The sequence below is a fragment of the Bos javanicus genome, chromosome 24 (genome assembly GCF_032452875.1).
Source record: "Bos javanicus breed banteng chromosome 24, ARS-OSU_banteng_1.0, whole genome shotgun sequence".
In the NCBI taxonomy this organism is placed as follows: domain Eukaryota; kingdom Metazoa; phylum Chordata; class Mammalia; order Artiodactyla; family Bovidae; genus Bos; species Bos javanicus.
Genome location: NC_083891.1, coordinates 45,859,359 through 46,902,500, shown reverse-complemented (window position 1 = coordinate 46,902,500; position 1,043,142 = coordinate 45,859,359). Strand labels below are relative to the sequence as shown.

At 44.4% G+C, this 1,043,142-nt stretch overlaps 12 protein-coding genes, 4 long non-coding RNA genes, 2 other non-coding genes and 2 pseudogenes across 43 annotated transcripts in view; 12 read left to right on the top strand and 8 right to left on the bottom strand.

The window, feature by feature from the left end:
- Positions 1–36,160, top strand: part of SKOR2 (SKI family transcriptional corepressor 2) — a 41,666-nt gene extending 5,506 nt beyond the window's left edge. Inside the window, exons 4-8 of the mRNA XM_061400108.1 lie at positions 11,269–11,334; positions 11,716–11,814; positions 21,536–21,603; positions 29,602–29,667; positions 35,478–36,160. Coding sequence (XP_061256092.1) covers positions 11,269–11,334; positions 11,716–11,814; positions 21,536–21,603; positions 29,602–29,664 — 296 coding nt within the window. The 3' untranslated portion in view covers positions 29,665–29,667; positions 35,478–36,160. The remainder of the gene's footprint in view (positions 1–11,268; positions 11,335–11,715; positions 11,815–21,535; positions 21,604–29,601; positions 29,668–35,477) is intronic.
- A 27,028-nt stretch (positions 36,161–63,188) lies between these two features.
- LOC133237410 (ferritin light chain-like) lies at positions 63,189–65,361 on the bottom strand (annotated as a pseudogene).
- A 1,903-nt stretch (positions 65,362–67,264) lies between these two features.
- IER3IP1 (immediate early response 3 interacting protein 1) lies at positions 67,265–85,160 on the top strand. Of its 2 annotated transcripts, none has more exons than XM_061400106.1 (3): positions 67,265–67,463; positions 82,073–82,174; positions 85,069–85,160. In XM_061400106.1, exons 1-3 carry the CDS (start codon positions 67,373–67,375, stop codon positions 85,125–85,127), a joined length of 252 nt encoding a protein of 83 aa, XP_061256090.1. In that variant the 5' UTR covers positions 67,265–67,372; the 3' UTR covers positions 85,128–85,160. The 2 variants fall into 2 exon arrangements, with proteins under 2 accessions (XP_061256090.1, XP_061256091.1); XM_061400107.1 differs by lacking the exon at positions 85,069–85,160 and adding an exon at positions 83,438–84,257 and having other exon boundaries at positions 67,272–67,463.
- A 6,273-nt stretch (positions 85,161–91,433) lies between these two features.
- HDHD2 (haloacid dehalogenase like hydrolase domain containing 2) lies at positions 91,434–141,298 on the top strand. Of its 6 annotated transcripts, none has more exons than XM_061400103.1 (7): positions 91,434–91,531; positions 106,585–106,695; positions 111,208–111,416; positions 117,650–117,734; positions 129,837–130,053; positions 133,541–133,604; positions 138,032–141,298. In XM_061400103.1, exons 2-7 carry the CDS (start codon positions 106,595–106,597, stop codon positions 138,133–138,135), a joined length of 780 nt encoding a protein of 259 aa, XP_061256087.1. In that variant the 5' UTR covers positions 91,434–91,531; positions 106,585–106,594; the 3' UTR covers positions 138,136–141,298. The 6 variants fall into 6 exon arrangements, with proteins under 6 accessions (XP_061256087.1, XP_061256083.1, XP_061256084.1 ...); XM_061400099.1 differs by lacking the exon at positions 91,434–91,531 and adding an exon at positions 91,786–91,938; XM_061400100.1 differs by lacking the exon at positions 91,434–91,531 and adding an exon at positions 91,786–92,176.
- Positions 141,299–146,134: 4,836 nt separating this feature from the next.
- Positions 146,135–256,819, bottom strand: KATNAL2 (katanin catalytic subunit A1 like 2). 5 transcript variants are annotated; one of them, XM_061400098.1, is made up of 17 exons: positions 256,653–256,782; positions 207,694–207,761; positions 205,115–205,185; positions 193,984–194,150; positions 192,404–192,446; positions 190,552–190,669; positions 189,373–189,471; positions 187,140–187,238; positions 186,853–186,930; positions 182,613–182,711; positions 179,111–179,174; positions 178,796–178,914; positions 169,052–169,143; positions 166,557–166,667; positions 147,976–148,138; positions 147,049–147,151; positions 146,135–146,539 (listed from the first exon to the last, which is right to left on the bottom strand). In XM_061400098.1, exons 3-17 carry the CDS (start codon positions 205,177–205,179, stop codon positions 146,400–146,402), a joined length of 1,560 nt encoding a protein of 519 aa, XP_061256082.1. In that variant the 5' UTR covers positions 205,180–205,185; positions 207,694–207,761; positions 256,653–256,782; the 3' UTR covers positions 146,135–146,399. The 5 variants fall into 5 exon arrangements, with proteins under 5 accessions (XP_061256082.1, XP_061256079.1, XP_061256078.1 ...); XM_061400095.1 differs by lacking the exon at positions 207,694–207,761 and having other exon boundaries at positions 192,404–192,443; positions 256,653–256,817; XM_061400094.1 differs by lacking the exon at positions 207,694–207,761 and having other exon boundaries at positions 256,653–256,816.
- On the top strand, positions 213,866–213,969 carry LOC133237894 (U6 spliceosomal RNA). Its single transcript, XR_009733403.1, has one exon. It is a non-coding gene; the product is annotated as a U6 spliceosomal RNA (small nuclear RNA).
- Positions 238,330–241,131, top strand: LOC133237715 (elongin-A-like). The gene has a single exon (XM_061400093.1). It carries the CDS (start codon positions 238,846–238,848, stop codon positions 240,784–240,786), a length of 1,941 nt encoding a protein of 646 aa, XP_061256077.1. The 5' UTR covers positions 238,330–238,845; the 3' UTR covers positions 240,787–241,131.
- A 31,696-nt stretch (positions 256,820–288,515) lies between the features above and the next one.
- Positions 288,516–289,041, top strand: LOC133237392 (small ribosomal subunit protein uS12-like). The gene has a single exon (XM_061399432.1). The coding sequence runs from the start codon at positions 288,555–288,557 to the stop codon at positions 288,984–288,986; it is 432 nt and encodes a 143-aa protein (XP_061255416.1). The 5' UTR covers positions 288,516–288,554; the 3' UTR covers positions 288,987–289,041.
- A 6,067-nt stretch (positions 289,042–295,108) lies between these two features.
- Positions 295,109–401,718, top strand: PIAS2 (protein inhibitor of activated STAT 2). 11 transcript variants are annotated; one of them, XM_061400084.1, is made up of 15 exons: positions 295,159–295,311; positions 313,991–314,079; positions 328,665–329,139; positions 335,853–335,937; positions 346,873–346,923; positions 347,047–347,137; positions 353,658–353,792; positions 356,407–356,512; positions 357,883–357,956; positions 364,880–365,040; positions 376,346–376,479; positions 378,753–378,924; positions 387,153–387,292; positions 391,556–391,593; positions 393,595–394,118. In XM_061400084.1, the coding sequence occupies exons 3-15, from the start codon at positions 328,668–328,670 to the stop codon at positions 393,775–393,777; spliced, it is 1,842 nt and encodes a 613-aa protein (XP_061256068.1). In that variant the 5' UTR covers positions 295,159–295,311; positions 313,991–314,079; positions 328,665–328,667; the 3' UTR covers positions 393,778–394,118. The 11 variants fall into 11 exon arrangements, with proteins under 11 accessions (XP_061256074.1, XP_061256072.1, XP_061256070.1 ...); XM_061400090.1 differs by lacking the exons at positions 313,991–314,079; positions 393,595–394,118 and adding an exon at positions 398,008–401,718 and having other exon boundaries at positions 295,109–295,311; XM_061400088.1 differs by lacking the exon at positions 313,991–314,079 and having other exon boundaries at positions 295,109–295,311; positions 393,890–394,118.
- LOC133237714 (small ribosomal subunit protein eS25-like) lies at positions 385,657–386,078 on the bottom strand (annotated as a pseudogene).
- Positions 401,719–418,833: 17,115 nt separating the features above from the next.
- Positions 418,834–903,944, bottom strand: LOC133237710 (uncharacterized). The gene is made up of 2 exons (XR_009733311.1): positions 903,793–903,944; positions 418,834–419,075 (listed from the first exon to the last, which is right to left on the bottom strand). It is a non-coding gene; the product is annotated as an uncharacterized LOC133237710 (long non-coding RNA).
- ST8SIA5 (ST8 alpha-N-acetyl-neuraminide alpha-2,8-sialyltransferase 5) lies at positions 444,777–522,153 on the top strand. 2 transcript variants are annotated; one of them, XM_061400079.1, is made up of 8 exons: positions 444,777–444,917; positions 474,654–474,761; positions 490,321–490,413; positions 500,646–500,732; positions 504,093–504,237; positions 508,154–508,266; positions 508,992–509,084; positions 510,258–522,153. In XM_061400079.1, the coding sequence occupies exons 1-8, from the start codon at positions 444,787–444,789 to the stop codon at positions 510,724–510,726; spliced, it is 1,239 nt and encodes a 412-aa protein (XP_061256063.1). In that variant the 5' UTR covers positions 444,777–444,786; the 3' UTR covers positions 510,727–522,153. The 2 variants fall into 2 exon arrangements, with proteins under 2 accessions (XP_061256063.1, XP_061256064.1); XM_061400080.1 differs by lacking the exon at positions 474,654–474,761.
- Positions 533,544–743,733, top strand: LOXHD1 (lipoxygenase homology PLAT domains 1). Its single transcript, XM_061400078.1, has 41 exons — positions 533,544–533,985; positions 540,637–540,751; positions 547,447–547,527; positions 550,020–550,204; positions 573,805–573,903; positions 580,348–580,496; positions 590,525–590,648; positions 593,652–593,902; positions 602,635–602,770; positions 603,600–603,760; positions 604,777–604,863; positions 605,292–605,427; positions 621,058–621,212; positions 622,999–623,159; positions 628,204–628,280; positions 630,830–631,026; positions 633,608–633,800; positions 650,219–650,379; positions 652,698–653,175; positions 653,636–653,790; positions 656,511–656,644; positions 666,035–666,201; positions 667,147–667,251; positions 670,833–670,961; positions 671,958–672,122; positions 673,309–673,490; positions 678,050–678,166; positions 678,839–679,001; positions 682,493–682,647; positions 685,894–686,103; positions 686,196–686,331; positions 700,346–700,554; positions 701,406–701,591; positions 704,371–704,498; positions 711,135–711,252; positions 712,164–712,338; positions 713,898–714,083; positions 727,683–727,853; positions 734,015–734,147; positions 735,479–735,637; positions 741,747–743,733. The coding sequence occupies exons 1-41, from the start codon at positions 533,856–533,858 to the stop codon at positions 742,225–742,227; spliced, it is 6,840 nt and encodes a 2,279-aa protein (XP_061256062.1). The 5' UTR covers positions 533,544–533,855; the 3' UTR covers positions 742,228–743,733.
- LOC133237708 (uncharacterized) lies at positions 682,555–686,256 on the bottom strand. The gene is made up of 3 exons (XR_009733310.1): positions 686,128–686,256; positions 685,902–686,003; positions 682,555–683,076 (listed from the first exon to the last, which is right to left on the bottom strand). It is a non-coding gene; the product is annotated as an uncharacterized LOC133237708 (long non-coding RNA).
- On the bottom strand, positions 750,113–866,736 carry ARK2C (arkadia (RNF111) C-terminal like ring finger ubiquitin ligase 2C). Its single transcript, XM_061400075.1, has 8 exons — positions 866,555–866,736; positions 775,294–775,609; positions 773,586–773,696; positions 769,012–769,141; positions 767,170–767,274; positions 766,765–766,860; positions 756,774–756,880; positions 750,113–756,293 (listed from the first exon to the last, which is right to left on the bottom strand). The coding sequence occupies exons 1-8, from the start codon at positions 866,613–866,615 to the stop codon at positions 756,176–756,178; spliced, it is 1,044 nt and encodes a 347-aa protein (XP_061256059.1). The 5' UTR covers positions 866,616–866,736; the 3' UTR covers positions 750,113–756,175.
- On the top strand, positions 760,779–761,151 carry LOC133237706 (large ribosomal subunit protein eL39). The gene has a single exon (XM_061400076.1). It carries the CDS (start codon positions 760,805–760,807, stop codon positions 760,958–760,960), a length of 156 nt encoding a protein of 51 aa, XP_061256060.1. The 5' UTR covers positions 760,779–760,804; the 3' UTR covers positions 760,961–761,151.
- LOC133237704 (uncharacterized) lies at positions 800,177–804,672 on the top strand. Its single transcript, XR_009733309.1, has 2 exons — positions 800,177–800,320; positions 804,555–804,672. It is a non-coding gene; the product is annotated as an uncharacterized LOC133237704 (long non-coding RNA).
- A 28,635-nt stretch (positions 903,945–932,579) lies between the features above and the next one.
- ARK2N (arkadia (RNF111) N-terminal like PKA signaling regulator 2N) lies at positions 932,580–1,017,418 on the bottom strand. 5 transcript variants are annotated; one of them, XM_061400072.1, is made up of 6 exons: positions 1,017,333–1,017,418; positions 979,533–980,315; positions 958,890–959,072; positions 946,406–946,532; positions 942,105–942,172; positions 935,924–936,010 (listed from the first exon to the last, which is right to left on the bottom strand). In XM_061400072.1, exons 2-5 carry the CDS (start codon positions 980,245–980,247, stop codon positions 942,145–942,147), a joined length of 1,053 nt encoding a protein of 350 aa, XP_061256056.1. In that variant the 5' UTR covers positions 980,248–980,315; positions 1,017,333–1,017,418; the 3' UTR covers positions 935,924–936,010; positions 942,105–942,144. The 5 variants fall into 5 exon arrangements, with proteins under 5 accessions (XP_061256054.1, XP_061256058.1, XP_061256056.1 ...); XM_061400071.1 differs by having other exon boundaries at positions 935,933–936,010; positions 942,112–942,172; XM_061400070.1 differs by lacking the exon at positions 942,105–942,172 and having other exon boundaries at positions 932,580–936,010.
- Positions 1,017,419–1,018,305: 887 nt separating this feature from the next.
- Positions 1,018,306–1,021,259, top strand: LOC133237703 (uncharacterized). The gene is made up of 3 exons (XR_009733308.1): positions 1,018,306–1,018,377; positions 1,019,269–1,019,375; positions 1,019,871–1,021,259. It is a non-coding gene; the product is annotated as an uncharacterized LOC133237703 (long non-coding RNA).
- Positions 1,019,189–1,019,292, bottom strand: LOC133237896 (U6 spliceosomal RNA). The gene has a single exon (XR_009733405.1). It is a non-coding gene; the product is annotated as a U6 spliceosomal RNA (small nuclear RNA).
- Positions 1,021,260–1,043,142: the final 21,883 nt, after the last annotated feature.

Here is a 1,043,142-nt window from a genome sequence, read left to right as displayed (position 1 = left end):
TCTGATGGGTTTGCACACACACACACACACACACACACACACACAAGGGTTTATAATTCTATTCGATTGATTCTCTAATATCTAGCCATTTCCCAGACATTTCTGGATAGTCAATTGCTTTTCTTTGTTTGATATGTGTAGAAATTAATAGCCACTGGAAACAACACATTCATGAATATAAAAAAACAATTTTGGAAACATTCCTCAACCTCAGATCAAATGATATTTAGCAGCTCTGTATAGCTAAAAATAAATTTAAAAGTAGCCCAATTTCTCCCATGCCTGGAAACCACCGATGGGAGTCTATATGTATCCTAGTGAATACAAATTAATCGAGCTGTTTCAACAGCTGACGTGGATGGAGACCTTTGCTAGGTCGGTGTTGTACAACCAGTGAGAATTCCCATTCCTCTCTAACCAAAATAGACACAGCTCGGAAAGAGTTTAAAAGCAGTGTCACATTCTAGTGGCATTGTCAAGTTAATTTCGGGGGAATTTTTATCCATTTTTATTTTATTTTATATACAACCCTGTCTTTGAGCATCCCCATGATGCTCGAAGTCTAATAAAATAAGAAAACTTGCATATAGCAATGACTTACACTTTCAAAATAATGTATAACCCACTCAGAGACAGGATAGGGATCCCACTTTTCATTTACTTAAGACAAGTTTTAATTTCGTGTGGCTTGTTAAAATTAGTACTTTGTAATGTATATGCTTAATTTTAAGTTTGGAGGTTTTAATTTTGGAGTTGGCTATTGGTGATTTTAAAGTTCAAATTATACTATATATGTATTTAATATAAAATAACACATTTAGGGAATAATTCACATCAGACTTCATTTTGCTAAAGTATGACTCACTAGAAGTCTCTTTGGGTCTAAGCTCTAACTCTGGGTGCAAATTTTAAAGAAAATAAAAATAAAATTTTATAAATGTTCTATAAAAGATCTAAAATGTACATAGTTTTTAAAGAGGTGTCAATAATTTGTACAAAATTGTGGTATAATTTGATGTTTAAATTGTTAAAATAGTTTTCATAGATTTAATGAGAAGATCCAAGTTTCACAATCTGAAACCATCTTTTTGGAACTTTAATTTCTTACCTTGTACTTAATAGCTAGTATTCATAATTCTTATAAAAATTTTAAATCAACATTTCAACAAATGTGTATACCCATTAAAAATCTAAATGTGTTAGAACATATTGATTTCTTTACTGAATTACCTCTTCTTGATTCTATATACGTGAATAGTCTCTGTAGATTTGTTAAAAACTGAATTTCTCTTCTTTGTCTTCCTCCAATTTTCATGACTGGACTGGTTCTATTTGAATATGAGTTCCTCCTGGCCTTGGAAGGGGTTTGGTTCCCCCATACTTAGTAAGTTCAGTAAACCCTAAGACAGGCATTAGAACCAAGGATGATAGCAAGAGTGGATCAAAACCACAGACTAGACTGTTGTTTGACGTTCAGATGGAAATACGAATGCCAAAAGGAAGGAAGTAAAAGTATAGTCAGGATCTGTGTTCACATAAAATTCCTCAGTGCCTGGAACTCAGGGCACACAGTCAATAGTTATGTTGGTAATAACACCTAGTCATACTATTGATCTATCACGAGTCCCTCCCTCACAATAATTAATTTGATACAGATTCCCAGAGAAACTTGTTCCACATCGATTTTCCATATTACAATTTCATTCTCACATTATTCAGGGAAGCATGTAGGTAGTAGGTTATATCGTATTATTATTATCCTATATTGAATGGGAGACAGGTGGGACATGAAAGGGATGAAAATATATTATTGAAATGAACAAATGTTTGGGGGAAGAATATATTTTTTAAAATTTATCCTGGAGTCATGAGAATTTCATCCTCATGGTTCCTTTGCCGAAAGTGTTAGGGAGTTTGGGCTTTTGTAGGACTTGCAGTACTTTTGGCTGTCCGTCCTTGTAGGGCAGATCAACTCATGGTCTTCACAATGGAATGCACATTGGAGAAAATCCCAAAATGGTCACTCAGTTGACCTGTGTGTACATGCTCATTTGCTCAGTCATGTCCAACTCTGCAACCATACGGACTGCAGCTCACCACGCTCCTCTGTCCATAAAATTGTTCAGGCAAGATATACTGGAGTGGGTTGCCATTTCCTCCTCCAAGGGATCTTTCTCTTGCATCTCCTGCACTGGCAGGCGGATTCTTTACCACTGAGCCACTTGGGAGGCCCCAGTTGGCCTGTTTTGGTATTAAGGTACTTACTTAAGATCAAACTCCAAGAATCCATTAATTTAGCAAAGTGTCAAAAATCCAGATGAACCAAAAAAATTATGAAGTCTTGTGATGAATTGCTTTGGAGTGGTAGCAATAGACTGCTTTATCCAGAACGCCTTGCTGGTGAATGGAGTTATTTTTCCCCATGTAACGACTGTTAACTTCCACATGTATATGATAGCATTCACTTGTTTATTTACTCAATTACTCCCCAAATATTTCAGAACACCTGCTGTTCAGTTCAGTCGCTCAGTCATGTCCGACTCTCTGTGACCCCATGGACTGCAGCACGCCAGGCTTCCCTGCCCATCACCAACTCCCAGAGCTTACTCACACTCGGGTGCATTGAGTCAGTGATGCCATCCAACCATCTCATCCTCTGTAATCCCCTTCTCTTCCCAACTTCAATCTTTCCCAGCATCAAAGTCTTTTCAGATGAGTCAGTTCTTCTCATTAGGTGGCCAAAGTATTGGCGTTTCAGCTGTAACATCAGTCCTTCCAATGAATATTCAGGACTGATTTCCTTTAGGATGGACTGGTTGGCTCTCCTTGCAGTCCAAGGGACTCTCGGGAGTCTTCTCCAACACCACAGCTCAAAAGCATCAATTCTTCGTCACTCAGCTTTATAGTCCAACTCTCACATCCATACGTGACTGCTAGAAGTACCATAGCTTTGACTAGACGGACCTTTGTTGGCAAAGTAATGTCTCTGCTTTTTAATAAGCTGTCTGGGTTGGTCATAACTTTTCTTCCAAGGAGCAAGTGTCTTTTAACACCTACTGTATGCTAGCTATTTCTCCAGGCTCTAGAGATTCAGAGGTAGAATCAATACCAGTCCCTGCTCTCAAGTTACTTTCAATAAAAAAGAGGAAATGTATGAGCTGTAAGACAGTATGAATACTGTAGTAATCTAAAACAATGTAACATCCCATAAGATTTATATAGCCATATGTCTCTTTAGCCAGTGTGTAATTCAATCATCATTATTGGATAATATCAGTATTTTATTTCTGTGCATATACAGTATAACATAGAATAATGAAATGTCTTTTTAAACTACCTAACAAGTCAGTATGCAATTTTTTATTTTTACATGAATTTTTCACTCCCATGACATCGTAATTATAGTTCATCAGGAAATTTCTGACCTTTTTCTAAACATAAAGATAAAGACTTGCTTCAATATGTCCCTAATACAGATTCAGTTTAGCAACAATATTTAGTTCTAGTTTGTTTTTTTAGTTCACCATTTTAATTAAGTTTGGCCTTTGTTCCACCTTTCAGCCCTCTTGGTAACTGTTGAGTGCAAGTGAGTGTTAGTTGCTCAATCGTGTCTGACTCTTTGCAACCCCATGGACTGTAGCCCACCAGGCTTCTCTGTCCATGGAATTCTCCAGGCAAGAATACTGGAGTAGGTAGCCATTCTCTTCTCCAGGGGATCTTTCCAACCAAGGGATCAAACCTGGGTCTCCTGCATTGCAGTTGGATTCTTTACCAGCTGAGCCACCACGGAAGCCCCTGGTAACTGTTACTTTTCAGCAATTTCAAAGAAATTACATTTTTTAAAGATTTTTTAAAATCCTTCCTGTTAGTGGTCATTAACCTTACTCATAGCAGATATTATACTTCTTTGTAATTAGAGGGACCAAACAAAGTTTTAAGCAGCCAAAATCACCCAGAATCCAAAACCTTTATCTATAGGGCTCTTTAAAATAAGACCCATGGCTTTAAAGCCAAGTAATATAAGATTAGGGGGATGCCAGTTTGGTCAAAATATTACCTACTCAAAAGTATAAATGACAGCATTTTGCTTGCAATCCCAGAGTCAAGTTTTGCATATCCTTTTTGAATAACTTCAGTGAAGTTAAGTGATTTGAAATTGAATGCAGTGGGGTAAGCCGATGAGGCAGCGGAAAGCTATTGCAGGTCAAGGAAATCACGTGAAGTGGAGTCATCCTCGATTTCAATCCCTTTCATTGTGTAGAAACGCCAGCACCATTGGACTCTCAGCATGGCTGCATCTTGTTATATGTATAGAAGTTTTAAAATCAATTTGATTTTCACTGGTATGATTCTCTAGTGTACTTAATATGCTATGGACAGATTCCTGAGAATAGTAAGAAGCAGTTACACTTCTCATGAATATATAGCGGATGAGGCACTCTGATTTATTATTCCATTCTATTTTAAAACACGCTTATGATTTTTTTTTTTTAATGAAAGAAGAAGAAAATTTCTAAAAAGCATAGATTGGTAGATCTGAGTTTTAATTCTCTTACCTACTAGATGACTTTGGGGAAGCCTTTGACTACTTTGGGTCTCAGTTTATACACCTCTAAATTACTACAATATTTTTATGAACAATGACTTGAGGTATTTAAATATATGTATTTGAAATGAACTAATCCTCATATTTCAGATGTAAATTTCTTTTTACTTATGGAAACATTTTCTTTTTGTGGCTTTTAATAAGATATATGAAACTCAAGGAGACAGAGAAGGACAATTTAAAACTCTTCAGAAAAAAAATTTAAAATAGCATTAATTGACAAGTTCTAGAACTCAAGAGAATTCTAAATGAACTCACAATTCATTAATCAAAAAAATTTGATATGTTGATTCAAGAAGCAATGTGTATGCAACTCACGATAAATTTTGATCACAAACTATAAACCCACCGATATTAATCTTGCTCTTGTTCATTCTTTTTGGTTAATGGAATTAATATTCAGTTAGCTCATTTTGTAGCATACCCTCTCCAGTGGTATTGATTTTCTTTTCTCTTCTGTTCTGTGACCTCACTACAGTGCCAAAAGTCACAGGGGAGGAGTTTAATGTAGACTTTAACACCAAGAAATTAACACAAGTCCACGTCCCACTGATAGAGGAGAAAATTACTTAATCTTGCTTTCTGTGTAATTGATTTTTTAATACCTTAATGCAAAATGTTCTTAAAAACCTCTCTAAACCATACATTGTGCTAAATCTTGATTATTGTTCAAAGTACCAGTTATATAAATTGTAGATTAACTTTGACCCCATCCAAATTGTACCTCTAAGATAGATTGTTAGGGAAACAAAAAATTAACTTCCAGAAGTCTTAACGTCAGATTATAAAACTAAGATTAATTATGAAAATTCAGTGTTTCTTCGCAAGTAAAACATACATAAGAAGAGTCTCTCAATCAACAGATGCCAGGCCTGTGCTGGGGCTGCCGGGAGGCAGAGGGCGGGACCTCAGCCCAGCCCAGAGAGCATGACAGTGCCCTGGGAACTGTGTGCAGACAAGAAGCTTTGCATACACATCTTGCCTTCTCTTCCAGGGTCTGCTCCCCTGCACCAGAACACATGTAGTAGCACATGAGTCCCCATGAATGACAAACACATGTGGATGAAATTTTTTATTCCTCATCCAAATGTTAGAATGCATGTGTATCTCATGTATAGACACAGCCCCAAACCGAAATAGTTTCATTGACTAAATTTACCCTTCAGTGTGCATTTTCTGAAATGTATTTTCTCCAAATGTTTTTCATCAGTTGTCAACAGCCATCCTGGGGGAACAGAGAGGACCTTTCAAAGACAAGCAACTTGCTAACCCCTGGGGCTGCTGGCTGGTGTAATGCCACTGAGTGCTGTTTGCAGGCTCAAAGGAGACTTTAAAAGGGAGACAGCCAAGATAAGGAGTAGGAAAGAGGGGTTGAAAGGAGAAGGAAGGAGGATGTATTTCCATAGGAGGGATTTGCAAACGCCAAGAGTTTTATTCTTCATCCAAATGTCAGGCATTTTACATTGTACCCTATGTACTTAGATGCCCTGTACACATGCAGGATACAAGACTTAAATGATCTTATTTATTGAATTTAAGTTTAGCTTGAGAACATAATATCTTTTTAATCAACTTTTCCTCCCATCTCACAGCCACCAACAAACAGAACAGGTTATCTGACCTACTCATTTGGCTCTTCAAATTAAATGAGCTCTAAAAAAATGTAAGATTATTATTTTTTTTTTTTTTTGCAGTTGGAGACCACAGCAGACATGGATGTGCATTAGCATTTTCATGTCTTGGTTAATATTCAGTGCTATAGTTTTGTTTGTCCCTGGAAGAAATTTTCCAAATGTCAGATAGAAACAGAAATTGAAATAATCACAAACTTCTCCAGTTAACTGAAAATAGAGAATAAAGCTTAGACTGTACAATGGATCAAAATATGCTTTTTTGGTCTGTAGGAATGAGTTAGTGCTTGAAAAACATTATGATAATTGGAGTTTTACAGTAACATTAATTTGTATTTATTTCAGAAACCAGATTGGATTAAATGAATTACAGCCTTTTGTGGAATGTACCTGTACCCTTCCCTAGAGCAGAGGCATTGGGGGTTACCTGTAGGGCAGGATTCCTCTGCCTTCAGAAAGCAGATTTTCTAGCTGTGGAAGACCAAACTAGCGTAGGAAAGAGTCACTGCCATTTGGGGGACTTCTGATATTGGATGGACTAGTGGGGGTGCAGCTTAGGGAAGAGAAACCACCTAAAACAGAGCCAGCAGATGTAGGAAACAAAAGGCTGCCTTGGGGAAAGGGTTTGTGTTTAGTGACAGAGAAATTCAGGTTCATGGAGCTGGATGGGACAGGGTCACTGGAGAACCTGGAGTGGATCGTGCAGTGTAGACCGCGTGCAGGGTCTGTAAGCAGAGGTGTGCCATGGTGTTTAACAGAAAGTCATTACCTTTATGCCTTGAAATGTAGCCCTGGTCAATCTATTGGCTTTTTTAAGGTTTTTTCCCCTCTTTGGATACTCCAGTTCCCCCTTCATCTGCTATTTACTGCTCATGCCTGCTTTGGCATGGCGAATTCTCACATCCATCTCTCTTGTATTTCCAATTTCTGATGGCTGTGTGAGTGAGGGCAGAACCAAGGGTCGGGTGGAAATGTGGGACTGCCTGGTCCCAGAGGACCCTGGAGAGACCAGGGAAGCAGGAACCATGTGGCTCCAGGCTCTCTGGGCTCCGCTGCAGTCAGCAGAAGTGGAGTTTCTCTGCTGTGCGATTGCACTGTCTCTACCCTCCTGGGGCGAACAGGCTTCACAGGCAATGCCACGAATGTGCGTTTGTGTAGACTCATCTAGAGCCGCGGCTCTTCATCGCGTCCATCCACAGGATGGATTTTATGCCTGAATTATCCATCATTCTCCAACTTTAAGCTATTTTCAACCATTTTCTTTATAATTAAGATCTCATGCCCCCCTCCACCCTGGCCTTTGTGTAACTTTTTTAAACTTTTTTAAGGGGGAATATAATGGGACGATAGTAAGCATTTTAGTTTTGGGATGTCTCCAAACCCATTCATTAATTTTGGAAAAGTAAAATGCATTCAACCTGATGGAATAGGTATAAAAATGGAAAGCTCATCGTCAACTAAATCTCATTTATTTAATCTAGTATTAGACTGCTTGCTTTTCTTTTAACCAGATGGAAAACATTAGCAGTAGTAGTGAACAAACATATCCAGGCTCCCAGAGGTCATTTTTAACCACCATTAAGAATCTGGTTTTCACAGATCAGTAATATACAAAAGGCAACGGTCCAGTAAAGGACGCACAAAAGGCAGCTGACGCTTCTGTGCCTCTTATTTACCTGACACTGACCCACTTTTAAAACTCTTTGTAAGTGAGACATTTGAACCTTCTGAACTCAAAATTGGCAGATTTTCCTGAGAAGCTGTAGCAAAATATCTGTTTAAAATAGACACTGATGTAAAATGTTATTAAAACCTCCACAAAATGGATGAAAGTTTATTATAAATGTCACCAGTAGATTTGCCTGTTACTTATTTAGTTTTCATTTACTACCAATTTGTTTAATGCTTCATAGATATGTAAACTTACTGTGAAGTGGAAAAGATATACATTTTTACATATCATATATTAATTTTTGAAATTAATTATCTAGTTGAAATGTAACATAAGGTAAATAGTCCACAAAATACATTAATAGATCAAAAAGAAACTGATAAGCAAATGGATTCTAGAGTTGCTTATTCAGAAACTGTCTCATTTAAAGCATGTGTTGAGTGGTTGGGGAAGTTGTAGAATGATGAGATCTCACTGTGTTCTGTAGATAGGTACAGAAATGTGTGCAGGCTCACTTCATTTCTTGTTCAACCTCAGTATGTAAATGTGAAACATCTATGAGTTTAACTGGTTAGCTCAACCTCAGTATGTAAATGTGAAACATCTATGAGTTTAACTGGTTAGCTGACTCTAAAGTAAACATAGGCAAAGCGGCACATCATATGAATTTATCTTCATTTTTAAACCATTTTTCTTGGTTTATGGGGCTTCCCAGGTGGCACTAGTGGCCAGTACAGGAAATGTAAGAGCCGTGGGTTCAGTCCCACAGTGGGGAAGTTCCCCTGGAGGAGAACATTGCAGCTCACTCCAGTTTTCTTGCCTGGAGATTTCCATGGACAGAGGAGCCTGGTGAGCAACAGTCCATAGGGTTACAAAGAGTCAGACATGACTGAACCAACTTAGCACGCACGCACACATTCTTGATTTATGTCTGTATGATTTGTGGTCAACTTTCATGTTACTCTTCTTTTAGTGTTAGTTGCTCAGTCATGTCCAACTCTTTGTGACCTGGTGGACTGTAGCCCACCAGGCTTCCTCTATCCATGGGATTCTCCAGGCAAGAATACTGGAATGGATTGCCATTTCCTTCTCCAGGGGATCTTCCTGACTCAGGGATCAAACTTGGGTCTCCTGCACTGCAGACAGATTCTTTACCAGTTGAGCCACCAGGGAAGACTTTCTTTTAGATAATAGTGATTTATAGGAATTATGTTGAGATGTGTATGTAAAATGCTTCGCAGATATTTTTCTCATCATTTTACCATATGGAGAAGAAAGCCAAAGTATTAATATTCAAAAGTCTGTAAGAGAGGTAATGTCCAAGATAAGAGTGAGAATGAGTTTGTGCAAATATGATCTAGATGGTACAGAAAATGGCTTCCATTAAGGAATTCAGGTATGCCCTGGATATTATTAACAATGGGGAGCCAGGGGACGTGCCTTCCCGTAACTGTGCACATGCTTGTGAACATTTGTGTATTTGTATTTACATATGCACACATGCTCATCTGCACACACATACTCCTGACAGTCATCAGGTAAGCTATAGCATCGCTGGTTATAATATCATGTTGAAGATTTCTCTGTCTGTCCTTGATACTATAGGCTGCTGCTTTGGGAAGAAATTCTGCTCTTCTCTTTGCAGAAATTTTTACCTTCACAGTGAAGTTCTCCAGTATTCCTGCAGGTGCCCAGGACCACTTCCATTCTATTTCTTGCTGAGCAGGGAAAATTAAAAAACAATGAGAAGAGAACTGAAATGGTCCATCTGGTCTGTGCTATAATTTAGAATTCATGACTGCCCAGGGTCCCTTTCAGTGACAGCTGGAAAGATTTTATTGAGTACCTAGCATGTGACCGGCACTGCGCTAGGCACTGGCCATACAGAAAGACAGAGTACCTGCTTCCAAATAGTACGCTGCCTACTAGGTGCAGAAGGCTGCAAGGAAACAGCACCAAGGACACAGGAGAGCGAACCCAAGGGAGAGACAAGGGGATTCAAGAAACCTCCTCAGAGCATGTTTGCTGGACTGCCACCTCTCTTTAGAGGAAAATGGAAAGCTTAATTAAATTATTTGGATAATTGCCTATAGCAAGTTGAGATTTTTTAAAAATTCTGATAGTTGAATGATTACATTTCTTTGCTTATGTTTTCTGAATTATATAGACTCAATTTATGACTTAGCAATACACTTTCTTGTCTCGCTATCATTCTAGTTAGCCCCTGCAAAATAGTTAAGAACAACAATCTAAGCTCTATCCATAATATAGTTTGTATGGTTGAAGACAAGTAGCTAAGAAATTATCATGGTTAAGAAATTATCATCAGTAAGCATGTGATTGTTAGAAAGTAACATGACTTATTTCACACCTCTCACTTAGGTTGATTTCCTCTTAAACAACCTATCAATTATTAGGAAACCGCTTCCCTGGTGGCTCAGAGGGTAAAGAATCTGCCTGCGATTTGGTTCAGTCCCTAGGTTGGGAAGATCCCCTGGAGAAGGGAAAGGCTACCCACTCCAGTATTCTTGTCTAGAGAATTCCATGGACAGAGGAGCCTGGTGGGCTACACAGTCCATGCAGTTTCAAGGAGTGGGGGCTTCCGAGGTGGCACCAGTGGTAAAGAACCTGCCTGCCAGTGCAGGACATGTAAGAGACACGGGTTTGATCCCTGGGTTGGGAAGATCCCCTGGAGGAAGTCGTGGCAACCCACTCCAGCATTCTTGCCTAGAGAATCCCCATGGACAGAGTAGCCTAGTGGGCTACAGTCCATAGAGTCACAGAGAGTTGGACACGACTGAAGCCACTTAGCACGCGCGCACACACACACACCAGGCTCATATATTCTCTCCCAGGGACAGCTAAAGACACCTCCCACTTCTTATTCATTGCCCATTTTGGTGACCCAAGAAGACTGAAGGCGCTTCTTCTGGTCTTGGGGGCCTTCAAATTAACAGCAAGCTTCTTCACTTCTAGAAACAGAGGAACTCTGATCAGATTTCTACCAGAAATGTCGACTATTCAACCTCCTCTTTTGCTGTTCTAACAGTTAGCATCGTTGTAAAGACTGGGTGGTGATGGGGGACGGGAGAGGGTGACATGGAGAGTCTGCTTTCATGGAGCCACTATTGTGGTGTAGGTGGGCTCTGACCTCATATCTGTCACTCCCCCCACAAACCCCGCCCTGCCGTAGTTTAGGGGAAGGATACACGAGCAAATGAGGACAACATTTGGCTCTGAGGATTTCCACTTTGAAGTTATATTAAATACACTCTTTTGTAGATAGATAGAACGTGAAAGTACAAACTTGCAGAAAATAGTCTACACAAAACTAATATTTTTTCCTCCGTTTTTACAAGGTGAACACACACAGGAGACGAATTCACCTCATTCACTCAAAAAGGATGTAGAAAATATGGGGAAAGGTAAAGAAAAGTTTTAATTCTGTAGAACTTCTCTTAGCTTTATAAAACTAAAGAGATACTAGGAGGATATATTTGCTCTACACCATATTTTAAGCTTGACAAGCAACATATGAATAATATATGGACCATTGGGTGGATATAATTGAGATTAATGCATACATATCAATCAATACATGACACTGTAATATAATACTTTAAAATAATATATTACATTGATTTATATTCATGGATTTCTGCACAAAATCTATCCTATGTCTATGCAACACTTTTTAAACTAGTAAAATATTTTGTCTTATAATAATAAATTGCCATATGTAACAGTTCTCTGGAGAGTTATTTGTAAAGATTAGTAAAAATGACTCTTCTTTTTTTCTTTATTAGAAGAACTTCAGAAGGTTTTATTTGAACAAATAGATTTACGGAGACGACTCGAACAAGAATTCCAAGTGTTAAAAGGAAATACATCTTTCCCAGTATTCAGTAAGAAATCACTTTTATTTCATTGCATTATGATACTTGATAACATTTTTATTAGTCTGTGTAAGTACATGTGATGTCTTTAGTATTTGGAGATTTTATCCTGTTATTTATTTTATCAGCTTACAGATAAAATTTCTTATAAGAACTTTTTTTTAATTAATTGTATTGGTAGGTATGTGTTTGTGCATATATATAGTACACATTTAAAACATGTATGCAAATATACCCTTATATGTATAGGTATATTTAAATAGATATATTAATATTTTTAAAACAAAAGAACTACTCAAGTATTTTTTTCTCTAAGGTAGGAAAAAGAACAGTTAATTCCTTTTCTCAGAGAGTGCTAGAGAGCTGCCTGGTACTTGAAATACGAAGATTTAAAATTTAACAATCCACTATACTTATATTTTATTAATTAAAATTAGTATAATTTTAGTAGTTTGGGATTCTCCATCCATATTTAGCATTAAAATTTCATTCCAGATTTATTGGCAAAAGAAATTATGGCATAAAACCTTGATTCTGCTCCCAGAGTCCTAGAATTTCAGAAAGACCTAAGATGGGTGTCTGGATTTCTAAAATTCTCCAGTCATGTTCTGAATCACTCTTAGATAAGTACTGGGTTGGCCACAAAGTTCATCCATGACCCAGTACATCACAGTAGTGTTTTTCAAACTTTTTGAAGTTTCATTTAGTCATATTCCTTTCTCCAGAGAAAGGAAAGTGGGAAATAAAATAATATGTAAACACATTTTAAATTAAATACATTTAATTTTTTTCTGAGACACTTTGAGCATGTCAGTACCCTTTGTTTATTAAACCAGAAATCAGAAAACTCATGTTGATAATTCCTGGGTAAGAGTCACAGGCAAATATCTGGAAAAAGACTTTTCAGTAATGGTGGCAATTTTAATAGTAGGAACACAAAGGCCTACCAGAGCTCCTCAAATGTGATTGTCAGCACAACTGAAAGACTTGCCCTCTTGGGTAGCAGTTTTGAACAGTACTGGGTTCCTGGTAACATGTCAGACTAAGTTGCACCAGAATGTTTAGCAGGGATAAAAATGAAGAGGGCTCATGGTGGAAGAGAGTACCGGCCACAAGGAACAGCAGAGTTGGCCAAGTTTGGGCTCTGTCAGTATCCACAAGGGAGGTTTGGAGCTCATGATGATATGTATTTCGGATTTGAAGAATGCTTCCTATGGCTTAGAATAAGATCAAAGGGAGGAGAATGACCAATAGCTCTTGATAGTGTATTAGGATCATCATGACATTTGTAGTGCTAAGAAAAAGAGGAACATAGTAAAAATTTCTTTGAGACCTTAAAAAACAGGTGCTTCCAAATAAACCAGGATTCCCTAATTTCTAAAACTGTACCTTAAGATAAACTGTACAGATCCTTGCAGCAGTGAGCAGACACTGAATGATTTGTGTCCCGTCTAAGCTAATGTTTGAGTTTGCGGATCCAGCAGACTGGATCCAGACCCCAGTGAGTCCCTGGAGTGTCTACCTAACTCCCTATGAAGCCAGGATAGCCATAATTTTTACCACTAATAAAAGTTGATCAACTGTTTTAAGGAATTGGGACTTCCTTGGCAGTACAGTGGTTAAGACTCTGTACTTCCACTGCACGGGACATGAGTTCAATCCCTGGTCAGAGAACTAAGATCCTACATGCCATGGCGCAGCCAGGGAAAAACAAAATCATTTTAAGAAATTAAGTAATTTGTACATTTCTTACTAGTTATCATAAACATGCAGATGTTTCTGTTTTTTTAAAAGTTGGGATCCCAGTTTCCATTCAGACCCCTCATTCATCCTTTTGTTGTAAATTAAGATGACTCCTCTATGTTGCCATGTGTATGAAACACTTAGATTAAAAAACAACAGAAAAGTTTTACTCTTTTTTATCTGCAGTGTACTCCACTGACCAAGGAAGTGGTGTGGGTACCCAAGTTTGAATAATGCGTGGTTTAGACCCACCACAAAGAGGCAGTTAATTTCACACCAGTGAAAATAGCAAATGCCCATTATGTGCTTGTTAACTAAACATGAGAGGCCATGAGGCTGGCAGACAGATTTAGCTTCGCTCAGGTGGAAAGGGGAGGACGGAACTACTAAAGCCACACCAGAAGGAAGCAGAGAGGAAACCCAACCGGAGCGTTTTACTAGGAGGTGGATTCAGTCAGGACACTTCAAATCTAATTCCCTTAGAACGCTTAGGGGGACTTAGGCTAAGTTGTCACCTGTAACTTACAATTCCAGGCTCAAAAATCCCCTGAGCTACTTTGTGGCTCTGCCACTTCCTGGTTGAGGACCTTGGAAACTGTAACCTGGGCCAGATAATCCTCGTCTCATACAAAGATGAGGACTACATGAGAGGATCCACGTTAAAGTCGGAGAACATCCCTAGCGCAGGATAAGTGCTTGATAGCATCATCAGTGACAGTGATGGTGATGAGGAAGCAGGAGGAAGAAGAGGAGATTATTCATTAGCATTGAGTTCTTGAAAAGTGTTTCTAGAATACAGAGCATGGTGGTTGGTAGCCGGGTCTCCAGGTTTGGACGCTGACTTCCCGCAGAATAACCTTAGACAGATTTTTACCTGACCGCCTTTTCAGCTGTAGAACCAATCTACTACCCACTTTGTGGCATTGCAGAGAGGATTAAAATGTATAAAGTGTTCAGCATAGTGACTGATCCGTAGTAATGTGAGTCGTTGTTACTATTACCATTTTAAGTATAATACTTATGTTCCTACAGGGGCTTTATTGTAAAGCAGCTGATACTAGAAAGCAGAACTTCTAGAGCTTTATCGGGCGGTAGTTATAGAGGATGGGACAGGCAGCGAAACTGGTTTTGACACAAGACAATTCTATTTAGTTGTCCAGCTGAGCAGATAAGCAAAGAGAAGTCAGGAGGGGATCCTAAGGGAAGGTGGGAGAAATGTAGTCTAGAATCGGGTAGAAATGGGTAGAAATAAGAGTTGGAGGAAATGGATGAAGGGGAGCTTCACCTCTGTCAAGGTCGTTGAGCTGACAGTGGAACAGCTGGTCCCACATCCTGCAGTGACATCCTGTGTGTAATTAGACAGGCCCTGCCCCCAGCATCGGAGACGGCAATGGCACCCCACTCCAGTACTCTTGCCTAGAAAATCCCATGGACGGAGGAGCCTGGAAGGTTGCAGTCCATGGGGTCTCTGAGGGTCAGACACGACTGAGCGACTTCACTTTCACTTTTCACTTTCATGCATTGGAGAAGGAAATGGCAACCCACTCCAGTGTTCTTGCCTGGAGAATCCCAGGGACGGGGAAGCCTGGTGGGCTGCCGTCTATGGGGTCGCACAGAGTGGGACACGACTGAAGTGACTTAGCAGCAGCAGCAGCAGCCCCCAGCATGCCATGGGACTTTCCCACTAAGGACCAATCTGATCACTGTTGCAGCTGCAGATCTGGTAGTCACTTTGTCCTGACACTGTATCTGCCTTCCCTAGTGAATCTCTCCTTCCTCCCTTCTCCTCCAGCACCCGGGACCTTCCTCTATTACAGCATTTGCTGTCGTTTTTCAGTCATTTTACTCTCTTGCCACTAGCCATCAGTGTAACCTCAGAGCCTAACCCTGATCTGGGACCTGCAAAAGGCTGCTGGATGAAGTCACCAGTGGAGAAGGCCCTTACTCTCTCTCTCTCATGTCTCTGCTGCAGGGTGTAACCCTGGGTCCTTACCTCCCTTCCCCACTCCAGCTCTTTCTGCTTGCTGCCACTAGCCCAGCCTTCCTAAAAATCTACCTTTGGTGCCACATATTCCATGCACTATAGTGATTCTCTGTTGCTGATCATATTGCAACTAATCTGACTCCTGACTGGCTTCTAAAACCCTCCGTAATCGCCCCACTCACCCTGCTTATTTCTCCTTCTCCCCCTGTTCAGCTCGTTACCCCACGGACAGCGCTCACCCCTCATTTTCCACCTCTGCACCCCTTGTTTCTCTAGTTCCTCGTCTAGGTGCTCCTCATCATTTGGAACATAGCTCAAGTCCCGCCACCTCGAGGAAGCCTTCTCGCTCTTGCAGTACGCACGCTTTGCTGAAGTCCTAGTTCCACTGGCGTTTTGTGTTAACTCCTCACTGATGCTTTCACCCTCCACCTGACAGTGTTGTAAATATGTTCAGGATAGAGTCTTTGTTGCTGCCCACCCAGCAAATTGTGGGCATAGAGTGTACTCTCAGTCAATGGTTGATGTAGGTTTTGGTGTCATATTCAAAGAGATTAAAGCTCATAATGAAGATGAAATTGGATCACTGATAAAGGAGATTAGTGAGGACTCATGAATTGAGTCCTTGGATTTGCAGATATGACGACAAATTCATGGCACTGAGAGAACCAAGTAGAAAGGCCAGTGGTTTACAACAAGGGAGGCCTAATGACTGAGGCTTTGTGAAAAACTTAACTGGTAGGTGTTAATCATGTCATCGTTTTAGATTTTTTTTATTTAAAAATCTGTTTTCCAAGTTCCTTTTAAGATTACTTCTTAAAAGACCCAACTATATTTCATCTGTCTGAATATGGTCATCCCATCTTTCACCTGTGACTGTTACTAGATTCATTCTATGATCAGTAGAATCATAGAATTCTTCTTTGCTTGCTCTTTGTATAGTGTCCTCTGGAAAAGGAGGGAAGGGAGTTTCTAAAACATGGTATGGATCAAAAGTCTCTATTATCGTTTAAAAGCAGTGACAACAAAATGAATACTGTGTAAATGAAAAAGCCCCCAGAGCTTATTGCTTGATAAGTAGGCTCTACTGGGGGAATTAGATCTACTGTATGAGTCCTCGTCTTATTTCTAGTGCCAGGAATGTAGGCTGGATACTTCTTGTTGCCATTTGAAAGACGCTTTGGCTTTTCAGACTGTCCATGTTTGCGGAACACAGGTGTTGCTGCTGTGTTTGGCTGGCAGACTGCCGGTGCTTTTTCTGCCACCTCTTTTTATGCTGTCATCTTCCAAAATAGTTGGGCTCTAAGTAATTCTCGTTAGAGAGATAAGCTTACTGATTTTTTCATCTCCAGTTAAATTGTGCCTTCACCGCCTTGGAACATAGCAAACTTTTTAGTTTTTTTCTTTTGCCAGTTAGCGATCTTTATATCTCCCAATTTATGCTTGTTGTAGAAAAGTTTGGAGGAGGCAATGGCACCCCACTCCAGTACTCTTGCCTGGAAAATCCCATGGACGGAGGAGCCCGGTGGGCTGCAGTCCATGGGGTCGTTAGGAGTCGGACACGACTGAGCGACTTCACTTTGACTTTTCACTTTCATGCATTGGAGGAGGAAATGGCAACCCACTCCAGTGTTCTTGCCTGGAGAATCCCATGGACAGAGGAGCCTGGTGGGCTGCTGTCTATGGGGTCGCACAGAGTCAGACACAACTGAAGCGACTTAGCAGCAGCAGTAGAAAAGTTTAAGTATGCAGAAATAGAAAGAAAATAAAAATCACCCATAATGTTGTCACCTAGAGAAAACCAATGTCAACATTTTGGAGTTTCAGCCTTTCTAATGCATATTAAATCATTTTTTAAACAAAATAAAATATTACACACACTATTTTTTTAACCTTCCTTTTTCCCACTTAACATGAACTTCTTTTCTTGACCACCCAGCAGTCTATAAATGTGGTCTTATATTGGACATTAAAGTTTATCCAAGTTTTAGACATCATTGTTACTAAATCTTTTCACAAATCCATGATCATTTTCTTAGGATAAACTCCTAAAAGAATTGCTGTGTCAAAAATATGATCTTTTCAAAGCTCTTGATGCAAAATTTTATGTTGCTTTCCCAAAAGGTTGAATTCATATTCCCGTCCTTGAAACACCATGTATCATCTTTTCTTTAGATCTTTGGTAACTTAAATGGAAAAAGTGGTTCCTCATATTATTTCCTTTTCTTTCATTGCTGGGGATATTGAACACTTCGCCTGTATCTGCCATCCCTTTGTATGTGTTGTGAATGCCATAGTCTTTCCTCATATTTCTTTTGATGTGTTCATTTTCTTATGGTTTGTGTGAACTCTTTACATACTAAAGTATTAATTCTGTATCATCTTGCAAATTTTTTTTTGCTTCAATTCATTTTAAAATGTTGACTTTGGTGTTTTGTGTTCACGTTTGTTGTCACATCAAAGCTTTAAATTTTTATCTAATCAAATCTATCAGTCTTTCTGGCTTGCTTTTTGTCTTTGACACCTTTCCTCACTCCACTTCTATAAAAATATTCACCATTTTTCTATCACTTTAATGGCTTTTTTTTTTTCATTTTAATTTAAAGAATTGTATTGTATGCCATCAGAGAGCCATGAGCATGAATTAAGTAAGGGCTAGTTACCATCATTCCACTCTAAATTGCCCTCCTCCAAAATCAGACTCTCCTGGGATTCCAGGGAAGTGGCACAGCCAGCTTCAGGCAGGCTTTGTTCCCACCCCTCTCAGTTCCCACCCTGATCAGAGGCACTGCGGAGCTCGAGAGGGACAGAGGAAGCTGCGAAGGCTCAGAGGGTAGGTCTCGTCTTCACAGATGGATGCCTGCTTGGGATGTACTCTGGCCTCTGGAAAGAACACTGATCTTCTGAAGGTGTCTGGCCCAGGCACGGGGCTAAGGATGCTAGTGGAATGTTGGTTCCGATTGCCTTGTGCCCAGTCTATGGGCTTTGACCCACCTCCAGTGCATCCTAGGTGGCAGGTGGATGCCAGCCCCTCATACTCCTAATTGTTATCAGTGCATGTCAAAATTACCCACTCCTCATCTACCAGCACAGGAAAGAGAACTGGTGTCTGAAGCCCAACCAAGTCGATTTACCTTGTCATCAAATCTTAAAGCAGTAGAGCAGGAAAGGGCCTTACAGAGCACATTACTCCATCCCCTTGTTTGTTCGGATAAGGGTCTGAGCCTCCAGAGTCGGGTAACTGTCATTCAAGGCAGATCCAGACCTTCTGGTGGATATTTCAGTGCTCTTTTCATTCCTCATCCATTAACCAGCCCCTGCCGTGTGTCAAGCACTGTGGTGGGCTTTGGAAATTTTAGAAGTGTCTAAAATATATCTTCCTGCCCTCACTGTCGCACTCAAAGACACATGTATAACAGCTAATCATAGTATGAACTGTGGATGCATTAACAGAGGTATGCGTACAGTACTGGAGGAGTAGAAGAGAAGGGTGACTGATCCTGGAAGGAGAGGGCAGGAGAATCAGAGAACATTCTGGGAGACATAACATTCAAGCTTGAAGAAATTGGAGAGGTTTGCTCTAAGGGCAAGGCCACACATCACACGGTGGCTGGGAGTACAGTGCGTGTGTGAAGACTGGAGCGTGGTTTGGCGGGTGATGGGACGCAGGGAGCTTCCTCCACCCGCTGTGCTGTAGTCAGCTGGGTACTTGCTGTTCCCCACTCAGCCTCCGCGTCTTACTGCAGAGTGCTGATCACATCTCCTCCCCCCTTTCCTTGCGTTCACCCTCCAAGGGAATCGGGGCTCCTCCTTTAACCCTCGCACAGTACTACAGACTTACCTCTATTACAGCGACTTTCCCATCAAGTTCTGAGAAGAGAATAGGAAATGGATCTTTTAAAAAATATATGTTATAAAAGGCAAGACTGTGGAGACAATAAAAAGATCAAGTCTGCTAGAGATGGGGTGGACGGGAGCAGTGAATAAGCAGAGCACGGAGGATTTCAGGGCAGTGAGAATATTCTGCCCAATATGTGACAACAGAGACACGTTGCTATAGACTCGTCCAAATGCACAGACTGTACAAAACACCAAGAGTGAATCCTAAGGTAAACTGTGGACTTCGGGTGATAACGGCATGTCAGTGTAGGTTCGTTCTTGGTGGTCAGTTCTGGTGAGTGATGTTGGTAGTGGGGGCGTATGTATAGGAAATCTCTGTAGCTTCTTCTTAATTTTGTTGAGAACCTAAAACTACTCTATTTTTTTTAAAGTCCCTTAAAATTAAAATAATTAAATTAAAATCTCTTAAAAATTATTAAAAATACGTGCTTGAGGTTGGGGAAGGAATTCAAATATTATAGAAAGATTTGTTGTTCAGTCGCTCAGTCCAGTGTGACTCTTTGCAACCCCGTGGCCTGCAGCATGCTAGGCTTTCCTGTCCTTCACTATCTCCCAGAGTTTGCTCAAACTCATATGCATTGAATCAATGATGCCAACCGTCTCATCCTCTGTCACACACTTCTCTTCCTGCCTTCAGTCTTTGCCAGCATCAGGGTCTTTTCCAGTGAGTCAGCTCTTCAGGTGGCCAAAGTATTGGAGTTTCAGCTTTAGCATCAGTACTTCCAATGAATATTCAGGACTGATTTCCTTTAGGATTGACTGGTTTGATCTCTTGGCTGTCCAAGGGACTCTCAAGCGTCTTCTCCAGTACCATAGTTCAAAAGCATCAATTCTTTGGTGCTGAGCTTCCTTTATGGTCCAACTCTCACGTCCATATACATGACTACTGGAAAAACCATAGCTTTGACTAGATAGACCTTTGTCAGCAAATGTGATATCTCTGCTTTTTAATATGCTCTCTAGGTTTGTCATAGCTTTTCTTTCTTCCAAGGAGCAAGTGTCCTTGATAGAAGTCAAAAAATAAAAAGAACAGTGTTTTTAGTTTCTAAGTATCCAGAATCTCATGAATGGTAAAGGGTTTATCACCTTGAAAGTGGTGGGAAACCATCACGAACTTTTAAGCAGGAGAGTGAAAGGGATTTGAAGAGGAAGGAGGTGGAGGCCATATGGTTGGTTGGGAAATTCTTCAGGCAAGAGGTGTCTGCATTTGGGAGGTAACGATGGCAAAGAGAGGAGAGGATGGAGGTGGAATATACAGGACTCACACCAGCTGGCTGCCGAGATGAAAGGAAGAGAAGAAAAGATGATGACAAAGTTTCTGGTTTCTTCAAGGTCCTGCCCTGGCCATCCACCACAGATTCATATGAGATCAGGTCAATTTCTCAATTAAAGCTGAAAAAGCTGAAGTTAGCCAAGTCCCCATTTTAAAAAGAGCACATGGAAAAGATGAAACAGCAAGATACACATTAAGAAGTCATTCCTTTCTGGAAATACAATAAAAATGATCAATATGTAGAATGGCAAAGATATTTTGCACAATATCTCTTAAAGATCCTTCCTTCCTTCTCTGATTGAGGCATATGTGTGTGCATGGTAAGTTGCTTCAGTCATGTCCAACTCTTTGCAGCTCTATGGACTGTAGCCCAGCAGTCCCACCAGAATCCCATGGACAGAAGAGCCTGGCAGGCTACATGGGGTCGCAAAGAGTTGGACATGACTGAGTGACTAATACACTCTCAGAATTTACTATTTATTCTGATTAAACCACAGTCTTGGAGAAAATATGTCTTCAAATAACCATAGCACAGAGAGCTCACCCAGGTGCTCTCTGATGACCTAGACGGGTGGGCTGGTGGGGAGTAGGGTTTGGAGGGAAGTTCAAGAGGAAAGGGATATATATATTTTTTTATGGCTGATTCACGTTGTTGTACAGCAGAAATCAACACATTGTAAAGCAATTATCCTCCAGTTAAAAAAAATTTTTTTTAAAGGGGGAGTGTTTCTGTGGGACCATCAGTAGTCTACTATACCGTCAATATGCTAAATATACCAAAAGTAGATTTTGCACTTTAATTAATTTCTTTCTCTGTTTCTCGCCCCTTTCAGATAATTTCCAGGATCAAATGAAAAGGGAACTAGCCTACAGAGAAGAAATGGTGCAACAGTTACAAATTGTAAGATGCATTTCTACTTAAAAATGAATTCAAGGTGATGGGTTTGTTTTCAAAACCACCTGATACGTATGAAGCTGTTCCTGTTTTATGCCTTGAAATCCTTTGGTCCACTTACCCCTCTGCTGGTTTAGATGCTAATTGCCAAGAGATTTACTTAGATGCAGGGTAAACAGATGTGTCAGTATGTTTCCTCTAAATGTAACTACCTACCATGTGTTAATGGACAGATGTGTGCATCGTCTCTGAGAGTGAACCAGAGGTACCCGCATTGTCTTCCATGGTGCAAACCTCCGAGCACAGCGCCGGGCTGTGCCAGAGGCCCAGGGAAGGGCCACTGTCTTTGTCTTACCCCTCCTTCCACCACCCAGACCTGAGCGGGGCCCACTGCTGTCAATAGAACTTAGTGTAAACACAATTCATCAGTTAAATTCCCTTGAAGGATGATGAAAAGAAATGAATTATTTCCAAATGAAGGATGTTACTCACTCTATCCTAATCGTGTCTGAACGTGGACATGGACTAAGCTCTATTGACACAGAAACAGGGAAACAGGAGAACATCTACTAATTAGTGGTGTGAGTTTTTTGTTTTTGTTTTTCTTTTTTGAGTTGTTTTTTCTTTTTCTGTTTTCCTCGCCCTTTATCCCCATGCAGACACAGCTGGTATTATTTATTAGTGCTTTGAAAGTCATCTCCCAAGCTTCCTCATTTTCATGAGTACAATGGGGAAATAATTTCTGCTCAGTTTTTGTAAGATATTTTTAATCATTTGGGTAAAGACATGACACTGATTCTTAATGTTATTCACAGCATGGTTGTTATAATTTGGGTTGTTTGGCGTTTCTGAGCTGGTCCCTGCTATCCTTCTGCCATGAAATGTTTGTCTACGCAGACTCGCCTGTCTTGTCTAGAGAGCCAGGCATCTAGCCCTCTGTCAAGATTATTTAAGAAAGATGGTTATTGATGTTTCCTTCCTGCATGGGAGAAAATCATGCTTGCTTTAATGGAGATTGCCGAGAGTCATTTTGAAAGCATCCTTGTATTTCACGACGTTTTCCCCCATTCTGAGGGCTCTATTAAAAGTGCTGCTAACTCTAACCCTCCATCTGAGGTTTTCCTGGATCTCAAGTGCTGGTTAACGACTCTCAGTTCTGAAAACCACCTCAACTTAAGATCCTCTTAAATAGGATCTTTCTTCTTGTTTTGGTTTTGTTCGTGTTAGTTTTATTTGCACCTAAATTCATTGGGGAAGAGAAACATTTTCTTAATCAGTTGGCCACTAATCCCCCACAGGAGTTAAAAAAAGAAAAGTATCTACTGTTCTTAGCTTTTGATACCTAGATAATAAGAGCTGCTTATTACTTGCTGTGAATTTATGTATTGCTTAATTTGCCCAAAGAAAGAATATAAAGATAGAATCAGAGGTATGAGGATATAAAATTTTAAGACTACTTATTTTACATAGGATACGATTTTCAGACTCTTAAAACAAAAATTGCCATACATGCAACCAAAAATGTGTGACTCCTGGGTAGTGATGAACATAGCAAAATGGGCATTAGGAAAGGAAACTAAATAATTATTTTAGTGCTAGTTATTAAGGCCAGTTATATAACTTTAGTGTCTTAATTTTCTTTGACATTTGGTTTCTTTAGTAAAAGAGGACGTGGCATTGCATCCATGTGATAAGCAGACAGTATTAATAAAGAGAAAAATATCTCATGTCTTTTGAGATATTTGGTATGTGGGATGGTACAAACTAGTATTACAAAATATAATTATTATATTGTATTGCAAAATATTCTATCATCATGTAGTCATTTATCTAGATAAGTGTTATTAATTCATATTTCTCTAGATAGTAAATTTTCCTGATTTCAAATTAAATTCTTTGGGAGGAGTTGGAACGTTTCCCCCCGACCCTTGTGCTGCTGCTAAGTCGCTTCAGTCGTGTCCAACTCTGTGCAGCCCCATAGATGGCAGCCCACCAGGCTCCTCTGTCCCTGGGATTCTCCAGGCAAGAACACTGGAGTGGGTTGCCATTTCCTTCTCCAATGCATGAAAGTGAAAAGTGCGAGGGAAGTCGCTTAGTCGTGTCCGACTCTTCGCAACCCCATGGGCTGCAGCCCATCAGGTTCCTCCATCCATGGGATTTTCTAGGCAAGAGTACTGGAGTGGGGTCCCATTGCCTTCTCCCCCGACACTTGTAGGTACCATGTAATTCCTGAAATCCACAAAAGCACATCCACACTGCCAACATGAAAACTGGTGAAATAGGCATGATTTATTCCTACTGTTTCTTCCCCTCCTTTTGTGTCCCCTATCCTGAAATTTCTGGGTCTTCATGTTGCCTTCAACACCAAGCATGGTGTCTAATATCAAATAGCTATCAGTAGACATTGCTGAATTAATCACCATCCATGGATGCCCCTGACTCTGATAATCTTATGTAGCCATCCTCTTAATTCTTTTCCAGATTTTCCTGGCTTGGTCCTGATTTCCCCAAATATTTTTTTGTGCTGGGTAACTACTACCAAAACTACTAAAGGAAGCCTTACTAGTGAATTGTGCATGCGTGCTCAGTTGTGTTCGACTCTGGATGGTAGCCCGCCAGGCTGCTCTGTTCATGGAATTTTCCAGCAGAATACTGGAGCGGGTGGCCATTTCCTGCTCAAAGAGATCTTCCCCACCCAGGGTTCAAACCTGCGTCTCTTGCATCTCCTGCATTGGTAGCGAATTCTTTACCACTGCACCACCTGGGAAGGCCCTCTAGTGAATTACCAGGAGCTTATGTATTTACTGCACTATCTTTGTGACTAACAGATACAAGCTTTAAGGTCCGCAAACTTGAGTTCAAGATTCATCCTATTCTTTCATTCATTCATTCATTGTATCAGTTTCTAAACCAAAGGGACCCATTGAAAGGCCAACCTAGTATCTTAATAGGTACATGATAAGGCACAAGTGCTTAATAAGCATGAAATGCAGATGTAAATCATAAAATGCTACGCCAGTATGAAAAATCAATTTAATGGCGTGCTCTTTCCCAAAGTAGTACCTCTGTTAGTGGGACTATTGGCTAAAGGCACATTTGTGCAAGAGGACTTGTGTTCACACTATACCGTCTGCTTTAGAATTGAGGCAGTGGACTCAAGATTTCTTGAAAGGAAACATCCTGTCCCTTATTCAGCTTGTATTTGCTAGAGTACCTGGAGAAAAATGTCTTTAGAATTATATCTAAATCAAGTTGCTAGGTATCACAATTATTGACTTTCTCAGTATTTTTGGTTTAGTGCTCTAATTCATCACTAAATATGGATACATACTTTGTTCCTTGAGAACAGAACAATTCACCAAAATTTTTAATTCAATATGCTTAAATTATTCTATATTTAAAGTGTATAGAGCATATGTTACAGAATAGTCATTTACCTGCAGAATAGGCTTCTTTTCCTTTAAATGAGATGAAAACCTACTGTATCCTGTAGTCATAGAAAATTCAAATATATTAAAACCATCATATTTTATAACAATTCCCATAGACCCACAATGCATTTATCCTATGCTGTTACACAGTGTTCTTATTCAAGATTATATTGAAAGCATCTTGGGTATCATTGCCATAGAAAGAAAACTTATGAATTTCTTTGGTGCCTACATTTTAGATTCTCTGCTGACTGTAACTTCTATACTGTTGCTTCCTTTTCCAGTTTGTTAAATGCAAAGTTGTGGTGACTATAGATTCAAATGATTGATTCTCTTTGTACATTTATAAATGAATGTGCATTTATTTCAATGTGAGGTTTAAAGCATATGCAGTTTATTTAACATAACTGGGCCACAAGCTAATTTTTTTTTTTTTTTACAAATAGCTTAAAATTAGAGTTTTACAGTTCTTAACACAGTTTATATTATAGTCCTCCACCTCTGCCTTGGGTTTTCAAATGCTTAAAATGTTTTTGTTACCAAACTAGATTTATTCATACAAACAAATATGTTCCTCTCGGTATGAATCAAAAACGTTTTTAGAATTAGCAAGTTCATGAAGATGTTTATTGCATTAAATATAATCAAGAGCAAAAGATTTCTCATTCACAAGTGAATTACGATTCTAGGGGGAAAGTATTCAATTTGTAAACCAAAACCATCATCCTTTAGGATTAAGAAGAAAGTGAAAAAACTATTACAATGTTATATGTAGTTTTTAAAAAAATTTAAAGAAGGAAATGAAGGTATTTTACTAAGTGTATGACATTGTTTTAAAGATTTTTACTAGTGTATGGTTGATTTACAATATTGTGTTAGTTTCGGCTATACGGCAAAGTGAATCAGTTACACATATACATATATCCACTCTTTCTTAGATTCTTTTCCCATATAGGCCATTACAGAGTACTAAGTAGAGCTCCCTGTGCTGTACAATAGGCAAAAAGCATTTTTAGTTATCCTTATTAGGATCCTTATCCTTATTATCCTTATCCTTATTATCCTTATCCATTTTATATATAGTAGTGTGTATATATCAATCCCAATCTCCCAATTTATCCCTCCCCATTTTTAGCCCCTGGTAAGCATAAGTTTCTTTCTACATCTATAAGAGTATGTAACCTTTTGATTAAAGTTTTTCCAAGGATTAGGATATAATATAATTTACAACATGAGCTGAGATTACTATAATGTCTTGATAACTTTTTTTTTCCATTGCTAATTTGGCAACACTTTTTTTAAGCAAGTACATATGTGTAGAGGCTACTACCATTAGGTTTATTCAAGGCATATCATATTTGAAGCCGTAGTTATTGAAGACATTAGTCATAGTTCTTGAAGAACATTGTGAAGCTGCAACAGAAAACACACAATAAATGACTGGACTCAGATTCACATCCTTTGAACTTGCTGGAGCGCTACCAAGGGGCGCATAGATTAAGAAAAAAAAAAATGCTTTTAAAATGTGCTGGTCTTTAGGTGCCCTCTACTGTTTTTCCAGAACGCTGCAGTCACACACAGGCAAGGGGAACCGGTCTTAAAGTTCTTCATTCAAAGCCTCAATTAACATCATGTTAGTCCACTAGATTTAGTACTAATGTTTCGTTCACTGTGGACTTGTAAAAAAGCAGTTTACAACTCTCTGATGGTCTGAGCGCTGTGCTTCCTTGCAGGGAAAGGAGCAGTGACAGGTTTTTACCATTGCTGTAGGAGTGTTCCCTCTTCAGCAAGGACACAGCTCTTAGAGATATACGGTCTTTTCTTGGAGGTGCTCTGGGATTAACTAGGATGGGAACTTGCCCAGATTTGTACTCTCTGAACCTGGAAAGTTTTTTAAAATATGTTTTACATATTTTTAAAAGGTTGATCAAACACTTTATTTTTAGAAAATATCCCTGGGTCCCTAGAGGATTTTGATTTTGTGACTAAATGTGTAACACATCAGAGGAGTTTATCTAAGTCTGAACATCTGTGGAAGCTGCCTTAAGATTCTCCAAGAGATAGGCTTTGACTAAAGTGGGTCCTCTTCCAAGTATTGATCCATTGCCTTGCATTTTGACAATGCAGTCACTTGTTTCTAAGTTATATATCCTTTTTCACATCTTTCTCTTTTTGAGATGTAGATCCACTTTAATGTCTGAGCTCAGGCTAACTCTCTCTTGGCACAAACTAGGAAATTATCCTTTTTGGCAAAATCTCAATACTTTTGATACTCTAGAGCCAACTAGGTAATTTACAAGTTACATAATAACTTTCAGAGGTTTTTGTCCATGCCAATCTTGGTGATTTCCAAGCTGATCAAGATGAAAAGAAAGCTTTTATGAATTCTAATATATGGGGTTTACATGGCGTAGTTATCTTAAATGGAGTCTCTAAGGTCATGAGCTTCCCAAGTTAGGGAAGACAGAACCTGATACACCACCAATCATAAAAGTGCCCATTACTTGATGTATTGTAAGAAAAGGAAGCGCCTAACTATTATTCTAAGATGCCATCAATCATAGTACAGCCAATTTCAGAAATGTTAAAATGTGAGGGGGAAGAGAGTATCTTAGAATCAATGAAATAGGATAGTTTCCATGAGCAACTGGGCCGTGTGCTAATATATTCTTTATTTATCATTCATGATTTAGGACTTGGAATTAATAATTCTCAGCTCACAGTGTGAGATGAACAATTCTTCACACAGATCTAAATTTCAATCTGGAGATTTGAGGATCAAATGTGCTTATTTGGAAATGTCCTTTTTTTCCCTGAGTCCTCTTAAAGAATTTCCTTATCCGCTTCCCATCTTAATGAGATGCTGCATTGCTGTTTCTGAAAAAAAAAGAGAAAGAGAAAGGCATTCTGACTTAGATGTTAAGGCAGTGCCCTTCAGGCAGTTTTGTTTAGGTTAGGGTGAGTAGTGTACTGGCTTTGATGAGATGGCTCATGGTGATATTAACTTATCTCGTGTAGTGCCTGGTACAGAAGATACTTACTAAATCTTTGTGGCATCTAATCTTGATGTTGAGAATGCTTTCTAAATGCAAGAGTGACCCAAATGCATGTTATTAGGTAATTCTCTATACCCCAAGGTTTACATCTTTTCCACTTGTTATCCTAAATAATAGAATTCCATTCAAGGCTCTGTGATAGCATTCATGTAAAGAGAGAGGTGATCCGTGGATTTGGGGCATATTGTTTCATACAACATAGTGGAAAATCAAGGTTCAAGTATGTCTCTGTTTATAGCAGGTATAGCATAACACAGAGTGAAAAGACGAGGTACCTAGAGTAGGTCCCTGTGTAACTGTTCTTGTCACAGTTATCTAGCTGACCTTAGCTCTTGTCCTAAAATGTGAGGTTAGGACGCTGAACGTTTTATGGTCCTGTATGAAGCAACGTCGGTGCTGCTATTCTGCCCTTTATCGGATATGACTCTATCGTATACATCCATGTTGTAGTTGTGTATCTAGACACTGAGACAGTTATTTTCGTTTTCTCTTTCTTTTTCATCAAAAAGACTGTTTGATTTGACAAACTGGTTATTATGGCCAACTGATGCAGTTAATTTAGTCACTAGCATCACTGTAGATTTGTAGCTCCTTCCCGTTAATAAAGGTTCATATTTATGCACCGGTAGCTCAGGAGAACAAAACATAAATATACTGGGAATGTGAGGAATGTCTCAAACAAGACACAAAATATTGCTTAATTGAGTGGGTATAATTTTATTTCCTTCGCTGCTTTTACCTCATATCAGCCATAGTTCATATTACATTCTAGAGGGCTGAGTGTTTCTTTAAATGTAAAATAGACTTATATCACTAGAATTCTGAATTTAATCTTGTAATAATGAAGGTAAGTAACATAACTGGATTTAATGGAGAGGCAAATCTAAATAATATTATACATGTAGTCCAGTTTCAGTTGTTTGAATTTTCTAGCATATCAAGTGAGATGGACTTTCATTCAAAGCCCCGGTATTGAAAAGTATTTTTCAAGTTTCAGGTAGAATTCTCAAGGGTCATATTTCCATTCAGTGCAATTATTTCTGATGCTTCTTAGTAGTTACTGGGAAATTACCCAGAGTAATAGTTTTCATTTAGTTAGTTAATCTTATTTGTGATTTATAATGAGATATTTGATCGCTGTAGTTAAATGAAAAGTTACATTGAACTAGCTTGTAATCACGTTCTTGTTTGTGACCTTGGACGTAAGAAAACCATATTATTAAATGCAAGTTTTTTTTTTAACTTCTTAAGTCAAATGTCACATAGGAACCTCAGAGACTAGCTGTAGCAACAGTCTAGTGTGATCATCTGTTCTGTCCTCAAATGCTTTCTAATGGGCCTTAGGAATGCTGTATCCCAGAAGCGCCACACTGCTGGGGAGGATGGAGACCTTTTCTCCTCAGGGCAGATCCACTGACATTCAAATCGCTAGGCACAATGAAGGGTAAGGGTCTCCATTACACATCTGTCTCCAAGTTTAGCTCACCTGGAGAGTTTTGCTTGTTTTTATCTTACAGATTCCCTATGCAGCGAGCTTGATCAGGAAAGAAAAGCTTGGTGCCCATCTCAGCAAAAGCTAAAAGGTGAGCTCACCAGAGAAAACTCTCTGAGTTGCTTGCTTGTGTTCCTCACTGATGTACTTGATGGTAGCCCCCTGGCACCGGGGGCTGGGTGGTGCTGCATCCTGTGTTTAAGCTGATACACTGCTGAACTTCATTCTGGGCCTGGGACTTCCTTAATAAAAAGCTAAGTGCATCTTACAAATTCTGCAGAAATTTTCTAAAGCTAAGGAAATTCTCAAGTCAGTCTTGCACATGTGATCTTCATTCTGTTTTGAGGTTTTCTGCTCCTTCTGGTTCCTCCTAACACCCCGATTCCCGGTATGCTGAAGGAAATCAGAATGTCTAAAGCCGTGCTTATTATGTTTCTTCTTCTTTGCTCTCTTCTTTGCTCAAATTCTTGCTGAAATCCAGCTTTCAGTGAGTTACTGGCAGATGGTGCTGTGAATAACCGCAGGCGACATAGACCTTCGAGAACTTCTTCTGCACGTTTAGCCATTCATTCTTTTATAAAACAGTCCTTGTTTCTCTACAGATGAAGCCGGATCCAATGTCACATATCTGGCAACAATTTAAAAGACAAAAATTCTGGACACCTAGGGGAAAGAAGACAGTAAAAGTTCAATGACCGTATTCAGTTCAGTTCAGTTCAGTTCAATCGCTCAGTCGTGTCCGACTCTTTGTGACCCCATGAACTGCAGCACGCCAGGCCTCCCTGTCCATCACCAACTCCCGGAGTTTACCCAAACTCATGTCCATTGAGTCGGTGAAGCCATCCAACCATCTCATCCTCTGTCGTCCCCTTCTCCCCATGCCCTCAATCTTTCCCAGCATCAGGGTCTTTTCCAATGAGTCAGATCTTCGCATCAGGTGGCCAAAATATTGGAGTTTCAGCTTCAACATCAGTCCTTGCTATGAACACCCAGGACTAATCTCCTTTAGGATGGACTTGTTGAATCTCCTTGCAGTCCAAGGGACTCTCAAGAGTCTTCTCCAACACCACAGTTCAAAATACTCAGAATATACCTAAACATTTCAAAAACAACTTTTTATGATATAGAAGAAGATATATATAATTATTAGAACTGAAAGAATGCAAAGCTAGGACACTGTTGTTTTTGTAGAAATGCGTTAAAATGACCTAGCAGCTAGAACAGCTAAATCAGTGAAAAACTCAGATGTCAGAAGTGGTGTTTGTGCGTGCTCGTGGCCAACTAGGATTGTGGTCATTTATCAATTTTATTCATTCCCATCTGAATGATTCTACCCACTCCTTCCCTCTGGAACCTATTTTCAATTCAATAGAATTTATTGGCAAAAAAGAAAAATAATTCTATGCAATGCAGGTTCGTGGTTCCTTTTCTTTCCTTCATGTTTCTCTTCTGCCTATCACAAGCTTCCTCTACTATGCACGCATGACAGTTCTACTTCTTGCCATCATCTTTATTAGTGATGTATGCATGCATGCTAAGAGGCTTCAGTCAGGTCCAACTGTTTGTGACCTTGTGGACTGTAGCACACCAGGCTGTTCTGTCCAGGGGATTCTCCAGGCAGAAATACTGGAGTGGGTTGCCATGCCCTCCTCCAGGGGATCTTCCCGACCCAGGGATCGAACCCACGTCTCTTACATCTCCTGCATTGGCAGGTGGGTTCTTTACCACTAGCACTGTCTGGGAAGCCCCTTATTAGTGATAATCTTCAGTATTTGTCTTAAACAATTGTACGTATGTCACATTTCATTAGGAGCTCAAAATTCTTTCCAAGACAATCTCTCATTCATATGCTTTCCCTTAATTTTATGCACAGGGACTCGAGATACGGTGAAGAGAGATATGATGTTTTATGTCTCTGTTGCAAAACCAGGAAGAGATTCTAGGCTTCCTGACTTTAAGTGCAGTATCCCATGGATGGAGGAGCCTGGTAGGCTGCAGTCCATGGGGTCGCTAAAAGTTGGACATGACTGAGCGACTTCACTTTCACTTTTCACTTTCCTGCATTGGAGAAGGAAATGGCAACCCACTCCAGTGTTCTTGCCTGGAGAATCCCAGGGACGGGGGAGCCTGGTGGGCTGCCATCTATGGGGTCGCACAGAGTTGGACACTACTGAAGTGACTTAGCAGCAGCAGCAACTTAGTCCTTATACAGTGACTTCTGTGAGCAGATGTTTAGCAACAGAGTTGCTTGGATAATAAGTCATTCTGTTTTGAGACACTCAGATATTGTCATTCTGTTTCCGTCTCCATGAAGTCATACACTTACACAAATGCACCTGTGAGTTTGGCTTCATTCTGTACATTCAGGTATTTGTCTTAAGTCTGAAGTTGATTTGAGTGCTTTCTTTCTCACTTTTATAGACCAGGTTTGTCCCAGCAGTGTGAAATAAATAATTTTAGGACATTAAGTCTAATAAATCTTAATGCAGGGTATCAAGGTAATCAGAGCAAGAATCATCCAAAGGAATACTGATAAGCCCATATATATAAAAGCTTGAAAATATCAAACTACTTTTCTTTCAAATCAAAGAGTAAATACTGGAATGTGCTTTTAAAGTAACCTTTTCACTGAAGTATAGCACAGTCACCAAAGGCTACAAATCACCGAGTTCTACAAGTCGTGAAGTCAAGAACTCAAAGCTCAGTGAACTCGCTTGGGTTCTAACACCTTGTGCCTCTTTCCAGTCACTCCCCTGACCCCAGAAGACTGGGTTTGCTTGTTTTTGAACTTTAGCAAAGGACATTATAGGGAACATTCTCTTGTATCTGGCTTTTTTCACTCCACCTTTGTGATACATCCATTAGACTGTAGTTTGATTTATACTTAGGGACTTCAATAAACTCTTTTTACCCGTCCACTTCCCCAATTCATCTTCTCCACTTGTCGCACATGAGCTGCTCTCCACCTACAAAATGAAGACCTACCACCCAGAAACCACGCCTTTGATGGTGGCATAGTGTACAGCGAGGTGGGAAAAAAAAAGATTGATTTGTGTTTAGTAAGTAATGCTTCCTCCATGCTGGTTTTGTTTCCATCCTTGCAGACAACAGGGATTTCTCTAAGTAGACCCTGGTGCTTTCAGAAGATTAGTGGTTACTTAAATGCTGAGCTAAATCAGCCAAGCAGAGAATCACAACCATATTGTTAGAGGCAGTATTTGATTCTCAACATGCCAAGCCTGCAAGGAATTACCCCAGGAGAGATGACAAAATAAAAATCATTACACCAAGGGAGAGAGACAAATTCTGTCTTGCTGAGTGACCACAGGTTTCCAAATTAGGGACTGATGCATTAATGTCTTACGCAAGAGTGACCTTAAGGTAGTGTGCTGTGTTCTTGCCACCCAGTGGATTCCAGTGTGACTATTAGGAGGAGGAAGCTTTTCAAAACCACAGGCAGTCCACTTAATAAGCTGAGCAAGTACTGCCACATATCACTGCCCTACAAATCTTGTTTGTCCTGCATTAGGACACCAGAGATTCCATGTCAAATTAAAATAAAAGTCCACCCATACCAAGGGACTAACTATGCAGTTCCATTAGAAGAGCCAAATTGTGTTTTTAACAAGACCAACCTCAAAATTTAGGTGTATACACTGAATAACTCTTAATTTTCCCTTGATAACTCCTTACAGATCCATTATCCATGGATTCATCGAAACCTTTCTTCAACCTAGGCATAGCTCCCTTTGGGGCAATGAATTCTATTTGTTTAGCTGCCAGCTGTGTAAACTGTAGGTTATTTATTTTCAACTACCTCCTAAAACAAGCCCTTGTTGGTTAGACATTGTACTGTTCTGTGCATTCGCTTTATCATGAGCTCACAAGTACAATGAAAGTGATTTGAAAAATATTGCAACATGTTGTGCAAATTATCCTTTCATCTGGAACTGTTTTTAACACCGGAATTATTCCTGATGGTCTTTCTTACCTTCAGTCATTAATGCGCCCCAGTTCCTACACAGATGTTACAGTGTAATGTGTGTGAAATCTACACCACAAATAAAAATGTCACGATGTTAACACCAATTCAATATTACTTTACATTCTTTTTTCCCAAACTCCGTTTAACATTATACAAATGTCATCCCTGTGACTCAGTGAAACACTTGTGTCTTTCACAGAGAACAGGATCATTTTTTACAAGAAAAAAGTGAATCATAGGTATGGCTCATTCATAGTCATACAGAAACTTGCTGAACAAGCTGGAAATAATAATAACTGGCATTAACTGAGCACTAACCATGCCAGATACTTGGTCAAATTCTCTGCCACATTCTCTCTTTTGATCTTTACAACTCTTTATGGTTGATCCTATTACTGTCTCCATTTCATACATGAGATCACAGAGGTTCAGTGAGGTCACTTAGCTAGAAAGTGACAAAGCCAGGATTCAATACAGGTCTGTTTAACACTAAGCCCCTTCTCTGTCTTTCCAGGATCATTGGGCTGGTTTTGAAAGAGTCTGGCTTCTAAATCTGACACTACTACCCTATGTCATCTTAAGGAATTTCATTTACTATCTTTGAGGCTCCTTCTTATCTATGAAATGTGGATGGCCAAACCTGATCAAAACCTCCATCAGTTGTAAATGTTGACTGTCACTCTTGAATGCCAGTCTTCTGCCAAATTCTCTCTTTCCCACAAACGAGCTGTTTTTATTAAAGTCTGTTCAAAACCCTAGATAATACCCAAGGGTATAACCCACCTACTTTTGGCCTTCTTTCTGCATTTTTCTTCATCACTGATTGCCTCTTTACATCCTTCTAGAGAGTTTGAAAATATGATTTTTTTCCCTATGCTAACAACATCTAGCTCTTTAGTAAACTCCTATCATTTTTACTGCACTTCTGGGATAACTGCTATTAAAAAATGGCAAGAAAAAGGCCTTAAAAGGGTTTGGAGAAATTGTAATTGAACACTTTGTGTTTTCCTTTTGTAACAATCAAAAATAAAGGGTTAGGGCTGGGTAGCATGTCTATTTCTCTCCTTTGATGTCAAACAAGAGTCTCCATTGAGAATGAGAGTGTGCTACCATATTTCTGTGTGTGTATGTGTGTGTGTGTGTGTGTGCGCACGTGCGTGCTCAGTAGCTCAGTTGTGACTAAGTGCTTTATGTCAACTATTTTATCTTCACACCAACCTATTGAGAGAAGTACTGCTACTCTCTTCATTCTACAGCTGAGCATACTGAAATGCAGAGATGAGTCGGTTGTGTAGCCTCACTGCTAACAAGCGGCAGGATCTGACCCAGGTTGCCCACACTTCATCCACTCTCCTCTGACTTGTAACCTGAAATCATGACTTAATTCACATCTTACATTATCAGTTATAAATACACAGTTAATAAACCGATCCAGTGGTCCCATTGATGTTGAATGGCAAAACCTCCAGCCACACCTCTAGAGCTGCCCTAACACCCAGAACAAGAAAAACAGATACTACTTGGACCATCCAGCCAAAGCCAGCAGGGCACCAGTGCCTGTAACTCTGTCTGCCCCTTTACCACAGGCTGTCTGTCTTAATGTTTGCTCACAACAAATCGGAGTCTCTGGAACCTAACAAAATGACCTTACTGTGAAGTAAGGGTAGCAAACCGACAGGCTCTGATGTAATAGTTCTAGTTCGGCTCAGTGTCAGCAGAGATGTATAATCTAAGGTAGCAGGCAAACACGTGAGGAAAGGATGATGCTTTCATGGTCACTTGTTTAAACATTTTTATCTAAACTGTACTAAAGATGTCTGCTTTTAAGGATATACTGGATATTACTTTAAATGTTTTAAAATTATCTGATTGTATCATACTGAGGTTGTCATTCTGTGCTTTTTGTCTTATCCCAGGCGCACAGAACCACTTCCTCTTGTGCTCTTGTAAGATACAGCCTGCCCCTGAGCACTTGGGACCCGCACAGAGACTGCAAATGGAAAGGGCTTGGGAATGAGATAGAAAGTCAGGTTCGGGAGAACCCAAGGACAAGTGACCTCAAAGCAGCGTGGACAACCATGTAAATTAGACTGTAGCGGCCATTCACTCGTGGGGGGAGGGGGGAGCCAACCAGAGCAGTCAATGCTTGTCGCATCTTTTGGTGGAACCAAAGTTCGAGTCTGTGATTTTAAAGGCCAACGGAACCCAGAGCGTGGGAGTGCTGTTAGCCAACTGGGGTGGGAAACCCATGGACAGTCCCGGGGGGTCTCAGGGCTGCACAATTGGAGAGAGCAGCTCTACAAGACTGCCTTTTGCATCTGAAGAAGTGATTCTTGGAGAAAAGACAACACGAGACCTGTCCTAGGAGCGGGGATCATGTTTCAGCAGCTAGGATGGTATCGGCCGTACGAACCTGCTTTTCCTAGCAAACTGGACAGACTTGTGTGTGGCCCCTTCCTCTCTGGTACTTTGCCTGCTGTATGAATGAAGATTGTATTCCTCTGGAAATATTTTACAGTCTAATATTGAGTGTAATTAAGAATATAATCATGTTATCAAAAATGGTATTTAACTCTGTTGTAGTTTCTTTAACATTCATGTGGATAAAAAGTCTATAATAAAAAAACTATGAAGTAAAAGTTGTGTTCATGTAATTATAAACATCTGCTTAGGGGCAACACTAATACTTTTTAGAGTTATTTTGGCTTAAAATGTTTGAGTACATTATTTTTGGAAATGGAATTCCTTCAGAAATGGTTATTAAAGTCTAAGTTTGCCTTTGGCCATTGTCAGCAGCTGGAGTCCTCCCCATCATGATGGTATCTTTGTATGGATAAGGAAAGGTTATAAATTTTGACTATGTCTTCTAACAGTATTGGTGAGGGAGTCGGTAGTGTGCCTTTCTCCTTACTGTGATGTTGAATCAAAGTCCGTGAGATAATTTTATGCCAAAAATTCTGCCTCTCAGATGAAAGAGATAGGCCAAAATGGTGACCCCCTGGAGCCAGGATTTCTAAATTCTGAGTTGAATGGAAGTCTAGTGGATGTGAGAGTGGATGCTCTCCTGCCCTGGAATTGCTAAAGACCATCCTAACTGAAGAGGCATCTCACCAATGGCATCCCTTGACAGACTTCAGATGAAGTTTAAAACGCGTTGCCATGATATTTAATACTTATCCCCCACCGTCTTCATTATCATAAACTATCAACACAAGCTTCACAATTAGCGCACCTTTGAGATAAATTTTCTTATCCTTATCTGCTGCATTAAGAAACCAAAGGAGGGAAACTCATTAGTGATTTTCTTCCCAGCCCATGAAGGACGGGAAGCTGGATCAGAGAAGGGATATAAACAAAGTCCTGGGGTCTGAGGACAGGTCCCCAGTGACACTAGCAAAAAACAACATGAAGATGCTGCATCTGACCGCCAAGAGGAGGTTGTTCTTCCAGGAGCCCGGGCGTGGGGCTCGCACAGCCTTTCAGGCATGACACACATTTCTGAAACTGGCACCCATGCTTGGCACGAGGAGAGAAGCTGGTCAGTCAAGCTGATGGAGAATTGTCTCCTACAGAGGCTCTAGATTACACTTAGGGATGGAAGCCTAGCATCCTTAGCTTTGTACTCTAAGCCAATAACACCGGAGGTGACAGAAAATTACCAGGAAAGGCACAGACCTGTCTTCATGACCAGCCACCAGGGGACAGCAGAGGTCATCTGCAGAAACTAAGGGACCAGATAACTTTTCAGAGTAAGAGCAGAAGCTCCAGAGGAGCAATAACTAAAGACTTGCAGATGAATTTAAAGTCTTTTTCTTAAGCAGCCGTGTAAACAAGGCGGGCCACAGTATATAGGGTCTCAAAGAGTCGGATACAACTGAAGTGACTTAGCACGCATGCAAGCAAGACTGAAATGTCATTTTTTTCTTTCCAGTTGCAGCTTTATTTGTCTCAGAGTTATTAGTGCTAAAATACCAGCAAATGATCTTGCAGCAAAAGAAAAATTAGAACCAGATAACTTAAAATATGTCTGAGAGCCTAGACAAGTTATTCATGGCATAGCCCTGAATTGAGTTAATGGTCAAGCTCAGAGTGGGAGACCATTGACCTCTGCTGCTAGAATGCTGAAACTACATTAGTGCCTTGTGGATCTCCAGCTAAATTCCAGGTTCCATGGAAGCCCAGCTCTGCCGCTTTCCTTGAGTGCTGGAGACTCCTGTTCCTTTTTCTCGTGGCCTCAGAGTCCCCCCATCTTTCAAGGTTTTTTGTTTTCTTTTTAATCAGACTGAGTCTTTTCCTCACAAACACTGGTGCTTATCAGTCCTCCATGCAACTCTGAAGTTACGCACGAAAATCTTCAGAAGGAAATCCAGCATATAATATGGAAACATCAATAACCCATTTATTTTCTCGTTGAGCAGAGTAAATGCCTCCTCTCTGTTCTAGCGCCGTATCCTAGCAATGCTTGATGCTTCTAAGTTGGAACAAAAAGAATTTGTCCCTAAAACTTGATGTGATTGTGTTATCTGAGCTGCCTTGTGGAAACAGACAGAACATCCATCTAGAATACCACATGGAGCTAAAAATAAAGCTACCCTCCAGAAGGACAAATAAAATCCTTGGCTCCATGAAATGACAGCCAAAAGACACTGTATTCTTTATTTCAACTATTTTATCATTCCAAGGTTAGCCCACATATTAGCAAATGTAGAATATGAGCATTGCAAATGAAAGTTCTGTTTTAATTCCAAATGAAATTATAAGATCAGAAAAGGCAATAGCAAATCAAAGCAGAAGTCCCAGCCCATTCTATTGGGATAGACCTGACAGTTCAGACTGATGCTTTTGATCCTCAGAATGCCTGAGAATTGCTCATCTATTTGCCACAGGCAAGGAGAATGGGACATCATATCCCAATTTCCTTAAATTGTGCAAGAAGTATAGCCTCAGCTCTTTGGAAAATAGACAAGAATTCTCTCCTAGCTACAGGGGATATAAATGAGAAGAGAGGAACACTTTCATTTATGGGTAAGAGTTTAAAGCAGCCTTGGTCAGCAGTGAGGAAGGTCAGAGAAGAGGAAAACCATAGCCATTCTAAGGACAGGTAACCATGTCATTCATTGGGGTAAAAGTGAAAGTGTTAGTTGCTCAGTCATGTCCAACTTTTTGCGATCCCATGGATTGCAGCCTGCCAGCCTCCTCTGTTCATGGAATTCCCCAGACAAGAATACTGGAGTAGGTAGCCATGCTCTTCTCCAGGGGATCTTCCCCACCCAGGAATCAAACCTGGGTCTCCCGCACTGCAGGTACTTCCAGCCAATTTCAGGCCGGATGAAGAGAGCTCCTTTGTCTCGCTCTACAAGTTGAGTGCACAAAGCTCAAGTGTGACCATCTTACAAGATTCCCCGTACACAACTATGTCACAGTTTGCAATTATATACTCTTTCTGGGGAGGTACACACCGTAAACTATATAAGGGCAGGGAAGGTTTGTTTCAGCTCGCTACCATCTCCCTAGTGCTGAGAATAGTCTATGGCGTGCAGTAGCTATACCAAACATTCTTTGCTGAACAAGTTGAGTGAATCTCATTTGTTTTCTTTGGGCCACTCATAAGAGCCGCTCATTTCACTGTTACTACTTTAAACTCAAAGAATTTTGACATTTCATTTGGTTTCAGATGCCTCTATGTGGCAAATTGCTGGTTGCTCTCCAACAGACTACTCTCAGACAGCAATACACCTTGATAAAATACTGCCTTTCCCAGCTTACATGCTGTCAGATGTGGCCAAGATGGTGGAGGTAGAAATATGTGGAACTTTCAAGAGGGTCCCCTCAAAAGAGTTTGATTAGTTAGGCAGTGTCTCTCTTTCCTGATGTATGTAATGTGGAGGAAGCCTCGGAAGTCTTCTTGGACCATGAAAGTGATTTTTGAGACAGAAGGTATATGCTAGTGTGGCACAGAAGGATAATAGAAGCCTGGGTCCCTGACAGCTACTGAGCCCCCATTCCAACTCTGGAGTGTCCACTTCCAAGCTTCTTTTGTATTGGAGAGAAATGAGGTTTTATCTTGTTTAACCACTGCTATTTTAGATGTTCTGTTAACTCTAACTGATTACAAAACCCTTTTCTCTATTTGGGAGCTCTGATCAGCCAATAGTAACACAACTTCCTGTTTGTGTGACAACTTTCCAATATGTATTTATTCTGGTTACATCATTTTACCTTCTCATTAGCCCATTGATTTAGCTAAAGGAAGTCACAGGGTTTTGAAGTCTATTTAGTTGCTGAGTAAAGTCTCAAATCCAGTTCTTATGACCATGGACAGCTTTTCCTACTCAATCTCTTGGCTCCATCATCACAGCTGAGCAGGATTACAACCTGTCTGGTATCCCTGACTGCAATATAGACTGGTAAAGATGAGGGGGCCCTGATGCTGGGAAAGACTGAAGACAAAAGGAGAAGGGGCAGCAGAGGGTGAGATGGTTGGATAGCATCACTGACTCAATGGACATGAATATGAGCAAACTCAAATTGATAGTGAAGGACAGAGGAGCCTGGTGTGTTGCAGTCCATGGGATCAAGAGTCAGACATGACTTAGCGACTGAACAATAACAAAGATGGGGGCAGGGGCTGGACCTGAACTTGATCTGCTCCCCACAGTAGCACAGAAACTGGGTTGGGAAGGTACATTGTTGGAAAGGCAAGTAAAGCCATGACCAGATACCTAGCCAGGACCCCACAAGGGAATAGAGCTCCATAGCACAGGCGTCTCTGAAGCAGGAGGCTGTTGATCATCATTACCCATGATAACAGGCCCCTGCTGCTGACCTGGCCTTCATGGGCAGATTTCAGCCTCAGGGAAAAACACCACTGAGAACAAATAGTGTGGTGAGGAGCAAGCTCACTCCTTGAGGCTGGGATGGGCCAGGCGGAGAGAGATTTGGCTCAGGAACCCATATGGACACTGGTTCTCCTATTCAGAGGGCAGCAAGGTAAGCTTGGGATCAGATGGTAGCCCTGAGACTCCAGACTTGGGCCACCACACAAGACTAGAAGAGAGCTAAAGCTTTGCAAGTGCTTCTTGACTCCAGGCTCTGAAGCAGTATTATGGCTTTGGGAGGGGGAATAGAAAGAGGGCTGGTTTAGAGCTGAGAAGGGATGGGAAGAACAATAAGAGCTGAAAATATTTTCTGCAAATTTCCAGACCAGGCCCAGTATACATGTAATTTAGAGGTAATAAAATCAAGTTACCTAAAGTAAATAATCATTCTGAAAATTCACAACTCGGTCCTAAATTAAGAACTTCCCTGAAAGCGTTGGTAATGTCTGGAGTTTTCAAATAATAAAATTCATTCTTCTCATCCAACTTTTATATCATCTCACTATTAAGGACAGTGGCTTCCTGCATGATTGTTAATGATGGCTTTCTTTATTATATTTTAGACCATTTAGCAAAGTTTATTGATTTATACTTCCTTGTAATTAGTTGTAGTGATTAAAATAGCTTTTATGGCCCTCTAGAGATTGACTTTATAAAGAATCAACATTTCCCCCAAATCATGTGCTTTAAAAACATGGTTAAATACTCTTTGAATTCAATACTAAACCATCATTGGTGAAACTGTGATTTTATATGTAGTTGCTTTCTCATCCCTCTACTTATATGGCACTATCACCCAATTACTTGGCAGCCAGTAATAATAAAAGCAGCCAACTTTCAAGGAGTGATGACAGTAAGCAGAACATTGTACTAAGTGTCTTAAAGCATTATTTCATTTAATCCTCTCAATAACCCTCTGAGGCAGAGACTACAGTTCTTAACTATTTAATTGAAACTGGAAGGAGTTAAGTCACTCAGCTGGTAAGTGGAAAATTAGAAATTTGAACCTTTCACCATTGTGACATTAACCTCTGCTTTTAACCACTAAACTCCGCTGCTTGCTACTGAGTGAGCCAAGCAAGACGCCCTGTGCATGGGTGAATTGGGAGCCCCCTGACTGACATAATCTGAAGGGTGCTGGAGACCGCTTGTAAACAAAAATATCTCCCCTCACCAACTTCACTTGAAGCTGAAATCCCACCAGTTAGCATGATTTTTTTGACTTAGGTATTATATGTTTCTAGAAAGATAAACTCTCTAAGACACTGCTACTTGAAGTATAGTCTGTCACAGAGCTAGAACAATAAAAATGAAAATACAGAAATAAATCCTAGTGACCTTGGGTTAGGCAATGGTTCCTTAATTATAATACTTAAAGCAGAAGAGACAAAAGAAAAATAGGTAAATTGGACTTCATGAAAATTACAAACTTTGATGCTATAGATGATACCATCAAAAAAGCTAAAAGAGCTTAGAGAAAATGTCTGCAAATCTTGTACCTGACAAGGGATTATCCAGAATATGTAAAGAACTCTTGGGAACTCCCTGGTGGTCCAATGGTTAGGCGCTTTCATTGCTGAGGCCCAGGTTCAATCCCTGGTCAGGGAAATGAGGCCCCACAAGCCTCACGGAGCAGGAAAAAAAAAAAAACCAACTCTTACAACTAGATAATAAAAAGATAAATAACCCAAATAAGAAATGAGAAAAAGATTGGAATAGACATTTCTCCAGAAAAGATATACAGACACCCACCAAACACACGAAGAGACACACAGCATCATGAGTCACCAGGGACAGGCAAGTCAAACCCGCAGTGAACTCACTTCAACTCATTTCACCTCAAAATTCATCTCACATACAGCCACTGTGAAAACAGTTGGGCAGTTCCTCAAAAAATTAAACATATAATTACCATATCACTCAGCAGTTCCACTTCTAGGTGTAAACCCAAAGGTATTGAAAACAACGAAATATTTGTATACAAGTGTGGTAAATAGCAGCACTATTTACAATAGTCAAACTGTAGAAACAACCCAAATGCCCACCAACATGTGCATGGATAAACAAAATGGGGTGTGTACATACAATGAAATATTATTCAGCTGTAAGAAGAAATGAAATACTGACACGTGCTACAACATGGATGAGCCTTGAAAACATGCAAAATGAAAGAGGCCAGGCATTAAAGGTCACAGAAAGCAGGATTCCATTTATATGAAATACCTGAAATAGGCAAACCATAGCAGCAAAAAATGGATTGGTAGTTTCCAGGGCCATGGGGAAGGGAGAATTGGTAGAGACTGCTTAATAGATGCAGGGTTTTCTTTTGAGTAATGAAAGTGGGAACCAAATAGAAAGTATTTGTTCACAAAATTGTGAGTGTACTAAATATCACCAAAACATCACTTTAAAACAGTCAATTTCATATTAAGTGAATTTCACTTCATATTAAAAAAACTTAAGAATAACTATATCAAAAGATATGCAAAGCCTTTACACTGAAAACCTCAAAACATTGCTGAGAAAAATTTTTTTAACTTTAAATGCTTTGAAAATATACTATGTATGTGGTTTGGAAGATTCATTATTATTAAAATGTCAATTTTATCCCCCAAAGTGTTTATAAACTCAATATGATTTCAATCAAATTCCCAGAAGGATTTTTGGGAGAAACTGGCAAGATGACTGTATAAATAAATACAAATGCAAAAGACCTAGGATGCCTAAGCAATTTTGAAAAAGAAAATCAAGATTTCAGGAATTTATATTATCTAATTTCAAAACTTACTATACTATAGCAGTCATAACAATGTATGGCAGAACTGGCAAAAACACCAGTGTAACTGAATAGAGATCACAAAAACAGGCCAACCTTTCATGGTCTTTGGATTTTTGACAAAGGTGTCAACACAACAGGGAAAAAAGTCTTTTCAACAAAATAGTGCTAGAACAATTATGTATCTGGAAATTTAAAAAAAAGTGAACTTTGACCTCTACTTTATACCATACACAAAATGTAATACGAGACAGGTGAATGACCTGAAATCATAAGCATTTCAGAGCAAAACAGGAGTATATCTTTATTAATAGGAGCCAGGCAAATATTTCTTAGACATAGGAAGCAGTAACCACCAAAAGACCAAATAACCACAACAACAACAAATAAAAAAACAACCCTGATAAATTGCACTTCATCAAAATTTAAAACTTCTGCCCATCATAACACCAATAAGAAGATGAACATGCAAGTCACAGAGAAAATATTTGAAAACATATATCTAAAAAATAACTTAGATTTAGGATATATAAATAATTCCTTCCACTTAATAAAAATAAAAAGCAACCAAATTCAGTTAAGCAAAGGAACTGAACAGACATTTCACAAAAGAAATATACTAATCATGAATAAACATATGAAGAAGTGATCAACACCATTAACCATCAAGATATGCAAATTAAAATGACAAGATACCACTACACATTTAGCAGAATGACTAAAATTTTTAAAGACTGACAACATCAAACGTTAACAAAGTTGTGGAGCAGCTAGAACACTCATATATTGTTGATGTGAATATGAAATGATGTAAACTCTTTAGGAAAACGTCTGGCAGTTTTTCTTTTATTTGTTCATTTACTTGTTTATCTTTGCCTGTGCTGGGTCTTCGTTGCTGGGCTTTTTCTAGTTGCAGTGAGGGGGCTATTCTTTGTTACCGTGTGAAGGTTTCTCATCGCGGGGACTTCTTTTGTTTCAGAGCACAGGCTCCAGGCTGACAGGCTTCGGTAGCTGCTGTGCTGGGGCTTAGTCGCCCTACAGTGTGTAGGATCTTCAGGACCAGGGATCAAACCCACATGTCTCTCATTGGCCAGTGGATTCTTAACTGCTGATCACCAGGGAAGCTTTCTGGCAGTTTCTTATAAAACTACCCTATGACACAGCACTTCCACTCATTCATCCAAAAGAAATGAAAATATACATACACAAAGACTGGTACAAGAGTGTTCATAGCAACTTTATTCATAATAACCAAGAACTGAAAACAGCCCAAGTATCCATCAACAGAAAAATGAATTTTAAAATTGTGGTATATTTGTATGATGAAATATTAGAGTTATAAATAAGTGAATCAATGGTATATGCAATAACATGGGTAAATCTCAAAAGCATTTTTCTGAGTGAAAGAAGTCCTACATAATAGTATGCTGCTGCTGCTGCTGCTAAGTCACTTCAGTCTTGTCCGACTCTGTGCGACCCCACAGACAGCAGCCCACCAGGCCCCGCCGTCCCTGGGATTCTCCAGGCAAGAACACTGGAGTGGGTTATATGCTATAATTATTTGACAGTTTAGAATGGTTTCAACCAATCCATACAGTGTGAAAATCACAACAGTGATCATCTCTGGGAGAGTGAAGGTAAGGATTAATTGGGAAAAGATAAGACAGAACTTCTGGGATGATGGCAATGATCCATATCTTATTGGGTTACATTTATTTGTAGTCATCAAGATGTTTATTTTTAGCTGTATGCCCAGGTCAGTGGTTCCCAATGTTCACCATACATTGGAATCACCTGGGAAGTTTTCACCACCAGAGACTAACTTGATTAGCCTGGAGTGCAGCCGGGGTATCAGAATTGCTATAAGCTCCCTAGGTGTTTCCGGAGAAGGCACTGGCACCCTACTCCAGTACTCTTGCCTGCAAAATCCCATGGACGGAGGAGCCTGGTGGGCTGCAGTCCATGGGGTCGCTGAGGGTTGGACACGGCTGAGCACACACACAGGGACATAAAACGCGGTAGAGGTGCTGTGGTGGACACACAGGATATCTTGAGACCATAAGGCACATCTGACCTAGACTATCTGAGACTGAGAAGGCACTTCTAATGTCTCACTTGCATCCTTATTGGTACACTTTGGCAGGAGATGACACTGAACTGAGCCTTAAAAAATAAGAAGTTGGGCAAATGAAGAGTGACTGCAAGGGACTGGAATGCAAGGATGGAGGAAGAATGTTCTAGGCAGAGGAAGTAACACCCTACTATGGCAGCCCTAGAGAGTATCAGCTAACCACTGATAGAATAAATCACTCTAAAACTTAGTGGCTTAAAACAATGGTTTGTCGTGTTTTGTGAGTCTGTAGGCTGATTGACCAGTTCAGCTACTGCTCTCCCCTGGGCTCACTCCTGTGGCTGCAGACAGGTACAACAGGTAAGGATGGGCTGAGACAGCTGAGCTGTCAGGGCCTTTCATTCCATGCATGGTCTCTCATCCTGGGCTTTTTCATTCTACTGCAGTCCTAAGGCAAGTGTTCCAAGAAGGAAAAGGCAGAAGTCATAAGGCCTATTGTGACCTAGGTTCCAGAACTTGCACTTATCACTTCCACGTTCTACTGATCAAAGTTAAGTCCAAAGGCCAGCTCAGATTCAGAGTAGAAAGAGGAGCAGCAAAGAAGTTGTGACCAAAGTCAACTGATGGCACGTGCCACACTATTGGCATCGCCTCTGAAATCTGGTTCTCATCATTCAAATGTCCTACTTTGTAACCTCAACTACCTTCTTTCTTTCTATATTTGTATCAGCTTCTTCAAGGCTTCTAGTCCCTGACTTCCCAACTTCTCAGCCTCTTCCTAACCCTTTCTTCTCTCTCAGCCCAAGTGGTTCATCTCCTGAGCTCTCCTCTCACCTGCCCCCAACATTTCTACTCAGAGAGTGGAGGGGTTGGGCAAGGCAGAAATCATGCAATCAAGAAGAAATCACACAATCCAGAGGCATGGCAGATTTGACCTGCCTACTCTTAGAATCTCAGCTCTCAGCTCCACTTCTCAATGTTTTCACTTGTATCTGGCCAGTTCCTCTCCCATCGCCCTCTAAAGCTAGTCCAGCTCTCCACTGATTTATAAGCTGTTGATGCAAACCCTCTTCCTCTCAGCAGACGGTGATCATACTCCAGTAAGCAGACATAAGTTATCAGATATGACCTCTCTCAACTTCCTGTTCTTACCTACAGAAGTATCTACCTCATCCTTTCCCTTCAGTCTCAGAGGATGATGTTTCCCTTCATCCAATTCAAATCTCAACTTCTCAGACTTCCCTGGTGGTCCAGTGGTTAAGAATCCACCTGCCAATGCAGGGGACACTGGTTCAAGCCCTGGTCCAGGAAGATTCCACCTGCCGTGTCCCACAACTACTGAGCCTGCATGCCTAGAGCCCATGCTCTGCAACAGAAGAAGCCACCACAATGAGAAGCCCACACACCCCCAGGAAGAGTAGCTTCCATTTGCCACAACTAGAGAAAGACCATGTGTAGCAACGAAGACCCAGAGCAGCCATAAATAAATCAGATCTCAACTTCTGCCTGTGCCCATGACCTTGGACTTGCATTTGGCTTCACAGAATCCAGATTGAAGGCACACAGAGTGAGTGGCTCATAGCAAGGGACAGAAGCCAAAATACTTACAGAGAGAAAAACAATAAGGAGAAGTCATGGAGCAGTAAGAGTAATTAATAAGCATCAGCCAAAAGGAAGCAGAGACTTTGAGTAATCAGAAGCAATAAGGCAAAGAAAAAACAGAGTTGAGAGAAGGTGGCTGTGAGAGGCAGGAGCAGCAGAGGCAGCAAAAACCAAAGTCAATTCTTTTTTTTTTTTTTAATAATTTTATTTATTTATCTCTGGCTGTGCTGGGTCTTCGTTGCCAGGTGGGCTTTTCTCTAGTTGCGGTGATTGGGGGCTACTCTCTAGTTGCAGTACAGAGGCTTCTCATTGTAGTGACTTCTCTTATTGAGGAGCACGGGCTCTAGTGTGCAGGGGTTCAGTAGTTGTGACTCCCTGGCTCTAGAGCACAGGCTTAATAGTTGTGGCACATGGGCTTAGTTGCTCCGAAGCATGTGAGATCTTCCTGGATCAGGGATTGAACCTGTGTCTCCTGCATTGGCAAACAGATTCTCTACCACTGAGCCACCACGGAAGCTCCTAAAGTCAACCTTATAGTAATTAAATGAGGCGGCAAGTAGACAGGTGTGGCTCTGACAGCTTAATAGCCTATGTAAGCAAAGCAAACCTAAGCCAGAGTCAATGCACCTGGGTCCAAGAGAGTGAAACTTAAGAACAGCCAATCACAAATGGCCAACTAGGCTTCCTCCAAATAAGGCTTAAACTATAGCCAATCAAATAATTGCTTTGTTCTGCTTCAGCATCTTCTCTGTAAAAAAAACTTGGGCCTTGTCTGGAGTGCTCCTAACCAGCTAGCTTTGACACTGCTGCTGATGTTGCTGCTAAGTCACTTCAGTCGTGTCCAACTCTGTGCAACCCCATGGACTGTAGCCCATCAGCCTCCTCTGTCCACAGGATTGTCTAGGCAAGAATACTGGAGTGGGTTGCCATTTCTTTCTCCGAGCTTTGACACTGCCCTATTCAAATCAATGTCTGATCAAATAAACTCTTGAAACAACAAATTTTAATGTGCCTCAGTTTACCTTTTAACAACATAACAGCCTGTCATGAAAAGAGGGAACTACAGACCCACTCTCGGGCTTGAAAGTCAGTATCTAGATCACTTTCCAAGTTCCATCCATGTCTGTGTGAACTCAGGTGTGTGGCACTCCTGGGTCCTTGTGAGGCCTGGATGCACAGTCAAGAGTCCTGTTTTCAGAAACATATTGGGTTGGCCAAAAAGTTTGTTTGAGTTTTCCATAACAGTGTATGAAAAACCTGAACAAACTTTTTGGCCAACCCAATAGATATTTTCAGAAAAAGTCCAATTGCATGAAGTTAGTTGACTAGACCTCTGCAAGTAAAACCTACAAACAAGTGCTTAACCCAGTACCTGTGTTGCTTCTTCATAGTCCTCATTTTATCTACATTTATGTCTAAAGATGTAAGAGGAAAGACATGTTCTGTGTTCCCCACTCAAGGAAAGTGTGTTAGGAGAAAACCATGTGGTTTTCCTATTACTTAGAAAAAGGAAAAATATTCCATTTGGTGTAACAGGTTCAAATTGTTTCTAACGTCTGCAGGCATCCTTCTTGATATACTTTGGTTTCCCTTCCCCCAACCCTATCTTTCCTGACTATATGAGGTTGATTTAACAAAGGTTAATAAGGTAATGTTTGGAAAAAGAGCTCTTTTCTTTAATAAGCTATGTAAATAACCACAGACATAGGAAAAATCCCTTGGGAGATATTAATTAGTTCTCAGAACTCCTAAGAGGTTTCCTTCCTTTAACATTAAGTAACAAAGAAGGAAAAATTTTGGCCACAACAGACGGGTGTTCCATCTTCTGCAACAGAAATTTTTATTCTTAATTCTCAAAAGCCTAGGCTAATGGATCCTTGTAGCTACTCCAGAACCAAAATGATTTGATATCATAGTCTCAGATATCTGAAGACTTAAAAACTAATCATTTTGAGGTGCCACAAACATGCTGTATAAGAAGGCAAATTAAATAGATGAATGTTGCAAGTCTTCTGACTGCTCCTCTGACTAGTCATTTCCCCAACTCTCTCCCTCTCCTTGGGCCTTTCTATTCCCTGAGACACAGCAACATTGAAATGAAGCCAATTAATAAGCCTATAATGGCCTCTAAAGTAAAAGGAAGCGTTGCACATCTCTCATTTTAAAATCAAAAGCCAGCGATGAAGTTTATTGAGGAAGGCATGCGAAAGTGGAGACAGGCTGGAAGTTAGGCTTCTTGTGCCAGGCAGTTAGCCACACTGTAAATACAAAGGAAAAGTTCTGGAAGGAAATTCAAATTGCCACTCCAGTGAACACATGAATTATAAGAAACCAAAACAGACTTATTGCTGATATGGAGAAAGTTTTAGCGGTCTGAATAGAGGATCAAGCCAGCCACAACATTCCCTTAAGCCAAAACCTGACCTACAGCAAGTTCCTAACTCTCTTCAGTTCTATGAAGCCTGAAAGAGGAGAAGCTTCAGAAGAAAAGTTTGAAGATAGCAAAGGTTGGTTTGAAGTTTAAGGAAAGAAATTATAACATCAAAGTGCAATGTGAAACAGCAAGTGCTGATGTAGAAGCTGAAGCAAATTATCTAAAAGATCTACCTATGATAACTAATGCAAAAGGCTACACTGAACAACAGATATTCAGTGTAAATGAAACAGTCTTCTATTGGAATAAGATGCCATCTAGGACTTTCAAAGTTAGAGAGGTCAATCCCTGGCTTCAGAGCTTCAAAGGACAGGCTGAATCTCTGGTAAGGGGCTATTGAAGCTGGTGACTTGAAGTTGAAGTCAAGGCATGTGTGCGTACTAAGTAGCTTCAGTCTTGTCTAGCTCTTTGCAATCCTGTGGACTGTTGCCCACCAGGTTCCTCTGTCCATGGGATTCTCCAGGCAAGAATACTGAAGTGGACTGTCACGCCCTCCTCCAGTGGATCTTCCTGACCCAGGGATTGAAACCACGTCTCTTAAATCTCCTGCATTGGCAGGCAGGTTCTTTACTACTAGAGCCACCTGGGAAGCCCTGTTGAAAGTGAAAGTGAAGTCGCTCAGTTGTGTCCAACTCTTTGCAACCCTGTGGACTGTAGCCCACCAGGCTCCTCGGTCCGTGGGATTCTCCAGGCAAGAATACTGGAGTGGGTTGCCATTTCCTTCTCCAGGGGATCTTCCTGACCTACGGATTGAACCCAGGTCTCCCGCATTGCAGGCAGATGCTTTAACCTCTGAGCCACCTGGGAAGCCCTGTTGAAGCCAATGCTTATTTAGTGTTCTGAAAATCCTAGGGCTCTTAAGAATTATGTTAAATCTACTCTACCTGTGCTCTATAAATGGAACAATAAAGCCTGGATGACAGCATATAGCTTCACAACATGGTTTACTGACTATTTGAACGGTATCACTATTGAGACCTACTGCTCAGAAAAAAAAATTCAAAATATTACTGGTCATTGTCAATGACCTGATCATCCAAGAGCTCTGATGGAGATGTACAAGATTAACGTTGTTTTCATGCCTGCTAATACAACATCCATTTTGGAGCCTACAGATCAAGAAGTCATTTCCACTTTCAAATCTTATTATTATATTTCATAAGACTATAGGTGCATCAGTCATGGTTCCTCCAATGGATCTGGGCGAAGTAAATTGAAAATCTCTGGAAAGGACTCATCATTCTAAATGTCATTAAGAACATTTGTATTTTCAGGAAAGAAGTCAAAATACCAACATTCACAGGAATTTAGAATAAATTGACTCCAACCTTTATGAATGACTTTGAGGGGTTCAAGATTTTAATGGAGGAAGTAACTGCAGGTGTGGTAGAAATAGCAAGAGAACTAGAGTTAGAAGTAGAGCCTGAAGACATCACTGAATGGCTGGCATCTCATGATAAGGCTTTCACGGATGAAAAGCTGCTTCTATGGATGAGGAAAGAAAGTGGTTCCTTGAGATGAAAACTACTTCTGATGAAGATGCTGTATAAGATTGTTGAAATGACAAGAAAGGATTTAGAATGTGACATAAGCCTGGTTGATAAACCAGCAGTAGGATCTGGAGGATTGACTCCAATTTTGAAAAAAGTTATACTATGGGTAAAATGCATACTACAGAGAAATCATTCAGGAAAGGAAGAGAATCAGTATGGCAATCTTCATTGCTGTCTTATTTTGAGAAATTGCTGTAGCCTTCCCAACCTTCAGCAGCCACCACCCTGAACAGTCAGGAGTCATCAACACTAATGCAAAACCTTCTACCAGAAAAAAGATTCTGTTTTGCTGAAGACTCAAATGATGGTTGGCATTTTTAAGCAATAGAGCATTTTTTAATTAAGGCATATTCCACGGACAGAGAAGCCTGGCAGTGTATAGTCCATAATGTCACAAAAGAGTTTGACAGGACTTAGTGACTAAACAAAAATAAATACACATTTTTTAGACATAATCCTATTACATACTTAATAGACCACAGTATGGTATAAGCATAACTTTTATATGCACTAGGAAACCAAAAAATTTTGTGTTTATTGCCATGATCTGGAATCAAACCCACAATATCTCTGAGGTATGACTGTCATTTGGACTCAACCTACATTTGCCATCTTGTAGCTGGACTCTTTTCCTACACTGGTCCCCAATTTCAACCTTCTTGCCTTTGCTGACACCATTTCTCCACTTGAAAAACCCTTCTTCCTTCCTTTCTTCTTGCCTAAACTCTGTCTAATCCATAAGATTCAGCTGCTAAAGCCCACCCCAGCTCGGGTTCTAAATCTTCAGATTTTCTCCTTCCTCTAAAAGCTTGAAGGGTAGTTAGTTTTCTGCACCAGTCACTTGGCCTTTCTTATGTACTGCTTTGGGTTTCTTATTACTCTCTCTATCTTATGTGTGCCCAATGAGACTATAAACTCCTGCCCTAAAGGGGTAGGAACAAATTGTCCTGGTCCTACAATGCATTCCTCTTGGCTGGATAAACACAGCTGCTCCATAAGTGTTTCCTAAAAGAATTGGATGTCTTAAATTATCTAATCTTGTATACAGGTTTGTAGAGAACTATCAAAACTTGTGGAAGACTCAGCATACAGAAAAGTGGCCAACCTAGATATCTTCTCTCTGAGCCATACTCCATTCTTTATTACCACTTCTTTCTCCCTCCCCACTTTTTCTTTTCACAGTCTCTATCTGTCCTTTGCTTATATTATACAGACAAATGCTTCTTGACTTGCAAACTTCCATCTGTTATGTAGTTTCGTCCAGATCTAAAGTAGGTTTACTCCACCAATGCCAACAAATGACTTTGAAGGTAGTTTGTTCAGGGCCGTGGACTTAAGAACAAATGAACCTACCACAGTTCTTGAGGGCTTCTCTGGTGGCTCAGTGGGTAAGAATCTGCCTTCAATGCCTGAGACACAGGAGTTGCAGTTTCGATCCCTAGGTCAGGAAGCTCCCCAGGAGGATGGAATGGCAACCCACTCCAGTATTCTTGCCTGGAGAATCCCATAGACAGAGGAACCTGGTGGGCTACAGTCCACAGGGTTGCAAAGAGTCAGACACAACTCAAGCGACTGAGCACGCACCACAGTTCTTGAACTCTGCCTTTTCCTCAAGCCTCTGCCTGCCTTCTCCTTCCTGTCACTGCCAACTCCTTTTTAATTCATTGTAGATTTATTTGCTCCTGGGAACTCAGCTACTGTCCCTACAGATGGCCACATTCAACTTGACATTATGAATTTGTTGGTCTGCATTTTATTTTGCTGGGTCCTGATTGTATTTCTGGTGTGCTGCAGTCCATGGGGTCACAAAGAGTTGGACACAACTGAGCGACTCAACTGACTGACTGACTGACTATATTTCTCATTGAAACAAAAGGGTGCCTTTTCTTTCTTTCTTTCCTTCTTTCTTCCTTTTTCTCCCTCCTCCTCTTCCTCCTCTTCCTCCTCTTCTTCCTTTTCCTCCTCTTCTCTTCACTATATTTTTAGTTAGGCTAGATTAAGAAATGCTGCACTAACAAATAAAACTGAAATCTCACTCAATTGGTGGGTTAATACTATAAAACTTCATTTCTTGATCATATCACAGTCCACAGTGGGTCAAGAGAAAGTTGCTGTAACTCTAACAACCCTGAGATCTTCGGAGCTCTCCACTGGTTTCATTCCATCCATCCAGTGACCAAAGGGGACTAAATATTAAACAGAAAATCCACTATTTATTAACTGCCTTGACCTGAAAATGAAATTCAGTTCCATTGGCTAGAACTCAATTACACAGTCTTACCTAACCGTAGGGAACATTGAGACATGTAGACATGTTGTATACCTGTATTCAGTTGCTAATTTGTGTCCGACTCTTTGCAACCTCATGGACTGCAGCCCACCAGGCTCAGACTCTGTCCATGGGATTCCCTAGTCAAGAATACTGGAGTGTGTTGCCATCAGTTCAGTCCCTCAGTCGTGTCCGACTCTTTGCGACCCCATGAATCCCACCACGCCAGGCCTCCCTGTCCATCACCAACTCCCGGAGTTCACCCAGACTCACATCCATCGAGTCAGTGATGCCATCCAGCCATCTCATCCTCTGTCGTCCCCTTCTCCTCCTGCCCCCAATCCCTCCCAGCATCAGAGTCTTTTCCAAGGAGTCAACTCTTCTCATGAGGTGGCCAAAGGACTGGAGTTTCAGCTTTAGCATCATTCCTTCCAAAGAAATCCCAGGGCTGATCTCCTTTAGAATGGACTGGTTGGATCTTCTTGCAGTCCAAGGGACTCTCAAGAGTCTTCTCCAACACCACAGTTCAAAAACATCAATTCTTCGGTGCTCAGCCTTCTTCACAGTCCAAGTCTCACATCCATACACGACCACTGGAAAAACCATAGCCTTGACTAGACGGACCTTTGCTGGCAAAGTAATGTCTCTGCTTTTCAATGTGCTATCTAGGTTTGTCATAACTTTTCTTCCAAGGAGTAAGCGTCTTTTAATTTCATGACTGCAGTCACCATCTGCAGTGATTTTGGAGCCCCAAAAATAAAGTCTGACACTGTTTCCCCATCTATTTCCCATGAAGTGATGGGACCAGATGCCATGATCTTCGTTTTCTGAATGTTGAGCTTCAAGCCAACTTTTTCACTCTCCACTTTCACTTTCATCAAGAGGCTTTTTAGTTCCTCTTCACTTTCTACTCTAAGGGCGGTGTCATCTGCATATCTGAAGTTATTGATATTTCTCCCGGCAGTCTTGATTCCAGCTTGTGCTTCTTCCAGCCCAGCGTTTCTCATGATGTACTCTGCATTGAAGTTAAATAAACAGGGTGACAATATACAGCCTTGACGTACTCCTTTTCCTATTTGGAACCAGTCTGTTGTTCCATGCCCAGTTCTAACTGTTGCTTCCTGACCGGCATATAGTTTTCTCAAGAGGCAGGTCAGGTGGTCTGATATTCCCATTTCTTCCAGAATTTTTCACAGTTTATTGTGATCCACACAGTCAAAGGCTTTGGCATAGTCAATAAAGCAGATATAAATGTTTTTCTGGAACTCTCTTGCTTTTTCGATGATCCAGCGGATGCTGGCAATTTGATCTCTGGTTCTTCTGCCTTTTCTAAAACCAGCTTGAACATCTGGAAGTTCATGGTTCACATATTGTTGAAGCATCGCTTGAAGAATTTTGAGCATTACTTTACTAGCATGTGAGATGAGTACAATTGTGTGGTAGTTTGAGCATTCTTTGGCATTGTCTTTCTTTGAGACTGGAATGAAAACTGACCTTTTCCAGTCCTGTGGTCACTGCTGAGTTTTCCAAATTTGCTGGCATATTGAGTGCAGCACTTTCACAGCATCATCTTTCAGGATTTGAAATAGCTCAACTGGAATAGGAAGGATCAAACTGGGTGTTGCTGAACGCTGATGATCTATACCATACCAATCAACTCTATTTTCCAGTTGATTCTCATTTTATCTATTGTATGGAATTTATCTTTAGAATGTATCAATGCTTTTTAGGACTAGGGCATACTGGAGAAGAAAATGGCAACAACCCACTCCAGTATTCTTACCTGGAAAACTCCATGCACAGAAGAGCCTGGCGGGCTACAGTACGTGGAGTTGCAGAGTTGGACTTGACTGAGAGCACCTGCACGCACACACATACACGTGTGTCTCTCATCTTAGGTTTTTTTCTGTTGACTGCTTGGTTTAATTTGGTCAATTCTTATAGCCTTTTGCTTTTCACCAATCTATTGCCAGAGTACATCCTCAAATAACTTTTTCCAAGAGAATTCTAGAAACTTGTCTATATATCAGTTTCTTAAGGAAAAGGTTTCAAAAGGTCATGTTCATCATTGTGTGTCTATTGCCTAAAATAATGCCAAAATAGATACTCAATAAATTGTTGTCAAATGACTAGGCAAAAGCTTTGAGTTTTTTGTACATTTAAAAGTTTCTTGTTTAAATATTTTTGTTTAGAAAATGTTAGTTTTGCCTTTGCGTTTAAAATCTTTATTTTTCCCTCATCATTAATAGATAATTTGATTGTCTATAGAATATTAGGCTCTAAATTATGTTCTTTCAATACCTTGAAAGAAGCACATGATTGTCTTCTACATTTACTGCTAATCAGTTTCTTGTTTATTTATAGATAACATTCTCCCTCTCTTGAATGTTTTAGAACCTTCTTTTAATAGGATTTAAATTTTATGATTTAATAAGCTTTGAAATTTCATGATGGTTGGTCCAGGTTTGTCTTAAGCATTCAAACTACGAAGTATCCCATAAGTCTTCTCCCTTTGAACACTCATGTACTTTTCATCTTTGAAAATTTTAATTTTTCTTATTACTTCCTGTTGGGGGCCAGAGTGAGGTACTCCGCCCATGGCAAAGGTCATGAGGAAGGAGGCTCGACATACGCAAAGGCGGGATCGAGCCTCAGGAGTCCCCCTGGAAATCCTCGAGCGTCTACCCCCATAACCAGAGCCTGCCTACTTTACTACTTTGTGCTCTTTTCTACATCTCTGACTTTACAGGGGGCTGTCCCCCACCACCTCTTTCGGAGAAGGAGTTAACCTAGAGCTCCAGTCAATAAAACTCTTGGGTGTGACAAGAGTGTTTTAACCTACAAACTCCTCTGAAGGTTCTCTAGCCTGCCTGACAGGCTCCTCCGGCCACATGTGATTGCTCACAGCCTCCCAACTGTGAGAGGCACGAGATGCTTTAAACCCTCTAAAAACAGGTTCTTTAGAGAAGTTAGAAAACTATAAGTATAGTGGGCTAATTAGAAATTGTGTTGGTGAAGGGTTTTTCATTTGTTGAGCCAACGTTTGTTGCTAAGTCTCCATATCCCCTGCCCTTACACACATTAATGAATATATAGAATTAACCTTTGATATTAATCACGTTAGACCTTAGGCTAAGTAAATTCTTTCCTTAACTAAAACCCACTACACCCTCACCCTGTAGGAATGTAACTTTACTTGGGTGGCGTCTGTTTTGAGAATAATCAGCCCTGGAGAAATAAGTGTCCTGATTGACTGACCGCTGTCACAAGGAGAGGGTAAATTGTCAGCAGGCCCCCCCTGGCCAGAAGATGATGTAACACCCCTAAGACCTCTGTATACATTTGTATGAAGCACCTGACTTTAATAAAAGTCAGGACTGCTGTCCCCACGTGACTTTTGTATAACATCTTAGTGTATAAAAACAGACTCTGGAAAATAAAGAATTGGGATCAGATTCTCGAAATACTGGTCTCCCCATGTCGCTCTCTCTCTCACTCTGGTTGAGTCTCCATCTGGAGCGCGGAACCCACCATTCTTACTAATTATGCCTGGGCTTCTAAGATCCGACCGGGGAGGCCTCAGTGTCTCCTCTCCTTCGGGAGAACGGAAGGACGCCTGCGGCCTACGTAAGTGGTGCAAACTTCTTGTCTTGAAGTTTTATTGGTCTCCCGCGTAAACCAAGCTACTCAGCCTCTTTTCTCCACTGAATTTTCCTACTGAGCTATCCTTATTCTATTACTCTTTATATCTTTAATTAATATCTAATTGAAGCTATTGTATCCTGATCCTCGCCTATGCCGTCTCTCCTTCGAATACCCTGGATCAGCCGGGGCTGGTCCCCGGCAACTTCCTGTCCTGCATTTCTGTCCTTATGAAACTCACTTTTCCTGTGTTTTCTTTCTTTCTCTCATATTTTCTGTCTCTATGTTTTTTTCTATATTCTTGAATGTTCTTCCAACTTTATCTTCCCCTTTTGGAGAACTATTATGTTTTAACATTAAGAATTCTTTCTTTTTCTTTGATAGTTCCTCTTGTATAAAAATTTCTGTGTACGAGGAGGGGGAGGCAGGGAACTCTCTTTAAATGCATTTTAAATCACTTTCATTATCACTAAGTGGCCTTTATCCCCCTGAATTAGCTCTCTTTTCTCCTTCTTTTCTCCTGAAGTCAGTTTTCATCTTTATCTTTCCTCTCCATGTTGCTGATTTTCATCATGTGTCCTGCTTGCTTGTTTATATTTAATAATAATGAACTTGAATGACTATTTGTATAATGATGTGGGGAGAAATATCTAACTGAAAGCTCTATGTATGTTGAAACTTATGTAATCAGCAGCTTAGACCCAGCTAGTAGGAAATAAGTTGTCAAGCTAACAGCCTCCCCAATTTCAAAACAAGAATGGCCCTGTCTTAGTGCAGCAGTGTGCACATTAGAAGACTTGGCTCTCCTCAGACAGTTTAATTTCCTAAGAGGAAAGTACTTTCAGTCTTGCCCAGGGGCAAATGCAGACTGTTCACTATATTGTCCACGTAGTTTGGGAGTCAGGGCTGGGAAAGTTAACTATTTCATAAATATATCATCAGTCAACTCACATGTTTTCAGCTCCAATTTTCCTTCTGGATCTCTGGTATACCTCTGAATCAGGAGCTCTCATGAAATTCTTCAAGACAATGACTTCTACATCCATGCAACCCTTTCATGGTTAATTCTTGGCTACAGCTTCATCTACTGAATGTCATTCATTGATATGCTTTCTTCTATTGTTTCATCTTCCAGAGATTGTTTGAATTTCTTATGTTCTTCTACAGCTTTAGTGTTAAAAATGTATCTCACCCTTTCATTCCTTTATAATTTAATGGCGTTTAGGAAATAGGCAGAAGAAATACGTGTACATGATATGCCATCTTGAGCTAGTATTTAAGCACATATATTTAAAAGCTCCCAGGTGATTCTATGATCTGCTAAGTTTGGAAAACATTGTTCAAATCTATCTTTTATTCTCACTTTCTTTATTTTAGGCAGTAAGCATTTAATGCTTTCTAATTCCATGCATTCTATGGCTCATTTTTATTACTAGTTGATAATTTTCATCAGAGCAAGATGTCTGATGAGTATTTATGATTAGCCTAACTGCATCTTACCCAACCCCTTGTACAATGTAAAGCACCTTTTAGAAATTCAACAAATCCTCCTTGAGAAAAAGAATGAACAAATGAATAAGTAAGGGAAGGAAAGATATGCATTTGAGTAACTAGTTTCTCTAGTGTTTTTATTCTGCTGTTATTTACTTCAAGTTTTTTAACTGTACATAGCAATTCAGGATTAATTTCCTTTAAAAATAGATACAGTGACTTGTCTTCATTTTTTAAAGAAACTTTCTATTTCCAAGAGCCCTATTTCCAGAAATCCTTCATAATGTACAAGCTTTCACCTTGCAAATGGTTTAATTTGAGTCTCATACCAGGAATAGCTTGTTTGAATCCATAAACATGAATGAGGCTCATCTTGTGGGATTTTCCTATTTTAGTCCAATGCTTACCTCAAATAGAATCCATTTGGGTGAATTCTGCTGCCATAAACCCATTTAAATTCAAGGTAGCCATTATAAATAGCAGGATTAAAAGCAAACATACCTCAATCATCATTGATTCATATCTCAGACATAAACAATAAAATAGATATGTCTATTAAAATATATTAGGATAAAAATGTTACAAACCAATAATCCACTTTTATTCTTTATGGTGACTCTAAATATTTAATAAATAACATATCTAACCCTTATCTTAATGAGCTCTTTTTTAATGAATGCAGAAATAGATATGCTGAAATTTAAAAATAGGCATAGAAAAAGGGTAGCTAACACATTTATTGAATTTTTCTAAGATCTGACTCATGAAATTTTCTTCATCACACACCTAATATTTTTTATTGAGTTAATAAAAGGTTTTAGTCAGTTTAAATGTTAACTATTTTCTTCAATCAGTAAGTGTTTTTATTTTTTACTGGTGATTCAGGTACTGTTCATAGCATTTAAGTCATCCAGGACAATCAGCAAAATCCAGAATGTGGAAAGTTTCACAGGACAGATGACCCCATTTTCTCAACAGAGAAATTGCTTTTCTTGATTGGTTTTAGAAGAAGTACTTGGGCAACTCTGGGAAGAATAAACTGTAGAGAAGCAAAGGTAAAAACACAGATACCAGTTAAGAGCTATGGCACTACTCCATCCAAGAAATGATGGTGAGTTGGATCAGAGTTTTGGTGGTAGAGAAGGTCTAAGTAGTCAGATTTGAATATACTGTATGTTGACGTTCAAGTCAAAAGAATGTGCCAATGGACTGCTACAGAGTATGAGAGAAAAAGCTAGAAGAATGGAGTTGCCATTAACTGAAATGTGGTGCAAGATAAATAGGTTTCAGAGGGAAATCAGAAGTTCACTTTGGGGTAAGTTTGAGATATGTATAAGACATCTAAGTGGTAGTCAGCTGGAAATAATGACTGAGAATTCATGGGTGAGTTCTTCGTAGGAGATACAAATTTGAGAATCTGCCGAGTATATAAATGTTTTCAAGCTATTAGAATAAGTTAGATCACCAAGGGAGTAGATAGAGATCTCTTCCTTCAAAAATACTGTGGAATGAACAACCCCAGCATTTAGTAACTTAAAAATGATAATCATTTATTCTCATGGATCTCTAGTTGGATGAGGATTTGCTGATCTAGGCTGGCCTTGACTAGAATGATTCGGTTCTGCTCCAAGTGGCTCTTCTCGCAGAACTAGTGGACTAACTCAGGAATTATTTTTTCATGGCAGTGTCAGAAGCGCAAGAAGGAAAGGAGAAATATATAAGGCCTTGTGAGGTCTAGGGGCAGAGCTGGATCAGCATTACCTCCATCTCATTCTATTGGCCAAAGCAAGACACAGCTGAACTCAAAGTCAAGGACCAGCAGAATGGGAAGGCAAAGGCACTGATGCACGGAAGGGTAAAAATTCGAGTTCATGAATGCAGTCTCTCACGAGTCCAAGGACTGGGTCCATCCTGGGTCATTTTAACTTTAAAAGATAAGTTAAGATATCTTGTTACTCTAAAAGATAAGTTTGAATTCTGCATCTATGCTGTTTCCCGCATCTAATTAGGGGCTAAACATATTACCCTAGACATAATCTTAACCATTGCTGTCTCTTGCCTAAAGAATCTTTATTGAAGGCAACCATTCTTTGACTCTTGTCAAAGGAATAAAAATATTAACTCCCTATTACCAGTTACAAGGAAAGTCTGTAGAAAGATGATCCAAGATGCCAAAGCTTGCCATCTAACAGTCTGAAGAGAAAAAAAGCAAAGCAAAACTTGAAGAAACAAATGATAAGGAGACATCCGTGTCTAAGCCTGGAAAAATAGTTTCATCCTCAACAGTATTATCCAATAAGGTATCTAACGTGAATGCATGAAAACGTCATATAGACATAAACCGAGCACCAAACAGGAAGCTCTAATTTTATTTTATTTTTTTTGAAGCTCTAATTTTAGATAAGCAATAACCAGACATTATTTTTCCAGCTGCTTATAGAATACTTTATGCATTTTACCCAGTTTTTTATTTGGAGATAGATTTTTCTTTTACTGAGACAACTTTAATTTTTGGCTACAAAATCTTTATTGTTTCCATTTGGTCCAAGGCTTGGGCACGGGCTCCAGGTTGGTTAAAATATAAGAAAGCCTTCTTAAATGAACAATGCAAAGAAACAGAGGAGAATGATAGAATGGAAAACACTAAAGATCTTTTCAAGAAAATTGGAGATATCATATCATGAGAGCATTTCATGCAAAGATGGGTACAATAAAAAACAGAAATAGTAAGGACCTAACAGAAGCAGAAGAGATTAAGAAGAGGTGCCAAGAATACACAGAAAAACTACACAAAAAATGGTCTTCATGACCCAGATAACCATGATGGTGTGGTCACTCACCTAGAGCCAAACATCCTGGAGTGTGAAGCCAAGTGGGACTTAGGAAGTATTACTGGAAACAAAGGTAGTGGAGATGATGGAATTTCATAACTCCAGCTGAGCTATTTCAAATCCTAAAATACGATACTGTTAAAGTGCTGCATTCAGTATTTCAGCAAATTTGGAAAACTTAGCAGTGGCCATAGGACTGGAAAAGGTCAGTTTTCATTCCAATCCCAAAGAAGGGCAATGCCAAAGAATGTTCAAGCTACCACATAATTTTGCTCATTTCACATGCTAGCAAGGTAATCTTCAAAATCTTTCAGCTAGGCTTCAATAGTATGTGAACCAAGAACTTCCAGATGTACAAATTGAGTTTAGAAAAGGCAGAGGAACCAGAGATCAAATTGCCAACATCCGTTGGATCATAGAAAAAGCAAGGCAATTCCAGAAAAGCATCTACTTCTGCTTCATTGACTATGTCAAAGCCTTTGACTATGTGGATCACAACAAACTGTGGAAAATTCTTAAAGAGATGGGAATACCAGAGCACCTTACTGTCTCCTGAGAAAACTGTATGCAGGTCAAGAAGCACCAGTTTAAAAAAAAAAAAAGAAGAAGAAGAAGAAGCAACAGTTAGAACTGGACATGGAACAACAGATGAGTTCAAAATTGGGAAAGGAGTATGTCAAGGCTGCATATTGTCACTCTGCTTATTTAACTTCTTTGAAGAGTGTGCGTGCTCGGATGCTTCAGTCTTGTCTGACTCTTTGCAACCCTACGGACTGTAGCCTGCCAAGCTCCTCTGTCACAAGATTCTCCAAGCAAAACTACTGGAGTGGATTTCCATGCCCTCCTCCAGAAGATCTTCCTGATGCTGGAATTGAACCCATGTCCCCTGCATCTACTGCATTGCAGGCAGATTATTTACTCACTGAGTCACCTGGGAAGCCCTCTATGCAGAGTTGCTGCTGCTGCTAAGTCGCCTCAGTCGTGTCCGACTCTGTGCGACCCCATAGACGGCAGCCCACCAGGCCTCCCCGTCCCTGGGATTCTCCAGGCAAGAACACTGGAGTGGGTTGCCATTTCCTTCTCCAATGCATGAAAGTGAAAAGTGAAAGTGAAGTCGCTCAGTTGTGTCTGACTCTAGCGACCCCATGGACTGCAGCCTCCCAGACTCCTCCGTCCATGGGATTTTCTAGGCAAAAGTACTGCAGTGGGGTGCCATTGAGTACATCATGCAAAATGCTGGGCTGGATGAGTCACAAGCTGGAATCAAGACTGCCAGAAGAAATATCAACCTCAGATATGCAGATGATACCACTCTTAATAGCAGAAAGTGAAGAGAAACCAAACAGCCTCTTGATAAGGGTTAAAGAGGAGTGAAAAAGCTGGCTTGAAACTCAATATTAAAAAAACTAAGATCATGGCATCTGGTCCCATTACTTCATGGCAAATAGAAGTGGAAAAAGTAGAAACAGTGACAGATTTTATTTTCTTGGACTCCAAAATCACTGCAGACAGTGATTGCAGCCATGAAATTAGAAAACGCTTGCTCCTTGGAAGAAAAGCTATGACAAACCTAGACAGCATACAAAAACACAGAGACATCACTTTGCCAACAAAAGTCAATATAGTCAAAGCTACGGTTTTTCCAGTAGTCATTTACAAATGTGAGAGTTGGACCATAAAGAAGGCTGAATGTCAAAGAATTAATGCTTTCAAATTGTGGTGCTGGGGAAGACTCTTGAGAGTCCCTTGGACAACAAGGAGACCAAACTAGTCAATCCTAAAGGGAATCAGTCCTGAATATTCATTGGAAGGACTGATGCTGAACTTGAAGCTCCAATACTTTAGCCACCTGATGCAAAGAGCTGACTTACTGGAAAAAGTAAGTTGGGGAAGATTTGAGGGCATGAGAAGAAGGGGGTGACAGAGGATGAGATGGCTGGATGGCATCACCAACTCAATGGACATGAACTTGAGCAAACTCCAGGAGAGAATGAAGGACAGGGAAGCCTGGCAGGCTGCATTTCATGGAGTCGCAAAGAGTTAGACATGATTTAGCAATTGAACAACAACAACAAAAGGCACAGAGAAGGGGTGAAGCCCTGACATTAGGGGGGTTCCTCAAAGGCCGCTGGGCTCCAGAGGCTCCTAGTCATGCTTGAGGGTGAGCTTTTTGAAGAGATATTCGCCCAACCCAGCCTGGGGACCAGCCATCCTGCAGAGATTGGTCAGGTGTTCTCCCATCTTCTGGGAAGTGTCTCTCCAGGAAGTCACAGAGGTAGGGGTCTGTGAGGGCAGAACCCAGGCCATGCAGATCCAGAAGGGCTGGGTCAGGTTCTTCTCCTTGAGAAGGGTGGCTTCCATAGCATCCCGGGTTTTCCTGACTCATCTTGAGACGGCTTCTGCATGTCCTGGAAAAGGGTGCAGCTGCAATGTTGATTTTGCATTTTCAAGAGATGCTGGACCCTCTCTTGCTTCTTCTCCTCAGCCAGTTCACAGAAGTGGCCCATGTCCTCCAGAGCCACATCACTGTGGTCAGTATAGAAGCCCAGCGAGAGGTAGGTGTAGGAGGCCAGCAGACATGTGTTGACCAGGCAGATGACGGTGGCCTCCACCTCGGTGGAATAATTCTGACGATTCTGGGAGCTTATGGTTGATCACTAATGAGAAGCTACGCTCGAAAAATGATGTTCACTGGTCTTGGTGATCGGGGAGAGTTGAGTGGCTGATTCTGAGGGTTGTGACTAAAAAAAGGTTGGAGGGTGGTGGGAGGCTGGTGTAAGGGTGAGGGGGTGGGGGTTCCTGGGTCTATTCCATCCAAACATTATTAAAGCAAGAGATGCATCTACGGGACCGCTGAGGGCAGTGCCGAGACAACTATTTTATAAACACATTTTAAAAATCCAAGAATTTGAATGTTTTTGGAAGTAAGGAGATCAGAGGAACAATTCTTTTTAAGGATATAATCTGCTGTTATCAGCTTAGTCTACCAGCCTGGATATTTGAAAAGTGATGAATCAGATAACCTGGTACAAATACTGTACACTGTATTTTAAGCTGCTTTTGCTAGATCTAGAGATTTTGGGGACTGAAGGAGCCCTAGAGATCATAATCGCCTAATTTTATAGGTGATATAACAGAGGCCCAGAGAGGTTAACCTGATTCTTTTGACAATAAAAGAATTAGATCATGTGAGTTGTAACCCAGTGGTGGAGACAGAGGGGGGTGACTGTGAGATGCTTTTCTCTCACCTCCACTTCATCCATCCCTAACTTCCAGTCATCTCTCTTTCCCTTCTCTTCAGTAACCAATAATCTAGTAAAAAAACAAAACAAAAAACAAAACTGTGAGTCACCACTTAACCAAAGCTTCCAGACAAGGCCCGCATGTTCCCCTCCTGCTACCCAGCCCAGGATAGAAAACTTGGAGTGGTCACTCTCCCCTTACAAAAACCACCTTCTGTCTCTATCATTAGTGTCTACAGCTTTGTGGACCTTGAAAAACTGGAGGATTTGTTGGCATCCTGTTGTTTCTTTTATTCCCTTTACTTTATCTTCCTGTGTTTGTCCCTACCTGATTTGCACTTAAGGCCGATTTTGGAGATAGTGCTTATGTGTATCTGTGAGAAACGATGTATCTCTTCTTCCCTGTAGGCACTAACTGGTTGGCCCATTTAAGCTTAATTTCTTCTTGGGAGTTTGACTAATTATTCGTGGTTTTGGCTAGAATCTCTTCCAGCAGCTGCAACACACAGGCTTCCAAAATCCTTTCTGGGCCTAATGTGCTGCTTTTCCCTTTTTAAAGGGGAAACCGAGAAGTTCAGGAAATGATTACTTTGCATGTGTGCGCTGTGTGCTGAGTCACTTCCGTTGTGTCCGACTCTGGCAGTCAGTGTGAATGCTTATTAGGCCAGCTGTGTCTATTAGCTAAAATGATCAAAATTAGAATTCTTCCTTCATACAGAGACCAGGAGATAGACGGCCTATCGTTCCTAGTGATTGCATTTTATTTTATTTTTCATTTAATTTTATTTTTTAAAGGTCATTTTCTTATTTTTTTTACCTTTATTTAGGTAGTTAGTTTTGGCTGCACTGGGTCCTCATTGCTGTGCACAGGCTCTCTTTAGTTGCAGTGAGCAGGGGCTACTCATTGCTTCGGTGTGCCGCCTTCTCACTGGGATGGCTTCGCTTGCTGCGGATCGAGGATTCTAGGCACAGGAGCTCAGTAGTTGTGAAGTACAGACTTAGCTGTTGCATGGCCCGTGGAATCTTCCCTGACCAGGGATTGACTGGTGTGCCCTACACTGGCAGGTGGATTCTTAACCACTGGACTACTTGGGAAATCCTGGTGATTACATTTTAAAGGAATGGCTTTTAGGTCCTTGAGTAAGACACCCTTCAACAGTAGGAGATACATATATATCTCAAAGGGGCAGAGGAAGGACTCACAATCATAAATCCACTTTCATAAGCACTCTAAGAAGGTGTGGTCAGGTGCCTATTTTCAGGTGTGGGCTAGAACAAACAGCAAATTTTGGGGGGAGCCTTGAACTTTCTCAGGCAGGCACTTTAAGGGGGGGCTAGGGACTTCCGTTGTGGCCACGCTTATCAATGCAGGAGACGCAGGTTTGATCCCTGATTTGGGAAGATCCCCTGAAGAAGGAAATGGCAACCACTCTAGTATTCTTGCCTGGGAAATCCCATGGACAGAGGAGCCTGGTAGGCTACAGTCCATGGGGTCACAAAAGAGTTGGACACAACTTAGCAACTAAACAATAATAAGGGTTAATTCTTATGGATTGAGCTGTTAGAAACTAAGTCTTTTAATATGTGGCTAGGGGATTGGATGAAATCATTTGTGTTGAGAATCTGTAGTTTTTACAGGCCAAGGTTGAGTTTGATCAAGGAGAGAATGTTTCTCATCCAGTAATTTTAAGACCTGTTGTAAGGTCAGACCCCCCCAAGATGGCTGTTCTCTTTCTCTCTGTAACCACCTGCTCCACCAGGACCTGCTTCACCTACACCCTACACTCAGGACTGACCCACCCACACACTTGCCCCAATCCCAGCCAGTGATTGTTCTTGTTGAAGGAGCAGTGAAGGGCATGCCCCTCTGCTGGTTTCCCTGGTAATCCTGGTAACCAATCAGCCAAGGTGACAGCCAATTACTCTGTAATTGGTAATCCCCCCATCCCTACCCGCCAACCCCACCATTCCCCAGGAATGAAGATTGCTGCCATATCTTGCCCACCTTGGGGTGTCACTCCAGGGCCTTGCTTTTGACAGTAAGTATTCCTGTTCCTGCCCCCTCATCCATTACATCATTATTTCTGTTTCTGGCGCCTGGGTTTTCCTTTGGTCTTGAACTCGGGCAAGCACAGTCCTTGGAGGCCTGTGGGGTGCAACTCAACCCATATTATTTCAGTTAAATTCTTATAAAAACTTTTATTTGCCTTTTTCATCTGTAAAATAGGAATTACCTATTAACATCTCACAGAGAAGGCAATGGCACCCCACTCCAGTACCCTTGCCTGGAAAATCCCATGAACAGAGAGGCCTGGTGGGCTGCAGTCCATGGGGTCGCTAGGAGTAGGACACGACTGAGCGACTTCACTTTATTTTTTCACTTTCATGCATTGGAGAAAGAAATGGTAACCCACTCCAGTGTTCTTGCCTGCAGAATCCCAGGGACGGTGGAGCCTGATGGGCTGCCGTCTATGGGGTTGCACAGAGTCGGACACGACTGAAGCGACTTAGCAGCAGCTTTAACATCTCATACAACCCTTGGGAGCATCTAGTACAGCGCTGTCCAATGGAAGTATTGGACAAGCCTCCATGTCATTATCAATAACCTCATTGCCACATTTTTAAAAATAGAAATAAACAATAAAAATTAATGTTTGCATTTTATTTACCTAATATAATCAAAACATTTCAACATGTAATCAATACTTTTAAATTATCGGGAGATTTTACGTTCTGTTTTCGTTCTGTGTATTTTACATTTACAACATTTCCGTTAGGGCCAGACACTATTCAAATGTTCAGTAGTCACTTTCAAGCTGCCGCATTGGACAGCGCGGGTCTACACAGCTCAGCAGACACGCCCTGCAGAGGTGAGCGTAGGGCGGGTCTTAGCCAGACGGGGCGGAGCCTCTCAGGGCGCGTTTTGGGCCTCGCTAGCTGCCGTAGGAAGCGCCGGACGTGGCGGCGCCACGTCCCCTGCCGCCGAGGGAGAGGAGTCAGTTGGGCCTTGGGGTGGGTGGCCATGGCTTTTACGTTGTACTCGCTGCTGCAGGCGGCCCTTCTCTGCGTCAATGCCATCGCCGTGCTTCACGAGGAGCGTTTCCTCAAGAACAGTGAGTGGGGCCGGTGGGCCGCACTGAGGGGGCGGCGGCGGAGCTCGGGGATCGCGGACCCGAGTAGGGCCGCGTGAGGGGACCACCTGGGCAGGGACGGACGGACGGGCGGCCAAGGGCTCGCCTCTTTGGGGCCCTTCCTTGGGTGGGGAAGCCGAGCCACTCTCGTCTCACAGGAGAGTGAAGATTGTTCCACAGACGCCCGCTGGGTGCCAGCCCTGGGGGGTCGGGAAGCGGAGATGAGTAGAGCCGGGGACGCCCTTGCCTGCGACTAGTTTAGGCTAGGAATTTAGTACACGTTTCCATGGCTGCTTTTAATTGTCAAAAATCTGAGGTGTGGGTTTTCAGTGAAAGAGGGAGGGGCGTGGCTCATTTTGGAGCGTGGGTAGTTTGAAGAAGGAACTGATGGAGAGTCATAGGGGTTCCTGGGCTTTGGAGATAAGAGGAAAGGAAGCCTGTTGGGATTATCACAACATCCAGCCACGCGCATTCCAAGAAAAGTTTATTCAGCACAGTTTATCGGGTGCCTGTGATGCACCAGCCTAGAATCTGAGCGTACAGGGAAGACAAATTATGCCTACCGGGATCTCGCAATCCAGCGAGCTCCATGCCACTTGGGCAGGCTGCTTTTTTTCTGTCTAAGGCACAATTACGGCAGGATACTGCATGATGGTACATCATTTGTCACAGCGTGCGGAACGTGTCAGTGTAGATCACTGAAACTCAAACCCATGAGCAAGGTTGATTCGTTTCATTTATTCCTTCAGGAGAGATTTATTGAGCACAAATATGTGCCGGGCCCATGTAATAGGAGCTGAGGTTACAACAGTTATCCTACCCTTCTAATGGAAGTTACTCTAAGTAAAAACTGAAGAAGTGCCAATAACAAGTATGCAGAATGTTACAAAAGAGATGTGTTGGGACATACTAACTTGTGAGTCTTTGAAATCTTAGAGGAAGTATGTCTAACCGGAAACGTGTAATGTATCAGTAAACATTAGGTGAAGGGTCAGGAAGTGAGGGGTAAAAAGCTGGTGTGAAAATTGGAAAGGTTCTAAGCAGGGCAGTGATGCGACCAGATTTGTGTTATTTGCAAGATCTTTCTGGTTACTTTATGGAGAACAGTTCAGAAGTGTAGAAGAGTGGATGTGGAAAGCACCATTTCAAATAGGGCAAGTAGATATTGTGAGTATAATACAAGTTGAATGGATATAATAACAATAATGATACCTAATGCTGAACACTAACCGTGTGCTAGAATCTGTATCCAGTGCTTTACACATACTAACTTGTGTAACCCTTACAAGAACCCTGTGAGACAGGTACTGTTCTCATCCCTGCTTTACACTAAGTTGGAGGAAATGAAGAAATGGTAGCTGGAAGGGGATACGGGGATATGTTTTGTGGTGGTTTCGTTTTTAGGTGTCAGCAGCAACAGTGAGGGAGAAGGCAATGGCACCCCACTCCAGTACTCTCGCCTGGAAAATCCCATGGATGGAGGAGCCTGGTGGGCTGCAGTCCATGGGGTCACTGAGAGTAGGACACGACTGAGCAACTTCACTTTCACTTTTCACTTTCACGCATTGGAGAAGGAAATGGCAGCCCACTCCAGTGTTCTTGCCTGGGGAATCCCAGGGACAGGGGAGCCTGGTGGGCTGCCGTCTATGGGGTCACACAGAGTTGGACACGACTGAAGCAACTTAGCAGCAGCAGCAACAGTGAGAACTAGTCAGGTTCTTTTGTAAGTCAGTGCCATGAAAAACGTGGGGAGAAAGTGAACACTGAAGCAAATATACAAATATAAAAAAGAAGAGATTAAGAAGGTATTCATATGCAGCATGTGGACCTTGGTTGACTTCTACTTCACACATCGACTGTAAAAAACATTTTGAAGATTCTAGTATGGACTAGATACTAGATGATATTAAGGAATCACTGGACATCTTGTTAGTGTGATAAAGATGCATACTGAAATATTCAGGAGTGAAATATTATAGTACCAGCAATTTATTTTTAAAGAAATCAAGCAGAGAAAAAAATGAAGCACATAAGGAAAAAAAAAAAAAAGTCAATAATTTAAAAAATTAGTTATTTATTTAATTTGGGCTATGCTAGGTCTTGGTTGCTGCGAGGGCTTTCTCTAGTTGGGGTGTGTAGGCTTCTCAGTGTGGTGGGTTCTGTTGTTGCAAAGCACGGGCTCTAGAGGTGTGGGCTTCAGTAGTTATGGCTCCCAGGCTCAAGAGCACAGGCGCAATAGTTGCGGCAACTGGGCTTAGTTGCTCCATGGCACATGGGTGCTTTCCAGATCAGGGATTGAACCTGTGTCTCCTGCATTGGCAGACAGATTCTTAACCACTGAGCCATGAGAGAAGTCCCCCAAGTCAACAATTATTACACATTGTAAATCAACTATACTCCAATATAAAATAAAATGTTTAAAAAATCAGCAGTTATTAAATCTGAGTGATAAATATGTTTTAAAACTTTCATAATTAAAGGTTAGAAAAAAGAATGGCTAACAGGAAAGAAATAGTAATGAGAGAAAAATAAAAGATACAGGAGAGAAATGAGGTGATTGATAGCTGAAGGATTCTGAGAAGGTGGGTGGAGATGGGACCTAAGGTACACATGGAGGAGATGGCATAAATGGGAGGTGGGATACTTTCTTTATTGAAAAAGGAGGAAAAGTTAGCTGGAGAAGCAGGAGGTTCCTAGAGTTGGTGGCAGAAAGTTTTTCTCCATTCCTTACAACAAATAGGCCAATCACTGTGAGCAACGTGGAAAGATGTAGCAGCGAGCATGACCCAGTGTCTTTGTTCTCAGAGCAGTAGAACAGATAAATAATTATACAGATAGTTGAGTCTAGGATAAATGCTTTGAAGGAAGAGAACTAGGTAAGAACCATGGGAATGTAACCTCCTGGTTGGATTAAGACAGTGTTGGTTCCTAAGGAAACAGCATTTAAAGCTAAGTCCTAGAATAGGAATAGGAAGTAGTGTATTTTTGGTTACCTTTCAGACTTCTAAGTGGAGAGAGATGTCATGTAGGCATTTGTGTATACAGGTCTGGCGCCCAGAAGGGAGGTTTGGGCAGGATTTACACATGGGGATTTTTAGTGTTGGCTGGTAATTTCAAACTGTTGAATGAAGGCTCTTTCTCAGAGAGGTTCAAGGATTGAGTCCTGAAATTATTTATTCATGTCAGGGTTCTTGGTTGCAAGCAGCAGAAGCTGATTCTGGCTAATTAAGGAGAAGGAAATTTAATAAAAGTTTTTTGGAGAATAGAACAATGGAGCAGAGTGGAGAATCCAAATATAGACACATATTTATATGGACACTTAATTTAATAAAGGTAACAGCAGAGTGTGATAGGAAGGTCCTTCGATAAATGATTCTGGGTTAACTGGATATTCAAAAAGAAGTAAATGAATCTTGACCCTCTGCTTCATGCTAAACACAAAAGTCAATTGCAAGAATGTTGTAGATCTAAGTGGGAAAGGTAAAAATAAAGCTGGAAGAAAACATTTTTTTTTCTGAAAGGGCCATATTAAAAATACATAGCAAGCTTTTGCAGGCCAGGAAACAGATGAAGCTATTAAGTGGGAATTAGCCATTTATAAATGTTAATACATCATTCTTTTTTCCCCCAGCTTTGAGATTTAATTGACATATAACATTGTGTAAGTGTAAGACATATTTGTGATGATTTGGTACACATATATATTGCAGAATGCTTACCACAGTAAGGTTGGTTAACATATCCTTCACCTTACATAATTATCATTTTATTGTAGATATTGTTTCAGTGAGAACATTTAAGATTTACTTTCAGAGCAGCTTTCAAGTAAACAATGCAGTGTTGTTAACTGTGGTCACCATGCTGTACAGTAGATCCCCAAAATTTGCTCATCTAATAACTGAGAGTACCTTTTGACCAATATCTCCTGATTTCCTCCACCACTCAGCTCCTGGCAACCGCCATACTACTGTCTCTTTCTATGAGTTCAATGGTTTTAGATCCCACATATAGATGAGATAGTACGGTAGTAGTCTTCCTCTTGAGTTATTTCAGTTAGCATAGTGTCCTCAGGCTCCATCTTTGTTGTCACATATGTCAAGTTTTCCTTATTTGTGGCTGAATAATATTTCATTGTATAGGTACATTGCTGCGGCTGCTGCTGCTGCTAAGTCGCTTCAGTCGTGTCCAGCTCTGTGCGACCCCATAGATGGCAGCCCACCGGGCTCCCCTGTCCCTGGGATTCTCCAGGCAAGAACACTGGAGTGGGTTACCATTTCCTTCTCCAGTGCGTGAAAGTGAAAAGTGAAAGTGAAGTCGCTCAGTCGTGTCCGACCCTCAGTGACCCCATGGACTGCAGCCTCCCAGGCTCCTCCATCCATGGGATTTTCCAGGCAAGAGTACTGGAGTGAGTGCCATTGCGTTCTCCGATACGTACATTACATTTTCTTTATTCATTCATTCGTCAGTGAACACTTAGATTGTTTTCTTGTCTCGGCAATTGTGAATAGTGCTGGAATGAACATAGGAATGCAAATATCTCTTCAAGATAATGATTTCATCTCTTTTGGATAAATACCCAGAAATGGGGTTACTAAATGTATTTCTTTTTGAAATTTTTTGAGGAACCGTCATCCTACTTTCCATAGCAGCTGTACAAATTTACATTCCTGTGGACAGTGCACAAAGGTTCCCTTTTTCCACATCCTTGCCAGCATTTATTGTCTCTTGTTTTTTTTGGTAATAGCTGTTCTAACAAGTGTGAGGTGATATTTCATTGTGGCTCTGACTTGCATTTCTCTGATGAATAGTGATGTTGAATACATTTTCATGTACTTTTTGGCCGTTTTTATGTCTTTGGACTCTTCAGTTCCTCTGCCCACTTTTAAACAGATTATTTGGAAATACAATTATTAATGGAGAGCACTTCCAAAATGTTGATGTGAGAACCTTCACTGGACCCTCTTTTCAATGAAACCACTATAACTAGTGACTATTATTTAAAAAACAAACATTCAGAGTCACCGGAAATTGTCATAAGAATATACAACAAACAGAGAAACTTTTTTTTTCTGCCAAGAAAATCTATTAAAGCTCAGTAAGAGCAGTGAGACTCTCTTGTGTTTGAGCCACATCCAGTTCTCCCCCCTCCCCTACTGGGGAAAAAACAAAGGAAATAATAAAGATTACAGTGAAAATTAATAAAATCCAGAGCAGAAAAACAATAAAGAGAATTAACAAAACAAAAAGCTAGTTCTCTCAGAAGATCAACAAAATTGGCAAACAGTAAAAAAGAAGACTCAGATTCCTAAAGTCAGTGATCAAAGGAGACATCACTACCTTAGAGAATGAAAAGGATGTTAAGGGAATGGTGTGAACAACTGTATCCCAACAAATTAGATGATTTAGATGAAATGGACAAATTTCTAGAAAGACCACAAACTACTGAACCGACTGATTAGACCTATAACATGTAAAGAGATTAAGTTAGTAGTTTTAAAACTTTGAACAAAGGAAAACCCAGGCTTCATTGCTGGATTCTACCAAACATTTAAAGAAAACTTAATACCAAAATAGAGAGGAGAGAGGACATCCCAACTCATGCCTTGAGGCCAGTATTAACCTGGTATGAAAACCAGACACAGCACAAGAAAAGAAACCCCAGACCAGTATCTCTGATGAATATAAACACAAAAATTCTCTGCAGAACACTGGCAAACTAAACCAGGTGGGATTTACCGCAAGAGTGCAGGGTTGATTTAACCTTTTAAAATGAGTTTAATTCATCATATTAGTAAAATAAAAATCACATGATTATAATAGATGCAGAAAAAAATTTGACAAAACCCCATACCCTTTCATGATAAAACATTCAAGAAACTAGGAATAGGAAAGAACTTTCTCAATCTGATAAATAACATCTATGAAAACCCCCCCAGTGAGGGTTGTGTGAGCCTAAATAATAGAGAAATTCCTAAAGGAGGTAGATTTTAAACAGTAAGTCAGGAGACTCCCCTGGTGGTCCAGTGGCTAAGATGCCATGCTCCCAATGCAGGGGGCCTGGGTTCAGTCCCTGGTCTAAAGATCCCATGTGCCGCAATCAAGACCCAATGTGGCTAAATAAGTAAATATTAAAAAACAAAAACAAAAAACCAATAAGTCAGATTTGCATCAATGTACAGAGAAATGAGGGCTTCTCTGGTGGCTTAGTGGTAAAAAATTTGCCTGTAGTACAGGAGACACAGATTCAATCCCTGGATCAGAAAATCCCTCTGGAGAAGGAACTGGCAACCCATTCCAGTATTCTTGCCTGGGAAATCCCATGGACAGAGAAGTCAGTGAGGCTACAATGCATGGGGTCTCAAGAGTCAGACATGGCTCAGCAACTAAGCCACCACCACAGAGAAATGAACAAGGTATTCCATAGGCCTTACATATGATAGACATAGATGAGCATGCAGTTTATAAAACATTGAAGAAACTCTATAGATACATGTTTCTATTTAAATATATATTACTGAAAAGCATTTAATTTCGTCAAAGGTTAAGTGGAAATAATTGTGTTGAATTGGGAATTATATTGAACCAAGAGAGATTAGTCTGAGTATACTAGATCATTCACTTCAGCAGTGTTCTTTTTGATCAAGGTAATTTTTTCAAACTTATATTAGTAGAGTTCTTTGTGTGGTTTATTAGGTACTTTTACATTTATGATAGCCCTGCAAACTTGGTGACACAAAATAAAGCACATTCATTTTCTTTCATAGAAATGGAAACTGATCTCAAAGAAGCTGAGGTTTGCCAATGTTGTCAAAACTGCATTAATACTTTTTCTTCAAAATGTATCTAGCTGAGGATTGTTGACTGAACCTGGATGGATTACCCTTTTGTGTGTGACTTTTTGAAGTCTGGGCAGGGGAAGAACATTATGTGGTGTTTACAATTAGTAACTTTTTCTATTTAAGTTCATTCCTGAGATTGGCAGCAACAGCTGCTGGCTGGTCTTATCATTTGTTTTCTGCTGGGCCCTCCAGCTATGGACAAGAAAGCTGCAGAGTTCAGTCTTTATCCTTAAAAAAAAAAAAAAAGCAAAGCTCTTTAAAACTTTGGCCAGGTTCCTTAGAAAAACAACTGACACTCTTTAGTAGCAGTTGGAGAGAAAACTATTTGTTACAGTAAAAGGTAATCCTTGGCAGATGATCTTTCACTGGTCAATTTTGTATTTGTCTGTGGAATATCGAGAGGAATGTTTTCCTCACTCTCCCCAAAATTCTGTTTTCTTTTTCATTCTAGTGGCATAAGAATAGAGAAGCTAACATTAGCCGATAATTTACTATTTTTTAAAAATTACTTAAGTGCTGATGCTTAAATCATGGTATTATCTATATTGTAGAGTTTTATCCTGTTTTGTTGAGGAGCAAGCAGTTGGAAGATATATTTTTTTTCTGGGATCACTCCTCATTATGTGCACGATCCACAAAGTACTTAAAGAAGTTCTTTTTTACCATCTAAGAGACTGTGGCCCTGAATGGAAAGGAGTGATAGTTTTAGCAAGGATAAATTTCCTAAAAGCAGGTAAAGGAAATGAAACCAGCAACTGTCTAAAGGCAGTTATAGAGCAATTCAGAGTGACTTGTGGTTGAAGCCCCTCTCTGGAACCTGTCCTTGCCCGCAGGATGTTCATGCTCTGAATTCCATAGGGGTTTCTCCAATAGAGGAGTAGCTTTACAGGTTTTCTTTTTAAATGTCATTTTTATTTTTATCAAAGCAATGTATGTGTGTGGTTTTAAGGTCAAAAAAGCCCTTCAACCTATAAAGAAAAATAGAAGCCTCCTGCTCCATCTCTCCTCAACCTCCTCTATTCTTCTAAAGCAATTATTTTTAACTCTTTCAAGTTTTAAATCATTGACCTACTATTGTGAAAGGTTTTAGCACAGTTGTACCATCAGTGGCACACTCATTCTTGTATAAGCACAAATACACACACACTTCCCTTCTCCGCCTCTCACATCTCCAGCCAATTATTGGTAATATCAGTATTCCATATTTAATATGACTATGCATATTACAGCTGAACAGTTAAAAAAAAATCATAATTTTATTCTTCTAGTTGATTTGTGGTTCAGGTGTAGAATTCTAGATTGGAACCACTTTTTCTAGAGTTTTGAGGACATTATTCCATTTAATTTTCTCATTTCCTTTATTGATGTTAAGTCTAATGCCATTGTGATTCCTGACTCTTTGTAGGTAGAGACCCTTTAGGGTATTCTCTTTATCTTTGCATGCACAGTCACTTCAGTCATGTCTGATTCTTTGCAACCCTATGTTCTGTAGCCCACCAGGCTCCTCTGTCCATGGGATTCTCCAGGCAAGAATACTGGAGTGGGTTGCTGTGCCCTCCTCCAGGGGATCTTCCCAACCCAGGAGGTGAACCCCCATCTCTTACATGTCCTGCATTGGCAGGAGGGTTCTTTACCACTAGCACTACCTGGGAAGCCCTTTTATCTTTAGAAGACTGAAATTTTACAATAATGTGGCAGTCTATGGGTCTCCTTTTCATTGGGCCGTACCCTGATTGGGCCCATTTGGCCTAAAGGCTCATATCCCTCAGTTTTGGGATATCATCTCTTAATATGTGTTTGATAATTCTTTTAAAAACTTTTATTGGAGTATAGTTGATTTACAGCATTTGTGGTAGTTTCAGGTGTACAGCAAAGTGAATCCGTTATATCCTTTTTTTTTTTTTTAAGATTCTTTTCCCATTAGGCCATTATAGAGTGTTGAGTAGAGTTTCCTGTGCTATACAGCAGGTTCTTATTATCTTTTTTTTATATATATAGTAGTGTATATATATTAATCCTCATATTTCCCAGATTATCGCTCCCCCATCCCTTGGTAATGGTAATTACCATTGGTAATTACCCAATGGTAATTGGTAAATTACCAATGGTAATTACCATTGGTAAAATCCCAATGGTAATCCCTTGTTTTTTACATCCATGACTGTACTTTTGTAAATAAGTTCATTTGTTCAGTTCAGTTCAGTCGCTCAGTCGTGTCCGACTCTTTGCGACCCCATGAATTGCAGCATGCCAGGCCTCCCTGTCCATCACCAACTCCCGGAGTTCACTCAGACTCACGTCCATCGAGTCAGTGATGCCATCCAGCCATCTCATCCTCTGACGTCCCCTTCTCCTCCTGCCCCCAATCCCTCCCAGCATCAGAGTCTTTTCCAAGGAGTCAACTCTTTGCATGAGGTGGCCAAAGTACTGGAGTTTCAGCTTTAGCATCATTCCTTCCAAAGAAATCCCAGGGCTGATCTCCTTCAGAATGGACTGGTTGGATCTCCTTGCAGTCCAAGGGACTCTCAAGAGTCTTTTCCAACGCCACAGTTCAAAAGCATCAATTCTTCAGCGCTCAGCCTTCTTCACAGTCCAACTCTCACATCTATACATGACCACTGGAAAAACCATAGCCTTGACTAGACGGACCTTTGCTGGCAAAGTAATGTCTCTGCTTTTGAATATGCTATCTAGGTTGGTCATAACTTTCCTTCCAAGGAGTAAGCGTCTTTTAATTTAATGGCTGCAGTCACCATCTGCAGTGATTTTGTACCCCCTCTTTTTTTTTTGACTCCACATATAAATGATATCATAATGATATGTCTTTCTGACTTCACTCAGTATGACAAACAGTCTCTAGGTCCGTCCTTGTTGCTGCAAATGGCATTATTTTGTTCTTATGGCTGAATAGTATTCCATTGTATATATGCACTGCGTCATCTTTGTTCATTCCTCTGTTGATGGACATTTATGTTGCTTCCGTGTCCTGGCTGTTGAACATTGGGGTGCATGTATCTTTTTGAATAATGTTTTTCTCTGGGTATATGCCTAGGAGTGGGATTGCTGGATCATATGGTAGTTCTATTTTTAGTTTTAAGGAACCTCCACACTGTTCTCCATAGTGGTGTAGTGACTGTATCAGTTTACATTCCCACCAACAGTGTAAGAGGCTTCCCTTTTCTTCACACCCTCTCCAGCATTTATTGTTGTAGATTTTTTGATGATAGCCTTTCTGACCGGTGTCAGTTAATACCTCGTTGTAGTTTTGACTTCATTTTCTCTGATAATTAGTGATGTTGAACATCTTTCCGTGTGCTTTTTGGCCACCTCATTAGGTAATTTTTTCCTGTTTTTTCCTTGCTCTTTCTGAAACTCCAGTTATTTTGACATATTGATATTCCTTTTTTAATGTTTTTCTTGTCTTGTAGGTGTCTTCAACTTGGTGTGTCAGCCTCTTGAACTTTTTATGCTGATAGAGAACAGTGCTCCTTTTTTACGTTCCCTTTTTCAGGGCATCTCGTTCTCTGAGTTTTGTAGCTACAATTGTTTTTCTCTAAGGATGTTCGTTTTTTTTAAAAAATGAACTTCTTGCATTCTCTCTTCCTCAGAGCCTTCTTTTCTGGCTTGACTCTATCCTACCACGTTCAGAATTGTTCCCTCTTGACTGTCAGTTCATTCTAAAGAGTAAACCCTGAGAGGCTCTTTGGAAGCTCTGTGTATATGGTTGGGAGTTACTCACCAGTGGGCGTCTGAGTTAAATTCGCCGTTTCATTAAATCCCCCTGTATGTCACTAACTGAAGTCACTAATTGACCAACTTCCTGAGTAATTGTGCAACTTCCTGTCTGCAGAATGTAAGTATTCTTATGTTCCAGACTTATGTGATACACAAGCAGGGAAAGCGAGCAGGAATCTGACACTTAGGTTTGTAGACCTTAATTAATTAATTCAGTCCACCTTCCCGAGACCCCAGGTCTGGAGGTTCCCTGCTTCAGTCTCCACTGAGAGTAAACCCGTCTCCTGAGGGGGTAAGAGAGAGAGAAACTCTTCCCATCAGTTCAGTCTAAGGAAAGGGAGGTGGGGATGAGCGGCGCTAACTTCTCCTGTGGGGACTTTCAGTTAGTCCTCCTGTGTTTCCAAAACCGCATCACCCTCACTGGCTTTTTGAAGTTTCTCTCAAGTTTTCAGGATTCTCAGCAAGATTCGCCTCAGTTTTTTATTGTGTGCTCCCTGGAGGTTTAGATTTCAGTTTTCTCTGCTAAGTCAGTTATTGTTCCGTTTATCTTTTTCTGTTGTTGTTCGGATTAACTTCTCTTGCCTGAGGACTTCTTTCTTATTACTCTTGTAAGCTCAGTGGTAAGAGAATCCACCTGCCAGTGCAGGAGGCACAGGAGATGTGGGTTGGATTCCTGGGTCGGGAAAGTCCCCTGGAAATGGCAACCCACTCCAGCATTCTTGTCTAGAAAATTCCATGGACAGAAAAGCTACAGTCCATGGGGTCGCAAAGAGTTGGACATATTATTATTAGTAGATTTCAGGAGAAGTCTTAACTTAAAAGTGTGTGTCCACTGATGGGGTTCAGGACATGCTACCCCCAAGTAAGTCACTGTGGAGTGTTGAACATCTTAAGCTGAAGGAGTTTAGAGAAAACACCAGAAGCAGAGCGATCACCCCACCCTCCCCCCTCACTGCCCCTTCTTTCCTGAAAGCAGGAAATAAGTTTCTCATGTGAAAGGTATCCTCCCCATACCAGAAGGAAGGGAGACATTCTTAGCACCAGAGACAGGGAACTGAGGGCCAGACAGACTGTATTACTTTATGACATTATCCATAGCCCAAATGCCTTTTCTTGTTAATTCTTCACAGATTTATTCCCTTGTCTAAAAGGTAGAAGTTTCCTGTTCTGCTCACTTTTTCAGGTCTTTATTTTCTCCTGAAGACTCCCAGGTACACGTAAAACCTTAATAAACTTTGTATGCTTTTCTCCTGTTAATGTCTTTGTCAGTTTAATTTTCAGACATAACCAAGGACCCTAAGAGGGTCAAGGAGACATTCTTCCTTACAGTAACCATTATGTTTAACTGAAACCAGGCTGCTTTCTTACTGTGCAGAGTTGTTAAGTAGGTTTATATGAGTAAGACTAAACTGGTTTGGAAAATAATACAACTGGTGGTGGTAGCCATTTTGTGTTTTATGTCTTTTCAAGACATTATTATGAAATAATTTTCACCACATTGTAAGTAGTTAAAGGCTGGTACTACACCTTTGAACTTAGATGACAGAGAATTGCCGTATAGTGGAGAATTCTGATTTGAGCTACCTAGAAAAGAGAAAGAAAAATACCTAGAAAATATGTGGGACAAAGAAATTATAGTAGAACTTGTTATATAGTAAAAGTAAATGTTGGAGAAACAGCATAAATATATTTTCTTGCCAGAGATCCAGAAGTAAGAAGTAAGCAAAATGCAGGTTTGAGATTGTTTTTAACTTGGAGAAATCTATGCATTTAATATTGGAGGATTTCTTCCTCCCTCCCTCAAAGCTACAATGAATGAATGGTTTGTGTTATGCTTTGTGTGTCTTAAAAATAAAGAAACATGGTTCTTTGAAAGTTTTATCTACGATCCTAGGGTTTACCATACCTTTGTTTATCCAAAGTTAACTCGGTTTGCTATAAATTCAGTTTAATTCCACAAATGTATATTAAGTACTTGCTCTGGGGTTGGGGAGAAGGGAAAGGTAAAGAAAGACTAAATTTAGTTCCAGGAATTTATAATATGACTTACAATCAGTAGTTACTGTTTGGGTAAAACAAGGTTTATTATGACATAGAGGGGAATTAGGAAAGGCCTTGACTTTAAAGTCAGACAGACCTGGATTACTTTCCCAACAAAGGTCCATCTAGTCAAGGCTATGGTTTTTCCAGTGGTCATGTATGGATGTGAGAGTTGGACTATAAAGAAGGCTGAGTGCTGAAGAATTGATGCTTTTGAACTGTGGTGTTGGAGAAGACTTGAGAGTCCCTTGGACTGCAAGGAGATCCAACCAGTCCATCCTAAAGGAGATCAGTCCTGAATATTCATTGGAAGGACTGATGCTGAAGCTGAAATTCCAACACTTTGGACACCTGATGCAAAGAACTGACTCATTTGAAAAGACCCTGATGCTGGGAAAGATTGAAGGAGGGAGGAGAAGGGGACGACAGAGGATGAGATGGTTGGATGGCATCACCAGCTTGATGGACATGGGTTTGGGTGAACTCCGGGAGTTGGTGATGGACAGGGAGGCCTGGCGTGCTGCGGTTCATGGGGTCACAAAGAGTCAGACATGACTGAGTGACTGAACTGAACTGAGACCTGGATTCAGAAGCTGCCTTTAACATGTATAGCAGTTAATCGGAATTGAGTGTGAACAGCAATACTTGGAGGGTTGTGGTATGATACAGGGCTAGCATTTTAATTTAAGGAGCTTCTGACTTCACTCAGTAGATGATGGAAATCATCACACATTGTGAGCTAGAAAGATCTAGCCCTTTAAGGGAGAAAGAGGTTGAGGTGAAATTGCAGAGGCATCTATTGAGAGTCTGGCCAAAGATGGTAGAGGCTGTGATATTAACCATTGTGATGGAGGTTGAGCTCTGGGAGCTTGAAACGAGTAACACCTCCGTGGACTAGGAAGGCTATGAACACAGGTGAGCTAGGTCTTGAAGGGTGAGTGGGAGTCAAAACATACCTATTCTGTTGTGAACTTGAATTTTATATTAGTTTTACACCGTAGCATATGTCAGTATTGATGTAACCAAAAAAGCAACCATTATTTAACCTTTATTTCAACCAAGTAAAAGTTGATTAAGCAATATGAAATCTTGTTAGCTGATACTTGGTTCTTTCATATATAAAATAAAAACTTTTTCTCCATCTTCAGGTTAAATGGTTAGTGTGTCAGGAATTAATTAAGCCCTGTAGTCATAGGAGATTAAAAAAATACCTAGTCATAAGAGATATGAAAAGTGGACCTGAAATAAGGACAAGAGAAGGACATTGCAGAAATGAGGATGTGTGAGCCTCTAGAAGAATGTGTAAGGCAATAAAAAAAAAAGATGAACAAATAAAGGTAAAGAAGTAATGATTTATATTATCAGGAAAATGACAGAAGAAGGTAAAAGACCCATTTACTAAAAATAAGTGGGATTAGATAGTAGGCTAAATTCCTCACCTCAAAATTGAGAAATGAAGAGGAATGGTCAAGTTAAAAAGATATACCTCTGTTGCCATGCTATGAAGACCTATCCAAGCTGTGAACAGGTTTGTATTAATATTTCCCCAGGTGAACACATAGTGAAACTTAGATGCAACACCTTTATACTAATAATTACATTGGTTTTTATGAATTCTGAGTTGAACTAATTTATTATTCAACTTGACAATATGCTTTGGTTTTCAGTTCCGACCTGAAAAATGTTTTGTTTAAAAAAGGAGAAAGATAACAGTTAGGTTGTCACAACAGTCATCTTTACTGAATTCAGTGCCATGGAATAATTTACTAGGCTGTAGTTTATTTTATAAAATTAAAAGGGAAATTAAATGTGCTGCTTATCAAAAGTAAAAAATACACGCTAAAATTTTTAAATCATATGACTATATTTTATGTCTTTAACAGAGACTCAAAGTTACGTTTTAGAAGGTGACTAATGAGGGAGCAAGGCAAGTGCTTAATAAATTTTAACACAGCTTATCATCTTTATGTTATGCAGTTGGCTGGGGAACAGACCAGGGAATTGGAGGATTCGGAGAAGAGCCAGGAATTAAATCTCAGCTAATGAACCTTATTCGATCTGTAAGAACCGTGATGAGAGGTAAGAAGCAAAACTAGTAGAACACTCTTTCATTTTAATTTTGTGGTTTAAGTAGCAAAACTTCCGAGTGTGAATGTCATTTTTGGTGGAGATTTTCTCCCCAGGACTTGGAAGCAACGAACCTGAAAGAAGGATACTTGGACAGTCTCTTGCAAGGACTGACAAGTTTATTTCTGCAGTCAAGCCTTTTTATAGAAGTATTAACAAAGAGCTTAGAATATACAGTCAGCAGAGTGGGTATGGGGTTAACACCTAATCAGTAAAAATATTTCAAGGACAGCGTGCTCTAAGTGACCCATGAGCTTATCCCATAACCCGTTTTCTCAAGCAACATCCTTAATATTTATTATTAAATCTTGGTGCCAGGCATAACCAAAGGCAGGAGATGTTTTTCTGCCCGGGTACATCAAGCTGGGGTATTTCTGGCCCTTCACCATTTTCCCAAGGACTTCCTCCAACCGGCTATTTTGTACTGGGCTTCCCAACAATTTTTGTAGTGGAAACTTTTTTCTGTTTGACTTGGCTTTAGTGCTTAAAAAGTTACTAGTTTTTTTCCTCTCTTGCCTTCTCTATTTAAGCCAACTGATGCAGATGGAATGCTCAATGATGTGATGTTTCTTTGCTACCTGTATGTCACCACTTGGGATTGAAAGACATTAGTGTTCTTGCCTTTTAGAAATTCTTTTTGCTTCTAAGTAGAAAAGTTATCTAGAGTCCTGTAAGACTTTCAAGAGAAAAATACAGGCCCCATGTCTGTTATTTTATTAGAAAATATTTTAGAACAACTCGGGAGTTCAAAACCTTTTATTTGAAACTATTAAAATTAGAGTCTCTTACTACCTCTACCTCTGTCTGTCTATTAGCTGCTTTCATCACAGCTTTGGGTAGAATGATAAATAAGTTCATTCTTCATTTAGTGATGAAGCTACAGAATCTTCTTTGCACTGTTTTTCTAATGTCAGATATCGCTGGCAACCATGTGGGTCTACTTCTGCCTGGGTCCAGTTTGCTTGTGTTCCCAGAGCTGCTTCAGCACTATCCCCAGATTACTTTGTATTGATCTAGTTGTGACAGTTGTGACCCTTACCCAGTCACACAAGCCCTCTTTCAAATAAGGTTTGGATTTTATGATCCAATGCATGTTTGAATGTTGCTATGTGATAAGGATTTGCAATGTGATTCTGATGACATACTGTATTTCTACCTTCCTGACTTAGTTCTTTTCTGATTTGTTTAATAATTAAATTTGTTTTTTCTTTGCAGTGCCATTGATAATAGTAAACTCAATTGCAATTGTATTACTTTTACTGTTTGGGTGAAGATCAGTGGGGGAAACGGAGACTCCGAAGAAGAGCTGCCAGCAGAAGTTATTACTTCAGTCTTTATTGAAGTATACATATCTTAGCTGGCTCTCCTTGGACTTGACAAAAATGTAAACCTGACAATAAAACCAGAGTCCCTATTTATCTGATTTTTAAAAAATGTTGTACTTACAGTTTTATTGTAAAAAGATCGTATCATCAGAGGCCATAACTGTCGAGGATTGGAATACATTGGATTGCTGACTGCTGATAAAAGTTCATGCTATGGAAAAGATTGTTAAAAGGGTGCAGGACTGTCACTTCTGTGTTTTTAGAGATTTCTCTCTTTGACTTCTCAGGGATGAATTTTTTTTCAAAGTTCTTGTAACTTAGTTATGATGTGAGAACAATTATCCTCCTAGATAAAATTTAAAGGATTTTTAAAATATTAAATGTTAGATAATTTGGATTGTTTTATTTTGAACTCGTTGGTTAAGTATTCTGTCTGTATACTGTCTCAGCTATGAAAAATTCAAATCTATAGTAACTATTGAGGACCAATACTCTGATTTTGGGGAGAGTTCTAATTTTCTTAGGTTGGATAGTCACATGTTGATTGTGTTTTTAAGTTTCATTTTAAGTTTTATTCATGCATTTGTTATTTTATTAATTGGCCTGAATGATGAGACCAGATCAGTATCTACATATTTCCAAAGGTTAAAGAAAAATCTGTATAGAAAAGTCTATGCCCTTTTTAACAATGATGACTTATTTTTTAAAATCAGCATAAATAGTAGCCTGCAAGAGCAATCCTAAACAATCACCATTAAACCACACTATGTAAGAAGACTTTATTGTTAAACATTTACCTCCCTAAATTATCAGGTTTCTTGGAGTAGCACATTAAGGGGTGTGATTGGTGATTCTTCATTCTGTCAGACACTAGAGCATTCATGGTGGATAAATTGTCTTTTGTTTTGTTTTTAAGTCTTAGACCATCCCATATTTGTTTATCCCATAATACCATTTTATGCAGAAAGATTAAGATAATGTAAATGGTTTTTCTGGAAATTAGTTAATAATGCTTTAAAAGGGGTGGAACGGCATCTGTGTTTAAAAGAGAACATTTGTAAATAAAATTCAATTTCCAAGTCAAACACTTGTTTTTGTACCTTAGTATATACCTGTCAGTGTTAATCTTATTTTGTGTATAATACTTACTCTATATGTTCTTTGCTCTAAAATCATTGAACACAGATTTAATGAGTTTCTTTTTTCTTCAATGAATTAACAGCATTGCTGACATATATCAGGACAACTCATGAACAACTCTGATTCTATGACTTAAGGGCAGGTATTAGATGCCTGTTGGCCATGCCTGAGCTGGAGATGGAAGATCTCTGAGCAGGGGGGTCTTACAGCTGAACCAAAGAAGTTTATGAGGGATCCTTAGTTGATTTGTTGGCTAATGGGAGTAACTAACATATTTTGCCCTTAAAGGCAATTTAAGAATCTGACACATGAATTTGAATTTAAGCTTTTGAACAGGTTCAAAAGAAGCAGTTAACTGAGGGCACTCCTGCTTCTCCACAGGCAATAGAATTTTAAAGAGAAAGAAGAGCTACCTAAAGAAACTAAAGGCCTATATATAGAAAACTATAAAACACTGGTGAAAGAAATCAAAGAGGACACTAATAGATGGAGAAATATACCATGTTCATGGATTGGAAGAATCAATATAGTGAAAATGAGTATACTACCCAAAGCAATTTATAGATTCAGTGCAATCCCTATCAAGCTACCAATGGTATTCTTCACAGAGCTAGAACAAATAATTTCACAATTTGTATGGAAATACAAAAAATCTCGAATAGCCAAAGCAATCTTGAGAAAGAAGAATGGAACTGGAGGAATCAACCTGCCTGACTTCAAGCTCTACTACAAAGCCACAGTCATCCAGACAGTATGGTACTGGCACAAAGACAGAAATATAGATCAATGGAACAAAATAGAAAGCCCAGAGATAAATCCACGCACCTATGGACACCTTACCTTTGACAAAGGAGGCAAGAATAACAATGGATTAAAGACAATCTCTTTAACAAGTGGTGCTGGGAAAACTGGTCAACCACGTGTAAAAGAATGAAACTAGAACACTTTCTAATACCATACACAAAAATAAACTCAAAATGGATTAAAGATCTAAACGTAAGACCAGAAACTATAAAATTTCTAGAGGAGAACATAGGCAAAACACTCTCCGACATACATCACAGCAGGATCCTCTATGACCCACCTCCCAGAATATTGGAAATAAAAGCAAAAATGAACAAATGGGACCTAATTAAACTTAAAAGCTTCTGTACAACAAAGGAAACTACAAGCAAGGTGAAAAGACAGCCTTCAGAATGGGAGAAAATAATAGCAAATGAAGTAACTGACAAACAACTAATCTCAAAAATATACAAGCAACTCCTACAGCTCAATTCCAGAAAAATGACCCAATCAAAAAATGGGCCAAAGAACTAAATAGACATTTCTCCAAAGAAGACATACAGATGGCTAACAAACACATGAAAAGATGCTCAACATCACTCATTATCAGAGAAATGCAAATCAAAACCACTATGAGGTACCATTTCACGCCAGTCAGAATGGCTGTGATCCAAAAATCTACAAGCAATAAATGCTGGAGAGGGTGTGGAGAAAAGGGAACCCTCTTACACTATTGGTGGGAATGCAAACTAGTACAGCCACTATGGAGAAAAGTGTGGAGATTCCTTAAAAAACTGGAAATAGAACTGCCTTGCTGCTAAGTCGCTTCAGTCGTGTCCGACTCTGTGCGACCCCAGAAACGGCAGCCCACCAGGCTCCCCCATCCCTGAGATTCTCCAGGCAAGAACACTGGAGTGGGTTGCCATTCCCTTCGCCAATGCATGAAAGTGAAAAGTGAAAGTGAAGTCGCTCAGTCGTGTCTGACACCTAGCGACCCCATGGACTGCAGCCTACCAGGCTCCTCCGTCCATGAGATTTGCCAGGCAAGAGTACTGGAGTGGGTTGCCATTGCCTTCTCCCCAGCAATCCCATTGCTGGGCATACACACTGAGGAAACCAGACTTGAAAGAGACATGTGTACCCCAATGTTCATTGCAGCACTGTTTATAATAGCCAGGACATGGAAGCAACCTAGATGTCCATCAGCAGATGAATGGATAAGAAAGCTGTGGTACATATACACAATGGAGTATTACTCAGCCATTAAAAAGAATACATTTGAATCAGTTCTAATGAGGTGGATGAAACTGGAGCCTATTATACAGAGTGAAGTTAGCCAGAAAGAAAAACACCAATACGGTATATTAATGCATATATATGGAATTTAGAAAGATGGTAACAATAACGCTGTATACAAGACAGCAAAAGAGACACTGATGTATAGAACAGTCTTGTGGACTCTGTGGGAGAGGGAGAGGGTGGGAAGATTTGGGAGAATGGCATTGAAACATGAATAATATCATATATGAAACGAGTCACCAGTCCAGGTTCAATGAAAGATACTGGATGCTTGGGACTGGTGCACTGGGACGACTCAGAGGGATGGTACAGGGAGGGAAGAGGGAGGAGGGTTCAGAATGGGGAACACGTGTATACCTGTGGCGGATTCATATTGATACATGGCAAAACCAATACAATACTGTAAAGTTAAAAAATAAAAAAGTAAAACTTTAAAAGCAAAAAATAAATAGAAGAGACCTTGGCCTAATAGCATTTTAGTGAAGATGTTACAACACACTTTTATACTCATTTAATGTTGAGATACTGTCCAAGTTCACCTTTCAATGGAGAGCAGTCACAGCAGGGCAGGATTAGAGTATTCTGTAGTGAAGTGGTTCTGTGCAACATGGGCATCAAAGTATTTCCTCTCTAGGAGCTTCCCTGGTGGTCCAGTGCTTAAGAATCTGCCTTCCAATGCAAGGGACACAGGTTTGATCCCAGGTATGGTTGGATCCTACGTGCCACGGAGTAACTAAGTCTATGTGCCACAGGGACTAAGCCTGTGCTGTAGACTCCGCATGCTGAAATTACTGAAGCCTGCTGGCCTAGAACCTGTTCTCTGCAACAAGAGAAGCTACTGCAAAAAGAAACCAGCACACCACAACTAGGGAGTCATTCCCACTGTGCACCTAGAGAAAGCCTGCTCACAGCAACAAAGACCACCGCCGCCAAATAATAAGTCTTAAAAAGATGGAAAGAAAAAAGTTTTCTCCCTAAAGTCCTCTTACACAGTTCTAGCTCTGCTGTGCCTGAAAAGAGGTCTGTAAACTTTCACAGGCTAACCCTGGTTTCCCCAGGGAAGTTGCAATTCAGTAACGATAGAGTCTTGTTTTAGTAGACAGTAACTTAAGCGCCTGCCTGCCTACCAACATCTTCCCACTTAACCATTCTTAGGGTTAACAATCTGTGATTATTTTGGACTCCAAATACCTGTAGTGTCAATGGTCTTGTGTATTCTGACCCTGTGTCTATATGCCTATGACCTGGGATGAAGGATCTTTACTGTAGTCTGTACATACTCAAATTCATAGCCTATTCCTTAAGCAAATGGTTTTCAAACTTTGATTGTTAACAGCAGAACTGGATTTCCAAAAGAATAATTTAGAAGTGTAATCCTCTAGTATCTTAAACAGATGGCAGACTTCCCTGGTGGTCCAGTAGTTAAGAATCTGCCTTGCAATGTAGGGGACACAGGTTTGATCCTCAGCCGGGGAACTAAGATCCCACAGGCTTCAGGGCACCTAAGCCCATGTGCCACAATGAAGAGCCCACAGGCTGTTACGAACACCCAGCACAGCCAGAAATAGATGGGAGCAGGTCCATTTCTGTATATCAGTTGAAGCAGGAATGAGACCCATAGGCCCACTGTTCAGCGTCTACTCTTAACAAGCTTCCTAAGGTTCTTCCACCAAACCCTAAACTTTCAAAAATATGAAGTATTGAAAAAAAACAAACCCTGCTTTTTGTAGAGTAGGCATGGTGATTTGTGCCCTGTAGATGTTTGTAATCACTTGTGTGTATATATGTATGTACTCATGAAGTGACCTGAGACAAGGCAGTATATTTGAGTAAAATAGGAGGCAGGATATTGCTAGTATGCCAGCTAGAACTATTTATCATATGGCTTAAATAAACTTCCTAAGACCTCAGTTGTTTTGGTTGCTTCATCTGTAAAATTGGTCAATAATTGTTTCAGACCAGATGTCTGTTACAGATTTTATAAATATATATATATATATAGAGAGAGAGAGAGAGAGCGAGCGAGAGTCATCTTTACCAGGTCACTAACCTTTGATCCTAGATAAAAAAGATGTTCTGAAATGTTTTTTGTGTGTGAAATAAGTTACTTTCTTACTGACTTGTAACCAAAGTCATTACCAATAATAAAATTTTAATACCAAGCATAATGGAAATCTTTTTTGCTAAAATTTTCCTTGGCCTCTGATTGGTCATTAGATGTCAGATATTGTGAAAACATTTTGTGCAAGGACCTGGGACACATACTGGACAATGTCCACAGACACTCATGATCAAGGTAAGTTAGATACTCATGATGAATTTAAGTTTAGGAATTCTACTCCTTTTGTTCTAGTTCTGGTACGGTCTTATTTCCATCTCCACTCCTCTGGGGTTTTGTCCCATTTTTTTCTTTTGAGGTCCCATCCCATTTTTACTGGTCTTGCCCTTTGGCAGGCAAGGTCATTTGAATCTTTTGTGAAGAGGAAGCCATTAGTCATGGTCTATTATTCCACATCTCAGTGAAAGACACCATACCACCCATTTGCCCAAACCCAGGAACCTAGTACTCTTGCCTGGAGAATCCCATGGACCGAGGAGCCTGGTGGGCTGCAGTCCATGGGGTGGCGAAGAGTCGGACACGACTGAGCAACTTCCCTTTCACTTTTCACTTTCATGCATTGGAGAAGGAAATGGCAACCCACTCCAATGTTCTTGCCTGGAGAATCCCAGGGATGGGGGAGCCTGGTGGGCTGCCGTTTCTGGGGTCGCACAGAGTCGGACACGACTGAAGTGACTTAGCAGCAGCAGCAGCAGCAGGAACCTAGTAATTATCTTGATGCCTTCCTCTCCCTTACCCTTAATCTAATCTTCCACCAATTTCTGACTCTTACCTCCTAAAGATCTTGAATTGGTTTGCTTTGTTTCCACACAGTTTAAGCATCTCTCTTGTAGCCCTGCAATAGATTCTTATCCAGTCTCACATACATTTCGTCACCTCTCCCATCTGTTCCATATTGCAGCCAGAGTTAAGTGTTTTGAAAAATACATGCCTTAATATTACCTACTTAAAATCCTTTGGTGGTGTTTTAATTTGATCAAACACACACAGTTCCTAGTTCTGAAGGGGAAACTAGGAATAGTTTACATTTCCTTCTACTGGCCCTCCAGCAGAAAACTTTGACTTAACAAATATAAGATGAAAGCAACCTGCAGTCCCAGTGAGGAAGAAAAGCAAAGGGTCCCTAGTCCAAGGATCAGAAAGGGTTATGGCTTACAACACAGCTGACTGCAGCAGTGGACAGAGGGGATGTGGGTGTTCTAGCAGTAAATGAGTCCCCAGTCAAGTGTAGAGCAGCAGTTTTGTCAAGGGGTTTCATATGTGTAAATTGATGTCAGACTGCTCTTAAAAGGCTTTTCATTTAGTCGTTTTCATATAGAATGCCTAGGATGCCCATCTCTGCACTCAAGGGGTTTAGTTAGATCAAAGGGAGATGAGTGGAGACTCCCAATGTGTATGGAAAGGAAGCAGTGAGTGAAGTGGTTCTACATATCCCAAGATATTGCTCCCCTAGGGATAACAGGCAAGACCTGTCCCATCTGTTCCTTAGAGAGGCAGGGCAGGAAACTTGCCAGCATAAAGTTTTGGAGTAAGTTTATGCTGGAAAAGAGGGACACTTCTGTCAGTGATAGTGGTTAATAAAAGACAGCAATGAGTGCCAGATGCTATTCAAGTAGTAAAGCAGGAAACTGCTTCAGAGACTGGGTGTTTCAAGGGCAGTATCAAGGAGATGACTTCCGAGATAAGTCCTTCAGAATGGGTGAGAAGTGTAAGGGGAAAAAAGCTAACTCCATGTTGGATCTGTTCCTTTAATCTTTAACCTTTGTGCTCTGTTGTCTGTGCTTAGTCATGTTGACTCTGAACCTTTGTAAAGGATTGTTGCCCACAGCCTGAAATATATAGCCCATTTTCAAAGCTTCCGCCTCCCAGGCTTGCCATTTCAAGGTATATAGAGATAAAAAGTTGCATAACAGAGAATAACATTTGTCTCAAGTTGGAGGTTTACAGGAACATGACGACCTGATGTGAGAGTTGGACTGTGAAGAAAGCTGAGCGCCGAAGAATTGATGCTTTTGAACTGTGGTGTTGGAGAAGACTCTTGAGAGTCCCTTGGACTGCAAGGAGATCCAACCAGTCCATCCTAAAGGAAATCAGTCCTGGGCGTTCATTGGAAGGACTGATGCTAAAGATGAAAACTTCAGTACTTTGGCCACCTCATGCGAAGATCTGACTCAATGGAAAAGACCCTGATGCTGGGAGGGATTGGGGGCAGGAGGAGAAGGAGACGACAGAGGATGAGATGGCTGGATGGCATCACCAACTCGATGGACATGGGTTTGGGTAGATTCTGGGAGTTGGTGATGGACAGGGAGGCTGGCGTGCTGCGGTTCATGGGGTCGCAAAGAGTCGGACACGACTGAGCGGCTGAACTGAACTGAACTGATGACCTGACTGAAACAACAAAGGATTATCGCATCCCCTTTTGGGGTCTCCCGAGGCACCAATAAGTTCACAACAGCCCACCCCCTCTCTCCTTTCAGAGTAAAATGGTAAAACAGTTCTTTGGGACCCCAGTTAGCCACCTTCTCAGTTTGCTGGCATTCCAAGTAAAGTCACGAGCCCTTCCCCCAACAGCTCTTTTTGGCCTGTTGTGAAGGCTGTCTCACTGACGTGGCAGAGTAAGCGACCATGGCGCAAAGAAAGGTAATAACTTGGTTTGACAACACTGCTGTGGAACGAGAAATTGCCTACTGGACAAAAGCGTAAGTTTTTGTTTTTCCAGCTTTATTCAAGCCCAGCAGGGCCCCCACTTAAAGGGATTAGGTCTCGATAACCACTTATTCTGTTACAAGGTAACGAGGTAGCACTAGACCGGTTAGCTCGCACAGGAGCTAAACGGTTACCTGCGAAAGTAACCCAGGGCGGACGGGGCGGAGACGTTTGCGGAGAGGCGGGACTTCCGGCGCAGCCCAGGTCCTGTTTCCGGCGTCGTCAGGCCACTTCCCGGCGCTCTGGGCTCCCCCGGCAAGGACGCTGTGGAGGGACGCGGCCGTGCTGGTTTCTCCGCTAGCCGGGCCTTCGCCTTTGCTGAGAACGGCTCTGCGAGCCCGGTGAGGAGCCGCTGTGGAACGGGCAAGTGCCCGCCCGTCTGGGGGCTTCCTTTCTTTGTGAGGAAGCTGAGGACATAAGCGGTGGCATCTCTAGGCCCCCACCCTCCTGGCTTCTACACCAACCCGCGCGCTCGCTGGGTGAGGCTCGCCCAGCCTTCTCGGCGGGGACGGCCTTCGGCGCGGCACTGCCGCGCGTGCGCCGAGCGGGCCAGCAGCGCTTCCGCCCTGCTAGCGCTGGGTGAGCGGCGGCTCTGGGGTGTTGGTCGTTCCTTGGAACTTACCCCTGAACTGTATTTCGAAGCCCGCGTCCCTTCCCGTCTGTCTGGCGTTTGCCAGGCGCTGAACCTCGCTCTGGCGGACGGTGCGTGACCTGTCCTCCTCAGGAGAAGGAGGAGGGGATCGTGGTTAAGTTAAGGCAGAAAGAGCCCTGTTCATGGACTCGTTCCAGTTATAAGAGCTAGAAATAGGAAGATGATTCCAAGCAAAGAGGACATAAAGTTGTTGGTATATTCTAGATGAGAGGTGATGATTTCAAAAGCCAAGATAATTTGGATAACAATGAAAGGAAGTGAGTGGATTTAAGACTGTACAGGAGGTAGCAATGATATGATTTGGCCCTTGACTGATTGGGAAGAAGGCCAGGGACAGTCTGGTGGTTACATCTACGTTGATGGTGCTGCCATTCACGCATAAGGGTCGCAGGATGAAGAGTAGCTTCTGGAGGATAACAAGGACTTGGATTGAGAAGCCCCAGGGATATTCAGGGTGAGATATTCTCTGAAGTATCTTCAAGAGTTCTTTTGGGGATGAGAGAGAATTTTTTTCTTTTCATTGAATATGTACCAGTATCAATTGATTATGATTCTTGTAAAGTATCTCTCACATAACTTGTTCAAGCCATGAGAGATGGTGGGACATGGACTTTATATGAAGAAACAAGGACCACCTTTGAAGCCTTTGCAGTTTTCTGGAGTGATACTAATATCTTGCAGTTTATCAAGTATTTACCTGTAGTTCGGATTTGTTGTTCAGTCGCTAAGTCGTGTAGAACTCTGACCCCATGGACTGTATAGCATGCCAGGCTCCTCTGTCCTCCCAGTGTTTTCTCAAATTCATGTCCATTGAGTTGGTGATGCTATCTAACCATCTCATCCTCTGCCACCCGCTTCTCCTTTTGTCTTCAATCTTTCCCAGCCTAAGGGTCTTTTCCAGTGATTCAGCTCTTTGCTCCAGGTGGCCAAAGTATTGGAGCTTCAGCGATAGTCCTTCCAATGAATATTCAGGGTTGATTTACTATAGCCTTACCTTTAGTGACGCAGTGTATTTTAAAGAATCCTTTAACTGTCACACGTCTAAATAGAGTCACTTGGAACAATCTAGTCTTTTGCCTAACAAGCTGCTTCCCCTCTCAGGCAGGTTTATAGTTGGTGCTATTATTGATGTAATGCTCCGTTTCAAGGTCACAATAAAGATCAGAAATAGAATAACATAAGAGTTGGACAGGACTGAACAACGGAACTAAACTGATGAGGACTGTTAGAAAGGATTTTGCAGTGGAATCTTGATTAACCAGAGCTCATAATATCTTTTATTGCCTCTGCACTCTTCCCCCTTAACCACCCCTCCCCTTGCAGATTCATTATGAAAGACAGATAGAACCAGAGGTTTATTTTAAAATCAAAATACTTGATGAGGGCTGTTACACTGATGTACATTAATTGGGAAAATTTAGTTTTTTATGATTATGAAATGTATGAGAAATGACTAAAACATAGCAAGACTAGTTTTTGTTGTGAAATATGTCATCTACACAAGAGTACGCAGAACATGTCAGTTTTAAATAATTAAAAACACTGTGTACTCACTGTCTAGGTCAAGAAGACCTTGGAGGCACCCTTGTGCTCCTCCTGGTGTGCTCTCCTGCCCAGCCCCTGCAGGAATCACTGCCTGTCAGCCACCCTTGCCTTAATCATTCCCTCCTCCTTGTGGTTTTGTCACCTGTGTATGCTGTAATACGGCATGTATTCTTTTGTGACTTGCTCCTTACCCAGGATGATGTAATTGTAGTCATTCATTTCCACCTCCTTTTGCATTCTGTGTTTGAATACACCACAATTTATTTGTCCATTCTGCTGTTGATAGACATTTGTATTGTTTCCAGTACCTGGTTATTACACACAGTGCTGCTTTGGACATTTTTGTTTGTATCTAAAGGTAGAGTATGAAAAAATCTCTAGGATTTAATATGTGGGAGTGGAACTGCTGGGTCATAGAGTATGGTGATGCCAAATTGGTTCCTAAATGAGTGTTTAGGAACCAATTCTCTCACTTAGCAGTATAAGGGAGTTGCTTTGGAAAACCTTTGATGTTTTCTGACTTAAATTTTGCCTATTTTTTTTGTTGTTGCAGTAATCTCATTCTGCTTTAAATTTGCATATCCTTGGTTACCAATGAGTTTTTTTGAAAATCTTCATGTGTTTATGTGCTCTTTTGTAAAGGATACGTTGATGATTATTCAGTTCAGTTCAGTTCATTTGCTCAGTCGTGGCAGACTCTTTGTGGCCCCATGGACTGCAGCACGCCAGGTTTCCCTGTCCATCACCAACTCCCGGAGTTTACTCAAACTCATGTCCATTAAGTCAGTGATACCATCCAATCATCTCATCCTCTGTCATCCCCTTCTCCTCCTGCCTTCAATCTTTCCCATCATCAGGGTCTTTTCAAATGAGTCAGTTCTTTGCATGAGGTGGCCAAAGTATTGAAGTTTCAGCTTCAGCGTCAGTCCTTCCAATGAATATTCAGGACTGATTTCTGTTAGGATGGACTGGTTGGATCTCCTTGCAGTCGAAGGGACTCTCAAAAGTCTTCTCCAACACCACAGTTCAAAAGCATCAGTTCTTTGGTGCTCAGCTTTCTTTATAGTCCAACTCTCACATCCATGCATGACTACTGGAAAAACCAAAGCTTTGACTAGATGGACCTTTGTTGGCAAAGTTATGTCTCTGCTTTTTAGTATACTGTCTAGGTTGGTCATAACTTTGCATCCAAGGAGCAAGCGTCTTTTAATTTCATGGCTGCAGTCACCATCTGCAGTGATCTTGGAGCCGAAGAAAATAAAGTCTTCCACTGTTTCCCCATCTGTTTGCCACAAAGTGATGGGACCAGATGCCATGATCTTCGTTTTCTGAATGTTGAGTTTTAAGCCAACTTTTTCACTCTTTCACTTTTATCAAGAAGCTCTTTAGTTCTTTGCTTTCTGCCACAAGGGTGGTGTCATCTGCATATCTGAGGTTATTGATATTTCTCCCGGCAATCTTGATTCCAGCTTGTGCTTCTTCCAGCCCAGCGTTTCTCATGATGTACTCTGCATAGAAGTTAAATAAACAGGGTGACAATATACAGCCTTGACGTACTTCTTTCCCAATTTGGAACCAGTCTGTTCCATGTCCAGTTCTAACTGTTGCTTCCTGACCTGCATACACATTTCTCAGGAGGCAGATCGGGTGGTCTGGTATTCCCATCTCTTAAAGAGTTTTCCAGAGTTTCTTGTGGTCCACACAGTCAAAGGCTTTGGTGTAGTCAATAAAGAAGAAATAGATGTTTTTCTGGAACTCTTGCTTTTTTGATGATCCAACGGATGTTGTCAGTTTGATCTGTGGTTCCTCTGCCTTTTCTAAATCCAGCTTGAACATCTGGAAGTTCACGGTTCATGTACTGTTGAAGCCTGGCTTGGAGAATTTTGAGCATTACTTTGCTAGCATGTGAGATGAGTGCAATTGTGCGGTAGTTTGAGCATTCTTTGACATTGTCTTTCTTTGGGATTGGAATGAAAACTGACCTTTTCCAGTCCTGTGGCCACTGTTGAGTTTTCCAAATTTGCTGGCATATTGAGTGCAGCACTTTCACAGCATCATCTTTTAGGATTTAAAATAGCTCTGGAATTCCATCACCTCCACTAGCTTTGTTCGTAGTGATGCTTCCTAAGGCCCACTTGACTTCACATTCCAGGATGTCTGGCTCTAGGCTGGTGATCACACCATTGTGCTTATCTGGGTCATGAAGAACTTTTTTGTACAGTTCTGTGTATTCTTGCCACCTCTTCTTAATATCTTCTGCTTCTGTTAGGTCCATACCATTTCTGTCCTTTATTGTGCTCATCTTTCCGTGAAATGTTCCCTTGGTATCTCTGATTTTCTTGAAGAGATCTCTAGACTGCCATTCTATTGTTTTCCTCTATTTCTTTGTATTGATCGCTGAGAAAGGCTTTCTTATCTCTCCTTGCTATTCTTTGGAACTCTGCATTCAAATGGGTATATCTTTCCTTTTCTCCTTTGCCTTTCGCTTCTCTTCTATTCATAGCTATTTGTAAGGCCTCATCAGACAACCATTTTGCCTTTTTGCATTTCTTTTTCTTGGGGATGGTCTTGATCCTTGCCTCCTGCCATGAACCTCCGTCCATAGTTATTCAGGCACTCTGCCTATCAGATCTAATCCCTTGAATCTATTTGTCACTTCCATTGTATAACTCGTTTCAGATTTGCTGTTTTGTAAAGGGTATATTGAGATCTTATGCCATTTTTCTATTAAGTGTTTATCTTTTTCTTAATATTTATAGCTTATATTTCCTGGACTCTGATCCTTTCTGACATGTGTTGCAAATCTATTTTTCACTCTATATATTTCTATTCTCTTTCTTTTTTCACAGTACTGTTGAAATATCTGTCTTTTCCTTTATTCCTTTATGCTTTTTATATCTTAAAGCCATTCCTACCCTCAGATCATGAAGACACTCTCCTATCTAAAAGTTTTACAGTTTCCCCTTAAACATGTGGTTGTTTAATCTTTAAACACAGAAAAATGTGTCTGTAGTATGATGCATGCATGCCCAGTTGCTAAGTTGTGTCGTACTCTTTGTGATCTCATGGACTGTAGCCCTTCAGTCTTCTCTGTCAATGGGATTTTCCAGGCAAGAATACCGAATTGGGTTGCCATTTCCTTCTTCACGGGATCTTCCCAACCCAGTGCTCAAACCCGAGTCTCTAGCCACATCTCCTGCATTGGCAGGTGTATTCTTTACTACTGAGCCACTTGGGAGGCACATGTAGTATGATATGGAAGTCTAATTTCATTTTTTTCTGCTATAGATAGTCATTTTTCTTTCTTCACTGATCTGAAACACTATCTCTGTCATATATCAAGATTCCACACTGGTTGGGGTTAGGACTCAAAAAGGGTCTTTTTTTTGGTTCTCTATTCCATTGATCAGTTTTTCTCTTCATTTGTTAATACCACAACATCTTAATTAGTTACAAGACCTAATGAATTGTCTGGATGTTAGGAAAAGCAAGGCTCCCACCTTCTTTCTCTTCAATCTGGGCTGAAGTATCTTGGCTATTTGTACTGGTGTGTGTTTTAGAATCAGCTTATCGAGTTCCACAGAACCCTTTGTGGGATTTTGATTGGAATTGCTTTAAATCTCCTGGTCATTAAAAAGGGGAGCTTACATAATATCGGGTCCTTTAAAAGATCTGTCTATATATTTAAGTCTTCTTTGTGTCTTTCATTGAGGTTTTATAGTTTTGCCATGGAAGTGACTCTTGTTAGACTTTCTGGTAACTGTATTTTCTGACATACTGTAAGTGATACCTTTTTTTAAATTAGTTTTCTAATTGTGACATAGTGATTTTCCAATATTAGTTGCTAGACTTTTTTACTTTGTTTTAGACTCCTGAATTTTTGTATATACAATCAACTCATCATGAATAACGTTAGTTTTGTTTCTTCTTTCCAATCCTTATACCTTTTTCTTGTACTGCATTAGCTGAGGTATCATTCGCAATGTTAAATAGAAGTGGTGGTAGTAACATTCTTGTGTCTTTCCCTGTCGCATTGTTTTCAGTTTATTACTGATATCTGATTTTATAGTATGAAGTATAAGTTATAAACTTACAAATATATTACTGATAAGTCTAATGTTGGCTATCTATACTGCTACTGCTAAGTCACTTCACTCGTGTCTGACTCTGTGTAACCCCATAGACGGCAGCCCACCAGGCTCTGCAGTCCCTGGGATTCTCCAGGCAAGAACACTGGAGTGGGTTGCCATATCCTTCTCCAGTGCTTTTGTAAATACTCTTTTATCATCTTAAAGAAGTTCCATGGCTCAATATAGTAGGGATTTTGGTTCTCTCAATACTGCTCTATAGATCCAGTGCAGTTCTAGTCAGAATCCCAATGGGGAGATTTGGTGTTTGTTTTAATGGAAAATGACAGGCATCAATGTGGATCAATTTCAGAAATACAATGTTGAGCAAAATGTGAAAGCCACAAAATTATGATCTCACTTTTATAGAGTTAAAAGACATTAAATTAAAGCTGTGTGACAAGTAAAAATATTAAGAAAAGCAAGAAAATGATTATCACAAAATTCATTATGTTAATTGCTTCTGGGAGGTAGGAAGGGAATGTAACTAAAGGGGCTCATATAGGAGGTGCGGCAGTATTAGCGGTGTTCTTTCTAATCTTAAACTAGGGGCTGGCTAAACATACAAGTTTCATTTTTATATTACGATTATTATTAGATATGAAAACATCTTTCTTGTGCCTTCAGCCCATTTTTAAAAGAGATCTTTTTAAAATTTGTTTTCCTCCAGAAGTTGAAAATTTGTAAAAAATGGTACAATGAAAGCCATATACCTTTCACCACAATTTACTAATTGTTAATATTTTGGTCTATTTGTTTTATGTCTCTCTCATGCATTGCACTTATTTGTCATGTCTCTCCACATATCTTTAATTTGAAACAGTTCCCCAGCCTCTTCTTTGTCTTTTATGATATTGATTTTTTTTTTTTTTGAAAAGTTCAAGCCAGTTTTATAGAATTTGGAATTGCCATGATTGATTTGTGTTACACATTTTTGGCAGAAATTCTGCAAAGGCAGGACTACTACAAAAGTCTTCCCAGGAAGCATGTAATGTCAGTTTTCCCCATTATTAAGGGTGTTAATTTAATCATTTGGTTAAGGGATTATTTGGCCATTTTTCCCACTGTAAAAGTATCTGGAAAGTATCTCATTCGTAGTTAATGGAGAACCTTAATTTGTGGGTGATTATTTGAGCCTGGGTGATTAAACATCCTTGAACAGTGTGGGTTTGAACTGCGTGGGTCCATATAATTGGATATTTTTCAGTAGTAGATGTTATGGTGCTAGACAGTTGTTGGTTGGTTGAATCCAAGGATGTGGAGGAACCCTGGATGTGGAGGGTGAATTGTAAGTTATGCGTAAATTAGCCCCTGCATTGTTCAAGGGTTAACTACTATTCCCTAACAACTTTTCACCCAGTGGCTGTATTATTGTTCCTCATTTCTGTTACCTTTTTCTTTTTGGTGCTCACATTGCCCCAGGTTTGGTCAGTTGAATCCCCTGCTTCCCCTGTCCTTTTTGTCCCCTGTGATCTGTTAAAACATTATCTTCCAGACTTACCCATATTTCGGCCGCCCCAGCCCTGCTTTGTTTAGTGCACATTAGCTGTGGTCATAACTGTGGGAGTCTTGTTGCTTCTTGTTCCTTTTAGTGGAGAGTGCTAAGAAATACATAAATGTTTTTAAATCACGAATTCATAATGACACCTCTAATTCGAAACCACACAACAGGGTTCTTCCTGTCCTCCCATTCCATATTTATAGCTCTTTTCTTCCATTTGAGAACCCTGATTTTTTTCTAAACATCAACAGTATGTGCTGATTTACTCAGTCCTACAACACACATGGAATTATTTTGGAACTCATACCACTACCATTACCAACAACAAGCCTGCTGAATTCAGTTCAAGATTTTCTTGCAGTTCTGTTGTCCTTGGAGTATATCCTATGGTAGGGCTAGAGTCAGCACTCTACAGAAGTTGTCTGTAGTTTGTTTGAATTCCATTTTAGGGCCGGCTTAATTTACATTTGAATACATTAACTATTAACATGATTCAAAGTCAAAACTAAGCTTGAGCAAGTTAGTAACTTCTCAGAGTCTCAATTTCTTCCTCTGGGATTGCTGAGAACTTTCAGTGACGTAGTAAAGACTACAGAGTGTTTAGCAGAGTGCAGATCACCTATGCTGCTGCTGCTGCTAAGTCGCTTCAGTCGTGTCCCACTCTGTGCGACCCCATAGACGGCAGCCCACCAGGCCCCGCCGTCCCTGGGATTCTCCAGGCAAGAACACTGGAGTGGGTTGCCATTTCCTCCTCCAATGCATGAAAGTGAAAAGTGAAAGTGAAGTCGCTCAGTCGTGTCCAACTCCCAGCGACCCCATGGACTGCAGCCTACCAGGCTCCCCCGTCCATGGGATTTTCCAGGCAAGAGTACTGGAGTGGGGTGCCATGCCTTCTCCCATATCTATGCAGATCACCTATAGCATTGGGTAAATGGGAGCTGTTCTTTCTTTCTCTTTGAATTATTCCCAGTCACTTCTCGCTTCTTACCTTTCCTGGTCTGAGACCCCAGGCCATGCATGGGGTGGGGTAGGGGGGCAGGTAGAGGGAAGTACCTGTTAGACAGATGAGTGGGAAAGAACAGGACACATAGATTATGTTCCTACTCTATGCTCGTCACTGCCAGGCATTTTCCTTAACTCAGTGAACCCTCTCAGCCCTGCAGGGTCTTCACAAGTGTGTTTCCCCTTATATAGATGAGGAAGTAGAGGCTTGGGATGATGAATACTCTTGCCCAAGGGTAGGCAGCTACTCCCAAACCGTGGACCTACCTCACCGTTACCGCTGGTGCTGCTTTCCCTGCCTTCTGCATCTCCCTCACTTGGGACCCAGGTTCCAGCTCCCTGAGGAAAGCCCTGATCAGGTTTGGGAAGGAACAGGGAGGGCCTGGAGCCGTCCTGGCTGACGGGTCCCTGGGCCCAGCCTGCACACTGTCTCTGCGCCTTCCTGCCTCTGCGTCCGTCTTGGGTCCGGACATGCTGACAGCTGACCAAGTGGGAAATGCACTTTTCTCCAGTTTGCCCAGTGGCAGTCCTCAGTGCTCCTTGATCAGCGGCTGCCACTGGCCAGCAATGGACTGCAGTTCTGGGCTCACTCGGGGTTTCTTTTTTATGTTTATTCCTGTGTGCAGAGATGGCTGACATGGAGTAGGAGGGGTCTGGGAAATAAGAGGAGCTAAGGAGCTAATACCTAGAAGCTGGAGGGAATTGAGGAGTCATCTTTGCCATCCCTCCGCCTGCTGACAGCACTCCCCCTACGGGGGACCAACGCTTACAGGGTAATGCTGGACAGCCTGGCGTACTCCTGGCAGCTTGGGAGACAGACCCAGCAGGGGTTAGCAGGCTAAAGAAGATGAAATTGGGGTAGAGGGCTGTGCGCGTGTTACACTGATACCTTCATCCCACATTGCCCGGCTGGAGGCAGTAAAGACTGAGGCTTCCTCTTGCCTCCCTGCCCCACATATTGAGGAGAAACTCAGGACCAGAGAAGGCACGTGGCCAAAGTCACACAGTCAATTTGAGGCAGACCCAGGACCAACACCCAGGCCTGGTGACCCAAGCTCTCACAGTGCATCTCGGAGGGAGCCAGCTAGGAGAGAGAGGTCTGCCCCCATCCACCTGTGTCCCAGGGATGCAGTCAACCACGTGAGAGCTCTTCCTTCACTACCTGTATCATCCCTGGGTTCTTTCCCTCTTTCCCATCTGCTTCTCACTTTAAAGAAAATGGCTCTTCCAGCTCTGCTGTCTCTTCAGGGCCAGACACAGTAAGTGTTCAGTACACATGAGCCGTTTGAAGACACAAGGAATGGGGCAGCTTGGCAACATCCCGGGAGGGTGAAATGAGCACACACCCTCAGACCCAGCAAGACCTCAGAAATGTCCACGACGTGGCCACCAGGAGACATGCACAAGGATGTTCACAGAGGCACCCTTCACTATAATACGTGCAGAGCTGCCTCAACCTTCATGGTCAGGAGAAGAGAAAGATAAATTGTGCTTTCACACAATAGAATAATACCATACAGCAGTGAAAATGACCTATATCTACCTGTGTTAACATGGCGACATCTCACAAGCAATGTGGAATGGTAAAGCAAGTCATGAAGTGTACATAGAAGAACAGTAATACTAAGCTGTCAGCACTTCAAAATAAGGAAAGTAATAACCTTGGGGCAGGAAAGATGTGGACTCAGATTAGAGGGGTACACAGAGGGCTCCACTCTGCCGATGATGTTCTGTTTCTGAACTTGAATGATGGATAAAAGGGATTGTATTATTCTTGATACCTTTTGTATGTCTGAAATATTTTATTATAAAAACAAAAGGAAAAAAAGTTTAAAAAACTAAAAATGCAGGCAGTCCTATCCTTTTGTGTTTAGATTCCATACAATTCCTACCACTCCCTTATTATCTTTGAACCGTTATCTTTATACTTAAACTTTGTATTCCCGTTATATTTCACTGTCTATATGATATAACTCATAATAAACATACTTTAAAGGAGATATATGCAAAAGGGAAATTGGACATTATAGCATAAGGAAAATATTTCCTGACTAAAATTACTGTATTACTTGAAATATCCTCCTCAGTTCAGTTCAGTTCAGTTGCTCAGTCGTGTCCAACTCTTTGCGACCCCATGAATCGCAGCACGCCAGGCCTCCCTGTCCATCACCAACTCCTGGAGTTCACTCAGACTCACGTCCATTGAGTCAGTGATGGCATCCAGCAATGTCATCGTCTGTCTTCCCCTTCTCCTGTCCCCAATCCCTCCCAGCATCAGAGTCTTTTCCAAGGAGTCAACTCTTCACATGAGGTGGCCAAAGTACTGGAGTTTCAGCTTTAGCATCATTCCTTCCAAAGAAATCCCAGGGCTGATCTCCTTCAGAGTGGACTGGTTGGATCTCCTTGCAGTCCAAGGGACTCTCAAGAATCTTCTCCAACACCACAGTTCAAAAGCATCAATTCTTCGGCGCTCAGCCTTCTTCACAGTCCAACTGTCACATCCATACATGACCACAGGAAAAATCATAGCCTTGACTAGACGGACCTTTGTTGGCAAAGTAATGTCTCTCCTTTTGAATATGCTATCTAGGTTGGCCATAACTTTCCTTCCAAGGAGTAAGTGTCTTTTAATTTCATGGCTGCAGTCACCATCTGCAGTGATTTTGGAGCCCAGAAAAATAAAGTCTGACACTGTTTTCCACTGTTTCCCCATCTATTTTCCATGAAGTGATGGGACCAGGTGCTGTGATCTTTGTTTTCTGAATGTTGAGCTTTAAGCCAACTTTTTCACTCTCCTCTTTCACTTTCATCAAATTTTTTAATTCCTCTTCACTTCCTGCCATAAGGGTGGTGTCATCTGCATATCTGAGGTTATTGATATTTCTCCTGGCAATCTTGATTCCAGCTTGTGCTTCTTCAGTCCAGCGTTTCTCATGATGTACTCTGCATAGAAGTTAAATAAGCAGGGTGACAATGTACAGCCTTGACGTACTCCTTTCCCTATTTGGAACCAGTCTGTTGTTCCATGTCCAGTTCTAACTGTTGCTTCCTGACCTACGTACAGATTTCTCAAGAGGCAGGTCAGGTGGTCTGGTATTCCCATCTCTTTCAGAATTTTCCACAGTTTATTGTGATCCATACAGTCAAAGGCTTTGGCATAGTCAATAAAGCAGAAATAGATGTTTTTCTGGAACTCTCTTGCTTTTTCCATGATCCAGTGGATTTTGGTAATTTGATCTGTGGTTCCTCTGCGTTTTCTAAAACCAGCTTGAACATCAGGAAGTTCACGGTTCACGTATTGCTGAAGCCTGGCTTGGAGAATTTTGAGCATTACTTTATTAGCATGTGAGATGAGTGCAGTTGTGCGGTAGTTTGAGCATTCTTTGGCATTGCCTTTCTTTGGGATTGGAATGAAAACTGACCTTTTCCAGTCCTGTGGCCACTGTTGAGTTTTCCAAATTTGCTGGCATATTGAGTGCAGCACTTTCACAGCAGCATCTTTCAGGATTTGAAATAGCTCAACTGGAATTCCATCACTTCCATTAGCTTTGTTCGTAGTGATGCTTTCTAAGGCCCACTTGACCTCACATTCCAGGATGTCTGGCTCTAGGACAGTGATTACATCATCCTGAGTATCTGGGTCGTGAAGATCTTTTTTTGTACAGTTCTGTGTATTCTTGCCACCTCTTAATATCTTCTGCTTCTGTTAGGTCCATAACATTTCTGTTCTTTATTGAGCCTATCTTTGCAGAAAATGTTTCCTTGGTATCTCTAATTTTTTTGAAGAGATCTCTATGCTTTCCCATTCTCTTGTTTTCCTCTATTTCTTTGCATTGATCGCTGAGGAAGGCTTTCTTATCTCTTCTTGCTATTCTTTGGAACTCTGCATTCAGATGCTTATATCTTCCCTTTTCTCTTGCTTTTTGCTTCTCTTGTTTTCACAGCTATTTGTAAGGCCTCCCCAGACAGCCATTTTGCCTTTTTGCATTTCTTTTCCATGAGGATGGTCTTGATCCCTGTCTCCTGTACAAGTTCATCAGGCACTCTATCTATCAGATCTAGGCCCTTAAATCTATTTCTCACTTCCACTGTATAATCATAAGGGAGTTGATTTAGGTCATACCTGAATGGTCTAGTGGTTTTCCCTACTTTCTTCAATTTAAGTCTGAATTTGGTAATAAGGAGTTCATGATCTGAGCCACAGTCAGCTCCCGGTCTTGTTTTTATTGACTGTGTAGAGCTTTTCCATCTTTGGCTGCAAAGAACATAATCAATCTGATTTCGGTGTTGACCATCTGGTGATATCCATGTGTAGAGTCTTCTCTTGTGTTGTTGGAAGAGGGTGTTTGCTATAACCAGTGCATTTTCTTGGCAAAACTCTTATTAGTCTTTGCCCTGCTTCATTCTGTATTCCAAGGCCAAATTTGCCTGTTACTCCAGGTGTTTCTTGACTTCCTACTTTTGCATTCCAGTCCCCTATAATGAAAAGGACATCTTTTGGGGGTGTTAGTTCTAAAAGGTCTTGTAGGTCTTCATAGAACCATTCAACTTCAGCTTTAGCATTACTGGTTGGGGCATAGTCTTGGATTACTGTGATATTGAATGGTTTTCCTTGGAAATGAACAGAGATCATTCTGTCGTCTTTGAGATTGCATCCAAGTACTGCATTATGGACTCTTTTGTTGACCATGATGGCTACTCCATTTCTTCTGAGGGATTCCTGTCCGCAGTAGTAGATATAATGGTCATCTGAGTTAAATTCACCCATTCCAGTCCATTTGAGTTCGCTGATTCCTAGAATGTCGACATTCACTCTTGCCATCTCTTGTTTGACCACTTCCAATTTGCCTTGATTCATGGACCTGACATTCCACGTTCCTATGCAATATTGCTCTTTACAGCATTGGACCTTGCTTCTATCACCAGTCACATCCACAGCTGGGTATTGTTTTTGCTTTGGCTCCATCCCTTCATTCTTTCTGGAGTTATTTCTCCACTGATCTCCAGTAGCATATTGGGCACCTACTGACCTGGGGAGTTTCTCTTTCAGTATCCTATCATTTTGCCTTTTCATACTGTTCATGGGGTTCTCAAGGCAAGAATACTGAAGTGGTTTGCCATTCCCTTCTCCAGTGGACCACATTCTATCAGATCTCTCCACCATGACCCGCCTGTCTTGGTTTGCCCCATGGGCATGGCTTAGTTTCATTGAGTTAGACAAGGCTGTGGTCCTAGTGTGATTAGATTGACTACCTGTGAGTATGGCCTCAGTGTGTCTACCCTCTGATGTCCTCTTGCAACACCTACCAGCTTACTTGGGTTTCTCTTACCTTGGGCGTGGGGTATCTCTTCACAGCTGCTCCAGCAAAGCGCAGCCACTGCTCCTTACCTTGGATGAGGGGTATCTCCTCACCGCCGCCCTTCCTGACCTTCAATGTGGGATAGATCCTCTAGGCCCTCCTGCGCCCACGCAGCCACCGCTCCTTGGACGTGGGGTTGGTCCTCCCAGCTGCCTCCCCTGGCCTCGGGCGTGGGGGTGTGGGGGCGTGGGGTTGGTCCTCCTGGCCACTGCCCCTGACCTCAGACGTGCGGTAACTCCTCTTGGCTGCCACCCTTCGGGCATGGGGTCCTCCCGGCTTTTGCTCCTGACCTCGGACGTGGTGTAGCTCCTCTCGGCTGTGCTTAGTGCGCTGGTCGCAGCCTCTTCACTGATCTACAAATACTAGTAGCTCTTTGGCCGTATATGCCACTTCAGGATATAAGGGTGAAGACTGGCGATTAGAACATTTTCATGGTACATAGCCAGAGCGGAAAAAGATTTTGCAAGTGATTTAGGGCTTCCTTCCATCCACCCATTCTTCAGAGTACATTTTCTCACACATAAAAATAGATGAATGAACTGGTCTATGAAGAATTATTTCAAAAAATCTGAAGTAAATGTAACCCCTCTTTTAACATTTCCCCTAAGACTTAAAAAAAGACAAATTTATGGGTGAAATTTGGATTTTTTATTTTTAAAAAACATTTCTTTGCTACAAGAGAAGCAACTTAACATTAAGCAGTATCTTTCTAGATACGAGTGATATTTTGAAGTCTTACCAGGTTTTAATTGTCCATTGTTTCCTAAACTGTATTTTTAATTTCATTTGCTCTCTCCTAGGGAATGAAGGATGGCAACACGCCGTGCATTAAAAGCTGTTTTGGTCGATCTCAGTGGCACACTTCACATTGAAGATGCAGCTGTGCCAGGCGCACAGGAAGCTCTTAAAAGGCAAGCTATCCTCCACGTTCAGCTGACAAATATGTTTGTAAGTGCCATTTTGCCAAGGCAGATCATTAGCTGAATGGATGGCCTTAAGATGGCATTTCACCGATTTACCGCAGATACAGAAACTGCCTTGGGCTTAGCTGGAAAATGTATGCATTGTTGTGTCTTCCACACATTGTTCTCCAAGCCTTTTGTTAGGTTTGGCCTTTTGGTCTGTGTTTTTGCTCTTCATGTGTGTCTTTTTTCTAAGTAATGTAAATTTGGGAATGAAAGCTCGAGATTCGAAAATGTGGAATAAGTAGCACTGGAAAAATTGCAGATGAATCCTGGAATCACAAAATGAAACACACACATACACAAAGGCCTAGTTCTGCCCACTCCTCTTTCAGTTAAGACCTAGTGCTGAGTGTGCAGCTACTCAAATAAAATTTAATTAAGGGACTTGAAATTTTAGAATTATCTCCATTAACTAAATTTAATGCTTTTGAAGGTTGAAGATTGTCTTATATTTCTGATGCATCGATTACCTAAAGTCTAGATTTAAAAAATGCATATTATAGAAAAGCTTGTTAAAGTGAATGTGAATATTTGTTTCTGAGTATCCTGGAAAAAATACTCCTCAGGACAGTAGAACTGGGACTTCCTCGGTGGCTCAGTGATAAAGAATCCACCTGCTGGCACAGGAGACACAGGAGATGCGGGTTTGATCCCTGAGTCGATCCCCTGCAGAAGGAAATGGCAACGCACTCCAGTATTCTTGCCTGGAACCTTCCGTGGACCGAGGAGCCTGGTGGGCTGCAGTCCGTGGGGTCGGACAGAGCTGGACACGACTGAGCACGCATGCATGACACAACTAGTAATGTTATTTAGCATCTTACCTTAAAATAATTTGAAGGAGGTTTTAAAGTCAGCAATACTTAGCATGTAGTGCTTTATCATTTTACACCTTACAGCATTCTTGGTCTGCTCTTATTCAGGGAATCTCATGACTAGTACCAGTGCCAGATGTTGTGGCAAGAGAGCAACACTGACTTGGTATTCTCTCCATGTGGGGCTTCAGCAAGTGTGAAAAGATGTTAGATGTGGTAGGCATCAGTTGGAAGCTATTGATGTAGCTGGGAGTCATGGTGTTCTTTTACAGGCGGACAGCAACATGTTGTTTAAGGCCCAAATTAAATGAGTTGGAGAGTGGGACTTTCTCTTGACTCCTTGCCGTGGTCTTTCTCAGGATTTCTAGGGAAAAGGATACCTGTTTATCAGTTTGCTGTCCTGTTGGACAAGTGCTTGTACAGCTTCACAAATGAGCTTTCTGCTCTGGATGGATAGAAAAATCTAATTTCTGGTAAATAATGAATGACGTCTCTAAGTACATCTGTAACCTGTGAGCCTGCCATTTGGGAGGGGCCAGAGCCTACAAATTGTCCTCTCACTGGCACAGGTGGGTCTCCACCCCAGAGAGATCATATACTGTCACTGCCAGTTTTGGTTTCTATGGAAACAAATAGCTTTAGGGAAGTTAAGCGACCAGCAAAAAGAAAGGTTTTTTTTTCAATTGTTGTTAGAAATAATATGATCATTTCAGTACTTACACTTATTCATTTTTCAGATGATAGTTATATTAAAGTATTCAATTTCTTTTGAGAGATTTTAAGCACCTAAAACAAATTTAGTGTGTTTTTAGGCAAAGCTACCACACAGGTATTATAGAGATAATCATGATTATAATGAAATATTTAATCATATAAAGGTATTGAATGCTCTTTGAGTAAAAGCTTAAAAATCTCTTTTGTTATATTTTCTAGCTTATTTTAAATTATGGACAGTGCTTTTATGCCTTGTATCTGTTCGGGGCAGGCATAAAATATAAGGTGTACATGGCATGTGTGAGTGCTCAGTCATGTCCAGCTCTTTGCATCCTCATAGACTGTAGCCCGCCAGGCTCCTCTGTCCATGGAATTTCCCAGGCAAGAATACAAGACTGGCTTGCCATTTCCTACTCCAGGGGATCTTCCCAACCCAAGGATGGGACCCACGTCTCTTGCATCTTAAAGGCAAGAGACATTGGCAGATGGGTTCTTTACCACTGTGCCACCTGGGAAGCCCAACAGGGTATTAATATAAAATTTTTAATTGTAGGTAAATTAAAATTAGTTTTAGATTAAAACACTGTTGTTGTTCATTCGGTAAGTCGTCTCTGACTCTTTGCAAATCCCATGGACTGCAGCATACCTGTCCTTTACTATCTCCCGGAGTGTGCTCAAATTCATGTCCATTGAGTCTGTGATGCCATTCAACCATCTTATCCTCTGTTGCCCGCTTCTCCCCCTGCCCTCAGTCTTTCTCAGCATCAGGGTCTTTTCTGGTGAGTCAGCTCTTCACATCAGGTGGCCAAAGTATTGGAACTTCAGCTTTAGTATTAGTCCTTCAATGAATATTCAGGATTGATTTCTTATAGGATTGACTGGTTTGATCTCCTTGCTATCCAAGGGACTTTCAGGAGTCTTCTCCAGCACCAAAATTCTAAAACATCAACTCTTTGACATTCAGCTTTCTTTAGGGTCCAACTCTCACATCCATACATGACTACTGGAAAATATCATAGCTTTCACTATATGGACCTTTGTCGGCAAAGCGATGTCTCTGCTTTTTAGTATGCTGTCTAGGTTTGTCATTGCTTTTCTCCCAAGAAGCAAGCATCTTTTAATTTCATGGCTACAGTCACCATCTGCAGTGATTTTGGAGCCCAAGAAAAGAAAATCTGCCACTGTTTCCGCTTTTCCCCCATCTATTTGCCATGAAGTGATGGGACCAGATTCCATGATCTTATTTTTTCAAATATTGAGTTTCAAGCTATCTTTTTGACTTTTCCTCTTTCACCCTCATCAAGCAGCATTTTAGTTCCTCTTCACTTTCTGCCATTAGAGTAGTATCATCTGCATATGTGAGATTGTTGATATTTCTCCTGGCACTCTTGAGTCCAGCTTGTGATTTATCCAGCCCAGCATTTCGCATGATGTACAAATTAAATAAGCAGGGTGACAATATATAGCCTTGTCATACTCCTTTCCCAATTTTGAACCAGTCCGTTGTTCCATGTCTGGTTCTAAATGTTGCTTCTTTTTTAAAAAAACTGGTGCTTCCTGACCTGCATACAGATTTCTCAAGAAGCAGGTCACGTGGTCTGGTATTCCCATCTCTTTAAGAATGTTCCACAGTTTGTTGTGATCCACATATTCAAAGGCTTTAGTGTAGTTAGTGAAGCAGAGGTAGATGTTTTTGCTTTCTCTGTGATCCAGCAAATGTTGGCAATTTGACCCCTGGTTCCTCTGCTTTTTCTGAATACAGTTTATACATCTGTATAAAGTTCTCAGTTCACGTACTGTTGAAGCCTAGCTTGAAGGATTTTGAGCATTACCTTGCTAGCATGTGAAATGAGCACAATTGTGTGGTAGTTGAACATTCTTTGGCCATTGCCCTTCTTTGGGATTGGAATGAAAACTGACCTTTTCCAGTCCTGTGGCCACTGCTGAGTTTTCCAAATTTGCTGAAATACTGAAAGCAGCACTTTAACAGTATCATATTTTAGGATTTGAAATAGCTCAGCTGGAATTCCATCACCTCCACTAGCTTTGTTTGTAGTATTGCTTCCTGAGGCCCACTTGACTTCACACTCCAGGATGTCTGGCTCGAGGTGAGGGACCACATCATTGTGTAGGACCAGGAAAATATTGTGTTTTTTTTTTTTTTATTAAATCTGGACTATTATGAATTCTTTCTCTGATACCTGATTGCCAGTTTAGGTTCCAAGAAGTAGAGTATGAAATCAAAAGCAGATTATGAAATTTTGTATGAAATTTTACATACAAAATCCCATATGTACATAGTTAAAGGAGAAAGCACATTCTAGTATATCTATAAAAATGACATGTTTCTTTCTCCAAGTAGTTTCTCTTTGTAAACTTAGTAGCACATTAGGGCTTAGCCAGTGTCTAATTGGCTCAGAAGAAAGAACTCTTGAGGTGTCCTCTGTCTCTTAGCATAGGGGGTCAGACCCTGTCCAGAATGCAGGCCAGAGTATTTGTCTCAGCCCTATAGCTGCCCAGCTGTGTACAGCTGAGCCCAGTCATTAATCCTGTAGGCCTGAGTTTTCTCTCCTTCAGAAGGTTACACTAGGTAGATAATCTCAAGATAACTTTCACCTCATTCTGTGAGTACAGTGGTTACTCAGCTTTGGGTCTTTGTTTTCACTTCTTTGCTTAAAACCTGGTAGTGAAATTCAGTTAAAAGTATAGAAGGCCCTTAAAAAGGTAGCCTTTATAGCCTTTGTAGATAAAGCGGCCCACAGGGTATGGATAAGCTGTAAGCAGTTTTGTATAGGTTATAAAACCTATTGGCCATAAAAACACTCAGTGACTTACCTTTCATTTTTTGACCTTTGGCAAGTGCTACCAAATTAGGTTTTATGGTGCTAGAATGTAAAAGCTGCCTGTTGACACCTGAATTATGCTTTTCCAGGTTACGTGCTACTTCTGTAATGGTTAGGTTTGTGACCAATACGACCAAAGAGAGCAAGCAAGACCTCTTGGAAAGATTGAAAAAACTGGAGTTTGATATTTCTGAAGATGAAATATTCACGTCTCTGACTGCAGCCAGAAACTTGGTAGAGCAGAAGCAAGTCCGACCCATGCTGCTGGTTGATGATCGGGCTCTACCTGATTTTAAAGGTAGGAGGCATTTGGAAAGATTTAAAAATTAGTTCTTGATATCTGCTTATAAGTCACTCTTAAAACTGGATGTTTGGAAGCATTTATTCAGATTTCCTCTTACTGAAATAGTCAACAGATATGGTGTTTCTCAAACCCTTTTTGACTGCCATCCACAGTAAGTGAAACCCATTGCATAGAAATTCAGGACATATGTATGTGTACTTGTACATGTTAAATAATACTTACTCTTACTGTGTGACATGTACTCTGTTTTCTATTTGGTTTGAAAAGTGAAAGTGTTAGTCACTCAGGACTCTTTGCAACCACATGGACTAGCCTGCCAGCCTCCTTTGTCCATGAAATTCTCCAGACAAGAATACTGGAATTGGTATCCACTCCCTTCTCTAGGGGATCTTCGCAACCCAGGGATCGAACCCAGGTCTCTTGCATTTCAGGCAAATTCTTTACCATCTGAGCCACCAGGGAAGCCCATTTTCTGTTTGGTTTACTTGTGTAATTTTCATGCTGCTAAGAGCCATCCAGATTAGTTTCACAATCTACTGACGGATCATGGCCCACAGTTTGAAAAAGCACAAGTCAAGATTTCTCTGAGCATTGCTGTCCACATTCCTGGAGCCACTGTATTAATTTGACTAGATAAATAACATGTTTAAAGATAGATGTCATTCTGTATAGTGTGAAGCTTTTGCAATGACCATGAAATATTTTCAATCAAGGAAAAATAAAACTTTTCTCTTGGAAAAAGCCTAAAAACTCTGGAAAAATATCCTAGTGTTATGAAGCTTTGCCACATTGCTTCTTTTTATAAATAGAGTGAAGTACACAATATTGACAAAATAAGTATAAATTATAAATTCATAATTATAAAGCCATGTTATAGCTTTGTAAATAATAATCTGGAAACCTATGCATGGATAAATGCAGAACCTCAAAACGTATACTATCAGGAAATATAACTGTGTTATCAGTCAGAATTATTATTTGCAAGAAACGGGAATCAGCTTTGGCTGAATTAAATGAAAATAAATTTATTAAAAGATCTGATGGAATATAAAATGGCACAACTCCTGTGGAGAGGAAGTTGGCAGTAGCTCTCAAAATTGCATGTGAAGCAGTACGGCCTTTTGTAGGACTGCATCTGCAAGATGTGGTGGCAAATATGTGTAAGGGCTTATGAATAAGGTTGTTCATTATGACCTTATTTGGACCTCATTATGACCTTACAAGACTGGGAACAACCCACATGTTCACTGGAAGAGACTGATTAAAACTAGGATATGTCCACAAAACGGGAGGAACGCTTTGTGGCTGAAAGGCAAGTGATGACGAATTCTATCTCAGTAAGGTATAGAAAACCTTACACATTTTCTGTGTAAGAAAATGAGAGGGAAATGGCTATGGCTATAAAAGTATTTGTCTTATATTTGTGAAAGGAAGCTGAAGGAAGATAAGTGAAAAACTAGTAAAAATGGTTAAAGGGGGAGGGCAGGAGGAGGAGATGTGATCTCTTTAAATAAAAGTATGTTATTATCTAGTTTTGATATTGGAACCAGGTGAATATTTTACATATTTAAAAGACAAAAAGTTAAAAACAAGCCAATCCCTAAAAACCAAAAACAGATCAAAACAAATGAACTGTATATAAAGTTGATGACATAACCACTCAAAGAATTACTTTACATGACTTTAAAATACAGTATTCTGATAGTTCATTCATAGGGCATAAATTGAAGGATAAAAGAACTGCAAAGAAACCTAAAACTGCGTTAGTAGTCTTAGTGTTTATTAGTAGTGTTGATGTTATTTTATAATTATAGATGCATTACAGGATAAAGTGGTAGTTATGCTAGTATTATTAGTACTCCAGACTTTAAGTGAAAAAAAATACAAATATAAAAATCAAATAAGGTGTGTGTTAATTTTGAATTAAAAATATTATGATCAACTCCCTTGTTCTTTTTAAAAATACGTACTATCTAGATCTAAAAAGGCGTAGAAGCAATGAAACCCTGTGGTCAAACTGTAGTGCTACTCTGATTTCCTACTTTAGTTCTGAAGAAATGAGAGATTCTGGATCCGCGGGGATTGTATGAGGCTGGGATAACTTAATTTTTAGCAAGGAAATTATTGAAAACTAATAAAGTCATGGCTAAAGGACACTGAAGCCAATTTGAAGGGATAATTTGAGAATCAAAAAGAATAATGATTGTAATAGATTGCAACACATCTTATATACAAAATGATTAAAATGATACTCAACCCCACAAAACTCATTGGTCACTATTGGAGGTTGTTAGGGCAGTAACTCCGGAGAACGCAATGGCACCCCACTCCAGTACTCCTGCCTGGAAAATCCCATGGACGGAGGAGCCTGGTAGGCTGCAGTCCATAGGATCGCTGAGGGTCGGACACGACTGAGCGACTTCACTTTCACTTTTCACTTTCATGTACTGAAGAAGGAAATGGCAACTCACTCCAGTGTTCTTGCCTGGAGAATCCCAGGGACGGGGAGCCTGGTCGGCTGCCGTCTATGGGGTCACACAGAGTTGGACACGACTGAAGTGACTTAGCAGCAGCAGCAGCAGGGCAGTAACTCATTCTGAAAATTGGCAAATGAAACAAGGATTTATCCTGCCTTTCCTATTTTAACTGTATTTTAGAGTAACTAAACATTTGATGAGAGTAAGTTCTTTATAGAAGAGTTCTAGCTAGTAAATGCAGAAAGAGTGGCAGAATTAGAAAATCACATTTGCCAAACCCCAGTGAAATAGGCAACAGTGTCAACAGATTTTAAACACAGTAGGTGAAGAATTGATGAGGTTCAGAATGGAGGGATCATGCTGACACCACTTGAACCAGCTGATCAGTCTTAGCATCACTAGATGAACAGCCAGATCCCTTGTGCTTCGTGATGTGATATAATAGAGCATCGCCTATGAGATAACCTTGCTTAGTAATTGAATGTGAACTTACAAAATCTCTAGATCCAGTTACTGGTTTGTATGAAATAATAAGAGTAAAGGAACAAATTAAATGATAATCATAAGCAACCAGTCGAATCCAGAAAGTAGGACTTTTTCCAAGATCTAGGTGCTTTAGTAGATAAGACTGACAGAAGACTGTTGCTGTAGAATGAGAAGTAAAGGATAATAATGAAATAGTATATGTGGACCTTTTTGGGTGTCAATTACATATCAGATATAAAAAGACGTTTTTGAGACATTTGGAGAGATTCAAATGTGGACTAGGTATTGAGTGATTAATAAGAATTATAACTGGGCTTCCCTAGTGGCTCAGTGGTAAAGACTCTGCCCGCCAATTCAGGATACACAGGTTCAATCCCTGATCCAGGTAGATCCACATGCCATGGAGCAACTAAGCCCATGGGCCACAGCTGTTGAGCCTGTGCTCTCGATCCCGGGATAGCAACTAGTGAAGCCCATGCGCCCCAGAGCCCGTGCTTCTCAAGAGAAGCCACCTCAATAAGAACATAGCACAACTGGAGAGAAGCCCTGCTCTCTACAACTACAGAAGGGCCTACACACAGCAATGAAGACCCAGTGCAGCCAAAAATAAATGAATAAAAATACTGTCGTTAACTTTGATGGTATAATATTAAAGTGTTTTTTTTTTTTTAAGGTCTTTATCAGTTAAAGATATATACTGAAATATGAAGGGGTGAGATGATGGATATCTGGGGTTTACTTTTCAAAGACTTTAGAAAATGGAGAGAATCATAGATATAATTGGCAAAATGTTCAGTTCAGTTCAGTCGCTCAGTTGTGTCCAACTCTTTGCAACCCCATGAATCATAGCACGCCAGGCCTCCCTGTCCATCACCATCTCCTGGAGTTCACTCAAACTCACATCCATCGAGTCGGTGATGCCATCCAGCCATCTCATCCTCTGTCGTCCCCTTCTCCTCCTGCCCACAACCCCTCCCAGCATCAGAGTCTTTTCCAATGAGTCAGCTCTTCGCGTGAGGTAGCCAAAGTACTGTTGCAAGAGGGCATCAGAGAGCTGCTGCTGCTGCTAAGTCTCTTCAGTTGTGTCCAACTCTGTGCAACCCCACAGATGGCAGTCCACCAGGCTCCCCTGTCCCTGGGATTCTCCAGGCAAGAACACTGGAGTGGGTTGCCATTTCCTTCTCCAGTGCATGAAAGTGAAAAGTGAAAGTGAAGTCGCTCAGTCGTGTCTGACTCTTTGCGACCCCATGGACTGCAGCCCACCAGGCTCCTCCATCCCTGGGATTTTCCAGGCAAGAGTACTGGAGTGGGGTGCCATTGCCTTCTCCACATCAGAGGGCAGACACACTGAAACCATAATCACAGAAAACTAGTCAATCTAATCACACTAGGACCACAGCCTTGTCTAACTCAGTGAAACTAAGCCATGCCCTGTGGGGCCACCCAAGACGGGCGGGTCATGGTGGAGAGGTCTGACAGAATGTGGTCCACTGGAGAAGGGAATGGCAAACCACTTCAGTATTCTTGCCTTGAGAACCCCATGAACAGTATGAAAAGGCAAAATGTTGGTGACTGCTAAAGCTGGGTGATAGATACATCAGGACTCATTATGAGCTAGTCTTTCCATTTTTTAACATCATTTATGTGTCTGCAACAACAAAAAAGACTGTTTGGGTGGCCTGTAGAACTAACCACCCAGTGGGGGCTGGGGTAGGCCTCCGGGGTTGTGCCCCAGGAGCAGTATGCAGCCCTTCGAGTGCAGAGCTGATTGGGTGTCCCCAGTGTGCCTCTGCACACTGCCCTCTGCAGCTGGCTTGTTGACCCCAGCGGCACTGGAGACTGGAAGTTCCAGTTTGCCCTCCTGCCTCAGAATTTCCAGTGGCATTCTCCCAGTTGCTTTACGTTCCTAGCTTCCATTGAAGAGCCTGGGGTGGGCGCTTTTGATTGGCAGAACCTCCGTCTCAAGCCAGTACCCATAGCTGCAGAGAGGCTGGAAATACAAGTAGGCAGTGTTTTCAAGAGAGGGTGAGATCTGCTCTTCACCAAGCCTTATGAGCTAGTGGATTCCCCGGCTATGAAAATGATATTCAGAAACTGGGCTGCCAAAAATAATGACACATACACTCTGTAATTAGTATATTTATATTTCTGGGCCAGCTGAAGTACTGCAAAACAGTCTTATCCAGACCTTTTACTTTATTTGAAGAATGATTCTGGTTGTGCAGCAGTGAGCTAGAGTTAGCACATCTAAGCAGAATCCCTGGTCTGGAAGAAATCTTTGTTATTTAGTGTAAGACTGAACTTGCAACATGGAAATACCCAGAGTCGATGGGTTTTTGAAGGGAATGGAAATATCTTGGCTAATATTGAATATCTTAGCTAGTGGTAGATGGAGAAAATAAAAAGTATACAAAAACTTCAGCTTTTCACTATAGCCATTGATTTTATTTTCACCCTTCAACAAGCTGTAACCAATTACTCAGTACTCGTGGCTGCCGGTTAGGAGGGAATTGAAAATCTTGACTATCTGCTCTTTCTACTACTTCTCCTCACATTTTGGTAGAATTGATAATGAGAATGCTTAAAGGCAGGCAATAAGAGAGGCAAATAGGAATCGGCATATGAATAATGCACAGACCCTTCAATCAGAGTTTTAATAACTGTGATGGTGAATACCCTCGTTTGGTTCTTGTATCTAAGGTCTTGTCATCAGGTACCAAGGCCTTAAAAGATGTTTTCATTATAGAATGATATTCGTGGAACTAAATGTGGATTAGGTGTCGTGTAGAAAGCTGTAGGATCTACAGTGCATTCTGTGTTTATCACGACTGTGTGTGCCTCAGCTATGTGGCTCAGAAAGTCTAATTTTCTTTGCCTCTTAGCTTTCCAGTCCCTCATCAGTTGCTATTGATCTGATAGCTCATAGAGAACTGTGGCTGTTCTTGATGATTTTAATGAGTAAAGCTTTTTGAAGTTACAAATTGTTACTTGTTTGAGAACATCAGGTTACAAGTTTTAGTTCAGATCTTCTAGTTACTCAATAGCTGTAAGACTGCAAAAGTAATATACAAAACTACTAGGAGATCTTTTTTTTTCTTTTAAGTATAGCTCATACTTCCAAAGTATACTGGGCAGGATAATCTCTTAAACTTCAGATTATTGCTACAACAAAAATTCGGACTTGGTTGCCTAAAACTGCTTTATTATAAACTGTGACATTACTGTTAATTGCATTTTTCAGTAATTTTTTCTTCACATTTTCAGGAATACAGACAAGCGATCCTAATGCTGTGGTCATAGGACTGGCACCAGAACATTTTCATTATCAAATTCTGAATCAAGCCTTCCGGTGAGTCTTTAGCTATTTATTTTTCATGTGATCATATACTCACTTCTTCTCTTCTTTTTCTTTTCTTTAAATAATTTTATTCATGTATTTATTTATTTTTGGCTGTGCTGGGTCTTCATTGCTATGTGAGCTTTCTCTAGTTGTGGTGAGCAGGGGCTACCCTCTGGTTCTGGTGAGAGGGCTTCTCATTGAGGTGCTTCTCTCGTGGAGCACAGGCTCTGTGGCATGTGGACTTCAGTAGCTGGGGCTCCTGGGCTCTGGTGCACGGGCTTAGTTGCTCTGAGGCATGTGGGATCTTCCCCGTCACAGATCGAACCTGTGTCTCCTGCATTGGAAGACAAATTCTTTACAACTGAGCCACCAGGGAAGACCCCCTTCTTCTCAAGTCTTTGTCATGTAAGGTTATACATGTTTTACTTTCGGCCACCTAGATTGTACATGAGAACAAATATCTTAAAGATCACTTCAAGATCAATGTTAAATAATATTTATTACTTAGTTTTTTTTTTAATTATCAATATGTTAAACGCAGTGATCACTGCGGTTTTTCTGGTTTATAGGATCAATATTCTGGGGCAGAAATTCACAGTCAAATTGCAGCTCTTAAGCTCAGAGTTTTATCTCTTATTGTCACTCCTGTGACTCTTCACTAACTGTGATCTCTGAAGGAAAATAATATCCAGGCTGACTCACCCATAATAGTAAATGTGATTCTCCCTCCAGTGAGAATCCAGGCTACCAAAAAAAGTTGTCAGGTTTGACCATACTTTCAAAGAAAGTATTTGATGAGTGATAATGGTTGGATGATCTGGGATTTGGGGCAGTAGGGAAGAAGAAAATTAGGTTCTGGTAGTGTCAACACGACTTGATGGACAGTTGGGTCAGGGGTGAAGTAGAACAGTGAGTCAGGGAGGACATCGAGATGTCTAAGTGTGTGTAATGGAGAATGTGCTCTGTGTGGGCTCAGGAGGTGATGCGTTTAGGGTGAGGTCCTTTGAACTGTGGGCCTCTAAGTGGAGGTGTTCCAGTGGCTGTTGGTAGAAATTGGAGAACCAGGTAAAATGTTATAAATCTTCTCTTGCGTGTGTGTGTTTTACCTGTAGGACCTTCTCACTGCTGTTTCCAAAAGGCAAGCTGCATACTGGTTCTACTTCCTAAAATAAATTGAATCAAAATTTATTTGCAAATCTGCTCTAGAGTGAGACTGATTTAATTTTTCCCCTTGGATTTTTCATTTTTATAAACTTTTCATTTTTTATCTTGCCTTTTACTTGTTGGATATTAAGCAGTGTGATTTGCCTTTAAATTTATGACAAGTTAAGTAGTCCTACACATTGCATAGATGTACTTTAACTTAAAAAAGATTTCTTTAACAGCTTAGTAAATTTTTGGAATTTAACATCATTTTCTTACCAGTGCAAAGGTGTTCAGGAATCACTCTAACTTATACTTGATGTAGAATTCACTTCTTGATGTAAATATATGTCCTAGAATCAGAATGTTAAAACTTGTTACAAGGTTCACACATCTGGGCACATTATTTGATCTTGAAGATGGCTGTCCTCATGTACAGTCTGTGTGGCCGGAAATAACACTACTGAATGCACTTTTGTCTGTGACTCTCAGTGTCTGTGATAGTCAAGCCTTCATTTAAATAAAAACAAATTCACTTTTATAATTGCTCAGACATTATTTCCCAGAGATCCACTACTATGCCAGATAACTTGAGTATTAAAATTTCTTTCCTTCACCTACTTCAGTTTTCTATTCTAGCTTCTTTGGGGATAGAGGTACAAGGGGATTATCTCACCTGCTCCTTAAGTAAGGTTTGTAACTATACCAAAAGCAGTTTTCATTTGAAATGGAGAATCTGCTATTATTTCTTCCTTCCGAGTTTACCCCCTACTACATTTTATTCAGTTCTTGAACCACAGAATTCAAGGAGAAGGTATTGATTGATTTTAGCTGGTAATTTGGGAAGGACATATTTAATAGGAAGTTGGGAGGTCTCTGTCTTAGATAAATACTAGACTCAGGGTAATAAAAATGTATGTTGACATAATACTGACTTTGTAATTGCTCGGATGCTGTCTTAATTAGTACACTTCCCTAACCATATTGATTTTTTTAAACACTACATTTTAAAGCATTATAGTGCACTTATAAGTCAACTCTAATTTCACAAATGCACTTAACAGCTGGTTGGAAAGTTAACAGAAGGATTTTAGGTCTTGCCCTTCTTTGCATATTGATGTCTCCACAGAGACTGTGCCTTCCAACCAATGACTACAGCTGTTTGGATTGTGAGTGGCAAATATAGACATCTCAGATGAACCACCAATTAGTTAAATTACTATTCAGGTTTATAATGAGAATATACATTGGATTTTAAATCCTGTTGCATTGAATACTAGCTTTAGAGGCATATTACCCATAGGCAAATACATCAGCCTTCCATGTTACACAAATATGTCTAAAATGTCTGAATAAAATTGAGAGCACTGAATTTTAAAGGATTGATTTTAGGGAAGGATAGGAACCACCAGTAGGGAATAGAGGTGATTTGGGTTTGGAGTCTATGAGACATTCAAATCCTAAAAGCCACTGATGTCTTTTTTCCTTTTGCCTAGTACTAAAAGGTATACAGCCATGAAATTAAAAGACGCTTACTCCTTGGAAGGAAAGTTATAACCAACCTAGATAGCATATTAAAAAGCAGAGATATTACTTTGCCAACAAAGGTCCGTCTAGTCAAGGCTATGGTTTTTCCTGTGGTCATGTATGGATGTGAGAGTTGGACTGTGAAGAAAACTGAGCACCAAAGAATTGATGCTTTTGAATGTGGCATTGGAAAAGACTCTTGAGAGTCCCTTGGACTGCAAGGATATCCAACCAGTCCATTCTAAAGGAGACCAGTCCTGGGTGTTCATTGGAAGGACTAATGCTGAGGCTGAAACTCCAATACTTTGGCCACCTCATGCAAAGAGTTGACTCATTGGAAAATACCCTGATGCTGGGAGGGATTGGGGGCAGGAGGAGAAGGGGACGACAGAGGATAAGATGGCTGGATGGCATTATTGACTAGATGGACGTGAATCTGGGTGAACTCCAAGAGTTGGTGATGGACAGGGAGGCCTGGAGTGCTGCGATTCATGGGGTCGCAAAGAGTCAGACATGACTGAGTGACTGAACTGAACTGAAAAGGTATAAAGTATAATATAATAAATACCCATATGTCTATCAACCAATTTAAGAAATATAAGTTATCAACATGTTTGCTATCCCGTATGTATCCCTCCTCAATTTTGTTAGCCAAAGCCCAAAAGTAATCCGGATTGTGAATTTTGTGTTTATTATTGCATTTCTTTATACTTGTAACACATACATAAGTATTTCTGGACAATATATAATATTATCTTGCATGTTTTATACTTTATATATTCATCAGTTTGCTTTCTTCTCTAGAAACAATGTATGATTCATCAATATGAATACCTGTAGGTCTAGTTCATTCATTTTCTCAGTTGTCTTATACCACCTTGTAGGAAGGTCTTTTTTTATCTTCTGATGTATTAGGGGAAAAAAGCTTGAGCATTTTAGTAATGGACCAATTTTAATTAAATTTGATGTTATCTATTAGGAGAAATGCTACCTGGGTAAGCAGATCACTTAATCTAAACGAACTTAGCATTAACAAGCCCAAAAATAAGTAATACATCATTGTGGAAATTTTGAAATGCTCAAAAAAGAAATGTGAATAAACAGAATTACTCATGATTCTCCACCTAAGACATCGACAATTAATATTTTAACATACGACTAGTTTGATCGACAATTAATATTTTAACATACGACTAGTTTGTTTCCAGGAACATATATATAGCCAAAACTGAGAATGTATATATGCTGTGTGGTTACTTGCCTTTTAAGTTTTTCTATATGCTTAAATATTCTTCTAAAACATACTTGATTCCCAGAGCATTTTCCACTTTAAAAAGTGTCGTGCATTTCTGATTGTTGGTTATTTCCAGGTTTTATGAGTTAAATTTTAAAAAAAACTTCTGAACATGTTTGTTAAGCAATGGTTATGTTTCCATAACATGTTTTCTCAGAAGTATAGTTGTGAGATCCCAGGAATTTGGGGAAAAAACTACATGGAATTGCTTAACCTAAGAAAAGTTCACAGAAAAAAATATTTTCTAAATTAAGAGCAGCTGTTCTGCGGCTTCTCTAGGAGCTTATTAAAATGTTGTTACAACTAAAGTGACATCATAGCTTTCATATTTAAATGCAGAGATGAAGGCTGCTTAAAAAAAAAAGTTTTATGTTTTGAACACTGTGTTAATGACTTCTTTCCTATAATTGTTACAAGGTATGAGAATCCTTCTGAAGTCTTAGAGGTATGCAGAAACCAGTTTCTCCTGTGTTTTGGGAAGAAATTCTTATCCCCATAAATGGTTTCTGTTGAATGTTGGATTGCTTTCCTTTCCCCTTCTCATTAAGAAAAATAAAAAGTTTTATATTTAATATATTCAGTTCCTTAGAAAGGGAAGAGGAGAAGGGGAGGGGAAAAAACTCAACAGAAATCAGTTTCTGCTGCCTTTGTACAACAACTCCTGAATCTTTTCTGAGAGCCCTGGCATAAGGAATTCTAGAATAGTGTGGCAGCAGGGCTTAAATTAGAAATATTTCTTTGGGCTTTTTCCATTTTGAAAGAGCTGACTGCTATGCAGTCTTTTTAATTAAAGTCCAGACTATAAAAATAAAACACTCCGGAGATAAGAAATTGTTGAAGACTTAAGAACTTGAGTTATTTAAAGCGTTCCATTAGTACATGCAGAAGAACAACTTTATATGCCAATTTGAAGATCACGGAATACCGAATTGAGTTTAATGTCAGTTACTACTCATTTTTTAATTAACTGGGAGATTCTTTTATGATCAAGGCAACTCTTGCCACTCGTAAGCGAAAGGTTTAGGTGAGTAAACTACATAAATACAGTATTACTGATCTTTTAAAATTTGATGTATAATCTATACAGTAAATTATACAGATTGTCAGTGTACAACTCAGTAAAAATTGACACATAGATACAGCAGCATAACCCCCACTCTGATGAAGATACAAAACATTTCCAGCACCCTAAAAGGTTCTCTATGCTAGTCAGTACCACACCGTCCTCAGGGAAACCGTTACTCTGACTTCTGTCAATATTGCAAGTTTTCAATCTTCATATGATTGAAATCATACAGTTGTAGCATTTTTTATTTTGGTCTGCTTTTCAGATTTATCCAGGCTGTTGCATGTAGCAGTACTGTGTTTTTGTTTTGTTTGTTCTTTATTTTTCTTGTGGTATTGTAGTCTGTTGTATGGCAATTCCACAATTTATTCGATCAATAACGGACATTTGGATTTTTCCATTTTTGGCTCTTAAGAAAGCTTCTATGAACGTTCGTCTACATGTTTTTTGGGGACATACCCATTTATTTCTTTGGGGTCTTTATCTGGGAAAGTACTGGATAATAGATAAGTGCCTGCTTAGCTTTAGTCAATATTGCTAAGTAATTTTACACAGTGATTTTATGGAGTCATACGTTCCCACTAGCTATGAACCAGAGTTCCACCAGTCTCTCCTTAGTCTGTGTCACTATGGCTATTCTTTCTGGTGTGTATAGTGGTATCTTACTGGGTTTTAATTTGTATTTCCCTAGTGAGTAATGTTGCTGAAGCCTTTTCACATACTTACTGGCCATTGGGTAACTTGTTTTGTGATCTCCCCATTCAAATGTTTTCTCCTTTCTGAAGCTTATAGTTTTCTTAGAGGTTTGTTGGAGTCCTGTGTGTGTTGTGTATACAAGTCTTTGGTTGGATATATGTCCTACAGATATCTTATTTCTGTCGGTGGTTTGCATTCTCTTAATAGTATGAGAACAGGACATTTTTAATTTTGATGGAGTCTAATTTGTCGGTATTTTCTTCTGTTGTGCTTAACCCACCTCAGGGTCATGAAGATACTCTCCATATGTTTTCTTCTGCAAGCTTTATTCTACCGTTAGCAGTTAGGTCTAGGGCTTGTTTTGAATGGATTTTTATGAATTGTGTGAAGTAAATTTCACTTTTTTCTTTACAGATATCCTGTTGTTTCTGTAACATTTACTGCGTCAGATCCATTCTTTCAAGAGCCTCACAGAATTGCAGTGACATTTTAGTGCTTTGACATAAATCAAGTGACTATGTAAGTGTGGCTCTGTTTCACATTTGTGCAGTTCCACACTGTCTTGGATACTACAGCTTTATAATAAATCTTAATGTTTGGTAGTATACATTCTTTAACTCAGTCCTTTTTAAGATTCTACATCCTTTCCATGTGAATTTTGGAATCAACTTGTCTGTTTCTACCAAAAAGGCTCACTAGGAGTTTGATTGGTCCTTCATTATTAAATCTACAGATTTGGGTAGAACTTACTGAATAATAGTGTGCTGCCAGTGTATGAAAATGGAATATATCTCCATTTATTTAGATTTTATTTTTACATTTTTCAGCAGTATGGGTTTTTTTTTTTTTTCTAGAGTACATTTTCTAGAGTATGGGTTAATTATTTTGTTAAGTTAATCTTTCTATTTCCTGTTTGATGTGATTGTAAGTAGTATTTTGTTAATTTTGTTTTTAATTGTTCATTGCTAATATGGAGAAATATGATTGAGATTTTGTATGTTAACCTTGTGTTTATTCATTGACCTTCTTACATTCACTTGCTAATTCTAATAATTTATTTGTAGAATCTTTTGAATTGAATTTTCTACATAGATAATTGTGTCAACCACAAATAATGACAATTTTACTTCTCCCCTACCAGTCTTTGTATTTTCATTTGTTTTTCTTTATTATACTCTCTGGGACCCCAACTACAATACCAAACAGAAGTGGTGATAGTGGGTAGCCTACTATAAGTGAGAAAATTGCTGTGTTAATATGACACTGGAGATATTCTGGGGGTTTCAATTAAGTGTTGATGGGATTCTCTCTTGATATATTTAATGATTTGCTGTTGTTTTGATTTGAACTTTTAGTAGTTTGTGTTGTCAGATTGATTGGTGTTCGTTTTAATTGTATTGAATGTCAAGGTTTTTTGTTGTTGTTCTGGTTTTTTTGAGAGGTGTGTGCGGGGTCTTTGATGCTGCATGCTGGCTTCTCTGGTTGTGGCAAGTGGGGGTGCTTTCAGGCTGTGGTGTGCAGGCTTCTCATTGCCGTGGTTTCTCTCGTTGCAGAGCATGGGCTCCAGGGAACGGGCTCTGTAGTTGTCAGGCACAGGCTTAGCTGCCTCACCGCAGGCGGAGTCTTCCCAGACCAGGGATCAAACCCATGTCCCCTGCGTTGGCAGGCAGACTTGTAACCACTGGACTACCAGGGAAGTCCATGAAGGTGAAGATTTGGGCATCATCTAGTTGTTGTTCTCAACTCTGGACATTTTTGCTCCCAGGGGGACATTTGCCATTGTTTGGAGACATTGTTGGTTGTCACAACTGGGGGAAAAGAGTACATCTAGTGGGTAGCGGCCATAGATGCTGCCACACATCCAACAGGGATAAGACAGCCTCCTCTCACAATAAAGCATTTTTCAGTAAAAAATGTCAGTGTTGAGGTTGCAAGACCTAATCTGATTCAGTTCCTTCATTTGATAAGAAACTGAGACCCACAAATGTGAAGTGATTTGCTGTTACCTATTTTAAGTAGCACAGACACTACCCTTCCCATATTTATGAATAAAAATCATTATCATTACTGTCAAATATTATGAAAAAGTTTGCATATATCATCTTTATTCCCCAAAAAGGTAGGCATTATTCTACATGTTATAGATCAGGATCAGGATACTGAGGCATATAGTGCTTCATCCATTAATGAATTTATTCAGTAAGTGTCTAGTGAAAGGTCCCAGAGTTTGGGCTTTTTTTAATATAATTTTATTTATTTATTTAATTTTTTGGCTGTGCTAGGTCTTCTTTGCTTTGCGTGGGCGCTTTTCTAGTTGGGGCCAGTGGGAGCTACTTTCCAGCTGTGCGGGCTTTTCATCATGGTGGCTTCTCTTGTTGTAGTGCACAGGCTCAAGAGCGCGTGGGCTTCAGTAGCTGTGGTGTGTGCGCTCGGTAGTTGCGGTTGCTGGACTCCAGAGCCCAGACTCAGTAGTTGTGTCCTTTGGGCTTAGTTGCTTTGTGACATGTGGGATCCTCCCAGCCCAGGGATCGAACTCACATCTCCTGCATTGGCAGGTGGATTCCTTACCACTGAGCCCCCAAGGAAGTACCCCATGGCTTGTTTTTTATTTCGCTTTGGATTTTTTTTTTTTTTTGAAGTAAGAAATACAGTGATGAGCAAGACTGATGGGCATAGTGGAGACTATATGGTAGCGAGGAAGACAAACCACACACAGCTGAGTAAGAATTATAAACTATGGAAAGTTGATCGGATCAGATCAGATCAGATCAGATCAGATCAGTCACTCAGTCGTGTCCGACTCTTTGCGACCCCATGAATCGCAGCACACCAGGCCTCCCTGTCCATCACCAACTCCCAGAGTTCACTGAGACTCATGTCCATCGAGTCGGTGATGCCATCCAGCCATCTCATCCTCTGTCGTCCCCTTCTCCTCCTGCCCCCAATCCCTCCCAGCATCAGAGTCTTTTCCAATGAGTCAACTCTTCGCATGAGGTGGCCAAAGTACTGGAGTTTCAGCTTTAGCATCATTCCTTCCAAAGAAATCCCAGGGCTGATCTCCTTCAGAATGGACTGGTTGGATCTCCTTGCAGTCCAAGGGACTCTTGGAAAATTGATAGAAAGGAAAAAAGATGAGATGGAGCTGAACTGTGAGGAGGAAGTCCACTTTGTAGGGAGATTGGCGGTGGTGGCTTCTGTGTGCTGACTTCAAGCTGAGATCTGACAGGTGAGCAGAAGAAAGCTGTGTGCAAAGTATGGGGCAGTGCTTCAGGAGGAGGGAACACTGTGTGTAGGGCTGAAGCAGGAAGGAGTCTGACCTTCTTGGTGTGTAGTCAGCAATAGGGAAGGTGTCTTGAGATGGAGATGTAAACGGTGGCCAGATGAGGCCAGGCCTCACCGGCTGCAGAGAGGACTTTGGCTTTTATACCCTTTGCAGTAAGAGGTTATTGAAAGGTTTTTAAGCTGAGCAAGGACATACATGATCTCGCCTGTACTTTTAAAACTCCTGCTATTGCCTGTATGATGGGTTGGTATAATAGGGCAACAGCAGAAAGCAGGAAGACGAGTTGACTATTGCAGAGGTTCAGCAGAGGAAGTAAGACTGGAGACGTTTGTATTTTTCTTTTGGACTTGGAAGTTATTGGATGTGCTTATAAAGGGATATGGAAGGGTGAGGGAAAGTAAGAAATCAGGGATGACTGCTAGGTTTCTGGCTTGAGCAATGGGGTGAATTTGCTAAGTTGAGAAAGACTGGGGGAGAGTCGTTTGGGGAGTGGGAAGGAAAGGACTCAGTAGTTTGATGTTGGGCAAATGGGAAGCTTCTGGCAGTTGCTTAAGCTGCCATGTAATTTCATTTCCACATGTTCCATTTTCAGCAGAAATGGTAAAAAGTTGATCTTGTGTTTTTGTTTTTTTTTTTTTCCTAGAAAAGTGGTTTTCTGGAGTTCTGGGTTCCTGCTCTCCTTGGTCTCAGCTGGCATTGCCGGATGATCTTGTAAAACGGAATGTGCTGGACTTGGTGTTCTTTACCATCCCTTTCAATAATGTGCTCCCTGGCTAGGTCTTTTTTATAGTTTTTTCCCCTTTGCCTACATGGAATTTATAGCCAAGGATTTCTGCTTGAGGCCTTCTTGATGCCTTTTTTTCTTGTTTCTTGTACCTCGATGGACTTATAGTCAAATAGAGATAGAAATCTTCAGATTTCTTGCTGATACATTACTTCTGATAACAAAGAAATCAATTGCCCCGCCTAGGAAATGTACCGGAGAAGGCAATGGCACCCCACTCCAGTACTCTTGCCTGGAAAATCCCATGGACGGAGGAGCCTGGTAGGCTGCAGTCCATGGAGTCGCTAAGAGTCGGACACGACTGAGCGACTTCACTTTCACTTCTCACTCTCATGCATTGGAGAAGGCAATGGCAACCCACTCCAGTGTTCTTGCCTGGAGAATCCCAGGGACGGGGAGCCTGTTGGGCTGCCGTCTATGGGGTCGCACAGAGTCAGACACAACTGAAGTGACTTAGCAGCAGCAGCAGCAGCAGGAAATGTACAAACACCTCTAAGTTGTATGGTGTCTATTTTCTCATATTTTTGGAAGTGTTAATTATTAAAAAAAAAACTTTTAATCTGTGTCCTAGAAAATAATTTACCTTTCAGTCTGTCCTGAACATGCCTTGGCTCTAAATCTTCTGCTATACAGAGAACAATGACAGAAGCAGGAGCCACTTCGCTGAGAGATGCCTATTCTCCAGGCCCATGTGGAACCAGTTCCCATTTAGAGAAATGCAGAGGAACCCACAGTTTCAGCCCTTCCAGGGAAGGCACTAAAGCACTGCCTGGGAATTAAGTACACACATCAATCAAGCTGATAAGTCTTATACCCAGTTAATATATAATAAAATATTAACAAAGCTAAATCAAATGAGTTTTTAGTTTAGCTGTGTAAGTGAAAAGCAATTTTGAGGTCTGTTGCATAAAGAATTCCAGTTCCGTGGTAGAGTAGCAAATAAATGGGATTGGGGGCAGGATGACAAGAGGGGAGATAGATAAATCACTCATTATTCTCTCCTTTCGATCAGCTGTGGTTCTTTAGGGCCAGCATAGTGGCCTTATCAGGTTTCCTAACTGTTGGATTTTAAGATCTGCTTAAGAAATAAATTTGTATTAATATTAGAGAATAAATTTGAAGGATCCATTCTGTGCTGTGAGCAGTTCGTAGTAACTAACAATAAGGCCCTGTAATAGGCCAGTATTGGTTTTTACTTAATAAAATATTTAATCATAAATGTCTGAATCCTGCATCTCCCACAGGAAGGCATTTCCATGCCCACTGACAAGAATCATTTAGCAGTTTCATAGTTGAGCGCTTAATTACTCATAATTGTGAAGGGTAAGATGTGATGAATTCTGCCTCAATGGACATACTAAATATTTTAACTAAGTAGATGACTTAAAGTAAATTAAGCTAGTGAGATCATTTATTCCATTGGTTAAAAGCAGCTTGAGAAGACTATCATGTTCCGTATATGATGAGATGATAATAGCTGTGTGACTCTTTGCTGTGTGCCTATATGTAGGCTGCAGTGTTGAGATGGATGGCAGATTATTTTTGGATGGGGTTGATGGGGTTTGAGGGATTTCTTTTATTATGTTATGCCTGAGTCACTAATGAGGATCCTTACCTATATGCAGTTTGGTTCTCTAACAAGAAAACTCTTCGTGCCCTTTCCGTTGGTCCTACATCAGGAAAAAGGAAGGGGCTTGACATTTCCCCTTAAGCCTTACTGCTTTGTCCTTCAGTGAAAACAGCCTGATTTTCAAAGTAACAGCAGAAGCAGTCAAAGGGTAAATGAAGAGGGGATGATACAAGCAGAAAATATTTGTAAAATGCTCTATGAAATTTCTGAATTAGAATCTCACATTTTGGAGTAGAGAAAAGAGGCAGCCAGGTGTTTTAGGAGTTGGCTAAACGTGTCACTGCACAGCAGTTGAGCCACTGTAAAAGGCTCAGGAGCCTCCTACTTACCATTAGGGAGGTTGAAACAACTTGTCTCATTAAGTTAAGCTTCTTCCCTCGAGTGCCTTATTTAGCTTTACTTCTCTTAATTCTCTTTCCCTGATGATTTGGGTAAAGCGTCTGAAACCACTAAAGGTAAAAGGTTGAAGCAATCCCAAATTTAATAATCCATCACCTTTCTTCAGTGTATCTGAGTGCAATTCCCAGCAGTTCCTAGCAAATTCATTAGAAGACAGCAAGTCATTAAAAGTTAATACGAAACTATTTGTCTCTGTGAGTGAATAAAACTACTTTGTAAGTCTGACAGTCTTTTCCACTCATAAAAAAGCATTGCTTTTAGCCAATTTCCATTGTCTCTGACTCTCTAGGTTACTCCTGGATGGAGCGCCTCTGATAGCAATCCACAAAGCTAGGTATTACAAGAGGAAGGATGGCTTAGCCCTGGGGCCTGGACCATTTGTGACTGCTTTAGAGTATGCCACCGATACCAAAGCCACGGTCGTGGGGAAACCAGAGAAAACGTTCTTTTTGGAGGCATTGCGGGGCACTGGCTGTGAACCTGAGGAGACCGTTATGATTGGAGATGTAAGTAGAAGAGCCCAGGAAACGCCCTGGGCTCACCTGTCCTGCTGGGAGGAGCCAGCTTCAAAGCAGTGCTTTGAAACACGAGCGGACCCGTTATTGGTGATTGTCAGGTGGTAATAAGAGGCCACCCATAAAGCAGGCTTTCCAGTAGTTGTTCACTGGTATTCTAAAGAACTGAACTGTTGATTATTTCTGACAGTCTTCACAGTGTGATGAGATATATACAATTCAAAAGACCATCAGATACAAGACAATTAAATGCTTTATATGTCCTTTTGAAAATAACTTAGATTTGTTTTTTACTATTCCTTAATGCAGAGACCACCTGTACCTAAAGAATTCTCTCACTATTGATTTTTTTTTTTTGGCTAGTACATACTTTATGGAAAAACTTCCCAATTTGCCAGAGATAGCTAAAGATATCGATTGCCTCAGGCCTTTGAGTGGCAGGGCTGGCTCTGGTGACCAGATGCCCTAGCCAGTGACCTTTGGCTGTGAGCACGTTGTCAGTCTACCCTGGTAAGAAAGGCAATACCAAAGAATGTTCAAACTGCTGCACAACTGCACTCATCTCACACACTAGCAAAGTAATGCTCAAAATTCTCCAAGCCAGGCTTCAGCAGTACGTGAACCGTGAATGTCCAGATGTTCAAGCTGGATTTAGAAAAGGCAGAGGACCCAGAGATCAAATTGCCAACATCCATTGGATCATCCAAAAAGCAAGAGAGTTCCAGAAAAACATCTACTTCTGCTTTATTGACTACACCAAAGGCTTTGACTGTGTGAATCACAACAAACTGTGGAAAATTCTGAAAGAGATGGGAATACCAGAGCACCTGACCTGTGTCCTGAGAAATCTGTACGCAGGTCAAGAAGCAACAGTTAGAACCGGACATGGAACAACACACTGGTCCCAAATGGGAAAAGGAGTACATCAAGGCTGTATATTGTCACCCTGCTTATTTAACTTCCATGCAGAATACATCATGCAAAATGCCAGGCTGGATGAAGCAGAAGCTAGAATCAAGATTGCTGCGAGAAATATCAATAACCTCAGATATGCAGATGACACCACCCTTGTGGCAGAAAGTGAAGAACTAAAGAGCCTCTTGATGAAAGTAAAAAAGGAGAGAAAAAGTTGGTTTAAAGCTCAACATTCAGAAAACTAAGATCATGGCATCCGGTCCCATCACTTTGTGGCAAATAGATGGGGAAACAGTGGAAACAGTGTCAGACTTTATTTTCTTGTGCTCCAAAATCACTGCAGATGGTGACTGCAGCCATGAAATTAAAAGACGCTTGCTCCTTGGAAGAAAAGCTATGACAAACTTAGACAGCATATTAAAAAGCAGAGACATTACTTTGCCAACAAAGATCCATCTAGTCAAAGCTATGATTTTTCCAGGAGTCACGTATGGATGTCAAAGTTGGACTATAAAGAAAGCTGAACACCGAACAATTGATGCTTTTGAACTGTGGTGTCGGAGAAGCCTCTTGAGAGTCCTTTGGACTGCAAGGAGATCCAACCAGTCCATCCTAAAGGAGATCAGTCCCGAATATTCATTGGAAGGACTGATGCTGAAGCTCCAATACTCTGGCCACCTGATGCAAAGAACTGATTCATTTGAAAAGACCCTGATGCTGGGAAAGATTGAAGGCGGGAGGAGAAGGGGACGACAGAGGATGCGATGGTTGGATGACATCACCAACTCGATGGACATGCGTTTGAGTAAGCTCTGGGAGTTGGTGATGGACAGGGAAGCCTGGCGTGCTGCAATCCGTAGGGTCACAAAGAGTCGGAGACGACTGAGCGACTGAACTTACTGGGAAAACATTATTTTCTGTCTGTGCTGTGAGGGGAAAAGTACTGGAAAGCACACTATCTTGTGGTCAGTAGTAGGTGGCAAGGATTATATTTCAATTTTAAATAATAATGCCTTAGGCTGGAAGGGACCATCAGGATTGTCTGGTCTGAACCTCCTCACTTTATCAGCTGAGAAACCTTAGCCCAGAGAGGTAGTCCCAGAGCTGATGAGTGGCATGGCTGGAAGTAGAACTCGAGGCCGGACTCCCTCCAGAAGAAACTGTAGATCCCCTGCTGTCTTGAACTGTGCGAGTGCTCATGGATCGCAATCTTCCTGACTGCCGTCTCCTACTTCTAGGTTCCTGAACCAAACCCAGTAGGCTGTCACTGGACTCAGGACTGCTTTGAAAAACTGTCTTTTCAGTAACAACTTTTCCCTCTGGCAGGCCTTTAGCTGACTTTTCTAGGCAAATGTGTGTTCAAGAAAGTGGTCACCCTAGCCTGGAGATTCCAGAATTCTTTGTCCCTGGAGACACTGCTATTGGGACAGCATGGAAGGTGGGAAGGGCACGTGATAGCAGAGTTCAGCTGCCTGGAGGGGTGTTGTCTGAGAGAGGGTGGCTTTTCCCTCTCTTTCCATGTCTACTTTTCCCCTCTCCTTCAGCCTTTCCCTCTCCCCCATCTTGCCTGCTTCAACAAGGCAGGTTTAGATGCAACAGAAAAGGTTTTAAGTTCGACCTTGAGTGAAGATTTTGAGAGAAATTCTGAGACTCATTTCCAAGGGTGGTTGTTAAATTACATGAATGATTTTAACGGAAAAGTTTTTCTTTGGGCATGATCTGAATAAATTCTTATAGACATGAGATGGCAGGATTGATTTTATTGATGTTTCTTCCATTTCTTGGATTTTTATTGCCTTGCATTTATCACAGTTAGCTGAGTATATTCACCCCTATCTTGAGTAAAAATTGAAAAACAAGAGCTTCCCTTTTAAACTGGTCTGTTATTCCTAAGTGTGAAGACAGTCTCAAAATCTGTTTAAGTATACGGTCTGACTTGATTCCTCCTGTTACTGACAGTTGGATGAAAAGTAAGGATAATGTGTTACGTAGGCAGCATGAGAGCTGTCTTCTGAACCTAGTTCACTCACTGCCGTGCAGTTGGATCATTTGCCTTAGGAGCTGCCAAATGATAAAATACCTTTTTTCCATGATCTATTTTAAAAGGAGATAGATGGGACCTTCCCTGGTGGTCCAGTGGTTGAGACTCTGTGCTCCCAATGCAAGAGACCGAGATTTGATCCCTTGTCGGTGAACTAAATCCCACATGCTGCAACTAAGACCTGATGCAAATGAATAAATAAAAATAAAAAATATTTTAAAAAAAGAAATAGATGTACATGTGCAAAACATGCAGCGCTGTAACTGCACTTTCTATGTTTGGTTACTGGGGTTGCTACTCTTGTTTTTAACCTCTACCTCCGTGATGCTTCCCTTTCCAGTTAGTATGCTCCCTTAGACTATCACACCTGGGTTTATCCTTTTTTATACCTCCCTCACTCTCGTTTTAAGAAAAAGCATGGGATTGCAGTTGGCCATTCCAGCCTAATAAATCACTGGTAGGTTGGTTTGTTGGCGAGTTCACTGAAGACACTGGACTAAACGCTTCGTCACACTTTTCTAGGACTGCAGAGATGATGTTGGTGGGGCTCAGAATGCCGGCATGCGGGGCATCTTAGTCAAGACAGGTACGTATCTTCTGTACAAGCTTTCTCTGAAACAGAATGGTAAAATACACCATTCTTAAAGAACAGTCTTTGATAAAATGGCAAAGCCCACTGGGTACTTTAATTCTCTTTCCACCACAAAGCAAAAATAAAGTGGGCTTAGGATTGCAGGGAAGAGAAACGACGTGAGAGGGCCCGTACTGTGCAAAGCTAGGAAGTTCAGATCAGAGTTCAGAGGTGTTTTCACACTTCCTCAGAGATAGTCATACACAAGACAGTTAGCATTTATATCATTTTCTGGATATACAAACCACTGGCTGACCAAAAAACCATTGATCGTGGGGCTCTGTAAAAATATCCTTTCCTTTTGAACCAGGTATAAAATGATGACTTTGACCTCTTTGGGGACTGACTAGCTAAGTGATACTTTGTGTTAATGTTGTTTTAAAAACACACATAAAAAAACTTTTTTCTTACCTTTCCTGTACTGTTTTAGTAACAATTTCCTATACCAAAATTAAGTAAACTGGGTGTGGTCCCTCAAATAAATTTAAGGAAAGAGAAAGAACTTAATGGGGAAGCCACAGCTAATACGGTATCATGAGGACAGCAGACCAGTTAGGTGTCTTGGGTCTCAGTCTCAGCTCTACACTGACTCTGAGATTCTGTCAGAGCCCTTCACCTCTTTGGACTGTTTATAGATGATGGGGCTGGACTGGTCCCTTTTAGCTCTGTGCCATTTTCCAGTGTGGAGTGTGATGAATAAAGTCCTCTCAAGGTAAGGAGAGACAAGGCATGAGAGCTGTGTGTGGGCATGTGCTGTTGCGCTGAGAACTTGATCAGCCTTTCCAGGTAAAATGAAAAGGTCTCCCCCACACCTGCCGCCAGAGGATACCTGCTGAGCTTGGAACTAATAGCACATGTTTGAGGATGACAGCCAGGGTCCGGTCCAAGAATTGGCATCAGACTCTTATCAGTTAAATAGCAGATAAGGGGTTCTGTGGGCTTCCCTGGTGGCCCAGCAGTTAAGAATCTGCCTGCCTATGCAGGAGATGCTGAAATCCCTGGAGAAGGAAATGGCAACCCACTCTAGTATTCTTGCCTAGAAAATCCCATGGACAGAGGAGCCTGGCGGGGTATAGTCCGTGGGCAGAGTCAGACACGATGTAGTGACTGAACAGTAACAGCAGAAGGCTCTGTAAATGGCTCTGTGAGTTCATATGCCTGGCTTTGTACAGGTTGTCCAGAAAAGGGAGAATTTAAACAGTCATAGAAGACCTGCCACCAGGAAATTTTTAGAAAAATGTATATTTACTCATGACTATGGTGTTTGTTCAAGAAAATGTGGTTGCATGAAAGCTATTTTGAATTTAAAAACAGAAACAAGAAAACAGGAGATGCTGCTATAATTGAATAAGAAGTACTTGTCAGGCCCTGGCTTCCCAGGTGGCACTAGTGGTAAAGAATCTGCTTGCTAATGCAGGAGACGCAAGAGACTCGGGTTTGATCCTTGGTTCAGGAAGATCCCTGGATTAGGAAGTGGCAACCCACTCCAGTATTCTTGCCTGGAGAATCCCATGGACAGAGGAGCCTGGTGGGCTACAGTCCATGCGGTCGCAAAGAGTCAGACCCAACTGTGCAACTGAACACGCATGGTGTGGACCAAGAGGGACAGCCTGCTCGTGCAGGAGGTCCCGGGGGAGCCTTGCACATGGTGACTCGTCGCCTTAGAACTAACAGTGTTTTTGCACATTTCTCATTCAAAATGATCACCATTTTCCCTGGAACATCACTCTGCTTTGATGGACGCGAAAAAGAGGACAACGGGACCTATCAGGGAGTCAAGAAAAATAGGCACACTCATCATCTTGCCTTGTGTCTGAATTTTCAGATTCCTGACATTCACCATTTTATGATCCGATCATTGAGGAAATCCACAGATAACTATTTCTAGCGTTCCCATAAACATTTCCTTTCTTAGCTCACGTAATTAAGGATTTACACCAAGTATGAAAACTGCTCCTGTGCCAGTGTCTTGTGGGCCCAGCTCCCCCTAGCGGGTCTCCATGGTTCTGCCTTCTTTTCTGACTGGCCATTGGCTGTGGTCAGCCCATCACACAGGCAGCCAGTCAATCTTAGAGAAGCCAGCAGCTCTACACAGTCACATCTAAAATGTCTAACTTAGTTATGTAGCTAAGTTCAGCTCATGAAAACAGACCCATTTGTACTGTTCATCTTTGGTCAGAAAAAAAAAATCCCAAGACCACTGTTCTGAAAGTGTACAGAGCTGCCGATTCCACTGATGGTTTTGAACTGAATGCAGTGGACAGGTGCTTGGTTTCTCAGTGTTGAAAATCACCATGGAAATTTTAACTTACGCAGTGATTGTCTTGAGCAATTTGTTTCTCAGTAACACATGTTAAACGCTCAATATACATTTGTAAAGACTTTTGACTAGCCCCCCTGATGCTGCTGCTGCTGCTAAGTCACTTCATGTCTATACTTCTATGCAACCCCATAGAGGGCAGCCCACCAGGCTCCGCCGTCCCTGGGATTCTCCAGGCAAGAACGCTGGAGTGGGTTGCCATTTCCTTCTCCAATGCATGAAAGAGAAAAGTGAAAGTGAAGTCGCTCAGTCGTGTCCGAATCTTAGCGACCCCATGGACTGCAGCCCACCAGGCTCCTCTGTCCATGGGATTTTCCAGGCAAGAGTACTGGAGTGGGGTGCCATTGCCTTCTCCGTGACTAGCCCTGACCAGAATCTAATTCTGTTTAGCATGTAAAACAATGACCTAGGAAAGATGGGATCACCCTCTGTCCAATGTTGTCAACATGGCTTCCTGCATTCTGCCTCCATTTACATTTGTTCATCCAGGAGAGTATAGACTGCCGTGCTGCGTCAGGCCTGAGTGGCGGTGGCCTGCTCCCTTCACTCCGCCAGCGTTGTTGAGCGCCTGCCACGTGCCACACACAGTGCAGGGTGCTAGAACTTGCACGCATACGCAAGCCACTGTGTTAGTTTGTAGAAACCCCAGGGCCAGACTAAGCAGAAGCATGCTGCAAGCCCTTCTCTCCATGGCTAAGAACCCTGACTTTCACACATCGGTCCTTAAACAACTAGATCCAAGAAGTGGGTGGTATAGTAAAAAGTAGTCATTAACTTACCTGTGAGACCAAGCAGAAACCTTGCAAAGGTTTATACTCAATGGGATTTAAGCTTAAGAAGAAATAAGCAATAGAGTTTGCTGTGTGGACCGTACCGTGGACAGGTGCCTTGAGGATGCTGAGGAGTTACCTTTGTGCATTTGATGCTGGCTCCTTTCCTGAAGGAATTCACAAGTCAGCAAGACAGGACAGGAGCAATGTCACCACCACAGCACCAGGTTGTGGGCTGGGGATTTTCAGGCTTCATGTTTGCTGGACAAAACCTTGTAGGTAGTTGTAGAAAACAAAAGGGATTGTATTGTAGAAAATGGTGAGCCTATTGTTTGGAAACCCAGATTTAGGCAGAGAATACAGGAAATTGCACAAGAATAAAGAGAGCTCACAGAAAGGGGGATGAGAGAGCTTGCAGAAAGGGCACGTGCAGAGGCTGCACTGAGGCTACAGGGCAGTCGGCCTCATCCCCAAGGCCTTGACTGAAGCAGTGTTCCTCCCCGCTTCCCTCTGTCCCTTCTTTCCTTCCTTCTTTCTTTCATTTAACCAGTGCTACAGAATGCCCACCATGTGAGGAGTGCTGAGCTGGGTGACTGAGGGCCTGGTAGGCAACAACAGACATTTGGGGTTCTTTCTGAAGAGCACTGGGACACATTAAGGGTGTCTAAATGGGGGTCATGCATGGCCTGATGACCATTTGTCAGATCAGCTCTGTGTCCCCGTGTGACCAGTTCCTCTGCTGTGCTGGGCTGTTCATCTGTGGGTCTTGAACTCCTCAGTGCCCTGCTGGGCAGCCTGGCCGGCCAGCCTGCACGTGAGCACCGTGACCATCCGTCTCTCCCTGCCCCCGGCGCTCATTTGCCTGCTCACAGGGTTCCTGTTGGGCAGCAGCTCATGCAGTTTCCAGTCACCCGTGAGCTGACAAGGCCTCTATCCTGTGCGGTCTGGGCTCTCATGTAAAAGCACTGGTTTAATCCCCGTCCGTATCTTTAGGGCTCGTGGGGGAGGAAATTTCACCAGGTGAGGAGATTTGAGGGCACCCTTAACTGCCAGGTGACCCAGTGCCTGGGATCTGGCATCCGTTGCTGAGAGACCAGAGGGCCTGGGAAATGCTGAACACATCTGGCTTTGGGTTGCCTCGTGGCATCCTGAAGCCTGGATGAAAGGTGCTTTGGGGGTTGTGGAGCCCCCGGTTCTCTCGGCACTGTCAGGGTGGCCTGTGTGCTCACAGGCTGCGATTACTCTGGCGTCCTGACAGTAGCCTTTGTTCACAGGCTTTACTTTCATTTCAGGGAAATATCGAGCAGCAGACGAAGACAAAATTAACCCAGCTCCTTACTTAACCTGTGAGAGCTTCCCGCATGCCGTGGACCACATTCTGCAGCATCTGCTGTGAACCGTTACGTGAATCTGAAGGAACTTGAAACGCAGCTTTTCATCCACTGGAATGAATCCCTCAACACACTCAGTGCCGGCCTAGACAGACGCGGACCACTCAGCCCTGCTCACCGTTCAACCCTCTTTTATTGTGCAGTAATTAGAAAGAAAGGTATTGAATTGCAGCCAGCCACTCAGCCGGGCTAATAATCCCTTTTATTTTGTAAAAGAAGATGAGATCCAAAAAAAGGGAAAACTGAGATTGCGTGTTCCTTTTAAAATATTCATCAGGTTAGCGGGGCTGGAGGGGAGTCTGCTGCAGGGAGCCTCGTTCTCTGTCCTCTCAATGGTAAATTGGTGGGCTTCAGGCTGACTAAAGTTGAATGGTATCTTTTTAAGTTATAAAGTACTGTACTGCAGGCTGCATTAGGCTGTAGTTTTAATGCTGAGTTCAGCTGTGAAATCTGTCAGAAGTGCCGAGTGGAGTACAGAACAGAAGCAACAAAATAAATTGTCCTTTAGCCCAAGTGATGGAGTGGATTTGCTTTCACGGATGTTGAAAACTAGATTAGCTACTGTATTACTCCCAGCCTGGATGACTTCTTTTTCTCTTCATTAACCAGAGATAACTAATTTAAATTTAGAACCTGATTTTAATTTAAAATAATATTTCCATTAATAACCTATTCATTGCAGATACCTATTATACTGTGTAACAGTTGTTTTGGAAATTTTATGTAAAATTAAAACTATCAGTATTTCACAGATGTTTTAATTAGACATTGTTATTAACAGGAACAGTGCAGAAACTAAAATCAAGCCTTTAATGTCTTACAGACCATGCATTTTTGAGGTTAGTGTCCACCCGGGTCCCATTAACTGTACATTTGCAAGATTTCATTATTTTTGCCTCTGACACTGTGGGAAAAATCCTTCAGAAACTACTGGGACAGATTCAGGCTTTTATGTACTTGGTTACCGCGGCTGTAAAATGAAATCTCGCCTTGTAGCGTGGATGCTTCTTGTCATGTTAAACCCACCACAATGAAGGGGACTGAGGAGGTGATGATTGTCCTGTGCATTTGCATACGCGGAGGATCCTGGGCCTCGGCAGCTGTTTTACTGGGCTCTTGGGCCTTGGGTTATCAGCACGTAATTGCCCATCATCTTGGTGCTCCCCGCACTGAAGCACACAGCGGTGTGGGTGAGCTTCGGGTTTTGATGCTTGTTTAGAGAGCAGCTTGGTCTTAGGTGGGAGGGGGCAGAGCTAAATGGCCACTCCCCTCCTCCTGGCCGTTGGCCGCTCGCTGTTCTTACTGTGCAGATGCTGGACTTAGTCCTCGCATGTGGCAGAGTGCCGAAGACAGCAGTGCTGGGACACCACCCGGACGGGAAGGAGGGGCAGTGGCAGGGGCGCAGAGCCTGGCCAGCACTGCCAGCTCGCCCCTCCAGGACCCTAGCCCCTCCCCTAGCCCCTCCTGCCTCTGCTCCCTTCTCCATAGAGATAACCACGGTGCCCACCACGCAGGCGTGTTGTGAGAGTTAAATGTGCAGCCCACGTGTTAAGGACTTTGAGTGGAATCAGGCAGATGCTAAGTCTCCCACGTCTGCGATGACGACATGCAGATACAGGAGTGTCCACATTTAACCATCTGGGAAAGTTTGGTAGAATTCATCTCTATAGCCAGTTCAGTGGGGAAGGTCTTCCTGAGAATTTAAAAAAAGAGACATTCTACGATATTTGAACTCCTTCAGACCAGAGCTGCAAAGAGGGGAAGCCCCGCGTGCAAGCAGAGAGGCTGCTGGTATGTTCACCTGTGGCCTGTTCCCCAGCACCTGGGGCAGCGATTCCTTGGCCCAGGCGTTCTCAAGTGTTTGCTCGCTGCTGTGTGTGAAGTGCCTGCTAGGAAGCAAGCGTATAAGAGAAGGATCTGGCCCGGAGGGGCCCAGGAGGATGCCCAAGGCAGTGTGAAGATCCTGTGTCCCTGTCCTGTGATGTCCTGCCCGCAGAATGGAGGAAGTGTCCCCACCTCTGTGCTGCACTTGTTAGATTACACTTGGACCTTCACGCGTCTCCTCTCCCCACCAGACAAGACTGTGTCTGCTACAGCACAGAACAGGTACTCAGGCAGTCACCGGACCAATCAAACTTAGCTGTAAATATCAGAAGAATTTAATGCTAGAACGTTTAGCTGTGGGTAGGGAGGAGAAAATAAATTTCATTTTAGACTTGCTGTCCATAGAAGAGGCCCATTAGACATTTAAGTAATGGCTCTGATGCTCTGGGGACAGGTTAGAGCTAAAGCCACGCAGTAGACATGACTGACAGGTGCGTGGCAGGAGAGGGTAAGGCACCGTGTGCACCCAGCCCTGCCAGGAGAAGTGGCTGTTCCACTTTCCTCCACTCTCACGTGGCCCTAGAAGCCATTAAAACCTTAGTTTACCGTTTTATTTAACAAATGTTAAATAGGGCTTTCTAACCGACCTGTCCACAGTGTTGAAATTACTGGAAACATTCCCAGCTCAGCAGGTTGGTCTGCGTTGGGCCTCATGGAGGAGATTTAATAACCGAAGTATGTAAAGGACTTTATTTTCCAGCCATTACATTTCAAGGACTGTCCTGTGGTACTGACCCCCAAGGAAAGTGTTTGTATCAGCTTTACTGTAATCCTGTCCTGGCCCCAGAAAGGGACCAAGTGACATCTTAGGGCTGGAAAGGGCATTAGAGAACATCCACTGTCAGAAGGTGGTCATTGCGTGTCTGCTGTGAGCCAGGTGTGTGCTCGGTGTAATGGGCGAAGGGCAAGTCCTGGGGGAGATACAGTTGTGCCCACTTCACACTCACCATCCAGAATCAGCGAGTTCTGCAGTGACTCTGCCTACCCACCATTCCACCCCTCTCAGGGCAGATAGTGATGCCCCGAAAGAAGGGGGCTTGCCCACCTCCTTCAGCAACGGCTCCATCAAACACCTATGGCTGTGGATGTCACAGACTCCCCTGGAGTGACAGGTGTCATCACCTAACCCTAATTCCACATTGAAAAATTACAGGAGTGAATTGTACAGGAAAGTCAAAATACACCTGTGTTGATGATGTTCAGTTGATTTTGGATCACTGGTGGTTCATGTAGGATGAAACTCAAGTCCTTGGGTACTTATAATAAAGAATTTTTAAAACTGCACTAATGTGTTTCATTAAAACACTTGCCTCGGTGGCAGAGTCCCTTGTCCTGTTAGCAGTTATCTGCATGGAGCAAGTTTGTATCACAGAGTTTTCTTTGACATAAATCACAAAATTTTGCCCAAAATAAATGCACAAGGCCTTTGCTAACTTTGTGTTACACCAACCACCTACTACTCAAAGAATGCTGCTCTCCTTGAGAGGCGAGGTGCCTGAGCACCAGAAATCGTTTATCGTAATTCAAACGGCATCTATTAAAATGAAACAGATTTCAGTATCTTTTTCCAGTATTTAATGTCATACACATCTCAGTGCCTGCTTGTTTCAATGGCTGCTGTGCCTGAGGAAATCAAAGTTATTTCTTAAATGCCCACCGGGAGTAAAGCATCAAGGAAGACCAAGCAGACTGTAGCTCCAACTCCTAGATACAAATCCTCTAGATGGGAAATAAAGCATGTAAACAGCGCACCTAGAAGTCCCAGGGGCTCTGGCAAGTTCAAGGTGGTCGTGTAAGTCCTCCCAGAGAAGAGCTGATGTGCAGTGAGCGAAAGGCTTGGGAACAGTAATCACAACGTCCAGCCTCTGAAGCACATAGAGTGCTCAGACAGTCTGTGGTCTGTCATTTCATCCATTCAATAGCAGTGGCAGAAAGTACCACAACCATGGTGCTAACATTCAGGTAGGGTAAACAGACAATCAGCCGTACACACAACTGTGTCATGCAGTGGAGCTACTGACAAGAACTGATGGAGAACAGAGCCAGGAAGCATGAGGCTGCTGTTCCTTTAGATAACTAGTTCCTTTAGATAACTAGGGAAGGCACCCGATGGCCAGAATGAGTGCCGTGGGTGAAGGGCGAAGAACCTGAACTGCCAGCGTCTGAATTACCAGGAGGTGGCAAATGCAAATCCATGACTGGTTTTCCTGGGAAGGTCAGAGGGTCTGCATTTCCGTGTTCAGTTGGAGCCAGGTCGATGCTGTGTCCTTCGGACAGTTCTGGCCTCTGCAGTTCACCACAGTCCCCACCTCTCCTTACTTTACCCATGTGTTACTATGCTCAAAGTTCTATAGGCATTTCAGTTATGACCTCTGCTTTAAAAGAAAATGCCCCAGGTGGAATTAAGTTAAATTTCCCATCGACTAACAGGCCAGTCTCCTATAGCCCTATAAACTTAGACATACTTTGCTGTTGCTGCTAAGTTGCTTCAGTCGTGTCCGACTCTGTGCGACCCCATAGACGGTAGCCCAGCAGGCTCCCCCGTCCCTGGGATTCTCCAGGCAAGAACACTAGAATGGGTTGCCATTTCCTTCTCCAATGCATGAAAGTGAAAAAATAAAGTGCAGTTGCTCAGTCGTGTCCAACTCCTAGCGACCCCACGGACTGCAGCTCACCAGGCCCCTCCGTCCATGGGATTTTCCAGGCAAGAGTACTGGAGTGGGGTGCCATTGTCTTCTAGACATACTTTAGTCTACTTTTAAAAAAATAACCAGAGACTCTAAACAGCAGATTAATCGTGTATTAGTTGATATCTCTCAAAGCCCCACTCAAGAGAGGAATAAAGTTGGAATAAACCCACAAAAATGGTAGAGGAGACATCGGTAGATGACAGAGTTCAGTTATCTAGGATCTGTGAAGAGGTTGGAGCATTTGTGCTAAAATCAGCACAAAGCAAAAAACCAGAATTCATCCTGTAAGACAACCTCAAAGACTCAAGGCTTGGAGACACTGAGCAGAGAGGTATGAGGTGTGGGGCAAGTTTGAGAAGCAAGGAATTGGTTCAAAGCTGGGATAGTGGCTGGAAGCCCAGAAACCCTCCCCACCCTAAGTAGCCAGATGAGCACCCTCAGCGAGGCAGGAGAGGAGGTTTACTCTGGGAGAGTGGACCTGTGAACATAAAGGCCTTGGAGACTATGGGGTCGGGGGTGGGCTAGCGTGAGATGCAGGGCTGAAAACGGGATTAGGTAAATCTCTGCTTAGGCTGCACTGGTCTTCTGGTCCCCTTCCCCTTACCTCCCGGACCAGAGTGCATGGGAATGGGCTTAAAGTTGTTTACCTGATGTGTTTGGCCATTTAGAAGAGAACGCTGATGAAAGTGAAAGTTGCTCATTTGTGTCTGACTCTTTGTGAGCCCATGGACTATACAGTTCATGGAATTCTCCAGGCCAGAATACTGGAGTGGGTAGCCTTTCCCTTCTCTAGGGGATCTTCCCAAACCAGGGATCGAACCCAGGTCTCCCTCTTTGCGGGTAGATTCTTCACCAGCTGAGCCACAAAGAAAGCCCAAGAACGCTGGAGTAGGTAGCCTATCCCTTCTCCAGCAGACCTTCCCAACCCAGGAATCGAACCGGGGTCTCCTGTGTTGCAGGCTGATTCTTTACCAACTGAGCTATCAGGGAAGCCCTCAACACTGATAGGCATCTGACAAATCTCAGAATGTTGCCAAGAAAATTAAGCAAATGAAAAAAAGGAGACAGTTATTAATTCCAAGACAGACAAAACCCATCAAGAAAGGAAATATAACCTGATCCAATTCTTGCCTCTGCAGTGAACAATGTACAATGAACAATGTCATAAAAAATATGATTATTGAGTTAACCTAAAACTGTAATAAAACTATTTGAGGATGATAGGGAAAGACTTATGTGTGTGGTATGGATGGGGCAGAGGAATGAAAAAGCTACATTTCATTTCATCCAAAGCAGGAAGTCATTAGATAATGTATAAAAGTGATGACTGCTACTGCTAAGTCGCTTCAGTCGTGTCCGACTCTGTGCAACCCCACAGACGGCAGCCCACCAGGCTCCCCTGTCCCTGGGATTCTCCAGGCAAGAACACTGGAGTGGATTGCCATTTCCTTTTCCAATGCATGAAAGTGAAAAGTGAAATTGAAGTCGCTCAGTCATGTCCAACTCCTAGCAACTCCAGGGACTGCAGCCTACCAGGCTCCTCCATCCATGGGATTTTCCAGGCAAGAGTACTGGAGTGGGGTGCCATTGCCTTCTCCATAAAAGTGATGAAGAAGCCACTAAAATAAAGGCATGATCTAAGAACAGTCATGCATGGTCATTTGTAGACAAATTTTCCAAGGAATGGGGAAAGGAGAATGTGATTGAATGTAGGTAGAAGTGCTCCAAAGATGAATTTGGAGATACTCAAAAGGAATGGAGGAAGGAAATGTAGGTGGGCTTTGGAAATGGAAGATTACATGGATTTGTGGGAAGGATGGCCAAACCACACTTACCTGAACAGAGTCAGAAACTCTCGGGCAGTAAGCTGAGGGGTCCAGCCCTGTTGTCACAAAACATGCTGTCCACAGGAGCCCTCCTCCACTCCTTTGCCGGTTCACTCTTAAGTACACGTCTAGGACATGTTAAGTACACATGTAGTACATGTCAAGTACCCTGTATCTTAAATACACCTTAAGTACATATACAGTGCACCTGCTTTTCAGGTGGAGGTTCCACCCACTTGAGATTTTATGAAATCAGAAAGGATGGCAAAAGCCACAAGCGAATGCCCTAACAGCTGTAAGAAATGTCAGCTGACAGCCGGGCAAAGAAAACAACCCAGAAGCACAGAAGGCAGCTCTTGGAAATTGAGCAGTACAGCAGTGAGGCTGTTGAACTTGGAGACCTCTGTATCCCAGCTGTCAGCAGTGCCGCTCAGGGCCTACCTAGTGACCATGAAGAAGTTTCAGCTGCGCTTCTGCTAAGATGAAATGTCTTCTTGGTTCTTTTAAAGTCGTTTTATAAGCGTATATTTTCAATTTGATTACATTTTCCATGAAATGATGTCTTAAGAGGCATTTGAGAATATTCTATTCAAAATGATCAATACCCCAACGTGTTTTTTTTTTTTTTTTAAGGGTGAGATCCTTTGGACTATTTAGCCAAAATGTCCTTTTTTTCCTGGAAGTGTTTTCTGAATGAGTCTGACTTGTAGGGGTGAAGAAAAGAAGGCAAGGGAGACGACAGAAGGTGGCCACCATGGGAAAATTCCAGGTGGGGGTAGGGACAGCATTACTTAGTGAAAGCCTTCAAAATGTACCAGGATCTGCAAGCTGATATCTCAGATTGTGGGTTTCTAAATGAGATGTTTCCAGCTGTTTCCAACCCCATAAGAAGATTAAGGAGGAGCCTAAGAGCAGGGAGGACTGTTCCAGAAGCTCAGATATCCCACCCTAAGCTTTGGATCCAACAAGGAGCCGTGGCAATGGAAAGAGAAGGGCTGAACACACAGGGTGTGAGATGTGAAGACGTTAACAGGGGCCAGAACTCAAAACGCTGCAACTGGTGGGTGGGGAAAGTGGTTGCTTATCCCCACTGCTATCAGCTCGTCTCCAGAGATGGCCTTCCCTGGTCGCTCAGGTGGTAAAAATCTGCCTGCAATGCGGGGGACCTGGGTTTGATCCCTGGGTTGGGAAGATCCCCTGGAGAAGGGAACGGCAACTCACTCCAGTATTCAGGCCTGGAGAATTCCATGGACTGACTACATGGGGTTGCAAAGAGTGACTTTCACTCTGAGATGGGCCAGTGACATTCCTGAGTGGGGCTAGTCTATTAGGAGTTGGCTCTGCTGATAGAATGGCTGGAGTCAGAATCAGGGAGAGCTGATGAGATTCAGAATATTGTCAGAAGAAGGAAGCAAACTCTGCTCCCTTCCATGCTCTCACCTTTATCCACCCTTGAACTGTCCGCTGGTCAGATGGTCTGTCAAGCTCCACTTCTGATTGGCTCCCCAACTCAGAACCACCCTGTGCATCCCAACACAACTTTCCTAACCACACATTCTTCAAAAGAAAAATGCCAGTTCACAGAGGAGGAACACTACAAGAAATTACTCATTGAAATTTTATGGGGTCTCACTGTGAGAAAAGTCTCCACTGCATGACACATACCTGTAATTAGAATCTTCAGTATTTTGCTGACATTGACCATGAAAATATCTACTTCCAAAGTAGTACAGTTGTCCAAATTAATCCAATCTTCAAGGTAAATTTTCTGTTTTCTATTCCAATTTTCTGTTCTTCCTGTAAACTTACACTAATCAATGAGGAGGCCTCTGTGGTTTTCTTTGAGGCCAAGTCAGGGTAAATGTGACCTCACACTGACTCGAACTCACTTTGCCAGGCTGCGTATCTCTGAGTCAGACTTTTTGCTGAAGGCTTGGTATGGGCGAGCACATCCAAAAAGTCGGCAGTGGTCACTGTATCCAGCTGGATCCCAGGTAAATTGCTGCTCCCTAGATGGAAACACAAGAATAAGGGCTCAACAATCGACCTAATGGTGATCAATGCTCTTGAAACGCTAATAGACCTTCTTTCAAGACAATGCATAATGCAGCATTCTTAATGGTTAATGCAGCAACAGGCAAGGCTAAAGAAGGTTGGGGGAAAACATCTTTAATGTGCAATTCAGCCCCTGAAGCCCATACACAAAATCTGACTTAAATGTATCGTTAAAAAGTATTATTTAATATTTATATGTGCCGCAAATAGATCCAGCCCCACATAGTGTACCAGAGAAATAAAAGCCCGAGCCCTAAGGAGTTTATCACCTGGGGGCAAAGTTGATCCAAAACAGAACAGAAGAGGAGAAAGGAGTTGGGTGCAGAAGGAAGATTTCCACCAAAGAACGAGTGGCAGCGTAGGGAGCCACGAGGAACAGAGGCGAGGCGCCACCTGCTGGCGAAAGCTAAATTTTTAAACAATTTTCTCTCCCAGAGCCCCTTGGCTGTCATCCTCACCGTACCTGACTGGTGATTTTCAAGGGCGTTGAAGATCTTCCTCACAGGCCGCATAGCTGCTTCCCTGCAGACTAGCTTAATGTCCGAGCCAGAGTAGCCTTCGGTCTCCTGAAACACCCGCAGACGGAGCCATTAGGCAGCAGGCAGAACGCGGCGGTGGTTACATCCTCACAGGCAGGACCAGGTGTCAGAGCCCCTGTTTGGATTCCGTGTCTGTCACCCATGGACACTATATAAAAGGTTCCCGGATAAACAGTGTCTGGGGGGAGGGAGGCTGGATAACCTAAGGAGCTGGGCAACGAACGGCTTCCTAATACCATCCAAGCAAAGGTGGGGAGATGCTGGTGAAGGACTGGCCCGCCCAAGTCAGCCTAATGGGGCCTTTGTGCCCAGATCCCAGGATGATCAAATTCGGTGGACACTTTTATTCTTGTAAATAAGATTATAACCTGTCTCTAAGGAACCTCAGAGAACACCACATTCAAGAGTCCTTTCAAGCAATGACACCCGTGGCTGTGGGATAACAGACAGGTGACCTAAAGCTTTACTGTTTGTGAAAGATGTGCATTTAATCATCACAGTAACCCTCTGTGGCCTGTTACCCATTTTACAGATGAAGAAGCTGGGGCTCAGAGAGGACGTGATGTCCCCGAGGGCACACAGCTAATATAAGCGACAGGGCCAGGATCTGACCAGAGGCCCTGAGTCTAAGCAGAGGCCCTGAGTCTAAGCCCTATGCTATTTCCACTTCATCGCATCTCTTTCTGCTGGAATGCTTGCAAGGGACAAAGAGCTCACTCCTTCATGGAGGAGAGGCCTGTCGGGTTGTTGGGGGTAGCCTGGATCTTTTCTAGGTGACTCCAGCCTCCGAACAGCTCACGAGATGACCCTGCTGAGAAGAGGGTCTCGGGGCGGCCTCCCCAGCGGCTCACCCGGCTCAGCAGGCTGTACTCCAGGTCCGCGCGCAGCTCCAGGGCGCTGCTCCTGCTCACGGCGGGCAGCCAGTGGTGGATCATGGCCTCCCGGGCCTCCTGGCTCGGCAGGTCCACCAGAATCCTCTTCTCCAGGCGGCGCAACATGGCACAGTCCAGCTCCCTGAATCACGGCCGAAACAGAGGAACTGGTTTGAGGCGGTCAACGGGCTTCATGAGCCACAACTGTGTCTGAAGAACAAATTAGACAATCCTGCATCTTCCCTGTGATGCTACATCTGTGCTTGAGGGGAGAGCACCACCACTTCGTGTTGTTTGGGAGAAAGAAATAGTTAAAAAAGAAGAAAAAAGAGAGAGAGAAAGGGAGGGAGAGAGGAAAGGAGGAAGGAGGGAGAATAAAAGAAAGAGAAAAGGAGAAAGAAAAAAAAATCTCCCAAAGAACTCATGTGAATTTTTAAGTGACTTAATTTGAGGGGAAATAAATCCAGCTAACAACAACCAAACGTGAGCATTCCCAATGCAGTTGTAACATCAGTTTTCCAATCTGATCCTGCCAGTGAGTACATTATTCCTGATAATAACGTGGGCACTCTGGGAAGGACACTAATTCTTCCGGAACTCACATACATTCTGAAGCAAATGACAATCTCACTCCATTGTGAGTGAAGGTGAATGCTCCTTCCTGGGTGCCCAGTGCAAATGTGGCCCTTTGAAACACTGACCCTTGCTCCTCTGAAAACGCTATCAGGCCAGGTTTGTGCAATTTTGCATCTGTGGGCCATTTCCTTACATTTCTTAATATATTGGTAAAAATTTCAAGCAAGTAGAAAAATAGACTAAAACAACAAATATCCACATACCTACCATCTTGACTTAACAGTTAACATTTTGCCGTATCTGCTTCATATCTATGTATCTATTCTTATTAGACTATTTCAATGTAAATTCCATCATGAAATTCCACCCTCAAATGCTTCAGTGTGTATTTCCCCCTAAAAGGACTTTTTATATAACTACAATATCATTATGACACTAACAGAATCATTACATAACATGTCCAATGGTTATTCCATATTAAAATCTCTCCAATCATCCTCCAAATATCTTTTACAGTTTTTTTCAACCAAAATTCAATCAAAGATTATGTACCACGTATGATTCTATCTCTTAGTTCTCTTGTAATCTAAAGCAGTCTCCTTGCTTTGGCTTCTTTTTGAAAAGATAGGGCTAGTTGTACAATGCCCTACATTCTGGATTCACCTGTTTTCCTCGTGGTATCAGGTAACTGGTTCCTCTGTCCCCCGTCCTCCAAGATGGAAGTGAGATCTCAAAACTTAATCAGACTCAGGATAAACAGTTCTGTCAAGTATATTTCATAGATGATACATTTTCGTATTAATTACATTGGAATCCACATGTTGGTGTATCTCACTTTAATGATGTGATGTTTAGTTACTGAGATTATCTGCTGACCACGGCTCTCTGCATTGGATAAGATCCCTTGCAAGGAGTAAGTGTTCTGTGTAGACTACTTTGGCACCGTGTGAAGACCCCTTTCCCCAGGCCATTTCAACTAGTGATTTTAGCATCTGTTGATTATCTTTGAATAAATTGTTTCATGAGAGCGACGCAAAATGGCGATTTAAAAAATTTTCCATTCCAAATGTATTATTTGGAATTATTATGTAAAGTGGAACTTTCCCTCAATGACTGCGGCTCTGGTTACCTTGAGTACTTATTAAAAACATATCATTCTGAGTGTAAGTTTGTGAACTCTTTGTATGTTAAAATTTCAATCTTCTAGATGGGAAGGAAATCTCTGTTTGATTTTCCAGTGTTAAGAAATTAGGAAATGCCTGTGTGTTGGTTTGGCTGAGCCACTAATAAAGACTAACATGGTCACCAAATTTTCTGTCCTAAAGATACCAAGACTTTGCAAAGCATCTTCCCATTTTTCTTACTCTCATTCTGAATCTATGTCATGACATTTCCTTTTAAGTTGAAAAGGAAATATATCTGAATCTAAATTGGAAGGACCAGATTTCTTAAGAGATTATGTTTTTTGTTTACCTATTACTCCTCCGAGCTAAGAATCCAGTCCAGGGCGCTTTCCTGGCAATAACAATTACCTATCTTTTTCGCATTTGCTTTATCAGCTTCACCCTGTGGAAACTCATCTCATCAGAGACTCAGCCACTTGCACAACTGCGCCCCCTCCCTCTCACGGCCAACGTTTATATTCCAGACACAGGGTCAAAGGAACTTTGCAGGCCTCTGAGGGAGAGAGTGAAAGTTGCTCAGATGTGTCTGACTCTTTGCAACCCCATGGTCTATACAATCCATAGAATTCTCCAGAATACTGGAGTGGGTAGCCTTTCCCTTCTCCAGGGGATTTTCCCAACCCAGGGATCAAACCCAGGTCTCCCGCATTGTAGGTGGATTCTTTACCAGAGAAGCCCTCTAGGAGATTATTTTTTACATTTGAAATAATAATAAAAACTAATGCTTAAATAGCACTCACCAAGTGGCAGGTACTGTTTCAAGCACTTTTCAGATATTAATTTAATTTTCAGATCCACCCTATGAAGTAGGCACGACCATCTCCATGAAAGATGAGGAAACAGGTGCAGAGAAGAGTAGCTGCCTGAAGCCAAAGCGAGTGAATGAAAGGCCTGGACTTGAACCCAAACAGTGAGGCTCCACGGCCTGTGCCTCAGTCACTGGCCTGACACCAGCGCAGGAGCGGCAGAGAGACCCCAAGTCGCGTTAAGGTGAGCTCTCAGAACCCTGGGAACCAAGAGAGGACCATAAACGTTCCAGAGAGGAAAAATGGGTTGCATCCAATGGATGGAGAATAAGATTTCTCATCAGCAAAGTGAGATAATTAAAAAAAAAAAATAGGGTGGGCCTTCAAAATTCCGTTTTTTTTTTTTTTTTATTTTAATTTTTATATTTTATTTTTTAACTTTACAATATTGTATTGGTTTTGTAATATATCAACATGAATCTGCCACAGGTATACACGTGTTCCCCATCCTGAACCCTCCTCCCTCCTCCCTCCCCATACCATCCCTCTGGGTTGTCCCAGTGCACCAGCCCCAAGCATCCAATATCGTGCATTGAACCTGGACTGGAGGGAAATAATTTCCAATGTAGTATCTTGATCAAACCAACATGCAGAGCCTAAAAAAATATCACCTCCCACGTACCCTTTATTGGGAAAGTACTGGAGGACCAAAGGAGGAGCCGAACCAAAGGGCCACACGGGCTCCGAGAAACAGAAGGTCTGACAGAGAGAGGGATGACATGGGGGCCCGGGGTGCAGAGGACAGCCACTCAGTTTGGAGCTGGTAAGAAGGTTCTGGAAAGTATGCCTCCAAGAAGACGAAATGGAGTGAACACCTGGTAAGTCTGAGTGAATCCAGAGTTGTTTTGGACAGTTAGCAGAGAGCTGGGCCTGGACTGGCGGCAGGAGGAGGGTGGGTGAGGGGCGACGAAAGGAGGGCGTCAGGGAGATCTTCTAACAGAGAAGAGAAGCCATTAGACTCTCGTTCAGGAATTCAGTCCAGCAACGTTCCCCTCCTGGCAAGTGTATTGTCAACTGCTGAGTCTCCAGTACACAGAAATGAATGTGATAAACTCCCTGCTGCTGCTGAGTCACTTCAGTCGTGTCCAACTCTGTGTGACCCCATAGATGGCAGCCCACCAGGTTCCCCCGTCCCTGGGATTCTCCAGGCAAGAACACTGGAGTGGGTTGCCATTGCCTTCTCCAATGCATGAAAGAGAAAAGTGAAAGTGAAGTTGCTCAGTCGTGCCCGACTTAGCGACCCCATGGACTGCAGCCTACCAGGTTCCTCCGTCCATGGGATTCTCCAGGCAAGAGTACTGGAGTGGGGTGCCATTGCTCCCTTGTGGCTCAGCTGGTAAAGAATCCTCCTGCAATGCGGGAGACCTGGGTTTGATCCCTGGGTTGGGAAGATCCCCTGGAGAAGGGAAAAGCTACCCACTCCATATTCTGGCCTGGAGAATTCCAGTCCATGGGGTTGCAAACAGCTGGACACAACTGAGCGACTTTCACTTTCACTTTCTATGTAAATAATAGGCTATAATAACAGGGAGGCCTGGGCCTTGGACTGAAGGAATGTTGGGCCCTGTAAACTTCAAAGATAAAACAAGACCTGAGCCCCTGAAAACCAAGAAGGAAGAGAGAATAAGCTGGAGAAACGACAGCACTGGGGTGGTGGGCAGTCGCCATATTTCCCCCAAGGCCTCCCCTTGGACCAGCTGTCCCTCCGGAAAGTGCAGGGGCTGCGGAAGGACGGCTGTTTGGTGGGGGCACCTCTGGTCTCTCCATCCCAGCGGGAGGGACTCCTTAGTGAGAGGAAGACCAGATCCCCGAAAGCCCCAGGAAAATGGAGGCAGCAGAGGGAGGTGGGAAAAACTATCCCTCACGACAGATGGTCTCATTGATCAGCTAATGCCCTAAAGCAAGAGATCTACCTCAAAACTGCTTGTGGGCACAGAATAAGTGCAAGTCGCTGACAGCCGGGCCTGATGAATGCACTTTTAATGACATCAATAATAATATAATCATACAAGGGAGGAAACAAAGGACAAATGGAATGTACCCAGAAATCATTCTTTCTGCCAATATATTCATGTGAAAAAATTTAACCTGCGGCAACCAGAAAACACTCCCTTTAGCTGCTACACTTTGATTTTTTTAAACCTGAATTATTCTGTTTTCACATCTCCTTTATCTTGGTCATTTCATAGTTCCATCACCTCGAAGGTCAAAAGCAACCAGCGAGACTGTGACTCAGTGAAGGCTCACAGACCTCACAGCCTGACCACTGGACCGGTGCCCACTGCGAGAGACAAGGTGGCAATGCCCACTGGCCACCTAGACAGTTTACATGGGCCAGGACCTCGCACCTGAGCACCTGGGCTCCTGTGCCAATCTGTCAGGGCCCTTCCTCAGCCCTTGGTCTGTGTCTCCCGTTAAACTGTGTTGTTCCTGGGAAAATGATCATCCCAAAGTTAACAGAACTTGGAAATTAAACACAATTCCAGCTTGCTCATTCCATCATGAAAACGTTAACTTCAAGCCATCTCAGGTGGCAAGAGGAAAGCAACCTTCAGATTGTTAGGCGGAGTCTTTGCAGAATGTCCGTAACCAACGTGAAGTAAGAGATCGTGACAATCCTTGAAGAGCAGATTCCAGAACTGTCGTGGGCTTTGGCAGATGACCACCACCGAGCAAAGCTTCAAAGGCTACTTCATCCACTGCACTGAGCTCTGCAGGAGCTGACTCCTCCTACCTACATTTCCCAGTTGGACCAAAGTCCTTTGTCTGCTTTTGTCTGAATTTACCTTTTGCCGTTCTAGGGGAGAGTCTATTCAGGCCATTTTCTTTACTGGGAACTTTCACTTTTGTCTACCGAGAGCCAGGTACATTTTATAGGCCCAGTTCAAGTGCCCGCTACCCCATTTTCTTTTAAGTATCTTTCATCAGAAATGGCCTCTTCCTTACATACTTTTATCCTGTGTATTGTCTGTACCAGCCACATGGCTGGCTATAGCCTTACTTCCTAGTTATTTGTGTTTATGTTTTATCCACTGTTCCATCAGATAGCCAGCCTCTGGACCATGTATCTTGGGTTCCTCCTTCCATCACACAGAATACTCACAATAGGTACTCAATAGATACTGCTTGCGGTAAGTAAAGAAGCTTTCAGTTCAAGGTTACTGGCTTCAAGTAAAATGATCGGCTTCCTTAGAGCCCAGTCTTTATTTATGAAGGTAAATCTGCTTTGTTGAAAACTAGCACTTTATAATCATCATTAGCTAGAATTAACAGAGAAAACCAACACAGGAATACATTTTGTTTTCATCTTTAGTAAAAAAAATAATGGAAATGATGATTGTAGGGAATGATTCATTCAACTCACTTGGCTGGGCAATGCTTTTGAAGATAAGGTGAAAGACGGAATCTCCATATAGGGTCTCTCATCTCCAGAGACTGTACTTCTCATTCTGAGGATAAGCTTACAAGCATTAGACAAGGGGATCCAGGAGGAGAGCCGTCAGTTCGATCCATGTCCTACTGATGTTGGGGTTAAGAGCATCACTCATTTATAATAAAGGATCGCAACTACTTCAAATTACTACAATACCGACAAAGGAAATATATTCCCCTTACTCTTGCCAGAAAATATATGATCAATAATTGAGAAAAGAAATGGGAAGCTTCTTTTTCCAACAAGACGATGAGCTAGACATTCAAACATCTCTTGATATAAAGTCCCTTAAAAAGCTTGCTAGGACATATTTTTTTGGAATACACAACAAAAGAGTCCACAAGGAAGTGACACCAAAATTCTCAAGCCCTAAAAATGAAGAGGAAGCTAAAACTCAAGGCTGGGCAAGTGAGACTGAAGCTGTGGTTGATTCAGGAGTGTTTGCCTCTTAGTTACCAAAAAAGTTTGGATTTTAAAGTCCACATGTGGGATAGCATAGAAGGCCTTGGGCCCATTCTAGATGGTAGGTGGAAACAAAGTCCATCACATTAAACAAACACACAAACAAAAACTAGATGGCACATCCTTTATCACAGGTGGGTCAGAAAAATCCCCTCACTGGAAGTGGAAGGAACGAAGGGAATTTGTCTGTCTTGTGCTTTGTGGGGAGGGGGAATCTTTACTGCAAATCTCCACTACTCACCCCCATACGCATGGCTGAAGAAACCCTATGCTGAGAAGTCAGCTTACAGTGGCCCACAGCCTGACCTAGTCAGACATAAATTTTCTGTGGAGGCATGCGTACAAGATCCCCCTCACTAAATGGAAGCTCACCATTCAAAATTATGAAACATGCGGAACCACCATGAAGGAGAGTCTGCAGAAGAAACTGAGAACTGAACTGGACTCCACTGACACAGACTATAACATAACCGCATTTCAGATGGATAGAGAGATAAAAGAGGGAATCAAAAATATGAGTGGGAGACTGCTTCCGGTCAAGATAGAGAAGACCGCCCCTCTCTAGTCCACGCTCTGCAACCAAAACCCCTGCAGCATCGAAACCTAGGAAGACACTGGGAAGAGGTGAGGGGGCTGAGGGCCAGGTGAACGACAGGGCAGTGTTCCAGGGGTGCCCTTGCCTCCCACAGACCTCCCACATGGGGCGCCGGAGAAACCTGCGGGCAAACGGCTGACAGGCACAGACAAAAGCCCCAAGAAAATCCCTCAAACAAAGGACTGGCAAAGGGAGGTCCATCAGGACACAAAGCTGTTTTGATAATACCTCCACTGCTTCAGACAAACACCAAAGGGAAAACTGTCCCCCACCTCGAGTGTCCGTGCTGGGAGCCATGGTGGAACAAGCTTGGTCCGATGGGTTGGTGCCGTATTAAAACCCTCAAGAAGAAGAAAAGTGTAAGATAAATTGCTGGTGGGTAGCTGCTATATAGCACAGGGAGCTCAGCTCGGTGCTCTATGACGACCTAAAGGGGTGGGATGGGGGTGGGAGGGAGGCCCAAGAGGGAAAGGATGTATGCATACTTATCGCTGATTCACACTATTATACAACAGAGGCTAACACAACATCATAAAGCAATTATTCTCCAATTAAAAAATTCAAAAATTAACTTAGAAAACAAATTACAGCTCACTCACACAGTGGGATTCTATACTGAAATAGAATTTTCAGAGTTGTCCACAATATATTAAGTGAAAGAAGAAAAAAAAAGCCATAAAACAAAATAATATGTAACGTGTCTGTGGTGTCTGTATGTACAATTATAGGGGACTGTTCACTTTCAACCAATACCAAAGCATATAAAATATGATTTTTATGATGAATATGTACTCTTTTTGTAAACAGCTAAAATTATAAAAATGACTTCCCTCTCAGGGAAAAAAATTACCACAGAAGGATATACCGGCAACAAATGATAACAAATAACCAAAACACTTCCACCATTAGGATGTATACAAAGATGATAATACTTAAATCACAGTGCTGAAATTATGAGTGATTTTATCCTAGCTCTCAAATTTTCTGTAAAATGGTTACGTTAATTTTATATTTTAAAAAGTATGGTCTTAGAATTATAGTTCCCATGTCAACCTGCACCCTAAGAAGCAAAAGCAAATGCCATAGGAGGCCAGGCTGAAATCAATTTACGTCTGAGGAAACCAAACACCCTGGTCAAGACCAAGGGTGCTCGCAGTAACCTCCTGCCGGGTCAGTCCTGGGTCTGCCCGGCTGCACCCACCAAATCCTGCTCCTCGCGCTTCCTTCCTGGTTGTGTCAGAATCACCCAACAGCCACATGTGGAGAATCAAAAACTCGACAGGATTGCATGGGTTAGTGAAACTTTGTATGGAGAGAAGCAACTTCAAGCAAAACAATCTGATCACTAGTAGACATGGACATACTATTGTTAAAAAACAAAATTCAAATGAGTAAATTTAAAGATCCGACTCTTCTTGTTCAGTGACTCAGGGATCCATGAGCATCTCACCTAGCAAGTAGAAAGGAACGCTGAAAAGCTGTACAAAATGGAAGACTTTCATAAGCAGGAGGAGATACAACAGGAAAGCGAAGAGCAGAGAGTGGGCTGTTTTAGGGAAGGTCACCTTCCTTTGGGGAACAGCAGAGTCTACCTGGTAGATTAACTCACCAGTACTGACCAGGTAATTCCAGACTGACTGGTTAAGATTACATTCCTGGAAGAGGTTGAAATTACAATTAGGTTATGTATGAATAAACTGTGGAAAATTCTTCAAGAGATGGGAATACCAGACCACCCTACCTGCCTCCTGAGAAATCTGTATGCAGGTTAAGAAGCAACAGGTAGAACTGGACATGGAACAATGGACTGTTTCCAAATTGGGAAAGGAGTACGTCTAGACTGTATATTGTCACCCTGCTTATTTAACTTCTATGCAGAGTACATCGTGAGAAATGCTGGGCTGGATGAAGCACAAGCTGGAATCAAGATTGCTGGGAGAAATATTAATAACCTCAGATATGCAGAAGACACCACCCTTATGGCAGAAAGTGAAGATGAACTAAAGATCCTCTTGGTGAAAGTGAAAGAAGAGAGTGAAAAGGTTGGCTTAAAACTCAACATTCAGAAAATGAAGATCATGGCATGCGGTCCCATCACTTCATGGCAAACAAATGGGGAAACAATGGAAACAGTGACAGACTTGATTCTCTTGGGCTCCAAAATCACTGCAGATGGTGACTGCAGCCATGAAATTCAAAGACACTTGCTCCTTAGAAGAAAAGCTATGACCAACCTAGACACCATATTAAAAAGCAGAGATATTACTTTGCCAACAAAGGTCCATCTAGTCAAAGCTACGGTTTTTTCCAGTAGTCATGTATGGATGTGAGAGTTGGACCATAAAGAAGGCTGAGCGCCAAAGAATTGATGCTTTTGAACTGTGGTGTTGGAGAAGACTCTTGAGAGTCCCTTGGACTGCAAGGAGATCAAACCAGTCAATCCTAAGGGAAATCAACCCTGAATACTCATTGGAAGGACTGATGCTGAAGCTAAAGCTCCAATAGAGTATTGGCCACCTGATGCGAAGAACTGACATTGGAAAAGACCCTGATGCTGGGAAAGATTGAAGGCAGGAAGAGAAGGGGATGACAGAGGAAGAGATGGTTGGATGGCATCACTGACTCGATGGACATGAGTTTGAGCAAACTCCGGGAGTTGGTGATGGACAGGGAAGCCTGGCATACTGCAATCCATGGGGTCACAAATCAGATACGACTCAGCAACTGAACTGAACTGACTGAGTCTTGGTTTAATGACATGGGCTTAGAATGAGTGACTTCATTTTGGGCCTGTTGTCACTTTTTTAAAAACAAAAGATTTTAAATGCCTACAAGTAGGATTGAATGCCATCGCAATGAAAGATGCAATTATCAGATCAGCATGAGTTAATGCAAACCACTATTTGCAAAAAGTTTTCAAATAGAACATTGATCTTATAAGATGCTCTTTAAGGTAAAGGATTCTGGGATCAAATAAATATGGAATGCACTGCTTTCTCATAGCTTTTCTTAGAGTCAGAACACACAAAAGCATCTTGAAGGCACTTAAAAGTCCTGCCATGGGGAAATCAGTTGAACTGTGTTTAACTCAGTATCTCTGAGTTAAATTAGATCCCATGAAATCCCATTTTGGGGGATCTGACCCTGTGGGAAACCATTCTTGGAGAAATGCTGGTCTAGAGGGTGATGACAGTCAAGACATGAGGCTGAAAGGTAGGACCTCAGAGAGCATAGTTTCTTCCTGGAACCCAGCAGATGCATGGAGTTATTGGGGGAAAGCCCAGGGTTATGTCTGCTGACCTCTTTGATCACATGTGTACACTTCTGTAGAGATCTCACGCCAGACAGGAGAGAGCCAACATGGGAAGAAGTCAGTTTACATTGGTACATTTTCGCACATTCCCAGTGTACAAACCCTTCCAAACCTTTCAGATCTTATGCTTTCTTCTACATTTTAGGACTTTTAAAAATCTAGAATTTGGTCATACCACGTGGATGATTTTTAAGAGGGATAGTGAAATGTCTAGCCCTTTTGCAAATATTGGGTTGGCCAAAAAGTTCACTAGGGTTTAACAAAGAAAAAATGAGTTCCAACATGCTTCACACAAACATGTACCTTCTTTGTACCAACTACCATCAAGTTAAATAGACATCTAAAGATCGCATTTACTTTAATAGCCCTCTTCAGTATTTTGTTTCCCTCTGGACTCCCAGGCCTGAGTTTTTGAATACTCAATAGTCGAAGCGGGTCAAATTAGCCCTAATTGTGTTTGTTAAACACTTCTTCCATGGCTATTACTTTAAGTGATAATATTAAAGATGCAACATTTGTTATTCCTCTCATTGCTAATTTACCCATCAAATAACACAGATGAACTGTTATTTCTTGCTTCTTTCTTTTCCTCTCTGTGATGCTATAGCTCAAGGAAGGGGCTCCTTGGAGGAGAAGCACTGAATAAACAAAGATGCTGCACGTCATCTCCCTGTGAGAAGGGAGAAAATGATGGCCCTTTGAGACAGAACGGATTTGTCTAAGGAAAGTGATAAGTTAACAAGCAGTAGACGATGGCCTCGCACTCTGGAAGATGTTGTGGATAAGAAACACCACTAACCAACCAGAAAGGATTTCTTTGGGGATTTTACAACTGGGTTTTTACATACTTTGGTGTGATTCAGTTACTTCCCCAAGAAGGGCAGACTGCTTTTATCAGATAAGTTTATTCCCTCATCTAAAGCCAAAATAAAGGTATGTCCCAATATTCTTGATAAAAATTTTTGTTGCTGTTCAGTCACTAAGTCATGTCCAACTCTTGGCGATCTGGTGGACTGCAGCACGCCAGGCTTCCCTGTTCTTCACTGTCTCCTGGAGTTTGCTCAGATTCATATCCTTAAGTCGGTAATGCTATCTAACCATTTTGTCCTCTGCTGCCCCCTTCTCCTTTTGCCTTCAATCTTTCCAAGCTTTTCAGGGTCTTTTACACTGAGTCAGCTCTTTGCATCAGGTGCCAAAGTACTGGAGCTTCAGCTTCAGCATCAGTCCTTCCAATGAGTATTCAAGGTTGATTTCCTTTAGGATAGACTGGTTTGATTTCCTTGTAGTCCAAGGGACTCTCAAGAGTCTTCTTCAACACTACAGTTCGGAAGCATCAATTCTTTGGCACTCAGCCATCTTTATGGTCCAATTCTCACATTCATATGTGACTACTGGAAAAAACATAACTTTGACTAGGTGGACCTTCATTGGCAAAGTGATGTCTCTGCTTTTTAATACACTGTCTAGCTTTGTCATAGCTTTCCTTCTAAGGAGCAAGCGTCTTTTAATTTCGTGGTGACAGTCACCATCCACAGTGATTGTGGAGCCCAAGAAAAGAAAATCTGTCACTGTTTCCACTTTTTCCCCATTTATTTTCCATGAAGTGATGGGATTGGATGCCATGATTTTAGTTTTTCAAATGCTGAGTTTCAAGCCAGCTTCTTCACTCTTCTCTTTCACCTTCATCAAGAGTCTGTTTAGTTCCTCTTCACTTTCTGCCATTAGAGTGGTATCATCTGCATATATGAAGTTATTGATATTTCTCCCAGCAATCTTGATTCTAGTTTGTGCTTCATCCAGCCCAGAATTTCACATGATGTACTCTGCATATAAGTTAAATAAGCGGGGTGACGATATACAGCCTTGACTGTATATCCCAGTTTTGAACCAGTTTGCTGTTCCATATCCTGTTCTAACTGTTGTCTCTTGACCCACACACAGGTTTCTCAGGAGACAGGTAAGGTGGTTTGATAAAAATCCTATTTCCTAATTTAAGAACTTGGGCAATATGTAACAAAGGACTTTTTAAAAATCTATACCCTTTGATACAGCAATCCTACTGCAAGAAATTTCTCCTCAAGAAATAACTAGATTTTGGTCAAAGATTTTTATTCAAGGAAGTTCATTTCAGTGTTATTTATAATAGAGAAAGTTGGGAGCATCATTTATGTTCAACAGGAAAGGAATGATTAACTAAATTATAGTATATTCACATGTGGGAATTTTGGGCAGTCATTACAAAATCCAATTTCCAAGGATTATTTAATGACATTGGAAATGTTCTTACTATAATGTTAAGTAATGAAAGCAGGACACTGGTGGGAATACAAAATGCACAACTTCTATGGAGGGAAGTTTGGCAATCTCGATTATAATTTCATGCACATTAACCCTCTGACCTGGCAATTTTACTTCCAGGAGCCTTCCGCAAAGATACACTGAAAAACACACCAAGTGATATATATGCGTACCATTCCTCACTGCAACGTTATTTATAATAGCAAAGAGTAGGAATAGCCAAGTGCCCATCAGTAAGTGAGTGGGATAAACTATCATATGAACAAGATGGAACACGTGCAGCTACAATGGGAAGGAGAACTTTCTGGACTTATTTGGAAGGATCTCCAACATTTTGTTATGGAAAAAATCAAAATACAGGACAATTTCTATAATATGCCACCTTTCATGTAAGTAAATCAAGTTCAGTTATTTTACGGTTTTCTTAAAAAAAACACAAAAACTCAAGAGTTTATTTGTGGAGGATGTGACAGTTTGTCTCTATGCAATTAATGTCTGTCATTCCTCCCATTAACCCAGTGAGTCTCAACTAGAGATGATTTTGCTCCCCGGAAACACCTGACAAAGTCTGTGGACATACTTTGCTTGTCACAACTGGGGGTGACGCCACTAGCCTCTGGTGGGGAGAGACCAAGGACACTGCTCCGCATGGCAAAGTGCACAGGAGGCCCCACAGCAGGGTTATCTGGCCCCAAATGTCAGGGCGCTCTTCATCTTAGTTATGTCAGGTCCGTATCATTTTCTTTATAAAAATACTACTTTTATGATAGTACTGGTAATACTACTGAAAATTCTGTTATAGACACAAATATAAAATATATCTACATATTCAGTTCAGTTCAGTTCAGTTCAGTCACTCAGTCGTATCCGACTCTTTGTGACCCCATGAATCGCAGCACGCCAGGCCTCCCTGTCCATCACCAACTCCCGGAGTTCACTCAGACTCACGTCCATTGAGTCAGTGATGCCATCCAGCCATCTCATCCTCTGTCATCCCCTTCTCCTCCTGCCCACAACCCCTCCCAGCATCAGAGTCTTTTCCAGTGAGTCAACTCTTCGCATGAGGTGGCCAAAGTACTGGAGTTTCAGCTTTAGCATCATTCCTTCCAAAGAAATCCCAGGGCTGATCTCCTTCAGAATGGACTGGTTGGATCTCCTTGCAGTCCAAGGGACTCTCAAGAGTCTTCTCCAACGCCACAGTTCAAAAGCATCAATTCTTCAGCGCTCAGCCTTCTTCACAGTCCAACTCTCACATCCATACATGACCACTGGAAAAACCATAGCCTTGACTAGACGGATCTTTGTTGGCAAAGTATGTCTCTGCTTTTCAATATTAGGATAAAGTGAATAGTAATTATACCAGTGTTAAGAACTAAAATTTTCACAAAGAAAAGACACAAATATAAAATCAACTAATTTAACTAAAAACCTTGTAATCTTAAATTTGAATGGAAAATACTAGTACGAACTCATTATTTGCCCCCTTTCGACACTAGGTATCTATTTCTTAGCTCTACTCAATCAAAAGGCTACGAATCAATGATAATCCAGTAGCAAGGAACACCCATAACTGTGGGACTATGATCTTTAAACAGTACTTTTCAGTGAAGGGAACCAGGGCTCTGTGAATCAATGGTTGATTCCAAGTCTGTAGCAGAATATTAAAATTAAGCCTGGGTCATCTTGTGAAAATGACAAAGAAACTTGGCTTTGCCACACCTAACAGCAAGGAAGACTAAGAAACAGAATTCAGAAATTGGGGTTCTATTATTACATTAGAAGGATGAAGTAAATATTGGGAGGCAGTTCTCAGTCTCTACCACAGAGGTATGGGACTGACAAATTACCCTTGGATTTGCACTGCCCAATATAGTAGCTACCAACCACATGTGGCTATTGGGCACTTGAAATGTGGCTAGTCCAAACTGGAACAGGCCATAAGTGTAAAGTATACACTGGATTTCAAAGATTTCATATGAAAAAAATGTAAAATATCACAATAATTTTATACTGATTATATATGGAAATAATATTTTAGATATACTGGGTTAAATAAAACATGTTAACAAAATTGTACTTTATATGTTTCTTTTGCTATTTTTTAATATGGCTACTAGACTTTTTTTAAGTCTGTATTTCTAATAGACAGAACTAGTGCCAAAAAAATGGTCACAGTGTCTTCTGAAAGACTTGGGGCTTAGGAAATAGGATAGCCATGGGAAGTTTAGCAAGGGCATGAAGAGATAGAGAGGAACAAAAAAATTCAGAGATGGAAGGAGGGAGGGAAGACAGACTAGTGGCCAAAGAATGGAGAAAATATCTACAAATCATATATCTGATACATGACAAAACCAATCTTATAACTCAATAACTTAAAAATGGACAAAGGATTTGAAAAGACATCTCACCAAAGACGATATGCTATCATCAGTCACCATGAAAAGCAAAGCAAAGAGAGGAGACGGCACTTCTCATCCTAGGATGACTACAATCAAAATGACAATAACAAGTGTTGATGAGGATGTGGTGAAACTGGAAGCTTAGTGCATGGCTAGTAGGAGTGTACTCTTGCCTGGGTAGGAGGCAGCCTGGTGCACTGAAGTCCATGGGGTCGTTAGGAGCTGGACATGACTGAGCGACTTCACTTTCACTTTTCACTTTCATGTATTGGAGAAGGAAATGGCAACCCACTCCAGTGTTCTTGCCTGGAGAATCCCAGGGGTGGGGGAGCCTGGTGGGCTGCTATCTATGGGGTCGCACAGAGTTGGACACGACTGACGCAACTTAGCAGCAGCAGTAGGAGTATAAAATGGTGCAGCCACTTTTGAAAACAGATTGGACATTCTTCAAGTAAATATGCATGTGTGTACTTAGTCACTCAGTCGTGTCAGCCTCTTTGCAACCCCATGGCCTGTAGCCCACCAGGCTCCTCTGTTCATGGGATTCTCCAGACAAGAATACTGGAGTGGGTTGCCATGCCCTCCTCCAGGGGATCTTCTCAACCCAGGGATCGAACCTAGGTCTCTCTCACATTGCATGAGGATTCTTTACCAGGTAAGCTACCCGGGAAGCCCAATCAAACACAGAGTTACCATAATAATTCCACTCATATTAACAGGTAAAAAAGTAGGCAAATCTATAGAAACAGAAAATAGGTAGGTGGTTGCTTAGTGCTGGGAGTGGGAGATGGGGATGATTGCTAATGGGTATAGGGTTTCTTTTGGGGTTATACACATTAAATGGGTAAAGTGTATGGTATGTGAGTTATATATCAATAAAACTTTAAAAAAAACAAATGATGTTATACCAAACAAGGCATGAGATCGGAGAGAGAGAGAAAGAGACAGGGAGACAGGACTCATCAGTTACCTGGAGGTTGCCAGGGCACAACACATGACTCTAAATGTTAAAGAGAAAGAATTCTGCTTTTTTAGGGTGAACTACATTTCAGGGTTATCAAATAACCCTATTGGATGGGGGAAAGTTCTATCGTAGAGAATAATTCCAGCTATCAATCAGAAGGCATGACAGAATCACACTTCTAGTGAAATAAGCGATTCAGGCAAAGATATCAACGGATGCTTCAACCACTGATGGGAACTACACAGCGGAGGAACCTGGCTGACACACCTCAGCCCACGGGTCAACCTTGGTATAACCAAAGGTGGGACGACAGGGTGTTATATACGGCTGCATACGATGCAATGCCATATACTCAGCATCACCTACGAAGTATGTCCACCCTAGAATTCCACTGGTCCTGAATCAAATCTAATCAATCCAACCTTTAGTCTAGAGTAATTTTAAGGGTAAGGAAAACTAGCTAAACAGTACCATGAGGATACAATGAGCCACATCCAGAAAGTTTAGGCTCTGTAGGACAACCTCTCTAGCAATCAAGTCAATAGCAAGTGGGGAAGGGGTGGGGGAAGAAAGAGTGTGTTCTAGATTAAAAGATACATAAGAGAACAGCCAATTACAAAATGCAAATTTTGTTTGGTTACCAGTTCAGTAAACCAACTGTACAAAGATATTTTTGGAATAGTACGGGAAATCTGAATATAAACTGGGTATTAGATGATATTGAGCAATTATTGTTAATTTTGTTGGGGTTGATAATGACATTGTGATAATGTAAGAAAATGTCTTTATTTTTTAAGATGTAAGCTGAAGTATACATATGTGAGCAATAACATGAGAATCTGGGATATAGTTTAAGATATTGCAGCAAAACAAGAGAGAAGGTAGAAATAGATTAAAATCAATTGGGCCAGATGCTAGTTTCTGAAACTGGAAAATGTTGAGTTCTTTGTACTCTCATCTTTAGTGTTTGTCAAGAATTTTTCATCATAAAAAGTTTTTTAAACCCAGCAACGTTCAAGAGTGGGTAGGACAGTTCCCAGGTATGCGGTAGGGTTGCAATCTGTGATGTCAAGGAATTCAAGCTTAAAAACATACGCATTTGCCATTTGACATGATGGACCTTCACTTTTTTCATGATGAGAGGTAATTCTTTCAGAAAAGCCCTTCTGAGCTTCTTTATTTGTGATTGCTTGCCAGCTTTTTATTTTTCCTCTCTGAACCATTTTATTTGAGTTTACCAAAGACTGGTCGCCCAAGGGAAACCGTGGAAGCACCATAACCTCCCAGTGAAGCCCTAGGTTTCGCTGGGAGTGAAGGCTCTCCACGCCTCCCTGGCAGGCACAGCCCTTTCCACAGCCATGCACGAAGCTGTCCAGTTTTCACCCACCCTCCTCAGCCAGCTCTCACAGGCCCCCCGGGACATAAGAAAAGAGATGATGATCAACCCTGTTTCAAACAGGTGAAGGAATGGAGATTCTCTCTCTAAAGGATTCTCCATGCCTATATGATAGCTCTCTGATTTCAACTTCAACATTGTGTATAAAAACCTTTCTCCTCACAATGTAAAATGCTGATCACCTTAGCACATCAGAAAAGTCATAAATTTGAGAAGTGGCGAAGTTGGGTTGAAATTATAAATATAGTTAAAATAACAGACTCCACACGAACACCCTTCTCTCTCTCCAGTGACTTCTTCTTCAGGAGGCTAGATGATCAGCGTGTACAAACAAAAGCATTGCATCTTTGAATACAGAAACAGAAATGGATGAGGTATGGGAAGGGAGAGGGTGTGGCTAGTTCAAGCTCTGTTGCAAATCGACTGTTGACTTTGGGTGGATTGACCTCCCTTGACCTTGGCCTCCTCTGCAAATAGCAAGAGCAGCCTTTCCTTATTGTCTCCTGTCTCACCTGTAGCTCAAAACAATGTGAACATATTCTTGAGAACTATAAAGGGATTATAATTATTTTTTTAAATATTCTCTCCAAGTCGAAATTATTTTTCTCTAGTCAACATCTCTTATTTCCCAATTCTACTTCTAGAATTGTTCTTATATCACTCTGGGATAGTTTGAATAACAGACTCTCTGAGTAGATTATAGTTTCAATTAGAAATTATTTAGCTTCATATTTACTGCACAATATTAAAGATTTTCCTCATAACTCAAAAAAAGTTTAAATTTAACACAGTTAAAATCCAAACATATTATTTCTGGAATATTCTTGAGTCCTGGAGACTTTAGTATTTTATGGTTCTCTGCCAAAGCCCTGCTTAAACACAGTAAATAATTTGGCTCAGAATGTCCATTTTAAATAGTCAGTGGTAGCCCTGACCTATGTTCCTTCAGTTCAGGCAAATTCTTTCACAATCCAAGTAGCAAGGATTGAGGACTTGGTCCAGGAGAGCCTTCAGCTTAACCTTCCAGGGCTGGAACCAAACAAGGAGACTTTGCCTGAAGCGATCAATATGATATCCACACCGGCTCAGTGGCTCCTGAAAATGCATTCAGAATGTGCTCTCTGGATCTCTTACCACGGCAGGTTGGAGGCTGCTAAGACAAACACGAGATCCTCGGAACGAGCCAGCCCGTCCATCTGCACCAGAAGCTCCGTCTTCATCCTCAGGCTGCCTTCATGCTCTCCCCTAGAGAAAGACAAGGAGGTGAGGCGCTCCCAGGAGGCAGAGTCTTTGCTTCCGCTCACAGTAAGGACGCGGAGACTGCAGACTGAGTTCCCCTCGGACAATAACCCCTGCCCTGCCACGTCCTCAGGAGCTGCTCACCCCAAGGCTGGGGGAAATGAGCAGTTGGAACTCTTTTCAAACAGTACCAGAAAGGAAGTAAATGAATATAATGAAGATACCGAAAAGAAAACCAAAGGTTGGCAATGAACCGGAAAGTAACAGAGGGAGACCATGGAACTAGTAGATTTAAAAAAGGCAGCCCGGCTGTACCGACCTGCAGTATCATCTACCCTTTAAAAAAAAAAAAAAAGCTTCATTGAGAATAATCATTTTCATTTATACAACAGGCATGAGAGTATATTACACACATTATTGTTTAGTGTAATCTATGGATATAAACTGTCCAAGAAGAGAGATGAGCTACAACACAATCTGTTTCCTTCTCTTCTAATAAGAGACGAGAGAACAACAGGGAAACTAGGCTTTCCGTGCACAGCATGGAAAACGGGTTAGAGGCTGTTTTCTGTGCAAATTCACCCTCCAGTGTCCCCACCACCCCCACTGCCTGAGGCCATCCTCAGGACACCAGAGGACCTGCACAATCGAAATGGCTCTAAGCCTGGCCGACTCCAGCAAGTTCTCATGTAGATCAAGTTAAAGGACAATAAAAGGCCTTTCTAGCACAACACAACCCTCAGGGTCTCATCTCATCTCTGCACGTACATGCTGGCAGTCCAAATTAGGCTTCTTGGGTTTTTTTAGGAACTGTGCCCCTTTCTACCTCAGAGAAAAGCCAGTCTCACGGTAGAGTTATATATTTATCTAGTATTAACACATAATTTGGAGAAGGCAATGGCACCCCACTCCAGTACTCTTGCCTGGAAAATCCCATGGATGGAGGTGCCTGGTAGGCGGCAGTCCATGGGGTTGCACAGAGTCAGACACAACTGCGCGACTTCACGTTCACTTTTCGCTTTCATGCATTGGAGAAGGAAACGGCAACCCACTCCAGTGTTCTTGCCTGGAGAACCCCAAGGACAGGGAAGCCTGGTGGGCTGCTGTCTATGGGGTTTCACAGAGTCGGACACGACTGAAGTGACTTAGCAGCAACACACAATTACTACTCTTTTAACATAATATGACCCCCAAAGTCTTCAGAGCACCTGCCCTTGTTCCCTGATCCTTTGAAGCCTCCAGTTTTAGTATTTAACTTCCAGAGGAGGAAACTGACATGCTCAATATAGAGGAAGAGTTTCCAAATCAGCTCAGTCACAGCTATGGGGAACCCTGGGGACGGAGGCAGACAGACTGCATATAAGGGTGAGAGTCACTGCGGAAGGCAGGCTGCGTGCGTGGGGCCGTGCAGACGAGTGCCATTAGGGCACTCCAGTGGGGTCCTCGCTAGGCCCCGCCGCAGCTGCCTCTCCCGTCGGGCCCCTTTGGAGGGACAGAGCACCCAGTCCAGGGCTGACTAGCACCCTGTAAGCCATAGAAATAGTCGCAGCCTGAGCATCCTGGGTACATCTTGATGGCTGTTTCTCTCTACTGGGGAAATGGTTCTTCATAAGTAAAATTTCATAAATTAAATTCTAGTTATACTTCCAACAAGATAATTATTTGCTTTTTATTACTATCAATTTTGTCTTGATGACAGACCATTGGAGGCTATCAATAAATGCAGCTGTGTTGAGATTTCCCTGAGACCTGTTTTTTCAAGCCAGGGATACCAAGATTAGTAAAATGTTTCAAAAGAAAATAACTCTTAAAACACCACTCACACACACACACAGAGGGAGAGCCTCATTACAGTCTGAGATGTGGGCTTTCTGGCTGGGGACCCTAGTGGACACTTAATCTTTAGAGATAACGTGTGTGACATGTTCACAATCGGTCAGGCTGAGCCGCAGTCTGGTGTCACAGAGAAGCGGTGACTTCCCCAGCCTCACACACCTTATCAAGGGCCTCCTCTCCAGACTCGGCCCTGGGCAGCCCCGCTCCCCACAGGCAGCCCCTCTGGCTCCAGCGGAGGCTCTTACAGGCAGCTATTTTGAGCTAGCAGAACGGTTATGGCGGCCTGGGATCAGGGGCTAGATGATCTTTGGGCCTGAAAACCACTCTGTGGGGAAGGGGGGAAGGGAGGAGGACATTTCCTCCGGTTATAAAAACTACTTAAATCAGCTATTCAGTTAACAGGATCTAATTTAAAGACCTTTCCGTGTGTCTGCAGAAAATTTGTGGGCTTATTAATAGGCTCATTCTGCTGGTAAATGTCGATGGGCTTCCGACCATCAAACACACTTACAGGAGGGGAAAAGTGAGGACCAAAAAAAACCCCGGTCTGTTACCCAGGAGCCGTGCCTCTCTGGCTCATCACTGACTCCAGCTCGTCCAGAAAGATGGTGGAGGGGGCGTGATAGCGGGCAAGTTCAAATAACACCTGGGTGGGAGAAAACCAACATGTTCAAATCCATATACTTAAAGTTCTCAGATGGCCCCAGAGATTAAAAGATTAGGATGGCTGTAATATTAAGCATCTATGCTGCACTTTAGCTCACAACAACCTTATAATCATTAGTTATTTCTCCCTAGCACTACCCCATGGGGTTGGATGGTCCAATTATTTGCATCTATCAGCTGATAAAATGAGAGTCAGAGAGAGTAAGTGGTGAGCTCAAGGTTACTAATTATAAGTGGGAGAGCTTAAGGTAAAACTCAGTTCCTGAACTTCCAGTCAGTCAGTTAACCCTTGAGACCCCCTGCCAATGACGTGTTCTATATGGACACAAAGCCGTAGAAGATATAAAATCATGTAACAATTTTTTTTGCTTAACATTTAGGGACAATAAGAAGGTTATTCTCGGAAGAAAGAACTGCAGAAAAAAAATAGAGTTCCAGTTGTGAGTAACAGGGCTGAAGAATTCTGCCCTTTTCTGCTCCCCAAATTACTCCCCAGGACCCCCCACACTGCTCTTTGGTAGGCTCAGGTACTTCGAGGCAATTCCCGATTGAATAAAATGTTCCACTCCAGAGTAAAATATTATAGACTGAACAGGAACGGTAAAACAACCAGCAAAAGAACAGACGTACAAAAACAAACTCAAGAGCTCTAGAGGGAGATGTGGTGGTGAGGAAAGGAGTATAAGAAACTATACCTTTTTTCAAAAAACCCTGAAACTGATCGCTTGAGCACCATATACAGTTTTTCCCTGGTTGATCAGAGAAAGCATTAGAGATTTAGAAAAGAATAGATGTTCTTAAATAGGCATAGGGGATTTATTCTCCATGTCAATTAGTACTAGCAAACCATCACAGAGTAAAGAAGAGGGGAAGGGCTCAGAAGAGGCCAGACTGTGGTTTTCGTAGTAGTAGCCAGTCGTCTTTTCAGGCCTCGCTGTCACTGAATGGGCACAGCCTCACCTTCACCACTGCTGTGTGTGTGGTCCCTGCCTGTTTATGTGTGTGCGTGCTAAGTCGCTTCAGTTGTGTCCAACTCTTTGCAACGCTATGGACCATAGCCTGCCAGGCTCCTCTGTCCATGGGATTCTCCAGGCAAGAATACTGGAGTGGGTCGCCATTCCCTTCTCCAGGGGATCTTCCCAACCCAGGGATTGAACCCACGTCTCTTATGTCTCCTTCACGGACAGATGGGTTCTTTACCGCTAGCGCCCCTTCCATGCTCATATGCACTAGTGTTTTCCTTTCACAGAATCCTATTTTATGTGGCCAGGACAACTGGCTCAGCCCAAGGAGCTTCCAAGAACAGTGTCAATGCTGGGACACTCATCACAAATGCTCTTTAGACAGACAAGAGAGACCACCTCATTAGAGGCAGGTAATCTCTCTTCCTGTCACAAATAGAAAAGTTCAAATAGACCTGATACTAAGGATAATTACAGCAGTAGCAACCTACCCAATAAAAAATGGACTCTTTTGGAACCATACACATTTTAAGGACTCCCCAAATTGCAGAGAGGCCATCAGGTTCAATAAGACCAAACATCCCATTGGAAGGAGAACCACATTTGAAGCCCACGTCTCCACGTGGACCACTACTCTCCCATGGCCAGAGAACATGAGGAATCCTGGGTAAGCACTCGGGAAGCATTAGTCTAAAATTTTTCATAAGTACTTGGAGGAAGTTAAATCATGCAATGGGGTGGGGCATGGCGGTGAAACATTGAAAGATGTAAGCACCAACAGGTGTGTGCATTTGCTAACGAGACCACTCAACTACTCAATAGCATCAACTCCTCAGAGGCCTAAACATTAGGAGGGAAGGGAGCAACAAAAGGGTTCCCTATAAATAACTCCTTAATTGGAGTAGAAAGAGAAGCAAATGGTAGGAAAGCATCTCTGCTTTAGGTGAAGGTCTTGAGGGGCTTTCTTTATCTGAAAGCTTCACAATGAGAATCTTGAGAGCATGACCAAGATTTGCCAGGTGTGGCTCTTACCAGGAGCTCAGAAAATAGAGGAATTTCAGAAAGCACAGACGATAGGTTCCTTCCAGGTTGTCTGATTGTGTGCACACCTAGTTGTTGGGTCATGTCCGACTCTTCGTGACCCTATGGACCATAGCCCGCCAGGCTCCTCTGTCCAAGGAATTTTCCAGGCAAGAATACTGGGATGTGTAGCCCTTTCCTTCTCCAGGATCTTCTCCACCCAGGGATCGAACCAGGGTCTCTTGCATCTCCTGCACTACAAGCTGACTCTGTTTTCCTTTTGAATTATTTTTAATATCCAAAATAAAAATGTATTTCACAGAAAGAAATATGAATATCTTCTAAACCTATAAAAAGATGTTCAAATTCATTCAGAATGCAAGAAATGCAAATCTGAGCACTGAAATATTACTTTCACTATCAGACTGGCAAAGACTTTTACATCTGGGTGCTACGTGGTGCTGGCTGTGGAAACCAACACACACGCACTGACGAGAGTGTAAGGGATGCAGCCCTGTCGGCAGGGAATTTGTCAATCAGTGGTTTTCCTTCCTTCTGATCCAGTGACTCTACTTCAAAAAAACTGTCCTACACTACACCACGTGCAGACAGGAGCAGAGAGAGCTTTCTTCATAATAGCAAGAGACTGGGAGCAACGTAAATGTCCACTGAGAAAAGGCTGGTTAAACACATTTTGCTTTCAACCATGCAATGAAATGTCATGCAGACATATAAAAACCATGTTAGGTCTGTCTATAAAACTGTAGAGCAATATCCAAGTTACACTGTTAAGTGAGAAGAAAAATCACAAGGTACAGAAGAGCATATGTACTATGTTCCTACTTGTATTTTAAAAGGAAGGGAAAATAGAGATATGGTTGTTGAGGTTAATGTAAATATAAATAAATGCTCTGGAAAGCTGTACCAGCAACTGTTATGGTTTCCTCTGGAAAGATAGCTCAGGCGTCTTTTTACTATCAATATTGTTTTAAAGACAACTTTTAAAATGTTTGGTAAAGGAAAGGGGAGAAATTGAGGGTGGAATTCTTTCCTCATTCTCAGAAGTCTTCCTGAAGCAGAGGAAAATTGGAGTTAAATAAAACGCTCCCAGAGAATGGAGCATTCTAGTTAAATGACTTTTCTGGCTGTTCAACACTGAACAAGAAAATCCATATTCATAAACACCTGAATTTTTTCTTCTGCTTAGGTGAGTCCTGTCCAAGGAATCTGATGGAATCTTTTCTCTGAACACCTTACAGTGTTTTTTGCTCACTGATTTGAAGCTGATTCTGAGGGCACCTTGTAAGTTTTGCTGTTCCTCAGCCCATAGAAATGTAATGTTAAAAAGAAGTCTTCAGGCTGATAACAATTCTAGTTAGTTGGATTTAAGCTAATTGAAATCTAGCTAACTAGAATCAAACAAAACCCATAAATTTAGGAGCATTAAATTTAAATCCCATCTGGCACTGAGTTAGACTCCAGATGAAGAACAATGAAACAGAAGATGTCAACATAGATTTCCAAAAATTACAATCTGATACGGGTGATAAACTTTTGAAGTAACTTGAGGACAATCAAAAAGTAATAAATAGGTTATTTTAGGTATTTTAAGTAAATCAATCTTTTAAAAATATTTTATGATCACTTTCAAATAAGCCATAATATTTTGAAGATGAGCCTCTCTATGGAAATGTAACTTAAGTGTATATTTTAAAGGAATCTTTTTTCAGAAAATATATTTACATTCACTTTGTATTGATTACTTATCAGTCACCCAACAGAGTGCAATAGTTTAACAGGATTTCTGAGCAGGACCCACCTTACATTGAGGCGTAAATCAAAACAAGTATTTTCTTAAGGTGACTGGAAGGTATAATAAACTTTTATAATATAAAATATACCATATACTATGGTAAATGGGATTGATTCCTTAATTTCTTTCTGATTTGTCATTGTTAGTATACAGGAATGCAAGTGATTTCTGTATACTGATTCTGTATCCTGCAACTTTACTAAATTCACTGATTAGTTCTAGTAATTTTCTGATAGTATTTTTAGGGTTTTTATATACAGTATCATGTAATCAGCAAATAGTGAGAGTTTTACTTCTTCCTTTAGACTCTGGATTTCTTTTCTTTCTTTCTCTTCTCTGATAGCTGTAACTGGGCTTCCAAAGCTATGTTGAATAATAGTGGTGAGAATGGACATCCTGACCTCAGAGGGAACGTCTTCAGTTACTCACCACTGAGAATGTTTGCTCTGCGTTTGTGGTATATGGCCTTTATTATGTTAAGGTAGGTTCCTTCTAAGCCTATTTTTTGAAGAGTTTTTACCATAAATGGGTGCTGAATTTTGTCAAAAGCTTTTTATGCATCTATTGAGATTATCATGGGGTTTTTATTTTTTAATTTGTTAATACAGTGTATCACATTAATTGATTTGTGTATATTGAAGTATCCTTCCATCCCTGGGATAAACCCAACTTGATCATGGTATATGATCTTTTTAATGGGTTGTTAAATTCTGCATGCTAGAATTTTGTTGAAGATTTTTGCATCTGTATTCATCATTGATATTGGCCTATAACTTTCTTTTTTCATGATATCTTTGTCTGGTTTTGGTATCAGGGTAATTGTGGCCTTGTAGAATGAGTTTGTGAGTGTCCCTTCCTCTGCAATTTTTGGGAAGACTTTCAGTAGGGCAGGGATTAGCTCTTCTCTAAATGTTTGATAGAATTCCCCTGTGAAGCCATCTGGTCCTAAGTTTTTGTTTTTTGGGAGATTTTGATCACGGTTTTGACTTCAGACTTTGTAATCAGCTTGTTCAGACTTTCTATTTCTTTCTGTTTCAGTCTTGGGAGCTTGAACTTTCCTAAGAATCTGTCCATTTCCTCTAAATTGTCCATTTTATTAGCATATAGTTGTTCATAATAGTCTCTTACAATCCTTTGCATTTCTATATTGTCTGTTGTAACCTCTCCTTTTTTGTTGATTTTTCTCCACCTTTTTCTTGATGAGTCTGGCTAATGGTTTGTCAATGCTGTTTATCTTCTCAAAGAACCAGTTTTTAGTTTTATTAATCTTTACTATTGTTTTTTCTCTTTTTTTTTTCATTTATTTCTGCTCTGATCTTTATGATTTCTTTCCTTCTTCTGACTTTGGGACTTTTTGGTTCTTCTTTTTCCAGCTGCTTTAGATGTAGAGTTAGATTATCCATTTAATGTTTTTCTTGTTTTTTTGAGGTAGGGTTGTACTGCTATAAACTTCCCTTTTAGAACTGCTCTTTCTGCATCCCATAGGTTTTGGGTCATCATGTTTTTGTTGTCATAAAAGAGGAATATACAACGGGAAAAAAATAGCCTCTTTAATAAGCTGTGCTGGAAGAACTGGATAACTATGTGCAAAAGAATTAAATTACAATACTTCCTAACACCATCAGTTCAGTTCAGTCACTCAGTTGTGTCTGACTCTTTGCAACCCCATGAACCTCAGCATGCCAGGCCTCCCTGTCCATCACCAACTCCCAGAGTTTACCCAAACTCATGTCCATTGACTCGGTGAGGCCATCCAACCATCTTATTTTCTGCCAACCCCTTCTCCTCCTGCCCCCAATCCCTCCCAGCATCAGAGTCTTTTCCAATGAGTCAGCTCTTCACATCAGGTGGCCAAAGTATTGGAGTTTCAGCTTCAACATCAGTCCTTCCAATGAACATCTAGGACTGATCTCCTTTAGGATGGACTGGTTGGATCTCCTTTGCAGTCCAAGGGACTCTCAAGAGTTCTCCAACACCACAGTCCAAAAGCATCAATTCTTTGGCGCTCAGCTTTCTTTAGAGTCCAACTCACACATCCATACATGACCACTGGAAAAACCATAGCCTTGACTATTTTGTTGACAAAGTAATGTCTCTGCTTTTTAATATGCTGTCTAGATTGGTTATAACTTTCCTTCCAAGGAGTAAGCGTCTTTTAATTTCATGGCTGCAATCACCATCTGCAGTGATTTTGGAGCCCAAAAAAATAAAGTCAACCACTGTTGCCATTGTTTCCCCATCTACTTCCCATGAAGTGATGGGACCAGATGCCATGATCTTAATTTTCTGAATGTTGAGCTTTAAGCCAACTTTTTCACTCTCCTCTTTCACTTTCATCAAGAGGCTCTTTAGTTCTTCTTCACTTTGTGTCCTAAGGGTGGTGTCATCTGCATATCTGAAGTTATTGATATTTCTCCTGGCAATCTTGATTCCAGCTTGTGCTTCTTCCAACCCAGAGTTTCTCATGATGTACTCTGCATGTAAGTTAAATAAACAGGGTGACAATATACAGCCTTGACGTACTCCTTTTCCTATTTGGAACCAGTCTATTGTTCCATGTCCAATTCTAACTGTTGCTTCCTGACCTGCATACAGGTTTCTCAAGAGGCAGGTCAGGTGGTCTGGTATTCCCATCTCTTTCAGAATTTTCCACAGTTTATTGTGATCCACACAGTCAAAGGCTTTGGCATAGTCAATAAAGCAGAAATAGATATTTTTCTGGAACTCTCCTGCTTTTTTGATGATCCAGCAGATGTTGGCAACTTGATCTCTGGTTCCTCTGCCCTTTCTAAAACCAGCTTGAACATCTGGAAGTTCACAGTTCATGTACTGTTGAAGCATAGCTTGAAGAATTTTGAGCATTACTTTACTAGCATATGAGATGAGTGCAATTGTGTGGTAGTTTGAGCTTGCTTTGGCATTACCTTTCTTTGGGATCGGAATGAAAACTGACCTTTTCCAGTCCTGTGGCCACTGCTGAGTTCTCCAAATTTGCTGACATATTGAATGCAACACTTTCACAGCACCATCTTTTAGGATCTGAAATAGCTCAAGTGGAATTCCATCACCTCCACTAGCTTTGTTCCGTAGTGATGCTTCCTAAGGCCCACTTGACTTCACATTCCAGGATGTCTGGCTCTAGGTGAGTGATTGCACCATTGTGATTATCTGTGTTGTGAAGATCTTTTTTGTACAGTTCTTCTGTGTATTCTTGCCACTTCTTCTTAATATCTTCTGTTTCTGTTAGGTCCATACCATATCTGTCTTTTATTGAGCCCATCTTTGCATGAAATGTTCCCTTGGTATCTCTAATTTTCTTGAAGAGATCTCTAGTCTTTCCCATTGTATTGTTTTCCTCTATTTCTTTGCATTGATCACTGAGAACGGCTTTCTTATCTCTCCTTGCTATTCTTTGGAACTCTGCATTCAAATGGGTATATCTTTCCTTTTCTCCTTTGCTTGTCATTTCTTTTCTTTTCACAGCTATTTGTCAGGCCTCCTCAGACAGCCATTTTGCTTTTTTGCATTTCTTTATCTTGGGGATGGTCTTGATCCCTGTCTCCTGTACAATGTCACGAACCTCCATCCATAGTTCATCAGCCACTTTGTCTATCAGATCTAGTCCCTAACACCATACACAAAGATAAACTTGAAATATATTAAAGACCAAAATGTAAGACCAAAAACTATAAAACTCATAGACGAAAACATAAGCAGAACACTGTATAACATAAATAATAGCAAGATCATTTATGACCCACCTCCTAGAATGGAAATAAAAACAAAAATAAATAAATAAATGGGACATAATTAAACTTGAAAGCATTTACACAGCAAAAGAAACTATAAACAAGGTGAAAAGACAACCCTCAGAATGGGAGAAAATAATAGCAAATTAAACAAGTGACAGATAATTAATTTCCAAAATATATAAGCAACTCATAAACTCAATACCAGAAAAACAAACAACCCAATCAAAAAGTGGGCAAAAGACCTAAACAGATATTTCTCCAAAGAAGACATACAGGTGGTAATAAACATATAAAAAGATGCTCAACATCACTCATTATTAGAGAAATGCAAATCAGAACTACAATGAGATATCACTTCACCCCAGACAGAATGGCCAGAATCAAAAAATCCGCAAACAAGTGCTGGAGAGGGTGTGGAGAAAAGGGAACCCTCCTACACTGCTGGTGAGAATGTAAATTGATACAGCCACTATGGAAGACAGTATGGAGATTCCTTTAAAAACTAGGAATAAAGACACCATGTGACCCAGCAATACCACTTCTAGGCATTACCTTGAGGAAATCAAAACTGAAAAAGACACATATACCCCAATGTTAATTGCAGCACTACTTACAATAGCCAAGACTTAGAAGCAACCTAGATGTCCATTGACGGATGAATGGATAAAGAAGCTGTGGTACATACATACAATGGAATATTACTCAGCCGTAAAAAGGAACACATGTCAGTCAGTTCTAATGAGGTGGATGAACCTAAAGCCTATTATACAGTGAAGTAGGTCAGAAAGAGGAAAAAAAAATCCTATATTAACACATATATATGTCATCTAGAAGGATGGTACTGATGAATCTGTTCATAGAACAGCAATGCAGATGCAGACATAGAGAAAAGACTCATGGACAAGGGTGGGGAAGAAGAGGGAGAGGGCGAGACAAATGGGGGAGAAGGTGAGACAAATGGGGGAGAGTAGGATGGATGCATATACACTAACATATGTAAATAGACAGCCAATGTGAATTTGCTGTATGACTCAGGGAACTCAAATTGGGGCTCTGTAATAACCTAGAGGGGTGGGAATGGGCGGGAGGTGGGATGGAGATTCAAGAGGGAGGAGACATATGTACACCTATGGCTTCCCTGATAGCTCAGTTGGTAAAGAATTTGCCTGCAATGCAGGAGACCCCAGTTTGATTCCTGGGTTGTAAGATCCACTGGAGAAGGGATAGGCTACCCACGCTAGTATTCTTGGGCTTCCCTTGTGGCTCAGCTGTAAAGAATCTGCCTGCAATGCGGGAGAGCTGGGTATGATTCCTGGGTTGGGAAGATCCCCTGGGGAAGGGAAAGGCTACCCAGTCCAGTATTCTGGCTGGAGAATTCCATGGACAGAGGAGCCTGGTGGGCTACAGTCCATGTGGTCGCAGAGAGTTGGACACGACTGAGCAACTTTCATTTTCATGGTTAATTCATGTGGATGTATGACAGAAATCAAACCAATATTATAAGCCAATCATCAATCAATTAAAAATAAATAAATATTTTTAAAAACATATACCATATACTCTTAGAAATGATATAAAGATAAAAACAATCTCCTAAGGGAATAAAAAAAAAAAAATCCCTACAGCCTATGGCACTGTGGAGGAAAGCTGGTTGGAGCATCTGAAAGAGTAAGTTTTAAGTTTCTTGATTCTTCCTTAGAGTATCTAGTATAAGGACAAGCATACCACGGTAGCCTCTCAGTAAATCTTAACTGAATATACTGAACATGCTTAATAATAAATGTTTCTTGAATAAAAGAAAAATAGGCCACTACAGAGACAATTTTTTTCATGGTTCTATTTGTATGTCACGTGAATCAAAAAGGGGCTGTTGGCCAAATTCCCAAAAGAAGGGAGATCATGTTTGCTGATAGGGGCACCGCTAGCAGCTTCATAGTAGTCAGTCCACCTCCCGGGCTTTTGGTCATTAAGGTCCAGGATATATTTGAACACTTAAATCGCTTAAGAACAAATAAGACCACTGTCATCATTTTGTACCACTGTCTTCTGCCAGAATTCTAAAGAAACAAAATCAAGAAACCCTACCCGAACAAGCTTTTCTGAGTCCCCTCTCCATTTGCTGACAATGGTAGATGCAGAAATATTAAAGAAGGTGGTTTTGCATTCCGTAGCCACAGCTTTGGCCAGTAAAGTCTTTCCTGTACCTGGAGACACATGTGGGTAAAACATGAGCGACCCTCGAACTCCATCCCTCTGCTGACAGACACAAGACAGTCACACAAGCAGCACAGGAGGGGGTACACAGCGCACGCTGCCCCAGTCCTGAAGGGAAGACAGATGGGCCACTCATCCTCTGCACACTCGCTTCACACCAAGATCACAGAAGAAAGATTCCTTTACCTGGAGGTCCATAGAGTAGCAGTCCTTTCCAGGGGGAAAGAATTCCTGTAAACAGCTGTGGGTACTGTGGGAGCAAGGAACAATAATGAGGTTTGGTACCTGCAGGGCAGCCTGCACACCCACAGCTCAGGCAAGCTAGGGGAGCTAGGGTGAAACACACGCAACTCTGGGCCAGCCCCTCCTTTTTTAAGACTGGCTCTCTCCCTCTCTGTATACACACACACACGAGTATCTAGTTTATCTCGATTTGACTTTCACTCTTGATAGGATACACAGCCGAAATGTTTTGCTTTTTAAAAGAGCAGTTATTTTAAGGAGAAGAAAGGCATGTATAGGTACTATCCCCTCCATTGCTGTAGTCACTGCTCACATGCAAGTAACGGTTTCCCCCCGAGTTCGAGCAGTCTTTTGAATGTTGTGAAGCAGGTGCGCTCTATAAGACGCCAACTTTTTAAAACCAATATAGAAAGGTGTATGTGAGTAAAGTTCAACGTTATGGTGAAGCCTGATTTGGAAGCTGAGAACGTGCAATGCACAAGACATAATGAGACACCGACTCCAAACAGGACACGCATGGACTTCAGTGAATCTCTCCTGTTAGTTCAAATTCAAACCATCTGGAGTTGGTAAAGGACAAGAGAGAAGGAAAAGAAACAGTAAAATCATAACTAGCTATTAGCTTCTTGCTGACACTAATTCAAAATCTTGACATTGTATGGAACTTCAAATACCATGGCGACAACACATCCAGAGAGTCTCAATGAATGCTCTAGCCTTTTGCACAAGAAGACTTGAACAATGGAGCTACTCAGAGGAAGCAGGGAATACCTTTCTACTTCCTCTGACCACCACTGTAGTTCCTCCCCCATGTGTCTGAACACAGGAAGGAAGAAAGGAAAGACAGTCCAAATGGACTGATTTTGTCTCATTTGAATAGAAGCATACAAAAATCAGGGGCTGCAAGGTCTCAGGGGTAAGAATAAATAGGTTATTCAAGAAAGCAAATTCGTAATCCTGACTGCAGGAGATCACCAAAACTGGCCACTAATTATTTGCAGCTGCTACATCAAGTTCAGTTCAGTTCAGTTCAGTCGCTCAGTCGTGTCCGACTCTTTGCGACCCCATGAATTGCAGCACACCAGGCCTCCCTGTCCATCAAGAGGCAGAGGATATTTCTCCACCACTTGAATCTGGACTTGGCCTCATGAATTTGGCCAGTGGGGCATTAGCAGGTAGAAGAAGAGACTTGAAAATATAAGGTATATGAAAAGAGACATGGGAAAGGCTCAGCAATTGGGCCCTTTCTTGCTTCCGTCTGGGAACTCGATGACACCACGTGAACAAGACTGGGCTCTCCTGCTGGAGGATGAGAGGCAGAGAGAGGTCTCAGGTGCCCTGGTGACCCCAGCTTTGCCAGGCTCTCCATCTTCTCCAGACAGACTGGCTGATACCCCAAACATGTGAGTGAGCCCAACCAAGGTCACGCGGAAAAGCGTAAGCTGGCCCTGCCGAGCCCAGCCCCAAATGCCCACCCACAGAACTGCTGCAAACAAGGAAATGATTGTGGCTCTAAGGCACTAACTGTTGGGGTGGTCTGTTACACAGCAAAAGCCATGTGGCACACTGACCTCATCGCCACTGCTGTAAACCTAACATGTAGTCTTGCTTTCTGTATTTCTTCCTGTTTAGTATCAAACCAGTCAATCCTAAAGGAAATCAACCCTGAATATCCATTAGAAGGACTGATGCAGAAGCTGAAACTTCAATATTTTGGCTACGTGATGCGAAGCACCAACTCATCGGAAAAGACCCTGATGCTGGGAAAGATTGAGGGCAGGAGGAGAATGAGGAGGCAGAAGATGGGATGGCTGGATGGCATCATCGACTCAATGGACATGAGTCTGAGCAAACTCCAGGAGATGGTGAAGGACAGGGAAGCCTGGCGTGCTACAGTCCATGGGGTCGCAAAGTCAGACATGACTTAGTGACCGAACAACAACAACAACACTGACCTCACCGCCACTGGTGTAAACCAAACGTGGAGTCTCGTTTTTCTGTTTTTCTTCCTGTTTAGTGAGTCACTCTGCACAAAGGTTTGTCAGCAGTAAGCAATGAGCACAACTCAATGGCTCTACCAGCTGGTTCCCTGGAAGGGGCTGTCTAGTCTTTACAACCAGCTGAAAGCAAAGCCCCCAATGATGGGAGTACTGGGGGCGAGGCGGGGGGAAATCCACGCAAACGCAGTCAGATGCTCTCTCCTATGGCAGGTATTTTTACTATAATAAGTATATTTAGGGAGATAGTCTGATAGTAACTGACTAATCATATAGACTACGGAGTCTTAGATCTTAAATTACCTCTTAGAGGAGACACCTGCCTTCAACCAATATGTAACATGATTTCAAATGGCCTAGAATGGACAGAGCCTTGGTGCTTCCGTGTTGACAAAATATTGTGACATAGGCAAAAAGTGAATGTATGACCAGTAGACACATGAAAAGATGCTCAACATCACTAATTATTAGAGACATGCAAATCAAAAGTATAATGAGGCATCACCTTACACCAGGCAGAACGGCCATCATCAAAAAATCTACAAACAATAAATGCTGGAGAAGATGTGGAGAAAAGGGAACCCTCCACGGTTGGTGGGAATGTAAAATGAGAACGGATATAGCCATTATGGAGAACAGTATGGGGATTCCTTAAAACACCAGGAATAAATCTACCATATGACCCAGCAACCCCACCACTGGGTATGTACGATGCAAAAACCATAATCAAAAAAGACACATGTACTCCAGTGTTCACAGCAGCACTACTGACAATAGCCAGGACATGGAAGCAGCCCAGATGTCCATCGACAGATGAATGGGTAAAGAAGATGTGGTGTATACCTACAAGGGAATATTACTTAGTCGTAAAGAAGAATGAATCTGAGTCAGTTCTAGTGAGGTAGATGAACTTAGAGCTTGTTATACAGAGTGAAGTAAGTCAGAAAGAGAAACACAAAATATAGGATATTAATGCACGTATATGGAATCTAAAAAATGGTGCTGAAGAATCTGTTTGCAGGGAAGGAATGGAGATGAGGACGTAGAGAATGGACTTGTCGACACAGTGGTGGAGGGAGAGTGGAACAAATGGAGAAACAAGCATCAACGTACGCACGCAGCTGTATCAGCTGCAAGAAGGACAGCTGGTGAGAAGTGCCGTTTAGCACAGGGAGCCGTCTGGTGCTCTGTGATGACCTGGAGGGATGGCATGGGGGGAAGAAGGGGAAACTCGGGAGGGAGGGGATGTATGTATAATTATGGCTGATTCACACTGTTGTACTGCAGAAATCAATATAATATTGTAAAAAAAATTCTAATATATTTAAATTAAAAAAAAACAGAGTCAATTTGTGAACAGAAAATCACCCTTTCTCTTCCTGATAGGTGAGCTTGCCCCATGGATAATGGACAGAAGTTGGGCCTCCCAAGTGGCCTCCCATCCTTACCCGTATAGGATACACAACAGCTTCTTTGACTAACTGCTTGGCTGCATCGAGTCCAATAATGTCATTCCACTTTATGTTTGGATTATGGAGATAAATGTCCTGCAATGCACATTTGATCATTCTGTTAAAACTATAATGTTCTCCTTCACAGCTGTAATAAACACAGGGGCAGCAGAATACTTGACTTGCGATAGGACATAAAGTGCTTACGATAAAAAAAACTTTTCGTATTAGGTATATATGTATATACATATTGTAATTTGAAGTTAGTTCACCAAAGGGATGCCATGAAAATATTTAGTGATTTTCTCTGAAGAAGATATTCATAATATAATACTGTACTTTTAGGGTTAAAAAAAAAATCTCCTAGGGACTTCTCTGGTGGTCTAGTGGTTAAGATTCTGGGCTCCCAAAGCAGGGGGAGCCCTGCTCAATCCCTGGTCAGGGAACTAGAACCCACATACCACAACGAAGACCTGGTGTAGCCAAATTAAACATATAGGTATGTATGTATATGTGTGTGCGCTGTGTTGCTTTATTTGTATCTGACTCTTTGCGGCCCTGTGGATTGTAGCCCACCAGGCTCCTCTGTCCGTGGGATTTCCCAGGCAAGAATACTGGAGTGGGCTGCCATTTACTTGTATATATATGCTATATGTATATATATGTATGTATATATATATATATATATATGTATACATTTTAAGAAGGCTTTGTATACATACATATACATACATGGGCTTCCCAAGTGGCTCTAGTGGTAAGGTTCCTGCCTGCCACCGAAGGAGACATAAGAGATGCAGGTTCAATCCCTGGGTCGGGAAGATCCCCTGGAGGAGGGCATGGCAACCCACTCCAGTATTCTTGCCTGGAGAATCTCATGGGCAGAGGAGTCTGACAGAATATAGTCCACAGGGTCACGAAGAGTTGACTTAGCGTGCATGCACATATACATGTATATGTATACAAAATATGTATATATACAAATATTAGCTAAATATACAAAATATATATGTATGTGTGTGTGTATATATATATATATATATATGAAAGGGAAAGTGTTAGTCAGTTGTGTCCAACTCTTTGCAACCCCATGGACTGTAGCCCGCCAGGCTCCTCTGTCCATGGAATTCTCTAGGCAAGAACACTGGAGTGGGTTGCCATTTCCTTCTCCAACTACATATACACACACAAAATAAAGGGCTTCCCAGGTGGCTCAGCGAAGAATCTAACTGCCAGTGCAGGAGATGTGTGTTCAATCCCTGAGTTCGATCCCTGAGGTCAGGAAGATCCCCTGGAGAAAGAAACAGCAACCCACTCCGGTATTCTTGCCTGGAAAATCCCATGGACAGAAGAGCCTGGCAGGCTACCGTCCATGGAGTTGCAAAAGAGTAGAACATGACTTAGCGACTAAACAACAACAATAATACAACATAAAATTTACCAAAAAGAAAAAATCTCCGAACAGTGTGGACTATACCCGTCTTCAGTCAATACCAAACCATGCTGATTTACGACTGTAATCAAAGAAGCTACAGAACATGCCTACAAATTACATTAGCTTTTAATCCGAAACATAGTTCCTAGGTGGTGCCTGGACTCTCTCCTGCTCCTTGATCTCAACAACACTTTCTAATTTGCTACATAAAAGAGATAATGCTCCTCTGAAACCAATTTCTCTTTTTCCCTAGTGATTGCTCCCTACTTCCATCAGGAGCAATTGCTTCTGCAAAATCCAAGGAAGCCAACAACCAAGTGGAAATACAGTTTTCCCCTCACAGAGTAGAGCCCCATGCAACCACGGAGGATTATCAATTAAGGTAGCTTTTACTGATAACTAATTTGCAGTCTCCAAACTTCAATTTCACGAGATGCTCGGAACAGTCACTCAGGGGCTTTTCTCAGTGGAACTGTATTGGGCAAACTTGTCTAGAGTGTTATAGCAAAAAGAAAAAAAAAACAAAAAACAAAAAAACCCACCTCCCTTCCACAGTCATTCTGAGTGACTACAGAACAATCTGGAAACTAATTTTATATTTATTTTATTTTTAAAAAAGTGATATATGCACATGATTCAAAAACATAAAACCAGGACTTCCTTGGTGGTCTAGTGGTTAAGAATCACCCTCTCAATGCAGGGGACGTGGGCTTGATCCCTGGTCTGGGACTGAGATTCCACGTGCCAAGAGACCACTAACCCCAAGTGCCAACTAAGCCCAAGTGTTACAACTACTGAGCCCTCACACTGCAACAAAAGATCCCCCATGATGCAATGAAGATCCTGTGTGCTGCAACTGAGACCTGGTGCAACCGAATAAATAAATCTATATAATACGTAAAAACATATTTTTTAAATGCTGGTGAGATGCTATGCCCCCACTCAGTCCCCCATCCTCCCAGGTCCCTCCACAAGGGGTGACAGCGTTTCTTAGAGAAACTCTTTACGCAGGTGATTTTGATACTGCGTGATATGTAGGATCCATTCCTGGGTGAGATGACAAAGATCTCAGTCTTCCCAAATCTCGGGAGAACCACCCCGTCTTGAAAGAACCAGCCACTCAGTATTATTACCACACTTTCTTAGGAAAAGCTTTGCACACAATGGGCATTCACTGGAGTTCAAGGCATCCATCAGTCACAGCAGTATCTCTTGTCATCATCAAGCACTGACACTGAATTCCACATGGTAGTGTTTATAATTTCCCAGTAGGCAGCTCCTCCTAATCTCAGTCAAAAGTTATCAGAACTCAATAGAACTGCCTCAGTGGGAGATGAGCTCCCCGTCCCTGTCGGCTTTCAAGCAGAGTCCATATGACTGCCTCTCACAGTTCTGTAGAAAGGATTCCAGGTGGAATCATTCCAGGCCACTTCTACTCCACAACTATATCACCACTAGTCACGGTATCCATTTGCAAAGACAGTAACAAGACTTGATTTGGGGGTATAACAATGTTTTTCTCTGCTCTCTTATGCATCCTAATTACCATAGCCTGGCTTGACCCCTCATCCTCTCACTGACAATAACTCCTGAGCTGGTCTTCCTATCTCCATTTCTCTGATGGCCTTCCACACTGTCATTAGAACAAGCTGTCTAAAAGCACATTTGATTATCCCGTTCTCCTGATGGACGCCTTTCAGAGATTCTCCATCTGATATAGACTGAGCCCAGCCTCAGGTACTGTTCACAGCGCCCTAACACGCAGGAACCCCAGCCTCGCTCTCCAGTCCCTTCTCCCGCAGTTTCTAATGGTGTTTCAGTTGGATCCCCGGAAACACTGCACAGGCGCTACAACTCACTTGTCTGTACCTCTGCCCAGAACGCCTCCCCTCCGCCCTCTTCTACCCTTTCTCATGGGCTATTTCCTGCGTCTCTTCTTCCCTAAGAAGATACAGATCCTTTCCAGCTACCGTTCACCTTTGTGCTTCCAGCCGCCAGCACGTGCCTGACACATCAGAGGCATGCAGGGGACACCCGCTAGGCTAAATGGAGACCTGGGGACCTTAACGACCTCGGAGCAGCTGTGCAAATTTTGCATCATTTTAAACATCCAGAAAGGAGCCTGCCTAGGTTTCAGTCTTTCATTAAATATGAGATCACTGGAGATTAGAAAAATCTCCTGTAACTCAGGAATCTATTCTGTTACCAAGGAACTTGCCCCAAGCCACAGAGTGAAAAGAGGAGGATCTAGAAATCAAATCCAGGTCAATCTATTCCCGAGCTTGTGTGTCATCAACCACTAGATTTCACTGCCTTTAGGTCCTGGGGGACCAAGCTTGAAAAAAAAATCAGTCGTGTAGATGGTAAGATCTTTCCTACTAATCTGTTTCTTCATGAAAATTTCCAGTTATGAAACCAGACTCCCGACATCTCTATTTCTAGGCTTAGACTGTTTAAACAAAACACAGACGTCCTCTCTCCTTCTCTAAGAGGCTTTCTTTCCTTAAATCTTGGCTTAGCTCTAAAACCTTTCACCTGTCCCTTCCTTTCTAAGTCCTTTTCTCTTTGGGTTTTCTTGGCCTCTATAGTGAGATGGTGGGCTTTTTGTATTGTAATTTTATGATTCTATAATTTATTCATCATGCATTATTGTGCCTCTAAACAATATGAGTGCCTTCGCAAGTGGGGGCACTTTATAAATAAATGATCATATTTATTGTTATTAATAAAAGCAGCAGCCCACAATGCTCCTGGAGCCCCAGTCTGCCTCCGTAAATTTGTGAATTGAATATCAGATCTTACCCGGCTCACCACGGCTGCCAATTCTCGCATCTCACTGTTCATGCCAATAAATGCGCTCAGAGGTTTCAAGAGTCGTTCCTAATGATGAGGGTAGAAAGCCTCACGTTACAATATGGCTTCACCACTTAGGAAGGAAAACAGGGCACAGAGCTCCATGACACAAACGGTGGCAGGTCACTGTGACCTTTAACTGGATCTCAAGGCTCCTCTGGACTCAAAACTGTGCTCCAGAATCTCATCTGGATTTGGGCAGTTTGCAAGATGGATGTCCCGTCCTAGCCACTTACTGAGGGGTCTGGGTTACAGTCGAAGCTGTTCAAGCCAAGTTCACTGGTTGCTCCTTTGATGGCATCTGTGAGCAGCCCTCGGAAGTCAATGATTGGGCCCTGAAAGGGAGTAATAGTTATTGCAGCGGCCATTAAAACAGGAGGGGAGACTGTCCTTAATAGCTCGGCTTCATTAAATCAAGACACATTTATGTACCATGGTCTGCAGTGCAAACTTAAAGTAAAGCTTTAAGAGGAAGCTATGCTAATAATGAACAAGATGATTTCCTCAGGTTGGGGCACTCCAGGAAAAAAAGAAAAAACACATTATAAATAAATTTTCCACAATGAAGTTGGCTTGAATAAAATTCCCGAGCATTTTTCAGCTCCTGATGCACCACCAGTTTTCTACGTGTCCAATTCCCCTGTATCATCTTTCTTTTAAAATACTCCACACATGGGAAGAATCATTGGCACAAGAATACTGATAGTTCCTATCTGCTGACTATACTGTACCTTCATCACTCAGGAGAGTGCCGGGCACAAATCAGGTGTGTGAGGTACCTGCTGTGGATTACTGCCAATTCTTATAACACTTCTGCTAGTCGGGAGTGGCATCCTCGCTTCACAGATGTGGAGGTAAGCCTAGAGAAGTGAAATGCTCTACCCAGGGTCCCACAGCTAACAAGGAACTTAAGACCAGGATTCAAACCCAGATGTCTATCTCCCATACCCAGCCGCCTTCTGATGCCACTGTCCCTCTATAGAAAGAAGGAAAAAGCAAGGATACATGTCAAAATCAAATGACAGTAACAGTAGCCAACACTCACCGAGTGTTTACCGTGTGCTCTCTGTTCCTTATGACATTGGAGGTGCACACTCTGATTATTTCCATTTCACAGATGAGAGAAATGAGGCTTGGAGAGATCTAAAAACTGGCCCAAGAATCAGTCAGGAAGGTGAGACGTGGGATTTGAACCTAGGCAGGCTGACTTCAAAGCTGGTGCCTTGAGAACAATACACCTAGTAAGTCTGCAAAGGGACTTGGGTATCGTGAGCTTTGGAGGCTCTGAGATCGGGCACCTCTGAGATGACAATGAAGCGCCAGTTTTTGGAGATGGGCCCCTGACTATAACCCCTTCTTAAGCTCATGAAACATTAGGCAGAAACTGTCCAAAGCTTAACCTGAGGGCATTTCTGCTGCAAACAGAATTTATAGCCAGATTCTTTCAAAGGTTAAGTGCTGGATTAAACAGCCCCTTCCTTGACCTGATTAGAAATACCCGTTCATATCAACGTGAGATGTTCCTAAGAGCAACTAATGCTGCAACACTGCTGGGCACAAAGGTGACTGGAAAACGTGATAAGGTAGGAACGGTGAGCAGGGAAGTGCTTCTTTGTGGGCGGCACTGATCGGAATGTGTCACCTCCAGCATTCACCCATATAATTGAGGCCCTAAAAGGAGCCAATTCCCCTTGATTTCCAGGGAGATGCTCCCCATTTCCCTCCAGACACACACATCCAGAGTTTAGTTTGCCTGAGAAGCACTGGCTAGAGGTGAGTCAGCAGTCCCATAGGATCGAAGAAAGAAAGGTAACTCTGAATGGAACTCAGTCCTCAAAGTTACAGTCAAGAGAAACACACTGGTGTCGATGCTGCTTTTTATGTCCAAGTGACACATTTTTACCTGCCTGTAGCCTACAGCTACCCAAACTGGGTCTTTTCTGTTTGAAAGACTCTTACACACAAATCAGGACATGAAGTTCATTAGGAAAGCAGTAGAAATGGCTATCGAGGACAAGATCAACCTTATATCAACTGAGGTTCACATGAAATTATATTCAAATCTGGAGCCATATCTCCAAGGAGAAAGGGACACTGCTAGTCAACTCCCACTGACAGGGCAGAAAGGAATGAATGTGAGGCCACAACTCCTTAAATAATGCAGACAGTTGATCACTGTAATCACAGGATTTTTAAGCTGAAAGGAACCAAGCCATCTCTTCCAAACCCCACAATTTATAAATGGGAAACTGAGCCCTTTGGAGATGGAGCCACTAATTCAAATCTACCCATCCAGAAGGGAGACCTGGTCCAGGACCTCAGGATTTCATCCCAGTTCACCCCATAGCCAACCTTTGATCATCACATACCACCTTATCTGTTTGAGAAATGTTAACACTCAAAATTTTTCATTTTCAAAAAGAAAAGGGAAATTCCCCATTCAGTGTTTGCTTCATGAGTCCCGCTTACTTTTTGTGGACGGACATTTTCTTCTCCACTGCCTTTGTTGATTCCAGATATACTTAAGCCGAAGTCAGCATTCTCCTTGTGAGTGTGATTGACAACGTCCTGGAGAAAGAGGAAGAGAAGTGAGAACTCAGCGACAGAAAGCAATTTTGAGATGCTGGCTGCAGCTGCCTGTCCTGTCGTCCCAAATCCTTCTGCAAATGGGGACCTCTATGTGTGATTCCACCACTTTTGTGCAGACCCAACAAGACGAATAAACTCTGCTTGTGCTGGGTGGGAGGAGCTGTCCCAGGAAGCCACAGGCTCTGAGACCCACAAACAGTGGAAGAAATGGCTGGGCCTCCACCCACCTCCATTCACAGGCCTGTCTTTTCTCCTGGGACCAGAGGTGTTTGTGGCCAGGGGTGGCTGAGTTTGGAAACACAGCAGTCAACAGGCAGCCAGCCTCCTGTGGGATTCATCCGGCCCCCTCCCGCTTTACCTTGCTTCCACCTGAGCCAGTCTACAGTGGCCAGGACCACACAACCCCCTTGAAGATGAGAGATTCCCTCTGACCCTTACTGAGTGGTGAGATAATGACTTTCTATCCCCCTGGACAGCTCTGACATGCATTCTTCCCTTTCCTCTTCACCATTTCCATTGGTTCTCTTTCCTTCAAACCTGGTTGGTATGTTTTGTCCTGTACCGAAGCTTCTCAGCATGGGTTTCACTCGCCTGCTGGGCTCTCTCTCTCCTCTTGCTTGCCCATCTCTCCCCACAGAAAGCCAAGTGTGGAGGTGTGGGTTAGCGACCCACCATGTGTGCCTTGGAGAAACCCAACAGGAGACTTGAAGCCCAGCCACACCAAGACCACCCCAACCTACACTTAGGACCCCAGGGATACACTGTGGGATGGGAAGAGCTGGCACCTCCAACTTCCTCAAGAGGAAGACTGAGCCTTGTGGGAACCAGGCCCTCCTGCTCTGACTGGGCCTAGGATTCACCCCTCAAGGCCTGTCGCCCAGCACTCAGACCAGCCGAAAGTTTGTGGGGAAGAAGGAGCCCTCCTTCCAAGTGCTGGAAGAAATTCTGTAACTGAACAAAATCAAACTGTCCTCGATGAACAAGTAAACGTGACTATTTCCTTGGGGCTGTTTCTCAGCCACCTGTAATGGTACCGGAGCCAAGCAAAGCCATCCCAACCTGTTTGGGCTGCTCCACGTGGAGGGGCCTGGCGTCCCCGGGCTTTCCCACCGTGGTTTTGGACCGCGGCCTCTGCTGGTGGATCTTGGGAAGATTCTGACAACTGTCGGTCATCACCCTAGGGCAGGGAACAAAGACCTTGGAGGAAATCCTGTTAACTGAATCTGAGATCGCAAACACCTCACACAGTGCATTTAAGGAGAGTTCTGGAAAGATCTGCAGGCACAAATCCATCTGGACTGTCCTCCCACCCAGTCCGGCCCAGCCCTGCCCATCTTCAGTCTACCTCCCAGGTCTAAGGCGGGGCTAGAGGGTCCACCGCCTCCTCTCATGACACAACCTCTCATTTCAATAACTGTTTAGAGTATAGATTATATACAAATGCCATGCATCATTTTTCTAGCTATCTTTCTTACAGCCAACAATTTTCCACCCAACGTCAATGGTTGCCATGTATAAACAGCTACCCAGAGAGGAGCTGAAGAAACCCCCTGCTGCCCCATGCCACCCTGCTCCAGGGCTAAAGGAGCAAGGCGCTCCCAGACAGTCGCTCCCAGAGCGTCCCGCCAGATACGAAGTGCTGAGGAGGTCCCAGGGATGAACCTGCGGCTGAAAAGCAATCAGGTTTCCATACGCATTCCGAAGCTGCCTCTTAAAATGCACCTCACTGTTTCTGCTCACAAGTAGTTATCATTTATTACCGGAGTCTGACTAGCTTTATGGAAACTATAAAGGAAAGAAGAACACTTTGGTGAAAACAAAGAGACTGTTCGGAAAAAACTGCATGAGAGCAAAGGTAGCCTCAGGCTGAGGGACCCCGTGACCGTCATGGTGAAGTAGGCTCGGGCTCCATAGCTCTTCTTTAAATGACGCCAAAGGTCTTCACTTATAAAAGATGAGGCGGCTAAGTCCCTTCCTTCTCAGGCTGCAGACAAGGGACTTGGAGTCACAGAGCAGGGAGTCCATGGGACTCCCAGAAGCTCTCGAGGGCCCAGTGAGTTACCTACGATCACAATCTAAGTTTTCTTCTTTTAATTGTGTCCTAAGATTTTTTTTTTAAACTTTGCTCACGGCCTGAGTGATTGTGTGGTCTCCACTAGAAGCCCACTGCCACTTTCCCCTGAGGTCTGGGCTTTCCTGTAATAGCAAAGAGCACAGGCCTTGATGCCCCACAGCTGTGCGGTCCTGGGCACTTTGTGAACAGGCTCTGCTGACAGGCGTGTGGCCCGGAGTGGGAGGAGGGGAACGCGGGGGACACTGAGGCAAGTGTCAACCCAGAAGAGTCAGGAGACAGAGGGGCTCCAGTCAGATACCACGACTCCCAGATGAGACTGGGATTTGAGAAGCTGGAGAAAGAAATACAAGGTGAGTGTGAGAAAAGGAGAGGAATGGAAAGACCTGACTCCCTCCAGACTGTCAGGACGTGATCTAGGGTACACAGAGAAATGACCTTTACGATTCAAAAAGGAAAAATATTTCTGGGGAGGTGCTTACTATGTTCTGGGAACTCACTATGTGTCAGACTCTTGCTCCAAGCTTGTAAGTGGCAGAGCCAGGAACTGAACCTGGATCTTTTGGTCTCTGAGGTCCATACTTTTCATACCACCTAGTCTAGAAAGACAAAGCATCGGTGGATGCAATTCTTGGTGGTAAAAGCAGAGAGCCGACAGTGGTCCACGCCCTGGCTGTCTGTAACATAAGGGGAGCCCATGGCTGGCCCCCCAGGGTCACAGGACCATGGTCTGATATTGCTGCTTGGCAGATATGGAGCCGTACCGGAGAATCTTCTGGAAACGGATCCCACAAACTCTTAAGGGTTGAGTTGGTCAAGATGAATTACCATTTACTTTACCTTCTGGTTTTCCCTCCACTTCTTTGAGGTAAACTGTTTTCTGCTGTGGCAAAACAAATATCAAGAGGAGAAGGAAATATAAATTTTTAAGAGAAAGTGATTTTTCAGGTATGTTTGTCCTTTTACATTGTTCTTAAAATTAGTGCTACATGCAGAAACTGTAAGCTATTCTCATCTAGAGAGGAATGGAATTACCAGCAAAGAGAAAGAAGCCCAAGCTTCCCAAGCATTTCCACACAAATACCTCAAAGGCCTCAGAAGATATTAAACGTATTGGGAGACCACAGACTCGGTGGCAGCTCCAGTGTGGGCTGCTTTATAGTTACCATTTCATTAAGTTTTCATGAACTTGACACGATTTTGCTGTGGTCCCTGGGACATGGCTCAGATGGTAAAGAATCTGCCTGCAGTGCAGGAGACCTGGGTTCGATCCTCGGGTCAGGAAGACCCCTGAAGGAGGGAATGGCCACCCACTCCAGTATTCTTGCCTGGAGAATTCCATGGACAGAGGAACCTAATGGGCTATAGTCCATGGGGTCGTAAAGAACTGGACACAACTGAGCAACTAACACTTTTGCTTTCACTTTCTGGGACACCAGAATGGAACACTTCAGTCAAACCCTGCCCGTTTACCTTAAACTAAAGACACCGTGCCCAATATCCCAGGAGAGTGTGGTTCCAAGCTAGAACTAGCATTAAAATCAAGTCATGTCAGTAACAGTCCTGTGGCCCAGTGATTAGGAGTCTCTGCTTTTTTCTGTCAAAACCCAGATCCATCAACCAGCCACGGATGTAGAGCTATGAACACTGAACTGGAAGAGAGTGCAGATGAAACCTCTCTTGCTCTCTCGGACCCCTTCCAGCTCTGTGATTCAGCCCTGGCTATTTTTAATTGACGTTCCTTTTGGTTTCCTGGTCCCTACATGAAATGTTAAAGTCTGTGGCTTAACAAGTGCCTTGTAAACAGGACAATGATCTCCCTTGGTTTATAATTACTTCCCCCACTTACAGACTTCTAAGTCAATGTCACTACAAAACACAGGGCCCTAACTTTAGATCTTCCCTCCAGCCAGCCTCCTTGACTGCTAACCTATACTGGGTCTTTGCATTATATTGATCATTATCTGGATTGATGGCTTTCAGAAGCATTTCATTATCTATACATGAGCTATTAGCCTCACCAATACTCATTTTCATGTTATTTTCAAGATAGATAATAGGTCTTCCCAACAAGAAAAAAGTCTTCTGTCATTTACTGTCTTCCAACAGCTCTTTCCATCTCTAAAGAAATGAAAGTAATGTTGATCTTCTAAAAAGTACCTGCGACACGCTGGGGTTTTGTTTTCATTGCCCTAAACCATACAGTCCTCAAGCAAATGCCGACATGACAAAAAGGGACATCAGTGTCCAGACGACCATGTTTAAATCATCTGCACTGGATCTAAAAGAGGCTACAGAATCCTTCTGGTCTATTCTTTCAGTGTAGGGTGGAGGACATCCTCTATCTGGGAATAAAATGAGGAAGACACACAGAACTTAAAGATGAGACAGCACCTTACTTCTAGAAAATAGCCACGTACCTGTGTCTGATGCCTTTTTGACAATTTTGGGGTATTTCTGAAACTTTACAAAATAATAGCTCTCATATTCCATCAAAATAGTTTCAAGATCAACGTTGTCACACACTTGAAAGCGTCGTAACCCCATTTTAGTTTCTTGCTCCAAAGCATTGGCTGCATCAATATATCTGGCCATTTCACAAAAGAAAGAAAAAAATTAACTCTAGGTAAAGAGAATAAAGGCAAAGTCCAAAGAAACTCAATACAAATAGTAAGCGTATATTAAAGAGTACATTAAACAAAAACTAGAACATACAAGGTTTGCCTGTATAGTAAAGAGCTCCACCACATAGGTTAAGTATATCCAAACACTGTCTTTCAAAACATTTTGGGGACTTCCGCAGTGGTCCAGCAGCTAAGACTCTGCACTCCCAATGCAGGGAGCGTGGGTTCGATCCCTGCTCGGGGAACTAGGTCCAACACGCTGCAACTAAGAGTGCACATGCCACAGCGAAAGACCCCACATGCCTCAACGCAGATGGAAGACTCCAGGGGCCACAACTAAGACAGAGCACGGCCAAGTAAACACGTAAATAAAAATTAAAAAGACATTTTGGAAGAACTTCAGTTCAGTTCCGTCGCTCAGTCGTGTCCGACTCTTTGCAACCCCATGAATTGCAGCACGCCAGGCCTCCCTGTCTATCACCAACTCCCAGAGTTGACTGAGACTCACGTCCATCGAGTCAGTAATGCCATCCAGCCGTCTCATCCTCTGTCGTCCCCTTCTCCTCCTGCCCCCAATCCCTCCCAGCATCAGAGTCTTTTCCAGTGAGTCAACTCTTCGCATGAGGTGGCCAAAGTACTGAAGTTTCAGCTTTAGCATCATTCCTTCCAGTGAACACCCAGGATGATCTCCTTCAGAATGGACTGGTTGGATTTCCTTGCAGTCCAGGGGACTCTCAAGAGTCTTCTCCAACACCACAGTTCAAAAGCATCAATTCTTCAGTGCTCAGCTTTCTTCATAGTCCAACTCTCACACCCATACATGACCACTGGAAAAACCATAGCCTTGACTAGACGGACCTTTGCTGGCAAAGTAATATCTCTGCTTTTCAATATGTTATCTAGGTTGGTCATAACTTTCCTTCCAAGGAGCAAGCGTCTTTTAATTTCATGGCTGCAATCACCATCTGCAGTGATTTTGGAGCCCAGAAAAATAAAGTCTGACACTGCTTCCACTGTTTCCCCATCTATTTCCCATGAAGTGATGGGACCAGATGCCATGATCTTAGTTTTCTGAATGTTAAGCTTTAAGCCAACTTTTTCACTCTGACAAAATGTGGTCCACTGGAGAAGGGAATAGCAAACCACTTCAGTATTCTTGTCTTGAGAACCCCATGAACAGTATGAAAAGGCAAAATGACAGGATACTGATAGAGGAACTCCCCAGGTCGGTAGGTGCCCAATATGCTACTGGAAGTACTTAAAAGTCAAATAAGTAAATCAACTAAGAAAATATCTTGTAATTTACTTTTATTCATGTTTAGCCAAAGATGGTTATTTGCCCAACTTGCTTACTTCTTTATTTACTAGTATTCATTTCAGGTAACATTTGACAAGTGATAAAACCCCAGTTTAACCACGATAGGCAAGGCTTGCCATCACTGAAGTAGCTGAAAAGAATATGTCACGTGCTCTGAAGGGGATTCCAAAAATCTGTTGATCGACATCACTAAGGAAATTTAGTATAAGAAAGTGTCATCTACTTGGATGTATTGTTTCTGATAATTTCTTCATTGGTCACAGATTATACCACCAGCTTCCTCTGTATGCATGTAGTGTCAGCACCAGGGGTCCCTCGCTCACTTTAACCTGGTCAGTCAGAGGCTGTCTGACTTAAGTGGTCTTAGCAATAAAAGCAAGCTCCTTGTCTCACAATCCTCTGAAAGTGGAAAAACTCTGGTTTTAATCTGAGTCCTCAACCTCTTTGAAAACCAAAAACTCTCTCCTGAAAAACATGCAAATACGTACAAATTAGCATTTAATTTCAGGAACTCATCCAAAGACCTCAGATTGAGGACTCCAGTTAGAGTTCTTTCTCTTTGATTTCAACCCTGGGAACATATAGAGGAGAAAACTTTCCTTTTTTTTATCATGCTTCTTTCTGTGTTCCAGATTCAGATCAGTTAGAGGACTAAACTTTCTTAAAAGAGGTTGCCATGACTATTTCAAGTACCTTGCTTAATTTAAAGAATTTGCAAACGTGAATTGATTAGGTCATTCAGCTTCTATACATCTTAATGGCTCATCAGGCTTCTATCCTATGTCTTAATCCCCATTTTACATAGGAAAAAACTAAATCCATTTTTATTAATAATTTTTTGTTTAGTATGATGTAATACATGCTCATTTAAGAAAAAATTAGAAAATATAGATAAATCAAAAGAAAACTGCACTACTCAGAGACAATGTTAATGTTTTCTCTCTTTCCAAACATTTTTAAAATGACTTAAATACACATATACTTACATACATATACTTGTTTAAAAAGAAAAAAAAAAGATGGGAACATACATTAGAGACTGCCTGAATATAAAGACTGCTTTCCTGACATCACATTCTGAACACTTTCCAGGATCAGAGAGTTTGGGCTTAAAAATGATAACAATAGATGATGGCAGGCCCCATATTTCCTAAACTAATTGATCAGGAAAACAGGATTTTTTTTTTTTTTTTTGCCATTCCATGGGGAATGTGGAATCATACTTCCCCTACCAGGGATTGAACTCGTACCCCCTGCACGGGGAGCACAAGGTCTTAACCACTGGACCATCAGGGAAGTGCACAGAGCTATGTCTATGTGCTCCTATTCCATTGTTTGGGCTTGAACGGGGTCTGAATTTAACAGAGTTGGTAGGAGGAGCTACTGGAAATTCTTAACCAACAAAGTGACAGGACTTTAAAAAGAGGTGTGAGCAGTAAGGAGAAAGCCACAGTAGAAGAGATGCCGGAGAGGCTGGTAACAGGCACTGGGGCCAGAGGAGGTGCACGTGCGGAGCTAGAGGAACGGCAGCCATGACCCCTCACGTCGGCTCTCACTAACTCTCCCCCATGCATTTGATCTCTGCTCTTTGTTCACCTAGTGGTTCACTTATGCCCTGCCCCTGCTTGCTCTGTGCCCCTGTCTAAAACGTCCTTGTCCATCACAACTGTCTATCCACATTTTATACACCTTTCAAGACCAGCTCACATGGCCTTCCCTACAACGCTTTCTCTATTTATTTTAATACACAAAAATCAATCCTCTCAGCTTTTCATTTAAGGCAAGTCTACTTTCGTGACACTAATATGTCCTTAAACATTTTTCAACTTGATAATTCATTCATCTCTCCCTTTCCCAGCAGGTCTCTGGAAATGATCAACTTTAGCATAACTTCTATCAATTACAGATGCAAGAGGCCATCTCGTGGCAGAAAGGGGAAATGCATGCTTTGTAAACAGACGATTCTTGAGGCAGTAATAGCACCTGCAGGAGAAAGGATAGCTATGTGACTTTTGTCTTTTTGTTTTTACAGTTCTCCTGATACAGTTTCTAGAATACAAAAAAAAAAAAAAAAAGCAGTAATTACCTGTGTGAATTGCTGTGTCTTTCTTTCCAATTATTTCACCCATCTACCTGCTAGTAAGTTCCTTAATGGCTGCTCAAATAACACTTATCAAGCATCTATTAATACAAAGCTCATGATGTTGGGGCCTTATAAGGTGAGTTCAGGTCTATAAGGGTCAGTGAATCTGTGAAGGCAGCATTTCTCAGGGTGTTCCATGAAAAACTAGTCCCTAAAGATGGCCTGAGGAAAAATCAATTCCTTGGCCAAATTGGTTTGCAAAGCCCAAAATACTGTGACTTTAGCACAGATATATTCCCATTGTATGTAAATTAGAAGATCTGAGAAGTCAGGAAATAAAGGAGCCTGTTTAACCTAGATTAAGCCAAAGCCTTTGACTGTGTGGATCACAATAAACTGTGGAAAATTCTGAAAGAGATGGCAATACCAGACCACCTGACCTGCCTCTTGAGAAACCTGTATGCAGGTCAGGAAGCAACAGTTGGAACTGGACATGGAACAACAGACTGGTTCCAAATAGGAAAAGGAGTATGTCAACACTGTATATTGTCACCCTGTTTATTTAACTTCTATGCAGAGTACATCATGAGAAATGCTGGGCTGGAAGAAGCACAAGCTGGAATCAAGATTGCCAGCAGAAATATCAATAACCTCAGATATGAAGATGACACCACCCTTATGGCAGAAAGTGAAGAAGAACTAAAGATCCTCTTGATGAAAGAGGAGAGTGAAAAAGTTGGCTTAAAGCTCAACATTCAGAAAACTAAGATCATGGCATGCGGTCCCATCACTTCATGACAAACAGACAGTGAAACAATGGAAATAGTAGCTGACTTTATTTTTCTGGGCTCTAAAATCACTGGACTGATTTCTCCCTGGACTGACCACATTAGATCTTCAATGACAAAATGTGGCCTTTCTTATAATACCTTACATCAAAATTTTGGAAATGGCCTTTTTTCTCATGGTAAACATGATGAACATGGTAAACATCACTGCAGATGGTAACTGCAGCCATGAAATTAAAAGACACTTACTCCTTGGAAGGAAAGTTATGACCAACCTAAACAGTATATTAAAAAGCAGAGACATTACTTTGTCAACAAAGGTCCGTCTAGTCAAGGCTATGGCTTTTCCAGTGGTCATGTATGTATGTGAGAGTTGGACTATAAAGAAAGCTGAGCGCCAAAGAATTGATGCTTTTGAACTGTGGTGTTGGAAAAGACTCTTGAGAGTCCCTTGGATTGCAAATTGCAAGGAGATCCAACCAGTCCATCCTAAAGGAGATCAATCCTGGGTGTTCATTGCTAGGTCTGATGTTGAAGCGGAAACTCCAATACTTTGGCCACCTCATGCGAAGAGCTGACTCATTGGAAAAGACCCTGATGCTGGGAAAGATTGAGGGCAGGAGGAGAAGTGGACAACAGAGGATAAGATGGTTGGATGGCATCACCGACTCAATGGATATGGGTTTGGGTGGATTCTGGGAGTTGGTGATGGACAGGGAGGCTGCGGTTCATGGGATCACAAAGAGTTGGACATGACTGAGCGACTGAACTGAACTGAACTGAACCCAATGTTTGCCAAGCTTACTTGACCATAAAGCTCATTTGAAGTCATATCAATTAACATTCTGCAGAATGACTGTTATAGAGTTCCAGGTGCTTAGAAAACACTGTCTCAAGGTAATTCAGCTCAGAGTTTTTTGAATGGAGCTGAGATTTTTATCAAAAGATAATGAAAAGTGGGCCAAACCCACATTTTTAACTGCTTTAAGTTCTTTGCTGAACCAGGTTGTGTATTAGAAGGATAAAATCCATCTCGTACCTCCTCCACAGTAAAAGTAAGCAAGCACTCATATATGCTCACGTGGTATCAGGCACTACTCTAAGCAAGTCGTATGTTGAATCCTCATAATAAAACATGTGCCTGACACTCATTATCTTCCATTACTCCATTTTACAAGCAAGGGAACTGAGGGACAAAGAAAGTAAGTAGATTGCCCAAGGTCACTGGTTAGCAAAGAGTAGAGTGGGCATTTGAACCAAGGCAGATTGGCTCCTCCATCAAGGCAGAACCTCTTGATGAAGGTAAAAGAGGAGAGTGAAAAAGCTGGCTTAAAAGTCAACATTCAAAAAACCAAGATGATGTCATCTGCTCCCATGACTTCATGGCAAATAAATGGGGGAAAAGTGGAAACAGTGGCATATTTTATTTTCTTGGGCTCCAAAATCACTGCGGACAGTGACTAAAGCCATGAAATTAAAAAAAGCTTGCTCCTGGAAGAAAAGCTATGACAAACCTAGACAGAGTATTAAAAAGCAGACATCGATGAAGCAACTGACAAACAACTAATCTCAAAAATATACAAGCAACTCCTACAGCTCAACTCCAGAAAAACAAATGACCCAATCAAAAAATGGGCCAAAGAACTAAACAGACATTTCTCCAAAGAAGACATACAGGGCTAACAAACACATGAAAAGATGCTCAACATCACTCATTATCAGAGAAATGCAAATCAAAACCACTATGAGGTACCATTTCACACCAGTCAGAATGGCTGCGATCCAAAAGTCTACAAATAATAAATGTTGGAGAGGGTGTGGAGAAAAGGGAACCCTCTTACACTGTTGGTGGGAATGCAAACTAGTACAGCCACTATGGAGAACAGTGTGGAGATTCCTTAAAAAACTGGAAATAGAACTGCCTTATGATCCAGCAATCCCACTGCTGGGCATACACACTGAGGAAACCAGAATTGAAAGAGACACGTGTACCCCAATGTTCATTGCAGCACTGTTTATAATAGCCAGGACATGGAAACAACCTAGATGTCCATCAGCAGATGAATGGGTAAGACAGCTGTGGTACATATACACAATGGAGTATTACTCAGCCATTAAAAAGAATACATTTGAATCAGTTCTAATGAGGTGGATGAAACTGGAGCCTATTATACAGAGTGAAGTAAGCCAGAAGGAAAAACACCAATATAGTATACTAACACATATATATGGAATTTAGAAAGATGGTAACAATAACCCGGTGTACGAGACAGCAAAAGAGACACTGATGTATAGATCAGTCTTTTGGACTCTGTGGGAGAGGGAGAGGGTGGGAAGATTTGGGAGAATGGCATTGAAACATGTAAAATATCATGTAAGAAACGAGTTGTCTGTCCAGGTTCGATGCACGATACTGGATGCTTGGGGCTAGTGCACTGGGACGACCCAGAGGGATGGTATGGGGAGGGTGGAGGGGGGAGGGTTCAGGATGGGGAACACATGTATACCTGTGGCGGATTCATTTTGATATTTGGCAAAACTAATACAATTATGTAAAGTTTAAAAATAAAATAAAATTTAAAAAAGCAGACATCGCTTTGCCGACAAAGGTCCTATAGTCAGAGCCATGGTTTTTTCAGTCGTGATGTGAGAGTTGGATAATAAAGAAGGCTGAGCACTGAAGAACTGATGCTTTCAAATTGTGGTGCTCGAGAAGGTTCTTGAGAGTCTGTTGGACACAAGTTGATCAAACCAGTCAATCCAGTCATTCCTAAAGGAAATAAACCCTGAATATTCATTGGAAGGATTGATGCTGAAGCTGAAGCTCCAATATTCTGTCCACCTGATGCGAACAGCTGACTCACTGGAAAAGACCCTGATGCTGGGAAAGATTGAGGGTATCAGGAGAAGGGAGTGACAGAGGATGAGATGGTTGGATAGAATCACTGACTCAGTGGACATGAATTTGAGCAAACTCCAGAGATAGTGAAGGACAGGGAAGTCTGGTGTGCTGCAGCCCATAGGTGACAAAGAGTCGGACATGACTTAGCGACTGAACAACAACAATACTGGCTCCTGAGTCTGTGTTGCTATCTTGCAAGCCCTTCCTACCACACCAACCTGCCAGCCCTGGTTTTAGAGCAGACACTTGGCACTATGCTGCCCTTGGAAGCGCTTTCCATCAATGAACGGTGAAAAGTGCAGAGCAACCCACTGCCCACATGCAGACTGCCTGGTTCGTCAATTGCTCTTCTTCCCTGGACTGACATTAGATCTTCAATGACATGAAGATCTAATGTTAAACATGACGCAGTTCATCATGTTTCAGTTCAGTTCAGTTGCTCAGTCGTGTCCGACCCTTTGCGACCCCATGAACTGCAGCATGCCAGGCCTCCCTGTCCATCACCAACTCCTGGGGTTTACCCAAACTCATGTCCGTCACCTAGTTGGTGATGCCATCCAACCATCTCTTCCTCTGTCATCCCTTTCTCCTCCTGCCTTCAATCTTTCCCAGCACCAGGGTCTTTTCAAATGAGTCAGCTCTTCCCATCAGGTGGCCAAAGTACTGGAGTTTCAGCTTCAACATCAGTCCTTCCAATGAACACCCAGAACTGATCTCTAGGATGGACTGATCTCCTTGCAGTCCAAGGGACTCTCAAGAGTCTTCTCCAACACCACAGTTCAAAAGCATCAATTCTTCGGTGCTCAGCTTTCTTCACAGTCCAACTCTCACATCCATACATGACCACAGGAAAAACCATAGCCTTGACTAGATGGACCTTTGTTGGCAAAGTAATGTCTATGCTTTTTAATATGGTGTCTAGGTTGGTCATAACTTTCCTTCCAAGGAGTAAGCGTCTTTTAATTTCATGGCTGCAGTTACCATCTGCAGTGATGTTTACCATGTTCATCATGTTTACCATGAGAAAAAAGGCCATTTCCAAAATTTTGATGTAAGGTATTATAAGAAAGGCCACATTTTGTCACTGAAGATCTAATGTGGTCAGTCCAGGGAGAAATCATATTACTCAGTAACAAAGTTTGTTCAAAAGTGCTGTTAAAATAAAAAAAAATTGCTGGGACTTCCCTGGTGGCACAGTGGGATAAGAATCTGCCTGCCAATGCAGGGGACTCAGGTTTGAACCCTGCTTCCGGAAGATTCTACGTGCCATGGAGCAACAAAGCCTGTGCGCGACAAATACTGGGCCCGTGTACTGCAACGACTGAAGCCTCCTCTGCAACAAGAGAAGCCACTTTCGTGAAAAGCCCACGGATCGTAACAAAGAGGAGCCCCTGCTTGCCACAACTAGAGAAAGCCCTCCCAAAGCAACAAAGACCCAATGCAGCCAAAAATGAATAAGTAAACAAAAAGAATTTTTAAATGCTGTTGTCGACTTAGTGAACAAACTTATGGCTGCTAGCGGGTAGGGGGAGAGGGATAATTTGGGAGTTTGGGATGAACATGTACACACTGCTATATTTAAAATGGATAACCAACAAGGAACTACTGTATGGCACATGGAACTCTGCTCAGTGTTATGTGGTGCCCTGGAGGGGAGAGGAGTTTGGGGAGACTGGAGATATGTATAACATAGGGCTGAGTCCCCTTCGATGCTCACCTAAAACTATCACAACTTTGTTAATCGGCTATACTCCAATATAAGATAAAAATTTTTTCAAAAATGCTGTGTTATAATCCATCACCAAAAAGGATGCCTTTGAAATTTTGGCCAAAAAAAAAAAAAAACCTCCACGATAAAAATTCAAATCTTTCAATAACAAAAGAATGCTTCACTACAGTTGCAGAGATTTCATTTTCTGACTTTTAAAAGCCATCTTTTTTTTTTTTTAACTCAAAAAATATGCCACACATACATTTTGATTTTCCTGAGGTAATCCTCAAACAAAAACAAGTCTTCCACACCAGAGCAGAGGAATCAGATCCTCAAAGACTTTGGGGGTGAGACAGGCCTGCAAAGTGCCCCCACTTAGAGCCAGGAGACTTCCAGCAAGTTGCTAGATGCCCCTAAGCCTCAATTTCTTCAAATGTAAAAGGGGGACCCTAATACTACTTCCCTTAGAGCTTAAAAGAAAAAGTCCTCAAGGTCTCTAGAATGGTCATTCCCCTTGGGAGGGCGCTAGATTTATTTAAAACAGCTGCTGCTGGCACAGATCAGAGAAACAAGCATCAGCTCTCACTTCCGTCCCAGCCACCTCCTACCCTCCAGCTTGCCTTCCTACCTCAACACGAGGGTTACTAGACTCTCAGCTACAGTGGATCTCCTATTTCACGGACAGCTACAACATTTATCGGAGGAAGAGATGCTCATTCAGTCTTTTGGGAGAATACCAGCAGCCGGCTGGTTCTTTGTGCTCTAAGGAAAGGTTTCTCCATCAGGGTGTGATTGACATTTGGGGTTGTCCTGTACACCTGAAGGGCGTTCAGCAGCATCCCGGCCTCTTCCCACTAGATACCGGTACACCACTCAGAAGGACTCCAGACGTTGTCAAATATCTTTTCAGTGGTTCTCTGGGTTGAGAACCACTGCTTTAACTCAAAAGTTTTTAGCCCTATTAATCCTGAAACCTGAATATTTTCTTCCAGGCTGAAAATTTTAAAAGGAAAGGAAACTCTAAACAGTAGTCTTCAGGAACTTCCCTGGTGGACCAGTGGTTAAGACTCTGAGTTTCCAATGCAGGGGGCAAGGGTTTGATCCCTTGTTGGGGAACTAAGATCCCACATGCCGTGCAGTGCAACAGCCAAAATAAAATAAAAAATAAATTAAAAAGAGGAGCCTTCAGATACTTTGTAGTCTCTCTTCCTCTCCCGGACCCAGCATACCAGCAGTCTTCATCGTAAGTGCTCACACATTTTTTTTCTAGTCGCACAGGCATGTGACCCCATGAACTGTAGCCCGCCAGGCTCCTCTGTCCATGGAATTCTCCAGGCAGGAGTACTGGAGTGGGTTGCCATTTCCTTCTCCAATGCTCGCACATTTTTAAATGAGGTAGGTGGCCAAACTCAAATGCTTCCCAATTTCCTCAGGAAAGAGAGTTGAGTACAAGTCATCCAGGTAAATGCAAAACCTTTATTTTGAGGAAGGAAAACTGAGGAGTAAGAAAGCTGTCTTTGTGTGCCAGCAATGGGACTTCAGAAATCTCATTAAAAGGCCTACACCATCTTCAAACCTGATTGGGAAAGGGCAAGTATCCCATGAACTGGGTAGCTTTGTTAATACAATTTTTTTTAACGCACAATGTGAAAAATATCTAGACAAATGAGAGAATAAAAATAGGTGTCTGGGTTGCTGGAGGTGGGGTAGGGGCATTGATAGGTAGGGCACAAGAGATTTTTAGAGCAGAGAAGCTGTTCTGCATGATACTACAAGGGTGGATATGTGACATCATGCCTTTGTCAAAACTCGTAGAACTATACGACACAAAGTGAACTCTGATGTAAACTACAGACTTCAATAATAATATATCAGTATCAACTCACCAAGTGCAATAAACGTACCCATCGATGTAAGCTGTAACAGGGTCACTAGGCAGGGGGGGGAACTGCTGATATATGGGAGTTCTCACCCATATACCAGAAATCTCTGCTCAGTTTTTCAGTAAATCGAAAACTGCTCTAAAAAATACAGTTATTAATTGCTTTTAAAAGTGTGTATCTGGAAAGGCAGAGGTCAGAGAAAGAGAGGAATCATCTCTGTAAATATCTGTAGTGCAACATACCCTTCTTGTGTTAAGTAATGCAAAATCAAAATCAGAAGATTTTTTCGTCGTGCTTCTGTCCTCATCTCGCACTGTGAACAAAAAAGAAAATGCAGATGGGATAACAATGAAATACAACACTCCTTCTATAGCAGTAAACTCTTGAAGGTAATTGTAACCTGTCAAAAGCAAGAAGCATAACTTAAAGGCTGCAAGACAGGTTGGGGTCTCTAAGGATATATAAAGTTGTTTTTCCATTGTTATTTTCTTCTCAGAGCTGCCTCCTCAATTGTAAACTGAAGGTACAATGATCTCAATTGGGATTGCACTTGACTAGTTCACTTCTTACTGCCAAACTAATTGGCATTTTATTGCTTATCACTGCAAAGGAACAAATACACACACATTTATTTGAACCAGGTGAAGGAAAGTGATGTTAAAAGATAAACTCTTTTGCAACCCTATGGACTGTAGTTGGCCAGGCTCCTCCATCCATGAGATTTCCCAGGCAAAAATACTGGAGTGGGTTGCTACTTCCTTCTCCAGGGGATATTTGAGACTCAGGGGTCAAACCTGCATCTCCTGCATTGGCAGGCAGATTCTTTACCACTGAGCCACCAGGGAAACCCTTAAATTCACCCAGAATCCCACCCAGACCCTTCACAAACATGCAGATGATGTTTGGTAGAAACCAACACACTACTGTAAATCAATTATCCTTCAATTAAAAATAAATTTTTAAAATATTGTGGAGATAAGTTCCAACAAACCACTCAGGAGAACCCCACCCAGGCATTTAGAATATCCTCTTGAGTAGCAGGGACCATAAAGGGGACATTCCCAAATAACAATGTCCTTATTTAAACTGAATGAAGCTGTACTTTAATTCATAGTATTAATGTGCATTATCCGTATTAATTACATTATCTGGTATCTCACATTCTCTTAAAATGTATTCATAAAATATTTACCTTCACTAATACTTCCCTTATTTGAAAATGCTTACCTTTATCTAAAGAGAACACAGGTAAGAACTGGATAAAAGCAAGAAAGGCCCGAGTGGCCCAAATTATATCATAAAATATAGGCACAAACACGATGATGACACATAGAAACTTTTGAGGCATTCATCCAAACTTTCTAAAAATTAATGTAATAAAATTGAAATATCCATTGTTGTTGTTCAGTCACCCAATCATGTCTGACTCTTTGTGACCCCGTGGACTGCAGCATGCCAGGCCTCTCCATCTCCCAGAGTTTGCCCAAGTTCATGTTCATTGCATCAGTGATGCCGTCCAGCCATCTCATCCACTGACACTCTCTTCTCCTTCTGCCCTCAATCTTTCTAGCATCAGGTACGTTCCCAATGAGTCGTTTGTTCACATCAGATCACCAAAATACTGGAGCTTCAGCTTCAGTATCAGTCCTCCCAGTGAATATTTAGGGTTGATCTCCGTTAAGATTGACTGGTTTGATCCCCTTGCTGTCCAAGGGACTTTCAGGAGTCTTCTCCAGCACCACAGTTTGAAGGCATCAATTCTTTGGCATTCTGCCTTCTTTATGGTCCAGTTCTTACAACCATACGTGACCACTGGGAAGACCATGGCCTTGACTATCTGGATCTTTGCTGGTAGAGTAATGTCTCTGCTTTTCAACACACTATCTAGGTTTGTCATGGCTTTCTTGCCAAGAAGCAATCGTCCTGATTTCATGGCTACAGTCATCATCCCCAGTGATTTTGGAACCCAAGAAGAGGAAATGTCTCACTACTTCCACCTTTTCCCCTTCTACCTGCCATGCAGTAATGTGGCCAGATGCCATGACCTTAGTTTTTTTTAATATTTAGTCTTAAGCCAACTCTTTTGAAAAAGGAACAGAAAATAAGAACAAGCTCTTGGAAGTTAAAAATATTATTGTCTAAATAAATTCTCTAGAATGGTTTAAAGACAAGGCCAAGAAAACTGTTCAGAAAATAGAAAAAAAAAAAGAGAGAGAGAGAGACCCAAAAATGGGACACTATAGGGGAAAAAATCTTAAAAAATCAATCCAGGTTATACCCCATTAATAGAGGTTCTTAAAAATAAACTGGAGAAAGCACAGGGGGGTAATTTACAATGAAATAATAAAAGACATTTTATTTTAGAATGGAAGCATGAGAATGTCTGGTTTGACAACGGCAAGCCCAGCGAATGGAAAAAGGCAGGTATGAACGAAATTGTGTAATTTCAGAACACCAGAGTTAAAAAGATTCTAAAAGTTTCCTGAGAAGAAAAGATCCTTTACCTTCAAAGGACCAGGAATAAGAAAGTTATGCCCTTTCAAATTATCACAGTTTTAAATAGAACAAAGACACTTTCAGCCATGCAAATTCTCAACCACATCTCCATGTACCTTTGCTTTTCTGGTGGTCTAGTGGTTAAGAATCCGCCTGCCAATGCAGGGGACACAGGTTCGACTCCTGGTCTGAGAGGATCCCAAATGCTGAGGATCTAAGCCTTTGCACCACAACTATTGAGCCTATGCTCTAGAGCCCATGACCTGCAACTACGGAAACCTGTGGTCTGCACAGGGCAGGCCACTGCAGCAAGAAGCCTACACACCTCAACACAGAGGAGCCCCGACGTTCTGCAACTGAAGAAAGCCCACAGGCAGCAGTGAAGACCCAGTCCTGCCAAAAATGAACAAATAAGTAAACCTTTAAAAAAATAGTTTAAAATGGTTAAATTTATGTAATGCGTATTATGTCACAATGAAAAAGAAACTTAAAAAGGGATAAAATATAGTACTATTTGATTTTTAAATACCCGTATGCATGTTTTAAAAGATTTTTTTTCCCTATATGTGTCCCATTTTTTGGTCTCTTTTTTTCTATTTTCTGGGCAACTTCCTTGGCCTTGTCTTTAAATAATTCTACATAATTTATTCAGACAAAAATACTTTTAACTTCCAAGAGCTTGTTCTTATGCTCTGATCGTTTCTTTTTCAAAACATATTGTTCTTGTTTTTTGAATACACTGTTCTCTTAAGATTCAGTTAAGTTCAATATTTTGAACATAATGTTTATGCAGGCAAGTAAAACACTATTTTATAAAGATATCCACCCAAAATGATTCACATAAAGTTTTGTTGCTTAAGGTGATAAGTTTTTATTCAGATTGCCAGAAAATACAGAAAACGAAGCAACTTGTATTTCTAAGACCTTGTGAAGGAATCATAGTAAACCTTCATTCCAATCCCAAAGAAAGGCAATGCCAAAGAATGTTCAAACTACCGCACAATCACATTCATCTTACATGCTAGTAAAGTAATGCTCAAAATTCTCCAAGCCAGGCTTTAGCAATATGTGAACCGTGAACTCCCTGATGTTCAAGCTGGTTTTAGAAAAGGCAGAGGAACCAGAGATCAAATTGCCAACATCCGTTGGATCATGGAAAAAGCAAGAGAGTTCCAGAAAAACATCTATTTCTGCTTTATTGACTATGCCAAAGCCTTTGACTGTGTGGATCACAATAAACTGTGGAAAATTCTGAAAGAGATGGGAATACCAGACCACCTGACCAGCCTCTTGAGAAACCTATATGCAGGTCAGGAAGCAACAGTTAGAACTGGACATGGAACAACAGACTGGTTCCAAATAGGAAAAGGAGTACATCAAGGCTGTATATTGTCACCCTGCTTATTTAACTTCAATGCAGAGTACATCATGAGAAATGCTGGGCTGGAAGAAGCACAAGCTGGAATCAAGATTGCCAGCAGAAATATCAATAACCTCAGATATGCAGATGACACCACCCTTATGGCAGAAAGTGAAGAGGAACTCAAAAGCCTCTTGATGAAAGTGAAAGAGGAGAGTGAAAAAGTTGGCTTAAAGCTCAACGTTCAGAAAACTAAGATCATGGCATCTGGTCCCATCAGTTCATGGGAAATAAATGGGGAAACAGTGGAAACAGTGGCAGACTTTATTTTTTGGGGTTCCAAAATCACTGCAGATGCTGACTGCAGCCATGAAATTAAAAGACGCTTACTCCTTGGAAGGAAAGTGATGACCAACCTAGATAGCATATTGAAAAGCAGAGACATTACTTTGCCAACAAAGGTCCATCTAGTCAAGGCTATGGTTTTTCCTGTGGTCATGTATGGATGTGAGAGTTGGACTGTGAAGAAAGCTGAGTGCCGAAGAATTGATGCTTTAGAACTGTGGTGTTGGAGAAGACTCTTGAGAGTCCCTTGGACTGCAAGGAGATCCAACCAGTCCATTCTAAAGGAGATCAGTCCTGGGTGTTCTTTGGAAGGAATGATGTAAAAGCTGAAACTCCAGTACTTTGGCCACCTCATGCGAAGAGTTGACTCATTGGAAAAGATTCTGATGCTGGGAGGGATTGGGGGCAGGAGGAGAAGGGGACGACAGAGGATGAGATGGCTGAATGGCATCACTGACTCGATGGACGTGTGCTTGAGTGAACTCTGGGAGTTGTTGATGGACAGGGAGGCCTGGCGTGCTGCAATTCATGCGGTCACAAAGAGTCGGACGCAACTGAGTGACTGAACTGAACTGAACTGAACTACCTTTTCAACCAAAATTTGTTTTCTGCCATTCAGAGATAATTATTGCTTTTTAAAAAAATTAATTTGCATTTTATCACCCAGTTTATACACATTTTGTTGCTATTTATTTAAACTTTTTCTTTGAATTCAGGATAAAATAAATAAAGCAAAAGTCCCCAGAAGTCTAAGAGAAAAGGAGATTAAAGGAAAATTATAATCCTTGAAGTAATAAAATATTTAACACAAAAAGTAGTGACTTAAACTGGGGAAAATATTTACAAATGACACATCGGATAAAGAACTATATAAAAAATATACAAAGAGCTCCTAAAACTCAACAATAAGAAAACAAAAAATACAATTGAAAATGGGCAAAAGAAATGAACAAATACCTCACAAAAGAAGATATATGGATAGTCTAAACAAATATATGTAAAGATGCTCAACAACATACGTCATCAAGGGGTAGCACATTAAAACAAGATAGCACTGCACACCTATCAGAATGGTGAAAATCCAAAACACTACCAGCACCACATACTGATGAAGATGCGAAGCCATGGGAACTCTCACTCACTGATGGTGGGAAGGCAGAATGGTACGGCCGCTTCGGAAGACAGTTTGTTGGTTTCTTACAAAACTAAACATACTCTTACCATATGATCCAGCTGTCATGCTCCTTGGTATTTACTCCAAAGAGTTAAAAACACATCTACGCACAAACTTTCACTCTGAAGCTGCCCATGCAGCTTTATTCATAATTGCCAGAAACAATCAAAATACCCTATTTCAGTACGTGAATCAATAAAGTGCACCACATCTACACAACAGAATATCAGACAGTATTTTTAAAAAATATATTAAGGCATGAAGGAAACATGCATATTACTAAGTGAAAGAAGCCGATCTGAAAAGGTAACAATGGAAGAAACTTTCAAATACTGAGTTATGGAGAAGTCATTCTGCCTAACACGTGATCTGGCTTAGTCTACAATAGCCAGTCTGCAGCCTATCAAATATAAAGTGTACATCTGCTTTAACCATTAAAGAAAAGAATGCTTTTAAAAACCAAAATGGAGTAACTGTAGTTCAAGCATCCAACATGGAGCCTGGTGGCCACTGTGAATGTGGTTTCAGACAGGTTCTACATTACTAAGCACTTGAATTTCTGAACAGTATCAGACTCAACACCACCACTAGCTATCCTCAAACCGCTAGCAGCTGCAACCATGTGGACCCCAACCAATCCTTACTCCACAAGCACACTTACTTCTTGCCAGCTCCAGTTATAATTCTTGATAAACAGCTCATATAACTAGTTGTAACCTTCCAGTTTTTGCCTTTAAAAGCCTGCCCCATTTTGATCCTGCAGAACATAATTCAAATGCTTCTTGAATCTGTGTCTCCCAAGCTATAGTCCTTGGTTTGGCTCAAATAAAACTTCTCTACTTTTATTATGGGATGGGCCAGGTGGCTCACACAGTAAAGAATCTGCCTACAATGCAGACCCAGATTCGATCCCTGAGTTAGGAGGATCCCCTGGAGAAGGAAATGGCAATCCACTCCAGCATTCTTGCCTGGAAAAACCCATGGACAGAGGAGCCTGGAGGGCTACAGTCCATGGGGTCGCAAAGAGTCGGACATGACTGAGCAACTGACACTTTCACTTCATTCCTATTTTAGGTTGTTTATTGATTATTTATATCAACAGTTTCATACTGTGTGATTTCACCCATGTGACATTCTAGAAAAAAAAAGCAAAACTATGAAGACAATAAGATCAGTGGTGGGGAGAGAGAGGGAGACAGAACACAGAGGCTTTCAGAGGGGTGAACTATTCTACATGACACTATCAAGGTAGCCACATTGTCAAAATCGATAGGGTGTGCACAAAGTGACTTTTAATGCAATGCAAACTATGTACTCTGAGTAATAAAGACGTGTCAATGTAGATTCATCTGATGCAAGATATTGATGATGCTGGAGTTGTGGACATGTGAGGTGGGAGATATATGGGAATTCTCTGAACTTTCCACTCAATTTTGCTGTGAACCTAAAACTGCTCTTTAAAAAAAATTCTTTTTTTTTCAATATGAATTGATTTTTAAACAAAAATATCAGATCTAATACTGGGTTGGCCAAAAAGTTCATTCTTTTTTTTCCCTGTAAAATGGATCTAAATAGCACTCGGTTGTCTTTAACTTCATTGGAAACAATTTTCAGACTGTATTTTAACAGCAGTCATATCAGTGTGCAACTTTTTAAAAAAGCATCAAAATTGGTGAATTTTTGTGTAGCCATTTTAATATTGAAGATGGAAGTAAAAAGCAACATTTTTGGCATTTTATGCTTTATTATTTTGAGAAAGGTAAATACTCAACTGAAACACACAAAAAAAGATTTTTTAAGTGTTTGGAGAAGGTGAAAAAACATGTCAAAAGTGCTTTGTGGAGTTTTTTGCTAGACGATGCTCCACAGTCAAGTAGACCAGTTGAAGTTGATAGAGATCAAATCAAGACATTAACTGGGAACTATCAATGTTATATCACACAGGAGACAGCTGATATACTCAAAATATCCAAATCAAGCATTGGAAATGATTTGCACCAGCTTGGTTACGTTAATCACTTTGATGATTGGGTTCCACATAAGTCAAGTGGAAAAAAAACCTTCTTGACCATATTTCTGCATGTGATTCTCTACTTAAATGTAATGAAAACTGTCCATTTTAAAAAACAGATTGTGACGGGCAATGAAAAGTGGATACTGTACAATAATGTAGAATGGAAGAGATCGTGGGGCAAGTGAAATGAACCACCCTCTACCATACCAAAGGCCAGTCTTCAACCAAAGAAGGTGCTATTGTGTATACGGTGGGGTCGGAAGGGAGTCCTTTATTAAGAGCTCCTTGCCAAAAACCTAACAATTAATTCCAACAAGTACTGCTCCCAATTAGACCAACTGAAAGCAGCACTCAACAAAAAGTGTCCGGCATCAGTCAACAGAAAACACATAATCTTCCATCAAGATAACAAAAGAGCACATATTTCTCTCATGACCAGGCAAAAACTATTAAGAGCTTGGCTGGGAAGTTCTGATTCATCCAATGTATTCACCAGACATTGTACCTTTGGATTTCCATTTATTTTGGTCTTTACAAAATTCGCTTAATGGAAAAAAATTCAATTCCCTAGAACTGTAATAAGCGCCCAGAAGAGTTCTTTGCTCAAAAAGAGAAAAAGTTTTGGGAATATGGAATTATGAAGTTGTCTGGAAAATGGCAGAAGGTAGTGGAAGAAAACGGTGAGTACATTGTTCAGTAAAGTTTCTGGTGAAAATGAAAAATACGTCTTTTATTTTTATTTTACAATTGAAGGAAATTTTTGGCCAACTCAATATATTTAAACGGAGTCACTCTTCAAAGTAGTCACCTTAATAGGTCATGCTTTTATTCTATTGCTCAAAACATTTCTGAAACTCTTCTTTTAAAATCACCTTCAATGTAGATTCATCCCTGTTACCTCAGGTGGTAAAGCATCTGCCTGCAATGCAGGAGACCTGAGTTTGATCCCTGGGTCGTCGGGAAGATCCCCTGGAGAAGGCAATGGCAACCCACTCCAGTACTCTTGCCTGGAAAATCCCATGGACGGTGGAGCCTGGTGGGCTACAGTCCATGGGGTCACAAGGAGTCAGACACGACTGAGCGACTTCACTTCACTTCATCCTCTCCTAGCCCACATTTACAAAAATAATACGCGGCCCTGTAGAAAACTGGACCAATGCATAAATGCACAAGAAAAAAAAATTAAGATATTTTGGTTACATTTTTTCCATCTTCTTACAAAATAGGCTTCTCATGTGTTTTGATAAGCTGTGTTTTTTTTTTCCATAAAAATACTTTGTAAATATTTTCCCCAGCTATTAAAAGTTTTAATGACTGCACAGAAAGCATCATAACTTAATCACCCCTCAGCTGTTGGAGAGTCCTCTTGTTTGAAGTTGGGCCTCACCAAATTTAAGAACACACTTTATTAGCAGCTTTGACTGTTTCTAAAATCCAAATTTGCCCTCAGGGACAGATCTGATAACATTAAGAGAGTTTTAAAAGCAGATGACAGGCCATCCTTAAAAAATGACCCTGGGTACATCTCCCCCTCTGTCCTTAAAGAAATCTGTAGCATCAGGGGGAGTTAAAAAACTGGAAAGGCAAGATAAAAATCAAGAAGGGTGCTCGCTTCGGCAGCACATATACTAAAATTGAAACGATACAGAGATTAGCATGGCCCCTGCGCAAGGATGACACGCAAATTCGTGAAGCGTTCCATATTTTTATCATATATGAAACGAGTCGCCAGTCCAGGTTCGATGCACGATACTGGATGCTTGGGGCTGGTGCACTGGGACGACCCAGAGGGATCGTATGGGGAGGGAGGAGGGAGGAGGGTTCAGGATGGGGAACACATGTATACCTGTGGCGGATTCATTTTGATATATGGCAAAACCAATACAATATTGTAAAGTTTAAAAATAAAATAAAATTCAAAATTAAAAAAAAAAGAATCAAGAAGGGAATTACAGTAATCTTTGCTACGTTTTTATCTGTTATTATGAAATATGTAATTCATATAGAAGAGTATAAAACATCCATTCCTTTTTAATAATAATAACAACAGGCTACACCCTGGTTAGAGCCCAGAGCACGTTCTGTGTCTAAGAAACCCCCTCACTGTTCCTTTCAGACGTTTCCCCTCCTCCCACCAGAGGTAACTTCCATCCCAATTTTTATGCTCAGCATTGCCTTTCTCTTTATGGTTTTACCAACTACGTGAAAGTGAACGTCGCTCAGTCGTGTCCAACTCTTTGCAACTCCATGGACTATACAGTCCATGGAATTCTCCAGGCCAGAATACTGGAGTGGGTAGCCTTTCCCTTCTCCAGGGGATCTTCCTGACTCAGGAATCGAACCAGGGTCTCCTGCATTGCAGGAGGATTCTTTACCAACTGAGCTATCAGGGAAGCCTACCATACATCCTTAAAAATACACTGTAGATAGTTTTCACATTTTTTAATAGCCATAAATATTTACTCACGATCACATTTTAAAGAACTGGAGAGTCTATTACTAAGAGAATGAATAAACATTGTGTGATACGTTCTTCTTTTAACTTTTGTGTGTGTGTTAGTCCCTCAGTCATGTCCGACTCTTTGCGACCCCACAAACTAACCCGCCAGGCTTCTCTGTCCATGGAATTCTCCAGGCAAGAACACTGGAGTGGATTGCCATTCCCTTCTCCAGAGGATCTTCGCAACTCAGGGATTGAACCCTGGTCTCCTGCATCACAGGCAAATTCTTTACTGTTTGAGCTACAGGGAAGTCCTTTAAATTATGTATACAGCCTCCCTGTTGGGGAATCAAACTCCCATCTCCCACATGACAGGTGCAGATACTCACCACTATACTAACGAGGAAGGGCTTTTTTATTGGAAGAGAATTGCTTTTATTGGAGGATAATTAACTTTTTTATTGGAGGATAATTGCTTTACAATGTTGTGGTGGTTGCTGCCGTACATCAATATGAATTAGTCATAATTTTATACATATCCCCTCTCTAAAGCCTCTCTCTCTCCCCATTCCACCCCTCGAGGTCGTCACAGAGCAACAGGCCAGGCTCTCTGTGTTATAGAGCAGTTTCCTCTTAGTTGTCTATCTCACACATGATGATGAACAGATGTCAGTGTTACTTTCTCGATTTCTCCTAGCCCCTCCATCCCCAGCTGGGTCCACAAGTCCATTCTCTAGTCTGTGTCTCCATTTCTTCCCTGTAGATGGGTTCATCAGTACTATTCTTCTAGAGTATATCGTTTAGATACCATGTACATATACATATTGTATATATATGCCTGGAGAATTCCATGGACAGAGAAGCCTGGCAGGTTAGTTTGTGGGGTTGCAAAGAGTCGGACACGACAGAGGGACTAACACACACAAAAAAGTTAAATTAAAAAAAGAATGTATCATATAATGTTTATTTATTCTCTTAGTAATAGACTCTTCAGTTCGTTAAAATGTGATCATGAGTAAATATTTTTGGCTTCCCTGTGGCTCAGTCGGTAAAGAGTCTGCCTGCAATGCAGGAGACCTGGGTTCTATCCCTGGGTTGGGAAGATCCCCTGGAGAAGGGAATGGCAACCCACTCCGGTATTCTTGCCCGGAGAATTCCATGGACAGAGGAGCCTGGTGGGCTACAGTCCATGGGATCACAAAGAGTCGGACATGACTGAGTAGCTAACTTAATCAATATATCTGATATTTGTTTTTCTCTTAACTCTGTATAACAGACTCTAGGTTTAGGTTCTCACATTTTTTAACATTATGTGAATGGAATTTATGTTTATTTCTTGTGATTACTTTTATTTCACAGTATGTAATTTCTCCCCTCCCCCCAAAAAGTTCATATCAAAGTAAGAGCTTAGGTATAATGCAGCTATTTCATAATATCTTCATTCAATTATCTGCTCCCACTGCTTTCTAGTCTGTGGGCATAATTTCAGTGTCTTAGAGGGTTGCTATCTTAATGCGTCTCAAGGAAACTCTTCTGTTTCCCAGAAAATAGAAGTATCCTGTAGTGCTAAGCTTTTCTAATTTACCAAAATTAGTCTTGGTTATCCAAGGCTCTTTTTTGGTAAATTGATTTGCCTCACCTATAGTGCCATCTAGTGTATGAGGAGGGGAAGCACCTCATGAATTTTGCTCTTTAGTGGCTAAATCCTATTTGACTCTCAGAGAGCCCAGACTGGAGTACACCAGGCTTCCTTGTCCTTCACTATCTCCCGCTGTTCGCTCAGACTTAAGTCCATTAAGTCGGTGATGCCATCCAACCATTTCATCCTCTGTCCCCTCCTTCTCTTCTTGCCCTTGATCTTTCCCAGCATTGGGGTCCTTTATGAAATTTGGGTAGTTTCGAAGGACTGTTTACATAATAAAGATGATCAGCATAAAATTCAGTTCAAATCAAGCTTGCAAAATAAAAACTAAAACTGCATATTAAACAAGCAAGATTGATGGAATATGTTTCTAAATGTCCACATTCTCAAACTCACACTTGAGGGTTTGACTCAAAACCTAGGTCTCTGGCTCCCAGGCCAATGACCTTTCCTCCATCAGTTGCCCCCCTGCATTAACCCCTACTCATCAATGTCCATTCCCACCCCTGCACATTCACGAGACCAAAGAGAAATCGCTATTTTGTCAAAAATGGTGTGCCAAATTTGCCAAAATCAAACAACTATGGTTACCAGTAATTCTTGGCTGACCTCACATTAGTAACAAATGGTGTCCCTTACAGGTCCTCAAACTGAATCTCACAATTTTAGTGACCATTTCAGAGCAACTTCTGGCCAGGCCTCAGTTAATTAGTCACTCTGCTGCACCAAGAGAAGTGTATCTCATAGGGAATTATGCCTTTAACTCCAGAAAAGTCACAGTCCTGCTGTACCTGAAGCTCATCTGTTTCATTTGTAAGCAAAGGTTTTTGAGAACAAAAGGATCTGAATTAAAGAGCCATGAAAGCCACAAACATCCCCAGAGGGACTGCACTGGACACGGACTGTGACCATTTCTACCTGGGCAGTGTTTTGCGAAACTGTGGGTGTTCTGCCAGCATCAGGGTCAGTGTTTGGTGGGTACTCAACAGCTATTCGGAGAAGGCAATGGCACCCCACTCCAGTACTCTTGCCTGGAAAATCCCATGGATGGAGGAGCCTGGTAGGCTGCAGTCCATGGGGTCCCGAAGAGTCAGATATGACTGAGCAACTTCACTTTCACTTTTCACTTTCACGCATTGGAGAAGGAAATGGCAACCCACTCCACTGTTCTTGCCTGGAGAATCCCAGGGACGGGGGAGCCTAGTGGGCTGCCGTCTATGGGGTCACACAGAGTCGGACACGACTGAAGCGACTTAGCAGCAGCAGCAGCTATTAGTTACTTTGTTCATAGAGTTCAGAGTCCCTCCATGCTACACTCTGGGAGTACGAGCTCCTTCCTAAACACGCGCTCGTGTTCTCTTATGACTAAGATGCTGAGAAAAGACAGTCGGGGTGTTTTGCCTGTGCTCCTCAGTATGACACTCACTGCTCTGGCTTTGGCTGGTAGCCCTGAATTTCCTAAAGGTGCTCACCTGGGTAGAGCCCATGTTTATTTACAGATTTATACCACAATCACTATAATAATCTTAAAATATCTTCATTACTCCCCGAAGAAACTCTGCACCCCTTAGCTGTCACCCTCTGTCCTTAAAAGCCATAGAACTGTACATTTAAAATGGGTGAGTTGCATGGTATGTGAATTATATCTCAACAAAGCTGTCTTAAAATACATAAAAACAGGGAGAGGTAGGGAGAAAAAGGCTAAAATGAATGTAAATAATCTGAATAATTTTTTTAGTAATTAATATAAAATAAATGATATGGCTGGAAATACAAATGATTTCATGTAATATTCTGAAGTTATTCAAAATGGAAATAGGGGGCTGCTTATCACCCACACGATTATGAGGGTCTCCTTACTGCCCTGATGGCAGAGTCGGGCCATATCTTAGAATGTGGCAACGATGCTCCTTTACTTGTTCTGATGAATTGGCTGTAACAAACTTGCTGAGTCAACGTGACTACAAGATAGAGTCCCCAGAAAGAAAAGAACACACAAAATCATCTAAGCAGATATTCCCTTCATATGTTTTCTTTTTGGTTGTATCAAAAAGCTTGCCGTGCACAGAAAATTGAAGAAACCACCTTAAGTATTATTAGTATTTCTTCAGTGCATCTGGACAAAAATATTAGCTTCTTTCAAAAAGAATCTCAAAAAATTTTAATGCCGAAATTTTTAAGATTTTACCCAGCTAATATTCAGAGCAGGCAAGGTATGAAAGAATATGTACTCAGATACAATTGGTAGGAATATAAACTAGTACAACATTTTTACAGAGCAAAATGAAACACATGCCCACCAACTCACAATTCAACACCTCACCATTCATGCAAGATTACACTATATTATAGGAATGGTTCACATGTGCAAAATAATTAATGTTCAAGGATAGTTAATAAAGCATTATGCACATTCTCCTCTGAAATTAGAAATATCTAAAACGCTAGTGGTAAAGAATCCACCTGCCAATGCAGGAGATACAAAAGATTTAGGTTCGATCCCTGGGTCAGGAAGAGCCCCTGGAGTAGGAAATGACAACCTGCTGCAGTATTCTTGCCTAGAAAATTCCACGGGCAGAGGAGCCTGGCAAGTTACAGTCCATGGGGTCACATAGAGTAGGACACGATGGAGCACACACACACACACACAGAAAATGTCCATTAGAGGTTACATAAATCATGATACAGGCTTACCAAGGATCACCACAATACAAAGACAAAGTAGATCTGATTTTGAAGACAGCTTTTTCTCCCCACCCACGTACTGTCTGTCCACTCCCGAGTAGAAAGAAAGTTTGAATTAAAGGTAGTGTTTGGACTTCCCTGGTGGTACAGTGGTTAAGAATCTGCCTGCCAACGCAGGGCACACAGGTTTGATCCCTGGTCCAGGAAGATCCCACATACTGTGGGACACCACAACTACTGAAGCCCGTGCCCTAGAGCCTGTGCTGTGCAACAAGAGAAACTGAAATGAGAAGCCCTCTCACCGCAATGAAGAGTAGTCCCCACTCGCCTCAACTGGAGAAAGGCTTCATGCAGCAACGAGGACTCAACGCAGCCAAAAATAAATAAATAACTTTTTAAAACATAAAGGTAATGTTTAAATCGGACAAAGAAAAACTTCAATTAATACAAAAAGTTTAAAAAGAAACATTTAGCTTTCCACCCAATCACTATTACTAATTTCTCATATAATTGTTCTGAATATATCAATATATATATCAATACATCAATGAGTCCATTTTTGCAAATACTCTTTTAAATTTGCAAAAATGGAATCATTTTGTGTATACTGTTTGGCCTTTTTCCCCCATTCAATAATATGTCTTGAACACCTCTGTATATAAGCAAATGCAGATGTACCTAATTCTAAGACATATGCAGTGAAAGTGAAAGTAAAGTCACTCAGTTGTGTCTGACTTTTTGCGACCTCATGGACTGTAGCCTATTTTCCAGGCAAGAGTACTGGAGTGGGTTGTCATTTCCTTCTTCAGGGTCTCTTCTTGACCCAGGGATCAAACCGGGGTCTCCCGCATTGCAGGCAGATGCTTTACCGTCTGAGCTACCAGGGAAGCCCAAGACATATCTAATTTTTTTTCCCTTTCTTTTTCTATGAGTGAAAGAGTGTGGATGTGTATTTCTGTGCTTTGGTGAAAAACTTAGATACTTCTGGGTAAAGGAATGGGATGCTGCTGCTAAGTCACTTCAGTAGTGTTCGACTCTGTGTGACCCCATAGATGGTAGCCCACCAGGCTCCCCCATCTCTGGGATTCTCCAGGCAAGAACACTAGAGTGGCTTGCCATTTCCTTCTCCAATGCATGAAAGTGAAAAGTGAAAGGGAAGTCGCTCAGTCGTGTCTGACTCTTCGCAACCCCATGGACTGCAGCCTACCAGGTTCCCCCGTCCATGGGATTTTCCAGGCAAAAGTACTGGAGTGGGGTGCCATCGCCTTCTGCAAGGAATGGGATGAGGGTACAGCAACTCAATTTTTTTCTTTTTATCCGGAGGTTTCTGAATTGTTTAATACTTTGGCAAGTACAAAGCAAGGAAACCCAATAGGCTGGATTCTACTGTTCACAGATCAAAAAATTTCTATGCTAAGAAATTCCATCATCACCTTGGCAGATGAGCCACTCTGATATCAGGGTCCCTCCCCTCTTCTGCATCAGTAGGTACAGGAGTGGGAAATGTCCTGACACTGATGCTGGCCTTGGGTGTTCCATTCACTAGGAGGGAAAGATCCAGACAAAGGCACCCACAGGCGTCTCCTCCTCCACACTACACTTCCTAGTCCCTGGTCCCCTGACCTTGCATGCCTATACACTGAATATACAGATGCCTTTCATGTACATATACACTAAGGCAGAGAAATCTAGGGATCCAATTATCCACACACATATGGAGAGCCTTGGGTTTCACAGCTGCCCTCACCAAATGAGCTGAAGGATTTGTTAGAATAATTTCCCTCAAATTCCTTTTAGAATCCCTGCAGAGTCAATCAGTGAATCACTGACTTAGTGAAATCCTGGTATACCAAGATGAATAGGAAGGCAAAGCTCTAACTCTTGGAATGGAGGGACTTCCGGATCCTGAGCTGATCTGAGCAATGTTGACCATATTCTTGAAAGACTATAAACGACCTGTCTGAGGTGGCTCCGCAAAGTTTTACTACATTCCTGGAAAACGGTAGCTGTCTCAACTCCAGTCAAGAGTACTTCTAGGGTTTTAGGCTGGAATCACAAAGTCTGGCAAGTAGACTTGCTCTCTACAGCAGATAATGGGGACTTAAGGACATGCTGTGGCTCAGTAACTTAGAATTCTTTGATCATGGGTTGCTTCAAAAATGGCTTTCTTTCTATGCAGATTGTGAAACAGCTTATACTTGAGGTGCCCAGGCCTTAAAATAAAATCACTACTTTTTTTTTGAGATAAGTTTGATGGAAATTCAGAATTTGTTAAGAGCAGAAAAGAGAGCTAAGAAAACTCTATGCAAATACCTAGTATTAACTATTTAAGATATGTAATTACTTGAAACACAGAATGTCATCTTATAAATTTGTTAAATAAAAGTATAAAGTCTGTCAGATCTGTAACATCTTCTACTCACGTCATTCAAATGAACATAGAAAACTGTCTTCTGGATTAAAAGACTAAGCATAGGGCCACCATCAATGGTCAATTTAAACTGTAAAAGGTAATGTGCCCCTGAAATGGACACAATTAGATGCTCAATTAATTTCTGTCTACCAAAGAAAGGAAGCCCAAAACTGAGCCTCTAACCGAGGCGTCTCATTTGTCTCTGCTTCAATAATCTGCCTGTTTTCTACTTCCTTCATTTCCTTTGTGGGCTATTGTGCGACAAAAGTGCCTCCATTATCAGATTCAAAATTGAATCCTATGATACTGTAGCCTGAGGAAAAGGAAGCATTGAATATCATTCCTAGCTTTAGACCCAGAAGATATTTAGGAAATGTTACTGTATATACACTAGAAGCAGCATTAGTGCTTTTAATTTCTTTTTTACGGGTGCAATGGAGATTAATTTGCATGAGCTCGTTTCAATTTCTGTAATAAGATCCAAATTTTGCATTAAGCTTTCCATCTCAAAAACAAACAGTTAAAAAGGACACATTTCTTCTTTCAAATGTTTTTATTATAGTTCTCTTTTACAGTCTTTGCATCTAAAATTCACTTAAAAGCTTGAATATATATACCCATAAGTTCTAATTTGTTTTTTGTTTGTTTCCTGATTACCTCCTGTTTCTACCAGGAAACTTCCCAACTTTCAAATGCTGCTCAACTTGATGAAGCACTAGAACTACCAAAAGTGGTGTCTACAGATCCAAGAAAGGCATTTATTATACTTAATAAAAAATCAGAACCGGTCAATTATGCTCAGGAACAGTGTTCCATGAAGGGAAGCATGTAGAGTCAATCCTGAGTATGAATTGGTTATAAAATTGGGGATTTCAGGGAAGTATAAAGCCTATTGAAATACAGAGGACTTTCTGTGCCATGCCATTGTCATAAACACAGAAGCAGATTATGGAATCACGAGGTTTATGTTCTTTTCAAAAGCTCATGCTCAGACAGAGTACTTTCTAGTTGCAACATAGCTGCGTGATGGAAAGATCAGACTGCCATCCTGGTAAGGCGACATCACAGTGTGACCAGGCATAAAACAGCAGGTGAAACCTCGAGGAAACAATCAGACAACTATAGAAAGGGAGATGTTCTGCAGGATAATTGACACGGCTTCTTGAACAAGTCAGTGTCATTAAAAATAAAGAATGGCCAAAATGGTGGAGTAGGAAGACCCCGCACCCACCTCCTCCCATAAGCACACCAAAATTACAACTGCTTACAGAGCAGCTATTGATAAGACCAGAAGAAGAGAAGGAAATGTTTTCTATAACTAAAGATAGAAAAGAAAGAACCACAATGAGACAGGGTGGAGGAGTGGAGATGCTATATGGTCAAGACCCATATCCATGGGTGGGCAGCCCGCAAATGGGGGGATAATTACAACTGCTGTGGTTTTCCACAAGGAGTAAGGGGTTCAAGCTCCACATCATGATCTTTAGCCTGGGAGTCCTGCACCAAGAAGATGAGCCCTTAGAATGTTTGGTTTGAAGGCCAATGGGGCTTACTTTCAAGAGAGCCAGAAGACTGTGGAAAATAGAGACCTCACCTCTATTTTTTTCTTCTTTGTGCACACAAAATCCCATATGTGCTGGGATCCAGGGCAGAAGCAATAATTTGAAAGAAGCCTGGGTCAGACCTCCCTGGTGATCTCTGAGAGCCTCCTGGAGAGGCAGGAAGATACGGGAGTTCCCCTTGTGGACATGGACGCTGGTAGCAGCCATTATTGGAAGCTCATTCTATCACAAGGACACTGTTGCTGACTAGTGCCATTGCAGAGTCCTCCCTGCAGCTTGTTAGCACTGAGACTGGCCTCACCCACAAGCCTGTAAGCACGGGTACAGGGACACCACAGGCCAAGTAGCTAGACAGGTTGCCCCAGGACCTGTCCCCAGAACCCTCACACCAGTGAACCTGCGCTAGCCCCAGGACTCCAAGGGCCTCAGTCCCACCCATGGCAGGCTAGCACTAGCCCTGGGAAACCCCTGTCCCTGGGCCCACTCACCAGCAAGCCAATACCTGTTTTCGGACACCCTGGACTCCACAGATAGCTGTGTCAGGAACAGGCCCCACACCAGCAGGCCATCTAGTGGATTCGAGACACCTAGCCCTGCAACCACCCATCCTAGGACCTGGCTCCACCCATCAATGGACTAGCACTAGCCCCAGAACCACTCAAGGCTTTGTATCCAGCTGCTTTGGGACCCAGCCTCATCCACCAGTGGCTAGCAGCTTCAGCACAGGCAACAAAACAATATGGTTTATAGCTATTTATATTGCTATACATATAGGGTTGCCATTTCCTTCTCCAGGGCATCTTCCTGACCCAGGGTTCAAACCTGGGTCTCCTGCATTCTAGGCAGACTCTCTACCATTTGAGCCACCAGGGAAGCTCTATATATAAAGCACCCAGGCCTACCAGACAACCCACAGTAGTCAGCCTGTCACAACATAATGACCCACACGGCCCACACAGGGGATAATCCTAAAGCATATAGCTCTTGCAACCAGAGGGAAGTGCACTTCTGGGAAACACAGGACATCTACAAAAGTCCACTTCTCCAAGGTCAGGAAATATAGCCAACCTACCAAATACACAGAAATAAAAACAGGAAATTCGGCAAAATGAAGTGACACAGGAATATGTTCCAAATGAAGGAACATGATAAAACACCAGATGAAATGAGTGAGGTGGAGATAATCAACCCAATAAAGACCTCAACATTATAATTGTAAAGCTGCTCAAAGAACTCAGGAGAAGATTAGGTAAGCAGAGTAAGAAGTTGAAAGTTATTAATAAAGGGTTAGAAAACATAAAGAAGAACCAAAGAAAGATAAAAACTACAATAAGTGAAATTTTAAAATATACTAGAAGTAATCAATAGTAGATTAAATGATACAGAGGAATGAATCTGTGAGCTGGAAAACAGAGTAGTAGAAATCACCCAAGTTGAACAGAAAAAAAAGAAAAAAAATTTAATGAAGAGAGTTTAAGAGAACTCTTAAACATTAAGGTACTAACATTTGCATTATAGGGTCTCAGAAATAGGAGAGAGAGAGTGTGGCAGAAATAACAGTGTGAAGTGTGAAGTAATAACAGTGTGAAGAAATAACAGCAGAAAACTTTCCTGTGTAAAGAAATGGACATCAGGTCCAGGAATCACAGAGATTCCCAAACAGGATCAACCCAAAGAGGACCACACCAACACAAACTGTAATAAAAGTAGCAAAAACTAAAGATAAAAAGAGAGATTAAAAATAGCAAGAGAAAAACAAAAAGTTAAGTACAAGGAAACTCCCATAAGGTTATCAACTGACTTTTCAGCAAAAATATTGCAGGCCAGAAGGGAGTGGCACAATATATTTACAGAGATGAAAGGGGAAAACCTACAACCAAGAATACTCTCTCATGGAGAAGGAAATGGCAACCTACTCCAATATTCTTGCTTGGAGAATCCCATGGACAGAGGAGCCTGGCAGGCTATAGTCCATGGGGTTGCAAGAGTTGGACATGACTTAGCGACTAAACCACCACGAAAGTAAGAGAACTCCTAAATAAAGAGAAGTTTTCCATAGAAGCTTTACTTATTCACTAGTAACTTAATATAAAGTAGCTCCGTAAATGTTAATGAATTACACAGTATGCAGATTCTTAACTGATAACTGAGGTTACCTCTTCTGAGTATATAATTATAAATTGTTAATACGACATGTGTGTATTTTTCCATTTGGGAAAGTGAAAACTTTATTTCAGTGTTTTTGCCTCAAGCAGTCTTGGTTAGCTTGTTCAGGTGTTTTGTACAGCCATCATCAAGAGTGGTTAACATGGGGATTCTGAACATATTTTTGCTGGGGAGGTGAAAATGATGGAGTATGATGAACAGGTGTATTCCCTACCCATTGCCCATATGCTTCCTTCCTGAATCTGTAATCCTAGACTTACTGGCTATAACTGTTATTTTTGGTGTTAATTTTAAGACTGATAGCCTAAGGAATTAGTGAAGCTCCTGAATGCACCAAAGTTTCAAAACTGTGTTTCTTAAGACTTGCTCTGTGGAGCATTTATTTCTAAGAGATGCTCAAGGGTATGAAAGGTTCCATGAGCAAGTTGGGAACTTTGCAAACCTGCCTATTGGCATATTAAAGGCTCTAAGAATCCCTTCTATTTGAGTTTGAATATATCCTTGTCTAAAGATGGAACCTGTTTTTTTAATTAAATACTTACTGACGTCAAAAAAAAAAAAAAAAAGAATACTCTCTCAGGCAATGTGTTCACTCAAATTTGATAGAATGATCAAAAAGGTTATAGACAAGCAAAAGATAAAGGAGCTCAGCCCTCCCAAAACAGCTTTACAAGAAATATTAAAGAGACTACTTTAAGTGAAAAAGAAAAGACTGCTACTAGAACTAGGAAAACTATGAAAGGAAAAACCTCATTGGTAAAGGCATATAGACAATAAAGGCAGTGAACCAACCATGTGTAAAACTAGTAGGAAGGTTAAAAGACAAGGGTTGAGTTTTCCTGGGGGTCTAGTGGTTAAGAATCTGCCTGCCCATGAAGGGGAAATAGGTTTAACCCCTGGTTCAGGAAGATTCCACATGCTGTGAGGGGCAACTAAGCCCGTGCACCACAACTCCTGAGTCCATGCACCGCAAGTACAGAAGCCTGTGTGCCCTAGAGCCGATGATCCACAAGAGAAGCCACCACACAAGAAGCCCGTGCACGACGACAAGCAGCCCCCACTTGCTGCAACTAGAGAAAGCCCGTATGCAGCAACAAAGACCCAACACAGCCAAAAGTTAATAAACACACAAATCTTAACAAAAAGACAGGTGTGGTAAACTCATCTTTATCCATATTACGTAGTGAAGGGATAAAAATGCTGTCAATCAATGCATGAGACAGGGCACTCAGGGTCAGTGCACTGTGATGACACTGAGGGATGGGATGGGGGGGGTTGCAGGAGGGGAGTTCAGGATGGGGGACACATGTAAACCCATGGCTGATTCATGTGAATGTATGGCAAAAACCACCACAATATTGTAAAGTAATTAATTAAAATAAATTAATTAATTTACAAAAAATAAAAAACAAACCAAAAAAATGTCAAAAGCAATAAACATTGGAAACTAAAAATGCAGGATTGTTAAAATGCATTTGAACTTAAAAGACCAGCATCTTAAAATACGTATTTCTATATATATAAACTTCATGATGACCATAAACCAAAATCTATAATAAATACACACACATGCAAAAAGAGAAAGGAATTCAAATATAACACTAAAGATGGTCATCAAATCACAAGGGAAGAGAGCAAAAGAAGAACAAAAGAAAAAATACAATAACAATCACAAAAAAATTTACAAAATTTCAATAAGTGTATATATAATTACTCCAAATGTAATTGGACTAATGAACTAAATGTTGTAATCAAAATACACAGAGTGGCTGAATGCACATAAAAACAAGACCCATATACACACTGCCCGCAAGAAACTCACTTTAGATCTAAAGACACACATGGACTGAAAGTGAAGGGATTGAAAAGAGTATTCCACGCAGACTAAAATGAAATAAAAAAAGCCAGGGTAGCAATACTTATATCAGATGAAAGACTTTAAAACAAAGACTGTAACAAAGAAGGAACATTACCTAATGATCAAGGGATCAATCCAAGAAGACAATTATAAATATATATGCCCCCCAGATAAGAGCACATAAATACATAAAGCAAACATTAACAGATAGAAATGGAAAAACTGACAGCATTACAATGATAGTAAGGGACTTTTTAACAACCCTCACTTACATCAATGGCAGATCATCCAGAGAGAAAATTAATAAGGAAACACTGACCTTAAAAGACACATTAGGCCAAATGGATCACATTCATTTATACGAAACATTCCATCCAAAAGCAGTAGAATACACATTCTCTTCAGGTGCACATGGAACGTTATCGAGGATAGATCACATGCTAGGTCACAAAACAAGTCTCAGTAAATTTAAGAAAACTGAAATCATATCAAGCATCCTTTCCAATCACAATACTATGAGACTAGAAATCAAATACAAGAAAAAACATGCAAAACACAAACATGTAGAGGCTAAATAATGTTACTAAACAACCAAGAAGTTGTTGAAAAAAATCAAAGGCAAAATTTTAAAAACATGGAGAAAATGAAAACAAAAACGCACGACTGAAAATCTATGAGATAAAGAAAAAGTAATTCTAACAGGGAAGTTTATAGCAATACAAGCTTACTTCAGGAGACAAGAAAACTCTCAAACAACCTAACCTCACACCTAAAGTAACTAGAGAAAGAAAAAAACCACAAAGTTAGTAAAAGGAATGAAATTATAAAGATCAGGGCAGAAATCAATGAAATAAAGACTAAAATATGAAACAGAAAAGATCAATGAATCTAAGAGCTGGTTATTTGAAAAGATAAACAAAACTGATAAACCTTTAGCCAGACTCAAAAAAAAAAAAAAAATAGGGCCCAAATCAATTTAAGTCAGAAATGAAATAGGAGAATTTATAACCAATGCCACTGAAATACATAGGATCATAAGAGATTACTACAATTATATGCCAATAAAATAGACAACCTAGAAGAAATGGATAAATTCACAAAAATGTACAATCTCTCAAGACTGAATGAGGAAGAAATAGAAAATATGAACAGAACAATTGCCAGTAATGAAATCAAATCAGTAACAAATAAAAACAAAAAACTTTCCAACAAACAAAAGTCCATGACTAGATGGCTATACAGGTGAATTACACCAAACATTTAGAAGATAGGTAAACTGATACTTCACCAACTATTTCAAAAACCTGCAAAGGGACAAACACTTCCAAACATATTTTTCCAAACATATTTTTCAAACATGAGGCCAGGATTACCCTGATGCCAAATCAGACAAAGACATTACACAAAAAATTACAGGCCAGTATCACTGATGGGCATAGATGTAAAAATCCTCAACAAAATATTAGCAAACTGAATTCAATAGTACATTAAAAGGATCATACACAATAATCAATTGGGATTTATCTCCAGGGAAGCAAGGATGGTTCAATATCTGCAACTCAATCAATGTGATATGCCATATTAAAAAATTGAAGACTAAAAGCCATATAATTATCTCAACAGATGCAGAAAAAGTTTTTGACAAAATTCAACATCCATTTATGATAACAACAAAAAAAACCTCTCAACAAAGTAGGCACAAAAGGAACATAATAAAGGCATCAGATCAGATCAGTCGCTCAGTCATGTCCAACTCTTCTCGACCCCATGAATCGCAGCACGCCAGGCTTCCCTGTCCATCACCAACTCCCGGAGTTCACTCAGACTCACGTCCATTGAGTCAGTGATGCCATCCAGCCACCTCATCCTCTGTCGTCCCCTTCTCCTCCTGCCCCCAATCCCTCCCAGCATCAGAGTCTTTTCCAACGAGTCAACTCTTCACATGAGGTGGCCAAAGTACTGGAGTTTCAGCTTTAGCATCATTCCTTCCAAAGAAATCCCAGGGCTGATCTTCAGAATGGACTGGTTGGATCTCCTTGCAGTCCAAGGGACTCTCAAGAGTCTTCTCCAACACCACAGTTCAAAAGCATCAATTCTTCAGCACTCAGCCTTCTTCACAGTCCAACCCTCACATCCATACATGACCACAGGAAAAACCATAGCCTTGACCAGACGAACCTTTGTTGGCAAAGTAATGTCTCTGCTTTTTAATATGCTATCTAGGTTGGTCATAACTTTCCTTCCAAGGAGTAAGTGTCTTTTAATTTCATGGCTGCAGTTACCATCTGCAGTGATTTAATAAAGGCCATATATGACAAGCCTACAACTTACATCATACTCAATGGTGAAAAGCTACAAGCATTTCATCAGAGATCAGGAACAATACAACGATGCCCACCCTCACCACTTCTATTCAACATAGCACTGGAAATTCTAGGCACTACTATCAGAGAAAAAAGAATAAAAGGAATCCAACTGGAAAGAAAAAAGTAAAACTATCACTGTTTGCAGATGACACAATACTATACATAAAAATTCTAAGGATGCCACCAAAATCTACTAGAACTCATCAGTTAATTTGGTAAAGTTGCAGGATACAAAATTAATATATACAAATCTGTTGCATTTCTGTATACTAACAATGAATTATCAGAAAGAGAAATTAAGAAAAAATTCCATATATCATCACATTAAAAATTAAAAATACTGAGGAACAAATCTAACTAAGGAGATAAAAAGTCTGTACTTGGAAAACTATGACACCGATTAAAGAAATTGAAGACAACACAAACAGATAGAACAATACACCATGTTCATAGATGGGAAGGAGGAAAATTATTAAAATGACCATTCAAATGAAAATGACCAAAGCAATCTACAAATTCAATGTAATCCCTGTTGAGATACCAATGGCATTTTTCACAAAACTAGAATAAAAAATTCTAAAATCTAAAAAAAAAAAAAATTCTAAGATCTGTATGAAACCACAAAACAAGCAGTCAAAACACTCTTGAGAAAGAACAAAGCTGAAGGTATCATACTCCCAGATTTCAAACTATACTACAAAGCTACAGTCATCAAAATAGTATAGTACTGGCACAAAAACAGACACAGATCAATGGAACAGAATAGAGAACCCAGAGATGAAGCCACACTTATATATGGTAGTTAATCTACAACCAGGGAGGCTAGAATATACAATGTAGAAAAGACAGCCTCTTTAATAAATGGTGTTGGGAAAACTGTATGTGAAGTGAGGTCGCTCAGTCGTGTCTGACTCTTTGCAACTCCATGGACTGTAGCCTACCAGGCTCCTCCGTCCACAGGATTTTCCTGGCAAGAATGCTGGAGTGGGTTGCCATTTCCTTCTCCATGGGATCTTCCCAACCCAGGGATCGAACCCGGGTCTCCTGCATTGTAGGCAGACGCTTTACTGTCTGAACCACCAAGGAAAACTGTACAGCACATGCAAAAGTATCAAACTGGAATACTCTCACACCATGATCAAAAATAAATTAAAAATGGGTTAAAGACTTAAATGTAAGACCTGAATCTATAAAACTTCTAGAAGAAAACATAAGCAATATGCTCTTTAACATTTGTCTTTGTAATATTTTTTGAATATGCTTCTCAGCTAAGGGAAACAAAAGCAAAAATCAACAAACAGGATTATATCAAAGTAAAAGACTTGCACAGTAAAGGAAATCAACAAAATGAAAAGGCCACATACTAAATGGGAGACTATATATTTGCAAACAGTATATCCAACAAAGGATTAATATCCAAAATATACAAAGAACTCTCAGAACTCAACATGAAAAAACCAGATTAAAAAAGAGAAAAAAATAAAAAAGAGGGAGAGAATCTGAATAGATGTTTTTCAAGAGACATACAGATGGCCAAGAAGCAGATAGAAAGATATTCAACATCACTAATCATTAGGGTTGCTGCTAAGTCGCTTCAGTCGTGTCCAACTCTGTGCGACCCCATAGACGGCAGCCCACCAGGCTCCCCCATCCCTGGGATTCTCCAGGCAAGAACACTGGAGTGAGTTGTCATTTCCTTCTCCAATGCATGAAGGTGAAAAGTGAAAAGTGAAAGTGAAGTCGCTCAGTCATGTCCGACTCTTCACTACCCCATAGACTGCAGCCTACCAGGCTCCTCTGTCCATGGGATTTTCCAGGCAAGAGTACTGGAGTGGGGTGCCATTGCCTTCTCCGAATCATTAGGGTAATGCAAGTCAAAACCATAATGAGATATCACCTCATACCTATCACAATGTGTGTTATGTTGTGTGTTTAGTCACTCAGTTGTGTTAGACTCTCTGTGACCCTTTGGACTACAGCTTATCAGGCTCCTCTGTCCATGGGATTTTTCAGGCAAGGCCTGTCACAATGGCTATTACCAAAAAAAGTAACAAATATCAAGTGTTGCTGAGGATGTGCAGAAAAGAGAATCCTCTAACACCATTGATAGGAATATAAATTGGTATAGACACTATGAAAAACAGTATGGAGATTCCTCAAAAATTAACAATAGAACTACCATCAGTTCAGTTCAGTCACTCAGTCATGTCCGACTCTTTGCGACCCAATGAATCGCAGCACACCAGGCCTCCCTGTCCATCACCGATTCCCGGAGTTCACTCAAACTCATGTCCATTGAGTCGGTGATGTCATCCAGCCATCTCATCCTCTGTCGTCCCCTTCTCCTCCTGCCCCCAATCCCTCCCAGCATCAAGAGTCTTTTCCAATGAGTCAACTCTTCGCATGAGGTGGCCAAAGTACTGGAGTTTCAGCTTTAGCATCATTCCTTCCAAAGAAATCCCAGGGCTGATCTCCTTCAGAATGGACTGGTTGGATCTCCTTGCAGTCCAAGGGACTCTCAAGAGTCTTCTCCAACATCGCAGTTCAAAAGCATCAATTCTTCGGTGCTCAACTTTCTTCACAGTTCAACTCTCACATCCATGCATGGCCACTGGAAAAACCATAGCCTTGACTAGACAGACCTTTGTTGGCAAAGTAATGTCTCTGCTTTTCAATATGCTATCTAGGTTGGTCTACGGTATGATCCAGTAATTCTACTCCTGGGTATTTATCCAGAGAATATGAAAACACTAATTAGAAAAGATCTATGCACCTCTATGTTCACTGAAGTATTATTTACAATAGTCAAGATATGGAAGCAACCTAATTGCCCAACAATAAATGAATGGATAAAGAAGATGTGGCATATATATACAACTGAATATTACACAGCCATAGAAAGAATAAAATATTGCCATTTACAATGACATGGATGGACCTAGAAGGTATTATGCTAAGGGAAATAAATCCAACTGAGAAGGATAAATGCCATATGGTTTCATATATGTGTGGAATCTAAAAAACAAAACAAATTAACAAAACAGAAACAGAATGAAAAATACAGAGACCAAACAGGTGATTTACCAGAAGGGAGTTAGAGGTAGGAAAGAAACAGGTGAGGGAGATTAAGGGGTACAAACTTCTGGTTGCAAAATAAATGTACAATATGGAGAAAATAGTCAATAACTATATAATATCCTTATATGATGACAAATCAAAACTAACTTATTGTGTTGATCATTTTGAAATTATATAAATCAAATGTATACCAAATCACTATGTAATAAAACAGGAACTAACATAGTGTGGTAAGTGAATTATACTTCAAAAACAAACAAACTCATAAAAAAAAGACAGATCAGATTTGGGGCTACCAGAGGCGGTAGGTGGAAGGAAGAGGAATTAGATGAAGGTGGTCAAAAAGTACAAACTCCCAGTTATAAGGTAAATAAGTACTAGGAATATAATGTACAACATGATAAATATAATCAATACTGCTGTATCTTATAAATGAATATAGTTAAGAAAGCAAATTCCAAGAGTTCTTATTACAAGGAAAAATTTTTTTCTATTTCTTTAATTTTGTATCTACACAGGATACTAGATGTTCACTAAACTTAAAATAATCATTTCACAACGTATTAAGTTAGATCATTAGGTTATATACCTTAAATTTATATAGTACTATATGTCAATTATATCTCAATAAAACTAGAAGATTAAATAAATGAAATAGAAATAGAGAAAGTAGGGACAAGGGGAGATGTGAAAATTCAGAGATATTTAGGGGATACAATGAGGTACAATGAATGACCCTGTTTTAGACCTAGATTACAGAACTAGTTGGTTAAAGAGTAACATGTATTGTACAATTTCGTTTTGATAGAATATATGTTTTTGTGCATGTATGTGTATACACACATATGCCAAAGGATCTGGAAAGATATATGGATATATACCAAGGTTCATCATTGTGTAATACACTAGTATATGTGGGTTGTGGGAATACTTTGGTTTTACTTATTTATTCTGTTTGTTACCTATTATTTCTTTAAGTTTGACTTATTATGTAAGTAACCATTAGAACTGCCAATTTATACTACTGAGAACCTTGAAAACAAACGAAACTGTCAGGAATTCTTAGATTAACAAATTCTAAAGTATGAAAAGGCAAAATGATAGGATATTGAAAGAGGAACACTCCAGGTCAGTAGGTGCCCAATATGCTACTGGAGATCAGTGGAGAAATAACTCCAGAAAGAACGATGGGATGGAGCCAAAGCAAAAACAATACCCAGCTGTGGATGTGACTGGTGATAGAAGCAAGGTCCGATGCTGTAAAGAGCAATATTGCATAGGAACCTGGAATGTCAGGTCCATGAATCAAGGCAAATTGGAAGTGGTCGAACAAGAGATGGCAAGAGTGAATGTCAACATTCTAGGAATCAGCAAACTCAAATGGACTAGAATGGGTGAATTTAGCTCAGATGATCATTATATCTACTACTACAGGCAGGAATCCCTCAGAAGAAATGGAGTAGCCATCATGGTCAACAAAAGAGTCTGAAATGCAGTACTTGGATGCAATCTCAAAAACGACAGAATGATCTCTGTTCGTTTCCAAGGCAAACCATTCAATATCACAGTAATCCAAGTCTATGCCCCAACCAGTAACGCTGAAGAAGCTGAAGTTGAACGGTTCTATGAAGACCTACAAGACCTTCTAGAACTAACACCCAAAAAAGATGTCCTTTTCATTATAGGGGACTGGAATGCAAAAGTAGGAAGTCAAGAAACACCTGGAGTAACAGGCAAATTTGGCCTTGGAATATGGAATGAAGCAGGGCAAAGACTAATAGCGTTTTGCCAAGAAAATGCACTGGTCATAGCAAACACCCTCTTCCAACAACACAAGAGAAGACTCTACACATGGACATCATCAGATGGTCAACACCGAAATCAGGTTGATTATACTCTTTGCAGCCAAAGATGGAGAAGCTCTATACAGTCAACAAAAACAAGACCAGGATCTGACTGTGGCTCAGATCATGAACTCCTTATTACCAAATTTAGACTTAAGTTGAAGAAAGTAGGGAAAACCACTAGACCATTCAGGTATGACCTAAATCAAATCACTTATGATTATACACTGGAAGTGAGAAATAGATTAAAGGGCCTAGATCTGATAGATAGAGCACCTGATGAACTATGGACTGAGGTTCATGACATTGTACAGGAGACAGGGATCAAGACCATCCCCATGGAAAAGAAATGCAAAAAAGCAAAATGGCTGCCTGGGGAGGCCTTACAAATAGCTGTGACAAGAAGAGAAGTGAAAAGCAAAGGAGAAAAGGAAAGATATAAGCATCTGAATGTAGAGTTCCAAAGAATAGCAAGAAGAGATAAGAAAGCCTTCCTCAGGGATAATGCAAAGAAATAGAGGAAAACAACAGAATGGGAAAGACTAGCGATCTCTTCAAGAAAATTAGAGATACCAAGGGAACATGTCATGCAAAGATGGGCTCAATATGTGCAGAAATGGTAGGGACTTGACAGATGCAGAAGATATTAAGAAGAGGTGGGAAGAATACACAGAAGAACTATACAAAAAAGATCTTCATGATCCAGATAATCACGATGGTGTGATCACTGACCTAGAGCCAGACATCCTGGAATGTGAACTCAAGTGGGCCTTAGAAAGCATCACTACGAACAAAGCTAGTGGAGGTGATGGAATTCCAGTTGAGCTCTTTCAAATCCTGAAAGATGATGCCGTGAAAGTGCTGCACTCAATATGCCAGCACATTTGGAAAACTCAGCAGTGGCCACAGGACTGGAAAAGGTCAGTTTTCATTCCAGTCCCAAAGAAAGGCAATGCCAAAGAATGCTCAAACTACCGCACAATTGCACTCATCTCACATGCTAGTAAAGTAATGCTCAAAATTCTCCAAGCCAGGCTTCAGCAATATGTGAACCGTGAACTTCGTGATGTTCAAGCTGGTTTTAGAAAAGGCAGAGGAACCAGAGATCAAATTGCCAACATCCGTTGGATCATGGAAAAAGCAAGAGAGTTCCAGAAAAACATCTATTTCTGCTTTATTGACTATGCCAAAGCCTTTGACTGTGTGGCTCACAATAAACTGTGGAACATTCTGAAAGAGATGGGAATACCAGACCACCTGACCAGCCTCTTGAGAAACCTATATGCAGGTCAGGAAGCAACAGTTAGAACTGGACATGGAACAACAGACTGGTTCCAAATAGGAAAAGGAGTTCGTCAAGGCTGTATATTGTCACCCTGCTTATTTAACTTCAATGCAGAGTACATCATGAGAAATGCTGGACTGGAAGAAACACAAGCTGGAATCAAGACTGCCAGGAGAAATATCAATAACCTCAGATATGCAGATGACACCACCCTTATGGCAGAAAGTGAAGAGGAACTCAAAAGCCTCTTGATGAAAGTGAAAGTGGAGAGTGAAAAAGTTGTCTTAAAGCTCCACATTTAGAAAACGAAGATCATGGCATTCAGTCCCATCACTTCATGAGAAACAGATGAGGAAACAGTGGAAACAGTGGCAGACTTTATTTTTTTGGGTTCCGAAATCACTGCAGATGGTGACTGCAGCCATGAAATTAAAAGACGCTTACTCCTTGGAAGGAAAGTGATGACCAACCTAGATAGCATATTCAAAAGCAGAGACATTACTTTGCCAACAAAGGTTCATCTAGTCAAGGCTATGGTTTTTCCTGTGGTCATGTATGGATGTGAGAGTTGGACTGTGAAGAAAGTTGAGCACCAAAGAATTGATGCTTTTGAACTGTGGTGTTGGAGAAGACTCTTGAGAGTCCCTTGGACTGCAAGGAGATCCAACCAGTCCATTCTGAAGGAGATCAGCCCTGGCATTTCTTTGGAAGGAATGATGCTAAAGCTGAAACTCCAGTACTTTGGCCACCTCATGCGAAGAGTTGACTCGTTGGAAAAGACTCTGATGCTGGGAGGGATTGGGGGCAGGAGGAGAAGGGGATGACAGAGGATGAGATGGCTGGATGGCATCACTGACTCGATGGATGTGAGTTGAGTGAACTCCGGGAGTTGGTGATGGACAGGGAGGCCTGGTGTGCTGCGATTCATTGGGTCACAAAGAGTTGGACATGACTGAGTGACTGAAATGAACTGAGGTAGGCCTGGCGTGGGGCAGTCCATGGGGTCGCAAAGAGTTGGGCACAACTGAATGACTGAACTGAACTGAAGACCTGGGAAATCTTTAAAACTTAGAATGATGGGAGAAATATAGATTACTCATTGTTATCTATAACAATGAAGGAAAAAATTTAAAGCTGAACCATAGTGCACAATGAATTTTTATAGAATTGTTCAAAAGATTAAAAAAAATTTAATGTAAAAAACAAAGACAGCAATCACTGGTCTTTTCTGATTTGGGCAAGAGGTCAGGCCAGGTGCATTCTTAAGAGTTCTTGTTGTTCAGTCACTAACATGTCCCACTTTTTGCGACCCCATAGGCTGCAGCATGCAAAGAGAAAGTTACTATAAGGAGGAAATTAGGCACAGAATCTTGGTCCTTTTCTGACCCTAGTATCCCAACCACGTGGGCTCATCGAAGACACAAAAATCTTTCTGTTGTCAATGACAGGATCCTGCTTTCAGATCCAAAGTCTGGTTGGCGAGAAGGTCACTTCTCTGCTTACAAAGGGAAGAAGATAACATCAGTGACTTGGAATTTCTTTAAGTCCAAGAGCGATGAGGAGACCAAAGGTAATCAGATAGTCTTGGGCTATCTAAGAGAGGAACCAAGCTCTTCGAAGAGCCTGGCATCTACACCAAAGTTGTTGTTGTTCAGTTGCTAAGTCATGTCCCACTCTTTGTCACCCCATAGGCTGCAGCATGCCAGGCTTCCCTGTCCTTCACTATCTCCAGGAGTTGGCTCAGATTCATGTCCCCTAGTCAATGACACTATCCAATCATCTTACCCTCTGCTGCCCTCTTCTCCTTTTGCCTTCAATCTTTCCCAGCATCAGGGTCTTTTCCAATGAGTGGGTTCTTATTAGAGTTCTAGCCAGAATCTAATAATCTAATAAAATATGATCTAATCAAATAAGATGTAATCAATGATGACATTTTAAGTTGTCTATTTAGTTGTTCCTTTTAGTAGTAATAATAGTAACAATAAATCTCGGCCTTCCAAGATAAGAGTTTGTTCCCTAGAGCACACTTGGGTCTAAGGCACCACCATGAACTGATCCAACTCAGGCCCTACTGCTGACGTTTGGTGATCAGAGCAAACAGCATTCATTCCTCTCAGAATTATTGATACCTTTGTTAGATATTGCTTGAGGGCAAATCAGACACTGCTGCTGCTAAGTCGCTTCAGTTGTGTCCAACTCTGTGCAACCCCAGAGACGGCAGCCCACCAGGCTCCCCCATCCCTGGGATTCTCCAGGCAAGAACACTGGAGTGGGTTGCCATTTCCTTCTCCAATGCATGAAAGTGAAAAGTGAAAGTGAAGTCACTCAGTCGTCTCCGACTCTTAGTGACCCCATGGACTGCAGCCTACCAGGCTCCTCCGTCCATGGGATTTTCCAGGCAAGAGTACTGGAGTGGGTTGCCATTTCCTTCTCCAAAATCAGACACAGGGACTATTATTATAGTTATCTGTCATGGGGTTAATCTGCCGAATTTTAGGCAAATCCCTTTCTCTCGGTAGGACTCAGGTCCTCGACGTATTCAGAGCTGTGACTCTGGACCTCAACTACTTGCCGTCAAAGTGCGGCTGCACCTCTTCCTGTTTCGTGATCACAGGCAAGTTTTTTATTCTCTCTAAGCCTCACCCATAAAATGGAGATAATATAACTCTTCTTTGGTTCTTACAGGCTGGAATTACTCGATGGCAGGCGTCCAGCGCTAGGTTGGTTGTCGCTATTGCTACTCTGGGGACGGGAGCTGGGCGAGGTGGCCCAGGGGTTCCTGGCAGGTGGTGATGTAATGTGGGCACCGCTCGCAGCCCCCGCAGGAAGGGGGCGCTGGGGTTTCCTCACGTCCCAGACGCAGCGCAGGTAGCGATTCCCGCGGGCACGCTGCGTCCTGAGCGCGGGAGGCGGGGTCGCGCGCCGTGTGCACCAGGAGGAGCTCGAGGTAGAGCCGGGCGGCGGCGGCGGCGGCCGGGCACCAGGTTGCTGAGGAGCCCCGGGGCCTAGCCGCCCCCATCCTCACACCAAGGAGGTCGTGAAGAGACGAGAAGTGCCCTCGGTCTCGCCCGGCCCCGTGGCGGTTCTAGCGGAGAGCCGGGTCTGCCCGACGGCAGTGGCGGGCGCAAACTCCATCGCGTCGGAAGCTTGGCCGGGACCTAGAGGCGCAGTGGAGGAGGCTGGCTTCGGGGGACTGAAACCCTGAGAGGAACCTGCCCAGGGACGCTCCTCAGGAGGAGGAGGCGATGGAGGGAGACGGCCGCGCACACCTCACAGTCCGCAGCGGTCGCTCGCATGATCGCGAGCACAGACGGCAGCAACGCAGACACACCTCAGAGCCCACGAGGCTCTATTATGAGTCCCGCGGCCGGGAGAGGGACGAGGACAGAAGGCAGTGTCGCCGAGATTCCCCAGCATATTCCTCAGAGCGGGCATATTGTGGTTACAGCCGGTCTCCCCCACCGTCTACACGTCCTCGTCTGATGTCCAGGGACCGTCACAGACGCCCCTCGGAGACCTACGTTGTACAGCGGGGACCTGGAGAAGGACCCTATTATGCTCCCCGGGCCAGACTGAGGTTCAGTCAAGACCACCGCCTTTGTGCCCCCCACGGGAGGGAGGCTGGGAGTCTAAGCTGGGGGCACCAGGCTCCCCACAAGGACAAACACCCTTTGAGTACCAAAGAATACGAGAAGTCTTCTACTTTGACCAGCCAAAAATCAGTCCTGGCCTCCTCCCGAGAGGAAAGCCCACCGTTTGTCCACAGGGACAAAGCAAAGGAGAATCCGCCTTCTACTGGTGTCAAAGAGGAGGAAAGAAGGCGCCGCAGGATCCAGTTTTCACCTTCCTTCGGGCACCCTTCAGACTTTAAAAAGCAAAAGCAGGAAGACTTAGAGAAAACCAAACCGGACAAAAACAAGCAAAGTCTCAACCGCTTGGACATAGCAGAGGGGACAAGAGGCCTGTTACCCAGGGTGAAAGAGAAGGCTACCAATAACCGAAAGATTCAAGAAAGGAAAGTAAGACCTCCCCATTTGGATGGAAAGCCAGATGGCTCCCTCCCTGAAGTTGTGACAGATATGGATAATGAATCCAAGCCGCCCACCATGCCTTTTCATTCATTCCTCAACCAGGACCAGCCTAGGGAGAACACGAAAAAGATTATGAAAACTTCAGCCACTGCTCTTGAAGAGAAAGGACCTAAAAAAAATGACTCAAGTCAAAACTTGGACTTGGTTCAGGAACTGCCTGAGGTGAATGAAAACAGATCAGAGAAGCTGCAACCATCTGGAAACATCTGGGCCAAGCTGGAAAAGGTCCCCACTGATGCACCAGTGTGGCCAGATCTTCCATTACCCAGGATCTCCGCCAAGTACCATCCACTTCCTGCCTCTAGATTGATGTCCTCCTTCCGACCAAAGCAAAAAGCACTGTCTTCACCCCAGAAAGAGGAAGAAGTTGGATTTACTGGATGCAGAATGAATTCTAAGATGCAAGTGTTTTCTGGCTCTAAGTGTGCTTATCTTGCCAAAATGATGACCCTGCGCCAACAGTGCATCTGGGTACTTAAAAACAACATCAATTCAATCTTTAAAGTGGGAGGAGTCCCATATTCAGTTCTTGAACCCATCTTGAAGAGCTGTGCACCTGATCAGCTGTATCGCATAGAGAAATACAATCATACACTAGTTCAAGAAACAGATCAACTATGGAAAATTCACTGTCACCAAAATTTTAGGAAAGAAAGGCCACAAGAGCATGAGTCATGGCGAGAGATGTACATGCGGCTTCAGGATGCCCAAGAGCAGCGGCTTCGAGCACTGACAGTGAATATCCAGTCTGCACACGCCAATAAACCCAAAGGCCGACAAGCAAAAATGATCCTACTCAACTCTCTGGCCCGGCCACCTTCTGACGTCCAAAGGAGGCAGCAGTTTGAAACACGAGAAGCAGCTGTCCCTGAAAAAGTCAAGATCAAGCCAGCCCTGTACCCTAGAGAAACCAGCCATACTCCCTCCAGCAGCAACAGCCTTAACCTTACCCATGAGAAGCTGGCCCACACATGCTCAAGCACTACCAGTACCCACTTGCCACAGGTGGTAAGCGGCAGGAAACCTGTGAAGAAAATTGCTCCTATGATGGCCAAGACAATTAAAGATTTCAAGAACAGATTCTCCCGACGATAAATTGAGGCCTTGCCTTGGAGGTGGAATTCAGGGGGAGAAATACAAGGGCAGTGGGGGTTATGGAATGGGACTTTCTAAGGAGACCAGCAACTTCTGCTTTGTAGAAACTTTTGGACTCGGACTCCTATAGTTTTCAAGTGTTGTTTCTGTAAGACTGCACACCAAGCCCCTGCCTCCCTGCCTAGAAAACACTTCAGAATTCTGAAGATGAGAAGCCTCATTCTCACTGACAATTTTAAGATACATTATACCTTTGTTCTTAACTAACCTTTGTAAACATTAAGACACAGTCTTAATTAACAAATGTTATCTTCAGGTTGTATTTATATAAATAAAAATACGCAAACATGGGATTTTTTTTTTTAATCTCAGAGTAGATGAGGCCTTTTTGAACACAAACCCAGAAGCCATTAATTAAAAAGGCTGATAGGTTTGACCACATAAAAAATTCTAAATATATAAAAAAGGTCAAGAAACAATAACTGGGAAAGATATTTACAACTCAGTTAACATTCAAAAGACCAGTTTCCTTTATATATAATAAGTGCCCACAAAGCAAAGAAAAAACATCAATAATTTACTATAAAAATGGACAAGCATAGGAAAAGATGGTTCACACAAAAAGAAACACAAACGACTCTATATGACGAGATGCTCAATCTTACAAAAATGCAAATTCGAAACATAATACAAATTTCCACATATCAGTTGAGTAAAATTCAAAAAATTAATAGCCTGCTATGTTGGAGCAGATGATCATACATTACTAGTAAGATGATAAATTGATACAACTTCTACTGAAGTTAAAAGGCAAATTTATATACATCCTTTGGCACTACGGTATCACTTTTAAGATGAGAAACTGAATATATAAATGGATAATGGCCAGACCCACATAAGCTCAGGAAGCCAAACCACAACCTCTGTAAGCAACCATCTCAGAAAACCAAATCCCAGACCCTATAGCAATCTGTCCAAGAAACTAAATCACAACCTCCATAGCAACTGGCCCAGAATGGTCGAGATTTGCTCAACAACTGCCAGCCTCCCTATTTTTGCTCTTAGCCTCCAAGTCAGGACCAACCAAGAAAGCCAAATATGACCTCCAAATCAATCACATAAGATGCCCCACTGCCAGGTAGCCCAACTCCAGATTTCCCAGGTCAACAGCCTCCAATCAGAAAATGTTAAAATCTTCCCACTTTTTTTCACTATAAAGCTTTCCCACTCCCCTGCCTGCCAAATGCAAGTGATGACATTTGACTTTCTTACTACAGCAAGCACTCAGTAAATAGCCTGTTTCCTCAATATGGGTGGTTTTTACTTATTTCCACAGAATTGCATTCTTCAGATGCACACATGTCAAATATACACATATACAAACTGATATAGCAATTTCACTGATAGGATTTTATTCCACAGACACAACTCTGTGTGTGTGTGTATTTAATACAAAGACATGACCGTGGCATGTGAATCCACTTTTCTCTAGAACATCTGCCTGCCTCTAAAAGGCTAAGAAGCTGAGTAGTATATTTGACAACCTCAAAGTGCTAAGGTGCAAAAGTTCTAAACCAAGACCCATGAAGATAGGGGACCCTGGCAAAATCAATGAATATTCAGTCCTTATTCCATTCTAGGAATGATGACAAAAGATAAGGTAAGATGCCCATGTTCTGTATGGCCCAGAAAAATCTCAGTCCCTAAATTTGGATTGAGTCCCTAAATGTCAGTCCCTAAAATTCTCCAGGCCAGAATACTAGAGCAGGTAGCTGTTCCCTTCTCCAGGGAATCTTCACAATCCAGGGATTGAACCCAGGTCTCCCACATGGTAGGCAGATTCTATACCAGCTGAGCCACTGGGGAAGCCCAAGAATACTGGAGTGGGTAGCCTATCCCTTCTCCAGCGGATCAGGAATAAAATGGGAGTCTCCTACATTGCAGGTGGATTCTTTAGTAGCTGAGCTACTAGGGAAACCCCAGAAAAATCTCAGTCCCTAAATTTGGATTGAGACATTCCTGAATTGCTAGCTCCTCCCACCAGGCACAAGACAGAAACAAGCCTAAATTACCTTTACAGGAAGATATCATCATCCTTCATCACAAATTATTTCTAAAAACAAATCAACTACACTACCATGCAGTCTAAGAGAAGAACAGCATAAATGAAAAATATTAGGAATAACAGAAAATTGAAACAGATCCACATGGAACTCAAGATATTAGAAGTATCAGACACAGACTTGAGGAAAACTATTTCAATCAATATAATTTACAATAGTCTATAAAAATCAAGTAGGAACAAATTTAACAAAAGATGTTGCAGATTTCTTTTGTGGGATGAATGGTATCCCCTTCTCCCCAAATTCATATACTGAAGCCCTAACCGTGAATAATTCAGAATGTGACTGTATTTAAAGACAGAGCCTTTAGGAGATTAATAAATTAAAATGAGGCCATTAGGGTGGGCCCTAATCCAATCTGACTGGTGTCCTTGGAAGAAGAGGAAATTTGGACATGTGAAGTGATGCCAGAGATGGTTCTCTAATATAGGAAATACCATGTTGAAGACACAGCAAAAAGGTGGCCACTTGCAAGCCAAGGAGAAAGGCCTCAGGATAAATCAAACCTGCCAACACCTTTTTCTTGGACATCTAGCCTCCAGAACTGTGAGAAAATAAATTTTTGCTGTTTAAGACACCCAGTCTGTGATATTTTGTTATGGCAGCCCTAGCAAAATAATGCAACCTCTATGCTGAAAATGACAAAATAGGGCTAAAAGATATTTAAAAAGTTATAACGTTTAAGAATTGAGAAAATGAATTTTTAAAGATGTTCTCCTTAAACTGATGTATAGATTGAATGCAATCTTATCAAAAGCTCAGTGAACTTGTTTATATAAATTGAAAATCTGATTCTGACATTTATGTGGAAATTTAGAACCAAGATGGCATTGAAAAATAGCTATGTCAGAGAATTTATACTACCAGTTTTTAAGGCTTAGTATTAAGCCACAATAATTAAGATAGTTTGATACTGACCTGGAGATAGATAAATCTATCAATCAAAAGGAACAGAGAGTTCAAAAATAAACCCACAAATATATGGTCATGTGATTTTTTACGAAGTTGCCACAGTAATTCAAAAATTTTTTAAAAGATGCTGGAGCAATTGGATAACCAAATAGGAAAAAAAAATAAACTTAACCCCTATGTCACATCAAACACACAAATTAACTGAAGATAATAATTCTATATGTTTAGGTACCTAAACATATAACATTTTGGGAGAAGGGGATACCATTCATCCCACAAAATAACATAACATCAGATAAAGCAAAAATTGACAAAATCAAAAGGAGAAATAGGCAAAAAATACAATTACAGTGAGAGATACTTATATGCCTTCGAACAAAAAGAAAAAATCTATAACATATAAAAGATTTGAACAACACAATTAAGAAATTTAACCATACGTTGAGCCATAAAACAATTCTCAACAAATGTCAGAGGACTGAAATCCTGTAGAATGTTGCTAGTAAATACAGCACAATTAAACTAGAAAACAATGTCCAAAAGGTATCAGCAGACCTCCCATATGTAAATAATACACTTCTAAATACTTATGAGTCAGGGAAAAATCATAATAGATATAAGGAAATATTTGGAACTGAATGAAAAAAGCAAAAGTCGTTCAGTTGAGTCCAACTCTTTGCGCCCCCATGGACTATACAGTCCATGGAATTCTCCAGGCCAGAATACTGGAGTGGGTAGCCTTTCTCTCCTCCAGGGTATCTTCCCAACACAGGGATGGAACCCAGGTCTCCTGCATTGCAGGTGGATTCTTTTCCAGCTGAGCCACAAGGGAATAAAAAAGAAAAATTAAAATGCTACATATTAAAACATATGGAAGCAGGCAAAGCGGTGATTAAAGGAAAATTTAAATCTTTAAATGCATCTGTTAAAAGAAAAAAGATAAATATTAAAAATTAAGCAAATATATTAATAAATTATAAAAAATAATAAAGCCAAGGAAAGTATAGAAAATAACCATTTTTTACACTTTTTTTATTCTTTTGAATTTTTTATTTTGTACTAGGGTATACCTGATTAACAATGTTATGATAGTTTCAGGTAAATAGCGAAGGGACTCAGTCATACATATACATGTATCCACTTCCCACCTCAATCCCCCTCCCATCCAGATTGCCACATAACACTGACTGGACTTCCATGTGCTATACGGTAGGTTGTTGGTTATCTGTTTTAAATACAGCAGTGTGTACATGTCCATCCCAAACTCCCTAACTATCCCTCCCATCCCCAGCAACCTAAGTTTGTTTTCTAAACCTGTGAATGTCTTTCTGTTTTGTAAGTTCATTTGTATCATTTCTTTTTAGATTTCACATATAAGGGATGTCATATGATATTTCTCCTTCTCTGTGTGACTTGACTTCCCTGGTGGCTCAGACAGTTAAGCGTCTGTCTACAATGTGGGAGACCCGGCTTCGATCCCTGGGTCGGGAAGATCCCCTGGGGAAGGAAATGGCAATCCACTCCAGTACTGTTGCCTGGAAAATCCCGTGGACAGAGGAGCCTGGTAGGCTACAGTCCATGGGGTCACAAAGAGTCGGACACGACTGAGCGACTTCACTTCACTTCTTCTCTGTCTGACTTACTTAATTCAGTATGACACTCTTTAGGTCCATCCATGTTACTGCAAATGGCATTATTTCATCCTTTTTAATGGCTGAGTAATAGTCCATTGTATATATGTAACACATCTTCTTTATCCATTCCTCTGTCAATGGACATTTAGACTGCTTACCTATCTTGGTTATTATAAACAGTGCTACAATGAACACTGGGGTGTATGTATCCTTTCAGATTATGTTTTTCTCTGGATAGATATATGCCCAGGAGTGGGATTGTAGGGTCATATGGTAGCTCTGTTTTTAGTTTTTTAAGAACCTCCATAGGAGAAGGCAATGGCACCCCACTCCAGTACTCTTGCCTGGAAAATCCCATGGATGGAGGAGCCTGGAGGCTGCAGTCCATGGGGTCGCTAAGAGTCGGACACGACTGATCGACTTCACTTTCACCTTTCACTTTCATGCGCTGGAGAAGGAAATGGCAACCCACTCCAGTGTTCTTGCCTGGAGAATCCCAGGGACGGGGGAGCCTGGTAGGCTGCCATCTCTGGGGTCGCACAGAGTCGGACACAACTGAAGCGACTTAGCAGCAGCAGCATACTGTTCTTCATAGTGACTGTACCAATTTATATTCCCACCAACAGACTAGAAGGGTTCCCTTCTCTCCGTACCTTCTCCAGCGTTTGTTGTTTGTAGATCTTTTGATGCTAGCCTTCTGGCTGGTATGAGGTGATAGCTCATTGTTGTTTTGATTTGCAAAGAAATAATAATTTTAAGACCGCAAAAGTAGAGAAACAGAAATCAAACAGACCATAGACAGGATCAACAAAACTTGGTTCTTTGAAAAGACTGACAAAATTGATAAACCTTTGGTAAGACTAATGAAGAAAAATAAGAGAAGGCACAAAAAAACCAATGTAAGAATAAAAAGGGAAGATGGTTACAGATTCCATATATATTTAATTTTTTAAGAAAGGATATTATGAAAAAAAAAAAGAAAGGATATTATGAACAATTATGCCAATAAATTTGAAAATTTAGATGAGATAAATAAATTCTAAAAAAACATAACATACCAAATCAACAGCAAAAAGAAATTTTAAAGTACCAACAGTTTTGATGAAAATAACCTGAATTTGTTAAAAACCACGCAATAAACAAACAAAAAACAAAGCAAAACACTTTCTACGGGAAATCCATTCTCAGATTTCTTTCAAGGCAAATTCTACCATTCAATGAAAAACACAATGGCAATCTTCATAATTTTTACTACTGAATGAAGAAGAGGGAATATTTCTTAATTTTTATGAGGACAACATATCTTTCATACTAAAACCTGACAAAGACACTCAAAAGAGGAAAACAATAGGCCAGTCTCACTCATTAATATAGATGGAAAAAGTCTAAGCAAAATATTAGCAAACTGAATCACCATTATGTAACATCAAACTTCAGCATATCCCAGGAATGAGATAAGACTGTTTAATATTAGAGAATCAAACAACATAGTTAATGCACCACATTATAAAATAAAGGGAAATATTATAATCACTTTAACAAATGTAGAAAAGTATTTGGTAAAAATCAACACACTTCTTTGATTTAAAAAAAGAACTCTAAGCACACTATTTTATATTGCTAAAATAAGATCAACATACAAAATCAATTGCATTTCTACATATTAGTAATAAATATAAAATTAAATTTTAAAAACCAAGAAACCATTTACAATGATATGAAAACCGTTTAGAGTGGTATCAAGAACTACAAGTATTTCTAACAAAAATGGGCAAGTTTTCTATGCAGAAAACTCTAAACTGCTACTGAAAAAAATTAAGGAAGCCAGAATAAAAAGAGAAACCATACTCTTCAATTGGAGAATTCTTTGTAATTCTCATTATTTTTAAATCATCAATTCTTCTCAAATTTATTCTTCCAACTCAATGCCATCTCAATCAAAATTTAGCAACCTTTGTGGAATTTGACAAGTTGATTCTAAAATATGTAAACACATGTCAATAATAGTGTGACCATTTGACAAAAAAGAACAAGTGAGAAGTCTTTGCTCTAGAGGATATCAAGAATGGATTGGCGTTTAGTCACTAAACAAGTGTCTGACTCTTTTGCGGCCCCACGGACTGTAGGCTGCCAGGCTCCTCTGGCGATTTCCTAGGCAAGAACATTGGAGTGGGTTGCCATCTCCTTCTCCAGGGGATTTTTCCAACCCAGGGATCAATCCTGCGTTTCCTGCATTGGCAGGAGGATTCTTTACCACTGAGCCACCTGGGGAAGCCCATAAAGAATGGATATAACTTAAAAAATGAAAAAAATAAAAATAAAAGAATGGATACAACTATATTTCTAAGACAGTGTGGCACTGGCATAGGAAATAGACAAAAAGACCAATGGAACAGACTTGAGGACCCAGAAACAATTTTGCCTATTTTCTTATATCTTGTTTTTCTCCTTTTTATAATCATGTTTTCCATAAATGTTTAAACATATTTATAACAACTGTTTTTAAAGACCCCCCCATCCGCCAATTCTGTCTTTTGTTGTATTGCTGAGTCTTCTGTTGACGGATTTTTGTCGTTTTGGCACATTTTCCTGTTTTTTATGACCGCTAGCAGTTTTTTCCTTGGATGCCAGTCCTCCAAATCTCTAGATTATATTACCTTCTTTTAAGTATGTTGAGGGTTTGGGAGAAGCAGATCGTTCAGTTATTTGCAGGTAATTCTGATCCTATTAAGCTTTGTTAGAAAAGAGGTTATGTAAAGTCATGTTTATTCTAAGACTAGTTTTGTGCCAAGTCTCTTCAGTTGTGTCTGACTCTGCGACCCCATGGACTGTAGCCCACCAGGCTCCTCTGTCTATGGGAATCTCCAGGCAAGAATACTGAAGTGGGTTGCCATGCCCTCCTCCAGGGGAATCTTCCCTCACGCACTGCCTTCCTAGAATCTCCAGTAAATGCTCTGCTGTTCCACAAGAGGTCTCCACTCAGGTTGGTTGGACTTCAAACATCGCAGTGTTACACGAGCACGGGTAGCTGTTCCTCTTACAGTTCCCTGATAATTGGCTTTACCCCAGCTTCAAACATTTCCACTCTGTGTATGCACAGCTTAGTATTCAGCCCAAAACTCAGAAGCATGGAGCAATTTGTTTGCCAAGCTGCCTCCTCTCTGGTCCTCTTCCATCCCCATTCTAACCACCGAAGTCTTCCCAAATTCAGCTCCCTGTCTCATCTCTGCAAAACTGCTGGTACTATTTGCTGTATCACATTTGAAAGCAGGAAGCTGTATAAATTTTTTTAAATGTACACAAGACTGATCTGAATGGAGAGATATATACTTTTTATACTTAAAAATAAAATCTATTAAAATTAATATAGTTGTTTTTTTTTTACAAAAGAAAGAAAGGATGTTAACACAAAACACCAAATGTACAAATTCACATCTGTATATTCTCAGTTATGTGGTTAAAAGTAGGGGAATAAAGAAAAAAAAAAACACATCTCCAAAAGTATCAATGTGACATTAGCAAAATGTTCCAGGTTGTCTGATCAGTCTCCCTTTCTTGGTCCAGGTACAGAAAAAATGTGGTTCAACATCAGCCACAGCATTTTTAAAGATCCCCACAAGGCTACACCGGTGGTCAGCAGTGAAGTAGTTAATCTTCCTTAAGTAAGGAAGAGCAGAGCAGAGCACTTAAAACATGAGTTACTTAAAATTCAGCTTAGCTTATGGTGATTTAGAGCTCATTTAATTAGTATTTAGAACTGCATATTGTTTATAGCTATTGGTATTTCAATAGACGCTTAAATGTTTGAACATTTAAAGTTTAATAAGCCTTAGTTCTCTGAAGAAAAACATTGATGTAATTAAATTTTCAATTACCCTAGTTTTTTTGTTTTTTTTTTTTAGGGGACCATGTGATTAATAAAAGCTAAGGCATTTAACAACACTCATTTAAAAACCTAATCTGCCACCTCATTAATTAGTTAACACTTATAGTAGGTATTTTTTTAATATAAAAGTTTCACACAAGCAAAGTCACAACTTTTGAAAAGTACCTGTAATGACGAGTGAGAATAAATAAAAGTAATTTTGTATCAGATTATTTTGCACATGAATGTGTGGCTCAATTATGGCTTTCTAAAAACTGTTCTTCTGCATTGATACCAATTACTGTTTGTTTGGTTTAAATTCTGTGGTCAAATTAAAAACAATGAAGCAATTGCTCCTCAGAGTTCCTTTCCCTCAGGATCTTACCTTCAAGTGGGGAAAAAAAAAAAACAGTGGCAGAGGTTTACAAATTGGACACAGCTTTATTTTAATTAAACACTAAATTTAAAATGGAATAGGAGAAAATTCTCCACTCACAGATCTTTGCTACCCACAGATCATTACGGTACCACACAGGAGGTCATGATGCACACCCAGAACTACTGGATCACAACCTGAATGTTCAAAACATCCCAGGTGTTCAGTGTGCACACTAAAGACTCAGAAGCCCTTCTGAAACATTATCAGTTTACCAGTCAGAAAAGAAACTTACCAGAGTTCTTGCCCTCAAGGAGCTTATAGTCTACTGGGGTCAGGGGAAGGGAAAGGACGGGAAAGGAAAAGGTCATGACAAGGAAAAATCCAATTATAATTTACTGGGATAAAGGTGGCATGGTGATGTCTACTCTTTGCATCAAGGAGGGGCACTTTGTCAACTTTGGAAAAGGCTGACCAAAAGGGGCAAGTTTAGATCCTAAAGAACAAAACTGTAAGGGACAGAGAAAGATAAGAGCATTAAAGAGGCCAAGAAGGAAAACAGAACTCTAGGAGACTGTAGTATCATGAAAACCAAGAGGCGTTTCCTAAGGCTAATCGGCAGTTTCAACGCCCAAAACATCACGGGTATCTCAAAACACCATGTTTTTACACATAGTAGTCACTAAGTAAGTGTTCATTGTAGGAGCTGATGAATAAATGTATATTTACACCTCAGTGTTAAGTAAAAACCAGTATACGAATTGAAAAGTATCTAACTCCCATTCTTAAGCTCAGCCACCAACCCCTATCATATGCAAATAAATAACCGTATTTAAAAGTAAATTTTAACATACAAACAAGTATGACAAATGCCTGATTTGAAACCCACAATAACAAAACAAACCTATCATTTAGATACGAATCATATATTAGTTGATTTTTTTTAAATTCACCTCTTGCAAAAGCAACTAGTGCGAGTCTTTGTACCCAGTAGACAATACATATCTGTAAAACAAAAACTGTTCTAGAGATTGTTTCTCTCTGCTGTCTCCCCAAATCACATTAAAATGATGGTAAAGGAATTTTTTTAAAAAAGGAAAGAGTAAGTACAAATTTTGCTCTGAACAGTGAAGCGAAACCCCCCACCCCCAAACAACTGCCTTTCCCTGTTTAACTCCAACAGGGATAGGAAGCATGCTTGTTTTGCCCTCATTCCCTGTAGGAAAGCGAAGAGCATTTCTTGGAGAAACTGAAAACCTCAGAGCAAATATCTACAGAAACTGGCTTCTGTGGATGTCCCAATAAAAAAGCTCCTGCCTACCTGATCATCCAACAGAAAAACCCATCCCTATTTGAGGAGCCTCTTCTAAAGCTCACAGATTCTAATTCGCTTTTAGGTGTCTTACCTCAGGCAAGGTTCACTAGATTTCTGAGGAAAACCTACATGAAAGACAGAGCACCAGGGAAAAAAAGCAAAGAAAAACTAGAGAGGAAATGTTAGGGGAAGCACACTGAAACCGCCCACCCTGGCCAGACACCATGGTAACCATTTGCATGAGTTGTTTTATGACAGGAGATCCTGATAAGGAATAAGGAACTAATAAGCCACCACCAACCGGAAGAATTCAGGAAAGGTCTAAAGGAGACACCTCGTGTCCGTCCGCTTCCCAGAATCCCTCTCGCTAGCATCCATCTTGGCTGAACCATGCGTGCGCCACCAGGAAAGACTCTGAATTAGAATGATTGGCCAAAGACCACCCGGAAACTAATCCCATCACCATAAAACTGTGAGACTGCAAGCCACGCAGCAGAGCACTTCTCCTGGGTTCCCTTACCCTACTGCTCTCCCCCCGGGTGCCCTTTCCCAATAAAATCTCTTGCTTTGTCAGCACACGTGTCTCCTCGGACAATTCATTTCCTAGTGTTAGACAAGAGCCCAGTTTTGGGCCCTGGAAGGGGTCCGTCTTCCTGCAACAGAAACAGACACAATACTAGGAGCAAAAGACAAAAAGGGAAGGGGGTGGGGCAGGGAGGGAGAGGAAACCTTCACAGTTAAAAGGAGTCATGAAAACGGAACACTGAGACAATAAGAAAGTATCTGGAAATAAAAATACGAAAGCAGAAATTTAAAACTCAACCAAATCAGATAAAAAGTTGACGAGGTCTCTTGATAAGAAAAAACAAGAGTAAGCATTGTAAAATAAAACAGAAACCAGCATGTTACAGATTCCATATGGAAGTCAAACATTCAATGAATAGGACTTCCAGGAAAGGAAAACAGGAAAACGAAAGGAAGGGAGGGAGGGAAGAAGGACAAGAGAGAAAGAAAGGAAGAGCAAGAGGGAAAAAGAGAGAGAGAGAGAGAAATTATCTAAAGAAAGAAATAATACAAGAATATTTTCCAGAATTGAGGGCATGAATTCCCTGATCTAAATGGCCCATAACTTCATACCAGCACTGGGAATGAAAAAGAATTCTCAACAAGTGATATCTTCATGAAAATTCAGAAACTAGAGATGGTAAGGAGAAGATTCTAAAAGGATTCAGGGAATGAATAACATCACGCTTGTTGCTACCCCACTGGAAGCTAAAAAATAATGGAGAAATGCCTCCTCAAATGACATGAAATCAATTCCAACCTAGAGTATCAGTCTCAGCCACACCATCAACAAGGTGAGAGAAGGACAGAGTTGCACGCATAGTGTGCATGCATGCCAAGTCGCTTCAGTCATCTCCTGCACTGGCAGGCAGGTTCTTCACCTGGAAAGCCACTTCATACACTGCTGCTTTGTCTGGATGTATGTGCATACGTACTTCAAAAACTTTGCCTCCCGTGTGCCCTTTCTCTGGCAGCCACTGGTTGGTGTATTTTGCTAAAACAGGGATATAAGGCAAGAAGGAGGAAAAAGGAACTTCCCTGGTGGCCCAGCGGTTGAGAATCTGCCTGCCAATGCAGAGGACATGGGTCTCATCTCTGGTCGGGGGACGATCCCACACGCCTCAGGGCAACAACGCCATTGGGCCGCACCTAGTGACCAGGGAGCAGCAACTACTGAAGCCCTAGTGCCCCGAGCCTGAGCTCTACATCAAGAGGAGCCATCACAATGAGGAGACTGCATATTGCAGCTAGAGAGTAGCCCCCGTTCTCTGCAACTTAGAGAAAACCCACACAGCAACCAAGACCCAGCACAACCAAAAATGAATAAATAAATTGTTTAAGTCACTCTTCTAAACAAAAGGAAAGAAGGAAAAGAAAAAAACCTGAAAATTTTCTTGGTGAGCTTCACCACATGGAGAGGAGGTTTACAGTTTCTTCAGAAAATTTAGGAAGAAAGTAGTATCAAATATACAGAAAAGTAAACCTAAGAATAAGGCAGAGTTTAGTCAGACTTTATTTTTCTGGGCTCCAAAATCACTGCAGATGGTGACTGCAGCCATGAAATTAAAACACGCTTACTCCTTGGAAGGAAAGTGATGACCAACCTAGATAGCATATTCAAAAGCAGAGACATTACTTTGCCAACAAAGGTCCGTCTAGTCAAGGCTATGGCTTTTCCTGTGGTCATGTATGGATGTGAGAGTTGGGCTGTGAAGAAGGCTGAGTGCTGAAGAATTGATGATTTTGAACTGTGGTGTTGGAAGACTCTTGAGAGTCCCTTGGACTGCAAGGAGATCCAACCAGTCCATTCTGAAGGGGATCAGCCCTGGGATTTCTTTGGAAGGAATGATGCTAAAGCTGAAACTCCAGACTTTGGCCGCCTCATGCGAAGAGTTGACTCGTTGGAAAAGACTCTGATGCTGGGAGGGATTGGGGACAGGAAGAGAAGGGGACGACAGAGGATGAGATGGCTGGATGGCATCACTGATTCGATGGACGTGAGTCTGGGTGAACTCCGGGAGCTGGTGATGGACAGGGAAGCCTGGCGTGCTGGGATTCATGGGGTTGCAAAGAGTCGGACACGACTGAGAGACTGAACTGAAGCTACGACTGAGTCCTATCCCACAGTTAAATAAAAAATAAAATACAACCACAGTTTACCATATGGCTCAGCTGTGAATAATGGTTTCATGGTCGGATTAATATACACAATTATACTGAATTTGTATTTAATCAAAAATTGTGATAAAACGATCTTGGGAGAATGGAGGAAGGGAAGTATGGGCCAGAGAGAAAGAGAGAGGATGGGGAAGGAAAGAGGTAGGATAAAAAAAAGCCAAATGCTCGCTTTCCATCAAAGTAAGTAGAATTTGCATCTGACAATGGAAAATCAAAATTCAGAAATTTTAACTTGTTATTTTGAAGAAGGGCAAAAGTAGTTGCTTCTGGGGAGCAATACTTGAGGGTGTGAAAGGGAGCAGGAAACTTTCTTAAGTTCTGTAGAACTATTAAATCTTTTAAAACTGAGTGCTGACATTACATTATTTAAAACAAAAATGCAATTGAAATATATATATATGAGAACATATATATTTAAATTTGAAACAATAAAAATCACCCAAATAAAGAGGAAGTATTCTTGAAATCCAATACAGTAGATAACATAGATGATCAAGTTCCTATGGACATACATCAGATTCACTGATTATCTTCCCCACCTCAATCTATCCCCTCCACAGGCCCCTAATTAGTAAAATTCCTTGCATTTAGACCCCAGGAGTTTAAGACATCAATAAGCATACCTAAATATGGCTCTCCCTAGTGCCATCTTGCAATGGCAACCCACTCCAGTACTCTTGCCTGGAAAATCCCATGGACGGAGGAGCCTAGTAGGCTGCAGTCCATGGGGTCGCTAAGAGTCGGACATGACTGAGCGACTTCACTTTCACTTTTCACTTTAATGCACTGGAGAAGGAAATGGCAACCCACTCCAGTGTTCTTGCCTGGAGAATCCCAGGACAGCGGAGCCTCGTGGGTTGCCGTCTATGGAGCCACACAGAGTCGGACACGACTGAAGCGACTTAGCAGCAGCAGCAGCAGTGCCATCTTGGGAACAGAACAAAAAAACAAGATTGGGCCTCTGTCTTCAAGTCACGTGAATTCTGTCTGAGAGGCAATATCACATGCAGGAAACAGGTAATACCATAAATTAATCACAATTAAATAATAACCTACATGGCACAAACTATATAGAGTTCAGAAACATGTCAGATTTGAGAGAATGTTCCTAGAGCAGTGGGAGGCAAAGAGGAAGTTGGGCCACAACATTACCATGCTCTGTAGATCATGTCAAGGTGGTACTTTTATCCTGAGTATAATGGAAAGCCATTAAAAGGATCCTAGCCAAGGAGTGACACAATTTTAAGATCACTCTGATCGTTGGAGGAAAAATTGACTGAAAGGAGGTAAAACCAACAGGGGGAATGGTTAAGAGGCTATTGAAATGGTTCAAGTGATAGATTATGGTGGCTTGTACCCAGATAAAGGCTGTAGAAATATTTATTATTAAAGACTCATTATATAAATAGAACCTGTAAGATTTGCTGATGCCTTCCTTAAGCAGGAATTAGCAGGAAGAAGGAGCTAAGGATGACTCTCAGAATTCTGATTTGAGCCACTGGGTGGATGGTGGTTTCACATTCCCAGATAGAGGAAGACTGGAAAAGCTACAAGTTTTAGAGGGGAAGGTTAAGAGTTAGCAGTTGAACAAGTTAACATTCAGATACTTGATTCTCCACTGGATTTGTCAAGTAGTCAATTGATTTATCATCCTTTCTGTGTTCCATATTCTAGGATATCACATGGCTCAGCAAAGAAGTCCAGTCTAAAGTCAGTTTAAGGGAGCTGCTGGCATACAGATGGCACTGGAAGTCATGAAGATGTATGAGACTATCTAGGGCAGTGGTTTTCCAACCTGGAGTCTGAATTTAAGATGCACGTTTCAATATCCTCATCCCAGAGAGCTCCTGATTCTGTAATTCTCAGGGAGGTGCAGAAATCTGCTTTATTAAGAGCCATCCCCAAATGTTTTGATGCCGGTGGTTCAGGCTCAGGTTGGAAGGGCTTAAGCACAACCCAGAGGCGACAAAGTGGCAATAGCTAGTGTAGCCAATCCTTTCCATGAGTTGGAAAGAAACTGCAGAAGTTGGAGAGACACTGCTAGGTAGAGGGAGTGTAAGGCCAAAGGGTTACCTTTCATTGTGTATTATTAGCTTCTTTTTAAAGGTGGGAAACAGTAGAGTGGTGGTTCATAATCTTGGCTACACATTGCAATCGAGATTGAGATCACAACTGAGGTTTTAAAAACTATCAATGAACAGGATACACCAAAACCAGTAAATCAGAATCTCTGCAGGTGGAGCTTAAATATCAGTAGTTTTCAACTAAAAAAAAAAAAAAAAAAAATGTTTGTAATCATTTTCCCCTTGAAGTATTGTTATATCCTCGATGCCTGGCATATAATACAGCTTCAATTTACGGTTTTTGTTGTGGAAAATATTGTTGAGCCAGTTAGCTAAGGACACAGATAATAGGTAACACTATGTATTGTAAAATTCATGTAATCTTTGTGTGAAAGGATTATAGTCCAATTACCTTACTTTCTACTGCGGGAACGGAAGCCTGAAAGAGGAATTAAATTCCTAAAGTCTCAACCTTGGTAGTAGTGAATCAGGACCAGAACCCCGTATTCCAACTCCCAAGTCAGTGTTATCCTGCGTTTCAACAATTTCATTTTGACCATACTCTAAATCCGCTCACTCATCAAGACTCAGCCTGCCTGATAATAATGCCTTCCCCTCAACACCTCATCTCCTCAGTCACAAACTCTGCCGTCTCTTTCATCAAACAGTAGTCGAGCCCAAATTCGACTTTCTTTCCGCAACCCCGCTTCAACCCTAGTCCCCAGACTTTGCGCTTGCGCCACAAGAGCAGCGGACTCTGTCGCCATAGCAACTGGACACAGGAATCGGCCCGCAGCAAGAGGAGAGGAGTTTCTGATAGTATATGCTTTCCTTACCGCTTCCCGAGCCTGATGGGTGAACCTGAGGGTCTGGTAAGATAGCTCCATCAGGACGCTGCGTTAGGAACCGAGAGTAGGAAGAAAAGGAGCCAGTTATTAGGCCGACCAGTACAGCCACCAAGGCAGGTCAGGGAAATCTGACGCTTAACCAGCCCGCCCCCTTCAGGATTGGCCAGAGTTTAGACATGCCGGCCAATCACTGGACAAAGATGGATTCTTTCCGCATGCCAATCAACGTTAAAATATTCCTGTTAATCCGGAGCTTTTGCACCACACTGGCCAATCGAGAGACACAAAGGGGATGATTGGCAGTTCAGTTCATTTCAGATGCTCGGTAGTGTCCGACTCTTTGCGACCCGGTGGACTGAAGCTCGCCAGGCTTCCCCGTCTTCACCAACTCCCGGAATTTATTCAAACTCATATCCGTTGAGTCGGTGATGCCATCCAGCCATCTCATCCTCTCTCGTCCCCTTCTTCTGCCTTCAATCTCTGCCAGCTTCAGGGTCTTTTCAAATGAGTCGTTTCTTCTCATCTGGTGGCCAAAGTATTGGAGCTTCAGCTTCAGCATCAGTCCTTGTAATGAATATTCAGGACTGATTTCCTTTAAGATGGACTGGTTGGATCTCCTTGCAGTCCAAGGGACTCTCAAGAGTCTTCTCCAACACCACAGTTCAAAAGCATCAATTCTTTGGCGCTCAGCTTTCTTTATGGTCCAACTCACACATCCATACATGACTACTGGAAAAATAGCTTTGACTAGACGGACCTTTGTTGGTAAAATGATGTCTCTGCTTTTTAATATGGTGTCTAGGTTGGTCATAGATTTTCTCCCAAGGAGCAAGTGTCTTTTAATTTCATGGCTGCAATGATTTTGGAGTGATCCGCAGTGATTTTGGAGCCCCAAAAAATAAAGTCTGGCACTGTTTCCACTGTTTCTCCATATATTTGCCATGAACTGATGGGACCAGATGCCATAATCTTAGTTTTTGGAATGTTGAGTTTTAAGCCAACTTAAAGCTTCTGTTTCATCCAGCCAGGCATTTCACATGATGTACTCTACATATAAGTTAAATAAGCACGGTAACAATATACAGCCTTGACGTCCTCCTTTCCTGATTTGGAACCAGTGTGTTGTTCCATGTCCAGTTCTAACTGTTACTTCTTGACCTACATACAGATTTCTCAGGAGGCAGGTCAAGTGGTCTGGTATGCCCACCTCTTTAAGAATTTTCCAGTTTCTTATGCTCCACAAAGTCAAAGGCTTTGGCGTGGTCAATAAAGCAGAGGTAGATGTTTTTCTGGAACTCTCTTGCTTTTTCCCATACAGGTATGACCTAAATCAAATCCCTTATGATTATACAGTGGAAGTGACAAATAGATTTAAGGGCCTAGATCTGATAGATAGAGTGCCTGATGAACTATGGAATGAGGTTCGTGACATTGTACAGGAGACAGGAATCAAGACCATCCCCATGGAAAAGAAATGCGAATGGAATGATGCTAAAGCTGAAACTCCAGACTTTGGCCACCTCATGCGAAGAGTTGACTCATTGGAAAAGACTCTGATGCTGGGAGGGATTGGAGGTAGGAGGAGAAGGGGACGACAGAGGATGAGATGGCTTGATGGACGTGAGTCTGGGTGAACTCCGGGAGTTGGTGGACAGGGAAGCCTGGCGTGCTGCGATTCATGGGGTCGCAAAGAGTCAGACATGACTGAGCGACTGAACTGAACGGATGTTGGGAATTTGATCTCTGGTTCCTCTGCCTTTTCCAGCTTGAACATCAGGAAGTTCACGGTTCACATACCTGAAGCCTGGCTTGGAGAATTTTGAGCATTACTTTGCTAGCATGTGAGACGAGTGCAATTAGTGTGCAGTTGTTTGAGCATTCTTTGGCATTGCTTTTCTTTGGGATTGGAATGAAAACTGACCTGTTTCAGTCCTGTGGCCACTGCTGAGTTTTCCAAATGTGCTGGCATATTGAGTGCAGCACTTTCACAGCATCATCTTCCAGGATTTGAAAGAGCTCAAGTGGAATTCCATCACCTCCACTAGCTTTGTTTGTAGTGATGCTTCCTAAGGCCCACTTGACTTTGCATTCCAGGATGTCTGGCCTTAGGTGAGTGATCAAACCATTGAGAGAATGAATTCCTAGGCAGGTTGAAAAGAAGTCAGGGAGTCTCTGAGGAGACAGGAATCTGGGGTTCTCGAGGAGGATATAGGGGTCTGGAATTCTCAAGGAGGAGGAAAGGACAAACTTTTTTTTTTTCCTACATTCCTTAGTCTTAGTCACATAAAACGTTTTTTTCTTTAAGCCCTGATGATTACAGGAACTGATGATTACACAACAAACAACTTAACTTAAACTCTGTACTAAGGATTACACAACACAATATATCCTGCTTGAGGACAGTTTCTCCTACCTGAAAACCTTCTGACTAATCCTGATATCTTAGAATGTAAATTATGGAAGTTGGTCTAATAAGATCTTTCTATTCTTAAGTTCTGATCCTGTTATCCTAAAATGTAAATTGTGGGAGTGGATCTGGTAAAATTTTCACAAACTTGAGATTCTTTTGATTTATTGTAATAACTAATTTAAAAATATATAATTCTCTTGCTGAAGATTAGTGTAGGGCACTCTCCACCCCCTTCTGATGTCAGAAGTTTTCTCTGTCCCTTTTCACTGTAATAAAAATTCTGCCACACAGGAGCCCTGAGTGGTCAAGCCAGTCTCTGGTCCCAAAACTAAATCTTCTTCGGAGATCACGAATCCGAGACATTTCACTGTAAACTATCACCATCGTAGTTATCTGGGTCATGAAGATCTTTTTTGTATAGTTCTTGTGTATATTCTTGCCACCTCTTCTTAATATCTTCTGTTTCTGTTAGGTCCATACCATTTCTGTCCTTTATTGTGCTCATCTTTGCATGAAATGTTCCCTTGGTATCTCTAATTTTCTTGAAGAGATCTCTAGTCTTTCTCATTCTATTGTTTTCCTCTATTTCTTTGCATTGATCGCTGAGGAAGGCTTTCTTATCTCTCTTTGCTATTCTTTGGAACTCCACATTCAAATGGGTATATGGTTCCTTTTCTCCTTTGCCTTTCATTTCTCTCCTTTTCTCAACTATTTGTAAGGCCTCATCAAACAAGCATTTTGCCTTTTTGCATTTCTTTTTCTTGGGGATAGTCTTGGTCACTGCCTCCTGTACAATGTCACAAACCTCCATCCATAGTTCTTCAGGCACCCTGTCTATCAGATCTAGTCCCTTGAATCTATTTCTCGCTTCTACTGTATAATTGTAAGGGATTTGATTTAGGTCACATCTGAATGGTGTAGTGGTTTTCCCTATTTTCTTCAATTTCAGTCTGAATTTGGCAATAAGGAGTTCATGATCTGAGCCACAGTCAGCTCCTGGTCTTGTTTTTGCTGACTGTATAGAATTTCTCCATCTTTGGCTGCAAAGAATATAATCAATGTGATTTTGATATTGACCATCTGATGATGTCCATGTGAATGGTCGTCTCGTGTGTTGTTGGAAGAGGATGTTTGATATGACCAGTGCGTTCTCTTGGCAAAACTCTTATTAGCCTTTGAGCTACTTCATTCTGTACTCAAGGCCAAATTTTTCTGTTACTCCAGGTATCTTTTGACTTCCTACTTTTGCATCCCAGTCCCCTATAATGAAGACGACATCTTTTTTGAGTGTTAGTTCTAGAAGGTCTTGTAGGTCTTCATAGAACCATTCAACTTCAGCTTCTTCAGCATTACTGGTCGGGGCTTAGACTTGGATTACTGTGATATTGAATGGTTTTCCTTGGAAACGAACAGAGATCATTCTGTCATTTTTGAGACTTCATCTAAGTACTGCATTTTGGACTCTTTTGTTTATTATGATGGCTACTCCATTTCTTCTAAGGGATTCTTGTCCACAGTAGTAGATATAATGGTCATCTGAGTTAAATTCACCCATTCCAGTCCATTTTAGTTCACTGATTCCTAAAATGTCTGTTACACGAGTGTATGTTCCTCGGTTCTTTGTCTCGTCACAACAAAGATTTGGAGCAACAGACATTAAAGCCCTCGCACGTCACAGCTCTCGGGTCTTGGACAAACCGTGCTACAGCTCTTAGGCAAATCAGTGTTACAGCTCTATTTTATTTAGAAGATAGCAGGAGAGAGAGAGAGAGTGAGAGACATAGAGAAAGAAAAGAGCGCACGCACGCGGGAGAGAGTCCGTGAGAAAGCGCTTTGGCTCCTCCTTTTATATGTTTTTTCCTCCACCTGGGCCTACCCTATGCAAATTGGGCTTAGCCAGGAGTGCCCGGAGCCGGCATATTGCATACTGAGTGCATATTGCATATTGAGTGCAGCACTTTCCACAGCATCATCTTTCAGGATCTGGAATAGCTCAACTGGAATTCTATCACTGCCGGGAGCCAGCGTGAGGAGCTCCACCCATGACAAAGGTCATGAGGAAGGAGGCTCGGCATACGCAAAGGCGGGATCGAGCCTCAGGAGTCCCCCTGGAAATTCTCGAACATCTACCCCCAAAACCAGAGTTGCCTACTTTCTGCTTTGTGCTTTCACCTATACCTCTGACTTTACAGGGGGCTGTCCCCCACTACCTCTCTCTGAAAAAGAGTTAGCTTACAGCTCCAGTTAATAATTCCTGAGTGTGACACTGTTTCAACCTCCAAACTCCTTTGGAAATCCTCTAGCCTGCCTGAATAGGTTTTTCCGGCCACATGTGATTGTTCAGAGCCTCCCAACTGTGAGAGGCATGAGATGTTCTAAACTGTCTAAATATAGATTCCTTTGAGCAGTTAAAAGATTGATTAGAAATTGTATTGGTGAAGGGATTTTCACTTGTTGGGCCAATGTTTGCTGCTAAGTCTCCATATCCCTTACCTGCTGTGTCCCTGGCAGTGTATTGATTAATATAATTGGTGTAAATAGTGGCTTTAATGTTTGTAACCTGGGACCCTTGAGTTAATTCTTTTTCTTGTTATAGCCCACCACACCTTTGCTCTGTAGGAATGCAACTTTATCTAATGCTTTTGGAGGGTGGCACTTGACTTATCACCTTTAGAGAAAAATAAGTTTTCTGAAGAAAGGGTCTTAAAAGGTTAACAGGCCTCCGGGCCAGAAGATGATGCAAATCACCTAAGCTTTTGCATATGATAAGTTTGCAGGAAGAAATCCTGGCTTGCTGCATGACTTTACCCCTTCCCCCATTATCCTCTATGCATAACTTAAGGTATAAAAACTACTTTGGAAAATAAAGTGCGGTCCTTGTTCACTGAAACTTGGTCTCCCCATGTCGCTCTCTCTCTCAAATTCTGGCTGAGTCTCCATCTGGAGCGCAGAACCCGCCATGCTTGCTAATTATGCCTGGGCTTCTAAGATCCGACCGGGGAGGCCTCAGTGTCTCCTCTCCTTCGGGAGAACGGAAGGATGCCTGCGGCCTACGTAAGTGGTGCAAACTTCTTGTCTTGAAGTTTTATTGGTCTCCCGCGTAAACCAAGCTACTCAGCCTCTTTTCTCCACTGAATTTCCTCACTGAGCTATCCTCATCCTATTACTCATTATATCTTTGATAAAATATTTAAATAAATAGGTCACCGACGCCGTCCCCGCTTCGAATACCCTGGATCAGCCGGGGCTGGTCCCCGGCACAGGAGTGCTGTTTGTTCTGCCTGAAGTCTTCATTCTGGTCCTCAGACCTTCCTTGTCTTTTAGCCACCACCATTTTGGACTCCTTTTCCCTATGCTACCTACCTAACAATGTCGATGTTCACTCTTGCCATCTCCTGTTTGACCACTTCCAATTTGCCTTGATTCATGGACCTAACATTCCAGGTTCCTATGCAATATTGCTCTGTAAGCATCAGACTACTTCCATCACCCGTCACATCCACAACTGGGTGTTGTTTTTGTTTTGGCTCTGTCTGTTCATTCTTTTTGGAGTTATTTCCCCACTCTTTACCAGTAGCATATTTGGGCACCTACTGACCTGGAGAGTTCATCTTTCAGTGTCATACCTTTTTCCCTTTTCATACTGTTCATGGGGTTCTCAGGGCAAGAATACTGAAGTGGTTTGCCATTCCCTTCTCCAGTGGGTCAGCAGTGTCAGAACTGTCCGCCATGACCCATCTGTCTTGGGTGGCCCTATACAGCATGGCTCATAGTTGCATTGAGCTAGAGAAGACTGTGGTCCATGTGATCAGTTTGATTAGTTGTCGGTGATTGTGGTTTTCATTCTGTCTGCACTCTGATGGATAAGGATAAGAGGCTTATGAAAGCTTCCTGGTGGGAGAGGCTGACTGAGGGGGAAACTGCGTCTTGTTCTGATGACTTCAGTTAAGTCACTCAGTCGTGTCCAGCTCTTTGTGACCCTATGGACTGCAGCACACCAGGCCTCCCTGTCCATTGAGTCAGTGATGTCATTCAATCATCTCATCCTCTGTCGTCCCTTTCTGCTCCTGCCTTCAGTCTTTCCCAGCATCAGGGTCTTTTCAAATGAGTCAGTTCTTCATCAGGTGACCAAAGTTCTGATGGGCAGGGCTATGTTCAGTAAATCTTTAACCCAATTTTCTGTTGATGGGCAGGGCTGTGTTCCCTTAGTGTTGCTTCACCTGAGGCCAAACTATGGTGCAGGTAATGAAGATAAGGGTCCTTCAAAAGGTCCCATGCATGCACTGCTGCACTCAGTGCCCCTGACCCTGCAGCAGGCCACCACCAACCCATGCCTTCACCAGAGACTCCTGGACACTCACAGGCTAGTCTGGGTCAGTCTCTTGTGGGGTCACTGCTCCTTACTCCTGGGTTTTGGTGTGTACAAGGTTCTGTTTGTGCTCTCCAAGAGTCTGTTTCCCCAGTCTTGTGTAAGTTCTGGAGATTTTATGGTGGGGTTAATGGCGACCTCCTCCAAGAGGGCTTATGCCATACCCAGGTCTGCTGCACCCAGAGCCCCTGCCCCTGTGGCAGGCCACTGCTGACCCATACCTCCACAAGAGACACTCAGACACAGTTCTAGCTCAGTCTCTGTGGGTTGGGTGTGCATTTTGTGCCCTTCCCAGGTCTGATCAGCTCAGGTGACCAGTGCTTGGTGAGTGCACTGCCCCAGGTGGACCATGCATCTAAATCACCTCCCCTTCCTGGCCACTTGGTGTCCTGGGTGTGTCACAAGAGCACTGTCTTAGGTGTGCCGTGTGTCTCCTCTGTAGAGCTAATCTCAGGCTGCAACCCTCCTAGCAGCTGTCAACCATCCAGGATCTCAGAAAGATGTGGTTAGCAGCTGGGAGCCTGCTCACAGTTTGGTAGAAGAGTCCATCTCTGAGGCTGATATTGCAGGAGCCCCTTGCCTTTCGGCTCTGGCTGTCACAAGCCTCTCTCCCTCTGGACAGGGAGGGGCTGGTCCACAGCCGGCTAGCTCTCCTTTGGTATTTGTCCAATCCTTTGTTCTGTGAGTTTGCCTAGGTTGCACATTAGCTTGTTAGGGTAGAACCTTTGGAGGGAAAGTTCTCTTTTCTGCAGTTGAGGTTAGACATGTATTCTGTGGGTTTTTTTTTTTTTTTTTTTTTCCGGTTATGTTGCCTTCTGAGATTCTAAAACTCCCCACAGACCCACCTGTGAGAGGGTTTCCTATTGTGTGGAAACTTCTTCTCCTTCACGACTCCCTTCTCAGGACAGGTCTCCATCCCTACTTCTTTTGTCTCCCTTTTTGTCTTTTGTATGATGTCCTATATCCTTTCTAAGAGAATGGGCTACCTTTCTGGGTGCCTGGTGTCCTCCGCCAGCATTCAGAAGTTGTTTTGTGGAAGTTGCTCAGCATTCAAATGATCTTTTGATGAATTTGGGGGGGAGCAACTCTCTGTTTCTCTTAATTCTGTCTCTAAGGTTTATGCATCATAGTATTTTTCCTTTATTTCAGCAGATGTTCAGGCATTTGTGAGCTGATGCTTATGTTCCCAAGACTGTACTTTGGCATCCTGCCTACTCTAGGCTCCCCCTCCCTCCCAATTAAAGGAAAAGTTTGGAAATTCCAATTTTCACTTTACTTTGAAATTGTCTGTACTTGGTCCATTTAGACTGATAGACTCTACTGTGGACTTTGGTTGTCAGAGACTATTGGGTTCAAGTGAAAGTGGAAAGTGGAAGTCGCTCAGTCTTGTCCCACTCTTTGTGACCCCATGGACTACAGTCCAAGGAATTCTCCAGGTAGGAATACTGGAGTGGGTAGCCACCCCCTTCTCCAGGGGATCTTCCCAACTGTAGGCGGGTTCTTACTGCATTAAATTTTCCATTCTCCTCCACTGTCCACTGCACGAGACCTACTTCTTATAAGTGGACAAACATGGACTTTACATTGTCCTCTGCTTAATTTCTTCATGTACTCAACTACTCTTGTGTCTTCAATGTCTTTCCCTTCTGTCTCTCTTGCTATGAATCTTATTCTAAATCATCTCCTCTTCATTCCTTGGCTTTCTTCATCCATTTTCTCCCCTCAGGATACAAAAATATTCAAGCCACCTCAATCTAAAAAAGTTCTCATCTTATAATTGTTAAACTGAATCACCTCTCTGACCCTCTCTCCAAGCTTTCTGAAAGGACTAATTATCTTCTTAACTTCCTCACCTCCCATTCATTTCTCAACACTTTCTGTCCCTGCTCTGTTGAAACTGTTCCTGTCAGAGTTCCTGCCTGTAACTTCCTAATGGTTGTTGCTGTTTAGTTGCTAAGTCATGTTTGACTCTTTTGCGACACTATGGACTCTAGCCTGCCAGGCTCCGCTGTCCATGGGATTTCCCAGGCAAGAAGACTGGAGTAGGTTGCCGTTTCCTTCTTCAAGAGAACTTCCCAACCCAGGGATCAAACCGTGTCTCCTGTATTGGCAGGCGGATTCTCTACCATTGAACCACCAGGGAAGCCCAACTTCCTCATTAGAAAATTTAATTACAGATTATTTTACACTTTACTATATTTAAACTTGGCACCATTTGAAATTGTTCACCACATCAGTAATAATAGCTGTAATTTATTGAACATTTAAAGCAGGGCACCAGGCAATGTACTGTGTGACTTATGTGGTTATCTAATTTACCCCTAATACCCTGAGGAAAGTTATTAACACTCCCAATGTACAGTTGTGGAAACGGGCTCAAAGAGCTGAGTTAACTCATTTTATGTTATCCAAGAGGATAGAGTTAGGATGCAAACCCAGGTCTCCTGCACTGCAGGATTCTTTACCAGCTGAGCTACCAGGGAAGCCTTGATTTCACTATACACCCTTTTACACTACAACTTATCACATTGTTTTATTGACATGATTTTCAAAAAGTTAAAAATATGATTCTCTTTGATATGAATGGACATATGTCAAAGATTTTTGTCTAACTAACTGAGGAAGCCAATAAGATGGTGAAGCTGGTTTAAAGAGCATTTTGATGAACTGGGTATTTATAGGCATTTTGAGAAAAAAGTTAAAATAAGATTTCGAGGTTAGATACAAAACTAGTTAATAGTCTACAGGGCAATAAAATCTTGACATTTTCTTTTCTAAAGGATATAGAAACATTCCTCTAGTGTTGGCTATTTACATTTGTATTTTAACTAAAATTAAATTTAGACATTTAGTTTCTCAGTCAGGCTAGTGACATTTCAAGTATTCAATGGTCATACGTAACTAATGACAAATATATTGGACTGGATAGATATAGAACATTTCCATTGTCAGAAAAAGTCCTTTTGAAAAACAGTTGGGATTCTTAAATATTGCTCTGGTATGATATTGACAGGACATGTCATATTCTCTTTTGCCTTATTTCCAAAGGTAATATAATTTTTTTCTAAAGAATTTTCTCCACATGACCACTGGTTTTCAAATACTTCTGAGGCCCACATTAAGAAATGCATCTTTGGTCAACTAATTTTTGACAAGGAAGCCAAGAATATTCAATGAGTAAAGGATAGTCTCTTCAATAAATGATGTTGGGAAAACGATATTCTTATGCAAAAAAATGAAATTGGATTTCTATCTTGCGTTATTTGCATTCCGTTTTTGCATCACAAAAACTAACTTGAACTAAGGACTTAGGTGTAAGACCCGAAACCATAAAACTCTAAGAAGAAAACATAAGGGGAACATTGGTCTTGACATTGGTCTTAACATTGGTCTTGACAATGAATTTTTTTTCTATATGACACCCAAAGCACAAATGACCAAAGTAAAAATCAACATGTGGGATTCATTTCAGTTCAGTTGCTCAGTTGTGTCCAACTCCTTGCAACCCCGTGAACCGCAGCACACCAGCCCTCCTTGTCCATCACCAACTCCCGGAGTCCACCCAAACCCATATCCACTGAGTCAGTGATGCCATCCAACCACCTCATCCTCTGTCGCCCCTTCTCCTCCTGCCCTCAATCTTTTCTAGCATCAAGGTCCTTTTGAATGAGTCAGCTCTTGGTATCAGGTGGCCAAACTATTGGAGTTTCAGCTTCAACATCAGTCCTTCCAATGAACACCCAGGACTGATCTCGTTTAGGACGGACTGGTTGGATCTCCTTGCAGTCCAAGGGACTCTCAAGAGTCTTCTCCAACACCACAATTCAAAAGCATCAATTCTTCAGCACTCAGCTTTCTTTGTAGTCCAACTCTCACATTCACACATGACTACTGGAAATACCATAGTCTAGACTAGACGGACCTTTGTTGGCAAAGTAATGTCTCTGCTTTTTAATATGCTGTCTAGGTTGATCAGGGAGAAGGCAATGGCACCCCACTCCAGTACTCTTGCCTGGAAAATCCCATGGACAGAGGAGCCTGGTAGGCTGCAGTCCATGGGGTCTCGAAGAGTCGGAGACGACTGACTGACTTCACTTTCACTTTTCACTTTCATGCATTGGAGAAGGAAATGGCAACCCACTCCAGTGTTCTTGCCTGGAGAATCCCAGGGACAGGGGAGCCTGCTGGGCTGCCATCTGTGGGGTCACACAGAGTCGGACACGACTGAAGCGACTTAGCAGCAGCAGCAGCAGCAGCAGGTTGGTCACAACTTTCCTTCCAAGGAGTAAGCGTCTTTTAATTTCATGGCTGCAGTCACCATCTGCAGTGATTTTGGAGCCCCTAAAAACAAAGTCTGACACTGTTTCCACTGTTTCCCCATCTATTTGCCAGAAAGTGATGGGACCAGATGCCATGATCTTCGTTTTCTGAATGTTGAGCTTTAAGCTAACTTTTTCATTCTCCTCTTTCACTTTCATCAAGAGGCTTTTGAGTTCCTCTTCGCTTTCTGCCATAAGGGTGGTGTCATCTGCATATCTGAGGTTATTGATATTTCTCCCGGCAATGTTACATCAAACTAAAAAGCTTTTGCACAACAAAGGAAATTATCAAACCTACAGAATGAAAGAAAATATTTGCCATAATTCTGATAAGGGGTTAATATACAAAAACATATAAGGAACTCATAAAATACAATAACAAAAAATACCCCAAACAATCTGCCAGTGGACTTGAAATAGATATTTTTCTAAAGAAGATATGCAAATGGCCAATAAGTACATAGAAAGGTTTTCAACCTCATTAATCATAAGGGAAATGCAAATCAAAACCACAGTATCATATCTCACACCTATTAGAATGACTATTATTAAAAATACAAGAGATGGGGCTGTGGAGAAAAGGCAACAGCACTCTCAGTGAGAAAGTAAACTAGTATAACTACTATGGAAAACAGTATGGGGGATTTTCAGAAAAATTAAAAATAGAACTCTCATATGATATGACAATTCCATTTCTGGATACATACCCAAAGGAAATGAAATGACTTAGGTGAAGAGACATCTGCACATCCATGTTCATTGCATCATTATTTACAATGGCAAAGACATAGAAACAACCTAGGAGTCCAGATGATTATAGAAACACATCTCTAAAATGCTGAAAGGAAACAAAATGCTGTCAACTTAATTCTATATCCAGTGAAAATATTCTCCAGAAATTAAAGTGACTTTGAAAAAGTGACCCTTAACCTCGTATAGGACTTGAACCCAAACAATAATAGACATCTTCGAGGAAGAGAGAGACACTCCAACCTCCCTTTCTTTTGCAACTCCAGGGATTGCAAAGGCATCAGGTGACCCGCCCACACTGCCAGAACCATTTTAAAAACTATATCCATTAATTGCTTCCTAAACTGTTCATACCTACAGAGAAAATAAAAACTGCCCTCTTTCTAAGGAAATTTTATTTTCCTCTCCTTTTATAAAACATTCAATAAATTTCTTATCCTTGAGTTTTGAAACATTGCTTCAGTAATCATCCAAATATGAAAATTGCATCAGGTGTGCACATTAGTTCATGGGGCTCTCACAAAGGTTGGTAGGTGCCCAATATGCTACTGGAGATCAGTGGAGAAATAAAGAGAAAGAATGAAAAGATGGAGACAAAGCAAAAACAACACCCAGTTGTGGATGAGATGTGATGGAAGAAGGGTCCGATGCTGTAAAGAGCAATATTGCATAGGAATCTGGAATGTTAGGTCCATGAATCGAGGCAAATTCGAAGTGGTCAAACAGGAGATGGCAAGAGTGAACATCAACATTTTAGGAATCAGTGAATTAAAATGGACTGGAATGGGTGAATTTAACTCAGATGATCATTATATCTACTATCTGGGGCAAGAATCCCTTAGAAGAAATGGAGTAGCCCTCATAATCAACTAAAGAGTCCGAAATGCAGTACTTGGATGCAGTCTCAAAAACAACGGAATGATCTCTGTTCGTTTCCAAGGCAAATCATTCAATATCACAGTAATCCAAGTCTAAGCCCCGACCAGTAACGCTGAAGAAGCTGAAGTTGAACAGTTCTATGAAGACCTACAAGACCTTCTAGAACTAACACCCAAAAAAGATATCGTCTTTATTATAGTGGACTGGGATGCAAAAGTGGGAAGTCAAGAAACACCTGGAGTAACAGGCAAATTTGACCTTGGAGTACAGAATGAAGCATGTCCAAGGCTAATAGAGTTTTACCAAGAGAACGCACTGGTCATAGCAAACACTGTCTTCCAACAACACAAGAGAAGACTACACACGGACATCACCAGATGGTCAACACCGAAATCAGATTGATTATATTCTTTGCAGTCAAAGACAGAGAAGCTCTATACAGTCAGCAAAAACAAGATCAGGAGCTGACTGTGGCTCAGATCATGAACTCCTTATTGCCAAATTCAGATTTAAATTGAAGAAAGTAGGGAAAACCACTAGACCATTCAGATATGACCTAAATCAAATCCCTAACGATTATACAGTGGAAGTGACAAATAGATTTAAGGGACCAGATCTATAGACAGAGTGCCTGATGAACTATGGATGGAGGTTTGTGACATTGTACAGGAGACAGGGATCAAGACCATCCCCAAGATAAAGAAATGCAAAAAAGCAAAATGACTGTCTGAGGTGGCCTTACAAATAGTGTGAAGAGAAGCAAAGGAGAAAAAGGAAGATATACCCATTTGAATGCAGAGTTCCAAAGAATAGCAAGGAGAGATAAGCAAGTATTCTTCAGTGATCAGTGCAAAGAATCAGAAGAAGACAATAGAATGGGAAAAACTAGAAATCTCTTCAAGAAAATTAGAGATAACAAGGGAACATTTCATGCAAAGATGGGCTCAATAAAGGACCGAAATGGTATGGACCTAACAGAAACAGAAGATATTAAGAAGAGGTAGCAAGGATACACAGAAGAACTGTACAAAGAAAATCTTCACGACCCAGATTATCACGAAATGTGATCACTTGCCTAGAGCCAGACATCCTGGAATGTGAAATCAAGTGGGCCTTAGGAAGCATCACTGCAAACAGATCTAGTGGAGGTGATGGAATTCCAGTGGAGCTATTTCAAATCCTGAAAGATGATGCTGTGAAAGTGCTGCACTCAATATGTCAGCAAATTTGGAAAACTCAGCAGTGGCCATGGGTCAAGAAAAGGTCAGTTTTCATTGCAATCCCAAAGAAAGGCAATGCCAAAGAATGCTCAAACTACCGCACAACTGCACTCATCTCACATGCTAGCAAAATAATGCTCAAAATTCTCCACGCTAGGCTTCAGCAATATGTGAACTGTGAACTTCCAGATGTTCAAGCTGGTTTTAGAAAAGGCAGAGGAACCAGAGATCAAATTGCCAACATCCGCTGGATCATGGAAAAAGCAGGAGTTCCAGGAAAACATCTATTTCTGCTTTATTGACTATGTCAAAGCCTTTGACTATGTGGATCACAATAAACTGTGGAAACTTCTGAAAGAGGTGGGAATACCAGACCACCTGACCTGCCTCTTGAGAAACCTGTATGCAGGTCAGGAAGCAACAGTTAAATTGGACATGGAACAACAGACTGGTTCCAAATTGGGAAAGGAGTACGTCAAGGCTGTATTGTCACTGTGCTTATTTAACTTATATGCAGAGTACATCATGAGAAACGCTGGGCCGGATGAAGCACAAGCTGGAATCAAGATTGCCAGGAGAAATATCAATAACCTCAGATATGTGGATGACACCATCCTTATAGCAGAAAGTGAAGAAGAACTAAAGAGGCTCTTGATGAAAGTGAAAGAAGAGAGTGAAAAAGTTGGCTTAAAGCTCAACATTCAGAAAACGAAGATCATAGCATCCAGTCCCATCACTTCATGGCAAATAGATGGGGAAACAGTGGGAAGAGAGGCAGACTTTAGTTTTTGGGCTCCAAAATAACTGCAGATGTTGATTGCAGCCATGAAATTAAAAGACGCTTGCTCCTTGGAAAAAAAGTTATAACCAATCTAGACAACATATTAAAAAGCAGAGACTTTACTTTGCCAACAAAGGTCCATCTAATCAAGGCTATTATTTTTCCAATAGTCTGTATGGACGTGGGAATTGAACTATAAAGAAAGCTGAGCGCCGAAGGATTGATGTTTTTGAACTGTGGTGTTGGAGAACGGTCTTGAGAGTCCCTTGGACTGCAAGGAGATCCAACCAGTCCATCCTAAAGGAGATCAGTCCTGGGTGTTCATTGGTAGGTCTGATGTTGAAGCTGAAACTCCAATACTTTGGCCACCTGATACCAAGAGCTGACTCATTTGAAAAGACCCTGATGCTGGGAAAGATTGAAGATGGGAGGAGAAGGGGATGACAGAGGATGAGATAGTTGGATGGCATCACCGACTCAATGCACATGAGTTTGAGTAAACTCTGGGAGCTGGTGATGGACAGGGAGGCCTGGCATGCTGCAGTCCATGGGGTTGCAAAGAGTTGGACATGACTGAATCACTGAACCGAACTGAAGTGTGCACATTAGTGACGTTTCCAAGTTTTGTCCTCTCATGTATACGAAACAGAATCAAGGCTTACCGCTTATTTCTCAAGGGACATTAATTCTTTTCTTTTCTTTAAAGTCATATTATTTCTAAAATATTGAAAAACACGGTCCAACTTCAGTCGGAGAAAAGTTATTCCACTTCTTCTTTCTCTTACAGCTTATGTTCTATAGGGCGAATTGTGAGTGTATTTATTCATGAACCTTTTTTTTTTAATTGACTATATTCTTCAAAGTGTGTGTGAATCCATCAAGGCCTCTCCCCTTCTCTCCACTAGTCCCTCCCCACACAAACACCTTGAAACCTGTGTTCACAACCTCACTTACATCAAACTACCTTCCACAGAGCTTCTAACTCGGCATGCAAGGATGCAGGAGAGTTTTCAAGAATGACAAGAAAGATCCTTGCCTAACAGATAACTCATCTCTAAACATATATTGTCAAAACTCCATTTTTTCTTTCAGCAAGGGTTTACTGGGGCCTGTGCTGCAGCAGGGGGAGCAAGAACAAGCAACAGCTTCCCTTACTTGACGTCTCTCTGAAGCAGGTCAAACTTGTTCTTATATGGGGTGAAGATAGCTGTGTGTCCAGGGTTCTGGCTGGGCGGGTGGGTTAGGTGGTTTGCCCACCCCTCTGGTGGTGTTGAGTTCAGGGGGGCATGCTCAGTACCCTGCTTTTGTTCCCAACACTCTATTTCTGTTCCAGGCTCTTCAAAAGTGGCAGTTGGGTTTTTTGGTCTCTCTGTATCTTTTGTCTAGAATTTGCTCCAACCCTCTGTGCATGCATTTATTTTTAGTCCCATATAGTTTCTTTGTATTTTGTTTTCCTTTGCAGTTATTTTTAGTCCTGTATAGTTTCTTTGTATTTTGTTGCTCACTTGCAGTTATTTTTAGTCCCATATAGTTTCTTTGTATTTTGTTGCAAGGAGAGGTGTGTCCAGGTGCAAGCACTGTAGCAGTGCAGCAAAGATCCCAGGCCCTCACCTGTCCAGTTCCCCTCTTAGAGACTCCACGCCCTTATTTTTAAGGGGCAAGTGGCCAAAGGCTCTTCTGAAACTTTTTCCTGCTGGACAGGAGCCACAGACCCTAGCATACTCTCGAGGTGTAAAAGTCCTTCGCTGACTGTTTCAAGGAATTGTAGGGACCTGGGCCACTCTCTGTTGGAATGGGCTGAATTCCTTGAGCCATCATGAGTCTTACTTCAAAATATTGGAGTCTAAAAAGCACAAACTTAACCAAAAGGTTAAGCTAACAGGGGCTAAAAAGGAGGTAAACTACAATAACCATTAAAGGGTCTAGAAAGAGAAGGAACCAGGTTAACTTTGGGAGGCCTTCTTTAACTGTTGACCAGACAGGGAGCGATATTGCCCCTGCCAAGAAGCCATTCTGCTTGGGTGTATATTTTTGTTAATCTCCAGGTTAAAGTTTACCATGTTTCTCTAATTTTAGAATAGAAGGTCTCAACCTGTTGGTGCCAGGTCTCCTTCTTGGACCAAAAGGTCTTAGACACAGGTTTACAACAGTAAAGAAGACAATGGAGCCCTGGATTAAATACAGCATCAATCAGTATGACTGGAAAGAAAAGGGTTAGAAGAAAATGAAAACCTCCTGTTAGAAAATTTTTTATACCTTGTAGCATCCAAGAGAACAAACTAGAGTCAATTTTCAATTTCCCCACCCATACTGAATAGCAAGGATTGGTTGTTCACTGTTTGCTAAAGTCAAGTGGGCTGTTATCGAATTTTCTCAATATTGGGTTCTGCCTGGTATGGGCATCAGGGCTTTTCTTTGCCTCCCGATCTGCCCTGTTGTTCCTGTGGGTAATTTTAGAATTACCTTTTGGTGCCCATGGCAGTGAATGACTGCTACTAGTTTCGGTTTTTGAGTCACTTCTATGAGATGTAAAATCTCAGCCCCGTATTTTCTTTAACTTATTTTGAATTGGAGGATAGTTGCTTTACAATATTGTGTTGGTTTCTGCCATACAACAGCATGAATCAGCCATAAGTATACATATGTCTCCTCATTTTTTAACCTCCCCCGACTTCCTCCCACTTCATCCCACCCCTCTAGGTTGCCCCAGAGCATCAGGTTGAACTCCCTGTATTATACAAGAACTTCTCATTAGCTCTCTATTTTTATATATGGTAATGTGTATGTTTCAGTGCTACTCTCTCAATTCATCCCACCCTCTCCTTCCCCTGCTGTTTCCAAAGTCTGTTCTCTTCGTCTGAGTCTCTATTCCTGCCCTGCAAATAGGTTCATCAGTACCATTTCTCTAGACTTCATATATATACATGTTAATATACAAAATTTGTTTTTCTCTTCCTAACTTCACTCTGTACAATAGGCTCTAGGTTCATCCACCTTACTAGAACCGACTCAAACATATCTTTTTTATGGTTGAGTAATATTCCATTGTATATACATACCACAACTTATTTATCCATTCGTCTATCGATGGACACTTTGGTTGGTTCCATGTCCAAACTATTGTGACTAGTTCAGCCCCATGTTTAACAGGGGAATTTTTTACATTTAAATTTTTTGCATTTAAGGATTGGGATGTATAGGGACCCCTGCCTCATTTACTGCTCTGTGTCTTGTATCATTCGACATTCCCCATTTGGCCTAATAATTGGCAGAATAGGGGTACTGCCTGGAAACTGACAGGGCACCAAGAGGCCATGTTTTAAATCTGTGAGGGATTGCAAACCCATTTTTGCTTCCAGCTTTATGGGGTACTGTCTCTTGTCAGGATGAGCAACTTCTGCTTAAGGCTACTTTTTACAGGTTGGACGTTTGTAGCCTTCTCGGGGATGCCTTTGTCCCAAACTGCAGGGTTTGCTGTGTGTAGACTCTGGCAGGGAATAGGCCCTTGTTCCTCCAGCTGATTTGTTTTCATCAGAGTCGAGAGAAGAAGCTGCTCAGGGTCTCCTAGTCATAATATGTCTCCGAGGGAGCTCAGAGGGTCTCTTCCCAGTACGCGGTAGAACACTCAGGCACACCCGAAAAGGCATGTGAGACCAAACGCTATTCAAGTTGGCAAATGAGGCCCAGCAAAGCAACAGGTGTGCGTGGGAGACTCCATCAACACCAGTCACAGCACGGCTTTTGGAGGAGATAGGCCGAGGGTGAGAGATCAGGATAGAGTTAAGTAGCTCCTGTATCAGTTTAAAAGTTGATTTTTTTTACCTGCCATGTCAAGGATCACCCAGGGCTCCTCAATAGGGATAAAAATCTCATTGTAGGGAGAGCTGCCAGAATCTCCAGGCCACCCCAGTCATCCAGTGTGGCCATCTCCACAGTGGGAGCTGTCCCCTCCCCTTCAGGACTGAGGGCAGTCCCACTTCCAATGACCTGTTTGTCTGCAGACTGGACATGGACCAGGGGGTTCTTTTTGACATTCTCAGGCTCAGTGACTGGTTGACTTACATTTGAAGCATTCCCCCTTGCTGGTTTTACCTCCAGGCAGATGGCTAAACTTCCTCGGGACCCCTTGGGTTGTCCTGAGGTTGCAAGGCACGGCTGACAGCTGTGGCCTCAGTTTAGCTTGAGCTGTGGCCTGCCCATTTTCACGTCAGTTTCTCTCTTCCTCCTCACCTTGATCTCAGTTATTAAGTATCCAAAAGGCCACCTCTAGGAGCTGGGGGATCAGGCTTTGTGGGCCTAATTGTGCCTCTAATTTTGGGGCGGACTGTTGTCCCAGTAGGGATTGGCCCTCAGGAGTGGAAGAATCAATATTAGCAAATGTTCTAAAAGCCCTCTCAAGCGGCCCCCTGAAAGAGGGGTGGATTTTCTTTATCTTCTTGGGTCACTCCTTTAAAGTTTTCATTAAGCCAGTTAACCGGCTTTTTGATATACTTCCTCATCCCTTCTAATACACATTGGATTGTGTGCTACCTGGCTTCTGTTCCCCCCTGGGAATTATAACTCCAGCAGGGCTACTGATCTGGAAGAGGCAGTCATCTCCACCCATAACAAAATGTTCAGGTTGGTCCCTGGCAAGGTGGTCAGTGCACCCCTCTCAGTTCAGTTCAGTTCAGTCATTCAGTCGTGTCCAACTCTTTGCGATCCCAGGGACTGCAGCACGCCAGGCCTCCCTGTCCATCGCCAACTCCCTGAGTTTACTCAAATTCATGTCTATTGAGTCAGTGATGCCATCCAACCATCTCTTCCTCTATTGTCCCCTTCTCCTCCTGCCTTCAATCTTTCCCAGCATCAGGGTCTTTCCAAATGAGTCAGTTCTTCGCATCAGGTGGCCAAAGTATTGGAGTTTTAGCTTCAGCACCAGTCCTTCCAATGAACACTCAGGACTGATCTCCTTTAGGATGGACTGGTTGGATCTCCTTGCAGTCCAAGGGACTCTCAAGAGTCTCCTCCAACACCACAGTTGGAAAGCATCAATTGTTCAGCACTCAGCTTTCTTTATAGTCCAACTTGCACATCTATACATGACTACTGGAAAAACCATAGCCTTGACGGACCTTTGTTGGCAAAGTAATGTCTCTGCTTTTTCATATGCTGTCTAGGTTGGTCATAACTTTCCTTTCAAGGAGCAAGCGTCTTTTTATTTCATGGCTGCAGTCACCATCTGCAGTGATTTTGGAGTCCCCCTAAATCAGAGCACCCCTCTGCTGCTGCCCAAATTCTCTGCTTTTCCTCAGAGGTACAGCAAGTAGATAGGACTATTTGGATATCCCTCCAAGTTAAATGAGAGGCCAGAGTCAAGGTCTGAAACCCTTCAACCAACTTACTAGGGTCTTAAGAAAACCATCTCAGTCTCTGATTGAAGTCGTGTTTGACTCTTGCAATCCAATGGACTGTAACCTGCCGAACTCCTCTGTCCATGGGATTCTCCAGGCAAGAATACTGGAGTGGGTTGTCATTTCCTTCTCCAGAGGATCTTCCCGACACAAGAATCGAACCCTGGTCTACTACACTGCAGGCAGATTCTTTACCAACTGAGCTATGAGGGACGCCCTCTGTTTGCACTGGTCTAAACTGGTTAAAGAGAAGGGCACATATTCTCTGATTGTCCCTTCACCATTTGCCTGGGGCATATGGGGGATGTACTTTTCCTGATTTGGGGTAATAGGAATTTCCACTACGGGTTACCCTGGAGGGATTAGTCTCTCCTTCCTAGGATAATGGGATATAAATGAACATAGGGAGGTGGAGTGTGGGATTGGTCAGAGGTATCTGGAGAAGTAGGTGCCTCTGAAGAAATAGGTGGCTCCGGAGAAGAAGGGGAAACTTGGTTTCACCCTGAAAATTGAGGCAGGTTAACAGGGAATCATCTAAAATGTCGGGAGTGTTTTCTGATTCCCCAGGCCATAGGGAGCAGGGTTTTGGTAAAGGACCATGAAGACTTGGCCGTATGGAACTTCAGTCCATTTTCCCATCTTGTGACAGTAAAGATCCAATTGCAAGACAGTACTGTAATTCAGAGACCCATTTACAGGCCATTTTTCTCCATCCCACCAACTTAACAGGCAGTGTTATGACAAAGTTTAAGTTTTCTCCTTTTTAGCACATTTATTTTTTTTTAATTTCCAATTTTTAAAAATACATTCCAGAGGTGTTTCTTCTGGCTTAGAAGAGGAGGTTACTGAATAACCTGCAACCGAGAGCACTCCTGGAAATGACGCTCAGAGACATTTACTAGGACCTTTCTGTCTAAAGGGGATCAGAGTGTCCTCTGAATGCCCCTCTTACTTAATGGGATTCTGAGTGTCCTCTACTCTCCCACTGATGCCTATCCAGATGTCTCTGGTTGTCCCTTGTGCCAAGTGTGCTCAATAGGGGATGTTTGAACCAGTGCCAGCGTGTTGCCAGGGCTGTCCTTGAGGGAGATCTGTTGTCTATAAAGCTTATGTCCGATAACAATTTTCCCTATGTTGGGCTATATTCCTTGAGGCTGAGCATCTATAAAGCGTAGGACATGGACTGCTTAGAAGTGGCCAGCCCAATAGGTAGTCTGTAACAAAGTATGAGGCTGCCAAGGCCTGAAGTGAAGGGGATCTTAGAGCTGCAAAATGGAACTCCTGGAGGAGCTGGAGTTCGATGCAATGGAAAATGCCTTCTGGGTCAGGACCTGAGGCCCTAGAGGTGGGAGTATTCCCATGGGGGATTTTTTTGGACATAGAGTAAGGTGAGAGACTAGAGAGCAGAAAATCCCCAAATCCTCTCCCCTATCTGCTTGGTGACTGTGATAAAACTGGGGAGAGCCTGATGATTCTTTCTGACATAGGCAACAGTTTTGACAATGTTTCCCATGTCATTTAACATACCAACCCACTGAGATTAGAATCTCTTTTTGGGATGCTCCAGTAGCACTTTGAAGGACCCCCTCAAAGTAGCTGGAGATTAAAAGAACTTTAAGTAGAATTTGATATTTGGGAAGTCTGTCAAAACTTTTGAAAAGCTTTAAAACACCCAGTCTGATAGACTCAAAGGCCACTGTGGAACAATTATCCCTTGAGTTAGGTGAAAAAAGAGAAGATTTCAAAAACAATTACAGGACTTCCCTGGTCCAGGGATCAAGAATCTGCCTGCCAATGCAGGGGACATGGGTTTGATCCCTAGTTTAGGAAGATCCCACATGCCGTGGAGTAACTGAGCCCATGTGCCGCAACTACTGAGCCCATGTGCCCAGAGCCCATGCTACACAAGAGAAGCCATCGCAATAAGAAACTCGTTCACTGCAACAAAAAGTAGCTCCCACTCACTGCACCTAGAAAAAACCCAGGCGGGAGTGAAGATTCGGGGCAGCCAAAAATAAATAAATAAAATTGAAAAAACAAAACAAAACAGATCACTTAAAGGCACAGAAACTCACATAATCCGATATCAAAGGCTGCATTCCAGGAAAAGTTTGTTCTCTTATGAAAGAGAGAAACTAAATCCAGTCTTGCATCAGCTTGCTCTTAACAAAATCCATTTACCTAATTAAATTTAATCCAACCTTAGAAAATCCTGAACACATACAAAATTCTTTTCTCAGTGTTCCTCTTCTGCAGACCTCATGCAACTTTCTATAGTCATACTTTGTCCCTTATTCTTCCCATTTAGAAATAACCAGCTTTAGGACAAAAATCACCTTTTTTCCTTTAACAAAATATATTTCCATTCCTCATACTTTCTTTTCTGAAAACACACCTCCTACTTTACTTAAGCAACCATGAACTGTCTTTACATTAGTATTCTATAGATTGCTAGAGAACATCTCAAAGTGGCACCAAAGAGCTTTAGTTTCTCTCTCACAAGAAGACAAAAGTAGGTAAATTTTAGACCTGTTTAGAAACTTAAACTTCCCAATAGTTTATATAATTTGAAATGGCCTGGATGCTCAATGAATTCTTATCATTTAACTTAATTTTAACTTACCAAGATTTAGAGAGACTGTTTCAGATGGATGTTTCTAAAACATAATTATTTCTGTAGAGTTTGCCCCAAATTTCTTATCCCAATTATATTTACTTGAAAATTTAATCATATCAGGTTATTTTTCCTGTTGACAAATTTCATAATAAAAACAAACGTTCTTATTGACTTCCAGGAACCCTAGGGAAAATTAATGTGTTATACTTAATTCTAATGACTCTAAAGACAGGTTTGTATTAATTAAATTCATAAGCTTAAGCTAGCTCCAAGATCAGATATTAATTCAATATTGAGTATTTCCCAGATCACATGAACACAAGTTGTATTCTGGTGAGTCTCCTCTATATTTCCAAGAATGTATGTGAGAACTCAATTTCCTTTAAGCCAATTAAATACAGCTCATTTACAAGTTAATTTTTACATAAAGACGGACAGAACCAGAGAGTTCATAGTTTTCCCACTTGAATTTAAAATGGTCCCTTTTTTCCCCCTCAGTCTGGGGCACCTCAGAAGAGTCAGGTAATTCCTGAAAGCCCAAGCAGAATAGTTACACTCCAAGGCCCAGAACAGAGATGCAAGCCCTGTTGAGCAGAAAGAATAGTTACATTGCAATGGCAGAGAGGAGAGAAATGCAAGCTCCTCCAGCCCAGGTAGAACACTTACATTGCAAAAGCAGAAGAGGGAAAAATACAAACTCCTTTCTTTTGTTTTTGTTCTTTAAAATCCCACAGAGTAACTCAAGGCTGGAGTTTCAGGCAATGAGAACTGCAGTTGTATTTCAAGATTTAAATGCTCCACTATGCCCACAATTTTGGCAGAGAATTGCAGGAGCACTTGGCCAGACAAAACTACATAAAACAAACAAACCAATGAGAAAAACTTAAAGACACAAGAAGTTTTCAGGATAAAGGGGACAGGAGTGCAAATATAAGGATCAAGAGAGAGGTAAAGAAAGGAGGGACAGAGAAGACTGAAAAAAGGAAAAGAGACAACAGCAAAATAAAGATGAGATTACTAGAAAGGTAGGACTACACAATATGAGATTTAAGCCTCTATCACTCCTGTCAGGGAGAGCCTGATGAACCATCTGTATAAGACACACCTCTCCCACTTTTGCTTGTCACCCATCAAGGTGAGCCATTGCCAGCTAGAGGGGCCAGGTCTCACAAGCTGAAAAGTGATGCTGTAGCTGCCCGAAGTCTACTCTCTCAAAAGGATGGAACAGAGAGAGGAGAGGCAGAGAGAACAAGTAAAGAGGCTTCAGAAGAAGGAAAAAGACAAGTTGGAGGGAAAAGCATTGTCTGAATGTGGGTACTGAGGCCCCCAGAAGCCAGGAAGCCAGACTTCCCAACCTCGGTGACGCTGAAACAAGATGGTCAGGTGGCCACTTGTCACCCATGGGGAAGTCGCATCCAGTGGTCCAGGAGGTGCCAAGAACCTCTCCCCAGAAGGGCACAACTGTCCTACATTGTGAGCCCTAAAGCTGGTAATGGCCAGTGTTCCTGGCCTTCCTCGATCAATAGAAAGTGACTAGAGTTCAGACAAGAAATTCAGGCAAAGTGTTATTGGGGCCCTTGCTGCAGCAGGTGGGAAAGAGATAAAACAACAATTTCCCTTGCCCACTTGCTCCCCTAAAACTATTTTTTATGTTGCTTAAAAAGAACGTATCCTTAAAAAAAAAAGTGCATCTTGTCATTCTTTTAAAACTATCAACTCTGTCGGTGGAAAGAGAAAAAGTTTTAATCATAGGCATTCTGTGTTGGTATAAATGTCTCTCTGCCAACAGTTGTTGAAATATAAGAATAGAGAGGTTTTACAAAATAAATTTACAAAATATTTTTGGATCTTATCCAAAAATAGAATGAAATCTGGTTTTTACTCTGTCTCCATTATCAATGTCATGTTCTAATTTACCCTAAATGGTATCAAAATGTTTGCCCCGTCTTCCTAACTTGACCTGTGAACAGTTTTCCTGCTTCCATTCCTGCAGCCACATAGACCAGGATCGGAATCTTGCCCCATCGTTTACTGCTGTATGATTTTAGGAAAGGTATTGGACATGCACATGTTCAAGCCTTGTCTCCTCGTCTGTAAAATGGGAACAGTAATACCTTCTCAGAATGAAAGTGGACCATGTGTGGAAAAGATTGCCTTAGTCAGGTTTCCTTGATTAAGAGATTGTTAGTTTTGTTTGTTTCTAAGAGAATGAATAATTAACAAAACAAAGTAACTTACCTATATTAGTTTTAAAAATGAAGGCAGTGGATTTTTCTGGAAGAATAGTGGGGTAATTTATGTCATTAAGCCAAAGAAACACTGAACAGCAAGGTTCAGAAAGGGCAGATACCGGTACAGCTTCAGGGACCTTAGCAGCTGTTCCTTTCGCTCAAAAATGTCCTGCCATTAACATGACTCATCTTTAAACTTTTTTAGCCCTACACGTCACTCAGCATAGATTTTCAAGAAAAAGAAACTGATCACTTCCCTCTGGCTAACAGATGGGTCTTTCTCAGTCCCCTCTCCTCCAGATCCAATCAGCTGTGGCTAGGGAGGAGGTTCCCATATCTCAAATAGGTTCGCAGGGCCTAGGAGGAAAGCAAGGTTCATATGTACCCCACAATGTATGTGGTTCCAGTGCATGGAAGTGCACATAATGAGTGGTTAATGAATATTTGCAATTTTTGTTATTGTTGAGAGTGTAACCTGTCATTTTCAGACTCCATGTGTTTGATTATATCATTTTTAACCACTGAAGTATTATGCTTCCTCTATTTGAATGAAAATGAAATAATCATTCATTTATTCTTTAATCCAGAAAATATTTATTTCATGCTTTCATATGAATCAAATGGTGTTCTTGGCAATGGGGATGGAGTGAAAAACAAAGTCCCTGCCTTCAAGGAACTTATATTCTAAAGGGGGTGGGGACTCTGGGAAGAACTGTACCTGTAAACCATGAATTAATATAATGTGAGGTAGTAAGAAGTTCCACAGTTTGAGGGAGTAAATAATGACAGAGGAGGAAGAATGAGGTCTAAATGTGAGAGATAAATAGGGTCTGTGGGCTGAGGTAAGGAATTTAATTTTTATTTCTAGAGTGCTGTAAACCTGCTAAAAGATTGTGAATAGGGAGATGGTGAGATCAGAATTATATTTATAAAAAGTCATCCTGGCTATTACATGGAGAATGATTGGAGTGGAACAAGATAAAAAGCAAGATAGAAAGACAGTTGGCAACTGCGGTCACCCAGGACAACGGTGGCAGTAGCCGCAAAGTAGTTAAGAACGATCAGAGTTAGGACGTTTATGTGTTTTGTTGCATTATGAAATATTTCAAGCACACAAGTATAGAGGATAATAGATTGATATACCTACTTTCCAATTCTATCATATCTTAACATTTTGCCATATTTGCTTCAGATCTTTTTTTTTTGAGAGAAAACTTTACAAATATAGTAAACCCCCCAAGAATAGCCTCCAGATCCTAGTCCCTTCTTCTCAGAGGGATCCACTTTCCTGGTTTTGATACTCATCATTCGCGTGTATGTTTTCGAACTTCTAGCATGTATTTACATATCCATAACTATACAGCATTATTTTCCCCTTTTGCAAAACTTATATAAAAGGTATGTAACTTTTACAGCTTGATTTTTTCACTTAGCATTTTTTAGGGGGTTGTCCATATTCATATATGCAATTCTGGCTTATTCATTTCTTTCATACTCTAAACATAGCATTCTTTTGCAGGAACACACTACAATACATATAGTCATTCTGTCCTTGACAGACAGGTTATTTTTAATTTTTTGCTGTTACAGTGAAGTAATAAATATTCTTGTACATATCTCCTGGTGCACATGTGCATGTATAAAAGTTTCTCTAAGTTAGTGCTTCCTAACCTTTTTCAGATCATGCACACACACAAAAAAATAATATTTCTGAGGCATGTTCATAAACTGGAGGGGGTCTAGGAATGTCTACACATGGAGCTTGGTGAAAAAGATCATTACTTTTTTCTTATTATAAGAAAAATGGAATACTAAAGTATTAAGGAAAATGTAAATCTTAAATTTGTTTAAAACTTCCAAACAGAAAACTTCAGGAGTTTTAATGAAAAGCTTGAGAGGACTTCTGTGGTCAGATTTAATGTTTGAATTGTCTGTATTTCCTGGTCAAGACATGTTAATGACAATATCTTCAAATTCTTGCAGACACAATTTAAGATATTTTGTATTTTTCAATCATTCAAAAGTTGAAATTATATTTTAAAAATCCAGTAGCCAGTCTCTTTCTATCATTGACAAATTTAATTTTGAAATCTTTTTTTTTTTGAAATCTTTTTATGACAAATAAAATAGGTTTTAGATTCCAGTTCTGTAGATAGAACACAGTTCCCTCCTGTATACTCCAGTTTCCTTTATTATTAGCATCTTTTAAAAATGTCAACGTTTATCTTCTATTGGAGTGTAGTTGATTTACAATGTTGTGTTAGTTCAGGTGTACAGCAAAGTGATTCAGTTACACATATGCAAATATCCATTCTTTTTCAGATTCTTTGCCCATGTAGTTTATTACAGAGCACTGAGTGGAGTTTCCTGTACTATGCAGTGGTTACCGTCTTGTGTTAATGTATGTCACAACTGGGCTTCCCGGGTGGTGCTAGTGGTAAAGAACCCACCTGCTAATGCAGGAGACTTAAGAGACAGGCTTTCAATCCCTGGGTTGGGAATCCCTTGGAGGAGGGCATGGCAACCCACTCCAGTATTCTTGCCTGGAGAATCCCATGCACAGAGGAGCCTGGTGGGCTACAGTCCATGGGGTTGCAAAGAGCTGGACATGACTGAAGCAACTTGGCACACACACATGCATGTCACAACTAATGAACAGATACTGAGTCGTTAGTACTAAAGTTCACACTTGATTCAGATTTCCTTAGTTCTTATACATTATCCTTTTCTATACCAGGATCCAGCCAGAATATCATATTACAAGGGTCCCCAACCCCTGGGACATGGACCAGTATGGGCCCATGGTCTGTTAGAAACCAGGCTGCACAGCAGGTGAGTAGTGGGCAAAGCTGGTTCTTTTGCGTTTACAGAACTTCCCATTGCTCACATTACTGCCTGAGCTCTGCTTCATGTCAGATCATCATAAAAGCAATGTACTTAAATCATCCCCAAACTATCTCCCCCATCCTATTCATGGGAAAATTATTTTCCATGAAACCAGTCCCTGGTGCCAAAAGGGATATGGACTGCTTCCACATCATGCTTAGTTGTTGTGTCTCCTCAGACTCTTCTTTGCTGTGACAGTTTCTCTCACTTCCTTATTTTCAATGACCTTGACGCTTTTAAAGAATACTGGTCAAATGGTTTGTAGAATGCTCCTTCACTGAGATTTGCCTGATAACTTTCCCCATGATTAAACTGGGGATGTGTGTGTTGTGTGTGTGTGGGGGCTTCCCAGGTGGTGCTAGTGGTCAAGAATCCAGCTGCCAACACAGGAGACCTAATAGATGTGGGTTCGATCCCTGAGTTGGGAAGATCCCCTGGAGGAGGGCATGGCAACCCACTCCAGTATTCTTGCCTGGAACATCCCCTGGACAGAACAACCTGGCGGGCTACAGTCAATAGGATTGCAAAGAGTCGGACACGACTGAAGTGACTTAACTTGAAGTGAGCTTGACTTAGCTCACACATGTGCGTGTTTTGAGAGGAAGATCACAGAGGTAAACTGCCATTCTCATTACATAATATCAAGGGTACGTACAGTCATTATGGCTTCTTTTTTTTAATTATTTATTTATTTGGCTGCGTCCAGCCTTAACTGGGGCACTCAGGATCTTCCTTGCATCATGTGGATCTTTTGCTGCAGTCCACAGACTCTCTAGTTAAGACTTGCAGGCTCAGTTGTTGTGGCATATGGGCTCTCCAGTTGTGCTCAGGCTCCAAAACGCTGGGGCTTAGTTGCTCCTAGATATGTGGGCTCTTAGTTCCCTGAACAGGGATCACACCTGAGTCCCCTGCATTGCAAGGAGGATTCTTAACCCATTAAACCACCGGGGAAGACCCCATCATGGCTTATTATATCTCATCAGAACCTGAGAGATGATAAAACACTGTTTCAAGACAATCTCTGTCATAGAGAAGTAAAAGAGACTTGTAGCAGCTTCCGGTCCTTTAAAATTTTGTTGAAACTCAGAAACAAAAAAACCAAATAACCTGATTTAAAAATGAGTACAGGAACGAATGGTTTCCCAGGTGGCACTAGTGGTAAAGAACCTGCCTGCCAATGCAGGAGACATAAGAGACTGGGTTCGATCCCTGGGTCTGGAAGATCCGCCGGAGGAGGGCATGGCAACCCACTCCAGTATTCTTTCGTGGAGAATCCCATGGACAGAGCAGCCTGGCAGGCTACAGTCCATATGTCACAAAGAGTCGTACACGACTAAAGCGACTTCGCATGCATGCACAAAGGACTGAATAGACATTTCTCCAAAGAAGTTATACTTAAGGCCAATAAGTGCATGAAAAGATGCTCAATATCACTAACCATTCAGTTCAGTTCAATTCAGTTCAGTCGCTCAGTGGTGTCCAACTCTTTGCGACCCCTGAATCTCACCACGCCAGGCCTCCCTGTCTGTCACCAACTCCCGGAGTTCACTCAGACTCAAGTCCATCGAGTCGGTGATGCCATCCAGCCATCTCATCCTCTGTCGTCCCCTTCTCCTCCTGCCCCCAATCCCTCCCAGCATCAGAGTCTTTTCTAATGAGTCAACTCTTCTCATGAGGTGGCCAAAGTACTGGAGTTTTAGCTTCAGCATCATTCCTTCCAAAGAAAACCCAGGGCTGATCTCCTCTAGAATGGACTGGTTGGATCTCCTTGCAGTCCAAGGGACTCTCAAGAGTCTTCTCCAACACCACAGTTCAAAATCATCAATTCTCTGACGCAGCCTTCTTCACAGTCCAACTCTCGCATCCATACGTGACTACTGGAAAAACCATAGCCTTAACTAGATGGACCTTTGTTGGCAAAGCAATGTCTCTGCTTTTCAGTATGCTATCTAGGTTGGTCATAACTTTTCTTCCAAGGAGTAAGCATCTTTTAATTTCATGGCTGCAGTCACCATCTGCACTGATTTTGGAGCCCCCCAAAATAAAATCTGACACTGTTTCCACTGTTTCCCCATCTATTTCCCATGAAGTGATGGGACCAGATGCCATGATCTTCATTTTCTGAATGTTGAGCTTTAAGCCAACTTTTTCACTCTCCACTTTCACTTTCATCATGAGGCTTTTTAGTTCCTCTTCACTTTCTGCATAAGGGTGGTGTCATCTGCATATCTGAGGTTATTGATATTTCTCCCGGCAATCTTGATTCCAGCTTGTTTCTTCCAGTCCAGCGTTTCTCATGATGTACTCTGCATGTAAGTTAAATAAACAGGGTGACAATATGCAGCCTTGATGAACTCCTATTCCTATTTGGAACCAGTCTGTTGTTCTAACTGTTCTAACAGTCCAGTTCTAACTGTTGCTTCCTGACCTGCATACAGATTTCTCAAGAGGCAGATCAGGTGGTCTGGTATTCCCATCTCTTTCAGAATTTTCCACAGTTTATTGTGAGCCACACAGTCAAAGGCTTTGGCATAGTCAATAAAGCAGAAATAGATGTTTTTCTGGAACTTTCTTGCTTTTTCTATGATCCAGCAGATGTTGGCAATTTGATCTCTGGTTCCTCTGCCTTTTCTAAAACCAGCTTGAACATCAGGAAGTTCACGGTTCACATATTGCTGAAGCCTGACTTGGAGAATTTTGAGCATTACTTTTACTAGCGTGTGAGATGAGTGCAATTGTGCGGTAGTTTGAGCATTCTTTGGCATTGCCTTTCTTTGGGATTGGAATGAAAACTGACCTTTTCCAGTCCTGTGGCCACTGCTGAGTTTTCCAAATGTGCTGGCATATTGACTGCAGCACTTTCACAGCATCATCTTTCAGGATTTGGAATAGCTCCACTGGAATTCCATCACCTCCACTAGCTTTGTTTGTAGTGATGCTTTCTAAGGCCCACTTGACTTCACATTCCAGGATGTCTGGCTCTAGGTCAGTGATCACACCATCGTGATTATCTGGGTCGTGAAGATCTTTTTTGTATAGTTCTTCTGTGTATTCTTGCCATCTCTTCTTAATATCTTCTGCTTCTGTTAGGTCCATACCATTTCTGTCCTTTATCGAGCTCATCTTTGCATGAAATGTTCTAGGGAATTGCAAATCAAACAACAAGGAGATATCATCTGATACCTATTATGATGGATAGTATTAAACACCAGAATATAACAAGGGTGGATGAGCATGTGGAGAAGTTGGAACCATTGCACACTGCTGGCAAGAATGTAAAATGGCACAGCTGCTTTGGAAAACATGACAACTCCTCAAAAAATAAAATTACCATATGATCCACTAATTTCACTCCTGGGTATATACACCCCAATATTGAAAGCAGGATTTAGGAGAGAGATTTGTTCGCATTAGTCACAATAAAAAGTGGAACCAACCTACTATTGACTCAATGTCTGTGTCCCTCAAAAACCCATTTGTTGATGCTTCAATCCCCATAGTGATGCTATTTGGAGGTGGGGCCTCTGGGCAGTAATTAGGTTTGGTTGAGGTCATGAAGATGGAAGCCCTAGGATTGGATTAATGCCCTTATAAGATCAAGAAACCAGAGATCTCTCTCCCCATCACTTATGGAAATAGTAAGAAGATGGTCAAATGCAAACCAGGAAGGGGAGCCTCATCAGACACCAAATGCTAGCACCTTGATTTTGTATGTCCCAGCCTCCAGAACTATGAGAAATAAATGTTAACTGTTTGAGCCACACAGTCTGTGGTATGTCATTTCATTAACCCAATCTGATTAAGATACAACCTAATTGTTCATGGACAGATAAACGGATAAACAAAATATGGTATACACATACAATGGAATATTATTCAGCCTTAAAAGAGAAGAAAATTTTGCCATATGCTACATTATGAATGAGCCAGTCACAAAAAGACACATACCATGTAATTCCATTTATATGAGGTACCTAGAATCAAGTCAAGGTGGATACGTTTTGCTCTTTCGCTCAGGCCCGTGGCGCCGGCAGGATGGGCAAGTGTCTCGGTCTTCGTACTGCCAGGAAGCTCCGAAGCCACCAACAAGACCAGAAGTGGCATGATAAGCAGTACAAGAAAGCCCATCTGGGCACAGCCCTGAAGGCCAACCCTTTTGGCGGCGCTTCTCACGCCAAGGGAATTGTGCTGGAAAAAGTAGGAGTTGAAGCCAAACAGCCAAATTCTGCCATCAGGAAGTGTGTCAGGGTTCAGCTAATCAAGAATGGCAAAAAAATCACTGCTTTGGTACCCAATGATGGTTGCTTGAATTTTATTGAGGAAAATGATGAAGTTCTGGTTGCTGGATTTGGTCGCAAAGGTCATGCTGTTGGTGACATTCCTGGAGTCCACTTTAAGGTTGTCAAAGTAGCCAATGTCTCTCTTTTGGCTTTATACAAAGGTAAGAAGGAAAGACCAAGATCATAAATTTTGATGATGAAAGCACGATAGTAATAAATTTTCCTATACCAAAAAAAAAAAAGGTGGATATGTTTTATGTGTTATTCTACTTAAGTAGGACATTCCACAGAGAAGGCAATGGCACCCCACTCCAGTACTCTTGGCTGAAAAATCCCACGGACGGAGGAGCCTTGCAGGCTGCAGTCCATGGGGTCGCTACGAGTCGGCCACGACTGAGCAACTTCACTTTCACTTTTCACTTTCATGCATTGGAGAAGGAAATGGCAACCCACTCTAGTGTTCTTGCCTGGAGAATCCCAGGGACGAGGGAGCCTGGTGGGCTGCCGTCTCTGGGGTCGCACAGAGTCAGACACGACTGAAGCGACTCAGCAGCAGAGTAAAGTTAAGGAGAAAGCAGAATGGTGTTTGTCAGGGGTTGGGGGGAAGAAGAGAATAGGGAGTTACTGCTTAGTGAGTATAGTGCTTCAGTTTAGCAAGGTGAAAGGAGTTCAGGAGATGAACAGTGGTGATGGTTGTACAAAATGTGACTATACTTAATGGCACTGTATCGTACACTTGAAAGGGTTTAAGATGGTAAATTTTAGGTTGTGTATATTTTATCACAATTTTTTAAATTGTAGAAGGCTTCCCCTATCATGCTCAACGTTGGTAAATGTTCCATATGTATTTAAAATAATGCATTTTCTGCAAGTCCCATTCTGGGTCTTCTCACAGGCCCACCTCAGACAGATATGGTTGAGTCTGATCAGAACTGGGACCTGGGGACAAATCAGCGCACCCCACCTGGCAGGGAGCTACTGCAGTGTTTGGACAAGGATTTCTCCTGGTGACTTTAGGAAAAAACAGTCATCCGTCTTTTATTAATCATATGAAATTCTTCTGATAAAGCTGCACACAAGGCATGTGGCTTACTTGAAAGCGAGAAAGGCACATTCTTCTCTCAATCCATTTTCTCAGAGGAGGGAAAGAAGGGTCTGAGTGTACGTGCTTTGTGGGAGATTTACCAGGTGATTTAATAGGTAAAGAATCCGCCTGTTAACGCGGGAGATGCTGATTCGATCACTGGGTTGGGAAGATCACCTGTAGGAGGGCATGGTAACCCACTCCAGTAGTCTTGCCTGGAGAACCCCATGGACAGAGGAGCCGGGGTGTGGGGGTGGGGGTGGGGCTACAGTCCATGGGGTGGCAGAGTCGGACACGACTGAAGCAGCTGAGCATGCACGCACATTATTTGTAGTGACCGAGTCAGATTTGCTAATTACGCAGTTCCAAAAATCTGTATCTTTAATGATTTTGTTTGCTTTTTGTATCAATTACTGAGATAGTATGGTAAAATGCTTCACTATACTTGTGGGGTTTTGTTTTACTTCTCATTGTAGTTCTGTATGATATATTAAGGACATGTCATTTAAGTGCATACACCTTTAAAATTGCTGTGTTTTGCTGGTGAACTGAACTCATTAAGTCCTTAATATGGTAGCTGCATCAGGTCTATAAATGTAGACCAATTATAGTTCTTCCTAGTCCAGAGGCAATTTACTAATCAGAGGTCATTTTTCTCATAAACCTCTATTATGTTTCCAGGTGAAAAGAGCTAGAAAATTAACTGAAGGTCAAGTTTTCATGCGGAAAGGAAAAGGGTTTTGTTAACACTTTACCCACAGTGGGTTTTTTTTTAATCAGTCTGAAAATCTCCAATTTTATCTTGTCATATATTGCTTCTGCCTCATTTTGGTTTTTTGCTCTTTGAGGACTCCAATGAAAACATTTGGTAGACTTTTTCAACATTATCTTTTCTGTCACAAATTTATGTCTAACATTTTCTTACACATTTTCCATCTTTTTGTTTCCCTTAGCTTCATTCTAGTCTTCTAACATGTTCCAGTTATTCTTTTAAATTGTGTGTAATATACTATTAAACCTATCCATTGAGGTCTTTAACTTCTTAATTCTATAGTATCTATAATTTTTTTCAAGGTTTGCTTGTTAATTTACTTACTTGTGTAAGCATGTTTTTATTGCAGTCTTTTTCTGATTTTTGATTACGTGTTGGTCATTTAACTTGGAAAATTATCTGTAGGTTAATTTGAGGTTTGGGGTGATATGATCTTTACCTGGAGAGAATTTTTGTTTCTGCCCAGTGTATGTAGAGTACCATCCTGGACCTATTTTTCAATATTCAAGGAGTGAGATTTACTGATTAGTAGAAAAACGGAATGCAATTTGTGGACGTGCTGACATTTCCGGTTTATTTTTACTCTGTGGGGTCTTGTATTAAATATCGGGGTTGTTTATTGGACTTTGCAAGTTATATTTCAGTTTGTTGTTTAGTTGCTAAGTCGTGTCTGACTCTGCAATCCCATGGACTGCATTTCGCCAGGCTCCTCTGTCCATGGGATTTTCCAGGCAAGAATGCCGGAGTGGGAGTTGCCATTTCCTTCTCCGAGGGATCTTCCTGACACAGGGATTTAACCCGCTATTCCTGTTTCCCGTATTGGCAGGTGGATTCACCACTGAACCACCAGGGAAGTCCCAGTTTATAGATTTTACTTTTGGATTGTCAAATTCCTCAGGATAAATGTTCAGTTTAAATGTCTGGAATATTGCCTTCTAGGATTTTGTCTGGATAACTCTTTACTTTTGGCACTTGCTAATGATTTTCTAAATCCAGAATTTTGTTCTCAGTTGTAGAGTTGTACCAAGTTACCAAGTCTCTAACATATAAGCTAGGGTAAAACCATCCTTGCATTACTGGGGTAAAATCTGCTTATATGTTAGATAGGATAATTAATTTTTGTCTGGTTTTGGCACTGAGGTTATGACAGTATTTTAAAATAAATAAAGTAGTCTCATTTTAAAATTCTCTCTACAGTATTAGAAATCAGATCATTGGTTATTTCTGGTGCAGGAGGGAATTTTCTGGGGTGATGAAAGTGCTGTGTCTTGATAAACATTTTTCAAAACTAAATGAATAGTTCACTTAAGATATGAGGGTTTATCTATGTTATCTATACCTTAATAAAAATTGTTCAAATATTAATAATTGCTGAACCTTGTTGGAAAGTATATTTATCGTGTTATGCTTTCAAATTTTGTGTTAAAAATGGGAATATAAAATATAAATTCATTGTTCATTTTCTTTTCATACTGTTCAGTAAAGGCTAAGGCAGAATGCAAAAGGTGTGAAGAAATCTGATTAAAATAGATGTGCGCTTGGCAAAGAAAGGTGGCTTGAAACTATGTAGGAGCCTTGAATACAGATACAGGGAAAAATGAAGAAGTCAATGGAAACCAAATGAGAGATACTGAGATCAAGAGACTGATGGATGTACAGACAGGCAGGGAAAGGATTAAGACAGGTGCTTGGAAAGTAAATTCAGTATCTCATGCATCATCCAACTAGAAAAGAATCTTCTTTTCTAAAGTACTAGAATATATCATATAGATATTAAGTGCTTAATACTTTTGGTGTGTGCTTATCAGCTGTTTAAATACAAAAACAATCACCTATCAAAGGTAAGTTTATAAAGTATAGTAAAATTCCTGATCTCACTTAATTCTTCAACATCCTGAGGTCTGGAATAGATGAGAAAAACGGAATTGAGACTTTGCCATAGTTAAGACAGCTAATATGTGGAAAAGCTACTTGTGAGACTTTTGAGTCTGTGTAGTATAAACTTAGGAAACTTTAATACTTATGTTTTTAATGGGAGCTAGATAAAGGGGGTGGTCCAGCCAGGTAACTGCCTAGAACCTCAATCCATAAAGAGTGTTAACATATTTAATCACTTAAAAATGTAATGAGGAGAAAATTGTATTAAATGGAATTCCTCTAGGGGAACAGTTCTACATATGGCAGGTGTGGTAGATAGGTATGTGGTCTACAGTGAGACTTTGGTACTTACCTCCTTCCTCAAGTCTCATCCATGGATGTATTATGTCACACTACAAAGAAGTTATATCCAACCAAGTGCAGAGATTTCTTTTGATGAGTAGGATTTACAAACTTGGATCAGAGCTAAATTGTTTATGACAGTAAAAAGAGATTTGCTTTTTACCCATTACCATTCAGCCTTTCCTTTAAACAAATATTGAATTAATATTAGGGAGCATAGTTTAGGAAAGACGCCCAACTAGTAATCTGGCCTGGTGAGACCAAGTAGTGGTTTAGGCCAGTCTAAGACAGCATCTAGACTCTTTTGCAGGCAAAGCTACCCAACCCTACAATGAACACTTCAGTAATTGTAGCGTGGCTTTTCTTGGTTTTGCGTGTCAGTGCCTCTTGTGGGTTTTAAGTGCCTTGGTGGAAGGGCTGTATTGTATTCTATTCATATATTCCTCTAAACCTCCTAGACCACATAGGCCTTCACTTAAATGTCTGTTGAACAATGTTTAACTCTGAGGTGGAAATCAAGGCCTAAGATGAATAAGCCAAAATAAAAACTAAGTCAAATTGAGACCACAAAAATCAATGGTAGAAAGCCAGAATTCCACCATTGATTTTTGTGGTCTCAGTTTGACTTAGTTTTGACTGGGGAGCCTGGTGGGCTGCGGTCTATGGGGTCGCACAGAGTTGGACATGACTGAAGCGACTTAGCAGCAGCTAGTCTGATACTGTTCATTCTTTTACTCACTAAACAAATAGGAGGACAACAATTTTTCAGGCATCTGTCAGTTATTAGTCTGCTGCTGCTGCTAAGTCGCTTCAGTAGTGTCCGACTCTGTGTGACCCCATTAGACGGCCGCCCACCAGGTTCCCCCGTGGGTTTAAAAACATTTTAAAGGAAAAAAGGTAAACAATAATTATTTATATAATAATTACACAGGGACCTACACAATTATCATGTAAAAACATCAGGAGGGAAAGGTTCCGGTCCTATGAGCCGTCAGAGAGGGATCTGAAAGAAAATGGCGCCGGCAGCTCAGGTGGTAAAGAACCCGCCCACAATGCACGAGACCAGGGCTCGATCCCTGGGTTGGGAAGATCCCTTGGCGGAGCCATGACAACCCACTCCAGTACTCTGGCCTGGAGAAGCCCTATGGATAGAGGAGCCTGCGGGGCTACCGTCCATAGGGGTCGCAGAGTCGGACACGACTGAACGACTAAGAACAGCACAAGCGCCATGTGGGTTTAAGAGGTCTTTCTGAAAGAGTGATACTTAAACTGAGATCTGAAAGATGAGCAGCAATTAGGTGAAAAGTCAGACTGGAAAACTATTTTTGGTCCAGGGGTCAACATTAGGTGTCTGAAATGGGCTTCATTCACCTCTTCAAGGAAATCTGAATCCCAGATTTGGTCCAGCGAATTTCTGACCAGCTTGACTCAGCACCTTGTCTCATCCTTGGTCAGCACTTCAAGGGTGAGGTGAAACTTCCATCATCTCTGCCTCTGGCATTTCATCTTTCCCACCTATCTGATTTCCCTGACCCCTCTCTATCTGCCTCTGGCATTTCATCTTTCCCACCTATCTGATTTCCCTGACCCCTCTCTATCAGGGCCCTTCTGGGCGCGCTCCTATTTCACTTCTCCAACTACCCTCCCCCAACCCGCTCAACTCTGCAATCCTTGACATTCAGTCGCCCTTCAAAGTCAGAAAGAACTAGCCATGTTAGCACTTTGAGGCTACTGGCAACCCAAAGAGGTCTTACCAACCCTGCACCATGAGATGGGAACAATAGCTTATCCAACATCCACGTTTAGGTTGTTCCGCCGCAACTAACCCAGGGGATGCCTTTATTTTGGGTGGACCTCTCTGTCCACAGCCACCGTGTAGAAGGGCCCCGTAAGAATTTTCCCGAAATGTTCCAGTCACGAGTCTCAGGCCACCTCCTCTTCTCCGTCACTCCCTCCGCCCAGGCCCTCCGGTAACGCTGCAGTCTCCACAGCGCTTCAGGAACTGGTGCCTGGCATCCACGCCGGGGACGGGGGGCAGAGGGCTGCACGGCGACCGCCCGGCTTGGCCGGAAGGCGTGCGGGAAGGCGGGCAGGCCGCGGGAGAGGGCGGGGACCAGCGGGCGAGGACAGCGCGGCGCGGGGAGGGCCGGCGCGCGGGCGGAAGACGCGGGCGGAAGGCTGTGGGTTGGATGGGCGGGGCCGCGCTCGCCGGTGGGCGGGGCTCCAGCGCTCATCACGTGACGGGCCCGGCGGCGGCGGCAGCGGCGGCGGCGGCCGCGGCGTCTTTAGCGGCCCCCAGTGCAGGATGGTGCTGGAGGCGGCGGCGGTGGCCGTGGTGGCGGCGGCGTTGTTGGCGGTAGCGGGCGGGGGTGCTGTGACGGCAGCGGCGGCGGCGCCCGCGGGTGGTATAAAATGGCGGATTTCGAGGAGTTGAGGGTAAGCGGGGGCGCGGGAGTGGAGAGCGGAGGCCGCGGGGGGGGGGGGGGGGGGGGGGGGAGGGGGGGAAACCGCAACGTCGCCGGCTGCCACCTTCTTGTTTCGCGGGGAGCGGTTGGCGGAGCCCGGAGCCCCGAGCCTGGCCGGCGTCCGAGCAGGCGCCCGCGCGGCCGTGGGGGGAGCGCTCGGCGGCGGAGGACGCGCGGGCCGCGCAGGGGTGGCGGGCCCTGGGGCCCAGGGTGAGCCGACCCGTGGGGTCCGTCGGGGGTACGCACACCTGGCGCGAGGGGCCGCGGCCGCTCCCGCCAGGGGCTCGTGGGGACCCAACTTCCCCCATTTATTTTAAGGGATGAAGTCGGGAGTAGGGTTTGCTTTTCCACCTTCGCGAGGGGTGTACGTGTCTGGCGATTCCTCAGTCTCCGGGCCACTCACTTGAGTGGGAGGCTGTTTTCGGAAACGTGAAGTTGCTTTTAGAATTCTCCCTCTCCTTGGGGTGATGCTGCTGTTCAGGACGATCTGTCACGAGAAAGGCCCCTTCCTCCCACCAGTGCTCCTTGCACGTCTTGGAGAGGAGCGTCGTCTTTTGGGAATCCTGCCTTTCGTCATCGGCCTTAAACGTTGGTGTTTTTCTTAGTACTATGGGTAAGAACTCCGCAAAGTCTGTGTTGTCATGAGAACAAGGTCATAACTTTATTGTTGATACGCTTGTATTGTAGAGTAGAGGTTTGAAATGGGCTGTGTTGCGGTTAGAATGGAAAAGATATATATATATATATATATTTTTTTTTTTTTTCCCCCGAAGCTGATAACCTTCAAAGCCCTAACTGAAACAGAATTGTGATAAACGAGCCAAATTTTTTTTTTTTATGGACTGTTGAGTTACTGACGGCATAAATAAGATCCTTAAGGACGGAAATCTGATTAAAAAATAAATAGTCTTGAAAGAACGGATGAATAGAAACTTTTAACTGCGATCAGTTTGCACAACATAGACGTGTGTTGTTAGCGTTACTTTTTCAGAATAAGAAAGTGGAATCTGGCAAAAGATTCAGTGTGTATGTTTATTACGGAATTTGGGAGTGGGGTGTATTGGGGGAAGGGATGTTGGCGGGTTACCTGGCTGGTTTGGTGAACATCGGCAAAACAACGTATTCATGGCTCTGATCTAAAGGTAAATTGTTTTGGTTTGAATAGTGCCTGTCATTTTCTCTCCAGCTGTTTCAAAAATTACTTAATTCCCAGTGAAAAGTATGTTAATACGTTTTATGCACTATGCTAGTTTATACAGAGAACCTGATATTAGGTAAAGGGTGTTCATATGGTTGAGTGTAAGGGTGAGTCTCAGCTGTAGAGCTAATAACACCTGTGGAGCTTTTGAAACAACAGGGCCTGAGCCTCATCTGTAAATTAATGCATTAGATGTAGAGTGGATTGAGGATACTGAAATTTGTGGTTATTTGTATCTGCAATATTGTCTTAGTTTTTGTGTACTAATGGGTATATGTAACTTGTCCTCTTCTAAGCTTTTTTTGTTGTTGTTGATGAAAACTTTGCCAAGACTTGTGTTAGATTTTTACAAATGTTGGTCACAGCTTAATAAAAAGTGGAGAATTTATTGGTGAAAGGCAAAAAGGGCTTCCTTGGTGGCTCAGTGGTAAAGAACCCATTTGCAGTGCAGAAGATGGCGGGTTCGATCCCTGGGTCAGGAAGATCCCTTGGAGAAGGAAATGGCAGCCCACTCCAGTATTCTTGCCTGGGAAATCCCATGAACACAGGAGCCTGGCAGACTCCAGTCCACGGGATTGCAAAAGAGTAGGACATGACTTATCAACTGAACAACAATGGAGGGCAGAAAAGGCAGTCAGTGCTTATAGGTTGCAGTGGAACCAGGAACTGGAAAGTGGTTGAAAACCAAGATTTTTCTCTTTCTGTCTTTATCTCCCCTTACCTCCCTCCACTCTCGTCTCCAGCCCTCAGCACTCTCTTCTCTCCCATTTTATTTTGTGGATCATCATCATCATTTTTTTTTCTGTAAATTAGCTGTCTTTGCTTCCTACACTTGCTAGAAGATGGCCCCTTCCCGACAGGTTGCCTTAGGAAACAGGAAATTTTTCAGAAGTGAGGAGGGTATGAGCTATGCAAACACTGAGTTATCAGCCCAGATTTTGCCATACTGCTTAATAGCATCGTTTGCACTTAAAGATGTGCTGTAGCTCTCCCTCATTGTAGACTCCTCATTGCAAACCTTGATGATGATGGTGGCAGATATCCATTATAATAAAGTGCTTATGTGCCTGGCTCTGGTTTCAGAACTTTACATACATACTTATTTAAATAGTTCTCACAAAAAGTGAGGCCCAGAGTGGTTGAATAACCAGACGGAAGTTGCACAGCTTGATACTGGGAAGACCTGGGATTTTTAATTTAGGTCTAACTTCAGAGTCAGCGCTCCTCAGAGTCTAAGCTGTACTGCTCTGTCCAGTTTCCTTGAGGTCCATGGGGTGTCCCCTACCTGTCCTCCAGCACTCTGTGAACTAAATTGAATGATAAACAATGATACCCTGCTTATATGACATAATATTGAGGGGAAAACCAGACAACTGGCTAAAAATCGAATTAGAAAGGAGGAAAAGAGGAAGACACATTAAGTGTTTTCTAAGTGGTTTCTGAATCAGAGTATATTTTGACGATCAGAGGGATAGTGAAGTAAATTCACGGACGGGGAAAAATCACAGGCATTGGTTTGTTGCCTAAATTCTTGGCTGTAGAGGAAATGGCCAGCAGACCTGAATGTTGCATGTTTGGCTCATAATGCCACTCAGAAGATTTCCTTTATCTTTGTCCATTATGACTCAGGGCCACTTCCTAGAAGCCCATGTCACAAGAGCAGGTCACTGCTGGCTAATGCTGGTGTCTCCTGTACAGAAGGTCCAGAATTTGGGGAAGGAATTTCGGGAATTTAGACCTCACTGTGCTTCAGTGATTCCTGTGCCTTTGCTTTTCTTGGGGGAGGGGCGTCATTTGATGGGGCCACTCCTGTAGACCCTTAAGAGGCTGCCTGACAATTTCCGTTTTTGAGACTGTCTTGTGGGCCAGTACTAGAACTCTTGTCCAGTCATGGCAGAGTGTGACATCCCTACATTTTGCCTCTTGCAGTTCAGGTGACCAGCAGGATACCAGCACACTCCCTTCAGTTCTTAGGGGAGAGAGGATCTGATTGGCTGAGCACTTAAGCCAGGAGATGAGGGTCATATTGGGCTTCCCAGATGACTCAGTGGTAAAGAAGCCTGCCAATGCATGAGATGCCAGGTCAGTCCCTGGGTTGGGAAGATCCCCTGGAGCAGGAAATGGCTACCCATTCCAGTATTCTTGCCTGGCGAATCCCATGGACAGAGGTGCTTGGAGGGCTATGGTCTCTGTTCACAAGGAGTGAGACAGGACTGAGCAACTAAACAACATCAACAAACAAAGATGATTACAATAATGCATCATGTGTTAGAAGCTTTCAAGGTGCTGTTGTTCAGTCGCTCAGTCGTGTCCGACTCTTTCAACCCCATGGACTGCAGCACGCCAGGCTTCCCTGTCCTTCACCATCTCCCAGAGTTTGCTCAAATTCATGTCGGTGATGAATCGGTGATGCCATCTAGCCAGCCACTCCTCTGTCGTCCCCATCTCCTGCCTTCAGTCTTTCCCAGCAGCAAGGTCTTTTCCAGTGAGTTGGCTCTTTGCGTCACGTGACCAAAATATTGGAGCTTCAGCTTCAGTATCAATCCTTCTAATGAATATTTAGGATTGATTTTCTTCAGAATTGACTAGTTTGATCTCCTTGCACTCCAAGGGACTCTCGAATCTTTTTCAACATCACAGTTCGAAAGCATCGGCACTCAGCCTTCTTTCTGGTCCAACTCTCACATCCACACGTGACTCTTGGAACAACTAGCTTTGACTGTATGGGTCTTGGTCAGCAAGGTAGTGCCTCTGCATTTTAATACGCTATCTGGGTTTTAATTTCATGGCTGCAGTCACCTTCTGCAGTGATTTTGGAGCCCAGGAAAATAAAGTCTGTCACTGTTTACATTATTTTCCCATCTATTTGCCATGATGTGATGGGACCGGATGCCATGATCTTCATTTTTTGAATGTTGAGTTTTAAGCCAGCTTTTTCACTCCTCTTTCACCTTCATGAAGAGGCACTTTGGTTCCTCTTTGTTTTCTGCCATAAGGGTGGTGTCATCTGCCTAGCTGAGGTTATTGATATTTCTTAATTCCAGCTTGTGCTTCATCCAGCCAGCATTTCACATGATATACTCTGTATGTAAGTTAAATAAGCAGGGTGACAGTATACAGCCTTGATGTACTCCTTTCCCAATTTGGAAACAGTCTGTTCCATGTCTGGTTCTCACTGTTGCTTCTTGACCTGCATACAGGTTTCGCAGGAGGCAGTAGGTGGTCTGGTATTACTGTCTTTTAAGAATTTTCCACAATTTGCTGTGATCCACACAGTTGAAGACTTTATTGTAGTCAATGAAGCAGACATAGACGTTCTTCTGGAATTCCCTTGCATTTCCCATGATCGATGGACGTTGTCAATTTGATCTCTGGTTCCTCTGCTTTTTCTTAATCCAGCGTGAACATCTGGAAGTTCTCGGTTCACGTACTGTTGAAGCCTAGCTTGGAGAATTTTGAGCATTACTTTGCTAGCATGTGAAATGAGTGAAATTGTGTGGTAGTTGGAACATTCTTTGGTATCGCCCTTCTTTGGGATTGGAATGAACACTGACCTTTTCCAGTCCTGTGGCCACTGCTGAGTTTTCCAAATTTGCTGGCATAATGAGTGCAGCGCTTTCACAACATCATCTTTTAGAATTTGAAATAGCTCAACTGGAATTCTGTCACCTCCACTAGCTTTGTTTGTAGTGATGCTTTGTAAGGCCCACTTGACTTCACACTCCAGGATGTCTGGCTGTAGATGAGTGATCATACCATTGTGGTTATCTGGGTCATTAAGGTCAGTTCTGTGTATTCTTGCCATCTCTTCTTAATCTCTTCTGCTTGTTAGGTCCATACCATTTCTGTCCTTTATTGTACCCATCTTTGCATGAAATGTTCCCTTGGTATCTCTAATTTTCTTGAAGAGAGCTCTAGTCTTTCCCATTTTATTTTTTCCTCTATTTCTGTGCATTGATCGCTGAGGAAGGCTTACTTATCTTTCCTTGTTATTCTGTGGAACTCTGCATTCAGATGGGCACATTTTTCCTTTTTCTCTTTGCTTTTCGCTTTTCTTTTCTCAGCTATTTGTAAGGCCTCCTCAGACAAGCATTTTGCCTTTTTGCATTTCTTTTTCTTGGGGATGGTTTTGATCACTGCCTTCTCTACAATATCACCAACTTCCGTCCATAGTTCTTCAGGCACTCTATCAGATCTGATCCCTTGAATCTATTTGTCACTTCCACTGTATAATCGTAAGGGATTTTATTTAGGTCATACCTGAATGGACTAGTGATTTTCCCTACTTTCTTCAATTGAAGTCTGAATATGGCAATAAGGAGTTCATGATCTGAGCCACAGTCAGCTCCTGATCTTGTTTTTGCTGACTGTATAGAGCTTCTGTATTTTTGGCTCCAAAGAATATAATCAGTCTGATTTCGGTGTTGACCACCTGGTGATGTCCATGTGTAGAGTCTTCTCTTGTGTTGTTGGAAGACGGTGTTTGCTATGACCAATGTGTTCTCTTGGCAAAACTCTGTTAACCTTTGCCCTTCATTTTGTACTCCAAGGCCAAACTTGCCTGTTAGATCAGGTATCTCCTGACTTCCTACTTTTGCATTCCATTCCCCTGTGATGAAAAGGATATCTTTTTTGGGTGTTAGTTCTAGGTCTTATAGGTCTGCATAGAACCATTCAAATTCAGCTTCTTTGGCACTAGTGGTTGGGGCATAGACTTGGATTACTGTGATGTTGAATGGTTAGGTCTTCATGCCATGCTATGCTAAGTCACTTCAGTCGTGTCCGACTCTGTGGGACCCCATAGACGGCAGCCCACCAGGCTCCCCCGTCCCTGGGATTCTCCAGGCAAGAACACTGGAGTGGGTTGCCATTTCCTTTTCCAATGCATGAAAGTGACAAGTGAAAGTGAAGTCGCTCAGTCGTGTCCGACTCTCAGCGGCCCCATGGACCGCAGCCTAGCAGGCTCCTCCGTCCATGGGATTTTCCAGGCAAGAGTACTGGAGTGGGGTGCCATCGTCTTCTCCTTTAGGTCTTCATAGAACCTTTCAACTTCAACTTCTTCGGCATTATTGGATTACTGTGATGTTGAATGGTTTGCCTTGGAAACAAACAGAGATCATTCTGTTGTTTTTGAGGTAGCACGCAAGTACTGCATCGTACTCTTTTGTTGACTAGGAGGGCTACTTCATTTCTTCTAAGGGATTCTTGACCACAGTAGTAGATAGTCATCTGAATTAAAATTGCTGATTACAGTCCATTTTAGTTCACTGCTTACTATAATATTATGTTCACTCTTGCCATCTCCTGTTTGACCACTTCCAATTTGCCTTGCCAACAAAGGTCCATCTAGTCAAAGCTATGGGTTTTCCCGTAGTCATGTACGGATGTGAGAGTTGGACTGTAAAGAAAGCTGAGCGCTGAAGAATTGATGCTTTTGAACTGTGGTGTTGGAGAAGGCTCTTGAGAGTCTCTTGGACAGCAGGGAGATCCAATCAGTCCATCCTAAAGGAGATCATTCTTGAATATTCACTGGAAGGACTGATGGTGCAGCTGAAACTCCAATACTTTGGCCACCTGATGCGAAGAACTGACTCATTGGAAAAGACCCTGATGCTGGGAACAATTGAAGGCGGGAGGAGAAGGGGACGACCGAGGATGAGGTGGTTGGGTGGTATCACCGACTCGATGGACATGAGTTTGAGTAAGCTCCGGGAGTTGGTGATGGACCGGGAAGCCTGGCTTGCTGCAGTCCATGATGTTGCAAAGAGTCGTATGCAACTGAGCAACTGAACTGAGTTTACCTTGATCATCGACCTAACATTCCAGGTTCCTATGCAATGTTGTTCTTTACAGCGCTGGGCTTTCTTTTCACCACCAGACACAGCCACAACTGGGCGTTGTTTCCACTTTGGCTCAGCCTCTTCATTCCTTCTAGAGCTGTTTCTTTGCTCTTCTCCAGTTTACTGGGCACTTACTGATTTGGGGAGTTCATCTTTCAGTGTCCTACTATCTTTACGCCTTTTCATACTGTTCATGGGCTTCTCAAGGCAAGAATGCTGAAGTAGTTTACCGTTCCCTTCTCCAGTGGACCGTGTATTGTCAGAACTCTCCATCGTGACCTGTCCACCTTGGGTGGCATGGCATGGCTATGAGCCATGAAACTATGAGCCATGAAACTATGAGCATGGCATGGCTCATAGTTTTCATTGAGTTAGACAAGGCTGTGGTCCATGTGATCAGTTTGGTTAGTTTTCTGTGATTGTGGTTTTCATTCTGCCCTCTGATGGATGAGAATAAAAGGCTTGTGCAGGCTTCTGATGAAAGGGACTGGCTGTGGGGGGAAATTGGGTCTTGCTCTGGTGGGTAAGGCCATGCTCAGTAAACCTTTAATCCAGTTTTCTGTTAATGGGTGGGGCTGTGTTCCTTCCCTGTAGTTTGGCCGGAGGCCAAACTATGGTAGGGATAATGGTGATAATGACCACCTCCTTCAAAAAGACCTATGTCAGCACACTGCGGCTCCCAGGACTGTTGTAGTCAGTGCCTCTGACCCCACGGCAGGCCACTGTCGACCCACGACTCCTCCAGAGACTCTCGCGCACCCGTGGGGAAGTCTGGCTCAGTCTTTTTGTGGGGTCACTTCTCCTTTCTTCTGGGTCCTGGTGGGCATGAGGTTTTATTGTATCCTCCAGGAGTCTGTTTCCCCAGTCCTGTGGAAATTCTGTAATCAAATCCCACTGGCCTTCAAATTCAAATTCCCTGGGGGTTCTCAGTCCTTTTGCCCGATCCCCAGGCTAGGAAATTTGTTGTGGGCCCTAGAACTTTGGCAACAGCGCGAGAAACTTCTTTGTTACGATTGTTCTCCAGTTTGTGGGTTGTCTGCTCGGCTTACCTGGGCCGGTCTCACGGTGACCTCCTCCAGGAGGACTTCGGCCACTTGCCGCGCCTCCCAGGTCTGCACTCAGAGCCCCCGTCCCTGCGGCAGGTGGCTGCTGACCCGGGCCTCCACAGGAGACCCTCACACACTCAAAGGCAGGTCTGGCTCAGTCTCCTGTGGGGGGTCACTGCTCCTTTCCCTCCATTCTCGAGTGCACAGGGTTTTGTTTGCACCCTCCCAGCGTCTCTGGCGGGTCTGAGATTTGATTGTAAATGTGTCAGAGAAGAATTTATTCAGTTCAACTGTTGCTTGTTGAAAGTGTTTATGTTGTTAGGAGGTTGTGATTTATTAGGTTGGTGCAAAAGTAATTGTGGTTTTTCTTTGTTGAACTTTGACGTTTGATACTGGAATACGTTCTTGAATGTTGTGATATACATCATTTTAATATGTATTTCTTGCTGTATTTTTTTTGCTAATGACTATTACTTGCTGTTTATATTTATTTAGACTATAGAAATAATGTTAGACAAAAAGCAAATTCGAACAGTTTTTGTTATTTGAATTCAAAATTGGTCATAAAGCATCAGAGGCAACTTGCAACATCAGCAGCACATTGGGTCAGGCAACTCCCAACGAGTGCACAGTGCAGTGCTTGTTCGGAAGTTTGGCAAAGCAGACGAGAGCCTTGAAAACGAGGAGGGCAGTGGCCGGTCGGCAGAAGTAAATGACGACCAACTGAGAGCAATCCTTGAAGCTGATCCTCCTACAAGTATGCAAGAAGTTGCTGAAGAACTCAGCATTGACCGCTCTATGGTCGTTGAGCATTTGAAGCAAATTGGAGAGGTAATGAAGCTCCGTTAGTGGGTGCTGCACGAGCTGACTGCAAATCAAAAAAAATCATCGTTTTGAAAAATGTTGTCATCTGTTATTCTACGAAGAGTAATGAAAGGTTTCTCAATTGGATTGTGATGTGCAATGACGAGTGAATTTTATACAACAACTGGCAGCCAACTTAGTGGATGAACCGAGAAGCTCCAAAGCACTTCCTAAAGCCAAACTTACATCAAAAGAAAGTCAGGGTCACTGTCTGGAGGTCTGCTGCCTGTCTGATCCACTGCAGCTTTCTCAGTCCCTGCGAAACCCTTACATCTGAGAAGTATGCTCAGCAAATCGATGAGACGCACTGAAAACTGCAGCGCCTGCAGCTGGCGCTGGTCAACAGAACCGGCCCAGTTTCCACTACAGCGCCCAACTGCGTATCGTACAACCAGCATTTCAAAAGTTGAACAGATTGGGCTATGAAGTTTTGCCTTATCTGCCATAGTCACCTGACCATCTCTTGCCAACCGACTACCCTTTTCTACACTTGTCGTCTTCAAGCATCTCGACAACTTTTTGCCAGGAAAATGCTTTTGCAACCAGCAGGAGGCAGAAAATGCTTTCCAAGAGTTCGTCGAATCCTGGAGCATGGATATTTATGCTGCAGAAATAACAAACATTTCTCATTGGCAAACATTGATTGTTGATTGTGACGATTCCTATTTTGATTAATAAAGATGTATTTGAGCCTAACGACTTAAAATTCATGGTCCAAAACCAGAGCTACTTTTGTGCCACCCTAATAGTTTGTGAATTAACTAACTAGTTGTGATTAATCTGGAGCACGCTCAGACAGTCTGGTGGCCTGGACCTTTGTCACCGCTGCTGTCCTGCTTTCTTCCTCCAGAATAGCCTCTAGGAGGCAAGCGCAGTGGTGGAGGAGAGGCAGAATAGTTGTCGTCTGAAGTCCTTCATCTCTTCAGCCAGAGCACCCTTTCTACCCTTGTCTTCTCCAGTTGCGTAATTTCAGTACGCTACTGGTGCGCTCCTTAAAAAGGTCCCTGTTACGATTTAACCTGGTCAACCTACTCTTTGCACTTCTCCCAAGGTTGCGGGTGGAGTGGGATCTATTGTAGTGACTTTTTTTTAAGGTTGTCTCATGTATTCCTCATCCCCTTCCTTTTGTGCACTGAGAGTTATCTTTTGTGTGTCAGAGAATGAGAATGAATGTGTTTGTAAGAATCTAGTGAAAGAGCCAGTGATTATCACTTAATAGATACTAGTACACCAGACACAGAAAATCTACTCAGAGGCTTAAGGCTTAAGTAATTCTATAACAGAAGATTTTCTGCCTAAAAGACTTGAGTGTTTGGTTCCCTACTTGCCATCCTGGTACCTTTGGGTGCTCTTGGGATACAGAGGGAGAATGGGAAGTTAGTGGGGAAGGAGGGTGTTGAGGTTAGAGGTCCTCATCCCTCCAAGTTCCCGTCTATTGGGCCAAGAAGTAGACTAATACAATAGACTTAACAGAATCCACCATGTAACTCAAAGCGGTTATTAGTGGACACAACTCAATTTCCAGGAGGGCTTCCATTTGAGATCATGTTGATGAAAGCAGATTCAAAACCAGATATTTAATTTAAAGTGAAATAGATAATTTTTCATAGTAAACCAAGGTATTCTTAGCTGTAGTAGACCTTTTTGTGTGTTTGCTCCTTAGGTCAGCACCATCTCTCTGGTATACATGAATATTTATTCTGATAAAGGTGACATTTTTCTAACCATTAGATCCTCCAGATGTTTGTCTTTTGTCAACATTTGTGCCTTTGTTTTCCTGAATTGGATCTTAGCTATTAAAACATTTTTTTTTCTTGCAATATAATTGTCATACCATAAAATTCAGCCTTTTAGTGGTTGTGGTCAATTTGCAAAGTTGTGCAGCCATCACCACTATTGAGTTTCAGGACATTTTCATCACCCCAAAGAAACCCATGTCACTGTCAGTCCCTTCCTGTGTTCTCCTTCTCCCAGCCCTCAGCATCTACTGGTCCACTTTGGCTCTATGGATTGGCCTATTCTGGACATTTCCTAGTAACACAGTGTCACATGTGGCCTTTCTTGGAAAGAATCATGTGATTTCTTTGACTTAACATATAATCTTTCCAGGTTTGTTATTGTAGCATGTATCAGTACTTCTTTCTTTTTTATGGTTGACTAATATTCTGTTGTACGAAATATACCACATTTTGTTTGTTCTTTCATGAGTTTATGTACATTTGGGTGATTTCCACATTTTGATTAGTGTGAGCATTCATCTCTAAGTGTATAAGTCCTGTGTGGACATAATGTTTTTGATTTTCTTGGATAGACACCTAAGAACGTAGTTGCTGGGTCATGTAACTCTTAAGTTCTTAAGAAACTGTCCAACTCTTTTTCCAACTGCTACACCATTTTTCATTCCTACCAGAAATGTATATGTTATGATTTCTCCACATACTTGACCTCATGGATGTGAAGTGGTATCTTGTGGTTTTGGTTCACATTTTCCTGGTGACTCGATGTTGAGCATGTTTTCATGTGCTTATTGGCTATCTGTACATCTTCTTTGGAAAAATGTCTATCCAAGCCTTTTGCTCATTTTTTAAATTGGGTTATTTGATTTTTTTATTATTGTTTATGTTCTTTATATATTTGAGGTATAAGTTCTTTGTCAGATATATGGTTTTCAAGTATCTTTTTCCTTTTTGTGGACTGTACTTCATTTTCTTTGTTACATACTTTGAAGCACAAATGTTTTGAATTTTATCTGTTTGTTCTTTGTTGCTTGTGCTTTTGATGTCAAATCTAAGAAACCATTGCCTTATGGAGTGTCAAAGATTTATTCCTGTTTTCATCTAGAGTTTATAGTTTTAATTTTTACATATAGATTGTTTATCCGTTTTGAGGTAATTTTTGTTTATGGTGTGAGGTGGAGATAAAATTTCCTTTGCATGTGGATATCCAGTTTTCCCAGGACGATTTGTTAAAAATTCTTTCCCTATTGAGTTGTCTTGATAGCTAGACTTTTTATTCAGGAATCTGAATTTAAGAAATTCACAACTGAAGTAAATGTGATGTGAAATCAATTGGTGTCATAGTCTAAACTGTCCTATATGAATGTTCATTTTGAATCCACTAGTGGCATGCCAATTTCCCTAGATTTTTTTGAAACAAAGGTTTTTTTTTTTAATGTATGACTTCAGAGAACAATATAAACTTAACAGACGTTCAGAGCTCTCCATATGATTATTCATATAAGTCAGTAAAAAGCAGATCTAGATTAAGAGCTTTTTTTTTTAATTGGGCACGCATAGATTTCAACTGTATGACCTTAGACATTATTTGACTTTTTTCCCCAAGTTGGAAATGGTTTAATATTTTTAAATTTCTTATTTCTTTTTTTCATCTTTCTGATTCTTTTTTTAAATGAAAGGGCAGAAAATGTTTTAAAAAAATTTTCTTTCTTAAATCCTGATATTACTGCCTTTAATGAGGGTTCTCTTTAGGTTTTTTTTTTTTAGGTTAATTCCAAAAGTCAAAAAAAAAGCATATCTTTCTATGTCTTGACTTTTCTTTCGATTCTAAACAGTATCTGTTGCTTGACTCCCTAGTAGATAAGAAATTCAGGTCATTGTATTTTCTACCGGCCTCAGCACTTTGATTTCTAGGAGGTACAGTTTTGTTCCTAATGCAGTTGATTATATTTTAAACTTTTCGTAATAGTTACATTTCTGTTTCTTTTGTTCTTTGCTTTTTAAAAAACTAATTGTAATCATGCTAATGAAGTTTGCATTTCTTTTAATTGCATTATTGTTTTATTATTGTTACTGTTTTTGGCTAAGCTGGGTCCTCATTGCTGTGCAGGAGCTTTCTGTCTTTGCAGGGAGTGGGGCTACTCTTGTTGCGGTGCCTGCTCTTCTCATTGCAGTGGCTTCTTGTGGATCACAGGCTCTTGAGCATGGGCTTCAGTAGTAACAACATGTGGGTTCAGGAGTTGGGGCATTAGGGCTTAGTTGTATGGAAACTTCCTGGACCAGGGATTGAACTGGTGTCCTCTGCATTGGTTGGAGGGTTCTTAACGACTGGACCACCAGGGAAGTCCCAGATTTCTGTTTTTTCCCACTGTGAATTCTAGGCTGCCTCCTCTCTGTTGCCCCTCCCCAAGGACCTTCAGGCTTTGGAGACTAGAGTCAGAACTAAAGAAATATGTTTTACTGCTTTACTGCTTTGGTGGGTTGGTATTTTTCTAATGTTTTCCTAACGCTTTACTGCTACGGTGGTGTTTTTCCAACACATTGACTCTCCAGATTTCTGTTTTTTGACCCATCAGTTTTAGACACTCTTTCATTTCCAGTCTTAGAGAGGATTTAACACCCACCATTTTCCTTTTGTTCTCCCTGCTTCCACCCTTGTCATGTATGGATGAGAGAGTTGGACCGTAAAGAAGGCTGAGCGCTGAAGAATTGGTGCTTTTGAACTGTGATGTTGGAGAAGACTATTGAGAGTCCCTTGGACTGCAAGGAGATCCAACCAGTCCATCCTGGGGGAGATCAGTCCTGAGTATTCATTGGAAGGACTGATGCTGAAGCTGAAACTCCAATACTTCGGCCACCTGATGCGAAGAACCAACTCATTAGAAAAGACCCTGATGCTGGGAAAGATTGAAGGTGGGAGGAGAAGGGTACCATAGAAGATAAGGTGGTTGGATGGCATCATTGACTCAATAGACACAAGTTTGAGCCAGCTCCGGGAGAAGGTGAAGGACAGGGAAGCCTGGTGTGCTGCAGTCTGTGGGGTCACAAAGAGTTGGGCATGACTGTGTGACTGTACAACAACTACCCTTCTTTCCCATTCTAGCCTTCATTTTCTATTGCGTTGTCAAGATTTGTAACTTTTATATTATGGCTTACAACTTTTCTAAACTTTCCTGTGCTTCTACAGAAAGATTCTACAAATTGAATACTAATAGCCAGCCTTGTGATTTGTGCGCGGATATAAGTAAGTAGTTACTGTAGAACCGAGTAGTGTGGAGCTTCTGTGTCGTTAAACCCGGGCTCCTTAAATTAGTAATATTACAACACCTGGCTTGATTGTGGATCGCTCTTGGAAATCACTGTTAAAACTTTAATATTGCAATGTGTTTTCATCCTATAACCATTCAACTTTTCTTGAAGACGGATTTTCTGGAGCTCTCAGCCTTTTATAATTGGGCAGTTTGCTTTCTAGAGCTGCTTTCTAGATCTAGATCTTGCTTTCTACATCTGTTATCCTGAGATTACATTGCACTCCTGGGTTTGGTTTGTTGTTTGCATCTCATGTCTTTCTCTTTTTTAAACTCCTTTTTGATTTTACTGGAATATAATTTTGAATAGTTGTTTTATGTTTTTAATTTTGTTGAAGTATAGTTGGTTTGTAATGTGTTAGCTTCTGCTCTACAGCAAGTGACTCAGTCACCTGTTTATATTTTCATGTTCTTTTCCATTCGGGTTTGTCAGAGGATATTGAGTATAGTTCCTGTGCTGTTTGTCCATGCTGTATATGCTGCTGAGCCCAGTATCCCAATCCCTGTCCCTGACCCAAGTAGTTGTTTTAGAAACGATAAGCAGGTGATAAACTTTCTGATTTCTTGAACATTTAAAAAATGACTTGCTTTTGTTCCTAGTGGAAAATTTAGATACAGAATTGTAAGTTGGTAATACAGTTTTTCCTTCTGAATTTTGAAAGCTTTGCTTTTGGAATTTAAAACACCCAGTATTGCTGATGAGATCTGTTGCAAATCTGATGGTTATCCTTTTGTGGAAGCCTTGTTTACAACCTTTGGTTATCTCCTTATCTTTGGCTTGTGAACTGTGTTTAGTTGTGGGCCTTTTTCATTCCTTCTGGTGGAACCTTTTCAGTGGTAAGGCTTTTCAGGTCTGGGGAATTATTTTTTGTTTTTTTGATAATTTCTTTCCTCTTTTCTCTGAGACTCTTGACAGGTAAATGCTAGATTTCCTAAGTTGACGTTTTATTTGTTTACATTCTGGAAGATTTCCTTGACTTGTCTTAGAACTCGTCCATAAAATTTATTTTAGTGATTATATTTTTGATTTAGAAGAGCTTTATCCTATATTTCTTTCTGCTCCCTCTTCATTTTTTAAAATAGCAACCTGTCCTTGATTTATGGGGGAAAAATATCTTGAACTCTCTTAGGATTCTAATTCCTTTAAAAAAGTCCTCTTGATTGTTTTCTGAATTGATAATGGGGAATATTCCCTGGTGGCTCAGATGGTAAAGCATCTGCCTACAATGTGGGAGACCCAGGTTCAGTCCCTGGGTTGGGAAGATCCTCTAGAGAAGGAAATGGCAACCCACTCCAGTACTCTTGCCTGGAAAATCCCATGGATGGAGGAGCCTGGTAAGCTGTAGTCCATGGGGCCCCAAAGAGTCGGACACGACTTAGTGACTTCACTTTCATTAGTGATGTATGTATTGGTGTGTATCATGCTAATTAATAAACTTAAATATTTAAATTATTTAATAGATTCAAAAGATTGTTTATACCAGGGAATGAATGAATGAATGAAGTCACTCAGTCGTGTCTGACACTTTGCGACCCCATGGACTGTAGCCAGCCAGGCTCCTCCGTCCATGGGATTTACCAGGCAAGAGTACTGGAGTGGGTTGCCATTTCCTTCTCTGGGGGATCTTCCCAACCCAGGGATAGAACCCAGGTCCTCCCGCATTGCAGGCAGACGCTTTACTGTCTGAGCAACCAGGGAAGGTCTTATACCAGGTAAGGTATAGGTAAATAAACATTCATGTGCACACCATCCTAGTTAAGAAATAGTTCATTAGACCAGCAGGGTGCCCTTCTCTGATTACATCCACATTATATAGATATAAAATTATATATATATAAATCACAAGTTTTATATATGCATATTTTTTATAATTAGTGTGTGTGTTTTAAAATTTTATACAAATTGAATAATGCTGTATGTATTTGGGATGTTTTGGTTTATCATTGTTTTTGAATTTCCATTGTGTAAATGTAAATACTAGTTTATTGTTTCTTGTTGGAAAAATTTCCTTTTTCCCCCTCCTATAGCAGGCGCCTAAATCTCTCTTCTATATGTCTGAAATCCAAAAAGCTCTGAAAATGTGTGTGTGGGCACACACACACACAAGTAACTTACTTTGTGAACAAAGTTAACTTGCACTGATACGATGCTATTTGTAATCTTTGTCGATCTCATTTAATGTGAATATTTAATACAATATGTTTTACTGTAGAAATTCTAGGAGTAGCATTGCATTGTGGGAATTAAAGATACTTGCATCTTCAACAATACTGGATAATGCTAGGTTATTTTCTAAAGAGTATTGTATCAGTATTTACTCCCTCCAGTAATGTAGAGGTTTTCATTACTTAGCACTTTTATTAAACTTCAGAAGTTTTTGCTGGAGAGTATAAAATATCACTTTTTAGTTTTCAATTTTTTGATTTTTGCTAATGAGTTTGAGCATCTTTTACTGTGCTGGTTAACGTGTTCTTCCCTCATCTGAGATTCTATTCATGTCTTTTGCCCATGTTTGTACTAGGTTTCTTTTTTTTTTTTTTAATATATATATTTTTATTGGGGTAGAGTTGCTTTACAGTGTTGTGTTGGTTTCTGCTGTACAGCGTTATGAATCGGCTCTGGGTACACATAGATTCCCTCCCTCTTCAGCCTCCCTTCCTCTCCCCCATCCCACCCCTCTAAGTTGTCACAGACACAGGATTGAGTTCCTTGTTTTAAGCAACTTCCTACAAGTTATGTGTTTTACACATGGCAGTGTATATGCTTCAGTGCCGCTCTGTCAGTCTGTCCCGCCCTCTCCTTCCTCTGCTGTGTTCACAAGTCCGTTGTCTACATTGGTAACGTGTATTTTTCAACGCTCTCAGTTCATCAGACCCTCTCCTTTCCAGACTGTGTCCACAAGTCTGTTCTATACTTCTGTGTCTCTGTTTCTGCCCTGCATATAGGTTCATCAGTACCGTTTTTTCTAGGTCCCATATATATGCATTGATATACAGTATTTGTTTTTCTCCTCCTGACTTTATTCATTCTGTATAATAGGCTCAAGGTTCATCCACATCAGTTCAGCTGACTCAAATTCGTTCCCTTTTATGGCTCAGTTTTTTTAAAAAATTTCCTCCTGATTTGTAGTAGTTCCACGATTGAATCTATCTAGACTTTCTAGACGAGTTTCTTAGTCTGCAGCACCATCACATAGTTTTAATTACTTTAACTTTTTAACAGCTCCCATAAAAACAGACTTCTACTGCTATAGGGCATATGTAAGTAAGCAGAGCACAGCAAGAAATAGAACATGACTGGCATCCATTCCCAGGAGTCCTTTCCCAGTGACTAACCTCCTCCTCCTCAGAAGATACCTACTGGCCAGACTTGAACATCTTACACTAGTTTTGCTTGTTTTTTGAATCTTATTTAAATGGACCTGTATAGTGTAGTGTATATTTTTTGTGTCTCATTTTTTCTTCTCAGTTTTGTTTGCGAGATTCATCCGTATTGTTGTATACAGTTGTAGTTTTTTGTTAATTTCCTTCCGCTAGCAAAGTAATAGAGTTCCAGTTGCTTCTTGTGCTTTCTCATCCATCCTTTTAATTTTAGACATTTTGGTGGATGTTCACTGGTTTTCATTTGAATTCCATAATGATTAACGATGTTAAGCCCTTTTTAATACACTTATTGGTCTTTTGTGGGGTGGCTTGCTAAGTCTTTTCCCATTTTTGTATTGGGCCATCTGTCTTTTTCATACTGATTTGTAGGAGTTTATTAACGTATCCCAGATACCAGGGCTTGTATGTTGTATTTTGCAAATATCTTCTCAGTTTTCCCAGCCCTATAAGTGTATTTAAAGTTCTGTTTGATTTCTTAACTTCCCCATTGCCCCCTTTCCTTTGGCAGGTATCTCCAGGGGAAAAGAGGCATCAAATATTAGATTCCATATTCTAGGCTTCCCTTCTTTCCACAGTCTTGGCCTTCCAGGTTCTTACTGCCTTTGTTGTGCTTCTTGCCTTCCAACAATTTATTTTTTCTTAAATTATGTTCAGTTTTAAAGTTTTCATAGAGTTGGTATGAAACCATCTAGTCAGTCATTGAGGGACACAGAAGTAGGCCAAGTCCTCCTGCCTTGTAGCTCCTCAAAACTTCTTGGTGGTTTGCTCCTCCATATAATTTTAGGATCAGTTTTTAAAGTTCTGTAGATACGTGCACAGCTGTTGGGGTTTTGATGGGAAATGCATTGAATTTGTAAACCAATTTGAAGGAAACTGACATTTTGTTATTGTTTCTTAAGCATGAACGTGGCAATATTCATTCACTTAGGTCTTTTACAGTCTAATTCAATAAAGTTTTTATAATTTTCTTCTAACAGTTTCAAAAAACGATTGCAAGTATTTTGTTAGATTTATTTCTAGGTGCCTTATTTTTGTGTCAAATCAGTAACGGTATCTTTAAAAATTATATTTTCTACCTTGCTGGTGTAAAGAAGTACAATTTGACTTTGTATAATGGACTTGGTATTGTTCTAATTGTGATAAATTGTATATAGAATTCTTTTGGATTTTCTGCGTAGACAGATCTGTGAATAATGACCTCTTTGTTTCCTCCTTTCCAATTCTTATGCTTTTTTTTTTCTTCTTTCTTTTTCTTGTCTTAATGTGCTGGCTAGGATCTCCAGTACAATGTTGAATAGAAGCGGTGATGGGGGCATCGTGATCTTGTTCCTGATTTTAAAGGGAATGCTTTCAGAGTTTCACAGTTAAGTATGATGCTTGCTGTAGGTTTATTGTAGATAATCTTTTCAGGTTAAGGATGTTCCTTCCTATTGCAAGTTTGCTAATTGAAAAGAAGAATGAATGGATGTTGAATTTTATCACAAACTTTTTCTGCATCTTTTGAGAGGGTCTTATGTTTTTCTTCTGTTAACCTATTAACGTGATGAAATACACTGATTTGTTTTCTAATATTTAAACCAAATTTGTGTTTCGAATATTAAGTCTACCCTGGTCTGTCCCTTTTTTCCATTATTGGACTCAGTTTGAATATAGTTAACGCACGATTTTGGCTTTAATAATGAGTAATATTTCCTCATAAGAAAGTATATATACTTTTCCTCTTTCTTTTGGAGGAGTTTATGTGAGATTAGAAAGATTTGTTTCTTGAGTGTTTGGTAGAACTTCCTTGTACAATTGGGACACATCTTAATCACTGACTCAGTTGCTTTGGTTACAGGATTGCTCGTATTTTCAATTTTCAAACTGATATTGGTAGGTTATACTTTAATAGAAAGTTGTCCATTTCATCCACATTCTTGAGTTTATGGCAGATTTGTAGTTAATGTCCTTTTAATCTTTTTTTTTAGTGCTGCCTTTTTCTTGCTTAGTTTTAAAAGCTAAAAATGCCAATTAAAAAAAAAACAACCCTTTCAGATAATCAAGTTTCTGTCTTTTATATGCTCTTTAACGTATCCTTTCCCTCCTTAATTTCTGTTCTTTATTTCTGTTGGGTTTATTTCTATTTTTCTAATTTCTTAAGTTGGATGACTTGCTTATTAATTTTCAGCATTTTAATAGACATTTAAGATCATGAATAGCTATGTATTTGCTTTCCCTGAATCACACAAGGGATGAATTCTTAATTTATGAGTTCTTTAAAACTTTTATTTGCAGAGGACTTGCCTGGTGGTCCTGTGGCTAAGACTCCAAAGCTCCCAATGCAGAGAGCCCTGGGTCTCTCCCTGGTCGGGTAACTAGATCCTGCATGCCCCAAGTAAAGATCCCATGTCCTGCAGCTAAGACTTGGTGCAAATAAATAAATAAAAATATTTTAAAAGTTTTATTTCTAAACATGCTGGCATTCTTTTAGTTAATTTGGTCATTGATGTGTGTTGTGGCTAGGTAGTGTGATCTATGGGGATACAGTCCTTGGAAATCTGTTGAGACTTCTTGAATTTGGAGAGTTTTTTTGTATTTGAAAACAGTGTATTTTATAGTTGTTGGTGAAAAATTTTATGTGTGTCTAGTATTAGACTTGTTAATTCTATTGTTAGAATCTTGTATCTTTGTTTTTTAAGAATAGATGTTATTCTTCTGCTAGAATTATTTTTCAATTTTCTTTGTAGTTTATATCAGCTTTTTAAAAGACATTTTATAATTGTTACTAGTACATGAAAATTTGAATTTATCATATTGCTGTTGAATTGAAACTTTTACTCTCTGTAGTTCCTCTTTATATCTAATAATGCTTTTTCAGTTACATACTGTTGTTTGATATTAACATACCTATTATTTATTTATTTATTTTTAGGCCATCTTATTCTGCCTGATTTTTAAAATTTCCCCTCCTACATTTTTGTGTTCTTTTATTTTAGTTTTATCTCTTATGAATGTCGTGGTATTGAATTAAAAAATTAATCTGCTGTAATAATGTTGGTCTTTATACTTTAAATTTTTTATTAAGATAATTGTTAATTCGCTGACAATTGCCAGAAGGAATACAGAGGCAACAGAGACATCTGTGTCCTCTTTATCCAGGTACCCCGTTGATAACGCCTTGCTAAACTGTAGTACAATAGCACAGTCAGGGTATTGACATTGACACAAGGTACAGACCATTTCCATCACCACAAGCATCACTCATATTATTGTTTTTATAGCCACACCTATTTCCTTTCCATCCCCTTAATCTCTAGTTCCTTTGCCTTTCCATACAAATTTTAGAATAACCTCATGTATATCTATAAAACGCTTTGGTGAGACTCGGGTAGGAATTGTCTTAAATCTGTGACTTGACATAGGGAAAATCGATTTTGTTGTTTTGTTCCTTGTTCCAGTGCACAAGGGATCCATTTATTTAGCACTTTTTAGACTTCTTTCCGGAGAAGGCAATGGCACCCCACTCCAGTACTCTTGCCTGGAAAATCCCATGGCCGGAGGAGCCTGGTAGGCTGCAGTCCATGGGGTCGCAAAGAGTCGAACACGACTGAGCGACTTCACTTTCACTTTTCTCTCTCACGCATTGGAGAAGGAAATGGCAACCCACTCCAGTGTTCTTGCCTGGAGAACCCTAGGGATGGCGGAGCCTGGTGGGCTGCCGTCTATGGGGTAGCAGCAGACTTCTTTCATTAGTGTTTTGTAGTTAACAGCATACAAGACCTGTATGTGTTTTGTTATAGTTTTGACGGTACATATTTTCATTTTCTTTGGAGTGATTATAAATAGTATTGTGTGTTTTACTTGTTTCCGCATATTCTTTGTTAGTATATAGAGGTGTGATTGTATTTGTGTGTTGGCTTTTGTATCCTGTGACCTTGATGGACTCAATTATTAATTCTCTCTCTCTCTCTAAACAGTTAAAAATTTTTTATTATTTATGTTTGGCTGTGTCAAGTCTTAGCAGTGGCGCTGGGGATCTTTCACAGTGGTGCAGACTCTCTAGTTGTAGCACATGTGGGCTCAGCAGTTGTAACGTGGGCTTGGTTGCTCCATGTCACGTGGGATCTTAGTTCCCTGACTAGGTATCAAACCTGTGTCCCCTGCATTGTAGGGTGGATTCTTAACCACTGGAACCACGAGAGAAATCCCCAGTTATTAATTCTAGTAATTGTTTTGCATACTCCTTGGAATCTGCCAGTACAGGCAGTTTTGTTTTTTTCTTTCAATCGCTGTGTCTTTTCTTTCGTTGGTCTCATTCCACTAGCTAGAACTTCCAGCACATCCTTGCCTCATTCCCAGTCTTAGGGAGAAGCATTCATTTTTTTCCACCATGAGCTATAGTTTTTTTTGTAGGTGCTTTTTGTCAAGGTGAGGTGGTTCTCCTGTATTCCTTTTTTTCTGAGAATTTTTATCATGAGTGGTTGTTGAATTTGTCACATGCTTTTTTCTTCATTGATACACACACACACATATATGTATAATCATGTGATTTTACTTAAGCTGTTAGTATGGTGTACTTCTGTGATTTCAGACATTGAGCTGACTGTTTATTCCGGGAATAAACACTTCACTTGGTCTTAGTATTCTTTTTATATATTGCTGAAATCTGTTTGCTAATACTTGAAGATTTTAGCATCTACAGTTGTGAAGGATGTTGGTTTTATTTTCATTTTTTGTATTGATTTTGTTTGGTTTTGTTATCAGTCTGTTACAACTTCATAAAATAAATTTGGAAATCTCTGATATTGTTTTCCAGAAGTAATTATGTAGAATTGGTACTGATTCTTATTTAAATGTTGAGTAGAATTCTCTGGTAAAATGATCTGGGTGTGGTAATTTTTTTTTTTTAATTATTTTTTTAAATTAAGAGCTAAATTTCCTAATTAGATGGAGTAGTCAAATTATCTATTTCATATTGGGTGAATTTTGATAGTTTGTATTTTTCAAGGAATTGATCCATTTCAACTCAGTTGACAAATTCATGTGTGTAGAGTTGTTCTTAGTATTCCCATATTTTTGATGCTGTGATTTCTGTAGTGATATCCCTTAATGGCTATTTTAATTGGGAAGTATTTCATTTTCATTTGTTGGGATTATTGATATATTTGTATTTATTTCTACACCTTTAGTTTGAGCATGTTTCTTTTTCTGCATTTTGTTTCCTCATCTGTTTTCTTGCTGTCTTTTTTTTTCTTTTTCATGTTTCTCCATTTTACTAGTTGTGAAATACATTTTTTTTTTTTTTTGCTTTCTCACAAACTCTTGGAGTTTAATTAATTTTCTCTTGAAACTTTATATATAAATCTAAAATTACTGTATTTTTCTTCCTTTGCTGTAGAATGTTTTAAACTGCTTACCACGTCTACCAACATTCAGGCATGCCATCTTGCCCAGCACTTTTGTCTTTTCTTAGCCTCACATGTTTCATACTATAATTTTATCCAGTAAATGTTTGTTCAGGTTATTTCCCTCCCTCCCCGGGTTTGTCAGTTTCTTTGCTTATCCTGCTTTCATAATACGCATTCCTTTAGATTACTGTGGTTCAGCCATGGTGGGCTTTTACTTGCTGTTCAGTGTGTTGCTACTGCTGCTAAGTCACTTCAGTTGTGTCCGTCTCTGTGCAACCCCATAGACGGCAGCCCACCAGGCTCCCCCGTCCCTGGGCTTCTCCAGGCAAGAACACTGGAGTGGGTTGCCATTTCCTTCTCCAATGCATGAAAGTGAAAAGTGAAAGTGATGTATCTGTTTTTTAATATGCTGTCTAGGTTTGTCATAGCTTTTCTTCCAAGGAGTATGCTTCTTTTAATTTCGTGGCTGCAGTCACCGTCCATAGTGACTTTGGAGTTCAGGAAAATAAAGTTTGTCACTCTTTCTATTGTTTCCCATCTATTTGCCATGAAGTGATTGATGGGACTGGATGCCATGATCTTAGTGTTTTGAATGCTGAGTCTTAAGCCAGCTTTTCCAGTCTCCTCTTTCACCTTCATCAAGAGGCTCTTTAGTTTCTCTTTGTTCTCTGCCATAAGGGTGGGTGTAAAGCAGCGGAGACAACTCACAGCATCAACAGTCATTTAACCCAGGAACTGCTAGCGAACGTATGACGCAGGGATGATTCCGCAAGTTTCGCAAAGGAAACGAGAGCCTTGAAGTTGAGGAGTGCAGTGGCTGGCCATTAGAAGTTGACAGTGACCAACTGAGAGCAGTCCTCAAAGCTGATCCTCTTACAACTATGCAAGAAGTTGCTGAAGAACTCAGCATCGACCATTCTCTGGTTGTTCAGCACTTGAAGCAAGCTGGAAAGGTGAAAAAGCTCATTAAGTGGGCGCCTCGTGGGCTGACCACAAATCAAAAAAAAGTCATCATTTTGAAGTGTCATCTTCTCTTATCCTACTCAACAACAACGAACCATTTCTCGATTGGACTGTGACGTGCAACGGAAAGTGGATTTTGTACAACAACTGGTGATGTCCAGCTCAGTGGTTGGACCAAGAAGAAGCTCCAAAGCACATCCTGAGCCAAACTTCTACCCAAAACAGGTCCTGGTCACTGTCTGGTGGTCTGCTGCTAGGCTGATTCTCTAGAGCTTTCTGAATCCCAGTGAAACCATTACATCTGAGAAGTGTGCTCAGCAAATTGTTGAGATGTGCCGAAAACTGCAGCTCCTACAGCCAGCATTGGTCAAGAGATTGAGCCCAATTCTTCTCCATGGCAGTGCACAACCAACATTTCAGAATTTGAATGAATTGGGGACCAAGTTTTGCCTCATTCACCGTATTCACCTGCCCTCTCGCCGATCGACTATCACTTCTTCAAGCATCTCGACCACTTTTTGCAGGCAAAGTGTTTCCACAACCAGCAGGAGGCAGAAAATGCTTTCCAAGAGATCGTCCAATTCTGAAGCAGGGTTTTTTTGCTAGAAGAATAAACAAACATTTCTTGTAGGCAAAATGTGTTGATTGTAACAATTCCTATTTTGATTAATAAAGATGTGTTTGAGCCTAGTTATAATGATTTGAAATTCATAGTCCAAACCACATTTACTTGTGTATCAACCAGAGATCAAATTGCCAACATCCACTGCATCATGGAAAAAGCAAGAGAGTTCCAGAAAAACATCTATTTCTGCTTTATTGACTATGCCAAAGCCTTTGACTGTGTGGATCACAAGAAACTGTGGAAAATTCTGAAAGAGGTGGGAACACCAGACCACCTGATCTGCCTCTTGAGAAATCTGTATGCAGGTCAGGAAGCAACAGTTAGTACTGGACATGGAACAACAGACTGGTTCCAAATAGGAAAAGGAGTTCCTCAAGGCTGTACATTGTCACCCTGCTTATTTAACTTCTATGCAGAGTACATCATGAGAAACGCTGGACTGGAAGAAACACAAGCTGGAATCAAGATTGCCGGGAGAAATATCAATCACCTCAGATATGCAGATGATACCACCCTTAAGGCAGAAAGTGAAGAGGAACTCAAAAGCCTCTTGATGAAAGTGGAGAGTGAAAAAGTTGGCTTAAAGCTCCACATTCAGAAAATGAAGATCATGGCATTCAGTCCCATCAGTTCATGGGAAATAGATGGGGAAACAGTGGAAATAGTGGCAGACTTTATTTTTGGGGGCTCAAAAATCACTGCAAATGGTGACTGCAGCCATGAAATTAAAAGACACTTGCTCCTTGGAAGGAAAGTGATGACCAACCTAGATAGCCAACCTAGATAGCATATTCAAAAGCAGAGACATTACTTTGCCAACAAAGGTCCGTCTAGTCAAGGCTATGGTTTTTCCTGTGGTCATGTATGGATGTGAGAGTTGGACTGTGAAGAAGGCTGAGCGCCGAAGAATTGATGCTTTTGAACTGTGTTGTTGGAGAAGACTCTTGAGAGTCCCTTGGACTGCAAGGAGATCCAACCAGTCCATTCTGAAGGAGATCAGCCCTGGGATTTCTTTGGAAGGAATGATGCTAAAGCTGAAACTCCAATACTTTGGCCACCTCATGAGAAGAGTTGACTCATTGGAAAAGACTCTTGATGCTGGGAGGGATTGGGGGCAGGAGGAGAAGGGGACGACAGAGGATGAGATGGCTGGATGGCATCACTGACTCGATGGACGTGAGTCTGAGTGAACTCCGGGAGTTGGTGATGGCCAGGGAGGCCTGGCGTGCTGCGATTCATGGGGTCGCAAAGAGTCGGACACGACTGAGCGACTGAACTGAACTGAACTGAACTGAATAGCATTTATCTAGCTAATCACATGCATTTTTTTGAGCCGGTAAATCTTTTTGTATTGTTTTTCTTCTTACCTTATCCACTTTCAGAATACTAATGAGTTGGTTTCCCAATGTTTTCTAAAGGAGATCAGTGAGTTGTTTAAAGTACCATTATGTACAAATGATTTTTCATATACTTGATATTTGAATCTGATGCAGTGTTAGACTTTTTGCTGCTCACATCAGCTTGTCCTGGGCTGCTGAGTTGTTTTGTGTCCTTCTGACAGGATTTCAGTAGTCCTTGATAATTTGTTTTCTGCATAGGCTGTTCTAGGCATGTCTTGTGCATTTTCAGACTTGCAGTTAGACATTTCCCCAAGGAGCCTGAGCTTTTTTTTTTTTTTTGGTGGGAAATGATATTTAGATCACAATCTCTTTATCCTAGATTCAAACAAATGACTTTTTTTTTTTTTTTGTTCTAATGAATATAGAATACTTTAAGTTTAATAGGAAACTTGAATAGATAGTGCCATGTACCCCACCAGTTTGCCCTTGTCATGCAAACTTTTTATTACGGAAACTTTCTAGGTGATAAAGGTAGAGAATTCTCTGTGTATCCCATACCTTGTATTATCAACTTGGGTCTTTTTTCACGTTGCCCGGTTGTGTCTGTTTGTACTGCAGTATGCCAGGCCTCCCTGTCCCTCACTATCTCCCAGAGTTTGCCCAAGTTCATGTCCATTGCATCGGTGATATCACCCAGCTATAGGATTCTCTGATGCCCTCTTCTCCTTCTGTCCTCAGTCTTTCCCAGCATCAGAGACTTTTCCAGTGAGTTGGCTGTTCATGTCAGGTGACCAGAACACTGGAGCTTCAGCATCAGTCCTTCCAATGAATATTCAGGGTTGATTTTCTTTAAGATTAACTGGTTTGATGTCTTTGCTGTCCAAGGGACTCTCAGGTGTCTTCTCCAGCAGGACAGTTCGAAGACATCAATTCTTTGGCACTCTGCCTTCTTTACGGTCCAGCTCTCACCACTGTATTTGACCACTGGGAAGACCAGAGCCTTAACTATAGGCAGTGTGATGTCTCTGTTTTTCAGCACACTGTCTAGGTTTGTCATAGCTTTCCTGCCAAAAGCATCGTGTATGTCCTCATCTACTCTCCCCAAATGATTTTAACAAATTCCGTGTACTTTATAGAAGTTTTATCTGTAAATATTTGAGTATGTGAAGTCATTTTAACCAAGTAATTTATTGAATTTATCTTAAGCCATTTTTATTTTCCTAGATTAAATTATATTTTAGGTACTTTGAGGCTTTTATGTCTGTGCTCATAGGAAACATTACTGTGTTACCAGAAGATGCCTTATCATCTGTCTTGGGAGATGACAGAATGGGTGGTATCCTGGATCCCTGTTTCATCAGCTTTTCTCTGAAATTTTGGTTGGATGCGTGGACTTACCTGCTGAAGTTTGAAATACAGTAATATTTTAAAAGTTCGTGTTTTGTGTTCAGTAATTTTTTCCATGTTTGTTTTCTAGCGTGTATTTGATTTTCTGATTCTTAAGCTCTTGAATAGTTTAAGGAAGAAATTCCATTTTTCCCTTGAAGAGGTAGAGGAATTTATTTACTAAGCTATTTTGTCTAGGCAGATAATTTTGGAAGTAGAGCAGGACAAAGATAATACTCCTTGAATCAGATTGAGTAACATATTTTTCTAGGAAATAACTTTGTCTTTAAGTTAGACTAAAGGAACATTTCATGCAAAGATGAGCTCGATAAAGGACAGAAATGGTATGGACCTAACAGAAGCAGAAGATATTAAGAAGAGATGGCAAGAATACACAGAAGAACTGTACAAAAAGATCTTCACGACCCAGATAATCACGATGGTGTGATCACTGACCTAGAGCCAGACATCCTGGAATGTGAAGTTAAGTGGGCCTTAGAAAGCATCACTACAAACAAAGCTAGTGGAGGTGATGGAATTCCAGTGGAGCTATTCCAAATCCTGAAAGATGATGCTGTGAAAGTGCTGCAGTCAATATGCCAGCACATTTGGAAAACTCAGCAGTGGCCACAGGACTGGAAAAGGTCAGTTTTCATTCCAATCCCAAAGAAAGGCAATGCCAAAGAATGCTCAAACTACCGCACAATTGCACTCATCTCACACGCTAGTAAAGTAATGCTCAAGGTTCTCCAAGCCAGGCTTCAGCAATATGTGAACCGTGAACTTCCTGATGTTCAAGCTGGTTTTAGAAAAGGCAGAGGAACCAGAGATCAAATTGCCAACATCCGCTGGATCATGGAAAAAGCAAGAAAGTTCCAGAAAAACATCTATTTCTGCTTTATTGACTATGCCAAAGTCTTTGACTGTGTGGCTCACAATAAACTGTGGAAAATTCTGAAAGAGATGGGAATACCAGACCACCTGATCTGCCTCTTGAGAAATTTGTATGCAGGTCAGGAAGCAACAGTTAGTACTGGGCATGGAACAACAGACTGGTTCCAAATAGGAAAAGGAGTATGTCAAGGCTGTATATTGTCACCCTGTTTATTTAACTTCTATGCAGAGTACATCATGAGAAACGCTGGACTGGAAGAAACACAAGCTGGAATCAAGATTGCCGGGAGAAATATCAATAACCTCAGATACGCAGATGACACCACCCTTATGGCAGAAAGTGAAGAGGAACTCAAAAGCCTCTTGTTGAAAGTGAAAGTGGAGAGTGAAAAAGTTGGCTTAAAGCTCAACATTCAGAAAACGAAGGTCATGGCATCCAGTCCCATCACTTCATGGGAAATAGATGGGGAAACAGTGGAAACAGTGTCAGACTTTATTTTAGGGGGCTCCAAAATCACTACAGATGGTGACTGCAGCCATGAAATTAAAAGACGCTTACTCCTTGGAAGGGAAGTTTTATGACCAACCTAGATAGCATATTCAAAAGCAGAGACATTACTTTGCCAACAAAGGTTCGTCTAGTGAAGGCTATGGTTTTTCCTGTGGTCATGTATGGATGTGAGAGTTGGACTGTGAAGAAGGCTGAGCGCCAAAGAATTGATGCTTTAGAACTGTGGTGTTGGAGAAGACTCTTGAGAGTCCCTTGGACTGCAAGGAGATCCAATCAATCCATTCTAAAGGAGATTGGTCCTGGGTGTTCTTTGAAAGGAATGATGCTAAAGCTGAAACTCCAGTACTTTGGCCACCTCATGTGAAGAGTTGACTCATTGGAAAAGACTCTGATGCTGGGAGGGATTGGGGGCAGGAGGAGAAGGGGATGACAGAGGATGAGATGGCTGGATGGCATCACTGACTCGATGGACGTGAGTCTGAGTGAACTCCGGGAGTTGGTGATGGACAGGGAGGGGGCGTGCTGCGATTCATGGAGTTGCAAAGAGTCAGACACAACTGAGGGACTGATCTGATCTGATAACAGCATGTGCTGTTCTCTTAAAGAAATTTGCTTAGTATTTGTAGTCTTTATGTTTCTCTTCTCATTCTTAGGACTGTATTTGTTTTCTTCCCGCTTTTTCCAGATTGAATTTATAGACTTTTAGTATTTTGCTTTCTAAGTCATGTTTTCTTGTATCTTAATTTGTCACTGTTTTCTAGGGTGTGTTTGTTGTCGACTTCTTTTGCTTCTTGAACTGACTTCTTTATTTTAAATCTTGTACAAAAAGAAGGTGTTTAGGAGATCAGTGTGTTGTAAAGAAGAGATCCATTTCAAATATCTCAAGGAAAATGGGATTTAATCATAGGGATTACATGATCTCACAGGAGTAAGGCCCAGGAATTGAGGTCTCCTATGACTTCTGGAATTGCATCTATCTTTCTAATTTGCCGTAGTAGTCTTTCTTACGGCATCAGCTTAATCGTGCCTTTGATGGATTGATGACGTATCTGATTTTTTTAATGCATCCCTGCTTATAAATGCAGGTGTAGATTGTTTTAATACTGTATCTGGAAAAGGCGATATTAATAACGTGATTGGTCAGTTTGCCTCAGCAGCTCTTCTCCTTTCCCTATATTATATGTCATAGCAGATGGAGGATCTACAGAGCTGAATTGATCTTTACCGTGACGTCTAACCCGCTATAGCTTCGCCAAATTCTGTGCTTTTTTGGGCTCACATAGCACCGTCAACTTGCCTTCAGTCCTATATGTAATGTTCAGTTGTATAAAGTTCCAGCTTTAAGTTTTTTAAATAATTTTGACAGTGAAAAAGCTTGTTTTACATTTGTAGTCTTAATTGAATGTCAGTTAACCTAGATTAACTTTATTGAACCAATTAGCTCTTCCTTAGCAATCAGATTATCTTTTTTAAAAATCAGTCATGCCGGCATAGTTCATGAATTTTCTCAAAGTCAGTCCACAAACATTGATTGAGAAATTTCTCTGTAGCAGCACAGCATTGTAACTGAAGTATTAGAGGGCAGACTTGGAAGCAGGCAGGATGGACTGGATAAAATCCACCTGAAAAGGAGTGTTATTAAAAACACTGACATCAGAGGTTGGTGGAAAACAGTAGCTGAAACCCATTTATGGTAGTATTCATAGCAGGCTCACCTTACCTGGTGACTGCTGAAATTGGTTGAAGACAGATATTTTTTTAAAAAGGCATAACTTGAAGAAGAAGCAGGATCCAGCAATGTTTGCCAAGAAACACATGTTCATTGGAGTTGACTGATTAAGCTTCTTAGGGGATATCTTAATAGTAAATGCTAAATAAAGGGAGAGTTTTGTTGTTTTAAACTAGAAATTACCAGAAAGATGGTGTGACCTCCAGTGTCCTGAGTTCTGAATCTGGGACCTTCAGCTACTGATTGCTGGTGTGAAGTTTTCCACAGGACACTGTGGACTCTCAGAGCCATCGTCTTTGAGCAGATGCCTGCAGTAGGATATCTTGGCAGCATTTTGCAGGGCAAAGGCTGCCCTGTCTCCTGTTGTTGTTTCCTTGCACCTCTCCAAACCTGGGGATTTCTGTTTTGCTTCACAATACTGTAATTCTGCATTCTATCTCCTTATTCTTTTTCATTTGTGTATTTACAATAGATGTTAGACCAAGTACATTAGCATTCTTTGCCAAATAAAATTCCCATTGAAAATAAGTATTATGAGACCTCCCAGAAATTCCTTTTTGAAAGTCAAGCTTTAGAATGCCTTGTGGTCTATTTTGTCATTTCTGTAAAACAAGTTTCCTTAAAATGAAGAATTACCTGAAAATAAGGGTAAGGAGAGATGCTGTGAATTCTGAGTTAGTTTGGTTTCTTTATAAAGACTCACAGGTAGCGTATGTCTGTAGGACTGTCATTGTTCATTGTTTTTGTTGTTAGTGTTCTCCTAACAACTAGTTCAGCTAACGCTAGTGTTGTTAGATTTAATGTTATTTGTGCTACTGTAGTATAAGTAGATTTCAGTTGAAGTATTTTTTAAGATTGATGACTTTGGGAAAGAGGCATTGCATTTCTTGCTTGGGAGGAAACTTCCTGAAAAGCTGTCATAGTCTTTATATGCCTGAAACTGTGACTCTTAACTGATGTGCCATTAGATAGGCCCCAGATTCTCTTGTTTTCCATCTTTGTTGTCCTGAGCATAGGGGATCAGTTCAGTTCAGTCACTCCAGCTGAACTGATAGTCACTCCAACTGAACTGATGGTCACTCTTTGTGACCCCATGGACTGCAGCAGCCAGACTTCCCTGTCCATCACCAACTCCTGGAGCCTACTCAAACTCATGTCCATTGCGTTGGTGATGCGATCCAACCGTCTCAACTTCTGTCGTCCCCTTCTCCTCCTTCCTTCAGTCTTTCCCAGCATTAGGGTCTTTTCCAATGAGTCGGTTCTTTGCATCAGGTGGCCAGAGCACAAGGGTAGGGTAAGATAAATAAAATCTTCCTTTTACCCATGGGGGAGGTGAAACAAATTAAAATATAATGATCATGGTACTTGTGATATATGTTGCTGTTAGAGTGTGATTTAGATCCATACTCCTCCCCTAACCCCTTGAAGTGGGGTTAGTCCAAACTGAGATGTACTCAAGTGTGAGATACACACTTGGTATTGAAAACTTAGTATGAAAAAAGATTTTGTTGACACTTAAAAAAAAAATTATGTTTAAATTGCAACCACTGTTTACATGTTGAAATAATGCTTTTGATGTATTGGATTAAATAAAGCATATTATCAAAGTAAATTTAAAACGTATTTTAATGTGGTCACCAGATAGTTTGAAATTATATATGTGGTTCCCATTTCTATTGAATTGCACTGATCAAGAGTATAAAGTGTTTGCTGGGGTTACTATGTAATATTCTCTGACTGTACAATCTGAAATTTGGAGACAGTATTTGAAGTAGAATTATGATACAGCATATACATTCAGATTACTTTGATATATTTAAATTTGTTTGCATTTTGGAAAACTGGCAAGTATTCCTAACAACTGTTTTAAATACCAAGAAGAGTTTTTTTGTTTTTTTTTTTTAAAGAGTTTTAGCAGTTGTTCTTGGGCTATCAGTGACACTTAAAAGTGCAAAACAGAGGAATTATTATGAATCACTGCCAACTGTAGTATGGCCCCTGCATACTGACCAGGTTGAATAGGCATCCCAGGCAGCTGTAGGGCATGCAGTGCCGAGGAGGGGGGCTGGTTGGTTTCCGAAAAGGCTTTGGACGACACAGGTCTTGCTTCTCTTTCTGGTCACGTGGTGCTTGTACGGTACGGCCAGTACAGGTGAAGCTGACCCAAGTGTGGTTTACCTCTAAGTTCAGAATCTGAAAATGACATAAGTAGATGGGTTTATGACGCACGCAGTAAATGATAGGAAGAATTTACTAGGTTTGTTGAATAAATAACAAGGTGAAATGTGGAACAGCTATATATAGTCTTCATTTTACACCACAGAGTTCTTGTTTTACACGTGAGAATTTCAGTCATTTTAGGAATTTGACTGCTGAATAAAGATGATGTGATTTTTATCTTTAGTATTAAAAAAAATCCTAATTTTCTTAGTGATTAAGTGAAGTTGCTCAGTTGTGTCTGACTCTCTGCGGCACCATGGACTGTAGCCTCCCACACTCCTCCGTCTATAGAATTTTCAAGGCAAGAGTATTGGAGTGGGTTGTCATTTCCTTCTCCAGGGCATCTTCCCGACCCAGGGATGGCTTTACCATCTCTGGGAAACCCTGTTGTCCCTTCATATTGGAGTTGGGGTGAAAAATTTATTGGATTTTGGATTACGGTTCTGTCTTGATTTTTGTGGATTTTTCCTGCTTAGCATCAGAAACTTTAGAGGTACATTGTTGCAGAAACTTAAATTTTTTTGTTCAATTGGTGATAATACTGTAATAAACATTACACTGTGTATTGTACACTGTGAAAAGGAGTATTTTCATTGGTTATAGATTTCATAGATAGTGAAGTGGTCAACAGAAACCAACAGACTATAGATTTCCAAAATTGAGAACAGCAAAACATAATTAAAACCACAATGTGAATGTAATTGCGGGGAAGGGTGGTGGTGGTAGAAACAGTTAACAGTTGTAAGTGATATGTGAAAATGCTGATTACTAGCACATGCCAGTTGATATTAACAATGTTGGAAAAATCTGAAATTATAGTATATTTTAGATAGCGTTTTTATGTGTTTGAGGTTATTGGCTTATATCCTTTTTTTTTTTTTCTTTCCTTTTAGAATATGGTTTCTAGTTTTAGGGTTTCTGAACTACAAGTGTTACTAGGCTTTGCCGGACGGAATAAAAGTGGACGTAAGCATGACCTCCTGATGAGGGCGTTGCATTTATTGAAGAGTGGCTGCAGCCCTGCGGTTCAGATTAAAATCCGAGAATTGTATAGACGCCGATACCCTCGGACTCTCGAAGGCCTTTCTGATTTATCTGCAATCAAATCACCAGTTTTCAGTTTGGATGGTAGCTCCTCACCTGTAGAACCTGACTTGGCTGTGGCTGGAATCCACGCGTTGCCTTCCACTTCAGTTACACCTCATTCTCCGTCCTCTCCTGTTGGTTCTGTGCTGCTTCAAGATACTAAACCCGCATTTGAGATGCAGCAGCCATCTCCCCCAATCCCTCCTGTCCATCCTGATGTGCAGTTAAAAAACTTACCCTTTTATGATGTCCTTGATGTTCTCATCAAGCCCACGAGTTTAGGTAAGTGTTAGAGAAATCCGTTTCTTCTGGACAAGAGAGTGAATAAAGCAAGAGGGCTTGACTGAATTGCATATTATAAAATCAAGGCATTAAAATGCCAAATGCTTAAATGTACAGGTAAAAAGAAATACGGGCAACCATGACAAATCTGGCATAAAACTTTAATTCATTGATCAAACTTCCTTCTTACAGCTTAGAACTCAAATTGCTTCAGGGTGTATACGAACAGACACAAATCTTATTTATTGCCTGTGATTCTGCCTTTTGATATTTTTACTGTTTTTACAGAGACTTAGTTTCTGTTCAGCATAGCTTTTTAAACTGTTTTTGCAAGAAATCTTTTTTACTTAAATTTTTCCTAAGGTGACAGTTTGCCACATATTTTAGCTTTTTGTTTAATAACCAGTGACTGCTCAGAAAACGTAATAAATTTTATATTATTAGACATTGATACATGTGACTCCAACACGTTTTTACCTCAGAATTTTCACCACATTTTTACCACAGAAGTTGATGACTTCTGTGCTGTAATGGCATAATTTCCTCCTGGCTAATGAAATTAATTACAGAGGTATTTGAATTTGTTGATAAATTGCTTGGGAAATGACATTTCAGAGTTAGGCTGGGAGATCATTTTCCTGTCCATCCTAGGAAAAACGCTTTTTTGTTTCAAGTCATTTGAAAACTCTCTTAAATATATTAATATGCTTTTTTCATTTTGTATAGGATTATACTTGTACATCTCGGTTGAGCTAGAAGGAAGTTTTGAGGTTAATGGGGTCAACATGGCCTGATAGTGGTGGGCTCCTTACATTGTTTTGTTTAGCACACCTGAACCAGGCAGGTAGAATAATGTATTTTATCCCTTCATTAACATTCATTCTGAAATAAGGATTCTATATTTGTTCATGTTTTATTGTTTTTACAAAGTCTTGTGAGCAGAATTATTGCATCATAGTCAGGACTCTTGATAACATCGTGTTAGATTAGTCTCCAGTACAGCTGTGCCAGTTTGAATTCCACAAAACGAGAGACTGTCTCTCACTGCGGTTTTTCTTCCAGCTTGTATCTTGTTTAGATTTTTCGTTTTTCAAATTAATAACAGGAACAAACATTTAAAATATGTATTAGCTAACTGTTTCTTTTATGGTTTTACTTTCATTTTTAACCAGGTTCGTTATCTGGTTAAAATGTTTCCATAATTTATTTCTCCTTTTTTCATGGTTTTTGATTTGTATCAGTGTACATATGTAGCATCATGGTTCATTCACATGTTTCTTAGCAATCACTGCAAAATTATTTCTTTGTGTTTGGAGAAGGATTCAGACTAGTAGTGTGTGTAGGTGACCCTACCTCCAGGGACTCCTCAGAAATATGGTTAAAGGCAGGACTGAGAAGAAGAGGCCATCTGGGGTCCTGGTTCCAGTGGAAGGTTGAGTGCCTGGAAGGAAGATGACTAGAGACGGAGAAAGGACGCAGCAAGGTGTCTTCTCTGCCCCTGGCATCAGTGGGGCACCAGGTGGCAAACTCTGAAGAGGCTTCATGGAGTGCTTCGTGTTTCATGCTTTCCCTGTGTTCAGAAACAGAAATAGGAATTTTGTTACTTTTCCATGTTCTTTGTAAATTTTTCTTTCATTAACCTTAGTAAGGTTAAAGGAAGGTAGTAGGCTTTTTATAAATTTACTAAAATTTTTGTATCTCATGTGACTTAATGATGTTAATAATACTGGAGGCATTTTGTGTTGAAGAGTGATTAAGAAGAAAACCAGCTTTTTGCTCATAGTTTACATTAGAATGTAAGAAATACATATAACCTTGGGACTTATAATCTTTTGCTCCTGAGCTAAAAAATTGTTGATGCATGTATTTTTCAGGAGTCCTGTTTATCATTGTTTCTGTAAACTTTATAAACTGATACTTTAAAACAAGGCTTAAACATTTCCTTATCCTGCTTTCCCTAAGAAAGAAAAGAAAACTATTTTCTTAATGTATATTCTTAGATTGATAAAACAGTGATCTAAAAAAGGCTAGTTTCATACTGTCTAAAGCAATGCAGTGACATTCAGGAATTGCTTTTAAGTTTTAATGATTTGGTTATATAATGTTGAAAATACTTGTAAAAATAAAAATTTGGGGTAAATCCATTTATTTGGAACACTGTTATGGAGAAACCTACTTAGATTTGGGAAATGAGAAGTAGAAAGCCTTATGAATTGAAAGAGATCCAAAACCATATTTCAGAGCACATATTTTTGGCGTCCTTCGGCCAGTCTGTGTATTCTTGATTTAATATACAGTTGATTAGATGATTTCTAAGCCATCAACACATTGTTGAGCAAGAATTAATTAACAACATGGGAAAGACTGGAAGAGCCCTCATAGGAAAAAAAAAAAAAGCCAACCGAAAAGTCAAAAAATGTTCCAAAACCTCTTGGGAACGTTGAAACCAATAGCCCCTTAGTGAGGGATTCACTGTTACAGCAGGGTGCATCTGTAGATGCTAAACAAGACTGTCTCCACAAAAGAAGATACATTATTATATAGTTTTGCAATTTGGTATTATTTCTATTAAAATTATTTAAATAAAATTAGCATTTAAAATGATAGACTATTGCATCTAGAAAGTGAGTGTCTACAATAATACTATATGAATTTCTCTATAGCTGAGGTTTTACTGTAACAAATGAATTATCCCCTAATCTGAAAACAAATTAATAAAATTTCTCTTCTCCCTTAAATAGCTATTCTCATTTGCTTTTGCTTTCACTAGCAGTGTTTTTGTCTTTTTTTCCTCTATTTTCTGTTTCTTCTGTTTTTTTTTCCTTTGATGATGAAGTCCTTTCTCGTTAAAAAAAATTTGTGTGTATTCAGTCTGTATAAAAGAATATATTAAAGACATTGTTATAAAGAATATTTATGAATGAAAACCTGTGAAACCACTACCCATTTTTTAGGAAAGGAACATTGCCAGTATCTTTGAAACCTTCTTGCCTTTTCCTCTTTGAGTTAAATCACTGTTCTGGATTTTGTGTTTCCTCTTGCTTGTTTTACCATATATGTGTGAGAAAAACTAATGTTCACTTAACTTGCTTTTGAAATGTATGTGGTGTACTGTGTATATATTCGTCTGTGACTAGCTCTTTTTGTTCATTCTCTTTTTAAGCATCTACATGTTGATGTATCGAAGTGTTTAATATTTTATGAAATACCTTCAAAGTGTTGAGTCTGATTCCTTAAAGTTTCTTCACTTTGTTTTTCCGTTTACAAAAGTAATTTATGCTAGTAATTGATAACTTCAGACATGGAAGCATAACAGAAAGGAAGAGTCCCTCGTAGCCACAGTTATTACTCAGCTAGAGTCATTATCAGTAATTAACTGTTTCTCTGGCATATTATGTCATCTTTTTTTCTCATTAAAAAAAAATTCTCATTTTTCTTTATTAAAAAAACCCTTTCTAACCACAGAGCCACTGTGCCACTTTTCTGGTGGAAGGAGAAGGGCATTATTCTGCTTGAATCTACTGTGAAAAGCATCTTCTGGAGTTCTGTGCTATGACAGTCTTAACTGTATTTCTTTTTTTTTTTTCCCCATTTTTAATTTTTTTATTATTATTTTTTTAAATTTTATTTTATTTTTAAACTTTACAATATTGTATTAGTTTTGCCAAATATCGAAATGAATCCACCACAGGTATACATGTATTCCCCATCCTGAACCCTCCTCCCTCCTCCCTCCCCGTACCATCCCTCTGGGTCGTCCCAGTGCACCAGCCCCAAGCATCCAGTATCGTGCATCGAACCTGAACTGGCGACTCCACTGTATTTCTTAGAAATAAATTATGCATCTGTAGATTATAGTAGGTCTATTTTCTTGTAGATGTACCACAGTTGAGCCAGTGTTCTGTTGATGTACTTTTCCAGTTGTTATTTATTCAGAAGTATTTAGTGTATAACGTGTCTTGGGCACTATTCTTGCAGTCTTACAGCCATTGCTGCTGGCAGCACTTTTGCATATGTTTCTGAATACTCGCACTGCATATTCACAAAGTGTCAATGCCTTGGTGTGGATTTGTTGGGTCCAGGAGTATGATTGTGTAATATTTTGATATTCAGCTTTTATAGAGAAGTTTGGCAGTTGCTTCAAAAGCATTGTACCAGTTTCTACTTCCAATGATGTATGAATGTGTTATTTTCCTTATACTTTATCCACATTGTATTGTTGGTCTTTTAATCTTTGTAGTCTGGTAGGTACGGAGAAGGCAATGGCAACCCACTCCAGTACTCTTGCCTGGCAAATCCCATGGACGGAGGAGCCTAGTGGGCTGCAGTCCATGGAGTCGCTAGGAGTTGGACACGACTGAGCGATTTCACTTTTACGTTTCACTTTCATGCGTTGGAGAAGGCAATGGCAACCCACTCCAGTGTTTTTGCCTGGAGAATCCCAGGGACGGGGGAGCCTGGTGGGCTGCTGTCTCTGGAGTTGCACAGAGTCGGACACAACTGAAGCGACTTAGCAGCAGCAGCAGTCTGGTAGGTGACAGAGTAATGGAGGTCAGTATCTTTTCATAGTATTAAATTTCTGAATATTAGGAAATACTCATTAAGCCTCTGGGTATAGTTAACAGTTAATGGACTTCCCTGATGGCTCAGTGATAAAGAATCTACCTATAATGCAGGAGACGTGGCAGGAGCCGTTGGTTTGATCCCTGGTTCGGAAAGATACCCTGGAGAAGGGAATTAAAACCCACTCTAATATTCTTGCTTGGGAAATCTCATGGACAGAGGAGCCTGGTAGACTATAGTCCATGAGGTTGCTAAACAGTTGGGCACAACTTGGCAAGTAAACAACAACAATAACAAAGTGATACACATATTAATGTAAAGCCATTAAAATGTAATCTCATAACAAGTACATAATGAGGGTTTAATTTGGATATGGTCATGTAGCCTGATTGTAGAGAAGTCAGAAGTATGGCGTGGGCTTTAGGAATTTTACTCTAGTTGGAGAGAGAATGTTAAGGTGAGGGAAAAGTAGCAAGCAATTTATATGCTTGTATGGTGAAACCCTATAATTTGTGAACCTAAAGCTCAAATATTGTATTGGCCTAATGGATGGAAAAGTTAATCAAGTTCTTGGAGTAAGAGTGATAACTTGAGGGAGATTTGAAGGATGAATGTGCCTGCTCTGAATCAGTGGAGTTTATAGGAGAGTAGACATCAAGAAAGGAGAGATTTGAGTAGTCAAAGGAGTAGAAATAAAAATGGCACAGTTCTGAGTCCTGACAGTGAAGAAACTGCTTTGAGTAGAGCAGGACTTCGGGAGACATTGAAAATGTAGGTTTGTGAGGAAAGACATTGTTACGGAGGTTCTTATAAATAAGGGACTTTGGACGTGGTTCATTCAGAGATAAGATGATCTTAGCATTTTTCAGCAGGGGAACGATGATGAAAAAGTTTTACGAAGGATGACCAACTCTGCACTGATGTTCTGGTGAGGGACCGACAGAGGCACGGGTGCCCCTTCATTTGTACAGAGTGATTCTAGGTTTTGCTAGGATAGGATGGTGGTAGTGGAAATAGGGAGGAGGCAGTTGATAAGAAAATTAAAAAAGCAAAGCAAAACAACAGAACTTAATGAGTAACTGGTGACAGGGGTGAAGGTGGAGGGCGAGAGGGAAGGAAAGGAGTGATTGCTGTGACTGAACAATCGATAGCAAGTCTCCTCACTCATAATTCTGAATTAAAGCCACTGTTTTACAGGAAGCATGAACACTCAGCACTCTGCCCTCCCCAAATGATCTCTGTGGCCAATGTATTTATAGAATGAAAAGTATTTTAGTGTTAAACATCACTGATGATAATTAATATGATTGTTTTTGTAAAGATAAAATTATTTCAGTTGATTCAAGTTTGCTATATTCTGTTTAAATCTCATAAAATTTTGGTGTGTGCATAGGATTATTTTTAAACGTTCTCATAAAGCAACGTTTAGTGATAATTGTAACCTATTGATTATTGGAATTTAGATGCGTATTCAGTTAAGTGTTCATTGAAGGCATTCATTGTTTAAATGAGTACTAGAACATCATTGAATAATGGGTCAGTGTAAGACTATGAAAAGTTCTTTGTGAAGAAAATACATTTCAATTTTTAAAAATAACACTTCTGAAGAATGACTTCATTAGATAATCCTTTTGAACTGCATAATCTTCTGTATGTTCAAAATTATTTATGTCTTAATAACTCTCCCAACTTAGAAGTTTTCAGAGTTTTAAATTTTCTCTTGAATGAATGCTCCGTGCATGTAATTGAGTATAAAGTGTTGAAAACGAAACACAGCAAAGAAAGAAACACAAACTCCGAGTCTTGACCAGAGCTTTCCTGGGGAGAGTTTTTTTACTTCCTCAGACTTGATTAGAAGATGCTGTAGTCAAGGGTGAAATGTAACAATTGTGAAGGGTTGTGTTATATTTTGATTATAATTAGAATATTACAATAAAGAATGATAAATGCTTAAAATTGAACCTGCTTTAGAGTGACCTTACTTTCATGACTCCAAGATGCATGTAGCTTAGTACTTCATTTTGGTGTATTTTAACAATAAAAATTTCAGAATTTGGCAGAGTCTTTATCATAAGTGTCTGGTTATTGTAGGTTCTTCTATTATTGAATCTGTTATTGGAATATTACCTTTCTTTTTTTTTCCTCCCCAGTTCAAAGCAGTATTCAGCGGTTTCAAGAGAAGTTTTTTATTTTTGCTCTCACACCTCAGCAAGTTAGAGAGATATGCATATCCAGGTAAGAGGAGTTTGGAATGTGTTTTCTGAGATGTTTGTGTCGTAGTCTGCTCTGCCTGCTGTACTAGAGTACCACAGATGGGGTGGCTTAAACAACAGAAATTTTTCTTCTCACATTTCAGGGGACTTGAAATCCAAAACTGATTGACAGGTTTGGTTTCTCCTGAGGCCGCTCTCCTTGGCTTGCATTGCAGGTGGCTGCCTTCTTGCTGTGGCCTTCTTCTCACGGCCTTTCCTCTGTGTGCCTGTGTGTTTCTGGTGTGTCTTCCTCTTCTTATAAGGACGGTAGTTCTGGTGGATTAGGGCTCCACCATTGGGACCTCATTTAACCTTAATGACCTCTTTAAATTAAAGCCCCAACTTCATAGTCACATTGGGAATTAGGGCTTTAGCATATGAATTTTGGGGGGACACAATTCTGTCCATAACAGTTAAGCCATTTTTCCTTAAGTAAGCATAGTATACTTTGACTAAAGTTAGGTAAATATTAATAAATACTCTGGAACCAGACATCCTGGAATGTGAAGTCAAGTGGGCCTTAGGAAGCATCATTACTAACAAAGCTAGTGGAGGTGATGAAATTCCAGTGAGCTATTTCAAATCCTAAAAGGTGATGCTGTTAAAGTGCCACACTCAGTATGCCAGCAAATTTGGGAAACTCAGCAGTAGCCACAGGATTGGAAAAAGTTTTCATTCCAGTCCCAAAGAAAGGGCAATACCAAAGAATGTACAAACTGCTGCACAGTTGCACTCATTTCACATGCTCAGAATCCTTTAAGTGAGGCTTCAGCAGTATATGAAACGAGAACTTCCAGATGTACAAGCTGGATTTACAAAAAGCAGAAGAACCAAAGGTCAAATCACCAACATCTGTTGGATCATAGAAAAAGCAGGAGAATTCTAGAAAAAATCTGCTTCATTGACTACACTAAAGCTTTTGACTGTGTAGATCAGAACAAACTGGAAAATTCTTAAAAGAGATGGGGATACCAGGCCACCTTACCTGCCTAAGCAACAGTTAGAACCAGGCATGGAACAACAGATTTGTTCCAAATTGGGAAAGGAATATATCAAGGCTGTGTATAAGTCACCTTGCTTATTTAAGTTATATGCGGAGTACATCATGTGAAATTCCAGGCTGGATGAAGCACAAGCTAGAATCAAGATTGCTAGGAGAAATATCAGTAACCTCAGATATGCTGATGACACCACCCTTATGGCAGAAAGTGTAAAGGAATTAAAGAACCTCTTGATGAAAGTAAAAGAGGAGAGTGAAAAAGTTGGCTTAAAGCTCAGCATTCAGAAAATGAAGATCATGGCATGCGGTCCTATCACTTCATGGCAAACAGATGGGGAAACAATGGAAACAGTGACAGACTTTATTTTCTTGGGCTCCAGAATCACTGCAGATGGTGACTGCAGCCATGAAATTAAAAGTTGCTTGCTCCTTGGAAGAAAAGCAATGACAAACCTAGACAGCATATTAAAAAGCAGAGACATTACTTTGCTGACAAAGGTCTGTCTAGTCAGAGCTATGGTTTTTCCAGTAGTTAAGTACATATGTGAGAGCTGGACAATAAAATAGGCTGAGCACCAAACAATTGATGCTTTTGAACTGTGGTGTTGGAGAAGACTCTTGAGAGTCCCTTGGACTGCAAGGAGATCCAACCAGTCCATCCTAGAGGAGATCAGTCCTGGGTTATCATTGGAAGGACTGATGCTAAAGCTGAAACTCCAGTACTTTGTCCACCTCATGCGAAGAGCTGACTCATTGGGAAAGACCCTGATGCTGGGAAAGATTGGAAAAAGGGCGTGACAGAGGATGAGGTGGTTGGATGGCATCACTGACTTGGTGGACATGAGTTTGAGAGAGCTCCGGGAGATGGTGAAGGACAGGGAAGTCTGGTGTGCTGCTCTCCGTGGGGTCACAAAGAGTCGGACATGACTGAATGACTGAACAACAACTAGAAAAACATTTTAATTTTTTAATAAAACCCCTTTGAATTTTTGTCACTTCTGGCAGTACATTTTTTTTTTTAATGAAAATTTTATTCCAAATATAGCAACATAAAAAACTTTATTTAGGGCTTTATTTATTTGATAGAATGACATAAAGTTCATCATCCAGAGGCTTTTTTATATTAAATGTGGACATTAATATTTTTTCTGGGATAAGAACATAAACTAGAGGACCATTCTGAGCTGTATGGTTACCTGGACCAAAAAAATTAGCAGAAATCTGAAAACAGTTATGAAAAGTACTCTGAGCTTTGCCATTTCAAAAAATAGGATAAACTTAAACACATTTATTAAGAGCAGTGAACTAAGATAGGACAGAAAAGGAAATCTGTACTATATACTTTTCCAATTAAATATATAGTCATCTTTGGTGTTAATGTATTTATAAGACTTTAAAAAGATTTAGCCTAAAACAACTGAGGCTCCTGGAGGTTAAATGATATTCTGGGATTGTAGAGTTAAAATTTAGAACCCAGAATTGAGCAAATTAGAGGTCTTTTTTGCATCTTTTCAGCTCTTCAGTAGAACACTTATCTTCTGTGAGATGTTAATACAAGTTTTTTAAAAAATAAAGGTCCTGCAGTTAAGTTTTGGAAATTCTGAATTCGAGGTAGTTTCAAAAGTTCTTAAAGCCAGACTTCAGTCTTTCTTATGTTAGTGTACATTCTCAGTCTCCGAGGACGTGGATCAGAATTTATGGATTTCTCTTAAACATCCTAACATCTCGAAGATGCACATGATGTTATTAGGCGGAATAGTATGGGACACAACTTTAGATTCTTCCACTGATCACATCACTGCTCTCAGCAAAGCCTCAGACTTGACTTGGTTAAATTTGAGCTCCCCAGAAGGGGACCAAAATTGAACAGTAAAAGAGAAAAAAAGGGACAGTACTAAAGATTGGTCCAAGAGACCTAGTGTCCAAATAATACGGGTTTTGGAAATTTTAGAGAAGAAAATTATCAAAGAAGTAAAATGAATGTACATGTTCATTAGAGGCAAGACATTGCAGGAAATTTTTATATTGGAAGTACTTTCAAGCTTGGGAGTACCAAAAAACCAACTAAGAAATGAATAGGGTAAATTAAAAGTTATATTTTATATCCCAAGCCATATCATTATTATATGGTTTTGTTTGTATTCACTGATGATCCCTTGCTTGAGAACATTTACTAAGGGTTTATTAGCTACACAGCATTATATTATATGGCATGTCTCCTTTCCACAAGTTGCTTGCAGTCTATCTAGTTAATGAACTGGGTTATATACATAAAATGATTGTTGGCATTACAGGGTGTCACATGGACAGAAGACAAATAAGAGCTGATTTATAGGTGGAAGAGATTACCACAAGCTTCTTTAGGGTGTTTTGTTGGCCTTTGACCTATGGAGGTTATTTAGTCAATAGGTTTCAAGATACATTTTTAAGTGAACAAATCAAAGCGTGGAATTTGGATAACATGTACCATTAGTTAGCCTTAAAAGGGGCCTCTCTGGTTGCTCAGTTGGTAAAGAATCCGCCTACAATGCAGGAAACCTCAGTTAATTCCTGGGTGGGGAAGATTGCCTGGAGAAGGAAATGGCAACCCACTCCAATATTCTTGCCTAGAGAATCCCATGCACAGAGGAGCCTGGCGAGCTACAGCCCATGGGGTCGCAGAGTCAGACACGACTAAGTGACTAAGCACACGCACTGTCTTAAAAAGGCGTGTGTGTAATTTGCCTAAGTGTATAGCATATGTCTGGACATATATGACAAGTTGCCTCTGGAGAGGGGAATCAGGTAGCCCTGATCCAAGCTGAGGGAGTTTTTTCACTTTATATCTTTTTTCTGTATCTTTGAAGTTTGTGTGAATGTTATTAATTAGTCAGAAAATGAATGACTAAATAATTACTTTCAGTAAAAATTTTTAATCATGGATGTTCAATCATTTGTCTCCGGGATGGATGATAGTGATGGTATAGTATAAATGTACTTAAAGCCACGAAACTATACACTTTAAGATGGTTAACATGATAAAGCTCAGCTTTCTTTATAATTGAGGTCTCCACATAGCCTTAACTAGATGGACCTTTGTTGGCAAAGTATTATCTCTGGTTTTTAATATGCTGTCTAGGTTGGTCATAACTTTTCTTCCAAGCCCCAGTTGTGGGAAGGATAAATTCTCTAAGGAGTTCTGATTCTACCCTTACAGTACTTTCTACCACTTACTTTGAAAAAGAGTGGTTCATTTGACTCTGTTAGCATATTACACATTGTGGATTTGGATAATCTTGTGGTATCGTATAACTTCTATCCTTATGGTTCTCAAATTTCGCTGTGTATTAGAATCCAACTGGGGAGCTTTTAAGACTCCAGATACCTAGATTTCTTTCATATCAATTAAATTTGAATCTCTGAAAATAGAAGCCAGCAGCAGTAGTTTTTAAAGCTCCCCAGGCGTTTCCAGTTTGCAGCAAATTTGAAAACTGCTGTGCCTCCATCCCGTCCCCTTTGCCTATAATGGTGATAAGGTCTAAACCAGAGGCTTGAATACATTCAGGTTTGGGGTTTTTTTGTCACATCTTGTGAAGACTGGTAGTGACTTCAGCTCTGTTTTGGCTGTAGCACTACTCCTCGCGTTGGGTACCACTGCCTCTGCAGTTGTGCTGTCTCCGTTTCTCATACTGCCATCTCTTGCATGTTCCCCAGATCAAGGTGTGATGCTCTCCTCACTGCTCTGTGATAGTATCCATGAATGTGCTTTTTTCTTTTCTTTCTTAAATTAGCTGGCTTCAAAGAGATTTTTGCTTAGTATATGTTTCCTCCTATTGCCTATTCTGTTAATGGTGTGGGATCTGCCTGAACAGAGGCCTGTTTATATTATCCCACATTTCATCTACCACATCCTTTCAATTTGCTACTCTGTTCATCCTTTTGTGTCTCTTTCAGGATTTAAAAGTTGAATCAACTCTACCTTTAGGAAGCTAGCATGGTCTTTAGAGTTCATACTGATTGAAATGTGAATTCTGGCTTAACCACTTATGTCTGTATACCCCTGGGTAGGTTACTAAAGCCTATTGAATCTTAATTTACTCAGCCTGTAAAGTTGAAGAAATAATCACTGTCTCACTTGGAGAAGGCAATGGCACCCCACTCCAGTACTCTTGCTTGGAAAATCCCATGGACGGAGGAGCCTGGTAGGCTGCAGTCCACGGGGTCGCTAGGAGTTGGACATGACTTCACTTTCACTTTCACGCACTGGAGAAGGAAATGGCAACCCACTCCAGTGTTCTTGCCTGGAGAATCCCAGGGACGGGGGAGCCTGGTGGGCTGCCGTCTGTGGGGTTGCACAGAGTCGAACATGACTGAAGCGACTTAGCAGCAGCAGCAGCACTCAGTGATTGGTGGCTGAATTTTATAACTGGCTCTACCTGGGTCACCATCTGTCCAGCTGCACCATTCTAAAACCTGGGCACCATGCTTAGTGCTCCCTGCTCCTTATCCTACCTCCTTGTATCCAGTCAGTCATTTAGTCCTATCACTTTTTATCCCTAAATGTCATATTGTGTGATATTTATGTTTAAATAACTTTGAAGCATTCATTTTCTGCCTATACAAGTGTAATGATCTCCTAACTCTCCCAGCTGACCAACTGATCTTTCTAAAGCCCATTCAGTCTTTTCTTCTTTGTGCTTAAAAACCCTAAAGTGTGTAAAAGTGTGTTAGTTGCTCAGTCGTGTCTGACTCTTTGTGACTCCATGGACTGTAGCCCACCAGGCTCTTCTTTCCCTGGAATTCTCCAGGCAAGAGTACTGGAGTGGGTAGCCATTCCTTTCTCCAGGGAATCTTCCTGTCCTAGCAGTCAAACCCAGGTCTCCTGCATTGCACACAGATTCTTTACCATCTGAGCCAACAGGGAAGCCCTTAGTGATACCATCTGAAGTCCACACCATGGCTTGACAGTTCTCTGCCACACCTACTCTGCTCATCTTCGTTTTTAATTTTTTAAGTCGAAGTATAGTTGAGGAGAAGGAAATGGCAACCCACTCCAGTGTTCTTGCCTGGAGAATCCCAGGGACGGGGGAGCCTGGTGGGCTGCCGTCTCTGGGGTCGCACAGAGTCGGACACGACTGAAGTGACTCAGCAGCAGCAGCAGCATAGTTGAGGAGAGTGAAAAAGTTGGCTTAAAGCTCAACATTCAGAAAACGAAGATCATGGCATCTGGTCCCATCACTTCATGGGAAATAAATGTGTAAACAGTGTCAGACTTTGTTTTTTGGGGCTTCAGAATCACTGCAGATGGTGACTGCAGCTGTGAAATTAAAAGACGCTTACTCCTTGGAAGGAAAGTGATGACCAACCTAGATAGCATATTCAAAAGCAGAGACATTACTTTGCCAACAAAGGTCCTTCTAGTCAAGGCTATGGTTTTTCCAGTGGTCATGTATGGATGTGAGAGTTGGATTGTGAAGAAAGCTGAGCGCCGAAGAATTGATGCTTTTGAACTGTGGTGTTGGAGAAGACTCTTGAGAGTCCCTTGGACCGCAAGGAGATCCAACCAGTCCATTCTAAAGGAGATCAGCCCTGGGTGTTCTTTGGAAGGAATGATGCTAAAGCTGAATCTCCAGTACTTTGGCCACCTCATGCGAAGAGTTGACTCATTGGAAAAGACTCTGATGCTGGGAGGGATTGGGGGCAGGAGGAGAAGGGGATGACAGAGGATGAGATGGCTGGATGGCATCACTGACTCGATGGACGTGAGTCTGAGTGAACTCCGGGAGTTGGTGATGGACAGGGAGGCCTGGCGTGCTGCGATTCATGGGGTCGCCAAGAGTCGGACATGACTGAGCAACTGAACTGAACTGAACTGATAGTTGATTTACAGTGTTGTGTTTCAAGTGTGCAGCTAAGTGATTCATATATATAGATAGCTTTTTCAGATTCTTTTCCATTGTAGGGTGTTATACCAAATATAGTTTCTTGTGCTATACTTTAAATCTTTGTTGTTTATCTATTTTATATATATGGTGGTATATTTAATCCCATACTCCTGATTTATCCTTTCCCCTAGCTCCCTTTCCCTTTTGGTAACCATAAGTTTTTCTTTTCCTAAATCTGTGTTTTCTGTTTTTTAAACAGGTTCGTTTATATCACTTTTTAGATTCCACATATAAGTGATATATAATATTTGTCTTTTTCTAATTTACTTCACTTAGAAGTAAATGTTTCTTTACTTGGTCCACCCAGTGTTGCTGTAAATGGCATTATTTTATTCTTATTTGTGACTTATGTTGTATTGTATGTGCATATTTTTTATCCCTTCATCTGTTAATGGACACTTAGCTTATTTCCATGTCTTACTGTTGTAAATGATGCTGTGAATATTGGGGTGCGTGTCTTTTTTTGAATTACAGCTTTTGTCTCTTCTGGATATATACTTGAGGGTGGAATTGCTGGATCATGTGGTGACTCTAATTTTTTAAGGAACTTCCATATTGTTCTCCATAGTGGTTGCACCAGTTTGCATTCCCACCAGCGGTGGAGGAAGGTTCCTTTTCCTCCATACCCTCTCCAGCATATGTTATTTGTGCACTCTTTGATTGTGGCCATTCTGACCCATGTGCGGTGATAACTCATCGTAATGTTGGTTTGCATTTCTCTGATGATTAACAATGTTGAGCATCTTTTCATGTGCCTGATGGTCACTTGCATTTCTGTTTTGGGAAAATGGCTATTCAGTTCTGTTAATTGGGTTGTTTATTTTCTTGATGTTGTATGAGCTGTTTATATAGGATGTTATATAAACAGTTGGATGTTGATCCCTTACCTGATACATTATCTGCAAATCTTTTCTTCAATTCCTTGGATTGTCTTTTTGTTTTGTAGTTGGTTTCCTTTGCTGTGCAAAAGCCTTTACATTTGACGAGGTCCCATTTGTTTATTTTTGCTTCCTTTTCCATGTTAGGAAAATGTTCAGCTGTTAGGTCTTCAGATATGTTCCCAGGCCCTTCTCTCTTCTCCTTCTAGGGGCCCCTGTGAATTATTAGTGCATTTGATGTCCTAGAGGTCTCTCAAACTGTCCTCATTTCTTCTCATTCTTTTTTCTTTGTTCAGGAGCAGTGATTTCCACTACTCTCTTTCAGGTCACTGATCCATTCTTTTGTATCATTTAATCTGTTGTTGATTCCTTCTAATGTATTTTTCATTTCAGTTTTTATATTCTTCATCTCTGGTTGTTCTTTATATTTCCTAACTCTGAAAACTTCTAACTTTTCACTTTGTGTAGAAGTTAATTTCTCCCAAGTTCTTAGATCATCTTACAATCATTACTCCAGACTCTTTCTTGGGTAGATTTGCCTATCTCTGCAGTTTTTTTCTGAAGTTTTATCTAGCTCCTTCATGTGGAAATTGCTCCTCTGCTGCTCATTTGGCCTAAGTTGCTACTTGTATTTTTTATGTTTGTGGTAGGTTAGTTTTGTTTCTCAACTTTGGAGAAGTGGCCTCGGTAGGAAATACTCATTCATGTTTTTTTAAATCATCTCATCTCCCATCACTCTTCTCTAGCAGCTTGTACTCCAACTAGGCTTTCCCAGCTCTCCGTCTTTGCGTATCCTCTTCCTCCTTGCTCTGCTTGGCAAACCTGAATCATGTTTTAAGGGCCAGTTCAAGTCTGACCTCTTCTGTGGGCCTTCCACATTTCCCCAGACGGAGCCTTTGTCTCTCACTGTACCACTCTCATGAACTTATTTTCTGTTAAACATTTATTTGACTGCTTGAGTTTACAAACATAATGAGACCAACATCTCTTTCTCATTTTTATATTCTCAAGGCCTGTTATATAGTGCGTGGCGTGTAGGAAACACCTTTATATCTAATGAACGAGTTCAACATGTGAAAGTTCCTAGAGCAGTTACTGGCAGAAGATGTCAGAAGATGCTTAGTCATTACTTGTCATGTTTGTGAAGATATATAACGCACTGTATTTCCCAGTTTATATTAATTTTCCTTAGTAGAATGAAGCATCAATCCTTAGTGAACTATCCAAACCTTTGTAAATGTTCTCCCGTCTGTCTTTCTAGATTAGTCTTAAAAATTGTGTTCCCAACCTAACAAGCATTTGCCATGCTTTCCTTTTGTTTAGTATCACCCCTCTAGTGAAGCCGCTGTTACTGATGTAAATATGTCTCTCTTAAGTGTAAATAGAACCAGTGCTGTCCAAACGCTTTTCTAATTTGTTCAGACTAATTGTGGAAATTGTCTTGAACTTTCAAGACCAGGCTTCCCTGGTGGCTCAGAGGTTAAAGCGTCTGCCTGCAATGCGGGAGACCTGGGTTCGATCCCTGGGTCGGGGAGATTGCCTGGAGAAGGAAATGGCAACCCACTCCAGTGTTCTTGCCTGGAGAATTCCATGGACGGAGGAGCCTGGTAGGCTATAGTCCATGGGGTCACAAAGAGTCGGACACGACTGAGCGACTTCACTTGGTTCACTTCAAGACAAAATAGAATTTCCCTCTTTTCTGTAATACTTATTTTACATAGTATACTATAATACCGTATTATTTTAGTTGTATGTATTTGTTACCTACTAGCATATGAGACTTTTGAAAGCAAATATCATGTTTTATTTATCTTTGATGCTCCAGCACCCAGACTTTGCAGTGTTGTTTGATTTTAATGAGCAGAATGATACGGGTTACTCACAAGAGGTCGGTGCTGTCTAGGATATTGTGAATAGACATTTGAGAAATGTGGATTACTACTGGCAGGAGAGACAGTTAACAGTAATAGCAACCAGCTGCCCACACGTGTTGAGCACTTGTTATATCCAGGCACTTCACATGTATTAACACGTTTGTCACACAGCGTCATGAAGTGGATGCAGTCATTTCCCATCTTTAACAGATGGAGGCACAGAAAGCTGAAGGCATTTGCGCAAGGTCCCTTGGTTTGGACTGTAGCACTCAAGCTGGTGATTACTGTGCTTTATTGCCTTCCAGCGAACATAGAGAATTGGAAGCAGTATGCAGGCTATCCCTGTGGGAGCAAGGTGGAGGGCTGCGTGTACTCTCCAGACAGGACTCAGCTCTCGTGATCTTCTCTTTGACACAGTCCAAGATTTATGACAGTGGCTGAGGGCAATATTTCTTAAACTGTAAAGCGAATACATATCACTTTGGGACTCTTTCTGATTCTGTAGGTCTGAGGTGGGACCTGAGGCTCTGCATTTCTAACTAGGAAGCTCCCAAGAAGCTGCAGTGCCGCTTCATTGTGGACTCCATTTTGACTGGCAAGGGTTTAGGACTTTCAGTGTCAGAGATATTTTATATGGGACCGTGTTAGGTTCTCATCTAGAAATTCTAAGAGATTCTGTGTCCTTAATTGGGTGCATAGTTAGGAAGTTGCTGTGGCATAGAGGTTCTGAGACTCTGGACACCGGTTATAGATCCTAGATCTTATATTAGAATTCCCTAAGTAGTTGTAAAGACTGTTAATGCTCCGACTGTACTTCAGAGCCAATAAGGATACCTGGTGAGTGGGCCTTTATGTTTAAAACATGTTTGCAAGTGACTGGAATACTCAGCAAAGGTTTCAGAACCACTGTGAGCAAATTAATTCATCAGAGTCTTAGAACCTAATGTGCTCCTTTTCCTGTTAACCAGATCTGTTGTCTGTTGAAATAAAAATTGTATTGTGAAAGTTCCCATGAATTGAAAATACTGTAAAATTGCTATAAAGACAAGACTAAATGTTAAGCATATGCAGACTGTCACCACAGTGTTTTGTTTTGATTAAACCTTCTGCCATTGGTTAGGCTAATGTTCATTTTTTAAGGACTACAAATAAAAATACCAATAATGCTTTTTTTCTGTTGAGCATATTTCTGTGAATTCTAGTTGTATTTTCCTAATCCATTTGTTTTTCTCTTTTCAACAGGGATTTTTTGCCAGGTGGTAGGAGAGATTATACAGTACAAGTTCAGCTGAGGTGAGTTTGCAGTTTTTGTGTTACTTTAATTTTATGCTTGCTAACTGTGTGCATATAGTCCTGAATTTGTAAAGTGTAAATTTGAGTACAATATTTAAGAGTTTTTTTTTTTCTTTAATGCAGACTTTGCCTGGCAGAGACAAGTTGTCCTCAAGAAGATAACTATCCCAATAGTCTCTGTATAAAAGTGAATGGGAAGCTATTTCCTTTGCCTGTAAGTTGCTTTTTATTCACCAGGCTTTTGCTTGTGAGTTTATTATAATTACTAACAAGGCTTAAAAATCGTGACTACTTAGTGCCAATGAACAGTCCCAGCATTAAATACTGTTTTCCATTAGAGAGATTCATGGCTTCTTGGGGAAGTGGCAGATTCCAGGTCTAGGGGAGATGGAAAAGATGAGCTTGAAGCATCTTGTGCCAGGAAGTAAGGAAGCTGTGAGAGATTCTTAAGATGATATCAAAAGGCATAGTAGCAGGGCAGGACCTGTAGGGAAGGACATGAGGGCAGCATGTTGTACTGGCTGTCTGAATGAGCTGGGCCTTGGCCTTGGATGGGATGGTGAAATTTGGAGGCTGCTCATTACAACTGGACATGGTGATTGAGGATTTCAAGCTTGAGCCCTGATGGTGCACACCCTTGAGAGACGGATGCAGTGGTGTTTGATTGACAGCCTGTTGAGAGAGAGTGAGAGACACACACTCTTTCTCTCTGTATAGCCTGTTTCTCTTTCTGTCTCTGTCTGTATAGCCTGTTTCTGACCTGACAGATGTCAAATCTTAAAATAACAATTGTTGAATAGGAGTATGTATCTGGCTCCACTGAGGGTTGAACTAAACTGCTAATTTGCTACAGCTGTGTGGCAGTAAAGCTGTATTCTCAATAGTAGTAGAGCATGGCCTGTTTTTCAGAGTGGTTATGTATCTTAACTGAAGAAGTGCTGTGAGAACAGTGATTCTACCATGAAGGTAAGCTGACATATTCAGCAAAGCAGAGACCATTTGACATGGAGATGAGGTGGCTGTTTAGCATTCCTGCTGAGTGCAATATTTGGCTCTGAAATAAGTATATGAGCAACAGCTGTGAGCAGCTGAGCAAGCCAGACAACAAAGTCTAGAAATCTCAGCTCTACCAGGGCCAAGTGGTTGTAGTTGAACCCCAAAGTGACAAGGCCCGTGGCCAAGGCTGACCCCTGTATTCGAAGATCTGACTTATTGGTTGTCCGGAATCTCATTTCTGTCATATATAGCCTGTGGATTTAAAGACCTGAGAGATAGCCCTTCTCATGTATTTTATAGGGCTTGAACAGTACTGTACCACTGCCTGACTCTTTCTGAAAGATGTCTATAAGGCTGAAATCTTGTGGGGATTAAAGGGGAAATTTCAGAGGCTGAGTAGGTATGGTTGGGAAGGCATGCTTACATGCTCTTGTGTGTGTTCAGAACCGAGGGGGCACATTTTGCCTCTTGGGTTTCTGGCTGTAAGTAACAGGAGATCTCAGAAGCTGTCTTTCATCTGGATGAATCATATAAAGATCTAAACCAGGAGAAGCAGCAGCCTCACTTGGAACTGAAGGATGCCACTGGGTGGCCACATGTGTGGCAGAGGAAACCTAGGATTTTGGAATGATAGCACATTTTCCATGGCTTTTCATATCCAATTCTCTTTGTGTTGGATGGGCTAAGATTTCTTTTGACCTTTAACTTTTATTGCTGTTTTACTCTCTCACTGTCCTTAAAGAAATATCTGACTGTGATAATCTTCTTGGTGTCTATAGACCCACCTGGAAGATCTGTCCAGTATTAAATGATTGTGCTAGTTTTGGGGAGTTGTGTCTCTGAAACATGTGAGGCTGTACTTAAACTCTGGTGTTGCTGCAGAAAATATGATGGTTACAGATGTGTACACACACATTCCACAGAATTTTCCAAGTGGACCAGTCAGCGCCATGCTGTGGTATAATATTCCATCTTTAAGGTCTGCAGCACCACTGTGGATAGCTCTGAATTTGTCACTCTTTCAGGACTGGTGAGAGAGAAGAACTCAGGTAGTTGAGCATGTTCTCTGGGACACTGTTGCTCAGTCACTGCTGGTTCCTCTCCAGAAGCACTAACTAACCCTTGCGTACTTACACTAGGGTTGTTGGTGAACACACTGACTACTGTGCGATGAGCCCCACACTCACCTCTGGAGCCAGGGTCCTGCAGTGGCTCCAGGGGCACTTGTGGGAGAGATGAGGAAATAGAGCATAGGACAAAGGATGTCAAAACAGATTTCAGAAGGAGAAGGCGATGGAGTGGTGGTAGGGGCAAGGGGGAGCTTTCCTGACCCTAGTAGGGCCGTCCCAAAGATCAGATGCCAGTCTTTCCCAAAGAGGTTCTTCATCTTTAGCCTTGTGAATTCCTGTGGGACAGCTGACATAAATGTGCATGGAACTGATGTAGAACTGCTGAGACCTCCCCTTGATCCACGATTGGGATATTGTAATATCTCCCAGTATTGGGGTATTGATTGGGATAATGTAATACGGGCATTGACTGGCATATTTATGAGAATCATGTGAGTATACTGCCACCTTAGGAGAAGAATTGAGCTCTTTACCACCATGGAGATCTTCAGGGACTTTGTTCCAATTGTAAGAAGCATCAACAAGCCACAGAGAAGTTTGACATATGGTTCTTGCCCATGATCCTGATTTATTACACAACAGATTTTGGAGGAATAAGCTTTGACAGTCATGGGATTTCCCATTTGGGCTCTGAATAAATTTGAATTTGTGTCCTGGAACAAGTCCCTGTGTGTATGACCTAATTGCAGTATGCAGTCATCATGGATCCATAATGGTTGGATACTCTACCTCATGAACAGAGAGTGAACTGAATAGAAAATGGTGTTCCCTTGATAATAGCAAGGTATCCCTGGATAATAAGGGTCAAATAGTGATGAAAGCAGTTTATATGCTATTCTTACCCAGATCAAGATGATGGCTTTTATTTTTTTTATTTTTTTTTTTAAGATGATGGCTTTTAAAAGATACTTTAATCCATTGATTTTCCAGCCTCTTGATAACAGGGATGACAGTAAGCAGCTCGTAGCAGGGCTTGTAGAACGATATGTGTAGTGAGGACAGACACAAGTGAAGCTGCCTCCAGGAATATCCCCATACCGCCATCTTTGACCCAGATGCTGCCATTGTACAGACTGACCACATGATGAGAAAGTTATGTGTTTTTAAGGGCAGGAGAGAGGGGAAGAAAAAGACCCTCTTTGCCTGGAGAGTTTTGAAAGGCTGAATTATTTTTCCTTTTAGACATATTTTGAGAAATGGATGTAAACCTGTGGAGCTGTGAGGTTAGGGGGGTGTGTGGGGGTTGACGTGGGGGAATATTTCTTGTAGAGATTCCAAAAGAATGGAGAGGATGTGTGTTACAGTGCAGCTGGCAAAACCCTCCTAAGCGTTTCCTCTCATTGCAGCGGGAGACATGTCAGTCCAGCGCCATTATCTTAATGCACTCTTTCTGAGTTTGTGGATTTCCTTTTCCTGATACCTAATTTTTTCCTGCATATATTAGTTACGCCGATGGTCTGCCTCACAGTAAATCTGGCGTAAGTGCAATCAGTATTTTCTTTTGTTAAAACACACACACATGCTCCAGTGTGATGAGATTCCCTTGACCTAAGATGGGATAATATTGGCATCTAAAATATAATGCTTAAGTAGGCTCAAAATTATCAAACATAAGTGAGTTTATAATTACGCTAAAATAAACCATTGGAGGTTGCATCAACTCATTGCTCTAAAAATTGATAGAGAGAATCATTGATTTTGGAGTAACCAAATGTTGATGTGGTCAAATTGTTTATGGAAAGGTTTAATACAAGCAAAGGGAAGAATGGATTTAAAAAACCTTTTTTTTTTGGTAATCCATGAATCAAATAATGGATCTAGGTAACCATGACCAATGGAAACTGAAACCACTAGGTCAAAGCTAGATGGGAACAACCAGGCTGACATAAGCTGAACTGATCAACCTTCACATCACTGACGGCGGAGCAAACAGGCATTCTGTGCCTCATGACATGGCACAGTAGGAAGCACGTAGCATTCCCTATGAAGTTTTTGTCTCTGAAAATTTAAACCTGAATCTAGTCAAGCCTGTGCAACTCATTACTGTCTTAAAGTATGGAGTGTCACATCTTCAAACTGTGAGGAAGCAGTCCGCCTAATCCAGAAGATGAGAATATTCTTCAGATCAAGAGCCCTGGGGTCCCCCACAGAACAACAGCGTCAGAAACAGAGTGGGAGTTTTGGGGCAGGGGGTGAGAGAGGATGAAAAGCATTCTTTAATATAGAATAAAGGAGACTTCAGAGACAGCTGAGCACACTGTGAGGCTCTAGTTTGGATTCTGATTCAGACTGTAAAGGCACATCTTCTATGTCAAACTATGTATGCCTAAAATAATGTGTCTGGGATACTTTATATAATGGGCAAAGACTACTTACAGGTAACCTATTGAATTGGGTGATAGTTTGTTTAGACTTTTTTCTCTAGTTTTGTATACATTTGAAAGCTTCAGTAATAAAAGACATGGTCGAGGCAGTTGAGAAATTGCAGTATAAACTAGATATTAGACAATTTTTAAAATCATGGTTAATATTGTTAGGTTATGATACTGTTCTTATTTCCTGAGGTCTTTTAAAGATGCATATAAAAGTATGGGTCAAGTCACATGTCTAGAAGTTACATTCAAAAAATACTTAGGCAAAAATAAAGGTGTAAATGTGTGGAGTCCCCTTCATGGATCATAGCCTTGTCGTGGCAAAGGGGTTTGCGTAACTCAGTGTAGCTGTGAGCCATAGCAGTCAGGGCCACTCAAGAGGGGCAGTTCATAGTGGAGAGTTCTGACAAAATATGATCTTTGGGAGAAGGGAATGGCAAAACACTTCAGTATTCTTACCACAAGAACAATACAAAAAGGCAAAAGATAACCACACCAGAAGATGAGTCCCCCTCCCAGGTCTAGGTGTCCAGTATGCTACTGGGAAAGGGCAGAGGACAGTTACTAACAGCTCAAGAAAGAATGAAGAAGCTGGGCCGACGCGGAAACGACACCCAGTTGTGGATGTGTTTGGTGCTGAAAGTGAAGCCCAGTGCTGTGAAGAACAGTATTGCAAAGAACCTGGAATGTTAGGTCCATGAATCAAGGTAAATCGGACGTGGTCAAGCAGGAGATGGCAAGAGTGAACATCAGCATCTCAGGATTCAGTGAACTGATGGACAGGAATGAGCATGACCATTATGTCTACTACTGTGGGCAAGAATCCCTTAGAAGAAATGTAGTAGCAATGTTTCGTACAGTGATGGGCACAATAAAGGGCAGAAGTGGTCAGGACCTAATAGAGACAGAAGAGATTAAGAAAAGGTGGCAAGAATACACAGAAGAGCTATACAAAAAATGTCTTAATGACTTGGACAACCACATTGGTGTGGTCGCTCATCCAGAGCTAGGCATCCTGGAGTGTGAAGTCAAGTGGGCCTTAGGAAGCATCACTTCGAAGAAAGCTAGTGGAAGTGAGGGAATTTCAGCTGAGCTATTTCAAATGCTAAAAGATGATGCTGTTCAAGTGCTGCACTCAGTATGTCAACAAATTTGGAAAACTCAGCAGTGGTCACAAAAAAAGATCAGTTTTCATTCCAGTCCCTAAAAAGGGCAGTAACAAAGAATGCTCAGACTACTAGACGGTTGTACTCACTTTGCATGCTAGTAAAAATTATTTTCAAAATCCTTCAAGCTAGACTTCAGCAGTATGTGAACTGAGAATTTCCAGATGTACAAACTGGGTTTAGAAAAGGCAGAGGAAGTGAAGTGAAGTCACTCAGTCGTGTATGACTCTTTGCAACCCCATGGACTGTAGCCCACTAGGCTCCTCCACCCATGGGATTCTCCAGGCAAGAGTACTAGAGTGGGTTGCCATTTCCTTCTCCAGGGGATCTTCCAGACCCAGGGATCGAACCCAGGTCTCCCGCATTGTAGGCAGACGCTTTACCACCTGAGCTACCAGGGAAGCCCTAAAGGCAGAGGAACTAGCAGTCAAACCCAATGTTCGGTGGATCATAGAGAAAGCAAGGGAATTCCAGAAAAACATCTGCTTCGTTGACTACACAAAAACCTTTGACTGTGTGGATCACAACAAACTGTGGAAAATTCTTAAAGAGATGGAAATACCAGACCACTTTCTCCTGAGAAATCTGTATGCAGGTCAAGAGAGCATTTTTATCCCTCACAAGATTTTAATAATTCCTTTGAAATTCCCCAGTTTGTACTTTTTAAAAAAAATTTTCAGAGTTCGTTTTCCCTCTTTGTCACCCCTGGTATTTGAATGAATGAAAGTTCCTAAAATGAATCAGTATAAAGAGATTCAACTTTATTGTTTAAAAGAAAGGAAAAAAAAATCATAGCCAGTATGGTAAGATCTCAGCGCCTTTGATTTTACTGGAACATGGAATTTTTGTTGTTACATTTTTCTGGATTTGTAAAATATTTTATAACATTTTTAAAAGGTTATTTTCCTCTTCTGGGTTTCCTCACCTTAGGGTGAGGACTGTGTGATTTCCAGGATAAAATAAAAGAATTTAGTGTGACTGAAATTAGGCAAGATACTGTACTTGTCTTGGAGAAAACGTTTGCACCTCTGCTCAGAATTTTAAATCGCTTTTCTTTTCTGTGGTTACAGGGCTATGCACCACCACCTAAAAATGGAATTGAGCAGAAGCGCCCTGGACGCCCTTTGAATATCACGTCTTTAGTTAGGTTATCCTCAGCTGTGCCAAACCAGATTTCCATTTCTTGGGCATCAGAAATTGGAAAGGTAAAGATTCTTTTCTCTGGGGAACATGAAAGTGATTCCTCTAGGTGGTATTGATTCGCTTTGCTTTTTCTTAGGCTACTAGTTCCAACTAGTTCCATCTCGTTCACTTTTCTGTTTATAACCCCCAAAAGCCATATTTTTCAATTCGGGCTAGAGATGTGAGATTCTTAAAAGTTAAAACTAAGGTTTCTTCAGTATCATCTCTGTGTCTCCTTCCAAAGGAGATAAGTGCTCTAACAGTATCTCTTAAAGTTAGTGGTTAATCACAGTTGTGTTTATGTGTGTTTTAAGTGGTATTTTTAAAAAGTGGGAATTTGGGCTACTGTTACATATTTATGAAGAGGGACAAAGAAAACTTTATTAGGCTTTTGGGGAAATGGTTAAATGTACTCCTGTTGTGATTAGACATAATTTACTCCAGCCTTTATATGAACAGCTGATACTTAAATAATGTGAATATCTCATAATATTTACTTAGATTTATATTTACTAGAAAACATTTACTTAGATTGGTATTAATTCCTCCATACTTTTATATTGATGAACTTGGTTTTCTGCAGATTCTTAAGTATTAAAAAGCTTTTCGTCAATTATGAAATACTGGTTAATACAACAGGGATTTCCATTTTAGAACTGCTTATTTATATAACTGAAGTAATAGAAATGGAAGAGATTGCAATTAATTTCTGATCATCAGCTTTAATGTTGCTGTTTCATAGAAATAAACGATAGTACTCCTTCTTATGGATGGAGAAGTTGAATCATGTTTGTAGCCAGAATTAATCTGGTTTTATCACCAAGGTAATTGCCAAGCTGGACATAATGAATATTTTTGTATTAATCTTTGGACTGTACAACTGTGATTACTAGGACCTCTAATGATTGTTCTCTTGAGCTCTCATTTCTGAATTTTTACTATAACTTGTTTATCATAAGACACTGATCCCTAGTATTTTTTATTTGCGTGAACTTAAATGTACAGTGATGTAGCACTGGATAAAGATTCAGGAAATCTTGGCTTAGTCTCAGGTTGGCAAATTGTTTGATTTTGGCAAAATTGCTTAATTCTCTGGGGCCTGCTTATTATAAACAATAAGTAAAATCTTGAGAATGGGTGTTATATACAAATATCAGAGACATTGTTAACTGAGCAAGTACTAATAATGCTTTAAAGTTTAGTGAGATAATAAAGTTTTTTGAGAGAAATTTGAGCAGAAAAGCAGTATATCTTTTTGAAATGATTATGACCTTATAGATTTTGTTTTTGAGTAAATGATTGCAGATACTGAACGCTTAGCAGTTTTTTTTTTTTTTTTTTAAACCCTTATAATGGCTGTCCTGGTAGCTCAGCTGGTAAAGAATCTACATTTCAATTCTGGAGACCTTGACTTGATTCTTGGGTTGGGAAGATCCTCTGGAGAAGGGATAAACTACCCACTCCAGTATTCTTGGGCTTCTCTGGTGGCTCAGATGGTAAAGAATCTGCCTGCAATGTGGGAGGCCTGGGTTTGATCCCTTGGTTGGGAAGATCCCCTGGAGGAGGGAAAGGCTACCCACTCTAGTATTTTGACTTGGATATTTCCATGGACAGAGGAGCCTGGCAGGCTACAGTCTGTGGGGTCACAAAAAGTCAGACATGACTGAGCGACTTTCACTTAATGGAAATAATATTCTTTTCTTGCAGTTGTAATCAGTAAATTTGTATACTCTTTTGGATATTCAGATATTTGAAAGGACTGTAGCAGGATGTTAAAAGTGATATTTAAAGTATCTGATTTGGCAACTATTAAAAGTATTTTGTTTATTGTAGAATCAATTGAATGAATACATGTAGTGAATTGGTGAGGTGGGTTTTAAGTATTTAAGTAAAATTATATATCATCTCTTCATTGCTTTATAGATAGCTCATGAAAGTTCCTTTGTGCCAAGTCTAAGAGGGTATGGAATTGGATGCTATTATTTTCTGACCTTGTATTTTTTGTTTTTATTATTTCTTCATGTGTCTTATATACTACAGTAGTTGCTTCTTCCCAGTAAAATGTCCGTTTGCAAATAGCAACTGTCACATTTTTTCTCCAAAAAAAAAGCTGATTTGGGGTTCATGTGAATGATTTGCCTAAGGTTATGTAGCAGGTGTCTGCCAAAATTAGAACTGTGGAACTCTGGATTAGAAGTATTAATTTAGACCACAGGTGTTTGAACTTTGTTTCTGTAGTGGAACTCATTTTTCATGAATGTATTTTCCCTATTACATAAAAAACAGAAAATTCTAGTTAGAAGTGTTCATAGGAGGGTGTATTCTCATTTATACCATGATGGCTCCTGAGGTACCAGTTTTGCTAAGTTGGAAACACGGTTTGAAAACCACTGATCTGAGCATTTTGTTTTTCACGTAGATGTTTTACAGTGGTGAGTGATTGAGAAATACCTTTCATAGGGTGACGCATTCATCTTCCCTGAAGTAACTGAGTTGATTTTGTTCCCTTCCCAGTCACTGACTTTGCTGTATAAGTTATTTTGCATGTTATTTTTAGAAACCAGAGTTTCTTAGACAAGTGTTTTATATAAATAACTATTATCTCTCATCTTTAATACAGATTATTTTTCTTTGTAGAATTACTCCATGTCTGTATATCTTGTACGACAACTCACATCAGCCATGTTATTACAGAGATTAAAAATGAAAGGTATTAGAAACCCTGATCATTCCAGAGCACTAAGTAAGTATTGTTTGTAAGACTGAGCATATGAGATGGTTTTAAATGGAAGTTTTAAAAGCTTCACATATACATCAATACAGAAACAATTTGGGAATAATTACTAAAAACCAAAAATGAATTACAAGTTAAAAATACTCTTGAAGAATGGAGCTGTATAAATTGAAAAACCCTTCTCTTAGAAACTGCTCCCAAGAGGATGAAGTTTGACTCTCAATTGATATTGATATTTTGCCTTTTCATAAGAAGTTAATTTTGGTAAATGTCTGGTTGTTGGCAGTTTTGATGCCTGCGTTGGGAATAGGAATGCAGGTCTTTAAGTCCTCCAGTGTGTAGTGTGCTATACACTTAAAAAACTTCTAACTTAAAAGGTCTTTTTGCAAAAGAAATGTTGATATCCATCAGAAATAATATTTATCTTCTGAGATGTTTTATTTTGTACTTTGATACTTTCATGCTGTATAATAATAAATAGAGGAAAAAATGTGTAACCCAAGCTGTAGATAATTCAGTAACTGATGTTAATTGAACAAGACTTTTTTTTCTGGGAAAGAGAATATTTTTACCCCCATTACCTCCCATATCACTGAATGAACCAGAAAGGAGAGAGAATCTGTGGGTTGGACAGGGAGCCAAGCAGGGCTGTTGAAATGGTATTTTGTTTCTTACACGCAAGCCATTTCTCATCACACACAGCACAGTGTTGATCTTCCTGTCTAGAGCTGAAAGCCACGGGAATTCTTCCACAATTCTTACCTGACGAAGGTTCCACTCTTCCAGTTGCAGTCTGGTTCTCCCTGTCATGGTGTTGAGAATTAGGCATCTGAAGGCAGTTTATGTATTTATTAGTTTCTGTCAACAGTAACTTGTATGTATTATGTGGTGAAGAAGATGGCACATAATCCTACATCCATAGTAGTTTTCAGTAGTCAAAGTATAAAAATATTTTACCTTTTTTATAAAGTATAAGAACAATTATTGGAAATTACATGTAATCCCTAATTAAAAGTCATGCATGTGTTTTAGAAAAGTATTGAAGCTCAGAGTTCAGCTGCCTTCCCTAATTGTATTGTTCTTAAGCCTGAAACAGCTCTGTTTTAAAAACTCTTCCTTACCCACAATTTTACTTTTAAAAATAAATCTTAAAAATTTGATTAAGCATGTCATTTCGAGTTTGTAATTCTTTAACCTAATACTGGAAGTATGGCTGTATTTTCAGTACATTAATACTTAACATTTTATTTTGTTTTTGTAGTTTCTTGATCTATTTGAAGTGTTTGGGAAATTTTAAATAAGATGGCGTATATTTCTATAATTCTGTTCATAAGTCACAATTTTTTAAACATTGTGTTTATTGTTGATTTTCCCTCAAGTTAAAGAAAAACTTACTGCGGATCCTGACAGTGAGATTGCTACCACTAGCCTTCGGGTGTCCTTGATGTGCCCTGTAAGTAAAGCAGCGAAACATTCTGAGGCATTTTGCTTTTTTATAAGTTACTAATTTTCCTATAAGTAAGTATGGGAATGAATGATACAGTATAAAATTTTGAACTTTTTTCATTTTCCCATTCAGGAATCTTCATAGATAAGCATTATAATATCAAAGAATGCAAGGGTTCTCAGGCAGTGACTAAACAGAAAGAGACGTAAAAGGATATTATAACGAAGAGGAAAGAGAGCTTTAGGTTCACAGTAATCTGTCGCTGCTAATTATAGATAATCCACAGCTAATACTGAACATAGAGAGTTGGCTCCTTTTATCAGCATATAAACTGTGTTGAAAAATAGCAACAAAATTATTAGGACCTAATGCTAATTAATCGGAGAAGTCAATGGCAACCCACTCCAGTGTTCTTGCCTGGAGAATCCCAGGGACGGTGGAGCCTGGTGGGCTGCCGCCTGTGGGGTTGCACAGAGTTGGACACGACTGAAGCAACTTAGCAGCAGCAGCAGCAGTGCTAATTGATGGGAGAAATCAGGAATAGTGGATGAAGGCTTCTTGATTAAAATCACTGCTTTTGGGAACGACAAGTCCTGGGATTAGGAATTTATGATATGGTTCGGTGGGGGAGGGTTGGGTTTGGTGACCAGCTACCATTGTGTACAGTTTTTTAAATGGAAAGAGAATTGTGTCAGAGAAAGGGATACTTTGTTGAGCCCCTATTACGTGCTCTTAGACTGTCTTAGCTAGCAAGCCTGTATGGAGTTGTTCCCATTTTGCCGATGAGGAGCCTGAGACTGAAAGAGGTTGCTAACCCAGGTCACACACTTAGGTTATAGTAGAAGAAGAATAGAGAGTTTGGTCTTCTGACCATATTCCAGTTTTCTTAACAAGGTACCATATTGCCACATGGGGCCAAAAATATAAATATCCTGATTATAAATCTACTTCTCTGTTATTCTGGAAAGCAGTATTTGCAGGTATCTTTGTTTCTAAAGCTTTATGTATTATCATTTACTTGAACTTAGCTTTACTGAAAAGGGATAGAATTACATGAAATTGGGATTGCTTCCAAATTGGGAACCTGTGGTTATGAGCAGGGTGAAGGTCAGCAGGAGGACTTTAATGAGGTGGCAGCAGAGGCCCTCAAGGGCATGTGTTTAGACCCGGGGTCTTCCCTGGTCACTGGGCATCAGTTCATTTGAGTGTCCTCACAGTACCTTTTTCTCCTGCTCACGTTAAAATTGATACTAAATTGAAACACGTGAAATTTCCATTTTGTTAGTCAGAAACAGTTTGGATATTAGAAATTTCTTAGTGGTTTAACCCTAGTGTATTTGGCAGATACTCATTGCTGGCTATATTTTATTTTAAGCACAGCCACTGGGAATGGAACTTGTGTTACATTTATGTTTTATTATGTCAAACTGTTGTCAGGAAGAAAGCACTTCTCTTTACAACTAAGAAGTTGTACAGTTACACAGTGCCGTATCCTGTAAGTTTTTTTTGAACCTTTTGTTGGTGTGTGTTTTTCCTCTTTTCTTCAAACACTATGCTATTCTACAAGACAACAACTAAAGCAACCAAACTGTTGAATTCTTGGGCATTCAAAACAGTGGAAGTGGCATATTGAAGTGGTTGGGATTTCTCCTATATAAGAATAGGTTCCTTTCAGATGTGTCAGTTTTAAGAAAACTGACAGTTTTAAGAAAATTAACAGTTTTCTTATTTGAAGAAATAACAAGATCCTGTTTAAAGTTCATTAATGTTTTCTTTCTCTGCTTACAAGTGAAAACAGATCTCTTTTGAGACTGCCTTTTGAGCTTTTCCTCAGTATTCATTCTACCTGATTTTTTTCATAACATTTTCTAAGAAAACTGTGAATGGTACTCTTCAGACTGCCTTAGTGCTAACATACTTTGCGTTGATAGCTGTAGGATGTGGTGTATGTTATTAGAAAATCAAGCATAGGTGTTTTGAGCAAACTTAGCAGATAGATGATGGAACTTAGATTATGAAAGTAGTTTTGAAGGCAGAGACACTATAGCAGAACGGAAATAAGACAGGAACTAGGATGGTGATGGGAACTGGAGAGGAGAAAAAGGATTATAGGCAGTTGGGAGGATAAGCCTAAAAAACCCTGGGTTTATGAGGCAAAAATTAGAGAAAATGATAGCTTAAGGAGGTGGGAGAAATGTTCTGTTTTCATGGTATGTGAAATGTTTTGTTGTGTAAAGTGATTTAGAGTAGACATGCATGTGGATAGTGAGAGTGCAGTCCACGACCTCTGTCCTTGGGACCCAAGGGAGGTGTGTTTTCAGCACTGGTTGTTGAAGAGGATCTGATTGAGTGTGTATAATTAACTTTTTGAACACAGGATCTGAATTTTACACAGAATTGAGATTGGGATGAAAACTGACCTTTTCCAGTCCTGTGGCCACTGCTGAGTTTTTCAAATATGCTGACATGTTGAGTGCAGCACTTTAACAGCATAATCTTCTAAGCATTTTAAATAGCTCAGCTGGAATTCCCTCACCTCCACTAGCTTAGTTCATAGTAATGCTTCCTAAGGCCCACTTGACTTCACACTGCAGGATATCTGGCTCTAGGTGAGTGACCACACCATTGTGGTTATTCCTGTTACTAAGACCTTTTTTGTACAGTTCTGTGTATTCTTGCCACCTCCTCTTAATCTCTTCTGCCTCTGTTAGGTCCTTACCCTTTCTGTCCTTTATTGTGCCCATCCTTGCATGAAGTGTTCTCTTGATCTCTCTAATTTTCTTGAAGAGATCTCTAGTCTTTCCCATTCTGTTGTTTTCCTCTACTTCTTTGCATTGTTCATTGAAGAAAGTCTTATCTCTCCTTGCTGTTCTCTGGAACTCTGTGTTCAGTTTGGTGTACATTGTTCCCTTTCTCCCTTGCCTTTGGCTTCTCTTCTTTCCTCTGCTATTTGAAAAGCCTCCTTGTATAACTACTTTGCCTTCTTGGATTTCTTTTTCTTGGGGATGGTTTTGGTCACCACCGTCTGTACAGAGTTATGAACCTCTGTCCATACTTCTTCAGGCACTCTGTCTACCAGATCTAATCCCTTGAATCTATTCGTCACGTCCACTGTCTAATCATAATTAATTATTATTTGGGTCATATCTGAATGGCCTAGTGGCTTTCCCTACTTTCTTCAATTTAAACTTGAATTTTGCAGTAAGGAACTCATGATCAGAGCCACAGTCAGATCAGGTCTTGTTTTTGCTGACTGTATAGAGCTTCTCCATCTTCAGCTGCAAAGAATATAATCAATCTGATTTTGATATTGACTATCTGGTGATGTCCATGTGTAGAGTCTCTGTGTTGTTGAAAAGGGTGTTTGCTATGACCAGTGCGTTTGCTTGGCAGAATTCTGTTTTAGCTTTTGCCCTGCTTCATTTTGTATTCCAAGGCCAAACTTGCATATTACTCCAGTTATCTCTTGACTTCCTGCTTTTTCAGTTCAATCCTCTATGATGAATAGGACATCTTTTTTTGGATCACTGCCTTGTTGGGGCGACGGGTCTTCTGTAACTCAATGAAGCTATGAGCCATGCTGTGTAGGGCCACCCAGGACGGTTGGGTCATAGTAGAGAGTTGTGACAAAACGTGATTCACTGGAGGAGGGAAGGACAAACCACTCCAGTATACTAGCTGTGAGAACCCATGAACTGTATAAAAGGGCAAAAAGTTAGGACACTGAAAAATGAGCCCCTGCTCCTGCCAAGGTCAGAAGGTCTCCAGGATGCTACTGCGGAAGAGCAGAGGACAGCTATTAACAGCACCAGAAAGAAGGAAACTGCTGAGCCAGAGCAGAAACCACACTCAGTTGCGGGTGTGTCTGGTGACGAATGTAAAATCCAGTGCTATAAGGAACAGTTTTGCACAGAAACCTGGAATGTTAGGTCCATGAATCAAGGTAAATTGGATGTGGTCAACCAGGAGATGGCAAGAGTAAATATCGACATCTTAGGAATCAGTGAACTAAAATGAATGGGAATGAGTGATTTTAATTCAGATGACCATTATATCCACTACTATTGGCAAGAGTCCTTCAGAAGAAATGGAGTAGCCCTCGTAGTCAGCAAGAGAGTCCGAAATGTACTTCTTTTAAGGTGCAACCTTAAAAACAACAGAACAATCTTGGTTCATTTCCAAGGCACACCGTTTAGTATCACAGTAATCCAAGTCTATGCCCCAAATACCAGTGCTGAACAAGCTGAAGTTGATCAGTTCTATGAAGACCTAGAACTAACACCAGTACTCTTTTAAACGAATGATATAATGAAGGGATGCCTCTTAGGAATGCAAGTGTAAGTTGTTATTAGAAAATCTATTGAAATATTCAAATCTATAACAATAATTGAAAAAGAAAAAAAATCCTCCAGTTACCCCATTAGGTGCTGAGTAGGTCAGCATCCTTTCCTCACAGAACAAAACCTCTTAGCAAAATAGGAAAACGTAGATAATTAAAACTAAAAATTACCACCATGTATGATATAAAACTAGGAATGTCTTCATGAAAGTGAAGAACATTTGAATTTGTGTTATAGCTCTGCCAGCTGTATCTTAGTGAGTGTATTGTTTTCAGTATCTTGTAACCTCAACATCGTCATTTCAAAAATAGAAATAGAGGTACTAGTCTTTTGGAGTCATGCAATTATTATGAGAATTAGATGAAATTTATGTAAAAGTCTGTAACATGCTGTAAGGTTTTACATTACGTAAGAGGTTATTTGTTATTAAAGGAAGGGGAAATAATGAAAGCATATATCATAGAAAATTGCCTCACATTCTTTTCTCAGCTTTTTCCATCTTAAATATTCCCTAACATGATACAGAAAAACCTTAATGAACTTATTGGGCAGCCCAGTAGTTAAATTGTTCTATCCATTTGCATGAATCACTATACTTCTAAAATCTCTTAGAATCCTAGTTAGACATTTAAGAGATAGTATGGACTCTTGAGCTAGATCATCTGGGTTCAAATATTGACTCTTGATTTTGTAATGTTAGTCAAGTTAACTTAGTTTCTTTGTGCCTGTTTCCTCATGTATAAAGTGAGGATGATAATATAGATCAACTGGGTAGTGTAGTTGTTAGGTTAAAAGGTAGTGTCAATAAGATAAAGGTAGAGGTTATTCATTGTGCTACTTGGCATATAGGACTGCTATAATGATGAGTTGGCTAAATTATTTTCTTTTTATATTATAAAATAACCCAATGTTCATTTTAGAGGAAAGAAACTACAGGTAAACCAAAAAGAAAAAAGGAGAATATCCTAAAGATCCTCCCCCTCCCCCTCAGGGAGGATTAACGGTGTTATAATTTTCTGTGATTTCTTCTAGACTTCATAGTACATATGAAGAAGTCCTTTCCTTTTCCTTTTCTTTGTCTTTGCCATTTATCCAGTCTCTCTGCATTCCTTCTACCATCTGGTTGACAAATACTGATCATCCGTTGCATCCTTGGTACTGTGTTGTAACACTTAGGTTACAGTAGTGAACAGTGACATAGACCTTTTCCTTGTGGGGCTTAGCATATAGTCGAGAAACAGATTTTCTATCAGAATGAGAGAACTGATTAGAAACTGAGAATTTTTTGTAAAGGAAATATACAGGGAAGTTTGAAAGGCTTTACAGCAAAACTTGGTCTGATCTAATCTGGATGTTATGTCTGTCTGGATGTTCGTATTCCTCTACCAATTGGCCATTTAAGTTTAATAGTAAAAGACTGGTTAATGATAACAATGCATTGTAAAACCTTCAGAAGGAAAGGAGAATGTTTTTGTGGACCATATGCTCTGTGTGTGGCAGTTTAAGTTATTAGTTTTTAAAATCAGTACTTTTTAATGAAAACAACTTGACCAAAAATCTGTCACATAATTTGAGACCCATTTAAAAAAATTTAATGAGGAAAAAAAAAAAGAACTAGGTTTTATCAGTATACTGACACTTCAACATATGTGATTATAGGAAAGTAAAAAGCTTTCTTTCTTAAGTGAAAAATACATTTGCAGTTCATATCACGTATATGAGGCTGATTAATATAGGTAACCAAAGATGAATAACCAAGTAGAAAATCAAGAACATTTTGAATAAGTAGTTCTTAGAAACCCAAATGACCCTTAGAAGCTATAAAAAGCTCAGCTTCACTTAGAAGTGTATTACAAAACTATAATGGGGTGTTTTTCACCTGTCAGATTGGCAGAGGTTAAAGGATTCAAGAACTGCTATATTGATAAGGTTGAGGGGAGCCAAGCACATTAATACATGTGTATGTGTAAATCAATAGGTAATTTCTGTGAAAGTTAGTTTGTTATTGGGACAAAAATCACAGATACGCTTGGACTCAAAATTTTTCCTGCTAGGAATTTATCCCGTAGCTGTCTATTGCAGCATCATCTGTGGTGATAAAGGATTAGAAAAAGTTTAAATATAAGTACAGAATTGTGTGAATTGCATGCCACCATTTCTGTGAAAATATTTTTTAAAAGACACACTTGATTATGCATAGACCATCTGTGAAAGGACATGCGAGAGATAGATAGCAGTGGTTCCCTTTAAGTAGGGGAAGAGATGAAAAAGAAACATGTTTTCATGTTTTAAAAAATTTATTTTTAATTGAAGTATAAAGCTTTAAATGTTTTCATTTTATATGTATCTTTTTCTACCTGTGATTTTATAAGTTTTACTTTCTTTCAGAAAGTGAAATGGTCTTTTAAAAATTATAGCTCAGGCAGTGAATACAAATAAAGTATATTGTAGTCTTGATGGAAATAAATTCTGGTTTGAATTTCTTTTTGACTTTGTTAGTCTTGTATGACTTCTTCAGATTTTTATGACTTTTGAGGCTTTGTTCTCCTTTCTGAAATGACTTTCCACGTTGTCTTCCCTGTCGTCCAGTTAGGGAAAATGAGGCTGACAATCCCATGCCGTGCGGTGACTTGTACACACCTACAGTGTTTTGATGCTGCCCTTTATCTGCAAATGAATGAGAAGAAACCCACCTGGATTTGTCCTGTGTGTGACAAAAAAGCTGCCTATGAAAGTCTAATTTTAGATGGGTAAGTATATCCCAACATAATACTTAATTATACTCAATCTTATTTTTAAACTGTAGTTAGTGGCCCTTCTGTCTTTACAATATTATGGTGTTGGGGGCAAGAGGGTGAGTAGTTTCCTTTTCATTTTGCTTTCCATGGTCATATTTCATTACCTATAGGAAGGAGGGTAAAATCCACTTAGTGATATCATTTTGCTTATCTAGAACTAGAAGAGCAATGAAGTCTCTGCAAAAACATACTAATTAAGTGGTAGGGTAAATAGAGTTGTGTTATGCAGCTGGTAAGTTTAAAATGGGAATTCACTTCTAGGTTTTTCTGACTCTGGAGCCCAAACTCTTAAGCAGTATTGCTCATTTTGTATATGTTGAAATTAAGGAAAAATAATACAACCTAATTGTTGGTAAGTAATGTATATATACACTATCATTTTCATTCAGTATAGAGTGAAAAATAACCTTGATCTTTAAAGATAATTCTGCAGCACGATTTTTTAAGTTTGAAAAGAGTATTATTGTAAAGAGGAATGAAACAGTAAAGAGTGATGGGACTTTTTCCTCTCTGTAAACTTTTACTTTTTAACTTGCTTTGAAATAATTTCAAACTTAACAAGAATTTGTTAACAGTAGCGTGTAATGTGTCAGTTGTTAACAGTCTGCCATATTGTTTTATCACATTCCCTCTTAATTTGTATGTGTTTTTGTGCGTGTATATCTGTGTATAGAGAGAAAAAGATGATTGTCACTATTCTCAGAAACTTTTTGAATCATTTGAGATAAGTTACGTATTTCATGCCCTTTTGCCCATTCATATTTTAGGGTGTGCTTCCTGAATACTTGACATTGTGTTGTGGGTATACTGCTTATCATTAGTGTGTTTTAGAGAGTTCCAGAGATTTTATTTGGACAAACACTAGTTTTTTTGTCAGAAACTTCAAGATGTCATTTTCCCTCCTTTCATTCATGCAGTTCTTTATTCTGTTATGCATTCCTTCATGAATTCTTTCAACATAATACATATTAAATACTAGCCATGTGTCAGGTCTAAAATGGAGACAATAAAGAATTGTGTAGTAAATGTTAAGTGCTGTGAAAGTAAAGAATGAAACTATGTAAAGAGAACTGGGGGTGGGGAAGAAACTGATGATAGGGAGTATGTGATCGCATTACTACCCGCTACCTGATTGTTGGTCGGTAGTCTCACCAACACTTAATGAATATATCTCTTCATAGGCTTAGGACACTGCCTCCATCATTTGAAACATTTTTATATACAAGTGTCATTTCTGTGCTGTTATTTGTGCCGTTGATCAAAGTATTGATCACTGTAAAACTGTTTTAATTATTGGATTTTTGTTATGCATTAGTACCTCTTTGGCCATATGAATCAGAATTTTCTTGACCATCATTGGAGTTGGCCATATTCACCTGAATGAAAGTATTCTTAAATTACACAAATCTTGTTTTGATTTTGATTGAAATTTTGTTTTTCATATAATTGGGGAAATACATATTTAAAGTTTTACATCTTCTAAGGAAGGTAGTGTTTTTCCTCATTCATTTTTATCAGTTTTATTGTGGTAGAAGAACTATCCCTGTTTAAAGTGTACAATTTGATACATTTTGACCCAATATATACCTGAAATATCATTAAAATATGATAAATATATCTATCACATCTGAAGTTTTCGCAATTCTTGTGGGACTCCATGGCCTGTAGCTCACCAGGCTTCTCTCTCCATGGATTTCTAGGGAAAATTATTGGAATGAGTTGCCATTTCCTCAGGAGATCTTCTGTACCCACGGATCAAACCTGTGGCTCCTGTATTTGCAGGTGGATTCTTTAGCACTGAGCCACCTGGGAAGCAAGGTGGCTGGAGAAGAAAATGGCAACCCACTCCAGTATTCTTGCCTGGAGAACCCCATGGACAGTATGAAAAGGCTGAAAGATAGGATGCTGGAAGATGAGCCCCCTCCAGGTCAGAAGATGTCCAGTATGCTACTGGGGAAGAGTGGAGGGCAGTTACTAATAGCTCCAGTGAGAATGAAGCAGCTGGGCCAAAGCAGAAATAACACTCAGCTGCAGATGTGTCTGGTGGTAAAAGCAAAGTCCGATGCTATAAAGAACAATATTGCATAGGAACCTGGAATGTTAGTTCCATGAATCAAGGTAAATTGTATATGGCCCAGGAGAAGATGGTAAGATTGAACATTGACATTTGAGGAATCTGAATTTTCAGATGACTATTGTATCTACTACTGTGGGCAAGAATCTGTAGAAGAAGTGGAGTAGCCCTCATGGTCAACAAAAGAATCTGAAATGCAATATTTGGGGTACAGTCTCAAAAAGGACTGAATGATCTCGGTTCGTTTCCAAGGCAGACCCTTCATCATCACAGTAATCCAAGTCTGTGCACTAAATACTTAACACCAAAGAAACTGAAGTTGACTAGTTCTATGAAGACCTGTATACAAACTTTTTTAGAACTAATAGTAAAAAAAGATATGCTTTTCATTGTAAAGAATTGGAATGCAGAAATAGAAAGTCAAAAGATATCTGAACTAGCAGGCAGCTTTGGCCTTGGAGTACAAAATGAAGTATGTCCGTGGAATTCTCCAGGCAAGAAATTCTGGAATGGGTAGCCATTCCCTTCTCCAGGGGATCTACCTGACCCAGGGATCAAACCCAGGTCTTCCTGCGTTATGGGCAGATTCTTTACCACTTGAGCCACCAGGGAAGCCCCTAATGAAGCAGTACAAAGGCCAACAAAGTTTTGTTAACAGAACACACTGGTCATGGCAGACACCCTTTTCCAACAACCCAAGAGATGACACTACACATGGACATCACCAGATGGTCAATACCAAAATCATATTGATTGTTCTTTGCAGCCAAAGATGAAGAAGCTCAATACAGTCAGCAAAAACAAGACCTGAAGTGGACTGGCTCAGATTATGAGCTCTTCATTGAAAAATTCAGGCTTAAATTGAAGTTGGGAAAACCACTAGGCCATTCAGTTATGACCTAAATCAAATCCCTTATGATTATACAGTAGATGTGACAAATAGATTTGAGAGATTAGGTCTGGTAGACAGAGTGCCTGAAGAACTATGGATGGAAGTTCATAACACTGTACAGGAGGCAGTGACCAAAACCATCCCCAAGAGAAATAAATGAAAGAAGGCAAAGTGGTTGTCCAAGGAGGCTTTACAAATAACCTAAGGAAAGAAGAGAAGTTAAAGGCAAGGGAGAAAGGGAAAGATAGACCCAGCTGACCACAGAGTTCCAGAGAATAGCAAGGAGAGATCAGAAGGCCTTCTTAAATGAACAATGCAAAAAAATAGAGGAAAACAACAGAATGGGAAAGACTAGAGATCTCTTCAAGAAAATTGGAGAGATCAAGAGAACATTTCATGCAAGGATGGGCACGAGAAAGGACAGAAAGGGTAAGCACCTGACAGGCAGAAAAGATTAAGAGGAGGTGGCAGGAATATACAGAAGAAATGTATATGCAAAAAAGGTCCTAATGACCCAGATAACCATGATGGTGCAGTCACTCACCTAGAGCTGGACATCTTGGAGTATACAATCAAGTGGGCCTTAAGAAACATTACTATGAAGAAAGCTACTGGAGGTGAGGGAAATCCAATTGAGCTTTTCAAAATGCTAAAAGATGATGCTAGTAAAGTGCTGCACCATTATGTCAGCAAACTTGGAAAACTCATCAATGGCCACGGGATTGAAAGTTTAATTTTCATTCCAATCCCAAAAATGAGCAATGCTGAAGAATATTCATACTACTATACAGTTGCTCTCATTTCACATGCTAGCAAGGTTATGCTCAAAATCCTTCAATGTAGGCTTTAGCTGTACTTGAACTGAGAACTCCCAGATGTACAAGCTGGGTTTTGAAGAGGCAGAGGAACTAGAGATCAAAATGCCAACATTTGTTGGATTATGGAGAAAGCAAACATGTTTAGTTCTTGATAAACACCCACTTCTTCATTGACTATGCTAAAGCCTTTGTGTGGATCACAAAAAAACGATGGAAGTACCAGACCGCCTTACTTGTCTGCTGAGAAACCTGTGTGTGGGTCAAGAAGCAACAGTTACAACAACATACTGGTTCAAAATTGGGAAAGGAGTACAACAAGACTATATGTTGTTACCCGTTTTATTTAACTTATATGCATAGTGCATCATGTGAAATGCCAGGCTGGATGAATCACAAGCTGGAATCAGGACTGCTGGGAGAAATATCAGTAACCTCAGATATGCAGATGATAGCACTCTAATAGTAAGTGAACAGTAACTAAAGAGCCTCTTGATGAAGGTGAAAGAGAAGAGTGAAAAAGCTGGTTTGAAACTTAGCATTCAAAAAACTAAGATTGTGGTATCTGGTCTCATCACTTCATGGCAAATAGAAGTGGGAAGAGTGGAAGCAGTGGCAAATATTATTTCTTGAGCTCCAAAATCACTCTGGATGTTGACTGTAACCATGAAATTAAAAGAGGCTTGTTCCTTGGAAGGAAAACTGTGACAAACCTAGCCAGCATATTATTAATAAAAAGCAGAGACATCACTTTGCTGACAAAGGTCTGTACAATCAAAGGTGTGGTTTTTCCAGTAGCTACCTACAGATGTGAAAGTTGGACCATAATGTAGGCTGAGCACGGAAGAATTGATGCTTTTGAGTTGTGTTGGAGAAGACTCTTGAGAGTCCTTTGTACTGCAAGGAGAACAATCCAATCAATCTTGAAGGAAATCAACCCTGAATATTCATTGAAAGGACTGTTGCTGAGGCTTTAGTATTCACTGTTGAAGCTCGGACTTCAATTCTTTGGTCACCTGATGCAAAGCACCAACTCATTGGAAAAGACCCTGATGCTGGGAAAGATTGAAGGGGAAAGGAATGGTGGGGGGCAGAAAATGAGATGGTTAGATAGCATCACCAACTCAGTCATGAATTTGAGCAAACTCCGGGAAATAGTTGAGGACAGAAGAGCCTAATGTGCTACATACAGTCCTTGTGGTCACAAAGAGTCAGACTCAACTTAGCAACTGAACAATAACAACAGTTTTCTCATGTATCTTTCTAATCTCTTCCTTTCACTATTTCCTCAAATACTAATATGCTTCCTGTTTCTATAGATTGTTTTGGATTTTCTAGAGTTGTGCATGAATGGCATCATAGAGTGCATTCCTTTGTCTGACTTATTTTTATTCAGTGCCGTTGAAGTCTGTCCACATTGCTGTAGGTACCAATAGTTCGTTTTTTTTGCTGAGTAGCATCCATTGAACAGATAGCCCACAGTTTTATCAGTTCACTTGTTGATGGGTTGTTTCTGGCTTGGAGTCTTGCAAATAAATCTGCTAACAACATTCATGTCCAAGTCTTTGTTCTGATGTTTTAATTTTTCTTGGGTTAGTAGTCAGAGTGGAATCCCTGGTCACATGCTAGGCATATGCTTAATTTTTCAGTAAATTACCAAACTGTTTTCCAATGTGATGTACTATTTTGTATTCCCAATAGCAGTGTATGAGAGTTCTAGTTACTCCACAGTCTGATCAACATTTGGTATTGTTAGTTTTTTAAACTTTAGACAATCTACTGATATATGGTAGTACTCCATTGTGGATTTAATTTAATGCAAATAAGGGATTTGCATTTCCCTCATTTCTATACTGAACATCTTTTTGTGTGTCGATTTGCCATCTCTGTGTTATCTTTGGTAAAGGGACTGCTCAAATTTTCACTCATTTTTCAGTTGGGTTTTTTGTTTTCATATTACTGAGTTTTGATAATTCTGTACATATAGTGGATGTACAACCTGTTATCAGATAATGTAATTTTACAATGTTTTGTGCCATATCCTCCTTTTACTCTCTTAACAATGTCTTTCAGAGAGCAATAGCTCTTGGATTAAGGCCAGTTTATCAGGGTTTTCTTTTATGTCCTATGCCTTTGATACCATACTAAGATATTTTGCCCTAATCCAGGGTCACAAAGATTTTCTCCTTGCTTCCTTTAGAAGTCTTTTCATTGCATTTTACACTTGGATGTCTTGTCTGTTTCAAGTTAATTTTTGTATATGGTGTGAGATAAAAATCAAGGTTTTAGCTTCATTTTTCTTTCTGGCATATGGTCATGCAGTTGTTCTGCCACACTTGTTGAAGAGATTGGCTTTTACTCACTGCATCGTCTTTGCATTATTTTTTCAAAAATCAGTTTGCCATATGTGTGTGGGTTCATCTTTGAATTTTATTTTGTTGATTTGTATATGTTTATGTCAATATTGCACAGTCTTGAAATCAGAGTAATAGACTTCTAATTTCTTTCTTCCTTAAAATTATTTTGGCAATTATAGATCTTTTGCGTTTCATTGCACATTTTAGAGTGAGCTTGTCAATTAGGGAAAAAACCTGTTTTTTTTTACTTGTATAATGTTGACTCTGTAGATCAATTAAGGGTGACTTCACAATATTGAGTATTTTAATCTATGAACATGGTATATATCTGTTGATTAATTCAGTTCAGTTGCTCAGTCATGTCCAACTCTTTGCGACCCCATGAACAGCAGCACGCCAGGCCTCCATGTCTATTACCAACTCCCGGAGTCCACCCAAACCCATGTCCATTGAGTCGGTGATGCCATCCAACCATCTCACCCTCTGTCGTCCCTTTGTTCAAATGAGTCATCTCTTCACATCAGGGGGCCAAAGTATTGGAGTTATAGCTTCAACATCGGTCCTTCCAGTGAACACCCAGGACTGATATTCTTTAGGATGGATTGGTTGAAACTCCTTGCAGTCCAAGGGACTCTCAAGAGTCTTCTCCAACACGACAGATCAAAAGCATCAATTCTTTGGCACTCAGTTTCTTTGTAGTCCAACTCTCACATCCATACATGACCACTGGAAAAACTATAGTCTTTACTAGATGGACCTTTGTTGGCAAAGTAATGTCTCTGCTTTTTAATATGCTGTCTAGGTTGGTCATAACTTTCCTTCCAAGGAGTAAATGTCTTTTAATTTCATGGCTGCAGTCACCATCTGCAGTGATTTTGGACCCCCCAAAATAAAGTCTGACACTGTTTCCCCATCTATTTGTCATGAAGTGATGGGACCGGATGCCATGATCTTAGTTTCTGAATGTTGAGCTTTGCTACTGCTGCTGCTGCTAAGTCGCTTCAGTCTTTTACAACTGTGCAACCCCATAGACAGCAGCCCACCAGGCTCCCCCGTCCCTGGGATTCTCCAGGCAAGAACACTGGAGTGGGTTGCCATTTCCTTCTCCAATGCATTTAAGCCAACTTTTTCACTCTCCTCTTTCACTTTCATCAAGAGGCTCTTTAGTTCTTCATTTTCTGCCATAACGGTGGTGTCATCTGCATATCTGAGATTATTAATATTTCTCCTGGCAATCCAGCTTGTCCTTCCTCCAGTCCAGTGTTTCTCATGATGTACTCTGCATATAAGTTAAATAAGCAGGGTGACGATATACAGCCTTGATGTACTTCTTTTTCTATTTGGAACCAGTCTGTTCCATGTCCACTTCTAACTGTTGCTTCCTGACCTGCATACAGATTTCTCAAGAGGCAGGTCAGGTGGTCTGGTATTCCCATCTCTTTCAGAATTTTCCACAGTAATGTGATCCACACAGTCAAAGGCTTTGGCATAGTCAATAAAGCAGATATAGATGTTTTTCTGGAACTCTCTTGCTTTTTCGATGATCCAATGGATTTTGGCAATTTGATCTCTGGTACTTCTGCCTTTTCTAAAACTGGTTCATGTATTGCTGAAGCCTGGCTTGGAGAATTTTGAGCATTACGTTACTAATGTGTGAGATGAGTGCAATTGTGCGGTAGTTTGAGCATTCTTTGGCATTGCCTTTCTTTGGGATTGGAATGAAAACTGACCTTTTCCAGTCCTGTGGCCACTGCTGAGTTTTCCAAATTTGCTGGCATATGGAGTGCAGCACTTTCACAGCATCATCTTTCAGGACTTGAAATAGCTCAACTGGAATTCCATGGCCTCCACTAGCTTTGTTCATAGTGATGCTTTCTAAGGCCCACTTGACTTCACATTCCAGGATGTCTGGCTCTAGGTGAGTGATCACACCATCGTGATTATCTGGGTCGTGAAGATCTTTTATTATAGTTCTTCTGTGTATTCTTGCCACCTCTTCTTAATATCTTCTGCATCTGTCGAGTCCCTACCATTTCTGCACATATGGAGCCCATCTTTGCATGACATGTCCCCTTGGTATCTCTAATTTTCTTGAAGAGATCTCTATTCTTTCCCATTCTGTTGTTTTCCTCTATTTCTTTGCATTGATCACTGAGGAAGGCTTTCTTATCTCTCCTTGCTATTCTTTGGAATTCTGCATTCAAATGAGTATATCTGTCCTTTTCTCTTTTACTTTTTACTTCCCTTCTTTTCACAGCTATTTGTAAAGCCTCTTCAGACAGCCATTTTGCTTTTTTGCATTTCTTTTCCATGGGGATGGTCTTGATCCCTGTCTCCTGTACAATGTCACAAACCTCCATCCATAGTTCATCAGGCACTCTGTCAGATCTAGTCTCTTAAATCTATTTCTCACTTTTACTGTATAGTCATAAGGGATTTGATTTAGGTCATACCTGAATGGTCTAGTGGTTTTCTCCACTTTCTTCAATTTCAGTCTGAATTTGGCAATAAGGTATTCATGATCTGAGCCACAGTCAGCTCCCGGTCTTGTTTTTGCTGACTGTATAGAGCTTCTCCATCTTTGGCTGCAAAGAATATAATCAATCTGATTTCGGTGTCAACCATCTGATGATGTCCACGTGTAGAGTCTTCTCTTGTGTTGTTAGAAGAGGGTGTTTGCTATGACCAGTGTGCTCTCTTGGCAGAACTCTATTAGCCTTTGCCCTGCTTCATTCCATATTCCAAGGCCAAATTTGCCTGTTACTTCAGGTGTTTCTTGACTTCCTACTTCTGCATTCCAGTTCCATATAACGAAAAGGACATCTTTTTTGGGTGTTAGTTCTAGAAGGTCTTGTAGGTCTTCATAGAACTGTTCAACTTCAGCTTCTTCAGAGTTATTGGTCGGGGCATAGACTTGGATTACTGTGATTTTCCTTGGAAACGAACAGAGATCATTCTGTCCTTTTTGAGATTGCATCCAAGTACTGCATTTCGGACCCTTTTGTTGACCATGATGGCTACTCCATTTCTTCTAAGGGATTCCTGCCCGCTGTAGTAGATACAATGCTCACCTGAGTTAAATTCACCCATTCCAGTCTATCTTAGTTCGCTCATTCCTAGAATGCCCATGTTCACTCTTGCCATCTCCTGTTTGACCACTTCCAATTTGCTTTGATTCATGGACCTAACATTCCAGGTTCCTATGCAATATTGCTCTTTACAGCATCGGACCTTGCTTCTATCACCAGTCCCATCCACAGCTGGGTGTTGTTTTTGCTTTGGCGCCATCCCTTCATTCTTTCTGGAGTTATTTCTCCACTGATCTCCAGTAGCATTTTGGGCACCTACCAACCTGGGGAATTTATCTTTCAGCATCCTATCTTTTTGCCTTTTCATACTGTTCATTAATTAGGTCTCAGTAATACTTGGTAGTTGATTGGTCTTGTGTGCCTTATGTCAGATTTATCCCCTTATTTCATGTTTGATGTGGTATTAGTTTTTATATTAATTTCTGCTTGTTATATGGAAATTTAGTTGATTTTTGTCTATCTTGAAACTCTGCTCAATGCATTTTGTAGTTCTAGTTGCCTTACGGAGAACATAGAATGTTCTGTATAGAAAAGTTAATAATTTGTGAATAAAGGCAGTTTTTACTTCTTCCTTTTTAATTTAGATGCCTTTTATATTTTTGTCTTGCTGTCTTAAACTGACTACTCTGTTTACATGATGATTTGCATTGATTGATTTTCAAATATTAAACTAACCTTTCATTCTAACCCCACTTGGTCATGATTTGCTATGTTTTATATTTATTGTTGGGTTTGTTTTGCTAAGTTCATGAGAGAGAGTGGTCTGTTTTCCTGTATTGTCTGTTTTTACTATCAGAGTAATGCTGGCCTTATGGGATTTCCCAGGCGGTGCAGTGTTAAAGAACCCTCCTGCCAGTGCAGGGGACACAAGAGATGTGGGTTCGATCCCTGGGTGGGAAAGATGCCCTGGAGGAGGGAATGGCAACCCAGTCCAGTATGGAAATCCCATGGACAGAGGAGCCTGGTGGGCCCCAGTTCATGGGGTTGCAGAGTCAGACTCGATTGGGCAACTGAGCACCCACACAATGCTGGCATTATAGGTGAGCTGGAAAGTCATACTGTGTCTCCTCAGATATTTGGTAGAATTTCATACTGAAGACATTTGAGCCTAGAATTGTCTTTGTGATAAATGTTTTTACAAATTCAGTTTCTTTAACAGACACAGGTTCCGTGGGTTATCTTTTGCTTTTTGAGTAAGTCTAAGTCTGACTAGAAGTTTGTCGGTTTTTATTGATCTTAAAGTACCTGCATTTGGTTTCTTTGTTTTTTCTCTATTTTATTTTTTCCCTATTTTGTTTATGTTCTTTGTTATTTTCCTTCTCTGGTTTATTGTCACTTTAATTTACTTTTTTTCTAGTTGTGTTTAGTTAGAAGGTGAGGTTCTTGATTTGCACCCTTTTTTAATGGAAAATTGTACGGCTTTAACTGCCTTCTACAGACTTTAGTATATTTTCATTTCCATTCAGTACAAAATACTTCCTGAGTGTTTTAATATTATCTTTGTGTCCTGAATTGTTCTGTGTAATTTCCATATATTTTTCTGAAGTTGTTTTCCAATTTCATTTTGATCCTGTAACATAATTTATATGCTGAGTTATTTTAAATTTATTAAGACTTTGATGTCTCTATTTCTGCCTCCTTTCCCCATCCCTGTGATCCTTTTTTCTTGATAATCATATATGTTATATTTTGGACAGTAATTTTTGCTTTTGGTTCATGCGTTATGTTGAGGGTTGTTTGTTTATTGCAAGTCCCAGCAAGAATGTTCCAGTTGTGTCTGTTTTTGTTTAACCACTGATTTTTAGAATGATACTCAGTAAGTCACTTAACTCTTCTGTTGCCTGTTAAGGAGATAAAGCCTAGGAGGAAGGAGGTGATAATAGTTGTTGTAAAGTGTGAAGTATTAAAACACCAAACAAACAAAAAATACAAAATACCTTTTGTCTCCAAGGTAAAATGTATTACTTTGTTATTTCACCTTTGAGCAAAGCCATTCAATTATGTTTCTATTCTTCTTACTTGGTTTATAGGCTTTTTATGGAAATTCTCAATGACTGTACTGATGTGGACGAGATCAAATTCCAAGAAGATGGTTCTTGGTGTCCAATGAGACCGAAGAAAGAAGCTATGAAAGTATCCACCCAACCATGTCCCAAAATAGAAAGTATGTGCAGAATGGCTGCAGAGAGCAAAGCAGTGAGACTCGTGTGTTGTGAGACTGTAGCATTCGCCTCGGCCGTTAGAACGCTTGTTTGGAGTTCAGTGTCCTCAGTTTACCTTTTGATCGTTACACATCTTATTTCTCCCAAATGATTTTTCTTAAGACATGTGCAGAGGTTTATACCACATTATAATCAGTCTTTTCATAGTATATTTTTCATATATAAAGTAAATAACCATGTAAATTGTCTTATTATTTTTATTGAAGTATAATTGCTGTACAATATTATGAAAGTTAAAGGTGTACAGTATAGTGACTCATAATTTTTAAAGGTTATACTCCATTTATAGTTAATTGTAAAATATTGGCTATATTCCCTGTGTTGTACAACATATCCTTGTAGCTTATCCTGAACCTAATAGCTTGTACCTCCCGCTTCCCCACCCCTCTAATGCCCCTCTTCTCTTCCCTCTTCCCACTTGTCACCACTAATCTGTTCTCTATGAGTGTGCTGCTGCTTTGTTACATTCACTAGTTATATTTTTTATATTCCACATATAGGTGATTTCAGATAGTATTTGTCTTTCTCTGATTTTTTTCACTTAGCATCATGCTGTCCAAGTTCATCCATGTTGGTGCAAGTGGCAAGATTTTTGTTTTTAATGGCCGTGTGCATGTCTGTAGGTACACACCATATCTTCCTTATCCATTCATCTGTTGATGGACACTTAGGTTGCTTCCCTATCTTGGCAGTTGTAAATAATGCTCTTATGAGCTTTGGGGTGCATGCATCTTTTTGAGTTAGTGTTTTTGTTTTGTTTTTCAGTATATACCCGGGACGGAATTGCTGGGTCATAGGGTAGTTCTGTGTTTAGTGTTTTGAGAAACTGCCATGTTGTTTCCCACTGTGGTTGCACCACATTCCCACCAACAGTCATCTGGATTACCTTTTCTCCACATCCTCACCAATACATTGCTTGTAGTTTTTAGAATCATCTTAATATGCTGTGCTTGTTACAACGTGCAGATTTATGTGACATTTCTATGGATAGTTTTTCAGAATTGTTTTTAGAGTATCTGTTGGAGGAACGAACCCCAAGTAGACATGTGGATAGAGAGGCTGCATTTTCCATTAATGGAGGGTGGGGAAAGATGGTCATACGTTAGTTGGTTTGAAAAAAAAAAAAAAAGGTGAGTTCAGAGCTCATTGCTTTGTGGGAAGAAATATGAGCCTGAGTTACACTTAGCTCAGCCTTCAGCTCCCTGTGATGTCCGTGCTGAGTGGGGAAATTCAGGGCCATCTGAGAAATTGAAACCTGAGGTGCACCTAGTTTCTTTTTATCTGATATAGTCCACTCACTGAGTTTTGTGCTGACTGTGTTTCACATCTGGCAACGTAATGAATAATAGGTGTTCAGAGTAGGAGGAGAGGAAAAAGTAAAGGATTTTATGTCAGTATTAATCATTCTCCTGTGTTGTTACTGAACCCGTGGGAATGATCAAGGTTTCCCTCATATGTGAGAAAAATAGTGATTTAATTAGTTGCTACTGCTTTTCCATGATCAAGTAGCATGCATTTTCTACTAAGTAGATTGTAGAGCATATTTTCTTTGAAACAGTGAGTTAACATATCGTGTAAGACTATGGAAGTGGGTAGAAAGGAGAACCTAAGTAGGTAATTGGTAAGAAAAACTTCGAATGTCTGAGTAACTTGTTAAAGTGAGATAGTTAGGCTTTTTTTCAACTGATACTATCAAAGTGAGCATTTTATCCAGTTCTGGCTTGTGGTGAAGAGCTTATGTATTCTTTGATATAAGCACCACTGCTTTGTTAGAATGGAAGTGTTTGATTCTGACTTCATACTACCATGTCTGTGAGAATACACAGCCAGTAAAGCCACATACTCTTGTCCACGGCCAGAGACCAGCCCCTTAACTCCAGATGTCTGTCTATAATGTGAGTCCTCACCGGGGGAGATAGTGTGAGGAGCAGGATCTACACAGATCTACTGGCAGTACTGGGGAGATAACTCGGCAGGTGCCGTCTGAAAGAGGTTTTGGTCTTCTCACAAGGCATTGTGCTCCCTCTATCTCCTAGGTAAGCAGTCGTTTCATAGATGAATGTCTGAAGTTAGAGAGTTAGTCTCTGTCCATGGCACGAGTATGGACTTTATGGGCTGTGTATTCTTTAGGACATGCTGCACAGTTTAAAACTTACGGTTAGAGCTTGTATTACACCTCTCACTTTTTTTTCCCCACTCTGTTCCCTCCATGTAGCTTCAACTGTCCTCAGTAAGCCGTGTGCAGTGACTGTAGCCAATGAGCCAAGCAAGAAGAAAGTGGATGTCATTGACCTAACAGTAGAAAGCTCTTCTGATGAAGAGGAAGGCCCTCCTGCCAAAAGGAAATGCATCTTTATGTCAGAAACACAAAGCAGCCCAACCAAAGGGTTTGTGAATTTATAGTTCACTATTGTTTATTACACTTGGAACTAACTGTTCCTGGGTTAGGTTTGTAAATGGCTCTTGGAGAGTGGCATAACCATAGAGGGCCACTTTAATTTGTGTTCTGTTCAGTTGAAATATTTTCAAATGAGCATGTTGTTCATGGGAAAGCAAATTTTGATGAAGATATTCCCGTCTTTGGGAAGTGAGGGTTGAAATCTTCTCATGTCTAAATATTTCATATTGAACACTTGCTGTTATTTTCTTGACTCTTTGTAAGGAGTAAATTTGGCATCACAGACCACCGTGAGGAAGTGGAGTGTGTGGAGTGTGTAATTGGCAATCTGACCAGTGTGGATTCTACTTTTGACACCATTGCTTACTCGTTCTGTGATCTTGGATGAAATACTTAACTTGTTAGAGCCTCCTTTTTCTGTTCTGTAAAATGGGGTTAAGTAATGCCTACCTCATAAGGTTATATTCAGGTTTCAATAAAATAATGCAAGAGCTCAGCCTGATTCAGGCCCATGGTAATTTTCTCAGTAAAAAATGATTGCCTTCCCTTCTCACCCTCTCCAAAGCACAGTGTGGGCAAGTAAATGTGGTCTAGCATTTGTTTCTAAGGCATCTAAATGACAGGTTTAAGTAATTAGCAATAGATAATTTTGAGAGATTTTAGAACCTGCAAGAAAGTAGCAGAGGGTTCTCTCGACATCCCATGAGCATATTATTCCAAACTTGGGTGTGCCAGTCTTGTCTTTTGACCTCTCATTGCACTTCTTTTCTCTTAATGGCTTTATTGGAGTGTAATTTACATACCATAAAATCCCACATCTGAAGTCTTGAGTTGCACAGTTCAGTGGTTTTATTAAATTCATAGGTACGCAGTTATCATCACAACTCAGTTGTAGAATATTCTCAACACCCAGTAAACGTCTGTCATGTTCCTTTGAGTTAATCCCCATGCACACTCCAGTCTGGCAACCATTGATCTCCTTTTTATTGCTATAAATTTGCCTTCTCTAGGCATTTTATACAAGTCGAGTTATATTCTCGGTGCACTTTTGAAACATTCATTTTTTGCAGTTAACTTTTGAAACCAGGAGAATTAAAGCTTTCTGTGCTGCCTTCTTCACTGTTAAAATACTTGTATTTCAAGATGTGCTTTCCACATCACAGTGAGAGTGCATTTTTTTTCTTAGTGGAACTGAAAATGAAATAAGTATTTCAACTGGAATTTTTTTTCTGGGATGCTGATCATTTATGGTTTCTCTCAGACAGTTTGGTTGGCACTTCTAGAATTTAAATGATAAAAAATGAAAATAGAGTTTTGAAATGTTTACTGGCTTAGATGTGATATTTCCAGAGTTTACTCTCTAATAAAATGCTTTAGAGCATGCTGGGGAAACGTAGGTTGCACAATATATAATTAGATGGGTATATATATATATATATATATAGTTAGATGGATTCACACCAGGTTGAAGGGTTACTGTTATCTTGGAGGGTGTCTCTGGTGGCTCACTGTAAGGATCATCTGAGATGACCTCACCATGCTGAGGAATCAGGACAGTTCACACCTGTGATCAGCTACCACAGAGATAGATGTTGAGTCTCATCTAGGGTAAAAAGAAAAACCTAACATTTAGAGTATAAGGTGGAAATTTGTGACTAAACCAGCAACACGTGAAAATTTTGGTTTAAATCGTAAAGTGCAGCTACCCCATTCATTCTATGAAGCTGGCGTAATTCTTAATACCCAAACTTGACTTATACATTAACAGCCAAATTGGAAAACTGTTATGAAACAGGCTTACATTAGGAAGATCAATGAAAATTCTGAATTTGATCTTAGTAAATTATTTAATAATATGTTAAAATGGTATCCTTTAATGCCAAGTAGAGTTTATCCAAGAATGCTTTATAATTAGGAAATACATTGATAAAATGGATCTTGTCATAGACAGCTAGTCAGCTCTCCACATCTGTGGATTCTGGCAATTGTGGATTATCAGAAATGGCTAGAGGAAAATTTTTTTTTTTAAGTTTCCAAAAGCAGGAACTATTTCACATAGCATTTGCATTGTATTAGGTCTTATAAGGTATACATACATGAAGTCGCTCAGTCGTGTCCGACTCTTTGCGACCCCGTGGACTGTAGCCTACCAGACTCCTCTGTCCATGGGATTTTCCAGGCAACAGTACTGGAGTGGATTGCCATTTCCTTCTCCAAAGGATCTTCCCAACCCAGGGATCGAACCCGGGTCTCCCGCATCGTAGACAGACGCTTTACCGTCTGAGCCACCAGGGAAGTCCTGTAAGGTATAAGGTAATCTAGAGATGAATTTTATGGTATTTGAGGTAAGGGACTTCAGGATCTGTGAGTTTTGGTATCCTTCTGGGGAGAGGGTCTTTGGACCCAGTCCGCTGTGAATACTGAGGGACGACTGTATATCATCATCTTAATAGATGATGGCCTTCTGTAAATTAACAGCCATTTAGCTAGAAGCTCTCTGAAGTGTCAGAATTCACTTAATGGTTTACCACTTGAGCAGATTTGTTCTTAGATTGCATTAACAAAAGAAGCAGTATCCAAGATACATACCCATGCCAGTTCTATTCCATTTTAGGCTAAATGACTTTCACTTAGACCATTTTAGTCAGGGCTTTCATCAAGAAGGGTATTAATGAGAGCAGCCAGAGGAGGGAAAGAGGACAGTGAGTAGCCTGATGGATGAGTGGGTCAAAGGACTGAAGCTGTGAAGCCAGGAAAAGAGAAAATGTGGTATTTACCTTGTAGGTCTTGAACGGGAGTCATTGGTGAACTGGGTTAAGTTTATTCTTTGTTATAGCATTTGGCAGATACACATCCAGTAGAGGAATGATACATGAAAACTTTCCATTGGAGTTTTCTGAACACTAAGAACATTGATGTTTTTCTGTGTTAAGGTAGAGTGGATGCCACCTGTGCAGGCGTCACAGTGGTGACCATACTGTGATTATTTCATCTGTGTAATCCTGTCCAACTCTTAGTTTTTTGGTTTTTTTTCTGGTTTTGTGTCTGGTCATTCTTCTCATGTCCTCCCTTTTGTGTCAGCATCTGGAAATTTTCCCTGAGGTGAAAATTTATCATAGGGCTTCTTAGTGTTAGTAAGCAAATGGGGAATAGAGGGAAAATAAGACTTTTAGAAAACCTCTGGTGTTTTTCTAAATTAACAGATAATTTTAAAATATTATGTACCTACTCCATGCCTTGGAAATTGAATGATTGCTTTGTCATTAATAAAGAAGTATTCTCAAGACAGGAAGCAAAGATTAGAGATACATTAAGACTGTGGTTTTGGAGAAGACTCTTGAGAGTCCCTTGGACTGCAAGGAGATCCAACCAGTCCATCCTAAAGGAGATCCGTCCTGGGTGTTCATTGGAAGGACTGATGTTGAAACTGAACGCCAATAATTTGGCCACCTGATGTGAAGAGTTGACTCATTGGAAAAGTCCCTGATGCTGGGAGGGATTGGGGGCAGGAGGAGAAGGGGACGACAGAGAATGAGATGGTTGGATGGCATCACTGACTCGATGGACATGAGTTAGGGTGAACTCCGGCAGCTGGTGATGGACAGGGAGGCCTGGCGTGCTGCAGTTCATGGGGTCACAAAGAGTCAGACACGGCTGAGTGACTGAACTGAACTGAAGAATCATTAGAAATTGGTAGCAGAATTGAATCTTTGAAAATATGTTTATGATCATAAAGTGGGAACACCTGGTGAATTTCAGGTTTATAGATAAAAATTCAAGTCACTGAATTTTCAGACATCTAAGTCTGGGCCAAGTATGATGAATTTAGTGATCTAGTACTCTAGAATACTAATATTTGCTGTCTAGCAGTATGCCAGAAATTTTCTTTTGTGCTGTGAAATTATGTTGTTGTTCAGTCACTAATTCATGTCTGACTCTTTGTGACCCTGTGGACTGCAGCATGCCAGGCTTCCTTGTCCTTCAGTATCTCCTGGAGTTTGCTCAAACTCATGTCCATTGAGTAGATCATACTCTTCGCATCAGGTGCCCAAAATACTGGAGCTTCAGCATCAGTCCTTCCAATGAATATTGAGGGTTGATCTCATTTAGGATTGACTGGTTTGATCTCCTTGCAGTCCAAGGGACTCTCAAGAGTCTTCTCCAGCACCATAGTTCTTAAGCATCAATTCTTTGGCACTCAGCCTTCTTTATGGTCCAACTGTCACATCCGTACATGACTGCTGGAAAAACCGTAGCTTTGATTGTACTGACCTTTGTCAGCAAAGTGATGCCTCTTCTTTTTATTAATAATGTGCAGTCCGGTATCACTGACAGAAATAGAGCTGACTTGGACAAGGATAGTGACTTTGTACTTAAATATGATGAACCACAGGTGACAGTAAACAACCTGTAACGTTTCCTGTGTAGTAACCGTGTGACTTTGGGAATTCTGTAAGCTCAGTTTTCTCATCTGTAAAATAGGAATGATAATAATGTGCAACTCACTAAGTTATTGTGAGGATTGAATGAAATAATGGCAATGACAGTGCTCAGTAAAGCATGGAAAAGTGACGTATTTTGGCCATTGTTATTATTCATCTTATATTTGACAAACCGCCCAATAACTCTTTTTTGTTACATGAAACAAAAAACAGACAAAAAATAATATGCTGTTTAGGTTTGTCATAGCTTTCCTTCCAAGGAGCAAGCATCTTTTAATTTCATGGCTGCAGTCACTGTCTGCAGTGATTTTGGAACCCAAGAAAATAAAATCTTTCACTGTTTCCACATCTGTTTGCCATGAAGTGATGGGACCAGATGCCATGATCTTAGTTTTTGAAAGTCGAGCTTTAAGCCAACCTTTTCCTGATATGCATAAAGCTATAAAAACTTATATGTGTACATAATACATAATGTACATATAGGCCTGTGTGTGTATTTGCCAATCCTATGAGGAGGGAGTAACAAAATGTTTTTAGTATTTATAGCGTCACATACTTAAACCCATAATTCCACCAGACATAGCCATTTAGATTTCACCGTGGTTCCTATTATTCCATGTCTATAAATACATCTATTTTTGCACAGGCATTAGAGTTGTTTACCTTTCCGAATGTGATCTTTGTGAGGCTTCTGATTGAGATAAAAATCCGCTGCTGCTACTGCTGCTACTGCTGCTAATTGTGTCCGACTCTGTGTGACCCCATAGACGGCAGCCCACCAGGCCCCCCGTCCCTGGGATTCTCCAGCCGAGAACACTGGAGTGGGTTGCCATTTCCTTCTCTAGTGCAGGAAAGTGAAAAGTGACGGTGAAGTCACTCAGTCGTGTCCGACTCTCAGCGACCCCATGGACTGCAGCCCACCAGGCTCCTCCGTCCCTGGGATTTTCCAGGCAAGAGTACTGACTGGAGTGGGGTGCCAAAATCCGCTACCAGTAGGTAATTTGATAATCCTAACAAATGGCGAATTTTACCCATTCTGTATGAAGTTGAATTTGTGTTAATGTTACAAAGTTCAGGTAATCGGATTTAACTTACCCTGAATTGTTTAATTTTTCAGATATTTGCTGAGATTGTAGATGTTGATTAATAATTTGTACTCACTGGATTGTGGCATTTTTACCTGTTGTGTAGCATTTTATATTGGTGAAACAAGGAATAGTTAATCACCCAGAGTTTTACGTTATGAGAGCAGAAGATGTGCAGTGGTTAAGGGTTACTGTGGTGACGAGTACACGGGGACATTGACCTCACTTCTGTGCAGGTGTAAGTAAAGGGCCAGGGAGGGAAAGTGAGTGTTGTTTTCTATGAATCTGATCCAGGTTGAAAGGTCAGTTGAGGATGAAGAGAAGAGCCAGTGTGAGATAATCAGAGCCACTTTTTATGCCCCCTTGTGTGTACAAACATGCCAGTCTCTATTTCCTTCTTATTTCCCATGACCCCATGCCCCAGTTTCTGATACACATTCCTGTGTGGGAGGTAGGATCATGTGTAATTTGGAAACACTTCTGGTGATTCCCTGTTCTACTTTCATCCTTGTAGAGGACCAGTGTCTTCAGACTTCCAGAAGCAGATGTGCTTTAATATAACATGCATACTTGAGCTCATATCAGGGCTCTCTTTCCCCCTCCAGAGTCTACCTTTGTGGTTTTAGATGGCCAGGTAACACTGGCATCCAAGAAACCTCCTGATTGTAACTGAGGCAGGTTGCTCTTTTTGTTGGTCTTCACCTACGTCTGGAAAATGTGTTTTGAAATACTTAGCTTATGTTGTTGTCTCAAGCATACTGTATTTCCCATATTCCCAAATAGATCAGTCTCAGTTCACTTGGTTTCCTGAGACTAGCATTTGCTAACACAGCCACGTATATCCTCTCAAGATGACTTTGTTTTCCTCCTTTCCAGTGACGTCTGTATTTTTTGAAAAATAGTACAGAATAACAGGGCTTCCCAGGTGGCTCAGTGGTGAGAATCCTCCTGCCAGTGCAGAGGCTGCAGGAGATGCTGGTTTGATCCCTGGGTCGGGGAGATCCCCTGGAAGAGGAAACGGCAACCCACTCCAGAATTCATGCCTGGGAAATCCCATGGACCAGAGGAGCTTGGTGGGCTATAGTCCATGGGGTCTCAGAGTCAGACATGACCTAGTGACTGATCATATACACGCACGTGCTGTTTCTATCAGTTGTGCGTCATCTTTGTAGTGACCCCTTCCAGCTATGGAGATTGTGCCTGTCTCGTTGAGCTCACAGAAGTTTTATTTTTCACAATGTACGGTGGTGGGACCCGTCTGTACATCTTTACTGGAAGCTGGGGCATCTTCACCTTTGGTGTTTCTGGTTTAAATTACGTGTACTCTGTGCTTTGAAACCACTTTAAGGGATGCTTTACTAAGTAGCCCCTGAAGGGCTACCCTGACCAAGGAGCTGTGAGTCTTCAGTCTCTCGGAGACAACAGCTGAGGTTTTAAGCTTGTAGTCAGGAACTTCCTCACGTAGTCTGGCATATGTGGCTTTGTCAGGCAAGACTAGGTTATTGAGCTTGTCCCATATTTTGCCTTTGGCCTTGCCCCCGACTTGCTCACTGGGTGTTTGTCTTTCTTGGCTGGCTTTCTGGCATCTACTTTTTCTTGTCATCCTTGGGTAGCATCTCAGAGATTGGAGAGCAGCTGCTACCCCGGCAGCCTCACTAAGATGTTGAACAAAAAGATGGTCGCCATCAGCCAGAGGGTCCATGACGTTGCTTAGTTTCTTTTATATATATATATATATATTTAAGATGTTTTCTTGAGGACTTCTAATCATTAACTCTGGACTAAGATATAATGACTATTAAGTGGGAAGAATGCAAAATCATTTCTCTTTTTTCCTGAACTACTTCAAAAATATGTTTAACCATACTGTTTCTTGAAATTATAAAATAATTATAGTGTATATATACAGTGTGTATACATATATGTATAAATACCAATAATAAATTATCCTAAGTATATTTAATTTGTGTTTTTAGTAGCATGAACAGTGAATTTCAAAGTCATAGCTCTCCTAAAAGAGTAGATGGTATCATGGTAGCTAGTGTTTTTATTTCTGAATGTTATGTCTTAAATCCTGAATGTTTTATTCTTAATCTAATTTCTTTTCTGATTGCTACTGGTTTTTTATCAGACTGGCTGGCTTTAGGACTGTCTTTACTCAGGTGATCCCCAGATAAGAGTGCTAATAATTAACACAATTCATGTTACATAATGGAAGGAATTATGTTTGAGCTATAGTAAGTAAGTAGCTTTAGTCATAAAGGTACCCTGATTTAAATCAAATTTTCGGAGTCTTCTAAATTTTCGGAGTCTTCTATTTTCTTTCTAAATTTCTTTATATATAAGTTACTAATATCACATGCATGTTACACATACATTAATAAAAGCAGTGTGTAGCGTATAGCCCTATTTGTGGTTCAGAGTTCTATGTTTTGCTCTAGCAGTGTTCTTTATGTTTTAGTGCCACCTTGCTCTTATGTCACAGCTGCTATTGAGAGGCAACATATTCATGTTAAAGTGAAGACTGTTATGAAAGAGGAGAGTGAGTGGCGTTCTGTGTAGTGAGTAGCTGCCACATAGTTGTTCTGAAGCTTAGTGAACTTACGATTGAGAATGCCCCGTAGTACAGCTCTTCTCTCCTGTGAACTAACAGCCAGATTGTTTGTAATTTCCCATGCTATTTAAAACAGGGTTCTCATGTATCAGCCATCTTCTGTAAGGGTGCCCAGTGTGACTTCGGTTGATCCTGCTGCTATTCCGCCTTCATTAACAGACTACTCAGTACCATTCCACCACACGCCAATCTCAAGCATGTCCTCAGATCTGCCAGGTATGTGAAGAGTTGTTTTGTTTTTTATCAATTTTTTTTTTACCATTTATTTTTTATCTTAATCTGTGAAGCAAATATAATTTAAGTATCTTAAATAAAAATGCAAAGGAAATTGCTAAGGAAAGGGTTCCTGTAAGAGTGATACCTGTTTTAAATATTAATCACGTTCAGTTGCTATCATTTTAACTACCGAGCAATCTATAGATTTTGTTGGGAGGAAATAGAGTGGTAGGGTAGTGGGAAAATTTGACGAAATTTATTCTCCTGCATAGAGGATGTACCACAGGGAGACTTTTTCTTGGTTTGTTTTTCATGAAAGCTTCACAGGTTAGGGAGAATGTTTTCTCATACTTTTCTTTTCTAAAAGCGCATCACTTCTTGGTAGCCCATCACGACTTCAGAATACACTTGAGAACTGTGAGGTCAGGTTGCCTGCCAGCTTTACCCTGTAAAAATCAGATCTGCCTGCCCTTTTTCCACAACACTCCTGAGTGTTTAGAGTTATCTTTTTAAAAAAACATTTCTTTTTTTTAATTGGAGGATAATTGCTTTACAATGTTGTGTCGGTTTAGGAATATCTTTTATATGATATTAACAGCTAAAAACGTCATGGCTGCCTGAGCTACCGTAGTATCAAGTTTTTTCATAGATCAAATTGGCACAAGTTTAGAACCAGTGACTTTATGACTTCCCTTCTCTCTGAAGGGCCCTTTTATTGAAATTCAGTTACCTCCTCCTGTTATTAATTTTCTTTTCTGGATTTAGGAAGTTAATTTGACCTGTGATTTATCCTTCTTAGGCCTCTTAATAAGGTCTTTATTTTAAGCACAATATATATTCTATTGGGTGAAATTTGTGTTGTTGGAACAGTTGATAGTTGTGTAATCTGGTCAGGTGTAATTTTGTTCAGAGTTTATTCAGTTTGAATACAATTTAATGGAAAAGAGTAAACTAAAAATAGTATCCATCAAAAAAAATGTTAAAAGCTTTTTGGTTCTTAAATATATCTCCTCCACATGTTCTTTGGGAATTGGTTATTTAAAAAAAAACTGTTTGTAAACCCAGCCAGCACCAGTTACAGAGTTACTGCTGATACAAAGCTTGATCTTGAGTTACAGGTGAAGTTTCATGGTCCATAAGAAAGAGGGAAAGTCAGAGTCTTAATCCCTAACTGCCATGTTTTATTTTGACTGTGGCTAGTTTTAAATGAAGTTGAAAGGTTTCCACATGTCATCTTAGTATGTGTTACAAATAAGCATTCCAGAAGAATTCATTTCCTAAAGATCTTGAATTAAAAATTAATCCTGAGGAAAAAGATAATGAACATTCTCTGTTTACTAAGTGACTCTGGCCATTTAGCAATAGAATAGATACAATGTACAAATCACTTGCTCTGTTAGTTTTTGAATTGTGTGAGTTTGGATGAATTTTTAATTTCAGAGAATTTATATTTCAAAATTTGGGCATAAAGTCAGACTATTTACTTTATAAAATGTACAGATTTGAGAAAAATGCGATAAAATATGTTAATTGTGTATTTCATAAAATACATTCAAGCTGGTAAGAACTATTATCCAGGACTGGTATTTAGCCATTATAAGCTAGTATAGTGATACTGCTTATTAAAATGAACGGAATAGAATAGGATCTATTGTACTTTAGAAGAGTTACCAGTTTACCGTCATTTATGAATTATGTAGTAGTTACTTGATCTAAATAGTTTAGTTTTTATTTGGGTTTTACTGTTAACATGCTCTTTTGTAATTAGTAATTACTTTGGAGATTTTTTTGTGCATAATTTTTATGTAATTAGTCATACTGTACAGAGTTTTGATATTTATAAATTTAATAATTTATAATAAAATATTAAATAGAATACCAAGAATTGAGAGATGACAAACTCTTAATACATTTCTTAACATTCCTTTTAAACATCATAAACATGAATCTTCTGAATCTGCAGGAGAACAAAGAAGAAATGATATTAATAATGAACTGCAGCTTGGAACATCTTCTGATACTGTGCAACAGTGAATGCAAAAATAAAACATAATTTGTATTTGTGGAATGGAAAACAGCTTGATTATTTCACGAAAAAATATGACTGCCTTATTATTGCTAGTGCCATATTGTCAGGTGCGAATGGTGCTCAAAAGTTGTATCATTAAAATTTGAAAGTGCTAAACATTTACATATTTAATCATGTAGCAGTTACGTTTTGTTAAACTTCATGGCTCAAGTAAGTAAAATGTGTTGTTATTAATAAGACATACAGAGTCAGTTTCACATGAAGAAGCGTTTAAAATCTAAAAACTACAGATCTATCAGTATTGAGAAAAGCATTTAGAATGTACCATCATAATTTTTAAAACTACCTGCTTTTTTAGTTAAAGATAATTATGAAATACTTAAGAGTGAAAACACAACATACCATTGCAGTTCAAACTTATGGTGAAATAAGAATAGCATTTTACTGAACTTTTATAAAGTATTAAGGCAATAATGTTTTAATCACTATTCATGAAGCTTCATCTGTTTCATGTAAGAGTTTTCATAGTCTATACTTACAAAGTAGAATTATAAGACATTGTTGATAATATTTTTTTAATAGAAGGAATAACATCTGAAATACTGTTCAAGCTTCAGTGTTACTGTTGGAGAGAAAATGGTTTAAGTGAGAAATATTTACATTGAAATATTATTGACTTTTATGTAGACAGCATCTGTATAATACAGCTAGGGAGATACAGTGGGTTTCAGTCAAAATTTCAGAAAAATTTCTAGATACTTTTATTATGGCATTGTATGTTATATTCAGTTATCCTTGGATGAGATGTCAAAAGATACAGATCAGTAGACTGTTAGCACACATGAAATAATCATCCAGTAATAGAAATGCTGAATATATAAAACTTGCAGATGATATTATAAGGGCTAGACAGATTTTGAATTACTGTTCAGCTGCCGCAGAGAGAGGATTTACTCAGCGGTATTATTACTGTGAACAGAAACTCGCTTACTGAAGTACATCACCTCCTTAGTATCACTTTAATGGGGAACTCTTTGGAAAAATTGGTTATGATTCCCTTTGTCCAGTGTTGGCTCAAATCTTGTATCTTATAGCTAGTGATAGCCATAAGAAACGACAAGTCATGTCAGCAGTTTTCAAAAATCTTTTAGAAGTTGAATGACTTCTTTCAAATGATTGGTGCTACAGCTTGTATTATTCAGTAAGTATTATCATTTTACCCTTATTTAGAGATTATAAGGGAATAAACTTAAACATTTATCAGTTGTATTAACACAGGTTAAATATAATTTCCCACTCATATTCTCTATTTAGACTAACAGTCCAGTATCATAGTACACTCTATTATGATTATTGTACTTGAGGTGACCTTGAATACCAGGATATAAAAACTCATAGAATAAATAGAAATTGGCCTTAGTAATCATATACCTAATATATGATTTTTTTTTTATAATGTTTTAGAATTTAGTCAAGCAGAGGTCTAGGGAAACTGACCTTGAAGTTTATTGCTAGACTTTTCAGACATGAAGATTTTATTATTTATTGTTATAACTTTAATATTTCAAAACAGTATTACTGGGCAACCTTTTGTTACTTTTCTATTTCTATATAAGTATAATTGGAGGATCCCAAATCTTTAGAAAACTGCATTAGCTTATAACCCAGTACACCTTGGCAAGGTTTAGCTTGTTAGTAAGCAGCGGCTACGAAGTGCTTGCTTTATGCAGCGTATTGAACTGTGTACTGCTCCTTTTGTTGTGGGAACCGGGGGACAGAGAGCTGTCCGTGAAATAGACATTTATTTGTTTTAGAAGTGATATTTTAGATGAAGCTTAATGTGTATTTCTAAAAAATAAATGTGAAGTGTCTTAAGAGACTAAGCATGTTTTTTTTAATGTCTCAATCCAGATAATCATCTCTTCATTTTATTGCTTCTCATTCCGCTAAGTGAAAATTTGCTTTGACTAGTTCTATTTAAATTTTGGACTCCTCTACCCGTTTTAAACCTCTGGGGATGGTTTTTCCAGTTGGTTTGTCAAGACATATGTACATTTTTGGGTTTTATGCACATAAATATCCTGAAATATCCTGATTGTGGTATAGACCTTCTCTACAGCAGAATGGTAAGGACTTAACCCAAGTGTTCTATGACTTAAATAAAAAATGATTTGGGGAAATAATTCTTGTCTCCAAAATATGAGACAACTATTAACAGAACATTTTTGTTTTAGGTTTGGATTTTCTTTCCCTTATTCCAGTTGATCCCCAGGTATGTATCCTGAATTTAAGCAACTAATTTGTACTGGATTGTTGGTTGTGTCACTAACTAAAAATGACCAGTTGCATAAAATCAGGACAGTCAACTTTCAGTTACTTAAATTGATGGAAGGAAAGTACTTCTATAAATACTTCACAGTTTTACTTGGAGGCATGACATTTTTCAGTTTATGATATTTTGACCTTTACTACTAGCATTTTAAATTATTTTTTGTTTAGTTCAATATAATCATTTGGCATTTCTTAACAAGCATTTGAGTGATTAAAATGAGGGGAAGCAGTGCTGGATGACTGGAAATGTTGAAACTTTATAGAGATAATTTGTAAAACACTTGTTCTGTACATAGAAGATGGCTGAAGCTGATTAAACAGATTGAATCATTAGCTTGATTCTTCCTAGTTTTTAAAGGCAGTCAAATTCAGACTTTGAAGAAGCCCTCACTTAAAATTGCTATACACCAGCCATTCGTGTTTTATCTGTCGGAGATAAGAAACTAGTATTCCAGTGTCCCACCATGAAGACCTTGCAGTGAGCACAGCCTCCACTGATAGGCTAACAGGAGAGGAGGAAAAAGGCACAAGAAAAGCTGATGGGGAAAGCAGACAGAGAAAGAGACCTGGAGAAGTGCTGAGAGTAGGGACGGATAGAGGAAGAACCATGGATCACTGCTCTTGTAGTCTGCTCAGAATCAGCTAACCACAGGTTGTGTATCAGCTTCCTGGTTTAATACTCTGTTTGATCACACAAGCAGTACTGGAAGTTTGGGCCCAAGGTGACAAGCACAAAAAGAGAAGTTTCTTTTCACCCTAAATTGACTTTGCTACATCAGTAGATTCTATAGCAAAATATCTATGTATTTTTCTAGGAGATAGATTCTTCAGGATTACAGTATTACTGACTTCTATGTCAATCATCCTTTTTTAAAAAATCATCTTGGAACCTTGAGGATTTTGATTTTATAGGGCTATTCAGCATGCTTGGTGTCAGGCTAACTTGTTGATAAAAAATAGCTAGAATTGATAATATTGATGAGCTGTCCTTACTGATCTTTCATGTAGTCAATCTAAACACAAACTTAGGACCTCTCCTCTTGTAGTGTGTACTGGGCCTCGCTTATCATACTGAAGTTAGTGCAGTTGTTTCGCACATAAAACAGTCTATGGTGATATAAAATAAAGCTTTTAGCTCTTGTCTCTCTTCCTCCTGGTCAGTATCAGAGTACTTAAACCCAGGTTGAAATTTGTTTGGGGATCAGCAACTAAGATTTAAACCAGCATTTATAAACACTTGCAGGGGGCTGTCAAGCAGACATCTCAGAGGCAGTTAGATTTCCTTTAAGATTTATTCCAAAATTTTGTTTTGTTTTTTATTCCAAAGTACAGGAGATCTCATTCTGAGCATCTCGGGGTAGTTAGCTACCGTGTAGTCTCTATATTAGAGTGTATGCTGTCTTCTAATCACACAAGTACTGTTACATGTATGTAGATAGGAATCAGATGTTGTTTTTCCGCTGATAAGTCTTAACATTGTTCCTTAAGGGTCTAATTAATAATAACTTTTGAAAGAATTATTGAATTTTGTGTTAGCACTTTTGCTTAAAGCCATTAAAGATAAGTTTATTAGCCTTTTACAGTGTGCTTTAAATTTGGTATAAATACATTTAGTGAGCAAATTCAAGACTAAGTGTGATTCATAATTGTGGGGCTAGTATTCAGTATTAACTATAGTTATTATTGACATTTTTGTACTACTACCTACATATTTGGTCAACAGATTCTGTTTTGAGACAGTCAAGAATATGCTGCACTCATCAAATAATGTAAAATGTTAAATTCGTGCCACCTTCTATCCAAAGATGTGAAGTTTTGAGAAATTTTTAAATCCCACCGAGATTTAAATATGTGGCTTTCACTTATGCATATCTAACAGTGTGTAGTCTTTATTTACAATCAATGAAGCCTCTTCCTCACCCGCATCATTGTTTGTTTCAAGCAGTACTGTCCTCCTATGTTTTTGGATAGTCTCACCTCACCCTTAACAGCAAGCAGTGCGTCTGTCACCACCACCAGCCCCCATGAGAGCAGTACTCATGTTAGTTCATCCAGCAGCAGGAGTGAGACAGGGGTCATAACCAGCAGTGGAAGTAACATTCCTGACATCATCTCACTGGACTAAAGAAGGACTCTCGATTCTAGGAATCATTCATCAGAACTGCTCTTTCTTGGATCTCTGGTCCGTGGAAGCTATTTTTTGCTAATGATTGCTTTGATATTTATTGAAATGTCAGATGGATTCGTTTGCCTTCTGAGAGATGAACACAGATGACTGCAACAAGAACCACATGATGTGCACGGATTTTTCTTACTCTTGGTGTCCTCTGGAGCATCAGCTACATTCAGCTGTAACTGTATCCTCCTGAGAGATGGATTTCAAGTTCATGTTACTGGATAGATTCTACAAAAAAGTTAAATTTTTTTTGTTGTAATACACAGCAATAAAATTATGTAAATATTCAAGTATACTTTTTTCTAATTAAAAAAGATGTAATCAGTGATTCTAAAATGACAACTTTTTGTTTAACCTGATGTGAAGGAAAAAATACATGGAAAGAAGTTACATTTGCCAAATGAGTCCTTTCCATGGATTTGTTCTGTTTTGCTGAAGTAATGAAGTCTAGATAAGTGGCCAAAGCTTGGGTTCCACTGTTCTCCGTTTCCATCCAAGAAACATGGCCTGTATGTTTCCCCTGGCGGTTGTTTCTACTCTGGTGTTCTGTGCCCATGAGTGCAGAGTGGAGTTCTGGGATTGTCTGCTCCTTAATAGTGAGTATGTTGAAGAACACTATACAGAGTCTGCCCTGATGTAATGTGTGCTGTTTTTGGTCATTGAACTTTCTCATTCTAGAGATGTCTGTAAATTAGGGCTTACCTTCTCAACGAAGTTCTCTGTGACTGTTGACTGAAATGTGTCTGGATTAAGGTGTGGCTGGAATGTTAAGATTGTGTTCACACTGTCCAGAAATATTGAGAGCATGGAGGCAGTAGAAGAACAGATTTAGGGGCAGTGGGAATAGCAAAGTTTAATTTCTTCCTAAGAACTTCTTTTACTCGTTTATTGTATAGGATAATGTTCAAATCTGCAATGAGTAATACTGACAAAGTATGTCATAGATCTCATTTTTCTCATAGCAGTGATTTTTAAATTTAAAAGAACAAACAATAGCAAAGGGATGGAGGTGGCATCAGATTTCCTTTTTTTAAAAAAGGAGATGTTTGCTGAAACCACAGAAGATGAAAACAGAATTAGAAGTGTTTGGGTATAAGAAAAGTTTGAAGAGAGGATGGGCCTGAAACCCACTTTGAAAACCACTCTCTTACTATGTGTTTGATTTGAAATCTCTCAGGAAGCTGAATTTTACCTTTAGAGAAACATTTTTATCCAGATTTTATACTTTGTTTTCATCTGGCTGCACAATTTTGATTTCTCAAGGAGTTAATACTTTCCGAATGTTTAGCTTTCTCTCCCTAAGCTGTATCTAAGTAAACCTTTGTTTAAAAATCATGAATCTGGCTGATTTCTCAGACTGAAATGCCCAGATGAAGAGTCCACCAGTTTCGTGTAGGACAGGGAACAGTCAGGCCTGGTGCACCTCCAGGGAGCTGCCTTGTCGCTGCTTGGTTTTTCATACCTTCTCAAGTTCTCATGACCTTTGTGCTGTTTTTGTACTCATTTAATTTCCTGTGATTTTTTACATCATCCCTTCTTTGGCTGTATTATCCCCTTAATGTATTATCCCTTTTGGAGAGTTAAAAACATGGAAAACAAGCCTGAATCTTCTGCAGTTGTTACATCATAGTTGCCAGTTTTCAATTCTTAGGACATGTTGCAGTCCTTTCGTCCATACACAGAATTTCTTCCTGGTAAACTTTTATATTGCTGCTCTAAATGTGGATGCAAGTTCTGTTAACTCTGTAATCAGAAAAAGTAACCTGATTTGTGTGATATAATTTGTTAATAAAGAAATGCTGTATATTTGTTATCATTTTGTTACCCATTAGATTCTCAGAGACCCCCCCAACTTAACCAACAGAGTTTTATAAGGTAAATGAAAAAAATAATAGAAATTAGTTCATTTACTCGATTCTTGTAACTGATAACCGCTGTGCTTTTATAGTTGTACTTTTCTTTTCACTATTTTATGTGAACAGTTGTATTGTTCATTTTTGGTGCTTTACACTAAATTACATAAAATTTTTAATTTATCATACAGGCGACTAACATTTTAAAAAATATACTTTTGAGTTTATAATCTTAAAATTGAGACTTTTATGTATGTATCTTTGAAGGTGAGTACCTTTTTGTATGCTTTTGGCTCTATGACAACAGCACGCTTACTAAGCCATTGTCCTTTTTTTAGTATGGCCACCAAATACTTTTACTGGGACCCTGCCTTTGTAGTAGTGTCTTTTACTAGCCAAGATACCTGCTCAACCAAGTATAATTCAGTTTCAGAGGAGGTCATCACTACTTGTACTTAGGTGGCAGCCAACCATCTGCCATCTGATGATGTGTAAGAAAAGGAACTGCAGTTACCAGCCTCTTACAAACACTTAACCAGCCTGTGTTTTTATCTTTGTTCACACAGAAATGTTAGACGAGTTTCCTTGCTCTGATAACTCATGACAATATAATTGGTACTGAATGTAGCTTCAGCCTAGGGTCTGCTTACATCGACTAACTTTTTGATTCTTAGGTAAGCCGCTTTAGGACTTTGTTTCCATTTCTGCCCAGAAGGTACTTTGTTTCCATTTCTGCCCAGAAGGTATAAATCCTTTCATCATCTGTTGTGGGATGATTATAAAGGCCACATGAAACTGTAGAGTCTAGAAAGCTAGAATGGAAATACCATAATTAAGTGAACGATTATGAGTATACATAAGGAGATCCATAACTCTGGGTATAAAGCAAATTTCTCTAGGGTAGAATTTTAAAAGGATTTGAAGAAAGGTTGGATTGTAGAGGAAAGATATTCAACAGACTGTCGTGATTTAGGATTCAGACCTTTCCGCCATTCTTCCTTCAGAGCAGTCCTGAACGTCTGTCATCTAGTAACCAAGGTGTCTGCTTTTCTTCTGCCAAAAAAGTATTTATTTTACATTTCGTCTTTTTAAGTAAAGTTGAATTTTATAAAATATTAGTTCTCAACTCAGTCGTTCATTTCTCTCTAGTCCCCAGTGGGTGTGAAAAAAGTCTCCCCCCCACCCCAAGTAAACACTTATTTTCCTAATCTTTTTCATCGTGGAAAACGTAGAGCAGTGTGCCATTTAAAACTTGGGTCTGATGTTGTATTTTGTGACCCTGGGTCTAGGTCTGTGTGTTGTGGGAGCATGGAGTTGTCATTTAGATTGGTAATTCATGATAGAACCTGATTCACCATCTTTTCTGCTACATTTCTACGTGAATATGGTGGAACTTACAGAAAAGAAATTAAATAACTTCTCTGCTTTTTAAAGAATGACTGGTTTGTAAGCCCCCACTTTTTTGTTAGGAACCACACTCCAATTCCTAGCAGAAACCAATAAATCTATATAAAAATGCCCATTCTGCTTTAATGCTTGTCTGATTCAATATTTTTTTTGTTTGTTTATGTTGGTAATACATGCTTATTGTGGGAAGTCCAGACAATACAGAAAAGGTAGAAAGGGCACTTAAATATTTTTGAATGTTTCTTGCCGGTCTCTTTGCTACATGTTTGATTTTACATAGTTTTATTCCTTCTCAGTGTAAGTTGTATCTTGATTGTTTTTTCTCAGTCTCCAGGCATTATTCCATGTTACTAAAAACTGCGTTGTATGGATGTGCCATGCTTTCTGTTGCTTTTCCCTGTTGGCATTTTAGTTGTATCTCATGATGCTGTTACAGTGCATGTCTTTGTGCATAAATTATTTCCTTAGGATAAATTCCTGGAGGTGAGCTTGAGTCAAGGATGTAAATACTTCTGTAACTTTTGGTGCACAACAGTTTTCCAAATGGTTTTGCTAACCATGTGGTATGAGAACTATCTAACCATATTTCCCAAGAATATGTACCATTACCTGTATGCAGGCATCTGCATTAAGGCCTTCCACCTCTGACCTTGGTGAGCTGGGGTAACTGATTTGGAGATAATTGGCAGAAATTTTCCTGGGATGTCTCAGTTTCAAATATATCTCTCTGATATGTTCCAGAAACACCTGCGTATAAGGATATCCAAATGGTTTTTCACACATTTTTACTTGCATTACAAAGTAGCCCATGTTACACTACGTTTTCCATTTTTAGTTAGAAATTCTTGACTTTCTGAAACCATCTTTGCCTGGGGCCAGCCCTTAGTAGCCAGCTCTCTCTTTTTTTCTCTTCCCTTAGGCTCCATTTTGGCCTTTCTGAGTTCCCCAAGGCCAGTAGGATCTTCTGAGCCAAAGGCAGTGCAACTCAAACTGGAAAAGTGGTAAGGCTAAAGCAACAACAAAAGCAGAGCCAAGCTTTGCTTTCTCATTTTTTTCGTGTGTGTTTCCCACCCCATCTTGGTGTTCTCAAGGTAGCTCTGGGATAAGAAAAACAGACTGCAGTCGTCTTTTGCTCAAGGTATTACTTTCTTGATTGGCATACCGTGTTGTTTCCTGAACTGTTTCTTTTTGAATGGATTGTAAAGCTGCTTTTATGTTTTCAAAGCTCAAGCCTTTTACATGAAGAGTGTTGTGTTATAAAATATCCCTCGTATTTTGGCCTTCATCACACCATTCAACAAGGTTTCAGTGTGTTTTGAAAATGTATGTGGACTAGACTGACGTAACAGATCTGGTCCCATTCTTCAAAGGGCTTACAGCAAGTTTTCAAAAATCAGGAATTCTTACCTACTAAGAGCTGTGCTGAGCAACCTACAACATATCACATTCCTTACCGCAGTCTTTCAAAGGAAAGTAGTGTTGTCTTTGTGTTGCAAATGAAGAAACAGATAAATTTTGCAGTTGGACTTGGGTATCTGAAACAGACCTATTAATTCAAAAGCCTTATGACTGAAGTGTCCTAATTAGGTAGGTTATTTGGGAGGCTGGTGTGGTAACCTAGACATAAAATTATGAGACCTGATTTCAGGTGATGGCTATAGGAATAAGGAAGGAGTGGATGATGGAGCCATTTCAAAGGAAGACTCAAGATTAAGTGGATGTAGGAATAAGAACTGAGTCCATTTCTCAAGGTAGAATGGACAACAGTCATTAAGGGGAGACAATGGTGAGTTTGATGATTAAGATGAGGTTTCAGAAAGGAAGTTTTCAAGAAGCATATTTTTGTTCTGCAGTCTTTAAGAAGTGCAGACTTCCCTTGCCTCCATTTTTACCGTCACTGGTCTCCCTTCTGTATGTGTTGCAGTCTCTCCCGATTGCCTGCCCGCCTTTGTGCTTGCGCATGCGCAGTCGCTCAGGCGTGACTGACTCTCTGCGACCCTTTGGACGGTAGCCTGTGTTGCCTGCGTCGCAGGTGGATTCTGTACCTGCTGAGCCATGGGGAAGCCCTCTGTCCACCCTCTATCTTCCCTTAACCATGCTTGGCTGCAAGTTGATGTTTTTTTGAATTTGTACTTAACTGCCTTGTCATAACGAATTTGGCTGTCTCCTAAAGGCCTGCCATAGCCTGCAGCGCTCACCAGTGTGGGCTGTGTCCACATTCCACTATCTCAGGAGGTGGTGGCAGCTGCCCTTCCTTTGTCTTGTAATTTCTAAATAATTTCTCAAGGCTTCTGACAAAAATCTGCCCTTTTGTTGCCTGTGTCAGGAAGTTACACTGTTAGTTACTTCTGCTCTTACCATCGATCACTCCCATTGATTTGCTGAAGGCCTCACTTCCTGACAGTGTACTTGGCCATCTCTGATTCTGTCGTATTCTCAGTGACTTCATGTTCTGACGGATGACCCATCCAACACTGGCTGGTGAGATTTTTGGTTATCTTGCCTCCAACATTTTCTTCCATTGAAACTCCCTATTTAACCCTCTCTATTTTCTTTGTACTCTTACCTAACGTCATTATCACATCCTTCAGCATGTCCTCAGACCCCTTTCTCAATCACCTGCCAGTCCTTTGACTTGACACGGCATGGTTCTTTCCCCATTCTCATCAATTAATGCAAATATCTCCATTCCTTTTTTCTTTTTTAATTGAAGTATAGTTGATGTATAAAATTATGTTAATTTTAGATGTACTACATGATTTGATGTTTACATCTATTCTCGCCATCATAAATCTAATAACCATTTGTCTCCATATGAAGTTATAATAATGTATTATGCTGTATGTTTTCATTCCTGTGGCTTATTTTATATATAAAATAATATGTATATATAACTGGAGGTTTATATCTCTTAATTCCTTTTACCCATTTCTTCCCCTCTCCAGCCTCTCCCTCCTGGCAACCACTCATTTATTCTCTGTATGAGTCTTTTCATTTCATTTGATTAGATTCCACGTAGGAGCAAGATCATGTGGTATTTGTCTTTCTCTGATACATTTCGCCTAGCATAATACCCTCTAGATCCATGCATGTTATTGGAAATGGCAAGATTTCTTTGTTGTTGTTAATGGCCGTGTTGTGTATGTATGCACTTCTTTGCCCATTCATCTGTGGGCACTTAATATGCTTCCATATACATTGGCTATTGTAAAATACTGTTGCAGTGAGTATTGATGTACACATACCTCTTTGAAATCACTTGACATCATGTAAATACCCAGAAGTGGAATTGCCAGATCATATGGTAATTCTACTTAATTTTTTGAGAATCCCTCGTACTGTTCTCTGTTCTAGCTGCACCAGTTTACTCCTGCCAGCAGTGCACAAGGGTTTCCTTTTCTCCACATCCTCGCTAACACTTACTTCTTGTCTTTTGTTTGTGTGTTTGATGACAGCCTACCACTCCTTTTCAGAACACACCTTTCTTAGCAGGTGATCTTCTTTCCAAATTCAATTAGAAGATTCAGGACTTCAGCATGGTTTCTTTACCTCCGCGCTCACCTTCATCCTTTATTCCAGCCTCAGAGGACAAGTTGGGCCAAAGGCCAGTCCAGCCCCGTGAACCTTCGATGCCTGTGTCCTCTGTTGTCCTCAGGACCTCCCTCCATGAGACTTTCCCTCTATCCTCTATGTCTTCCACCTTTTGGCTGCTGCTTTTGGCTTATAAAAGTCTCATGTCATTAAATATTTGAGAGGCTGTTTATGCCAGGCACTGTATCAGGCACTTGGAACACACGACGGAGACTTAACCTTCACCAAAGTTGCCATCCAGTAGATGGGGCTTCCCTGGTGGCTCAGCTGGTAAAGAATCCGCCTGCAATGCGGGAGACCTGGGTTCGATCCCTGGGTTGGCAAGATCCCCTGGAGAAGGGAGTGGGTACCCACTCGAGTATTCTGGCCTGGAGAATTCCATGGACTCTCTAGTCCATGGGGTCACAGAGTCAGACACGACTGAGCGGTTAATACTAACCACTAACTAAGGCCATGTAGATCAGTGAATAGGGAGATTGTAGTGCAGTGGTTAAAGGTGGAGTCAGGGTGCTACAAGAGCACACAGATAAAGAGACGGCTGAAAATGTCCAAAATAGCCAGAAGTTTGCTAAGGAATATTAAGAGAAGTATGTAAGAAATCATGAAAAATCATGTAGAATATCAATAGCAAGAAGTTATTGAAGACTTTTCATGGTGATTCACAGTAAGGAGCATTGGTTGAGTTTCATACGATAATTTCCATTCTACGAATGTGGAAACAGATTCTGAGAGGGTAAGTGACTTGTAGCATATAAGCGGGGAGTCAGGCTTCATACTCAGTTTTTAACCGTTTCTCATAGGGGCCTTCCTTGACTATTCTGTCTAAAAAGTGTTTCCTAAATATCCTGACCACATCACTGCTTGTATCCTATATGGCAGAAGGCACAACCTGTGTTTATTTTATGTATTAGTTCACTGTGTATTTGTTTCCTCTGCTAGATTGTAAGCTCCATGAGGGCAGGATATTTCAATTGCATCCCAGAGCCAAACATGGTGTGGCACATGGTAGGTGCTCAATAAATGCTTGTCAATGAAGAAATGGTGGGTCGTCATTTGTGTTTGACTTACACTGTAGAAATCACTTGACATCTGACCAACTGGTATTCACAAGGGAGGGAAACAAGGCAGACGGATGAAAGAAGCTGGGGACTTTGGAGGAAGTGAGCTCACTAACCTAATAGACTCCAAACTCTTACGGGGCAAGGGCCAGGAATGGGAGATGGGTAGGGAAATGCACAGTAGGGACAAGAATGTGCCAGTAGGTGTTTCATTAAACCTGAAGGCCTAGGACCCATTGTAGACTCAGCCTACTGTATACGTAAGGCTGGGGAAATTCTGCCTATAATCTCTATATCCTAGGGGCCAGGTTACCTGGGTCAGCTATACTACTATGAATATTGCAGTACAATTGTATTGGTATCTAGGAATACCAGACACCTTACCTGCTTCCTGTGAAACCTGTATGCAGGTCAAGAAGCAACGGGACTATGGACTGGTTCCAAATTGGGAACAGAATACATCAAGGCTGTATGTTATCACCCTGCTTATTTAACTTATATGTAGAGTACATCATGGGAAATGCCTGGCTGGATGAAGCACAAGCTGGAATCAAGATTGCTGGGAGAAATATCAATGACCTCAGACAACATATTAAAAAGCAGAAACATAACTTTGCTGACAAAGGTCTGTATAATCAAGAGCTACGGTTTTTCCAGTAGTCATGTATGGATGTGAGAGCTGGACCTTTATAAAGAAGGCTGAGTGCCAAAGAATTGATGCCTTTGAACTGTGGTGTTGGAGAAGACTCTTGAGAGTCCCTTGGACTGCAAGGAGCTCAAACCAGTCAATCCTAAAGGAAATCAATTTTAAATATTCATCGGAAGGACTGATGTTGAAGCTGAGGTTCCAATACTTTGACCACCCGATGCGAAGAGCTGATTCATTAGAAAAAACTGTGACGCTGGCGAAGGTTGAAGGCAGAAGGAGACAGGACAACAGCATGAGATGGCTGGATGGCATCACTGACTTGATGGACATGGAATTTGAGCCAGCTCTGGGAGATGGTGAAGGACAGAGAAGCTTGGCTTGCTGCAGTTACGGGGTCGCAAGAAGTCGGACACGACTGAGCGACTGAACAACAAAATTAAAAGAGAACTTTAATTTTTTAAAATGTGTGGAATATGAACTAATACTGGTTTCTTAATGGTTTATGTAATGATTTGGGGAAGCCACATGTTTTCAGAGCTGATTAGCTGTCTCTTCATAGCATTTACATGTTGGGGATACAAAAGCCCAGCGTTTTAATTCTTGAGGAAAACCTTGTTTTGTCTCAGCAGTTTATGACATAGTTTGGCCACATGGGCAGTCACGGCAGCATGTGTCTTCTCTCACTTGAACTGCTGTAACTGTAGGAAGCATCTTATTGTTTTCATTCCTGTCTCCCTATCCTATTTCTCGCAGTAACAAGTTTTTCTTTTTTTTTTAGTTAATTTATTTATTTTTGGCTGTGCTGGGTTTGTTGCTTCTCGGGCTTTTCTCTGCTTACGGGGAGCAGGGGCTGCTCTTGGATAGCAATGCGTGGACCTCTCGTTGCAGTGGCTTTTGTTGCTGCGCAGCACGGACAGTTGGGCACGCAGGCTTCAGTAGTTGCAGCATAGTTGCAGTTCCCTGACTCCAGGGCACAGGCTCAGTACTTGTGGCACAGAGCCTAAGTTGCTCCACAGCTTGTGGGATCTTCTCAGACCAGGGGTCAAACCCTTGCTTCTGTAGTGGCAGGCAGATGCTTTACCACTGAACCATGAGGGAGGCCCCACAAGTTCATTTTCTTAAGACACAATTCAGATCATATAACCGCTCTGCTCAAAATCCTTTATGTTTTCCTGGCTCGCTCTGGGTAAATCTAATGTTTTTACCATGACCTACAAGGCCCTACATCAGTGATTCTAAAGCTTTCAAATGTGACCATAGTAATATATTTTAAGTTATATCTCAGTATACACACTATTTTAAAAACAAAATTTTAGGAATCATTGTTGGTCCTCACATATTTAAAAAGCATGTATGACTTCATTAACATTTAAATAAAGTATGATAACCTCAGATACGCAGATGACACCACGCTTATGGCAGAAAGTGAAGAGGAACTCAAAAGCCTCTTGATGAAAGTGGAGAGTAAAAAAGTTGGCTTAAAGCTCAACATTCAGAAAACGAAGATCAGGGCATCTGGTCCCATCACTTCATGCGAAATAGATGGGGAAACAGTGGAAACAGTGTCAGACTTTATTTTGGGGGGCTCCAAAATCACTGCAGATGGTGACTGCAGCCATGAAATTAAAAGACGCTTGCTCCTTGGAAGGAAAGTTATGACCAACCTAGATAGTATGTTGAAAAGCAGAGACATTACTTTGCCAACAAAGGTTCGTCTAGTCAAGGCTATGGTTTTTCCTGTGGTCGTGTGGATGTGAGAGTTGGACTGTGAAGAAGGCTGAGCACTGAAGAATTGATGCTTTTGAACTGTGGTGTTGGAGAAGACTCTTGAGAGTCCCTTGGACTGCAAGGAGATCCAACCAGTCCATTCTGAAGATCAGCCCTGGGATTTCTTTGGAAGGAATGATGCTAAAGCTGAAACTCCAGTACTTTGGCCACCTCATGCAAAGAGTTGACTCATTGGAAAAGACTCTGATGCTTGAAGGGATTGGGAACAGGAGGAGAAGGGGATGACAGAGGATGAGATGGCTGGATGGCATCACTGACTCGATGGACGTGAGTCTGAGTGAACTCCAGGAGTTGGTGAGGGACAGGGAGGCCTGGCGTGCTGCGATTCATGGGGTCGCAAAGAGTTGGACACGACTGAGCGACTGAACTGAACTGAATGAATTATCTAGTAATTCAGTATATTTTTTATTTCTAAAAATTCACTTAGGGTATATTCCAAGTTAGTATATTCCAAGTTGCTAATTGAGTCTTTTAATATATGGAATAAAATTATAACAACTGATTTACTGTCCTTATTGGCAAATTCTAACATCTGGGTCCATTCTGGTTTGTTGATAAGTCTTCTCATTATGGATTGTGTGTTTCTGCTGCTTATATGCTTATATGCCTTATATCTAAACAAAGGTAATCTTTGTTTAGATGCCAGGCATTGTAAATTTTATGTTGTGCTGAGTATATTTGTGTTTGTATGAATGAATTGAACATTGTTTTGGGATGCAGTTATGTTACTTGGAAATAGTTGATTCTGTCATGTCTTGCTTTTATGATTTTTTAGGAGCCTCCAGAACAGTGATTTCTCCAAGGCTAGCTATTCCAAAATAATGAGGCAAGACCCTCCTGGTTATTATATGCAGTGCCTCTTGAACTGTGAGGTTTTACACTGTGGCTATTGGGAATAGGCACCATTTCTGGTCCTATGTGCTTGACATTATTATTCCCTCTAATTCTTTTGTATTTTTCCCCCATCCTCATATAATTTACTTACATGCATTTATTGAAGCCACTGTGATGAATTCTGGAGGGAATCCCTCTCTGTTTAGCTCCTTGTCTCTGTTTTCTGTCCTGCAAATTCTCACCACCCTGGTCTCTCTGGGTTCTCAGCTCCATTTTCTAAATTCAGAGGATCTTCTGGCCTTTGCCTGGGTTCTCTACTGTGCTGCAGCTTGGAAACTCACGAGGTCATGAGCTGGGGCAGTGGTAGGGCTCAACTCTTGTTTCCACTCTCTCAAGAATCACTGTCCCTGATATCCAGCATCAAGAACCAGTTATTCCATATACTTTGAGAATATTTTGGTTGTTGCAGGCAGAAGGATAAATCCAATCTCTTCTTGCATGGAAGGGAAGTCACTAACTTTTTATGTTTCAAATTTCTCTCCTGGAATGTAGTGATGATGTCCATGATGGAAAAATGAGGTGTAACACTCTTGTTTAAGCCATTGTCATAAATACATTCACATTGCTAACAATGTTAAGAAATATGATACAGTCATATCTTTTAAGTCTTACTTTCCACTTCAAAATATTATTTATAATGTTTCTGAAAAACAAACTTCCCATAATTGAAACTCATAGTAATGACATGTTTACCAACAGAATATTATATGTCTCTGCATTTAGCTTGATAAACTACAAAATGTGTTAATATAAAACTCAGATAATAGAGCAGTAACCCTCCTAATAGAAGTTGACCTTCATATGCTAGAAAATCAAATGGAGCAACATTTTACAAAAGGTTAAATGACCTGTTCTTCCATTTTGTATATTCATCACGTGCTCTTTACTGTTTTTCCTGTGCTGTTTGTCTCAGTTGGCTGTAGTGTTTATTGAGACATTTCTAGTTCTTGCAGAATGTTCATGGGTCTGCTCACTTAGGAATCTATTTTAGTAGTTATTTATAATATCTTTATTTTTGAAAATACTGGTTGTGACCCTCTACATTGCTTCCCTGACACATTAAATTGAAGTGGCTAGTTCTTGCAGAGTCCATAGCTATTTTCCTATTCTATTATCTATTTCTATTATTTTAAAATTCTGAGTGTGACCCATTCATGACATTGGTTTCCTAACACATTAAATTGTGTCAACCAACAGTTTGAAAAGTTGTCTGATAACAGTAGATTTTGTCCAACTGGCCAGGATCAAACAGGCACCTATTTGAAGCTAGGTAGGCTCCTGCTAGAACAGCTAAGAGTCTTAGATTTAAAAAAAAAACAAACATTTTTTTTAAAGAAGCTTTGAAGCATTGATTAGCTAGTATAAAATCAAGGAATTCTCAAGGAAGAAGTAAAATGGGGTATCTAGAGAGTAAAACAAACTCTGCTGCAGTTGGCTTCAGCAGTTATTTGTTGACCAGAGCAACCTGACTTTGGTCTTCACAGGCTCTGGGGCATGATTATAGCAAGCAAATCTCAAAGGTCCTAAGTTATCTACTATGTGATCTTCTCCCCATAGAACCAGAGCCCAAAGGGCTGTACCCTTAGTATAAAGATGAAGTAGAAGTAATCCTAGTCTACAAGGGAATCACAAGGAGTCTGAGCTTTTAGCTAAGGAGGAAGATTACCACAAGGCTTCACATTCACACAGTCTTGTAGCTTGAATGCATAGTATTAGATATTTTGACTAAAACTTCAACCTGAGAATTTACTTAGTGACCCTCCATAATGGTAGTGCCCCATGGTACCTGGGAGATGTAAATACAGATTCACTCTGGAAGAACGTACATTCACCCCAGAAGGAAATTCCAAACAAAATGAGCTGCTTGAAGTAAAACAAAAAAACTTCAGTTTACAATGATCAGGAGGAAGAATCAATGAAACTACAACAACCTTCAGGGACTTTAGATAAAGAAATTATCAAGGACAGACTGTAAAATGATCATCTTGTTCAATGAAAGACAAGACTGAAAAATACATGCAAGGAATGAATTATATATCCAATTAAATACTAAAAGATAACACAGAACTTGTAGAGGTAAAAATGATTGAAAACTGTACAGATTAGACACAGATCTGAAAGTAAATGAACAGTATAAATGTTTTACAAACTTTAATGTGCATGCAAATCATACGGTTCAGTTTAGTTTGCTTCATCAGTCGTGTCCGACTCTTTGCAGCCCACCAGGCTTCCCTGTCCTTCACTTAGCTTCTGGAGTTTGTTGAAACTCATGTCCATTGAGTCAGTGATGGCCTTCAGCTATCATCTTCTGTCACCCCGTTCTCCTGCCTTCAATCTTTCACAGCATCAGGATCTTTTCCAGTGGGTTGGCTCTTAGCATCAGGTGGCCAAAGTATTGGAATTTCGGCTTCAGCATCGGTCCTTCCAGTGAATGTTCAGGACTGATTTCCTTCAGGATGAACTGGTTGGATCTCCTTACAGTCCAAGGGACTCTCAAGAGTCTTCTTCAAGACCACAGTTCAAAAGCATCAATTCTTCAGTGCTCAACTTTCTTTATGGTGCAGCTCTCACATCCATACATGACTACTGGAAAAACCACTTGGGGATGATATTAAAAAGCAAGTTCTGGCTCTGTATGTTTAAAGTGGTTCTTGAAATTATGCATTCCTAAAAGGCTCAGAGGTGAGAAGACTTCTTCAGATTCAAGGACCACTCTTCAAATACCAAGACATTTCAGGATACATCAGAAGAAGTCAATAAAAATGCAGCTCAGATGTATAATGAGATGAAAAATACAAAGAGTTGAGTGCTGGCAGGGGCTCAGTGCTAAAGCATGGGGCTAAGAGATTGGATATGGGAAGAGGACCACTGCTGGCTGTGTGGATACGTCAGAGGAGATGTGAATGAGGGGAATTGAGGCACCAGTGTTGAGTGGGATGCAAGTGGTGAGCACCCTCCACGGGCATTGGGAGGGACTTGCACCAGACTCTCAGCACGCACCCCAGCTGTGGCCGCCTTACTCCACTCCGGCCTGAGTGAGTGGGTGTGCCCCAGTCGGCGGTTGCTTTTGCTCCCTCTCGCCCGGGTGGGGAACAGATCCCTGAGGGTGCCACACAAGCAAAGTTGGGGCCAAAATCCAAGCTGAGCCCAGGGGCAGTGTGACATGAAGGGGAACTGAAATCTCTCCATGCAGCTGTGCAAACCATGGGTTAAATTCCTGCAATCAGCTCAGTAAATCTTGCATCTTTGGAATATCTGAATAGCCAGTGAGTGTTCCTACAACTGAGACCCATCTAGCTTTAGCAGCAGTGGACTTTGGAGGCAAATACATGTGGGATTTGGGCCAGGTCACAGTCTGAGCTGGCCCCACAGTGCCCATGGCAGGTCTAGAAACCTATCTAGTGATACCGAAAAGCCACCTCGGGAGGCAGGGGCTGTGGCTCACTGTGGAAGTAAGGACACTGACAGGAGGCCTCAGGAAGATACTAACATTATTTTTGTGTGTGTTTCATTTTGTTCAGTTGTCAGTGGTGTGTTTTGTTATTTTTAACCTTTTCTATGTTTATATTTTTATTTTTCTATTTTTACTTTTCTTTTTCTGTTTTTTTATTTGCTTGATAATTTTTACATGTTTTATATTTTCATTGTTTTTCTTAGTCTCCTTTCTGTTTTTGTTTTGTTTTTCTTTTTTGTTAATTTAGTCCTTATTGTTTTCATTTCTGAGTTGGACTGTAAAGAAAGCTGAGTGCCAAAAAGTTGATGCTTTTGAGCTGTGGTGTTGGAAGAGACTTGAGAGTCCCTTGGACTGCAGGGACATCAAACCAGTCAATCCTAAAGGAAATCAGTCCTGAATATTTATTGGAAGGACTGATGCTGAAGCTGAAGTTCCAATACTCTGGCCACCTAATGCAAAGAGCCGACTCATTAGAAAAGATCCTGATACTGGGAAAGATTGAAGGTGGGAGGAGAAGGGGACGACAGAGGATGAGATGGTTGGATGGTTGGCATCACTGACTCAATGGACATGAGTTTGAGCAAGCTCCAGGAGCTGGTGATGGACAGGGAAGTTTGGAGTACTGCAGTCCATGGGGGTCACAAAGAATCAAACACGACTGAGCATCTGAACTGACTGACGAAATAAAATTCTGTTGTTTGTAGTGGTGTGGATGGATCTGGAGACTATCATACAAAGTAAGTCAGAGAAAAATATTAATGCATACCTGTGGAGTCTAGAGAAATGGTATGCTGCTAAGTCACTTCAGTTGTGTCTGACTCTGTGCAGACGGCAGCCCACCAGGCTCCCCCGTCCCTGGGGTTCTCCAGGCAAGAACACTGGAGTGGGTTGCCATTTCCTTCTCCAATGCATGAAACTGAAAAGTGAAAGTGAAGTCGCTCAGTCATGTCCCACCCTTAGCGACCCCATGGACTGCAGCCCACCAGGCTCCTCCATCCATGGGATTTTCCAGGCAAGAGTACTGGAGTGGGGTGCCATTGCCTTCTCCAAGAGAAATGGTATAGATGATGATATTTGCAAAACAGAAATAGACAGACATAGAGAATAAATGTATGGAAACCCAGTGGGAAAGGTGGAATGAATTGGGAGATTGGATTGACATACACTATATTATGTATAAAATAGATAACCTAGACAACCCACTGTATAGCATAGGGAACTCTACTCAATGCTCTGTGGTGACCTAAATGGGAAGGAAATCTTAAGAAGAGTGGGTATGTGTATATATAAGGCTGATTCACTTCATTGTACAGTAGAAACTGACATAGCAGTGTATAGCAACTATAATTTAAAAATAAAATGCAAGGGGAATAAAGATACTAGAGATCTGAGGGTCACTTCAAGAGCCAAGGCAGGTTATATATCAATGTGAGGTGTTGCATACTTTCATACCTAACATTTTCTCTTAAATCTGAAGATGTTATATTCTCCCATTTTACAAGACCCAGAGTGTATGTTGGTAGAATGTTGTGTACAACTTGTACAAGCACAAGTTGTGGTGCTTGTCCTTTCAGAAAGACTTAATGATGTTTGGGACATATCCCCAAAGGGCAAGGGCCAGCAGAGGCTGCTGTGCAGTTTCAGACTAGAAATATCAGGACTATTTTGCCTTGAAATATTAGGTTGAGAAAAAGTGGGCACAGAATCTGAAGGGATGTGAAGAGTGTAAACACAGTTTTAGTCATCAAAACCCAACATCCTTCTTTCAGATTCCTCTTAAAGCTTGAAAGAAGGCACATTTAAGGCAAATAAAATATTACTTTTCTTTGGCATGACACTTTGTGTTTCCAAATGTTTATTTTACTTTTTTTCTCAGATAATCCACATACCATCTGTGTGATGAATATAATTATTGCTGTTCTATAAGTTGAGAATATCAAGGCTCTGAGAGGTGGTTTGCCTGAATCTCTTCAGGGAATGAACCATGTATGAGTCATCCTCTTAGTGTCTTTTCTAAAGTTTTTTTAAAAATGGAAAGAAAAAATGATCATCAGTAAATGTGTATAAAATTGAAAAACAGAGTTGAGGTTATGAGACATGGATGATAGAGAAGGTCTAATATATTTCCAATTGATGTCCCAAAAGAAAGGAAGAGAAATAGTGGGATCAAGATCATGGCTGAGAATTTTTGAAAACTGATGAATGATATCAATCTACAGATTCGGGGGGGATAAAATGCAAAGAGAAATAAGAATTCACACCTTGACATATCAGGGTAAGAGTTGAAAACAACAAAGATAAAAAGAGGAAACTATTAAAGAGAAAATGGATATTTTCAAAGGTTTGACAGTTAAGCTGACAATGATCCCTCATCAGCAATGATGCAAGCCAAAAATTGACACTTCAATGTAGAAAGATAACCTAGAACTCGGTACCAAGCGGAAATCTCTTTCAAGTATGAGAGAATAATATATTTTCACTTGAAGACAGAAATTTGTCCCCAGTAAACCTTCACTAGAAGATGATATAAATCAGGATAGAAGGAAGAAATCCCATATGGGAGAGCTCAGATGTGAAATAAAGGCCACAGAAAGTGACTGATTAGCAGATACTGTCTAATAAATTAACTCAATGTAAAATTTTTAAAAAGGCAAAAAGAAGGAAAAATCACATGAGGGACTTTCCTAGTGGTCCAGTGGTTAAGAATCCACCTTGCCATGCAGGCAACATGGGTTTGATCCCTGGTTAGGAAACTAAGATACTGTGTGACAGAGAACAACTAAGCCCACATACCACAATTAGAGCGTCTGTACACGGCAGTGAGAGATCCCATGTGCTGTGACTAGAGAGAGTGTACACTGCAGTGAAAGACCTTGTGTGTTACAAACTAGAGGGTCCATACACGGCCGTGAAAGATTCTATGAGCTGCAACTAGAGAGTCCATACACGGCAGTGAAAGATCCCGTGTGTGGCAACCAGAGAGTCTGTACACTGCAGTGAGATCCTGTGTGCTGCAACTAGAGAGTGCGTACACGGCAGTGAGAGTGCGTATACTGCAGTGAAAGATCCTATGAGCTGCAAGTAAGACCCAAAGCAGCCAAATAAATAAAAAATCGGTAGTGACAAATGAGTGAGAATGAAGTGATGAATAGGCTTTTTATTGGTAAAGAAGAGGGTCAAAATGTTAATTTACTTTAGATTGCACGTTGTTAATTTTGGAATACCTGCTAAAAAGAGTCAGTGAACAACTTTCAAACTGGTTGGGGAATAAATGGGATGTAAAAAATAATCCAAATGATAATCAAAACATCAAAATTGTGGGATAAGTGGAAAGCAAAAAAACAGTTGATATAAATCCATGTATCTCAAAAATTACATGAAGTGAAAATGGACTAACTGCTTTAGGTGTATGACAAAGATGGTCAGATATCAAATAACATACTGTTTACAAAAGACATTTGAAACAGGAGTGCAAAAATGCTGGACTTTAAAAGATAGAGCAAACTTTGACTTGGGGAATTTTGAGGTAGTTGTATTAATACCAAGCAAAACAGCTACCAAATTATTAGATAATACAGTTTTAAATGTGCCTATTAACATAGCCAAAATACATTGTGTAGAAAATGTAAGAACTGCATGGAGAGTAAAAAAACAAAAAACAAAAAACTGGTCGTTACAGGAAATAGTAACATCTCTCTTTGTAAGGAATAGAACAAATGTTTAAAAATTAGAAATGTACAGAATTAAACATTAACAAACATTTAATGAACATACATTGACTAATATATCAAACAACTGCAGAATATACCTTTTTTTATAGCACAGATAGGACATTTCATAAAAATTTCAAACAGTTCAAATATAGAAGTATGTTCTCTAGTGTTAGTTGCTCAGTCATGTCCAACTGTTTGCGACCTCGTGGGCAGAAAGTAGCCGATCAGGCTCCTCTGTCTGTGGAATTCTCCAGTTGGGAATACTGGAGTGGGTTGCCATTCCCTTCTCCAGGGAATCTTCTGACCTAGGGATGGAACCTGGGTTTCTTGCATTGCAGGCAGATTCTTTACCAACTGAGCCACCAGGGAAGCCCATTGTGTTCTCTAACCACAATACAATTAAGCTAATGCTAATGCTAAGTTACTTCAGTCGTGTCTGACTCTGTTCGACCCCACAGATGGCAACCCATCAGGCTCCCCCATCCCTGGGATTCTCCAGGCAAGAACACTGGAGTGGGTTGCCATTTCCTTCTCCAATGCATGATAGTGAAATGTGAAAGTGAAGTCGCTCAGTCGTGTCCGACCCTCAGCGACCCCATGGACTGCAGCCTTCCAGGCTCCTCTGTCCATGGGATTTTCCAGGCAAGCTAAAAATCAGTGCAAAAAATTGCACGTCTAGGAATTTGTGACCCCATGGAATTCTCCAGGCCAGAATACTGAAGTGGGTAGCCATTCCCTTCTCCAGGGGATCTTCCAAGTCCAGGGATTGAACTCATGTCTCCCGCATTGCAGGCAGATTGTTTACTAGCTGAGCCACAAGAGAAGCCTAAGTAACTCCTGAATTCAAGAAGAAAATGTATGACTTTGTGTACAAAACAGAAACAAGATTTGCAGATGTAGGAAACAAACTTATGGTTTCTAAAGGGGGGAGAGAGGGGAGGAGGGACAAATTAGGAATATAGGATTAATAGATACAAGCTGTTATATGTAAAATAGATAAGCAATACAGATTTACTGTATAGCACAGGGAATTATGTCCAAAATCCAAAACCTATAGTGAAATATAATCTGCAAAAAAACTCACTATGTTGTATGCCTGAAACTAACATGATACTGTAAATCAACTATACTTCAGTTTTTTTTTTAAAGAAACTATTGGAGATTAGAAACTATTTAGAATTGAATGCAAATAAAAACAATATATCTAAACTTTTGGGATGCATCTAGAGTAATACTTAGAAGTTTATAGCCTCGAATATGTATATTAGGAAAGTCAGGTTGAAAAGGGATGAGGCAGACATTTTTACTGAGTTAGAACAAGACTGGCATAAGTCAAAAAACAGGAGGAAAAAATAAGAGTAGAAATAAATAGAAGATTCCAATGGAAAGATCAGTATGTTTTCCTCCTACTCCCCACAGCCTTCTTCACCTTATTAACTAGTACCCTTCAGGTTACCGTTTGGCCATCTTCTCATCTAGAGCAGTGGTTCTCCAAGTGTGCATTCTGGGAACTTGTCAGAAATGCAGATTTTTTTATTCAGACTTACTGGGGGTTGAACATAGCCATCTGGGTCGTGAGGCTCTGTGAACATGGATCAGGAACCCTCCAGGGAATTCTGATACCCATTTGAGAACCACTGTTAAAACTTGAGTTTGTATCAGAATCCCCTCTGGGCTGATTTAGTGGAAAGTTTAAAAAGTTCCAGCCCTTCACTTTCAGTCTGTATGTGTCCCCTGTTTTGAGGTGGGTCTCCTGTAGACAACATATGTAGGGGTCTTGTTTTTGTATCCATTCAGCCAGTCTTTGTCTTTTGGTTGGGGCATACCATGCAAATAGGGACCAAAAGAAAGCAGGAGTAGCAATACTCATATCAGATAAAATAGACTTTAAAACAAAGGCTGTGAAAAGAGACAAAGAAGGTCACTACATAATGATCAAAGGATCAATCCAAGAAGAAGATATACAATTATAAATATATATGCACCCAACACCGGAGCACCGCAGTATGTAAGACAAATGCTAACAAGTATGAAAGGAGAAATTAACAACACAATAATAGTGGGAGACTTTAATACCCCACTCACACCTATGGATAGATCAACTAAACAGAAAATTAACAAGGAAACACAAACTTTAAACGATACAATAGACCAGTTAGACCTAATTGATATCTATAGGACGTTTCATCCCAAAACAATGAATTTCACCTTTTTCTCAAGCGCACATGGAACCTTCTCCAGGATAGATCACATCCTGGGCCATAAAGCTAGCCTTGGTAAATTCAAAAAAATAGAAATCATTCCAAACATCTTTTCTGACCACAATGCAGTAAGATTAGATCTCAATTACAGGAGAAAAACTATTAAAAATTCCAACATATGGAGGATGAACAACACCCTGCTGAATAACCAACAAATCACAGAAGAAATCAAAAAAGAAATCAAAATTTGCATAGAAACGAATGAAAATGAAAACACAACAACCCAAAACCTGTGGGACACAGTAAAAGCAGTCCTAAGGGGAAAGTTCATAGCAATACAGGCACACCTCAAGAAACAAGAAAAAAGTCAAATAAATAACCTAACTCTACACCTAAAGCAACTAGAAAAGGAAGAAATGAAGAACCCCAGGGTTAGTAGAAGGAAAGAAATCTTAAAAATTAGAGCAGAAATAAATGCAAAAGAAACAAAAGAGACCATAGCAAAAATCAACAAAGCCAAAAGCTGGTTCTTTGAAAGGATAAATAAAATTGATAAACCATTAGCCAGACTCATCAAGAAACAAAGGGAGAAAAATCAAATCAATAAAATTAGAAACGAAAATGGAGAGATCACAACAGACAACACAGAAATACAAAGGATCATAAGAGACTATTATCAACAATTATATGCCAATAAAATGGACAACGAGGAAGAAATGGACAAATTCTTAGAAAAGTACAACTTTCCAAAACTCGACCAGGAAGAAATAGAAAACCTTAACAGACCCATCACAAGCACGGAAATTGAAACTGTAATCAAAAATCTTCCAGCAAACAAAAGCCCAGGTCCAGATGGCTTCACAGCTGAATTCTACCAAAAATTTAGAGAAGAGCTAACACCTATCCTGCTCAAACTCTTCCAGAAAATTGCAGAGGAAGGTAAACTTCCAAACTCATTCTATGAGGCCACCATCACCCTAATACCAAAACCTGACAAAGATCCCACAAAAAAAGAAAACTACAGGCCAATATCACTGATGAACATAGATGCAAAAATCCTTAACAAAATTCTAGCAATCAGAATCCAACAACACATTAAAAAGATCATACACCATGACCAAGTGGGCTTTATCCCAGGGATGCAAGGATTCTTCAATATCCGCAAATCAATCAATGTAATACACCACATTAACAAATTGAAAAACAAAAACCATATGATTATCTCAATAGATGCAGAGAAAGCCTTTGACAAAATTCAACACCCATTTATGATAAAAACTCTCCAGAAAGCAGGAATAGAAGGAACATACCTCAACATAATAAAAGCTATATATGACAAACCCACAGCAAACATTATCCTCAGTGGTGAAAAATTGAAAGCATTTCCTCTAAAGTCAGGAACAAGACAAGGGTGCCCACTTTCACCATTACTATTCAACATAGTTTTGGAAGTTTTGGCCACAGCAGTCAGAGCAGAAAAAGAAATAAAAGGAATCCAAATTGGAAAAGAAGAAGTAAAACTCTCACTGTTTGCAGATGACATGATCCTCTACATAGAAAACCCTAAAGACTCCACCAGAAAATTACTAGAACTAATCAATGATTATAGTAAAGTTGCAGGATATAAAATCAACACACAGAAATCCCTTGCATTCCTATACACTAATAATGAGAAAACAGAAAGAGAAATTAAGGAAACAATTCCATTCACCATTGCAACGAAAAGAATAAAATACTTAGGAATATATCTACCTAAAGAAACTAAAGACCTATATATAGAAAACTATAAAACACTGGTGAAAGAAATCAAAGAGGACACTAATAGATGGAGAAATATACCATGTTCATGGATTGGAAGAATCAATATAGTGAAAATGAGTATACTACCCAAAGCAATTTATAGATTCAATGCAATCCCTATCAAGCTACCAACAGTATTCTTCACAGAGCTAGAACAAATAATTTCACAATTTGTATGGAAATACAAAAAACCTCGAATAGCCAAAGCGATCTTGAGAAAGAAAAATGGAACTGGAGGAATCAACCTACCTGACTTCAGGCTCTACTACAAAGCCACAGTTATCAAGACAGTATGGTACTGGCACAAAGACAGAAATATAGATCAATGGAACAAAATAGAAAGCCCAGAGATAAATCCACGCACATATGGACACCTTATCTTTGACAAAGGAGGCAAGAATATACAATGGATTAAAGACAATCTCTTTAACAAGTGGTGCTGGGAAATCTGGTCAACCACTTGTAAAAGAATGAAACTGGAACACTTTCTAACACCATATACAAAAATAAACTCAAAATGGATTAAAGATCTCAACGTAAGACCAGAAACTATAAAACTCCTAGAGGAGAACATAGGCAAAACACTCTCTGACATACATCACAGCAGGATCCTCTATGACCCACCTCCCAGAATATTGGAAATAAAAGCAAAAATAAACAAATGGGACCTAATTAAACTTAAAAGCTTCTGCACATCAAAGGAAACTATTAGCAAGGTGAAAAGACAGCCTTCAGAATGGGAGAAAATAATAGCAAATGAAGCAACCAACAAACAACTAATCTCAAAAATATACAAGCAACTCCTACAGCTCAATTCCAGAAAAATAAATGACCCAATCAAAAAATGGGCCAAAGATCTAAATAGACATTTCTCCAAAGAAGACATACAGATGGCTAACAAACACATGAAAAGATGCTCAACATCACTCATTATCAGAGAAATGCAAATCAAAACCACTATGAGATACCATTTCACACCAGTCAGAATGGCTGTGATCCAAAAATCTACAAATAATAAATGCTGGAGAGGGTGTGGGAAAAAAATAAAAATAAATAAAAAGTTCCAAGGGGACGTTAATTCTCTTCTTTTAGAAACCAGTGTTTTAGGGGCTTTATAAACAGGCCCAGGAGATTCTGGTTGGCTTGGGTTTGGCAATGTGACAAACTTCTATGTGTTCTTAATATGCAGCCACTTCTCCAGGAAAACTTACCCAACAATCTCTGCCATCCCAAGCTTTGGGTCCATCTCTCCAAGGAGCTCTCCTCGTACCCAGTGCTCTGCTCCACTGTAGCAATTATTTTGTGGCCCAGCACTATCTACTTGTCTGTCTCTCTCACCAGAAGATAAAACTCTGGTAGGCAAAGACCTTACCTCCTTTGCTCTTTTACCCTTAATGTTTTGATGGGTATTCAGTAAATGTTTTGGAGAAGGAAATGGCAACCCACTCCAGTATTCTTGCCTGGAGAATCCCAGGGACAGAGGAGCCTAGTGGGCTGCCGTCTGTGGGGCCGCACAGAGTCGGACACGACTGAAGTGACTTAGCAGCAGCAGCAGTAAATATTTGTTGGTTAATTGATACTTTAAATACCTCTGACTGTTAGTGGTACTTACCAGCTGGGCTTCCCTTATAGCTCAATTGGTAAAGAACCCACCTGCGATGCAGAAGACCCTGGTTTGATTCCTGGGTCAGAAAGATCCACTGGAGAAGGGAAAGGCTACCCTCTCCAGTATTCTGGCCTGGAGAATTCCATGTACTGTATAGTCCATGGGCTCACAAAGAGTTCGACATGACGGAGCGACGTTGACTTCACTTCCCCAGTTGGGCGGTGCTATTCTTCTTTGACCCTCAGAGAAGCACAGAGAAAGGCATGTGTTCTGTAGTTTGGGATGAGGTTTCTGGAGGGAGAAGAATCAGTAGGGGAGCTAAATCAGACATTCCCCTTCACTTGGACTTGAGCAGTCTGGTAGGACCCTGTCGAGGTGGCTGTGTGGACTGCCTGAATTCGAGTCCTGCCTCCTCTCTCTGCAATTTAGTAGTGTGATCTTGGCGAAGTTACTTAAGTACTGTATATTCCAGTTTTCTCTTGTGTAATATGAGGATAATAAAAGTACTTTGGGGTTTGTCATTTTTGAGAATTAAAACATATGTGAAGCTATCAGAGCATATTTAGCACCTACTAAGCATGAGAAACGCTGGACTGGAAGAAACAAGCTGGAATCAAGATTGCCGGGAGAAATATCAATAACCTCAGATATGCAGATGACACCACCCTTATGGCAGAAAGTGAAGAGGAACTCAAAAGCCTCTTGATGAAAGTGAAAGTGGAGAGTGAGAAAGTTGGGTTAAAGCTCAACATTCAGAAAACGAAGATCATGGCATCCGGTCCCACCATTTCATGGGAAATAGATGGGGAAACAGTGGAAACAGTGTCAGACTTTATTTTTCTGGGCTCCAAAATCACTACAGATGGTGACTGCAGCCATGAAATTAAAAGACACTTACTCCTTGGAAGGAAAGTTATGACCAACCTAGATAGCATATTCAAAAGCAGAGACATTACTTTGCCAACAAAGGTTCGTCTAGTCAAGGCTGTGGTTTTTCTTTGGTCATGTATGGATGTGAAAGTTGGACTGTGAAGAAGGCTGAGCACCAAAGAATTGATGCTTTTGAACTGTGGTGTTGGAGAAGACTCTTGAGAGTCCCTTGGACTGCAAGGAGATCCAACCAGTCCATTCTGAAGGAGATCAGCCCTGGGATTTCTTTGGAAGGAATGATGCTAAAGCTGAAACTCCAATACTTTGGCCACCTCATGCGAAGAGTTGACTCATTGGAAAAGTCTCTGATACTGGGAGGGATTGGGGGCAGGAGGAGAAGGAGATGACAGAGGATGAGATGGCTGGATGGCATCACTGACTCGATGGACGTGAGTCTGAGTGACCTCCAGGAGTTGGTGAGGGACAGGGAGGCCTGGCGTGCTGCGATTCATGGGGTTGCAAAGAGTCGGACTTGACTGAGCGACTGATCTGATCTGATCTGAAGCACTATTACTGCACTCCCTTTTAATTGATTAATTTTTTTAATATACAGATTCAACTTTAGAATATGTAATGAAATTACAAACATCCAAAAAAGTATGAGTTACACAATCTTAATGCATTGCATCATAGAGGTTAGCCATATATTAAAAATATATACTACTTGCTTATCTCTAAGACAAATCATGATGCCTCTGCAATTCAAAATTTTATTTATTTTAATTGGAGGCCAGTTACTCCACAATACTGTATTGGTTCCTTTTAATTTATGGAAGTGAGTAAAAATTATCTGGTTATTAAATCTCTTGGGGCTTCCCAGGTGGCTCAGTGATAAAGAATCTACCTGCAATGCAGGAGACTTGGGTTCAATCCTTGTGTCACAAAGATCCCCTGGAGAAGGAAATGGCAGCCCACTGCAGTGTTTTGCATGGGAAATCCCATGGACTGAGGAGCCTGGGGGGCTAGAGTCCATGGGGTCGAAGAAGAGTGCGACTGAAAGCAACAACTAATCTCAGAACAGATGACTCTCATTTGCCAAGCCCCTGATTAAGCCCGAACATTACTTTCGTCCCTAGGGCTGAACACAGATGGGACCTAAGTAAAAAAACCATAGTAGTGAAGCAATGCAAGCTGATAAAATTATTACACCAAAAGCATTAAATTATTTGCCAACATGAACTCGTATTTTTCACTCAGTCTTAGTATATTTTCTAATTGGATATATTTTACATATAATAATGTTGCTATACTTTTACTTTGTAGCTAGTGCCAAAGTTTAAATTTTATTGGTCTTATTGATTAGGCAATCCCCTCCCTGCCCCCAATTTACTGTTCTCCATTAGGATTAGAGGTAAAATTGCTGTGAGCTTGGCAGAAAGGTAAAGATATTAAAACACGTTGCCTGCACTGGGGTACTGACTTTATTAAGGATAGTAAAAAATAGCCTTTTATATAATCTTTTTCCCTCAGCTATATCTCATAATCCCATGAAGAATATATATGGCAGAAGTTTCTCTCTCTCATTCCCCCTTTCAAAGGGAAACCAAGCTGCAGACTGTTCACCAAAGGTCAAACAGGACTCCACATTGATTTCCAATTCAAGACCTTCCCCATCAGGCCCCACTGCCCCTGGGGGATCAGTAACCATCTTACATGAAGCTTGGGAGGTAACAGCAGGGAGGTGTCAAAGGATACTGCAAATTCACCGATTTCATCCAAAATCCACAAGCTCTTAACCCCGTGATGCCCAGCCCTGCCTGGCATCACAGTCACCTGGGGAGCTTTCACAAATTAACCTGTGGCTGGGCCCCACCGCAGACCAATTCAGTCAACTTCTGAAAAGTGGGGGTCCCGCATGGACATTTTGTAAAAGCTGGGGGCAGGGGAAAGGGGAGGGGAAGTTCTAAGGTGCAGAGCCACAGTGTCTGGAAGGATAAATGCCAAGAATGAACGAGTAGGGGAAGGAACCTGCAGGAAGTCGCAGCACGCTGAGCCTCGGTGACTTGCCCACAGAGAGGGTGAATTTATTCCAGAGCCTCCTGTCTACAGGAGAGATTTCTGGCCCTGCTGTTTTCAAGTATACGGGTAGCAGGAAAAATAAATACTGAAACTCTGATCGTTTTTCCTTTTCCTTCTCTGTCCTCCCCCTCCCCACCCCAGCCCCACTGACTCCCTCTCCCCCTTACACCCAGACTACACATCCACTCCAGTGGACTCCAGCCCCTGGCCTGCCTGCTAAGTTAGAAAGTCGCCTGGGCCTGCTGAGTGCGCCTCACCCACCCTTTGAGGGAGTACTGCTGCAGGTTCTGCAGGGTTTGGGGAGGTTGGGTTCTCCCCATCTAGACTGAGACAGTCTTCCAAGCCTGGGAGGGAGACAGTGAATTCCTAGTGGTGACCCAGTTTAGAGGGACTCTGCCCAAGGGGTTGAGTGGGACTGCCAGGGTCAGCCACAGGCATGCCAGGAACACTTCCTACTCAGATCCAAAAAGAACCACACTCCAGAGTGTCCATGGCAAACAGTGATCTATACCTGGAATCTCTCAGACCTCAGCTCCTCTTGAGTATGGGGTGGGAGAGCTCTCCATACACTTGAGGCTGAATTTCCTGCCTCCTCTGAGGGTGGGGGTGGGGTGGAGGTGGAAAGAGGATTATATTTATTTAAAGGAAATGCACACAAATGCTGCAGTCTGTGAGCAGATCCACTCCTGCTATGCAGGCCAGAAAACAGGAATTAGCCTTCGTTGACTGTCTAATAATACAACAGCTAACATTTATGGAGCCCTTACTCTGTGCCAGGCACTGGTTATCTCACGCGGTCAAACACTGACCCTGCCAGGGTGAGACACTGACGAGGTGATGTGAAATTACTCACCCAGAGTCACACAGTTACTAGCTGCTGAAAATGAGATTTGAATTCAAGCTGCCTCATTCCATTTTCTTACTCAAATCGCTGGCTGCATCTCTTCACCTGCGTCTTCTTGCTTAGTCCTCAAACTGATGTTCAGCTGCAAAGTCATGTCCGACTCTTTGCAACCCCATGGACTGCAGCACACCAGGCTTCCCTGTCCTTCACCATCTCCTGGAGTTTCCTCAAACTCATGTCCATTGAGTCAGTGATGCCATCCAACCATCTCATCTTCTGTCACCCTCTTCTACCCTCAATCTTTCCCAACATCAGTCTTTTCCAATGAGTCGGGTCTTCACATCAAGTGGCCGAAGTACTGGAGCTTCAGCATCAGTCCTGAATATTCAGAGTTGATTTCCTTGCAGTCCAAGGGACTCTCAAGAATCTTTTCCAGCACCACAGTTCAAAAGCACAATTCTTTGGCACTTAGCTTTCTTTATAGTCCAACTCTCACATCCATACATGACTACTGGAAAAACCGTATCTTTGACTAGATGAAAGTTTGTTGGCAAAGTGATATCTCTGCTTTTTAGTACTCTTAAGTTTGTCATAGCTTTTCTTCCAAAGAGCAAGCATCTTTTAATTTCATGGCTGCAGTCAAGTCCACAGTGATTTTGGAGCCCAAGAAAATAAACTGTCACTGTTTCCACCTTTTCCCCTTCTGTTTGCCATGAAGTGATGGGATGAGATGCTATGATCTTAGTTTTTTGAATGTTGAGTTTTTTTAAGCCAGCTTTTTCACTTTCCTCTTTCACCCTCATCAAGAGGTTCTCAAGTTCTTCTTTGCTTTCTGCCATTAGAGTGGTATCATCTGCATGTCTGACATTGTTGATATTTTTCCTGGCGATCTTGAGTCCAACTTGTGTTTCATCCAGCCTGGCATTTCACATGATGTACTCTGCATATAAGTTAAATAAGCAAGGTGGCAATGTATAGCCTTCACATACTTCTTTCCCAATTTTGAACTAGTCCACTGTTCCATGTCTGGTTCTAACTTGCTTCTTGACCTACATACAGGTTTCTCAGGAGGCAGATAAGGTGGTCAGGTATTCCTGTCTCTTTAAGAATTTTCCACAGTGTGTTGTGATTCACACAGTCAAAGGCTTTAGTGTCCTCAGTGAAGCAAAAGTAGAGGTTTTTCTGGAATTCTTTTGTTCTCTCTGTGATCCAGTGAGTGTTGGCAATTTGATCTCTGGTTCCTCTGCCTTTTTAAAATCCAGCTTGTACATCTGCAAGTTCTCGGTTCACATACTACTAAAACCTAGCTTGAAGGATTTTGAGCATTACTTTGCTAGCCTGTGAAATGAGTGCAAAGAATGTTCAAAGTGAAAGTCACTCAGTCATGTCCAACTCTTTGTGATCCCCATGGACTATCCAGTCCATGGAATTCTCCAGGCCAGAATAGTGAAGTGAGTAGCCTTTTCTTTCTCCAGGGGATCTTCCCAACCCAGGGATCGAACCAAGGTCTCCCACATTTCAGGCTGATTCTTTACCAGCTGAGCCACAAGGGAAGCCCACGAATACTGGAGTGAGTAGCCTATCCCTTCTCCAGCAGATCTTCCCGACCCAGGAATCGAATCGGGGTTTCCTGCATTGCAGGCGGATTCTTTAACAACTGAGCTATGAGGGAGTCCTAAGAATATTCAAACTACCATAAAATTGTGCTTATTTCACATGCTATCAAAGTAATGCACAAAATCCTTCAAGCTAGGTTTCAGTAGTATGTGAATCGAGAACTTGCAGATGTAGAAGCTGATTTTTAAAAAGGCAGAGGAACCATGATCAAATTGCCAACATTTGTTGGATCATGGAGAAAGCAAGGAGATTCCAGAAAAACATCTACTACTGCTTCATTGACTACACTAAAACCTTTGTGTGGATCAATTCTTAGAAAACTGGAAAATTCTTAAAGAGATGGGAATACCAGACCATTTTACCTGTCTATCTCCTGAGAAACCTATATGCAAGTCAAGAAGCAACAGTTAGAACTGGACATGGAACAACAAACTGTTTCAAAATTGGGAAAGGAGTATGTCAAGGTTGTATATTGTCACTTTACTTATTTAACTTATATGCAGAATAGATCATGCAAAATGTCGGGCTGGATGAAACACAGACTAGAATCAATATTGCTGGGAGAAATATCAACAGCCTCAGGTATGCAGATGACACCACTCTAATGACAGACACAAAGAGGAACTAAAGAGCCTCTTGATGAGGGTGAAAGAGGAGAGAGAAAAAGCTGGCATAAAACTTGACATTCAAAAAACTAAGATCATGACATCTTCTCCCATCATTCATGGCAAATAGAAGGGGCAAAAGTGGAAAGAGTGGCAGATTTTATTTTCCTGGGCTCCAAAATCACTTCAGACAGTGACTGAAGCTATGAAATTAAGACTCTTGCTCCTTGGAAGGAAAGCTATGACAGACCTTTATTTAGTTGCTGTCATGTCCGACTCTGCGACCCCATGGACTATAGCCCGCCAGCCTCCTCTGTCCATGGGATTTCCCAGGCGAGAATACTGGAGTGGCTTGCCATTTAGACAGTGTATTAAAAAGCAAAGAGATCACTTTGCTCATAAAGTTCCATACAGTCAAAGTTATGGTTTTTCCAGTAGTCATGTATGGATGTGAGAGTTGAGCCATAAAGAAGGTTGAGTACAGAAGAATTGATGTTGTTGAACTGTGATGCTGAAGAAGACTTTTGAGAGTCCCTTCGACTGTAAGAAAATCAAAGCAATCAATCCTACAGGAAATCAACCCTGAATATTCACTGGAACACTGATGCTGAAGCCCTGATACTTTAGCTGTGTGATGCTGGGAAGGATTGAAGGCAGGAGGAGAAGGGGACGAAAGAGGATGAGATGGTTGGATGGCATCACTGACTCGATGGACATGAGTTTGGGTAAACTCCGGGAGTAGGCGATGGACAGGGATGCCTGGCATGGTGCAGTCCTTGGAGTCGCAAAGTGTCGGACACAACTGAGCAACTGAACTGAATTGATGGAACCGAATCCCATGATCTTAATGTGAACTGAATTGATGGAACCGAATCCCATGATCTTAATTTTTTGAATGTTTAGTTTTAAGCCAGATTTTTCACTCTCCTCTTTCACTTTCATCAAGAGGCTCTTCAGTTCCTCTTCACTTTCTGCCATGAGGGTGATGTCATCTGCATATCTGAGGTTATTGATATTTCTCGCTGCAATCTTGATTCCAGCTTGTGCTCCATCCAGTCTAACATCTCATGGTGTACTCTGCATATAAGTTAAATAAGCAGGGTGACAATATACAGCCTTGACGTCCTCCTTTCCCAATTTAGTCAGTAGGCAAATGTAAATTAAACCTCTAGTGAGACAGTGTCACGAACCTCCATCCATAGTTTTTCAGGCACTCTATCAGATCTAATCCCTTGAATCTGTTTGTCATTTCCACTCTATAATCATAAGGGATTTGATTTAGGTCATACCTGAATGGCCTAGTGGGTTTCCCTACTTTATTCAATTTAAATCTGAATTTGGCAATAAGGAGTTCATGATCTGAGCCATAGTCAGCTCCCAGTCTTGTTTTTGCTGACTGTATAGAACTTCGCCATCTTTGGCTGCAAAGAATATTATCAACTGATTTTGGTTTTGACCAGGTGGTGATGTCTGTGTGTAGAATCGTTTCTTGTGTTGTTGGAAGAGGGTGTTTGCTATGACCAGTGCATTCTCTTGGCAAAGCTCTATTAGCCTTTGCCCTGCTTCATTTTGTACTCCAAGGCCAAATTTGCCTGTTACTCCAGGTATCTCTTGACTTCCTACTTTTGCATTCCAGTCCCCTGTGTTGAAAAGGACATCTTTTTTGGGTGTTAGTTCTAGAAGATCTTGTAGGTCTTCATAGAAAATTAGAGATACCAAGGGAACATAAAGGACAGAAATGGTATGGACCTAACAGAAGCAGAAGGTATTAAGAAGAGGTGGCAAGAATACACAGAAAAACTATACAAAAAAGATCTTCATGACCCTTATAACCACAATGGTGTGATCACTCACCTGGAGTCAGACATTCTGAAATGTGAAATCAAATGGGCCTTAGGAAGCATCACTACGAATAAAGCTAGTGGAGGTGATGGAATTCCAGTTGAGCTATTCAGATCCTAAAAGATGCTGTTAAAGTGCTGCACTCAGTATGCCAACAAATTTGGAAAACTCAGCAGTGGCCACAAGACTGGAAAAGATAAGTCTTCATTCCAATCCCAAAGAAGGGCAATGCCAAAGAATGTTCAAACTAACATACAATTGCACTCATCTTACATGCTAGCAAAGTAACGTTCAAAATTCTCCAAGCCAGGCTTCAACAGTACATGATCCATGAACTTCTAGATGTTCAAGCTGGATTTAGAAAAGGCAGAGGAACCAAAATCAAATTGCCAACATCTGTTGGATCATCGAAAAAGCAAGAGAATTCCAGAAAAATATCTACTTCTGCTTTAAAAGAAATACAATTATCTAATGACACAATAAATATTTGTTTAAAAAAAATTAGGGGGAAAAACTAATAAAAACAAAGAAAATCTGTATCACTGTCTAACAGATATTCTTAGAAACCAAATTTTATAAAGGTAAAACATTGCAAATTAAAGGCATTAAATCTTGATAAAATCTAAAAAAAAAGAATAAGGAAATCTGAATAAAGTCTGGGTTCTACTTAATAACAGTGCATCAACATGAGTTCATTGATGGCTACAGATACACCATACTACTGTAAGTTGTTGACAAAGAGAAAACGGAATTTGGGATATATAGGAATTCTGTACTATATCAAAATTGTTCTAAAATAGTTTACTTTAAAAATGCCATTTGCAATAACATAAAAAACATAAAATACCTAGGAAGAAATTTAATGAAGATGTGGGAGTCCTCTATGCTGAAAACTACAAAATATTGAGAAAAACTAATATGAACCAATGAAGATGTATTCTGTGTTCATACACTGGAAGACAATATATTCCAGATGTCATATTGTTAAGATGGTATCCCAATTGTTTTTTTTTTTTTTAATTTAAATTTAAAAAATTGAAGTTGAGTTGCAATATAGTGTTATTTTCAAGTGTACGGTACAGTGATTCATATATGGGTATGTGTGTATATATATATGTGATCTTCTTCAGATTACTTTCCATTGTAGGTTATTACAAGATATTTAATATAGTTCCCTGTGCTATACTGTAAATCCTTGCTGTTCGTGTAGTGTATATATAGTAATGTGTACCTGTTAACCCATACTCCTAATTTATCCTGCCTGCCCCTTTCCCCTTGGTAAGCGTAAGTTTGTTTTCTGTGTCTGTGAATCTGTTTCTCTTTTGTAAATAAGTTCATTTGTATTGTCTTTTAGATTCCACATATGAGTAATAACATATATTTTCTTTTACTTTATGACTCACTTCACTTATGATGTTAATCTCTAGGTCCATCTATATTGCTTCAGATGGCAGTATTTCATTCTTTTTTATGGCTCAGCAGAATAGTCCCTTGTATATGTAAACCACATCTTTTTCATGCATTCATCTGTTAATGGACATTTTGGTTGCTTCCACATGTTGGCTATTGCAAATAGTGCTGCTGTGAATATTGGGGTGCATGTATCTTTTAGAATTAGAGCTTTTGCCTTTTTCTGAATATAGGCCCAAATGTAGAATTACTGGATCATATGGTAACTCTACTTTTAATTTTTAAAGGACACTCCATACTGTTCTCCATAGTGGCTGTACCAATTTACATTACTACCACACCCTTTCCAGCATTTATTATTTGTAGACATTTTTATGATGGCCATTTTTGCTGGTGTGAGGTGATGCCTCATTGTGGTTTTGATTAGAATTTCTCTAATAATTAGTGATATTGAACAGCCTTTTGTGTGCCTGTTGGCCATCTATAAATGGCACTCCAATTATAATTCCATCAGACTTTTTGTAGAAATATCAACTTCTATTTATCAAAGCTGATTCTATAAATGTATTAATGTTTGAAATTGCAAAGGAGCCTAGAATAAGCAAAACAATCTTAAAGATTGAAGTTGGAGGACTTCTACGGTTGGATTTCAAGACATACTATAAAGTTACAATAGATGAAACAATATATATTTCACATATGGGTAATTAAATAGAACAATGGAATAGAATATCAAACCCGAGTGTAAATCCATATATATATTAAAAGTATAACTTTCTATTCTGAAAAAGTACTAATGCATTTCCATGGGCGAAAAATGTCTTTTCAATCAATGGTATTGAAATAACTGAAGGTCCTTATGGACCAAAAATGGACCTTGACTTTGACCTCGACCTCTACCTCACACCACACACAAAGTTCCTGCTCTCAGCTCACACAGTCTGGCCAGGTAGGGCAGTTTCACACAGAGGAGGAGGCAGTGAGCTCAGCCTGCAGTTGGGCATGAAGAGTGAAGTGAGTGGAGGTGATAACTTAATCAAGCATTACAGGTTTATGACATATGGCAACTCACTCCAGTATTCTTGCCTAAAAAGTCCCATGGACAGAGGAGCCTGGCGGGCTACAGTCCAAAGGGTCGCAAAGAGTCGGACACGACTGAGTGACTTAGCATGCCCTGTGTCCTGAGCTCCTAGAACAGTGCTTGGCACGTAGCAGGAGGTCAACAGCTTTTTGTGAATGTAGTTGAAAACCATAGAAAGAAAACAGAGTAAGACAGTGACAGTCATCACATGCCTGGCTGAAGAGTTGAATGCAATGGAGAGTGACGGATTTTAAACAGCACATGAGATCAGCACTGAGAAAAGTGTGGTGGCCGTAAGGAGAACAGACCGTAGGGGCTGACAGGAGGGTCTGGAAGAACAGCCCAGGGTCTACTACACTACAGTAGGCATGACGTGAGCAGGCAGATGGCTAAGGCATTGGCAAGCCTAGTCGGTAAGGGATGAAGAAGAGATTTAGGAGTGGGGACTGCAAGATCAAACCAGTCTATCCTAAAGGAAACCAACCCTGAATATTCATTAAAAAGGACTGATGCTGAAGATGAAGCTTTAATACTTTGGCCACCTGATATGAAAAGCCAACTCATTGGAAAAGACCCTGATGCTGGAAAGATTGAGGGCAGGAGGAGAAGGGGGCAGCAAAAGATGAGATGGTTGGATGGCCTCACTGCCTCAATCGACATGAGTTAGAGCAAGCTCCAAGAGAGTGAAGGATAGGGGAGCCTGGTGTGCTGCAGTCCATGGGGCCGCGGAGAGTCAGACACGACTTAGCAACTGAACAACAACAGCTGAGTGTTGGAGAGGCTCCAGGAATGGACCCGGCACAAAAGACTTATTTTACAGAGGGAGAGTCTGAGACCCAGAGAGGGGAAGCGGTTTGCCACACAGCATGCTGATAGCATGTATTGGACAGGAACAGGTCCTATCTCTGGTCAGATGGTCTGTGTTCTGCTCCCTCTTGTGTTCCTAGCTAACCTTGTCCTCAGGAAAGTTTCCAGTGTCATCCCAGCCTCTGCAGTGGAAGGGGAGTCCCCAGGCCTCCTTACTCAGCACTGCCTCTGGCTGCTGACAGGCCGGAGAAGCAGTAAGGACCTTGGGGGCAAAGGTCACCCGAGGCTTCTCCGGGTGCAGCTGACCCTCCGTGGCAGTTGTTATTTTAAGTAGTTCATGCTGGAGGGAGGAAGTGACGGAGGCGAATGTGAAAATGAGTAGCTATTGCAAGATGTGTGTGATAAATGAAACAAGGAACATAAAGACAGACCAAGAGGCACATCTGTTATTTTTGTTCCTTTTTATAGCAACCTCTAAGTCAGACTTCTCACACTGAGTAGGAACCCTTAGCAGCTAAGCGTTTTCCTGACCGAAGCGCTCAGGAGCCCCAAAGGGAGCAGGGATGGGTAGGTGATTCGGGGCCCTGGGAACAGCATGAACCCTCAGAGCCGCACCCCAGGCCTGGGCACTCAGCACCTCGGGATCCGAGGCTCTGAGCAGAAGGGCTGGAGGGCTTCAAAGGTCGGTGCTCCCCTCTGTTTACCGAAGAGTAGGGTGGCAATCTCACTTGGTCCCTGAACCCAGGGACATCCCCACCCAGATGGTCCCTCACCAGCAGTCAAGAATGCAAGGGAGCCGTTTTCCATGGGGGAATACTGGCTTTCTCTCTCGAGGTGCTTTCTCTCTGCTGAGAGTCAAATCCCCAGTGCCACCTGCTTGTGGGGACTGAGCCCCGGGGCTGCCAGTAAGTGCCCTGGCAGAGGGGGCTGTGGAGCCAGATTCTGAGCTTCCTGCAGGGGGGATTCCCGCTGTTCTGAGGCTCATCAGTGGCTCAGAGGAGGAACTGAGGGGATGCTGGGGGAAACCCGTCCCTGAGATGGTCCCAGTCAGCCTGCTTCAGGCCTCCTCTGCATGGAGCCTTGGAGATCCTGGAGCATTGTGGGAGCAGCTAAGGGTTCAAGCCATTAGCTGTGAGCACATTCGCTCCCTTCTTTGTTTGTACTGATCGGTACTAAGCTCTGGGCTGAGTGCTACTGTGAGATTCCAGGAGAGAGGGAGGGTGCTCTGGCCTAGGCACCCGCTGGTGCAGCTGGAGCAGCTTCAGAGGGACAAGAGGGATGGCTGAGGAGTGGGAGGAGAGGCCAGACCTTCTGCCAGGAACAGGAGTGGGAAGAGTGTTTCAGGAAACTGTGCAACAGAGAGGGACATGGCCTTGTCCAGGAGTGGGGGGCCTCTGTCAGCATGACTTGTTTTCTCCAGCCTTTGGAACAGCCTGGAAGCAGAAGTGGATGGCGAAGTCATCACTGGCTGTGCATTGGCCAAGCATGTACAGTGATGGGACCATCCTCCCCCTTCTTCCTTTTATTTGGAACAGGAGTTAAGCAGCAACTAGGTGTACCTCTGTGACTGGCTGCAGGACGGTGAGAGATTAGAGGAAGGCATTGGACGGGAAGGTTCCAGAGCAGGAGGATAGATTGCTGAGGCTCTTTGTTTTCCTCTCCCCTTCCTTCCTCTGTTATGCCATCTGGAATGCTGATACCATGGCTGGCACTCAAGACAGCCATCTTGGACTATGAGACACTGTGCGAACAGTCCATCTTGGACTATGAGCAAGAGAAGAGCAAGGGTCCTTGATCCAGTTAGAGCCACCATCCCAGCTCCCGGTTGGGGTTCCTTTTACGTGAGAGAGAAATAAACTCTAATGATCTTAAGAATTGCTATCTTGAGTTTTCTGTTATATGTCACTGAACCTAATACTAACAGACACAGATCAAGTATGAGGAAATTGTGAGTGATTATAAAGTGGCAGTAACGTGATTGATTATGGTATCTGAACTAAGTAGGAAAAAAGTCAGAAGGTGGCAGATACAGCTGGGAATGGGGACTCCGGCCCTTTGGACACCAGCACAGAAAGTAGCCCACTGAGGGCAGGAGATCTTTATGAATAAGAAGCAGAAAGTTGTGGCTAGAAAGTGGAATTTCTGATTTTATGGTTTCAGAGTCTGCGTGACAAGATGTGGTCACAGTAAGTGCTGCTGCTGCTGCTAAGTCGCTTCAGTCGTGTCCGACTCTGTGCGACCCCGTAGATGGCAGCCCACCAGGCTCCTGCGTCCATGGGATTCTCCAGGCAAGAGTACTGGAGTGGGTTGCCATTGCCTTCTCCAATACATTAAAGTGAAAAGTGAAAGTGAAGTCGCTCAGTAGTGTCCGACTCTCAGCGACCCCACGGACTGCACCCTACCAGGCTCCTGCGTCCATGGGATGCTAAGATTTCCTAAATACTTCCTGTGCAGCCAGCTCCCTTTTAAGGAATTGGCATGCCTACTGTCACTCCTCACCATAATTCTGGAAGGTATTTTTATTATTTCATAAATAAGGCAACAGGCTCAGAGAGGTCAAGAAACTTATTTGAGGGGACCAAACTGATAACTGGCTGGGTTGGCAATAGAACCCCAGTGGGGTGACTCTGGGGCCCAAGCTCTCAGCCAGCCCTCTCTTCTGCCTTGCATGGCACTGGGGTCTGCTAGACAGAGCAGGGAGAAGTGTGTGAGCCCAGAGGGGGAGGGCTGTGAGGCGGGCCAGAGGCTATGCCTTCTGAATGGGTATTCACATCTTCCAGCAAGGTGGCAGGAGACAAGTTGGAGGGGAGGCAGCAAGCCACATACCAGACCTTTAATTGACAGCCCTGTCCTGGGCCCTGAGGTTGGCTTGGACGACAGTGCAGGAGCCTGAACCCTGCAGTGTGCGTTAGATTGCAGCTGAAGTAGAAGGGTGGGCTCTAGAACCAGATGGCCTGGGGTCAGGTCCCATGTTCACCTCTTAGCTCACTGTGTCACCTTGGACAAGTTGCTTCACCTTTTGTGCCTCAGTGTCCTTGTGTGTATGGACATGATTGTCGTTCCTACCTTGTAAGACTGTGCAGATGAAATGAATTAACACCAGGGAGCACTATAGGCAGCCACCTCCACTCTGAGCATTCGCTGGTCTTGTTTCCCAGAGATTCATGGAGAAGAGAAAATGCTGGGACAGAACAGATCCAGGTAAGGAGGGCAGATGGTGAGAGGATTGATTCCATGGAGGAAGCACGGCGCTTGGCCCAACTGCTTCTCAAGGAAGGCTCTCGTCCTGGTCCTCTGCAGTTCCTCTGGATGGCGCAAGGCCACCGCTCCTGGGTTACTTGCTTGTCAGTCTCATGTCCATAATATGAGGACTGACCTGACTTCTAAATAAATATCTGAGCAGCTTGGAAGGAGTGTTTTCTTCCAAAACTCCCTTGAGTTTCTGAACACCTGTCCAAGTATCCCTGGGCACCTGGATGGGGGTCACCGTCCAATGGTGTTTGTCTGATGATGGCCTGAGCCACCCGGCTTTGCTGACGGCCAGGACGGGGCTCACCTTTAGTCCACTGTCCGCCTCATCCGGCCAGGTGCCCGGTTTCCAGCCCCGCCCCAGTGCTGGCTGCACACCCTGCCTTGGCCCTGACTGCTCCACATTCCATCTGATCCTGGCAGGTCCCACACACTACACAGCCAGTGAATTCCTCACTCATGTCTGCAGCTATTATTAGGCACCACTGGAATGCAATCCTGCTGATGGAACTGTTTTTATTAGCCATTGTTATAAGGTTGGTATCTGTGTGTCGTGTCTGTTTCGGAAACCTGGTGAGGCTGACGGTGGGTCTCTTAAAGAACCAGGCACCCCTGGGCCACCAAAGCACCTGGATAGCCACGGTGCTATGAGCCGGTCCAAACTCCTGCCCCAGTCTCCACACCCCAGGTCAGGAAGGCTGTGGCTCCAGGTTGTGGCTGGCCCAGCCTCAGAGCCCAGGGCCCACCCTTCCCTGTGGTGCTGACTGGCTGTTTGACCCTGTGCAAGTCACGTTGCCTCAGTGGGCACTGTGGTGTCAATCTCTGAAACAGAAATAATGAGGGTTGTCTCACCGGGTTTTTAAAAGGTCCAGCCAAAAGCACAAAAATGAAAGTGCAGTGGCTTGTCACAGGGGCCACTGTATGTGAGCACACACAGGTCCTGTGGGGAGGACGGGGGCCAGTGGATTTGACCCTCAGGACAGTGCGTGGGCAGGGGTGAGAGGTTAGGTCTCTCGCCCAGGCTCACAGGGCCTGTGGGCAGAAGCACTGAGATCCTAACCTGGGTAACTCTGGCTCCAAAGGTCACGCAGTCGCATTCGTGCTAAGCTGCTTCAGTGTGTCTGGCTGTTTATGATGCTATGGACTGTAGCCCGCACCAGGCTCCTCTCTCCATGGGATTCTCCAGGCAAAAATACTGAAGTGGGCTGCCATTTCCTTCTCCAGAGGATCTTCCTGACTCAGGGATCAAACCCACGTCTCTTAGACTCCTGCTTGGGTAGGTGGGTTCTTTACCACTTGCGCCACCTGGGAAGCACAGCCACCTCAAAAGATTACCTGCCCCCATGCCCAGGGTATCTGGGAGGCCTGGGAGGTGAGGAGAGCAGAAGAGAGGATGGGGTGAAGACAGAGTTGCAAATAAAAATGGAGAAAAGGAAAGATTTTTCTTTTCTTACCTAGGTGTCTTTATTTTGTGATAATTTATGGAGCTGTAATCCATGATTTGTGCACTTTTCTGTACATATGCTATACTTTTTTAAAAGGTTAAAAAGAAAATAGGAACTTTGTAGCATACCATTGAGTACAAATGTATTTTTAAAGTTCAAACTCATTATGACTTATGCAACTCTCATCTGCATCTTTTCTAACGACATTAAAAATTATGTTTGAGAATCTGAAGATATCAAAATAAGATTCCCAAGAGGATAGGTCAGTGTGTAAATCTCAGAACTGAAATTCTCAAGGGTCATTAACCCCTCTTGGTGGCTGACTAGCTCCTGACATGGAAACCACCAGCTGTCGTAGGTCATCCTTACTTCTCCTCCCCCCTGGAAGATGATTTCCTCCAACCTTCCTATTTAAAATACATTGTTCAGTTGCTAAGTCATGTCCGATTCCTTGCGACCCCATGGAGGTCGGAGCCAGAGTCATCCAATTTAGATCTCAGCTCCTCTGCCCAGAGGCTCTGTGAACCTGGACAAGAGCATAACCCTCAGCACTGCCCGCACGCTGTCCTGAAGGTCACATCCACTGCCCCGTACTCTTTGTAAAATATATTGTTGTTGTTTGGTGCTAAGTCGTGTCGACTCTTTGTGACCCCATGGACTGCGGCGTACCAGGCCTATATATAATTTCATTTCTTTCCTTATTTTTGGCTGTGCTGGGTCTTGCTGCGTAGTTTTTTCTCTAGTTGTGGTGTGCGGGCTTCTCATTGCAGTGGCTTCTCTTGTTTTAGAGCATTGACCCTAGGCACACGGGCTTCAGTAGTCGTGGCACGTGGGCTCAGTCGCTGCGGTTCCTGGGCTCATGAGCACAGGCTCAGTAGCTGTGGTGCCCAAGCTTAGTTGCTCCGTGGCATGTGGAGTCCTCCCGGATCAGGGATAGAACCTGTGTCTCCTGTATTAGCAGGTGGGTTCCTTACCACCAAGCCCTCAGGGAAGCCCCAGCCTCCCTTTTATTTAGGTCGACTAAAAATATCAGGTTAGCTAATGAGATGTGAGTGGAAGTGTTATGTGAGACTTCAGAGACTGTCTTTAAATGGAGAAAGACCCACCTTTCTTTATCTCTTCCCTCATCTCATTTTTTATTTAATTTTTAATTGCAGGAAAATTACTTTACAATGTTGTGTTGGGTTCTGCCATACAACAAAATGAATCAGCCGTAATTATACACATATCCCTCCACCCTTGAGCCTCCCTCTCCTCCCCCCATCCCACCCCTCTAGGTCATCACAGAGCGCCGGGCTGGGCTCCCTGTGTTATATAGCAGCTTCTTACCAGCTATCTGTTTTACACGTGGTAGTATATATATGTCAATGCTACTTTCTCCATTCATCCTACTCTCTCCTTTCCCCACTGCGTCCGTAAGTCTGTTCTCTACATCTGTCTCCATTCTTTCCTTGCAAATAGGTTCATCGATGCCATTTTTCTAGGTTCCATATATATGCATTAATACATGATATATTTTTCTCTTTCTGACTTACTTCACTCTGCATAACAGGCTCTAGGTTCATCCACCTCACTAGAACTGACTCAAATGTGTTTGTTTTTATGGCTGAGTAATAATATTCCATTGTATGTATGTACCACATCTTATTTATCCATTCATCTGTAGATGGATATCTAGGTTGCTTCCATGTCCTGGCTATTGTAAACAGTGTTGCAGTGAACATTGGAGTGCATGTGTCTTTTGGAATTGTAGCTTTCTCAGGGTATGTGTCCAGTAGTGGAATTTCTAGGTCATATTGTAGATTTATTCCTAGTTTCTAAAGGATTCTCGATACTGTTCTCCAGAATGGCTGTATCAGTTTACATTCCCACCAACAGGGTGGGAATGTATGAAGGTTCCCTTTTCTCCACATCTTCCCAGCATTTATTGTTTATAGATTTTTTGATGAAGGCCATTCTGACTGGTGTGAGGTGATACCTCATTGTAGTTTTGATTTGCATTTCTCTAATAATTAGTGATCTTCCCTCATCATGTTAAATGGACTTTAGAACTGATGGCTGGAGCTCCTGTGTCCATTTTGGAACCTGAGGACAAGAACTACTTCCTTAGAGTGATGAGCTGGAGGGAGCCTGGCTCTTCAAAGACTTTTCTGAATGAAGCCACTCTTCTAGCCCTAGATTGCTGTTGGATGTCTGTTATATAATAGAAAGAAATGTGTATCTTTATTAGGTCTTGTCATTTTGGGGATTTCTGTCCCTCAGAGCTGAACCTGATTCTAACTCTTATTCCCCCCATGAAAGAATTGATGGCCTTTCTTTTTCCTCCTTGGGCCTCATGATTAACGAAGGATCTGTTGGGAAGCCAAGAGTTCACTTACCAGCCCAAAAAATGACATTAATCACCTAAGTTAGTCCTACATGAAAGCTGAATGGACAGCCCAAGTCATAAGATCTTACGAGATCCAGGGGTGTCTCCAAACTGCCTCTTTCATATATATGGTCCCTGAAATTCTATCTTTATATATTAATTCATAAAATTATACAGCTATGAGAATTCCTACTCAAATACAAGTGATTCTAGTAGGAGTACTATAGTGTATTATATTACTCCTCACATTAGCATGAAGTCTTTTATCTTAGAGACTGAATTAGAGAATTTAAAAGATGAATGGAACCTCAGGGGTCATTTAGCTCAGTGTTTTCAACTATGCTTCAGCAAGCCCTTGCCTTTCATGGCTGCCTAGGGAATGCCATTTGGGTCAAGAAGGGGCATGAGGGGAGGGATGAAGAACATAGAGCATCCTTTTGCTTTGAAGGTAGAGTTTTAACGCTGGAAAAAGTTTTAAAAACCACAGCTGTCTTTCCGCGTATGGGCTCCAAGTCTAACGTTGCCAATAGGTTAATCAAACCTGAATTCAGATGGCCAGTTAGTGACAGAGCCAGACTTAGAATTCAGGTTTTTGACGCTTAGCACTGTGCTGTTTCCACGATTCCACACTTCTTAGGTCATCTTCCGCTGTGCATTGAGGAGATGAGGTTTGCTTGGTGGGAGGACAGTGAAGGGGGCCGATCCTGGTCTGGGCTCCAGTGGGGATGCTGGGGAGTCCTGGCCCCTGATGCTGGGCCCTGGGAGTGGTCAAGAGAGGACAGGGGAAGAGGGATGCCTCTAGGGATACCTGACCACCTTCACAAATTTGTTGAGACTTAACTTTCCCTCTATCTCTGGCCACAGTAAATACTGCTGTCTCGAGTTGTACAGTTTCATAGCTTACAAAATGCTCCTACAGGTTTACATTTAATCTTCACAGACTCCTCCTTTGAGGGGGAAGGTATTGTATTTTCCAATTTACATGCGACGATACCACTGGGTTAGAGAAGGTAGGTGTATCTCCTGAGCTCACAGAGGTGACCTAAAGCATGTCACCTTCTGACCCAATCCTGAGCTCTTTCCCACCATCAGACAGCATCTCCCACACTCCAGGATGCTGTCAGCCACTTTCTCCTGCCTGGAAGCCTCTGTAGCCAAACACCAAGTCATTCAGACAACAAACAATCTGTTTCCTCATTTGTAAGTTGTGGACCAGTTGCCTGGTTTTTCTTTTCCCATGAGCTTGGCAACTGTCGTCATAGGTGCTGCTGCTGCTAAGTCACTTCAGTCGTGTCCGACTCTGTGCGACCCAATAGACGGCAGCCAACCAGTCTCCCCCGTCCCTGGGATTCTCCAGGCAAGAATACTGGAGTAGGTTGCCATTTCCTTCTCCAGTGCAGGAAAGTGAAAAGTGAAAGTCAAGTCACTCAGTCGTGTCCGACTCTTAGCGACCCCATGGACTGCAGCCTACCAGGCTCCTCCGCCCATGGGATTTTCCAGGCAAGAGTACTGGAGTGGGGTGCCATTGCCTTCTCCGCATCATAGGTGCAGTACCAAGTAAACCAGTAACACGTGTTGGGGCTGGAGGGCTGGGCAGGTGACCAGCACCCAGCGCCATGGATGATGCCTTATGTGGTTCTGACATGGCATTTCTGGGAGGTTGGTGGGACATATCTCCCCATTCTCTCATTTCTCTTCCCTCAACACCACACACTCCCAGAAACAGTGTCCCATTGAGAAGAAGAAAAGGGAAACATAAGTGGAAAAAAGGGTAGAGAGCATTCCATGCATTCTATGCATGAAAATGCCATCCTGTGATCCCCAGGCTGTAGTTCAAGGCTAAATGAAGCTGTGCTAACCTGTGGACAAAGGATAATGGATTAACATGTTACAATCTATCAGGCCGTTGTGGACATAATCCTAAACACAGGGGAATGTCTTTTACGTGGCTCGGTCCATGGAGTAGGCCTTCTTGCGTAGGGCTCTATCACATGATGGGGAACAGGGGCAGCCACCTGTACAGCCCACGGGCAGACGCTGGTCACACCCATTCATTTCTGTATCGGGCAACAATAGAGCTGCATGCAAAAGAAGGGGTGCAGCTCACGAAATGTCAGAATTTTTTCTGGCCTTTTCAGAAAAAGCTTGCTGACCTCTGGCGTACAGCTCTGCCTGCTTGGCCTGTAAGTAACAACGACCTGGGCAGACTCACCGCATGGCAAGGCCAGGCGGTCCTGCTGTGAGCACACTCGGGGATGAGGATCTGTTTTCGGGGTGTTCAGGCAGAATACATCAATCCTGTTGTTTCTCATATGCAAGTGTTGACAGGAAAACTTTACAAGAAGTTTCCTTTAAAACGAGTCCCGTTTCCACGGATTTCTATTGTGACATCAGACACATGTTCTCTCCCCAGTAGGTTGCATGAAAACACTGAGGACGCGGCTCCGTTGCTGGTCACCTGAGGTTTCTTTCCAGCGCTCTGTGCGCAGCTCTGGAGCCGGCCTTTATTACAGGCACAGAGAATACTTCATGTTGAATTTCCTTCCAGCAGGAGCACTGAATGAAATCTATCAGAGCCTTTCCCAAGAGCCGGGCTTTCAAAGGGAGTGGGGAGAGCATATATTTTTGCACAAGGAACCAGAGGGAACCCTGGAAAGTGCGGGGCTGGGGGGCAGGGAAAGGAGGGTATCAGAGACAAGCTCTGAGCTGTCCCAGTGTGTGGTGGGCCTGTCCCCAGTATGCTTACCGATGTCCATGAACATCAAATGAGCCACATGTGAAGCACTGAATACAGGGCCGGCTCTCGTGAAGCAGTGAGCCTGTGCCTCCACCCCTGCCTGCTCCTCTGGAAGGAGGCAGAGTGCGCCTCACCAAGCTGGTACGGTAATGAGAGATCCTTGGTGGGGCTGCCTGCCAGTGGGGTGCCGGGGGCTGCAGTAGTGGGGAGGGGTCGGCTGCTGGCAGGGGGAACCAAGATAAGCTGTCACCTCCGAGTCTTTTCAGGCATTTCTCCCTCAGACTGTTCTCCACCACCCGGCAGATTGATTTATCTAAATCGCAAATCTGAGCATATTGTTCCCCTACTTAAAATCTTGCAATAGTTCTGTGGTTGCAGTCCCAGCTCCCTATGTTCTGATTCCTGCCACCGCCCCCCTCCAACCTCATTTCCAGCCACACCAAGCTGGCTGTGCCATGTCTGCGGCTGCCCACCTGGCTCCTCTGCCCTGCATACCTTGTCTCAGGGCTCCTCATGGCCCACCTCCTTACCTGTCACAACTGTGGCCAAACACTGCCTCTGGACACCTCTCTTGCCAATGGGTCCCTCCCCACCTCCCACACCTGACACCCCAGTTTGAGTTACAGGCACACATATCCTCCTCTCGAGTACTGTGTGTCTGTCTTCACTGTGCTATGAAGCTCTTGGGGCACAGATTGGCTGATCTTTTTTCCCTGGCATTCACAGAAGACCAAGCACCTGGAAGCTCTTCCACCATGGCTACCAAGTGACTGGAGATTCTAGGACCCGGGACTGCGGGGAAATGACAGGAGCTCTGCTGCAGCCATGGCATCAGGACTAGGAGCTCCCCTGGTGCTTTAGAAATGGATGATCACAGGGAACAGTCATTCCTTTCCATTTCTCAGGTACCCAAGGAACATTAGACATTTCTAGGCAGCTGTATTTATAGGTATTTATCTGAAGTTCTAGCATTATACTGCTGCTAGGTTGCTTCAGTCGTGTCCGACTCTGTGCGACTCCACAGACAGCAGCCCACTAGCCTCTGCCATCCCTGGGATTCTCCAGGCAAGAACACTGGAGTGGGTTGCCATTTCCTTCTCCAATGCATGAAAGTGAAAAGGGAAAGTGAAGTCGCTCAGTCGTGTCCGACTCTTCGAGACCCCATGGACTGCAGCCTCCTGGAAAATACTCCTCCGTCCATGGTATTTTCCAGGCAAGAGTATTGGAGTGGGGTGCCATTGCCTTCTCCGAGCATTATACTGACCAGCCACAGAACACACCTTGAGGCCGGTCCTGGGTTGCAATGAAAAACATTCAGCTGAATTCATCAGTGCTCTTGCTCAAAGGACAGAACCTGATCCCAGTGTTTCTACCCCAGAGCTTGGCCTTTAAAGTGATTAAAGGAGATCCCAGGTTCTTTCTGGCCACGATATCATCATGTCATCTAAATGTGTCCTTTTTTAGGGCTGTGACTCACAGCTTGTAGGATCTTCGTTCCTCAACCAGGAACTGAACCCAGGCCCTTGGACGTGAAAGCGCAGAGTCTGATTCACTGGACTGCCAGGGAATTCCCTCTAAATGTGTTCTGAGTAACCTTATCATAAACTGTGTAGCTATTTCAATCTGCAGGAGTATGACATGCCCAAGGTAGAAATGGCTCTCTCTGCACCATATGCCCTGAATGCACAAACTATTATGGAATAATAATAATGATGCCTCTACCTTTTGAAGCAAACTGAATAAACTGGGGCAAATTCAGGAGAGAAATACATGTGTAAACAAAAAAATGTTGCCTGCCTTTTCAGTTCTACAAGGATACAGCCATTAGCCACTGCAGTTTCTTCTCCAGAAGAATATTCAGGGTGGAGAAAAACAGGAAATGTTCTGTCCTTTGGATACACTGGCCCCTAGATAGCTGAGGTGTACATCTAAGGAGAATGTCTAAGAGACCCCAGATTCTTGCATCTTCCTGTACATTGAAAAGCACTAAAATCATTAACTTGAGAGGTCTGTTCTTTGTGATTAGCAGTCATTTTTTGATGTTTGACTACAAGTTTTTTCCCAGTAGAAAAATAATTATATATATCTTGGCCCCTCCTTTACCTCTTTGGAGTAGTTCCTCAGAGCTATCTGAGAGGCTGTCTCCTAGGCTATGAATAAAACTTAACTCTCTACCTTTATATTGTGTATTTTTCTTTCAGTTGACCCCTGGCAGGTGGTGCTGAGACAGAAAGGGGATGTTTGTCAGGTTGGAGATGGGAAGGTCAAAAGGGGACTTCACATTCACGTTCAAGATTATTTCATAAGTTATTTAGAACAAAGCTCGTACTTCATAAGGGAACTGAAAAAGGAGTTTAAGTTATAGTCTATAATAATAATTTATTGAAAACTAGACTGATGACATAGGGTCCAGTGTCTGCAGTTGCCCATGCAAGGGGCAACCCTGGCTCACTGAATTACGAGGCCATCCCTGGCATTTTTAGTCAGTGGCCACTAGACACCCTCGTCACAGGCAAAGTGTCCCTAAACCACAAATCCGCCTTGTTCATACAAATATAAAAATGTACAGGAACAGCATATTCTTATCACACACTCCTTGAACACATGGGTGGAAGGTTACTTACATAACCTGGTAGGTTGCAGTTGTGTGGTTGAAACAAAACGCAGCTTTCTTAAACCAGTAGAAACCTCTAAGACCTTTTCAAAATAGGAATCTTTCCATTTTCTATCGGAGACAATGCTCACAGCGTGAGTAATGCCCATCAGTTATCAGTAATTTAGCAGATTGTGCCAGTGTTGACATTTGTTCTTGGCTTAATTGTGCGTGAGTGTGTGTTTTAAACAAAGATGCAGCTGTCCCCATTCCTGGCAATTAGGATATAAAAATGGTGTTCGCTGAGTCTGGCAGAGGGATCGGTTCTCCATGTGTTTACTCTTTTGTTTGCAAGGCCTTCTGAGTGTTTGCTGCAGTTGTACCATCAGAATATCAATTTGGTTTAAAATGGAACCATATCCCCATTAATAGAAATAACAGGAACTGCAGACCTCCATGTTTCCAGATCATCAGTCTCTGATTCCATCAGAGATGCTTGTGATTGTGTGTGTGTGAAAGACACTTCTTTGACTTCTTGTGAAGGCAGGTTTTAAATGTTGTTAGGATCAAAAAAGCAGTGTCAGCAGAGATGCTCTGGACTCTTGCGAATCATTTGCAGAGTATCAAGCAATCCAAATACCTCCCGTATAGAATACAGTTATCCCTCAGTATCCTTGGGATTGGTTCCAGGGCTCCTGTGGACACCAAAATCTGCCAGTGCTCAAGTCCCTTACGTAAAACAGCATTGTATTTGCATAACACGTATTCACATCTCTAGATTATTTATATTGCCTGCTGCTGCTGCTGCTAAGTCGCTTCAGTCGTGTCTGACTCTGTGCAACCCCATAGACGGCAACCCACCAGGCTCCCCCGTCCCTGGGATTCTCCAGGCAAGAAAACTACTACTATGTAGATGATATGCCAGTAGTTGTACATACAGTTTGAATGCAACAGTTAGAATCAGACATGGAACAATGGGCTGGTTCCAAATTGGGAAAGGAGTACGTCAAGGCTGTATATTGTCACCTTGCTTATTTAACTTCTATGCAAAGTACATTGTGTGAAATGCCGGCCGGATTGGATGAAGCACAAGCTGGAATCAAGATTGCAGGGAGAAATATCAATAACCTCAGATATGCAGATGGCATCACCCTTATGACAGAAAGCGAAGAGGAACTAAAGAGCCTCTTGATGAAAGTTTGACCAAGCTCAGGAGTTGGACAGGGAAGCCTGGCATGCTGGAGTCCATGGGGTCGCAAAGAGTCGGACAGGACTGAGGACTGAACTGAGGCGGTTCAGTTCAGTTCAGTCGCTCAGTCCTGTCTGACTCTTTGCGACCCCATGAATCGAAGCATACCAGGCCTCCCTGTCCAACTCCTGGAGTTCACTCAAACTCACGTCCATTGAGTCAGTGATGCCATCCAGCCATTTCATCCTCTGACGTCCCCTTCTCCTCCTGCCTCCAATCCCTCCCAGCATCAGAGTCTTTCCCAATGAGTCAACTCTTTGCATGAGGTGGCCAAAGTACCATCAATCAAATATGGGATTACAATAATAATGGACCATCTAAAAGTTTATGTGTTATTTCTTTACAGTTCCAGTGAGGTCACTCAGTCGTGTCTGACTTTTTGCGACCCCGTGGACTGTAGCCCACCAGGCTCCTCTGTCCATGGGATTCTCCAGGCAAGAATACTGGAGTGGGTTGCCATTTCCTTCTCCAGGGAATCTTCCCGACCCAGGGTTCAAACCCAGGTCTCTCGCATTGCAGGCAGACGCTTTAACCTCTGAGCCAAGCCTACTGGCACCCTGATGGATAATAGTTATTTGATACATAGATAAAACAGGGTCCACTTTCACCTTGTAGATTAACATGAATTCCAAGATATTGGTGGAACCCTAATCATGAGATTTAACCTGAGTTCTTTGGTTCTTCCAGTTCAAAGAGCAAACTATTAGATGCTGAGACCAGAGTATTGGAGCCTGGGCACTTCCTGTCAAAGTCCTTTTTCTTGCTGAGAGATTCAAGGTCAAGTTCGGAGATGAAGCCCCGACCTGACTTTAGAATCCCCCGGACTGCCTGGAGAGCCCTGGAAGGGGCGCCCTAGAATCATCCACTCAGGGCTCCGTGGTGACCCACTTAGGGCTCCGTGGTGACCGCTGCGGGCACGTGACTCCCAGGCGGCAGGGGCTTGTCGGCGGGGCGTGCGGGGTGGGGCGGAGGTGGAAGGGTGATGGGAGAGCACAGTGAGGGGTTAGGATTTCTGAAGAGGTACCTCTTTGGCATTGCATTTCTTTGGGTCCCCCTCTCCGCCCCCCCCCCCCGCCCCCCCGCTGTGTCTGTACTCTTGAAGTGCAGACCTTTCTAAACAGTGACTTACTAAAGCTCTGGGGGACCGTGGTACCCGAAGGCGGCCCGCTGCCTGACCTAAGATTTACGAGTGGTTCCAAGGATGAGACAAGGTCCCAGTGTCTCGGTGACAACAAGGTCTTTGACGAACTGCCGAGAGCTGTGGCCGGGCAGAAAGCCCCAGAATCTCCTCCCTGCTGGAGTGGGGCGCCCGGGGCGCGGGCGGGCGGGCACCCCCGCAGGCCATCAGCATGCAGGAGCCGCGCGCTCCGTCCTTGAGGGCTGCCGGGCTGACCTTGCTCGGCTTTCTCGGTAGATATCGCCCCGGGAGCGTGAGGACGCGGCAGCGGGGGTGACTCAGTGCCCCGCCGCGGCTTTTCTTCCTGCCTCCTTCTAAAATTCCGGGATTCAAACCCGGCGTTTTCCGCCCCACCCCTCCCCCTCTCCACCCCCCGCCTGTCGTTACCCAGACTGTCCGGGTGTTTCGTCCCCCACCTCCCATCTATAGAACTGAAGGCCGACCTTCGCGCTCTCCCTCGCTGCGGGCCCGGGGATCAGACTTGGCCCGCCAGAGCCGGAGACCGCACTGGGCGACAGATCCGGAGCCCGGCCGGAGGGGGCGGTGCGCAGCGCTCTCCGGCGCACAGGCGGACCTAGCCGAGCCCCGCTCCCCATTGGCCACCACCTCGGCGGGAGGGGCCGCCCGGGCTCGGGGCACCTGGCGTCGCCCCTCCGCAGGGAAATCAGAGGCTGCCGGGCATGGGCGCCTGGAGGTGAAGGCATCGGGAGGGAGGCCTGGGGTATCTGTGGAGCTCGGGGAGGCCAGCCCTGTTCTACCAGCTGCCCCGGCGCGGGCGGCCCTCGGATTCTCCTGCTCTGGCTTCGGCAGCCGGAAACTTTGCTCCGAGAAGTCCCCCACCCTCCTGATCGCGCCGAGAGGCGCCTGGTGGGCCGCGCGCCCCCGGGGGCCCCGCAGCCCCGCGCGTGATTGAGGGGGCCCCCAGGCGCCAGGCGCCCGCCGCGCTCCGCCGTGCGCGCGCGGCCGCCAGGATGCGCTACGCGGACCCCTCGGCGAACAGGGATTTGTTGGGGAACCGAACTTTGCTCTTCATCTTCATCTGCGCCTTCGCCTTGGTGACCTTGCTGCAACAGATCTTGTATGGCAGGAACTACATCAAGAGGTAAGAAAGTCCCAGCGCGGGTGGGGTGGCGCGGAGCCCGCGGGCAAGCCCCCAGGTGGCAGCCGGAGGCTCCGCCCCGGCGTGGCCCGTGTGAGCGACCCCGGGGTCTGCACTGAGCCTCGAGCAAAGCCGCGTGAGGTTTGGGTCCCCGCGCTCCTAAGCGCATCTCTCCACGCAACCGGAGGAGAACGCCTGCGTCCAGCGCTGGCCAGAGGGGCCCGACAACTTTGTTCTGTTGTGGAAAACGGGGGACAGGATGGAATTCGGACCGGCCAAGCTGAGGATAAAAACATACGAATGTCCTGAGCGGCCTCAGGGGTCAGATCAGTGTCCTCAAGTCCACAGTGCCACGGCCATATGGTCCGAGGGGAGGCTGCCGGGTGTAGAGGGCTCAGAACCGTATAGGGTTACCTCTTGAGTCCTGAACTTTTGTGGGGGCCCCTGGGGGAAAAAACACATTCTACCCCCCACCCCCATCCCCCCGCCCAGGAGTGCAGAATTAGGTGTGGCGGGGTGGATAGTGGGCTCGGACGATGCGACAGAAACAGTGAATTCTTACAGACCGGTATCCACTGGCACCGGGAAAACTCACCACCCGATCCCTCCTGAAGCAGATGGTTCCGTCTCATCCTTCGGCAGAAGGTCAGAGCTGCAGCAGAAGTTAACCGCCCCCACTTGGGCCCCCCTCCTACCCCACCTCATCCGCGGGCAAACTCCATTAGGAGAAAGGGACTCAGCACTCGGGCACGGCCTCAGTCCCTGCGTGCGCAAAACACGGAAATGCCACCATGGGCTTCTGCCTACGGCTGGCGGAGGGCAGCCGCTTGGGGTTACAGGACCTGGGGAAAGGGCTGCGCTAGGATCCTCGCGTTTCAGAGCCTCTTTCGGAAAGACCACACTCCTCTTTTCTGCCCGAGCTTTTTCCTTCGCTGTCAGTTGTCTTCCTACCCTCGCTGCCCCTCCCCCCATCAGACGGATAGAAAACAAAACGCCTGGCTAGCTATATAAACATCCCGGCTTCTTCCCTAAACTTCCGAATAATAAAACAGTTTTTCTCTTTGTATCCTTTGGAGTTCACGTCAGTCGCTGGCGTCCTAGTCTGGGCTGCATCCAGGGATGGGAGCAAGTGACAGTGCTGCTGGGCCTGGGCTCACTGTAGGAGAGTCAAACAGTTGGGCTATTTTCCGCTCCGCGTCCCGAGCTGGGGAGCGTGAGGCCCCTTGGCAAGAACATTTGTTCCCAACCAGCCACTGCCCCGACCTTCCCAGAGAGCATTTTTCTCTGGTTGAGGGCAGCTGATGGGCCCTGCGTGGTGCTGGTACCATTAAAGGACATTTTCAGAGTCTCCTGGCTTGCTGGAGCCCATTGGGCCTGCCGCCCCCCGCTCCCCCGCCCCCACTAAGATGACCCAGTGCAAGGACAGTTGGGCCCGAAACGGCCAGCTTGCTGCACTTGCTCCTTAGCAGGGTGGCTCTGGGTTCCTACCCCCTGCTGGCACCTACCCAGAATGGCCCCGGGGTTGCTGGGACCCCTGCTGCCTTATCAACACCGGGAAAATATCCTGCCCACGGCAAACGGCAAACGGAAGCTCAGCTTCTAAGTGCTCGCCCTGGCAGGCCCTCCTCGATCTTGGGCTGATGAGCTGGCTGCCTGGAATTCAGCAGCCATACCAGTTGCATCCCGACTTCTAACACAGAGACCTCATCCCCCTTAGTCTCAGAGGCCACCTCACAAGCCTCGCTCCAGGGCCTGGATGAATTCAATCAAGTAAGCAAACTCACACGTACTGGATCCCGGCAGGGCACTGTAGGATCGTTAAAGAAGATGCTGTGGTCCTGGTGTTCAGGGGGCTTGATGTCTAGCTGGGGAAACATAGTGGCCACAGATGAGCTAAGATGTGAGTGTTGAAATGTTTGAGGAGGAAGGCGCCACCAGACCAGAGTTGGGAGGGAAGAAGACCACCTGAAGGAGGTGGGACCCGAATGGGCCCGTGAAGGAAGGAGACGCTTTGGGCAGGTGAGGAAAATGCAGATCCAGAGCCCAAGAGGGCAGGAGCCAAGGTGCAGAGACGTAGCCCCGCCGACTTGCACCTCCTGGGCTGACCCTACCTGTGCTGTCACACGGGGCTTTAACCATCGATCAGTTGGACCAGCCGAGAGGCTGTCCGGACCCTTCTCCAGGTTGTGGCTGCCATGCTGGCACACGAATAGCATCTGTTCCCCTATCTTGTTTCTTACACATCTCATCTTTGCCATGAATTGACTCGATAAGGTTACTGGTCTGTCTCCTGTGTTTCTACACTTGACACTTGAGTGCTCCTCCAGTAGATGCCCTGGAATGGCCTGCACGAGAGTCACCTGCGTGGTCACTGAAATGCAGGTTCCCGGGCCCCTCTTTGGGAGTGGGTCCCAGTAACCAGCCTTTTTAATGAGCTCCTCGAGTGATTTGTAACTCTGCTGCTCTAGGCCTGTGGTTCTCAATCAGGGCAGTGTCGCTCCTCGGGCAATGTCTGGAGACACTTTGGGTTGTCACAGTAGGGAGAGGAGAGCATCTGGCATCTCTCGGGCTGAGGCCAGGGACAGGGCTAAAGATGCTACAATGCACAGCCCGCCCACGACAAGAAAGACTTATCCAGCCCCAAATGTCAGCAGTGCTGAGGGAGAGAAACCTTGCTCTAGATGAACACTCCATGGGATAGGGTTCACTTTGTTTTGTCCCCAGCTGTACCCTGAGCACCAAATATGGTGCCTGGCACATAGTAGGTTTTTGAAATATTGGTAATGGAGAAGTGATTGAAAGCGCATACCTGCAGGGGTAGTGAACTCAGGAGACCAGTGACGATGTGGATCCCACTAAGGTAAGGGGGAGTGTAGGGAATGGGAAGTTCAGGGAAGGAGGAGACAGATGTATTTTTGGGTCAGTGACTTATTGGACTGAGAAGGACAGTTTAAATTCGGTTCACAGGGAGCTGCATGTGGTCCTTCAGTAGAGTAGTGATGTGATCCAAGCGAAGGAAGGCTCTCTGGGCCTTTCCAGAAAGGGGTAGAAAAGGGAGGAGGTTGGGAGGCTGTTGACGCAGCCTGGTCAGAAGTGAGGAGAACGTGGTGCTGGAGGCAGATCTACTTGGGAGCTGGGGATTCATGCAGGCGGCCGTTCTTTGCTTCTGGGCTGAGCTGGGTGGATGTATTCGGCAGAGCCTTCATTGTTTGACATGACACAAAGAGCTCAGGGCCACAAACAGGGCCAGCTGTTCCAATGAGAATCAGGGACAGATTCCAGCAGAAGGGAGTGGGGGTGTGAGTCAGTGCACATTCTTTTTTTTTTTGGTTGCCTGGCCACTCCCTGTGCTGTACAGGGGGTACTTCCAGGAAGGGAGGTGAAGGGGAGATGTAGAGAGGAAGGTGGGCAGTACAGGTGGCTTAGTGGGCGCCAGGTCTCTACTGGAGTGCCAGGGTCCAGCCTCAGCAGAGTCCAGGGATACCCTCAGGATGAATGGCGTCGGTGAAAGATGACACAGGGAGACCAAGCTTAGGTGAAGCGGGTCTGCAGCTTTATTTTCAAAAGCAGCTTTTATACCCTGAGTTACACATTTCCAGAAGTGAAAGATGCAGAGTCATGCAGAGTCAGCTCAAGATTCCATCAGTTTTGACCTTTATTGAAACCAGAATGTTTTTTGCATACCTTTTCATTTACAAGGGTCTTGTGTTATGTACATTATCTTCTGGCCCAGAGGCCTGTTGACATTTTGTGACCCTTTTCTGATAAAGGTTGGTCAACCAGAAAACTTGTTTTCCCTTAAAGTGTTTTTTCTTTATTTTTCCAATCTGTTTTACCCTCAGAAAGTACTAAATAAAGTTACATTCTTATGGAGCAAAGGTGTAGTGGGTTATAGCAAAGAAAGAACTTATTAACTCAAAGGTCTTATGTTGCTAATACCAAGGCTACTACTTGTTCTTCTTACATTCCAACTATATCAACTAATGCACTCCCAGGCACACAAAGGGTAAGCAAGTATTGGCTCAACAATGCAGTATTATTCTAATAAAACTTTTTCACTGCTCTAAGGTCATGGTTGAGATGTTGTGAACAATCATGTGCGTTAGTTGCAAGAGTATGGGTAAAACTGCCAAGCAAGCTTAGAATGCCAACAGAGGGGTTAGAATTGAAATACTCCTTTCATGCCCAGGAGACTTATTAACTAGAGCCCTTAGTTGATTTTCTTCAGAGAAAGGTGGTCAGGGATAGACCCTGTTAGTGTCAGAAGAGTTGGTGAAAGGCAGAATATGGTAAACAGTAGACAGCAGACTTTGGTTTCAGGGTCGATGCTCGAGCAGGTCCAGGGAGTCCCTCGAGTCCTGATCTGCCTTGCCTGTCAGGTCTCCTCCGCATGACCTTGTCATGGGTGGGATCTCCTGTGCTGGCTCCCGGCATCGGAGAAGGTGAGCAGTATGTGGAATGAGAAGGAAAAGGCAAGAAACAGAGCTGTGAAATTTGCCCTTGGTGTTTCTTGGCTTCCATGTCTGTTCTCACTTGAACAAATACTTAATGAAGATTTCCTACACGGTGAACCCACAGTGATCTGCAAGACGGATGCAGCCCAGGGTCCCCAGTAACTCACAGTCTATGGGGAAGACAGAATGGCACGTAGCACATGCATAGGCCTCACGGGAGATGCGGACAGGGGACTCGAAGGATGCGGAGCGAGCCATAGCAAATTGGTTGGGATGTCTTAAGGAGCAGGGAGGGAGGCATTTGAAGGGGGTCCTAGGGAAAGGGGAAATGACCCATAAGAAATAGAGGTGGACGGAAGGGGTATGAAACCCAGCTTGAACAACAGTTGAAAGGTTCAGGGGAGACTTGAGTCATTCTTCATAACGCGTGTATAGCTGGGGGCCAGAGTGAGGCAGGCAGAGCTGGATTATGGAGAACTAAGTGAAAAGTGACTTCTTCCCTGATGGTTCAGTTGGTAAAGAATCTGCCTGCAATGCAGGAGACCTGGGTTCAGATCGCAGGGTGGGGAAGATCCCCTGGAGAAGGAAATGGCAACCCACTCCCGTAATCTTGCCCAGGAAATTCCATGGACAGAGGAGTCCATGGAGTAGCAAGAATCGGACACAACTTAGTGACTAAACCACTACAAGTGGGAAATATGTGAGAAGGAGCTTGTCTGGAGGAAAGAGGGTAACAAATTCACATCTAGATCTGCTCAGACACTGCAGGGCAATCCAACAACTCATTGGAAAGGAGCTCAGGAACTGCGGGTGGACAAGAGCCAGACAAACAATGGGGATTTTGGTGTCACCACACATCAAAATCAGCGTTTTTCCAACTTTCATGATTGTTATACACTGTAAGTTATACCTGGGGATCCAGAACATACTCTCATACACATCCATCTGAAAGAAACATTCTGTGAAAGAATGTTTGACCTCATTATGAGAAATTCACTTTAGTATTTTCTATTCTGCTTCATTAAAAATTCACTTTTACTTCATTTTTTTGTTTATATTTCAATACTCTTTTTTTTTTGACTTTTTTAAAAGTTAAATTTATTTAATTGGAGGCTAATTACAATATTGTATTTGTTTTGCCATACATCAACAAGAATCCGCCACGGGTGTACACGTGTTCCTCATCCTGAACCCCCCTCCCCATTTTACTTTATTTAAAAAATAAATTCAGCCTTAAAAGGAAGGAAATTCTGATATATACTACACTATGGACAGACCTGGAAGATATTATACCAAGTGCTGTAAGCCAATCCCAAAAGGACTATACTGTATGGTTCCACTTATATGAGTTCTGTAGAGACATAAAGCAGAATGGTTGGTTGCCAGGGGCAACTTCAGGATGGAGGAATAAGAAATAAGTGTTTAATGGGTACAGAGTCTCAGTTTGGGAGGATGAAGTTTTGGAGCTAGACGCTGATGATGGCTGCACAACAATTGTGGTTGTGCTGAGTATCACTGAACTGTACACTGAAAATGGTTAAAATGGTAAATTTTATATTTATTTTACCACAATAAAATAAAAAAAATAATTCTGGGACATACTGCTGCATCGATTTTTTAATCTATTGGATGAAACTCTCAATTAGAAAAACACTGGCCTGTGTGATGGAATTGGATGACATCTTACCCAAGGGAGAGCAGAGTGAAAGATGGCGATGGGCAGGGGCACAGAGGAGAGTCCTGAGGGCTTGCCTGCACAGAGGGGCTGGAGAGAGGAGAGCTGGCGTGGGAGCTGAGGCTGCAGAGAGGTAGGGGTGGAGGAGAGTGAGGAGACGGAGGTGCGAGAGGAAACTAGGCAAAGTGATCCCTGGCTGGGAGTGGGCAACTGTGACGCGCACTGCGGAGGGATCCGTGCGAAAGGGCCTGCAGTTTTGGCAATGGAGCAAGGGCGGTTTGGGTGTGAACACTGGGAACATTATGTATTCATAGGATCTACTGATCTATAAATTCATAAAGTTTACCCATATTCTAGAATGTGCTATGCTGTGCTTAGTCGCTGAGTTGTGTCCAACTCTTTGAGACCCAATGGACTGTAGCCCGCCAGGCTCCTGGGGGTGTGGAAAGCATCTCTACCTTTAAACTCTCTGCTGCTCCAAATCCCCTTTGTTAGTGCAAAAATCTTAACATAAACTCACATCACTGGAGTGTTCAGTTCAGTTCAGTTCAGTTCAGTCACCCAGTCATGTCTGACTCTTTGCAACCCCATGAACCGCAGCATGCCAGGCCTCCCTGTCCATCACCAACTCCCGGAGTTCACCCAAACTCATGTCCATCCAGTTGGTGATGCCATCCAGCCATCTCATCCTCTGTCGTCCCCTTCTCCTCCTGCCCCCAATCCCTCCCAGCATCAGAGTCTTTTCCAATGAGTCAACTCTTTGCATGAGGTGGCCGAAGTATTGAAGTTTCAGCTTTAGCATAAGTCCTTCCAATGAACACCCAGGACTGATCTCTTTTAGGATGGACTGGTTGGATCTCCTTGCAGTCCAAGGGACTCTCAAGAGTCTTCTCCAACACCACAGTTCAAAAGCATCAATTCTTCAGCACTCAGCTTTCTTCACAGTCCAACTCTCACATCCATACATGACCACAGGAAAAACCATAGCCTTGACTAGACGGACCTTTGATGACAAAGTAATGTCTCTGCTTTTTAATATGGTGTCTAGGTTGGTCATAACTTTCCTTCCAAGGAGTAAGCATCTTTTAATTTCATGGCTGCAATCACCATCTGCAGTGATTTCGGAGCCCAGAAAAATAAAGTCTGACACTGTTTCCACTGTTTCCCCATCTATTTGCCATGAAGTGATGGGACCAGATGCCATGATCTTCGTTTTCTGAATGTTGAGTTTTAAGCCAACTTTTTCATTCTTCTCTTTCACTTTCATCAAGAGGCTCTTTAGTTTTTTTTCACTTTCTGCCCTAAGGGTGGTGTCATCTGCATATTTGAGGTTATTGATATTTCTCCTGGCAATCTTGATTCCAGCTTGTGCTTCCTCCAGCCCAGCATTTCTCATGAGGTACTCTGCATACTGGAGTGTTAAAGACTTCAATTACTTAAGTTTTAGCAGAGGGGTAGCAAAAGAGCAATTACTGTTTTTTTTTTTTTTTAAAGGTAGAAAGGATACTGTGTGATCTGGTGGCAACCTGCTGTTTAAACTTAATCTCAGAGGAGGACCAGGTAGACATGGGCCTTAATGCCCTCCTTCAGTGTCTCTCAGGAGCTTTATCATTCTCCATAAAGAATGTGAACATTTTTGTTAGATTTATCTCTAGATGCATAGTTTATAATGCTACTGTAAAAAATCTTTAAAAAATTATATTTTCTGTCCATTTGTAGCTAGTGTAAAGAAATTAATTTGATTTCAGTGTATATTGTTTTTATAAAACAGCAAGCTTGAGGATAATAATAATAATCAACACATAATGATAGTAATTTATTTGTAGAGTCTTCTGGGATCTCTATGTAGACATTTTCTTCTTTTGTTGCAACCCTTTTACCTTAATTCACTTATCTTACTGTGCTGGCTAGAACCTTTGATAGCATGTTCAATAAATATGTCATAGTGAATATCTTGGCTTTAATCCCGATTTTTTTTTCTTAAAATTTATTTTTAAAGAGTAGCATTATTGAAATATAGTCATAAAATCCACCCATCTATGAATTCATAAACTTTATCCATTTGAAGTGTACAATTAAATGGCTTTTAGTATGTTTGAACAGTTATGCATCCCTCATGCCAGTCAATTTTAGAACATTTTCCTTAAACCCCCAAAGAAACACTGTACCTCTTAGCCATCACCCCGTAGTATTCCCATACCTCCCATCTCTAGACATGAATAAATACACTAATCTGTCTCTTTAGATTTGTCTGTCCTGGACATTTCATGTGAATGGAAACATACAATGTGTGGTCTTGTGTACCTGACATCTTTCACTAAGCATATTTTCAACGTTCATCTGTGTTGGAGCGTATATCAGTACTTCATTTCTTTTTTTAATTTTTATTTTATATTGGAGTAGAGTTGATGGCACCCCACTCTAGTACTGTTGCCCGGAAAATCCCATGGATGGAGGAGCCTGGTAGGCTGCAGTCCGCGGGGTCGCTAAGAGTCAGACACGACTGAGCGACTTCACTTTCACTTTCCACTTTCATGCATTGGAGAAGGAAATGGCAACCCACTCCAGTGTTCTTGCCTGGAGAATCCCATGGACGGGGAAGCCTGGTAGGCTGCAGTCCATGGGGTCGCACAGAGTCAGACACGACTGAAGCGACTTAGCAGCAGCAGCAGAGTTGATTAGCAATGTTGTGTTAGTTTCAGGTGTATAGCAAAGTATTCATTATACATATACATGTATTTAGCCTTTTTTCAAGTTCTTTTCCCATTAAGGTTATTACAAAATATTGAGCAGAGTTCCCTATGCTATACAATAGGTCCTTATTGGTTATCTATTTTAAATATAAATCAGTATGTATATGGCAATCCCAAATCAGTACTTCATTTGTTTATTGGTGAATAATATTCAACTTACGGATATACCATATTTTGTTTATCCATTAATGATGGAATTTCACATTTTTGCTATTGCTCATTTTTTGCTATTGCACATTTGCTATTGAACATATTACTATTGCAATTTGCTGTTGCACATTTTTGCTGTTTTGCTCATGGTATATGGCTGCCACGAGCATGGTACCATGGCTGTACATGTTTTTCTGTGGATGTGTGTTTTCGTTTCTCTTGGGTATACAAGTGGAATTGTTGAGTCATATGGCAACCCACTCCATATTTTTGCTTAGAAAATTCCACGGACAGAGGAGCCTGGTGGCTACAGTCCAGAAGGTCACACAGTGTCGGACAAGACTGAGTACACACACAACACACAGCGTGGTAACAAGTGCAATTGTTAGGTCACATGGTAACTCTATGTTTCATCATTTGAAGAATTGTCAGACTGTTTTCTGAAATAGTGACACCATTTTACACTCCTTCCAGCAGGGTATGAGGAGTCCAGTTTCACCACATTCTTGGAAACACTTGTTATTATCTTTTTGATCATAGTCATCTCAGTGGTTTTGAAGTGGTATTTCATTATGGGTTTGATTTTGTGTTTTCATGATGGCTGGGGATGTGGAGCATTCTTTCCTGTGGTTATTATTAGCTGTATGTATTCTTTGGAGAAATGTCTATTCAGATTCTTTGCCCATTTTTAAATGGGATGGTGTGTCTTTTCATTATTGGGTTGTAAGCGTCCCAAATATAAATGCCTTGTCAGATATACGATTTGAAAACCATTTCACTCATTTTATGGGTTCTCTTTTGCTTTCTTGATAATGTCCTTGACAGCATGAATGTTGTAATTCTGATGAACTCCAATTCATCTGCTTTTTTCATTGGTTGCTTGTGTTTTGGGTGTCATATCCAAGAAACCATTGCCTATTTGCAATATCAAGTGTCACAAAGATTTACCCCTATGGTTTCTTCTAAGAGGGTTGTTTTTTTAATAGCTTGTTCTCTTACTTTGAGGTCTTAGATCCATTTTGAATTAATGTTTCTATGTGGTGTCATGAATCCTGCTTTTAAGGGGAATAACAGTGAACTGTCAGCATTGCATCCGTCCGCTTAGTTTTGTTTTGTTTGTTGTCGTAGTTTTTTGTTTGTTTTGTTTCCTCTAGTAAGGAAAAGAAGGTTCCCTTATGGAATATGCTAGAAAGTGCTGTTGTTGTGTTTGAATATTAATTTTAATCAGTTGCTTTTTCTACATCTATTGGACTTTTTCTCCTTTACTCTTTTAAAAAGTGCTTTGACTTACTTACTTATATGACTGCACCCCGCCTTGGTTGCGGCATGCAGGATCTTTAGTTGTGGCATGAGAATTCTTAGTTGTTGCATGTGGGATCTAGTTCCCTGAACAGGGGTTGAACTTTGGTTCCCTGCATTGGAAGTGCAGAGTCTTGGCCACTGGACCACCAGAGAAGTCCCTCCTTTACTTTTTTGATGTGACTGTTGTTGTTTAATCTCCTAGTCATATCCAACTCTTTTGCGACCCCATGGACTGTAGCCTGCCGACCTCCTCTGTCCATGGGATTTCATTGTGTTAATAGACGTTAAACTAGAATTTTAGAGACAAACACAGCTTGTTTGTGGTACATTATTTGTTTCATACAATTTGAGATTTTGTTGACTAATATTTTTATTTAAGATGTTGGATCTCATGCTCTTGAATGATGCTGCTGCTGCTGCTAAGTCGCTTCAGTCGTGTCCGACTCTGTGCGACCCCATGGACGGCAGCCCACCAGGCTCCCCTGTCCCTGGGATTCTCCAGGCAAGAACACTGAAGTGGGCTGCCATTTCCTTCTCCAATGCATGAAAGTGAAAAGGGAAAGTGAAGTCGCTCAGTCATGTCCGACTCTTCGTGACCCCATGGACTGCAGCCTATCAGGTTCCTCCGTCCGTGGGATTTTCTAGGCAAGAGTACTGGAGTGGGGTGCCATCGCCTTCTCCATCTTGAATGATAGTGGCATGCAATTTTTAAAATGCTATCTTTGTCTAGTTTTAAAACCAGTCTTGTCAAATGAGTTGGGATGCTTCCTCTTTATCTATTTTCTGGGAACGGTTTATGCAAGTTTCATATCTGTTTTCTGAAAGCTTGGTAGAATTCATGTGTACAGCCATCAGCACCTAATATTTTCCTTGTGGGAAGACTCTAAATTACCAATTTTGTCTCTTTAATGGTTCAAGGCTATTCAGGTTTTTATATTTCTTCATTCACTTATTGGTAAATTATAGTTTTCCAGAAAAATTTAAAAAATGTTCAGATTTATTTGCACAAAGTTCGTAATATTCTCTGTTACATCTCAGGTTTTGGTTCCTTTTCTATTCCTAACATTGTTTCTTTTTTCTATTTTTAAATGATCTTTATTAAATGACTGATTTTGGGCTTTGTTGATTTTTCTCTTGTAACTTTCCTATCGAATTCATTAATATTTTTTTTGCTTTGGTTTTATTCTCATATTATTTTTCTAGCGTCTTAAGTTGGATGCTCATCTTTGTAATTTTCAGTCAGTCGAACTTGGGTCTCCCGCATAGCAGGCAGATTCTTTACCATCTGAAATGCCCCTTTCAGTCTTAAGTATTTTCCAATGTAAGCTTTTTAGGTTATAATATTTCCTCTAAATAACTCTGTAGTTAAATTTCTGTGATTTGGGATGATGATGATGATGACAACAATTCAGAATTGTCTTAGATTTACAATGTGCCACACACCAGTCTAAGCACTTTATATGTTACCGCTCTGAATTCTAACAACAAATAATAGATACGATCACTACTGTCATTTTATAGGTGAGGTAACTGAGGCACAGTGAAGTTAAGTAATTTGTTCCTAGTCATATAGCTCCTTTTCGTTACCTTGAAGTATTTTAATTATCTTGAATTCCAAATATTTTCTAATTTCTCTCGTGATTTATTTATATTTGCTCATAAAGTTTGGAGAAGGGATAAGCTACCCACTTCAGTATTTCTGGGCTTCCCTGGTGGCTCAGCTGGTAAAGAATCCTCCTTCAGTGCGGAAGACCTGGGTTCAATCCCTGGGTTGGGAAGATCCCCTGGAGAAGGGAAAGGCTACTCCAGTATTCTGGCCTGGAGAATTCCATGGACTGTATGGTCCATGGGATCGCAAAGAGTCGGACACGACTGGATTCTTTCCTGCTCGTAAATTTAGAAGTTTTTAAAAGTTCCAGATTCTTGCTTTACATACTTTTTTGAATTTTTAACCCAAATGAATTGTGATGTGATGTTTATAAGGCTGATTCCTTGAAATTTGTTGAGATTTTCTTTGTGGTCTAGTATGTGGTTGATTTTCATAAATATTATTTGTGTACTTGAAAAAAATGTGATTCTCACCTTGCTAGGTACAGTATCCTTACATATCTTTTCAATCACGTGGTTTTTAATTTTTTAGTCTTCTGTATCCTCACTGGTTTTGTTTGTTTTTAGTTTTTTGGTTCACTTGTTCTGTCGATTTCTGAAAGATACATGTTGAAAATTTCCTCCATGATAGTGGATTTATTAGTTTCTCCTTATCAACTTACCAGGCTTTACGTTAAACATTTTGAAGTGATGCTATTGGATGCATGCTAGTTTAGTATGCATACTAGTGAACTGAATCTTTTATTAAAATGTAGGGAGTTTCTTTGTTTTTAGTAATGTTTTGAGCCTTCAGTTTGATGTTGTCTGAAATGAATATAGTGAGGCAGTTTTCATTTGGCTAGTATTTGCTTGTCACATCTCTCTTTATCCTTTTTTTCCCCAACATTTCCATGTCTTTCATTCCATGTCTCTGTAACCAGCATATAGCTACAGTTTTTATATTTAGTTTCACAGCCTTTATCTTTTACTTGGGTAGTATAGTGCATCTACATTTATTGTGATTACTGATGAATAGCATAGGATGTTAGAATATTATTTCTACCATTATATTTTGTGTTTTTTATGTGTTCTTCTTTACTTTCTTTTCCTACCTTGATTTTGAATTGTTTGTGTTTTCCTGGCTGAAGGAGGAGGTTTCTAAGAAGAATCTTTATCTTGGGTAGCCCCTGTTGCCGTTGCAAGGGAAGCATGGATCACGGGGATTGACCAATGCTGCTAGGACTGCTGCTGTTTCTGGAACTCATCTACAGCTTTTTTCCTTGCCAGATCATTCGTCCATTTAAGAAGGAGTTTTATACATATTGTGAATATATAAATATATATATATATATAGGGACTTCCCTCGTGGCTCAGTTGGTAAAGAATCTGCCTGCAATGCAGGAGACCCGGGTTCGATTCCTGGGTTGGGAAGATCCCCTGGAGAAGGAAATGGCAACCCACTCCAGCATTCTTGCCTGGAGAATCCCACGAACAGAGGAGCCTGGCGGGCTCTGGCATCCATGGGGTTGCAAGAGTTGGACATGACTTGGCGACTAAACCACCACCACCATATATATATATTAGGTGTATTTTAGGCTGCAGTCCATGGGGTCGCTGAGGGTCGGACACGACTGAGCGACTTCACTTTCACTTTTCACTCTCACGCATTGGAGAAGGAAATGGCAACCCACTCCAGTGTTCTTGCCTGGAGAATCCCAGGGACGGGGAGCCTGGTGGGCTGCCGTCTATGGGGTCGCACAGAGTGGGACACGACTGAAGCGACTTAGCAGCAGTAGCAGCAGCATTTTGTAATGGGAGATGTTGTAGATTGGGGTCCCTGGAAAGAAGACTCTTTGCCAGAGATTTGAATACAGGATGTTTATTCAGATGTGTTCTGGGATCAACACCTAAAGAAGGAAGAAGGACCAAGGAGCTGCAGAGTGTTCCCTGAGTTGAGGCTTCCTCAGGGTGAGGAGGCTGGGCCTTTGTACCTTTAGGTTGAATTTTTAGTCACTGGATGCAGATGCTTCTGGAAGAGAGTGTGGTCTTGGCCAAGTTGGCTCTCTTTATATGGGGTGATTCCCAGAGGAAACTGAGAGTTGGGGGCTGTCAGCTCTTGGTACCCCAGCAGGTCAGGAGGAAATCCTTCATTCCTGAAGGGGCACTCGCCACAGAGGGGTTTTCAGCATGCCGTTTTGCCAGAAATAGAAACTCTAGAATTTCTCCATCCCCTATGGCCTCTCCAAACAAAAGTATCACCCCCATGATCAACCTGTGCCTGAAGCCCCACTCTTTTTTTTTTTTAAAGAACAGAGTTGCCCAGTATAGCATAGACAGAACAATCTGCCCTGCAGGTCCCAAAAGGATCAGCTGAAAGAGAGTAGGGGATCACCCGACTCTTAAAGGAGACCATTGCTCCTGCCAGCCGAGGGTCTTTCACACATCACATCTGTCCTGACTCTGCAACTTTATACCAACTTTTCCCTGTCTGCTGTGCCCTCCCAGTTATCTCTCTGCCAGTCACAATCCTGCTTCTCCTTCTGTTCTTGGCCCACAGTGTGCGTCCCTGCTCTGAATTCATAGCACCTGTGCTAGCTGTACTCAGCACAGACTCCCCAGAGCTGCCCTGGTGCCTTCTATGTGATAGCACAGCAGGCAGGACCCTAGACTGGGCCTGCCTTATCCTGCCCGGTGTAGACAGGACTCTTCCATACTCTTTCTTCCAGCCTTCCTCTTTCCTGCACCTTGAGGGTACAGATCTGGGCTGCCTGCATATGGCTTGTGCAGGCCTGAGATTTGAGGATATGAAATTGGGTCAAGGAAAGGTACAGCCTGACTTTATGCTGTATCTCAAGTATGCATTCGAAGGCTCTCACTGCTGATCCCACACTCCCCCTCAGTTCAGTTCAGTTCAGTTGCTCAGTAGTGTCCGACTCTTTGTGACCCCATGAACTGCAGCACGCCAGGCCTCCCTGTCCATCACCAACTCCCAGAGTCCACCCAAACATGTCCATCGAGTCAGTGATGCCATCAAGCCACCTCATCCTCTGTGATCCCCTTCTCCTCCTGCCCCCAATCCCTCCCAGCATCAGAGTCTTTCCCAATGAGTCAACTCTTTGCATGAGGTGGCCGAAATATTGGAGTTTCAGCTTTAGCATCAGTCTTTCCAAAGAACACCCAGGACTGATCTCCTTTAGGATGGACTTGTTGGATCTCCTTGCAGTCCAAGGCACTCTCAAGAGTCTTCTCCAACACCACAGTTCAAAAGCATCAATTCTTCGGCTCTCAGCTTTCTTCACAGTCCAACTCTCACATCCATACATGACTGCTGGAAAAACCATAGCCTTGACTAGACAGACCTTCGTTGGCAAAGTAATGTCTCTGCTTTTGAATATGCTATCTAGGTTGGTCATAACTTTCCTTCCAAGGAGCAAGCGTCTTTTAATTTCATGGCTGAAGTCACAGTCTGCAGTGATTTTGGAGCCCAAAAAAATAAAGTCTGACACTGTTTCCACTGTTTCCCCATCTATTTCCCATGAAGTGATGGGACTGGATGCCATGATCTTTGTTTTCTGAATGTTGAGCTTTAAGCCAACTTTTTCACTCTCCACTTTCACTTTTATCAAGAGGCTTTTTAGTTCCTCTTCACTCTCTGCCATAAGGGTGGTGTCATCTGCATATCTGAGGTTATTGATATTTCTCCTGGCAATCTTGATTCCAGCTTGTGCTTCTTCCAGTCCAGCGTTTCTCATGATGTACTCTGCATATAAGTTAAATAAGCAGGGTGACAATATACAGCCTTGCTGCTGCTATGTCACTTCAGTCATGTCTGACTCTGTGCAACCCCATAGACAGCAGCCCACCAGGCTCCCCCATCCCTGGGATTCTCCAGGCAAGAATACTGGAGTGGGTTGCCATTTCCTTCTCCAATGCATGAAAGTGAAAAGTGAAAGTGAAGTCGCTCAGTCATGTTCGACTCTTAGTGACCCCATGGACTGCAGCCTACCAGGCTCCTCCATCCATGGGATTTTCCAAGCAAGAGTACTGGAGTGGGGTGCCATACAGCCTTGACGTACTCCTGTTCCTATTTGGAACCAGTCTGTTGTTCCATGTCCAGTTCTAACTATTGCTTCCTGACCTGCATATAGGTTTCTCAAAGGACAAAGCCTTGTTCACTGGAGAAACAGGCACGACCCCCAAGAGGTGGGGATGACAGGACTGGAGGATCTACCTGGGGTGCTTCTGGAGGGGAAGAGTGCCTTGTGGGGATGGAGTGGAGCTGGCGGGTACCCTCAGGATGGGGAAGGGGCTGAGCTGTTCACCACCCTGGGTTTGTGCTTTGCTGGCAGAACAGCTACAGTCTTGCTGATCAGACCAAGTTTTGATGGGGCTCCTGCTGTAGGGCTGGGACTGGGGGGAGGCAAGCAAGGTACCCAGGGGACAAAGTTAATGGAACTCCCTCTCCGGTGTCAACTCTGCCCTTGTACCAGCTAGAGGGTGGGGCCTCCTGGATCTTGTGCCCTGGCCCTGGGCTCTCTGTGCCCAGCCTGCACAAGCTGCTTGGTGTTAGGGAGCTTCTTGTCCTTTGCCCGGCGTCCCTCAGGGGCACAGTGCTGCCCTCTCACAGCTCGCTCTTGATCATCTCTCTCTACTTTTTTTCCCTTTTGATATTTGTGCTTTCCAGGCAAATTTCACCTCTTAGAGGTTTCTCCTCTTTGACTTATTCAGGCTCGTTCACTTCTCATCTAATAATCTCTCATCCAGTAATTCTCTCAATTAGCTCTTCACTCGATGTGTGGGAACCCCCTCCACATACATACACTACAGGTGATGGATTCATCGGGCAATAATATAAATTATTAGCATTCATTACGGGCTCATGAGCCAGGCTCTAACCTAAGCAGATAATCCTAAAGAAGGATTATCTCATTCAATCCTCACATTAGTCCTGTTAAACAGATACAGTCATCCTCATTTAATACACAGAGAGGATGAGTAAGTGGTATAGGTTCGCACAGTTTGTAAGACCCTTGAAAGAGATATTTCATTCATTTCTGAATTCATAGGACCTGGCATAAAGCCTGACATTAATTGCTGAATGAATTATGCACACAAAGGGAATCCTCAACTTTTTCCCCAATAATCAATGAACATCCACTAAACATTCAGCTTTATGCTGGTGGAAAGGTTAGGTTACTAAAGAATCATCAGCTATGTTACATGTCCTTAAGGAACTTACAGAACACTGAAAGAGACAAGCATGAAAAATAGGTAAGACTGTGTATAAACAAATTAGTCGTGTGGCATAGACTATAAATCTTGTAGATTTCAGAGGAGACAGCAATCAGGGTGGTGAGTGGCCAGGTGGGACCCGAGGTGGGCTTGGAGAGCTTTGTGGGTTTCAGAGACTGGATTTAGGGTGACTCTGGGGGACAGGCTGTGGTGTTGAGTCTGGAGGAGCAGGTGATGGAAGTCACTGAAGGCGTCTACATCTCTCTTTGTTTTCTGGTTCTGTGAGATCAATAGCCTCTCTGATCCCAATTTAGTCTTATGCAGTATGAGTGGGAGGCCAAGGTACTCTTGTCTCTTCCCACCCTGATGACACTGGCCACTGGCCAGGCTTTGCCAGTCCCTCTGGGAGGGGCCCACAGGTCCTGCCAAGGCTCTGGACTGTGGGGGGATGGACATGAGGCAGGTAAGCCGGAGGTGTGTGTGGGGTGCTGTGCATAGAGGGGGCTGGGGTTATTGGGAGGGGAAAAGAAGAACAAAATCCACAGATGCTTAGGTTCCTTAGAGTCAGCCCTCTGTACCCTGGGGTTTCACAGTCACTGCTTTAATCAACCATGGATGTGGAACCCACCAATGTGAACCGTACCACAGTCTGGGGGCTCACACAACAAAATGTTATTATCACACGGTTATGGTGGCTGAAGTCTGAGATCAAGGCATTGGTAGGGTCTGAGGGCCGTGAAGGAGAATCTGCTCCCCACCACCCCCTAGCTTCTGGTGGTTTGGGGGTAGTTTTCGACACTCTGGCTTGTAGACCTCTGCCTTCATCTTAACAGGGTTTTCTCCCTGCGTACATGTCTGTGTCCCTTTCTTTATAAAAACACCAGACTTACTGGATTAGGGGTCCATCATACTCCAGTGTGACCTCATCTTTTAAAATGTTTTAATTGTTTACTTATTTGGCTGTGCCAGGGCTTAGCTGTGGCACACAGGATCTTCAGTCTTCCTTGCAGCAGGATCTTTAGTGGTGGCATGTGAACTCTTAGTTATGACATGCGGGATCTAGCAGCCTCACCAGGAACGGAACCCAGGCCCCCTGCACTGGGAGCGGAGTCTTACCCACTGGACCCCGAGGGACATCCCCAGTTCTTACCCACTGGACCCCGAGGGACATCCCCAGTTCTTACCACTGGACCCCGAGGGACATCCCCAGTTCTTACCACTGGACCACCAAGGAAGCCCCCGCATGACCTCATCATAATTTATCTAATTACATCTGCAACGACCCTATTTCCAAATAAGGTCACCCTGGGATTGGACTTCAGTATCTGATTTTCTTGCTATGGGGAGAGGGGACCCAATTCAACCCATAAGAGTCAAAGGACCTCATAGGAGACAAGGCCGGGGAAGGCATGACTTGATCGGCGTTTAGCTGGACTGGGTCCCAGAGGTTTGGGGAACAGTGTGGGGGGGGCGCTAACATAGGAGGCACCTGCTCACATAGACTCTGGGCCTGTCCTAGGATGGAGAAAGTAGAACTAGTGGGAGCTCTTGACACAGAGTGGTTGGAATGAATGCTAGGAGGAGTGTTTGAAGGGACCTTCCCCCCATATCCACATCACTCCTCTGCTGTCCCAGGAGGGAAGGGGTCTCCACTCTGCTAGCTGTGGTGCTCTGTCTGCAGTCTGGGCGCTGGAGGAAGCTGGAAGGCTGGTGTGGGTGCCTCCTGTGGACCCCATGCTCCTCCTAAAGGTGGCCCCCACCGTGGAATAAACGTTGAGCAGATATTTAGCCAACAGTAGTTGGAAGAGGTGTGAGACTTGGATGGCCTTGGGTGCCCGCTCTTGTGAGTCTGGGGCTGAGAGTGGAGGTCTGGAAGGCCAGGCCAGGGAGCAGACTGTTTGGAGGTTGACTGGGGGAGCCCGGCGTCTCTGTGGTGCAAGGCTTGATGGGGGTGTGAGGTTGCCCCCGAGTTGTACCTGGAGCTCCTCTGGTTCCTCTCTCTGGACCCTCCCCTGGCTAGTGCCCCCATGCGCACCCTCTCCTGTCCCCGCCTGAGCACTGGCAGAACCTGGACTCCCCTGGGCCACTCCTTAGCCAGAGGCCTCCGCAGAACCATGAACGTTCCCAGCATCCGGGAGGCTCTTGGGCACCAGGGGCCTTTCAAGGAGGCCAGCCCTCTGCCATCTGTCCGCAGACCCCCGCTCACTCCAGTGCCCGCGACTTGCTCCACTAGCTTTCTCTCTTCCCACCTGCAGGTGGAGAGTGTGGGGGGGGTTGCCGATGGAGCAACCCCTGCCCTCGTTCCCAGCAGGCTGCCACCTGCACCATCTTCTCTGTTGCCCCCAATGAAAGGCCCCCACGGGCAATTGGGGGATGAACCCACCTCTCTTTTCCCCTGAGGTTCTTCTCATTCCGGGTGAAAGTTACCATCAGGGAATAATGTGAGTCACTAGTGAGTCAGGATGGAGACCAGGCAAGGAAGTACGTGGAACCTGGTAATTATGCCCATTCATCCTCCTGCAAAGGCTTCCCAGCTGGCAGGCACTTCCGCTGTGAGCTGGGTGGGAAGGGTCCACACCTTCTCTGAGGGGGTCTTCCTGACTACCAATCCCAGCTCTTCTTGTAGACCTGGGGATGGCGGAGGACGGTGAGAGGTGGGAGAGGGCAATCTGTGTGCCCAGGAGGACCAAACCCCCAGAATCCTGGGGGCCCACCAGAGGTGTTTGCTCAGAAGAGATCCCTGGTCACCTCCCTTGCAGATGACCTTGAGGGGCCACAGAAAGGTGGGCTGTATCACCTGCTGCCTGCCCTAGACTCCTTGCCAGCCCCAGAACAAGCCATGGGACTCATGCTTCAGGCCACTGCAGGTGCCAGGGCTTTTCTGGACCATTCTTCTCTGGGATCCACCTGTTCCCTCATCGCTTCCTACCCTGCTTAGATGTCACCTTCTCCGGGAGGAGACCACAGTCTGTGGAGCAGCCCCTCACACCCAACTCCTTTTCCCTCTTGCTATCCTTTACTTTTTCCACAGCACTTTTCGCCATCTGACACATTACATGTTATGTTGCCTGTTAGATTATCTGTCTCACTGTAGTCAAAATGAAGTGTTGCTGGGGCAAGACCTTGCTAATTTCTTCTCTGTTGAACCCCAGCCAGGCATGACTGTTCAACAAATATAGAACAATAAAATAAATATTTGATATATATACATTTATAATGGAATAAAAATAGCATGAATGGATAAAGGAAAGATATCCTGTCAGCTGTGAGGTACAACATAAGTACTTTGCTGATTCATAACAGAAGAGTGGTTATACATTTTATCTGAGAAGCTTGGTGTGAACGAAATGGCTCATTTCCTCACTTTTCCTTTAATTAAAAAAAAAAATAGACTAAACTGTATCCATCAGCTGGTGGGAAATCTAGTCTGTTTAGTCTACTGAGGTGCCTTCCTTTCGCCTTTGAATGGTCATGTGGGGATCCTGGAGGCTTGTGTGGAACGAAACAGTTGCAGGGCTCCCCAGGCCAACCCCCACCTCAGGCAGTCCAGTCACTGCTCCCTGGAAGCTTCTGGAAGTCTGGATCCAGCCTCCCAAGGTGCTCCAATAAGCAGTCTTTCTGAGGCCCTCTGTCCGTGTAGAGGGGGATGTGAAGACTCCGCACTGGAGACATCGTGGGCTTCTGGCACTTGAGGAATCTTCCACTCAGCCATGGTCTCACCCACCCATCCCCAGAGCCAAAGGCCCGCCCGCCGCCCTCCGGGTCAGCGTCGCACAGTTTCTTCAGGGAACTGTGAAGCTTTCAGTCCTCACCACCCACATGGCCCTAGAGTAAGAGGTTGAAAAAGCCAGGTTACCTTTTTGGAATGGAGGAGCGAGAACGCACATGAATAATTCAATAGATTAGCCTCCCACGAAAGTTAAGAACTGACGTTTTGTGAATGATTTTCTTCTTTTTTTTCCCAAATAGAGCTGACTCAAGGTTATCTTGTCATAACAGCAGCTCAGTCATTTGCATTCCTAATATACGCTTTGTCTGGAGGGAGGGAAAGGGCAGTTGCAGGCCAGGCTCAGGAGCTGCACGCCCTGGCCTTCCCCTGTGGCTGCCTTTTGTGATGGTGAGTGTGCAGCAGACAGGCAGAGGCTGAGGGTTGTTGCTGACCCAGCCCCCAAGATGGAAGATCCCAAGTCGTGCTGAGTCCTGGCACAGCATCCAGCATTTTGGTGGTTGAACTGGGAGTCAAGGCTCTGGCTCCCAGGCCTGGCTTTGCCTCCAGCTGGCTGAGAGGTAACTTTCCGTGCTCTGCCTCAGTTTCCTCAGCTGAGATGGGCGGCACACACTCTGTCTCCCTCTTTGGACTAGGGTCAGCTTCAAACAGAGGATGTAAGTCAGGGCCACCACTGGGGATTCCCCAGGCTGTGGGTAGCTCACAGCAGGGAGTATTTGGTCTACACAGCATCTAAAAATTGGCAAATTAAAAATAAAAGTCTGGCTATCCAGCATCTCTTGGAAGGATGAACAAAATGGCAACATAAGGCTCATCTTCCCACATGGCAGCAGTGGGCTGGGGCTCAGGGCACCTACCTGGGCAGGTGTAGCGTGAGATAACCCCTGGTCCCTGCTGCCTTTGCTTCATTCACTCAGTTCATTCACCGTCTTCTTCCTTGGAGAACTTTGCTCTGTGGTGGAAGTAAAGCACTTTGTGGGAACGTAAAGTATCGGTTGTTTTGTCCAGGGTGTGTCCAGGTGAAATGGCCCAAGGCCCAAGGAGAGTGAAGACAATGATTGGTTAAGGGAGAGGAAGGGTGTTATGGGACTATTCATCACTTTAGAGGTCAATGTCAGGGAATGAGAGTGGCCCTTCTGGCCAGCACAGGGTCTCTCGTTGGGTAAAGGCGTCACGTTCTTAGTGGGCCCAGTACCTTGAGATCAAGTTGACTCAAGAAAAAGAGGTGGATTTGGTTCTGTTCTTGGTCAAGATTGCAGTTAAGAAGGGCTTAAAAGCTGAGCTAAAGCTCAACTGCTGCAGCCGCTTCTGGCTGCTGATCCCTAGGCACCGATCCTCACCGGACCCTGGGCTGTCCAGATGGGGTTGGGGGAAGACAAAGGGCCACAGGCTGGTGACCCCCACAGCAGGTCACCGGGCGCTGAGGGGCTTGGGTGGCAGCAGTTACTCAGGAGAAAGGCATGAAACTCTGGAGCGGCTCCTTCTCTCAAATCTCAGCTTAAAAAAACCTCCCCGGCTTGGTTTTCCCAGTTTTTCCTTTCTGTGTTCGCGCCAGCTCTCCTCAATCCCTTCTGTTTGTGCAGCACAGAAAGAGTTACCAGAATGCTTTTGCACCTGCTTTTTCTCACTTGAGAAAGTCCAAGTGTTATTTACTGAGGACCTACTGGGTGCCTCCAAAGGTCTACAAAGTCATCTGTGATCTCTGTATTGCTCAGAGTCTACATTATTTCTGTGATTATTAGATAATACATGTTTGTCTTAGAGCTTATGGAAAGGACAGAAAAGTATAAATAAGCAGGGGAAAAAATTCCCTCATCATACCACACTCAGTGACATATTAGTTTTAGGGAATGTTTTCTCCTCGCCTTTGCTCTAAGCACTGTTTTTGTAAAAGAAATGAGATCATAGCGAACGTGTATTCTATTTATTAATTTTTTGCTTACGTTAATGATTTCCCTGCACCATTTAAAATGACTTCATAGACATAATATTTTGGGGCCCACGTGGCCACATGTCATTTAGCACCGTAGTTCCTTAGCCTCTCCCTAGTGCTGGGTATTTAGGATGTTTCCTGATTAATAAAAGACCCCAGACAACTGTCTGTCTGGTTCAAAGCCCTTTGATCTGTCAACAAAAATTCAATTAACCATCAAGTTAAGAAGGAAAAAAGGGAATTTTGTTCCAGCCAAACGGAAGATTATAACCTGGGAAGCAGAATCACAGAAAGCTCTGAGAACTGTTCCACCTTTTAGGAGTCGAAGTCACAGACATATGCATTTAAAAAAAAATTTATGTATTTTAATTGGAGGTTAATTACTTTACAATGTGGTGGTTTTTGCCGTACATTGACATGAATCAGCCATGGGTGTACATGTGTCCCCCCATCCCGAAGCCCCCTCCCACCTCCCTCCCCATCCCATCCCTCTGGGTTGGCCCAGTGCACCGGCTTTGAGTGCCCTGTTTCATGCATCAGACTTGGACTGGTCATCTATTTCACATAAGACATACAGATTTTTGAGATAAAGGATTTTGCATCAGAACGACATACTGATATTTTCCATAAAGTTCACCAAGGGTGCATAGTCCAGGTGAACACGCACCAAGGGAATAGCAAGTCAGCATGACCCGCTACAGAGCTGGGAAAGAGCACTCTTGTTTTGAGAAGTTACATTGCTAGCATCAGAATAAAGAAAAAGACACAACAATCTTTCCGGTTGAGCAGGCACTCCCATCTTACAGGAGCTCTGTCTGCACATTAATGCAGACGAAGCCTGCTCATCAGGGAGGGAGAAGGCCCAAACCACAGAGAGATAATTTTATATTTAACTTTTCTTGTCCTGCCTTAAAATATAAATTTTATTTCATCAGATCAAAGTTGGATCATTTCCTAAGGATCAGTTTCTAGAAGGGGTATCATGGGGACTGAATGTATAAACACTCTTAAACCTTTTGATACATCTTCCCAAGTTCTTTTCCAGAAATGTGGATGACACCAATGACCAGCCCTAGGTATTAACATTACATTTATCTTGTCAACTTGATAGGTTAATAAAAAAGGATTGCTTTAATTTCATTTGCATGTACTTTGGTTATTAGGGGCTTCGCTGGTGGCTGAAACGGTAAAGAATCTGCCTGCAATCCGGGAGACTTGGGTTTGATCCCTGGGTCAGGAAAATCCCCTGAGGAAGGGAATGGCAACCCACTCCAGTATCCTTGCCTGGGAAATCTCACGGACAGGGGAGCCTCGTGGGCTACAGTCTATAGGGTCACACAGAGTTGGACACGACTGAGTGACTTACACTTTCACACACTTGGTTACTAGTGAGGTTAAACCCACACCACAGTTTACCTAGATTTTGCGTGTATAAGATTCAAAAAGCAGAAAAGGCTATGGATCTGGAGAGTAAGACTTCTTCTCAGCTGGTGCTCCAACAGCTTTCTTGTCTTCTCTGGCAGAGAACACAGAGTGACATGTGTTTAAATTGTGTTATTAGATTTAAGCTGTAGGTTATTAGACTTAAGTTTATGTTATTAGATTTAAGCTCTTACATGTGTGTTCACATTTACATATCTGCTTTTGTGGGCTGTTTATATCCTTAGGTTGAGGATTATTTCTCCTTTTGACGGGTGAGGAAACTGAGGCTTCAGGAGGTAAAAATGCAAGAGTCACATGATTGCAAAAGGGAGTGGGCTCTGGGGGCGTCTCTACTCAGGAATCTTTGGAGGCAGCAACGGGGCAGCTGCAGGCACAGGTAACGGAGAGGCTCTGGGAGTGCCTTCTTATCCAGCAATGTCTCCCTTATCAAACTTCTGCTGCTGCCTGAAATCCCACCAAAGGCAGGCCCGCAGCCTGGCCAGTCTGGTTTCTGACACCTGGGAAAGGCAGTTTCTGTGGCGAGCACCGCACAAGACATGGGCCAAGCCCTGGCCCTGCATCCTCGGCTCTGCTTTGCCAGTGCCCTCACCCCCAACCCCACGCCCTGGCCTGTGGCCCTTCAAATCCAGCCTCTCCATGCCTAGTGCCCACTACTAATGGTCCTCCAATTATATATCCTACAACTCATCTCTTGGCGTGAAAGTTAGAAACACCTGCTACCACCCCAGGAAGGTTGGACCCAGTGAGCCATCTGGAGTGTGCCCTCTGCCCCTGCTCCCCGAATACCTTGCTTCTTCCTCTTTCCTGGGACGTGAAAACCTCCTGCTCTAATTTTCACCAAGGATCCTGGAATTTTAGAACCTAAAGCTGCCTGAGTCAGCCCCCTTTTCCCCACTCCACTTGCTTCAGGGCTCTTGGGGAAGACTACTTTACACCTGGTTTACAGGCAAGTCTATAAAGGGCTGTTCAGTTCAGTTCAGTTCAGTCACTCAGTCGTATCCGACTCTTTGCCACCCCATGGACTGCAGCACACCAGGCCTCCCTGTCCATCACCAACTCCCAGAGTTTACTCCAGCTTTTGCCTATTGAGTTGAGATGCCATCCAACCATCTCATCCTCTGTCGTCCCCTTCTCCTCCCACCTTCAATCTTTCCCAGCATCAGGGTCTTTTCAAATGAGTCAGCTCTTCGCATCAGGTGGCCAAAGGATTGGAGTTTCAGCTTCAGCATCAGTGCTTCCAATGAACACCCAGGTCTATAAAGGACTATCTGCCTGTAGGGATGACATACAAAGAGCAGGTGCAGAGGACCAGCGACTCAGGGCAGAATGTGTGGTGCTGAAGGGGTCGTGAGAGAGAGTTAGAGTTGAGCTGACAGAGCTGGGGCTCAAGGAGAAGAAGGCTTTTCAGCTGGACTTTGAACTTTGGGTGGGAGTCAGGTAAATGGGAGATGGGATGAGGTTGAGTGGGAATGCCCAGGGCAAAGGCTTGAGAGTCCAAATGCCCTGGTGGGTCACGAGGCTGAGGTTTCCCTGGGCTGCAGGTCAAGCTGCAGGGCAGCTGCTGGAAGGGCCCCTGAGTTGAGGGTTTGGAACTTGTCCTTTGGCAGTGGGGATTCTTGGAAGGTTCTGGAACAGAGGAGGTGGCTGCTGGCATGGTCATTAAGAAGCAGCTCTGAGAGAGTGTCAGGGTACATGGAGACCAGAGATGAACTTGGAGGCAGCTGGCTTCCATGCTCTACTGACCTGAGGAATGTAGAAAAGACAGTGACTCCGGTCTCTGCCTGCAGAGCCCGAGGAGGCCACGGCTGGAAGCATGTATATTTTTAATCCAGTCCATATATTTTAATAACCCTTCATAATTTTGGGGGGATATTATTAATGCTCAAAATACTTCAAGCTAAGCTTCAGCAGTACGTGAATTGAGAACTTCCAGATGTACAAACTGGATTTAGAAAGGGCAGAGCAACCAGAGATCAAATTGGCAACATCTGCTGAATCATAGGAAAATCAACGGAATTCCAGAAAAACATCTACTTCTGCTTCATTGACTACACTAAAGCTTTTGACTGTGCAGATCACAGCAAACTGTAGAAATCTTCCTGACCCAGGAATCAAACTGGGGTCTACCTGCATTGCAGGAAGATTCTTTCCTAACTGAGCTATCAGTGAATGGCCCTTCTGTGTCACAGTTCCTGCTAAAATATAGTAAGTGATGTTTTCTTAGTAGTTTGTCACTTCTGCAACCCTGGGAGGGACTGTCTTGGGAAGGGACAGCCTGTCTCAGCAGCCAGTCTGGGCAAGAGAGTGGCGGTGTTGCTGGCTGACACACTTGGTGGAGGACATGAGTCTTGCTGGCTGGACTCTTTCTAAGGAGCCTGTGAGTTTTCTAGCTGGCTGCTGGGCTGGGAATTGCTTGAATGTGCTTGTGAATCGGCTAATTTGCAAAATTTCGGGTGGAAATACTAGTTTTCTTGGCCAATAGGTATTCTGGTACAGACTTTTAGGTTGGTTTTTAGAGTCAGAAGGTGCTATATTTAAATCTTAGGTTGGCCACTTGATAGCCTTGTAACCTTGGGCGAGTTCCCAAACCTCTCTGAGCTAAACATTTCATCAACTGTAAATGCAGAGAATGGGACTTGCCACATGAAGCTGTTGTAGGAGTGGAGAGCATGTATGTGAAGGGCTCACAAAATGTTTCCCCTCCTAATAAACCAAATCCAAATTCTTTCTAAGAAATACCTAATAATATTTCCTCAAAATATTTCTTTGAAAGGAAACATAACCCCTTCAAATCAATAAACAAGTAAATGAATAGTTTATTTTATAGATGCTTACAATGCATTTATAAATGTATATGTGATGTTGTTTACTCACTACTGCTACTGCTAAGTCACTTCAGTTGTGTCCGACTCTGTGTGACCCCATAGATGGCAGCCCACCAGGCTTCCCCGTCCCTGGGATTCTCCAGGCAAGAACACTGGAGTGGGTTGCCATTTCCTTCTCCAATGCGTGAAAGTGAAGTCGCTTAGTCGTGTCCAACTCTAGCGACCCCATGGACTGCAGCCCACCAGGCTCATGGGATTTCCCAGACAAGAATACTAGAGTGAGTTGCCATTTCCCTCTCCAGAGGATGTTCCTGACCCAAGGATCGAACCTGAGTCTTCTGCTTGGAAGGCGGATTCTTTACCACTGAGCCACCATGGAAGCCCGAATATGTGATGGGTTTATAGAAGTATGCAATATTTGTATTGTGGATAGATAAGTATATAAAGGAACTTCTCCTATGGTCCAGTGGCCAATACTCTGAGCTCCCAAGGCAGGGGGCCTGGGTTCGATCCCTGGTCAGAAACTAGATCCCACATGTCGCATCTAAGACCTGATACAGCCAAATAAATAAATAAATAAATATTTGGGCTTCCCTGGTGGCTCAGACAGTAAAGCATCTGCCTGCAATGTGCGAGACCATTTTATACCATTTTATACAGTCCATGGGGTCACAAAGAGTCGGACACGACTGAGCAACTTCACTGGTTGAAGAATATAAAGATCTCGAGCCAGAACAAGTGCAATGCTGCTGCTGTTCCCTGAACACGCTAGAAACTGAAGGGCACTTTGCTGCAGCTTCAGGCTCTGTCCTGCGAGTTGTGCCTGTTCTGCCCCCAGTTCCGCTCTGCTGTGGAGGCGGAGAGAATCCGAATCACTTGGCAAAGCATCCACTGAGCATCTCATGTGTGCGGCCCTTCTGCTCACAGGGCCCCGAGGGCCTCTTCCGCCCAGCATCTGGCTGGAAACCAGGCTGACTCACAGGCAGGAGGCAACCTGTCTTGCCATCGAGGACACAGCTCAGTCCGGTGATTGAGGACACAGCTCAGCCTGGTGATACTTCCGGTCAAGCACTTTGGAGATGTCGAGACCGCTCTCCTGACTCGAAAGATAGGAACAGAGGCCAAGAGAGACGTGGAGACTTCACTGGGGTCACTCAGCTCATTAGTGGCTGGTCCGGGTGGACCAGAGCCCAGCTCTGACCACCATCCCTGCCCCATTCCCCTTAGCAGAGGCTGTTTATTAAAGGGCTTTATTTTTAGGGGTTTAAGAGTTTTATTTTTGTTTGTTTGTTTTATTCTCCACTTTCACAGTGAAGTTTATCCCACGTGCCAGAGTCTTTGATGGGACTTGAATATTCACATTTGAGGGCAAAGCCAGCCTCTAGGAGGTGCACTGGAGCTCAGTGTGGTGGGCAGGGGTTCCCTACAGGGGACATTTGGCAATGTCTGGAGACAGTTTTGGTCATCACGGCAGGAGGGTGGGGCAGGAGGTACTGCGGGCCTCGGAGGGTAGAAACCAGGGATGCCGCTCACCAGGGGTGCACAGAACACCCCCCAACAAGCACTGTGCTGCCCCAAATGGCAGCAGTGCCAGACCGAGCCGGCCTGGTGATGGGGCGGCAGCACCCTTGGGTCTGTAGCCTTCTCTTTGGACCTGGGCAGGTTCTCTCCGAGAAACCCAGCCATGGCCAAAGTTTTGGGGCAGCGTGGCTGGGACCAGGCGTACACAGTAAGCCTCTTTTCAGCTCTGCCCAGCTGTTTTCAGCCTAGTATTTCCCTGCATGAGGCCAGCAGTGCAGAGCTCCTCTGGGTCAAGCCTCCTGCCATCTGTCTGTCTTGGGGGCAGGTAGAGGGCCCAGCCTGCTTGGGCTTAAGGCAGGGGCCCTGGGGGCGTGGAGGTGGGTAGTAGCTAATGTTCCTTATGAACCTAAAGCAATTTTCCTGCCTGCCACTCCATTTTGCACCCTTACCTTCTGCGGCCCCGGCACCGCACCTTCCAAAGCTTTCTAGATCTGTGTCTGGAGAATAGATTTGCTTCTTACAAGCAGTAAGGGCTCCTCTCTCTGACCTAAGGCAAGTGACCCATCTGCTTTTGCTCTTCCAGAATGTTGTCTCTGGCCCCCTTCTATGCCTCCTCTCCGCAGGCCCTTATTATGCCTTTGCTGCATTTCAGTCAGGCTCGGGGAGGGAGCGAAGAGAACCAGGTGTGTTGAGTTCATCTCTTAAACAGGAGGCCTGTCCTTATGTGTTGGAAAACTAGATTTCCTTAAAAGCTCTGCTGTGTGTCTGGCCTCTGAGGAAGGTGAAGAGCTGAGGAGCTGGAGCGAGTTGCTAGAGGCGGCATTGAAGGATGCACCAGATGGGGTAGAGGAGCTTGGTGACCTAGATCTCACTAAGCCTCAGTGTCTCTGCATGCATGATGACGCGTAACCCTGGCCTGCCCGTCCAGGTGAACTGAGGGCACGGATGTGGACCAGCAGAGAACCCTGTAAAGGACTCTGGTTTATTATGGTCGTCCTTCTGGATGGACAGCACTCTCGTCTCCATTAGGCGTGGTCAAGGCAATGTGTCACGTGGCACAGGCTGGACTGCGGCTCCCTGGTGACGGGCTTACCCAGCACGTGAGCATGAGTACCGACTACCTCGTTCTCTTGCCAGAGGCCTCCAGTTTGGTTGGCAGAGTGGTGACCAGTTGGCCAATTGGACGGGGCTCTTTAATGTCACGGACGACCTGACAGTGCAGAGCGGCAGTGACTCCAGTTCCAGGTACAGACCCCCGGTGAACAACCAGGGAGCGGGGGGAAGCTCTTCTTGGGGCGACCCTGCAGCCTCTGCCCCTCCGGGCTGCCCTCAAGGAAGAAGCAGTTTCAGTGCAATGGCCCAGAGCTCACCCTGGCATCTGACCTGGGCTGCTTAGATAGGAGGGTGAGGGCCAGGACCCAGCCAGAGCAAAGCAGGGACTCGCCGCCCCCTCTCTTGGAATGAGGGTTGGGGGCGATGGAGTGGGAGTCTGGGTCTCCAGCCTCCATTTGAGGTTGGGGAAATATTCCACCCCTCCTGGAAGGATTTTGGGGTGTGTAGGTATGTGTCAGGGTGACATCAGGGTGGGCAAAGACCATTGGTTTCCTGCTCCTCTGAAATCCACAGAGCAGGATTGGTGCCTACTCTGCCCAGCCTTGGCTGGGCTGACCTTGGCTGTACTAAGTTGCTCAGTCATGTCCAACCCTATGGACAGTAGCCCACCAGGCTCCTCTGTCCATGGGATTCTCCAGGCAAGAATACTGGAGTGGGTTGCCTTTTCCTCCTCCAGAGGATCTTCTCAAACCAGGGGTCGAACCCACATCTCTTGTGTCTCCTGCGTTGGCAGACAGTCTCTTTACCACTAGTGCCACCTGGGAAGCCCTTGACCTTGGTTGGGGAAGAACCATTTTCACCAAGATATGATACTGAGAACTGACATTTATGCCATCACATGGTTATTTCTTCTTGATCTGCTGTAGTGTTTGGAGCTAAAATCAGTAATGAGGGGCATTCTGTATATCCAGGAGAAGGAACTATTTGTAGAACAAATGAAAATGGAGTGTTCTCAGGTGGAGCACACTCATTGTGGGTAGGGTGGGGGTGGGGTGCGGCGGGGGTGGTCATTTCAGGGAATTTTTTCAGACAAGGTGGAATGCTCTCTCTGCTTGAAGGAGGGTGTGGCTGCAACCTGCCCACTAAGGTTTTCTCCGGGCTAAGTTATTTGGTTTCTTAATTTTTGCATTTCCAAGTGCAGGCTAACTATTAGATTAATTTCCCTGGGAAAGAGGCCTGGGTTTTTGTTGCTGTCCATTTTGACACTAAAACATCAAATTGACCCTGCAGAAGAGAAGTAGTATGTTTTTCGGGGGCTTCAATACGTGTGATTTTATCCAATGCTTTGAAAAAGAGACGATGTGGCTCCAATGTCAGACACCGACGGGGGAGGTGAATAGACAGGCCTTGGGGTGTGAGGCAGCCACGGGCCATGGCCTAGGATCAGGGTCTTATTCTGACTCTTTAGGAGCCTAGTTCTTTCCATATATCTGTGGTGGGAGCCCTGGCCTGGCACTTGGCTCCTGGGATTGTCACCCAGTGAGAGGACAAGTCCCGACTTGTCTGTTCCATTTGAGCTTCCAACATTGGCTTCTGCTGTGTGACCCGCCCACCCAGATGCCCTGGGGTGTCTAGGTAAGTCTGCAGGAGTCTGTCTCCCTGGGAAGGACTCCCTGAAGGGTTCACAGAGAGGGTTTGGCTAGAAAATCCTAATCAGCTGAGTAAGATGGGACAGGCCCTTGGGAGGCTGTTCTGGGCAGATGTCCTGGGCTGGGGCTGAGACCACTGCACAGATTCTGCTTCTGGCTTTTCCTACTGCCAGCAGCTTTTGTCTCTTTGTCCTTTCCCTGCACTTTCGTCTCTGATTTCTGTGCCTTTCTCACCCTACCTAGTCTCTCCTCTTCCTTTCCTCCTGCCTCCCTCTCTGGGTCCACTTTTCTTTCTCAGTCCCTGTGTCCGGCCTCTCTCCTCCTCTCTCTCATCTCCTTTGCCCTTGATCCTCTCTCCCGCTCTCAGCAGCCTCCCCTCCCTGTCTCCCTGGGCCCCTCGGGTTCAGACACACCGCCGCCTCCATCGGGTGCCCCTTATTTAACATCGTCACCAGCTGAGCTGGTTTCCCTCCTGAGAGCTGCCGTTTGACCAAGAGCCCCCCGAGCCCCTGAATAAATGTGATGACCACACATTCCAAGTTCTTCTTGGGCACTGCCAACTTAGATCCCGATTTCTGATTGACCTCGAAACTCCCCACATAGGTGAGAAAACACAGTATGCCTTTCCCATGTGCAGAAAATAATGGTTCATGTAATTAGAACCAACCCGTGTGTTGGAGATTCTTTTCTTTGCTGTGGGAGCAGCTTCTGCCTTCTTTAAAATGGACAGGACAGCTCCTCGCAGCCGACGTGCAGGACTTGGGGGAGGACCTGATGACACTGGGAAAGGACTCTGCTGAGTGAAAGTGCATCATCCCAGCAGACAACTGTCCATGCCTGAAATACGGGATGAACTTCGTGGTATTATTTGCCTACTGAATAATTCAGCGCATGCCATATTTTGCTATCTGTAGCTGTGTGGAGTGTTGAAATGTGGTACACCGGAAGTCATTTATTATTAACACCCGTTGGAAGGGAGGTCAGGAGGTACCATTTATAACAGAGGATAAAGATGGGCAAAAAAAAAGCAATGACTCATAAGTTATGTACTCACCCAGGAGCCACAAGAAGAAGGAGCAGGTCCAAATGATCGGTCTGGAACACTCCAAACAGGACCACAAAGAAAATCCAGGCCAGATGGTGCTCATAAAGGCTGTGGCCAGGTCTTCACTTTGGACACGAGCTGGGGGAAGTCCAGCTGGCAAGTGTGTGTTACAAAATATACATTGACATACAGCTTTGTTAAATTCAGGTCTAGATCTAAAAGTGTCCAATAGGCATCTAAGGAGAACTGTTGTAGAGAGCAGATAGGAATAATTGGTAATCAGCAAGTGCTTCTATTAAAGTGGCTGTCTTGAAGGAGCAGGAAGGTCTTTGAAGAGAGTTCTCATCATCTTCAGATTGGGTGTTTGTGTTTCTATCTCCCCACCTAGGCAGTGATTGTGCTTCTCCCTCTTTGAATTTTCAGCACCCAGTATGGCACCAGCTCAATAAATGTTAATCGAATAAAGGATGAATTAAGCAAGGACAAAGTAAAGACTGTTGGTAAGATTTGCAGACTTCAACGTTAGTGTCCCTGAATTCTCCCTTAGAGATTTATTCCTTTGGATTAAACCTCATCTTCTCCTGGCAGTATCCTTGAAAATTAATCCCTGGGGAGGGGAAACATTGTGGAATCATAAACTCATTCTCAGTTTAGAATGACCAGAGAATTTTTTCTCTTGAGAGGAGTAGGTGGTCAGGTAGTCTGAGAATCTGGGTGGCAGGGTGGGAAAAAGGAGACTGAAGGTGGGGGTTTGTGTGTGCATAAAAACAGAAGGCAGTGGAGGCAGATGATATACTTTTGCAATAACTGACTGAGAGCCGCCCCACCCCCGCCACCCACCCCGTACCACCACCCCCACTACGGAGTACACAATTCTGAGACGGGACGATGGGGCAGGGGAAGGCGGGGTGAGGGGCTCTTGTCCTGTCAGCTCACTGCTTTCACCTCTCCAGCCTGGCCAGCTTCTTGCAAACCCAGTGACCATCTGGAGGGCAGGGGAGGCATAGCGCCCACCTGCCAAAGTGGGCAGGCAGTGCCCACTGCCTTGGGACACCGCAGGGAAAGGTCACCCAATCTTAGGGGCTGAGGGCAGCTGAGGCAGAAGTCCCCCAGATACTAACTCAGCCTGGTCTATAGTCACCGCTCAAAAGGCTTCACTCAGCTTCCGTCAGATTGTTCCTGATCCATGTCCCACTCCTTGTCCTCCTCCAGGATCCACCTCCCACTCTGCCACCTCCTGGAAGCTTTCCCTGATAGCCACTTTCACTCCACGTTCTGTAAGATGTGTCTGCATCGGGGTTGGGGCTGGTGGATGAGTGAAAGTGAAAGTCGCTCAGTTGTGTCTGAGCGACTCTTTGCGATCCCAATAGTCCATGGAATTCTCTAGGCTAGAATACTGGAGTGGGTCTATCCTTTCCTTTTCCCAGGGGATCTTCCCAACCCAGGAATCAAACCAGGATCTCCTGCATTTGCAGGTGGATTCTTTACCAACTGATATCAGGGAAGGAAGCAATTTCTATCATCACACACACAGAGAGCTCCCCAGCAAGTGCACACGAACCCCTCTGCTTGCTCAGCCTTCCCCAAATCCTGAGGACGTTCCTGTGCCAGAGAACGGGGCTGGACCACCTGTGCGTGCAGTGTCAGGGCCCTCCAAACCTTCTTACTTCAGACCCAGGCCACAGGCAGCCCCTCCTCCCAGGGTGCATACAACCTTGGCCCCCTGGTCTGGAACCACATGGCAGGAGATGGTTTGCAAAGACAGGGAAGGACCACTTCTAGAGCGGAGCTGAGGACAGAGTTTCCCTGCGCTGCTGCGCTTCCACTTGGGGTGCTGGGGACTTCTTGAGGGAGAGGAAGGACCAGCACAGGGAGGGCGGGCAGGCCCCAGACTGGCGGCACAGTCGCCTCTTTGCTCCGCAGAACAGCAGGCCCAGGGAATGTGTGTCTCTTTCTGAAAGAAAGAGCCTTTCTTTCTGGGTCAAGGTCTGCGTTCCAGGCGAGCGTGTATGCCTAGGGTGTGGAATCATCATATTTCAGAGCTGGAAGGAACTTGACTGAATTGAATTTAGCATTTTATTATGCTGTCTTGAATTGTTCCCTAATTGTTTCATGACAGTGTATAATTAGGGAATAAATTGTGTGATGCAGCTGGTGAGGGCTCCAGGAGCCTAGGGTACAAGTCGGAGGTGCTTCTGTGGAGGGGAGGGACTTGGATTGGACGTGGACAGGTGATGATGCCATGGCTGAGCGCTACCAGGGGCTGGCTGTGTGCCGGGCACGGTGCTGGGCGCCTGATGCGTTACCCTCAGACTTTGGGGGAGGGGGGTGCTGTCATTGCCCCCATTTTACAGAAGAGGAACGGAGTCCCCACTTCCAGGTGGTGGTGGGTGGTGGAGCTGGAACACACCCCTTGCTCTGTAACTCTGAGTCCCAGCACTCGTGGGCCATGCAGAGGGATTCTACTTTCCGGGCTGTGGATGGACATCCAAGGTTGGGTTAGGTTGGGTCTCCTTGGCTGTCCTTGCCAAGTCCTCTCAGCTCCTGGCTGTTACACTGGACTAAAATGACCGTATTGATCTAAGCAGGTAATCGACATGCACGTTTTCTCCCAGTGCTGTCATGGGCAGTATAGGCAAGAAAAGACGATCTTTAGGGGCTCTCATCCCCTCCTCTCCTATCTCTTTCCCACTTTTGACCTTCTGCGCTCTCCTTCACCCCCAGCCACTATGCTTTGTGTTCCTTCTGTCTCCTCCTGGGGGTCCTGGATTTCAAAGAGGAGCCCTGGGTGGCAAGGTTAGCCCAAGGGAAAGACTTTTCCACGGAGGACTTACAGAGGAGGTGTGGTGACAGCTTTGAGGGGTGGGGTCTGCACGTCTGCATTTGAGTGCAGGCTGGCTTAGCATAAGCCTTTTGGGTCAATTTTTGCTTCTAGGGAAAAGGACATACATAAATAAATAAGAGATTAGGAGAGTAGTCTGAATTTGGGGGTCACCTGCATCAACACGAGTATTGTGAGAGAATTAGATTATCGAGAGAGAGGATGCAGAGTCATCAGCAGTCTTTGGGTGGAATTGCCTCCTTATTTGGTTGAGTTTAAAATGGAAAAATTCTGCCTGTGGTTCTGATATGCTATCTGGATGTTCTTCTTTGCTTTTTGACGGCCAGATTTTTCTATGAATATCCCTTAAGTTTAGCAGATTATTTGGAATGAAACTACTTTTTTTTTTTTAAGATTCCTCATTCTATTAATTTATTTTAAATAATGGATGAAAAATAAATAACCAGAACTCTTGGGCTCCATCTAAGTAAGATGGCACTGCTTCTCCCTTTGCTCCCATGCACCCAGTGTGGGCTTCTGGTGGCAGGCAGAGGAGGCCAACTGGAAAGCGGGGCTGTTAAGGCCCCGAGAGGCCTCGGATGGTGTCGTTCCGTGAGCTCTCCTGGCCACCAAGCTTTGTGGCCCTTGGCTGTGTCTGAATTGAGTCTCCTGGCCAAATAACCACCGACATCAGCCTTTCTGTGCCTCAGTTGCCTCCTCCTCTGTGAAACTCCCACTTTGCTCTGTCACCAGCGAGGTCCCCTGGGTGGGCTCACAGCTAGGTGGGAGGTGTTCCCCTTGGGGCTGGCTTTTCACATCAGATGACCCGGCCCTACCCCTTCCTCACCCTCCAGTCAGCTCCCCAGACTCTCTGTCCCTCCCTCCAGCGGTCCGTTCTTCTTCCTTTCCTTCACGGCTCCCATGCTTCCTGCCTCCTGGACCATCATCAGGAATTTCATACGAGTCCCTTAGCAAAGACAGGAGGCCACAGAAAGGAGTGAGAATGGAAGGAAATGGAGAATGGAAAGGACAGGGGCTCTGGGGTCTGGTTAAGAGGATCAGCATCCATCTGGGAATCAGTTTAGGGGATGCTTAGAAGGGAAGACAGCAAGGCTCTCCAGGTGCCCACTCCATGTAGTCATGCATAGCCCCCAACCCCTTCTTTGATGTCAGTGGAGGCTGTGCTGGGACCGTGGGCAGTGGGGCTCCTGGAGCCTCGAAGAGAGGCCGGTCCTTCACTGCAGGTCTCCCCTCTGGGACTGCAAACCTTCCCTCCCTCACGCTCAGCTGGGGCTCCTTGATTTACCTTCCGGAACCTCCTAGAACACTTCCGTCTGCTCTTCATCCAGCAGTTCCTTCACACGTCAGGGAATCCCATTCTCTCTACCTCACCTGAGACCCACTCTTCATATGCTCACTGTCTTAGTCTGTGCGCGCTGCTCTGATGAAATACCACACACCAGGAGGCTCATCAACAACAGGGATTTGCTTTCCGCAGTTCTGGAGGCTGGGAGTCTGAGCCTGCGTGGTCGCCAGCACGGTCAGGTGAGGACCCTGCTCCGGGTGGCAGATGGTGTCCTCACATGGTGGAAGGAGCTAAAGAACTCTGTGGGGCCTCTTTTATAAAGGTGCAAATCCATTCAGGGGCACCACCCTCATGACCTCATTACGCCCAAAGGCGTATCAGATTACACCTGATATCATCACCTTGGGGGCTAGGGTTCCAGCATATGAATTTGGGGGGGACATGCATTCAGTTCAGTGAATGCACCCGCTCCTTCACTTTGAGCCTCCACAGTCTCTGCCTCCAGCACCCCCTACTTCCCGTCTTGCCTCAACCCACACCAGCTGGGGCTCTTGTCTCCCCTGCCACTGGCTGCTCCTGAATGACACAGGGACCTCCCTGGGCTCCTGTTGTCTTGAACACCATCAGTACCTGGGGACGACGTGGTGTATGCGAGAGACATACACTGCTGGATGGGCTTCATCTTCTCTCAGCCAGTGACTGCTGGGGCTCAAAGTATTGTAGTCCCCAGTGAATTCCATGGTCCAGATGGAGCTCTGGAGGGGGGTTCAGGCCGGACAGGGGAGCCGTCTCTGGGGCAGGCTTATGGGGAAGGGCTAGGAGGAAGGACAGAGACAGACTCTGCACCCTAGACCGAGGGCATGCTGAAATGAGGCCCCCTCAGCCTGCAAAGCTGGAGCCCAAGCCTGTGTGGGAGGGGACCCAGTATTCAACAGTTGCAGTCACGTTTGCATTTGCCTTCTCACTTAACAGAGGCCATCCCCTGCTGATCAGGCAGCCAGCAGTGCCCAGCCCTGCCCCTCACCTCCCTAAGGGCACAGAGACGGGGCAGGGTGGATGCAGCCTGGCGCCAGCATCGGCCTTGGCTGCCGGAAGCCAAGTGGCATCTGAGCTGAGCTGCTCTCCTGATGTGACCGGCGGTGACTATTTATACTTGGGAGGTGTCCTGCCAGCATCTCCTCCCCTTTGAACTGGGTAGAGATCGTCTTTCCAGAATTGAAAGAAGAGATAGTGACTAGCTCACCTTGAGAGGCTCGTGGAGTTAGGGAGGTTGGAGAAATTGCTGCTCTCAGTCTTCTAGTAGCTCAAGGGAATGCTTGAGATATTTAGAGAAAAAGCCGTGGCTTAAAGGGGCATTTGTTAGTGATTTCCAATAATAAGAGTCATAACCCCATTACAGAAAGTGTATAAAAATGTAGAAAAGAGTTTTTTTTTTTTTAATTTTTAACTTTTTAAATAATTCTGTACTTAGAGCAACCTTCTATTAATATCTTGTTATCATCCTTTCCCATGGGTTCACATATATGTATATATAATTTTTTTTGGAGACCATAGTTGTGTAGCTTGCTTTTTTCACCCAGTATTATCGTATAATCATTTTCTCATGTCATTATACACAAACAGTTCAGCATCATTTTGATGTCTGCATGATGATCAGTATCCAGACCAAACAGGGATTTCTATGGCTTCCTCCAGAATGCCATCCTGGGGCCTCCTCTCAGAAGCAGAATCGAGGAATGACCCAGTGTGGCAGTGCTTCTTACAGTCTTATTTCCTCAAGTCGTTTATCTTTAGAGACTGAGATGAAACAGCACAGCCTTCTAAAAGCAAAGCCCGGATAGGCTGGAGAAAGAAGCAAGGGCTATATTAAGTGAAAGTGAAGTGAAGTCGCTCAGTCACGTCCGACTCGTTGCAACTCCATGGACTGCAGCCCTCCGTCCATGGGGGATGGATGGAATCCCAGGCTCCTCCGTCCATGGGATTCTCCAGGCAAGAATACTGGAGTGGGTTGCCATTTCCTTCTCCAGGGGATCGTCCCGACCCAAGGACCAAACCCAGGTCTCCCACATTGCAGGCAGATGCTTTAACCTCTGAGCCACCAGGGAATCCCAAGGGCTATGTTAGCTCCATTTTTTCAGATGGAAAAATGAGGCTTTAGACCTCGGCCTGGAGTGATTGTAATTACCTGGCTGAGGTACCACATGCAGTGTTTTCAGGGTGCCTGGGATTTTTTCAAATCATCAGGTGTGGTAAGACACAGAGATGTGGAAATGACTTTCAGGAAGGAGGAGGTTTTTATACTTACAGATCCTGATAAATGGGAAGCACACGATACCACATAGGGCCACGCGGGAAGGCACCAGCGTCAGTCAAGAAGCAGAAGGAGCAAAGGGGGAAAAGTGGACAAGAGCCTTTCTTGTGGTTTCTATGTAAGGAACGGATGAGCAGGCACGTGGGCTTAAGATTGGCTTGTTTAAATAATTTCAGAGGGCTCCGGGGCAGAGAGCTGCCGCAAGTTGTCTGGTAGCTGGCCTGTGGGTGGTTAGGGCAGAGGGATAGGTGGCCCTAAGTGTGAGAGGAGGAGCAAGAGGAGGAGGAGGAGGTGGTGGCGAGTCTGAGCTCTGGATTGCTTGGTTTGCACATGAAAGGTGTGCTCACAGGGTTTTGTTTTGTTTTGTTTTTACCATATCTAGGAATTGATTCGGAGAAGGCAATGGCACCCCACTCCAGTACTCTTGCCTGGAAAATCCTGTGGACAGAGGAACCTGGTGGGCTGCAGTCCATGGGGTCGCTGGGAGTCGGATACGACTGAGCGACTTCACTTTCACTTTTCACTTTCATGCACTGGAGAAGGAAATGGCAACCCACTCCAGTGTTCTTGCCCAAAGAATCCCAGGGACCGGGGAGCCTGGTGGGCTGCCGTCTATGGGGTCGCGCAGAGTCGGACACGACTGAAGTGACTTAGCAGCAGCAGCAGCAGCAGCAGGAATTGATTAGCTCTAGGAGAGGCAGACTCTCTGGGACCGGGAAGGCCCCAGATGTCAAAGCATCAGAAACACAGTTAATCCATGGAGTTTGCAGCAGAGATGCAATGATCAGGGACATCCCATCCCTGTCAAAGCAGAACTCAGCATGGGCTTTACCCTTAGGGTGACGGGGGAGAGGTTTCCTAATAGCAGCAGGAGGAAAATGGCAGCCAATCCAGATGGTGGAGAACTTCTGAGTTGTCCATTTCTTTCTTAGCTCTGTCATCAACCAGCTGAGGGACTGTAAGCACGTCTCTGACTCACTGGGCACCATTGGCAGGTCTTGTCCTTTCATGGCAGGAGAAAGGGGAAGAAGGTGAATAGACATTTTCTGGGCACTTCCTGTGTGCCAGACACTATACTAATGCTTTCTTTGAGATTCTCATCATTATCTTATCTCAGCCAATTATCTTATCTTGTCACGGGTGTACTTCCATTTTTTATACTGATTTTGCAAACGAGGAAACTAAGGCTCATGGAAGTGATGGGCCCCTGGCTAGGGATGGGCAAAGAAGGATTGAACCCTATTCTGAAACCCTTGCCATCTAATAGCCACTAAACACACCACGTGAGACCTTTTGGAATCACTGAACTGCCAAGTGATGATATTGGGGATTCAAGAGAAAGGGAGACCCAGTGGAGGCTGCCAGAGTGAAAGTGAGGATGGCTTGTGACGGTGACGAAGGGGCTGGCTGATCAAAGGGAGGTGCTGATTGGCTTTAACTTCCTTCGAGAGTTTCTTTTGTTTGCTGTGCTTAGTTCCTCAGTCATGTCTGACTTTTTGTGACCTCATGGACTACAGCCCGCCAGGGTCCTCTGTCCATGGGGATTCTCCAGGCAGAATACTGGCCTGGGTGCTATGCCCTCCTCCAGGGGATCTTCCCTACCCAGGGATCAAACACAGGTCTCTTGCATTGCAGGCAGATTCTTTACTCTCTGAGCCACCAGGGAAGCCGGTAAACATTCCCTTGTTTATGGATCATTAATTCATAGAATTGTTCTGGCTTGGTTAGTTAAGTGGGAAACACTGAGGAAACTTTGGGATTGTATTTTAGTGCTGGATGGGACTTCAGATACCACCTCATTCAAATTATTTAGGAAGAGAAAAAAGAGGCTCAGAGAGGTGAAGCGATTTACCCAAAGCCACACGGCTGGTTTAGAGGCATATCCTGGGTGTGTCTGTAAGTGTCCCAACTCCTGAGAACCCTAGTATAAGTTTCCTCTTAATTATCTTCTACATCATTAGAATCTGGAACTTTTCTTAGTAGCAGCCTGAGATCATGGCTTCAGAAGACCCAGGGATTCCCAAGGGCTTAGTGTCATTGGCTGTGGTTGCAAATGATGATCTTTGTGATGAGACACAAAGAGAAAGTGAAGTCGCTCAGTCTTGTCTGACTCTTTGCGACCCCATGGACTGTAGCCTATCAAGCTCCTCCATCCATGGGATTTTCCAGGCAAGAGTGCTGGAGTGGATTGGCATTCCCTTCTCCGGGGATCTTCCTGACCCAGGGATTGAACCTCGGTCTCCTGCTTTGCAGGCTGATTCTGTACCTTCTGAGCCTCCAGGGAAGCTACTGACTGGTTGAACCTAAATTGCATGGAGGACCCTAGCTACAAAGGAGTCTGGGAAATGTAGTTTTTAGCTGTCTTGTCTCTGTAGTGCAAATGTGCAGAGATAACAAAGACAGATTCCACATGTTTCAGATACTCCTCATTTGGAAAGGGAAATAGATACATAAACAGACAGTTATTACAATGGTATCTGCTCTAATTAAGAGAAAATGTATAGAATAACCTGAGAGTAAGCATTAGAAAAGTCTTCCCAGAAGTGGGGGCATTTGAGGTAGGTACTGAAGGATAGATATGAGTTTGCCAAGTGAGAAAGACAATGAAAAGAGTTGTAAAAGATAAAGGAAACAGAAAAAGGAGAGTGATATTTTAGGGTCTTCAGTGCCTCAGTTCAGTTCAGTCGCTCAATTGTGTTTGACTCTTTGCGACCCCATGGACTGCAGCACGCCAGGCCTCCCTGTCCATCACCAGCTCCCAGAGTTTACTCAAACTCATGTCCATTGAATCAATAATGCCATCCAACCATCTCATCCTCTATCATCCCCTTTTCCTCCTGCCTTTAATCTTTCCCAGAATCAGGGTCTTTTCAAATGAGTCAGTTCTTTGCATCAGGTGGCCAAAGTATTGGAATTTCAACTTCAGCATCAGTCCTTTCAATGAATATTCAGGACTGATTTCCTTTAGGATGGACTAGTTGGGTCTCCTTGCAGTCCAAGGGACTCTCAAGAGTCTTCTCCAACACCACAGTTCAAAAGCATCAATTCTTCAGCGCTCAGGTTTGTTTACAGTCCAACTCTCACATCCATACATGACCACTGGAAAAACCATAGCCTTGACTAGATGGACCTTTGTTGGCAAAGTAATGTCTCTGGTTTTTAATATGCCGTCTAGGTTGGTCATAACTTTTCTTCCGAGGAGCAAGCGTCTTTTAATTTCATGGCTGCAGTCACCATCTGCAGTGATTTTGGAGCCCCCCAAAATAAAGTCTGTCACTATTTCCACTGTTTTCCTATCTATTTGCCATGAAGTGATGGGACCAGATGCCATGATCTTCGTTTTCAGAATGTTGAGTTTTAAGCCAGTGTTTTCACTCTCCTCTTTCACTTTCATCAGGAGGCTCTTTAGTTCTTCTTTGCTTTCTGCCATAAGGGTGGTGTCATCTGCATATCTGAGGTTATTGATACTTATCCCAGCAATCTTGATTCCAGCTTGTGCTTCTTCCAGCCCAATGTTTCTCATGATGTACTCTGCATATAAATTAAATAAGCAGGGTGACAATACACAGCCTTGATATACTCCTTTCCCAATTTGGAACCAGTCTGTAGTTCCATGTCCAGTTCTAACTGTTGCTTCCTGACTTTCATACAGATTTCTCAAGAGGCAGGTCAGGTGGTCTGGTATTCCCATCTCTTTCAGAATTTTCCACAGTTTATTGTGATCCACACAGTCAAAGGCCTTGGCATAGTCAATAAAGCAGAAGTAGATGTTTTTCTGGAACTCTCTTGCTTTTTTGATGATCCAACAGATGTTGGCAATTTGATCTCTGGTTCCTCTGCCTTTTTTAAATCCAGCTTGAACATTTGGAATTTTATGGTTCATGTACTGTTGAAGCCTGGCTTGGAGAATTTTGAGTATTACTTTATGAAATCTGCTTAAATTCTTTTATAACATGAAAAGTAGGAGATGATTTATTTTGTATAGATTGGAGTCAATTTGTTGTATAAAATATTTTTAAATATTCTAAAATATATTTAAAATGTCTTAAATGTATGATTATAATATTTAAAATTAAATTATAGTAAAATAATAAAGAACAAATATTTACAAATATAATAGTTTTAAAGTATTACATATGAAGTTATATTTTAAATTATTTAAAATGCAAGTTGTTTAAAAAGAAGTCAATTAATTGGATAAATGTCTCAGTATTTCTAAAGCAGCACAGACGTAAGTTTGCCTATATAAGTTAGTGAGAATATATGTGAAATAGCCGCTGCCATGTTTTGGGAAGGTTTGTGGGAAATGCTCAAGGACTGACTTTATTTTAAATCCTTGGTTGTGGTCTGCAGGGCCCAGCTGCAGTCCTGGGGCTCCACCCCAACCTCTGGCTCTCCAGGGCTAGCTGTAGAGAGCTAGTTTAGAGGCTAGCCTCTAAGTTTAGAGGCTGAGCCTGCAGATTTCTTGACTGTGGGCCCTCCTGGGATCCCACCCTCCCAGCTTCATCAGCCCCGGTGTCTTCCGACGACCTCCAGAAAGAGAGGCCGTGAGGAGAGGGTACACCTGGCCTCTGCCCTAGAGGCCCCTCTGCCTTCGTGGCCGAGTCTGGCAGGGAACTACTGTGTTTTATCTTGGTGGTCTCCCTCCCCTGCCCCTTCCCACCCCACCCCAGTCAGTGGATGTTCCCTGCGCTGGTGTGAACTGGCAGGTGTGGATGTAGGAGGTCAGAGAGCCCTTGCCAGGGGTCACCAACTGTCCATGTAGGTGGGCAGACAAGAGCATTTTGACTGAGTGCACTGCTTCGTCACCCAGCTTTGCCAACTGCCACCTACATGGCTTTGGGAATGCCATGCCATCCAACCATCTCATCCTCTGTCGTCTCCTTCTCCTCCTGCCCTCAATCTTTCCCAGCATGGGGGTCTTTTCCAGTGAGTCACTCTTCGCATCAGGTGGCCAAAGTATTGGAGTTTCAGCTTCAAAATCAGTCCTTCTAATGAACATCCTGATCTCCAGTCCTGTTCTTCCAATGAACAGGACTGATCTCCTTTAGGATGGACTGGTTGGATCTCCTTGTAGTCCAAGGGACTCTAAGAATCTTCTCCAACACCACAGTTCAAAAGCATCAATTCTTTGGTGCTCAGCTTTCTTTATAGTCCAACTCTCACATCCATACATGACCACTGGAAAAATGGGAAAATGTGTTAACCCCCAGAGCCTGCTCTGGATGCTTGATGACCGTTTATCTGGTGGGCTAGTGATACAGATTAGAAGAGGATATTATGTTTAATGAAATAAGTCAGATAAAGACTAATACTATTTGGTGTCACTTATATGTGGAATCTAAAAAGTAATACAGGGCTTCCTAGGTGGCTTGGTGGTAAAGAATCTGCCCACCAATGCAGGAGACACAAGAGACATGGGTTGGATCTCTGGATCGGGAAGATCCCCTGGAAGAGGAGATGGCAATCCACTCCAGTATTTTGCCTGGAAAATCCCATGGACAGAGGAGCCTGGCAGGCTACAGTCCATGGGGTCACCAGGAACTGGACATGACTTAGTGACTAAACAATGACAAAAAGTAAAACAAGTAATTGTGCATTCAAAATAGAAATAGAATCACAGACATGCAAAACAAACCTCTGCTTATCAAAGGGGAGAGGGGAGGGGGCAGAGATAAATTAGGAATATGGGATTAGCAGATAGAAATTACTGTATACAAAATGGATAAGAAATAAGGAGATAATGTATAATACAGGGAATTGTACCCATTATCTTGTAGTCGCCATGCTGTATACTTGAAACTAACACAATACTGCAAGTTAACTCTACTTCAATTAAAAAGGAAAAAAGTGAATACCTCCATGTAGAGTACTGGGCCCTGAACTTGGCCTGTGACAAGGGCTCAACAGTGTTGGTTGAAGTTGGTGTTGTTATTCTGCTTGAAGCTGCAGAAGGGACTGTGTTGGCCCAGGCTCTTCTACACTGACAGCATGGCCTGGAGCACCATCTGTTCAGCCTCAGTTTTCTCAGCTGGCAAATGGGGAGAAAGGATCTCACCTAGTCACAATGCGCGCATGTCAATGAGCTAATGGAAGCGGAAATTCTTTTCACAATGGGAAAGCAGCTTGTGCTTTCTCGGCTGTGCTGTGGCTGTCGTTGCTGGACACTTCCCCAGGAGGAGGAGAAAGGGGGCAGGAGAGGGCAGGCCGAGTTGAAGGCCTGTAGACTCGCTGACCAACTCCAGGGCTGCCTCCGTCAACGACTGGTCCCAGGAGGAGTGCGAATGAGGATGTATCCAGAGCATCCTCTTTCTCCTTCAAAGTCACCATGTGGAGCCAAGCCCACTTCAAAAATGTCATACAGGTTCATGGCTTAAATGCTTATACTCCCGGGGTACTAGGGGTGCCCACAGTAATCAGCCAAGCAGTGATTAAACCAGCGGGCCTGGAGGAAGACCCCCATCAGGCCATCTGCTGGGGAGGGCTGGTTTGCTCTACACTATTACTTTGATGGGACACCACCCCTCTGCCCCCCATTCCCACCATTGAGAACCCCAACAGGTTTTCGGGAGTCTTCCCGCTTCTCTGTGTAGTAACCTCTGTTCCTGTTGGTTCCCAGGTACTTTGAATTTTATGAGGGCCCTTTTGAGTATAACTCCACAAGATGCCTGGAGCTGAGGCACGAGATCTTGGAAGTGAAGGTGCTCTCCATGTGAGTGTGGCTGGGTGGGTGGTGGGTGCTGGGTGGTGCATGGGGGGTGGGCAGGGCAGGGGCTTGGGTGGGGGCATGGCCCAAGGAAATAAGACACTTGGTGGCTCATGAAAGAGCAAGAATTAGGTCTGATTCCCCAGGGCCTCTGGCATTTGGAGAGCCCTGGAAGGCTGGATGTAGGGATGACTGTGTTTTATGAAAAATGTCAAGTTCGCAAGGTCACCTCGGGTGACTGTGTTCCAGTCCTCGGCTCAATTACCAGCCTCCACAATTATTATCACGGAGCTCTCTTGTATAGAAATTGAAGAGGGCACAGGAGTGTCAGTCCTGAAATTCAGTACTTTGTGGCTTAAGCATTGCCTTCTTGCTATTGTCTTTTAAAATTTTTATATTTATTCATTTTTAAAATTATTATTTAAAGCATACAGCTTTCAAGTGGTACAGTTCAGTTCAGTTCAGTTCATTTGCTCAGTCATGTCCGACTCTTTGCGACCCCATGAACCGCAGCACGCCAGGCCTCCCTGTCCATCACCAACTCCTGGAGTCCACCCAAACACATTTCCATCGAGTTGATGATGCCATCCAACCATCTCATCCTCTGTCATCCCCTTCTCCTCCTGCCCTCAATCTTTCCCAGAATCAGGGTCTTTTCCAGTGAGTCAGCTCTTCGCATCAGGTGGCCAAAGTATTGGAGTTTCAGCTTCAAAATCAGTCCTTCCAATGAACACCCAGGACTGATCTCCTTTAGGATGGACTGGTTGGATCTCCTTGTAGTCCAAGGGACTCTCAAGAATCTTCTCCAACACCACAGTTCAAAAGCATCAATTCTTTGGCACTCAGCTTTCTTTATAGTCCAACTCTCACATCCTTACATGACCACTGGAAAAACCATAGCCTTGACTAGACAGACCTTTGTTGGCAAAGTAATGTCTCTGCTTTTTAATATGCTGTCTAGGTTGGTCATAACTTTCCTTCCAAGGAGTAAGCATCTTTTAAGTTCATGGCTGCAGTCACCACCTACAGTGATTTTGGAGCCCCCCCAAAAAAGTCAGCCACTTTTTCCACTGTTTCCCCATCTATCTGCCATGAAGTGATGGGACCGGATGCTGTGATCTTAGTTTTCTGAATGTTGAGTTTTAAGCCAACTTTTTCACTCTCTTCTTTCACTTTCATCAAAAGGCTCTTTAGTTCTTCTTCACTTTCTGCCATAAGGGTACAAAAGCGTCTAAAGTAAGAAGCCCCCTTTCCACAGACCTCCCCTCCCTCAGTCTCCTCCTCAGAGGCCACCCATGTATCTTCATGCATCCTTCCAGAAAGTCCGCATAAACCAGCACCCGGATAGCAAGAGAACTGTGCCCACCCCTCCCCACCCCAGTGCATCGCTCTTTTACAACCTGTGCGAGGGAAGACACATTATATACTGGACACTCACTCACAGGACTGCCAGGAATTGAGAGGAATATGTGCCCTGTTAATCATGACAGGATGCATGTTGACTTGAAAACCATTACTGTTGACCCTTGAACAATGCGGGTTTGAACTGCATGGATCCACTTATATGCAAATGTTTGGCTAGAGTAAGCTCTGCAGTGCTACTCGGTCCAAGGTTGGTTGAATCTGTGGATGCAGAGGAACTGTGGACCTAAAGGGCTGCCCAACAGCCCTGTGCTGTTCAAGGGGCAACTGTACACTCAGATGTGGAAGAAATCGGAGCCAGGCAGTGCTGGGCGCTAATGTGGACTCAAGGGACCCTGACAGGATCCTGGCACCACCATCAGGCCCACAGGCAGGAGCTGCTGCTCCTTTAGCCATTTGACATGATCACATGATCATGCAGGTAATTGAAAGAGGCATGGGCCTTGGGGTCAGGCAGACTTGGGGTCTAAAGCTGACTTGGGCCTTAGCAGCTCTGCATGTTTATACAAATCATTCAACCTCTCTGTCTTTCCTTTCCTATAAAAATGGGGCCACTATTAACCTTCTTTTAGGTTGCAGTAAATAACATACGTGAAAGTATTGTGTTGGCCAAAGAGTTCATTCCGGTTTTTCCATATGATGTCACAGGTACATAGCCCAGAAGTACATGTCACAGCAGCACACATAATAGGTGCTCAATAAATGTGAATGTTCCCCCCCAACCCCCAGCCCCTTTCCTTTCTGGAATCAGCAGCAGCAGCAGCTTTGCTGACATTCACAGACTCTATCAGCTTAGTTGTACAAGAAAGTTCTGGGGATAAGGCCAGGTGTCCAGCTGGGATCAGTGGTATTGTTCACGGTCCCTGTTCTGACTAAGGGTTGGGGTTAAGGCCACGTATCCAGCTGGGATCAGCGGCATTGTTCGTGGTCCTTGTTCTGACCGAGGGTCTGGGGTTAAGGCCAGGTGTCCAGCTGGGATCAGCAGCATTGTTCACGGCCCCTGTTCTGACCAGGGGTCTGGGGTTAAGGCCAGGTATCCAGCTGTGATCAGTGGCGTTGTTCATGGTCCCTGTTCTGACTGAGGGTCTGGGGTTAAGGCCAGGTGTCCAGATGGGATCAGCAGCATTGTTCACGGCCCCTGTTCTGACCAAGGGCCTGAAGCTTCCAGAGGAAGCCGAGGAAGTGCTCCCTGTCTATCCATCCCACCCAGCCCTGTGCGGACCACATCGTGGAGGGGGCAAGGAATTAACTGGGCCAAGAGGATTCCAGATGAGGGGGATGGTGCGTGCAGAGGCCTGGGCCAGGAAGGGCCCGCTGTGTCCCAGGCTCTGAGACTGGCCTGAGGGGACGCTGGAGCAGAGTTGCTGGAGGGCAGGCAGGGCTGGAGCTTGTGAGTCCTGCAGTGCAGGCCAGGATCTAGATTTTATCTCTGTCTGAGGGCCATGGGGCCCTTGGGAAGGTGGGAGGAGTAGGATGTAGTTGGCGTTGGATACGCTCTGCCGAGGAGCTGTGACTCAGTGACAAAGATGGCTGCCCGGGCCCCTGTCAGGAGCCAAAGGTGTAAGCAGAGAGCCTGATCCTTTTTCAGAACTCCAAGATCTTAGGCCCTTAAATGTCTCCCCCTGGAAAGCCCGGGCACTGAGAGCATAACCAAGAGTTCACAAAGGGTGAATAATTAATTTTTAAAATTATAAGATGGAGACAGTTTCTTCATGGCTACCTCAGGATCCAGACAGGAAGCCTGAGAGGCCCTGTAAATGGGCCATCCTTCTGTTAGAGCCCACACCTCTACCCCATGTATTTCCTGTGTGTTTGCCTGAGTCCTTGTATTGGTTTGCTGAGGCTGCCACCACACAGTACCCCCGACCAGGGGGCTTAGAACACAGAACTTTACTTCCTCATGGCTCTGGAGGCTGCAGGTCTGAGATCAAGGTGCGGGCAGGTTAGTTTCTCCTGCGGCCTCTCTCCTCGGCTGAAACGTGGCCATCTTCTCTCTTTTGCAGGGTCTTCCCTCTGTACCCATGTCCTAATTTCCTCTTATTGTAAGGACATCACTCGTAATGGCGTAGGGCCCACCCTGGTGATGTCATTTTAGCTTAACCACCTCTTTAAAGACCTTATCTCCAAATGGAGTCACATTCTGAGATCTTGGGGTTTGGGGCTTCAGCATAGGAATTTCAAAGAAGCTATAACACAGTCCATAATAGTCCTATCAGAGGGATCATGTTAGAAGTTCCCCGGGCCCTTAAGGGGATTCCCTCATATCTTAGTCTGTAAAGAATCTGCCTGCAATGCAAGAGACCCGGGTTCAATCCCTGGGTCAGGAAGATGCCCTGGAGAAGGAAATGGCAACCCAGTCCCCTATTCTCGCCTGGAGAATCACATGGACAGAGGAGCCTGGCAGGACTCATGGGGTCGTGAGAGTCGGCCACGAGTTAGCGGCTAAACCACCATCACCACCGGGCTCTTTGTTTCAAGCCTAAATCTCAAACATTGTGGGGTGTGATGGAACCTCATCCCGCCCCCCACCATCTGTGCCCACCCTCTGTCCCTTGTCAGGAACTCGTGTTAGTGGTCATGGAGCCTCTGTGTGTCTGACTCTATGTGTCTCTGCCTTTGGGGTACCCTCTCTGGTCTCCTGAGCTGAGTGGCCGTCCCAGCTGGTGACCTCTGGGCCTTGTCCCTCCTGTCTCTTTCATGTCAGTTGCCCTCCATGTGGTCTCCTGGCCCTGGAGTCTGGGCCCTTGTGGTGGGGGAAACAGACTGTTTTCCAGGGAGCAACAAGCCCAGTGACTCCTTTCCTGAGTCCTCAAGCTGAGGTCAGTGGGCTCCCCCAGAGCTGAAATCAGAAAAGCCAGAGACTGGCCTCTGATCTTAGTGGTTCTGATGCCACCTGGGCACCTGTGGGCTTCACTGTGGTCCAGCCCAGAGGCAAGAGCAGTGCTCACAGTGGAGACCCTGAGTCATCAGGAAAAGGTTAAATCTCCATCTGCGAATGGAAGGGGCTGGACAGATGTGCCTAGAGGCCCTTCCGGTACATGCATGTCAGCTGGCATTCCATCTGAGGAGACAGGGCAGTGTGTGATTCATCTGGGAATGATTCTGATACAAAATTGCTCCAATCAGTGGTAAAAATCAGTCAACTGAAAAACTCCCACATGGTAAGGGCCTCATTCCCTGACAATGTCAGATACAATGAGGAATGACTCTATGATGATTTGTTGCAAAATCACATTGTCCCTGATACTTGTAAAAATTATTTATGCTTTATTTTAGCCATTCTAGGGCCTCCTTAGTTTTAAACCAATGCTGCCTGCGCTCACACACAGATAGCACCATGCATGCCTGGGACCTCACCCTGGGTGTCTCCTGCCACCCTTTCCCCATCTTTCTGGCCTGGGGAACCCCGACAGAGCCTCACAGAGACCAGGAGAGAGGCTGGGAGCAGCTCTCTGGGCTGGGACGTTCCTTTGCACCCATGCTTCTCTGAGTCTTGTTGCCTGACCCTGCCCGGTTCTGGACGTGTCTGTTAGATGAATGAGTAGGTGGATGAGACCGAGGTGGGAGCAGACGAGGCCATAGAGGAAAAGGGGAAGAAAGAAGGAGGAGGACGAGGGGATGATCATCATCTTTTGCACACGGCTGGAAAAATCAAGTAGCTACCAAAGTTTATAGTAATAAAAAGTGACGGTTTCTGCCCACACCCTCTCCTCCAGCCCTGCTCCTTACGACTCTTGGCTGTTTCTTCTGGGAGTAACCTCATACGTCTCAGTCCTGTGCATGCCCCTGTCGCCACGTTTAGTGTCCACTGATGTCCTGCTCTGCTGGGTGAGGATTCCACTCCCTGACCCAGCCCAAACACTCCCTCCACCCCACTTTTCCCAGCTGAGGGGTCCTGCTATTTTAAGTTCTTCTATCTATAGATTGCCTAGATAACCTATTTCTTGTTCTACCAAATACTGGCAGTATCTGTTGGTTCTATACTTTGTTAAGAGGAGGGTATCTGGCTTTAGTCATCCATGAGTTTACCTTGAGAATGTCAAGGCTGATGACATTTACGTTGTATTTGTAACTATAGCAAGCCTTTCTTGGGTTTTCTCTATGGGCTGACTCTAAAATTTGAAGATCAGAAAACAGTGATTCCTATTGCCTTTCTTGTACATTTCCACCCCCTCCCCCCTTTTTTTCTGGAACTTCTAGTCATCTTTTTCCTTTTGAACACTTTGTCTCTATCATGCCCTATTTTTTTTCCCCTGCCTCTTCATCAACCAGGCATTCCCCCAAGGGTTTCCCTTCATCCTCTTTATCCATCCTGGACAGGCTACTCTCTGGGTAGGTCACACAGTTGTCACTTCCCTTCTCTGCCCCGTAGATTGGATTCACCCACAGCTGCTTCTTTCTTGGTTTACATCTTCATTTGCTGCTGCCCATGTTCAGGTAAATTCCCCCAAAGTGGTGGGTAATGGTTGAGTCCTTCTGTGTACAAATGATGTAATTCTCTTATTTGTTGATTTGGTGGCGTTGGCATTTTAGGTGAAGATTATTCATCCCCGGAATGCTGAAGACCTTCTCCATCATCTTTATTATATGTTACAAGTGTACAATATAGTGTATTGTATTTAAATTTTAAAAATTATACACCATTTCTAGTTATTATACAGGATTGTCTTTATTCCCTTTCTTTGTAGAAATGTCTTTTCAAGTCCTTTGCCCAATTGAAAATTGGGTCTTTGGTTTTTTGCTATTGCTTTGTAGGAGTTCCTATGTATTTTGGATATTAACCCCTTATCAGATATGTGGTTTGCAAATATTTCCTCCCGTTCAGTAGGTTGTCTTTTTACTCTGTTGAGCACACGGTACTCCTTTTTCCTTTGGATGTGACCTGTTTCCTTCTGTCTGAGTCTTTACAGGTCATGATGGTTCTGGAATATCAGAACCTGGGCCTCAGGATACACACTCGCAGAGACCTGTTACTCCAGAGCTCACTCCAAACTCTTGAACTTTCTCTTGGGTTTCTTTACATTTCCTCCTCCAGTTTGGTTCCCGTCTTCTTTCTGGTACCTCTAAGAGTTGTATGCCTCTGGATTGCTCCTTGAATAGCTTCTCATCTCATCTTTCCTCTCTTTGCCTTTTGCTTCTATGTTCTGAGAAAATTCCTTGACTTCACCTTCCAACTTTTCTAATGACCTTTTTTCCCCCACAAAAACTCTTTTTTTAAGATTGTTCTCAGGACAATCTAGTCTTTTTTTATTCGTCTTCTGGAAAATAGTCATATCTTGGGAGAAAGGGGTTAAGTGCCTCGGATTAACCTTTCATCTTTAAGGTAAAGGTGATCTCTGCATTTGTAAAGCAATTTACAAAATATTTTATACATATTATCTCATTTGATCTTTCTGACAAAGATCTCATTTGATCTTTGAGATCTGCAGGGCAGAGGTTATTATATCTGTATTACAGATAAAGCAGCTGAGTCTCAGAGAGTAAATGACTTGTCTGAGGTCATATTGACAATTGGGAATGAAACCAGGACTCCAGGCTATGTGTCCAGGCCCAGATCTTGGTCTAGTGTGTGACAAGGCCTTTGGCGGTACAGAGAATGGGGTCTGAACACTGGTAAGACTTGAACGTGGGACCCCAGCCTGCAGTGTTGCCAGGGTTGTGTTTTTCAGGAGGTGGTTGAGGCATTGGCCAAGCAGGGTGCTGTGCTGGGGACCTGTGGGTAACAGGGAGCAAGGGAGGGCGGCAGTGTGAGTGAGGGTGCCACTGTGTAATGGCCCCTCTCCTTCTATGTCACACGAGCTCAAGAGGCAAGAGCTGCTATGGGAGGTTTGGGAAAGCTGGAAGGAAGACGTCCGGATGAGATGAAGAGATCCTTCTGGCTAAAGCTGCAGGGCAGGTTCCTGCCTCAGGGCCTTTGCACTCACTTTTCTCTCTGTTTAGAATACTCCTTTCCTAGATATTTGTGTGGCTCACTCCTGCATAATTTCAGTTCTTTGTGCACGGTTCCCCTCTTCAGGGAAGCCTTCCTGGATCAACTCATCTGAAGCACTCACTTTTCTATCCCTGCTTCATTCTTCTTTTTGAAAATTTTTTTCTTTTTTTGATTGAAGTATAGTTGGTATACAATATTATATGTTACAAGTATACAATATAGTGTATTGTATTAAATTTTAAAAATTATACACCATTTCTAGTTATTATACAGGATTGTCTTTATTCCGTGTATTGAACAATATATTATCCTTGTAGCCTCTTACTTCATTTGTCTTTGTAGCACTCAGCACTCCCTGATATGGCATTGTATATCTGGGTTTGTTTGTTTGTTTGGTTGTGATAAGAATACTTAACACGAGACCTACCCTCTAATTTTAAGTGTGCAGCCCAGCATTGTCAACTATAGGCACTAAGTTTTACAGCAAATCTCTAGAACTTATTCATCTTACATAACTGAAACTTTATAACAAAGCTTCATTACTCCTTCCTGGAGCCCCGGCATCTATCATTCTGCTCTGTTTCTGTAAGAGTGACTGTTTTAGTTGCCTCATGCAAGTAGAATCATGCAGTATTTGTCCTTCAGCAACTAGCTTTTTCACTGAGGATAGTGTCCTCCAGATTCATCCAAGTTGTCACATATGGCAAGATTTTCTTCTTTTTTAAGGCTTCCTAATATTTCATTGGGAGAAGGCAATGGCACCCCACTCCAGTACTCTTGCCTGGCAAATCCCATGGACGGAGGAGCCTGGTAGGCTGCAGTCCATGGGGTCGCTAGGAGTCAGACACGACTGAGCGACTTCACTTTCATGCATTGGAGAAGGAAATGGCAACCCACTCCAGCGTTCTTGCCTGGAGAATCCCAAGGACGGGGGAGCCTGGTGGGCTGCCGTCTATGGGGTCGCACAGAGTCGGACACAAGTGAAGTGACTTAGCAATATTTCATTGTATGTATAGAATGCCTTTTCTTTATCCATTCATGTATCAGTGAGCATTTGGATTGTTTCCATATCCTGGTTATTCTGAATGATGCTGCGATGCACATAGCGGGGTAAGCATTTCTTTAAAATTCTGATTTCAGTTCTTTTGGATATATACCCAGAAGTGGGATTGCTGACTATATTGTATTTCTATTATTAATTTTTTGAGGAATCTCCATACTCTTTCCCCTAATAGCCATACCATTTTACATTCCCACCAACAGTATAGGAGGGTTCCCTTTTCCCTATATCCTTGCCAATACTTATCATCTTTTTTTTTTTAATAATAGCCATTCTAAAAAGCATGATGTGATATTGTACTGTGGTTTTGCTATGCGTTTCCATGATGATTATTGGTATTGACCATTAGTATGTCTTCTTTGTAGAAATGTCTTTTCAAGTCCTTTGCCCAATTGAAAATCGGGTCTTTGTTTTTTGGCTATTGCTTTGTAGGAGTTCCTATGTATTTTGGATATTAACCCCTTATCAGATACGTGGTTTGCAAATATTTCCTCCCGTTCAGTAGGTTGTCTTTTTGCTCTGTTGATTATTCCCTTTGCTGTGCAGAGCTTTCTAGTTTGATGGAGTCCCACTTGTCTGTTTTTGCTTTTATTGTTTGTGCTTTTCGTGTAGTATCCCACATATCTGCTTCCCATGTGTAAGGTCTATGTAGGCAGGGAGTTGCTTTGTTCACCACAGTATCTCTAGATCCTGCCACGTGGAGGAATTTAATAACATTTATAGATTTTATTTGAGCTCAGACTTATTGATTCATTCATTAACTTATTGATGTACTCAACAAATATTTACTGCTCATCTGCTATGAGCCTTAGCACTGGAGACACAGTCAGGCCTGATACCCTGGCCCAGTATTTACTATTTAGTGGGAATGGTCAGGCAGAAGTAATGACAAGTTATAGGTTTTACACAAAGGGGAGTGCAGGGGGCTGTGAGTGAGCATCATCACGACAGCTCAGTTTAACAGAAGGTTGTCCAGACAAAGGTTTTCTCCTCTCTTCCTCTCAGTCACTGGAAATTGTGATCTGCCCTTGGGAAAAGAGAAAGAGAGGGGCATTGTGCCCTTGCAGTCAGCCCTACTGTGTGCTGAGCGCAGTGTGGGGTGATCTACAGACCTTAAGAAAGTGGTCTCACACCCTCTATAGACAGATGTTCCTTGGAGAATCGTGCAGGCCTGTGTAGCAGGCATTTGAGGAAGGATGTTTTGAAATGTACCCAGATTCATTTTGATTACATGTAGTAAGACACATGGACACACAGGACTATCGTGAAGGAGCATGTTCTTGTGCTCACAGATCCCTAGAGACAGGAGGCATGGCATGCCACTCAGGGATGCATGGGGAAGCACAGGACTGGTCAGGAGGCAGGAGGGGCAAGGGGAAAGCATGGGTGAGACCCTTTATTGTGGTTTTCTTGGGAAGGAATGGACAAGGTGGGATGAAAAGGTTTAGGATTGGCTAGTTTGCATGATTTCAATGAGCTCAGTGCGTAGGGACTGCCCCTGGTTGTTTGATCCCTAGCTCTGGGCTGATGAGGGCAGGGGCCTAGCGGCTCCATTCATAAAGGAGGTGGTTGAGGGTGTGGACTCTGGATTGGTTGGTGTGTGCATGGAAGGCAGGCTTGCTGGAGGGTGGTTTGCTATCTCCAGGAGTTCACCAGGCTCCACATGCCAGAGAATCAAGGGTTTTGCAAATTAGAAAATACAGTGAATACGAAGGACTAGCCCAGGACTTGGCATAAGGGGGGTCAGGAAGGGAGCGTGTTCGGGGATGGTGACACTGTGTCCAGCCTGGCCCTTTCATGCACTCTCTGTCCTCTACTCCCAAGGGTGAAGCAGTCGGAGCTGTTCGACAGGTGGAAGAGCCTCCAGATGTGCAAATGGGCGATGAACATCTCTGAAGCCAACCAGTTCAAGTATCTATGACTCGTCTGTCCTCCCCAGCCCTTCCACGCGTGTGGTTCTCCTGGCCACCTCTTCAGATCTCCCTTGTCCTGCTAGGCCAGCCCCCAGGGGCATTTTCCCCGGCACTAGACCTGATTGGGCTTTGGAACCTGGGAGTGGGGAGGTTCTGACTCAGAACACAGGCTGAGGCTGGCATCTTGCGGAGCACTGCCCCCCGTGTTCCTGCCCTTAGTCCTGGCAGCACCGGCACGTGGTTGGTGCTGTCGTCTCCAGTACAGACCCTGACCACGAGGTGAGATGCGCGAGGTCTCCAGCTGGCCTGTGCATTAAGGCTCCTTACGCATCTTCCACGGCTTCACTCCACTCCCCATCCTGCCCATGGGGCAGCTGCTCAAACTCAGCAGCACTCTCCCTCTCAGAGCACTTGGGCTCATACAGCCTAGACCAGCCATTGGAGCACGGCTATACCTTATTCTTGAGCTGCTCTCTAACTGAAATTGACAGATTGTAAGCTCCCAGGAGAAAAGAGCTGTATCTTAGTGTTCTCCTGTCTTTGAGAGCTAAGAAGCTAATAGATGTCCAGTCTCTGTGATTAGTGGCGAGCTGTAGGGTCTGCTCCACTCTAAAATTCTGGGGGTTTCTGGTATGCTTTTAGTGCAAGAAGACTTTATTGAATGGAATTGATAGGATCCTGGGAATGTGTGTATAAACTGGATTTCAGCAACTCGGGTCGTAGTTTGAATGTGCTGAGGAGCCATCTGCATGAAGGAATCCTACATGGGAAGCTGTGAAAAGCAAACAACACTGAGTGTTTTGTATTTTCTGTATGTCATTTCTTTCAGTTTGTTGCAGTTCTGGGCCAAGTCTAAAGGCAGCATTAAGTGGCATGTTTTAGAAATGTGCTGCAGGTACCAGCAGCCCCTAACCAGAGGCCTCCCTGAGACTGCAGAAGCCCAGCTGAGGCTCAACAGTCGTTGCAGAGACCCACAAATCATAGATGTAGAATGCAGGGAAAAGGTCCAAGATCTGTGATACCAGTGCAACCCCAATTGCACCTTTAGGATGAAGCCTTATTGCAGGTGGTGTGTGATGGGGAGGCCCAGGCACACCGAGGGCACACTGGTGAGCAATGGACAGGGTCAGTGAGGTCCTGAGATGCCAGAGGATGTTGTCCAGGCTGAGAGCGGCACGGAAACATCATCAGTGGGAGTCACACATCTTAGGAAATAACGAAGCCACGGGAGATGACGTGGCAGGAGGAAAACTGGGATACCGTGGGAGCCTTTGGCAGGGACTAGCCAGCACCATTTGGGGGGAGGCTCTGAGAGCTGAGCCCCTTCTGGCGATGGGGGTGTGGTTCCAGGTGTGGGAGAGAGAAGTGACATCAGGTCTTGCCATGCTCTAAATGGGAAAAGCTTCGAGGCCAGGTGGTCTTCCCCCTTTGCTCTAATTACAACCTCACTGATGGTGAGATTCTAAACTGAGGTGTAAGAACCTGGTGCAGTGGGGCGGGGTGGGGGAATGTGCTGCTGGAACACAGGTGTGAGCATTCCAGTTCTAGGAAAGGAATCCTGTAACAGAGGCCCTCCCCTCCCCTACTGCTTGCAAATGGACACACTTGCATCCTGGTTTATATATCAGTCACTCGTGAGCTTGGTTAATATGAGTCAGTCTCCCTCATTGGGATTCTTACCAGTGGGCTGACAAGATGGACCAGCCAGATGCTGCTTTGAAATGCTGACTGCTGGCTCCTGCCTCACCAGGCCTCTGGCCTTCTCTCTGGAAAGCCTCAGTCACAACCCTCCCCAGGAAAGATTACTCCCTATGGCCAGCAGCCAATTGAGCTCCCCTGTGAAGTCTCTGCAAGAGAGACAGTCACAAAAAATATTGTGTATACCCTTCTTGGGCTTTGGAAGCTTGGAGTCACAGGATTACAGGGGGTCAGAAGAGTCAGCCCTGCATCCTACAGATGAGGAAACCGAGGCCCAGAGAGGGGAGCAGACCTACCCCGAGCCCCACAGCTGGTGAAGGCAGAGCAGAAACTAGAAGCCAGGCCTCTCGATGCCAGGTTTGCACTCAGGTTTCCATCCCAGACCTTCAGCATGGACTTTACAGAAAGCTTGTCCTCACCTTTGGTTAGTAGTCAACATCCGGGCTCCATGGAGACGGTGTTCCATTCCGCCGAGGGCCACCAGGAGGCTGGGTATAACTGTGCCCAGAGCCAGTGTTGTGGGGAGGAAGTGTATCATGGCCCACTGCTGCTGTTTTTGGAGAAAGTGGATCTGCGTGCTCTCATAGCCCCCAAAGTGAGACAGGGACAGTTGGCATCCTTTGTCAAATCCAGCCCCTCTGTAGCCAGGGTGGGACTCGGGTCCCGAGAATAGAGGAGCAGGCCGTGTCTAGGATCTGACCCCATCACCAAGCCTTGCAGGCACATTTGGGAGAATGCAGTGCCAGGCGGAACACCAGCTGCAGAGAAGAGAAAACCAGGCTTCTCCAGCCTGGCTGGCTCCCAAGCCTGCCTCATTAGCCCCACGCTCCCTCGGAGGCTATTTTTTAAGCCTGCTTGCGTTGTCTGAGCTTTAACCCCTTCTGTAGCTCATGTTTGAGTGTCTTTGTCAGTGAAAACCAGAGGGATTTTTTTTTTTTTTTAAATCATGAACTCCCAAAACCTTTTGAAAGCCAGGTTCCACTTTCTGCAAGAAGTCACCCAGTATCAACCCACCATCCAATTTCTGACCCCTCCCTATCCCTGAGACAGTTTCTAAGTCACTGAAATGGCTCATTTCTGTTGACCGTGTGTGTGTTGCTTTTTGACCATCAGGTAGGGTTAGCCTCGCCTAGAGTTAATTATGGGGGACAAGAACCAAGGAAGAGCTCCCATCCCTGGGTCTTCCCTTAGAGCTGGGTAAGGAAGTGTTTCTGGGAAGTAGTAGAAGCCTTGGTGGCTCTTGTGAAAGCTGACGTGGGAATGCTTCGCCCAGGGTTGGCAGGACCTGCTTGTTGACACCCATATGTCTGACATTATGCAGAATCCTGACAGGCAGGGTCCTGGCCACCCAGGGACTTTCATTCAAGTGAAGAGGGAGTTGACAGAGGATAAAGGAAGTGGTACCCAGTCTGTGCTCTGGGACTTTGGAGGCCAATGGGTACAGGGCAGCCGGGAGCTTACGGAGGGAGACCTGGCTGGACCCTGAAAGGCTGGGGCATTGGGAGGGGTTCTGAAGAAAGGGGACACATGAACAGGGGTGAGAAGGGGTGGGTAGGAAAGGATGGTGCTCCCCGGCCTCCCCAAAGGGCCTCAGTTCTGAGACCCCTCTGTTCTCTGCCCCGTGTCACTGTTCTCTTCCTGTCCGTCTTCTGCCCGGCAGGTCCACTCTGTCCAGGTGCTGCAATGCCCCCTCCTTCCTCTTCACCACCCAGAAGAACACGCCCCTGGGGACGAAGCTCAAGTATGAGGTGGATACTAGCGGCATCTACCACATCAACCAGGAGATCTTCCGCATGTTTCCCAAGGTGCTGCTTCGGGCAGGGTAGTCTGGGTGGGCATGGAGCTGACTCCGTGGGGCCTTCTGTGGCTGTGCCCGTGTGGCATGGCAATCACTCTGCTGTTCTCCTGTACTCAGTGGTCCTGGGCTTGGCTGGCCATTCTCTTAGGCTCAGTAGACTGTCCTCTGGGGTTCCTGGATGTCCTGAGTACACTGAATGCCAAATAACACTGGCTGTTATTTGAATGACTTTTGGCAAGAAAGTGGTTGTAAAGTGTTGATTATTGCCTTGCTTGCAAAGAACATCCTGAAGCTATCTGGGTGGAAGAGTAAGCATCTGCTCCCCACCCGAGGGAGGCACAAGAGCAAAAACATACATGCAAAGATTGTGTGCACAAGAAATCACAACCATACAAAGCAAGGCACTGCAAGGTTGACCTCGTAGTGGCTGACCTTGGGCAGTCCTTTTGTCTTGCCAGGCTTCAGTCTCCCTGTCTGTAACAGTGGAGTTTGGACTTGATATAGTTTTGGCTTCTTAGAACAGAAAACCTAAAATATCAGACACTTAAACAGGAGAGACATTTATTATTATTTTTTCCTTTACACACAAGAAGCCTGGAGGGAGGCTGTTCATTCAGGCCTGGTGCATTTCCCCCACCCTGGCCAGGGGGACCACAGAATGAGGGACCCATATGAGCCAATGGCTCAGACCACAGAACCCAGGCACAGGCATTCACTTCTGGCCTGATCGTTGCACCAGACTCTTGGAGAAGGTACTCTGTGCTGTATGTTCAGCTCTTTTGATGGTTACCTCCTGAAGGGGATGGTTCCATGCATGTTTGCAGGCACTTCCTGGAGCACTCTGGCCCAGGGCAGGGCGTAGTGGGTCCAGTTTGTAGACCTGCTGGCGTGGCTGGGGGTTAGGGGGTGTGTTCAGGTCTTGCTGGATGAAATGTGAAGGACTGGGCTGCCTTGCTTCTGGGACAGCTAATGAAAGAAAGCCCGGGGTTCCCTGCATTCTTGCTGTGCACACCAGAGTGCACTGGTATGACTGGGCCTGGGGGTGGATAGGGCAGTGCTGCAGGAGGAGCCGGGGCTGGAGAGGTGTCAAACACCCCCTCCCACTGCAGTGCTGGAGGATGATGGGACTCGAGCCGTCTTTACGAGGCGGGTCTTGCAAGGCCAGGAACCTGAGGCTGGTGACAGCAGGTGAACATGCAGGTAACGCCAGTGGCTGACACACAGCTCGGTTACGACATATGGATGCAAGGAGGGCCATGGGGAAGGGCTGGAAGGCGAGCAGCGGTGGCCAAATGTGCGGGCCATATGGTCTCTGTCACAGCCACTCACCTTTATCATTCTAGCATGAAGCAGCCACAGACAGGAGTAAGCACAGGACTGTGGCTGGGTCCCAATGACACCTGATTCCTGTCAGACACTGAAATTTGAATTTTATACGTTTTAGACATCACAAAATATTCCTTTGATTTTTTTCCCCATCCTTAAAAAATATAAAATCCATTCCTAGCCCACTGGCTGTGCAGACATAGGTGGTGAGTCAGGTGTGGCCTGCAGGCTGTAATTTACCACCCCCTGGACTAGAGCATGTGATGTAGACGTATTATCTGAACTTCCCCTAAGGTGAGTATTTCTTTGAGTTCAAAAAATATGCAGCTTCTCAGGCTCCTACCATGACCCTGAAGATTCTGATTCCGTGGTTCTGGGATGGAGCCAAGGATGTATACTTCCAGAAAGTATGCAGGTGGTTTCTGATTTTCAGAAGTGTGGGGAACACTGACATAAAACACAGAACGCTTTTCTGTCATTTCTCCAAAGATGGCTTTGTTTTATTCTCTCTCTGGGCAAAGTCAAACACTGCAGTTTCCCGCACTGGCCGTGAGATGTCCTTGTTTCCTCTGTCCTAGTCCTGGGAGCCTGTCCCTCCAGGGAAAATGTGCCAAGAAGGACAGTCTCCCACAGACGGGTACAGTGTCTCCTTTAGAGTTAGCCTAATTGCTGGTGATCCCATTGTATTTTCAATCCCACTGAAAATCGTGGGATCTTCCATGATGCCTGTATGGCAGCTGGTCTCAGTGGAGGCCCCAGGTGCTGACCGGGGCTGCTCTCACGTGGGGCTGGCCAGCTGGGGTGAGCTAGGAGGAAAGCCACCCAGCAGTCTCCAGTGTCAGGGCCATCCCATAATAAGCACCTGATGCCCTCACCCTTGGGCCAGGTACTGGGTGAGCTTTTCATCCACACCAGTGGGGCAGGGAGGTGGGGACATTGCCTATGTTTGGAGATGCTTTTGGCTTCCCTAGAGATCCTGGTTTGATTCCTGGGTTGGGAAGATCCACTGGAGAAGGGGTAGGCTACCCACTTCCAGTATTCTTGGGCTTCCCTGGTTGCTCAGCTGGTAAAGAATCCGCCTGCCATGGGGGAGACCTGGGTTCAGTCAGATTCATTTGGTCATCCTGACTGGGTGTAGGAGGCCAGAGATACTGCTAGGCTTCCTGCAGTGCGCAGTCAGCCCCCACAGCAAGGAATGAAAGTGAATGTGAAAGTCACTCACTCTGGTCCAAAATATCAGTACTGCCGAGCTGAGCAATTCTGCTTTGTGTCATCTCACTGAATCGCAGGAAATATACATTACTATCTGGATTTTGTTAATTACAAAATTTAATTCGTAACAAATTTTACGAAAATTACAAAACCAAGTCACTGAGAGTTCAAAAAAACTTGCCCATGGCTCCCTCAACTCACTGTGGTGCAAAACCAGGTTTGAGTTGGGTCCCTTAACTGGGGTGCCCAACCCTAGTTTGCCCCAGCCATCCCAGTTTGACTGAGTCTAAGTCCTGCATCCCAAGCAAAGTGCCCCAGTCCTGGGCCACCTGGGATGGTTGGTCACCCCTTGACTCCAGGTCTACAACTCCTTCCCTGAGCCTGCCTGGTCCCACCTGCCTCGGTTTGCCTCGAGGCCTAGACTGGGGACATGGCAGAACTAGGTCTTTTAATCAGGCTAGTATTTGCTTTTTCCTGCCTATTTGCCTGTGGTCCCCTGGAAGGCAGGCCTAGGGAGCCTCTGTGGGCATCTAGTGCCCAAACACAGGCAGCCCTGCCAGCTGAGGTGTGATCAGGTCAGAGTGCTGTGGGATGCCCCCTCGGGTGCATCATCACCAGGGTAGGTTCTGGGTTCCCCTGTGCTCAACACGCTTTCTCTGCAGAGATCCCAGGGTCGCTGGCTCTCACCGCTCCCCTGAAGTGGCTTTGCTTGCTCAACTCCAGTCTCTTGTCCCTGCTGCTGCCAAGTCCTGGCATCCGTGCTGGTCTATATGACCTCTTTGTCCTAGTTCTGTGCCTCCCCATGGAGCTGAAAGACTTCAGGGCCAGATTTAGGGCCCTGGCCCCTGGTGGCCTGCCCCTCCCCCCCACTGCTGTCACCCCCAGAGAGTCTGTGTTAGCCACTGGCAAGAGTACTGGAGTGGGCTGCCATGCCCTTTGCCAGGGGATCTTCCCGATCCAGGGATCAAACCTGGGTCTTCTGCACTGCAGGCAGATTCTTTACCATCTGAGCCACCAGGGAAGCATAGAATATATGGACTAGAAGTCAAGGAAGCTGAGTTTCCAGACACTGGGGAAAGCAAAGGCAAACAGGGCAGACACAACTGAATGCTCTTCTTATTCGAAACTGGGGACTTCCAGGGCTTATTGAAGAAGGTTGTGGAGACCTAGCTTCCGGTTCCAGCTCATTCGTAATTGCGTGTGGAACTGAGGAGGCTTTTAATCTCTTTTCATCTGCAAAGTGGAACAGCCACTTCTCTCCCATGTTCCCTACAAAGCTGTCTCGTGGGACCGTGGGTGTGGAGGTGGATGTGGGTACAGAGGGGAGGGCACAGGTGAAGGCAGGGATGGCGCCACCTCTGACAGCTCTACCCCTGTCTCCCCAGGACATGCCCTACTACCGGTCCCAGTTTAAGAAGTGTGCGGTGGTGGGCAACGGGGGCATCCTAAAGAACAGCCGCTGCGGGAGGGAGATCAACAGTGCCGACTTTGTCTTCCGGTAGGAATCACCTTGGGTCTGCACCTGCCTCTTCTACCCCCACACCCCTCCTCCTCCATGCCCACCCTTTCTGGTGCCCCACCCTGTAATGCTGCCCTTTTAATCCCCACTTCCCACCCCTGAGAATCCTCATGCTCTGGGTTGTCCCTTTCCCCTTCAGCTCCGTCATGTGCAAGGGGTCGAACCTGTCAGGTCCTCAGTCTCCACATCTGTAAAATGGGAGCAAATGACATACCAGATATGAAGACACTGAGGACTCACAGGGGCATGCAGAGCTGTTAGTGAGGTCGTCTGGGCAGCTACCTCCCTGGTTGGGTTCCCCTCTTCTGGAAGGGTGGCCTTGTGGCTGACACCAGTATGAGCTTCACTGTGGCCTTACCTAAGTTAGACACCTGTCCATGTATTTCTTCTTCCTCATGTAAAACCCCCTCTTATCTCTTTGGGGATTCTAGCTTACCTCTTTAAGTAAAGAAGATAGGTTGAAAATAAGAGTTAAAGCGAACAAACTTGGGTTGAGGCTGCAATCATCTCGTGGGTTGGGGATCTACAACAATTAGGCCACTCAGGGTTGGTGAGGGAAGGGGTTGAACTTGCCCTTCTATGCCCAGGCTGGTTTCCTCTCTGTTCCTCTGCCCAAGTGATCACCGTCCCTTTCTTCCCCACGCCCCAGCTCCCCAGCTCCCTCTAGAATGACATGCAGTCGGACCACTTTATCTCTTCTGCAGGTGCAACCTACCCCCCATCTCAGAGAAGTACACCATGGATGTAGGGGTGAAGACAGACGTGGTCACCGTGAACCCCAGCATCATCACAGAGAGGTCAGTAGCCCTCTTTCTAGACCAGTCCTGTCTGATACAGTAGCTATTCATCACGCATGGCCACGGGGCACCATCCAGATTGAGATGTACCATCTCTAAGTGCAAAACACACCCTCGCTCTAAAATATTTACTATGAAAAAGAGAGTGAATCACACCTCATTACACTTTTATATTGATAACATATTAAAATGATAGTATGGGGGTATATCAGGTTAAATAAAATCTATTGTAAAAATTAATTTCACCTAATCCTTTCTACTTATCTAAATGTGCTTCCTAGAACATTTAAAATTACATTTGTGGCTTGCCTGATGTTTCTCTCAGACAGCGCTGATCTAGACGATCTTCCCCTAGAGATGAACCAGAGGGCCTTCCAGTGGGTGAAGAGGGCAGGCGTCTCCCTACAGGGAGTGTCCATGTGACACTGGGGAGAAACCTACGGCAAAGACCTCAAGGCACCACCTCCCCCGGCGGTTCCGTGCTGGGGTCTGTCTGGGAAGCCTGGGGGAGGGGTTAAGGTGTTAAAACTCCTAAGGGGCACAGTCACACCTCCAGGTCAGGAGAAGGGGAAGAGGAGGGGGAGGTGTTAAATGGGGACAGATGCCCACAACCTTTACAGAGTCAGCATTCAGAGAGGAGGCCACTCAGGGTTGGTGACGGAACCAGCTGGGAGGAGGGCTGTTTACTGTAGAGAGAAGGTTAGGGAGGGGCTGTGGTGAAGGAAGGGCTCCGGGGGCCAGCGGCTGGCTTGGTGTCCATCCCCAGGGACCTTGGTGAAGGCAGGCCAGGGGGTTGTCCCGAGGGGGGCTCTAGGGAAGGCCTCCCTCCTCCACTTCCCCTTTGAGCCCTCCCGGGAACTCTCATCCGTGTGGGTTAAGGATTACCCTCCCCCCAGCAACCGCACCCCACCCCCACCCCAACCCTGCCGCAGTCACACACCAGGTACTTGTCCCTTTGGGTCCAGACTGCCCTCTCCTGCACCCTCTTAGAAAACTACAACTGTGCCGGAGAAAAGCGGACATTCATCTGCTGAGTGCCTGAGATCAAAGGAGGCGAGGAGGTGGGGGGTGGCCTTGAGAGACCCCCCCAGTCCTTTGCGAAGAGCCCAGGGAGCAGGGGTGGGCCAGCGAGGGCCCGGGGCCCCGTCTCACCCTGTGCGCGCACCCCGCCAGGTTCCACAAGCTGGAGAAGTGGCGGCGGCCCTTCTACCGCGTGCTGCAGCTGTACGAGAACGCGTCGGTGCTGCTGCCCGCCTTCTACAACACGCGCAACACCGACGTGTCCATCCGCGTCAAGTACGTGCTGGACGACTTCGAGTCACCGCAGGCCGTGTACTACTTCCACCCGCAGTACCTGGTCAACGTGTCGCGCTACTGGCTCAGCCTCGGGGTGCGCGCCAAGCGCATCAGCACCGGCCTCATCCTGGCCACTGCGGCGCTCGAGCTGTGCGAGGAGGTGCACCTGTTCGGCTTCTGGGCCTTCCCCATGAACCCCTCGGGCCTGTACATCACCCACCACTACTACGACAACGTCAAGCCCCGCCCCGGCTTCCACGCCATGCCCTCGGAGATCTTCAACTTCCTGCACCTGCATAGCCGCGGCATCCTGCGCGTGCACACGGGCACCTGCAGCTGCTGCTGAGGGCGGCGTGGCCCTTCTGCCGGCCCCCCTGGCACACGGGTACCCCCGGCACACGGAGCACCCCCGGCACACGGAGCCACGCTCTTCCTCGCCGGCCCGCAGGGCGGGGCGAAGGCCTGGCACTGAGGCTGGCGCTCTCTTGGATGCTCAGCTTCAGACTTGGGTCCTGTGGGCTCTGGGAGGCAGGGATGCGGGCGGGGGAGAGACAGCTCCATGCGCACCGCCCCACCTGCCCCCCACCCCGGCCACACCTCAAGATGGGGGCCCTGGGGGTCCCAAGGGAATCAAGCACATTTCCACTCAGCGTTAGCATCCAAAAGAGCATAAACCGTATGGCCTCTTTGCAGCTAAAGGAAGTCCCTACTGGGAACAGAAAAGAGGGAGACAGACAGAACGTGTGAGCACACTTTAGATGTAACTCAGACTTTTGGGTTCCTGACTCTTATTCCCAGGCCTCAGCCATGAAATGTGGTCTAGAAGCTCAGAGCTAAAAGGCCAACCGAGTGGCCAGACCTTCCTGTGAGGACAGTGGCTCAGAGAGGTCCAGGGATTATTAACCGAGTTTCCACCAACCGACTAAGTGGCGCTGTGAGATCTGATGCAAGGGCTGTGGGTTAGGATCTTCGCTCAGACACTGTCAAACAAGGAGAGCCACCCCCTTCAAACACATCCTCAGACACACACGTCTTGGTGCCTCCAGGTTCAATCCTGTGTTTGACTTTTTGATGAGAAGGAAATAAACCAGACCAGCCATTTGCACTAAGGTTTTCAAGCCAACGTTATCGACTCAATAAGTGCTTAGCGACTTGCTTCCTCTTCTGTCTCCCTATTTTCAGCTCTGTTTTAACCGGGAGTTATTTATAAGATCCATCCCTCTGTGTGTTCCTGAATACTGCAGTTCCTGCTGTATCGTGTTCCTGAATTGGAACCGTAAGGCTCTGGACTGGAAAGCGCTGACATGTGACTGGCGAGCTTAGCGACGGAAGTGAGTCTTGGCCTCCGACACCAGCATCACTGAGGTCCTACCGTGAAGGCGGGGTTTCCCGCAGCACGCAGCCTGCTGGCCTTCACGTGCGTGGATCCACAGGGCCTGTGCTTTGGGAAGTCAGCTGTGCCTAGGCTGAAAGGGCTTCTCGTGTCATTTCACATTGCTTTCTTCCTCCCTGTGGTATTCCCACCATGAATGCGGCTGTGCCTAATACACACTGTTGGTGAATTGCCTTAGAATTTAGCTTTGTGGAACCATAGAAGGCCAGTGCTGGAGGATCTTCAGCCTGCCTCTCCTTTCCTCCCTTCCTGCTCTCTCCCCTCTTTCACCTAAACATTTCCAGAAGCCTGTTCTGCTTTGGTTTGGGGTGAGGCTTGGGAAGACATGATGACAAAGACAGGATCTCTGTCTTCCAGGAGTGGAGGGCAGACCAGAGACAAATTCCGACTCCGCATGCTGGGTGTAATGAGAAGGAGGAGGGGTGGTGAGAGCTCAGCACACAGGGAGCAGGACCTTTCATCTGATCACTTCATTTTACAGGCAGAGCAACAGGCCCAGCTGGTGAGAGACCACAGCACACAGGCTCTGTCCCGGGTTCCCAGGCTCCCCATCGAGGCCAGAACCCCTTCTCCTTGCTTGGGTTTCGTGTTGGTGGAGCCATTACGGAACAAGTGCTCCACGCACAGCACTGTTCTAGGTGCTGGCCTTGATTCTGGCCTCTGGTCTTCACTGGGGAAACCTTGGGCTGTTCTGAGCCTATCTGCTTGTCTGCAGTGCAAGGAAGTAGCCAGTGAGCCAAAGCAGGCCCAAGGACGTGGTGAACCAGGGAACACCGCCGAGGACAGTGGATGATTTCCTTTCTTGGGCTCTGCCTGTTTCTCCAAGGAAGGAACATCTGAGACAGATTCCAGTTAACTGAAGTTTCCAGCCATTTGTTTGTGGTTAGTTGGGCCCCATTCTTGAAACTACAGGATGTTAGACCTGGAAGACTCTTAAAGAACATTCTGTCCCACTTAAGGAAGGTGAGGTGACCTCCCTGAAGAACAGGGAGGTGACCTGGCTCAAATCGTGCCAGGGGCTCTACTGAGTGCATGCTGTGGACAGAACCTTGGTGAGTCAGACACCAGGGTTCACATAGCCAGGAGTATCTGCCTCAACCAGGGCCCTCGTAGGAGTGGGGATGGAGCATCACAACCCATCCCATGTAGGAGCTGGACTCCTTGCTTTTGGTCCTATTGAAGTCTGAGGGCCTTAGGGCAGTCCCTTCTCCTTTCTTAGGTCTCCATCTCCTCATCTCTACAACCAGAGGCTTAGAAAATATCCCTAGGGTCTCTGTAATCTTTAATTTTATTAAGTGTTTGGAAGTATTCGTGATGTATGGATCTAAGCCATAGATAATATTTATTGCTATAATAGCTAAGATTTCCTGCACGCTCATTCTGTATCAAGCCCTGTACTGGGCGCTTTCTTTGCATTATCTCCTGTGATCACCACAGGACCCCTTTGGGTAAGCAGGCTCCAATGGGGAGACAGTCATTTGGTGTCTTGCCGTGGCCAGACACCCAGTAGAGGAAACTGCACCCAGGTCTTGTAGAAACCCAAAGCCTGCGTTCCAAACCTCTGTCTTCGCCACTTCCTAGCCAGTGTCCCCAGGGCTGGCACAAGAGGGAATCCTTGTTCCGGAAGGACTGAGAGGCCACTGCAGGGTGGTGCTGGGCCCTGCTATAGGGACAGTGCTCAGACGCTGGCATGGGTTCAGAAGGGAGTGTGCTTGTAGGTGCTTCTTCACCCCAACCCCGCCCCAGCCCTGGCAACAGCACAGATGTGCCCACAGTGCAGTGAAGGGAGGGGAGCTGTGGCCACATTTTGCAGAAGGGGTACACATTAAATGTTGGAGGACTTGCCCAAGGCCACATGGCCAGCTAGTGACTCAGCTGGGACTCAGTCTCCTGACTTCCACGCTACACTTTTCTCCTGCAGCCAGTGTTTGTAGGAAAAGCACATTTTCAAAGGCTCAGAAGACCTGGGCACTGGCTCAGGAAGCCACCCCACCCCCATGTTCCTTGAAGCTCTGCCCCCATCCCACCGTGCAGTGCGCACAGCTAGTTATATATAATACCCTTACGTAAGGAAGCTCGATTCCCCAAACAAAACAACCATCGTGTCTTCCTTTGTGCTAAGCCCACTGCTCCAGGCTTCCCTGGTGGCTCGGACAGTAAAGAATCTGCCTCCAATGCAGGAAACCGAAGTTTGATCCCTGGGTTGGGAAGATACCCTGGAGAAGGGCATGGCAACCTACTCCAGTATTCTTGCCTGGAGAATCCCATGGACAGAGGAGCCTGGCGGGCTATAGTCCGTGGGGTTGCAAAGAGTCGGACACAACTGAGTGACTAACACTTTCACTTTCACCAGGCTTGAAAGGCAGTGAAAACAAGCAAATGACTCTGTGCTTAGCCAAGCAAAAAGGAAGGTGGCTCAAGGTCAGATGCAGCCTCTGAGACCATTTTTGTAATGCTGCTGTGGCAGCTCTGCCCACTAATCGCCTGGTGCTGCAGACAATCCATCGCCCTCAGTTCTGCTGAGTGTAGGGAGGAGGCAAGGGCAGAGCTACCCGACAGTTGAGGGACAACACAGAGCTGGCTTCAGTCAGGTATTCAGCAAATCGTTACCGAGCACTCATTTTGTGCGGGGAATTTGGCTAGGGGCCTTTGAGCTAGAGATGAGCAGAGTATTAGCCCCAGCCCTCCCGGAGCTTATGGTCTGGTGGGCATGTCCAGATGCTGAACTGAGTCCCCCAGGCACGTGTAGGGGCTGAGCTGAGTACTGGCAAATCTGGGCTCAGGGACAAGTATCGCGAGAGGAGCACCAGGCCATGCAGGCGTCGGTCCTGAATCCTGAAGGTTGGCACAATGATTGTAATTGCTAAAGCGGTAGACCCATGTCAGGCTTCATTCCTCGACATCTATGTGACAGTGGTGAGTGGCCTCACTGGTCTTTTGAGTCCTCTCTTCCTTTTTTTTTTTTTTTTTAAGAAACCTCTTTACCCTGACTTTCCTCCCGCCTCACTGAATGCTCCTTCTCAGGCTCCTTTGTTGACCCATCTTTTGTGAAGCTTCCTCAGGGTTCTCTTCTCTTATTAGGAGTGTTCCTTCAGAAATTGCATCTGTTCACAGCCTCTAACCTCTCCTGTCCTTGCATCTTACACCCCTTACCTGGAGGCCAGTTCTCCTTTGGAGCCACAGAAACACACTCACTGTGGCTGTCTGAATGCCTGTAGCTGCTCAACATCTCAGCTCGTATAGTTAAAACCTGCTCAATGTGCCCTCAACTGGCACAGTTAAAAGGACAATCTGGATTCAAAGTCACATCCCCCCCACTTACTGGTGACTTTGGGGGCGCTGCCAATGCCCTCTGGAAGCTCTGATTCATCATCTGAGGTTTAGGCCAGGACACCAGCCGCGGAATAGGGTTTCACGATGCCTAGCACAGAGCTGACACAAACTAGACACCCAGAGAACAGGTTCCTTCTTCCTCCTTTCTTCCCCCGCTGAATGGCTCTACCTCATCACTGGCCCCTCGGTCCCAAACCTGGGTCTCTTTTGGTTCTCCTTCCTCCTTCACTTTCTGTTTGTTCACCAGATTGTATCAATTCCAACTCAGAAACTTCCCTTGAATTCATTCCCTCCATACATTCCTTCTGCCACTGCCCTAACTCAGGCCCTCTGACTGATCATTCTGCTTCTGGGGAATTACCTTCTGGAAACACCTTTGGTGGAGCCCATTGCCTTCTTATACCATATAGTCCAGATTCCTTTACCCAGACATGCAGGGGTTGTCCCAAGCTGGCTCACTCACCTTCCCAGAGACCCTCCTGCCCCCATCATCCCACCAGGACTCCTCCAGATGGCTGTAGCTTCGCACAAGCTGTTGGAAATGCCTGAAATTGCCCTTTTACCCCACCATTTGTGCAGGTAATGTCAGGTGAGGGTCCCCACCTCTTCCCCTCTGTGAACCTAGGCTGCGCTGAGCACTCTCTGTGCTTCTGCAGGAACCATCACTGACTCCTGTTAGGACATCCTCACAGCGCAACACCGTGGGGGTGCCTGTGTCCTTGGCCGAGGGCTGTCCTTTCCCCAGGAGAGGGCAGTGTGTCTGGTTCTTCTTGGTGTCCCCAGTACTGGCACAGAGCCACCTGTTAACTATAGCAGTAGGGTCTCTGATTAGCCAGTGTGTTCCAGTGGTTCAGGAGACCCCACTAATAAACTGAGTAACGTGTAATTGTCAGCTTAAGAGAGTCCTCCATTGATTATTATATTATTTTTGCCTGGTACCTTGCATGTGGGAAGCATTTTGCTGTACAGACTCCCCCACCTGCCTCTGGGGAGCTTGGGGTGTAGGTCCCGGTTGTGGTTGCTTGCTGGCTCCATCACCTGATCTCTGCTGCCTTCTCTTTGCCTCCTTCCATTATAATCTTGAATTAAATCCCTGGGTCGGGAAGATCCCCTGGAGAAGGGAATGGCAACCCACTCAAGTATTTTTGCCTTGAGAATTCTGTGGACAGAGGAGCTTGGTGGGCTACAGTTCATGGGGTCTCAAAGAGTCGGACACGACTGAGCAACTAACACACTATTATAATCTTCTTCCTCATCTGCTTCTTGCCTATTCACCAAGTCTCTCTAGTTTAAGCAAAAGGTGGAAAGATTTTCTTTTTCCCTTCCCTCCTTAAAAACCATAGAGATTTGTCAGAATCTTAAATTGCTATATTGAGGTACAGACCGAGTAGCAGTATACAAAGGACTAATCAATAATGTCTCAAGAACGAGTGGAAAGTGCTGTGTTTATTGGCTGGGAAACAAATGAGCTGAGCTTTGCAAAAATGTCTGCTCCAGATGCCCAGTGGAAGGTCATGAGCTTGGGGGTCTCTCTGTGGGAGGGGGCTGGTGCAGCTCTGAGTTCAGCACACACCCTGGCCTCTCTCCCAGCAACCTGGGCACCCTGTGGCTTATGACCGGATGAGGCTAGGCTTGGGGTATGCCAATGCCTGGGGTGTGCCCTGTTCTCTTGTTCTTTAGAGGGCTGGTCAAGCCAGGCCAGTCTAAGGAGGTTGATTACATCCTACAAGGCGCTATGATAAAGTGATATGTCCTTCAAGGTGTAGACTGTAGATCACTCGTGTCAGAATCCCCTAAGTGTTAAACCCCCTGCCTCCAGACTCAGAACCTGGGGGAGAGGGGTGATGCGGGGCAATCAGCATTGTGACTCCAAGACCAGCCAGGCTCTCCAGGTGGTCTTGGAGCCCATATCTGCTGGAGAACTGGGCTCTGCACCGCTTGTGGGTCAGTGGCTACTGCCAGGTGAGTGATGGTGTCTGGCTTGAAATTCAGACTGGAGTCTTAAGCAATAAAAGAGCAAAAACAAGAATCTGACACACAACTAAACTTTGGTGTGTTTTAGAAATATGAATATAAAATATAATCCACTATTTAATTCACAACAGAAATTGACTGCTTAGGAATCTCTTACATTTATGAAATCTGTTTTGGCCTAGATATTATCAGTGGTTTTTCTATTTTTCAATTGTGGGTAAAATATACATAAGATTTACCATCTTAGCCATTTTTAAGTGTATAGTTCAGTAGTGTTAAGTTGTATAACCAATCTCCAGGCTGTTTTTTTTGTTGTAGTTATTGCAAAACTAAAACTCTATACCCATTAAAGAACAACTCCTCATTTCCCCCTCCCCCAGCTCCTGGCAGCCATCATCCTTTCTGTCTCTGTCCCTTGACTACTCTAGGTCCCTCACATAAATGGAATCATAGCGTGTCTGACTTTTTGGTGACTGGCTTATTTCATATAGAATCTCTTAGGTATGATCTGTTCTCAAATGACTTGAACTGTTCTCAGTGTCCCTATGATAGGATTCTGATTTTAATTTTGGCCTGGAACAGTTGTCCTGGGCCCTTAGTTGTTCCCTGGCTTCTGACAACCTCAGCACCTTTTGCTGAGGGTCAGAGCAGACCCTGTCTTGCTTTGCTAGCTTGACTCAGCTGTCCTGGCCAGCCACTGCCCTGAGAGGCAATAGCTCTGCTCAGCTTCTACAAGTCTATAGATATTTCTCCTGCATGGTCTCTTCTGAGAACCTGCTTTTCTTTTTTTAACAAGAGAAAGAGAGGGAGAGAGACATACATACATTACCATGACTTAGCTCTTAGGACAAAAGCCAGAAATCACTGACTGTCTCTCTTTTCAGTAGGGGGATGGTTTCCTTGGCAACCAAGTAACTCATTTCCTTCAACTAAATGACTTGTTCAACTTTAGGGTAAAAGTGTTATTTTCTCTAGAATCGTGGCCCTCAACCTTGTGTGCACATTGAAGTCACCCAGGGATCTTTATAAAGCCACCCATGCCAGATCCTTATCTTTCCAGAGAATCTGATTCACTTGGCTTGGGGACAGGGCCCCATATTCTTATTTTTAAAAATCTCTTAAGTGAATCTACTGCACAGAGGCCAAGGGTCTCTGCTTCGGCGGCACATCAGGGTCATCTGGAGAACTTTTAAGAGCTACTTGTGCCTGGACTTTGCCCCCAGAAGTTCTGATCCAGTTGGTCTGAGGCGTGACCTGAGTGGGAGGGCTTTTCTGACTCTCCAGATGACCCTACTATGCAGCCGAGACTGAGAACCACTGTTCTAGCCCACCATCTTCCAAACTTGAACCTGTGTCAGAATCACTCGGAGAGCTCACTGGTTCCTGGGCCCCTCCCCAGAGTCTGATTTGGTGACCATGGCAGGGACCTTCCTTGCTACTTCCTAAGTGATGCTGAGGCTGGTCCTGGGACCCACACTTTGAGGAGCACTGCTGCGCTGTGGTTGGGCTTTAGTGGGACCTGAACATGAGGAACTGGAGAAGGCAATGGCACCCCACTCCAGCACTCTTGCCTGGAAAATCCCATGGATGGAGGAGCCTGGCAGGCTGCAGTCCATGGGGTCGCTAAGAGTTGGACATGACTGAGTGACTTCACTTTCACTTTTCACTGTCATGCATTGGAGAAGGAAATGGCAGCCCACTCCAGTGTTCATGCCTGGAGAATCCCAGGGATGGGGGAGCCTGTTGGGCTGCCATCTATGGGGTCGCACAGAGTCGGACATGACTTAGCAGCAGCAGCAGCTCTGCCTGATCTTGTAACTGTCTCAGCCCTACTTTGCTGGCATTTGTTTCCTGGTTAGTGGTTGGGAGCCTTGATTCAGGCTTGAGACTTCTTAAAGGTATCAAGCAGCTCTTTTTCTGAACAGTCTCAACCTTTAAATAGACATTATGAAATCTTTTTAAAGCAAAGTTAACTAGATTTCCTCTCGCAGGGTTAGGAGGCTTGGAGTGTGCTTGAATTAAGATTCATCTGTTCCTGGAGTAGGGGTGCATTTGGGGATTAGCGCTAAGGGGCTGGAGTCTCTGGAGTTGGTGACCAGCCTGTGTCTGGGTGAGGGTCTCCCTGTGATGAGTGCTGGGATAAGATCAGGGCATCACAGTGCTCTCTTGAACACAAAGCCGGGGCTGGTGCACTGCCCACCACACCCGTGGAAAACAAACAAGGTGGTGATGAGGCAGCATCCCACAGATGTGGGCTGATGTGACCCAGGGTTCACACCGGCCTTAGGCTCCTCCTTCCTTTCCCGCCTTCTGTTAGAAAAGGCTCAAGTTGAAACCAGCGAGCTAGTGCCGAGATCCTGCCTCAGTCTCTTCTGCCTCCAACCAGAGGCCAGTCCCCTGCCCGTTCCTCCTGAGGATACCCACAGTCGTGTGGCCCTGGCAAGCCCTTTATCACTGTGGCAGCTCACAATCTCATATTCAGCTGCAAAATGTGTGGGAAACCTTGAACATCTTAAAGATTTGTTAAAGGAGGAAATAATTGCCTTTTTTTTTTTTTTTAAACAAGGTCAAAGCACACCTCACTTCCCAGGGCCCCTTACCCAGCAAGTTTACTCAGCCTCAGGCAGTTGGGGACTCTGGTGAAGGAGAATTAATTTTGAGCCCCTGTAGTAGATGCTATAAAGCTCTGTTTCAAAGACCAAACATCTTGCTAACAGCAAATCCCTCATGGCATTCATGGAATTTAATTTTAAATTCATTTCCAGTGAACTTGATTCTGGTTTCTAATAATAAAGCAAATTAAGAGAATGACAACAGGTGCTAGGTTTAGCAAGAAGCGGCAGCTAATAGACTAACATAACGGCATTAAAAAGACCAAAGCTATACATCTCAGAGAATACCAAGTGATCGGATGCTGTTTAGTGCAGGGGCCAATATGTAGTAACAACCCCAAGAGCAACAAATAACCCCTCACAGCAGCCCATCCTGTGCTGTCCACAGCCACGCAGAGATACGAAAATGCTCAAAGACTGTGCAGTAGACTGTGTTTAAGGAGGCAGAGAAGCGCTTTATCCACTTGGAATTATTTCCATCCCCAAGCACTTGAAACACATTCATCGAAATCTTGGTGCTTAAAGGATTAGCCCTCAGTTATCTTGAAGTTCAGATTGGTGAAGTTCAAGTTCATTATCTGATCACACAAGATTCGTGAGCTGGGTAAACTCACTCTTTGAGACTTAGTTTCCCTCTGACATTTGCTGCCTCCCCCCGCAAGGTGGAGGGTGAAGGGCACCCCTTCCGCCATCCTGCCTTATAGGGGACATGCAGGTTAGTGGCCGGTGGTGGCCGGGTGTCCTCTGCTTCCACCTGTGGTGTCTCTACTGCACGTGGGAGGGGATCTGGATCTCAGCTGGGCCAGGGCCGGCTCTGCAGTGACTCAGCCTGGATTTATTTGTGAATTTAAGAATAGGCCTATTCGGTCGTCTTCCTGTGAAAGTGAACACTTCTGCTTTCTACACACCTTCATCCCCCATTTTCTCACCAGCCCTCGCTGTGTTCCTAGGAGGAGGGAAAGGCAGTGAGCGGCCTGCAGACTGGACCAAGCCTGGGGAATATGACAGAGGTGTGTCCCGGGTCGCACAGAATGCTGGTGGAACCCTAGTAGGGTGCCCAAGCTCCCCAATGGGCAGGGGGAGGTGGCCCTGTCTTGTTCCCACCCTGAGACCCTTCTGTTTTCTTCCCTCTGGGTTATCTGGTTGACTGGAGTCAGGTTCAGGCCTGGGGCTTACCCCTGGCCGCATACCCTGCCCAGAGTCTGTGGGGAGGGTCCTCTTTGGTATTCGTTCCTCTCGGGGCCCCCAGCATTGGGAGCTGTACCTGGTGGGGTGAGAGGGTGGCAGTTTTAACTGGCAGAGGGTCAGCCAAGGCCACAAGCCTGAGCACAGCAGGTGTGAGGAGGTGGTTGGCAGTCGATCCAGTGATGCCCTCCGTTGCTGTGCTTGTTTGTGGGGGGCTGGGGGGTGCCCCAAGTGACAGCTCCTTCCAGCCTTCCTGGACCTCTTCCACAGGACCCTCGGCCTCTACTGGGGCCAGCTTCTGAGCAAGTCTCTCTTCCCAAGTATTTTTGGGGGGCAGGTGGTCCTCCCTGAGGCTTCCACGCTCTGCACACATGTTTTAGGGGTGCAACGGGGTCTTCGAGGCCTGCCAATTCTCTTTCTGGACCCAACTAACCTCTCTTCAGAAAGCCATAACTCTTCTTCAGAGCTGTATTGTGTGAAATATATGTAAATGTGTATGTATTTTTAAACTCACACGTTAACTCAATGCGCGTACAAGAAGTCGTCCAGTGCTACAGTTTGGAGTCGAACCTCTGCCACCTGGCTCCCCAAGTGAAGGCAGGACAGATGACGGGGGTCCACGAGGGAGCTGTGGAAACCTCGTCCCTACAGCCACGAGCTCCCAGGCTCGATGTCGGTTTCCAGGAGCTCACCTGAAGGCAGCCAGTGGAGTGCTCCCGCGGGGCTGGCAGCAGCGACTCGCCCCTGCGTGGCCTCCTGTGCGTGAAGACAAAGTGGCCATGTGGATGTGACCTCCACGTGCTCCTCAAACCCATCCCCCAGTGCTTTCCTCTCCCAAGAGCCACATCACGCTGCACCGCGCTCCACAGAGCCTTTCCCACTGGAGAGGGAAAGGGAGACCGAGACGTCGTTTGCTGGGCTGCTCGGAAACTCAGTCTGGACATGGAACTGGAGCATTGCTTTTTAAAAGAAAAAAAAAATCCCTCTCTTGCTCTGGTTGATTTGCTCCCTCCGTTTGTCCTGGAGAGAAACGCTTTGTGCCCCTCCAGAGTGCTGGGAAGATGAGGTTGCAGTCATTATTTTCATGCAAATTTTGCTGAGGAGCAGGGGTTCATAGAAACTCTTGCAGCCTCATTCCAGCTTGTTCGTGGCTGTCCTTGAGTGATCCTGAAGTGGTGACTGTGACTTAACGCCTGAGACGTAATCAGGGTAATTTGTATCTGTCACTGTGTTTGAAAAGCCCTCAATTCCACCCAATAAAAACAGTCAAGTGGTTCATCTAGTGCAGATTTCTCTGGCTGTGGCCTTGTGTGTGTGCGTGTTTGGGGACTGGGCTGGACCAGGCTGATGCAGCACAGCTCAATGTGCTGCATTGAGCAGCTGCCAGCTCTAGGGAGGACACCATGGCTGCCTGGGGCTCATCTTTGGGAAGCATTGGCCTCTCTGTGTCTGGCAAGAGTGGCAATCTAAGCGGGGGGGCTTAGGAAGGGCTCAGAGACCAGACCCAGACCAAGTTGGGTGGAGTGCTGAATTGACAGTATACAGGGAGCAGAAGAACAAAAAGAGAGAAGACTGCAGACTTCCTCTAAGGAAGGAGGGTCCCCACGAGCTGGGGTGGGGGTTAAGGGGAGAGGGGTGAGTGGGTGGGGGATTATGGGATCTGAGTTGTGCTAACACCTAGAAACAGACCCATTAGCTAAAAAGACTTGTTTTTCCTTAAGCAACTTGCTCTGTCAAGGTCTGGAGTCACAGCAAAGGAATTACCCTTTCATAAAAAAAAAAAAAAATTGTTCTTTCAATGCTGCTATCCATGAGTGTGTTTGGAATAGGATTATGTTAAATAAATAAAAAGAAATTTATGTACAAACTGGCTGGGTCTGGCCTGCCTTATGAGATGTAGATAAGACTGTTCGGATTTCACAAATATGCATTTTGGAGAAGCGCAAAACCTTTCCTCTGATTTCTGCAAGCTCTCAGGGGCTGGTATTTTCATGACCCCCTCAGTCTCTAGACTTTAGAGCTTTTGAGCATGTTTCTGTTTTATATCCCTTAATCACCTAGATTATATGCAGACCTTCCCTTGACATCAATGATCATACAATGCATTCCAGAGTGATGTGGGAGAAGATGGGAAAGGGATGGACAACATTCCAAGCAAGCAATCTCAAACATAATATTGGGTGTCCTCTGGCTAACCCACTGGCCAGCCTCCCAGTGGGAATACTTCATGTGGTCCTAGCCCATCTATTTGGCCAAACCTCTCCTTGTCCTTTTTTGGCCTCCTATTCTGACTTCCCAACCCTATCAATGGAGAACACATTTCTGCTATTTTTATTTGGACTCGTTTAAACATTCTCTGTATGCTTGGTTTCCTATACAGCCTGGATCTCAGCTCACCTTTTACCGCCCCCCCCCCCCACCAAAAAGAACTTCCATACCAGCTAAAAGATATTTAAACTTTCCTTATTACCATTGTAAAATGCCAAATGTTCAAACAAGCAACAGTGGAACCTAAGGGTACTATTTGAGGGTTAGCCCTGAGACCTGAGTACTGTCTGTAATAGGAAGAAAAAAAGCTGAGGGTCAGGGAAATAGGACTTCAGTATGTATTTTTGAATAAATTAGTGAATGAACCAATGAGCTGGGGGGACAGAAGTTAATTGTAGTCCATTTATTTAATAAATAGATTCATGCTATTTGTCACTTCATTCCTTCATTGAATAATAATTTCTTGCACCCCTACTTTGAGCTAGGTGACTTGAGGATTTGGGAATACAAAGGTGAACAAATTCATGTACCATCTTTGCATTTACAGGACATAGAATCTGGCCAGAGCAATAGAGGTAACCAAAAACTCCACAATTCAAAGTTTAACTATAGACAGTGCTTCTAAGGAGCATGCGGTATTGCAGGATGTTCAGCACATCTCCCTGACCCAAGGATGAGCCCAAAGAACACTCCACTGGAGCAGAGACAACTGAGATGAGAACCGAAGGATAAGGAAGGGTTAACTGGGGGAAAGGTGAGGGTGAAGTTGTAGGGGAAGAAAGTCCAGATAGAGGGTCCTGGATGGGGAGAAAGCTTGGGACCCTGGAGGAAGGCTTTTGCAAGGGTAGGGAGGGGGAGATAAGGCTAGAGGGCTGGATGGAGGCAAGACCCTGTGGGGAAGAGGTGGGCCAAATTAATGATTTTGATTTTGATTCCAGAGAATTAAGTAGACCTTGGAGGATTTTAAGGAGGAGGAGGCCATGGTCAGATTAACATTGGAAAAATTCCTGAGAGATGTGGCCAGGTGGCTAGTAGGAAGACACTGAGCTCACCTCCACCCCGGGGCACACCAGAATTACGACTATTTACAGAGCAACTATCTATGAGTATGACTTGAAGACTAGCAGAAAAAATTTCCCAAAACTAAAGATATAAGAAGGAGCAATGGGTACGAGGGGCAGAGATGAGTATAGTCAAGACCCACATCTCTGGATAGGTGACCCACAAATGGAGGGGTGATAATCACAATTGCTGATGTTCTCCCCAAGTTGTGAGGGGTTCAAGTCCCACACTGGGCTCCCCAATTCAACCCTAAATTGGGAAAACAAGCCCTCAGAATGTCTGGCTTTGAAGGCCAGTGGGGCCTTCAAAGGGGAGAGTTCTTTAGTTGTAACACATTCTAACAACCCTACTGTTATAGGGGAGAGCCATAGGACTGTAGAAAGCAGAGACTCCACTCTTAAAAGGTGCACACAAAATCTTATATGATTTGAGTCCCAGCACAGAGGCAGTAATTTGAAAAGAGCCTGGAGCTCCTAGAGAGGCAGGAGGCCACTTGGACTTCCCCTTGAGATGGAGATGATGGCCACAACCATTGCTGTGAGTCTGTCCTACTGCAAAAACACTGGCACCCGCAAGCACCATTTTGGAGTGCTCTAGCACCCCACTCCCGGAGAAGGCGATGGCACCCCACTCCAGCACTCTTGCCTGGAAAACCCCATGGACGGAGGAGCCTGGTAGGCTGCAGTCCATGGGGTCGCTAAGAGTCGGACACGACTGAGCGACTTCACTTTTCACTTTCATGCATTGGAGGAGGAAATGGCAACCCACTCCAGTGTTCTTGCCTGGAGAATCCCAGGGACGGCCGGGCCTAGTGGGCTGCCGTCTATGGAGTCGCACAGAGTCGGACACAACTGAAGCGACTTAGCAGCAGCAGCAGCAGCTGGCTTAGGTAAGTTCTGGGTGCTTACCCACCAGCTGGACAAGGCCCCCACCCACTGGGGGCTGGCAACAACCCCAAGATCTCACTGAGTCATGCAGCTATCTGCCCTAGGACCTGGCCCTGCCCGTCAGCAGGCTGGTCGCCACCATGCAAGGCAGATCCCTGGAGTCAACTGGCTGCCAGAGTCCAGACAAGCCTAAGAGCATGCTCATGGTAGTTGATCCCACCACACAGAAGGGCCCACACAACACACATGGGGGCATCTCTAGAGCATCTAGCTCTGGGGACCAGAGGGCAGCATGGTGCTGAGCCGCAGAGGCTGTTTCCTACAGAAAGCTACTTCTCCAAGACTGGGAAACATAGCTGACCTATTTAATACATAGAAATAAGCACAGAGAATTAGGCAAAATGAAGGGACTGAGGGATATGTTCCCAATAAATCAATAAGGTAAAACCACAGAATAACTTAGCAAAGTGGAGATAATCTGATATCTCCATATATCTGATAAAGAGTTTCAAGTACAAACTAAAAATGCTCGATGAACTTGGGAGAAAAATGGATGAACATAGTGAAAATTTTAACAGAATTAGAAAATATAAAGAAGAACCAAACAGAAATGAAGAATATAATAACTGAAATTAAAATATACTGGAAGGAATCAGAAGTACATTAGATGTTATAGAGGAGTGGATCAGTGAACTGGAAGACAGAGCAGTGGAAATCATTCATGCTGAACAGAAAAAAGAAAAAGAATTTTTAAAAACATGAAGGTAGTTTAAGAGGCCTATGAGATAACATCAAGCGTGCTGACTTTATAGGGGTTCCAGAAGGAGATGAGAGCAAGTGACAGATAACTGGAAGAAATGACACTTCCATACCCTGTGAAAGGGAACATACATTCAGTTCCAGGAAGCACAGAAAGTCCTAAACAAGAGGAGTCTGAAGAGGTCCACATCAAGATACAGTATAATTAAAATGGCAAAAAGTAAAGATAAAGAGGGAATCTTAAAAGCAGCAAGAGAAAAGCTATTTGTTATGTACAAGGGAACTCCCATAACACTGACTTTTCAAAAGAAACATTACACGCCCAAAGAAGTGGAACAATATATTAAAGCTGTGAAAGGAAAAAAACTCTGCAATGAAGAAGAGTCTATCTAGCAAGTCTTTTATTCAGTTTTGAAGGAGAGAGAGATTTGTACAGATCAACCAAAGCTTAAGAGTTCAGTGCCACTAAACAAACTTTATAAGAAATGTTAAACCATGTGCATGCATGCTTGATTATGTCCAACTCTGGGACCCCATGGACTGTAGCCCACCAGGATCCTCTGTCCATGGAATTTTCCAGGCAAGAATACAAGAGTATTCTTACCTGGAAAGACAAGACTCCAGGGAATCTTTCCGACCCAGAGATTGAACCCACATCTCTTGCATGTCCTGCACGGGCAGGTGGGTTCTCTACCACTGTGTCATAAGAGATGTTGAAGGGGCTTTTTTAAGCAGAAAAGAAAAGACTACAAGGAATATAAGAATTATGAAAGGAAAAATCCCACTGGCCTCATTGGTGAAAGCAAACAAACAGCATAGACAGTAAATCAATCCCTTACAAAGTAAGTAAGATGGTCTAAAAACAGAAGTAATAGAAAAATCTATATCCACAATAAGTAGTTAAGGGATACACAAAACCAAAATTATAAAATATAACATCAAAATAATTACACGTGGAAGGGAGAGTAACAGTAGGGTTGTTAGAATGTGTTACAACTAAAGAACACAGTAACTTCAAATGATTATAATAACATATATGATCCACATCTATTTCTATTACCTGTTTATCTATCTATCTATCTACCTATCTATGTTGTTATATATGAATCACAGACCATGGTAACCACAAACCAAAAACCTAAAATAGATACACAAAAAAAGAAAGGAATCTAAACGTAACACTAAAGGTTGTCACCAGATTCCAAGAGAAGAGAACAAAATGAGAAGAAAGGGATAGTGGAACTATAAAAACAATCCTAAAACAGTGAACAAAATATCAATAAATACGTATCTGTCAATAATTACTTTAAATATAAATGGACTAAATGCTCCAATAGAAAGACATAGAGTGGCTGAATGGATACCAAAAAAAATCTTATATATATACACCCTATTCCATCCAAGAGCAACAGGATACAGAGATGTGCTCTAAAGGGTTTTGCCCTTGACAATGGGTGTGTGTGTGCTTTTTGATCAGGACAGGAGGAGGAGTGGTTGGAAACGGTGTGGGTTGGAGCCACGTTGGCTGGAGAATGGGAGGTAGGGGTGGGCTTGGGGATGGGGTGAGGAAGAGAGAGTCTGCAGGCCTGAAGGAGGGAATTAGGATTTTATTCTAAGGGCATGAGAAGCCATTGGAGCATATACGCTGGGGGTGACATGATCTGATTCATTTGTAAGTAAAACCTATTGGGCTGATCTGAGCAGAGTGGATGCGGGGAATGGGGACAGGTAGGAGGGGCGGGGACGGGGTTTGCCTAAAACATCCACAGAAACTAACATTTCAGTGAAGCAGGAAAACCACCGATCTCACATCACTGCATCACCCGCCCTGCTCCCAGAATAGGAGGTGGTTCATTTTGAGACACCAGACCAGCTGGTACCCTGAAAGAGAAAGCAGGGACACGTGGTGGGTAGGGAGCCATGGGAGGGGCCAGGGCTGCCAGAAGGAGCACTCCCCCTCTTGCACTTGTATATGCTCTGCACCCACCCTCTGCACACACTTGCAACTCACTCATTCACTCGCTGTTGTTGAGTCACATTCAAGCAACTCTGGGTAGGCACTGAGGATACACAGGCCCTCCAGGAAGGATCAGTGTCTGCTGGAAGAGAGGAGGCATTGGGCAAGACTGAGATTTTGCCCTCATTCTCTCCCCTCACTGTGTCCACACCCTTTGTTATGTAATTTTACAGCCCTGGACGCTGGGCTCAGACATGTGCGTTGTTTGGCTCGGCCAAAGATGTTAGCAGATGTTAGCAAAGATGTTAGCAAGTAAAGGCCTAAGTGTATTTGCCTTGTCAGGCTGGCCCTCCTGCCCTTCGATCATGGCCGTGAGAAGTGTTCCCTGGGCAGCTGGACGCATATAGGGTAGGCCTATGTCCAACCGATCCTGTAGCTGAAGGCCTACGTCCAGCCGATCCTGTAGCTGAATGCAGAGCTGAAGTTGAGACTAGTGTAGATGTTACCCTAGTCGAGCCACAGACATGTGAGATATAATGCTCACGCCACTGAGATTTTTGTGGTTGCTGTGTACCAAGAGCTGACTGGTACTGAGATGCACACTTCAGCTCCAGTGTCAGAGTGGACAAGGGCTTTCACAAGGAGAGCGCCAGGCATGTTTAGAAAACAGAACTTCAGTTTAACTGTAATGTGGGTTTCCTGAGAGGGAAGTTGGGTCAGATTACAGAGGACCTCCAGTGTCAGATCCAGGAGCTCGAATTCCATGAATGTCAGGGACATTTGTTATTCTTTTGGCAACCCCACATCTGAATGCCCTTCCAAAGTTTGAGGAGAGCACAGCTCCCAGTGTAAGAACTGAAAATGCCAAATCCTCATTTTCCCAGCCTCCTTTCCAGCAAGGTGTGGGCACACACTTAGGCTCAGCCCATCAGATGCACAAGCCCAGACTCTAAACTGGCACAAGATACCAGCGTCCACTCTGGCCCCGCATAGGTGGCAGTGGGGGTCCTTACACCACCACGTGACCTCGGGCATCCTTCCAGGGTGCCTAAGACCCTAGCATGGGTCTTAGCCCTCTGAAAAATCCTGAAACCCCTCCACCCCCTTTTACTCTTACATAAACAATTTTTTCAACTTAAACTAGCCAGTGTTGGTTTCTATTGCTTGCAGTCCCGCATCCTGGCTGATTAAATTTGGATGCACTCAGATGTAACTGAGGTTTTTAAACTGGACAGTGACCTGACCAAAGACAAGCTTTAGAATTGATTCAGCCAGCAGGGGGATATACTTGAAAGGGGAGGAGCCTGGAGCAATGAGGTCATTTTGCATGTGTGTGCAAGCATCATTTGGGCACACGTGCCAGTGGTCAATAGAATAAACAGGCACCTACTTTGATCAGGTGGAGAAGGAAATGGCAACCCACTCCAGTATCCTTGCCTGGAAAATCCCATGGACAGAGGAGACTGGTGGGCTGCACTCCATGGGGTTGCAAAGAGTTGGGCACGACTAAGCAGCTAACACACACTTTATTATCATTATTTCTCCTAACACACACTTTAATCAGAAGTCCCAACAATTACCCTGTCTGCCCTGCATGTCAGCTTTCTGAATTAGAGTGCAGATGTACAAGACCATGTTCAGGGCCTCATGCTAAGCCTAGGTTGGAGGAGGAGGCTGGCACTGACCCTGGCTCTGCCTGGGATGGAAGGGGGCGTCTGCACATCATGCCCTGAGTACCTTTTTCCATTAACCATGTGCAGGTCCTCCTACCAAAGGGCCTGGCGTTGAGTCAGTAACCAAAACGGCACCACATAAGCTTTCACAGTGGAAGACAGCAGACGAGGCCGGCCAGTGAGAGACACAGTGGAGTCTGAAGCCAAACACTGCCCCCTCATCCTCCCTTCCATTCAATCCCTTCCCCTCTTGCCTGCCCCCTACAACAACTGGGCTAGTTTCACCGCTTCTAGAAGGTTGAATGCATATGATCAGACAGCATGTAGTTTATTCTGACTAGTTTCTTTCACTCTGAATAATGCTTTCGAGACTCATCTGTATTGTGGCATGTGTCACCTCTTCTTCAGTTATGTTAATGGTTGAATAGTCTTGGCCAGTCAATGGGCATCTGAGTTGTTTCTAGTTATTATCAATAAAGCCTCTATGAACGTTCAAATGCAGCTTGTGTGGACATATATTTTCACTTCTCCTAGGTAGATATCCGGAGAAGGCAATGGCAACCCACTCCAGTACTCTTGCCTGGAAAACCCCATGGATGGAGGAGCCTGGTAGGCTGCAGTCCACGGGGTCACTAGGAGTTGGACACGACTGAGCGACTTCACTTTCACTTTTCACTTTCATGCACTGGAGAAGGAAATGGCAACCCACTCCAGTGTTCTTGCCTGGAGAATCCCAGGGACGGAGGAGCCTGGTGGGCTGCCGTCTCTGGGGTCGCACAGAGTTGGACACGACTGAAGCGACTTAGCAGCAGCAGCAGCAGGTAGATATCCACGAGTGGAAATTTTGGGTTGTGTGGGAAGTGTCTTTACAAGAATGTGTCAAACTGTTTTGCAAAGTGATGGTATCATTTCACACTGCCACCAGCAGCGTGAGAGTTCTAGTTGCTCCACATTCCTGTTAACACTTGGTATTGTTTCAGATTCTGCTCCCTTAATCATTATGTTCTAGAGACATGGGATGTTCTAAAAATATTTGATTCAGTTTTTTGAAAAAAATTCCAATAGAAATTTATTTTTTCCTGAATGGGCCCTCATGCAAAATGAGCACTTTGTTTAATTTTTTTTCTCTGAATGGATCCTCATGCAAAATGATATTTCCCTAGTAATTTCCCAGTAATCTTTAAGGTCCCAAAGACCTCCTGAAGAACCCAATGTGAAATTAACAACAGAGGTCAAACCACACAGTGCCAGCAGGGGGCGTGCGTCACCCACACTTAAACTCCACTCCTATTCCTCATTCAGACTTTGGCGCCGCCAGCAGAAGCAAGATGGAAGAAAAGTTGATCTTTCCTGAGTGATAATGTTTAGGGCCAGAGATGCCTTCCTGTGGTAAGGACTTGTTGTTCAGTCGCTAAGTTGTGTCTGACTCTTTTGCAACCCCATGGATTGTAGCCTGCCAGGTTCCTCTGTCCATGGGATTTTCCAGGCAATAATACTGGAATGGGTTGCTATTTCCTTCTCCAGGGGATCTTCCCCACCCAGGGATCGAACCTGTGTCTCTTGCTTGGCAGGCAGATTCTTTACCACTTGAGCCACTTGTGTGTGTGTACATAGTGGATCAGTGGTGTCTGACTCTTTGGAACCCCATGGACTGTAGCCCAGCAGGCACCTCTGTCCACGGGGATTCTCCTGGCAAGAACACTGGAGTGGGTAGCCATGCCCTCCTCCAGGGGATCTTCCCAACCCAGGGATTGAACTCAGGTCTCCTGCATTGCAGGCAGATTCTTTACTAGCTGAGCCACCAGGGAAGCAAACATTTATTCATTTATCAGCACATGTGGGAACTTAGTTCCCCAACCAGGAATTGAACCTGTATCCTTTGCATTGGAGGCCCAGAATCTTAACCCCTGGACCACCTGGAAAGTCCCCTTGAGCCACTTGGGTGGCTCCAAAACACAAAGCTGCCCCAGGGTCTGGGGAGGGATGGGCATGCTGACTGCTGTTGGATGTCCTGCATCACCCGGGAGCTTTGAGGACTCGACTGCCCAGGCTCTGCCCCAGACTGAGTAAATCAGGGTCTCTGGGACAACCAGGCAGCAGCCTTTAAAAATTCTCCAGGTGACTCCAGGGTGTTGTGGGGACTGAGCGCCCCTGGGCTGGAAGCCTGTTAATCCTACCTGGGTGGCCTGTTGTGGCTCCTCCACCATCCACAGGCACCTGCCACTCCGTGTCACAGAATGTCACGGCTACTGGACTGAGAGTCTGCCAGCCCAAACCCGCAGAGGCTCCTGGAGTGCCCCCTGCTGTCGGTAGACAAGCAATGCCAGCTGCCCTCAGACCTCTGTGACCCCAGGCGGCACTCAGCGTCCCTTCCTTCTTTCTGGATTGAGTTGAAACCAGCCTTTAATCACCCGCAGTTGTAAGACTGCCCTTTCAGCCTTAGTCTAGACAGTCACTCACATTTGCAGACTCTCAAAATGTCCTCTTCTCCAGGCCAAATGTGCCCTCAGGACGGTATTGGTTCTGGAACACTCACTTTACAAGCACGTCATGTAGAGTGTGTTTCCTTTTCAGCCTATTCTGTTTTCCTCGTAGCTGGTTTGTAGATCTGACTGCCATTTGTTTATCCATCCACTGAGCATCCATTCATTCACTGAGCAAGCAGGTACAAAAGCTGGTAGTGTGCCAGGCATCTTATAGGCACTGGGGGCCTAACAATGAGCAAGGGGGCATGGTCCCTGCCCCCACAGAGCTCAAGGCTGGGAGAGGCAGGGGAAGGGCATCAAGTAGACAGGGCCTTGCAGGACGGCCCTGGCTGTTTCATCTGTTTGTTAGTGTCTCTGATGTGTTACTGTGGGCCGGGACCCACAGAGGAAGGACACTGGGGTTCATCCTTGCATATGGGACCTGAAGGAGAGCTTCTGGGACAATCTGAGATGATAACGAAGCATCACTGAAACCCCCACTCCCCACCCCCATCCCTGCTGTGCAAAATAAGAGAGAAGTCCTGAGTCATGAATGTTTATTAAGCTTCTACTGTGTTCCTGAGGCTTCTGCTGACCAAGCACTTTCTCCAAGTGTTCGATAGGTTTTAATGAGTCATGCTCCCCCTTTTACAGATGAGGAGACTGGCTTGTCCAAGCTGCACAGCCAGGAGGTGGTAGGCAGACCAGTTTTGTCTTATGACCTCAGTTTTATCTGATAACCTCACACAGCCAGAGAGAGGGATGAAAGTTCCAAGTGGACTGAAAACTTCCAGCATTTCAGGATTTACATAGACATTTTACAATTCAGGCTGTAAGAAATCTTAATAAAATCAGCAAGGCAGAGGGGTCTAGTGGCCCTAAGGGAAACTTTCGTGCTGACCAAGGGTGGGGAGGGGCCTCTGGTCCTCTTGCTGTGACTCAGAACCCCACATGGGCCTGCAGGGAAGGTAAGGGCTGAGTGGGGCAGGCATCTGGGTGGGCACTCAGGGTTTCTACTATTTCACTGCGAAGTGCAGAGGGCGATACGGGCAAATGGAAAGCTCTTGTTAGAACAGATGCTGGTCAACTTTCCCAGCCTGTCGGGGCACTGTGGGGGTCACCTAGGACTCGGTGGGCTTCCCCAGCATCCTTGGCTTCAGCTGTAGGAACTCAGGACTCAGGAAGCACCTCGTGGGTGGTCTGAGTGTTCGTCAGAGCAGCAGGTCCCTCCTGGCTGAACGGCCTCTTCTGGAGTCTAAAGGAGATGAAAGCAGAGAGGTTGAGAAGGACCCAGTTAGAACCTGTCTGCCTTGTAAGATGAGCAGAGGTCATAAATAATAGAGAGAAACTGAGTCCTCTGTGTCCGGGGGCCCAGCTAATTTGGGGCCCTGCGTGCCTCAGGAAGGCCCCAGGTCCTGGGGGCACGCTTTCATGGCCCTCGAGGCTGCGAGACTGGTTTATTTTTAGGGGGGAGGCCCCACCTGTCCCTGGGGTGGGGGGGCCTTGCTGTGAGGCCAGGTAGGAAACAGATGCCAAGGGCTCATGTCACCTGATTCTCCATGAAAGGATGAGAAGGGGGTGGGTGGGAGGGGAGGGGTAAGGAGGATAGCCTGTCCTCGGTCCCCATGAATAAGTCATGAGGCCCAAGGAGAGCCCACGGCAGGTGCAAAGGAGGTGGCGGGGGAGAGGGAGCCAGAGACAGGGGCCAGGGGCAGGAAAGGCTGGGGTAAAGCCCCGGGGTCCTGCTCAGGGGCCAGTGAGGAGAACGGAGCGGGAGGGCTCTGGACACGTGTGGGCTTTGATCCACCCGAACGTGTGTGCAGGAGCGCAAGGAGAGGGGGGTCCTGGAAGGGGCCAGGGAGTGGGAACGCTGAGCCAGTGAGGGCCAGGAAGGGGCAGCCAGCACAATGATGCCCCAGAAGAAAAAGAGGAGAAAGAAAGACATTGACTTCCTAGCCCTGTATGAGCAGGAGCTGCTGAACTACGCCTCAGGAGACGACGAGGAGGAGCTGGAGCATGATTACTACAAGGCCAAAGGTCTGCCGGGTCCTGGCTGCAGGGTGGGGGGCCCATCCGATTCCGTCCCTCGCTTTGAGAGGGGAGTTTAAGGTTCTGCCTCGACCCCTTTCCCGTGGACTATCCTGTTGGGTCTGTACTGCATCCTCTTGGGGGTACACGAGGGCCCCACTGTACTGAGGGCCACAGAGTCGCAGTGGCACAGAACAGACTGGAACAGAAGGGCCACCCTCTCCAGCTCCCGTACCTCCAGCCTGCTCTCTGACGGGCGGCCTGCATGAGGCTGTGAAAGGCCTGTGGAAGGAGACCTGGGCGCTCATCACATGCTCAGCAGGGGCTCGGCGCTGCTGCCCGCCGTGGCCGACAGAGAGAGGGCCCTGGGGCTTCGCAAGGCGATGCTGTGGTCCACTTGGGGAGGGCAGTTGGAGCTTGGCCTTTTAGTCTTCCTTTCCTCTGGGGTGCATGGCAGCTGCTTGGAAATACTCTACCTTCATGTCAAGTAAACCAGAGAAGGGGTGAACTAGGGACCCAGGAGCCAGTTTTGGCTCAAAGGGGGGCTTTTGTTTGCTTTGGTGTTTTTTTTTTTTTTTGCTTTGCTTTTACAATTTAAAAAAATGTTTGACTGTGAACGCCTATTAGGCAGTGGATTTATCACTCATGTGTGTGTGTTCGCTCAGACATTGTCTGACTTTTTGCAACCCCATGGTCTGTAGCTTGCCAGGCTCCTCTGTCCATGGAATGTTCTAGGCAAGAATGTTGGAGTGGGTTCCATTTCCTTCTCCAGGAGATATTCCTGACCCAGGGATGGAACCCACATCTCTTGCATCTCTTGCATTGGCAAGCAGATTTTGTTTTACCATTGTGCCACCTGGGTTTCACACATCAGTGCTGTCTACCTGATCTCTGAAGACATTAACTTCTCAGTGCTCCCTCTAAACTGGCTCACTACCCCCTGTAAGCACCAGATTCACCCATTCATTCACCAAAGTACTGAATGTGTGCTTTGTGCCCGCCATGGGCTTCTGCTCCTCCTTAATCCCCGTCCGCTGGGAGTTCCTTGATTATACTCCATCTGTAGGGCTTGTTCCCCAGGCAAACCTGATCTCTGTGTGGCTGGGGCCCTCCTTTCTTTATCCTGACTCCTCACCCCACTCCCAGTGCAGACCCAAGCTCAGAGAAGGAGGTCACCGCTGTGGCACCGTGAAGGCTGTGGCTCTCCTGGGGCCCCTTTCCTGGCTCCATGTCCCAGGTATCTCCTGGGGTGGAGGCAGGGGTTGTGGGGGGGGATGAGGGGCCTAGAATGAGTGAAGTGTTGCCGCCTTTTCTCAGGACGTGTGGTCCAGTGGCAGGGAGGGGCATTGAGGCTAGGTGTTAGGGCAGCACTCTTGATAACTACTCTCAGCTTGGGGGTGATTCACCCTGGCCAGCACGACTGCTGGTGAGAACATTCGAGAACCTTTCATAGCTGCCACAATGTCCACTTCTGTTCATGGGCTCTGCCTGCCTCAGTGTGACTCACAGCTTTATCCTTCTCTTTATCCTTCTCAAAGCATTTTCACTTCCATTCTCACTTTTAATCCTCAAGATCCCCGAGTACAGTCCAGACAGGTGTGATTAGTCTCAGGTTAAGGACAGAGGCTCCGAGAACGGAAGTGATTTCAACAAGGTCACAGACAGGAAGGACAAGAGCTTCAACCGTTCCCAAGTTCCCACTTCCGGTCAGGATGCTATTCAATAGAATCATGGATTTAAAGCATCAGGCACCACGCTGAGCACTTTACTCAGTGGATTGGTTTCATCTTCACAACAACTCAATGATGTGGGTTGGATTCTCAAAATCTTCTTTTTCAGATGCGTCAGGTGAGGCACAAGGAAGCTAAATAATGTGCCTGAGATCACAATTCTATTAAGTAGCCGAGTTAGGATTTGAGTCTTGCTGGTTTGGCTGGTCCTTGCCCTTGTACTGCCCCATCTTGACTGTGCTAAAAGTAGCTGGAGAAGAGCAAGCCAAGGGGAGTGCCCCGTGACATTCCTAAGAGGCATGGACCTACTGACTGCAGTCAGCCACAGGATGGGATGATGAATGTGGATGGTTCTGACCGTAGTCACATTCTGAGCTTTGCCTGCTCTGTCGTGGTTACCCTCTCAGCTTTAGAACAGGGTGTCACCTACGCCCTTTGAGCCCTGGGTTCTTCCGTCACGTGGAGAATCTTGCTGAGTGTGATGGGGAAGAAGAGTAAGGAGGAGGAGAAAGGCCTAGGTTTCCTTCTCTGTTCCTCGGGTCGCCTCCAGGCTACGCTGGAGTTCACCAACAGCCAGAGGAAGGTGAGCAGCCCTCTTGATGCTCTGAGGGTACAGGCCGACCTGGTGCATTGGTCTACCCCCTGACCTACACAGGGCCCCTGAGGACAAGAGAGTGACTCCTCCAGAATCCGGGTTTCAAAGAGACCTCAGAGGATGTCTTGCCCAAGCTTCCAGCCCTGGGGCCCTTTTTCTCTCCTGTGTCTCAGACAGGGGCTGCCCAGCATCTATGGGAATATAATTTCCCAAGGCGGCCTTCTTGGGGATGTTATTAATGAAAATGAAGATAGTTATGTTGAAGACAATATTAATGTCGTTGATGACAACACTAGAGATGATGATGGTGATGATGGTGATGGGATGATGGTAACAGTTTATCACTTATGGCATGCGTATCTTTCATCCAACTGACGGAGTATCTGTAAGATAAATTCCCAGAAGTGGAAATAGGCTAGGTCAATGACTATGAAAGTTGAAGACTGTTTTATTTGGTTTAATCCTTATAATCATCCTTCAGAGAAGACTTTATCTCTACTTCAGGGATGAGGAAAATGAAGCTCAGTAAGAAATTTGTTTGAAATCATAGAGGCAGTGATGGTAGAATTGAGATTACATACTGGTCAATTTATTTCATAGTCCACACTCATTTCATTGATTGTTTCACTCATTAATTTGTCTTTCCATTCATTCATCTGTGTAATTATTTATTGAGCATCTTCCATTTGTCATGCTCTCTGCTAGGAGAAGCCTACTTGCTGTTGACAGTTCTTCTTTGTGCTGATCAGGGGATTTTACTGTTCGGGATCCTCTGCACCAAACAGAATTTTGTGTTTTCCATGAGATATTTGTCTTCTCTAAGACAGTTCTTCAGCTGTTTGAAAAACTTTTAAATTAAAATTTTTAAATTGAGGAAACACACACACACACATATGGGCTTCCCAGATGGCTCAGTGTCAATGGTAAAGAATCTGTTTGCCAATGCGGGAGCCTCAGGAGACGTGGGTTCAATCCCTGAGTCAAGAAGATTCCCTGGAGAAGGAAATGGCAATCCACTCCAGTATTCTTTGCCTGGAAAATCCCATGGACAGAGGAGTTTAGGAAGCTATAGTCCCTAGGGTCGCAAAGAGTTGGATTTTGGCTGAGCACACACAAACACGCTTAGAATATTATATATATATATTGTATATATATAGCACAAAACTCATAAAAGTACAGCATGTTGAATTTTTACAAATGTGCATGCTTGTGTAACCACCATTGAGAACAGGACATGGAACATTTCTAACCTCCAGAAAGTTCCTTCACTCTCCTTCTCAGAGGTAATAGCCCTCCTAATTCTATCACCACACTTTCGTTTTTTGCTCTTGAACTTCCTATAAATTGAATTATAAAGCCCTTTTTTGTGTGTCTAGCTTCTGTTTCACTCAACATTATATCCAAGAGATTTACCTGCATTGTGACTTGTTACACAGTTTGTTCATTTTTATTATCTGTGTATTGTTACGTAGTTTGTTCATTTTTATTATCTGTGTATTATTGCATTCTATGGATATATCACCCTTTGTCTAACCATTCTATTTTGATGGCCTTGGGCGTTTTTTAGTTATTACGGATAAAGATGATACAGATCTTGTACACATCTTTAGATGAACACATGTACTCATTTCTCTTGGATTTGTAACTGGAAGTAGAATCACTGAGTCATAAGGTGGGCTTATGTTTAGTTACCAGGGCTTGTATCAATTTACACTCGCAGCATCAATGTATGGGGCTTCCCTGGTGGCCTAGTGGTAAAGAATCGCTTGCAATGCAGGAGATTGCCTGCAATGCAGTAGACCTAGTTTTGATTCCTGGGTCAGGAAGATGTGCTGAAATGGCAGCCCACTCCAGTATTCTTGCCTGGAAAATCCCATGGACAGAGGAGCCTGGCGGGCTCCAGTCCATGGGGTTGCAAGAGTTGGACACGACTTAGTGACTAAAGCACCACCACCACCAGTAATGCAGAGTGCCAATGGCTCCACATTCTTGAAAATACTGAGTATTTGTCCATCCTTTTAATTTAGGCATTCTGATGCATACATGATAGTGTCTCATTGTATTTTAATTTGCATTTCCCTTATGAATAATGACATTGAGTCTTTTTCCATTTGGATATCCTCATTTATGACATGCCTATTTAAGTATTTTGTCCATTTTTCAACTTCATTGAGACATAATTATCAATAAAATGAATCTACTTTACTTGTGTTGTTTGATGCATATTGACAAATGTATACATCCCTGTAACCTCTTGCAACATTCATATACAGGGTATTTAAATTATCCCACAAAAGTTCCATGTGCCCCTTCCTAGGCAATTCCCCCTAACTTCAACCCTAGACAACCAAGATCTGCTTTCTGTTAGAACAGATTAGAGTTCACATAACTGGCGTTGCTTACTGTGTAGTAATTTTTGTCTGATTTCTTTTGCTCAGCGTTATGTGCTTGGGATTCATTGGCATTGCCTATGTCAGCTGTTCATTCCTTTTTATTACCATCACAGAGTGGGATTCCACTGTAGAGATACACCACATTTTAAAAATCCATTCACTCTTGGCTGCACTTGGGTTGTTTCTAGTGTGGGCTTATTATTCATATACTTGCTGTGAACATTTGTGTGCAGGTCTTTGTATGGCCATGTTCTTATTTCTCTTGGGTAAATATTTAAAAGGTGAATTTCTGGGTCTTATGGTAAGTGTATGTTTACTTTTAAAACAAATTATTGCCCATTAGAACAATCATGTGGTCTTTGTTTTTTTATTAATTTGTGTAATTCTTTACATCTTCTGAACATCTGTTCTGTGTTGGCTACAGGTAGACTTCAGAGATATTGTGGATTTGATTTCAGAGCCCAGCAATGAAGCAAATATCACAATAAAACAAGCCACACCAAGTTTTTGATTTCCCAGTGCCTATAAGTTACGTTTACCACTGTATAGTCTGTTAAGTGTACAATAGCGTTATGTCTAAAAAAATTGCTCATATCTTAGTTTAGAAATACATTTTGCTAAAAAAATTGCTAGCCATCTGAGTCTTTGGCAAGTCATAATCTTTTTACAATAGTAACATCAGAGATTGCTGATCATAGATTATCATAACAAATATAATAATAATGAAAAACGTTGAAATATTTTGATAATTACCAAAATGTGATACAGAGACAAGAGTGAGCAAATGCTGTTGGAAACATGGTGCCAACAGACTTGCTTGACACAGGGTTGCCACAAAACTTCCATTTGTAAGAAACAAAATATCTTAAAGCACAATAAAGCAAATTATGATAAAAACAAGGTATTATCGTGGTATGCCTGTGTGTGAATTCCAAATATCTTCTAGTCTATGGCTTGCCTTTTCATCTTCATGATGGCTTAATTTTTTATGTTTTTAAAATTTTTATTTGTGTATTTATTTTGGGCTGTGCTCCTTTCTCTAAACCAGGCAGCTAGAGGCCTTTATGTCTTCTCTCATGTGGTGTGGTTCTGGAATTTCCACTGTGTTCTCATTTTCCTATTGACTCAGTTTGAAAACATCCTTGCATAAGTGCAAACCATATGGGCAACACTTCAGGTCCTGGAGTTATCTCGGGGAGGGTTGTAGGAGCCGTTTGCAGATCAAATCCCTGTGGTGTAGACTGTGAAGAGTGAAGGCTTTGGTTATCAGAAGAGACAGGGAGTCACACAAATGCACTGCTTCCTTTCTCCTCCTCACGGGAACTTTCATCAGAACCAAGGGCATCAAAAGAAACCACATCAACAGCAAAGAGAACAAACTTCAAGGGCACAAAGAGAGGAGACATCAGTGCCTGTGCCTAAAGGGACTCATTGGCAATTCTGCTTCCCCCATCCATAGGATGGGTCATCCTGAGATCACCATGGCAATGCCCAGGCAATGCCACAGGAAGTGAGGACTGCGAGGCAGCCTTGTGTGGAGGGCAGAGAGGAAGGTGAGAACCAGGCACAGGCTCTGAAGAAGATCTTGGCTAGGAGGGCATCCATGTACTGTCCTGGAAAGATCACAGATGGGCTTTGGGAGCCTGGGGCTGGGCTCTGGTGTTGGCATTGTGTAGTGTGTGACCAGGGCTTGTCCTTTTGCCTGCAGGTTCCTCACCTGTAAAATGAGCATGCAACAGTAAGTGGGAGACTGTGGTCTCATGGCAGGACTCGATGTGGGTCTGATCCTGGCTTTGAGTCTTGAGGGTTGCAGCAAGCGTTCCAAGAGTCCTTTGTGCTGGGTATCCCTGGTGGAGTTAGCAGGAGCCAGGCTTCTCTGAGCCCACATAGGATTCAGGGTTCTCTTCTGAGTCTGCCCCCAACATCTCCTTTCCTCTTCCAGTGTACGAGGTGGTCACAGCCACGGGGGACGTTCGTGGTGCGGGGACAGATGCCAATGTCTTCATCACCATTTTTGGAGAGAACGGGCTCTCTCCCAAGCTCCATCTCACCAGCCAGTGAGTACTGACTAAGCCTTGGTAGGGTCCTGGGCTGGTACTGGGGGTTGATGCAGTCCTGGAGCCCATGAGGGAAGACACATGTGTCCACAGGTATATGAAGTGGCATGGGCCTTACTAACGACAGGCCACATGCCAGCCAGGTCTCAACCAGAGAAGCTTCTCTGTTGATTTTTGTATGTATAGTCATGTTTACTTTGGATCCCAGAATTCCAAGTATTCATATCAGCTGTACTTTGATGTGGGAGAATAAATACTCAGGCAGTAAATGAGGTCTAGGTCCAACTTTACCATTTAGTTGCCCTATAACTTTGGCCAAATACCTTTGCACCCAAAGCCTTGACTTCCTCGTATATCATCCGCAAGTGATAATCACCTTTTACCAAACTCATAGGACTGTTTGGAAGAGAAGAGAAGGTCATGCATGTGGATCATGCGTGAAGGTTGTGCATGATCTTAAATGCTCTGCACCTATGTCTCACCCAGGACCAATGTCATATCAAACCTACTTGTCCACTAATGCACACTCAAGTCAGTGCGTGTGTTTGTATAAATGTGTGTGTGTGTGTGAGTGTGCTTGTGTGAAGAGCAGAGGCTGCTTCCCTCCTCCCCCAACGCCACGCAGGGGCACACAGGGTTACTGCACACAGTAATGTTAGAGTGGAATCATGGAATTCCAGAGATGGCCGGGGCCTTACCTAGGCAACTGGTTTCCACCCTGTGCTAAGTGGAGCAGGGGATTGGCGAGCTGGTTTGGGGCTCCCAATACCCTATCCTCCCTTTCTTTGGAGCAGCTTGGCTTATACTTGTCTTACCTGCTGAGTTTCTCAGTCAGATTCTATTTGCTCCAAGGATTCTATAGCCAAGGAAGATGTAAAAATCACTAAATCTATTCCAACCTGCTCTTGGGAAATCTGGGGTCTAGAGGAGAGAGGTGAGCGGCTCTGGATCATGGAGCTTTTGACGGTAAAGCTGGTCCTCGAACCCCAGGATCCTGATGCAGACATTCCCTTGAGTACATAACCCCGTGGCCCTGGAGGGTATGCGGGAGTCTCCGCCCACAGTTCTCCTGGGGCTCCAGGGTGTGATCTCTGGGCTTCGTGGCTCCACACCTCCAGGTGTGGCGGGGGAAGCGAGAGAAGGGTGGGCTCCACAGGCCAGGACATCCATAGACTCTGTACTTAGCAGAACGACCAGGTCCAGCAGAACACGTTCGCCCTGAAGGCTGACCTGGGTGTAAACGCGACTGTGCTGAGGCAGGCATAACGTCCTATTTTGTCCATTTCTGCAGAACAGGGTACCCGCCTCCTTGTACTGCTTACCTTGATGAGTGGCTCGCTTGTGGAAGCCCTTTGCTCCAGTGCTGTGGGCACGGTAAAGAGAATACATGGAAATTCCATCCTTTTTGCCAAGTGTCCTCCTGGAGCGCAGCCCTCTAGAGAGAAGCTGCTGGGCCATGGGGAGTGGGCTAGCTTGGCTTCCAGAGTCCCCAGCCTGTCTTCTTCTAAACAAAGAGAATCAGCCCCCTTTTGTGGTGGTTCCTCACCATCTTTCCTCCTCTCTGCTTCTGCATCCTTAGACTCGCCCCTCTCACCTTTTTCCTTTGTCAAAATGCCCTCTCAGGAAGGTCCCTGGAGTCAGCTTTTATAGCCCTGTGTGAAGGTTCATCACTGAGTCCCCTCTCCCTGGGAATCTGAGTTCCAGCTTTCCTTCTCAATGGGGAAGACAGACCACATCATGCCGGCAGGGCACCAGGCAGTGCTGAAACTGCAGGAAGGCAGCCAGCTTTTCTGGGATAGCCCTGCATGTAGGAATCAATGTCCCCCCATTACTCTGTGGGTCTGCTGATGGGGGGCTCTCCTGTGTCTGTGTTCTGCCTCAGGCTGGGCACTGGGGGCAGAGATTAGACCAAGGCCCCAATCCGGCTGGGGCAGAGGGTTCTTCAGGAGCTCATGGGAAGTGGGTGGTTTCTGATATACAGGCATGTTTGCAGCATCAGCTGTTTGTCCTTGGAGAGACTAGGGAGGTGACACCTAGAGGGATGCTAGCTGGAACCAGAGGATGATGGGAGATCTGCCTTGTACCTCCAGCGTCTATCCCATTCTTTGCTAAGAGAGCTCCCTCAATGATTTGGTATCAGTGTGGCTAGATTAGGACTTTACAGGGAAGGACATGTAATCTGGACCTCGAGAGGTGAAAAGGACTCTGATAAGAAAGGATCAGAAAGAGGGTACTTTAGATGAGGGGGGACAGCTTGCCACAAGGGGCACCGCAGGCCAGTGCGGGCTGCATGGAGGGGCAGAGAGGAAGGAGCTAGGAAAGGCAGGGGAGGACTAGACGCAGATGGCCTCGCCTGAAAGTCAATTAGTGGAGATTTGATGGACTCCGCAGCCAAGGAGGACGAATCTGACCATAGTGAGCAGGATAAACGTGGAAGTAGGAGACTAGAGCCTGGCTGCTTTGCAAGTCTGCTTTCAGAGTTTGCAAGACCTGAAATCCTGTCTACAAAGAAAATTGCAAAGACACAATCCTCACCATCTGAAACCCTCTGATTCTAGATGGAGAGCTCAAGTCCGGGTGGGAGCGTTGCTTTCTGAGGAAGTGCAGGTTGCCACGCGATCCAGATGTGGGGGGCTGAGAGGTCCAAGCTCTGAGAGGTGTAGGTGCAGCTAAGTCCTGCCCGGCTCGCCCGCCCCCCCACCATCCCTAGGGTCTGGATCAGAATGCCTGCTGGTCTCAAAACCCTCTCCCCTCAGTGTCCAGTGCTATTCTCTCCTCTCCACACCGTGTCACCCAAAACCCACCTCCACACCCACTTGTCACCTGGAACGGAGCTCTTTTTCCTTGTTTTACACCCACAAGCACACACATGTACGTGCACTCATATGCACATGCACACAGACAAAGTACAAGGCTTCCCTGATCGCTCAGGTGGTGAAGAATCTGCCTGCAGTGCAGGAGACCCTGGTTCAATTCCTGGGTCAGGAAGATCCCCTAGAGAAGGGAAAGGCTACCCACTCCAGTATTCTGGCCTGGAGAAGTCCATGGACTGTATGGTCCATGGGGTCACAAAGAGTCAGACACAGCTGAGCCACTTTCATTTCACTTCACTTCACAAGGCATCTTGGGGTGCATAGACTTCACTGATAGCTCGGGGCACGAGAGTTCACATGGAGGCAACATAAACAACTTAGAATGTTAGATAGACCCTCCCCCCAGCTTTAAAATTAAGCCACCACCCTTCCTGAAATTTCTCCTCGAACCCTTTCTCTGCAGCCTCTGGCCGCATCCCTCACCCCGCCGGCTTCTCGCTCAGCCTCCTCTCTCTGTCCTCAATTCTGCTCTTTCCTGCGGCTTTCCTCTTCTGCCCCAGGCCTTACCTTCTACCCTCTTGTGGCTTATCAGGATGTTTTCATCTCCGGTACAAAGTAATTCCTGCGGCCAGAAGAACCTTGCTGCCCGATGTTAACGTGCTAATTGTTCTCACCCTCACGGTCTGGGGTCTAAATTCCTCGGCACACATCAGACCCTCTCATAGTCAGCCAAGAGTGTGACACGCTCACTTCCATTCCCCTACTAGCTGACATCTGCCCCTCCCTCCACACCAGTAAAGTGACGGCAGCTCTGGATCCCAGAGGAAGCCCCATTCTCTGTGACCCAGGACCACCCCCCAGCACTGGGTCCCATGTTCAGGATATGGCAAAAGGATGGAAATCTCATGTATCTTCTGGAACACGGTTCTCTTGTTAAGAATTCACCACCCAAGAGTGTGGGAGAATCCTGGCATCTTAGCCTGCCCGGCAGTTAGCTAAAATGCCCTGTGAGCGCCTGGAGAGGGTGGGTTCCCTGCAGAACAGCAGGCGCAGGTGGGGGGCTGTGTTGATTGACCAGCAACCGTGGAGAACATGCCATCTCCCGCAGGAAATGTGAAGAGGTCTCTATTGTTTGTGATGTTTCCTTTGACCAGGGACCCTCTGCCCTTTGCTGTTTCCCCTCCACCTTCAGTTAGATTTCTGACTTACTGGAAGCGGGGGATTTGGAGACTGACCCTGAGTGAGTTGGGGTTGGGGCTCATCTGGGATTGTCCTGGCCCCTCCCTGAGAGGAGAGAGTCCATGTAGCTCAGTCTCTACAGTCCTACAGTCCTCTGTTTCCCTTCCTCTGAACAGAGATCCTGGCAATACAGAAGGCCTTGCTCTTTTTTTTCCTCCTTGGCTGTACTGTGTGGCTTGCAAAATCTTAGTTCCCTAACCAGAGATTGAATCCAGGCCCCCCTTGCAGTGAAAGTGCAGAGTCCCAGCTGCTGAACAGCCAGGGAATTCCCCAGAAGGCCTTGCTCCTGTCTGCCAGGATGCTGGTCTCCGTTCTGTAACCACTATGATGTGCCTCCCATCTTGCCATGCCCTGGATGCTCCATTGTGGTCCGGAGACAGCGAGGAGTGCGCCCTCTGCCCACCCCGGCAGATGTTTCTCTCCTGTTTCCCTTCTTCTATCTCGGTTTTAAATTTTGTCTTTCGAGCGACTGTAAAGCAGCATAGAAAAGTACAAACACGCTGGAAAGTACGACTCCGCCTTCCACCTGGTTGTATGCGCAGCCCCTCTCCGGAGACGCAGAGCGCTCTGTGCTGGACGCAGCTGCTGGATCCGGAGCACTTGTGAGAAGCACCCCAGAGAGCCAGCCGCTTTCTTTCCAAATCACCTTCCTCTTCCCCTACTAAAGGCACTGGTTGTTCCCCAAATTGCATGTACCCTTAGCAGATGCCACTTGGCGGTCTTCAAATTCATTCCAAAGAATTAACCACGGGCAGCTGCAGGCTGGATAGAGTGGGGCTGCTAAAATAGGGACTATGCTTTTTTCATAATTGCGAAAACAAGACGTGCTCCCTTCAGGAAACTGAAAAAAATACAGCCAAGAATAAGTAACCAACACTTCATAACAGTCTTATCATGCAATGTTTTTGGATAAATCCTCCCCCTCTACTGTTTTTAAATTAACTTGGTGTTCCTTATGTATTGGTTGTTCTGTTTGTACATTCTATTTTTAACCTATTCTTCCTTCCATGCCCATTTCATAAACCTGTTTTTGTTTCATTAAATATTTTTCACAATAGAATTTTTGATGGCTGCCTAATATTCCATCATATAACTTCCCACGGTGACTGTTTCATGGGATATTTATATGATGTAGAGACTCCTGTCTATTCCCAAAATCAATTTCTTTGTCTCATATACTGAAATAGAAAATACCTCTTATTTCCTTGTTTTTCATTCACACAGTCCTGATGCCCAGAATCAATGTTCACAGAATGCAGGTGGTGTTGCTATTCACCCTTGGAGGAGAGATTCTAACAGGTTCAAGCTGCCAGCCTGGGGGTGAACCATTTCACTCCAGCACAACCCAGAAGTTCCCACCTCTCTCTCCTCCTCCAGCCCTGCGCCCAGAGTACACCCCTTGGGCTCTTCTCCCTGACAAGTGACCTCAGTGTACATTTTCATCTGATTTTGTGAGCTTTGCATTGCTTTAGGAGGGCCCTAGGCCCCGTGTCTCACAATGTGCCCACCGTAAGGCAGTTTCTCCCCAGACCAGACTTTTTGCCAGCTGGGTCTGTGTGCAGAACCACAGCTTCTATGTCTCTAGAATCTTAAAAGCCTTTGGTTACTGAGAGAGTCTGAGCCTTGTTGCCTTGGGGAGAAGGCCCTTCACCTCCCTTTTTATTTTGAAACAGGTGATGGCCAATAAAAAGGCATGTCTTCTTTAGTTTTCATTTTCCGTGGGCTGTGTGCTGCTGCCGAGAGCCCTGGCTGGGAGCACTGAGGGAGGTCCACAGCTCTCAGTCCTGCAAGGCCTTCACCATGGGGGCAGGAAGAGCTGCGAGCAGGCCTGGACTCAAGCAGAGGGGGTCCTGGCCCACACAGAAGACAGAGCAGATGTCCACGTGAGATTCCGGCTTCCACTCCAGGAGGACTCGGTTCTCCAGCCTTCCCGTATCTAAGCTGATGGATGCTAGGATGCTCCCAAGTCTGGACTTGTTTGGGCACCTCATTGAGAAACATCTCAGGTGTACTTGCTTCTGTTTGCACCATCTGTGGGATGCCAAATACGCATTCCCTCACTGCCCCCACGTCCCTGATTGCTGGTTTGGGTTGAGTGTTTCCTCTCTTGTTGGGATGGCAGGACCGTGGACCACCACCCAAGGTTTGCATCTGCTTGGGGCTGCCTTTGCAACTCTCTCAGCAAGAGCAAGGCAGGTGGGGAAGAGAGGCCAGGAGGCCTGCAGATCCAAGAGCACCATGGCATTATCACACCTTCCTTCCTCCTCCACTCTCCCAACCCAGAGCAATCACAGATGATTGGATCATGACTTTGGAGAGCCAGGTTCTGGTCCCAGAACCTGGGACAGGACTAGCAATTTACTTGTTTGTAAAATGGGGCTAATGTTGCTCACCATCCTTGCCTTACTGACATGCAGCAAAGATCCCGTGAGAACCAGGGAGGGAAAGCAAGGAATGAATACTAACCATCCTTGCCTTCCACCTCTCCAAACCATGTCAGAAAGGAATCTCAGAATGGAATTGACTGCCAGTAGCACTTCCTGGAGTGGGACGGTGGAGGAAGTAGGATTTGCCAGCCCTTGGCTCTCCTCCTGGGCCTCTGAGCCAAGTGCTGATCTGTGTTAACTGTGCACACCATTGCAGGAGTGAATCTGCCTTTGAGAAAGCCAACGTTGATGTGTTCCGAGTAAGAACCAACAATGTGGGCCTCATCTACAAAATCAGGTGAGAGTTTGACCTCTGACAGGGTGGGGTGAGATGAAGGCAAGTAGAACAGGAACTGCTTTCATTATTGACACTTGGGTGTTGACTGCTTTCCTGGTGTCATCTGAGTGGTGACCAAAGGTGATCACATCTTCCCCTCCCATCCTGAGTCATGGTGCTGTAAACTTGCCCATTAGAGATTCACTTCTTTGGGTTATGACAACTTGACACAATTTTTCACACACTTGGGGGAAATAAGCTCTGAGAAATCCTAGCACAGTGGTTAGCAGACTCTGCGTCCAGATTGCCTTGGTTCAAATTTCTGCCCTGCCATTTACCAGCTGTGGAACCTCAGGGAGATTTCCTCTCCAAACTTCGGTTTCCTCATCTGTAATAATGGTGCCCAGCTCCTAGGGCACCATCAGGGTTAGTGAGGACTCAAGAGTCAGTGTTTAGAACAATAACTGGCACACAGTAAGCCCCCGGTGAGTGTTAGCAATGCCAGGCCGTATTGCAGGGTGCCTTTTGACAGAGATCTCCCCTGACTTTGTTCTCTGGGGGAATTTCTGTGAATGTGTGGGGGGGATAAGTCTGCCAGCCTGGTTGCTGAGCAAGAGCTTCAGTTGTCCCTTTTTGCTCCCCTCCATCTACTGTTGCTGCTGTTGCTGCTGCTGCTGAGTCACGTCAGTCGTGTCCAACTCTGTGTGACCCCATAGACGGCAGCCTAGCAGGCTCCCCCGTCCCTAGGATTCTCCAGGCAAGAACACTGGAGTGGGTTGCCATTTCCTTCTCCAATGCATGAAAGTGAAAAGTGAAAGTGAAGTCGCTCAGTTGTGTCTTGACTCTTCGCAACCCCATGGACTGTAGCTCACCAGGCTCCTCCCTCCATGGGATTTTCCAGGCAAGAGTACTGGAGTGGGGTGCCATTGCCTTCTCTGCCTCCACCTACTACCCATCCCCAATCAAGTTCATGCCCATCTGTCAGCCTGTCAAGATCACCTATGGTCTGACTGTACCCAGACTAGAGGGCCTGGACAGGAGTGAAATGCTGCGTCCAATCACTCCTTGTTTTTCTTCTTCCCACTGGGAAATACAGGGCTGTGAACTCTTTTTCCTGGGAAAATAAAGGATGTATAATAAGCTCTGGCACTGGTTGTGTCAAGGGAAGGGGGTTATGAGCAGGAAAGGGGCTCTTATGGGGGAAGGCTGGGAAGAGAGTGTCAGTGTGTGGGAAAGGCAGCCCCTAAGCTGAAGTCCTACTGTGTGCTGGGCTCTGTGCCAGACAGAGGCACGCATTATGTGTATATCATGTGTGTTAGGGGCTTTCCAGGTGGCACTAGTGGTAAAGAACCCGCCTGCCAATGTAGGAGACACGAGAGACACAAGTTCGATCCCTGGGTCAGGTAGATCCCCTGGAGGAGGGCATGGCAACCCAGTCCAATATTCTTGCCTGGAGAGTCCCATGGACAGGGAACCTGGCAGGCTATAGTCCATGGGGTCGCAAAGAGTCAGACACGATTTAGTGACTGAGCACACACACACACACACACACACACACACACCATCTGTAGGGGTGTGTGCTGTCTTGAGCTGTGGTTGTCCTGTTAAGATCTGCAAATGTAAGGCCTCACTGTAATGGAATGCTTGGTGCAAAGTGAGGTCACCCAAGGATCAAGTTCTGGGGAAGAAACTGGGCCTCAAAGAGGAAAACTAGACTGGCAAGGATGGAGAGAACTACAGGAAGTGGAAGAAGATGATAGGGGCCAGATTTTGAACATTCTGGATCTCTATGGTAGCCCCTGGCCCCACGTAGTATTGATCACTTAAAACATGGCTAGCCCAAACCAGATACAAAACCAGGTGCAAATCACTTCAGGTCTTTGAAAAACTAGTGCAAGATAAAGAATATAAGATATCTCATTAACAAATGTTTACACGGTTACCCACTGAAATGATAAAGGGATTAAACGAAATGTATTATCACAATAAATGTGTACATGATTACCCACTGAAATGATAAATTGATTAAATGAAATATATTATTAAAATTAACTTCACCTCCCCTTTGTTTTCAGTGTGGCTACAAAAAACCTAAGTTACCTTTCTGGCTTGCACATGAAGCTCATGTGATGTTTCCATGGGGCAACACCAGTCTATGTGGCCACGCGGGCTCCTCTGGGTGGTAGGACTGAGTAGCTGAGTGTGTTTTGGGAGTCATGGTGAGAGGGAAAGCTCCAGACAGTCCTTCTGCAAGCCTTGGTGAGCCTCCGTTTTCCATGGAAGGCAATATTTCCTTACGGGCAATGTAGCAATCCACATTCATTAATAAGCACACCCACCTTGCAAGGAATCCTCATTTTTCAGATGAGGAAACTGAAGCCTCAGAGATAAAGAAATAACAGAATCAGAATGGTTGAACCTCTGGTTTGAGAAAACATTGGGGGGATTTCAGTATGGAAGGGGCATTGTCTCTGTCTTACCAGTGATGGTGTGGGTGTCTGCCTCTGGCCCAGGATCGAGCATGACAACACAGGCTTGAACGCCAGCTGGTACCTGGACCGTGTCATTGTGACCGACATGAAGCGGCCTCACCTCCGTTACTACTTCAACTGCAACAACTGGCTGAGCAAAGTGGAGGGTGATCGCCAGTGGTGCCGTGACCTGCTGGCCAGCTTCAACCCCATGGACATGCCCCGAGGTCAGTGTCCAGAGGCTGACTTGCCTGCCATCCCTCCCTGCCTGCGCTGGGCTCACCCAGGCTTCTGCCTTGTTCTGGGTGGCCCCATCGCTCCTTGCCACCTCTCCAGGGTCTTTTTGTTGACTAGGGCACAGGTGAGGCCCCAGCACTTCCTTATGACCCTTTCAAGAGCAAGTTCTGGGGGCTCACAGAAGCGGAAGACGCAGGAGGCCCTGAAGGCATGGTGGAGGAACAGGCACAGCCCGGAGCGCACCCTGTGTTTTCTTGGTCTTGGTGGTTTGTTTAGTCGCTAAGAAGTCACTTGCAACCCTATGGATTATAGCCCACTAAGCTCCTCTGTCCATGGGATTTCCCAGGCAAGAATACTGGAGTGGGTTGCCATTTCCTCCTCCAGGGGATCTTCCCGAACTAGGAATCAAACCCAGGTCTCCTGCATTGCAGGCAGATTCTTTACCGACTCAGCTACGATCAGCTCCTACCTATGGAAAGTTCCCTCTGAGTTCAAAAGCAACTCTCCCTGGCTTCCTATTCCATAGTTTTTCTTCTTACACTTGAGGAAGGTGAGTTCCAGCCAGGGCATGATGGATTGGATCACAGCTTGCTGCTTCCAGAGTTCCCCAACTCCTTCTGGTTTTATGAGAAGTGAAGCAACTTATATCAAGTGCATTTCTGGCCCAAAGAGTGAGTTCAGTCATTTTAGCCCTGCAGAAACAATGGGAGGCAGGGAAACAAAGTGTGTAAAAACACATCTGTATTCTCTGTCCTATTTTATCACCCCTTTGTCTCCTAAAATCCTGACTGCCTCCCCACCATCATTGACATATATATGTCCTCATTTCCAAAAAAGGAGACCTCACATGTGGGTACCATCATCATTATATCCTGCCTACATAGAGTCAAGGGACATCAGAGGGGAAAAGAACTTGGTGGCCAAGGAAAGAGAAGTGAGTTTCCCACGGTCAGTCAGTAGAACAGCAGAAGGCTAACACACTCCTCCATCCAGCATGTCCCCGGTGGTTTCCAAGTACCACTGGCTTTTGCAACTCAGCTGGGCATGTAAACATATCTGTTATTCTAATGATGATCTCCCAGCTCCCAGCCAACCTTGAAAATTTGCCCTATTCCTGTGTAGTTCTCATCATAATAACTTGCAACTTTGTTGATTCTTTTTTTTTTAAATATATGCTATCCATCTTTTATTACAAAATAAAAATTTGATCATTGCAGAAAATTTAGAAAATACAAACATACAAAAATGAAAAAAGAATACCTATAATTCCTGGAGAAATATCACTGGTGACATTTTTGAGCACTTATTTCTGATCTTTTTAGTGTATATAGTTTGAGAGGATGTGCTGGTACAACATCCCCTGTTTCAGAGCATGTTTATTTCTAAGCCATTAAATGTCACTCAACATCCCTACTCGGAGAAGGCAATGGCAACCCACTCCAGTATTTTTGCCTAGAAACTCCCAAGGAGGGAGGAGCCTGGTGGGCTGCAGTCCACGGGGTCGAGAAGAGTTGGACACGACTGAGCGACTTCACTTTCACTTTTCACTTTCACGCATTGGAGAAGGAAATGGCAACCCACTCCAGTGTCCTTGCCTGGAGAATCCCAGGTTCAGGGGAGCCTGGTGGGAGCACAGAGTCGGACACGACTGAAGCAACTTAGCAGCAGCAGCAGCAACATCCCTACTTATAAGGGCTGTGTAGCATTTTGGTGTGGAGAAGGCAATGGCATCCCACTCCAGTACTCTTGCCTGGAAAATTCCATGGACGGAGGAGCTTGGTAGGCTGCAGTTCCTGGGGTCGCTAAGAGTTGGACACGACTGAGTGACTTCACTTTCACTTTTCACTTTCATGCATTGGAGAAGGAAATGACAACCCACTCCAGTGTTCTTGCCTGGAGAATCCCAGGGATGGGGGAGCCTGTTGGGTGGCCGTCTATGGGGTCACACAGAATCGGACATGACTGAAGTGACTTAGCAGCAGCAGCAGCATTTTGGTGTAGGGAGATACATACCATCATTTATTCATTGGATACTTTATAGTTGGATATTTATATTGTCTTCCCCCTCTAGATTTTTTGTTATTACAAAAAATCTAAGTCTTGCCACAGATAAATTATTCTTTCCCTAAGATCATTTCCTAAGTGGAATTTCTAGGTCAAATAGAGTACATATGGTGAAGACTTTTGATGATCGTTCCCAAAGTGTCCTAAAAAGGACGCATCAGTTCACAGTCACATCAGCTGTGAAGAGCACCCACTCCACTTGTCCCTGCCAACAGCTGAAAGTATTGATTAATTTCCCAATTGGATAGGAAAAAGGGCTTTTCAATGTTCTCTCTTTGGTTAATGGTGGGGTTGAATATTTTCTTGTTTTATTGGTCATTTGGATTGTGTGTGTTTATGTGTGTAAATTGTCTGCCTCATGGTCCCTGTGTCTTTCTTTTTGCTTGAGGTGAATTGCCCCAATTCTCCTATAGACTCAAAGCACTTTAACTCTTGAGCCAGTGTCATTATCAGGATCAATCCTTAGCAAATTGTCAAGCTTGCCATCTTTCTTTTTCTGTTTTCTTAAGTTTCCCCTTTCTTGGCCTTTCCCCTTCTTTTAGCTCATGATCCAACTTCTGCTCTGGTCACATGAAAATCCAGTGCTCCGCTGTTAGGCGAAGAGCTTCTGAAAATCACTGTTGAGAAAGAATGAATGTAACTCAGTGATTCCTCAACTTTCCATGAGAATGGTCCAGGGTAGTGTTTCCTTAAAGCTTCTGAGTTCAGTTGCTTGACTGGGCCCTCTGTCCTTATATGCGCTGGAGGGCACTGCGTTTTTTAGTATTTCCAGGCCAGATTCTCGGGGAGGGAATGAAAACATGATCCTCCAATATTCAAGGGACTGCACTGGCAAACAAAAGGTTAAGTTTCTTCTATTTTCACCTGGAACTATATTAATTTGGTGTTTGGAGGTCTTTGATCATCAAAATGGGGAAGATAATTATTTCTTCATTCATGCAGTTTGACAGGTAAAAATATTTAAAAACATGGGATGTAGGGTATACAAGAGGGGGAGAGAAGAAAGAGGACATTTCCCATGTATAATCCATGCCCCCATCCTTGTTCCCCTCTCTCCATCCCCTTTTGTCCATTAAAAAAAATATTTTTAAATTTATTTTTAATTGGAGGAGAATTGCTTTACAATGTTGTGTTGGTTTCTGCCGTACAGCAGTGTGAATCTGCCATAAGTATACATATATCCCCTCCCTCCTACCCCCCAACCCACGCCTCTAGATTGTCACAAAGTCCCTGGCTGAGCTTCCTGTGTTATACAACAACTATATAGCTATCTATTTTACAAATGGTAATATATGCGTTTCAGTGCTACTCTCTCAATTTGTCCCGCCCTCTCCTTTCCGTGCTGTGTCCACAAGTCTATTTTCTAGGTCTGCATCTCTATTCCTGCCCTGCAAATAGGTTCATCAGTACTATTTTTCTAGATTTCATATATATTCATTAATATATGATACTTGTTTTTCTCTTTCTGACTTACTTCACTCTCTATTGTAACAGGCTCTAGGTTCATCCACCTCAGTTCAGCTGACTCACATTCATTACTTTTTATGACTGAGTATATTCCATTGTATATATGTACCATGACTTCCTTATCCATTCATCTCTCAGTGGACATCTAGGTTGCTTCCATGTTCTGGCTGTTATAAGTAGTACTGCAATAAACATTGGTATACGTGTGTCTTTTTGTATGATTTTTTCAGGGTCTATCACAGTAGTGGGATTGCTAGGTCATAGGGTAGTTTCAGCCCTAGTGTGTTAAGGAATCACCATACTGTTTCTCTACAGCGGCTCTGTCGGTTTACATTCTCACCAATAATGCACGAGGATTTCCTTTTCTCCACATCCTCTCCAGCACGTGTTGTTGGTAGATTTTTTGATGAAGGTCATTCTGACTGGTGTGAGGTGATAGCTCATTGTAGTTTTCATTTGCATTTCTCTTATAATGAGTGACATTGAGCATCTTTTCATGTGTTTATTGGCCTTCTGTGTCTCTTCTTTGGAGAAATGTCAGTTTAGGTCTTCTGCTCGTTTTTTTGGTTGGGTTGTTTGTTTTTCTGATATTGAGCTGCATGAGCTGCTTGCATATTTTAGACATTAATCCTTTGTCAGTTGCTTCATTTACAATTATTTTCTCCCATTCTGAGAGTTGTATTTTCATCTTGTTTACAGTTTCTTTTTCTGTGCAAAAGTTTTAAATTTAATTATGTCCTATTTGTTTATATTTCCATTACTGTAGGAGATGGGTCAAAGAGGATCTTACTGAGATTTTTATCAAAGTGTTCTATTTTTTAAAAACTTTTTAAAGTTTATTTTTAATTGAAGGATAATTGAAGGATAATATTGTGTTGATTTCTGCCATGCATCAACATGAATCAGCCTCAGATCAGATCAGTCGCTCAGTCGTGTCCGACTCTTTGTAACCCCATGAATTGCAGCATGCCAGGCCTCCCTGTCCATCACCAACTCCCAGAGTTCACTCAAACTCACGTCCATCGAGTCAGTGATGCCATCCAGCCATCTCATCCTCTGTCATCCCCTTTTCCTCCTGCCCCCAATCCCTCCCAGCATCAGAGTCTTTTCCAATGAGTCAACTCTTCTCATGAGGTGGCCAAAGTACTGGAGTTTCAGCTTTAGCATCATTCCTTCCAAAGGAATCCCAGGGCTGATCTCCTTCAGAATGGACTGGTTGGATCTCCTTGCAGTCCAAGGGACTCTCAAGAGTCTCTCCAACACCACAGTTCAAAAGCATCAATTCTTTGGCGCTCAGCCTTCTTCACAGTCCAACTCTCACATCCATACATGACCATACATGACCACATCCATACATGACCACCATCCATACATGACCACAAGGCTATGGAAAAACCATAGCCTTGACTAGACGGACCTTTGTTGGCAAAGTAATGTCTCTGCTTTTGAATATGCTGTCCCCTCCCTCCTGCCTCCTACCCCATCCCATCCCTCTAGGTTGTCAAAGAGCCCCAGTTTGAGTTCCCTGAGCAAATTCCCACTGGCTATCTATTTTACATATGGTGGTGTATATGTTTCTATGCTCTGCTCTCTATTTGTCCTGCTCTCTTATTCCCCCCGCCTTGGGTCCAAAAGTCTGTTCTCTATGTCTGTTTCTCCATTGCTGCCCTGCAAATAGGTTCATCCGTACCATATTTCTAGATTCCATATGTATGTGTGCTAATATATGACATTTGTTTTTCTCTTTCTGACTTACTTCACTCTGTATAAGAGGCTCTAGGTTCATCCACCTCATTAGAACTGACTCAAATGCATTTCTTTTTATGGCTGATTAATATTCCATTGTATATATGTACCACAGCTTCTTTATCCATTCATCTGTCGATGGACATCTAGGTTGCTTCCATGTCTTAGCTATCTTAAACAGTGCTGCAATGAACACTGGGGTACATGTGTCTTTTTAATTATGGTTTTCTCAGGGTATATACCCCGTAGAGGAATTGTTGAATCATTCAGTAGTTTTATTCATAGTTTGTTAAGGAATCTCCATACCTGTCTTCCATAGTGGCTGGATCCATTTACATTCCCAGCAACAGTGCAAGCGGATTCCCTTTTCTCCACACTCTCTCCAGCATTTATTGTTTGTAGATTTTATTTTTTTATGATGCCCACTCTGACTGTTGTGAGGTGATATCTCATTGTAGTTTTGATTTGTATTTCTCTAAAAAATAGCATGTTGAGCATCTTTTCATATGTTTATTAGCCATCTATATGTCTTTGGAGAAATTTCTGTTTAGGTCTTCTGCCCACTTTTTGATTGGGTTGTTTGTTTTACTGGTATTGAGTTGCATGAGCCACTTGTATATTTTGGAAATTAATCCTTTGTTATTTCATTTGCCATAATTTCCTCCCATTCTGAGTGTTGTCTTTTCACCTTGTTTATAGTTTCCTTTGCTGTGCAAAAGCTTTTAAGTTTAATCAGGTCCTACTTGTTTACTTTTATTTTTATTCTCTTTACTCTAGGAGATGGGTCATAAAAGATCTTGTGATTTATGTCATAGAGTATTCGGCCTATGTTTTCCTCTAAGAGTTCTGTAGTTGCTGGATTACACTTTAATCCATTTTGAGTTTATCTTTGTGTGTGGTGTTAGGAAGTGTTCTAATTTTATTCTTTTACATGTAGCTGTCCAGTTTTCTAAACACGGCTTATTGAAGAAGCTATCTTTTCTCCATTGTATATTCTTACCTCCTTTGTCAAAGATAAGGTGCCCATAAGATGGTATGTGGGTTTATCTCTGGGCTTTCTATCTTGTTCCATTGATCTATATTTCTGTTTTTGTGCCAATGCCACACTGTCTTGATGACTGTAGCTTTGTAGTCTGGAGTCAGGACAGCTGATTGCTCTAGTTTCATTTTCTTTCTCAAGATTGCTTTGGCTAGTCAGGGTCTTTTGTGTGTCCATACAAATTGTAAAATTTTTTGCTCTAGTTCTATGAAAAATGCCATTGGTAATTTGATAGGGATTGCATTGAATCTGTAGATTACTTTGGGTAGTATAGTCATTTTTACAATATTGATTCTTCCAATCTAAGAACTGGAGAAGGAAATGGCAACCCACTCCAGTATTCTTGCCTGGAGAATCCTGTGGACAGAGGAACCTGGTGGGCTGCCGTCTATGGGGTCGCACAGAGTCAGACATGACTGAATCGACTTAGCATGCATGCATGCATTGGAGAAAGAAATGGAAACCCACTCCAGTATTCTTGCCTGGAGAATCCCAGGGACAGAGGAACCTGGTGGGCTGGCGTCTATGGGGTCCCACAGAGTCAGACACGACTGAAGCAACTTAGCAGCAGCAATCCAAGAACATGTTATATCTCTCCATCTGTTTGTGTCGTTTCTTATTTCTTTGACCATTGTCTTCTAGTTTTCTGCATACAGGTCTTTCATCTCCTTAAGTAAGTTTATTCCTAGGTATTTTTATTCATTTTGTTGCAATAGTGAATAAGATTGTTTCCTTAGTTTCTATTTCTGAGTTTTCATTGTTAGTATATAGGAATGCAAGGGATTTCTGTGTATTAATTTTGTATCCTTCGACTTTTCTAAATTCATTGATTAGCTCTAGGAATTTTCTGTTGGTATCTTTAGGATTTTTCTATGTATAGTATGATGTCATCTACAAACAGTGAGAATTTTACTACTTCTTTTCCAACCTGGATTCCTTTTGTTTCTTTTTCTTCTCTGCTGGCACAGACTTCCAAAACTATGTGAAATAACAGTGCTTTGCTTATTTTAAAATCAGAGTGTTTGCTTGTTGTGGAGTTGTAAGAGTCTATCCAGAATATATTTCTGAATATAAAGCCTTAATCAGACTTGATTGACAAATATTTTCTCCATTGCACGGGCTGCCTTTTGCGCTGTTCGTGTCTGCTGGTGCACGAACTTCTTCAGTTCTATGAAGTCTAATTTCTCTAGTTCTCCTTTTTGTCATTTCTGCTTTTGTGTCATTGCCAAAGTCATTGCCAAATCCTGTGTCGTGAAGCTTTTGTCCCATGGTTTCTTCTAAGAGTGCTGTATCTTCAGCTTTTACACTTTTGTTGTTGATTCATTTTGAATTAACTTTTGTATATGGTGAAAGGGGAGGGTCCAGTTTCACTCTTTGGCACGTGGATGTTCAGTTTTTTTCAGCACTGTTTGTGGAAAAGGCTGTGCTTTCCCCCATTGAATGGTCTTAGCACCCTTGTTGACAATCATTTGACCACACATACAAAGGTTTGTTTCTGGGCTCTCTGTTCTGTTGGTCTAAATGTCTATCCTTATGTCAGTATCACATCGTTTTGATTATTGTAATTTTGTAGAAGTTTTGAAATCAGGATGTGGTAGACCTCCAACTTTATTCTTCTTTTTAAAGATTGTTTTGGCTATTCAGGGTCCCTTGATATCCAGCTTCTTTTAATGCACCTTAAATTCTCATTAACTGTTTTTAACAGTGACACTATCCCATACTGACTTTGCTGTCAAAGGGCTTTTATTCACTTGGAAAAAAATATGAATAGTCTCTCTCAACCCCAAGTCCTCAGTCCTTGCCCAGGACTTCAAGGCTGCTGGGGAAACCTCACAGATTCTCCTGACTCATCCCCCACGTGAGTCAGCAGGTGTGGGTGTCCCAGTCTTGGCTGGCTGTCCACCACATCTCAACAAAATGATCCAGGCAGACATCACACCTCCTAATTAAGCATCTCAGTCATACAGACAGCCTGAACAGGGAGTTAGCAGCCATCTCTATGTTCATTTCCTTCCTGGAATGGGTGTCAGGGGTCTTGGCACCTTCTGGGGTCTGGGGAAGGTTGGCAGCCACTTTTTCAGCATATCTGTGTTGATTATCCCTGGAAACACAGTCTTGACTATCAAACTGCTCTGGAAATTTGGCGAAATTTCCCTCCTGCCATCTGCCTTTTTGCATCCCTGCCTCATTGCCATGGACACCTGACTCATTTCTTGGAGGATTTCTTTCATTCTGTCTGTAATGGCTCACCCTCTTGACACCCAGAACCCAGAGGAGACATTGACATTTACAGCTGATGAAAGCCCTTGGCTGGGATCTAAGTACAGTCTTCCAGGCTTTGAACCAAAGCATCATCATTGAAAACTAACAACTGCCATCAGTGATGCCCTCTGAGCTACTGTTAGATTCTCCAGGTTGAGCTAAAGACACAGTCTCTGCCCACAAGGTGCTCACAGTCTAGTGGACAGAGATTGCCATAGTGCAAGTACCCACGAAGAGGGCACAGTGGTCCAGAACTCCAGTCTCAAGTCACGGAGTTCTAGGTTCAAATCCCAACAATGTTACCTACTAGCCATGGACAAAATCCTCTGGCAGTCTGTGTCTTCATGTGCTCACACCTTACAATTAGAATCTTATTTAAAATTCACAGCACCCCGAGGAGGGAAGTTCTATTATTTGCAAAGAAGGTGGACCTGAGCATCCATGACCTTGAATAGCCCCCTTCTCTGTTTCTTGATCTCAGGCTAGCAGCTCTCCTTTCTCAACCTGCTTGCTCAGACTGTGTTGGCTCTAGTGTCTGGCAGGAAGTGCTCTGAAAGCTGTTCTCCCTGGCACTAATAAATCATGAGAAGGTTTCAAGGGACCCACGCAAAAGGGGGATGAAGCCTGAGGGACAGGATGAGACATCCTCTCCCAACCTGCTCCCACAGTCTGGGGAGGAAGCCAGACACTGTACAGCAGTTTCTAGGGTTCAATCTGCACCCCATCCACCCCAACAAGGACCCAATAGGACTGCTCTCCCTGGAGCCCCAATGCCTGCCTGCCTGGGATGAAGGTGGGAGGTTCTCCTTGCTCCCAGACTGCTGTCTCAAATTGGTTAGACAAAAAATTCTGAATCTCCCACTGAAACATATACCAGAGTCAGAGAAAATGTTAGAGCCCACACCTCTGCCCCCTCATTGCTCTTCTATTTTCTCCTTCAGTTTTCTCCAGGCCACCTAAGCACCGTTGCGTCTAAAGCCCCAGCCTCTCTGGAAAGGATTACCTGCTCCCTTGCCTTGGGTTGTTCTCTCCCTGCAAACTCTGGATAAACTGAAGTCTGTACCTTCCACTGTAGTGCAATGATTCTCAGTGGGATCCCGGCACTCCATCAGCAGTTAGGGGATGTGTAGGGAATCCTATGGGCTCCCCAGGTGGCTCAGTGGTAAAGAATTCTGCCTGCCAAGCAGGAGATCTGGGTTCGATCCCTGGGTCTGAAAGATCCCCTGGAGAAGAAATGGCAACCTACTCCATAGTCTTGCCTGGGAAATCCCATGGACAGAGGACCTTGGTGGGCTACAGTCCAAAGGGTTGCAAAAGAGTCAGACACAACTTAGTCACTAAACAATAAGCAAAGAATCTTATGGGGAGAGAGGAAAGAACTTCTGCCTGTTTCCAGAGATTCAGATACATCCTGGCCAAATAGCAGAAGGAACCACCGTGGCCACTGGGGCTGGGGTGTAGCCCTTGGATACATGGCTGAGAAACAGCATATCTCAGAGACTCTCTTTGCTTCTTTGGACTCTAAGCACTTAATATGTGTCAATCTGGTCTCTCCAGCTCAGCTTGGGTTTCTCTGAGGGTAGCACTTTCACTTGTCCCTGCACACTTGGTCCTGGGACTTAGGGGCTGGAGTGAAGGTCAGTAGGACACGGGCTCAGGTGTGCAGACACATGTGCTCATGAAGACCAGCAGCAGAGACGAGTGCAAAGAGCTCTACCGGGAGGCAGAGAGCTGGCTGCTAGGCTTGCTCTCAGGAACGGTGCACCTCGGGCAGGTTACTTGTCCTCTGGGCTGCCTGCTCATCTTATCAGAGGTCCCCTGTGACTCTGGCTTCCTCTGCTAGCTCTGGCTTTACTCTGCTAGCTAAGCGTCTCTCTCAAATGGCTCCAGGAGTCTGTGCACCCCCCCCCCCCGCCAACCTTGATGTCATTCACTGCATGGGGCACAGTGCCCAAATGCAGGTGATAAACACACTGCAGACTTACACAGCTGAGAACACAGGGCTGCCCATGTCTTGCTGGCCCCAGGGAGGCTCAAGGTGCATCCCTGAGGCTGGAGCTGGGATGGGGGCAGCATTGAAAGATTGAGGGTGGGGACACAGAGGTGGACAAGGCAGGACACGATGGAGTAGAGTTGGAATGATGCAGTGCTGGGTCTTGAAGGAGCGTGGGCTGAGGGCTGTCACCAGTAGGGAAGCGCGGGTATGACCTGTTTAGAGCAGACATAGCTTTCTCACTGCCAATATGATGTCATTTCCTGCCTTCTGGCCAAGCAATTGTCCCCATCCTGGTGCCAACCCACAAACCCTCCCACCTTGCAAAGCACCGAGTTGATCACATGGCTTAAATCAGTACCGAGCCCACATCACATTAGGAGAGCTTGCCAGCTTGGCAGTGAGACAAGCCTCTGAAGCCAGGATCTGAGTTCCAGCTGGTCTGGGGGCTGCACGCACCCTGGGGCTGGTAGAGCCCAGGCCCAACAGTGCATCAGGGTTTCAGACCCAGGCCTCGCTGACAGCTGACAGGACCCCTGCCTTCAGAAGGGCCCACCCTTGCTCCTAGCTGGGGCCGGTTCGTTAGGGACAAGCCTTCTTCTAAGGAGCATTTAGTCTTTGGTGGAATAATAATAAATATGACTGCAACCAGTTCTGTGCTGTGCTCCAAAGAGACTGAGGGGCTGGTTGTTGGAAGAAAAGGAGCCCACAGGAGGAACGACAGCTTGGGCAGGTGGGCTGGAGCAGGCAGGCGACAGAGAGGATCGAAGACAGTCTCCCATTTCCAGTCTGGAGCAAGGACTTGCTTTTTTCCCCCCATACCAAATGGGACAGCAAGTGCAGTGCTGGGAGCCCAAAGCTGCCCAGAGCTGGGGACTGGGTAGAAATGGTGCCACGTTTGTCCGGCACAATCACTGTTTCCACTCCTGGTTATTTCATCAGTTAGATCATGCTTGTGCTCAGTCGTGTCTGACTCTTTGTGACCCTTTTGCACTATAGCCCTTCAGGCTTTTCTGTCCATGGGATTTTTCGGGCCAGAATACTGGAGTGGGTTGCCATTTCTTCCTCCAGGGGATCTTCCCGACCCAGGGATCAAGCCCCACATTTCCTGTTTCTCCTGCATTGGAGGCAGATTCTTTACCTGCTGAGCTATCGGGAAAGCCCATTTCATCAGGTAACGGGGTTGTAATTTCCAGCTCATGCCGGGCTTCACAGTAATTATCACACAGCTCCAAGTGCACACCTGGTCTTGGCAAGACAGTGTGGGGCACAGTGCCCAGGGTGCCTTTGAAGAAGGGACAGGACAAAAAAAGGGATCATGATTAATGTCTTAGGGGCATATGGCGGTCATGCTGACCTGCAGTGGATTCCAGACCAGCCGGAGAACCACATGGTGCAGGAGCAAATGCAAGCAGCCTGGGTGATTGATGCAAAACACACCCGTCATGAGAGCTCTGCCAATAAACCCGAGGCCCTAACCTACTCCCAGATTCTAGTGGACGCTATCATACAGTAGTCAAGTCACTAATGTTAACATACAGCTCTCTGGATCAGAAAGCATACGGGGCTGCGCACCTGAGTTCTCACTCTGGCTCTGCCCTCGGCAGTCATGGGGCTTGGGCCAGAGCTCAGTTCCTCTCCCTAGTGGGGGCACTAGGTGGCCTCTTGGGTTTTTTCAGGACCGTCGTTGTTTAGCTGCTACCCATGGACTGTGGCCCACCAGGCTCCTCTGTCCGTTGCCATTTCCCAGGCAAGAATACTGGAGTGGGTTGAGACCCCCATGGACTGTAGCCGCCGTTTCCTCCTCCACGGGATCTTCCAGACTCAGGGACTGAACCTGCATCTCCTGCTTGGCAGATGGATTAGTTACCAATGAGCCACCTGGGAAGCGCCTTTTCAGAACTAGAGGAGGGTTTCCCTTCACAACCCAACAGAGACGGATGGCCCAGGGCTAGCCTTCCTCTACGGCAGCAGGAGGAGATTGACTTTTGTCCCCCCCCTTCTGCAGCGGATACTTCTTCCCCGTTTCATGCCCCTCCCCTGACCTTCTGTTCCGCCCATGCCAGTCTCCGCATCACAGGCTCTATCTCTGGACTTCCACTCTCTGTGGTCAAACCTGGCTCTGCCTCTCTAAGCATGAACAGATGCCTTAAGCTCTGTACCTCTATTTCCTCTTCTGTAAAATGGGGATAATGCGATTCCCACTTCAGGAAGTGGTTGAGCTAGTTAATTGGGGGAATGAACATTAAAGGACTTAAGGCAGTGAGTGAGTGAGTGTCCAGCTCTTTGCGACCCCATGGACTGTAACTAGCCAGGCTCCTCTGGTCCATGGCGTTCTCCAGGCAAGAATACCAGACTGGGTTGCCATTTCCTTCTCCAGTGCAGTGCAGAACATAGAATAAATGCTCAGTCAACCAGGCAAATCTGGTTGTTGCTATTGTTACAAAGCCGGTTCTCCCCCTGCATCTTCCTCCACGTCTAAGCTTGTTCTGACTCTCAGATGTACAGACTCAGGATTCTGGCCTCTCAAGCTCAGAAAGGACTTTGGAACCATGAAGTGCCTGAATCCCCTCTAGAATCCAACAGGCTCACCTGGACTGCTGTGTATCGGCTCATGACCTCAACCAGAGCCGAGACCTGCAGGGAGCACTGCTCTTCCCAACCCTCTTCCCTCTACCTGACCTTCCCCCTTAACCCAGCTCAAGTGTTACTTAGGGTCCCCTAGCTCTAGTTGCTGGGGCTGCAGCATAGGAGTCATGGTTCCTTGAAACCCTATGGAGGTGATCCTGGGCCTCGGGACTCACAGCCTTGAGGGCTTCCGGGTGGGGAGGGCAGGGCCATCCCTGCAGCCCTCTCTTCCTCTGGACTTCACAGCAGCTCCCCACCCACCCCATCTGCTGCCTCCTAGCATCGCAGGAAATCATCTCCGGAAAGAGTGGGAAGAAGAAAAGTGCTTTGAATGAGGCCCCAGTGAAGAGTCTCAGATAATTTGGGGGCCAAAAGGACCTTATCTACCCTCCTCCGTATTATAGAGAGGAGAGCGGAAGCCCAGGGAAGCTGAGCCACCTGCTCATGGTCACAGTGGAACTGCAGGCAGAGCCAGATCCCCGGGGGCAGGATGCCAGCTCATCTCCTCCAGTGTCATTCAGTGATTCAGTGGGCAGTGGAAGTTCATTGGGAATCTTCTCTGCACCAGATCCTGGACTCAGGGTAAATATGTAAGGGCTTTTCTCTAGGAGCTTAGAGTCTAGAGGGAGGAGAGTCAGACCAGTAAATAACCACAGTACAAAGAGATAGAATGGTCTAGGGAGGGGGATGCCCCAGGCCCAAGGAAGCATCGAGGAAGGGGGAACCAGGAGGGTTCATAGAGGAGGTGATGGTGCTCAAGCTGCGACTTCATAAGTGAGAAGAGATTCACCAGGCTTTCAAACAGAATGAGGGCACTTTGGGAGCTGATGGGTCCTAACGGCACAGTGTCTCATTCACAAAGCTGGGGGTAGACCCTCAAATTCACAGCTTCACTGTGGCCTCAGTTTCCCGGGGACCACTGCCAGCCACACTCTCTTTCAACCAAGCAGCCTGAACCTTTGGGGGAATGCATAGAATTGTATATTTGCCCCATTCTTGGTTATTTTGATTCTCAAATAGGTGTTTGTGATAACCTTTGTAATTTGGAAACTATATTTTTTGGAGCCGCATCCTGTATTCGTGAACTTGTGAACTTATAATCCAGTTATTGCCTGGGCCGTGACCCTGGTCTGGCTGTCCATTTCAGCCACCATGGTTTCCTGCTGGGTCCCTGCCGAGAGATCCTAGTGCTTTTTGGATCCTTTTCCGTTATAGGTTATTACAAAACATTGAATATAGTTTCCTGTGCTATATAGTAGGTCTTTGTTTTTCATCTGTTTTATATATATAGTTGTGTGTTCATCTGTTTATCCCAAATTCCAAATTTACCTCTTCTCCCCTTTCCCCTTTGGTAACCATTTGTTTGTTTCCGGTATCTATAAGTCCATTTCTGTTTTTTAATTAAGTTTATTTGTATCATTTTTTCAGATTCTGCATACAAGTGATATATGATATTTGTCTTTCTCTGTCTTCACTTAACATGATAATCTCTAGGTTAATCCATGCTGCTGCAAATGACAGTATTTCATTCTTTTTATCTGGCTGAGTAATATTTCATTTTAGATATACACCACATCTTTATTATCCATTCATCTGTTGATAGATATTTAGGTTGCTTCTACGTCTTCGCTACTGCAAATAGTGCTGCTATGAACATTGGGGGGCATGTATCTTTTCAAATCAGAGTTTTCATATTTTCTGGATATATGCCCAGGAGTGAGATTGCTGGATCATATGGTAACACTATTTTTGGCTTTTTAAAGGAAATTCCATAGTTTTTCATAGTGGCTATTCCAATTTACCTTCCCATCAATAGGGCAAGAGGGTTCCCTTCTCTATGCACACTCTCCAGCATTTGTGATTTGTAGACTTTTTTGATGATGGGGCTTCCCAGGTGGCACTAGAGGTAAAGAATCCACCTGCAATGCAGGAGCTGAAGGAGATGTGGGTTTGATCCCTGGGTTGGGAAGATCCCCTGGAGGAGGACATGGCAGCCTACTTCAGTATTCTTCCCTGGAGGATCCCATGGACAGAGAAGCCTGGTGGGCTCCAAGTCCATAGGATTGCAAGGAGTCAGACATGACTGAAGTGACTTAGCATGCACACGTGGACATTTTGATGATGACCATTTTGACTGGAATGAGGTGATACCTCATTGTCGCTCTGATTTGCATTTCTTCAATAATTAGCAATGTTGAGCATCCTTGATGTGCCTATTGACTTCATGTGCCTACATGTCTTCTTTGGAGAAATGTCTGTTTAGGTCTTCTGCCCATTTTTTGATTGAATTCTTTGTCTATATATTTATATGGCCTTCCATCGTAGCTTAATTGGTAAAGAATCTGCCTGTAGTGCAGGAGATCCAGGTTCAATTCCTGGGTTGGGAAGATCACCTGGAAAAGGAAATGGCAACCCACTCTAGAGTTCTTGTCTGGATAAGTGCATGGACAGAGGAGCCTGGCTGGCTACAGTCCATGGAGTCGCAAGAGTTGGACACAACTTAGCAACTATATCATTATATATATGTATGTGTGGTTTTGTGTGTGTGTATGTGTGTGTGTGTGTGTGTATATATAGTGAGCTATATAAGCTGTTTGTATGTTTTGGAAATATATTCCCATTTTGAGGATGCTGGAAAGAGAGGCACAAAGAGGTTAAGCAATTTGCTTATAAGTAATGGAGCCAAAAGTGAACCCAGATGGCCTTGAACTTAATCACTGTGTAAGACAGCCTTAGAGACACCTCTGTTAACATTTTAGTGAATTCCATTTCTATTCTTTTCTTGTGCATGAATGTATTAAAGACTATATATTGATGAAAATGGTATTTTATTTTGGTCAAATTTATAACCCTTTGTTTTTTCAGTTAATAGCATTGGCTAATATTCTAAATCATTATTTTTAACGGCTGCATGGTATTCCATGAATGGGTGAATACTATAATTCACTCCCAACGATCCCTCGTTTTGGATGTTTTTAGGTTGTTCTCAGCTTCTCATTATTCTAACAGTTCTGTGATAGACATCTTTTTAGGTGGTCTATGAACACAGGATTTCCTAGCATTAACTAGTTGCTATGCACAGGGATGGAACTGTTGGCCCAGGGGGTTGCAGAACGATGTCTTTAACACACATTCCTCACCTCCAGCAGCACCTGAGACGTGTTGGCTTCCCAGCTCTGTGGGGGATAAACTCTGGCAGTGGAGTGGAATCTGAGTTGGAAAGAGAAGAAATGGAACAACAGTTGCTGAGTACTTGGGTAGAAGGGAAGGACCTTCTGCAGACAGCCGGAGAGGGGGGCTGAGTCTGTGGAAGTAGCTTAGTGGGGTTTGGCAATGAGGCAGGTGAGCATTCAGAGCAGTAAACCCTTCTCTACACCATACTGTTAAAAACACCTCATAGCATTTAGGCTGACATCACAGTTTCTTAGGAAATATACAGGTTGTATATTTACTTGGGGAGGATGAAAAGAGCAGAGCACTTTTTCTTGATTACCACCCAGGAGTGATTGTTAATGATTGAGTGATATTTCAGTGTCGGTGTGTAACCAGGCTCGGCTGGGTTCAGCCCATGGCCTGTGTTCCAGCACGTGGGAAGTGCCGACAAAGTGATACAGACCCCAGAAGTTCTGGAGTGCAGGACTGAGGGCTCGGAGATGGGGGCCTTTGGCAGAGAGTCTGGGGCTTAAGCTAGGCTGGGCAGGGTGGGTGGAATGACAGCTAAGAGAGCGCCTTCTTGTCCAGGTCCCTTGAGTCCACATCTGGGCTTTAGTCCTGTCCGACTGTGAAAGCTTGATTAAGTATCTCAGCCTCCTGCTTCCACTGATCACCTCATCAGTGAATGGTGACAATAGCCATTGTGAGGATTACCCGCGGTAATAGGTGTGCTGGCCCATGCTAGGTTCTCAGCAAGCCCTGGAGACTCTTATTTCTTGATTAGTGGGTGTGTCTGCGAGGGCAGAGAGGGTCAGGGCCCTCTATAGAAAGCAGAGATACTCCAGTCCTGATTAAAGAAGAGGGTGAATCTGGGTGAGAAATTTGGGCCTCTGGACCCGAGGGAAGAAAGAGGAAACTGTCAGGTCAGGAATGGGGAAGGAGAACTCGGGTCCGTGGGCTTGGGAGGCCATCCACTGGTCAGTGGCCGTGACCCAGCGCGGAGCCTTGCTGCCCATCCTCGGGTTCTGTGGACCACATCCTCCTCACACCCATGCGGGCTTGAGTAGTTAGGGGTGTTCCCTGGAGAAGACTCTTGAGAGTCCCTTGGACTGCAAGGAGATCCAACCAGTCCATTCTGAAGGAGATCAGCCCTGGGATTTCTTTGGAAGGACTGATGCTAAAGCTGAAACTCCAGTACTTTGGCCACCTCATGCGAAGAGCTGACTCATTGGAAAAGACTCTGATGCTGGGAGGGATTGGGGGCAGGAGGAGAAGGGGACGACAGAGGATGAGATGGCTGGATGGCATCACTGACTCGATGGACGTGAGTCTGGGTGAACTCCGGGAGTTGGTGATGGACAGGGAGGCCTGGCGTGCTGTGATTCATGGGGTCGCAAAGAGTTGGACACGACTGAGTGACTGAACTGAACTGAACTGAACTGGAGAGGGGAGAATTTCTTCCTCGGCTCCCACCCTCAAGGCAGCTTCCCCCAACCCCTGCCATCTTCAGCTCCCACACAGCCCCTGTGAAATCTCACTTCTGTGTCTTGGCATCCTGGCTCTGGGTGAACGGAAGTGCTGGGTGTCAGGGGGTGAGGCTGGCAGATGTGGTTGGGGGTGCGGTAACATCAAGTCCAATCATCCCTCTTCCAACTCTCCTCCCCAGTCTCACCTGTGAGAACAAATAAAGCCACATTCTAATTAGACAGGATCTGGGGATGGGTGAAAACTCCATTCTCTCAGCTAATCCTCAGCTCATTCATGATTCTCTGCTTCCTGAGAAAGCCTGGACCACGTGAGCTTCTCCAAGGCTCAAACCATGTGGGTGAGGGATGGCCTCTTCCTTGGCAAGCAGGACAGAGGCTTCGGTATGGGGTCTTTTGCTAGGCTTCTGCTGTCAGGCACATGACGAGCAGCTTCACTCGCTCAGCTGTGCACCCAGCACCAGGATGTGGGGCTTCCGGCCCCCTCAGGGCTGTGCCTCCTCCTCCTGCCGCCCAGGATTGCTCTCGGGAGATGTGTCCCGTCACTGCTGTGTGCTGACTGTTCCAGACGGCACGCCGGGGAGGCTGCGGGGGTGGCTGGCACACCCGGCGGTGCAGGAGGCAGCTGGGGCCTGCCAGTGCCTGTCTTTTCTGGAAGCCCACGCAGGCAGCTTCCGGCTGGTCTGCAGGGCACATATTTCCTGTTTGGAAGGAGCAGCTTTGTGCCTCTGCCAGGATGGGGTGCAGAGGGGTAAAAAGGGCAAGGGCCAGGCTGGATTTGTGTATCCCCTGGGCATGCAGGGCAGGGCAGGAAGGTCACAGATGACCCTACGATGTGACCTTGAGGCAGCCATCTGTCTTTTAAACTACAAATAAAATTCTTTGTGCAAGACCCCAGCTCAATGCGGTTGGGCTTTGGAAGGCACCATGGGATCAGCCCCTTGATCTGTAGCTATGGTGTATTGTTCAGGTCAATGTTTCAATTAGTCTGTTCTCTTTGAGCTCACGCTGACCTTTGGTGGAAAGAGGCTACTACCTGGTTTCAGGTGTGCAGGCTGTACATGGCTCCAGTGCGACTGTGTAAGGAGATCCCTTTCACAGCACAGGGACTGTAGATTTATGCATTTATTATGACAGTTATCCAACAGATGGCAGTCAAGTGTCTTGAGGAAGGGCTCCCTTTATCTCATTTGCACACAGGCACTGTGTGGGCTAACGGTAACCCTGCTGAAAGGTCAGAGAGAAGTAGTTCTAGGGAGAATTTTAGAACAGATAATATGCCAAACAGGTAAACCGCAGGCCAATTCCAGGGCTGGGGCAGGCCCTCTTTAGTCCCCATTTCTCCCATGTTTGCTCAGGAAGAGCGATGAACTCGGCTTGCCAGCTCCTCCTCCAACTCGACGTTCCCCTTTCTTCCCATCTCTGCTCCTTGCTCGTTCACAACCAGGCAGTGAGCTGAAAGGCACACGGCCGAAGTTTGCAGAACTGGACCTGCCATCATCCCCACCTTCGGGAATCCCAGATTAGATTAGCCCCTCTTCTCAATCGGACTCAAAGGAATGGCAGCTTCAGCCCAGTCACACAGCACTGTAAGGGGCAGGGAAAACAGAGCGCCGTTCATGGTCCTTTTCACTCCCCACCCCAACAGAGAAAGGACAGTCATTCCCCAGCCTTCAAAGCCCTAAGCTGTTTAGCTAGCGGTGAAAGTGAAAGTCAAGTCGCTCAGTTGTGTCTGACTCTTTTCGACCCCATGGACTGTAGCCCGCCAGGCTCCAACATCCATGGAATTTTCTAGGCAAGAGTACTGGAGTGGGCTGCCATTTCCTTCTCCAGGGGATGTTTCCCACCCAGAGATCGAACCCGGGTCTCCCACATTGCAAGCAGACGCTTTTACCATCTGAGCCACCAGGGAAGCTAGCGGTGAGGATGCGCTATGACCATCCTGTAAGTAACTGACTCCCCTGCACCACGTAGCACTGCTCCCGTCCAGGCCCCCGAGAGCAGAGTGGTCTGCAGTCCTCTGTCCAGAAACACAGAGGATGGTGCACAAGACGACATAGAGCAGGGGATGGCCACACCTGGCCCGTCGCCTGTCTTTGTGTGGACTGTGAGCCTAGAAAGGCATTTACATATTTGGAGGATTGAGAGGAAATCAAAACAAGAAGAGTGTTTCATGACACAGGAAAGTTCTGCAAAGTTCAAGTGTCCGTGTCCATAAATAGCGTTTCCTTGGAACGCAGCTGGGCCCATTTGCTTATGTAGCATTTACGTAGGACTGTGGGCCACTGCTTGGTGCTACAGCAGCAGAGCTCAGTAATTGCAACAGAGATCAAGAGGCGTGCAAGGCCGAGAATACTTACTATCAGGCACTCACAGAAAAATGTTGCCAGCCCCTAGTCAAGAGCATGAGAGCCCACGAAGTATTCTGGAAGCAGCCCTGGATTTGGAGACAGGAGACCTGGTTTGAGCCTTGCTGACAACATTTAGCAGCTGTGTGTCCTTGCTCTCTGAGCCTCAGTTTCCTCATCTGTCAGGGGGAATGTTCTCACTACCTGCCCACCTCATGTGGCCCTTGCATGGATCACAAGGACAGCCAAGTGCCTTGTGAATTGCAAGGCCTGTGTGAACGTTTAGTATTATATGCCCAAGAAGCTGGGTCATTCTGGCCCCTTCTTTACACCTTTCTTCCATTGTCTTTCTCCAGGCAGCCTTGCTCCCTTGGCCTCTGGGGCGGGGGTTTTTATTGGCTCTTCCCCTTTCCCCCTGGCTGAAACACCCACCTGTGACCAGAATGGAAAGTCTGTGCTTGTTGAAACTCTGATTGCAGGAAGCCGGGGGGCTCTCACGCGACCACTTAAGAGGAAGCCTTGCTGTACCGCGCTGGCCATTTGCCACCTGTGAGGGGATGGAGCCCTGCTTTTATACTTTTATCACAGCTCAGGATGGATGCTGGGCCCTGGACTTTGCTTGGAAAATGGCTAATCAGATACTGTGGGGTTCTGCCTGAAGAGGAAATGTGGGGAAAAGAGAACTGTTATAAAACAAACTTCATTGTCTGTCTATGGGGCCTTTAAAGAATGGATTTAAAAGGCAGTTCTTGCCTTATGACCCAGCAATCCCACTGCTGGGCATACACACTGAGGAAACCAGAAGGGAAAGGGACATGTGTACCCCAGTGTTCATCGTAGCACTGTTTATAATAGCCAGGACATGGAAGCAACCTAGATGCCCATCAGCAGATGAATGGATAAGAAAGCTATGGTACATATACACAATGGAGTATTACTCAGCCATTAAAAAGAATGCATTTGAATCAGTTCTAACGAGGTGGATGAAACTGGAGCCTATTATACAGAGTGAAGTAAGCCAGAAAGAAAAACACCAATACAGTATACTAACGCATATATATGGAATTTAGAGAGATGGTAACAATAACCCTGTGTACGAGACAGCAAAAGAGACACTGATGTATAGATCAGTCTTATGGACTCTGTGGGAGAGGAGAGGGTGGGGAGATTTGGGAGAATGGCATTGAAACATGTAGAGTATCATGTATGAAACGAGTCGCCAGTCCAGGTTCGATGCACGATACTGGATGCTTGGGGCTGGTGCACTGGGACGACCCAGAGGGATGGTATGGGGAGGGAGGAGGGAGGAGGGTTCAGGATGGGGAACACATGTATACCTGTGGTGGATTCATTTCGATATTTGGCAAAACCAATACAATATGGTAAAGTTTAAAAATAAAATAAAATTTAAAAAAAATTAAAAAAATAATAAAATAAAAGGCAGTTCTTGGCCCCTCCTCAGTGTGATCAAAGGCCATAGGCTCTCCATTCAGCCAACACATGGGGGCCCAGGGCCTTGTCCTGCTGCAGAAAGTTCCACAAAGTTTAGGACAGTCTAGCTTTGTTTCAGAATTGACTTCCCCCTGCATCCTGTTCATCCGGCTTCCTGACCCCTGGGCATCGGCCGCTGGTCGCCTCACCTGGAAAGGCCTGGAAGTGTTCTCTGGCCTATTGGTCCCTGACCCTTGGCTTGTCACCCCTGTTCCTTCACTTAGGCCCTGGTTCTCTGCTTCCCAGGCTTTCCCAGGACTAGGACGTGAGCTCCCTAAGCCCTTGGTGGGCTCCTGCTTCCCCAGCCTCATCTTTGTGGCGCTGGTTGCCTTTCCCACCCTCTGAGGTGCCTCCCTGTTCTCCTGGCTTCCCTCCACAGTCGGCGAGGCTGCCCCTCTTGGTCAAGCATCGTGGACTTGCAGAGCGCAGAGGATGTCGCTGCTCTCACGTCCCTCGCCTCAGCTGTTTTCTCCAGTGTCCCTGACGTGCTCAGTGAGACTCTCATATGTGCTCAGCCCTGTGCTGGGGGCTGTGAGAGAAAACCATATGAGACAAGGAAGTCCTGCTCCCAGTCCTCTTTTAAGTTCTTGAGGAGCTTAGAAGTCTCACCTGCAGGAAACAGCAAACAGAACAAGGAGGAGATGGTGAAACTGGGAAATCGTTGACACCGACCACATGGCAGAGCCAAGGAGCACAGGGAGAAAGACCTCTGGGGCCCGAGACACTGAGGAAGGTCTAGGGAGGAGGCAGGCGGAGGGGCTAGGATTTGGGCCTCAATTAAATACCTTTTATTGGCTTCATATACGAGGCATGTTCGTGTGTATGTGCTAAGTTGCTTCAGTAATGTCTGACTCTTTGCAACCCTATGGACTGTAGCCTACCAGGCTCCTCTGTCCATGGGATTTTCCAGGCAAGAATACTGGAGTGGGTTGCTGTGCCCTCCTTCAGGGGATCTTCCCAACCCAGGGATCGAACCCATGTCTCTTATGTCTCCTGCATTGGCAGGTGGGTTCTTTACACTAGTGTCAACTGGGAAACCCATATATTGGGCATAAGTCATCTAAAAAAAGATTCTGGAACATAAAAAATAGAAACCTATGGCAGCAAGGGGAAGATAAGGAAAAGTTGCCTCAGCCCTTAGACTTGTTGAGTCACAAAGAAAATCTAGAGGAATCTCCCTTTTGCAGCACAGAGCAACTCCTGGCTTTCGCTCCCCACTCTAAGGCAAGATCTGGTTGGGAAGATTTGGGCATGGCTTAACATGTTGTCAAGTTTACATTGAGCACCACCCCCTCTTGAGACCATGGCCAAAACTGGTGTTTTGGGGTTACAGAGAATGGATTTCTATTCAATAAATGGAGCAAGATATAGGAAGCAGATATAAGTCTTTAAATAAAATAACATCAAAATGTGTATTTGCTGGCTCTTATTGGTTCCTTTGGTCTTTGAATTGGTTATGGCCTTGACAATTTATATATAAATTTGGTTTTTATTTGCATAATCAGTTTTCTCCAATGAATTTTTATAATGTGACGTGGTGTAAAGAACAGATTGGCAAAAATAGTGTAGAGGCCGTGGGCCCAGCTGGAGTCATTTCAGTATCCGGGGGAGATACGCTGGTGGGTTGGTTGCATTTGGGTTGATTCATGCATCCCAAGGCAACAAGTTAGTAGATGAAAACAGAAGTCCCCTCTACCTCTGATTTGTGCTCTGCATACACAAATCAGCAATGTTCAGCAATGACCTCTGGAAACCAAGTCAGGTGACTTGAGTCTTGCTCAGTTACTGACAGTCGCGGTGACAATCCATGTGCTGCTGGAAAGAAGGGTGGATGGTGTGGTAGCTACTTTGAGGCCTCTGTTCTTCTCTCCTCAGGACCTGAATGACCTGACACTTTCTCTGTCTTCATTTTCAGGTAACAAGTATGAAGTCAAAGTGTACACTGGTGATGTCATTGGTGCGGGCACTGATGCTGACGTCTTCATCAATATCTTTGGAGAGTATGGAGACACAGGTAATAGATTTAAACTCTTCTCAAGCCATTCCCAGAACTTCTTAAGTGGGCTGTTTCCCACCCTTCGGGCAGAGGAAGGCGACTCCAGGCTCCTCTAGGCTCTTCTCTTGAGCCTCTCTCTTCTTCTTGTGATGCGCTTTGTCATGGCCTTCCTCGGGCAGCACGGTGCCCATTGCATCAAGTTTATGTGAATGATGTGCTTTCAGAATAAGCTGTGCTTGGCTTTTGAATTGATTTTAAATCATCCTGCATCCTAGAACAGACCCAAGCTCCACATTTCCAGGGGATTCATTCTCACTTGCTCTATCTCCCTAAGCTCCATGCCCATCTTGAATTATATTTGGGGATGTGACTGGGCATGGCCTGACTCACTGCAGCAGTTTGGGGCAGACAAGAATAGGGCAGGGGGATAAATTGCTCTTGGCCTCATAGGTGGACCAGGAACTGAGAGCACAGACCCAGCTGTAGGTGTTGGAAGGAGGTTCAGCCAGTAGAACTACTGAGACAGGTGGTTTGCTCCTGCTTCTGCCCATTTAAAGGGATACTCTTGTCTGGAAAATTCCATGGACAGAGGAGCCTGGTAGGCTGCAGTCCATGGGATCACTGGGAGTTGGACACGACTGAGTGACTTCACTTTTACTTTTCACTTTCATGCATTGGAGAAGGAAATGGCAACCCACTCCAGTGTTCTTGCCTGGAGAATCCCAGGGATGAGGGAGCCAGGTGGGCTGCCGCCTATGGGGTCGCACAGAGTCGGACACGACTGAGGCGACTTAGCAGCAGCATAGGAGTCAGAAAAGCTTCAGAGACATGAGTTTTGGACGTAATCTATTAAATAATTTAAAATGCACTGCTGGAATTATAAGAAAAAAAGAGAAATCTCCCGGTGTCAGAAATGAGAGAATTTAAAACCGAAGTATTAGCTATGAACTGATGCTCTGAATCTTAGAAGAAGGACACCTTCATGTTCAACGATCTATAGCATGAATTTCCTTACACATTTGGGGTCAGAAAATGATATTTTGGCTCTGTATGAGGCTAAATATGCAAAAAAGCCAGGATCCCTAGAAGTTCACAGGAATATCTTCAGTGAAAAAAGAGACTAGGAAAAAAAAAAATTGCTCCTCAGTAGAGTAAACTTATCTTTGTAAGAACTCTAGATTAAAAAAACAGTTGCTGGGGAATTGATACTTTAGGCTTATATACATACAGGCTTGAGGTGTCATTTTACACTGCACATGTGATTTGGGAACCCTCTCCTTCAGGTACAGAAAATTTGTTCCATGCCAGTGGTTTAGTTGCTAAGTCCTGTCCGACTCTTGCAATCCCATGGACTGTAGACTGCATCTCTTGCATTGGCAGGCAGATTCTTTACATTGAGCCACACGGGAAGCCCCCTATGACAAATACAGGAAGCAGAAATACAGGAACTGAAAATACAGTTACTAGATACAGACACTTAGTGGATGGGTTAAACAACACAATTAGAAATTGTTTAATAGATAATTAGTGAACTGTAGAAAAATATAAACAAAATATGCAGATGTGCAGAGACATAAAGGGTTGAAAAATACCAGTAAGAGGTCCCGAGATGTGGAGGAGGGAATATGCCCTGATATGTTGAATAGGAGTTTCGGAAACAGAATATACAGAATAGGCGAGAGGAAATATTTGAGGAGATGATGGCTGATCACATTTTTTTTCAGAATTAAGCAAAGATATGAATCTTCAGATTAAAGTAACAAGAGACATTGACCAGAATAAACAAGAACAGATCTTCATTTAGATACATTGTGGTGACACAAAAGGCCAAGAGAAAGATCTTAAAAGTAACCAGATTTGGTGGATTATCTTCTATAGAAACAATTAGATTGATAGCAAATTCTTATCAGCAGCTTATAGAGGATACAAGTTCGTGGAACAATATTTTCCATCCTCTGGGAATTCCCTGGGTTCCAGTAGTTAGGACTCTGTGCCCTTACTGCTGAGGGCCCGGGTCCAATCCCTGGTCAGGGAACTAAGATTCCACAATCCCACAAGCTGTATGGTGTAGCCAAACCTAGAATTCGATACTCAACTATTCCAGAATGAGGGCAAAATTAATGGATTTCCAAGCAAACAAAGAGAAATAAGACTTCCCACCCAAAGACACATGCTTAAACATGAGTTTTTCATTGATTCATGTTTAAACTCCTGAAGAATATACTTTAAGAAAAAGAAAATTGTACCCAGAAGAAATGTGTGAGATCCAAGAAATAAAGGTGAGCCAAAAAATGATAATTATGTAACAAATTTAAGGAAGCGTTAACTGTACAAAATGATAATATTAATAATAATAACTATTACCAAGATATGAGAAAATATGGACCCTAAACACTAAAACACAGTGATATTTGAGAAAGAAAGGAGATAATAAGAATTAAAACATAACTTGGTTGCAGTCCATTTGCTGACCCCAGGGAATAATTAACTTTAGACTTTGCTACATCAAGTATGCAGATTAAAATTGTATAAGTAAGCACCCCAAAGAGAAATGCATAAGTTCTAAACCAGGAGAGGAAATGAAAGGGGATAAAGACTCAATCAATCCAATAGAAATCAGGAAATGAAGAAAGAAAAAGCATGCTAATAGCAAAAAGTAAGATAAATGTGTAAATAATACAATAAATAGAAATAAACTAAACTAAATTCATCCACCTAAGAATAAATGTTCTCATATTAAATTAAAAGAAATAAAATCCAGCTTAAATATATGATACATAAATTTCTGAGAATATATAAAATGAAATTAAGTATACCAGGAACATACTGTCTACAGGAAAGAAGCTGGTGTACCTATATTAATATCCATCAAATTAAACTTTCAGACAAAACACTTCATTAGAAATAAGTATCAGAATGACAAAAAGAGCAATTAACCTGGAAGATAGGATAATTCTGAACTTATATAGATTTAGCAACATATTTTTAATACATGTGAAGCAAAAAGTAATAAAATTCTTGGAGAAACTTGACAAGTACATAATCATAGTGGAAGATTTTAATACAATACTCTCAGTAATTGATGAGTCAAATAGATAAAAATTTAGTATGGTTGCAGATTTTAACAATGGTTAATAACCTTGGTCTAATATAAGTATGTAGATTCCTAAATCCAGTGGGTAGAGAATATACATTCTTTTCAATCGCATAATGACAAATGCACATGAATCAATAACATAGAGACAACATTCTTTGATCATAAATCAATAAAATTAGAAGAAACTCCAACCTTTTACCCCATTTAGAAACAAAATTTAATTTTCAAAAAAATGAATGATCATCTATAAAATCCAGGAGAATTAAAAAAATCATTAGAACCATGAGTAAGTTTAATAAAGGTGCTGGATATGATTAATACAAAAATATTAATAAAACAGTAAGCACATATATTATTTAAAAATATATGATTTATACTAGCTTTTGGTATTAAGAAAAACTCTGGAAAAAATAAAAATTTCTACTTAAGAACATGCAAGAATACCTAAAAAATGGAAAAATATATTATCCTCGTGGATGAGAAAAGACTTAAACTCAGTAAGATGTCCAAATTTCTCATTATTCTATAAATGCAATGCAGTTTCAGTCAAATTCCCAAAAGGCAATATTCCACAGCTTAAGCTGCTATTAAATTCATGTCCACATAGGGCTAAGTATTGCCAGAAAAATTTTGAATAATGAAAATAATATTGACAATATTAATAATATGAGGATATTTACCCTCCTGCTGCTGCTGCTGCTGCTGCTAAGTTGCTTCAGTTGCGTCCGACTCTGTGCGACCCCAGAAATGGCAGCCCACAAGGCTCCCCTGTCCCTGGGGTTCTCCAGGCAAGAACACTGGAGTGGGTTGCCATTTCCTTCTCCAGTGCATGAAAGTGAAAAGTGAAAGTGAAGTCGTTCAGTCGTGTCCGACTCTTTGCGACCCCATGGACTGCAGCCTGCCAGGCTCCTCCGTCCATGCGATTTTCCAGGCAAGAGTACTGGCGTGGGGTGCCATTGCCTTCTCCATTTACCCTCCAAATACTAAAATATTCAAATCCCCCAAAACTACAACAGAGTGATATGTACAGAAGGAGAAACAAATAAACCAATAGAATAAAGAGTCTAGAAATACACAGAGAGTGGCATTATAAATCTGAGCAGAAAGGATGAAATATTCAATTGCTGGTGTTAAAACAGTTGTCTAACCATGTGAGAAAAGATAAAAGTCAATCTTTTTACCTTTCACCACACACAAAAATAAGTTCCAGATGGGCTAGAGATTTAAATGTGAAAAAGCAAACTATGACTTTTTAGTAGAAACTTTAAGAGTGTGTCTTTTAAAAATCTCAGTTTAGGATAGAGTTTCTTGAACAATTCACTAACAACACAAACAACAAAAGGAAATATTGATAAAGTCCATTAAAACAAGAAAAAGTCTGTATGAAAAAAGGAAAGACAAAGAAAAGGAAAGACTGTAGACAAAGGAAAAATATAATAAAGTATATGAACAGAAAAATTATGGACAAGCAAAGCCTGAATGGCCAATATATATATGAAGCAATCTCAAAATATATGTATATATATATGAACATCTTTCAGTCTTTTCAAATAGTCAAAGGAATGCAAATTAAAACCATAATAAGACACCATTGTACACACATGAAACAGAAGTTTAAATATATGTGTTAACAATGATTATGGGGAATGCAAACCCTCAAAGGCTGCTGGTGATAATTGATGTAGTACAACCATCTCTGAAGGTGGTTTTGCAATTGCTAATACACTGAAGATGAGCACATCTCAATATCCAGAAACTCTGTAGGTGTCCAGTCAGATCAGTTTTTACAAATGTAGGGCAGAAGGTTAGTACTGGAGAGTCCATTTCAGTGGTATTTACAATAGCAATCAAATAGAAACAACCCAAATGTGAAAGAATGCACATACAATCGTGTTTTCTTCATTCAATGACTGTTATACAGAAGTTGGGTGAATTCGGTTACTAGCATCAACAGAATAATCTCGAAGGAGTGATATTAACTTCACAAGAGTGTGTGATGATAAGATGATGGTAACACGAGCAACAGTAAGAATCCCAGCCCCTGACACGGCACCTACCTACCACACTCCGGGCACTACCCTAAGGGCTTTGCACACATTCATTCAGTTAATCCTTGAAACAGCTCCTATGAGGTGGAGTCCTTATCATTCCCACAGTACAGACAAGGAACTTAAGACAGATGCTCACTATGATGTTATTTCTGTAAAATTCTAAAACATGCAAAAATAGTATATGTTCTTTATGGATACATACATGCACAAACAAAAATTCATGAAAATAATGGATGCCAGTTGATGATACTGTTTGCTTATGGCAGGGTGTGGCAGGTGAAGGGATGGACTATGAGGCTTTAGACCTACCTGTTATGTTTAATTTCCTTTAAAAAAGAGAAAGGCCTAAGTTAATTACACAAAATGTTAATATCTGGTATACCTCTTATATCTGAATGGGGGGTACAGGGATGTCTAATATTTTCTATATGTGTGAGTTGTGGCAATCTAAAATTTAGAAAAATTTAAGGAATCGACTTTTAGAAAAGAAAGAAAACAGGAAGGATAAGCAAAAATCTGGTGCTCAGATGGGCTTGTAAGGGTTAACATGACTGGTAGACTTGGGAAGGCAATCGTGGAAAACTGAAAATGAGAAGGAACAGGCTGGCTCAAGTCCTAACTATGTGCTTAATACCTGTGTGACTTTGGCAAGTTGTTTCACTTCTCCAAGTCTCAGTTTCATCATCTGCAAGACAAAGTTAATAATATTTCCCTCTTAGATTGTGACAAGGGAGCAAGTGAGGGGGAAAAAAAGTTAAACATGCAGCAGACTCTGGTGATAGTTATCATAGCCGTTTTCCAGAGGAGGCAAGCCTAAGGCAGCCTGCTGGCTGATGTCAGGGTCTCAGCCACAGCCTGTAGACCAATGACCATGGCTGTGCTCCTTGTTCAGGAAAAGCAAGGCAGGGCCTCAGGTCCGGGGACTGGGGTGCAGGTGGGTTTGCTAGGGTGGGGACCCTGGGCTAAGGCCAAACTCAGAGACCCAGTTATGGGTCCTGGGCACAGGCCATACAAGGTGAGCCTCGGCCTTGACTGGCAGCTGGAGGGGTTTAAGGAGCCTATAGATCTTGGGGTGAAGCTACCCTTTTGAATAAATTAATAAACTCTATTCTTTAGAGTAGTTTTAGGTTCACAGCCAGATCGAGTGGAAGTACAGAGAGTGTCCACATACCGCCTGTCCCCACCCACAGCCTCCCACCTGGTGACTTTTGAGACCGTTCTGCAGTGGGCAACCCATTAAAGTTTGGAGCCAGTTCTCTCTCCTCATCTGGTCTCCTTTGTACAAATAACTGCCTTGTGTGTCTGTGTGTACAGGTGAGCGTAGGCTGGAGAATGAAAAGGACAACTTTGAAAAGGGGGCTGAAGACAAGTTCATGTTGGATGCCCCCGACCTGGGGCAGCTCATGAAGATCAATGTTGGCCACAACAACAGGGGGGCGTCTGCGGGCTGGTTCCTGTCCAAGGTGGGTCCAGCTGCCTGTCTGTGGTCCCTTGGCCTGGGAAGGGGGAGTTCTGGCTCCTCAGAGGCTGTACTTCAGACCTAGACTCCCTCTTTAGGTCCATCAGCCTCCACCCTTCTACCTAAGCTCCTGGTCAGCCATGCTGCTCTTCCCACAGCCTCCCAGGCCTTGCCTGTGCTATCCATCGCCTTCCCAGAAGGACAGCTTCTCTCATCTGCACCCATCCAGGGTCTTCCCTCCTGCAGGCCTCTGTCACTAAGCCTTCCCTGACTCTGGCCACCAGAACCTCTCCCTCCCATGAGTGTCTATAACCCTGCTGGCCTGTAGCATTCATTTCACCTTAATCATAAGCTACTTGTGACTTATCTTGGGTCGTTGCTTTGTACCTCAAACTTCTGGATCTCAGATCCTCAAAATTTCACCTATCCAGGACAAAGTTAAGAGTCAAGAAGAAAGCAAAAAGGCTTCTGAGAAGCTGAGATATATCTGGCTCAAAGTTCACAAGAAGAGCTTATGCCCCAGGTACTACCTTGCTCTGCCCTGATTTTGAAGGCAAGGCCCCTCAGATTCTCACTCAGTCTCATGCTTGCTTATAATCCCTTCTAGCAAACTTGCTACCCATAATTTTAAACCTATATAGCAGAAAATTAGAGGTAGAAAGAGACACTGAAATTGGTGGGGTTATTGAGAACTGTAATGGAAAGTCAGAGAAGACAGAAAAAGTCAAAAGAATATTGAATGATCATGGAAGTCTGAGGTCATTTAGAAAAGGGCTACCAGCCTTGGCATGTGTCTTAGTCATGAGGCTATCCACATCTTTCAGCTCATCCCAGAATGATTGGAAAAAATGGATGTGTAACATATTTTGAAAAATATCTTGAAAAGCTCTTACTGCTTAAAAACATAACACCCTTGGATTTATAATAATCTGACTACTGAGAATGAGACTGTCTGATAGTTGAGGTTTTGCTACTCCTTAATTTTGTATACTATGCTGTGGCAGTTAGGAACGTGCTTGACTGCAAAGATCAGAAATTGAGGAGCAATCAAAGGCATATTTCTCTCATCTCACATGAATCCAGATGTGGCCAGCTCAGGGCTGCTGCAGCGGCTTCCTGAGACCTGCTGTCTCGCTGAGTCACTGTCTTCAACACAGCGGCTTTCATTCTCCAACTCGGCTCACGATCACATTTTGGCCGTTGAACCTCTAGGCATCTTATCTGTGTTCCAGGCAGGAAAAAAAGAGAAGACCAGAGGGGAAGGACTTTTTTTGTGGCATGCCTTGCCTTGGTTTGAGAGAAGCATAACCCTCTTTGGAACCTCTGCCTGTGTTGTGGGGCCACCCTAGTTATACTGGAAATTGGGACTTCAAGTAGGTTTTCCAGCCGTTATGGCAGAAGTAGGCTAAGAAGGTGATTGGAAAGGCTGTTGAGTAAGAATCCTTGAGTGTCTGCCGCATGTCTCCCCGTAACCAGCCTGAAAGTTCCTTGAGGGCACCTCCCCAGCTCTTGGCATGGGACACGGTGCTGAATCAGCAAAGCAAGGAATGGCCAAGTTTTTTTGGAAAGAGGGGGCTTCCTGGCTGTAAGAACAGCCAGCCTGATGCTGAATAGGGTTTCCGGAGGTTAAGTGGAGCTGCTGCTTGGATTGGAGAAGAAATGGGGCAGGAGTCCAGAACCTAGAGAGCCAAAGCCCAGGCAGAAGTGTGCCTCAGCACAGAGGAGGCAGTGTGCTCTATGACCTCAGCCAGAATGGGGCACAGAGAGATTCCTTGGAGTCCAGTCCCTTCATCCTGGGAAAGAAGATTGTCAAAGTGAAAACGCAGGAGTAGCTGAGGGAGCTGCAAAGTGCAGCCGAGGGCCTGAGGGTGACCTTGACATAGCCGTTGCAGCTGTACCTCGGGAGGTCGGGTCCCTTCTTGGTCACCTGGACCCTCACCCCTGGTGCTTTCTGAAGCTCTGTGAAGCAGGTGGTTCACACACGGAAACACGTCCTTGTGTTATCTTCATCTCAAAGCAAGGGCAGCTTGGCAAGGTGTGAGACATAGGGTAAGAGCACTTTTCCTTTCAAACGCTGAAAATCTTGTTCCGTTACCTTTTGAAATTTGACATGGAAGCCGCACAGACTTTTGTTTCTTCCTGGACAGCCTCTTTTGTGGTGTTTTTGTTTCAGCTAGGACGCTTGTAGGATTTTTTCTTTTTATTTATAATTTAAAAGTCTTGCCAGATAATGTCTATGAGTAAGGTCTTTGTTAGTTCATTTATCTCCCCTTACCCCCTCTCCCTTCCCCTTCCTTCCTTCCCTCCTTCCTTTGTTTTTAAAAGAAAAGTGAAGTGGCTCAGTTGTGTTTGATTCTTTGGGATCCCATGGACTGTAGCCTGCCAGGCTCCTCTGTCCATGGCATTTCCCAGGCAGGAATACTGGAGTGGGTTGCTATTCCTTCTCCAGGGGATCTTCCTGACCCAGGGATGGAACTTGGGTTCCCGCATTGCAGGCAGACTCTTTATCGTCTGAGGCACCAGGGAATCTTGTTTTTAACTTCTCTGTAACATTATGATGCCTAGGATATTTTTTGTTTGTTTATAGCTCAGAAAAGCTATCTAGTAAATATACTAAGAGATGAGAAAATATACTAGATTCTTGCTTGGATGGCTTTATTCTGATCTTTTCTTCAGGAAACAATTATCCATTTACTGAATCGCCACTCTCTGTTTTCAAAAGCTTCCCCTTTATTATTTTCATCTCTATTTTCTTTGCACTCCATAAGAACTTGTCAAATTCCCTCCCATCTTATTATTGACTTGCTTTTTCAAACCACCAGTTCTGTTTCTTTCTCCTATTAATATGCATTTTAATTCTGAATGTTTCTTCAAATTATTTTTTCTTCTCACAAAAGTAATATATATATTCATTGTAAAAAGTTTAGGAAATGCAAATAAGCAAAATTAAATAATCTGAACCACCATAATTTCACCACCCAAAGGTAACCAGTGTTCATGTTTTCATACATATCCTCCAGGCATTTTTCTGTGAATTAATACACATATGTCATTTAAAATAATGGGGTCATAATAAGCACAATATCTTACAAACTGCTTTGTCTCCATTTTCAAGTGTAATATACATATTTCCTCATGCTATTTAAATAGAATAATATTGATATTTCACAATGCAGTTTTTAATGATGATAATACTTCACTACCCAGATATACCATGAAGTATTAAACCAATTCCTCTTTGTTGAACATTTCAATCTTTTTCCTCAAATTTATTGAGGAAATAAACTGTGTTATGACAGACATTCTCATAGCTTATCTGCATACACATTTATGATTATTTCCTACAATTAATTCCTAGGAGATACTTTAAGGTCATGCAGAATTGTAAGGACACTGATGAATTTGCTGCTACACAGTTTTGCTTTCCTTGATATGTTTCCTCATGTGATCTGGCTCTCTTTTCATATCATCTTACTGCCTTTTCGCTGCAGCCCTTCCTATCATTAAAGATGTTCACCCCTGTTTCATAAAGACTGTATTTTGTTGCATTCTATCAAGCAAATCAGTTTCTTGTAGGGCTTCCCTGGTGGCTCAGATGGTAATGAATCTGCCCGCAATGCGGGAGACCTGAGTTTGATCCCTGGCTCAGGAAGATCCCCTGGAGGAGGGCATGGCAACTCACTTCAGTATTCTTGCCCAGAGAATCCCCATGGACAGAGGAGCCTGGTAGGCTACAGTCCATGGGGTTGCAAAGAGTCAGACACAACTGAGCGATTAAGGACAGTTTCTTGTCTTCTTTTTCTATATCCTTTATCCTCTTATTATACTTTATTCTTTTTCTGTATCCTTTATTCAGTCCTTTCCAGATTTCCGCTCTTCTTTTCATTCTTCAGAATGATTTTTCCTTCTTCCCTCTCTCCTTCCTTTCTTTGCTTCTTTTTCCTTTATGTTTGCTACTCAGACACTGTTTTAAACCAGAAGCCAAGCAGGCTACTTTCAGCGTGAGATTGGTTATTTTCTTCGGGGCCAGTATTATGTGTAGGGGTGAGTTCAGGGCCTGGCAGGCAGGTCCCCAAGGGGAGTGTGCCTCCAAGTGTTCACTGGCTTCTGAAAAACTCCTAACAGTCTGTTCCTTTAACTTAAGCCAAACCAAAATAATCCTTGGGAATAAGACATAAAAATAATTCTAGTATTTTGTAGGTCAGAGTACCTGGATTTACTAGGTATTTTCTTGAAGGAGGAATTCTGGTGAGGAAGGAAGAAGAGGATTTTAGGTCCCAGGCAGAGTGAGTGCAACCTGGAAACCAGAGGCTACCTCTCATCCCTATGACTACACAGTGCGTAGCCAGCCCTAGCCTCCTGCCTCCCCATGGAGACTGGGTTTCCATGCTGCCCTTCCTCACCTCACCTCCACAGAGACACCAGTTAAAGTGCCGTTAGATTGTCTGCATTTCCACATTCGACAATTCTACAGCAAGTGCTCCCGTTCTAGAAGTGGCCTGGTTGGTTGCTGTGGACACCACATGACAACTGCTCCTTTGATATTTCTGTGTGGGGGCTTGGAAGGATAAATCTGACAGCCTTCATAGGTCGCCTCCCTCCCCTTCTTCGTTAGTCAGTTGTCCATGTGTATTCCTCAGCCCCCTGTTCTTCATTCCTTCCCCGAGGCTGGCGTCTCCCTCCCACAGGCTTTGCACATGGCTTGGGTCCCCATGTCTGCATAGTCCAACATTTGTGACTAATTCACATGATCAGTTCAGCCAATCACCGGCTCCAAAGAACAAGAGTCACAAGATGGAACATCACACTGCCAGTGGGCCTTGCTTTTGGCCCATCTGCTTCAGGAGAGGATTTGCCCGAGGTCCTATAGCTCTCTGGGGCAGGGATGGGACCTGTCCCCAGTCCTCTGGACTCCAAGTCTGGATTCTCTCCACTGTGCCATGCGTTAGAAAATCCGGAATTGGGTAGGTCCCCTGCCACATGCCTTAGGGAGCTTAAGTTCAACCAGTACCACTGGCTCTGACAGGAAGTGGAGATAGAGATTCATGGAGCAGATTTCAGGGACCTCAAGAAACTCAGCGTGGCCTCATGTCACCAATTTATACTTGACATTCAACAAACATTTACTGGGTGACTCTTACATCCTAGGCCCTATGTTATGAATGACTGTTACAATGGACATGGTTCTGCCTCTAAAAGAGATAAGACTGAATACTTACATTAAGGTAGGTTATTTACTGGAAGGCAGGTTACTTACTGTAACCTTACATCCCAAAACTTTAGGGAAAGTCCAGCTTTCAGTGAATGAACATTCTGTCCTAAGGGCCCCTCAACTGTTGATCAATCCAAATGTCCTGGTTTATAAATCAGAAAACAGAATCACCCCAACTTTAATACAAAGCTGGATGAGGCAAGTGTCTTTCATGAGGTACAAACAAATGTTGGGGTTAGCAGTGCCTGACTGGGCGTCAGAGGAGGCTCCAGGGCGGGTCTGTTGGAGCTGGGCCATGAACACAGGCAGGGCTTTGCCAGGTAGGGCAGCTGGAAGATGGCACCGGAATATTGAATAACTCAGGGCCAGGGCACAGGGCTCAGAGAACTGAGGAAGCATGTCAGGGGCTAACTGAGGGCAGGGCCACCACGGGCGTGATCAGAAGAAGCGACTGAAGGTCCTTATTGAATGAGGCAGCCTGGGGCAGTGACGAAGGAGTGGGCACGTGGACGGGCTCAGAAGAGCGGAGTGAAAGGCAGAGGAAGGGCTGAGAGCGCCGGGGGTGACACCGTCCACGTGCTGTCGCCTGCAGTTACTCATGCTTGTGGCGTGTTGCATAGCATCTGACACAGCATTTCAGTGTGATGAGTGAGGCCCAGAGCTTGGGGGCAGCAGGAGGCCGCCCACCCTCTTCCTTTGCTGAGCTTCAGTTTCCCTTGTAGACCATTCCCTCTTTCTTCCATGAGCCCAGGTCTCCTCTACTAACCCCTGGAAGCTGATTTATTTCCAAGTGGGTTTGTAAGCTCCAAAGTCTGCATCTGTTTTTTCTCCTGTGTCAAAACCTACCTGTCCCTTGTCCTATGATCTAAGAACTAGAAATGTAAACCACAGTTCAATAGTGGTTCTTGGGGAGTGCTCTGGTGGCCCACTGGTTAAGAATCTGCCTTGTAATGGAGAGGATGCAGGTTTGATCCCTGTTTGGGGAACGAAGATCCCACATACTGTGGGGAAACTGAGCCCACATGCTCCAGAGCCCCCACGCCACGACCAGAGAGTCCATGTGTGGAAATGAAGATCTCAAGTGCTGCAGCTAAGACCCAGTGCAGCCCAAAAGAAAAAACAGTGGTTCTTGGAATGCGGCATGGCTGCTTATGAGTCAAGCGAGGGCCACCTTGACTGGATAACAGACATGCATTTTCAAAGGGAAGATTGGAAACACCGGTAGGCCTGGCATCATTTTCTGTTCCATGACTGGTGCAGAGAGGGAGCGTTGTGGATCACCCAGGCTGTCTGCATCTCAGGCACCTTGGCATGTGGGCGGGAAGGAGAAGATACTTCAGTTTCCCTGGATTGCCCTGCGTGTGGAGATTTTGTCTCTTCTGCCCGAAATGGGCCTCTTCTCCAACCAGCCTATGTCAGGTTGGTGGAAGTTATTTCCATGTCAAGGAGGGAGGGCTACTGTAGGTCATGGGTGACTCTCTACATCCATCTACAACGTGCTGACTCTAAGACCAGCTCCATGTGCTCACACTGACATGTCTGACCCATGCAGAAGGAAATCAGCCCCCAGGCCCTGGGTCGTGTAGGGGTGTCTGTGAACTGTCTGGAAAGATCCAGAAAGAAAGAAACTCTGCTTGTCAGCTTCATCTTTGGCTCCCCTTTTTTGTGGGTGGTTTATCCTCTTTGCTTCCTTTGTGGCTCAGATGGTAAAAAATCTGTCTGCAATGTGGGAGACCCAGGTTTGAACCAAGGGTTGGGAAGATGCCCTGGAGAAGGAATGGCAATCCACTCCAGTATTCTTGCCTAGAGAATTCCATGGACAGAGGAGCCTGATGGGCTACAGTTCATGGGGTCACAAAGAGTCAGACACAACTGAGCGACTACACTTGCAGGCTTTCATGTTTTTATCCTCGTTGGGGCTTCCCAGGTGGCGCCAGTGGTAAAGAACCTGCCTGCTAATGCAGGAGACGTGAGAGACGTGGGTTCAAACCCTGAGTTGGGAAGATCCCGAGTATTCTTGCCTGGAAAATCCTATGGACAGAGGAGCCTGGAGGGCTATAGTCCACAGGGTCACACAGAGTCAGACATGACTGAAGTGACTTAGCACTATCCTCTTCTGGCTTATTCGTAATGGGTGGTCTCATTATAACTGCTTTGTCCCTGTTCTTGCAAGACAGAGTGGGCCCCACCTTGGACAGACCCCTTTCTCTAGCTGCCATCTCGCCTCCGAAGGCTCATGACCCCTGGTTTCCCACAAGCTTCTTGGAAGGTCAGCCCTGCCTGTAGACTTGTCTGCAGGTGGAGAATATTCCTCCAGGAGATGATGGTTCTTGTTTGCCATTAGGTTATTGCTTCTGTTTCTCACACACACTCCACGTGTGTGCTTCTATATCATTCATGGTAAGGTCGCTTCTATCCTTCCAGTCTTACTTTACTGTTGTCTCTGCTAGAGCAACAGTGATCTGGAGGGAGCACCACCATTTCTTTCAGTTAGCAAAAACCACTCCTGAGCTGTCTTGAATTCTTAAAAGGAACGTTATGAAAACCCAGGCATGTCTGGGCAACTCATGAGCTGAAGTGGGAAAGCTGTTTGTCCTTCCCCAGAGAGGCCCTCAGTAATGTCCCTTGAGCAACCAGGATCATGGGTCCCAGGCCACAGGACCCTTATCAGCAGAGACCAGAATGCCTTTGGGAGAACCGTCAGCCCCGCCTAGGGACAGTCTTCCTGCGGAAGTGCTGGCATCAGCTCCTTCTATATCTCACTTCTCTACTCCTTCCCACCAGGCTCACCACTTGCTACCAGATATGTTCCAAAATGTTCTACCCTCTGGGAGCCAGCTTCCTCTAGCCTCATCCTGCAGACTAAATAATTGTCTACATTTTTCAATATATTGTGTTAGCCGAAAAGTTCACGATGGAAAAACCTGAACAAACTTTTTTGGTCAATTCAATATATCTGGAAGTTTTCTATAACTATCCATGGGCTTTCATCCTTTCTACACCAGTGTTTAAGTCTTCGCCTTTCTTTGTGATTTCATATTTCGGAAAGTCTAATTTTTAGAGTCTTGGCAGTTACTCAAATACTCATTCATATCTTGTCTCTTTCCTTTGTGGTTCAGCTGTGCAGCTAGTTTTACCCTATATAGGTGTTCAATGGCAATACATTCTGTTTTTCAGATTAGCTAAGCTTATTAAGCCAAGAATTGCCATCAGACACCAGGTCAGGAGAAGGCCCTTTATTGATGGCATCTCTGTGAACTTCGAGGGTGGCTGTCATTCGCTCTTGGAATCATGGCTGGCACTCCATTCTGTGAACATTTGAAGCTAGAAATGGTCAATCGGTATATCTAGGTTCACTAGTAGACTCGACAGCTTATCTGATAAACTAAGTCCTTTCTTTCTTCGCCTTGCTTTTCCAACATTGTAAAAGTCAGAGTGAAGCCAGTTAAGAGGTATAGCCCAGATTCTTGGCTCCCCAATCTCCCCCAACCCCAATCCTGGGAGATAAAAGCAAAAGCAGTGAAATGCACAGATAGATGAATTGATAGAGGCTAGACTTTCTTCAGTGGCAGAACCTGCTCTGGACAGACCGCAGTGGTCACTAAGCATTCACCTCTGTACGTACAGATACTTGATAAAATCAGCAAGCTCTGAAGGGTGACTCTTACCAACCAAACTCACAAGGGGCTGATTTATAAACCTGAGCTTGAATGCCACTTTACTTGGGGAGAGAAGGCTGGTCACTGGCTCAGGCCACTGCTGCCCCCTGGTGGGTAGTATCCTCAGGAGCTGGTCATGAGCCCAGAAGTTTCCTTAATGAACACTGGGTTAGAATAGAACTAGGTGAGATGCCTTCGGGTAGGTCAAGACATGCCCTGTTTCCACATATAGGTACTTTGATCTTAGGAAGTGAGTTTTCCACTGAAAATCAGCCCTATTCCGTCAGGCAGCCCTGGGAACACTCAACCTGTCTGTCACCAGGTATGTCTGCCTTCCCATTACGATAGAAGACTCGACCTGGTTATTGACAATCAGTTACCTTAGAGTGAGTTTTCAGTTGGGTGTTTCTGGGACATTTTGGGAGGGCCTCTCAGCATCTTGGTGAGCTTGAGAAGATACATTTATCTCAGCCTTGCTGACCTAGCTCACGTGTGCGTCTCCCCAGGGGCTTCATGGATGCCCAGATCCCCTAACGTCACTGTCCGTGGCTGACATTTTCTGACCTGCTCACCAGATCCCAGGATTCAGTGTGCCAGAATCAGGGCTTCTAGATCTCTTTATGTGGACTCTCCTTCTCAGTAAGAAGGCCAGAATCCCAAGCTTCAGCAGGTGAGGAAGATGATGATCTTGGTGCTGTCTGCAAATCCAGGCTTCCAGTTCTGGCCCCTCAGTCTCACTGGGCTGCTGCTGCTGCTGCTGCTAAGTCGCTTCAGTCATGTCTGACTGTGTGTGACCCTGTAGACGGCAGCCCACCAGGCTCCCTCGTCCCTGGGATTCTCCAGGCAAGAACACTGGAATGGGTTCTCATTTGGCACATTCTGCCAAGTTTCTTGCATTGCATTTTTAAATGGTCATCCGCAGAGGAGGGAACAAAAGCTCAGTAATTCAGGAAGGAGGTAACTTCAGTCACGCCCGTGTGACTCTTAGTGCTTTGCGAGGTTTTCCTGACAACAGGTGTGTCCTTGTGATAAGCTCTCCTTGGGCCACTAAGAAGATGAGAACATATTCTTAGAGTTCACTCAAGTGATGGAGGAATGGATTTGGTCACCACGTGTGACCTCCATGACACTTAACCTTCCTTCTCACTGTCTCTTTCCCAGATTGTCATTGAAGATATTGGGAACAAAAGAAAATATGATTTTCCTCTCAACCGCTGGCTGGCCTTGGATGAAGATGACGGCAAAATCCAGAGGGATATCTTAGTGGGTGGAGCTGAGACCACAGGTAGGGCTGAAGAAAGGGGAGGTGCAAACTGGCTAGTATTTCACCTTCTGTGTGAGGGTCGGTGCTCTCATCTGTGGACCTAGAGGCTTTCAGTCAAGTGAGAAGCAGCCGTGTCTTCAGACAACGTTCCTCCTGCCCCTGAAAGTGCTCTCCGCTCCTCTGGGCTGGAGTCTGGGCTCTGTTGATGCTAGAGGAGATGGGGAAGCACCCCTGAGGAGATGCTGACTTCCCGGGAGAAGAAGTTATCCACAGGACGGAGCCAGTCTGTGAACCTGTGTCCTTTTACGAGGATCTGGACTCACTCTTCCCTCCTCCTACTATGAGTGCTTCCCACAAGCCAGGCTCTCTGTAGGCACCTGACCCATGTCATCTCCTCTAGTCTCCACAGCACCCCCTACAGTATGGAACAGTTATCGTTCCCATTTCACAAGAGAGGAAACTGAGTCACAAGTTGAGAGACCTGTTCAAGGTCACACAGCTGGTGAGTGACAGATTCAGGATTTGGTCTGCCTCCTAAATCTCTACCCTGTATGAGTTCCATGGACAACTTGAAACTCCCAGCACAGAAGTTCATAGGTGTTCCCGAAGATCGATGTTGGTGAATGCACACAGCTGACAAGGTGCCCTGGGGCAGACCCTCCCATGGCTCCCACTGCACCGAGGATGGGCCCAAGTTCTGGGGTATAGGACCAAAATTGCTCCACGGCTGGGCTCCAGCTGACTGTTTCAGCAGCATGTTTAAACACCGTCTCCCACTGCTCCTGCACACCCTCCCTCTCCCCGCCCCATCTGCCCACCGTCCACTCTGTCCCGCATCTAAACCCACCCCCATCTCATCCACACGCCTTCCCTCTCCCTCCCCCGAGCTGCCGGCCTTCCTCTTTCTCTGCCTTTCTCTTTGGAATATGCTTTCCCCTCAGCCTGTGAGGCCATTTCTCTTCCCTCTTCTCAAATTCCTGCTTCCAGTCACTTCCTCTGAATCCCACCCCCACCCCCTCTAGGTGGAGCCATTTCTCCCTTCTTTTGCTCCAGACATTTTGAGTAGAACTTGATGGCTGTTGTTTAGGAAGCCACCTGCTCCTCTGTTCTAGTGCTTTTCTGCTTTTCTCCTTTATATAAAAATATTTTTATTTATTTATTGGTTGTGCCTGGTCTTCATTGCTGCTTGGGGACCACTCTCCAGTTGTAGTACGAGGGCCTCTCACTGTGGTGGCTTCTCCTGTTGCAGAGCATGGGTTCTACAGCACGCAGGCTTTAGTGGTTCCCCAGCTCTAGAGCACAGGCTCAATAGTTGTGGCACTTGAGTTTAGCTGCTCCGGGCCACGTGGGATCTTCTTGGACCAGGGGTCCAAGCCCTGTCTCCTGCGTTGGCAGGCGGATTCTTTACCACTGATCCACCAGGGAACCCTCCAGTGTTTTTCAACCTTGGCGTTGTGGTGCCTTGGCCTTACCTGACCATTGTTGGGTGTGTCGTAAGTTTGTTACTAGAGTTTGCCAATCATTTACTTAAAAACATACACTAGGGCTTCCCAGGCGGGTCACTGGTAATGAATCTGCCTGCCAAGGCAGGAGACATGGGTTCGATCCCTGATCTGGGAAGATCCCACATGCCACGGAGCAACTAAGCCAGAGTGCCGCAGCTATCGAGTCTGTGCTCTAGGGCCCGGAAAGCACAACCACTGAAGCCCACGTGCCCTAGAGCCTGTGCTCCGCGGCGAGAGAAGCCATCGCAGTGAGCAGCCCGTGGCCACAGCTAGAGAGCAGCCCCCCGCCCAAGGCAACTAAGAGGAAAGCCCAGGCAGCACAACCGAGAGTAAAAACAAATAAATAAAAAATCACTGTCTTTTATGCTTGAAATGGGCATGTGTAAAACATACTGCAATAAAGTTGTTAAAAAATAACATACATGAGAGCAGATTTAATATGCCCCCTTTAACTGTGTTACTATTACTTGCTTGCAGTGGTAGAGGAGGAGGAGAAATGACAGTCTGAAACTGGGATTGCTGACAGCCTAGGCCGTGGCAGTCTGTCGAGAGTGAGAACGTCTCTGGCCACACGTTGTAAAGCTGGAGGCCCCTCTTTGAGGGCGGTAGCTATTACTTTTTATCGTCACGTTCTCCCAAGGCCTGTTATATAGTAAACATTCAGTAAATGTTTGTTGAGTAAGGGAAGGTGCAAATTATGAATGAATAATGTGCTATCTCCCAGAGATGTTTTATTTCTCTGAGATGAGGGGATGAAGTTAGGACGAAAGGGAGGTGGAGGACTAATAAGGTTCAAAGTACCACTTAGAATCCTGGACAGAGTGAAAAAAATGCAGGCCTGACCTTAACAGCATTTCCTGTCGTTTCCTGTCCAAATGCTTGTCTTTGGTGTTTTCCTTTACCCTGTCTCATCTCGGCATTTAATCCCCCTTGCTGACTCTTCTCCAGAACTCTGTGTCCTCACATTGCCTCTGACTGACCAAACCCAGATGGCCCAGCTCCCTCCCTCAGTCTCCTGACATCTCACCATGTCAGGTGGTCAAGAAGGCCATTGGTGCCCATTATTAGAGTTGCACTTCAAGTTATGAGCAAAAGAGCAAGCTCCATGAGTCAGAGAGCCCCGAATATAAATCTCTATTAATCGAGTTGACTATTATAATTAAATGAGACACAATAGAATTCATCCGGCAGCTATTAATAATATGCACATGGTAATTAGCATTCATAATAAGTACTATTCTGAGCCAACCCAAGCTCTTCCTTCTCTTTGTTAGTTTCCTGTAATCATGCCTGACAGCTTCCTGTAACCTACAGTTTGTTCCTAAAGTCAGATGCCCTGGCACCCCAACTCTGAAAAAGATAAAAGTGAAGTGGAGAGGGCACTGGATGTCATCAGAGGAAGAGGATTTAGGGGGGATAGGGGTGTATGGCAGAGGTATGGCTAGGTGCGGGAGAAGGTGGGTAGGACATCGTTACCAGCCTGCACTGACCCCTCCTCCTCCCCTTGTTTCCATACCAGCCATATCATATGTTGTCACCGTCTTCACCGGGGATGTCCGGGGGGCCGGCACCAAATCCAAAATCTACTTGGTCATGTATGGGGCCAGAGGGAATAAGAACAGCGGGAAGATCTTCCTGGAGGGCGGTGTGTTTGACCGTGGCCGCACAGATATCTTCAATATTGAGTTGGCTGTCCTCCTCAGCCCCCTGAGCCGGGTTTCCATAGGACATGGCAATGTGGGCGTCAACAGAGGCTGGTACTGTGAGAAGGTAAGGGAGACCCTGGCCTGATTCAGACACTCTCTTCACTTTGCAGATTGTTGTTGTTCTGTTGTTTTAGTCACCAAGTTGTGTCCGACTCTTTTGTGACCCCATTGAATGTAGCCCACAAGGTTCCTCTGTCCATGGGATTTCCCAGGCAAGAATACTGGAGTGGGTGGCCCTTTCTTTCTCCAAGGGATCTTCCTAACCCAGGGATTGAACCAGAGTCTCCTGAATTGGCAGGCGGCTTCTTTACTGCTGACCCTTAACACAGAAAGATGCACTTTACCACTGAGCCACCAGGGAAACCCCTCACTTGCAGCTACAAACTCTAATCTGAATCCTATTTCCTACTTCCTTTGGACGAGTTACAAAGAACATGGGAAATCCCTTTCACGGGGACGCTGGGATGGTAACACGCCCATCTGTCTTGTCTACCTGATGGTTGGGAATGGGGGCTGCTCTGTACATGCAACCAGGGACCAGACACAGGGTAGGTGATCCAGGGGTGTTCAGCTGATGGTTATAGTCTGTCCTGACTCCTGATGCAGTGTTCCACTTTAGTTTTTAAATGGCTCCATCAACAAGTATTTTTAAATACATGATTTTAATTGTGGAATACTTATGCTTTAAAGAGTATACATAATAAAAGTAAGATATAGAGAATGATTTAAAAGCTCAAATGTTAATTTTGCCTATCACTTAACTTAAAAGAATATTTCCAATGCTTCTGAAACTCCTCTGTGTCTTTCCCCAATCATATAATCCTCTCTCTCCCAAAGAACATATACTATTAAGAATTTTGTCTGTGTGTATATTGTTGGTTACTGGCAGTTTTCACTCAACATTATGCTTTAGAGATCATCTGAATCGATAGCAGAAACTAGACCATCCATTTACCATCTACTCCATTGCATGAATCGATTTCAATTTATTTGTCTGTTCTTCTATTGATAGACATTTTGGGGTTGTTTCTTGATTTTTGCTACTATAAACAATACTTTCATGAAACTGTTGTATGTACATTTTTGTACAACTATGCAGGAGCTTCTCAGGATGGATGTTCTAGGCTGTAAGTGAATATTCATTTCTGAAACTTTCTGCTAAGTCACTTCAGTTGTGTCCGACTCTGCGACCCCATAGACGGCAGCCCACCAGGCTCTGCCGTCCCTGGGATTCTCCAGGCAAGAACACAAGTGGGTTGCCATTTCCTTCTCCAATGCATGAAAGTGAAAAGTGAAAGTGAAGTCGCTCAGTCATGTTCGACTCTTAGTGACCCCATGGACTGCAGCCTACCAGGCTCCTCCACCCATGGGATTTTCCAGGCAAGAGTACTGGAGTGGGTTGCCCTTACCTTCTCCATTCTGAAGCTTAATTGTTTCCAAAGAATTCCAGTTTGTTTTCCAAATCAGTTGCACCATTTTATTCTATCAGCCATTTATACGATATATTTTGTTCCAGACATCCTTGTCAACACTAGATATTGCCTGAATTTTAAATTTGCACCATTTTGGGTATATAAACTGATCTTCTTGTGGTTTTAATTTTTATTTTCATGATTACTACTGAAGTTGAACATCTCTTCATTTCTTTACTGTCCATTCATATTTCCCTTTATGGAAAATGCCTGTTCATGTCTTTTGCTGATTTTTCTGTTGAATAGTATATTGCTGGATTTATTTTTAGGAGTTCTTTATTAAATCCAGAGAGTAAATCTTTATTGATAGTATTATTGTTGTTCAGTCACCAAGTCACGTCCAGCTCTCCGAAACCCCATGAACTGCAGCGCACCAGGCTTCCCTGTCCCTCACTATCTCCCAGAGCTTGCTCAAACTCATGTCCATTGAGTCAGTGATGCTATACAACCATCTTATTATCTATTTCCTTCTTCTTCTCTTCCCCTCAGTCTTTCCCAGCATCAGTGTCTTTTCCAATGAATCAACTCTTCGCATCATGTGGCCAAGGTACTGGAGCTTCAGCTTCAGCATCAGTCCTTCCAATGAATATTCAGGCTTGATTTCCTTTAGGATTGACTGGTTTGATCTCCTTGCTGTCCAATGGACTCTCAAGAGTCCTCCAGAACCACATTTTGAAATCATCATTTCTTTGGTGCTCAGCTTTCTTTATGGTTCAACTCTCACATCTGTACATAACTACTGGGAAAACCACAGCTTTCACTGTATGGACTTTTGTTGGTAAATTGATGTCTCTGTTTTTTACTTCACTGTCTAGTTTTGTCATAGCTTTTCTTCCAAGAACAAATGTCTTTTAATTTCATGGCTGCAGTTGCCGTCTGCAGTGATTTTGGAGCCCAAGCAAATAAAATCTGTCACTGTTTCCACTTTCTCACCTTCTATTTGCCATGAAGTGGTGGGACTGGATGCCCTGATCTTCGTTTTTTTAATGTGAAATTAAGCCAGCTTTTTCACTCTTCTCTTTCACCCTCATCAAGAGGCTCCTTAGTTCCTCTTCTCTTTCTGCCTTTAGGGGGTGTCATATGCATATCTGGGGTTATTGGTATTTCTCCCAGCAATCTTGATTCCAGCTTGTGCTTCATCCAGTCTGACATTTCACATGATGTACTCTGCATATAAGTTAAACAAGCAGGGTGACAATATACAGCTTTGACGTACTCCTTTCCCAATTTGGAACCAGTCCGTTGTTCCATGTCCAGTACTAACTGTTGCTTCTTGTCCTGAATACAGGTTTCTCAGGAGGCAGGTAAAGTGGTCTAGGATTGATAGTATTTTTGATAGTATATGTTAAAATATCTTTTTGTAGTTTGCCATGTTTTTTGAAGGAGAGGAGATTTAAATTAAAAGTAATCTGTCTTATCTTTTCCTTTATGGTTAATGCATTTTGAAAAAAATTTTACTTCTCCTAAAGTTCTAAAGACATTTTCCTATATCCTCTTCTAAAATCTGTAGAGTTTGGTTTTCTTGTTTATATATTTGCATCTTTAATATATCAGGCATTGATATTTGTATGAGGTGGGGATCCAACTTTATCTTTTTCTATATAGATATTTAAATGTCCCACCAACATTTATTGAAGGACTTTAAAAATCTGAGTAAGGTTAAGAATCACCTGGAATTATTTCTAAAAATAGAATCCTGGGCTCAAACCCAAACCTACTGAGTCAGAATTTCCAGGTAATCTGAGTATTTATACATGCTTTAGGTAATTCTTATCATTAAAGAAGTCTAGGAAGCACTGGTTAACTAAATAGTAATCCCTTCCCCACTATTCTGAAAGAGCAACTGTCACATGTCAAATTCCCCAAATACATGATTTGTCTCTGAGCTCTCTAGGCTGTTCCATTTATTGATTTAGTTTATTCCTGCACTAATGCATTACTCACTATCTTCACTTTACACCTTTACACTAAGTCTTGGTGTCTGCTAGGGCCCACTTTATTCTTCTTCCTCAGGTATATATTGACCTATCCATAAGCCTTTATCGTCCATAGAAATTTTAGAATTTTTTTGCCAAGTTCCATGAAAAACTGTTGAACAGAATGCAACTGGGTCTGTAGACCTATTTGGAAGAACTGACATTGTTACTCTACTAACTTTTCCTATTTATGAACATATACAACCCCTTAAAATTTAGCTTTTTAATAATTCTCAGTGTAGTTTTATGTTTTTCTTAATAAAGGTCTTACATGTTTTTGTAAATATATTCATAGAAACTTTTGTTGCTATTATAAATGGTATCTCTTTAAAAACTATTTATTTATTTGTTTTTGGCTGGTGTAGACAGATAGAGAAGTACTTTTGTATATTGTTTACATATAGTTATCTTGCTAAACTCTGTTATTAAGACTGATCATTTATAGTTTTATTGTTAAGAGTTTTTATTCTGAATTGGTGTTAAACTTTATCTATTGCTTTTTCTGTACTTGATTAGATAGTCAAAATGGTTTTTCTTTTTTATTTATTATGGTGAATTACCAGTTCTTATGGTAGACCAACCCTGAACTTCTATAAGCCAAACTTGGTCATAATGAATTTTAATTTTATGTTTCTGAAATTGATTATCCAACATTTTATATAGAATATATTACATACTAATGTCCATGAGTGACATTGGCCTTTGATTTTCCTTTCTCATACAGTCCTTGTGAGGTTTGATCTTAGAATAAAATGAGAAGCATTTCTTCTCCTGAAAGAAGGTAAAATGCAGTGATCTGGTCAAGATAGTGTGGGATTGTGTGTGCACATCTGCAAGAGAGAGAGAATTACTGATTTAAAAAAAGAAAGTTGTGTTTTTGTTTTCTTAGTTATAAAATTGGGGCTTCCCCGGTGGCTTAGTGGTAAAAGAACCTGTCTGCAACGCAGGAGATATGTGAGTCACAAGTTTGATCCTGGGTTGGGAAGATCTGCTTGAGGAGGAAATAGCAGTATTCTTGCTGGGGAAAATCTCGTGGACAGAGAAGCCTGGCAGTTATAGAATTATTCAAGCTTTCCATTTTCTCTTCAATCTGAATGAGCTATATTTTTCTTGGAATGTGTGTATTTGTAGACTTCAACTGTCCTGATATAAAGTCATATACAGTATTTCCTTACCTTTTAACCTCCACTACATCTGTAATTATAATCTTATTTTCATTCCTAACATCAGTTATTCAGATATTCTTGCTTTTTAAAAATATAATTCTCACAAAAGTTTATTTAGTCCTTTCATATAACCAACATTTTTCTTTGTTTATATTCTATCTTTATTTTCTATTTTATTGTTCTTTATTATCTCTTCTAAATTTCTCTGGGTTTCAGTTGTTGCTATTTTTTATAAATTCTTAAATTGTATTCTTAGCTCATTCAATTTCAGCCTTCTTCTTTTCTCATAGTATAAATTTTGATACTATAATTTTCTCTCAAAGTAGTGCTGTACCCGTACCCCATATTATACTTCTGTTATCACTCAGTTTGATTTTATTGTTTCATTTTAAAATTCAACTTCGTTGGGGTATAACTGGCATAAATAAAAAGGCATTATTTTGAACTGTACTGCTCTTTGAGTTTTAATGAATTCATATACACTCATGTAACCATTACCAGAATTAATATATGAAATGTTTCCATTACCCAGCATGTTCCTTGTTCTCCCTCCCAGTCAATCTCCACAATTCCAAGCAACCACGGATCCCATTTCAGTCATTAAAGATTAGATTTGTCTTCTCTAGCACTGTTTCAGGTATTAGTACTTCTTTCTTCTTATTGTTAAGTAGTATTCCATTGTAAGGATATACAAGATTTTGTTTATTCATTCAACTATTTGTGTATGTTTAGGTCATTTCCAGGTTTTGTTTTTTATTTGCTACTATGAATGAAGTGCTATGAACATTCATGTCCAAGTTTTTTAACGGGCATGTTTGTAATTTTATCGGGTAAATACCTAAGAGTCGAATTTCTGTATTCTATGGTAAATATGCATTTAATTTACAAAAGTCTTTTAGACTATATTCAAAGGGGCTACACAATTTTGTATGCCCACCAGCATTGTATGAAAATCCCAGTTGTTTTATAGCCTCACCATCACTTAGTAATGCCAGTCTTTAAAATTTTTAGGTATTTTTATGGATATGTAATGGAATTTAATTTGGTTTTAATCTACATGCCTCTGATGACCACTTACATTGAACATTATTTTTTTATATTCTTATTGATCATTTGTATATCTTCCTTTCTTTTTACCTCTTTTAATTTTTTTTATCTTTTTATTGTTGAATTGTGAGTTCTTTGTGTATTCTTGATTCACGTTCTATGACAGAGCTATATATCTATATATGAATATATAATATATAATTATGTTATATAATATGTATTTTAAATATGATATCCAACTCTTTGGGATCCCATGGACTGTAGCCCACCAGGCTGCTGTGTCCATGAAATTCTCCAGGCAAGAATACTCGAGTGGGTCGCCATTCCCTTCTCCAGGGGATCTTCCCGACCCAGGGATCAGACCTGGGTCTTTCACATTGCAGGCAGATTCTTTATTATCTAAGCCACCAGAGAAGCCCATGATATACATTATATATAAACAATCTCCCAGTATGTGGGTTGCCTTCTCATTTTCTTTTTTTAATTTATTTTTTAATTGAAACCAAATTGCTTTATAATGTGTTGGTTTCTGCCATACAACAACACTAATCAGTCATAATTATATATGTGTGTGCTCAGTTGCTCAGTTGTGTCCAACTCTTTGCAACGCTATGGACTGTAACCTGCCAGGTTCCTCTGTCCATGAGATTCTCCAGGCAAGAATCCTGGAGAGGGTTGCCATGCTCTCCTCCAGGGCACCTTCCCAACCCATGGATCAAACCCACATCTACTGCACTGTAGGTGTATTCTTTACCACTGAGCCACCGGGGAAGACCCAATTAGATATAAATATATCCCCGCTGTCTTTGGAGCCTCCTTCCCTCTCCCCCCCCCCCCCAGGTCAGGCTGGGCTAGCTGTTATTTTACACCCTGTAGTACATACATGTTGAAGTTACTTTCTCACCTCAACCCACCCGCTCCTTCCCCTGCTGCATCCACAAGCCCATTCTCTACATCTGTGTCTTCCTTCCTTCTCTGCAGTAGGTACATCAGTCCCATTTTCCCCAGATTCCATGTATATGAGTTAATATACGACACTTGTTTTTCTCTTTCTGACTGACTTTACTTTGTATGAGAGGCTCAAGGTCCATCCAACTCGCCACAACGGACTCAAATTCACTCCTTTTTGTGGCTGAGTAACATTTCGTTGTTTATATGCACCACAACTTTCTTATCCATTCATCCGCTGATGGACGTCTAGGTTGCTTCCAGGCCCTGGTTTTTGTAAACAGTACTGTAGTGAGCACTGGGGTACATGTGTCTATTTTATATTATGATTTTCTCATGGTTTATGCCCAGTAGTGGGGTTGCTGGGTCATATGGTAGCTTTATTCCTAGTTTTTTAAGGACTCTCCATACTGTTCTCCATAATTTGCCTTTTCGTTTTCTTAATGTTTTTGAAGAGCAGAAGCTTTTAATATTGATGAAAGGCAATTTATCAATTTTTTCTTCTATGATTTGTGCTTTTTTGGTTCTTATTTGTCATTCCATTTGAAATTCTTTCATTACCCATTATTTATTTTGAAATGTAATTTTTAGGTTCCAAATACATTTTGCTTTTTATGTTTTTGTTATTTATTTCAATATTGTTTTAATCAGGAAACATTAATGATGCTATTTAAATTTTTTTGAGATTTACTTTACAATGCACTTCAACCTATGCACATAATTCCAACAGCTGAATTTAAGATTTTGATTTTATTTATAAATTCAGTTTGCTACTTTTGTTATTTGAATCTTCTATCTCCTTGATAGCATTTTGTCTATTTGATTTATTAACTACTAAGACAGATGTGTTGAAATTTCCAATGTCAATGGTAGATATTTAAATTTCTTACTATAGAACTAACAGTTTTCGCTGTGTATGGTTTGAAGCTACATTATGAAATATAGAGTTATTTTAACCTTCTGGTGAATTGAATCTATGCCACAATCCAATCTGATACTATCTTTTTCATAAATTTAGTCCACTTGTATTTATTATAACTGACATGTCTGTTTATCCTGCTTTTACTTTTCTTCTCTTTTTTTGATAAATTGATCAGTTTCCTTGATAGTGATTTGGAAATTATACACTATTTCTGGTTTTTTAGTGGTTACTATTGAAATTTTAGCATACATACTTACTGTGAAAAGACCTAAATTTAATCACCATCTCTGTTTCCCTCTTAGACAATTCAAGAATCTCAGAAATTTCTAATGATAATAATCCTGCATCTAGGTTGTATGCTATTTTTGCCTAGTATTTTAGTTCTATTTTAAATTATTTTTAAATCCACACAATATATGTTGTTTTGTAGAGTCATTATTTGTTCAGATTTGCCAGTGTGTTTGCTTGCCAATTCTTCTTGCACTGAAGACCTCTTTTCTGGTGTCAGATTTCTTCTTACTGCTAAACTTCCTTTAGAAGTTCCTTTGGTTAAATAAGGTCTATCGGTGGTAAACTCTGTTTTAGTTAATCTGAAAATTATTTTTATTTCATTTTCATTCCTGAAAGAAGTTTTGGGATATAGAACTCTAGACTGAATTCTAATTCCCTTATCCCCCAATATCATCTGGCTTCCATTAGTCCAGTTGCCATTTGTCTGTTTTTTTCTTGATGTTCCTAAGATCCCTGTCTTTGGCATTCTGCTTCTCTTCAAAGCATCTAGGTGTGTCTGGGTTAGATAGACTGCCATGTTCTAAACCTATGATTTCAGAATGTGAGTAGAGATGGACAAGGTGTAGGAGAGAAGGTTGAATAAGGATCAAGCTCTGAAGGGGGTGGTTAGTTTTCATATTAAATTATAGATATTAATTATCTTTTATGTGATTGACTTTTTCCATAAGACAAATGTAGGGTATTAATTTAGTATTCTAGTTGTTTGGTTCAGACTGAGACTTTAGGATGCACACAAGGAAGTATGGTGCTCAAAAAGAGTGTGTGTATAGGGAAAAATGTTTGATATTTGCACTAGTAAATTGGAGTATGTATGATACCTTTTTGGGAAGATTTCCTAGAGGAGGTATTTCTTGATCCAAAATTTAATGAGATAGGCTATATGACCCTAAAGGTGAGGCTAAGGAGGCTGTTGAACATTGCAAGGAAGTCCCGGTCAGGGGACTCGCTGCAGAAGATGTCATCTTCCCCCCCAGGTGGTGATTCTGTGCCCCTTCACTGGCGTCCAGCAGACCTTCCCTTGCAGCAACTGGCTGGATGAGAAGAAGGCGGATGGACTGATCGAGAGGCAGCTCTATGAGATGGTGTCTCTCAGGAAGAAGAGACTGAAAAGTAGGTGGAGGGGCCTGGAGCCAACAAAGGCCAGGATCAGACCACTGGGTCCTCCTGCTTCTGTTTTCTTCTGGAAAGGAAAGGGTCCCCCAGGGAGCTCAGTTCTCCAAGGCACAGGCCACACAGTTATATTCATGGCACCAAGGTAGATACTTCGGCAGCCCCAAATTGATACGCTGCTGTGATGGGCTAGTTGTTGAACTGAATGGTCGAACAGAGTGCACTCTGAATGTATTGGCCACAGTCTGGGTGGAGTCTATTCTTGCCCCTACTTTAAACTTACTAACAGACTCTCACCAGGAGACACAGACATAAGGAACAGACTTTTGGACTCAGTGGGAGAAGGCAAGGGTGGGATGATTTGAGAGAATAACATTGAAACATATACATTATCATATGTAAAACAGATGACCAATGTGAGTTCAATGCACAAAGCAGGGGACCCAAAGCCAGTGCTCCGGAACAAGCTAGAGGGATAGAGTGGGGAGGGACCTGGGAAGGGGGTTCAGATGAGGGGGACACATGTATACCTACGGCTTATTCATGTTGATGTATGGCAAAAGCCATCACAATATAAGTTTTAATCTTCCAATTAAAATATTAATTAATTTTAAAGAAATGAACATTAAGGCACGCACTTTGAAATAGCAAGGAATCCGTCATTCCCTAAATTTGGTACTTGCTATTACATAATGGGAGAGTGGGACACGACTGCATACAACCTGCATTTCAGTCTTGATCACCTTTGATGTGCTCATTTTCCCCACTGGAAGCATGAAAATCTTTTCACTTTTTGAAGTTTATGGTGCAACTGGACCTATCTCTGCAGAATTCCCATGGTCCCTGTGGGTCTGGACAACTGACTTGAAGAAAGCTGGTTCCAACTCTCCTATCTTCATCCAGATTTATGGGCAGAAGGGGCGGACAGATGAGATCCTTCTGAATCCCAACAACAAGTGGTTCAAACCCGGCATAATTGAGAAATTTAGGGTAGGAAGGAAGTGTGATGGGGTGGGATGGAGGAAGGAGGAAGGAGGAAGGGGTGTAAGATGCATTTGTCATGGGATTCTGGTTTTCGAAGCCAGGTTTGGATCAAGTTTGAAGACAAAAAGGTAACATAGAGTCCCCAGACCCCTGCAGGAGTGCCACATTTAATCTACAGGCAATGCATTGGGGTGTAGTTTAGATCTGGCCCTTTATCTGAATCAAACAGTTCCAAACAAAGCACGGGAGAAGAAGCAAGTATGGAATGGCTTTGGGCATCCAGGAGCCTGGCGACTTGGGGAATCATTGTAGAACAGAGACCCTGAGCACAGTTAGTGTCAAACAGCCCAACCTGGACTGAATTAGAGTGAGGAGCCAATTTAAGGAAAAGTATACATTTTAGAACATTTAAAAGTAAGTTCAGCTTTAAATTTCCGATATGTATATAAGTAGAGCAGGGCTTGTTTTGCCAACGGAAGTGCTGCTCTGACCTTTAGGTAAGAATAATTTTGTAATTCGTGGCTCTCTTTTCAGAGCACCCTGTTGGAGCTTCTATTATACCTTCAGTTCACTGCTCGTTATGTATTTGTCTTCTCAGCTAGATTTTGAGCCCCTGGGAGAGGGCATGACCACTGTATTGATCTTTTTGTCCGTTTCAGTGCCCAGCAGAGTCCTGGGGCTGTGGGCCTGTGTTAATTTGCAGGGCTGCCATATAGATTTTGTAACTGAAAGCTTATCATTTGGAAGATTTCCTTTAGTCAGGATCCTACTGTGGGTCAGTTATTTTTGTTCAGTTTCACCAGCCCAGGCTGAACCCTGGATCTACAGCTGTCTCGGCCTCATGTGCCATTGGTTAAAGGAGCACAAAAAGATAGAGTATATGAGGGTGGTTTGAAGTAAACCCTGCCTTGATGCTGAAAAAACAACTCAAAGCAGGTGCCCTCCTGGCAGGGGCTCAGCTGTGAGGATAAATACATTTCACTTGATTCTGTCCATGCAAACCTTGTTATTTCTCACCATAGATTGAGCTCCCAGACCTTGGCAGGTTTTATAAGATTCGGGTATGGCATGATAAAAGGAATCCTGGTTCTGGATGGCATTTAGAAAAGGTGAGATGACCATCTTGGGGTTGGAAGGTGATTGGGAGAGGAACCAACATGGTTTCTTTCTAATGACCTTGTCTTGTTAGCTTGCCTTTATCTGTTTGGAGTGTGGATGGGGAAGGGTTACAGTGAGACCTAAAATTGGACACATGACGCACGGAATTCCTGATGAGGACAGGACTTCCAAAGTAGGCTAAAAAGATGCTTAGGTTTCAAGAGACTTGCCTTGTGTCCCAGTCACCTGGTCGCCAGGCAACTGTGGGTCTCTAGGGGACCAGAGGGATAAATATTAATTTGGCACTCCATCTTCCACAAGAGTCCTCTCTGGGGGGATGGCCTCATCCTCCTTGAGATGAACTAGCAGAACAGGAACCTCAAGGCATGGATGAGTATCTCTAGTACACCCACTTGCTCACCCCAGGACTTCATTCCAGATGACCCTGCTGAACACTCTGACCAAGGACAAGTATAACTTCAACTGTAATCGCTGGCTGGATGCCAATGAGGATGACAATGAGATTGTTAGGGAGATGACTGCCGAAGGCCCAACGGTACGGAGGATAATGGGCAGTAAGTACGGACGGGCTCTTATCCTGGGGGAGGTAGTGGTATGGGGGGTGTGTGTGCCAATAGGAGTCTGACTTATGAGCTGTAGTCTTGTCCGCTATGCAGAATCAGGCTCCCTCTGAATGAGGAATGAGTTTATAAGATCCTATACTCAAGATAGGCTTGTAGGAGCCATCTCCAAGGCATGATGCTAAAGCTCTATGATGATGGGTATGGGTGAGAAGGGGGAGATTTCTGGGTCTTCAGGTTGGCTGTGAGATGACGAGAAGAATCCACACTGAACAATATTTCTCCAGACACTCTGGAGAAGCATCCTCTTCAAATTATTCATGAGATGCTCTTCAAAAAAGGAAGGCTGGATCTGGGTTCTTACAGCCATACTCGACTGCTCCCTTGTGAATCCTCTATTTCTATTTGAGGCTAGTAGGGGAGAGCTGAGCTTTTAATCTGAAGTCATCCACAGTCAAAGAGGTAAGCGAGACCATTTTGCTTCTAGGTTGTACCACCACAGTGCTGGCAAGCACATGGCATATGTCCTATCCTTTTCCCTTGGCAGATATTACTGAGCAATCACATCATTCTTTCCCATCGAGTCTGAAGTGAGCTTTATGGCCCTCAATATGGCACTGCAAGCAAATATTAGCAATTGATCAGAATTAGCACTTAAGATAATTAAGTGCAAAATTAATTTGAAAAATTGCAGAAAGTTAAGACTATATAGAAAACAACATCACCCATCGTTCCTGAAGTCCTTCTAAGTATCTGGATAATGTCACTTCTCAGGCATTTGCACATCCAATAGAAGCTGTCTCTCTCTCTATATATATACATTAAAGAAGGATCACCCTGTTAGTTCAATTAGGCAATGCTTGCAATTAGTACTATTTTATGATGCTTCTTCAATTTTAATTAAAATATATGACTATGGAATATTTGTGTTCAAAGATCCTTAGAATAGCTTGATGCAGGTAAGGAAACCGAGGAAGTTCTTACCCTGATGATACAGTTAGAGGCAGAGTGGGACCTAGAACAAGATCTCTTACCTTGTCAGTGACTGTACTTGGCCTTTTCACATTCAGTAGTAGTTTCTTTGGCAGCAAGGCAGTCATCTCCCTGAAAATATGATAAATAATATGATCCCTGCTCAGCCTCCAATTAGGACTTTATATAAAACATAGCCCAAGGCAGAAATACACCTACTGTTACCTGGTCTGCCCTCTTTATGTGCCAGAATTGAGCCTGTAGATATGAACAATTGAGGAGAGGGGCTTGAGATCTGTTTTCTAAATCCTGCCAACCAGTCTTCATGAGATTAGCTCCTCACTCCCCATTTCTGAAGTTACCTGGTGCTGTCATTCCTGAGACTTTTTGCAAGGTTGCTTCGTGAATTTCACAACTGACTGCTCTAATCAATTCTCTCCGTCTGTTAAGTCATGGGACCTCAAACTTCAGCATTATCACCTAGAAGGCTTCTTGAAACACAGATTGCTGTGCCCCACCCATGGATTTTCTAATTCAGTGGGTCTGGGGTGGGAAGCTCAGGAATTTGTTTATCCAACAAATTGCTAGGGGTCCCGGTGAGGACCCACTGTGCTAAGGCATTAGTCACTTTTCTAGCTGTGCCCCAGCTTCTGAAATTTGGCTGCTGTTGTCTATATTCATCCCTCTCCCCACGCTTTATTGGTGACAATTTTATGTTTGGTTAAATCTTTAAAATTCCAGTATGCTCTCATTCTAGTGAGATTTTTTTTTTTTTTCCCAGAGAGAAAGCTGCCACTTTTACTTAAATGTCCAGGCTGTTCTTTTACCTCCATCTCTCCCTTGCCTTGACTAAAGCATGACTCCTCTTCTCCCCAAACCCAGTTTTCTGTCCTCACGGCTGTGGGGCTAGCAAGAGGGGACGTTCTCCTGACTCTCTCTGCACTTCCAGCCTCAAAGCTCACACTGCTCATAGGGGGACCTCTGTCCCAGCTCATTTGCATCTTCTGTTGGCTTTGTTCACATTACTCTTTTGTACTGTGTCCCCTGGTCATTCTCTAGATGCCCCACTTCTACCATTGTTCTAGAGTAGCGAATTAGTCTGCTTGGGCTGTTGTAACAAAATACCATAGACTGGGATTTTGAAACAGTGGAAATTTATTTTCTCATAGTTCTGGAAGCAGAAGTTCAAGATCAAGGTGTTGGCAGGTTGGCTTTCTCCTGAGACCTCTCTCCTTGCCTTGTAAATGAGCATCTTCTCAGACGACCTTTTCTCTGTTTGTGATCCTGTCTGTGTCCTAGTCTCTTCTTAAAAGGACACCCGTCATACTGGATGAAGGTCCACACATATGACCTCATTTTATCTTGTTTACCTCTTTAAATGTCCAACCTCCAAAAACAATCACATTCTGAGGTCCTGGGGGGTGTGACTTTGTCTTGTTGATCCTGTTCGTGATGCCAATTGTCTCATTGTATCTCACTGTGCACACTGTTCAATGAACCCAGGGTAGGCAAGGCTTGAGCTAAGAGACTCAAGGAGCTGTAGAAACTGGAGACATGTTTATTCTCTCCTGGCTGGCACAGCAGCTGTAGCAACAGATTCTGAAAGAGATGGGAATACCAGACCACCTGATCTGCCTCTTGAGAAATTTGTATGCAGGTCAGGAAGCAACAGTTAGAACTGGACGTGGAACAACAGACTGGTCCCAAATAGGAAAAGGAGTACATCAAGGCTGTATATTGTCACCCTGCTTATTTAACATATGCAGAGTACATCGTGAGAAACGCTGGACTGGAAGAAACACAAGCTGGAATCAAGATTGTTGGGAGAAATATCAATAACCTCAGATATGCAGATGACACCACCCTTATGGCAGAAAGTGAAGAGGAACTCAAAAGCCTCTTGATGAAAGTGAAAGTGGAGAGTGAAAAAGTTGGCTTAAAGCTCAACATTCAGAAAACGAAGATCATGGCATCCGGTCCCACCACTTCATGGGAAATAGATGGGGAAACAGTGGAAACAGTGTCAGACTTTATTTTTCTAGGCTCCAAAATCACTGCAGATGGTGACTGCAGCCATGAAATTAAAAGACGCTTACTCCTTGGAAGGAAAGTTATGATCAACCTAGATAGCATATTCAAAAGCAGAGACATTACTTTGCCAACAAAGGTCCGTCTAGTCAAGGCTATGGTTTTTCCTGTGGTCATGTATGGATGTGAGAGTTGGACTGTGAAGAAGGCTGAGTGCTGAAGAATTGATGCTTTTGAACGTCAATGCTTTGGTGTTGGAGAAGACTCTTGAGAGTCCCTTGGACTGCAAGGAGATCCAACCAGTCCATTCTGAAGGAGATCAGCCCTGGGATTTCTTTGGAAGGAATGATGCTAAAGCTGAAACTCCAGTACTTTGGCCACCTCATGCGAAGAGTTGACTCATTGGAAAAGACTCTGATGCTGGGAGGGATTGGGGGCAGGAGGAGAAGGGGACGACAGAGGATGAGATGGCTGGATGGCATCACTGACTCGATGGACGTGAGTCTGGGTGAACTCCGGGAGTTGGTGATGGACAGGGAGGCCTGGCGTGCTGCAATTCATGGGGTCGCAAAGAGTCAGACACGACTGAGCGACTGAACTGAACTGAACTGAACATAAGCACATCCAACCCTTCAGGGCCTTTCCAGGTGAAGCTCATATAGGCCTACTGCACAAAGTAGCCTATGACCAAGTTGAGTACCTCATGACGCGCATGCGCAGTGCTATAAGTGGTCTCGGCTGTTAATAGCCTTGCAAAGTCATTGTTTACAGGACATGGGGCCAGCGGGCATGAGAGCCTGGCAGTGGGGAGGGGGGAAATGAGAGAGCCTGACTGGCGCCATCTTGTTAATTTCCCACAGACTTCAACATATGGATATGCTGCTGCTGCTGCAGCTAAGTCGCTTCAGTAGTGCCCGACTCTTAGTGACCCCATGGACTGCAGCCTACCAGGCTCCTCCATCCATGGGATTTTCCAGGCAAGAGTTCTGGAGTGGATATGGATATGAGGGGGACACAATTCAGCCTGCATCAGATAGTATCTCTCAAAGTGTGGTCAAGACCTGTTTATATCAAAATTGCCCAGAGTGTTTGTTAAAACAGAGATGCCTGGGCCCAATCTCAGCTAATACTAACTAGACTCTCTGAGGGCTCTGCCTGGTAATCTGTATTTTTATCAAGCACACCAAGTGATTTTTGCACAAATCAAAACTTGAGAGGCTTTGTTTCACTCATCAATGTCCGAGTGGAAAATCTGCTCGTCTGCATGCTAGTCCTCGTCTGCTTTGGTGCCCTCACCTCCCTCCCAGGCAAGCAGCCACTCCTCAGGACCTGACTCGGGCTCATCCCACAGAGTTGCTCCTCCGAGCTCTGACTCAGCCTCCACCTCCAACTCAGGCTCCTGCGCTCCTAGGCTTCTCATGACCTTGATGACATGTATACCACCCTTGAACTTGAACTCCCTCCAGCTCCTTCTTCTCTACTTCTTCTCTTTCTCCTGCTCTGTCAAGGACTTGTGGGTGTGTGGAGGGTGTGTTTTAGGGACAGGTCTTTAAGAAATCATCCAGTGGGGAGAAGACGAGATCTTGAAATTGGGCAAGGACCAAGTTGACTACAGAGGAGAACATAAATTCAAGAAATACTTTGCAGGTGGAACTGGCAGGATTTGAATGAATGCTGTGGACACAGTGGGGAGATGAGCTTCCTGCTGAAGAAGCTGAGAGTTGGAAGTAGGGATCTGAAAGATTAGAAGAGATCATGGTGGGAGGGATGGGGAGGAAGAGCATTTCTATAGATTACATACAAAAACGCTCTTGTTTGTTTTTGCCTTCTGTGATACTAATACAAGACAATGGCAATTAAAAAAATTCTGTAATGACTAGTATTGGATTGAAGTGAGCTAAGTTGAGACCTGGCAGCCTTTACTGGAGTGCTTGCACCTCCAGCAACATAATACAAGGAAGCTACAAGGGACTAAAAATAACTGCACACATTCAGCAGTTGGGGCAATTATGAACCACAGATACAAAAGGCCACAAACCAACTGCCATTTCTGAATCACAGGGAGCAAAAGCAGGACACTGAGCATGACCCCTGCACACAGCACCACCAAGGGGGTGGGCAGACCACCTGAGCCTCTCCCCCAGTAGAGCCACCGATCTGCCACTACTCTCATCCTGTTTAAGGAACCAGCTTGCCCTCCTCGGAGAGCAAGCAAGGGCACTTGTAAAGCCTTGCCTGAATTTCTTTTCTGGCCTCTTACCAATTTCTATGGATTAAAGAGTCCCAGGACCTGGGTTTGTAACAGAAGAGCTGTTTGTTCTGGCTATAAAGGCATTTTAATGTCTTCTGGGGGTCCTGGACAGTACTTTGGAGCCCATACCAACTTGAATTTCTTTCCCTCAACTGTTCTTTTTGGCCCACATAAATTTCTCTTGTTCCTGGAACATACCCATGTCCTCACTCACCTCTACAGGAATTCAGATCTCCTTTTCTGGTCTGGATGCTTCTTTGTAACAATAAATGGAGGTGGTGGCAATGTCTCACTTCCCTGGTTGGTATCCTGATCTAGTGAATAATATGCAGGGCTTCCTGGAAATCCCTTAGGGAGAGACTTGGGCTAATGTAAGATGAGTAAATACCAATTTAAAACCAATTCTCTAGGTTTGAAACTGTAAACTGTAAGTAAACTCCTAGTTTACTTAAAAAACAAGGGCCAGTCAAACAAGCAATTAACACCATATCTGAAAGCCAGGATGCCACCGGAGGTGATCGCACTGATTAATGCAGACCAAAAAACACGGACAAAACACTCACCAGCCCACAATTTATTTCCACCTTGCCTTTCCCTCAGGAGCTGTATGAGATAGTAAAACCGATAAAATTAGCATTCTCCAGTGTGTGCCCAGCAGAAGTGATTTCGTACCACTGATGAGCGGGCAAGAGACCACTGGGCTCAAGTGCTGAAAATTGTAGCTTCTTGCTAATCAGGCTGAGCTGTAATTTTAAAATTAAAGTACAAGAGGCTCCAGCACTTACTGTCTGTTTGAAGTCTTTCACTGCTGATAACTAACAGTTAAAATCATCTTTAATTGCCCGCAGGCTTCTCGCCAGGAAGGAGCTCGAAACCTTAGTGGCAGGTGGGCTGGGAGGGCCCCATCCCCTAGAGAGGATTGAGACCCCTGACAACGTCCAGGCAAACAGACCTTTGAACTCCTGAATAAAGGGGACTGGAATTCCCAGGCACAGGGATTTCTGAATTCCCTTATCAGCTTGCTTCTGGGAAGGGTCTAATAGTTACAACTGGAAAAGGCAAAACTACCTTCATCAAAATTCCGAATGAGTGAGACAGGCATGCCCCCTTCCCTTTTGTGCTTCCCCGTCTCATTACTCAATCCAGTTACCGCTATTTGTTCTGATTACTGTTAACAATGCCTATCGTTGGGAGCTTAACACAAAAACATCAGCTTCATTTATGCTCAGTCTGAACGTTTAAAACACGTAGCTTCTGCATTTTAGCAGAGCTGATTGGAGAGACAGCAACGGTTGAATGCCAGGTGCTGTCCCCCAAAGAGGCAGTGTTGGAGGCAAGACCTTTCCCCCTTGCTGGCTTCAGTGGCTGCCTCTGCCAGCCCCAGTCAGGCAGGTCTTTGGATAAGCTGCTGTCCTTGACCTTTTCTTCTAACAAGTGCTTTTGCTCAGACATTATATCTTCAGACTCATATATTTAAAGGTCAAATTTAATTTTCAGATGTCTTCATATCACCAAATAAAATGGGTATATGGCCGAAAAAAATTTGTGCATTGAAATCAACTTTCTGGTACATCATTTCTGATGGACTGGTACTTCATTTCAGATGGACCACAGATGAGTAGTGTTCATTTTTAAAAAACAACAGCTATATTGAGGTATGATACAAGTTCATACAAATCATCTATTTAAAGTATTCAGTGGCTTTTAGTATATTGATAGAATCATGCTTCATGACCACTATCAACTTTCAGAACATTTTCATTGCCCCTGAAAGAAACCACATGCCCAATAGAAGTCACACCCATTCCCCCACCTCACTCCCTAGCTCTGTACTTAGCCATCTGTTTAAACCAATTATCTATTTTTTGTCCCTATATTTGCCTGTTCTGGCCATTTCATATAAGTGTAATCGTTTAATGTGAGACTTTTTGTGTCTGTTTCTTTTACTTTGCTGTTAGTTACTAAGTCGTGTCCACCTCTTTGAGACCCAATGGACTGCAGCACTCCAGACTTCCTTCTCCTTCACTATCCCCTGGAGTTTGCTCAGATTCATGTCCATTGAGTCAGTGATGCTATCTAACCATCTCATCCTCTGACACCCTCTTCTCCTTTAACCTTCAATCTTTACCAGCATCACAGTCTTTTGCAATGACTTGTCTCTTCACATCAGGTGGCCAAAGTATTGGAGCTTCAGCTTCAGCATCAGTCCTTCCAATGATTATTCAGGCTTGATTTTCTTTAGGATTGACTGGTTTGATCTCCTTGTAGTGCAAGGGACTCTTAAGATTCTTCTCCATCACCACAATGCAAAAGCATCAGATATTCGGTGCTCAGTCTTCTTTCACTTAGCATAATGCTTTTTAACATCCATTCACCTTGTAGCACGTATCAGCATTTCGTTTACTTTAATTACTGAATAGTAGTTTATTGTGTAGATAGACCACATTCAATTGTTGATGGACATTTGGGTTGTTTCCACTTTTTGGCTATTATGAATAATGTGACTATGCACATTCATGTGCAAGTTTTTGTGTGGACATGTGTTTTCAATGCTCTTGGATATATATCCATGAGTCAAACTGCTGCTATGTGGCAATTCTGTTTTGAGTTTTGAGAAACTATCCTACTGTTTTTCAAAACAGCTGCACGTTTTGCATTTCCATCAGTGATGTATGAGAGTTTTAATTTCTCTACATCTTTGCCAACACTTGTTTTGCTTCTTTAATATTCTTTTTCAGTCTTGTTTTGGCTCTTTTGGGTCCCTTGAAGTTCTATATGCATTTTAGAGATGGCTTGTCAATTTCTACAAAGAAGTCAACTAAGACTGACAGAGATTCATTTTTATCTGTAGGTCAGTTTGAGAAGTATTGCCTTAACGATGCAACTGGAGCTTAAAGATGAGACCTCAACAGACTGCAGCAATGTTAAGACTTAACGATGTTAAGTCTTCCAATTTGAGAACACAGGATGCTTTTCCACTTATTTAAATCATCTTTAATTTCTTTCAACAGTTTTTTAGTTTTCAGAGTATAAGTTTTACACATTTCTTTCTTTTTTATTGAGGCATAATTGACTCACAAAGTTATATTTAGTTTCAGGTATACAACATAATGATTCAGTATTTGTATATATTGTGAAGTGATCACCACAGTAAGTCTAGTTAACATCCATCACCATATATTGCTACATAATTTTTTTCTTGTGATGAGAATTTTTAAGATACTAAGTTTAGTTGTTTAGTTGCTAAGTTGTGTCTGACTCTTTGTGGCAGCATGGTCTGCAGCACATCAGGCTTCTCTGTCCTCCACCATCTCCCAGAGTTTGCTCAAGTTCATGTCCATTGAGTCAGTGATGCTCTCTGACCATCTCATCCTCTGATGCCCTCTTTTCCTTTTGCCTTCTACTCTCTTCACAATTTTCAAACATGCAGTACAGTATTATTAATGTTAGTTGCTTACACCACTTACTGTGGTGATCACTTCACAATATATACAAATATTGAATCATTATGTTGTATACCTGAAACTAAATATAACTTTGTGAGTACACCTTCATGACTTATTAATTTGTTTTCACTTGTTTTCTTAAATTATCTGTTAAGGGACTTCCTTGGTGGTCCAGTGGCTAAGACTCCACGCTCCCAATGCAGGGGCCCTGGGTTTGATCCCTAGTCAGGGAATTAGATCCCACAACTAAGACCCAGCACAGTCAAATAAATATTTAAAAAAATCATCTGTTAAGTAGTTAATCTTTTGGGGCTTCCCTGGTGGTTCAGCTGGTAAAGAACCCACCTGCAATGCAGGAAACCTGGGTTCAATCCCTGGGTTGGGAAGATACCCTGGAGAAGAGAACAGCTACCCACTCCAATATTCTGACCTGGAGAATTCCATGGACTGTGGAGTCCGTGGGATCGCAAAGAGTCGGACACGACTGAGCAACTGTCACTTTCATTTATTCTTTTTAATGCTATTTTGAATGAAATGTTTTATTAGTTTTATTTTCAGATTATTCATTGCAAGGTAATAGAAATACAGTTGATTTTGCTATATTGATCTTGTATGCCATGACTTTTCTGAACTCATTTATTGGTTCTGATCATTTTTAGTAGATTCCTTGTGATTTTCATTATACAAGGTCATGTTGTCCATGAACAGAGATAGTTTTACTTCTTCCCAACCTGGATACCTGTTCAAAAAGACACATGTACCCCAGTGTTCATTGCAGCACTATTTACAATAGTCAGGACATGAAAGCAACCTAAATGTCCACAGACAGATGAATGGATAAAGAAGACATGGTTCATAATACTATGGAATATTATTCAGCCATAAAAAGGGACAAAATTGGGTCACTTGGAGTGATGTGCATGAACCTAGAGTCTGTCATGCAGAGTGTCTGTCTCTTCCTGAGCCATCCTTTTACTTTCAACCTATTTGTGTCTTTGCATCTAAAGTGTGTCTCTTCCACATATCAGATGGTAAGATCCATTATTCATTCTGTCAATCTCTGTGTAATAAGGAGCATGAATTATTTTTGATGTTTGACCTCTGACAGCTTTCTAGCTACACCAATCTTTCTCATTTTCTGCCTGATATCTGGGCAATTTGGTGAGAAAGCCTGGATGTTCCCTTCCTCCACACTGGTGGAAAGTTCAAGCCATACAAGGACCCATGTGAAGAAATTCCCACCCCCTAACCACCATACCCCAAGCCAGTCATCACTCCCTGCTATCTCAAGCCATTTTTGGACCTGCTTGAGGTTTATCATGCTCTCCCCAGAACTCCTCATTATATGAAAAATCATCTTATGTTCACTCTTGGTACATATGTAGCATCATTAACCTTGATTTCTGATCAAATGTGGAGTAGGGGGATCTATCCTATCTCTGTTGGATTATCATCACATTTTGCCTTTGGATTAAAATATTTAGTCCATGCACACTTAAGGTAATTACTAATAAGGCAGGATTTAAGTTTGCCATTTTGCTATTTGCTTTTTATATGTCATAAGTTTTTTGTTATTGTTGTTGTCCCTTTCTTATTCTTTCTTTTTTATTAGTTTCTAAAATATCATTTCAGTTCCCTTGTTTCTTTTTATTTATATAAATTATTTTCTTATTGGAAAGAATTACACTTGGGGAATTATACCAGGGAATTACAATTAACATCTTAACTTACAACATTCTAGTTAGGATTAATACCAACTTATTTTCAATAATATATAAAAACTCTGCTCTGGTGTAGATTTGTTTCTTTCTCATCCTTCATGCTATATTGCCATACAAATTACATTTGCATACATTATAAACCCACCAATGCAATTTTATATATATATATTGCTTTATGCAGTTGTCTTTTGTATAAAATATGAGAAGAAAAGGGTACAAACAAAAATTAAAATGTACTGTCTATAAATATACCTCTATCATTGCTTTTCCTCATTCTCTTTATTCAAGACAGTTCAAGTTACTGTCTAGCGTCAAATATGAAGGACTCCCTTTAATATTTCTTTTAGAGCAGGTCTGCTAGTAATGAGTTCTTTTAGTTTTTGTTTATCTGGGAATGCCTTAATAGCCCCTTCATTAAAAAAAATAGACTTTTTAGAGCAGTCTTAGATTCAGAGCAAAATCCCTCTGCTTCACTGGCTGCTGCTTCTCATCTGAGTTTCTAGCTTCTGGGCTTGACCTCTAAAGTGGGCATCCCTCCACAGTCCTCGTCTGCATCCTCTCCACAGAGGACCTAATCTGGCACTGTGACTTCCAGTGGAATCTACATGTCTATGATGACGAAAGTCATGTCAACAGTCCTGACCCTCCACACGTGTTCAACTGCCATCTTGACCTCTCTTTATGATCGTCAAACGCAGCAGTCCCCATCCATTTTGGGAGCAGGGACTGATTTCAAGGAAGACAATTCTTCCTTGGACTGGAGTGGAGACGGTTTGGGGATTATTTATGCAAGGTACAGTTACTGTGCACTTTATTTCTGCTATTATCGCATTGTGATATATAATGAGACAATTATACAACTCACTACAATGCAGGATTGGTGAGCCTTAAACTTGTTTTTCTGCAGCTAGTTGGCCCCATCCGGGGGCAGTGGGAGAAAGTGATACCCAAAGTATGTTGCTGATGTCCAGTCTACTCTGTAATTTCATTTTGATTGCTGTCGCTGCAGAAAACCCTGCTTCACAAAGATAGGATGTTAGAAATGAAAGCAGGCTTTTCAGCGCTTTTTTGGCAATCTCATGATATTCCACCTTGACTTTAATCCAGAAAGTATGGAGATTTGAAGTTGTCCCAAGCACACTTTTAAGGCCACCGTCATTTGTGATCTCAAACAGTTGATCCTCTTCTAGCACAGACAAAGTCAACTCACCTGGCTTATTCACAAATGGTTCACGGATCAGTTCCTTCCCAGTTTGTGAGTCTTTTGTAGTTGGAAAGTAATGCTCCAAGTCTTTTGAAAGCTGAGATAGGTGATCATGCACAAGCTGGGAGAAAGAAGCTGCTGGCTCAGTCTCTTTCAAAATCTCTGCTAATGTTTGAAACATGTCAAAAATCCCAATGTTCACTCATCAGCTGCATAATTCCAGTTTGGCTTTGAACGCAGCCACTTTATCTGCTGACTTGGAAACAGTGTCATTTTCCCCTGTGACAGACTGAGCTTGTTGAGCAGGTTGCATATGTCACGCAGTAAGCAAGTTTTGCAACCAATTCTGTGTCACTAAAATGTGCTGCCTGATAGTGACTGTTTTCCTAGAAGAAATCTCTGGAGTGGCCCTTGGAACTAAAGCACTCTGGTCAGTGATCTTCCTTTAGAAAGCCATCTCATTTCTGTGTATAAGAGAAGGCATGTGAGCTCTGTGTCCATCTCCTCACAGAGCTGCGTAAACAGACATGAGTTAAGGTCACGTGCTTTAATGGGGTTGATAATTTTAATCACAACCTGCCGAACATTGTTAAGTTCAGGTGACATTTTTCAGCTAACCGGCATTTCTCTATGGATGACACAGTGTGTAGGTTTACAGTCAGAAGCAACCTCTTTTACTTGAGTAGTGAAACCAGAAAGTTGTCTAGTTATGGCATCTGCTCTGTCCATGCATGTCCTGACACAGAATGACCAATTCAGTTTTCCTGATATGTAGTCATTCAAAGTGCACGTGACATACCCTCGTGCACATCCTCCTGAAAAATATATCGCACAAAAACAAGCATTGTTGCCTTGTTGTCATCATCGGTAGACTCATCAACCTGGGTTCCATATCATGGTGACTCTCTAATCCTAACAGTTGCACCTCAATATCCCCTGCTATTTCAGGGGATATTATCCATTCATCCATTCACCTAGTTAAGGTGCTGGCCAAAAGAGGAACAAGTACCACCTTTTGAGCTGCAGTCTCTCCTTAAGGCTCACAACAATGTCCTTAGTCATGGGCAGAATCAGCTCTTCACCAATATTAAAGGGTTTCTAGCTCTAGCAACGTGATTAGGCACTAAGAATGATGCTCTCAGTGCAGATACGTTCGATAAAGTGGTGCCCTTCAGTAATTGCATCTGTTCTTCGTGTTCACATTTTTTTCTTCTTCTGAAAAACTCCAAGGGCTTGTCTTTTAATGCAGGGTGCTTGGTATCCATGAGGTGAAGAAGTTTAGAAGATTTCATGGTTCTGTTGGATAGCTGGTTGCCAAATATTTTACCAAACGGGCTTGGAGAATGTGAATCACCTGTTGAATGTGTAGTTTAAGTAGGATTCCTGGTTTTTTCTTTGAAGTGCAGCCTACTTTTTGTGAAATGAAGTGAAAGTCACTCAGTCATGTCCGACTCTTTGCAACCCCATGGACTATAGCCCGCCAGGCTCCTTTGTCCTTGGGGATTCTCCAGCAAGAATACTGGAGTGGGTAGCTGTTTCTTCCTCCAGGGGCTCTTTCCAACCCAGGGATCGATCCTAGGTCTCCTGCATTGCAGACAGATTCTTTACCAGTTGAGCCACCAGGCAGCCTCAGAGTCTTCTGCTGTCTCATCATTGGGTCTTCACCCATTTCCAAAGAAACTCCCCAGTGATGTTTATTTTTTGCTCATTTTGGCTAGGGTTAGCTTGTGGGCTTGCCGAAACTGTGACTGAGAAAAGTGTGCAGAGTGAGAAAGAGGCATGGGTGGAAGTGGTAAATAAAATAATGGGTGGGCCACGCATGGACTAAAGTAAGTGTTGGATTCTGACTTAAAGCCTGCCACCAGACGCAGCTTGTTACTTTCCACTCACCGACAGGGTTTAGGTATGAGTCTGCAAGCGATTGATTTATTACGGCCTCTGTTCAGTCAACCTGTCTGCTAATGCTGATCTGATTTGCAGCCTCTCCCAAGCACTGGCTTCACTGCCTCAGTTCCTCCTCAGATCATCAGGCATTAGGTTTTCATAAGGAGTGCACAACCTAGATCCCCCACGTGCTCAGTTCACAGCAGGTTTTGCACTCCTACGAGAATCTAATGCCACCTCTTATCTAACAGGAGACAGAATTCAGGTGGCAATGCAAAGCAAGGGTGAGTGGCTATAAATACAGATGCAGTTTCTCTTGCTCACCTACCACTCACCTCCTACTGTGTGGCCCAGTTCCCAACAGGCTACAGACAGGTACCGGTCTTTGGCCTGGGGGTTGAGGACCCCTGACCTAATAGGCATCTCAGATGTATAATGAACAAACAGAGCTATTGAATTTTACCTCCAAACTTATCCTTCTGCCCAGATGTCCCTACTTCTTGGCAATGCTATTCACCTAGTTGCCCAAGCCCAAAACCCAGGAATCATCCCTAGTTCCTCTCTTTCTCTTAATTACCTATCTAATCTATCACTGAGTCTGTTAATTTCTACCTCAATAATGTGTCTCTAATTTACTGACTTCTCTCCATCTCCACTGCACTCCCAGTCCTAGGCACCCTCTCTCTTTTCTAGACTACCGTAATTATTCCACTAACTGTCCTTTCTGATTCTCTCCTTCATCCCCCACAATCGGCTCTCCACATAGCAACCAGATGCTCTTTAAAACATAGATCAGGCCAAGTTACTCCCTTGCTTAAACTCTATACTGGCTTCCTGTACTACTAAAAACAATAAGCAAAGGAAGCCACATGTCTTACCTTGACCTGTCACGCATCACGGGCCCCTTTCTGGCCCCTGTTCACTTCTGGACCTCACATCATCCCCTCCTGCTTCCTCTACTCCAGCCACACCAGCCTTGTTCTCTCTGCTCCTAGAACATAGCTGTTCATCCCCACTGTATAGTCTCCGTACCCACACTGGGGCTTCACAGCAGCACCCTCTTCTTTCACAGCACCTGTGGCTGGCTCGTATCACTAATATCTTAGTCCAAGCCTTGCCTCCTCACAGCAAGCTTTTCTGCATCTCTAAATCATTTTCACCCCCTCACCACCCTTCTCTTCACTTCTAGCACACTCTGTGGCATCACTTCAAGGTATCAGCTTTGTTACAGATATAACTCAGATATCTCCCTGTTCTTAATTTGTGATTTTACTGTCCATCTCTCCCCTCCAGTCTTCCATTCTCAAGTCTAATGCAAGTGCCACAGAGCAAGAGTTTGTCTGTCTTGCTCATTACACCTGTCATAATGCCTTCCACCTACTAGGCTTAGGTAAACAGGGGGCAAATGAATTAATGAATTTCACTTTGAAGCTCATTTTAAGTGGAAGGAAGGCTGTGATGTGCAGGATGTGGGCTGCCCCCGACAGTATATTTTCAATGTGGGAAGATGCTTCTGCCCTTTCCGGAGTGGCTGCACTTTGTAGCTTTCTCTCTGCTTCTCTTCCTGGCGTGTCCTTAGCACTGGGGAGTTCTGAAGAGAAGAGGAGGCTCAGGTCTTGTTCAAAAGAAAAGCTATCTTACTTTTCTTAGGAAGACAGGGAACATATGAATTGGAGAACAACCTAAGGCAAAATAAAGTCTACTGGGCTGGAATGGAATCAAGTGCCAAAATGTTTGAATTAGACCTGTGGTCCTCAAACACTGCCAGCTTCACCAGAGTCCCCTGGGGGAGCTTGTGAACAATGCAGTTTTAGGCGTCCAGCTCAAGAACTAGGATTTGAGAAGTCTGAGGCAGGGCCCAGGAATCGGAATTCTTATAAACATTTCCCATGGAGTTCTGATGATTAGCCAGGAGCAGGAACCTCTGAAGTGTCTGGGACAGAGATTCGCAGCTGAGCTGGCCCTTCATTGTCCTGAGGCAGCCCAGGGAAGGAGCAAGGTCAGCCCTGGATGAGAGCTGGGTGGAGGAGGGGAAAGCAGTGCTTGAAAGTGGGGAGCAGCAGGGCCAGCGCTGGGAGCAGGGGCTGGCAGTCAGTGGTCTCCCCCTCTACCTGCCAGTGGCCCGGTACCGCGTGACGGTGTGCACTGGGGAACTCGAAGGTGCGGGAACGGATGCCAACGTCTATCTCTGCCTTTACGGTGACGTGGGGGACACAGGGGAGCGGCTGCTCTACAACTGCAGGAATAACACCGACCTGTTTGAGAAGGGCAATGTAAGTTGCAGCGGTGCCACGTCCCCACCGGCCCCACCCTCTCTTCCTTGGTCTTCCCTGCTCTGGGTAGAGCTGCCCACCGGTACAGGCCTCGGCCATCAGAGAGGCTGGCTCTGGGGGAGGGAACAGGGGACTACATGCCTGACACCCACCAGGCTCCTAGGACTGGGAGCTGGAGAGCTACCCTAAAGGATCACAATCCTCTTCCCACCCCTGAGTTTCGAGAAGAGGGCAGAGCAGGAGGACTTCAGGGTGGGCATGCAGGGAAGGAAGCTGGGCACCTTACAGTGACCTGGAGATCCCAGGCTTGCAGGAAGCTGGGGCATCTGAGGGCCCGCTTGAGAACACTGTCTTCTCCACTAGGCATGACCCCTGGAGGTACCTTGTTCATTTCCTTCTTAAGAGAAAAACCAAGAAAGATACTAAACGTGGAAGTGGGAGAACTAGGTTCTCCTGTCAGCCACATGACCATGTGCTGGGCATTTCCTTTGGTTTCCCCACCCAAGCTGGGTTGACTGGGGAGGCTGTGTGAAACAGCAGGGAAAGAGTCAGGCAGACTGGGGCCAGTCACTCCATTCCCTGCACCTCTAAAGTGGGTAAAGGGTGCCTACCTGTGGCTGGCTGCTGTGAGGATGTCAGATGCACTGCCTCGGCAGATTTAGCCCACAGCAGTGTGTGTGTGTTAAGTCGCTTCAGTCGAGTCTGACTCATTGCGACCCTACAGACTGTAGCCCGCCAGGCTCCTCTGTCCATGGGATTCTCCAGGAAAGAATGGAGTGGGTTGCCATGCCCTCCTCTATAAAGAGCTGTGTGGCTGCAAAACTGTGAGGCCAAGGTTGGTCATCAGATGAAGACTTGATAAGCCTTGGTCCTCTCCTTCCTCTGCCATCCCTTCCTTGGTGAGGGCAGGGCAAGCCCCGGAATGTGAGTGGAGGTCTCCTTCCATCCTTTCTCATTCTTTTCTTGCTACATCTTCTGACTCCTGCCATGAATCCCACCCTCGAGTTCCTGTCCCCAGGGTATGCTCCTATAGACTTGGCGACTTTGTAGCACCTGCTGCGTTGGGAAGAAAAAACTGAAATTAATAAGACTACTGGTTCCCCCCAGTCATTCCCTTTCTCAAAAGGGTCCAGTGTCTTTCTGCAGCAAAGAGCTGGAGATTAGCCAAGGAATGAATTTACAATGAATGGTTAGTCACTGATGACAGCTTGATGTGTTAATCCTCCTAGGGGATTTGCCTTTTAAAAGGAGATCACAGGCAATGGCCATTGTTTAGCCAAGAAATGCAGATCTCAGTTATTGAGAACTTGACATCAAATGACGTTTCAGTGGGAGAAATTGGGGTGGAGTGCAACTGTTCTTTATGGGTAGCTTCTGGCCCACATTCGGAGAAGGAAATGGCACCCCACTCCAGTACTATTGCCTGGAAAATCCCATGGATGGAGGAGCCTGGTAGGCTGCAGTCCATGGGGTCGCTAAGAGTCAGATACGACTGAGCGACTTCACTTTCACTTTTCACTTTCATGCTTTGGAGAAGGAAATGGCAATCCACTCCAGTGTTCTTGCCTGGAGAATCCCAGGGACAGGGGAGCCTGGTGGGCTGCCATCTCTGGGGTCACACAGAGTGGGACACGACTGAAGTGACTTAGCAGCCTGGCCCACCTGGGAAAGACCAATAGCCCAACTTATCTGCTATGGCTTGTAGGATTTCTGGGCCTGGATCTTCCCTTGGTGCTTGGGTCCCAAGGGAGCCACCATCCATCTGGCCCTGCTGTCTCTCCTGTAGGCTGATGAGTTCACCATCGAGTCTGTCACCATGCGGAAGGTGAGGCGGGTGAGGATCAGACACGACGGCAAAGGCAGTGGCAGCGGCTGGTTCCTGGAGCGGGTGCTGGTGAGAGAGGAGGGGCAGCCTGAGAGCGACAACGTGGAGTTCCCGTGTCTCAGGTACACCAGGCCTGCCAGCTTTGATCTTCCCCAGCTCAGGTTACAGGCCTTGGATTCTTCTGTCTTGCTGAGGTGTGTGGTTATGGCATTTGCTCTCAGAACTTCTCTGCCAGGATCAGGGAGTGGTGAACATCTTAGCTATGGTAGATGTGTGTGTTTATGTGTGAGTGTGTATGTGTGTACATGTGTGTGCACACTTCCACACTTTTGTGAGCCCAGGGGAAGAATAATAAAAGCTCCAGAAGACTGGCTTATCTATTTCACAACGTCTGACACTGAAACTGGGCTGAAGTGTCTGAAGCTGAAAGAAAGCGGCTATATTTGGAAATATGTATTAATATCCTGAGAGTATTTAGGTGGAAACTGAAATGACAGATCATGGTTTCCTTTGCTGCTGGGGAGGGCCTGGGGATGGATAAGTGGTGGAGGGCAAGAAGGGAGAGATGGGGCTTTGTGATGGCTGAGGATGGATGAGGATGGTGGTCCATCCTCCCGGTTCGTCCTATGAGCGCTTGGCCAAGGCTGCACCACAGCGGCCTCCAGGTCTGTGGGAGATGCCGCAGTGACCTCAGCAGGACAGTCAGAGGTTGACTGAGGGGCTCTAACCAGCACTGCTCACTCCCCCAGTCTCTCCCTTCCTGTCATCAAAGCCAGGAGTTTGTATCTTCATGTCTTGAATTCACACCATGAAAGTTTATGGGAAGCATGACAACTTAGTGGTCAGGTAATTTTTTCTTAATTGAGGTATAGTTGATTTTTAAAATACTGTGTTAATTTCAGGTGGGAGCAGTGATTCAGTTATATTCTTTCAGATTATTTTCCATTGTAGGTTATCGAATTTAGTTCCTAGTGTTATACAGTAGATTCTTGTTGCTTATCTATTTTACATGTCATAGTTGATGCTAGCTAACAGCTAACTGATAGCAAGGTCCTAGAGATCATGGGCCTGGGGAGGCAGGGCTCAAGAGAGGGATGGGAGAGACCACAAGGTCACCCGCACTGACTAGGGGGAGAGGAGGCAGCGTATTGATAGAGTGGACCATGGTTTAGGGAAGCCTGAGTGCCAGGTCAGGAGTTCTGGGGAGGCGGCAGTGCCTTGGCTTCCTCTGATACGTTCCGTGGCCAGGAGTTGCCTCTCTCTTGGGTTTATAATAGGAGTGACTGCAAAGATAAGCACCAAGACACAGACAAATGGAGTGACACCCTAGACAAGAAGCAAGTGTCTTGGTTTCCCTGTTGCTCTGGAGAACATTGAGAGTGTCTCTTCTGTTGCCATCAGCCCAATATCACGGACCATCTTGAGTACGGGGCCTGGATAACTCCTACTTGCACGACTGTCTGATTTCTCAGGCTGGGTCCCTGTGCTCAGTGGAAACAGTGCTTTTCAGGCAAATTGGTCCAACGTCTTTCCTGCTGGTGTCTACTGTGGCCCACTCCACGTACTGACGCGTCATAGCCATCAAGCCCCCTCCCTTCAGGGTGCAGACCCAACTTCTTCTTGTTGGCAAATCTCATTCATCCTTGAGAAGTCAGATCAGAGCCTCTTCACATGAGCCTTTTTCATTTCTCTAAATTTCTGTTGCACTTGATTTGGTTCAACATCCATCATTATCTTGGTCTCCATCTAGTTCCTTGGCCAGTCTGTCCTGCCTTCTTCTTTTCTTTTAAATTAATTTTTATTGGAGCGTAGTTGCTTTACAATATTGTGTTAATTTCTACTGTACAGCAAAGTGAAATATATATTTATATATATATCCCCCCCCCTTTTTTTGTATTTCCTTCTCATTAAGGTCACTATAGAGCACTGAGTTGAGTTCCCTGAGCTAGACAGTGGGTTCTCACTATTATCTATGTAATACATAACACAAGAGAAGACTCTATACATGGACATCACCAGATGGTCAACACCGAAATCAGATTCATTATATTCTTTGCAGTCAAAGATGGAGAAGCTCTATACAGTCAGCAAAAACAAGACCAGGAGCTGACTGTGGCTCAGACCATGAACTCCTTATTGCCAAATTCAGACTGAAATTGAAGAAAGTAGGGAAAACCACTAGACCATTCAGGTATGACCTAAATCAAATCCCTTATGATTATACAGTGGAAGTGAGAAATAGATTTGAGGGCCTAGATCTGATAGATAGAGTGCCTGATGAACTATGGAATGAGGTTTGTGACATTGTACAGGAGACAGGGATCAAGACCATCCCCATGGAAAAGAAATGCAAAAAAGCAAAATGGCTGCCTGGGGAGGCCTTACAAATAGCTGTGAAAAGAAGAGAAGTGAAAAAAAAGCAAAGGAGAAAAGGAAAGATATAAACATCTGAATGCAGAGTTCCAAAGAATAGCAAGAAGAGATAAGAAAGCCTTCTTCAGCGATCAATGCAAAGAAATAGAGGAAAACAACAGAATGGGAAAGACTAGGGATGTCTTCAAAAAAATCAGAGATACCAAAGGAACATTTCATGCAAAGATGAGCTTGATAAAGGACAGAAATGGTATGGACCTAACACAAGCAGAAGATATTAAGAAGAGATGGCAAGAATACACAGAAGAACTGTACAAAAAAGATCTTCACGACCCAGATAATCACGATGGTGTGATCATTGACCTAGAGCCAGACATCCTGGAATGTGAAGTCAAGTGGGCCTTAGAAAGCATCACTACAAACAAAGCTAGTGGAGGTGATGGAATTCCAGTTGAGCTATTCCAAATCCTGAAAGATGATGCTGTGAAAGTGCTGCACTCAGCATGCCAGCAAATTTGGAGAACTCAGCAGTGGCCACAGGACTGGAAAAGGTCAGTTTTCATTCCAATCCCAAAGAAAGGCAATGCCAAAGAATGCTCAAACTACCACACAATTGCACTCATCTCACACGCTAGTCAAGTAATGCTCAAAATTCTCCAAGCCAGGCTTCAGCAATATGTGAATTGTGAACTTCCTGGTATTCAAGCTGGTTTTAGAAAAGGCAGAGGAACCAGAGATCAAATTGCCAACATCCGCTGGATCATGGAAAAAGCAAGAGAGTTCCAGAAAAACATCTATTTCTGCTTTATTGACTATGCCAAAGCCTTTGACTGTGTGGATCACAATAAACTGTGGAACATTCTGAAAGAGATGGGAATACCAGACCACCTGATCTGCCTCTTGAGAAATTTGTAGGCAGGTCAGGAAGCAACAGTTAGAACTGGACATGGAACAACAGACTGGTTCCAAATAGGAAAAGGAGTTCATCAAGGCTATATATTGTCACCCTGTTTATTTAACTTCTATGCAGAGTACATCATGAGAAACGCTGGACTGGAAGAAACACAAGCTGGAATCAAGATTGCCAGGAGAAATATCAATCACCTCAGATATGCAGATGACACCACCCTTATGGCAGAAAGTGAAGAGGAACTAAAAAGCCTCTTGATGAAAGTGAAAGCAGAGAGTGAAAAAGGTGGCTTAAAGCTCAACATTAAGAAAACGAAGATCACGGCATCCGGTCCCACCACTTCATGGGAAATAGATGGGGAAACAGTGGAAACAGTGTCAGACTTTATTTTTCTGGGCTCCAAAATCACTACAGATGGTGACTGCAGCCATGAAATTAAAAGACGCTTACTCCTTGGAAGGAAAGTTATGACCAACCTAGATAGTATATTCAAAAGCAGAGACATTACTTTGCCAACAAAGGCTCGTCTAGTCAAGGCTATGGTTTTTCCTGTGGTCATGTATGGATGTGAGAGTTGGACTGTGAAGAAGGATGAGCGCCAAAGAATTGATGCTTTTGAACTGTGGTGTTGGAGAAGACTCTTGAGAGTCCCTTGGACTGCAAGGAGATCCAACCAGTCCATTCTGAAGGAGATCAGCCCTGGGATTTCTTTGGAAGGAATGATGCTAAAGCTGAAAGTCCAGTACTTTGGCCACCTCATGCGAAGAGTTGACTCATTGGAAAAGACTCTGATGCTGGGAGGGATTGGGGGCAGGAGGTGAAGGGGATGACAGAGGATGAGATGGCTGGATGGCATCACTGACTCAATGGACATGAGTCTCAGTGAACTCCGGGAGTTGGTGTTGGACAGGGAGGCCTGGCGTGCTGTAATTCATGGGGTCGCAAAGACTCGGACACGACTGAGCGACTGATCTGATCTGATCTGATCTGATTAATAGTGTAAGTTTCCCTGTTAGCTTAGTTGGTAAAGAATCCACCTGCAATGCAGGAGACCCTGGTTCGATTCCTGGGTCGGGAAGATCCACTGGAGAAGGCATAGGCTACCCTCTCCAGTATTCTGGCCTGGAGAAGTCCATGGACTGTATAGTACATGGGATCACAAAGAGTCGGATACAACTTAGTGACTGAACAACAAGTGGGTAATACCAACTTATAGATAGATGACTATAAAAATAAGCTAGTTAAGTGATGCCTAAGAAAGAGTTATTTATCTGATAAAATTAGTATTTATTCTATTGATTAGACTGCAGGTTCTCTGGGGCTGGGCTGTCTCTTATCCATTGCAGTGTATCTTCTCTGCATTCTCCCCACCCCAGAGCCCTTAGCACAGGACCACGCACATGATGAACTTTTAGAAAAACAGGTGGGGTTTTTTTTTGATGATAATGACACAGGTGTTCATGGCTTTTAGGACAGACTCTTTACCATGATAACTGAGCTTCCACATCAAGCGACCCTGCCCCTTCTCCAGCCCCATCTGCCAACCCTGCAACATTTGCTTGCTCCATTCCATTCCATTCCACACTTGCCTTCCATCTGCTCCTGGAGGCTCTGCTCTGTCCCAGCACATTATTTGTCCGAATGCACCTCCCTCCTCTCCTGCTTAATTCCTCATCACCCTCACAGTTTTATCCAGTTATCACCTCCGCAGGGCAGCCCTCCCTCCCATTCTGGGTTGAGATCCTTTCTTCTGAGCTCTGGTAGAACCATTTTCCTTTGCTGAGTTTAGAGCTCTGGCCTCCCGGTGACTCTGCATGAATTGTGTGATGGTTGGTTGTCGGGCTGCCCCACTCAGAGAGCTAATGGCCCTTGTTTGCCCGCAGGTGGCTGGACAAGGATAAGGATGATGGACAGTTGGTCCGAGAGTTGCTGCCCAGCGACAGCAACGCGACACTGAAGAGTAAGTGGTCCAGAGGACAGGTGGTGGGTGTGGCTTGGGTGGGACTTCCCTGGCTACCTAGAAACTAGCCCTTGGAGAAAGCACACACCCTTCACTTCACTCCATGAAGGCAGCACAGCAGAGGGTAGGGAGGAAGAGGCTCTGAGAGAGATCGGGAACCCTCTGCCTGTCTGAGCTTTGCACAGCCTCTTTATAGCCCTGGATGTGGTGTCCTGGATGCCTGTGGGCTTCTGTCGATGAAAGTAACACAGGCAGTAACACTGGCTAATGCTGCCCGGCTCTGGGGTGCGTACCTGTCATTCTGGAGAGGATAAACATGTTTGGAAGGGGCTGTACAAGGAGGACCTTGTTTTTCGATGCTGAGGATTATCCTAGAGGTCTTATAGTTTTCCTTACTGGTGTTATTTCTTCAAGAACCTTCATTTGTTCATGAGTGTTAGACAAAATTGAAAAGAAATATATCCAGAATCCTCAATAATACCAACACCTGGTTTCTTTTCCAAGGCTTCATAAAACTGTTAATTGCTCAGTCATGTCTGACTCTTTGAGACCCCCCTGGGCTATAGCCCACCACGCCACTCTGTTCATAGAATTCCCCAGGCAAGAGTACTGAAATGGGTTGCCATTTCCTTCCCTAAGGGATCTTTCCGACCTAGGGATTGAAACTGAGTCTCCCTCATTGCGGCAGATTCTTTACTGTCTGAGCCACCAGGGAAGCCCTTAATACCTCATATTTATCACTTATTATCTGCAATTTGCTATGTGACCTCGGGAAGATACTTAGCTCCACCAGATGTGCATCCTTACCTGACAAATGGGCATAATGACACCAGCCCCGCCGACCTTCCCGTTATTTCTGGGCTCACATGAATAATAAGACCACATATTTATCACTTTTATCTCATGTGAGTCCAGCAAGAACCCTGGAAGTCGGCAGAGCTAATGTTGTTATGCCAGTTTGTCAGGGGGGACCCAGATCTGGTGGAGCCAAATATCTTCCTGTGGTCAGATAGCAAATTGCAAAGTTGGAATTCTGCATTCTGAGAACACTGAATTACAGAATTTAAGAGCTGGAACAGTTCTTAAGAGATGAGAAAAATGCCTAGATTGGACACAAGTCTCATGCTTGTGCCAAGGGAACTCCTAGGATAGCCAGGTCTGTGGTCAGCAGTGGAGCTGGGCCCAGTGCCCAGGCATCTCTGTCTTCCTGCCTGTCCTTCCCACTCCAGCAAGCCCCACTGTTCAACAGGAACAGGGTCCTTCGGGCTCCCTCTTCCCCAAGTCAGAGTTTTTGAAAGGATTTAGATGAAAATGGTATAAGGAAGCGGTCTTTTTCGCAGGTCTTGCTATATCTTTACAGCAGAGACAGAAGCCACCTCCTCAGGGCCCTCAGGTGTGCCCGGGGGAGCTGACCTGGACTAGACCCACAGGTCTGGCCTCCTCCAGGGCCTGACTGGTCTGTGGGGTTGTCACCTGAGAGGTGTGCTTAGCTGTCTCTCTCCGGGTCTTTCTTGCCAGCGCCAGAAGGCCCTGAGACGGCTGTGAACCGCAGGCCTTGAAACTAGCATCACCTGCCTTTCCAGCGCTTCCCTTTTCATTCCCAAGACCCACGCCCTGGAACAAGGCTATTGGACTTGGGCTCATGGCTCAGACTATCCTAGGCCTTGCCTTTTATCCTCCCTTGTGGACAGGTGACACAGACCTTTCTGGGTCATAAAATAGAATAACATCAGCATGGCATTTCGGGTGAGAATAAGACCTTTGGGTCCACATTAGGGATTTACACATAGCTGACCCTTTTTGAAAAAATATCTCCAACTATTTTACTTTAATATATAAACCTTAATACACAATAGTTCAGAGAAAGCAATTGTGATTATTTCAATATCATGCCAGAAATGTTATTTGATAAGACTCAGCTTCCATTTCTCCATTTTTAAAAAATGCATACAAGCTTACTTCTTTAAATGATTGTGTGGAAACACCACTCTAAAATTTAAGGACTAGTATTATGCTTAAGGATGACTGCCTAGTGTTTAGTGCTAGGCTGGCTCCTTCTGAACTGTAGCCATCTTGAGCCAAAAACAACATCTTCTGAGGCTGAAAGTCTTCACCTGTAAAACCGCGGTCAGAACACCCAGCACTAACACCATGTAGGTAACATGCTATGTTTTCTGCCGGGAGGTAGAGGCTTCCTTTGCTTTGGTTTCTTCATCCATCAGACGAGAAAGTGAATGCGTATTTGCTTTAAATCCTCGTCTCTTACATTTTAGTATTCTTTGCATGCCTTCCTGTTCTCAGCGCATTCACACCCTATGGGGCAGATGAAGCAGGAATCAGAATTCTGATTTTGAGATGAAGGGATTCCAAAAGATGGTAGGAGCACCACCACCCCGCCCCAGTCTCAGGGCTATGTGAGGAGAGCCAGAGCCTGGGCCCCCGACCCCCAGCTGAGTGTCCAGCCCCGGCCATCGACCTCCTGCCCCGAGCTCCCTGCGGCTCACCCACGCTAACCCCTCCCCTCCCGCCTCCTGCCCTGGACTGTTCAGACTTCCGCTATCACATCAGCTTGAAGACGGGGGACGTCCCTGGGGCCAGCACAGACTCCAGAGTCTACATCAAGCTCTACGGGGACAAATCTGACACCATTAAGCAAGTTCTTCTCGTCTCTGACAACAACCTGAAAGACTATTTTGAACGTAGCCGAGTGGATGAGTTCACCCTGGAGACCCTCAACATTGGAACTGTAAGTCTCTTTCCCAAGACCCTGTGAGGGTGTCTTACCGATTTCTCTGTGCGTATCTGCACATGGGCACACACACACACACACACACACACACTTGTGTACACACACTCACACTCACATATACACACACATGCACACACACATACACAGACACACACTCATGTACACACACACTCACATACATGCACACACATATACACATACACATACACACACACTCACATACATGCACACACATATACACATACACACACACTCACATACATGCACACACATATACACATACACACACACTTGAATACACACACACACATACACACACATACATGCACACACACATACACACACTCTCACAACACACAAGTGAACCCATTTGAAGGGGAAAAGTGCCCACTTGGTTAGTGCAGTACATTGTTTTCCGGTATGACCCAGAGGAGCAGGAGGCACGTGAACAGTGGTCAAGCTTTCCAGACTCTCTCTGGGGCTGGAACTCATGTTCTTAGTCTGGCGTTTCCTTTACCTCCGTAGCCAGGACCAGAGAGTCCTGGGTACACCCTGGTGTGCAGGGAAGGAGGAAGGAGGGAGAGCTGTAAAGACGGGCTGGAAATGCTTCCCAGTTCCAAACTGGCGTGTGTGTCACAGTGACACCCAGAAAGCCTATTGCAGTGTGAACTCCCAGGCCACACCTGAGGGATTCTGCCTTAGATAAGAGATGGGTCCATCATCACCTCCCCGGCTGACTGTGCTGTGAGGGGTCTAAGCATTCACCTGGAGAAGTATGGGTCTGACTGCCTGCACTCAAGTGCTGGAAACTTTTCTAGAAGTGTCTGAGCAGGGCTTCGTGTTACCACTTGCCCCTCTCGGGGTGGCTTGTGGAAACTGAGAGGGTTACAAGCCCCCCTTTGCTGACCCCTCCCCTCTTGGTGAGCCTCACCTGAGTTCAGGTGCTCTGGGGAATGATTTCATGTCAGTCATTTACATCTTGAAGCTCCTTAGCTTAAATCAAGATTTTCCTTGATCAAGCTGTATTTACATTTTAAGCTGAATTAATAATTGTAGCCTGAAATGCTGTTTCCTTAACTAAGGACTTCTGGCAGCAGCCAGCAGATAAATGAGACATCCGAGTGGTGAGGAAGGGCGTTTGGGCCCTTCTCGTGTTTCTAAAACCTGCTCAACAAGCAGTGTGGCCAAAAGTCTGGGAGTGTGGGCTTGGGCTCCTGACTGCCTGGTCTGAGGCCGAGTGTTTCCACTTACCTGCCGTGTGCAAGTTACTTCACCTCTGTTTGCTTTGATTTTCTCACTGCTATCACAAGGGATTCCAGTGGGATTGTCATTAGCATTAACTATGTCAGTAACACCCACATGCATAGTATGTATTCAGTAAGCTCTAGCCTTAGTGACTGAACAATTGCCCACGTCAGGTGCTGGCCACTATGGGACTGACAGATGATCCCTGCCTTCATGGCATTTTCTGTCACAACAGGCAGAAAACACCTGTTCCTGTCTTTCCTCTGTCACAGTGCCAGCACCACAGAAAGACGACGAAGCTCTCCCACGCTCCTTGGCCCACACCCTAAAGGCTCTCAGACTGTGTCTGTAGATGTAGCTGGATTCCAGGCGACCGGGCTCCAGGCACTCAGCTGTGATAGAGTTTCCAATAGCAGCTGCAAATAGGTGCTCAGGACGCAGAAGAGCAAGAGCAAGGCTTACAGGGACTATTTTCTGAATCTGGCCTTTGGGCACCAGACTCACAACGAGCACCACCCCTCCAAACCACCACAGAAAGGATCCAGGGGGCTGGAAGGGACCTCAAAGGCCATCTGAGAATTCCATCTGATGTTAGAATTGGCCTGAATCTAAAAAAAAAAAAACATAAATATCATTCAAACCCTGAAGAGCGAGGTACATTTAAGGATGGTAACATGCACATTTATGTGCTCATCTATGACATCTGTGGGCAAAGATTAACATAAAATATAAAGTAGCAAAGCAACTGAACTATAGTGTTACTGAGAAAAATACACCTTGGTTCCCAGAGTGAGAGGAGGCACTGGACACAGAACGACAGAGCCCCAAAAGGTGGTCTGCTTATTGTCACCTATAGGATGGGTGTGATGGAGAAGACATGCAAAAACATGTGCAACCGTGTATGGTGTAAGACAAAACAAAGCCATATCACCAACATGGCATCGGAAGCCGATGGTGAATATTTTGAATGTTTGCGTTCTTGTGCAGCCACCACATTCTTAGGACGTCCACTGCCTGGCATTCAGTACATACTGGAGCTTTCAAACCTCTGGTCACACCCACTTGCTTCTCACCGTGTCCCTGGGAGGTGGGCTGAACTAAAGACAAAGGGACAGAGGCTCCAGTCTGGAGAGGTTGGGCCTTGGTCTCCTGGCTGGTTGAGGGCAGGCCGGCCTGGGACCCAGCCCTTCCTGCTGAGCCCGCATCTCCTGAGGAGCTGGAGTCTGGGCTGAGGGGAGCTGCTTGCCCTGGTGTTTTGGGAGGGTGTAGGGATGGAGGGATGGAGGCTTCTATACCAGCTCCTTGCTCACCTGTATCGCGTGTTTCCTTCCAGATCAACCGGCTGGTGATCGGACACGACAGCACGGGCATGCATGCCAGTTGGTTCCTGGGCAGTGTCCAGATTCGCGTGCCCCGCCAAGGCAAGCGGTACACCTTCCCTGCCAACCGCTGGCTGGACAAAGACCAGGCTGACGGGCGCCTGGAGGTGGAGCTCTACCCCAGCGAGGTGGTGGACATCCAGAAATGTATGGAGGCAGCTGTGACGGGACTGTAGCACTGTTCCCCATGGGGTGGGGCAGCAGGGAAGGAGGAGGGATTGTGGGTGATCTGGGTCTTGTCTCAAAGTGGGAAGCTTCCAGTTGCCCCTGGTAGGGTTCTGGGATGGAAAAGGGGCTCCTTCTACAGATGGGGAACCTGAGAACTCAGTGGATAAACCATTGTTTTCTGGGATAAAGGCAGTAGATGACTTTATTGAGAAATATACCTTCTTGGCCTTGTGTACAAGAGGAGTTTGAGAAAGAGTTTCCCCGCTGGGAATACTAGTGAAGAGATAAGCTGTTCATTCATTCATTTATTCAATATGTGTACGTTGACTGTTTCTCTGTGCCGACACTGCCCCAGGCTTTGTAGAGACAATCATGAGCAAAACAGACCAAAGCCTTGTCCTCAGGGACTTCATGCTCCGTGATGGGAGAAAAATAAATACTTGGCATAATGCCAAGTAAGAGCTAGGAAGAAAAGGAAGCAAGATAAGGGGTTAGCAACAGCACGGGGAAGAGGGAACTATGTGGACAGGGTGGTGACCTCTCTGAGTGGGGGTGAAATTCAAGGTGATCTGGTCACCTAGTGCACATGATGTGAGAGCCATTGACTAAGTAGGGGTTAAAGAAACAAGAGGTTATCTAGAGGATCATCGGTCCAAACCTGTTATAGACAATGTCCCTTCCCTCACCTCTGCGTTTTTGTGTCTAGCCTGAAAGCAGTGGTCCGAGACTCACTGCCACAGGAAGCTGCTCTGAGAAGGAACCCACTATGAACTCGCTGCTTCCTCTTCCAGAAAGCCTTGTGTCTTATTGTGTCCATCCTCTCTCCCCATGTAACCTGTAAATTCTCTGAGCACTGTGTCACATACACAGGCTTTGTAACGGTACCTGCTAGTGTGCAGAATCAAATCCTTCCCTCTTTTTATGAGTTAAACTTGATATCCATCAGAGTAATACAAGTACAGGGCTTCCCTGTTGGCTCAGATGGTAAAGAATCTGCCTGCAATGCAGGAGACCCAGGTTCCATCTCTGGGTTGGGAAGATCCCCTGGAGAAGGGAATAGCAACCCACTCCACCATTCTTGCCTGGAGAATCCCCATGGACAGAGGAGCCTGGTGGGCTACAGTCCATGGGGTTGCAAAGAGTCAGACACAACTGAACACTAAGCACAACACAATACAGGTACTACAAGATAAAGATTAAAAAAGCAGCAGTTCCCTTACCTACCTCTTTCCCCAACCCATCCCCCTTCTTCAGAGGTAACACATTTTTAATAACTTTAGCTTTTTGTTCAGAAATCTATCTCCATATTTTCAGTAATATACTTATCAGTTGCTTGATTTTTCTTCAGTCATTTAGCTGTTCAGTTGCTCAGTCCTGTCCGATTCTTTGTGACCACATGGACTGAAGCATGCAAGGCCTCCCTGTTCTTCACCATCTCCTGGAGTTTGTTCAAAGTCAGGTACATTGAGTCGGTGATGCCATCCAGCCATCTCATCCTCTGTCGTCCCCTTCTCCTCCTGCCTTCAGTCTTTCCCAGCATCAGGGTCTTTTCTAATAAGTCAGCTCTTCATACCAGGGGGCCAAAGTATTAGAGCTTCAACTCCAGCATCAGTCCTTCCAATGAATATTCAGGACTGATTTCCTTTAAGATTGACTGGTCTGGTCTTGCAGTCCAAGGGACTCTCAAGAGTCTTCTCAAACACCACAGTTAAAAAGCATCAATTCTTTGGCACTCAGCTGTCTTTATAGTCCAACTCTCACATCCATACATGACTATTGGAAAAACCATAGCTTTGACTAGATGGACCTTTGTTGGCAAAGCTATGTCTCTATTTTTTAATATGCTGTCTAGGTTGGTCATAGCTTTTCTTCCAAGGAGCAAGCGTCTTTTAATTTCATGGCTGCAGTCACCATGTGCAGTGATTTTGGAGCCCAGTCTATCACTGTTTCCATTGTTTCCCATCTATTTGCCATGAAGTGGTGGGACCAGATGCCATGATCTTCGTTTTTTGAATGTTGAGATTTAAGCCAGTTCGTTCACTGTCCTCTTTCACTTTCATCAAGAGGCTCTCTAGTTCCTCTTCACTTTCTGCTATGCGGGTGATGTCTGCATATCTGAGGTTATTGACATTTCTCCTGGCAATCTTGATCTGGTTTGTGCTTCATCCACCCCAGCTTTTCCCATGATATACTCTGCATATAAGTTAAATAAGGTGACAGTGTACAGCCTTGACATACTCCTTTCCCAGTTTTGAACCAGTTCATTGTTCTATGTATGGTTCTAACTGTTGCTTCTTCACCTTCAAACAGGTTTCTCAGGTAGCAGGTAAGGAGTTCTGGTATTCCCATCCCTTAAAGAATTTTCCACAGTTTGTTGTGATCCACACAGTCAAAAGCTTTGGTGTAGTCAGTGAAGCAGAAGTAGATTTTTTTTGGAATTCTCTGGCTTTTTTGATGATCCAGCAGATGTTGGCAATTTGATCTCTTGTTCCTCTGCCTATTCTAAATCCAGCTTGAACATCTGGAAGTTCTCAGTTCATGTACTATTGAAGCCTTGCTTGAAGAATTTTGAGCATTACTTGGCTAGCATGTGAAATGAGTGCAATTGTAGTTTGAACATTCTTTGGCATTGCCCTTCTTTGGCATTGGAATGAAAACTGACTTTTTTCAGTCCTGTGGCCACTGCTGAGTTTTCCGAATTTGCCGGTCATAGACATTAATTATTTTCAGTCATAGACACTATTAACTTTCTACTATGGAATAGGAGGATTTAGCTTTTTTAACATATGCACGTGTATATTTATACACACACACATATATCCCCTCCCTCCAACCTTCAATAATCAATATTTGATTTTTACATTATTATAACCATGTAAATATTATTCACTGCTGAGAATACTCATAACAATTATGCTTCATTTTTTATACAACTTGTTTTTTCTGGAATTAATAATAATCTCATTTATGCATTAGTAGAGTTTTCAATATACCCATATATATTTCTATATACCCATCTGTATACCCACCTATCTGTATTAGTCTGCTAGGGCTACTATAACAAATTGCCACAGTCCATTCTAAAGGAGATCAGTCCTGGGTGTTCTTTGGAAGGAATGATGCTAAAGCTGAAACTCCAGTACTTTGGCCACCTCATGAGAAGAGTTGACTCATTGGAAAAGACCCTGATGCTGGGAGGGATTGGGGGCAGGAGGAGAAGGGGACGACAGAGGATGAGATGGCTGGATGGCATCACTGACTCGATGGACGTGAGTTTGAGTGAACTCTGGGAGTTGGTGATGGACAGGGAGGCCTGGTGTGCTGCAATTCATGGGGTCGCAAAGAGTCTGACATGACTGAGCGACTGAACTGAACTGAAGTGGCCTAAGCAACAAAACTATGTTTTCTCCCAGTTCTGGAGGCTGGAAATCTAAACTGAAGTCAGCAAGTTGGGTTTCTTCTGTGATCTATCTCCTGGGCTTGCAGAAGGCCACCATCTCACTGTCCCTCACAAAGTCTTCCTGTGAACATGGGCGTGTCTGTATTCCAGTCTCTCCTTAAAAGGACACCAGTCATATTGGATTAACTTAATCACCTTTATGAAGGCCCTGTCTCCAAATGCTGTCACATTCTGAGATACTAGCGGTTAAGGTTTCAACATATGAATTTTGGGAGGACACAGCTATTCCGTAACACCATCTTATCTCCATCTCTCCAACAGAACTAAAGTTCTTTTCATATGTTCAAATCCAACAGGAACTCTACTTCCTTCCTCCAACTCCCATCACAAGGGATACTCTTGTCTTGTTCTCTTTGATGCAATGAAGCTTTCCTTTTGAGACTTCCTTTCTACCATCTTTTGGACATTCCAGTCTTTCTCTTCTAGGTTAGATCTCCTGTTTTTTAAAATTTCACTTCTTCCTCTTTTTTGGTTCATTGTGCACTGCAATGGAGAATTTGAATATGTGCAAACGTCTCTAGTCTACTTCACCATTGAGCCATAATTTGGCTTGTTAGAGAATTCTGATCTAAAACTCATTTTCTCTTAGAGTTTATAAGGGATTTTCCTACTACCTTCTGGCTCCCAGGGTTACAGCTGGGAAGTCTGATGCCATTCTGCTACCCAAACCTTTGGGTTTTTTTCTCTCTAAAACCTGCAGGATCCTATGTTTATCCCTGGCATTCTGAAATTTCATGATGTCTTCAGTGTCTTTTGTGATTTTGGTTTCATCCAATCTTCTGGGAACTCAAAAGCTCCTTGAATTTAGAAGCGTTCCTTTAACTCTGGGGCTTTTTAAAAAAATTTATTTCTTTGACAATTTCCAACTCTCTGTCTGCTGTTTTCTTTAGAACTGAAATTTGTTAAGCTTCCTCTGATTTTCTTATCTTTCTATCATTTTGTTCTTGGGAATTTTCCTTTTTGTTCTTCAGTGCTGTCCTTGACTTTACCTTTTCTTTTGGCTTCCAAGATTTTATTTCTTTTTTTTTTATTTAATTTTATTTTTTAACTTTACAATATTGTATTGGTTTTGCCATATATCAAAATGAATCCACCACAGGTATACGTGTGTTCCCCATCCTGAACCCTCCACCCTCCTCCCTCCCCATACCATCCCTCTGGGTCGTCCCAGTGCACCAGCCCCAAGCATCCAGTATCGTGCATCAAACTTGGACTGGCGACTCATTTTATATATGATATTATACATGTTTCAATGCCATTCTCCCAAATCATCCCACCCTCTCCCACAGAGTCCAAAAGACTGTTCTATACATCAGTGTCTCTTTTGCTGTCTCATATATAGGGTTATTGTTACCATCTTTCTAAATTCCATATATATGCGTTCGTATACTGTATTGGTGTTTTTCTTTCTGGCTTACTCCACTCTGTATAATAGGCTCCAGTTTCATCCACCTCATTAGAACTGATTCAAATGTATTCTTTTTAATGGCTGAGTAATACTCCATTGTGTATATGAACCATAGCTTTCTTATCCATTCATCTGCTGATGGACATCTAGGTTGCTTCCATGTCCTGGCTATTATAAACAGTGCTGCGATGAACATTGGGGTACACGTGTCTCTTTCAATTCTGGTTTCCTCAATGTGTATGCACAGCAGTGGGATTGCTGGATCATAAGGCAGTTCTATTTCCAGTTTTTTAAGGAATCTCCACACTGTTCTCCATTGAGGCTGTACTAGTTTGCATTCCCACCAACAGTGTAAGAGGGTTCCCTTTTCTCCACACCCTCTCCAGCATTTATTGTTTGTAGACTTTTGGATCGCAGCCATTCTGACTGGCATGAAATGGTACCTCATAGTGGTTTTGATTTGCATTTCTCTGATAATGAGTGATGTTGAGCATCTTTTCATGTGTTTGTTAGCCATCTGTATGTCTTCTTTGGAGAAATGTCTATTTAGTTCTTTGGCCCATTTTTTGATTGGGTCATTTATTTTTCTGGAATTGAGCTGCAGGAGTTGCTTGTATATTTTTGAGATTAGTTGTTTGTCAGTTGCTTCATTTGCTATTATTTTCTCCCATTCTGAAGGCTGTCTTTTCACCTTGCTTATAGTTTCCTTTCTTGTGCAGAAGCTTCTAAGTTTAATTAGGTCCCATTTGTCTATTTTTGCTTTTATTTCTAATATTCTGGGAGGTGGGTCATAGAGGATCCTGCTGTGATGTATGTTGGAGAGTGTTTTGCCTATGTTCTCCTCTAGGAGTTTTATAGTTTCTGGTCTTATGTTTAGATCTTTAATCCATTTTGAGTTTATTTTTGTGTATGGTGTTAGAAAGTGTTCTAGTTTCATTCTTTTACAAGTGGTTGACCAGTTTTCCCAGCACCATTTGTTAAAGAGATTGTCTTTAATCCATTGTATATTCTTGCCTCCTTTGTCAAAGATAAGGTGTCCATATGTGCATGGATTTATCTCTGGGCTTTCTATTTTGTTCCATTGATCTATATTTCTGTCTTTGTGCCAGTACCGTACTGTCTTGATGACTGCGGCTTTGTAGTAGAGCCTGAAGTCAGGCAGGTTGATTCCTCCAGTTCCATTCTTCTTTCTCAGGATTGCTTTGGCTATTCGAGGTTTTTTGTATTTCCATACAAATTGTGAAATTATTTGTTCTAGCTCTGTGAAGAATACCGTTGGTAGCTTGATAGGGATTGCATTGAATCTATAAATTTCTTTGGGTAGTATACTCATTTTCAGTATATTGATTCTTCCAATCCATGAACATGGTATATTTCTCCATCTATTAGTGTCCTTTTTGATTTCTTTCAACAGTGTTTTATAGTTTTCTATATATAGGTCTATGAAGACCTACAAGACCTTTTAGAACTAACACCCCCAAAAGATGTCCTTTTCATTATAGGGGACTGGAATGTAAAAGTAGGAAGTCAAGAAACACCTGGAGTAACAGGCAAATTTGGCCTTGGAATATGGAATGAAGCAGGGCAAAGACTAATAGAGTTTTGCCAAGAAAATGCACTGGTCATAACAAACACCCTCTTCCAACAACACAAGAGAAGACTCTATACATGGACATCACCAGATGGTCAACACCGAAATCAGATTGATTATATTCTTTGCAGCCAAAGATGGCGAAGTTCTATATAGTCAGCAAAAACAAGACCAGGAGCTGACTGTGGCTCAGACCATGAACTCCTTATTGCCAAAAATTCAGACTGAAATTGAAGTAGGGAAAACCACTAGACCATTCAGGTATGACCTAAATCAAATCCCTTATGATTATACAGTGGAAGTGAGAAATAGATTTAAGGGCCTAGATCTGATAGATAGAGTGCCTGATGAACTATGGAATGAGGTTCGTGACATTGTACAGGAGACAGGGATCAAGACCATCCCCATGGAAAAGAAATGCAAAAAACCAAAATGGCTGTCTGAGGAGGCCTTACAAATAGCTGTGAAAAGAAGAGAAGTGAAAAGCAAAGGAGAAAAGGAAAGATATAAACATCTGAATGCAGAGTTCCAAAGAATAGCAAGAAGAGATAAGAAAGCCTTCCTCAGCGATCAATGCAAAGAAATAGAGGAAAACAACAGAATGGAAAAGACTAGAGATCTCTTCAAGAAAATCAGAGATACCAAAGGAACATTTCAGGCAAAGATGGGCTCGATAAAGGACAGAAATGGTATGGACCTAACAGAAGCAGAAGATATTAAGAAGAGATGGCAAGAATACACAGAAGAACTGTACAAAAAAGATCTTCACGACCCAGATAATCACGATGGTGTGATCACTGACCTAGAGCCAGACATCCTGGAATGTGAAGTCAAGTGGGCCTTAGAAAGCATCACTATGAACAAAGCTAGTGGAGGTGATGGAATTCCAGTCGAGCTATTTCAAATCCTGAAAGATGATGCTGTGAAAGTGCTGCAACTCAATATGCCAGCAAATTTGGAGAACTCAGCAGTGACCACAGGACTGGAAAAGGTCAGTTTTCATTCCAATCCCAAAGAAAGGCAATGCCAAAGAATGCTCAAACTACCACACAATGACTCATCTCACATGCTAGTAAAGTAATGCTTAAAATTCTCCAAGCCAGGCTTCAGCAATATGTGAACCGTGAACTTCCTGATGTTCAAGCTGGTTTTAGAAAAGGCAGAGGAATCAGAGATCAAATTGCCAACATCCGCTGGATCATGGAAAAAGCAAGAGAGTTCCAGAAAAACATCTATTTCTGCTTTATTGACTATGCCAAAGCCTTTGACTGTGTGGATCACAATAAACTGTGGAACATTCTGAAAGAGATGGGAATACCAGACCACCTGATCTGCCTCTTGAGAAATTTGTAGGCAGGTCAGGAAGCAACAGTTAGAACTGGACATGGAACAACAGACTGGTTCCAAATAGGAAAAGGAGTACATCAAGGCTGTATACTGTCACCCTGTTTATTTAACTTATATGCAGAGTACATCATGAGAAACGCTGGACTGGAAGAAACACAAGCTGGAATCAAGATTGCCAGGAGAAATATCAATCACCTCAGATATGCAGATGACACCACCCTTATGGCAGAAAGTGAAGAGGAACTAAAAAGCCTCTTGATGAAAGTGAAAGCGGAGAGTGAAAAAGGTGGCTTAAAGCTCAACATTCAGAAAATGAAGATCATGGCATCCGGTCCCACCACTTCATGGGAAATAGAGGGGGAAACAGTGGAAACAATGTCAGACTTTATTTTTCTGGGCTCCAGAATCACTACAGATGGTGACTGCAGCCATGAAATTAAAAGACGCTTACTCCTTGGAAGGAAAGTTATGACCAACCTAGATAGCATATTCAAAAGCAGAGATGTTACTTTGCCAACAAAGGTCCGTCTAGTCAAGGCTATGGTTTTTCCTGTGGTCATGTATGGATGTGAGAGTTGGACTGTGAAGAAGGCTGAGCACCAAAGAATTGATGCTTTTGAACTGTGGTGTTGGAGAAGACTCTTGAGAGTCCCTTGGACTGCAAGGAGATCCAACCAGTCCATTCTGAAGGAGATCAGCCCTGGGATTTCTTTGGAAGGAATGATGCTAAAGCTGAAAGTCCAGTACTTTGGCCACCTCATGTGAAGGGTTGACTCATTGGAAAGACTCTGATGCTGGGAGGGATTGGAGGCAGGAGGAGAAGGGGACGACAGAGGATGAGATGGCTGGATGGCATCACTGACTCAATGGATGTGAATCTGGGTGAACTCTGGGAGTTGGTGATGGACAGGGAGGCCTGGCATGCTGCAGTTCATGGGGTCGCAAAGAGTCGGACACGACTGAGTGACTGATCTGATCTGATCCGATCTGATATATAGGTCTTTATTTTCTTTAGGTAGATACATTCCTAAGTATTTTATTCTTTTCGTTGCAATGGTGAATGGAATTGTTTCCTTAATTTCTCTTTCTATTTTCTCATTATTACTGTATAGGAATGCAAGGGATTTCTGTGTGTTGATTTTATATCCTGCAACTTTACTATATTCATTGATTAGTTCTAGTAATTTTCTGCTGGAGTCTTTAGGGTTTTGTATGTAGAGGATCATGTCATCTGCAAACAGTGAGAGTTTTACTTCTTCTTTTCCAATTTGGATTCCTTTTATTTCTTTTTCTGCTCTGATTTTTGTGGCCAAAACTTCCAAAACTATGTTGAATAGTAATGGTGAAAGTGGGCACCCTTGTCTTGTTCCTGACTTTAGAGGAAATGCTTTCAACTTTTCACCATTGAGGATAATGTTTGCTGTGGGTTTATCATATATAGCTTTTATTATGTTGAGGTATGTTCCTTCTATTCCTGCTTTCTGGAGAGTTTTTATCATAAATGGATGTTGAATTTTGTCAAAGGCTTCCTCTGCATCTATTGAGATAATCATATGGTTTTTGTTTTTCAATTTGTTAATGTGGTGTATTACACTGATTGATTTGTGGATATTGAAGAATACTTGCATCCCTGGGATAAAGCCCACTTGGTCATAGTGTATGATATTTTTAATGTGTTGTTGGATTCTGATTGCTAGAATTTTGTTAAGGATTTTTGCATCTATGTTCATTAGTGATATTGGCCTGTAGTTTTCTTTTTTTGTGGGATCTTTGTCAGGTTTTGGTATTAGGATGATGGTGGCCTCATAGAATGAGTTTGGAAGTTTACCTTCCTCTGCAATTTTCTGGAAGAGTTTGAGCAGGATAGGTATTAGCTCTTCTCTAAATTTTTGGTAGAATTCAGCTGTGAAGCCATCTGGACCTGGGCTTTTGTTTGCTGGAAGACTTCTGATTACAGTTTCAATTTCCATGCTTGTGATGGGTCTGTTAAGATTTTCTATTTCTTCCTGGTCCAGTTTTGGAAAGTTGTACTTTTCTAAGAATTTGTCCATTTCTTCCAAGTTTTCCATTTTATTGGCATATAATTGCTGATAGTAGTCTCTTATGATCCTTTGTATTTCTGTGTTGTCTGTTGTGATCTCTCCATTTTCATTTCTAATTTTATTGATTTGATTTTTCTCTCTTTGTTTCTTGATGAGTCTGGCTAATGGTTTGTCAATTTTATTTATCCTTTCAAAGAACCAGCTTTTGGCTTTGTTGATTTTTGCTATGGTCTCTTTTGTTTCTTTTGCATTTATTTCTGCTGTAATTTTTAAGATTTCTTTCCTTCTACTAACCCTGGGGTTCTTCATTTCTTCCTTTTCTAGTTGCTTTAGGTGTAGAGTTAGGTTATTTATTTGACTTTTTTCTTGTTTCTTGAGGTATGCCTGTATTGCTATGAACTTTCCCCTTAGGACTGCTTTTACAGTGTCCCACAGGTTTTGGGTTGTTGTGTTTTCATTTTCATTCATTTCTATGCAAATTTTGATTTCTTTTTTGATTTATTCTGTGATTTGTTGGTTATTCAGCAGCATGTTGTTCAGCCTCCATATGTTGGAATTTTTAATAGTTTTTCTCCTGTAATTGAGATCTAATCTTACTGCATTGTGGTCAGAAAAGATGCTTGGAATTATTTCAATTTTTTGATTTTTACCAAGGCTAGATTTATGGCCCAGGATGTGATCTATCCTGGAGAAGTTTCCATGTGTGCTTGAGAAAAAGGTGAAATTCATTCTTTTGGGATGAAATGTCCTACAGATATCAATTAGGTCTAACTGGTCTATTGTATCATTTAATGTTTGTGTTTCCTTGTTAGTTTTCTGTTTAGTTGATCTATCCATAGGTGTGAGTGGGGTATTAAAGTCTCCCACTATTATTGTGTTATTGTTAATGTCTCCTTTCATACTTGTTAGCATTTGTCTTACATATTGTGGTGCTCCTATGTTGGGTGCATATATATTTATAATTGTTATATCTTCTTCTTGGATTGATCCTTTGATCATTATGTAGTGACCTTCTTTGTCTCTTTTCACAGCCTTTGTTTTAAAGTCTATTTTATCTGATATGAGTATTGCTACTCCTGCTTTCTTTTGGTCCCTATTTGCATGGAAAATCTTTTTCCAGCCCTTCACTTTCAGTCTGTATGTGTCCCCTGTTTTGAGGTGGGTCTCTTGTAGACAACATATGTAAGGGTCTTGTTTTTGTATCCATTCAGCCAGTCTTTGTCTTTTGGTTGGGGCATTCAACCCATTTACATTTAAGGAAATTATTGATAAGTATGATCCCATTGCCATTTACTTTATTGTTTTGGGTTCGATTTTATACACCCTTTTTGTGTTTCCTGTCTAGAGAATGTCCTTTAGTATTTGTTGGAGAGCTGGTTTGGTGGTGCTGAATTCTCTCAGCTTTTGCTTGTCTGTAAAGCTTTTGATTTCTCCTTCATATTTGAATGAGATCCTTGCTGGGTACAATAATCTGGGCTGTAGGTTATTTTCTTTCATCACTTTAAGTATGTCTTGCCATTCCTTCCTGGCTTGAAGAGTTTCTATTGAAAGATCAGCTGTTATCCTTATGGGAATTCCCTTGTGTGTTATTTGTTGTTTCCCTTGCTGCTTTTAATATTCGTTCTTTGTGTTTGATCTTTGTTAATTTGATTAATATGTGTATTATTCTTGGGGCGTTTCACCTTGGGTTTATCCTGTTTGGGACTCTGGGTTTCTTGGACTTGAGTGATTATTTCCTTCCCCATTTTAGGGAAGTTTTCAACTATTATCTCCTCAAGTATTTTCTCATGGTCTTTCTTTTTGTCTTCTTCTTCTGGGACTCCTATGATTCGAATGTTGTAGCGTTTGATATTGTCCTGGAGGTCTCTGAGGTTGTTCTCATTTCTTTTAATTCGTTTTTCTTATTTCCTCTCTGATTCATTTATTTCTACCATTCTATCTTCTAATTCACTAATCCTATCTTCTGCCTCTGTTATTCTACTATTTGTTGCCTCCAGCGTGTTTTTGATCTCATTTATTGCATTATTCATTATATACTGACTCTTTTTTATTTCTTCTAGGTCCTTGTTAAACCTTTCTTGCATCTTCTCAATCCTTGTCTCCAGGCTATTTATCTGTGATTCCATTTTGATTTCAAGATTTTGGATCAATTTCACTATCATTATTCAGAATTCTTTATCAGGTAGATTCCCTATCTCTTCCTCTTTTGTTTGGTTTGGTGGGCATTTATCCTGTTCCTTTACCTGCTGGGTATTCCTCTGTCTCTTCATCTTGTTTACATTGCTGAGTTTGGGGTATCCTTTCTGTATTCTGGCAGTTTGTGGAGTTCTCTTTATTGTGGAGTTTCCTTGCTGTGTGTGGGTTTGTACAGGTGGCTTGTCAAAGTTTCTTGGTTAGGGAAGCTTGTGTCGGTGTTCTGGTGGGTGGAGCTGGATTTCTTCTCTCTGGAGTGCAATGAAGTGTCCAGTAATGAGTTATGAGATGTCTATGGATTTGGAGTAACTTTGGGCAGCCTGTATATTGAAGCTCAGGGCTGTGTTCCTGTGTTGCTGGAGAATTTGCTTGGTATGTCTTGCCCTGGAGCTTGTTGGCCCTTGTGTGGTGCTTGGTTTCAGTGTAGGTATGGATGCGTTTGATGAGCTCCTGTCAATTAATGTTCCCTGGAGTCAGGAGTTCCCTGGAGTCAGAATTTGGACTTAAGCCTCCTGCTTCCAGTTATCAGTCTTATTTTTACAGTAGTCTCAAAACTTCTCCTTCTATACAGCACCACTGATAAAACATCTAGGTTAAAGATGAAAAGTTTCTCCACTGTGAGGGTCACCCAGAGAGGTTCACAGCATTACATGGAGAAGAGAAGAGGGAGGAGGGAGTTAGAGGTGACCTGAATGAGATGAGGTAGAATCAATAGAGGAGGGAGCAGGCTAGCCAGTAATCACTTCCTTATGTGCACTCCACAACTGGACCGCTCAGAGATGTTCACGGAGTTATACAGAGAAGAGAAGAGGGAGAAAGGAGACAGAGGTGTCCAGGAGGATAAAAGGGGGAATGAAAAGGAGAGAGACAGATCCAGCCAGTAATCAGTTCCCTAAGTGTTCTCCACCGTCTGGAACACACAGAAATTCAGAGTTGGGTAGAGTAGAGAGGGGTTAGGGAGGAGACACAGGCGACCTGGTGGAGAAAAAGGAGAGTCCAAAGGGGGAGAGAGCAGTCAAGCCAGTAATCTTGCTCCCAAGTGAAAAATGGGTACTGAAAATTAGGTTCTTAAAGGTACAAAATTGGTAACAAATACCTAAAAGCAAAAATTAAATATCTAGAGTAGAGTTTGGAATTTCAGAAATACAATGTTAAAGAAAAGAAGAAGGAAAAGAAATACAGAAAAAGAAAAAAAAGTCACAAAAATTATAAAGAAAATATAGGTACAAAATTGATAACAAATATCAAAAAGCAAAAGTTAAAAATCTAGAATAGAGTTTGGAATTTCAAAAATACAATGTTAAAGAAAAGAGGAAGAAAAAGAAAGAGAAAACAAAAACAAAAACAAAGTCACAAAAATTATAAAGAAAATATAGGTACAAAATTGCTAACAAATACCAAAAAGCATAAATTAAAAATCTAGAGTAGAGTTTGGAATTTCAGAAATACAGTGTTTAAGAAAAGAAGAAGAGAAAGTAAGAGAGAAAAAAAAAAGTCACAAAAATTATTAAAAAAAATATAGGTACAAAATTGATAACAATTACAAAAAGCTAAAATTAAAAATCTAGAGTAGAGTTTGGAATTTCAAAAATACAATGTTAAAGAAAAGAAGAAAAAAAGAAAAAGAAAAAAAACAAGGTCACAAAAATTATAAAATACATATATATGAAGTTTACTTTAAAAAAAAATAGGGTCTTTTTTTTTGCAAAGTAATAGTAGGTTATAAAAGTGAAAATTAAAGGAGTAATAGAGGACTTAATTTTTAAAAAATTTAAAAAAAAAGAAAGAAAGAAAGAATGATCATAAAAATAGTAAAAATATATCTAGAACTTTCTCTGGTGGTGTTGTGGGTATTGTGGGGTCAGTTCATTTTCGGCTAGTTCCTTGGTCCGGCTTATATTTCTCAAGATCTATAGGTCCCTTCCTATATAGTCGGTACTAATGACAGGGTTTTAATCTATTGCCTGTTGCTTCCAAGGCGGTTCCCTCTGTTATTGTTTCTTCTGTTTGCTGGTCTCTTCAGTGTCTGATTTCCACCCTGATACAAAGAGGGCGATGGTGGACACTTTCTTTTTTTTCTTTTAGGCTCACTTGTTCAGTCGCGCTGCGGGGAGGGAGGGACGCTGCAAACAAATAACACTGGCGTGTGCTCGCAGTGCCTCAGCCACACTGGGCCTGCCCCCACTCACGGCGCGTGTAGCCTCCCTACCCACACTGCTCAGCCTCTAGGTTGCTCCACTGGGAACCATCCGAGGCCGGCCCTGGGCTGCCTGCACCTCCCAGGTCTAAGCCGCTCAGGTTCAGGCACTTGGGTAGTCCTCAGAGGCGCAGACTCAGTTGGGCCTGCGTTTTGTGCCCTTCCCAGGTCCGAGCAGCTCAGGTGATGAGGTGTTTGGTGAGCGCAGTTGCTTATCGCCTCCCCGCCACTCGGTTTTCTGGGTGTACAACCGGCGCACCTTCTCAGGCGGATGTTGACCGTCCAGAACCCCAAGAAGTCTTAGTTAGCAAAGAAGCCTGCTTACAGTTTTGTAGTTAATGTCTCTCTGGGGCTGTGATTGCCCCATTCCGGCTCTGGCTGCCTGTCACTGGAGGGGGATGGTCTGCCGCCGGCTATCTCTGTTTAGTCCTTTGTTCCGTGAGCAGGCCTGGTGGCGTCTTAGGTTAGGGCTGGCTTTTCGCGAGGTAGATATCCCACAGTCTGGTTTGCTAGCCCAAATTATTTTGCTCAGATAGCGCTCGGGGCATTCAGGCCAGATCCTTACTCTAAGCGATGCAGCCCGCACCTCCCTGCCCAGCCCCCGCTTGCTAGTGGCGGGTGCAGGCGTCTGCGCTGCTTCTCCACTGGGAGAGTTACCGTTGGGCTCGTAATCTGTGGGTTTTAATTGTTTATTTATTTTTCCTCCCTGTTATTGTTGCCCTCTGTGCTTCCAAGGCTCAGCACAGACTCGGCAGTGAGAGTGTTTCCTGGTGTTTGGAAACTTCTCTATTTTTAAGACTCCCTTCCCGGACGGAGCTCCGTCCCTTCCTCTTTTGTCTCTTTTTTTGTCTTTTATATTTCGAAGACAATGGGTTGCTTTTCTGGGTGCCTGATGTCCTCTGCCGGCATTCAGAAGTTGTTTTGTGGAATTTACTCGGCGTTTAAATGTTCTTTTGATGAATTTGTGGGGGAGAAAGTGGTCTCCCCGTCCTATTCCTCCACCATCTTAGCTCCTCCTCGACTTTCCCTTTTCTTTGCAATGTTTTATTTCAGCTACCACATGTTCATTTCCAATAGCTGGCTCTTGTTCTCTGCATGCTAAGTTTTATCTCTCCTAATTTTGTTTAATCCTGGTTGCTATTGAAACCAGAGAGAGGGAGCAGAGACTGGGGTTCTCCCCATTAAGAATGCTGGCTTTTACTGGGTCTTCTTCCTGTCCATCAACTTGCCCAACCTCACCCCCAGCTAAAGCCATATTTCTAGTTTAACTTCTTTCGGCTCTCAGCCAGTCCCTCGTTTCAGCCGCCAATTTCTCACATTGCTGTGGTAATGGGAGACCCCTTATCTTGTTGAAAATAAGTCTTAACTTGAAAGAATTATGATTTCACCCTACAGTGTTGCTGAGAGGACAAGTCTTGTAATATAGCCACTTGGAAAAAAAAAATACGGTCCCATAGTTCTTGGAGACATTTTGCGCTCCTATAAGAAGCGCCCTCTAATGGTGAATACTTATAACACATTTCCACCCTCTAACAACTCAACAGTATTTCTTCAGTTCAGTCTCTCAGTCGTGTCCGACTCTTTGCGATCCCATGAATTGCAGCACGCCAAGGCCTCCCTGTCCATCACCAACTCCCGGAGTTCACTCAAACTCACGTCCATCGAGTCTTCAACATAGAGACAAATTCTGTGTAGCTCTGTTGGTATCATCTGAAAGCTGCCTATATTTAAATGAAGATTATCATTTCAACCATCCTCCTTTACTGAAAATAAGGGGAAAAGACAAACACATAGCCTTTTGCTTCTTTCTGCCCCACAGTGTCTACCCAGGGGTAGGCACACAGCAGAGGGTGCCAGCTGGTGTACTGACCTCATTCCTGGTTCCAGAGGACACATGCAGCACAGAGGAGAGCTGAGCCTTGGAGTCTGATTGCTTAGGTTTGCCATTTCCATAACTGACTCAAGTCCTTGAAGCCTCAGTTTGTCAATCTGCAAAATGGCAATAATACTGCTTATGATACTGATGGGAGGATTGGATGAGATGATGCCTAAGAAGCAGCAGACACATGGCCTGGGTTTGGGAAATGTTTGCTATGTAACTATTGTTACTGTTGTTGCTATTACTAAATGTCCTGCTTCTCCTCCCTGTGCCCACCCAGTGATCCACTACGAGGTTGAAGTTTGGACCGGGGATGTAGGTGGAGCAAGCACCACTGCCCGAGTATTCATGCAGATTTATGGTGAGGAAGGCAAGACAGAAGTGCTCTTCCTCTCCAGCCGCTCGAAGGTGTTTGAACGGGCGTCCAAGGACACATTCCAGGTGTGTGGGAGTAAAGCCATGGTGGCGGAGGGGTGCCAAGAGAGGGCTCAGCATACGTCTGAAAACAGAGGGACTGGTTCTCAGCCCTGGCTTCTTGTTAGAACCATCTGAGGAGCTTTAAGAAACTAGTGTCATCTAGTCTACACCTGGATCAATTACATGAGAACCTCTATGGTTGGATATGTTCTCTGTGTGTGTATGTGTGTGCTCAAGTTGTGTCCGACTCTTTGTGGCCCCATGGACTGTAGCCCACCAGGCTCTTCTATCCAGGAAACTTTCCAGGCAAGAAAACTGGGGTATGTTTCTAAAATCTCTACCAGTGATACTAACATGCTGCCAATTCTGAGAACGGCTGGAGGGTTGATTCTAATTTAGCAAAATATGACGCTAGGGCCTTGGTCACCGCATTCATTTCCAGCCTTGGCCTCTGATTCGACAGCTCACTCAGTCTAAGAGTAGGGCCATGGCTCCCAACCAGGATACTGGGAAGCCTGGAGTCTCATGACTCTGTTCTGAGTGCCCCAGGCCACCTCATGTCCCTTTGAGTAGCAGAGAAAAACAGATGAGAACGTAAGCATGTTGTTGGCAGGAGAGAAGGACCCAGGGTGGTGCCTTTTAAAGGGCATGTGAATGTCTTACATGGGACACAAGTGCATGCGTGCATATGTGTACGTCTGCAGCTCTGTTCTGCAGTAATATCTTCATGCTGGCTGCTCTGCGTGTGTGCCATAAGTAGCCTGGCCCTCAGCAAAGAGTCCTAACCCAGTGCCCAGCAGAGAGGGTCCTGGCTGAGCTGCGCCAGAGTCACGGGTGTCTGGAATGGCAGTGGTGGAGGAGGCCTCCTGGAATCCCACCCTCTCCTGACACTGCTGAGAGAGCAGGGGCCTGATCGGCTCACCTCCCCGAGCCTCAGCTTCTTTATCAGCTCAAACCTAGGTTTACAATAACTACCTGGCCTGCTTCACAGCCCCTGGAAGGATTAAAATGGTCAACGTCAGGGAAAGTACTTAGGAAACTGTGACCAGTCATGGAGATGTTAGGAGCAGAGTGTCTTCTGGACATGAATGGACTGTGTGGCTGGGTGTGGTGGTGGCTGCTTTCATAGCTGGGCAGGTTGATGGGGGAGCAGAGATAGCAAGTGAGCCCGACTGTGAGGGTGCTGTGACCAGGAAAATACTGGAGAGGAGAAGATGGGGGGAGAGAGATGGTAAGTGAGCCAGACTGCGAGGGTGCTGTGACCAGGAACCACTGGAATGTGTTGAAGGAGGAACTTACCGTATCCAGAGCCCATCCCTACGGGTCCTGGGCTCCATTTTGACCACTCATTTTCTCACAGAGGTGCTTCTGGCTACATTGTGGCTTCGTGAACAGTGAGTCAGGAGACCTGAATTCTCCTGCAGGTCTGAGGTCCAGTTGGGGGGACACCAAACAGCTCGTGGGACAGCCCTGGGCCTGTCTGCTCAGCACGGGAGCCGTCGCCCGAGCCGGGGCCAGACCTCCCCTGGATGTCAGGCTCAGACCAGAGTGGCAGATGGCAGGTCGAGGACCCAGTCCTCTGGAGCAGAGCTAAATCCCTGCCCTTTGAGCCGGCCATGTGCTAGGCCCATTGCGGGAGAGAGCTGAGCGCACAGACAGTAAGCGCCCGTGGGCGGAGAGGGCATCCAGGCATCCAGGCTAGGCTAAGACCTTGCCAACCTCGGGGACCCCCTGAGCGCTCAGGGAGGGGAAAGGCTAGTGTCAGGGTAGGGGGCTGGGGCCTCTTGGGGGCGTGGGGGAGACTTCTGTCTTTGACAAACACCACATTTTTTTTTTTTTTTGCTTCTTGGAAAAGTTCTATATGATTAATGCTGGGGGAAAAAATGCTTGGAAAGAGAGCACAGGAAGGCACAACACTAAAGAAGAAAAAAAAAGATAATAATAAAGCTCAGGAACTGGAATGAATAGATTTAGTTAGAGGCAGAGGAGGGGATAAAGGCATTCTGCACGAGGGAACAGAGATACAGAAATAAGAAAAATAGGAGTGAGTGTGACGTGCTGAGTGTGTGAGTGTGTGTGTGTGTGTGTGTGTGTGTGTGTAAAGTGGAGAATGAGAGAGAGGGAAGGAGACCATCTTGACCCACTGTGTCGGGGGTTCAGAAGACATTGGTTTGGGTGGAGGGGTGGTCCGGCAGGGAAACCAGGCTTGGGTTGGGGGCGGGAGAGGAGGCGCGGGGGCAGCTTTGATTCAGAAGCCCCAGCCTCTGGCTACGGCGGCTCCGCGGGGCCCCAGGCAAGATGCCCAGGGCCTCCCCAAGCCACAGCCCCCGCGCTTTGTGCAGCTGGAGGCGGCGGACGTGGGCCAGGTCTTCAAGATCCGGCTGGGCCACACGGGCGAGGGCTTCAGCCCCAGCTGGTACGTGGACACCTTGTGGCTGCGGCACCTGGCGGTGCGGGAGGAGGACCTCACACCCGAGGAGGAGGCGCGCAGGAAGAAGGAGAAGGACAGGCTGCGGCAGCTGCTCAGGAAGGAACGTCTGAAAGCCAAGCTGCAGAGGAAGAAGAAAAAGAAGAAAAAGAAGGAGGAAGAGGGCAGCGACGAGGAGGATGAGGAGGAGGAGTCCTCGTCCGAGGAGGAGTCTTCGTCTGAGGAAGAGGAGGAGGAGACCGAGGAGGAAGAAGAGGAGGAGGAGCTGGAGCCCGGGATGCAGGAGGTGATCCAGGAGTACAAGTTCGATGCCCACCGCTGGCTGGCCCGGGGCAAAGAGGACAACGAGCTGGTGGTGGAGCTGGTGCCCACGGGCCAAGAGGGTCCTGAACGTAAGCCTGAGGAGGGGTCACATAACCCCCCAGGGTAGGGGGGGTACAGAGAGGGAAGGATGCCCAGCTCTTCTTGCAGGTGGGGCCCCCTGTGGCTCTCCTGACCTGGGCTGTGGTGAAATGCCACCGTGGACCATTCTTTGTGGGGGCTGGTGTTGCTCTTGCCCTGAGACTCTTGGGAGGAGCCCTGGTATAGCTCACCGGTGACTCATCGTGGGGACATCAGTAGGAGGGTTGCTGCGGACCAGCGCCTTGCCAGAACTCTCAGCCTCTTGGGCTTCATGGTGAAGGGAAGTCTTGGGTAGGGAGGAGGAGCCGGTTTGTTTCTACTGTCAGTGTAGATGTGGGTGTACCATGAGGTCTTTCCAGCTCCCACCATCTGGCTGGATGCAACGGGCTGAGCCTCAGGTCCACCCCAAAGGCCTGGGCGTTCTCAGCACTGCCTTTCTGTGTCCCCCAGCCAACACCTACGAGATACAGGTGATCACGGGGAATGTGCCCAAGGCTGGCACTGATGCCAACGTCTTCCTGACCATCTACGGGGAGGAATACGGGGACACGGGCGAGCGGCCCCTGAAGAAGTCAGACAAGTCCAACAAGTTTGAGCAGGGACAGGTAGGGTGTGGGCTCCCTGAGGGGGCAGGTGGATCCCAGATGGAGGGAGCCCTCTGGTGATTTCAAGGCAGGCCCAGCCTGCACGGCAACTGCTGTGTCCAGCACTGTGCCCCGTTCAGTCCAGCTGGGTAGAATGGAAGCACCTCGTCCGTAAGCACTGGGGCTTTGTGGCGGGGACATAAAGAAAGGCCCAGGTGGGGTCCAGGAAACGCCCAGGAACTAACTGGAGGCAGCATGGTACCAGACCCTCAGGTGCTGAGTGAGGGGACGGGTTCAGGGAGGAAGTACTGACCAGAAGATGGGGCTTCGGAGGACACTTGGAGGGAAGGAGGCATGTGAGCTGGGCCATGGTGGAGGAGTATGGTGTTGGTCTCAAGATGACAGTGAGAGTTGTCCCCTGAAGATGGGACCACACGAGGAGGTGTGGGGTGGAAGTGTGGAAGGCCAGTTGGAGGACATTGGACGGTGGGTCTTCTCACTGCTGTGGTTACTGCCAAGCCATGGTGGGCGCTGCCTCTGAAAAGCTTGATGCAACCAACTGAAGGAGTGGGGGTGTGAGAGCCTTGAGTGACAGCTGAGAAATTTGATCTACATCCTGAGGCAGTGACACCACGACAGCATTTGAGCATTTAGAGAAATGCAGCCCCCTCTCCTCCCAGGTACAGTAGGAAAAGCAGGGGAAAATGCGGCTGTCATTCTTGTCCCTTGAGATTTTACAGGGTCCTCTGGCTAGAAGACGTCTCTCACGTCACCTTTCCCATTTCTGCCGGCATCCCAAAGCCAGGTTCTCTCATCAACAAAGAGGAGAACCAGAAATGTACACATCCATTAAAAATACTTCTGGGCTCATTGCTTGATCTATTTCAGATGTCCCCTGCTTTTTTCTTCAACACCAACTTCCCATGACTTGAGGATCAGAATTTATTTCTGTGTTTCCTTTAAAACTTGCAGCCACTATGATGACTAGAATTGGAAGAAAATTGCTGCAGAGGATGTAATTGGTACAACTGGTGAAATTTGAACATAGACTATATGTTAAATAATATTGTGTTGAATAATATTGTGTTGACTTTGTTTCCTGAACTTGGTAATTGTCCTGTCATTACATGTAGGGCCTCCTTGGTGGCTCAGCGGTAAAGAATCCACCTACAATGCAGGAGCTGCAGGAGATGCGGGTTCAGTCCCTGGGTTGGAAAGATCCCCTGGCAGAGAGCATGGCAACCCACTCCAGTATTCTTGCCTGGAGAATCCCATGGACAGAGGAGCCTGGCGGGCTACAGTCCATAGGATCACAGAGTCGGACACGACTTGTTACTGAGCACGCAAGCACTGAGATTATATAAGAATGTTATTCTTAGAAAATCCATGCTGAAGAAGTCAAAAGTAGAGGATCATGATATCTGCCAAATACTTTCAAATAATTTAGGCAAAAAATGAGAAAGGGCAAGAGAGAGTGAGAGAGAAAGCAAGATCTAAGGGTTTACAAAATTTCATTGCACTGTTTCTGCAAATTTTCTGTAAATTTGGAATGCTTTTCAATAAGTAGTTTAAAAGTTATAGTCAAGATCTCATCCACTTATCGGGTTCACCCTCTGGTCCTGGTGTCATCTGTTTCCTCCAGCGCATATATGTGTAACTGGTATTCTATAAGGCTTCCCTAGTGGTCTCTCTTCCCACTTGAATGGTGAGCAATCTAGGTCTTACACTTTACATCCTGTCAATCACTTCGGATTTGCACTTTGACTCATAGTAGGTACTTAATCTGGAGAAGGCAATGGCACCCCATTCCAGTACTCTTGCCTGGAAAATCCCATGGACGGAGGAGCCTGGTAGGCTGCAGTCCATGGGATTGCTGAGGGTCGGACATGACTGAATGACTTCACTTTCAATTTTCACTTTCATGCATTGGAGAAGGAAATGGCAACCCACTCCAGTGTTCTTGCCTGGAGAACCCCAGGGACGGGGAGCCTGGTGGGCTGCTGTCTATGGGGTAGCACAGAGTCGGACATGACTAAAGTGACTTAGCAGCAGCAGCAGGTACTTAATCAGAATTTGTGGTTGAAGGAGTTTATGCACATATGTACACACACGGCATGTAGTATCTGCACATATGCAAGCAACAGGCCCTACACACACACACACACACACACACACACACCACAACACAAATGTGGGCATTCAGTCAGCCCATTTTCCCTAGCCCTCTCTCACGGTCACTTCTATCACCCTCTTACCTCCCTCCACCTTCCAGGACACAGTGAAAGTGAGAAGACCCCCCTGGCAGGGGCAGGTGAAAAGACAGTAGTGCAGTAGGTGAAGGGAATGAAGAGGTGGAGGCTTCCAGCTATAAAATAAAGAAGTCTCAGGGGTGTAATGTACACATAGGGAACATAGTCAATAATGTTGTAATGACTCTGTATGGTGATGGATGATAATTGGTCTTTAAGTGGTCATCATTTCATAATGTATAAAAATATTGGACCACTATGTTGTACACCTGAAACTAATTTAATGTTGTATATTAATGATAATTCAATAAACAAAAGTCGGCAGTGCAGACCAAACACCAGATGACTGGCTACATTTTCCATGCCCCCTCCTTCTTGATGCTTTGGATCTAACAATTGGCCTCAGGCTGCCCCAGGTCCTGGGAGGGTGAAGCTGACGGTGAGGTGGGGAGGGCTGCCCCCCTCCATGAGTGCTACTCTGATCTTTCCCAGACAGATACCTTCACCATCTATGCCATTGATCTGGGGCCCTTGACCAAGATTCGGATTCGCCATGACAACTCAGGCAACAGACCAGGCTGGTTCCTGGACAGAATAGACATCACTGACATGAACAATGAGATCACGTGAGTGGGACTGGAGGGGAGGGAGGGGAGGTCATGCTTGCCCCTAAGATAGTCATGGAAAGAAGGGTAAGGGTGGGGTGGCTGTGATGAGTGAGGAGAGGGGGTGGCTAGGATGTGGGTTTGGCACATGGAGCTGGCTAGGTGGGCATTGCCTCCCTCCCTTCTCTCTCCTTGGGCTGCCCCTCAACTGCTTGCCCTGTCAGGCGGGCAGTCTAGTGGAACATCTAATCCAGTTCTTTACGTCCATCACTTCAGAAAGTCAGGCTTTCTATTCCTACCATGGCCCAATCTCCATGCCCAGACTTACTATTCACAAGTCTCTCCACATATAAAGTGACTTCCAGGACATGACTTTAATGGTCTAGACTAGGAATAAGGAAACTTATTCTGTAAATGCCAGATAGCAAATATTTTAGGCCATTTGGTCTTTGTTTCAATTGTTCGGCTTTGCCTTTGCTGCAGAAGAGTAGCCATAGATGATACCTAAGTGAATGGATTTTATTTAAGCTGGCTGTTTTTGTTTTTTTTTTTTTTTAAGTTAGAGTAGTCAGGAACTGGACTTCCCTGGTGGCTCAGCAGTAAAGAATTTGCCTGCCAATGCAGGAGATGTGAGTTCGATCCCTTGGTTGGGAAGATCCCCTAGAGGGGGAAATGGCAACCCTCTCCAGTATTCTTGCCTGGGAAATCCCATGGACAGAGGAGACTGGTGGTCTACAGTCCATAGAGTTGCAGAGAGTTGGAGATGACTTAACAACTCAACAGCAACAACAGCAAAGTAAATGGATGTGTCTGTGTTCCACAAAAACTTCATTCATGGGCACTGCAACTTGAATTCCATGTAATTTTCACATGTCACAAAAAGTATTTTTCTTTATATTGTTTTCAACCATTTAAAGATGTAAAACCTTTGCTTGGGTACATAAGTGGGTGGTGGGCCAGGTTTGGCTCACAGGCCATAGCTTGCTGGCCCTTGCTCCAGATTCACAGCTACCCCCTGGAGCTAGGGTGGGAAGGGGATCTTGTTCTCCTGACAGGTGAAGGAACCACACCCCAGGGAGGTGAGGCTGTAGCCCCAGCATCAGTTTGTGCCAGAGCCAGGACCAGAACTCCAGACCATCAGAGATGAATCTGGTGTGTTTCCACAAGTAGGCCACATTGCCTTTTGGACGAGAGGAGTCAAGGGGCAGTAGACATGAAAGGAGACGTGGAGCTGTTGGGGGCGGGGGCACAGAGGTGGGCGGAGAGGGAAGCGGCAAGATCTGGAGAGGTTTGTGGAGCTGCTGAGGGCCTGCCAGTGCCCAGAATGTCGAGGGCACTTAAGAAATAAATGTTTGGATCAAACAACATCTTGGCCAACAGCCTGGTGTCTCTTGAAACATTCCTTCCTCTGTGCAAGGTAGGGGTTGATGGAGGTCACCCCATCTTCCACCTCAACCCTGCCCCCCCCCCCCAGCCCAAGGGATTACTCCAGAAGGGGGCACTGAGGGACAGCTCACATACAGCCCAGTGTCATGGATTTCTATGAGGCCACATGAGGACCCTGTGATTGCAGAGAAGGGCTGTGGGACAAGCCCACACTGGGAACCAGGGTCCTCTCCTGGGGTAGGTGCTCTGCCAGAAACTCACCAGGTCACCCTGGACAAGTTACTACACCATCTTTATAAAAACTTTTTATTTTATATTGCCGTATAGTTGATTAACAATGATGTATTCATTACAGGTGTACAGCAAAGTGATTCAGTTATACCCATACAACTATCCATTCTTTTTCAAATTCTTTTCCCGTTCAGGTTAGTAGACTGAGTTTCCTGTGCTATATGGTAGCTCCTTATTGGTTATCTATTTTAAATATAATAGTGTGTACATGTCAATCCCAAACTCCATCTTCATGAGCTTTCATTTGCTCTTCTGATAAATGGGTTTAAAGTTAATAGCCCAACTTATATCTCAAGATGGTCTCAAAATCTAAATAAAGCATTTAATCTTGACAAAGATAAAGTGCTCCAAAAAAATGTAAGGACAGGGACAAACTGTGAACATCCCATGCAGCCTGGTTAGGGTCGGTGACCTCTGTTCGGTTGATTTGGCATCTCTGGGCCAGCCCAACATACTTGAAAATTATTGCAGCTCTATAATCTGTTTTAATTTCTGTCCATACTTGTCTTCTTTCATTATGAAGGATATTAGCTGTTCTTACCTTTTCAAATTAAGACATTGCGTGACTTTTTAAAAACCCTGTTGGAATTTTGATCATTTTGCTGTTAAATGTATGTGCAGAGAACTGCACATTTAGACCATGAAGTGCTCCCCCAGGCACACATTTCTGTCTCTCCAGGCGCTCCTTGAGTATCTCAGTCAGGCCATTTTCTACACTTGCTTCACACAGGCTACACGTTCCTGTTACATTTGCTCAAGTGTCTTATATCTTTATCACTCTTGCGACTGGACCCTTCTCATTACTCCTCTCTCCTTTTCCCTGCCCTTTCTTTTTCCTTCCTCCACTCCTCACTCTGCTCGTCTCCTCCTCTTCCCCTGCCATCCTTCCTTGTTGGTGTTGCATGGTTTCTTTACTTTGTTTCGTTGGTATTGAAGCAGCAGTAAGGGCTCTGTGCTCAGCTGGCTCCAGCCATGGGCAAGCAGAGAGTGACTCTGAGCAAAGCCTACCCTGGGAGAGAGATGTAAAACCATGGCCATCCATTGGAAGCAGAATGAGAGCAAGGATCCTCTCTCTCGGAGAGGCACTGTCTTCTCAACAGCGCCACAACCTTCCATGACCTTTGTTAGCTCAGGAATAAGACCTTTGCGGCCAGAAGGGTGAACGCACACTGAGCTGTCCCAGTCACTCATCTCGTTGCAGACTGGGTGCCTGTAACTCCTCTCTGCCGCCCCCCACCCCTCCCTCCATTGCCCTTTCTGTCAGAAAAGCTGTCAGACACCCCTCCCCATCTTCAGCACCTCCTGGTCAAAGCCTCCTGGCTGGCCCCTCCGCCTCACCCAGGCCCTGCCCGTGTCTGCAGCTGTCCAGACCCCCAGGCCACGTGCCTTCTCTGCTCACACTGCACAGAGGCTCCCGGGTCTGTCAGAGTAAGAGCGAGAGCACTTCCAGTGGCCGGTCCCACCCCTTTGGCTCACTCCTTGCTGTTCCTTGAAGCCAGCAGACATGGTCCCACCTCAGGGCCTTCGCGTGTGCTGCCCCCTCCCGCTAGCACTCCTGCCCCAATGGCTCGCTCATCCTTTGTCTAGGTAGGTCTCTGCTTAGGTCCCACTGGCTCATCGAGGCCCCAGTCCCAGCCCTGGACCTTTTATTCCTCCTCCTCAGTTTACTTCCCCCACATCACTGACTTACAATACACTGCTCCATGTAGCCATTCTTCCTCTCCCCGACGTAGAATATGAGGTCCCCTGAATGAGGAAATAACTTCATCTGTTTTGCTCACTGCTGTGTCTGCCCCCTCACCACCCAGTCCCTAGAAGAGTGCCCAGCACGTAATAGGCATACCATAGATACTTATTAAGTCAACTAATAAATAAAATTATGCTTGATGTGTTGATTCATTCATTAATTCAACAAACACAAGCCATGCTAAGTGCTGCCAGCTGAACAACTGGCTCAGACACCACCTTTGAAGAGCAGAAACCTATGATGGGAGGTAGTTCAGGTTCAATTCCTTTCTCTTCCACTCTTTGCCTGTGTGGCCTGGGCAGTCACCTCTCAAGTCTCAGTTCTTCCACCCATACAATGGGCATAAAGAAACTCTTTCACAAAATCATTGCGAGGACTAAGTGAGGTACTGTGTGTCAGGGGGCCCAACACCCAGTAAAAGGCAGTATCCGTTCTTTCCCTGAGTAGGAAGGTTCCAGTGAGTCAACATCTAAAATTGGCCAGACAGCTAGGAAATGGGGCAGGAGAAGTGCAGGGTGGTTGAGGAGCTGACAGCCAGGGAGGCAGGGAGACCACAGGGACTGCAGGGCAAGCAGGTGCTGGTGGTCTCCGCACGGTAACCTAGAACATTGAGGGGACCAGGCGGAGGGTGTGATGGCAGGTTATCAGGCTGCTCTTTTATCCAAGGTGGCATCGAGATGTGCCTTTGTGAACAGGCAGCTCTTGGATGTTTGAGTGCTTGAAACGAGAGCATTAAAAGTGGTTGGAAAATGTGATTCAGGTGGCACAGAGGTGGAGAGCCAGGGGGCACATTTGGGATGCAGTGGGTCACTGTGTTTTTCTTGGGCATGAGGATCATGGAGGATAGGAAACAGGAAAAGAATAATGGAGAGGGTGGCAAGACAGGCTGAAGGTGCTCCAAAGCCATGCTGAGAACACATCCAGGCTCCTGGCTGGCTGCATTTCATGGGCACCCTGCTGGAGCTGAGCATGGGAGATGGGGGGAAGGAACAGGGAGATGTCAGCTGCTGTCAGGCCCCCTCGGGAGATGCTGTCTGAGCAGAAAGGCTCAAGACGGTGTGATGCCCAGAGCCCCTGCCGCCACCGTGAGGTCACCCAGACAGAGCCACAGTGGCCCCAGGGGTCTGATGTCCAAAGCTGGACAGATTCAGTGGAGCCTCAGCAGGACCCCTTGGAGCCCTTCTGGCCTCTGAGACAGTTGCTCTGGAGGGCAGCTGAGTCTGAGCTTGAAACCCCAGGAGGAAGGGACTGGGGGAAGTGGGGGCCGAAGATTTACTGATCTGCAACTCAATTGCAAGAAAAAAAAAAAAAAGAATAATTATTTTCCAAATAGAGAGTGCTTGAGGTCTTTTAGAGGAGTCTCAAGCTGTCAGGGTCCATGAACGAATGATGTGGAAAGTCTTTTTAATGGTGGTTTGCAGCTGTGAATGGTGCTGAGTGCGTTGTCCTGGGGTCTGAGGTCTCCCATGGGTTGACTGGGGCTCTACCCACAGACTCACATCCTCCCATATAAGGAGGCTGCTAGTCCCTCGGGCAGGGAGAAAACTGTGAAGTTGAGACAGTTTGGGGACTCTAGCCTGGGAGGCTCCACCACTGGCCTCTTTGGAAAAAAACATTTCAGAAGTGTCAGGTTGATGTTCACGTTGACAGTCCCATCACACTTGGAATGAGGAGAGCCGATCCTCTCCTCTCACCGGCTCTGCTTAGACAGTTCCTGGAGCCTTGGGGTGACGTCAGGCACCACATTCTAAGGGGGCTGATGGAAAAGAGAAAATGCATCTTCAAGAAAAGAATAGTGGCTGATTAAGAAATCTAGGAGTTGTGGCAGGAATTCTGAAGGGGGAATTAAGAACATTTCACCTGAAGAGGGCATGATGCCTTTTGATTCCATTGATCCTGTGGTGCCCATGTATGCCAGGGACTGTGGACGGCAGGGGGCGAGGAGACTCTGAGCTCGTGGGGTGTTCGATTTGCCTGACTTCTGGCAGAGACACTTTAAATACATGCTCCTGGGCAACCTCTTCCTTTCACATCACTTCAGTGACCATTTATTTGACAATCATGTCCATGTGGTATCCCAAGTTGTATCAGTCAGAATAGGCTAAGTTCTGCTAGATAACAAGTAGCCCTAAAATGTCAGTGGCCTCACACAATGGGTCTCGGGGGGAAGGGATCAGGGGCATATATATTGAGAATCACTGTGATCTCTTGGACATCCAGGCTGATGGAGGCTTTTCCTCAGTGTATGTTTCCATGTTCTTCCTTACAGTGGAAGGAGATGTGACAAATTGTGCACTGGCTCTTAAAGACCCCTTATAGCCCAGAGATTCCAAGTACATTAGCAAGGACTTAAAAATTCAAAGTCCTCCTCACCTCTAAAGCTATGAATCTCTGATGTTTTAGCTTCTGAATACGTAACAGAAATGGGCAGACGTTTGGGAGTGTGTTGTCTTGAATTAGCCCGTCTTTGTTAAGTCCTTCTCTCTGCTGCTTCCTCGCCCCCTTCCTTGTTGACTAAATGAGGTTTGCCACATCTTCCTTCCTCCTTTAATACTTTAGCTATCTTTTTATACAGATCTGCAATAAAGTCAAATCACTCAACTTCAGAGAGGAAGAAGCAAATGCCACAGAAGTTAGGAATGTATTTAGTGTTCTGAGCTCTGTCCACACTTGATCAGATAGCCTTTTTCCACCTGTTTTGAGCCCTAAGACATAGATTCCTGTTCTTATTGATGGGGGTCTCATAAGACCCTGAATCGTGAAAGACAGATGTTATTCTTGAATTCCATTACAAGTGGCAAATGTGTTGGGTGGGCTTTCCAGTGAGGGTTGATCAAAAAGTTTGAATTATTTTTCCCCGTAAGTTTCACCTAACAGGAAGATATTCTCCAAAACCCCTCACTCCTCCAGGATTTGGGGCGGGGGGTGGTGTGAGAGTCACAGAATGTTGAGACAGAAAAGACCTGACAATGATTTCATGCAGCCTTAATGTGATGGAACTTGGGGTGCAGAGACCATGCGGCATGTTAGGAGAAGACCAGAGGCACAAACCCAGAGTCCCCGAGCCCCAGACCCACTCTTGTCACTGTGCTCTTCCTGTAACACCAGTGGGCATATCTGATGAGCTTCAGCCTTTACTCACAAAATAGGAAAGGCCATGCATTAAATACATTTTACAGTGTGTAATCCTCGCATTCCAGTTTTACTTTCAAGTGAAACCCAACCTTTTAGGGGCCCTGAGCTTTGCTTCCATGCTCACTTTAAACCTCCTGCTGACCCCAGCTCTGCCTCTTCCTTCCATTGCCCTGGCTGGAGTGGGGGGTACCATGCCAGAACACCTGCATGCCTTTCTTCTCCTTCACTCCTGAAAAACAGCCACCTAGTGCCCTCCCCAGGCCTCTTGGAGCAGGATTTATTCCTCCTGTGGGAGGAAGGGGAGAACACTGGCCCAGAGGTCCAGTCCTCCGCTAGACCTCCTGTGGGTGCTTGTTGGCATCATTGCGGGTGGAGGCTAAATGCCCGGCACTCAGGCCCGTCCGGCCTCTGGCTCCGGTTCTCCCCCCAGGGAGCGGGATCCGGAGGCTCGGGGCCCGCGATGCTGCCGCAGTGGGCGTGCTGAGGACCTCCAACTTCCCCGAGCAGGTATCTCAAGGACAGCACGGGTGACGCGCCCAGAAGACAGGCGCTGAGGCCTTGCGCATGCGCTCTTCGCGGATGTGGGAGGGCTTGCGCCCGCCCCTTTCTGTCTTGCTGACTGTTCTGTCTCCTAGTATAAGTCTCTCCAGCTCCTTATGCCTCTGTCTCCTGTCTCTGTCCTCCTCCAGCCTCCCACACTCTCATTACTCCTCCGCAGCCCCAACCCGACTCTTTTCTTTATTTCTGTCTCTCTCCCTTAATTGGCCATAATTTAGAACTAAAGCCTATTATTCATAAATTATTTGGTTGAAGAAAAAATTAACTTTTCCATTCATACATTTAAAAGGCTGAAAAGTGGAGCAATATGCATTTTTCACTTAAACACTAATTTCAAAGCAATCTAGTTTGTCTCTCTGAAGGCTGAGCTCCTCCCACCGTTTAAATCCATGTCCCTTGATGCACAGCTACGGGGGTCTTCCCTGATAGCTCAGTTGGTAAAGAATCCACCTGCAATGCAGGAGACCCTCGTTTGATTCCTGGGTGAGGAAGATCCTCTGGAGAAGGGATAGGCTACCCATTCCAGTATTCTTGGGCTTCCCTGGTGGCTCAGCTGGTAAAGAATCTGCCTGCAATGGGGGAGATCTGGGTTTGATCCCTGGGTTGGGAGGATCCCCTGGAGAAGAGAATGGCTACCCACTCCAGTATTCTGGCCTGGAAAGTTCCATGGACTGTTTAGTCCATGGGATCCCAAAGAGCTGGACACGACTGAGTGACTTTCACTTTCACTTTCGATGCACAGTTGCACCTCCATGCCCCTGGCCTGCTCCTCTCACACGCTGATGGGAGGCAGTAAGGACTGTAGGAGGGTGTGGGGCTCAGAAAGGGATGAGACCCCCGGTCTACGCTGTTTCCAGCCTCTCCAGACTTTGACCTGTCTCTGAATGCATCTTATGCACCTGGATCGTGGTAGGGATGGTGTGCAGCAGCCCCAACTTAGAGATAGTCTGTCCCCAAACCCTCTGAGTTGTTCTGGGAGCCCAGGGGCCCGATGGTGAACTGTCCAGCCCACAGCCTCCAGAAATCCCAGGCTTGGGCTGAAGACAAAGAAAGGAAGTATCACCATCACCATCATCATCATCATCACTATCAAAGTATTATCGAATTTTTAACCAAGAATGTACCGAGAGCCAGGAAATTTAAGCACTTAAAAATGTTTTACTCCTGTAATTCTCACCACTGCCTTTGAAATAGGCAACATTATCCTCATTCTATAGAGGGTTGCTAGATAAAATGTAGAATGGCCACTTAAATTTGAAAGTCAGATAAGCAAAGAATAATATTTTAGTATAAGTGTGTCCCAAATATTCCTTGCTCATCTAAAATTCCAATTTAACTGGGAGTCCTGTGATTCTGCAGGCTAAATCTGGCAACTCTCACAGAAAGAGCTGTAAAGAAACTTGTTCAGTCTCAAAGGACTGTAGGTGGCAGAGCCAGGATTCAAACCCAGTCGGGCTCTAGAGGCGAGTCCTTAGTGCCCACTCTCTGCTGCTTCTCCCAGCCCTTGTCCTGCCTTCCCTTCCATCCCGGCTCCTCCCTTGCACTGGGTTCAGCTTTTCTGCTGAGGAGTCTAACTTGGACCTCCCTTCCCTGGATGGTGTCCGCTGTCTGCTGTGCCAGCTCCTTAAAGGTCATATTCTTTGTATCTTTCAGAAGCTTAAGTGGGTCATTCCATTACAATCCTTTAGGTATGAAGCACCTCCTATGTACAATATTCTCTGCCAAAGTAGCTCTGGCTAATAGATTGATTCTAGAAAAGGCCAGAACAATCCCCAGAAACCCCTCCTTCTCTACATTCCTCCTATGTGACCCTGATTCCAGACACAGCCTTTTTCCATGGGGTGTATGGAAACCACATCCCATATTTGTTGTCTACTCCAGGCAAGTGTAGACTTCCAGGCAAACTGGATTCCCTTGTAGCTCAGTTGGTAAAGAATCTGCCTGCAAAGCAGGAGAGCTGAGTTTGATCCCTGGGTCGGGGAGATCCCCTGGAGTAGGAAACGGCAACCCACTCCGGTATTCTTGCCTGGGAAATCCCATAGTCAGAGGAGCTGGGCAGGCTACAGTCCATGGGGTCACAAAAGTCAGACTCGACTTAGCGGCTAAACCACCACCAGGCAAGGAACTAGTGGGGTGATTCTTAGGTAGGATGGGAGGGCAATGCTGGGGGGTGGGGGCAGACAGGGGAGCATTTGGGTCCCATGAGGGCCTCTTATGTCTCAGCCATGACTGCTGTTTCATGAGACCTTCTCAAAGACACATTCCCAAACTTTCTCCATTCCCCTCCTGCACAGGTACTACTTCCCGTGCCAACGCTGGCTGGCTGTGGAGGAGGACGATGGCCAGCTGTCCAGGGAGCTATTGCCAGTGGACGAGTCCTATGTGCTGCCACCAAGCATGGAGGAGGGCGGGGGAGGTGGTGACAACACCCCCCTCGACAACCTGGCCCTGGAGCAGAAAGGTTTCCTAGAGCTGATTTCTTCCCTCCAGCACCCGTCTCCTCTGTCTTTCCCCAACTAGGTCTCCATCTTCCTCTCCACTCTGGACTCCGAGCACTTCCTTTTCTGGGAATCTATCTGTGCTGCCCTCTCAGTCTTCCGTGGCAAGAATGGGAAGGTGACAGGGGCATGTTCTCACATGTCTAGCATATAGCTGGCTGTAAAGTACATGGCTTAGCATGGAGTTATTGTCAGGAATGGAATGAAATAGAACAGAATAGTTACAGTTGGTTTTGACTTAGACTTCCCTGGTGGCTCAGATGGTAAAGCGTCTGTCTACAATGCAGGGGACCTGGGTTCGATCCCCGGGTCAGGAAGATCCCCTAAAGAAGGAAATGGCAATCCACTCCAGTACTATTTCCTGGAAAATCCCATGGACAGAGGAGCCTGGTAGGCTACAGTCCATGGGGTCGCAAAGAGTTGGACACGACAGAACGACTTTCCTTTCCTTTGACTTAGTCTTGCAACCTCCCCTCCCGGCTCATTATAGACTCCCAATACGAATATTTTTGTCAAGGGGAAGAATGAACTTTCAAGAGTGCTGGGATGCTTGTGCTCCCTTCCTTGAAATTCGCATCCTTAAAACTTCCCAATCTGGAGGAGTCAGACCAGGGTTCCTGGCTGATGAGCCTTTGAACCCCACAGTCACCCCAAGTCTTCCTCGAGCATCCTACAACTCTACTGACTGAGGGTTTCCTGTGTGAGCTGGCAGTAGGGGTGGGGAGTCTCATCTCTGCCTTCTGGAAGTTTCCAGACTAAAGGCAACTACAGAACAACACATACTGCAAGGAAAGTGACTCATAGAAACAGTCAACCGAAGCAGAGAAACGTGCTCAATACGTTATCTCCCTCCTCCCTTCATGGGAGGTGCAGTCTACCACTCACTTCTCCACACTCTTCTCCTGCAGATAAATCTACCACATTTTCAGTGACCATAAAGACTGGGGACAAGAAGAATGCTGGCACCGATGCCAATGTCTTCATCACACTCTTTGGCACTCAAGATGACACTGGTAAGAGAGCAATGCAAGGCCCCACTCACCCATGTTCCTCTTGAGGGAGACTGGAGGAGACAGTGGAACTTTCCAGAGATATCCCGGTCATGTCTCTCACTTTCTTTTTTAAGAAATCATTTTTAAAATTTTCTTTACTGTTTTATTGTATTGTGGGAAGAACACTTAACATGCAATCTGTTTTCCTACCAAATTTTAAACATATAAACATTATTGTTGACTGTTGGTTCATGGTGTACAACAGATCTTTAGAGGTGGTTCATCTTACTAAACTGAAACTTTATGCCTGATGATTAATAACTCCCTATTTCCTCCTACGCTTTGCTCCTGGTAACCACCAATCCAGGCTTTGATTTTATGAATTTGACCTTGATACCTCATTTCAGTGGAGTCATGCTGTATTAGTCTTTCTGTGCCTGGCTTATCTCACTTAGCATAATATCCTCAAGAACCATCCACATTGTTGCATATCAAAGAATCTCCATTTACAAGGCTGAGTAATATTCCATTGTATGTATGTACCATATCTTCTCTATCCATTCATCTGTCAATGGACATTTAGGATTTTTATTCCATGTCTTAGCTATTCTGAGTAATGCTGCAGCAAACATAGGAGTACTAATATCTTTTCAAGGACCTGATTTCATTCTTTTGGATATATACCCAGAAGTGAGATGGCAGGTTCTTATGGTAGTTATATTTTCAACTTTTTGAAGAACTTTCATACTATTTTCCAGAGCAACTGCATCATTTTGGACTTCCACGCACTGTGTGTAAGGATTCCAATTTCTCTACATCCTCACTAACACTTGTTGTCTTTTGTTTTTTTTGATAGTGACCTCCTGACAGGTATGAGATGGTATCTCATTGTAGTTTTGATTTGCATTTCCCTCATAATTAGTGACAATGAATACTTTTTTCATATATTATTGGCCATTTTTATGTCTTCTCTGGAGAAAGGTCCATTTAAGTCTTTAGCCCATTTTTAATTGAGTTGTTAGATTTTCTTTATTATTGAGTCATGTATTTCTTTATATATGTTGGTGATTAACCCCTTATAGGTAAATGATTTGCAAATATGCTTCCCATTCTACAGAATTCGGTTTCTTTTGCTGTGCTTCTAGTTTAATGTAATCCCACTTGCTAATTTTGGTTTTTGTTGCCTGTGTTTTGGGTGTCATATTCATGAACTCATTACCAAGACCAATGTCATCAAGTGTTTTCCTTATGTTTTTTTTTTCTAAGTGTTTTACAGTTTCAGGTCTTATATTTAAATCTGTAATTCATTTTGAGCTGATTTTTGTGTATGATGTGAGAGAAGGGTCCAAATGAATTATTTCGCCTGTAGACATCCATTTGCCCTGCACCATTTATTGGAGAGGTTTTCCTGTCCCTATTTTGTACACTTGCGTGCCTCTGACTCTTGAAAGATTACATGCGACTGACTCCAAGAGAGAAAGGCAATTCCTTGTTCTTTTAAATGTTCTTTTAAAATTCTTTTAAAATCCTTCTAAGTCCTCTCTCAGCCCTCGTTGCTGCCTCTACCCCCTACAAGTGTTTGGAAGCTGTGAAAATCATCTTCCCTTCAGCATCCTCTCCCCAGGCAATGGCGCCCAAGTCTTTGTCCAGCCTTCCTGAAAGGTGGTTTTGTTTTGTTTTGTTTAACCATTTCCTGCACCCTTCTTTGAGGCGTCACTGTGGTGGCCTTTCAAAACTACAGTGAAGAAGCTCCTGAGTCCACACAGTGAGAGGTCTCTGCTCTGTGTCTTTTGCCAGCTTTTTCCTTCTATTCTGAATGCAGAGGTAGCTCTAACTCTATCTCAATAACAACCTGGGAAATGGTGGCTCTTCCCAGCCTCCAATAAGATTCAGCCAGTGGGTTCCATGGTACTCTTGATATGAGATGCTCAGGGAATCTTGGGGTCATTCTGGAGCCTCTGTCAAGGCCATCACAGAAGGTGGCATATGCGCCGGAGTCAGCATCCACTTGGGCCACCTGTCCAGCCATTCTGAGTTCAGAGAAGAACCAGTTCCTCAAATACGTAGTCATCACATATTTTCTCATTACTCCTAAAGCTCTTTTCTAAGCATTGCTGAAGAATGAAGGGGCGATCCCTGACTTGGTAATCACTGACTTTGAGATGCTCATATTCTAATTCAGTCATGTGTACTTGAGCTTGACTAATTGGTTTAAATTTCTCCTATACTGCTTAGTAGCTGTGTGACCTCGGGAAAGGGGCTTAACCTCTCTTTGCTTTAGTTTCCCCCATTTGTAGCGTATTCTGATAGCGCAGTTGGTAAACAATCTGCCTGTCAGTGCAGGAGGCATAAGAGACAAGGGCTTGATCCCTGGGTTGGGAAAATTCCCTGGAGTGGGAAATGGCAACCCAACACAGAATTCTGGCCTGGAAAATTTCATGGACAAAGGAGCCCGAGGGGGTACAGTCCATGGGGTCACAAAGAGTTAATATGACTGAGCACACACACGCATTTTTGTAAAATGGAGATTAAACTAGTAGATATCTCGTAAAGTTGTGGATTTAATGAAATTGAATGTGTAAAATATTTGAGACAAAATGACAATAAAGCATTTATTATTAATATTATTATCATTTAATAGGTTAAATAATGCAAATATAATGAGTGAATCAGGTTGAAACTTAAAAATGTATGTCATTGCAAGTTACTGAACCATAGTCAATGAAATTGAGGGGGCCTAACAAAGTGCTTTTATTTGCCAAGGGATTTCTATGCGTTTGGCACATTCTTCAACACTCAACAGTCATCGTATTAAATAGTCACAACTCCTCTATGGGGAAGGCACCAAAGCCACCCCTTTTGACATTTGAGGAAACCAGATCTCAGAGAATTAAGTAATTTGCCCAAGGCCACCCAGACAATAACCAAGGTCTGTCTGACTCTGTGCACTTAAATCATCTGCAGTAAGTCTATGATTATCAAAAGACTTCCTACATGAGGCAGGACTTACAGGGATAAGGAGACTTGAAGAATGAGGCAGGAGGGGATGGTGATGACCCTGGGACCACCTTAAATTTCCGATCGACACCGCAGTCAGAGCCCTAGGACAGAGCCTGTATGTGAGGTGGCTGGTGAGGGGCGCTGGAATCCAGTCCTCCTTCTGTCATCCAGAGAAGAGTCTCCAGAGAATTGGCACATGCCCCATCCTGCAGGGGAGCCCCTGTTTCCTCACTGCAGGGAACATGTGAAGGTGGCTCCCTCCCTACATGGAGAAACCTGAGGGCTGTGTCTTAGGGCCCCACCGCTTTCTCTCGGGTGATCTTGGAAAAGGCCCTTAATTTGTGGGTGTGTCTCCTTTTCTTTAGCAAAGCAGGAAATAAAAATACGTATGTCAAAGAGTTATTGCAAAGCTGCATACAAGGACACACACACACACACACACACACAAAATACCAAAAATGCCCCACAGATAGTAACTGTATAGTCTAAATTTGATAGAAGTTCAGAAATTTGCTCATTAGGAGAAGAGACTAAGAGGGGTAGTCAGACTAAGTTTGAAGGCCTCAGGCCTAGCCAGTCATGCTGGGGTCATTTGGTTGCAGGAATGACCCTCCTGAAATCCTCCAAGGCCAACAGCGACAAGTTTGAGAGGGATAGCATCGAAATCTTCACAGTGGAGACCCTGGACCTGGGAGATCTGTGGAAAGTCAGAATCGGTCATGACAACACAGGTCTGGCTTCCCTCCCTTCTGTTCCTGGCTGAGAACATGAGGACCATGGGCAGGCCCCCATGGGTGCCTAGGAAAGAATCTAGGGTAGGCTTGGATGTCATCTGCTTTCCGTGATGACACAGCTCCCTCAGTCCCTTCATGGCTGCACACAGAGATTCTGGTCTAATTGATCAGGGTAGGGCCCGGACACCAGTGATTTTTTAAATCTTTCTCCCCCAACCCCACAGTCAGAAATTTCAGTGTGCAGCCAGTTTTTGTCTCAGTAGGTCTGGGATGGGACTCAAGAGATTTTATATTTCACAGGTGATGCTGAGGCTGTTGGTCTGGGGGCTCCACTTAGAACCACGGATTAAGCCAGTTCTTCCCAAAAGCCCCTAATACCGTGCCCAAGTTTGTTCTCTCTCACTAAAGCAGGACTCATTTTTTTTTGGTCTTCAAACCATATCTTGTGAGCCTGAGGAAGGAGGCCTTTCTCCTTGCTTCTGGGACTGAGGGACAAGGTCTCTGCCCGGCTTCCATTTCTTTCTTTAAACCTGAGCACTCATTTTCCCAGGGAGGAGCATAGATCCTTCACTTGTTTCCCTTCTCTTCATGAATCATAAACTGAGGCCAGGGAGCCCAGCATGTCGCCCTGCCACTAGATGAAAATATGGAGCCCTTGTTAACACAGGCTCTCTCTGGCATCTGGGTTCCCTTTTGGGAATACCTTCCACCCTGGATGGTTCTTTGCTTCCCTCCCCTCAGACTCTGCCTCCCGTCATCTCTTCTCCATATCCCTTCCCTTCTGTTCATTTCACTGACAGCAGCCCAGAGTAGGATCCGGTAGGGTACACAGGAATCAGTCCACACTGCTGTAAGCAGAAGCAATGATGAGTCCACGGTGGAGCCATAGGCACCAGCCTTTGACTAGGGAAGGATGCTTGGAGTCCTGAAGTTGTGCACAGAAAGCCATCTGTGTAGAGGTCCTTGAGGGGTTCTGTGTCTCCTTCCCTCCAGGCAAGGCTCCAGGCTGGTTTGTAGACTGGGTAGAGGTGGACGCCCCATCCCTTGGCAAGTGCATGACGTTCCCCTGTGGCCGCTGGTTGGCCAAGAATGAAGATGACGGCACCATCGTCAGGGACCTTTTCCACGCGGAGCTTCAGACAAGGCGGTACACACCATGTAGGAGTCCTGCAGGGAAAGCCTGGGCCTCCTCCTAGACCTCCTCAGCCTCCCACCAACTCCCAGTCCCTCATCCGCGCTTGACCCTTGGCCAGGCCCAACTTGGAAATTCCACGGGCCCTGTGCTGGCTGTGGACAGAACTCTAGACCCAAGGAAAGGAAATACGGGATGTATTTCTACTCCAAACTAGCTGATGACATCAGGCAAAGAGCCTGACTTCTCTGGAGTTCAGTTTCCCTGTCTGCAAAATAGAGATAATAGTGCAGGGTGGTTGTAAGACCCAAAAAGGAGAAAAGATAAGGTCTAACATTTGTTGTTGTTGTTGCTCAGTCGTATCTGACTCTTTGCAAGCCCACGGACTGTAGCCTGCCAGTCTCCTCTGTCCATGGGATTTCCCAGGCAAAAGTACTGGACTGGGTTGCCATTTCCTTCTCCACAGTCTAACAATGAAGGGTCATTATCAACCCCTTAATCAGTCCTCACTCCAGTCATTAACACACCAAAGAAATCACTGTTATAAGATTTTATCTTGATGGGGGGGGGGGGGGGAAGAACTTGGAAAGAAGCAAAATGTAATTCCTTTACCAGCTAAAGAGAAGGAGAAAATGGAACAATTAGGTGAATTTTTGACATGTTGCTTCCTCTGTCATCATCTGAAAGTCTATTGCCGGGGAGGGGCAGGCCAGTGTGGAGCCAGTGAGTGAGTAGTAGAAGGGGTGAGAAGAGAAGAGAAAGGGCTCTCACCACTGTAGACCGGCCGATCTGATTGGTGGCTGTCCCCTGAAACATAATGCTCCTGTGTATAGGATGTCTGCAGCCATGGACTGCTTTGAGGATGCTGTAACAAATAAGGAAACCAAGGCTCCTAGGTGACTTGCACAGGTCGCACAGTCAGGCTAGATAGAGCCTGTGCTTTCACCCAATCTGTTGTACTAGCTCTGTAATGGGAGAGGCACGGAGACCCTAGTCTGAGGTGACAGGGGTTTTCGATGGGCCCAAGGCATGTCGGGATACCTCCCTGCACCCTGGGTTGCTAGGCAACCACATGAAGGTTCAGGCCCCTGGGTAGCAGCTCCTAGTGAAGGGACAGATCCAGAGCGGTGGTGCTGATGAAGAACTTGACCTGCCTGTATTTGTTTCCTGTTTTCACCCCCCCTCTGACTTTGCCTTCTGTCCCCTCCCCAGTTGTCCCTTATGAGATCACCCTCTACACTAGTGATGTCTTTGCCGCTGGGACAGACGCCAACATCTTCATCGTCATCTATGGCTGCGACGCCGTGTGCACCCAGCAGAAGTACCTGTGCACCAACAAGAGGGAGCAGAAGCTGTTCTTTGAGAGGAAGTCCGCCTCCCGCTTCATAATGGAGGTACCGGCATCTGACAGGCTCCCAAGGGAGCCAGCACAGGGGTGCGGGCTGGACCAGAAGGCAAGGAGAAGGAGCCCTTGTCCAGAGTCTGACATGTGCCTTTCATCTGATGGGCTGTTGTGAGTGAGGGAGATGATTCTCACTGGAACCATCATTCTCACTGGAACCTCATTGGATGAAGTTCATCCAATCTCTCTGAGCCTCAGTGCATGTGAGGAGCCAGGAGGACAGTGACCTTCCCTCTCCGGGACCAGTGTCTGAGTCAAAGGTGACAATGAGTGCACAGGGTTTAAGGAAACTAGAGGCACAGTTCCACTGGGGCTATCTCCAGTGCTACCAACAGCAAAGCCATGGAGGGAGCTGGCTTCCAGACTTCCTCATCACATTATTGTCTCCTGCTTATCTGTCAAGCTATAGTGAAAGTGAAGTCGATTAGTCATGTCCGACTCTGCAACCCATGGACTGTAGCCTATCAGGCTCCTTCGTCCATGGGATTTTCCAGGCAAGAGTGCTGGAGTAGATTGCCATTTCCTTCTCCAGGGGATCTTCCCAACCCAGGAATCGAACCCAGGTCTTCTGCATTGCGGGCAGATGCTTTACCATCTGAGCCAGCAGGGAAGAGAGCATCCCATGTATTCCTTGGTTCCCACTTGGCTCTGGCCTGAGAGTTTCACTGTTTGATGCTTATTGCGGATGTATGTCACCGCATCCACACCTGGTATTCTGTACACCCATCCCGTGCCTCCTTGTAAGCTCCACTCTGTGCCAGGTGGGGTGGAAGAGACAAGGGAAGGAGAGGACCCAGACCGTGCCTGCAAGGGGCTTGCAGTCCAACTGGGGAACCCCAGATCTCAACAAGGCTAAGGAGAGAGTCTGGTGACCATCATCATAGCTGCTCTTGGGGATAAGAAGGCCCTGTCATAGGGTTACCTAGCCCTCAGAGCAACTCTGCGCTGTGATTATCTGTGCTTAAGTATGGGGAAACCAAGGCACAGAGAGTTTAGTAGCTTCCATTAAATCACACAGCCAAGGCACAGTGGAAGTAGGATTCAACGCTTGGAGGCTTAGAATATGTGCCCTTAGCCCCTGCCATCCACTAGCCCATGAGGGCAAACAGTGGGGCTGGCTGAGTGTGCTGTAGGTGTTCAGAGACCAGAGAGGGCTCCCTGGAAGCGGTGGCTTTGAGCTAGACCTTAAAGTGAGCATATGAGGGACCAAGGAGGGAAGGCCTTCCTAGCAAGGGGAACATTATGGCTGAGGGCCAGAGATGGAAGGAAACATAGCAAGTGGCTTGAGGTTTGACAAGAGGGGATAGGAGAGGGATGTAACTTGGCTAAGGATCCATGGAACAGGATTTAAAGGGGGTGACTCTGAAGGACAAGGGGTGAGGGCTTGGGCTCTCCAGGTAGTAGGGACTTTGGGAGATGTGCCCCTTATTTTCTGGTGGGAGACAAAGCACAGAGCCCCATCTTGCTTCCTCGGGTCGTGTCTGCCCCAGGAAACTCCCTTTCCCCTCCCCACCTTCTCCGGGAGCAGTCGGCACTTGTGGGAAGGTTGCCACCTTGGTGGAGATTTTTTAACAAGGAGAATTCAAGGGTGATTCATCTATGCACACGAAGCAGCACCTCACCCACAGAGATCTCCTTGTGCGTGCGTCATCCCAGCCGGATGCTGTCAGAGGCCTGAGTGTGATCACACCTTGGCTTCCGGGAAGTTTCATCAATGAAGTCTGCCTAATAGGCAGCTATAATTTGCCAGTAATTTGTTGCAATTTTTTTTCTTTCCAAATCTACCTGGGTGTTGGGGGGAGTATGAGGGCTTAGACACAAATGAGCTTGCTTTGTGTCCCCGTCTCTCCGTTTCTCTTTTCCCACTGATCTTCGGGCAAGAGGAGGAGTGCTGGGCTGTAAGTGAGCCCATAACCCTGGATTCTGGCTCTGCTCAGCCTCTGACTCACGAGCAAGCCCACCCTCTCTGTGGCCTCGTCCTCAGACACCCAGATCTGCTGGGAAAATAACAATGGCTAGGATTTACTGGGCACTCCCCATGTGCCAGCCTTGTTCTTGGCACTTGGGATGTATCACCTCATTTAATCCTCATCACCATTCCAAGAGTCAGATGGTGTCATTGTCCCCCTTTGCCAGCTGCCTGGCAGCTCAGTGTCCCTGAGTGCAGATCCTGTAAGTCACGATCTCGCCCGGAGCTTCCTGTTTCTCCTGCTGTGAAAGGCTGAGGCCCCGTGCATTCACTGGTCTCTGTTTAATGATTCAGAAAGTCCAGGAGCTCGCAGGGGACACCAGGTCTCTGATGAAGCACGGGTGAGCTGGCTGCTGGGGAGTTTGTTAACTCAAGGCGTCTCCAGCAAAGTGGTGCCATATTGGTCACTTGGAAGGAGAGAATTGCTGACAAAAAGAAACACGTCTGTGATCTTAGACCCAGAAGTGACCTTGAAGGGTTGCCCTGCCCATGCCCCTGCCTTTGGCTGAGCAATCTCCCCATTTGATAGATGAGGCAGTTAAGGCCTAGAAGGTCAAGAAACTTGTCTAGATCATGCAGCTTGTAGGGCTATAGCTGGGAAGGATGGAGGTGGGTGGGAGCAGGGGGACATTTCTCAGGCGGTGCTGATGGGCTTGGCCGTGGCTGTCAACGGTGTGTGTGTGTGTGTGTGTGGAGGGTGTGCAGTGCTGCGAGCTCTTCCAGTTCATTCCCAGGTCACATCTGTCTAGGCTTATAGAGGCTCCACATTTGGTGAATGGCTCAGTTACTCATTCAGATGCCATTCACTCATCAGGAGTCTTCAACTACCCTGGGGCTGACTGCCATCTCCTTGTAGCACTGAGTCCTTGAAGGAGCAGGCCAGGCAGAAAGCTCCTCAGAGGGGCTGCCAGGAAGCTCAAGTCTGCATACCCTCCTTAACCTCGACCTGTCAATGCCAAAGACATGAGTTCCGTGGACCACCCATGAGCCAGGGCATCTGGGTATTACTTTGTTTCCCTGCCCTCTTTTCCCTTTACCCCGATTTCCTTGTCTGTTTCCACCTGTGATTGCCCAGATCCCCATAGGGATGAGGCAGGATGGGAACTGACACATCCAGCTCCATTTCAGGGAAGAACATGACACATGAGAACTGGGAGAGGCCCACAGGCTCCCAGAGGCCCTAGAGTGGGGCCTGATGGAGGGCAGCCTGACGGAGAGAGCCAAGGAGGCAGGTGCCAACCGTGTGGATGCCTTGCCTTGTGTCTGGCCACCTTGTTGCTTCTTTTGAAGGCTCTAAGGAAAGGATCTGGGAGTCAGTCACTCCTGGCTGAGTCCCTCTCCAGCACCATGTGCCCACAGGGTCCAGACAGGATAGATGAGAGACGGCACCTCCTGAATTTCAGGGACTCTTCATGCCTGCATGTATCACTCTTTCATTCAAGGGGACTTCCATGCACTCCTTGGTGGCTGAGGTGTGAGAGAACCCAGCTGACTTTGTCACACACATTTCACAGATGAGGAAGCAATCTTTTATCCTTTCTGCCATTAGGTATTGAGTACAGAGGTCAAGGGGTCTGTTCTGGGTTTTGGGGATGCCGTGATGAGCAAAACAGACGTGGTGCCTGCCCTTATGACTTTCAGTGATGGAAAAGAAGGCTTCACACAAGTAAAGGCAAACTTCTGACTGTGAGAAGTGCTGGTGTGTGTATGTGTGTGTGTGTGAGTGATAGGATGCTGTCAGACCTTATCATGAAGAGATTTGAATTTTTTGAGGTGATCAGGTCCTTATAGCTCAGTTGGGAAAGAATCTGCCTGCAGTGCAGGAGACCCAGGTTCAATTCCTGGGTCTGGAAGATTTCCTGGAGAAGGAAATGGCAACCCACTCCAGTATTCTTGCTTGGAGAATCCCATGGATAGAGGAGCCTGGTGGGCTACAGTCCGTGGGGTCGCAAGAGTCAGACATGACCTAGTGACTAAACCACCAAGGTGATCAGGGGCTTTCCCTGAGTAAATGATCCTTGAGTTGAGACCTGAATGATGACGTTGGGCAAACACTGGTTTAGGTAAAGAAGAAGAAAGGGAAGGGGCATGGAGGGCTGATGCAAAGGCCCTGTGGCAAGAAAATGTCAGGCTGGAGGGACTGGAAATTGAATGACACAGAAGAGGAGTGGCTGGAGATGGAAGCAGCCCTGAGGGGCCAAGGAGAAGGTCAGACTAGCAAGGCAGGGCTTGGGCAGAACCAGAACTCATCTTCAGCTCTCAAGCCTCTGCTAGTAACAGAAGACTGGGGGCTGGGCTCCACCATGAAAAGGGGTATGGCCTCCCAGAGCTTGAGTGAACTGAGTTCTGGAGTCTAGGCTGATGTTAAGTTGGGGAGACGAAGGGAGGTGTGAGCACAGCATGTGTAAGGAAGGGAAGGCAGGGGCTGATTTGACCAAACAGGAGGGACTGACTGGGAGAAAGTGACCCCTGGAAGTTCAAAGGGTTTCTAAGGTAGATGCCCTCGGGAGGCAGAGTTTTGCTGAGGTTGTACTTTCCTGGACTGTTCAATCAACATCTGGTGTATTTTCTCCTTCCCCAAGTTAGAAGATGTGGGAGAAATCATTGAAAAAATTCGGATTGGCCATGATAATACGGGCATGAATCCTGGTTGGCACTGCTCCCACGTGGACATCCGCCGGCTCCTCCCAGATAAAGATGTGAGTTTCTGACTGGTCCATCCTGCGGTTTCTTTTGTCCCATTTCAGAAGAGATTCAAGTCAGATTTCTTATAAGAAACTGCAGCCTTTTTAAGTTGAGATAAAATCATCTAAGGAAGATTCAGCCAGTTCATGCCAAGTGCAGGAGCTAAAGCAGGCCCAAGGCACAATCTTTTAAAACCTTCAAGAAAAAGGGTCTGGACAGCCGTGTCTCTGCTCCTCACCCCCAAAGCCATGCTACTAGTGAGTGACCAAGTGTGTCCTTCCTGCAACTCAAGGTCAACTCAGAGAAAGAAAGCCACCCACACAACTTGGAAAGCATTCTTAAAACCACAGAATTCTAAACCTAGGGAGAAGTTTAAAATACAGACTCTCCCCTCACTGCCAGCTGAGTCTTAGTCTCTGGGATGGGGTTCGGGTATCCATTTTCAAGTGACTTGGGGAATTCGACCTTCCAGAGCCTCCCCCTGACATGGTTTGGAAGTGCTTTAAGTAAGACTGGATCTGCTGGAATTGGGGCAGGGCTGGGGCCTCCCCTGGGGCTTTTGCATTATCAGTGGGGCTCCGTCACCCTTGGCCTTGGTCCCCATGAGTGTTGAGATGGGTGATGAATGACTGAAGTTGGTAGTTTCCACATGAAGGGCTCAGTTTCCTCCTTTCTCCTCACCCCAGGGTACAGAGACCTTGACTTTCCCTTGTGATCGATGGCTTGCCACTTCGGAGGATGACAAGAAGACCATTCGAGAACTGGTCCCTTATGACATCTTCACCGAGAAATACATGAGAGATGGGTCTTTAAGGCAAGTCTACAAGGAAGTGGAGGAGCCTCTGGACAGTAAGTGTGGGGTGATCGCCCTCATCACCATCAGCAGAACGAAGTGTCCCTCGTTGGACACTTGCCCTGTGCGGGGCAGAGCCTTTGCACCTCGGAGGCAGAGTCTGTAATTACCTTCACTCCACAGAGAGGGCAACTGAGGCTCACAGAGGTTACACAAGCTGCCAGAGTTCACTCAGCTAATAAATGGCACGGCTGTTCTTCAAAGTCGCAGCGCCCTCACCCTGAGTCTCGTGCTCAAATCCTCCCCGGGTCTGACAGTGTGATCCGACATCCACGTATGTGCTCTCCTGGGGCTGGACTCAACTGGTCCTTGTTCTCTCCCTTTGCTTAGTTAATTTGGCTACTAATCCGCGGGACTTGGTCCTCTCTGCTCTTGCTGGATTCAGCTGTCCCTACCGAGTGTGAATCAGATAGCTTCCCGGCTTTGTACAGAACTGTAACTCGGGGGTTTGTTCTCAGGAGGCTGGGTGCAGCTTCCGTGTCCAAGGCCATGGGTTTCTTTTCTGTGTGTGCCAGTCACCTTTTCCTCATTGATGAGGCTCTTTTCTGCAGAATTTGCACCAGCCTGAGCACACACTTCTTGCCCTCATTCCTTTGCTTTGGAACCACCATTTTCTTTCCTTTATTTATTTATTTTATTAATTGAAGGATAATTGTTTAACAGAATTTTGTTGTTTTCTGCCAAATAGCAACACGAACCAGCCATAGGCATCCACATGTCCCCTCCCTCCTGAACCTCCCTCCCACCTCCCTCCCCATCCCACCCCTCTAGGCTGTTACAGAGCGCCAGTTTGAGTCCCCCCCAACCCCTTGGCTATCTATTTTACATATGCTAATGTAAGTTCCCATGTTACTCTCTCCATACACCTTCTTACCTCTCTGGCTAGTCTCTGAATGCCCTTCTCCCTTCCCTTACTGGGTGGTATTGCTCCAGGCTCAGACCTCAACCTAAACTAAGCCTCTGCTGTAGCTGTGACATTTCTTTTCATCTGAGTTGCCACTTGCTTAGAGATAAAAACAAGTGTTACCTCGATGACATGCCTTTCCCACATCCTTTTCTCTGAATGTGTTTTACTTTGAATCTGGGGGATCATTTCCTTTTCTACTTGGATCCCAGAGGATGCGCTGGAAAGCTGTCCTCACGGCACCCTTGGCTGTTCTGTGTTAACAAAATGCTACGAACCCCTCTGCACTGGGTGGTGTTTCTAGGGAAACATCTTTTCACGGAGAGCGGGGTGGCCTTGGTGGGATGGGGAGGGAGGAGGATCCGGAAATAGCCGGATTTGACTGCACGACCGACCGTGCTGCTCAGCACCCAAAAGCTGAGTCGGTTTTGCTAATTCCCAAAAGGACTGGAGAGAGCAGTGAAGGGCAGGAAGGCCATTTAAATCACAGCCCTGGGGACACCACACCCCACTCTGGGACAAGGGTCTCCTTTGAAAAGGTCCCACCCAAGTGTGGAGCAGGTCTGAATGAACAGCCAGGAAACGGATGGGGAGAACAAGTGAGGAGGGTGGGGACAGTTGACTGCTGTGTCCAAACTCCGGCAAGATTCCTAGTGTTACCTCTTGTCATATCAGCCAGCCAGGTGTGGGTCACGTTGACTCCTTTAGACAAAAGAAGATGTTATTAATGTGTGTGTGAAATGCTGGCTGGATTCTGCACTGAACTGAGCAAGTTGGGGGCCGGGGGGCCAGGGTTCAAGTGTGCCCAGTGCTGGATCCTACTCTCTAAGGGGACAGGCCTCTAGGAGTAGGTCTCCTGGTGCACCAAGGAGGGAAGGCCAGCAGACTGCTGGGTGGGGTGATGGAGATGGGACGATGGGAAAGGGGGCGGAGCTCAGGACTGGATGTGAGCTTGTGGCCTGTGGTCCAGTCCAGGTGGACACAGGGATGTGGGTTCAGAGCTCAGAAGGGACCTGGGCTGGAGATACAGCCTGGGGAACTCACAGAAGTTGACACCTGGAGCGTGCAGGGTGAGAGCTACGGGAAGCAGACAGAACTGGAAGACATGGGCATCTGGGGCAAGGCAGATGTTTAGGAACCTGTAAAGCTGCTCAAGGAGCAGAAAGAGGCAGAAGGGGAGCAAGGAAGAATAATGCTACGGATCCAGGGGAAAATGAGGATAATAATAGGAACCGTGTTGTGGGCGTGAGCGTGTTCCATACCCACGGGCAGAGCAGCTCACGTCACCTCACTCTCCTGCATTTAGTTCCATGCGGTTCTGAGCCCACTTGCATGGGCTGGTAAGAGTGTCCATCTCAGTCACTGCAGGGCAGGGGTGTCCCCTTTCCTAGGGTCTTATAAAAACCCTGAGGCTCACAGCAGGGACCTGGCCCTCAGTCCAGGTTGGGGACAACCTTTACTTCTGGCCTTCTGCTTGGTGAGACTGTGGCTGCTGGCTGTCAGCCAGCACACAGGTTTCATTTCTCTGGGTGGCCAGAAAGGCTTCTCCAAGGAGCCCGGCTTTGTCAAAAGACCCTGTCTTCACCCTGGAGGCCTCCTTGCTTCAAGGCTTCAGAAAGGTTTGGCAGCTGTCTCCTTCCTGGGTCCCTGTGGGCAGTTGGGGAGTTCCTACCACCATAGGCACTCTCGAACCCACACCTGCTCCCAGGCTGGGGAAACGAAACTTCTTCCCAGTTGGGTCGTTTTCACCTTCACCTCAAAGCCACAACTTCCATCCTTCCCCTTGGGGATAATCCAGCTAAGTCCCCTCTTCCTTGGCCTGAAACTCCAAAGCTCCTGGCACAAAGGACTGTGGAGAGGGGACACAGAATGCTTAGCCGTCATAGAAACAGATGCGTCTTCCCCCACCCAGGGTGGGGGGTTGAGTGAGTGACTACTCTATTCTTCCCTGATGAATGCTTAGCAGCAAAACAAAAACAAGACAGTGTTTGGTTTTATTTTCCTTAATAATCTGTAATAATTGTCACACCAAGTATTCTTTGAGCCCTTTCCAAAGGCCGTGGGAGACAAAAGAGTAGGTGACAGTGATTGTGGCTGTGGTGGCGGGTGGTTCCCTGGAGCACTGGGGCAGGTTGGTTGAAGAGTAAATGCAAATAAGAGAAGAGACACTGAGGGGAATCTATTCTTTTAGAAATACTTAATTTTCTCCTATGAACTGTTTAGAAAGATTTGGCATCGATACTGGTCACCCTCTGGCGGGAAGGCAGGTCCGTGTGTCATGGCATTTAGTGACCGTGGTGTGCACGCATGGCAGGCAGTTTCCCGGGGTGGGGGTGGGGTATATGTTTTGAGGGATGCTGGAAAAGTCTCCATCCCTTGGGTCTCTTAGAGCAAACTTCCCACTGCTGAATCTGGCCAGACTTGTAGCAGAGCATGCATAATGGAGCAGACGAAAAGGACACTGCGTTCTCCTGCAGGCCTGGGCCACAAGCTGAACTCTGCCTACAAATCCAGTTCCCCCAAACTAAACAATGCCATCCCTTTCTTCCCTTTGTCTGTGTGTCTGTCCAACTGCCCACCCAGTTGTGCTGTACTCGGTGCAGATCTTCACAGGAAATGTTCCCGGGGCGGGGACGGATGCCAACGTCTACATCACCATCTATGGGGACCTCGGGGACACCGGGGAGCGGTACCTGGGCAAGTCAGAGAACCGCACCAACAAGTTCGAGAGAGGAAAGGTAGGCGGGGCCCCCATGTTACCCCACCCCTCTCCTCTGGCCCTCTGTTCCAGGGGCCAGCTCCTCTTGGTCCCTGAGGCTGTCTGGGACCTTTGTGGGATGTCATTGACCCTTGGGGTGGCATCTGCCCCATGCATCCCCCAAGGGCATCTGGTCCCCCTCTCTCAGCCTACAGCCTACGCCTGTATGTGGAGTGGGGGTGGGACTTGAGCAGGCAAGAGGCCGTGTGAGCCCCAGGTTGCTGGCTATACGGAGCTGGGTCTTCTTCAGAGAATGTAGCTCACTGCACGTGGGTTATGAGTGTGGAGGAGAGCACCGCAGAGTGGGAGAGCTGCCTCGACAGAGGCTTGAACAAGATAGAGGTCTGGAGGGCTGGGTCTGCCATCCACTCCGTCCGTGACTGAGCATCTCTGGACTCAGCGTCCTCATCTGTGAAAGAAGGAGCCCGATGTGAATCAGCTCAGCTGTGTTGTGCAGAACTCTAGACAGCATGGAGGCCCAAGGGAGCCACGGAAGAGTGGGGGTGCAGACGGGCACCCGCCTCTTCCCACATGGGACCACTCTGAGATGGCCTATCTGTTGGGGTGGCAAGCAAGCGTTCTATTAATCAAGGGGCTCTGTGGCTACAAAAAAAGCATGAAGACCATCCAATTGGATAGTGGGATCCGAGGCCCTACCAGCTCTGACCTAACAGTGGTTTTACCAAAGGAAGATTTCCGTCCCCACTTGCTTCCCACCAGCCTGGCCCCTCTCCCTGCCGGAGCACCCCTCTCTCTGCCACCTTCACCCTTCTTCACTTTCAGGCTCCCTTCCTCCTCTCCATTCACCTAACTCTGCCAGAAGCCCCACAAGGCCAGGCTACAGCCTGGGGAGGAGAGCCAGGCGGCTGGCTCCTAACCCCGTCTGGGGTCCTCCTCGTAGCCGCGTGTCTGGGGAGATAGATTCCCACATCAACCAGCTTGTGTTCACTGGGGTCTCCTTAAGCCCAAGCCTCAGCCAGGCATGACCTTTAGTGCTGAAATGTTCACTACTTGGTGAACAGGAAAGTAACTCCGGGCCAAGGACAGCGGGTGCCATCTAAGTGGGTCTGCAGCCGGCTGGTGACTCCAGCAGCCAGGCCGCCTGTAAGAAGCCCTAGCCTGGGCTCGAGATCCCAGGGAAGTCGGGCCCCAGGGCTCCCAGAGAAGGTGGGGAGGGAAAAGGGAGTCCCCCGGGGTAGGCACCACCTGAGGAAGAAGGAAGGGGCTCTGGACTTCATTTCCCACCAAAAACTATCTGTTGAATGAATAAATGAGTGAAAGTATAAGTGAAGGTAACGCAATCCATTCTCCTCAGTGTTCAGGTTCAGATTTTTTCTCTCTTAGCAATTATGACATCACAAGAGAAGTCTTTGCCCCGTTCTGCCTCATCCTTCTCCTCCTTCCCTCCCGTGTTGACATCCCGGTGGGGAAGCTGGAGCTCCTCTGGCTCAGTCACTGATGATTTCGGACTTTGTTCACTGCTGAGTATTGTGAAAGTTTCTGCTTCTCTAATCCTGTGCTCCAGATCTAGGAGTCTCCTTGGCACCCCTCTCTCTGTCAGAACTCCCACCCACCCATATCCAGTGAGTCACCTGGTCTTGGAGAGTCTCTCTCTAAATGACCCTCAGATCAGCCCGGTCAGCTTTGTCATGCCTTCCTTATCATACCTTGCTTAGGGAACCCTGCACCAGACCTCTGAAATCCAATCTACCCTCCAGGCTTCCCCAGTTAATTCATCCAAAGATGGCAGAGTCACTCTCTCACTTGGACTCATCAAGGCTCCCCACTGACCCCAGATCTTGCCTGAGCCTTTCATGGGATTCCCAGATCTTCACTGCATGCCTCCCTAGCCTGTGTAGAAGTTCCCTTGGGCCCCAGTTTCCAGAATGGTCCACACTCTCTCCTGTGTCCAGGTCTTTCCGAGGCTCTTCTCTGCATCCGTGAGCATATGCCCAAAGGAAATATATAACACTGCTCTGCGGCTTTAACTTTTTACATAAAAGGTATCCTATATGGGTGTTTTTTTGCAGGCAATGGGGTACCTTTGAAATTTTTCTGTCAAGATAGTCAGACATGGATGTTGTTGGCTTGTTCTTTGTAACCACTGCACACATAACATTCCATGTACGACACTGCCATGGTTATTTACTGTTGCCCCAATCCTGGACACCTAGGTGGGTCCTAACTTTCCACTGTAAACAATTATCCTGCAGTAAGCATCCTTGTGTACATATGAAGGTGTGGAATTGCCATGTCGTAGGGTGTGGGCTCAGCCGCTTGCCAGCACTCTAAGGCCTGCACAGGTCCACACCTGCCGTCAGGGTCACACCATTCACCTGCACTTACCTCAGCCTGCAGTCTGACCTGCCCTGGCTGCTTGGAAGGCCCAGCTTCAGCTTAATGCCACCGCCAGGCAAGTCTTGCCAGCCCCGGCACTAGTCCTCACACAGGTGGCTACTACCACCACCTGGGCTGTCCTGAGGAGGGGCACAGGCATCCTATTATCCCTGGGTTCCCAGCTCTCAGTACAGTGACTTAACATATTTTTTGGAAGGAAAGTGGGTGTCACTCGGGGTCACCTCTCCCACCTCTCCTTCCCTAAGCTCCTGCCAGCTGTTTTGATCCCAGTTTACCCCAAACCTAGAACTCCATATCTCACTGAGCAATCCTAACGGAATGCAAGCGCTCCAGAATACAATGTCACATCATGAAAGGTATAATCAGGGACACAGAGGAGGGCCTAGGTCACATCCCCACAAAATCCCTCATAAACTCACAGTCCAGGTGTCGTGCCTTATGCTCCTCAGCCTGGCCTGCACCGTAGCCTCTCCCCTCTGCTCTCCTGCAGCCCGGACTGGCTCCTCCAACTGCTGGCTTCCCCCTGGGAATTTCAAGGCCCCTCTCCTTATTCAGAAAGATACCACCTCTTCCATAGCTCTTACCATCCAGCCTCCTAGCTGACCTCAACCAATACTCCACATAACTCAGCATGTCCAGGATGTCCTCTTATCCCAAGAGGAGCTAGACTGTAAAACAGGGCAATTGTGGAAGCAAGGCCTTGGAATATCAAACTCTCTGTGTTGGGGATTTGGGCCTGGAGGGGTCCAGCCTGGAAGGTCTGTTCAGCCCAGCAATTAAGGGTGATGAAAGGTACTAGATGGATGGGGTTGGAGCAGGTGGAGGCAGAGAGGGGCCCCCACCCAAATCCACGAATCTGGACTCCCAGGCTGACACCTTCATCATCGAGGCTGCGGATCTGGGCGTCATCTACAAGATCAAGCTCCGCCATGACAGCACCAAGTGGTGCGCAGACTGGTACGTGGAGAAGGTGGAGATCTGGAACGACACCAACGAGGATGAGTTCCTGTTCCTGTGCGGACGCTGGCTGTCCCTGAAGAAGGAGGACGGGCGGCTGGAGAGGCTCTTTTATGAGAAGGTGCGTGAAAGGCAGGTGGGGCACCTGGGGTGATTCTGCAGAAAACAAGGTGCCAGAGGCGTAATGGGCCTGGGTTGTGCTCCTCCTGACAGGAGTACACCGGGGACCGGAGCAGCAACTGCAGCAGCCCCGCTGACTTCTGGGAGATCACCCTGAGCTCCAAGATGGCCGACATCGACATCGCCACAGTGACGGGGCCCATGGCTGACTATGTTCAGGAGGGCCCAGGTAAGCCAAGCAGAGAGCTCACATGGAAATGTGTTTAAACTATTCCTGGACAGGCCGTGTATTAACCTTACCGTCATTTCACTTACATGTAACATTTTGTAGTTTACACACAGGTTCCTCACATGCTATTTCCATCCCCACAACAGCTCTGTGAACTGAGATACACTGACCAAAAAAAAAACCAAAAAAACAAATAGACTGCAAGTTATTTCTCTAGTGAAAATGAGCTTATTTGGGATCAGCAGAGAGTTGCAACTTGGAGTCTACAACCAGGTCAAGCTACATGCAAGTCCCCACAGAGCAAGGGAAGGAGAACTCTTTCATAGAGGAGAAAAGGAAGTTGGGAAGGCTGGAGTAAACCAAGAGTCCACAGCTTTTCATTGGCTGAGTTGTTGCCAGGATAGAAGAGGAGTCTTTCCTGGGCTCTGTCTGTTGTCGCAGGACATGAGAGCTCCCCCTTCTGGTTTCCTGACTGTTTAATTACAGTTTGTAGTTTTTTGTCTGTTTTTTTAATTTTCTCCTCTTGACGGAGTTCTTTTTATGAAAGCATCACTGATGAGTCAGGTTTTCACTTCTCAGCAGGTTTTTGTCCCTCAGTGTCAGGAAGGACGTTTCCTGGGTATAGTGTCCCACGTTGGAGAGAAAGTGTACAGATTGGAAACCTAAAAGATCGCATTTGAGTAACAAGGAAGGAGGGAGAAATCTCAGGCATTTTTTTAATCCAAAGTCCATGTTACAAAAATAATAGACTCTGGAGTTTACCTGAAGCTTTCTATCTCCATCAGGGGTTTGGAAACACACTTCTGACAGACCTGATCTGGATATCTTGGGAAAGCTGTTTCATCAGTGGTTGTATGCTTCAGTTCCAGGAAATATTTACTTTCATGTGACTGGATGATGTACATGTCTGATCAGGATTTAATTGCCTTCTTTGTCATATGAATCCAAGAGTCTATTCCTTGGAGTTCGGTAGCACAAGTGTTGGTTAGCAGTACTTCCCAGAAGCTTTTCCAGCAAGATTGAAGACAGTCTTTTCCAATAAACAAAATATCCAGGTCGCAAGGCATAATGCTTAAGATCTTTGTCTCCAAAGAGCGTACCATGAAAAGACTGCTCTACAAATAACATGATTATTTTCAATAGAAATTGTATTAGAGTATCTCTCTTTTTATCAGTTGTGGATCAGAAAAAGTAGAAGCCAAGTACATTGGGTATACTGGGACCATCTTAAAGGGTGTGTGTTGGTGAGTTCCAAAAGGAGTGGGTCTAAGATTTAGAAGAATCAGTGGCAGTGCTTTTTGCTAATGTATTTGGAGGATTTCTACAGAAATTGCCATTGAATCTTAATAATGCTGTTAGTGCATTTGACTAAACCAGAGGATTGAGGGTGGTTAGCACAATTAAAGTATATTAAAACCAGCCAAATAGTGCAGACTTGTCAAAGTACCTGGGCTTCCCTGGCGGCTCAAATAGTAAAGGAAGCTGCCTGCAATGCAGGAGACCTGGGTTCGATTCCTGGGTTGGGAATATCCCCTGGAGAAGGGAATGACTACCCACTCCAGTATTCTTGCCTGGAGAATTCCATGGGCAGCGGAACCTGGTGAGCCACAGTCCATGGGGTTGCAAGGAGTTGGAAACAGCTGAGCGACTTAGCATGCACACACATCAAAGTACCTGACTAGCGAAATTAGTTCTTCAATCACTATGAAGTTTGAGAGGAGTTTCTCAAGTAGGTATAATCTTCTCCAAAAGGGCTTTGTCCACAGAAGAGGCAGTAGTCTGTCTCTAGGGAAGGCTTCCATTCAGTGTGAAAACATACAGACCATGACTGAAAGATATTTATCTCCATGAGACGTAGGAAGTTGTATTAAACCCATTTGCCAGACCTCAAATGGTCCATTAGTAAGTTTACAATGTCCAGAAGCAATGCAAGCAGATTTTCCTGAGTTGTGTTTCAGAGAAGTGGAAGAGTGAGGTAAGCGCTTTTGTGGCCTTGTTAATGTTTCCTCACTAGTATTGATTCATGGATGCTATCATCTCTCCAGTAGACCAATGGTCTGATGCAGGTACAGTGGTGAGGAGTGGGGATTTTACTCTCTGGTAAGACTAGGTTGTTGTTTGGACCAAACCAAACAGCTTTCTCTTTTTTATCAAACCAAGAACTGTTGAATTTCCAATCTTGTTTTTCTTTTTTCTGAGGCCAATTGCTGGGCTTTTCTAGCTAGTTTTGCTAAGTTATCATTTGGGGGAAATATCCCTTTGAACTGTTACAGAAGTTTGACTGCTATCAGTTCCTTTAAGGTCAGTATTCCTTGCAGAAATGCCAGCAAGGTGATTTCCCTTAGCTTCCAGCAAGTCAAGTTTAGAATGCCTCCTAAACTTATTAATAGCTAAAACTGCAAGTGAAAACATTGCATCCAATAATTCCTGAACATAGGGGCCACTTAAAATTTTATTTCCACTGGAAATAAAGGAGCCATGCTGTTGCCACAACATTCCAGAATCATGAGCTATTCCAAAAGCGTATCTACCATCAGTACAAATACTGGCAGTTTTGTCTTTGGCTGAAGTATGAGTCTGTGTAGGACTGGAAACCCCTTGAGATCACTCATGAGTAACCATGTGTACCACAGGGCTAAAGTAACATCATCAAAGGAGTTGCAGTAGCACACCCAGCAAAATACTTCTCACTGTCAGCTTTTGCATAGGAACCATCAGTGAACCATGAGAAGTCAACGTTACCTGAAAGAGTTTGCTGAAGAGCATGAGGAGAGTCAAGAGGTGACCCGTCAGCGTTAATCAGTAGAGAGGGACTTCATCACGGAAAGGAGAAGAGTAGCCTGGCTAAGGATATTACAATGTAAAAGAGTTATATAAGGAGCAGTTAACAAAAGGACATCACAGGAAGTGAGACAGCTGACTGAGAAGTGTTGAGTGTGATGAGAAGTCAGGAGGGCTTCTACTGCATAAGGCACAAAAATGGTTCAAGATCTCATAAGGATTTTTTTGGTAGCCCTTACCCAAAGAGTCGGACACGACTGAGTGACTGAACTGAGCTGAACTGAACTGACCCAAAAGGGCAGTAGCTTCAATGGCAAAGAGGGTATCCCATTGGCGCAGGCTCCAGTTGCTGGCTGTCATACCCTGTGGGCCAATGGTTCTCCCTGTGTTTTAGGGCATGTACCCCAAGGCATACACATACCTCTTCCTTTTCATATGCCAAAAGGGAAAAGAAAATCTGATCGTTGAGTTGCCCAAGGGCAGGTGGATTCATCAAACTCTCCTTTCAGGCCTTAGAAGCTATGCCATCTGCTTCTTCACATAATATTGCTGCTGTTGCTAAGTCGCTTCAGTTGTGTCCAACTCTGTGCGACTCCATAGACAGAAGCCCACCAGGCTCCCCCATCCTTGGGATTCTCCAGGCAAGAACACCGGAGTGGGTTGTCATTTCCTTCTCCACCCCATAATATTAGGTCAGTGTTATTATTGTTTAGTAGAACAAACACAGGTTTGACCATAAGAGAGAAATCTGGAATTCAATTTTTGCAATAACAAAGTAGCTCTAGAAAACCTAGCAGTCAGCACTTAATTTGGGGTTTGGGGAAATTTAGGACACAGTGAGTTCTGTCTGGAACTAGGTATAACTCTTGTTCTGATATTAGATGCCTTACATGTGGAAACTAGGGTCTGAAGCAAACTGCAACTTTTCTTTGGCAATCTTATGTCCCTTCAAGGTTAAAAGCTTTAGCGAGTGGATACTGTCTTTTTAAAAGGAAGCTTGAGGAGAGCAAAGAAACAAATCCTCCACATAGTGCGCCAAAGTAGATCCCTAGGGGAATTTTTATCATCCAGATCAGGCTTCAGGATTTGTGAGAAATAGGAAGGACTCCTAGTAAAACCCTGAAGCGTTACTGTCCAGGTGAATTTTTTTTTTCTTCCAGAGTTAATGCATAAATGTACTGACTAGCTTCTTCTCAGATCAGATCAGATCAGTCGCTCAGTCGTGTCCGACTCTTTGCAACCTCATGAATCGCAGCATGCCAGGCCTCCCTGTCCATCACCAACTCCCGGAGTTCACCCAGACTCACGTCCATGGAGTCGGTGATGCCATCCAGCCATCTCATCCTCTGTCATCCCCTTCTCCTCCTGCCCCCAATCCCTCCCAGCATCAGAGTCTTTTCCAAGGAGTCAACTCTTCGCACGAGGTGGCCAAAGTACTGGAGTTTCAGCTTTAGCATCATTCCTTCCAAAGAAATCCCAGGGCTGATCTCCTTGAGAATGGACTGGTTGGATCTCCTTGCAGTCCAAGGGACTCTCAAGAGTCTTTTCCAACACCACAGTTCAAAAGCATCAATTCTTCGGTGCTCAGCCTTCTTCGCAGTCCAACTCTCACATCCATACATGACCACAGGAAAAACCATAGCCTTGACTAGATGAACCTTTGTTGGCAAAGTAATGACTGCTTTTGAATATGCTATCTAGGTTGGTCATAACTTTCCTTCCAAGGAGTAAGCGTCTTTTAATTTCATGGCTGCAGTCACCATCTGTAGTGATTTTGGAGCCCCCTAAAATAAAGTCTGACACTGTTTCCACTGTTTCCCCATCTATTTCCCATGAAGTGGTGGGACCGGATACCATGATCTTCGTTTTCTGAATGTTGAGCTTTAAGCCAACTTTTTCACTCTCCACTTTCACTTTCATCAAGAGGCTCTTTAGTTTCTCTTCACTTTCTGCCATAACGGTGGTGTCATCTGCGTATCTGAGGTTATTGATATTTCTCCCGGCAATCTTGATTCCAGCTTGTGCTTCTTCCAGTCCAGCGTTTCTCATGATGTACTCTGCATATAAGTTAAATAAACAGGGTGACAATATACAGCCTTGACAAACTCCTTTTCCTATTTGGAACCAGTCTGTTGTTTCATGTTCAGTTCTAACTGTTGCTTCCTGACCTGCATACAAATTTCTCAAGAGGCAGATCAGGTGGTCTGGTATTCCCATCTTCTCCAGAATTTTCCACAGTTTATTGTGATCCACACAGTCAAAAGCTTTGGCATAGTCAATAAAGCAGAAATAGATGTTTTTCTGGAACTCTCTTGCTTTTTCCATGATCCAGCGGATGTTGGCAATTTGATCTCTGGTTCCTCTGCCTTTTCTAAAACCAGCTTGAACATCAGGAAGTTCACGGTTCACATATTGCTGAAGCCTGGCTTGGAGAATTTTGAGCATTACTTTACTAGCGTGTGAGATGAGTGCAATTGTGCAGTAGTTTGAGCATTCTTTGGCATTGCCTTTCTTTGGGATTGGAATGAAAACTGACCTTTTCCAGTCCTGTGGCCACTGCTGAGTTCTCCAAATTTGCTGGCATGCTGAGTGCAGCACTTTCACAGCATCATCTTTCAGGATTTGGAATAGCTCGACTGGAATTCCATCACCTCCACTAGCTTTGTTCGTAGTGGTGCACTACGTAGATAAGCTACAGTAAAGAATTTGCTCCAGTGGGGATGGACAGTAGTAACATTTGAGGGTTAGGAACAATGGGGTGTTAAGGGATAACGTTGTTTTTATTGTTTGAGGTTCAGGAGAAACGTCTATACCTTTGGCTCTTACATTGTCTCATGGCAAAATGGGAGAGTTACAGGAGCCAGTACAAGAGATAATGAAGCCTTGAGCCTTGTAATCTTGTGTTATTGACTTTGTGCCTGGAAGGGTTCTTCGTTTACAGGACATTGATTAATTCTGAGAAGAGATTTTGAGAATCTGTTTGAATCTTGGTTGGAGGTGCACTGTGAATTTTGCCAGTATCGGTTAAGGATTTTGCCTTTAAGGAGGGTGGTAGCTGATTCAATTGGGACAAAGAATCAGTGTTTCTAGAACCATCTCTAGTACTCTCAGACACAGAGCAAATAAAAGAAGTCATGTAACTCATCTGGTGGGCTGCTTTAATGACTACTGTCAAGTCCTAGAATTATTTCTCCTTTGGGGGAGAAAGAAATTCCAACAGGATACTTCTGTAAGAAGTCTTGGCCTAATCAATGGATAGGGACAAAGGAACTAAGAAGAAAAAGACATGTATCTCTCAAAGGGCCTAAACAAAAGGAAATAGGTTCAGAGACAGGAACCTCTCGAGGTTCATTAGCGATCTCCACTATCTGAATTGATTAGTACTGTGGGGCAGGGGCTGTTTTAGTAGTGGGGTTGAGCCTTGGGAGTGTGGCTCTGGTGACATTTAGGACTGGGAGAGATTCATTCCCAAACTGGGGGAATGTTTCTCCAAGCCCATTAAGAGGGAGGATTGGGAAGAACCCCTGTATTTTCTGTGAGCCCTGCCCTAGAGAATTGGGAGGACATTGGAGAGGCTATTTGGGCTTCCCTGGTGGCTCAGATGGTAAAGACTCTGCCTGCAATGCAGGAGACCTGGGTTCAATCCTGGGTTGAGAAGATCCCGTGGAGAATGAAATGGCAACCCACTCAAGTATTCTTGCCTGGAGAATTCCATGGTCAGAGGAGTCTGGAGGGCTACAGTCCATAGGGTTGAAAAGAGTCAGACATGGTTGAGTGACTGTCACTTGGAGAGGTTATTTGGAGGGCTGACAGTGTCTAAAGCACTTAAAATTTGTAGCAGTTTCTTTTCCAGTGTCTTGGCTCTTTGCACTAACGGCAGAAACTAAAGGGTTTAAGTTTTGTTTAGGGGCCTTCAGTTACTGGAGATGAAGAGTAAAAATTTTGGCCATCTTTCTTTTAGGTGACTCATCTAGAGTACGAGAGAGGTGGTGTGGCAGGTTAAATAACCTGGAGTACACCTAGTTTCCTGTTGCATCCTGGCCTTCTTTTCTGCTGGAAGGAAACGGTCCCTGTTAACAATTAATAAACATAGAATTAGAAGTTACCCAGGGGGATTAAATCATCTGAAATCAATTGTAATTGTTATGAGCAGGTTTATTAGATTTTTGTGTGCAAGCCTGAATTTTGTTTCAATCAACAGGCTTTGGAAAAGCCTTAGGAATTGCCCAATGAAGTCATCTAGTGATTGCCTGAAGCTGATCATATACAAGCATACCTCGTTTTTTTTTTTTTTCTTTGCACTTCACTTTATTGTGCTTCTGGGCTTCCCTGGTGGCTTATATGGTTAAAAAAATCTATCTGCCAGGTTCAAACCCTGAGTTGGGAAGATCCCTTGAAGAAGGGTATGGCAACCCACTCCAGTATTCTTGCCTGGAGAATTCCATGGACAGAGGAATCTGGTGAGCTACAGTCCATGGGATCGCAAAGAGTCAGCCACATCTGAGAGACTAATACACTTAAAATGCTTCACAGATTTTTTTTTTTAACAAATTGAAGGTTTGTGGTAACCCTGAGTGGGGCAAGTCTATCAGTGCCATTTTTCCAACAGTATTTGCTCAGTTCCTGTCTCTGTGTCACATTTTGGTAATTATTGCAATATTTCAAGCTTCCCCTTTTTTGCTATATGATATATTTTACTTATAAAACTTGACTCATATACATGATTTGATATCATGGCTTTCTAAAAATTTTATTGCAGTATAGTTACCTTACAATGTTGTGTTAACTTCTACTGCATAGCAAAATGTATACATATATCCCCTCTCTTTTGGACTGCCCTCCCATGTAGGACACTACTGTGCTTTAGGTAGAGTTCCCTGTCTCCACAGTATGTTCCCACCAGTTGTCTACTTTATACATAGTATCAATAGTGGATATGTGTCAGTCCCAATCTCCCCATTCATCCCATCCCACCCTTTCCCCCTTGGGAAAGAGTCCTTTCAAAATATTACTACTAATTCACAGGGCACCTGGTCACCCAAGAGATCTGAGAGAGATGTACAATGAGATTAATGTTTTCATACCTGCTAACACAATATTCATTCTGCGTCCCATGGATCAGGGAGTCAAGTCTTATTCTTTAACTGTCTTTGACTGTCAAGTCTTATTCTTTAACAAATACAGTTCATAAAGTTATAGCTTCTATAGACAGTGATTCCTCTAATGAACCTGGGAAATGTAAAATGGAAACCTCTAGAATGCACCATTCTAGATGTCACTAAAAGTGTTCGTGGTTCATGGGAAGAGGTTCAAATTATGAGCATTAAGAGGAGTCTGAAAGAAGTTGACTCCAGCCCTCATGGATGACTTTGAGGGGTTCAGGACTTCAGTAGTGGAAGTTACTGCAGATATGCTGGAAAGAGCAAGAGAACTGGACTTAGAAGTGGAGCCCGAAGACGTGACTGAATTGCTGCCATCTCATTATAAAACTTTAACAGACGAGAAGTCGCTTTTATGGATGAGTAAAGAAAGTGGTTTTTTGAAAAAGAATCTTCTCTTGGTGAAGATACTGTGAAGATTGTTTCAATGACAACAAAAGATTTAGAATATTATTTAAACTTAGTGTGTAAAGCAGTGACAGGGTCTGAGAAGATTGACTCCAGTTTTGAAAGAAGTTCTACTGTGGGTAAAATGTTATCAAAAAGCATTGTACACTACAGAGAAATTGTTCATGAAAGGAAGAGTCAGTTGATGTAGCAAACTTCATTGTTGTCTTATTTTAAGAAATTGCCACAGCCACCCCAGGCTGGGGCAACAACCACCTTGGTCAGTCAGCAGTCATCAACACAGAAGCAAGATCATCCACTGGGGGAAAAAATATGACTCACTGAAGGCTCAGATGGTGGTTAGCACTTTTTAGCAATAAAGTATTTTTAAATTAAGGCATGCACATTTTTTAGATATAATGCTGTTGCACACTTCATAGATTATGGTCTGTGGTTGTTATTGTTCAGTCACCAAGTCATGTCCAACTCTGCGACGCCATGGACTGCAGCACGCCAGGCTTCCCTGTCCCTCACCATCTCCTGGAGTTTGCCCAAGTTTGTGTCCATTGAATTGGTGATGCCTTCCAACCATCTCATCCTCCATCACCCTCTTTCCCTTCTGCCTTCAATCTTTACCAGCATTGGAGTCTTTTCCAGTGAGTCGGCTGTTTGCATCAGGTGGCGTATCCACTGGGCAGCCAAAAAATTTATGTGACTCACTTTATTGCAATATTTACCTTATTACCGTGGTCCAAAACTGAACCTGCCATATCTTCAAGGTATTTCTATAGTGAGATAGCAGGATGGACTCCCAGTTGTGATTCTAGACATCTTTTAGGATTTTCCCAATTAACAGTTTGCATTCAGTGCTGGGCCTGGCCTTTACCACCAAGCACATGAACTGGCTGACATGTTAGAGAAGCTAGGTTGGTGAGTTTGAATGACTATATTAAATCCCTCCTCAGATCTGTAAGGATCTTTGGTTGCTTTGGGAAAATCTTTGACTTTGGCTCACAGTTCAGCTTTAGTCCAGGGAATATAAGAAATCAAGGATTTAAGAGGGAGGAGATCAAGATGATAGAGTAGGAGACCAAGCTCACCTCCCACTATGAACATATCTAAAATACACCTGCATGTGGAACCGCTCTCACTGAAAACAAACTGGAGAGTGGAAGAGACAAAGAGCCACGTGGAGTCAGGTAGGAAGGGAAGAGAAGCGATCGGGTTGGGACTAGTGCCCCTAGGAAGGAACGTAGAAGAGTCAGCGATTACACAGGCTAGGAGATCCTCCCTGGGGAGTGAGCAGTTTGGACCACATATTGGGCACCTCTGCCCTGGGGTCTGATACTGAGGAGATGACTCCCCATAACTGATTTGAAAATCTGTGGGACTTGCAGGAGAGCTGTAAGAAACCTAGATTCCACACACAGGCATGCTTACTCCTGGGATCAAATAGGAAGACGCAGACTGAAACTCCCCAGAACCCCTGGCCCACTTCCCACATCCCACCACTCTAGCTCCAGCACAGCTCCACTAGGGTGAAGTCTGTCATAGCCAAGGAGAGTGTGCAACTGTGGGGAACAGAGATGGCTGGGACCTGGAATTCATCTGAATGGGGTGAGCATGGCCATTTCTGGCACTTGGAGAGATGATGCATCAAAAGCGCACTGAAGCTCTAATTGGTATACCAGGACCGCCTCAGTGCATGCCCCTGGCCACACCAGGGGCCCAGTCTGACCTCTCTCGCTGCAACACTACTCCCTTCTAGGATGAAAGTGATGGGGATGTACACACACTTAGAGGAAATAGAACTGATTTGAACTTGACCCTCAGGACTTCTGCCTTAGCACACTGGACCTCTGGGAGAGCAAATTCCAGGAGACGGTGAAGGACAGGGAAGCCTAGCGTGCTGCAGTCCAAGGGGCTGAAAAGAGTTGGAGATGACTGAGCAATGAACAACAGCAGCCCTGGACCTGACCCCAACCCTAGTAGGGCAGTGTTGGCCGCTGGGCACAGCAGAAGCCCTGGGTCACACCTGGCTCTGGCTCCAGCCTCTCCATCTCCAGCCCCACTTCCCACCCTGGTGAGAGTTGCCAGCACACCCGAGGGGAAGACGCGACCTGTGCTAACTCCAGATCCGGCTGTCTTGCCAAAGCCACTGGGCACACACAGATTGATAGGATTGCTCCCACACAAGCAAACCCCTTCAAGACTGGGACAAGAAACTGTTTTTTACCTAATTTGATAGAGAGGAAGTTAAGCAAAACAAGAAGGCAGAGGAATTTGTTTCAAATGAAAGAACAAAACAAAAGAGTCTGAAAAATGACAAAACAGAGATAAATAATTTACCAGATGAAGAGTTCAAAGCATTAGTTATAAAAATGCTAACTGAACCAGGGAAGAGCAAAGACAAACCCAGTGAGAGTTTTAACAAGGAACTAGAAACTATAAAAAGGAACCAATCAGAGCTGAAGAACAATAACTGAAATGAAAAACACACAAGAAGGAATAACAGCAGGTGAAGTGGTACCAAAAAAGATGTCATTTTCATCATAGGCGACTGGAGTGCAAAAGTAGGAATTCAAGAGATACTTGGAGTAACAGGCAAATTTGGCCTTGAAGTACAAAATGAAGCAGGGCAAAGGCTAACAGAGTTTGGCCAAGAGAACCTCCTCTTCCAACAACACAAGAGATGACTCTACACATGGACATCGCCAGATGGTCAGTACTGAAATCAGATTGATGATATTCTTTGCAGCCGAGGATGGAGAAGTTCTATACAGTCAGCAGAAACAAGACCAGGAGGTGACTGTGGTTCAGATCATGAACTCCTTATTGCAAAATCCAGACTGAAATTGAAGAAAGTAGGGAAAACCACTAGACCATTCAGGTATGATCTAAATCAAATCCCTTACGATTATACAAGGAAAGTGACAGATTTAAGGGATAAGCTCTGATAGACAGAGTGCCTGAAGAACTATGGACGGAGGTTCATCTCATTGTATAGGAGGCAGTGATCAAGACTGTCCCCAAGAAAAAGACATGTAAAAGGCAAAATGGTTGTCTGAAGAAGCCTTACAAATAGCTGAGAAAGAAGAGAAGCTAAAGGCAAAGGAGGAAAGGAAAGATATACCCATCTGAATGCAGAATTCCAAAGAATAGCAAGGTGAGATAAGAAAACCTTCCTAAGTGATCTGTGCAAAGAAATAGAGGCAAATAATAAAATGGGAAAGATTACAGATCTCTTAAAGAAAATTAGAGATACCAAGGGAACATTTCATGTAAAGATGGGCACAATAAAGGACAGAAATGGTATCAACCTAACAGAAGCAGAAGATATTAAGAAAAGGTGGCAAGAATACAGAGAAGAGCTATACAAAAAAGATCTTAAAGACCCAGATAACCATGATGGTGTGATCACTCACCTAGAGTCAGACATCCTGGAATGCAAAGTCAACTGGGCCTTAGGAAGCATCACTACAAACAAAGCTCGTGGAGGTGATGGAATTCCAGTTGAGCTATTTCAAGTCCTAAAAGATGATGCTGTGAAAGTGTTGCACTCCATATGCCAGCAAATTTGGAAAACTCAGCAGTGGCCACAGGACTGGAAAAGGTCAGTTTTCATTCCAATCTCAAAGAAAGACAATGCCAAAGAATGTTCAAGCTACTGCACAATTGCATTAATCTCACACGCTAGCAAAGTAATGCTCAAAATTCCCCAAGCAAGGCTTCAATAGTAAGTGAACCGAGAACTTCCAGATGTTCAAATTGGATTTAGAAAAGGCTGAGGAACCAGAGATCAAATTACCAAAATCCGCTGGATCATTGAAAAAGCAAGAGAGTTCCAGAAAAAACATCTACTTCTGCTTTATTAAATATGCCAAAGCCTTTGACTGTGGATCACAACAAATTGTGGAAAATTCTTCAAGAGATGGGAATACCAGACCACCTTACCTGCGTCCTGAGAAATCTGTATCCAGGTCAAGAAGCAAGAGTTAGAACTGGACATGGAACAATGGACTGGTTCCAAACTGGGAAAGGAGTACGTCAAGGCTGTATATTGTCACCCTGCTTATTTAACTTATATGCAGAGCACATCAGACACAACTGAGCAACCAAACTAAACTGAATTAAGCACTATGATCAACTGTGGACAGGCCAGTGGGGTTCTTTTTGTAAAGATGAAATACAGCCATGGGCAGAAAACAATGCGGATAATTCCAGCCAGGAAGGTGTAGTCTGGAAATTTTTCAAAGGGCTACAGGTTGCATAACCAAATGTCCGCTTCATCAGGGCAATGTCTCCCAAGCTATTTAGGAACGTTAGCTGGGGGAAGGTTTTGTTTGTTTGTTTGTTTTTAATTTATTTACTTATTTTAATTGGAGGCTAATTACTTCACAATGCTGTGGTGGTTTTCACCATACATCGACATGAATCAGGCATGGGTGTACAGATGTCCCCCAATCCTGAATCCTCTCCCCACCTCATCCCTCTGCATTGTCCCATGAAGCTTTGAGTGCCCTGCTTCATGCATGGAACTTGTACTGATCATCTATTTCACATATGGTAATTAGGAAAAAGTTTTCCAACCTGTTTCAGTTAGTAACTACAAGTAATAAACATGAAGCGTTTCTTTTCTTACTCAAAAAAGTTCAAAGAGAAACACAGGACTGATACAGCAGCTCCAGTGAATTCAGGGTCCTAGGCTCTTTCAACCTGATCAAACTAACCGTCCTCCAAGTGGCTTCCATCGTAAAAGGTGTCCATGGTTCCAAGATGAACTGGAGCTGGAGCTCCAAATATCACATCCACATTCCAAGCAGAATGATTGGAAGGGTAAGGAGCAAAAAGGTGTTCCTCCCAGTTGAGTAAGACCCTTTAAAAGAAAATTTCCCAACATCTTATATATCATGACCACCCCTAGCTGTAAGGAGAATGGACACTGGCTGGGCAACTAGAACTCTAAGCATATTTCCTGAGCAGGTTTTTATGCTGTTTAAAACCTGCTTTGGAAATGAGTGCCTTCTAGAACTTTCATTTATCATGTTACACATATAAATATCATTTTATTTTTCTTCTCTAAATTCCTGCTTTTCATGAGAACTTGCTTTTGCCAACCTCGCTTGTACATCCATAGTGTGCTTGTCAGGCGTCTACCCTGTACTTGGGTAGCAGTTCTTGCTCTCGCCCCACTTCGCATGGAGTGCTGGGTGCAGCTAATTGGTCAGCGGGGCTTTTAGATGTTGCAGTGATCTCTCTTTGATCTTCATTTGGGAGTTACCAACTCCCTCACTCTTGGAGGGTGCATGCTAAATTGTTTTAGCCATGTCTGACTCCTTGCGACGCTGTGGACTACAGCCCGCCAGGCTCCTCTGTCCATGGAATTCTGCAGGCAACAATACTGGAGTGGACTGCCATGCCCTCCTCTTGGGGATCTTCCTGACCCAGGGATCAAACCCACATCTCTTATGTCTCCTGCATTGACAGGTGCGTTCTTTACCATTCACGCCACATGGGAAGCCCACTTGGAAGGTAGACACTCCCCATAGATGGCTCACCAGTCTGAAAAGCTCTGTTACACTTTGTGTCAGAGACAGGGAGCTGAGATCAGTGCCTCCAGAGGTCATTTCCAAGTCTCCAAGCCCCCCTGGCCCGTGATGAGGCTGGGCTCCCACGATCTCTTGCAGTTATTCCCTACTACGTGTCAGTCACCACGGGGAAGCACAGGGACGCAGCCACCGACAGTCGGGCCTACATCATCCTCATCGGGCAGGAGGACGAGCGCAGTAACCGCATCTGGCTGGACTATCCCCGGGGGAAGAAGGGCTTCAGCTGCGGCTCCGTGGAGGAGTTCTATGTTGCCGGCTTGGATGTGGGCATCATCAAGAAAATAGAGGTGCCGGTCTCTAGGGCCTTGGGGTGGTGACCCCCAGGGAAGGAAGGAGCTGACCTATACATGGGTGGGAGGCTGAGTGGGCCTGACCTGAGCCCGGCTCAGAACAGGCAGCACAGGAAAAGCTCCTGGCCTCTGTCTTCAGCTGGCTGGGTGACCTTGGATGCCTCACCTGCCCTTCCAGGTCCATTCTCCACCCACCCATAGGGGACGTCTGTGTATTAGTTTTTTTCTTAATTGCTCTGTAACAAGTCACTACAAACTTAGTAACCTAAGGCTACACAAATGTATGGCCAGGAGTCCAGGCCTGGGTTAGCTGTGTCTTCTTCTTAAGGTCTCACTGGGCTGAGGTCAAAGTTGCTGCCAGGGCTCTGGTCTCATCTGAGACTTGGGGTCCTGTCCTAAGCTCAGTGGTTGTGGGAGGAAATGAGTTCCCTCGTGGTCGTAGGACCGAGGCCAGGGGCTGCCTGAATTCTCTGCCATGTGGCCCTCTCCAAAGCCAGGCAACGTGTTTCCTCAAAGCCATTCAGAGAGGATCTCCTCTGTTTCAAATCTCTGTCTTCCCTCTCTGATGTCTACACCCACTTTTGAAGGGCTCGCCTAATTAGGTCAGGCCCACCTAGAATAATCTTTTGATGAACTCAGGGTCATCTGATTAGAGTCCTTCATTGCATCTGCAAAATCTCTCCACCTTCACAGGAGGGACTTGGATCAGTGAGTGCAGAGCACGCTGGAAGGCAGCACTGAAGATGGGGGTGGGGGTGGGCTAACAAATGGGGGAGGGGATGCTGAGCAGGGAGGGCTTCTTGCCCAGTTGTGCCCCATCCTCACAGCCCCGGTGTGTCCCTGCCTAGCTGGGCCATGACGGGGCCTCCCCCGAGAGCTGCTGGCTGGTGGAGGAGCTGTGCTTGGCCGTGCCCACCCAGGGGACCAAATACATACTGCGCTGCAATTGCTGGCTTGCCAAGGACCGAGGAGATGGCGTCACCTCCCGTGTCTTCGACCTCCTGGATGCCATGGTGGTGAACATCGGGGTGAAGGTATAGGGGGTACCTGTTTGTGTGGATGGCATGGCGTGGCCAAGGGAGTGCCAGGTGAAGGGGGTGAGCACAGGGGAAATGGAAGTGAGAGCAGGAGCAGACTCATCCCTGGGGCACTGGCCAGGGCTGCAGCCCTTTGGACCAGCCAGACCCACGTTGCTGGGAGCCATGAGACTTGAGTGTCTTCTTGTCTGCAGCTGTGTGACCTTGGGCAGGTCATCTGGCCTCTCTGGGCCTTGGTCTTCTCACATAGCACATGGAAATAATGCTTCCTATCCTCTCCCATGTAAGGTATTGATGAGAACGAATGAGACCATGAATAGTCCATGAAAAGCATGCTCTACATAGATGTCCAGAGTCATTGTTCTCCAGAGGATGTTCCATTGACACCAGTAGGCTGGTGATGGGGACAGATGGCCTTTGGGATGCTGTGAGCCCCTGAGTCTCAGTGCAGTGAGTGCTATCTGCCCAAGGTCCCCCTTAAGTGGAAAAGGCTGGAAGGCGGGTGCTCTGAGTGCCTGTCCCAGCCCCACCTGGGCTGAGTTGTATGAAGTCACAGGTCGGTGCCAGGCAGGAAGCAGAGTTGCTGGGTGCTGGACCCAAGGACACGTGGTCAGCTGATGGCCCAGAGGCTTCTGTGTCACGTGACCCTGCAGACTTCTCTTTCTCTGAAAAGCTGTGGGGTCAACAGAAGGTCCCAGCCCTCATCTCTGTTCCTGAATCCAAATCTACTAGATTTAGGTTGGAAGCTGTCCCACAAAGGTAGGAAGACATCGCCCTGGACCTGAGCATGCCTTGCCTGTATTGTATGTGGAAACAAGGAAGGGCTGAGTTATGGGCTCTAAACTCTATGCGGGCAGGAGTATGGATGCCTGCCCATCTCCTTCCTGCTGGAGTGCCAAACTTCCTACAGCACAGACACCCCCTCCCTTGCTCAGCCTTTGCGTCTGTGGCCAGACGGTCAGTGGGGGAGAGCACACAGTTCTTCCGGGGACCTCTGTCCTGACCCCGTTCCCGGCACGCATGTGGGCGTGTGTGTGTGTGTGTGTGCACCACCCCCAGTATACATGCACACCCCCTCTCGGTGCAGCTCACCTCCCTCTGGGGTCTTTAATCTGTGGAAATCCAAACCCTCCCACCGCAGTTATTCATATTACAAAAGAACACAGGTTTGTCACTTCACAAAGATCCCGAGGGCTCTTTGGACTGGCCACCTCCCCAGGACATCTGATATCAGACTGGAATTGCAAAAGCCTGTTTCTGTGTCTCTTTCTGGAAACACATCTATGGCATAAAAAGAGATGGGTCTGTGTAAAGAAGAGAAAAAAGATGGACCCAGAGAAGACAGGAGTCTACGAGCCCAGTCTTAAGGGGCCAGTCTCCACGGGGCCTCGAGTGCTTGCTTTGATTGTTCTAAGTTTGCTGGGTAAGAGCCGAGCGGTCAGGCTTCTGCTTTTGTTCCCGTAGCTCCGTGCCCACCACACACACCCTTGTTAGGTGGTCTAAGAGGATTTTCCTGGGAAAGCAAAGTGTAGTTCAGTTATTTCCCCGGCAAACGTGTCCTCCTGGCCAGGCCTGAAATACTACTTCTGACCTTGCAATGTGGTGGTGAAGGTTCTCCGTGCTGCCTGAAAAGGACAACACCAGGGGTGTGATCACTGACATGAATAACACAGGTTCTGAATCCGAAGGCAACTGGTGGTGGAAATCCGGCGTCTGCGACAGTGAGATTGCAGTGTGGGAGCCCCGGGGGAAAGGAGGGGCAGGCTGTGGGTGCATGCAAGGAAATGGTCAGCATGGCGTGTCCTTGGCCGTGTGTGCAGGCCTCTCCTGAACCTTTGAGACCTAACTGGGCACCTGGCAAGAGGCTGTGGCATGAGAGGCCAGGGGCCAGAGGACACTCCAGATCAGGGGTGAAGATGGCCCCGCTTGCCCCAAGGCCACCCCTTAAAGGAAGAACCAAGGCAGGGGCCTCAAGGAAAGCAGCATGCTGCAGGGAGCGGGCTGTTCTCGCCTCCTCTGGCAGAGACAAAGAGAACACACCCTCTTTGGCACAAACCTCAGGCCAAAGGGCAAAACTCCAGTCTAAAGTGAAAAGCATCTATGATAGGTGGGTGGCCCACCCCACAAGCGAAAGGATGCAGAGGTCCCTCAACCAGCAGCCCCGACACACTCCAATCACTGACGCGCAGGGTGTGAGCTGGCCGTGACACGTAGGAGGGACGGTCCCCTAGAACTGCTGCGGCCCCTTGATGCCAGGCCCAGAGTGGGCACCAAGGCGAGGTGTCTGTGGCTCTCACAGCTCTGCATGGTGCACATCTCTATTTACGGAGAGGAGGCAGAGGCTGGAGAGGGTGGGACATCTGCTGTTCCACAGCTAGCAGCGGGGATGGCCCTGGGGTTCCAGTGGCACCCTGCATGGCTCCAAAAGCCTCTGTGTGGCCAACACATGCAGCTGGGATGAACGGACTTAGGTCGGGTTTCTACAAACAAGGAGATTGGTTAATGCTGGGGCGATCGGTCATGTTCCCACTCCACGTGTTCTCTCTCAGAAACTGAACTCCTCTCCAGCCCTGAGCCAGGCACAGTGGGGGACAGGGACAGTGACACGGCCTGGCTCTTGCTCTGCAGACACTCACAGTTGCTTAGTGGGAGGGCTTTTTTAGAGCCATGGAGCTTGGAGGACGTGTTCTTTTGCCCCAGTGAGAGTGAAGTATAATAAATCGCCGGGGGTGGTGGTTGAGGCCAAAGCCCAGGACTCGCATCCCTCTCGGGACAGGTGCTCTACGAAATGACGGTGTGGACAGGGGACGTGGTGGGCGGTGGCACCGACTCCAGCATCTTTATGACCCTCTATGGCATCAACGGCAGCACAGAGGAAGTGCAGCTGGACAAGAAGAAGGCCAGGTATCTGGGCGTGGCTGTGCCCCTTGCCCCTTTGCCCCTCCACACACCCAATCCTCCACCTTCCAGCCCCATCCTGCCTCCAGCCAGACTACCCTCTGACTCTCCCCTCATCCCCTGGGGCCTTCCAGCCTCCACGCTTCTGTCTGTGATTCCTCCCTCCTAGAATGCCTTTCATCCACGCTCTCTGTTGCAAGATCTTTCTGTTGCAAAGCCTAGCACAAATCTACCTTCTCTAGGAAGCCCTCCTTGATCAATCACTTCAGCCCACAGCCCTCTTTCCTTCCTTCCTTCTGTCACTGTGAAATGTTTATTGTAAGGGCTGGAGGTTAGTGGGTAGCATTGTGTCATTGTGAATCTACTGCTTTCATTCTTTTTACTGTAGTAATGTAACCTGTTCATATTAGGGGGAGGTGGCTGAAGGGAACACAGAAACCTACTCTATTTTTGGAACTTTCCTACAAGTTCAAAATGATTGCATAAAAGTGAAAAAAAAACATTGAAATATTAAAAAACAATTGAACACCCATACCAGGCACTGTCTCAGACACTGGAGAGACAGTCCAACTGGGAAGAAAAGATGCTCAAACTCATGAAGTTTAGCACCTGAGGGGACCACAACAACAACACGGACACTGAGGTGGGCTTATCTGGTGTTGGACGTTTCTCTAAGCCCTTTGAATGTATTGACACACTTACTTCTACCTACGACTCTATGAGGATTGTTATTATCAGCCCCATTTTACAGATGAGAAAACTGAGACACAGCAGAGTCCAGTCATGCTGTTAAAGGTCCCATAGCCAGTAAGCTTCAGCCCTGGACAGTGCACCCAGGTGGCCCCAGTCTTAAGCCTTAGGTTCTACTTCCTCTTAAGATAGTTATCAGTAATGACAGTACTGGTGGGCCTCTTTAGTCCTTCTAGAAAGGACTTGTCTGCGTCTTTCATTAAATCCCCAACTTAGTCCTAGGTTTTGTTTGGTTTTCTGTGTTCGGCCATTGTCCCCCAAACAATCCCTGACCCCTGATATCTTAAGCATCAGAGGGCAGAGACCCAGAACCCAAGCCTAAGGCTTGTGCAACCCACGCACAGCCACTCGCCTCTGAACCCACACTGCCGCCTCCCACAGATCTTGCCCAGCTTCTTAGCAATGTCTAAAACCCTTCCATGAAAGCTGGTGGGCAGAATCCTTTCTGAGCTCTCACAGCTCCTGCCTCTTGGCTTGCATGTGTCGGGCACTCAATAAGTACGTCTGGAAGGTGGCAGAGGTAAGGATGGGAGGGATGGTGCTTGCGGGGGATGAAGTTGCTGACGCTCTTGGCGGCCAGGTAGAGGCTTCTTCTCATGGACAGAGCAGTCCATGAGAGTGGGAACTCTGCTCATCTTACGCAGCTTGTGTCTGGGGCGATCCGATGAGAAGAGTTTTGGCCTCTCTTCTCTTAGCACTCCTATGCTCTCATTATGCAACTCCTGTTTCCTCCTGGAATTCTCTCCTGAGCTGTTCTCCCCTGATAGTGATTGTAATAATGGTTAACGTTCAATGAGCGCCTACTCCCTGCCAGGCACCGTTGTAAGTGCTCTCTCTCTCTATATATATATAGACAGAGAGTTAATATATACATATAATAATATTTATATTAACTATAATAATAATACAATTATATATATTAACTCACAACAAATAAAGTGCCTGAGGCACAGAAAAGTGAAGTAACTAACGCCCCAAGGTCACTCAGGTAATCAGCAGAGGAGCTGGGATTTGAACTCATGTAATTGTGGAAATAAAATAGAGGTCAAATGAGAACAGAGGCTGTATCTTTCCAGCTTGCTACAGCAAGAGTGTGAGCACCATCACTCGGTTTTGGCAGTGATCCTGAGGCCGAAGGCTCTCAGGATCCTGGAAAAGCTTCAGAGTGCAGCATTATTTGAAGCATGGGAGAACTGGAGGAGAGCTAACTAGAATCAAGGCAGCTTATGTGATCGGATTCAGTTCAGTCACTCAGTTGTGTCCAATTCTTTGCGACCCCATGGACTGCAGCATGCCAGGCTTCCCTATCCATCACCAACTCCCGGAGTTTACTCAAACTCATGTGCATGAAGTCAGTGATACAATCCAACCATCTCACCCTCTGTCGTCCCCTTCTCCTCCTGCCCCCAGTCTTTCCCAGCATCAGGATCTTTTCCAATGAGTCAGCTCTTCACATCAGGTAGCCAAAGTATTGGAGTTTCAGCTTCAGCATCAGTCCTTTCAATGAATATTCAGGACTGATTTCCTTGAGGATTGACTGGTTGGATCTCCTTCCTGTCCAAGGAACTCTCAGGAGTCTTCTCCAAAACCACAGTTCAAAAGCATCAGTTCTTTGGTGCTCAGCTTTCTTTATAGTCCAACTCTCACATCCATACATGACTACTGGACAAACCGTAGCTTTGACCAGATGGACCTTTGTCAGCAAAGTGATGTCTCTGCATTTTAGTATGCTGTCTAGGTTGGTCATAGCTTTTCTTCCAAGGAGCAAGTGTCTTTTAATTTCATGGCTGCAGTGATTTTGGAGCCCAAAAAGATAAAGTCTATTACTGTTTCCATTGTTTTCCCATCTATTTGCCATGAAGTGATGGGACCGGATGCCATACTCTTAGTTTTCTGAATGTTGAGTGATTGGATAGGGGAGTATCTTTGGATTTATCTAGTTGGTCTTGAGTTGGGAGTGGGGGAAAATCAGGAAGGCAGATTTGACTGAGTCCTGAGCGTCGTGGGCCTGCTGCTGGCAAGGCTTCAGTCTGGCGGCCTGGGGTCGCTGCGGCAGAGCCAACGGGCAGAGCTCTGTTATCCTCTTCAGTCTGTGGTTGGCCTCCTCACTCTCTCACAGTCTTCCCCTCCATGATTTGACCTTAATCTCCAATCCAGCCCCAAATCCTTGGAATTTCTCGGATTAATTATCCCACGCCAACATTCCACCTTATTTTAGAGATGTGCATAATTGCTGGTGGGAGAGATAGACACTTCTTTTCTGGTAGTATCTAAACTCCAAAAATGCTTCTGAAAGTCACACCATTCTATAAATGCTTTGAGGCACCTTGTTAAAGAATTTTGTTTTTCTGCATTAAGATTTACGCTGTGAGAAGAGCCATCATTGCTTAAATACACTGGTTTGCAAGCTCAGGTTTCTTCTAATTCACTTTGAGATGGTGGTGAATTGACGTGGTATTCAAAGAGAAAAAAAGATACCCTCAAAAGGAAATGCTTAAACCTAAGGAATATGTCTCTAACAGTGGAATTTGAGGCAATTAGTGTTTCTAATGGAGATAGGGATTCCTTTAAGGCAAAAAGATGTTTTTGTCTAGAGGAAATTAAGTGCCTATAAGAAATCATCCTGAGGCCCAGTGGAAACCCCATGAACTAGGAAATTTTTTGGTCTGGAAGCAAACCAGATTCTCAGAGCTCTGTTGGGTTTGCCCTTCAGAATGGCCCCTGGCTTCCACTACGTACAAATCTTCCCAGCTTCTTGGCAATGTCTAAAACTCTTCCATTAAAAACTTGCCCTTGCAGCCTAAGGCTTTGGGCCTGGTTAGCCTCAGGCTATCCTCCATCATGGAGACCACTGAGTGAGTGGCTGCTGGGCCCTTTTCCAAGGACATTCTTTGATGGGTGGAGAACAGAAGGAAAGCAGAACAGGAAGGGAGAGAGAGGCAGCGAGAGCTGCTGAGCTCCTTGGGGTGGATAAGCAGGGCACAGCCTGGGCCTTCAGCAGCCCGTCCTTCTGAGCCAGAGGCAAGGGCACATGGCTCAGGGGTGGACCGCTTCTCCAGCAGTGGCCCCTCAATGCGGGAGCCCTCCCACATGTCAATGGCGTTGTCTTGCGAGGGTGTGGGGAAGCAGGAAAGAGGTGGCTGGTGAGGCGTAGAAGGATGAAGTTCCCTTTAGAATGTGGGCCTTTTACTCTGAGGAGACAGGTGTAATCGGGATTTAGCCTGCACTGAAGGACTAGGGGGGAAGTATAATCCAGGCTTCAGTTTTCTAAAAGAAAAAGCTTATTTCTCTCCCCCTTTTCCTTACACCTGCCTGACCATAAAATCTCCATAAAGGGGAGATTGTTGGTTAAATTCAGATAGTGACAATTAAAGAAAAAGATAAAGTGAAGAATTCTAATGTCCCTTTGATCTGCAACATTATACACCCAGCAAGAGTAAGGAATGAATGAATTAAAAAATTGTTGAGGTCCCTTAATGGACCGGAACCTGGTGGTCCAGAGTTGACAATGAGAAAGTGAAAGAAGGAGAGAGGCTAATATTTCCTGGGTTACACAGCTGGCTTTCGCGTTCCAGGAAATCAGCCAGAAACAGAGAGAGAAAGAAAGAAAGACACAGGGACCAAAGCGCTGATGGAGCAAAGGTGTTTTAATCAACATGGTGTGGGCATATATACTGTCTTACAAGGTAGTTATTCTCAGATAAAGATTAAAATTCCAGACTTACAAAACATAGGCGATCCATATTAAAGAGAGAGTTGTAAACAATCACTTTTATCGTATGGTTCATAAGAAGGAAGAGGGTACTTATCACCCTATTGAAAAACTAGCTGGATCCCTCAGCCCTGGGAGAGGCTTGCCTCTCCTCTTAATTCCTGAATATTCAGGAATTAATAAGGAACGGAGGATTCTTGACAGATCCAGAACAGCACACAGGAAGCCTCCTGTTAAATGCTTCCTGACATTTGAGAGAATCTCCACTTTGTGAGATGAGCTTGAGGGGAGTTTCTGAGAACTGCCTTCCAGTTTCCACATGACCAGGAGACAGACAATTTAAACTAGAGCAGGAGGAATTTAGGGCAGACTTCTGGGAGAGTGTTTTTACTTCTAATAATCGCAAAGTGCATGAAGCAAGTCATCAGAAGGGATTAGGCTTCTGTTCCACTGCTTTGAAGACAAGGAGTAGTTAGTTTTTGGTTTGTAGCATTTGTAGTTCTAGCTCCCACTGGCTATGGCCTCTGTTTTTAAAAAATATGTTTGCTCAAGGAAGCATAAAATTGCCATGCAGTGTCATATCTTCAGTGATACCTGTGTTACCCCCAGGGGCTTATCAGCATCAGCAGCTGGAATCAGTGAGCAGTCAAGCAATGTCAGCACTGAAGATCGCATTATGCATGCAGCACTGTGAGAAGAGCAGTAGAAATAAAGATAGAGCATCGCTAAGATGATGCGGTCATTTCGGGAGAAAAGCAGTAATAGCAGCAAAAGCAATGCCACCTGCTGCTTTACAGTTAGTAGTAGTGTTATCCAACCAAGGGCCACTGCATTCAGTTGTGCATATCACTTCAGTTCAGTTCAGTTGCTCAGTCACGTCCAACTCTTTGCAACCCCATGGACTGCAGCATGCCAGGCTTCCCTGTCCATCACCAACTCCCAGAGCATGCCCAAACTCATGTCCATCGAGTCGGTGAGGCCATCCAACCATCTCATCCTCTGTTGTCCCCTTCTCTTCCTGCCCTCAATCTTTCCCAGCATCAGGGTCTTTTCCAATGAGTCCGTTCTTCACTTTATGTGGCCAAAGTATTGGAGTTTTGGCCTCAGCATCAGTCCTTCCAATGAATATACAGGACTGATTTCCTTGAGGATGGACTGGTTGGATCTCCTTGCAGTCCAAGGGACTCTCAAGAGTCTTCTTCAACACCACAGTTCAAAAGCATCAATTCTTTGGTGCTCAGCTTTCTTCACAATCCAACTCTCACATCCATACATGACCACTGGAAAAAACCATAGCTTTGACCAGACAGATGTTTGTTGGCAAAGTAATGTCTCTGCTTTTTAGTATGCTGTCTAGGTTGGTCATAGCTTTTCTTCTAAGGAGCAGGCATCTTATAAGTTCATGGCTGCAGTCACCATCTGCAGTGATTTGGGAGTCCAAAAAGTCCATTGTTTCCCCATCTATTTGCCATAAAGTAATGGGACCGGATGCCATGATCTTCATTTTTTGAATGTTGAGTTTTAAGCCAACTTTTTCACTCTCCTCTTTCACTTTCATCAAGAGGCTCTTTAGTTCTTCTTCGCTTTCTGAAGGGTGATGTCATCTGTGTATCTGAGGTTATTGATATTCCTCCCAGCAATCTTGATTCCAGCTTGTGCTTCATCCAGCATTGTGCATCATCATTGTGTAAAAAAGAAAAAGGTGAGTGGTACTGTCTAGAGTTGCACAGTGCACAACCTGCCCCACCATTCACAGCAGCCATGTCACTCATGAAGTCTCATTGCAAGCTTTGCAGATATGGAATTCTTTTCACATTTTAAATTGATTTCATATGCATTTGGTCCTCATAACAGTTTTATGAGATTGCAGGGACAGTGTCATTTTTCCCAGACTACAAACGAGGAAACCTAGTCCCAGAGAGGAACTGGGACTGTTCTACGTGGTTAACACGATGAGATTAGGACCCAGAACTGGTAGCTATTGATTCAGGGCCATTTCTACCAGCAATTCACTTAACCCAGCCTTTCGAGAACACCTCTTGGTGCAAGAGGCAGGCTACTGGGGAGTCACTGGGAGCTGAGAGGCCTCTTCTCTCCCTACCCCGAATCTGTCTTTACCATGGCCTCCCCCCTCACCTTGGCCAGCCTTCCTCCTTCGTGTCCCTCCTCTCCATCCCCAGATTTGAGCGGGAGCAGAACGACACCTTCATCATGGAGATCCTGGACATTGCCCCATTCACGAAGATGAGGATCCGAATTGACGGCCTGGGCAGCCGGCCTGAGTGGTTCCTGGAGAGGGTAACATGGCAGGACCTTCACCTTCCCTTCCTCCCACTGCCCACCCCTACTTCCTGCTCCTTTGGGTTGTCAGCCGGGTTTGTTAACATGCAAATGTCACCTTAGAAGGTTGTTACCTGAGTCTGCCCCAGATAATATGCCCCTGGATGTGAATTAATCAGGGAACATAGTTTTATTTATTTGTACCCAGTCAAAACTGAATGAGCTGCCAGGGAATACAGCATGCCTGGTCAGTGTAATGTGGACAGAGACCAGTGGGAGCTTCCTGGAGGGAGCAAGTTGGGAGGAGTGAGAGGGGAGCAGCAGGAACTGGGTGGTGAGGTTCCCATGGTGGGAACACAAGGCAGATGGTAGGGAGGCTCCCGGTTCCCCCATGGTCTCAGTGAGCGGGCTGCCTCTTCTTCTCTGAGCCGTCCTCTCATCCCTTATCCATCAAAGGCCATCTGTCCCGAGTCCCCTGAGGCTCTGCTCCCCTTGTCCAGCCTTTAGCAGGCTTTTCTTGAGCCAATAATACAGTGTTCCCTCCAAGGACAATCTGGTGAACTTGGGTCCACAGTCCTGGGGAGGCTGTGGCTGAAAGTGGTTTGGTTGGTCTATTTTTATGTCATTAATCCAGCAGAGATTCCTGGTGCACAGTTATAGGCCCTCCTTGGAAACGTATTTACATGAATTGCCCACTTCCAGCTCACCAAGTAAAGTTAGTCACAGCAGGGGCTTCAGACTCCATGCCAGGCCCGCAGGGTAGGGTCTTGTCCTAGAGAGGACCCTTTCCTCATGCCTCAAGTCTAAGAAGAAGTTGTCTCAGGCCTGGCATAGTGGGTTCCAGGGTCCAGACAAGGGGCTGCATTAGTGGCTGGGCAGTTGGTGGGGGTGAGGGAGGTGTTCACACACTGGCCGGTCTCCCTGCCCAGATCCTCCTGAAGAACATGAACACGGGAGACCTGACCATGTTCTACTACGGAGACTGGCTGTCCCAGCGGAAGGGCAAGAAGACGCTGGTGTGCGAGATGTGTGCCGTCATCGACGGGGAGGAGATGATGGAGTGGACGTCCTACACCGTCTCAGTGAAGACCAGTAATGTCCTGGGTGAGTCGGGGGTGGGGCGCTCCCTTCTGTGTTCACTGCCCACTCACCCTGCCCTTCTCAAATTCTGGCTCAGGTCCCAAGCTCTGGTCAAGGCATTTTTCTTTGGTTAGCCTTTCAAAAGTAAGGCCAACTCATTTTCACAGAGTGTCATCTTCTACAAAGTATTCATCCCCATGACTGATGTGGCTCTGTCCTTTCTGCATCAGGAAAATGGGAGAAAACGGTGCAGGAGTTTGGCTCAGAGACCCTCAGTCCTCTGCTGCCTCCTGAAACCCCTCAGCCAAGTGCTGTTCAGCATGGCTGCCCTTGGGCCCCTTCCCACATCCCTGTGCTTGGCCACCATCTTCTGTGCTGGCTTTGGCCTGGGATCTTAGGATAGGGTAAGTCCCTGAGCCCACGTGTGAGTGACATTCGAGTGCAGCAGTGACAGCGAGGCTGTAACAGAGCCTGGCACAGGTGTACCAGGTGCTGGGAACCTACAGGAGGGCACCTTCCCTAGCTGGAGATCAGGGGCAAAAATCAGGGAGGGCTTCCCAGAGGTGGTGCCAAAGTGCAACCAGAAAGACAAACAGAAGCCAGTGAGGCAGATGGGACGCCAGAGGAAGGGCCTTTCAAGCAAAAGCACCAATGCATGCAGAGGCCTGCAACTGAAAGGGAAGCAGTGTGTGCTGCCTCCATCCCCTCAACCAGTTCTGTCCCCTGGGAGCTGGTGCAAGGACCCAGCAAACTCACTCACAGTACCTATAAATGGCAGTGAGGGATCCCCACTTGGCCCTGCTAGTTCACACTTTCAACAGGGAAGCTCTCCGGGCACAGTGATAGGCACCTCTTGCAAATGAAGCCAAAGAAATGAAGCTTTCCTAAATTGGCAGCTCAGGCATACATGCTGGGTCAGGACAGCTGGCAAGGCACCAGATTTGTGGCACTTCCTTTCTTCCTAAGAAAGAAGATTTCACTCTCTTTGCTCAAAGTTCCAAGTGTTGACTCATTTTCAAGTCCCTCATCACTTCATGATGCGTTCTCAGAAAGTAATAAGTTCATTGATAATCACAGGGTATGTATCAGAAAACTTTCAAGGGGTCATCTCTCCCAGAAGCCTTTTCTTTCCAACTAGGTCACTGCTTCTATTTGGCTTAAGCAGACAATGAGCAGCTCTAGTGTAGAATGTCAACCAGAGGCAGATGTGGGGACAAAGAACTTTCACATTGTATAGGAAGGTGTTTATTTCTAAACTGTAAAGCCAGTTTACATGGCGTGCCTTTAAGGATGGGTATATTTCCGCAGAATACATGAGTTCTTGTACCAAACCATCCACGCCTGCTAACCAGGACCCCAGTTAGCCCAACAGCATTTACAAGGCTCAAACGTAAGAGGAAGGATAGAGATGTAGACTTGGGAGCCCCAGGACACTGACCAGCCATTTCTGACCTCATCCCTGGCTTTGACAACTCTGAACTTGCCCACGTGCACCCCTGGCTTCTCCCTGGATCCCAAGAGTGAGGCCAGAGCAAGAGGGCTGTGATTCAGAGAGGCCAGAGCCCTTGTCTTGTGCACCCCAGGAGCGGGCACCGATGCCAACGTGTTCATCATTATCTTCGGGGAGAATGGAGACAGCGGGACCCTGGCCCTGAAGCAGTCGGCCAACTGGAACAAGTTTGAGCGGAACAGCACCGACACGTTCAACTTCTCCGACATGCTGAGCCTGGGCCACCTCTGCAAGCTGAGAGTTTGGCACGACAACAAAGGTAGCTCAAGGTCAGGGTGGGGGAGGGCAGGCCGCAGCTCTTCACCTAAGCCCCTGCCCATCTCTCTGGCAGCGTGTGGATCCTTCCACCCTGGGTTGGCAGGAAACCGGAAACAGTAGATTGCTACCATTTCGATGTTTCCATCAGTTAGAAGAGCCGGTGTTTCATGACAAATATCAGTCCCTCCTTCTCACACCCCCCATCCCAGGGTAATGAGTAGCTCTTACTTTTTCTGAGATATCAGGGCATTAATTCTACTCAGTTCAGACATTAAAATTAAGAGGGGTGTGGGGAGGAAAGGGCTATATCACCAAATTCCCTTCGGATGAATTTTCCATAAAGGATTATGCTTGTTTAGTTATAATAGCAAATCTAAAATTAGTCAAACTCAGTTATAAATATGAATGATGGGATAGGATATAAGCCAAACAAGAAATTTATCTTCAAAATGCCAAAGGAACACTTTGTTGCATCTGTAATTGTGATGAAGCTCATGTTCAATATTTCTTTCATTACTGCTTTGTTGTCGTCAGGCTGCTATGAACATTTTATTTCTGGCTTTGGGCCATTATGTTATACATTATACAATTGGAACACAGTTGTTAAATACTAAATGTTACCTCCTTAAGACACATTATTTTCTTGATTTATGCCATTCTAACTCACCCTCTTGTCTTCCATTGAAACTGGCTTTGACAAGGCAATTCACTCAAATCCTTTTCCAGTCTTCTCTGAGTCTCCCCCACGAGTGGCCCAGAGGTGTCCTGACTGTTGTATTGTCCTTACTTCTTTAGATCCTGGCAGAGAACCAATGTATCTGTCATGGTGACTGATGAAGCCTAATTTGGCAGCTTTAACATGCATTAAACAATTAAACATGTTTTCCATAACATGGGATAAGCTCTGATTAAACACAGAGAAAGCTCTCAGTCTTCAGAGCAATAAAATAATGAAGATTTGCACAGCCCTCAACTTTCAAATCTCAGTGTACCCACTCAGTCATTCACTGAGGGAACATTTACAGCGTTCACTATGTGCCTAGTGCTCTGTTAAGTACAAAAGATACAAGCACTTGACCTTTGTGACAGTCTTGTGAATGCTTGCCGCAGAAGAACTTTATCATCTCTCTTTTCTACAACCAAGGAATATTGAGGCCCTGTGAGGTTTGAACAACTTACTCAGAAACACACAGCAAGAAATAAACATAACCGAAACTCAAATCCAAGTCTTCTGATGCTTTTTCTAGTAAACTCTGCTGGGGGCCAGCCCATCCTGCCAGTTCCATTCTGCCCAGCCAATGGGCCAATAGGTCAGAGAAGAAAAGATGAGGAGATGAGGGCAGCTTCTTCTACCTCTGTTCACTATGTCCTCCATACATATTGTCAGGGCATTGGAGGAGGATGTCTTCTCCAGAAAAGTGAGAGGAGATGCTTATTCCTCACCTGTCCATTCATTGTCCTTATAAGTCTATGTAAAGAAACATATTTGCAAAGTATTCTCAGAATATCGCTAATGAATCTTTATTCTTTCCTAACAAAGAGACAAAACAAAATCCCTGAATTCTTTCTCACCCTCTCATTATCCGTTATGATTGTCTTAGACTTAGTAGGAGGTTGGCTGGTAGCTGAAAGTCTGACAGTTATGAGTCAGATTTATTAAGATCATCTTTTGCCCCAGAGAATTCAAAAGATCCGGATAAGCCGCTGCCCATGCCACTCAACAAATGAGTGTCAGGACAATCGCTTCAGTGTTTGATCAGGCTGCCATTGGCTCAGTAAAAGCACTGAGCCCCATTGTGTGTCTAATTAGAGTGATTTGACAGAGCAGATTGATGAGGGTGGGTGGAGATGAGGTCTGTCTACCCTAGCTTCCAGGCGTAGTTTCCTGTCGCCGTGTCCACACCAGAGGCAAACCACTGTTCAGGAAGTATATTCCCAGGAAGTGTGCCCCTTCCCTAATCAGAAAGAAGTACATTTTACTTCTGCACTGATACACACACTGGCAAGGCATTACTCTTGAGGGCAGGGGCCTTGCCTCATCCATATTCATCTTCATAAAGGTGCCTATGGCAGAGTGGAAACTCTTTAAATCTTAACTTAGTTGAGACTCCATGCCCTCCCACCCCCAGGAGAGAGCTGTGAAATACCAAGACCACAGCCCCTACCTCAGGAGCAACAGAGAAGCAAAGAGATTAGAACCTTGAGAAGGAAGAAATATTATTCCCAATGAGTCTGAACAATCCCCTCAAGGTTCAACCACAAGATGGGATCAGAGGTCGAGCAGCTCCCTGATCACCTCCTGGTCAGGTCAGAGAACTGGGTAGGGGAGAATTCCATGTAGACCATGATGACCTCCCTCACTTTTCTAAGACGGGAAGGCAATGTTAGGGCCATTTTTTATTTAAGGCCACTTTTAATATGAAGATTTCACTCTTCATATTAAAGTGAGGGTGAAGGGATGACCAGAAAGACTGAGGATGCCCTTATTAAAGATCACAGTTCTAGCTGCACACTCTACAGTCTTTGGAGTCATGTGTCTGTCCAGGGTGCTGACTTCACTCCAGCTTCTCTCAACTCTGGACTTTATCACTTGTTTCTAAGGTCTCCACCTTGGAGGCTGACTATTTTCAACCTAGACTGTTATAGATTTCTCTCAAACTTGGCAAAATGGTTCAAACTTCCATACATTTCATCCTCAAGTCACAGCAATAAAAAGCAGATAATTGTTGATCCAAGATAAGAGTTCATCTCTGTCTCCTGCCTTCAAAAGCTGCTATCTCCAACTCCATATTATCTAACTCCACCTGACTAAACACCTGAAAGCCTACTGGTTCTTTGTCGCTTGGATGACTGTTCCTGTTGCTGCCCACACCTCAAAATCTGCCTTATTCCTTCTCAATCTGTTTCTCATCACAGACTTTCCAGAGTTCTCTTGGGCACTTGTGTTCTGTGTTGTATCCCTCCTTCCAAAGTATCTAGGAAAGCAAAGACTGACATATTTGAGAAAAGCGTTCCAGAAAGTCAAGCAGTAACATTTCAGGAGTCAGGGATAATGTTTGTCTTTAGTGATGGCTATGTATCCCTCCTTTGGGGCTTCCCAGGTGGCTCAGTGGTAAAGAATCCACCTGCCAATGCATAAAACACAGATGACATGGGTTTGATCCCTGGGTTGGGAAGATCTCCTGGAGTAGGAAATGGCAACCTGTTCCAGTATTCTTGCCTGGAAAATTTCATGGACAGAAGAGCCTGGTGTGCTACAGTCCATGGGGTCACAAAGAGTCAGACATGACTGAGCACACACACCATCCATTGTCCATTCATCATAGCTTTGCTCTATAAAGTTTCTGTAAACACTGAACCACTGCTGCTAAGAAAAACACAAGGTTAGGTTCCTGCAATCCTCTGATCACACATTTTCATCAACCAGTCAGTGCATAACCTTATTTTCTGTTGGGGAGGGGGCTTTCCTGGTAGCTCAGACAGTAAAGTATTTGCCTGCAATGCAGGAGACCCAGGTTTGATCCCTGGGTTGGGAAGATCCCCTGAAGAAGGGCATGGCAACCCACTCCACTATTCTTGCCTGGAGAATCCCATGGACAGAAGACCCTGGCGGGTTACAGTACATGGGGTCACAAAGAGTCAGAGCAACAAACACACACTGTTTAAAGATACTTCATATGGTATATATTGTTGATTTATTAACAGTGAACTCATGGCCATCAACACTATTGATGAGGATAAAGGAAAGTTATATGGCAAATCTATTTTCCCTGTAAGGCACATCACAGCCTGCTTGCACTTAGAAACATTAGACAGTTCTTTAGCACTATAACATAAAAATGTAAAAAAAAAAAAAAAATCCCACAGCACTAAGTAGATAACAAAAACACTTGTTCATAGTGTGAGAGCTGAAACAGGACTCAGAGCACCATCTTGTTTAACCTCAACTGGCAACATGTGAATTAGCACAAATTTTTTGCTGCTCTGCACATGTCCGTGTATAACTGTGAAAGGACTGTGAGTATTGATTTTAGAGCTACACATAAATTTTGTCAAGTAGGTGAATTTGCAAATATGGATACAGAAATAATAAGGTTCAACTTGATCTGTCCTTGAAAAGACAATATTTGAGCTAAGACCTAAAGAATTTATAGGAGTAGACATTTGGTGAGGTGTGGTGTTTATCAGAAATGAAGTGTGTTTGAGGCAGAATGAATAGAAAACATAAAAGCTCTAAAATATAAGAAAGACTGATATGTTTCAGAAATGAAAGCACAGTTCAGAATGACGACAAAATAGGGAATGGGTGTGGGATCTAGAAAGTAGACGAGCATCAGGCCATGCAAGGTATTATAAGTCTTGTCAAGGATTGGGTCTTTATCCTAATTGTCCTGAGAAGCCATCAAAGGATCTCAGAACAGTAGTTATGTAGGGAAGATTATCATAGTGTCTGTGGGGAATAGGTTAGATGGAAAAGAAAGCAAACTTCAAAAGACTGGCTAAGAGATGATGGGAGATAACGATGCCCTGCACAATGATGGTAGCAGTGGGGAATGGAGAAAATGTAGAAAGATTTAAGAAATGCTTAAGCAGAAGGCTTATTAAAGGATTGGCTGAGAAGGAAAGTTGGCAAGAATGGTAAGGCTGCTAGAGGAGATTCTTCATCCTGACATGTTTAATTTAAAGGTCTGGGAGACATCTAGGAGTGATGGCTAGTAACAGTTGGGTCTGGAGCTCAGGAGTCAAACTAGTTGGGACATACTGATCTGAGATATTGATCTAAGAGTTGCTAGTGCAGAGACATCACTGAAGCCATGAGAGTGGGGAAATGAAGCTTCAGAAAAACAAGAGTGACCAAGAGCAGATTCTTGAGTACCCTCATGTTTGAGGTTAGAGAATAGAAGGGAAGGCAGAGGAGAAGGAGGAGGAAAGGGAGAGGGAAATGGGTTGCCTCAACATTTTTTCACTTCCTAAATGAATATGTTCAGGGAGATGGACCCTACCTATGAAACCATTGAGGACTGTTCACTGACCATGAAACCCAAAAATGTGGTGTGTTGGTTCATGATGCCAGAGTTTCCTGGGCATAAATTTAATAAAAAAAGCTATGAAACCACATTTTTTTTTCAAATAGCAAAGCAATTTAAACTATTTTAAATGTTTATTTCTTCCTAGCAAATTCCCATAGTCCCTTGTGAGAAATTTTGTTATGCAGCCAAACATTTAAGTCACTGTCACAGGGAGAAAGGAGGGAAGATAAACAGTCTTCCGTCCTTTGTGGATTCATGTTTATAAGATACAAATGTTCATCATTGCCTCTTAAGTACTCCTCCTCCTCACCTCCCACACACAGAATGTCAGGGAAACTTTCTCACCAATCTCACTCTCTTTGTTTGCTGGTCCTTTTTGAGATGTGTAATTGCCTTTTTATTCCTGATTGTTACAGTCCATCCAGTGAATGGTATGATATGTATGAATTTGCAGCAATGAGAAGTCTCCAAGATGAACATCCATTTAAAAAGTTTTCTTTTCACTCTCTTCTCTTTCCTAGCTCTGCCATGATTACATCTCCCTGTTTATGATGAACAAACTCTCTGATGGACTAACCTCCTCACAGAAAGTTTTTCCTATTGCCTTACCTTACTTAAGCCCTCTCCCTGAATAGTCATCATATTTGTAACTACATGCTCAGTCTGGCTCCCTTACTTAACTAGCATCTCCATTCATTACTCTTCCCTAATGCCCCTCACACTGCCTGTAATGCAGTGGGGGCTTAATATAGAATTTATTTAATACCTCTGTTTCAAGCCCTCATATACCAACCCTGTTTTCTTATGCCTTTACCACAGGGAACCCACATTTCTTGTGGATCAAAATTTTTCCTTGTATCTTAATACTTTCAAAAAGTGGGTCCTGGTCATGAATTTCAGGGTCATCACTAGGTCCTATAATAATGGCTTTTCCCACTCCTTGGACACTATGCATATATCTAGACTTACTCAGCTTTCTACTTTCATTTTCCTTCTCTGCAAAAACTCTACACTCAAATTTATCTCATCCACGTCAAAACCCTGAAAGGAAAGGGAGACAGTTCAGCACCTTGGACAGCTCTAAAACCATCCACCCATCGTTTCTTGCTACTGCTTTGGTTTAGTTTGGCCTTGAAGTACAAAACAATGCAGGGCAAAGACTAACAGAGTTTTGTCAACAGAACACACTGGTCATAGCAAACACCCTCTTCCAACAACACAAGAGATGACTCTACACATGGACATCACCAGATGGTCAATACTGAAATCAAATTGATTATATTCTTTGCAGCTGAAGATGGAGAAGCTCTATATAGTCAGCAAAAACAAGACCTGGACCTTACTGTGACTCAGATCATGAGCTCCTTATTGCAAAATTCAGACTTAAATTGAAGAAAGTGGGAAAAAAGACTAGACCATTCATGTATGACTTAAGTCAAATCCCTATGGTTATACAGTGGAGGTGACAGATAGATTTAAGGGATTAGATCTGGTATACAAAGTGCCTGAAGAACTATGGACAGAGATTCTTAACATTGTAAAGGGAGTGGAGACCAAAACCATCCCCTAGAAAAAGAAATACAAGAAGGCAAAGTAGTTGTCTGAAGAGGCTTTACAAATAGCTGAGAAAAGAAGAGAAGTGAAAGGCAAGGGAGAAAGGGAAAGATATACCCAGCTGAATAATTGGAGATATCAAGGAAATATTTCAGGCAAGGATGGGCACAATAAAGGATAGAAACGGTAAGGACCTAACAGAAAGAGAAGAGATTAAGAAGAACTGGTAAGAATACACAGAAGAATGATACAAAAAATTCTTAATAACCTGGATAATCATGATGGTGCGGTCACTAATCTAGAGTCAGACATGCTGGAGTGTGGAGTCAAGTGGGCCTTCAGAAGCATTACTACAAACAAAGCTAATGGAGATGATGGAATTCCAGCAGATCTATTTCAAATCCTAAAAGATGACATTGTTAAAGTGCTGCACTTGATATGTCAGCAAATTTGAAAACTCAGCAGTGGCCACAGAGACTGGAAAATATCAGTTTTCATTCCAATCCCAAAGAAGGGCAATTCCAAAGAATGTTCAAACTACTGTACAATTTACGCTCATTTAACATGCTAGCAAGGTTATATTCAAAATCCTTCAAGTTAGCCTTCAGCTGCACATGAACTGAGAACTTCCAGATGTACAAACTGAGTTTAGAAAATGCAGAGGAACCAGAGATCGAATTGCCAACATTTGCTGGATCATAGAGAAAGCAAGGGAATTTCAGAAAAATATTTACATCTGCTTCATTGATTACGCTAAAGCCTTTGACTATGTAGATCACAACAAACTGGAAAATTCTGATGGGAATACTGTAATACCTTACTTGTCTCCTGAGATACCTGTATGCAGGTCAAGAAGCAACAGTTAGAACCGGACATGGAACGGTGGACTGGTTTAAAATTCAGGAAGGATTATGACAAGGCTGTATAGTCTCACGCTGCTTATTTAATTTGTGTGAAGACTGTGCATGCATACTAAGTTACTTCAGCCACGTCTGAGTCTTTGTAACCCTGGACTGTAGCCTGCCAGGCTCCTCTGTCCGTGGGATTCTTTAGCCAAGAATACTGGAGTGGGCTGCCATGCCCTCCTCTGGGGGATCTTCCCAACCCAGGGATCAAGCCATGTCTCCTATGGCTCCTGCATTGCAGGTGGATTCTTTCCCTGCTGAGCCACTGTAGAAGCCCTATATGCAGATTACACCATGCAAAGCCAGACTGGATTTATCACAAGCTAGAGTCAAGACTGCTGGGAGAAACATCAGCAACCTCATATATGCAGATGATACCACTCTAGTGGCAGAAAGTGGAAAGGAACTAAAGAGCCTCTTGATGAGAGTGAAAGAGGAGAGTGAAAAAGCTGGCTTAAAGCTCAACATTCAAAAAACTAAGATCCTGACATCCAGTCCCATTACCTCATGGCAAACAGAAGGGGGAAAGTGGAAACAGTGACATTTTATTTTCTTGGGCTCCAAAATCACTGCAGACAGTGACTGCAGCCATGAAATTAAAAGACATTTGCTCCTTGGAAGGAAAGCTATGACAAACCTAGACAGCGTATTGAAAAACAGAGACCACTTTTCCAACAAAGATCTGTATGGTCAAAGCTGTGGTTTTTCCATTAGTCATGTATGGATGTGAGAGTTGGACCATAAAGAAGCCTGAGTGACAAAGAATTGGTGCTTTCAAACTGTGGTGTTGGAGAAGACTCTTGAAAGTCCATTGGATTGCAAGGAGATCCAACCAGTCAATCCTAAAGGAAATCAATCCTGAATATTCATTGGAAGGACTGATGCTGAAGCTAAAGCTCCAATACTTTGGCCACCTCATTCGAAGAACTGACTCATTGGAAAAGACCCTGATGCTGGGAAAGACTGAAGGCACGAGGAGAAAAGCACAGCAGAAGATGAGATAGTTAGATAGCATCACTGACTCAATGGACTTGAACTTGAGTAAACTCCAGGAGATACTGAAGGACAGGGAAGCCCAGCATGCTGCAGTCCATGGAGTCACAAAGAGTGGAACACGACTTAGCAACTGAACAACAACAACTTTAGTGTCAATGCCAGGCTCTTCGAAGAGCTTGATTCCTCCCTTATTCCTCTGATTACCTTTGGTCTCCTCATCGCTCTTGGACTTAAAGAAATTCCAAGTCACTGATGTTATCTTCTTCCCTTTGTAAGCAGAGAAGTGACCTCCTTGTCGACAACTAGACTTTGGATTTGAAAGCAGGATCCTGTCATTGGCAAAAACAGAAAGATTTTTGTGTCTTCAGTGAGCCCAAGTGGTTGGGATACTATGATCAGAAGAGGACCAAGATTCTGTGCCTAATTTCCTCTTTATAGTAACTTTTTCCTCCAAAGATGAAAGTTTAAATGTTTAATACAGAGCCATACCTAATCCCTTTATTTTTTTCATGCCATTGACTTTTGAAGAAACAGTGCCCAATGATCTATAAAATTTGCACACTCTGGACCTGTCTGCTTGCCTATTTATGGTGTCATTGCTTCCTCGTTCTCCGTATTTCCTATAATCTGAAAGTCAGCTGTAAAGACTTGATTAGATCCAGGTTCGACATTATTTGGCAAGAATACTTTATATGTGGTATCAGGGCTACTTTAAAATGAGACTTGTGTACTTCATATTACATCACAGCCGTCTCATACTTACTGACGCTCACGTCTAATGGTGAATCCAGGGCAGACTGCTTGATCCCTCCATTGTAAACTTTCCCATCACTCTGCATCTAATGGCTTCTCAGTGATGATCAGGTAGAGTTACAAATGATTTTCTAATTGTTATTTCTTATCCACTTATTAGCTGGAATTCTTCTGTAAAAAAAAAAAAATTGTCCCTCAGGCTATTTGATTACCATGAAATATAGTTCATAGATGAAAATCAAGATAAATGACTAATTCTTCCCCTTAATTCCAGTTACCCAGATAGCTTTTATAATACTGAACAAATTATAACAAGAGTGTTTATTTTCTAATTCATCTTTTTCCTCTTGCTTTCTTCCTCTGAAATGAAAACTCTAATACATTTCCTTTTGAATAATATATTCATAGAAATATATAGGATCTCGGAAATCATGTATTTTAACCCAGTTACTTTGCTCAAGTAAGGAAGCTGAGGCACAGAGATGCTATAATGTGTTCAGTTTGGTGGGTTTGCTGAGAATGGAGTCTGCAGATCTCCCAGACCCAGGTGTGTCACTCTGGGCATCCTATCTTGAATGATGTACATGAGAAAGTATTTGTGGAGGGATACTAGCTAGATTCTGTATATTCTTTAATACCTAGGACTCTGTGATGGCTCCATATCACATTTCAAACAATCTATTTATCTTTTTAAAGAAATTTTGTTTACCCACATGGACTTTAGCTTGCCAGAGTTATTTTTTAAAGAAATTACTTGAAGAAATAAATTATCTATTCAAGCAATATTTTAAGGGTTTGCACTGAAATTAAAAAAGCTGAGAGATCACTATAGAAAGTAAATGTAATTTATCAATTTTGTATTTATTGAGCACTAAGTCAATACACCTGTGATGTAATCAAGAAGTTTAAGACATAACTTCCACACCTTAAAATCAAACTAGAGAAGTCTCACATGCACACACACACACACACACATACAATCACTATAAAAGAGTTCATGTTCATGACCTCACTAGAAAACATTTATTTCCCAAGCCATCTTGGGCAACTGTTCACGGGCAAGTGAATAAACAGATGATGAATGCCATGGGACTGGGGAGTTTGGAGGGTCTCATGGAGGAAGTGAAGCCTAAGTTGTCCAGAGGGTAGGTGGGAATTTAGGGCAGGGAAATAACTTGAAGCCTTAATGAAGATGAAAGATACAGCTAAGTGCTGCTGAATAAATCCATCTCACTGGGATGGAGGAGTTGCCTTAGGAGTCTTCCTTACTGAGGCAGGAAATGAGGTGGATGGAGTCAGGATGAAGAAGGCCCTATATGTGTAAACACAGGATTGGACCCTTTTCCCTATCAGATATGGAAGGCCACTGAGGAATCACAGGTAGCAGATAGCATGATGAAATCCAGGCAGTTAGTCTCCCTCCTATTTGGAGTCTGCTTTCTCTTGGCTGGAAAGATTAGGGCCCTATGCTCCTTCAATTTTTTTTTTTTATTGGTGGAAAATTGCTTTACAATTTTGTGTTGGTTTCTGCCATACAACAATGCGAATCAGTCATAATTATACATACATTCCTTCGCTCCTGGGCCTCCCTCCCCAGCCCCATCCCACCCTCTCCACACCATCTCCCCCCTACTGTCAGGTCATCACAGAGCACCAGGCTAGGCTCCCTGTGTGTTTAGCAACTTCTTGCTATCTATTTTATACCTCATTCAGTTTTTAAGCTTTTTGTCTTATAATAAACCTTGGAACATTTGGGATAAAATAATTTCACTAGGACAGACCATTGCTCCCTGGTGGGGCTTTGGATTATGTTTCCCCTCCACTCATAGAATGTTACCACCAGTGTCCTTCCTTGTTCTTCCCTATTTAATAATCGTGCACTCATCCATTCAATAAACATTTATTGAATAATGTGCTAAGCATTGCTCTAGGCACTAGAATATAGTGGTGGATATCAGGCAAGACTCCTGCTCTCATGGGGCTTACAATCTAGAGAAGACAGACAGTATAGACAACGTGCAAGGAAATAAATCCAAAATTATTTCAGACTGTGAAATGGGTGTATGTTGTGATAGCAAGTAACTGGGGATGGGGAAGCCTCTGCAGATTGGAAAGGTCTTCCCAAAGACAGGACATTTGATCTGACACCTCAGTGATGAAACACTGTGGGTATTCAGAGCCTAGGGTATATTGTTGCAGGCAGACAGAAAATGTGCAACATTTCCATGACAAGACTGGATTTCATATATTAAGGTACTAAAAGATGTACGTGAAATATAGTAAGTAAAAATGCAAGTAGTATGAGATGAAATCAAAATGGAAAGGGGCCAAGTCACGTCAGTTCTTACGGTTGTTAGTGAGCTGTTTGCAGTTATTCTGAGAGTAATGAGGAGCCATTGAACAGTTTTCCATGAGAAGTAGCAAAATCAGACCTGATTTATGATTTCAAAAGATCACTATAATGCATGTAGAAGGGTAGTAATTATAACATTACATGTAGAAGTGGAAGTTTGCATAACAACTCATCAATTAGGACAACACAGAAATTTTCTTGTGTGTGCATACAATGGAATACTATGCAACTATGAGAAGGGATGGGCAGATATTTATGTACTGATATAGACTGTGAGTGAAAAGCTAAGATGTCAGACAGTGTGCGACGTTTGCTATCTTTGTGTAAAAAGATAAAGTAGGACTCTGAAAGAGCAGATTCTGTAAAGACATGGATTCTCTAGTGGTGGGATTAAGATGGTTCCCTATTGATCTATGATGGTAGTGATGTCATATGACATCAGCCTTCCCAGAACTGCCTCTTCTCGTGTGTGATAGGTTCTTAGTGTAGAAAGTCATGGTAGGATCCCTGTTAATCCCATCCAGCATTTCCAAAACAAGGCAATTAAATAATCAGTGAGCATGAAGCTAAGAGTGAAGTGTATTTATCTTACAATGGTTGGGGTTAGTCTGCTATTTACCATGGAAGGAGTTCCTTTGCAGAATCAAACTTGAAAAGAGAGCTGAAGATGGGGTGAGACCATGCCATGCCTTCAGAGGAGAGAGGAAACGGGGGTCCGGGGAAGAGAGCAACCTGCTAGCACGCAGCAGGGCAACCCGGGTCGGGCTGCCTCCTCCTCCGGCTGTTTTCACCCGCACGCTGGGGCCCTGGGTTGCCTGAGGATAAAGCTAAAGGCAGCCCAGAATCCACCCTTCCCATCATCCCACTGCTTTTCTCTGTCACCGCCATGCCTGGAGCTCTAGAAGTAAATTCGGGAGTGAAACCTGCCCAGGATATAGAGCAGAGTGAGTCTGTTATTTCCACTTAATACTGTGCTGGGCTGTGCTCAGTTGCTTAGTCATGTCCAACTCTATGTGACCTCATGGACTGTAGCCCACCAGGCTCCTCTGTCCACGGGGATTCTCCAGGCAAGAATACTGGAGAGAGTTACCATGCCCTCCTTGAGGGATCTTCCCAGCCCAGAGACCAAACCCAGGTCTCCTGCATTGCAGGCAGATTCTTTACCAGCTGAGCTACCAGGGAAGCCCCCACTTATTACTAACCATTTGTTATTTACATTTTGAATTTAAATAAAACTTAAAATATGCATGCAAAAAAATTCTTTGTTGGTAAAATAACACCACTTTTTAACTCAACAGAACCACTGTAAAATTTAACCTGTTCTAGGACTCGCTGATTTCCACTTTCAGTAAAGACCTATGTTTGAAAACATATGAAGTACCTTTTACACCAGGAATGAAGCTATACTAGGACTGCCAGTATGTATGCTCTGCCCGTGAGCCTTAATATCTGCTCCCTGTGGACTGGGTGACTGGAAGCGTGTGTCCATCTTTGTGTGTCTCTGTGCTTATAACCCTTGAGATCAATGGCAAGATCTAGAGATGTCGCTTCGGGCAGTGTCTGATCCTCCTTCACCATTATTGAAATGGCTTTTTGTTGGAGACACTAGGACTGCCCTTCCAACCCCAAGTGGCATAAGAAGGCAAGATGTGAAAGTAAAACATATACATGCCTTCCTTGTAGCCTTCTGCACATACGATGGACACACAGAGATCCTCTAAGAGTTCCTGAACCCAAGTTAAGGATTCTGCAAAGAGAATTATTGTGTTGGCCAATAATATCTTATGGAAAAACCTAAACAAACTTTTTGGCCAACCCAATCTATTCTCTAGGCTAGAGGTATCTCAGAGATCATCTAACCCAACCCCTCATTTCATCAACACAGAGACAAAGGCCCAGAGAGGACAGAGAACTTGTCCAGGGCCACACAGCCAGCAGATGTAGGGAGCAGAAGTCTGAAAGGGGAGGATGAGCCCATTTAGCCTCCAACCCCGTGTCTCTATTTTCAGGGATATTTCCTGGCTGGCACCTGAGCCATGTTGATGTGAAGGACAATTCCCGCGATGAGACCTTCCGCTTCCAATGTGACTGCTGGCTCTCCAAGAGTGAGGGCGACAGGCAGACAGTCCGTGACTTTGCCTGCGCCAACAATGAGATCCATGACGAGCTGGAGGAGACCAGTACGTGGGGACACCGGTGGGCCCTGCTTAGATGCAGCCTGGGCAGAGGGAAGGGGGAACAATGTTGGAAAATCTAAAGGAAGATCTCTCATAGCTGGAGGGGAATCAGATGCCCAATGAAAGAAATAACATTGCAGCAGTACATAAGTAAACACCCTAAGTGTTGCTTTGTGAACCTGAGACAGCCAATATACTGGTGCCAGCTCATGGCCCCAGATCACAGGGACTTATTAGGTAGCAAGAAAACCCACAGGGGACAAGCCTACCCTGGGCAGTTTGATGTGATGCTCTCTCTGGTTTAATTTTTTGTTGTGGACTCTCTCCAACTGATGTCTATGGCAACAGCCACCAACTCCGGCCTTCCTGAAAACAGAATGTGTGGGGAGCCAGCATCTCCACTGACAGCTTTCTCTTTGGCTCTTTCCTCAGGGCATGTGCAAAGGGAAAGAGTAATTGGTCCCTAAGGTGGATGGCCATCAAGAACCAGGGAGGTGTCTCTTTAATACAGATGCCAGTATCTGGGTCCAACAGATTTGATGAAGGCTTATCAATAGCAGAGCCTGATGTAAAGAAAGGATTTTCCAACCTTTTCTTACTGCAGCTAGCTAGTTACTGTAACACTAGCTGCAGTAAGACTTAAACCCATAAATCTCAATAGCTAAATACAACAAAATCTGTTTCTCACTGATGTAATCAGTCCAGTGTGGGTGTTTGGCAAGAGGTCTTCCACACTGTGATTCAGGGGCCCAAGCTCTTCTCACCTGTCTGCCATTTTCAACATGTGGCTCCCACATTTCTTGAAGAGGGAAAAGAGAGCTGGGAGAAGGCACACTCCATACTTTCTTAACACATTAACTCATATTCTGAGTCATGTGGCTCTACCTAGATGCAAGGGCACCTGGGATTGTAGTACCTGGCTGGACAGTTGCCCCGGGCAAGCTCTGTACATCACGAAAGGGAAGCATGGATGCTTGGTGGAAAGCCACAGAGCCTTCTGCACCATGCCATCCAAACTGCCCAGTGATGGACTCAGCTGCTCGGAGAGGGCTGATCACTGATGGTACTGGGAGCATTCAGACAAGGGCCAACCACTCATCTGTCAGCCTTCATGTATGAGGGTGCCTGCCCTAATTCAGAGTGTGAACTCCCAGCGTCTCTAATTGTACTTACTGGGGGCCCACTTTTATTTTAGATGCTATGAACCATGCACCCTGCTTTGTGATTGTTAGTTTCCTTATACTGAACTGTGCCCATCTGTGTTATCCCTACACAGCTATAAGCTTCCAGAGGTCAAGGACAGACTCACTCTGCAGGCTTTTGGACTTAGTAGGTGCACAAATCATAAGAGCTCAGCAAATGAAGGTTGTTTTTCCTTGGGGCCTCACAATCTCATTAGTGGTGGAGGCTAATGCATAATTGCTAACATGAGCAATAAAGGCTCCTGGGGCCCTTGGCGTTCAGGGGAGGAGAGATTTGTGAGGTTGGGAGCATAACCACGGAGTTTCCTTCACAGATTTCCCGCCAAACAGCTTGCTAAGACCTGTGGAATTTGGGTTGGTAGGGAGCTTGGTAGAGGGGAAGCAGTACTTGCATTAATTCCAGAAGGATGTGTGTGAGACAGAGATGGAAGGGCAGGGACACCAAGCCCAGGAATGGTTTGGATCAGTCTGTCATTATGAGGAGCCTGCAGAGGGCAGGGTGCCCAAAGGCCAGTGACACCCATGCCCGCAGATGGAAGCTTATCCTAGGGAGAGCCAGGGATACAATTCAAGCCAATCATACCAACCTCAGCTATCTTTAACCAAGTGACACAGCCTGGTGTGGGTTCTGGGACACAGTAATGAATAGGGCAGAGATCCTGCCCTCATGGCACTTACAGTCCATGTCTGGTCCCCAGGGGCATCTCTGGGCACTCGACTTATAAGAATAAACACTCTCTCATATCTGAACAGAGCTGCATGTGTGTGAAGGTGCTCCACACATTCCCTGTTCTCACTGGATCCTCACCACCCTACGCCCACCCTATGACCTGCATAGGGGCAAATTCACCTCTCTATATCCTAGGTATGGAAAACCATAAACCAGAAAAGTGAAGCAATACACCAAAGACTTAGCCACAGCCAGTAGGACTCATATGATTCCTGATTCCTAGATGAGGACTCCTCAGGTCGCTGTGTCATCCTCGGGCCTGGCTGGTGCTCCAGATTGATCAACTACCGCACCTTGTCTAGCATCCTGTTTGCTGCCTTCACCTCCAGTTCTTGTTAGCAATTTCAGAAGCTGCTCCCCATCCTCTGTAAGCATCAGCCTCTGTAGGTGATTCCAATGTGCAGGCAAAGCAGAAAACCACTGGCAACTTTTAAATAATACTGTTATTTGGGTCTCACCCCAGAGATTCTGTGTTAAGTCCTGCAGTAAGAGCATGTGCTTATGTGTGCATATGCATGTATGCAACACACACACACACACATACATGACACCTAGGAGGACAAAAAATATCTCTCTGGGGCATGCTGTGTGCGTGCTAAGTCACTTCAGTCGTATCCAACTTTTTGCCGCCCCATGGACTGTGTAACCCACCAGGCTTTTCTGTCCATGGAATTCTCCAGGCAAGAATACTGGAATGGGTTGTCATGTCCTCCTCCAGGGGATCTTCCCAAGAAGACGCAGGGATTGAACCTGCATCTCCTGCATTGGCAGGCAGGTCCTGAACCTCCTGGGAAGCCCCCTCTCTGGGACATCCTCCAGCAAGACCAATGCCTCCCCCTTCTACAGCCCCCTTCCTTCTTATCCACCCCTACTTGAAGCCTTTTCAGGCTGCTCAGTCAGCCTTATCTGCGACATTTCCAGTTCTGATACAATCAAGCTTGATGACCAACTCCCCAGGTTGGAGGACTCACTGCTCCACCAGACAGCTCTGTTTAAAAATTCATCTTTATGATTATATTCTTGAAGCTACTACCCATTGGCAGTCCCAACAGAGGCAAACAGAAAACTTCAGGAGTCGTCAGGACTTGGTTGTACATGCCCAAACCCCAGCCCTAAGCTGGCTCCAGGAAAAAGGGAGCATGTCGGTGCCCAGAACTTGGAAGTTTCAGGTGGAACTGGCTGGGGCTTGGCTCTCTCCAGAGGCTCCAGTGATTTCAGTATGTCCTTGTCCCCTTTTCCTCTCAACTGTTTCTTTCTCTACATCGTGGGAAGATGGTGGCTGGTACCCCCAACCCCGTAGCCTTCTAATTGAACAGCTTTGGTGGAAGGGAAGAGAGCATCTCTTAAGGAATAATTCTGATTGTCCAGATCTGGGACTTTCATGCAAAACCACGGGAGGAACTTCCAGAGCCAAAAAGGGTCCTGGCAACATAAGATGGGGGAGGTGATGTGGAGCAATAAGCTGCAGGTGCCCACTGGATGCCCAGGTGTCCTCTGGTGGTGCTCCTCAGTGCCTTGTGCCCCTGCTGTCCTGGCCTCAAGGCAAACACCTATCTGTTCAGGAGCTGCTCGTGTGAGGTGGGTTGGATCTGCTCGGTGCATCCTGGCCTTCTGGTTCATCTCTGTCTGCAGATACCACACCCAGAGCACAGGCCAGATGTCAAGGGCGGACAGCTCTGCTCTCTCCTGTCCTGCCACATTCATGCCCACTAAGCCCACAGTATCTTTGTTAGTGGCCCCTTCATGTCAATGACTTGCATGGTGGCTACAGAGCCACTTTCTCCAGCCGGACTCCTCCCATGGGGGTGTTGGCTCCGGGGTGAGCCTCATGTGGATCCCTGCTAGGCTGGGCTCCTACCTGCCCTATTCTGTCAGGTCCCTGGTCCTCCTCTGTCCTTTCCTCCCAGCAGGCTATAAACAAAGCTGAGAGTCATGCCTTCCAAATTTTTATCAAGTCATTGATGAAATGACTTTTCCAAGGTGGAAATAGGCTGATTGAAAGACCGTTGATGCAACTGGCCACATTTGTTTTTAATCCATCTGAATGTCCTCACTTACACGCCTTCCTTCTCTGCCTTGTCTTTGGGGCCATGAGGAGAGAGCTGGTTGTGATCCACATGCATGTCCTCCTTGAGCTGACTGCAGGAAGAAAGTAGGTTCCTAGTGCTCCCTGCTTTCTTCCCTGGGTGCTGGCAGTCCATTTCCTCTACAGTGAAGGATCCACTTTGAATTCACAGGTGTCTGGTTTGCAGAAATACCTTACCCTCCCTGTGTTGGCTTTGAGCCTCGAGCCATGACTCATTCATTTCATGTCCTGGTGCTGTGAACGGTTGGGCCTGCAGAGACAGGTTCTTCTTCCAGGGCTGTGCTCACTGTGAATCTCCTTCCCTATCCTGGGTTCTTTGCCTGGATGCCCTCTATCTATGACTTGAGAGAAGTTACAAAGGCAACAGGTCACTGAGAGGCTGGGGTTGACATTACATTGAGCTGTAGACACAGCCATCCCTTCTAATTGTCTTTATCACATTTCCGAGATAAAAGCACAGAAATCAAACTATCTCTTTGGATCTGGAATCCCAAATCCTCAGTGACTCACTAACTGCAGGAAGACAAATATTGTGTCCTCCTGTGTGCCAGCTCCATCCCAGCTGGTCCGTGGGGAGTGGGGCTGGATCTCTTGGATCTCCTGGATCTCAAGCCCTGCCCCTGCCCTCCAGTATCTTTGCTTATGCTCCTTCCCCTCCCCCACTCCTAGAGCATCCCTCGGTTCTCTGTTGATCACAATCATGAATCTTCTTCGAGGCCAAGCTCACACACTGCCTTCTTCATGGAGCTTACTGCGATGAGCCCAATCATTCATTATTCACTCAACAACTATTTATTGAATGCCTATGTGCCAGGCACCATTCTGGTCACTTGGGGTCTATAATGAGCAAAACAAAGACCCTTGCCCTCATGGAGCTACATTCAGGTGGGAGGGGGGCATACAGTAAGCAACAAAGTGATAACCACTTAGCATATTAGATGGAGAAGGCAATGGCACCCCACTCCAGTACTCTCACCTGGAAAATCCCATGGATGGAGGAGCCTGGTGGGCTACAGTCCATGTGGTCGCTAAGAGTCGGACACGACTGAGCGACTTCACTTTCACTTTTCACTTTCATGCATTGGAGAAGGAAATGGCAACCCACTCCAGTATTCTTGCCTGGAGAATCCCAGGGGCAGGGGAGCCTGGTGGGCTGCTGTCTATGGGGTCACACAGAGTCGGACACGACTAAAGCGACTTAGCAGTAGCAGCAGCAGCATATTAGAAGGTACTAGGTAAGGGAAGATGATAGAGCTCAGTAGAGCAGGCTGGAGCCCTGGGGAAATTGGGTTGGAATTTGGTTGGGTGGTCCCTGAGAAGGGGACATCTGAGTAGGACAGGAAGGAGTGAGCCAGGTCAACATGGATGGAGGTGGGGAGAGAAGGGGATGAGCCGCAGACAGAGCTCTAAGGCAGGAGCAGGCCTTGTCCTCCTGGAATAGCACAGAGGCCAAGCAGAGCGTGCAAGGGAGGGGGAAGGTGCTGGAAGGTGAGGTTGAAGATGTGACGGGAGCCAGATCCACACTCTCCTCCTTGGTACTTGCGCCCTTTGCTGCAGGTTATTCTGTTCCATTGTATAGTCAGTGTGTTTCCCTCTGGGGCCAGAGATGAGTGCTAGGGTCACCCAGAGTTTAGCCCAGTCCTGGCACTAGACACCTCTTAACAAATGAAACAGTGCTGACCTGCTTGTGGAAACTTCAGGGGAGGGAGATTGTGACACTAAGCTAGACACCAAAGTGAGGGCTGAGACAATACAGAGGCTGTTTGCCAGAGAAAGTTCCAGGCTCTTCTAGAGTCTCTCCTGCCTGGATCTTCCCCTCCCCTTTCTGTAGCTGGGCCCTGCCTCTCCTCCCTTCTCTTTGCTCCTGATCTTCACTTTGCATCTCAGAGACTCCTCCATCCCTGAGAGCCAGGCCCCAGCATCCCTTGGGAAACTCATCCCCTCCTTGTGGTTTGCCGCTAAATCGAGGCAGGCTCTGTTGACAGTGCCTCGATCGTAAGGATTTTAACCTGAGCCCCAGCCCCCGCACTTAAGGCTGTGGTCTCAGACCAGATGTAGGACCTGAAGGGAGAGGTGGGTTTGCTTCTGCCCCAGTGGTGGGTGCCGCCTCCCCTCTGCTGACCGTCTCCCACTTTCTCCACTGCAGCCTACGAGATCGTCATAGAAACCGGCAACAGAGGCGAAACCAGGGAGAACGTCTGGCTCATCCTGGAAGGCAGGAAGAATCGGTCCAAAGAGTTTCTCGTGGAGAATTCTTCTAGACAGCGGGCCTTCAGGAAGTAGGAAGAGGGGGTGCCCACAGGGGAATGGGGATAAGTGGGGTGGGTAAGAGGGGGACCCCAAGAGCCAACCCTTTTAGTTGGGGCCATAAATATACAAATGGGCCTAACCAGCAAGAACATACTGAGTACCTACTGTGTGTCAACGCCATTCCAGCTCTAGGGACACAACAGGAGCTTTAGAAAAGAGAAGGGAGAAGACTGTCATTTAAGAGAGACTAGAATCTAATTGTTCCAATGACTAGAAAAAAAGGATAATTATGTAATATGATAGAAGTGCTAATTATGGCCACAATGGCAATCATAGTACAATATAAAAATGTTTCAGATTCATATGTTGTACACCTTAAATTTGCACAACGGTATATGTCAAATGTATTTCAATTTTTTAAAACTTAATGCAAAACTACAACAAAAATCACTGAATTAATTACAGCAAGTCCACTATGCGGCAGGACTGGGAATCACACAGATGTTATTCCACATCCGTGCAAATGAGGAGCTCACAGCCTACTTGAAAAGGGAGACAGTCACCTGTAAAAACGCAAATAAGACAGCATGTAATTCAGTTCTAGTGAGAAGTAGGGAGGGAGGGGAGAGCCTTTAAGATGCTTCATAGGAAAAATCAAAATTAGGTCTCGTGTAACAGCGCCTCCGCTCAGCACTCCCTGCTGCCCGCCACGCCTGGAAATTCTCACGTCTTCCTGTACATCAGAGCTGCCTCTGAACTGCCCAGATGCCCACTTCATCTCCCTGCTGCCTCCAGAATCTCTTAAATAGAGCCTCCTCCTCCCATAACCTCACTTCACCCTCTATTCAACAACCCCTCTGCATGAAGATGGGCTGAGCTGCCCCCCCAAAAGGCAGCACACCCCACTTCTTTTCCATTGCCCCTTCCCTCCCTGAACCCAAACTCCAGCCAAGCCAGCCCTCCCTCCAGAAATGACCGAACCTCCAACCCCGTGACTTTGCCAAATCAAATCCTCATCAGAAGATGCTTCCCTTCCCTTTCCCTCTGCTCCCTGAATCTTACCTCTCTCCTCAGCCCAGAGCTGAGGGCCCAGGGCCTCACCCTCCTCCAACACCATGCGCTATTACCAATCACTGATTTTGGGAACAGGCAGCCCAAAGGGCTTTTTAATGGTTCCAATTGTCTTGTTCCAAAACTAGACCGAACCCCTCAAGCAGTGGAGGCCTGACATCAGGTCTCGCTTGCCGGTCTATCCCTGTTCCTCAGACCAGCATTTAGGATACAGTTGGCACTGGATAAATGCTTACTTCCTTCAGTGGGCATGGGCAGCGCTCACTGATGGTACCTTTGTGTCCTGCAGGGGGACCACAGACACATTTGAGTTCGACAGCGTCTACTTGGGGGACATTGCCTCCCTCTGCGTGGGCCACCTTGCCAGGGAGGACCGGTTCATCCCCAAAAGAGAGCTGGTCTGGCACGTCAAAACCATCACCATCACCGAGATGGAGTATGGCAACGTGTATGTGCTGGGTCTCCACCCTCTTCCCCCGGGGAGGCCTGCAGCCAGACCATGGGCAAGACGGCAGCGGGCGGGGAGGTGTCCCCTTCAAGGCATCTGAGTCAGAAAGGAAAGAGGCAGCTGTACTGGTTCTTGAGTTTTCTGAACAGAGCCTTACCCCAGAGGCAGGGGACTAGACTCGATGACCTAGGGTGCTCCAGCCTTTTTATCCAGTGATGCTTCTTTGGAAGAAAAGAGGAGCCAGTCAGGCAGTGCCAGACAGCTGAGGCTTTCCTTCCCTGCCCCCATGATCACTGTGTAATGACAAAGAGATACAGCTTTGAAGCCTGCTGCTCCACAGTCAGAGTGAATGCCCATCATCCCTGTGGGCAGAGCGGGGACCAGCAGAGAAATCCCATGCCCACCGCCCCGAGGACCCCAGATAAGGAGCTTTACATTTCCCCCTCCAGGGCCTTCTGAGGACATTTCTAGAGGATTAAGGGTCTTAGTTACCTGGGTAACAGTTCGCAGCCATCAGTTTTTCTAATTAAAACCACTTGGTAACTGTGTTGGAAGCCAGAAAGAGCCCTGAAGCTCTAGAAGGCAGAAAAGACACTAAAAAGGAACCAGGAAAGGATGATGGGGAAGGAGAGGGCAGCATGTGCCTCAGGGAGGGTAAGCCCAAGGAGAGGCTATGATAGCCGGGCCACCCCCAGAACCACTGTCTGCCCCTCTGGCCCCCCTCATGCCCCTCCCGGGCTGGCCCTGCTCTTGACAGCATCTTTCAGAAGAATCGCAGCAGACAGAAGCAGCGGCCCTGCCTGACCAGGCGGGTCCCAGCTTCGGCTCCAGCCTTCAGGGCCTCAGCCTCTCAGGCAATGTCTGTCCACACTCTACCTGCACCCGCCGGCTCCCTGGAACGGGCCGTCTCTGAGCAAGATTACCCTTTGGGAATGGAGCAGGAAAGGGTTCTGACATATGAACTTGTGTCTTAGCTATCTCAGGCTGCCGCGACCAAATCCATGGACTGGGTGGCTCAGACAGCGGGCATTCTTTTCTCACACCTTGGAGTCTGGAAGTCAGAGGTCAGGGTGCCAGCGGAGTTGAGTTCCCATGAGGCCTCCCTTGCTAGCTCATCGTGCGTTCACACGGCAGAGAGGGAGATCTGGTGTCTCTTCCTTTCGTCACTAGGTGGCCCTAGTGAACACACCTGCCAGTGCAGGAGACATAAGAGACAGGGGTTCGATCCCTGGGTTGAGAGGACCCCCTGAAGGACAGCCTTGCAACCCGCTCCAGTATTCTTGCCTGGAGAATCCCATAGTCAGAGGGGCCCAGCAGTCTATGGTCTGTGAGGTGGCAAAGAGTCAGACACGACTGAAGTGACTTCACACACACACACACACACACTTCTTCCCACAAGGGCACTAATCCCATCATGGGTCCCCATCCTCATGACCTCATTTAAACCTAATGACCTCCCAAAGCCCCATGCACAAATGCCATCACATTGGGGTAAGAATTTGGGGAAAGAGAATTCAGTTCATAGCAGCACTCTCTCAGGCTGCAATGGTATATTGTTGTTCTTTGGGGGAAAACCAGCTAGGGTACAGTAAACCCTGTAGGAGTCACTGGGCATGGCTGTGAGAAGCAATCCTGTTGAGGACTTGGGATCTGGGATACAGGGCTGGGGAGAGTTCCAGCCCACCAGCAAGCCAACCTGTACTGCCTCCCGACTGCAAGGAACATGGCTGCTCATACTTCTCTACAAATACCCAAAATAAACAAGACAATACAATACAATAATAAGAGTTGCTACTTAAGTTAGCTTTAAATACACAGTGTCAGCTGTGAGAGAGTCAAAGGTCTCAACGCCACCCAGCACCTTCCAGTCTCAGGAGGGAGGGGAGTGAAGAACTGACCCACAGTCCTCAGCTGAGTTGTAGGATTCCTTGTTCAGTAGAAAGAATCTACCACTCCCAGTGAAGCATCTTTTCCTACACTCTCAAAAGTGGGGCCTTTCGTCAGCTGGGCTGGGAGGGGAGGAAGGGATATCCACAGGCTGGGGATCTTCTCAAAGGGGGTATAGGGAGTCCAGACCCCAGATGCTCCAGCCATCACCTGGTCAGCCGCGTGGCTTCAGGGCACCACCCAGCTCTTCTCTGGGAGGAGAGATGGATGCTCTTTAGAGTCTGGTGAGAGGGGAAAGATGGCAGGGAGTACAGAGGCTCTCAGAAGTCATGCTCCAGCCTACCTACTGTGCTGGTCTCAAGTCTGTGATTTCTGGTGGGTGACCACCTCCCTCCCCCTCTGCCAGATAGCACCTCTATCCAGAGTGAGGATGGGGCAGGTGTGTGTGTCACTGTGGCTATTTACATGTCACCATTCTGTTTGTGTGTGTGTCACTCAGTCGTGTCCAATTCTTCATAACCTCATGGACTGTAGCCCACCAGGCTCCTCTGTCCACAGAATTCTCCAGGCAGGAATACTGGAGCGAGTTGCCATTGCCTTCTCCAGGGGATCTTCCCAAACCGGAGATTGAACCCGGGTCTCCTGCATTGCAGGCAGATTCTTTACTGTCTGAGCCTATTTACATGTCATCGTCCTCAGTTCAGTTCAGTTCAGTCGTTCAGTCATGTCTGACTGTTTGCGACCCCATGGACTGCAGCACGCCAGGCTTCCCTGCCCATCACCAACTCCCAGAGCTTGCTCAAACTCATGTCCATTGTGTCAGTGATGCCATCCAACCATCTTACCCTCTGTCGTCCCCTTTTCCTCCTGCCCTCAGTCTTTCCCAGCATCAGGGTCTTTTCCAATGAGTCAGCTCTTCGCATCAGGTGGCCAAAGTCACCGTTCTAGAACACATTTAAATCCTACCATGTAAAGACCACTTACATAACACTGTATATGGATCCACAGTTCCTTTCTAACCAGCATGTTGGGCCATAATATCTGGATTTCCATGAAATACAAAATAATTTTATCTCAATCTCTTATAAAAATCTCAAATTTTCACCTTCCAACTGATTCTAGTCCTGACTCTTACAGCATTTCTGACCAGCTCTTTGTTGTTAATATCCTCAGAACTTCAGTGGAAGGACACACAGAGAGGCTTTTGTTTCTTTTTTTAAAAAACCCAAAACGAAATCGTTGTTTTATCTCATTATCACATATAATACATAATCATTTTAAAATTCAAATAAGGCAAAAAAAAGTGTGTATGAAAGAAAGAAAAAAAAATCCCTTTTGTAAAAGAAAGTAAAATTCCTTAAAGTCCTATCCATCAGAGAAGGCCACCATGAACATTTGGTGACCCCATTCTCTCTGGCCATTTTCTGATATCTCACACACACACTGTTCAGACAAGTATAATCATATTCAACAAGTATGATCAACAAGTATGATCATATGTCTATATGATCATATTATTTCTATATGATCATATGATATCATATTTCTATATCATATCTATCATATTTCTTGTATGATCAACAAGTATGATCATATTTCTAACATATTCACTTTTGTTCATTATTCTCTACTTTGCCTTTATTCTTGCTCACGAGCCTATTGCAAGTGAGCACAGCCTGGCATGTTCTTCCACAGCTGGAGTCTTGACTCCACAGAGCCCTGAGGTCCCACATTTTGGTGATCTTATAATGATGTCTATTAGGAAACGTTTCCTTATAACTCCACCAGGGACTAATTTTCAGCCATTAAAAACAACGAATTAAATATGTACCAGAAGACTTGGAGCCATTCCCAGGAAGCACTGTTGAGTGAGAAAAGCAAGATATGGGGAAACATGTATTATACGATGCCATTTGTAAAGGGAACACTGACGTCCCACATGTGTGTGGGTCTATGTGCGTTCATGCAAAGTTGGGCAAAACAGAGGGAAATTTGGCAAGATGTATCCACAACTGTTACATGAGTTATCTGGGGTGAAGGCAGGATGCAGGAGGGGAAAGGAGGGGAAAAGGGAGACAGAGCCAAGCATAAAAGAAAAGAGTGCATTTAGAAAACCACATATGATCACAGGATTTGTGCATTTATATAGAATTATGTATATGAGTGGACATTTGCATAAAGAAATACATTTTAAGTGAATGTTTAAGCAAAGAAGGCAAATATATCTCCCTCTAAGAAAGTGTGGTATGTAACAACAACCCAGATTTATCAAGTGACAAGTTGGAGGAAGAGAGCTCTCCAGACAGAATTCGGATTTCCTGCCAAGTGTCTTTAAACGGCTGGTTCCTGTAGTGGCCGGGCAGGCTGGCTCTGGGCCCCGGCTCTGGGTCACCTTGTGTAATGACTTCTCTTCTCCAAGCCTTTGTTTCCCTTCTGTGAAATTGGAGGAGATGAACTATATGACCTGGGGAGTTGATGAAATGCAAAAATGCAAAACCCAGGCATTTAGTGAGCATGCAGAAAACCAAGTTCTTTTTACTGTTATAGGTTTTAATCTAGAAATTAATTTTTCATCGTTGGGCATACCCTTTCAGGGCTACGTTTCTGAAATCATTAGCCAGTGCCAGAATTGCTTCTTTCCAAAACTGTTAAAATGTTAGGAATTTGGATGGGGGAGAAAAACAAGGACATTTGTTCAGTCCAAACCTCTAGCATTGCCAGTGGGAAAATCAAGGTCACATGGCTGGGAGGTGGCAGGGCTGGGGCAGACCCCAGCCCCCTTACCCCCATGCGGTGTTTTCCCACCGCGCCTCTGACTTCTTCCTATAACTATTGGACTCACTGTCATTACCCAGAGGCTAACGCTGGGGGTGGAGTAGAGAAGGGACTTTTTGGTCCAAGACCATTTCTCTTGGCCCTGGACTTGTTTCTGCATGTGGTAGCTTCTTCAGTACTTTGCACCCCTTTGTACTGTGTCATCCATGAACACATGCATATGTGTGCACACACACAACACACATATACACCCATGGTTAAACTCAGCCAAGTGCAAGGGATTTGTGAGCATACCTCTATCTCATAGTTACTTTTCCACTTGACTTAGCCTAGAATTGTCGTTCTGGTCCCATAGCTCCTCTGAAAGTGACAAGAGTGGATAAAAGCATTCATCAGTCCCTTGGAAGGAGCAAGAGAATCAGCCTGATTGGTGTGCAGTGAGCTTAGAGAAGGGGAGGAACAGGTCAGAGAGGTAAACCCTGGGCCGAGGATCAGATCGTGTAAGGTCTTGCAAGCCTTAGTAAGGTGGTGGCTTTTATTAATACTTTTTCTGGGAATAAGTATTAATCCATCACTCGTTCACTGGACATGAGTTTGAGCAAACTCCGGGAGATAGTGAAGGAATCCTGGCATGCTGCAGTCCATAGGGTCTCAAAGAGTCAGACTGAGCAACTGAAAAACAAAAATTCTGAGAATAAGGATGAAAATGAAAAGGAGAATCAAAGGGCAGTTTAAATTCTGAGCAAAAGGATAAGATTCTCGGGCTTACATCTCCACAGGATCACTTGGATGCTGTGCAGAGAATTCACCGTAGATAGGTATTGAGAAGCAGATAGACCAGTTAGGAGGCTGACACATTCCAGACAGAAGATGGTGGTGATTTGGACGAGAGGAGTGGCAAGGTAGTTAGTGAGATTGTGCCAATTCTGGACTTATTAGATTGTATTTTAAAGATAGAGTCAGTGGGAATTGCTGGTGAATCAGCTGTGGATTGGCTCAGCAGGTAAAGAATCCATCTGCAATGCAGGAGACACAGGAGATGCAGGTTTGATTCCTGGGTCAGGAAGATCCCCTGCAGGAGGAAATGGCAACCCACTCCAGTATTCTTGCCTGAAAAATCCCAAGGACAGAGGAGCGTGGCGGGCTACAGTCCATGAGGTCTCAAAGAGTCTGCCACCACTAAGCGACTAAGCACAGATGTGGAGTGTGAGGGGAAAAAGAAAAGGAGACTCAAGGGGCAGTTTAAAAGATGGTGATGTCAGTCACTGTCAATTTTCAGATGAATGAAAATTCATCTGAGAAGTCTGTCCTTACATTTTGACACGGACAATTTCCGCCCTAAGATCTTGTCGTCTGGGAGGGAATCTCTGGTGGATGCCCAGGATCCTGGAAGGGAGGGCGTGAGCCTTGGCTGGTACTCCCTGACCTCCCCTGCTCCCACCCGCAGGTATTTCTTCAACTGCGACAGCCTGATACCCCTCAAGAGGAAGAGGAAGTACTTCAAGGTCTTCGAGGTCACCAAGACTACGGAGAGCTTTGCCAGCAAGATCCAGAGCCTGGTGCCGGTCAAGTACGAGGTCATCGTGACGACCGGCTATGAGCCTGGGGCGGGCACTGACGCCAATGTCTTTGTGACCATCTTTGGGTCCAGCGGCGACACGGGCAAGCGGGAGCTGAAGCAGAAGACGCGCGACCTGTTTGAGCGGGGCGGCACTGACCGCTTCTTCCTGGAGACGCTGGAGCTGGGCGAGCTGCGCAAGGTACGCCTGGAGCACGACGGCAGCGGCTACTGCTCAGGCTGGCTGGTGGACAAGGTGGAGGTCACCAACACCAGCACCGGGGTGGCCACCATCTTCACCTGCGGCAGGTGGCTGGACAAGAAGCGGGGCGATGGGCTCACTTGGAGGGACCTCTTCCCTTCCGTCTGAGGGCTGCAAGCCCTTCCTCTCCATTTGCACCAACTCGCCCCGGCCACACCTGCCACCCTCAACCAGGGCTTTCAGGAGTCCTTTCCTGAAAGCCTCCTGGAGCTGGGACTGGGGGGCCAGAGTTCCATGATCCTTCGGAGGTCACTGTGGGTGACGGCTGGTGGAATCCTGCCCTCTCCCGGGTCTCCTGAATCTATAGGAATCCATCAACGTGTGTCATAATCTGTGGCTGCCCAAAAATAAGTTTTGGCATTTTCTTTTTCAATAACAGTAGTGACCAGGCTGAGATGGGCTGGGCATGAATGGGAAATTGGGGCTTCACCCAGGGGATAGAAGTGGGGAAGAAGAGGTCCTCAAAGTGATGTATTTTAAGCAAGAACTAATTAACACTTTTTTCCCAAAAAAAAAAAAAAACTGGGCTAATTAAATTATTACCAACCACACCCCGCAATGAATTCATCTGGGCATCTGCTCACTTAGAAACATATCCTTTTCCCCAGTTTCAATAAATCCAGCAGCCAATGGAGAAAAACATCAGGAGAAAGAATTTTAGCTGAAAGGATTTATAAGCCTGTGAACAGACACCTGATTCTTTCCAACACTTTTCAAAGAACGCATTACCAAGTGCCTGCGGCTGCCCCAGCCAGAAATAACACAGTTGAGACACAGAGACCTGAGCAGCAGTCGAAGGGAGAGGTCGCCTGGAGCAGCCTGGTCCCTGCTGCACAGGGGCTGGGAGGGCAGGGGGACATCTGTGGTGTTTAGCACCTGTCACCTGTGCCTTGCTGTGGGCAATGTAGACTGAAAGCTGAGAAGGGACTGGAAGAAAATAAAGGTGTGGTCTCTGCCCTTGAGGGGGATGACCCTGATGGAGAGGCAGCTGGAGAGCCACATATCTGTGTGTGTGCACACATGTGCGTGCACGCACACACATGCACACACACATGCACACATGTGCTCGCACAAACAGACACACTCCCTGATCAACCCTCACAAGAGTGCTGCAGAACTCAGCCCCTGACTTCTCCTTTTCCTGCAGACAGCGGGGTGGGACTGAGCAGAAAGGCGCATCAGGCCAGGAAGTCGTCCCGTAGGAGGCACCCAGTATCAGCATTTCTGCCGTGTCACCTCAGGGCCTCTAACCCAGGCAGGTACAAACTTGGTGAGGCTTCCTGGCTCTGCACTCTCAGAGACCCTTGGAGAGAGGCCGCCGCAGTAAGCACAGGCCAAGAGGCAGCAAGAAGCAGGCTTGAGTCCCAGCTCTTCCTTTTCCCTGTTGGGAGAGATTGGGCACATTATCTCATGTCTCAGGCCTCAGTTTTCTCATCTGTTAAATAGAAGAGTAACACCGACTTCGTAGATTATTATGAAGACTAAGTGAGTTAAAATGCAGACCAGTTAATTCAGCGCCTGCAATGAAGGGTTTGTCCATTATATTGAATAAGCAGGACTCTAGGGGCTGGGGTAGGATGGGGGACCAGTAATCATTAAACAGCTTTCTCTATATCTTTTTCTGGAGCTGGTTCTTCCCCTGTCCCTGGACGAAAATTAAGGCAAGCCTCATAACTCTTCTGGACTCTCATAGGTAATAAAACGTCCAACAGCCACTTTAAAGCCACAAAGTCCATCTCAGTTCTGTAATTTAAATGTTTGGCTCCAGTACAAAGACCAGAGCATTCTACTTAGAGTTGAGTCTCCTCCCATCCCCGAGCTCAATCCAGTCCCAAGCGGGAACTGAAGTGAGAAAACAGGAGTGTGCGTGTGTGTCAGTGTGCACACGTGTGTGTAAGAGTTTGGGGTCAGCATCACCTCCTGTGCCCACTTTGCACGTTTACTCCTGACCCTGATACCCCACCCCTGGGGGAGGGAGGAGAGGCGGAAAGGGCGGCTTCCTGCTGGGGGCACCGTTGTGGACGGCGTCCTGCTTCCTGGACTGGCAGCACCTGGAGACTTCCTCCCACGAGCGCTTGTGTGGGCTCCGTCTCAGGCCCCCCACCTCCCTCTCCCACTGTGTCGTGCTTAGAAACCAAGACACCCACAAGGAGGCTCTCTGGCATCCTTTGCTCTAACAAACCCTGGGCACTCGGGCCACTCTGCCATCAGCAGTCAGTCTGCCCATCCCTCACTCCCACAGTCTCTCTGGATGCACAGGGTGCTGTGTCCTCAGCTGAGATGGACACATCCCCCTCTCCAAATAGCCCCAATTGAAACCCCAGTCACAGCCTTGGGCAAAAGGGCAGCCAAAGGGAAGGAAGGGGTACTCCCTGCCCACCCTCAGCTCTTTCTGAAAGCCCTGCCCTCGTATCCATGCCCACCCCCTTCTCAGGCTCTCCGTCTGTCCGTCCTCTGTTATACCTGGAGGGTGATGCTCAGCTCAAAGTTAAAAGCGCTTTCTGCTCTGTCCTCTGGCAAGCGCTACTCCATCTGAGTGTGGAATGTATCATCTATTGTTGATCCAGCCAAGACTGGGAGGGGAAAGGCCCTGTGTTCTTTTCAGTTGCTGATGTGCTCAATAAATGTGGGCTTACTCTTACTGCAAAGGGCTGGACTGGTTTGGGAATATACCCCATGATCTGCGTCAACTTTCTTTCTGTCTCTTCTTGGCCCTGGCTGCTCTCCCTCCTCACCCGGGATGAAACTACTGCTATGAAAGCTATCAAAACTGTTATCCCTTCTGTTCATCGGGATGCACTTCATCTCCTGCAGGGCACCTCCTACCCGCCTGGTTTCCCCAAGTCCCTGGGGACCTGGGCCAGTTGCCCCGGCTGTGTGTCCAGCCCGTTTGTCTCCAGCAATGCCATGCACTGTCTGTCTGCTGAGCCTCTGGTTGGAGCTATTCCTCGGGCTTCAAGTCTCCTCCCCACCATCCAGCCCTCCCTCCCACCTTGTTCTGAGGCTCCAGGCCAGTCCGGCCTCCCTGCTTCAGAGGGGCAGGAACTGAGGACTGGAACTGGCCTCTGACTCACCAAGGCTCCCAGAGGGACAAGGCTGCGCTTGCAGAGGGCTGTCTGATAACCTTCGCGCTCCCAGAGGAGGTCGGAGGGAGATGGGCAGCGCAGTGGAGAGGGGAGTCTTGTGGAACCCTCCTGCATCAGGTCCCCTCCCCACGGATCTGCTTCTTCGGGCTGGGCACTGCCCTTCCATCAGGGCCCTGAAGTCCTCCTTCCCGCTCCCAGGCTGCAGGCGATCCTGCTTAGCAGGGCACTGGGGAGAAGCGCAGTGAAAGGAGGGGCCCCTGCTGCCCCTGCTCGCACCTGCTGTGCCCTCTCTGCCCTGAGGAGGGAATGCGGGATCAGCCCCCCAGAAGCCTCCAAGAGGGAGCACACTCCAAATCTCCACCCCCCGCCAGCCCCTGGGCTGGGCTCAACCCCTCAATTCCTCTCTTCCAGACCGGCGCAGGAAGGGCAGCAAGGAAAGCTGGGATTGGGAAAAGCAAGCAGGCAGCCCAGGGCACAAACGTTAAGGAGGCGCTCAACCTGTGCAAAGGCCGGGCTGGCACCCAAGAGTGGGAATTCCTTAAACATTGCCCCCTGGGCACCTCGCTTGCCTCGTCATCCCTAGTCCTGGCCCTAGAAGAAAGACAGTCTTCTACCCAAAGGCCCCACAAAGCTCTGTATCCCAATAGTCCGGATCGCAAGGCTGAGATTCAACACCCAGCCGTGGGGAAGGTGAATAGCCCCTTCTCTATGGAAGGTATCTCCTGAACCCTTCTCACCTCCAGGTCCCTGCTGCTGACATGGCCCCTGGTCATCGTTGGGGGCATCAGCCATGGCTGGTGGCCCTGGATAGTCCCTTTCCTCCAACCAAGACAAAACCCCTTAAAAGTGAAAGTTGCTCAGTCATGTCTGACTCTGTGACCCCATGGACTGTAGCCTACCAGTCTCCTCTGTCCATGGAATTCTCCAGGCCAGAATACTGGAGTCGGCAGCCATTCCTTTCTCCAGGGGATCTTCCCCAACTCAGGAATCGAACCCAGGTCTCCCGCATTCCAGGCAGATTCTTCACCATCTGAGCCACCAGGGAAGCCCCCAAACCCCTTAAGATGAAGAAAACAAAACAAGGAATAGGCTCCTCTCCTGCTCCTCTGTTCCATTTCCTACTGTCTTCTCCAGACCTGCTCATGCCTTCTCCAGCCCCACCCCACTCCCGCACTGACAGCTCACATTGCTAGAAAGTTCTTTTTTTAAAATGGCTTCTTGAATGCCAAGCTTTATATCAGCATCATCTTTCCTCATTTGATTCTGAGGCAAGTCTGCATTAAAGAATATTTGGAGAGAATCTTAAATGTAAAGCTACAACTACAAAGTATTTCCAAATAAAAACCTGCATGCGTGCATGTGTGCTAAGTCGCTTCAGTCGTATCTGATTCTGCAACCTTATGGACTACCAGGACCCTCTACCCACGGGGCAAGAATAGTGGAGTGGATTGCCATGCCCTCCTCCAGAGGATCTTTCTGAACCCAGGGATCAAACATGCGTTGGCAGGCGGGTTCTTTACCACAAGCACACCTGGGAAGCCCAAAGACCCCAGGGTCCACATTAAAGAAAAAGACTCATTTGCAATTAGCACAAGTTATTTACACAGGAACTGTTATACCAAAGTCTAAGAAACACTTTTTCTCAGAAGCAGGTTAAACGAAAGCCTTCGATCATATTTTCTCAGCTCTTTGACTGAACAACATTCTCCTTCCAAGATTTTGATAAGTAAACTCAGCTCATTTCAGATATACCCCTTCTGAATTCTGATTATGTGGGCTCCAAATGGAATAAGGTCAGAAGTACTGTAGACGCCCACTTCTGGAGGACCCTTGGGGCTGTGTCTTTATCTTGAACAGGGACCCCCATTGCTCTCAGCCCCTTGGCAGAGGTTGACCCCAGGCATCACCCACCTGCAAACAGCCAAATGTTCTGAGTGAGGGCAAGATAAGTCTTCCAGGGACCTCAGCCTTGGACAAAGGGAGTATGGGCAAGGACATTTGACATTTCTAGTCCTAAATTCAAAAGGAGAAGGTTGGGTAGTGTCACTGGAATTTGAGCTGGAGGGAGGGTGGGTTCTGTGCTTCCAGCCTCAAGGCCTCAATGTGGCTTTTCTTCTAGACTCTCCAGCTGAATGTGGGAAAGACATTTAATCAAGCAGTCGTTCCTGGTGTCTTGATTTTAAGGCCTCAGCCACCAGCCCTTCTGCTGGACAGACATTATTGGTGGCTGACCATGGCCTGGAATGGCCAGAGAGGAAGAGTGGACATTGATGGGGCCTCGGAAATTCTCCAGAGAAAGGAGAGGAAGAAGAGGAAGAGAGGAGAAAGACTATGGAAGTCAGGGATTTAAAAAAAAAACACGCACACACACCATCACCATTATCCTCTTTGTCATGGCTATGATTTATAGAGCGCTGATTATATTCCAGACAGTCCCTTACCCGCGTGAGCTCACTGAAGCCTCAGAAAGATCTACGAGACAGGCGCTCTTGTTACCCCTATTTCACAGATGAAGAAACAGAAGCACAGACAGTGTAAGCAAGTCGCCCAAAGTCACATGGCTAACAGGTGCCACAGAGGGCAGGGGTTTTCCTCAAACAAAATGTTAGACGGAAGCTCAAAGGTGGAAGAAATTCAGCTGTGGCTGTTTGCAGGCAGGGAGGGTTCTGAGACGGAAAGCGCTCAGGAAGGGCAGGCCCCGTGGGCAGGAGCCTTGCTTGCAGGTGAGGCTGCGCCCGGAGCAAAGGTAAGTATGGAAAGACAGTGCCTGGTGGGGAAGGCTCTGGTTTGTCCCCCTTCTGGGGAATGGGGAGTGTGGGGGAGAATCAGGGCCAGAGGCCAGGCGTCATCTTGGGTCCGAGTGGTGTGCGCTGAGTGCAGCAGCTGGGGAGGCCTGAGAGGGAGGTGGGACGGGTGCGGGTTAACCTTCGGTGTCACCGGACTGGCCCCGGGGCACCAGGGATAGAACACGATTCATGGGTGTGTCTGGTGGGCGGCAGTTCAGATGAGATGAGCATTTGAGTCAGTAGACTCAGTAGAGTAAATGGCCCTCCCCTGTGTGTGTGGGCCTCATCCAATACCTGGAGTGTCTCAAGAAAATCAAAAGCAGAGGAAGGGAGGATGTATCCCCTTCCTCCCTGCCAGAGGTCCTGGGAAATTCCCCATCGGCTCCCTGGTTCTCGGGCCTCCTGGACTCAGACTGAATTAGCCTGTCATCTTTCCTGGGTCTCCAGCTTACAGAGGGCAGATGTAGGACAACTCAGCCTCCAGAATCCCGTGAGCTGATTCTTCCTCAAAATAAATCTCCATATCTATAAATAACATATCGTATCCTATATTATATCATATTAACCCTACCGATTCCGTTTCCCGAAAGAGCCCTGACAATCACAGCCAGACTCCATCCTCCTTAACCTCCTGAGGGTTATGGAGACTGGGAGTCACGGGCAGAGCCTGGGTATTTTCTGAGAAGTCTGTCCTCCTGGGCGCTGTGATAGGAGGTGGGAGAGGGCTGGAGATTCAGAAGGCTGCCCACCAGCCCACGAGTTGGGTAGGCACAAAATCCAGGGAAATAGAGTCACTCCCCCAACCCCATAAGGCCGTGCCCCAACAGAGATTAAGTAGCCAAAGATGACAGAGGGGGCCTGTGGGATGTTGGGGGAAGGAGCTTGGCCTCCTATCCGCGTGCTTACAGCTGACAAACAGGGATAGCGGGGTGTGTGCACACATGGCTGACTAGTGGAGGAGCAAAGACTAAGGAGCCCAGGTTCCTGGAGCAAGAGATACAGGTGGAACTGTGGAGAAAACGGCAGATAGCATTTTGGATCATCTGACTCGAATGAGAGCTAGAGATTTAAACATTCATTTTGTTTGTGTGTGTGTTAGTTGCTCAGTCGCGTCCGACTCTTTGCAACCCCATGCAATGTAGCCCACCAGGCTCCTCTGTACATGGAATTCTCCAGGCGAGAGTACTGGAGGGAGTTGCCATTCCCTTCTCCAGAGGATCTTCCCAACCCAGGGATTGAACCCCAGTCTCTTGCATTGCAGGCAGATGCTTTACCATCTGAGCCACCAGGGACACCCATTTAACATTCATTTAAATGTATGAAATTACATACAAAATGAGTGAAAGCGATGGACCTTAGTTAATAATAAGGTAACAATTTTGGCTCCTCCACTACAGCAAGGCATCTACCAAGGCGAGATGTTAATGGGTGGCCATGAGGGAACATGTGGGAGCTCTCTACTCTCTTCAACTTTCTGTGCACCTAAAACTGTTCTGAAAAAATAAAGTCTGTGACTGAGGGGAAAAAAAGTTCACTCACCTGGGCTCTGCTTGTAGTTTCTGAGAGAAAGTCATCTTCCAGTTCACTGACCCACACTTTTCTGAGAATAGACTCTAGACCCAGCAAACAGTGTCTGAATTTGGGCTCTTACAAAGGAATAAAAAATTCCAAGTCCAACTGTCAAAAATCAAATCTTTCTCTTCTATGGAGAAACTGAGGAGCTTCCAGATCAAAACATAAGAGGTTACATTTGAAAATGATTTTAAAAAAAAATGTGAACTTTCTGCCTTAAGATCCAAAAACTAAAGTTTAGGAAAACAAGTTAATTAGATGGTTGGTTCACAGAATATAACAGATTGTTTGAGAGATAAAAAGGTAAAAGAAAATAAGAGATAAGAGAGGAGGAGGAGGGAGGGAGTTGGGAGCAGAAGAAGTGGGGAAGCTGAGGGCGGAGGAGGAAAAAGGGAAACGAGTGAAGGACAGAGGATGAGGAGAGGGTGAAGTGAGGAGGAGACAGCAGACACCGCCAGGCGTCCCGGAGGAGCACAGGTCCGTCTGGGAGCACCGCTCTCTGGGCATTTCCTGGGTGCGCACAGAAAAAAACACCCTGCACAAGTGAGGTGTAGTTAGCAATGCAGTTCATTTTTATTAGTTATAAATAAAGTACAAAAAATCCACCAAAAGTGAATCTAAGCATTTACACAATTCCTAATGTCTCCGCCTTTTCATTGATGCACTATTGCTTTAATATTCATAATAAATATTCTTCTAGCTTTCTGCTATAAAATAGTCTATGTAGCAAAATGTTGCACAGCACAACAGAACAGAACAGCAGGAGGATTACAAAAAAAGGACAATCAACACTGAGGATAAGCCTTTCACTTACCAGGGGCAACCAAATTACCCCCTCGCGGGCCTGGGGTTGCTGGCTCCAGAGCTGAGAAACGAGCCATGGCCAAGGCCAGGGGTGGGGCTGGGGAAGGGGAAGGCTGGGGTGAGGAGGGGTAAGGGACAGGCCAGCCAGGGCAAAGGGCACTTCCCACACTGACCCCCCGACCCCAGAGCAGCATAAGGCGTGTCTGTCCAGGAGCCCTGCCAAGGGGCAGTATCTGCCAGGCCCTGCCGTGTGCAGTCGTGTTCCAGTGGGCAACTCCACAGGCTGCCTCCATAGGAGTCAGGTCCGCATGGCTCCAGGGTGGAAGCAGAGGGAAGCTGGGCAGGCAGCAGGCAGGAAGCCCAGGGTAGGGGACCCATAAGTCCAGCCAGAGCCAAGTGGGGCCGAAAGGACCAGCCACTCTCACAAGCTGGCCAGGCAGTGTGGCAACTTTGGGCCTCCACTCCCTCCCCAGTCAGCACCATCCCACGGCGCCTCATGTGGAGGGTGGATCTCTCCACTGGGCAAAGGCAGTGATGTCAAGAGGCAAGAAGGAAGGATGAGCTGGAAAGAAAGGGGAGGAAGCAAACAGGTAGAGAGCCAGAGCCACTCAGAGGGGACAGGGACCTCCTCTCTCTGCCTCTGGCTCAAAAACAGCTGGGCTCACTGCTGTGCCAGGCTTCGAAGCTATTGATCCTCCAGCTCTCCCCTCCCGCCTCTCCTGGGGGCAGTGAGATCGGAGGCCCCCAGCTGTCCTCCACAGCAGCCCCCTCCGGCCCACAGCCCCCTTGGAGCAATGGCAGAGGGCAAAGTAGATGCTGGGAGGAGAAACCGTGGGTCTCAAACCTGTGTCCTGATCTGTTGTCAAGGGCGAGTCCTCAACAGCAAAGACTCCAGGAGATGACAGGGTGGTGAGGTCAATCCTAAACACCAGAGTCTGGTACCTATATCCTGCTGACCCCATCCCCATATCTAAGAAGACATGGATGGCAGCTCACTCTCCAAATGCCCACCAAACCTTGTGAAAGCCCATGTCCAAGGACGCATCTGCCTGCCTTGCCCTCTGTGCCCCGCAGGACGCATGTCAAAGGACAGACATCCTTCCACTGGATAAGTTCTCAGTCCACTCTCTTCCTGTCCTTCCCTCCACACTCCCTTTCTTCTCTCCTAAGAGGATGGGAGAGCACAGTGTGGTGGGCTCCCGCCGGCTCTGTGGACACCAGAGAAACCCTCCTGTTCAGCTTCCTCACCCCAGCCCAGAAAACTGAGACTTGGGAGGCCAAGTGACTTGCTCAAGATCACAGGGAAGTCTGCCGGAGAGCTGATCTGAAAAACCAAGCCTCCTGACCCCAGGTCCTGAGCTCATTCTAATAAATCATCAGGCTTTGGCTCTCAGCTGCTCCTGCTGGTAATGTCCAAGGGGCTTAGTTCTCGAACTAAGATGACCCCCCCATCCCCCCACCCCCAACCTTCCCCAGAGGATGGGGGCAGGGTGGGTAGAGGTTGTGGAAAAGGGGAAGAGGAGGAAAAATGGGGAGGTTAATGACGGGGGATCGGGAGGGCAAGGATAGCAAGTGAAAGGCTTACCCCAGTCTGCTGACGAGTGCAAATTATATTTATATATGTGCTAAATACAGTCACTATATTGGAGTTTTTCACTAGGATCACAGCATACAGAATCAAAGGTTTGCATTTCGTATGGAATGTATCCAAAGAGGCCAGCACCACAGTAGGACAGCTTGCAATCACACACCCTGATAGTTTGGACGAAATAAAGTTCGCGGAATTTTTGTGTTTTTTTTTGTTTTTTGTTTTTTTTGTATTCGTAGTTGTTTGTCATCGTACCAATGCATGCAAAGCATTCCACTCCCAGAAACAACGCCAAAATGAGGTAATAGGAGTAATAAAAAAAATTAGTATCCTTTCTAAATAAATAAATTATAATTAAAAATGCAAAACAACTATAAAAATAATTAAATAAGAACCCACGATATCTACAAGTTAGTCATAAATTATGATTGTTAAATATAAGGCATTTAAACTCACAAAACCCTGTAAACTAGCAACGTGCCATGTTTTTGTTTTTTGTGGTTTTTTTTTTTTTTCATGTTTGTTTTTCTATCAGCTGAAATCGCTCTAGCATTTGCTCTACGCGCGCGCGGGAGATGAAACACGACGGGAGGGCCTGACAGACGGTGCTACAGCCCCACGCGGGGAATGTCTGTCCCGCCGGCAGGCGGGGGGCTGGGGGCGGGGGGGATTTCTTCAGGAAGAAGAAAAAAAAAATCTGGTGCTTTTTCTTCACCATTGAAAAAACTGTGCTTGTTCATTAGGCGTAAAGAGTTAAGAATACTTGCACGGAGGCTGGAAAGATTTGCAGAAGAGGAGCTCGGAGTCCCGCCACGGGTGAGGGGCGAGGGCTGGGCGGGGCCGGCGGGAGAAGCCACCTGGGCCCCGCGCCCGCCGCGCCGGGTGGCCGGGCTTCGCGGGGTTGGTTCGCGGGTTGGCGTCCCGGCGGCCCGGGCCGCGCTGTGGCCGGAGGCCCAACTGGAATCCTGGGGCCGCTGTCGCCCCAGAAGGCACTCATGCGTCTCGGTCAAGGAAGGGTCTGAGTCCCTTGAGTTGAGCAGGAGGAGGACGACCGGGGGTCTTCCCTCCCGGAGGTGGTGGGTGTGAGATGCTGAGGCCCAACCTGCCTCTTCTCCAGTCTTCCCAGGCTCCTGGACGATGGGGAGGGCAACGGGAGGGGGCTTCGAGGGAGGAGACACACAGACCCCCTCTCCTCACTTCTCACACTTCTCACCCCCGGGCGGGTCTGGGAGGTGCCTATCTGCAGGGTAGGAGAGCCCCAGAGAGATGGGCATGGGGGTGGGCTCTAGGATCTACCCCCAAAACCAGCGCTGACCTCTCCCCTCTGGGTGGTCCTCACCCCGTTAGTGCCTCATGTTAGCCTGGGGGCCTGCAGGGAGCTGCAGAGAAGTGGTGGGGAGAAGGGGACCTGTCCCACTCTCAGCCTGTGATACAGATGTTGGTGCCCCTGGGGAGAATCGTTGTCAACAGTTTGGTGGGCACACAGCTCTCCCGACTTGAAAAAAGTGTGTTGATATTAGGGAGGATCAGGGAATATGAGCGTTGGAAGGAAATTTAGCAAGCATCCGATGCGAGCTCCTTGTGGGCAGCTGAGGAAGCTGAGGCCCAGGGAGCAGAGGGCAGGTTCTAGAGCTGCCACATTGTCAGTGAAGAGCCTGGACAGAAGCCAGACACCAGCTCCCCACCAGCCCCCCACCTGCTGGCCTTTCAAACCAGCCTTGGAGGGAAGAACAAAGACTAAGTAAATGGGCAGTGACCTTCCCTGGGCCGCCCCACCCATCTCAGGTCAAAGTAGGGTAGGGGGCGAAGTTCCCAGCTTCCTGGGGCTACTAGTAACTAGCTCTGTCCAAAATCCTGACAAGTACTTTCCCACTCGTGGGATCTCCAGTCACTGGCCCTGGAGACCAGGTTCACACACTGGAACCACCAAATGGGACAGGATCACGCCCAGGCCATTAACCTAGAATCTGATCAGTCACCCTGCATTATCACCCTGGCTCCTCACCTGGACTGTAAGCTCGCCAAGGCCAGGGTGTTGCCTCCCTGGCTGCTGTCTCTCCCAGCACTTGCGCTGGCAGCACTCAGGACAGACGCCTTGGTCTGAGTGAGATCCTCAAGGATTCCTCCTCCCAGAAGCCACGACCCCTGCTCTCTGCCCACAGGTGTCCCGAGCGATGCCCCTCTGCCTGACACCTCCACGTGTGCCAGAAGGTTCTATCTCAAGCCTCCCCATCATTTTCACTCATTGATCCTGGTTCTACCCTTTGCAGCAGCAATGCAGACTCAAATTTTCTTAACCTTTAGGATGATCTTCATATATGTCATAAATACCTGTCTCCCTTAGTCCTTCTCAGTGATACAAAGGCATTGAGACTGGGGCATGGGGTAAGTAAGGGGAGGGGTTGGCTTGAAGGGCAGTACACATGAGGGAGAGAAGGAGCCAGAGGCAGGGGCAGAGGAAGGGAGCAGAATTCCAGCTGAGCTGGTATTTTCCACATATGGACAAAGAAAGTTGGCTTGGGATTGGAAGTTGATGGACTCTCCCATCTCCATTCTCCTGTCCTCCTTTCTCTCTGCTCCCTTTGAAATTCAGAAAGAAAAAAAAAACAAAAACGTGGAGCAGTTCAGAAAGACAGCAGCCAGGGAGACAACATCCTGGCCTCGGGGAGCTTACAGTCCAGGTATGATGTCACTTGGAACTTCCAGGTCTTGTCTCCCACCACCCCATCCCTCAATCCCAAGGAGGTTCCCAGGAGAGAGCACAGAAGTCGTTGGGTGGATAGTCGTACTCCTCGCAACACCTCCGTGAGGTAGAGGAAGTGGAAACTGGCATACACTGTTGCTTCTCCCCACTGTAAGAAGAAGGAAACTGAGGCACAGAAAAAGAAAGAGACTTGCCCAAGGTTATCAAAGAGTCAGAGAAAGGGCTAGAGACGAGGGCCTCCCAAACCCACCAAGGTGGTGTCAGGGCCAGGGTCCTCTCTGAGGGACTCGATCAGGATTCGAGACGTCCGTGAAGAAGCTCAAGATCCTCCTTCCCCTGTGCGACTTGACCTTTAACATCTGATTAATTCTTTGCATTAGGGAGGCGGCGGCCACATGGCCTCTTTGTGGCAGGGTCTGAGCACAGCCAAAGGAAGAAGCTGGCGTGAGCAGGGCTATCCTGGCTCTGAGGAGCCTGGGACAGCTCTAGCTGAACCCCTCCTAGTTCAGTGTGGGACAGGAGGGGATGAGGGATGGCTGGAGCTAAGTAGATGGGCTCTGGAAGTGGGGAGCCCTCCTTCAAGACAGATTTATGCCTTTCACCCACTCAAATGCTGCCTTCCCAAGCCTGGCTGAGCCCCTGAGAGGCCCATCTAAGGCCCCCATCTGCTTCGTCTCCAGTCCCCACCCCCTTCTCACATGCCCCCTCCATGCTCACTCCGTGCGCTTGTAAACATGAGAAAAACAAAAGCCAAGAAAAAAGACAAAAACAAAACCAGGACCCCCTCCCGCCTCCCAACTTGGGTGAAAAAAAAAAATCATCCTTCTTCACCGTAAACAGAATTTGGCTCTTTTTTTTTTTTTCACCTTTGATTCGTTTTTGTTTTTTTTTCTTTTCTCTCGTAAAGACAGGAAGATTTTGGGCTGTCATTGGTTGGTTCAGTCAGGCACCAAAACAAGAAACTCAATGAGAAATATTTGGTGCGGATTCTGTAACAGCGACATGTCCACCACAGATGACTGGAGCACCACACAGGACATTTTTTTTCTGAAGCTAACATGCTCTGGCTGCCATCCACAGAAATAGCTAGAGACCCCTACATGGTTTCTACGTGGTCGAGAGGTATATATACAATCCTTTGAAGGACAGGATCGAGGGGCCGGGCTGTCAGCTGGGATCTGCAGGACTGCCTCTAGACTCTCAGCAGCGTGGCCCCCCCTTCCCACCCTTGTTCCGGGCAACGCCAGCTCCCTCCCTCCCGCGCAGCAGGCGGACGGACGGACGGACGGACGGACGGACAGACGGATGGGGCAGTCACCACTCTGCATGGGCGGGTCTCCCCCCACCCCCTCCTTTCCTCGGATACGGATTACCACCAACTCCTCTTTCCACAAAAATGTGCTTGCAGGCTTTTCCTCTACATCAATGGCTCAGAAGGCAAAGTTTGGCTGCAAGGGCTATGGCCGTGGGGGGACCTGGTGAAGGAAAATGGGGTGTCCACTGGCTGATTCCTCCCTCAGCTGTCGGCTCCCAGTTGTGTCTCAATGTCCACTCGGCAGATGGGGCATTTCTTGCTCATGGCGAGCCACTGGTCCACACACAGTTGATGAAAGAGATGCATACAGGGGAGGCGCCTGGAAGAGGGAAGGGTAAGTGGGAGCAATGGTCAAGGGGAAGGGTCCCACGCTGCGCCAGGAGCCGAGGGAAGCCGACTACTCGGGGGACCAGGAGACTCACACCCAAAGGGTCTTGGGGGCCCTGCCATGGAGTGAGCTTGTGGCTGGGATGGAAATGCATGACAGGAGGAAAGTTCCAAGACCCCCCTCCTCCTGGCCCTCCAACTCAAAGCCAGGACTTAATCTGAGATCCATACAGGCCAAATGCCCCTCTGCTCTCTTAGCTTGGTATCTGGCTGTCCACACAATGGGCACTACACATCCAGAATGTTCCACACTCCACCTTCCTAGGACCACCATGGAGCACACTGTGCACTCTTGCACACTCACGCATGTGCGCAGGTAAACAAGCAAGCACTCCCCCCACCCCAACATGCGGCAGAGGACTGGATCAGCCCCGGGAAGGAGGACGGGGGACTCAAGGGGCCGAGCTCCTACCTCACATCTTCCCCATCTTCCAGCAGAGACAGGCAGATCGTGCATTTCTCATCGGTGTCTGACTCCTCTCCCTCCTCCTTCTTGCCCTTCCCATCCTGGGGTCTTCGCTGGGAGAAGCAGAGGAGAGCATCTGTTACCTGAAGCCGACTCACATGGTGGTGCATCTTTGATCCACAGCACTTCCCTCTCTGCCTTTCAGCCTCCTTTCCCTGTGTGTCGGTCACTTTTGAAGTTCTTAAGTAACACCTAGACTTTGTTTTTGGAGAAGGACATGGCAACCCACTCCAGTATTCTTGCCTGGAGAATCCTGTGGACAGAGGAGCCTGGCGGGCTGCTGTCCATGGGGTCGCACAGAGTCAGAAACGACTGAAGTGACTTAGCAGCAGCAGCAGCAGACTTTGTTTTGTTTTGTGTCGTTTTTTAACACCTAGACTTCTGTGTGCTTCCCAGACTCTTCTCCCTGCCTCCTCCCCACACCCCTCTCCTTGGTGCAGCATACAGAGTGTGGAAGAAACCAAACGAATCTTATTCTTGTTGTTTCAGGCAAACTATGTCCAGGGTATAAACTTAATGCAGTCCTAGGAATCAGCGAACTCAAATGGACTGGAATGGGTGAATTTAACTCAGATGACCATTATATCTACTACTGCAGACAGGATCCCTCAGAAGAAATGGAGTAGCCATCACAGTCAACAAGAGTCCGTAATGCAGTACTTGGATGCAATCTCAAAAATGACAGAATGATCTCTGTTGGTTTCCAAGGCAAACCATTCAATATCACAGTAATCCAAGTCTATGCCCCAACCAGTAACACTGAAGAAGCTGAAGTTGAACGGTTCTATGAAGACCTACAAGACCTTTTAGAACTAACACCCAAAAAAGATGTCCTTTTCATTATAGGGGACTGGAATGCAAAAGTAGAAAGTCAAGAAACACCTGGAGTAACAGGCAAATTTGGCCTTGGAATACGGAATGAAGCAGGGCAAAGACTGATAGAGTTTTGCCAAGAAAATGCACTGGTCATAACAAACACCCTCTTCCAACAACACAAGAGAAGACTCTATACATGGACATCACCAGATGGTCAACACCGAAATCAAATTGATCATGTTCTTTGCAGCCAAAGATGGAGAAGCTCTATACAGGCAACAAAAACAAGACCGGGAGCTGACTGTGGCTCAGACATGAACTCCTTATTACCAAATTCAGACTTAAATTGAAGAAAGTAGGGAAAACCACTAGACCATTCAGGTATGACCTAAATCAAATCCCTTATGATTATACAGTGGAAGTGAGAGATAGATTTAAGGGCCTAGATCTGATAGATAGAGTGCCTGATGAACTATGGAATGAAGTTCGTGACATTGTACAGGAGACAGGGATCAAGACCATCTCCATGGAAAAGAAATGCAAAAAAGCAAAATGGCTGTCTGAGAAGGCCTTACAAATAGCTGTGAAAAGAAGAGAAGCGAAAAGCAAAGGAGAAAAGGAAAGATATAAGCATCTGAATGCAGAGTTCCAAAGAATAGCAAGGAGCGATAAGGAAGCCTTCCTCAGCGATCAATGCAAAGAAACAGAGGAAAACAATAGAATGGGAAAGACTAGAGATCACTTCAAGAAAATTAGAGATACCAAGGGAACATTTCATGCAAAGATGGGCTCGATAAAGGACAGAAATGGTATGGACCTAACAGAAGCAGAAGATATTAAGAAGAGGTGGCAAGAATTACACAGAAGAACTGTACAAAAAAGATCTTCATGACCAAGATAATCACGATGATGTGATCACTGACCTAGAGCCAGACATCCTGGAATGTGAAGTCAAGTGGGCCTTAGAAAGCATCACTACAAACAAAGCTAGTGGAGGTGATGGAATTCCAGTTGAGCATTTCAAATACTGAAAGATGATTCTGTGAAAATGCTGCACTCAATATACCAGCAAATTTGGAAAACTCAGCAGTGGCCACAGGACTGGAAAAGGTCAGTTTTCATTCCAATCCAAAAGAAGGGCAATGCCAAAGAATGCTCAAACTACCGCACAGTTGCAGTCATCTCACATGCTAGTAAAGTAATGCTCAAAATTCTCCAAGCCAGGCTTCAGCAATATGTGAACCGTGAACTTCCTGATGTTCAAGCTGGTTTTAGAAAAGGCAGAGGAACCAGAGATCAAATTGTCAACATCTGCTGGATCATCGAAAAAGCAAGAGAGATCCAGAAAAACATCTATTTCTGCTTTATTGACTATGCCAAAGCCTTTGATTATGTGGATCACAATAAACTGTGGAAAATTCTGAAAGAGATGGGAATACCAGACCACCTGATCTGCCTCTTGAGAAATTTGTATGCAGGTCAGGAAGCAACAGTTAGAACTGGACATGGAACAACAGACTGGTTCCAAATAGGAAAATGAGTTTGTCAAGGCTGTATATTGTCACCCTGCTAATTTTACTTATATGCAGAGTACATCATGAGAAATGCTGGGCTGGAAGAAGCACAAGCTGGAATCAAGATTGCCAGGAGAAATATCAATCACCTCAGATATGCAGATGACACCACCCTTATGGCAGAAAGTGAAGAGGAACTAAAAAGCCTCTTGATGAAGGTGAAAGAGGAGAGTGAAAAAGTTGGCTTAAAGCTCAACATTCAGAAAACGAAGATCATGGCATCGGGTCCCATCACGTCATGGGAAATAGATGGGGAAACAGTGGAAACAGTGTCAGACTCTATTTTTGGGGGCTCCAAAGTCACTGCAGATGGTGATTGCAGCCATGAAATTAAAAGACGCTTGCTCCTTGGAAGGAAAGTTATGACCAATCCAGATAGCATATTCAAAAGCAGAGACATTACCTTGCCAACAAAGGTCCGTCTAGTCAAGGCTATGGTTTTTCCTGTGGTCATGTATGGATGTGAGAGTTGGACTGTGAAGAAGGCTGAGTGCCGAAGAATTGATGCTTTTGAACTGTGGTGTTGGAAAAGACTCTTGAGAGTCCCTTGGACTGCAAGGAGATCCAACCAGTCCATTCTAAAGGAGATCAGCCCTGGGTGTTCTTTGGAAGGAATGATGCTGAAGCTGAAACTCCAATACTTTGGCCACCTCATGCAAAGAGTTGACTTACTGGAAAAGACTCTGATGCTGAGAGGGATTGGGGGCAGGAGGAGAAGGGGACGGCAGAGGATGAGACGGCTGGATGGCATCACTGACTCGATGGACATGAGTCTGAGTGAACTCTGGGTGATGGTGATGGACAGGGAGGCCTGGCGTGCTGTGATTCATGGGGTCGCAAAGAGTCGGACATGACTGAGTGACTGAACTGAACTGAACTGAACTGAATGAATCAGCCTTGGCAAATCTATGGCTTGTGCGTAAACAGCTGCCCCCTTTCTAGCCCACTCACGCTGTCCACTCCTCCTTACATTCTCTCCAACCTAGACCCTTGCCTCCACACTTTCCCTCCACTTTCTTCCTTCCTTCCTCTCCTTCCCTCAGCTAATGTCTATTCAGTTATTCATTCATTACTAGATGAAGGCATCTGGGCTTTACCTCTTAATTTTCGTACCATGCTTATTTTATGTTGTTGGATCTCTCTGCCTGCCCAGAAAGTCCTTTAAAATAGGTACTAGTTCCACTGTGCACCAGAAACTAACACAACATTGTAAATCAACCATACTTCAATTTTTAAAAGCTATTAATTAAAAAAAAAGGATAAGTTAAGCACTAGTCTCAATATCACGTTAGCCATCATATAGGCACTCTGTTTATACTTGTTAACTTTAATTGTCTTATTTTAAATTCTATGCTAAGTATTTGAAAAAGATGGCTTGAAACTCAGCATACAAAAAACTAAGATCATGGCATCCAGTCCCATCACTTGATAGTAAATATAAGAAGAAAAAGTGGAAGCAGTGACAGATTTTATTCTCTTGGGCTCCAAAATCACTGTGGACAGTGACTATAGCCATGAAATTAAAAGATGCTTGCTGCTCTTTTCTCTTCTCCGCCATCCTATGTGCGGTTGAATTCTCTCCTCACCATGTCTTCTCACAAGACTTTCAGGATCAAGCGATTCCTGGCCAAGAAACAAAAGCAGAATCGTCCCATTCCTCAATGGATTCGAATGAAAACTGGCAATAAAATCAGGTACAACTCCAAGAGAAGACATTGGAGAAGAACCAAGCTGGGTCTATAAGAAGCAAGCTGGGTCTATAAGAAGCAAGCTGGGTCTATAAGAAGTGGTCTTAACATGTGTGGCACACATGTTAAGACCACTTTTTTAAGCAGCCAAATCACAATGAAAACATCACTACTGTAATGCTTGGCTCATGATGTTATTTCCTCACTATCAGTCTGAGACCCAGTAATAAATATAAAACATTGGAATTGTTATTGTATTATATGGTTTGTGATGACGTACTGAATAAATACTGTCAGTTAGGACATGGGCCTGTCCAATGATAGAAATGTTCTCTAGCTACCAAGTACTTAGAAGTACAGCTTGTAAAATAGGAACTGGCTTTTAAAAATTTTGTTGTCTTATTGTTCCCTATAACTAGCAGCTCTTACACCTACTGTTATAGGAAGTACACGTATGTGTCATCCTTGAACCTGTAGGCAGCACCTTTTTAAAATAAACCGTGGGGGGAGGGGTGCTTGCCACAAGACATGCAGGATCTTAGTTCCCCAACCAGGGATTGAACCCACTTGGCTGCCAGGAAAGTCCCATAAAAAGCATGTTTATATGCTATTCTATGATGTGAACCAGGGTTTGGCAAACTGATCTGCCTGTTTTTGTATGGTCTGTGAACTAAAGTTATGCATTTTTAAATGGTTGAAAAAATCAAATGTTTTTGACATTTAATAAATTCAAGTTTACCTACCAGGAAAAATAAATAAATAAATAAAAGATGCTTGCTCCTTGGAAGAAAAGCTATGACAAACTTAGACAGTGTACTAAAAAGCAGAGATATCACTTTGCTGACAAAGGTCCATATAGTCAAAATTGTGGTTTTTCCAGTAGTCGTGTATGGATGTGAGAGTTGGACCAGAAAGAAGACTGAGTGCTGAAGAATTGATGCTTTTGAACTGTGGTGCTGGAGAAGACTCTTCAGAGTTGCTTGGACAGCAAGGAGATCAAACCAGTCGATCCTAAAGGAAATCAACCCTGAATATTCATTGGAAGGACTGATGCTGAAGCTGAAGCTCCAGTACTTTGGCACCTGATGCAAAGAGCTGACTCCTTAGAAAAGACTCTGATTCTGGGAAAGATTGAAGGCAAAAGGAGAAGAGGGTGACAGAGGATGAGATGGTTAGATAATATCACCGACTCAATGGACATGAATTTAAGCAAGCCCTGGGAGATAGTGAAGGACAGGGAAGCCTGGCGTGCTGCAGTCCATGGAGCTGGAAAGAGCCAGAAACGACTTAGGGACTGCACAAGAACAACTACTATGTAGAAAGTTCCAAGTTCTTAGGTGGCTTGGACCATGGCTCACTCTTCTTTAGGTTCCGTGCACACTTGGTCAAGTACAAGGGTGCTTAAAAAAAAATATTCTGGGGAGGAAGGAATCTAATCAGTGAATGAAGTCAGCCCACTTTCTTGTCCCCATCTCCATGCCAAACAGTAAAACATTCTGATAACACCCATGGGAATAAAACTAGCTCATTCCCTGGTAGCTCAGCTGGTAAGAATCCACCTGCAGTGCAGGAGACCCTGGTTAAATTCCTGGGTCGAGAAGAACCCCTGGATAAGGGATAGGCTACCCACTCTGGTATTCTTGGGCTTCCCTGGTGGCTCAGCTGGTAAAAAATCCACCTGCAACGCAAGAGACCTGGGTTTGATCCCTGGGTTGGGAAGATGATTTCCCAGAGAAGGGAAAGGCTACCCACTCCAGTATTCTGGCCTGGAGAATTCCATGAACTGTATAGTCCATGGGGTTGCAAGAGTCAGACACAACTGAGCAACTTTCACTTCACTTCTCTCCCTTCTCCAGGGAAAAACAGACTTAAAGGTCATTTAGCCAAGAGAAAAATCTGAAGTGTCACAAGATGAAGACCACCCAGAGAATGACTCTGATCTTGGGGCCAGGCCTAAATTCCAGGTCTCCGCAGTCTGGTTCCTGATCCTCAGTTCTGGAGTCTGAAGCAGTCTAGGGAATTGTGTAACCTCATTAGGACATACAAGAAAATCTATGCCTTCTGATCTCAGCTTCCCTGTGCCCTATATGCCCCATTGCAATAAGTTTACTCTTAGCCATAATCCAGAAAATCAGAATTACATCCATGGTCTCATACAGTTGTCATGGGTTTAGATTATGAATGGAGTTATGATCATTTGCCTGCCTAAGAACCCAGCTGTGTTTGCTGGAGGAGTGGCCTTCTTTTAGTCGACCCTTTGAGAAAAGAGAGTTCCATAAAAAAAATACCATGAAGACTATTTTCTATTGTCTTTTCCCATCATTATTCAGGATCTCCTTTTTATAGTTAATAATTTTAACTTAATATTCCTACTTTGTTTTGCTCTGTTTAATCTATATTTCTTTAAACTATTGTCTCTTTTCAAATCTTATCCTATTTCTTCTTTTGTATTTTTAATCTTTTAGGTCTTCTGGTTTTTGTCTTCTCTTTTCATTATCTATGAAGCTTTTATCTTAACTATAACTTTCTTCAGGATTCTAAATTTAATATTTATTTTATCTCTTTTACCCTTACTTTCTCATTTTCATTAACATTCCCTTTTTACTTTGATGTTATTAATTTTGTATGTTGTTTTCATATCTTTTCCTAATTCTTATTTTTCTGTATTTTCTTTTTAGACTATATTTTAATTATTCTTATCATTATTACTATTTTAAAATATCCTTTTCTGTTTTATATTATTTTACTGAGTTTAAATTTTTTAAACTTTTTTTATATTTTAAAGGGTTTTAAATGCTATCATTTTGCATTTTTAATTCTTCTTAGTCCTTATTTTAAAATATTTTATTCCCCGAATTCTCCTTTTATTCTTATAATTTCTTAGCTCAATTCTTTATCTCATTGGCTCAGTTCATTTTTCCTTTTCATTCTTAGCATTTGTTCTTTTCCTTATCTCTTCTCAACTTGTTGAAGTGATGGCAAATGAAGTGTGCAGTCTGGTGTAAGTGAGGCCACCCTGATCAGGAAGGTAGAAGTTGTTCCTGGGCTCCTGAACACACCTTTCTCCCTTCAATGTTCTTCTTCATAAGCTTCAAGCTCTCCCACCAACGAATGGTCATTTTCTCCATGCCAGTGATCACCTTAATTACTGAAATACTGTCATTTGCCTCTTTGTTGTTGTTCAGTCACTCAGTCACATCTGACTCTTTGCGACCCCCTGGACTGCAGCACTGGAGAAGGCAATGGCACCCCACTCCAGTATTCTTGCCTGGAAAACCCCACTGCGGAGGAGCCCGGTGGGCTGCAGTCCATGGGGTCGAACAGAGTCGGACACAACTGAAGGGATTTAACAGCAACAGTAACAGCAACAGGACTGCAGCATGCCAGACATCCCTGTCTTTCACCTTCTCTCAGAGCTTGCTCAAACTCATGTCCATTGAGTTGGTGATGCCATCCAACCATCTCATCCTCTGTCATCCCCTTCTCCCACCTTCAATATTTCCCAGCATCAGGGTCTTTTCTAATGAGTCAGGTCTTTGCATCAGGTGGCCAAAGTATTAGAGCTTCAGTTTCAGCATCAGTCCTTCAAATGAACATTCAGGGTTGATTTCCTTTAGGATTGAACGGTTTGATCTCCTTTCAGTCCAAGCAACTCTCAGGAGTCTTCTCCAGTACCACAGTTCAAAAGCATCAATTCTTTGGCACTCAGTCTTCTTTATGGTCCAACTCTCACATTCATACATGACTACTGGAAAAACCATAGCTTTGGCTAGACAAACATTTGTCAGCAAAGTAATGTCTCTGCTTTTTAATATGCTGTCTGTGTTTGTCATGTCCCCTATTAACATGCTATGCATGACTGACACATAATAGGTGTGTTATAGATGTTGGTTGGAATCACTGATGGATAAATCCAGTGCCTCCAAGAGAAGCTGCACAGGCCAAGGGTCATGGTCTTTGACATTGACACCATGGGTCCTGGGCAAGCCTAGAGTGAGTGAGCCTGCTCTCAAGGTAAGAGTAGCTCCCCACTCCCAAGCTCTCACCAGGTACAGGCACTGTGCTGGGCTGTGGATATGCACTGTCCCACTGAATCCCCAGAGTCACTCTATGGCAGCTACTAATATATCTTTCCCATTTTAAATTAAAAAGGACAAGGGAAGGGCCAGAAATGTCATGTAAGCTGTCTAGAGTCACACAGCTATACGTAATGGTTATGGTCTGAATGTTTCTCTCTCCACCCCAAATTCATATGTTGAAGCCCTAACCAACCCTTCCAATATGATGGAGATGGGGCTCTGGGCAGTAATTAGGTCTAGATGAATTCATGAGGGTGGGTTCCCCATGATGGGATTGGTGCCCTTATAAGAAGAGAAAAAGACACCAGAGCCTCCTTTCTGCCACGTGAGGACAGACCAAGAAATGAGCCATCTGCCAGACAGGAAGAGTGCCCTCACTAAGAATCAAGTCGGCCAGTGCCTTGGTCTTGACTTCCCAGGCTCCAAAACCATCAGAAATAAAAGCCACCAAGCAGATGGTATTTTGTTACAGCAGCCCAAAGACAGTAGTAAAACTGAAAATTAAAACTGATTCCAGCACCTAGTCCTCACAACCACGGCAGCCTAGGACCTCCTGAGGGGGTGAAGACGGGCTCCAGCTTGACCAGCACGAGCATTTTCCAGCTCCAAGATTCTCAGTGCTCGTCAAGCTTTTAATTCCTAAACTTAAATAACTATTTATTTGTTTTCATAGCAGACTTCATTTCATAGAATTGTGTTAGTTTATATGAAAACTAAGCAGAAAATACAGCCTGTTCCATCCCTTCCCCTCTCAAAATGCACACAGTTTGCCTGATTAATATCTTGCATTAGTTTGGTGTATTTGTTACAATTGATGAACTGAGAGTGATACCTCACCATTAATAAAGTCCATTGGTCTACATTAGAGTTCTTAGGGTTTTGACAAATGCAGTGTCACGTGTCCACCATTACAGTAGCATAAGAAAATAGTTTCACCACACTACAAATCCCTTGTGATCCACCTGTTTATTTGTCTATTCCTCCCCTAGAGCCCTTGGCAACAATGCATCTTTTTACAGTCCAGTCTTCCTTTTCTAGAATGCTGTACATTTGGAATCATACAGTATGCAGCCTTTGCAAGCCAACTTTTTTCACTTAGTAACATGCATTTAATATATATTTTCTGTATGACATCTATTCATGACTGAATATTTTTTTAAAATCATGTAATATATACATGTACCACAGTTTATCTATTTCCTTATTGAAAAACATCTCAGTTGCTTCCAAATTTTTTATTTATTAAATTAAAAAAAAAAACTTAACTTCAATTCCTGGGCTCTAGTCCTACTCCAGATTCCAAAGAAATAGCCCTGGAGAGTCTTCCTCTGCAGGCTTAGGATAGAGCCTGTGACTCTGTGGCTTTAAAAGCAGTCCAGGTGAGCCTGACACTCACTGAGGACTGGAAACCTGCACCCTGAAGCCTTAGCCTCCCATTTGTCCAGGTGAGGCTGGACTTGGAGTCTTTCCTAAGGCAAACTTTAGCCTCCAGTGCTGCTGCTCCTTTGGCCCTCCACATTCAGATACACACATTTATCTGCCTGTATACCCACCCAGCACACCACTCACAAGTCCACACGTGCACACACATGCACCCGGCTCCCCTCCTGTACCAATGAGACACCGCCATCAGCCCTCCTGATCACACCGGCAGAGGCACAGGAGAAGGCCCTGGAAAGGAGGCAGAGCTTCCTCTAGATTTTAAACTGCGCCAGGATCAACTAGACCACTCCCCACCCCCACCTCCCAACTCTGCAGGCTGACCTGCTGGTCAGCGTACCTTCTTGTACTTGTGGGGGAAGGTGAACCTCTCGATGGTGTTCTGTACTGCCCCCCGAGTCACGTTTCCCAGCCTGTCCTCGAGCTGCAGCAGCTCCTACAAAGAGAAAACGTGTGGATGCGTGCACTCCACACATGCAAACACACAGATGCATACACGATAAGGCAGGGGGCACTGGGAGACATCAGCGAAGATTCACATGGGGAGAACTAACTTGTCAGAGGCTCAAAGACCGAGAGACCTCTGCTCTTTTTCTCCCTCCTACTCTCAACCCTGAGGCTCCCCGCCACCACCCATGCCTCCCCCACCAGAGAGGGAGGGACAGGAGATGGTGGGGTCTCCACCAATCCAGCGGGAACCAGGAGGAATGGGAGGGTTCCCCCCAGACAGAGGGACAGGGTGTACCTCATAGCTCTCCCGCACAGCGGAGGTGTGTCTGCTGGGATTCAGTCCCTGGAGAGCAAGGAAGTGAAGCTGAGGGTAAGGGTAGTTTCGGATTTCGTGGACGACCTGTTGGGGAGAAAATGCCTCAGACAGGATTCCAGGCTCCAGGAGCCCAGCTTCTGATTCCCCCTCCCATAGCTGCCAGTCAGCGCAACCCTGAGGTGCTGCAGGTAAGGGAGGAGAAGTGCTGTCTTTTCCTCCTCCTGTCTTTTCTGCTCATCAAGAACCAAGCCTGTGCCGAACTAGCCCCAGAAAGAATCACAAAATCAGTAAAGTAACAAACTAATCTGATTGGGCATTTATTTCATAGCAGGCCCTGTTCGAAGCCCTTCTCGTGACTAACTGAATTATCCCACCTGATCTGTCATGTGGGTACAATTACTATCCCCATTTTACAAATGAAGTAAGTGACATAGCCATGGTTTCAAACCCAGGCAGTCAGATCTCAAAATTCACTCTCTTCCCCTCTGCACTGCGCTGCCCAGACTAGGGTGGGACAAAATTTAATGACTCAGTAACCAAGAGAAATAGTACTTTAATGTAATATTTAAAAATCAAAGTAATACCAAAAAGTCCATAATGAACAAAAATATCAAAATTTTAAAGAAAAACAGGATCTGACCCTTTCCTGGCACAGCCCTACCTTACTGTGAGTCAGAGCTCCTCAGCTTACTCCTGCATGATCCTAGACTTAACCTCTCTAGGCCTCAGTTTGCCCATCTGTAAAATAGGGATAAAACCTTTCCTGTGGGGTGATCCCTGGGTTGGGAAGATCCCCTGGAGTAGGAAATAGCAACCCACTCCAGTATTCTTGCCTGGGAAATTCCATGGACAGAGGGAGCCTGGTGGGCTATAGTCCATGGGGTTGCAAAGAGTCAAACATGACTGAGCAACTGAACATACAGCGCTTAGAACGGTGCCTGGTATGCACTAAGTTCTCAGTAAACACAAGGTTTTATTCCTAGGGGGTGGTACTTCATACGTGAACCTTAGAACTTCAGAGCTGACAAGGCTTCTGAGATGACGCATCCTAGCTCTCACTTTACAAGTGAGGAGACTGAGGTGCTGGGTGGTTAAAGGGCAAAGGCAGTACTGGAGGGCAGAATTAACACTCGAGGGCATCAACGTGGAGAAGATGTCTGGAAATAAGATTTCTAGTCGGTCTTCAGCTGCCTTAACAGATTCACTTCACCTTCATTCATGAAGCATCATGAAGCTTGGGAGGCCAGGAACACAAAGGCCCCCAAACCCAACCTGACCCTCCCACAGTCCCTGCCCCTGCAGTGCTGAAGGCCTACGCTCCACACGAGGCCGCCCCAGACCAGCAGGCAGCCCTAAGGGCCACCTCTGGGGTCTCTTATGTTCCCACACCAGGTGTCTTCATCCCATTTCACAGATTTGTAAAACCAGAGCCCAGGGAGGCGCCACCCTAAATGAGGTCATATGGGGTTGGGGGACTACCCAGCTTGTTCTTAGCCCTGAGCCTTTCCCCCAGCCACCCCCCATCCTCACTCACTCCTACCTCCATCCCCACACCCCCAGCCTGCCACACTGCCCCTTGCCCCTCCCCCAGCACCCCCACCCCTCCTTCAGCAGTGCTAGCTTCTAGCCCAGCAGCTTTCCCTTCTTTCCCCTTCAATCCTGATCGGGACTGGGAGCTGGGAGGGAAGGGCGGCAGTGGACCTGCCTGGGCGTAGGGCACAGAGGCGCGGGTCACAGGGGCACAGAGCCGCAGACCTCAGCCCGCCACTGGCACCAACGGGCGGCAGAGGACTCAGTCGCCTGGCAAAGCCTCTCACTCACCATCTGCGTGGAGGAGGAGTTTCGGGGGAAATGGTGCATTCGAAGAGTTGCTAGGTAATGCTGATAGTGCTGAGGGACGGGCCGCACCTGGAACTGAGCAGAGCTCAAGCCGGCGTCCACACTGAGATCCCTGCAGGGACAGGGCCACAGTGAGGCACAGGGGGTTCAGCTGTCGGGTGCAAACGGACCCCAGACACCAAGCCCATGGAGCAGAATCAGGGTCACGAACTGCTGCAGAGGCAAGGGACCCAGTCTCGCCTAGTCCATCCCCTCTTTATGAGGAGGAGAACCAAGACTCGGAGGAGGAAGGGCTCTGCGAGATCTGAAGGAACTAGAATATTCTGAGCCTCATACTACTTGGGACTAGTGCACAAATCTCCTTCCCAAGGCAAAGTCCATTCCTAAGAGAAATGCTGAAAGAGGAATCCAAATAAGCCAGACACATACAGAGCAAAGGAAAGACAGGTCCAGATAAAGTGGAGGGGTCAGAGGCCACGCATTTACCACTTTAAGAAAATAACAGGAGAGGGACCTACAGCCTTGGGGAAGGAAACTCTCCTGAACCACTGCCCCCATTCTTAACCATGCAGGAAATTCACTTCACTTAGTAATCAATCAGTTAATACTGAAAAGGAACCAGGGTTTCTTGAAAAAATGGCTAAGTTTAATGGCCAAATAATGACTCAGTTTCAGTACCAAAAAAAATGAGTACCAAAAAAATGTGCGAAATGAGATTGAAACATCTTGTCATAATTGAAAGCAAGGAAGTCATCAAGGTCAGGTCAAAAGAATTCAGGAACCATCTCAAAGAGGCCCCCACTGGCAGAGTTTGGACATTTTGCATCAATGAGTATAACCGCAGTAGGTTTAAATACATCAAATAGGTTCAAATCCATGAGCGTGAAATGATGCTCAAGCAAATTGGTCCCCTTTGAGGTATGCTAGGGAACCAATGCTTCACTTTGAAAACTAATAAATACAGGAGAAGAACCAAACATTTATCCTGTCTTTCCTCTATTAACTGTACTTCAGGGTAACCAAATCATGATGAAGGGAAATTGCTCTTTATGAAAGTTTTCTGTGTAATAAATGAATAAGGAATGATTGAATTACTTGTCACCTTCTCACGTCCCCTAAAGAAATAAAGGATCTGGGGGAAGATCGTCAATTACTATTAAAATCACATAGGAGAGTCAACCAGTTTTCGGCTGGAAGAACCCAGCATCTCCTCTGAAGTGTTTTTACCAGAAATTGCGACTTGAAGCTGAACCTGCTCAGCTTGCAACCTGAGTGCCAGGGTGTAGGGAATATAGCAAACCAAAGAGCACCTGAGCAAATGCAATTTGTTTAAAACATGAGGAACATGACAGGAATTTCTGCTTCCATCTGTGATGTCTAAACAGTGTGATGTAAATACATTCCTATATTTCCTCCATCAGTTCAGTTCAGTTCAGTAGCTCAGTCGTGTCTGACTCTTTGCAACCCCATGGACTGCAGCAAGCCAGGCTTCCCTGTCCATCACCAACTCCTGGAGCTTACTCAAACTCATGTCCATTGAGTCGGTGATGCCATCCAACCATCTCATCCTCTGTCATCCCCTTCTCCTCCCACCTTCAATCTTTCCCAGCATCAGAATCTTTTCCAAGGAGTTAGTTCTTTGCATCAGGTGGCCAAATCCCGGATCCCTGGAACAACTCCTGATGAGTCTGCCCCCTTGGGAAATGAGGTAACTCTTGGAGTTGGTTGGAAGTAAACCTAGAAATTCTCTGAGTCCAACCCCTCATTTTTGCAGGCCCAGCACAGGCCTGAAGAAGGGCAGTGCCCGATCCACGGCCGTGGGCTAGCCAGTCTGGGACTCCAGGGTTTCTGACCCTCACCTGGGCTCATCCTATGACCTGCCTCGACAAAAGGAGTTCCATGGGGCACCTCATGGGCAGAAACTCGGACTCAGCAGCTGCCCAGAGGTCCCAGCAGATTCACAGCTGCAGAGAGATGTTCAGGGAATTCTACCAAAAGCAAAGCCCCAAGGAACTGAGAACAGAGTTGCTCCAATTCCGAGAGTGCTGACTAGAGAAGCAAAAGACACCTTCAGCCTCAGATGAGCTGAGCGATTTGCCCAGGGTGGGCCTGGGTGGGCTCTGGGATCCCCTTTTACCTCATCAAAAATCTGATCCAAAACCCAGGATCCCCTAACAGCTGCCTGCAGGGGAAGGAAGCCAGGAGGCTCTCATCTCCATGTCCCCTCTCTACCTGTCCCAGGTGCCCGAGTAGGGCTAGGACGAGGTGGTAGAGTGGCCTGCAGTGGGCGCAGAGATGGAACCATGAACCACAACTGAGTCAGAGGAGCATGATGAGAATGGAGACACTGGAGCGGGGCACGAAGTTGGGCTCAAGTTACCAGGCCTGGGCCAGAAAGCGGAGCTTCATGGGGGGATTTATCCCCCAAGGCCTGCTGCCCCCACACACTCTCAAGGCCGGGGTGCTCAACGGAGAGCAGCTACGTGGGTAGGGCTGAAATCACCTAAATTTCAGGGAAAGGCCAGTCAGCCTCAGGCTTGGGGCTGGAACAGGCTCTGGGGGCCGGATCCTGGAATGATCAGGGCAGAATTCAGTGATTCCTAAAGGTTCTTTAAAGGAAAGGGGCGGGGGGCCTGGGTCCAGGCACACTCCTCCCTCCCCCTTCCCAGGGGTCCTCGAAGAGCGAAGAGCGTGAGAGCGGCCCCTCTTCTAATGCATTTCTCGTCATCTAATTTCCAGAACCTTGCATCTCCTGGCAGAAGAGACCTCCCTGGAAAAGAGCAGGGGCAGGTATGTAAAGGCCCTTGTCACCACTAGGCTGGCCCTTGCTGGAGCAGAGCTCATTACAGGGAGGAGAGGGGGGCCTCCTGCTTGGGAAGTGGGGACAGGACAGGCAGAAAGGCCCAAGCTGGCCCTGGGCACAGGGCCCTCCCAGCCTCTCAGGGCCCCAGTCTCTCCCAGTCCTTGGGGCAGGCAGGGGTCAGGAATGCAGAGCAACAGAAATTTGAGGAGGACAGGAGATTTAAAGCCAGCAGGCTTACCGGCACACCACCCTCCTCCTGACATCTCTGCAGCATCACCCTCACCTGTCCCTTCCCACTTGCCACGTGGGACCCCGTGTGTATATGCAGATCCCTCAGCCACACACAAGGACCCTGGCTGCTCTGTGTGCTGAAGTGAATCAAATTGAATTGACTTGCCTGCTGAGGGACAGAATTTCATCCAAACAACAATTAAATCTTCCTAATTTGAATCTGCTAATTAGAAAGAGGCTGGGCTGAAGCTGGCTGTGGTACAATCTCTTAAGGAAGCGTTAAATCTATCAGAGAAAACTTGAGAACTAGCGAGGGCTGGAGACGATGGAACCTGTGAAAACAACCCTCTCCTGCACCTAAAGGCACATTTAATTTCCAATCAACCAGAACTGCCCCTCAGAACCGTTCCTGGGTGTCCAGTCCTGGTCACGTTTCCAAAGCAACCTTTGCCCATGAAAGTTAGACAGATTAAATGGCTGAGTAATGACACTACTGTATGTCTGTTTTATAAATAGTCCATTCCCTTTCGTTGAGGTTTTTTTGTTTTTACATTCTTTTAAAGAAAAAATATTTTTTTAACCTCAAAGTTGCAAGAACAGCACCAAAAAATTCCTGGTTATCCTTCATTCAGATTCCCCAAATGTTAAAGTTTTACTACTTCACTGAATTTCTTTTTCCTTCTCTCTCCAAATTCATCTATCCATACCCACCTACTTATACATACCCATACACAGTTCCCCGTGGATTTTTTTTCTAAACTATTTAAAAGTAAGTTGCAGGCAGGATACCCTTTACCTCTAAGTACTTTAGTGAACTGCACATCTTTTTTTTCAAGTGTTCGGGTATTTGGATCTGACCCTAGGTTAGGTCAGCCCTCCCTGAGCTAGAACCTGTGAGTAGGGTGGGACCAAGGACCCAAAACCAAGCAGTACTGCATCTCAGGGCAAGAAAGACCTCTGTCCTGAGCTCAAGAGATTGTGGGAAGACTTTACAAGGCCCCACTGCCTACAAAGACCCCTCAACCAAGCCCTGAACCTCTCCCCAGGCAGTCTCCCCAGGCCTTGCCTCCAACCTAGCTGGTTCTATCTCCCTGAGCCTCTTTTGCATGGCTGGCATGCCCTGGTACTTCTCTCTGGACTCCTGAAGGCCCACCTCCTCCAGGAAGCCTTCCCTGACCATCATGCTAGCTCCTGAGACTCTCCTATCTGCCCTCCTACCAAGGACTATTGGTTCACAACACTCCCAGGACTTGGGAAATGTGTTGCATCCCTGTCAGCTCCTCCCAGGCAGAACCACAAGAACTGAGCCCCAGGTTGGCACATGGTGGTGCTTAGCCACACCTGAGCTTGCTGCCAGAACTAGGGCCCTGGGGGCCCCTCTGGCTCCGAAGGTGGCTGGGGACAAGGCAAAAGCTGGGGCTTGAAAACTAGAACTCCTGCATCATTGATGGAAGGAAACAGGAGCTCCAAGGATCAGGCAACACCCTCCTCTCTCCCTCCCCCAGGGGCCCTAAAGACTCACCAGTCAGTGCCCTCAGCCAAATACCTGGGCTGAGGTGTCTGTAGTTGGTGGCCGAAGTCGAAGCTGGGGTGGAGGCGGTGGGGATGGACAGACACGCGCTCCTGACTCCGCCTGCACCGGAAGGGAAGGAGGACCCAGGCGTCAGGGCAGCCCTGGGACAGCCCAGCTTGCAAGAGCACTGAGCCCCCGGTGGCCCCCACCCATGCCTACGTATGGAGCAGCGGCCTTCAGCCCTCTTCCCAAGCTCCAAGGAAGCTTCCTGGGCAGCAGCTCATAACTCAGACATTCCCGCTGTCTGTGGGCTGCCCACTACACCAAGGCCGCTTACTGCTGCTGGCCTGCTATCTCACCCAGGCTCTCTACCTCCTTTGCTCCTTCTCCTTCTACTCCCCTCTGTCCTTGGTGGGTTGTATTCAGGACACACAGACCTGCCTCCTGTAGCATCTCCCACGTCTATGCACCCATACCCTCTGCTGCCATCATGCTCTTTTCTTCTCCTCCACCCTTCTCCACACTCTTCCCAGTTTACAGGGCCCAGGACTAGGCCTCCTCCAGGAAGGCCTCCCAGAACACTCCAGATCATGGTGACCTCTCCTTCCTCTGACCTCCTACAATACTTACCTTCTGTCCCAGGTACCCCAGCCTCTATAGATATGAACACTTAGGGCCTTAAAGATCATCATGTCCAGAGGTGCTCAAAGTATGCTCCAATGACCCCTGGCAGTCCCTGTGACCCTTTCACAGCGTTTCTGAGGTCAAAATGATTTTCATGATAATACTCTCATGTATTTGCTTTTTCACTCTCATTCTCTCACAAGTGAACAACAGAATTTTCTAGAAACTACATGACATGTGATTCAGCTACAGTTTGAGTGCAGAAGCAGACTTGAGAATACAGCTATCTTCTATTGAGCCAGGCGTTAAAGAGATTTGCAAATATATAATTGTTAAAAATCACTCTTTTTACTGCATTATATATAGCTATCTTTTGAAAAACGTTATTGGCATTAATATAACTTTGTTATTGTCATTTTAAATGAATTAATAAGTATTTAAATATTTTCATTTTAAATTCCTAATAGGGTAAGTATCAATAGTCATAATAAACAAAAGTTTGCTATAGTCCTCAATAATTTTTAAGAGAGTAAAATGTCCTGAGACAAAAATGTTAGAGAAACACTTATCTTGTCCAACTCCTCTTAACACTTGAGACTCAGAGAGGTACAGTGACTTGCCCAAGGTCCCACGGTCAGCTTGGCCCCCTTTGATTAGTACTGTCTCTTTTAATTTTGCAATTGTTTCACTGTTGGTCTCTCCAACCACATGATGGGCTCTTTGTGGGCAGGGTTGACCCAGGGCATCCCTTAGGGACCTCCAGTGTTAGAATCAGGTGACCGTGAAGTTTGAGAGGGTGCGAGGGGTCCCCTAGTCTGGTCTCCCACACTATGCAAAAGTCCACCGTGACCATCCTAGCCCAGCTACCAGGGCCATGTGACAAGGACACACACTAGCAACAGAGGGAACCGGTGTCAGGTTAAAGCCATGCTCACTACCCGGAATGAATGCCTCTAACCAGAGCAAAAGCTGCCTCCTACAGCGAGACTCCTTTGGTGACTGACGGCGGGCCAAGCCTGGCAGGGTGGAAACCAGGGGTCGCGCCCCGGGCCCCGCCCCGGCCCCGCCCCCCTCGCCCACGTGGCGCACACACCTGGGGTGCGAGACGAGCCGGCGGTGCTGGGCTTCCAGGAGCTGCTGCTGCAGGAGGTATTGCTGGTGCAGGGCCTGAGGTAGGAAGGAGGGACCTGTGACGTCCTGGAACTGCAGGGTGGGCAGCGGGGTCAGCGACTGGTGCAGGGCGCCGCTGTGCTGGTGGGCCGGGGCCATGTGGGCGCTGAGGCCCGGCTGCGACTGCACTGGGTGGGCCAGGGGGAAGTCGGGAGCGAGCTGCTGCGGCTGCGGGGGGCCCAGGTGGAAGTGCCGGCAGGAGGTAGCGTGAGGAAGCTGAGACCTTTGAAAGGGGGCACCTGGAGAAGCAATGACAAAGACCCCATGAGGACGAGCCCTGCTACCCTCCCCAAGGGTCTCATCTCCCCCTACCCGCAACCTGCAGCCCCTGAAACTCAAAACCTTCATTAGAACCCAACAGTGTCATTATTTTTATATACAAATGACCATCAGTGCTGCCTGGTAAAGGCTCAGTGCAGAAGGTGTTGGAGGGAGGAGGCATATTTTGTTTAATAAATAGATAAGCATTCTCTTTTAAATTAACACACTAGTTAAAGGAATTTTAAGGTCCCAGGAGACAGTTTGGCTTTCTTGAATTTCTCCCAGGCAACTTTATTGATCCTGCTACTGCTAAGTCGCTTCAGTCGTGTCCGACTCTGTGCGACCCCATAGACGGCAGCCAACCAGGCTCCCCCATCCCCGGGATTCTCCAGGCAAGAACACTGGAGTGGGCTGCCATTTCCTTCTCCAATGTAAGAAAGTGAAAAGTGAAAGTGAAGTCGCTCAGTCATGTCCGACTCTTCAGGACCCCATGGACTGCAGCCTACCAGGCTCCTCCACCCATGGGATTTTCCAGGCAAGAGTACTGGAGTGGGCTGCCATTGCCTTCTGCTTACTGATCCTACTACCTTTTAAATAGATGCCTAGAGGAACAGCCTGCAATGCAGGAGACCCAAGTTTGGTCCCTGGGTTGGGAAGATCCCCTCAAGAAGGAAATGGATACCCACTCCAGTATTCTTGCCTGAGAAGTCCCAAGGGCAGAGGAGCCCAGTGGACTACAGTCCATGGGGTTGCAAAGAGTAGGACACAACTGAGCAACCAACACACACACACACACGAGAAAATATAGTCCAGCCTAGTCAAGGTCTGAAGCCTTGGCTGGCCAGGACCCAGCCTGCAGAGAGCCCAAATTTCTGAGAAAACAAGTTGTTTTCCATGCAATTTTAAGAAAAAACCTAATCACACAAAATTTTAAGTATAATTAATTTGTTGTAATATCGTGATTTTTTTAAAAGCAAAAATTTCCAGCAATAAGCCAGGCTCACGCTTTATTTAATCTAGTCTCCACCACCTTCTAAATAAAATTGACCTTGATGATGGGAAAGTCTTGCAACTTCTCCATAAGCAGAGATCCAGCTCTCAGCACTGGAGTCCTTTAATAAGGAAGGAAATAGACTTGACGCCTCAGGAAGCTTTAAAGAGGCTTCCTGTTAAATGTGGCAGGTTCAACACATATCTGTTCCTTCCCAAACCCCACTGAAATGAGAGCAAAGGAATAAAGAGAAAATAAACAGACAAGGACAGGGAGAACAGGAGGCGTGACATCAGCAGGAAACAAATGTCAACAGATTTTTGGAAGACAGAAGCAGATGGAGGAATTGCAGAGCTGAGAAATTGGAAACAAAGTCCCCAATGAAGGTATGGACTTCCCTGTAGCTCAAATGGTAAAGAATCTGCCTGCAATGCAGGAGACCAGGGTTCAATCCCTGGGTCTGGAAGATCCTCTGGAGAAGGAAAGGGCAGTCCACTCAGTATTCTTGCCTGGAGAATCCCATGGGCAGAGAAGCCTGGCAGATAGTCTGTGGGGTCACAAAGACTTGGACACGACTGAGCAGTTAAACACACACACAATGAAGGTGCAGTCAATGAGAAATGGATAAATCTTGCCACACACGTGGAACGGTGTGGAGTTGGAGGTGGTGACTCCTTGGGAAGGCGGGAGAAATGGTGGTGCTGAGAATGGGGAGGCTGGTTGCCAACCTGTATGAGGAGCAGTTCTTCCCTTTCCAGTGCAGTGACTGTCCCTCCCTCGCCCTGGCATTTTGCAGGGAAACTGAGCCAGAAAGGCCACAATAGTGGAGGACGGGGATGCAGCACTGCACTCCGACAGGGGGTTAAGTGAAAGTCTACACATGCAACTTTGGAAACCTCTGTTCCCTTCTGGCACTTGGTTCCGTGGATGCTGCCCTCGTGTGCCCTTCTACTCCCCCCCACACCCCACGGCTCCAGGCTGGAAACTGGCCCCAGGAAGAGCTTGACAGATCCTTCTGGTTGGGCTGCTAAGTTGCTGCTAAGTCGCTTCAGTCGTGTCCGACTCAGTGTGACCCCAGAGACGGCAGCCCACCAGGCTCCCCAGTCCCTGGGATTCTCCAGGCAAGAACACTGGAGTGGGTTGCCATTTCCTTCTCCAATGCAGGAAAGTGAAAAGTGAAAGTGAAGTCACTCAGTCGTGTCCGACTCCTAGCGACCCCATGGACTGCAGCCTACCCGGCTCCTCCATCCATGGGATTTTGGTTGGAAGTACCTAATAAAATGGCAGAGTCCTCAGCTGGCCACTGCATAATTAAGCCACAAGTTGAAAGATCCACGCATAGACACAGAGCGTCTGGAAGTTTTGGTGACCTACTCTTCAATGTGAACAGACAGCCAAGGATGGCTAGTCTCTTGAGGAAAAGTGAAAAGAGAGAGAGAATATACTAAATTAAAAAAAAAAAGAAAACTCAGAGAAACAGAAGTAATGCAGGGATCCAAAAAAGAAAAAAAAGAAAAAAAAAGACCAATAAACTTCAAAACGTTTAAATTAATATCCGTAGAAAAAATAAGATATCGTGTCCATGAAACAACTGTAAGCTCCTTTAAAAGGAGCAATGAGGAGACAAAAGAGCGCTTGGAATTTAAAAATTATAAGAGGTGAACTCTGAAATTTAGCAGAAGGGTTGGAAGATGATACTGGATAATTTCCCAGGAAGCAAAACAAGAAAACAAGGAGATGAGGAGAAAGATGCCAAAGTTGAAGGGTTCAGTCAAAAGAGCCCACAGTTTTTCTAGTAAGAGAAAAAAATGGAGAAAATTCTGGAAAAAAGTATTTTTAAAATTTCCCAGAACTGAAGGTCAGCTTCTAGATAGAAAAGGTCCTCTGAGTGCCCAGCAAAATGTGGTGGGGATGGGGAGACCCATACAGTGAGGCGTCTCACAAGGAAACCCCCAAGCACTGGGGGCAAAGAGATGATTCACACCTTCCAGAGAGAAGGCACAGCAGTCCCATTAGAAGGTCAGGAAGCAGGACAGCACCAGATTTTTCAACAGCAATGTCAGAAGCTTGAAAACAGTGGAGTAACTGCCTTCAAGGTACTGCAGAGATGGGGGAGGGGGAGATTTTCAATCTAGAATTTGTGTCCAGCTGAACTTAATCAGGCATGAGACTAGAACAAGACTGTTTTCAAACATGCAAAAAAAAATTAAACTTCTCTGCACCCTTTCTCAAAGAGGTACTGATGCAAACCAGGAGAAAGGAGAAAAGAAATAGGGGGTGACACCTGGAAGAGAGGGTGTTTCCCAAGCACACAGCTGTACGGTAACTCCAGCAACCATTTCAAGGGGGGCAGGAGGGAGGGTGCACTGAAGGTATCTTGGGGGTAGATAAAAAATATAGGATTACCTTTAGGTTTGGCCACAATAAAATAATACTTGAAGAAATTTTCCAATTTTATAGAGCATTTGGTAAGAATTTATAAAACTGTCATAGAAAGCAGACAATTACTACCTCTGGGAAGGGAAAATATTGTTCAGAAAGTGTAATTATTATGTACTACTTGGTTCAGCAGTGAACAATCTCTATATATTAATAATGCAATAAGCATTAATAAACTATTTTAGAACAGAAAAGGACATTTATTCCATAATAAGAAGAAAATTGACAATGTCAAAATTGAAAAATCAACAAATAGCATTTATTTAGAATTTATATTTATAAGAATTTATTTAGAAATTTACTTGGTAATTTATGTATTTCAGGAAGTAAATACTTAAAGAAGATCTGGGAGTGTTGAGATTCTAGTGGTGGGGCTGGGGTGGGGAGGGTGAAGGGCAGACAATCCCTGTTTTACTAAATGTGTCTTGTACTGGAGTTATTGTCTTTGTAAATGACATGCATGTCACTGATAGGTTTTTAAAAAATTTTTTTAATAAATATTTTTAAAACAAAATGGAACTAGAATGTATTTCTGGCTCACTGAAAGTAAGCCAGAAAAGAATTATCTGGAAGCTTAACTCCCACAAGCATTACAGATCAGTAGGCCTCCCTGCCTGGTGAATTCTGGCTTCCAGGAGTCCAGGGCTGTGGCCTGAGCAAGCTGGCTCTGGCTTCCTCCTTCTCCCTCACCACCATCTATCATCAACACAACTGTAAAAAATGGAGGAGAAGGCCCGCGCGACTAAAGGAAAGAGGGCAAGAGAGGAATGGAGAGCTGTCGAAACTAACGAAGTGAGAGACAGCCAGGACTGAGGAGGAAAGGAATGGGGTGACAAAAACAAAGAATATTGTGAAGACTCCAATCCACCACTGTCTGTTCAGTTACAATGTAAGCCATATATGTAACCATAGACTTTCTAGTATCCACCTTTAAAGAAGTCAAAAGAGACAGGTGAATGTAATTTTAACAATATATGTTGTATAACTCAGTATATCCAAAATGTTACTATTTCAACATATACTCAATATAAACATTTATTGAGGGACTTTCCTGGTGGCCCAGTGGTTAAGAATCTACCCGCAAATGCAGGAGACATGGGTTCGGACCCTGGTCCGGGAAGATTCCACATGCAGGGCAACTAAGCCTGTGCTTCACAACTTCTGAAGCCCACGTGCTCTCCGCATATTGCAGTGAAGACCCAGCACAGCCTAAATAAATAAATGAAATTACTTTTTTTAAAGTATTGGGATATTTTACATTTTTTTTCATACTAAGTCTTCAAAATCCAGTGTACACCTAACGCAGTACATCTTGACCGCTTGCAGTTAGCAGCTTCCACGTTGGACAGTGCAGCTCTAAAGACCAGCTCCACACACAGAGCAAAGCATTTTAGCCAAGTTTGCTAACGTGTCTGGCCCCCCTGGCTTGCTGGTGAGATTCACACACCTTAACCTGATTGTCCAGCTCCATCCTCCTGATCCCCACCACCCCCACCAAACCCTCCACCATCATCCACACTGGACCACTCGAATCTCTAGACATCCACATTCCCACTCCGGGGCCACTGATCACGCTGGTGGCTGCCTTCCCCACCTTTAAAGGTCATATCACGACAACTCAGAAAATGCCTCTAGTGCCCACCAGCCCCCGGGGACACCTTCCTCCTCTGTGTTCCTATAGAAGGCCCTGTCGCTACCACTTCCTTGGCACCTGGCAGTAGCTACCTTGGGCTGTGACTTCATGCCTGCCAACCCCAGCTGGCCAAGCTTCGTGTCTCACTGTTTCTGGATCCCGACACGCCTCCCTGGAGCTGGTGCTCAGTGAATAGCTGGTTGACTGACTGCTGGAGGGACTGCCGTGCTGAGGCCAGTTGAAGGCAAACTGATATGAAATTGAGAGGGAAGGAAGGTGGCCAATAGGGCTGGGGTGAGCTCTCGGTCTTAAAGCTGCAGCGCCTGGGGGATGGTCAGGCTGAGTGGGCTGGCATCCTCCACCTCAGGCACTGGTGGAGTCTCTCCCATCTCGGGGAACAGCAGCTGCCTTCCTCCCACAGTCCCCTCCTGCCATGAGGGTGCCCACCCTGCGAGGTGGGGAGCTTTTCAGATTCCTGTGGAGGCCCCTTAGGAAGAAGACAGGCCACCACCCCAGCCTGGAGAGGTTTCCGATGTGCTGGGCAGTGAACACGGCTGCCTTCTCTCCTGGATGGACAGCAAAAGTGAACCAAAGTATCTATAGGTCCTGGATTGTTTCAGGCAATTTCTACATGCACAAGTCCTTTGACCTCTGTTCTGGGACTCTGTGCCCCTCTCCCCTTTCACCTCCATCCCCAGAGGGCTCTCAGTCACAGCCGCCCTACTCAGAAAGTAGATAAAGGCAGGAGACACCCATTCTGGGGCCCCGGCCTCTCCCCAGCCTGTGTCCTGTACCGTCTATGAAAGCAGCAGATAGCAGCTGCTGTATGTGGGCTCTAAGAGCAGAGGAGTGAAGTTCTTAGGGTACACAATTTGGGCCCCTGGCAAGCCAAAGATCAGTGACATCTGAATAACTCTTACATCCCACAATGCCCCCATCAATAGACAACCTGCAATTTTTCCCATTAGAGTTACTCCTTTGGGTTAAAGAAATAATCTCCAGATGTCCTTGACTATACTGTCCATTTATCTTATTTCCCCAGGGCTGAAATGACAGCAGTTGGAAGATTCATCGTGAACGAAATAACATGATTAGGGAGTCGGGGAAAAAAGAGGGGTTACATTTTTTTTTAAGTACCACATTAAAGGAACACAGCAAAGTATAAGACACACAGTAGTTTCAGAAATGTGAAAAGAAACATGTGCATCTTAGAATTCTGGAAACTGGTGCTCTCGGGTCCCTCTGAGAGCTAGCTGGGAGCGCCTTCAAGCAGGGGTGTTCCTCAGGGCGAGGCTGGGATGGGCAGGCCACCATGCGGGCCTTGCCCAGTGGCCACCTGGCACACACAGGCATCCCACAAGAGCTGGTGTTTGATCCGTGCCTCGTGGGCGGGGAGCCAAAAAGGCTGGCAGCTGGAGAGTGCGTGGATCAGAGGACAAGCCCCATGGGGAGGGGAAGGTGAAGGAGAAGCGGAGGATGTTGGGGCCACGGGCTGTGGGCCAGGTGGGTGGAGAAGACAGTGACGGAGCTCTCACATCTCTGGAAGGTTCATTGACACTCATCTGGTAAGTGACAGAGCGGAGACTTGAGCTGAGGCCTTTACTGAAAGGCAGCGAGGAGGGTGGAGCCCAGGAATCAGGAGGCTTGATAAAGTAAGAGGCCCTTCCGAGGAGGAGAGCAGGGCAGAAACAAGGCCCGACACCCAGAGCATCCTCTGGGCCAGGCCCGGTTTCCTGGGGACAATGGAACAGGGGCAAGGGGGCAGAGGAGGCTGATTGGGAGCTGAGAGGACCCAGGCTGAGAAGTAAGGAAGCCAGGGACAGCAGTGGAGACAGCAGAGCAGTGTGGCCAGCCGGGCTTCTCCAGAGCAGGCAGCGTCCTGCGCTGGAGGGATGTTCTAGCTGAATTCTCACCTGCACCAGCTTGATCTCAAGGAAAAGGGGCTTTCAGCCTCCAGACCCCAGAGCTGCGGGGCACTGTCTTCAAATCCTCAGACCAAGAAGGAAGGGAAGGAGCAAGCAGTGTGGAGACAGCCACCAGAGGGGCCCACTGCCCACCCCATGGCTCTGGGGATAACCGCCTCCTGCCGGTGGAGACCTCGGGGATGAGGCCACAGGCCCCCGGCCAGCCAGGCCAAACGTCCCCCACTTCTCTCGCAGATGGGTGCAGGACCCTGGGAGAAAAGGATGGAACCAAACCCTCCTGGGTCTCCAGGGAAGCTGGCATCCCCTCCTCCCGAGGCCAGTTCTAGGGCCCCAGGTTCCTGTTGTCCTCGGGTCACTGACCCGCCTCACTCTCCCTCAGAAATGGAGGCAGCACAGGAAGGCAGCGCCCACAGAAGAGTCGGAGGGGAGGGGAGGGTCAAAGAGGCCCCCTCCCACAGACCCTGGGATGGAGGGATGGAGACCAGCTGGCCAGCAGGCCCGGGAGGCTTCCCCTTGTCTCTGCTGAGTGCTTCTTGAAGCCAGGTCTGGAGCCAGAGTCTGCTCCTCTCTGAAAAGCCAAGCTCTCAAGTAGCAAAGAAAATCGGTCTTTTGAAAGTAGATTTCTGCCCCCAAGCAGCCAGGAGGAAGGCCTCTGGTACCGAAGAGGCTTTCAGAGCCAGGCAGAGTTACCCCGTGGAGGGGCCCAGTCGTAGGGCCAGGGTGCCTTCCCTCGCTGTCAGACCTGCAGGGACAGTCCACCTCTCCGGGCCTCAGACTGTGACCCACAATGATGACACCCCATCCTACACGCTTGCTAATGTTTCTCAGCTGTGGGGTAGGGGCACAGCAGGCATCTTCTGGCTCAGCCTCTCTCTGACTCGTGGGGGACCCCGGGGCAGTCACAACACTCAGTTCACAAGGTCTGCCATCCCACCTCCTGCTGGGAAAAGCCTGTGTGTTCTGTGCCATGTCCGGCACCAGAAGTGAGCTCGAAGCGGTGAGAGGCAATAGTCAACCAGCGCTCACTTTCAAAATCCATCTTCCAGTGGCTGCTGTGTCATTCTAAAGCCAGTTTTGAGCAATCCATCCCTTGCAAACACCCTTTCTGGCCTTTCTCTCTCTCTCTCTCTGCTCCCCGTGACCTTCTCTCTTACCTCTCCCGGACCCCCAGGGGACTTGCCTGACCCCTGACCCCATACCCTACCTCCCAAGACTGTCTGCATTCTGTCAGCATTAAACACCCAAGGCAAATGTTAACTCTGGGATAGAACCTCCTGTTGGGTTTGTGGCACTGGCTCTCACACTTCGCATTTCCTTTCTGCACAAACTTTATCTCTAATAATCGGCTGTAAAGTGAGTGATTTCAGGACAAATACCATACAGTAAGTGTCCTTTGTTCTTAGAAGGATTTACGAAACTTACAAGAGGGAAGGGAGAGAAAATGAGAGACAGGGAATGAAAATCAGGGAAGTGGGAAGAAGAGAAGGAAAGAAAGAAGAGAAAGACTTTCATTATCTTAGAAAAGTTCACTATTAGTTTATTAGCTAGTAAGGAAATACAAGGGCTTCCGTGGTGGCTCAGATAGTAAAGAATCTGCCTGCAATGCAGGAGACCCAGGTTTGATCCCTGAGTTGGGAAGATCCCCTGGAGGAGGCATGGCAACCCACTCCAGTATTCTTGCCTGGGAAATCCCATGGACAGAGGAGCCTGGCGTGCTACAGTCCACAGGGTAGCAAAGAGACAATTGAGCAAATAATACACACATGCGTGCGTGCACGCGCGCACACACACACACAAGGAAATACACAACTGCAGGGAATCCTTGAATATTTGAGTTAAATGAGGCTCAGAGACCACACAGCCTTTGTTCTACAAGATGAGGATCTCGAGGAGGCTGGAAAAGGGGGACGGCTTTTCCAAGTGCTTTCAGGTAGTTATGGCTGAGTTGGGACTGGAGTCCAGGCCTCTGAGTCCCTGTGTGGTGTGTTCCACCCTGTGCTGCACTTCAGAGTCCCCTCACCCAGCACCAGCTCCTCATGTGCCCACACCAGTCCATACGCAGTGCCCAGGAGCCGCAGTGCCCAGGCGCTGGTGGTCTCCCTGCCCCTCCCCCTCCCCATCCCCATCCTAAGCCTCCCCCAGGAGGAAGCCTTTCCTTCCGAAGGGAGTAACTGGGAGGTGACAAGGACCAGCAGCTGGTGCCCGTGGGAGCAGTCTGAATCTCTGCTGTGACAGATGCTGAGGAGTGGCTGTGGTGGCTGACATTGCTTAGGCCCAGTCAGTTCACCTTGGCCAGCAGCCCCAGGCCTCTTCCCTGGCCTAAGAACAGCTTTTTGGAGTAGGCCAAGGTCTTTGCAGCCCATTGGCTCCTCCTGGCAGAAGGCAACCGCTGCTTTAGCAGGGTCCCTGGGAATCCTCCCATGTAAAGCTTTGGCCCTACAATTCACAGTTTTAACTGATAAAGAGGGATGGGGGAAATTCTAGGGTCCTGGCACCAATTCTGGGGACCTTGTGTTAATACGGACACCTAAACTGAAGTCTGATGAGGAGACCAGGGCTGGGAGGGGACTTGAGTTGCCCAAAAGGAGGAACAGCTGAGGAATCCAGGCATGAGCAGCGCAGAGGCGACTCTGGGTCAGGGAACACTCAGGCAAAGGGAATCACACTTTTTGGTGGATTTGGGTCAAGGTTAGGAAGACATTTCTTAGAATTCACTTGTCCTCCAAAGTTCCTCATCACTGGGCATGTCCATGCAGAGGCTGGGCAGCTGCCTGGCAGAGGAGTGTGAACACTGGAGAGGGAGATGGCCCTGGATCACCTCCAGGGCCCCTTCTGTGCTCACTAGGAGATGATGCAAACTCATCGCAGCATCTACCCCCTGCCTGAGCACAGGTAGGCCAAATTGGTCTTTGGAGGCACAGAAAGCCTGTTCTGGGTGGGGGGAAAGAGGAAGGAACACAGCAACAAACAGAGAGCACACCTGAGTCCTCAGGGCCCAGACCTGCAGGTGCAAGGAGGAGGGGCCAGCCTCAGGCAGGCAACCAAAGACAGACTCCCTCCTCTACTCAACACGGTCCCAGGAGCCTCCCCTCCGTCTGCACTGATACAGCTCAGAACTTTGGTTTCCTGCATCTTCTGAGCCTCCCAATGGCCCCCACTGACTTCTCCATCCTGGGACATGTTCAAGTTTCACGTTGCTAGGTAATGCATCCTTTGTGATCCTCTCAGATGCAGGATGCTTGGGGAGATGATACTGGAAAGATGGAGGAGGGTGCAAATTGTGGGATGTCTGAATGGCAGGACCAGGAGGTTGGGGTATACCTCGTGAGACAACTACTTCAGAGAAATCAGAGATGAAGAATATGGATCATCTGCTCAGAACAGCTTCCTAGGCTGTTCTTCCTGGCCTCCTTACTTACTCCAGGTAAACTGAATTAACCTCTTTGGATCTAGTTGCTTGATCGAAAGAATATTCCCTGGCTCAGCTTCTTGGTCTGCTTTCCTTCCTCGGCATAGTTTGGTTTTTTTGACCAACGGGAACAAACAGGGCTTAGAAAGGAAATGATATGCCCAGAGGGATTCTTTACCGCCAAGAGCAACTTTGTGAATGCTTCCCCAGGGCCAGGCTTTGATCTCTAATGAAAAGCTCAGCTTCTTCCAAGGAACTGAATTCCTGGCTCTCGAAGCACTGGTGGGAGGGAACTTTCCATCCTAAGGAAACCTGCTTGCCCATGGGCATGAGATAATTAAACAGCAAACTTCCGGTAAACAGCAAAGGATCTGTGCTCCAGCTGTGGTCACAGACCAGGAGTAAGGGAAGGGAGCCCAGGAGTGCGAGGTGGGCTAGAGACAGGATGCAATTACAGAAGACAGTTCTCCAGGCATCATCCATCCCGGAAGATGCCTTTTTTTTTTTGTCTAACGCCGATGAGCACTATAAAAATATTCCCACCAGAGTCATAAAAGGGCATTTAGTAGAGGCTACCTATGGTTAGGAGACCTCACTCCCTGGGGAAAGGACCAAGCTCCATTTCATGCACCTGTATTCCTAGTGCATGGCACAGACCTTGACATGTAGTAAGAATTCACAGAAGGAAAAAAGGAAGGAAGGGAGGGAGAAAAATGAACATGTAGGCAATAACATCTTGCTAAAAACCTTGGGAAGTGTGCAAAACAGCCACCTCCCAGCATTTCAGTGCTTGGGAGTTTTCCATGGTGGCAGAGGAATAAATGCAACTCAAGGAGGTAAGATGTAAAAATAGAAAGACTGATCTGGGAGATGCTGCAGACAGGAGGACTGGGAATTCTTTCAATGAGTCTAGGGACCCAGTTACCAGTCACCATGGACTGAGGTGGCCCAGCACACCTGGTGGTCAGTGTGAATCACAACCAACTAACCCAGAAGAAGATACAGTTTCAGACCTAGAACAGAAAGCCTCCTGCCATCCCTGGCCAAGGAAGGAGGGGTCTACACTGTTGATGGCATTGGTTAACTGTCTTATAAACCGTATATAGTTCCTTCTAGGCCATACTTGTCTAATATTCTTAATAAATATGCAAGTAAATTAAAAAAAAAAAATCCAAGCCCCAAGAACTTTCGAGGAGTGCCAGGGCAGCTTCTGGGCCCACCTCACATGAGCATTTCCTGGTGCCCAAAACAGAGCAAGTTCCAAAAGCCGCTTCACCTGGGACTCTCTTGAGATCTGCAGAATACACGTTCAGTTCAGTTCACTTCACTTCAGTTGCTCAGTAATGTCCGACTCTTTGCGACCCCATGGACTGCAGCACACTAGGCCTTCCTGTCCATCACCAACTCCCAGAGTTTACTCAAACTCAAGTCCATTGAATCAATGATGCCATCCAACCACCTTATCCTCCGTCGTCCCCTTCTCCTCCCATGTTCCACCTTTCCCAGTGTCAGGGTCTTTTCAAATGAGTCCGTTCTTCGCATCAGGTGGCCAAAGTATTAGACTTTCAGCTTCAACATCAGTCCTTCCAATGAATATTCAGGACTGATCTCTTTTAGGATGGACTGGTTGGATCTCCTTGCAGTCCAAGGGACTCTCAGGAGTCTTCTCCAACACCACAGTTCAAAAGCATCAATTCTTCGGCGCTCAGCTTTCTTTACAGTCCAGCTCTCACATCCATATGTGACCAAAGGAAAAACCATAGCCTTGACTAGATGGGCCTTCCGTGTGACACCCACATAAAGGCCTGGCCCTATGAATACTTCGGGCAGGACTGAGATTAACTTCATTCCTTGGCCTTCTTTTTCCCCCGGGAGAATCCTGTTCCTTCTGACTCTGTTCCCCTGCACCACCTCTGCCCTGTTCCCAGACTGCCTCTCAGGGCCCACTCACTGTGACGGGCACTGTGACGGACACTGTGACGGGCAATGATGGCTTTTCTCAGGAGTGCTTATGTTTTAGCAAGATCATATCATGAAGTCTTAATGATGGAATTTCAGAGAGCAGCCAGTGAGTCTTGGCACGGGAAAGGTGGGGAGAGCCCAGGCTCACCCTGAAATTAAATTCCGAGGGAGTCAGAAGCAATTAAATTACACTCCCAACTGGTTCTACCCATGGGCATGTCAGTCTGGCACCCTGGGATGTGTGTGTAGAGGGGTGGGGTTGGGGGAGGGGAGGCGAGTAAAGAAAGAGAGGAAGGAGGGAGGAAGGGTGTTGGTTAAAATCCAGGAGAGCTGAGAAGGGAAGGCAGGAGACTGGCTGTAGGAGAAAAGAGGAAGGGGCATGTCTGAAGGGAGAGGGAAGAGAGAGGAGGGCAGAAGGGAGACGGTGCTGTCACCGCCTGAAAACCAGCAGGTGATGCCTCAACCAGCAAAGGCCCATCTGAGGTCACCTCAGGGACTTTGTAGGCCCCCTGGGGCCCCTGGTTTGGCCTGCCATGGCTCCTGCCTCCACCAGCACAATGGGCCCCCCCTAGGCAGGCCATGTCCAGCTGCGCCCATGTCTATCTGCTCATCACCTGGTATCCTTCATAGTTATCATCTCTGGCCAATGTCCCTTTGATCAAGTCACCCCAACGGGATCAAGAGCCTCTAGTGGCCTCCTGGCTCCTGGGGTGAACTCCAGGACACCAGGGACACTCAAGGAATGTCAGTAATAGCATTCCCACTGGAGCCAACAATTCTCCAGGAGGGAGTCATTGCTTTGAATTAAGCATCACTCACTCCCACTTTTAAGATGCAAACATTCCCAAGAGGGTTGCACATTAAGTCCTTACTGTTCTGTGTGGATGAACCTGCAAGACTTTCTGTCTGTCCAGAATGAATGGAAAAATCATTGAGAGGCCAAGTGAGGTGGCAAGGCTGGGGAAGAAAACCTGACTTTATCTCCTTCACAGCTCTGCCCCAGCGGTTCTGAGGATGGAGACAGCCAGCGACAGCTCTTTGCTGTCTGGCCACATGCATTTGATTGGCCAATTGCATTTGACTTTTAACTTGGCTTATCCACTCACTAGATATTTACTGAATGCCTATTACTTGCCAGGAACTGTTCTAACGTTGGGACACAGCCGTGAATAACAGTCAAAAACATGTGCCCTCGTGGAACTATAATCTAGTCCTGTGCTGTCCTGTGTGGTCACCAGTGTGACTGTGTGTGACTGTTTAGCATGTGAAACTGGCTACTCTAAATTGATAAAGGCTGTCAGTGTAAAATAAGTCTGCAGCACCAGACTTCAAAGGTGTTGTACCAACAAAACTTTGTAACAAATTTAGAAACTTTGCAATTTGCTTTTATGTTGAAATAACAAATTTTGGATATAATGTATTAAATACTGTATATATTAAAAATAAATTCCATACTTTTTAAAATGTAGCTGTTAGAAAACATTAATTTATATTTTTCTTACATTATAGTGGACATTACTGGTCTAGACAGTAAGTAGGTACATCAGAAAAAGTGTCATTTATCAATGATGATAAAAGCTATGAAGAAAACAAACAGGGAAGGAAGACAAGAAGGGGAGTTAATTTTTCAAACCTTCACTGAGGTGACTTTTATGTAAAGAGCTGAAAAAGCATGAAGATGTCAGGAGAAGAGTTTTCCAGGGAGACAGAACTGCACGTGCAAAGGCCCTGCGATGAGCGTGAGCCTGGCACTGAGGAATAGCAGGAGGCCAGTGTGAGAATAAGAAGCAGAATGAGATGGGGGACAAGGGGGAATGGTAAGAGTTTAGGTAAGATAAATATCGGGGGCTCAATAAATGTTGAGACTGTGCAGGACCCTGTTGTCCGTTATAGGATACTGGCTTTTACTCTGAGTGAGATTAGCTTTTACTCTTAGTGAGAAGTCAAAGGCAGGTGTCTGAGCAGAAAAATGACAAACTGTGACCCCCTCTGATTGCCATATTGAGAACAGGCTACAGGGACAAAAGGGCAGAAGGAGAGACCAAGAAAGATACGGTTGTTCCTTGGACCAGGGTGGGAGTGGGGCAGAGAGATAAGAGGTAGTCAGCTCCGAAACATATGTCAACGGTGGTGACCAGATCTGCTGATGGATTGGACATGAAGTGTGAGAGACAGAAGACAAGGGTTCCAGATCTTCTGTCCTGAGCAACTAGAAGGATAGAGTGTTAACAGTTTGCTAAAGTGGCCCCAATCCTTCCCTCCTGGTATGCACACCTCTTGCAAGGTGACTCTGCAGCCCCACCCACCAAGAAGCATAATCTAGTTCCCTACCTCTTAAATCTGAGCTTCACCGTATGACTGACTTTAGCCAATAGAACACAGCGGAAGTGACATCATGACAGTTCTGAGCCTGGGCGGCAAAAGATCTTGCTGTTTCCATTCTCATTCAGAGCCCTGTCCCTCCCATGTGACCAAGCCCAGGCTAACCCAGTGAAGGATAAGCAACCATGTGATGCAGAGATAAGTTTCCAGCTGAGACCACCTTAGACCAGTCTGTCCCAACTGATTTGTAAAAATACAAATGAACCCAGTTAAGACCAAAAGAACTCCCAGTTAAGCCCAAACCCAAATTCAGTTCAGTTCAGTCACTCATTCGCATCTGACTCTTTGCTACCCCATGGACTACAGCACACCAGGCCTCCCTGTCCATCACCAACTCCCAGAGTTTACTCAAACTCATGTCCAAATTATCAACTCACTAAATTGTGAGCTGAATAGATGGTTGTTGTTTTAAAATAAGCTTTGGAATAGCTATCAAGCAGAAAAATACTAACTGATACAGATGATATTGCCATTTATTAAGGTGGAGACTCAATTTTTAATTATGCTTGATTGTTTTGAATGTGAGTCTGGAGGCTTAGAGAACAAAATCCTTGTCTTCTCTCCCTGAAACACTCAGAGTACCCTCAGGAAAGGACTAGATGGAATCTGGGTGCTCAGTGCACACTTGGATGGGTGGATGGATGGATAGATGAATTCACTTGATAGATGACTTATTAATAGTCTCCCTGAGGACCAGCCAGGTCTCTGAGTCACCCTTCCCTTGACAAAGCCAGATGAGCTTTAAATGCTTCCTCCCCCCTACCAACCGCCGCTACTCCGTTGAGAGTTTGCAGTTGAACCTTGACTTCCCAGAGCTTCCCTCAGCAATAGCAACAGAGAACTGAAACCCACAGATTCATGTGTTTCCTTGAGAACACGGAGCACTGATTTCTAGCCTGTTTTGACCTCCCACACCCAGCCTTTTCCCAGATGTGCTGGCAAACAGACAAATCAATTCTTTGGGGTTTTTCTTCCTCGACACCCCCATGACATGTTAATTAGCAGGGGAAATGCCAACAGCAAAGTCAAAAGGGCTGAAGACAGTCCCCAGCTGTGAGTAGCCAGCCGGTGCAGCACTGGGCGTCTTGACTTTCCACCCAGGGCTGGTGTCCTTTTCCAGGGCTTCAGGCACTGTTTTCTGCTGCTCTGTTTGTCTTCCCTCCACCCCCGGTGTGCCAGGTCCCTTAAGAACCCACACTGGTGCTTCTGTGATGCTCTTGGTAATGTCGGGACATCAGATCATTTCTTACAAAGCACCTCCCAAGTGTAGCCAGCCCCACAACCATCCAAGCTGGGTGAATTAGAAGACTATCCCCATTTTAGAGATGAAGCAACTGAGGCTCTGAGAGTTGGCAGACTCACCCCACACCACTTGACCCGCGGCTAAGTTTAGAGCCTGGTTTTCTGATTCCAAACCGGTCTTTCTTTCACTATTGGCACCATCAAAATATGTTCTCAATAACAGGCCAAATACACTGAGAAAGGGGGCAGAGGGGCTCCTTAGGCAGATTATCGGTAATTTTAGGTTAGGTCTCCCAAGGGCATATAACCCATGTCAGATAAATTCTGGCTGCAGTCAGCCAGGCCCAGGCAGGGGGCACTTTTAAGAGACTCCCAGGCCCAGAGATTGTACCTGCCTGCCTCACTGGGGCTCCAGCAGTCATCTGAAGCTAGAAGGGAATCCAAGAGCCAAGAATAATGGCCCATCGCCAGGTTCTTTAAAAGACTTGTAGCTCCGATCAGGCCCTGAGCCCACCCACAGTCCCCCCTTAAAAGGGTAGGATGGACAAAATGAAGGTGTTTACTGGAGGCAAACTGGCCCTAACTGAACCTAGTAGGATCTCTGGGGAGACCCTCCCCAGCTCCCACTGCACCCCTCCCTCTCCTCCAGGGCAGGGGACTCCATAGGCTGTCTGCTCTTCTGGAGTTTGGGTGTGTGGAAGGACTGGGCGCGTGTGAGTGTACACGTGGGTCCACAACCTGCCCCATGGCCTGCTGGGTTAGCCAGGCTTGCCTGCTGGCAGTGCCCACACACAGTCCAGGCCTGCCAGGTCAGTCGTTGTTTGTTAAATGCCTGCTCTACCCAACGCAATACACGGGGAGTGAAGCATTTTCCCTTGTGGAAGCAGTAGGATATATCTGCCTGGGGAGTCAGGCAAGTTGCGTTTAAATGGATCTTAATCACCCACTTGCTGTGTGGCCTTAGGCAAATAGCCTAACCTCTCTGAATCTCTACTTCCCAACCTGCAAAATGGGCATAAGGATATCACCATCTCTACCTCCAGGACTGTCATGGATTCATTTGAGATACACATCTTGAAAACTGTAAAGAGACTTACACATAATGAGGCCTAGTATCAAAGATGTTACAACAAGCACACAAATGAGTAGCTGAGTGCCGAAGAGTTGATGCTTTTGAACTGTGGTGTTGGAGAAGACTCTTGAGAGTCCCTTGGACTGCAAGGAGATCCAACCAGTCCATCCTAAAGATCAGTCCTGAGTGTTCATTGGAAGGACTGATGTTGAAGCTGAAACTCCAATACTTTGGCCACCTGATGGGAAGAGCTGACTCATTGGAAAAGACCCTGATGCTGGGAAAGATTGAAGGCAAGAGGAGAAGGGGACAGCAGAGGATGACATGGTTGGATGGCATCACCGACTCAATGGACATGAGTTTGGGTAAACTCTGGGAGTTGGTGATGGACAGGGAAGCCTGGTGTGCTGCAGTCCATGGGGTTACAAAGAGTTGGACTGAGCGACTGAACTGAACTGAATTGAAGGTGTTGGAAGTGTCTGAAGTACACTGTGTGGGTTAGATTACAACACATGTGCAGCAAAAGTATCAATAATAAGCAAATGATTTCTGGAAGGATCATGGTTCCCCATGAGGAGGGAACTTGGGTGGCTGGAGGGGGGCAGAGGGAGGGGAATGGGTTTTCTCTGTACGTGTCCTTTTGTGCCACATGAACTTTGAACCACGTGTATATATTGTGTGGCTATTAAAATACAGAAGTCTTTAAAAATAAAATAATACAAAATGTCCATATAGCAAAACGGGAAAGGTGGTCAGTCTTCAGGGTTGCTCTGCTCCCCTTTCTCATCCTCCCCCCACTTCACCCCAGGGTCCCAGGACCTCCCGTGACTGTCTCCCACTCCTCTCCCCAAATTTAAACTGTCTCTCTCTACTTAAAAGACCAGCAAGCTGAGGTGTAAAGAAGGCAAACACCTTGCTGTCCCTCCTGCCAGCTGGCAGGGCTGACGCGGGGTGGGTTTGGGGTCCGTTCTGTAGACCCCAGAGAGTCTTCTCCTCCACTCCTAACCTCTAACTCAGATCTGCCAAGAAGGTACAGCGAGGCCGTGGGCCCAGGCCTGTCTGACACCCAAGGAGGCGTACTCTGCAGGGGAAAGAGTCTTCCCCCCAAAGTCACCACATGTCTGCTTCGGGGGTAGGCTGGGTTCCAGTGACACTGCTTTACAGAAGGTGCTTGCAGTATCAACTTGGGAATCAGGGCCCTTGGACAAGGTTAGGCAGCTGCCTCATTCTAATTCCATTTAAGAGAGAAGAGGCCTTGGCAGATTTCCCAGCTTGCAATGTTTTAACCAAACAATTTTGAAAACTAAGTTCAAGACCTGTCACCTGAAGCAACAAGCCTTAGCAGTGTGCCTTGGAGCCTGGCTCCCCCTGGCTACGGCCGGAAGGCCGGGAACACCTCCAGCTTCTCAGAGATAGAGCCGTGTTGAACTTGAACTGTGCCTCATCTGAAGTAACCCAAGACCTCAGGAGGGGCTTCCCTGGTGGCTCAGTTGGTAAAGAATCCACCTGCAATGCAGGAGACCTGGGTTCAATCCCTGGGTTGGAATGCAAGCGTCAGATACGACTTAGCAACTAAACCACCAAGACCTCAGGAATTTGGTGGTGGGGGGAAAGGTTTGAGAATTCTTAGGAGCAGGGAGAACCTGCCAGTGACCTTGGTCAGGGGCTACCATTTGGGCCTCTGTGGCCTCATCTGTAACAGGGCGCAGCGACACATAGCCCGCAGGCGTGCTATCTGGAGCATGGATGGCACGCGCTCCATTGTGGCTGCTGGCAGTGTCTCCGCTTCCACGACAGCTCCTTCCAGAGGTGGCCTGTCCTCCTCCGAAAGTGGGGGCTGGTCCAGCCCTTCAGCAATTGCCCTTCCTGTCTGCATCTCCCGGAGGGAGAACATGACACAGCCAACCTGTGGCTCAGGCAGCCTTCCACCCAGGGCTGCAGCTGCTGCAGAAGTGGGGAGAGGAGTGAGCGTGAATCCACAGACAAACGATGTGTAACTGAGCGCTGGCCTCCCGGGAGCCTTTCCCCACCCCGGGCTGCACACAGGACGGGGCTCAGCTCCCAGAGAGAGGTTGGCAGGAGGGTTCCTACTCTCTGCTCTTACTCCCACCGTCTTCAGAGCTGACAGGCAGCTGTGAGCTGCTCCTGAGAGTCAAAGACAGTGGCAGACGGGCAGGGGCATGTTTGCCTGCAAGCTTAGTGGTGAGCCTCTGGGACTGCCAGGCAACCAAGAGACAAGGGTTGCTGGCTTGCCTCCAGCCTGCTGAGCAGTCAGCCCACATCGGGATGGGTCCCCACAACCCTGAGGCCCCTGGAGTCCACCCTTTCCCAAACAGGACGTGTGGTCGTGGCAGGGTTCATGGACAGTTGCCCCGTGTGAGATCTGATTCTCAAGGATGGGGGTGGGGACACTCAAATGTGGGAGCAGGGGGCTGTGCTGCAATTCCCAAGGCTCTGAGATGAGCCGTTCTCTCCCGCTGAGCTTGAGATCTGCACTTGGGGAAGAGAGGGCGTTTAAAAATAGCATGACTGACTTGAATACCTCTGCTCCCTGCCTGCTGCAAGTCAGATCCAATTACTCTACTGACAAGAGGCTTTTAGCCCAGGGAGCCTGGCATCCTGGATGCCACTCCAGGGGGCAGGACACCATGGTACCCTAGACCCTCCTTCTCCCAGAGGGCACCCAAGGGTCCAGGAGAAAGGGACCAAGGAGAGGCAAAGATCACACACCCACACGGCCTACCCCAGGATCATCATTAGGACACATCCAGCTACTTGGTTGAATCTGGTTTCCTCAAACACCCTCCAATTGTGTTCACATTGGGTGAACCATCTTAAATATCTGACTCATGCCTGAGATTCCGCAGGAGAGCTTCACCCCTTGGGAATTCCTCTCGAAGATCCAAGTGACCCTCCCTGGGATGGGTACTGGGCCACAGTTGAAGACACACACAGAGTGTCAACTCCATGAGGCAAGACTCCCACGGTGTAGTTCACTGCTGGCACACTTGGTACTTAACTAGGGTGTGTTGAATGGACCAGTGGTAAAGGGGATTTGACAGGAAAATGCAAATGACTCCACGCAGCTCCTCTTGGTGCAAAGGTGAAAAGCCATCAACTGACCCATGTTTCCTATAAATCATGGCCACGTGGCATCACCTCATCAACGAAGGCCTAACCCAGGGGTCTCCAGGAAACGTGTCTCTTTCCTTTCTCCAGCCAGTCACTGCATCTTTCAGCAAACTTGCCCAACCCAAAGCCACCTCCGGTGACCCTGTGAACAGAGCAAAGGCTAGAGCTGCAGCTGTTTTCTGCAAGGCCTCATCCACCTTCTCCGGGAGCAGTCCTCTCCTTTCTACTCCAGTTCTCTCCCTTCCTTCAACTGTGGAAATGACTGGCTGCTAGGGGAATGCAAACTAAGAGAGCTGCCCCTGAGGAGCAGAGGAGAGAGCCTGGAGCCATCAGGCGTGTGTTGCATGTCTTGTCTCTGACACTCGTCAACTCCGCCCCATGCTTTGTCACAAGGAGCCTGTCTCAGCAACTTCCCCAGGGTGGAGACGGGGTCTTGATCATCTGCACCTGGCACACACTGGTGCCCAAGAGATGTTTAATTAATGAGTGTACGTGTGTGCGCGCGCGTGTGTGTGTGTGTGTGTGTGTGTGTGTGTGGTGGGGGTGTCCTATGAACATTACAAAGGCATATGTAGAAAATCAGGCGATTGCTTGCTGACCACTTTTAGTAGCCTGGACAGTTGAGGAAAGGATTCATAAAGCTAGTTCACCATGTGCCACGTCAGTGATGAAAATGGGGGGACAGTGGCGGTTCCACTCTCTGGGTCTGTTTCACTTCCTCTGTGATGGCTTGAACTTGTCTGTCTGTCAGAAAGGCCCTCCCTAAAGCTAAGCCCATGGATGGTTTTTGATGACAGCTCTGAGTGTTTCCGGGCAGGGCTCCAGGTCACAAGCAAGATCGAGGCCCTAAGCACCTCCCTGGGGTAAAATTCCACCAAGAATCAGGAGTCTTGTGAAGCTAACGAGTAATGATCCTGATCCTGAAGACAGAACACTGGACCTGAGGGGTCCAGTCTCAGGACCTAGGGGGCTCTGACCTTCACCATAACTCATACACCTGACTGGCCGGCTCCTCTTTCTCCATGCTGACTGTGGGGAGCCAAGTGTGTGGATGCAGAAGTTGGAAGGATGACAGTTGCTGGCATTTCACAGATGAGACATTGAGCCTCTAGAACTCTCTCATTCATGCATTCTCATTCTCTCTCTCCCTCCCTCTGAGACCAGCTGAAGAGCAGAAAAGCACAGTGCAAGGGGAGGAGCACGAAGCCCAACCCGGCGAAGCATTTGGTGCCTTAAGAAATGGAGCCAAAGCAGAGTGGGACCCTGATAGCATGTAACCTTAGAGGTGGAAGATGTATCAGCGGGGTCACCAAGGACCTCCCACCCACCACCCCTTCACCACTTCACAACTTGGCAGTCCAACTTGCTGCAACCGCAATGGAGAGGTTTGGCAATGGCAGTGAAAATCATAAATACACAACCCTTGTCAAGAGGCAACTCCATCTGGCATCCTATATGTAAATGCATACAACTCCAATAAAGATATGCGCACAAAATGTGCACCATTGCTTGTAAGTACAAAGGACTGAAACAGCCAAATGTCCATCAATAGTGAACCGTGTGTTCAGGAAACACTGTACAGCCATGAGAAAGAAAGACCATGGTCTCCAGGATGCCTTATGCCTTGAAGTGAAGAAAGCAAGGACTTGGAAAGATCCTTTGAATTCTTCATTTATAAATAGGGAGGTTAAGACACAGGGGATGAGAAATGAGTTGCAGAAAGCCATCTCTCAGTTAGAGCTTCCCTGATGGCTCAGCAGGTAAAGAATCCGGCCGCAATGCTGGAGACACAGGAGACGCGGGTTTGATCCCTGGGTTGGGAAGATCCCCTGAAGGAGGAAATGGCCATCCACTCCTGTATTCTCAGCTGAAAAATCTCACAGACAGAGGAGCCTGGTGGGCTATAGCCCACAGGGTTACAAAGAGCTGGACACAACTGAGCGATTAAGCAGGCATGCCCGTCTATTAGAAGCAGTTCTGAGCTGGGACCCAGATGACCTGATGCCCAGGCTAGAGGTCCCACCACTGCACCACAATTTCCGCCATACTCAGATGTGGCCGGGAGTCCAGAGCCCCTCAGCCTCTCCACCCCGATACTTAACAACCCAGAGGCAGCCTAGTCTTTCTCTATGAAATCCACACTTGTAGTGCCCAAGCTTTAGTCCCTTCCCTCCTGCTCTGCCCTTGACTAAATCAAGGAAGAGGGCGTCACCATCTTTCCCTGAAGATGTGCCCCAGTCTCAAAGCATCCTCTGATCCCCTGCCTTCCCACCTTCTTAGAAGATGACACCAGTCAAAGAAGACTGCTTTATTCTAGATGGTGGAGCCTGCTCCCTAGGACACCATCCTATCTGATCAGAGTAACCCATATCAATGTGCCCTTTCCCCTCGTTAAGTAGAAAATCAACTTAAGGGCTATCTTTTCTTTGGAGGCAGTGGAGCCATCCACACATCTCAGTCTTAAAGGCTTGTGGTTATAAGGAGGGCTCACATTTCTACTGGACCCACCGTGTGCCAGGCACTGTTAGCTGCATCACATATATTAACTCTGTAATCCCCAGGACCCCATGGTGTCGCTACTCTTACTGTCCCCACTTGCTCAGTGAAGAAACCAGGCACAGCAAGGGCAATGTAACCTGCCCACAGACCGACCCGAGGTAGGAACTGGCCCTGAGGGCAGCCAGGCAGTACGTAGCGAACTGAGATTTGAAACAGAAGCCACAGCTTACAAAAAGGCCTGTGCAGTGACTCACAAAACAGATAAATGGCGCAGCCGACTATCTAAGCTCAAATTCTTTTGACACCAGCTCACTCACACCCATATGTTCCAAGATAAGACCACAGACGAGCTGATCTGACAGCAATTCCAAATAGGCTTGTGTGTTCTAAAGATATGACTTCTGACTGTTCCAGCGAAGCAGTAGCTGAGCAACCCTGACCAAGACTGGGCTATAATTAACTCCAGCCCCCAAACTCCATAAGCGCCCCTTCTCTAAAGCCCCTTTTGAGGTGCCCCACGGTTTCCCAAGGTGCGTGCTCTGCCTTGCTGCAGCAGGCTAGCATGCCTGACTTTGTTTTTCTCCAGCTGTGTTCTTGGTGGTCTTGGCTGGTGGGCTTGCATGGGATGTATGCGTGTGCTGTGCTCAGTCATATCTGACTCTTTGCGATCCCCTGGACTGCAGCCCGTCAGGCTCCTCTGTCCATGGGGATTCTCCAGGCAAGAATATTGCAGTGGGTAGCCGTTTCCTTCTCCAGAGGATCTTCCCAACCCAGGTCTCCTGCATTGCAGGTGGATTCTTTACCATCTGAGCCACCAGGGAAGCCCTTCATGGGATAGACCTGGGATTTGAACCTAGGAAGTTGGTCTGTGTGCTGAGTATTCCTTTTGTATAGGTGTCCTACTCTCCAGGCTATTGTCATAGCTGCCGGTCAACCTAGCCCGAGGTCAGCCCTGGCTCTGGGCAGGAGGGAGATTGGGTCAAGGGACAGCAAGGCAAGGCCTGCTCTTTGGCAGAACCTCCCCTTCTGCCGCCTCTTCACTGTACCTGAAAGCAGACCTGCCCTTCCTCCTGCCCTCCTTCCCCTGACTCAGCAGCCTCCATGGCAGCATCTTCATCAGGCACCTCCATGGTTCCCTAGTCTTTCCAGAGCAGATGGCACCCTTGGCCTCTGACTCCAGTCTCTGCCCCTGCCATGCTGAGCTATGTCCAGGCCTCCAGATATACTGGAGCTCTGAAAGTGAAAGCGAAAGTCACTCAGGCGTGTCTGACTCTTTTCAACCCCATGGAATGTCCATAGAATTCTCCAGGCTAGAATACTGGGCAGCCTTTCCCTTCTTCAGGGGATCTTCCCGACCCAGGAATCAAACCCAGGTCTCCTGCATTGGAGGTGGATTCTTTACCAACTGAGCTATCAGGGAAGCCCTGGAGCTCTACCACCTCCAATCATCTCCCCGGGCTGTTTCCCTAGTCTGAAACATAACCCTTCCCTAAACATTCATCTGCAAAGACTTCAAAGCCCAGCTGCCACCCCACCTCTTCCAGGAAGGCTTCTCTGACCACCCCACTGGGTCTTCGCCACCCTGGATTCCTGAAGGGCCCGCCAATCTCTGTGCCTCTCCGTAGGCAGGGCTCTCCCAAGCAGCCTGTGACATTTGTGATGACACAATGCCTGTGAGCTCACCCAACCTTCTCCTGGGTGCATCTCGTCACCTCAGCTGCAGCATATGCTCCTTCCAGGCAGGAATTACCTGATATGCCTCAAGGCATCAAGCCCAGAGCCAGCTCCCAGCCTGTGCTTCCCTGCTCTTAATTTTAAAAATCCAGCTATGAATAGCAGCTGTGACTCATTTTTTTTTTTTTCCCCATGCAAGCCATGGCTGGAGCCACAGGTCTGGAAATGGCATCTGCATTAGAAGGGATTAACCTTCAACTTAAAGAACTAAACTAAACTAAACAAGACCTCATCTGCCCAGAGAGAAATTCTAGAGGGAAATGCAGCAGGTAAGCATGGTTCTGTTGGGTGACTGGATAAGGAAGGATATTTTCCAAATGTGTTGTTACATGGTTTTGTCATGGCAGAAGAAATAAAGCCATATAATAATATTAAAGACAATACGTGCCAAAGAGGAAGCACAGGTAAGCAAGCAAGCAAGAGTTAATCCCCACACCAGACGCTGGCCACAGTGTCTGGAGGGAATGTCAGGAGACTAGCTGACAGTGGAGACCCGGCTCCTCCAAAGGGCTGGGCAGGTCTGCTGCTGGATGCCTGGGCCAGAGCTGGTCTCCCTCTCTAGGGGGTGAAGGCCATGAGAGCCCTGGAAAGGGAGGCAGCAGCCTTTGTCACCAATCCCAATACTTCAAACAGCTCTCAAACATAGGAGAATTCACGCAAATCAAAGGAAGCCCAACTGTCTGCAGTAGGATGCAATTTATAGTCTTCCTATCTCTCCAAGAGGGGGCAGAGGCCGTGGCAAAAGCCAGGTTCGAGAAGGTTTTAGAAAACTCTTAAATAAGAGCTACATAAATAGTCATTTTTAAAGGGAAACTAGGCTGTTTGGGGAGAATGAGGGTGATGTCAGCAAAGACAGCCCCGCTCTGCCTCCCCTACCCCAGTGTGTCCCTGGGCTGGACGGCTAGCACCCAGAGCTGCCGGACACTGCCCTCCCTACCAAGGCCAGGGCACCAGTCAGGCCATGCCCTGGGGAGGCAGCTCCCATGGGACAGGACAGGAGCATAAGGGACCCCAACATCCAGCCTCAAAACTCGGGCTCACCTCTGACCCTTCTCTGGTCAACCTCATCAGCCAGGGTGCAGAGAGCCCCCGCCCCAGATCGTGGTGCCCCAGCTCCTAACCTGCCGCCGAGGGCAGGCTGACCTGGGCGAGGCAGGCTTCTCACGTCCCACGAGCCAGATGAGAGGCTCATGCCGAACTCTAGTCCTTACACTTTGTTCCACTCCAAGGACACCCCGTCTCGTGTTTCCTGGAACTAAGCACAGAAGGGCTGCAAATCCCTCAGGGGGCGGACTCCAGATGGCCAAGCCCAGGCAGCACCCGCAGGGTTGGGGGCAGTTAGGGGTAGGGAGCCCCCCCAAACGGGCCCCCCTCGGTAGAGTCCGGCACTCAGTGCCCCAGGGGGCTGAGGAGGGGCTGACCTAAAGCAGTGGGAGCAGCTCCTCGGTGGGATGGGCGTGAGTAAATGCTCCTGTGTGTGAGTGTACGAATGTGTGCGAGTGAGTGGGGGTGAGCATGTGTGGACGATGGGTGTGTCAATGGCTCGCATGTGTGTGAGTAGGTGAGGGTGTACATGATGTATGTTTGTGTGTGAACTCACATGTGAATGTGTGTCTGATGGGAGTGTGTGTGTCTGAGAGGAAGGTGCATGTGGATATGGATTCTGCAAGGGTAAATGCTCTGTGTGTGAATGTTCTAGTGTGTGAGTGTGTGAGGAAAGTGTATGCGTGAGTGCATAAAGATGCACTAATGTGTGTGATTGTGTGTGTATGTGTGTGGGGGTGAGTGAGTAAGGATGTCTGATTATGCATACGTGAGTGTACATGTGCTGTGTGTGGATGTGTGTGCAAAGATGCACACGTGCACACAGCCCAGTCTGCAGGTCACCTGGGAGGGAGGTGGGAATGCTGGCTCTGCAGGGGGGTTCATGGCAGGGAAGGTTGTCCACACAAATAACTCTACAGAACACCTGCCCTCACAACGGTAACCCAGACTCTCTCCCGTCAGTCAGCTCAGACCTTAAGAAGCTCTTTGGGCGTCCCACGGACACTTCAGACTCCACTCAACTGGATCAAATTGGATCTTTCTTCTCATCTGCTTTTCCGCCTGGGGATGTGCAGAGCTCACCAGGACCCGAGGACCAGGCCGGGGTCCTGGGAGCCTTCCGAGGGTTTCTCCCTGGTGCTCTCCTCCATGCTTCCTGCCCAGTCCTTCACCCGCTTTGGTTGTTTGCACCGCCTCTAGCTGGCCCCCACCGGCCTCACGGCCTCCACTGTGTCTGCTGCTCCCGTTGTCCCCGGTATCCCCACCTGGGCCACTACTGTGGGCCTCGCTGGCCCCTCCTCCCAAAAGGCCTGTATTACCACACACGCTTCACCAGGCTGCCCTCCAGGAGTCAGCCCATCCACGGCCCCCAGTCCAAGCTCCGCGCCCCCCAATCCAAAAGCACCAACTGACAATCCATTTTCACATTGATGCCCACAAGGCATCTCCCACAGGCACTCCGACTGCCAGGCAGCCCTCAGAGGGGAAGGCTAGCTCTCCTCTCATCTAGAAACTCCACGACAGGACACTCAACAGATCACTCAATTTCTGCATCCCAGAGAGCAGCAACCCAGTCCGCCATACTATACACAGTAGACGGTTCCAAAATAATCAGCGCATGTGAAGAATCAGCTCTGACACAAGAAGGAATTCTATGATGAACCTCACCACCCCTGTCCCAGAACAAAATAGGTTTTGCCATATTAGACTTAGAGTTAAGCTCAGCTCTGCAGAACAGTAGAAAGTACACGGACTTTGAAACAAAACAAAGCCGGACATGAATTCTACATGTATCACATAGCCATCCCAACTGTGTGACCTTGAGTACCTCCCTTGCTGCTGCTGCTGCTGCTGCTGCTAAGTCACTTCAGTCGTGTCCGACTCTGTGCGACCCCATAGACGGCAGCCCACCAGGCTCCCCCGTCCCTGGGATTGTCCAGGCAAGAACACTGGAGTGGGTTGCCATTTCCTTCTCCAATGCATGAAAGTAAAAAGTGAAAGTGAGGTCGCTCTCTTCGCAACCCCATGAACTGCAGCCCACAAGGCTCCCTTAACTTCCCTGGATTTCTCAGTTCCTCCAATTCAAAAATGGGGCTAGCAATCTCTACTTCATCAAGTTTAGTGGGCGTGAAAAGACATAGGAATACCAAAAGCATAGCACATCTGACACAAAGCAAGTGTTTAATACCTGTTACTTTCCTTCTGTTAACCTTTCTCCTGCCCTTGACCTACATCCATCCAATTAATGAGAATTCATTCTAAGTTCAAAAGAGTAAGGGAGCCACTCCCCACATTCACTGAACTGTGTCTTCCAACTATGTTAAATTATAGTGCAGCACAAGCAGGGATCTTGTGGCTCAGCTGGTAAAGAATCCACCTGCAATGAAGGAGATCGGGTTCGATCCCTGGGTCGGGAAGATCCCCTGGAGAAGGCAAAGGCTACCCACTCCAGTATTCTGGCCTGGAGAATTCCATGGACCTTATAGTCCACGGGGTCGTAAAGAGTCGGACACAACTGAGCGACTTTCACTTTCACAAACAGGGAACTTGCTGATGGGATCCCAGAACTACTGCCCAATTCATGAGGAGCAAGAATCACAGCAGAGGAGCCGATGTTTCAGACTGTAAATTGTGTTTCAATTTTCCCATAGGGAAAAGGATGAAAATCCAGAAACTTTACACTAGACTATAAAACACTTTGACAAATTTGTGATGGATTTTTAAATGGTTTGTGATGATTTAAAAGGGAAGGGAGAGTAAGAGGGGACTGATCATCCCCAGGGACCAGCAAGTTCCCTCAAAAATGGGCTTCTGTGATGGGGTTCCCTGGGTTGGGAAACGAAGGACACCAGAATGTAACGGATCTGATTTTCACCAGGCACCTAACACATTGCACAAGGAAGCAGGCAATAAATATCCACTGTACTGAATGAGTGAGAAAACTGAATTAGACTGTTATGAAATGTTTGTAGATAAAAATGAGAAGTGCCATCTGGGTAATAGATACTACACTTAGGTGAGTTGGTCCAATGAATGTTAGCAATGTCAACCCACAGGAAGGAAGGGAGGAGACAGAGGCTCTCTTCACAGCAAATGGTAATCGTCTGCGGACAGCCTTGGCCTGTCCGCATTCCCACCAGTTACTTGACGGGAAATCTACAGTCTGATTTATAATCAAGTTTAAATATATTCTAACCTGGGAGGGATGGACCTTTTGCTAGGTGACAGACTCTGGCTTCCATGAGATTCCAGCGGCCTAGAAGCATGAATAAACCAACAAGACGAAATCTCATCAGCACAGATGAGAAGCCACAGTTTTGTTCAAAAACCCTGCCTGAGGGCTGGAGAGGAGACCTGCTTGATGGCCCCAAAGGGAGCCAGGGGTTCTCAGCATGACTAGCTTAACAGCAGCCATGGGACTTGGCTCAAAAAGCACACACAATTTTTCCTTTTTTTCAGACACACTGCACAGCATGTGGGATCTGAGCTCCCTGACCAGCAGAGTCTTAACCACTGGAGCACCAAGGAAGTCCTGGTTCACAGTCTTAACATCAGTAATGAAATTCATGGCACTAAGGCCAGAGCAAGCGCCCTCCAGTGCCCTGAACACCAGGGAGGTTCACAGCATGTGGGAGCACTGGGGCCCATCTTCAGCCCCCAGAGGGACCGTCCTGGACAAAGAGCACGTGATTTCTATACAGCTCCATACAAGTGAGTAGAGCTTAGGGTTGCCAGTTAGTAAACAAAGATACAGGCTGCTCAGTTAAATCTGAATTTCAGAGAAACAATAAGTGGCTTTTTAGTATAAAAAATGTCACATTCATGACCTAGAGGGGGGAGACGGGGGGATGGGAGGGATGTTCAAGAGGAAGGGGATATCTGTATACTTACATCTGATTCATGTTGATGTACGGCAGAAACCAACACAACATTGTAAAGCAATTATCCTCCAATTAAAACTAAATTTTTTAAAATGTCACATGCAGTAATTGGGACATACTTGCTTTTAAAAATCCATTCATTTTTTGCCTGTGATTCTAAATTTAACTGAACATCCTGTATTTTATCTGGCAGCCCCAGTGAAGCTGGGGTCAGAGAATAGAATTTAGAGAAAGGCAGATTCCAAGTATAAAATCGTAACAGCCCATAGCATGTAGTGCATGCTCGATATGTAGCTGATCTAATACATGAATTAATAAGGGATCAAAAGACCTAGCCAACAGGGAAGAGATGGTTTCACAGATGCATAAAGAAAGCGAAAGTGTCAGTCACTCAGTCGTATCCAACTCTTTGTGACCCCATGGACTCTAGCCCACCAGGCTCCTCTGTCCGTGGGATTCTCCAGGCAAAAATACTGGAGTGGGTTGCCAATTCCTTCTCCAGGGGATCTCCAGGGATTGAACCCAGGTCTCCAGCATTGCAGGCAGTTTCTTTACCACTGAACCACCAGTATACATATAAACCCATCCAATTGTATAGTTTAAATATGTGCAGTTTAATATTTTTTTTATGGAGGAGGGAAGACTGGTTTGCCTCACTTTTTCCTAGACAAAGTTGTTGGGCAGCAAGGAGAGGTTTTCCTAGTTTGCATCAGATTTATGATTTCCAAATTCTTTTCTGTGTAAATTGATTTTACTGAGAGCCCCACCCCCAGCATAGAGCAAATAAAAGCAGATGGCCCCTCCCAGAGCGTACAGCTCCCCACATTGGCAGGAGATGCTTGTCGTCAGCTGGACTCCTGGACCCTGCATGGGGACTTCCTGCTCTATCTGGGGACCCTAGGGGGCAACACCTCCAAGGGCTTCTCAAGTCTAAGGTCCCAGGTGCCAGGAAGACCCACTAGGGTGTGGCCGTGATTTGTCACTTTAAGGGCAGCCCTACAGGTGGCTGACATTGTTAAAGAGGGTTTAGTGGGAAGACCACAGGACAAGGTGAGACCTATGTGCTTTCTGTCTGCCTTCTGACCCAGGTGTGGGCCAGGCCAAACACCCCAAGTAGCAGGGTGACCCCGGGCCAGTCACTTAACCGTCCAGAATGGGACTAGGTGCTTGCTCGAGTCCTTTTGTACCCTCATGCTCTTGGACCCATTACTACAGAATTTAAATACAAAGAGTTTTCCACATTTCTCCAGAAAGATTTCAGAGCGATCTGGAAAATTCCACAATAAGGAAAAAAATGTCCTTGAGTGACACCAGCTGGTTAAGAAGTGGAGGGTGGGAGAAACGCTGCTACGTGGTGGCCAGCGACCACCTCGACTGGAGTCTGTGGATCTGCTGAGTTAGGTGCGGCTGACAGAGCGAGTGGGGACCCCAGGCCAGGCCTGGGCTGGCGTGGCCGGTGAAGTGGCTCCCTGGGCAGTGGGCCCATGGCTCAGGTCCACGCTCTCAGACGGGGCCTGGTAACAGGCTTTGCCCTTGCCTCTGAGCAGGACCGAGCAGCCCCTGGGGGCCCAGGCCCAGCCTTCTGTGCTCTCGCCTCTCTCTGGTTTCTAGGTTCATGTCCCACAGTTTCGGGACTATCAGCCTGCCCACTTTACCGCCCCACTTGTCTTATGGGGGTGTCTGGCCTTCCAGCATTTCCAGTACAAGGCTTGGCTTTGATGGTGACAATCTTTGCCTGTAGCATCTTCAGTCTCCCCATAGCCCATGCCCCAACCTCTTCCATCTGCCCATCCAAAATTTGCTCTCCCCAATAAACTCTTGGTTGGAGTGGGGATTATAAATGCCACCAAGCTTAATCCTGAACCCTTATCAGCATATTTTACTCAACAGAAGACCAAGGAAGGAGGAATGCAAACAGCTGGAGGGGCAGGATCTAGTGACAGGGCTGCTGACAAGCTGGCACAGTCCAGGCTGCGTTCAGACCTAGGGAGATGAAACAGCATTCATGGGAGGCTCAGGCCACGGCCCTAACGGACGCAGAAATGTTCTGAACAACTGGGGACTGTGCCAATAGAGGTGGCATTCCAGTTGCTCTATGCAGGCACTGTTTCTCCCTGCTTCTGCAGGTCACACAACCTTACAAACTGCCCGTCGTTAGACCGAAGGTCCCCGTTTGACCTGAGTCATAACGTAACGGCACTCTCTTAGCAGGTCAGAAAGAAGCCAGAAGAGTTCTTGATAAACTCACGGCGATGGGCTGGGAAGCTGCTGGGTGCCCCGTCCCTCTTCTGAGGGACCCAGAGAAGTGGGAGGTCAGGTCTCTGCCGTCCGGGCAGACTCTGGCCAAGCTCAGGTACAAAGACATAGTCAGAGTGAAGAGCTCAGAGAAGAGAAGCTCGTGACAGAGGAGAAATACCCGGCCCATTCTCAAAAGTCAGGGCTAGAGCTCACGAGTGAAGCCAGGACTTCCGACGATGAGAAATGAAGCCAGGTGAAGGACAGGAGAGGGGGTCAGGGTCCCAGCCTGAGTTCGGAGAGGTGGTCTCTGAAAGCCAGAGTGCCCAGCACCCCAGGGGCCTGAAGATCAGAGCCCTGAGTCTGGGCCTGTATCTGCTCCTCCCTAACCCTGCAGGCCACCCTCCCAGGAGTGCTGAGGCGGGGACGGAGGAGTCATGGCATGAGGGTTGCTCGGCCCCTCCTGTCTCAGGCAACAGACCCCTTGATGGCAGCAGCTTTAAGTCTCCACAGATCGCCTGGAGCTGGACTGCATGCCCTCAGTTCAACAGCAGGTGGACCGCCTGCCATTCAAGACCCACCAGGCCCACAGCATCACTCCAGCCCTAGCCTTCCTCCTCCTCAAACTTGCCCTGACCTCCCTTCTCTGTGTCCCTCCTGCCCTGACTTCCAGGCCACACCTTCTGACACCTCATGGGACCCTGTCCATCACGGCTGGCCGGTGGTCTCCCCTGTGGCAGATTCATGTCCTCACCAATGGTGGGCACCTTGGGGGCAGGGGGGTAGGTTTCTTCTGCTGGACCATCCAGAGCTTCTGGCAAAGGTTCAGGCCACCTAACAAAAATTGGCACTTAACACTCCACAAAACATGACTGGGCTCCTAGCGTTGTTCATCCCTCTCCCTGCCTCCTTCCTCCCACCCTGGCCACTGCCCATGACCCCGCCTCCACACACACACACACACACACACGCACCCTGCTACCTCCCCAAGACCCTGCCTACACACACACACACACTCACGCTCTGCCACGTCCCCATGACCCCCACCTCCACACATACAAACACATCCACACACACCCTGCTATCTCCCCAAGACCCTGCCTACACACACATACACACACTCCACACACCCCCGCCCTAAATTCAACATGGTGATCTTCACTCTCAGTCACCACTGAGAAAACACGCACACTGGTCTGATTCTTCTCTGATCTGGAGGAAATCTCCCTTTACCTCCCACCCCCAGGCTCCACTCCTGACCCTGGGAAAGGCTGAAGGTAGAGATGAGGGAGAGGAATGATGTCTAATTAAGGTCCCTTCCTTCCTCCCCCAACCTGGAGGGCAGGAAGGAGGGACACCTCCGAGGCAAACCTCAGAGACTCCAGGCAGCAGGCAACTTCCTGTTTCTAAGAACCTGGGTTTTGAAAGTCTTCTCCGGTCCTAGCCGCCCTTGCACAGACGGCTTATGGGGAATCTGTAGCCAGTCTCAGATTCCTCTCCCAGAGCTCGCAGGCTTTCAAAGGAAAAGAGAAGCCAGCAGGCTGTCAAGACAGCCGCCAGCTTTGACTAAATGGAGCCATTTGGAAAAGCAGCAGAAAATCCACCCGATCCACGTGTTGCCAAGACCAGGGACAAGCTTCCAGAGCTCCCGGCCTCCACCGTGCCCTTCCGTACACGGTCCAGGCGCTCACAGGTGTGGTTTGCAAAGACAGCACTTTCCAAGCTGTCTGGATCCCTTCTCTGGAGCCCCCATCAGTCATGCCGACCTTTGGTGATAGTCCTAACAGCCGGGTTGAGAACTGGACAGCCTCCTAACTCTCTTGGATTAAGTAGGGATGAACTCAACAGACAGCGGGTACTTAACAAAGACCACTGAAGGCAAGTTACACTGAATTGACTTCAGGTAAAGTCATAGAATTAATTTCGTATTTAACAATTGGCCGAGAACCTCCTTGGTGCCAGGCACACGCTAGATTCTTAGAACTCAGGAGTGAACAAAATCCTTATCCTCAAGGAGCTCACCATCCTGAGAGGTGTGTCCAAGTGGGAAGAATCTCACAGGAGTCTGAAACTTCTAGCATTACCCTCCCCCTCTCACTAACCTCCAGAGGTTGAGATGGATGCCAGCTGAGCACCAGGAGAGGAGGAAGACAGAGGTGGCCTCAGCTTCCCCTCCCCTCCTCCACTCCCTTGCAATGTGACTCTGTAGCCGTTCCCATTAAGAGGCTAAAATCTGGGATAGCTTGGTGAAATTTTTTGGCCAACGTATGTGTATGCAAGTGCTCAGTCTCTCAGTCGTGTCTGACTCTTTGCGACCCCACAGACTGTAGCCCGCCAGGCTCCTCTGTCCGTGGGATTTCCCAGGCAAGAATATTGGAGTGATTGGCCATTTCCTCCTCCAGAGGATCTTCCTGACTCATGAATCAAACTTGCGTCTCCTGCACCGCAGGTGGATTCTTTACCCCTGAGCCACCTGGGAAGCCCAGCATAAGGCAGAAGAAGTGACTGTTCCCAGTTCCAAGCCCGGGCCTCAGAAGCCCTTGCACATTTCTTCCCTCTCTCTCTCTCTCAGATTCTTGCTTTCCTTGTAAGCAAGCCTGAGCTAACCTACTGGGTGATGAGACGGCAGAGAACAAAGCGGAGACAGCCCTGTCATCCCAGCCAAGGCCATAGCTGGTGGCAGAGTCCAGACAAAGAGCAGGAAACCACACAGGCATGGGTCCCGCTGAGCTGCCATGGAGCCAGAACTGTGCAGGTTTCCCAGAGAATCATGAGCTGTAATAAGTGATTGCGTTCTCTGCCACTGGTGTTGGTTGACATTAGGCAGCAGATTGTGGCTCTAGCTACTGACTCAAGCCCTATTGCAGGAGAGCAGGCTTACCTCCCAGCTACTTCCCATTCCCGCCTGGCCTGGGGAAGCCTCAGAAGGGCTGGGATCCTTGCGTTGCCACCTACCAGTTCACTTCTCCAAAACTCCAGCTTGGGCATGTCCCCAGGTGAACACCAGGTGAGATCCTGGGCAACTTGGAGCTTAAAGAGGGACTCAGATGTCATCCTCTGCTGCCAAATATCAGGGTAAAATGATGGACTCTGGTGTCAAAGACCTAGCTCTGTCATTTATTAACTGTAGGTAAGTTAACTTAACTCACTCAGCCTCTGTGAATTCATCTGTAAAGTGAAGATGATGAGAAAGCTGGTTCCTCCAAGGACTGACGTGAGATTTACATGAGATGACATGTGTAAAGCAGCGGTTCTCAAGTGGGGACGATTTAGCCCCTCGGGGGACATTTGGCAATACAGGGAGATTTTATTGATCACCGCAAAGTGAGACAGGGTGGGGGCAGGGGGGACAGCTGCTGCCGCTGGCACCTAGTGGAGAGAGGCCAGGGCGCTGCTAAGCATTCTACGATGCAGTCAACCCCCGCAGTAACGAATCATCCAGCCCCAAATGTCAAGGGTGCCAAAGGAGACAAACCCCAAGCTCTGTAGCCCTGGTTCCAGGCACATTGCAAGCAAGCAGCCGTGGAAGTGGGCACACAGACCTCTGGAGAAGCGGGGCTCCCAGACCCCAGCACGCTTCCTGGGAGGTTCAGGGAAAAGCACCAATGGCAAGTTGGGTACTGATACTAGCCAGTCCACTTTCTGTCTTTGAGTCCATCTGCCCTGTGTGTGCTAAGTCGCTTCAGTCATGTCTGACTCTTTGCGACCCTTTGGACTGTAGCCCACCAGGCTCCTCTGTCCATGGGATTATCCAGGTGAGAATACTGGAGTGGGTTGCCATGCCCTCTTCCAGGGAATCTTCCCAACCAAGGGATCACACACCCAGGTCTCTTAGGTCTGCAATGGCAGGTGGGTTCTTTACCACTTCCCCGGATGAAGGGAAGCCCTCCATCTGCTCTGAAGGTCCGTAAATGGGAGTCTAGCTAGACTGGACAGATTTTAAGTGTCAGCTTGAGTTCCAACAGGGAGACGACATGTCTGAGTTTCTGGCAGTTAAGATACTATGGCCCAAAGGTAGCCACCCTGATGGTCAAGCTGCGGCTCTCACATGCACCCCAGAAAGCCTATACTTCCACAGTGAAAGCAGGCACGCACCACTTTATAAAGAACACCACTTTATGTTCATGTCTTCACCCTGTTTAAAGTCTGTAGGAGGGCCCCACCTGTCCCACCACCCCTCATCGTTTGCACCCAAGTGAGAAAAGGTTTCTGGAGGAAAGAAATGAAGGAGAGTCTGGCTTGTGGGAGTGCTCCCTCCACATCCTCCCCACAGCAGGAAGCCAAAGAGGAAGGTCTGAGCGCCTGAGACAAGCTCTCCCTGCCTCCCAGCAGCCACCCCACTGGAGCCACCTGGATCCCTGCCAGGCAGTGGGCACCTTATCTCTTCCAAGTCTCACATCAGCCAAGATTCAGAAGGGTTACGTAATTGCATCTTTGTAGCGCTCAGTCGGTAAAGAATCTGCCTGCAATGCATGAGACCCTGGTTCGATTTCTGGATAGGAAGATCCCCTGGAGAAGGAAATGGAGAAAGAAATACCCACTCCAGTATTCTTGCCTGGAGAATCCCATGGACAGAGGAGCCTGGCAGGCTATGGTCCATGAGTTCGCAAGAGTTGGACGTGACTTAGTGACTAAACCACCACCAAGTAACTGCACAGATAGTAGCAGAGACAGGCTTTGAACCCTGGACTGCAGACTCCAGAGCCCAGGTGGGCGACATGAGTTCTCACGACTTCCAGGCTCTCCAAATCGTGACTCCACAGTCCTTTCTACTTAATGGATTATCTATCTTCCCGCTGACCCAGCACACTAGCCAGTGTCCCTGAGGATTGGGGCATGGCTTCCCTGGGTGGAAGGTTTTAGAACCTGGAGGATACATCGAGATTTAAGAAGCATTTAGAATAAGAGGACATCAGGTCTGAGACCTCACACTTTGATGAGTTAAACAGCCTGGGGTCTGGCTCTCGTCCTGCCTGGAGGGCAGAAGAGGGGCCCTGGTCCAGACAGAGTGCAAGGCTTAGAGGAAAAGTAGAGAGAGCCTCCCAGTGCTGAAGACCAGGTTTCTAAAACCCCAGGAGGGAGGGAGAGAGGGACAGCAGTGCAGCCTGGGGCCTGACCTCCAGAAGACCCTGTTTAGGCAGCTAAACGAGGAGGATGTCACCCATCAGATGTGACCCGGTCAACTTCCCAGGGCCCTGGCCCAGCCCTCTCAGCCAGGACCATCCTGTTGCCCAGAACAGGAGCTGGGAGGATTCATTCAGAGAAACTTCTCAAACTTCACCAGATGTTGGCAGGGTGGTACTGTGGGCACGTCCTGTAGACAAGTGTTAGAATTCATACCCCAGGGCCCTTTCTTGGTGCCATGTCCACCTTGAAGCGGGAGCATGCAGTGAGCCTGGCTCTGTGCTCGGTCCTTCCCACTGATGGGCTGTGCACTGCACGCACAGCCCCAGAGAGGATGGCTCAGCTGACACACAGCAAGCTCCTGAGGGCGCAGCCTCAGGGCTGAAAGAGCCAATTTTTGTGAACACCACCCCCGAGGAAGTGCTCATGAATGGTAAACGGGGAAAAATGAAGAGAGAAGTGGTGGCCCTGTGTAAGAAGGCTTGACTGGCGCTGTTTTGTCCTCAGCCCCGTGAGCTAGGAGCCCCGTGCTCAGCCACCAGCGGGCCAAAGCAGAGCTCGATTCAAATCTAGTCCAGCACACTTGCAGACCATTATACACTGTGAAGTATTTCCATTGTGCTCATTGCTTTCAAGAGTTTCAATGACACTTTCCTACCTGGTGGCGGTTTCCAGTCAATAAAGATCTCCCTTATTGAAAAATCCCTCCCATTCATTGAATGCTTCCTAAATTATTTATATTCATCCTCTCATCTGATCCTCATGTCCCTGTGAGCATCCATGCCCACATCCTACAGGTGAGGGACAGTAACTACCCAAGGCCCAGGGCTTCCAGCTCAGAAGTAGACAGCAGACCAGTCTGCAGTTCTGACCCCCGAGTAGCATTCCCTCTCTCCGCCCTAGTCTTAGATTCCACACGCCATCAGCAGCCATGGACGGAGCAGGTGGATTCATTGTCCAGCACGGGGGTGGGGCAGAGAGAGAATAGAAGACCCTGGCCTATTTCCATTGCTCAGAGAAGGGTCCATTTCACAGAAAGTGGGAGGTCCGCATGCTTTATCTCTGAGTTCCCCAGAAAATAGAATATACATGCCAGGGCTTCCATGAAACCAGCCACCCGACCTGAGGACACAGAGGCAGTGACCCATCTCAACCTCTGTCACCTGCCCCCAGACCACGAATGGCTGATGGAGTCATTTTCCTTAGAGATCCCCACCCCGGCTTAACCTTCCACATTCCTGGGCCGACTCCACCCTGGGGAGGTGGGGGCAAGCAAGTCACAGGGTCCAGAGGAGACTGAGGGAAGGCTGAGGGGCCTGTTGGCTGAGGAAGACGGGGGAGATTCAGACTGTTCCCGTTTCCATCACCTGTGGCCCTCTGACTGCGGGTGCGGGCAGGGGGGTGGGGGGCTCCCTCCCACCCCATCCCCTGCGGGGGGTGGGGGGCTCCCTCCCACCCCATCCCCTGTGGGGTGTGGGGGGGCTCCCTCCCACCCCATCCCCTGCGGGGTGTGGGGGAGCTCCCTCCCACCCCATCCCCTTGTCTCCACCAACAAAATAAAAAGCTTGAGCCGGGTGATTCTGATATGCTTCGTTTTCTATAAACACACGATATGTCTGTCTCTTAATATTACCCACAGGAATTTATCAAGAGTGTCTGGAACTTACAGTGATGTTTCATTTATTAACCTTGTTGAGAAAGGTTCACATAAGAGAATTTTCCCCATAACAGAAACTTATCCCTTTAATCTCCATCGTTTAGGATGGAAACCTTTCCTAAATGCTCACACGCTTAGCTTGCCTAGCTCCTTAAACAGTGACCAAATACCGTGTTCCCCTTCCCGTTTCCTTGGGGTCAGAATCATCTAACAGCACATAACGGGATGGGACGACTGTCCCCCATCCTCCCCCGTGCCTGTCTTCCCTCTTGTCTTCCCACAACAATTTGTTGTGGACTATAAACTACATAAACAACAGAAGAAATCCAGGAAACTGGGCCCCAGAGTCAAGCGCCTGAGCTCCATGATAACTATTTCAGTGTTTTGTGGCTTTTTTTCTTTTCTTTTCTTTTTTCCACCTCTGTGTTCACAGATCTGTTTTTGACCACCCTGAGAGGGGTGTTAAATTTTCACTCACATCCACCTCTCCACACAAACCCATCTCCTGGAGTTCTCTAGGTTCACGCCTCACTCTGCGAAATGCAACTTTCTCTTTTTCCATAAAACCACCTTCCAAAAGAGCTGCTTTTTCATGTGGTTAGGATTTGGTAGGCTCACGCATGCTCACGCCCACCCCCCAACACACACACACCACACGCCCACCTGAGAAGCCTAAACCACCAGAGCGAAAAGTCACCGTAAAGACCAGCGACCCCACAGACCCCGCCAAGGGCAGCTTTGTGTGGTGCCCGCCCGCTGCTCCGCAGCCCTTAGTCATGGCTGAGGCAAACCCTGAAATCTCATCACCTCATTTCTTTCTGCTCAGCCTGCAGGCCCCATAGTGTGTTTCAAAAACAAACTGTTCTGGATAATTGAGCAGCTTATGCCTTTAAAGGGTCCTGGGACCAATTGCATCTAGAAAGCAGTGGGTTTTAAAAGGTCCAAGCTTGTGCTGTGACAGTGAGTGATGAATTTTGAAGGGATACATGGTGGTGGGCTTCCCAGGTGGCACTGGTGGTAAAGAACACATCTGGCAATGAAGACCTAGGACACTTGGGTTCAATCCCTGGGTCGGGAATATCCTCTGAAGGAGGGCATGGCAACCCACTCCAGTATTCTTGCCTGGAGAATCCCATGGACAGAGGAGCCTGGCAGGCTACAGTCCATAGGGTCGCACAGAGTTGGACACCACTGAAGCAACTTAGCACGCACGCACAGGATACCCACAGGATATGCCAAAGTTACCAAGCTAGACCCAAGCACCCTCGACAATACGTTACTACCTGGTTACCTCTTTTCATCTCCTGGCAATGATTCTATTAGTCACTGAGCAAGCCTTTCTCCGTCTCCCAGCCTCATGCTCATGTGTCAAGTGGGGGACTTAATCTAGATCAAGAATGGCAAAGAGGCTTGTATGGAACTTATGTGCCAACTCAGATCTTGGAACATCCTGGCCTGCGGTCCTGCAGTTAGAAGAATTCTGACGCTGCCTCCAGGCTTGGGGGAAAACTGCCGTGGTCAATTAAGATATCTGCTGCCGTCCCGGGAGCCGCTTGGCAGCCCGCTGTCCCTGTGACCAGTCAATGCCTAAGGTCACCTTCTGCTTCAGGAGTCTGCTTTCCGGGCCCTAAGCCTAGGGTTTCAAAAGTCCTCGACGGTGGAGACTGGAAGGCTCTCCCTTGGCTGCAGCCGCCTCAGAGCGAGTTGCCTGGGTGTCTGTCTGCTCCGGATAGTGAGCCCTGCGCCACCGACCTATCCGCCCACTTGCTCGGCTCCAGGCCTCTGCCAGCTCTGTGACACCGCCCTCACTCCCTACCTTCCAGACCTGCGTGCGTGCGTGCATCCTAGATCACTTTAGTCATGCCCGACTCTGTGTAACCCTATGGAGTATATAGCCCACCAGGCTCCTCTCTACATAGGATTCTCCAGCAAAAATACTGGCGTGGGTTGCCAAGCCCTCCTCCAAAGGATCTTCATGATCCAGGGATCGAAACTGCGTCTCTTACGTCTCTTTCATTGGCAGGCGGGTTCTTTACCACTAGTACTATCTGTGAAGCCCCCCAGACTGCACTTGGGTGGAACTGGAAGCACAGGGGTTTTCCTGCTTTGGACAGCCTCCAGGGAACTTTGGCACTGAGGTTTGGACTGATTTCTCCCCTACACATCCTGGAATACTGCAAGTTCTGTACGCACACCCTGCCCCAGAGCTAAGCTCTGTTTTCACACTGGACTGTCTTTCAAAGACATCCTCTGTCCTGAGGAAAGGCGTCTTCCCATCCTCAGAGAAACCCAGGAGCTGCACCGGAAGCATGTGTTTGGGTCAGGACAGAGGCTTATTTTGATGCAGGTCCTCATGTGAACCTCCCACACCCACCATGGGACTCTCTAGAGGTGAGGCCTGGTTATCTTTTTCCACAAGGTGAGAACCACAAGGTATCATGTAAATTGTCTGCTGAGCTGCCCCGACCATAGCATAGGGCCCTGTGCTAACCAGACACGGCAAAACATCACTATGGGAGACCAGCAGGCATCACTGTCTCCCTGATCTGCCACTCTCAACAGTGTGGTAAGAAATGAATTCAGTGTGTTTGCAGTGGTGCCTGGAGTGCGCCAGCCTCCAGCACTGCTCATAAACATCAATGTCCTTCCTCCCCTTTGTTACTCTTTAACTTCTCCTATACTACCCAAAACCTGCTCACTTGCCAAAGGATCTAGAAACCAGAAACCCCCCAAATGACCAGCCTGCTGTGGACAGGAAGAAGAAGAAAATGTAGGAAAGGAAACAGAATCTTCCTCTGAGAGTTTCATGCCCAGGTGTCCACTCCACACCCTGGATCTTTCTATCTACAGAAAAGAGAATCTGCACTTAACTGGCAACAATTAGGGGTAGGGAGCAGGGCTGTTTCTGTTTACTGCTCATTCATGTGGGCATGAAATGGGCTTTTAGTAATCGTCTATTGGATGGATGGAGGTATGGATGGATGGAGGGATGGTTAGGTGGTTCATGGATGGATTGAAATCAAGACAATATACCATAGAACGAGACCTGGATTCCTTTGCTGGCCCCAGTGCTTAGTGGCCCTAGAAGAAAACTGATATTAACCTTTATGAGCTACTGCTTCCTGTTAAACAGTGCTGGTTATATATGCCACAGCCCCATCTTGGTGGATGGGAGCTTCCCTGGAGGCCCAGTAGTAAAGAATCTGCCTGCAGTGCGAGAGCCACAGGAGATGCAGATTCGATCCCTGGGTTGGGAAGTTCCCCTGGAGGAGGGCATGGCAACCCACTCCAGTATTCTTGCCTGGAGAATCCCACGGACAGAGAAGCCTGCTGGGCTATAGTCCATGAGGCCGCCTAGAGTCAGACCTGACTGAAGCAACTGAGCGAGCACATGCATCTCATAGTAGGAGTCTGTGCCTCTAACAGGATCACCGCATAACAGCAGTACTTGGTAGATGACCAAATTACACAAACGCCAGAAGGGATGGTGATGATAATGACCAAGCTCATCAATACTTCACAGAGTAGCTGGGTGTCAGAGTCTCTAGATCCTTGTACAAGGATGGGGAAACTTATCATTCAGGTTGCTTCACCAGGTTGGGCACTGAGGCAGCCAGTTCAGTTCAGTTCAGTTCAGTCGCTCAGTCATGTCCGACTCTTTGTGACCCCATGAATCACAGCACGCCAGGCCTCCCTGTCCATCACCAACTCCCTGAGTTCACTCAGACTCACATCCATCAAGTTGGTGATGCCATCCAGCCATCTCATCCTCTGTCGTCCCCTTCTCCTCCTGCCCCCAATCCCTCCCAGCATCAGAGTCTTTTCCAATAAGTAAACTCTCCGCATGAGGTGGCCAAAGTACTGGAGTTTCAGCTTTAGCATCATTCCTTCCAAAGAACACCCAGGGCTGATCTCCTTTAGAAGGGACTGGTTGGATCTCCTTGCAGTCAGGAGGAGGATAAATCCTGGCACCATGGGGACCCATTTCCTTCTCACCCATGAGAACATTCCCCCTGATTGGATGGGCCAAGGCATTTGCCACCAACGCCCCACAAGGCCATGAGTGGACCCTAATACCTTTTTTTAGCAAAACAACTGAGAGGCAGGTCCAGATGGCAGCGGAGGTCCCTCCTGTGGATGTGGGGTCCAGTGAGCCAGAGGATCAGAGCTGGCAGACACCACCATGAGGTCATCTAGCCCCATACCCTCATGTTATAGAGATAATTTTCCAGTCTTCTTGGCACGTATTAATAGCAGTAACTCCTCCAGCCCCAGACACCTCACTGAGCTCAGCTGAAACAATTATTACTCATAGAGGAGGGGGAAGGTCACTTCTCCAAGAGGAAGACAAACCCTGGATTTATTAACTCATGACCTCCAGTGGGTCCTGCCAAAACCACAGGAGGGGAGTGAGGGGCTGGGGGCTGGGTGGTGGTGGAGAAGCTCTGGGATGAGGTGATGGGTGCTCGGCTCACACGCCAGAGAATGAGAGCTAACACGTTCTGCTGAGGGGCTGTGGGGCTTGTATTTAGATTTTCTTTCTGTGCATCTTAAAACAAGGCTCGCCTTCCTTCCAATTATCATCAGAGCAGAGCAGTGCTCTAAATCTGGGGATTTAGAGGCTCCAGGGATAGTAGGGTCCAGTAGGTTCAGCAGAGCCAGCCTGGAAAAAGTCCCAGTCTCAGCCTCAATGACCTTGTACAGCACTTCCTCTTCTGACCCCTCCCTGCACACACACACACGTGCGCACACAGTCTTCCTAGTGCTCAGAGGCCCCCAGACCAGACAGTCAGTCATCAGTCATTTACACTCAATAATAGAGATACACTCCCCCTTTCATCTCCCGAGAAAACACACCATGCTCCTCTCATTTCTGTGCAATTTCATTTAGAGCCCAGGAAGCAGGTGTAATTGTGGGATAGGATGGACCCGCCTGGCCCCTGACATCACATCACCCAGGCAACCATAGTTTCCAAGCCAAGAGAAAAGAGCTGGCACCAGTGTGGCGAGCAGGATCTCAGAGAACCTGGGCCAGCGAGAGTAGGACTATCTCCCGTTGGAACTTCAAAGGGGCACCAACCAAGAAGTTGAAGATAGCCCTGGAGACTATTCTGGAAATCTCCGAGGGGGAGGGAGTAGGGTCAACGTATGTGCTGGTGCCGTCTCTAACAGGCACAGAGATGTCCTGTGAGGGGATGCATGGAGCTGAAGCAGCCGTGTGCCCTGGCACTGGCTGTGATTGCTGGCGTGGGGGAGCCATGTCCGCATCATCCATGCAGAGGTGCAGAATGAGCTGGCCTTGACACCCTGGGGAAGAAGTAGAAGGCAGAGGCAGGCCCCCTCTCCATTGCAGGCTCTTGTGCTTCACGGGGCATCAGAGTGAGTGCGTCTGCTTACATAGGAGGTTTATGTGTGCTGGGGCAGGGGTACAGTGGGTAATAAGTCCACAGGAAAAATTCAAAGAGCGAACACTGGATTTGAGAGAGGACAGAAAATAGGGACTAGAGGTGTTTCAATAAAGAAGAGGTCCTCGAGCCCCAGTTCTGGGCAGAGCCCTGAAGGAGAAGGTCTCTCTGATGAAAGGAAGTAAAATCCCAGGCACTTATGCACAGACACACCAGCTGTGGGTCCCTGGGGGGTCTGGGCACCTATGGGAACCTCCCGAGACTCAGGTATCACAAAATACTGAGATTATTCTAATAACAGAATGGGATTCTAGATGAAGGAAGGGTGGAGCAGGGTCCAAAAAAAGGGTAAAAGCCCTGGACAGTAAAATCTGCCCTGCCATCCCTGACTTGGGCTCTCTCTGGCTGCCATCCCTCAGTTTTACTTTCTGTCTCTATCAGTTGTAAAGGAAAAATATCCAAAACTTTGAAATAAGGCAAAAAGAAGACTGTGCATCCTTTCAAAGTCATACTAGAACACTGTCTAATAGGCCTAAGAATCATCCGGCTTTCTAGAGAAACAGAACTGTATTTGACTTATTATCTACTGCTGCTGCTACTGCTAAGTCACTTCAGTCGTGTCCAACTCTGTGTGACCCCATAGACGCAGCCCACCAGGTTCCCCCGTCCCTGGGATTCTCCAGGCAAGAACACTGGAGTAGGTTGCCATTTCCTTCTCCAATGCGTGAAAGTGAAAAGTGAAAGTGAAGTCTCTCAGTCGTGTCCAACTCTTAGCGATCCCATGGACTGCAGCCTCTATCCATGGGATTTTCCAGGCAAGAGTACTGGAGTGGGGTGCCACTGCCTTCTCCTACTGCTGGTAGAGTCCAATCAGGGCTTCCCTGGTGGCTCAGATGATAGAGAATCCACATGCAATGCAGTAGACCTGGGTTCAATCCCTGGGTCCTTGGAGACCCCTTGAAGACCCCTTGGAGAAGGGAATGGCTACCCACTCCAGAATTCTTGCCTGGAGAATTCCATGGACAGAGGAGCCTGGTGGGCTATAGACCATTGGGTCACAAAGAGTCGGACACGACTGAGCAGCTAACACACACACGCACACAGAGTCTAGTCCCTGTAAAGTTAGACATTAGGAAACTGATATGGGTGCAAATGGTTTTTACCCAATGGAGAATATCAGTTTTGTATCTAATTTAGTGATATTATTTCAGTCTTCGTTTTCCCCCATTAACACACACACATGTGCGTGCATGCACGTGTGTGTGTGTGTGTGTACATGTGTGTGTGTATCATCGTGTTGGTTCCCTCATTAATGACTTAAGTAAATCTTTGGTTCATGCTTGCTGTATATTTGTAGAAGAATTATGCTTTTCACATTTTAGGTATCTGATTTCAAAACTATCTTGGGCTGACCTTCTGTCCCCAGCCCCCAGCCTCTGCCCCGGCCACACTGCCCCAGCAGGTGAGAGTGTGCGTGAGGCTCCAGACCTGGGATGGGGAGGGGAAGAGCTCAGGCTCTGCACGGGTCCGCTGACCAGCGCGGAAGATCCATGAGCCTCTTTCTTTCTCTGCCCACAGAGAAAATCACACCTCCCAGGACTGTGGCATCAGAGGAGATGAACTGTAGATGGAGGATGGTTAGAAAAGCTGGAAACTTGAGATTCATAACTGTCAGCGGAGCCTGCCGAGATTTGTGGGTGGGCAGGATCTTACCTTCAGCAGTAGGCAAAATAAACAATGGGGAAGCTGACACTAGATGAATGCATAATGTTAAAACATTGAATGACATACAAGGGGAGGAATTCCTTTTTGGAAAAAAAAAAAAAAAATGATCGTCTCATCTCTAAAAGCCACAGCTTTGCAGACACCGGGCCCCACCAGGGGCGCCACCCAGGGCTCTGAGCTGTGCTCTAAATCTGAAGCCAGACAGAGCCTGCGGGCGAGGCCCTGACTCCAGTGTCTGGCTTTCTCTCCAGCCGCAGGCCTGAGAGACCTCTGCCTCCCTGGGGCCTGCCCCTCTCAGAAGGAGGGGAAGACATCAGTCCAGGAGGGAGCCGTGATGCCAGGAACCCAGCTTCTCAGATGTCAGAACTTGGCCTTTGACATCCTTGCAGCCTCTTATTTAAAAACCAAGCCTCCCAAAGCCGCCCAGCCCCGCAGAGTGAGGCTGCACCAAAGCAGGCCTGCACCGTCCTGTGTCCCAGAGGCCCTGGAAGCTGAGCTGCAGGGCTCGTGAGGAGTACATTGGCTGCAAGGCCTGAGGGAAGGGGAGGAACTGTAGGCCCCCAGAGCTGTGGGGGCCAGGGAAAAGTGCATTTCTCCAAAAAGCCTTCTCACTGGTGGTGCCCCAAACGCCACCACAAGAGTTTTGTTCCTGAGAGTCTTAAATGGTACTTTTCCCCTCCAGGAGGCCTCTCTGGAACTTGGAGGATCCTGAGAAGGGCCAAACCTGAGGCAGTCAGAGCCTGGGGAGCCCTAGGCAAGGGGCAGCCTGGAGAAGGAGAGGGGCAGGGAAGCGCAGCATTGCCGTGGTGCAGGCCACTGTTTCCTGGGCTGCCCTGCCCTCGTGGCCTGAGATGGGAAAGCCTGGCTCCTCAGAGACGAGAGCCGGAGCAGCAAGTGTGGTTGGAAAGCTGGTGGCTGCTGTGGACGGCAGAGCACGTGCCTGCCTGGTAGCGATATCAGACCAGCTGGGCTTCCCTTCTCTCATTCTATGGGGGGGTGGGGGGGGGTGGTGTGCAGAGTGTAGCACTGAACCCTTCTGCAGACAAGGAGACCGAGACCCAGTGCTGCGTGGAGCCCGAGGCTTCACCACACTCCCACACGTGACCCGAGAAACCCAAGAGTCAAGCATTCTTGACAAGCTGTTTCAGAGAGAAAAATGCAAGCTGGCAGGGGTTGTCAATCTCCCCAGTCCCTTTCCTTGCTTCTTTACCACAAGCCTGGCTCTGGGCTTCCTCTGAGACCGCCAGGAGGATGGGCTGGGGAGGGTGTAATGGGACCTGACCCAGGAGGGAGCTCTGCCTTCCCACCTCTCTTTCCTCTTAGCGGGTGGGCATCACTCACAAACACCAGACCCAAGTACCAGGCGGGGTTCCCAGATACGGGAGTGAGGGACCTCAAAAGTCCCCAGCTCCCAGCTCCCACCCACAGGAGAGTCACCAGCACCCAGCCGTGAACAGCAGGTTCAGAAGCGTCTGGCCTGAGGAATGCAGTCCCCTGGGGCCAGAAGTGATGCGGCAAACCGCTGAGAGCCGTGCCTGGCACACACACAAGCGCTCGTTAGCAGGGTGCTGCTACCACTGGCTGTGACGCGTGGCTGTCACCTCCATCACTGCGTTTACCTCCCTCTCAGTGAGACCCGAGGCGAGGTCCTCAGGGCCTCCTCCAGCAGATGTCCCTGCACACCCCCAACCCGGGTCAGTGGGGGAGGAAGGAAGGCTGCCCTGGGCTTCTCCGGGGCCCGCCTCCAGGCCCCATCCCTGGCAGCTCCAGATGGGCCACAGATGGGCCAAGAGGAGGAAAGGGGGGCTCTGAGACCGCAGCCCCGCCCAGAGGCACGTGCGCACGCACACAGGCTTCCTGCGGTTCCCACGCTTCGAATGACTCCTTGAGAGTAGCTGAGTGAGGGACCAGCCGAGCTGAACGTGGTGGACAGCCCCTCCAGTCCCACTCATCTATTTTATAGAGGAAGAAACTGAGGCCCAGAGGCATGGGATGGAGAGGGAGGTGAGGTTCAAGGCTCTTCCACTCTGCCCCCTGTATGGACGGGGTGCCAGAGGAGTGAGCTGTTTTGTAAAAGCTGTATTGAGCACAGCTTTGGGATGAAGACAATTTGAGAAGAAGGGTCGGGAGGAATTTCAGGATGAAGATGGCCTTTGCCTTTGGACCTTCATCTCTTCTTTCTTCACATTCCAAGTCCATTTGAGATGAGGTCAGCCAGCAGGCTTGGTGATGGGCAGGGAGGCCCGGCGTGCTGTGGTCCATGGGGTCGCAAAGAGTCGGACACGACCGAGCAACTGAACTGAACTGAGCAGGCTTGGTGGTGAAACTGAGCAGGACCCTGTGGGGCTCGTGAACACGGAAGTCTCCCGGTTTGGTATTTCTCCTCTGTAGGGAACAGCCTCTGTGAAATTCCCTGAGTTCCAAAGGGCAGGTTTAAACAGTTGCTAATCAGGGAAGGGAGGGGATGCAGAAACCAGGAAAGAGAAGCCAAGAAACAATAGGAGAGCCTTGGGGCAGGGTCCTGGTTCACCTTAAGGGATACACAGAACAGTATCTTTAAGTTCTTTATAGAACTAATTTCAGTCACTCAGTCCTGTCTGACTCTGCGACCCCATGTACTGCAGCACGCCCTCACCAACTCCTGAAGCTTCCCTGTCCACCACCAACTCCTGAAACTTGCTCAAACTCATGTTCATTGAGTTGGTGATGCCATCCAACCATCTCATCCTCTGTCATTCCCTTCTCCTCCTGCCTTCAATCTTTCCCAGCATCAGGGTCTTTTTTCTAAGGAGTCAGTTCTTTGCATCAGGTGGCTAAAGTATTGGAGTTTCAGCATCAGTCCTGCCAATGAATATTCAGGACTGATTTCCTATAGGATGGACTGGTTGGATCTCCTGGAAGTCCAAGGGACTCTCAAGCGTCTTCTCCAACACCACAGTTCAAAAGGATCAATTCTTCTGTGCTCAGCTTTCTTCACAGTCCAACTCTCACATCCATACATGACTACAGGAAAATCCATAGCTTTCACTAGGCAGACCTTTGTTGGCAAAGTAATGTCTCTGCTTTTTAATATGCTGTCTAGGTTGGTCATAGCTTTCCTTCCAAGGAGCAAGGGTCTTTTAATTTCATGGCTGCAGTCACCATCTGCAGTGATTTTGGAGCCCAAAAAAATAAAGTCTCTTATTCTTTCCATCTATTTGCCATGAAATGAGGGAACCAGATGCCATGATCTTAGTTTTCTGAATGTTGAGTTTTAAGCGAACTTTTTCACTCTCCTCTTTCACTTTCATCAAGAGGCTCTTTAGTTCTTTGCTTTCTGCCATAGGGGTGGTGTCATCTGTGTATCTGAAGTTATTGATATTTCTCCTGACAATCTTGATTCCAGCTTGTGCTTCATCCAGCCCGGCATTTCACATGATATACTCTGCGTATAAGTTAAATAAGCAGGGTGACAATATACAGCCCTGATTTACTTCTTTCTGTATTTGGAACCAGTCTGTTTTTCCATGTCTTATTCTAACTGTTGCTTCTTGACCAGGATACAGATTTCTCAGGAGGCAGATATGGTGGTCTGGTATTCCCATCTCTTAAAGAATTTTCCGCAGTTTGTTGTGATCCACATAGTCAAAGGCTTTGGCATAATCAATAAAGCAAAAGTAGATATTTTCTACTCTCTTGATTTTTCTTGGAACTCTCTTGATTTTTCGATGATCCAATGGATGTTGGCAATTTGATCTTTGGTTCCTCTGCCTTTTCTAAATCCACCTTGCATATCTAGAAGTTCTTGGTTCACATACTGTTGAAGCCTGGCTTGGAGAATTTTGAGCATTACTTTGCTAGCGTGTGAGGATGAGTGCAATTCTGCAGTGGTGTGAGCATTCTTTGGCATTGCCTTTCTTTGGGATTGGAATGAAAAATGACCTTTTCCAGTCCTGTGGCCTCTGCTGAGTTTTCCAAATTTGCTGGCATATGGAGTGCAGCACTTTCACAGCATCATCTTTTAGGATTTGAAATAGCTCAACTGGTGTTCCATCACCTCCACTAGCTTTGTTCGTAGTGATGCTTCCTAAGGCCCACTTGACTTCACATTCCAGGATGACTGGCTCTAGGTGAGTGATAGAACTAAAACCTGAAACAAGTGGATGATTCAGCATTCTTCATTCTAAGAAGACCATCTGGGACCAGATTAAAGGAACTGAGAAGCTCATCAAGAGATTATCTGTTGTTGCTGTTGTTCAGTCTGACTCTTTGTGACCCCATGGAGATAGGCCCTCCACACACCCTAATCTTATCAGCAACCCACCCTTGAGTCATTGCTTTAAAACTCTTCGCCAGATCCTCCAGGATTGGGACACACAGCTTTGGAAGGAGGAGCTCAATGTGTCCCCTTTTACCTGGCAAACAATAAAACTCTGTCTCTGAGATTGTGCACCTAGTATTTTGGCATCGGTGGCAAGAACTTGCCTGCCTGCTCAGGACCCTGGGGCAGGATAGCACCTTCTGCAATTGACTCAGTAGGTAACTACCCACAGGGAAACATCTGGAAGCAACCCTGAAACAGACCCTTTGCATTAAGCTCCTCCTCCCCTTCTGTGTCCCGAGTCACATCCTTTAGGTTCAGAAAGCTCATTGGCTCCCCAGGGTGGCTACCTAAACTGTGGCCACCCCTGGAGAGGCCAGACCTTTGCAGTTAGCAGAGGGAGCCCTCAGCAGAGAGAAAGTGGCCTAAAGGAGGAACCTTGCCAGGAGACCCTGGTAAAAAGAGAAAGGCTCAGGGGAAGGAGATGAGGACCAGTGCTGTTGTCCAGGCTCAAAGGCCAAAATTACTATGTGACCTCAGGCAGGTCACTCAACCTATCTAGGCTTATTCCCTCACCTGTGAAATGGCTAGGCGTGGAGGAGGTCTGTCCTAGGAAATAAGTAGGAAGGGCTGCCCAGTAGCGGGAGGGATGGAGTATCAGCCCTGAAAAGAAACCAGCACTTCGTCCTATGGATTGATTTGTTCTCTTAAGTTTCAAGTTCCATTTGAAGGAGAAGGTATTTTGTTTGTCAAACCAGGGTCAGTTCAGTTCAGTTCAGTCTGACTCTTTTTGACCCCATGGACTGCAGCATGCCAGGCTTCCCTATCCATCACCAACTCCTGCAGCTTGCTTATGTCCATTGAGTCGGTGATGCCATCCAACCATCTCATCCTCTGTCGTCCCCTTCTCCTCCTGCCTTCAGTCTTTCCCAGCATCAGGGTCTTTTCCAGTGGGTCAGTTCTTTGCATCAGGTGGCCAAAGCAGGGTCAAGAAGCTTAAAATCACCTGGACTAGATGCCCTCACAAAGGAAGATAAGAGAGTTTTCCTTGGCTGAATGACTTGCCAGAGCCATTGCATTTCCACGTCCTCCCTTATCTTGGGGGGAAAACCAGGGGGCAGGATGGGGGAACAGGCTTCCAGCAGGGATGTGAAGCCCCAAAGCCTTCTCTTTCCTTCACTGCCTCCCGGACACCCATGGGTCCTGGGGACCACTGCAGCTGCTCCTTGGTGCCCGCTCTCCTCCCCACCCTAGTCCTAATTAGGAGCAGGTGAGCTCCATAGAGGCCCCAGGGTCCCACCAGTTGACACAGGGTTATTTTCAACTGTTTATCCATCTAAGCAGTACTAGGGGAAGAGGAGGGGGAGGGAAGTTAGACACCCGCAGAAAAGACGCCTCAGGGCTTCCACTCAAGCTCCCCTAAGCCTTTGCAGTCTGGGTACTGATTAGAGAAAGATGTGCAAAAGGCCACCGCTTTTACCAAGCACCTCCCACAGAGCATGCTCAGAATGTTCTAGAGGGTGTGCCCCAGGAGCCTGACTGTTAGGCCTTGTGCTGTGTGGACTTCTGCAGACACCCAGCCTTATTTTCTCATCTGCAGTGTGGGCAAAGGGAGAAGCTACTGTGTGGTACTGTACAGATGAGTGGTACTGCGTGGCACTGTATACCCTTGTACTTGCTCCCTCAATACAAGGTGATAAATGTCTGGGGTGCCGTGGAGCCGTAACGAAGTCGGCATGGGGATCTGGCAGATCAGTTAGCTAAAATGCAAACCCCAAGGCGATTTTGCACTGGCCTCAGTTACTGAGACTTAGCTGCCAAGATCCACCACCCTCTCCCCAAATGCCTCTTGAACCTACTCTGCCTCTCCATTCCTGTGCCACCTCCCTCAGGCAGCCCTCCATCACCTGTTAGCAGTCCTCCTGCCCAGATCATCCTCTCAGATGTCTGATCATGTCAAGTCACACTTTCTTATACTCTGTCTTCTAGACATGGTGGCCTGAACTTCACACCCTAAATGCATTCATTGGCTCACACCACTTCCTCTGCTCAGAGTGCCATCAATCTTTGGTTATCAAACTCCTACTCATCCCACAAAGCCCCAAACACCAGCCTTTCCCTAAAGCCTTTGTCTATCTCCCATGCTTCTACCCTCAAGCAAAATTAATTATACCCTGTCTCTCGACCTCCTATACATTCGGTTCGTAGAGCTTTTCTCTCTGCCTCGTACCCTTTCTCCCCACCCCATCTTCCATCGCTTCACCTGACAATATACTACTGTCCTGCCAGTTATCTCTCCCACACCACTTCTTCCCAGAAAACTTCCTCCAGCCTCTCCCTGCCCTAGATTTGACTGGGTACCCTCCTGAGTACTCACATCTCCATGCATAGCCATTTTGAAGCAATATTGATATTGCCTTTTTAAATAGATATTTTTAGTCATACGTTTGATATTGCCTCTTATTTGTCTGCCTCCCTCATCTCCTGAAAGCTCCTTATTCATTATTATTCATTCAATATTATTATTCATTATGTGTCTAGCACATAGTAAGTTCCAATAAATACCTGCTGAAGCGAGGGAGGGAGGGAAAGAAAGAAGGAAGAAGGGAGGAGAAGAGGAAGGAGGGAGAGAGAGAGGACATTAACTACAAGTCAAATATTTCCAGCCCAGTTTTATGAAACATTCTTCTTTAAGTTACCTACTGAAGATGTAATGAAATGGTATGCAATCTATACCTTCTTAACGTCTTCCCTATAAATACATTCACAATTTAAAACAACCCATCGTCAGACCTGCGCTGAGTTGGGGTTTAGATGCAATGGCCACGTCTGAACTTCTCTAAGTGCGTATCCCGTGTCCGGCCACCTCCTTCCAGTAGCCTAGATGCTCCTGGGGGTAGGGGTAAGTTGTGCATTTTTGAGTCTCTGCCAGTCCCTGCAGTTAGGAGACTCTCAAGTGGTGTTTGCTGAATTACTTCAGATAAACTGGATTGAGGCCTTGAAAGAAATTCCTTTTCGAGTCACAAGGCCATGATTTTGCAACATCCCACACACTGGGGATATAGGTCTAATATTTCGTGCACAGGTGAGGTCCCACACCCAGGAAGCTTCAAAAGACTCCTCGCAGGGACCACTTCTACTATTTCCTTTGCATCTGTGTTCCTCCTCTTCACCTGCCTGGGCAGGCTTAGCCTGCCTGTGGCCTCCACCATGTCCTGACCATGTTGTCCCGGGCATGCTCTGCAACACTCAGAATCTCAGTGTCCTTGTCGGTACGATGGGTAAACTAACGCATACCTCACAGAGACCCTGACACAGAGAAGGTACCCAACTAATGTCAGTTCCCTCCCCATTGTATGTTAACTGTAGACAGGACAAAGTGGACAGGAAGCTCAGGTGATAGGTGACAGCTGTGCTGCTGTTTGAAGCTAGGGGCCCAACTGCGGCCCAAAGAAGAGTCTGTGGTCCCCTCAGACACAGGTAGGGGCAGGCTCAGAGTGGCCAATGTTGGCTGTGACCGACTGTGCCCACCCCTTCGGAGCATTCCTCAGGCTCCATCACACGTAATCCCCATACAACCCAAGAGATTACATCCCATTTTACAGATAAGGAAACAGAAGCAAAAAGAAAGGAAGTAACTTGCCCCAAACCATGCTCTCATTGAGGGCAGAGGAGTCTAAGCCTGTTTTGCTATTTTCCCAGCTTTTAGCCCAGCTTCCCTTGTAGCTCAGTTGGTAAAGAATCTGCCTGCAGTGCAGGAGACCTGGGTTCAATTCCTGGGTCAGAAAGATCCCCTGGAGAAGGAAATGGCAACCTACTCCGGTGTTCTTGCCTGGAGAATCCAGGAGCCTGGCAGGCTACAGTCCATGGGGTTGGGCTAAACCACCAGCTCTCAGCCCAAGACCTGGGACGGAGGCAATGATCTGTACACAGCTGTGTGTCATGTAGCAGAGTCAGTGGTTGCCGTGATGGATTTCAGAACATCCAAAGGTATTCTATTCCATGTGCTTCTCCTATCCTGAAATATCGCCCCCACCTTGCCTCTCATAGGGCTTGAAGTTCTGTGTGCTCCAGACCTTATGTAAAACTGCAGGGAACTGCTATCTGATAAATGGGGAACTCCTCAGAGCATATAAACTCATGCAGCAACTAACATTGAACTTAATGCTGCAGTTAATTAATACTCACTAGATGCAGATTAATACTCACTAGAAACAGAATACTCACTAGATGCTAAGGAAACAGAACTCAGGACCAGAAATGCTTGCGGAAAAGGAAAGGAATGATCTAGAGCCAATATATAGACGAGTTCCCTGGTGGCTCAGAGGGTAAAGGGTCTGCCTGCAATGCAGGAGACCCGGGTTCGATCCCTGGGTTGGGAAGATCTCCTGGAGAAGGAAATGGCAACCCACTCCAGTATTCTTGCCTGGAAAATCCCATGGACAGAAGAGCCTGGTAGGCTACAGTCCACAGGGTCACAAAGAGTTGGACACGACTGAGTGACTTCACTTTCCTTTTTTCAGTGGGAGCAGAACAGAATGGGCAGCCTGGAAGGTGCTCGAAGACTCTGAGCACAGAGAGAGACGGGAGATAACAGAGGGGAGTGGGGATCGGAGGGGAGGGGAGGCAGGGGGCTTCCACCAGGTCCCAGAAGAGACTCAAACAGACAGATTCGATCAAGGCAGCCTGGGGAGGTTTGCAAGGAGAAACTCCAAACCCCCCAGGGAAGCAATGTCTTTAATTTCTCTGGATTTTCCTTTGTGTTAAATCCTGGGGTTCTGGCTGGGGCCCAGAGGCAGGAAGAGGTGGTTAGGAGGAACGCAGAGGAGACAGGAGCGAGCCCAGGCCCCCAGTGCCTGCAGGGGAGCCCACCGTAAACCAAACTGTCACCCCCTCTCTGGGACACGCAGATGCAACAGGGGCAGAAGCCTTGCCACGTGCCTGGGAGCTTCTGCCAAGAGTCTTCAGGGTGTAGGGCCCCCCTTCACCTTGTTCAGCCAGAGCGTCTCTGCTTGGTGTGCCTTAAACACTGGGGCTCCAGGTACGGTTTTGTTTCGGAAAACAAATAGCTGGAGGAAGATTCCCTTGCTTTGTTTGTTTAAAAACCAAAGAATCAGAGCAAAAGAAAAGGCAAAAGGCCGCCTTTTTCTGTCTGGGGAAGGACATTCTAACAGACAGTGAAACGTGGATGAAGCTTGAAGACATTACTCTGTGAAAGGATCCGGTCATGAAAGGATGAACACTGTATAATTTCACTTATGGGAGGTCCCTAGCTAGAGAAAATCATAGAGACAGAAAGTAGAGGAGAGGTTACCAGCGCTGGGAGAGAGGGGGTGGGAGCTGGTGTTTATTGGGAGCAGTCTCAGTTTGGGAAGATGAAAAACGTGTGGAGACGGATGGGGGGATGGTCACACAACACCATGAATGTGCTTAATGCCTCTGAACTGTGCACTTAGTTAAAATGCTAAACTTTATATTACGTGTATTTTACCACAATAAAAAATGGTTAGTTAATTAACTGATGAAACTACAACAAGTTTCAAAGCTGCCTGGCTGGTGCACAAGCTGCCTGGGCCCCAGTTTTCCTGTTTGCGAGAAGGGCTCCATTCGGGGACACTCGGTAGGGAGGGGAGGTGGGGGAACCAGCCTGGCCATGCTCACACGGAGGGGAGAAAAATACCCCAGGAGGAAAGAGAAACACGGGGGGCCTGAGTTTGCCATGGGAACCGCAGCCGGGCACCACACAGCCCTTCTGTGGGAGCCTCTGTCTGTCTGCTTCAGGAAAGCAGGCAGCTGCCAGGGACACTCACGGCCATGGGGCTGGGGGCTGAGGCCGCCCCGAGGCTGGACTCCTAGATGCGGGGAGCAGATGACAACGCCTCCTACAGCCGGGGTCCCAGGGAAGAACCGGGGGGCTGGGTGCACGTGCATCCGGTCGGGCGGCCACTGCTGGCTGCCCAGAGCCCCTGAGCCACCGCAGGGGTGCCCAGCTCCATCCTCGGCGTCAGCAGGGGTCTATTAACACTCTGTGTCCCCACACTGTGCTCTCAGTTGTCACCACATCACTGTCAACTGGCTCATCAATGGCGAGAAACGGCACTGAACTGGCCTGCTCTGTGGGATGCAGCCAGGTCAGCCTGTCATCCCAGCCAGGACACCGTGGGCACTGGGGAGCCGGGGGGCGTGGACAGGGCCCTCCACTGGGCCATCACCAAGCTCCCTCGGCTCCCCTGGGCCTCACTTTCCTCACCTGCCTGGTGGGCCAGCCGGCCTCACAGGTGCTTATCAGGACGCAAAAGGAATAACAGATCCTTAGAAAGCGCTGGTGGAGCTCCGGAGGAAATGTGCCCTGTTATTACCCCCAGGCTCTGGCTGGACTCCCCACCCCCAAGGCTGAGCACCAGCCACACCAGACCCAGAGCCCTGGCATCCAGCTCATGGCCCTGGAGGCCCCTAAAGGAGACCGCAGCCTGGCAGGGGCCAAGTGAGTGGCAGAAGGCTCTTCTGCTCAGTTTACTGTGTGTGACATAGAAGAAGGCATATCCTCCTCCTCCTACACACACACACACACATACACACACTCACACAGGAGGGCTGGTGGTGCCCCTACAAGGCTTTGGGAAAAGAAGGGCAAGGCAGAGGCTGCAGAGGTGAGAAATCTCCTTTTCCCTGTGCCCCAGAGGCTTCCTGGACACCACACAGCCCTTACATAACAGCACTGCAGTGTGGCTCGATTAGAGGAAACACAGATCTTGTCCCTTTCAGGTTTTATAATAACATGTATGGATAAAATGGCTCGGCCAGAGGCAGCAGAGCCTTTGGTTCCTGTAGCCAGAGCAAGAGATGACCTGCTTCCCAGCCCGGTCTCCCCTCCACCAAGTCCCAACAGGAAACTCTAACCCCTCAGGCCAGCCCCTCCCAAGGCTCTGTCTTCCTGTTGCCATGGAGACACGGACTCATTCTATAGCTGATGGCCCTCTCCTCCAGGACAAAATAAGCTAGAATGTGGAGTAAGTGGGAGTGAGCTCCCATAGGGGCCCACCCAGGGATGGTGGAGATGACAGTGCCACGCTTAATGTCACAGAGGCTGCTTTCCAAGCTGTCCTGTGCACTACTTTTTGGGGTCCCTGCATGGGTTTCTGGGAGGGGCAGTGAAGAACTGAAGTGACTTCCCTAGGGAGGCACAGCAAAGGAGAGGTGGGGTCGGCATTAAACTGGGCTCCCCCATTCTCCAACCAGGCTGCCTGCAGAAAACTATGCTGTAACCCTGATCAGCGTGCCCTGAAGGATCCATGCAAGACCTGGCGGGTTCCAGAGGACCCCTGGACACAGCAGACAGTCCAGCCTGCAAGGACCTGCCACCACTGCTCGGCCACCAGCGCTGCCCCCGTGGCACTCCTGTTTAGATACTCCCTTGTGCTACCCTAAAAACGATCTGGTCCCCAGGTCACACTTCCTGACAGGGCCCATCCAGGGCTCTGTAACCAGCTCTCAAAAATGACAAGAGGCCAAGTCCAGCTCATCGTTGAGTAGGTACTTAATAAATAGATATTGGTTGATGGGATAAGAGTAAACAAACCTGAGGACGTGGCAGTTCAGAGGGGTCCACTCGGCCAGTGAATGGCAGAACTGGGGTCTGAACCCCAGAATGTACTAGACACCAGGCAGAGCCAGATCACTTTTCTTCACTCACCATCAGGCCTTGGTCCATGGCGAGTGCTTCAGGGCCCCTGCGTGCCTGGAAAGATTCAACTCCATGGAGTTGTCCTGAAGACAATAGGACTGCAGAACCGAGACAGCGCTGGAGAGGGCCAGCTGACTTCTCCTGGACAGCCAAGGGCACCAAGGATAACGCTGGCCCCCAAGGAAGTGGGGACACCCATGGGCTTCTTCCTGCTCCTCTATCCCCTCACTGGGTCCTGCCCTGAAAGTCCTGGTTTCCCACTCAGGACCCCTGGGGTTTTGGTGATGATGTGGGCAGGGTGTAGGGGAGAGCGAATGATCTAACCAACATATCTAGTCTTTGTTCAAGGGTTCACACCCCAAGCCAGTCTCAGCCACATCAGATGGGTGTAACCTACATCTCCAGGGATGAACTCACAGTGAACCTCCAAAGAACTCCCCCAGGAAGGACTTTTTTGCATGGGCACAGAGGTGGGTAGACAGGCCCTGGAGAGGTGGTTCTCCACCATTTGTGTGCATCCAAATTACCACGCAGATTCTTATTCAGTAGCTCTGGGGCCCAGGAACATGCTCATTCAACCTGTGCCCCTGGAGAGGGCACTGCTCAGGGGACCACACCTGGAGATTTGTTGGCCCAAAGTTCTCAACCCTAACAGGACATCAAAATCAAGAAGGGAGGTGGTTAAAAAATAGAGATGTCTGCCCCATTCCAGACCAGCTGCAATAGATATCCAGGAATAGAGCCCAGCAGTCTGATTTGTTGAAAGCACTGAAGAGATGCTGGTGCTCGAGAAGCCTGGAGAAGCACACCCCTAACCTGCTATTCAGGGGAGCTGGTGTCTGATAATGACTGAAACACAAAGCCATGGCTGCTGGTGGGAGAAAACCAAGGTCAGATGGATAAACCCATCTTGTTCCATGCTAGAAGCTTTATGCAACATAAGTTTTAAGGCCCCATTTGGGGGTCACCTTTTGATTGAAATTGCCTAATTATGATTCCAGTAGACCCATCTGTAATTCAAGAGCCAATTCTACCCTGCCTCAGAGAGAATCAGCATAAGTCTTTGGCTCAGATGCTTGGAACAGAAAGCCACTTTTCTTCCTAGCAGGAGCCCACTTCCTTTCCAGGTCATTACTCTGGACACGTTGTTCCCCACCACCCGAACCGAACATTAATACAATCCTCCAGTTTGAGCTCAGATTCTGAAAATCCCTGAACTGTTGAATTTCAAAGCAGATGGAGACCTCAGGGGTCTTCTGGTCTACCCTACATCTGCAGAGAGTTGAACCAGTTGACTAGGAAGCTAAATCCCAAAAGGTTCCTGGAAAACTCCCCAAACTCAGCATCTGTAAGGAGAGATCCCACATCCCCCAGCAGATGGGCAGCCTGGAAGAAGCCTTTCATCCTTCCAATGCCAGGGTCTTCCTGTTGTGTTTGCTTTATAAGGTCCACAATGTCGCTTGGTTTGCTGATTTATTTCCTTTTTCTTGGAAATTAAGTATATGATGAATTTCCTCTTGGGGTGAATCCCAGAAGCCCAACAGGAGGACTGGGCCCTAAGCCAGTTGCAGCAAATCCATTCTCTCCAGCAGGACACAGAAGGCCTCCTACTAGACTTGCATGCTCACTCTCCAAGACTGTTTTGATGGCTCTTATTTCCCTGGCCCTTAGCACAGCACCTGACTGATAGGGGACAATCCATACATGTGTGTTAAGTAAATGAATACAAGAATGAATGAATGAACTTGACCCAATCTCAGAACTAGGAAGGGTAGAGAATAGTCCCAAGGCAGAGCTGTACTTGAGCCCTTCCAGAACGAAACACGTTTCTCCCAGTTTAGAAGCTTTCCAGAAATCCGACTCTTCCTCTCAGTCAGGACTCCAGTGTTTAACTGCACTATCAACATGGGCCTTCCCTGGTGGCTCAGACAGTGAAGAGTCTGCCTGCAATGCAGGAGACCCAGGTTCATCATTGATATCAATGATATCACTAGGCATCAAGTTCTCCCAGGATCCTCCAGAAGACACTGCTGGACACTCCACTTACTAAGAGCACAAGGAAACCAGGGAGCAACTCTCCAGGACCCTCACCAAGATCTTGACGGTATCTCATAACATGAACTGCAGCATCTGAGGAGCACTTGAGCAGAACCAAGTGTCGTCCAGGCCTGGGCTGGGCTTGGGGGAACAGGAGGTAGTAACAGTGTCAGCTGGTCCCAGCTCATGCCCCCTTATCTTCCGCAAGGCTTAAGCCTGTGTCACAAGACCTATCGCTTAGTTAGACCCCAACTTGTACTGACAAGTCCCACTTTGGTTTGGTCACAAGATATGACATTTCCTTTGCAGATGATTCTAACTTTCTGCAGGGTGACCCCCTTGCTTGATAACTCTCCTGTCATTGTTTCTACCCCTCGCCTACACCCTGCACTCTCAGGACAATCTAACCATGAAGTTAGCCTGAGGATGTAGAAACCCAGAGTGAAGTGAGATGTCCAAGGCTATAAAAGTTACCCCGGCCAGATTTTGAACTTGGGACCCTGCGTAACAAGAGCCCACATCCTTGTAAAGAAACAAGCACATGCGTTTGCTTAGCGGAGAAAAGCCTCCTCTAGAGACTTCTGGAGGCAAACATTGGTCACCCCAAACAGAGCCCCTGGGCCCTTGACCCAGGGTGTGGGGTGGGTAACACAGACAGGAGATGGGTTCTGGAAGAGTCCACAATGGAGCTTTAAAGCCTAGGCTCAGGCCACCTGCCATCCAAGCGCACTCCCCTCTCACCTCCGTCTGGTTCCAAAGAGAAATTCCCCTCCCCCTCCTCTGGCAAGAAGGCAGGAAACTGCCTGGGAAGGACACAGCAGGAGAAGCAGGGGCAGGTGATATAGCAGAGGCGCCCTGGGGAAGCAGAGACTCAGAGGGCTGAGAAGCGGGGGAAGGTGACAAAGCAGAGGTGCCCTGGGGAAGCAGAGACTCAGAGGGCTGAGAAGCAAGGGGAGTCCCAAAGACCCCCGACCCATCTACCCTTCTCTTGCCAGAAACAGAAACAGACCCCCAAGAGCCTGCGAGGGGTGTAGCAGGGATCAGAGGGCCCAGCCCTCCCGAATCCTGGGCCAGGGCTCTTTCTCACCTCCTGAAGCACCCTGATGGCCTAATGAAGAAACCTGGCCAACCAGCCTCCAGCCTGGAGCCCAACGAGGAGGTACAAAGAGGGATCCATCAGCCCTGGTTCTTCTGGTGATTCTATGTTCCTGGGGGCCCCCAGCCAGCTCGGTTGTCAGAGGGAGCCAAACAACAACGTTTTGAAGCCACCAAAGGAGACTTCATGGTACCTCTAGCCTCTGGCCTCTTTTAAAGACAAAAAAATCCAATTGTAAACCAATCCCAAAATCTCCGCGCCAAGCATTAGATGGAGGAAGGCATCTTACAGTGAGGGGTGGAAATGACCTGAAATCACAGGTCTGGGTGGTCACCTCACCTAGGAGTGAGGGGGCATCCGGAAGGGCCCCCTAGGGACCCCACAAAGTGAGCCTCCCTGGGGTCACATTAGAGTGCGTGTATTTCGTGTCCTTACAGCTTTTTCTCTAAAGCTTTGTTGTTGTTATCTAGCTGCTAAGTCATGTCTGACTCTGCGAGCCCATGGTCTAAAGCCTGACAGGCTCCTCTGTCCATGGGATTTCCCAGGCAAGGGTATTGCAGTGGGTTGCCATTTAATCCTCCAGGGGATCTTCCCAACCCAGGGATCAAACCTGTATCTCCTGCTTGGCAGAAGGATTCTTTCCCACTGAGCCACCTGGGAAGCCCACCACACCAAAATATGCTTTGGGTAATTCTTAAGGATTTTTGGTCAAGCAAACTTCTGGTTGGGGGTGGGGAGGACAAGAAGGTCTTGGAAGGTCTCTTGTCTGTAGGGAGGCAGCTGAGGGAGGACAGCCCGGCCCTCAGGCCCTCTGAGAGGTGAGTCTGCTGGTCACCCTCTCACCAGTGGCCCCAGCAACTTCATGAGACCTCTGAAACTCCGCTCAGAAAGTCCAGGGAGACCCAAGACACGGAGGCACGTTCCCTGCCCTGAAGGTCAGCTCATCACGGTAATGAGAGGCAGTGCTCCTCTACCTGCCCACGGGCCCCTGAGCGCTGGGCTGTGACTTGGCGACCTGGTCTCCCTACATGAATCAGGGACCCAGAGAACAAAAGTGAACCTGGATTCACAAGTGCTTGGAGTCAGGGAGCAGCTAAGGTGCTGGGAGAAGTCAGGCACAGGCACCACTTCGGGGTGGGCACGGCTCCCGTGGAGACTTTGCAAACAGCAGGTCTGGCTGGAGGACTGAGGTGTACTCCTGTCAATCTTCTTATTAATAACACCTAGACTAGAGCCGCCTGTTCTCCAGGAAACTTGGCCTTTGCTTCCTCTATGACCGAAGGAGGTGGAAGAATTAAGAGCACTCGCTCATCTTCAAGGCCACGTTCAAACCCCAGAGAAGGAGGGATGTTCTAGACTGGCAGCACAGCAAAGCCACAACTCTCTTGACCCCTCTGATTTAGAATGTGCCTGAACTCCCAACCACTTACTGAGCGCTAGCTCTGGGTCAGCCCCAGGGACACAATGGGCAGTCGGGCAGATCCCGGGCCCTCGTGACCCCCATCCTGGGTGCCGCAGAAGCTGACCTGGATTTAACTCTTTGCTCTTTCTTCAGGTGCGGAAAGGTCTCCGCAGCCTGTGCACAAGAGCCCTTGTTTACTTCTCTCCTCCTGCAACTCTGCTCTTGGAGACTCAGTCTCCACCTCTGTGAAATGGAGGGGCTGAGTGAACACCTCTCTGAAGTCCTTTCGGCTCTGATGTGCTAAGTTTCTGTAATTTAAAGAAAAGGACCAGAGGTGGGGACCACTGGGGAGAGGAACTCATCAAGCACTTTGAATCCACTGACATATGTACAGCTGAGCTCAGTGGGGTTATCACGCATCCCTCTTATCTGTTCACCAAGGCAGGTTCTCCAAGTGTCATCGGCCAAGGTCACGTGGCTCTGAGTCTGTAAGTAGCAAAGCTCTGAGACCCACCCTGTTCACACGAGTGAGGCGTGGCTGTGCTGCCATCTACTTGAGCTGCTTCTGGGCTGCATTCGGGGTTTCCAGGAATGGAAGAAGTCACAGGGAAAATATGCAGGACAGAGCTGAAGGCAGTCCTGGGGCCGCCGGCTCTTGGAAGACAAGCCTTGTGGGAAAACCTGCTATTTCTTTTAGGGGCGCTCTGAGGGACTTGCCCAGGTGGCTCTAAGTTAAGAAAGTGAAAAGTGAAAGTGAAGTTGCTCAGTCGTGTCCGACTCTTTGCGACCCCACGGACGGTAGCCTACCACACTCCTCCGTCCGTGGGATTTTCAAGAGTACTGGAGTGGGTTGCCATTTCCTCCTCCAGAGGATCTTCCCAACCCAGGGGTGGAACCCGGGTCTCTCGCATTACAGGCGGATGCTTTACCATCTGAGTCACCAGGGAAGTCGAGTGAGGAAGTTAAGAGGAAGTAAGTAAACCTGGGGCCTAAGAAATCATGAGTAGAAACCGATTTTTATGCAAAAAACTTTAAGGGAAAACCTGGCTTTCTCAAGAATCCATTCCAAGAGCTGAGAGGGTGCACAGCACAGCCTGGGGAAGAAGAGAATGGTCTTGGAGGGCAAACCACTGCCCCCTGACCCCCTTGTGACCTTGGACCTAGACCCCGGGGCCGGCCCACCACACCCCCATTTCCGAATGGGGATAAGGTGGGAGCAAATCCGGGGGCAGGCTGGCCACAGCTGAACTTGAGCAGTATTTTGCTTGCATGCCGTAAAGGCCTTTGAAATCCTTCAGGGACATAAATGAGCTATTATCTTCAGTGCTGCCCTATTTCTTAATTTCTTTAAGTGGGGAAACGGGGCATGAAGTAGATAATAGGATCATGGGAGTCTGAGCTAAAAAGGATCTTTAGGAGCTTCTCACCCAGCCTCATCAGTCACCAAGTGCAGGAGACTGAGGTCCAGGGAGGGTCAGAGACTGCTCCCACTCGAGCCAGCAGGCATGGGGACGGCAGGCTCCAGAGACGACCGGCCGGCATCTGGGGAGGGGCAGGCCCTCGCACCCAGACGGCCTGGCGATGGGGCAGCAGCAAGCATCGTGGACCACAGGCAAGTCGCTGTCGCCTTCCCTGCCCGGTTCCCATCAGCTGCTCACTGAGCAGCCGGCAGGAGTCCTGCGTTTTCTAGTCACAGAGATCTTCCTTCAGATGGAATGAGAGTGGAAGCCCACTTTTGAAAGCTGGTGGGAGCATTCAAAGGAGCCCCTGGCTCCACCACAGCCCCCTCTACAGCTCCCAGGGGTCCCCAAGAGTGGCTTGAACACCCCAAGGCTGGACAACATCCAGCTCTCTCCCAGCCTGAGTGCTCTGGGCCCCGCCTGACTCCGTGCCTGACCCTGCCTGGCACCACCCCAGGCAGAACCCACACCGCGTCTCGTGCTCCTGGGAGAAGCAAGGCGGTCTTCTCCCGTTGCACCCCCAGGTCCTGGCCCCCAGGAGAATCTGCCACCTTTCCTACTGCACGGACATTTTGCCTAGTGCTGCCTGGGGCTTTGGTCCCAAAAAAGAGACCAGGAGGGCCAGGCCGGAAAGCAGGGATTGCCATGGTACTGTCTTTGAGAAAAGGACACCAGCAACCCAGTCTCAAGAGTTAGTCAACATGTTGTTTGGAATTTCAATTGCCTTTTCCTAAAGGACCCTGGGCTCCCAGGTTCCCACCACAGCAGGAAGACAGCTTTTCCAGTTGGGCCTGACTGCTCCTCTAGTCCCATCATAGAACAAGCAGCTTCTGTTCCTCCAAGGGCTGGTCACAAACACAAGGTCCCTCCTCCTCCCATCTTAGCAGCACTGAAGACCTCCCACAGCCTCAGCACCTTGGGTGGGGAGCGAGAGGCCCATGGAGGACAGGAGGCATGCCCTTGATTAACCGTGTTGGTGGGAGGGACGAGGGCTCTATTTGGAAGAGTGATGAGGAAGCCCCTCACTGAAGCCAGGACGTGGATTCATGATGCTTCTCGGGATTTTCTAGAGTGCCCTCATGAAGTGAAATACTAAACATGGTGACTACGGTGGAGGCCGTGAGTTATCCTCAATATCCACCTTCCTCCGTTTCCATAACAATAAAACTCCTTATTTTTAGCTGACCCATGGCTGTCTGTAATAAAGACCCTTTCCCAGCTTCCTTTGAGGCTAAGTTTGACTACAAGACTAAAACCTCTCCAGTAGGATTTAAATGGAAATGGTGTGTACAGTTTCTGTGTGTGTGTTAAGTCGTTTCAGTCGTATCCGACTCTGTGACCCTGTGGACCATAGCCTGCCAGGCTCCTCTGTCCATGGGATTCTCCAGGCAAGAACACTGGAGTGGATTGCCATGCCCTCCTCCAGGGGATCTTCCCGACTCTGGGATTGAACCTGCATCTCTTACGTCTCCTGTTTTGGCAGGCGGGTTCTTTACCACTAGCGTCACCTGGGAACCCCCCTCCACAACACATATTTATTGTTTTAAGACACTGAGTGGGGGGTAGTTGGTTATGCATCAGTAGATAACCGATACACAGCCTGTGCTCAGTCACTCAGTTGTGTCAGACTCTTTGTGACCCCATGGACTGTAGCCCACCAGGCACCTCTGTCCATGGGATTCTCCAGGCAAGAGTACTGGAGTGGATTGCCATACCCTCCTCCAGGAGATCTTCCTGACCCAGGGGTCAAACCTGTATCTCTTATGTCTCCCACATTGGCAGGCGGGTTCTTCACCACCACTGCCACCTGTTAAGCCCTGTGTACAATTTCTAGGAAGTGCCCTAATTTGAGAAAACATCCTCATCCCTTGCTCCTTTGTATTTGGTGGAATGCAGGCACAGGCTGGAGCAGTAGCAGCTCTGCTGCGCCATGAGTGACTTTGGGAATGGAAGTCAAGAATGGCAGAGCGATTTAGGAAGAGCCTGGGTCCTTGACACTGTAAGGCACCACACCAGCCCTGAATTCCTCCTGCCAGACTTCTTTTAGAGAAGTGAGAGAAATGACTGTATTTGCTAAACCAGACGGAATGCTAATGGAATGGCCTCTCCCCTGGAGTCCATCTGGTCTCTCTGGGCTCAATTCTCACGTCCTCTTTGCTCTCTTTGTTCCAACTACATCAGACTGCTCTCTTTCTAGGGCAAGCCCTGAACTCTCATGCCCAAGAGGCTGTTCCCTCTGCAGAGAAGTCCTCTGCTCCCCTCTGCCTGGCTAACTCCTCTTCATAGGAGGGTCCTCAGGAGGACTCTACTGCCCCTTCAGCCAGCTGAAATCCTGGTCATGCCTTCTCAGCGCTGCCTGCACCTCCCCACCCCTTGTAGTGTTCCTCATCTTGTGAACTCCTTACGCATGATCCACCCCCTCCGCAAGAAGTGGGCAGCCTGCCTGGTCCACCTTGCCTTGCTGGCCTGGCGTAGGGCTCAGATTACAAAGCAGGAGTGCACACGGTCGGGCTGAAATAAATTGCATAATTCTAGCTTCGTGACATTGGAGGAGGAAATGGCAACCCACTCCAGTGTTCTTGCCTGGAGAATCCCAGGGACGGGGGAGCCTGGTGGGCTGCCGTCTCTGGGGTCGCACAGAGTCGGACACGACTGAAGCGACTTAGCAGCAGCAGCAGCAGCAGCAGCTCCGTGACAGCTATTCACATGTAAGGGTATAAAGTGGGTACTACCACCTCCAAACTACAAAGAGGGCACCTGAGGCCCAGGAAGGAGAGGTGCCCGAGCATCAGGCTAGCTCAGCGGCTGTGCTAAGACCTGGGCGCAGTCCTCCTGAGCAGTAGTGTACGTGAAGGGCAGGGGGACTGGGTGTCTGCAGGGACAAAATCTGAGAGTGTGACTATCCAGATGCTCTCATCTCACTGCGGTTTTTCTTTAAGTCAAAGAAGATCTCTTGGGACTTTCCTGGGAGTCCAGTGGGTAAGACTCTGTTCCTAGTACAGGGGACCTGGGTTTGATCCCTGATCAGGGAACTAGATCCCACACACCACAGCTAAGGCCTGAAAAGTGAAAGTCACTCAGTTGTGTCCAACTCTTTGTGACCCCATGGACGAATTCTCTAGGCCAGAATACTGGAGTGGGTAGCCTTTCCCTTCTCCAGGGGATCTTCCCACCCCAGGGATCTAACCCAGGTCTCCCACATTGCAGGCAGATTCTTTACCAGCTGAACCACGAGGGAAGCCCAAGAATACTGGAGTGGGTAGCCTATCCCTTCTCCAGCGGATCTTCCTGACCCAGAAATTGAACCAGGGTCTCCTGCATTGCGGGAGGTTTCTTTTACCAACTAAGCTATCTGGCGCAGCCTAAACAAATAATTTTTTTTTTTTTTTAAGGAATATCTTTTGCCTGCATGCTCTTAGCAGACCCTCTCTAGATGCTGGGAATAAGTGATGACAAAGAGGGGGTGATCCCACCCACAGGTCTCTCCCTTCATAAGTGAGGAAAAAAAGGTTGGTTGGAAAAAGAAGCTGGTTGCAGAGGAGGAAGAGACAGTCTTGGGTGTTTGGAGTGTGTCATCAGGGCCAGAGGCTATGGGCTTTGGGGACATGTGTTAGCTCATCCCTGGAGCCCCGGTGACAATCACTCCTCCTTCTGCAGTCGCCACACCTGAAAGCCAGAGCCAGGAGGGAAGAAGTTCACAGAGGAAGACTGAGAACACCAGGGCCCCATCGCTTCCTGCAGGGGAGGAGCAAATGGGTTCCCTTTAGGATGCGCTGCAGGCTTCACACCTGGTGGCCTCATTTCCCTGGACTCGCAGTTCTAGAAGGCAGTTCTGAGCAGGTCCTGGGAGCCTCTTCCCTGTGGCTTTGTACACGCTGTGCATTCCTGCCTCTTTTGTCTTTTACTCATTCACTTGCTCATTCTCTGTCCTCTTCCCCGAGTACCTGGCTCCTCACAAACCCTGGAGATATCCCCTGAATCCTTGCAGCCCTCACAGGCTGTCCCACTCCTGGGCCTACAGGTCTCATCCTTGTTGTGGGTGGAGTTGTGTCCTTGCAAAAAGATACATTGAACTCTCAGCCCCTGAGATTTATTTGGAAATACAGTCTTTGCTAATGTGACCCAGTTAAGACAAGGTCACCCTGGATTAGCGTAGGTCCTAATCCAATGACTGATACCCTTGTAAAAAGGCCGTGTAGGGATGGAGAGACACACAGGGAGAACACCATGAGATAACAGAGGTGAAGATTGGGGTGATGGGTCTAAAAGGCCAGGATCGTCAGTAACCACCAGAGGCTGGAAAGGAAAGATCCTCCCCCAGAGTCTTTAGAGGAAGCATCGTCCTTCATTTCAGACTCCCATCCTCCAGCACTGAGAAGCAATAAGTCTTCATTGTTTCAAGCCCTCCATTTATTTGTCACGGCCGCCTTAGGAAACCCATACAATCCTTATCGTGGGTGAGGTCCTGTCTCCCTACCTGGATGGAGAGTCCCCCTAAATGGGAGGGGTCTTTCTCCTCTCTGTACCCCAGACATCAAGTGAGAAGTGAGTGGAGAGGGTCTCCTGTCCCTGCCACCACCAGCCCCCAGCCCGAGACTGGACAGAAGATGAGGAAGCCTCATTCCATCCATTACCACCTGCTCCGGCACAGCCCACCGAAATGAGGTTGTCCCTGCTATTCTGGCCCCAGCACACCATTCTGATCATGCCTGGCCCTTGTCCCATTTCACGATCATATATGTATTTGTGGGTCATTTGTTTACTCCCGGTCACCTGCACTAGACCATACACTCCACACAGGCAGGGGCGTTCGGGGGCACGTGTGCAGGCGCCGAGTCTCGTGCGGCACTTGCTACTAAACCAGGGCTGAGAAATACAGTGCCTGCCTCTGGGGAGGGGCCTGGGGGCGCAGGCAAGGAGTGGCAGCTGGAGTTCAGCCGCGAGTTGCTGCACTGCCTCCACCTTCCCTACATACACATCTTTCCTCTTTAATGACCAAAGGACAGGCTTGTATTTAAATTTCAAATACAAGCTGGCTTGTATTTAAAATTCACAAATCTGTATTTCCATAGATGCAGATTCCTACTTGATTAAGGTAGCTCCGCCTTGGAGGTTGGACATACAGATCTTTGCAAGCTCCCCAGATAACCCTGGTGACAGACATGAGGACTTCTCAAAGCCAGTTGTCCCCCCTGGAGCCACTCTTGCAGCTCAAAGGCATAGAGTGTTGCCTTTCCGACCAGGGCTCCATCCGGCTCTGACAGAATCCTCTAACCTTTGGGGTCTCAAGGGTAAAAGCTCTGACACCTGCACCATGACCAGGTGTGACTAAGGTCTAGAACAGAGGCAGGGAGTCAGGGGGCGGAGAGCTGACACGGTGAGAAGAGCAGATGGCAGTGCCATTGAGAAGGGCCTGGGGTGGTAGGGTCCTGGAAGCGGGTGCTGAGGCCCTGGTGCCCTCTCAACCCTCAACTGGCGTGTCTCAGACCCGATTCTTGGGTGTCCTTGGTGGAATCTGAAAATACACACATGTGCATGCACGTGCACACACCCACATACACAGCGCACACACGCATCGACATACAGATGCGCCCCCCACACACACACGTCTTGTCCTCAGAGATGGTTCCCAGAATATGCACAGACCCACGTTGCTCCCACCTCCTCCCACCCCCCACCAAGGAGCCCTGAAGCTCCCAGGCAAAGAAATCAGACAATGGGAGGAGGCAAAGGAGAGGAAAGTCTTTGAAACTCTTTGGTCATTAATTAGTATATGGTTTTAAGTGAGTCAGTTCCCCTCCCTGGACCTCAGTTTCCTCACGTGTAAGGGCCACAGCAAGGCACGAACTAAGAAAGGTTTTGGCCGCTGCCACATCCACCAGTCAGCACCCTGCAGAGGGGACCCCAAGGCTCAGAGGACCAGGGGTGTGACAGAGCCATGGGCAGCCAGGGTAGCCCAGTGGTCACAGATCAGACTCCAGGGTCCCCTGCCGGGTCTGACTCCTGGCTCCACCTCTACCAGCTGTGTAGCCTTTCACGACCTCTTTGCATCTCAGCGGGCTTCCCAGGTAGCCCAGTGGTAAAGAAAGAACCCGCCTGCTGATGCAGAAGCCACAGGAGACGCGAGTTCGATCCTTGGGTTGGGAAGATCCCCTGGAGGAGGAAATGGTGACCCACTCCAGTATTCTTGCCAGGATAATCCCATGGACAGAGGAGCCTGGTAGGCTGCAATCTATGGGGTCATAAGAGTCGGACACAATTTAGCGACTGAGCACACATGTAATATGCCTCAGCTTCCCCATCTGTAAAATGGGGATGACAGTCTCTACCTTCCTGGTGTGAAGACGATGCTACTAGGGTGCCTAGTACAGAGTGGTACAAGAAGCAGCCAGCACCCCCCTCCCCAACAAGGGAGCCAAGACTCACCCCCTTACACCTTCTGGGCCTCCTCTCTCACTGCCCTGAAGTTCTGGGCTCTGGTAAGCCTGACCCTGACAACAGTGCTCTCCCTGATTGTGGAAGTAAAGTGACATCCCTGCCGCTCCCCCAACCCCATCCCAGCACCACTGGCCCCCTGACCGTGATATTTTGCACCCTAGCCCCATCACCTCCTGCATGCTGTCTTTTACCTGCTTATTCATTTGCTGTCTGCCATCATCCCCCCGCCTGATGGTAAGCTCCCTAAATCCAGGGGAGGGGCCCTGACTTGTCCACCGTTGTGTCCTCAGTGCCTAGAACAAATCTGGAGCAGGACAGGCCATTCAGTCAACATCTGTGCAATGAGGGAGTGAATAAACGAATGAATGAAAAGAAGGAAGATAAAGCAATATTTTTTCAGCTTCTCCACAGACACTGGGGTCTTCTGAATGGGTCTGAATCCAGGGTCAACGGTTCCTGGCACAGAAGAGGGGCTTAATAAATATTAAAGTAACAGATAAAGCAGAGAATGAGGGAGGAAAGGTAGAGATTTGGGCCTGCATTGAGCCAACCCCATCCTGACTTCGGGCCAAGAGCCATGGAAAACCTGCCAAGGAGCAGACCGTGGCCTTGGCTCAGCAGGCCCCATTGCCTGGCCATGCCCCCACCAACACGGAGTTACCTGGCCATGCCCCCACCAACACGGAGGTCCTTCTGCGTCATCCTTGTCGTGTCATTACCACTCGTGGCAGTCCATGAGGCGGGGCTGTGCCGGGCATTTAGGTATAGAGGTCCTGCAGGCACTATGGGCCACGCAAGGCTTTGGATCATGTGTTCAAAGCTGGGGTAGGGAAAGTCTTGAGAGGGCAGCTGAGTACGTGGGGAGGAGGCGGGGGGAGAGACGGAAGGAAGCCAGCAAGCACTGAATGCAGGGGGGCAGAGGCCCCGGGAAGGGGCATCCCGGGGTTCTGGGAGACTGTGGCTGCTAGAGGAGTGGGAGGAGGAGGGGTCAGCATTCCAGCAGGGTCACCTGTGTGTCTAGAAGATTGGCGGTTCTCAGAGAGGTATAGGAAGGGGCTTTGACAGCTGGTTTGGGGAAAGAGGGAAGGTTAAGGAGGTTAGCATTTTTCCTAGAATATTAATTCTAGAGCACATCTGTCCTTTCCAAAGCTTTTTAGACAGCAAGTTTCCCTGAAGTGTTCACCAGCCCCTGAGGAGGGAAGCACAACGTGGATGCTCTTCTCCCTTGGATCTATAAGGAGCCCAAAGCCCCCAGAGAGGTTAACAAAGCTCACAGTGGTCCCAGGACTCCTGTCTCCAGATTTGCTGCCTTCCAGTCCTGCAGGACGTGCTTATTCTCCTGGGTCCTTGGGTATGAGGGGTCGTGCAATGTTAAAAACAAGACAAGGGGAGGGGGATGTTTATGATGAGAAAGAAACCAAGATCCTATGAATTGCAAACTTGGCACTATCTGCCTTCGAGAGTTCTACAGACTTATTTGTGGCCCTAAAGTTTTGTGGATGAGACGCATTAAAAAAAAGAGTGTTAAATTGCATCAGTTCTAGGAAGCCATCAGTTGGATGGTACACTGTCACTTCATGAACCACCACCAGGTTTTAAAAGACAATGTAACTGAGACACATATCTAGAAGATGCATCCCAATTTCAGAGCTGGGAGACATGCAAGTGTATGCGCCTTAGAGCTTAGTGACTGAGTGACTGAGTGTGTTTCATAAAACCCTGTAGTACCACGCAAACGCCCTGCAAATACTGTAACCAGATATTCAGACTCTCATAAAGATTTTTCCTGTTTGGCCTCTAAGATAAAAGGAGACCCTGTATTGTCAATAGCGGTGTTGGAGTCGGATACTTACACACCCTGATCAGTCCTTTTCATCCTGCGCTTTGTGCATGAGAACCTCAGCTTTTCAGCCTGAATGAAGGCAACCTCGCATCTGAATGGCTTCCCTAATAGCGCAGTTAGTAAAGAATCCACCTGCAATGCAGACCCCAGTTCAATTCCTGGGTTGGGAAGATCCTCTGGAGAAGGGATAGGCTACCCACTCCAGCATCCTTGGACTTCCTTATAGCTCAGCTGATAAAGAATCCGCCTGCAATGTGGGAGACCTGGGTTCAATCCCTGGGTTGGGAAGAGACCCTGCAGAAGGGAAAGGCTACCCACTCCAGTATTCCGGCCTGGAGAACTCCATGGACTGTATAGTCCATGGGGTGGCAAAGAGTCGGACACAACCAAGCAACTTTCACTTTCATGTATATACACTCTTTCATAGTCACAAACTTCTGTGGGTAAATCTTCACCCTGGCCTAGGAAGCGGGTCTCATTTGCCCACTCTCGCCTTCAGCACACACCAGTGAACCCCGGGACTGGCGTCGGAGCCCAGGCCCCGTCCTTGACCCTGAGAAGCTCCTTCTGCCTCCCTCAAGAGGTCATCCCAACCCCCTGCAGGCACTTCTGCCAGCATGTCTGCCCCTCCCTGACCTCCCTCAGACTGGACCCGACGCTGAGAAGAAATGGAATGATTCGTAACTGGGGGCAGAAGGAAGACGAAAGAAAGTGGGAGCTTGGAGGTTTGTGGCCTCTGTCCCCTGGACCAGGAGTGAGAGGAGGGAGCCCGGGTCTCCACCCTGACTGAGTGACCTTGGCCACATCCCCTCCTCTCTCTGGGTCTCTGTTTCCTGCAAAATGGGGCTGGTTGGAAGGGCTGGGTATCTCTGGGGTCCCTTCCAGCCCTGCTTTTCTGGGCTTCCAGTGCAAACCCTGAGAGCTGAGTCTTAGTGGACAAGGCCCAGCCAGGCCACCAGGAGCCCCTGCGAGCCCGAGTCCTCGACCTGGGATATCTGTGTCTGGTTACCACTTCTGGAGAGCAAACCTCCTTTCCCACACCTCCCTCAGGGAGGACCTGAGGCAAGAGCCTGGGGCGGTGAGCACCACGCTGGACTGAGGGGCCAGAGCCCTGGGCCTCTACCCACCAGCAGCTCCTGTCTCCATGACCCGTCACTCTGCTCTGATTCTCAGTCCTCCCCTGCCCCCACCCCCATCTGCAGAGGGGTAGAGTGGTGCTCCTTGCCCGTGGCAGACTAGCATTCGCCCAGTCCCCACCCTCTGTCAGGTGCTGTGCTGATGCTGTCCATACCCCACTAATCCTTACAGAAACAACCTCTCCGGGGGGTAGAGTCTACCTCACTCCCAGCAGTCTGACCTGGAGCCTGTGCTCTTGACCCCTAGGCCACCTGTCGCGGTGGCCACCTCGATCCCTGCTCCGGGCACTGCACTGGTACTGCCCAGGGACTCTCCCTGAGTGTCTCCAACAACCAGGAGCGGGTCATGGTTATATCCCCATTTCTCAGATGAGAAAACGAAGCTCCGAGAGATTACATACCTTGCCCCAGGACATACAGATTTTGTGGAGGGTCTGTACACCATACCCGGGCTGGGCGCTCCCAGTTACAACCTCTTCCTTAGCTCACACATTCTACTGTGTTCTTTGGACAAGATGGAAAACGCAAGCTAGTCGCCAGGACAACGAGAAGAATTTGTCAATAAACGAATGAGCACCACCCGTCAACCCAGGTCAGTGGTCGGACACCAACTTGGACAGGTGGCTTCTCACTTCTCACCTTGGGATCTTGCCCCTTGCCTATTAGGCGAAGCCCTGCAGGCATGTTACCCCACCACCATGACACTAAACTGAGCAGCGTGGACACAGACAGTCTCTTTTATTCCCACAGGCAAGGAGTTTTCCTGTGAGTCCGTAAGTTCTGCTCACAAGACAGTTTTTAAATAAATCAACATAAGGCTTCAACTGTGGGTACTAAGACCAACTGGCCAGAGATGATGGGTTGTCTCCCAATACCCGTTCCCTCTTTCTACAGTAAAGTGAAAGTGTTGGTTGCTCAGTCGTGTCTGACTCATTGTGACGCCATGGACTGTAGCCTGCCAGGCTCCTCTGTCCATGGAATTCTCCAGGCAAGAATACTGAAGTGGGTTGCCATTTCCTCCTCCAGGGGATTTTCCCAACCCAGGGATAGAACCTGGGTCTCTTGCACTGCAGGCAGATTGTAGTAGAACCCTCAAATTTAGCTGGGCACTTGGCCTTCCAGAATAAAAACCACATTTCCCAGCCTCCTTTGCGGCAACACATGGTCATGTGAAGAAGTTCTGGACAATGAGATACAGAGCGGAGGTGCCAGGCAGCAATACATCATGCTCTTCCTGTCCTTTCTCTTCTTCCTCCATCCCGGTGCTTAGAAAGTAGACATGATGTGAACTGGACACGCCGAAAAGGGCCATATCCCAGGGAGGGTGGAGCAAGAAGAGCTCCCGAGTCCCTGCCACCTGCACCTGCCTGCCTTGCCTGCCCAGGACCACGAACTCCAGGCTGACCTGAGATAGTTGGTACCCCCTTTATCTGGAGTCTCTGCACAGAACCAGACTAAACCCTACCCAATAAACCAATTTCACCACGTGAAGGCATAAGCGTCTCCAAGCAGGTGTTAACAGATTCGAGAGTTCAGGTCTGCATGAATTAAGCTCAGTAATAAGGCGACGTGTATTCAAAACATCTGATGTACACTCAGACTACAGTAACGCGAGTGTAGTTTTCAACAAAGAGGGGGGCATCTGATGGAATTCCCACTGGCGTCCTTCTCATTTTATGGAATTTGACCAACTGGAGTTCATCCAAGTCAGCATCTGATTGGAAGCAACGACACTGGTGGAACCAGGGATGCTTGGCCTGAAGGATTCTTAAAAGTGCCTGGCAGAGCCTTGCGAAGGCTGCCAAGAGGAGAGTCAGAGGTGGGGAAGGAAAGGCCAGGGCCTGGGAGGCAGAGGACAGAGCCTGGCATCCTGGGACAGGCCCAGGAAAGGCAAGGGGCCTGGTCGCTGCCCACGGGCCACCGATCTCCATCAGTGCAAGTCGGGGGCTATGTGTGTGCGTCAGGCCCTCCTGCTCCTCAACCGTCTCGCTCAGAGACCTGCAGTGACAGTGTGTGCCAGGCCACAAGTGGAGAAAGATCTGCTGCATTGGGCTCCAGGGGCACCCAGGGAAATGTAGCCCTCATCAGAGGAAGATTTCTCAGGAGCACAGGGGCCCCTTTAACACCTTGAATTCTCTGGGACCCTGTCCCCACCCGACACACACACTCCATAGAGTCACTGTGTGCTGAAGGATGCGAAGTCTCAAGTGTGCAGCTGCACAGCCGGGCCCCTGCCCCTGGCGAGGGGAGAACTTTGCCTCAGGTCATAGAAGGGACCTGATGTCCCAGCTGCATTGAAACCCCAGCCTCAGTTCTAGGCCATGAAATTTTAAACCACTTCCTACAACACCTCAGTTTTCTTATCTCTCAATTGCGTTTAATGAAAGGTAATCCAAAGATCCCTTGGACTGCAAGGATATCCAGCCAGTCCATTCTGAAGGAGATCAGCTCTGGGTGTTCTTTGGAAGGAATGATGCTAAAGCTGAAACTCCAGTACTTTGGCCACCTCATGCAAAGAGTTGACTCATTGGAAAAGACTCTGATGCTAGGAGGGATTAGGGGCAGGAGGAGAAGGGGATGACAGAGGATGAGATGGCTGGATTGCATCACTGACTTGAGGGACTTGAGTCTGAGTGAACTCTGGGAGTTGGTGATGGACAGGGAGGCCTGGCATGCTGCGATTCATGGGTTCGCTAAGAGTCGGACACGACTGAGTGATTGAACTGAACTGAACTGAACTGAACCCAAAGATCAATGCAAGAAGACAGAGAGATGGTGTCTGTAAGCTCCCAACACGACATTCACGAGGTGACGCTTCTCCCTTGTCCGCAGGAGGGGCTCACAGCTGAGGAGTGACCGTGCTGGGAGGGGCCCGTGGGAGGAAGGAGGCAGCTTGGCCAATTTACTGTTCTTCTCAAGATCCAACCTCTTAGCTTGTCACTCAGGGTCTACTTTTTGCCAGCCCTTCTCCTGTGCCTTTCTCTGCAGATACCCAGGAGAGGGGAGCCGTGCCTGGAGCAGGGGGAACCCTAGGGGCTGCTCATCCTGTCCACAGGCCAAGGCCCAGCAAGGTGGACTGTACCTGACAGAGATACGCTCCAGACTTGGGAAAGTCACAAGCCCCACCGCCCAGAGGTGGTCACCTGTAGGGCTGGGAAAGCCTATGTTTTAACAAACTTCCAAATGATTCTCACTTGCTGTAGACCCTAGAGTCTGAAGCTCTCTGGCCAGGTGAAGCCCCAGGTCTCTCTCCCAGCACAGGTGGTGTGCATCCCACTGGGCTCCCTGGATCTGCAGACTCGCCCACCTGCCCACATCCCTCCCTGGCACATGGCCGGCCGGGCAACTCCCAGGCCTCTGGTCTCGGCACTGCTGGTCTCTTCCATGATTTATGGCTGTGACTCCCACACACACTCCAGGAACAAGAGAACCCAGCACACCATTCACAAATTAAATTCAGCCCTCCTCTCCTCCCAGGTAATGGGCCCATCTGATGATAGAAGAGCTTATAAACAGCTATCGTCAAATTAATCTCGATGTCAGAGAAATAATAGCAGCCGTAAATAAGACTGAGTGTGCCTGGCTCACCAGCTTGTTAGGGCACTTTATAAAGCAGGGTAGCACCATTAATACCGCATGGTCTAATTCCCCCGCCATCTGCACGCTGAGGTTGAGCACCGGCCGAGGAGTCTCCCAGGGGTCAGGACCACCACCCAGGGTGGCGGGTGGAAAGCTCAGGAGAGCAGGGTTTGCTGGCCATCTCCTGGACCACAGCTTCTTCTTCTATCCCTGCCCAAACTGCCCTCATAAGCACAGCCGGGGTTCTCAGGGTTGGGGGGCTGCCACCCATGCTCAGGCCTCCCCATACCCCTCACGGGGCCTCCTCCCACCTGGGTACCCTTCCCTGTCTCACCTCCTACTGACAGGGACCTCAGCCTTCAACCACAGCTCGAGGGCCACCTCCTCCACAAAGCCCCCAAGGCCACATGGCGTCCCAAAGGAGCTCAGCCATGTTTGTAGCATCTATCAGCGGGCGCTAGGGCGGAGACCACGGCGAGTCAGCGGCCCCTCCCTCCATAGCCCACACAGCCTCTGCCCCTCTTGGGCTGCAGTGAGAGCGATGAAACAGCAGAGCCCTGAGGACGGTGAGAACTGGGGGCCACAGGGTCTAGGGGGGCACGTGGCCATGGTCAGGCCTGGTGGCGTTACCCCGGCTAAAGTCTCGTGAGAATATTAACTGTGTGAATTCAGTGATGGTGTCCAGCTCACGGGGCTCAAGAGACCTGTCAATGGAAAGAAGGGGAAGCAGACACTGAAGTTGTGTCTCCAGAGACAGTATGCATGGGTATCACGGTGCTGCTGCATGTACTCACGGGTGTGAGCAGCAAGTGGCTGTGTGTGCCTGTTGTCACCTGTGTGTGAGACTGTGTAATGTGCTGTGTCTACAGATATTTACGCGTGTTGATGAGTGGACATGCTGACATCACGCGGGTGTGTGGCTGTGTGCGACTATGCAAATGTGCGTGATTTGGGGACTGTGTACAGAAAGGCGTGTGTTGGGCTGAGCATCCAGGTGCACAGTTATGTGCACGTCAAGTGCTAGACGGGTCATGTGAGAGCAATGAAACAGCAGAGCCCTGAGGACGGTGAGAACTGGGGGCCACAGGGTCTAGTGGGGCACGTGGCCATGGTCAGGCCTGGTGGCGTTATCCTGGCTAAAGTCTCGTGGGAATATTAACTGTGTGAATTCAGTGACGGTGTCCAGCTCACGGGGCTCAAGAGACCTGTCAATGGAAAGAAGGGGAAGCGGACACTGAACTTGTGTCTCCAGAGACAGCATGCCTGGGTATCACGGTGCTGCTGCGTGTACTCACGGGTGAGTACCGCTCTCAACATAGGCGGCTAGGGAGAAAGCCCATCCCAAGGAACCTGGTGTGTATCTGTGCTGTGCTGAGTCGCTTCGGTTGTTGTCCGACTCTTTGTGACCCCATGGACTGTAGTCTATCAGGCTCCTCTGTCCATGGGATTCTCCAGGTAAGAATACTGGAGTGGGTTGCCATGCCCTCCTCCAGAGGATCTTCCCAACCCAGGAGTCGAACCCACGTCTCCTGCGGCTCCTGCACTGCAGGCTGATTCTTTACTGCTGAGCCACCTGGGAAGCCAAGGAACCTGGGCAAGGTCATAAACATACAAAGGGGGAGGAAGTCCTGAGCAGACTGAGGCCTCAGCACAGCCCTTAGCTCATCCCGGACACACCAGAGCTGCGCATGGGCAGTGTGCCCTTTGTTCCAGACAAAGGCCAGTCAGCCACTGGCAACGCTGATCAACAGGCAACACTGCTGTGACAATTAGGAGTGACAAGGGCCCAGCTGCCCCATAGGACATCTGCCTCTTCTCCCGTCCCCTCTGCAGTCCTCTGCTCCCCAGCCCGCCCTGTGCCCTGCAGCCCCTCTGCCTGCAACACTCTGCCCCCACCTCTGCTCCAATTCAACCCCATGCATCCTCTAAGACTGTGCCCAGCCCGAGCCTCCCCCGAAAGAGCACTCAGCCCATACCTTGAGCCATACTTTCTTGTTTGTTCACATGTTGGTTTCCCACGGGACTACCTTTCTTTAGGGCAGTTAAAGTGCTTGGGAGAATACCTGGCACAGAGCAAGTGCTACATGAGCATTTGCTGATGCTCATGTTATTGTTATCATCCCCATGTCTCCAGTGCCTGGCAGAGTGCCTGGTCCAATTCAGACACACATCTGTTAGGTCAGCTTAACAAATCCTTGATCAGATCTGAGCTTCATCATAACCAGTTGCAAGGGTTACTAGAATTGTTCCCATTTTACAGATGAGAGCACTGAGACTTGGAGGGGTTTTTTTTCCCCTACCCTTTGTTTCCTTTACCAAATTCAAAGTGCTTCCTAGAAGCAGTCAAGGGATCCTATACATGGCAATGACCTAGCAGGTAGCCATGTATAACAATGAGTCTGTAGCCCCACGCTCTGTGCCAGGTGTCACGGTGGATATACTCCATCCACCATCTCACCTGTCACTCAGCCTGGCAGGTAAGATTGAGTACCCAATTCTTCAGGGAGCAGAACCCATGCTTGAGAGGGTTACCCACTTCAGAGGAGGTCACAAGCCCTCAGCTCCCCCCAGGCAGCCTCCCCCCTCAGCGTGGCCCTCCCAGGAACGACACGTTGACTGTGGGAGCACTCAGGCAGTCCGGCTGGGCAGAGGGGCGGGAGGGGACAGAGGATTACCAGGGAAATGGCTGGGGCTGGGGAATAGCAGGGAAGATGGGGACCGGTGTGGGTAGGATGACAATGAAATGAGAGGGCCCGATGCTCCAGAAAAGAAAAAGAAAAATCAGGCAAGGTGACAGCCCCAGGACTCTGAACATTCACCTCTTGGATCAGCTCTGGGCCTCCGTGGCGGGGGCAGGGTGCAGGCTGACCTGAGAGGTTCCCAGGCATCAAGCCGCAGATCACTCCCTACTCCGGAAACCAGATCCAGTTCCGCCTCCTCCAAGAGGCCCTCCTGACTTTGCCAGGCCCCCGTGACTTCCCAGCGCAGGCACCAACACTGGCCAGCGGCCTCCAGGCTGGGTCATAATTTCCAGCCAGCACGCCCATCAGCCTGGCCCTCATTAGACTGTAGCCTAATCTGTGCATTCTCCACCCAACTCCAGGGGTCCTCAGGGGTCTCCGCAGCCAGACTGCAGGCCAGATCCTATCTGTGCCTCAGTTGCCCGCAGCCCGGCATAGATTCTCAGTAACTGCTTATCCAAGAAAGCTGAGACATGCCCTTCTTTCCCTGTTCCCCGTGCACTCCTTTGGGGCCCCTGAAATTGTTCCAGTGAGGGAGGAACCGAGAATGAACACCTTTTTCTAAGTACTTCCCAGAGGTTTGCATGTCTTGTTACTTTACATGTATCAAAACTTTCTTTCATCCTCACCTCCCCAGGACAATGGTATTGATAACAATTATCTCCAGTTTTTTCTAAGGAAGAGAGTGGGGCTCAGAGAGGTCCAAAGTCACCTGCAGTAGGTGCCAGGATGGACTTAGCGAGTCCCTGAGAGATGGGCGCTTCCTGCTGAGAATCGGGGGACGGGGACAGAGGCAGGTCTCTGACCTCACCCATCCCCACCCTCCTGTGCCTCTGGCTCCTCTTTCCTCCACCCCTCTCCTGGGGGTGGCGTGGGCTGGTGAGGGCCCTCGAGGGTGGGATGGGCTGGGGAAAGGCCACCCCAGGTTCCTTTCTGGGCTCCTGGACCACCTTCGTCGTCACACTCCCCGCTCACCTGCTCAGGTGAGGGCTGATAGCTGTAGCTCCCTTTACCCACCCTCCCCCCTCCTCCACACCCCCTGCCCCCGTGACACCTCTTCCCCCCACCCCTCCCTCAGCCCCACCCCTCCTGTTGGGGAGAAGGCTGGATTCCTCAGGTTCCAGGGGGCTCAGGCTCCCTCTTGGGGGCCCCTTACTCCCTACCCTGCCCCCTCCCCAACTCTGGCTCTGGCTCTGGCTCTGTGGCCGCCCTGCTTCCTGACAGCCCTGCCCAGGAGCCTCAGTTTCTCCCAGCCAGAAACAGGAAGATGAGAGCTGCCCACCACCCCCACCAGCCAGGCCCAGCTTCCCTAGACCAGCCGACTGGGCTCCTCTTCAGGCCCGACTCCCCTTGTGCTCCAAAGGATGTGAGTGCAGCAAAGGTGAAACCGAGGCTGGGCCGACCCGCCTGGTGTCCAGGAGGGGCTCTGGCCACCTCTGACTGCACTGGGGCCAGGGCTCTGTCCAGCTGCCTCTCTGGGGTCCCTCCCTGACTACCAAGTTGGGTACTGGGCCAAGTTGTACCAAGTTGTACCACCAGTACCAAGTTGGGTCCTGGTGCTGGGCCAGGGCTGACTGGCAGTTCGGGGGGCCTTGTAGGAGGGAACCGCCCCGCGGACCCAGGTCTTCCATCCCTGCCTCACTTGCCCCAGAGTTGAACTTCTCCGCGCAGCTCGGCAGGGCCAGGCTGGTGGAAGAAGAGGCCCGCCCAGGCCAGCTCCTGCTCCAGAGAACAGCATGCAGACGGAGGGCCCCACTGGAAGAGCCGCCCTTTGGCTTAAGGATGGCAGGTGTAGGCAGCCCTGGGCCAGGGGATACCCCAACCCCATCAGCACCCAGAGTTTGGGAGCAGAACTAATTGTTCTAGGATGTGGTGGTCTTGGGAACAGGCGCCACAGAGGGGCCCGAGGGCTATGGGGAGGGGGTTGCCTGGAGGCACTGGCTGCTGGGGGAGGCGAGCTGAAGCCCAGCAAGCAGGCTGTGGGGGGAGGCGAAGCCCTGGGAGGGCTTCCGCCCCCTTGCCTCCCACTCAACAGCCCCCAGAGAAACAGCAGCAGCTGTTCCAAAGCTTCCCCGCCCTTCCTCGAGACAGGTGTTGGCTGAATTCTCACTTCCTCCCAGCCTCAGAGAGCGCCTCCACCCGCTCTCCACCCGGCAGGCCGGTGCTGAGTCAGCAGCGCCTCTTCCTCTCCTCCACTTGGGGAGACCAGCCCCCACCTCCAGGGGGTGCGGCCGAGCCCTTTTGCTGAGGTCACCTGCGGGAGGGCTGGCTGACCCCTGCTCCCCTGCAGTGGCACACCTCAGGAAAGGAGGCCCCAGGGAAGCTCTTGCTGAGGAGCCAAACGGGAGCGGGGGCAGCCCCAGGAGGCAGGAGGGACCCGAGGCTCTGGACCCCCAGCGGGGCCTGTGCTGCCTGCAGAGTCACTGCTGTGGCCGGCGGAAGGGTGGAGCCTCTCTACTGAGCTCCGAGGCATGGCTGCTGCCCAGCGAATGGGCCAAAAGACAATGGAAGTGTAAGTGACTCTCATCCAGAGGAAATCACCATTTTTTTTACAGCAGGAAGGGGCAATTAGGCCAATTATCTCCTCTAGCAAGTTGGAAGTGCAGACCCAGAGCAGTCAGGCTCGCCAGCCCTGTCACAAGGGTGGTTATTGGCAGAGCAGCCTCAAAGCAGGGCTGGGCCCACCAGCCTGAATAATGGGCCATCACTGTTAACTGTTGTCTCTGGCTGGCTTCTCAAACTTCACTTCGCATAAGTCACACTTCATGTGACAAGTCCTGTAAGGTAGACCCATCGCCCCCATTTGACAGATGGGAAAACTGAGACCCACTGGAGGAAGCTGACTGGCTCAAGATCACAGTGGACTTTGGTGGCAGAACAGAGACCAGAAGCCAAATCTCAGAGGAATTTATCCGAAGCTTCCTTCCCCATGCCCTCTTTCCTGCCCCCTCTTTCCGCCCCTTTGGGCCCGGACTGATGGTGAGCAGAGAGGCCTGGGAGCTGTCAGAGTCCACCATCCCCCACCCTCCCCGTGGCCAAACAACAGCTCAAGGGAGGCCACAGACCACACCAGCAGGGGTGGCCTGTGACCCAGAGCCGTTGGGTGCCTCACAAGCCACGAGTCTGAACACAGAGCCACCATTCGAGTGGAATTTGGTGAAGCCAGTCAAAGTGATGCTTGTGAAAACAGCTTAGCAAGACATGAAAGGGCTTTTAATAGGTTAAATCTGAAAAATCAGAGAATGCAAAAGTGTATATTACTGTGTTTACAGCTCTACAAAAAATATGTATATGAGTATGAACAAACTGGTGGAAGGCCTTTCACTAAAGTGATCACAGACAGGTGGACTCCTAAGAGATTTTTTCCCTTTGGTCTATTTTCTAAACTTTCCAAAATGTGAGTGTATTAAAATGTGAGTGTATTACTTGATGATATAACACAGATAGAAGGCATCATGATGACCTAAGAAAACCCAGGAGAGGTGCTCATGACTTGGGAGCCAAAGTCCTTGAAGGGGTACACCTAGTTATCTTGGTGGCAAGCTGAGCACAGGGGTCCCCCAGTTAAGCTGGCGAGGCCTCCTCCGAGCCAGAGTCTGCAGGCTAAAGGACTCACCACCCAGTTCCAGCCCCTGCTCGTTTCCCACCCTGGGGTCTTTCTGGTCCACCACGCACCCTCCCTGTCTCTCAGACTCCCCTTCCAGAGGGTGGAGGCTCTAGGCTGGGGACTTGACCTGCTTCACAGCTTGGCTGGCCGCAAGCTAGACTGAGGCCTCTCCCAAAGCGGACAAACCGATGTCCCCAGATGTGGAGGAAAATTAGGGATTCCTTTCCAGTCAGTGTTTTCTTGGTTTCAAGAGGGTTCCTAACAGTGTGCAGGCCCTGGGAAGCGCTGCAGGGAGCCACAGCTGGCCCGCCAGTCACACCACATCCACTTCTGGCTCAGCCATTCCCTAACCCAAGGCGAGCAGGGGACAACTTTCCCCACCCTTGGCCTCAGTTGTCTCCTCTGGTCCCCAGTTACCTCCTCCCAGTCTGTGTTGAGGAGGAAATGAGATAACAGAAGAGAAGAGCTTTGAATTAGGGAAAATCCACTCTGCAGACAGAGCCAAGCCTGAGGTTGGAGCCCACGCCTCACCCCTCATGCCCTGTCCTTGGCCTCAGCTGCCACCCCCCCACCCCCTCCTTCTCTGCGACTCTGCCCTCCTCCCCACATGGGTAGGCCCCACCTTTTTGCAAACCCGTGGAGGCAATAATCTTGCCACTTGCTGGCCTTGGGTCCCTCTTCTCAAGAAAGATGAAGTTTGATAGAAGTTCAAACTGAGATACCAGAGCACAGCTCCCTGAGGGAGTGCATGTTGGTAGAGAGGTTGCTGAAAGCGTGACCTGCATGACTAAGGATGCAGGTGCCTGGCCAGATAAGGCAGGGAGGGAGAGTTCTTTGAGGGTGTGTCCCATAAATGTCCCATACATTTATCACCTAGTACTCCATCCAGGACTAGAAGTCTCAAATCCCAGGACACTGCCACAGTGCCCTTCCTTCTGCCCCCTTCAGCATCTCAAATTCTATTTATCTACATGCTGAACTAACCTCTCCCCCAAATTGTCTGCTCTGCCCACCATCCCTGCTTGCCTTCCTGGTCTCACATTCTCCCAGGCACGTCCAGACCTCCCCATCCCTCCGCCCCTCCACATCAACTCAGCTCTGTTCATTTCCTCTTATGGGAAGCTCCCCCCCCCCGCCCCCCATAAACCCTCCTCCTCATCCTCTAGACCACTGGTGTGTGGACTTCCAACACCCCTGGAAGCCCGCCGTGGACTCCTCCCCAGCTAAGCTCTTCTGGGCTCATCCCTCTACTGGAGCTTCCGAAGGCCTAAGAAACGGATTTCTATCAGACTTTTCTCCCATTTTCTCCCAATCTTACGCTGCTTAACCGCTGGAGTAATGCTCTCCCGAGAACCATTCAAAGACAGGACAATGGTCCCAATGCTTCCCATAGCTATGCAAGGTGACAGGCCGCACCCACACCCCGACACACACACAACCCCTCCTCATAAATGCTTTCTGTTCTTGCCCAGTCAGCAGAGCCACCTGGCCTTGACCGAAGTCTCCCTCCATTCCTGTCCCTGCCTGGAGTCTTTCTCCTCTCCCTCCTGTATACATACCAACCTTTGAGGCACAACTCAACCCCATTTCCTCAGCACATCTTCCCTGATTTATCTGATCTCTTGGCCAGTATATTCCAAGAGCTGTGCAGGATGCGGGCAGCCACCCAGCATGCCTCGGGACCTGCTCTGTGCCCGGTGTCTTTGAAAAGTCTCCACACACTCTATCAGGTAGATATAATGATGGTCATTGTTTAGAGAACACTCAGAGCAGTGGCCTAAGTTCACCCTTCCTGGTCAAGACTGGGATAGGACTCAACTCCTGGACTGCTCCAAGCTCTTCCCATTGCACCAATCAGGACATTGTGCCATCCGTTTGGGTGCCGAGGCACCGAATACCTTAGACAGTGTCTGGTTTCCTAAGCATCCATCTCCCAGCCTCAGCATAAGCCTCAGGAGGGCAGGTATCCAGGTCCCACATGGCTTTCATATCCCCCTTCAATTGACTCCAAGTAGGAATTCAGTGAACACTCATTAACTAAATGAACAAACAAGTGAGTCAGTGAATGAATGACTTAATGAATGAATACATGAAAATACAGGCATTGCAAGTGGTTCAGCTGTGGGGTTATGAATGTTTGCTCTTAGTTCTTAAATCAGCCAGAAAATCTGAGCCTAAGGTAAGCCTTTCCCTCCAATTCTCTTAGAAATATATTGGCTCATCTGTGGCCAAACCATACCATCCTAATAAAAGCAAATTCAGATTCATATTATATTAAGCCAGGACTTTTTAAAGAACTATTTAGATTCATAGAGGAACCAAGGCCCAAGTGTACAAGTAAGTGTCTTATACGTTTGAGCAACTGTGGTCAGGAAGGTCTGAGACACCCAAAGTTATGTCCTGAGCTGGAGTCAAGGGCCTGTGTCTCCTGGCCAGGAGTTTCCCATGGCACTTGGATCCAGCACAGAGCTGTTGCTTCCCTAGCTCAGAAAAGCATTAAGTTTTCCAATGGACACTGCAGGCTGCGTATTTAAAGGCGGGAAGGACATGGCAGGTAGGGCAGGAGGTGAGCAAGGAAGAGAGATGAGAGGTGACCCAGTGTCTGTTATCTGCATATTGCGGCATGGAGACTCTTGGTTGTCTTTTCCCCTAGCCTTGAATAATTAATAGTATCTGCCGATTTATGAAAAACTATTATTTAAGTAAGCCCCTCAATTAGGTGGGCCTTATCCAATGCTGGTTTCAGGAGAGAAGTTCTCTTATTCGAAAGGAAAAGTGGTAAATAAAAACCATGTTCCATCTTATTACAAAGTCCAGCGTAGAATCTACAGAGTAGATGGATTTTCCAAAATCTTAAGAGTTAAAATTGATTAAAACAGGTATGTGTCTGTTGGCTGAGAGAGTAGATGCAAAGTACAGTGGCTTTGTAATGACTGGACCATCCAGTTAGACAAAAAGGCTCCTTCAGATGAGTCAGTTTATTCTAACAGTCTAGACAAAAATATGGCATGCATTTGATAAATTGCTAAAACATGACTTCCCAGTAACCTACTAACTTTCTATGTTATTACTAGGTTACTAAACCATTCTCAAAACATTGACCAGATAATTCCAATATAATACATAATACTGGTTTAAAGAAATAAAATCCGAGAGTTGGTTAATAGCCACTGCTCTCTAGGGTGATCACCTGAGTTGGGATCGTTTTCCTTCTTGTTGAGGTTGGTTGGAGGATGGTTTATTTTGCTTTCTCAAACTGGGAACAAAATTGAAAGTTTCATGAAAACCAAAATAAAAGGAGGCGGAGGAGAGGGAGAAGGAGGGAGAGAAACAAAATCCCCAAGATCTGCCTATCTCGCCTCACACAAACTGCAGTACGAGCCTCCGCTGGGAGCTTGCATGTGTGTCCATGTGTCACAGTAAATCAGCTCAGCTTTCCCACCCGGGCTGGGGAGAGCATGAGAACAAAGGGCCAGAGCAGAAAGGGCAGCCATGGGGGAGAGGAGAGCCGCGTCGAGCCACAAAGGAGGCGAGGAAGCGCTGTGGTCAGGCAGGGGTGCGCCCGCCTGGCAGGGAAGGCTGGCAGGGGGCAGAGGCGAGCTGGGAGACAACCCACAGAGGCGAGCAGGAGGCACCTTGGCCCAAGGAAGAGCGGCTTCAAAATGATGACCCTTTGAAGGAACCGTGAATTTCTTTAATCAACTAATTTCCTCGGTGACTAAAACGCCTCATTTAGCAAGGCTTATTCTGAGCTGAAATTGAATAGGTGTAATTGACAAATGTTTGAATTTGAGTTCCACTCTGGGGGAAAAAAAAATACCTCTCCACTGGCTCCTCAAAAATAATTATGGAACAAAGATATATTTTAAGGGCTCTTCTTCCAGTTCAGTTTGGGGGTAGATTCGGACTTCCCTCCCGATCCCCGCCCCCCACAATCCGACAATGACAGAGATCTGGCTTTCTTTCTCAAGAGAGGCACTCCGGCCGGCCACAGATGAGGCAGCTGTCAGGAAACTGGGCTGTAATCAGCGTTCACTGGCTCACAGCCTACAGAGGGCACAGACCCTCTTATTCCTGCAGTAACAGGTCAGGCTGCTGGCCCTGGGATGAATGTGGGAGTGGTCTGAGTTGGTTTCTGTTTCAAACATCTTCCTTATGCAGGATCTCCATGCAAAACTTACATCGCAGGTCCCAACAATTTAAATATGCACCTGGGAGAGGATACTTTCAAATTCCAGATCAAGGCTTCAACTGCATGTAACATGTCACCCCCAGCATGACTTAGAAGGACAGTAAATCAATGAAACAGTAAAAAGAAAAAAAAGACAACTGAAAATGGGTTTTTCAGGCGAGTCTGAAATGCTACAAGATTGCTAGTTAAGAACAGTATCCCTTTTCTCAACCTAAGGGTTATAGCCCGTCTCTTCATCAACATCATAAACCGGGTGCCCATGAAACTTGGAAACTGAGATGAAAAGTGGAGGCTATCGGGTGGGTACATAGGTGGCCAAAGATAGGAGTTCTTTCTATGTAATAGAGCTATTTTGGTGTGTCAGGACAACTGACCCATCCCCCACCACAGTACCCAGACATCTACTGTAGAAAGATATGGACTAGATGAGATTAAAGTCACCATATCTGTATCACAAAAAAAAAGGAAAGAAAAAAAAAAAAAACCAGAAGGCATTCACTCAAATCTTACAATGGGAGGTGGGAGTGGTGGGTGGGTGGGTGAGGGGTGGGGATAGAAAAGCAAGGGGGGAAATCTAAACAGCAGGATACGACAATAAATGGGAAAACAGCAAGAGAAAAAGCACACTAGGTTAATATAGGAAACTAGTTCTTTATTGAGAGATTGTATATTAGTATTAGTGGATTCTGTGTGTAACAATGTCGTCATGCACACGATACAAAAAAAAAAAGAAAAAAAAAAAGGCTGGGCCCACCATGCTTCGGAAGGGCAACAGAACAAAAGCAGCGTACAATGAGCAGATGGCCCGGGCTACACGAGCACAGTAGGTTTCAGCAGGGTAACATCTCTAACCGAGCGCTGTACATTGTCAACTGGGGGATGTAAAAAAATACAGATCATGCTTTAGTTTTAGTACAAGAAAAGGTGAAAAAGATACACAACCAAAAGGATATTTGATACAGAAAAAATTACCCACAAAATAAGAACAGGAAGTAATTCAGCACAGCAGAACACGCGATCCCTGTTTAATGGAAAACCATTTTGCTGGGGATTCTTTTTCTTTTCGTTTTTTTCTCTTCTCCTTCTTTTCAGATTGCCAAATGGCAATCTGGGGAGGCCCCTTGGGACTTTACTTTGGAAGGGCCCTCAAAGTAGGGGCCTTATTCTTTCTTTATTGCTGCTGTTTTGTTTCAGTTTTCAAGCAGGTCTGGCCAGCGAGGCAGCAGAAGGGAGCCGGCTGTTAAAGGGGCAGCTCTGAGGGCCAGGGCGGATGTCCAAAGATGCTCTTGACATTGTACAATTAAACAATTAAGACACCGTGGCCAGGGCTCCCCCTTAAGCCAAAGACCTTGCTGCACCAAATTTTCAGAGTAGCAGCAACTATCATTTTATCAAAATTGTTCATATATATATATATATTTATTATTTTTTGCCTCTGACTAGATGTAATCTCTTCACTTATGCCAGGGTGCTAGCAGGGAGCTAGCTGAAGCCACCCAGATAAGTGGCAAATGGGGTGCTACAGCCTCCAAGCCAAGGCAAAAGGAGTCCACTTAACAGGGATTTACAGTGCAATGTACTCGGCTAAACAAGATGAGATACAAAAATGGTTATTTCTCTACATCTATTCTGAAATGGCCTACATCCTATACTACTACAATGGAAACTAAAAAGAACAGATTTAAGCTGGCAAGCTATCTAATAGTTTTACAAGAAGATTGTGGTTTAGGACCTTGTTGGGTTAAGCATTAGTATCCTCTATCGGAAGGTCATGAATTCTTATCACATTGTGCTAAATTTTACTTACAGCCCGACTAACCCTCAGCCCTTGAATTTCCTATGGGCGTGTTTGCCATGAAAGTAAACTTTGACTGGCAGAATTTGTTTTCTTAGGTGTTTTTTGTTTTTGGAGGGGGGTGTATTAAAAACAAAATTTAAAGGCAGCTGAGCAATTTGAATTTCAAAACATGGAATCAGCATCCTGCAATGGTATTTAGAGATTGGTGGTATTAATGAGGATGATAATGATTTAATCAGGATAATTATACTTTCAGGCTCAACATCCATCTTAATCATTTTTGAATTTCTGCCTAGTGTAATGTTCCACACCCGTTTTAAACGGAAATGCCAAGTAATGAGATATAATTGTGTATTGGGGGAGGGATTGGCATTTCAAGGGAGATCTCACCCAGCCCCCCCATTCCTATTCTTCACACATCCCCTCCACCCCTGCCCCCCACTGCTAGGCTGGCCTGAGACAGGGGATACTGCCGCTTAAATAGCAATGCCTTCCTCAGATGGAGACAGGAGATGGTTAAGAGGGGTGTCACAATACAGCTAAATGCGGAGGCAGAAGGGTCACAGCGCACACAGCAGCGAGTTGACCATTCACTGAGCTACACAATGAAGAAAAAAAAAAAGATTTGATAAATGCAGAATGTCATCATTCTATCATCACACAAAAAACTGCGGTTCAAACAGGCCTAAGGGGGTCAACCTTGCCTTTTAGGTTCTGGGGAGAGGCTGGGGCTGGGGACAGCTGGGCTGGAAGAAAGAGGGCTGGGCTTTCATTCTCTGGCCCAATAGGGCCCCTGGGGCGCACGAAGGCGCTGGCCCGCGACCCCACCCCCCACTCTGACTTGGGGGAGCAGCCCTGGTCGCAAAGGGAAGACATCATTCCGTGCGTGAGGGAGGGGGGCCGGGGGAGGGCTTCAGCCAGGAGGGATTGAAGCAGACGTGGAGTGGGAGAGGATAGCAGAAACATTTCCAAGAACAGCAATGTGAGTCCAGAGGCAGAATGCAAAAAGAAAAATAATAATAATGAATCTAAATGCATCTCGGGTTTGCTTTGGGAGGTGGGAATTTTTGATTAAAAGAAAATGGAAGAAATGTGAAGCGGGGAGAAGAGGGGGAAAATCAAGCTATTGTTGTTAGCAGAATGTAAGGGAAGGGGGATGTGGGGAAGGGGACCGTGCAAACACATCCCATATATCACAGTTAAAAACAAAGCCGGCGCCGGCCTGCTGCTTTGTCAACGCCTGCCGGGGGCAAAGGCCTGGCCTGGGGGCAGCATCCCACCGCATCCGCGCACACACAGCGCAACACCCAAGGGCCGGCACCCCTCTCCGGCCGGCCGGGTCCAGGGGTGCACAGCAGTGCACGCCTGACTCTCCAAGGCGCGCACACACTTGCACACAGTCACATACACGCGCGCACGCACACATACACACACACACACAAGCATCTTGAACCCATAAATACAACTGTCATACAAAGACCATGGTGTGGGGGGTGGATAGCAGAAGGGCGATACACAAAAAAGGGTTAAAGGGGAGGAAAAGATGGGACGGGAAATCGTGCAAGTGCCCACGAGAAGGTGGGGGCTGGGGCATGGGACAGGGCAGATGCCAGATGCGAGCTAGGCAGCCATCGGTATCAGTGACTAAATAATGGAGAAACACGAACACAAATGACATGAAACACACATACATCTCAAAAAAAAAAAAAATTACAGAAAGCCAAGTAGGCTTACACACACACACACACACACACAGGCGCGCACGCACACAGTCATGTATCTCTCTCCGTCCTTCGATCACACAGGGCTAGGTATTGGGGGAAGGGGCTATGACTGGGGGAACCGCGTCCGCCGCAAAGAATAAAAAATTGGGGCCGGGGAGGGAGGGGACTCGAATTCGCCAAACCCTAACTTCACTGCAAAAGCTCCCACGAGGGCGGCCACCTCCACACTCGGGGTCCCCCAGAAGGGAGAGGGGAGAAGCCACCGCTCGCCCCGCGTCCTCCCGGGTGTGCCCTGAACGCCCCCCCCTCAACCCGCCGCCCTCGGCGCCAGCCCCCGCCCGGGTGCCCGCGGCGATCCACGCTCGGAAGAGGACCCCGAAAGCAAAAAGCGATACCTCTGTTTCGCACAGAGCCAAACACTGGAAGCACGAGATAGCCGACGTGGACCAGGACCATCCTGGCTCCTCGCGCGGCGGCGGCGGCGGCGGCTGCGCGCGGGCCCTTTGTGGCGCGGCTCCGGGGCGCGGGCGCGGGCGGCGGCGGGGCTGCGGGAGCCGCCGGGGCGGGAGGCGGGGCGCGGGGCGCGGGCGGCGGCGGGGCGGCGGCTGGCGGAGAGACAGATGGCCCATGGAAAGGCTCCCTTCCCGGCCCCTCTCGACATTCAAAGGCGCTGGGGCCGCAGCTGCCGCCACACAAAGGCGCGCCCAGCCAATGGGAACGGAGCGCAGCGCGGCGCGGCCTCGCCGAAACCGCGGGGGACAGCGGGGACCGCGGGCGCGCGGGTGGCGGGGGGGCGGGGGTGCAGGGAGGGAGGGGTGATGGCTGAGAAGCAGCGGGCGGCCAATCGCCGTAGCCCGCGGCCGGGCGCGGGAAGGGGGTCAGCCCCGCGGGGCTCCTGCAGCCTCGCGTGGGCCCCTGGTCGCCCACGGGCCGGAACGCGCGCGCGTGGAGCGCCCTGCACCCAGACACGCGCGGCGTGCACACGGAACGTGCACACACCGAGAGCGACGTGCACCCAGACATGTGAAGGTGCCTTCGTGCGTGCGGAGAGACAGGCTCGAGCGTTTCCAGTGCACACGACCCAGAGGTCTTTGCACAACGCGCCCGGGTCACTCGGGGACGTGTGCATGGAGGCAGGCACACGTGCAGAGCCCGACTGCGGGCACAAGTGGAGCTGGAAAGCGAGCAAGCGCTGCACACGGGACCCAGGCACTGTCACACGGGCATGCACACACCGAAAGCCTGGTTAACCGAACTCGTGCCAAGAACGCATTCCCAAAGACACACAGAGAGGACACACAATGCAGATATGCACACTTCCAGGCTCTCTGCCTGTCGCACCGCTGTGATGCTTCTGCAGAGCACAAAGCTCACAATATGTATTTGCAGAATGGAAAACCCTGTTCCTAGACTGAGATGTGTGCACAGGTTCCATACAGAGACATGCTCACCCCAGAAAACCATTCGACCACCATTCTCTGCACTCTGACGGAGGTGCAACCAGCCATGTGCACAGACACGCCCACTTCCACTGCTGACAGGCACATATGTGATATCAGGGTTAGGAGGCTCCTCAGAGTCACACGTGGCCGCCCAGCCACGGGGTCTCATGGGTCCTGTGGCTGGTCTGCCAGGTACAAGCAAGACAGAAGCAAAGAGGCTTCACCCAGCAGCCCAGTTGTCAGGTGGACTGCTAAGACCCGGTTCCTACACTCAGCCCACCTGCTATGGCAACTCCCAGCAGAGCCCCCAGACCAGGCTCACAGTCCAAAGTCCAAGGCAAGACCAGAGTCAGCTTGGCATCCACAAGGCAGAGGACATTTCCTCCATCTCAACTTGTCTTCAGTGGCTCCTTTATTTTATGAGTTTGGGAAAATTAGATGGGAAAATTGCAGTAGGTAGAACTGGAAAAAAAATCTACTTAACGAAACCTGCTTCCATGTTTGAGATAAGGAAAAGGAGCCCATTTACTGAATACACTTTGTGCTGTCAGGGCCTAAGGAGGTGATCCAAATCCTACGGAGGCCCCAACACTTGCAGCCCAGAGGGGCTTCAGAAATGGAAGAGACGGGGGTCAGCACAGGGTGCTGGGGAGGGGACACCTAAGAGGAGCACCTAGCAGAGTGGGTGGGAGGGGGGAGAGCAGACGGGGTTGACTCCAGAAAATTGACTTCTAAGTGCAACTTGAAGAAAGAGCGGGAGAAGTGAGGTCAGGCGAAGAAGAACACAGCAAAGGGAAAACCGCAGGCAGGCTTTGCCAAGACACCCACCGTATTCCCGGTGGCCACAGCTGGGCATGATCCCAGTGCATGCATATTCCTCAGACCCCTCCCCACCCTGAACACCTCCACTGCCCTCAGAGAACTCGGGGATGAAGGCAGTCAGAAGAGCACACCAACAGTTCCAAGCCCCACTCTTGACAATCATTTCAACCCACTCCTGCCCCCAGTTCTTTCCTTTGTTCATTACCGATTGAATAAACATAATGCCACCACTAATAAAATTTTAAATGAAAAGAACTTAAGAACACCTAACTACTAAAATTTTTTCCTTTTCTGTTTCAGGCTTTGCCAGTTTAATTATATAATATAGCTTTTGTCATCAGAATCTACATATTTTTACCTTGCTTTTTAAACTCAACATTTTAGAGACTTCCCTGGTGGTCCAGTGGTTAAGAATCTGCCTTCCGATACAGGGGATGTGGGTTCAGTCCCTGGTCAGGGAACTAAAGTCCCACATGCCTGGGGGCAGCTAAGCCCACACGCCAAAACTTTTTAAGCTTCTGTGCTGCAGAGAAGTCTGCCCACTGCAACGAAGAGCCAGAGCACCTCAGTGAAGACCCAGGACAGCCAAGTATTTAAGGAAATAAATAAATAATAAAAATAGTAATAGGGACTTCAGTGGTGGTCCAGTGGTTAAAAATCTACTCAGTGCAGGAGGCATGGGTTCAATCCCTGATCTGGGAACTAAGATCCCACATTCCAAGGGGCAACTAAGCCCATGCGCCCCAACTACTGAAGCCCGAGTGCCCTAGAGCTTGTGCTCTGCAACAAGAGAAGCCACCACCAGGAGAAGCATTGGCAATGCAATGAGAGTAGCCCTGGTCTACAGCCATACCACCCTGAACACGCCTGATCACATCTGATCTCGGAAGCTAAGCAGGGTCGGGCCTGGTTAGAACTTGGATGGGAGGGCAGCTTCCACTCATCACAACTAGAGAAAGCCTGTATACAGCAGCAAACACCCAGCACAGCAATAAATAAGTACATAAATAAATGTTTAAAATAATAATAATAAACTTAAAATTTTATCAGAAATATTTTCCCATAATTATCTTCCTAATTTTCATTTTAGATGTTTTCACTGTATTCCAACAAGTGAATGTACTGTGAAATTACTTAATCATCCTCTATTCTTGGGCACTTAATTTCCTCTCAGTTTTTCATTTCTGCAAATCATACAAGGAACTTTTGCATTCTTGTAGCTGATAGCTTTTGTTGAGCTGTAACTTCGAATAAACTTTGAGGATTGGCTGGCATTCTTAAGTAAATATAGAAAACTTTATGTTGCCTGCCATACATTTTAAAAGCTTTATAAAAAGATTAAGCTCATTGCCAATGCTACCAGGAATATGCATGCGTGTGTGCTAAGTCTTCAGTCATGTCTGACTCTTTGCGACCCTATGGACTGTAGCCCACCATGGCTCCTCTGTCCATGGGATTCTCCAGGCAAGAATACTGGAGTGGATTGCCATGCCCTCCTCCAGGGGATCTTCCCGACCCAGGGACCGAACCTGGGTCTCCTGCAGATCCTACATTGCAGGCTGATTCTTTATAGTATGCCAGTTCCTTTGCAACCTGGCTAGCTTTGGGTGAGCATTCTTTATCTTACTTTATACTAGAGCAGCTCACAAAGGCTATGACTGCCCAGCCTGACCTTGTCAGCAGAGCAATTTGGATACACACTCCAAAGTCAGATTGCCTGGCTTCACATTCTGGCTCTGCCACTTACTAGCTTGGACAAGTTATTTTAACTTCTCTGGGCCTTGGTTTCAGTAGCTGTAAAATGAACATGATTATAGCAACCTTCCCCAAAGGACTGAGGTGAGGACCAAGTAAGTTAATACTTGTCGAGGACATAGAACAGTGCCCGGCTCTGCAGCCCTTAGTTCTTTCCCCTTGTCCATCTCTCCTTGTCCACTAACAAGGACTCTCTTGTCCTCCTGTTGTTATTTATGACTGCCTAGTTAATGTATTTAGGGGACATTATACCATAACGTGGAACATCCATTAGACAAAAGCAATCATCAAGGAACAGACCAGCACTATGGCTAGGGAAATCCACCTACTAACCATACCCTTCTTGCCTTCATATGCTTCAGAGACACATAACTGGCAGCTGCCCATATTCATCAATGTAACAACATTCCCACACCGGCCTGCACCTTCTGCTAAGAAGGACTGTGGGTCAGGAGAACAAGCTTCATTTGTAATAAAACCTACCATCCCTCAGCCTCAGTCCTCAGTGTATTAGCCCATCTGTCTAATACGGGTAATAATAACCCGCATTAAAGGTTTACTGTGAGGATCAAATGAGAAGATAGTTACGGAGTCTGTAAATAATACAGAGAATTCTAGAACCGTAGAATGAAACTTGATCTCAAGTTTCTCTCCAAGAATGAAACTTGATTATTGTCTTGCCCACCTCCCTGTTTTGCGGATGAAGAAACCGAGGCTCAGAAATGGGCTCACGAACAAAATCAGAACTGTTCAAGGCTGGATTACAGCTAGATCCATTTTCCCCAGTACACAGCCTAAGATTGCTCTACCTCCCATTTTCTTCCCATTATGCTGATGAGGACTATTTTCACTCCCCTTCCCATGACGTAAAGTCCACAGAAGTTCATTCATCCCGGTTTTTTCTTTGTATATTCTTCTTGCCCACTGCCAAAATCAATATCTAGAGCATGTTTGCAGGCTTAGCATGTAAGACTCAGGAGGAAATACTGAAAATGCAAGGTGAAGGTCCATCCGTAATTCCTGATCCAAAATGGAGAAACATGGCTCTATAGAGCAGAAATAGCACTGTCATTTGGAACCTCGACCCACGCTTTGATTCCTCACGCTCTTTCGTTTCCACTCTGGCCACCTGCAGAAAGGGTTCTATAGAGCATCGTGTTTCTGGCACCCAGAAGCAACTGTTTCAAGAACTACTCCTTTGGAGCCCAGTATCAGATCTGGGTTATGACTACCACTGCCCTTTAGTCCACAAATGAAAACAAATCCACCTCATCAGTCACGTAGACCTCAAACAATTCCCAAGCCTGATGACCAAATTCCTGCTCTTCTCCAGGTTGTGTTGGTATCAGGTGGACATTGCTTTCAAAATCGGTGCAAGACAGCGGTGCCTCAACCAATGCATCCCCATGATTGGTGTCACAACAGCTCCTGTGCTGAGCAAGGCAGGAGGTCCAGATGCAGCCTGCTGGGGGAGGAAGCATGGCCCCAGGCACTGACAGTCACTGGGGGGTCTGGGCATAAACACCAGAAAAGAAAAGGATCCAAGAGGGGCTTAGCCAAACGTGATGGTAAGTCAGATGGAAGTCAGGCTGGACTTGAGTCCTCAGGGACTCCTTCGGGATAGGGCGTAGCAGAGGACCCTAAAGGCTGGGTCCTTTTCCAACAGACTGAGAAAGTAGGCAAAGGCATCGACTCAAGGAGGCAAAACATGAACAAAGGCCCAGAAGTAAATGCAGAAGGAGCTGGAGGTGGGGAAGGGAAGGGAAGGGAAAGAGCAGGAGAGAGGAAGGAGGAAGAGAGGGAGGGAAGAAGAGGAAGCGGAAGGAAAGGGAAAGGAACAGTAGTAGCAGCGGCAGCTTGGGCTCAGTGAGGTGCAGGAGGCAGCTCAGAACTGAATGGGACGTCGGGCGTGGCAAGGACGGGAGCCGCGGGGACTGAACCGGTCACTCCTGTGCAACATGCTTACTCACTGAGCCCCAAGAGCTTGTCGCAGCCCTCAAGCAGGTGGGGCCAACAGGAGACACAGCAGGTACCCAGGGTCCACGAACCGCTTCTCCTTTGTGCTAGGGAAATCATCTGAGTACTTGGCTGCCCAGGTTAAATGCTGAAGATCCCAGATACCCTGGCAGGGCGGCGGGGTCCTGTGACTCTGCCTATCCTAGGCAAAGAGATGGAAGCAGGGATGGTGTGGGATGGCTTTCTTAGAAAAGAGCTGATTTGGAAGATGCTAAGAAGCCATTAAAAAAAAAAAAAAAAAGCTGATAAATAGAATCAAGCATCTAGCCTTCCTTTCTTTCTATGAACTCCATTTCAGGATAATGAAATACTGGATGAGGGGAAGTTTCTCTTTATAGAAGAACTGACTAATAAATAAGTGATATAATGAGAATACCATCTTAATGAAACAATATTCTTAAGCACAACAATGATCATTGTTGTTCAGTCACTCTGTTGCGTCTGACTCTTTGTGATCCCATGGACTGTAGCACACCAGGTTCCTCTGTCTCCCAGAGTTTGCTCGAATTCATGTCCATTGAGTCAGTGATGCTGGGAAAGACTGAAGGCCAAAGGAGAAGGGAGCAGCAGAGGATGAGATGGTTAGATAGCATCACTGACTCAGTGACCATCGACAGCAGATAAAATCAGCAAGAGAGAGAGATATAGGACATGATTTGCTCCCTGATGAAAAAACAGACCACCACTCATGAAGTAGTCTTTCCAGAAAATGGAACCTAATCAAATCTCTAGGTCTAATTTCCAATTGATATGAAGCACAGGAAACAGAGAAACATATTAAAAGAATACTTTATCACTTTGCTGACAAAGGTCTGTTTAGTCAGAATGATGGTTTTTCCAGCAGTCATGTATGGATGTGAGAGTTGGACCATAAAGAAGGCTGAGCACCAAAGAACTGACGCTTTCGAACTGTGGTGTTGGAGAAGACTCTTGAGAGTCCCTTGGACAGCAAGGAGATCCAACCAGTCCATCCTAAAGGAAATCAGTCCTGAATATTCATTGGCAGGACTGATGCTGAAGCTGAAACTCCAATACTTTGGCCCCCTGATGCAAAGAACTGACTCATTGGAAAAGCCTCTGATGCTAGGAAAGATTGAAGGCAGAAAGAGAAGAGTATGACAGAGGATGAAATGGTTGGATGGCATCACTGATTCAATGGACATGAATTTGAGCAAACTCCAGGAGATAGTGAAGGACAGGGAAGCCTGACGTGCTGCAGTCCACGGGGTCACAAAGAGTCAGGCACAACTGAGCAACTGAATAACATACATGTGTACTTAGCAAAATCCAGATCATGTAATCTTTATGGGACAAAAATGTTTTTCCAAAAACAAATTATCAGTTCAGTTCAGTTCAGTCTCTCAGTCATGTCTGACTCTTTGTGACTCCATGAATCGCAGCACACCAGGCCTCCCTGTCCATCACCAACTCCCGGAGTTTACCCAAACTCATGTCCATCGAGTTGGTGATGCCATCCAGCCATCTCATTCTCTGTCTTCCCCTTCTCCTCCTGCCCCCAATCCCTCCCAGCATCAGAGTCTTTTCTAATGAGTCAACTCTTCGCATGAGGTGGCCAAAGTACTGGAGTTTCAAGGAGGACAAAATGAGATGGAGGGGTTCCCTGTAGAGGCATAAGGAATATATCAACCAAGTGTAGCATTCAGACTTTTGTGAGATGTGATGAACAAATAAGCTATAAAAATAACTGGGGAAATGCAAGTGGACTCAATACTAATGCTATTAGTTGGGTTTTTAGATAGAATAATCATATTGTGGTTGTATTTCCACAACAAACCCTTATTTTCAGTTGCTTTACAGGTATACTAAATGATAAACCCAGAGAGAAGGATATGGATGAAACTAGATCGACATTGAGTTGATAACTGTTGGAATTAAATGAAGGATACATGAGGGTTCATCATATTATTCTCTACTTTTGTTTATGTGATGGTTAATTTTATGTGACATCTTGATTTGGCTAAAGGATGTCCAGATAAATGGCAAAATATTTCTGGATGTATCTGTGAGGGTGTCTCTGGAAGAGATTAGCATTTGAATGGGTAGACTGAGTAAAGACCACCCTCATCAATGTGGGTGAGCATCTCCCAATCCACAGAGGGCCCCACTAGAACAAGAAGGCAAGTCAAGGGCGAATTTGCTCTCTGCTTAGCCGGGACATGCATTGTCTCCCTCCCTGGGACATCAGACACTGTGCTCCTGGCTCTCTGACCTGTGGACTCAGGCTGGGATGCACGCCACTGACTCTCCTGGTCCTCAGGCCTTGGGGTTTTGACTGGAACCACATCCACTGGCTTTCCTGGGCCTCCAGCTTGCAGGTGGTGTACTGTGGGACTTTTCAGTGTCTGTGATCATGTGAGTCAATCTTTTACTGAAAAATCTCCTTCTATAGAGCTACGTCCTGTTTGTTCCATTTTTCCAGAGAACTCTGACAAATGCAGTTTATATTGGATTTTTTAAAAGTAAGAAATACACAAAAAGACAGCAGGCACACGTCCTTCACTCTGTGGGTACATGAGAAGATGTCTCTTCTGTTTGGGCAAAGTGGAAAGCGATGCGCCTTCTTCCTATTCCTCTCAGACCCAGGCCAGGAGCTCGGGCTGAATTTCAGTTCACACACCCACGGCAGCTGTGGACAGTTCACCTGCTTCACAACTACCGTATGAGAGAGAAATAAATTCCTATCTGCTTTAAACCACTGTTTCTTTGGTTGTGTTCACATCCAAACCTAATTCTCACTGAAGGTAGAAATGTTGCTGTTGGTCACCAAGTTGCGCTTAACTCTTTTGTGACCCCATGGACTGGATTATAGCCTGCCAGGTTCCTCTGTCCATAGGATTTCCCAGGCAAAAATACTGGAGTGGGTTGCTATTTCCTTCTCCAGGAGATCTTCTCGACTCAGAGATCAAACCCGTGTCTCTTGTATCGGCAGGTAGATTCTTTTCCACTGAACCACCAGGAAAGGTAGAAGTGATTCACACTCTGAAAGAGACACTGAAAAGACTGCAGGGTTCAGGTGAGGAGAGAGGTAGCTAGCCAGGTGGGTCGGCTTGCTATCGCTGCAAAAACATTGCATAATAAGTACTTAAAAAATCACGGTGGCAGACAACAATAAGCATTTATTCTCACAGATGTGCGGGCTGGCTGGGGATCAGCGGCTCTGGCCAGCTCTGCCTCTGTGCTGAAGCCACCATGGTGATGCTGCTGTCTGTGGGTTGCTGGGCGGCTCCGCTCCACGGAGACACGGGTCTCATCCTGTTTGAGCCAGCCAGGACCTGGTCCTCTCAGGCAGTGGCAGATGGAAACACAAAGCCTCTTAAGGTATTCCAGCTGTGATAGCAGCTTTCATCGGGTGAGCTAAGGGAACAGCCAGAGGTTTTACTCAATGGGAATAGTGTGTGTGTGTGTGTGTGTGTGTGTGTGTGTGTGTGTGTGTCTGCGCGCGCGCGCGTGAAGAAATTAAGAGTTTATTTGGTAGGCAGTGGGAAGCACTGGAGGTTTCCGAGCTGATCAGGAAGAGTAATCTATCTGTGCATAAAATGAAGGGGAGGGTAGATTCTAAGAGCCAAGAAATCTGTCAGGGGAGTCAAAAAGTCAGACTTTGGAATGGCACACTGATCCAGAAGTGTAAAGGAGGAACAGGGGACCCGCCACACATTTTTAAACAAGAAAGAGCATATCGTACAGGCAGTGCCTCCTTTACGAGGAGAGGAGATTACAAAGGTGGCTCCCAAGCTCAGCTGTTTCTAAATCCAAAGTGATGTCATTCTAGGAATCTCATATTTTCATCCCTGAAAAGTTATACTTTTCTCTCAATCCCTTTGTAATGATCTGATTCTCTTACTGTTTCACATTTTCTCCTATTTTGCTTTTATTTGACATGAGGCGGTCATATATATTCATGCGTGCTAAGCCACTTCAGTTGTGTCTGACTCTTTGCGACCCTATGAACTGTAGCCTCTCAGGCTCTTCTGTCCATGGGATTCTCCAGGCAAGAATATTGGACTGGGTGCCATGCCCTCCTCTAGAGATCTTCCCCACCCAGGGATCGAACCCAATTCTCATGTCTTTTGCATTGGCAAGCAGGTTCTTTACCACTAGCGCTACCTGGGAAGCCCCCACGTATATTCATAAATCAACTCAAATGTTGATTTATGAATATGACCACAGCAAACACGTCTCAGGTTGAGGAAGACTACGATGGTGCTGCCATGTGCTACGTGCCCCCATTGTCACTGTGACTAAGTTCTGACTAGTGACATAAGCAGAAGTTAATGTATGACTCCCAGAAGGTATTCTTTAAGGCAAGGAGATGTGCTTTTCTTCTCCCCTTTACCATTTGTACTAACTGGAAGACGGGTGTAAGGGCGGGAGCTTGTGTAGCCATATCAGACCATAAAGTGGAAATTACATAGTGAAACTCATGCAGATGGTGTAGAAGCCAGTTTGAAAGAGCCTAGACACTAGATGTATATTGTCACCCTGCTTACTTAACTTATATGCAGAGTACATCATGAGAAATGCTGGGCTGGAAGAAGCACAAGCTGGAATCAAGATTGCCGGGAGAAATATCAATCACCTCAGATATGCAGATGACACCACCCTTATGGCAGAAAGTGAAGAGGAACTCAAAAGCCTCTTGATGAAAGTGAAAGAGGAGAGTGAAAAAGTTGGCTTAAAGCTCAACATTCAGAAAACAAAGATCATGGCATCTGGTCCCATCACTTCATGGGAAATAGATGGGGAAACAGTGGAAACAGTGTCAGACTTTGTTTTTGGGGGGGGCTCCAAAATCACTGCAGATGGTGATTGCAGCCATGAAATTAAAAGACGCTTACTCCTTGGAAGGAAAGTTATGACCAACCTAGATAGCATATTGAAAAGCAGAGATATTACCTTGCCAACAAAGGTCCGTCTAGTCAAGGCTACGGTTTTTCCAGTGGTTATGTATGGATGTGAGAGTTGGACTGTGAAGAAGGCTGAGTGCCGAAGAATCGATGCTTTTGAACTGTGGTGTTGGAGAAGACTCTTGAGAGTCCCTTGGACTGCAAGGAGATCCAACCAGTCCATTCTGAAGGAGATCAGCCCTGGGATTTCTTTGGAAGGAATGATGCTGAAGCTGAAACTCCAGTACTTTGGCCACCTCATATGAAGAGTTGACTCATTGGAAAAGACCCTGATGCTGGGAGGGATTGGGGTCAGGAGGAGAAGGGGAAGACAGAGGATGAGATGGCTGGATGGCATTACCGACTCGATGGACATGAGTTTGAGTGAACTCCGGGAGTTGGTGATGGACAAGGAGGCCTGGTGTGCTGCGATTCATGGGGTCACAGACAGTCAGACACGACTGAGCGACTGAACTGAACTGAGACACTAGATGCTTCCATAAAACCACTTTACCAGACCCAGATGGCTTCTCTGTGACTTCTTTAAAGTAAGAAAGAAATTTCTATCTCATTGAAACCACTGTTATTTGGCAACTTCCCCTCACTTTCTCCACATGCTGGAAGATGTAAAATCACCACATGACCAGCGATTCCTGCCTAGTGGGTACAGACAGAGGTGAGATGTTTCACCTGGGATGCAAGGATCTGTTCAGACTTGCGGAAATGCGTAGGCTCTGAGTTCCTGAGTAGATGCACTACTTCCATGCACATCAAGAGGCAAAGAGGAAGGAATGAAATGTTCAGTGTAGTCAACAAACATCAGGGCACATGGAACAGTGGGTGTGAGGGGGTGAAAGGGTTAGGCTGGCCTTGAAGCAATGAGGGCAGAGGACGTTTCTTAGCTCCTTGGTTCCCCCGTTCTCACTCTGCCTTGATATCTGCCTTGGTTTGGGGGTAGGTGAGAGATGGAAATCCACAGAGCAGGCAGAGGCCAGTCCTTAGAGTCACCATCCTTAAGGACTGCGTCTTACATGTCAGTGTATGTAAGAACCATGTGGAGATATTTAAAAGGTGGATCCCCCAGGTCCCAACCCCTGAGATTCTCAGGAGGCCCCAGGATTGGGCCTAGGAACCTGCATTTTAGCAAGCCTCACACCTTCCCCGGTGAATCTGCTCCAGCAGGCCTCCTGAGGAGGCATTCGGGAAAAACCCAGCTGTTAGATTTTGACTACCCACCCCAAGGGCTGGTCTGCTCTGCTCTCTGCCATGTGCCCAGCACCCAGGGCTCAGTTAGCACCAGGAGCTGCTCCGTGCTATTGACAATGAGGAGCCTCTAAGCAATCTTGGGCAAGAGAGTGACTTTAAAATCACTTCCACTTCTGGCTCTGCTGCTCTGAGCCTGCTGCGGGAGAACAAAAGAAATTTCTAATCCAACAGGAATTGAGGATTTTCTTTTTTAAAAAACCTCAGACTCTCAGGCCAGCATTTTGATCTTCAACCTACTTTCTGACTGCAGTCTCTGATCGGCCCACAAGGAACTCTGGTTAGAATTAGGCGATCCCGCCTGTAGAAGCCGGAAGCAGTGCTGAGGAGGTAAAGCGGAGCTTGGGGCCTGAGGCCTCCCACTTACCGAGCCTGCCTTCTATGTCCTCACACCTTCTCACACATGCTCCTTGTCCTTCCTGCAAAGGATGGGGTGGCTCAGCTCGTCCTCGTTTCACGGGTGAAGAAAATGAGGCTCCCAGAAGCCAGGTCGATTTATCCAGGTCAAGGGCATAAGAGTCACACCTGGGTGTGCCAGCTAGCCCTGGCTCCCCCCACCTCCCTGCCATAGGGACTCTGTTCTTAGCATCATGTCAATCTTGGTCCCAAAACCAAGAAGCCAGACTGACTCCCCCCATCATGGGAGGTATTGGCCTCACTTTTCAGAGGGACTGGAGGAGCCCCGAATGCCCAACCTTCCCTTCAACATCTCTCCCTAAATCAGGCACAGTCAGAAAGTGCCGCCGTCCCTCACTGCTTTGGCTTAAGGCATTGCTCTTGCTGAAAACCTTTCCTGCCTTGGACAAAAAGCAGTAAATGTTCCAGTAAAGAGATGCACCAGCCCCCTCTGACCTGCCAGCCTTCTAGGAGCTGAGTCTTCCCACAGCTCAGGAAGCACTGCTCAGCACTCCTAGCTTATCCACCACGTTCGCCAAATTTATCCCCAGAGCCCGCCTCCCTGTCCCTCCCCCGGGCTTCTGTCCCTGCCTCTCTGGTAATCAAAGTCTCAGATTCCAGAGGTTGACTTTCCTTTTGGGCCAGGCAGAGGGGTGGATTTGAGCCTTGGAAGCTGATCCTGAGGGTGTAGAAGGGGGAGGGGAAGATTTAGGGCAGGGGGCCAGCCTCTACCCCCTAACAGGGCCTGGAGGGAGTTGGGAAGAGGTCAGAGGTCAGCCTGACCTCCTGGGACTGTCCCTCTGCAAGGCAGATGTGGTCCAGGCTTTGCCCCACAAGTGTTCAGGTTGCATCATTAGAGCTGAATTGATGGTTGATTACCAATAATAACTGCTCCAAAGCAAAGCCAGATGGGAAGAGTTCAAATTGAATGAAAAAGGAAATGAGCTGCCATCCACAGGGAGAAGGGCTTTGTGGGGGGCCTGGGATCAGGGACTTGCAGAACCAGGAGGGATGGTTTACAAAATCCAATCCATCTGCCAACTCAGAAAGAGAATCCTCATTGTAGCATCACCCACAAGCGGTCACTCAGCCTTTGCAAGAATGCTTCTAGTGACAAGGGGCTCCCACTTCACATTTTTGTCCCTCTGGGTCCCATCTACCCTGAGAGGTTCATTCAGATGCTCCGCAGAATCCCTGCCCTCTCCAGTACTCTCTGGCCCTTGGATTCTTAACCCCTTTTAGGTTTCTGACCCAGAGGGCTTGCTTTTGTGCCAGCTGATGGTCCTGGCTGAAGGGAGAGTCTGCATGTGGAGCCAGGGTCTGTAGCATATCCATCCCAGGTACTTCCAAGTGACCATGACACATGGACACATGTAACAGCACCGGGACCCTTGGCCATTTCCTGGCAGGTCACAGTCTGGCAGCCCCATGATGCTCAGGGCAGCAGAGGTGGGGGCTTTGGTGGGTGATTGTTGAGCCAGCAGTGCCCTGGTTGTGTTTGGTTTTTATTGCTAAGCCCCTCAGTCCACCACATAACCCTACTCCCTACGGTCTCACTTCCTACCCAGCCTCACTTGTCTCATTTCATTACCTGCCCACCCTGAAGGCCCTGATCCATCTCTACCAAAACACCCTCCTGGGTGAATACCTCCCACAACTGGCCCTCCCCTGCCCCCAGCATGAGGCTAAGGCTGCCTTGGGTTATTATGTGTTCTTAAATGCTTTCACACGCTTCTTCTAGGTCCAGGCCTGTCTGTATCATTTTTGTTTCTCTATCTAAATCAGTGCCTGGCACAGAGTAGGCACTCAGATATTAATGAATAAACTGCTAGTTTATCAATTACCATGAAGCATAGCTTTGGTTACAAACTAACAGTTTGTGTCTCCCTAAAATTCGTATGTTGAAACACACACCCCCTCCCTCACCCCATGTCATGGTATTAGGAGGTGGAACCTTTGAAATGCAATTAGGGTTAGATGAGGTCATGATGGTGAGGCCCTCATGAATGGAATTTGCGCCCTTTGGAAGAGTCACTAAAGAGCTCACTTCCCTTCTCTGCTCTCTGCCACAGTGAGGACACAAGAAGATGACAGTCTGCAGCCTGAAAGAAGGCCCTCACCAGAACCTGATTATACCAGCACCCCAACCTCAGACTTCCAGCCTGCAGGGCTCTCAGAAACAGATTTCTGTTGATCACAAGCCACCTGTCTATGGCACTTTGTTATAGCAGCCCAAACTAAGTATTTTTCCAGGCACCAGAAGACTCTAAAACCAGTAACATGGTCTGTGAGTGTTATTAGTCAGGCTGCCTTTAACCGTAATGAGCAGAAAACCTTAGTAATGGAGACTTAAGCCGCAAGGTCATTTTCTGTTGACTCAGCAAGTTCCATGGTGAGAGTAAATGTGGTAACAAGATGGGTTCAGAGGCTCAACCTTGTAATCAGGGCCCCACACTCTTTCTTGCTTTGACTCCACTAAGTAAGTAAGACCTTTACTTTTCTGGTTTTATTGTCTCATGGTTATAAATTGACTCCTAGCTCAGGCATCATATCCTCACATGATAGAATCCAAAACAGGAAGGAGAGGAAAGGGAGGAAGGTTTTGACTCTAGGCAGCTCTCTCTTTTACCGAAAAGAAAATTTGCTCCAAGAAATTACAGCACACACTTCACCATCCCTAGCCTAACCCAGACACATATCTCATTGGCCAGAACTTGGTGGCATATCCATCCCTGGAAGTCACAGCACAGGGAAATGGGATTGTCGTGACTAACATTGACCACTCATGGTCCACCCTGGGTTTGGCCTGACACCAGCCATACCAGTCAATATTCTGTCAGGCAAGAAGAGAGGCCATGCCTCTTGGGTGGGCACCAACAGCGTCCCATGAATTACACTGCAGACTCCAGAGCAAGAGCAGCCAGCATATGGGAGGATGTCACCACCACCAAGGAGTTAACCTAACAAGCAAGAGTCGGCCCCAGTTCTAAACAGAAGGAGCCTGGGCCCCTAAAATGATCAAGGGCCAGGAGACAAGCCTCTGAATGAAGACCAGAAGGGACAATGTTAGTATCTTTCCAGTGTGTGGCCCATCCTCCCTGCCACCCACGGCAGCCAGGCACATACACCCGAAGGCAAGTGTGCTGCCCAGCCAGGCTATTGGACTGGGCTGTCTGTGAGCATGCCTGGCTGGACTCCATCCCCTCTCACCAAAGTAGTCACCACTGGCCGGGCCTCCCTCCCTCTCAGCTCCCTGTGAAAGAGGTGCGGGCCTCTGGGCTCTGAGAGGCCTGGACTGGGTGAGGCTCTGTCCCTAGGGAATCTGTCTCCACCTCCCAGCTGCAGCAATTTGAGAAGCAGCCCATGGGAGCCTGGCCTAACTGCCAGGTGACAGACAGATGAAGTCAGCAGGACTGAAGCCTGTAAAAGGATCTGATCACTTGGTGGGATAATTAGAGCACCGTGAGAGAGAAGGCAAAAAGAAAAGCAAATTGAACACACATGCCGAAATTTGCTCCCTTCCAAAATTCATTAAAACTAATAAAAAAAGATTTGTTTAAAGACAAAAACCTATAAAGGACAGGGAAGACAGAAAAAAGATTTCAGCAACAACTTTGAGGGCTGGAAAGCAGATGGACAAATGGTAACTGGAAATTTAGCTACGGGCACTAAATCCTAATCAAATGGGGGGAAGTATTGAGAAAGGACCCGATTCCACTGCAGAAATCTCAGAGGGCTCAAGAGCTGACCGCAGTGGCAACCTTGGAATTGGGATAAGGGGGCTGACAAAAATTAGATGGTTTGAGAGGCAGCCAGATCCCTGGGGTCCCCTTCCTCATTCCACAGTGCTGGGCGTCCACTCCCTTCTCCAGCAGGACAAGAGCTCTGGATGTTTATTCTCTGAAGAAGATAAAGCAGAGTCTTTATCTCTGCTTTAGGGAAATTAATTCATGTTCCCCACCACCTCTTCCTTGACTTCTCCTCCCCAGCTCAGCCTCCACAACACTGGCAGCAGAACTTTGCCCTCCGGACAGTAGATTAGAAGACAACTCTCCGGGCATCTAAGAGGAGCGATTTTCCCCCAGCAAAGGGCCCACCAGGATCTCCCTACAGTGAAGCTCAAAGTCAAAGAGCCCCATCCACCACACAGAGTTTCCCGTCAGCATGTTGGTTCCTCCCTGCCCACCACTACACTAAATCACAGGCAGACAACCGAAGCTTACCAAACTTCCTATAAAAACCTCCGGTAAGGAATTCAGAGACCAAACAAACCAGAGGCGGCACAGACTATGCAGGAAGAAAGAAAAACGACTTTTAAAAACCATTACTATCCCCAGAGAAAGAAGAAAAGATGCTGAATACCAACAACAGAATGTTATTTTTAAAAGAATATTTAGAGAACATGAACCGAGTTCCTGGAAATCAAAAACATGAGGGCAGACATGTGAAACTTGATAGAAAGGTTAGAAGATCAACCTGAGGAAATTTTCCAGAAAGGAGAAGAGAGACACAGAAAACCCAGGAACACCAGTATCATAATAATAAGGGAGGGAGAGAGAGAAAAAGACAGAGAGACAGAGAACACAGAGAAAATGGAGATAATGAAATCCTTCTCAAAGCAATTCAAGAGTATTTCCCCATCAAGAAGAACGTGAGTTACAGAGCTATTGTAAACATGGTCCTTCTGGGTCTTCACCTCTGACTTGCATGAGGGTTCAAGGAGAATTCCATAGCATTTCTCAGTGAATGGTAAGGAACAGTCTTTACTGGAGAAAGAGAAAACCACAAGGCCATGGTGTGGAAGAAGAGACAGGAAGACAAGGCATGCCAATCCCAGAATCTCCCATTATTTCACAGGGAGGTATGTTAGGGCCATGGTGTTGCTGGGATGGAAAGTGTGTCTGATTCCAGTGGAGGGAGCCCATCCTCACTGTGGGTCTTCCTTTCATAGGCAACTGTAGGAAAGTAGTCTTGTCAAGTGATAATTAACAGGCAATCTGCATTCAGGGTATCTGAAGTTTGCAGGTGTTGGGCAATGCCAGTTGCCTAGCATCTGGTGACCTTGGCTGTGGGAGTTTGTAAGTATAACCCTAAACCCCCATGCCAATCAATATTCATTGGAAGGACAGATGCTGAAGTTGAAGCTCTAATACTTTGGCCACCTGATGCGAAGAACTGACTCATTGGAAAAGACCCTGATGCTGGGAGAAATTGAGGGCAGGAGGAGAAGGAGGCAACAGAGGGTGAGATGATTGGATGGCATCATTGACTCAATGGACATAAGTTTGTGCAGACTCCAGGAGACAGGGAAGCCTGGTGTGCTGCAGTCCATAGGGTTGCAAAGAGTCAGACATAACTTAGCAACTGAGCAGCAACAAAGCCCCTGCTGGAAAGGGCAGGAGAGAGGAAGCTGTTGGTGCAAAAAGAAGCTATGTTACAAAACAAACTTGGGTCCATTCACCAGCATGCAGTAAAGCCAATCCACTGACACCAGGCTGTGGTAAAGGAAAGTGCAGCATTTATTGCAGGACGCCAAGCAAGGAGGCCAGGCAGCTAATGGGTCAAAAAATCCAAACATTTAGGGAAAGGTTTTTAAAGACAGAATGATGGAGAGGGTTGTGGGATGTGACCAGTTTGTGGGTATTCTTCTAATTGGTTGGTAGTAAGGTAACCAGGAGTCAACATCATTAACCTTCTGGTTCCAACCAACCTGGGATCTATGTGCTTGTGGTTAGCAACTTCTTTCACCCAGTAGGGGTTTCAGTATCTGCAAAACAGCTCAAAGGACATGGTTCAGAATATTATCTTTAGCCTTTGAGGAGGAGCTGAAAGTCCCTGACTTAGCCTAATGGCTAAATGATTTTGTCTTGCTTGACTTTTCCTTTGCTTCTGCATTTTCTCACTTCTCTGATTAACTTTATTCTTTGGAACTTGGGAAAGGCCTAGGATGCTAAAGTTTTTCTACAAACAAGAAGTAGGCAGAGGACATGGGGTTGAGGGGTGGGTTGCTGTCCTGGGAAGGCCCCTAGGGTTCTGCTCCTTTACAGCTGCACTTAGGTGTATCTCCTCCTAAGGAGGAACCCTGGAGACCAGCCAGCTTATGTCTAGGCAACCCAGAGTAGGCTCCAGGGTATTTTTTTATGTGGACTTGTTTTTTACTATTAATTTTTATTGAGTATAGTTGCTTTGCTATGTTGTGTTTGTTTCTACTGTACAGCAAAGTGAGACAGCCACATATCCCCTCTTCCCCGGATTTTCTTACCATTTAGGTCACCACAGATCACCAAGTAGAGTTCCCTGTGCTCTACAGTCTGTTCTCATTAGTTATCTGTTTTATACACAGTATATATATATATATCCCAATCCATCCCATCCCCACTCCCCCTCAGTCTTTTAAATAATTCTGCACCATGAGACTGAATAGCCCACTGAACTTCCAGCATAGTAACTGAAAAAAAAAAAATCTCATTCTAATGCATGACAATAGGAATTTTCAAGACACTGAGGATAAGGAAAAAGCGCTGCAAACTTCCAGGAAGAAAAGCACTGGACACACACGTGGGGCAGTGATCGCAATGCATTTGAACCTCTCAGTGTCTGCAGAGAACCTCTGCAGAGAAGACAATGATGCAAGCCTCTCAGCATTCTGAAGGAGCATGATTTCCACCCCAGAATGCTATATCTTGACAAATTCTTAAGCAGGTGGGAAAACGGTGTTTTTCAGCCATGCAGTCTCCAGAAATCACCACTCCAAACTTTTTCTCAGGGAGCTAACAAAAGTTATTCACCATTAACGCCAAGAGGGACACAGGAAACAGGAGATCCAACCGAAAGCCAAAAGAATTTCCTGGAGGATAATGATGGAGGAAGACCACAGAGGACAGCCAGGCCAGCCTGGAGCAGAAGGTACCATGCCCTTAACTGCTTTATCACATAGTTCCCCCAGTGATGCGCTTTAAGAAAGCAAGGGAGTAAACCAAAGAAGAGAAAGTCATGAGACCCAGCACACATAGGCTCCCCCTCAAGTCAAGAGAAAACAAAGGAAATTTGAAGGATGACAGCACCTGCCAGGTGAATGACCCACAAACTGGAGAAAAATAAGACCAAACGTCTCCCACTATTGTGAAGGTTCTGAGCCCCCCGTCAGGGTTCTCAGCCTGGGGAGCCAGCAAAGGGACTGGGAATCCCCAGGGGATCGGACTTTGAAGGCCAGTGGGATTTGATTACAAGGCTTCCACAGGATTGGGGAAAACAGAGACTCCACTCTTAGAGATAGCTTGGTTGGTAAAGAATCCGCCTGCAATGTAGGAGACCCTGGTTCGATTCCTGAGTTGGGAAGATCCACTGAAGAAGGGATAGGCTACCCACTCCAGCACTCTGGCCTGGAAAATTTCCTGGACTGTATATTCCATGGGGTCACAAAGAGTCGGACACAATTGAGCGACTTTCACTCACTTCAATACCCTTAGAGGGCACAAACAAAATCTTACACACACCAAGACCCAGGAGAAAGGAGCAGTGGCCACGCAGAAGACTGAAGCAGACCTGGCGCTGGAGGGTCTCCTGTGGAGGTGTGGGTTGGCAGTGACTCACTGTGAGGACAGGGGCGCTGGCAGCCGCAGTCCTGGAAGGGGCCCCTTGGCGTGGGTCCTGTTGGAGGTCACCACTAACCCTGCCTTAGAGCCTATAGACCCCAGGGCCAGGTGGCCTCAGGGCAAAAAACTAAGGAAGCACAACCCCACCCATCAGCAGATAATTGGATTAAAGTTTTACTAAGCACAGCCCTGACCACCAGAGCAAGACCCAGTTCTTCCAACCACTAGTCCCTCCCATCAGGAAGCTTACACAAGCCTCCTAGCCTCATCCATCAGAGGGCAGACAGAAGGAGCAAGAAGAATCACAATTCCACAGCAGCTAGAACAAAAACCAGACTACAGAAAGTTCAGTTCAGTCGCTCAGTCATGTCCAACTCTTTGTGACCCCATGGACTGCAGCATGCCAGGCTCACCTGTCCATCACCAACTCCCAGAGCTTGCTCAAACTCATGTCCATTGAGTCGGTGATGCCATCCAACCATTTCATCCTCTGTCATCCCCTTCTCCTCCCACCTTCAATCTTTCCCAGCATCAAGGTCTTTTCAAATGAGTCAATTCTTCACATCAGATGGCCAAAGTATTGGAGTTTCAGCTTCAGCATCAGTCCTTCCAATGAATATTCAGGACTGATGTCCTTTAGGATGGACTGGTTGTATCTCCTTGCTGTCCAAGGGACTCTCAAGAGTCTTTTCCAACACCACAACACAGTTCAAAAGCATCAATTCTTCAGCACTCAGCTTTTTTTATAGTCCAACTCTCACATCCATACATGACTACTGGAAAAACCATAGCTTTGACTAGACCGACCTTTGTTGGCAAAGTAATGTCTCTGCTTTTTAGTATGCTGTCTAGGTTGGTCATAACTTTTCTTCCAACTTTTCTTCTTTAATTTCATTGCTGCAGTCACCATCTGCAGTGATTTTGGAGCCCCAAAAATAAAGTCTGACACTCTTTCCACTGTTTCCCCATCTATTTCCCATGAAGTGATGGGACCAGATACCATGATCTTCGTTTTCTGAATGTTGAGCTTTAAGCCAACTTTTTCACTCTCCTCTTTCACTTTCATCAAGAGGCTTTTGAGTTCCTCTTCACTTTCTGCCATAAGGGTGGTGTCATCTGCATATCTGAGGTGATTGATATTTCTCCCAGCAATCTTGATTCCAGCTTGTGCTTCTTCCAGCCCAGCGTTTCTCATGATGTACTCTGCATGTAAGTTAAATAAGCAGGGTGACAATATATAGCCTTGACGTACTCCTTTTCCTATTTGGAACCAGTCTGTTGTTCCATGTCCAGTTCTAACTGTTGCTTCCTGACCTGCATACAGATTTCTCAAGAGGCAGGTCAGGTGGTCTGGTATTCCCATCTCTTTAAGAATTTTCCACAGTTTGTTGTGATCCACACAGTCAAAGGCTTGTAACTATTATTTGCTTAATACCATTGTATTATGTTTGGTCAACAGAATATAATAGAATTCTATATCATCAAAACTACTATTTAATAGAAAAACCTGTAATCACTTTTTAAAATCCAAATGCATACCAGAATTATCCTGGAATTTTTTGAAAAATACAAATGCCCAGATATTGCTTTTTTTCTCTAAAGCTTCAGATGCGTTTCTAATGAGCATCATGTTTAGGAACACCTGGCCTATGTGATGCTCTTTTGCTTTTATCTAGTTTTTTTCACTTTTTCAATTTCATGTTCAGTGCTCCCATTTCATTTAGTTTATGTTTTCCAATTTCTCTCTCTTTTTTTTTTATGTTCTTTCTCAAGCCTTTATCAAGTATAGTAGAAAAGCTGTTGTATACATATATAAAATTAGTATGTATAATATATATATATTTTAGAAAACTTGTGAAGTTTTGCTTAGCTAAAAAATTTATGACATTTTTATTTTACTTTTTTGACCTACTATGAATAGAATGCTAGGTTTCTAATTTATATTGACTCAAAACTTTGATATAGTTCCATCTATTTTGGCGTCTAGTATTACTGTTGAATGTCTAGAAAGTTTATTATCTTAGTGATTTAAAAAAAAAAATTGAATGAGGCTTGAAACTTCTAATCCAGTTCTGAGAATATAAAGAAATACTATGTGACACACAGTAAAGAAGTTAACCTGTGGTACAGTATTATCAACTGAAGTACAGATTTTGTTCAAATTTCACAAAATTTAGTGTCCATTGTTTTCATACCTTATTCAAGACTCCACATTGTATTTAAATGCATTGAGCAGCTTCAGCTGCATGCAACAAATTCTGGTAAATTTTCTTTTCATTTTTATTCTGTTACAAATATTTTCTAATTTTCCTTGTATGGCTTCTTAGATACACCCATCATTTAAAAGTGGACATTTAAGTTCCAGATACATGGGATTTCTAAAGTCTCTTTGGAAAAAAAAAGAATATGCCTCAACGTCATATCAGTTGAGGAAAGGGAGAGCGGGGATATTTATTCACCGGCTTTCCATTTGTCATCAGTTGAGAGTTGCTTCCAGGGGCATGAACTCTTCGGCACTTTTTTTTCTCTTGGCGCCTCTGGGTCTTCACTGCAGTGCGTAGACGCCTCCAGCTGCAGCACGCATGCTCAGTAGTTGTGGCACTTGGACCTGGTTGCAGTATGTGCACTGGGAGCGCAGAATCTTACCCACTGGACCACCAGGGAAGGCTCTCTCCAGCACTTGTTTATCCTGCAAACAAGCAAGCGAGCTCCCTGTAGCCAGAGGTCTGTCCATTGTCTCAGTGTGCAGTCTTCAGTGTTTGGGGTCTGGGCAGGGCACTGACAAAGCTTGCTACGATGTTTAAGCCAGCATGGCTTTCAGAAACATCTTTTCTGTTTGATCAGCTAGAGTCAGTGCCATTTGCTTGCATCCTGGAGCCCTGACTAATAAATGTGTCTCTAATCCAGTCCTTCCTGCTGCCAGCTGACCTAGTGCCTTTCTATTCCACAGTCCAAATCCTGAAGGCAACCAAGTGGATCGACTCTGCACAACTCCATCACCCCTAAGGAGCAGAGCTCTTCCCTCCAGCTGGTCACCAAGTGGTTTGCATGTGGGCTGCCTGCAATCAGGGGCCTTCCTGGACCAGTCAGGGTTCAGTTGTTTCCTTGAGTAGGGCCATTGAGAGTGTGCAGGCACCATGACTGATCTGCTCCAACAAGGTGGGAGAGGCATTTGTGTCTGAGTCCCGGGCCCTGCCCACTCTCACTGCTGGAACTTGGCCCATTGTTCCCTGCCTCAGAACCTCTGGAGCATGGAGCCCTCTGTCCACTGTGGGGGAGAAGCAAGGAGTTCCTAGTACCCCAAATACTCACCGCATTCCCCAGTCTCCCTAAGGTGTCTCCGGCCCTCTGATGCTACCTAGAAGTGAGATGCACGCTTGCCTTCCAAACTGGAAAATAAAATGCATTTTCCCACAGAAACTACACTGTAAATGGTGACCAAGTGCAGTTAACATTGCTCTGTTAGTGACACACTTCAGGAACATTATGAGTTAAATAGAAATTTGTGGACTGGCCTGAAAAATCAACCATCATTTATAACTCGGTTTCTATGGGAAAATGCATTCTGAGTTCCAAACAACTGGCTCACACAGAGATTTCTGGAACACAGACAGCCTGGCCACAATGTTGGGAACTGTAGGTGGCTTCTCAGTATACCCAGTTAACATGGCCACAGTGGGGAGTTAACAGTGGGCTGTTGCTTCAGGTTCTGAAAGCCCTGAAGAAAGGCGTGGGATACTCTGGGCAACCTTGTGGGGCAGCTCATCCCTTCCTTCCGGAAGCTGATGGGGACCACAGAACTGATGGGGACAGCACAAGACAGCTAGCCCTGCATGCTTCCCAGGATAACACTCCTGACAGCCTCTGCTTATATACCCCCAAGAGCAAGGAGCTCGCTGCTTCATAGAGATTTTATACAGCTAACTCTCACCACTCCATAATTCTTTCCTATATTGAGCAGAAATCTGCCCTCCATTCTTCCCACCCTGATTCCACTCCTGCAGTTTCTACTCATCCTTCAAACTTGCTTGAGCTTTAACTTCTCTGTGAAACCTTCCCTAATCCCATTTCCTCCATATTAGACTAATATGAGCCATTGTAACAAATAAACCTCAAATGTATCAGAATATATCTCTCCTTATCAAAAAGTGAGTATCTTAGCTCAGGCTGCTATAACAAAATACCATAGATTGGCAGCTTAAACAACAAACATTTGTCTCTTCGTGCTAGAAGCTAGTTCGTGGAAGTCCAAAGATCTAGTGCTGGTAGATTTGGTGCCTGGTGAGAACCTGCTTCCTGGTTCATAGACAGCTGTCTTCTCACTACTGTCTTCTCACTGTGTGCTCATATGGCAGAGAGATGTAAGGGCACTAATCCCATTCATGAAGGCCCCACTCTCATGACTTAATTAACTCCCAAAGGCCCCATCTTCAAATACTATCACATTGGTGATTGGAGTTTCAACATAGGAACTGGGGTGGGGTGGGAGCATAGACATTCAGTCCATGGCAGTGGGTGTTCCTGACTGGCAGGCATGTAAAATTTCCCATCTGGTGATTTAGGGTCCCAGGTTCCTAACAATTTGCCGACTTCCCCTTGGCAAGTGCGGAGGAAAGCAGGGAGAAGGCACGCCTGCTTTTTAACTTCACTTCTTGTCTTTGAAGTGAGCCATTATTTTGCCTCTGTGCCTTTGACAGGAACTCATCACATGGCTCCACCTAGGTGAAGGCAGAAGAGAGGCCTGGGAATGCCTTCCGTAGCTAGACAGGCACTGCCAGTGACAACTGAAGACCAAGGAAACAGAAGCACGAAGTTTAGACGTACAAGTTGCCTCTTAGACGCACACACATACAGAGTCTAAGTTGGCTCTCAGCAGGTAGATTCCTGGCCAATCTGCATGTATTAAGCTGTACATTGAGCTCAGTCTTATGGAGGCAAATTTCAGTCCCTGCTCTAAACTGATCCATGTGTTCCAAGGGTCATAGGGCTGGATCTACCTTCAAACGTACAAGCTTGACAGAGGCCCTGAGAACTCCTTGTCCCTAAAATGTTCCCTGTTGGAAGAGCATCAGCAATTCCACCATTAGACTAGTCAAACTGAGGCCTAAGGCACTGCATGTGGATAACAGGCAAATCGTAGTAATCTCTCCCCTTTACTATTGTTCCGAGAACTTGACACTGCTATCTTAGTTAACCCTCTTCCGCTCTATGACTGAGTTCTGTTATGCTGTATATTGCAGAGGGGGGACTTGGAGGCACTGAGGTTAAGTCACGTGCCCAAGGTCACAGAACCAGGATGTGGTAGAGCAAGGCTACATCCCAAACTCTGGGGCAGAGGCAGGAGTTAATCTCTAGGCCATACCGCCCAGCTCGACAACAGGAGGCTCTCAGTCCTTGACCCTTCTTTCTTTGTATACCCATCCCAGTCACTTCTATCTGAGGGAAAGGAGCATAAAGATTGGAGCTCCAGACTCCGCCTGGGTGCCCCTCTTCTGGGGGAAAGAGCAACATTCATGTGGATCAGAGGCTCTGAGCTCTCCTCAACCCTGCACTCTACCCCAGCTCCTCAGTTGGCCACCTGTCCCCTGAGCATCGCTGAGCAGCTGTGCCTGAGGGCCCCTTCGGCCCCTTGCAGTGAAGAGGCCCTCTGGCAGGGGAGAGGAGGCCAACCTGCCCTGTTGGGCTTTTCTGCTGGGCTCGCAGCAAGTCCTCCAGCCCAAGTTCACTAGAAGGTAAAGAGGTTCTCCTTCTACCCCAATCCCCCGTCCCTCACCCCTGCAGCCTGGACAGAACTGCTCAGCCAGAGGCTCCTCCCTGGACCACAAGGATCCTCCTTCTCCCAACTTCACAGCTCCCGTGGCTGAGAGATCAGAGAAGTATAGGTCCCACTGTCCCAGGATGGGGGGGTACCCCAAGTCACAGCCTGAGGATCAGAGATGGAGACCCCCCAGGGAAGCTGCCTCTCAGAACGGACTCATCACACAGGTGGTGGAGTTCAGAACACTTGGGTCACAATTTCTCTGTTAATGTCTGGAAAACAGCTTAGAAGGCACATCACCATTTGTGCCTCATTTTTCCCATCTACCAGATGGGCTCACTTCTTTCAGTCAGTCTCCTGGAGCTTTGCACAATGTCAGATTCTTACTAATCTAGTGTCCCCACCACACCCACCATTAAAACTCTCTGTCACTGGAGCAAAAGAGCAAAGATTTTTGTCTATTGGATATTCTGCAACCAAGAAAATAAATGTCAGAGAAAAATACTTCAATACTCCTATCAGACACAACAGACTTTTAAAATAAAGACTGTTACAAGAGACAAAGAAGCACATTACAAAATGATTAAGGGATCAATCCAAGGAGACAGAGCAATTGTGAACATATATGCACCCACCATAGGAGCACCTCAATGTATAAGGCAAATGCTAAGAGCCATAAAAGGAGAAATTGACAATAACAGAATAATAATGGGGGACTTTAGCACCCCACTTACACCAGTGGGTAATCACCCAGACAGAAAATTAGTGGGGAAACACAAGCCTTAAGTGACACATTAGACCAGATATTTGTAGGACATTCCATCCAAAAGCAGCAGATACACTGTCTTCTCAATTACAGGACAGATCACATCTTGGGTCACAAATCAAGCCTTGGTAAATTTAAGAAACTTGAGATCATATCAAGCATCTTTTCCAACCACAACACTATAAGATTAGAATGCAGTTACAGGAAAAAAAAAAAAAAAAACTGTAAAAAACATGAACACATGGAGGTTAAACAATATGTTGCTAAATAACCAATGGATCACTAAATAAATCAAAGAGGAAATTCTAAACTTACCTAAAGACAAACGACAATGAAAACAGGATGATCCAAAACCTATGGGATGCAGCAAAAGCAGTTTTAAGAGAATTTTATAGCAATACAATCTTACCTCAAGAAACAAGAAAAGTCTCTAATAAATAACCTAACCTTACTCCTAAAGCAACTAGAGAAAGAAGAACAACCAAAATCCAAAGTTAGTAGAAGGAAAGAAATGGTAAAGATCAGAGCAGAAATAAATGAAATAGAAACAAAGAAAACAATAGCAAAGATTGAAGAAACTAAAAGTTGGCAGTTTGAGAAGATAAACAAAATTAATGAACCTTTAGCCAGGCTCAAGAAAAAAAGGGAGGGGAATTCAAATCAATAACATTAGAAATGAAAAAGGAAAAGTCACAGCGGACACTACAGAAATACAAAAAGTAAGAGACTCCTAGGAACACCTATATGCCAATAAAATGGACAACGTGGAAGAAATGGACAAATTCTTAGAAAGATGCAATCTTCCAGGACTGAACCAGGAAGACATAGAAAATATAAACAGACCAATCACAAGTAATGAAATTGAAATTTGTGATTTGTGTTAAAAATCTGTGATGAAAAATCTTCCAACAGAGGCTTTTCTGGTGGCTCAGTGGTAAAGAATCCACCTGCCAATGCAGGAGACACAGGCTCAATCCCTGGTCCAGGAAGATCCCACTTGCCTCAGAACAACTAAGCCCGTGTGCCACAACTATTGAGCCTGTGCTCTAGAGCCCAGGAGCCACAGCTACTGAGCCCACATGCCCTAGAGCTTGTGCTGCCCCACAGAAGAAGCCCCTGCAGTGAGAAATCTACACACCGCAACGAGAGAGTAGCCCCCTACTTGCCACAACTAGAGAAGAGCCTGCACAGAAATGAAGGCCCAGCACAGTCTAAAATAAATACTTTTTAAAAATCTTCCAATAAACACTAAACTCAGGACTAGATGACTTCACAGGCAAATTCTATCAAGCATTTAGAGAAGAGCTAGCATCTGGTCTTCTCAAACTCTTCCAAAAATTGCAGAGGAAGGAATATTCCTGAGCTCATTCTACAAGGCCACCATCACCCTGATACCAAAACTGGAAAAACATATCACAAAAAAGGAAAACTACAGGTCAATATCACTGATGAACATAGATGCAAAAAAATCCTCAACAAAATACTGGCAAGCTGAATCCAACAGCACATTAAATGGATCATACACCATGATCAAGTGGGATTTATCCCAGGCAGGCAAGGATTCCTCAGTATACACAAATCAGTCAATGTGATATACCATATTAACAAATTGAAGAATAAAACCATACGATCATCTCAACAGATGCAAAAAAGCTTTTGAAAAAATTCAACACCCATTTATGATTAAAAAAAAAAAAAACTCCAGAAAGTGGGCGTGGGCATGGAAGGAATTTACCTCAACATAATAAAGGTCATAATGTGACAAATCCACAGCAAATATCATTCACAATGTTAAAAAGCTGAAAGCATTTCTTCTAAGATCAGGAATAAGACAAAGATGTCCACTCCCACCACTACTATGCAACAGAGTTTTGAAATTCCTAGCCACGCAATCGAAGAAGAAAAAGAAATGACCATCTGCAGTGATTTGGGAGCCCAAGAAGAGGAAATCTGTTACTGCTTCCACCTTTTCCCATTCTATTTGCCATGAAGAGATGAGGCTTAACCATATACAAAAATAAACTCAAAAGGGATTAAAGATCTAAATGTAAAGTGAAACACTATAAAACTCTTAGAGGAAAACATAGGCAAAACACTTGACATAAATCACGCAAGATCTTTTTTGGTATATCCGTTAAAGTAATAAAAATAAAAACAAAAATAAATAAATGGGATCTAATTAAACTTAAGACTTTGCACAGCAAAGGAAACCATAAACAAAACAAAAAGACAACCCTCATAATGGGAGACAACATTTACAAACAAAGCAACTGACAAGGGATTAATCTCCAAAATATATAAACAGTTCATCCAGCTCAATATCAAAAAACCCCAACAAACTCAATCAATAAACGAATGGAAGATCTAAATAGACTTTTCTCCAAAGAAGACATATAAATGACCCAAAAGCACATGAAAAGATGCTCAACATCACTAATTATTAGAGAAATGCATATCAAAACTACAGTGAGGTATCACCTAATACCATTGGAATTGCAATCAATCAAAAAATGTTGGAGTGAGTACAGAGAAAGGGAAACCTTCTATACTACTGGTGGGAATATAAATTGGTACAGCCGCTATGGAAAACAGTATGTGAAGTGAAGTCGCTTAGTCATGTCCGACTGTTTGCAACACCATGGACTGTAGCCTACCAGGCTCCTCTGTCCATGGGATTTTCCAGGCAATAGTACTGGAGTGGATTGCCATTTCCTTCTCCAGGGGATCTTCCCAACCCAGGGATTGAACCTGAGTCTCCCACATTGTAGACAGACGCTTTACCGTCTGAGCCACCAGGGACGTGGAAAACAGTACGGAGGTTCCTAAAAACTAAAAACAGAACTACCATATGTCTCAGCAATCCCACTCCTAGGCATATACCCAGAGAACACCATATTTTAAGAAGATATATGCACCCCAGTGTTCACTGCAGCACGATTCACATTAGCTAGGACATGGAAGCAACCTAGATATCCATTAACAGAGAAATGGATAAAGAAGATGCGGTACACGTATACAACGGAATATTACTCACCATGAAAAAGGACAGAAAAATGCCATTTGCAGAAACATGGATGGACCTAGAAATTGTCATACTGAGTGAAGTAAGTCAGAAAGACAAATATCATATGATATCATTTATATGTGGAACATAAAAAGGATACAAACGAACTGAGTTACAAAACAGAAGTAGAGTAGATGTAGAAAACAAACTTACCAATACCAGGGGATAAGGAGGGAGAGGAATAAATTGGGAGGTTGGAACTGACATATATACACTACTATATATAAAATGCTGCTGCTGCTGCTAAGTCACTTCAGTCGTGTCCGACTCTGTGCAACCCCAGAGACGGCAGCCCACCAGGCTCCCCCGTCCCTGGGATTCTCCAGGCAAGAACACTGGAGTGGGTTGCCATTTCCTTCTCCAGTGCATGAAAGTGAAAAGTGAAAGTGAAGTCGCTTTAGTCGTGTCCGATTGCTAGCGACCCCATGGACGGAGCAATGTTCTACATGGGAAAAAAATTTAAAAAAAGAGTATCCTTCACTATCTCCCAGAGTTTGCTCAAACTCATGTCCATTGAGTTGGTGATGCCATCCAACCATCTCATCCTCTGTCACCCCCTTCTCCTCCTGCCCTCAATCTTTCCGAGCATCAGGGTCTTTCCCGATGAATCAGCTCTTTGAATCAGGTGGCTGAAGTACTGGAGCTTCAGCTTCAGCCTTGGTCCTTCCAATGAATATTCAGGGTTGGTTTCCTTTAAGATTGACTGGTTTGATCTCCTTGCAGTCCAAGGGACTCTCAAAAGTCTTCTCCAGCATCACAGTTTGAAAACATCAATTCTTTGTCATTCAGCTTTCTTTATGGTCCAACTCTCACATTCATTCATGACTACTGGAGAAACCATACCTTTTACAATACAGACCTTTGTCAGCAAAGTGATGTCTCTGCTTTTTAATATGCTGTCTAGGTTTGTCATAGCTTTTCTTCCAAGGAGCAAGCGTCCTCTAATTTCGTGGCTGCAGTCACTGTATGCGGTGATTTTGGAGCCCAAGAATATAAAAAATGCCACTGTTTCTATTTTTTCCCCTTCTATTTGCTATGAAATGACTGTACTAGTTGCCAAGATCTTAGTTTTTTGAATGTTGGGTTTAAGCCACCTTTTTCACTCTCTTATTTCACACTCATCAAGAGGCTCTTTAGTTACTCTTCACTTTCTGCCATTAGGGTGGTGTCATTTGCATAGCTGAGGTTGTTGATATTTCTCCCAGCAATCTTTTTTTTTTTTTTTTTACTTTAATTGGAGGCTATTTACTTTACAATATTGTGGTGGTTTTTGCCATACAATGATATGAATCAGCCACAGGTGTACATGTGTCCCCCCATCCAAAATCCCCATCCCATCCCTCTGGGTTGTCCCAGTGCACCGGCTTTGAGTGCCCTGTTAATGCATCAAACTAAGACTGGTCATCTATTTCACATATGGTAATATACATGTTTCAGTGCTATTCTCTCAAATCATCCCACCCTCACCTTCTCCCACAGAGTCCAAAAGTCTGTTCTTTACATCTGTGTCTCTTTTGCTGTCTTGCATATAGGGTTTTCATTACCATCTTTCTAAATTCCATATATGTGGGTTAATATATTGTATTGGTGTTTTTCTTTCTGACTTACTTCATTCTGTATAATAGGCTCCAGTTTCATCCACCTCATTAGAACTGACTCAAATGAACTCTTTTATAGCTGAGTAACATTCCATTGTGTATATGTACCACAACTTTCTTATCCATTCGTCTGCTGATGGACATCCAGGTTGCTTCCATGTTCTGCTGCTGCTGCTACTGCTGCTGCTGCTGCTAAGTTGTTTCAGTCGTGTCCGACTCTGTGTGACCCCATAAACGGCAGCCCACCAGGCTCCCCCATCCCTGGGATTCTCCAGGCAAGAACACTGGAGTGGGTTGCCATTTCCTTCTCCAATGCATGAAAGTGAAAAGTGAAAGTGAAGTCGCTCAGTCATATCCGACTCTTAGCAACCCCATGGACTGCAGCCTACCAGGGTCCTCTGTCCATGGGATTTTCCAGGCAAGAGTACTGGAGTGGGTTGCCATTGCCTTCTCTGTTCCATGTCCTAGCTATTGTAGACAGTGCTGCAATGAACATTGGGGTAAAGGAGTCTCTTTCAATTCTGGTTTTCTTGGTGTGTATGCCCAGCAGTGGGATTGCTGGGTTGTATGGCTGTTCTCTTTCCAGTTTTTTAAGGCATCTCCACACTGTTCTCCATAGCAGTTGTACTAGTTTACATATCCACCAACAGTGTAAGAGGGTTCCCTTTTCTCCACACCCTCTCCAGCATTTATTGCTTGTAGACTTTTGGATCGCAGCCATTCTGACTGGCGTGAAATGGTACCTCATTGTGGTTTTGATTTGCATTTCTCTGATAATGAGTGATGTTGAACATCTTTTCATGTGCTTGTTAGCCATCTGTATGTCTTCTTTGGAGAAATGTCTGTTTAGGTCTTTGGGCCATTTTTTGATTGGGTCATTTATTTTTCTGGTATTAAGCTGCATGAGCTGCTTGTATATTTTGGAGATTAATTCTTTGTCAGTTGTTTCATTTTCTATTATTTTCTCTCATTCTGAAGGCTTCCTTTTCACCTTGCTTATAGTTTCCTTCATTGTACAAAAGCTTTTAAGTTTAATTAGATCCCATTTGTTTATTTTTGCTTTTATTTCCATTACTCTGGGAGGTGGGTCATTGAGGCTCTTGCTGTGATTTATATAAGAGAGTGTTCTGCCTATGTTTTCCTCTAAGAGTTTTATAGTTTCTGGTCTTACATTTAGATCTTTATCTCCTGGCAATCTTGATTCCAACATGTGATTCATCCAGCCAAGCATTTCGACTAACAAGGCGGAATAATTATGGGGATGTTTTTCTTTTTTGTGCTTTTCTTCTTTTAAAATACATTTTCTACAAGTTATTTGTTACCAGATTAATAAGAAATTTCAGGTACCTAAAACTTTTTCAGGTACCTAAAAATTTTACTACTCCTCTAAACACCAAAGACTCCTAGGAGCCCACATAATTAAGTTAGTGAGAGACCTGTCTTGCTGGAAGCATCTGGGCAGTGATTTTTAACTCTTTGGGAACTACCCACCTCTTAGAGAGTCTGATTAAAGTTGCGGGCCTCTTTCCAGAAAAATACACATAGATCAATTACAAACCTTCTGTGATTTGGTAGGAGGTTCTTGGACTCCATGAAGTCTGTCTAGGAAGTTCAGGTTAAAAGTTTCTGATCCAAGTAAATTCCAGCCCAGGAGAAAGAAAGCAACTTAGCAAAGGTTGCCAGCAGGCTAGTGGCACTCAGGTTCCTTTAAGGCTGTCCACAGTCTGGCCCCCACCAACCATCCCAGCTTTACCTCCCATTACCTCCACCTAGTGCATTTGGCCTTCTCCAGGCTTTTCTTAGGCATAATCTCCACCCTTCTGTCCAGGGCCCTTTCTGCCCTCTACCTTCCAATCCTTTTCATCAGTATCAAGGTTGGCTTTAGCTGCATATAAGTGACCCCTCATACTCCCCTAATAAAAATGGCTCAAATACCCAAGGGTATATTCTATTTGGGTAAAGTTTGAAGGTGAGCGATCCAGGGTTGGTCTGGTAATTCCATAAATTGCCAGGAACTCAGGCTTCTTTTGCCTTTTTCACTCTGCTATCCTCAGTGTGCACAGCCAATACCCAAGGTTGCCTCAGGGACCACGACATCTACCCAAAAGCAGAAAGAAAGGAGGTGGGAGGAGAGATAAAGGCACACCTCCCCCAAGTCTCCCTTCAGGAGCTTTTCCAGAAGTCCCAGGTACCACTGAGAGAAGCAAAGCTCCTAGACACATCTAACCTCAAGGGAGGCTGGGAAATGTAGTCTTTCCCACCGGGCACTGTGCTAGGTTTCTGTCACTAAGGAAGGAGGGTGGGATGGATACTGGCCAGGCAATCTTTAGCCTCTGCCATGTCGTCTCTTAAACCCACTTCATTCGTGCAACCTTGCCCACCTACTCCAGCTGCCACGGGTGTCAGGCTCCCATGCAACCTTCTAGTCTGTGTCTGGGCCTTTTATTATCCAATTTCCATCTTCATCTACTATTTAATATTTTATTGTTATCACATTTGGGGGACTTGATACATTGTAAACAGTTAATTCGTAACATTAATGCAACTCTTTTTCTTTTATAACCTAAATCTATGTTCCAATTTTGTCAATTGCCCCAGTGTTCTTTATACCACTACAAAAAGCAAGTTTAGTAAGAGATGAGCGGAGCCACCCTACGTCCGAGGTCAGGGGCAGAAGCCGGGAGGACCCCACGCCCGAAGGGTGGCGGCCAAGAGGAGTTACCCCACGTCCGAGGTCAGGGGCAGCGGCCGAGAGTGCCAGGCTGCGACAGCGCAGGAACGGCTGAAAGGAGCTATCCCGCGTCCAAGGTCAGGGGGGCGACGAGAGGAGATACCCAGCGTCCGAGGTCAGGGGCGGCGACGAGAGGAGTTACCCCGCGTCTGAGGTCAGGGGCGGCGACCCGGAGGAGATACCCACGCCCCAAGGCTGAGGCCAGGGGCAACGGGCGGGAGGAGCTACCCCACGCCCCTACGCCCGAGGCCAGGGGCGGCGGCCAGGAGGAGCAACTCCACGTCCAAGGAGCCGTGGCTGCGCGGACGCAGGAGGGCCTAGAGGAGCCATCCCACGTTGAAAGTCAGGAAGGGCGGCGGTGAGGAGATACCCCTCGTCCAAGGTAAGGAGCAGTGGCTGCGCTTTGCTGGAGCAGCCGTGAAGAGATACCCACGCCCAAGGTAAGAGAAACCCAAGTAAGACGATAGGTGTTGCAAGAGGGCATCAGGGGGCAAACACACTGAAACCATACTCACAGAAAACTAGTCAATCTAATCACACTAGGACCACAGCCTTGTCTAACTCAATGAAACTAAGCCATGCCTGTGGGGCAACCCAAGGCGGGCGGGTCATGGTGGAGAGATTTGACAGAATGTGGTCCACTGGAGAAAGGAATGGCAAACCACTTCAGTATTCTTGCTTTGAGAACCCCATGAACAGTATGAAAAGGCAAAATGATAGGATACTGAAAGAGAAACTCCCCAGGTCAGTAGGTGCCCAATATGCTACTGGAGATCAGTGGAGAAATAACTCCAGAAAGAATGAAGGGACGGAGTCAAAGCAAAAAGAATACCCAGCTGTGGATGTGACTGGTGATAGAAGCAAGGTCCGATGCTGTAAAGAGCGATATTGCATAGGAACCGGGAATGTCAGGTCCATGAATCAAGGCAAATTGGAAGTGGTCAAACAAGAGATGGCAAGAATGAATGTCGACATTCTAGGAATCAGCAAACTGAAATGGACTGGAATGGGTGAATTTAACTCAGATGACCATTATATCTACTACTGCAGGCAAGAATCCCTCAGAAGAAATAGAGTGGCCGTCATGGTCAAAAAAAGAGTCCGAAATGCAGTACTTGGATGCAATCTCAAAAACGACAGAATGATCTCTGTTCGTTTCCAAGGCAAACCATTCAATATCACAAGTCACACAATATCACAATATCACAATATCAAGTCTATGCCCCAACCAGTAATGCTGAAGAAGCTGAAGTTGAATGGTTCTATGAAGACCTACAAGACCTTTTAGAACTAACACCCAAAAAAGATGTCCTTTTCATTATAGGGGACTGGAATGCAAAAGTAGGAAGTCAAGAAACACCTGGAGTAACAGGCAAATTTGGCCTTGGAATATGGAATGAAGCAGGGCAAAGACTGATTGAGTTTTGCCAAGAAAATGCACTGGTCATAACAAACACCCTCTTCCAACAACACAAGAGAAGACTCTATACATGGACATCACCAGATGGTCAACACCGAAATCAGATTGATTATATTCTATGCAGCCAAAGATGGAGAAGCTCTATCTCCAGGAGCTGACTGTAGCTCAGATCATGAACCCCTTATTGCCAAATTCGGACTTAAATTGAAGAAAGTAGGGAAAACCACTAGACCATTCAGGTATGACCTAAATTAAATCCCTTATGATTATACAGTGGAAGTGAGAAATAGATTTAAGGGCCTAGATCTGATAGATAGAGTGCCTGATGAACTATGGAATGAGGTTCGTGACATTGTACAGGAGATAGGGATCAAGACCATTCCCATAGAAAAGAAATGCAAAAAAGCAAAATGGCTGTCTGGGGAGGCCTTACAAATAGCTGTGAAAAGAAGAGAAGCGAAAAGCAAAGGAGAAAAGGAAAGATATAAACATCTGAATGCAGAGTTCCAAAGAATAGCAAGAAGAGATAAGAAAGCCTTCTTCAGTGATCAATGCAAAGAAATAGAGGAAAATAACAGAATGGGAAAGACTAGGGATCTCTTCAAGAAAATCAGAGATACCAAAGGAACATTTCATGCAAAGATGAGCTCGATAAAGGACAGAAATGGTATGGACCTAACAGAAGCAGAAGATATTAAGAAGAGATGGCAAGAATACACAGAAGAACTGTACAAAAAAGATCTTCATGACCCAGATAATCACGATGGTGTGATCACTGACCTAGAGCCAGACATCCTGGAATGTGAAGTCAAGTGGGCCTTAGAAAGCATCACTACGAGCAAAGCTAGTGGAGGTGATGGAATTCCAGTTGAGCTATTCCAAATCCTGAAAGATGATGCTCTGAAAGTGCTGCACTCAATATGCCAGCAAATCTGGAAAACTCAGCAGTGGCCACAGGACTGGAAAAGGTCAGTTTTCATTCCAATCCCAAAGAAAGGCAATGCCAAAGAATGCTCAAACTACCGCACAATTGCACTCATCTCACACGCTAGTAAAGTAATGCTCAAAATTCTCCAAGCCAGGCTTCAGCAATATGTGAACCATGAACTTCCTGATGTTCAAGCTGGTTTTAGAAAAGGCTGAGGAACCAGAGATCAAATTGCCAACATCTGCTGGATCATGGAAAAAGCAAGAGAGTTCCAGAAAAACATCTATTTCTGCTTTATTGACTATGCCAAAGCCTTTGACTGTGTGGATCACAATAAACTGTGGAAAATTCTGAAGGAGATGGGAATACCAGACCACCTGATCTGCCTCTTGAGAAATCTGTATACAGGTCAGGAAGCAACAGTTAGAACTGGACATGGAACAACAGACTGGTTCCAAATAGCAAAAGGAGTTCGTCAAGGCTGTATATTGTCACCCTGCTTATTTAACTTATATGCAGAATACATCATGAGAAACGCTGGACTGGAAGAAACACAAGCTGAAATCAAGATTTCCGGGAGAAATATCAATAACCTCAGATATGCAGATGACACCACCCTTATGACAGAAAGTGAAGAGGAACTCAAAAGCCTCTTGATGAAAGTGAAAGTGGAGAGTGAAAAAGTTGGCTTAAAGCTCAACATTCAGAAAACGAAGATCATGGCATCCGGTCCCATCACTTCATGGGAAATAGATGGGGAAACAGTGGAAACAGTGTCAGACTTTATTTTTGGGGCTCCAAAATCACTACAGATGGTGACTGCAGCCATGAAATTAAAAGACGCTTACTCCTTGGAAGGAAAGTTATGACCAACCTAGAGAGCATATTCAAAAGCAGAGACATTACTTTGCCAACAAAGGTCCGGCTAGTCAAGGCTATGGTTTTTCCTGTGGTCATGTATGGATGTGAGAGTTGGACTGTGAAGAAGGCTGAGTGCCGAAGAATTGATGCTTTTGAACTGTGGTGTTGGAGAAGACTCTTGAGAGTCCCTTGGACTGCAAGGAGATCCAACCAGTCCATTCTGAACGAGATCAGCCCTGGGATTTCTTTCAGCTAAAGCTGAAACTCCAGTACTTTGGCCATCTCATGCGAAGAGTTGACTCACTGGAAAAGACTCTGATGCTGGGAGGGATTGGGGTCAGGAGGAGAAGGGGACCACAGAGGATGAGATGGCTGGATGGCATCACTGACTCGATGGACGTGGGTCTCAGTGAACTCCAGGAGTTGGTGGTGGATAGGGAGGCCTGGTGTGCCGCGATTCATGGGGTCGCAAAGAGTCGGACACAACTGAGCGACCGATCTGATCTGATCTGAGCCATTTCTGGTTCTTTTTGTCTGTAGATTGAGGGACAAAGCACTGTGTTCAAAAATTACATGGATTACTTTTTTTTCTTTCAGTGTATTTATTACATTTATTTCAAATATGGTAGGATCCATTTATTTTCATTTGAACTCAGTTTTACAGTTCCTTCCATCTGGTTGATTTCATACTATATATTTTTTAATGTATGGAATAGTAACATAATTTCCAAAGTCAACCTACATAAAAGGTACACTCAGAGAAGCAGCACTCCCCTAAACTTCCCTCTAACCGCCCTCTCCCACCATCCCTTTTGTAGATAGCCAATTTCAGTAGCTTCTGGTTTATCCTTCCTGTGTGTCTTTTGAAAAAAGTAAGCAGATACCATTATGTTTTCTTTCCCTGTTTCTTACATGCGATATGCTCTCTTTTGCAGTTTGCTTTTGTCATTTAACAGTATATCCCGAAAATCACTTCATATCAGTTCAAAGAGATCTTCCTCACTCATTTCACAGCTGTGCCGATGTGGATCCATTGAATGGATGTTCAACTAATCTCTTAAGGGCTTTGACATTTAGGTAATTTCCCATAGCTTGCAATCACAAATCATACTGCCATGAACCACGTGTATTTAACTCATTTCCATGTTGTTGACCTGTAACTTCAGAGTAAGGGCTTCCCAGGTGTGCAGCGGTAAAGAATCCACCTGCCAACACAGGAGGCACAAGAGACGTTGATCCCTGGGTTGAGAAGATCCCCTGGAGTAGGAAACGGCAACTCACTCCAGTATTCTTGCCTGAACAATTCCATGGACAGAGGAGCCTGGTCCATGCGGCTGCAGAGTCAGTCATGGCTGAGAGACTGAGCACTCAGGCGCTTCTTCAGTGTAAGTTTCTGCAGTTCAGTTACTGAGTAGAGGGCAAACCTGTATGTTGTTTTCTTTCTTTTTTTTCTTTAAATCCTGGGAGCCCGTGTGCATTTTTTTCCTTTGAAATAGTCTCCCATTTTATTGCTTACATTTGAGAAATTCTGTTCTATTTATTTATTTGGCTGGGATCTTTCTCAGTGTGGTTCAGGGAGTCTTCAGTTGCAGGGCATGGGCTTAGTCGCTCCGCAGCATGATGGATTCTAGTTCCCCAGCCAAGGATCAAACCTGCATCCTCTGCATTGCAAGGTGGATTCTTAACCATCAGACCACCAGGGAAGTCCCTGTATGAAGTTTTCTTAGGTGTTCACAAATTCTCCATTGTGGAGTCTTGGGTCCCGCAATCCCAGCAACGTCTAAGACAACCTGTGTCCCCACTGCCTCACCAACAGAGCAGGTTATCAAAAGTCTGAAGTTTTGCCAATCTGATGAATGAGAAATGTCTCAGTGTAGTTTTAATTAGCACTTCTCTTAATATTTTCACTTGTTTAAGGGTTATTGTTATATCATTTTGGGTGTGTGAATTTTCTGTTAGATCTTTGGCACATTCTTCTAAAGAGAGATATCTTTAAAACTTCTTTTAAGATTAAAAAAAAGTTAGGGAGTTCCCTGGCAGTTCAGTGGTGAGGATGCTGTGCTTCCACTGCAGGGAACCCAGGTTTGACCCCTGGTCTGGGAACTAAGATCCAACATGCCCCTCAGCACAGCCAGAAACAAAAAAAAATTAATCTTTTTTTTTTTCTTTCAGTTTTTATTATTTATGGAGAAGGAAATGGCAACCCACTCCAGTACTCTTGCCTGGAAAATTCCATGGACCTAGAGCCTGGTAGGCTACAGTCCATGGTGTTGCAAAGAGTTGGACACGACTGAGCAACTTCATTTTCTTTCTTTATTATTTACATGTTAGAGATATCTCATTTTATTACTGCCATGTAGCATCTAGCTCCTCTATGCCAGGCACCATGCTGGGGACTAGGAATCTTACACCTGGGTGGTCACAGTTTAGAAGGAGAGAAGAATTTGACAGTGTCCTAAGAGTTATAATTTTGTTGTTGTTGTCTAGCCGCTAAGTCACGTCTGACTCTTCGTGACCCCACGGACTGTAGCACACCAGGCTCCTCTGTCCATGGGATTTGAGACAGGAAGAGTGGGAGGAACTTCTGCGCCTGATGAAATCTAGGAAGGCTCCACAGCGGAGGTGAACTAACCTATCAAAACTCCAAAACATAGACAGGTGAATAGACACAGGTGGGAAAAGACCGGGGGAGAGGAAGGCATGGCCGGGATTCCAGGGCCCTTTCCAGCACTTTCTGCCTGACCCTGGGGCTTGGAGGCAGAGCTCATCCCCTCCTTCCCAGCCCTCTCCCTGGGCCTTCCCCGTGCCCTCCCATGAGTCAGAGTGCTGCCAGCTGCCACAGCTACTCTCACTTACCAAGTTGGTTACACTAGTGGGGGTGGGGGGTGCCTTCTGTTCTTCACTACTTTAGACCCAACTGCTCAGCTGTTTCAGGCACAGTTGGCCTTGCTGCCTTGACTGTGGGCCTGTGTGTGTGTGTGTGTGTGTGTGTGTGGAGGGAGGGTGTTGGGTGGGGGTCACATGCCCAGAAACATCCACAAGAAGTGCAATCCATTACCGAGAGCTCATGTTTCTCTCACATGCCTACAACCTGTGGGTTTGCAGTTAACATTAGGCCTCACCTCTCCTCTGCCACCTCAGACTCCCACCATCCCAAGCTGGGGAGGGCTCTGGTCCTGTCCCTCCACCTTGCCACCCCAGAGAGGGAGGGGACTCGTGGATTCGCTGGGCTAGGTCTGAAGTGGTCAGGGAGGGCTTGCCGGCAGCTGTGGGGTCTGCACTAGTCTGGGAAAGCTGGGTGGGATTTAGAGAAGCCAGAGAGGTAGTGGGGAGCATGAGCACCCTTAGGAAAGGCAGGGATCCAGTATCCAGCACAGAGAGGAAGGTCCCCGGGAACACAAGTCAGGATGAGCTGCGGTCATAAACAACCCAGTGAAACACATCGCCAGTCCAGGTTCGATGCATGAGACAGGGTGCTCAGGGCTGGTGCGCTGGGATGACCCTGAGGGATGGGATGGGGAGGGATGTGGGAGGGGGGTTCGGGATGGGGGACACATGTCCACCCATGGCTGATTCATGTCAATGTATGGCAAAAACCACTACAATATTGAAAGTAATTAGCCTCCAATTAAAGTAAATAAATTAATTAAAAACAAAAATACCAACCCAGATTCTCTGAATCTCTACGCATGAACATTCTTGCTTGAGCCACATATAATAGTAATGAATACAAATGGACTGTGTCAGGGGTCTCCCTCTCTGACTTTTTCCTCTTGGCTCTGTTTTAAGCTCCTCCATTTGGCTGTCTGGACATCAAATCTGTTACTTCCGAGACTGCAGCGTGCAGGGCGGCATCGCAGGGCAGTGGGGGTGGGCAAGCACTGAGTTATCCCAAAGGGCGCAGCCCCGAGGCCCTTGAACATCAGAGCTGTCTCATCACCAGCAAGGCCCGGCTCCTTAGCCGCATTACCAAATGGCCGCTGTGGCTGCCATGTGTCCAAGTTCACCCAATTAAGCCCGGATTAATTCCAGAGGTGTTGGCCTTCTGACGCCAGGGTGTGGGGCTGAGAGGGCCTGGTAGTGGGCCCACATCCGAGCATCCAGGAGGGTCCCCCAGAAGCTGCCTGGCAGGGTGGGCAGCGAAGAGGGCTGTGCCTCAGTCCCCAGTGCCCACCTGCCAAGGGCCCACCAGCAGTGCAGGACAGAGTTGAGATCAAGTGCCATCTCGGCCCTGACCGGCTTCAGGAGGGGAGTGGGGGTAGTGGGCCTCATGGCCGAGGAGACTCTCCCATGTAGAACGCACTTCCCCAGCCCTAGGGGCTCCAAGAGGTGCTTCGGGCAGAGTGCCAATCCCCCAGTCCCTCCCTAGTCTGAGCACTTGAGGGCAGGCATTTGAAAATCACTCCAAGGCATTGCCAGTCTAGAAGAAAGGCGTCTAGACCTCAATGCCTTCACAAAATGAGTCAAAGCCCCTTCCTCCTGAGCAGGCACGTTGGCGGCATGCACACCTGAGCCCCTCGGGGATCACGGCTTCCAGGCAAGAGGGAAAGGGGCAGAATGGGATGCCTGAGAAAGACCGCCCCCTTTGCCATTCCTCACCGGCCGGCCCAGGTCCCTTCTCTGGTTCCAGGCTTCCCATCTGTTCCGGCTGTAAAGGGAAGACGGTCTGTGGGCTCTTCCCTCTCCTGGGACAGCCCCCAGCTGCCCATAGGAAGGATGGAAATGGATGACACCAGAGACCCTCCCCCAAACCCATCTCCCCGGCCTCAGACAAAAGAGAGTGGTCCCAGCAGAGCTGAAAGGAGACTCCAGCTGGACTGGGTTTCAGGGTGAGCCTCTGGCCGTTGGCAGCTTGCCTCCTTGGTGTGCAGGAGGGAGAAGAGGCTGCCACATACACCTTCCTCTTCACCTGTGGCTGATGTCAGTGAAAGAAATTTATGTTAGCAGTGGCTAACATTTTTTAGCAGTATGTCTCTAATTCTTTATGTGCTAAGGGCTTCATGTGCATCATCACATTTAAGGTAAGATGCTTCGATTATTTGCATTTTTTTTAGGTAAGCAGGGGGATCCTAAGGTCAAGCACCTGGACCGGGTCAAATGGCTAGAGAGGAGGTGGGTCAGAGGTTCACCGTAGGCGGTCTGATCTGCTCCGCTCCGTGCTCCTCTGGAGCGGATGGCTCCGTTCAGCGGTGAGCAGGTCTGGGCTCCCCCAGGGCTCCTGGTGACTCCCGTGAGCCCCTCAGGCCACAGTTCTCAGCCTCAAAGTGAGTGGGTATCAGATTTACCAGCTAATTTTCCCTGAGTGCCCCATCCTCTCGCTTCTCCAGCCTGTATCAGAACAGGCCGGGGTGAGGCGCACAGCCCGTAAGTGGAAGAAGCCCCCGCAGTGATTTTGATGCTTCCCGGACCCTGCCCCCAGAGGCCTGCTGCCTGGGGACCTGGCCCCTCAGGTCCCTGAGAGAAGCAGCCTTGGTCCCATCTCATGTTCTGAAGGAGCCCTAAGCCTGCTGCTGGCTTCCTGCACCTTCCCAGTAGTTCAGAGTTTTTGCACATTTCCAAGGCAGGCACAGGGGTGTGGACGTGAGCACATTAATACCCGTGCCCCGGGCCAGGAAGCTTGGTCGGGGGTGAGAGAAGATCCTGCCTACAGAGATTTAACTTCTGGCCCCCCACCGCCCAGCCCAGCACTCCCCTCACCTCACTGAGCCCAGCCCGCAGCATGGAGCTGGGGTTATTCCACCTAATTGTGCATAAATTTGAACATTTCCATAATTAAAAAGTGAGGTTTTTTTCCCTAATGGCTTGCAGGAAGGATCAAATGAAGTACTGGCTAACATGTGCTCTCCCTGTGCAGGCGTGAGGCATGATGGCAGGATTATCTGGCTCATCTCTCTAATTCTGCCTGAAAGAGGGTCTGGTGAAAGCTCAGGGCACTGACCCTCACTGCGGGGAAAGACACAGAGGCCCACAGAGAGTCACCAAGTCACCTATCTGTGGGGCAGGGACAGAGGGACTTGTAGCTTACACAGTGTATTTGTTTCGTCTGTTTGATTGGAGGTAGAACTCTGTAACAAAAAGAATACAAAGTGACAAATACAAAATTGAAAGGAGTACGAACTTTAAAATTGATCTAGAATGAGGAAAATAGCATGCTAAATTACAAATATTAAAAAAAGCTAAGCGGGACCACTGGTGATTCAGTGGTTAAGATTTCTTCCTTCCAATGTAGGGGATGAGGGTTCGATCCCTGGTCAAGAAACTGAGATTCCCACATGCCTTGAGGTCAAAAGAACAAAAACATAAAAAAACAGAATATTATAACAAATTCAATAAAAACTTTAAAAATGGCCTACATCAAAAAAAGAAAAGAAAAAGCTAAGAGATACTACAAATTTCACAAAATACAGAAAAATAACAACATTTTAAATTCATTTACAGCCCAATCCACCTCTGTTGTACTTTTCTTCTATCTTTTTCGGAGCTTTATACTCTTTGATTACCTTTTCTTGAGACGATTCTGAAACTGTTCTGTTTTCCACAGAGAAAATAGAAAGATAACCTTGTCTTTCCTCTAATGTGGTTTATCTAAATTTGTTCTTTGACTATGGATAGTTTAGAAAATGTTGACGTTCACACATTATTACTGTATTGCAGTGTAAATGGTTATGATTATTGCTAAATTGGGGGAAATGTCTATCAGTTCCTTTGGATGCAAACAACAGGAATTCAGGGCATTTCAAGTTTCTGTGTTCAGATCATCCAAAAACTTAAACACACCAAAAATGTGATAAATTATATTTCATGTGCTTCCCATTTTGAGAAAAAGTATGATGGGTATCATGTTTTAAAAAATCATTCATGACACTTGTTTAAGATGGTAAGGAGGGGGAGGGGTTGGCTACTACAATGGAGTTTTGTAGAAGGGAGAGACAGCATGCTCAACCCTAAATACAGCAATAAAAATGGGGATTTACAGCCAAGGAGCAGGAGCAGGGTGGTGGTCAGTGGATGGAAAAGTACGAAGAGGAAGCATCAGGGGGAGGGGTTACCTGCTAAAGGCAGGATAGGGTGATCAGGCATCACCAGGCGGTACTAGAGGAGAGAGTGATCAGGTAAGGGATTAGGGGAATCTGGCTAAACTGACTGACGTAGCAGGAGTCTTGCTAATACTGGGCGATGGAGAGACAAACACAGAAGCCCAAAAGGCAGGGCCCAGTTAAGAGAATTCAAAGGAGCCTGACTAGAGTCTAGTCAAGGAGAGAAGCCTTATCAATCCTAGGACTGCACTTCCATTTTGAACTGGGATTGATAAGAATTAAAGTTTCTGATTTTATGCATTTGATGATCAGAAGAATGTTTCCCAGACTAGCTTCTGGCTTCATCACTTCAAAATTTATTTCTCCTGCTGTACCCACTGTTCACAGCCCAGCCTCAGGGGACACACACACATTGTGATACAGTCTCTGGCCCTGCTCCTTTCACAGTGAATGGCAGGAATGTGCCCAGAAGCCATTTCTACACCAGCGAACTACAGTCAGGCCTCCATACGTGGGGTTCTTCATCTTCAAATCCAACCAACCGCCCATGATGGATTCATAACTGCTTACATAGTATTTAAATTGCATTAGATATAAGTGATCTAGAGATGACTTAAAGCAGGGATCCCCAACCCCTGGTAGGGTCCTTGACCTGTTATGAACTGGGCCACACAGGAGGAAATGATCTGGCAGGCAAGCAAGCTTCATCTGTATTTACAGCTGCTCCCCACTCATTCTGCATTATGGTGAGTTATAAAATTATCTCATTATATATCACAATGTAATAATAATAGAAATAAAGTGCACAAAGGCTTCCCTTGTGGCTCAGCCGGTAAAGAATCCGCCTGCAATGTCAGAGACCTGGGTTCGATCCCTGGGTGGGGAAGATCCCCTAGAGAAGAAGGGAAAAGCTACCCACTCCAGTATTCTAGCCTGGAGAATTCTATGGACTTGTATAGTCCATGGGGTCGAAAAGAGTCAGACACAACTGAGCGACTTTCACTTTCAAAGTACACAATAAAAGTCATGCACTTGAATCATCCCCAAACCATCCTCCCAACCCCCTCACCCCCATCCATGAAAAAACCATCTTTCACAAAACTGGTTTCTGGTCCGAAAAGGTTGGGACCACTGATTTGAAGTATATGGGAGGGGACCTTGCTGGTGGTCCAGTAGCTGAGACTTCTGCTCTCCCGATGCAATGCCTGGGTTTGATCCCTGGCCGGGGAACTATATCCTTCATGCCCACAAAGAGTTTACTTGCTGTGTCTAAGAGTTCATAAGCCGCAATTAAAGATCCTACATGCCTCAAGATCCTGCGTGCTGCTGCCAAGACCCGGTACAGCCAAATTAATAAATATATAAAAATAAAGTACATGGGAAGATGCTAGCAAGCTACATGCAGTGACTACACCGTTTTATATGAGAGGCTTGAGCATCCCCATGGATACAGAGGGATGGCTATTCATGGAGTGGCTGCAAGCCCTTCTTCGCACCACATGGCCATCTGCCTGCTGTGCACTCTGCCCTGTTCAAAGTGCTGAAAGGGACCCTTCGTGCAGCTTCAAGACAAGCAAAGACTAAGTATCACCAGGAGGACTTCCTGCTTCTGACACTCAGAACCTCTAACCTGGATTTGCAGGGACCTTCTAATTGGCCATTTCATCTCCATCTTACGTTCTAGTGTGTCCTGCACTCAGCTCTCAAAGGACCTGATTGCATCAGGCACATAGCACGGTGTCTGGTATACAGATAGAGTTTAATAAATGATATTCAACTGGATGAATGCATAAGCAAACAAGTATCAGCCTTTAAGAACTCCATAGGGCTTCCTACTCTGACACTGCTTCTCTGTAAGTTTTGCAGTTTCAGTTACTATATTCTGTCTTCTCATCCCCACACATGGGCTGCTATCTGTCCAATTATCAGTCCTGAGTTTGGCCCAGCAAATAAGGTCATTTGCTGACCTTGTCATTGCCATCGTAGTGACCATAAAACCTAAACAATCTACTTGACTTTCGAGGCCTTCTACAATCAACCCCACCCTAAATATTTATCTAGACTATGTTCCCTCTGACCCCCTTCCTAGTTTATTGTTTCAGTAAAGGAAGTAGCCTCACACATGTAAGAGGTACATTTACTTTATGTTAACATGACATTGACTGTATTTTAAATAGGTCAACTGTAGAAACGGGGAAATCAAAACAGCCCAGAGTGAAAAGCATGTACAAGCATGAACATTCATTTTCTTACCATCTCTTTTCAGTGAATACTTTCTGCTTTCATCAGAGTTCAGAGCACACCATTTTGCAACATGTTCTCCTTCTCTGTGATAACTGAACACGTTTTCTTCTGCCTCCATGGTTTCACCTCTAGACACACAAACCTTCGAGGTTAAAGGAAGTGGAGCAGTGCAAGGGGTCTTTGTCAACATTGAGAGAAAAAGTGGCCAGGAACCAGCTTCTGTTTAAACACTCCCAATGAATGGAACCTCCCCGTCCCAAGGCAGCCAGTCCCACTGGTGGGGGGAGCTACTTTTTGGAAGGTGCTTTGGTTCTCTGTGAGCTGAGTGGCCTCTGGGAGCCTCTGTGTTCCGGTTCTGCTCTCTGGAATAGCACAGGAGAGCCTACATGTCCTTCCCGTCAGCATGTCCACTCTCCAAAGGCAGATACAGCATGAACCTTTTCTAGGTTCAACAATCCTGATCTCTCATCCTCTCTGGTAGCCCCTGAATTCCCTTTTGCACCATTATCCTTCATAGGCTATTAAATCACTCGTTCAGGGAGAATTACAGGTACCTTTTGCGTACATCTTCATGATCTGTTATTTCTAGATTTTCTTCCATGAGCTTGCATTTTCCCATTAGAAAAAACATACAGTAGCATACTGTTACTTTTCTGCTGTTCTGAGATTCCTTCTTGCTCCTAATGAGCTGAATCCTTAATGCTACGATGACGTCCTCTGCTGTGCATCCCTCCCACCACGTGCTTCCTCTGGCTCTTCAGTGGCTGGACCAGAGCCCACTGGCTGCCACTGGGACCACGCTCCAGGTTGACATTCGTCCCCTCGTCCCGCTCTGGGGGCAAAACTGTTCACACTGTGACAGAACTCACCTCCCCATCACCCTGCTCACGTCTCTCTCATGTCCACATGGACAGCACAGGAAGCTTTGCTCAGTGCTTGCCAAGATACTCTTTGCTTTTCCTAACATGCTAACAATAAATATGTTGAGTGATTGAAAAACAAAATCCTTTGGTAATGGGGATTTGGGTTTGACATGATTTAATGAATTAATTCTGGCATGAGTATGGTTCTCTGTAAAGTGCTCCCGGACCATCTGTCTAATAATTCTAGAATGCTGTGGAGTGACATTAAGCTTACATCCCAGGAAGCATATTATTCTCTTTTTGAAAATCAGGACATTTTGCTCCCTTGGGCTGGGTAGTCCTTCTCTTCTCTAACCCATCCTACAGTCTTGTCTCCTCAGGCCATTTGGGATCATTCCGAGGATTTACCCTTCCCTGAACTCCTGTAATGACTCATAACCAGAAGGAACAGCAGCAACAGTAACAGCTACCACCTATTAGAGCTTGTTCTGCGCCAGACTCTTGGCTGAAGGGCTTTATATACCTTTATCATATGTATCAATTAATCACTGTATCATACTTTTGAACATATATAATTAAACTTTTAATCACTTGCATAATGGATGCTATCATCATCCCCATTTAGCAGATGAGAAAACTTGAGATTCTGAGACGTTTAGGTTCCAGTGTTGCTCAATGTCCCTTAACTAGTGAATAAACTCAGGTTTGTCTTGGTCCAAAGTCTGAGCTCTTACGTCCAATCCCCCAGGTATGAGTATCTGTGTTACACAATTTCACCTTTCACTTTGTACAATTCTCCTATTGTTTCTGGACTTTCACCTTAATATTTCTGGCACCTCCTGGACAGCACCCACCCCACGAAAATGGCCTTAGGTACGCTCCTTGGCCGCTAAGTGATCTTTCTTGAATGCTGTCCCTGGTTCTGTCTCTCGCTGGGGGCCAGCTGGATCCATCCCCTAAATGGCCAGGCGCTGGGAGAAGCCGCCGTGGAGGGGTTGGGGCAGGGATGCCCAGGGCTCGGCTGTCTCCACCTCTCACTGCAGGATGAAGAAGGGACCCCCGTGCAGAAACCAGAGGGATGTTCTCAGCCCGCTGAGCCCCTGGGAGGATTGACACTGCCACGTTTTCCGCCTTCTGTTCTCTCCCACTGAGCCCCTAGGGGCCGAGGCCTCAACTGATAATTCTGATCATCTAATTCTCAACAAGGTCTTTCTGGCTGGTAATTGAATTCTGTATTTTCCTCCCAACCTAGTCAGGGGGCCTTACCCGCACATCTCTTGAGCAGAACACTGGGCCAGGCTTGCTGGGAGGGGCGCAGAGGCATGGAGACCCTTCTCAGCCTCCACACGTTCGTTTCAGGGGCCACAGGTGCAGGCCGACCACAGAACCACATGGCATGTCCAGGACACTGTCCTTTGCAGGGCAGTCACTGCACTTAGGAGACTTCCAGGCCATAAGCTGGGGAGAGTGTCTTGGGGGACAGTGGCCTGCAGGCAGGATTCTGATAGGAGGAGAGGGGGAGGACGGGCCAAGGCCTGGAGGTGGGACACATTCAGTGACGAGTCAACCCGCCTGGACAGGCCTTCAAGCCTTCAGCCAAGGAATGACTCCTGAATGCTCAGGCCGTCGTCAAGAAGTGTGTGCAAGTGGTGGGGGTGGGGAGGCCGGGGCCACGTGCCAAAAGGCCCAGCCTGACCATGCCTACCTCCAGGCCTCCGTCTACAAAACCAAGGGAAAACCTAGTGGTGGGGCTGGGTGCAGAGGGTTCCCCAGCACTGTGCAGACCACCCGGTGCATTGAGCCCGGAAACAGGCTGTTTCCTCACCCTCAAGTCCCACCTGTTTCACCATCTCCACCCCTTCGGCAGGAGGGCCTCAGTCACATCTGACCTGTCTCGGGGTGACCAGTCCCTCCCTGACCTCTCCGCTCCAGCCGAGTTGTTCTCTAGCACATTCTCCATACACACCGCCTCACGGGCCCCCAGCACTGACACTCCCCAGTGGCTTCCCAGGGCCCTCGGGTCCAGACGCGGTGATGAAGCCTTCTGAGGCTTTGTTCCCCCGTCTCTCCAGGGTCATCTCTTGTCACATGAAGCTCCCAAGATATGGGGTTGCTGTGAGCCTTCAGCACATATAAGAAACCTCCTCCTTTGTTACTGGTGAGATGACCCTGCGGTCCCACTAGCCAGTAAGGACAGGTGCAGTGTTATTCACACCCAGACGGCTTATCTCCAGAGCCCAGCTTCTTCAACACTAGATTATAGTCCCTTGGAAACTTCTATGGGCACCTCTCCAACTTGTGGTGAACTTGGGTTCACTCACAAGCCTCTGCTGCATTTAAGGCTTCTGCCTACATGGCGCTCCCCACCACCCATGAAAGCCCTCTCAGATGCCTCACCCCAGGAGTGGGTGGGGGCAGTGATTGCCCTGCTTTGCTCCACATTGGCATCACCTGGGGATCTTTTTTAAAAAACTACTGATGCCTGACTCTCAGACACCGTGATCAGATTGCTGCTGGATTCCCCGAGATGCAGCGAAGTCTGGTAACTACCGGCAGTCATTCTTAAATCAGAATATGCACCAGCATCCCCAGGTGGACTTGTTAAACAGATAGCCGGGCCCACCCCTGGTTTCTGACCCCGTGTACCTGGGTTAAGGGCTGAGAATTCACACCCCAGAGTGTCCCGTGCTAATCACCACCCAGGCACCCATCACATCTGTGTGCTTCTTTTCTTGGCTACCTCAGCCTGGCCAGGAGCTTCCTGCTCAGTTATGTGCAATAACAGGTGTCAACATGTGTTGGATCAATAAGCCCATGAGATGCCAGGCAGGCTCTGACTGGCACTCTGCAGCCATCCATCCTTGTTTCTGAGTGGGAAAGGAGCTGTTGTTATGACTGGTGCTGTCTTTACTGAGCACAGAGTGGGTGGAGTAAGTCGTTCAGGTCACAGCAGGAGAAAAAGGCAGAGCTGGGGTGACAGGGGCAGCCTGACTGTCCTTCCCTAGGCGACCAAGACCTAACCTCCCGGACTCCCTCTCTGAGATTCCCAGCGAATTTCAGAGCGTAGGTCTCCATCTATTGGTAGGAGGGAGCAGTATGCTTTAAAATGACCTCATAAGGGACAGCACTGAGAAGACTAGATCAGAATGCACACAAAAAGTAGTAGAGTAAGTATTGTTTAGTAAAATACACATGTGCATAAATCCATACTGGGTGGTGAGATAAAACGCACGTCCTACTTTGGCTCATGGTCCGAAAACCCTGCAGAACCCTTTTTCCAGGCTGCTGTCAACGACTTCACTTTCACTTTTCACTTTCATGTATTGGTGAAGGAAATGGCAACCGACTCCAGTACTCTTGCCTGGAGAATCCCAGGGACGGGGGAGCCTGGTGGACTGTCGTCTATAGGGTCGCAGGGAGTCGGACACGACTGAAGTGACTAAGCAGCAGTCAGTGGAGAAGAGCGATGTTGGCCCCTGCTGGGCGCCGCCAGTGTTGCACCAGGAGCCTCTGTGGCCGTGAGGTGGGCAGGGGCGGGCCTGACTTTCAGGACAGGTGTGGGGGGCAACACCCGTTTTCTCTTGGGAGCAGTTCAAACTACAAAAACATAATAAATAAATAAGAAATGTAATGAAATGTTCATCTGTCTTAATTTCTAAAGTACTGCTCTGGTCGTCTGTCCCACACCGTCTTCCCTGTGGTCAGACTGCTTCATCCTGTCCTCTCATCTCCCCAGGAGCTGAAGCTTGGGGGCACGCTGGGATCTTACACCCACCCGGCTCACCGGTGAGGCGTGGTGCTCCAGGCCCCCTCGCTGACTGATGAGCCAGCTCTGCAGAAGGGAGCTGTCGAGGGTCACCGGGCACTTGGCTAATCATTCTGAGCACCAGGCAAGACATGGTAAGGCTCCCTTTCCCTGTGGCAAAAGCAGAAGGAAACGGGGCATCTGGAGTGTATTAAGTAGTGACTACAAGGCAGGTGTTCGTAGAACCTATTTCATCTTGTCTTTCTTCCTCCCTTATTACCCTCAGTCTACAGACGAGAACACAGAGGTCACAAGGCTGACGAGGAGCAAGTTCCAGAAGCTGGGGCTGCTGACTTCTAGGCCAGCCCCCTGGAGACAAAGGAGGCAGTCGAGGGGACTGGGACCATTTCCCAGGTGGGCCTCTTCCTCCTCTAGCTTTGCTCCGTCTCCCAATGTCTCCCTGTGCTGTTCCCGAAGGAGCTGACACCTTACAAGGTGACAGACAGTCGTAGAGTGGCCCTTCCTGACTTAGAGCGAGTTGCTGTGGTGGCTTTGAGCTTAAATCTTAGAGATCCCCAAACCCTAACTGAATCTGCAGTCCTACAGAAAATACATTTGGTGGGGAAAGCAAGGACCCAGCATGCCCCCAAGGGCTTCAGTTCTTCCTGGGGAGATGAGAGGATTGGATGAAGCAGGCCAACACAGGGAACTCGGTGTGGGACTAACAACCAGAGCAGTACTCACTTTAGGAATTAAGACAGATGAACATTTCATTAAATTATTTATGTATTTTGTATTTTGAACTTCTCCCATGAGAAAACACATTTTCACGGCTTTAAGCCATAACCACTTTCTGCTGGAGGATGAATCTGTCTAAAGGAAGCTTTCTTGTCTACCATGCGCCCGGATGGTTTGGGGTAGCCTGTTTGGGAGCTAAGGATGGCTGAGTTACTAGTGGCAGAAGGAACTGGAGATGAGGGCAATTAGCAGGAGGCAGACGAGGATCTGGGAAGGGATGAGGAGGAGCAAGGTGCCCACAAAATGGCACAGGTGTGGGCTCTGCAAGAACCCAGACCCGGCCACACGCCCAAATGTTTGGTGTGAGGTGATTTTGTAGAATGAGAGGATTTCATGTCCAAGCTTAAATCCATGATGGAGCAGAGTGCACATGCAGATACAGGAACCAAGAGACAGAGGTGATCCCCAAAACCCAAGTCCATAAACATCTTGAAGGGAACTTGGGATTCCCACAGGCATTCCACAGAGGACAGGCTCAACTGACGTCCTGGGGTGGGGGGAACCCGAGTTTCCACAGTTGCCTTTTGCTCACTTTTGGAACATCTGAGGCAAGAAAATAGACAAACTGCCCAAGGAGACTCATTTGGGAAAGCAGAGCAATACAAAATCGCAGTGCAAAATATGATCCCCTATAATCCATCAACAAGTAGTTATTCATAGCCTGTTACCCCACCACCTCTCCCCTGCAGAAGGTCATGTCTCCCAGACATGCCAAAAACAAAAAGCCACCAGGTTAACCCTTGACAGTCTACACTCCCCTACCCAACTGTGTGTTTAACTATGGCCACCCTGCCTCCTTCCAGCCTCAGACGAAGTTTTCCTTACCTGACTCAAGTTAGGGCACCTCTGCTCTGGTTTTTGGTACCACAGATGTCCATGGGTCCTCTCTTCCATCAATCATCCCCTTTCTGAATCCCTACTTGTTCTCTGTCATTGGCATATACAGGGTGTTTGTCTTTCCAACATCTTCCTAAGCTCTTCCTCTCCTCTATAGCGCCTTGTAGCTCATCCCAACACCCCTTTTGTTCACCTCAAAGCTCGGGAAAGTCTGTCCTTGTGTTCACTGCCTTTCAGTCCTCCTTCCCCAACTCCAAACTGACCTCTGCCCCCACGCTGCTAATGAAATCACATTACTAAAGGCCCTCATTGCTAAACTAAATGGACGATTATCAGTTCCCACCTCCCCTGCCCCTCTGTAGCATTGACCTGCTGGCCCTCCTGGCCCTCCTGGCTCCAGGGAACTCTGGTTTTCACAACCGCTCTCTCTCCTGGTTTTCTTCCTACCCCTGATCTTCGCAATCTTAGAACAGTTTCTCAACTACAGTGCTATTGACATTTGGGACTGGATAATTCTTTGTCATGGAGATCGGACTTGTGTGTTGCAGGGTGTTCGGCAGTGTCCCTAACCTTCACTCCATGCCAGAAGCAGCATCGCACCCGAACACTGCAACAACTAGAAATGGCCTCAGGCACTGTCACATGGCCCCTGGGTGAGAACCACTGCTCTACAAGGGTGCTTCTCTTCCATGGGTCTCTTAAATATGGTTGGGTTTTGCAGGGGTTTTTTGAGGAAGGGCGGTGTGGTTGTCATTTTTATCTGTACTTTATGCTCATGTATAAATCTACATCTCCAAACACACGGCCACTGCCTGCTGCCTGTTTCCACTCTGTCTCCTCAGCACGTCAAGTTCTTAGTGAACTCGGCCTCTTCCTGTCTTAGTTGAGATTCTCCCAAAAGCAGAGCCTGAGACAAGCATTCAGATGTAGGCAGTTTAATTAGAGAGTGATCTCAGGAAACAGGAGTGAGGAACGGAGGAGGCACAGCAAAGGAGGAAAAGCCAATATGAGGTCCAACATCAAAGCTACTGCTATGAGCAGTGTTGGGGTGGGGGCCTCAATCCCACTGGACTCTCCAAAGAAGCACGAAGAATGCCCCCCCAGATTTGTCTACCCGCTCCCACAAATGTGAGGCTAGGCATTTATCCCCCACCTAGTGCAGACGAGGTGAGAGCATCCATCCACTGGCTCCCATCCTCCATTCTAGCGGGTTGTCCCAGGGCCATCTGGCTTCCCAGGTGGCTCAGTTAAAGAGTTCTCCTGCTAATACAGGAGGCACAGGAGATGTGGGTTCGATCCCTGGGTTGGGACGAACCCCTGGAGGAAGAAATGGCAACCCATTCCCGTATTCTTGCCTGGAGAATCCCATGGACAGAGGAGCCTGGCGGGTTACAGTCCATGGGGTCGCAAAGCGTTGGACATGACTTAGTGACTGAGCATGTATGCCCAGGGCCATTAACTTCCCCAACTTCTGGGCTTCTGGGTTACCTATTTGTTAATATTTATTTTTATTCATTAATTTGGCTGTGCTGGGTCTTAGTTGCGGCATGTGGGATCTTAAGTTGCAGCAAGTGGGATCTAGTTGCCTGACCACAGATTGAACCTGGGCCCCCTGCATTGGAAGCATGGAGTCTTAGTCACTGGACCACCAGGGAAATCCCTCTGCGCTGTTTGAATGACACAAGTGAAACAGATTCCTGTGGCTTAAAAGAAGGCTCTAGAATAGATACCAAAATGGCACACACCGTGTGCTTGAATTGGGGGTGCAATCAACACGAGTCTAAGCTCACAAAGACCTATCACGGCTGCAGCTGAAATCAGAGGCTAATGAAGGGGATGCAGTGCAGGGCCCCCCAGTCTATCCCTCTGCACCACTCAGATCCACAGTAAGTCTATTCAGTCACAGAGGCCTCAAGGTAGTGCTCAGTCGCTCAGTTGTGTCCGGCACTTTGTGACCCCAAGGACAGTAGCCCACCAGGCTCCTCTCTCTGTCCATGGGATTCTCAAGGCAAGAAGCTGGAGTGGGTTGCCATTTCCTTCTCTACTCAAGGTAGTGGTCAGCCATAATTATTCTAGTGAAAACAGTTTGTACAGGAGAGTTAATGGGACAGGTTACAACCCGACTTGCTGCTACAGCAGGTCCAGAGGGCGACACTGCTGATCGCTACCTTCCTTCTCCACCACCTCTTCAAGATTCTCTTTGGTCTAGGTGTTTGCCTGATGCGATGACTCAGACCTACATCCCTGAGGAGGCTGAGCCCTCAGCGGACTTGGCCGTGTCAGCTCAGAGTTGTTACAAGAGCCCATTCTTCTGATACCACCAAGCAGGGAAGCCCTGAGTTCAAGACACACACGTTTCTGAGTGCATCTCCTGAGTTCCAGACGTCCTCTCACCTGTTACGAGTGGACCACTGAGAGTGATGGGGAAAGGGACCAATTCTACATTCACCCTTGATTCCTGGACCTGTGTATTCTTGCAACTAGGGACTCAGTGCCATAGAACAGGTCCACTCTGGGTGACAGTAACCAAACCTAGTGTCTTCCTCAAGCTGGGACCTTAGCTGTTTTTGCAAATCATTCTATCATCCTATGAGATCCGCAACCTCCAGCAATTTGATATATATCAGACCAGAGGATTCCGTGATCACATACCCATCAGCACACTTCCCTGACCATAAGATGGGTCTCTTAGGTGTGATGTTATGAGGCATCACATGTAAATAAGTCAGGCACTCTGTAAACCCTCAGATGGATGCTAGGATAGGTATCAATCCCAGGAAGGAGGAGTCACTGCTCTTTCCAAGGTGGAAGGGGCCGAATGTAATGAACTTTCCTCAAGTAGCTGGCTGCTCAAGGACTTGGAGCCTGTCTCTGAGCTGACACATCGGTCAGTGTGTCACACATCGGCGGTGAACAGCACCACCTTGAAGGTAGCCCCTGCCTAGCCTCCATGCCTCCCCATGGCTACCCTATTCGTGGGCTCATTGTGCAAGCCCCAGTGGCCGAGGACAAGGCTGACCTCCACAGGGCGTCACGCTGTTGAGCACTTCCTCTGTGCTGGGTGGTCTCTGGCAAACATTAGCAGGAACATAATGACGACCCACATGCTTTGTGCCCACTCCCATAGGATTGCCCACGTGCTGCTTCCCCTGACCTCCTTGCCTTTCTTTTTTCTCCCTTCAGGCCTGACCGACCAACCAAGCTCCTTTGTCGTAGCCCCCAATACAGATCCTTATGGAATACATAGACTTCTCCCTCTAGAGCACACTGATGGACAGATACACTGCTGCAAGTCCTGCCCACTGGGAGAGGTTCCACTCGTCTTTCAGGGCTACCCTGCTGGGGCTTTAGTGAAACCAGCAGTCTGTTTTTGGCTAACATCAACACATTGAACCAGAACTGGGGTCTTTCTTCCTCCAGCAGCTTGTCACAAGAAAATGCTTGGTGTGAACTGAGGGAGAGCCATCTACACAACGGGGGTGTGCCTGGGAGGTCTGGGGAAGAAGCCTGTGCAGCTAGCAAGTCTGTGCAGCTTACTCATGCCCCTTGGCCTTTTGCTCAATCCTAGGTGTACTACTTCCATCTTAGACCGGACTCCTGTTGGTACAACAGGAGGGACACATGAATGGTACAAAACTCAGCTCATCATGAGCAGCTGATGCCTTGGTCAATTGATGCTGCATGGTCAGGGCCCAAGAGCGTGCTGGGAGCTGCTTTTCAAGTGGTGAATAGTTCTCTGCTACAGAAGGCACAGCCTTGCCTCCAAAACCTGTAGGATCCCATGGCACCCTGTTGGGGGCCAGAGTGAGGTACTCCGCCCATGGCAAAGGTCATGAGGAAGGAGGCTCGACATACGCAAAGGTGGGATCGAGCCTCAGGAGTCCCCCTGGAAATCCTCGAGCGTCTACCCCCATAACCAGAGCCTGCCTACTTTACTACTTTGTGCTCTTACCTACACCTCTGACTTTACGGGGGGCTGTCCCCCACCACCTCTTTCAGAGAAGGAGTTAACCTAGAGCTCCAGTCAATAAAAACTCTTGGGTGTGACAAGAGTGTTTTAACCTACAAACTCCTCTGAAGGTTCTCTAGCCTGCCTGACAGGCTCGTCCGGCCACATGTGATTGCTCACAGCCTCCCAACCGTGAGAGGCACGAGATGCTTTAAACCTTCTAAAAACAGGTTCCTTAGAAAAGTTAGAAAACTATTAGTATAAGTATAATGGGCTGATTAGAAATTGTATTGGTGAAGGGTTTTTCATTTGTTGAGCCAATGTTTGTTGCTAAGTCTCCACATCCCCTGCCCTTACACACATTAATGAATATATAGAAGAAATAAGTATTAACCTTTGATATTAATCACGTTAGACCTTAGGCTAAGGAAATTCTTTCCTTAACTAAAACCCACTACACCCTCACCCTGTAGGAATGTAACTTTACTTGGGTGGCGTCTGTTTTGAGAATAATCAGCCCTGGAGAAATAAGTGTCCTGATTGACTGACCGCTGTCACAAGGAGAGGGTCGTAAATTGTCAGCAGGCCCCCCTGGCCAGAAGATGATGTAACACCCCTAAGACCTCTGTATACATTTGTGTGAAGCACCTGACTTTAATAAAAGTCAGGACTGCTGTCCCCACGTGACTTTTGTATAACATCTTAGTGTATAAAAACAGACTCTGGAAAATAAAGAATTGGGATCAGTTTCTCGAAATACTGGTCTCCCCATGTCGCTCTCTCTCTCACTCTGAGTCTCCATCTGGAGCGCGGAACCCACCATGCTTACTAATTATGCCTGGGCTTCTAAGGTCCGACCGGGGAGGCCTCAGTGTCTCCTCTCCTTCGGGAGAACGGAAGGACGCCTGCGGCCTACGTAAGTGGTGCAAACTTCTTGTCTTGAAGTTTTATTGGTCTCCCGCGTAAACCAAGCTACTCAGCCTCTTTTCTCCACTGAATTTTCCTACTGAGCTATCCTTATTCTATTACTCTTCATATCTTTAATTAATATCTAATTGAAGCTATTGTATCCTGATCCTCGCCTATGCCGTCTCTCCTTCGAATACCCTGGATCAGCCGGGGCTACTCCCCGGCAGCACCCCCCTCCTACTGGGGCTTGCCAGACTCCACACCACACCCTAATCCATCAAAAATACCTCCAGCACCACTGAATTTACTGTGTCATAATGGTACAAGCAGCAAGGAAGCTTATATTCTAGCCTGGGTTTGCTGAAGAGCACTTCCTTGCTCTAAGTGGCTCAATGCATAACGGCAACAGTACTTCCAACTGCAGTATGTATTGGTGTCCCAAAGCCAAAGAGGGACATGGCACGTGGTGCTGTCTCCTTCTTAAGGCAGAGTACAAAGGGCAATAACCTGTCATCTCAGAGGGCTATGACGTGGGGCACCCCAAAGCCTCTGCTGCAGTCCCTATACCTGAGTCCTTCTCTGCATCTCCCACTCAGTGGATGTAATAACCCATGAACCTCTCTTCCTGACTCTTCCTTCCTCACTCACATGCTGAATACCCCCATATTCTAACTAAATCATGAAGACTCAACCTCATAAATTGATTTCTTTATTCTGATTTCTCCTCCCTGTTCATCCTACCACCTGAGACAGCCTTGTTCATGTAACTGTTCAATTCCTGCACAAGCTTCCTCATCAAATTTCCCACTTCCAATTCCCCATTTCCTTGCTAGGAAAAGCTGCTTCCTCCTCCTCCATATAATACTTTAGGGTTCCCATCATTTGAGGTACAGCTCCATTGCATATGTTTAGATGTTCATTTTCTGCCTCAAAATGCAGGCTTTTTGAGGGTAATACACATTCTATTGGTGGAGATCAACAGCCAGAGCATCTGAGATGCTAGTGAGGCATTCAAGGCCCTTTGCCTCATGGCTCCCAACTCCAGCCTCCAGCACTCACCCACTTCCCCGCCACTTGCAGTTCCTCCAGAGCCACGCTTTCCTTCTCACCTCCATGTTTTCCAGAGCTTTGGAACAGCATCCACCCACACCCTCCACCTTCTATCTCCCCTGACCTCACAGAGTTCCTGACATCCTGCAAACTTAGCTCACCAACACTGTCTGCACAAGCTCTTCCTCCATTTGTTCACTCCACCCCAAAGCTGGCTCAGGGAGCCTTCTTGTTTCCACTGCACTGAGCTCTGTCTTAGTGCTTGTCAGGCTTTGTGACAACGGTTTGTTACACCAGATGGAGTAAGTGACCTGAGGGTGAGGGCTGACTTCCAGTCACCTTTGTGTCCCTGCGGTCTGGCCCAGTGCCTAGAACATAAGAAGCATTTAGTATTTGCTGCACCAGTGAAATCTGCATGGTACAGAAGCAGCAGACTGGCAGCCTGCAGGCTAAGTCAGGCCTGCAGACCAGTTTTGTTTGGCCCACACAGACCCTGGCTGAGCTAAGTCAAATAGGATTGATTCAGGTTACAGGGCTGAGACTGATGACACAAAATTGGCCTCTATTCTCTTCAGACTGTCCAGCCAACCAGAGCGATGTACTCAGGCAATACACCAGACCAAGGATGAGCGTGACCACAGCTCCCTGAGCTACCTTTCTCTGCCCCTTACAGAGACGCACCTGGAGTTTGGGTCTCAGCAGCCTACAGGATGAGGGTGGGCCCCCCTCACTGCAGTGGTAGGCCTGCATGCATACTCCCTTCACAGATGAAGAAGTTGAGATCCAGAGAGGTGGCTGACCCCGGGAGGTCACACAGCTTGTTAGCAGTTATGGCAGACCTTGGGACATTCTAATTTTCACCACCCCATGCCAGTTATCACATACCCAAACTGCTGATTGCTTCCTTTGAAGCATTTCACTTCTGAAAAGATGTTCCAAGAGTTTAACTTTGCGACCATGAGATTTGTTAGCAGCCTAAAGACAAGTTTAATTTGGTCTACATGCTTCCTGGCTGAGTCAGCCGAATAGTGTTGATTGGTGCAGAGCTGGTAAGACTGCTGCCATCAACTTGGCCCTGGATTCATTTACTCCTTAAGACAATCCCATCAGGGGAGTCCTCCCAGCCCCACTTTAAATGAGTTAGCAACTTGAGGCACAGACAGGTTAGGTGAAGGCAAGACTGACTTAGTGACAGTATACACTAGTTTGGTCCTATCAGTTGCTACAATAATGACACATTTCAATCGCAGTTGACCTATGCCCTAGCCCTGGCATACCCTTCTGACCATCCTGGTCGCTCCCCAGGATCTGCAGTCCAGCAATGATAGGGTTAATCTGACACCTGCCACAGGAACTTGCTTGAGCCCTACTTTCAGTGCGGGTTCTGACTGGTTGATGCCTATGCTGAAGATTTTGCATGTTTTAACACTGAGTGCAAGGTTCGCATTTTTAATGGTATACAGCTTTAATGTCACAACAAACGAACCTACGCTGCCAAGAGCCCAAAAAGCTAATCAGCAGAATTCAGCCCTCTACTTTGAGAAGTGGAAAATTACTAACTAGATGAAACCGGGTAACTGGATAACCCAGCACTACATAAAACTAAGGTCCTAAGGGTGTTTTCTGCCTCAGCATCCGAGGGACACCACGAACTCTCAGCAGTGACAGCGACTCTCAGGAGCTGGAGACCAGGCAAGTGGGGGTGGCAACTGCAGCAGAATCTCACAGAGGGCAGGGGCATGTCTGGCGAGAAACTGCCCCCACTCTGACCCCATGTGACTCACTGCCCAAAGGATGCAGTGAGGGCCGCTGTAGTGGGATGTCAGCTGTCAGAAACGGTCTCTCGCGATGGCTGTAAGCTTTCTGGGCAAAAACCTGGGGCAGGTCTCAAGAGCTCACAGGCAATGGTCCTGACCTGCCTTGAGGACAAGCACTTATATTTCAGTGGGGAATGGTTTGTTTCTTGCTCAATTACCTTCACCCTCAGCAAGCTGCCCCTCTCTCCATGGAGGGTAGATCTCCAGGTGAACTTGCATCTCAGGGTCAGGGCAGGTCACACCCCATAACAAAGTTGGTCATGCCCGCCTTCAATTACTGTCACATTTAACCATTTGAGAAAACAAACTGTTTTCCAAAGTAGCTGTACCTTTTTTATATTCCCATCAGCAATCTATGAGACTTCTGACTTCTCTAATTCCTTACCAACGGTTGTTGCTATTTGACTTTTTGACTTTCGTGGTCCTAGCAGGTGTGAAGTGGTATCTCACTGTGGATTGGATTTGCAGTTCCCTGATGACTAAAGATGCCGAGCCTCTTTTCAAGTGTTATTGACCAACTGTATCTCTTCCTGGGAGATATGTCTATAGGTTTTTTTAATTGTTTTTTTTGTCTTTTATTATTGACTTGGAACAGTTTTTATATAGTCTAGATTCGAGACCCTTATCAGATATAAGATTTATAAGTATTTTTTTTTACCAATTCCACAGGTTGTCATTTCACTTTCCTGATGTTGTCCTTTGAAGCATAAAATTGGTTTTGTTAAAGCCCAAATTATCAAATTGCTTTTGTTGCTTACGGTGATACATCCAAAAGGTGCTGCAGGCATCTAAAAGGAATCAGCTTCACATCTTACTCATTTCCATTAATATCATCTGCAATGTCATAAAGAACTTTTATTCCTTCTACTGGAGACAGAAAACAATCTTTAATTTTATTATGAAATATTTAAGATATACATAAAGGTGCCAATAACAACATACATCTGTGTCCCCACTACCCAGCTTAAGAAATTCTGCCAATAAACTCGAAATCCCTGTGTCCCCTCCCTACCTCCCATATCCAGAGGTATCCATTACTCTGAATTTGGTGTTTATTATTCTCGTGCATTTCTTTATACTCCTACTATGTGTGCATCAGTATTTTACCAAAATGTGGTGTTACTTTGTCTTTTAACTTCATATGAATGGCATCATGTAGTACATACATATTCTGCAACTTGCTTTCCCCCCACTTCACAGTGCTGAGGTTTATCCATGTTGATATAACTAATTTAAGTGTATAAATATTGCTCTAGTTCATTAATTTTCACAGTGTCTAAATGTTCTATAAATACAATGTTTACCTGTTCTATAGAGGAACATCCATGTTGAAATAGCCAAAAACTAGGAAAAACTAAACACTAACACTAAACATTTCTGAGCACATAAACCAGTTTCTTTAGAACCATGGCTTTCCATATCTTCTTACTGCAATCCACAGTAAAAATAAATAAAATATATATTTTGACCCTAGGTACACATACATATATTTGTATGTAGAGGTTTATCAGTATATAACAGAAGTTTTGTGTAACAATATTGTCTCCTGCTATTTCTATGTTGTTAATATCTCCTTAAATAAACAAAAGATGGTTTATAGACACTGAACTGATTTCATGACTTCTCTACCTAGGTTACTACCACAGTTTAAATAAAAGTTGCTCAAGGGTATTATCCCAGATAGTGTAACTGCTGGGTTTTGGGTATCTTAGCCAGCTTGGGCTGCCACAACAAAACACTATAGAGAGTGGTGGCTTGAACAAAAGACATTTTTTTCTCACAGTTCTGGAGGCTGCAAATCCAAGATCAGGGTGCTGGGATGGTCAGGCCTGGCTGAGAGTCCTCTTCCTGGCTTGCAGACAGCTGCCTTCATACTGTCTTACATGTAAGGCTGAGGTCTCCTCCTCTTCTAATAAGAACATGGATTCATCACACCATGGGGGCTCTGCCCTCATGATTTCATATAAATTTAATTATCTGTGAAGGGTCTTACCTCCAAATAACCTCACATTGGGTAGGAGAGCTTCAACATATGCAAGGGAGGGAAGAGAGACCCAGTCAGTCTGCAGCTTGAGGTATATACATATTCAGCGTTTTACTAGACAATTTCACCGTTTTCCAAAATAGCTGTAGCAAATTATGCTCAAACAAGCCAACAAGTGAGCTGCCACTGTCCTGCCTCCTTATTGGATTTAACTGTAATCCTAACTGCTTCTTCCTATGTGGGATGGTGTCCTGTAATATGCATGCATTTCCATAATTAGTAGTGAACCAGAGCATGTTTTCTGTGTTTATTGACCATCTGTATTTTCCTATTCCATAAACTGTGAGACAGGGAATCTGTCTGCAGAAAGAAGTTTCATGGCCATCCTGAGCTGGGGCTGAGAGGCATACGCAGATGTGTGGTTCTGATGTTTAAATCTGTGACCACTTGCCTGAGAAAAAAGGCAACCAATCAAACATTACCTTCTTGGGAAAGACTTCTTCCAATTCAGTTCAGGCCAGAACAAAGTAGAATCAGTAGCAATAAGAATGAATGAAAAATAAGGTGGAGAAAAGAGGTTTTTGTTTTTCTTAAAGTTAGAAAGTCCTAATTTGGACCACAAGAAAAAAAAATCTTCTCTCGCTAAGTCAAACTTTGTAAATCTGGATATATTAATCTGCTGTTCTCAGTCTTCCAATCTGCAAAATGAGGATAACAATCTGTACCACTTCTTAACCCCATGTGGAAATTTTGAAATACAGATTCTTTTAAAACTTTGAAAATAAAAGAGTTTGTACAAATTAAAGGTTTTGTGAGTGTTCATCATCCAATGCCTTCAAAACACTTGTGAGGTGACAAAACTGTAAAACAGCCTTTTGGAGTGAGCCATTCTCCTGTATTACTACCTGAAAAGCGATGGCTCTGCAGAACAATGAATTATCCCCTAAAAAAACACATCCCTATCTTTTAATCTAAGAAAAGAAGTTTTAGAAATGCTCCATTTTAAGGCGTAGAAATCAAATCCCTTAGCAGTCAGATAGTCTTTCTGGGGTCTCCTGCACGCTGGTTCAGGCTTTGTAAATATCATTCCCTCTGCCCTCTGGTCTGATGTCCCTCGTACTGCAGATGCAGATCCATCCTAAAGTCAGACTTGCCTCCTTTAGACACAAGCCCAAGTGTAAAGGCTCAACTGTTCACAACATTTCACCTTCCCATTCTTATAACAGAGCAATCACGGAAAGGAAACAGAATGACTCCTCTGAGGTGTCAATTATCAAAACACAAAGGAAAAAACTGGTACCAGATAGTTTCCTTTGCCAAAGAATAACAAGTTAGATCAACAGAATTTACAACCAAGAGATGTACCCCACCTGCAAGCCCAGGACCTGTGAGCACACCAACCCAGCCACTGCTGCCTCCTCCTTTCTGAGGGTTAACTTCATTGCCAGCACTCACTCTCATCCTTGACTCACATCCACCTACCAAATGAGATCTCAGGGCTTGGCAGAAAGGAAAGAAGTGGTGAATCCTCGCTACACAAAGGGATCCTTGCCTAAAGTCACCTCCACCTCGAAGGCATGCTACCCACAAAGCAGTGCAATGGCAGCTGTATTGAGCCAACAGTGTCACAACCTCAGTTGAGCTACTGGATGCTCTTTCCACATCTCGATGATGTTCACGATAATCACAAGCATCTTTTTCTGAGTTCATTGCTCCTTCCAGTATTTGCCACTGCCTTCTTCTGTTCCAGGCAGATTCTCCCAGTCAAAGCTCCACTGTATAGTCCAGGAACTCCTCTAATTCTGTAAACCAGGGCTCCCAAACACAGAGTCAAGGAAGTAAAGAAAATCATACCTACCAGTAACCTAGCAGAATCACTCTTTTATAGATCAGCAATATTGTTAAAATAAAACCTACAAGAAATTCACCGTATTATTTCAGTTGCAAAACTGGAGCTGAAGAGATATTTCGTAAAGATTTATGTAATTTTTCTCTATTAAGATTAAAGTTATAAATAGCTGTCATCTACTGTGAAAAAAATACAAATAAGGGAAGCCTCCCTAGTGGCTCAGACAGTCAAGAATCTGCCTGCAATGCAGGTGATCCACCCAGGTTCGATCCCTGGGTTGGGAAGATCCCCTGGAGAAGGAAATGGCAACTCACACTCCAGTATTCTTGCCTGGAGAATCCCATGAACAGAAGAGTCTGGCAGGCTACAGTCCACGGGGTCGCAAAGAGTTGGATACAACTGAGCGACTAACACTTTTACTTTCAAGAGAAGGCAAGGCCAAAAGCCAGTGTAAGATAGAAAGAGGAAGTCAGAATGAGATTAATTACAAGCTACTGATTATTTTACTTACTCATGCCTTGTCTATTCAGAAGCAGCTTCCAAGGGCAAAAGGATTCAGAAGCAAGACTCTAAGTAAAAAAATTTCCTCCAGAGCCCAAGAAAAGAAGCTCCTCACAGGTACTAACATGTCTAGTAGGTCTCAGACACAAGGTGGTATAAAAGAACCATTTTCAAAAACTAAAAACATTTCCTGATAACAGGTCTCTTTCCAGTGCAAGGAGAACAAAAATTCGATGAACATGAAGAGATCCAGGAGTGAATATTTAAATAAACATAGGCCTTACTCTCTCTGGTTCCTCATTCTCCTTGATGTGGAGTTACAAAAGTAATAAAATGCTAATACAGTAGTTCCTATCATTTTGATAACCAAATTAAAAACCTGAAAATAGAACCAAATTAGGAGGAAAATTCTTTAGGCTATTTTTGAAAATCCTATATTTGCTTGAACCACGAGCAAAGTGCACGCAGTCATGGCATTTTACCCTGGCACGTTGAACTCTGGGAAGTAACTGTCAGCTGACTTTTGTTCCCAGGAGCAAAGGGGTCAAGCACTAGGGAGCCTTTAGTTGACTTTGAAATCTCACGGGTTCAAACTGGAACGGGAAGTGGGGGCTACAGGAAAGCCAGTACAAAACTATTTTTATCTAGATCTAATACACCAAAGGCCAATTGCAAAACATTCTAGGAGTAGGATACAGCTGTTGCTTGGAAAAAAATCAGGCAACTTAAACAATAAGATCTGATAACAAAATATAATTCACTCTCACATCCAAAAGCTAACTTGGGAGCTGCTCCAGGCACCATCTAATTAACTGAAGCAGACAGGAAAAAAAAAATCCTCAGAAATTATCTTTGTTTAAATACACTCTATTTTATTTTGTCTTAAAATAGTTTAACCTTTATGCTACAGACTTATTTCAAAAAACAGAAAATCTTATCTTGCACCAAAAAATATATATATAACACTCTGTTTTATTTTTTTTCTCCAAAGACCATTAAATACTAAATGAAAACAAAAACTAAATAATGAACGTAAAGAAGAACCAAAGTCTATTTTAAAAACTAGAGTTGCACATTTTAAAACATTAATTCTAAGCAATGATTTGTCGTCACTGCATCAAGTCCACGCTCCAGCAACAGCAGATCTGTTAACCACCAAGTGCATTGGTTCCTAGCCATACAATGGCTAACATTTCATTTTCACGGTAAGAGGAGCAAAAGGCTTTAAAGACCTTTGTACTCTTTAAAAAACAAAACAACAACAAAAAGTTATTTCCTAGTTATCCAGTGATTTTTTTTTTTAAGATCACTATCCTTTAAAACTTGTTAAAAGAATAAGAAGTACGTAGTGTTTTAAATAAAATGAAAAATACAACAGCATTGGACTAAAATACGTGATTATTTTAAACAAACAGTGCACAATCTGAGGAAGTTTGGTTAGGGCGCAGTCATTTTTATATATACATGGAAGTCGCATCATACACATACTGAGAAATGGGTTGGGGGGAGCTCTTTGCCTTGAAAAAAAAAAAAAACTTTAAAAGACAAAATTGTGCCCCCAGCTTTTTCAAGAACCTTATGACACAGTATATATAAAAAGCAGGCAACAAATTTGTTTTTAAATTACCTATGGTGCTAATTTGCTAAAAGTAACAATGAACGACTGACTAAATTAGCAAATTAGATGTTCATATTCACAACTGGTTAAATGAAAGCCGAGTTTATGGGATGTTCAGTTGCTATGAATAATGGAGTCCATTCAGTTTGGCCCCTTCCATCAAAATGAAGCAAGCAGCAACTACATCTCGCAGGGCAATATGCAGTAGCGAAGTTACCACTCTGTGGTTTCAAACTGAGGGAAGGGGGGCACTTAGCCATGTTGGTGCCATAAACCAATCTGTGACCAAAGTGTACCATTTTAGCAGAGATATTACTTTGAAGAGACTGTGAAGTATAAAGTGTTTATGCTACCAAGTGCAAAACTGGTTAGAAAAGATCCCCTTTAAAGAAATTTAAAATGTCAGAATATTTACCACAGAATTCCATCATTAATAGCTTGCCAGAAACCATATCCCTACTCTCCTGGACCTGGCAACCAAAGAAGAGGTGAAACACAGTCTCTCTATAGTTAGTTAGAAGGTGGAAAAGTCCCAAACTAGTAGGGAGAAAAGCTACTATTTCCACCATCCCTTCCCCTCCCTGCTTTCTGCATCTTAATTTTCGTGCTGGTGCACTAAGCCAGGTAGTCAGGGTGGTGGAAAAGGGACAGGTAAGGGCAAACTTTAACCCAATACAAAAGCAAAAAGCCATAAAAGAGCTTGGTTAAAACTTCACTGTCTGTTCCCAACCCAGAGTGCCTACAACACACTGAAAGAATTCTCATTAAAGGATGACCGTGAGGGACTAAAGAAAATATGCCCTGGGAAATCACCTGCTATATGGAAGTGAACAAAACATACTGCTAACATAAGAACAGGTAATGCAAAAAAGTTCTTTAAAATGGGGCTCTGGGGAATTCCCTGGCAGTCCAGTGGTTAGGACTCTGCGCTTTCACTGCTGAGGGCGTGGGTTTGATCCCTGGTTGGGGAATTAAGATCCCACAAGCCACCAGGTGTAGCAAAAAATTAAATTAAAAATGAAATAAAATGGGGCTCTGCCCTGATACTGGGAGAAAAATAAGCTGCAAAAACTTCAAGTCATATAACTCACTCTATCCTTTCCCCAATGATATTCCTGGAAAATACAGACCAGAAATTGTACATTTCTGCTTTGTCTAGCATTTTAATTCAAGTCAAAAACAATGTGTAACAGTAAAATTCAATAAATTAATCCTAAAGTAAAATGTGACGGTCCAAGGATATACCAGTAGTGAATCTGCAGAAGGTCCTATTTTGCTCTGGCCTCTGGGTCTTTGGTTTTTGCCTAGAATTGTGGCCATGTATGAGGGGCTAAAACTGGAGGTTTACGATCTCTTCAAAAGCCTCATCTATTAAAAGTAGATACATAGGAAAATAAAAAGTTGATGAACAACAGAGGCCAGATCAAATGAGATGTTATCAGAAGAGAAGACATGCTTAAATATACTCCCATAGAAGGATATACAGATGAACTCAAACAGCAGGAAGAAGGGTGAAGGAACAGACGAGTCTTTACAAAATACAGAAGGAAAGGCCAGGCTTGTGGAGCCAGGCAGACTCTGACTCGTGTGCATGTGGGGGGTCTTGCTCAGCACAGCAGCCCCACAGCACCACCCCACACAGTGCCTCATGCAGAACAGGCACTTGGTAAATGCGTGTCCGCTGAATGGAAGCTGAACACGGTCCTTCTCATGCTCTCACGATAAGGAAGAGCCACCGAGACATTTGGGAAGGGAGGCAAAGGGCTATAGCCACACTGTATGGTGAAAATGGAAACCAAAAAGAAAAAGCACACAAAAGCTGTGGAAAAACACAAAGTGAGGTCTTCTACGCCAGCATTACTCCACTGTTCCCTGTGCACAGCATATAGTGTTCTAACTCTAGGTATTGCTTGTAAAGTAATTCACTAGGAACTACGTTATAGGAAACAAGGTAGTAACTAATGCCATGAAACTCCAACACTGGCATTTCCTGAATTCCCTGAAGCTCCTACTACCCCTTACAATTCCTGTTAGATACTGCAAAATCTACAGTGCCATTAATGTGCTTCGTATCTGATTTTTATGATACATTTTGATCTTTCCACTTTTAAAAGGTAGAGGAGAAAAATACCCAAATACAGCATCAGGTCAACTTCAGCTCAAGCATTGAACAGTTGTTATGCATCCTTTTTGGAGAGACTAGCTATGGAAAAAGGCATTGTCCTCTCAGATTTACAAGTGCCCATAGCCTTAGAAGTCACACAATTTTCATATTACTAGCTATGTACTTAGGCATAGTCTACCTAAGTAATAGGTTCTGTTTCTCCCATTGAACAAACCAGGGAGGGGGAAAGGGATCTCTCAATACTCTCTTCAGATGCTCAAACCTCATGGTGGGTATCTATCTGAAATGCCTCTGCCTTACAAGGAGATATTTTCCAAAGGGTTATGAATTATTGCAACAAGGAGATCAACTAAGTCACCTTAGCAGTATTTATAAACACAAAGAGGGCATGTTAATTATTTGGGTTGTGGGAAGTCAGCCAGGAGCAAAGTTAGGAAAGAAGGCAGAAGACTTAAGCTAAAAGAAAAAGTTAACTTCTGTCTTCTATTTTTAAGGACAGGTTTTCAATGCACATGCCCTACTAGGTGCCAATAAGGACCTGACTAATATGTGTGCAAATGCCCTAAGATAGGAGTGCCAATGGGTGGGCTGACAGTGGTCAAGTCTACATATTAATTTTATTACACAGAAAAATAAATACAAGACTCAGAAACTAAAATCCATTTTACCTGGTAATTAAAATACCATTCTAAAAGGAGGGCAGAGTTTCCCCAAGACTGAAAGTCACCAAGTAAAATGAAGTTGTCTTATAAACGTCATCATTCTCATATTCCTACTGAGGGAAACAAGAAAAGAAATTCTTTTCTCTGTGATAAGTTATTTTCCTAAGTGACTTCTTTTAATTTAAAAAAAAAAAAGGAGGGGGAAGGAGAGCAATTTTCCATGAGTTTTTGATTATACAAATGCCACAAACAGCTTCTGAGGCTGAAGCTATGACAATGAACTTCCATGTCACAAAGAGGAGGAGGAGGAGGAAGTAGAGGGGAACAGTGCAGAGGAAACACAGTGACATTGTATTACAGCAGGTATTTGCGTCTGCTATCCTCATCCAGTGTGAGGTCAACAACTTCTGCAGGTGAAGCCCAAGTCTGCTGAGGAGCCACAGCAGTCCATGACTGTGTTTGCCGGGCGCTAACATACTGTGTGCTGGAGCCATGCTTCCATGAAGAAACACTCTGAATCACACCTCCTCGAGGATGAACACACCTGCAATTGGGATGAAGAGCAAAAGCATGGTTAACCCTATCAGAGCAAAAACAGAAGGCAATACGGCTTCAGCTGTATTAATACTTTTCCTAAGATAAGCCTACTGCACAAGCTCATAAAACCCACAATTAATATCCTTCCCCCTTTTCCTCCTTTCTTCTATGTTTGTCTGTCTGTCTGTCTGTCTCCCTGCCTCTCTCAGTATAGCCTAAGAAATGCCAAAAGCCTTGCCTCAGTCACAAGCTCCTGAGTTATATCTAGATCTATTACTGATGGACTAGATGTTGTTTCTCTGAATTCATTTATATCTCTGGAATCTTCAGGATAGGGCAGCATATAAATTCCAAGCAAAATTAAGAAGCCCAATTAGTCTGAGCAAATGAAACAATAAGAAATACAGGTGGAATCTGTTCTTAAAATAAGCTCTGTGACATATTTGTTAATACTACTTTCAAAAACAGTTAACAGTAAAACCCCTTTTACAGATTAGATTTTTAAATGTCTATATACGTACTAGGTCATGAGTTAAAGAGGATTCCCTGGTGGCTCAGTGGTCAATCTGCCTGCCAATGCAGGAGACGTGGGTTTGATCCCAGAGTTGGGAAGATCCTCTGGAGAAGGAAATGGCAACCCACGCCAGTATTCTTGCCTGGGAAACCTCAGGGACAGAGGAGCCTGGCAGGGTATAGTCCGTGGGGTCACAAAGAGTTAGATACAACTTAGCGACTAAACAACAACAACATGAATTAAAGACCAATTTTCCTCATCTTGAAGGTGACAACAGAAAAACCTGGCTAGTGCATCACAAACACTTATGCTTTAGTTCAGTGAAAATAACAAGGCTGAAGTACTTAGCTTAGATTCTCTAGAAGTGTTCTATAAGAGTGTCAGAACTGCCAAGCTGACATGTCTCAAAGTTCACCGACTGGGAGAGAACTGTTTCAGAAATACCTCCAGATTGAATTGCACATTCCAGTCAAATGATAGAACCATGAACCTCCAGGATGAGCCATGGAGTAAGTTTTGATTCAAACGAGAGGAAGGCAAGCAGCACAAGCTATCACTGCTCCTTATGCCTTCCCATCTCAAGTGTAAGACCCGTTACTACGCAGCACCCATGAGAAGGGGCAAGTGGCATGATTCTAACCACACAAACTACTACAGTGGATCGCAAGCAGCTGTTCTGACAACCTGTATACAATGAGTGATGCTTATTCAGAACTCCAATTTCTATTCCATGCCACCTGCACCTCTAGGTTCAAAAGAAACATTAGAGTAACAATGGACAAAGTTTATTATAAGGAATTCATGGCGGCTGAGAGGTTCCAAGGTCTGCAGTCAGTAAGCTGGAGGCCCATGAGAGCCAATGGTGTAGTTTCATCTGAGTCTGAAGGCTTAGAAGCAGAAGGACTGATGGTGTTTCAGTTTGAATTTGGCCTTCTCAGGTGGCTCAGTGATAAAGAATGTGCCTACCAATGTAGGACACACAGGAGATGTGGGTTCGATCTCTGGTTGGGTTAAGACCCCCTGGACAAAGAAATAGCAACCCATTCCAGTATCCTTGCCAGGAGAATCCCACAGACACAGGAGACTGGTGGGCCATAGTTCATAAGGTCCCAAAGAGTTGGACATGACTGAGAGACTGAGCGCGCATGCACACACAAAGTTTAGCTACAGAACTGCCCCTGAGGATCCTTAAGATCACAGAAAGAGGCCCAGCTTCTACAAAGTCCAGCCTGAAAAGGACTCCCTTCCCAAGAGAGGTGCCAAAAAACAGATCCCTTGCGGCCAGAGTAGGTGTAGAATGTGGACTTGTTATAGTTATCAGACGGCCATCATCTTTCCAGAAATGAGTCAAGCAGCTACTAACCCAGAGGCCACCATATTTTCAGAGTAGCTAGTGAAAAGCATTAAAATAAGACACACAAAAACCCAAAGTCTAATCCAAATCTGTCCACTCTTTAAATACACTGAAATTAAATGACCAAGTAGTCATGGAAGAAAGTCAGTCAAAGGAGTCCATTCAACATTTTCAAGAAATGGTTTTGATGACTGATGACAACAGAATACCACAATTATTAAGTAGTTTCTCCACATCTGACACACCCAACAGACCCATGAAGTATACGTGGAAGCCATCATCCATCCTCTGACAGGGAAACTGAGGATTTAAGAGATTACATGACTTGTTCAGGGTCACACTGTTCGAAAGTGTAGGCAAGAGAACTTCAGACCAAGTCTGATTTCTGGTCCAGTGCTTTCCACAACATAATGTTGCCACTTAACAAAGGTGTGTATTAAACTGGGTAAGGCAAAATACAAAAGAGTCAGCAGGGTGCAAAGACAAGCCCAGACCAACAATTAAAAAATATAAAGTTCTTCAACAGTTCAAATGCTCATTTATACAAGCAGTAATTGAAGTAAAAGCTGGCTGGAAACTTAGAAAAATCAGGGAATGAAGAGCTACCAAAAAAAGTCAATGTAATCTCTGACAGAACTGCAAGAAATAATTCTGAAATAAAAGCAGTATTTACTCCCAACTATTACTTTGCACTGCTCCTAAAATAATCACACCATGTAACATCAGGACATCAAGGAGTGGCTTTAAAAAGGACCTAATCCAATCTTCCCATTTTACAGAAGAGAAAACCAAGACCAAAAGACAATTTCCCAGGGTCTTAAGAAAGTAAAGCATGGAACTAGAACAAAAGTAGGTCTCCTCTGGGGAGTTTATTTCCAACTAAATAACCATGTCTTTCCCAGACTGCACCTGAAGTATTATACACTATGTTTTATTGTAAGAAGACTGCTTAGCCCCTAGGAATAATACAATAAAAAGCAAAGCAGATTCTAGAAAGTGTCTAGAGTAGGAGAGTGAGAGGTTTAGAGAGGATATTTATTAATGAGGAAAGGTTGAAGGAAAAATAATGAGGAGAGAAGGCATTTCTTCAGCTATATAAACTAAACCACTTCTGTAGTTACGTCATAAATAGCTCCAGTTACTGGAAAACAAATTGGGCTACTTTAAGCAAAAAAGAAAATTTATTAGAAGTCACCTTTACTTGAGCACCTCAAAGAACCATCACTTCATGGCAAACAGAAGGGAAAAAAGTAGAAGCAGTGACAGGTGTTATTTTCTTTCGCTCCAAAATCAAGGTGGACAGTGACTGTGGCCATGGAATTAAAAGACACTTGTTTCTTGGAAGGAAAGCAATGACAAACCTAGATAGCACATTAAAAAGTAGAGACATCAGTGTGCCCACCACGGTGTGTCTAGTCAAAGCTATGGTTTCTCCAGTAGTCATGAATGGATGTGAAGAGTTGGACCAGAAAGAAGCCTGAGCACTGAAGAACTGATGCTTCCAAATCATGGTGCTGGTGAAGTCTCAAACAAGTCAATCCTAAAGGAAATCAATCCTGAATTCATTGGAAGGGCTGAAGCTGAAGCTCCAACACTTTGGTCACCTAATGTGAAGATCCAACTCATTGGAAAAGACCCTGATGCTGGGAAAGACTGAAGGCAAAAGGAAAAGAGGGGGGCAGAGGATGAGATAGTTGGGTAGCATCACTGACTTAATGGACATGAATCTGAGCAAACTCTGGGAGGCAGTGAAGGACAGGGGAAACTGCTGCGCTGCAGTCCATGGGGTCGCAAACAGCTGGAAACGACTTAGTGACTGAACAGTAACACCAACCAACCCTCATACTCTGTTTCTCTTCAAAAGTTTAGATTCTCCAGAGAATGTGATGATCCTTTCTTTGGTCAAAAACTTCCCTGTCTCCTATTAACTGCAACTGAAGGGCAGCCGCCAAAGAAGGGAGAATCACCATGGAAGGCAGCTCCTCCATGTACACAATCTTGAGAGCATAGTAAGAACCAACAATCGTTTTCTAGAAGGCAAGTTTTGAATGGTCATGACTACACAAAACAGAATAATCTGCCTTGTAAACATTTAAGTAATTGCTGAGGCATCTGTCAGGAATGTTAATAAGATTCTGAATATAGGCAAACTATCCTGTTAGAAGCCAGGATAGTAGTTACGGGGACAAGGTGGGGGACAGGGGAAGCTATAATTAAGAAGTGGCACAGGGGGACTTCTGTTTCTTGTTCTGAATGATGGTTACTTGGGTATGGGTACAAAAGCTAGAATGCAAACTTATAGCCTTTCTCTGTGTGTTATAAGCCAAAAAAACATTCAAAAAAATTTTTATGATTTAAGACCTCAACCACCTTAAATAAAATGGTAGCCAGGAGATGGATGAGGATAGAACAAGACTTTTAACACATTTTTTTAAGTACAGGGGGAAAAAGGTCAAGCTCTATTTTATAAGATGGTACTTTACAGAATACCTTAGATAAAAAGGAAAAAAAAATGCAGGAAGAAATGGGACTCCAACAACTGTTATTAACCCCACAGAGGCCCTATAAAGGAGGCTCATGTGAGGGACCTCCCCGGTGGTCCAGAGGCTGGACTCCACCCTCCAAGTGCAGGGAGCCCAGGCTTGATCCCTGGGCAGAGAACTAGACCCTCAGGCAGGGACTAAGACCTGGTGCAGCCAAATAAATAATAAAAATACATTTTTTTAAAAAGAAGGATGTGAGAAGCTCAAAATTTTGGAAGGTTAACTAACATAAAACAGTTCCATGTATTAGCACATATCCTTTTTCTATTATGAAAGATATGGGGTGGGAATATACTCATCTGTTTTACAATTGGTCCAATCAAATTCTAGTGCAGACACAAGCTTTTTCCTCACAAAGCATTTACTCTGCATATGACTGGCAACAGGTCTATAAAATGAGTCGCATTTTGTGTCTTATAGCCAAGAAAAAATGCTTAGGCCTCACTTCCATTTCCCCCACCAATCCACTATTTATAAACAATAAGTTTTGATATAATAATTTCCTGCTCTTCATACACTAAAACCAATAAAGGAGAGACTTTGGAGTAGAAAGGAAGAAAAACACAGAAAGAGGGCAGGCTCTGATGATCAGCTGTTGATACAGTTAACTTACTATTCTAAGAAAACAACATTAAAAATTAATCATTTTTTGCTCTCATTTACAGATCCTGAAGGTGACCTCTTAGATAACATTCGTACTTATTTTTCTGAACTGAAGGTGGAGTGAATCCTTGTAGCTTCAGGGAAATGCTCACCCACCCCCCTTGCTTTTTTAGGGTTAATGTTAGCAAGTGGTTCTAGGATTCAATCAGTCTTAAATGCAAAAGCCTTCTCACACTAATTCTTCTGCTGACGGGTGAATCAATATTAACCAATGCCCACAGGACCATGTTTGTGAAAGGAGATAAGAGTCTGATTATTCATAAAAGCTTCAGAGAACAAGTACTGAAAGAACTGTTCCAACACAGTTCCATGGCATAAAGACCCATGCTACACGCATTCATCTTCCTAGGGGAATTACCAATGAGGCTGGCAGAAGGAAAGAAGGAAAAAGGTCAAAGGATAAAGAAAAATATTGGCAAGACGGTCATAACTTAAAACTTATGGCAAAATTAAGTGGGTGCAGAAGAACCAGAGATTTTAGAGAAGTTCCCATCTCACTAGCAAACAGCACCTTATAAAACCGGACTGTCCAAAAATAACACCTAGAAATGACATGTAGACAACGACAAGAGTTCATCACAGCAATCCAAGGCAGCCATAAAAGATGCATTCAAGTTAAGAAAGCATGCTTTCTAGCCTATAACTAGAAGAAACACGTAAGCTAAGGGATATGTCAAAATCTAAAATGAAAGAGCAGGGAAAGATGTTAGCATGCAAGAAAAGAAAAATGACTGTTTATTGGGGAAAAAAAAAAAAAGACAAGTCATAACCAGAATTACTGAGTGCAAAGGTCAACAAAACAGAATGTTTCCAATATGGAAAAATGGTATCCAATGCAAGTCAGAACAACCACAATCTCAAAGAGAACAACTCAAGAACGAAGTCTGAGTTTTTTTTTTTTTTAAAGCTCTCAGAAAGCCCACAAGGTAGAATACCAAAAGGAAAAACAAGAAAAGGACAACTAAATCCAAACAAACATCTATGCATGCAAAAAATCCAATTAGAACACAAAGATGTGGATCAAAACCTAAAACCTTCTTCCAAGCGATAACCCTGCCAGAAGCCCATCAATACTTCATAACTGCAACCCTAGACCTGTAAAAGAAACAAATTTCAGATGAGATACAGCCAGCTAAAGGGGCAATTTCGAAGCAACCAATAAGAAAGCCTCTCACTCCCCCACCCCCACCCCCCAACTTGCTTCTCAGCTTTTTAACCTCAATGTTTGAAAGACTATCAGGCTTCTTCTAAATAAAACTGCTGGAAAATTTTTGAGAAAGGCACAACAGTCAGTGAGATTCTACTCATTCCTAGACCAAGGGCCAAAATAAGAGATCCCCTCATAATGATGAAAGAGTCCATTCAAAGTACTCCAATAGAATTTGTCAACCCTACCCATCTTCCATTGTATGGACAGTTATTAACCAACACCGAGATTTTAAGATAAAGCTGTTACTGCTAAGATATGATTTCCCCAGGACTCAAACTAAAAGATCAGAATTTGAAGAACAAAAACACATCTTTATATTTCAGAGCCTGGTAAGAAAAAGTCCTCAAAAGTAATGTTATAGCATGTTATTTAAAAGGTACCCAAAGTCATTTGGCTTAGTTAAGACTGAAATAAGTATGTCTGTTCATAGAGTAAAATGACAATCTGAATAAAAGACTGTAGCAAGTTCAGAGAAGGGTCTACTAAAGATAATCTTTGAGTGTGTGTGTGTACTGAAGGTGAGAGCAACTTAGAATTTAAATCTACAAGTTTTAACAGAAATAATATAATTTTAACTACAGATAACAAAAATAATTGGTAGGAAAAGAAGCTGAAGATTTCATTATGAAAGGAAAGTTAAACAAAGAATCTGAAAAGAAAGGTGTGCGTGCTCAGTCACTTCAGTCCTGTCTGACTCTGCAACCCTATCGACTGTAGCCCACCAGACTCCAGGGTTCTCCAGGCAAAAAATACTGGAGCGGGTTGTCATGCCCTCCTCCATGGGACCTTCCTGACCCAGGGATTGAACCCGTGTCTCCCCCACTGCAGGCAGAGTCTTTACCGCTGAGCCACTGGGGAAATCCATGAAAAGAAGAGTAGCATCTGTAACATTTCTAGGCACAAAGAAACAATAAAGAAGGGAGAATTGGCAGGAGTTAATACGTGAACCGTGAACTTCCTGATGTTCAAGCTGGTTTTAGAAAAGGCAGAGGAACCAGAGATCAAATTGCCAACATCCACTGGATCATGGAAAAAGCAAGAGAGTTCCAGAAAAACATCTATTTCTGCTTTATTGACTATGCCAAAGCCTTTGACTGTGTGGATCACAATAAACTGTGGAAAATTCTGAAAGAGATGGGAATACCAGACCACCTGACCTGCCTCTTGAGAAACCTATATTCAGGTCAGGAAGCAACAGTTAGAACTGGACATGGAACAACAGACTGGTTCCAAATAGGAAAGGAGTATGTCAAGGCTGTATATTGTCACCCTGCTTATTTAACTTCTATGCAGAGTACATCATGAGAAACGCTGGGCTGGAAGAAACACAAGCTGGAATCAAGATTGCCGGGAGAAATATCAGTAACCTCAGATATGCAGATGACACCACCCTTATGGCAGAAAGTGAAGAGGAACTCAAAAGCCTCTTGATGAAAGTGAAAGTGGGAGAGTGAAAAAGTTGGCTTAAAGCTCAACATTTGGAAAACGAAGATCATGGCATCCGGTCCCATCACTTCATGGCAAACAGATGGGGAAACAGTGGAAACAGTGTCAGACTTTATTTTTCTGGGCTCCAAAATCACTACAGATGGTGACTGCAGCCATGAAATTAAAAGACGCTTACTCCTTAGAAGGAAAGTTATGACCAACCTAGATAGCATATTCAAAAGCAGAGATATTACTTTGCCAACAAAGGTCCGGCTAGTCAAGGCTATGGTTTTTCCTGTGGTCATGTATGGATGTGAGAGTTGGACTGTAAAGAAGGCTGAGTGACTAAGAATTGATGCTTTTGACCTATGGTGTTGGAGAAGACTCTTGAGAGTCCCTTGGACTTCAAGGAGATCCAACCAGTCCATTCTGAAGGAGATCAGCCCTGGGATTTCTTTGGAAGGAATGATGCTAAAGCTGAAACTCCAGTACCTTGGCCACCTCATGCAAAGAGTTGACTCATTGGAAAAGACTCTGATGCTGGGAGGGATTGGGGTCAGAAGGAGAAGGGGACGACAGAGGATGAGATAGCTGGATGGCATCACTGACTCGATGGACGTGAGTCTGAGTGAACTCCGGGAGTTGGTGATGGACAGGGAGGCCTGGTGTGCTGTGATTCATGGGGTCGCAAAGAGTCGGACACGACTGAGCGACTGAACTGAACTGACCAAGTGATATGTCTCAGAATGAGCAAGAACTTAAATAGACAACACAGGTCATGACCTATTCTTTCCTACTTAAGTAGGAACACATGAGTAACACTGAATTAAAATTTGAATAGTAAGTCAAGAGGAAGTTGGTAACTGGATAATGTGCTCCTGGCACAACAGAAGATAATTAACCTACATCAATCTATCAGTCAATAGGCAGAATAAGTTTTATGGTACAGAGTTGGGAATGGAAAATATTATCATATTCTAGAAAGATCTTGACATGGGGCTTAAAGTCTAATAACGTCTTTTATATTTATACAGTGCTGAAATAAAATAATGACAAATGTATGCTAAAGGAAGAAATCTGGAGTTCTATCTTCTTCATCTGAAGAAGTCAGATGAAGTCAGCTGGAAGGAAATAACATGAGAAAATGAAAGAGAATATAACAGGAAAGAGTTTTTTATTAAGGAAGAGAAGAAAGTATGAGGTAAAGGAAAGGTAAAGAATGAAAGTCTTTCCACCAGAATAGGGGGAAATAACCATTTAAAAAGACGAGAAAAAAGGAAGCAGCTAAGCAGACAGACTTAGGGCATGAATACAAGATAGAAGGGAAAGTGTTCTGATGGAGAATTAGCCACTTAAGGGGAGATGGCTTGATAAATTACAACTTAACTCTACACCCTTAAAGCCCCAATTGTTTAACTAAAAAATCCTTTCAGAAACTAAAATCGGTTCTCATTAGAAAAAGTATTCCTCAATTTATGTGCATGTGTTTTTTGTGCCCCCACTTCTCCACTCCTAAATCCACCTTTTAAATAAGTCAACAGAAGAAATCAGTGCTGGTGAATGTTTTATTATCTTGCTAACCAAAGATCAAAATCAGATCTAAAAATAAGGCAAGATACTATCTTGTATACCAACTTGAGGAAATCACAAAATCGTAACTCTTGTGGCACAGGAGAAAAATTGTTCACTACAGAGAATACAGATTTTTCCAAAGATGAGGTTTTGTTTTGTACGTGTGTGTTAAATGTTCCTCGGGTATATCTCTGACAGGGCTGCAACTAATTCTTAGGACCATATCTTAAAGGAAGAGTCAGTAAATTTTTTCTGCAAAGAGCTAGACAATAAATATCTTTGGCTCTGTGGACCCTAAGGTGTCTGAAGAAACTTCGCAATTCTGCCAATGGACTGTAAAATAGACAATATGTAAGTAAATAAGCATGGTCTGTTCAAACAAAACTTTATTTATGGATAAATAAATTGTATTTGAATTTCATTTAATTTTTTCACATCAAAACATGTCTTGATTTTTTCCCCCAACCATTTGAAAACGTAGAAACAATTCGCAGCTTGAGGTCCATATAAAAAGATGCAGCAGGCCAGACGTGGTCCATGGGCTACAGTTTGCTCTCTCTTATCTTAAAAAATGATAAACTTCACAAAATTATTTTTATACTACTGCACACTAATTCAATGTCTTACGGCTTTTTTAATTCCTAAGAAACAAGATGCCCTAAATCACATGAACATCACCAGAAATATACTGTTAGGAACTGACTAAAGTAACTTGTAACTTTTCCCGAAAGATAAGGAGAGGTGCTCTAAGAAGAGGTGTGATGTCAAATGCAGATTTTCCAATTATTTGCTCCTGATATATTTCAAGATAAACTGAAAGGCAAGAAAATATGGGTGAGAAGGGGGTTAGTATGGAGATACTTCTGCCGTAACAGAAAAATCTGTTAAGCCATCTAGCCATTTGCTAAAAATAAGAGAAAAACATTAGTTCTGGTTCACATACATGTGTGGCCAAGATGTTTCTGATATAAGACAATCTGCAATACATTCTGAAGCCCATCCAGTGTCTATAATCAAAATGTATTTCTTAAACTACAGGAAGCTGAGAAATAGCTCCCAACATTCATGCCAGCCATGCCATGGCATGCCATACCATTTTCTTCTAATTAATTTCCTACCTTGCATGTTCCTGAACCCCCACAATCTCCACTTCACTATCTGAAGAGGCAATATTAATTTCTTCATTGAGTGGTGCATTGCCAGCAGATGTTTTCTCACTTGCTAGGAATCCTGGATCCAAATGACCTGAGAGAGAAAGGGGAGAAAAAACTAAGCACTATATTTTGATTCCTTAAGAGCAGCAGAAACATCGCACTGATGGATTTCTCCTCTCAGTTTAATCACTGAAACAGAGTACCCTTATAAAAGCTTGCCTCCATGAAACCGTTACCACGTCAAATTAAAAAAACTAAACAATACATACTGATTGTTAAAAGAATGTTCAAACAACAGAAGTACATAAAAGTAAGAACTCCAATTCTCTTGCTTTCTACTGCCATTCCTTAGGAGAAAAAATTCTAGAGTATTCTGACAAGTTTGTGTATATAAATGCAGGTATATATAAACTGCAATAATACTCTATTTTGTGATGCTTTTTGCATTAAATTCTACTCTGCTTTTAAATGACCTGCAGGTAGGTTTGTCTCCACTCAGGTCAAAGGGGTTCTCTACTGCTTATCATTTTAATATAACAAAATTCTAAACCAAACAAGCTCAAAGGCACAAATGGAGTAAAGAAAAGAATTATTAATATCATAGTTACATTGGGAAACCTTACAAAAGATTTAATAATTTTCTCTCAATTTTAAACAATTTTAACAATTTTCTCTCCAGGAATCCAGATTTGACAAAATCAAGCCCAAGGGAATTCCCTGACAGTCCAGTGGTTAAGACTCTGCACTATCACTGATGAGGGTGCAGGGGGAGGGGGGAGGGGGGACCTGAACCCAAAACAGCATCTAAAGGGGAAGACTAGAAGCAAATAGTAATTTTTGCCCTGAGAAACTGAAATATATAACCTGTACGTTGTTGACACTCCTCATTAGACAGAAAGCACCACACAGTGCTTCACCCTGGAAAGCACTGGAGCCTATAAGGACTTTCTCACAAAGATCTTCACAAAGCATCTATTCCATGGTGCAATAAAACACATTTTCCAACACTAAACATGAGTTTAATAGAACTGACTCTCAATACAGGTTAATGGCATAGCACCAAAGTACACAGCTGTGTAAACAATTCTAAAAAGAGTTAAAATTCAGAGGGATTCCTCAGCGCTCCTCTGGTTAGACAGGATTTCGCGCTTCCAATGCAGGGGTTACAGGTTCAATACCTAGTTGGGAGAACTAAGATCCTGCATGTCACAGCCAAAAAAAAAAAAAAAAAAAACAGAGACAAAGAGTTAAAAACCTATTTATTCAGCTCTTGAATGTTCTGACTTAGAAGGATGAATTTCAGAATGTCTAAGAGTAAACATGGAATAAACAGAGTTGCAACAGGTATAAATTTTCATTTACTCTTTAAAGATGTATTTTTATTTAAATATATTGTCATCTGATACAAAATTATTTCTCCCTATTTAAAAAAAAAATTCCAACAACTGGTGTTATTATTCAGTCACTAAGTCATGTCTGACTCTTTGAGATTCCATGGACTGCAGCACACCAGGCTCCTTTGTCCTTCACTATCTCCCAGAGTTTGCTCGAATTCATGTCCACTGGGTTGATGATGCTGTCTAATCATCTCATCTGCTGCTGCCCCCTTCTGCTTTTGCTTTCAATCTTTCCCACCATCAGGGTCTTTTCCAGTGAGTTGCCTCTGTGCATCAGATGGCCAAAGAACTGGAGCATCAGCATCAGTCCTTCCAATGAATATTCAGAGTTGATTTCCTTTAGGACTGACTCAACGCCTTGCAGTTCAAGGGACTCTCAAGTCTTCTCCAGCACCGTATTTCGAAAGCATCAATTCTCCGGTGCTCAGCCTTCCTTGTGGTCCAACTCTCACATCCATACACGACTACTGGAAAAACCACAGCTTTGACTAGACAGACCTTTGTTGGCAAAGTAATGTCTCTGCTTTTTAACATGCTGTCTAGGTTCGTCATAGTTTCCTTCCAAGGAGCAAGTAGCTTTAAACTTCACAGCTGCAGTCACTGAACAGTGACTCTGGAGCCCAAGAAAATAAAATTTGTCACTAGGTCCACTTTTTCCCTTTCTATTTGCCATGAAGTGATGGGACTGGATGCCATGATCTTAGCCTTTTTTTCTTTTTTTTTCATGTTGAGTTTTTGGCTAGTTTTTTCACTCTCCTCTTTCACCCTCATCAAGAGGATCTTTAGGTCAACTAAACCAATATAAATAAGATTTTATATATACAACTCTCTCGTCCCTTCTCACCTTACTCATATCTATGCTTCAAGGTCAAGACAAACCTTGTAGTTTCACACTCCTGCAAACTTGTAGTGTAATCCTTTTTGAAAATTTTGGATAGTCCCACAAGCAAAAAAGACTTATAATTTATATCCTCTGACCCTATAATCCCACCTCTGAGAATTTAGCCTTATAGAATACACTTTAAATAAGCAGAGTCATGATGTCAAATGATACTCACCAGATTGCTATGTAGAAACTTGGGGAAAATATATGTATAACACCCAGAGAGTTACATATAACACTAAAAATATGTATGTGCTGGTTAAAAGCTATGAAAAGTAAAGGAATTTGAATGTGATTGTGGGTCTTTTTTACAATTCTTTAATATTATTTTTACCTTTTTTTCTTCAATTGAAACTGATGCATAAATGAGAAAACAGAAGATTCAAGTCTTCTAGATACAACCAGTGACTGAAATTGTATTACAGTCTGCACAGGCTTGTCAGTGGGCTTCCCAGGTGGTGCTAGTGGTAAGGAACCCGCCCTGCAAGTGCAGGAGATGGAAGAGACAGAGGTTTGATCCTTGGATCAGAAAGATCCCCTGGAAAAGGAAATTGCACCCCACTCTAGTGTTCTTGCTGGGAGAATTCCATGGACAGAGGAGCCTGACAGGCTACAATCCATGGGGTTTGCAAAGAGTTGGACACAACTGAGTGTCTGAACACACAGCACACAGGCTTGTTAATCCTATCTATATTAAAGAACAGATAGGATTGTGTGTGGTATCAGCAGTGATGTTGAAGTCTACAAGCGTACAGAGGTGACATCCACCAGACAAACCCAGTTTTGTTAAATCTAGGGTGGTTGCTTAAGTGGAATTTGGTTAAGCCTGGATTTGGTAAACCGATACTCTTGCTCTGACCCCACTACTTTGTTTGTGGCAAAGTCTTTTGTCTCATTTCTACTTCAATGCTGTAGTCAGACTGCTGTCATGCACATAGTTCCAACTGCACTGCTCGGGAGAAATACAAATTGACAGTCTCCCTTTTCTCTAAAACTTCAGCTTTTCCACAGTCAATATTTCAAGTAGACTTGCTGTGCGCAGCTCTAACAGTATACTTCATCTATTTATTTCTAAAGTAAACATTTATTTATGACATGATATGGCACCCCACTCCAGTACTCTTGCCTGGAAAATCCCATGGACGGAGGAGCCTGGTGGGCTGCAGTCCATGGGGTCGAGAAGAGTCGGACACAACTGAGCGACTTCACTTTCACTTTTCACTTTCATGCATTGGAGAAGGAAATGGCAACGAACTCCAGTGTTCGTGCCTGGAGAATCCCAGGGACGGAGGAGCCTGGTGGGCTGCCGTCTATGGGGTCCCACAGAGTTGGACACGACTGAAGCGACTTAGCAGCAGCATGCACTGTGTTTGGGCTTCCCAGGTGGCTCAGTGGTTAAGAATCTGCTAGCCAAGCAGAAGACATGGGTTCAATCCCTGGGTCAGGAAGATCCCTGGAGATGGAAATGCCAACCCACACCAGTATTATTGCTTGGAAAATCCCATGAACAGAGAAGCCTGGTGGGCTACCGTCCACACGGTCACAAAAGAGCTGGACACGACTAAGCGAATGAACAACAACAAATGCACTGCGCTCAGTGCTAGGACTGCTCCAGGGAACGAATGAGGGAGGCACAGTTTACACCCTCAGCAAGCTTACAATATAGTCAAGGATATAGTTGAGGATAATCAAGGATATACAAAAACCAGCCCGCTGGTATTATGGTTTGAAAACTAGTCGGAGAGGGAGGCAAAGAATGCCCTGTATGCACAGAGAAAAGGACCATTCCTAGACTGGAGAACAATCAAGGACACTGAGCCCGCAGGGAAGAGCAGGCCCAGGTGAAGGAAAGCAGCACAAGGAACACTGTGTAGCCCTTCAGGGCAGAAAATCACCCTTTAGGGTGAGATCTGGGGTAATGGTAGTTAAAAAAAAAGTAATGAGAAATGAGCTGGTAAAGTCAGCAGAGGTCAGATCATGGGTAAGGAGTCTTGACTTGACCTTGAAAAGTAGGAAACCAATGAAGGATTTCAGCAGAGGAGTGACATGATCGGATTTTGAATTTAAAATTTTTTCAAGTATGGAAACAGAACCAGTAGCGGGACAAGAAATATTAGAGGCAAGGAAACCAGTTAGACTGCTACAGTTTCCGGGGTGAGAAATGGCTATGGCTGAACCAGGAAACGGAGAAGGCAAAGGCACCCCACTCCAGTACTCTTGCCTGGAAAATCCCATGGATGGAGGAGCCTGGTAGGCTGCAGTCCATGGGGTCGCTAAGAGTCGGACACGACTGAGCAACTTCACTTTCACCTTTCACTTTCATGCATTGGAGAAGGAAATGGCAACCCACTCCAGTGTTCTTGCCTGGAGAACCCCAGGGACGGGGAGCCTGGTGGGCTGCCGTCTATGGGGTCACACAGAGTCGGACATGACTGAAGTGACTTAGCAGCAGCAGCAGCAGAACCAGGAAAGAAACAAAAGGAGGAACAGTCTGTATTTCTGTAAGAACAAACAGTGAGTAATCTTGGAAATTAGGCAAAGGAAAAACTGACACCAAGGTTTCTGATGTAGGTAACTGGTGGCATTCAGTGCACCAACGGACATGTTGAGGGTGGCTGCTTAGAGCATGATGATGATATGCTTCTGAGATGCTGAAAACAGGCAGTTGAAGTTACTACTGTTCTAAAGCTCAGGTCATCAGTCTAGAGAGGAAATAATAGGTAAGTCCTCCCAATAGCGGAGAAGATAAAGTTCATCCAGAGGAATGAAGGGGGCCTAAAACAGAACCCTGACAAAAACCAATAATTAAGGGATGGGCACAGGAAGAGGTGCTCACCAAGGTCAACCAAGAGACAGAAAACCTGAAGATACGAAGCCAGGGCACCATAAAGAGAGCATTTCTCAGAAGTGCCTACAATGCCCAACAGAGAGACACAATAAGAGGAGGGACTAAGTACAGCCCAATAGAACAGGTGATAAGATGACCATACACAATCCTGGCCAGGGGAACCTCAGAGGAATGATGGGACTGAAGCTATTGCAGCAAAGCAAGCTGGAGAAGAACAGAAGGGGAGAAGGAGCAGACACATTTGAAGACATCTGGCTGTGGAGGAAACGGCAATAGATGGCACCAAGAGGAACACGGGTTTGCAGGAGGGGGATGTGTACGTGTATATAGTTATTTTTACCGGCCATATCTAGAAAAAAGGCAGAGAGCAAACAGTTTTGATGGCAGAAAGCTGAGGTGATCTTGATCCGTAAAGAATGCAGAGGGCCATCTGCAGAGCACAGGTGTGAGTAGGAGAGCAAAGTCAGTTTAGAGTAGGTTTAGAAAAGTGAGCCAGCCACTGTGAAGAAAGAATGATGCCTAAGGAAAGGAGAGCCAAGGCGAGGCTGCAAATCAGGAAGTTAATACGACCCTCAACTTTTCAACTATCTGACTTTCTCCAGCATGGATAAAGGCTCTAAAGTATGCATCCAGGGATCAGACTTGGCCAGCTGAGTACAAGAAAGTCAACTATATAAGGAGCTGAGGATATCAGCAAAGGAGAGTTGGGCTGAACAAACTAGACAGAGAAAGAAAGATGCAACTAGGGGGAGCTGAAAAAGGACTGTGTGATGGGTCTGATAAGGTAGAGGAATAGCGTAGCAGGAAGGAGCAGTGTAAGTATAGCTAAGCAAAAGGAGAAAGCATTAGGAGGAGGTAAGAGGGAAACCAATGGTTATGAGAAGTAAAATGTACTTCTACCCTCCTGCCCACTCACAAAATTCAACCGTCTGGGGCCGCCCATCTGACTGTCTTGTCCCCTGTGTGCATGTGTGGTGAGTGGCTTCAGTTGTGTCCGACTCTGCGACTCTATGGACTGCAGCCCGTCAGGCTCCTCTGTCCATGGGTTCTCCAGCCAAGAAAACTGGAGTGGGTCGCTATGCCATCCTCCAGTCTTGTCCCCTGCTGCTGCTGCTGCTAAGTCACTTCGGTCTTGTCTGACTCTGTGCGACCCCATAGGCGGCAGCCTACCAGGCTCCTCCATCCCTGGGATTCTCCAGGCAAGAGTACTGGAGTGGGTTGCCATTTCCTTCTCCAATGCATGAAAATGAAAAGTGGAAGTGAAGTCGCTCAGTCGTGTCCGAGTGCTAACGACCCCATGGACTGTAGCCCACCAGGCTCCTCCGTCCATGGGATTTTCCAGGCAAGAGTACTGGAGTGGGTTGCCATTGCCTTCTCCGGTCTTGTCCCCTACTCAACTGTTATTCTCCTTTGCTCTAGCCACCTACCACTCACCTTCCTACAAGTTTTCCACTGCCCTATGGAATGCCAGCTCTATGGAAAAAGGCACTGAACTTTCTCTTTGCTTCCTTGTGGAAACATGACTTTCTTGAAAATGCTGCCTCCCCTGCAGGCCTATGATTCTGACACCTCAATGCACCCATGTTCTTTATTGCTTGGTCCAAAAGTCAGTTTAAGACAAAACAGGGCCAGAGGGTGCGGTGGGGTTGGTGGGAGGATACAAACAAATTTCCTGGTGAGCGTTAACAACTCTGAACTAATGATGTGAGTATTCTGCCACATTTCCTCTCAGAGCCTTTAAATAAAATGTGCCACACACCAAGTCTGTGGGGCGCCATGCTCTACAAGAGACCCCATGGCATTCTCCAGTAAGTCAGGAATGCATCCACTCCTCTATTTCAGAGCCAGAACAATCAGTCCTTTTCTCTCAACGTTACCCTCTTCAGAAAGTCGAACATTCCTCTGGAAGCTCTTGCGCAGAGGTGAACACTCTCTGGCCTTTCGGGTCACACCTACATGGCCCCAACCAATGCCCCTAGACCTCAAAGGAATCCAACAGCAGAGCAGGGCCTAAATCACACACAAGTGAGTCAAAGATGCACGAGGTTCTTCAAATACTGTCGGTCGTAGTAATCTCTTCCTATTCTAGAATAAGCTCTGCACAAAAAGCGTAAATATCATAATTACCATGTATTTGACTGAAAATAAAGCAGAAGATGTATATTTAGTTATTGTGGCAGCTGGCTGTCTCTGTGTAGTTCTTTGTTTGTGTAGCTTTTTGAAAAGATAACTTCTTTCATTTCATGAGAAAACTAATTCTAAATTTCTGTCCTCCTACTACAGACCTTTTCAACACATAAATAAGTCAGAAAGTAGACCACGAAAGGCAGTAACTAAATTATCAGGGCAAATATTTTCTTTTTAAATCAGCTATCTAATGAGAACTAGTCGTAAGCCTATTTGCAGTATATAAAATTATTACATAGTGGTGACAGTGGAATGTTAAGTATAAAAAAAGTTACTATCTTAAGTACTCATAGAGTTTTAAAAGAAGCAAATCATTACCTTGTGTTGAGCTTTTTCAACAAAAGTATTAAAAACAACTTTAAAAAGTGGTACAAAAGGAGATTAGAAACCTAAAATCTTACAGTCCACATGTAGCAGCTAAACAAAATCTCCTTCACAAGACTCGATACAATGATTTTAAAGTGCTAACAACAGAAACATGGTCATTCTGGTCTGATTATTAAAAGCCCTATTCTAAGAACAGGAAACCCAAGATTTTTTTTCTCTTCATTACAACTAAGCTTGTACTATGGACAAATCAAGATTACCAGCCCAATTTCAAGGATGGAGAGAATGTTCATAATCCACCTTCTTAAAAAGAAGGCTGATGGAAAAAATGAGATTTGTTTAGAATTTTTAATTTCCAAGGCAGGGGGACCTCTAAATTAGTTTAGTGTAATGATTATACCAAGAGTACTTCAGACTTCAGCCTCTCTTGGCCTCATCTACATTTACAGTGAATGAGCCTTCAACTCTTTCCAATGAACATTGAGAGTTACCTCCTTTACAATTGACTGCTTTGATCTCCTTGCAATCCAAGGGACTCCAGCACCACAGTTCAAAAGCATCAATTCTTCAGCACTCAGCTTTCTTTATGGTCCAACTCTCACATCTGTACATGACTACTAGAAAAACTATAGCTCTGACTACACAGACCTTTGTTAGCAAAGTGATGTTTCTGCTTTTTAATATGCTGTCTAGGTCTATCATAGCTTTTCTTCCAAGGAACAAATGTCTTAATTTCATGGCTGCAGTCACCATCCACAGTGATTCTGGAGCCCAAGAAAATAAAGTCTGTCACTGTTTCCACTTTTTCCCCATCTATTTGCCATAATGTGATGGGATCAGATGCCATGATCTTAGTTTTTTAAATGTTGAGTTTTAAGCCAGCTTTTTTACTCTTCTCTTTCACCCTCATCAAAAGGCTCTTTAGTTCCTCTTTGCTTTCTGCTGTTTGGGTGGTATCATCTGCATATATGAGGTTATTAGTATTTCTCCCAGAAATCTTGATTCCAGCTTATGCTTCATCCAGCCCAGCATTTCGCATGATGTACTCTGCATAGAGGTTAAATTCTCAGGGTGACAATAATACAGCCTTGGCGTACTCCTTTCCCAATTTGAGAACAGTTGGTTGTTCCATGTCTAGTTCTAACTGTTGCTTCTTGACCTGCACACAGGTTTCTCAGGAGGCAGGTAAGGTGGTCTGGTACTCCAATGTCTTTAAGAATTTTCACATTAATAACCTTTGAGGGTAGATACTAGTTTTATCTCAGTTTTGACAAGGAAAACTGAGGCTTTGCATAACTTATGTGAGGTCACACAGTCCATAAGAGGCTGCTTGTTCAAAATCCAGCTGTTTGCTCACAGGAGGCTGCCACCCACTACACTATTTAATTCTAGCATCAATGAGAAAAAGTAAACCTATGGCAAGAGCTGAAAAGGAAATTTTAGGTCTTTTCTTGATCAGTGGCTTTCCTAATTTCAACTCTTTTGCCTTGGTTGAAACTAAAACTAAACAGTAAAAACTATTTTGCATACTAGAACATCTGCTGCTGCTGCTGCTAAGTCGCTTCAGTCGTGTCCGACTCTGTGCGACCCCAGAGACAGCAGCCCACCAGGCTCCCCCATCCCTGGGATTCTCCAGGCAAGAACACTGGAGTGGGTTGCCATTTCCTTCTCTGATGCATGAAAGTGAAAAGTGAAAGTGAAGTCGCTCAGTCATGTCTGACTCCCAGAGACCCCATGGACTGCAGCCTACCAGGCTCCTCCATCCATGGGATTTGCCAGGTAAGAACACCGGAGTGGGTTGCCATTAGCTTCTCCACTAGAACATCTAGTTGCTTAGAAAAAGAGACATGCTACAAGCCACTTAATGATTACTTATGTGATTCTAAATGGAGGGCTGTAGACCTGGTCTGAAATGTTGCTGTTAATTAGACACTGAGTATCCATCCTAAGCGGCTGGCTCAGATGGTAAAGAATCTGCCTGCAATGTGGGAGACACAGTTCAATCACCGGGTGGGATAGATACCCTGGAAAAGAAAATGGCAATCCACTCCAGTATTCTTGCCTGAAGAGCCCCATGGACAGAGGAACCTGGCAGGCTAACAGTCCACGGGGTCACAAAGAGTCAGACATGACTGAGCAACCAATGCAGTGTACAGTGTACAGAGACACTCAACAGTCTAACTCAGTGACTGGCTTTTATTTTATTGGGAGGGAGAGAAGGAAGACTATGATTAACCACTACATTTATCTTAAACTCCAAACACAAGAAAGATGATCTAATTGATACTAATAGTCCAAATCTCAAAACTATAAACTGGCAATGAAGCATAAATTCTATGAACATTTTGTTATGATACATTAAGTATATTCAAATTCACAAAACAGGTTCCCACTATGACAATTACATCAAGACTAGAGGGTATTAATAAATGGTAAAGAATCCACCTGACAATGCAGGAGACGCAAGGGACTTGGGTTTAATCCCTGAGTTGGGAAGATCCCCTGGAGACAACAATGGCAACCCACTGCAGTGTTCTTGCCTAGAAAATTCCATGGACAGAGGAGCCGGGCAGGCTACACTCCACGAGGTTGCAGAGTTGGATATGACTGAGTACACACACAAATACATTACTCACATACCTGCATGTCAGATTAAAAAAAAAAAAAAAAGACTTTGAACGATCAGTAAATGGCTTCATAAGAAAATACCATGGGGATCTGTTGAACAGTGATGTCCATGTCCTATGATACACAAAAACCTACACAATTTATGGCCCAATACATACATGTGCTTTCTTGATATATTACATCCTAGCGAAATTATCACACATGTACCAAAAGACACGTACAGGAAATGTTAATGGTAGCATCATTTCAAATAGCATCATAAATGTTCAAGAAGAGAATGGGTACGTCTACTGTCATATATGCATATGCTGGAATACTAAACAGCAGTGAAAAGTGAATGGACTACAGCAGTACTTAACAAGAACAAACTTCACAACATGTTGAACTAAAACAAAAGCAAGTGGCAAATGATTACCTTCTATGTAATACTACTTAGTATTAAAACATGCTTGTTTACAGATACAAAGCAAATGCAGTAAAACTATGAAGGAATACACAGGAATACCAAATATTAAATATCAATTTCAAGGCAGTGCTGGAGTGGAGAGAGAAGAATAGAGGAAGGAAGTCATGCGTGTTTCCCTCATCAAATACTTCTGTCATGTTTTCTTTCTTAGAATTTAGAGCTAAGCACCAAAGGCTAAGGTGGTTTTAAAGGATCAAGCTAACAATTACCTGAACCTGAAAATGTGAAGCTTCCCCACCCCCACCAATGCTGGTGACTTTAATGATATGGTAAGACGCCCAAATGCTGCACTGTTAGGTTAATTCATATTAAACTGCTAAATTGGTTGTAGATCAGAAACTCAAATATTAACAATTCAAAAGAGTTCAACCTAATATTAAAACTCTCTATGAAAAGCAAAAAAAAACAAACAGTAACTGTTCGTATTTTTCCTAACAATTCACAATAAAGTGGTCTACATTTACCGACCAGACTGCATTTAATGTTACAATATATACACAATACATATTAATAAACACTTAAAAGACACTTGTTGGGCAAAGCAAGTGTTTATACAAATAAAAACTGAAATCCAGAGAATCACCTTGTCCAAGGTAGGCAGTTAGCAGTCACAACAGAGTTAAAACTAAATCGAGGTCCTGTTCCAAAATTAGTCACAATAAATTAATCGGAAGCTCAACAAATAAAGAGAAACTTTTTTATTTGGTTCTAATTGAGGATTATGAAATGAATTAATGACAATGATCTGTAGAATTGTCTTTTACTTCCTAAGAACTTCAATAAAGTTCTAAATCATAGCCCACTGCTATTTTTGTAACACACAACTCATTTCCCATAAAAATAATATTCTAGGTAGTTATTAAATCAATGGAATTTATAAGTTAACTAGAAAACTAAAATACCTCTATAACAATAACGAAAATACACAGTATGTAAGAAGTCTGTCTCTCAATCCCCTCTACCTCTTTTCTTAAAATTTTCTAAAAACACTAGTACTTTTAGAAAAAGGTTTAAATTAGAAAGAATGTTGGAAGAAAGAGGTTTGGGGAACATACTGAAGGAGACTTGGAGGCATTGTGCAAGGTTTTCAAAGGTAACAGCAATAGGTTTCTTAGAGAATAAAACATCACTCTTAAGAATCATCACAGAACCAAGATAAACAATCAAGACAGGGAGAAAGATTTTCCTGAAAGACAGCAACTGAAGAGTTGGAAAAGACAAAATGAGAACTAGTGTAGAGAAATTAACAGGGACACTGCACAAGAGGCAGAACAACAGTGCGGTACTTCAGTGGACAGTCCACAGGGCGGACTGCAAGGTCACTCCCTGTTCAGAGTTAAGTGAGGGAATCCACTGGTGGTGGTTGGGTGGGGAGGGCTGGGGGGGTTTGGGGGTGGGGTGGGGAGACAGTATCAGGTCATCTGGCTGATTTTTACATATGTTAGGCATTTTTAACTCAAGATGTCTACTGAAATTTACCTATGCCTACAATTATTGTCTTAGATATTCTCATTTTTGCTTTCTTCTGATTAGTAAATACAAATGACATGCTACCCCAAATCTTTTCAGTTATAAAGGACATCCTGGATAGCCGCAATCATCTAATGTTAGATGTTTCTAGTTGGCCTGCTTTCCTAAGCAAGGAAAAGAGCTGCCAGGACACATGCATATTATACCATCAGAGAAGGAGGGGTAGGGATAGGGAGACCAACCTGCCTCCGCATTCAGCTCCTCTAGAAGCCCGCTGGTCCTCCAGGTAGCTCCTGTGTCCTGGCCTCCTACAGAATTACTGTGCTCTTGAACTACTGCAGCCGCCAATAAATTGTCCACATTTACCACTTCTGGCTCAGAGCCGGTGTCAGACATATCATAATGAGCTACAACTGGAGGTCCATCTAGGGAGGAAAAAAAATGTATACTTGTATCTAACTCATGGGGTGAAAAATACTTCTATAACTAAAAGCCCCCTAAATGCCTGTTGCCTTTATCTTGTTATTCTACCTAGTCAGAAAAGCTGCACTTTATACAATCTAATTATTTTGTACATGAAATGAAAGTGAAAGAAATACTCCAGCTTACAAAGATGAGGGAAACATTTGAGAAGGAGGGAAAGGGTGTTATTATGAAGAACAAAGACAAGACTATACTGAACAAAAGTTACATTCAATTCCTGTCATTCTGCTAAACGGCAAAAGATTAAGAGAAGGGACAACTATAGAGAAGGTAAAGCTGATTTTTTAAAGGAAACACTGATGCAAACTATTAAAACTGAATTTATATATTTTTAAGAGGATCAATCTAGTTTCTTCCTCTTAGTAGCTAATACTAAAAGTCCCTAGTAGAATCGAAGAAGAAAGTCAAATATATATTTTCCTACTTCAAGAGCTCTACTTGCCCAACATCTATTTCCAGTAAAGCCCTTTTATAGTATTAGGGATGTTATGTATTTTACAACATTCTATAAAAAGATGAGTGCGTGCTCAAGTCGGGTCTGACTCTTTGTCAGGTTCCTCTGCCCATGGGATTTTACAGGCAAGAATACTGGGGTGGGCTGCCATTTCCTACTCCAGGAGGTCTTCCAGACCCAGGGATCTAACCTGAATCTCCTGTACAGCAGGCGGATTCTTTACCACTGAGCCACCTGGGAAGCCCCCAGCAAAAAGATAATACTCATAAAATCCATCTTCAGGATTTGGATGTCTTGTGAGGGATATTTCTATTATCTTTTCCCTGAGAAAAACAACCAGCTGACACTCCAAGGAAGTGATACACAACCTTATGGGTTATTTGAGAGGAAGATATTAAAACTTTTGGAAAAATAAAGAGAGCCCTTCTACCTCCAAATCACCCTAAGCTGCTGAAAAGGGCAGCTGAGCTCTGAAGTAATTACACTGCAGTGATTCATGCTAAATAATTCAATATTCATGCTTGTAAAATAGATACATGCTTTAAAATGCTAGTGCTACCTTTTCTAATATAAAGGTTAAAAGCAAAAATCATTTTCAATCAACTATGAAGCATATCCCTTACTACTAACTGCTATTTTTGAATAAAATGCTTTTTCTCCTCCAACAGTTATTACTAAGTGCAAGCAAATCACTTAATTCCAGAAAAAAAATTTCTAATATCTAATAGATTAACGTTAAACACACCTATTTTATGAAACTCTTGACTATGAAGGAATACATATGCCAATAAATCATTAAAATAGAACACAATGAAGGACTGCTGTTTTAATACAAACATCCATTGTGTAAACTGTCACTAAACAAAACATGAAACACACTTGGGGCACTTATCTCTTAAGACTAAGTTCCCAAACCACAGGCTTATGCGGCAACACTTTAAAATAAAAAAATGACCAAACATAAAAGTAAATGAGTTATTAGGTGCCACCGTATAAGGAACAGACATGTCACAATATGAAATTCTGACGATCATGACAATTTCAGCTGACTACTTAAAAATAATTTCCAATTTCCCCAAAAGGGTACATCAAGTTCATAAAATTCAACAGTGTGGCCTTAGTATCAGCTAGTAATAGATTTTAGACCAAATAGTAAAATATTAGTTCATGTTTGTGGTTTTTCTTTTCAAAAAAGAAAAGAAAGCTGTATCATTTATGGAGTTCTCGTCAGAGTTCAAAATGATTATTATGGAATCAAGATAATGTGGGATGTCCAAATATTTATTTGGTTGCAGAAGATATGAAGGTCAAGTACAATATTGACTATTTGACCAAATATTCTATTTTTTAAAGGGCTTTATTATGTGTTTTGTGTTTGGAAAAAAATAAGAGACTTATTTAAAAATTTGTATCATAAATACCATTCACAACCTCTTGCCCTCACGTTCCCCCACCCCACAACCCACAACCACCAAATTGAGGCAACAGGTCAACAGTCAAGTCAAAATTGTACCCACTCCTACATGTAAACTCATGCAAAAAGTATAAGTGCAGATGTACATGCAGAGTAACATCACCTACCCATGGAAATAACTTGTCTGAAAGTCTTCATCAGTAGGATATACAAGCATAAACTTGTTATCTGGCTTCATTCTTGTATCTTCCATATTTCCAAACAGCACACCTTATAGCTTAGCTCAAATTTAGTATTCATCATAAACAAAGACAGCAATATTTTCACATTTTAATTATACTTAAAATTAAAATAAATTATCACTGTCGTTTTTCATATCTAATATATTCAAACAATGACAAGTCAGTACTATATAAACTTTAATAAAGTTAAGGAAAGGTTGTTTTTCCAATTTTGCCTTCCAACAAGAAATCACAATTAAGCATCTTGTGTCCCAAGGTCATCTCACACTATCAGCAAACCAAAATTAAGTAAGATATGTTTAAAGAACTAAGCATCAAGGCTTGGATTTTGAATCACTAAGGATGAATATTAGCTAACTGATGGGGACAATTTATGGTATTCTTTTAAAACATGATTTCTGCTACACAGCAAAATTAAGAGGTAAGATCCTTTTAAAATAAGTATCTCTTGAAGGAAAAAATAAAATCAAACCACTAAGAGGAGCTAGAAAAACCAGGAACATTAATAACAGAAGCAGCTATCTATGCTTCCAATTTGATTCTATCAATTTATTACAGGAGGGAATAAGCATGAAGCTATTTTTCTTCCTCTGACTTGATTGTTCCTCTAGGATGCTAAAACAACTGTGCTGCTACTAAGATAATTTTGACTTTTAAAAACATCAAAATAGCAACTTCAAGTAAAATTACACATGGAAACATTTCCAATTTAAAATGCAGTCACTAAGCATTCCATGTTTACAACATAAAAGGTTATCAAACTTCACATTCTCCCATTTGATATCTGTCAACCACACATCATCAATGTATAATGATGAACTTTGTTTTTCTATAGTCATTAAAAGCATCTCTCTATAAAGGTAAATCTAACTCAATTATTTAATAACTATTTTGTCTGTGGTTAATCCAAGTGCTGTGTCCAATTTAAGTGTCTTGAAATTTTTGCTGATCACAAGAAAAATAAAATGTTCAGCAATCCACTGCTTCATTTAAGAACATCACCTTGGTCTATCTTGTGCTAGACAGGTCTGCATCCTGTCTCTGACCTCCAAGTTTATAAATAGGTTCTAACTTTTGAAATACCAAAATACAGGTGTGGGACTTTCCAAACGGTCCAGTGGTTAAGACTCTGCACTTCCACTGCAGGGGGAGCAGGTTCGATCCTGGTCAGGGAATTAAGATCCAGCTTGCCAAACAGTTCGGCCAAAAAAAGAAAAATGAAACAAAACATACAGATCTATCTATTCATCACACATTCCTACTACAGTGAAGTTTACCCCTATGTGACTTTAAATCTTCTGTATTATTATCAACAGTGTTTAATTTTATGAATTGGTCTTCTTTCTGGTCAAATATGTTCTCTTCTAAATCTCATGGAAACAACTTGAATCATGAAAACAAAAAACAAAGCAAAACAAAGCCTAACATCCATCCTCTATTACATCTATCTTTCCAAATCCCTCTTTCCAAAGCTGATAACCAAAAGCACAGAATTTTAAAACTATGCAATATATAAGTTACCAGTCCCATTTTACAGATGAGAAATTTTGAGTCCTAGGGAGGTAAAACCAGCATAGTTTACAGTTGTTCTCAGCGGTGAGGGAATGGGAAATATACAGGGTAAGACTGGGAGCCGTATATGAAGTGCATAGGTTTGGGGCAGCAAATACATAGGTTAAAATCCTGCCTACTTCTTCTTAACGTATGACTCAGCTTGTTCACAGGGTTACGATGAAGGTTAAAATATAACACAGAACACAACAGTTCAAATACTGGTCCACCTGCCCACCTTTCCATTATAAATTAGCACTTAACCCTACTTCTTTGTTTGCTTATGTTTGTGTAAACTCTGCTGTACACAGCCTGCATGCAAGAAGCTTTGAGAAAACATCACTGCCTGAGTTGGTGCCTTCTACTGGTCATGGATTAACCCATCTTGTTAAGTAAATGCTTTGCTGGGATTAATAAGGTCATCACATATGTGGCTTTTGTATTTTTATTTTTGTTTGAAGTGAAATGTTAGCTTAGATGTATTCATATGAAAGTGTTTTAAAGCCAGATAGAGGTCACTTTGGATCATCCCTATTTGGCATCATTCTTACCTACAAAGCCCTTCCACTAACACAAGTGTTGTCAGACTCCCAGTATGAAATCTAATCAGATCTGGGAATCAGAAATTCCTCTTGTATCCCACAGACATCTGGAAACGTCACTCCTTCTCTATTGCTAAATCTACGGCCCAAGGAAAGGTGGAGCAACAGACAAACAGCGTTTACTTATTCAATTCCCATTTCAATGACTACAGTAATATACGATAAAGACCAGAATAAATTCCTTCTCTATGTTTTACTACAGCCAATTTCCCAAAACCCCTCACAGAAGAGGAAAGAAAAAAACTTTCCTGCTGCTGTCAAAGGACCCCACAGAAGTTCTGCCTCCCTAGTCATTAAAGGTCCTAAGATCAGTACCATTATCTACAACATCTAGAGAAAGTCACTCCAATAGTGAGATTCAAAAAAAGTTACACCTAAAAAGAAGAGTTCTCAGAAATTACCTACCCAAGCACTTTAGGGAGGAGGAGCATGTGTACGGTATTCAAGTTAGGAAAAGAAGTGTAGGGAAAATGAGGTGTGAGCCTTAGGGATTGAAAGAAAGAAGCAAACCTCAATAGTTGAAAGGGAAATCTGCAATTGGCAGAACCTACCTAATAAAAACTAGCTTTTTAGTAATACATCTAAATATTTACCAAGATGGAAAATGATTATTTGGAATAAGAAAAAATAAAATACTTAAGAAAATACATACGCTGTATTTTATTACTATTAATCTACATATATATGTAATATATGTACACACATACACAAAGAACCATTTATAAAACCAGTAATTTCAAAGCATCTCTTGGGAAAGATAACTATATCAACCAGAAAAGACAAAAAGTGCCATTTCTAAAATAACAACTTTAAATACCAAAAACTGGGTATTTTTCCTTTATAGTATTATAAAGCTATTTTAGTAAAAAGAAAAATAAGATAGTGCTAAATGAAAATAAAATGCAGCAATATGCACTGAAATTCTATGTCAGAAGTTAAAAAATAATTTTTAAATAAAATGAATTGATGCCTATTTTGTGTTTTTCCCATTATATCCAACTCAATTATTAAAAATTTAGATGTTCCGTTTACAAGGGAGAAATAGAGTTTTAAGGATTACATCTGTTCTTACATCATACTGACAAATGACAGGTCATTTTGCCCAGAGAAGTTACCTATAATACTGATGAACAGTTAACTTTGAAAGTATTGAAGGAAAATATTCAAGATTAAATACAGAAAACAGGACACTTGCAGAGGTCACCATCTTTCAATTTATCTTTGTATTTCAAGGACAAATCCACAATTTCTGTTTTGAGGATTCACATCAATGGAGAACAAAACTAAAACATCTACACTACTACATACAAGAAGGAAGAACACGAAAAATTGACATGACTTTCGCCACATCCTCGTATCTATGTACCCTGCTAAGACACATCCACTCAGCTTTTTGGTTATTCCTCAAGGTAGGCTACATTTTGCTATTTTCTAAACAGTCTTCAATTTTTAACAGGATAACTCAGAAGAACATATAAAGGAGAAGAATCTCCACCTTTTATGTTAGCACTGATATTTTGTTATTTCCTTTTTCAATATACCAACTGCAAAAAGACAGAAAATTATCTGAAAAACACCATGTGAAATCTATTATTAGTGATACTACCTATAAACTAATGCCATTCATTTCATTATGGAAAAGCAGGTTTCTGTACTAAGGAACACCTAATGTGAATTAACTGGTAGGGAATCACTATAACTAATGTAAAAGGATCCTAAATAGAGTAACAAGAAACATTTCTTTTTAAACATTTTTATTTATCTAGGTCAACTGATACACTTCAAATGCAGAATTAGGTAAAAGATATAAAGAAAATGCAGTAAAAATAAAAATCACAGCAATTTGATAACATTCTTCCCAAATTTTAAAGTTTTAAGACTTTATTATCAAAGAATACACTTCCTCATGGATTATTATTCCTTCATTTCTTAACATGTCTTCTATTGTACGTTGTAGTATTTTAAGATAATATGAAAAGATCTATTCATTACTTTGGTTTCAATCCCCACTAACTTTTCCTAAACTTCAGAGAAATTAAAAACAGAATCAAGAAAAAAATGAAAAGTATAGAACTCGGAAATTATTCACATTGATAACTATTAATGTACTCATATAACTGTTCCAGACAGATTAAAAACGACAAGTTTCTTATCTGTACAATGATTGAGGGCATATACGCCATTTTTAGAGAAGATTCTGAGAATTATTCTTTGAGAACAATTTTTATTAAAGCAAATTTAATAAAAAATTAATTAAATTTCAGTTTAATAAATCTGCTCAAATTGTTTTGATACTGTGTTTTCTCACATGTGAAACCCCACAAAATCTTTTCCATTGTGCCCCTTACTATACTATTTAAATAATTCAAACAGAAGAGAGGAAATCAATACAAGCTAAACAAAATATAACAGGTAACTATTTTTTAAAGTCAAGTTCTGAAGAAGAAAAAAAAAATAAAAAATAAAGTCAAGTTCTGTAAAATAACCTGCCCATGTTATCTGACCTGCATATAAACCTTACGCAATATATTTCATTAAATTGTGCTATATCTCAACCTTCAGATCACAGTATCTGCTGTTAAATACACATAACTAAGGAATGACAAAAGCAATGAAGCAAAATAAACTAATTCGTGTATATTCTTTTACTCAGTCTGCTAATGAAACAAACAAGCAGTCAAAATCTTTACCTGATAATCTAAGAAATAAATTTTTCCACCTAACTTAATCACTCTAACTCGTATATGGCAATTTTTTTTTAATACACATTTAGGAAGCAATGAATGGATATATTAGTGACTTGAATCCATTAAAATCCCTGTAGACTATTGCATAGTTATGTTTCCAGCACAACCTGCCAACTATAGCATTAATAAGAATACAGGATTATTTCATAATTCTGAAGGTCCACACACCTTCATGAGCACATGCACACACACACTCTTGAGACTAGGCTTATTCCTTTGACTTAGTAACAAAGAACAGGCTTTTCTCTTGGAGCCCCCAAAATGACAGATCCTTTAAGTCAAAAAAAAAAAAACTTCATGCAAAATATTAAGTTTTAAGATTTTAATTTTATTGTGTTGTGTTGTAAATTAAATTTTTATTTGAGCTCTTATTACACTCAAGTTTTAATAATGCACACAAATTACACATTAATATAACTGAGAGGTATTATGCAATGAGAGGCTCAAATAACCTGATAACTCTAATCTTAAATCTGCTGGTTAAATTTTCTTAAAAATGATTAGGATCTAATGTCCTACAACACTGAACTAGGAGACTCTAGGCAGAAAACAGTCTGTAGATAGATTATCGGAAAACATATTCACTATAGCGCCCCCCGCTTAAATACCAGCAACTAAATAGCATATGTAGACTGTTAGCGAGATGACATAATCCAAATATGGGATTATAGTCTTCATTTTAATCTTTCCTCTATTTCTTTCGGAATTGATCCTTTTCTTGAAAACTGGACTGATTAAAATGAGCAAAGATACTTTAAATAAACCATCTGTGTTTGTCTTCTCTTTCTTTTCTTGCAGTAATTCCCTATAAAGCACTGCAATCTGCCAGTCCTCAGTGACTCTCCAAAGGTCATCTCCCTGATCTTCCCAAGCTTCACAGAGAAGCAGAGGGGCCACTGCCTGGCTTGCCCTGGGGCCTGTAGATACTGGTGGCAGCCATATTTGGGAGCACATTCTCCTGGGATTATACTCTTTTCTTTTATTAACCTTTTATTTGGTATTAGGATACAGCTGATTAACTGGGTAGCCATTTAACAATGTTGTGACAGTTACAGGTGGACAGAAAAGGGACTCAGCTATATATCTACAAGTATCCATTCTCCCCCAAACCCACCCACCCATCCAGGCTGCCACATAACACTGAGCAGAGTGGGATTATATTCTTAAATAAAAAGCATTTCAACCATGTCTAGATCAATGCTAGACATGATCTAGATCAACTAAAAGACGTTTCTGTCCAGCATTAGCCCTTTATACACCACAAAAAAGCCCAAACAGGATATATTCCCTGTACTTAAAATTCTAGGAAAATTAAGCCAATTTAAGGTAAGTTAAGGGAAGACCAGGGTTCCCTGGTAGCTCAGCTGGTAACGAATCCACCTACAATCCAGGAGACTCCAGTTCGATTCCTGGGTCGGGAATTTCCCCCTGGAGAAAGGATAGGCTACTACCCATTCCAGTATTCATGGGCTCCCTTGGTGGCCCAGACAGCAAAGAATGTGCCTGCAATGCGGGAGACCTGGGTTCGATCCCTAGGTTGAGAAGATCCCCTGGAGGAGGGCATGGCAACCCACTGCAGTATTCTTGCTTGGAGAATCCCCATGGACAGAGAAGCCTTGTGGGTCCATGGGGTTGCAAGGAGTCAGACACGACTGAGCGACTAAGCACAGCACAGCACAAGGGATGACCACTAGGCACTTCTAAAATAATACCGATATAAAAATGCCACCACATAATCCAAAAATAATTTCCACTTCTTAGTATGTATTTAGACTATGATCTTAGGAATACAGACTGCCTCAGTGAAGGAGAATTCAATAATCCAAAACAGCAGTCGTTTTTAAAAAACTATTATAACTACTTCAAATACTTAATACTTCTTTGTCCACAATACAAAAACAAATTTTTCTGAAAGAAGAATTTTTAAATCGTGCAATCTGGAAAAAGCATAATTACTTTAAAGCACGATTCATTAAAAAAAAAAAAACAACTACTGTTTCAAAACAATACTCCTTAAGACAGCAACACATTTTCAAGACACCACGACAAACTGAAAATCAGGGGAAAAAACTGTATGTACGCTTCTGGTACACAATTATTCTTAAGGTTAAACTTTTCAAACCACAAAATATAAAATTTTGTTTTGGAATAAATTTTAATATTTTAGCATATATTCTATGAATTAAATCAGTACATTCCGGTGTTCCTCTTCTTTCTACCAAAACCTCTCTTTCCATATCTTTATACAAATTTATGTAGAAAAAGCTTCCTCAAATTTATTATGCTCGATACCTTCTCAAATATTTACAATATTTTTACCTTGAATATCAATTATTAAAACTTTACCTTGATAATTCCACTCAACTGACATTTTTCTCTTTTAGGCAAATAAAATCTGTAGATTTCCTAGTCCATTATCTAATAACAACAAGAAACAGAACATGTCCAGTCAATACTAAGAATAATGTCTATGTTACTTTTTATGTTATTCTTAAAGGATTCATTCATGTTTTCTATTTTAAAAATAAAAAGCATTTCACTACATGCTTAATATATGAAACATTAAATCATGAATCAAAGAAGAAATCTGTTAAGTTCTTGAAGCAGTTATGCATGCATAGAAAAGCAGTCATGTTAACATGCTGAAATTGACATTTTCTTATATCTAAAAATCCATGTCTAGTAAAATCTGTGATCCCAGGGAAAAGCCGAATACAGAACAAACTTCCCTGAAAACATCTTAATTTAAAATAAATATTATAGATTAGCAAAAAACTTCTCACCCAAAACCAATATGCTCTTCTTATTGGTATAAAACAGGAAAGTTAAAAAAATATTAGCTGAAGTAGTTTACAAGTGTTGTGCTATCATGTCAGAGAAAAACCCATCAGTTGTAACTCTCCCAAAGTTAATTCCCAATTCTCATGTATTAAGCTCTAAAAAGAAAAAAAAATTTTAAGTCATTTTTCACTTCAAAAAAGCAAAATAAATTGATTCAATCTATTACAGTTAATTTACAAGGTATAGATATCTGAATATAGAACTAAATAGAAAAAGTGAAGACAATTTTTCTGAGTAGTTACTGGTAAATTACTAAAATAAAACAAAGGTCTTTACTGTTTATACAGCTGACCCTAAAGTTGGGCTCCCACCCACTGCACAGTTGAAGAAAATCCACACAAAACTTTGTAACAGTCTGTGGTCCCACATCCATGAATACTATCAAGCACAGATTGTGCAGAACCACAGTTCATATTTAGTGCAAAAAATCTGCATATAAGACCTATGCAGTTCAAACTCCTGTCGTTCTAATGTCCAACTATATATGAAACTCCAAATATATCACCTATCCTTCCTCTTGCAAAACAGACAATCAGATCTTTTTCAGTTGCAACTATATTAAATATTAAAATAACCTTACTCATATTGAGAAGTTAACTTATAAATTTGAAGGGGAAAAACTACCATATTTTTATTGTAAGTAAATCCAGTAGGAAGTACAATTTTTTTAAAAAAGCACAAGGTAATGTTAGCAAAGTTATATACACCTACTGAAAATTTTCTTCCTAAATTAGCTGTTTCTCACACTATTTCTCAGTCCTGGGCCACACACTGAAAATCTATCATGTTGCAAAGCTAACGATGCTGTGCTATTTTCTCCCCTTTGACACACGCCATGGACTCTTTAACATACCATTTATTTTCAGTCCAGGGACTGAAAACAAAATTAAATTGGTAGTACATTAGCCAATACATTTAGTCACTATTAATTTAAAAACCCATTCAATACATACCCTTCATAGAGTGACCATTTCATCTCTATCCTCTAGAGGGTTACCCTTTATATCAGAGTACCAATTTCACCGGATTCTGCCAGGTAACTGCTTAGAGAGTTAAAGCTTAAAATAAAAACCCATCTATGTAACATTGGAAAAATACTGCTTTTCTCACACATAAACTCAAACTCCTGTCTAATCTGCATTCCTTACAGTATCTCACATAGCAGGTACAGAGCATTAATTTGCTCAAAAAGTAATTCATTCTTCCTGCACACAAAGGCTACTTCATACAAGTCATTAAAGACTAGCAACAAAATCAGTTCATTAAATGACCTATGAAAGAATGACATAAAAATGCTCATGCAATATTCACTCATGACCTCCAGAATGAGATTAATTACATCATTCCTCTTACAGGAATCACAAGCAAGTCAACACTGTTGTAGAGATTAATGCTAAGAGACTCTAAGGGAATTAACCACTTACCTATCTGGATTCACTAAGATTCCCTATTTTATATCTTACTGATATTTATGCTTTTGGCATGAAAAAAGCATAAAGATGAGGATCACTCCTGCTGCTGCTGAATCACTTCAGTCGTGTCCGACTTTGTGCGACCCCATAGATGGCAGCCCACCAGGATGTCCCTGTGGTTGCCATTTCCTTCTCCAATGCATGAAAGGGAAAAGTGAAAGTGAAGTCGCTCAGTCGTGTCCAACCCTCAGCAACCCCATGGACTGCAGCCTTCCAGGCTCGTCCATCCATGGGATTTTCCAGGCAAGAGTACTGGAGTGGGGTGCCATTGCCTTCTCAGGAGGATCACTCCTATCATCATATAAATACGGTTCTATGTTCCAAGCACATGTAACAAAACTCTAACTAGAATTCATGAAATTTTGTTTTGAATAACTAATTTTTTAAAAAGCAACTTGTTTACTATTTAATTTTTAAAACATTACCAAAAGAAACTTAAAATGGGCAAAAGCATATTCTTTCTTACACAATTCAAAAAGCAGATAGTTAACACAATTAATTTTGTGATAGATTCAAAGGTTGTTCTATAATATTCCCATTTTCAACAAAGTTAATCAGAAAAGTGTAACGTCTGAGAATTCGAATGTGCTGTCAACATTCCAACAAGCCACAAAGGGCTGTTGCAGCAGGTCTTGGGAATCAGGCAATTCGAGTAAGCACCTGATGGGTGATGGGGAAATGCCTTGGCCAACTAGCTGCATTTTAAGTTCCCTGGGCTCCAGTAGCTGCTTGTCCTCTTCACCAGTCAAGGTGAGTTAGTTTTTCCATCCACATTCGGAACTTCTCTGTCTGCCTCTGCATCTTGGAATAACAGCTCATGACCTCTTCTAGGACACTGCCTATAACATTTCTAACACACACAGCACCCCTGCCAAGTAATCCTAAAACTTCGCTGGGCGCTCCTTCAGATCCGCCAGTATGACTGAAGTCAGTTTTAAAGGCAGTGAGGCCATTTGATAAAACGTCATTAAATCAGAAAATTGTATTTTTATGAAGACATGCTTATTCAGGAAAATGACTTAAGCATTACCAAGAACAGGCAAATAGATTCAGCAATGACAAGGAGCACTTAATTAACCAAACACAAGTAATTCTGAGAAAAATAACATGACACTACCCTTTTTTCATAGCTTCACTGAATCTGCCTAGGATTTTATATTTTGTACTATACAACTAACTACTCAAGTTTGAAAGTATCAGTAGCTTTCAAACTTGCTAAACATAAAGACCTGGAATGGTATAACAAACACCAAAACGTAGGCAGCTCCCAGGCATAGGTTTGTTTTAAGCCCCCTGGGTGATTCCAGTGTACAACCCTGACTGAGTATCACTGTATCCCTGAATATTTTCACACCATGACTTTAAAATTCTAAAAGGTGTTTTAACAGCTGACCATAATAAGTCAATATAAATAATTCTGTTAATTGATTTTCATCAACTACTCTTATGTTAAAAAAAATTGTTTTCCTTATGGAAAAACCACATAAAGGATATACAAAATCCATGTATACTGCTGTGTAATATTTTTGATAAACCCTGGTTTATGCAAGGTACTAAAACATATATCTCAAAAAAAAAAAGTTTTGTGGTTAAGTTTTGGATATACAAATCATATTCTGCTCTTTTGGAGAGCACATTAATGGCTCTGAGTTGTCCTGCAGTAGACAAATCTGTTTCCACATGATCCAGCACTTTTCAAATGTGTGAACAGTGTACACCTATTAATATCAAGTAGAACAGTGGTTTCAGAGGATTCCAGTTTTAGGATATGCTCTTCTATATACAGTGTTTTATCCTTGAACTAGGCCAGATTAGTTTTGGTTTGGGTCCCAAATACTTTGGGTTTCTAGTAAAACTAATTATACTGAACTCTTTTCTTCAGGTAACTATTAAAAATGTTACCTCCTCAGATCACTCTTGCCTATGCTACCTAATATAGCTATTCTACCCCATCTCTAGTTCATTTTTATCTGAACTCTTATATCTTGCTTTATTATTATTCATAATGTATATTCCTACTTGACAGCATATGATGAATTCATTTATTATCTGTCTCCTCAAAAAAGATGATGTTCCACGAGGGCAGACATGTTTCATTCACTGTTGCATTCCCAATGCCGCATAGCAGGTGTCCAAACTTTGCTGAATGAATGAATGATGGAATCAATCAAGCTTGGCCTTATACCATCTACCTATATCAAGAAGTCTTAATAAAGAACTGCCCCCATGAAATGCTCTATTATATTTATCCCAGAATATTTCTGAAAATACAGTTTACTTTATCTCATAGTGGCTTTTTATGAATAGGCAAAAGAAAAGTTTCCCAGGTCTCGGTATCAAGAAATGCAGTGTTTCTGCTATATTAAGAGAACTGCTTATATCATGCCACCTCACCTCTACTCAATGCCTAAAAGGCTACAGGACAAACTTTGAGCCCAATTCTACCTAGCAAATAAAAACTTCATCAAGTTTATTGTTACCAACTTTTCCCTCTAACTTCATTTTATTCCTCCACCCGATTACTCCATTCCATGCCCTCTCTCCACATTAAAAAAAAAAAAACACCTTATTTATAAGTAAACGTCTTCAAGAAGGACATACCTTTCCCCAAAGTATAACACATTCAGCTTATGGAGAAACTAAAAGGAGTTTGAAGTATATTAAACTTTCTTTAAACAGTTTATATCCATTATAAGTGCTGGGTAAACTGTAGTGTACAGGACAGGAATTTATACAACTACTTTGATGTTTCAGATTCTGGTGCTGCTTATTTTTCAGTATTTAAAAGCTGAATTCAACAAAATGGTATGAGAACACTTGTGCTAAGGACAGCGAGATAAGATGCAGCCTTATAAAGATGACTACCAGCAAAACGCACTAAAAGCAAAGACATTTTAAAGTCTAAAAAGACGACGCAATTACACATGTCAAAACAAACAGGATGTACAATACCGAGTATGAACCGTAACATATAAACCACGGGCCCTGAGTGATGACGTGTCAGTCTAGGCACAAACGTCCCGTTTTGTGCAGGTGCTGCTAGTGGAGGAGGCTGCACGCAGGTGAGAAGGGGAATAAATGGGAAATCTCCTTACCTTCCGTTTTATTCTGCTGTGAACCTACAATTGCTCTGAAAACTACATCTAAAAAAAGAAAACCAACCAGGGACCATATTCTCATCTTAAACACACATATGTCCTTTTAACACTAAAATATATCCTACTTTGAGAAAGACATATCAAAAGCAAAGTTTATGCTTTTGCATACACGAAGTTTTTAAGGGCACTCACCTAAGGAAATAAATTAGGAAGAACAGGCTGAAAACAATACCTCGGTGCTTTAACATTAGAGATTGTCAAAGAATATTCACCAGTAACATTTCAAAGCTTCTAAATTTAAGGTAACATTATCTGGACACTGTAGTATTGAGGAGATCACATTTAAACAATGCATGCTTTTAATAAAATCACTTAAATGGATAAAAATTTATAATTGCTCATGTTTGCTAATTTATAAAGACTGTGCTGTGGTTTTTATAATTAAGAACATTTTAAAAAACGAGACTCTACTGTTCAGAACTTAACTGAAGCAGACTACAATGATTTTTAGCTATGGGAGACTTCACATATCACTGCTTAACTGACTGAGTAGTTCTCAGTCTGGCTGCCCAATGTCATCACCAGGGAGTTTAAAAATGCTGGTACCTTTATGCTAAGTGAAATAAGTCAGAGAAAGACAAATATTGCACGATCACACTTGCATGTGCAATCTTAAGAAAACCAAACTATAAAAGCACAAGAGTAGTTTGGTGGAGAGTACAGAGTGCAGCAAGAATGAGTTAAGGTGATCAAAGGGGACGGACTCCCAGTTGTATAAGACTAAGTTCTAGGGATTTAATACACCATAGTGACTATAGTTAACAATACTACATCATATATTTGAAAGAAGACAACTTCCTAATACATAAATTGTAAGTATGCAAATAAGAGGTGTGTTAGCTAATCCTATGCTAATAAATTTCACAATATATACATTCAGGAGAAGGGGACAACAGAGAATGAGATGGTTGGATGGCATCACTGACTCAATGGACCTAAGTCTGAGCAAGCTTGGGGAGTTGATGATGGACAAGGAAGCCTGGCGTGCTGCAGTCCATGGGGTCACAAAGAGTCGGACAAGACTGAGAGACTGAACTGAACTGACATTTATTAAATCAATACCTTATATACCTTAAATTTATACAATGTCATATGTCAATTATGTTTCCAAAAAGCTGGGGAGAAAATGCTGATGCCTGGGTCAGATCCAGAGATTCTGATTTAACAAGTCTGGAATGGAGCCTGGGCATTGTAAGTTTTAAGTGCTCCCCACTCAAGTGATTCTAACACACAGCCAGACTGAAAACTGCACAAGATACTACGTTCTTTGTTTGCATTTACTAATCACTGCTTTCAGGCAGTTTTCACCTGATTACACAGTCTTGGTATTTTGTTATCAATGTATTTAATGAGTCTCCTAAACAGCTGCCAAAATACAATCAGATTTTAAATTATGGCCATGGGGCTTTCAGTCACCTCATATTCAAACAGGAAACAGGTTACAGGATTCCCAACCTGGGTTTGGGGTCTCATCTTCCACTGCAAGTCCCTACAGCTTAAATTAATAATAAAATTTTTCAAGTAATTCATCCCTCAGTAGGTTACAAACCCTTACAAATCAATTTTAAACAAAAGTGTAGCAAGAGGAAAATGTGCAAAGAACATGAATAGATTGTTTACCAAAAGAATACAAATGGCCAGTATGATTTTTCAACTTCATTAGTGATCAAAGAAATACAAATTAATGCCAAGATACAATCCTTTCATCAAACCAGCAACATTTTCATAAACACTCAAAAAAGAGAAAATAATGCAACCAACACTTAAGCTCCTGGATAAAATAAACTCAATAAAGTCTTAAAGAGTAGTTTGGCAGTATGTGTTGAGAGACTTAAAAGTGTTCATACCCTTCTTCATAATAGCAAAAGCTAAAAACAGCCCAAAGGCCAACATTCGGGAAGTTATTTTATAGTTAGATAAATTATTCAAAATCCACACGTGGTTTTAGGGAGACCATTGTGTTTTGGTTAAATGTTCAAAATGCAATATTAGAGGGAAAGAAAAGTACACATAGTATGACCAATTCTCTTATCTATTATGGAAGGCGATACTCTTAAATGTTAACATAAACAGGATTTTAATCTTAGACTTCACATTTTTCTATTTTCAAATTTTTCTACGAAGGATTTACTACTTAAAGAAAAATTTTTTTCATTTCCAAGAGTTAAATGATCAGGCACAATAAGTCTCTACATAGGAAAAACTGTAAGCTAAAACTATAACTAATCATGAGGGATTTCACTGTATAAATAATTGTGGTGAGTTGTGAATGCTGAGATCCTAGCTTCTGGAGGGCTGAGCTGCTCCAGCCTGACCACAAAGGATTAAGGACTCAGATGATCTTAGGTGTCCTCTACAGCCTGACATTCTCCAAAATAGACCAATTAGATTTTCTAAATGCAAACCAACTGACCTTTACCTACCAAGATGGATACTATTTTTGAGCCTCAGTCCGAGTAGTCACTTACATGGTGCACTACTAAACTACACAAAAGTAGGTCATTATAGCCAAGATAAGATGAAGCTACAGGCTTTCCAGGTGGCACAGTGGTAAAGAATCTGCCTGACAACGTAGGAGACAGAGAAGACATGGGTTTGATCCCCGGGTTGGGAAGATCCCCTGGAGTAGGAAATGGCAACCCACTCCAGTATTCTTGCCTGGAAAACACCATGGACAGAAGAGTCTGGTGGGCTATAGTCCATGGGGTCGCAAAGAGTCAGACACAAGTGACCAACTGAGCACACACACACAAGATAAAGCTACTGTGAGGTTTATTGTATACTAAATATTTACGAAAAACATGTCACTGGAAAAACTTTTCTCTGCTGCCCACCCTCAATGATGCACACAAGCTGCTCTATTCAGAGAATTTATGAATTGAAGTCTGATGTCTGTTACTCACATTCACTAAAATAAAAATATCCTGGGGGAGTTCCACGGCCATCCAGTGGTTAGGACTCCATCCTTTCAATGCCAAAGATTTGCATTCAATCTCTGATCAAGGAACTAAAATCCCACAAGCCATGTGGCACAGCCAAAACAAAACAAAAAACAAAAATTCCCTGCGAGAGCAGACTTTATATATCTAGTTTCAAAGTGATTTTACAGAAAAACTGATGTCTCTCACAACCCGTGAAGAAGTAACGCTCCAATAATAAAACTGCAAAGGATGATTAATAATATAAAAAGATCATCTATAAATGAGATACTCAATAAAAACCTTGAAAACTCAAAACCACCATACACTATTTTCACATTAATATCCACTATGAAACACTCTATTTTTGCTCATCTCTAAATCCCCCAAATGAAAGAACTGCCAGAGTTATCTTGATATGATACTTCCAGATTCTTAAAAGAGAAATATATCAATAGTTTTGAAAACTTCAAGGAGAGAATGACCTAGTGTGGATACAAAGCTGCCTGTCAGCTAAATGCTAACTAAGACAACAAAACCACTTTGTAAACATCTGTGATCCAAATATCAAACTCAATTATTATGCATCACCAGGTACTATGTAAGTCTGCAACATTATTTTCACTCTTTAAAAGAAAATGCATTAATTGTTAAATTGTTTGGCGTAAGTTAACATTTAGCATAATTCCTTCAGTGTTTAAACTGCTGCCAAACAAAGTTTATAAAGCACTTCTGAACTACTAAAATTATTTGCATCTTAATGAAAGTGTAAAGCAAGAATATCAGTTTTTATTCTCCCTCTTCGTTTCCATTCTGTATAAATCGAGCATTCAAATTCCAGATCCCAAGAGATTCATTGTTAGACATGTCCAGTTTAAGTTCACCTGAATGTCCACAGTGCTGCACTCATGTTTCAAGTCAGCTCACAATTTATCCTACCTTTACAATCTATGTGACTTTTCAGCAACTGCCTTGCAATTAGGGCAGAGTGAATCCCTCCTGCCCCAAAGTTATAATGTGACTCAAGAAAATGAGGTACACATAATTATGACAACAGAAAAGGCCAACGTCAAAATTTTTCAGGGATAACAATGTGGATAGTTGAAATGAACTTCCTAATATTTAAACTTAAGCTGTTCTATCTTTGTCACTTTGCATAATTCTAGGAAAGACCATTCATAGCTGCTCATGCATACAGCATCTTCAGAAACTGTGGTGTGCAGCCCAGATAGTCATAGAGTGGCCCTGCACCTTACCTACCATCTGGTTCTCCATGATTACTCTACATAGTCTGAAAACTCTACATATTTTCAAAACAAACTAAATTATAGATACAGATAATTTACTTTGGTGTTTTGGTTGGTATACAATTCAGAACAGACAAGAAATAGATGACTGGCATTTTAGAAGTTTTAGATACTGGTCAAGGTAGTCAATTAGCAGAGGGGTTTGGAAAACATGAACAAAGCACACCTAATCTATATAAGCCCAACAGGGAGAACATCCTTGAAGGTATTTCTCATGCTATCTCTACAATGGGGTCTATCTTCAAAGAGAATTTTTGCTCACCCACCTTCTCCGTTTCCATAAAAAGACAAAGAAGCATTGGGCAGTTACATAAAAATCTGTTTAGTGAGTGGAATTAAGCACTGTATCAAGAGATCCATTATGATCATGAGTAGTAGATTAGTACAGGACCTAAGAATGCATAAACGACTGTATGGTTGTTAATAGGCTTTCCTTAAAACACTAAATATAAAATTTAAATATACCTGCCTTAAAACAACCCTAATGTCTGCTTCTCTCATGCAGTCAACTGCTGGGCTTCAATTAAACCCTCTCTCCCAGTAATTAATTCAATAGATATTAAAACAGTAAGCATGTCCAACAATTGTTAGGAACACATTTAATATACTATATGAATGATACTTTTATTGTAAGTTGAATACCTATAAAATCGTTCTTGTTACTGAGTTTCTGTAAGTTTGGTTAGTTATAGATTTAATTAACCAATATGATTTTTCTTGAAATATTCTTCGTATATCAGCAATATGCTGATGTATAGAATCAGAAACCTTTCAAAAAACTAGGAGAAAAAAAGTCACCCATAAAACTTTGAAAACCAAAACTTCCCCCTCTTTACCATAGCAACAAATAACACTGCCATGATCTATTACATGCTGACTACTTTACAGAATGTTCCTAATCGAAAGTCTCTTCAACAATGAGAATTCACCCAATTAAGGACAGTTCAGATCTTATTTTTCTTCCAGTAGAAAATCTCAAGACTGCCTTCATAGTACACAGTATCAGACAAAGTAATATAGAGAAAGCCGATTATGTCAAACATGTAATAAATTACAGACTCATATCAATGAGAGCTGGAACAGTGGATTTCTACTGAACTTTTTAAACTTGGGGGTGTTGAGGGGGAAATTTTGCAAAAAACATTCTTTTCAAATGCAAGTGACAACAAGCTAATCATGCACTGAATGAGGGAGAAGGGGAATACATAAAACTACTGTTTTAGCAGGAACAGTTATTAGAAACCTTTAACAAAAGATAGAACATGTTATTTCAGACACCATCAGCTTGAGTGCAGTGGCTATATAATAAAGCAAGGTGCCTATTCCTGAGGAATATGTACTTGGTAATAACACTGAACAGTGAGTATTAGATCTAAGCAGTGCTAGAAAGGCAATGATGGGAGTTCAGGTAGTGGGTTACAGAGAAAGACTTGTGAGAAATTCCATTCTTTAAAAATAATCTTGTCCCTATCATTAATTTTTTTTTTTTTTTTTTTCGGGCTGATGTGCTAAAGTGCACTAGAAACCTCAGAACAGATTTTTAAATTGGCGTGTCTTGTTAACACACTGCAGTCTTCAAATTTACATAGAGCTGCAGGTCTCCTGGATTTTTTTCAAGTGTCACTCATCTAACTGAGCCCAAGAGCTGAGAAATGCCATGAGGTGCTCTACAGTCAGTTTAAAAAACATCCTCTACCTGGTATCTCTGCAGTGATTGTCTTGCTGCTCCCTGAAACCTCTTCATCATCATCTGATGAGCTCGTGCTTGAGTCACAAGTCAGGTCACTATCACTGGTACTACTGTCCTGCAACAGGTTATACTTCTTCCGTGCAGCAGCCTCCCGTTTCTGCCTCAGTAGCCTGATTCTCTCCTTGTGCTTTTGGCTCCGATGACCTTTAACCTTGGCAACTCGGCCATTCTGTTTATCACTGGATTGCCGGTTTTTCTTGGCAGCCATGGTGGATGTTTCACTTTCAGATCGTGACCGGCGAGACTTACGCCCAACTGTGGCACCAGACACTCCGGAAGGGTCTCCTTCTACCGCTGTTTCTGCCTGGGAGGGTTCATTCTCCTCTGCAGAAGACAATGTATCTGAATCGGCCAGGTGGCCGCTAGAGGAAGGGGAAAGCATACAGTGGTTAGAGGAATCACTCTCGTAAACTCGGCCAGTTGTCGGCTTGTCACTCTCTGTGGATGCTAACTGAGACTCAGAAGAGTCCCTTCTCAGTTCCATCAACAAGCAGGGCATTGAAGAAAGAACTGTAGAATCCACCACACCATCTTTTGGAACTTGAGATTCCAGTTCCACAGATCCATCTTCCTCCTTAGCTGTCTCTTGTTCAGATGTTTTTGGTGGCACTTCAGACTCAATAAGTTCTTCAACTTTTCCCACTGCCTCCTCCATCTTCATTTCAGATTTTCGAGTTAATTCATGGAGCAGTCTAGGAAACTATGTCAAAGATGTAACAGGAAACCAACCTGTACAAAAACACACAAAAATCAATAAACAGAAATGGCAGATCACTGAATCAACATAACATTCCTACCTTTCTAAGTGGATAGTAAAAGTAGCCATCATATGGGCCTTTAAAATATATGTATCTATTAATTGCTCGAACAAGTCAAATTCAAAGGACTTAATGCAACCAAATACTGGCATACATGGCTACTAAAAATGGCACAATATTAATCTTCTATTACTCAACTTGCAAGGCCAGCAAGCAACCAAACAAGTATTCTCAACTTTAAAACTTTATTTAAAGTGTTCAAGAAAAGGATCCTCAAAACTTTGATATAGGTAGCACACATTTTTAACTAATATAAATGCTTCAAAAAATTGATCTAGAACAAGTTAACTGGAATGATTACTTTTATGTTCCAACCTTCAAAGAAAAGAAGCAAGGGAGAGAGCTACAGGGGAGTGACATCAAATGCACATCTTCGTTAAAGGGAAAAAACCCATCAATTACGTGCATCTGACAAGTGAACAAAAATAATTATGTGATCAAAGCTGTCTGCCATTTTGCTCAATAGGAGCTGCTCTAGACAGGCATTAAGCCGAAAAACCTCAATCTGTTGTTTCATCTGTTCTTCCTAGTTCCCGTAAACCTTTCATCACACCCAAAGTCTAGTCTATGTTTTGTTTCATAAACAATAGCCACTAAATACAGATAAACTACTTTGTGAACCCAGAAAACCTAATACTCTCTATTTTAAGAATGACTTAAAGGGTTTAAAAGAAAACACCCTACACACGCATTATCCACCTCCTATGCTAGCTTCAGAACCTAATATCTTTCCCCCACTGTGTGTGCTACAACTCCACTTACTCATAAGAGAAACAGGACATAATCTTTAACCACGAGAGTTGTGACCAATACAGCACGAAGTTCATTAACTGGTAGTTTTTAAGAGAATGCTAACAATGTATAAGGCAAGTAGTATGTCACCCTGAACAACTGATGATAAAGAAGGCAATTATCATAATGTCCCACAAGTCACAGAGAGACACAAACCTTAAGCTACATGGTGTTAGTAAAGGTTCAATAAGACGTCATTCCATCGAGTTCCCTTGATAGTTCACTATGTGGCAGACAGCAGCAGGAGGATAACTGAAAAACCCTTTCATTGATCTAATATGACAAAGTCTACTTTTTGCTTACTATAAACATATAAACATAAATGTTCTACTATCTGTTACTTTTCTCCCCGCTCAGGTCCTGTTCTTAGCTGCTGACAACACGGGCATTCTGCGGCTTCCCTGGTAAAGAATCCACCTACCAAAACAGGAGACACGGGTTCAACTCCCGATCCAGGAAGATCCCACGTGCTACAGAGTAACTAAGCCCAAAGCACCACAACTACTGAGCCTGGGCTTTAGAGCCCAGGAGCTGCAACTACTGAGCCCTCGCGCCACAACTTCTGGAACCCACAGGCCCTTGAGCCCGTGCTCTGCAACAAGAGAAGCCACCACGAGGAGAAGCCTACGCACTCCAACTAGAGTAGCCTCAGCTCGCCACAACTAGACAGCCCGAGCAGCAAAGACCCAGCACAGCCAAGGAAATAAAGAAAACAAGCCTTACACATTCACGAAAATCAGAACATTCACGACCACTGGGAACATTTATAAATTAAAAATCCCATGAGACTTCCCTGGCAGTTCAGTGGTTAAGACTCCACACATTTCCATTCCAGGGGGCCCAGGTTCGATCCCTAGTTGGGAAACCAAGATCCCACATGCCACAACCAAAACAAAAAAGTATAAATATATCTGTATCATAATTAATTTTTGAGCTGAAAGAAAAATAGCATAAACGTCTTTGCAAACACCACTCCAAAAGGAATGTAACACCACTGAAAGCCAACAGAGGGAGTAAAAGTTAAATTAACAAACTGCCAGTGTCCTGAATGAAGCATGCTGACAGAAAAGAGAAAAAAAAAAAACCAAGAAATAAAATATTTATAGATATGCAATATCCTCTGGTAAGAGGAATAAAACAAGGTTTTCTAACTGAATAAACATGAGAGTTGACTCTTCTGCAGATTATAAAGTTATATACTCTAGAATAAAATTCTTCTTAAATATCAGAAAAGACACTAAAATGAAAAATAAATCTGTTAAAATGATCTTTAAAACTCTTGCTTCTTCAAGCAAATAAATTATGTGGATAGCACAAATAAATATAGACTGTTTCTCCTTGTAAGAAAACATAACAATTATCAATGTCTTTCAATATGATACATCAACCTTTCAAGTTCCTTAAATTTTAAGTATTGAGATTTACAGTGGCTTCTGTTTCCTAAAAAAGCAACCAGTATTGCAGGCGAAACCACTTAAATATGTCCATATTAATCACAAACACTGGCATCAACCATAAATAGAACATCATGGTATGCCCATATGATGTGGCCATAAAGGATAAAAAAATTCTCTATACACTAATATGGAGCACTTTCTAATACATAACATTAAATGAAAAAAGATACATTATACCATTAGTGTAAAATGAACAAAATTATATGAGTTTGTCTGTACACACACAGAAATCTCTGGAAGGACTGTAAAGAGAGTAACACCAGCTGCGCTGGCAAGGAAAGAGAGTGACTGAGGCACAGGAGTCAAAGACTTTTTGCTGTCCAAGAGTTTTGTACCTCTTGAATTTTGTATCCCATACAACTCTACTCAAAACTCCATTCTAACATAAAAGTCTACTGAAAGTCTTCTGAAGGAAAAAAGGACTGGTGTTTTTTCTGCTCAGGACACCAATTACTATTTAGGTCAAATTTAGTCAGTTAATTCTATTAGAAGTTCTCTCCATAGTGGAATTTGGTTGTAATTCATAAAACAAGGAAAAAAGTAACACAAAGTAGAAATAAAAACTCTAACAAAATTCTCTGCAATGGAATAAAGATGAAGTATCCAAAACACCAGGGGAAAAGATGTCATATGCACATATTAATCCTCCCAAACAGATTATTTACTGCATATATGGTTTTCAATCAGGGGGGAAAAAGTGGGATTTTCCTGGTAGAGGCAGTCAAATGTAGCTGGCAGTAGAAATGATAAAATTATCAAATGGGAGTTGCATCTTTGAGATAAAAGACTCTCAACCCTCTAGTTTAATGTTCAGAGGGTTTTTCAGTGAATGTACATTCAAGTATGAAATCCACAACAATTAGCATTTATCCTATTAGAACAGCATTCCCACCCCCCATGCTATTCTTCCCTCCCATCTAAAGGTAATCAATCCCCTTCTGTGTATATGTATATATGTATACACTGTAAATGTTATTACAACCTGCTGCTGCTGCTGCTAAGTCACTTCAGTCGTATCCGACTCTGTGCAACCCCACAGACGGGAGCCCACCAGGCTCTCCGTCCCTGGGATTCTCCAGGCAAGAACACTGGAGTGGGTTGCCATTTCCTTCTCCAATGCACGAAAGTGAAAAGTGAAAGTGAAGTTGCTCAGTCGTGTCCGACTCCTAGCGACCCCATGGACTGCAGTCTACCAGGCCCCTCCGTCCATGGGATTTTCCAGGCAAGAGTACTGGAGTGGGTTGCCATTGCCTTCTCCTATCCCCTATCCCCTCTCATCTCTCTAGAACCTTACATTATGATTATTCCTTGGCACTTATCAACCTCTCACACTCAACTAGACCATCTGTTCATTCATTCACTCACTCATTCATTAAAAAAATAAGTAATCTACTTCTGCCTATCACTTCAACCTCACATCTCCCATCTCCTCCTCCAGGGACTCTTCTCTTCTTTCACATCCAACTATTAACAGAGCTGTCCAAACTTTTTCCTCTATTTTCTTACCTCTCACATTCCCTCTCCAACCAAATCTCACCTGACATCTGCTTCTATCAAACCAGTAACAGTTCTTCCCAAGATCATGAATGACCCCCATATCTCTGAATCCGACACAGATCTAACCTAATGTCTAAGCATCATTCTACGCCTCACCACTCTCTTCTCCTGAAACTGTGCTTCTTTGGCTTCAGGTTTCCCTATCTTACTTCTGGCTGCTCTTTCCCGGCCTGCTTTGTAAGGTTAACCTCCTCTAACGCATCCCGCAGTCATTAGCCCCGGGGCTGGTCTTCTTCCCGCCCACCAAAGTGAGCTACCCTCCACTCAGTTTCCACTCATAATCTTGTTTTTCCATCTTAGACTTTCTCTGAACTCTATTCCAGTCTTCTCAAGCATCCACTTGACATTTAGATTCACAAAGAGAATCAGTTCACCGTAACCCATCTCTTTACTACCCTACTCTGCTCCTTCTCTAGCCTTCCCCAGCTCAGTCAACAGCACTACTACTATCTCAGCTGCTTATGTAAAAAACCTGAGGGTTATCCTCGACAGTGCCTTCTCCTTTATTCACTGCATCCCATCACTCACTAATTTCTATCAACCCTGCATCCTCAGATTACTAGTTTGTCCACTACTCTCTGTCTCCACTGTTAACCACTCTAAACACAATCGCTACCATTTATTTTTCAATGGGATGATTGACAATCAACTCTTGACTCTGTATTCAGTCTTGCTCCTACCCACCAACCTATTTTTCATACAGCAGGCAGAACAGTATCTATACAAGGCAAATTTGACATGCTTATATGGGAAAGTTTTTACTTTTTTTATATTTCACATACTTTCTATAAATATTTTAAAAATATACTGTAAGGTTGGGGTGGCAAGATGGGGTGGGAAGGAGGGAGAGATAACCAAGAGGAGAGAGAAGTTAAAGGCAACCTGAGCTTTGCTGATGCTTTTCTCTCCCCCTTTAAAAGAACTGTATGCAATTTCAAAACCTAGCTGTCAATTTTGGACAATGAAAATGTAGCATTTTATTAGTCTTATACTAATTAAGAAAGTAAAACAAAAGAAGATGAGGACAGCTGGAAAAGTTAAAGCATGGAAAGGTCCGCTCTGAGGAGACAGTGAAGTGATAAGCATCAGAGTGAATAAGGGGCTTCCCTGGTGGTCTAGTGGTTAGGAGTCCACCAGCCAATGCAAGGGACACAGATTTGATCCCTGGTCCACGAGGATCCCACATGCCGCAGAGCAACTAGCCCCATGTGCCACAACTACGCGGTCAGTGCTCTGGAGCCCAAGAGGCGAGACTACTAAAGCCCACACAATCTAGGGCCCACGCTCCACAGCAGGAGGAGCCACCGCCAAAAGAAGCCTGCACGCTAGAGGAGCCCCGCTGCTTACAGCAACAAGAGAAAGCCCTCGCACAGCAACGAAGACCCATCACAGCCAAAAATAAACAGATCTTTTTTAAAAAACAAGTAAATGAGGCTACTAGGAAAATCTGGAGGGAGTTTGTATTATAACAGACCTCAGCAAAGCATAATACAAGGTGAAAAAGAAAGCAGGTTTGGGGGTTTGTGAAAAATGGAAAAGGGTTTAACACATGCTACAGAAAATCTGACAAAATAAAACTGCTAAGTACAATGATTTATATAGCGTGAAAGAGAATTCACAATACTCATTTTCTAGAAACCATTAACACAAACAAGCTAAAATGTGATTGTTCTTCCCTACTCAAAACCTCTGTCAAAAAGACAAAAAAACCCTCTATTCATATCTCCAGTTTCATCTTGGGCCACTCACACCCTAGGTCTCTTCAGCCTAGAGAGAATGTCACAAAAACAGTTTTTTTTTTAGATTGCTGGCCTTTCCCACTCATTCTGTGCCTTACCTCTTGCTGGGTACTCTTTACACCTTATCAGAATAAATACTGCTTCCTTGGGGATAGCCAGGGGCACCTTACAGACTAATAAGATCCCTGGTACGTACACAAATTATATACTGATCATTCTTCAGGACACTTTGCTTAACTGTAGTTAACTAACTGTGTCACTGTTTAATGTCCATCCCCCATATATTAACAGCAAATTAAATAACCACCCCCACCAGCTGATTGTCCCTATGGTTAACAAGCAAAAGAGAACACAAGGCAAAAATTATGATCAAAACAAAAGGCGTCATTCTAGTCTTGCATGGCTCAAAGACAAACATAATGGGAATTTGTGGAACTTTTCTTCTGACTGCAAATTTCTCTAGGAAGTTGAAAGCAAGGTGGTTAGTAAGGATGAAACAAGGTGGTGGGGAGGCTGATCACAGGACTGGGGTGAAACAGCAGTGAGAAAGTCCAGAAACTAGGGGAGTATAGCATATGATCTCCAGACAATAAGGACCCACTTCACGGGCTGAAACCATGAATTTAAAGCACCATGAAAGCTCCAAGGTACACATGATGTGTCTTCTCCTTTCAAGTCCAACTGTGTAAGTCTAAACGCAGAGGGAGAAGTTGGATTTAACCAGAACTGTACTTTCACCAAGCAAGTAAAACTCAAGAAAAAGCAAGACTGTGTAAAATGTTATGATTTTAACGTTCTAACATTAAGAAGGTATAGGGTAGTGAAAATGCAGTGAACCTACAGAATGGACATGCCAGTGGAGTAAGGGTATACACTGAACTGGAAAGACGGAAGGTGTTAGTCCAAAAATACTGAAGGAAACTGAGATTACAGAAGGGTCGTGAGACTGGAGAAGGAAGTGGCAACCCACTCCAGCATTCTTGCCTAGAGAATCTCGCACACAGAGGAGCCTGATGGGCTGCTGTCCATAGGGTCGCCCAGAGTCAGACATGACTGAAGTGACATAGCATGCATGCATGCAACAAGACCTAAAACAGTGCTGCGATAGTGGCTCAGCTGGTAAAGAATCTGCCTGCAATGTGGGAGACCTAGGTTCGATCCCTGGTTTGGCAAAATCCCCTAGAGAAGGGAAAGGCTACCCACTCCAGTATTCTGGCCTGGAGAATTCCATGGACCATATAGTCCATGGGGTCACAAAGAGTCAAACACGATTGAGCAACTTTAAGACAATGGCACAGCCCAAGGACATGACATAAACTGATTAGAACTAACTAGGTCCAAGATGTAGTGGCGCGGCTGTGAAGAATCTGTTTGCCAAAGCAGGGGACTCAAGAGAGGTGGGTTTGATCCCTGAGTCAAGAAGATCTCCCGGAGTAGGAAAGGGTAACCCACTCCAGTATTTCTGCCTGGAAAATTCCACGGACAGAGGAGTCTGGTAGGCTACAGTTCACGGGGTGGCAAAGAGTAGGACACGACTGCGCACACACACATGGACTGCAGGCTGCCCGGGCTCCTCTGTCCATGGGGATTTCCCAGGCAAAAATACTGGAGTGGGTTGCCATTTCCTTCTCCAAGGGATCTTCATGACCCAGGGATCGAACCCACAACTCCTGCATCAGCAGGTGGACTCTTTACCACTGAGTCACCAGGAAAGCAGAACCCTCAGTATACACTCACCGTAACACATCAGCATGACAGATGACACACCCACAGGAGCCATGACAGTTCCAAGGCTTACCACAAAAGGTGCCCAATTCCTGGAAATGCCCACCCCTTTCCCAAAATGGCTACAATACTCTTCCCACTCATTAGCCTATGAAATTACCCACCCCTATAAAATCTTACAACCCCATACCCTGGTGCCTGCCTCTCTTGCCTTCTGAGATGGCCAACACTCATAAATCTTCTCTTTACTATGGCTCACTCTTGAATTCTTTCCTGCATCAAAGCCAAGAACCCACACTGGGCGGCCAACCCATGGACTCACATGAGACCTGGGAAGTAACCATCCTCTCGCACCTCACTATCCCGCAACAGTGCTACTCAAAGTGCTATCCCTGAATGACTGGCTGCAACGAGGGAACTGTAGACATTACGAAACTGATCAGAGGCTTATAGCAATTTGATACTGTCATGACAAACAAACAGCATTTTAATTTTCTAGTATCTGATTTTGAATATTTTACCCCCAAAATCCACCAATGATGGAATGGGAATAAAAATACAACAGACAGTTCAAGAAACATAGGTTATAGTATGACTATGGATAACTATGGATATAAGTGGCTGAAGTAGGGTAGAAAACAAAACCATTATGGGAACTGAGTGGGTAGTGTCAGAAGACTCATCCATGTGTATCCTGAAGTGGCCAAGAATTAAGACAAAAGTAATAATGGACAAAATGACACTAATCAAGGAACAAAAATCATTTCAATATAAAGGAGTCAGTGGCTAAAAGAACACAGCAGTATAGGGATAAATGAAAGAGAAAAATCATTTGAAAAGTGGCAATGAGGAACAAGTAGATCATCTACCCTCCTTCTCCAGACCAGAGGATAAGGGCCAAAGGAGAAAAAACACAGCCACCCCTTACAAGGTGAAGCAGTGCCTTCCCCTCTGGGGAAAGCCAGATTTCTATTAGTATCAGAAGGTAGAGGGCCCTAGGGCCCTCACGCCTAGAGCCAGAGTTCCACAAGAGAAGCCACAGTTTCTATCATGAACAGTATGAAAAGGCAAAAAGACACGACACTGAAAGATGAACCCCCCAGGTCACAAGGTATCCAATATGCTACTGGAGAAGAGCAGAGAAATAGCTCCAGAAAGAATGAAGAGGCTGAGCCAAAGCAGAAACTACGGCCACTTGTAAGTAAAGTCCAATGCTGTAAAGAATAATACTGCATAGGAACCTGGAATGTTAGGTCCATTAGTTAGGTTAGGTTAACTGAAATTCGCTCAGTCGTGTCCAAATCATTGCGACCCCATGGACTATATAGTTCATGAAATTCTCCAGGCCAGAATACTGGAGTGGGTAGCCTTTCTCTTCTCCAGGGGATCTTTCCAACCCAGGGATCGAACCCAGGTCTCCCACACTGCTGGCAGATTCTGTACCAGCTGAGCCACAAGCCACAAGTTAGGTCCATGAATCAAGGTAAAATGGAACCGGTCAAACAGGAGATGGCAAGAGTGAACATTGACATTTTAGGAATCAGTGAAATGGACAGGAATGGGCAAATTTAATTTAGAAGACCATTATATCTATTACTGTAGGCAAGAAACCCTTAGAAGAAATGGAGTAGCTCTCAGTCAACAAAACAGTCCAAAATGCAGTACTTGGCTGCAATATCAAAAATGACAGAATGATCTTGGTTCGTTTCCAAGGCAAAGCATTCAACATCACAGTAATCCAACTCTATGTCCCAACCACTGATGCCGGAGAAGATGAAGTTAACAGTTCCATGAAGACCTACAAGACCTTCTAGAACTAACACCAAAGAGATGTCCTTTTCATCACAGGGAACGGGAATGCAAAAGTAGGAAGTCAAGAGATACCTAGAGTAACAGGTAAGTTTGGCCTTGGAGTACAAAATGAAGCAAGGCAAAGGCTAACAGAATTTTGCCAAGAGAACGCACTGGTCATAGCAAACGCACTCTTCCAACAACACAAGAGACGACTCTACAAACGGACACCACCAGATGGTCAATACTGAGATCAGATGATTATATTCTTTGCAGCCAAAGATGGAAAAGCTTTATACAGTCAGCAAAAACAAGACCTGGAGCTGACTGTGGCTCAGATCATGAACTCTTTATCACAAAATTCAGATTTAAATTGAATAAAGTAGGAAAAACCACCAGGCCATTCAGGTATGACCTAAATCAAATCATTTATGATTGATTATACAGTGGAAGTGACAAATAGATTCAAAGAATTATATCTGATGGAGTACCTGAAGAACTATGGACAGAGAGGTTCATGACATTGTACAGGAGGGGGTGACCAAAACCATCCCCAAGAAGAAATGCAAAAAAGGCAAAATGGCCGTACGAGGAGGGCTTACAAGGAGAAGGAGAAAAGAAGTGAAAGGCAAAGGAGAAAGGGAAAGATATACCCATCTGAATGCAGTCTAAAGAGCAAGGAGAGATAAGAAAGCCTTCTTAAGTGAACAATGGAAAATCAATAGAATGGGAAAGAAGAGATCTCTTCAAGAAAATTAGAGATACCAAGGAACATTTGAGGCAAAGATGGGTACCAAAAAGGACAGAAACAGTAAGGACCTAACAGAAGCAGAAGAGATTAAGAAGAGGGGGCAAGAAGAACTGTACAAAAAAGGTCTTAACGACTCGGATAACCACGAAGCTGTGGTCACTCACCTAGAGCCAGATATCATGGAGTGTCAAGTCAACTGGGCCTTAGGAAGCATTATTACAAATAAAGCTAGTGGAGGTAATGGAATTCCAGTTGAGCTATTTCAAATACTAAAAGATGATGCTGTGAAAGTGCTGCACTCAATACACCACCGAATTTGGAAAACTCAGCAGTGGCCACAGGACTGGAAAAGGTTAGTTTTCATTCCAATCCCAAAAAAGGGCAATGTCAAAGAATGTTCAAACTACTGCACAATTGCACTCATTTCACATGTTAGCAAGGTAATGCTCAAAGCCTTTAAGCTAGGCTTCAGCAGTACATGAACCAAGAACTTCCATATGGTCAAACTGGATTTTAAAAAGGCAGAGGAACCAGAGATCAAATTACCAACATCAGCTGAATCATAAAAAAAGCAAGGGAATTCCAGAAAAACATCTACTTCTGCTTCACTGACTGCACTAAAGTCTTTGACTATGTGGATCACAACAAACTGTGTAAAATTCTTTAAAGAGATGGGAGTATCAGATCACCTTATCTGCCTCCTGAGAAACCTGTACACAGGTCAAGAAGAAACAGTTAGAACTGGACATAGAACAGACTGGTTCAAAATTGGGAAATGAGTGCATCAAGGCTGTATATTGTCACCCTCCTTATTTAACGTCTATGCAGAGTACATCATGTGAAATGCTGGGCTGAATGAAACACAAGCTGGAATCAGGACTGCTGGGAGAAATATCAATAACCTCAGACACTAGATGATACCATTTTAATGGCAGAAAGTGAAGAGGAACTAAAGAAGCTCTTGATGAAGGTCAAAGAGGAGAATGAAAAAGCTGGCTTAAAATTCAACATTCAAAACACTAAGATCATGGCATCTGGTCCCATCACTTCATGACAAATAGATGGGGAAAAACTGGAAACAGTAGCAGATTTTATTTTCTTGGGTTCCAAAATCACTGCAAAAGGTGACTACAGCCACAAAAAAGACAACTGCTCCTTAGAAGAAAAGCTATGACGAATCTAGACACAATATTAAAAAGCAGAGATATCACTCTGCCAACAAAGGTACAATCTAGTCAAAGCTATGATTTTTCCAGTAGTGATGTATGGATGTGAGAGCTGGACCATAAAGATGGCTGAGCACTGAAGAATTGATCCTCTCATACCATGGTGCAGAAGACTCTTCAGAGTCGCTTGGACTGCAAGATCAAACCAATCAATCCTAAAGGAAATCAGTCCTAAATATTCCTTGGAAGCACGGATGCTGAAGCTGAAACTCCAATGCTTTGACCACCTGATGTGAAGAGCCAACTTGTTGGAAAAGACCCTGATACTGGAAAAGATTGAGGCCAGGAGGAGAAGGGGCAACAGCGTATGAGATAAGTGGATGACTCATCTCTGACTCAATGGACGAGTCTGAGCAAACTTCAGGAGACAGTGAAGCCTGGTATGCTACAGTCCATGGGTTCGCAAAGAGTTGGACATGACTGATTGAACTGAAACAAACAAAAAAAAAGAAAACAAACAAACCCTACACTACAATCCCATGTTTATAAAGTGCAAAACTGGACAAACTGAAAAGACACGTCCCACATGGCTAGACAGATGTGCAGTTGTTGCTATTTAGTCACTCAGTCATGTTTGACTCTTTTACAACCCTATGGACTGTAGCCCGCCAGGCACCTCTGATCATGGGATTTTCCAGGCAGGAACAGTGGAGTGGATAGCCATTTCCTTCTCCAGGGGATCTTCCCAAACCAGGGATAGAACCTGCATCTCCTGCATTGGCAGACTGATTTTTTACCACTGAGCTACCAGGGAAGCACCTAGTTGTGTTTTAAGAAGCAAGGAAATGGTTACCAAAATGTCAAGTCAGTTGTTACTTCTGGGTGAGAGAGATGTGATGGATTATGAGTACACAGGGTTCCTAAGTATCATCAGGGCAAGACCTCTGGCTGTGGGCAAGCAAAAATGAAAGTTGCTGAGTTGTCTTAGACTCTTTGCGACCCCATGGACTATACATGGAATTCTCCAGGCCAGAATACTGGAGTGGGTAGCCTTTCCCTTCTCCAGGGGATCTTCCTGACCCAGGAACTGAACCGGGGTCTCCTCATGGAGACCAACCGAGCTATAAGGGAAGCCCATGGGCAAGTGGGGGTGGGGGTGGTCAGCAACTCTTCTCCCCAAAATGAAACTATAAAGCAAGACAAAATTGACAGAAGCAGCCAATTTCAGTGCTCTGGAAATCAGTCAAGAGCATACATAAAAGTGCTGATGCTTGAAAACCTGCAAAATTCTGATTAAGAATAGTGAAAATCTGTCTTGCCTGAGGCTGCTCCTGCTTCCCCCCCCCCCACCTCTAGCTCAGTAGGTTCTGCCTTATAGATAGGGGGCATGCCCTGAGGACCTGCCAGCTTGCACTAACAAAGGGGCCTCATTCAGTTTGGAGTGGATGGCCACACCTATGCCGGGGCACTGTAGGTGCAACTGCAATCTCAGCAGCAAGAAATCAGGGCAGTCATAGGTTCTACTAACCTAGGGATATAGTCACAAATGAGGTTCAGCATATTCTTGGCTGAGGCTGCGTGATAATGCAGAGGAGATGCCAAAGGGTCCAACAGAAAGTAAAAGCCCAGGCAGACTTGAAAATGGCCTGAACTTTAAAATGTGTTCCCCTATCCACATACAAGTCCATCAACAAAGAACAAAAATCCTTCCTGGAATGAGGTGTTTGAGCACAACTCTGTCCAAGCACTGACTGGCCAATAAGCTACACTAGAAAGGATACGAGCAACCAGGCTTAAAATTTTAAACAGGAAGAAAAGAAAAAGCAGAGACGTAAGCAACAACACACTGCAGGAGAGAAACATTTCACAAATTTACCCAGTTAGCTAAAAGAAGAAACAGCCATGTTTTCAAAGGGGAAAATAATCAGAATCCAAAATTGCTAAAGTATTATCTAAAATGTCCAGTTCTCAACAAAAAATTCAGAGACTTCCAAAGAAGCAGGAAATGTGCTCCATTCACAGGAGATAAAAAGTCACTAGAGGGAATTCCCTGGTGGTCCAGTGGTCAGGATTTGGCACTTTTACTGCCAGGGGCTCAGGCTGGATCCCTGGCTGGGGAACTGAGATCCTGCACGCCGCAAAGTGTGGCAAAAAAAAAAAAAAAAGTCACTAGAAAAATGAGTTTCCTCAGATGTTGGGCTTAGCAGACAAAGACTTCAAAAGAGTTATTTGAAATATGTTCAAAGAACTGAAGAAAAATATGCTTTAAAAATTACAGGAAAGTGGGCTTCCGTGGTGGTTCAGGGTTAAGGATTTGCCTGCCAATGCAGGAGATATGGGTTCAAACCCTGGTCTGGGAAAATCCCACATATTTCAGGGCAACTAAGCCCATGTGCCACAAGTACTGAAGCCCATGCGCCCAGAGCCATGCTCCACAACAAGAGAAGTCGCTGCAATGAGCCCATGCACTGCAACCAAGAGCAGCCCCCAAAGAGAGAGCTGCAACTCAAGAAAGCCTGCTCACAGCGAAGAAAGCCAAGCAAAGCCACAAACGATTTTTTAAATTACAGGGACATATGGTAACAATGATTCCACAAGTAAAGAATCTCAATAAAAAGATACAAATCAATAAAAGAAGAACTAAATGGACATTTTGCCCATTTGAAAGGAAAAATTCACAACAGCCGATTCAAGACGGAAGAAAAAGAATCAGGGAACATAATGAGAGCTCAATAGAAAGTATACAATCTTTAAAATTAAAAAATTAAAGAACAATGAAAAGAGCCTTAGAAATTTATGGGACAACATTAAGAATGCCAACATGTGTGCAATAAGAAAATCTTTTTAAAAATACAAGATTGTACAAACGACTGACTGTAACACTGTATTGCTAGGTTTATAACACACACAGATGTTATATGTATAAAAACAATAGCATAAAAAGGAGGGAAAAGACGGAGCTCTCCCTTACTGGAGAACTGTTTCTGTATTTTACTGGATGTAAGTATTAATCTGAAGTAGAATATGGTAAATGGAGATAAAGATGCAATTCCCAGAGTAGCCACTCGGAAAATAACTCCAAAACTATAGTTGAAAAACAACCCCTACCTCCAAAAAAAGCAGTAAAAGTAAATACAGAAGATCAACAACACACAAAAAACAAGCCATTAGAAAATAAATAACAAAATGGAAACAGTAAATCTAACCATATTAATAGTTACATTAAATATAAATGCCCTGAACACTTCAATCAACAGGCTGAGTTTGTCAGACTGGATAAAAAAGATCTAACTGTATGTAGTTTTCAAGAGACATATCTTAGATTCAAAAATAGACTAATTAAAAAAAAAAGAGTGGAAAAAGATCCACTAGCAAGGAGCAAACATAGGAAAGCTAAAACATATCAATATCAGACAAAATTGACTTTAAGAAATATTGCTAGAGACAAAGAGGAACACTTCACAATGATACAAAAGAAGTATCAGGAAAACATAAAAACTGCAAATGTATACATTACTTATAAATATGTGCACTTAACAAAGGTTCAAACTACATACAGCAAAAACTAACAGAATATGACGCTGTTGCAAAAGTAACTGTGGTTTTTGCATTATTGAAATTTGTCATTTGATACTGGAACACTTTCTTAAATACATGTGGTTGTGTTATCCATAATTGTAATACACATTTCTCGCCTTATGTTTTTTTGCTAATGACCTATTACTTGTTTATTTTGTAATTATTTTAGACTGTAAATGACAGACAAAAAGCAAATTTGAGCGATTTTCTTATTCGAGTTCAAATGGGTCGTAAAGCAATGGAGACAACTCTCATTATCAACAATGTATTTAGCCTAGGAACTGCTAAAGAACATACAATGCAGTGGGGTTCAAGAAGTTTTGCAAAGGAGACAAGAGTCTTAAAGATGAGGAGCACAGTGGCCAGCCATCAGAAGTTGACAATGACCAACTGAGAGCAATTATGGAAGCTAATCCTCTTACAACTACACAAGAAGCTGCCGAAGTGGATTTTATACAACAATCGGCATCAAACCACCTCAGTGGCTGGACCGAGAAGAAGCTTCAAAACATTTCCCAAAGCCAAACTTGCACCAAAAAAAGTTCATGGTCACTGTTTGATGATCTGCTGCTGGTCTGATCCACTACAGCTTTCTCAATCCCAGGGAAACCATTACATCTGAGAAGTATGCTCAGTAAATCAATGAGATGCACCAAAAACCACACCACCTGTAGCCAGCATTGGTCAACAGAAAGAGCCTGATTTTTCTCCATGACAACACCTGACCACAGGTCGCACAACCAATGAGTTAAAAGTTGAACGAATTAGGCTATGAAGTTTTGCCTCATCCGCCACATTCACTTGACCTCTCACCAACCACCTACCACTTCTTCAAGCATCTCGACAACTTTTTTGCAGGGAAAATGCTTCCAAAGCCAGCAGAGAGCAGAAAATGCTTTCCAAGAGTTCATTGAATCCTGAAACACAGTTTTTACGCTACAGGAATAAACAAACATTTCTCATTGGCAAAAATGTGTTGACTGTAATGGTTCCTACCTTGATTAACAAATATGCGTTTGAGCCAGTTATAATGACCTAAAATTCACAGTCTGAAACTATAATTACGTTGGCACCAACCCAATAGAAAGGAGATAACACAAATAGTTGCAGATGTCAATTCTCATTCTAAATGGATAAAACTAGACAGGAAATCAACAATAATATAGATTTTTTAACATTATTAACAAACTCAACCCATAAGACATACACAGAACACTACACTCCTTGGGTTGGTTAATGGCATATACAATTGGGTACAGGGTAACCATCCAAACTAAGATGCAGCCTATAAGAAAAGTAAAGAGACAAAAAAATCAACTATGGTTTGAGTTAGATAATGTTCATAGGAACACAAGTCTCAAAGGAAAAAAAACAGAAATACAAGAGGACATCATCAATATAAGCAGAGGTGATAGCTGAATATATCAGCTCACCCAGGAAGAAAACAGAGTGAACCCAAAAGAAATTCTACAGTCTTTTTAAAAATTGTGAGGTTCAAGATGGCAAAGTAGAAGGACGAGTGCTCACTTTCTCCTGCAAGAGCACCAAAATCACAACTAGTTGTTGAACAACCACCAAGACACTGGAATTTACCAAATAAAAGATATCCCATGTCCAAAAACAAAGACGAGGTGCAGTCAGACAGTAGGAAGGGCACAATCACGATAAACTCAAATCCCACTCCCGCCAGGTGGGTGACCCACAAACTGGAAAAAAAATACATACCAAAGAAGTTCTCCCACTGTTGTAAAGGTTCTGAATCCCACTTGAGGCTTCCCAGCTTGGGAATGTGACAAAGGGACTGGGAATCCCCAGGGAATCTGAACCCTGAAGACCAGCGGAATTTGATTACAAGACTTCCACAGGACTAGGGGAAACGGAGATTCCAGTCTTGGAGGACACAAACAAAACCTTTTTTGTTTTGCCAAGACCCAGAGGAAACGAGCAATGACCCCCAGAAGACTGAACCAAAACTACCCGCTAGTGCTGGAGGGTCTCCTGTGGAGGTGTGGGTCAGGAGGGGCTCACCACAGGGATGGGGGCATTGGCAGCAGCAGTTTGGAAAGGTCCCCCTGGGCATAAACCCTCTTGAAGACTGCCATTAACCCAGCACAAAGCCCACAGGGCTGGGTTGCCTCAGGCCGAAAAGCAAAACCCCACCCCCTGACAGATAATTGGATTAAAGCTTTACTGAGCAAGGCCCTGTCAACCAGAGCAAGACCCAGTTTTCCCAGCACTATTCCCTCCCAACAGAGAAGCTTCAGATCAGATCAGATCAGTCGCTCAGTCGTGTCCGACTCTTTGCGACCCCATGAATCGCAGCACACCAGGCCTCCCTGTCCATCACCAACTCCCGGAGTTCACTCAGACTCACGTCCATTGAGTTGGTGATGCCATCCAGCCATCTCATCCTCTCTCGTCCCCTTCTCCTCCTGCCCCCAATCCCCCCCAGCATCAGACTCTTTTCCAATGAGTCAACTCTTCGTATGAGGTGGCCAAAGTACTGGAGTTTCAGCTTCAGCATCATTCCTTCCAAAGAAATCCCAGGGCTGATCTCCTTCAGAATGGACTGGTTGGATCTCCTTACAGTCCAGGGACTCTCGAGAGTCTTCTCCAACACCACAGGTCAAAAGCATCAACTCTTCAGCACTCAGCCTTCTTCACAGTCCAACTCTCACATCCATACATGACCACAGGAAAAACCATAGCCTTGACTAGACGGACCTTTGTTGGCAAAGTAATGTCTCTGCTTTTGAATATGCTATCTAGGTTGGTCATAACTTTCCTTCCAAGAAGTAAGCATCTTTTATTTCATGGCTGCAGTCACCATCTGCAGTGATTTTGGAGCCCAGAAAAATAAAGCCTGACACTGTTTCCCATCTATTTCCCATGAAGTGATGGGACCAGATGCCATGATCTTCATTTTCTGAATGTTGAGCTTTAAGCCAACTTTTTCACTCTCCACTTTTATTTTCATCAAGAGGCCCCTTCACTTTCTGCCATAAGGGTGGTGTCATCTGCATATCTGAGGTTATTGATATTTCTCCCGGCAATCTTGATTCCAGCTTGTGTTTCTTCCAGTCCAGCGTTTCTCATGATGTACTCTGCATATAGGTTAAATAAACAGGGTGATAATATACACCCTTGACGTACTCCTTTTCCTATTTGGAACCAGTCTGTTGTTCCATGTCCAGTTCTAACTGTTGCTTCCTGACATGCATACAGATTTCTCAAGAGGCAGATCAGGTGGTCTGGTATTCCCATCTCTTTCAGAATTTTCCAGTTTATTGTGATCCACATAGTCAAAGGCTTTGGCATAGTCAATAAAGCAGAAATAGATGTTTTTCTGGAGCTCTCTTGCTTTTTCCATGATCCAGCGGATGTTGGCAATTTGATCTCTGGTTCCTCTGCCTTTTCTAAAACCAGCTTGAACATCAGGAAGTTCAAGGTTCACATATTGCTGAAGCCTGGATTGGAGAATTTTGAGCATTACTTTACTAGCGTGTGAGATGAGTACGACTGTACAGTAGTTTGAACATTCTTTGGCATTGCCTTTCTTTGGGATTGGAATGAAAACTGACCTTTTCCAGTCCTGTGGCCACTGCTGAGTCTTCCAGATTTGCTGGCATATTGAGTGCAGCACTTTCACAGCATCATCTTTCAGGATTTGGAATAGCTCAACTGGAATTCCATCACCTCCACTAGCTTTGTTCGTAGTGATGCTTTCTAAGGCCCACTTGACTTCACATTCCGGGATGTCTGGCTCTAGATGAGTGATCACACCATTGTGATTATCTGGGTTGTGAAGATCTTTTTTGTACAGTTCTTCTGTGTATTCTTGCCATCTCTTCTTAATATCTTCTGCTTCTGTTAGGTCCATATCATTTCTGTCCTTTATCGAGCTCATCTTTGCATGAAATGTTCCTTTGGTATCTCTGATTTTCTTGAAGAGAACTCTAGTCTTTCCCATTCTGTTGTTTTCCTCTATTTCTTTGCATTGATCGCTGAAGAAGGCTTTCTTATCTCTTCTTGCTATTCTTTGGAACTCTGCATTCAGATGTTTATATCTTTCCTTTCCTCCTTTGCTTTCGCTTCTCTTCTTTTCACAGCTATTTGTGAGGCCTCCCCAGACAGCTATTTTGCTTTTTTGCATTTCTTTTCCATGGGGATGGTCTTGATCCCTGTCTCCTGTACAGTGTCACAAACCTCATTCCATAGTTCATCAGGCACTCTATCTATCAGATCTAGGCCCTTAAATCTATTTCTCACTTCCACTGTATAATCATAAGGGATTTGATTTAGGTCATACCTGAATGGTCTAGTGGTTTTCCCTACTTTCTTCAATTTAAGTCTGAATTTGGCAATAAGGAGTTCATGATCTGAGCCACAGTCAGCTCCTGGTCTTGTTTTTGCTGACTGTATACAGCTTCTCGGAGAAGGCAATGGCATCCCACTCCAGTACTCTTGCCTGGAAAATCCCATGGATGGAGGAGCCTGGTAGGCTGCAGTCCTTCGTGTCGCTAAGAGTCGGGGACGACTGAGAGACTTCATTTTCACTTTTCACTTTCATGCATGGGAGAAGGAAATGGCAACCCACTCCAGTATTCTTGCCTGGAGAATCCCAGGGACCGAGGAGCCTAGTGGGCTGCCGTCTATGGGGTCACACAGAGTCGGACACGACTAAAGTGACTTAACAGTAGCATAGAGCTTCTCCATCTTTGGCTGCAAAGAACATAATCAATTTGATTTCGGTGTTGACCATCTGGTGATGTCCATGTATAGAGTCTTCTCTTGTGTTGTTGGAAGAGGGTGTTTGTTATGACCAGTGCATTTTCTTGGCAAAACTCTGTTAGTCTTTGCCCTGCTTCATTCCGTATTCCAAGGCCAAATTTGCCTGTTACTCCAGGTGTTTCTTGACTTCCTACTTTTGCATTCCAGTCACCTATAATGAAAAGGACATCTTTTTTGGGTGTTAGTTCTAAAAGGTCTTGTAGGTCTTCATAGAACCGTTCAACTTCAGCTTCTTCAGTGTTACTGGTTGGGGCATAGACTTGGATTACTGTGATACTAAATGGTTTGCCTTGGAAACAAACAGAGATCATTCTGTCGTTTTTGAGATTGCATCCAAGTACTGTATTTCGGACTCTTTTGTTGACCATGATGGCTACTCCATTTCTTCTGAGGGATTCCTGCCCACAGTAGTAGATATAATGGTCATCTGAGTTAAATTCACCCATTCCAGTCCATTTCAGTTTGCTGATTCCTAGAATGCCGACATTCACTCTTGCCATCTCTTGTTTGACCACTTCCAATTTGCCTTGATTCATGGACCTAATGTTCCAGGTTCCTATGCAATATTGCTCTTTACAGCATTGGACCTTGCTTCTATCACCAGTCACACCCACAGCTGGGTATTCTTTTTGCTTTGGCTCCATCCCTTCATTCTTTCTGGGGTTATTTCTCCACTGCTCTCCAGTAGCATACTGGGCACCTACTGATCTGGGGCCTTTTAGCCTCAACCATCAAGGAGCAGACAGAAGAAGCAAGAACCAAAATCCTACAACTAGAACAAAAATCACAATACAGAAAATTACTCAGCATGAAAAAGCAGAAAGTTATGTCCCAGATGAAGGGACAAGATAAAAACCCCAGAAAAACAATTAAATGGAGAAAGGCAACCTTCCAGAAAAAGAATTCAGAATAATGATGGTGAAGATGATACAGGATCTCAGAAAAGAATGAAGTCTAAGACTGAGAAAAATGCAAGAAATGTTTACCAAGCACCTAGAAGAACTAAAGAACAAATGAACAGAGATAAATAATACACTTGAAGGAATCAACAGCAGAATAAGTGATGCAGAAGAATGGATAAATGACCAGGAGGAGAGAATGGTGGAAATCACTGCCACAAAACAGAATATGGAAAAAAGATGAAAGAGATAAGCACAGCCTATGAGTCCTCTGAGACAACATAAAGACACTAACATTCACATTATAGGGGTCCCAGAAGGAGAAGGCAGCTTCTCTGAAGCTCAGCTGGTAAACAATCCTCCTACAGTGCAGGAGACCCTGGTTCGGTTCCCGGGTCGGGAAGATCCCCTGGAGAAAGGATAGGCTTCAGTATTCTTGGGCTTTCCTGGTGGCTCAGATGGTAAAGAATCTGCCTGCAATATAAGAGACCTGGGTTCAATCCCTGGGTTGGGAAGATCCCCTGGAGGAGGGCATGGCAACCCACTCCAGTATTCTTGCCTGGAGAATCCCCATGGACAGAGGAGCCTAGCCAGCTACAGTCCACAGGGTCCCAAAAAGCTGGACAGAACTGAGAGACTTAGCACAGCATAAAAGGAGGGGAGAGAGAGAAAGGACCTGAGAAAATATTTGAAGAGGTAAGAGCTGAAAACGTCCCTAACATGGGAAAAGAAAGAGTCAACCAAGTCCAGGAAGTGCAGAAATCCCTTCCCAGGCAGGAGAAACCCAAGGAGGAACACCAAGACACATAGTAATCAAACTGACAAAAATTAAAAGAAAGAAAGAAAGTGGAGTCGCTCATTCATGTCCGACTCTTTGCGACCCCATGGACAGAGAAGCCTGGTAGGCTCCTCTGTCCATGGGATTTTCTAGCCAAGAGTACTGGAGTGGGCTGCCATTTCCTTCTCCAGACAGAGACAAAACATTAAAAGCAACAAGGGCAAAAACAACAAATAACGTACAAGGGAATTCCCATCAGGCTATCAGCTGATTTCTCAACAGAAACTCTACAAGCCAAAAGGAAATGGAATGATGTATTTAAAGTGATGAGAAAGTTCAGTTCAGTTGCTCAGTCGTGTCCGACTCTTTGCAACCCCATGGACTGCAATATGCCAGGCTTCCCTGTCCATCACCAACTCCCGAAGCTTGCTCAAATTCATGTCCATCGAGTTGGTGTTGCCATTCAAACATCTTATCCTCTGTTGTCCCCTTCTCCTCCTGCCTTCAATCTTTCCCAGCATCAGGGTCTTTTCCAATGAGTCAGTTCTTCTCATCAGGTGGCCAAAGTATTGGGGTTTCAGCATCTGTCCTACCAATGAATATTCAGGATTGATTTCCTTTAGGGTTGACGGGTTGGATCTCCTTGCAGTTCAAGGGACTCTCAAAGAGTCTTCTCCAACACCACAGTTCAAAAGCATCAATTCTTCGGTGCTCAGCTTTCTTTACAGTCCAACTCTGACATCCATACATGACTACTGGAAAAACCAGAGCTTTGACCAGATGGACCTTTGTTGGCAAAGTAATGTCCTGCTTTTTAATATGCTGTCTAGGTCAGTCTAGGTTTTCTTCCAAGGAGTAAGCGTCTTTTAATTTCATGGATGCAGTCTCCATTTGCAGTGATTTGGGAGCCCAAGAATATAAAGTGTGTCAAAAAATCAGAAGTTACCAGAGGGTAGTGGAGAAGGTGGAGGAATTAATAAGGAAAGATCTTCAGAGCAGTGAAACTATTGCTGGATTCTATAATGACAGAATCCCTGGTAGCACAGCTGGTAAAGAATCTGCCTGCAAAGGGGGAGACCTGGGTTCAATCCCTGGGTTGGGAAGATCCCCTGAATACATGGCAACCCACTCCAGTGTTCTTGCCTGGAGAATCCCCACAGACAGTGGAGTGTGGAGGGCTATAGTCCATGGGGTCACAAACAGATAGGAGTGAGCAACTAAGCACAGTAATGATGGACAGGCATTTGTCACAACCCAGAGAACTGTTATATTGTGTTATTCAACAGAGTGTCTCTTTTTCAACACAGAGTGAGCTGTAATACAAATCTGAACTTTAATAACATATCAGTGTTAGCTCATCAATTGTAATAAACAATAAACATCAAACTAATGCAAAGTGTTAATAACAAGAAACTGGAGGAGGGGGGCATAAAGAACTCTCTGTACTTTCTGCTAAACTTTTCTACAAACCTAAAACTGCTTTAAAAATAGTCTATTAATTTTTTAAATTAATGCTGAGGAAATTTGTGGGCTTAGAGCTGCTAGGAGGGCCAACTGTGTCCTTATGAGAGGAATGCCTGGCTGGAAATGAAGCCCACAAAAAACAGCAGTAAAGAGTGAGAGAGAAAAATAGAAAAATAGTGCTCAGATAATATCAAATGAGCTCCCAGACTCAACTAGGCCAGTTGTACACTGGACTGATCACAGTTAAATGAACCTATCAGGGCTCATTTTTGCTTTTTTTAAAAAATCCGTATGGTGACACACACACACGTACAGTCATCTTCTGCATAAGCATCTCCACAGAAACTAGGGTCACAGCATCCAGAAAACCACTGCAGTCAGTGGCTCTGCTTACACAGACTTCATGGAAAAGGTAACATGAGCACAAACTGCATTACTCTGGCCTGTGCTTCTCAGCATCAGAAAACCAACGCCTCTAAGCGGCACTACGAGTGCTGCTGGTCGATTTTAGCCACAACATAAAATACTCAAGCATGAATTAGCTAAAGCCTCCTGAGGCTTTCAGAAAGTTTCAAGGAATATTTGTAAAAGATAAAGGAAATTTCATTTGAAAAACTCCCTAAAATAAAGTTTCTTTCAGTCACTAATGATTTTTAAAAACAAACTGGTAGTTACTTCATAAATATTCTATTGATATTCTTTCTTCAACAAAGAACTGCTTTCAGCTCTAATCTCAGGAACACAGATTCCTTCCCAAGTAATCTGCAATTTCAATAGTAGACTTTCCGTTGATATAACTGTAATAGTATACTTTCTGACTTGCTCACCAAACTCAAAAAACTTACATATTGTAAGAGGATACTGATATCCTTTAGCAAATGCTTGATGCCTGAATAATCAGACAGTTTTAGAAAACCATATCAGTGAATATCAAAATACTTTGAGTCACAGGACTCCATTAACAAAATAACAAATATATGTAAAAAAAGAAATTCATAAATGTTTTATTGTGTATTTGTAGGCTTTTATAAAAGCTGTAATTTAAAGATACACAGAATAAGGGATCTAGCCACACTGACAACTCATCTAAACAATTCTATTTAGGGTTTCAGAACATTTTAATTATTTTTATTAATTACTGTTCATAGTTAACCTGAAATGTATAATCCTCATTTCTAAGAAAAGAATATGTAGGTCAATGGCCAAGTTATATTTAGATATATTTAGACAGATATATTTAGAACAGTTTCTGAATTTCCAACCTGCTTCTCAACCTAAGACTACATCATGCTACACAAGTAGTCTCCTTTAACCAAAATAAAAAAAAATTCTGAACACCTGGATATTTACAAAAGATAAAGTAGGTTATATTTAAAAGATAAAGTTTTAATACAGATTCCTTTTAAAACACATTTTTGTAATATATTTGAAGTCTGATATTCAAAATTTGGTTTTTGTTGCTAAACCATCTGTAGATGACCTGCTTCTGGGCAGCCAAAAAGATCACCCATCACACACACACACATTTGGAATGATGCTAAAGCTGAAACTCCAGTACTTTGGGCACCTCATGCGAAGAGGTGACTCACTGGAAAAGACTCTGAAATTCTTAAGGACAAACTGCTGCTGTGCAGTTAATTCAGCGCTGACTTTTAACTACAAATGCACCGTTAGCATAGCACGTGTCTTTAAAATATACGTAATAATGATACAAGGCTTTAGAAATGAATTTTTTTTTTCAAAAAGTAGCCACCAGATATGCAAATACATGCCATATCTTTGCTTACATCTATTACTCAATTACTACAAGCTAGTAATATTTAAAGAACAAACACCAGGAATTCCTTGGCAGTCCAGTGGTTAGGACTCTGCTTCCACTGCAGGAGGCACAGTTTCCATCACTGCTGAGGGAACTAGGACCCTACTCGTGGTGTGGCTCAGCCCACCAAAAAACACCAAGCCACTGCATCATTTGTTTTTCCCTCGAATGTATAAGAATCCATCTTTTGCATAACAAGATATATCTACATTTTGCACTTAAGAAAGTAAACAAGACTGCTCCTTTGATAGCCTTCCCTAAAAACAAAACATCCATCATTTTGATAGATTTTATAGAAACCACACAACCACCATTTCTTTGTTATCTTCATATGAAGAAAATGGTAGTTTTTCACCCACTGTACCAAATGGTTAATCTATTAAAGTAAAAACTATGCCAATAAAGGAGAGAAAAGGATCTATTAAGCCAAGGAGATGCAGTTTAGTTTCACTGCAATCTAGTCTAAACAAATTTTTATTTTTTATCTGGCAGCACTGTCCGATCAGAAATTGAATGCAGGGTCACAGCAGTGAAAGTGGTGCTTCCCTGGGGCACCAGGAAGTCCCTAAAAACAGTTTTTTAAAGTTCTTTTTTTAAAATAGGCTCAGCCTGAAAATCCAAATACTGTTAGCTGTCTTACAGTTTATATATTCAACTACACACTTTTATTACCGAATTTATGATTCAAAAATGATGCACTTTCCCAGCACTAAAAATCAAAGCAATTGGTCTGTTTCTATATTTTTGTTAAAAATATTTACTTCTTACATAGATGAAACTTAAAAGTCATGTGACCACCAATAAGAATGTAGCTAACTCTAAGATACAGTAACTCTAAGATGAGAAACGCTGGGCTGGAAGAAGCACAAGCTGGAATCAAGATTGCCGGGAGAAATATCAATCACCTCAGATATGCAGATAACACCACTCTTAGGGCAGAAAGTGAAGAGGAAATAAAAGGGGAAGGTGAAAGAGAAGAGTGAAAAAGTTGGCTTAAACCTCAACATTCGGAAAACGAAGATCATGGCATCTGGTCCCATCACTTCATGGCAAATATATGGGGAAAGAGTGGAGACAGTGTCAGAGTTTATTTTCGGGGGCTCCAAAATCACTGCAGATGGTGACTGCAGCCATGAAATTAAAAGACACTTGCTCCTTGAAAGGAAAGTTATGAACAACCTAGATAGTATATTGAAAAGCAGAGATATTACTTTGCAAACAAAGGTCCACCTAGTCAAGGCTATGGTTTTCTCAGTGGTGACATATGGATGTGAGAGTTGGACTGTGAAGAAGGCTGAGCACCAAAGAATTGATGCTTTTGAACTGTGGTGCTGGAGAAGACTCTTGAGAGTCCGTTGGACTGCAAGGAGATCGAACCGGTCCATTCTGAAGGAGATCAGTTCTGGGTGTTCATTGGAGGGACTGATGCTGAAGCTGAAACTCCAGTACTTTGGCCACCTCGTGCAAAGAGTTGACTCACTGGAAAAGACTCTGATGCTGGGAGGGATTGGGGGCAGGAGCAGAAGGGGACGACAGAGGATAAGATGGCTGGATGGCATCACTGACTCGATGGACGTGAGTCTCAGCGAACTCCGAGAGTTGGTGATGGACAGGGAGGCCTGGCATGCTGCGATTCATGGGGTCGCAAAGAGTCGGACACGACTGAGCGACTGGACTGAAATGAACTGAACTGAACTCTAAGATAACAGAATTTCCTCCTTTCAAGACAGTAATGCTATGAAACAGATTATAGCTTGCATCTCCTTCTAACTCATTTTTTAAGTAGTAGTAACTCATCTCACATGCCAGTAAAGTAATGCTCAAAATTCTCCAATCCAGGCTTCAGCAATATGTGAACCTTGAACTTCCTGATGTTCAAGCTGGTTTTAGAAAAGGCAGAGGAACCAGAGATCACATTGCCAACATCTGCTGGATCACGGAAAAAGCAAGAGAGCTCCAGAAAAACATCTATTTCTGCTTTATTGACTATGCCAAAGCCTTTGACTATGTGGATCACAATAAACTGTGGAAAATTCTGAAAGAGATGGGAATACCAGACCACCTGACCTGCCTCTTGAGAAATCTGTATGCATGTCAGGAAGCAACAGTTAGAACTGGACATGGAACAACAGACTGGTTCCAAATAGGAAAAGGAGTATGTCAAGGCTGTATATTATCACCCTGCTTATTTAACTTCTATGCAGAGTACATCATGAGAAACGCTGGGCTGGAAGAAGCACAAGCTGGAATCAAGATTGCTGGGAGAAATATCAATAACCTCAGATATGCAGATGACACCACCCTTATGGCAGAGAGTGAAGAGGAACTCAAAAGCCTCTTGATGAAAGTGAAAGTGGAGAGTGAAAAAGTTGGCTTAAAGCTCAACATTCAGAAAACGAAGATCTTGGCATCCAGTCCCATCACTTCATGGCAAATAGATGGGGAAACAGTGGAAACTGTCAGACTTTATTTTTTGGGCTCCAAAATCACTGCAGATGGTGATTGCAGCCATGAGATTAAAAGTCGCTTACTCCTTGGAAGGAAAGTTATGACCAACCTAGATAGCATATTGAAAAGCAGAGACATTACTTTGCCAACAAGGGTCCACCTAGTCAAGGCTATGGTTTTTCCTGTGGTCATGTATGGATGTGAGAGTTGGACTGTGAAGAAGGCTGAGCACCGAAGAATTGATGCTTTTGAATTGTGATGTTGGAGAAGACTCTTGAGAGTCCCTTGGACTGCAAGGAGTCCCAACCAATCCATTCTGAAGGACATCAGCCCTGGGATTTCTTTGGAAGGAATGATACTGAAGCTGAAACTCCAGTACTTTGGCCACCTCATGAGAAGAGTTGACTCATTAGAAAAGACCCTGATGCTGGGAGGGATTGGGGGCAGGAGGAAAAGGGGACGACAGAGGATGAGATGGCTGGATGGCATCACCAACTCGATGGACGTGAATCTGAGTGAACTCCGGGAGTTGGTGATGGACGGGCAGGCCTGGCATGCTGCGATTCATGGGGTCGCAAAGAGTCGGAAATGACTGAGCAACTGAACTGAACTGAACTTCCCTAATATGTAACTGGAATCAAGGTTTAAAAAAAAAAAAAATCTTGACAAATCAAGTCATGTGTCTTTAAAACCACTCTTGGGTCTTTGTCAAACTTTGCCTACTCTATACCTAGAAATTTTTTTATTAAAATCCCTGAAGTGTTTTGAAGCTTTGCCTGGTTTGGGTTTTTATTTTACTTTATTTATGTCTGTGTTGGCAAGTCTTTGCTGCTGTGTGTGCTTTTCTCTAGTTGCAGAAGCAAGGACTACTCTCTAGCTGCGGTGCTGGGGCTTCTCACTGCAGTGGTTTCTCTTGTTGCAGAGCAAGGGCTCTAGCGCCCTTGGCTTCGGTAGTTGTGGTACATGGGCTCAGTAGTTGTGGCTCCTGGGCTTTAGAGCACAGGCTCAGCACTTATGGACCATAGGCTTTTGGTTTTAGTTGCATGTGGGAGCCTCCCAGACCATGGAACAAATCTGCGTCTCCTGTCCAGTGGTTAAGACTCCATGCTTCCTCTAAAAGGGGTATGGGTCTGATCCTTGGTCAGGGTGGTAAGATTCCACATGCTGCATGGCGCAGCCAAAAATAAATTAAAAATAAAAGAGAAGTTTAAAAAAAATTACATAGAATCAGCATTATTTCTAATAGAGTAATTTTCATTTTATCTTTCCAGATAAAATAGACAAAACAGACACAACTGCCAACAGCCTAGTAAAGCTGCTCCTTTACATTTCGAACACTATATAAAGTGGCTGTATATTTATAAGGATGCAAAACCAGACATCATGAAACTAAGCATCTTAAGCCACATAATGCAAACAACGTAAAAAACAGTATTTTACTAAAAATCAAAATCAAACTCCCTCTCTCCAGATATTTAGTTCTTAGAAGACATTCTACTACAACAGTGATGTTCCCAAATCATTTAAAATAGAAGAATTAATCTCTTTTCTATTTTATATACATAAATACTAACATACTCTAATGACAACAGTATTCTTAAGTACCAATATCTCAAAATAAATTTTGCTTTTGAAGGACTTCTTTCAATTATTTGTCAGGATTTGGGGTAAGCTTTTCCACTGAGAAGTTGTAGCACAGATAATGTGGACAGTGCAGAAATCAAAACTCGAGATTGGCGTTCCTTCACAGCTCAGTGGTAAAGAATCCATCCGCCAACGAAGGAAACCCGAGTTTGATCTCTGGTCCCGGAGGGTCCCACATGCTGCACAGCAACTAAGCCCATGTGTCACAACTGCTGAGCCTGTGCTCTAGAGCCCAGTAACCTCAACTACTGAGCCCACACGTCGCAACTACTGAAGCCATCATGCCCTAGAGCCCATGCTCTGCAGCAAGAAAAGCCACTGCCATGAGAAGTCTGCGCACTGCAACCAGAGGGCAGCTCCCACTCGCTGCAACTACAGAAAAGCTCACACAGCAACAAAGACCTAGCGCAGCCAAAATAAATACATAAATGCATTTATTTAAAAAAGATCAAGATTGAAATAAAAACATCCACAGAATTACACTACAGTGGAAACAACCCTTTCTACACAGCAACTCATCTCTTCCTTTCCCTCAGCTCTCAAAAGAAAAAGGTTGAAGAGGCTGTAACTATAAGCAAGACCGAGTATAAAGACTCAGAACTGGGAATGATGTAAGGCATTCAGAGTAAAGAACTGTGAGTAAGTAATGGGCAATGAGCACTATCAGCTGCTAACACTGCAGAGACCCAAACATTAAGTGCCTCCTGCTGCAAGTATGCAGCATCACCTAGAAAATATTTTTGCCCCCTCAAAGAAAAAATGAGAATAGAGATAATATATTACAGAAACCAAATCTACTCAACCTTTAAACCTAATATCAATTAACAAGAAACACAGGAGACTGGTATACCACTACAGCAATGTTAACTGGAAATTCAAACTGTGGGAAGGCTCCTGTTTTTTCAACAAATAACTGTCCAGGAAAAAGAAATGGGGGTGGGCGGGGGCGGGGGGGGGGGGTGATACCTACAGATTACAACACAATGCAGAGACCTACTGGACTCAATCTGAATAACTGTAAAAACACACTTATGAGATAGGAGAAATCTGAACATCAAATAGCAGATGCCATCAAGAAGTACTGCTAACTATTTTTCAGTGTGATAAGTTATTTGGTTTTTTTTTCCTTCAAGAGTGAATGTGACTAAAACACACTCGAGTACAAAAGGGCTAGAGTGCAGAAAAGGAACACTAAAAATTAATGCAGCTGAATGGATCTGGCCTACTCGGAACTGAAAAATAAATTATGAGATTGCAACCAGGGGAAGAGAGTAGCTTTACTTGCTTGCCAGCCAACCTCTTCTCCACTGATATAAGCTCTATAAATAGGCCCCAAGTGATAATGGCTGCTCAAATCACTTCATGTTGCAGATACTACCACCGCTGACATGCATCTGGCCCAGAACCAGTGCTGTGAATAAACTAGCATCCAGAAAGCAGCCAAGGAAGTTATCAAATGTAAAGAATGCACCGGCGCTAACAGACCCTCTAAGTACTCATAAGCACTATTAGTGTAAATCAAGAACAATTTTAAAGCACAGGTTCTAGATTTCCTCCAAGATTTCTGCTCTGGCCATTTTCTATCTCCCTCAGAACAGGATACAAATAAAGATGGGTTACCACACACTGGGACCTGAGGTCCCCTAAATATTGCCAAAAACCTATCATGCCCTCAGGCTCATAGCAAATAGTAGAGATAAATAATGGGGAACCCTTGATGATATAATGCTGATTTAAGAATAAACTATGCTTCTATGCTAGGTTAAAACTAAGGCAGACAGGATACTGCTTAAAATCTTGACCACGTGAGGTTCTTGTTCTTAGTACAGAAAAGAAAACAGTCCTGTTTTCCTAGAATTTTAGTCCACACCCAACTTCCCCATCCTCAACAATATCTTTCTCTAATTATAACACACCTAACAAAACGTTGACTCTGGACATCATAGAAGCTATTTTTTTAAGCCAAACAACTCAGTAAAAAAATAACTTCTACTGATTCCTTTGGTCAGTACCTGGTTTCCAGAATGTTAACCATGCTAATGAAAACTTGAATTTGTCTTACCTAAACACAATCCTAGTTTATCCACATTCTTGGGAATGGCTGCTGCAAACAAACAAGATCTAACATTTAATTTTGTTGCTCTTTGAACAACAATCAGAACAAATTTACCAATACATGGACTTTAAGTCCAGGCAGAGAAAAAAGTATTTGGTACACGAACTGGCAGTACGAAAAAGAAAATTCAAGTCTCCAATCATTTTCTTTTACTCTTACAGACCCGTTTAAGAAAAAATCATTTTCCAATATCTGATTTTAAATTATTTTATAAATGAAAATACTAACTCCATACACTAGTTGTCTGGTTATCCAATACTTTTTTTCTCCTACAGCCTGCTTTTCTTCTCCACATTTTAGAGCAGGAAAGAAACAGAAATCATCTGGTTCCCTAGATTTGAGTTCCTTCAGCATAAATTTCTCTTATTTTTGTGCCCATCTCCACCTGGTGCCTGAGTGCTCAGAAAATGGGTTTTTAGTTTAACCAGGTATAACTGCCCCACCCTCAAATTAAGTTCTGCCGACAGATTTCTATTTTTGATTAATCTTCACGTGAAATGTGGGAGACCTGGGTTCGATCCCTGGGTTGGGAAGATCCCCTGGAGGAGGGCATGGCAACCCACTCCAGTATTCTTGCCTGGTGAATCCCCGTGGACAGAGGAACCTGGCGGGCTACAGTACATGGGGTCGCAAAGAGTTGGACACGGCTGAGCAACTAAGCTCACAGCACAACTAGAAAATACTCATCCAAGTAGTTTTAAAAGTAAATAAAGTCAAATTAATAACTCAGGACTTGCATCATCTATCTATTGGCTATTTCAAGTGACAGAATCTGAACAAAGAGGTATGAGGTATCTATTTTGAATAAAGACATGAAAGAGAATAGAAACAAAACTTAAACCCTATTAACGGATAGACTTGTGGTTGCCAGGAACAAGACAAGTAGGGGAATGGAAAGAGAGTGGGGTTATGCAATACAAGCTAGCATATACGGAATGGATGAACAATGGGGTCCTGCTGGATGGCCCAGGTAACTACACTGGATATCCTGTGATAAATCATTGTGGAAAATAATATAAAAAGAATGTATACACACACACGCACACATATACCTGTTCACAGCTGAATCACTTTGCTGTACAACAGACATTAATACAATGCTGTAAATCACATACACAGTTCAATAAATAACGCACACTGCAAATTATTTTAAAATCATATTTACTATTATTCACTTCTATTAAAATGCTATGATAAATGTGTATAATATATATAATACATATTCTCTCTCCTGGCAGTTTAGAAATACGAGAGAGTAAGACAAACAAGGTAATTGTAGTTTCACCTTGTCCCTTTCTTTTACCACAAGGACCTGTAAGCCGTATGTGAAAAGTGACTGAACATCAATCTCACTTCTGCTAAAAGAAACTGCCCACACAGAAGCAGGAAACACTGTTTACTTCCCTAAGTTCAATCATGAGTTCTGAAGAGTAAGGTAAGCAGTTTCAATGAAAGCACTGGCCACACCATCCAAAATCACTGATACTCACAACTTTGCTTAGGCTGTTCCCTAGCCTGGAATGTCCACCTGGAAATCTATTTCCAGTTCCAAGTTTAAATGTGTATGTTTTCTTCAACCTACCAACCTTCAGGTGGTGAATTCAGACAAAAGTACAGTATTCAACACTATAAAGAAAGGATTAGGTTTGTACAAAAGTAACTGTAGTTTCAGACCATGAATTTTAAATCATTATAACTAGGCTCATACACATTTTTATTAATCAACTGGAAACCATTACAATCAACACATTTTTGCCAACAAATCAGTCTGTCCCTACAGTGTAAAAATACATGCTTCAGTATTCAACTAACTCTTGGAAAGCATTTTCTGCCTTCTGCTGGTTGTGGAAGCATTTTCCCTGCAAGAAGTTGTCTAGATGCTTGAAGAAATGGTAATCAGTTGGTAAGAGGTCAGGTGAATATGGCAAATGAGGCAAAACTTTGTGGCCCAATTTGTTCAACTTTTGAAGCACTGGTTATGTGACATGCGGTCGGGCACTGTTGTGAAGAACTGGGCCCATTCTGCCGACAAGTGCTGGCTGCAGGTGCAGTTTTCAGCGCATCTCATCAATTTGCTGAGCATACTTCTCAAATATAATGGTTTCGCCAGGACTGAGAAAGCTGTAGTGGATCAGACCAGCAGCAGACCACCAAACAGTGACCATGACTATTTTTTGGTGCAAGTTGGGCTTTGGGAAATGCTTTGGAGCTTCTTCTCAGTCCAACCACTGAGCTGGTTGTTGCCAGTTGTTATATAAAATCCACTTTTCGTAACACACCACAATCTGATCAAAAAATGGTTCATAGCTGTTGCACAGCATAAGAGCAGATGACACTTCCAAACAATGATTTTTTTGATTTTCAGTCAGATCATGAGGTACCCACTTATCGAGGTTTTTCACCCTTCCAATGTGCTTCAAATGCTGAATGACCACAGAATGGTTGATATTGAGTCCTTTGGCAACTTCTCATGGAGAGGAAATGGCAACCCACTCCAGTGTTCTTGCCTGAAGAATCCCAGGGACAGCAGAGCCTGGTGGGCTGCCGTCTAAGGGGTCGCACAGAGTCAGACACGACTGAGCGACTTAGCAGCAGCAGCAGCAGCATGTAGTTGTAAGAGGATCAACTTTGATGACTGCTCTCAATTGGTCACTGTCAACTTTGGATGGCCGGCCACCACATCCTCATCTTCAAGGCTCCCATCTCCTTTGCAAACTTCTTGAACCATCACTGCAATGTACGTCCCTTAGCAGTTCCTGGGCTAAATGCGTTGTTGATGTCGCAAGTTGTCTCCACTGTTTTACAACCCATTTTGAACTTGAATAAACAAATCACTCTAATCTGCTTTTTGTCTAAAATCATTTCCATGGTCTAAAGTAAATATAAAGTAAACAGCAAGTAATAAGTCATTAGCAAAAAAACAAAGTGAAAAATACCCATTAAAATGATGTGTAACAGGACTTCCCTGGTGGTTCCAGTGGCTAAGACTCCCCAGGTCCCATTGCGGGGCCGGGGTTCAGTCCCTGGGCAGGGAACCAGATGACACATACATACCAGACCTGGCACAGCCAAATAAACAAATAAAAATTTTTAAATGATGTATAATATAACCACATTTATTTAAGAATGTATGCCAATATCAAATAGCAAAGTTCAACAATGCAAATCCACAATTACTTTTGCACCAACCTAAATATTATGCCATGAAGACAAAGAGGAAGCTTAAATATGTATTATTAAGTCAAAGCCAATCTGAAAAGTCTACATACTGTATGATTCCAACTATATGACATTATGGAAAATGTGAAACAGTGGTAACAGTAAAAAGATCAGTGACTGCCAGTCGTTGGAGGTTGGGTGGGATAGAGAGATGGACAGACAGAGCATTTTTAGGGTAGTGAACGTACCCTGTAACACCATAAGGATGGATACATATCACTACTCATTTGACCAAATTTACAGAAGATACAACACCGAGAACAGCACTGTAAGCCTAGGAAAAAAAAAAAAATTAAGTTTCTTTAGCATCAAGGCCTGCCAGTCACACTCACCGAGCACCAGCAACAAGAGCACTACTGGCGCACAGCAAGCGACCAATAAATTGGTGCTGGGAGAATGAAGAGGTCCCATCTGAATGTTTGGTCTCTGTTTTCACAATGGCTCTTCCCCTCTTCTACAGTCTCATAGCTTTTTATTCAATTATCAATGTCTATTCATTTTTACTTACACAGCAAAGTTTATTTGGCCCTAATAAAAATAATACAGAATACCAAAATCAGTGTGGTTCAAAAGAAAACACATTAATAGTACAGCATTTTTCACCTTTTACAGATTTTCTCAATTACTGCCAATTCAGTAAATATGAATATAAACTGTTTTCATGGTGCCAGTTACTTGCAAGAAAATCAGGAAGGTCTAAGATCATTTGTCAAAGTTACAAACATACGGTCTCGGTCTCCAGTGTGTATGTATGTGTGTGTGCTTAGTCGCCTAGTCATGTGGGACTCTTGGTGATCTTATGGACTGTAGTCATCAGGCTCCTCTGTCCGTGGGGATTTTCCAGTCAAGAAGACTGGAGTGGGTTGCCATGCCCTTCTCCAGGGGATCTTCCCAACCGGGGATCAAACCCAGGTCTCTTACATTGCAGGCGGATTCTTTACTGAGCCACCAGGGAACTGAGCCACCAGGGAAGCCCATGTGTGTGTGTGTCTGTGTCTACGCATACATGTATCACTTCCAAACTTTCAAAAGAAAGAAAACATTCTAAGTGCCCATATGTCAACTCTATTCATGCACACATCAAAATAAAACCATAAGACTCAAGATCCCAGCAAAACAACCCCTTGAATAATGAGTAACTATACAACCCCCAGAAGTTACTAGTCATACACACAAGGGTAATGTCACAAATGAAACAGAACCTTTGAAGAACAAACACTGAGCATTCAGTTCTCTCAGAACCTCATTAAATTAGAATCTAAAGGTAAATCTATCTTTAATCATGCAAACTATAAAACAAAGAGCATTTATGACACTCTTTCATAAATGCATTTAAGAATAATACAAACTGAATTAGTCAGTAATGTAACATTATGAGCTTAATATGAAGCTAACAACAGAGAAAGTTTCCAGTCCCAAAATCTAGTCCATCCTATTTTTCACAAATAAGATGTCAGAAAAAAAATTTTCCCATTAAGAAATCATATTTAGCTGACACTTCAGGTATAATTACCTTGAAGTTTCTCCTTTCCTATTTTATGTCTTGAAGTTAACCACTTTGTTAACATTATAAAAAAGGTATGGTTTCACATGTCAAGATTACAGTGGTACTGAAAAGCACTCTGAAAGAATATGATTTAGAAATGTCTTTATTTCTCATTTTACGAAACTGCATGAAATATCACTAAAGCTCTTCATAAAGTAGCATATAGGTCATCACAGTAAATTTCATCACAAGTTTCCTGAATTCAAATTTAATTCCTAGTTTTATATTTACTGTGCATAAAGCACTCAAGTAAGTACTGTATTACCCAGACTATTTAACAAAAATATTACACTTCCTACTAAAAAAGATCAACACTGTCACTCCTCAGGACATCAGGTAACAACTGTAGGCCTCCAAAAATGCTTGTTAAAAGGCAATGTTCTTACTGAAGGGATCCAGATTGCCAGGATCAGCAAAACCACATTAGAAAGTTAATAGCCTCCCTCCTTAAAATATCCCAAGAGAAGAAAGAGAGTAATTTCAAACTGTTAACACACGACACTACACAAGAGCCTAAGCAAAACTGCCAGATGTATTTGTAATGAAAAGGCCCGACCTTGACAAAGCATCATCAGTGGGTTTTGCATCCTACTGGGTGGAAGGATTCAGAAAGCAGAAGCTCAGGCGAGAAACCAAAAGCACATCCAGCACAAACTGCTCAAGCGGTTCAATCTGGAACAGGTACGGACGTTCATTCCTTCAACCTGTGAGCATCTATTCTGTGATAGCAGAGAGGACGATTTAAAAGGGAGAATGAATGACCGGCTGAGGTTCTGTGGGGAGTTGCCGCCCCAAGACACTGAAATCGGTGCTACGAGAAAATAAAGTACAAAGTACGAAATACCACTGAGGAAAAGAGAAAGATGATGATGAAGTTGAGGCTGGTCAGGTTACATCCTCGTCGGGTTTTTCTAAACAGAGTTGACAAATTCGCCAGAAAGAGGTCAATTTTGGAGACTGACACATCCCTCCCATTGACCAGGGGGGCGTCTGCCGACCGAAGAAGGTAGTGGAAGCGCCCAAAAACGCAGGCGGCGCCAAGCGGGAGAGAGCCTTCCTCCCTCCTCCCAGGCCTTAGCAGCCGCGGTGCTGGGGCGGCCGCCCGGGCTCTCAGAGGAGTCCGAGCAGGTGTCGGCGCCAGATTCCCGGCTCGCGGGGCCAGTAGAGTTGGCAAAGCCGCCGCGGCCACTACGCCCGGCCACCCGGGGTCCCGGAAAGTTGCGCGAAAGACAACTCCGGGACCGCGAAGCCGCTCCCCACCTCCCGCGCGCGGCCCACGGGCTGCGACACCTCCAGCCTCCGGGGAAAGGGATCCACCGGGGGCAGGAAGCGGGGAGAAGGGTTCGGCCCGCCGGGCCCGGAGGACGCGAGGGTCACCGGCGAGCCAGTGAGCCAGGGGTCGGGCTGTTTTCGTCCCTCCAGTCGGCCGCTACCCGGGCCGCGCCTCCCGCCGGGCTCCGGGCTTGAAGACCCGGCGCCCGACAGCCCTGCCCGTCACGACCCCGGCGCCCTAAACGCCGCAGAAACCTCGCCCGCGGCCCGCACCCCGTCCCACTGAACCTGACCCCCCGCTTCCCCGGGAAGCAGCCCGGGTCCCACGGCTCGGACCGGAGCCGGGCCGCGGCCCTGGGCCCCGTCGCGCCTCACCTGCGCTACGCAGCAGCCCCGCACCTCGTCGCCCGCTCCGCGCGCGCCCCGTCGGGGCACGCACCGAGCCCCCCCTGGCCGGTTCCCTCCGGGCCGCGGCGACTAGGAACGCGACGGCCCCACCGTCGCCTTCTCTCCTCAGCACAAGCTCCAGCGACGAGTAGAGGGTTGCGGTCAGGACCCCCACCGGGGTCAAGGGGAGGCCAAAGCGAACCCCACCGCCTCCGCAGCCTCCTCCACCAAGTCCCTTCACTCGTCCGCGCCGCCCGGAGAAAATGTCACCAGAGGCCGTTCCGCTCGGCGCCTCACTTCCGCCCGGAACCACAGAGCCCTGAGCCCGCCCGGCTAGAGCGGCCGCTGCGACGGGGAACCTCTAGGGACGAGCGCGGGAGGCCGAAAGGAAGCCAGACAGCGCCATCTGGCGGGACGGACCCCACGCTCCTCCGGCTGCAGCTCGCCTGGCGCGCGGGCATCGGCCTCCCGGGTTTTCCCACGCTCCCTGTATCCGCTCAGGCAGTTCCCTTCCAAGAAATGTCTTGCCCCCGGGGGGCGGGGGGCGGGGGGTGTCGGGAAGCCAGTCAATACAAGCCACGGATAATGCCCTAAGAGAAAGTCGGCGCTCTCTTTTCTGTGCGCTGCTCAGGACTCACCCCTCCTGAGCGTTACCGAAGGAAGCTCTTGGCGTTTGAATCCTTGAGTCACGCCGGCAAGGAAGTCCGCTCCGTTCTCTTCCCCACCTTTTCGCGGATGCCCACGGCTCTACTCGCGGAGACTTGGCTGTGCCTCTCTGATGCAGTGGCATCAACATTCCGTTCAAGTTTTCTGGATGAACCTTGCACGCCTTGCAGACAGACCGCCACCTGCTGGTGAGTCAAGAGTCCCCCAGAGAAACTCCGCTCCGCCCCCTACGCGCTATGCAAGACGCCCCAAATCCCACCTTTGCAGTCACTCCGGATTTGCACTAGCGCGCCCTGAGCTTTCGACGCCCTTCGCTGAGGTCTGGGATCGAGGAAGAAACGTGCTGGACGCGAGACCTGGAAGAAAGGTGAGGTGGGCTTAAGAAAGAGAAATCTCACAACTCAAGATCTGGCCAACGCTTCGCTCTCCCTAAAAGCAGGGTTTTGAGAAATAAATGAATACCTAAGGGCTTGAGGAGAAAATGTCAAAGGGATTTACCTTTTCAGGAGCCGTGCTGGGAGTTGGGGTGACATTCCACTGGAGGACATTCTGAAAATCACAGCGCCGGTTCCATGCTTCCCTTAACGTCAGTCTCCCCTTTAGATCAGGCCCTCCAGCTCCCCCAGTTCACTCATTTATGCCTCCTGCCTACAGGCATGGGAATTTCCCATTCCTTCATGAGTAGATTGATAAAATAATAATAATAGCTAACTTCTCTGAATGCCTGTTATGTGCAAGACACTGTACTATGCATCTAAATGGACTCATTCATCTAATTCTCACAAGAACTCCATGGGTCTGGTGGTATTCTTGGCCCCAGATGACAAAAGTGGAGCCAGACAGTGGTAAAGTGACCTGCCCACGGTCGCTCCTCAGAAAGTGGCATGACACCGGCAGCCCAACTCCAGAGCCTGCATTCTCAACTGCTACCACCACGTGCCTCCTTGAAATTCAGTGAGAACATACTATGTGCCAGATAAACATTTTGTTTATGTGTGTTATCTCATTCATTTATTTCCCTGCTTCCTTAGTCCTCAAGGAATTTGAGAGGTTTTGGGGGTAGTGACAAGAGCCCAGGCTCTTTCAGGAGAAAAAGAGAAAAGGACTAACTACTAAGATGACAGCTGTCGGTCTGAAATGAATGAATGAATAAGGACAAATACATTTTTTTTTCACTAAAAAATAAGGAATGCTTCTCGAATTTGCATGTCATCCTTGTGCAGGGGCCATGCTAATCTCTGTATCCTTCCAATTTTAGTGTATGTGCTGCCAAAGTGAGCACTACATTCAGTTTTAAAACAGCCTCTCCACGATCTTATCTCATCAGTGCTGCAGAGATGCTGAAGCAGGACCCTGACTTCTGAGGTACTGACTTGTCTCCTTCTGTTTGATACCAACAAGTCAATTCACTACAGTGAGTGGACTGCTTATTTTTGGAGTCTGGGGAGTTTGATATCCTAATTATTAATAACCCTATTACTGCTGGGCTTCCCTAGTAGCTCAGCTGGTAAAGAATCCATCTGCAATGCAGGAGATCCCAGTTCAATTCCTGGGTGGGGAAGATCCCCTGGAGAAGGGATAGGCTACCCAGTCTCCAGTATTCTTGGGCTTCTCTTGTGGCTCAGCTGGTAAAGAATCCACCTGTCAATGCAGGAGATCTGAGTTCGATCCCTGGGTTGGGAAGATCCCCTGGAGAAGGGAAAGGCTACCCACTGCAGTATTCTGGCCTGGAGAAGTCCATGGACTCTATAGTCCATGGGGTCGCAAAGAGTCAGACACAACTGAGCAACTTTGACTGACTATTACTGCCATATTTAGATCCCTAAATAGGGCGCTTGCTGTCTTCTTCCCCTTCTGTAGGAGCAGGAAGTGCTGGACAGCTGATCCTACTTGTCTTGGAATTGCCTCCTGGAATCTCCTGTGCGTTATATACTCAGCCCTCCAAGCTCCTGAAATCTCATCTCCGTAAAACCAGCCCAATCTAAACCACATCCTGTTGCCTCTGTAGGAAATTTCTCTCAAGATCCCTTTGCTCACAGATACTGTCCTATCACTGTGTCTACCTGTTGCCCTCTCTGTGGAGTTACTGCTGCATCACATCAGTAGTTCTACTCAGTCTGTCATAAACCCTGGAGGCCCAGCTTTGAGTCATCTTCAGCTTCATTGCTTACACCTGATTCATCGTTGGACCTGGGGTTGGGCTGACAGCAGGCGCCTAGTCAGGATGTGGCCGGCCTTGCTTTGACTAGTCTGTTCTCTCCTGACTGAGCAGGTTACTTTCAAAATTTGCCCCTGTAAGGCGGACACTATTGTTAGAACCACTGGTTAGATGAGGGAAATGGGGGATCCGAGGGATGGAACCTTCAGCTCTGGGCTACCCCTCCCTCATGTAACCACCCTGACCTTTCCTCCCCTGCCGGCATCAGCAGCCTCTGCTGCAATCTCCCTGCACCTGCCGTGAGGCCATGGAACGGTTGAGTGCAGGGAGGGGTGGTGGTGACCGTCTTCACTGTAGTGGCCTCATAATTTCATTCAGGTCACTATGTCCAGAGTTAACATCCCCTGTTCTGCCTCACAGCGTCATCCCACAGAATTAAAGTAATGTCCCCATATTGGAAGGCCATCCGGAAGCAGGCTGAGTAGTAAGGTGACTTGGTCTCCAGGACTGAGGGCTTTGGGGTCTGGACAGATCTGGGTGTGGATCGGGTCTGCCTCCCTCGAGCAGAGTGACCTCCGGGCAGTTCTGTAACCTCCTTGAGACTCAGCGTCCTTGCCTGTCAAACAACTTCTTGTGAGGGGTGAGGGTGAAATGAGTTTAGGTAAAGCTCCCAGCACTGCTCTCGGCTCAGAGAGAACACTCGCAACAAGGCTGTTGTTCAGATGGCAACACTCCAGGTCAGCGCCTCCCACAAGCACAGACTCACATGGGTCAAGTACGGTGGTGTTGCCATCTCCAGGGACTCATATTTCCAGAGCAGCAACTTCACGTGGAACCAGAATGGAGCAGGGAAAAAGGATGCCGTGAACGCAGAGGCACACCACCACCGCCCTGCTCTGGGCCTCTGGGGTGGGTGATGGTGGCTCCTCTCTCTATGGTTAAGTCCCTCTTTCCAATCAGGTGACACCCCTTCTATATGTAAAGTCTGTAAGTCTATTGAAAAGTGGAAATAAGTGCAAAGGACAGTTTTAACTTTTTCAATGAGTATGTGTTAACCTCTCTTTAAAAAAAAAAATCTATTTGTTTTTGGCTGCGATAGATCTTCATTTACTCCACGTGGGCTTTTCTCTAAATGCGGTGAGCAGAGGGGTCTGTGCTGCCGTGGTGTCTCTTGTTGCAGAGGACGGGGCTCTGGATGCATGGGTTTAGTTACCCTGCACCATGTAGAATCCTCCTGGACCAAGGATCAACCCTGTATCCACTGCATTGGCAGGCACATTCTTAACCACTGGACCACCAGGGAAGTTCCTCTCTTTTTAAATAAAAGAATAGCCCTGGGAATTCCCCGGTGGTCTAGTAGGTAAGACTGCACTCGCACTGCAGGGGACATGGCCCCATCCCTGGCCAGGGAACTAAGATCCCATATGCCGTCAGTTCAGTTCAGTTCAGTTGCTCAGTCGTGTCCGACTTTGCGACCCCATGGACTGCAGCATGCCAGGCCTCCCTGTCCATCACCAACTCCTGGAGTTTACTCAAATTTATGTCCATTGAGTTGGTGATGCCATCTAGCCATCTCATTCTCTGTCGTCCCCTTCTCCTCCTGCCTTCAATCTCTCCCAGCATCAGGGTCTTTTCAAGTGAGTCAGTTCTTTGCATCAGGTGGCCAAAGGATTGGAGTTTCAGCTTCAGCATCAGTCCTTCTAATGAATATTCAGGACTGATTTCCTTTAGGATGGACTGGTTGGATCTCCTTGCAGTCCAGGGAACTCTCAAGACCATAGAACATGGCAATAAAAAAAAGAACAGGTCTGTGTAACAGCGCCTGACCCTGTGGGACCTCTAGGGTGGGAAGGGTGAGGATTTCCCCTGTTGCCTCATCAGTACTAGCACCCACCGCCCATCAACACAGCTGCTTTTCCATTCGTAACATCTGCCCTCCTTTGCACCCGTCGTGCATCTTCTTTCTCATCCATCCGACACAGCAGAGAGTTCCGAGGGGGTTTGACCGAGTTGTCCTGCTCTGTGGTGGACACACTCCATACGTGGATGGGCATGGATGGAGGAAGTCTAAGCACCTAAGCTGCGGAGACACAGAAAACTGAAAAGATGTCAAAACAAGAAAGTGGCACCAGCTGCCAAGTGGGTGAGAAGCTGGGAGGAGGGCGACAGGCTTGCAGACAGCTGTTGAGAAGGAGGAGGGCTCAGCGCCTGGAGGGCAGCGCTCGGGCCGACCTTCCTCGCAGCCGCCTCTGTGTCCAGCTCGGGGCCTGGCAGACAACACGGAAATAAATGTCTGTGACTGAAGGACAGCTGTGCAGAGAAGCTGACCTTTGGGGGCAAGGGGACAAGAGGTGGAAAAGTCCCCGGGATGTCTGAGGGATGACAGCCTGAGGGCCTGGCTGCCCATGGCTGGACAGCGAAAGTGGGAGCCCTGAAGGTAGTAAGTCAGAGGCTTAATATGAGTGGAAGGAGCTGGGGCTTCGTTTTTTAAACACTCATGGGGAAGCCGTGTCCGAAGTTCTCACCAGACTTCTGGGGAGTGTTCGGGTCAAGGCCAGCAGAAAACGGACCCTCCCGGCCCACTTGGAGAGGAAGCAGAACATGGACCCCAGACTGTCCACGGCAAGAGGGGCAGGAAAGCTGAGGGAAGGAGGGAGAAAGTCGAACTGCCAGCCGCTGGAGAGAAAGAAAGGAAAGCTTTAGGAGAGAAAGGACGTGTTGCAGGGAGGAAGCCAATTCTGACTCCATGTTGGAATACCCAGTGGCTTGCCTGGAGGACCCTGCCCCTCTGCTTGTAAACTGTAAACTGAAATGCCTTTGTTCAGTTCGGGGAGGGATAGTTTGTCTCTGCCCACCTGTGAACACACCCCTTCCTAAGGCTGGACATTCCCTTGGAGATGTTTTGCAAGACTGAAGACCCTTCCACTTTACTTCCTCACCGCATCGCCCTGCCTATTCTGCCTTTTGACTTTAGTTCCTCATTGCTTCTTTCTCTCTGATCTATAAAAGAACCTGGCATCCAGACCCCAATAAGATGGTTATTTTGAGGCACTAGCCTGCCATGTTTTTGGTCTGCCAACTCCCCAATTAAAGTCTCTTCCTTGTCTCAGCACCTCATCTCTCGGATTCATTAGCCTACGGTGCAGTGAGCAGAGCGAGCCTGGACTTGGTAACAGAAGGACCTGGAGCCCCAAGGACTTTCCCTGTGGGTGGCAGATAAGACACATCGCAAAGACACAGAGTGATCGGGAAGCAAAGACTTGTAAAAGCCTCTGGGTAACACGGGCTTTGAGGAGAGCATCTTCAGTCCTCCACCTTCTCCCCTGCAGCTCCAAAAACTGCAGCCTTTAATTGGGAACAACATCAGGGGACTCTGGGTGTAATTTAAAAACTTATATTTGCTCTTTGTCCCAGGTCTCTGGCACAGAGCTCGTAAAATGCTTGGAATTTCCTGGGTGATAGGAGGGCCTTTTGTTATTTGTAAGAAGCCCAAGTTCAGGCTAAGGAAGCGATTCTTTTTTTTTAAATTGAAGTATAGTTGATTTACAAAGCAAGTGATTCTTGATGGACCCCTAGGGTCGCTTCTGGATGGGGGGCAGTTTCTCAGAGGAACTATCCCTTGAGGAGAGAGAGGGTTGGAACTTTCAGCCCCACTGCCACTTGCAGGAAGGAGATTGAGTTCAGTCACCAAAGGCTAATGGTTTCATTAACAATGCCTACATAATGAAACCTAGATAACCCCCACCTGATGGGGTGGAGGGAGCTGCCAGGTTGCTGAACACACTCAGATGCTGGGATGCTCTCTCCTACAGAGCATGGAAGCTCTGTGCCAGCCCCAGCCCCACGACCACGTGCTGTTCCTGATTTGTATCCTTGGTAATAACCCAGCAACAGTAAGGAAAACGCTTTCCTGAGTTCTGTGAGTCATTCTAGCGAATTATCAAAGGTAGGGAGGAGCCGGGCTTCCCAGGTGGTGCTAGAGGTAAAGAACCTGCCTGCCAAGGCAGGAGACGTAAGAGATGCGGATTCAATCCCTGGGTCAGAAAGATCTCCCGAAGGAGGGTATGGCAACTCACTCCAGCCTTCTTGCCAGGAGAACCCCATGGTCAGAGGAAACTGACAGGCTACAGTCCATAGGGTCGAAAAGAGTCAGACACGATTGAAGTGACTTGCACGCACAGGAGGAGGAACCACAGAACTCCTGAGTTTGTTATAGCCTGCAGAACAGAAGTGTGAGTCCCATAAGCCCAGGGCCACTGCTTGCAGGTGGCATCAGAAGTGAGACAGTCTCGTGGGGCTGAGCCCTGAACCTGTAGGACCTGAGCTGATTCTGGGCAGTTAGTGTCAGAACTGAACTGAGTGGCTGGGCACCCAGTTGTTGGAGAACTGGTGTCAGAAAAGAAATCACATAGGATCCTAAGCTTTGACTTGAAATAAATACGTTATATTTGGTTTCAAATAAACATGACATTAAGCAAGACCAGTCCTAGACCAAATCTCTCTTCAGACTCCTCACCTCCCTTCCCTGTGACGGCATCTCCCTCTTCATTGGCAGCCGCTGCTGTCAACACCCAAGCCTCTGGAAGGCAAGTTCAATGCTTGCCTGTCCCGGTGGTATGGAAACAGAAAGGAGTGCCTCTGAGGAATTCCTCTCTCCTGGTGACAGTGCAGGAAGCATTCCTGGGTGAGGAGGATCCGGAGTTTCCTCATTTGCATGTGGTAAGCAGCACGTCAGCTAAGAGTCTTAGGAGAGCCCAGGAAAGCATGCCTGCCATTCAGTCTCATTCAGTCCTGTCTACTAAGCGCAAGGCACACTGTAGGCCCTAGGCGTGGTGTTGCTTTAATCCTCACTGCAGTCAGCGAGTGTTAGTCACTCAGTCACGTTCTACTCTTTGCGACCCCATGGACTGTAGCCTGCCAGGCTCCTCTGCCCATGGAATTCTCCAGGCAAGAATACTGGAGTGAGTAGCCATTCCCTTCTCCAGGGAATCTTCCTGACCCAGGGACTGAACCCAGGTCTCCTTCGTTGCAGACAAATTCTTTACCATTTGAGCCACTGTGAGAGGTGGACCATAAAGAAGGCTGAGCACGGAAGAACTGATGCTTTCTAACTGTGGTGTTGGAGAAGACTCTTGAGAGTCCCTTGGACTGCAATGAGATCCGACCAGTCCATCTTAAAGGAGATCAGTCCTGAGTGTTCATTGGAAGGACTGATGTTGAAGCTGAAACTCCAATCCTTTGGCCACCTGATGCGAAGAACTGACTCATTTAAAAAGACCCTGATGCTGGGAAAGATTGAAGGCAGGAGGAAAAGGGGATGACAGAGGATGAGATGGTTGGATGGCATCGACTTGATGGACATGAGTTTGATAAAACTCTGAGAAATGGTGAAGGACAGGAAAGCCTGGCATGCTGCAGTCCATGGGGTCACAAAGAGTCAGACACGACTGAGCGACCAAAAAACAACAGTCAGCAAGGGGAGAGAGGTTTCACAGAAGAGGACACAGAGGCCCAGAGAAGACAGTGCGCCTGACCAAGACCACAGGAGCTAAATGGGCAGAGCCAGGATTCCTGGAGGAGAACATGTTACTTCCCTCAAGACCATGCATAACAGGGCTCCATCTAGAAAAAAATCACAGAGGCAGAGGAGGGACGTGAGGGAGGAGAAATTAATTCCTCGAGGAAGTTTTTGACCAGGGGCTTGGAGAAAGAGCAGGGCTTCCAAGGACAGAGATGAAGAGAAAGGTGCCCTGGGCAAATCAGGTCTGGCTTGAGGGAAGGCTGCACTCTGAAAGCAAAGCTACCACTGCAGCAACGGACAGTGAAATAGGTGTGTTTCTCACATAAGTGATGGATCAGGTGTTGTGATTTGGGACCTCGCCACCCACCCTCCAGTTTTGTTTTTATCTTTTTACTGATTAATTCCAACAATGTTCTCTTGTTTAGATAGCTTATCTTGACCACTTCGTAAGTATGACCACTTTGTAAGTATGACTTCATTAGCCGCTCCAAGCGGTCCTGAAGGGTAATGTGAGGTGGGTGTTGTTAATAGTTTGCCGAGATCATATATCCAACTGATACAAGGAGATTCTGAATAAATGCTTGTTCTTTTTTTTAAGTCTATTTATTTGGCTGCACCAAGCCTTAGTTGGGAGAAGGACATGGCACCCCACTCCAGTATTCTTGCCTGGAGAATCCTGTGGACAGAGGAGCCTGGTGGGCTGCTGTCCATGGGGTCTCACAGAGTCAGCCATGACTGAATCGACTTAGCATGCATGCATGCATTGAAGAAGGAAATGGCAAACCACTCCAGTATTCTTGCCTGGAGAATCCCAGGGACAGAGGAGCCTGGTGGGCTGCTGTCTATGGGGTCGCACAGCGACTTAGCAGCAGCAGCAAGCCTTAGTTGCAGCGTACAGGGTCTTTAGGTTGGCGCATGTGAGATTTTTAGCTGCGGCACTCAAACTCCTTGTGGTGGCATGCAAGATCTAGTTCCTTGACCAGAGATCGAACTCAGGCCCCCTGTACTGGCAGAACAGAGGTCTTAGCCACTGGACCACGAGGAAAGTCCCAGTGAATGTTTGCTTTGAATGAATGAATGAGTGAACAACTTATCCAAGGTCACCAGCACTAAATAGGAGAATCAGGACCAAACTTTGCTCTACAGCCTCCAAATCCCAGACTCTTCTCTACTGTTTGTAGCTGGGGGACTTAGCAATGTCATTGTGTGTGTGTGTGTGTGTGCGTTGAGGGTAGGGAATTAGGCTCATTATTGTGTTTTATAATGTGCTGATCGTTTGAAAAAGGCTTGGGGCCTGAGAACAATACAGGCATTCATTAAAGTACTTCAATAGACTGACAGCAGCAACAATAATCTAAAATTAAACGAAGCAAAGTATCTCATGTGACTCCTCTCTTGAGGAGTCGGTGCAAAAGCACCAGGCTTTGGGAAAACAGGATGGGGCTCTCTTGGAGAAAGACAAAGCAGAGATTTACAGAACCTGTGTGGGAGGCAGCAGACCGGAAGGGCCCCCAGCAGCCAGGCGGGCAAGTCCCCAGGAACACAGGATACAAGCCTTCCCTCCTCTTTGAGTAACTGATTAACTGGGAACCATGAGTAGCCACCAGGCCGAGGGAGGAGGCTTAGAGATCACCTCTTATTTTGCAGAAAACTGTATATGTTTACTAATTATACTTTTTGGAGACATATGTTTCTTAAAGCACTTAGTGGAACTGTTCTGGCTTTAAAAAGAAAAATTATTTATTTATTATTTTCGCGTGTGCTGGGTCTTCGTTGCTGTGTGGGGGCTTTCTCTAGCTGCTGTGGGCGGGCTTCTCATCGCCATGCCTTCTCTTGTTGCAGAGCACCGGCTCTAGGGATCGAGGGCTTCCATAGTTGCAGTGGCACAGGGGCTCACTTGCCCCACGGCATGTGGGATCTTCCCAGACCAGGGATCGAACTGGTGTCCCTTGCATTACAAGGCAGATTCTTAACCACTGGACCACCAGAGAAGCCCCGTTCTGGCTTTTTAATTCTGCTTGTGATTTCTGCCCCGAGTCCTTCATAGTCAGTAGACAGGCCAAAGGCCAGCTCTGCAGGGGTCATCTCAAGGTCCCTTTCTGAAGTGACGGGGAGGCCGCCCTGAGTGAATATAGGCTCACCACAAGTCCATGATGTTTGCAAAGCTGGAGAGTGTGTGCCGAGCTGGCTCCATTCTTGTCACACACGAAAACACTCAGCTTGTACCGCAGATGAGACAGAGGAATGTCTGCTGGCCATCCCTGCCCTCAGAGAACTAATGGACAACTAGTGTCTCCTGAACAAGTTACCTCCACTATGCAAGTGGCCTTACAGAAGGCAAACAGTTCGTCTTCGCTTCGTGTTTACCCACTATGTCCAGGACCGCCCTTCCCCACCCCACCCCCCAAGCCAGTCAGTGCCTTTACCTACCACTCAAGGCCTTAGGACTTAGCCCTCCTTGTCTCTCTCCCCCACCTTCTCTTCCTGGTCTAGGACTCAGTCTCGAAGGTTTCTACTCTTTGTTTAAAAAAAAATTAATTAAGGAACCTAATTCTTGCTAGAGTGATAGCTGACTAGCAGATTACCCCTCTGAGGTGATGGAATTCTTTGTCCAACGAAAATAAACACTTCCCTAGAAGCTGTCAGGAAGTGACATAAAAGGAAGACATTTCAGACAGCAGGGCAGGTCAGTTGGGGAGAGGAAGATATTTTTAGTTCACCAGGTTTTTCAGCATTCTCAAATCACGATGTTCTGACGACCTAGGAGAGCCAGTCTAACACAGAGTCATCTGTGTGATCTCACCAAGGCCTAACGCCAACTGTTTTGCATTCCTGGTGTACCAGGAACCTGGGAAATACCAAGAAGCTCTAGAATTTACAACCGGAGAAGACAAAAATATCCCAGAGAGAACAACAGGAGGAGAGCTGAGAAGTGAGTTGGTGCTGTTGATTATCAGTGCTATGATAACTCAGAGAGGAAAAGATTGATGCTGTGTGGGAGGAGTCCCACTCGATGGTGGGATGAGACTGGGTCTGAAATGTAGGTGGAATACAAATATGGAACGTTGCACGCTCTTTAAACTTCAGAAGTTTCAAGAGCCTCTCTCCTCAACTCACCCAAACTGGATTTCCCATTGCCACAAGGACTGCAGGGAGCTCGCTTCCAGGCTGGCAGGTCACATCCTTTGGTATAATCACGTGCCTTCAACTACCCCTTGGGAGAAACGTGTTCTCAGCCAAACCCTGAACTGAGATTGTTGTGGCATAAAAGCCAGGAACACCTAGGAGACAGCTCATCCACCGGGAAAGCATGGCTACAAGGGTGGAGGATGTAGAGTCCCTGCCTGAGCCCTGCCAGAGTCCAGAAGAAGAGGAGACTGACACCGAGGATCGTCCCAGCCGGTCCCTGTTCCACTGCCTCTGCCCCATCTTACTCCTGCCTCCGCTCCCCTCTGGGCTCAGTTGCTTCAGTCCATCTCTTTTCGACCCCATGGACTGTAGCCCACCAGGCTCCTCTGTCCATGGGATTCTCCAGGCAAGAATATTGGAGTGGGTTGCCATTTCCTTCTCCAGGAGATCTTCTGGACCCAGGGATCAAACCTGCTTTTCTTTCTTCTTTTCTTTTTGCCACATAATAGAAGAATGATTATCAGAACAAATTCCATGACAAATCATAAAAAATAACCATTTTTTTGAAAGATATCCATAAGACCACCTGAGGACAAACGCACAGAGGTGCCTCCAAGAAGCCAGACAAATAAGCTACCGATCCCAAGGTGAAGGCTGAAGGGGAGAGGAGCATGGATTTGTGAATAAAAAAACTGTACAGTGATCACCACAGGGGGGTAAGGGGGTGGATGGAGGTGGGGTGGATGGACTGCTTGTTTCCGGGGGACAGCATGGGGGTTGGGGGTGGCAGGGGCCCTAGGACGAGCACCTCCTCCGTGTGGACACAGCAGGCTCACATGTTCACTCACACACGTGGACACCGGGGAGGGGCACAGGGCCTGGGCATTGGGCTCCACGTTGGCTAGATGTAAACACAGACATACATTGCCCCCTGCAGCCCAGACCTGCACCCGTGGGCCTCTGGTCCCACCTCAGTGACCCTACCCTCAGAAGTGCGTCCCTTCTCGCCAGGCAGGGTGGGAGCACCCCCACCCCAGGGTGATCTAGCTGGGGCAGCCGCACCCCTACCCTCCACCACCAGTGGGTTCTGTGGCCTAGAGGCTCCAGAAACATCAGCCCCCCAGGAAGAAGGGGCCACGCTCTGCTGCCTGGCTCCTTCCCAGCTGAGAAAATCCTGAGACATGAGCTGTTCATGGGGGGCTGTCCCCAACCCCACCCCCACAGGACTGGTGCATGGAGGCCTGAGGGGCACCCAATTACTGCCCACAGTGTCCAGCGGACAGGGTAGGGCGCACTGTCCAGGGAGCCTCTAGAAGTCCTGGGGTTTTGGCCACTTTGGTCAATGGCTCACCTCACCTGGTGGTTCACCAGAAGCCCCGGAAGTCAGATGCAGGGTCTGCGACCCTCGCTGGACATACTTGCTGTGGGCTGTGCCTGGGCTCGCCGTGAGTGTGGATGAGCGTGTGTCTGTGTGTGTGGCCGACCGACCCACACGTGAGTTCGGCAGTTGTATTGGCACCAAAGCCTCACAGCAGTGGGGTTCCTGCCCCAAATGTCCCCGCGGGCTGTACCCCTGCCCGGGTCACTGGCCTCTGCCCAGCCCAGCCTGCACCCTGCCTGCCCCAAGTCCCAGGGCATCACGGGACACCCCACACCCCCCAGCTCTGTGTTTGGCACCGAAAGACCGCACTGCCCATCCCCTCATCCCCTACCTGGTCCAGGCCAGCACAGAGGGACGGGCAGTGAGCCTGTGCCACCCAGCCCCTGAGGGAGGGCGGGGCTCTTCCAGGCCGGGGGAAAGTGGGGGGGAACGGCTGCAGTGGCGCAATGACTCTTTCCTTGAAGCTAAAGACAAAACGGCAGTGACGAAGGGGCGCTGGCACACGGCTGGATGCTGGCCCTTGGCGTCGGCCACAGCGGGAGCTGGGCCAGCAGGCCAGCAGGGTGGCAGGGGGTTGGTGCTGGGAGGTGAGGAGGGGGCCTCGGCACCCACGGGGTTTCGGTGCGTGGGCACGTGTAGGGGGTCTTCGTGGTGAACTGTCTGAGCCAGGAAGAGGCCGCAGGGGCGGGTGGTGTGGCGAGGTAGGGCCCAGGGCCCAGGCAGGCCACCCGCCCCGCCACCTGGATCAGAAACCTCTAGCGTGGCGGGGGGAAGGAGGGGTAAGGAGGCCGGGGGTCCCGAAGTGTGCCTGCTGCGGGAGGCTCCTCGGTGGAAGGGCCGAGGAGGATGAGGACAGGCTCTGGGTGGCCGGCCGGCCTCTCCCGATCTGGGCCGAGCCCACAGAGCCTCGCAACCCCGCGTTCCTTCTGCTCCTGCGTTGGCAGGTGGTTCTTCACACCATCACCACCTGGGAAAACCTGCTCCCTTCTGACTCTCTCCAAACAGGGATAGCTCCTGTCTGCCCTGCCTTGTCTCCTCATCACCGCCCTCTTTGCCTTCCTCTCTGTGTCTTTTGGAGAAGGCAATGGCACCCCACTCCAGTACTCTTGCCTGGAAAATCCCATGGACAGAGGAGCCTGGTAGGCTGCAGTCCACGGAGTCGCGAAGAGTTGGACATGACTGAGCGACTTCATTTCACTTTTCTCTTTCATGCATTGGAGAAGGAGATGGCAACCCACTCCAGTGTTCTTGCCTGAAGAATCCCAGGGATGGGGGAGCCTGGTGGGCTGCCATCTCTGGGGTCGCACAGAGTCGGACACGACTGAAGCAACTCGGCTGCAGCAGCAGCAGCCGTGTCTTTTGCTCCATCTTCACCCTCCTCTCTTGCATGTGCCCCGGCTCATGTCTTCTTAGTCTGCATCGTCACTCAGCTGCCTGCTGTCCCCCGTCCCAGGGCTTCCCTCCCAGGACTTGGAGGACCCTGGATAAACTGAAGGAGAGAAGGAATTATTATTACCCCTCAGGGGAACCCTCAAGCCAGCAGAGGCCAGAGCTGGGGGATAAATGTCTGGCTGCCTTCTTGCAGGAAGGTAAATCTGAAGCCTTCTCTGCCGGGCTCCTTGGTGGCCACCAGCAGGACCATGCTCCGAGGCCTCTCTGGAGACCCACTGGGTGGTGCACCCTGCGGTGGCCCTCCCTGCTTCCTTGAGCTGCTCTTCGAAGCTACTCCCTTCTGTTCCTGGGGAACTTCCCCAAGTCCACGGCCTGTGCACAAGCTCTTGTCCTGGACTATGTTTTGGGCAAACCCAAGCCCACCACTCTCCTTCCTCTCCCTGTCCCTGCTGTCCCTACTCAGATGCTAAAGAATCTGCCTGCTGTGCTGGAGACCTGGGTTCATCCCGTGGTCGGGAAGATCCCCTGGAGAAGGAAATGGCAACCCACTGCAGTATTCTTGCCTGGAGAATCCCATGGATGAGGAGCCTGGCTGGCTACCGTCCATGGGTGGAGAAGAGTTGGACATGGCTGAGCGACTAGCACTTTCACTTTTCACTTTCAAGCCCACCGCTCTCCTTCCTCTCCCTGTCTCCCCCAGCCCCACTCATCTTCCTCTCTTCTCTGCTGCTCTGTCCTCCTCTCAAAGTACGTTCTCTTCCCCTGCCTCCCTTCAGGCAGATGGTGTGTCCCAGGATGGTGTGTCCCAGTGAGGCATTAGAAATTCCATCACTGGACTATCCCCGGGGAGCCTGGTCTCCGCATCAAGGGAGAGGAGGGCATCAGGGACAGAGTTGGGCTAAAGAGGAGACGAGAGGAGACTGAACTGGGCTGGAGGTGCCTCAGCGTGGAGAGAGGTCTGTGTGTCTCACGGTCCTGGTCCTCACTGTGTTCCCTAGAAGAACTCTCCCCCCTGGGACCTTTAGTCCCTGGCAGGAAACATCCATTGACTGAAGGATTCTCCTTCCTGGGCTACTGTGAGTGCACTCCTCACCAGCTCACCCCCAAACAGCCACATTCCAGGCAACAGGTAAAGGGATGAAGAAGTAAATTCTGGACCAGATCAGGCCTTAGCAGAATGTCCTAAGAGTTGCCAGTGGCCTAGTGGTTAGGATACCAGGCTTTACTTGCTGATGCCAGAGTTCAATCTCTGGTTGGGGAATTCATTGAGTCCACTTCTAGTGGATTATAATCTAGATCCCCAACTCACTTTTTTTTTTTGAGTCTTTTTAAAAAATTAACGTATACCTGATTTGTAATATTGTGCTAATTTCTGCTGTACAGCAAAGTGATTCAGTTACACATGTTTTTTAATGTTCTTTTCTGTTAGGGTTTATCACAAGATATTGAATATAGTTCCCTGCACCATATACATTTGGGCCTTATTGTTTATCCATTCTATATATAACAGTTTGCATCTGCTTACCCCGGCCTCTCAATCCACCCCTCTCCCACCCTTCCTCCCCCTTGGCAAGCACAAATCTGTTCTCTATGTCTGTGAGTCTGTTTCTGATTCCTAGATAGGTTCATTTGCGTCATTTTAAATTCCACATATAAGTGATACTATATGGTATTTCTGAGAAGGCAATGGCACCCCACTCCAGTACTCCTGCCTGGAAAATCCCATGGACGGAGGAGCCTGGTGGGCTGCAGTCCATGGGGTCGCTAGGAGTCGGACATGACTGAGCGACTTCACTTTCACTTTTCCCTTTCATGCATTGGAGAAGGAAATGGCAACCCACTCCAGTGTTCTTGCCTGGAGAATCCCAGGGACGGCGGAGCCTGTGGGCTGCCGTCTATGTGGTCGCACAGAGTCAGACACGACTGAAGCGACTTAGCAAGAGTATATGGTATTTATCTTTCTGTGTCGGACTCACTTAGTGTAATAATCTCTAAGTCCGTCCATGTTGCTGCAAATGGCATTACTTATTCTTTTTATGGCTGAATAGTACTCCACTGTATATATGCACCACATCTTCTTTATCCTTTCACGTTGCATGGATGGACGTTTAGCTTGTTTCCTTGTCTTGGCTATTATGAATAATGCTCTTATGAACATAGGGGTGCATGTATCTTTTCGAATTATAATTTTGTCTAGATATATTCCCACAATTGGGATTACTGGATCATAGGGCAACTCTATTTTTAGTTTTTTGAGGAACCTCTGTGGTGTTTTCCATAGTAACTGTGCCAACTTGCACTCCCACCCACAGCGGAGGAGGGTTCCCTTCTCTCCACACCGTCCCCAGTATTCATTATTTGTAGACTCTTTGATAACGGCAGTTCTGACAGGGATGAGGCGGTACCTCATTGTAGTTTTGATTTGCATTTCTCTAATGATTAGCAATGTTGAGCATCTTTTCATGTGCATGTTGGCCATCTGTATTCAGCTCACTTTCCTTATGGTCTATAAGCCAATTTAATTTCTACTCTAAAGCCCCCACCTGGCAGGAAAGTTCATGTCAGTCATTGCTGAAGCTTCATTTCCCTTCGGTACTCAGGATGCCCAAGTACCTGGAGAATTAGGATGGGGCCTGTTCTCTCATGCACATCAATTTGTCATTTACCAAAGCACAGTGGTGGGCAGTAGCTGGGGTCTGTTTCCATGTGATGCATGGAGAGAAATCTTTGCCAACACTGGATCCCCAAGGCCTCCCACCCCACTTTCATCATGGACATCTGTACAAGGATAATGTTACTCACATCTCTTATACCTTCCAGGCCCTCATGATTTCTTCTCTCTCAAAGGCCATCTCACCTTCTTACCTTGTCCCTTCCCCTTACAACGTACATGAAACCCATTGAGTTTAGATTTTTTTTTTTAAAGGACAGGAAGAGTCAGTGACCTCAACCTCCTTCTGCCTTGCACCAAACCCGAATCAAGGAAACAAGAAGTTACCAACCTGGCAGTCTACTTGAAATGGAAGAGTTAGTTGGAATACTATAAAAAACATAAATCAATATATCAAAACATCACCCTGCCACTCTTTCATTCTCCAGCACTTTATGGACCTGCTTTGGAGCCAACCACAGTGCCAACCCTGGGGACACAGACCCAGAGCCCCTCCAGGTTCAGAACTCAGCCCACCCTGTCCTAGTGGGGAAGACAGACACGGGGTCACCTAACTTTAGGACTATGTGCCAACATAAAAGGAGTGTGCACCCAGAGTCATGGGAGCTGAGACTAGGAAGCTGCAGACATGGCCTGTGCCCAGGGAGGACTCAGCTGGAAGAAGACTTCTGAGCCAAGACTCTGAGAACAAAGAGAATTTGCAGCACCCAGAAGAGAAGGTAAGTCTTCTAGGCAGATGTCAAAAAGATCCAAGCCATTCTGGGAAAGAGTGGGCTTGGGGTCAGAGTGCTCATCTGGGAGTGATGAGGGCAACAGCGAAAGAGGAGTTTAGAAAAAAGAACAAAGTCCCCGAGGAAGACTTATTTGTAAGATGGGTTGAGATGGTTTTTTCTTTCCTTTTTCTTGCTGGGATAGGGGTAGAGGTGCAATAAATAGCCCTCTCTCCCTCTCCTCAAAAAGAAAGTTCGGAACCAATTGAAAAATAAGACACAGAAAACAGGTGAACATTTACATGTCAACTTTATGAGAAATAAAAGCTTAATAGGAGGACACAGAGAAATGCACAGGCCCCACAGTCTTCCTAATACGTCATGGCCACTGTAGACCGTATTCAGCCAGCTGCAGACAGACTGGACAACCTCAGACCTTCCTCCAAGTAGTGGATTTATGGCCTGGTGAGCAGCCCAGAATATAGTCCCTTTGCAAGTGGGCAGGCCCTACAGAGAGTGTTTATTAATTCACCAGGACTGAAGTACCACAGACTGGTGACTTGAACAGCAGAAATGTATTTCCTCATAGTTCTAGAGTCTAAATTCCAAGATCAAGGGGTCAGCTGGTTCGGTTTCTTCTGAAACTTACAGTCGGCCTTCTCCCTGCTATGTCTTCACGTGGTCACCCCTCAGTCTGTATTGTCTGTGTCCTAATCTCCTCCTATAAGGATACCAATTTAACTTTATTGTTGTTGTTTAGCCACTAAGTCATGTGCTCCTCTTTGTGACCCTATGGACTCCAGCCCGCCCAGCTCCTCCGTCTGTGGGGTTTCCCACATCACGCCCACATCCCTCTGTGGGTGCTCACATTATTATCATTTTCTGAAATAAAGCACTACCTCACATTTATGTGGAAACCAAACTTTTCATAACACTCTCACATCAAAATCAAAGCATGAGGGACTTCCCTGGTGGTGGGTGGTTAATAATCTACCTTCCAATGCAGGAGACACGAGTTCAGTCCCTGATCCTATATGCCATGGGGCAACTAAACCCAAGTGCTGCAACTAGAGAAGCCTGCGTGCCACAGTGAAGACTGAATGCAGTCAAACTTTTAAAAATTCAAATAAATTTTTTAAATAAAAAAATAAAAAAATTTAAGTTAAAAAAAAACATGAAAGAAAGGTAGGAGAGTTTTCAGAAATCACCTAACCATACTCACTCATTTTACAGATGAAAGAATCCAGGCCTGATTGCAGTCCAGCCAAGGGTCACACAATTAATTAGTGGTCACCTGTGACCACTTGGGATTCATTTGACTTTACGGTCCCCAACCCAAGATTTTCTATCGTCTTTATATCCACTTCTCTGTAGGACCTATCCTGAAGATCAGCACAACTGTTTGAAAAGGAAATCGAAGTAAAAGAGATGCTGAGCCGCTAACTGCTCTGAAGGGACTCAAGTGACTTGGCCTAAAACGTGTGTTTGTTTACATTTGCATTGCCCAGTGCTGAGCCTGGGTGCCACCGGCAGCAGGTACTCAGTTCACATTAGCTGCCTGCAGGCATGAATGCTTGAAGAGCCAGAAGACTGGAGACAGGAAGTGTTTTTTCCAGAAGTAGGTGACGAGGGATTCTTCAAACAATAGAGCCCTGAACTTGGCATTGATTAGGCCTCTCCTGGGCTTGTACTCTGACACCTCTCCCCATCCTGCAGGCATCTTTCAAGGTCATCTCGGCTTCTTTCCTCTCCTCCATTCCTATATCAAATTTGTTTCCAAGTTCTCTCATATCTCCTTCTTTTCCATCTCTGTTGCCGCATCCTGGCCTAGGCCCTTATCACGTCAACGCTGGTCGGGACTCACGTGTCTGGCAGGGTTGAGCACAGAGGCCCACGCGGCAGCTAGGAGGCTATCCAAGCGGATCAGCCCGCAGTGGATGCTTGTTTCAGGTTCTCCCCCCCTCCTCAGCCTGTGGCTTCCTCCTTATCAGCTCCCCTCATATGTACCCCCGCAGCACCCCCCACCCCCGCCTCCTTCCAAGCTTTCTCTACCGCCTCACCTGTGCACACCCCTCCCCCAACCCCCACCTCAGGTTTCAATTAACCAGCTGCCCATAGAAAGATTCCAGCAAATTTATTCTCCCTAAAATAGAAGTGACCCATAACAAGGCTTAATGAGATCATCCCCCAAGGAATTTCATAAGGGACCATCCCTGCAGCCAGTGAAATGAGAGTCAGCTGGATCTCAGGGCGTCTTCGCGGAGGGAAGTTTGCTGCACCACCCCTGGGGCATGTTGGTGGTCCGGGCCCCCCAACAGGCATGGAGTGTGGAAAGCAGGGACACGTGGACTGGGGGCTCCGTGAGAGGACACGGAAGCACAACTCACTATCTCCAGAGGTTTGCCAAGAACTCACAAGAAACCTGACGCCTGCCCTGACTCAGTCCACTGTGGTTCCCTGTCCTGCGGCCACCAGCCCAAAGCGGTCTCGAGAAGAAGATGGCTGGGAATGGACCTTTCGCCCCTCCTAAACTGCTAGAGATGGGGCAGTGTTCAGGGTGGTGTGGAGCTCCCTTGGCAGAGCAGGGAAAGGAGGATGCTTGTTTTCCCTGCTTTTGAAAGACGATCGCCTCTGTAGCCAGGAGTGGTACCAGCCGCGGGCAGTGTCCAGCCCAGTAGACGATGGGTCACTGGGCACTTGGGAGGAGTTCTCGTCTGTCTGCATTTTTGTCTGCATGTGTACTTTATTGGCTCCCACGGCCCCCTGCCCCACGTATGCTCACCTGCTGGAGGACCATTCTCCCTTCTCTGCCCAAACCAAAGCACCCAGAATCTCAGAGGGTCTCCAAAAGCTGGATCCAGAAAGACTCATAGATGTGACCTTAGTCTACCCATTTCCCCAGTTTATGGACGAGCAGCTGGAGCCCGGGAGATTAAGGACTCTCTCCAGTGTGCTAGTTCTCTGTGTTGCATAACCAGCAACCACAATACGGTAGATACAGACGGCACACGCTTATTAGCTCAGCTTCCTTGGGTCAGGGATCTGACCTTAACTTAGTGGGTCCTGTGCCTCGGCATTGTGATACGTTGAAATCAAGGTGTCAGCTGGGCTGCCATCTCATCAGGGTCTCGAGTGGGGAAAGATCAGTTTCCAAGCTCCCTCGGGCTCCTGGCAGAATTCCTCTCCCTGGGGTAGCAGGACTGAGGTCTTTATTTTCATGCTGGTAGTCAGCCAAATGTCCTCAGTGACTAAAAGATGCCCACAGTTCCTCGCCAAGGGCCTCTCCACAGATCCTCTCACAGCATCAAAATTTCTTCAAAGCCAACACGTGAGAGAGCCTTGGCCTCAGGGAAGGCCCGCAGTCCCTCTTCTGAAGCTTTTACCTGATTAAGTCAGGCCCACTTATACTCATTTCCTCTTTGATTAAATAAAAATCAGTCGATTTGGTATCTTAATTACATCCTCAAAAATCTCTTCACCTTTGCCGTATTCTGTTAGATGTTAGACCACAGGTCCTGCCCACGATCAAAGGGCAGAGATCTTCCCAACCCAGGGATCAAACCCAGGTCTCCTGCAGATTCTTTCCTAGCTGAGCCACCAAGGAAACAGGGATAAATCAGGAGACATGAAGCTTAGGGTCACCATATCACCACATGTCACACAGCTAGATAAAAGCAGAGTTAAGGTATAGAACCTAGGTTTCATATAGAAACAGGTTTCAGGGGTCAGTTATGTTTCAGAATTCAGACTGTTCTAGATTTTAGAAAGATAATCAGACAGTTACACCACAGACTCACAACATCCTTGGTGTAGTCTGGGACGGCACTCTGTAATCACTGTAGATTTCTGCAGTGAAATATATAATTACTCATACCTAGTGGTACATGTAGACCCAAATTAGCTGCATGGTGGTTCAGGTGAGGTTTTGCTGCCAAATAAGCTTGGGTCAGATTAGGCTTTGCCAAATGAGTTATGAAGGACTTTCGGGTTTTTAAAGCTTTGGGACTTTGGAAATTCTGGTAAAGGATTGTGTACATCTAATAACTAATACCCATTAAGTTCTTGATCACAACAGATTTGGGCTAAGTCTTGTGCATTCTCAGAATCCTGTGAAGGGAGATATTTTCAAGACATCAATCATTTTCCTCTCCTTTCCTTCTCTTTCAAGCTGAGCTCTGTATTCACTGACTTGGGGCTGGGAGTGTTACCAAACTGATTAACTGGATCTACTCTGGAGTTCTAGCCCAGGCTATGACCCCTTATCTCATCCAGGGAGGTTCTTTTTCAATTGATTTTGTGCAGCCAATAAAAAAAACCCTAAGACTGGAATCAATTTAGTTCAGTCGCTCAGTCGTGTCCGACTCTTTGTGACCCCATGAATCACAGCACGCCAGGCCTCCCTGTCCATCACCAACTCCCGGAGTTCACTCAGACTCACGTCCATCGAGTCAGTGATGTCATCCAGCCATCTCATCCTCTGTCCTCCCCTTCTCCTCCTGCCCCTAATCCCTCCCAGCATCAGAGTCTTTTCCAGTGAGTCAACTCTTCCCATGAGGTGGCCAAAGTACTGGAGTTTCAATTTAGCATCATTCCTTCCAAAGAAATCCCAGGGCTGATCTCCCTCAGAATGGACTGGTTGGATCACCTTGCAGTCCAAGGGACTCTCAAGAGTCTTCTCCAACACCACAGTTCAAAAGCATCAATTCTTCGGCACTCAGCCTTCTTCACAGTCCAACTCTCACATCCATACATGACCACAGGAAAAACCATGGCCTTGACTAGATGGACCTTTGTTGGCAAAGTAATGTCTCTGCTTTTTAATATGCTCTCTAGGTTGGACATAACTTTCCTTCCAAGGAGTAAGCGTCTTTTAATTTCATGGCTGCAGTCCCAACTGCAGTGATTTTGGAGCCCAAAAAATAAAGTCTGACACTGTTTCCACTGTTTCCCCATCTATTTCCCATGAAGTGATGGGACCAGATGCCATGATCTTCGTTTTCTGAATGTTGAGCTTTAAGCCAACTTTTTCACTCTCCACTTTCACTTTCAACAAGAGACTTTTTAGTTCCTCTTCACTTTCTGCCATAAGGATGGTGTCATCTGCATATCTGAGGTTATTGATATTTTTCCTGGCAATCTTGATTCCAGCTTGTGTTTCTTCCAGTCCAGCGTTTCTCATGATGTACTCTGCATAGAAGTTAAATAAGCAGGGTGACAATATACAGCCTTGACATATTCCTTTTCCTATTTGGAACCAGTCTGTTGTTCCATGTCCAGTTCTAACTGTTGCTTCCTGACCTGCATACAGATTTCTCAAGAGGCAGGTCAGGTGGTCTGGTATTACCATCTCTTTCAGAATTTTCCACAGTTTATTGCGATCCACACAATCAAAGGCTTTGGCATAGTCAATAAAGCAGAAATAGATGTTTTCCTGGAACTCTCTTGCTTTTTCCATGATCCAGCGGATGTTGGCAATTTGATCTCTGGTTCCTCTGCTTTTTCTAAAACCAGCTTGAACATCAGGAAGTTCACGGTTTACGTATTGTTGAAGCCTGGCTTGGAGAATTTTGAGCATTACTTTACTAGCGTGTGAGATGAGTGTAATTGTGTGGTAGTTTGAGCATTCTTTGGCATTGCCTTTCTTTGGGATTGGAATGAAAACTGACCTTTTCCAGTCCTGTGGCCACTGCTGAGTTTTCTAAATTTGCTGGCATATTGAGTGTAGCACTTTCACAGCATCATCTTTCAGGATTTGGAATAGCTCAACTGGAATTCCATCACCTCCACTAGCTTTGTTCGTAGTGATGCTTTCTAAGGCCCACTTGACTTCACATTCCAGGATGTCTGGCTCTAGGTGAGTGATCACACCATCGTGATTATCTTGGTTGTGAAGATCTTTTTTGTACAGTTCTGGAATAGCACAAGCTTTATTGAGTGGCCAATGAATGGAGAGGCAGGAACCAGGTTCACAAATCAACCTCTCAACCTGATTAGGGCTGAGACACCAAATACTCAGTATAGGAGGATCAAGTAAAAGGGAGGGATTTGGAAAGAGTCGGAGGAATGTTCATGAGTTAGCTGAGCTTTCCTGCTTGTTGTCAAGGCAATTGTCAACTGTCATTGTGCCTGTGGGTATGTCATTTAGAGTCTTTTTTTTTTCCCAGTATTTTTTTGGTTGCTCTGGGACTTAGTTGCAGAACACAGGATCTTCAATTGCAGCATGTGGGATCTAGTTCCCTGACCAGGGATGGAACCTGAGCCCCCTGCATGGGGAGTCTTGGCCACTGGACCACCAGGGAAGTCCTTGTCATTCAGATTCTAATGCATTAGAAAGAGCGTATACTGAGGCTCAAGGTCCACTGGAAATCAAATCTCCCATCATCTTGGGCCTGGTTGGTTCTAAATTGTTTTTTCTCTTTGCAGCTTCTTCCTGAAACTTAGATAAGAGCAATCCGTTTCTCTTTGAGGAAGGGGCAGGGTACGACTCTGGGGCAGCAGCCTTGGTAACAGGGGAGGCTGGATGGGGTAGGAGCCTGGGAGTTTCTCCACCTTCTCTGCCACCAAAGCTGTTCCAGCCCCAAATGGGGAGAGGACGTGGGGCTTTGATAAACCACTTTGGACAAGCAAAACCCAAAATAAGACAAATCAAAACACTGAAAATAGATGCCTCATCTGAGGCTAGGGAGAGAAAAGATTTGGAGCTCCTGGAAGCACAGTTCTGCTGGCAGGACCCCAAGGGTTAGGGCCCAGGCTGCATCTAGGCAAGCTGGGGCCCAGGGTGGGTGGCCTCTGCTTCTGGAGCAGACCATCGGCTCCTGACTGGACACTGTCGGCTCCAGCTGCCCTTACTGCTCTCTCATAATGTGTGCAAGTGAGGCCTTGCTTTGTAACCAGAAAGCTTTTCTCCTGCCAGATACCCCGCTGCTGAATAGACAGGGCTCAATAAGTGCTCACTCACTGATTTTTCAGGGAGGACTTGAAAGGTGGAAGGGGTGGGGGTGCTCCAGACCCCTCCCTCCAGGGTAACAGCTAACTCTGCGGTTCACTCCCTCTGCAGTGTTTGGTTTAGGAGATCCTCTGATCTACTTCCTTACAACCTAGGTCAGGTTTCATTACATCATCCTCCACTCAAAGCGCCAGAGCCTCGTGGCAAATTGGTGCAATCCGCAGGCCTGAAGCGGCACAGTGCTGCGTTGTGTCCCCGTTGGAGTGAATCCCGCCATGTGATTTTTGCCTCTGGCCCCAGAACCCCAGGGACAGCCTTTCAAGGAAAGGGTTTGTTCTTTTTCTTCCCCTTTGAAAGTATTTTTAAAATATGACTGCCCCCTGGTGGTTAAAATTATGTATGTAAATACGGGCTCAATAAAGGACAGAAATGGTGTGGACCCAACAGAAGCAGAAGATATTAAGAAGAGGTGGCAAGAATACACAGAACTGTACAAAAAAGATCTTCGTGACCCAGATAATCACAATGGTGTGATCACTCACCTAGAGCCAGACATCCTGGAATGTGAAGTCAAGTGGGCCTTAGAAAGCATCACTACGAACAAAGCTAGTGGAGGTGATGAAATTCCAGTTGAGCTATTCCAAATCCTGAAAGATGATGCTGTGAAAGTGCTACACTCAATATGCCAGCAAATTTGGAAAACTCAGCAGTGGCCACAGGACTGGAAAAGGTCAGTTTTCATTCCAATCCCAAAGAAAGGCAATGCCAAAGAATGCTCAAACTACCACACAATTACACTCATCTCACACGCTAGTACAGTAATGCTCAAAATTCTCCAAGCCAGGCTTCAACAATACGTAAACCGTGAACTTCCTGATGTTCAAGCTGGTTTTAGAAAAAGCAGAGGAACCAGAGATCAAATTGCCAGCATCCGCTGGATCATGGAAAAAGCAAGAGCGTTCCAGGAAAACATCTATTTCTGCTTTATTGACTATGCCAAAGCCTTTGACTGTGTGGATCCCAATAAACTGGAAAATTCTGAAAGAGATGGTAATACCAGACCACCTGACCTGCCTCTTGAGAAATCTGTATGCAGGTGAGGAAGCAACAGTTAGAACTGAATGTGGAACAGCAGACTGGTTCCAAATAGGAAAAGGAGTACGTCAAGGCTGCATATCATCACCCTGCTTATTTAACATATGCAGAGTACGTCATGAGAAATGC

Coding starts and splice junctions, on each gene's coding strand:
- IER3IP1 (XM_061400106.1), top strand. CDS start 67,373: ATGGCTTTTACGTTGTACTCGCTGCTGCAGGCGGCCCTTCTCTGCGTC. Junction 67,464..82,072: donor GGAGCGTTTCCTCAAGAACA/GTGAGTGGGGCC, acceptor TATGTTATGCAG/TTGGCTGGGGAACAGACCAG. Junction 82,175..85,068: donor TGTAAGAACCGTGATGAGAG/GTAAGAAGCAAA, acceptor GCTTCTCCACAG/GCAATAGAATTTTAAAGAGA.
- HDHD2 (XM_061400103.1), top strand. CDS start 106,595: ATGGCAACACGCCGTGCATTAAAAGCTGTTTTGGTCGATCTCAGTGGC. Junction 117,735..129,836: donor ATTCTGAATCAAGCCTTCCG/GTGAGTCTTTAG, acceptor CTGACTCTCTAG/GTTACTCCTGGATGGAGCGC. Junction 133,605..138,031: donor GGGCATCTTAGTCAAGACAG/GTACGTATCTTC, acceptor CTTTCATTTCAG/GGAAATATCGAGCAGCAGAC.
- LOC133237715 (XM_061400093.1), top strand. CDS start 238,846: ATGGAGGGAGACGGCCGCGCACACCTCACAGTCCGCAGCGGTCGCTCG.
- KATNAL2 (XM_061400094.1), bottom strand. CDS start 256,703: ATGGAGCTATCTTACCAGACCCTCAGGTTCACCCATCAGGCTCGGGAA. Junction 192,447..193,983: donor CAAAAAGGCATCAGACACAG/GTACGTGGCTAT, acceptor GTTTTGCCACAG/CAGAAAACAGTTTACCTCAA. Junction 169,144..178,795: donor ACTCAGAAAAGCTTGTTCGG/GTAGGGTTTCTT, acceptor TCTCCCACCCAG/GTGTTATTTGAACTTGCCCG.
- LOC133237392 (XM_061399432.1), top strand. CDS start 288,555: ATGGGCAAGTGTCTCGGTCTTCGTACTGCCAGGAAGCTCCGAAGCCAC.
- PIAS2 (XM_061400081.1), top strand. CDS start 295,288: ATGGCGGATTTCGAGGAGTTGAGG. Junction 329,140..335,852: donor CATCAAGCCCACGAGTTTAG/GTAAGTGTTAGA, acceptor TTTCCTCCCCAG/TTCAAAGCAGTATTCAGCGG. Junction 391,594..393,594: donor TTATTCCAGTTGATCCCCAG/GTATGTATCCTG, acceptor GTTTGTTTCAAG/CAGTACTGTCCTCCTATGTT.
- ST8SIA5 (XM_061400079.1), top strand. CDS start 444,787: ATGCGCTACGCGGACCCCTCGGCGAACAGGGATTTGTTGGGGAACCGA. Junction 500,733..504,092: donor TCTGAAGCCAACCAGTTCAA/GTATCTATGACT, acceptor TCTGCCCGGCAG/GTCCACTCTGTCCAGGTGCT. Junction 508,267..508,991: donor AGTGCCGACTTTGTCTTCCG/GTAGGAATCACC, acceptor TCTCTTCTGCAG/GTGCAACCTACCCCCCATCT.
- LOXHD1 (XM_061400078.1), top strand. CDS start 533,856: ATGATGCCCCAGAAGAAAAAGAGGAGAAAGAAAGACATTGACTTCCTA. Junction 631,027..633,607: donor AGACCCTCAACATTGGAACT/GTAAGTCTCTTT, acceptor GTTTCCTTCCAG/ATCAACCGGCTGGTGATCGG. Junction 734,148..735,478: donor AGACAGCGGGCCTTCAGGAA/GTAGGAAGAGGG, acceptor TGTGTCCTGCAG/GGGGACCACAGACACATTTG.
- LOC133237706 (XM_061400076.1), top strand. CDS start 760,805: ATGTCTTCTCACAAGACTTTCAGGATCAAGCGATTCCTGGCCAAGAAA.
- ARK2C (XM_061400075.1), bottom strand. CDS start 866,615: ATGGTCCTGGTCCACGTCGGCTATCTCGTGCTTCCAGTGTTTGGCTCT. Junction 775,610..866,554: donor TGGCTCTGTGCGAAACAGAG/GTATCGCTTTTT, acceptor TTGCTTCTCCAG/GTGCCCCCTTTCAAAGGTCT. Junction 769,142..773,585: donor TTGGCTGAGGGCACTGACTG/GTGAGTCTTTAG, acceptor CTGTCCCTGCAG/GGATCTCAGTGTGGACGCCG.
- ARK2N (XM_061400070.1), bottom strand. CDS start 980,247: ATGAAGATGGAGGAGGCAGTGGGAAAAGTTGAAGAACTTATTGAGTCT. Junction 959,073..979,532: donor AATCACTGCAGAGATACCAG/GTAGAGGATGTT, acceptor TTTCCTCCCTAG/ATGGACCTCCAGTTGTAGCT. Junction 946,533..958,889: donor GGAGCTGAATGCGGAGGCAG/GTTGGTCTCCCT, acceptor TTTCTCTCTCAG/GTCATTTGGATCCAGGATTC.